Source organism: Thunnus albacares, chromosome 21 (assembly GCF_914725855.1).
Source record: "Thunnus albacares chromosome 21, fThuAlb1.1, whole genome shotgun sequence".
In the NCBI taxonomy this organism is placed as follows: domain Eukaryota; kingdom Metazoa; phylum Chordata; class Actinopteri; order Scombriformes; family Scombridae; genus Thunnus; species Thunnus albacares.
Window position 1 is genome coordinate 20,055,633 of NC_058126.1, and position 1,153,433 is coordinate 21,209,065.

The 1,153,433-nt window shown below is 40.0% G+C and overlaps 29 protein-coding genes, 11 long non-coding RNA genes and 1 other non-coding gene across 91 annotated transcripts; 18 read left to right on the top strand and 23 right to left on the bottom strand.

The window, feature by feature from the left end:
• Positions 1-1,022: 1,022 nt before the first annotated feature.
• LOC122972124 lies at positions 1,023-7,457 on the bottom strand. The gene is made up of 3 exons (XR_006399643.1): positions 5,221-7,457; positions 4,899-4,949; positions 1,023-2,585 (listed from the first exon to the last, which is right to left on the bottom strand). It is a non-coding gene; the product is annotated as an uncharacterized LOC122972124 (long non-coding RNA).
• A 7,154-nt stretch (positions 7,458-14,611) lies between these two features.
• Positions 14,612-20,217, bottom strand: LOC122972063. Of its 6 annotated transcripts, none has more exons than XR_006399629.1 (8): positions 20,135-20,217; positions 19,713-19,775; positions 18,123-18,630; positions 17,834-17,888; positions 16,841-16,937; positions 16,206-16,313; positions 15,964-16,023; positions 14,612-15,721 (listed from the first exon to the last, which is right to left on the bottom strand). It is a non-coding gene; the product is annotated as an uncharacterized LOC122972063 (long non-coding RNA). The 6 variants fall into 6 exon arrangements; XR_006399628.1 differs by having other exon boundaries at positions 18,123-18,848; XR_006399627.1 differs by adding an exon at positions 17,075-17,138 and having other exon boundaries at positions 18,123-19,775.
• Positions 20,218-27,199: 6,982 nt separating this feature from the next.
• On the top strand, positions 27,200-41,457 carry tecrl2a (trans-2,3-enoyl-CoA reductase-like 2a). The gene is made up of 13 exons (XM_044339721.1): positions 27,200-29,955; positions 33,390-33,440; positions 33,582-33,633; positions 34,129-34,173; positions 37,417-37,520; positions 37,890-38,005; positions 38,535-38,640; positions 39,189-39,261; positions 39,353-39,396; positions 39,482-39,539; positions 39,811-39,899; positions 40,000-40,045; positions 40,145-41,457. Exons 1-13 carry the CDS (start codon positions 29,932-29,934, stop codon positions 40,270-40,272), a joined length of 936 nt encoding a protein of 311 aa, XP_044195656.1. The 5' UTR covers positions 27,200-29,931; the 3' UTR covers positions 40,273-41,457.
• Positions 41,115-75,233, bottom strand: abca4a (ATP-binding cassette, sub-family A (ABC1), member 4a). The gene is made up of 51 exons (XM_044339720.1): positions 75,132-75,233; positions 74,575-74,686; positions 73,719-73,812; positions 73,423-73,564; positions 72,993-73,132; positions 71,049-71,176; positions 69,535-69,732; positions 66,862-66,951; positions 65,041-65,275; positions 64,248-64,387; positions 61,509-61,625; positions 60,884-61,081; positions 58,933-59,138; positions 58,675-58,851; positions 58,121-58,343; positions 56,689-56,910; positions 56,250-56,454; positions 55,959-56,036; positions 55,565-55,762; positions 54,674-54,851; positions 54,382-54,513; positions 54,050-54,189; positions 53,824-53,961; positions 52,833-53,008; positions 52,390-52,492; positions 51,702-51,907; positions 51,221-51,269; positions 50,950-51,030; positions 50,270-50,445; positions 49,973-50,097; positions 49,729-49,827; positions 49,445-49,634; positions 49,180-49,274; positions 49,020-49,052; positions 48,713-48,818; positions 48,504-48,578; positions 48,178-48,347; positions 47,673-47,850; positions 47,379-47,494; positions 46,056-46,203; positions 45,846-45,969; positions 45,143-45,272; positions 44,866-44,986; positions 44,506-44,568; positions 44,302-44,408; positions 43,766-43,907; positions 43,357-43,491; positions 43,126-43,229; positions 42,935-43,027; positions 42,525-42,774; positions 41,115-42,255 (listed from the first exon to the last, which is right to left on the bottom strand). The coding sequence occupies exons 2-51, from the start codon at positions 74,638-74,640 to the stop codon at positions 42,136-42,138; spliced, it is 6,960 nt and encodes a 2,319-aa protein (XP_044195655.1). The 5' UTR covers positions 74,641-74,686; positions 75,132-75,233; the 3' UTR covers positions 41,115-42,135.
• Positions 75,234-75,707: 474 nt separating this feature from the next.
• Positions 75,708-111,115, bottom strand: arhgap29a (Rho GTPase activating protein 29a). Of its 3 annotated transcripts, none has more exons than XM_044339604.1 (23): positions 110,960-111,115; positions 109,399-109,813; positions 93,860-94,003; positions 90,799-90,895; positions 90,601-90,673; positions 90,127-90,187; positions 89,495-89,641; positions 88,221-88,285; positions 87,997-88,107; positions 87,788-87,868; positions 87,447-87,629; positions 86,912-87,049; positions 86,440-86,630; positions 84,059-84,228; positions 83,092-83,220; positions 81,398-81,496; positions 81,027-81,190; positions 79,612-79,800; positions 79,165-79,302; positions 78,599-78,834; positions 78,109-78,412; positions 77,823-77,928; positions 75,708-77,645 (listed from the first exon to the last, which is right to left on the bottom strand). In XM_044339604.1, the coding sequence occupies exons 2-23, from the start codon at positions 109,712-109,714 to the stop codon at positions 76,660-76,662; spliced, it is 4,128 nt and encodes a 1,375-aa protein (XP_044195539.1). In that variant the 5' UTR covers positions 109,715-109,813; positions 110,960-111,115; the 3' UTR covers positions 75,708-76,659. The 3 variants fall into 3 exon arrangements, with proteins under 3 accessions (XP_044195539.1, XP_044195538.1, XP_044195540.1); XM_044339603.1 differs by having other exon boundaries at positions 77,823-77,931; positions 110,960-111,114; XM_044339605.1 differs by lacking the exons at positions 93,860-94,003; positions 109,399-109,813; positions 110,960-111,115 and adding an exon at positions 91,798-92,493 and having other exon boundaries at positions 77,823-77,931.
• A 3,002-nt stretch (positions 111,116-114,117) lies between these two features.
• On the bottom strand, positions 114,118-117,151 carry LOC122972727 (homeodomain-interacting protein kinase 2-like). The gene is made up of 8 exons (XM_044340028.1): positions 116,679-117,151; positions 115,916-116,091; positions 115,538-115,729; positions 115,188-115,369; positions 114,930-115,053; positions 114,716-114,826; positions 114,370-114,620; positions 114,118-114,286 (listed from the first exon to the last, which is right to left on the bottom strand). The coding sequence occupies exons 1-8, from the start codon at positions 116,701-116,703 to the stop codon at positions 114,139-114,141; spliced, it is 1,209 nt and encodes a 402-aa protein (XP_044195963.1). The 5' UTR covers positions 116,704-117,151; the 3' UTR covers positions 114,118-114,138.
• Positions 117,152-119,754: 2,603 nt separating this feature from the next.
• Positions 119,755-164,374, top strand: prkdc (protein kinase, DNA-activated, catalytic subunit). Its single transcript, XM_044339362.1, has 86 exons — positions 119,755-120,067; positions 121,596-121,672; positions 121,764-121,868; positions 122,171-122,245; positions 122,494-122,602; positions 122,714-122,826; positions 132,585-132,684; positions 132,818-132,873; positions 133,282-133,312; positions 133,393-133,550; positions 133,771-133,917; positions 134,105-134,269; positions 134,479-134,647; positions 134,896-134,945; positions 135,071-135,190; positions 135,530-135,679; positions 135,982-136,091; positions 136,423-136,582; positions 136,741-136,827; positions 136,953-137,072; positions 137,436-137,595; positions 137,719-137,828; positions 138,360-138,447; positions 138,583-138,746; positions 138,859-139,011; positions 139,322-139,429; positions 139,659-139,885; positions 139,978-140,072; positions 140,204-140,306; positions 140,657-140,790; positions 141,064-141,294; positions 141,444-141,670; positions 141,755-141,963; positions 142,411-142,543; positions 142,840-142,998; positions 143,247-143,450; positions 143,961-144,149; positions 144,373-144,477; positions 144,608-144,775; positions 145,057-145,184; positions 145,797-146,004; positions 146,262-146,440; positions 146,532-146,700; positions 146,847-146,912; positions 146,997-147,060; positions 147,171-147,319; positions 147,517-147,657; positions 147,875-147,994; positions 148,126-148,269; positions 148,621-148,772; positions 148,986-149,117; positions 149,392-149,503; positions 149,698-149,822; positions 149,977-150,126; positions 150,425-150,598; positions 150,936-151,034; positions 151,410-151,620; positions 151,736-151,910; positions 152,073-152,276; positions 152,610-152,725; positions 152,936-153,067; positions 153,191-153,370; positions 153,554-153,762; positions 153,954-154,092; positions 154,304-154,492; positions 154,790-155,014; positions 155,183-155,291; positions 155,660-155,762; positions 155,857-156,019; positions 156,116-156,290; positions 157,127-157,320; positions 157,902-158,085; positions 158,299-158,459; positions 158,839-159,050; positions 159,233-159,320; positions 159,408-159,551; positions 160,080-160,287; positions 160,507-160,574; positions 160,677-160,897; positions 161,015-161,107; positions 161,681-161,761; positions 161,878-161,949; positions 162,034-162,235; positions 162,594-162,782; positions 163,257-163,396; positions 163,779-164,374. The coding sequence occupies exons 1-86, from the start codon at positions 119,917-119,919 to the stop codon at positions 163,981-163,983; spliced, it is 12,324 nt and encodes a 4,107-aa protein (XP_044195297.1). The 5' UTR covers positions 119,755-119,916; the 3' UTR covers positions 163,984-164,374.
• LOC122972348 lies at positions 123,751-125,378 on the bottom strand. Of its 2 annotated transcripts, none has more exons than XR_006399731.1 (2): positions 124,706-125,378; positions 123,751-124,496 (listed from the first exon to the last, which is right to left on the bottom strand). It is a non-coding gene; the product is annotated as an uncharacterized LOC122972348 (long non-coding RNA). The 2 variants fall into 2 exon arrangements; XR_006399732.1 differs by having other exon boundaries at positions 123,751-124,515.
• Positions 164,375-173,567: 9,193 nt separating the features above from the next.
• Positions 173,568-183,959, bottom strand: garem (GRB2 associated, regulator of MAPK1). The gene is made up of 6 exons (XM_044339400.1): positions 182,249-183,959; positions 180,310-180,450; positions 179,746-179,876; positions 178,013-179,215; positions 177,749-177,903; positions 173,568-177,528 (listed from the first exon to the last, which is right to left on the bottom strand). The coding sequence occupies exons 1-6, from the start codon at positions 182,367-182,369 to the stop codon at positions 176,673-176,675; spliced, it is 2,607 nt and encodes an 868-aa protein (XP_044195335.1). The 5' UTR covers positions 182,370-183,959; the 3' UTR covers positions 173,568-176,672.
• ncf2 (neutrophil cytosolic factor 2) lies at positions 182,014-190,577 on the top strand. Its single transcript, XM_044339401.1, has 16 exons — positions 182,014-182,305; positions 183,992-184,185; positions 184,420-184,502; positions 184,687-184,795; positions 185,151-185,285; positions 185,549-185,656; positions 185,862-185,921; positions 186,069-186,115; positions 187,794-187,935; positions 188,108-188,173; positions 188,449-188,503; positions 188,697-188,737; positions 188,839-188,987; positions 189,081-189,192; positions 189,740-189,857; positions 189,974-190,577. The coding sequence occupies exons 2-16, from the start codon at positions 184,012-184,014 to the stop codon at positions 190,063-190,065; spliced, it is 1,491 nt and encodes a 496-aa protein (XP_044195336.1). The 5' UTR covers positions 182,014-182,305; positions 183,992-184,011; the 3' UTR covers positions 190,066-190,577.
• Positions 190,318-194,276, bottom strand: dph2 (diphthamide biosynthesis 2). Its single transcript, XM_044339402.1, has 7 exons — positions 194,171-194,276; positions 193,609-193,785; positions 193,115-193,227; positions 192,706-192,926; positions 191,798-192,487; positions 190,817-190,996; positions 190,318-190,590 (listed from the first exon to the last, which is right to left on the bottom strand). Exons 2-7 carry the CDS (start codon positions 193,756-193,758, stop codon positions 190,460-190,462), a joined length of 1,485 nt encoding a protein of 494 aa, XP_044195337.1. The 5' UTR covers positions 193,759-193,785; positions 194,171-194,276; the 3' UTR covers positions 190,318-190,459.
• Positions 194,277-194,838: 562 nt separating this feature from the next.
• Positions 194,839-200,679, bottom strand: mcur1 (mitochondrial calcium uniporter regulator 1). Its single transcript, XM_044340443.1, has 9 exons — positions 200,342-200,679; positions 199,002-199,118; positions 198,794-198,897; positions 197,924-198,025; positions 197,456-197,497; positions 197,044-197,115; positions 196,549-196,602; positions 196,218-196,332; positions 194,839-195,821 (listed from the first exon to the last, which is right to left on the bottom strand). The coding sequence occupies exons 1-9, from the start codon at positions 200,592-200,594 to the stop codon at positions 195,766-195,768; spliced, it is 915 nt and encodes a 304-aa protein (XP_044196378.1). The 5' UTR covers positions 200,595-200,679; the 3' UTR covers positions 194,839-195,765.
• Positions 200,680-204,186: 3,507 nt separating this feature from the next.
• LOC122972126 (regulator of G protein signaling 9 binding protein) lies at positions 204,187-210,002 on the bottom strand. Its single transcript, XM_044338896.1, has 3 exons — positions 208,983-210,002; positions 206,949-207,255; positions 204,187-205,268 (listed from the first exon to the last, which is right to left on the bottom strand). Exons 1-3 carry the CDS (start codon positions 209,076-209,078, stop codon positions 204,892-204,894), a joined length of 780 nt encoding a protein of 259 aa, XP_044194831.1. The 5' UTR covers positions 209,079-210,002; the 3' UTR covers positions 204,187-204,891.
• Positions 210,003-210,217: 215 nt separating this feature from the next.
• Positions 210,218-216,939, bottom strand: zgc:56231 (uncharacterized protein LOC406257 homolog). Its single transcript, XM_044340144.1, has 18 exons — positions 216,606-216,939; positions 216,308-216,403; positions 216,065-216,184; positions 215,660-215,798; positions 215,375-215,559; positions 215,138-215,231; positions 214,788-214,964; positions 214,578-214,689; positions 214,442-214,504; positions 213,768-213,914; positions 213,344-213,509; positions 213,059-213,238; positions 212,712-212,851; positions 212,352-212,517; positions 211,507-211,627; positions 211,160-211,230; positions 210,939-211,058; positions 210,218-210,661 (listed from the first exon to the last, which is right to left on the bottom strand). Exons 1-18 carry the CDS (start codon positions 216,705-216,707, stop codon positions 210,446-210,448), a joined length of 2,415 nt encoding a protein of 804 aa, XP_044196079.1. The 5' UTR covers positions 216,708-216,939; the 3' UTR covers positions 210,218-210,445.
• A 1,574-nt stretch (positions 216,940-218,513) lies between these two features.
• Positions 218,514-220,592, bottom strand: rps20 (ribosomal protein S20). The gene is made up of 4 exons (XM_044340145.1): positions 220,463-220,592; positions 219,419-219,518; positions 219,162-219,235; positions 218,514-218,735 (listed from the first exon to the last, which is right to left on the bottom strand). Exons 1-4 carry the CDS (start codon positions 220,463-220,465, stop codon positions 218,553-218,555), a joined length of 360 nt encoding a protein of 119 aa, XP_044196080.1. The 5' UTR covers positions 220,466-220,592; the 3' UTR covers positions 218,514-218,552.
• Positions 219,306-219,373, bottom strand: LOC122973042. The gene has a single exon (XR_006399893.1). It is a non-coding gene; the product is annotated as a small nucleolar RNA U54 (small nucleolar RNA).
• Positions 220,593-223,728: 3,136 nt separating the features above from the next.
• On the top strand, positions 223,729-233,179 carry LOC122972696 (ankyrin repeat and SAM domain-containing protein 6-like). The gene is made up of 18 exons (XM_044339953.1): positions 223,729-224,384; positions 225,264-225,482; positions 225,588-225,789; positions 225,987-226,137; positions 227,172-227,216; positions 227,322-227,526; positions 227,686-227,792; positions 228,297-228,448; positions 228,896-229,133; positions 229,274-229,323; positions 229,478-229,672; positions 229,772-229,934; positions 230,026-230,246; positions 230,429-230,621; positions 230,787-230,854; positions 231,011-231,127; positions 231,447-231,543; positions 231,829-233,179. Exons 1-18 carry the CDS (start codon positions 224,053-224,055, stop codon positions 231,876-231,878), a joined length of 2,805 nt encoding a protein of 934 aa, XP_044195888.1. The 5' UTR covers positions 223,729-224,052; the 3' UTR covers positions 231,879-233,179.
• A 7,150-nt stretch (positions 233,180-240,329) lies between these two features.
• LOC122972822 lies at positions 240,330-308,591 on the top strand. 2 transcript variants are annotated; one of them, XM_044340166.1, is made up of 9 exons: positions 240,330-240,672; positions 241,138-241,230; positions 243,445-243,635; positions 292,848-292,969; positions 297,395-297,484; positions 300,742-300,886; positions 301,330-301,463; positions 302,595-302,803; positions 305,231-308,591. In XM_044340166.1, the coding sequence occupies exons 2-9, from the start codon at positions 241,169-241,171 to the stop codon at positions 306,420-306,422; spliced, it is 2,145 nt and encodes a 714-aa protein (XP_044196101.1). In that variant the 5' UTR covers positions 240,330-240,672; positions 241,138-241,168; the 3' UTR covers positions 306,423-308,591. The 2 variants fall into 2 exon arrangements, with proteins under 2 accessions (XP_044196101.1, XP_044196102.1); XM_044340167.1 differs by having other exon boundaries at positions 243,445-243,626.
• A 9,720-nt stretch (positions 308,592-318,311) lies between these two features.
• pigm (phosphatidylinositol glycan anchor biosynthesis, class M) lies at positions 318,312-323,158 on the bottom strand. Its single transcript, XM_044339780.1, has 8 exons — positions 322,760-323,158; positions 321,035-321,208; positions 320,756-320,876; positions 320,432-320,675; positions 319,579-319,682; positions 319,258-319,412; positions 318,968-319,069; positions 318,312-318,632 (listed from the first exon to the last, which is right to left on the bottom strand). Exons 1-8 carry the CDS (start codon positions 322,928-322,930, stop codon positions 318,465-318,467), a joined length of 1,239 nt encoding a protein of 412 aa, XP_044195715.1. The 5' UTR covers positions 322,931-323,158; the 3' UTR covers positions 318,312-318,464.
• A 963-nt stretch (positions 323,159-324,121) lies between these two features.
• LOC122972725 (leukocyte elastase inhibitor-like) lies at positions 324,122-334,103 on the bottom strand. Of its 2 annotated transcripts, XM_044340026.1 has the most exons (10): positions 333,975-334,103; positions 333,102-333,283; positions 329,287-329,388; positions 328,156-328,296; positions 327,755-327,872; positions 327,298-327,440; positions 325,941-326,018; positions 325,537-325,626; positions 325,276-325,450; positions 324,122-325,141 (listed from the first exon to the last, which is right to left on the bottom strand). In XM_044340026.1, exons 2-10 carry the CDS (start codon positions 333,276-333,278, stop codon positions 324,915-324,917), a joined length of 1,251 nt encoding a protein of 416 aa, XP_044195961.1. In that variant the 5' UTR covers positions 333,279-333,283; positions 333,975-334,103; the 3' UTR covers positions 324,122-324,914. The 2 variants fall into 2 exon arrangements, with proteins under 2 accessions (XP_044195961.1, XP_044195962.1); XM_044340027.1 differs by lacking the exon at positions 329,287-329,388 and having other exon boundaries at positions 333,975-334,102.
• A 14,986-nt stretch (positions 334,104-349,089) lies between these two features.
• Positions 349,090-371,274, bottom strand: LOC122972319 (leukocyte elastase inhibitor-like). 9 transcript variants are annotated; one of them, XM_044339302.1, is made up of 13 exons: positions 370,198-371,260; positions 370,037-370,069; positions 368,500-368,566; positions 367,081-367,294; positions 366,235-366,416; positions 364,882-365,124; positions 363,903-364,043; positions 363,025-363,142; positions 361,867-362,003; positions 360,727-360,804; positions 360,376-360,465; positions 360,115-360,295; positions 359,532-359,983 (listed from the first exon to the last, which is right to left on the bottom strand). In XM_044339302.1, the coding sequence occupies exons 5-13, from the start codon at positions 366,409-366,411 to the stop codon at positions 359,757-359,759; spliced, it is 1,392 nt and encodes a 463-aa protein (XP_044195237.1). In that variant the 5' UTR covers positions 366,412-366,416; positions 367,081-367,294; positions 368,500-368,566; positions 370,037-370,069; positions 370,198-371,260; the 3' UTR covers positions 359,532-359,756. The 9 variants fall into 9 exon arrangements, with proteins under 9 accessions (XP_044195233.1, XP_044195237.1, XP_044195232.1 ...); XM_044339298.1 differs by lacking the exons at positions 359,532-359,983; positions 360,115-360,295; positions 360,376-360,465; ... (1 more) ...; positions 361,867-362,003; positions 367,081-367,294 and adding exons at positions 349,090-349,539; positions 349,696-349,876; positions 349,957-350,046; positions 350,313-350,390; positions 351,454-351,590 and having other exon boundaries at positions 370,037-370,085; positions 370,198-371,274; XM_044339297.1 differs by lacking the exon at positions 367,081-367,294 and having other exon boundaries at positions 370,037-370,085; positions 370,198-371,268.
• On the top strand, positions 370,037-384,616 carry snx16 (sorting nexin 16). Of its 2 annotated transcripts, XM_044339307.1 has the most exons (9): positions 370,037-370,198; positions 371,329-371,891; positions 372,631-372,717; positions 375,926-376,074; positions 376,324-376,393; positions 378,272-378,408; positions 378,516-378,638; positions 380,486-380,528; positions 382,131-382,217. In XM_044339307.1, exons 2-8 carry the CDS (start codon positions 371,487-371,489, stop codon positions 380,502-380,504), a joined length of 990 nt encoding a protein of 329 aa, XP_044195242.1. In that variant the 5' UTR covers positions 370,037-370,198; positions 371,329-371,486; the 3' UTR covers positions 380,505-380,528; positions 382,131-382,217. The 2 variants fall into 2 exon arrangements, with proteins under 2 accessions (XP_044195242.1, XP_044195241.1); XM_044339306.1 differs by lacking the exon at positions 380,486-380,528 and having other exon boundaries at positions 382,131-384,616.
• A 4,638-nt stretch (positions 384,617-389,254) lies between these two features.
• On the top strand, positions 389,255-391,067 carry LOC122972615. The gene is made up of 2 exons (XR_006399789.1): positions 389,255-390,085; positions 390,434-391,067. It is a non-coding gene; the product is annotated as an uncharacterized LOC122972615 (long non-coding RNA).
• A 33,890-nt stretch (positions 391,068-424,957) lies between these two features.
• LOC122972167 (NEDD4-like E3 ubiquitin-protein ligase WWP1) lies at positions 424,958-458,182 on the top strand. The gene is made up of 25 exons (XM_044338968.1): positions 424,958-425,193; positions 435,174-435,230; positions 435,706-435,797; positions 436,027-436,165; positions 437,987-438,111; positions 438,354-438,506; positions 438,786-438,858; positions 441,546-441,721; positions 443,104-443,593; positions 443,881-443,976; positions 444,656-444,830; positions 446,159-446,213; positions 446,604-446,688; positions 448,740-448,868; positions 449,331-449,403; positions 449,519-449,590; positions 449,835-449,923; positions 451,070-451,229; positions 451,605-451,738; positions 452,979-453,119; positions 453,215-453,335; positions 453,670-453,774; positions 454,223-454,319; positions 454,465-454,537; positions 454,840-458,182. The coding sequence occupies exons 3-25, from the start codon at positions 435,728-435,730 to the stop codon at positions 454,937-454,939; spliced, it is 2,931 nt and encodes a 976-aa protein (XP_044194903.1). The 5' UTR covers positions 424,958-425,193; positions 435,174-435,230; positions 435,706-435,727; the 3' UTR covers positions 454,940-458,182.
• Positions 458,183-458,746: 564 nt separating this feature from the next.
• Positions 458,747-464,775, bottom strand: rmdn1 (regulator of microtubule dynamics 1). Of its 2 annotated transcripts, none has more exons than XM_044338969.1 (10): positions 464,565-464,775; positions 463,951-464,056; positions 463,692-463,776; positions 462,538-462,697; positions 462,255-462,344; positions 462,113-462,168; positions 459,794-459,881; positions 459,587-459,617; positions 459,284-459,417; positions 458,747-459,162 (listed from the first exon to the last, which is right to left on the bottom strand). In XM_044338969.1, the coding sequence occupies exons 1-10, from the start codon at positions 464,682-464,684 to the stop codon at positions 459,121-459,123; spliced, it is 912 nt and encodes a 303-aa protein (XP_044194904.1). In that variant the 5' UTR covers positions 464,685-464,775; the 3' UTR covers positions 458,747-459,120. The 2 variants fall into 2 exon arrangements, with proteins under 2 accessions (XP_044194904.1, XP_044194905.1); XM_044338970.1 differs by having other exon boundaries at positions 464,571-464,772.
• Positions 464,776-465,348: 573 nt separating this feature from the next.
• Positions 465,349-474,014, top strand: LOC122972779 (copine-3-like). Of its 4 annotated transcripts, none has more exons than XM_044340110.1 (16): positions 465,349-465,703; positions 466,603-466,775; positions 466,912-467,091; positions 467,185-467,259; positions 468,776-468,847; positions 468,955-469,032; positions 469,115-469,204; positions 470,177-470,275; positions 470,371-470,454; positions 470,650-470,709; positions 470,997-471,130; positions 471,375-471,429; positions 471,884-471,935; positions 472,037-472,170; positions 472,454-472,687; positions 473,021-474,014. In XM_044340110.1, the coding sequence occupies exons 2-16, from the start codon at positions 466,617-466,619 to the stop codon at positions 473,165-473,167; spliced, it is 1,653 nt and encodes a 550-aa protein (XP_044196045.1). In that variant the 5' UTR covers positions 465,349-465,703; positions 466,603-466,616; the 3' UTR covers positions 473,168-474,014. The 4 variants fall into 4 exon arrangements, with proteins under 4 accessions (XP_044196045.1, XP_044196044.1, XP_044196046.1 ...); XM_044340109.1 differs by having other exon boundaries at positions 465,349-465,693; XM_044340111.1 differs by lacking the exon at positions 465,349-465,703 and having other exon boundaries at positions 466,677-466,768.
• A 275-nt stretch (positions 474,015-474,289) lies between these two features.
• LOC122972602 (copine-3-like) lies at positions 474,290-486,713 on the top strand. Of its 3 annotated transcripts, XM_044339838.1 has the most exons (17): positions 474,290-474,392; positions 475,860-476,052; positions 476,405-476,584; positions 476,669-476,743; positions 476,850-476,921; positions 477,823-477,903; positions 478,033-478,122; positions 480,358-480,456; positions 480,657-480,743; positions 481,009-481,068; positions 481,234-481,367; positions 482,201-482,255; positions 482,350-482,401; positions 482,849-482,982; positions 483,151-483,387; positions 483,506-483,620; positions 485,093-485,230. In XM_044339838.1, the coding sequence occupies exons 2-16, from the start codon at positions 475,891-475,893 to the stop codon at positions 483,614-483,616; spliced, it is 1,629 nt and encodes a 542-aa protein (XP_044195773.1). In that variant the 5' UTR covers positions 474,290-474,392; positions 475,860-475,890; the 3' UTR covers positions 483,617-483,620; positions 485,093-485,230. The 3 variants fall into 3 exon arrangements, with proteins under 3 accessions (XP_044195773.1, XP_044195771.1, XP_044195772.1); XM_044339836.1 differs by lacking the exon at positions 483,506-483,620 and having other exon boundaries at positions 485,093-486,713; XM_044339837.1 differs by lacking the exons at positions 474,290-474,392; positions 483,506-483,620 and adding an exon at positions 474,428-474,651 and having other exon boundaries at positions 485,093-486,713.
• Positions 486,714-487,784: 1,071 nt separating this feature from the next.
• On the top strand, positions 487,785-499,143 carry LOC122972552 (copine-3-like). Of its 2 annotated transcripts, XM_044339738.1 has the most exons (17): positions 487,785-487,948; positions 488,579-488,727; positions 489,152-489,331; positions 489,791-489,865; positions 489,958-490,029; positions 490,126-490,206; positions 491,644-491,733; positions 492,633-492,731; positions 493,682-493,768; positions 493,876-493,935; positions 494,052-494,185; positions 494,374-494,428; positions 494,549-494,600; positions 494,725-494,858; positions 495,705-495,941; positions 496,592-496,704; positions 497,546-499,143. In XM_044339738.1, exons 2-16 carry the CDS (start codon positions 488,596-488,598, stop codon positions 496,700-496,702), a joined length of 1,599 nt encoding a protein of 532 aa, XP_044195673.1. In that variant the 5' UTR covers positions 487,785-487,948; positions 488,579-488,595; the 3' UTR covers positions 496,703-496,704; positions 497,546-499,143. The 2 variants fall into 2 exon arrangements, with proteins under 2 accessions (XP_044195673.1, XP_044195672.1); XM_044339737.1 differs by lacking the exon at positions 496,592-496,704.
• A 1,819-nt stretch (positions 499,144-500,962) lies between these two features.
• On the bottom strand, positions 500,963-506,879 carry idi1 (isopentenyl-diphosphate delta isomerase 1). The gene is made up of 7 exons (XM_044339331.1): positions 506,767-506,879; positions 504,952-505,106; positions 503,938-504,110; positions 503,730-503,822; positions 503,497-503,627; positions 503,263-503,367; positions 500,963-501,853 (listed from the first exon to the last, which is right to left on the bottom strand). The coding sequence occupies exons 2-7, from the start codon at positions 505,101-505,103 to the stop codon at positions 501,641-501,643; spliced, it is 867 nt and encodes a 288-aa protein (XP_044195266.1). The 5' UTR covers positions 505,104-505,106; positions 506,767-506,879; the 3' UTR covers positions 500,963-501,640.
• LOC122972332 (WD repeat-containing protein 37-like) lies at positions 506,498-532,246 on the top strand. 3 transcript variants are annotated; one of them, XM_044339329.1, is made up of 15 exons: positions 506,498-506,775; positions 508,034-508,310; positions 510,474-510,570; positions 510,757-510,852; positions 511,935-511,999; positions 512,251-512,334; positions 517,323-517,461; positions 518,024-518,095; positions 519,074-519,118; positions 519,276-519,352; positions 519,727-519,961; positions 521,613-521,754; positions 528,156-528,290; positions 529,569-529,683; positions 529,785-532,246. In XM_044339329.1, the coding sequence occupies exons 2-15, from the start codon at positions 508,158-508,160 to the stop codon at positions 529,914-529,916; spliced, it is 1,587 nt and encodes a 528-aa protein (XP_044195264.1). In that variant the 5' UTR covers positions 506,498-506,775; positions 508,034-508,157; the 3' UTR covers positions 529,917-532,246. The 3 variants fall into 3 exon arrangements, with proteins under 3 accessions (XP_044195264.1, XP_044195263.1, XP_044195265.1); XM_044339328.1 differs by lacking the exon at positions 506,498-506,775 and adding an exon at positions 506,987-507,286; XM_044339330.1 differs by lacking the exons at positions 506,498-506,775; positions 512,251-512,334 and adding an exon at positions 506,987-507,286.
• Positions 532,247-534,567: 2,321 nt separating this feature from the next.
• On the bottom strand, positions 534,568-911,672 carry adarb2 (adenosine deaminase RNA specific B2 (inactive)). Of its 13 annotated transcripts, XM_044339070.1 has the most exons (12): positions 911,080-911,672; positions 762,238-762,326; positions 733,498-733,589; positions 599,191-599,277; positions 596,679-597,631; positions 567,653-567,767; positions 556,855-557,023; positions 554,169-554,320; positions 551,935-552,103; positions 546,603-546,784; positions 539,835-540,016; positions 537,355-537,910 (listed from the first exon to the last, which is right to left on the bottom strand). In XM_044339070.1, exons 3-12 carry the CDS (start codon positions 733,502-733,504, stop codon positions 537,734-537,736), a joined length of 2,193 nt encoding a protein of 730 aa, XP_044195005.1. In that variant the 5' UTR covers positions 733,505-733,589; positions 762,238-762,326; positions 911,080-911,672; the 3' UTR covers positions 537,355-537,733. The 13 variants fall into 13 exon arrangements, with proteins under 13 accessions (XP_044195011.1, XP_044195005.1, XP_044195006.1 ...); XM_044339071.1 differs by lacking the exon at positions 762,238-762,326; XM_044339069.1 differs by lacking the exons at positions 762,238-762,326; positions 911,080-911,672 and adding an exon at positions 733,725-734,806.
• LOC122972206 lies at positions 561,738-571,335 on the top strand. The gene is made up of 3 exons (XR_006399685.1): positions 561,738-561,772; positions 565,808-565,810; positions 571,233-571,335. It is a non-coding gene; the product is annotated as an uncharacterized LOC122972206 (long non-coding RNA).
• On the top strand, positions 599,273-620,417 carry LOC122972204. Its single transcript, XR_006399682.1, has 4 exons — positions 599,273-599,401; positions 605,156-607,335; positions 608,764-609,003; positions 617,553-620,417. It is a non-coding gene; the product is annotated as an uncharacterized LOC122972204 (long non-coding RNA).
• Positions 724,051-740,375, top strand: LOC122972203. 2 transcript variants are annotated; one of them, XR_006399681.1, is made up of 3 exons: positions 724,051-724,139; positions 735,320-735,485; positions 737,049-740,375. It is a non-coding gene; the product is annotated as an uncharacterized LOC122972203 (long non-coding RNA). The 2 variants fall into 2 exon arrangements; XR_006399680.1 differs by having other exon boundaries at positions 735,320-735,460.
• Positions 743,089-750,189, top strand: LOC122972205. 2 transcript variants are annotated; one of them, XR_006399684.1, is made up of 4 exons: positions 743,089-743,137; positions 745,428-745,570; positions 748,538-748,633; positions 748,807-750,189. It is a non-coding gene; the product is annotated as an uncharacterized LOC122972205 (long non-coding RNA). The 2 variants fall into 2 exon arrangements; XR_006399683.1 differs by lacking the exon at positions 743,089-743,137 and adding an exon at positions 744,374-744,494.
• pfkpa (phosphofructokinase, platelet a) lies at positions 830,703-852,336 on the top strand. 8 transcript variants are annotated; one of them, XM_044339059.1, is made up of 24 exons: positions 830,713-831,037; positions 833,780-833,853; positions 835,473-835,550; positions 836,342-836,531; positions 836,804-836,969; positions 837,413-837,457; positions 837,583-837,691; positions 838,371-838,466; positions 839,149-839,241; positions 839,764-839,889; positions 840,630-840,694; positions 841,046-841,115; positions 842,142-842,288; positions 843,467-843,537; positions 843,726-843,813; positions 846,004-846,156; positions 847,444-847,608; positions 847,736-847,797; positions 848,164-848,275; positions 848,890-848,989; positions 849,372-849,377; positions 849,913-850,018; positions 850,786-850,974; positions 852,326-852,336. In XM_044339059.1, exons 1-23 carry the CDS (start codon positions 830,944-830,946, stop codon positions 850,940-850,942), a joined length of 2,373 nt encoding a protein of 790 aa, XP_044194994.1. In that variant the 5' UTR covers positions 830,713-830,943; the 3' UTR covers positions 850,943-850,974; positions 852,326-852,336. The 8 variants fall into 8 exon arrangements, with proteins under 8 accessions (XP_044194993.1, XP_044194998.1, XP_044194992.1 ...); XM_044339058.1 differs by lacking the exons at positions 838,371-838,466; positions 846,004-846,156; positions 852,326-852,336 and adding exons at positions 837,948-838,043; positions 844,597-844,749 and having other exon boundaries at positions 830,703-831,037; positions 850,786-851,687; XM_044339057.1 differs by lacking the exons at positions 846,004-846,156; positions 852,326-852,336 and adding an exon at positions 844,597-844,749 and having other exon boundaries at positions 830,705-831,037; positions 850,786-851,687.
• Positions 911,673-913,474: 1,802 nt separating the features above from the next.
• Positions 913,475-950,058, top strand: LOC122972444. Of its 2 annotated transcripts, none has more exons than XR_006399749.1 (4): positions 913,475-913,582; positions 932,199-932,289; positions 935,353-935,398; positions 947,736-950,058. It is a non-coding gene; the product is annotated as an uncharacterized LOC122972444 (long non-coding RNA). The 2 variants fall into 2 exon arrangements; XR_006399750.1 differs by lacking the exon at positions 913,475-913,582 and adding an exon at positions 931,511-931,593.
• On the bottom strand, positions 920,283-926,389 carry klf6a (Kruppel-like factor 6a). The gene is made up of 4 exons (XM_044339555.1): positions 926,023-926,389; positions 923,776-924,358; positions 922,786-922,909; positions 920,283-922,432 (listed from the first exon to the last, which is right to left on the bottom strand). Exons 1-4 carry the CDS (start codon positions 926,122-926,124, stop codon positions 922,381-922,383), a joined length of 861 nt encoding a protein of 286 aa, XP_044195490.1. The 5' UTR covers positions 926,125-926,389; the 3' UTR covers positions 920,283-922,380.
• A 29,925-nt stretch (positions 950,059-979,983) lies between the features above and the next one.
• On the bottom strand, positions 979,984-983,811 carry LOC122972093. The gene is made up of 3 exons (XR_006399633.1): positions 983,380-983,811; positions 980,250-980,310; positions 979,984-980,059 (listed from the first exon to the last, which is right to left on the bottom strand). It is a non-coding gene; the product is annotated as an uncharacterized LOC122972093 (long non-coding RNA).
• A 40,099-nt stretch (positions 983,812-1,023,910) lies between these two features.
• Positions 1,023,911-1,031,007, bottom strand: LOC122972875. The gene is made up of 2 exons (XR_006399865.1): positions 1,030,714-1,031,007; positions 1,023,911-1,024,688 (listed from the first exon to the last, which is right to left on the bottom strand). It is a non-coding gene; the product is annotated as an uncharacterized LOC122972875 (long non-coding RNA).
• Positions 1,031,008-1,080,244: 49,237 nt separating this feature from the next.
• LOC122972683 (protein ANTAGONIST OF LIKE HETEROCHROMATIN PROTEIN 1-like) lies at positions 1,080,245-1,081,219 on the bottom strand. Its single transcript, XM_044339929.1, has 3 exons — positions 1,081,075-1,081,219; positions 1,080,840-1,080,954; positions 1,080,245-1,080,687 (listed from the first exon to the last, which is right to left on the bottom strand). Exons 2-3 carry the CDS (start codon positions 1,080,876-1,080,878, stop codon positions 1,080,268-1,080,270), a joined length of 459 nt encoding a protein of 152 aa, XP_044195864.1. The 5' UTR covers positions 1,080,879-1,080,954; positions 1,081,075-1,081,219; the 3' UTR covers positions 1,080,245-1,080,267.
• Positions 1,081,220-1,153,433: the final 72,214 nt, after the last annotated feature.

A 1,153,433-nucleotide genomic window follows, 5' to 3' on the forward strand; every position in this document is an offset into this window, starting at 1 on the left:
AGTGATTTACTGGTCACTGTGGAGTCACTGTGGAGTCTCTGTCAAGGCGGAATGGTACTCCAAAGCCCTTGATTTCCAAATCGGAATGTGAGTCTTGTTCTTTGAGCCATGTTTCCATTAAAGCAAGAAGACAAGTGCTGTTATACTCCATCAGGAACTTGACATTTGCAACTTTGTCGCAGAGTGACTGAACATTGTGGGAAGGGGTACCCGATGGTGGCCTTGTCTCTTGTAAATAATAACAGTGGTCTTTTACCCTTCTGTCAGTTGGGAGGAGAGAGGTTTAGCCCTGTGTACCTACGACCTTGGGCGCAGATCTCAGGGGACTCAGCATGGACTCTGAGTCCCCTCCAACTTCTGAAAAACATGAAGTTGTCCCCCAAAGTAAATTATTTCTAAATAAATACTGTAACTGAAAATATATATTTGATAGAAGCCAACTCCACTTATGAAATAATTCATACATAAACACAACACTTTTTGAAGGTTTTGTTTATGTTCCCCCTATTTGTCCTGAAATGAAGCTAGTGGTTTACTTCATCCTGATACCTTTACTTGCTATTGGACTACGTTTCCCAGATTCCATCTCTGTAGCTCATGAGTTGCATCTCAAGTGAGTGAGTCTGGTGGCCGGTGACTGCTAGGACCATAGACTAGTCCTGTGACAGATGCCTTGTAAGTAATTTCTTACAAGGCAGATGCCTTGTAAGAAAAAGTCGCACATCAGCAGAATAAAAGGTTTAACAACATAACCAGACTGTGTTCACTGCCTCACGTGAATTAAATTATCCCCAGCCAGATCCATAGAAGTAGCTAGTTACATTGATCATGCCCATAAAACCTGCAATAATAGCCTGGGCATGTATTTGTTTGAACAGCATGGCGCACTTAACCTTTATTAGAGACAGGCCATTATTTGTGACAGGCGTTTATATTTAAGTTATATTAATTTAAAAATTCAAAGACTCTGATGGTGTTTCTGATGGTGAGTGTCTTAAGTGGATGTGGAGGAGCTGCAGACTGGTGACAAATTAGAGGAAAAACCGGTACAGGTCTGAATGTTTGACCCCTACAGTGAGGGGATCTGGTGGCTCTGTTTTGCTGTGGGGGGCATTTTGCTGGCATAGTTGGGGTCCACTTGTCTACTACTGATGATGACAAAAGCTTTTTTTATATATTTTGAAAAGAACTCAAAATACATTGTTGCAAATAATTATGCACCAGTTTGAAAACAAGAGGTCACAACAAATTCAAAACAGAAATCTGTTATATTTGTTGCATGAACAGATCAGTTTTCAAAAAATAAATGCAATTTTAAAAAAAAACATTTACAGATCTAGTTACATATTAATATATGAGCACTTCTTTGAGATCACTTTAACAATTCTCTCATCCATTGAACTCGTAAGTTTATGTATAGTTTCTGCCTGTATTTCATTTGAAGATGCCAGTATTGCCTCTCAGAGCTGCTATTTTGAGGAATACTGCCGCCCTCTCTCATAGATCTTCTTTTTAAGGATGCTCAAAAGGTGCTCAACAGGGTTGAGGTCAGGGGATGATGGTGGCCACAGCATGGTTTTTTCTCCCTTTATGCCCATTGCAACCAAAGACTCAATGGTGATGCATTGTCCTGCATGAAAATAATTTTATTCTGTAAGGCACGATTCTTCCTTTTATACCATGGCAGGAAATGGTCGGTAAGGAATTCCACATATTTTGTGGAGGTCATTTTGACATCCTCTGGGATCCATATTCCAGCCCAAAACATCATTCTGCCACCTCCTTGCTGACCTTGAAGTCTTGTTGGAACAGGGTGGCCATTCACCAACCATCCAAAACTCCATCCACCTGGACCATCCAGTGTAGCACAGCATTCATCAATGCCCTTTTAACACTATTAATTTGCCTGACAGAAATTTTCCTTAATAAGCCTTTATCTGACCAAACTCATCTGTGCTCTGAATCACACACAAAACAGTTCGATGATCTCTCTTCAGTTTTTGCAAAATATCGATTGCTTTGATGCCTTTTGCACTATTTAATGCTGTTTATCTCGTGAAAGATCTTTCTTCCTCCCCATATTGCATGAGAACTGAGATTTGCTTAAGAATTTGGAGCAACCTCTTTGAGTATGTTTCCCTTTAATTAAGATCACCTTGCAAACTAATTAACACACCAGAGATTGATACCAGTTAAGATAAGACAAATAAAACAGGCAAAAACTTTAATTGAAAAACTAAAAACTAAGTGAAATGAAATCCTACTGATACGTCACTTGCATAATGATTTGGAACACAGTGGTAGAATGAAAATAAAGCTGATGTGTTCTCATGTGTGCTGCAGCTGCTGGCGTACCAGTGCTGCTGCTTATTTTGTGCAAACAATTAATATAGGATAAATAATACATTTAAACTCTCATTCAAAACAATAACAAAAGACAGAGTTTGATGACGTGAAATAGCGTGGGATCATGGGTGTTGTTGTCTTCGTCATTGCAGTCAGCTTCTCCTGGTTAGGATTCCTATGCCGTTCATCATTCAGGAGGTTTTCACAGGGAGCCGAATTATCCACAGAAGGCTCCTCCTCTCCAAAAGAAACGGACCCGGTGATTAAAACAGGTAAAAACACTGAATATAGCAGTTTCACGTTAATAATCAGTGTTTCTCTGACACAAATCGGTGGACACAGGACGTCCGGAGGGGCTGCGAGTCAAGCTGCCATTAACATTTGCTGAGCTTGTTTTTCTGATAACTTAAGATTCAGACATCCAATGACTAAAATCCTTCATCTGGTTAAAAGATACAGTTAAAAACGATCTAAAAAGTGTATCTTAAAAATGTGGCTTAAAACCGGATAGATCGCCAATTTATTTTGACTGTTTCTTGCAGACAACCACAACCCCAACACATGTTTCTCTGAGTTTGATAATTGTCGGAAACATTTGGGATAATGTAAATACACAACATAGATCTAGTCGTTTTTAGAAATTTTAATGTGGAAAAGTTACATATTATACCTTTAAATAAACAGATACAAAATTTAGAATGCTGATGTTCTCACGAGTGCTGCAGCTGCTGGCATACCGGTGCTGCCACTTACTTTGTGCAAACAATTAATACAGAATAATTAATACATTTAACCTCTGCAGTTTTACTCCTCCTATCCATCTACCAGAGTTCTCATTTATAATTTTAAGTCAAACAGAGATAAATGAGTCCAATGCAAATGCTAGGCAACCCAATGCACAAGTTCTATTATAGTTTCATTGACAAACATTTACACAATAAATGAATGTGTCCCTGCTGTGCCAGCTGTGCCTAAAGTAGATTTTGGAGAGGTGTGAGTGTGTTCCTCTGTCAGACCTGATCAGGTTAGGTTTTATATTAACGGATCAGATTGGAATTAATTTAGAGATAATTGGCTAACAGATCAGTTTGTGTTGAGCTTTGCATGTGCCGGGCGAGCACAGGTTTGCAAACAGGACCGTGGTAGACTCAATCCGAAGAAAAAAACTACCTCACATGTTTAAACCTGGGTATTTTACACACTGATTATATGGATACACATCCATGCGCAGAACCCACAACTGCAAATATTTTTAGACTTAATTGCTAGTGGAAAAACTTAAAACTCACTGTAATAATACTTGTGACATGACAGAAAAAATGTTATGATTCTCTAAGCTGAGTTTGAACTTTGTTTGATTAAAATGTCCAGACAGATTTGATGGAGCTCAGGATGTATCCTGAGGACAGCTGTGACAGCTCTCTAGACTGATGTTTCTAAAATATGGAACATTAATTACCATTGATCCTGACCAATCCTGTTGTTTATTGTTTGTGTGCTTGTGTCTCTGTCAACTGAAGCCATGAAAATTGCATCTACATTTGCAATAAGAGGCAGTCTGAGCAGGTTTTAACTCAAATGCAATTTGGTGCCTAAATGAGCACCAAAATTGCACCTAATCAGCATAAACACAACCACAGCTGTGCCTTTCCTCCTACCTCAGTGCTAATACGTTCAATTGATAGATTTGTAATTTTCCTAGACTTGCACCCTAGGAAAATTGCATTAAGACTGTGTTCGCCCCAGCGCTGGCTTTGCAACTGCAGGAAAATAGAGCTATGTCCTTAGAATTTGATTTTATAGAGTTTGTATAATTTTGTGTTATTATGCATTTTGCTGTAGTATTTCGACACATATAGCATGACCTTAATGGCTCTTTTAACTGAACATGAGTATTTTGAAGTGATTTTGTACACACACACACACACACACACAGGCATGTTGGGTGTGGCACAGTTGTTGAATGGTTGTACTGTATGGTTGGATGGTTGTGATGGATTACCTTTCCCAGGCTAGTTGATTTTCTTTGGATATTGAAATTAACTGACACTAATGGCTGCCTTGCAGGTAGAGATCAATCTATAAATTTATATATGCTTTGGAAAATGGTTGACAGCAATGTAAAGTATATGCACTTCACAGTTAATGGACCAAAACATGCAAAACTACTGACCCATTATTAGTGGAAACAATACTACCACACTGTCATGGTTTGCTGAGATTTCTATTAAACCTTTGATCCACAGTTTACATTTAGTGCCTCAGGATATGATGCATATTCTGGATGAAAAAAATGAAAATGAAGACACTGACTGGATAGTGTTAAAATGTTTAAAAAATCTATGCAAAAATATTTTTGGTTGTGATTGGCATTGTTACAATGGGATGCTTCTATATGCACCAAGCTATGCCAACTAATTTTTAGGACTGTGGGACCAGAAATAAACCTTAAATTAATAAAATTAGAAATCAGTATTTTTCAGTTAAAACAAAGAAAACATTTAGATGGTCATTTTCTCACTTTATAATAATAATAATATAATATAACTCACCGTGGTGATGTAGTTCTAGGGGCTCTAATTTCCTCCAGCATTAGAAACATCCTTTTGGACAATTTCAAAAGGCACCGGATGAGACTGAGACTGACAAACAGACATTGGATATGCATTCCAGATTTCAACAAAGGGATTACAAAAATAAGCTCCTTCAGGGAGCTTATACAGAGGCAGTATCACTTTACTGCAAAGACTTGCTCGTAAGGAACACAAGAGACTCTAAACACACATAAGCTCACTGTGTGAGCCAGTGGTGTAAAATGCTTTAGAAAAATCAAAGACATGATCAAAAAAGAAATGGGTGACCGTACAATCTGACCTTAGTCCATGCGCTGCCCACATCCCCTTCTTTTCCTTCTGATGTGCTCCAGTGTCCAAGGATAAATCGGCACACAGACTTCTGCATGCTGAAATGAACATGACTTGAAAACACTGTTTTGATGTACACTGCTTACAACTTTACTTTTTAAAACTAGTTTGCCACACATACATACAGAACAGTATGTATCCTTTTTTTTTCTCACTTTTCTCTTTGGACCTGAGATTGTCACATAATGATGGGAAGAACATTTCAGAGAAAAAGAACAACCCTGTTAACTTTGTGAATTTGACTAGCTACATGTGCAAGATGGATGTATTGTGGGCCTGAGCCAAGCATGTCAGGTCCAGTCCTACTGTACGTATGCCTTAAAAGCTAAGTCCTGTCGCTGAGAAGTCAATGACAGAAGAAACAAACTATGTGAATTTGGTAGCTTCATCCATTAAAAGGCTGCTGTTCATCAGCCAACAATAACAACACATGAATGCACCACAGCACAATAACAAAAGTCAGTCATTCACAAAGAAACAGAATATCAATCAGTGTTAAACATTGTTATTAAAGATGCAAGCATATAAGAGGAAAAACTGAATCCACCATTATGTATCCAAGAGCTCCGATGGAGAGCAAGGTGATAAAGGTCCCTAAATTCTGTAAAGTAAGCCGCTTTTTCTCATGCTTTGCAAAAAGAAAATGCAATGTATTTCTTTGTCTGCAGATATTGAATCAGCAGCATCAGTAGTGTTTGCATTTGGATTTGGTTAAGGTCTGGTTAGGTTTAGACACAAAAACCACTTCCATGTATCTATCTATCCACCCAACTTGCCTCCTCCTAATATGGAAATTTGTCACCTTATATTGACGTCACCTGAACTGCATCACTTCCCTGGGTCATATTTACTATGGCCACTAAATGGCGTAAACATAACTATAGGTTGCTTTTGTCTGCTGAGTTTTCAACCTATACTGTCGGGTTTTTATTTTTTGTTGTTTTTTTTGTGAAGACAGGCTGGGATGGATGTCTGTCTTGAGGAAAAGAAAGGACAGTAAAATTGCAAAGACACATGTTTATCGTAGCAGTAGACATTTCACGGCTGAATGCAGACCACCATTGTGAGGTCACAGAGGGAGCCATCTGTTCAGCCGCAACACACACACACGCACACACAGTACAAACTATCACCATGTGGCACTCTTAATGGTATTTTTGTTCACTTTGGAATTACAACACAAAACACACTGGGGTACTTGAATAATGATAATAATAATAAATATCAGTATTATAGTTTTTGATACTGTTTATGTCTTTGACTTTAGAATACAGCTTTTTTTTCCCAACCAATTTATTCTGTGCCTTCTCTGCCGCCGTCTTTCTGCGAGGCTTTGTGTGCACAAAGAAGTCAGACAAAAATAATTATCAGTTAACATCAAGCAACAATACAGAAAGCTTCTGACGTTGAAAAATCTCCAGTGAGAAGTGTTACAGCAACATTTTTGTATTTTCACCAACTTCAACATTTTCTGTTTTTTTTTCCTCCAGTTGTCTCCTGGCTGTTTTTTTACACTCCACTTTAATCTCCTCTGCGCACAATTATCGATTTTTATCTGTAATTTGTCTTTTTTTTCTTCAAATACTTCGTCCTTGTCCTGTCTTTTATCCCTTCAGCGTCATTGTGTTTCTCCTCTAATGGAATTCTGAAGTTATCCATTAAGGTGCTCTTGTTTTCCAGGTTCTTATCTGATGTCTCTGGCTGTCTTTTTCCCTTCACATGTGCTTCACTCTTCCAAATCTACCTCCATGTGTAGCTTGTCGTTTTCTTTCAGCTGTCTGTTACTGTACCTTTCTTTTTGCTTGATGTAGCGCAGGGTTTTTAGTCTCTCTTTTCCATGTGGGTTGGAACATCCTGTGGCAGTGACTTTCACTCTCCCATGTCTGTCTTAGCTGTTCCACTTTCCTGCTCCTCTGATTCTGACCTTTACCACACACTGCTGGATATTACCCAGAAGGTCATCTCTATTTCCTCATTTTAACTGAGGGTCTCTTCTCGCAGTTTAACACCATGATTTTCTCCCAGGTGGCTCTTAGTTAACAAGGCAGTCAGAGGAGTGCAACATCTCATTGCCCGCCAACATGCACAGTAAGCCCTCACAGGTCAAGGTCTTGGATTAGATTTTATCCCAAAGCCCTGCTGAGAATTCTGAAGCATTTGTTGGATACTTATGTTGTTAACAGTGACAGAAATGCTTTTTTCAATTCAAATAAAGAATGTAGAGATTTTTAAAATTTGGTTTCTGCTTTTCATTTGCTTTCTTCTCAGTTGCTTTTCAGATAAAATCAATTGTGTGGTTATTTTCACAACATTTTTTCTGTTATTCAGATGCTTGTTGATATTCTTGGCATCTTATCATTCCTCTAAACAGTAACACATCCCATTGTTATTGCATAGCATGTAGGTGCATGACAATATATTCTGACAATGTTAGTTATTCAGAAAGTGACTTTCATAAATGTGATATTTGTAGAGTAAATCATTGATAATGTAAGCAGATGTGTTGATTCGTTTAAACTCTTAACTCGTCCTATTTAATATGATATAAGGCAGCCATGAATCACTGAATTACTTTACTAATCTCCAAAGGTGATCAAAGAACTGCCACATCTACAAATTACTGGAACAGTAGTTGTCATATAAACTGATTTAAGGTCAGTTTTGAAGACAGTTACACCAGAGATCCATGAAAATGAGCGAAGTGGTAATACCTCATCATAGAATATGATAATATTGCTTAGTCATTTAATTTTTTGGTTTGAATGCTGAGCTCTTTAGTTTTGGTATTGTTTAACAATGCTGAAGCTTCACTTGTAGCAAAGTGTAGCACCATGGTTGAGCAGTTGGAAATGGATTTTAGTTATATAATATGAAAGCAGAGGACAGGTCAGAAAGTGAGTTTTAAAAGTCAGAATTTTCAGTGCTGAGCCAGGTAATCATTGAGTCATTGGTATTGATCGACAACTCTATCAAACCCGCACAGATAGGCCTGTGTTATGGTCATTTTGTACTTTGGTACAGTACAAATCTTATTTACTGCGCCTTTACTGAAATGGGAGTTTGAAGGGATCTTGAAGGGTAAATTTGTGAAGAAGTGCAGATAATGCTGCAGTAGCTACTGTTTGACATGAAATGCCACTTGCATTGATATAGTCCCTGGACTGGCTCTCATACTGGAAAAGAAAACAACCTAGACACATAGTGCTTCAGTCTTGATATTTGTCTTGTTGTCTCTCCCCTTCTGCTCCCCACTGTCTGAAAATGACTAAAGATGATATGGTTGGATTGTATCTTAAGCACAAATTACAAATTGTTTTCCTATTTAAGTATTTAAATGAACTATATGTATCAGTGGAGGCTGGTCCATAGAGGCAGAGGAGATTGCTCTTTCTCTATTTTTTGAGAGGCAAGAGGGAGATCAAAATATAAAAAAGAACATTTGGTTGAAATAAACCATTACTAAATCTCAGTATTATTTATAAAATATTTTTTCTCACGTCTTTGGAAAAAATCCATTATTGAAATTCTGATTAAAATGCTTCAACAGTGACACCTGCAGGGTGGGAGGAAAAAGAGCAGTGTGTGTGAAGTGGTGGTGGTGGGGGGGTAGGGACAGAGGAGGACGGGTTCCTGCTGTCCTCCACAGAGCAGGATCTCCTACATCAATTTAATGTACTTCATTTTTTTCATGCTAATCTATGATTGGCCAAGACACATAAAATGATGTTCCAAGGGAGAACGTCCTCCCTAACCAATCAACAACCAGAATGATTGTGTTGGTCCAATGATAGTTTCTGGATTTCATCTTCAGTTCTCTACCACTGTAACTTACGTGAGTGTGACAAACTATCAAGAGAAGACTAGTAAGATATAGATAAATTATGTTTCACTTCTTTTATTAAGCAGTAGATAGCTGCTTCCGTTAGCCAACATAGACGTTAGCTTGTTGTAGCAGCCCTGAAGGACTGTTAAGGACTGTTATTAAGCTAACGGTGAGAAAGGATCTGGACTGGGGGGTGCAGCAGTGGCAGGCTCAGGAGAGAGAAACAACCAGAGAAACAACTAGGAGAGTGAGCTTGGTTGTCATTGTTGCTAATGAAATCAGACTGGTTAACCCAAGCCTCCAGGAACAGCACCGGGCTGTGAGGCCAATTTGACATAGCGTCTAAACCATGTAATTATAATGTCACGTGATGCTATTGGGCCCAAAAAGACTTTTTTCCATAGACTTACATCCGTCACAATGAGCATCACAATCCCCGTGAAATGACTCATCTCACGATCAGAATTTGATTCATTCGGTCCGATCACATTTCTAAAAGAGCTGCACGATTGAATTGTTTTATCCCCATTCAAGTTAGCCAGAGGGCTAAACCGGATGTAGCTGGCTCAGCCGGTGAAAGCCACTAGTGTGCTTGCTCTATGGGCCCAGTGATCCCGGAAGATTCGGGTAATTTTACACACGGAAGTTGAACTTTTTTGGCTCAATGCGCGACTGATCAACTTTCATAGGAATGAACAGGGCCATGCCTCCGACGCTGTATCCAGTTCTCTTTATACATCCATGAGTTAACCAGCAGCCACAAAGTTCTGTTAACAAACAAACATGAAAGAAAGAAGAAAACATCAGTTAACGTGGGTCAGACACAACTTCTCTCTCTCTGTCTCTTTCATCCATAGATCTCTGATGGTTAAATGTCTTGTGGCTTTTTCGTTAATTTATCTCCTTAACAAGAATGCAGCAGAGATCATATAATGTGCTGTGGGTAGTTTGCTTGTTGAAGTTACAGTGAGCTGTCCAGACTCACTCATTCATTTGGAATTGATCTAGTTTTTAATTGAGTGGTTGTTTAGTCACCTGTTTATGTTGTGTGATTTGTGAATGAGTGTGCAGGAGGTCTGGCTGCTGCTGTATCCATGCTAGCACCATTTTAGCAGAGTCCAAGTTAAGTTCATTAGTCAGTCGAAGGAATAGCTTGACATTTTGGTAAATATGCTTATAGTTGAGAAGATCGATATCACACTCACATTTGTATGCTAAATATGAAGCTATAGCCAGCAGCTGGTTTGCTTAACTTAACTAGCATTAAAGTATTGTTTCAAAATTTGGGAAAATACGTTTATTTGCAGAAAGCGAGTAAACGTATTTTCAGCTGGCTATCTTAGATTAGCACAAACACTGGAAACGGGAAAACAGCCAGCCTGACTCTGTCCAAAGGTAACAAAACCAGTCAAATGAGATATAATGTGTCAATTAGTGTGCTGTATGGGTGCTAGTAGGCTGATTCTTTTTGCCATTGCAGCCAGACTGGCTGTTCTCAGTCTTTGTGCTAAGCTAAGCTAAACAATTGCTGGCGGTAGCTTCATATTTTCTATACAGACATAACCAGGGCTGCCAAGTCTCATTGACCATGAGACTCAAGCAACTGACATATTTCACACGCTCTTACTCCACACGTCCATTTTCTCACACAGTGAAAAACAAATTCATAACTGATAACATCGTGGCCCGAAAAGAGGACACTGACAGCGCGTGGACAGAAAAGACAGAGCAGCACAGCGCGACAGCAACACCACACAGCAGCAAGTTATTCAGATCATCAGGGGGAAAGCAAGAAATATACACACATCTATTATATTGTAATGTATTTGCATGCATGCTGCTCAGAGTAATCTCAGTCAGTCGCTCCTCTGGCAGCAACAGTGTCTCTCCCTCTCCTCTCGTGCTGTGTGCACGCAGGCAGGAGTGAGAGTGAGTTTCTATGGTTACAGGGATGCTGTGTGTCTCTGGCGCTCTGAAATTTTCTCGTGATTCCCAGTAACAGGTTTTTAGGTTCGTTGTGAGGCCATTTCATTCATCCAAATTGTTTGTACTTTGTTGTTTGTTTGACATTGAAGATGGCCTTGTGAGTATGAAGAATAGCAACCCTCAGGTTTAATATTGTGCAACCAGGTTTAATGAATCAAATCATCTTATGATGTGTTTTAAGGCTATTTCATTTATATAAATAGCGTGTCCTTGTTTGACCTTGAAGATCACATAGTAGCCTGCAACCTACTACCATTTTAGGCTACATAATGTTTTTATAAATATAATTTTAAATCTCGCAAATCCCACTCGAAGCTAAAGTTAAAACTTGGCAGCCCTGGACATGACAGTGGTATCGATCTCCTCATCTATCAGCAAGACAGTGAATAAGCCACCATTTATTTAACTATTCCTTTCTAGTCAAGACAAAGTAAGACTCACTAAAGATCTTTCATCACCCACCATATCAACAAACTAATGCATAAATGTGTGAAGCACAGGAGACTGAACCTTTGGTAGATGTCTATTTGCTAAACCACCCGAGGGAAAGAATGTAGGGGAAATAAGCCTAGATTTACAACAGACATTGCTGTTAAAGGGTCTGGTAACTACTTGACCACTGTGTGTTAATATGACTCAAGTAATAATCAAGTTTAATTCATTATAAAAAATACTATAAAGCAATGGTTCTCAACCTGGGGTCCGGGTACCCCCAGGGGTCCTTGAGGGGGTTCCAGGGGGTCCCAAGAAAAATGGCAAATATTTTAATTTCAAGATTATTTAATTGACTAGTAGTTAGTCCAATGAGAGAATGACTATTCTGTTCATAGGTTTCACACTCTTCACTATTAATCTGCCAATCTACAGTATAGACAGTTATGGAATAACTAAATCTAATCAGATGGGGATCCCTGAGACTATATTATATCAAATACAAGTCTGCAGCCTGATGTGTATCAATCTGGAGGTCCTTGACACTAAAAAGGTTAAGAACCACTGCTATAAAAGCAACAATTGGTAGCAAAGACAGATCAAACAGACCATACCAAATGATCTCAAAAAAAGCAGATGCCAAAGAATAACAATGGCCTTTATACAATATATGTAGCTGGATTTGAAGATGGATAATGATGAAGATCAGTGGTGGGGGGGGGGGGGGGGGGGGGTTCAGCTGGTTGGGGAGAGGCTCCTCCACCGTCTAGGGGCTGCAATAAAATCTTTACAATGGCTGCCACCATAACTGACTGTTTTACCATCCGTCTGGACAATGAAGATGACATTACGAGAGTTAAACTAATGAAAACAATGATGTGTGAGGTTGCAGTGACACATCGTAATATGTTGACTGATTACTTGGGATCTCTTCCGCAGCAATGGTAATATCTTTCCCCTGTAGCATTGACAAGACAACAAAAAGCAGCAATGACATCCCTCCTTATGAGAGCCTCATATCTGCAGTTAATGTGGCGAAACATTTACTTCATCTTTGTTGTGATGCAGACTTCAGTGTTGTTAGCAACAGACATTATTGTTGCAGCCTCTATTGTTTACACTCAGCAGACTTATAGATGAGGCCAGTGGATGATTATGTGTATATTAGAGTGTAACTTTTTATTTTGTATGTATGATGGAGCAACTATTAAAATGTAATCATAAAGAATGCATACAAAGTGAATGAGCAAACACTTTTGAATAAGTTCTGCATTAAAAGTTTGTTTATTAAAATCGAGAGTAACACTTGCAGTAGTAATAATTGCAAAAAAAACACATTTTATAAATATTAGCCATTCTTCTCTGTATCTCCACCGAATCCCTTGGTATTGTTATTAGATCATTAGCTAAGATGTTTGTACTCTGTAAGATATAGTGATTATGTTTTTTTTAATCACCTTTTTTGCTAAAATTGAATTGATTTGGTCTGAATCAGATGGTTTGATCAATCATGTTAATTGGCAATATATTTTGCAGCCTGAGCAAAAATCAATCAATCTGACATTGTACTGTGATGAACGTGAACTTACCTGGCAGTCTAGAGTCTTCCTATTTTCCCTGCAAATGGATTTTCATTAAGGTCATTTCACAGAATTCTCATTATTTCTTCTGAACAACCCATTAGTTTTCTCAGGATTAAAACGAAAGGTTGTTTTTGCCTTGAGAGGTATATTAGTGTAACCAGCTCTTTGTAGTATCCTCTCGCTTCATTTGGTACTTCACTGATGAAGCGTGGGAGAAAAATTCTGAACAGCAGCATCACATGCTTTGAAGTGAAAATAAGAAGAGGGACAAAAAAACGAACCAATCAATACTTGTCAGCAGGCTCTCTTTTAAGTATAATGCAGACTCATTCGGTTATATACTGTTTAATAAACCCCTCCCCCAAACAGCAATTATCCAATCATAGCAAAGCAATCGCATCTATGCATGGGAGGCCCACCAAGCTTTGGATTTTTCTGCATGTTGAAGTGGTGTGCATGCAACTAATCAGACAGTTTGGATGATTGTGTATTTTTCTTCATTCTTCAAAAGAGCAAAGGTGTAAGAAATGACTTAAATCAAAGGTGGAGCGGCTATTGGGACTACATGGAAGTTGCCTGGTGGCCTGCTGGTGTATCTCCATGTCGGTTTTACAGAGTCTGAGTCAAATGTCCCGGGACGGGCTTTATTCCTCCTCCTCAGCTGGCTTAAAATCTACCATAAACTGCAAACATTAAAGCCGGACAGACATATAAACTCCCCAGGCTAATTTTAGAACCAGGCCAAATTTTTTGAGACTTCCTGTTGTTTGATTTAACAGTTTGAAGAGGGTCACAATGCCTGATTAATTGCCTGAGCGCCTTGGCTGTCAAGCAATCACATGGATTTCTGGCATGTCAGACATTTTAGTCAGTTGTCTTGCAGTTTGAGCAGTTCCACAGTCCAGATTTCACACATGTCTGTGGTCAAGAGATGTGTTATAAACTGTAGTGAGCTTGTGTTAATATCCTTAGAGCAGTATTTGACATGTTGTGTTGACATGTATCAAAGGTCTCTGGCTGGAATCAAACCAGGGATGTTGCGGTTATGTGGCATGTGCACTAACCATTTGGCTATGGAGGCGCTCTGAGGAATGTGACTGTATTGGAATGTGACTGGACAAAACCGACTGAGGGTTCCATGTTTATGTTTAGTGTGAGCAAGCACATCATGACAGTTTTCATGCCAGGGTACTTACCCTCTGATAGGAAGTGTGCCCCTGGCCGTGGTAGCATGCATGCTGCATTACTACACTTTGGTTCCACCTCAGCAAATGAAAAATAGCAACATGTGGATTGTTTAATTCATCATTTTAGTACTGTAATTTTATCAATGAGGTTTTGCAAAGTAACACATGGCTCATCTATCAAAATAAATGCTTCTATTCATCTGTACGTGTTATCGAACCAAGGCAATCATATCTTTTTGCTCCTATAATCTAACAATGTTATAATGCACCATGTAATCAATTATTTAGTCGTTCTGTACTGTTTAGAGGCTAGATCCAAACATGCTGTGATTCAACCTTTTGTAAGGAATTTGTTCACTCAAATACACATTTGCTACTGTAAAATCAAGATCACTTTAATCATTTCACTCATCATCGATCACTCAGTTACATCTACTTGACTTGAAATGTACATTTAACTGAATGCAGCATTGTAAACAATATTTTGTTCCTGTAATCCACTTTTCCACTGCAAATGATAGCCTTCCTTAGGATACTGTAAACTCCTTAAAGGGAAATAATAATAATCCTAATAATTATCATCATAATAATGTATTGCACTTATATAGCACTTTTCATAACACAGCCATTAAGGTACTTTGCCTAACAGGCTGGACATGCAGTCTACCAAAACATGTAACCCCCTCTGTAATGCACAGTCTCTGCCCTACCATCAAATGTTTTCTTTTGTATATCAGGTCATGCCTAATGCCTTTGGTGAATATGGTGAAGTTTCTTCAGTCCTAGCAAAGGTTATAGGGGGATACACATTCTCTCGCACTGCATTTTTGTTTTTGTAAAGATTTGTTTTATTGAAAGTTGGTGCAATTGCAATATGTAATATGTTACATGATACATAAGCATTTCCATTTGTGCAAATAGATTTAAAAGAAAGGAAAAGGAAAAAAATACACATATGTATACAGATACACGCAAATGTACTAGAAAAAAGGTCAATTGTACATCAACTTAAATATATATACAAGTTGAATAATGATAATGACATGTATATTACTAATAATAAACCTAACCTGCTGTAGTGGTAATGTATAAAAACAGTGACTATTATATAATAATAATATGAGAAAATTAAATAAATAAAAAAATAACATAATAAAAAGTAAAATAAATAATAATAACATTTCAAAAAGGACTCTCTTAAGGCACATGCACATATGCACATAAGAAGCAGATGCACTGGACATAAACAGGTGTGGAAGCAGTAGAAATACAGCATCAAGTTCTCACACTGCATTTTCAAGCTGCCACAAAACGTATCAGTCTATAACGCTCAGATGATGCCTCTACAGTGACACAAGCAGAACAAATGAAAGCCTCTACTGCTGATGGGCCTCGAACGCACATATGGTGGAACCACCACAAACAGATCTGACTCTGACTCTAGAAAACAAAGAGTTTGAGTTTAAGATAAGATGTTTTCAGTAAGAAGCTGCATGTTTTCATTCTTGTGTTATTGATGTTATCTTTTTAATATATGTCACATAGAGATAAAATAATATTAAAATGTTAGTCCTTAGTAAAATAGAAAAATCCATCATAACTCTACAAGAGGAATTCTTAATAACTTTATGACAGAACATATTTCATTTCATATTTATAAGTTGTGTAAGTGATTTAGTTACCCAATTTAAGTTCATCTCATGCTCCTCTTCCTCACAGAAGCGACGTGTCTGTCAGGTCATCTGTTAAAGAAAAAAGAAAAAAGAAACAGAGTATGCCTGCTTATTCTCTTGTCATGTATCCACATTGTCATACTATTTGGGTAACTTTAGAATAACTATGACAACTGCATTGTAGTTTTTACAGCAATTATAAGAACAGTTCTTTAGATTGCCCAAACATCCCCTGATAGCATATTACTTACAGTTCCAGTCTCTAGGAGGAGAGTGATGGCGATTTGCTGCTGTGTTTGGTGATGACTGTGATGAACTTCTGTAGCAGGAAAACCTACTGTCTCCTTTTGTTCTGCAAACTGACAAAGACATTTTAAGATGATTACATTAAAGAGGTTCCAAATCTGTACCTGTAACAAAGAACCTACATATCACCATACAAAGACACAAAACTGCTGTCAGTGAATAACTTCTTTGTTACAGTCATTGGTTGTGTAAAAAACATATTATGGTCTTTGTTTTGGGTAACATTATAAACTGAACAATAGTGGCATAATAGAGTAATGTGAGGGTGAGGACACTGCTCTGAATAGTAAAAGCACTTTCAAGGCAAAGACTCCACATAAGGAGCCATCAAATTGTTTGTGATGTGGGTCTGTGTCACATGTCCACCTTGAGACATTGCATCCCTTGTTTGGCATGAATGCCCTGAAGAAAGACATTATAATAACAATAAAAAATTATGTGTTGCAGGGGTCAATGCCACTGGGACATACAAGTTTTTTATATATAACAAAAACTTCAATGTCAGTTTTCAACTGACAGTGGTCATACTTAATTACACGTTGAAATGTTAATAATGTTTAATTTTAACAGCTATCCTTACCTTGTTGTTTCCAAGCATCTTTTGATGTCTTTCTTAGACTCCCCCAGTGGATTCAGGAATAGGGACTTCTTTTCTTGTGGGTAAATGACCTACATAACTTTTCCATGAAAAAAATTACACGTTATTTTTTTACTCACTCAAGTGTATTAGGAACCATATGCACTGCATGTTTCTACTGTGACATAATACAGTTGCAGATTTATATGATGTTTTATGCGTATAATTTACCACTACCGCTACTCCAGTTATGATGTTCATTTATAATTTCCACAATGATTTTGTACTCCAAGTTTTTAATCTAAAATTGAGCAAAAAAGGTTGTTGGAATGTGACTGTGATGAAATTTTAACCTTTTAACATTCACCGGGTCACCGGCAACCCGCTTAAGCCAGTTGTAAGCGGTGGCATCACACAGTAATGAGTCAAAGCAATTGGCACAATTTGGCCAATTGGAGATGATTGGAGAGGTTCAAGGACAACAGTGACACCACTAACTAAAAACTCCCTCACTCCCATAAGGTTAGACCTAGAGGCCTGGAATTTTATACGGGTTGAAAAGATGTAGAAGGTTTGTGGTGTTCTGCATAGTTCTGGCATAAAGCATGTCCTAATTATTGTTATTCAAATGTGACTCATTATAGACGAGGACCAAAAACACTTTTTGGAGCTTTATTTGAACTGATGTAGTTTTGTTTGTGTTTTAGCCACATGCTAAACAAGCACATTTCCTGAAACTAGAAGATGTCACTTGTCAAATGAAGCCTAATACATGCACCGTGGCCTTACAGTTCTTCTGTTATAAGCTTTTCCATTTGAGTATGCCAAATAGGCGAAAATTCTATAAAAAGGGTGGATGTTAAGGGGTTAAACAACAGATTATGATATTGTTTTCCAGAAAAAATACATTGATAGCTCTATAGCTGATATACAATAGTTAAACCTATACATGTATTCTCCAAAAACGCACATCATGTTTAAATAAGATCATTGTACCTCACTTTCCAACTCCATACTAGGACCTTAGAGAGGAGGACATGGACAACCTTTCCTGCCCAAGCAAAAAATCTAGTAAATTAATGTGGAAAAACTAAGTGGCAATTAAAATGCATCAACAAATCTCCTATCTAATGCCTCACTACATACATTATTGTGACCACATTGTCCACAACATATATACAGTCAAGGTCTCATGTAAATCATTAAGGGTGATAGAGAGATAATTATGAGAACAATGTGCTTGGAAATCGACATCTCTTTGATTAAAATTAAAAAGAAATCGTACATTTCTCTGGAACAGCTTGAGGGTTGGGGCTGGAGAACATGGTGGGGATGATGATGATGGTGGAGCTGCTGGTTGCGATGGGGATGAAGATGGTGGAGCAACCAGTGAAGCTTTCCCTTACTTTTTAACACCTCGGTGTGGCACTCTGGATATGTCCTCTATGATCAACTTAATTGGTTAATTTTGTGGAAGATTTCCCCATTCTCATCCTGGAGATCGGTGCTTTTACCCTGGATTGCCATAACAATATATGGTCTTTAAAATCTGGCTTCCAACACCCCCCCCCCCCCCCACCCCCCCCCCCCCCCCTTCTCTGTTGGCTCCCTATGTTCTGTCTTCAAACTTTGTCCCTGACTTTGAAGTCTGATGTTTTGTCACTTGACTTTATTTTGCCCCTTGTTTTTTCTTGTCCCTTGACAAGATTGGCTTTGACAAGTTCCATTAGCTCCTGTTGTCACTAAATGTCCAAATCTTCCTGTCCTACTATGTCCTCCACGGTGTTGTCAAACTTTGAACAAAAAGACATTATTTGCTGTTAAAATTAAAACCTCACACGAAGGTGAGTTTTGCATGTCTATTATTACTATAGATGGACTGATAGACATAGATAGATAGATAGATAGATAGATAGATAGATAGATAGATAGACCAAGCCATTCTTTGTGGATGGTGGAGCAAGCAGAGGCTTCTTTAGATGTTGAGAATTTCACACATTCTCTTGTTGATCTGCAACCATTAGGGAAAATTGTTTGAAGAAATACACTAATTGCATGTACAACAAGAAGTTATAAAAATATTACAAGAACAAAATAAACAAGATGTCAGAACCAAAATGAGGTGCTATCTGAATTGAAACAGATATTTCTAAAGTAATATTTAATATATCAACAACATGTAGACAATTTCTGTCTGAAGTGCTTATGGCATTGACAAATTCTTTCCCCTGGCCAGTAAGAATCTTTTGGGGGCTTCAAACTTGATGGACAAATTTAATTATGCATTGTGTCACTTCCTTGGCCGCCTTTGACATTAAAGGGTAAGCCTGTGGCCGTTTTGTGAAATAGTCGACCATCACGCTATATGTACTGATGTCCAGACACAATTTCTGCCTAGGACTGAAGTACTTACAGCATTGACAAATTCTTTCTCCTGGTCAGTAAGAATCTCTTGGAGGCTTAAAACTGATGGACAAATTTAATTATGCATTGTGTCACTTCCTTGGCCGCCTTTGACATTAAAGGGTAAGCCTGTGGCCATTTTGTGAAATTCTCGATCATCACGCATATGTATTGATGTCCATTCTTGGTTTCCATTAGTTTCCCAATGAGGTCCATCCCCACCAATTCAAATAGCTGAGAAATCTTATATAGTAAAAGATTTTCACACTAAAATAGTTTTCTTCCAGGCACTGCTTAATTTATACTGTTTCTGAACAATCAAAATATTCTTGATATAGATATTATTGGTATAAAATTCACAGCATCTATTCTACAACTTTTTTTTTCATCAAACACATATTTTCTTTAAGTCATATACCTTTTACACACTTTTTTAAAAAGAAACCTTTTTACTGTGTTTGGATGAACTCACCTTTTATGGGAGTATATTCTGTTTCAATACAGTACTGGCCTGACGTGCTGAGCATTGGGAAACCTGATGACACGTTGTGTAAAGATGGCAATTTATTAATAAACACATGCTAAATATATAGTATGGTAAAGTTTTTAGTTTAAGTTCCAGAGAAATGGTTTTGTCCATGAAATGAGAAATGCTCCAGTAGGGCTGACATGAAAGTCAACAAAAAAAGTACTTGCCTCATCAGCCCTTCTTTTTGTGAAATGCACTAGACATTCACTTTTCAGTTTATACTTAACTATCTGCTCATAATCCCGCAGATCCATTCTCTTACCATGTTTTAGTTAATGGTCAAATCAAATTAGCCGATTCCTCTGAAATGCTGACAATACGTTTATTGACTTGCAACCTCAATTAATCCTAACCCCTGACCTCACCTAATTTGCATTACTGATGACAAAGGAATCACGTATCCTGGAGATGGACGCCTGGACAAAATCTGTGGATTGTTGGAGGGGACTACATATACCGACAGACAATGCTTTGGACTGCAAGAATGTATATCCCCCTATAACTTTTGCTAGGAAAGAGGAAACGTCTCCATATTCACTGAGGTTATTAGGTATAATATGTAGGTATAATCTGTAGGCAAGAATTGAGGCGAGCCATGTGTTAAAATGATTACAGTGATCTTGATTTTACAGTATCAAACATGTATTTGAATGAACAAATTCCTTACAAAAGGCTGAATCACAGCGTGTTTGGATCTAGCTTCCAAACAGTAATATAGAGTGACTAAATAATCGACTACATGGTACATTATAACATTGTCAGATTATAGGAGGAAGAAGATATGATTGCCTTGGTTTTTCAGTAGACATTCACAGTTCAGTGCAATGAATAATATGAAGTTTGATAACACGTACAGAAGAATAAAAGCATTTATATTGAAAGATGAGCCATGTGTTACTTTGCTAAACCTTGTTGATAAAACTACAATACTGAAATGATTGAATAAACAATCCACATGTTGCTATTTTTCATCTGCTTAGGTGAAATCAAAGCGTAGTGATGTAGCATGCACGCTCCCGAGGCCAGGGGCACACTTCCTATCAGAGGGTAAGTACCCTGGCACGACACCCATCCAATGATCCGTACAGTGTGAGCATAAAAGTTTCAGGTTCTGGTTGTGCAGAAAGGCATGATTAAAACGTAGTGAGAGTTAACACAACGTAGGAGATTGTGTTAACAGACAGTGTCTGCCCAGCTTAACATGTCCAGTTAGCCAACAGTATAACAATTAACCCAGCGTTACTTTAAGGCCAAAGAGTGTTTCATACTATATTATTTTGTGAGGTAAAATTGAAATAAGCCCTGCTCATGTCTTGCAAAGCCACTGTGCAGTATTCACAGTCTTGTTTTCACATATAGAGCCCTGCATGGACAAGCACCTGAGTACATCTATGACCTCCTCCATCCCTATATCGCCAGTAGGTCACTTAGGTCTTCTGACCAGGGCTTACTGGTTGCTCCTCACTCTTGACTGAAAACAAAAGGTGATCATGCCTTTGAAGTAGTGGCTCCAACACTGTGGAAGTCTCTTCCTTTAGACATATGGTCTGCGGTCTCTGTAGAAGCCTTTAAAAAGCAACTGAAGACCCATCTTTTCAAATTGGCCTTTGTCTCACCTTAAGATGTCTAATGACTGCTCGTTTGTGTGTTTCTTTTGGGATACCCTGTTTCCTGTGTTTTGTTTATATGTTAACTTTAACTTGTGGCTTATGTTTTTGTTTGTTTGTATGTTTCATGGTCTTATTTTTAACTTCTACTCTTGTGAAGCACTTTGTGAATTTTATTTCTGTAGTTGCTGTACTAAATAAATTTATTATTATTGTTAGTATTATTATTATGTGTGGGAGTTTGTCCTCAGTGCTACTATATCAGGCTATCATTAGCGGCTCTGTCAGATTTGGAGGTCAAACCCAGCCAAAATCATTATTCAATCAGTATAGTGTTACAGTCGATATATAGTGTTACATTCACCAAACACATTGGTTAGTACTCATCCTGAAAGCCTGTCCTCTTGTTACATTTAAGTAAATAGCAGCTTTAGCCTTCTAGTCTTCACTAGCAGGTTTGTAGCCCTCAAATGCATATTTAAGAGCCCTTTATAGAGTTCTCGTCTTAATTCAAAATGAAAGCACTCCTGCACACTGTCTCGTTTACTGTTGGAATATTTATTAGTTAATGACGTTTGGGTTGGTTTCGTAAACTAATAAATATTCCAGCAGTAATGACAGACAGTGTGCAGGAGCTTTTTCAATCAGTTTTTGAAGCTAACGTTTAATTTGCTAGCAAGCTACATCTGATAAAATCTGTTTGTAACATTTAATTTCAGCCGATAAAATCAACAACGCGAACGGCAGTGAACGGAAATGAACGGCCTGCATTTGTCTACCTCTAATCAAAGACCCATTGTTTCAGAAATGACTATGAATAGCAAATCTGCCAACATCCATCATTATAAACTGCATATGTGCAGAACGGAAAGCTTGAAAGCTTGGCATATCAACAAGGGGGGCTCAGCGAGCGGTCAGTTGTTGGTACACATACACATAATGTAACTGATGACTTCAACTTCAACTTAACTTATACAACACAACCTAAATTAAAGTGGATACGTTTTACTTCCTTATTTACATGTACTACTAATTCAGTCAAAACAACATTGTTCCATCCTTAATTGCATACATACAAATAGTTACATATCACTGTCCATGTAAGAAAACCATAAGTATCTCCTCTGGGGGGAAAAATAATCATAAAAGAAGGCACAATGTTGATTATGTATTATTCTCTACTGGTGAACTTTTACCATCCACTGTTTTGATATTATTTACTTGTAATGTGTGTAATGATGTGCATTAATTACTGTGTTGATTCTCCACTAGGAATAATTATTTCATCTTCTAAAGTCTGAGCAAATTCAGATACACCTGCAGCAGAACTATAGACCTCTACAGTTCACTTTCAGTTCAGTTTACTCCATCTTCACATAAAGAAGAACAAGTAGACATAATCATCTCCCTCATGAGCTATATACCTCAACACAAACTAGAATCTGTGATTAAGAATTAAAGAGATCCCTGGTCTATCCTGTAACTGATCCTTCCGGATCCCTGTACCGCGAGTGCCAGGTCACTATCTCCCCCTACTGGAGAAACACCATTTGTACTGCAGAACACAAACAAATAATGTGCAGTAGACCATATTAGAGTAATATATATTTTCTATACTGTAGATTAGTTTATAGATTGCAATTTGCAGCTGGCACTCTGCAGAGTGTGAAGAGGTTGAACAGTGTAATTGCTAGACTATAAAATTAATTAATCAATTACTTTAAGCATGCACCAGATTTAATTCAAAGCATGCTGTGCAAGGTTTATTTGTATTCCAGTCCATACCTTTGTAACCCTTCAAGCACTGGCATAAGACGCTTACATGGGGACCAGCTGGGAGAACTGCTGCAAGGTTCTCCCACAAGCCTCTCTATGTAATAAAATAGGTGGACTGCAATTAAGTTTATTGACTACTGATTTGTGATGATTGAGTCATGATTCCTGGGAGAAAAATTAAAACTTGTAAGGATAATATGCACTATAGTACTAAATGGATGTCTCCATGGGATAAGCAGGTGCAAATTAGATAAGTGCCTTCATGGGCCCTTGAGGAAAAAAAAAAAAAGAAAAAACGCTTGTGTGTTTCCATGCAGTCATGTTGTATATTTATATGTCAATGCTCACACATGTCTCATAGACAGTGTTTTCTTCAGTTTTCTCCACCATCAAAACAGTATATTCATCACTTTAACACCAAACTTCAGAGGTTCACAGCTATGCACTTTATATACACGGGGCCACAGCATCAAATCTCTGCAGGGACCAGCCACCATCACACCCCCTCACCCTGCAGTGTGCCGATTGCATTAACTATAGCCTCCGGCCCCTTTCCATCGAATTTGCACATTTCAACACCAGACTGTGGGCTGCTCATTTATAAGACCAACAACAACCACAAGTTTAAAAAAAGCCCCTGTACGACAATGAGCTGTCATCCTCAGAGGTTAGAGGGTGATGCAGACTGATGGAAAAGTCAATAATGACCCTCCAGACCTGCGGGCGACATGCCCTGGCTCTAATGTAGACTCAAACTTTTGATCATTGAAAGCAACTACCATTACTAAGCTTTAAAGTGCAAAGAAACAAGAAACATCATGACTGAGCTCCATAAACTTTCCCCTAAAACTTCTTCCTCATACTGTATATATATATATATATATATATATATATATATATATATATATATATATATATATATATATATATATATATATGTCCCTTGAAACAAATTCAAAAAATTATTAATTCAGTGACTGAAGCTTGTAGTATAAAGCCTGGGAGAATACAGTAGCAGATAATAGGCAACTCGTAATTGACGTCACCCAGAGGCACTGGCAACACTGACCAGCAGAGGACAGTCTCATCCTGCATGGAGGAGGCCTATGGGGACATTTGAGGGTAGGGGTGTATCCAGTATGTGATGTATAATGGAACACATTCAGCATTTATTAAATAAGTAGTAATTGTAGTTTTGGAAAATGGTTGTTCACGGACGTGGATAGCCTACATTAATAATAAAGAAGCAGGATTTCTCATAATTTATGTTATCAGTCATATGCACTCATATAATTAACTCGAAACTCTAATTAAAACAGTTGCGTATCTTTCTACTATGCATGTTTCAAACCAGTGTATAGTTTCCAGTTATGCAAGGAACACTCAACACTCATGGCAGTCTTCCCATTAGATCTGAATACTTTGATACTTCGCTAATCTGGCCATTCAATTTCGATATGTCATGGATAGATGAGTTGGTCATGGGGGAATTGTTGACCTGAAGTGAGGCAAACGATCAGCTGCAGCTGCAGACCACTGCAAAGATTGAACCATAGCCAGAGTCAGAATCAACACTCCTTTGGCAGTTGCTCGGGTGTGAGTCTCCTGTAAGAGTCAATATACAGTTGCTGATTTCAGGTTAGTTAAAGGAACAGTGTGTAAGATTTAGTGTCATCTAACGGTGAGGTTGGAGATTGCAACCAACTGATAACTCCTCCCCTCCCCCTCCCCTTCCAAGCATGTAGGAGAAAACTTGCCACGAAACTTGTGAAAAACACCCTCTTTAGAGCCAGTATTTGGTTTGTCCATTCTGGGCTACTGTAGAAACGTAGCAGTCCCCCTAAACCTTACACATAGGACGTTTAATAGTACAGTCCCTTTTACACTTGCTTAAAAGCAAAGTCTTCCCCTTTCTTAGATTAATAAAATTTTTCATAATAGACACTATAATTTCAATTAACCATAACAACAAGATTAAAGATGTACATTATGTGCATATATTACTCTAGAATACAGATAGCTATAGTACCTTTGAAATTTCAAAAGCATTTCCCATTTATTAAAGCACCTCAAAGCTACACTTAACTAGTAGAAATATATCTTTTGAACTCCTCTAGGTGTACCATTTACTCAGTGGTGGCTGGTGACTCAAAAAATTAGGGAGGACAGGAGGAAAACCAACCCACAGCGTCATGTTATTTTACACTAGTTGGCTATTTCTCTCTACTTTCTTATGTTCAAGTTATGTTATGTTCTTATGTTCAAATGCAGGGCAGTGCGGAGACCTTTAGAGGGGCGGGTGCCAAAAGTCAAAAAGGGGCACATAGAACAAGATTTTAAAACACCAACCACCCACATAATTCACAGCATAACCTGTCAAATTATAGCAACCCATATTCAAACAGAAGGTAACATGGAATCTACAACAAACTATATCATTATATGCCATTCACATGGCATATAAAACAATTTGCTTTCAAAAACAAAAACTCCTGAGAGGAGAAAAAGCTGCTTCTTTAGACATTTAGCACATATTGTTTCTGAACAAAGAAGTGGTCTTTTTAGCCCTGGAGTGGTTTAAAATGTGTCATTTTACCAACAAAGTTAACTTCAGATTTATGTTCTCATCAAAAAAAACATATCACAGGATTTACAAGTGTTTCCTATGTATTTTCTTAGTATACAGAAATAAAGTACCACAAGGCTCATAATGTGATACAGGTTCAGATCAGTGCTGAATACTAGAAAGACTGAACACTAAAAACATTCACAGATCTAAAAGTGAAGATTCACATCAAAAAGTATCAGTGCATGTATCAAATACATGACTTACACACTCTTATCTATATGCAAGACATACAAAACATATCCTACAAAGCTGACATGTTACCACTGTTACCAGTACTGTGCCAGTTCATATAGCCTACACTTCCAAACTCTGCATAACCAACTGCATTATCACTTGGCAAAACTCAATATGCATGCAGGGACGTAGACAGAGTTGGTGTAGCAGGTACTAAACCCCGCCGATGTGACACGCCATGTGCATGCCTGGTTTATTTCACGGGTTAGTTCCACCATGGGTCCAGCCCAGACAGCTGGAATCTATTCTTGCCGTTAGCTTAACAGTCCTTCAGGGCTGCTACAACAAGCTAACTGTTGTGTTGGCTAATGCAAGTAGCTATCTACTGCTTGATAAAAAAAAAAGGAAACATAAATCTGAAAACAGGAAATTTGGACTCTGTTGAAAAGGCCTAAATAAAATGTAATTTTTTAGTGACATGTTTAAAAGTAGTTCACAATTTGCACATTATAATTCCCTTTCTAATATGCTACTGTATGAATCTACCACTGTAACGCATACAGTGGCAGAGAGTTGAAGATGAAATCTGGAAACTAATTGGACCAACGCAATGTCAATATTGTATTCTGGTTGTTGATTGGTTAGGGAAGACGTCCTCCGCTGGAGCGTCATTTTACATGTTTTAGCCAATAAAATGAACTACATTAAGTTGATTTAAGAGATCCCGCCTTGAGGAGGACACCACCACTGCCCCCCAAGACCACTTCACACAGACTGCCCTTTCCCCAGTGTTTCCCCTATATTCATTCAGCAGCGGTGCACCGCCGCTGCAAAATTATGAGCGCCACTGCTAAAATTTCAGGCGATCATTAATGTCAACGAGCTACTAATGATTTTCTCTCGCACACTGTGGATTTTTTAGTCATCCTCACTCTCTTCGTTCTTCAAAGGACATCTTCGTGTTTTTGCAAGAGTAGCGTTACTCCGTTAAGGAATAAGGCAGTGCGTGTGTGTGTAAATGTGCGTGTGTAGTTGCGCGAGCGCAGAGGGTGAGCAGCAGAAACATGATGTGAACGCAAGCGGCGCAGAGGAAAAGTTTAGCAGTAAGTTGTCAATCTGGCAGTAAATGTACAGTACAGACTACAGTTTGTCAGTTAATAAATGCTGCAGCTCCTCAAGACAAAGAAAATACTCATGTATCGAAGGAGGTTAGCCCCGAAGTTAGCAACAACACGTTAGCTTAACTTGACCAGGCTCACTTAAGGTGGACTGACTTTTAAGGTGGACCAGAAATTCTCATTTTAGTGTCAATGTCAGCCGCTCTTTAACAGAAAACGGAGAAATGTCATGCCCCCACATATGACAACCCCCTGCCGCTTCAAAGCTGTCAACCTAGGGGAAACACGGCTTTCCCCTCTTACCAGCCCTGCAAGTGTCGCTGCTGAAGCATTTTAATCAGAATTTCAATAATGGATTTTTTCCAAATAACTGAGAAAAAATGTTTTATAAATGATACTGAGATTTGGTAATGGTTTATACCTCTTATATATTTTGTTCTCCTATGTCTATTTCAAAGACATTGGTGTCATTTAAAAGGGTATAGTCAGAGTAAGAGTATACAGAGTCCACAGAGAGAAAGTTTCAAATCTCATGTGGATGCTGTCAGTAGGTTAGGTATTTTTAGATGGGGCTGCATAAAGAGAAGATTTTTGCATGTTTTGCATTTGTCTCTCTCACATAAAATATATCACAACCATACCGCTCTGGCATTAGCAGATGAGTCAGTTAACTGCTCATTTCTATATAGTAGACTAGTTAGTAAATAACAGACTGTACAAATACTTCACCAGCATGTACAGTCTGTCTTCTTGCTGTCTGTCACTCTGTCTCATGCTTAACGGAATTCTGTTGGTGTATATTTTCCTGAGGCCTTTAGGGTCTGGTCCAGCTTTGTATGTACGAGCCCCCTTTCACCACAAATTGAATCCCCTCAGGCAGCACAATAGCAGCATGAATACATGCTCAACTTGATTTTCATTGTCTGAATCCACTTTTCAAGGGGACAAGTGGAGAAAAACACCGCTGAGCAAGCACATGTGCGAGACTAGAGGGCAAAGCAGGCTAAAAAGAAAACCTTGCCAGGCAGGCGAAGAAAACACAAAATGCAACTTGGAGAAATTTCTCACCAAGGCTGTGCATGACAGGGGAAATAACATTTTGTCTCCTACACTAAACAGCTTCAGTCATTCATAATTCAGACATGTATTTGTGTTTATCCATATCTTAAGTCTAAATGCATCTAATATAAAACCTAAAATAAAAAAACAGTGTGTGACTCAGTAACACTTGCAGTGTACACATAATATGTTTAGACTCTAAAATGCTGTTTCACTGTAATAATCATCTTGAAATATATGGTTGGTGGCCCTGCAGTAAGTTTCAGATGTGCATAAAGATAATAAATCTGGTACAATTGTACAATACAGTACAACAGGCAATAGCACCACTTCTTTTATTCCGTACAAGTGAAAAACTGAAAAAGCAATTGCTGCCTGATGCAAAAATATTTCATCAAGCAGCAATCTTAATAAGCTGCTCTCTTCATGGATATAAAGCACTTACTGCTACAGCATTCATTATAAAACCAGCTAAAAATACAGACCTACACAATAAATCAGTAAACAAAGTTATTTTTTGAGGAGAAAATAACAACCCTCTATACACGAGCACAGGTATATAACCAACGTAGAGGGATATTGTTGGAAAGAATGTGATGTGGTGCATCCCGAGTTACATAAACACCAGCAGGCTTTCTCCCATTGCTCTCATATTTTACAAAGAGAGTCTATAAGAAACCATAAACGAAAAACTTGAAATATATGGATGTGCTAGAAAGACCTGCTTCATAAAAAGTGGTTCATGAACCACTGAGCACTGTGGCTGAAGAACACTGTTATAGAGTTCATGACACCAACCCCATGACCGCATTATTAAACTCTAATAGTCAGTTCATTAACATGAAATTTAAAGAGCACTTTTGCATGAACACCACTTCCAGTTTAAACAATTTCTTATATTCTTTCATAAACGACATACTGTAACTTAACTTCAAGCGCCCTTAAATGAATTTATATCTTTAACTTTCATATGTGTGGAGTACAGTTTGACCCTAGTAGTTCAACCTCTACATGTGTGGGATATTTTGGTGCTCAGTCCAGCCTTGGTGGGTTCATCTTCTGCTGACACAACTAAGCACTGCAGCTGAAGGCGAAGGTGCTTCATGTCATAACACTTGCTGGCATTTGGTGGAATACATTACTAGAATGGTATTTTCTTATAGGTTTCATGTTTTATGTTTTAGTGTTTTTAGCCTTTTTCACAAGTGGAATTCAGTATATGTTATTGCTTTCTTTGTTGTTCCTGTTATTTGCTCCTGCAATGGCCCTGTTTCTCCAAAGCTTTTTATCATCTTGTTCAGTTTATTATCCTTGATATCCGCCTACATTCTTGTGTTGTTCAGCTGTCTCAATCTCAGGTGGGTATCTGCTTATTCGAGCCAAGCCGGGCTCTGCCAAGTGATTTCTCCAAAGATATTTTGGCAGAAAGGAGATAGAGGGGAAAGCAGGAAAGGAAAGCAGGAGGGAGACCATGTGCAGAGTTTCTGGAGTGCCTCTGGTGATACTGTGTCCCATCTCAGAGAGGAGAGATAGAGCGAGTGAGAGTGTGAATGTGTGTGTGTGTGTGTGTGTGTGTGTGAGAGAGAGAGAGAGAGAGAGAGTGAGAGCGAGAGAGAGAGAGAGAGAAAAGGAGGCTGGGAAAAATAAGGGGTCAGTCCAGGGTTTGTCCTCGAAAGGAGAGGAACTACTTCTGCATGTATGTGAGGAATGAGTGTGTGTGAGTGTGTTTGCTCAAACTGATGTTTAAGGTCATTTTTTCAGCTTGTACACAGAGGACATAATAATAATAGTCCACCACCATGAGCCGGACCACCTTCTTTGAGGTAAGTCGAAATGTACAGCATTAAGGTTAAGTGCCATAAAATGCATTAACTGAGACTTTTAATTTCCACTTTCTGATAAAGAATTGTAAGAAAGTAAACTTTTTTCATAAGGCCTCAGCTGAGCACGAGACTCTTTTTGAGAAATATTTAGAAGAGGTAAAGCACATTAATAATTTCTTCTTCTTCTTCATTGTTTTAATGATTTTGATTCTTCAAAAATATCTCCAGAAACTTTGCAAACACTGTGGCACCTGGTTTGGAGCATCATTTACTGCAAAAAAACAGGATGATGTGTTTGGTTAAGCATGATAAACTATCACTTTAAAGTGTCACTCTGACATTAGAGTAATAATTTTGGTCAGCAGCCTTATGATGAGTTAGAGAGACACAATTATGGTTTTCTGAATTCCAAAAATACAGAAGAAGTTTAAAGTCTCAGGAGAGTTTATGAAGTCAGAGTTTCTGTGTCAGATTTAGAGTAAACAAGTCATGATTTTTCTCTTGGCTTCTAGTCTTGTCTCACAGGGCCTGATGAGCACTATTGAACAGGGTAGTAATTTGCTGTCAGCAGGCCTATGAACTTGTGCTGATTTACAACATGCTCTGGGAAGTGTGCCATGCTCTCAGTAGCTGTTACATAAAAGCTGTGAGCAAATTTAGCAAATATTTAGATGGTTCATGAGAAAGATACAAGTTTTTCAAGCCTGATGTCAAGGGGAATTTGTACTGCAAATTCTGTTACTATTATATTCACAATAAACAAAGTGAATTCTGACAAAAAACCTTAACTAACAACGTTGTACTTTAGCATTAAAGTTCATTATGAGCAAACTTCATCTGCTGATAAAAAGATTTTTTTTTGTCGTTGTTTTTAATGTACAAATGTACTACTTTAAAGGAATCACCATCATATTTGTACGGTAAATAAGCTAACACTAGCACCTGTTTAGCTTAGTTTAGCATAAAGGCTGGAAACAGCTAGCCTGGCTCTGTCGAAAGGTGGCAAAATTCCCCTACCAGCACCTCTGAAGCTCACTTATTAACAAGTTGTATCTTTGTTTACTTTGTACAAAAACTGAAGTGTAAAAACAGCAGTTATTTGCTAGCCTATTTCTTGGTCAGTTGCATTGACTTACTGCTTTACAGGTGCTGCTAGGCAGATTTTGCTACTTTCAGACAGAGCCAGGCTAGCCCCTGTTTTCCCTGTTTTTTCGCTAAGCTAAGCTAACTGGCTGATGGCTATAGCTTCATATTGAACAGACATGAAAGTGGTATTGATCTTCTCATCTAAATCTCTGTGAAAAAGTGTTTTCAGGTTTTTGAGACTTTTGAACAGGCAAAAATATATTGAGGGTTTAGCACCCTTCTTTGCACTTGAAAAAAGGTTTGAACAAAGAGTCAGGGAAAGCTGATTGAGGACTTCCTAAGAGTGTACTGAGACTGATGCTTGTGGAAAATTTAGGGCAGGCTGTCAACTGGCAGCATGCAAAGAGTCAGCTGAGTGCTTCATTGATTAGGCTACTTCCCTTGATTGAAAGAGAAATTCTGTCCAGTTTCAGTGACTGTGAAAGCAAGAGGAATAATGGCAAACGCTGGGCAGCCATATGCAGCTATTATCATGCTCAGCGTTTGAAGTAATGATCCTTCGGTTCAAGATTACCCACTACATTCATCAGCTTTCACATTAAGAGGAGCTATTATGGCTAAGAGACTTCTTCAGTTGTTATCCATTACAGTGCTTGGGTGACTAAAGGGAGATACAGTGAAAATTACAAACCAGATTACCTTTGATGTCAAACTCAAGAGTTTAAAAACACTGTGCATTCAAAGAGTGTTCATTTGAAAAACCACTTGAATTCCCCTCACATAAACCCTCACAAGCACGTACATGGCCTGTATGACCTGTGCTGTCAGCAGTGCCCCGTATCCCCATGAGGGGACAAAGGCGTCTGATAATAAGATTTACAAGGGCACAGCACAAACGAGTGCACACTGTTTCACTTCGCACAGCCCTAATGACACCCTTGATGCTCTTCGTGAACACGCAAATGCATCAGCATGTGCCCCTAGAATGCAGTTGGGAAGGTTAACAGATGGAAAGCAAAACAAACCATCTCCCAGGATGCCTTTTACTGAGCCGTCAGCATGTCCCGTGCTCAGATCCTGTACTGCATGAACACGCACTGAAAAAACACTGACAAGATTAAATAGTAAGATTTTATATCAGGAATTGTAAAGTTTATTTCAGGGTATTTTTAGCTAAAATCTCACTACAATAGCAGATTTTGATGGTTTCAGGAAATTCAGGTAATATTGCCTTCAGGCGAATGTCATTAAGACATTTGTTTGACCAAAAGAAGACAATTAACTCTTTTTTTGTTCAATTACAATCTCTTAACAAAGGTTCCACTGCCAAAGAGAGAAATACTGACTTTAGGAAGATAAGATAATTTGACGTAAATACCATCAGGCTAAAAAGTCTGGAAAAAAGATTAAATGACTTACCAACCTTGTGTTTTTTGCAGTACAAACAGCAGATGGTATATGTGTAGAGTTCTCTCTCTCTCTCTCTCATTCTCATTCTCTCTTTCTCGACTGTGCACTCAGCAAATCTTTAGGTATCCATTAGCAGGTTATTACACTGTCCAGTAAGGGAACCAATTTAGCTGGGACAGCTCTGCTGAGCAGCACAGTTTCAGGGCAAATTGTGGGCCGCCACCCACCATCCTCCTCGCATATGCTGTACATCACTACTGACATGGTCTAATTAAGATGAAAAAGACGTGCGCAAGAGACCAGCAGGACAACACGCTCGCTTTTTTTCTCCCAGCCTCATTATTCAGATTGAGAGTAACTGTACTCGATCAGGAAAACTGGACACACTTGGAGTGTCGGCTGTGTTTTATTTTCATTGGTATATTTCTGGTTGGATCAAAAAAACTAATCGTATTTCTCTGAGGATTATTTTGGCGGACAAGGTTGTCATGCAGGCATCAATTTTCTTTCCAGTTGTCCATATTTTATTCAAAGGGGCTGCGATTCTATTTTATGTCTTTAAAATTGAGACCACATTTCCTATAAGCCTCTTGCTTGCTCTTGCAACAGGGATAAGAACCAGAAAAGAAGTATTTAAACACTATTAGACAGTTTATGCTTTTTCAACTTTACAGCCTTTAACATTCTTCCAGTCACGTGATAATGGATTAGGTCAACCTTTAAAACTTATTCTTAGATTGATGCAAGAGTAGGTCCGGCTTTTACTGCCTGTGGTTTGCACAGTAGTAGCCACCATCAAATTTACCACATCCTGAATTTGCAGTGAATACGAGGCATGAATTAACTGCAGTCTTGGAAAAATGTGTAAAATTCACTAGCTGAGTTTTGTGTATCATTTTTGGCAAACACACATACTGTACATCTTATGTTTTCTGCAGGTGGAGATTCTGGATGCCAAGACAAGGGAGCAGCTTTGTTTTTTAGATAAGGTATATGCCCACATATTGTTAGTGGTTTAAATGAATCCTTTGTGCCAAAAAGAGAGCAATACAAGACTATTTAACACATGAAACACTGTCAACCTGTCAACTGTCACTGATAATACATCAAGGTTTCATATTTCCATTCAGGTGGACCCTTATTCAACTATAGGAGACATCAAGAATCTTTTTCACAAATCATGTGAGTATTATTACAATGTGCAATGGTTTTGTGTTGGCCTTTATTTTTTTATCATGATCTCTGATAGCAAAATAAAAATGTATAACATTCTTGTATAAAACTGCAGGTTCATTGAATTTAGCTGTAATAATATATTTTTGTGCTGTTATTTTTCTTTTATTGCACTTTGACTGTGAAATAAAATTCAAAGTTATATGGTTCTCAGATAGAAATGATGATTAATACACTAATAAGTGAATAATCTCACAGTGCATCATATTGCATCCCTTCCTCAGAGAGATGTGAAATGTTACCAAATGTTTCCCAAGCCTGAGGCTGTCAGCATCTATCAGAGCAGCAGAGCTCAACGTTATTCCATTGTGATCAATTATTATTGGGCCTGAGGCCAAAATCTGTGCAATGCCATCTCTGCCCAACCCTGTGTATGTGTGTGTGTGTGTGTGTGTGTGTGTGTGTGTGTGTGTGTGTGTGTGTGTGTGTGTTTGATCTGCTCAGATCCTCACTGGTATCCAGCAAGGCAGGCACTGAAGCTCGATCCCAGTAAGTAGTCATGTTGTGATTATTAACATTATGAGTATGTGTTAGTGTTTCATAAACAACAGTGAAGCTGTGTTAGGAAATGTGGTTTCTGTGGGTGGTAACTGTTTATTGTTTAAAATGTGGACTTCATTACCCACAAATTACTATGAGGTAATGTCTGTAAACTACAGACTGTGTTCTTATGTTCACCAACTATCCCAGCTGTCTCATCTACTGGAAATGTGATGCTGTTCTGTGCTGCAGTCTCATAATGTGATTTGGCTAAGTAGGGATGCATATTTAGCATCATAATTCCAAGAGCTTGTCTATATTCTATGGTGTTAAAATTCATCTATTGAGAAATATCCATCCAGGCACTTTTGTTTTGTCATCTGGTGCAATTTGTGATGTGACTTTGATGTTGAGACACGTCCAGTTTCCAACTATCAAATTTATGCTGGTGCTGGTGGCCCGGGAACTGCTTGAAGGAGGAGGACTGCACAAAGATCTGCTCATTTCATCAACCTCTTCTTTATTCAAAAAGCATTTTTTTCCACATCTTATACATTTTCAAGTTAAATAATTACAGCTCAACTTAGCTTGTAAGGAAACATCTCAAGTCTAGCTCTCCATTCAGTCCATGTGGCGATAGTGTGTTTAATTTATGTATTCAAGGAGTTTCACAATTTAAAAGCAATAGATCCAGATTGCCACCTCACCTATTGCAATCACTTTTGAAGCGTAGACTAGAAATTGTGTGGCTGTGTTCTAGAAAATGTTTTGCTACAGGAAAATTTAGATCATGTCTTCTAATAGGGCTTTTGTGTACTCAAATCAGAATTTTCAATTGTCTCTTCGTCTTCCCCACACACATCAAGCTACATGGGCATTTCAGCAACAACCCCACTGGTGGCACAAGTAATGCATCCCTTTACATTAAAGGTCTGTCCTGAACGGGGATGCCTGAACTCTTTAGTGCAGGTTGTGTTATTGCAATGAGTGCATGAATAACAAGGAGAATTCAGGTTTTCATGGACTTTGGGATGGCTTCTCAAATCAGAAGGGACTAGAATGTCTTCAAAACTCTTGTCTCTCTTGTATGCAGTCCAGCTTAGTTCACCAGTGCAGCATCTCAAACAGTCCATGTCCATAATGTGAAGTATATCATTTAAAGGTGCAGTGTGTAGGATTTAGTGGCATCTAGTGGTGAGGTTGCAGATTGCAACCAACTGAATACCCCTTCCTCTCCCCTTCCACTTCCAAGCATGTAGGGAACCTACAGTGGGCGCAACACTCAGGAAAAACGCATAAGACCATCTCTAGAGCCAGTATTTGGTTTGTCTGTTCTGGGCTACTGTAGAAACATGGCAGTGCAACATGGTGGACCCACTCCCTATGTAGATATAAAGGGCTCATTCTAAGTTAACAAAAACACAACGATTCTTAGTTTCAGGTGACTATACACTAATTAAAACATACTTATGAATATTATATTTCATTTCTGCTAAGTCTGTTCTGCTAGATGCCACTAAATTCTACACACTGCACCTTTAAAAGATATGCATGTTGAGCAAAGCTACTGAAATAACTGAAAAATGAGGCAGGTGCATTTAGAGTGCAGTTAACTCAGGCTTATTGTTTTCACAGGGCTTATACTGAAACCTATTATGTCTGCTTATACCTGATATATTATATCTGCTAGGCAGTTATACATTACTTCATGCACCTGCAGCCTTGTGGCATTTGTGTCAGGTGGAACATGGAACTGAGTGCTGAGGCACTTAATCTCAAAGGCTTCTCCTTGATCCACTGTAGCTTGGATTGAACCTCTCTGCCAAATGAATAAATGTAAATGAAAATGCATTTTGTAAAACCTAGATGTAATAAATGGGGGAATGAAATGGGGGATTTTGAAATAAAATCACAGCCATTACACAGTGCGATCCAGAATGTTAAATAACATTTGCAATAACCTTCCCTCTGGAGGTGAATGAAAGACATAAAGAGTCTGCCACATCTTTACAAAGCCACCATCACCATGGAAACCCTTTTCTTTTTTTGTCTTTTTGTCTCTTTCTTTCTTTTCACCATAAAAGCTAGATTGTCTAATGTGCACTATTTTTCCATTCATTTTAGCAAAAAAAAACAAACAAACAGCAAAAACAGCAAAGGCAAATACAGCACATACAGTATAAAGTATTATAGTATTATGATGTTGTTGATGAAGCTGTTTTGAATGGACTGCGGACTGTCTGGTTACTAAAAAGCACAAATTAGAGATTTGGTTAAAAGCCATCTGGGCCAGTTCCCCTTGAGGTTATTCTAAAAATGTCATCCAATTAGTACAGCATATTATCTGTGGCTGTGCCCCCATGAGTTTTCAGGTAGGGAGAACGTGTGTGGAAAGACTGATCAGACATGCATCAGAAGTGCCACAAAGCGTCTTTACAATGCTTGCATAGGTTACTCATAATCATATGACTATTATTGCCAACTGACTTCCTCCAACTCAATGAAGAAAAATCAGAAATAATTTTATTCGGGTCATTAGACACATCATATTTCAGTGACATGTCTTAACCTAGCGCTTTCTGTTAAGCCTAATGCTAGAAATTTAGGAGTCATCTTTGATTCCAATTTAACTTTCAATCATCATGTTAATAAGGTAGTTCAGTCCTGTTTTTATCTACTGCGAATGGTTTCAAAAATCAGATCAGTTCTATCATTCTCTGACTTGGAGAAAGTTATTCATACATTACTTTCTCAAGAATTGATTATTGTAATTCACTCTTTACCTGCCTGAACAGTAAAGTGCACTCACGCCTTCAAGTTATACACAATGCTGCAGCCAGATTGTTAACTGGATCAAACAAAAGAGATCACATGACCCCCATTTTAGCCTCTTTGCATTGGCTTTCAGTTAATATCAGGATTGATTTTACAGTTTTACTCATTACTTTTAAAGCACTACATGGTCTAGCTTACATCTGTCAACTTTTGTGCCCTTTCACGCAACCTCAGATCTCACAGCAAAACTTTGCTAACAGTACCCTGACCCAGACTTAAGAATGAAGGGCCCCGAAACCCTGCAGCAGTCTTCCTGTTGAAATTCATCTTGGAACCTCAAAATGTTGTTTCTCAGTTCTAGGAAGCGTGCTTATTCAGTAACATGATGTTTCCAGAGGATAGAAGAATTATTTTACACTACAATTTGAGATTAAGTTAAATTTGCACATATAAAATATTTTTTTCCTTCTTTTTCAGAGGGGAAATCACTCAGAGACAATGAAATCTTACAGAGTCTACCTGTCGGGACCACTGCCACCATGTATTTCAGAGATCTTGGTCCACAGTTAGGTTGGACTATGGTAAGAAGGAGGGCACAATCAGAGATTAGTGATGTGCAAATACTGTCATATATTCAAGGCAGCTGAAAAAAATTGTGTCTGGAACATGAAATTAATGTAAACTGATGTAATTTTAGTACATAATTAGTACTTAATGTTGGGATATCTGGCTGAACCCTTGTTTGGGATGGAAAGCAAAGGATCCAAAATTAGTTTAAAAATATTTCCCTTTTTTGCTTTTTACGTTTACTTATAACTATACTGTATACATTTTTTCCTGTGTAGTTTGCATATCACCTTTTTACATTGTTTTTGTTTTTTTTGTTTTGTTTTTTTAAACAGAGCAATAGATGAGGTGTTACAGGTTGTTTTTTTTTCTTTTGTTTGCAGGTGTTTCTGGCAGAGTACATTGGGCCTCTTCTTACCTACCTCCTGTTTTATTTCCGGGTTCCGTACATTTATTCACACATATATGCCTTTACCTCCAGTCCCCATCCTGTTGTAACGTAAGTGGGAAAAAGAAACCTCAACAACAGCACAGGCTGTGGCTTTAAACCTACATTCAGACTTGTTATAATACATTTACTGCCATGAGTTTGATTAATTTTCTCCAAAAGTAACCAAGTTTAAAGTCTGCCTTTGTGAAGTGTGAAGTTAACATTCAGTGTAAGTCTGAAATCAGTGTTGATCTGGTCATTGGTTATATATTATAGTGTCACACAGGATAGCTGGGCCCAGCAGTAGGTGGACATTAAATGGTCATTCCCCTCCACCAAATAAATTACATAAAGTTAAAATGCTATGTCGTAAAATTAATACATGGAAGGTACCATATTCACAGTAAATTTCACTTTCTTTGCTGCTTTGGCCCACAGGAATCATTAAAGTTTCATCTTTTCTCATCTCAAATTTACAATCTGCTACAAAAATAGTGCAATGAAGTTCATACTGGAACAAGAGCATATTCAACTCAGTCATTTCTTTATATGTATTTGTACTTGTAACCTCATCCCTGCTCTCCTCTCTGTCTCTCAGACTAGCCTGTGCCTGTCACACCTTCCACTACATGAAAAGGTTGATAGAGACTATCTTTGTGCATCGTTTCGCCCACGGGACCATGCCTCTCAGGACAATAGTCAGGGTGAGAATATGACTGCCCTTGAAAAGAAGAGCCTCTGAATATACTCACCTCTTTTAAAATATGTCTTCTTTTCATTGTCCCATGCCAGCTGCTGTGGTTCTGAATTTCACCTAAGAACTGGGAAAAGATTTCTAATACAGACAGTTTCCAGAACAGTGTCTAGATGAGGAGAAGCAGCTATTCTATTGCATGTATTTAAGTAGTTTAATAATATACATTCCATCAGTAAATGTTACAGTAAATGTTAAAAGGACAATCAGACCTTGAACACCTTTCCTTGCATGTTCTGCCTCCCTAATTACAGAGTAATTTAATATCCAGACAAATGTTAGGTTTATTATACCATCAGTGATGAGACAGCTGTCCTATAAGGTACTGATGAACCTCCAGAGTTCACAGTTATGAGCACCACTTTGAAGTAAAAAATCAATTTATTTATTTTTTTATATTTTAATCAACAGGATTATTGTACAAAACGTAATGAACAGTTTTGTTTTGTTTTTATTTTCACATATTCATATATCTTTATTGTTTTTGTCCCCTCTCAGAATTGTGCCTATTATTGGAGTTTCTCAGCTTGGTTGGCCTACTACATCAACCACCCTCTTTATACACCTCCATGTAAGTACACACACCACACACACACATACACACAATCTCATTTCTCTCTATTTCCTGTAGCTTATCAAGGCTAGACTATCTCTCTTCACAGCATATGGAGAACTGCAAGTGAACTATGCATTAGTCTTGTTTGTGGTACGTATACTGATATATACTCAGGTCTGATATTAATTCAGTGTACATACAGTATTGCATATGACAGGGTGTGTATCTGCTCTAGATATGTGAACTGGGCAACTTCTCCATTCACTTGACTCTGAATAATCTCAGAGGAGAAGGTGAGTTGTTGAGCTTTATTATGTTTACTTCCAGAATATAGCACAACATATATTTGTTTAAACATAGAAGAAGCTAAAGGAGGACTACACTAAGTTTTGACTGAGATTGTCCACAGTTCATATGCTCTAAGTCGATCATTTGGTGCTCCATAATACCACTGTGATCCAAATTGAAAGCATGCATGTCATATTTTCATCACCACAAGAAATACTAAATGTTATATCACCTAAATAAACTACTTTTTCTACCGTTCTTACCACTGTTCCTCAGGATCCAGGGGCAGAAAGTTCCCTATGCCAACTAAGAACCCCTTCACATGGCTATTTTTATTTGTATCCTGTCCAAATTACACATATGAGGTAATACAGAATATTTATACTAATTCATCACGGCAATAAATATCGCCCATGCTTGTATGTTTACCTCTTTGTCCTCCTGCATATTTGACACATACTGTAGGTTGGAGCTTGGGTGAGCTTTTCCATCATGACACAGTGTCTGCCAGGTGTGCACATTATCTTTTCTTCACATGAATCCACTTAGTGTATCAGTAATTTTCTACCAAAATCTGTATGGTCCAATGTTTGTACGTTTTGTCTTCCAGTGGCCTTGTACACATTATTGGGGTTCATTCAGATGACCATCTGGGCCAAAGGGAAGCACAGAACCTACAGCAGGGAGTTCAAGGACTATCCCAGCCTCCGGATGGCTATAATACCGTTGATTCTCTGATTGCTGTTGAAACATGGACTATTGCAGCATATACAGGTGTATATTCACCCCAGATGAGTGTTTTTCACAACAAAGAGGTTTTCAGCACTATGCAAGGTTCCTTACTATCGATGAATGGATGGAAAGGGGTGGAAATGGAAGCAATAATTTCATGGCAATATACTGTAGCACTTAAAAAAATGCTGGGAACATTTTAATAGTCTTTTAAGTTTCAACACTGGGTTTAAGTTTCTTCCTTGGAGTTTGATTTGGCTTTTTTATATGAACTTATTAATAATATTATAAATCTTCATTGCTGTCATATTCACATTGGTTATACATAATCATTGGATTTATTGGTATTTGGCTCCTTCAGGATGGCATGTCAGCATTTTAGCAACACTTATTTAAACCAGTGAGAAGTGGTCAATGCAAATTGGCTTATTAGTTGTGTTACTTCCTTTGATGATTAATGCTTCTAGCACTAATTAAGTTTTCAGGTTAAGTGAAAGGAATAAAACATACTCATCATAATTAAGTGCCTGTGGAAGCAAACCAACAAGCTCAAATTTAAAATGTCATGGCATCCATTTAAGAGTGCAACATCACTTTTATGTAAGCTCTCAGGATGAATGCTGATCAAAGCAGACATTTAATTATACTAATACAAAGGTTCTCCACTGTATATCTTAGATTGTTTTCTTCAAAGAAGAGGAAAGAATACTGTAGAAATGTGACTTCTGGCATTAACATGCAGAGGGCTACTGCAGTGGTTCTCTAACCTTTACTGTCTAATCTCAGGTTTTGTTAAAACTGTTTTCTATAAAAGTGAATGTAAGTAATCTCAAGTCAGACAATGTGTCTTAAGGAAAAGTGTAACTTTATTTGACATGATGCTCCTCTCAGAAACATCACTTTTATGACATTTTGTCATCTTCCTCTAATGACACCAGGTGGTGGTGGAATACAGTACAGACAGTTTAACAAAGTCGCACACATGATGAAGCGCAAAGGTCGAACACATTAGTTGCAAAAAAAATTTTTTACATTGTATCGAAATGAATTTCATAGCAGCAAGAGGATTTTGTAACAATTATTAACTGTATTGCACTGGCGGATTTTTTTTTTTTTTTGCAGATTGCCAACATCTTGGTAAAAAATGTGATGCTTCAATTACTGCTGCATCAATAAAGTGCTAAAACTATGCTTGTCAGAGTGCTTATTTCTCATATCTAAAGAAGGCAAAAAAAAAGATAAGCTTACTTGGCATCTGAAGCAAATGCACAGGACCAATGCTTTCTTCATCAAACTCTCATTACAAGCTGATATTGTACTTCTTCAACATTTCATCACCCAAAGTCATGGTCCTTGTCATGAATCTAAAGCTGTTTCATTTAGCTTGCAAGGCCTAGAAGGTGAGCAGAACATGGAGCATATAGCAGGCACATACTGTAAATGCTACACTCTTTCCAAATTCAAAGCCCACTAACCCTGTTTACCAGAAAAGCAATGTTGAACATGTGTAGTACTGCCACATGTCAAATCATCAGTCAAACAGGACATACATAATGTTCCATTTAAGGGGCTGCCTCATTCACAGACTGCATTTCAAGGCCTGATCCAACACAATACATCAAGAAGGGCTGCCCCATTCTAAAGGCTCCTCCACATGTGGATGACAAATGTAGACTTGTATCCCAAAATTGACCATATACCAGTCACTTGTCTCTTGTGATGACACTATAGTGAAACATCTGTAGATTATCACACTTGTAGAGGAGGCTCTGGTTCTGCCTACAAGCATTCAGCCCGAATTCTACAAACATGGCAGCCCCTGAAATGAAAACTGTTGACTGTCTTCCAATTGAGGTTCTTAAGTAAAGTTCACTTCCCCAAACTTTTGATGGATGTGGTATCAATATACCGCTGCGCCCCAGCAGCTTTTGGATGCAACACAATAGTGTCATCTTCTCTTGACTGCTGCTTGGCGAAATTCACAAACACCTAAAAGGACACAGAAACATCAAAATGAACAACATAGGAAGGTTTTTTTTAGAGCATCAGGTGGACATAAGACATATAATGAAGAAAGAATAACAGAATTAAATATTAGTCAAATGGTGAAGCAAAAAGCATTGCTGTAATATATTTTAAAAAATGAATTATTCACATGTAGACTAATTTGACTGAGCCAAGTTAAAATCTGAAAGGAAACGTGCACTCAATATTCCCCACTGTATAATCCATTATGCTGTTTTTCTATGCTCATTTACCTGGTCAAGAGTGGTCTGTGAAACAGAGTAGTCCTCTATGTTGAGCTTGTCTTTGTTAGCTAGGACCATTTGAAAGATCCTAGCCAGGGAGGAGGAGGAGATCTTGTACTGTAAGGTGTTGTAGTGTTTCTCCCTCTGAATGCAGCCAGGGAAGGTGCTCTCCATGAAAGCTTCGGCAAGGTTCAGGTCTGGGGCACAACCAGGCTTAGCTGCCCTGATCTTCATGGTCACCACGTAGCCATCACCAAATCTACATTCACACCAAAGTAAGGTAGATAAAGTAAAATCAAAGATTAGCAAATCCATAGAACGCTAAATGGATTTTTAATTCTTTGTTGCAAGGATTTTTGGTGTAAAAGACAACATTTTGTAATTTGATCAGCAATACTTGATAAAGCAAAATGACCAACTTGTATTTGAGATGCTGAATGGTTCCCAAACACTTGAAGGATCCGTTAACCATAATGGCTAAGCGGGTACACAGAGCCTCACATTCCTCCATACTGTGAAAAGAGACACACAATCGTCTAAATTAAATCCTGTGCTTATAAATATGCATGAATGCACACATAAACACACACACACACACCTGATAGCTTACCTGTGTGAGGTGAGGACAACAGCTCGCTTGTCCTGAATAACACTCATGATGGAGTTCCAGAGGAAGCGTCTGGAGAGAGGGTCCATGCCTGTAGTAGGTTCATCCTGTAGAGTAACAACAAACACAGACACATCTAGCATCTCGTATTTCAACTAACCATGCTTATTCAACTGCGATCCTCATCCTAAACCTCTAATCCAAACCCAGTACTGTTAATAATGTTAGCCTCACCAGCAGCACCAGAGCAGGGCAGCCTATCATGGCGATGGCTGTGGAGAGTTTCCTCTTGTTACCTCCACTGTAGGTCCCAGCACTTTGTCCTGCATACTCTGACAGACCCAGCTTCTGGATGGCCCACTCTGCAACCTGTGCGAGAAGAGGATAAGTGCCGTGTGTTAGAATTCAGTCAAACTTTAGTAAAATGAAGCTGCATACTTGATATAGGAACAAACATTGGCAGATTTGTAGATCATAAAGGTATGTACACTTGTTTAATTCTTTGACCAGAGGCATTAAATAGGTCAAAGTTTATATCTCTCACATGTATCATTTTTATTATTTTACAGTACTGCATGCTATTGCCAGATCCGGTTTTTGATCACTGTATCTGTTTCCTGGCATGGCAAAAGCTCCATCTCACCCTGCTGATCTCAGCCTCTGGGACTCCGCGGAGGCGGGCGTAGAGGTGTAGGTGTTCTCTGCCTGTCAGCAGCTCATCTATGGCGTCAAACTGTGGGCAGTATCCCATGTTCTGGTGGACGTCCAGGATGTTGGTCAAAATGCTGTGAGGAGAACAAAGTTGAAACAAACCGAACCATGAGGAAGAGTTCCTTCTGATATGGTCTCAAATAGTTGATTCTCAGTAAGATAATTATTCAATACAGTTTGTTCATCAAGTATTTATTAAAGAACTAATTCAGATTACTCTCTGTTGGCAAGAAAATGATAACATGGATTGAGAAAGCAATTTCCATTGTGATCCTGTGTCCCATAGAGACTGTTAGTATATCTGTAGTTTAAATCACAGAGATCCTAATACCAGAGATTCTTTTTCACCTATAATAAGATTTAAGGGAAAACACTTGATGCTTCGTGTGTAAATGAAGAATTCAGATTCTTCAGACCTTCAAGTTTCATACTGGTTACTTCCTCTTTGTATGACTTTATATTACAAACCTGTGACCAGTAACTGAGGCTTCTCCTGAGGTGACATCAATGTCCCCAGTCAACATCTTAAATGTGGTGGTTTTCCCTGCTCCATTTACACCCAGGAGACCAAAGCACTGCCGAGGATCAAGAGAAAAATAAGGTACATAAGCTATAAAGTGATCCGCATGTTTCCTTTTGTGGTGTAAATCATATACGTTTAACCATACGAACCTCTCCAGGTGATACTCCAATGCAGATTCGGTTCACAGCAGGGATCATCGTTCCTGTGTACGTCTGGCAAAGAAAAGATGAGAACAAATCAAGTAGAAAGATGGAATACCGGTATAAAGGAAATAATGAGAGAGACAGAGAGAGGTGCAACTATGAAGACATGGAAACAAAGTATCAAATCTGTCAAATACCAATCAGCATTTTAATTATTATTACAAATAAAAGTAAAAGTACATTATGAGCTGCACTATGACAGATGGAGTATGATATTCAGATTTTGAATTTTGTTTTTAAACATTAATTTCAGCATTTTTTCCATTGTCCATACTTGATGATGTTTTGAAAAGATAAACATCTCACCTTGGACAGGTCTCGTATACATAAAATGTCATTTGTTTTTCCACTTTTGCAGATTCGCTCTCTTTCCTCGGCTACATCCATATCCTCGTCTAAAATAGGAGGCTTTGGGCAATCTGATATCCTGCCAATGGAATACCAGGCAATGAGCTAGACAGCAAATCAACTTTGAATCAATCTATGCAAGAGTCAGATCATATTATCAGACACGTCGCCTTTTCTTGAACAAATCCTTACTGGAACAAATCTGGCATTCTAATTCAAGCTCTAGTATGCTTACCAGTGATCCAGGAAGAAGCGATACTGGAGGAGAATGTTAAGGATGAAATAGACAAATCCCTCAACAGCCATGCAGAATAGGTTCTTCCCAATAAAGTTCCAGTGATAGGGGTCTGGGCTGTAGTCCTCACCTGAGGAATAACAATGAGTCAGTGACACTGTTTTATATGCGCCATTAGAAAGTCTTAAAACTGCAAGCAAATAATGATATTTTTTGTTTGTTTGTTTTTTTCTTCGTTTATTCCTTCATTTCTGAGCAGAGTTCCTACAGCCTATTTCATATGGAAGACATAGTATCCTGGTCAGTGAGTTGAGGTAATTTGAAAACACAGAAAAGATAAATAGATGTAAAAAAAAAAAAAAGAAAAGAAAACATGACAAAATAACTCTAGTGATTATAATTAAGTAATATTTCATATTTCTATTTATTATTCTATTTCTACCTCTCTAATAAATTCTTGCACATCACTACTGGAGAATTTGTTGTAGAGCATTTGGTGCACATGTGGTTAGAAGGTTGTGTTACTTCAGGGCAACTTCGGGCCTTAATGGCAAGTGTAAGGTATCACGTTTCTAACGCACGCAATGACCCAACATTCGTTCAGGGTGTTGAGATAGTGGTTGACATTTGGAGAAATTTGTTGCTACAAGTATTTGTTTGCTGGACTGCAAGGTGTATGACTATGCGTGTGTTTTGTGATTACCAAAGCGAGCATAGATATCAGTCACGGCCTGGTTCATGGCCATGTCTATCAGGCCTCGGCCCAGGCAGTAATGGGGGAAGATGAGCAGAACAGTCTTCAACAGCTGGTTAAACCTGTATAGAGCCTAGACAGAAATCAAACAAATGACAGTAGGGTGAGATGGAGGATGCATGGAAGATGCATTTACAGAATCAAGCTAATTGGTCTTACTGTGGTGCCCTCAAAAAGGTCCAGGATGAAGGTGATGGCGCTGCTGTTGATGCCAATGAAGAGGTTGATACATGACAAAGACACGTAGGCTGTGCTGGGGATGCTGAATAAATATGACATGGGGTACATCATGGGGGTAACAGACCAGCTGAGAGAGAAAGAGAGAGAGAGATCAAGAAATGCATCAGTTGAGCACAATGAATGTCAGAATCTAATGCTGGGCACAGACTTTGCAGAGGTGGATGTAATTTAGGATTAGATATGCAGTCCCTGTATTTTGTATGATTGTAGATTACACATTTTAGATTATCAAAGATAATAAATGTCATCATCAATAAGTCATTTCCACCTTAATTTGGACACAAAATACCACAAACAAAAATTATGATTGCCAAGAAGATTGGAAGCACCAACTTGTTTCTACACTGCATTTTACATTTGTGTATTAAACAATTTTCAAGATAGAATTAAATCAATTAAATTGAATTAAATCAATTAAAGATTGAAAAGCATGGACCCCAGCATTATGAGGGGTTATAAATGTATGAGGCAAAAGAGTACATACCATTATGGCAAAAATACAGGGTGCAAATAATGTGATATGCGAACAGAAGTTTGTCAGTTTGAATGTGACCTTTGAAACGAGATATTGTGTAGAATATATTGACATTTCTGATACTCGGGGACTTGGCTGGGTGTGTCATCAGCTAGTGTGAGCTGTGCAGTAAACTTAACCCACAGGACTGTAACAACAATCTGGTGATGACACTAGCTCACATTTAGAGTGAATGATGAAAAATATCTGCTAAGTGAGGCATCTGTACTCATGTGTCCTGTTAGACAGTAGTCGAACTTAGTAGTATTTCAAGACCCATTTATCCAGCAGTGCCCTGTTTTTAAAAATCAGCAAGTTGGTGTGGAATCAATTCCCAAATTAGGCTTTACATTCCCTTTTTGACAGAGCGGTAATGAGGAAGATTTGTTCTTGGTCTTAGTCGATATTTCACAAAAATGCTGACCCAGCAAACTAAATGCTATGAAGTTAATAAGCTTCTAGCAGAGGAAAATGGTGAAGCTTATAGGCTGACATCTAATGAAGGTAAAAAGTTTGCTGGTGGACATAAATGTGAAAATACTGAATAATGGCACAAATTATCTGCTAGTGGCTTCATCATTTCAGAAGTGATAATAACCACTTTACAACAGTCCAGCTGTAGCAGTGCTATGGTGATTCTAAATGTCTTGTTTTCCCCACATTTTGTAATGTTGTTAAAAATGGACCTGACAAAATGCAGTGTAAAACTTTGAAAAACAAAGACCTACCCGTAAAGCATAAGTAGGGCAATAAGTGGTTGGAGGTTGGTCGGTGAGGTGTAGCACTTCTTATCAAAAAAGATGAAAATTCTCACCACCATCGCAGCACTGATGGAGTAATTCACCTGAAGAAAGAACACAGTCACTCCAGATACCAGTGTCTACAAAGCTATTTCATAATCAAAAAGAGAATAAACAATTCACATAGGCTTTCTTTATCCTGGTTGTTCTTATGAACATCATACGAACATTATCATTGACATTTCCCAGGCATTTATACAGTCACAGAGGGGATTACTGTACCATGTCCCAGAGAAAATTGGCCATCCAGTAGACCAGGGGACTGACACCACTGACGAACTGCAGGTGTTTGGCCTGGGTGACCCTCTCCTGGATGAGATAGAGGACAAAGCTGGCTGGGACAAAGGACATGGCGAAGATGACACAGATGGCCACCACTGCATCCACTGAGGTAGTCAGGCTGGGGGGGGAATGAGAGGAAAAACTTCAGATAAAAATCAGGAGTAAATGTTAAGATATCTAAAAATAATATTTTGGTGTTAGTCCTTAATCTTGTACAAACGCATGTGGCATCGCAAATTGATGCTTTCTACCAGTATAGGGGGATCTAAAGGGAGATTTTCTTTCCTTTAAAGTTCAAATCAAACGTAAGTGTAAGAAGCATGACACTCCAGTTCTGCCTCTTATGAACTCCACTTTACTTTTCTACAGAAACACAAGTTAAGTTCCAGACCTTGAAGTATAATTGGAAAAGTAGTATCTGGCTGTCTAGCCATTGTTTACTCACACAGTGATCTCAGATAGCTGCTCTTTGGTAAGGTTCAGAGGGTGGTTGATGGCAGTGATTCCATACTCGTCCAGGTTAGCTCCTTTGGGCAGGTTTGCACGGAGGATGGCATTGTTGGCCACGTTCATGAAAGATACCATGGCATGCCAGCCCTTATTGTTGTACCACACCTGTGCAAAGACAGTGAATGTTATACTTTGACTGCAGCAGATTTATAATGTTAATAGCATAGAAGTGTCTTATATTAACTAAGCATTTACTTAAAAAAATAAACACCTCTTTTTAAAAACAGTTTCATCTGGTTGGTGAGGTTTTCTTGTACTTACCTTGACATTGTTTTGTGTCTCCATGTATCTGAGGAATGTTCCTATGTCCTTCAGTGTTTGTTTGGAGTATTTGCCCTGCAATCAAAAATTCAAAGGGCCTTTACAAAAGAAATCAGCAAAGAGCCATAGACACATACAGTATATACACAAACAGATAACAGTAGACACACACATAAGCAAACACAGCATGTTGAGTTTTAAAGCCATACCCCAGTAACATTGAGCAGTCGTCCCAGCTGAGCTGCTACATCCTGGATGGTCTTTGGCTGCAGCTCTAAAACAGGAAGCTGTCCTCCCACTGATATACCTCCATACCTGGACACCACAGAGAAAACCCTGCTGACATCTGCAAAGCTTTACTATAACTCCTGCTACTGTAGACCAAAAGTACACTACACGATTACAACCACTGGAGGGAGAACTGCAGTAATACACACACATCCATATATGTAATAAGAAATGCATGTAAAACAGTCACATTTTAATCCAAATGTAGTCTGACAAATTTGAAGTTACCTTTGTTCATTTACCCAATATTTGCTCTTCAGGCTGAAAAGAGATCACACAAAGAGCTATTGAATTCTTTCTCATATTAGAATACATTTCAATTTTAATGAGTTTTGTTGTCTTTTCAACATTGTGGTATAGTTTTCAATTAGTACAAAGAATCAAATACCTGGTTCTGATGAGGCTGGGGTAGGTTTTCACCAGGTAGTCAGAGATGTTCCTGCCTGTTAGATCCATGAGGACATCTCCTGTTGACTGGATCCTCTGATGCACAAATAACATACATTTTATTTAAGACACTCAGACACTGAGATGCTGGACATATAAATGTATGCGCTTCTCAGTTCAATAAGTAGAAGTGATTCAGAATCAGTAGTGTACTTGAGAGGGAAGATTATGTATTTCTGTGTGTACATACTGTCCCAACCACCCACCTGTGGAGGTGGCAGGCCTCCGGCTCCCTCGGGGCACACAGGCAGCATGGTGAGCTTCCTGGCTGTGCTGCACTGACAGTCTGGAGACGGTCTTAGGGGGTTCCACTCTGGGCCACCCAGCATATCTATTAGGGCAGGATTAACCAGTGGCATCTCCCACTCTGTTGTGATGTTGTTACACGGGAAATCTCTACCAGTGGGAGAAATTCATCCATGTAGTCAAATGCATCTGTATCAGTTATAAGTCTGTAAAAAAACAGCAGCAAACTGTGAAGGCTACTCACTCCAGTGGTTCATCTACCATGCAGCGAGTCCCAAAGCCAGGCTTGTCGAGCAACACCTCACCGAAGTATCTCATCTGAGCATCCATAGGACGCTCATTACTGCCATGGGCAAAATAATGAAAAATGCAATCACCAACATTAGGAACTTCAGTCCAATTTATACATATTTTATTTGGAGACATTTAGAAATCCAATTTAAAAAGTCTTGTGACTGTTAAATGGAGCTAGGTGATCTTATGCGCACCTGAAGAATGTGTACTGTCTCCCGTACATCCAGGGACTGAGGGTCAGACTTGGATACTCTCCAAAAGGTGGAACAATCAGAGTGAATGTCAGCACCAGGAAAATAAAACTGGCTGGTAACACAATCTAGCAGAGACAGAGACAACTTTGATTTAAAAACCACACAAAATATGCAATACTCCAATGAGGATCATCAGAGTCATCAACTGTAGTTCAGATAGCCAAACTGAATATAACAATATGACTGAGACAACGATTTCCGCCGATTTACTGTAAGTAGCCTAGTTTAAGATCTTACCTGGGCGAAGAAGTCTTTGCAGGAGCGTGTGGCGTGATGCAGCCTCTTGATCAGCAGAGCTAAGAACTGTTTGAGGGTCAGACACAGGCCTCTGACCTGGTAGGATCCTCTGCCTGCACTGCCTTCTGGGCCGTCACAGGGGGCCTGGCCATTGTTTTGCATGTCCCCATCTGTCTCTGGAATACAGAGCTCATGTCAAGTTGCACAGTTTGACTTGCACATGTAATGTCAGTGCTATATGTAAGAGGCCAGCCAGCAAGCAGTGCATGTTTAGTCTCCTGTGGACATTCAGTCACAAAAAAAAAAAAAAAACCCTTGAAAAAAATGTTTATCAGCATTGCTCTACAAGCCTTTAGGCATATGATGCAGCCTTTTTTGCATCTTACTAGTGTGCTGATGATAGCGCCAGATCAAAATATATATTCAAGCTGCTCACTAGTCAAAATGCCCAAGCTGAAGCCCTCTGCATAATGCTGTTGTCAGGAAAAATCACTTTTCAAGACTTTCTCGGTTGACCTTTATGTCTTTTTTAAATAATTAAATAAAGGAAAGTTGAATAGGTTTAGTCTTAAAAAGCTAATGCAACTGTAATTCAACCTTCTTTAATTACAGACATTGATATGTTTTTTCCCCACAACAGCAGCAAATGACCAGAGCTGTAACCTGAAAGCCACTATCACCTTCGGGTGGTTCCACATCAATCGCCACTCTGTTCAATCCACAGAGACTAGCTCGAGAAATCTGCCGCAATGATTTCTTGTCTGAGAGAGGTAGACAATGGGACACAAAGGATACAGCTCACATGATGAGGGGGAGATGGATAGAAGAGGGCTACAAGAGACACAACTACACATTGAGACACATCACAAATCAATAAGAAGAGAAAAAAAACGCTACCAAAACTTTGTGCTGTTCTTCTTTTTCTTTTTCTTTTTCTTTTTTTTTTTTTACCTTGAATACATTTCCTGTTGGTGCCATCAGCGGTGACTTTTAGGAAAATCTGCAAGAAAACACAAGATACTCTTTGTGAACAGAGCAAGGGAACAGCTTTATGAAACGAAACCTAATCACTGTGAAGGTGAAAGTCAGCGAGTGAGTGTATGACAGATTGCCTCAATGAAACTCTGCTGCTTGTTTCTCTTTTTTACTTGCTATCAAGTTACTGCTTTGCAACAAAAATGAAAATATCATTTGCACTTCAATAACTAAGAATCTCCCCTATTCAGAGGGCAGTATATGTCAGTTTGATCTATTGTCTCATTTTGTCAAGATCAGGGGCCACAATGTAAATTTACAAACGTGAATTACTTTTTAGATTTTCCTAATAAATCACAACCATGTGTATTTATTAATTGTATGTTCCTGTTACACCAAAGACAGCAAATACTAGCAGTCCTATGATTACTCCTGTTTAGCTATCACTTCCACCCACCTCTTCCAGCGATGTATCGGACACACCGAAGCTGCTGAGGCCGATGTCTACAAGGGTTTCCTCCAGCTCCCTGAAGAGACTAGCGTAGGCCCTGGGCTGGAAGTTACGATTGGGCAGCAGGTAGGTCAGCTCTTGGCCAATGGCCTCAATCAGACGAGCCTGCGGCACGTGATGATGAACCAGGGCTGCGATTCTTTCTATGTTACCTGGAGATGGAGCAATATAGGCTTATTTTGCCTTATCCAATTTCCATTTAATTTATGTCTTGTCACTGAAAGATACAGCCAAGAAAAAAGAATATCTGACAACTGATAGGTGGCATGTTAAGTAGAAATGTATGAAAATTGCAAAATCACAGGAGGAAATAAGGGAAAACAGAAGAAAAACATTAAATTGCGGCATATTATTGGGTAAAACTCCATGTCCTTTTGACTTTTACAGTGCTACCGAGGGCCTACAGTACAGTATGTCATAGAGTGCGGTAAATACAGGGTGTGTTGATAGCAGCTACAGTAAGTACACTGACTACAATCTCATACAAAGGCACTATTCACCAAAATGACAGATAGATTATGTTCCATTGTATCATTAATTTAGAAGCTGAATAAACTAAAATAGGTTTAAGGAGACTGATAATGTATTTGGGATAACATACTGATCTCTACAATGGAACTAATGGTGACCTTACCATCCATCTGCCTGTCTGGGGCCTGGCTCTCCTCCTGGCTCGCTTTAAACTTTGAGCACTTTGAACATTTACAGGAGCAATCTTCTGTGCAGTCACAGCTGGCCTGCAGCAAAAACGTTACCAGAAACCATAATTTATTTTAACAGTATGACATAATTTATCTCTCCTGTATTCATTTTGGCTCACCCTTAGTCTCACAGGGATTCATTTGCATCCAAGTCACAGGGGGACTCGTGAAGGTGAAACCATCATATAAGTCTGATGTTTAATGTCTTTTATTTAAAAATTGGATGCTGTTGGTGGATTTGAAGGAGTTTACTGTGAAAGACTATGCAGTACAGTACAGTGTTTTTCTACCAAACAGTAATTAGTATATTAAATCAACCTTTAAACAAAATATTAAAAGCTGAATGCACACAAACTCCGGTTTAATAAGTTCCCACCTTAGTGTCATGTTTCATTCGTCGCACAAGAGTGAGGTAGAAACCAGCGCCAAAACAATTCTTAAGGAAGATGGGGGAACCGCAGCAGTAGAGGCGGCCCTGAGAGATGATAGCCACCCGGTCACTCAGCAGGTCGGCCTCGTCCATGTGGTGGGTGGACATAATCACAGTGCGCCCTGCAACAGAGGACAGAGAGAGACAGTGAAGAAGGGATGAAGAGAGAAAGACGGGAAGAAAATTTTAATGAAGGGATAGGATTTTTACATAGATCAGCATCCACTTCAAAATGTTTGATAATTATGACTTAGGATAAACTTTCTCTCTTTGCTCAGTCAAGATCCTAAATACTGCTGTATTATGAAAGAATAGGGCATAAAAAAAACTCTCTCGTTCATGTTTAGCATAGAGAAGCCCAAGAATATTTGACATAATTGTTGTTCTTTAAATTTGAAGAAAACCAGACAGTCTGTTTCTGCATTCACATCAGCTTTGGTGCAGGATGTTCCACAGTTTGCTGAGTATCAGGTTTACTGGAAGAACTACTGTGTCAGGCTTGCTGTCAATAGTGGCAGTAATGATGCAATGTTTTCTGCAGAGCACAAGTTGAATTATTTGTTGCCTGACTTGACAAATCTGTCAGGTCTGTTCATCATCTAACTTCAGCATACAAAATAGACAAACATTACTGCTACTTTATTTATAATGACGTTAATCTAAGATCTCTTCTAATTGTGTGATGGACAAGGCCCAAGTAATATAAAACAATAGTTATCAAGTATCAAAGGATACCTATTAATAAAACTTGGTTGGAGCATTTTGCATTCTTTGCATGATGATTACAATTAGTAGTGTGTATGTTGGCTATGATGCAGAACAATTATGTAGAAATATAAGACTGTAATTTGTCTGATGATATTGGGAAAGAATCTGTGTACATAATGAGCTAATGGGCTTTTTGTACCCTCCTCTAGCCAGCAGAGGTCAGTGTTACCTGCACGGTATTTGAGCAGCAGGTCCCAAATGGAGCGTCTAGAGTAGGGATCCACCCCTGAGGTGGGCTCATCCAGGATCACCACCTTAGCCCCACCAACAAACGCCAATGCAACGGACAACTTCCTCTGCATGCCCCCTGGAGAAGAACACCATAAAGTACTGATGATGCACATATTAGTATGTGTGTGTGTAGGTGTGTAGTTTATATAATAGTGAGCATTAACCTGAGAGGTTCTGGATCAGTTCATCTCTCTTGTGGGGTAGACCCAGATCCTGCAGCATGTTCTCCACCTCCTCCTCGGCCTCTGCTATTGGACGGCCTTTCAGCAGGGAGTAGAAGAGGATATGCTCCGCTACACTCATACTGAGAGAGAACAAGAGAAAGAGAGGAAGGCAGTAACCCAATTAGACCTATGAAAATGGGCGTGCTTTACACTTATAGCATCATGGTGAATACTCAATTGTGGCATAGAGTAAAATCCTGTGTACAGGCTCAAAAAGAACATATTTTTGTTCATAAAACATGTTGTGACAATGTGTGTGGAAAGTTACATACTGCTGAAAAAGGATGTTGTGTTGAGGGCACATTCCCAGAGACAGACGGATGGTGTCCATGTCAGTGCGGATGTCTTTGCCATAAATGGTGGCTGTGCCTGAGGTGGGAGGGAACATGCCAGTCAAGATAGACCTGAGGGAGAGAGACAAAGAAAGAAATAAGAGGAGTCAAACATGTTGTTCCTCTGTGCAATTCAAGTGGAGAGAATTTGACTTTTTTTTTTTTTACATGTTCGGCATCAATCATGTGGGTGTGTGAGTATGCTTGCATGTACAGCATCTGGGTTACATACATGGTGGTGGTCTTCCCAGCGCCATTGTGGCCCAGAAAGGCAGTAATCTGGCTCTCATAGAAGCTGAGGCTGAGGCCATCCACTGCCGGGCTGGAGCTACCTCCAAACACCTTGACCAGGTCCTGGATACAGACACCCTTCACCAGGTCAGCTGGCTCTGCCTCAAAGAATGACTGCCCTGCAAAGTCAAGACAATCACATACAGTATACTATGTTAGTATAATACTGCTTCTGTACTGTTTCTTCTGTACATTCAATAGTACTTCAGATAACATAGAAATATTCTGGTCAATAATGAGTCATCCTTGAAACACAGAAACAATGGTGTAATAAAATCCACCATGGAAAGAATGTCTGGCAAGTAAACAAAGCAACAGAAGGATTATCAAAAAGTTGAACCGAATTTCAATTAAAAAGGTGACTAACATATCAACATCTCATATCACTCTCTCTTTTCAGAAAGCGACAAGTGTGAAAGGTACATAAATGAGATCAGGGGATTGGAATGTAAAGAAAACAGTTTCTATGACTTATTAACTAAGCATGGAAGTGAGGAGGTAAGAGTGTGTGTGTTCACATATGCCAGCAAGTGCAAACATACACAAGGGCATTGAGCTCCCACACAATGAATAGGACTGGGAGAGAGTCAAAATGAGAGTTAAGGGGACGGCAGGAGAGAGAGAGAGTTAGCAACTGTTAGCTTGGAGAAATATTTCTTCAGTACAAGTCCAGTTGTTCTTCAGATATCAGAAGCTGTAACTGTAATGTGTGATGATGTAAGTTACAAAGTAAAAGTGTGCCAGTTGTAAATTGCACTTTTCTGTTCTCCACACAACTTTAAATTCTGATGAAAGACATCAGGATCAAACAATAAAAACCAAACTATTATACCATCTTTCTCCTGGTTTTCCTGCCCCAGCTTCTCACGCTGATCCTGGTGTTCGCATGAGGCCGTCTCCTCCAGAATTTTGGGTTTCTCCTGGTTTTTCTCCTCGTTTTGGTTTTCCTCCTCATCTTTTTTCAGCTGCTCTCCCTGCTCCTTGTTTGCCAGGTTATCAAAGCCTTTTTTATCCAACTCCAGCTTGTTGTCTTTGGAGACAAAAAAGAACCCACTGTATAACAGACCTCAGACTTTTATTGGTGTGTTAAGTCACTGGATAACACACACACTATTGCTATTTTAAAAACAGCAATCACACATATATGTTTTTGTACACAATTTACCCTCTTTTAGGATAAATATCTCCCTATGTTGTTACAGTAATGTAAATGATGATAAGCTTACCTGAAGCTGGAGCCACAGTGTTGAGCCAATAACATGGCAGGAAGGGGAAATAAAATGGTCGGCTAATTCCATACTGTCCTGTAATGGAAAGGAAAGAAAAGCACCTGAGCTGCAGTAAATATGGAAAAAAGTCAAAATGATATTTGTTTTTATGGGAAATAGCCAAGTTGGGATTTTTCATCAATTATCATTCTATATCTAACACACATACATGATCTGTAAAAGTGTAAATGCCAGTATCCACCAGGTCATTCTATATGGCTAAAGTGTGTGTCTCTCTAACACACTGACCAGGGAAGACGTTGTCCAGGTACCAGGCCAGAACAGCATAAAGCACAGTGTCCAGGCCCATCATGCAGATGGAGGTGAGGAAGGAGAACTCATCCCCCTCCAGAGGACTGGTCTGGATGTTGTCCCACTGCAGACCCAGACCCTGCTCTTCATACCGCGACAGGTACTCTGTCCCAAAGCCAAACGCCACTTGGGACAGCAAACTCTGAAGGAGGAGGAGGAGGCATGAGAGGTTTACTAATGGTTCTAACTCTCTTTAAAAATTCAATACATTTGTAATTTTGTTTTTTATTATTAGAACTTTTTATGTGTCTTTGTTGTGTCTAAACTTTTATCCTTAATTTTAGGAATTCTTATCCATAGGGAGATTTAATCCAACATTAGAATTGTCTTTTGTCCCTCTTGTTGGAGGGAGGAGATGCTGAGATGAGACACCCACCGCCAGGATCTTCATGTCTTTAGTGATGCGATCCTGCCAGGCGAAGCAGAAGATGTGCGGGAGGTAAAGGGTGAAGTAAACGATGCCACAGCAGGCTGCAGCCAGGTTGGCCTGGTTGAAGAAGACACTGAGAAGGAAGCACTGCATGATGGTGGCCGTGGTGAAGGTGAGCAGAAAGAGGAAGAGGATGAGGGGGTCGCTGTAGTTTAGTACCCTTCCTCCCTGCAGGCCAGAGATGGAGAGAAACATGCAGGGAGATGTTTACAAGTTCAGTTCAAAAAAACTGATTTGATTGCTTTGGAGCAAGTTGCTATGGATACACTGGTTAATCGCTTAAATGTTGCTTTTCCTTTCAAATTCCAGACTGATGATAAAACAAGACAGTATATCATGTATCTGGATAGCTTATATATATATATAATCCTAAAATTCACAAAATATCCAGTTCCAGGACACCACATTTTTACAATCAAATGGCAACAATCTACAGTAGTACCCGAATTTTCATTATCGATTAATCTATTTTTATAGATTAATCAACTAGTTGATAAATCAACTAGTTGTTTGGTCCACAAAATGTCCAAAAATGGTGAAAGATGTTGAAAGACTGAAGAAACCAGAAAATATTCATATAAGAAGGCTGGAATCAGAATTTTTTTTTTTCTTAAAATGACTCAAAACAAATCCATGATCAAAATGACTATTAATTTAATAGTTCTCAACTAATCGATTAATTGTTGCAGCTCTAATTTACAATGTGTATTTTGCATTTCAATCAGACTTAAAATTCGGTCTATTTGGTGTCTTTGGAAATGTTGTGATCTTAAAGAAAATGTAAAAGTAGTTTTTAGTCAACTTTAAGGGAAATAAGAACTAATAAACACAAAATTAGTGACATGAAATACAGATACACTTTCTCACATTATTTGGATCATCTTGGTATAAAACATTGTTTTACACAAACCTTCCACTAGAGGTCACAACAGCCCACTGTAATATGTCAGCCGAGCTGCTGGCTGACTACATGAAAAGGACCTCTGACTTTTACATGGTACAAGTGTTAATCATTGACAAGCCCATTCCTGCGAAGTTGACATTATTCCCATGATGTCATGACATTCACAGTTATTTCATTAATGATTTGTAAGTATGCAGTCAGTGAGGCCCCTAACACTAATTCATTATTCAAGATACAAGATCTGATAATGCTTCACAGTAAAACTGGTGATATCTTGACATTTATATCCAGAGAAGTTAACATGATCAGAGAAACACTGAATTAATCATTAAGACTCATTAGGCAGATTGTCTCCACAAGTGGAATTGTGGCAAGACAATGAATAGTAAAAAATTCCACCTGCCTAAACATAATATGTATTAGACAAATAAGATGACAAATGAATGAGACGCATTTCAGTAAATTTTTCCACACCATGATGATGGCAGTGAGGAGAGCGGTGCTGGTGCCCATCATGAGGAAGCTGTCAATAAACCAGGTGGACCAGATGACGCCATTAGTGACCCCCATGGCCTTCAGGGTCTCCTTGAGGCGGAGTTCCTTCTCTAGAACAATACTTTTGACAATCATGGACACAGAGTAGACCCAGGCCAGTACCATGAAGATGGGAAAACAGCGGTTCAATGTCAGCATGAAGCTGGTCAGAGAAGAGAGAGGAGAAATAAGATGAGATAAAATAAAAAACTAGAAGTAAGTAAATTAGTGTAGTTGCCATACAGAAAGTGGTGAATGTTTTGGATTCTTTCATCTCTGTAAAATGTGACAGAAATTACTTGAGTATCATTTAAATTTATAAAAACTAATATTATAAAATCCCCAAGAGATTTTATGGGGACTAATTAAAATCCTCCCTGCAATTCTTGTACAGTTAGAATCAAATTTCCAGACACATTCCTGGATCTCATCAATTTATGGTTCCTGATCACTGATCACAACTGTGTCTGTCTGTATGTGTGTGTTTCACTCACAGATCATCCACATAACAAGGGTAGGGCATCTGCTGTAGGTAAACACCCAGTGGCCACTCCTTTCCTGTCTGTGTCTTGATGATTGCATGCTCTATTATGTCCTGGAGGTATGCAAAGCCACCCCAAACATAGCGGAGATCATCCATGGGATCAGCTCTGGGGCCTGGGTCCCAATACCTGAACAAAACATACATACTAAGTCTCTAAGTTTATCATTATTGCACTAAACCCATCATTGCACTCCTCTTTGATCCTAACCTGTCTTTGACCTTATTGGTGCGCTCCACTGTATCAATATCCATACGGATCTTGAACTTTACATGAGGCGGGACATTGTTGGTCCAGGGATACATATTTACGAAGACAAGGCCTGCCCAGAGCTTGCTGTCCTCCAGTAGGTCCAGGGCCCGATGAGTGACGGCGTCCTCGTCAGGCAGAGGTACAAATTTATCCAGGATCACACACTAGGGGAGAGAGGATGAACAATGCAGGGAACAGCCATATAAAAGGCCTGATCTTAGACCAGGGTAACTCCTGGGTGTCAGATGAACATCATCCAAACAGCATTTCACAGGTAGAGTTTAACAGAACTGCATTGGACTGCAACTGCATTTAAAAAATGACTGCATCACTAGAAACACATTTTAGACTTTGGTGATTACTAGTTTCACACAGTGAAGCATAGCATAGCATGGCATAGCATAACCGTTTCCATAGAGGTGAACAATACAGCGATCAAAAGTCCTGCAGTTCTTAAATAGTTTTATATTTCTATCTGCTAATGTATTTTCAATTAATCAGACTTAAAAGAAAAGAAGACCTCAACATGCCTTCTTTTTGAGTCTTTGGTCTTAGAATTTAGCTGAACAAAGGGTCAGTATGTTTTTTTTTAAATGTGAGAAAGGCCAGCGATGCCAGTGTTGGCTTGAGTCAGTATGATCCACATTTCCAGTGACACTTCACCAGTGGCTGTCTATTCCCCGCAAAGCGTGTCTGATATAGCCATTCACTGTAGGCTAATGCAAATAGGGAGGGCCTTGGTCCAAGAGAAAACAGTCCAAAACAACTATTTACCCCTGAGATCCCATGCACACATACCCTCCCAAACCTATATTACACACTGGCGATTTGCTGGCAAACACAGACACGCATTCAAAATACATGCATATATGCATTTCCAGGCGCAAAATACATTAAACATGCACAACAAGTGAGTCAAATTTCAAAGACCATCCCTTAATCTGCCAAAGCATTCACCTGCTAACACTACTGGCCCACTGTGTGGCGTGATACGCATGCATGCCACCAACGTGCAGCCAAGAGGCCTTCAAGCCCACGGTCATTGTTGTTGCTTTATAAAGGATGGTGGACGGAGTGACAGCTGTATCTAATCGGCCTCAGTCGTTCCCACTCTCCCTGTCACACTGAAGTGCTGTAAGCTTCAACTTGGACAAAAACAAAGAGCACCAACCATCCACCCAGCCATGCCCCCAGGTGCCCCCCATGTCACCCCCCAGCGCGATAGGCCTCTCATCCCGATTAGCCTTCGCAGGGAAAGGGGTGATTTGAACTTTGTTTCAAATGCATTGGCCCACTTAAATGTGGCGGGCCCTCACAAGAGAAGGTTCATGATGTTTTGGGGTTGTTTTTTTTTTTACCCTCCACTCCATCAGCAGTAAACAAAAGAGACTCGACAGCTAGTGTGTTGCTCTGGCTCTCGCCCACCTGGGTAGACTTCCATGTCTCTGGACAGGGGACAAATTAAAGAGCCTTAGACAGCTTATCTAAATGCTCACATCACGTCCAGAGTGGTACTGACCAGGACAACCAGGGTATTGAAATCAGCATGTGACAGGACCTGCGCGCAATTGGATTATTTCGTGAATAGGCTTGTCCTAGAACTTGACATTTCAGGTGAAGTGAAATGTAAAGAAACTATCTGCATTCTTAAAGTCAAGGTCCAATAGAACAAAAAGGTTAAAGAAAAAGTTAGCAAAAAAATCCTGACACCTTATTTTCATCTGGAAATGTGGAGCCCCCTTTTGACTAGTCAGTATAATTATATACACATTTCCCAAAATCCAGACAGTGGAATTTGCGAGGCAAATAAATTTCACCTCAACCAAGATGAAGGACATGCTAAAAGGAGATACTGCAATGCTCCTACTCTACAGTATACTGGACAAACAAAACCACGATGCCCACTCACGTCTCCATATTGATTGAGCATCCGAATGACCCGGTCAGTGAGGTTGAAGATGTCCCGCCAGTCAAAATCAGGCAGGTCAGCTGGACGGTCCTCTGGTGGGCCGTTATACAGGAAGTTGAGGATGTGTTTGGAGGAGAATGGCGCCTCCTCTAAACTCCTGTCAATGAAATCCATCACTGATGGATTGCAGATAGTGTCCTAAAACAAAAAAGGAAATAGGGGAATAACCTTAATATAGCCTGTTGTTTTTTTTTCCTATCAAGAGCGAGAGGACATTGCTGAGACACCAGTAGACAATAAACAGTCCACAACAGGTAAACAAAGAAGAAAAAGGAAAGGAAATAATGGAGGATGCAGACAGTGACATATACCGTGTTAAAGAGAGAAGGATGGATGGAAAAGGGAAAGAGATGGCATATTTTGGTGAGATAAGGTTTTATATTCAAGCAGGAAACTTTGTGAACTCCTGAGACCTCAGCGAAAAATACCAGCACGGAAAAGATCAGGATGAAATAACAACAACATCATTAATCACCTCACTCAAAGGAACATATGGCTGGCATTGGATGGCAACAAGAAGGCAGGTAATCATCGTTATACTGATGACACTGTATTGTTGTCCTACCCGGATCATCTTGATCTGGATTCCATCTTGGAAGAAAGCCCAGATCTGTGGAGCCACTTCCTCCCAGGCCCTCCCCATCATCCTCAGCCTCTCCAGCTCCTCAAATGTAGTGTTTGCCTACAGGAGAGATGGAAATGTATGTGTGTGTGTGTGTGTGTGTGTGTGTGTGTGTGTGTGTGTGTGTCAAGATTAGAAGGACAGGAAATTATTCTCCAAAATAAACACGCACAACTATTCTCACCAATTCTCACATCTGCACACACATGCTAATACACTTATTTTGCACATATGTGTAGAAGAAATTAACATGTTGGGGAGAATATGGAGTCAACACGTGCATATGTGTACAAAACACTCAGAAAGTCAAACACACACACTGTCACAGTTCTCCTAATCTCCCGCTACATACCATTCCCACATTAAACTCCCTGCGAAAACAGGCTTTGCAAAGACAACACACACATTCTCACACAAAGAATTCCCGCGGGCCCTGTTCAGATAACCAGCAACTGTGCAACAAATGCACTCGGTGCCAAATCGTCAAATATTTACTGCACGCTTATCGTTAAAACCCTGGATGTGTGTGGGTACAGTGCTTTGTGTGGCGAATACCAAAGGCTGGCTATTTCAGTATTCAGTCATGTGCAGTGGGGGATGAAAGCGCTCAAGAGTACACCCAATTAAACGCCTTCCTCTTGTGTGTGTCTGATTTTGGGTGACAATGGGGACAATGGAGCCGGGGTGACAATGGAGGCCGTTGGTGACAACTGGCCGAATGCATTCAGCCTGCCCAGTGAATCCCAGTCAGGTTCCCACAAGTGAGCGCTTCCTCATTCCCCGAGGCAGTTTAAAACAGCAAGCAAAAGCAGGAGGAGGTTTGGGCGGGGGTCCTTAAGGTAATTTCTTCAGCGAGGGATCCCGTGGCTGTCAATACTGCAGATACGTGATGTTCTGTATGGGGCTGCAACTAACGATTATTTTCATTATCGATGAATCTGCCAATTATTTTCTTGATTAGGCTAGTTATCGTTTAGTCTATGAAATGATCTGAAATGTTAAAAAATATTTTAAAAAATGAGATTCACAATTTCTCAGAGGCCACAGAGATGGCATCAAATTTCTTGCTTGTCTGACTAAATCTAAAATGTTAAGATATTCAATTAACTGTCATATATGAAAAGGAAAAACAGCAGATCTTCACATTTTAGAGGCTTGAAAAATGACTTAATTTTCTGATAATTGATTTATTGGTTAATTGACTCATTGAAGCTCTAGTTCTGCGCATAACTTAGCATATTATGCCTACATATGCAGTAGTAAATCTAATATCGCAACAAAGTGGAAACTTGTATCAAGTTCAGTTCCACAAGTACTAAGTACTAAACTTAATGAAACACTTCAGATGCATGTTTGCTCTTATGTAAGGTGGTGATAAACACATCAAGTAGTCTGCAAATATTTCCGGTGAAACTACCTGCTGAGCTAAACATGAGATACCTGAATAAATACACCCATATCTACAGTATGTTTCATAGCCAAAGATCACTGTTGCAGTCATCAAAATGGTGAACTCCCTGATACTCTGTAAATGAATACAAGACATATGCAGTGTTATAAATATATGATATGTGATTTAGCCTCTTGATTTATGGCAATGACAGGGTCCAACTTCCAGAGTAACATTATGTAAGAGTACCAGCACACATACAGCTACAGTATACTTGTTAAGTTGTTGGATAATAATATGAAAAGGATTTGAAGATGAATCATTTAAATTATCTTTTGTTTTTACAGTGTTGTGTTTCTGCCATTTCTTAGTAGTATTTCACTTTTGAATATATATCAAAGACTTCTGTGTCGCTCCAGTTTCTGTTGAGCCACAACATAAAAGAGCAGTGATAGCAGGATGCAGATAAGACCCACACAGTTCAACGTTACACAAGAGCAGTCACATAAAGCTCCACAACATATATTTAAATGCGTGGTGCTTCATGTGGAGTTTCTTATGAAATAAACATGACAAAGTTGAGAGCATGACAACAAAGAGCCTGTTGAGGCCATGTTGCTGGTCTTGTAAAGTAATGGATTAACCTCTTTGGCCATTACTTTCTTAGTGCAATTAAGATCCCAATCTGTGGGAAGAGGAAAACAAAGAGGGCATTAAAGGTCAGAGAAGAGGAAACACGAGTGTGTGTCTCTCTTTGTGTGTGATCACACGTCTTTAAGGACAGACTCTGGTGCTTACATAACGCTGAAAAGGCCATGGCGCCAGTAGACTGTGTGGTAGTCACCACAGCCGATCGGCTTGTGTTCCTCCATTGCAACCAAGCCATCCATGACTGCTGCCCCCCTGAAGGGCTTTCACCAACACGTATCTACATCTAGATACAAAGGCTTGGACATGACATGAGGAAAGCTGATCCCCTTTTGAGGGAAAACGCATTGTTCCTTGCAGTGTGCTCGCCTACTCCAAAGAAAATCGCAGATATGGATGTCATCGAGTAATGTTAGGTGGTAATCTGTGAAATCTTCTTTATTTGTATTTATTCTTTATTTCTCCTACATATTCGAGGTTCCACTGTTTTCCTGCAATTTACTTATTCCAAATAACCCCTGAAACTGAAATGACTTCCTACCAAACTTGCCTAGCAAAATGATTCATCCAGTGTCCAGTTGAACTATCTTCTTATCTATCTTAAATGTATTAAACTAAACTGCCACCTGCTCAATGATGCTTACGTTTCGTATGATCTGTCTGGCAGCTGGTGAGTCCGGAGCGTAGAGGATCCGTCCCATCAGCATGGGCTTGACAGAGTTCCACACAATCCTGGAGACAGGATTGGACTCCAGTTCTCTCATCAGATCATTGCAGAAAGGAGCTGGAAGGCAAGATTATATGTTATATACTGCATACATTCTATTGCAAAATAAGACAAGTAAGATAAACAAACCAGACTACATTGTCAATTTTCCTGTCAAACATACCACGCATGCTATAATTTTGCAAGCACTTATAGGAGAATAATTGGAGAGTACTGCATATAAAAAAACAACTGTATATATTGTTTTCATGCCCATTGAGCATGTATCAAATCATGTGAAGATTGAATGAAATGTGTAGGAGAAAATGAGAATAAATTGTTCATTTATAAACCAAACAAACTGGAAAAATACAAACAGTGAATCATCCTGAACAAAGGAATTCAGAGAAATGGAAAAAGTTTGCTTCTATTTGTCATGAGCCAGAAAGTAAGATCCAAAAAGATCTTGAGGGATGACCAAATGGTGATGCAGCTGGAAAAGAATGTGCCCTTGAACTTAACTGGTTCTTTTTGGCCTTTCCACCAAATTTTTTGGGATGTTTCATGCTGTCAGTTACTGACTTTCTGAGTAATAATCTTAACTGCTTTACGAAAACATCTCAGAAAATTATTTCAATACATCAGTCAATATTTTCCTATGATTGATACATTTGTTATGCATACCGTCCAAAATAGTTTGTGCCCTGTGTTACCTGATATGTTCTACTCACTGGTGCTGTTGTCGTATGTGTAGCGGTCCTGTGCCCTGCCGCTGCTGATGCCCAGGAAGGCTTTGTAGTTATTATCCTCATACCAGTTAAAGGAGGTGACTCTGGAGAAAGCCCCCTCAGTGTAGCCACATACCAGGCTGGAGGCAGCGGCCATCACCTGCCTGAAGGACAGATTGTCCTGGAAGAGAGGAGTCATGACCTGGAGGAGCTCCTTGGAACTATTCCTCTGGAACAACTGTGGGGCGGATAAGATAACACAAGGAAAACAGGGCTGAAGTGAAAACAGAGATGACGCCAGCTTTTAGATGTAATATAACAGCAATCATTTTGGGTGTCCAGGGTTTCATAAGTAAAAGTCTGTTCATTTTCTCATATACACTGTGACTGGCAGTGGGAACTTTTCCACTTGTATAATCAGTAGGCTACTATATAATAAACAATATGCAACTGCACTGAAAAAATTGATGGATTAAAAAGTCAAAATTTCTAATTTTAGTCAACTGCATCTCCCAAAACAAACAATTTACTGTATAACTGACCATAACAAACCCTGTTACATGTAAATTATCAAGGAGATTACAATTTACAGGATATGTAAAAACCTTCATATTATCTACAAAAGACAAAAGAGGATTTTTTTTTAAATACAGTCAACACATATAATAAAGTCTTTCCCATTCCCGTTGGACCCAACTGTACCTGCAGTCTTTTTTTATATTTTCACAAAAGACAGTCTCTCTACCTGTTGTCACTGTCCAGTGAAAACCATGTGTCTGGGAATTCTGAGATTTTTAATTTTTTGATCAATTTAGGGATTATGTGTTCATTTATGAGTTCAAGAAAATATCCTACTTCTTAAGCTAAATAAACCATGGATCTGAAAAATGCATTGTCATAATGTCAAAAACGGGGCTGTTTTTCTTAGTTTATAAAAAGCTGACATTTTGGGGAGATGTGGTTTTCACAGGACAGCAATGCTATGCTACCTTGAAATATAAATGTGTTCTACTTGCAACGTATTGGATTTTTTTAGGCCTTGTTTTGTTACACATTTTTATTTTACAAATGGAACCTTTGATCTGATACAAAGGTGGGGTATGAGTGAGTTTTCTGTCTCGACTGTCTGTGGTCTTGACAGAGACAAGAGTCTCGCCAACAGGATGTCGGACCGTCAGCTACACTGAGTGTTGCATGGAAACATACATAACAAACATAACAGTATTTTCGCGCACACACGTACACTGAATGTTCAAAATACAGGTACACTACAAATTACATGGCTGCACAAACTAAATCCGACTGTTCATCCTAACTTTAAGTCACACTTGCTACTGAACTGATCCACTGCATATAACTTGTCTACTAATGACTGAGCTAATGTTTACTAAACCAAGCAAGAAGACAGTTCACAGAGGTGAAAATTATAGTTAAACTGATGAAAGTAATCTGAGAAAAACAATAAGAATGAGCATAGACTTTATGTCAGTGAGAGAAAGACACACAAATACTAACAAATCATTTAAACACCACTGATGTTCAACTTTTTCCATTAACTTTCATGTCTGAAGGCTTCACCTGCTCTTTCAGCGTCACTGCTGTTTCCATTGGGATGGTCCCATAATGATGATGTATCTGTTTTTGAGGCAAAAGAAGCCTGTTCTGGATTTAGCCTTCCTCATACGCACTAAATGATATCCCCTTACTGTCTGTGTTTACGTAAAAACTCAGGCAAGAGGAAGCAACTGTTTCCTGACAGCTAAAAATAGCAGGCGGTGAACTTTTGAATGGAGCTGGACTGGGGACGCGTGAGCTATGCCTCACCTCTCGCAGTTTGTCCGAGGAGGCAGAGACGACCCGTACCCAGAAGTGAATGTCAATGCCTTCAGAGTGGTTGTCCAGCACACGAGGAAGCTAGAGAGAAACATAAAGGCGTTGTTTTAATGTGAATACTTAAATATATTTTTCACCCCTACTAAGCAAAAACATAACTGCTGATCAATTGTATTTTGTCTCTCACAATTAACATCATATTTCCCATAAACTGGCACCACTTAGTTTGTTTTGAAGAGCAAGAAGGATAAGAACTGATAATGTCCCTTGGTAACAGCCAATATGCAGTCTGACCAGGCAACATATATGAAGTTAAAAGTATCCAGATTGATATTGATGATAAACAGCTTGTGTTATAAACAGTGGGAAAATTAGGTGATAAAATCTACAGAGAAATATACCTGAAAAGACTACCTTCATCATTCATATATGTGCTTCCCCCACAGCAGGGCCTTATAATTGCTGAGCACTGCTTTCTCTTGAGTATTTGCTGGTTTGCTCAGAGATCTTCCAGCCAGCTCACAACACAATAGGCTAAAGGTTCAGGAAGCAGCACGAGGCCAAGACACAGAACTGCCAGAGGAGACATCCTTCCTCTCTGACATTTCTGTCTATCTCAGTGAGTGTGTGTGTGAGAGTGTGTGATCGGACTAAAATGGATTTCTGAAGTCCAGTAGGGAAACTAAACAGCTCCAAATTATGTGTATAGAAGAACTTTTTGCAGCAGAGACAGACAGACAGACAGACTGACAGGCAAATAGTCCCGTGTGATTGCGCCTGGATGAAGATGAGGCAAAGGGCAGCCATTGTTGCCTTTAGTCTCATTGTGGCCCGTGTTTACTCTCGGTGCCTTGTGATTACTAAAGAGAGGAGTGTCTCTTCACTAAGCTAATTACAGAAAGAGGGCAAGTCTGCCTGCTCAGCTAATGCGTACGGCTGTTTCACAAGTTCTCTGCTCCACTCCTACTCAACCTATTTGAAGCGTGCTGGCAGAGCTGCAGCCCGCTCTTAACGCTCTTCAGTCTTCAGTGCAAAATTCAGCTTTTTGCAGATAAATGCAATAAGGCCCTGCTGAAAGGCCTTCCAATGTCAATTCAGTTTTTGGAGGTCTTTTTTTTGAAGTTTTCAAATTTAGTCTCTAGTTTGTAAGCTGTATTCAGACATTATATTCAGATATTATAATATACACACAATAAATAGCAAATAACTTGAACTTGGCCTGCATTTTCTTCAGTATTTGCATCTTATTGTTATTGTTATCTGTTATTTCTAAGATTAGGAGAATATATTTATTCTAAATTTAATCTAAAGTTGTGAGAAAATAAATGCTGTTTCCTTTCAAACACCAGGAGTTACTGACTGATGTTTTTTCAGCCCTTGTATCTATGTATTGATTGTATTTTTCATTCATAGAAAAGATTATAGATGCTTATTTACAATATATAAAATTAAATTACTCTGCATACAATCCTTTATCTACAACATGTATAGTCATGAGAGTGCAACAGTCACTGCAGGGTAATATAATTATTACCACTGTTCCACCCTTAAAAAAAAAAAAAAAAAAAAAATTGTCAGTTGAAAATCATCTCTAATATAAACAACTGTCTTTTTGCAACATAGTGTTTTTAATGACTGGAGAATTATGCAATGTACGCAAGTTTATCTACACAGACAACAAAGGCAACTTGCATTTCCCTGAGAAGTGTTTCTCCCAACCTATTAGTCAGAGACCTCATAAAAATGCTAACAGTCATTTATCCGTTGTGTCTGTGTCTTGTTCGAGCTTGTTAAGTTTTGATCCACACGTGCGTCGTGAAACTTCTAATGTGAAGAAAGGCATAAGCTGCAACCAGGAGCTAAAAAAACAGAATGCACAGAATAAGAGAGACATCTGTCTGATACTGAGCTGAAGCTATATGATGACTGGAGCCACTACATCACTGCACTGCCTGTGTTTTGCACAGTCAGAGTGTAATAAACAGGGCTGTTAAACTGTAGTCCATGAAAATATATTGTTGTCATTAACCTAAATAAGTTACCCAATATACATGTTGTGATATTTCAATTTATAAGGTTTGCAATGATTTTCATGGATCAGTTACACAATTTGAAAAAAATCTCTTCATTAAAGTAACTTGCCAGCTGCATTAAAGTATGAATTAATGACACGCACGATGTGGCTATAGGTTTCCACTTATATAACATTACTTAATAACTATTTTGCAAGTGTCACATCCTGCCAAACCCTTTATTGCTGTATGCCATCTTAATCTCAGCTCTTCCAGCCTGCAGTTGGCTCAGCTGTGTCTGACTGAGCGCTTCAAGATTGATGCAACTAAATGAATAAACATGGAAACCTCCCAAATGGGACTCATCCAACCACAACTCTATAACTCTTCCAAATGCAAATGTGTGCATGTAAGTAATTTATAATAATGGTTCTATAAGCTTTACACTGTCAGGACTACAATGGATGGATTAAAAGAGTCGTACTGGAACTGTTATGAACAGTGTGTAAATATGGAGAAAGGGCTCCCAGTATGACAGTGGCAGAATAGAGGTATTTTTAATGGTAAACCATTAGATGAGATCAGCAGTTGCAATCCCTTTATAGTAACATCCTTATCAGTCCTCTAAATCCCAGGATAAACCAACACTTACCAGCCGAAAGAGCTTGAAAAAGTCGACATTGGCGTAGAATTTGTCCTCGATGATCTGCAGCCGCTGTGGGGTAAGGATGCACATGGCGTTGCGAACAGCATAGAGTCCTCTGCGGCTGGGGAAAATAAGGAATCGCTCTAGCAGGTTCAGGTTGCAGGCGATGTCCTTTAAATGCAAGTCTGGGACCCCAAAGGCAAACTGGAATAAAATGGACAGGACATGTTCGGGTGACTTCAAAGCAGAACCTCAGGACTTAGATACTGATGTCATTGCACTGCGATGTCTTAAGGTCAGTAGTTTCTCTTCTGTTTCCTGAATCTAAATGGCTTCCAAATCAAAGAGAACACTGAATGACAATTTTCAAAACACTGCAACTCAAGTAAAACACACTTCGACATATAGTTTATATTTTGTGTGTATCATGCATTTGGAATACTCTACCTATGGAAATGATGAAGTGTGCTGCAGACAGCGCTTTTAAAAATCAAAATATGGTTAAAATCTACTCAGATATGTACTCATGAATTACATTTTTTATTGATTAACTCATGTTTTATATCTGTCGCATTGTATTGTTTGTTTCAGATTGTTAGGTCAAAGAGTGAAGAGTGTGAAACTGTTTTCTCAATTTTTTCCTCTTCCTCTTCATTTGATTGAAGTTGAGCTGGAACTATGGGTGCAAATTAGCTGTTGAGCTAACCCTAGCACATTTAAGTTGATGTTATTAAAATGCCTGTGTTGATTAATGTGCACTGTCCCCTACAAATAAATACATACATTTCCTTTACACTTTCATAATGTATATTGTGCCTCTACTCTAACATATGGCTTTTATATTATGAGGTGATGTTAAGTGGAAACTCTAAACAGCTCATAGATGTGTTTGTATTCATCTGTCTATAAGTAGAAGTGTCCGGCTTTAACCTTCTTGTGTAATGCATGCTGGGAAGCGAGTATAGAAAGTTGCATTCATCTTAAAACTTGTAAGTTCAAATGATGACTCCTCACATCATTGTCAGGCAGTGACCAAACTGAAGGACAGCATCCAACAACCTGCCCGCTGTTTAGCCACACAGGTGAAATGATTCAGCGAATGTTTGAAACCTCAGGAGGAAGAGGAGGGTGTCTGTCGATATACCAGCTGGCCACATACAGTATGTCTGAATAAAGTGGCATGCATGCATGTATGCATGTTTTGCTGTATTAAGATTGCCAAAGGGAGATTTCTTCCAGGTGTTTTTCATCCTGAATAACTAATAGCACTGAAACAGATACAGCACCAGGCAAAAGTTTGGACATACCGTCCCATTCACTTGAATAAGAATGTTTGTCCAAACTTTTGACTGGTATTGTTTATTCATCATACTGCATGTCAGCTCCTTAAATGCCAAAATGTCAAAATGAATGTGGTATTTATTTATTCATGTTAAAATGATACACAGTGTACAGACCCTTGGCCGTTCAACCCTATTGTGTTTTTGTGTTTTTATGCATGTGTGTGAGTGTCTGTGTACCTGTTCAGGCCTGATTTGAGCATTGACTAGCTGATACACCACAGACTCTGTCAGAGGAATGTCTCTCAGCAGGAATGATGTCAGAGTTTCATCGTCTTTTAGGATAGTCTCCACCTTTACTCCTCGGCCTGCACAGAGAGAGCGGCAGTTCATGTGAATGAAAAGCCACAGACTGATCCAGTTAGAACAACAGCAGACCACTGCAGTCACCAAAATGACGTTTTACATAACCTCTTGTCTTCTGAGCTCCACAAAGCACACTCTATTGTTCTCAATTTTTTATTATATATTCATGTGCTGTGGAGGTTACTGACTATGCAATGTCTACCAGGATGTGATTTATTAAGCCTCATTTTGAGTCAGGCACTGGATAAACTGGAAAAATACAGATTCCTAGTGCCACATATTTTCGACAAGTTGTGACAAATCTGCCGCATTAAAAGGACAGGATTGTAGAATGAAGACACCCCACCTCTGCACTGTGTCATTATTTCCTGTGGCCTGTCTGTGCTTGAATATTTTGCTTTGATAAGCAACATGTTGGTGTGGCCACAATCCAGGTTCAACCCTAGATTAAGCTGCCTTGGGAAGAAGTTCTCATGGCACCCGCCACAAAGAAAGCAAAAATCAAAAAAAGGAGAGAAGATTGGGAAAATATTGATTTCAGGAGTCCATAGGATATAAGAAATGGGCCTAGAAAAGTCCTGAAAGCATGTTTCTTGCCAAGATGGCAAAACGTGTCTGCTTTAGATTAGAAATCTTTCATTAATGTGTTATATCATTGAGTTTCTAGGAGCAGCTGTCATCAGCAGCAGCATCAAGTGGCTTCTATCTTGAATTTCTTTTTCATGCTAAAAAACATGTTCATTTCAGGATATCCACCACTGGACCATCACTGGCCATCAGACAAAAGGCCTCTCTTTTTGGCTACATTATTATGGGGTACATACACCTGATGGACCTATGGACACACGTGCATGCACACATTAATGGGACATGCACACACACAACTTGCTCATAATCAAGGGTCTCACATATGAAATGAACATCCATTCAAACAATTGCCATTTTCTGTTTCATATGACCAGTCATGAGGAGTATATTTCATCAATTACATAACTTGTTTCTCAACATGATTCAATTTTCCTTCCTGGGGCTCATGGGAACTTGAGCCCTGGTGGAATGTGGATCTGTATCTCTGTTAGCTCTGTTAGTCCATTTCCATATTTCACTATGAGAGCGGCAGCATGAAGAGCAGCCAGACGTAACCATCCACAAGCTGGAATGCACTTAGCTTCATTCCACTCCCATCATAAAGATTTATTTTGCCAGCAGGGTAACATACTGTATATACAACACAGATGTGTATGTATATGTTGATATGAATAGAGAATTGTTAGCATGGTGTCCCTTGAGATGGGACCAGTGGTTTTTGATCTCTCATGGGGCACGTGAATTGCTTTCCCACTAAATAAATAACACACTAGTGGAGACAGAAAGCAGCTTACGTTACGGGCCTTTCTTAAACCCATGTGATGTAATCCTGTTACACTTTACAGATACACAGACAGGCTGATGGGAAAAAGTGTGTTGCAAGAGGTACATTGTGAATTCATAACAAGAAGTAGCCACCTTGTTGGTTGCCTGTTTTGTTCACTTGCTTGTGTTTTCAATTTCTATTAAATCTGCAGTACAAATAAGACTTGTCCATCCCACACGATTAGCTCACCAAAACTGTAAATGTTTCATGATATCTTTGACATCTTTGAGAAAGTACCGGGAAACAAACTCATCTTCTTCAGACACATCATTTAAACATCAGACTGAAAATTGCACTACATTACAGGATTTTAACCATGATTCCCAACTCATCAGACCAACCTGACTGACCATGGTTGACAATGATGTTTTTGCAATATGTTGATGAAAGCTTGTAGCACTGACCTAAGACCTGTTCAGGACGAGTCTGCAGGGTGTCCATGAAGTTGCTCATGGAATTCAGTTCCCTCCAGAGGCGCTCAAGCTGCAGAAATTCTGGGTCACTAAAAAGAAGCTCCTGAGCATCCGAATAGAAGCGAGCCAATCTGAGGAGCAAGTTCAATAACAGGTTACACACATTTAGTCTTGTTTCCCTGTAAATATATTCAGAGAGGAGAAGGCGCAGATTAACAGCATATATTGTATAGTCACATATGAATGCATCCACACAATGAGGCTTGGAAACAGTAAAACATCACCAGTAATCATCAATCAACAAATTCTTTTTGACCTCATTGCATAATTCTGCCCTTTCGTCTTAGATCTAATGTTTCCTAGGAATTCAACACCTCTTGCCTAAAATGATCTCCCACTACCAGCCCAGGGTGGTGCTCACATGGAGTTGTTGTAGTTGGACACCAGGCCAGGGGATTCACCGCGGGTGGGATACTGGAAACAAGGGTTGTTGGCATTACAGAAGATTCCCTGGATCCATGGCAAGACACCCGTGGAGGGCATGGCCTTGTTGGGGAAGTGGCCTGAGGTAAGGAGATGCTGTTGGCTTTCAGTGCTTAAACAAGTCATTAATCAACATTTATGAATAGGACTCCATAGACCACAGAGGATACTGTATTTCTGTCTCTGTGGATTGAAAAGCTAGTGGTATTTTCTAACAAAGAGTTCTTTGCTTACATTCATGTTGACGGTAGAGTGGGTTCACTCTTCTTAGCCACACTAGTCCCATGAACAGAATAACAGGCCACATGATCTCCATGAAGAAACGCACCTAGTTGGAAAGTTTAAATACACAACAGCAACTTTCTAAATGTGCATTTTATTCTAAATGGTGTTTGAAAGCAGTCATTTGTTTACCAGATGTTAACTGAAGTCTTTGGTGTATAAAAGTGTGCAAAAAAAGTAAACTTCCAGACAGTATACAAACTGGTGCAATAGGCCAACAATGCACCAGCACTATGTTCTTACTCAGGCGATAGTGAATGCTACTATACATTACAATCAATTTAATATTATATTAATGATTTCTTAGTATCTGGCCCATCAAATTATCAAAGTCTGCAACCCTGCAAATTTCATATTCAGTTGGATGCTTTAAAGATGATTAGTTACTTTATTTTTTGTTTAGTTACTGTATATATTGTGCAGACAGTAAAACCCTTTAATGCTATTTTTGTATTTTAAATATTTAAATAAAATGACTTGACTTGAATTAACAATATACCTTCAGAAAAAATTAGCTAATAACTCTACCTCAGAAATAAATCAGAAAATCTGATTTAGCTAACATGTTAGATACAAATAATCACATTAAGCTGTCAGGAAATGGCAGCAGTGGAGTAGTTCTTTTGCTGAGATATTTGACAATGTATTGTACAAATATAGATGACAGAAATATGGGTGCTATGACTCAGAATAATACGCCTTTAAAGTTGGTATCATCGGCATAAAATGACACTTAAAGGCATTTTGGCTACCAGCACCCCTCACAGGGATAAATGTAGTGTGTAAATGATAGATGAGAGGATTTTACCCTCTGCCTCCTGCGGATGGTCCAGTTCTTCCACAGCAGGAGTTTGACCTGTGTTCCTGCCCCCATGGCTCCTCCTTTTCACCCCTGCAGGGGCTGGCACCAGCCTACAAGCCTGTATTCAACCAGTCCACAGTACTCTTATCAACTACATAAAGCCACCGCATACTTGACAAAAACATTCATTAACTTTAAAAATAATTTGCATTTAATTTAGCAGATGAACAGCCATGTACATCACAGAGGCGTCCGTCCATTCATCCAGTGAGTGCCCTATGTGAAGGCTAGCAACAGCTCTGTAATGAGGTTAATGAGCTCAAGACACTTCACATGGTCAGCGTAACTATTATAAACCTTTCCACCATCTATAAACATGCTCTCAGTACTATTCATGGTTACTTCCACCAGCAAACAACTCTGAATATGGTCCATACCTGGTGTATGAAACAAAATTACCTTTACAACTACAGAACAATTTTAAGGCTACTATATGACTAATTATATATACTTAAGTCTAAATTTCAAAACATAGCTGTTGTCCAGTGTAACATATCACTTACCTCAGAAGAACACTTGCACTGAAGATTGATATCTAATGAATACAGCATAACACCACATATTCTACCGAGTGCTCCTTGGGGTTGCAAACACAGCTAGTTTCCAGACCTTGTGAATAGTTAAGCAGATTGATTTAATCTCCTTTCTCAGTGCTGGGAGACTGCTAACGCCTCTCATCCATTTGTAGAGGCCTTCATGACCTAACCACCTGGCCTCCGTTGCATATAATCCTACCACTGTTATAATCCTTCCTCTGTTAAGGAATAAATATGTAAATTTTAATTAAAAAGAACTAGAGTTCTCTAAAAATTCACAGGCCATCATACTGCTTAGTAAAAGCCAAAATCAGATTACTGTGTTAAATGGATCAAGCTTTTTGTCATAAACAAGAGATGAACATTGCATAACTTCTAGTAATCATAGGAATAAGTCTTCTTTGTTAAATTAAGTTGTTGCAGGTTTTTAAAAAAAATTGCAGGAAACAAGAAAACAGACCATCATGGTTGGAAGTTGTCAGATATATTTTAATAAGTTACAAAAGGGTGTTTGTTTTCATGTACCTGTTTTTTACATTGAACTCTTCAACATTCTGTCAACCGTGTAGATTACCATGAAAAACAGATACCATTTAAATAAATGATGCGCTTCCTATTACTTACAAAGAACCTGTAAGGTTTAGGTCATTAATAAAACTATTTCAGTTGTAAAAAGAAAAAAAAAACAGCTTTGGCTATCAAGAAATGTAAATGGTATATTAAAGTAAGAAAGATAATGCCATGATTGAATCCAATGGCATTTCTAAAAGCTTTTCAGATCAGTGTAAGTTGACACAATACATGTTCAACAGTATAAAAACAAGTGGATGTATACCCTTTGCAACTGGCGCTTCATAGCATTGCCGAATGCCAATACAGATACCCCGTACAGCATGTGACAAAAGTCATTACATTGCTTTATACACAAGTTATTAGCAAAATGATTAATTATAGCCTATGTGTAACAGTTTAAAACATTCTGACTCACAGTAAGTAGAAACACAACTCAGAAAAGATTTGTGGAAGAGTATTGATGTCAGATAAGTGCACCAAACTTTTTTTTTTTCATTGTTGTGGCTACATGCATTATTGTAACGATTCAAATATAGCTTTTTGGTATATAAACATACATAGATAGTGAGTCTGTAAGAACGTTATACAAAATATTCAAACAAAACGTAATTGCACAGTTTCAAAAAGAATTATAAATATTCCGACCTGGTGTCAGGGTGTACTGAGCAAGTGATTGGTAAATGAAATATTGGTGAATCGTGTTAAAAAATATACAGTATTTCAAGTGCATCCTGTTTGTCTTTTGAGGACCAAAGGTACATTAGTTCTCCACACAGTGCCCATAAATCATAGTACATCTAGTCATTTTCTTTGCAGAGTCAATGCAGATGTTTCTTATTCTTTCTCTAATAGAATATATGGCACATTCAAGCACCGTGTCTTTCATCTGTGATGGCCCAAGATGCTATGGGCATCAAGAGGATCACACAAAATGAGCCTCTCGGTGTTCTACCTCTTGGAGGCGTCTGGGCCTTAGTCTCTGGTACACTGGTTTGGCCTGGTTTGGGCCCAGTTCCTCAGGGCTAGGGCTGGGAGACTGAGACATGGCTGCCTGCTCAGCCTCAATGTCCTCCTCAAGAGGCTCATCTACAGACACCTCTATCTCAATCCCTAATTCCTCATCCTCATCCTCCTCCTCCTCCTCCTCCTCATCCTCCTCCTCCTCTTCTTCTTCCTCATCTTCTTCCTCAGCACTGTTGGCTAACACACAGTCCTGCAGCGCTTTGGTTTTGCTCCCTGATGGGGGCTTGTAGAAAGTTCCAGGGGGAGGCTGGAGAGTCCTGGGAGGCCTGAAAGCTGTTGTGACAGGGTTGTACTTTGTTACATTGTCCTCCCTTCTTAAAGTCCTGCTGGGTCGCACTGCGACAGTGTAAGGTCTGTTGGGGTAGATGGTGCTAATAGAGCTCCCGGAAGTTCCAAGGGAGAAGTTTGATGATACTGGTACAGAAGCTGATAAGTTGCTGGCATCCACTGCTGTGCTTTCTGTGGACGAACTGGATACGATTCTTACTGTTCTGGAAACAACATCATGGTGCTTGTACTGTTTGTCCCAAGTTCTGCGCAACGTCTGGGTGTCAATAAATGTACTCCGGTAATGTGTCCCTGCTCGCAATTTTGTTTTCTCACTTTCATCCACCTCTTCAATGGACTGGTTGCAACTGCCTCCTCTCCTGTCATCTTCGTCAATGCTGTTCCGGCTGTTATTCTCGTCCACTTGGCCTCGGTTGAGGACCCGCTCTGCTGGCATGCTAACCGGCCGCGAGGAGAGTTTGCTGCGAGGATGTCGAAGTTGCACCCTGGTGATGGTGATATGCTGAGAGCGACAGAGCCCTCGCTCACCAGGTTTTGGACCCTCAGGGACACTCGATGACAAAACCCCATTGAAGGCCTCTGAATCCACATCATCAACTTTAAATAAAGAGGGAAACAAGATATTAAACATAAACATATTGACAAGTAAAACAAGTGTGTACTTAAGAAACTGTCTCATATAATACCCAACAAAAAATACTGTATTTCTGGACTATGAATAACAGGGGGATGAATTATATTTCTTTGATTATCTGGCTTTGTAAAAATACTGACCAGGTTCATAGTCACTTCCATCGAGGCTTGGCGTGGTCTCCTGAACCTCCGCCAACAAATGGGAAGATGGAATTATGGAGGAATGCCTCTTATACACCTTAGAGCTCTGCTGTAATGGTAAGATGGAAAAGGACAGAAAACAAAGGATCAATGTACCACTTTATGTTCCATGAGAATTTCACAACTGTACGATATTAACAAAACAATCTATTTTTAGCATGAAAACAAGTAAAAGCACTGTGTTCAAGAGAGAATACGTCATTTTCTGTTATGCCTCTCGCCTTACCTCCTTAATGTCTCCCAGCGACTTAGAGTGCCTGCTCAGCTGCCGCTCCTTCTCCTGTTGGGTGAGGCGGGGGTGGGCATCGACCTCCGTGGGTGAAGTGCCACACAGGGGACTGAGTGGGGTGTCAAAGATCATCTGGTAGTGTCTGATGAGGAGCTCCACAATGAGTGCCTGATAGGGGTAATCCACCAGAGAGGAAAGGGACACTTCCGCATCCGCCTGTCTTGGCTTGATCAGTGTTGGGCCAAAGATGATACCCAGGTTGCTCGCTGTCATCTTATTCTCCTCTGATTGCTCTGTCACCCTAGAGAGGAAGGAAAAGGAGGAAAAGACTAATTAATACTAAAATGATCACTTGTGAACTGTTTAAAGTCATTTTTTCCTGTACTGAATGCTTCACTGCTTCACACAAATAAGATTCACATTCCTACTTGTAAAAAGACAAGCCACACAAATCAATTACACACTGAGCAGTAGCAGTAGTGCCTACCGGTGCAGATGCTCTATGAGGAACTGCAGTGTCTTGTAATGAGCAGGTGGCAGCTGCCTCAGCAGATCCTTGATCTTGAAGAGGACCCGGTTGAGTTCCACACTGACCTGGGCTGGGGTCACTGGAGTGGGACTGAGCCGAAAGGCCTCCAGTTCCTCCAGGATGATGCTCTGGCTTTCCTTGGCCAAGCCGATGAAGTCATTATAGTAGCGGAACAGGATGAGAGGCTCTGGAAGCTGCAAAGGAAAGTGTGGAGGGAAAAAAAGAGTAAGTAAAACAAATGAAACAAAGAAGCTGATAATAAACAGAGAACCAAAATATGTAAGTAAATAGACAAGTGGGACAGAATTAGAAATGAGATAAGCAATTATGGGATAAGAGGTGGGAGATATGTACCAAAAATAAACAAAGACAAACAAATACAACTACTGTGGTTTTGTTCCCGTAAAACACACTTTTAACCATGTCCTGTCCTTGTTTGGGTTTTTGCTGGCTTTGTACAGGTGCCTAAACACTGTAAGTTGTCTTCCTATGTTGTTAAAGATAAACCTTCAACAGCAGCCTACCTGTCTCAGGTAGAGTTTGAGTACGTTGCTGATGTCATGGGGGTAAAGCTCAGAGAGCTCCACCAGGTCCTTGCCATTCTCAAACGCTTGGCACAACTTCTCTACCCGTGACTTGGCACCGTTCACACGGTAGATCCCCTTCACAGCACAAAAACAAAATGCATTCAACACAGGAAAATTAGATGCATTTCCAGGATTACTATGGTGAATGAGGGTAAGCACAGGACAGCTGCAGGATTATTAAAAGGATACACCAAAAAAACATAAAAAAAATAAAAATATTTACAGCAAATGCATGCAAAATTATTTGGTTTTAAAAAAGGAACCTTATTAGCATTTATTTTCTATCAAACATCCATCTGGTAGAAGTAATTAAACTCTAGTGATCTAGCAATAATAATTTTATGGTTAAAATGCTGAACATCTATCATATTTGACTGAAAATACCTTGATGTTGAGCGCTCTGTTCTCTATTTCCGATGTACACTTCCGTATGATGAAGGGGATGCTGTCCTGGCTGTTCTTAGCTGCCTGCGTAAAGTCGATGCCAAAGAGGTGCAGCCTCCCCTGGAGCTTCTTATGGCCACACTGGATGGCCAGGGTTTCCAGACACTTCTTATGGCAGGCTAACGAACACTGCACACAAGTTGACACAACCAGTATCTCAGTTATTAGGTTCAACATTTTTCAACACACAGCTGAAAGACAGGGATTAAATTGAAACTGTGTTTTCCCTGTTGGACATTTTGAGTGTTATGGTAGCAGAAGCAAAAGGATAAATCCAGGATAAACCTTACATACCATAATGTGACACAACCAATCAGAGCAATAGAAAAAAACAACATAAACATAAAGTAACATACAGTTGAGGAATTGCAGCAAAACATGTGATCCTACAAACACACACTTACTTGGACTATGTAAGTAAGTAATACTACTATATAAGAGAGGAAAATATCCCATGACCCCATTCAAATCTCTTGTTAGAGCTGCATGTTTTTAAGAGCCACAGTAACAAATGTAACACACATAAAGTTTTAATAGACTATTTAATACTGAAACTTAATTCATTCAAGGCTTTCAGATTATTAAGGGACCCATGGACACGGCTGTTTCTACATCTCTCCTACTAAACCCATTCAAACCATTAAATCCAGCTGGTTCAAGCTTTTTACAGCTTGGGCACAAAAATATGCACTCACAAAAGAAGCTTTTTTGTTAACTACCCCTTGAATTGACACAAAAAAGCCAACAAATAAAGCTTCACCTCTTGTAACCCCTTGAACCAAATCCAGGGAATGATTCCAACACACTGCGGAGTTGCATTCTTGTGTCAGTTGCTTGTCAATGCATCTACCAGCTTACATAACCAATTTTTAAAAATGTTTCCATGAAACATTTTTTATTGTTTTGTTCTGTGTACAGTATCTAATAAATATGGAAAGAAACTGGATCTAAAATAAACAGCGGGGGGGCACAGGGGTGATGGAAGGGACTCCTCAGAAGTTGAACAAAAGGTCCTCAGTTTCCACTGCCCACTCCCCCGACTGAGACCAGTTGGTGGATTTGGTCTCTGAGGGGAGCTTGTGGCCAGTTTCAACTTTTCCCTTTATTCAAATATTTTGATGAGGGGAGAGGTGGTGTCTCGCTTTTGTTTTTGTTTGATTTCTGCTCACCATGAGTGATAAAGAAGCTGTTGTGAAACTTTGGCAATGTTCATCTTGGAACTTGTAATGCTCTAAATGCTGTGGGCACACTGCTTTCACTAAAGCTCCAAATAGAGGGTTATGGTTGGGTTGCATTTTCATTCTATTAGATCTAAAAAAAAAAAGATGATATAAAAGAAAAGAAACCAAGGTTACCTCCTCGCACTCTGCTCCATGAAACACCACGAGGCCATCGCATTCTCGACACTTTGAGGGCGCTCGAAGTTTCCTCAACTTGTGGGTTTGAGCAGCCTTGGACATCTGTGTGTTTCTAAAGGGACCTGGAGAGCTGGCTGTCTCTATTACCATCTCACTTAAACCTGCAGAATAGAAAAAGAGAAAGAAGTTAAAATTAAGTATGAATAAGAAAGTACTCTAAATGAACTTCCTGGGAGACAAATGCTGGAAAAACTATGCACGGTAAATAAATGGGTACTTCAAGAACTAACAGGTCAGATAATGTACAGTATATACAGAGCATGAGGCACAAATGGTTACAAAAGCGTGGTGTAAAATATGTAACTCACCATTATCAGAGGGCGAGGGAGGCTCTCTCTCATCTAGGTCATCAGCAGACGACATGGTGCCGGTGGAGGGGGTTCTGGGTAATCTCCTCTTGAAGTCTCCTGAACAGTAAGGAAGCACACACCAGTAAGTCCACATCTCCACAATCACACCAAGCCAACTCTTGTCAATTCTCTTTTTTTCAGTCTCCTGTGGTCTACATGGAGTGATGGAATGAGAAGTACTGAGCCCTGGACTCAGAATTTAATGCGCCAAATGAAAAGGTGTGGTCCACTTCATGTTGCTGATAATTCAATTCACAGTAGGGGTTTGTAGGTGATTCACACCTCTATTGAATGATCAATGATTTCCAATAGGCTCCATTTTCATTTTCTGATGAGCCCATTTAAGGAGGCTCATCAGGAAAACACTCTGGACGATGGGTGAAGGGTTGGGTGTGGGGGCTGCTAGTACAACTGGAATTAACATCATCTCTATTTCCACTATTTTGATATATTGCTAATAGTGCACTGACAACCTACAATCTTCCACCAGGCAGAGACAGACACTGTTCACTAAAAAATGTGACACATGGTAGATGATAAATTCTTATACTGAAACTTGTGACAAGTAAATATTCAATAGTATGTGTATTGTACCCCTTTAGGCTGCAACAGATCTGTTGTCATTGTCATATTGTAATCAGTGAAAGGGGACACATGGTGCAGTTTGAAGTGTCATGTTTAAAAGATCACCTGATAACGAGGATGCATTTCAAAAGGTCTTAAGCTACATTTACTGACATGCAGACACAATGAAATTCCCCTCTGTAAACATTCAGAGGAGGCTTCCATACCCTGATTTAGGACTTCTAAGCACATCTATACAGGAACATTACACTGTGACACATATGCTGTAGCACAGCAACAGAGGAAACACTGGAAAAAAAAACCTCCACCGAAGCAAAACACTGTATGTGCTTGTGTACATTGTAGACTAACACAGTTGCATAATGCTCAACAAAGAGTCACCACTGTCAGTGGTTGCTAAGCGCCTTGATTCTCAGATAACATGGCAACAACGTTGGATGAACTTCAGGTTCACTGGAAAAAAAAATTTAAAGGCCCAGGGGGCTCTTAAGACAATCAGCCCTGAGGAATGTGCTTCCTGTCTATCATCTATAACAGATGGTTGTTTTATCAATGACATCAGACTGATACACCTGAAATGCAGAGCTAGGTGTGTAACAAATGGAGGAAACCAGGTGGTTTGGCTTTCTCAGCTAGGCGGCAAACATAAAGTCTTTACAGGAAGTCAACTTTTTTGGTTTTTTCCATGATAGCACACATGTGACAGCTTGCAAAGACTTATGCAGAAGTACAGTTGTTACATAACTATCCTGTTATTTAGCTATTAAGTAATAAACATGAACACCCATTGATTCATGATTTTAACGGAGCCTATGACAACATAGTGAATTAAAAGTTTTATGAATAAAAATAATCTGGACACTTTATGACTTTTTATCAATTAATAAGAAACCTGACCATTTAGACAATATGAAAAACTATTAGCATATTCATTCGAGAGATACTTTACAAACACAGTCTGTGTTTTTTTGTCATGTGTTATTCATTGAAAATCCTTTGTTTTGTTAAGAAAGCTAAATTTGAAAGCTCAACAAACTCTCTCTTAGATAACAAACTCTTGTCCCCACCTGGGCTTGCAGTGGGTGAGTCCATTGACCGAGACTCACTGCTCCCTCCAGCACTTTCAGAGTCACTGCACATCCCTCCACCCTGGCTGGCCGAGGCCCAGGGACGAAACGGGCCCTGAATCCGAAGAGCTGGACAAAAAACAAAAGACAACATCCATATAATATCAATGACACTGAAATCTCTGTTTCCAACGGGAGTTTAATTAAAGTCATAGATTACTAAATGACGCTTGAAATTAATACAGTCATAATTGAACTTGTTTTCAGTGGCTATGAATGTGCATATCTCTGTGTTTAATGATCCTATCATCTGACTACAGGCACTGCAGGGCTATCTAAAGATTTCCTATTTCATCTAAGGGTTGAATCTCTGAAACGACACACACATACACACACACAAAACACACAACCAACCTGCAAGAGTATAATGGCCAATTAACACTCATTAACATTTAGTATTGTTTTCCTATAGAGCTCACTACTGCTATGTAATCACCTGAATGGGACTAGAAGTTGTGAGCCCATTAGCCACTCTTGCACTTATTAGCCCGATGCTGAATGTAAGGATCTGGCTGGATCCAACTTGCATACATAGCTACAGTCTAAAGCTTCTGTTAACTTATCCCACTTTCGCTACATATCTTGCCATTTTCGCTTATATCTGGCTATTCTGAATTTTGATGTACTAAGACTAGTGGCAATGCAGAAGGTCATATCTCTGTTCCACAGTAAAATTTACCCTCCAAGATTGGTAAACAGGGCAGAATGATAGCTCTTCAAAGTAGCCTTTGCTTTTGGATTCAGGATGGCCAGACTGACACCAACACCTGATGTTCACAGCAGATGATTTCAGTAACTTGTCAGAGTCAGTATCATGCTTGACTGTGTTTGGCCATTTCGTTGACTGAGACATTTCAACAGGTCAAAGAATAGCAATAGCTTATGGGCTAAATGAAAACCTTTGTACCTTGGATGTCAATGCTACTGTTGGAGCGCCTTTCTGCAATCTTGGCATGTTGGGCATTGATGGGACTGTCCACGTCATCCGTACCCAGGAGGTCAGAGGTCACGGATGCCTGTGACAGATTACTGTGGGATGAGTGGCTGCCACTTAGTGAGCGCTTGGAGAGAGGCATTCTGGGGAGGGAAATTACAGAAAATATGAAAATAATGACATTTGTTGGTACTGAACTCAAAGTACCATAGAGGCACCTGAGGTTTGAGCAACATCTGTTTTTAAAGGTTAAAACACAGATAGCAAAGCTGTTTTGGACATTTGTTAAATATCTTTAAATCTGTAACATTTCCAAGATGAAAAGCATTTTAAAATTCTCCAGAATTGTACTGTGAGCAGGTTAGTAAGTCCCAATCCAACAGCAATAAATTTCATTTTGGCAGGATGAGGGAGGTTTTCTGCAAGTTTCCAGGGATGACATCATTGATTCTGTTGAATAAAATCATATCCTAAAAATCTAGTGTGATGTCGATACTCAATTTCAGACTTTTAGTAAAAAGATAATAACTGGGCAGTTTGATCAAACCTCAGAAAACTACAGTAGACACCATGAGTGAGTTTTTGTGAAGGAGTATCATAATATAATTCAGTCAAGTTCATTTTGTTACATCTTCTTCTATCCATAGACTCTTGATTCAGATAAGGAAAAACTCCACACTATAAAAAAACTTTAAAAGCACAAATCTTCTATTCAATCTAATTTATACCTGATTTGTGGAATGATAAACTAAATTGAAATTTAACAGTATTCACATTTAAGATGAGCAATAATAGTCAGAATCTTGTCTAACCTTCACACAACTTTAAATTTAGGTGAATATCTGTAATTCCTACAATGCGCTGCAGTATTTGCATTTCAATCAGATCCCTAAATAATCATGAAATCATGAGATCAGCCCCACCTTACTATCAAAGTGAGCACTTAATCTGGGTTTAACGATGATTAACAGATTTAGACAGACTTGCAAGTACGAGCCAATAAAACCAAATCTAACCCGAGTACCCTACTGGATCTCAAAACATACAGTATGTAGGTCAGCCGTCTATATTTAAACATATGTGTGTCTATGTTACATTTCCTCTCTCCCAAGCTGAATTCTTTTGATCAGAGAGATCAGAGTTGGGGGGTGGGGAGTAGAGGGAGAAAACGAAGTGAGAACAAAGCACTCTCTTATTTCCATGTCTGGTGTGTGTGTGTGTGTGTGTGTGTGTGTGTGTGTGTGTGTGTGACCACAAACCTGTGTCAACAAAACTCACTCAAAAGGAAACTAACTTTTTTCAACCAAAGCTTTGGTTGAAAACATTGAAAAAGACATGGATACTAAAAATTGCACAAATCTACAACAGAATGACAGCCATGTTTTTAATCGATAGTTAGAAACAATGTGCGTTTAGTCTAAAAGTTACTGAAAAGGTCACTTTTAAAAAAAGTTTAGTGAAATTGATGATAAGCCCCAGCTCCTCTCTCCTGTGACTGCAGTCTTTTCCGCAGGAAGCTCTGACTAACCCAATTGTTTTGCACTTACCAAAACAAGCTCCCTCACTCACTCGACCACCCCACCTTTCACCAATATAGCACCACAGAGTATTAGACTGTAGTTACTCCATTTCATAGTATTTACAACCACTTGTTTATTCTTATTCAACATTCATATTCCCACAGAATCCTATGATCCAAGCTTTAAGTGTTGATATAGAAATTATGGTATAACTGTCTACATTGTACATGTGGAGAGACTGAAACCTCGCATTAGAATATTAATTTCTTTACATTTAAATTGTGATTGATAATTTCAAATTAATTAAACTATACTGAAACTATAGTAAACAGACTTTGCTTGGCACTGTGAACCCCTCCCAGGGCCCCCTGTGCAGCTGTCTTGGAAAAATAACTCTGTCATTTCCTTGATAAGATCTGAGAATGTAAACATAAACACTGATAATTAAGGAGGTTGACCTAGTTAAATCTGGTTAAATCCCCTTAATGTTAAGCACCAGACTTTGGTGATATTCCAGTAAGGTTCATGAGCTGTGGATTTACAGTAAGAAACCAGCTGTATGATACGGGTTGTGTTTGATTAGCGCATGTTGCCTTACTGGGCACATGCCTTTATTTTTCAGATTTTTCATAAAGATAAGGATGTTCATAAATTCTTTATCAAGTATCAGTTTTCTTTTGAGCCCTACTTGTGACTATTTAAAACATCCATGTTCTCAATTTTTTTTTTTTTTTTTTTGTCAGTAGTGGAAAAACACCATGTTTTAGTTGACTATTGGTCTAATGGGTGTCTTTAGAGATAGCGTCATGTAGTGGCAGTGTGTCAATGTCTCACCCTGTATTTGGTGAAACAGCTGAATCAAACGAGTGGGACTCCAGGCGAGGTCCATCGGTGGGCAAACTCCTGACAAAGTCGATATATCGCTGGCCCGGCTCATAAAGCTTGGCATTTTCACACAGACTCTGGTGGTTGACGGGGAGAGATACAACCTGGGCCTGCTGTAGCTGGAACCAATTGACTGTCACCTGAAACAAGAAAAAACAAAATTATTCTATTGCGCTGTCTCCACACATTTCACTGTAAGATTACAGCGACAGTCTTCAATAGTAGGAAGCAGACCATCTCCACTCCAGCACTAATCAACTAAGTAAGATACTGGAGGCATTAGTTCTACATGAGAAAGGTGAGTCAATAGCCAAGAACTATAAGCTAGTGCCTCCACATCAGTCTGTCCAAGATGTAGAACTTAATTTAATTTGGTCTAAACTTCAAATAAAAATTTACAGCACAAAAAAACTGAACTTACAGCCTTGAGGGTGAGGTCGCACTGGGAGACCATCTCTCGCAGCTGAGTGATGATCTCACTCTTGGTGTTGACCAGATCGACTCTCTTCTCGCTGACATCAATCTGACAAGCTTTGCAGTGCTCCCTGGCCTCCTCAGCCTGCCAACAGAAGAAGATCATTCATTATACTTCTCAATCCTGATTGTTTCGATCACGATGGTTATATGATGGAAGTTTAGTTTCAACTGTTTAAGTTCCAACAATCACCAGTTCAAAGGAATAAAGTGTGAGTGATGGGAGAGGCTAACAGAGTCACAGAAGAACAGGAGGACAACATCAAAACAAAACAAAAAAATACTTTCATTTGTCTTTCCTCAGTTTTCTATGTTGTTTTATTTGTCGTTCAATAAATGTAATGTAAATTAAAAATGACAAAACAACAAATAAGCAGAATAAAAAAATGGGGAAAAGCCTATAAGATGGGTTCATGGCCCATAGGAATCTACATTGTACCACAATAAAAAGAGCCACAGGCCCAACAGAGGAGGTGCTGTACCTTCTGCAGGGCCTCCTCCTCCAGCCTGCGTCTCTTCTCTAGTTGTTTAACCGCCGCTGCTCCCCCTCCTCCTCCAATCTGCTCCTCCTCCAGGCGGCTGGTGGACACCTTGGCCTTTTCATACTCCTCCTGCCGCTGAGCCTGCAGCAGCCGAGCCTTCCTCAGAGCACTGTCCGCCTCATGCTGGAGATAAACGCATATTAGGTTCATATACAGGCAGACAGACATAAACATAATACCACACATACTGTACATATGTGCAAAAACGTAGAAACTGTATAAAAAAATGTCAAAACAACACAGGTGTATGATTTTCTGTATATGAGGTACTTTCAACTCACCATTTTCTTTTGCTCTCTCTGCCACTGTTCCTTGACCTCTTTTCGTAGTTTGTCCAGCTCATTCTTTCTAGCCAGGAGAGGCTGGAAAGAAAAACATAACATACACATACACACACCGACACACACAGTCAGTAAGTCCTGTTGTTATCAATATACTATTATCAACCCAAACAAAATTCAGAAAAGCATCACTTGGTTTGTTGGATTACCTGCGTGAATTTGTTGCTTTGGAGTACTGCTGCAGTGTGAAGTACCAGCTGGCTGTATTCAATGTCATTTTTGAAAGCAGTCATGTAGATCTCTCGGAAAGGCATGAATTCCTTGAAGGAGGAGGAGAAAGTCTTAATGTCAACCTCCAACAGCTAAGATGTGATAGCAAAATTATAATGACAGTGCAAATCAAATTAGTTGCAACTGTCTGCACAAAATCTACCTGTTGACTTGCAAGCGTCTTGGCAGATTCTGCCATTTTGGCGTAACTCTTTGCGCACTCGATATCTGCAAATGGACCACACATACAATTAACAACATATAGAGAGACGTTCATACAGTGCTCTATGGCTTTACAGGCCTGGAAATTTTCAGTATTTTATGTAGAAGTATTTGCATTGTGCTGAAGAACCTTTAATGTTACATTAACGGTTATATCTTTCCTAAATACAAGGCTAACAGATAACCATTTAAGCATTGTCTGATTAAATTATATGCAGTGTTGAGTCATGAGACAAATCTATAAAATTCAATCAGTAAATAAAGCATTACCCACAGTGGATGTGTTAAACAAACAAGATGTCTGTTTACCTGAGAACACATGTACTGTACAACTTGACTGAGTGCTTTGTGTCACTGTGTTGACTGGCTGAGTGACTAAGTATTAGACCGAAACCATTCATTAACCAGTGTGCTGAACAAAAGTTCTCACACTGCATACTCAACCTTGAGCCTGAATAAGACTGTATTGTTTTAAGTCCGGCTCAGGTGACTAAATAAAAGGTCTAAGGAAATTGGCCCAATTATTTCCCACATTTGTGCCCTAGCTAAGACATAATGTGTAGAGTATAGCTATCAAAGACATAAGATTTAAACTAATTCAAGAAATGTTCAGCCACAATGTGCTGCCTTGAGCTATATTTAAGACCAAATGAACCAAAAAAGCTGGAGAAATATTTCCCAATAAACAAAGCTAATGAAAACTGAAACTATGAAGGAAATATGAATATGAACAATACTTCTAGTAGGTTTATCCTACATCAGCTTGAAAGTGGGCCTTTGCGTAGGTATAATGTAATAAAAAGTAAAACTGACAGCTGCCAGTCTGATTTCATGGTGTATTTTTATGTGAAGTCTGCTTATTAGTAGTAAGTAGTATGTAAGTAGTAAGTATCAGTCAATATCATATCACCATCATCAATATCATTATTTTAATTTATCATGACAAAGAAAACCTTGAATTACTTTAAAGTAGTATTTAAGACGTTGCTTTTTAAGACCCACAATTTGCATGTCATGTACATGAAAACATCTTTTAAAGATACCTTGACAGGACTAGCTAGTCTTTAGTATGACTCAAGTAGTTAAGCGCTTAAGTTAAATACAGGGTCCATGATGTTAACATATGACAGCAGTGTGACAGGTGCTACTTAACTGCTGCCTCACAACATGTCAGAAATACTCCACGCCACGGCTCCTAACTCTGCCCTAACTCACCCATATTGAGACGCTTCTCCACCCATGCCAGCAGCTCTTTGGTGTACTTTGACCAGGCCTTGGCATAGAGCAACGCCGACTCCACCCCACTGTCCTGCCGCTGCAGCGTCCTGTCCACCTCTTCAACCCGAACCGGTGGAGACGGCCCTGTGACAATCACAGAAATCCCACAAGGGAGGTTGTAAAAGATGGGTTTAACCATGACCGCCATGACATCCAACACACCTCTCACCACTACTGGACATACTACAAATGTGTAAAGCAACATCTGTGATTGTGAGTCAGCATGAAAAGCCCACATTGACCTTGGGTGAGCTTGATATGGGCTAATACCATTTGAAGGTAAGTAATGCTGACAGGAAACCTACTGCTGCATGGATTAATAAGTGTTCATCAAGATTTGAGAGCTAGCAGTGCTCTTACCCCAAATAACCCCACAAACACTGCTCTGACCCAGCACAAACAAACCTCATAACCCAGACCAATAAAGCAGCAACAATAGCCCAGTTTAAGCTTTATGAATAAGCTTGTTTCCGACAAATTTACCAGGATTAGTTTCTCCCCACACTTTCACAGAGCAGCACCAGAGCACAGTAGCTGTGCTCTGGTGGTGTTATAGAGATCTGTCTTACCTGGCGGATCATCTTTCTCGGGACCGGATCCTCCAGATTCCACTGAGAGGTTCTCAAAAGACTGAAAAACAGACAGATGAAAAAAAAAAAATCAACAATAGGGAGGATGAATTTCCTACTCAAGGCACGGTACGCTCTGCTAACATGCTTCAAACAAGACTTATCAGAACCTCAACTTCCTCTGTAGACCAGTTATAAAACCGGAGGCCATTTCGGGAAAGTGCGTCAAGCTGCAAAGCACTTGCTTAACCCCTCTGAGCTCTGAACTCTGCTGGGTAATTTCTCATATATTTTGCTTGACAATTCAGGGGCAGTAGGCCATATCCTGGTGTTCATGTGACAGTGAATGACCTAACAGTAAAAGGTATGTATAACAACTGCCAATTTGATACCTCACTTGTGCTGAATAAATTAGACCATTCATTCATGGGGGATTGATAGAGCAACAGAATATATATATTGCACTTGTCTTACCCTGCTTCTCTTAGTTAGGGGGAGCCCCAACACTGATCCATTCTCTACATCTCCCATAAGGAAGTCAGACACTCTGAAGTAAAAGAGAAACAAAAAACAACCAACTGGGTTGAGAAAGAGTGAAACTGATCAGAGAAGAGAGAACATGTGCAGAGGTTTATTTAAAACAATTTAGATAACTCAAGTCATCATACTTACACATTGCCAAACGTGAACGCCAATGTGTCAATAGCAGTGTAGATCTCCCCAAAAAGCTTCTGTTTGTTCTCTTCGTTCACCTCCTTAAAGTTCACTCCTGTCAAATGGTTATGAGTCAAGTTGAGTCAAGTTTTGGTAGCAAACCTAAACCCTGCATACTGAAGATATCCTGCACTGGCACCACTGATCCTACTGTGTTAAAGGCAGGAATTCCATTGTATGATTCATCATCCTCTGCATGATGTATGGAGCCACTGAAAATTTCTTTTGAGTCATGCAGTACTCCTCAAATCCCATGAGAGCTTGGGAACAGTTCACTTCATATCCAACAAGATTCAACTAGTTTAAAATGGAAACAGGGTAGTTAAGTCCCTCAGAGGCATCCAAAAACAACTTTGTACCTTAAATCAGAAAAGATAAGCAAGCGGTGTATATATTTGGCTGTAATCTGGAAAGGCAGTAGTTTCCTGCTGTAAGTCTAAACACAGTGATGATTGAGGACAGAATAGGGGAAAAAACACCAGTGTAAATACAGCTGTAATCAGTCTTCACAATAAACTTCCTGTCCTGACTGAGCAGAGAGAAAATAAACTAGGAAAGAGATGCTCAGAAAATAAGACCAAACACCAAGCAATAAATCAGTGATGTCACAGACCATTCTGCTGCCTCCATGATTTCCTCAGTCTTTCCTTTCCACTGGAACAATGGCAATTTCTAGAGTTCAAAGACTCAAGCTAAGAAGACATTTTAAATAGAAAACCTACTGTCTTCACTTGTTTTCTTTTCTTCGAGCTTTATCCAGTGACATTTATGGATGAAAAACAAGTGGGAATGAGCCCCAAAACGTTACAGATTACAGTTGTGGCTTAACCAAAGCCAGGCCCTGGAAAGTTTAAAAGCAACCATCTACCAATGGCTACCAAATACTAAAATGCTTCCTAAGTAGCTACTGAATCCAGGTTTTTTGGAAAGAGTTCTCCATATGGGAAAATTACCCACCTCAAAACAAGCTTTTCTTCAGCATTTCTCCTGTCCAATAGAATGACTTGTAACCACTACTTTGGTGGGGGATTGAGACACGATTTTTCTGTCCAAACACCTTAAACTTGCCACAGGACAAGTTACGTTTCTTTAGGGGGTCCAGTAATATGTTCTTCTATCCAGCAAAAGGAGCAATTGAAAAAGAAATAAATCCATCGCAAAAATTGTCTTCCCCGACTCAGACAGAGGAAATTTTAAGGTTCTGCCAGAATGTTGAAAAAAAAAAAAAAAGGATTTTGACGTGGCCCAATGTCCATGGGGCCCCGGGAGCCTCTGTCAGCCCAGAACAGCTAGCTACTACCATTCAAAGCACGCCACTCTCTTGTGCTGTTACATCTCCTCCTCTTCTGTCCAACCCCTACCCCCAACAGGACATCCTGAGGCTTGCTGGAATACAATGCCAGTGCTCGCTCAGGCCCCAACCAGTGGTCCAAACGTGGAAGTTACATCATCGGGGAAAAATGGTATTGTTTCACTGGAAAAGCACAACACTCTCGAAACCCTCATCAGCTGCAAAGTCCTACGCAGAATTCAGGGATGGGAGGAACTTTTCTTCAAATAAAGACTAATACAAAGGCATAGCAAGGCATGCGAGTGGATATTCAGCATCACATATGGTAGATGGAAGAAGTGACAAAACGCTATGAGCAACTATTTCATTTAAACACTTGTACATGTGTGATGAAGTAAAGATACAATACAAACTCCACTGGAAAATATAAAATTCACTCATCTTTACAGTCATACAGTACAGTTTTAGTCTTTTTTCAAACAGGAAAATTCAGAACAAATCAACCTACTGGTCAAATGACACACCTCCATAAATATTAGCATAAGAGGAATTAACATCTTTATAATGTGTAACCTCAACAGCTTTGTGCTTTGGTCGTGAAAAATATTGGTATAAGTGTACAGCTGTTATCACCTTGTTACTGTGAGGGGGTCAACATGTGAGCAATTCTGGCCACCTAGTGGCAGAAAAGCAGTTATAGCATGCTGCCCTGCACATATTTATGAAAAGACTACAATAAATACTAAACCTCTTACATTGCTATTCATCACAGGCAACACTGGTGTACTTAAATCAGTCACTATTAATAAGAGATTCTAAAGAAGTGTTCCATCCATCAATGCAATTGCATTAATAGCCTGAATTAAAAGGCTTCTATAGAACAACTATTGAGCTGTCAAGGCTTCCTTATTGAAAAACATCCTTCTCTGGCTGTCTCTGTTGTGCATTAACATGTTTGAATACCACACAAATAGTCAAGTAACTGCATGAAAGACAGAACTTGTATGCACCTAATAATTGTTTATGGCACACATGCATGCACACACCCAAGTGTGTGTGGACTCATTCCAAATATTTCAGTGAAGGTAAGCTACATTCATATGTAGAGCAACTTCAGGCTTTGTTCGGTCCACCATGTCACCATTCCTTACTAAGTGAAGGCTTTTCAAAAAGCTATGCCCCCCTTTGCAATGCAAATTGAGACAAGGTATACTCAGGGGATTCTTGTGTGGTGGCCAAGTTAAGAATTGACCTGCATGCCAGATCATAATCTCAGAGAATAGGAGATTGAATAGGATTCCTCAGTCTAGTTCCCTCTGGACTGGCAGACAAAGCACAAAGGATACCCCGCTTCTCCCTGCCTCTTGAATCAGGTATCTGACTCCCAAATATTATTTTCTTACTCTCTGTATGGGGTTTGAAACACACGCTGTTGCATTCTAAGCACATGAATGACTTCTGAAGAGCTGCATTGCTTTGAAGCTATAAGAAAACTCCTCAGAAACATTCCCTGGGAAGTTCTTTCAACTGTTTTTAAGACTTGGAAAGACAGTGTGAGAGAAAGGACATAGTAATAGTGAGCATCCAGGAGAGAAGATTGCCAAGGGAGAAGGGGGGATTAGATAAGCAGAGACAGAAAACAGACCAAAGGAAGAGTGGAGGAGTGGCTGGTGTTTTACAGGAAAGCTGTGAGTTATGTGTGTGTATGTGTTGGTCATCACAACTCACCTTTGACCGTGGCAATGACAGTTCCAGCTGTACTGAGGATGTCCACTGAGTTGAGGCTCTGGTGTTTGTTGATGATGGCCTTCAGGACACGCAGCAGCTCCCCAAGACGCTCGTGGACCGCCTGATGGAGGCAGTCCTGGTGTTCTGCAAAGTTAAAACGACACTTTTATTGTGACAAATACTATAATGTATACTAAACTTCCCTCATGATGCTTTGATTCCTTGATTTTACTTGTCACTTGCTTAGTTTACTGTCAGTATACTAAGCAATACATTGAATCTACTTTGCAATAAGCATGGTGTGCCTAGATTGCATAGTAGGAGTCTCTTGGTTAGGTGTATGAACTACATATATATACTGCAGGTAGCCTCCTTCACAATGTGATATTAGATAGTTTTAGTGGAGCCTCATGGTTTTGAGTTATTAATAATTAGGCCACGTCCCTCAATATCACTAATTATGGATGTGGTTTATGGTTTAGACTTGCAATATGACAAACAACTTTTAGAAAAGGCAATTAAACCATTTTTTAAAATGTATTAATTTACTTAAATCATAATGTTATATTGGGATTTTGGAAAGTTTTTTTTACCATTTCAGTTTTTTTTTTTTACCAGTCAACCATTTAACATTACAGTATTGGTAAAGGCTGTAAAAACATCAAACATCCTGTAAACCAAGTGACTACTGGATAGGAAAATACTGTCTGCAGTATTTTCAACTGTATACTATTAAATACTGTATCTCACCCTTCATTTTCACATCAAGCAGTGAGATCTCATTCACAGCCTTTACATTATGCATTAGCCTTGTTAACCTTTGACCAATAAGATGATAAGAGATCGGTGTCATTCCAGTGTTCCTCTGTCACAATGATGACAAGTCATGGTGCAAACTAGCCATGTTGCTATTAAAAAAAACTATGTAGAGGCTAGAAAATGACAAGTTCGTAATGTGCTACCATGGTGTGAATTGTGTCTGCAGTCTGAAAAAATGCTCTGATTATGGAACTTGCTGCATTTCCAGACTGAGGCTTGTTAACGATTTATCATGTGCTGTAAATCCTGAGCAGATTAGACCTAGAACCCAGCTATTTAAAAATCCCCCTGCTTCAAAATGACTGGCGCAACCTCATTGGTAACAGGATTACTACATGACATTCCAGCTTTGTTGGTCTAAAGGGTGACCATGGCAGTCATGTCAGAGTACTGCCATCGATTCACAGCAGTTCTGGTCAACACTAAAGCAGTCAATGGTCTGTCTAGGCAACTGGACTGTAAAGCAGAGATGACAGAGGGTTTGCACACAACTTAGCAAACCTACATAGGGAACTAAAATGATGCTAACCTGACAGCCAAGTGCATAAATAAACATGACCCACTGCGCCCTTTTTGCAATTAGCTGTTAACTAGTCAGTTAACCAAAGAGAACCTGGTTTCTAAGGTGTTTGGCCCTGTGTACGAGATGTGACTTCACTAAAAGCGAGTCACCACCATTTACAAAGATTAAAAAAAGCACTTTGCTATCAAGTAATCTTAATTATGAGCTCTTGACATGGTTGAGGAATGAGTTCACGAATAAGAAACTGTAAATAAGTACATGAACTCAGGTTAAGGTGTTTTACTACTTATTGGAAATGTACTGAGCACTACAGGATAGAGTGACAGTTTTGACTCAGCTAGAGTGGGTGGCTTTCCCAAAAATGACTGATATAAGGGAGAAACTGGGAGGCAGAGGGAGACATAATTCTGTCCCTTCTCCCCTCTCTCACACAAATACAAAACACACACACACACACACACACACACATAATTGGCATTGTAACCAATATATGCTCCAGTCCTAGGCTGTAATCATACTAAATAACAAAGGAGGCGGTTTGGCAGGTTGATTGCTTGTCATGTTTGCAACCATGTTTGCAACGTGATCATCTCGCTCACGTGTATAAATGACTTAATTTTAATGCTTGTCTCTTCGTCAGATCTCCTTACAACTTCCCAGTAAAATAAAAAAACAAATACACACACACCCAAACACACACAGAATGGATTGGGGCCGTCAAAGCCACATTTTGTGCTGACGATCACCCCTGGATTACCCCTTCATGGAGAGGGGGATCAGAAAGACTTTAGCTGTCTCCCATTTTTTCTTTTATTCGTTAGCCCTCTTTTTTGGAGTGGGACAAATAGTGCCGCCAGCGGGGCTAATAATGCTGGGTCTGTATGGCCGCCATGACAATGCTAGCTGAGGCCTGACCCGGAAATCCAGCCAACTGACTAGTAGGTGACAAGTTCACATGGACTAACAGGTCACAACATCACAACAAAAACCAAACAACCAGTAAGAAGCATTGAAAATAAGACAAAGAAGACAAAACATGCTAGGGAGGAGCACACTTGTGTTCTCTGTATGTTTCTGTATGTCTTTCTTATAGGACTCTGGCAGCTCCTGTTTTAACCCTCAATAAATGAGAAATGACAGTCATAATGTGCCAAAAGGACCATATATAATGTCACTTTACTGACAACTTCAATTCAGCCAATCAGCACAGTCAACAAATGGCCACTTAACATACACCAAAAGACCTGTGGTGATTGGGAAGGACTGGAAAATAACACTGCAAGGAGGTCAAGAGGTGATTTCAAGTGAACAATTACTTCCAAAATATCCAATAGGACATGAGCAAATAAACTCAGCAAACCGATTGTGTAAAAACACAAAGTGAGCTACTTATACTGTTGCCAACATTATTACATAAGACAAGCAGAAATCCAAGACTGTTCCACGACAACATTAACTACTCCATGCCAACATGCCCTGTTGCTTCTAGCTGGCCAAAAGCTTCTCCACAGGACCTGGAGAGTCTTATCCCTCTCCATAGCAACCATTTTCATCCATCTTCATCAGATGTCACGCACAGCTCCTTACTGCACAGAAAACCTGGTGGTTTTTGATGACAACAGCCTCTTCTCCTTTTGTTTTAGCTGCCCAACTCCCCACGAGGCAGGAAAAGGGCCAGTGGTGTGCTTCTGGCACAACTACACATCAAACTGAGACTTAATACTCCCATACAATTAATGCACACCGACGTGCAGTGAAAGTCATTTGCTTTGTTGGGAGCCTGGATTATTTGTCATTTTGAAAAATTACTAAAATGAGTAAAAGAAAGAAATGGTGCTAAGTGATTTTGTGGTGGTATGACATCTTACAGTACTCTTGTATTCAATTCCCTTCACAAACCTTTGAATAGTTTTTCCCCCTTTCTACTGGCTCTATATAAACAAGTAGATTCTTGAATGGAAGTCTGCTTTAAAAAAAAAGATTTTGGAGTTAATGCAAAAAATAAATAAAAAATAAATACATTAAAAAACATTAGAAAAAATCTCTAGTAAAATGTAAAAAACAATTTTCATTCATTTTTGCTTTACAGTTAACAGAACTGTCTTCCCAAAGACCTTATCTCTCACAACCTTACATGGGGACCCCAACCCACAATGATTTGATAAGGGTCACAGTTCACAACAAGCTGCTTCAACCCTTAAGCCCTTAATTGGTCTTGGTCAGTTTAGATCCCATTTATGGACATTATCCTCTGAATGACAAAATACACACAATGGCCTAAATCATCCCCACACAGGCTATACACCCCATTCAATGACCGGGTAACTGAATCCCGAGTCCTAGAGGCATCAAGCTTGGGCAAGCTAGAGGTTTATTATGGACTATCCTAAACCATGAATGCCCATGAGACAGAGGGTCTTCCTTTGCAAAGCTCCATGGGCTTCAATCTTCAATGGCAGTTGTGTGGCCTATTGGACCATCCTAAATGGAGGCTAATTAGCAAGACATTATAGTTGCGTCCACCAGCCCAGCAGGACGCAGGATAATGTACAGAGACTGATTATTTAACCCCACAACTGCCATTCTGGGCGAGACAAGAGAAGAGGACTCGTTCCCACCGGGGAGGGCCTGGTAAAGGAACATCAGACTAGTACATTTTGTTTCAGATTGTCATTTTTAAGACGGGAAGGAAAGTCTGGAGAGGAAAATTCTGTGGAAAAAAAGTTGCAACGACAGAAGAAGAAGATGTTTCAACTTGCAAATATTTGTTCAAGGAAAAAAACAAACAAGCTGCTGGGAAGATCATTCTGTTTTCCCCAGGGAAGACCACAGAATTTTGAGTGAGGACTTGTTTGAGTGCCGATAACTCACTATTGTCCCTGGGGCCGCTAGCAAACAGTGGGACAGGTCGCCTCATGGGCCTGCCACATGAAGCATTTATGGAACAATAAATCACAACGGCAGCTTTTCACTTTTCACAGGAGAGAAGGATTGGAGTATTTGTGTGTGTCTTTGTCCATGTGTGATGGTTAGGGGTGGGAGGATTGTAAGGAGTGATAGGGGAGGAGTTTTGGTGGGTATGGGAGGAAGAAAAAAAGAGGAAGGGGGTTGTGTGTTATTTGGGGTAGTACTCTCCCTTGGGATTTGTCCCAAATTTACCCCTGCACCCCACATCTCTGCTTCAGCGGGGGTTATGAGAGAAGGAGAGAGTGAGAGACATTCCTGGGCATAATAAGCCCTGGTGAATGAAGGCTACAGGGGGATCAGACTCTGATCCTGATGAGAAGGAGGCCGCGGATCAGGAGCTGCTCACAGGCTGCCAGCAACACATTGCCAGGTTTTTACTTCATTAGCGTCATGGAAACCCAACATTCCAGCCTCTTGTTTGGGAGCGGGGACGGGAGTTGCAGGAGCGAGGGGTGGAGGGGGATCCATAATGAAAACATTGTTGGATCATTCACCATCGAGATGACACCTCAATACCAAAACATTCTGCCTCTCATGTCACGTACCTACAAAAACATAAGGCCATGGACTCCCATTTGACAATATTTTGCCCCCAAGGACCTAATATAGAAAGATCATCACTACTGTTGATTTAATATTGAATTGCTTACTCTCCACGCTGTATGTTGGGAGGCAAATCATGGTGGGCATGACACCTGCAGTCATAATATTGTCTTGCTGTTATGAATAAGTATTCCTCAATTTGTGATGTTCTCCTACACCCCTTAGCCCCAGATCACTATTTTGCGTTTAGGAGAAATTATTTCCATGGTACCCCACCCCACCAAGTCCCTACTCAAGTCTAATGTTAACCTGCAGGGTTGATGCCATGGTCAAGTTTGGCTATTAGCGTACCTGTAACCTTCCAGTTACAGGTGTGTTATGGCAGGTTACAGGTCCTGTAACCTGCCATAACACACAGCAAAATAGTGTTGCATTCATTGATGTCATCCAAAACATGTTCGAACAGATTCAGTGAGAGCTTGTTCTATTTCGTCTTGTAATACGTGCAATACCCAAAAGTTGTGCAAGGCAAATGTTATCAGGGACAGACAAGGAATGTTCAGACTCTCCTCCTAACCAAAGAGAATTTATGTTTATCTACATTTAAAACTTGTACGTGCAACTGGGGTTTTTTTGCATTAAGTATAATAGTTTAATAGTTGTTTCAGTTTGGTTGCACTCAAGGTAAGAACAAAATAAAGAAGGGGGTAGGTGTTTGTGGAGAGTCAATATATTTAAGATGCAAAGGTCAATTTATGTGAAAAGGTTTGTGATACTTAACATTTGATTTGATGCTTTTTCTTGACGTGTAGCATAAGGGAACTCTCACTTTTGGGACTTAGCATCAATGGCATGACTTTTTGAAGCACAAAACTTCCACTAGGGCCTGACACAATATGACTTGGCAACATTCCTTTCGCTGTGACCCTAGCTATGCTCAGTCATGCATTGCAAATCATGGGAGCAATGTATTATTTATGCTTCACAACATTTGAGAGAACGGAGGGGTGCTTATTGCCACAAAGCAAGTGTGAAATCACTAAACATGTCACAACTGGGTCTGCAGAGGTCCGATCAAATGGAAGCAGCTCATGGCAAAGGGGGCTAAATAGGATGTTGGACAGGCTAGCCATGACTAATGTCAATCAAAACCTCTCAAAGTGTCCTATTGAGTCAGACCACAGCTGGACATTCCAGCTACTCACCCGCTAAATAACCAACTAGGACTCTGTTGTGGCAGTTGTTTCAATGAAACTGTGCATTCATCAAAAGGCTATGGTATTGCTAGGTTTCAAGGAGATCCTTTGAGACTCACCCCCTTCTCAAAAGATAAAGCAACTAAATGTGGGCCTAATAATCAATCACTGTGTGACTCAATAACCTCTGATTTGTTCAAATGGATTCTTCTTTAATTGGCTGGGGTGAAATGCCACATTCTTTCACAATTCACTCTCACCAGTGTCGTATCTTTAAAGGGGTATTCATGCCAAAAGCTAAAAATGCCCTATCATTTCAATCCAAATTTGAACTATTTGCCCAACTATAAGGGGGTCTTGCAAAATGAGTCCACTTAACCTTTAACACTTGGGCAGGGTCACTGCAATGGGTGGCCCATACATCCCTTGATATCCCCCTCCCTAACATACTTCCTGTGGCCAGTGGCCCTGGTCCACCTCTGTCGACAGACCACCAGCGGCCCACTCTACGGATTAGCAGATTACATGCAGCTGGTAAAAGGCAGGGTAACTTTGCCTTCGTGGACTTCTACGCTTATAGTGAGGCATTCCCTGTTGCTTCACCTTTGAAGCTCTTTTTCTCATGACTGCATGCACAAAGAACTAGCATTTAAAAAAGAGCCCTAGGCTAGACACACAGCACCTTCCACCCAAGTGGGGGGCTTTTATGTTTCCACTCTGCAGGCTACTGCTTTTGTCAAGCTTGTTAGCTGTTAGCTCAGGATACCAAAAGAGAATGAAAAATTATGCTCAATGAAGACTGTAGACAGGAAATGCCTGACATTAGGATAGACTAATAGATCACAAGATATAACCACATATTGCAAACTCCGGTAATAAAAATCCAATGAGATATTGACAATTAAACTATGAACTGGTAAAATGTTCCAAGATCTCGTTCCAGTCAACAGACATGTTTACCCTTGGATATTTCTCTCTTTAGTTCTTAGCATATAAATGAGATGCCCAGTGTGGAGTGAAGAATTTGTTTTTCCCCTTTTTTCATTTCTCTTTGGAGCTGTCTGTCACAGTGAGGAAAGAGGCAACCTTTCTCTCTAAATATCCCCCCACATCACCACCACCACCGCCTACTGTTGATGCAAAGCTCTGAAGGCTGGCATTCCAACTATGCTTTCTTTAAGAGAAACTGCAAATCCCCCCACCGTGCAACCTCTAGCTGGCAGCCAAGCTGGTCAGGCATTATCCTGAAGAGACTACAGTTGCTCCCCAAATTGTGTATTGTTGGCAAAGGAACATCAGCAGGCCAGAGACCTGGGAGATCTGTCCAACAAGTGCGAAGATGGGCCCCTTTAGTACACCTGTCAAGGGGCAGAACTAGGAGGTGAGGGGCTAAGTTTTGGGGGCAAACTCAGCTTTGAGAACAAGAGGACACTGTTTAGCTTTACTTGCATCCTAATCCTGAGAGAATGGGCTTTGTGCAGGAGGCTTGCAGAGACCTTCAAAACACAGTTACTCTCATTACTGTCAAGGCATTTAATTAAGTAAAATGTACTAAATAAAACCTTTTTCTAATTCCAAGTGTCTGTGAACTCTGGGTAACATCAAAGGGTTTAAGGGAAATGCATTCTTTATGTATACAACTGTAATTTTACATATGATTATTACTGATAATAAAAAAGGGAATTGCAGGCAAATATACCTAGTATTTTAAGAATATGTTCAGTTGGGAGGTAAAGAAAAACATCTCAAGCGTTAAAAGAAAAAAAACAAGGGTGCTCTGTGAGCACAAGGCACTGTTTTGTTTCCTACCATGGTTACAATTAACAGCTTGAGCAGACACAGGCTTTGCATGGGGGTGAAGGTATTCAGGGCTGTGGAGGCAATGCTGATCTACACCTGCCAGTCTTGACAAAGGTACTACACACTTTAAAGCCAAGGGGCCTCCTGCATAACTGGGCCCCAAGTCTATTCATTGCTTGTTATGAAATATGCACATTTAGAGACTCCTGAATCCAGTCTCAACAATAGGTGAGATGAAAAGACAGTATTTATTCTCGGAGGGCACTCTCAGTTTGGAGAAGCAGATTCAAGAGAGAGATGCAGGTATTGTTGCTTGTGTGCTGTAAGCTTTGGCGAGTTCAATCACACCTCAATAGCTTTACTTTCTTCTTTTGCCCTTCTACACCCCAATGGGACCTAATTTGAGTCTCACAAGACAGGACAGAACCCAATTGGTCCTGGCTATGCTTCACGCTCAGTCTGTTTACCTACACATCAAACAGGGCCTCTGTTCTTTTCACTGAGCACAGCAACTGAGTTCCTAGACATACTGAATGTTGCACACAAAGACAACGGCTGGTTATCCTTCTCTCTCCCATCAGCTTCATTGGCCTTTAACAAGTTATGAGCTGTACGCAGCATGGGGCTGACCCAGTCACATGCGAGCATGCCCTAAGGTTGGCTATGGCAGAAAAACAAGGCCAATTATGTTGGGTATAGCCCCTGATACACGGTGAATTACAAAAACAAATGATGCAGACAAGAAATTGACAATTACAGAATTAGTGAGGATTTATAACCTATTTGTCAATGTCTCAGTCAAGACTTGTTAATAGAGATGCTGGGATATCTGCACCATACCATGAGTAACTACCATCACAGCCTGTGTTGTGTCCAAGTTGTTTTCAGTATAAGAACAGCATGGTAAAAGCCATTACTTACCTTGATGACATGTTGGAACTGAAATAAGCACCTGTCACCTGCAGCACCTAACCAGTTCACTATGGCTGACTCTTCTTCACAACTTCTTCACAAATCTTCACAAAGTTGACTCATAATACAATAACGAGTTACAGAGAACTTATCATTCATTATATATGCTCTAACTCACTAGATATGCAAAAACACAAAGTTGGGGCAAGAGATCAGTTCAGTCAATGTTATTTTGTTTCCTGTTATATAGGGATTTGCAAAAACAAACAAGAATGGGTTTGGCTTTGTTATAAGAGCTATGCATGTTTATGTCATATTTGATGTTGTCCAGAAAAACCTGTATCTTCCACAAAATCTATATACAAAATATAATAATCTTTTGATTGCCAGCTGTTTATTCACAGCAAGCAGAACAAGAGGAAGAGCAACAATTTTGATCTCCAGCTTTCAAATTTATGATTCATATACTGCACAATACCTAATTAACTTGTGTTGTCATCCATGACAATTTTCCAGTCAAGCTTTCAACCAGAAAAAAAAGGGTTTTATGAGCCCTTGATGACATTATTAATTACAAACATGGTCAAAAAAATCAATTAAGGAAATTGCATAAAAATCTGCAAATCAAGTAACTGCATTTATGGATGAATTGCTTGCATCACACATGTTTAAAAGTGCAGGATGTCAAATGAATGCTGCCTTGCCTAATTCTAGATTACTTTAATCCAATGCAGGGATAGAAGCTACAGATTCAGGGGTTACTTAAGCTTATTCAGAGGATAAACCTGCCTTTATTTCAAAGCTTTAATCCAAGAAGGATGAGGGGAAGTCTTCTGTTCACACAATCAAATTGGTGTTGGTTTAATCTGCCATCTCTATTCTGAGTAATATGGGTAAGATCACAATATGATATTGGTATAAGATCCAGAGTTCCCACTTTCGCAGTTATAAGAGAATAAATGTTTGGACAACACACCACTATCTTCAATATCCCTATTACTTTTTCTGTTGGACAGAGCTTCAACTGTGGATAGCCAATAACAGAGCAAAAAAAGCCATGTTGCTCATATATGGTCTTCTGTTCTGGCAAGCAGAGGCTGTATCAAAGCTCAAGCCACCAGAAAATATATCAACAGCTTGATTAGTACTTCTGTCTGCCATGTCTGAGAACAGACAGGAACAGATATCAACTGTAACTCGATATGTTCTTAAAACACTGGAACCTCAAAATCTGGTAGTTTGCAACTACCAATGTTCTTCTGACATAATTGTATAGCCTTTTTCTTCTGAATATAAACAGAGAAGGCTCCAATACTGAGTTTCTAAAGTACAGCCCTTCAGCAAAGTCCACAGTCCTTAGCGTCTCATGTGTAGTGTGGGAATCCTGGAGGTTTATCGAAGTGTGTGGCAGACACTGACAGCCTCCTGGAACAAAGCTGCCCCAGCAAAAACAGTGCCCATAACCATAAATCTTTCCAGAGGGTAGGAAGGAGAGAGACACACAGAGAGGGAGCTCCCTTGGGTTCCAACTTGAAAACAACTTACAAATCTTCAAGTGCTGTCGGGCTATTAAACTTGATAAGTTAGCATGGCTTTGCCACCTGTATACAGCGTGCCATGGTTGCACGCATTGCACATTGCCAGAAGATAGATTTTCAGCCCATGGTGCTCTGTACATCATTTCATGTTGCGTTTCCTAAGACAGGGGGGGATAAATGGACATGCCATATGTCACAAAACTCTGCACTTTAATCCCAGGGGGTAACAATCCAAAGATCTAACTCTAGCACTGCATGAACTGATGTTAATGCTAAAACAATAGCTGTGCTTTTCAACAAGGATCACCCAAATCAATTAAGGTAATGTAATAAATCCTGCTAGGCAGCTTAAGTAGCAAGATAAGTGTACATTTTGATTAAATCAAGAACTGTGGAAAATTAAATTTAGGGAGTCCCAAAGCATGAATGTAACTTGATCTTCAAGAGAGACAACTTTAACGTAATGAAGGCTGGTTGTCTTATGCTTGGGATAATTTACAGTGGCTTTAAATAAGGAAACAGTGAAAGACCCATAAAAGGACCTTTTTGGAGGCAAGAAGAAGCTTGCAGTGCTTTAAAGCAGATCCCAGACCCAGTGGGATAGACTGTCTAAACAGAGCGCAGTTACAGCCATTAAGAAAGTCTGGAATGGTCAGTGAAAAGCCCAAGTAGGGCTAATTTTAGGCTGGTATTTCACAAGGGGTGATTTAGAATACAAAATCACTAAAATAGCATTTCCCAGCACGACTTTCCCACAAAGATTTAGCATCATGGCAGAACACTTACGAGGCTTCCAAAATAAAAAGAGAAAAAGACATCTTTACAGCATGTTTCAACTAAATGTGCAAAAATTGAGCTAAAAGACTTTAACATGCAATGCAAACATTCTACTAATATAAACTCCAAGAACATTATTGGCTCTCTGCCACAATATTGTTAGTCACCGAGTGGTCAGGTGCAGTATAGTATCTTACTGTACATTACTCAACACCTGCGGAACATTTTTAGGAGGTACCTGTTAATCATTAAAACCCAGAACCACACATTCACAGCGAGAAGAGAGCCTCCAAAACCTATACTGATTAACTGAGGACACTTATGACTCAATGCTTATGACTCAGAGCAAAATATAGGGCTGACATAAGGAGGGAAGTCATACGAGTCATACATCAACACTGGCAAATTAAAACAGTGACTAATGATGATGGAGTGTGACAAAACCTTGCTTTGATGTATTCTAAATACACAGCAATGCCTGCTAGAATGAATGTCTGGGATTGCGCAATATTTGAGAATTGGTGAGGTTTCACTGGCAGGATGGCCTAGAGGCGCTTTGTCAGTGAGCTGTAATGGACCTGAAGTTTGGCATTCATGTGCTGCATTGAAAATTAACATTAAACACACACAAAGGACTTTACTCAAATAACAAATGATCAAATACACAATTTACAACAATTGAATTTCACACTTTGTCAGTGTCTGTTTCATAATTGCTGATTTAGAGAACGTAAAGCAACAAGTGGGTGTTTGTTCTGTAGGAGGGGTGGCAGGGGGCTGAAACCAATGGTGCTATGTATGCAGATTTGTCTTAATTTTAAGATATCAAAAGAAAAGGTGTAATTTATGGTGGCTGCCTTTTTCAGTCAATAATAAAAAAGACTTTAGCAGCTATAATCCGGTGTGCAGACACTCTACTTTTTTCCAGGTAACGTATTAATGCAAAAGCAATTGACACACAAGGGAAAAACAGACTGTCTGGCAGGTGCTAATTAACAAAAGGCTGCCCCATTTGATACATGAACAGGTAAGTTGCTAAAGGTATACTGAAAAGGGAACAAGTTATTAAACAGAAAAACCCAACAACAATCCCTTCCATCTGACCTGTTTCAACTAAAAGACAAATCTTCTTTAATTGCAATAAAGCCTGATCCAGACACTGATCCTGATTTTGATAATTGTTCAGATTACACTGAGGGGAAGTACACTGAGTGAAGTGCTTGCTGGTGCAGTTTTCATTCTTAAGCAGCTGACGTGCAAAATTGGCTATCATTCTGCTTGGCAGAGCCAGAACATGAAAACACTGATGACACACCTGTCCTTGTCAGACAGAAAGCCACAACAACGCACCCTCACTCCTAAAATAGACGATGAGATGCACAACAGTCTTCTCCAGAGCTTTCTGAAAAACTCAGCAGCTGATTCAAAAACAGTGTGGTGTCTGTTGTTTGCTGAATGAAGACACGCCGGGGCCAAATGTTTGTTACGCTAATAGTATGATGGAGAGCTTCAGAGGCCCCATTCACCATCAAACACAAAGGCCACAGAGACCACCTCCACAGCTCATATGGTCTCCAAACGTCCTCTGTGACCCCAGTGAGGACCAACCTCAAAATAATAATCCCCTCCAATTACTGACATGTCCTTCACAAGTGGGCACTGGACAAGGTCGCGACCTTAAAAAAGGAATGTAAATATGTGTCACACTATGGAGCAGACAGGTCCTCAACACTGAACTGACAACAATGGAGGCACATAAACAATTTCTTCTCAGACACTAGTAAAAAACAAAGTTCAGCCATGCGTGCGTCATTGACTGCAACCACAGCTGAACAACAACCACGCAATAATTACCATTTAAGGTTGATGTGCACGCTAAAAAAATGAAAAACATGCTTAATGGAACTGGCTGAAGATACACCCCAGGGACTTATCCCACAGGCCACAGCTATTCTTGACTTGGGAAAGTATCATTTCTGCAAAAGCTTCCAGTTAGCAACAGCGTGCTAGTCTGGAGATACCTCCTGGGACAATGGGTGTCAGACTCACATCGTTGACTGTGAATGCAGGCACTGTTGCAAAGGCTTCAGGGCCCTAAGCTGAATATTGCTCTGCGTGGTTAAAAAAAAAAAAAAAAGAAGGCTTCCCTTTGGTTTCAGTGAGTAGTCAGAGTAATGAGAGGTTTGAACTATTGTGATGCGCTGCAGAGACAATATGGCCATAAATTAGAGAGGGATTTAAATCACATCCAATCACAGCACAAGTCAGTGATTCCCAACAATCTGTTAGCACGCTCTGCTACAGCCCTGGAGTGCTAAACCTCAACCATGACACTTTGAAGATGTTTTTTGATGACGACCACAAACCATCATGATATGACCAACATAATAAAAGATAATGTCCCTGATTCCTCTATCTAAAGCATGACACATGACCAATTTTAATGGCCTTATCTGTCATATATCTATCCATATCATTCTTCTAATGATCAGTGGAATATTAGGTAAGAAGTTCACAGTTTGAAATGACTTTAAGGCACAATGGTCTCTTTGCTACTTTCCTCAACAGTGAACGGGTCTGTTTTCTAATTTGTAATCAACCCAGTTTCCCAAATCTGCCTTTTCCTGTATTTAGCCAAAATAAGCTCTCTAATGGGAATACTCTGCTTGACAATCACATGCTGGCATCTCAGTGACTGCATTTGCATAATTGAGCCTGTGGTTACTGGACCTGTAAATTGTGTGCAGTTACATTAGCGGCACATTTCGGGTTGACAGCCACTGAGTTATGTTCTTTGTGTGTTGTTGTTTTTTTTAAGTACATTTAAGGTTTGAGGTTTTAGAGTTACTTCTACTCACAGTCTGTGCCATTATATTTTATTAGAGGACACAGGTTATAAACCGGTTTCTTAATGACGAGCTGCAAGCGCAAAATGTCTAGTATGACAGCTATGCAACCTTGTTACATAGCAAAAACACGGGTGTTGATCACGTTTAATCTGATATTAAACAGACCAAAACCACATTGCACGTGATGATTTACTGCTTTGATCTGTGGCATGTTGGCAGGTCACCGAAAAGTCTCTCAAGCTTGAAAAGTGCCTGCTGCAAGTCCTGCTCTCTGTCCAGCCGGGTCAAGCACCTTTACTGACCTCTCCAGACAAACAAAAAAAGAAGCCTGGGATTCCTTTTTCCAGAGTTTGGGTGTCATGGCACAGGGCTAATGGGGAGGAAAAAGGGTTCCATCACCACCAGCACATGGCTGCTTCACCTCATTTCGAGGAACCTTCCTTATCAGATCCAGGAATTAACAAATCTGGGTCTGATCCAAAAGCAAACGCTCAACACACCAAGGAAAGAATGTCATAACCAACTGCACAAATATACACATTCACACACATGCAGACAGCAGTACATCTCAGCCCTGTGTCTACACTTCCTTATGGTTTGGAAATAGTTCATTTCATCATTGATGAAGGGAAACCTATTAATTATTGGCTTAGTGAGTGTTTTATTCTGTCTAAAAAGCTTGGGCATCAAAAGATCCCGCTGGAATGCTGCTGTTGTTTAACATGGCCACGGTGTATTTGTAAAGAAAACATGCACCAAAATGTCAAAAAGATGATTATCACAGTATTTTTAGGCAGACCTGAATACTTTAACCATTTACTGCAAAATTCTCACCGCAATAACTTGTTTGACTTGGGAATTTTGTATTTTTTTACTTTACAGAACGAAGCACAGAGGGCAAGAACCAAAAAGACAGATAAGGCCGGTTGACCGACCGCACAGCCAAGGCCAGAGGTGGGACAAAACAGGTAGATAGGCCTGGGACTGTGTACATTGTGGTGAAAGCAACAGTGTGTACACAAGAGTTGACTGGCAGCTACATTCCGTTATAAATCCCTTTGGCTGTGCTTACACTATTCACTTTTTTTCCCCCTCTACACTGCCAGACTTTAAAAGGAAGAGCACATCTTGTTTATGAGCCAAAATATAATAATCACAGTGCAGATGAGGCAGAGTTTAACCACACTGCGGTGTACATGTCATTACAAGAAACAGAAACACGATAACATCTCGTTGCTGTTAGGCGGAAGCATTCATACTTGTGTAACTTATTGAAAAGCCCACATCCACAATGGGTAAATGTTGAGGTAACAAATCATTAACAGGTTACTTCCAAAGACACTTTTGAGAAAAAGCAGCAGATATTGGTCAAGTTAGTAGCATTGTGAATATAATATAATTGATAAGGAATTGTAATAACTTCTATGCTTACATAGGTAGGTTAACAACTGAATTCTCATTATCAGTACCTCAAAAAAGTCTTTAGTTTAGTTAAAAGGGCATGTTACGCCACCCACTTATTGTCCTCGGTTGAAAAAAAAAAACAGCTCAAGCTACAAATAAACAGTGTGAACACTGATGTCCAAACTTTCCTCAGTGTTTCTCTCCAACGTACCTTTGGAGTTGAAAACTTCTTTGAGTTGCAGAAGCACATCAGCAAACTTGCGTACGTCGCTGACCAGCTGCATAATGTAGTTTGGGTCTGAGGCGGGGATATCAGGGCTGTCCGAGCTCACCGAGCCGCTTTTGGAGGCCCTGCCCGACACCCAGGAGCCCACACCAGCAGGGCCTGCTGAACCCAAGCTGGAGCCGGAGAGTCGGGAGATACCTAGAGAGAGTTTGGTTCCACCTCCACTGCTGCTGCTGCCACCGCCACCACCACCACCTCCTGATCCTCCACCAGTACTCTGCCGCAGCATGGCAGCAAGCATGCTTTCTCGGTCCAGTGGCCCTTAGGCCTGGTGCCTGTAGTCCTTTGGTTCAGCTCCGTTCTCAGACCCAACACTGCACCGCAACAGAGATGAAGGATACTGCAGAGAAGAAGAAAGACTCATAACACTGAAGGCAATTACACAACATGCCTGACTGTTTCACAGCTATGACACATCCTAAGGTGGGGTTTAGCAGGACATACACTCTAGCAACAAGTACATGAGATTCTGTATTTCCTTTGAAATTAACATTAAAGCATCTGCAGGGAGTTTGAATGGCTTTATCAGCTGAAAATGTGTGTAGCTGGACAGCTCCTCTATAGCGCTGCTGTTCTGAACAATGTGTGGGGTGATCTCATCAGGCTGTAGTGCTGATTCAGTCTCAGTATCCTCTTGATCTTAATACAGTCATAACAAAAATTACAACCCAAAACATAACGTGAGATGTAACTGTGATATACTAAAGAGTGCTGACCTGAAACAGCTACACCACAGTATGTATGTTCAGCTGTGAATTACATGCAACTCCTGGCATGAAACAAGACATGAAACTTTGTTTATTAGTATTACTGGTTTATTAGTAGCTACACTTGAAGTTTGTGATAACAGATTTCACACTTTAAAAAATAAATGTTCCTTTCTCTATAACTTCTTTGGCCATGTTTGGTGTTACTACTGATGTAAACTTATATTTTCCGCAGTCTCATATTTGAAATTTAATCTCTGTCTATAGGTAATTAAAGAACACGACACTTCCAATCAAAAGCCAATATTAGGACGATTTCTTGCTTATCGCCATACAATATACGACGAGTTCAACCTTTATGAGGACCATGAGACCATTAAGGTTGACTGGTAAATTCGGTATCAATAAAACCTACAAAGTTACACATTTTTATCATAAAACTGACTGACTTTTTGTGACTAGTTGTCACTTCAAGATAGCGGTAACCACTCGGTCCGAAGAAGACGAAGGAAACTTTTTGAACATCAGACCGGCTTCGTGTATTCAATGTATTCAACTGTTGTGTTTAAAAAAAAACTTTCTTTCTAGGCGTCAGTCAGCAAACAGGGAAACGTTTTACACTAAATATGAGCGGAGTTCGTGTGAAATTCATTATAAACAGAGACCGTCTCCAGACACTTCTCTATCACTGTCCTCAACATGCTGGAAAACATGATTTATTCACAGTCATTTGATTGTAGCTACTCAAAGGTTACAAGTTATCAGACAAAAATACACACCTGCCGCGGACTCCTGAAACATTGCAGCCGAAGAAAATCCTGATACGGAAAAACGACCGATGACCAGTCTTAAGAGAGACAAATTAATCCACAAACACTGCAGTGTCCTTATCTCTCTGAATCCCAAAACCCCTCTCTAACTGCGGCGAAGCTCCGCTGTGTTGAACCGCCTCCTCTCTCCATGTGATGTTGGCTGTAACTTGTGATTGGTGTGTGTGTGTGTGTGTGTGTGTGTGTGTGTGTGTGTGTGTGTGTGTGTGTGTGTGTGTGTGTGTGTGTGCGTGCGTGCGTGCGCGTGTTTTTGTTACCTCATTGGGACCTTCTCCTGTATAAATACTGACCTTGTCGGGACCACTCCTCACGGGGACCAAAGACCTGTCCTAATGAGGCAAAACGTCATGTTTGAGGTCCTGGGTAATGTTAGGTTTAGGGTTTGGGTTAGGCTGTTCACAATGAATGGAGGTCAATGCAATGTCCTAACAAGGATAGCTACGCCAACGTCTATGTGTGTGTGTGTGTGTGTGTGTGTGTGTGTGGTGGGGGGTTATGACTTAAGTCACTTTCAGGGACGCACGCAAGACTTAAGACCTGTTGATTGGGGACGGCTTGTGCAATTGGGAACAAAAGCAATGTCTCCGATTGGTAAAAGACTGACTTTTGAGTCAGTGGTTAGGTAAGGTTAGGTTTAGGCAAGTAGTGGCTATGGTTAGGGTAAATCTCCAAGAAAGTCTGTGTAAATACCCCAAAAGTGATTTAAGTAAACCTGTGTGTGTCTGTGTATTGGTGATTTTGTGAGTCCTCCTTTACCAACAAGGTGTCTGAGTTTGAACCTGCAGTAAAGCCTTTCAACATAAATCCCTAGGACAGGAATTGACAATATGTTGTCTGTAACAAATCAAGATTAATTGTAACTTTTAAAGGCTGTTTAACTAAATTCATGCACAAAACATTATAGGAATTTGAATTTGTAAAACAAATAAACAAAAAAGAGAATACAATGCTAATATTCTCATATTGTGTCCTATGTTATTTTATATATCCTAAAATAACATTGTTGACTTAAAAACTATTTGAAACAGGGTTCTCCATGCATCTTCCAGCAAAATGCAGCTGAATCAAGGGCTTCTCAGTTCAAGAACAGCAGACTATGAGATTCTTAAAAAACTTAAATGTGTACATTTGAATCCATAATCCTAGTTTTAAAGTAAAATCTGTCATAAATTACCTGAATAAAAAGCCCAGAAGATTTTCAGTGTATGTTAAAATAAAACTTCTATTCTTAACATAAATCTCTTCACTTCTGATATTATTCTAATGGGCTTGACTTTATTTGATCAGCCTGGAATCTGTGACATATCTTGGATATGTCACATATCTTGGATATGTCACTGTTAAAAGATAACAGATTGATTAAAGTTCAATAACTGGGCATTAAGTAGCCTGATTAGAACCGTACTGTGACCAAAAAGCACATACACACATTGCACTACACTGTTACAGAGGCAGCAGACAGTTTATTGCGTTTGCCTGGGTTGTAAATCCCTGCAGTTTATATAGAGAGGCCTACATGAATAGCAAGTCTGTTTTGTAGCCACATTCAGTTTGCACTGCTCTGCAACCTGCATATCTTTTTCTTGGAGCAGGAAACTTTTGGTCATGGGTACATTCTCCTGAGAAAAACACACCACTCTCGATATTTTGTTTTGTCTATCTGGGAGCTACGTTTGACCAGGCACAGTCACCTACTTATGCTAAATGATTTATGATGTCATCAAGGGAGTCAATATCCACATAATAAGTACGTTTCAAAATGTAACATAGAGAAATAGTGTGAAATTGTTTTATAATAAATTCAAAATGCTCCTTATTTTTCAAAGTAGGCCTAGTTGTTATCTGTTTAGATCTATGAAAGGAAAACGTCTCAGTTCCAACAGGAAAGGAAATGGACTATATGAGGGTACCTTTCACATACATCTGTGTCTTTAATAATTGCTTTGCCCTCATAGGATTTTCCACAGCAACAAGTGATCAGAAGCTATATCCTAATGTAAACAAGGGTAGCTTCACCACAAAAAATCAAAACACCAGACTGGAAGGAATCATTCTCAAATCTCTCAAATTGATTGAGAAGAATTTTAACATATCACGCCTGTTTGTCAAGTATGCCTATATTTTCAATTATGATCTCTTTAAAACACAAAAAAACATTGATCTATAACTACTACTACTACTATTACTACTACTTTTCTGTGTGGATATACTTGAATTTTAACACTGTAAAAAGGTTTTGGGTGTTGAGGCTTTTCAATTAGTTGTACTGAAAATAGATTCAGCACAGGTAACACAGTGCACATGGCTGACATCTGCTGGTGAAATGAATGTTGTGCAGTCTAATGAGGCAGATGCTGCATCTGTGAATCTCAATATCATACAATAAATAAGGCATGTCCATAATGATTTTTGATGAAATGAGGATTTTTAAGAAACATTTTTATCTATGGTATAGAGGTGACAGATGGTTTTTAATTTGGCCATAATGGAGGGTCTAGAGGGAGGATAGAGGATGTTGTGTTGCTGTAGAGATTATAAAGCCCACTGAGGAAAATTTGTGATTTGTGATGTTGGTCTTTACAAATAAAAACTGACTTCACTTGACTTCCTGTGGTCAAAATAAAATCACAATATATAGTCTGCTGAGTTTTGTCAAAAACACATATTTATTGCACCTGTCTCCAGTTTACTCTGCTTGTTGCACTGTTGACTGACCCATGAAATTGCATTTTGTGTCTTTATTGTAAATCACTCAAAAACAATTCTTAGGAAATCATTCCAACACTCTACATTGACAGAATTAAGATGAATAAATACTTTACAAAACATGACATTCATTTTTGCAGGTAATGTGCAAGATGACGTCCAGTAAAATCTGAGCTTAGTGAAGATGAAATACTGCATGGAGGTTTAGATCTCTGCATTACGTGAGAGTTACAGACTGCATAACGTTCAGGATCTTCTCTGACTTTTTGATTTTATGTCAGGATACATTTACTGTAAATTATATATGGTATATATTCAAGTTAGTTACTTAATGGCTGTCTTATGTGAACATATATTTATAAGACTTTGAACTAAAGAAAGACAATAATCGATGCACAAAGTTAAATTGAAATATTTATTAATTAATAATAAGTTGATTGGTTCTTGATGTTGGTTATTAATTCAGATGCAACACGGTCTCCTGCTGCGTCTGGGGAGGAACACTGCAGGCTGATCTGTGGCTCAGCAATCTCTGTGGTCAGGGTCTGCATTAACGAGCAGGAGTCGACACTGGAGGACAGTCAAAGTCAGCAAATCACTGAAGTTCACACACAGTCGCAGCTACGCATGATGCATCTGAATGCACAACTTACTTGCTGTCAGTTAGCTGGTCAGCACAGAAAAAAGAATGCTGCAGCACTTCTGCGGGTTTGATGCGCCTATGAGCATCTAGTTGCAGCATCTTCTTCACCAGCTCAGTCAGGTTTTGCAGCTCATTTTGCTCTTCCATGTCTCTTAACATCAGCCTAGCAGCCATTTGCTCAATGTCATCCAAAGAGCTAAGCGTGAAGAATCTAGTCTCTTCACAGTGGTAGCCAGTCTCAGCAGCAAACTCCTCAGGAGACTACAAAGATACAGTGCTCAAGTTAGCAGAGATTGACAGGTTTATAGACAGACACACATACAGATAGATCGATAGATGTGGTGGAGTGATGGTACCTTAAATCTCCAGGGTTGCTCACTCGTTTTGTGGAAGAAACTTGTGCTTCTTGATCCACAGTTAAGCAGATGTTCTGCTGGTTGACCCTGTGTCTCCACAATGAATTTCATCTGGACACCACACAAACATCAAGATTTGTTTCACTTCAGGGTAGTATCATTCAGGAACAAAACAGGAGAATTTTGAGACTTTGTGCAGGCTGTAAACACTTACCAGGTCATATTCTTGCTCTGCAGGATACAAGGGACAGCCAAGAGCAAGCTCCACAACCACTAGTCCCAGAGACCAGATGTCAATAGCTTCTGAGACAGCCAGGCCCAGAATGACTTCTGGAGCCCTAAGAGGAAAACAACCTTATTAACAATGGCTTTTCCAGTGAAACATCACTGAGAATGCTGGCTTTTTTCCATTCACTCTCTGTTTCACATCCACATACATACAAGTTTTCTCCTCCACAGCTGGTGCACTTACCTGTACCACAGAGTCTGTACACAGGACTCAGGCCCAGCAGCAGACGTGCGGCAGGCAATGCCAAAGTCTATTAGTTTTACACTCAGCGGCTGCTGATGCCGGTTCACTATCATAATGTTTTCTGGCTTTATATCAGCATGTATGACTCCAACTGTTTCCAGATGAGTTAATGCTGTGGTCAACTAGACACACAGAAATACACATTCTTGTTAGGACACAGTCCACTTTGATCATTAAGAATTCATTTCCTGTTAAATTTTTAGTTCAGTAAACATGAAGTAAAAAGTGTATGCGTTGAATACTTCTTCATCAATATGATGGCATGAGAATAACAAAGAGGGAAGTCCAACCTGGTGAACAACTGGCCGTAGCTCCTTTATGGGCAAAGGCTGGTTGCATCTTTGTTCCATGAAGTCAAATAAACTCTGGTCCAGAAGTTCAAATTCTAAACAAATGCGCTCTTCATGGAGGAAAGAGCCGTTCCATCTTATAATATTGCATTTGTCTGGATCTAAAGTCTGCAGGCTCTTCAGGATAGCCAGCTGTGGGAGATATGAAAGGTTTGATTTTTACTGTTCACACTGAAAACAGGTCCAATGTGAGGGATGCAGAGCTGTCAATGAGAAGACACAATGCATGGAAATAATTTCTGAAAGTTTTAGACATGTGAGTGATGTGAATCCAAAGTATTTTTTTTAACAAGAATAATCCAACAAGTGCTGCTTTACCTCTTTCTGGGCCTGATGGAAGACTGTGGGGTGGTTTTTGCTTATTTTAACAGCCACCGATTTCTTGGTTCTGGTGTCCTCGCATTTGGCAACATAGCCAAAGCCACCTTCAGCAAGGAATGTCTGGATCCTGTGGGTGGAGCCCAGCAAGATGTCTGTGAATGTCCAAAAGTCATCTTTGGGAAACACAGAAAGGAGGGTGTGAACCACATAAACTCACAAACCCATTTAATGTGTGGAGTACAAATCCATTTTTCAGGATTTTTTTAATACAAGACAGCATTTTTCTGCTTGCTTCCAGTCATGTTGTGCTCTTGAATGCATCCCAGCACGTATCAAAGGCCTTGAGAATGTACAGTATTTATATTAAAGTATATTAAAAAGTAGAAAAATATATAAGTATATAAATAGTTTGAGATGGTTGTGGAGATTTATGATTTATCTGTTCTATGAACTTTTCAGGCATGTTTCTAATATAATTTCCCACTCATGTAAGTAAATGCTGGTATAAAACAGTTCTACAAAACAACCACTAATGACTATAAAGATTTAAAAATATATACATTAAAATGATCATACAAATGAATCCACAGCTCTCTGACAACAAGCACAGAATACAATAAGCTTCACAAAGACAGATTGCATTAAATTTAGCATCTGTAGCTAACAAAGTAGTAAATCAATTCATAATCAGCTAATTTTATACTCTATACCATTCGATATATACTCACTAATTATAATTCAGCAAAATAATTCAACTTGCCTGATATGTCACTTGCTAGAGACATCCTCTGAGCTAATTGAAAATTGTTGTTGAAATGTTGTACAAAAGATTATGTTGAAAATGTTTCTCTCCTTGATGCTTCACTTTCTGTCAGTTTGGTGAAATGGTTTCCACATTCAAGATTCTCTACATACACAGTTTTCTATAAACTGTGACATCAATGAGTTCTGGTCCAGCCATTCTAATCTAACGCTCCATTCAGTGAACAAAATTATCAACCAAATACAGTGTCAGGGGTATAAAAGTGAATAAAATGATGACAATTACAATCATATGAACACTTCCCTTCATTTAACAGGGGCAGACACATCAGGATATATTTGGAGGATTAAAATAACACAAGTAAAAACATGAGATCAGTGTTTGACTGTTCAAGTCTGATGAATAAATAATAAACAAATCAATATCAAGCTTATGTTGATCTACTCCTTTTTTATGTTGGTGACTGTAAAGACAGTGTGAAAGTGAATATTTGTTTTTATTCACTCATTTGTTTCAAGTAAGTGTTTGCAGTTCACCATGTTTATTGTATTTCTTGGATAGTTGAAAACCTTTTGCTTTTCAGACTGAAGTCTTCTCTTGTTTCATTGCAAAATAATACAAACAGAGTGTATACTATACGTTAGCCCTGTGTTTGACAGGCAACCTGTCCAGGGTGTACCCCACCTCCCGCCCAATGTCAGTTGGGATTGGCTCCAGTTCCAAAATTGGAAATGAATTATTAACACCAGATGAGTGACTTCTGTTGTCTACGAAAATGTAAAGAATTCTAGTATAAATTTTCTTTTTGAGTTTTTAGGTTTCATTTTGAATGTCTCCACTCTCCACTGAAAGTGTTGACGCACCTTCTTTGCAGGGTATATAATAATAATAAATGGTAATGTTTATACCACTCTATGTTGTACTTCTACTACATGCTATTGATACTGTGCATTAATGACATATTAACTCAAAGTATGCTTTCTTATTAAAGTATGACACTAATCCATATTAAATGTGCTATTATTATTAAATCAAATAATCAGATTTTTTTTTTTAAAGCTAACATTAAAACATTCAATTCTACAACTTAATAGACAGATTGTAGTTACACACTGTGAACACCGGATGGCAGTGTATCCTCATGATTAAATGCTCTCATCTCAGAGCAACTCTGACAAGCGTTATGACTATGAATGTATTGTAAGAAGTTTAATTAATTATTGTATTATTATGTTTTATGATGTGACGACGCTGTGGTTAAGGTCAGGTTAGGTTTAGGCACAAAAAACACTTGGTTAGGATTAGGGAAAGATCATGGTTTGGGTTAAAATGATCAATCTCGCAAGAGCTTCACAAATCTAGGGTTACCATCTAGACACGACCCTTCATCATCAGGGCATTTATTTAACACTGAGTCTTCTGGTATGAAAGATAAATGTCTTGCAGGATTGGAGTGGGGAGATGATATTGCATCTCTGAAATACATTTATGCAGCATTAATAAGATCAAGATTAGACTATGGAAGTATCGTATATGGATCAGCAGCAAAATCTGTGCTTGTAGACCTTGATACTATACAAGCTTGGGCTCTAAGATTGTGTTTAGCAGTTAGAACTTCCCCAGTGTGTGCATTCCCAGCTGAAACTGGTGAAATTCCTGGTGGCCAAATACTGGCTCAATCTAAGGGGGCATGGAGATGATGGAGCCATCCATCCAACAAAAAGGTTGCTGCAGACATGCTGGGAGATGGAGAGGACACAAAAAACAAGTTTTGGCTTGACAGGAGATCAAATGGAAAAAGATATGGGAGTCTATGATAAAGAATTTGGCCTGTTAGACCTGTCTGGGAATTGGAAAATCCATATGTAGATCTGGAATTACTTAAGATTAAGAATAGTGAAAAGACTGCTGGTTTAATTAGTGAATATTATGGTTATAAGGACTGAAAGTATAAATATAGTGTTCAGATTTTGACAGATGGATCAAAGGATCCGCAAACAGATGCAACAGGGTGTGCAGCTGCTGTGCCTAGTTGCCAAGTAGAAATTAGCAAGAGAACCTCTGCTTGTCTGAACGTGCATACTGTTGAATTGTTTGCCATCCTGATGGCATTAGAATAGATTGAACAGGTTAGTAGCAGCAAAATATTAATATGTAGTGATTCTGTGTCAGCTCTTGCAAGCATTGAGACAGGTACAACCAGACGTCATCAAGATCTGCTTTATGACATCTTGTTTATCAACTCAAGAATAGTTAGGCAAGGGGAAAATGTCACATTCATGTGTGTCCCAGCACATTCAGGTATCCTGGAAAATGAGAGAGCAGACAAACTGGCAAAAGAAGCAGTCAAAAAAGGAATTATTGGAATCAATATTAAATGATCAAAATCAGACAGAAAGGGCATGGTGTGGAGAAAGGTAAATAAACAGTGGCAACAGCACTGGGATAATGCAGAAAATCCAAAACAGAGTATGTATGTTAAGAAGTAAGGTAACAAAACGGAAAGAGAAAGTATTAATGAGCAGACTGAGAACTGGACACACCAACCTTAACGGTAAACTTTTCATCACAGGAAAACATCCAACAGGTCTTTGCGATCAATGCCATGAGGCTGAGACAGTTGAGCATATCCTTAGAACAGGAAATTTAGAAGAAGAAATGATAACAGAATAATAGGGTGGGTACAGGACAAGATTAAAAGTATACTAGAATGTGGAGACAGTGTTAAAGGGAGGAAATTATTATCTTTTTTTTTTTTTTTAGGACTACTGGACTGGAAAGGCGGCTTAAAAATGAATGAACACTGAGGGAGAATGCAACCTGAGGGTGGCAGTACTGCATCATGGATGCCAGCTGTCGTAAAAACCCACAGAAGAAGAAATATGAGGGGACGCGATATTTTTTTTTCCTAGGATGGCAAAATCATGACCCGCCCTACTATGCCTCTGATTGGCTTACCCTGATGTTTTCACCGTGAACCTAACCAATCCAACCAACGAAGATAACGAGTACTCAGAGGCAAAGTAGGCGGGCCATGACTTTGCTATCCTAGGAAAAATAATTGGCGTGGGGGATGACTTTAGGGGTTTGGTGGATTGTGATTGAATGACTGAGCCCTGCAGGATTTGCAGTCCGTTGATGAATTAGTACAGAGAACAGTTTTTCTCGCTGTGTACTTTTTATAAAGTAATGCTGCTTGTGATGCTAATGCTAGTTTAGGTTGTGAGATGCAGGTATGTCTTCTTCCGGAGGGATTCAGGGACTTCTTCTGAAACTTCACGAATCTCTCACAGATGAAGACACCCGAGCTGCAGCTCTGAAATGTCACGATATAGTCGGTGATTTGGGACAGGAGTGCATACTGGCACCCACTGAGAATGAACTTGGTAAGGCAATACAGACTATATCAAATACTCTCACGGCAGTGCGCTGACTTCGCGCCAAAGTTCATTAACAATCTGGCAATTTAATGTTAATACAGCTGTTGTTGTTGACGAGCGTTAAACACCTTGTAGGATAAGGTGCTTTTTGAATTGTTACAAGTCGCTAATCAGTTCGTCCTGCAGAAATTATACCGATAAAGTCAATAACTTTGTTTAGTTTGCAGGTATCATATCAGCGTCTTCCGCCAAAATTCACCGTGGTGGGCGGTATCAGATAGTGAGACCACAATACAAACAACACCTGGTTCTCTGCAGGAGTTTAATAAACATCATTCAGTAGAAAGTCTGTGCTATTAACCTTAATCCTTCTATCATGCCAATTTTTCATGACGTTATCAATCAGTTTGTTTTTAATGACTTTATATCATTCTTTTCTGTTTTAAGTAGTGCTTTAAAAAAAACAATGTATTGGGGTCCTGGGGGACCTCAGTCAAAAACACCCAGTTCCGCCTGTGCAGTTTTAATCGATGTGACTATTCATTGAGTTCATGTTTGCCATGGGTCCTAATTTAAAGGGTCACACATTGTCGGCGGGTAAGGGGGTTTCAGATTACATTAATCACATAATTAATAATCTTTTGAGAAGAAATAAGTTAACATTTTGCTATGATGGTTGTTTCTTACAGTAGTTTATTCTCGGTTCTTTATTCAGGCGGTAGTCCTTGTATGTTAAATATGTTGGTAGGATGAGGGTTAACAGTCAAAACCAAAGATCAGGTGTTGCAGGATCAAAAACTCTAGGTGACACTAGAGGATTAAAACAAGGGTTTCGTTTTCATTTATTTTATTTTTTAGCAGGAAAAAAGCAGCACAGCAATGTAGAACCTTTACCAGCTGTGGGCCTGACTCAGTTTAGAAACTGTTTTGTCCCACAGTGAGGACAAAAAGCAATAAAATATAAGACAATACAGGCAGATTATAAAGGTCAACAAGTTAGACAAAGATTATTCTTCATATACAGTATATGGGCTTAAACATACCTATTTTTAAGAGTGAGCCCTGAGCTCCAGAGCTCCACCCCATGTCATTCTAACTAAATCAGTATTTAAATTTTGCATGTCCTCAAACAGACACACGCACACACACACACACACAGTATATTTGTGTAGTACGGTGGCACATTTATTGTTATTTGGCTATTGATAAGAAGGATATCCTTTACTTTTATGATATGATAACAGTGTGTTTTAATTACTAATGACTTTCTGGACAATGTACTTCCCTGATCAAGATCATTTTCTGTGAAGTTATAATACATTAGTAACACATGATCGTGTTTTTACTATCATGATATAATGTTCAGTAATGGAGGCTTTGAAAATGTACAGATATAATAGTTCATATCGGAAATTCAGTGGTGTTTTTATTGTGCAGGTTTTATTCTGTAATGTGATGCACGTCCTTTAAGTATTACTCAATAACAAATATTAACATTTCCACTTGATTCCATCTTTGCATCTTCATCTTGAAGCTTTACAGACATCCTTATTGTTCTCAAAAGACTATGGACTGCTCAGCTTCCTTAGAAAGTCCCTCCCATCAGATGAGGTTGGTATTAAACAACATCACGTAAACAATAATGTAGCAAACTGAAAAGATGTTATGTTGACAGAAATATTGTTCTGTTTATGTTTTCCAGCTCCGTGACACTCGAGTTGATATCTTGGGTTTTTTGGAGAAGTTTTTGGACAGAGTTTCTCCAAGAGTCAAAGGTTGGGAGAAGACTTACGCCATTGACATAAGAGTAAGTTCTTCATTTAGAAGTAGATTAAATGTTTGTTTTTTTAATTTCCTGCCAGAGACCTGCCAGACATTGATTGTTTACAAAGACTAATGTCATTCAATGTCTGACTGAACATGAAATAGACACTAAGGAGCCTCTATGTCTAAATAAGTCAGTTTCTATGTCTGCAGGGTAGACTAGAGATCCTCCGTATAACACAAGGCAATGCAATAGCACCACACACTATCAAAACCAACTTTTACATTCATACATGTAATTCCACAAATTCATTATGTTGTTTTTTCTTTCCATTCTCTTTGCAGGACACATGCATGGCTGTGTATACAAAGGACAAAGTAGCAAAATGTAGGACTCCAGTGCTGGAGCTTCTTATTAAGGTTGGTTTCTATGGATATGGTATATTTTCTTAGACATAAGGCCGATGTGCAAGGCGAGCAACATGAACTGCACTCAGACCAACAGAGGAGATCCATTGTAACAGACTTGCCGATTCTTATGATATTGTATTGAGTCTGTTGTATATTTGTGAATATGGATTCTTATGATATATTAGGATTACAAATATTTGATTGACCATTGTTGTATGTGCTGGTTATACCTTATCCATATTAAATTCTCTCATTAGGTTCTCCAAACAACAAAGGCTTCCACTGTGGCCGCAGACTTCAGAATCTGTGACATGTTCAACAGATTTTACAGCGAGCTTTGTCAGAAGAGCAAACTTCCAGATTCGGGTAAGTTTTCTTTTGATGCTGTAAACAAGTGTTTGTAAGGAGAATTACTTTATTCAGCCATTGAAAAACTGCAGAAGAATTTATTCTTTTTTTGTGTTACTTTTGCAACAGTTCTCGGCAAAATCTATGAGTTGCTGGGAGTCCTTGCAGAGGTCCATCCCAGCGAGATGGTCAACAACTCTGACAAACTCTACAAAGCCTTTCTAGGAGAGCTAAAAGAACAGGTATGTTTCACATATGATTTAATGTTAACAGAAAAAACAAAGACAAAATCATGATCCATTGTGTGTGGTGCTAACTGTTTGGGTAAAATGACTATCCTCTTCAGATATTGTTTTTGTTTTCTGATTGCAGCATTTGTTCGCTAGAGGCAGATATTTTTGGTTGAAGAAATCACATTTGCTTTCATTTGCTTTGTTTTCATTGAGTCTTATTGGTTACATGCACAGTTTGACAGTTTGTCAGCAGTGATACATTGTTTGTGTGGAGAGAACATAGCCATGCACACCATCCTCTCAGCTAATGATCACAGCAACACCAACAAAGTTTATTTAATATATAATAACCAATGATACATATTTTCTTTAAAAAAAAAAAAGCCAAAAAATATGATCAAAAAATATTAAAATTATTTTGAATTTGTTGCTAAATAACATTTTGGAAGCATTTTCTGAGGTGTACTTCTCACTAGAAAGTGTTGCGATCAGCTTTTTCTTGCAGCAGAAAAAAACCCACTCATTTTTGGATGTGTAGGGATGTAAAATGTGAATGAAATTTATTTTACATCAATATGCATTGTTGTGGATTTTCGGAGCTGATGCACTGGCAGTTGTTAGTTTGAAGAAGAGAAGACCAAACCAAACTTCGTATGATGATTCTGGGAAAACTTTAATGAACCTTGCAAGGGAGAGCGACTCAAGGGACACCTCCTGTTCGTACGGTGTCCCCTAACTCGTCTGACCCTCACAGTCCAAAACCAGCCTTTAAGCCAATCATAGAAACTAGTTCGTCAGTTCCGAATCATAAACCTATGACCTAAATCTGTATCTTTGGTTTGTCTTGTTGCGTCTGATGATGACCTGCATTCTGGCCTTGGTTCGCCTGTGAGGCTCCTGGTTTATTAAACAACATGTGTTATCTTCTGTTTGAGAGAACAGAAGAGTACAGCTTGACATTCTGTTGTCCTGGTCAGTTATGGAATATCCATAACAATCCCCTCTTATTGATCAAAAGATCAATACAAATTACCAATTTATGACTGGACTGGTGGACTGTAAGGGCACAAACAGAGTAGAAACAACATCCGCACAACAGATAACAATTCTCACACAAAAGTAATACAAGAATCAACAATTGCATTGAACAAAATCAAAAGTAAAATCATCAAAACACATAATCATTTAAACACATAATGCAATAACAATAAAAGCAAACAATCAGTAAATTAGATAAAAAACCCCTCTTATGTACCCCTTTAAAACAACTGTCATGTGACCCATGAGTTCTGTCTTCCAACCACCAGGGGCAGTAGTGAGGCAAATCCTCAAAGAAGATCTCCTAGAACACCAAAGCGTTAAAGGAGGTCATTGACAGAGGTCACCAGTCACATGCGCAAACAACCTAAGACAAGACACTTCCTGCCTCTTACTAGATGAAATCCTAGCAACTTAAAGGGGAGTCATACAAACATTTGATTACATCATAACAATAAAACAAATCAATCACAAAGTGAAGTCTTCAACCCATGCACTTTGCGTACAGTAGAGGGCCATCACCATGGAGAGGTTACTAGCACATACGATGCATGGTGATGTGGAATCCATCCTCCTTCGTCGACGTGGATGAACTCTGCTTCGTCTCAAACAGTGTTTTATCATATGTAGACCACCGCCATCTACCTCGAGAAAAAGTAACTGGATATGCAATATTACAATCATTCATTTTACATCTGTCAATAGGACATTTAAAAACAATAGAATTCACAATTCGTTTAACTCGGGAGAGAGCTGGTAAAATATGTCCATCAGTCTTTTCTGACTCTTTTTCTTCAGACTCTCTCATTGCAGCATTGTCAATGTATCTCACTGTTTTGTCAGGACTTACAGTGTTGTAGAGTCCCAATGGGCTCATTGATTTGTCCGTATGTCCAAGATCTGGCTCTTGGTCTGCATTTTCTGGATCATTCTGCAAAGGGCGCCCCTGTCCATGGGGCACTGGGTTCATGGCACCGACTGTGTCATGAGAAGGAAAGCCTTTCCGCTCTCCTTCGCCTGGAATCAGAGAGACTCCTGTCTCTCTCTCATTTGGACCGACTTGACCTGTCCCCTGCCCGAACCTACTAAACAGGAGAGAAAAAAGGAGTAACCATCCGGTTACCTGCCAGGGCTCTGCTCTCCTCCGCCAGTGGTTGGGGGGGCCAGTCTGCACCTTGTGGCGTGGATCCATTCTGCTCTGCCTTCGACCTTCAGGGCCGTCCTAGTAGTCAGCAGCACCTGGTATGGACCTTTCCACCTAGGAGACAAAGACACTTTTTCCAGAGATTTGATTAATACCAGGTCACCTTCTCGAAAGGAATGAATTGGTTCTTCCGATGGTTTGGGGAGTCTGTCAGCCACCTGTAAATGATACTTTCTCAAAATCTCTGTTAGTCTTTTCACATACTCAGTCATGAACTCATCCGTCCAAAGCAGAGTAGCTTTGTGTGGTGTCAGTGGGGGACTTGTCCCTGTGGACATTGGTCTTCCCATCAGCACCTCGTGAGGACTCAGTCCTGTAGTTGCACCCGGTGCACTCCGAATGGAGCACAGCACAATCGGCAGTGCATCAGCCATTTCAGGCCTGTGGCTAGGACTGTTTTGGTCAATCTGTCTTTGATAGTTGCATTCATTCTCTCAACTTGACCTGAACTCTGTGGATGATAAGGAACATGCAACTGCCACTTAAATCCTAAGATTTCTGACAGTCCCTGAGTGATTTTTGACACAAAAGCTGGACCTCCGTCGCTATCTATTCCCTGCGGCACTCCGTACCTAGGGATTACCTCCTTTAGCAGACACTTTACAACTGTTCTTGCATCTTCTTTTTTCGTTGCAAAAGCTTCTACCCACTTCGAGAACCTGTCGGTTATGACTAGCAAGTATTTGAAGCCTTGTGAGCTTGGCATATGTACAAAATCTATTTGCATATTTACAAAAGGACCTGATGGGGGTTCTAAGTGGTCATGTTTCACTGTGCTATTCTTTTTTCTGGTCTGTTGACATATCATACAACTATCCACAAGTGTTTGTGAAACTTGAGTAATGCCTGGAGCAAACCACTGTGAGCGAATAACATCATTCATCACCCCTCTTCCAACATGCGCTGGACCATGCGTCACACGTGCCAGTACATGAAGGAGAGCTCGAGGGCAAACCGGTCGACCATCAGGGTGGAGCCACAAGCCAGACTCCGCGTCAACTTTACAACCTTTACGCAACCAAAGACTTCGCTCCCTGTCATCAGCGTGATTTTGCATTGTCACGACATCATTAGCGGAAGGAACTGGAATTGGATTGGTAGGTTGTGTGGAGGCACATTGAAGTACCAAAGAGGGAGAGGAAAGTGCCGCTTGTTTGGCTGCAGTGTCAGCCATTGCATTTCCTCGTGAAACAGGATCAGTTCCATTCGTGTGAGCAGCACATTTGATGATTGCAAGCTGAGATGGGCGCAAAATAGCATCTAACAGGTCATTAACCAAAGTGTGATGCTGTAGTGGTTTTCCAGAAGATGACACAAAACCTCTCATCTTCCATAACTGGCCAAAATCATGAGCAGCGCCAAATGCATATCTTGAGTCAGTGTAAATAGTAGCCACCTTACCAGAAGCAAGAATACACGCTCTAGTTAGAGCATACAGTTCTGCTGCTTGAGCAGAGGTACCTGGAGGCAGTGCTTTTGCCTCTACTACCCCCCAATCGTTAACTACTGCATAGCCAGCTAGATGTGTGCTATCAGATGGTCTGCTAGCTGAACCATCAGTGTAAAAATCAAATCAGAATTGGGTATTGGTGTCTGCAACAAGTCTGGCCTTGGGGATGTACACAGGTCAATAGTTGTGATGCAATCATGCTCATCATCTGTGTCAATCAATGGAAGGAGAGTAGCTGGATTCAATGGAGGTGAGCGTTTTAAAGTGATGTGTGGACTATGAAGAATGATTGCTTCATAGCCTGAACGACGTGCAGCTGTCATGTGTTGGGTAGCAGATGTGTTCAAGATGTGAAGTACTGCATGTGGAACGTGCACAACACAGTCATGAGCCAGTACAATTGGAGAAGATTTCTCAATCATGATGGCAACGGCGGCCACCGCTCTTAAGCAACCTGGCATGCCAAGAACCACAGGGGTTAGTCGAGAGGAGTAGTACGCAACTGGACGGTAATGAGACCCATGTTTTTGCACGAGAATGCCTGTAGCAAAGCCATCTCGTTCATGTACATGCAGATGGAACGGCTGATGATAGTCCGGCAGCCCCAATGCCGGAGCCAAGGTGAGAGCATGTTTCAGGTCCTGAAAAGCTTTGTTCATGTCCTCAGTCCACTGCACCTTGGGAGGAGCTGATTGCAGTGTGGCGTTTCGCAAAACAGAGTCCATAGCAGCATACTCAAAGATCCAATGTCTGCAATAATTCGCCATCCCCAAGAACGAGAGCATTTGTTTCTTGGTTGTGGGAGGAGGCATGTTAACCAGCAGTTTCAACCTCTCCGGTGACAACAGGCGCTGTCCATTTTTCAAAACATGACCCAAGTATGTCACCTCAGACCGACAAAATTGCAGTTTGGCAAGTGATGCTCTATGACCACACTCAGCTAGTCTCTGTAGGAGCAAGATGGAGTCCGTTCGACAAGCTTCCTGTGATGGTGAAGCTATCAGGAGGTCATCTGCATACTGTAGGAGAGTGGAGCCCCCTGGAAAGTGGAGGTCATCCAAGTCCCGTTTCACTGCTGCTGCGTAAACTGTAGGACTCTCGACAAAACCCTGAGGCAAACGCTGCCAGGTGTACTGTTTTCCTTTGAATGTGAATGCAAACAGATACTGGCTATCTGGATGCAACGGGATTGAGAAAAAAGCTGAACTCAAATCAATGACTGTGTAGTGTGTTGAGTTGGATGGTAGTGAAGCTAAAATCGAATTTGTGTCTGGCACAATTGGAGCTGTTGGCACTACAATGCTATTAATAGCTTGCAAATCTTGTACAAAACGCCATTCATCTGGGCGGTTTGCTTTTGGAATGGGTAAAATGGGTGTGTTACATGGGCTTGTTGTTTGAACCAACACACCTTGATCCAGTAAAGACTGAATTACACCTTCAATACCAGCAATTAACTTGTGTGGCAAATTGTATTGCCTGACCATTGGTAGTTTAGCACCAGGTTTGAGTGTGACTTCGTGAGGTGGAGCCGAATTCACAAAACCCACATGGTTTTTATGTTTAGCCCATAAAATAGATGGAACCTCTGAAAGCTCTGATGGAGGCCCATACTGTGTGGGGAGGGGTGGTTGTTGCAAAACAAACCTACTCTGAGGTAGCTGGATGTGCTCAGTTGAAGATAACATGTACAGCTCAAGGCCCAAGTGTGTTATTGTTTGAGTTTGAGGAGTCTGCGCAGCTCCTCTCAATGCCTGGCACTGTGCCACCATGCTTTCAAGCTGTTGTGGGTCACAGTCAGGAGAGACAGCTACAGTGATGTATGGAAATGAATCTTTATCATTAACCAATTTGCGCTGTGCGTCAGATAACCGAATTGGAATTGCACATCCCTGTGGACCAACAAACAAACATTGTTCACACTCCAACCCCTCTTGTGTATTCAAAAACACATCAGCTAATTGTTTGTACACCTCTGGGGGGTTAAATGCTGCTGTACAGTGACACTGTAGTACAGGCCTCATGGCAGACATCTGTGTTGCACATGCTGGTGAAATTTGAGCAATTTTTTGAATGCTAGATACTGTGAAACTGGAAGCCATGTTAAAATCAGTCAATGACCAACAATACAAACAATCAGCAATAGTTTTCAAAAACTGAAATGCATGAGCAGCCTTCACATCAGGTAGGCTTAAAAACAATCCATCAGGTGTGCATTGAATGGTGGCATGTAGCTTGCAAAGTAAATCTCGTCCCATGAGATTAATTGGACTTTTCTCAGAAATCAGGAAAGAATGTTGCACATCTGAACCTTCAACAGTTATTTTAGCTCTCTGTGATAGTGGCTCAACAACAGGAACGCCGGAAACACCCACAGTGGTGACAAAATTAGGTGTTGGTGTACATACATGCTCATCAGCTTTAACAGTGGAAATTGTGGCCCCACTATCTACCATAATGTCAACTCTACTACCATTTACTTCAACAGGCATTATTGGATCTTCTGAAGGATCTTTTGAAAGTCGAATTACAGCTGCTTGAATGGGAAATGTTTTTTCTGATCCTGCCCCTCTATGGCCTCCCTATGCTTGATTGTAATATTGTCCATGATTCACATTATCAACATGTGGAGGAGGTGGTAGTGGTTGTTGTTGTTGTTGTGGTAAAGCAAGGGGGGCTGTTTGTTGGAAATTCCTTGTTTGGTGATCCTGGAATGGGTAATTTTGCTTGTTCTGACGACGACCACTTCTACACTCATTAGCCCAATGTCCCGCTTTCCCACATTTGTGACACTTTCCCGGTTTTCGCTTGTTATTGTTTTTGAAATGCTGTTGTCCACCCCCCTGTCGCGCATGCTGTAACATTTGTTTTGGGAAGGAGGCAGATTTGTCTTCAGCAAAAACTTCACACCTATCTAGCGCCATCATTTTGTTTACCGTTGCTTTCCAGTCTTTGGTTTGCCAATCGGTGACAGACAATTTGTATGCAGCTGCAACATTTGGTTTTAGATTTTGCACAAAGGTTGTAACAACAAAATATTCATTTCCTTCTCGTCCTATTCCTGCATTGCTATCCCAAGTACGTGTAAATCTGTTAACAAACTCAGGTACAGTTTCATATGCATCTTGGACACAGTGAATTACTTTATTAAAGTCAGTGCGCTGTCGTGCACATTTTCTTATTGCTGTTTTTGCTTCTTCATTTAACCAGTCAATCATGGTTCTATGAGGAGGCCACTGGCCATCCTCTGCCCGAGCAGGGAAAAGAAATTCACCTTTGCACAAATCCCACTCCGTTCTGTATGAGCCAGCAAGTAATTGTTCAACATCAGGTATCAGACAGTTATACACAGAGCATACATATCTTAACCATCCCCAGTATTCATCTGGGTTTGTGGTCGGATTGGGGGCATTTTGTGTCATTCCAACTATCTCAGCAGGAGTCCATGGTTTGCAGACAGCTGTGTTGCCAACCATGATTTTTGGAGCATTTATTGAGGTGGATGCAATGTTTAGAGGGGGCTCTAAAATGTTAGTTTTCGATCTTGTATGTCTTTCCAGATGTGAATGTGTCATTCTAGTTGTACCTCGTCTCTGTGTCATCTTTGGCCTGACTGCAGGTTCTATGTCGTCACTATGGTCTGTGTCAGACTCCTCCCCCTTACCTCTGGCTCCTTGTAACTCAAGTTCTACCTCACTTTCTCCTGAGCTGTCCTGAGTGTCTATCTCTGTTTCTTCAGCAACGGCAGCTAAATGTCTTTTCTTTTCCTTTCTTTTCTGGCTTTTTTCCTGTTTGAATGACAAATTAGCTTTCTTTTCTTTTTCTTCGTCGGCTCTATCTTTCTTTTCCTGTTTAACTCTTTCCCTTTCTCTAGCAGCCTGACTGTCTCTTTCCCTTTCTACTTCAGTCTGTAGTCTTTGTCCCTCAACAGCTGCGGCTAGTAAGAGAAATTCATCGTCAGTCTTTGCTTGTTGTGAAATGGTTTGATCAGTCATGTTAGCAGCTGAAAAGGGGTTTGAAGGTGAAAGTTGTGGAAAAATTGAAATCATTGTTTTGTTTGTGTGTGACTCTTGCAAAGGCACTCCAGCTTTGGATACAATGGTCAACAAAGTTTGTGGAGAGGGAGCATCAGTTTGCCGTTTTGCCCAACCGTATATGATAGCTTTGGAAATGGCCTTCACATTCTCACCATGCCTCTGTTTAATTTTCATCATTTCTGTAGCTCTGGTTTGCAACTCTGCTTCCAACATAGGCAAGTGACATGCTGTCACACATTTAACACAGTTCTCCACTGCTGCTCTGAACTCATCAGAAAAACGATCAACTCTTTTTTCATCCAGACTCACTCCACACCTCTGACGAGCAACAGTTAACCACACATTTACACAATCTTTCATATACGCACTATCCCAAGATGGATTTCCAAAATCTGGGTTAACATTGTACTCAGCAATCTGAAGCTTATCTCTATCAAACGCTCCTTCGTATGGCCATTCGCCATCTGTCCACTGATTCATAAGGGAAGAAAATGGGAACACAAAAGCCCATCCTTTCAATCTACCAACAACTCCCGCCGGAGATTGTGGAGAAAACATCGCTCTATATTGTGCATCTGTGAGTGTGTGGGGGTTTGCTTCGGGAAGCTTATCAATGGCAGATTGACCTTTTACTTCTGAATTGGTGCGTTTGTTTCCTACTGAAACAGATTTGTTCTTTCTCTTGTGTTTTGGTGAATGAATTAATTTTGTAGTAGATTGTGTTCTACTCACTGCTTTAGACGTGTTGTTGCCCATTTTAACACATTTACATTAAAAACATCACACAAACAAACACATCAAACACAAAACAGACACATCAAAACTTTCCCAGCATCACCGAAGTTCTTTTTTTTTTTACACCTCTCTTCCTGGTGCAATAGCAGTGATCTGAAGCCAAACCGACGAAGCAACTCTTCGTCTTGTGTACACTGTTTATTGTTTGAAAAAATAAGTCGGCGCCCGACTCTAGGACTTAGAATCCCAAGTCTGAAAACATTTCTCACAGGACACAGAGTGGATGATCCCCGGTCTTGGCTTAAACGAAATAGGCCAAATCCTACCCCGAAAACGTCTTTTCTATAGTTTAAACCTCAGGTGGGTCCCCCTGTGCCGGACGTAGCCCGAAGCTAGCCCAGAAATCCCAGCCACTTTTGTGGCACTGCAGGAGTTAAGACTCACTCAACTCTGCCTTTTTTTACCTCTTCACAACCACATGCTTTGCACCTGCTTATCACTGCACAGTTTCAACACATTTTCATGTGTTTAGATTCTTTAACCATCAGCTTTTTGCTTTTTTTTTTTTTTTTTTTTTTGTTCACTTTGTGACCACCTTTAAAGTGAAAGTGATGCACAGTTTCTTTGTGATTTCGTCAAACGCAGACATGGTAAGGCACAATAATAAAATAAAATTATGCACTTACCACGTCTTTGTTGTGTTGAAATCCTGTTCGTGACGCCAAATTGTTGTGGATTTTCGGAGCTGATGCACTGGCAGTTGTTAGTTTGAAGAAGAGAAGACCAAACCAAACTTCGTATGATGATTCTGGGAAAACTTTAATGAACCTTGCAAGGGAGAGCGACTCAAGGGACACCTCCTGTTCGTACGGTGTCCCCTAACTCGTCTGACCCTCACAGTCCAAAACCAGCCTTTAAGCCAATCATAGAAACTAGTTCGTCAGTTCCGAATCATAAACCTATGACCTAAATCTGTATCTTTGGTTTGTCTTGTTGCGTCTGATGATGACCTGCATTCTGGCCTTGGTTCGCCTGTGAGGCTCCTGGTTTATTAAACAACATGTGTTATCTTCTGTTTGAGAGAACAGAAGAGTACAGCTTGACATTCTGTTGTCCTGGTCAGTTATGGAATATCCATAACATGCATCTGTTGGAAAAGTTCACAGGTTTTCTTTCTTTAAAAATTGAACGGCAACTTTTGCTTTCCTGAATCTGATACGGTCATTGATGTTGGGGCTCTGTGTTACTATTATGTTTATTTAAGTTTTTACAGCTGTGTTTTTTTTTTATGTTTTTGTTTTAGATGACCTCTTCGACAAAGGAGCCGAAACTTTTTGTAGTTGCGGGATGTTTGAGAGGAATCACTGCTCTGATGGTCAACTTCACTAAAACCATGGAAGAAGGTGGGAGCTTGTGTGTGTCGTCTGTTCATATTTTTGTAATATCTGTTTATTCCACATTTATACAGCCATTTACAACAAAAAAATCAGTTCTGTTTCTAAGAGTGCGTAACTAGTGTGTGTCTCTGAACTGCAGACCCAGCAACATGCAAGGAAATTTTCCAGTACGCCCTGAAGGCAATCAGTCCCCAGGTAAATGAGAGCTTAAGCAACACAACAGTATGTCAGTGACCCTCTGCTATGTGATGTGTAGTGATGTGTGGGGCTTTGGAACCAACCTCAATACTTTTTTGGTTCTGACTAAAATGTATCAGTAGCACTGAGAATGAAAAACTGTCACTGTAGGTGTTTGCAGTTTATTGTAGATATTATGATGGTTGTTACTGGACATAGATGGCAATCTGAGAAAAAATAGTCTATGGAAACATAATTCAGGCACTGATTAGAAATTACTTCAAGTGGAAAATCCAGGTGGAAATTTATATTAAAAAAACATACTTGAAAGTTCTGAAGTACTCTTGATTTTGTAGACACCAAGCAATAAAGCTTTGCTGTGTAATATATCACCTAAAGTTGCTTGTTTTCCCATTTTTGTTATAGATGGAAATGAGTCGCTATGCTGTCACGTATGGTAAGGCTTCTCTTTTAACAGCAAAATGAATTTGGAACTTCCTGAGAACTAATATCTCTTTGACTCTGTTTCTTGAACAGCTGGGCTTAGATTACTGGCCAGGCATGCTTCCCAGTTCAGCAGCTGCCTCATGGACCACTACAGAGCTTTGTTTGATGTCATGTCTAAGCTCTGTGGACACATCAACGCTGAGATGAAGAAGACAAGTTACTATGCACTTGAAGCCTTCCTCAAACAGGTGAACACATAAAGACTTTTCTGCACAGACACAAACACAGATGTGATCTAGACAACCAGACTAACCGGTTAGCTGTATGAATATAATTAAATTTCCTTTGATACACTCCTCTTTGTTTTTGGCACAGCTCCAGGATGTTTGTCATAATGCCAGCTGAATTCAAGAATCAAAATATTTCTGAAATCCAACGCCACTGATGTATTTTTACAATCATTTTCAGGTTGCAATGCTGGTGGCGGAAAATATTGAGGAGCACAAAAGCAAGTTGAAGTTCTTCATGCAGAAGTTCTGCAACATCATTAAGACCATGGAATCAACACACAAAGAACTATCCATCGCCATACGAGGATACGGATTCTTTGCAGCTGTATGTTTATTGCCATGTTTGCTTTTATTGCAGTTGTAAAAGCCAAAACATACAGTGCTTAAGAAAACATTTAAGCACAAATATAAAGTCATATTTGGTTTATTGTGTAATCCATTGGACAATCTTAAATATAATCTTTCAGTTCCCATTGTTGTTCATGTACAGTATTATTTATTTTCCTCTGTAGCCATGCAAGAAAGTTTGCCCACAAGACGTGGACTTGATGTACACAGAGCTGATCCAGCGGTGTAAACAGATGTACCTGACTGAGTCTGACGAGGAGGACGACAGCTATTACCAGCTGCCCAGCTTCCTGGACTCTATAGCGAGTGTCCTGATTCACTTGGACAAGGTAACAGTTAGTTCTGTTACAGTTTGTCATTCACTTTGACCAACTGTTGAATCACAACAAAACCTTGAATCGACCTGAGAAGCTTGAGACAGATTCCAGATTTCAGATGGAGCACTTCACAGGTTTTCAGCCTTATCTGTATATGTTTTGCCTAGTCTCACCCTCATGACTTCCTAATTGTAACCTCTGCTTTGCATCCATGATTTCAGATTCCAGAGGTGTATACTCCACTACTGGAGCGTCTCCTTGTGGTGCAGATCGACAGTTTCCCTCAGTACAGTGAGAGAGTGCAGACCACTTGTTGCAGGTCCATCCTTAAGGTGCTGGTGGCCATAGCCTCTAAAGGACCTGTACTATGGAGTTTCATTAGCTCTGTGGGTACGTTGGCCATCGGGATGTTTCTATGTTTTCAAATGGTCAAGATATTTTACAACAAAAGCACACCCTTCATCAGATACTGTCTTTAGCAGAAAGATGTGTGATGATTCAAAATGTTTTGCATGCCTTTTTTTCTGTCATCTGAAATGAAATGGCATCTAAGAAAATGGCAAACTTGAATTCAGTGTTGAAGAAGGTGACCTTTCAATACAGGCCTTAACTAAAATCCACTTATGCTTCTTTTTCAGTGCACCAGGGATTGATTCGTGTCTGTTCAAAACCCCTCATACTCCCTGAGGTCAGATAGATGTTTTCATTAATGGAATTCACGCACATGTACAGCCTTGTATTATATTACATTATATTATTATTCTATGCTGATAGAATAAACAGGCTTCACATTTACTTCTGTCCTTTTCTCAGGACAAAGACTCTAGAAATGATCCCGAGGCCTCCCAAGTTCGTGTTGGAAAGTGGAAAGTTCCATCTAGTCAGAACTACCTCGCCCTGTTCAAAAGCCTGCTGGACTGTGATCGGTTGAAGGTACAGTTTTGTTAGTAAAGTTTCATCAACATTTTTGAGAAGCAGAGAATTTATAATGTAGTATTTAACTAATAATAAATTCAGTAATGTAATATTTAAAATACTACCAATATGTGTGAATTTAAATTTTCCTACAATTATAATACAATTGTGCAGGATGTCATATTTGTAATTGTCAATATTTATATAGATTATATCACAAGAGATTGTTTCATTGTTTTTGGTTGAACAAGTAAAAGACAGCATATCTTTGTGGGTAGAAAATCAGACATGTAAAACCTCTAAATTATTACATTTTATTTAGTGCCCTCGTTGTTACATTTGTGTCATCCTCCGCAGGACTCAGGATTTTTGGACGGAGCTTTCGAAAGTCAGAACGCTGCGCTCGTTTCTTTGAGTCGTCTTCTTTATGATGAGCTGGTGAAATCAATTCTCCGTATTGTGGAAAAATTGGACTTGTCTGTGCAGAAAGTCACACCAGGAGAGGAGGTGAGGTGTCACTCTCAGGTCGCATTTTTATGTGTTTCACTCACATTCAGAAAAAGTAGTTGACAGGTGCACAGGACTAGCAAACAAACACAACGTTCTATACACCATCTAATATGCTAGTGTACAAGATACATTGATATTATTTCAGTCATTGTTATCATGTTGTAAAATTTCTACTTTTTTGACTGTGAGTAAGAATATTCTTTTGGATGGCATGAAAATATTAAGGTTTTTGAATACTGCTAATGGCAGCATCAGTCTAAACATACCTAATTCATAGCACCTGCCTTCTTGTCTGTCAGGCTCCAGATGACGTGGCCCATGTCCTGCCCTCCTCTGACCCCACAGTTCATCTTTTACCCAATAAGATCAAAGACTTCACTGCTTTTATCAATCTGGTTGACTTCTGCAGGTAATGGATACTCCCCATAGGTGGCAGAATATGAACAGAGCTGTGTAGGATGGTTCACATACAGTATGTGTCACTGTTTGTCCTTCTAGTGATGAGTTGGCATAGTAAGTCTGATCTAAAGTCTGACAGGTTGACACTTGTTTTCATTTTCACCTTAATTTACTGCCATCAACATCACAACATTATAAGGCTCTTAAAAAGGGTTAAATTCAACTTGCAGACTTCAGAATTATCATATTTTAATTGAACCATACAGTATTTTATCACATTGACAGCTCATTTAAAGCAGTGTCATAGGTGAACACTGTTTCTCTTTTTTCTGCCTCTGCAGTGACTTGTTGCTGAGTAAACATGTGGAGTATTTTCAGTCTTGGATGTACCCCCTAAGCCATGAACTTATCCTCCACTCTATACGAAATCCACTCGTCAGTGGTTTTTACAAACTGCTCTCTGTCACCATGAAAATTGCCAAGAAAATCAAGTACTACCAGGTAATAGTTCCACTAGTACGAAGCATTTTTGTCATTCATTTGTTGTTTTGTGACTGAAATGCAAGATAAAGGATCATTCCAGAGCTGAAAAGTAGTCATGCAGTGCATTCCTCACATTGAATGTATTATAAAAATGATAAAAATCTGCTTTTCAACAGGGAGTTGGCCTGAGAAGCTCTGCTCCCCCTCAGAGTGACATGGTGAAAAGTGCTTGTTTTTCCCTGTTCTCAAAGTTTGGAAAAGAGGTATCTTCTCCTTACAATATTTCCTGGGAATGTCATAAACTTGAATATTTGGGTGATGAACTAAAAACAAAGCATTACTGAGGAACTTGTGAAGGAGATGTGAGTGACGTATGCTTTCCCACTAGGTGTGTGTGAGAATGAAGCAGTACAAAGATGAGCTGCTGGCATCCTGCTTGACATTTGTCCTCTCGCTGCACCACAACATAGTAGCTCTGGACATCAAGGCGTACTGTCCTGCTCTTGAGGTGGGTTTTTTCTATTTGTTTCATTGTGTATTTGTAGGCTAGATGAAAATAGTCTAATGCAACTTAAAAACAAAACGTCATGTGCGGATGTACAGTAGTTGGTTTAGTGCAGTGACTCCCAACAAAGGCTACTTGTACCTCAGGGGGTACTTGTGCAGTTGCCAGGGGTTACGTTGAAGGATTGTGGAGAATCTCAAGTAATTTGATCGAATAGAAATGTATTTTAAAAATGGTCAATGATGAAGGAGTACATGATTAAATCTGACGATGTGGTTGTACATCAGACAAAAATTGGGAATCACTGATTTAGTTTTAATATTTTAAACTGTTTGTATGTGTATGTGTGTAAAATTGGGCGTCTAGGCTGCTCTGAAGTTGGGTCTGAGCCACGTTCCTTTGGCCAACACAGCCCTTGATGCTCTAGAGAACTGGTCCTCCTGCATCCCTCTGGAGACTATGCAGCCCTGCTACAAGACCATCCTTCCTCTTCTGGATGGATACCTGAAAACCACCTCCAACAACGGTAAGCCTCTAACAGTGTCAGTTGATGGACAGTTTTTGTTAAACTGTAATCTGGTTTTGGTTTAGTAAATGGAGATATCAGCCAAATTCACAAAAAGTCTCATTCAGATGTCGTTGACTTTAGACAAAGACGAGAGCAGCTGGGAGGTGATGTCTTCTATGTCTTCAAGAAGTGACAAAGGATACAACCGAGTGATGACGAGGCTCTTGAAGAAATCCAACCAGCTTGTCATGGTAATGAATGGGTAAACTGGGAAAACAACTTTCAGTATTTTGGAAGCAATTTTTCTGTTCAGTTTGCTTCACTTGTTTGTTTTATAGATCAGTCTATGTTTTAGATTAATAATAAGGTTTGTGAGGATTCACAAAACTGAAGCATAGGGCTTTGTAAGTTTATTAATGCTTTAATAATTTAGTACTGACTGTCAGTAATGCATTGTGGCTCTCTTTTGATTATTATTCTTTTCCCTCATGATGCTGGTGCATAACAGGCCTCCTTAAGAGGATTTTGAAGGTTTTGTGACAAAAGGTTTTGTGTTGTTTTCTACTCTGGCCTCACTGGCGCTCAAATCATCTGAAATTAAAGGATGACACTGGGATTATTTTATATTTTTCTTTCGGTCAACAAATCCCAAGAAAAGACCAAAGCCAACAACATGTTAGTCTGTATCTCAACACTTTCTAACTTTCATTGACTGTCTTTGCATTCCATGGAGCGGAGATAGTTTCATTCCTTAGGACACTAAAGTATGTATTTAAATGCAGGAAGATGCTCCTCTTGCTATGGTGAGGCTCAGGGTGGTGAAGTTGCTGGGTCACCTGGGAGGAAAGCTGAACAGAAGCCTTGTAACTGGTAAAGATTCACACAAACAAACCGGCCATCCTGTTCTGTTTTACACATTTTGGCCACGATCCCAACAAGACACATGACTGTTAATAGAAAAGTTAGCTGTTTTTGGTGATCATGACCCTCTGTTTCGTCATTCAGTGGTCTCATCAGAGGATATGATGAAGACCTTTGTCGCTTGGGATTCTGAGAAAAGGCTCAGCTTTGCTGTGCCATTCACCGATATGAAGCCCGTCATCTACCTTGACCCATTTCTGCCTCGCATCAGTGAGCTGGCTCTGTCCACAAGTGACAGACAAACCAAAGTATGTCATCTAACATCAAAGAATTTCCTTCATCAGTTCACAAAATTGATTTGATGCAAAATTCTGTTGGTGATTCATTGAAACAACTGATTATAATAATTCACTGATGCAGATAGCAGCTTGTGAGCTGCTCCACAGCTTAGTGGTCTACATGATTGGGAAGAGTGCTCAGATGGTGGAGGGGGAGAATAGTTTACCACCTATGTACAAGCTGCACAAGAGGCTGTTTCCTGTACTATTGCGTCTGGCCTGTGATGTCGATCAGGTATGTGAACTCCAACAAGATTATCACCCCAGATACCATTAGCACCAAGCATGAAACGTTCTTAAATATTATGGGATTTGGAAGGAAGAAATCAGAGAATATTTGGACATTTTACAGTTATAGTAGTATAGTTTATGGGATGTAGTTTCCTTTCCTGTAGTGTAATTCCTTACTCCTTTACAAAATAACTACCAACAAACTAAGAAGAAAGAATATTTTTTTGCCCATGGTTAATCTTACACAGGTGTTTGGGTGGGACGTGGGTGATGAAGTCTACAGTACTGTTTCTGAATTTGAATTTCTTTGCCAGGTAACCAGACAGCTCTTTGAGCCTCTGGTTATGCAGCTGATTCACTGGTTCACAAACAACAAGAAGTTTGAGAGCCAAGACACAGTAGCTGTTCTAGAGGCCATTCTGGTAAGTGTTCGTATTCTATGGCATGCTTTAACAAACCTCAAACAAGATAACACCAGACAAGCTCAGCCAGACTGTAGGTAACATTGTTTATCAGAAATGGAGGTCATTGACCCATTAGTCAATAAATGTTATTTGAGCATTTGAGTTTTCAGACTTTCTGTGGAAACAGTGGAAATAAGTTTTCTACCTCATTTGGTTGTTTTTTTTGTGTATGTTTTTTCCTGTTCAGGACGGTGTGGTTGATCCCATGGACAGCACTCTCCGAGACTTCTGTGGCCGCTGCATTGAAGAGTTTGTCAAATGGTCAATCAAACAAACGACCCCCAAGCAGCAAGAGAAGAGCCCCACAAACATGAAGTCATTGTTCAAGCGTATCTACAGCTTGGCTCTCCACCCCAATGGGTTCAAAAGACTTGGTGCTGCTTTAGCTTTCAATAGTATCTACAGACTATTCAGGTGTCTTACTTTTTTCCTTCTCTGTCAACCCACAAAAGCTGTATCTTTTGATATGTTTTGGTTTATGACAATTTGTCTACTTGTCTTTTCAGGGAGGAAAATTCCTTGGTGGAGCAGTTTGTCTTTGAAGTGCTTGTCATATTTGTAGAAAGTCTGGCTCTTGCACACTCAGATGAGCGGTCTATGGGTAATTCTTCTTCCGCCTCGACTTTATTGATAGTGTTCTCAGATTTTCATACCATCATTATTGAGTTCTCTTTTCTTAAAATAAGTATGTGTTTAGAATTGGTGTGTAGCTCATTTGATTTACATCCTCAGGTTCATTGCAGCAATGTCGCAGTGCCATTGATCATCTGAAAAGAATCATCCAATACAAGGCCCCCAGTCTCAATCAGCACAATGCTAAGAGACGCATCCCAAGGTTGGTACTCTGTGTACACAGATACCTGTTGGATTTTTGCAAATCTTTTTTTTGTAGTTTTTTTAGTCTAAGTGAATCTTAGTGTGATCATGTATCTTTATCTTTTATCTGCCCAAAATTGCGATATACAGTTGCTTTGAAATTAATTCAGTGGTCAGGTGAATTGTGTATATTATACATTACATTGCATAGATACATATTAGTATTTATGCACTTCCTTTTTTTTTTTTTTTTACAAGAAGCATATTGCTATACTTGCAGTAATGTTTATGCAATGATAAGATATTCTAATTTATATGTATAAATAAGTGTATACATTTCTGTTATAATCTTTTGCTCTCTTCTATCAGGGGCTTTCCACCTGATGTAAAGCTCTGCCTGTCAGATGTTGTTTCATGGCTTTTGGAACAATGCGGCCGACCTCAGACTGAGTGTCGCCACAAATGCATGGAACTCTTCTACGAGTTTATTCCTCTCCTCCCAGGTGAGCACTCATACTAAGTACTTCATCTTTCAAAGTTAGCCTTGATGAGATTATCAAGGAAAAAACAACAGGTTCAGTTTATAAAAATAAAAATAACATTGATGTCATCCTTTTTTAATTGAATTAAAAATATGCATTAATTTTGACAACAATAATGTATACCTCTCTTTTTTTAGAAGAAATAGACATAACCAAAAGCTATTACTTAACTTCTGCTACTGTGACTGAAATGACTTTTGTTATACATGTGAAAATGTGTGTGTCTGAATATAGAAAAGAGGTCTCCACCTCAGTGGTTGGAGGGCGTGCTGAAGAACCATGGCATGGATTACCTGGTCTCACGATTTGAGGGTGGAGGTCTCCTCTCCCAGCCCACTCTCAGGGACCTGATGGGTGCTTTCAGTGTGAGAGCTACCCTACAATGGATGGACCTACTTCTGGCTGCCCTGGACTGTTACAATACCTTCATCAACTTACACATAATCAAGCCTCATCACATGCTCAGTGAGTCCTATTTGTGCAAGCGGTGACAGAGTTTCAGTTTTAAATTAGTATCAATTGGCTCTTTTCTTATGTCTAACATGAAAGCTCCTCTGGCATTGTGTTGGCTCTGCAGTGATCTCAGTAAATATATTTTTTCCTTCATTTCCAAGGCTCCAAAGACAAGTCAAGCTTTCTGAAAGCCGCAAGTTTCTTTTTGACTGAGCTGGCAACTCACGAACTGGCAGCAGCGGAGAGCTGTTTTCCTCTTGGTGAGAAGACCTCTCACTTCAGCCCAAGAGAGGTGGACCAGTACAACTACAACAAGTGCACCATCATAGTTCGCCTGCTGGAGTTTGCCACTATGATTCTTGTCAAAGGAGACCAGGAGTTTTGGAAGGTATCACAGAATTACAGGCAAAGAGCTAGTCATTATTCTCTCTTTGAATGGTTTTTGCTCACTATTTCCTTACTTTATTCACAGCTCCTGGAACAAGATATCTTTGGCTCAGTCTTTTTTGAGCTGACTGCGATGGTAGTGTGTGAGCCATCCTCTGTAGGTTTCAACATGGCAGATGTGGAGGTGATGAAGAATCTACCAGAAGTGTGTGTTCCTTTGCTAAAGGCCCTGCTTGCCTCACCTTACTGCTCTCGTCTCGAAAGCAGCTTGCGAACAAGAATTTCACGTAAAAGGTTAGTTTAGTTATTTAATTTTGGGTTCACTATTGGAGAAAAAGAGAGGCCACACACAATGTCTGTCGTTTAAAAAGGTAAAATTATCTGGTCGAGTCTGTATGATTTAGAATCAGTTAATTGATCCAAGGATTGAAGGCTTACACCCTTAGTGAGACGTCAGCTTCAGATCAGTCCTAACCTCTACAACCAATCATCCACTCCTCCCATCTGCATGTGTCCTGTGCTCAGAAAAAAAGAAAAATAGAAACATGGATTGAGATAACAGACCTGAATAGAAAGCTACCCAAGTGGATAACCATGAATATAGTTATGAAATGTCAAAAAAGCAGTTGTAACAGCTTTACTTCTGATTCCATGAGACCATCATGATTATGTATTTACATTATCTACACCACTTAATCGTTTTATTCATTTATTTCTTTATTTCTTTAATGACCCCTCTAGTGTAGAGGAGCTGTGTGCTGTAGACCTCTACCATTCTAGCACTCTGACCCACCATGACCAGATGGAAATGGTTCTGTCTTCCTGTAAACAGATCCACAAAGCCGGCTTCCTCAGCTCCATTCTGCAGTGCCAGGTATTTGGTCTGGGATAGATTACAATGTGATAGAACATTAACCCAAATAAAACCCTAATATACCGTTTGTGTTTCAGTCGTCAGTGTACCATGCAGTTAATTCACAAAAAAAAAAAATAGACTAAAATATTGAAAAATACATTTCAGTAATGCATTGTGCATTATGGACTGATGGCATTTATTGGTATAAGTGTGTATGTCATATGTGGTGTTTTCCTAAGAGTGCTTAGTAGTATTTATTGCATATCCTCCTGCAGTTGCCACAATTTTTGTTTTTTTGTCTTTCTCATTGCAAGGATGCGGTTTATACCACATCCCTTGGATCCCGGCTTCTGATGACAGTGTATAAAGGCATAGCACCTGGTGAGGACAGGAAGGCACTTCCATCCTTGGACATAAATACCAGGAGGCTAGCAGATGACCTGCTTCAGCTTGCCTTTTCTCTCAGTCAACAGGTCAGTGCTACCTTTCTTTAGATTAAGTTCGATAAAATCAGATGAAATTGAAACTACTTATGGGGAATGTAGCAAGCAGGGGATGTACAGTACTAGACACAACTGTGAGACACACAGTTTCACTCTGTAAAAACATACAATACAGAATGAAATATGAATAGAGAACCAGATGAATATAGTGCAACTTTTTCTTTTCAGAGTGTTTCACCACTTGCTGCCTCCTGTTGTACATTGTTGTTTCTCTACAGAGTGAACAGCTGGTGGACTTGTTGTTGAACACCATCATGCTTTCTGTCCCAATATCTGGAAGTCACAGCCATAAATTCCTGAGCTTCTCGCATGGCGAGTACTTCTACAGCCTCTTCCAGACGACCATCAACACTGAGCTGCTGAGAAGTCTGGACACCACAGTGCCACGCCTCATGAAAGCCTCGTCTCTGAACCCCAGCATGGTAGCTGCTCCTGTCATCTGCTCTCTCTCCTCTTTCTTTCACATTTGTAAATTAGCTTTAGATCATGTTTTTGTACAAAACCTTTCTGCAAAAATTCCCAAAACAAATACATTATAAAGTGAATGATGTTCTCAAGCCTGACAGCTGTGCCAGGGTTGATAGACATGATGAATCACTGAATAATGAGACCCTACACACAGGGTTTTGATGTCTGGAGTAAATTGACCAATGGTACAATCTCACCAAAATGCATTGAATAAAAAGACCACTTTAAAATGATACACTGCAAGTGTTCTGTTAGGGTAAGGATACGTTATAGTTGATGTGAAGTGCTGCAGTGTCAGAGCATGCAGCAGCCGCTAGTATCAGTGACAACACTGATGTAATTTCTTTTACTCTCTCTTGATAGTATACAGTGCATCATGGCTATGCAGCTGTAAGCAGAACAGTTTTTCTGTATGTGAAATGGAGGATTCATTTTTTATTTTTTGCTGTTGAATTTTTCATCAGGTGAGTGTGTTGCTGAATGGCATGATGGACCACAGCTTCAGAGAGCGCTCTGTGAGGAAGACTCAGGGACATCAGCTGGTTAAAGAGGTGCTAAGAAGATGGGATAGTCTGCAGTCATGGTGGGAAAGAGACTCTTCCACTCCAGAGAGCAAAACTGCCACTCTCCTGTTGCTCTCCAAGCTTCTACAGGTATTTGAATTCAAGCAACTGCATGTTCCCAAATGACTCTTACTGCCACGTTGGTGTTGTCTATATGAATGGATTAACACCCATCATTTATGTGATCAGTCCCAAAAAAACAATACAATGCAGTCCAACGCAAGCTCCATGTTATACTGTAGCTTACCTTTCAGTTTTTCTAATATCCAGTAATGTAATTTCTTTTTAATGTGCTTTTTCCCTCTCTTATCAGATCGACTCCTCTGTCTGCTCCAATATCAGCCATGAAGCATTCAGACAGGTGTTTTCCACTTTCACTATGCTGCTGGATGACAAGAATCTGCCACTGAATCTCAAGGTATTGGCACAGTCAGTGTAGCGGATTACTTCACATTACTGCACGAGCTTTACTTTTTCTGTTTGAGCTACTTATTAAAGCGAACGAGGCTGTATGAGTTTCTCTGGCTGGTTTTTCTTCACCTGTGTAGAGTCAGGCTCTGTTGGTGTTGCCCTTTTTCACAACCCTCCCAGAGGAGCCGCTGAAAGAGCTGCAGAAAGCCCTTGACGCCTTGGTAGCCTTCCACTTCCCCATGCAGTCAGATGAGTTTGCTAAGGGCTCCCTTCAACGCAACAACTACATGGACTGTATCCGAAAGGTGAAGTCAGTGTTACAGTTTTGAAATGAGGTTCTACTGCAGTGAGATGAAGTGCAAATTGTGATTAAGGGAGATAACAAAGAGATAAGGGAAAAGTGTATAGATAAACTATTTTGCTTTAATTTTAGTTAAAGTCTATTGTCACCAGTGGGGATAATGTTTCAAGACTCTTGTGTGGCAAGTGGCTGTTCAATCTAACCATCAAAGACAGGTTTTTCTAGCAATAAGTGCTTGAGACATTGTAATTTTGGACAATAGCAACAAATATTTCTGTCTTTTAGTTACTGGATGCCCTGGAGCTTTCTCAAAGCCCACTTCTGCTCAAATTGCTGGCAGGGATTCTGTGTCGAGACAGAAAACACATCATGGAGGAGCAATTCCAAACCTGCTTCCAACGAATTGCCAAGCGGTCAGTAAAGCCCTCACAACCATGTGTGGGAGAAAATACTTCACGTCTGAGGTTTTTTTATTTCTTACTTGAGTTTAGATGTAGCTGTTTAGAACTGTGGGGTTAAACATAAAGTGTTAAAATGGTCTTATCAAGGACAGCTGTAGATACATGTGTAGTTTAGAATATTACCAGAATTTCAGAAAGATCAATAGAAACAAACCTCATCAAAAATGTTCATTACACCCTTACAAGAGCTGACACACATCATGACTCAACAAGAGAACTGTAGTGTCCCAGTGTTTAACCTGTTACTGTTTACTATATATTATAAATAATAAATAGTACAATATAGTGTTTTAATAGGATAATTAGAGCTGCAGCAAAGGAAATAATCAGTTAAACTGTAATTTAACATATGTTGAAATGTAAATACTAATAATCCTGATTCATCTGTTCCTAAATTTACTTCCTATGACTGTTTGTTTGAAAAGCGCCAGTGGATAGAGTTTAAACAAGGTGTAAATTATAAGATGCACACATGTTATATCTGTTGCACAGGAGTTATACTATATTGCATTGCAATATATTGTGCAGGAGTTCCATTGATTGTGTTTGTTGATGTCTGATTAGGTCAAGCAGTGAGCGGCAGCTACAGCTACTGTGTGCAGTATATGGAGTGATCCAGCAGGGTGACGTACCGATGAGCTCCATGCTGCAGGCCATGATGGAGAGGGTTCTGCTGCCTCTGGCCTCTCACTGCGGCACCAAGGCCCTGATTGACTTCTTTGTGGCAAACGTCTCAGACATTATTGCTCTGCTACTCAGTCGCTTCACAAAGGTTTGCGTCTTAAAATTTTAGGGAATTATTTGAAGATGGCTTTATTAACATCTTGTAGTTTTATTTAACTTTTTTTTTAGACATAAATCCATAATTTTTCTACATCAACTATCAATCCTCAATGTTCTCCAAAGATATTTGTCTCATTAGTTTGGCTTTTAATCAAACATTTGGCAGTCACATACCTTTTTTGTCCACCAAAAGCTAGTCTTATTTACATCAGAGAAGATCATTGGAAATGTATTTATCAATTTCAGTCTAGTGAAACAGCCTTTGAGATGCAGCTGCTGAAGAAGAATGGCTGCTACAAGCTGATGGAGCTCCTGTATTCTCGGCTTCCCAAAGAAGAGGTTTATTCCAAGGAATCCCGCATCAACCAGGCCTACTGCGGTTTGGACAAAACAGAGGGGAACGAGATGTCCAAGACAGTGATCAAGTAGGACTCCCCAACACCTTTATTCTCTATTTTCCCATGATTAAATGATAAATATTAACTTTATTCATACTATATTAATTATTTCAATTAGGTCATGTTTTGAAGCATTCACTGAGATTATGGCTGGTGAGACTCAGCTCCTTGAGCTTAGGAGACATTATCACTGTGCTGCGTACAACTGTGCCATCGCTGTCATCAGCTGCAGCTTCAATGAGCCCAAATTCTACTATGGCTTCCTCTTCAGCGAGAAACCAGAGAAGGTACCAGATAGCTTGAATAAATATATCACTCCTGCACTTCACTCATTTTGGTACAATGCAGTACAGATAATGGGTTTCATGCTGTCTAATGCATGCAAAGAGAGGAACGGCCGTATTTTGTACTGATATTTTCTTTCCTTGTCTAGAATCAGTTCATTCTGGAAAATATCATTGATGTCACGAGGACCTACAACTTTCCAATTGAAATTGAGGTATGTCTTTGTTTATTTGTTTATTTACTAGTATACTTTCAGTTTCAATCATGGTTTATTCATTTCTTTTTTTCATCAATGTAGGTCCCACTTGAGAGAAAGAAGAAATACGTCATGATTCGAAAAGAACTGAACGAGGAAAATGGAGGTGTTTACTGCTCACAACGATGTTTCTAAACTTCTGGGATTTGACCCGATTTGTCACAGAAAAGTTGAAACTTTTACTTCCATGACATTTATGTTGTTGTTTTTCCATAGAAGCACCAGTGTATCTGTCCTCCCAGTCATACATGGCCGATAGCAGTCTGAGTGAAGAGATGAGTCAGTTTGATTTCTCCACCGGAGTCCAAAGCTTTTCCTTCAGCTCCCAAAACCCTGAAGGACAAAGACGCACCGTTGCAAAAAGGGTTAGTCGTGTGATCTCTTACTACTGTATAAAGCTGCACCGAGCTTAACATGTTTTAGTGTCCTGCGATGGTTTAAAGTTGTTTCAGAGGCTTATTCACCCTACAAAGGGTAAAATCCTGACAAATGATTTGCATCTTAAAAACAGATACATTCTAATCTTCTTTTAATGATTTTGTTTGTATGTTTGGACGTGTAGGAGACTGAGGAGACAATCCCCTCCCAGGATGCAATGGTGGATCTAGAAATGGATGAGCTAAATCAGCATGAATGCATGACAACCATGACTGCTCTTATTGGACACATGCAAAGGAGCAACATTACCCCCAAAATTGAACAGGTCAGTGAGCAATAAAGCAGTGTTTGACTATTGTTTCTATCTATTTGGCTTTTTTTAAAAATATGTGACACTTCAAAACTAAATACATAAATGCGCAACTTCATATAAAGTATTTTTACATCACATAAATTAAAGTGATTTTCTGAAATGAATACAATCATCAATTCATATTATTTTTAGTATGTCATTTAAAGTGCTCTATTTTTTGATGAAACAGGGAAATGTGCCCAATGAACTTCCTCCATGGATGAAATTTCTACATGGAAAACTGTCGAATCCATCCACACCTCTGAATATTAGACTCTTCATCTCAAAGCTCATCATCAACACAGAGGAGGTAAAAGTCTATCTAATGTAATCAATCACTGCCTTTGAAATTATATGTATGTGACACCTCATACTCCTGTTCATACACCTCATGTTCCCTTTTCGTTGGTGGATTTAATCTTTTTCGTTGCATCTTTCCAGGTTTTTCGGCCTTATGCCAAGCACTGGCTGGGCCCGCTCCTGCAGCTCGTTGTGTCTGGAAACAACGGAGGAGAGGGGATCCATTTCATGGTGGTGGATATTGTGGTCACAGTGCTTTCTTGGACAAGCCTGGCCAGTCCCAAGGTTGCTAATCCTTACGTTTCAAAGACAAATATGCAAATATTAATCATTATTATGTCGCATTTTTCTCCTATATGTGCATACATCAACATTTGTAGTAATTTTATTGTAAAAATTGCAATATATGGCACAAAATCTGCCAATTCAGTGAGTTTTGTATGAGAATTGCAGCCAATTTCAGGTGTGTAAGAATATCATTAATTGGAAAAACAATTTAAAATAGAGTTTAAACTGATGTTAAAACACTGTGGGAGTATCCTCAGGTTCCTTAGTCATTGTTGCATTTATTATTATATAAAATTACTATAGGAAGCACTAGCTGACTATCATTAATAACAATATTTTTTGTCTCAGGGTAACCCCAGAGATGAAGTGCTCGCCAACCGGCTGTTAGAGTTCCTGATGAGGCACAGCTTTAACTCCAAGAGGGCTGTTTTCCGCCACAACCTGGAGATCATTCGCACTCTGGTAGAGTGCTGGAAAGACTGTCTGCATGTGCCGTACAGGTAGCACCTGCACACGGTAGATGTATATTTGCCACCAGCTGTATCTCAGTGGAAATAACCAATTTGTGTTTTCTTGAGGGCTGTTCAGCAGCAGCACAAGTGCAGTTCCTCATAACATGCTGCATGTTCCCTGAAGGTTAAATGCTCTACTAGGAGGGGAATAGTTGTTGTGAATAATTGTTTTTTTTTTCATTTGTTTTTTTGCCCTTGTAGCCTGATATACGAGCGGTTTTGCGGCACCAACCCAAACAGCAAAGACAACTCTGTTGGACTTCAGCTGCTGGGAATTATTCTGGCCAACAACCTCCCTGCTTACGATACCGCATGTGGAATTGAATATGAGAGGTAAAATGTATAGTTTAGCTTAATGGGAACATGCTGTACACTGTGTCACCTGACAGCTTTATTGCTTGAAACCATAATTCAATTTGCTAATATAACTGTTGATGTTATTTTTGAAGTAGGAAGCTTCAAGTTCAGGTGAAATAAATGAACTAGAAAGCAGTGTATTCAGACATTTATGGTTTCTTTTCAAATGTGTGTACATGTGTGTTGTAGCTCACATACTGCCATCTTACCAAGTATCTTCTAATCATTTCTGTGTGATGTGTATTTTCAGGTACATAGAGTCTCTCAGCAACAACATTTCCTTTGTGAGGTATAAAGAAGTCTACTCAGCTGCTGCTGAGATTATCGGCCTCGTCCTGAAGAACATGACTGAAGTGAACAATGTATGAGACTTTTCCCAGTTTGGTGAAATTACGTTTTTCTGTGAAGAGAGCTTAAAGCACCTTCGTAGAAAAGATCGTAAATCGAAAATAATATTAAGTTGATGTTTAGGTAAAGTCAGTTGATATATATCTTCATCTTTATGACAGGAATGTCACCCATAATGTCTTTTTTTCTTTTTTATTTCTTGTCTCAGCGTCATCATGAACTTCTCAGTCTTGCTGCAAGTAAAATAACAAATCTGAAGAAAAAAGACATGGATGACAAGTTCATTATTTGCTTGAACAAAGTATCAAAGCACTTTCCTCCATTTGTTGACCGGTGAGTTTATAGTTGTGCTTCATTTATTTTATATTCCCCCCGTAATAAATTCCTTTAGTCCTGACCTAGGCTTTATAATTAACACATTTTTAAACCTGTCTAAATGGTTGAGTTACGTGCGCAAGTAACTGCAGTTTTACTTTAAATTTTACAGGTTTGTCGTTCACGTGTTCGACCTGCTGCCAAAGTTGCACGGCCTGTTAAAGACTCAGTGTTTGGAGTGTGTGCTGAGCCGAGCGGATGTCATCCCGGAGATCTTTCTGCGGCTTAAGAGTACAGGCTTCATTCAGATGATGAGCCATAGGTAAGTCCTGACCATACTCCTCTCCATCAGTCATTTCCATATTAATTAAGAGACATTAATCTACTTTAATTACCCAAAACAATCTATTACTAAAAGACTGACAACACCCCCCAGCCTATACTTTACATTATACTTTGATTTATCTTCTTTTTTTAAAAAAAAAAAACAAGCAGGGCATTCAGGGCATTCTCCATTTGATAAATAACCATATACCTATTATTTATCAAATGAATAAGATAATTTAATATTTCTTTGTGCTGCAACAACGTTTCTGCTCATTGCTCTTTTTTGCACTCAGGGATGAAGCAAGACAGAGAGTGTGTCTGGATATCATCCACAAGATTATTGTCCTCTTGACTCCAGTTGAGCTTCAGGAGCTCCTGGGAGCTGTGACAGCTTTTGTCTCTCATCCTTCACCAGTTTGCAGAGAGAGGATGTATGACATCCTCATGTGGATCCAGGACAACTACAGGTTTGTCTTTCTGTCTTCTGTTCTCAAGTAGGTTGTCATTTCCCTAAGTTTTCTTGTTATTTGAATGATTTATTCCAGACTAAAATAGTGTTCACTTGACACCATATCATATATCATTACTTCTAATATTCTTTCTGATTTGACCCAAGGGGTGAGGACATAATTTAAGCAACCAACCAATATTGGACAAAATAAATTCCATGTAGCAAGATTAGCAAATGGTGTGAATGGTCTTGAAAATGGATTTTGGCTTTTAAGGGTCACTAGACTGCATTATTCATGTATTATGGCAGGTTCACTGATGTGAATTTATCTGCTATGTTGTTGTTTTCTCCAGTGATGAAGAGAGCAGGACAGACAACACCTCCCTGGAGGTTTTGAATGCAGCTAAAGAAACGCTACTTCAGGGACTGTCTGAAGAGAACCAAGGCCTTCAGTAAGCACCAACTGTTTCTCCCTTCCCCTGTTTTTAAACATTAAACTTCTCTTTGTCATTCATCTATATAAGTTACAACAGCAGGAGTTTGTGGTTCTTGCTCAATTCTAAAATTTAAATTTTGCCTAGAAATGAGAAAAGCATGTTTTTAGTTTATTTAAATGTGAAAAGTGGTCAATAATGTTTTAATATATATTATATGTGTTATATGTTTTATTTTATTTTAGCCTCTTAACATATTTTCCGTATTTCACATCCTGTCTTCCTTTTATATTATGCTTTCTTATGTTGTGCTGTGTGATCCCAACAATTCATGTTCAGTCTGTAAAAAGTCATTTTAACTGACAAAGCTGTCCCTGTCTGTGATGTTTTCAGGCTTTATGTTCGTAACTTCTGGAGTCAGGAGACTCGCCTTCCCACTGCAACCCTAGAGCGAATGTTAACGGTGCTTCGTTCACTGTACTCCTGCCAAATAGAAAGATGTTTCTTAAGCTTGGCTACCAATCTGATGCTGGAAATGACCAGCCAGAGTCCTGACTTCAAACGAAACATGTTTGAGTATCCACTGTCAGAGTGTACCTTCCAGGTCGGTGGAAATTTCTCTCTGAGTCGGTTAAAAAAAAGTTTCAAAGATTTGAAGTTATGCAACAGATTAACCTGTTGTGTTAATTATTATTAATAATTCTTTTTCCACTCTACAGGACTATGTGATCGATTCCAACTGGCGCTTCAGGAGCACAGTGATGACGCCGATGTTTGTTGAAACCCAAAGCTCTCAAAGCCCTGAGAGTGTGGCGGCGTCCCAGTCTGGAGTGATGAAGGGGAAGCTCCGAGCCACTCAGACGACATTACAGTTCACCCAAACCCAAACAGCAGGTACAGCTATAATTCAGTATCCCAGTAGTGCAGTACTAAAGATAGAAGCAACATAATAATCACTTGATACTATATTTTCCTTGTAGTAAATCTACTCTACTTTGCAAGTTTGCAGTTTAAAGTGTATATTTACCATGTTTGTCTTGGTTTCTTTTCACCCAGGTCGCCGCACATCATATAACTGGCTGACTGGCAGCAGTGTGGATACGCTAGCGGAGTACACACCTGGCTCTGAATCTCTGTCTTCATTGATGGTGTTCGATAAGAAAGTGGAGAGACAAGCAACAGCAAGAAGACCAGTAGGAGAAGGTTTTGGCCTGAGGCGCCTTACGTCATCAACAGATGAGGTGGACAGTCGCACTAGAGGTTAGTTTCTGAGAAAAAACAACACACCTACCCCACATAAACAATAGGGTTAATGTTTCAAAACTGATTAATCTGACTTGTTATGTGGCCAGTTTTAATGTAAAAGGGTAATTCTGAACTACAAAAGTAAAGTATGGCAGGTAAGAGCCCTAAGAAGCACGAACATGTGTTTAAATGTTCTTCTAGTAATGATTTTAATGACTTGTGACTTGACTGTGTTGAAGATTGAATGTGCAGAGTGAGTTGTTAGATGTTGTTTCCAATCACATTTTGCTCTATTAAGAAGTTATAAATGTGTTAATGTAAGTATCTATTGTGTCTTTATGTCAACAGCTGAAAACGAGCAACGCAATAACATCCTGAGACTGAGACGCAGATTTCTCAAGGATCAGGAGAAAGTCAGCTTGAGTTTTGCACAAAAAGAGATCCAACAGCAAAGGCAGAAAAAGGTATTAAACATGCAGGGATTCAACCAGCAGTCCATCAAACCAATATGCTGATCCGTATTTATCATTTGTACATTTTTTTATGTTTAAATCCTGGATGGTAGCACAAAAGGTTTTGAGATGGACTCTTGTTCAGTCCAGAGTTTTCTGACACTAACTCCCTCAACCTGCCAGTGTCTCTAATCATCAGCGATTCTGTTTGGTGTTCCACAGGAACAAAAAGCTGATCAAAGGCTGCGAAAGGAGGCTCAGGTGACTCTGTATCGTAACTACAGAGTGGGAGACTTTCCGGACATCCAAATCCCATACAGTAACCTCATCACCCCCCTTCAAGCACTGGCACAGGTAAGACTGCCACTTCATGTTGTAAATATCCTAAACATAAATAAATAAATACATATCAAATAGCCAGAAAACAAAGCTTAGATCACAGTTAATGGAAATTTTTTCTATGCATGTTCCCCCTAGAGAGACCCAATTTTAGCCAAACAGCTGTTCAGCTCCTTGTTTGCTGGTATCCTCCAAGAAATGACAACACACGTACAAAGAGGAGAGAGCGCGAGGGTTAAAGAGGAGCTGCGGTGCAACATGAATACATTCCTGAGCAAGAGTACACTCTGCTTCCCACCATTTATAGCATGTGTGCAGGTATGTAAGTCTTGAATCTGTATAATTACACTGGCATTCATTGATAGTGATAAATGTTTACATGGGTTACTGAACATTAACATTAATATTCCAGTTTGCATCACTATTAAAGACAAACTCATGTAAAAACTGTTTATAAACTATAATGCTGGTGAGTTAATATTGTGCTGTTGCTTTGTTAAGGACATGTGTTACCAGCATAAGGAGCTGCTGCAGATCGATCCAGCAGCCATCAGCTCCTCCTGCCTCATGAGTCTCCAGCAGCCGTTGGGCATCCTGCTGCTGGAAGAGGGCTTGCTGCATACTGGCGGCCAGGATGAACCTCCTGCCAAACGGCCACGAGGACGCAAAGAAATCCCCCCGGACACCAAAAAATGGATCCATCTTGCAAGGTATTACAAGGTTGTTTCCCTTCATACTGGTTTTATCTGTTCTACGTAGCTGAATATAGTAACAAACAACTTCATAGAGTTTTGGTGATCTGTTGATCAGCTTATGTGTTTTATCTTTATTGTATCAAAAGTGGGGAATTTATTTTAATTGCGGTATTGAATGTGATCTTTGTGTTTCCTCTGCTCTTTAGGCTTTACAGATCTTTAGAGGATTATGATGTCGTGCGTGGCATCTTTGGCGGTAAAGTTGGGACCAAGTGGATCACCTGCGCCGCACTTCAAGCTGAAGCCAGCACTGACTTTGCAGAAGCTGTGAAGCTTTACAATGAGGTATGTAAGTTTCTTTTTCCAGTGATAGTAGAAGCTGATGATTGAATCCTATTACACACATCAGTACATTTATTGTACGTGTACAATAAAGTAGTCTAGCAGAACGCTTACGTAGCATGTTAGCAGATGGATTGGTGCAGTTTTACCAGATTACCAGCTGTGTGTGTGGCACTGTAGTGTAAAAAGTGCATACTGTCTTCCACACTGGCAGGCTCTGAACACTGAGGATTGGAGTGATGGCGAGCCCACTGACTCTGAGAAGGATTTCTGGGAAATAGCTGCTATGGAGGCCTACAGTCATCTGACTGAGTGGAAGTCTCTTCAGTACTGTTCCACTGTGAACATCGATGAAAACTCCCCACCCGACCTCGAGAAGATGTGGTCAGAACCTCTCTACCAGGTAATGAATCTGACATTTCACAATCTAGGAGTTCTCAGTCATGTACCAGGCAGAGCTGACATCCTTCCTTCTTCTCTTGTTGAACATAAAGCGATTTCTTGAAATGAAAACCCACAGTACACAATCTAAGTCCTCCATGCCCTGCTGAGACGCTTTAGTAATAAAATGTTATGATTATTTTTAGCTTGAATTTGACAAGAAATTCTGTAGCATATCATAACATGGTAAAAGCACCGAACTGTTCATGCACATAAGTCGTAATGCTCTTCTCACGTGAGTCTTTTGCATTTGCTCCAGGACATGTACCTGCAGCACATGATTCGCAGCATGTTGAAGCAGCTGCAGCTGGGCAAGAGTGACCAAACTCTTCTCAGCTTCATCGACAAAGCCATGAGGGTGGAGGAGCGCAAAAAACTGCTGGAAAGTCACTACAGCCAAGAGCTCAGCTTGCTGTACATCCTTCAGGAGGACTATGACCGCGCCAAATACTACACCAACTACGCCATGCAGCTATTTATGCAGGTCTACTGTCACATATTTTTTAAAAAAACAAACTTGATTATATATGCAATGTATGTTGTACATGTACTGTTTGCAGAATTAGTTAATCTCTCCAAAAGCATATGATAACTTGGCAGGGAACATACTGATTTTTGGAGTGAGTGAACTAAATCTCTTTGCGTAATACAGAATTACTCCAGTGTGGATACGCTGCTGACTCAAAGTCGCCTGACCGTCCTGCAGTCAGTGCAGGCCTTGACTGAAATCCAGGACTTCCTGCTGGACATTAAAGGAGAGGGTGAGTGAAGATATTGTTTTTAAAACTATTTGAAAGGTTAAAGGATGTAAATTATAAGTAATTGGGGGTAGTAATTTAGTAGTAATAGTAATATAAGTCTAAGTGGTAATCTGCAAAATGAGCAAGTGAGTTTTGTAGAACAATGATCCAACTAGTGCAAAAACCGCTGTAAATAATTGTAAGATGCCTGTACACAGTCAGACACACTAAGACAAAAATGATAATCTGTTGCTGGTGACTTGAACTTAATATGCCAGTGTTTTTTTCCTCCCCTCAAGAATTGTTGAATAATTTCCCTGCAATTGCTTTTGATCAATCTTTGTCCCCTTCTCAAAATTCAGTCATTTTCATTGTGTTTTCTTCCTTAGTGTCTATGACGTCCCTCAAGCGGCTCATCAGATTATGGACTGAGCGCTATCCTGATGCTCAAGTGGATCCAGTAAACGTGTGGGATGATATCATTACATCTCGGTAAGGAAAAAAAAAAAAAGATTTTAGCTTCACTCACAAATCTATTAAATGATCAGATAACAAAACAGCTTCAAATTTGATTTATTCGGTTCAGATGTTTCTTCCTGGACAAGATCAGGGAAAAGCTTAGAAGCCAAGCTCCCAGTGACAGTATGGAGGTGGATGGTGCAGAAGACCCAGCAGGTGACATTGACACATTAGTAAATAACTGCAAGTTCAACATGAAGCTACACATGGCTGATAGCGCACGGAAGCAGGTGAAGAAACAACTGTTGAAGTAACTTTTTTTTTTTTTTTTGTGCTATCACATGATAACCACAAAACTAACCTTACACCACCAATGTTGTTTTCAGAACAACTTTTCTGTTGCTACCAAGCTGCTGAAGGAACTTCACAAAGACGCCAAAACAAACAGAGGCTGGTTTCTGCGGTGGGTCCACAGTTTTAGCCACTACAGCCATAAACGCAGCCAAGCTCAGGGTCCTGTGGAGCAAATCACTAACATGCTGAAGACTATCTCACTTCTGGGTAAGAGGGGAGCAGAGGACTCTTGTACATTATCTTGTGTATTATTACACAACTGAGAATGATCGACATCTATAACACCACTACTGTATGTGTTATTAATGATGGAATTTCACATTACACCTGAAAGATTTCATGATAATATGATAAACATTAAGCTTTTTGACTTTTTTTTCCTCTGGAATTTAAAACATTACACTAATTGAAATCAACCTTTCAAACTTTAAAAGGCCATTACTTGGAGGGACAACACAATAACAAGACATCTTTCAAGTTTTTGAATCTTGTTTAAAGGTTGTTAATCAAATTTAAATTAGTTGGGTTAGTTTTGTAGCTACAGTTAGTTTTATATCAAGTTTAAGAAACCACATGTACTTTGAATATTAGGTAATAAATATGGTTTGCCACAGAATTTATGCAGTCCCATCAGCAACTGACATGCAGTTATGAGTGTCAGTGTAATTTAAAACGCTGTATGACATCGATGAGATAATTTCACAAAGTGTTGTTAAAAGAAATCATAAGCAGCATGACTCCACTATACCCAGTGACACTAGAGCAAGTAAACTTGAAGCATTAAGGGCATGCTAACCCAAAATGAGAATCAGCAGTTGTATATTTTTAGGAGTTGGAGTTCTTCAGTTTCATTTGTATCTACACATCCACATTAGGATCCACAGTTTGGAATATTTAAATAAATGAAGAGATAACAAATTAAGAAATGCAGTAGAAGTAATGTTTTAAATAGAAATTTGTGCAAGTTGCAATGATGTGCACACAGGACTAAGTGAGACTTCAGCCTGTTGAGATGTTTCATTTCAGCTCTTTTCACTCTGCAGAGGAGCTTCAGGCTGACTGTCAGAGTGCCACAGCTAAAGTATTCAGATACCAAAAGATACTCCAGGGTACGTCTTTCCACATCCTGGCGTCAGCTGTAAGCAGAAGCCCCTCAGTCCTGGGAGCTATTGGCGCTGAGAAAGCAGAGAGAGTTGTAAAGCTGTCTGGTGGTTCTTGGCCCACTGAAAATCAAAAGGTAACCCATTTACATTATTTTCAAATTCATTGAAATTGCCCTTCTGGCAGTGAGAGTAAAGGGGGGGGCTCGGCTTTGATTGCCTGACACAGGCATGCAGCACACTCTCGTGCACCCCCAATGACAGGCACATAGAGAGGGCCGGTATAAACGGATGTTTTGACGGTTAACCAGCCCAAAAATGGTCTACTGGCCCACCGGGATTTGTCCCAGTACGCCCAATGGCCAGTGCTGGCTGTAACCTGCTGTTGCTGCTGTAAAATGGTGCATAAATTGTTTTGAGCATCACACAACCCCCACAAAATGACTTGTTTCACTATCAGAATTTGATCCATCCTGTCCAATAACATTTGTAAAGTCTAGAAGAGCCACACGATTAACAGCCAAACAGCCAGTGCAGGAATGTCACCACCGACATGACATTTAAAAACTCTGTACTATGAAATAGAGAGAGATTTATCTGGTGTTGATAGGCTTTATCAGCATTGTGTGAACTCATTAGGCAAGGGCTTGAATGTAACAGACATTCATTTATATGTAAAGGTTGAGCACTGCACGTTAAGTAACTGTTTACCTTGCAGGTAGTGGAAGTGGGGCTGCAGTTACAGGCATTGGAGTTGCTGTGTGATGCTACCAGAAAGGCTGATGAGGAGCTTCAGTCTTATACTCAGGAATGTGTGGAAACCAGCAGCATCACAAAGACATACATGACTTTAGCTAACTTCTGCGACAAACAATTACGAGAGGAGGAGCAGAATGATACCAGTGAGTAATAATAGCAGCTAAATTTGTAGCTTTGTTGAACATTTAATTTCAATTTGCTAGTGAACTCATTCAGGTGACTGTTGTTTAACAGACCTCTGCTTGAGTTCAGTGCTACACATCATTTGTTTTCTGGTGTATTCTTCTAAAGGAATTTAAAAATGTATCTTCTCCCTCAGCCAATCATTTCAACTGTGTTTTTTGTTTTTTTTACAGAAAGCCAATTTCCCGACATGTTGACCCTGCCTGTTCATGTCGTGGAGAGCATGTTGAAAGCACTAAAGATGAACTCAGAGGAAGCTCGCCTTAAGTTCCCACGTCTGCTACAAGTCATTGAGTTGTACCCCTCTGAGACACTGGACCTCATGACGAAAGAGGTTGGTGTAAAACTTTGCAGAATATAAGGATCGAAATGTTCAAATAAAGGTGTTTGTATAAAGATTTGTTCATCAAATCTTTACTAAAAATATATATTTCTTTTTTTTTTTTTTTTTCAATTTATAGCAATATTCTGCTACTAATTGTGGGGATTTACCCACCTTTTGTTTTCATGACAGCCAACATGTAATTGCCTGAAGTTAATTATTTGTTATGATATGCTTTATAAGCAGGGTTCTCACTGGTCAAGACATTTCTATAGTATTGTGGATTCTGACAAAGAATCTGATAAACGCTCTGGGAATATCACAGTAACGTATTTATAACTGTTTTTCTGATGGTAAACAATGACACACGACTGTATCTCTCTGTGTATAGATGATGTCAGTTCCCTGCTGGATGCTGATTGGCTGGATCAGTCAAATGGTGGCCCTTTTGGACAAGCCAGAAGCCGTGGCGGTGCAGCACTGCATTCGGCAGATAGCAGAGTGCTACCCTCAAGCTCTGGTTTACGCTCTAATGATCAGCAACGAGAGTTACCAGTTTGAGGACTCGGCTACAGGACACCAGCAGCAGGAATTTGTCAACAGGTAAACTGCTTAAGAGGAAAAACATCTACAACAACCTTGGCTGGATGCCCATTGCTTAAGATCATTTAATTATCAAAATGTAAAAGTTTTAATAATTCAAAATGTGTAACCTTTGTAGAGACATAACTGGAACCTGATAATAATCCTGAAGATGTTTATTAATACTGTTTGTGTGTCAACAGGCTCAGCAGCATGCTGGATAATGGAGGAGCTGTGAAGAAGTTTGTGGATGCACTGCAGCAGCTTACAAATCCTGAGATGATTTTCAGGGTAATGAGAGCAAGTTCAACCATGAAATAAGCAGCCACCTGCTGGTTTTTTGGTCTGTCGTTGATAATTGCTATTTGGTCCACACAGGATTGGTGGGATTCTGTGAAAAATGAATGGGAAAAACCAAGCTTTGACAAGAAGCGGATGGGCCAGTTGTACGATGAGATGCACTCTTCACTCGGGGATCGTAACACAGACGGTCATGGAATGTTTCGCAAGAAATTTATCCAAGTTTGTGCTTTACTTTTCTTCTTTTATCTTGCAAAGATCAGATATTACTGTACAACATTTCCAATTACAAAAATGCACTTTTCATTCTTTTCCTCTATTCCAAATGGTGAATTTGCAGCTTCTGTTTTAAATATTTTTATTGAAGTTTGACTTTCTGTACGTCTACGCTTGTATTTTTTTCCTTTGTCTTACAGTGATTATTTCTGCATATGCTGACTATTTTCATAGTTCATAGTTATATATTTCTTTTTACACTCCATTTAAATTATTTAAATAACAATGTGATTTAGTGATTAATTTAGCTATTTTTGAATTGTCTGATTACCTTTTTTTGGCTCCATGCCACATACAACAACTGAAAAACCTTTAATCGACTAACTTAAAGAACTTTTGTGTTGTAGTAGTAGTAGAAGTGATTAAAAAACTATATTTTTGAAGAGTCACAACAAATACACAGAGACTTACAGAGTACAGGTGTAGCTCCTAATCAACAAAATAACCTGTTATATTATTGTATTAATTTAACAGAAATTTGCTAAAGATGTGGAGAACCTGCTGGGACCTAAAGGCAGCAAGCTGTTTGAGAAGAGAAGAGACAAAACCTATGTGCGTAAGGTGGAAGATCTGGCGGCATCCATGCGTGGATTTCAGAGGGAACCTGGGAACCTGAAGGAATACTCACCCTGGCTGAGTGGATTTAAACCAGATCCATTCAGCAATGAGCTGGAGATCCCAGGTCAGTGTTGAAATCTTGGTAATCTGAACTCTTTGTTAGTATTGACATGTCTTTCATTTCTTTAAGAAAGTAGTTAACACATCTGTTTAATGTAGTTTTTAGTTATTTCTAGTCATTACATTGTATTTAAAGGTATGTCTGATAATAAAAAGATTTATTTTGATTATTTCTGTTGTACTCTGTTCACTGATGAAGCTGTTTTCTTTCCTCTTGTTGTAGGACAATATGACGGCAGATGTAAACCTTTGCCAGAGTATCACGCAAAAATAACTGGCTTTGATGAAAGGGTATGTTTTTTTATATATTTCATAAAATAAGTCAGAAATGTTCTAATAGCACCCTGTCTATGTTGGCTGGCCAGTTAATTGATGTGAATTAATGGGCTTCAGGTAAAGGTGATGTCCTCTATTCGCCGTCCTAAACGTCTGATCATCCGTGGGGACGATGAGCGTGACCACCCCTTCCTGGTGAAGGGTGGGGAGGACCTCCGTCAGGACCAACGCATTGAACAGCTTTTTGCCGTCATGAACATTTTGCTGAGCCATGACACTACCTGCACACACAGAGGCTTGCAGCTCCGCACATATCAAGTCATTCCCATAACGACTAGGTACTGGGCTTTTATCTGTCCTTCCAGTTACACTTAATGCAAATACTGAATTTTTATGTAGGCAAACTGCCAAGAAAATCAACTTGCCAGGGTAATCACATCTCACTGCCTTTTCAGAATTGGTCTGATTGAATGGATGGAGAACACCTGTACTCTGAAAGAGTTCCTGATAAGCACAATGAGTAAGGAGGAGCAGCAGAAGGCAGGGAGGTACTGTACAGTATATATGATTCACTCTAATAACTTGAACGTACTCCTTCTGTTCAGTGATGAAGTTGAAACATCATCCTCAGTGCTATAAGAAAAACTTTCTACATTCCTTGTATTTTTTGTCTTTATCAATTATTATGATTTGCAAATCTTATTTTTTTGTCCAAAATATATAAAGTGAATTGCTTTGAGGTTTAGGTTTTCAACTTTTAAAAAAAATCAAAAATTGTTCTTTTCTAAGTACATGAGGTGCTTCTGTCAGGGACTTTTATCTTTTCTCTAATGTTATTATAATAATTAAATGAAGTCAATGTAACCTACTTAGTGTGATAGATAATATTGACATCAAACCTCAGACATCAAAATTTTTATAGCACATATTTTTATAGTACTTACAATGTACCAGCTGACAATAAGCATTGTGGAGCATAAAGCACTGATATTTTTATTTTATGATGATTTTATGAGTTATTGATAATTAAAGCTTTTTGCAGGTGCAAATGACGTGTTATGCAACAGTGAAAATGCAGTTTTGTTTTTGTTATATAATATTGGTGATTTCTTCTTTTTAAGGTCCACTGAAGTCTACAGTAAATGGCTCTCCAGCTTCAATTCAAAAGTGTCACCTATCGTACAATACGCTTGGGCTTACCAGTAGGTCTCCTGAATGTTCATTTTTGTTCATAAATTGCTTGATCCAGCTAGTATTTATGACTGATTGAGTAATTTACTATTCAGCCATTAGCTACAACATGTTTGTTCCTCACCAGGAAAGCAAAACGCGCCGATACCGTCAGCAACTTCCAGAAGGTGCTGCAGCATGTGCCCAGTGATCTCCTAAAGTAAGTTTAATCTCTGTATTACAAAACTGCTCATGAAGGTTAACATTTGCAGTTTAACATTTTTTCCTCGTTTTCAATTTGTAGGAGAGCTTTTCTGAAGATGTGCAACAGTCCCGAGGCCTTTCTATCCTTGCGCTCTCACTTCATCAGCTCCCATGCTTTACTGTGTGTGAGCCATTGGATTCTAGGTATTGGAGACCGCCATCTCTCCAACTTCATGATCAACATGGAAACAGGAGGCATGATTGGCATTGACTTTGGTCATGCATTTGGTTCAGCCACACAGGTAAATTATGTTTGTATCATTGAGGGGTGGAAGAGAAGGTATTTTAACTAAGAGCAGCTGTTTTAAATCACATTTAAGTTTTACTAGGAATTTAGAGTATTACCCCCCCCCCCCAAAAAAAATCAAATGAATATGATACTATTTGACTCTTAGGAGTGTGAAAGTCTCAAATTAGTTAAAACCAACATTCACATCATATGAGAAAGAGAAACTCTAAGAAGTTCTGTCAACATCATTCAGCACTGCCAAAACACAGCCATGCAGTGTTGATGAAATTGGCTCCGGTGTGAACGTAACGTAAAATCAACCATGCCCCTGTATAATTAATTCCCTCTCCCTGCCATCTTCTTCTTCCTAGTTCCTCGCAGTGCCTGAGCTCATGCCTTTCCGACTGACCCGACAGTTTGTGAATCTAATGCAACCCTTGAAAGAGTCGGGTTTGATCCAGAGTGTCATGGTCCACTCCCTCCGAGCTTACAGGGCTGAGCCGGACCTTTTGCTGAACACTATGGATGTGTTTGTAAAGGAGCCCTCGCTGGACTGGAAGGTAACCATCACACTATTGCGACAAGGTTCCCACTAAATATAGAATATCTGATCTGTTAAGTGAACTATAGATCATTTCTGTTAATTTTGCCAGACAGATTGAATCAATTAAATTGGGAAGAGCAAAATAGGGAAAAATGCTGGCTGCAGTCTCTCAGAGTCAACGATGATGTCTTCGATTACAAATATATTCAGTTTACTGTCTTGTATAACAGAGAAAAGCCGTAGATCCTGCAAATTTTCTGCATTTTTGCAAAAAATAATGAAAAGGATTATTCTATTATCAAAATAGTTTCCTGTTAACATCAACACCTGGACAATATCATGCAATACAAATGAATAATACTGCAATAAATAGTACATTTGTGAAGGATATTATGTTCAGTCTTTGTTGGGATTGCTGTTTTTAACTCTGTGCACTTAAATATATTTTCAAACTGCAGTACAAATGGAGTTTATCATTGCTTTTATACAGAACTTTGAGCTGAAACAATTGAAGAAGGGAGGCACCTGGACTGAGAACGTAAACACCAAAGAAATCAACTGGTATCCCCTACAGAAGGTGAACTTTGCCAGACGAAAACTTGAAGGAGTAAATCCAGCAGCTATAACCAGGTACATCATTACATTGTAAAATGGCTAATGTTTTTTTTTTTAAAGATTAGCTCAGAGCTTATACTGTTGATGTCTGCTGTGGTAAAAAAAAAATGCTTAGATTGTATAATTTACAGTATCATACAATCACACAATGGTACAGTGGTTGTCTGTGGAAAGCCCTAATACTTAACTATAGATGATAACACTTTATATGTATGATGAATGGAAATAATGAAAGTAACATCTGGTTCAAGTAACGCAACCTAATATAACGGCTCTACAGTAAATAGTACCTTTGACACCGTGTTCAGTTTTTGTTGTTTTGTATTTTTCTCATGAAAAAGACATTTGAACCTTGAATCCTGCTTGTGGGTGATTAGATGTTGGTTTATTTTGTCAGTGAGGAGCTGAAGCTGGGCTTTGAGAAGGAAGCTGCCTTCTCAGGGATGCAGTCCGTGGCTTTGGGAACTGAGGAGCACAACGTCCGTGCCAGGCTTCCCCCTGCAGGCTTGTCAGTGGAGAAGCAGGTGGACTGTCTGCTTGACCAGGCCACAGACCCCAACGTGCTTGGCAGAGTTTGGAGTGGCTGGGAACCTTGGTACTGATTCTTTGATTGGTGGAACATTTCTGAACAGTCATTCACAATAATGGGAAAGAAATCTTATCATAGGTCAACAGGCATGATGTCTAGAATCTTCAAATAATTCATTTATTGTGCTCATCATATTATCTCATACTGCAGACCAGAAAACTAAAGTTAAGAAATTTAAGTCTGGAAATGTGAGAATTATAACACTGTAAGTGGAAACAGTGTGAGCACAATCATGATGTGGGCTATTTCTTGCACTTTGACTCTATTTGATGGAAATGTTTACAGCCATTTATTAATGTTTTGTAACTTCAATTTAAAATAAAAGTATGTTAAACGGTTAAGAAGTGCTTGAGAGGCTGATGTATGAAATAAAAAAGTGCAAAGTTTTTTGCAGCTGATCAATACTGCGATCTTACACCAATTATTTCATATATGAACTGAAAGAAAGGAAAAGCAGAGGTACATTGAAAGGTCCATAATCAGATTTCTTTAATGCAGTGTACCAGTGCTGTTTAAAGTCCTATCATCCATCCAGTGTTTTCCCTCCTTTTCTTTCAAAAACCAGTCCAGAGACCCTTCACTGGAACAGAGGCTGTGATCAGCTTGGATTCATGTCCACTGGATTCCAAAGAGGCTGTATTGTATTAATAACTCAAGTATCTTCTCTATTGCAGTGGAAATACTCTGTATCACATTCTGTCACCTGCCCACACAATAAGTAAAATATTTGCACTAGCATTTACAACTTATAAAATGTTCATGTATGTCAATGAGACATATTCAACTCCACTGTTTACTTTCATTGCAGTGAATATTAAACCCTTTATTTTAAAGAAGCAAAAAACAAGTTTATTTGAATTCAGATTTTATTAGCTGCTCAAAGCTCAAAACAGAATGTCAACATTTTTTAAGTCTATACAAGATAATTCTGGACAGACAACAGAAAATGACATCAATGTAGGGTTAAGTACATCATCACATCAATAAAAGCAGTCAATATATTTGTTATATTTTAGAAATGAAAAGTCTAATTGTTTTATGTTACCATTTTCTCTAATCCTTATCCTTAACTTTATTCATGTATTGAGATGGTGAACGTGGTCATCATTTCACCTGACAAACTGTTAATGTGTGCATTGCTGCTGTGCTGATAGCATTTACCAAAACATTATAAAAATTAATCGCCTAAGCGCAGAGAATTGCAAAAACCACCTGCATTTTGCCCTCCTTCAAGTTCCTTCAGCAGGCTTTTCTTGTACTCCTCTAAGCTGTTCTCACACTTCTCACCATAGAACGGGTACTTGCACTTACACATTGCTATGCCTGATACTACAACACATTCGCCAGTGTTCTCACATTTGACTTTAGAGCAAGGATCCACACCCGTTATCTCTTCATCACTTTTAATGAAGACAATATACTTCCCGGCAAGTTTTGCAGGCTTTTTACCACAGTCTCCTGTAAGGACGTTTGGGATTTTAGATGACTCAGTATTGAGGAGGTTGTCAGGGGTTTCTGGGAGGATCTCAGGGTCCTCATCATCTGGTTCTTCCTCCACAGCACTGGTGGTAGTGTGATCCTTCAGTTTAAAGGCATGCACTGCTGTGAATGTCTGAGACAAACTTTTTCCAAAAATTTTATCACATTGGTTTAAATAAGTTGGTATATCTATGCAGATTTTATGCTTGGATAAGCATTTTTTAATAGCTTTTTTAACATCGTCAGCCTTGGTGTAAGTCCCTTTCACCTGCTTGGCTACAGCCACTGTGATTGATCCTTTCTCTACCTCAGTAAACCCTGAATAAACATGTGTCCTTAGCACATTTGGCCTACCCTTTGTGTTTATGGTAGTAAATGCAAAAACCATCCACTGATACTTGTCATATGTTTTTGTCAAAAAATCGCTGACAGTCTTTGCTATTTCTTCTTTTGTTTTGGTGTCATCAATTTGCTCAAAAACATCCCTCTCTATGTAAGTATCACTGTCAGATATGCATCTATGGTGCGATTGGACCAAAGCTGAGGCAGACTGGGACGCCATCTCTTGATCAATTTTAACTCTGGCTTTTGTGTCTGCACCCTTGAATTCATAGTACTTATCATTGAGGATATTACTCTTGCATATGAGTTTATTTAAATACAAAAATTGGGTTGTGATATCTTTTTCATGACATCTTAATTTATCAGCCAGAACGTCTCCAAGGTTTTTTGTGATAGAATCTGGTTTAGCTGTCAACAGTTGGTACAAGAGTGAAGTGCTGTCTGCATACTGGCTGTAAAATGTGAAAAACATGTCCTCGAGTTCCTTCTTTTTTGCGCCAGTTTCTTGAGAACTACACCTTAGCTCATCGTATTTAACCCAGGTTTTCTTTATGTTGATTATTGTCGTTTGGTACGCTCCACCTGCCCCGGCGTTCCACTTCATTTCTGCACCAAAGGTGTCAAGCTTAATATCAAGAGATTTGACTCCACTTTTGATAGCATCTATGTCCTCCTGTCCTTCTGACGGTATCGCCATTATGTAATTGAGTCCTTTTGAAAGGGTGTTCATTTGAAAGTCTTCCAAAACTGAGGCACCAAGCTTTCCCAACATCTTCGGATTTTCCTTCACCCATTTGCCCATGTGCTTCATCATGCTAACAACGGCCTTGAGTTTAGGCACTTTTTCCTCCGATTGCTCTTCCTTAGTATCACTGCTCGTCAGAGAGCCTGTCGGAACGCTCAATACGAGGAGGCAGATGGATCCCAACAGCAGGAGCAGAAGGCCTGGAGACCACATGACTAACAATACAAACACACACAGTTTAGAACAGCTAAGGAAAGGCTCTTAAAGGACAGGTTTTCAAATCCAATATGTCCATATTAACATTAAATTAACACTGCTTACAATGGAAGTGATTGGGGACAAAATCCACAGTCCTTGTTTTGAGCAAAAATGTATTTAGAAGTTTATCTGAAGATAATGTGAGGCTTCAGTCGTCTGAGTTAGTCAAATAAAATGGATATCTTCCACATTTACAGTCTTTGTCGTAAAAAATTCTCTCTTTATGTCTCAACAGACTGTTTTCCTGTTGAGCACTAAAAAGGCCATAACATTGAAAGATATCTACTTGATTTGACTAATTTGGACGCTTCATATTAGCTTCAGATGAACTTTTAAATACATTTTTGCACAGAAGGAGGACTATGGATTTTGTCTCCCATCATTTACATTGTAAGTATATTATGAAGGGATCTTCTAATGGTCAGTATGAACAGGAGGAATGATTATGACAAGAAAAAACACGTCAATTTGGGCACCTGACTATTGTTTCAGGACAGACTTGAAAAATTGTGAACGTGTCCTTTAATCCGCAGTAAATACAGTGAATAATTTCACCATTCTATCTATATTCCTTCTCTATTCAGCTATACTTCTACTCCTAATTGTGATATTGATGAGGCTGATCTTTATTTATGTGGTTGACAATAGTTGTGTGATTATGTGCTGGTGGGATGCTCCAACATCGGTTAACTTGAAAGGTGGCTATCTTAACAGTAATGTACAATGAGGTACATTGTGGGAAAGTAGGGACAAGCAGGAACAGTCATACTGTATATAGGATTATGTGAATTCGGCAGCTTCTTGAACTAAAACCCCTGCTGTTTGACATAATTTTAAATGTTAGAGCTTCCCACCAGCATATTGGAGCACCAATTAGACAAAACATGTAAAAACACTGGTATGGTTATTAAAATCCTGCTGTAAAATCTGCTGCAACAGAGAAAGGAACTTTAACAGAAGCTAACAATAGATGAACTACTCTATTTGTTGCACCAATATCTAAGCTTTGCATTGTGCTTCTCCAACCATGGGAAAATATCTCCATAGTAAAAAAAACAGTATACTCATGGGAGCCTGGTTATGTTTTAAAATGGGGGAGCAACCCTTAGAGTGAACTTGCAGCTCTCATTTACCCTGTATGAGAAAATGAGAGAATAATCATAACAATGAAAGCACAGCGCGGAGCAGCTAGATGAGAGATCAGTACACTGAGTGATGCGTCCTCGTATTTAAAAATAATTCCATCCAAAGTCTGACTAAAACTGAAACTAAAGCAAAGTAGTCCATAGAAGTCTAAATAAGTCACTTTCCCCCACTGAACATTTGGCCGTTTGTTCATTCAGACACTTAAACACTGTGAAGAAAAGCTCCACTCTGTCTGTCTGTGTGTCTCTCACAGCGCTGTCAGTCTGACCCGATCGATCAACGACAGGTTCAACTGAACCAACTCAAAGGGTCCAAAATGTGTTATTTTTTTATTACTTCTTTTTGTCAGTTGCTGAAAATAATTAAATGATCATTGATATAAGATGCTTAAATATAATTACCTGACAGCAGTGACTGTATGATAAGTTTATTTTTAGAAAGACAAAAAGTGGGGTAGCAAAACCATAACTTTGTTCCCCCTAATTGAATAATGGGGATGTATTTGCTCCACATGCTCCATTCTTCAGGCACCTATGAGTATACTATTCTCACATGTAGACACCACTCTAACACTCAACATTTTGACAATATACATTGAATTTGTCAATAATAATCAACCTTATACTGGTGACTCTGAAATTAATACTATAAGTCATCCTTAGCAATCCATGTTATTGGTTAACAGACATAAATTGTGCAGAGACAGCAGACCTGGAAGGAGGAGGCTTGCAGAGATGATCTGCCCGTGGTATGGATGCTTGGTCGCTGCAGAGTTCAGTCCTTGGTATGGTCAGTGAGTAGGGTTTTCATGTCTGGTCAGCTTTATAAAAAGCTTACCAGGCCCGCCCACTCGATAGATAGGCAATTTGTATCCATTTTTGGCTCGATAGCGTTGAAGAGGGGTGGCTTTACCTTGTAGAGTAAAAACAAAAGAACAGTGGTGACCTGACACCATCTAGGTTGCTTAGTTGGAAACAATAAGGTGAAAAAATAACGTTTTCTGTATTAAAAGAACCTATTTCATTATCTACTGTCTGATAGAATTCATGAGAGATGACATTCCTTCACTATGAAAGGAGTGTCACCTGTTGATCGTGTGTAAACGGTGTCTGATGGTTCAGTTTAGCTGCTTAATATTTTGATTACGGTAAACTAGAGTTGAGTTTACAGTGAAACTGTGTGGTATGATATCAGTACAGCACAGCCTATAATGGTCTTCAGTTTATATAGACACTGCCAATTAAAATGTCCAAAAACTAGTTAAAATTGGTGTTTCTAATTTTTGATACAAAAATGATACTAATTATGTTTCTACATATTGTGCCATTAACTTTGTCTGTTGTACCTGATGTAATAGCACTGAACAGCTGAGCATGTGAAGAGGGAAGCTTTCTTGTACTTGTGCAGTAATGCGTACAGTCAGTCATGTAACACTTTGAGTTAGAGCCACCAGATAAAACATGAGAATGTAAATAAATTGAAGGAAAGGACAAATTGATAACATGAAATGGCAAGTTGAAAATAGAAAAGCAAACAAAAAAAGTTTAAATGTAAAAGCTTTTTTAACTCTATACAATTTATTTTCTGTTTACACAGACTGTCCTCACTGCAGACATTTTGACTCTTAATAGCAGAAAAAAACACAGCTTATGATGTTAATAATGGCTGTGTCCCCTTTAGATGTGCCAGTGAGCCATCATGCACAATACCAAGGCCACTAATAGAAATGCCAATTGAAGAATGTAATGGAAAAATACAATATGTATAATTACATATAATATGTTATACTTATTCTGATACTGTTCAACTTAAACTTTGGTGATGTTCTTTGATCTGATGTATGGGTCTAACTACTTTGCAGAGATGACAGGCCAGGAGCATCTGTCTGTTGAAAGGACAATGACGGACTGTGCAGGTGTGTAGACATAGGAAAAGGAGTCCAACTGTACTGTCAGTAGAGAATACAATAGCAAACTGTGTGTGTAGAGATAACTGTGAATATTTTATGACAGAAACTGCCACCACAAGAGTTTATCTTGTCAGATTCAACTGTCTGTACTAAAAGACATATCAGTGTATTTGAGAGTGATAGTTTCCAATGCTGTGTTTTGTATTTTGTGATGGAACAGCACTTTAGGTTACTCTGGATTACAGACTGAGCCTTTGGATTGACAAAAACGTCTTTACTGAACTATAAATAGACAATTAGCAGATAAGATTTAGAATGTATATATTACTAGTAGTAGTTGTAGTTTTTGCATTTTGCCTTTGTTGTGGAAATTTTCTCTCAAGAAAGAGGCACATGGAGACATAAAGAAAGCATTAAACATTGTTACTTGTTGAAGCAGTTGTAAACACTGTACAATCCATCACACCATCAGTAACAATTATACAAATGTCCAAACACAAACAAAAATACAATCATCTTGTATTTTTGGAGAGAAAGCCCTTTCCCTAAAGATTGTGAACTCAAACTTGACAGCTTTATACCTCTCCAGAAGCAAAGCTAAAAACAGTCTGGTCCCTAAATGGACACTTCCACAAACCATTACACCTTCTTACAAACAAGCATGGTCTCTAAAACAGTAGGCTTAAGACAAAGATATCTCTAGCTAACCCCAGAGGTCAGCAAGCAACCCTCAGATAGAAACAGGTTCAAGAGTTCAACTAGCCTAGGAGTAGGATTTCTTCACCAACATGTATCCCCAAAATGACAATGACATTACATCACATTCAGTTGATAACAAACATTGACTCCTTAGTTTGAAAACATTTGTAACATATATACAAAAGATTTATAAAATGATAACCTACTATTCAATTTTCTTTCACATTTTTACTGTTTGCCTCTTTTAAATGTAAACATTTACCTTCAAATAATGTACATTTTCCTACGCCTGCGGTGTCCACACAGAAAGCTACTGCTGCCAGCTCTTTCTTCCTACATGGAGTTTGACTTTGATAATGACCATCAATAATAGAGGTGTTTCATATCATGTCATTATAAATTTCATACCAGGTGGGGTCTGGTTGGTGATACTTCTGTGTCAGCAACATACACACTCCACACAGGACGGTTTGTTTTATGGTTATGTTTATTATTCTGTCAGTTAAACCCCCACTGTCACCGCTTCAAGTGAGAAAATCCCTCCAGATGACACCAAGTTCCCCAAACGAGCCAAACACACCTCCAAACTGACTGTCAGGAGGGAAACTGAAAACAAATAAGGAAAATAACAAGCCTGGTCGCCAAAATAAAACGTTGGCATTGTACGTTTCTGCAAACTACAGAAACGTTGAATATCTACGTTTCAACCCTTGTAATAGTAGCATATCAACATTTCTACATAGTAGCTGACACGTTTGAAGTTTATAATATAGTAAATGGACAGTTCCAGTGTAAATGGTTTCTGATTTATCGGGAAAATTGCAAAACGTGTTACAACTGTCCCTGGTTTCGCCGAGTTAAAAAAGCATCCAAGATCATTGGCAAACCCCTCCCATCAGTTGAATCACTATATATCAAACACACTATGAAAAAAGGCAAATAAAATAATCTCTGACCCCTCTCACCCTGCTTACCACATGTTCCAACTGATGCCCCACAGGAGGCGTTATAGATCTATGTCCACCAAAACATCCCGTTTCAAACACAGCTTCTTCTTCCAAAGAGGCTGCATTGTATTAATAAGTCAAGCATCTTCTCCATTGCAGTGGAAATACTCTGTATCACATTCTGACACCTGTCCACACTCGATAAGTAAAATATTTGAACTAGCATTTACAACTTATAAAATGTTCATGTATGTCAGTGAGACATATTCAATTCCACTGTTTACTTTCATTGCAGTGAATATTAAACCCTTTATTTTAAAGAAGCAAAAAAAAAACAAGTTTATTTGAATTCAGATTTTATTAGCTGCTCAAAGCTCAAAAGCTCAAAGCTGTAAAGAATCTCAACGTTACTGAAGTCTATACAAGATTATTCTGGACAACAGATAAGGACATCAACGTAGGTCACACAGAGGGTTAAGTACATCATCACATCAATAAAAGCAGCCAATATTAATATATTTTAGAATTGAATAGTCTAATTGTTTTGTTACCATTTGCTCTAATACTTTATCTTTATTCATGTACTGAGATGGTGAACATGGTCATCATTTTACCTGACAAACAAACTATTAATGCGTGCATTGCTGCTGTGCTGATAGCATTTACAAAAACATTTAAAAAATGAATCGTCTTCGTCTTTGCACAGAGAACCGCAAAACCCTTTGCAATATACTCTTCAGGTTCCTTCAGCAGGCTTTTCTTGTACTCCTCTAAACTCTTTCCACACTTCTCACCATAGAACGAGTACTGGCACTCACACATTGCTATGCCTGATACTACAACACATTTGCCATTGTGCTGACATTTGACTTTAGAGCAAGGATCCACAAGTGTATGTGTTTTAGTGAAGAAGTCCTTCTGGTATGTGTGAGAGTGAGAGGTGTGTGAATATGTTTGAGTATGGAGGCAAATGAAAGAGGATCAAACATGAGATTGATAAATAAACTGAAAGAAAGGACAAATGGATATCATGAAATGGCAATTTGAAAATAAAAAAGGAAATAAGGGAGGTGTTGTAAGGTGTTGTGCACATATGTAAGAGAAAACTGTGTGTCTCTGTGTGTGCGTGCATGTGTATGTGTTCCCCTTGAGTCTTGAGTCCTGGTGGGTAATATCAATGAATAATATCAATGAATGAATATAACTCATGAACTGCATCAACAACAGAGCCTCACAAGTGTTTTCAACAAATCAAACTTTTAACATTAAAAAGAAAAGTGTTCAAGTTTAAGTTAATACTTAATTTGTGTCCCCATAATGCTCGTAGTACAAACTTAGAGGCTTTTTTCCTTGTTATACTCAAGTCTTCAAATGTAAAGTACTTACACAAAGTTGAGCCAAAAAGCAGAACAGGTGTTACCTTTGAACTGTTAGATGTTGACCTGATTGATGTAAGACAGGAAACAGTGGCTGCAAAAAAAAAGAAAAAAAAAGAAAAAGAAAAGCAGAACTGATGAAGCACTTACTGGTTCCTGGAACCACAGACCAGAGCTGCAATTTGTCCTAAAAATGAGGACTCTCTGCAATTTGTTAACTCATTTTGTAATTTCTTAAGGCCCAACGCAACTGTGTTAACTCAATCAACATATAAAGAGGAAATAAATTACACCATATAACTAATTCTGGTAGTGCAACTGGTGTCCCTGCTAACACTGAGTACCCTCACACTGTCAAACCCAAACCCTGTTTCACTCTGGAAGTCTTTAACATCATTGTTGTGTCTAGAATTTTGTAATTATTTTATGTATAAAATATGTAATATCTGAATGACTTATATAAGTTAAACACTGAAACTGTATAATTAGCTGGTGTGTTGTAATAATTGCTTTTAAATATATTATAAATGTATTATAATAGACATATGGTGTGATGTAGACTTGAACAAGCACCCTTAGCAACAAATCCCTTTTGTCATCCAGCTTTTATGATATTGTCAACAGTGCAATCTTGACCCAATTTAATGTGAACACTTCTGAACTGTTACCTGACTTAAAAAAAAACAGACACACACAAACAGTTAATCCATTTTTAATAGATTATACAATCAAAAATATGGAAACAAGAGTTAAGTTGAAAGGTAACTGAAGATTTCAGTAATGCTTACCAATACTATTCCAAATGCTATCCAACCCTGTGCCGCAGTCATTTCCCTCTTCTTTGCACAAAAAAAAAAAAAAAAGACAATAATTCACATAGGCTTCGGCCCAGAGCTGACAGGCATTATCAACATGGAACACCCTTCAGTATTGACTGCTTGATGGTAGTGTATGTTCATGGGACTGGGTCGGTTGTCGTAGTGTGTTCACAGTTTATGTATCTCGGAATTATTCAAGTAAAATGATCGACTTGGAAGAATTCCTTTGGCATGTACGGTCTTCACGCCCCTGAAATTAACACTGTGGCAATTTCAATACACATAATACTCCATTGCCTCTTATTGTCAATCACTGCTTTGTTGTTCCTTCCCATGGCGTCTTTGGAGTGCCATGGCTATTGCATAGTACACTAACCACCGTATCATCATAGCTTCAAAGGACACATGCCATACCCCATTCAAAAATATGGATACTGTGACAAAGTTACAAAGAAATCTGGAAAATTACCTGGACACATGGCTTATTAACATTATTTTGGTCACTGTCCATGTAGTGTGACTGAGGCTGGCAGGTTTACTTCCTCGTGAGTGTTATTTTAATGCATGGGCTTATAAAAACCCAAGTAGATCCCAAGTTGCGTAGAATAAAAATATAAACAGAAATTACAGGAATTTGAACATAAGCTTTTTCTCAATAAAAATAAATTCAACATTAGTAATCACTTTCTTTTTTTAAAAAAAAATTTCATTAAATTTGCATTTACATAAAATAAAAATGTCAAGTAACATATGTAACACCCCATGGCAACAGGTGTCAGGGGGGAAAAACAACAGTTGTTGGCCAACAGATCAGACCTGGGTTGTATAAAGGCTGTTTTTTGAGGCACCTTCACATATCAGCCAGACAAATGGGCTGATAAGTATTATGCATATTTAGCATTCTGTTAAATGAGTTAAATAACTGCATAAATAAATCAACTCTGAATCAAGGCTATAGGAAAAAAAAGAAAGTTTGGTACCAATATTTCATTTTAGCATATCATTTTCAATTTCAGCTCCAGAGGTGAAAAAATACCAGCAAAAAACACACTTAACATCATTCCCTCAGTTCATGTTGAGATGTTAATGTTAGAACATATTCTCATGACAAGAGACTGGCAAAATGAAAACGTTAAGCCAAAGTGAATTTTTTTTTTTTTTTTTAAGGTCTCTGGGTTAAGGCGCAGGAAAGCTATCTTTGTTTCTTACATTACAGACACTTACAACACATAGAATGACGACAAAGATGAAGTACCATTTTAGTTTTGAAAAAACGTGTAGTGCATTCAATCTCTACATAGACTCTCTTCTTTTATAGGTTTATATTTAATGACTGTAACTGCAATTAATTAGACTGAAATCTACCAAAGTGCATGATGCATAATTTGTATTTTACGTAGAATGTCATGGTTTTTTACCTCTGTTGGTTGTTTCCATATTAGTTTTAGAGAAAGGACATAGTTTGTTAGGCCTCAGGCATTTTCAGTTATAAATGACCTTCAGTTACCTTTAGTGGAGACATTTTAGGTTAAAACAAGTAGTAATATAGTTGAATTCAACTTTAGATTAAAAAGGCCTTGCATGCAGAGACTTGACAAACACAACATCCTGTCAGAGATCATAATTGTTGGCGCATTTGATTTGGCTCATTATTAGTAGTATAGGTCCATAAAGTAGGATATCACACCAACAATGCAATTTATGATGGCGCAGTTGGTTTAAATACATGCGACTGTTTATCTTCTAAAACTATACAGTTAACCAACACCTGATATCAGACTGATGTACAGACAGCTGCTTCTGCATTTAAATTTAAAGCTGACTTTTATTAGTTTGATCCTACGCGCCAGTCTTCAAAAATTACAATATGGGCTAAATTCATTATCCATTTAGATCTTGGAAATTAAATAATATTTAGGTATGTCACAGCTTCCTTCTTTCATTTTTCTCACGTCTATTTTAAGGAGCTGTACATCAGTATGATACCACAGGCTCGAGGGTGAGGTTTACATCATTGCTTATTTTTTGCCATTTGGAAGAGTAGTGAAGAGTGCAGAGCGAACATAAGGCTTAATAAGAGCTCAAAGCGGTACATTTTTAAAAGAACACAAGTATATCTTTATACCTGCTGTCAGCACGCAGGTGGACTCTTCATTTACCAACAGTCATTCGAACCCACTTTGTTCAGAAATGCACTTGCATTGACACTTAATCACATCTCATGAAAAAGGTGCATGACTGAACCCTGTACAGAAAACTAAAAACAGTGCGCATCATAAGACATATTGCTAACCGCATAATTATATGATTGCATATTTGGGATTTAAGCTAGGTGTTGTTACGTTTTTTTTAAGATAAAATGCCATAATCGTTTTGGTTACCACATCCTGATGACTGGATACCAGCCTAGAATCCATCTCTTACCGTCAAGCTGTGATATCCATCCAACAACAGCAACTGTGTATCCGCTTCTAAAACCAAAATAATATTTTTTTCATGTATTAAATAAACAACATATACTATAGTCCATCCTCTGGTTTGTGCTCTTTTAAAAATTACCCTTTAAAAACAGAACCATACAATGTCCTAATCAAGCAGATCTCTTTAAGTAGAATGTTTTCCTGTCCTCCTAATTCATGTGACAGTCACATCAATGTTGATTTCCTTTCAATTTGGTGGCTTAAATTAGGATTTGTGTAGCGACATGAACACTAGTGTGTTGTGGATGGAAAAGTACTAAGTAGTTGACATGAAAATGTCTTCATGAAAGTGCCAAATTATTCAATTCAGTTAGCAAATAGCAGTCACAGACTTTAAGTGGGTTGAGAAGTATTACCCAACTGTCTTCCCCACAATGTAGTAACAAGGAAATAGATTCATATTATACAAAAAGAAACTCTTTGTGGCTTGGTGTGCATAGCATATATACTGAAGGCATGACTTTCCCTGCTTTATAACAGGATTTAGTGTCATATAATGTTAGTTATATCTTAGGTCTCCATCCATTAATGAACTGCATGAGTTTCTTCACTTGTAGTTTGCTTAGCTTGAAGTCCTCGGACAAAATCTCTTCAGTGAGCTGCAGGAGTAAATTCCCATCAATCTTCTCAGAAACAAAAAGAGAAACAATGTCATCTGGCAGGCCGATAAATCTGAGAGATTTGGACACCTCTTCAATAGAGAGACCAGCCAGGCTGGATGGGGGCTGCCATTGCGCAGTGGGAGAAGAGGACGGACAGTTAGGAGTTAATGGGTTAGTGGTGGGATGTATCTCTTTTGTGCCTTCCTCATGTTGAGTAAGTGAGCAATTTGAAGTGTCCTGCGTACTGTCACAGGTTGATCCGGACAGTAAATCTTTGCACTTCTTTACGGCATTTGATTTCGGTGTTCTCGGTGGTAAGATGGGGCAAGAGAGGCTCTGCTTAGTGTTTGATTCTTCTATCGGCTTGTCTCTGTACATTTCCGAATTGTAACTTGAGGATTTGGTGCAGAACTGATTCAGAGAAGCTTTCTGCAATCTGAAGTCTTTACTGCTGTGTGCGTGCTCTCGGCCATCAAAGTCAACAAGGCTGGATGTGCAGGTTTTTGTATTTGGGGATCTCTTTCTGGGGTAACTGTAGTAACTTCGACAGCTGGCTGGTAGAAATTCATCCATACCACGCGACTCTCCTCCACTGAAGTTATTTGGCCAAGACAACCTGGAGGACATCCCGTCTGAGGGCAGGCTACCACTGGGCAAAGTAGCATTTGGCTCACTGGTGGATTTACCCCAGTTACAAGGGTAGCACACTTGGCTTTGCTCTTGTGGGTCAGCCGCCTCTTGCTCGCTTGCTCCAATACTGATGGAAAAATATCAGATTATTTAGTAGTAGAGGAGCAAACCTCATGTGAACCTTATCATAAGATTTGAATATTTAACATTTTAAACACTTGGCATATTTTGCAGCTGTTTGAATGCAGGTTGTGTGATAAAGAGAAACTGCAATATACAGATACTTTGTTATTCTACAGAGGTTTAATTGTTACAAACAGATGCTATGAAATGGTTTCAATTCTTACATGTTGTGGAGCCCAGAAGAATAATAGGAGAGGGTTGGACTTGGAGAGCGCGTCTCCTGCTGCCGTGGTTTGGACAGGATGGGTACCGATGGCATCTGTTTCAAACTTCGTGGAGGAATCGGTGGGGCATTCAAAAGACGGCATTCTTCTTTCACCTAGAAAGGTATGATCTAACTTTGAAACTGACAGTAAAACTAATATTCACTTTTCATTTCTGAAAAACTGGAGGTGTAACACTGCTTAAGTATAATGCATGATACTCACAGCTTCAGACTTGGGTGGGACTGGTGGTGGAGTAAGAGACACATCTGAGCTAGTCACTGCACCAACAGGACAAGTGACTGGGTATGACAGGGCTGCTGTTGTACCACAGCCGTTGTTGATGCCTCGGATTCCCTCAGTTAAAGACGATTTTGGGATCTGGCCTCTCAAGTGATCCAGCCACAGCTCCTCATAGGGAACGTCCGACTTGTTTAGGGATGGCTGCTGGTTTGAGCTATCCAATAGCTCGGGGAAAAAGTGTTCGTTTTCTCCCGAGTCTGAAGGAATGCTGTCGGAAGGCAGAAGAGCCCAATCTCCGCATAGCGTCATACATCCCTGCAAGTTGACCTCACTGTTACCGTGCAGGTTGCTGCCATACACGCACACGGATAGTCGGTGGAAAGACTGGGTGAGTTCATCGCGGGCGTACGTTAAAGAGCTGGGAATCTGCATGTGGTTGGCGCACCCGTTGGAGGTGCTGCTGCCTGCACTGCTTCCGCTGCAACTGCCATTCCCGCTGCTTTTCTTAGGGCTCTTAGCGTCGTCGTTCCAGTCAGTTCGCACATCCCGGACGGCACGAGAATAGTCATCTATGTCAAACTGCTCCTGGCAGAAGGAGAACCAGCGATACACCATAGTGTCTAGCCACAACTCTCCTTGCAGCAGTTCCTCTGGAATAATAAATCGAGGCATGGCCATATGAAAGGGAAAATGGATGGGGATAATTTTGTTGCTTCTCAGAATGCAGCACACTACCACTGTCTTCGTCTGAATGTTGACCAATTTGTAACGATGACCTTCCCGGATGAGATGGAGGTCATGCTGGTTGCGGGGTGGACTGCTGGGTACCGTCACATTGACCGGGAGACGGGTTTTCTCCACAATGTTCCTGATGGTGTGCTCCCCGTCCTGCATCTGAAGCTCCAGAGGACTACAGGTGCTGAACCTGCCTTTGCACTGGAAAGGTAGGCTGATGCTCTCATTGGTGCGATGGTTCATGCAGATCAAGCAAGGCATCTTGCCTCGACCAATCTTACTGATGGAATTCAGCTTCCCGATCTTCTTAAAGATAGTGTTGAATCTTGATTTTTCTTTGGAGGTCTTGGCATACAGGATCTCAGCCTGGCCCATTAATGTCAGTTCATCACCGGTGCTTAGTGTAATATTGTAAACTTCTGTGTCTTCATTGCATTCCCCTGAAGCCATCTGTGAAAAGATGACATATGGTGTAAGCACTAAAGAAATGAATGAGTGCATTTGTACCTCATGATCTTGATTTTTTTTTTTAGTAAAACCCCTAGCAGTGTACTTGAGAACTTTTCTTTCGTAATGCATCGCAGCTTCTGTGTTAGTGTGGTTTCACAGCCCTAAACACCACTTACCAGTGTGGACAGAAGACTATTACACCAGTTAAATGTGAGAGGAAGCTAAAACCAAAAAGCGACAATGACAAAGATACTGTGGAAAGGTAAGCTTTAATGCCGTCGAAGCTACAGCTGTTTTTAAAAACAGGCTTTGTGGAACAGACCTTGCTAAAACTAAATCAAATTAACTTAAAAAGTCCAAGGTATATTTAAATATCAGTATGATTTCTAGTCTTAACAGGAAATCTTACGGACTACTGCTCATATCAGAATCGATAGTCAGAGGTCTAGAGAAGTAAATGATAGAAAAAGATATTTATTTTTAATAACACACAAGTAATCATAATAATTTCTTGAACAGATTAGACATACCTTGACATTGAAAGTGATTTCTTCCATGACGTATACCCTTTCAGGGAATGCTTTGGCCACCTCCTCCACGCTGTTGAAGTATTGCACAGGTTCCTTGACATCTCTGTCCTGTTCCAGCAGCTTAAACTGACCTAAAGTAGGAAAAGACACAACAGTGCGACTAACTCAAGCAAGCATTGAAGCCTCATTAACTGGACCATAGTCCCAAATTTCAGCAACCCATATCATCTTTTGCATTTTCAGGATTTAATAGAGCTGCTCAATATATTTGAAATATTCTTATTTTGGGGTAGTTTAAGGATTTGCTGTGCCATAATCTCTAGAAATTATTCTTTGACAGGAAATAATTAGTTTTAAGAAGCTCCATAAACAGATGCTCTAAAATTTAAAAGACAGGGGCATATGTTCTGTGTCACTGAGTTTTTATCAACTATAAAAACTGTTTCAGAGTTAAAGCTGTCAATTTTCACTGTAGAAGATAATGATCCAATAGACACAAACATACAGTACATCATCAAAATATGATATCAGGCAAATTCAGGGAGTATCTATGCACGTGTATACCTTCATAGTGAACTGGTATCTCTATTTTGGGCCCGATGACATAGTGTCCTTCCTCTAGACTGTGAGCAGTAATAGTCGTCCACTGACGGCAGGAATGAATCAAGAGGTAGTCATTGTCTCTGAGCCCTTCAACCAACTGACCTGCAGGAGTGAAAACAACAAATTCACTTACAAAGCAGAACACGTTATACCTTACAGTCCAGGATATACTGTACAACGGCACAGTGCAATAGTCATGGAAAATATAAATGTACGATAAATTTACCAAACCTTTGGTATAACTTTTTGCTGTACTTTTTAGTCAAAATCTTAACAGTCATGAAACACTGAAGCCTGTCTTGTAGAACATGAAACACCACGTGACAGTCGCAGCATCATGACACTTTCAAAGAGCCAGATTAATAGCTAAAGCCTGACTAGACACACTGGGGTGTCTAGAATGTGAGTCACGACAGCATTGAAATGAATCTATAATGACCACGGACAAGACTAATTCTGAATGACTAGCCCAAACAATTGATCATTATCTGCTGTATAAGGAGTGCCGTGGTTACTGTTTCCCTGTTTCATGTAGCTTGAGAAATTTGCAGGATGCTCTTAACACTCATAGGCATTGGATGACTCAGCAACACATCCTCCATGGACTAATGACCTCTAAAAAAAAAAAAAAAGGAAACGCTTCCATTTAAAAGTAGCTGAGAGTGTCAGAAGATGGCAAGATAAAGATCAAAATAGTAATCACTGCAGATTTCATAACAGCTTCTTTTTTTAAGTACATAATCAGATGCTCGCATGATTCAAAACAGCTGTTGACACTAACCCCTGAGTCATCTGTAATAAGTTTTAGTTTCATCATCATATAACTTTACTGTATCATCTTGTGTTGTTTTGCTTTAGTACATCTTTCATTTTACCTTAAAGTCCCCCTCCACTCAAAAATGTTTTTCTTGTTGTTCCTACAGTTGAATGTTTGAGCTTCACTGTGCAGAATAATGTGTGTGCAAAGTCCGATACTAGAAGGCTGTTTTCACATTGATCTGCTGAAAGTGGAAAGTTTCTCTGTGCTCACTGACAATCTGATTTTAAGGGGGCGGACCTATGAGCATGATTTGCAACTAGTTTGGGGCCAATCCCAGTACAATATTCAACTTGGACAAACGTGATGTGGAAACTTAAATCCTCCAGTGCACAAACACTGAGAATGGACTTTACAAGTGAAGTAGCAGACATCTTGTGTCCAGCAGGAAAACATCTGATATTAAATATGTTTCATATTTATAGATTTAAATTAAATTTTTAATGAAGGAGAAGCAGGAGATGTCATTTTAAGTATTTTAACAAGATAATTGAACTTTTTTGTGGTAAATGGTTTGTGTGTTTTTTTCAATAGAGTATTTTATATATATTTTAAAACATGTCCTTTAAGTTAGGCCTTAAATCAACAAAAATGTTGACTGCAGTAATCTGATTAGGTCTGAAAATCTTCCCACTAGAAATGACACTTGCAGCTCTGTCCTTGTGTTAATATATCTTTTAAAAATGTCATTCTGTTGCACATGTGCCTTTACTTTATGCACACATTTTCAAGCAATCACCTTATTGCGCAGTTTTAACAGTCTTGTTATGATATAGTTTTGCTTTATAATCTCCAGTATGCTGTGTTGGAAATGTATACATCTATAAAATTATACTGACTCAGGAAACGTTATTTAGTGAGATTTGTTCGATAGATGCAAGATATAGACGCACATTGTTTAACTTTAATTAGAAGATGCAATCTTTCATGTACTTCTTGGACAGTTCTGTTGATAAATAATAGGTTATGCAGACAAAATCAGTCGCACAAATGTGTATTACAAACGGCTTGACGTTAGTTTACCTTAGCAGCGAGCAAATGCTAGGTTAGGTTGTAAATTGGCTCGAAAAAAAAGTTACTCACCATTATCCAGCTTGGCGATTTGAGGCAACCTATAAGCACTGACAAGTTGATCTAAGGGTAAAGACGTCGTGCTCCATGTAACATCTTTTAAATTGTTGTACAACATTGTTCCAAGCTCCATTTTGCTATCTTACATTAGCCAACTGGAGGGCTAGCTCTGTGTAAACACGGTCACAAAAGGCTACACTAAGCTAACCAACTGAATAATATACCTGCTCTCCATATACAGCTTTGTATTTGCCACGTTTCTTACTAATTGTTGCATATTTTCCCTTTTCATTTGCCTAAGTTACGTATCATTTAGCTCCGTTGTCTGATAATGTAGCAGAGCCATGTTTGTTTAGCTAGCCGCTAGCTAACAGTTAGCCAGACGACTAACGGAAATACGTAACTTTTTCTTACAAAATAAGAGCGATTGTTTACTTTGGGGTACACAGATATTTTCATCTGTGTGAAATTCTTCAATTTCCCCAGAAGAAGTTATATATGGTGTGCTAGAGTGCATGTCAATGGGAGATCATGTGGCATTCACAGACTATGTATTGTTACAGTATCTACCGGAAGTTGTAATTTAACTGCCGTAGACAAGAAGGCAGAATAAAGATCCTTTTTCAAAATACTCCCCCCCTTCTTTAGTTGGAGGACATCATGGTGAAAACAACATTTCACCAATTTCAACCTTATTTCTTTGTACTATTGACATACTTTTAAAGCCTTATGACACTTTTTAGACCAATGGTTCTCAGGGGTCCTTCAGGGAGCTCTAGGGGGTCCCCAGCAAGAAGGAAAAACTATAATTCCACCCATAAGTAACACAATGACAGAATGTATGACTATTTTGGTCATGGGTTTCAGACGCCTTCTGTAATTAAAGCAAAAAATCTTAAAAGCTTTCAGATAAAATAATGTTTTTAAAAAGAGATTTAACAGATAGTAAAGATGTTGCCTGCCTGATCTTACCAGACGAACTGTTCCACACTCTAACAGCAAAGGCCCGTTCACTTTTGATCACTAGCTGAGACCTGGGAATAACCAGCAGAGCACAAAGACAGGATCATTTCCCTAAAAGTCAAGTCAATTTATTTATAAAGCACATTTAAAAACAACAAAAGTTTACCAAAGTGCTTTACAGAGACTGAGAAATGCAATCAAATGAGAGCATAGAAAAAGTTATAAGGATAAAGGGGGAATTAATAAAAGTGTAGAATAAAATAAATAAAGTGGGAATTAAATCCTAAAAACACAACAGCACTGCACAGGGAGCAAATAATTAATAGAGAGAGAAAATAAAATAAAAACAGAGTGTGACTGTTCATGTCTTCATGATGACTATTAAAAGGCTGAAGAAAAGAGATGAGTCTTAAAACGGGGTTTCACAGTATCGAGGGGGATAACATATTGATAATATTAGATCCTCTACCACTAAGAACATGACTGATGTACAACACCCTTTCTGTAATTCACAACCTGTCATTTAAAAGATGAGAAATTGAAAAAGGGAAATTAGCCAGTATCAAAATGAGATTACTTCTATTTAAACACCAACACACACACATGCAAGCTCAGAATTTCTACATATGCCATCTGTTAGACTCAAATGGGGGGGTGGAAGTTAACAACCATTGGAGCTTAAAAAGTAGTTGCAGTATAGATGTAAATGTACCAACAGTGACTCTGTCATCATACTTCCTGATCTCATTGGTACAAATCACAAGTACTTCCTTAATTTGGTCTGTAGCTCAGTGTGCTCCTAACCGGCAACCATGTCTTATGTGGACACTCTGCGTCAGTGGGACACGGCTGCAACTTTTGTCGACAAAAAAGATTTTTCAGAAGCACTCAAGATCTTTTTGTCTATCCAAGATCCAAACTCCAAAATTCACTTTAACATTGGCTGTCTCCATCTTCTCAACCAAGACCTGGATGCTGCCGAAAAGGTATGTCTGACCTTTGTTGGTAAAATTTCGGCTAAAACATTATGAATATCTGCCACTTATTTTGTAATATTACATATCAAATAGTACTATCTTGTTTAGATGTAGCTGATAAGGTTGAGATGAAATGCTGTTATATTTTACTACCTGAAAGTGCAAGTCACTGAGAAAGAAGAAGTAGTTAACCATTTCTCTTTTCCTCTGAAGGAAGTTACTGTGTTTTATCACTTTTCTTAGGCATTTGATTGCAGCATACGCAAGGATGAGCACCTGGCTGTTGCCTTCTTTCAAAGAGGAATCACTTTTTACAAAAAGACGAGGCAAGACGCCCTAGTCATCTCAATAAAATGGACATATTCATTTTTCATATTTTACATTTTATGAACACAGTATGCTTTTTTTTTATCATACAATCTGATTCCTAATCATTACTCCTATTTTACCCTTTTTATGGTTTTCAGTTTGAAAAACAAAAGTAATTAACTTGATTATTCCTGTTCAAAGGTATGAGGAGTCTTTAGCTGACTTCCAGCAGGCCTTCAAGGCTCTAAGAAGCAACCATCTGATAGATTACAAAGCACTTGGTCTCAGATACATATTATATGCATGTGATGTAAGTATTTAAAAGCTTGATAAGCCTCCTTATTATGCTGTTCACAAATTATTAGACTATTAAAGCCAATTCTTCTCCACTCTATCATTGTCGACAGTTTAAAGTCTTAATCACAGCATTAATCCTAAACACTCTTTTCTAATATATCCTAATGACTGATTTAATGTTAAAACCAATGATTTTTCTCTATTTCCATTTGGCATTGCTGATGTTAGCCATTCCTCAAAACTACAGTTTGACCAATTTCACTCTAGCTAAGGGAAAGAAAACTCTTATTAACATCAGTGATTTAAAAGGCCTAAAGGATTAAAATAGTGACAAAATCCTCACACATTATTGATGTCTCCTGCCACAGGTTCTCCACAATGTGGCCCTGGCTGAGGCTCAGCTGGGTCACTGGGAAAAAGCCCATGAAAACCTTGTGAAGGCTCTCAACTACAAGATAGAGGCCAAACTCAATATGATTGACAAAGCTCTGGACTCCACCCTGGTCAGTTATGATGCTGTCACCATTATCAAGATGCAGTCTTTGGACCCATGGCAAAATCTTGGGATTTAAGCTACCAATAACATATTTTGTACCTTTATTCAATATCTTTTAATGTGACTATACTCATGAAATGGCATGGAAAGTGATTATTTTCATTAGTGTTAAAAGTGACTGCTTAAAAAACACTAGTATTAGCCATTGAATTTGAATGTTCTTCTTGACAAATATATTAAATATCCATTTTAATGATATTTCGCCAACAGAAACAGAAGCTTTTCAAACCAGTTGAGTTCCCAAAAAATGTGCTTTTTAAACCAAATAAGCACTACGTCGCTCAGTTAGAGGAGAAGGACTACCTGGGCAAAGCAAAGGTAATACTATTGTACTACTGTAGTGACTTGGCTTTGCATTAAGAACAAATTCTACATTATTCCCAATGAACTCAATTAAACTGACCCTGAGTGCAGCTTATGCAGTTCAGTAAAATGTCATCAAGCACAAAATCAGTGATTTCATTTTTTGTACAGTTCTTGCAGTACTTGTGACATACATAACCTCAAATTTTATCATCTTCAGGTTGTTGCCTCAGTCATTCCTCAGGATGCCTTCTCTGGATTTGCCCCCTTACAGCCACAGGTGACATATGGCCTCTTCTTTGGCAATTAAAAACAGTACAATCTGATGATAAACCTGCATATGATTATTAATATATCAAAGTATATTATATGGAAAAGATATTTCCAGCTCTACTGATTGCTTTATGTTTTTGTTTACATCTGATAGGTTGACGATGGTCCCACCGATGGTCCAAAAGAACCCGAAGTTCTGAGGTAGAACAGCCTGAATCTTACTGATTGTAATCACTTTAGAGTTATACAAGCTAGATGCTTTCTGAATACGTGTCATGTGTAGTTTGTAGTTATAATGCCGAAAAATATGATTAGTTTACAGTTGCTCTCATTCAGCCTTGTTGCAGGCAAAGTTGATAACAAATTACCTTAAAATTTGTCAAGATTTTCTGATAGATGATGGATTTTTCTCATTTTCTGACATACAAAGAAAAAAAGCCATTGTCCTTCTTTTACCACTATAGGGTGACCAAAATGGCAAACATCAGCTCTTAATGTAGAAAAAACATATACAAGCAGATCTGTAAAATAATATGCTGGGAAACAAATTAACCATTCTGTACATTTAACTAATAAAAAACAGTATAGAAATGTATTATGTATTAAAATGTCTGTACATTTAATGTACTAATAATTAATAGTGTATTAATAAAGACCAAGTTGTCATATCCGAATACAAGTACCTCTGTGTTCTGATTGATTCCAAACTTTCTTTCAAGGCTCAGGTGAAAAAGGTCTGTAACTGAGTCAAATCCAATCTTTCAAACTTCAGGTTCATTCAAGATTACAGGTGAACAGAGGCGGCTAAGATGTACGTGCATTCTATGGTCATTTCCCATATCACTTACTGTTTAACAGCCTGGTCACAGACTAGCACCACTACTCTAAAACCATTACAGTCTTTGTATAAATGAATACTTAAAATCCTTGACAAAAAATGGGTACATTGTCATCATTGCCCAATATGAAAAAAATATAACTTGCTGCGTTGGGAGCACATGGTTAATGTGTAGATGTTTGTCTTACGTACAAGATTGCATACTGTATGGGTTGACTTCTCTGCTCAGACAGTTTCTCGACATAAGAAATGCATATTGGTTCACAAGAGGTGTAGCAAGAGGGGATTGCATGATCTCACTCAGAAAAAGTGCTTTTAGTCGGTCTGCACTCTCTGTTAAAGCTGCACTGGAGTAGAACTCCATCCCAGCAACTATTAGAGAACTGGACACATACGCTTTATTTAGAGCTCATTTAAAGAAATGGTTCATTAGTACTCAGCACTAAAACTCAATTGCACCTTACTGTCCTCACTCTGTCTGTGCTGAACCTCCCCCTTGCTATCTGCAGTCACCTGTTGCTATCTTGCTACCGCCAGTCTGCCCTCATGTACCTGCATGCATGTCTTATTGTGGTCTTGCCTTTATTGCTTTTTTTATGTCTGTGCTTCTGCTTTGCATGTTTCAGTTAGTGTCTCACAACGCAGTACAATGTGATCTTATTTAGTCCATAATTCTATTAACATTAATATCTCTCATCTTATTGTCTTGTATTGTGAGCCCCTGTGTTGCATGTTTTTAATAGTACCTGACAATGTAGTATAAGGGTGTCCTGACATTAACATTCTCTTTTCTTTTTATTATTGTTCTGCATGTTTATAAATGATCTCAATAACTTTTTTCAATCTTATATTCTGTTTTTAGGATGACTCTAACATCTGTCCAAAGACTACAGATGAAAATAGCCTGTTAGCTAACTCTGGCGCATTTACAGCAAAGTTTATTAATGTGCACTGTCCCTGTTAAATAAACCAACAAATAAATAAAACAATAAATAAATACTTAGTATCCCCTCACCATGTGGATGTGTCCTGTCCTCACAGGGCTTTGGAAGGGGAACCCCACACTGTCCTGTTCGAGTTTGTTCCTGAGACCAGTGATGAGTTGGCTGTAGTGCCGGGCAACATTGTGTTTGTACTGCAGAAGGGTGATGACAACTGGGCATATGTGATCTTCAACGAAAGAGTAAGACCCCCACATACAGAATCAGTACATATGCAACCTATCTGCTACTGTGCATCTTATAATCATTTCTCTGAAGACCTCCCATACACTCTTGCATTCTTCTTCTTATGAAATCTGCACCTCTATTTGCATAGTTAACTGAGAGCATTCATTGTTGTCATGTCACTTACAGAGGGGACTTGTTCCTTACAATTACCTGGAACGTTTGGAAATTTCCTTGGCTTCTAAACAGAACGGGGTAAAGAATTTTTTTCTTTAACACATTACCGTGTTGGTGGTATAGTAGATTACTGCGCAGACACTTTAGAAATTATCAGTTGCCATATTTGAATTTTGTAGGTACTCCACAGGCCTCTAAAATGGCACTTGATTAAATGTGGTATCTGTTGTATGTTTTAATCAGGTCATGTCAGAATACAAACAATGTAAACTTCCTGTGTACCCCCACAAACAGCATCTTTATTTACTTTTTCTGTATTTTGGCATTATTTGGATGGGATAAAACGTGGACAGGGAACATCTGGATCTCAAAGTCGAGAACCACCAACCAGACCTGAAAGGATACCAGGTACACTTGTTTATCTGTCACACAAACTAAATTATCTACATACAACATTCTCTGATTGGTGCTAAAGGCCATTGCATCTGACCAACTACACCCCTCTGTCATAACAAATGCTCTAACACAAGAAAAAGTGTTTTCAAATACTATCTGACCCACGCAGTATGTCAACATTTTTTTTCCATTCTCTGTGTTTAAGGTCTTACTCCAAGTGGAAGCAGTGGAGACTTACAACCTATGGTATGTTCATAAATATGAATATTACTCAGAATATAGGGGAGATTGTCCTTTGATTTCTGTGATGATCCAATTCCACTGATATGTCCTTTTATTAATGCCAGGCTGCACAGTCTACTGACAATTCATATATTGTCAAAGTCCGTTACACATTCACCTTTGTAGTCTCTGTAGCACCTGGGTGTTCCTATGAGACACTGATTGAGAAAATCAGTGAGAAACTGAACCTCTCTTCTGCTTCAATCACCTTGAGGTATGGTGCACATTTCAAAAATAAATCTTCCAGTTTAATTGGTATATTGTTTTACTGGCAGAGTACAAAATTCGATCCTTTTCTTCGATCTAGTTTAACCTCTGAGGCAACTGAGGAAAGTATAATCAATGCCAACACAGATATGGAAAGTGTGTGGAGTCGTGCCAGCGGCAGGCACATCACCTTGTGGTGCAGCACCAAGGACGTAAGTATATGACGATCTATTGCTGTTCAGGCTGCCTCATAAAATACATTTACATGTTTCATCCTCTGTCATGGTGCTCCTGTACTACATGGCAGACGGACGTTATCTCACTGACATTAAAACAAATTTGGATGTAACTAGGGCTGCAACTAACATGATCGATTCATCTGCAGATTATTTTCTCGTTTAATTGATGATTTAATTGATTGTTTTTTAAAAACAAAATGTCAGAAAATAGTATAAAATGCCCATTAGAGCTCACATTGACATCTTCAAATGTCTTGTTTTGTCTGATCAACAGTCTGAAATCCAAAGCTATTCAGTTTACTATTATGTATGACACCTGCTCACATCTGACAAGCTTCAACCAGCAAATTATAAAAATATTAATAGTACTGAACTTTCATTTGCTTCATGTTGATCTAAAAAAGGCTGAGTGAATAGAATCATAACATAAAGCCAGTGCAAACCGAGATCACTTGTGTCAGCTTGAGTGATGTTGAAATTGAGTGGAGAATGTTAATTCATGTGTGTTTCGTGGTTTTAGCAAACTGATGGAAAGCCACAGAATGTGATTCACTTGGTGGCACTTCATTCCTACGAGTCATCAAATCCTGAGGATCTCAACTTTCAGCAAGGAGACACAATCACATTCCTCTCCAGAGGTGAGATACCATTCTTTCAGCCATATATTGAAAAATTAATGTCATCTTAAATTTTTACACACACTGCAATTTGTGTAATGATGATTTTGATTCATAAATTCTTTCTTTTTCTTTAGTCAACCAGGACTGGATGGAAGGACAGTGTAATGGGAAAACTGGTATATTTCCTGCACCCTTTGTGGAAGAAGTCCCTGTGAATGGCCAGTGATCGATGTAAATGTGACGCTAAAAGTTACTAAAACCAGTATTAGAGTTTTGTGGCTAATGCTAAAAAAGTTTTATGATGAACCACATTTTGTTAATTGGGACCTACACGTTTCTTTAATTAATATTTATATACTTTTCATTTTTTCATTAAAGTAAACCCTTGGACAAGTTTAACAAGTTATAACTTTTGGACAAAATCATAGGTCACATACTGTGAGTAATGCCATAATAAAAAAAATAGGGATATCTGGTATGGATTTTTTTGAAAACATTTAATAATTTCTTACAGTTTACAGTAATTACAAGCAATATACATTTAATACCTGTTAACTGCAGGCAGCTTTGATTAAATAATCTGTCGGAGACCTTGTGGATTACTGGAGATTACTGGTCAATTATCGTGATGATGTTCCCTCCTCTTCATAGGCAATAGCTATGCCTCTCCTGCCCTCTACTGCCTTCACCACAGGTGTCTCTCCCAACTTCTGCTCTAAGCCTTGCCAGCTACGACCCGCCAGAAAAGATGCTGAAAGACAAAGCAAAAAATATGTAGTGCAATACAAGACATTTTCAAAGTTGTACTTCTGTGTATTTGTGAAAGTTTATCATGTTTTTTTTTGTTGCTTTGAGACACATTCACAAAATGTACAATTACTGTATGTGTACAAAACACAACAATAAACATATCGAATGCTTGGAAAATAAAGCAAACAATGTCTTATATGCTGCAGAAGTGTTTGACTGTCCCATACCGGCTGAGTTGGTGGCTACAGTCAGCGTCTGGTTCCTGAGGACCAGTGAAGAGCTCGATGAGGACTCTGTAGGCTCACTGTTCAACAGATGGTGGCTTCGCAGAGCTCCTGTGATTAAAGACACATCAGTCTCGTCGCATTCCTCCAGCTGATCAGCCAAAGGCACATGACTCTTTCCACCTGGAGAAAGTTTGAGATAAAAAAAATAATTAGATACAGACAAAACTGTATTCATATTAGGGACTGTATGAAAATTATTGAGGGGAAAACAGGGTTGAACCTTACATTTCACTGTTTAAAAAAAGCAAGGCCCTTCCTATTAATATTATTATTAGAACTTGTCTTTGGACCCTCCTCTTGACCTAGAAAAAAGCAACACCTTTCCCCTAATATCTTAAATTATAGTAGTGAGTTGGTGCAACTCATTTCACCGTTATTAATTAAAAGAGGAAAAACAAAGAATTTAAGGTGGTGTAATCTAATTTAAAACATATAACATACATACATAACACATATTAATGGAATAATATTCACATTGGCTACCAATGCAAATATTAGAAGTGGAATTAGAAATTTACCAAATTATGGCAAACATAACAGAATTATTGAATGGATAAAGACTACATAAAAAGTTAAAACTTGAATTTAAATATTGACCTTTATATGACACATAACATTCAGGCTCTATATAAGATTTAAAGATCCACATGTATTTTTCTAAAAACTGACAAATTTGTCTTTTAAGCTAGTTGGCTGTGATGAGAAAAGTAAAGCCCTGAAACAATCCTGCAAGGAACAGTTGCAATATAAATTTGACTTGAGAAAAATGACCCAAAAATGTTACATTTCACCCCCTTCAGAAAAAGTAAAATTTGTGACCTCCCTCTCCTCTCTCCCTAATAATTTACATGCAGTCCCTTAACATAAAAAAAATCAAGAGTTGATTCAGGGATTTCTTATGTAAATAAAACCAAATCAAACCTGGCAGGAGATGTCGAAAGTCTGTGATGTATTCCTCTGACCACTCCCTGTTCTTGTTGCAGGCCACCTCCATCTCAAAAGGTGTCACTATAGGTCTGTAAAACTCACTTGAGTCCAACAGTGAGTTTTCAGGACATGCTATTAACACAAAAATGTCAATTTCAAGAAAGTTTGCAAGTTTGGCCACGTTGAGCTTCCCCATGGCAAACATATAGCTCTTCTTGCCAGCTCTGTGGATGGTCTCCTTCAACTGCTGGATTATGGAGAGGTAGTCCGCCACCCCCAGGGTGCCAACGAGGATGCCGACTACATTGGCATCTTTGGCTCTTTCTATAGCATAATATCGCTTCATCAGTGCACGGTTGACACTTGGTGACTCAGTCCTGCCGGTCATTGTTATGGGGTCAAAGGAACAAAATGAGCAGCGATTCCAAGTCATCATGAAGTTTCTCAAGGTTGCTCCTTCTTGGCCGACATAGAACATACTGTAATCCGTTATGCTCAAACCACTTTTCAGGAAAAACTGTCTTCCAAACAGACAAAGAACCTGGTTGTTGTCTTCCTCTGACAGACCGGCGTCCTTTTGTTTTCTTTTAATCTGGTTGTGACTGAAACACTGCTCCCCTTCCACAACAAGTTCTGAAGAGACAAGGTTTGGATACTCTGGCGACAGGAGTGTCAGAAGATCATCTGAGAAAAAAAAAATGTATTCAGTTACTGACAGGAAGTCTTTATCAAGCCAAGATGTGAAGTAGTTGGATTTCAATACTTTCTGTCTTAACTGAGGATAAAAGATAAGTAATGATTTGAAAGTTGACTGGATAATAATACATGAACATCCATCTAATATAACGACATAATTATATATTTCATACATTAGGTAAAAGAGGGAAGGGGGGATAGCTAACCGATAGCATGAGCATAGTTGACATCATAGAGGATGATGATGTGACTCTGTGTGTCAGGATAGAGTTCTTTGAAGGCGGAGGCGCACTTCTCCAGGTCCACTGGTCTTTTCTCAAAGACGTACATCAATGGCAACCTTTTAGACACGCTGAGGCAAGAAGTGCCATAGTGCACAATGCAGTCAGCTCCAACATGTTCTGCAGCTACTTCATCCACACAGCAACTGCCCAGGAGAAGATAAATGTACACAAATATAACAACACATTCATTAAACAAAGGAGCACCCAAACCACAAAAAGCATTTAACTTACATTCTGTTTTGTAATAGCCTTGAACTGGCCAATGCTTGTGCTACTACTATTAATACAGGTAAATCTTTTCTCAGATAACATTTTTTCTCAGGTGTGTTACCTGCCATAGGATGTATCTCCCAAAATGAACAGCTTGGCATTACTGTTTCTCTCAATTTCGGCTGCTATGGCAATTGAATCCACCAGCAGGTCATCAGGAAACTGCAGAGCAACCTGTGAACATGAACAAGCTCTGTTGAGACTTTCAAATCTAGGCTGAAAACACATATTTTCACTGTATATGGCCACTCCTAATTTCACTGGCTGGGAACTCAAATCACTGACTGTTTTCCTCTTCGATAAGTAGTTACCCCAACTTTATATATATATATGATCTGTATTTTTAAATTCCTAACCTCAACCATGTTGTTCTAATAACATTTTTAACTGTGTATGTCTCTGTGTGGGTGCGTGTGTGTATATTTATACATGTGAAGACCTGTGGGTTTTTTTGTTGTTGTTGTTGCTGTTAATTCACTTATAAAATGTACAGAGACTCGTTGGTGACTGAAATGTGTACATGAGTAAGAAATAAAAATGAAGCCCCTAACTTACCTTTTGGAATTGATGCTGACTGATGAAGTCGCAGGTCTTCTTAATGTGATACAACTCGTCAAGTCTTTCCAGAGGAGCATTTGTCTTCACTGTGACATCTACCACACGCTGAATTACATTCTCCGAGTTGCTACTGAACGCATCAGCCATCACTGCGTAGTGAACATTCAACTGTTCCTACAAAGAATAGAACAAACGACACATAAGCGTGCACAACTGATGACAATATAGCAGATATTCTTAACTTTTATTCTGCCAGCGAATAAACTAAAATCAAGTATATATTTACTCAAACAAGTCGGAGCACTGGCAACATTCTTACATTCAAGATTAGACGAATCAAGTGTAATAATGTCGCCCACCACCTGCCTATATTATCAGTTGGAAATTATATTAACCTATTTTAAAACTGCACACACGATGGAAACTGTTTAATCCGCTAACTTCAAGTTAGCCGCTAACGTTAGCCACTAGCCACTTCCTTTCAACATGTATCATTACACATTATCATTTACAGCTAATGACGTCTTGTACTTGCAATACCACATTTATATAAACTTACAGGTCAGTGTCATGTGAGTCCTTATTGACTGGTAGATATTTCTTTGACAGCTACACACGTGTTGACAGTAGTTACACCACACAGTAGTTAACACTTCCGGTCCAAAGGTTTTCGGAGGAAATGACGTAATTATATCTTATTTGCTGTTTATTTTTACAATTATTCAACTCATTGCTACTCATGTCATGTTTTGTGGTATGTTTTTCATGACTTTGTCAATCAATTTGTTCCTACTGACTTCATATCATTGTTTTCTGTTTTCTGCCTTTTAAAAATACCAATGTGTTGGGGTTCTGTGGGACGTCATTCAAAACACCTAATTCCGCCTGTGCAGTTTTAATAGATGGAACTATTTATTAAGTTCATGTTTGCCATGGGTCCTAATTTAAAGTATCACACACCATCAAGGGGGTAGCATGGATGTACATCTTTATAAATCCATGGGGGGTAGGGGCACACCATCACTCATTTTGAAGGCTTTGTGGAAAGATTGTACTTGGGATAAAAACTGCAATTTGTAATAAAGAAAAGTATATATTTTCGTTTTACACAATATGCAAATTAACTTTAACTTTCCTAACATAATAATAATCTGTTTTTTTCATATGACATTAATTACATAACTAATAATGTTTTGAGAAGAAATGAGTTAACATTTTGCTATGATGGTTGTTTCTTACAGTAGTTTATTTTACTAGGCACCCCATTTTAGTGCACAAACCTGCAAATAATGTACCCAAAATAAGAAGGTTACTTTTCTTCAACCCTTTTGATCACAGTCATAACCCTGGTCTCATTTAAACCGTAAAGCTTTAGGTTAATGTACATTTCATTATAAGATCACAATATACATGCTTTACATTCTGTTATTTTCAACATCTGAACCCAGAAGAGAAACAAGACTCATAATGTAGAGCAGACTAAAAGTATAATAATATGACCATGTTAGTTTCCCACAACAGCACCATTAAAATGCATCCCTCCATATATCCATCCACTGTAACAGATGCTTCAATAGTTACCACAAAATTTATATTTATTCACAATTAACTTTATTCTAATAAGATCAATCCAAGATGTCAGTTATTCAAACATTTCTGAAATCACAAATCAGAGAGATAAAAGTTACATATCTGTGATAATATAGTGAAGTGGTTGAGAGTCACACAAATTCCTCCTGAGTTTCAGTTCCAATCTACAACTTCATATATACATATACAGCATACTGTATTCACATAACATTAAAAATATAATCATTTCAACTTCAAACTGCATTAGATAATAACATAAGTGGTTGGTATTGAACTGTCTGCAAACCATTTCTGGAATAAAGAGTTTCTTCAGGAGACAGTGCATTAAAACTGGACCAAAGCTTTCACTGTAACAGGTACGTTTATCAAACGTGTTCCACTTCTGAGTTTATAATTCATTCGTAAAATTGCACCAGTAAACACAAACTCATACTGATCAATAACATGTAACAAAATGAGGTCAGAGGTGAAAGAGATTTGGCCTCTGAATGTCTTAGGATTCAGAGGATGCATTGAAAGTTCAAAGAGTCACCACAGGTAATATGAAAGTCACAATCCTAGTGTTCACATCCAAATACGATAGAAACCCAACACCACAGTGAGACAGGTGAACACTGAACCTAAAAGAGAAAAAAAAACAGGCAATCATTAATCTACTTACTTCAGTCAGTTGTGTTCATAATAAATAATAAAATTACTGATGGATGGATTCCATTTAGCTGCTTCAGTTTCAGGTTCCTGGTATTATGCATGCTAGCTCACTGTCACACTGTCATAGCTAACTGGGACACTTGCATTGAACAGCCTGTGTTATTTATAACAATATGACAAGTCAAAATGTCTGTGGTTGAAAAAGGCTCATGCTTGCATGTTTTAATATGATGTTAACATGGAGCCATAAAAACGGACTAGACAGGGAATTTTTAACAGTTGTCCTCATGTGAACTTCTATACTAGACTGCTTATTGGTCTGTGATCAAAGGACATAACAACAATGCACTGGTGCCATGTCCTACCTGCAAGATATTTTATAGTGTCCAGTTTATGAGACTCTAACATGGTTTTCAAACCCGCCACTTCAGTGTCTATCTTCATGTTGGTCTGAGTCAAATGGCGATCTTGCTCTGCAGTCTGTAAAAAAGGCAATTAGACACAGACATTAAAGATAATCCACATGTTTTTTGGGGCTTCTGTGTGTGATTTAACAAAGTAATAATGAATGAAAGGAACAGTATACTGCGTAGTATTACTAGTATCACTGTGTGATGTATATTATGTAGATTAGCATGAAATAAAAAATCGATGTGATACAGTGGGATCATGTAGGTGTACTGCACATATACAAACCATTTCCATTATCTCTGTTCGTGCTTCTAGAAGCTTCTTCTCATGCTCTGCACTCTGAAAACATAAATATTTTATTTAGAAGAGGGATACAGGGAGTGGATTTCAGGAAATCACCTGTCAGGTTCACATTTTACTTTTTTCTTGAGTCCCATCTGTCAATTTAACAGTATATTTGAAACACCACTGGTTTGATTTTTGATATTTGAAAGGACGATGGAATTAAGGGATCAAGATTTCATCTTCCCTTTGATTCGGTATGTATGTAATTATCAAGGCAAACTGGATTATAATGGTTTACTAACTGACAGCTGTAATAATTCAGTGGACGACACAGTGCTGGTGTGTCTTAGAGGTAGGCCATGTCATAAATGGTAGAGTTTGAAAACATCACGTGGCAACAACAGTCATCTGTCATTTTAAGCAAACTGAATTCAAGATCAATTGAAAATTAGAAGTGAAGTCAACTCCAAACACTAATTTAATTTGTCCACTTACCAATTCTTTTACACGGCTTTTCTCCAAATTCATGTCCATAATAGTGTCTGCGCGCACTTTACTCAATACATCCTACAAGATGACAATGAAAACACACAAAGGAAAGTCATAACATAAGTACCAGTTGATAATAAAGCAATAACAATAATAATAATAATAACAATAATGAACATCTTGGATGAAAAAAGGTGAAAAACGCTTCTAAAGGAAAACCTCAACCATAAATCAATACATTTTCAGTTAAATTAAGTTCAATAACAATGTCAATGAATGTTTAAATTGCTGTTTATAAAAGGTAGATTAATTATTATTGTTATTATTATAAATAAATAGCTCCATGACTGATTTCTTATGAATATGGCGCGACAACTTGCCAATTAAGTGACAATAATAAATCTCAATAGTCACTTACTGCCAGTTGGACCTTCAGCTGCAATAACTGAATCTTGAGTTTCTGGGAGAAATGTTAACATATTGAAAATGTTAAACGGTGCCATGTGAATGACAGACAAAAGCACTAACACAAACAAAGCAAGAAAATAATATAGATAGTCCACTTCGTCCACTTACCTGGGTTTATCTCACAGCTTGGTACAGTTCTAGCTATCTACTTCCAGGACTGATTTTTATAAATCTAAAATTGTATGAATTGTGCATTTAGGATTTTAATTTAGATTCAAAACTCATATTATATTTAGCCAAAACTTCAATTGAACATTACCTTCAACATATTCTTTGTATGACTTGCAAGTGGATGATGCAAGTGTATGTAGTTTTGTTAAAAGTTTGTGAATTCTGAGACCAATACAGTCATAAGAACAATATAAGAACAATGAGCTCAGATGCAACGATTATCTTTAAGCCTGACAAATACACTTACCTCATTCTCTGCCAGTAAAGTAGAAAACTCACTCTTCTCAAGGATTATCATGTCCTTCTTTACAGCTGCTATTTGAGACATCACACGCTGCAACATAATCTCCTGCCAAAATCACACATCACATATGACATTTAAAAAGACAGAGCAGGTACTATAATGCAAATTATCCACCTGGAATAATAAAAACAGGGAGGAGAGTTCACACAGTCTGAAACCTTTTTGCAATAAAAGTGGGAACTGTAACACTGTTTAAATACTGAGCTACACTCATTTTGCACGATATCTCATTTCTATCAGGTGACTCCACAGAAATGAGAGATCAGTAAAATTATTTTCATACTCCAGATTCCTCAAACATTCCTGCTGTTCCTGTTTTATGTTGCCACATCACTTATCTAATTTTTAATTATTTTATTAATATTAATATTTGGGATTTTGTGCACTGCTATTGACACACCCAGAATAAATTCAATGTTTTCCAGTAAGTTAATAGTGAGTTTTCTGATATAAAAATACAGTAAATAGATAGAAAATAGATTTTTTTTAATAGTATCCAAATTCAAGGTTACCCAGGTGAAACATATTGCTTTTACCTTTTTACATGAATAAAAATATCAGTTGAAGCCATTTATTCACAATTCTAACAACAGCCTTGATGAAGTAAATACTGAGTCACTGCTTAAATCTGAATTCATTTCATGAAAAATGCAGGTGTTTCTACTGATTTGTACTTTGACATAACCAAACACATGTTCAACTACTAAATTGATCGTCATATGATAAATGTGCTGTGGAGGATAAAGACAGTGATACTGCTTCAATGACCTTTATAGTAATAGTACTATGTGTAGTAAATGTACAATGACTCACCTGCTGCACTTTGGTTACCATGTCGCTGTAGATAGCATCCATGTTAGAGTTTGTCATCCTCACCAGTACCTGAACCATCACCTCAGCTTGCTGAGTAGTGAAGCCTGTTCATGGAAAAAATAGTAATTGTTATTATTAATTAGGAAAATCAATTAACAAATCAGAGTAATACAGTGAAAAAATCCTAAATAACAGAAGCAGACCGAACCATTTTCCTCTAGGAGTCGAACCACCGCATGTGTATCAAAAAACAGCTTCCGGCCTTCAGACTGTGGTACATCTGCTTTCAAATCATACTGGAGGGCTCTGATGGAAGTACTCAACTCTGAAATCAATGTGAAGAAGATGGGAGTGATTATACCTTTTGATAAGCTTTTCAGACACCAAGTAATGTAAATAGCAACATGTATGCATATATTAATGGCCCCCAGCAGACATGTTAATGTAAAAATATTTGCAAATAATGTTTGTAACTGCAGATATTTCTGCTTTCTCACAGACTTTTCACACAACAGTACTTGATTATTTCATAATTTATACACTGCATTCATATCTTAATAGATTATATATTTATTCAAAGGGTAGCTGTGTTCCTTTATATTTTGGAGAATCAGATTTACTTAAATAAATAATGTATAGCCCATACCTCATATTTGGTATTTTATATAAGTTGAATGTATTAGTGATACAATGTTTAAGTCATGGAATTAAGGTTCATACTAATTTCTTTAAGCAAAAACTCACTTAATTGACTCACATGTGAAAGAATTGTTGGCTTGTAACTCCACGGCTGTTTTATGTTGCTTCTTTTCTATCTTTTATCTTTTCTTTTAATATACTATTTCCTAAGTGTCTGCTTTTCTTGCTGCAACAAATCAAAATCCCAACACGATTAATTTATTTACTCTGTGTTAATAAAGCTTCTGAGCATTTCAAAAGGAAAAAGAATCCGTCTATTCACCCTAATTTCATAAATCTCATTCATGTAAAAATTTAAAAATAAAAATAAGTTTTATGAGCTGCTCATATTTTAAAACACAACAGCACTCTGTGGTGACACCTGGAAAAATGGGCGGCCCTGTGGCTTATTATGTAAATACTGTGTGTGATCTGGGCAAAGATTTCTACTGAAAACATTGTGGATTTAGCATCAGGGTTATATATAATATCTGACACTGAGTTGGTTATAACCATAAAACCGAGACTGGAGAGTTGTTTCAGCAGTTGAAATGTATGTTACTCCAAATGCTTGAATATAAAGCTTAACCAGAGAAACACAAACGCATCATTGTGAACACAAACATCATTATATTCTCTATATTGAAATGAATAATCAAGATGTAGACTAGATTTACACTGGACTAAAGAATATCACACAATGAAAAAAATACTTTGTATATTAAAAGTTAATTTGTTTCCTCTTTTCATTACACATTCCAATTTAAACATTTAATTTTGCCATTAAAATTTAAGCTTTTCTGCTTTTCAATTTTCATATTTACATCATTAGTCCAGTTAACATGGGTGTAACCAGAAGGACCTTGTTACCTCTGATAGACATGTGTGTCCCAGCAGAAAGATGCATCGTTCTCGGTCCAGGAGCTCGTCTCCATCTCCACGGCAGCTTCTCCAAGTTGCAACAGGGTGCAGTGATGACAAAGGAGCAGACAGCTGTCAAACTGCTCGGCGGCGCTGCCACCAAACTACTAACTCTGTATGGATTGTGAGTAGGGTTATAACACTTTTCTGCGTGGTTAAAGACAACAACTTTGAGTCGCGAATGACATTGTCTCAGCACCATATTGTGCTCCCCTGCTATAAATCTTGCCAAGACTGTACTACTTCCGTCTCCGTATTCTATCCAGGCTACACTGTAACTTTTCACCTAGTCTCTTAAAGGGCCAGTGTACATGACAGCAGGCATACGTCACTTCCCTGACGTCAGAACGATCAAGCCCCCTTTTGGATGAAAACAAGAAGTGCAAATGGGGGGAAAAAAACTATTGCAACGTGCCTAAAAGCTGGTCCCAAAAGAGCAAAGGACAGTAAAAGAAGAGATCTGTGGCTTCAAGCAGAGAAGATGAAAATGGTAAACTGTGGGATACATCTGTGGCAAACACTTCATCACAGGTTAGTTAATGATTGTAAAGTCAACAGTTATAATATTAAAAGTAGTGAATGTTGATGCTACATTGAAAGGGCAGCACATAGAACATACTGAAGGAAATCCCAATTTAATGTTAGCCTGTAACAGCTAGCTCACTGGAACTGGCTGCAGCAAGCTGGCTTTTCCCCTGGTTTGTTGAAACACAGCTACCAAGTAAAATGGCTTCACCTGTCTGTTCCCTGAAGTGATTATATGTCATGATTATCATTATAATACAAATTCAAAGTATGTCTAAATGCTACATTAACCTCTGCCCAGATGACATTGTGACCTGACATGCTGTGGTAAGCATATTGTCTTCTGGTTGCTTGTTGCTTATTGCTGAGAATGTTTATTGAAGTTACTTGATCAAGGAGAACTGTAAACAGCGAACATCCAAGTTGGTGTAACTGGCATGCTGTCCCTTCCCGTTCTGCCCTCTGACAGTCTGAGTGTTAGTATTTAACCCAAGCAGATTGGCCTACGATATGATAAATCAGTCTTATCGGTTCACTAGTTTCTATTTGGCTTCACATTCCACCTATCTTTGTTGCCTAGAAGGGTCCTCTCTGGCCTTGGCCTACCATGGCAGTGCTGATATACTCTTTATCAGAGAGGTTTCTGCTTTCACCAAAACATCACAGACAACTGACGTCTTGAGGAGAGATTAAGAATTACAGCGTGACCTCAAGATGTCATCTTGACCCAATGTCACTCCAACTTGTAACCCCTAAAGATGGAAAATTCCATAACACTCTCAACCCTGTTAATTTTGCTATATTCTTCATTACTGCGGCTCATTATCTGCTGTACATTTAAACATACGCTAGTTCTGCACTCATAGCTCCTTCCTTTTTTAGTGACTTTCTTGCTAATCCCTCAGTTGTTTACATGCTATTCAGATCTTCTACTTACTTAATAACGTCAATCGTTGATCGGCCACGACATAATTGTTTGCCTGATTGGCCATAGGATTTGGGCTCCTAATAGCTAAAAAGCAGTACGGTTTTCTTGTGTTATGCCATTAAATTGGCAAAGAACTCAGAATTTGCATTTAACGTCAGTCAAATTAGAGGGACTGTTTTCACCCAAAAAGGGGCGGGGACATGACAAAAGGGCAAAGTACCCGGATGTGCTGTATCTATTTAATGGCATCTAGCAGTGAGGTTGCAGATTGCAACCAGCTGAATACACCTTTCCTCCCCCTCCCTTTCCAAGCATGTAGGAGAACCTACAATGGCCACAAAACTCCAAAAACGTGAAAGGCCCCCTCATGAACCAGTGTTTGGTTTGCCTGTTCTGGGCTACTGTAGAAAGAGCTCATTTTAAGGTAATGAAAACACAATGATTGTTAGATTCATTTGATTACACACTGATTAAAACACACTTAATATTATATTCCATTTCTGCCAAGTCTGTTGCATTAGATGCCACTAAATTCTACACACTGCGCCTTTAAATCACATCCATGTTTCCCTCCCTTCTTTTCCTTGCATCTTAGTACCTCCCAATGAAGATACAAGGAGAGACGCAAGTAAAACTGGCAAGAAGACAGGAAACAAGGAAATGTTTCCAGAGAAATAAGATGTCCTTTCCTCTGCAGAGTCATGTGTTGCAGTTTCTGACAGCAGCAGTTTCTGGATCAGCTGTGATCAGCTGGATCAGCTGTCAGTCGGCTTGAACAGCTGGAGCAACTTCTGGAGTTTGTATCTGCACATATGTTGACTGTGTTGATAGTTATCACTGCCAGCAGCTGTTTTCTCTCTGCAGCCTGTAACCTGTTTAACAAACACCTGCACATGAATAAAAACCTGCATTCTGTATTTATACTTTGTATTGTGTCCTGCTCAGACACATGAACCATTTCTACTGGCAGAATGCGTTTATATTATTTATTCATTATTTGTGTCTTTTTATTTATTTTAATTTATTGATAGTCTGATTGTGAATTCATTATTTAATAACCGAGAATATGATTACGGTGTCATTTCAACACTGGAAATGACTTATTTGGCTAAATGTTTCAAGGAAAATGGAAATGATGTAACTCATATCAAACCTGATGCTCAGCCTCATATGTGACTGAATGGATATGATGAAAACTGATGTCAAATATAAATGTGTTTAAAATGTGGTTTTTGCTGACAGACAGACTCTCCCTGAATTTTTTAATTTCACTGATAATAAAAGTTAACAAGGGAAATAACAGATCATGAAAAGAAAAATCTTTCTAATAAATGAAGAAAGTTGTTTATGGATCTTTTGTTGATCAGTCCTACAGTTAACACAGATTTTTAACTAGATGATGAATCAGAAAACAAATCAAATATAAAATTTAGGAGTGATACACTCGAGTTCAATCTGTAATCTGTCTTCACTCAGTGGTGTTGAGATGTATCAGATCAGTCTGATCAACTGCGGTGTCCAATCAATAACTGATATCCAATTAGGGGGTGTGTCAGCCAGTAAAAGACTTCAAGAAGGCTGCTCTTGTGTATCCTCGCTCCTCAGAGCAGAAAGAAGAGCTTTGGGACGGCATGCAAGATGGTGGACCAGAATGACTTCCTGTTCAAGTGAGGAATGAGGAAAGATCTTGATCTAGATTTTGTTCTGACCCCGACAGGCGGAGAAAGTCATACCTCTCAAAATATAGCTCAAGTGTTTTTGGCTGAATGAGGGGGAGATATCTAGTTGTTATTATTTGGTTGAACTGACCCTTTTGATGATAGTAATAATAATGATTTAGCATATTCATTTTTAACTTAGTACACCCGTAATGTCTATCTGTTCTGAGTCACCCACCCAGAAAAAGGTGCCATCCAAATAGTCTTACTAAATTAGGGATGAGCAAAAACAACCTGAATTTGCATTTTTATCACAAGTATTAAATCTATTATGCATGGATTATTTGAGGGAGTTTGAATAATCTTATCCACTCTTAATCACAAAATTTTAGGTTGAATTGCATTATGACCACCTGGTAATGTTATATAATGTATATCTTTAACTTTTTAGAGGTTACTTTTAAGGCATGATAAGGTTTGACTCACAGTACAACATCTCACATAACAAGCCTTGCAGACATTCACAGATTTGTTGTATTTGTCCGTTTTGAAAGTCAAATAAAAATGGTAGAATGAGAAGTTTAATGCCATTTGAATTCTTTTACATTTTCTATTGCTTTGGATAAACTGATTTGGTTCATTACCAAGATGCTAATAAATAAAAATGGGAAAACAACACAGTGTCATATCAAAGTTGATACTTTTATAATGCATAACTATACATCGTAAGTTCTCTACAGCAAAGATTATATACACAATAAGTAACACTGAATCAAAAAAAAAAGTTTCAGTCATTGGAAGTGAATATTCTGCTTATTACAGTATATTAGCTACAAAGCATCAGCACCTATATCTTCTCCATGGCAAAAAAGGAATACAAGTGTCTGACAGCTTTTTTTTTTTCTTTTTTCTTTTAAATCAGACATTGTTCCTTTCATGTATCACAAACTATTTAGGAGAATGCACTATACAGGAGCAAGGGGAACATAGAAACTATCTTTTTACAATTGTTGTGTAGGTAAAATCAATCACCTGGCTATATTGTAATGATTGTGTTTTAAATAATCAGTTCTAACTGGCAACTGTGTATTTTTATTGTCACTTTTTTTAAACAAAGGTAGTTTAGAATATATGGCAGCTTTGGATTCACTGCAATAAATGGCAAATTGGCTTGCATCCAGATTTATGTCAGTGTATATTAGACAAAGTATCTTATGCACTAGTAGATAAATTAGCAGCTATTACAACATGTTGCCTGTTTTGAGAGAGAATGTAAAGACAAAGCTATTTGCAAAGCTTGCCGTTTTCTTTACATTTTCTGTTACTGAGCATCTTTGCTGAGGTTTTACTGAAAAAATAATAATAAGTTGAGTGTATTAAGGTTTTGCTCATGAGAAAAAGAAAACACAGACAGATAAAGTGGCTGCCACTAAAACAACAGCACATAGCAATAAGAGCACAAAGATGAGACTGCGCTGGCATAGAGGCTGATGTCCCGGCTGCTCCTCGTCAATAGAGAGCAGAGCCAGAGAGGCGCTGTCGGTGGTGCTGACTGGGTCGGCGTACTGCGGCCCGTGGGGCTCCACCATCCAGCGCAATACGTTGACTTTCTTCTCCATATCTTCGATCATGTGGTCAATTTGGCTGATCTCCTGCTCCATGGTGTTGCGTTCCTGGCTTTCTAGGCCATCAGGGAGGGCTGGAGTCTCAGCCTCGTTCAGGTCTGGCAGACTGAGCGCCCGAGCCGCTACTTCACTGCCTCCTCCTGCATTGCCAAAATTTAAATTAGGCGTTTAAGTCTGAAAAATACTAAACAGTGTCTTAACTGTTTCTAAGGATGCCAAATATAGATTCAGTAATAGCTGCATGGAGTCACATTAATACAGTTACTTCTTTTTATGGGCAAAAACTGAACCCAGAGAGACAACATTTTTAGGGTGTAGCCGAAAAATTGTAACCAAAAACCAAACATTCCTCTGCATTAATAAAGGACATGGCCTGTTAATGCTGCAGTATCTCCTGTGTTTATAGGGAGTGAGTGGATGAGTGGTACGTATTATACAGTATTCAGTATGATTTTGTATTTTAGTGGTGTGTGGAAATTAAAGAAGCATTATTTTTGTTCTGATGGCTGCAGCAGCAGTGGATAACATGACTGAATGTTATGTATCACTTTATCCACCAAGCTAAAGTGTAACTGTTGCAGCAGTTCAGAGACTTTTTAGAAATGAACCACATGCAGCTGCAAGACGAACTGACAAAGAGAGACAAACACTGTTTTCTAGTCACAATTGTAGTAGTTTGAAAAAAATGACAAGGAAACAGAAAATATTGATCTCACAAATAATGTAACCCCTCTTTGTGACATAGTGTATATGTCACCTAACTCTGACAAAATCTGTTAATGTTGCTGGCTGTTTTTCAAAGAAAGTCTGCTCAAAAAGCACCCAAATGACAGTATGATGTCAGGATGTAATTTGCATGTCAGGCGGTTTACACATTCATATGGAATCAAAGAGGTTTATATCAGCTGCTTACAAAAGGTTTTTAAAATGGAGAGGTGGAGTCAATCTGTATTTTAAAAATGTACATGTCATTGACATACAACACATCCTGTTATTGATATACAATCAAATGTTAATCATTGAAGACTGCAAACTTCCAAAATCATCCAATAGGCTGGTAGATTAAATAATTTTGCATTTTGATTTTTTTTTCTTATAAAAAGATAGATGATCACCCAGCAAGTCAATATTGTAACAAATGCACTACATTGACAACACTATACAGACACTGTAAGTGGTGCCACATGAAATGTGTGCAAACAAAGACGTGATGTTGTGCTCCCCCCAGGCTAATCAGTGTGCTATTATTCTTCAAATACTAGAGAACAGAGAGAGTGCAGAAGTGAGGCAGCTTTTCCCACAATGCAAATCTTCATCAGTAGTCTAGATATACCATGTGAAGAAACAAATTAATGGATAGAGACAGATCTGAGGTAACACCAGAAATATTATTAGTGACAATGTGATTTAAAATTGATACATTTCTATAGAATATAATAATAAAATATACTTCAACAAATGTTGACGTGTAATTCAGTTGCATTTGGTCAACAACTTGATAAATCATTGAAGGTTAGTCTCTTTTTTTATGTAACTTAATCTTATGAACTTAATTTAATCATGTTGACAGAAGAACATTTAAATCACAATAAATGTTCCTCCTGATATTATGCATCTCTGTCTATTTACTCTCAAGTTCAATCGTTGTATAACGACATAAACACGTGATCTTTGATTTTAATTCAAACAAGGGAATTTAACAAAAGGCTAAGGTTTCATTTTTGTTTTATGCGACTTAGCAGATGTGATTCCCTTGTCTTGTTAACCTCCTAAAAAACACAACTTTGATATACAATACCATATGTAAGGCCACTGTTTACCTTGTAGGCCATTTTGCACCAAAGAAGCCGTGTCAGCCAAAGAGAAGATGTCAGCCATCTTGAAAACTTTACACATGTCAGCGTGGAGGAGCTCCAGGCTGGAGGAGAAGGCCACCCAGAGGAGCTCCATCTCCTTACGCTGCTCCTCAGGGAGGCTCTTGTCCCGGAGATGTGAGGTCAGATGCTGACAGATGGCCACGGCCAACTTTTGGGCCTTTTCTCGTGTTTGTCGCAACTCATCCCGCAGCTGCAAGGTGTCTGTGCACCCGCCAACGCATGAAGCCAAATGCCGGTAACATGCCACCACCTGTATGAGGGCAAATAAATAAGATTTAAATTTCCTAATTAATATTCAGGGCCGGGATTAGAAAATTATGATAGGAACCTGATATCTGGTAGTTGTTTGGACTGAATATGGCCCTCGAGTGTTAGGGATGTGTAAGAGAAGTGGCTACTGTATTTGTAAAGACTAATAAGGCTGCAGGTAGCTTGGCGCTGCTGTACTTCAACAACTCAGACCTTAATACTATCTGATCCACAGGCTTTGGAGGCAAAAAATCTGTACTTTTCATCTATAACTTAAAAAGGTAGAAACAGGAATGTTTGATTTGCAAATGTAAAAATCACCTGATCAAGTTAAAAGTATATACTAGACCATCCATCACCTGTCAGAAGAGGAATATCCGTACACCTATCAGCCCTCTGAAGAGCTATCTACTAGTGAACACATCAATTCTGTAAGTTATGTAAATGTAAATATGTATTTAAGCCAGTTTTCAATTAATTTGCATGTAATCAGTGCTCTGCAACAGAAATAAATACTATGAATTGTTTTGAGACTGCTAAGAAAAAAATAAGATTCATATCCATGACAATCCCCTAAAGCTGCTTAAAACAATAACTGGGATAAAATAGGACACTTCAGGTTCTATGATCTACAGTAAATTATATGGTGAAGGTATGTTAAAGTGTTTTATTAATAGTAGAGTAAGAGTTTAACCTTGGCGGATTAGTAGGTGTGGTTTCAATGAAAAATATTATAAATAATCAGCTTAACATCTCATTATCTATTTCTAGATAAGCCAAAAGAACCTTGCACACTCAGAGTGCACGCGGCCCATCTCCAAGGCAGAGATAGATGAGAGGAAGAACATAACATAGATACTATATTGTTGATATTATACTGTGTACTGTATGTACTCATTTATATAACTTCATCTCTATATTTGTACATAATTAAAATTTTGGATGTGTCTCCTCTTTTTATACTATTCCCCGTACTTCTACAATATATTTACTCATCTCAATTCCCCACTTTCACGCTATATATACACACACCCATCTCGATCATAACTGCACAATGACATTAATTGTCATATTACACTGCTGCTATGAGGCTCAAATTCTTCTGGAGAATCAATAAAGTTAACATATGAACTGCATATCAGACTATTAAATATGGAGCAAAATGTGATTGTAGGTTACAATTTTTTTCCCCACAGTGCAAAGACTATTCCATCCTATAAATTGCCTACATGCTGACCCATCTGTTTAAAATACGTGGTGTATTTGAGGTAAAACAAGTAAACACATGCCACTAAGGGGGGTAAAAAAAAAAGTGCATGGCTGTGTTATTATCCATCACAGACACTAGAATGGTCACAGAGATGCAGTGGACCAAGAAATTCTTTTCAGTGAGAGTGCTTTTTTAGCCACAGGGAAGAAGATGCTTGGATGTCATGCGTATGTTTAGTCTGTGAAATATTAACACAGGAGTTAAAAAACAACACAGTGAAAATATGATTGCAAGTACAACAAACCTTTTGTTCTACTTTTCTTTACTTCCACTATTTTTTTTGCTTAAATATAGTGAAAGAGTGATGTGTAAAATACTTCTATCAACCTCATTTTTCTGAAATGTATTAGCTGGCAACTCGCAGCTTATTGCAATGTTAACAACTGTGATAATTCTAACAATACAGAAGATGTATACCACTGTATCCAGAGCATAAAACAACTATTGGAACGGCTTACCTTTATCAAGGAATCCACCAGAGCTTTTCCATCAGCCAAAGCCTTGTCTGTGCCGACTGTGCAATCATCGCCCACTTTGTTATTTACAAGTGGCATGAGGATGATTTGTCCAGAGTCTCAGACTCTGCCACAGCAGGCAAGATTTTGGCCCAGCCGCCCTTCACTTCTCCGGCTGCCCCTGCTCCTCTTCTTCCCTTGGCAGATGCTTCATTCAATAGCTGAGGGTCGTCGTAGACTCAGTCCCAAGGCCGCATGATGCATTGCAATATTCCACTTCAATAACTGAGCTGCAATTGCAGATGCTGAACATGTTTTAGAGGCTAAAAAAAACGTCCCACTATGAGCCAGAAGTGGGGAAGTCAAAGTAATGGGGAAAAAGTGTAATAAAGTGATGCAACTCTTAAGCAAGGTGCTAATCCTGTGATTGACCCCTTCGCACTGACGCAGCCTAAGACGAACAGCTAATCTCATTAACTATCACTGAGACCAGAGAGATATAAGAGCAGCTGGCTGTCTCTACCACAATGGTCCTTTCACTATCCGAGAGGAGGCTGCGCTGTTACCTCATGCGCACCACACTGGCCTCACCTCATTCTCTGAACTGTAAAGGTCAACATACTACATAACAAATATTTCCTTAGCATGTTAGCTCATAGTTTACTAGTTAGTTACTTTGGTTAAGAATTAAGTGATTTTACACTTTTTACTGAGTGTAAAGACTAAAGCAAATTAGTGAATAGTGATGCACTTAAAGTTGTTTGTGGCTTCTTTGTCCTATCAGGGCCTTTTGTGGTTCACTTCCCCTCAGGCTCCAGATAATGGATGGCCTCATTTGACCAGGTTGATAAGATTCAGCATGTACCGGGAATGCATTCCCTGGCGTGACGTTTCTATTGTGAATAAAGCTCCCCATGCACACACACACACACAAATAAAATAAAATAAAAAATACAGTGGCTATGAAATGGCATTCAAATGGTGCTTAGAGGTGAAGGTATTCAAAAATTGGAGGAATGTGCAATAAAAATGTCTACATGACTAGAAGTGTGGCTTCAAGTCTGGATATTAACAATGATGATAGATTAAAGCCTACATTCAAACTCATGAATAGGTTTAAAAAGGGAATCAAGTGAAAGAGGGCTTTGCCAAGAGTCAGGGTTGACCTTTAGTCAAAACCAGTGTGTCCAATAACACCCTTTTGTCCAAGTAAATCTTTTACCAATATAAAGCTTCAGTATGTTTCCATAATTGGATTTTATTAAGAAACAAGCCAAAAACATTTTTAAAAAATACCACAAGAAACACTGAAAAATATAAATAAATAAGTCCCTCTTAGAGTTTCTAGGGAATTGTTAGTTTTAAAAATGGTACCTGAAAAAGAAACTCTGTCTTTGGGTAGTTTATAGAGATCAAAAGGATCTCTTATCACTGGAGGAGGTGCAGCTGTTAAGATTCTGGGCGTTTCAGTGGTGTGGAGTCCTGACTGATTTCCTGAGTGTTCGGCCAGTAGCACCCTTCCGTGGAGAAGTGACTGCCTCCCTGATGTTGGCGAGCAGGCCTCGCTTGGTCTTAGGCAGCACAGGGGACTTCTGGGAGAGCTTGAGGACTTCTGCCTTCAGTGAGGCAATCTCCCTGTCCTTATCCATATTCTGTTGTAGAATTTCCTCCATAGATTTTTTCTTGGTGGGAGAAAAAAATGAACATTTAAACCATAGTACAAGGTATACAATTATAAATTCCATCCTGATGAAGGTTTCACATTTGCCTGATGTACCTGCATCCAGTCAAACAGCTCAAATTTTATTATTGTTACAGCTACATAAGTAGGATTTGGTAGGTTCAGCTGAGTCCTTTAGTAACATTTAAGGTTTGCATTATTTGCAAGCCATCCCCAAAACCCTGCTCCTGTATCTTATATATGTATTTAAAATACACTCATACTTTGAATCACCTCACCTGATCATCAGTCTTCCTCTGCAGAGCCTCCACATCGGCAGATTTCTCCAGGAAGCCATCTCTGACCTTCTGAAGTGTTTCACTAAGATCCATCAGCCTTTTCTCTAGGGACAAAATCAACTAAAGACAAAATATTTGATGTAGACCTGAACGGATGATTACATAACCAGACTGAGACAAAGTTTAACTGGGATACATAATTTACATTTTGTCCTTGTTACCTGTTGTTTGTCCTCACACATCCCCTCTATGGCGCATTTTTCTCTGTAGAGACGTTTGAATCGATCATCTCCTGATGGGATAAAAAAGCTCAATATTGAAACAAAACGGACAACATACAATACAGCACACTAATAAAGAGACATATTGAAAATACACAAAATATAAAACATCTAAAATCTAAAGTTTCTAAAATCTAAAAACAGCATGTACTTTAAAAGTCTCATTGAACTTACTTTGAACCACTCAGATTTAAAACTGCATATTATGTAGTATAGACTGAAATGACTGAAGTCATGGAAAAGGAGCCTTAGATCTTCTTTTTCTGTATTTAAGACAGTATGCAAACCTGCTATTTCTGACTCTTTAGATGGTTCAGTCTGGCATGACTGGTCCACTGTTGGAACTGCAGACACTCCTCTGGTATCAGACGAGAACTTCTCCAACTCTGACAGCTTACGTCTGAGGGCCTACAAAGATGGTTACAACAAAATCTGATTATGCATTTATGGCAGGGCCCAACCAATACTGGATTTTGAGGGTTGATGCCGATATCGATATTATGGAGTAAAAAATTTCTGTTATCGATATAATGGCCGATAATCTTATATATACAGAATATAAACATAAATACATTTTTTGCAATGATCCCTCAAATGTGGTTATCAAACACTTGTGACAAAGCTATGTGATGGAGGCATGATATTTTACAGTTTAACAATAAACTTTATTGTGTAAAATAACAGCAGTGCACCGAAACTATAAACTTCACTGGGAAAGTAAATATAAATTTGAAAAATGCGGAGAACAAAAAAAAACATGTAAATATTAAACTTGAATTAAGAAAAAGTATCAAATATGCATAAAATGCTGCCTATGTGAAGAAAAAAAAAATCAGCACATATTGGACAACATATACACCGATACCAATATATCTGTGATAAGCCAATATCTGCCAATATCGGCTAACCAATATATCTGTTGGGCTCTAATTTATGGTAACCCAATGTAAGGATTCTGACTGCTTAGTTTGGTGGCATAACATGGGACATCACCAGATACCTATAAAACCAATTTCACTATTTACAGTTCAATAAAATCAGACATTTACATATTTTCCTATAGTTCAACATATGTACATAATGTAAAAAGATTCTGCTGACCTGCTGTTTCACAGCTAGTGAAACAACGTACCTCTACTTTCTCCTGTTCCGCGACAAACTCATCGAGAGGCACGTAGTCGTCTTCTAGATTGTTCATGGCACACTGGTAGGCGTGCTCTTTGATAGCATCCTTGTACATCTCAAAGGTTTTCTCAAGCTTTTCTTCGTAGCTCTCCTTCAGCTTTTCAATCTCTCGACTTAACATTTAAAGAAAATGAATGTACTCAAGTCTGGTTTACATGGGGAGATTGTTGCTGAAATGAACACTGGTATGAATGCACATATAAAAAAGGTTTATGCAGTCGGTACCAACTTGCCAAACAAAATCACAAGAATTAAAATGCTAGGTGTACAACGTCGTCTTGCAAAAAAATAAATACAAGTAAGATACCTGCGGAGTTCTTCACTCTCCATGAGCTGTTGCAACATGGCATCTCCCATTTCCTTACGAATCTCCATTTCCTGCACAAGGTTTCTTCTTCGCTCAGCCAGTAGTTTTGTTCGAAGGCTTTCAATCATATTCAAGATCTCCTAAGAAAGTAAAACATTTACTGGAGATAACTTCAATCCACACAGCGCATCTTGTAATGGATGAAGGTTAACTGTTCCACAACTACTGTATTGACTAAATAAAAAGGTAAGAGTTGATGACTGTGCTAGTGTCACAGCATGCCAAAGTACATGCTGCATCCCTGATACACATAAAATGTTTAACTGTGACATGTAATGAAGTAGTACACTCTGTGGCATTAAAGACATGTCAGCGTCATCTTCTTCATCAAGCAGCTCCTCTTCAGACTGGTAGCTTTCCAAGACCTCGTTGTCAATCACCCCGTTCCTCACAAGAGGTTTGCCGTCGCGACCAACCAGACAAGGAGACAGAGACTCCAGAGGCTTGTCTGGGATCACCTGCACCACCTACAGACGGCACAGGTGAGATTAATGGAACTGCAGGTTTTTTTTAAATAAAAATCCAGCTCACTATGCCACTTCCCCCTCACACAATTACATCCTCAGACTAACCTGTTTGGCAATAGCGGAGAATTTCATAACATGGAGAGTCTCGTCGTAGGTGGAGGCACACTGGTTAATGTTGACAATCATTGAAGCTTTTCCTTTGCCGCAGAAAACAGCCTGGAAGAGCTTGGTGAGCTTGCTCTCTCTAAAAGGAATGTAGCTGTTCTTCATTCTGGTGACCCGCACGGGAGAAAAAGAGGACTTTAAGAATGCAAAAGCACAAGTTGGAAGGTTTTAGCAATGCAAAAAAAACATCTAAATCCTCAAAGGTTATTGCTTCCAGATCAGACAGTTATTATGAAGTTTGCTAGTACCACAGTCAGCATACAGAACTGCTAAGGTCAAACCATGTCAACGTCAACCAAGTCTTGTGTCAAACCCAGACTTTAAGCAGACGGACACAAACCTCTGATACATCTGTAAACTGTACCTGTCAGTCTGATTGTTTCGAAGGGCACTGATGCACTTCCCCAGAATGAGCAGGGAGTTGTTAATATTTCCTGCTTCTTTTAGTCTCTCTCCGAATGTCTTTGTTTTGTTGCATCTTTCTGAGCCAGCAAGGTCGCACAGAGAAAACCTGAGGATCATAAACAATTTACAAGTTATTCCCTGTACAGTGTGTGTGTGTGTGTATAAAGTGGTTAGATTGCATCCAATGGAGACAGAGACATCATTTCTTAATGCATAATTCCTTGATATTTGAAGTAGAACTTAAATTATCAAGATCATATTTTCACTGTCAAATTGTGTCTTGGAGCTCATTTAGCTGCATATTTTAACTGAAGTGTTGATTCTTCAGTGTTAATACAGTATATTTTAGCACTTGAGTGTTTTTTTATTCTCAGAGTCATCTAGCACTTGTTGGCTCAGTAATAGTTGATATTTACACTTCCCTTCAGATCACAACAGTAAACAGAATATTGATTTGGGCACTGGTTGGATTTCTTTACTCACTTAACATTTAGATACTGGTGCTATGGTGACCTGCAACAATTGTTTCAATAATGACTAAAATGAAAAAAAAAAAATTATGGTTCCATGTGGAAAAACTCTACTAGGTTGGATAAAAACACAACACATTTAAACATAAATGAGGATACTTACTCTGAGATCCTTTTAACTGTGCTGCCATCAATCTTTAGCAGCTTCATGGTAAATATGCTGTGACTGTAAAGAAAGCAAAGAGTTTTGAAAACAGTAAATGACACCAAGTGAAGAAATGATGAAGAGAAACATTTGCCTTCTGCTGGAGGACTGGTTCATCTTAGTGGCTGCAGCACTTCTGTTTTTGTTTCCGAATTGTAGTAACTTGCAGGCTTCGCCCATGTTCTGGATGTTGATCCACCGGAGATCTGAAATGAATCTTTCAGTTTTAAACCTTGAGCAACATAAAAAAGCTATTGCTGCTATGTTTCTAGCATCTTCACACATGATAAAGTCGTTCTCACACCTTTCACATAAGCATTTCCAGCACCGTCATCACATACACGAAGGGAAGCGCGTTTCTTGGACTTGGAGCACAGGGAGGGTCCAAGCAGATCATATACACACTCGTTGTAGATTTCAAAGAATGCCACCCATAAAGCGAACTGGCTGCTGTCTGTGTCTGTTGGGTCGCTTGCCAACACTAAAAGGAAGAAGAGAGGAAAGGACAAACCCTGCAGTGGCACGTTGCACTAATAGATTTTCATTGCGTGCCAGAGAAAGTGCCTTCTGGAACAACTTCAAGTTTCTTTTTTCTGTTTAAAATTGCAAGATATATACGGTATATGTTGAATGTGTTGAATTTCTGAGGGCTACCTGTTTGATCGTAGGATGAAGACGAAGATGGGAGACGACTGGTAGAACAGGACAAGGACTCTGAACCACCAGTAGCTCTGAGAGGATCACACTCCTAGAAAGGGGATAAAGACACACCCATGCTAAGGCATTTAACTGCAGAGACCACCATGGTGTCAATCTTTCAATCATTAAATTATCAGCCATATCTTTTGGCAGATCCTGAGGAAACTCCTGTTGGACATGAAACCATCTCACCTCTTTGAATGAAGCAAAAATGGCAGCCTTAGTGCTTCTCTCCTGCTTGACTTGGTCAGGATCCAGCAACTGCACATCATTCCTGAGGTAGGGTTTCAGGTCCATAACCTCATACAGACGGCCTCCAGTGTACTGAAATGTGGCGTCCAGCACTCGAGGTAGTACCCCCGGCTCTTTTGAAGTTCCTACAACATTTCAAAATATACTTAGCCTGCCAAACAAAACTTCGTAGGACTTCTGACATTGACTAAAGCTCATTAAAACGCTGCTGGGTTCCATCTTTACCTTGGATTGTGAAGGTTTTCCCAGCATTGGTTACACCATAGCTGAATATCAGTGCATTCTTCCCATCCAAGAAATCAGACATTTGGCTTTTGACAGTGACTTCAAATAGCTCAGCCTGTGTCGTCTCTGGTCCAAAAATCTACAAGCCACCAGAGAGATTAAGTTTCCAATGCAGTAACAAAAACACTCAAATAGCTCAGCTTGTAGGCTGTGACTTGATCTTTCTCTCAACAAGCAAAGTACATTTTACACTGCAACCATTCTGGCATCATAACATTGCAACACATTTAGTTGGAAATTCATCTATACCTAACTAAAATGGCATGAAAATGTATCCATAATGTTTTAGGAATTCAGGTGTTCAGCCAACAGGTCAACAGTGCTACTATTTCAGGTGTTGCTGACCTGTGAGAAGGAGAATTTGTGGAGTGACATGCCAATGCCCTTCTCACTGCTCTTCATGGTGGCAGAACCTTTTGGCGCATGCAGTGTCACCATCTGGCTGTTTTCAATCACCACACAATCCTGAGCAAAGAAAGAAGAAGAACACCATGTCACTGTGGGTTGTGAAGCAAGTTGAGTTTAGACTTCAATAGAAAAGTAAAAGAGTAGTTTGGACTAGATGATCATCCAGATGCTACACTCTACCTGATCCTCATTGTCAGACAGTTCCTCTTTAGAGAATGGCCTGACTCTGAGGTAAACTCTCATGGTCTGCTGCTCAGCACCGCCTGGCATTTCACTCTAGAAACAAAGAAAAACTTTCAGAACAGAAAACTAACCCTCTGAGCAGGAGAGCTGAGTTTTAGGGTTTATTTTAGTCCTTTAGATCAGTGGCCAAGAAACCTGGACAGGAAATTGCAAAATCTAGCTGAAACTACAAAATGAAAAAGAATCTGAAATGTATTAGTGTTTGATGAAAACAAAAGGGAGAAAAACACATTACCTTCTTGGGTGAAGTGCTGACAGGACCAATACAAGTCAAGTCCATGTCATCAGGCTGCAACTGGACATTTTCTTCTTTGGTTAAATTAATAACGGTACTCATCTTGAGGCCAGAAAGCTCCAAAATGTCTTAATTCATGCGCCTAATTCACGTCACGCGCTGGGCAACGTTATGATCAATTCTCTGCACAAATGAAGGTTTGTCAGCTCGTGACTTGCTAATTGACCATTCAAGAGAGATGTTGGCTATGAAATGACATATTTTACCTTTACAACAGCTACGTACAACTCTGCTGATTGTCTTCCACTGAAAGTCAAGGGGAAGCTCGTAATCAGTTTTAACTGAAAGCAGGTGTGAAGTCAAGCAAATCCCAAGAAATGACCAACCAGCTTAGAGAGCTCAGAGTATCAAATCACTAGCTAAAAGTCATCTCTAAATACCTCCAAGTGATAAATGATCATATTCTGCTTTATCAACCAAGGATCTGTGTTATATACTACAAAGAACGATGATTTTAAGACAGGGAGGCCATAACATTTTTATAAATGGATACCCAGACAGCACAGAGACCTGTTTGCCATTTGTTACTTAACGCTACTATTGCAAAGATATTTCTTGACTATTGTATTGTTGTATTTGTCATTTTTCATGCAAGTGTCAACCTACAGCTCCAAAGGGTGGTGGTGGGGGAATAATTCATTGAAAAGCTGGTTCCACGTTTTTCGGTGTCTTAAAACAAGTTCAGCTGAAGCTAATAAGATGCTTCAGCTGTCTCTTAGACAAATAAAGAGTGTATCTACCAAAGTTAGTCATTTTTTAACAAGATTCCCTCTTTGCATTATCATCTCTCTGCTGCATCTCAGCAAGGAAACACTGTGAAAAGGGAATTTTCACTAAAAGCTTTATTTTGACTAACTCAGAATGCTAACGCCTTATATTATATGCTTCAGCTTAACTTTGGAACATATTTTTGCATATAATGGGGACTGTGGGTTTTGTCCCCCGTCCCTTGAATTGAAATCACTATAGGAACAGATCTTCATGGCCAACTGGAGATGAGGAACAATGACAGCAACCAATAACTCTTTTTCAATGTTGATATGAGCATCTGATTTTTGTTTGTAGACAGACTCAGAAAAATGTGAACCTCTCATTCAATGTCTGTAGCTCATTATTTTTACCCAAGCATGAAATAAACTACTATCAGTTACCGTCAGAGAAAAATCCTGACTCCCTCTGATACAACAACCTGCTATACCACTGCTTTCACTGGTGTTTTATAAAGGATCTTAAATTTACATCTATTGTCTGGACAATAAATATTTGTCTGCAGGTTTTACCTTTCTAACAGGGTGAACTGGTCGTGTAAAAGGTTGCAAAAATGTGGGTGTTCTTCTAAATGGGGTTCCAAATTTTCTCCACTTTGGACAAATACAGATAAAAAGGCTGTTAAAGCTAAAAATGTTAAATGTGCAATGGGCTTTTCTGTTATATCCTTAAATTGGCAATTTTTTCCTGAGTCTGACCAAATTTATGTAATAGATGTTGTAGTTTATCATAAATAATGGTGATATATCTTATCAGACTGGATTTTCATATTAGGGGTTAACAGGATGAATACATTTCGATCCCACTGCTTGATTATCACCTGTTCTGATTATGGGATAAACCTATTTAAAAAGTACACTATTGCATTAGACTGAAGCCTAAGCTTTAATCAGTAACCCACTGGTGACTGAGAATCTGAGTGAAGTACACATAATGTTCATTCCTTCTGCCTGCAAGTTCAGTTCAATTTCAGGGTGTCAGTTTGTTTATGGTAAATTTCCACATCTGTTCCACACACTCCCTTTAGAGACACTCCTTACACTGTCAGAATATACATCATTCAACACCACCACAACACAGTTTCCTTATTTATTCCTTTATTGTCTCATCTGCATTTGTTTATGCGTCTGCGATGGTAACTTCAACCTCTACACCTGGTTCGATGCTGATAGAGGTGATCTGCTTGACGATTTCAGATGGGCTGTGAAGATCAATCAGACGCTTGTGGATCCTCATCTGGAAGCGATCCCAGGTCTTGGAACCCTCACCACAGGGAGTCTTTCTGGTGGTGATGCGCAGAGTCTGGAGGGAACCAGAGGGAACATATTTTAGCTTGAGCTAATTAAAGTCACGAATCCATAAAACCCCATCTACTTTTCCCCATCTCCACACTGCACTACTATGTTCATATGCACTACTTAACACTTATGGCAGAAACACAGATTAACACAGGTTAATATAAAGTGTATTTGGTGTAAAAAAGCCCATGTGTCTTGGTGTGCATGTGTTAGTTTTATCCAAATGTATTTCACTCTGTGCACCACAAACATTCCATTTCTGCTGGAAAGGAAGAAACTTTACTATAGTTTCAGTATAACGTCCCTTCTCATGACCACTTAAGACACTTTCACTCAAAATCCGTGGTGGATGTCTGTCCATAATCTACCACATCAAACCCATTATGTCTGACATCCACATAAAAATGTAGGTCAAATACAACTCCTGTACCTTGGTAGGCATGCGGACTGGTCCCTTCACCTTCAGGTTCTTCTCCTTAGCCCCACGGATCAAATCTGCGCAGACTGAGAATAATAAAAGACAAAGCTTAGTAAGATATGAGCAATCAGCAATCAATTTGTTGTGCTTTTAAAGCCATGGCTCAGAATAGCGTATAACGTAGTCAGTGTTCATCACTTTGGAATTTTTATCCTCATTGCTCAGGTCTTCATGTCATTTTTAAACATAAATATCTTGAACTTAAGTACCTTTCTCCAGAGATTTGACGTTGCGGCTGGTGAGGGTGATGCGGATGCGGTGAATGGCCACCTCAGTCTCAACGGGTGCCTTGCCAGTGTCCTTTAAAGCCTGCGTTTGTGGGAAATCAGAATCATCTTTATTAGCCACATGTTTACACAGACACACAAATCAAAATAGTGATAGACGTATTACACAAAATTGGCATAACATTCACCTTGTTATTACTCAATAGTGCAAGCTTTAATCACCTTCCTGCATCAATGTATGGTTTACTATGAGATTGACCACTCAAAACAGGTTAAGTAACATAAATGCAGACTAATCTTCATAAGTTGCGTTATTACATTTACATATTCAGGCTACTCATTATCCGTCCAACTGGTTTATCCTGAAAGCCCAGAGGAACCTAAACGCAACACCACGTGGAGCGCTTGATACAGATTTTTATGGAAAATACTTATACTATATACTTATAGCATTAATATACTTAAGTAGAGAATTACATGCGTATAAAACACTAGAATTACTTTACAGCGACTGTTATTACACTTTAATTGTAAGTTAGCTTATTCCCCGCATCAGTTTCGCCACTAAACATTCACAAACAGCCCAAAAAACCACCACATGAGCCGGTTACTTGTCTACGATAACGATATATTAATCTGAACTCGCTGGTTTAGGCCGCCCAACTCTAACTCTTATAATGAACAGAAACACTTGTTTCTACCTAAACACTTAACTAAGTCACTTTAAATGAACACATGATCGTGGGAGCTGCGGTCTAATAGCTTTAAGTTAAGAATGTCTTTAAAAGTCGGAAAGATGTTGTGTCGTGTACTGACAGGTCTGATAACTTGCCAAATAAACACAAAATTATTGGGCAATCAGGTTTGTGGCGGGACGTCCACTTCAAAGCTAACAGCTACATTAGCTGTCCGCGCTAGCTCCCACACTCCGTAACATTTCTGTGTCAAATAAGGCTAAATAGTAATCAAATCATTGGCAGAAAGGTTTCGTTAAGGCAGTCACAGCTTTATTGAAACAGCACATACCATTGTGAATATTCCTGACCGACTTATTCGGGAGAAATTCAAGCGAACAGCGGTGAGTCAGGAACAGCGTGGTTAGCTCTTCACGGAAAGGCCGGATCACGGCCCGCTTCCTGTTAATATACTGCTTCTTCTTCTTTGGTGTTTCAGGCGTAGATATCACCCACAGCGCCATCTAGTGGCCTCGATTCACTATTGTTTAGGATTGAATGTAGTTTTTCACTGGAAACACTAGAGAGGTACTTGGGGTAGTAAGCGCTGTTATTACCACCAGTGTTAAGTTTTTGTTTGTTTGTTTTTTTCTCATCTCTTTATTTATAGCAACCGTCACTTACAGCATATGACACTAAGACAATAACAGCAAACATCATAAGGAAACAAGGATAACATAACAGGCATGGCTTCACTTTCAATTGGTTGATACATTCAATATGGTAACAGGACAAAGGTTTAAAAGTAAGAATAATAAAAATGAATTCAAATAATATATTTTTTAAAAGGTTACAGAAAAGATAGGCAATAAAATCAGATTTCAGTTGGATAGAATCAAAATACTTTCTAAATTCAAACATGAAAAGTTCAAACAATTGGCGAGACCTCGAGAACTTCTATTGAACTTTCTGGTTGTTTCTGATTTGTGTTTTCATATTTCATTACATCCTTGGCTTTCAGCTTGATTGAATGGCTGGTTTGAGTGTCAAAATAATCCTTCTCCAGAATCCTGCATTCATACAATAGATGTTTAGTTGTGTCTTCTTCATTTCCACAAAAATCACATTTGTTATTGATATCCACAAATCAATAAAGTCGAGTCAAACCCACTGACTCAATAACATGACACATACAAATCCGGTGAAAACCTTAACAAATACATTTGAAAAATAATGAGATTATTATCTGTATGTCTCCCCTCTATGACAAGAAGGCAATGAACAATACAATTGTGGGGGTTTTATTGTTGTTGTTGTTGCTTGTTTCATTTTCGTTGCTATTGGTTTATTGTGTCAGTCTTGAGGTCAGAGTAGTTTTCAGAGCACAAACTATTAATACAATTTAACAATACTCAGGAGCAGACTTTACCATCAGGCAAGGTATGCAACTGCCTTGGGCCCCCAACTAAAAGGGCAGATAGATTTATGTTGTTTAGAAATGAAAAGTGTTGAATTATGTTACTATTTTAAGTCATTGTACCTGAAAGAACTTTCAAAAGGCCCCCAAAGCACATAGAAAATATGCACCTGTATATTTCTACATCATTTTTCTCACAAAATATAACAACTAAAATATGATGACTTATTATTCATTAAACTATCCAGCATTATATAAAATAGTTAGAATCAAAAGCTCCTCCTTGAACAGACGTTAAGTAAATTGCAGTACATTCTGCTGATAATACCCCTTAATACCAGAATTGATACATACCAGAAAAGTAATGATAAGCTTTAAGACTCATCTCTTTTCTTGAGCCTTTTAATATTCATCATGAAGACATGAATGGTCACATTCTGTATTTCTTTATTTATTTATGCTCTATCTATATTAATTATTTGTTCTCTGTGCAGTGCTGTTGTGTTTTTTAGGATTTAAATCCCTTTTTTTATTTATTCTATTCTACACTTTTATTACTTTTCTCCTTGAATCTTATAACTTTGTCTGTGTTTTCATTTGATTGTATTTCTCAGTCTCTGTAAAGCACTTTGGTCAACTTTGTTTTTAAATGTGCTCTATAAAAAAAGAATGCACAGCTGTAGTTCGTCTCTATGACCACTAGATGCCAGTGAACACTCATGATACTAAAGTACACTGACTGACGTCAACATCAGCAAAACAATAACATATTTTTAGAACAGGCTTAAAAACCTTTTTATTTAGGGAGGTTTTTTCATCTTAACTTGTATTTTCTTGATGTTATCTATTTATAATGCTGTAGAACTTTGAGATTCACTGCGAATGAAAAGTACAGTACGAATTAAATGCATATTATTATTATTATTATTATTATTATTATTATTATTATTATTATTAGTAGTAGTAGTAGTAGTAGTAGTAGTAGTAGTAGTAGTAGTAGTATTAATGATTACTCTGCAAATATTGAAAACATAAGCATAAATGTTAGTACTTACATGACAGTTAACATCAAAGTAAAGTAAAAATCAATACTTTTATTATTATTATTATTATTATTATTATTATTTTATTTTATTTTTTATTTTTATTATTATTTTTATTCATATTTTATTATCTTTTACTTTTATTCATTTATTATTTATTCATTTATTTTTCATGTAAGTTTGTATGTTGCTTAGGCAGGTGGGGATGGGTGGCGACAAGGGAGGGCGGAGTTCCTGTTTGTTTGATGTTGAAAACTTCAGGTGACATGCATATCGACATACCTGTCGATCAAGATTGAAGAATCATTTATTTGAGGACTGCAATGGAAATAAGTCTTCAGTCTTTATTGTGTTTTCATCCTCTGTGATTTTTAATGTATGTAATGACTGCAGTGCAGTGTTTTTAATCATCTAATAAATTCATTAATTCATTTAAGATTTAAGATGTTTATTGTCACTCCGGTTATACAAGTACAATTGTGCAAAATACTTTGACTGAGTGGCTCCATTAGAGAAAAAACAATAAATAAATATATATAAAAGGACATATACAATATAATAAGGTACGGAAGAGGATTAGGGCCATATGTGAAAAATTTATTTGAGTTCTTCTGACTTTAATCTCAGAATTCAAATACATTTTTTACATGTGGCCCTTATCCTCCTCCGTCATAACCACTGGTCGTAACAAAATATAAAAATCAATATATGTATTTGAAAAAATATATAAAAAGGTGGAATTAAGGCATAATCTCTATCATTGTTTTCTCATGGTTCAATCTACAATCATCAATGAATTGTTAACTAAAAAAACTTTTTAAAAAAAGTAAACTCAATGTCACGTCACTTTCAAGTTATTTGTTTTAACTGAATCATACTGTGAGTTCCACATTTTTGTTATGTTCGGCGCGGTCGTGTCTAGATGATAACCTTAGATTTGCGAAAGATCTCGCGAGAGTGATCATTTGAATTCAAACCATGATCTTTCCCTAACCCTAACCAAGTGTTTTTGTGCCTAAACCTAACCAGACCATAAACACAACATTGGCACACCATAAAACATAATTATGTTGTGCAACACGCACAATGAAGGAGCAACGCGTAGAAATCTCGCGAGAGAAATCTAGGGTTACCTTACGGACACGACGTTAGGTACTTTTATGTTGAAGGATTAAAGCGGAAGTCGTGTGCTGTGTTGTAACTTGTCAGATTCCTAAACAAGTAACGGAACCGGGCACAAAGTTGTTTTCTCTAAACCCAGTAACTTATGGCTGACGCGCTGTGATTGGAAACGATTCGTTGTGTGTTGTGTTTGAGAGGAAGATGAGTTAGTAACTTTACCTGGACGCCAAACTTTATTTCAGTGTGCGTCATGACTTCAAACACAGGCCGACTGACAGAGGGACAGTCCTGGACCGTTACCATCCATGAAACCAACTGAAGATAAATGGAGACGGAATAACACTTCATAACACGGAGGACATGAATTTCGGTGTCCCCGCTAGTTCGCTGCTGCTGCTCCGTGCCTGCGATGAGGGGGATTATGAAACGGCCCGGAGCATCCTGGAGCCCGGAGCCCCGAAGGAGTCCGGGCGGCAGAGCAGGCTGCGGTCAGAAGCGGGGTCGGAGTGCACCTCCGCCGCGGACATGTTGTCTCTGGTGCCGGTGGACTGCACGGACGAGGAGGGCAACACCGCCCTGCAGTTTGCCTCGGCCAGCGGGCATGAAAACCTGGTGCGGTGTTTGCTACGAAAGGGGGCCTCGGTGGACAGCCGCAACAACTACGGCTGGACCCCGCTGATGCAGGCTGCAAGGTGGGGCTGCGGGCTGGAGCTCAATGCACCCGTGTCCGAAAGTCTCACCAAACTTTATTCAAAAATCTGGACATTTCACTTGTAGCTTCATGTAGTAGATGATAAACTCCTCTAAATTACAGTTTAGGAATTTTCAGAAGTCCTTCTTCAGTTCGGCGAATAGAAACACAAGTATCAGTAAAAAAAGAAATAGCTCACTGTAATTCGTTTGTCTGATATTAATACGAACCTTTTCTACCATAAAACTGAATGGCAATGTTATAATTGCAGTGGGGACTGTGGCTTCTTGACTGTCACATCTTTTATTTTTATTATCTGGATTTTATGCAGCCGTATATGTGTGAAAACAAAATAAATAAGTAAATAAATAAATACAACCGTGGCACTATTTTGAAAGTTACTTATTAAATGAAAAAAAAGAAGTTATATTTGGTGGATTATCACAACACAGTCTTGAATGTTAAGTGTACAAAGCAAGGGCCTGATAAATTGACAGATGTTTGCATGGAGTTTGGTGTAGCAACATGTATGTACTAAAATTCTGTTCATATTATAAGCTTTTATAATCTATAGGGGTTTTTCTGACTTTGTGGGAATAATAATAGTTATTTTTAGGCAGGTTAACTAGCTTGCACTTACGGCTTCAAATTTGACAAGCTGGATTTAAAATATTCCATAATTCTCATAAAAACTTGACTTAACATTGATTGAAATGCACACATTTGATGTACTTGCTTCCAGATTTCCCTCCCAACCCTCTGAGAATTGAGTCAGCTTAGAGAAGAGGACCCTGTTGCATTTGTAACAAAAGTGTGATGAACTGGATAGTATAAGTCCTGCTCGCTCTTTAATTTTCTGTGTCTCTAACTCTCCACTTAGGTTCGGTCACCTGACTGTTGCCCACATCCTCCTAGAGAACGGGGCAGAGATTAATGGACGAAACAGGCTGGGTGCAAGTGTCCTGACTATGGCTGCTCGTGGGGGACACACCCATGTAGTGAAGCTACTCCTGGAGAGCGGGGCATACGTAGATGACTACGATCATCTGGCTGTTGCTGCAGAGGCCGTCTCCAATGGCAATAACAACAACAGCTGCAGGTTTGGGCATTAGACTAAAACAAATTAAACTGAAAAAAAAATTAGTAAAATCTTAAAGTCAAGGACTGGCCTTAATATCTTTGGCTCTGTCCCTTCTCTCCACAGCGCGGCTGGTTTTGGAGGTGGTGAAGGTTGTGCAGGAGGAGGTGGCGGCAGAGAATTCATGGACATCACAGCCCTGATGGTGGCGTCTCAGCACGGCCACGAGGCTGCGGTGCGCCTGCTGCTAGAGTGGGGCTCTGATGTCAACTTTTCCCAGAAGACCACTGGCTGGGGACCACTGATGGTGGCCACCCTCAGTGGGAAGGTGAATGATGGATGGATGGTTGGATAGATTGGACCTAAAATACATTTTGGGTATTGTAGGTGTCATGTGGATGTGGCAATGTATAGCATGTACATTTACAAGTTTGTTTAAAACACAGCTGCAGCACAAATGTATGTGTTCTTTTTTGTTGTGAGTTTCTGAAGCAGCTGACAAATTAAATTATGTGTGTTTTGAAGGTGGCTGTGGCTCAGCAGCTGGTGGAGCGGGGAGCTGACCCAGACCGGGTCAATGTACTGTCCAAGACGGCTTTTGAGCTAGCCATGCAGCTAAAACAGAGAGACGTCAAGGCTTATCTTGACTCCATCACTACTGTCCGACCACAGACAGGTTGGTCATCTTTCTCTGTCTTAAATACAGATTTGCTTTATTAGCATGATCATGATACACTGGTCTGCATTCATTAAGTAGGTTGTACAAGGTTTACAATGAAAGCATAATAAACTGAATGTAAGAAAAAAAAGACAACAAATGGTTCAGACATTACTAAACTACAGTGTAAACAATATGCAACTGCTATATACACAAAATACTTGAATGAAAGAAAAACTAATTGTCGCAGAATTGAACATCTACTGTATATGTTTGATATGATGAGATGCAGATTAATAATTGGATGTAATAATAATAATGATTAGAACCTTAGATGAAAGGAGATCAGATAAAGACAGGAAACAGATTTTGAAGGAAGCTCCGCTTACTGGTGTATTTGTGTGTGTGTTGTCACGACTAGAGTCTAGTCTTTCACTGCAATTAACACCAGTGTGAAAGTGAAACCAACAGGGGTGGTCCCGTCTCTAAAGGAAGAGACAGACACACTCAGCTTCTTTGATCTATGATGTGTTTTCTCACCAGGAGTTCAGGATTCACTTCATTTAAAAGCTCTGACTGTGAAATTAACAACACATAAATCTGTAACCAGAGTTCACTTGTGCCTATATTGTGTGACACTTTTGCTATTAATGTTTAAGATGAATCAGACTCTTTTATGGCTGATCAGGCAGTGATTTGTTATCCCATTTTTTGGATACTGGTCTGAAATGTAGGTAAAACAGAATTTTGTGTACAAACAGAAAATCACTTTTTCACACTGTACAGATGTTTCAGCTCCACCAGAATGTTTTTACTTCTCACTTTCTTCTTTCTTTCTCTTTGTTCAAGCTCATTTTTATTTTTGTGAGAGCAAACTCTGCAGTGATTAGTATTTATGTACATAGCCCCCCCCCCCCCCTACACACACACACACACACACACACGCACACACACTGACTGATAGTGCTGAGCTATGTGGATTCTGGCCAAGTAGGACTGTTGTTTCAGAGGATATCAGAACTCTTTCCTCAGCCTGGCTTGTTTCTTCACAGACGACGAGAGAAGAAGACCAGATGTGTTCAGTGCCCTCAAGTTGGGTGAGTTATATTAAATACTTCCAGAAAAAGCAGAAATAAAAGAACATTTTTGTTGTTTTGTGTTAATAAGATTTAATTGTAATGTCTGTGTTTATGGTGATTTAGGGAATTCCCAGCTAGTCAAAGAGATCTTGGAGGAGGATCCCACTCAGGTGAATTCATCCAATCAGGAGGGAGCGTCACCTCTCATGATGGCAGCGGTGAGCGGTCAGTTAGAGGTGGTGCAGCTGATGGTGGAGAAGAACGCTGACATAGACAAACAAGACGGTGTCCACGGTTGGACCGCTTTAATGCAGGCCACCTATCATGGGTGAGTTGATGTTGGTTTCATTGGTTTTCAGTTCAAAACACAAATAAAATGAAAAAAATATGGAATATGAGGAAATTTGCACGTTATGCAGTTATACAGTATTTAGGCAGACATAATCAATCCTTTTCTACTTTTTTTTCTTTCTTTTCCTCCTTATAGTAATAAAGATATTGTCAAGTACCTGTTGAGTCAAGGGGCTGATGTCAACCTTCGAGCTAAGAACGGATACACAGCCTTTGATTTGGTCATGCTGCTAAACGACCCAGGTAACCTCACAATCATCACTCTGTCTTACAGCACTTTGGGCAAATTTGGTCAGACTGAAGAAACAGCTCTTTCCTAGTTAAGTTGCAGGATGTTACAAATGTAGTAAAAATCCACCATTTGAAAATAGTAATAATGCTGCGAGATATTTGTCTTTTATAGAGGAATCATCTTAAGACTTTGACCTAGGATAGTGGAGGTACTAGTGATTTTGAAATATTGACCAATGAAATTTTAGAAGCGTATTTAAAAAACTACAACAACATCTTTCCACATTAGTCATTACATATTGCATTATTATGTACTCTTCTATGTTTGTAATATATTATTAGAGATGTCTGCCAAACTTAAATTTATTCTCCAAATGCATCATATCATTAGCCTTTTATGTCCTAACAACTATCAGACAGTAGCACTTAACAGTCTATGCTATCACGTTTCCACAATGTCCTTTTACTCATTGAATCCTTATTTTTTCCCCTGGTGTCTGCTGTGGATTTGGTCAGACACTGAGTTGGTGCGTCTGTTAGCGTCAGTGTGTATGCAAGTAGATAAGGATAAGTCCAAGCGCCGTGGCAGAACTTCACTGACGCGCTCCAAAAGCCGACACTCCCTCAACAACGTCCCTGTGCCACCTGACGACAAAGGAGGCCTTAAGGTACGATAGAAGTCTCACAGCTGTCTGTTTATCTTTCTAAATGATTACACATTACATCATGTGATTACAGTCAATTTAAAATGCCCTTTTCTCTTGTTTTTATCTTGTATTTTTATATCAAAGTCCAGTTACTTTAATATCCTGAACAATCCCAACTGCCGTCTCTGTCTTTTTAAGAGTAAATTGAATTTATTTAGTACACATACACACAAACACACATTACCTGAAGCTGTAAAATGATTACTGCTCAAGTTCTGCTCTTGTTTAGTGTAGTATTGATCAATTATTTATATGTTTTATATGTTTTTTAATTAAACTGTAATAAAATTTTAACATATTGCTGATTTAATGGTAATGAGTGGATGATATAAACATTTGCAGTAAAGAAATCCTACTATATCATTAAAACTCTTCCCAATGACATGTTTGACTCCGACTCTGCTGCAGTCCTGGTGGAGCAGGATGTCTAATCGATTCCGGCGGCTCAAGTTGACTCACACTCTGAGACACGGCCTTTCCTCCAATCGCCTGGCTCCGTTTCCAGACGATGCTGAACCTTCCTTGGACGCCACAATGAAGGCAAATATGAAGCCCGCTGGAGCGTCTAACGGGGCGCTGGCACCAACCCCTGCCTTGGGAGGGAATGACATCAGCACTGCCTGGGCAGTTAAGAGCAAAGATACTGGTGAGCCAAAGAGTAGCTGAGAGTTTAGCAAAGGCAAAAACTAGAGAATAAAATTTAAACCTAAAAAAAAGGGAGAAACCCACATATATTTTAGCATATATGTGCAGGAAAATGTAAATGATGTTGGTTCCCTTTTCCAGGTCTTTGCAGGACATCTTCAGAAAAGGAGGACTTTCTAATAACCACAATGGTAACCAGCCTTGAGTTTTTATGTTTGTGTAACAACCTTTTATTTTATACATAACATTTATTTATATGTTTCAGACTCTGGTTATTGTACTTTATAACTACCATTAGTAGTAGTAGTTGTGTTGTGATTACACTGTCTTTTCCATCTCCTCCAGCTTAGAAGTGGTGCCCCCCTGACCCGGTTGCCCAATGACAAGCTGAAAGCAGTGATCCCTCCCTTCCTCCCTCCGTCCAACTTTGAACCGTGGAACTCAGACCGTTCGCGCCTCCTCAGGGAGGGAAAGAGTGAAGCGCCCCGCCTCCCTATGCCACCCCAGAGGAAGCTAAACAGCAGTGGAAACTCAGATATTGTGAGTTTTTGTGCATGACAGGGAGGGAATGTTTGTGCTGTCTCTAACAGTTTGTATGTCTTTCATTGTTCATATCTTTCTCTCTCCTTTATTCATCAGACGTCTATCAGTCGTGTGGTTAGCAGGTCCATTAAGTTTCCCAGCATCCCCAAGGGGCCCTCCTCCTCCTCTCCGTCCAACTCTGGTCACTACCACTCCCCGCACTCCTCCGGAGGCTCCAATGGAGTCGCAGGACTCAACCGGGACTCTCACAACCGTTCAGGTTCACACATATACTGACAAACACAAATTACATATTTGTATTATAAAGTACCTGCAACACAATGTGTATTCTTTCCTCTTGCTTCCACCAGGGGGCAGTGCAGACAGTGTTCTCTCCCAGATAGCAGCCCAAAGGAAGAGAGCAGCGGGCCTGATAGACGTGAAGGCTCAAGCTCCAGAGAAACAGCACAGCCAGACACAGAGTCCACCTCCACTTCCAGCCTCAGCACCTGGCCTGCCGCTGCCTGACATCAGCCTCCCTGATATCCACTCCCACCCCAGCCTGGTGGCCTCCGACATCCACTCGAGACGGGTCTGTGTTCTGTTTCCTTTCTGTCATTACTTTGGTAAAATGTGTAAAGTTAAGAAAGTGGCGCCATGTACCATTACTATAGCGAGAACAGTGGGAAGTGGGTGTTTTTTTATAAAAACTTCCAATGAGATGCCTTTTTATGTCAGTGAACAGGTGCTTATGTCCGTCTGCATTTCTTGTAGAAGATAGAGTTGAACAAGAGACCTCAGTCAGGGAATTCCTCCACCTCCAAGAGCACGTCGCCCACTCTAACCCCATCTCCTTCCCCAACGCCTAAGCCTCCTGCTGGGGCAGGAGACTCTCTGTCTTCAGCCTCGTCCCATCCTCGCTCCAAGAGCAGTGGTGGCTCCAGCAGTGGAACCATCACCGATGAAGGTAATACAGCACTGAATCCCGGGGTTAAATGAAAATAATCAACATATGAAATCCACACAAATTAAAATCTATTTGTAAGCACAGTGGCCATGGGTGTCAAGTTTTAGCACTTTCTCTTAAGTCATACTGTATGTTTTTGTCTTTAATTTTTTTTTTTTTTTTTAGATGAGCTGTCAAGTATCTTGAAGAAACTGTCGCTTGAGAAATACCAGCCCATATTTGAAGAACAGGAGGTATTCTTTATTTTGTGCCAATAGTGATTCCAAAGCATTTGACTGCATCACTGACCTGCAGTACCTGAAAGGACTGGACAGTTGCTGTTACAATAAACACATAAAATTGCATATGTTAAAGAGATTTGAATCTGTTTTGCTTTTTACTTCCTCTAGGTGGACATGGAGGCATTCCTCACTCTGACAGATGGAGACCTGAAGGAGCTGGGCATTAAAACAGACGGACCCAGACAACAGATCTTGGCTGCCATATCAGAGCTCAATGCTGGGAAGGTGCATTTGGTTCAACATATATGGTTTTGCATTTCATCTTCTAGTGCTGTGTTTCCAGTGCTCTCTGGCCTTAATTTATAGTCTTTCCGATTCCAGTTTTCCACAGTACAACCCAACACTATATTATAATAAATTTTTAACATTATGAGCCAGCAGAGATAGGCAGAATTACTTTGAACGAGGATGGAAATTGTTAAAGAAGAACAGCTGTACAGTGGATACATATGAGAGGGACACGATATGTTAAAGTATAACAAGAGCATCATCTTTGCCTGAAAATATTGCTGGTGTATAACGAACGCTGTTGGCTTTTCATCAGGGCCGCGAAAGGCAGATCCTTCAAGAGACCATCCATAACTTCCAGTCTTCCTTCGGTAGCAGTGCTAGTAACCCAAGACAACCAGGACAACCACGCTGTAAGTGTCCAATGTTAAAGGAATAGTCCAACATTTTGGGAAATACACTTATTCTTTATTTTTTACCTTTGGACTGAGCCATGCTAGCTGTCTCCCCGTGTTTCCAGTCCTTTTGCTAAGCTAAGCTAACCGACTGATGGCTCATCTAACTCTCAACAATTAAATGTCATTCCCAAATGTTGAAGTATTTTAAAACTGGAACTCTAATGGAGAAACTGAAGAAAGTACATCCAAAGACAACATCATAATCTGTCTCCTACCTCTTTTTTCTCTGCTCTTCATCAGCTCCAACTAGTTGGATGAGACACCAGGTTCGTTCCTCCAACAAGAGGTAACCCAACAGCACTGATGAGCACCACCTTTCCAGGAAGTACACCAAAGGTACTTAAAATAAGAGTAAAATGCCAGTGACCTGTAGCCAAGGCACAAATAAAATGTCTTCTGGACACCAGTGTCCCAGACCACTAGAGGTGTTGGTGCAAGAGGACGCTGCAGCAAAACGACCAACCAGGCCCTGATAAACCGCCTGTATAGGACCCTCCAGGACAACACCGCATAAAAGTGTTCCTCTTATGGATCCTAAAGCAAGGGAGGGTGTGACAGAGCTGGCTGAGTCCAGTCCCCTGCTGCTATTTTACACGTGATGTGCGGCAAACGATGTTTTTTTTGCCATAGTGATGATGCAGTTGCCATATCTACTGCTACAGAGTGGATAAAAGAGCAGGAAGTAGCGAAAGACAATAAGATCAAACACACAGCACAGGGAGAGCGAGTGAGAAAAAAGAGATTTTTTATTTTAACGGAGTGAATGCGAAATAATGTAAATGTGTTGCAAGAGAGAGATTATGAATATAACATGAATAAAGTAGCCAGAGAGACTGTGACTGAGACTTAAAAGCAGTTGTAAGGACTAAAAGGCTGCACTGATGAGGAAAGCAAACAGAGGAAGAGAAAGGAACATTAGCTAAGCAGCATCCAGTCTACTGGACTGCCTTTACTAGTGTGTTTGTCTTGAATTTATGGACCACTATGTAAACAGATGATTTCTAGTCAGGACTGTGCTGACATGAATAAATAAACATGATGATGATGCAATAAGTAAATGTTTTTTTTAACCGTTTAATATCTTACTGGATTTGAGATGAAAAGACGTTGGCAAAAACATTTCAGGAGCATTTTATGAGCAGTATAAATTTTGTTTGAAAGAGGTGCATTGAGCAATAGTTTCCACTGGGCCTGTTCTGTGTTTTCCCATCTGGCTCCACCATTAAATGGCCCGTCTGCATGCAGACAGAGGGAGCGCTACATCATTCCCAAATATCAGTTGCTTGTAATCCATGTCTTAAATTCAGAGCATGAGCAGTGTTCAGGATGTATCAGGATCTGTTAAATATGATATTTGAACTATAAATCATCAACACTGAGATCATGTCCTCTTTTGGCTGTATCTGCATGTTGTGTACTGTGTGTGAGAAAACATGTAAAAAATTAAAATATGTGCCTAGAATTAAATACTGCAGGATGAAGTAAGCTGAATACAAATTGCATTCAGTGGTGCCCACTTTTAATAGTTGGAAAACAAGTTTCAGATCCAGGTTTTTCTGTGTGTATAAACAAATAAACCTTCTGTGCCGTCTATGAGACCGTCTTCCTTCCACAAGATGGCAGTGACCTTCTATTGATGCAATAAATTACCAGAGTGACGCCGACCCGCTGCATTGTTGTACTCCACAGATCCTGGTCTGTGACGTGTTTGTTTGTGTTTATCCTCATGAGCTCTCAGACTGAAGTCTCTCCTGCAGCTGTAGTAGTCACATTAAAACCAACAGGAAATAGTGTAGCTGTCTTAATTATCAGCCAAGGAGGTGTAAAGGCTTTGTCTAGGAGCTCAGAAGAAGCTTTCTACAACTGAAAAAGCCCTCAGATGGTGTTTTAATTCATATAAAATACTGAAAATTTGTTTCTGATATGGTTCTTCCACAAAAAAACGTAAAATCCAGAATTTAGGACGATACAAATATTTCAAATTTCAAAAGCTTAACTGCTCTCTTCTTCACTGAGAAATCTATTCTCAAGTGTATGTGCAACGGAGGCTTCAAGTTTCCACATCACACTTGTGTAAGTTACATTTTGGACCGCTAGTTGTGATGTCACAAAATCATGCTCGTAAGTACACGTCTTAAACTCAGATTTATTGGTCGGCACACAGAAACTTTCCCCCTTTCAGCAGATGAATGCGAAAACAGCCTACTAGTGTCAAACTGCACATACATCATTCTGCACAGTGAAGCTCAAACATCCAGGTGAAGGAATAAGAAGCAAAACATGTTTGAGTGGACTTTAAGGAAAATCAGTGTTTAGTAGATACATCATTGTCCATTTTTGGTTGTGAAACACACACAATCTGACCTGATTGAAATCAAGATTTTTACGGTTTTTCAGTAGCGAACGACCTGTCAAATATTTGTGTTTTGTTTTTTTTAAAGCTTCTGCCACTACGTGAACGCGACCAGCTGATAAATATGTTGGTTTAAAACGACAAACTCTTCAAATCTCTCAACCTAAAGTTCAAAACATCCCCAAACATGACCAAATAGCAACACACTGGCGTTGCTCAAATCATTATTGATGACCTGGATATAGACTGGCCCGACAGGCAGGCGACAGGGATCCTGTACGATTTAATGAAAAGCATCACTCAGCGTAGGAAAGCTCTCCTCTCCGGGGTTGCGGCGGATCGAGCGCTCTGATGTACAGTCATCATGTGTGAGCTGTATGGAGAGAGAGAGAGAGAGAGAGAGAGAGAGAGACAAACTAGAAGGGAGAAAAATACATTTGGAATATATTAACATCGCTGTGGCATGTGGGCAGCAAATGGAGTGACTCATTTAATTTCCTCCCAATTGTTTTCACTCACATAAGGTTTTGATTGGATTGAATAACATTTAATAATATTATTTGTAGCTGTCAATACAGTAGTCCTGCGGTAGTAAGGAACAACGGACGTAGATCACGGTCGCATGCCGTTCACGAAATTAGAAATGTAGATTGTGATGAGAAATCAGACTTTTCTAAGAGAAGATGAAAAATCTAATAACTTTTTATCAAAATAGCAAAATAGAAACCATCTTCTCTTTTCACGAGGCTCTTAAATGTAATTCTTGCTGACTGGATTTTTAAACTACCCTGGTGAGATCCCGGCAGCCTTAGCCAAGATGTCTGCCTCATACTCTGAAAGTGGTCTCCTGTCTGTGGTAAAAGGCTGACTGAAGGAACCTGAGTTAAAGTCTCGGTTAAGATCCCCAGTAGAGATTCATTTTCATTTGCAGTAAGTGCCAGTTTTCCTATCTTAAGTTCCTCTGCTTTGCTTTACAGAAATACATACTGTATTCCTCAACAGAGACACCGAAATGAAATCCAGGTGGTTCATAGAGTGTACACAGAGTCTCAAGAGAAGCAGTTAGTGTCCACGTAATAATAATCACAAGCAAATGTATCAAATTATCCTCCACTGTCAAATGTCATGGAAAACTACAAATATCTTGACAAGTCGGGTGTTGAAGATCAAGGAAAAAAAATCCAAGAAACTTTATGTTTTAAAATGTATCGGAAAGTGTGACAGTATCCCGGTACGAGGTGGAATACAGTAAATTACTCCGCTGCAGTCAGGAAATTGACTCCCGTGATTGATTTTCCTTGGAAACAAACGATTCCCTCAATTTATTTCACGTGTTTAAAGAAAGATTTTACGATTACGAAGTAATAAATTTAATGAATTGTGATGGCGCTGTGCTCCATCAGGTGTGTGTGTGTGTGTGTGGAGAAAGTTTAGGTAGGGGTGACACCAGGTTGCTGCATACAGAGGATTTTCACATCGTTTGGGAGTCTTCTACAAAAGCTTGGGTGCCATTACCATGACATTCACTTTGTGGCCATCGGCCTCCGGGTGAACAAGCCGGTGCGGTTTTCAGACGACACCACCTAGGGCAATGGCTTTACTACAGTGTGTGTGTGTGTGTGTGTGTGTGTGTGATTCATGTTCTCTCAGCCTGATTTAGTGGGGAGCAGGGATTGCAGGATTGAGCCGTCTGGAGCTTTCACTCTGATCATAGTGGTGATTTATTTTATTTTATTATTTCCATGCTGATTTATTCCTCTCTCACTTTATCTCCCGCTTTTCCCTCTTCCATGCTGAAAACCTGTCCGCACTTGTACACATCCATCAATCTTCGCTGGTTTTAAACACTTGTTAATTGCAGCCGCAACACAGCCAATAACCAGAGTGCACAAGTCTTTTTAGCCTCGCATATTGTTTGTACGAACTATGTCCAAACAAACAGTCACCGCCTGATTTCACAGTAACATTCCACTGTCAATATTCATCCTTGCAACAGTGACTCATGTTGCTCTCAGGTTTACCCAGCATCCCGGCTGTTACACAACACTGTGGCCCTTTTTCTATCTCTCTGTCCCCCCTCCCGTCTCTCTTTCTGCATACCCCACACTCACACAAGTTAACCTTTTGAAAAACCCACATCCAAATGTCAACAAAAGATTATCCCCACAGAGTCACTCCAACACACAATTTTTCCCTCTCAGACCGATTGACACTAGATATGAGGACTGACTGAAACGTGACGGAGGAGCACAAGTTTGAAGTGTATGCTGACCATCCACGTGAATGTAAAGATCCACACCTCATACCACATCATACAGAGATCATCTATCGTATAGTGATTCTCACTTTAAAGGTACGAACCTGCACATTTGGTGGTGTAGATGCTGCGGGGAACAAATTAGGTGCATTATTGTTTCTTTTTAAGGTACCTACTGAATCTTTTTTCTTGGTTTTGTCATGGTCATACTTTGTCAAATGATGTTTTTGCATCCCAGGTTATTTCACTCTGTGCCTTTCATGTTTTTTTTTTTTACATTTTGTCCCATTATTTTGGGTTCAAGTGTATATTTTGTTCTGGATTTGGGGTTCATGGTCTAATAAAAACAAAGCAGATCTATCCCTTGTACCCCCAAAAAACCTCACTGTGGAAATATTGTGTTATTCACCTCAGGGTCAGTGTGATTGTTTCAGCATTTGTGCTTGTGTATTAATCTGAGCTATTGCTTTTGTACGAATTATAAGGCATGCTGGAATGTGTGTGTGTGTGTGTCAGTGTGTGTTTATGTGTGCACATGATTTCCTGCAGGTCCTCAGGGGCAGAACTCACGTCCTGTCTGACCTAACAGGACCTCTTGAGCTTGTCTGCTGCATTAACAGCCCTCTGCTGTCATGGATTATACTCTGGCTCCACAAATCCTGACAAACGCCATTCCTGCTTTGCACTTGCCCAACAATATGAACCCTCCTCCCTCCTCTCTGAGCTCAGGGTCATCTGCGAGTGAGCTCGTCACCTCTCTTGACCCCGCCTATTGTTAGCACTGGACAAAATTCAGGCCAAGAATTTAAATTCCACCATGTTTTGTCTAAGACTTGCGTCACAATTTCACAACGTTACTGATGTACATGCACTTATCTGTGTGCAAGGTCAAGACGCTGTATGTATGAATTATGTTTTAAATAGTCTTGTTTTGGCACATAGCTTTGATTCTCACTGAGCAATCACGCACCGATTAATGACAAGAGGGTCTTGCCCTAAATAACAGTGACAGAGATGAAATGCGTGTATGTTTGGCTCTTTCCGATATTGACCATCCCATTAATTAATAATGTCCATTAGTATCAGACTTGTCATGTCACAGCTCTGCATGTCCCCTGAAATCCCGCAGTGATGCAAACACAGACATCTTAATCAATGAAAGCCACACTATTGCACCTGGCAGATGGCTTTCATTATTCTGAAATGTGTATTTAGATACACACACTCACACACTTGCATAGCAGACATGCTCTAACACACACATGCACACACACACACGCACTCACGGTTGCGTGCAAAGGTCTGCCCCAGCAGCATTAGCAGGGCTTTAAGCCCGGGCTAATCTGGAAGGCAGATTGGATAGTGTTGCCAGTGGATTTGCATTGATACCAAGAGCATCCCTGACAGCTTTAATAGTAGCCACTGACAGTGTTAACAAGACCTTAGGACCTCTGCAGATCCCTGCTCCACCTGTCACAACAAATAAAACATCAGCCCTGATGGACACTTTGATACAAGAGCATGATAGACAGCCATCTGCTCTGTCAAAGGTGCAATCTGACCAAAAGCAGACTGTTGTGTACTATGAATAAGATATTTTCACAGGGTCAGGCAAGAAGGAATAAAATAAAGATTGATTGACCAATGTATCAGGTTTCTTTGTCACACAAACCTCAAGCGTGAGATAGTTGTCCTGCTCGTTGTTTCATACGATTAGTGCACTAGTTCTCACATTACTGAGCACCGGTGGCGATTAAACAGTGATTTACTCTGCTCTCACCGTGCTGTCCAAGGGCCCTGAAGGTTTCATTAGCTTGCAGATTAAAATTTTAGCTGCACAAACATTTCTCACAGCTTTTCAGAGATATAAATCCGTGATGATGGAGCCAAAGAACCACAATCTTGGCCATGTGACTCTGAACTGTCTTGCTATCTGTATCTACATTTTCTAAAGGCGAAAATATATGACGATAAGATAAAAGAGTTGTTGAGCAATGAAGAACTTAATCAGTCATATTTCTATAGTTGTTTGTGTTCTCACATCATCACCAGGGGGATTCTGCTTTACGATGTCATCTTTATTTAAAGAAGTTTAGTGTATCCCAGCCATGGGCCTTGCATGATTTATTTCACATAAATATACAATAAGAAACGTGTGCTCAAAAAGGGTCTATTTGACTGTGTGTAGTGCATGAATGTGTACACTAGGGGGCAGTGCAGTAAACTGCCACACAAACAAACCACACACTGTGTATGTGTTCTCAGCTGACTGTTCTTGCTTCAGTGACAGGACAGATTGCAGTGACATGCTTTATTGGGTTAAAGTTTTACAAGCAACCATAAAAACAAAACATTTAAAAGGTCAAAGGATACAATTAATTCCTTTACAAAGCACACAGAAAAACATGTTTTTGGTTATTTTAGTTAGTGTACATCAGATAGGGTTTTTTTTAAAAAATATAAATCAGATTTTAATACTGCTTATTTGACATGCCATACATTATTTAATTGTGCAGCACATCACCGTACATCGTCAGAATAGAGTCATTTGGTGAGAGGATTCTGCACAAACTGTTTCCTGATATCAGAGCAGCAATTAAAAGTCTGTATCCGTCGTTTGATTTCCACTGATTTTTTGCACGCATGTGTAACTGCAGAGGCGATATACAGATATTACTCAACCACTGGGGTTTTTACCATACGTGGTTTTGACTATGACTCTGACACATGGAAACATTCCGCTTCCCCATAATCTGTCTGTCTGAGGAAACGTTTTGTAAACGGCAACATATGATGTTGAAATAAGTAAAGCCTCTAAAGTGAAGACGTCACACTTTAAGGTTCTGTTGCCTTCTGTCCTTCATCATAGCGCTACGAGTCATCCTTGTCTTCAGTGTTTAAATTCATATCATGATGCGGTGATCGCATCAGATCAAACCTAAAGGGCGCTTCGTTTTTCTTATCCTGTAAGCTGGGCCTAATTGTGTCTTATCGCTTAATTAATCAATGAATAATTACATTCAGTGTCAATTTTTTTTAAAGAACTATAATGTCAAGTCTATTAGATCATCAAGCACTTCCGGTGACATATATCAAGAGAAGATAAGACTGCAACTTGTTAAAATATGACACATTAGTCAAGAAGAAAAGAGCAATTTCCAAATTAAGTGAAACTCTGTGCAGCAAAGGGAAGACGAAATGCAACACAGCCTGTAACTGTCTCATTAACATGAAAAAAAAAAAAATTGCACACGACTTTTAAGAAATAACATCACCATGGCTGTGATCAGTCCTTTCATTCCCACAGTGACACATTTGATTCCAGTTTATTTCTGCTGCTAAACCACAGATTCAGAGAGCTGCATCCTCCTAGTCACTTATGTGTTATAAGAAGCCAAGTCCCGTCCGACGAAGAATCCTGTTCAAACACTGCAGGTTTCGTTGTAAAATGTTAGTGTAGTTCTCCTTCATCGGGCTGCTGGAGAAAAATCCTCCGGTCCGCAAGCGCCGCCGACCGCGGACAGGCTCGATGTGAACCCGGAGATCTGCGCGTCTGCTGCCCTTCGCGTGTGATCCCTCCCCTCACCCTGCACACAAAGCGTGTGTGTGTGTGGATGTGTGTGTGTGCGCGCGTGTATGTGTGTGTCTATGTCTGTGTGTGTGTGTGTGTGTGTGTGTGTGTGTGCGGGTTGGGTTGCTGCTACTTTCAGGTACACCTCGTAAAGTATAAAATCTAATCACGTATTTTAAATGATTTGAGTCGTTGAATAAATGTAGTTTAACGCAGATTTCACACTAACACAATATCTAATGTAGAAGTTGTCAGTGGTGCTTCATTTTTTAATTTTTGTGTAAGCCCAACACAAGCTTTAGCGACGTATTTAAGACAATATGCTTGTAGACACGGCAATGCTTCCAAGTGTTTATTAAAGTGTGGAAAAATGAGCGACAGCCTCAGTAAGAAAAGTGTAATAATCTAGTTTTCAATGCTGTGAGACATGAAGGCAAAAACGGCCACGCATTTAAACAAAAAACATATAAAAACGCAAACGTCCCACATGCAGGCAACACCTGAACGCAGCATAAGCCTCGCGTGTGTTTGTGTATGTGTGTGTGGTGTGTGTGTGTGTGTGTGTGTGCGCTTGAGCGCTGTTTGTGAGGCAGAGAGTTGCGTGCGAAGAGCTCGACATGTCATTCAGAGGAATCCGCCACCTGAAACGCGAGGAAGTGAAGGCGACTCAATTGGGTATAAAGCATCAGCCAACATCTGCCCCGAGCAGTGCAAAAGCTGATGAAAACATCAGCTGGGAGCTCTTGTAGGACCTCTCCGGTTTATTTTATTTCCCTTGGATTTATCATTTGGCATTACGGAGTCGGTGCACCCTGGGAGACGCATCTCTTTTCTGCACTTAAAGTGAATGTGACTGTGAGCCAACACAATACTGGAATTAACTGACAGCCACAGAGCGTTTGGGTTAGTTATTTTTGCTTTTATTTATTTTTTCTGAAAGAGCATGAGGTGATTATTTTGTTGTTTATTTTCAAGGATACGTCATGTCTTATACGCTTTTCTATCTATTTATTAGATAAGCTGCTCTGGTGTGTATTTGATTTGTAGCTTTTAGCAATTATTAGTATGTTATTAAGCTTTCACGTGCTGTAAATTGTAATATTTTGATCATTCACACGTGTCATTTTGTTTTAATTCTAATCACAGTCTAATTGGTGTTATTTCACTTTAATTTTAGGGATGCACGGATTTACAGCATATTTCACCCCAAGGAATGACCTTTAATGACATAATGTGTAACAACCAGCCTGAGCATGTTTAAATGCTCTCTCTCTCTCTTTCTCTCTCTCTCTCTGTCTCTTACACATGTGTTTAAGTTGCTCTCTTCAGCCACATGTAAAGTTAACGTCCACTCTTTGTCATCCGCAGCGCACCTGTTACCTCCACGGAGTGCAAGATCATGATCCCTCCGGGAGACTGCATGTATGCGGGCAGAAAGAGGAGGAAGCCCATCCAAAAACAGTTAAGAAGCGCTGTTCAGTATTTCTACATCTGTTAAATGAATGCACATTTTCTTGGGGCTTTTTTTTTTTTTTTTTGGTAGCCTGGTAAAGTTTAGGGTACAATTCAAACTGATTTATTTGGTTCATAAGATATGAATCACAGGAAGTGATTGAGCGGCAGACACATCAGAGTTTGAAAATAACGGTATAAATGCCACACATAAGCCTAATTACCAGTCTAAGGTGGTTATTGCATATTTATTGTTGCAAACATATTAGAGATAGTGGAGTTCTTTGATGAAATAATAAGCTGACAAGGCAAACTCTGCTTACTGTAGCGTAATATTTGGGGAAACTAAGCAGGCTGAATATGTTGACTTGTCTTCCTCTTGATGCCCAATGATTGTCTGAGCAATAACAGGAGTAACAGTATATAAATATATATATATATATGTACATGTGTTTACCCGCAGGCTTGGGAGTCACAGTGTGTATTTGTTTGCTTGTGTTTTAAGTGTCCATACTTTTTGAGGACAACTTTCTTTTTGTACAATCTTGTCTGCTGATGTCATGAATAGTGAATCAGTAAGTTATATAAGATCTCGAAGAGGGAAGTGGTAATTAAACAAGGCCTGTGGCATTCATAAAGTTTTTATGTTTTGCTCTGCCTTTGCTGCGCATCTGAAATGAAATCTTTGCCACATCGAAATCGATTCCGTATGTGCACTGGACAGAAATATAACTTTTTAGGGCTTTATAATTATCGAGCGATCCTTCTATGTTTATTACTGGGATATTGATGTTGTTTTGGCACCTTGAATGCCTCATACATATCGCTTAAGCAAACTTTTATTTTACTTAATAAATCCAGAGCGTTTTACAGTTTATTAAAAGTATATTTCACATCTGACATTCCAATGTCATCATTTGTATATTTTTCGATAGTAACTAGTGGAGCGTATTGATTATTAGTCGGGTCATGGGAATAAAATGTGGTCTGAACATTCATGTAAAAGTATTCGGCCTCTGTGGAGATGTACAGAAACTCTCAGCTGTGGAAATCGGAGCTGACCATTACATATACGGATCATGTTAAGTTCAGCTGGTAAAGCTGCGGTACACCATACAAGAATACACAAATAACTCTGTGCCTAAGGTGCATTTTACATTCTCCGCGGCGCTGAGAAGGAGTGCAGCATGTCCAGTACCTCTAATATCAGGAGTCGCCACAGTGGATTTTAGTAAATACAGATATTTAGCTTTACTGTAAACCTGCAAGATACACGCCAGGAAGAGGAAGATATTTCGTAAGGGCTGAAACTCGATATGACAAAACACTTAAATCATTTGTTTTGTTTCATTACGAAGAAGCAAAGTTGTCATTGGAGGAAACACAGATCACAAAGTGTGGTGTTTGGTGTATTGGGGACGGCTGGGTGAAAAGGGAAAGACAGTTTACAGAAAGAGGGACTTGTGCAGACTGTGGTTTATTTGGTCATGTGTCTCTACTTGGGTTGGCAAAATGCGGTGCATGCCATACTTAAACCAGAGTCAGACAAAGCATGAGCCTGTAGTTTGTTCGTCATGATGAGGAGCGAAACTGACGGGAATCTATTTGGAAGCCATTCTTGAAAAATAAACTCAATACTTTCTTTATAATTCGGCGCTCTATTCTTTCGCGTTGATCAAAAAAAAAAATCAAATAATCACACAATAAACAGAATTGTAAGACAGGTATTGTTCCATTTGTCCCCCTGAGTTGATATGTTTTTGGGGGTTTTAATGCAGGGCGGCCACAGTTTAGAATTCAGAAAATGTATATCATTAATTATGTTCATTGATAACAATCTTAATAATCTTTTAGACCAAGACCGTCAGGGGTCGGCAAGCTGACAGTGTAAGCTTTATGATAAACCTTGTGTCATGTAGTGTGTATCAAATTTAAACTAACTTTACCTTTAACAATAGCATGGCTCCAACAAGTTCAGTTAATGGTTTTCTGTGTGCTGCTGTCACTTACTGCTTGTTGAGGTGATTCTCAGTGCAGTCAAGTATGTGTGCAGTGAGATAAAAAAAAAAAACACGATTAAGTTGGGGGCCATTTAGCTAAAAAGATACTTATTTTACAGCTGAATGCATGACTTCTTATTGTCTATCTACACATACACACACACCCTGACGCCCGCTCTACTCCATATATCTCTCTCTCCCTTTCCGTCCATCTCATCATCAGGAAGCCGTCCTCCTCCAGTGAGAAAACCAACCCGTCCAAGCGGCACAGGGACAGGCTGAATGCTGAGCTGGACCGGCTGGCCAGCCTGCTGCCGTTCCCCCCGGATGTCATCTCCAAGCTGGACAAGCTGTCTGTGCTGCGCCTTGCAGTTTCCTACCTCCGCGTCAAGAGTTTCTTCCAAGGTAATGGAGGTAAAAAAAAAATTATATTGGCAGTGTCTGTGTGTGTGTGTGTGTGTGTGTCTGTGCATGTTGCTGGGTTAAGGCAGGTCAGGGTTTGATAATCCACTGCTGACATATGGGTGTGATACAGCTTACTGGATTACATATTTATTGTAATATTGTAATGTATTGTATTGTGGGTATGGAAGCCTGTTAATATATTAATTGATTCTAAGGAAAAGTTTGATAGGAGGCTACATCTGCATCCAAAAATATGTTATTCATAGAAACCAGTAATTTCAGAAATAGTAGTATTAACTATTTGTAATAGCAGTAGCTCTAGAAGTACTATTATCCAGTTTTTAGCAGTAGAAAAACACTAAATTTTATGATTTTTTGGCATGGATATGTTTACTAAATATATTCAGTATCATTAAAAATGTTGCTTATGAGAAACTTAAAAAGTCTTGTTTACTCCCAAACTGTATAAGTCAAACTCTTGTGCTGAATGATGTGTCCAACATTCAGGCTGGTGTGTGTGATAGTGAAAGACATTCAAATGGCAGATACAGAAAGAGATTATGTGCAGTATATTCATCTGCATTGCTTCTCTCTGAACTCTCTCTATCATTTGTCAGTAGTGCACCTCTGTCTATTTGTCTTAAATATAATAGAAGGGAAAAATAAGGTTTGCTAACACATACCTATTAGGTTACGGTGGTGTGTTTGAGTCTTGATGTCTGTAAAATTGGAACTTTTTTTGTAGGCCTTGTTAGTAAGACTCCATGACATAAAAGTATACTTGCTTATGTTTTTGATAGAAGTTTTATTAAGTTAGTGAAGTGATTTATATGTGAAGCAGGCGTCTGTGATGGACTGGAGACATGACAGCATCCACCCCAAATCCCAAATCATCCCTTTGTGTCTTTCACTCACATGTAATTAAAAGGCTATACTGCAGCCCACACTTGTTTTCCCACCTTCCCACCGTCCACTGAGCGCCTCCCTCCCTCTCCTCGTGTTGCTCCACTATCCGCTTCAAATATTCATGGCCCACTTCAGAACGTATTTTGTTGCCGGTGGCCTCGGCAGCTGCTGTATCAACACGGAGGCTACTGGCGCAGCTGGATGCAACAGCTCTAAAAGACGAGTTGTACTTTTTTTTTTATTTTAAGAAGAAAAAGAATTTCCCTCTGTCCTGCCAGGGAAAATGCATGTGATAAAGTAGGAGGAGGATGAGGGGGAAAGGGAGGGCAGTGGAGAGGAAGCAGTGGAGAGGTCCTGTGAGGCTCACTGGCTTCCTAGTCCTGGGGGCTGAAAGAAAGTCCTCAACGAAAGCTGTTTTCTTGGAGCCTGGCAAGGGATTGTTAATGTTCTGCAGTCACTGCAGTTGAAAAGCAGCTGAATTTAAGGTCAAGCTAACAGTAACCAAGGCTGCAGAGATGTAACAGGTGCATCAAACAGTTTCAAAATAGATTTTTATAAGACTAGCTCAACATGTGTCATAACTAATGTAGAAAAAGACAGTTTGAAATCACACAGGGCCCTTGTGGTTTCAGGCAACATCAGATTTCGCAGCCATCTCTTCTTCCAACACATGTGCTTCTCCTCTGTCACCTTCTTCTTCTCTGATCTTTAATCTCCACCATCCACTGCTTCGGTTTGGCATTGCACCCAACAACTGGCATCCTGTTGGCTGGAACCATGCAACTTTACACACACACACACACACACACACACACTCACACACACGATCACTTGTTTAGCTTAGCCATCACGCAAAGCTGCAGTACAGGTGCTAATCGGACTTATTAAAGTTGCCTCCCCCCCGGATAAGGGATCACGCAGAGGTAAAGAAAAACCGCTGCCCTCGATGAAGAGAGATGCTGAAGGGAAGAGTTGGAAAATGAAGAGGGTTCGGTCATGCGTGCGGAGCTGATAAAAGTGTCGAAAGGTGTGTTGAATCTGTTGAAAGTGAGGCGGTGGTTGTGTATTGTCCGGCAGCGCAAAGAGTTTTCCAGAAACCTTGACTCTCTCTTAGCTCATCTTCCAGAGCTGCACTAAGTTTTGAAGTGTTTTGGTGGCATTTATCTGGAATTATTTTAACACCTTCTCCTCTGAACTCTTTGAACATGCTTTAATATGAAAGCCGCTGTTTGTTTTGGCTCCACCTCTGCTGGATGCCTCGTTATCAGTGGCAGTAGTGACCAGCTTATCTGTCATTTGATGCTAAACTAATGAGATTAATTAGAGTGGAACATGAGGGATTTTGGTTCTGTATACATCTGCAATCTCTGCCCGCTTTCTCTCTGCACATCCCAGTTGTCACTCACAGTTGCAGTTTTTCCACTGATATTTAAACATGTGGCGTGACCAGAGCTCTTCCAGATACAATCAAGATGAGCAACAAATACATGTCCACATCCTTCCTGTGGTTTGGAACAATATTCGTAATCATCTCTTTTTGTTTTCTTTTTCGTACAGTGAGTCATTCACTGAAAACATGAAATGAAACCATGAAACCTGCGACCTTAAGTTTCATTTGCTTTCATAAACCACTTTCATAAAAGAAGAATAAAGATTGTTCCACTTATACTGATGCAGTTGTTCTTTTTGTCCACTAGGGGGACTGTGTGAAGTTATATGAGCAACAATGCTACTGAGTCAAAACAGTTCAGTTAGTTGGGATTGTATGTGGGTGCAGGATTTGGACTCAAGATATTAAAAACTATCAATAAAAAACACGAGCTGTTTGTCTTTTTTAAAGCATGAATTTATTGACTTCATTTACTCTGTTAAAAGAGAGTTGTGGGTGTCTGATGTACAGTTTGTAAGGAGGTTTAGAAAGGGAGGGGAAGAGAAGAAGAAAAATCGTGTAGCAGGTGGTTTTGGAAGCTCCCTGAGATTCTGCTGGTTTTGTCTGTTGCGTGACTGCTCGAGGGTGGAGCACAGTGAACAGTGTGTACCTATGCGCTATATGCAAATGTACCACAAGGCTGTGTGTGTGTGTGTGTGTATGTGTGTGTGCGTGTGTGTGTGTGTGTGTGTATCTGTGTAAATAAAAAGCAACATCAGACAAAGATTCACTTCCCCTAGTTTCCCATAATCATCTTTTTTCATAAACTTCCACTGCGGTGCGTTCACGTGCACAGGGAGATAAACGACCTGAGATGACTCCGTGTGCCATTTTACATTCCTCAAGCAGAAAAGTTAGAAACAGGCGCTCTTGTGCCAGATATTTAGTTTCCCACATTTTTCATGAGGGAGCCTGACATGGACAAATATAATTTATATTTCATTAACCGCAGTCCCTCAGGCTGAGAACTACATTATCTCTCTAAGTGGCTGGATTCAATCTATTATAAAGTTAAACTTACATTTTCTTGGAGTTTAAAGAAAGACACTAATTTTATTTTTAAATAGATGGCCCCAGTCTTTTATTGTAGACTACATTTGTCGTAATTCAAAAAAAAAAAAAAAGTCTTTACTTAAGAATACATCTGCTTAGTTTTCTTTTTATGTTAAAGGTGTATATTGACTTTGCTGCCATAGTCGGTTATCTCCAGTTGAGTGGACGTAGTGGGAATGCATATAATAATGTTTCTGTATGCCGTGGCACAGGTAAAGCATGCCAAGCCAGTGAAAATGGGGCACAAGTCCAGAGGGGCAACACCCCCACAGTCCCTCCAAACGCATCCAATCCCCATTAAAAAATAATAACAAGAAGAAAAAAAAAATCTAAATCATCATTTTGTAGCCTACAGGCTGTTCTTTTTGTCCCATGTTTTTTGTTTAATTTTCATTTTAGGTCAGGGTATCCATATTTTCAGCATTTTTAGGCAGATGCCCAAGTGAGTAGGTCCATGTGCATGTGTGTGTGTGTGTGTGTGTGTGTGTTGACAGTCAGCAGGCTGTAATTCCCTTCTCTTCCATGTTAGGTCTCTGCCCTCACTGTAATTGCTGAGCTTGTTAAATATTTACCCTAAGGATTAGCTATCCCTCCTCCTTTGTCTTTCTGCCCCGATTGCCTTTATTTCTCCTCCAGTGTGTATGTGCTTTTTACAGTCTGTTCTGCGCGATTGTGTTTCACTGCTTTTTATCTCATTATTGGAAACTGGAACTTGCTTTGTTTAAAAAATTTAATCAGGTTACGGCTTTACTTTATGAAGAGATCAGGTAATTAAAGGTGAATCTTTAAGAGAATGATGCATTTTAAATTAATTTGTGTTATTTCGGAGTCATTAAAGCCATTATGATCTCTTGTAAAATAACTATGGAGGAGTCTGCAACCTTTCTTTTCTTTCCTCTTCTTTTCTCTCTATCCTCTGTTGTTGATGCCTGATGAGCTACTATGAATTCAAACTGGCTCTAACAAGACCAGAAGGCAACAGGCCTTGTGATGAGAATCAGATGGGAGATTTAAGGCTGTGGACCTGGAGACCACATAATAAAGGACAGACCCTCTTCCTTAATGCGCAGCCTGCCTTCCTATAAATAAGACTAGTGTGTTGTACTTTTATAGGATTGATATCAGTAGATGTAATGATTCTCTTGCTGGCATGATGTGTATATCTGTAAATCTACAGAAAAATCTGCGTTCTTTTCAAGGGCTTTGTTTGTGTGTGAAGTGGTCCTACATTATGTATATGTGCAGTACTTTGGCTTTGTCTGCATGAGTGTGTGTATAACTGTGGACTTGCCATGCTGGCTATTTTGACCATATGTGCCGTGGTTCTTCGGTGAGGTGCGACGGAGTCTTATTTTGACATCATCTGTCACCATCTTGGGTCTTGACCCTGGCAGCAACTGCGATCTGATTCCCCATCACACCCTTGGAGAAAATAGGCAGCACTGACATTAATCCATATGTATTTCTCATTACCCATATCCATGTCTGTCTGTGCTCATGATCACTCTTGGTATCACATGAAAGGAATGTATCTTTCATCTTTTCCGGTGTGGAAGTTTCTCCACCCTCAGTATTGAGTCACAGGAACTGGTTGAATCGGACCTTCATACCATATTACTCTCTCTCTGCTTTTTGCATGTTTTATATGTATAGTTCATATATTCTATTCATATTTCTTTTAATATTCTTCCACTTTTTTAACTTTTTTAGACACTGCCCCCATTAGCAGATAGAGTAGCTATACCAACTTCAAGTTATTACTTACCTCACAAACCCCACTTTAACATGTGGACTGCCAGTAAATGTGACTTGTGCACTCCTTGTTTGGCTTTTGACAACTGCATTTTCCTCATTTCACAGTGGTTTTTCAACTCAAGTAACAGCTGTATCACCACTGTCAGTTGGGTCGAAGGAGTTTTTGCCTTGCACCATGCAGAATATTGCATGCATGTGTCTATGTATCGAAATATCTAAAAAAAAAACAAATTTTCATATGTATCAGTTGCAAAATAACTTACACTTTGCAACAGCTGCTCATTTATTTAGCTGAGGAACTCACAGTGTGTTTTTATGACTTCTGGTTTCATCAAGTCTGACAGGAAACATTATTTTTAAGTCTTAGCTCATGATCAACTTTTAGAGGGACAACCAACATGATTACCAAGCAGATGATTCTTAGTGTTTAATACACATGTTGTGCAGATTGAGGCTAATTTTTAACAGAATTGATGGAAAGTGGACTCTAACCACTAGCAACAGAAACAGTGAAAACAACACAGAAACTCTCTCTGATAGTCTTTCTTTGAGTCTTTGAAAAACTATACACACCCACATCATTCATCACAATGCATGAAGACCTGCATAGTCCCCTACGTGAGACGTCAACAACCTGAAAACCATCTAGATGAATTCAGTGCTGTGCTCTTTCGCTTTGAGTAAATGATCTGCTCTGAAAATCATCAGTGTCATTGCAATATATCATAACATCCCCTTAACGTTACCACCAAAACAAATCTCATGCACAAATATAGATGCTTGTGGTGTGAATGTATCCACGTCGCAGTCAGGTTTATTTATACATTTGTGTGTGTGTGTATGTGTGTGTGTGTGTATGTGTCTGCAAGCCCTCAATTAAAGCCTCACCTTCCCTCATAGCTGTCAGTCCAGTCAGGGGTGTTGACAGGGTATGAGAACACACACACACACACACATAGACACATACAAATGTGTACCTATCTATTTTTTTTATACGCACAAAATATATACAGCAGCAAACATTGTTTACATCAGCGCTGTGCATCCGCTGCGTTGCTGATCTTCAAATGTGTGCAAGCTAGTTTCAGTATGTGTGCTGTCTGACTCTAAATGCTTTGTGAGCTATAATTAAAGAGGAAGAGAAAGACCACAGATCCCGCAGACTCACGCCAGGCATACGCCACTTGTGACGTCAGCCAGCAGACAGGAGACGGTTTTGTAACTAACCATGCAATAGAGGAAGGAGAGAACAAGACAAAACAATCAGTCTAGATCCTTATTCTCTCATCTATAAATTTAAGAGAATTTCATGGATGTAAGCACCCTCTTCCAAACTATTTGGGTTAATCCTTTTCGTTTCAAATCTGTATCAAATGGAGTCAATTCAAGTGCCAAACCATTCAATTTTCCCAAAGAGGGAAGTGCATGCAGTGCGTGATAGGAGCTTCTAAATTGAGTCTTTGCTCAGGCGTGAACATGTGTATCGGGTCACATTATATATGGACTGTTTACTAAACTCTCAGTGACCCCAGACTTTTTCCTTCCCTATACGCCGCAACCCAAAAGCAGACAAGTTGGCAGGGCAGAGGCCAAGACACATCAGCGAGCCGCATGGACTGTAAATGAACTGGAAAGGTTTAGTAATAGAAAGGTCAAAATGTGGTCGATTCATTTTAGTTTTTTAGTTTTTTTTGAGACAAAATGTCTTTGCTCTTTAAATTTCTGGTGAATCATAGACTTTAACCCACACTTGTTGACACTGAATCATGCGCTGACATAGTATTGGCAGCTTGTTTGCTTTCTCTTAGACCCGTTAACGTCTATTCCAATGCAGATGTAAATTATGCGCGTTACTACTCTAAGCTCAACACTCATCCTTTGTTTGCTGCTTAATTTCTTTACCCGCTGCGCTGCATAGTATATGTATTTAGTGTTGGCTCAGAGCCTACCACATCACGGGCAAACGGAAACATCCTAGACAGGTGCATCACAGCAAACCTCAGATCATCTGTTTAAATATTGATTCACATTACATATTTGGACAGAGGGCAGAGGTAACAACTACTTGAACAGATTTATGACATCCTGCACTTGTTGTCTGTCTTTGTGTTCTTACAATAAAGAAGCATCTGTTGGATTTTTGGGTTCAAAACACAAAGATGTCACAACAAATTAATTTAGTGGAAGTTGATGGAAATCTGCTTTTTACATTTTACATTGTTTTTGACTGGACTGCAACAGTGGCATCAGGTCTATAACCACGATGGTCTGTCACTGAGTCACTCACTGACTGACTGACTGAGTGATGAAGTTACTCCATTTGTCAGCCGAAGGTGGCTGAAGCTAAGTATCCCAGAATGCATTTTGCATCAACTGACAGCAAGCAGCAATGGCAGAGGTTAAACTGTTGTAATTTTCACTGCAGAGCTGTTAATCTGTTAATCTGTCACTTTATTAAGCTAAATTTTTTTCAGGCGAGAATATTGCCACGATTACCTACCGAAGGAGACTGTTGTGTGACATTTACATGAGAAGAGAGCATCTGTGCACTGTCACCAGGGTAACTTACTGTCAGTTTCCACATGTTACATACTGTCTTTTCAAAATAAAGCACTTCCGTGTTCATGGTAAATAAAATAAAAGCAATATAATAAATATATTTATGAATGCAAACTTTACACACGGAGCACACTGTATTGAGGTGATGGAGAAAACTTGTACTTAGTCCGATAACTGTCTAACAACAATTTGATGGTGAATAAAGATGAAGAAACTCCACAGGCTCCAGTTGATTCTTACTTGAATATATGAGGTTTATTACAAACAAATATCTGATATCACAGAAGCCTTTGACACAGTGTATACATGGATCCAGTCACACCAAAAAACTTAAAGCATACAGTAAAACAATGGTTCTTATAGAGTAGCTTAGCTCATGCCACCTGGGAGGGGAGAAAACGTGGGCAACTCCAGGTCAGAGTGAACTCTAATTCAAAATAATGAGGATAGCTTTTGTTACCCATCCAAGGCTACCACCTTATCTCCTATCCTGGCGCCCTGAACATAAAACATCTTGCGTGAGAGACCATGAAAGCCAGAGAGGCCCTGTAGATTAAATCATCATGGCATGGCATTTATTAGAACATTCCTTTATGAACATAAATTCATATATTGAACATCTGGTCTTCCACATGGGGTCATTTACACTCAGCATTAATGATTGACTTGATAGTTGCTGTGTTAAAACTATCTTTCAGGTTGTGGATAAGTGAAATAATACATAAAACATATATAAAAAAATAGCCTAAATCTTAACTCAACCCTTCCTACAACAGCACCATATAGTCTACACCCAAAATCTAGCACAATGTATTTTTTTCTTGGGTTACAACTACTGTATGAAAAGTGCTATACAAATTAATAAACTTAAACTTACATAAAAACAAACATCTTAAAAATGTTGCGATGTTCATGTCTGATGGTAACCAGGTGACGTACAAATTAAAAGCCCTCCAGTGTTTCATACACAGTCCAGCCATATACTAGGTTTTACAGGGCTGCCAAGTTTTATAGTTAATAGTATCAACCTCCAAACATCCATATTGGTCAAACCACAACCATTTCATGAGAATCAGGATAATCTGAGCCATCTCACCCACAACCTGTTCTCGTTGACCTGTGGCACTAGTGTCACTTGCTTCCAGGTTTTGACTATATTTGGCTGCACAGCTCATTAACCCATTTGTTACATCTGTCCATACCTTTTTTGAAGTGAACACTCAAACCTACTGAAGGTCAAACCCTTTGCCCTTTCCATTCGCCCCTGTACTTTGACCCAATCGCAGTTAATAGGAATCACTGGGAATCAGTTAAACTTCTTTGGTAATTAGTATCAACGTGGCGAGCAGTGAAACAGTGCTGATTTTTTGATGCCTTACTTGCACCGGGTGATTGCACATTTGACTCCTACAGCACGCAATGCATCAAAGCCCAAAGGAAGCAAAGACTTCAACCCATCAGCCCATCATATCAGTTAAATGTCATATGTCACAACAAGCCTGGAGACAGATGTAAGCTGAGTGGCCAGCGCTGTTCTGCTGTTGGTGGCACGAAATCTCCAGTTCACCCCGAGCTGTTGCATTATAAGACTTTTTAAGAGTAATAAAAGGTGACGCTCTGAATGACATATTTTTCTGAAAGTGGACAAAAGTGACATTTTAGCTGTCGTGGCACAGAGCAACCAGAGCTTTAGCCAGCGGGTCACATTCTCACATTTTCTTTTGAGAATTCATTCGATCATTTGATGTAACTTCATCCCGATTGACAGACAGAGTTTTGGGGATCAACACACATCACTAAACCCTTATATGTGTATTGATTAAGAGCATCCAGGGAGATAATGGATCGCAAAATCCCAATCTGTTTGTGCGTGTGTGCCGTTGAAGCAGAGCAAATTTGCTCCTATGCATGATTATCATCTTCAAATTGGTGTACCGATTAAACCTGTCACCCCATTTCTTCCTCTCTTTTTTCTTACCTTTGTCTTTTTTTGTCTTTCTTTCTTTCTTTGACCATGACTAACATTTCTCTCTCTTCTTTTTTCACTTTTTCCTCCCTATGGGGTTCTGCCCTTCTGTTTGTTTCACTGACCCCTGTGAAAGAAAATCACCTCTCATCTCCATGTGCTTCATGAAGAGTGCGTGATCAGGCTAAATGCCAGTGCTCAGGCTTTTTCTCCTTCCTCTTTCCTCCACATGCGATGTCTGTAATTCCGTGCTACAAGTTCTATATACAAAGCTAGATGTATGGCCGCTTAATACATTTCCAGTGTAAATGTTAATGTGTTCCTGGTGTTATGACTAACCTAATGCCAGTGCTCAGGATCTTATCATTCCTTTCCTTTATTTTGGCATGCAGAAACCCTGTTCATTTGTTGTGAATGAGCGTAGACAGAAATAGGTTTACATGCTACGCTAATATGTATACTTGAATGAAATGAATGAAACATCTTTAAAGAATAGGTTCACGATTTTTCAAGTATATCTATATCAATAGTCAGAAAGACATTTCGCTTGCTATGATCATTCTTCCTGCTAATACCTCTAATGCCTCATATCAGCTTCAGATAAACGTTTAAATACATTTCTGCACAAAACGAAGGCTGTGGATTTTGTCCCCCATCACTTACATTGAAAGCACATTAGGAAGGGATATGTTAATCACCGGTATGAACAAGAGGAATGCTTACAGCAAGAAAAACCTGTTTTAATGTTCATATGGGCACCTGACTGTTGTTTCAAGACAGACTTGAACAATTGTGAACCTATCCTTTAAATGTATTTAAATATGTATTTCCATACCCATAAATCTTTCCTCAAGAGTTTTTTTTATGTCAGAGTGAAACACTTCATCAAAGCTACACTAATAAAATTGTTAAAGGTTGGATAACAGCTCCTTAAAGTGGGATGACTGATTTATTGCATTATTCCCCCAAGCTGTTGAGAAAAGTCAAACTGGTATTAGTTGCATGCATATTTGCAATTTAAATGTTGGTATATTAACTTTGTTGTGGCTAACATATAGTTATTACCCGCTCAATGATTCCATGCTAAATTGCGCATTAGTTGCATGTCGGCTCATTCTCCCACCCTCTTGCATGTGTGTTTGCCCCCTCTGCAGTAATCAGCCACACAATAGCCGTTAACTAGTGCGACAGGCCAGCCATGCTAATCTCTTGTATGTGTCGAGAACCATGAATGGAGAAGCCGCCGTATGCATTTAGGATCCTCACAGCTAACTCATTAGTTGCTTGAATCAAAGGCATGACACTGGCTTTGTCCCTGCCTGGCCTCTCGTGCCACAGACACTGAACTCGCTTGAGTGGAGTTGGACTCTGCTGGCCTGGGGGGGCCAACAGAGCCCCCTGGGATCACAAAAGGCCATAAGTGAATTACTCAAATCACTGCCGAGGGGGGCCCCGCTAGACGCTAACTGTAACAGCTAGTGGCGGCTGCGCAGCAATGGGAGGTGTGTTTGTGTGCAAGTGTGTATGTGCGAACAGACGGGTAGAGTGTGTGTTTGAGTTTGAGTGAGTGTGAATAGACAGCCAGGACTCATGCAGAGGGAGCAGAAGCCTTTGTTGGCCCAACACTATTGTTGGAAGCTGTCTTGTGTAATTACTGTCACAGCTACCGCCTAGCGCGCCGCTCTGCCTGAGCAGGGCAAGCATGGAGGGACGAGGAGGAAAGCATCAAGCACACCGAAGCGCCTGGAGTTCAGGTTGATAATTGTATTATGGAAGCACTTTAAGCATGCAGTGGTGCTACAAACACGCTGACAAATCCCAGCTGTTGTTTTACAGTTTGTAATATCATCGCGTTCGATTTGAAATACACGTTCCTCTGAAAGATTTTTTTTCTGCTATTGGTTTGCAGTGTAGCTATTTTTATAAGCACGCCACTCTAGCCATGCTTAACCCCAACTACACCCCTTTTGGCTTAGATTAAATAATTTCACATTGCCAATTTATATTCATCCCCCCACACAACAAACAAATAGACTTTGTTGATCTCCATGCAAACATGCAATATGGCTTACAGATTCAGCACTGCCCAAAGCCACATGTTGAAAGCCCATTTGATAACTCATTAAGCCTCGGAACAGTCATTTTTTTATTTGTTGTGGCATGCGGGCATTTCTGCACAGAAACAGCTTCCTGAGTTTAGGAAAAGTTCTGCGGCTGTTTATTGTGGGATCACTGAATTTGAGAAAACTGGATCCATTTGAAACAATGCAGGAATGCATATAACCAAAAGAAAAATATCTCTAGATCGGGTATTGATTGGAGCATTTTAAAACATGCATACAAATGTCTTATGAGACAGTTCTGAAGCAACTTTCTTATTGCCATTCTTGTCTGTGTCCCTGTTTGCACGGATTAGAGACAAGCCACAGGGATCTGATTGACGACATGACATGCAGTAGACTCACTACCCAAACCGAACCTTGGCCGTCATCCTGGCTCAAATGGCCTCCAGTTTCCTCCCAGCGAACACCCAAGGCTTATTAGCCACAGCGCAATCAATTTAACATGGCCACCCGCATAAAAAGCTCACTGGTGTCAGTAATGCGATCTGTTGACGGCTAAACCGAGCGAATGGAGAGGCTATTCACAGCGGCTGATGAATGAACTTGGTGACACTGCAGTTCTGGCACGACACGGAGCAAAGTCTCACCAAGAGAAACCACTAAACGGCGGAATAACGACGCGAAAAGATGCCATCATTAGAAAGTGACGACTCAAACAAAACCGCTGTACCGCTCGCTCGCTCGATGTGCTGTAGCTACAGACACTGTCACCTTTGTCGCTGCACGCTGTTGTCTTCATTTTTGCGTTTAAATACCAACAGTGAGTGATGGAATGAATGGAGTACGGCTTTTACAAACAATGTCACTGAGGATCGAGTTAGTTCAGAGGAAGGCTACTCAAGTGGCACGAGCACCACGTGTACTACATGTCATCAGTTTGTGTCTTCAGGCTTGCTGCTTGGCCGTACTGTACATCAGACCGTTTGTTTTGTCTGTCACCTCCATTTATCTTAATTGAAGCATGCTTCAGTGTGCAGCCCAGTCCCTGCTGTTGTTCCCTAATGTAAATCGATATGTTTCCATGCGGTTGGAAAGATCACTAACCAAAGGTGGCATCTGACCCGATACAGCTCGATAGGCTAACTACCGTCAGCCAGATGAGGTCCCCTTTCATCAGCATTTGATATGGGAAAACTGGAGCACGTAACTCACCCAAGTAAAAATAGTTGGAGAAGGTTTGGGGAGGAGTTACTTTTTTTTCAATCTGAGACAAGGTTAGCCAGTCAAATTTCACTCATACTAACCCCAAAATATCTTGCTGTTAAAGGCATGTACTTCAGTGAGAAAGGGCTAATTAAAGAGGTCCAGAGAATGTGATGCAAGAGGGTGTTTAAAAGGGTTTGTGTGAGTGTGTATGTGTGTGTGGTTTTTTTTTTATTGGCTGGCAGGCCTTCGCTGCACTCTGCGCACCCAGAGCGGTTTGAACTCCTGCTCTCTGCCGAATTATGTTTGAATGAGTGAACCTGACAAAATATTTTTAGGATGGGGAGAGACGCGAGCAGAGGGTAAAGCAAGAGGGAGAGAGGGCATAGACAGTCCTTCCTTATCACACACACTCACACACACACACATACACACTTCTACTTGGGCACTGCGAAGAAAGAGAGTAGCGAAATGTCAGTTAACAGCAGCAAGATCGTCTCTGACTTGACAGCATCCAGGTTCTGCGGAGGTAAAGGTATCCAGGCAGTCAGGATGGAGAGTGTATTGACTAGAAGAGAGAGAGAGAGAGAGAAAGCCAGTGACTTGTGCTTGACTCAGCCCTCCAGCCATGCAGGCATTATTTGTTAGTCAGGAAAAAGGAAGGTATATCTTAAGTGTTCAACAGTAAACAGAGACATGACAGGGTCCTCATGCTCACTGGGGTTTTTTTTTTTGGGATGCGTATGTGCAAAAAAAAGATTTGCAAAACACTATGGGATGTTACATTATATCCCTCACAGATCCACCTCACTTGAAATTTCATTACACTGTTGAAATCATTGAGAAAAAACACCAGCAGGGACCGATGACTTCATACAATGCACACGCTACAAAAAGAAGTTTGGCAAGAACATCTTTAGACTAGTCAGTCATTTTAAAAGTGCTTCCTTTATTTATAAATGTGTTGAAACTAGTAACGGTTCTATCCAGCAATGTTTTCCTGATAAAAAAAAAGCCTTGACTTCCCCGAAGTCTGCTTAGTAAATAGAATTGCCATTTCCTTGCCATTTCTTTGTATTTTTTGGTGTGTGTGTGTGTGTGTGTGTGTGTGCTGGATCACTGGTCACTGGAGGTTTTTACTTTTACCAGCACTAAAGGCCCACTGGGGGAGTTCATGCTAAAAGCTCTCTGAGGCTTTCTGAGTGGCTTAAACTGTAGTTTCATCTGAGAGGGGGGGAAAAAAAGAAAAAGGGGAAAAGAGTAAAAGATGTAGTGAGTGAATAATAGAGGAGAAGAATGCTATTTTTAAAAGCTGTGTTGCACTCCTTTCTTGTGAAGAGTTGTGGTTGTCATGACATTGCCTACATACACCTTGGAAATTTAGACATTTTGATTGTTCCATTATGGTGCATCATGTGAATCTGCTGTCACAGTCCTTTAAGCAAAAACACAGGAGTAACATTTTCAAAACAGGTATGATAAATGCAGTTTAACAGCCTCTTGTAAAGACCGGTTACCAACATTTTAAAGGCGTTTTTTTGTAATTCATTGCTGCTGTGAGGCATTAAACCAAAAGTGAGCTGATTTGACCTAATGAAATAAAAAGTCTCTTGGCTGTTGCAGCACTAATTGAATCTTAAACACACACTTTTAAAGGATGACAAAACACAGCAGCAACATAAATACACTAATGAGGCTTTTAATGTTTTTGCACGAACGTGTTATAAAGTATTATCTTTTTTGCCCAGAACACTCCAAAAATGCACCAAAAACGAGTCGTTCTCTGTCTGCAAGGATCATGACTGAGCTGTTGTCAGTCACGAAGGTTCCTTTGTGTTTGTGACCTTATTAAAAATGGAGCCACAGGCACCCATCCTCTGGACCTTTCAGGGGCGAGCGCAATGCTAATCTAATGACTTATTCATCAGGTACAATGGCACGACCTCTTAAAGATGGTACATGACAGAGAGCAAAAGGATCATCATATCGGATGCAGGAGCTCATCGCAGCTAATGCGACAAGATAAGTGAGCTACGTGTGCGGCACAGGTACGGGCTGGTGTGACAGATAAAGTTGAATTCGCGTTCAAGTCGGCTCAGAAGCAGCATAAAGGATATTTGCGGGGAAAAAATAGGAGAAAGAATAAGACGGAGGGAGAGGAGCAGACTGAGAGAAAACAAGGAAAAACTAGAGAAAGGGAGAAAATGACAGAAAGAGGTGGTGAAGAGAAGTGTCAGACTCTCTTTCTGTCCCCAAGGATCATGTTTAAATTGGCATGTTGCAAAGAGAGCACTGTTAGAATTAGAATTTAAACAGCTGCCGGCTTCACCCACAGCAACACACACACACACAGGCACGCACACGCACACACACAGGCACGCACACGCACACACACACAGGCACGCACATGCACACACACTCGCACACACACACACTCACGCCGTGCCCTCCCCTGGTCTAAGTTTGCGTGCGGAGCAGTGAAATTCTCCATGCTAATGTGCCAGGGTTTGTTTTCATCATCAAATTGCAAATGTTTTAAATATGCATCACACACGCACACATATACCCACATTTATCCAGAACACTGACAGTCTAATCCTTGTTTTCATACAGTGTCATCTGTCAAATATAGAGCTGGAAGTGGCTTCCACTTATGTTTATTTTTCATGCACCACTCCCATAATTTTTCAATCATATTTGATTTCTAATGCAGCATTTTCTTGACCCATAATAGATGTGAATGCTTTCCCTGGCTGTGTCTCCAGATTAACACATGCAAGGGCTTTTCACAGCATGGGATAACAATTAGCTTCAGTACAGAGAGATTAAAGGGGAACAGAGTGGTGTGTCTGCATCTGTATATGTTGACTGGAGTATAAAACTTTCATGATATTCAACTCCGTCAACTTTAAGTTACCTTAAAAAAAAATCTGGAAATAATAGAAAAAAAGATTTTTCTTGCTTTCAGTGCATCTTAGCCATATTGAAAAAGGTGTATACAGTGTAAAAACTATCACTAGAGGCAAGCCAGAGTTGATTCAAAGTTGATCTGGAACAGACAAGTAACATTATCTCCAGCCTGGCACATGTATTTATTTACTTAATGAAAACCAAAACTCACAAGACACAGTAGTGGTACAGAGTTATGCAGTGTGATTTGACAAATTAAATGTGATAAAATCCTCATTCTGAAGTCTAACCCAGTTTCCCCACTGTTAAGAGTTAGCCCGGCCCGGCAAACATTTTGACACAGAAAAGATGTTGATATGACAGTCTTCACTGATGTTGAAAGCCTGTGTAAATATAGCATCGAAATCAAAGCTGAGTCACATCCACTCGTCGTCCATAGCTGCCACCTGCGTCATTTTGTGAAACTGAAACTTCAGTATCTGACTGATATAAGTTCAAAACAGTTTCCAAAGCTGTTTTCACATGTATTTTTACTGTACCATATACCATCACATTGTAAAAACTTTGGCTTTGCTTGTGATGATGTTGAACTTTGCTACCTCGTGCACATTTGCACCTGTCAAATGTTTGCTGGGAGGCCTTATTTGATTTTCTGGGGAAAAAACTGCAAATCTTAGCTTAAAGATATGGATAACCCAGTTTAGGATGAGGGAGTGTGAAATGCTTGCTTGCCTAGGGTTAAGAACCAAGTCATTGTAGGGTTATCACTTGGAAAGTAATTGCTTATTATACCATGAGAGCAGTCTTTTCAGAACTTGTGCGTTTCCAATACATCCAACAAAATTATTCTCTTTCACCTATAAAAACAAGGATAATTTCTCATTTTCCCTCCCCAGAAAAACCAAAAAGTTATCCAATGTTCTTATCACCCTTGCGCTCAATAAAATAAATGTTGTGAAAGCATTGGAAAGCCAAGAGAAAAGAAAGTTCATTTTCGACAGGGGAAATGGAGAAAATCATGGCTTTTGGGTAATTTTAAACTTCATTCCCCTTTAGAGGGGGTGATAACAAAAAACATCTTTTTTTGATTGGTCACTGGGATAATAAAAGTGAAATTGAAGCTGAAGATTCGTCCAAGCCTTACCATGAGTAATATGAGGGTAAACAACAGATCGCTGGAGACTCCTTCCTTGTGACTCATGAGCTACAAGTTCTCAGAAAGGAGAGAGAGAGGGAGACAGGCATGGGGGGAGGAGGGGGGGGGACCATAATAACATCATTGTGGCAGTTTGAAGTCGCATCAGGCCTATTTCCCAGATACAGTAAGTACAGGCTGTCTGCATGTCTACTGGCCTCTCGCCACTCAAAGGCCACATTCATGGAGGCGCTGCCGCCCTCACAGAGGGCAATTGGATCCACCGGATACCCTTCCCTTCTCACGCAATGTTGTGTAAACCCGGGGAAAATGACCTCAATATGTCCTAAACGAGTTAAGGATGAAGATGCCGCACCCGCTCACATGTCTCAGGCATGATAATGTGGTGATAGTTTTATAAATACTCGCTCTCATGCGCACACACGCACACACAGAAGCAGCAAATACTGATTGTCCTGTGTCTGTCAATGTTTCTCGCTTGAGCTGATTTGCTGTTGGATCTCTTTAAAAGCTAAAAGATCATCCTTACCATCTGTTCATATATAAGTCCTTTGTCTTTCATGTTGGCTTAAACAAAAGAGCTTCTTGTGGAAAACAAGTCCGGAGAATTAACTTCAAAGAATCTAAAGTTACAAACTCGATTGGGTAGTCTCCTTTGGTGAGTTTAAACCGATAGTGATGATTCTTGTGGTGAATCAAGGAAGGATAATCAATAGTAGGGTGCATTAATGAGCGGCACTTTTTCTCTCTATAAGTTTTATGTCTGCCACTCCTGTGTTTGTCCCGATGTTGCTTCATTGGACAGATTTCCTTTGAAAAGTGGGAAAAACCCTGTAAAATAAGGCTAAACACATTACATTTCAATTCATGCTATTTAATTTAAGATAACATAAGAACACAAGTCAGCATTTCAGAAGAGGCTGAATAACATGAAAGCAAAATACTTCAGTGTATCTAAAATACTTTCTTTTGGAACTTCCCCAGTTTTTTTTCATTTCCTTTCTATTAGTTGGGTTCTTCTTTTTTCATACACCCATGTTTTTCTTCATCTATCACTTTCTTTGGGATTCTTTGTATCTGGATCTAAAGGCAGCTGTGTATTCTTTTTTTTTCAACCTTGTTTTGCTGTCTCTGAGCTTGTTAATCTCTCATCTAATCATCCCTCTCTAGTGGTGCCACCACTCCTTGGCCTGGAGGCCTGGACAACCTCAACCTGACTGCTGACTGGTGTGGCTTCAGCCTGCCTCTCTCTCTTTCTCTCTCTGTCAGACTCCCTTGCACACTCACTTTTCACTGTTTTTATCTTAGTGACTGAGGCTGCTAATTCTTTATTTTTGCCACTTTACTTCTCTCACCTGTCCACTTCATGACCTTCTCCCCTTCTCACTTTCCATTGACACAAGACTTAGAGATGACCGTTAAAGAGGAGCATTGACATTTCATTAAATGTCTGAAAATGTGCATCAGTGGTGTGTTACACAGGAATGGAAGAGGGGAGCACAAGGCAGAAGGTATTTAAAGAAAGACAGAGAGAGAGACCCTATTGCATAATTCATTGGGCCATCACAATACCAATTCTCCATTCATCCATCCTTGGACCACCATCTTTATTAAAATTTCAGATGGGCTAATTCATGTAGAAAACTCTCAAGGTTTACCTAACTGGCAGAACCATATGATTGCTGATGAGGCTGAAGCTGCTGTGGCAGACAGCTAACTGTGATTCAGATTTTCCAGGAAAATGATACGTCCGGTTGACTCTTATCTAGTCATTTAGTCATGTCAAGTGTTTCTCAGAATTTGCAGAATTTTTAACTCTTTATGGTAACATTACTGCTCTGTATTTATGGCAAAGGTTTTCAGACTGGACTTTGATTTGGTAAATGAGAAATTGCACCAAGATAAGGGATCTGAAATCTTTTTTTATTTAGTGACCTGCCTAGACACAAACCTGGCTTCATTTTTTTTTTGTCCTAAACCAAAGTTTAAAAAAACAGTAAAAGCTGTCATTCTGTAAAAATTAGTAAAACTGTTAGGACAGAAGATTAGAGAGATTACAGCCTGTCTCTGCAGCTAATAGATTCTCTTGTAACGCCTTCCATGTTTTCAGTCAGCAGCTGGATGGATAGCAGAGACAAAACACCTGCCAAAAGCCTTCAGGCCTGAGCCTTTTCTCTTGGCAGGCCTCTCCTCCCTGCTACTTCAAGTCCTTCTCCTTCTCATGCAACCTCCCAAAGCCAAATTCTCAGTCAATTTCCAGGCCATATTGAGGCTGTTTTGTGGCCTCCCTTCCCCTGCTGGTGATGTCATGACATAAAACACAAACTGAGATTTGATGAGCTGGAAAATCTCATTCCAGCTTGTACAGAATTATTGTTCACTCTGTGTAGAGAAAGTGTCAAAATGTCAAGTTTGATTATACAGCTAGAGTGCAGGTAATAATATTTGAAATCTGCAAGGGTTGTGTGTTCATGCATATTCACAGTACATCCATGCATTTACACTGTTTGGGCATATGCTTGTATGCAACAAATGAACACTGAACCTCTCAGACAAAGTAAAGACGATTGACTGTTTGCTAAACCCTTTCCCCGAATAGCCAACCATAGCTTAAGAACCATAGTCACGTAAGAAAGAGCAATACTCTGTATATATAAAGAATTTGGAACCTTTTTATACCTTGTTGAAACAAAAAATATAAGGAAAAAGTGTAAAAAGTGGAACAGTGTCTTTGTCTTCTCTAACGTAAGCTGTTTAGTTTGTGGGGTTATAGCTTCACCTAAAAAAAAAAAACACGCAGTTGACGGCAACACTGTGCAGCATTTCTTCACTGTGTGGGAGTCATTTAGGATGTTACTACATAGTGTGGGCTAACATTAGCTGCTCTTTCCTGTTCTACTGAAACAGAAACATTAAAAAGTTAGCCAGAGATGCCGTTTTCAACCAACCCATGAAGCTAATGTTAGCTTAAAGGACCAGTGTGTAAGATTTTATTTATTTAGCAGTGAGGTTCATTGCAACCAACTGAATATACCTCCCCTCAACCTCCCCTTCCAAGCGTGTAGGAGAACCTACAATGGCTACGAAACTCGTGAAAAAAGCAGAAGTCCCTCTCTAGAGCCTGGGTTTGGTTTGTCCATTCTGGGCTACTGTAGAAACATGGCAGTGCAGCATGGCGGTCTCCACAGAAGAGACCTGCTCCCTACGTAGATACAAAGGGCTCATTTTAAGCTAACAAAAACACAACGATTCTTAGTTCCAGGTGATTATACACTGATGAAAACATACTTGTGAATTTTGTATTCCATTTCCTCCAAGTCTGTTCCGCTAGATGCCACTAAATCTTACACACTGGTCCTATAACTAGCTAGCTAATAACAGCTGATAAAATCTGCTAGGAACAGGTGTCATTGCCGACAGTTGCAGGCTAGAAATGAAAAGCTGCTGTTGTATCCCACAGTTTGAAATCAATCACCCTTTGTTAGGAAAATAACTAAAAAATTTCAAGTAGTAAATCTGCCACCATTATTGTAAACTGCATGACGTGATGTGAATAATTAAGGGGGTTGAGACTTAGCAAACGGTCAGTTAACAGCACAATAGATCAAAAGTCTGACTCTTCCCATTTGTGTCTTGCTAATCGTCTCAACATGTGTCCCAAGGAGGAGTAAGGCTGACTGAAAATGACAACATGGCTTAGGTGATAAAAGATGCTAAAGCTATGTGGGAGTAAAATTAACTTAATTGACATAATTTTTGCAGTTGCAGCAAAATTAGCAATCGAAAATTGCTATCTTAATGAGTACTTGGGAAGACGCCAATTTAGTCAAAACTCAAAGGTGCAAACTGAAACTATGAATGTGTTGTAACAAGTAGGAGAACTGTAGGTACAAAAAAGAATGTAATGTTATCTTCATGCTCATCTTTTCAACATTAATGTCAGTTCACATTGGTATCCAATCTCAGACACATTCTTCAAATATATAAGAGACATCCAACAAATCAGACCTTGGTAGGAATTTGAACACATTTTGGAAGGTCTGCAATGAAGAAGATCTCTTTTTTCTCCGTTTTTCACCTGTGTGGCTCTCTCTAAACCCCCCTTAAATCACTAGCACTCACTTTCTCTGTGTCCACTGACTCTTCCTCTGGCTCCCTGTCATGCTCAGTTACTGTATATCCCTCCTTGGGCTATCCTGGTGGTAGGAAGGTGATGAGAGGATAGAGAGGTGTTGGGAGAGGCAACAAGCCAGAAACAAGAGGACATAGAGAGAGAGGGAGATAGGCCCTGTCAGGACAGGACAATGTGAGGCTCTGTCCTCTGGCCGCCAGAAGAATTCAACTGCGCCACATGGTCTCCACCAAAAAGACCGTCAGAGAAATCACATCATGTTTTCCCTTTCAATAACAATGATGTTTATATGCATTGCTATAGGACGCTCACCTGCAGTAGCAACTGGCCCCATTAATTCACATGCGGTTTATGAGGTAAAGGCAGAGCAATTGCTTCTTAAGTATGCCCTAACCACATAAAGAGAGCTTTCTTATGACTCCCTTGAAGCAGAATGTTACCAGAACAGGCATATCACCACTGTAATTAAATCACTGTTTATGTCTTTTGCACACATGAAAACATGTTATATTTACATCTTCATACTAAAGAAAATGTAAAAAAAAATATCAGCTTCAGCCAGTGTTGCATTTCCACTCTGCAGCCACAGGTTGCATGTGTGCTGCCAGCAGCAGAGGAATGCTTTGAGCACCGAGCCAAAAATAGACACGTTGACCCTTTAAAGCGGAGTCTGTAACATGTTGTGGCTGCTCGGTGAGAGCCGCACACTGTCTCTTTAAGACAGGGTTTTGTGTAGTGTAGTATTGCTGTGGTAGAGTGTGTGTGCGTATATACTGTGTGTGTGTGTAAAGCTGACTGAGCAGGCGAGGGGTTGCGTGACTACTGCAGACGAGGCTGTGACCTCAGAAAAGTGGTTATGAAAACGATCTGTCGAACCGAGCGGAGAGAGAGAGAGAGAGAGAGAGAGAGAGCGAGTGAATGAAAGAGAAATGTACGGAGCGAGAGACATAGAGAAAAAGAAAGAGAGAGAGCTGGACCAGCCCTGCAGAAATGAGTTCATTTGCTTCCTACGCTACACTGTCACTGAACGACACTTGAGAGCTGCCTACACACACATATTCCTAAAGATATTCATTGCATACGCGCATACACCAACTCTCACGCACATGTACACGCCTTCTGGTCTACTCCACACTGTGGAAGCAGCCTCTCTCTTTGTACTGATCAGAGCATTTAAACAGAGCCATGATCACGAGGAAACAACAACACCAAAGGCCAGTTCACAGAGGGGAGCAGATAGCGTGCTTGGACAGAAGCGATACAAAAAGCCAGAGATAAAAAAAAAGGAAGAGGAAGGGAATATTTTTGTCACTGGAGAGAGAAAGTCAGGTATCATATTCCTACTGTGGCAGTGGCATGCTCTGAATATCCAGGAGAAATTCCTGTGGCTCGAGCTGTGATGGAGGCCGACCACATGGAAACAATTGGAGACGGACGGAAGATAGGAAGGACTTAGAGTATACTGTTAATTATATATTGCTGTATATTTGCACAAATGCTTCTTAGCATGTACTGCTTTATGCTGGAATTCGTTTAATTTACACTTAAATGTCATTAGGGATCATCAAAGCATCATCCATTAAGACTTTTACATAGATTAATGCAACTTTTCTCTTATTATTAATTGCTATAACATAATAATGTTTCTACATATATAAAGTTCCTTAAAGGTTCAACTTTTCCCCCCTAAAAATAGAGTGACATACTGTGTTTTATGTTTCCGGTGTGTTTGAAATAATTAGATGAACATTAGGTTTGTTCCCATAATGTGATTGTGGTGAGACTGTTTTTGCTCATTGCTTGGCGAGCAGAACAAGGCCGTAAACCTGTACTGTGTAATCAAAGAAAGATGTAAGCTATTCATTTTCTTTGTTCACAGCAGATACTGCATATTTTGCTAACCAAGCTTTCAAGACAAATGAGTGCAAATGTGGCTGAGAATGTTCGCATCTGTGAATAGAGCTGGCTTCCTTTATCACCACAAAAACATTTTAGTCACTTGAAATAAAAATGAATCAAAGGATGGCTTTAATTTTAGGGGGTGAACTTTCTTTATTGGAGTAAAAATAGGGATTTAGTAGACAACATGTTGTTGTGAAAAGTTTAAATATTACTAAAAGTCTACCAGCTCTGTCTTGAGAAAGAGGTTAAAAAAAAAAAAAAAAAAAGATAGAAAGGAAAAAATGAGAAGGGGGGAAACATATCGGTGTTCGGTGCAGATTGCGTGTGAACAGTAATGCTAGCCTTCAAAGAGCACAGTGGAGCACATTGTATCCATGCATGAGTCGCTCAACAGGGACAGCGGCATGACGGAGGGAGGGAGGGCATACCAGGACAAGGGCTGAGAGAGAGATGGAGGAAGAGCGAGGGAAGAGAGGAGAAGGGTGAACGAGTCTGTGTCATGACAATTGTGATCTTTGTTATGAACAGGACTGCCAACTCTCACGCTTTTGGTGCAAGATACACACTTTTTAAAGCTCTGTAGCGCGCTCTCACGCTCCCCACTCAGGTCCTGCGCCAAATCATACATGGTAAATATAAAACAAAGCTGGACTGTGTAAAAATATGTATTTTATATTGACCTCAGTCAGGGTGAAAGAGAAGCAGCAGCAATATCAGATGTTCTCTGTAAATATCTGTAATTGTAACCTTATGTTACTGGCATGCTATAATATGGAATCATTTCAGTGAAAATTAAAATGATGACAGACAAAACAGACTTGCTATAATGTGGATTTAGAGCTTTTCTTTTTCTATTCTGGATAAAACCACCCAAACTAAATGAATGGCTTAATTAACATTCATTTTCACGTACATAAAAGCACACATACACCCAGAATCTTTCTCCAACCAATGCATGAAAATTGGAAGCCCTGTCCATGAACCCTTTTCAGCAAACACTGTTACTGTTGAAAGTGCTCTGTAATGAGGCGAGAGTAGGTGAAAACTAGCTTGTTAAATCCTGGGCAGCTGTGCGTACCTTGGCAAATAAAAAAGTAATCACCGATAATAGCTCCCTGCTTAAAAATAGTTGTTACAGCTAACATATTAATAATGCAAAAGCAAACTAGACAGTTTGTCAAACACAGCAGCAGTTAAAAACACATTACATAAATGTGTATTAACAGAAATGAACACCTTCCTAAACTAAAAGGAAGGCTGAGATTGATTGAGACTGATTGGAGCCTGTTTAAAGAAATCAAAGTTTGTGGTGCTAGTAGACGTTGTGGAAGTGCATTCCAAAGCTGAGTTAAGCTGAAGGTTCAATCCCCCCATAATATTAGGATTAGCCACGGGGTGTAAAGGGTCAAGAAGTTATCTGATTTGAGGCAGGGCTTTTAGGCGGGCTGCTGCATATCCACAAACAGTGACATTGATGGGTCAGAAGGAGAATTTTAAAGTGTCCTGAAGGAGTCAGGTAGCTAGTGCATTTGTGGTGTTTCTCCACTCTCCTTGGTATATTGGAGCTTCTGGAGATTCCTAGTTGAGTAAATTGCAATTGTGCATAATGCATTTATACAACACTTATTTAAAAGCAGAATTCACTGAATACTTCACTTTTTTTTTAAATTAAAATGTTTGTTATAAAGGTTTTAACAAAGAGGGAAGTTGAACAGCCTAATGTGTCCAAAAGCAATTTAATTTCTATAGTCGCTGTATGTGATGATAGAAAGTGATCTTACAGTGAAACAATGATGAAAACCAAAAGAGGAAGAGTAAGTTACAGGCCTGTTAAGGTTTATACCGCAGACATTCCACACATGGCTATTTAAAAAAGGATCTAATGCAGTCCGTCAGACTCTTCAAGCACATGGAGATTCACAAAAAAAAAAAAAAAAAACAGTGACAATAAAAGCAGTGAAGCTAGGAAAATGAGAAATGTAAAACAAAACAGGAAACTTGAACATAAACCAGCAAAGGGGACGGCAAAGTCCTGATGGTGTGGTTAAATGCTTTGTGCTGTAGCCTTTTAGGAGACTCCCTAATGTCTTAAAAATAATTCTCAGAAAAATCTAACAATCAGTTTTGAAACTAAACAAGCAACCACCGTAATGATTCTAAAACCAGCGTGATGTTTATCTCGGCTCAATAAGATTCATAGCTGCTGCATTTTCCAGCCGGATGAAGAACTTGAACTGTGTGTGTTTATGCATGTGTGTGTGTGTGTGTGTGATATCCTCTCCCTGCTGGTGCAGCATGATTGTTTTGCCCACCTCTCCAGGGTCAATATTTACAGTTCATCCTCTTCTGCAAAATCACTCTGTCACACTGCCTTATTATCTCTCCCTCCCTCCCCTCCCTCTCTCTCTCCCTCTCCCTCTCTCCCTATCTCTCCCCTGCCTGTCACTTTTACTGTATGTCTCAATGGCTGAGCGTGATCAAGGCCAATTATGGCTTGTTTTGAGCGTGCAGGGCATCCTGTGGAAGCAATACATTACTGGCAACTCGTGCCAATCCATCGCTCTCCCTCCATATGTGTATCCTCCCCTCCGTCTTTCCATCCCTCATGCTAGTACTACATGTAGTAATTCATTCTCCACACAGCTGTTGCATCCAGTTGGAATGTGGGTAAATGTGAATTTAATGGTGTGTCATTCGTAATGTATACTGAGGCCTTTCTCTCTAGTCCTGGTGCATATAGAGGATTTTCAATACCCCCACTTATGTTTTTCCAAAGAGGATTCTTGTGTAGCTGTGTCTTGCATGACATTAAGTGGATCTGGTAACCAGACCTGATAAAGTTGCACCTTAAGTAGATTTTGTACTTGGATGTTGCAGAAAAATGCACAACAAAGTCACATGAGACGAGTGTGGTTCGAAATGTAAAATATCCAACATGTAACATTAGGAACACCTGGCTTTTGATCCGCGCTCTGAGTCCAAAGTTGTTGTGAAACTGTTGCAGCCTCAGAGACTGAATGTTATGAAGCCCGCTGATGTAAAATCCAGATAGCGAAACACAACAGTTCACATATAGGCATATCATCGAAACCAGTAGTTTCCAACATTTTTGTCTGATATCCTCCCACACACAGCTCAGTCAGATGACCTAAAGTAGCCCTTCATCGACACCACCCGTCATGTTCCAAATGCTTTCATGTGAATCGATTTTAAACTAACTTTTGGAACTGTTTGGATTGGAGGAAGGAAAGAATCGATGAATCAGATTGCTTTTTGAATCCCCAAGGTAAACAGTGTGTTACATGTATTTTGGTATTATAGAGCATATAGATCTTCAAAAAGTAGAAGTTTTTAAAAAAAATCATTTTCTATTGTTGTACGTCAATCTCAGTAGAGGAGTTGATGAGGCAAGAGGTAGGAAGGAGGTGTCGGCACACACCGGTATGGTTTTGCTCTGTTTCTCCACAGGATGCTGCCTACACACGTGTAATACACACAAACGAACACAGAACAACGTATCCACACATGTTGTTTCCATTTGATTTACTACTGCTGACTCTTCTCTCGTAAAAAAAACATTTAGTGTGTCGATTCAAATCACCTGCAGAATCAGTTCTCAAATTTCCCTTAAAATGCAGCGTCCATCTGCCTCAACAGACAAGACAGGATATTTAAAACAAATGGAGGAATCTTGGATTATTTACAATGTTTTTACACCTTTGTTTACACTTTTATTTTCCTTGTACTTCATATGACCCACATTCAGCAATCAGAGAGGTGGATAAACTATATATTGACCCTTTTTAGGAGTGTTTTCCCTCTACTACACCCCTTACATCTCATTTCTTATTACCATCTTTTGGGGTTGTTTTTTGATATAATCACTCCTGCTTAAATTCAAGATGTAAAACCATGAAATCTGAATTGCATAATAATACTTGGTTCCTGAGATTAGTATAATCAAATCATGAAAACACATTTTCAGTATAAACAGCTCTTTGTGACAGGCTCCCCACACAACACCCTCACACAAACTGAAGTTTTAACAGCGCTTAGTTCCTAAATTGGCAGAATTTTGGCATCTGATTGTTTCATTGGTCAATTATGCCACAATTAACCCATTTTGGGGGCTTGTTTTGACTATGTTCTGACTATATTTTTGCCCAGAGACAAGTTGTCTGTGTATGAAATACCATTGGTTAGTAAGGGTGAGGTATATTAGAGCGGTTATAAAATCTGCAAGACACTGTCTGGCTTCCTGCCACTCCAGTGTGGTAACGATTACACGAAAATTACACAGCATACAGTACCTCAAAGAAGCAGTCACATGTTTCTTATCAACCATTAAGTACATGCTTTAGTTCAGTTCAGTCGCCTCGCGTGGTCTCAGATCATCACCTCATCACCAGGATTGGTGCCATTTAATATTGTTACATACATTGTCATTTTCTGTTCTCTTTTCTCATTCAGTCCGACTTGCAGATTGCTCTTATTTTCATCAATGGCTCTAAAAGTAGAGGACATAGCGTGTCCCTGCCGCAGTGTGAAGTCTATTTAAGGCCTCAACTTATGTCAGGAAAGACTCAGTGGCATGTTGCTGAGCTAATAATGTCTGACCGCTTTCCCCCGTGAGCTGCACAAGTGCTCCTTTGGGAATAAGAAGAGTAGAGAGAGAGAGACGGAGAAAGCAGAGCAGCCAAACTCTCCAGTGTATAAAATGACCTCTCTGCCATTGCGTGCCACGGTTTGTTTTCAATACTGGCCACATGTTTGAACATTACATAACTTCTCAGATGCGGAAGTATTTTGGGGTATAGAGGTGTGTGTGTGTGTGTGTGTGTGTGGGTGTGTTGACAGCCACCTTACCTAACAGCTGTAACTTATTTATCTTTGTGTAAAACTTTCAGTTTATCCTTATATATCCTTTGCATACTACAGCATATTTTACACACACTGTAAATAACAGAATCATCATCTCTTTTTGTACTTTTATTTCCCCAGACAAGATTAACTGAGCATGCACAATCTCTTTTTTTTCTTATAGAAAGACCACTTCTTAATGCATGCAGTTCTCATAAATGCTGATCACACAACTGAAGATGTCTGATTACTGACTGGTTGATGTAGGGAAAAGTAATTTTCCAGCCATTCACACAGTTAATCTCGCTTCTCTTGCTCCTGTTCGTTCCACAGCTGTCTGGTTGTGTCTCACTGTCCTAACTGTGGGAGCTGTGGCCCAATTAAAGGCTAATTAAAGGGCCAGTCCATGAAAACAGGGAAGCCTTTGTAGTGCTGTTTGCACAGGTGGTGTGCATGTTCACATGTTGTAATGGTGTCAAGTTCACACATCAAGGCTGAACACATGGACACGCATCAACGCATATGCGGCGTACACTTGACGCAGGTTGCATACTTTCTAGCATTGTTTCTTTTTCCTAAATCCTGTTAATTTCCATGCGAGGCCCTCAGACACTAACTGTTTAACAAATCAGTCAAACTGATAAACTAAACAGCTCTGAGATTTTCCAGTTTGACTGTGAACTGCAGAGCAAAACACCGTCTGCATGGGGCAGTAAATCTGTCTAGAGATGCCATTCCTGGACCTCTTTATCTCCACTACCTGTTACTGACTACTTTAGCAGATACGGTTCATGTCCACTACCGTGTTTCTCCAGGTTATTGAGTTGTTTGTTGTGATATTATTCAGCGAGAGAGCAGAACATCAGGTTACAACTGTGCAGCTCTCTGGTTTCTAACAAACCTACCCTACAACAGAGGGGCATTTATTCTTGAGAGGGTTTTTTTTTGCACTGACAAGCTGTTCCCATGCGTACATGAACACCTAATGACACATGACGTCAGGACTGAATCAGCTTCCATAAAAATGCCAATTAGCCATTACAGAGCTCATGTTCAGGTGTTGTGGATGTGTTATAAACCACAGTTCAGGCATAATGTTTTTCGGAGGGCTGGCTTCAGTTGGCAAATAAATAAATAAAATGCTTAACCACAGCATTTCAGACATTACAGAGGAAACATAGGGACATTTAAAGACTTCTTTCCAGAACAGCTGCCATGTTTTTCGAGATTTACACCCTGAAGCGAAGGCAAATGATGGCCCAGCGAGTGGTTCTTGTTGATGGGTGAGTGACAGAGAGTACAATGGGCAAAGTGAGTCTTCACTGTCGGACCCAGAAATATGAGAAGTTGCTGATGAGAGTAGTCCTCTCCCTCGGTGAATCTGGCGCTGGTATGGTTTCAGTGTTCTCCCGATGAGAGACGGTTCCTCTAGTACAGCAGGTCACCTCGATGCCAGTGTGGAAATCACTGCCATGACCCTGTGCCATTTAGCAGCATTTCCACCAAGAACTGACTGAACTGGGATTCAAATTTCATCACTCTCCAATTTGAAAATCCAACTCCACCAGTAAATATTTCAACAATCCAGTAAGGAGGAAACAGCCTTTGTTTATCTGCACTTTTACAGTAGAATACGCCGTTCGGAATGAAAAGCTGTCCCACTGGAAATAGCTCTGAGGTGGAGAACCAGCCATTTCTCAGCAATGACATGTTTTGGTATAGTCGGCCATAATAGGCTGCACTCTCACCCTGCGCCCTCCCTCAAACACACGTCTACCACCGTGACACACTCTCGCACACACAGAGACAGCTCAACTGTTTTTTCTTGTCAGTGCTCTGATCCATTGTGGACTGACCACCCACACTGCAGCTGAAACCTCCTCACCATGTGAGACTCATCAGCCAAACCCTGTTCTTTCACTGCAAAACCCCATTTGTCTTGAGGTGTTTCGGTCGTGACAAAATCACAAACATATTTAGAAAGTAAAATAGGGAAGATGAATCCAAAGGTGTTCTTCGCAGAGCCAGGTATAACGGATCATTACTCTCACATTTACATGACATAAGTATCATTCTGCTGCTGCGAGCATACAGGGGATATGCATTTCCTCTGACATACACCGTGGAGAGAAAGCGGGGTTGAGGTTAACCAGACGAGGGCTGTTATAGAGATAAGAGGTCTCATTTGGTCACGGAAGGACCAGCTATGGATTTAATGGGGATGACAGGTGAATAAATGGTTGAAATCCATTAACCCTCCCACGACACCAGGATAAGCCTTGCACCTAACCGTTGTGCTGGCCTCTGTTACAAGTTGTGTACTGTATGTATGGTGAGTATACGTGTATGCGTGCATGTGTGCGTACGGGTGTGGTTTAGCTCGGGAGTCCCACCCTGCTGCACGCAATTCCTGGGAATCCGTGCCGGGTGAAGATTTACTGCACACGCTTTAGGGAATCCCAGATCGCTCACTCCCACATAGGCACACACACAAACACACCGCCAGAATATAGAGCTGACATAGTTAACGCTGATCAGGTAGAATCACTTACGAAAATGGCGCTCGTGCACACAACGCTCGGATACAAAACACGGATGTAGTGCAGCCACACATGTAAAGATTCACTCTCCCAAACACCTTCAGGATGCTGAGCTGTCATAGCTGACACTGATAAGATGAAATCACACACAAAGACACAGTCATCACCATCACACACACACACCATCTGCACATAGAAGAGGCAATCAGAAGCTTTCTCCTCACTTTCCTTTTCAGTTTCTCCATGTCTTTTATTTTGTTCCTCGTGAAAACACTGAAGTAGAAGATGCTGTGTGATTATGTGCCAGATTAAAAATTTACACTCAGCTCAGGTGTGATTTAAGTTTTAAGAAAATACTGTACAAAAGAAGGTAGAAGCATAACAGTGCGGTTGGCAGCATATCAAGCAGCTTGTTTGGTTTGATGTCAAGAAACTGAGATGGAAAATGAGATACAGAAAGGAAACTATAGCATCTTTACTATAGCAGTGTTTCCACCCAACTGTCAAGCTCATATAAGCAAATGTTTGACATATCAGAGAAGAAGAAAGCTAAATATGAATCTGTAAATAAATTAACCAACTTAACAGCAACAAAATTAAGTCTTGATTGGTATTGGGCGAGTTGTTTTTGTTTTTTCATGCCTGGGATTATATTGTAATGAACATTGCTTGTCAGGAATTACATACAAATAACATACAAACTTCACCAGAAAATGTGATTAAAATGTACTTATTTACAAAAAAAAAAAAAAATCAGCATCTCTAATTCAGTATTCACAGAAGAAATACTTTACTCCGCTCCCCCCCCCCTTGTTTTCTTGAACCTCATCCCTGCCTCAGTGATTCACCGCTGGCGATCAGAGGTGGATTTCTTCATTGTGGCATAATGAGACTAAATGTTTAGACAGGGAGAAGCTGTGATCGTCGAGCAAGGGGAAGAGGAGAGAGACAGGAAAGCAGAGGTGATGTCAGCCGCTGACTTTCACATCAGGGAAGTGTTGAAATGAGGGAGGTGTTACAATATCCTCTGCATCTGCTGGAATGGGTTTTTCCTCAAAAACACAGGTACCTAAAAAGCAAATAAATGCATTTAGTCTATAAACAACGATACGGTGTCAAATTAATCTTGTCGAATCACAAGTAAATTAGCGGAGGAGGTGGGTGTAACATTGTCTTTAAGGAGGATAATTTGACAATTAAGGTTAAAACTGTTGCTGTCTATCTCTCATGTGCTAAACATATGGTTCTGCGTGAACACGGGCCAGACTGGATAGGGTTTAATACAAACCGCGGGTCTGCTTCACTAAGACCCTCTAAGTATCACAATGAAATTTGAAGCATGTTTGAGACACATCTGGAGCTCTCTCTGACTTCTCCTTTCCTTCTAACACATACTTTTTCATGTTTTATTGTCCGGTGGGGAAAAGACTTTGAATTCTCTGTTCATTTTATGACAGTTCTCTCTCTGGCTTCTCTTTATCTTTTCCTCTCTGTCCTCCTTTTTCTTTTTCTTTTTTCATCTTTCAAAAGGATTTTCATTCTTTTTTTATTTTTCTTCCCACCTCCTTCTTTGTTAGAGTTTTGGTTGGTAGCATGGGAATTGATGCTTGAATTGCAACACCATACAGAGCCACGCTTAAGTTCAAATTCAAGTGTTCTTCCATAAACAAGTCCATGATTATTAGCCCACACCCAAACAGTTTGTCAAATCATTATTCCAGAGAAATGTTGATTAAAAGCATTTCGTTCTGCTCAGAAAAACACATTAAGCACTTTTACTTTATCATTCTGACATTATTATTTTGTGATTGAATAGATTGTGCTTTTAGGGAACAGTGTGCCATTTAAATGTGCTTCAACACAAGAAGATGTTAATGACTTTTCTACAGTGGGAAAAAGTGAAGTTAAACGCCGGTGATGCACGTAAAAAGCTCTCCTTTTCCACTGATGATAACCCTCCATCGTCACGTGCACAACCCTGAAAGCAGATCTGGGCTCAGATCTTCCAGTCCGCTCTGAACGGTGGATTTTAAACTGCGCAGTGCACTATAAAATTTGGACTGAAACTCGATGTGTCTGTGCTTGAACGGACAGATTATAGTCGGCTATTTAAAGATGAGAGGCCGCAGTGGAAACAAAGCCTGAATGACAAGACCACACACTGTTATGGGAAGAGAATGATGGAGCTCTTTCTGTGTGTGTGTGTGTGTGTGTGTAACATTCCTTATGTACGTCTAGTCATTTGTTTGTGCAAATGCAGGCATGCGTGCGCGTGATTTGTCACTGATAATTCGGTGCAGGATGCATCAAGTTTGCGTAGCTCAGTGAAGCTTTCGTTATCTTGGGCTTCATTCCTCCAGAGACAGTGATATCATCAGCTTTATTTAAACATCCCGGCCATGAGCACATTAGGAAGCCCTCAGTGTAAAGTTGCACACCAGGTGTCCTCTCGGCTCATCCTACCCACTCTGGACTGATACAAAGGTGTTTTGCCAGCCGTAAATGGCTTTGCGGTGCTGGTAATAATCGCTGGTGTCAGTGAAGAAATGGATTGGCTAACCGCAAAGCTTTTGCTGAGCATTTCCTGCTACACTGAAATGTGAAGTGGGAAGGTGGGGGGGGGGGTGACAGAGCTTGGGGGTGTCCCATGACTCTTAGTGTTTACTGCATTTAACATATTCCTACAAAATTTTCCATGAAAGGCCCTTATGCCAGGAACCAGCCCTCTGTTGTGCTGTATTTTATGTATTCATCCTTAGTAATCTCTTTATTAAGACAAGACAAATTGTCTTTCATGCTGTGATGTTTTTGCAAGACTCTGCATTTTTCTGTGATGATGAAGTTTGAGTTTCTGTTGGTGGCGTTCTATATAAACTTCATTTCCCATGTGCAAGAGGATGTTTCTCAGGAAACACCTAACAACAGATGAAAGAACGACAAATTGGCAGTAGCTTCTCTTCTCTTCTCTTCTCTTTTCTTCTCTTCTCTTCTCTTCTCTTCTCTTCTCTTCTCTTCTCTTCTCTTCTCCTCTCCTCTCCTCTCGTCTCGTCTCGTCTCTTCTCTTCTCTTCTCTTCTCTTCTCTTCTCTTCTCCTCTCTTCTCTTCTCTTCTCTTCTCTTTTCTTCTCTTCTCTTTTCTTCTCTTTTCTTCTCTTCTCTTCTCCTCTCTACTACAATGGAAAAACCAGTCACAGTAATTAATAATTATAAGCTGTGGCAGACGATAAAAAGAAGCATCGGAGGGAAAAAAGAAAGGAACAGGTTTCTCTCTTTTCCCTGTGCCGTCCCTTTTGACATGTAAAGCGTGTAAACTTGGCAGGGCCAAATTTGTTGATTGCGGGCTACTGATGTGACCCATCTGGGGTTGAAACATTGCATTAGGTCTTCGCACGCTATTCCACGCCACTCCCTCAGCTGAACAGCTCACCCCCCTTCTGTCACATGAGAAACAGTTGCAGTACTGTTGTTGGGTGAGGAGGATGTGGGTATTCGGTGTGTTTATTTTGTGTGTGTGTGTGTGTGTGTGTGTGTGCAGAGAGTGTGTGTAGCGGGAGACTGGCCCCCAAATGGACGGTTCAAGCCCAGCAGCAGCCATGTCTCCTGTTTAAATATCCTTAAGAGCAAGACACCACATTTCTGTGTGTGTCTCAATGAGTGAAATGTAAAGTGTACAGTAAATGCACCCATGCTTGCATTGTGTTGATGTGTGAGTTTGGCTGTGTGAGTGTGCATTCTTAACTGTAAGAGGATCAGGATCTGAAATGATGTGTGACAATTTCTACAAACTGTGAAACTCTCTCTCTTTCTCTCTCTCTCTCTCTCTCTCTCTCTCTCTCTCTCTCTCTCTCTCTCTCTCTGTCTCTCTTCTGTACACAGTCATTTTTCTCAAGGAAGAGTTTAAGACACAAATTCCATTTTTCCAGAAGCAGTTGTTCAATCTTAGATCCAGTTTTGTCTGATGTACTCCCAAAGCCCTGTTAGATGAACTCCTTCACCTTCCAATATGGTAATATGAATTGATTTTAAACTGGATGTAATTTAACCCTATTAATCATTTTAAAGTGGATTTTTTTATACAGTTAAACTGTTTGGTCAAGTTTGCATTCATACTATTACCACTTGGACTTGGACTTAATGTATCCATTACTTTTAGCAACTTCAAATATTTACTACTTTTTTTTCAGCATTTTTTCATTACTTTTGTCTGCATATTTCAACCATTTATCCATTTCTTTCATCTTTCGAGCCCTTGCCAAACAAGATCACACAATGTTGATATAGCCTATCCCAGCCAGGTAAATCTCTCTGTATTTCGCAATGTTGCCATAGGCACCAGATTTAAAAACTTTGGTGAGTTTTTAAATCTGGTGTCTGGTGCAACTTTCCCACGCTGGCACACCAGTAGTCATGCGTTTTATGTTGGCCAGCAATGATTGGTTTCTGACTGTCAACCAGGGCGGACTGTCTTCAGCACGTCCTAACCGTGTTGCGCTGCCAGTATTTGTGTAATTACTCTTGCTGCCAGAAGGGGGAGATAAAAAAGTCCCATGCTGCAGGTTTAACTATCTACTATGTAGCCATTACTTTTAGCTAACTGTTTTAACTAGCCATTACCTTTAGCTAATTCTTTTAACTATTTAGCCATTACTTTTAGCTAACTATTTTAACAAGCCATTACTTTTAGCTTACTATTTTAAGTAGCCATTACCTTTAGCTAACTCTTTTAACTAGCCATTATTTTTAGCTTACTATTTTAACTAATTAGCCATTACTTTTAGCTAACAGTGTATCCATTACTTTCAGCTAACAATTTTAGCATTATCCATTACGTTTAGCTTTCTATTTCAGCCATTTATCCATTACTTTTAGCTATTACAGTATTTAGCCATTAAGCCATGTGTAGCTAATTATTTCAACCACTTATACATTATTTTTAGGCAATTTCAACTGTTCATCCATTACATTTGCATAACTATTTGAACTGTTGTTGTTGTTCACTACTTTTAGCTATCAATTACAACCATGTAAACATTACTTTTAGCAAACTATTCTGTGTTACAACTGAATTATATTGAAATGATAACATTCTGTTTTGTCAAATTAGTTTAGCCACTCTATGATCGTTCCACGGATACATGTACCCTTGGGATGGGAATCACTGGACTAAATGATAGATGAACAGCAAGGTGATGGGTGACCAAAAAACTGAGGCTGTTAGAATAACCATCCGGATGTAAAACTATTTTTGTTTTGTTTTGTCAAGGTAAAAAAGCATAAGCATTTAGATCACAGGTCACTAAAAGAAAACCATAAAAATGACACTTCATGCCATATTAGAATCCACTCAAATACTTCATACTCAAGTATCAGTAAATCAATATATCAACCCAGTCCTGGTAATTGTCCAGTCTATTCACCTGACAATCGTGGAAAATCACCCTACCAGATTTTATAACAGAGCTGATGAGTAAAACAGAAAACAAGCCATTACGTACAATGTCCTAGACTGGGCGGAAGACATGCATGGCCTCGCGTGAGTTGATCACAGTGACACCACAGTGTTTTAGGCTGCTAATACTTTCCAAAATCAGAGATATTGCTCTTACCCTGGAGACATCCTGAAACTATTGCTTAGGAATTCCTGTGGTCCTGCTCATATTCACGTCAGCTGCAAGCAGAAAATAGGAGAACTCGCTTGCATGGTGACATACAGCACAGCACAGTGCAGCTCCAGATAAACTGCTTTGGAAACACATGTTCTTCACTTCTACCTTGGACATGTTTGGTTTGAGGTGTCTCAGTTGCGGTTTTCCTAGCCTGGAAATCACATGCTGTGTTTATATCGGAAAAAATATATTACTGATCCTCAATTCTTTTTAAAATCCCTTTTTTATTTAAAGATTTATCTCAGCAAGAATGGGGACTTATAATATGTGATTTATGAAGTTTCAAGCTAAGCTAAATATTCATGGTTAAACCAAGCCATAATACCGAAGTTGACTTTGGAGCTCTCAACGGACAAAGCAGCTACTTCAGCTTCTGAGTCTGGGTTTCAAACCACAAGACTTCAGCGTGTTTTAAGAGCATTTTGTCTTGTAAATTCTGCCATCTCACATGTCACCCACCACCACAGTTAGATTTGAGTAGATGAAACTGATGATTTTGGTAGGAAATTGGGCCATTGCAACATCAGAGAATAGATACTGTAGATAAGAGTAAGGCAAATCGAGAAGTAGACGTTTGAAGTAGATACCACAATTAGTGTGCAACTGCAACTTAAGTAAGAATTTGTTATGTTTATGTTTATGTGTATTATGTTTATGGATGACATAGGAACAGAAGGACTGTGATAAACATGTATTTCCAAAGTTGTACCTCATCTGGAGCAAAGATAAACAGCCTTAATTATATTTTCGTGTCACTTTGCTATAAAATGGGTTTTCTAGAGTTTGAAGGGAATTTCTTTGACCCTTACAGCCACAGAGAAGCGTGTTTACAGTAATCCTTAAAATGGAGTGAGTTACAGATAGGCAGATGTGGGCCCTGGTCCAGCGGAGTTGCCCGCAGGTCTCAGCTGTAGGGCTCCACCAAAGAGCTGAAATACAAGTTTATATGCTTCTGAGCCCAAATGGTGGTTTACTGACACAGGGTGTTTTGTGAGATTCATTAGTATGGAGGCGATAATTGCAAGGGTTGTTTGCGAAGTGTGCCGTACATTACGCCCTCTTGTTCACCACTTATTCTTTCCATTTGAAAGACTTTCTGAACCTTGATCTTGAGTATCCCCTTGATAGTTAAACTGAATAGCTTCGAAATACAAAACTTCCAGGAGTCATGTCAGGACTCTGTGCTCTAACCGCTGTTGGTTTTGAAGACTTTGACAGATACACGCATGCATCTCTGTTTGATTACAATTCTATCTCCAGCATGAAAACAAATATCAGATGCACATGATCTCATCTCATCATTTCAGCCAGGGTTTAGATGCCTTTTTAAGTAATATAAATCCCAACAAATCAAATTATATAATGACTGGATGTTACCTACTATTTACATGAATCAAATTAGCCTGCAATATTTCCCCTGAAATGTTTTCCACATTTATGCCTTGCCTTAACATTGCAGTGTTGTTCTTCACCATCTGCAGATTTCTACAAAGTCTCATGCCATCATCCTGCAGCTATCAACCATTTAAAGAAGTTAATATAAACATACTCCGTTTCAATGGAGAGCTTTATTTTCCTATAGTGGTCTAAACGTGGTTTCAGAGGCTTTTCCACCATGACAAAAAATGTTAATTTTCAAATATAATGTATATGTTTGCACAAAATATTGGCAATCATCTTCAAGACCCACTATGGTCAAAATACATTTTAGACTGGACTTAAGTTGAAGGCAGTAAAACAAAGAGTTAAGGTTTTGTGTCTCTCTGTGTGATTCAGGGACACAGAAGCTTTTGGGTCAGTGAATGGAGAGACTTGATTCTGTCTGTTGACCCAGCTGTGCCCTACTGTACCCTGCCTAGCTGTCCAAAACAATCCCTCTTTTTTTCTGGTCCAAATACACTTACAGACAGACAGACACACACACACACACACACACATACACACACACACACCACGTCGTCCAACTTCACTTCCGTGAGAAGCAGAGTCTCATTTTAGGACACAAGGAGATTTAAGCACATGGTGATGAGATCATCACCATGTTGAAACACAGAAATGCACGCAAACAATTTACTGTGTCATACCCACAGTCACACACAAAGAGCAAAAATGAAGGCTGACCAATCCATTAACACAAATACACAGTGCAAATATGGGCACACTTATGCACACACAGAAACATTTTTTTGTAGCTTTGTCAAGATTTCCATTGACTAAAATCCCTCCCTAACTTCTAACCTTAGCCCAACTCCTCTGTATCACATGACTGACCTTACCCCAGTTTTTGCAAAGCTTGCTACAGTAACACCTCCACATGCAGTACATTGTGTTAAGTAATGTAATAAGAAAATTACAACCTATAAAGGCCAGAGAGGTAGCTTGTTGAGGGCATCGCTACAGTAAATAATGGTTATGTGATGACAGAAGGTGTTTGGACCACGGCTTCTTTCATATACACAGGAATTGCATAAAATTGTCCAGAAAGCTAGTGTCAAGTTGAGACTTTTTATGATAATTTACAAATCTACAGTTCTTATAGTGACAAATGATACTACTTTGGATTTGAAGGGATACTCAAGTGATTTAGTGTTCACCAGAGGCCAAGATATGCTAATTTTAAATCCTTAATATGAGTCAGACACTGAATCCTACATTTCCCATAATGCACCTTCTTGTTAGATCCTCCACGTCTAGTAAATACCCACATCTTTCCAAATCCACACCTCCGGGTTGTGACACAAGCTTTCTGGTATAAATTTAGCCTCCAAACCCAAGCTGAGACCCTGATGACATCACTGTGACATCATTAGGGTTATTTTCGTGACAAAGCTCCTTCAGCCACAGAAGACATGATACAACTGTGTTCACTAGACCATCCCAAGTAAACTTACCTTCAAGTGTAAAATGGGTGGAATGCCCCTTTAATATAAAACTTAAATCTTTGGATGTCTATCTGCACCAGAACAGCTGAACTCAAAGTGTCCTCACTTTAAAGGATAGTTCATATTTTCTTTCATTTTCCTTGTATGGCTCACATCCCGCTCGGCATTGGTGAAGCTTCCCTCCATGCAGTGTATTCAATATTCGAGTGAGCTACAGTTGGCAGCTTTACATGTACATATAGTGAGTAAAATAGTCTTCCTATTCAGAGCGCCGGCCTGTTTGGAGAGGGCTGACAAGTCGGTGTTTGTTTACACCCCCTAAAAAAATCTCTTTAGTTGGTTGGGAATTAAACATAACACACACATACATATATAGACACTCATAACATCACGCTAACACCAGATGCCAGGAAGTGGAGTAGTGACTGAGTGGCATCTACAGCAAAGCCTTACCATGCGTGACTCTCCCCTGACTTTGCCTCTTTTAGCAAGCTTGCGTGATCCCACGATCACTTCCCATCAAGCCCTCCACCCCCTATATCCTTCCGTCACACACACACACACATATTGCCTGCTGGGCAATAACACAGGGGGTATATGTCCTCCCTCCCTGTGCCAAATGAAGTGATCGGAGCAAACACTGTTAGTATAAACAGGCTTGGATTAGAGTGTTGTGATGACATGCAAGGGGCACAGATGGGAGAATGTGAAGTGGACAGTCACGATATGTCCAGACCTGACAAAGGACATCTCTGTGCACCTCTAATCACCTCACTTATTTTCACCTGTCCTCTCAAAACTCACACCAACCAGGGTCCGACTATTATGGATTTTGAAGAGCTGTTAGATTTGTTGTTGGACTGAGCTTTGCTGTTCCTGTTGTCTTGTCTTAGTGTTCAATACCTTACAAATTTGACCACTGAGTCATAGTTATCCAAGATGTGTCTTTATTCCAAGTTTTGCTCTTATCAGGGTGGGAAAGCCTCAGAAAGACCAGTTAAACCCTCATGAGACATTAAAACTCTACACTGAAAACTAGATTGTGGTATGGTAACATGGATTTTTATTGCAAGTTTTAACAGTTTCCAACACTAAAGCTGTTGAATCCATTCAAAATATTATAGCCGGATCATATTAAAAGCTGATATAGGATTTTTAAGACAATCTTTTATGAAACAGATGAAAACATATGAAAACACATCCACATAAAAACATTTTGAATCTTACAACATACTGCTACTCACAATAATTCTTTGAAGTAATCTGCCTCATTTTAAAATAGAACAGATATTTTCCTGTTATTTTAGAGATACATAAAATATCAATTTATTTTGCCGTGCATGGTTATAAATCTGTCCTCACTTTTGCAACAATCTGGCCAATGTCTAAACTCTTAAATTGTTTTTTTCACTAACATGGACACTCTGCAGGCAACATCATATTTGAGGTTTGGATGTAAAAGTAGCTGAGATGCCTCTGGGATGTTTCTGCAAGCATCCAGCGTTCCCCTGCTGCCCCGGCCTAATACCCTGCAACACAGGGACGAGGTGTTAGGAGAAAGATAATCAGATTACTGTTGGGTTGGCGTGTCGCTTAATGAATTAGCTCTGTCAGAGGCCAAATTGTTGTGTGATATTGTTGGTGAGAACTGCAGGAGATGAGTCACTCGTGCTAAACTGAAGCTGACAGGTGATGTTAAATAAAATCAAATCAAAGTGAAACTGTTAAGCCTTGAAATACAAACAGGGTTTGTCTTTGACAGTCAGTCAGTCTCAGTGTTTTCCTTGAAACTGTAAAGGAAAGCATGACATTAAATAACTCTATCCAGTGATGCAGTTACTTGTTTGCCAGAATTTTGAAATATGAGATCAGATAGATTACTTTTTCTAACAAAAATGATGTTTTTATTGCTGTATGTTGAGAGAGAAGGGGAGAGAAAGAGACCTTAAATACTGCATCATGCTATTGCTCTCGATTACCTGACTCACAGATTGGTCCCGGATACACACACACAAGTGCAGCGGATACATAACACCTCTGATAGTGTCTACTGACTGACAAGTTAATGGCTTTCATGCATAAAGCATGATCAGCATCACGGCTATCACTTGATCCTCCTCAACCCTGGGCACATTAACCACCTCACACCCATTTAATTACACATTGGTGGGCCTACTCTACATGTGTGTGTGTGTGTGTGTGTGTGTGTATGTGTAGTGTTTTGGTGTGGATTCTGCAAGAGATTGTTTACACATTAACTTTATGTTAATACATTTTTATTTATGCTCTGGTAGACTTTCAGCAAAGTTAGTAAAGTACTTCTATACTGTAGTTTATCCACCCTGCTATCATGGTTAGCATTGCGTGCTCTGGCTTCATTTAACTCAATATAACTTTACTCATTAGCACATTTAATGAGCCACTTTGTACTTTTACTTAATTCAACCCCCCCCCAAAAAAGATGCCTGAAAGTGCAGCAAATCAACACTACTTGTTGAAGTTGTAAAGCAGTGGTTAGCATTTGATTAGCATTGCGTGCTACAGCAGCATTAGTGTAGTTTCCCTCCCATATGGATTCAGCCCGAGGGACCATCTGCCCATTATTATTTGCCTCAATGGGCCGAAACGGCACCATAATCTTTTTAACAGATTACCTTCTCGTTATGGAGCGGCTGTATGGATAGAGAGGGAAAAAAATGCTAAAGGGATCACTGCTGAAATCAGCTTTTCATGAAAGGTGTGGTTCTTTTCCAGAAAACCTGTTGAACGTTCTATTTACAATGACCACAAAACAGGCAACGACTGCTTTTGACAGGGAGGAGAATACCATACGCGAGGGATGATCTAAGGCTTGTTGTGTGTCTCCCTCCCTGTTATTTTGAACAATGTGAGTGACACTAGCTGGCACGCAATACAAGAAACCAGCATTGTGCTAAAGTGGAGGTGCATGAGGCATTGTAACCTTCACTCTCCTCTCTGTCTTTCTTTTGCCCTCCTCCCCTCTCGTGCAGGAATGCAGCGAGACTGAAACACAGGGGTAGAAAACTAATAATTATTCCCTGAGTTGTTTGACTTGTCTCAAGTATTTCCTTTTTCAGTATGAATAAGCAGGAAAGCCAGAAGTGCTGTTGCTTTTTCTAATGAAAAACTCAGCCACAGTAGTAAATAGTGCAGGACGACTGAGAGACATGAACGAGCTACATAATAAACACTTTATGGTTGTTTATTCTATATATATTGTGAGCCAACGGTTCTGTGCTCTGCAGGACATTTGTTCAAGTCTACATTCTGTTTAAGTGAATTTACTGTACTTTATGTGATGTATCTTTGGAATAAGTCCTGGACCTAAATAACTCACCATATACGAGACCAAAAACAACTTTTATCCTCTTCATCCCTCTCTTTTTCCCTGCATTTTCAATCATGTTTAATTAATGGAAAACATTAAATTCACCTCTCATGTCACATCTGTTTCCAAGCTTCTTGTTTGTTTATAAAGCCTGAGACGTTTTCATTTCAAAATGACCTCCTATTAAACTCAAAATCAGTGAGATGGGCTTTACAGCAACTAACAAACATGCACTTTACAGTTTAAGGGGACACACTGTATGTTAAGTTCGAGCCCCGCCACAACAAACAGCTCTTGAATCTCAGACTGCTCGTGAAAACGGAGATTGTGCGAGTACAGAAATAGAAAGCCTGTGCTTTATTGTGGCCAGGTGGGGTTCCTGAATGCAACTCATATTAACCACTGACTCCTTGAGAGAGCAACAACCCGCAGCCATCCTCATCAAAACAGGAATCCAAGGAAAAGCTATTTATAGAGCAACCACGCAAACAGATATAAGCATGCAGGGGCTGATGTCTAATGCAGTGTATCTCAAATGTGCATATTAAAAGCAACTAGTTGGCCTCCGTCTTTAAAATAGATTTTCACCAGCGTTAACCACATATACAATATAAAATCCTCTCCTTTGTAAACCATTGTTTTATACATTTTTTAGCATTATTAATGTATCACTTTTTGCTAATAATTTAAGAAAAAATTGTGCGTTGAGTGGGATAGAAAGTGAGCTCCCTGCAGAGGGGTGAGTCCATTGTTTTCTTTATGAGTCTGGACAATGAGGTGCCCCACAGGGAAAAGTATTATGTCACTATTTGAAGGACCCTATCAGAGGAAGTTTGAGATAAATATAGAGTCAGAGGAGACAAGCTGAAGAGAGTGGGCCTCTGCCTAACAATGGAGTTTCCCCTCGACTTATTCGGAAAGCATTTCCAGCATGTGCGCGTTTTTTGTTTCTGCAACTGCGTATACACATGCTTCAAAGTGTGTACAAGCGTGTTGTCATTTAGCCTCCGGGCGGGATATATCGCTGGGATATGTGTGACTCATGAGGGACTCTGTATCCTGGATTCACCCCCCCCGCTGAGCAGACTGAGGGGGCCAGGGTCGACGTTTGTGCTGGTGGAACATGTCAGATCCCCGGCAACGGCAGGAAAACGAAAGCGTCTTGTTGTCTTCAATTAGGAAAAAAAAACACTGTTGCATTCATTTGGGTACAGTCAAATAAAAAAAAAAAAAAAAAGCTTTTCCTGAATAAGTGGCTCATCTCACGCAACACATGCCTGAATGCAGTCAGTGTGGAGCAAACGGAGAGCACATCATCATCATTCCACGCTCAAGCACATTGTCCTTGGGCCTCCATCCATTTGCATTCTGTTAGCTTTTCTAATTGTCTGTATAAATATTGCACCACGTTGGCCTTATGTTGTGGTTAATTTTCCCAAGGCTTGACAAGCCAAATTTAGGAGTGTTTAGACAGCCCTTCTGCATGTGTGTTACTCTTTCAACGGGTTCATCAGACAACCAATATTCCCAGCAGACCAACATCATGCTCACATAAAACATGTGCGCCACAATAAGTCAAGTTGTCTATTTATAGAGGCAATTAGATGACTTTCATATTATGATTGCTATAATAGTCCTTCAGTGTGTGTGTGTGTGTGTATGTGGAGAACACATGGCGCCAGTTTTATGTGTAGTGAAGCCACATACAGTAGCAGTATACACGCTGTAGATACAAGATACATACAAGTCTGTTTTGCCTAAGGGCTCTTGTGTGGAGACATATTACTCCTGTACAACATGGTGATTGGTATGTCTGCTTTCCAACCAAAACAGAGAAGTGGAAACAATCGACTATACATCTCGACCTCCATTCTGAGTGATCCTATTTGCTTTGTCATAATATAACTTCCTCCTTACTTTGGTATCTAGATGCACGACAAAGACCTTTGTTTAGCTTCTATTCAGGAATCAATTTCAATCTCTCTTCAGTGATAGGCTTCCCCTAGCAGACACACACGCTCCCCGCAAAATCACTCACTCGCATTATAATCTCATCTGAAAGATGAGTATTTGTGATTCCTAACCTGCCTCCAAGAAAAGTACTTTTTTGTGGATGTTGTTTTGTTAACAGACAAAGGGAATTGCTCTTAATCCTGGCAGTCTATTCCTTCTAATGTAATCTTATACCGTATGTCACAGTGGAAACAAAACACTCCCAGCCAAAACAATATCAGAAAGATTATAAACCTCAATCCAGTGTTAATATTGCTGTCCAGGATGATTGAAGGTCGAATCATTATACATATACATATATCTAAGCAGTTCCAAAAACTGGGGCAAAATTAAATGGAAAACTCTGCTCCTGTTTGTCTTCAGAAAATTATGAAAATGCCAAAAACTTTCTTTGAGTGAATCTTTCTTCTTTTTTTTTCTTTGCCTGCCATCCTTCCATTTGAAGCCACATTGCAAAAACAAGAAAAAAGTTGAAATAGTAAGGGTTGGATTTGGACAGGGCGAGATCCGGACATTTGATCTGTGGCAAAATGAAGTATTAGCTTCCATTACAGTGCAGGCTTAACCTTTTTGCGGAGCACCATTGAGCGCTTGCCAGCAGTCATCAATATTTAACAGCTGTTGCTATTATGAAATTCTTTATGGGCTAATGTGGCTCGCCGGCTTGCACGCAAGGCCTTGGCCGGCTGCCAGCACCCTGTCAGCAGGAAGGGGGGGGAGATTGACAGACGGCTCGCTCGCGTGACAACCAGCCCTTGATCAGCCAGCTTCTCTCTTTCTCTCCCTCCCTCTCTCTCTCTCTCTGTTGGTGTTGCTCTCTCCGCTGTGGATTTCCTGTGCCTGCGGAGAGAGAGAGAGACAGAGAGACAGAGAAGAAGAGCGCTGAGGGAAGGGGGCGGGAATAGGCAAAGGAGGTGGCTGTAAGCCAACCCAACCTCAACACACACAGATGCACACACACACACACAGTTTTCTCTACTCACGCAAGCCTTGTGGGAGGGGAGGGACTGCTGCGCTGCACAGCGCTCGCATGTTCAGGTCCAGAGCTCTTCTTTACAAGACAAACACACGGATGAAGATCGGCTGCCAAAAGGTGGCACCCACGCTGCTGAGATCAGAGTGGCGGACGGCATGAACACAAATAGATAACATGGATGTGTTTGAGTGTCATTCCCACATGTTTGTGGAATTTAATGTCACTGTCAGAGAGTTGAGTATTTTCACATGTCTCTATATAATATCTAAGTTTAATTTTGACTTTAAACTGGTGGATGTTTAAGTAATGAAACATTGCAGCAATAACCACCTGTTTGACTTGATTTGGGGCACTGTAGCATGCAGGCTGGAAGGTCCTAGGTTAAAACCGTGCAGCAGCTGGTGTTGTGTCTCTGAGCAGCCATGTATGAACACTTTTCTCCTGCTCACTGCACATTGCTCTGGATAGGAGCATGAGCTAAAGAATGGACCCGGAGTAATATCTACCGTACAGTTCAAAATGCATGCTACTCTCTACTCTACTCATGAATAGAACGCCGGCGCCACAACTTAGAGTCATGTAACACTCTTCAGCACTCCCCAATGTAATGTCATGCCATGCCATTTTCCGAATCTCCTCTAATGTATAGAGTTGTACTCAAATATTCATCCCTGCATTTTTCATTATTTGTGAGACATCTCATTGTGTTTTATCTCCATTATCTCCAGAATAACAGCATGTCAGTGACACTGTGGGCCCACAGAGACATTTCTCCCCCTCTTTCACCCCTCCCTTAAGGACAGTTGCTTCTTTTTCTTGGCTGGTTTCTTGTCATATTTTCTTTTTTTTTTGGCTGTTATTGGGAGTGTGTAGAGGAAGTGGTTTTTGAGGAGTGGGGTGTTGAAAGCAGACACAAACACAGCCAGACTGTGCTGCACACATCCGTATGCTACATGGCTAAACTCATCTCACCCCCTAGAGGCTGCAGAAATTAATACCTGATAACTCTCTCTCTCTCACACTCACACACTCACACACTCCTCTTTTCTTATGTGTTCATGTCTTGGCACTTTACAACCAGCCTCTTGAGATCTTTTCTCACTTCTAATCTCCTTCCATCAAGTTCTCTTTCATAATATCAGATTATCTTTTCATTTCAACAAATCAAACATTTGACATTAGAGGCTCACCCAGGGTGTTCTCTGACTACAGTGGGGCAATCATGCATCTGTTAGGTTTCTGAGTCATCCTAATGAGCTCTCCACTCCTGCGACAATTGTGACTTAAATTGAGCCTAATAATTTGGTGGGTGGTCTTATTACTTTGTGTACTCAGTGGAAGTGGAAAGACAGACCAGGCCGACTGAAGGAGCTAGACTTTCAGCCTCACCCTTTGGCAGCATCTACATCCCGCTACTTGTCACTTTTTACTTAACACGCTGTCCTCACTCAGAGCACATAAACGCCTCACCATTACCTACTCTGTTTTCCTTTTTAGACCAGAGAAGGAGAAAATAGAGGCAAAGAAAAGCAAACCTCAAGACAGGAGCGGTGGCGAATAAAGCCTGTATTGTTGGCAGAGGAAGTGCCGGTGCCGATAATTAATCATCCCGTGTGTTTGTCTTTCCTGACGCCGCATCCTCTCCAAAAGCTGCCGTAAGAGAGAAAACAAAAATACATGAGGCGTTGAAGGAGGAAAATAAAGAAGCTTATTAGATTCATTTCCCCCTGCAATGGTTTCCACTGGTTGGATGATAATGCGGTGATTGAAGAGCATGGTTTTGTGTGTGTGTGTGTGTGTGTGTGTGTTTGTGTGTGTGCGCGGCTGTCTGAGTCTGTTTGTTTGTATGTGTTCGCACCTAGCAGAGGTGGTGACAAAATACTTAACATTATTACAGGCGTATATGAGTTCATGAAGCTGCCGTGCAGTTCGCTCATCAGCGTTTAACCTGTTTTTCAGCGGCTGAGACGCACATTATGGCCTATATTTTCACTGGTAGATTGAATAAGCCCACTGTTGCAACTGGGGGAATAAATGGTTTAAAAAAAAATTAATCCAGACAAAATGTATGGATCAAAAGAAAAAAAAAAACCCATTAGCTTTGCGTGCTTCAGAAAGGAATTAAGAGAAGGGAAACTCTTCCAGCATCACGAAATCAGGTTGTCGATTGCCTGCGATGCTGAGTTGAACAAAGAAAGGGTGGAGAGATGAGGAGGAGGAGGAGGGTAGAGGAAGGGTGGATGAATGGGGGGTGGGGGGGGGGGACGAACAGGAGGACAGGACAAGGAGATGGTAGGAGGTTAAAGGGGGAGGAATAGAAGCTGTAATGGGGTTATCCGTTGGGGGTGGGGTCAATACCAAGCATTGGAAGATACATATACTTAGATAGTTTTTCATAATGAGGCTGTGGTGTGTGTGTTGCGTGACTAATCTGCGCCTGCTACAATGAGTACCGGAGCGAAGGGCTGATCTCTTAGAGTGAGCCACATGCCCCCTGACAGCACACCCATAAGAGAAACACGCAAACATGCCTCCAACACGCAACACACACGTCACCAATGCACATGTGACAGTTATGCACGCCACAGTTGTATAGGCTAATTGCATGTACAAACACTCGTGGTAGTAGGTGGGCCTTTTACTCTATCTACAGGGGAGAGAATGTAGCATATGTGCAGCGGTCAATGGAGTGTGACTTATTTGTGATATTTTTATAGCTTTGAAAGGTATTTCTGCTTTATAAATATCAGATAGAACAGAAGAGCAGGAGAGTGAAGCAGCACAACCTGTGTGTAAAGATGACAGATTCTTTCTTGACATTATTCTTCTCATTTCTGGCTGATTGAAATATAGCAAAATGAAGTATTCTTCAGCTCTTCCTTAAGGAGCCCTCACAGGACCCCACTTTAAGATCAGTAGGGGAGATTTTCTTTTGTGTTGTCGCCCTCCACAAAGAGGTCAGAGGTCAGGCTCAACAAGAGAACAGCAGCACCGGAGCTGGAAAGCCTTCACTGCTTGCTCAAGGACATTTTTCACACAATTTCAACAGATAATCCCCTATTTTGTTTTAAAATGTTGTTTAAATCAATTAAAAACTCTTGAAAATGTTTAAAATTACTTTTTTTTAAATGCAGTTTTACTTGAATGACACTTTATTCAGGGAATCTTTTAAACGTGATGGTTTTCAGTAGAAATATGACAAATTACCTCATTTCATCAGCAGATTGTATGATTTATAGGCTAAACGTTTTGCTAGATTTAATAAAAATGAATAAATATATATTTTTCCCTTCATGCCACTTATCAGATTTCCTAAATGCACTAGACGCTGCCCACTATCTCGCTCTATATCAGTCAGCTTTGCATGTGCATGTGGCTATATCGTGTGAGAGGAATCCTGTAAAGTCATGAAATCCTCCACTGTTTTGTCTTGTTCGACAGGCCCACCGCACACTAATACCTGGCATTAGTGCAGTTAGTGCAGTGCAAAAGGAGACTGTTTGCCTGATATAGTTAATGTGTTCGCCACATGTGTGAGAGCTGGTCCAACTCTCTCACTGCCATATCACAGGGGTTGTCGGAGAACTGCCAAACGTACTTTGGAAAACATGATCATTATTGTTATCATTCTTTACTTTTTCTCTGTGTTGACACAGCTCTCGCTGAGCCTCAGCGCAATATATTTAAGTCAAGAAGTTGACCGATGTGATGTGATTTTACTTTCCAGAACTTGAATATGTTTTCATTTTGATCTGTTCACTGACTGACACCAACAAGGTGTTTTTTACTCATTTGCTTACATCCTCAAACCCGCTGTCTGCTACCAGTATATCGTGTTAACATGAGTTAATCTTCTTGTACCAGCCTGTTTACCTTTTTTCTTTTACTTTGTTTTATTATAGGGAACCAAGACACCAAGATCTCCAGGAAGCACATCATCAGCACCGCATCCTCTAACCCTGAACCCAGGAAAGAGAGCCTTCCACTGGGCACGGGCGTTAATGAAAGCAGCCTCCTCCTGGAGGTAAGAACCCACATAGCTGTTGTCTGTTTGTGATTCTGTGTGTGTGAATCTCCCTGATTAGTGAAATATTTCAACTAGATGTTGATATGATGGTTTACATCAGTTGAAATCAGTATGAAATTGGACACTTGGAGTTCTTAAAATCAGGACTTAAATATATAATTTCAAAAGAGTTCTGTTAAGTCATACGCTTTTCGGTTGTACGTCCCTGCCTCCTGCGCATCACTGTTAATGAAACGCTCGCAAGCTTTCATACGCGCCATTCAGGAGACAATTTGTGTCTGAGTGAGTGTGAATTGGGGAGGGGGATGGGGAGGGAGGCTTTTTTTTGTGTGTGTGTATGCGTGTGTGCCCTTCGCCCTTTGCCCCGACCTCTTTTGCAGAGTTGTGGTGTTGCGTGACATCAGGGTGAGACGGGAGTGTCAGAGCTGATGAAGGAGGTGGGGACTCACACACGCTGGCGGCTTGAGCAGCCGGTGAAGTGTGTGTGTTGTGTGTGTGTGTGTGTCTGTATGAGTGCCTCTCTGTCTGAATACATGTGGTCGTGTGTGAAAGTGAGCAGAAGAGAGTGAGAAGAACACACCAAGACTGTCAACAGTAATCAGGGCAAATAGAAGATCTGTTTTTTGTCAGTTGACCTCAGACCTTTTGAGCGGGCCTTGAATCAAGATTGTAACTACAGATTAATTATAAGTGCATATAATCACTTATCGACTTAGAACAAGTACATGATATCAGGACATCTCGTTGTACTTGGCAGTGACCAATAACACACACACGCACATATTTGCATATTTTGAATAGATTTTACATAAAACCTCGTGAAGCTATGTTTGAATTCCTAAAAAGGCAAATGCTTCCTTTGAAGGCAGAGCAGACAGTTACAGCAGCACGCTACATGGGAATTGCCAGGGCATCAGATCACTGTTACAAACTCAATATCCTAATGGCTATCTGTCAAACAGCAAATTATGACACTGATCACGGGCCAACAACTGCGAGCACACACACACACACATGCACACACACAGAGGCGGGCTGATCCACTGATGCTTCTGTTAACGTGTTAGGTTGTCTCAATGGGATGGTAAATAAAAGGCTAGATTGACCGTAGTGATGTGCTGCCTCCCGTTGCGTGACTCAACTAGCACCGCACTGGGGCCTCACAGCAAACTGTGCATTAGTTGTTATGGTGATGGGATCCCAAGAGAGGGAGGAGATGACTCTGTGTGTGTGTGTGTGTGTGTGTGTGTGTGTGTGTGAAAGAGTGTTTGCGTGTGTGTGTTTGGTGGGATTGCATGTCTTTGTATATGTGATTTATGGTATGTGTGTATGTGATATGTGTGTTTGACAGGTACATTTACACATGCTTGTGCGAGTCTGTGTGTGTGTGTGTGTGTGTATTATCCAGTGTGTTTTTTTATGTGTGACTAATGAAACCAATAATACTGGAAGTTGAACCTCACTGCGGCTGCAACATTCTTCAAAACATCTCCCTATATATATGAGAATTCCTATATTGTTCTAGTATGTGTGTGTGAGGGATGTGGGTGTGTTCCTGGTGGCAGAAGGTCTCCGTGTTTGTCATGACCTCATCATCACTGCTTTCATCTCACTCTGACAGCTAGGCAGCAGGAAAAGCGAAGAAACTCTGTCGAAACAATGAGAAAAGGCTGCCCTACCGCCGCCATCCCACCACCTCCTCTTTTCCCCTCCCTTGCCTCCAAATCCAGTGAAAATATATTTTATTTTGGGCTCTGCGTGCAAAGCGCCTCTAAAGTCAAAGCTTTTATTCTCCCAGGGGCGGTTATGGGAGCCGGGGGCGTTGTAGTTGCAGATATGTGGCGGAGCGGGCCAGCAGCAGGTGCCTGTTTCCATTACCTAAAGGCTTCAGTATGTGAGGAACTGAGGGAAATGTGAATGGAGAAAACATGCAAAAACAGCATGCAGCAGAGTGCAGCAGTATCAATACAGGCTTTCTTTCTTTCTTTCTTTTTTTCTTTCCTTCTTTCTCTCTTTCTTTCTTTCTTGCTTTCTTTCTTTCTTTCTTTCTTTCTCTCTTTCCGTCTTTCTTTCTGTCTCTGATGTAGTTGTATAGGTTGTTTTCCTTTAAATTTCTGTGAAATAAATGTAAATGTCTTATTCCAACATGTTCCCGTAATGAAAATAATATATTTGCCAGACATTCCGTTTTGGAAAGCCAATTACTGTAAAGAAATCAACGCACAAAATATACTGTTTTTGCCTGCACACAACCTTTTGGGTCACAAGTCCGAGGCCTATTTGTTCCAGAAGAATAAAAATGTCAAAAGTGAAGAAAAATGAGTGAAGAAAATGGGTTGCAGAAATTTATTGTGGCATTTCAATGACTTGGAAGAGGAATAGAGGAAGGTGAACTGGCTAAATAAACCTAAATGAACCCAACATGTAAATTTTGGCCTTTTTACAGCCTTATAGGCAACATCCCATTCCAGTATATATATGTCATGTTCATTTTTTGGTCAGGTTCCCTCAAAACTCCCACATCACTGAGTCATTTATAAGAGTTTCAGACGAAGCTTACTATGCTACAAGCTTTCATATGCTTGGTGAAAACATCCCCTATAACTGAACGTACATGTTTAGTAGACTACATGAATGAATTATATACTAAGATGTTTTAATTGGACAAGCTACAACGCCTCAACACCTCACATTCTTTCGATACATATCCCAGATTGTTAAATTCCTGGTCTTAAAACCAGACGTTTTGGACAAACTCCACTGTTTTTATAACTATATTAGATTTGGCTCTAGCATGCTGTTACCAGATGTTTTGCAGCCCCAAGTGACCAATAGAATGCTTTCATCAGCAGTGAATCTATATAGATCACACATCACCTTATCGCAATTACAGAAGCTTCAGAGTGGTCCAGAGTGGTCTAGAAGGTGCTGTTGGTTTCAGTGTGACAGGCTCACTGTCCAGCTCTAGCTTAGTAAGCGCTGAGTCAGGTTCAAAATCAGAAAGTGGCCCTTTGTATTACTTGTCATTTTTTACTTTTGAGTGCTTGCAGGAGAAAGCTGTGTGTGTGTGTGTGTGTGTGTGTGTGTCAGGGGAGGGGGTCATCCTCCCCCTTGATGTCATGAACGTTCGCCAGTTAAACTTGTCAAACAACATCTGCCTCTACACCACCGAGAACCTGCGTCAGCTTCCTATCTCCGCTCCCCCCGCCCCGTCATACTTTCATATGTCTTGCGTATATTGTCTCGATATTTTTCTATCACACTGTGACTCAAAGTGAGTATGTGAATGAGTGCATGAGTGTGAATTTAGAGGCCACAGGGATAAATACCACGTAAAACACACACACACATACACGCACACAAGGGAAGACCTGCGTAGTCTCGCAGTAAAATAAAGGTGACAGACTCTGGCAGCAGCAGTCACGCAAATCAAGTAGCCTTGCAGTTGTCACACTATCACAGCTGTGTGCGAAAACACACACCCACACACACACACTACGAGTCCACATCTACTTCCTGTACTTTCTTCTCCCTCCTCTGCATTTTTCTCTCACACTCTTGCTTCCCTCTCCATCTGTGCGTCCCTCCTCATTTGACTGCTGTATATTTATTTAAAAAATTTTTAAAAATTTTAAAAAAAGCGGTGTTAGCCAAACACATTATTTCCCCTTGTGTGCACGGGCGTGTGTAAAGAGGGAAAGTGGGAACGAGACTGTGTTTGTGTCTGGAGTTTATCTGCTTTTAATCCATGTGTTTGGTATCACAGATCAAAGCATGTTACCAATCAAACAGACTTAGCTATCAGGGTTTCAGATTTATGAAATACATAACTCAGTCATTACATCTCTTTGGGTGTGTACTGTATATCATCTTCAAATTAACTGCTTTAAAAATACAGTTAATCTAAATTCTAGCAGATTTTTAAAAAGTCTTTCAAAAGCAATATTTTGCATTTAGAAATCAGCAAGTTTTATTTGGCCCACTCAGTTCCATAACCATCTGTATTTCATTCCTCCTCCAGTGTTGTATTATTATATCTTTTGTTCCATTTTTACTGTTATTTGCTGTTCTGAGAATTATGGAAAGAATGATATAAATTGAACATTTTGCTATAAAACGTCTGGCTGGCGTCAAATCCTGGCTGCGTTTTGTCTCTGGCTTAAAAAATAATTGTACAATAATGACTGTAACCACAGTTGGGTAGCAAATAAAACCATTTGACTCTGTTGCACTGTGTCACTGCTGGGTGCATGAAAAATATGACTAATGGCTTCTAAATTTAGCTTTGCAAAGATGGCACAGATAAAATGTTTGTTTGCCAATTACGTATTTGTTGCACTTGAGTTTATTTGCTGCATGAGTTCCTCTGAGTCACCACTTATTTCTCTATGTGTCTGTGTGTGTGTGTGTGTGTGTGTGTAGTCTCTGACAGGATTCGCCTTGGTGGTGAGCAGCGATGGGATGGTCTTCTATGCCTCCTCAACCATTGTGGACTATCTTGGATTTCATCAGGTGGGTTGAACCTTTCAGTGATACTTTAGCTGTACAATTACTGTAAGTAACACATAATAAATGTAGCATCAACAGATGTACTGGGAAGGATTTTGTTTTCTACGAGAGCATCAGTGTTTAATGCCTTACAGACTAGTAGGCAGAGGCAGCTTTCAAGCCACATTATGTTTTCTGAAAAAGGAGGTGAAAGAAAAAATGATAATATTCATCAATTTGTGGTTGGGGTCTTGTGTCATTAATATGTTCAAGGTTCTTTCTTACAAAACTTAAGTTTTACAGGAGGGTTATGTGCCATACTATTTCTTGGCTGGGACCATTAACTACCTGGTTTCCAACTATTGGAGACAGAGATATAAAATGTAAATTATTGAGCTTTACAGGTGCTGGTTGGCAGATTTTGTTACCTTTGGACATAGCAAGGCTAGCTCTTTCTCCCTGTTTTCAGTCTTTCTGCTGAGCTAAGCTAAGTTTCCAGCTACTGTACTTATTTAGTGTAAAAACTTTAGAGTGATATCCATATTCTTACCTAACACTCAGCAAGAAAGTAGAAAAATGTATCCCAATATATTGATGGTGAAAGACACTTATGAATATATTTTTATTACATACAAGCTAATAAATAAAGCCTCTCACATAGCCTGTTCAACAAGTGTCAGAGAAGGATCTGATCTCTGCCATTACTCAGCTCGTTCACCATTTTTCATCAGTCAGTCAGTCCTTTACGTTCTCTTCCATCCATTCCTTTCTCTTCATAAAGTCTCTCTGCTGGCAGAGTGAACCAACTAACTCACAGCTAAGAGGCCACAGAAAGGTGAAGACCTCTGTTTCACCCCAAGATACACCCTGCGGGTGTCTGAATGTGTGTGTGGGCAGTGATAAGTCACCAACGGTTTAACTTCCTCCCTCTCCGGCAGCTATATCCAGTCGGTCATTAATTATGGATGATATCAACACGGCCTCGCCTGTCCTGCGATGCTGAAATCATCCTTCTCCTTCAAAAACCATGAATAAAGTGCTTTTCACTGTTAAAATCTCTCCTTTGCCCTCATGTCTGCTTACACACACACACACACCAACACTTTGGGGTAGAAATTCTTCTGCAACAGTGCTCTCACTTGGCTTGCAAGCAGACGGGGGGCAATAACCCAGCGCCATGAAATCGACATGAAAACCAAAGCGGACTGAAAGATCTTGCCACAGTGTGTGTGTGTGTATGTGTGTGTGTGTGTGTGTGTGTGTGTGTGTGTGTTCAAGGTGGCATGGGAGCCAATAGAGACAGACAAAGAAAATTAAAACCGTAAGGTGCATAAAATATGTGTATGCATGTTTGTTTGCAGCTCCATGAACAACTTTAATAACCTTTTAGTTTATAACAACAACAAAATAGACAAATATTGTTGTTTTTATTCAAATTAGAAACAAATGAACTTTTTGAAAGAAAACTGTCAGATTTCATGCTGTCTGGTACAATGTCAGATGTAAACAAAGATAAGGTCTTGATAAAATTCAAATTCATAAACTCAGACCAATTCAACCACAACAGGTGCTTTTTTTTGCATGCCAGCCGATGACGGTATATAAGACATTCCCAAGCCAATTTTGAGATTTTTCTGCAGTGATAACAACCCATTCCTAAGACTAATCAATGCATATCAATAATTTTAAATGACAAATGCAAAAAAAATCTGAAATCTCAATAGAAAGAAATAAGATACTGACAGGCAACAGGCATGTGTGTCAAAACATACCAGTATGCAAAGCAGCCAAAGCATCTCGTGTAATGAAGTGATGGATGATCACCATAGGCAAAAAAATCATTGTTTATCTATACACAAGGCTAACTTGAAAGTTCAACTTATGTAGTTGTCTCTGTACTAGTCAATGCTGTCAGCAGTGAGTGAGAGCTAAGAGCCAAAATATTGTACAGGTGACTTTAAGGACATACTGCTCTTTATGTGCAACCTTAAAATAAATGTGCAGTTGACAGTAAACATTCTTTCTTTGCAAGTACATAAAACAATGAAAACCTTCTAACTACTCACAGATCATCATGTTATATTTCAGAGACTGTCATCGAAACATTCCCTCAGCCTTTCCCACATGTTCAACTCCTGCAAAGGAGCTATTGCTTGTTTTTAAGTCACACAGTTTGCCTTAAAGGCCTTGACAACAAGTCACGTAATTCTGACTCCACAATTGCAGTCAGAGGGACACTTATCCCTAATATACCACAGGGAAGAAAAAAGAAAAGAGAACGCTTTGCTAAGTAGCACCACAAGAAAGCCCTGGAGAAGAGCAGAAAACCTCCACTGGCCTTTGATCCCATTTGTTACTGGGGCAGTTAGCCTTTGAAGGTCAGCGAAAATATCACTTATTCTCCATTTTTTTCCCTCTTCTTTTCCTCTCTCTGTTTTTTACGAGAAACATAAACAATAGTCACTCGATCCGTCTGTCTGCCTGACTGCCGGTAGGGAACCAAACCACAGGACGAAGCGCTCGTCGAAGACGGTGGGAACAGATTGTGTTTTCAGAGGCAGGCGATCAAAAGCCCTCGCGTGCCACCAGTGTGGAAATTATGGAGAGAGTACAGGGAGGAGGGAGAGAGGGAAGAGGAGAAGGTTGAACATTTTAGTGAGGAATCTGTCATGGAATGACAGAAAGCAAAGCTATTGCTGGAAAAGAGAGAGAGGCATGACGAGAGTGGGCTGGAACCCGACTCACTCGCTGTGTGTGTGTATGTGTGTGGATGGATGGGGAGGGTAAGCTGGGCTGGACTGCTGTTCGGGAGCGGTGTCACGCGATGTTTGACAAACACAGCTGCCCTCACTGGCCCTGCAGCTGCCCTTGGACTCTAACTGTAGTGGGTAAATGCTCCTGCATGTGTGTATGAGCAGGCGTAAGTGTGCATGTATGTTTCTGTGACTTCCATTGACTTTGTTAGTACAGTATGGCACTTGTGTGTGTGATGGGGGGGAAGTTAGCACGCTCCCTGTGAATCCTGAGGCAGACTGAGTGTATCTGAGCTGCAATGACAGGAATTCCCCCCCTCTTCAAACAGCAGCTACCAGCTGCACTGATGGCACTGAGCAGCAAAACATACCGGCTCAGAGTCAGTCCAATGATGGTGCTGTGAACACGCAATCCCATGTGTCTTTAAGACTTTCAGGAGATGACGTGATAAAACTAGAAATGTTTTCTTGATTAAATGTATTATTCAGTACATTTACTTAACAAACTGTACTCAATTTTCCCCACAGACTGATGTGATGCACCAGAATGTGTTTGACTACATCCACATAGACGACCGTCAGGAGTTCAGACGCCAGCTCCACTGGGCCATGTGTCCTCCACAGCACCAGGGGACGTCAGCACACCAGGATAACCAGATAGCTGCAGGGGCTGGTGGGTAGTTTGCTGGGAAGGGCGGGAACAATACTCTTGAGGAAACTGTACATATGGTGACCTTCTTTGTCATATTTTCATTGTCTTCTTTAATTTAATTTTGGGGTTGAGCCAAAACTACAGTACAGTATGTCATCAACCTTCAAACAAGACAAATGTTAATTTGAAAATTAAAGGGGTTTCTTTTGTGAGCATTAAAATCAGAATAAACTCTCAGATTGCTTCTTTGAATGTCAGTTCAACCTATGAGTTAGGTTACCTACCAGTATTACAGTATCTTTGAAAACTAACATAATATGTTTCATTTTATTGCCTCAGATCACTTACTTACAAAATAACTGATTGGATCCTTTTTCCTGACTCTGAAGCACTTTATAGGTTTGTCATACAAATTGCTATACAAATTTGAATTATTATTCTTCTCCTCTATGTCTCTTTTTCAGGTGAAGACTTTGTAGTGAGCAGCCTGTTCCATTCACCGGAGGCAGGGGGAATTCCTGCTGACCTCTCCTGCTTTCTCAACAGATGTTTCATAGCCAGAGTCCGATGCCTCTTGGACAGCACCTCTGGATTCTTGGTGAGTGGTGGCTGAACTGAACAGGAACTTCATAAAAGTGCAGAATATGCAATAAAAAATGAGAAAGTGTTGCCCACTCGCAGGCCTATAAAATTAATATGGCCCCTCATGCTGTAGTAAAACTACATTTTTAATCGTAGTGTGTACAGTTATTTATAGTTGTATTGCAAGTTATTATAAGGTAATTGGGTGCCTGGACAGGGCAGCATAATATGAGCCCGGTTCATCCCTCACGGCTGTGACTTGAGTGGTTTGGAGAACAGCAGTGGAAAAGCTAGAGGCCTGATGACAGAGGAACAAGAATAAGGGTTTGGACCGTTTTGTCAGGGTCAGTAGAGTTCACTGTCACCAAGTCCACTCTGGTTGCACTGACGTTGGCCGCACAACAGAAATTCTAGATGGCAATTTCCTGACATGTACTGGTGGAAGCACTTGTAGCCAAGTAGTGAGTGAATGTTGGTAATATGCGTTCCTCATCAGTCAACATAATTGCGGCAAAGACACAAAAATTGTAATATTATGTATGATCCTCTTTCAGACAGCCAGAGGAGCTTCATTCCCTATTAAAAGAATAAGATTAATTGCTTTATTGCATATAACTGCTAGTGCTTTTAGCCACTGTATCCGCTCTTTGGACCACTTTGGTCCAGACTGAAATATCTCACCAACTAATGCCATTCCTGTCAACCTCAGCTGTACTTTGTGCTTAGCGCTAATTGGAAAATGTTAGCATTTAGCCAACATCAGTGCCTGAGTACAGCTTTGGAGAGCTGCTTGCATGGCTATAGACTTTTAGTCTTGTTTAAATACTAATGCGTGCAGTATCTACTGTATACTTATTTTTACTAACATTACATGAAGACACAATGTATCTACAGTACAGTATGTTTCAAGAAGTAAAAGGTTATCGCATTCTAATGTTTCCTGGAATCAAACTGAAAACCAGTTTAAAGATTATCATCGCAAAAAAGAAGAGGTAGATATTAATTTTCAAGGGACATGAAGCCCATATGAGTTTAAAAAAGCATTAATCATACATTTTAATCTAGGAGAGGACACAGGTCAGACTTTTAAAGACCATTGGATACTCTGATGTTCAAATCAGTAAATTCATCTTCTCTTCTGTCCCAGACCATGCAGTTCCAGGGTCGGTTGAAGTTCCTCCACGGGCAGAAAAAGAAGTCAGCCTCCGGGGCTCTACTGCCTCCCCAGCTGGCTCTATTCTGCATAGCTGTACCCCTCCTACTGCCCTCCATTACTGAGATGAAAATGAAGAACATGTTAATGCGGGGAAAGAACAAGACTGGCGGAGGAGGTGTTATCTCTGCACTGGAGCATGGGTAAGAAGGAGTGAAACCTCATACATGAGCAACATCCTTCCAACTTAACTAAAGCTGGAGGGATGATGTACTGTATCTTCACACTGTGTTCATGTGTAAATCCACTGATTGTCTTAATGGGGGTGCTATAATTAAAGGTCATGCCTTTTAACACAAATTTGACGTCTCGGACACCACTGGTCAATTTGACGAAACGTGAGACTTGATGCATTTTGGCACCTTGTTATGGCCTCTGGAAAGCTACACCAATGTGCCTGATGGGGGAGCTAGAAGTAAAGGTCAAAATTTCAAACCTTGAAATGCCACAGCCGCTGCATCATCAGTCCAGATCTGTTGAAGCTTGGAGTTATGATGCACGTTGTCACTGGTCAGCCCTCATAACTCATAAAGGATGACATGTTTACTTTGCTATTGGATATATAGTACGTGTAAAAATACCACGTGATAACTGCCTTGACTAAAATCCATAAGGCAAGAGTACAAGAAACTCATTCAAAACTGTTGGAGTGCTGAAAAGTTACATCAGCATTAGTCCTCATGTGTTTTTTACTGATTTATGAGGTTATTGTAGAGATACCTGCTTATTGCCAAGCAACAGCTTCATGAGCACACAAGCGTTTACCCTGAAACCCAGTTACCAACACAAACATAAGCCCTTTTCTCACCCAGCAGGCTCTGACACCGAACCAACTGAGCGCTGGATGCCTTACCTGTGGCCAATTAGGAGCAAATACATGCCTCAGCTTGGATAAGGCCCTCTGAGCTTCATGCATCATTAACAACTTTGCAAGACTGAGAGGCCAAGAGTTGAGCTTTAGTCAGTGTAAGCAGAGCCCTACCACCCTCTCTGCTATTCATCCTTTTTCAACATCATCCAGGGCAACATGGATGATGTTAGTTTCTTTAACAAAATACCAATTTCTTGTAAGTGCACTCCAGCTAAGCTGGTTAGACTGGGAGCCATGAAGTTTGTTAAGAGTTGAGGTTAAATCTTCATGAGAAAACTGCATTATACAATATACATGGCATCTGATTGGAAGAAAAAGTACCGCAGGTTAGCTATGAGGTCCATCTTTAGGTAAACTGCAATAGGCAATACTTGAAAATGTGTGTATTTAAATATACAGTATGTAATGCTGTTGATAGATACAAAATTACTACCATACATATTACTGTTTAGTTTCTCCACCTGTGCAGCTTTTGCATTATAAAAGGCCTCACCTTGATGCTGATATGGAACAAGGAGTGATTTTACTGAGCACAGATAAAGCTATAAAACATACAGTAGTTTAAATATACTCACTTCCAGAGCTCTGATTCTACTCCATAACCTCAGCTGTTATTATCTTTTCTAATCATTATAGAGTGTAACGATCCAGTCGAGAAAGCAGAGAGAAGCAAAGTGGAGAAAGATGGCTGTTGTTATGGTGAAAAACATGTTTTGAAATCAAACTTGCCACTATAACCAAGTTTAAAATGACTTGCTTAAAATGGCCTTTTTTTTCATAAGGGCATTATGCCATTAGAGTTAAAATGCATTTGTGAATAAATAACAGGCTAAACTAGATTACCTCAGCAAAAGGTTCAGTCATATTGCAGAAAAATATGGTTGTGCAGTTTTCAAAATGTTCTTCAGACAGCAGTTTTTTCTAAAATGCAGATGCCACGGACGGCTTTCTCATTACTAACAAAGTTAATTAAACACTTGGGATATCCCACATTTTTTGGTGTACAGAAGGCCAATTGATTATATTTAACCCAGTTAGTGAAAATTGATTCCTTTTATTGTTCACAATATTTTGTAAGTTTGTAAAGTACAGTCTACATAATCTTCAGCCCTTTCCTTATTAATGGCTTCCACCTTAATCAACATAATTCAATGTGTTAGCACTTTCCATTGATTGGTCACAGTGCAAAATGTTCAATGGTTAATGAATCATCCCAAATGAGGACATCGTGAATTGAAGTGTTAGTCACTAAAAATAACCAAAGGCTGAAATACATTTGCCTTTAGCTACTGTGCTACAGTGTTTTTAGAATAAATGAAGATCTACTGCATTGTACTGCATTAGTCTATAAACTTGGCCGTAATTGATCTTTGCGTTCTGGATGTTGACTCTGTTCTCAATTTTCGAATAAGACAAATCCTGGAAAAGATGAGTCACTTCTGGAATGATTCTCTCATGAACTAAAGTGAACCAAACCTAGATATTTGTGCTTTGAGTCATTCATCAATCAGTAGAAAAAACATTCAGTTTGTGGATATTCCATGGATATCTGGGTGGACCAGTGATATTTTAGGAGACCACCTCTTCTTTCTTTGAGTGTTGTCTTGTTTCGTGACTAATGATCTCATTCTTCTTTTTCTATGATCCCATTCTCCTCCCCACCCCACCCCACTTTTCATGCCCTCCCTCTCTCTCATAGTGAGCGAGGAGAACACCTCCGCAGGCACTCCTTGAGTGGAGGAATGGGTGACGTTGCAGACCCTCTCCTCCTCTCGTGCCCCATCCCTGGCAGTAACCAACGAGGTCACCACACTCCCTGGACCCCACTCTCCAAAGACAACCTCAAGTACCGCCCTGATGGTTACTACAGCCAGGAGGAGCCTCTCAACTACTGCAAGTCCTCCATGGATCCCCATAAAGGTCTCAGCCCAGGCCTGGGAAGTGGCTGGCCTATGCGACCGAGCTCAGGGCCCCTCAGAGGTGGCCAGGGTGTCGGCTACATCCCGTCTAACCGTCTGAACAAGGCCGGGCAATATGGGAAACCATACCGCCTTTCCCCCAGCTGCCACAGCGGCAGAAATGGTGAGGTGTTTGTCTCTAAGCTCTACGGAAGCCTCCAGATTCCCTCGGACCCAGATGCCTACTGTGTGGACCTGGTGAAGAGCGAGAACGGCTACGGCGAGTGCTACGACGGCCACCTGATGCCCGAGATGCCATCCATCAAGGTGGAGCACGACTCGGACTCAGAGAATGGCTGTGATGCCTATGGGCGACCCTGGGGTTGCCGTGACCCAGAGGCCATGGACCGTCGCTATGGTAACGGGGTATATGACCAGAACTCTGGCCTCCAACTCAAATCAGAGCCCGAATATTATGATCCGCAGTACTCGCCCTGTCAGCGGGGGAAAGCAGGCATCAGCCCACCATACAACAACGGCAACTATCAGAACTATGCAGTCAACAGCGGACACAACGGCGGACACAACGGCGGACACAACGGCGGACACAACGGCGGACACAACGGCGGACGTCTGTTAAAGTGTGACAAAGACTTGGGCAGTAACCCCAACAACAGCCAGTTTAGTCCTCAGAGACTCTCTCACTCAGACTCTCTATGCAGCAACCAATCTGTCAACCTCATGGACTCGCACGTCTATCCACAGGAGCCTCACAAGGCCTATATGCACCAGGACTACAACAAGCATGGCACCTATGAGTTCAAAGGTCATGGCCTGATCCATTCGATCAAGCGGGAGCCCATGGACTCCCCACCGTGGTCTGAGAGTGGTCACGACATGAGCCAGTCAATGATGGTTGGTCCAAGGAACGTTATGCCGTGTGTGATGAGCACTGGGCACCACAAATCCAGTCCTTACATTTATATGCCGTAAGAGTGATTGGGGCATTACCTGTGCCGCAGATAAACTACCCCCCCATACACACACACACACACAAACACACAACAATCGGTGTGCATTATAGTGCTTTGTATTATTATCATTTTCATAAACATGCACCAGCATTACAATAGGACAGTCTTCATAACGAGGATTCCCAGGATGTCAACATTTAAAGTACTTCTTCAATTTGACGAAGAGGTCACAAACGAGGCTCAGGTTCTAGTATTAGTGTTGTGACAATCAAAAATAATACTTTGATGATTTTGTTTTTAAGGAATAAATTTTGTAGTTGGTTCCAAGCACTTTTGGATTTAGTGACAATGAGACAAATAATGTCTAGGAACACAGTTTTGTTTTGATGTATGTGTTGTGCACACCTGGCTTTTGTGGGAGGAACAAAGATTTTGCTGTAAAAAAAAAAAAAAAAGAGAGACTTTTTCTTGAACTTTGTCCATAGCAGATGACTTACACCTACCACCTGGGTTCATTCAAGTGAGACGGCTGATTATAAAAACAGAGTCAGTGATAACAATTTAAAGAATAATCTGCATTGAAGATTTAAAGGACCTTACTTGTTTTGCATGTTTTAGCGCTTTTAACTACCTTTTTCATCACCGCCTCCAGCAATGTGTGAATGGAAACTACTGGTTCCATTAATGCATTTTAACATCATGTTAAATCAACTTGCAGAGACTTGAAACTGCTGTAAAAATGTTAATAACTATTGGAAGATAAGTTTACAACCAGGGTCTGATTGGAAAATACTCATTTGTGCATTCAAGGACACTCTGATTTATAACATTGAGCAGCTGCTGAAAAACATTTTTTAATGCATAACACAACCAAATTCAAATGATCATTTTCACAACATCCATGTTTGCTTTGTGTTTATGCTCTGAAATGGATTTTCCAACAGCACAGCTTATCAATGTAATGCTTTTCAGTAGTCAATGTTTGGGTGAAATCATCCTTGAGCACACCACGAAGAACCATTTTGGAAATGATTCCTACCACATAACCCTCTGAAAAACTTAATGTTAGTAATGTTAGTATATGCAATTTGTAGTTAATGGACCAAAACATGTAAAACTATTGGTATAGCCAAAGCTGTTACGTAGTATTTGTTTATTCAAGTGTATGGTCAAGAAACAGCCTAATTAAGCATAAGGATGATAATAGCAATTTAAAAATAAGTCAGAATCAACATTTAACTGCATTAAGTTGACATGAAAAATGTAAACAACTCCAATCAAATCACACTAGAACTGTCCTTTAAATTGCAGGGCCTAGAGAACCGTTCTGCACAGGGTTAAATGAGTAGATGATCAGTTCAAGTTTGTTTGGAAGAGACAGAAGTGTTAGTTTGAATTGAAGGAAAATGCAGCATTGTATTGTTAATGGGGTTCGATTTAGATTTTTCTTTCAATACGCACAATAATTTAATCATCTTAAGTCATGAAACTCCTGTTGAAAGTACAAACAATATTAATTTATATTATCATGTCATTTTATGTCAAAGCTAATGTTGTACAGTTTGTACAGTGTTTATGGCGAGAGCCGCATTTCAACTCCATGCAGCCTATCTCACTGCAGAAATGACACATTTCCTTTGAAATGAATATACACTTTTCATGTTGTCTTTTCAGCCAGAAAACATCGGACATCATCTTCACAATCAGTAATTTTGCACAAATGAATTAAAAGCACCAAATTGATTCAATGTCAGAGTCTCAGTTCTGTGAAGCTACTGTAGTACAGTAGTTTCTAAATTGCACTACTGGGAGTAGTTCAGTTGAAGTTCAGCCTACCCAGACAGGTTATTTGAGTCAACACGCACAACTGTACATGGTGTCACTGTTTTGAATTTTTCTTTTTCTCTTTGTGTGTGTTCATTTCAATAAATGTTTGATAATTCGTATTTATTGTAAGAGGCAAAAGTGTATAATTTAAAAACTACAGTTTTGAAGGCTTTTCTCTTTCACTAAGGTAAATCAATATGGCTTTTTTCCTTGCTATCTTTTTGATAATTGTTAAAAAAGACTGTCATACTTGTCTCATGGAGGAGGTAGCTGCAAGGTAGCAAACACATGTACATATGCGGTGTCTTCCAATGTTTCTACGTGTTTTTTGCAAATGGGACTTAACTATTAAAAGACTTTTCTTTATATGGAAAATCTGGGCGTTGTGTTGTGTCTTTTGCCATTAGACAGATAAGAAACAAGGCAGCAAATTACTGCCAGCTTGGTGAATTAGTAGCATATCAACATCTATCACAAAATGAACCATGCCTGTAGTAGCCAGATTACAGACAGGTGATTAGTTACTTAGAATATGAACATCACACAGCTGCAATTTCTATTAATCATTTAAAATGTGCAATAAATGAGTGAAAGCAACCTGACCAAAGCAGATGTTGTGTTCCTCCAAAATAAGCTTAGTATAATGTTCAAAGGACTTTGTCATAGCATTTAAGTATATTAGATACACCAAGTCACTGAAATAATGTACAATGGTCATTCTACTAACTCAATGGTTTCCAGAATGAAAAGTGGATAAATTCAGTTGTTCATTTACGCTCTTGTCTCTTTAGTAGCTTCTGAATTTTTTACGTATACCAAATGCAGTCTCATCCTTCAGATTTGTGTCTCTATTAATAATAAATACTCAGCAGAACAGGATACAGAGTATCTCTAGCCACATTGCCTGTATGATTAATGTGCTGTAAAGCTGGCATGACAGCTCCTTCACACGATCTATGAAACTTAACACCGTCTCTCACCACTGTCTGGGACAAGAGCTAGAGCCAGGGGAATGTTGGCGTCCGCAGAGAGGTAGAGGGTTGAGAAAAGAGGCAGGGGACAGGAGGAGAAAGAGGTGTAACCTAAAAGTTGTGGTTGAGTCCTGTTCCTCGGGATCCCCTGTAGAGCTGGATTTCTGTCCTGCTTGGTAGTTAATTGTTTTCACTTAGCACATCAGGTTTTTAATAATCCTTGAACATTCACTGGTAATATGATGGGTCTTCTTTATCTAGTGTTCCTCACTCTGCAGTGGGGCAATTTTAAAATGACAGTTTGGATGTACAGTACATAGCATTTTTCAAACCTTATCCAAAAATCTGTTATATAAAAGTTGCATTGTGACAATAAGAATGAGGACCCATTCTGCTAAAAGTACAATTTTGGAGTCAAGCGAGAGATCAAAGTAAAAATCCATCATTTTTACTCCTACTCACAAACTTAAGAATAAAACCTACTTGTCAAACGTCTTTTGACTTAAATTTAAGAGAGCTCCAGAGGGGTCTTTGTTAAGAGCAGATCCTAGATGACAGCTCTGTTTTGTGTCTGATTGTACAAAACATCATTCGTCATGATGAATAATACATAAGCTGAAGCAGTAGCATTAAGAATAGACTAGTTTTAGCTTTATGTATCATTTGCATTTGATTGAGCATTTAATAATCACCCCATCCATACCGTGGATTATAGTGGATCTGAGGCCAAACTTAGGATCTAAAAAGATAATTTTCTACACCATAAAAAGGTCTATGCAGACTCATATATTGCATTAAACCACTGTCACTGTTTTTGGTGTGGGCTGTGCTGTATGCAGATCTTCATTGTGGTTGGGTCAGCTCATACAACTTCAACATGAAATACAAATGTTCTCAATTTTTAAAGTTTAGGTTTCCATCAGCAAGCCATCTAATTCTATTATATGTAAATTAGATCAATAGAAACTTCCATGTCACGAGGTTGCAGATGATAGAGCCCATGATATAGAAATAAGAATAGAACAAATGCAGTTTTTCAAACAGTGGGCAACTAACAGTTACACAGACATGCAAACTATAATTATTTTATTAGAGACATATTTGAATTTACAGCACAGAACAGCTATTTACACAGGTCATATGACACCCTGGGACTGAAGGCAGTTGTGTGGGAAACTGGTAGGTATACGTAGAGCCAGAGAAAGACACTGATATATGCGCATGTTATTGGCGCAATAGGAAGTGATGATGTTATTCATCATTGCAAATGTGCAGTCAAGTTTGTCTCCCTCATCTATTGTTTACAGCCATGTACAGTTGAGCTGGACCTCTGACATCTACCGGGACATCAGAGCTCAGTACCTCTGTAGCCAGTAGTGATTCGAGGTCTTGCTTAAGTACTTCAGCACAACTCGCTTCACCAGTTTTCTGCTGCTAAAATGTTCTTGAGATAAGAAAAACCTTTGGTGACCTAGTAAATGTCAAACATCAAACATATTTTTTATATGAGGATAAGCAGCCTTAAGAATTCAGATTTTCTACAACTGTACTGTGAAAACATCACCTCCTGATCCTAGATGACCATTACCTCTATAGTGGTTGATTTCTCACTTATATTCTCCAGTTTGAAGGAACAAGCCCATCCTACTGATTCCACAGCCATCCTAATGCCTCACGCTCACTTCTCCTTTGCATTGTTCTGACTCATCTAATGATCTAATCCCTCTCTGAACTTTTTTTGAAAGGATTGGTGTGTTTGATTAATTTTATTATTATATTATTTAATATATGAAGCAGCAGAAATACAATGCTTAAAACTTCCAAAAAAATTAAATTATAGACTGAAATTTGAAAAATAACTTCTGTAGCTAAACAGTTTCTAGTAGATGTTAATCCAATGAAGTGTTGTAATTTTACTCTCCAAAAACAGTGTATTTATTAGGTTCACTTACTGTATCCTGCCTTAAGGACCACACTCAATATGTGGAACTATGTATCAATATATCATTGTCAAATTAACTTTGATAAGTCCTGTAAACAAAACTGACGATGGTTAAATGATTGATGTCCTCAAAGCTGGTATTTCTCTATTTGAAACTACACTTCCTATTGACCATGTTTATTCCTTTGGCGAAGAGTATTTAGCTGCTTCTCTGTGTGATAGGTTCAATAGCCATTTGCGTGTCAGGATTGAAGTTTTGTAGACGCATACAGACTTTGACAGTTGTACAGATGGATCTGTCTCTTCCTCTTGGCTTAAAACAAGTACTGTCAAATTGAGATCCTACTTCCTCCTCCAGTTAAAGTCCTGAGAGGAAACACTGCATTCAGTTTTTTGCACCTTAACAAGCAGTTTCCAAGGATTTCCTCTCGTATGCAGAGTTTGCATACAATACTGCAAGGCTGGTTGCGCCATGGTGGGGTTAACTGCCATAAAATTAATGAGGTTCATTACTTGGCAGTTGGTAAGGAGTAGGAAAATACAGTACAGGAGGAACAGTAAAAGCTAGATGATATTCATAACTCATTCTGATTGATAATAATCCATGAAAGCTGACTGTATTACAGTTTCATACTGTAGCTCTGGATGAAAACACTCTTTACAGGAACGTGGGATTTCTGTGAAGGAATCTTTATTTATTTGTAACTTTTTTCACAGAAAGACATACATGAATACTTTTTCTTTTGCTAACTTGACTTAACAACACACACCACTAAGTGTATGAGTCAGAACAATGCAAAGGAGAAGTGAGCGTTTTTTGCGGCACTACAGGGATCAACCTCTATGAATGAATTACATGAATTACATATGCAACCATGTCTCACTTACATACTGTACACACGCACAGTTCTCTTCGTAAGTGAGTAACAACTAACTCACGCGAAACAGTGTGTAGTATCTCTCTCTTCGCCAAAGGACTACTTTGCTTTTGTATCACTGTAGTTTCATGACTGATGATGTGACAACGAGAGGAGGGGGATGGAAGAGGCTGTTTAAATGTTTAATATTCGTCAGCATGCACGCGACCTTCCATCACACCATCTGTATGACACTTGTCCTGTACAGGGAGGGTTAAGGGTGAGAATGGCAAAGACAGAGAGAGGTGGAGTGAGACAAAAACTAGAGGTGAGAAAAGAGAAGTTAGCTCAGGAAAGGGGTGAAAACAATGAAAAGAGCACATCCAATCAAGAGAGAGGGGTGATCGCTTAGGGCAAGTGTAGTGTAAGCAAAGTGTTTGATGCTTGTTGACAGCTGTATCTGTGAGGGCGAGAGTGTGTGTGTGTGTGTGTGTGCAGACCAAGACCTATAATCCTATACCATGCAAGGTTGCGTGACCGTTCATACCCCACTCTTTGCTGCTCCGCACACCATTTGCCCTAATTGGTCACACCCACTCTCTGTGTCTTTCTCACACACACGCTAATACACATGCACATAGGCAGATGCACCAACGCATACATAGACACAACAATGTCCGCATCTCCTTTCCCATATCCCCCAATGACAATGAGGCGAATCCTTGAGGGTATGTCACAGACACGCATGTACATATGCGTGCACATTATCATGCACATAAACACACACCCTACTAAGCATATGGAAGACAGTCACGCAATCAACCGCCCAGCCTTCAACCTTGCCACTTCTTGCTTCCTGACTACAATTAGCTAATGAACACTGAACAGAACTCCTTGCCTTATTGCTCACCTTCGTCAGTTGAGTCAGTGCCTCTAAACCAGTAGTTTCCAACCTTTCTGATCTGATGAACCCCCATAGCTCTGTGAGATGGACTACAGTAACCCTCCAACGGCACCACCTGTCATGTTCCAAATGTGTTAAATTGGCTTGATTTTAAACTGTATATTATTTAATGGTAATTACACTCATCGGCCACTTTATTAGGTACACCTTGCTAGTAGCGGATTGGTCCCCTTTTGCATCAAACTGCCTTAATTCGTCGTGGCATAGATTCAACAAGGTGCTAGAATCATTCCTCAGAGATATTGGTCCATGACATGACATGATGGCATCACACAGTTGCTGCAGATTTGTTGGCTGCACATCTATGATGCGAATCTCTCGTTCTACCACGTCCCAAAGGTGCTCTATTGGTTTGAGATCTGGTTACTGTTGAGGCCATTTGAGTACAGTGAACTCATTGTCATGTTCAAGAAACCAATTTGAGATGATTTGAGCTTTGTGACATGGCATGTTATCCTGCTGGAAGTAGCCATTAGAAGATGGGTACACTGTGGTCATTAAGGGATGGACATGGTCAGCAACAATAGTCAGGTAGGTTGTGGTGTTTAAACGATGCTCAATTGGTCCGAAGTGGCTCAAAGTGTGCCAAGAAAATACCATTACAGAACCACCTCCAGCCTGACCCATTGATATAAGGCAGGATGGATCCATGCTTTCATGTTGTTTACGCCAGATTCTGGCCCTACCATCTGTATGTCACAGCAGAAGTTGAAACTCATCAGACTAGGCAATGTTTTTCCAATCTTCTATTGTCCAATTTTGGTGAGCCCATACAAATTGTAGCCTCAGTTACCTGTTCCTAGCTGACAGAAGTGGCACCCAGTGTGGTCCTCTGCTGCTGTAGCCCATTTGCTTCAAGGTTCAAAGTGTTGTGTGTTCAGAGATGCTTTTCTGCATACCTAAGTTGTAACTAGTGGTTATTTGAGTTACTGTTGCCTTTCTATCAGCTTGAACCAGTCTAGCCATTCTCCTCGGACCTCTGCCATCAAAAAGGCATTTTCGCCCAGAGAACTGCCGCTCACTGGACATTTTCTCTTTTTTGGACCATTCTCTGTGAACCCTGGTGATGGTTGTGCGTAAAAATCCCAGTAGATCAGCAGTTTCTGAACTACTCAAACCAGCCTGTCTGCACAAACAACCATGACATGTTCAAAGTTACTTAAGTCACCTTTCTTCCCATTCTGATGCTTGGTTTGAACTTCAGCAGATCGTCTTGACCATGTCTACATTCCTTAATGCACTGAGTTGCTGCCAGGTGACTGGCTGGTTAGATATTTGCAGCTGAACAGGTGTGCCTAATAAAGTGGCCAGTGAGTGTATATGAAAGTGGATATTGAAACAACAAATGTTTCAAGTGAACTATCAATTTTTCTGTTAGTTTGGTCAAGTTTGCAGTTGCTCTAGCAACTAGGAGTGGTGGAAACTGGACAGCTATCCATTTAGCTATTTGCCACTCATCTTTAGCTTTTTCACCATTTTCTCAAAACTTTTAGCTAGCTGTTTGGACTATTTACCCATTACTTTTTACTATTTCAACCATTCATCCGTTAGTTTTAGCTAATTATTTCAACCATTATTATTAGCTAACAATTTCAACAATTTATGCATTAGTTTTAAACAGTTTGAACCATTTATCTATTTTAGCTAACTAACATTATTCAAACCATTTATTCCTTGCTTTTTCTAACTATTTTAACAATTTATCCGTTAATTTAACTCAACTGTTCATACTTCTCAGCTTGTTAATTACTTTTCACACACTTTCAATCACAACATGATGAAGTGTTCGGGTGTTACAGTTGACTCAATATATACTTTTTTAAATTAAATCATAATTTCTATTTTGTCAAATTAGCCGAACTACTCCACAATCCAATTCCAAGTACCCTTCCCCAAAAACTGCAGAAATAACTCCTGCAGTACATGTATCCCTGGTTGGGAATATGGCTCTAAAAACTCTGATGAAAGGAGAATACATGTATAGCCATTTTTCAGTCCTAAGACATTAAAAATAAACTGCTGAATGTGATGGTATTTGGTCGGATGCAGTGTTGAAATGAAATGGTTTATGTATGTGCCCTGGGGCAACTAGCCAACTGGCCAGTTGAAAGGTTACTGAGTGCAACCTGGTGATTCATAAACTAGATATGCAAGCTGCAGCTGACCGTGACTCATACACACAGGCATACACACTCACACACGTACACAACACACAAGAAGGCAAGCTCTTGTGCTGACACAGATAGTGCAAAAATGTCTTGCCATTACTTTAACCTTAACAACTGTGTATCTCAAATTTTCTTGCACAAGCACAAGCATCCACACTCACATACCTGCAAGTTATTATTATGATGCACTCCCACAATCAATCCCATGGGGCAGGGCCAGCAAACATGCCCAGAACCTACAGGACTAAAGTGAATGCTCTAATAATTTCCATGTGAGATTAGGGGGCAAGTACAGTGAGATTAGGGAGCCATTGCCAGAACTGTTTTTGGTTGTGTTCATGCTCCAGTTGACTGATTAATCTGTGAGGGTTACAAGAGGACAGATGTTAAATCTGCTTCGTCTGCTGGTGAATGCCTCTACCTACTGGTCACAACTGCACACTGCAGCTGAGGAAGAGTCAAGTCTTATATGCATCACATCCCACAGCATGAACATTCAAGCTATAATTTACATAGAAAAATGGAGGTTACTGCTACAGAACTACGGTTTTTAACTCGTCTGCCAGAGGGTTTCTCTTGGGAAAGAAGAAGAGGAAAAACCCTGAGTGTTTCATAAGAACTGGCTACATGTTGAATCACTGTGTGCTTTATGTGCCCACCTGAGCTCAAAGTGTTAAAAAGAGAAATTGAATTATTATTTAATCTGGATGATATATCATGTCCTGGTCTGTAATCACACAGCTGATAACAATCTAGTTTCAGTCAAGATAAGATACTTGATTGTCACTGTACAAGCACAATGAAATGACGTTTGGAGCAAGCCTATAGATGCCTAATTAAGAATAAAAAACTAAAAAATATAGACACTATACAGGATAAGATACAAAAAATATAAAATAGATAAGAACAAAATACTGTATATACACAGAAAAAAGTCAAATATCTGGTACTGGGGACAAGTGGAGCTAGTAGTGCGGCAGTTTGGAGAAATATTACATAGACTAGATTATTGCACTTGAAGACATATTGCACAGAACAGATTATAGTCAAAGAGGGGGGGGGGTGAAATAAATAAAGGACCAGTCACAGGTCAATAAATAATTCCATTATTGCACTTGAGGAGAGGTAAGATGACTAATAAACAGTCACAGTGGTTGAGATATAATACAGACAGTGCCAGTACGAACAGTTGCACATGATCAACATGTGTAAGTGTTTAAATGTGTGTAATGGCGCTGAGGTCCAGTTCAGTTACACTGGGGGGGAGTGGGTGCTGTGTGTTCAGCAGTGTTACAGCACTGGGATAAAAACTGTTCTTGAGCCTGGTTGTGCGAACATACAGGGCTCTGTAGTGCTTGCTAGACAGCAGAAGGGTGAAGATGCTGTGGCTGGGGTGGGTCGGGTCTCTGCAGATGTTCATGGCTTTGCGGCTGCAGCGGGTTCTGTAGATCTCTTCCAGTGTTGGGAGCTGTGAGCTGATAATCCTCTGAGCCATTTTGATGATGCGCTGGAGGGCCTTCCTGTTCTCGGAAGTGCAGCCAGAGTACCATGCTGTAATGTAGTATGTAATGATGGACTCTATGGTGCACCTTTAGAAGTTGACCAGCAGCTGTTGTGGAAGTTGTGCTTTCTTCAGGCACCTCAGGAAGTGAAGCCTGTGAAGACCTTTCTTGGCTGTCACTGTCATGTTGATGGACCATGACAGATCCTGGCTGATGTGGACTCCAAGGTATTTGAAGATCTGAACTACCTCCACCTTCCCACCATTGATGCTGATGGGATTGTGGCTGTTACGTTTCAGTCTCCTGAAGACCAATATCAGTTCTTTTGTTTTCTTTGGGTTGAGAACAAAGTTGTTGTCCCAGCTCCAGCTCTGTTGGTTCTCGACCTCTTCTCTGTAGGCTGACTTGTTGTTGTTGGTGATCCTACCTATCACGATAGTGTTGTCCGCAAATTTGATGATTATGATGATTATGATTATGATGTTGGAATCATAGATGGGTTTGCAGTTGTACGTGATGAGAGAGAATAGGAGGGGGCTCAGCACACAGTGTTTACTAGTGTCACACTGCAACCAAATATGTTATACTTAATAGAGTAGTTTTCCACTTACACAGCGAGGGAATGTTTTTAGTTTTCATTACATTGTGTCGACTAATGGACCAATAACTTCAACCAAACTCAAGCTGTAAAAATGTGTCAGTTAAATATACCCAAAAGCCAGATTGCCCCCTTACTCATCAGAAGTATTTGCGTGCAGAACACAGATGAGACATTTGTTGACACAGACTGTGATGAGCAACAACAGGGGAAAAAAATCCACAAGCTATTAATCTTATTTAAATGTCTCCATGACAGACATTTGACATTACTGTTTTTCTGTTGGATCATACCTCTTAAATAAATGTGTTCAATTAAACCATTCTAAAAACATGCTGAATTTTCTTTCATTTTGAGTTATAAATGCCATATTTTGCTCCAGGGTATCAGTGCCTTGAGTCACATTATAGAGAATCTCTTTGGATCAGCGAGTGTTGAAGTCAACTGGCATTTCTTCACAGTGATTCATCAACACATGCATTTGATCTGCCAGTGCAATGAACACAGCATTTCTTCCCAAACCAAGCTAACTTTCCCTATTCCTTAGATTAATGTGCAGACCAGCCTACATTCATACTGGTCACAAACAATATATGATTTAGTTTAGATGTTTAAATGTTGGATGTGAGCATCAGCATGAAAGTGAGATACCAAACTATAAGCAACCGCCAGGGCAGTAAGAAGGGGAAGAGGGTGTGTGGAGCCAGTAACTCCCAATAGGTACATAAGTGGTCACGATCTGACTGTTTATCCCTCTGGAGTGAAAAAGTTTCCCATCCTGATGAGGTCACAATGCCAACTCAAGACTGTATAAAATATTTTGCCCATAGTTCCTGTGGTTGTTAAAAATGTGGGAGAACTTTGTGTGATCTCTGATCTACAGCAGATATTTTGCCCTTCGCGGCAAATGGGCAAATGGAAAAAATCTGCTTTGGCAAGCATTTAATCAATGGGTTTAATTCAAACTGACTGAAAATACAACAGTGGCTTTGTAAGTCAGAAAATGACTCTGCTTTGTGCTAAAATTATTTAGGTTACATGAGAAAGTAATTACCAGTAAAGCGCCAGGAAGACTGAGATTTAACAAAATACAAACTTTATTTTTCTACAATCATCCAGAGTCCGTCCTTCTCAGTTAAATTAGTGGTTTGAAATATGGAACAACTTTTAAATTTTAATACTGAAACTTTAATCAAAGTGAGAAATTCTTCCACATTCACATCACTGGAGTATCACTCAACCTTCGGCCTCTTTGGAGTGTGTGTTGGTTTGTAATGGGCTATGACCTGAATCAAGATGAAGCAGTTGATGATCAAGAAGAGCAATCCAGCCAACCAGATCAGCAGGAAGGTGTTGTTGCCTTCAAACTCCAGGTAGTAGGCCGGGCCCAACCAAATACCCTGATAGTGGAGATAAAATAGAAATATTTCTGCATAATAAGATCCATTTTAGTTATTTCACTGAAAACAAAAACTTTAGCAAAACAATTTCAGATAATATTTTGTTATATAGTTAGGTATAGTACACAGTTATATGTTGAATATAGGAAACTTTAATTAAAGGACCACTGACAGACACCAAACAACACTCTAAGTGATGGGAATGCATCTACCACTTATGATGCACCATTTTCAAGACAGTATAAATAATGGTATTTTGTTATGAGATTTTGTTAGCAAAATGTATATCTGAAGTCATAATTAATCATAACTCAAGATGTGATAAATTGAGTTACCTGTCCAGCAAACCAAAGGAGCAGCAGTCCCACTCCCTGTTTTAGTGACAGACTCAGGCGAGGGATGACCAGAGGGAGTAAACACAGGTACCACAGGAAGTACTGGAAAAGGATAACAAGCAGTGTGAGCTACGTCTATAATATAATACTGTCACACACTCTGTTTTTACAGCTCATCAGACAGGAGAGTGATAAAGAGTCAGGGGAGAGATTGTCCTGATCTTTTCTTCACATCAGTTTAAACTTCAGATGATAATAGCTGCAAGACAATGCGATGATGGTTTATATACCTGTGAGGTGCAGACTTTGTTGAAAGAAACAAAGATGGCGGTGTGCAGGAAACAGCAGAAGGCCAGGTCACGGTGAAAAGCCCATGATGCCACCAACAGCAGGATGAGCTGCGGCAAGAAGGCTGCCAGGCCAAGCCACTGGCTCCACCTGCTGTCTGTGCAAACAAAAGACAAGATAAAAGAATTAAAACCTTGAAGGCTGCATAGCATAACAAATATACTTCCATCTGCATTAATGATCAAGCTAGCACGTTTTGCTACTCTTTGCTCTGTAGCTGTATATGCAACAAAGGTGGGGAAGCACAGCTGGATGGTGAATACCTGCAGTGAGGTAGAGCATATAGAAGTAAGGAGAGAAGTTGTGTTTGATGTCCCTTCTTGTTAGATGGTACAAGTAGGTCTCGTGAAGGAACTCCCAACCATACCTGATGACACATGAGAGGAGTCACATGATTTGAACATTTCCATTAAAATGTCCAATAAAAGTCAGTGTATTTGTTCAGATAAGGGAGGATGTGGTTACTATGTTCATTCCTAAAGAAATCCCAAATACTTAAATGAGATATTTCAAGAACCTCATTCCATGTTTTTTTGCCATCAGAAGACTTAAAGAGAGCATCATTTTAATACATCTCAAAAATCCATACTAATGAAGTACTTAGTTTCATTATGAGACGATTTAAAAGTTCCCTGAATAACAGCCAATCATCTTCAAAGTAACATTTATTGCATCTGATTTTTAGCAACTCATACTAACTCTAATAAACACTATTTGCAATTCTTAAAGGTCTGTCTTAAAACAATATTTAGGTGTCCAGATTAACATGAAAAACAATTTTTGCTCACTGTAATCATTCCTCCTGTTCATTCCTGTTCAGATAAACTTTTAAATACATTTTTGCACAGTAGGAGGACTGTGGATTTTGTCCTCCATCACTTACATTGTAAGTGCATTATGAAGGGATCTTCTAAAGGGTTGGTTTGAACAGGAGGAATGATTACAGCAAGAAAAACCTGTTTCAATGTTAATATGGGCACCTGACTGTTGTTTTAACACAGACTTGAAAACTTGAGAACCTATCCTTTAATACTTGCAATACAGTATCAACTCTCAATCTCAGACAATGGGAACCAACTACTGTGTGCTTGCATGTCGTTTCCTTGTTCATCTCACATGTAATAGAAGAATGCTGTGAGGACACAGAAAACTCCTCCGGCCACACTTGCAAAGAGGAACAGCTCTCGGTTGAGGAAACTTCCACAAAACCCAATGAACTTCCTCCACTTCTGTTTGTCTTGCCCTGCTCTGGTCTCTGGTGTGCGCAGGGTCAGAACAATGGGCAGGACATATGTAATGGGGTAGATCTTCATATGGACTGACAAGCCATAGAGCATAGCTGCCCACATCAGACGCCGGCCTATAGGGAAAAAGGTATTCAAATATTATGTAGCATATATTCACTAGTTTGTAGACACACACACACACTCACACTCTTACCTTCCATACAGAGTAACGTCCCCAGCACCAGGGCTGCCAGGATGGACTCAGCGTTCCCTCGGCTAGATACTCCCATGGGCAGCGGGTTGAGGAGCCACAGAGAAGAAACCCGACGTGCAGTCTAAACATAAATCCACAAAAAAAAAAACAACACAATTTAATCTGCACTGTGCACTTCCAAAAAGCCTCTAAGCCTCTAAACTCCCCTGACCAACATGTAATGCTGAAAAGTCTGATGTTCATCAAAGATTTCTTGATGAAAAGTGTCTGCATACGAACCTCAGAGCCCAGACCTCGCAGGCAAAGGATTCTGTAGATGAGCAGTCCTGACAGCACATCACATACAACGAAGAGGATCTTGCCAAACACCATGCTGAGATAGATGTTGGGGGTGAGTAGCCAGGCTAGAAGAGGGGTGTAGCGGTAGGTTGATCTGTTGTACGGGGACTCACCCTGTGCAAAGGTTTCCCACATTGAAATGATGAGTGTAATATCAAAATGAAAATGAACTAAATAAGAAATCCAGCAAAAAATTAAGCCATACACTGCAACTCTCATGAGCAACTTTTTAAATTTGGGTTTCTGTCGATCAGGTTTTTGCACGTGGATATTCTGGGATTTATTTCTGATTAATAAAATCATATAGATTTACTTGGTTAAGCTGTTTTTTTTCTATATCCTGTGTTCTACTCTCCTCTAGCAAAAATGCTATACCATACATGTTTTAAAATTTGGCGAAACAAAGTGCATGGTAACTATTACTCTAGTCTGAATTGGTAATATTCTTATCGTATGCTTCCCAAAGACAGTGGAAGAAGAAGAAGAAGAAAAATTACAAGCCAATATGAACTGTAGTAAGATAGACTCAAACATTGCAGCCCCATCCAGATAGGGTTACAGATTTTGACAGCAGAAACGGCCTGTACAATAAACAAATTTTCCAGGAGTGGCAGAAATATTCAGATCATTGTACAAAACCCCCAACAGAAACACAATCAATTACTTAAGTCCTGCATTTAAAACATATTTCTGTAAAAGTACAGAAACATTAGCAACAAAAAAAAGTCCCCCTCCACTCAAAATGTGTTTTGCTTACTATTGCTTCACCTGAATATTTGAGCTTCACTGTGCAGAATGATGTTGGTGCAGAGTTTGATTTCACATTCATCTGCTGAAAGTGGAAAGTTTCTCTGTGCTCACCTTGAATCTGAGTTTAAGACGTGTACATAGGAGGAGGATTTGTGACATCAAAACTACAGTTGCAACTTACACAAATGTGATGTGGAAACTTGAAGCTTCCAGTGCACAAACACTGAGAATGGACTTTACAGTGAGGTCGGAAAAAAATTGGGATTAAACTTTTGAAATGAGCAATATTTGCATATTCATAGATTCTGCATTTTCCAAAAACAAGGGAGGAGGATATGTAGTTTTTAAATAGTAATAATTTAGTTTTAATAATTTTTTTTGTGTGTGTGTGGAAAAACTATATCAGACATAAATTATTATTCAAATCATCTTAAAACATGTCTTGAGGGGGTCTTTAAAGTATCAAAAGTAAAAGTACTCAGATTGGCTCCAGTCATTGCTATATTATTATATTATTGGATTATTATTGATGTTTATTGACATGTAAGCAGTACATTCATGTTGTAGGTGGGCGAAGTGGAGCCATATTTCACTGCTTCATACAATGATGGGTAGTTTAATTTAGAACAGTGAAAAATATTTTATAAAGTATGTTTAGTATGCAAAAATCTTTATATGAAAAATAACCTATAGATGTTAAATGATGTAGGGGAGTAAAAAGTATAAAAATATTTCCCCACTGGAGAAGAAGTATAAAGCAGCAGAAAATGGCAAATGATTATCACTTAAGTGTAGCAAATGTACTTTATTTTCCACCACTGGTAATTTCCATTGTTGACTCACATTGGGAGACATATTCAGGGACCTAAAAGCTTCATCTGGCTGCAGTTACACAAGTTATGAGACTGCTGTTACCTTCGTAATGAATCTTGCAGCATCTGTGAACACATGGTAGTCAATATCAGTGTACTTAACCACCATGGTCCTGTCCTGGTAGTCTCCATAAGCGACCAAAGCCAGCCGGATAGCGAAGGAAGCCGTGAAAAGGACATGTTTCCCTGTGAGTTTGGATATTAGCCTCTCCATCAAACAACCAAGCAGGGAAAACCAGATTATCAGGCAGCACTTAGAGCTAAATCAGCTGATTAGCTGTCTCTGAGCTGGGATATGTTAGCCGAATTGGCAATGTTACTGTCATGTCTTTTTTGAAAACTTGACTAACCAGATTTCAAACATGACAACAAGGAAGCTACCTGGAAGTACATTCATTGGTGTTAGATTGGAGCAGTCGGAGCTACGAAACTCGCGAGATTTTAACCCCAATCTTAAACTAACTCTGACCCATGGATGTAATCACGCGAGAGTACATCCTTCCCAATTCTGAGAAGACCCGCCTTACTCTGCGTCTGATTGGCTAGTATTCGTTGCCTTCGTCGGTTAGATTGGTTAGATTTAGTCATGCGGCGTGAGTATATCAGGGTCAGAGCCAATCAGAGGCATTCCATGCATTCACCTGGAAGTGCATTTCCTTTTTCCTTTTTTCATTGAGAACATGATATAAACAAACAAACAAGGCACATTTTAATGTCTTATACATAAAAAAAAAAATCATTCTTTTTTTTATTTTATTGGCTAAATTTCATATTCATAAAAGCAAATTTACAGGTAAAAAGCCAAACTTCTTCAAAATATTTCAAACAGTACATTGATTGATTTGATTTGATTTTCCTCTAATTCAAAAGCTGTAAAAACTTTTAATACCAGTTTTCTGTTTAAAAATCTTTGTATGAACTTGCCCAGAGTTTGTTTTTTTACTTATCTTCTGCAAACCATGAGATGAATATTTTGTATGTGATCATTTTGTGGAAGGGTATACAAAGCACTCATATATTACACTGCTTTCCTGTTATCTGCTATGTAAAATTCAAACTTCTTCCCCCCTGTTTCTACCTGCAAAATATTTCTACAATATAATTCAACACTGGTCAACATATTACTGAAGTTATTACACCTTCATACTTGGATCAGCCTCAGGTGTTCAACCAGTGTTGGCTTCTGTAATATATTTATTCTTCCTTGAATAAAACTGAGACATTAATCGATAAGCAAAAGTAATATGTGAAAGGCTTCAACCGTGTAGTATTAACACTTCTAACTGTTGTGTATTCATATTATCAGAAGTGGCTGAACCAGATATGATAAAATATCAGATCTGACAAATTATCAATGAAAGGCAAACAATGTAACATGGGAATATAAAAAATGTGACACACGATATTTGTGAACCACACACTTTTATTGCATATGTAAAAGGATTAGGATACATAAAAATAATCTGGATTTAAAGCCAGCTCAAACCTTCATGTACACACTTGTTCTTTATAGTCTATATTCATTATATGAATATGGTACAACTATATATACCTGTACTTCACACAATAATAATTCTCATCAAGAGCATGTCTATGTGACTATGTGATTTTCTCACATTATTCTCTTTGGTTAACTGCATATATAAAATGGTTAAAATATGTTCTCTAGCTAAAGTGCAGAAAATCTTCTGCCACCTGACATTCACATGGTATGAAGGTATAAATAGACATTGTGATGAAGGCAAATTCCTTTAGAGGGTGTAAGGTATAAGATAAACTAGACTTTAATGGTATAGATGGACCACTGTTGGGTAGGGAGTGTGAGTGCAGCAAATAGGGCCATACATGAATTGCAGACATAAAGTAAACCAGATCCTAAAGAAGCAATGAGGTGCAAAGAATACAGTAGAGTGCTGGAAGGCACAGTATTAACACAGAATCACTTGCGTGAGAGGTGATGCACACATGATTAAGCCACGGTTTAGAAAATCCAACACCACTGTTGATACTCAAAGGGTCCCTGGAAACATCCTGGTGTTGAAAATATAGGACGGGGGCGCAGGGCATGATTAGCTAAAGGAGACTCTCAAGTGGTGACACTTCCAGTAAGGCCTAGAAAAATGTGATACTTTTGCAAAAGCAGATTTAGTGTAACACCCCTTCCAGTTTAGAAACACTGCTCTTAAGGATTGTGGTGCTCACTCAGGGGAGCAGTATCGGCCAGCAAAGAGAATGCTCATAGAGGGGTTATGCCGGATGAAGAAGAGGAAGGGGTGGTCTGCGATGAAGGAGGCTGGACGCAAAGCGCAGCGCAGCATCATGACGGCACCGGAGGCAGCAGCAGCCTCTGTTCCCTCCTCATTGACTTCCACAAAAGCCTTGTGGATAACTTTTGACAATACCAGGTTGTTGGCTGGTGACATGCCTGACAGCAAAGGAGAGAAAGAGAAACATTTTAAACAGCTATAATGTAATGCTTTCACCATGATCCTGACACTTCTGAGGTGGGACGTTTCATGATTCTGAATATATCTGATATGTTCCAGGCGCATGTCCTACCAGAGAAGTCACTTATGGTGAAGGCGTCCACCATGCCCATGCTCATCAGGACTTCCTTCATGTCATACTTCTCCTCCATCTTGAATCGTGGCAGGCCCACCTGGACCTCAATTTCGTCCATCATGTCTGGACGAGTCCATTCCACAAAGTTGTCATAGGTCAGCTCCTTCTCCATCTATGGTGGATACAAAATCCATTTTTAGTTTGTTGGTGTCAGTATGTGAGTTTGTTTATGTCTGCAAGTGTGTGTATGTGTCCTACCTTCTCCAGACCAGTTGAACTGTCCTCCATCTCGTTGGGCAGAAAGATGAGCATGCTGAGCTCCTTCCCTTTGTAGGGCATCTCTAGGATCTGTGCAACAAAAGGTTTCAAACATTACAGCAATTATATATACTGGTATTGCAACAGTTTGCTTTTTTTGTGTATGAACAATATAGCTGATGGCACTATATGCAACCAACAAAACTAATGTTTCATAGTTTGTTTCATAGTTATGATTAAAAAAAACAGCTGTGGAAGGTCACATCTCATAAAAAATTATATTTTTAAAGCCCTCCTTAACCTTGTAAGCAAATGATCGATTCAGTTAACAGTGGATTGATGGACTGACTGAAACACTAATTGAAATATCAATTGACTGAATAGCTTATCAATTGCTCGATTACCTGGCAGTTGGCCTCAGGGATGTAGGTCAAAGGGAATTTAGTTTTCTGGTACATCATCTTCACTGGCTTGGACTGATTCTGAAGACGAGAGCAAACAGAGGAAGCATTATTTAATCATTTCTAAAACACATAAGGAGCAACTTAACACTCACTTTAAATCTTGTCTCTGCTGACCTCCAGCAGATTAACCTCTCACCTTGCCGCAGTGATGTAGAAGTGTACTCCAGGGTGTGGTCAGTACACTGTGACATCACTGTTAGGTGTGGTTAGAGTTGCAACACACTTGAAGCTTTCAGCCAGAGAGGGCAGTGAAAACACTGCTTTTCATACTCTTAAACATACTGTACAGCATATTTAAAGTTGCATTAAGCTATGTTTTGGATGTTAAAATTAATTTAAGTAACTTAATTAATAATAAAGGCTTTCTGGTCCCAGAAAGGTATAGGTACAGTTGAGTGGCTTTGGACTTTCATCAGGTGGTGATTAAAAAAAAGTTATTTGATGAAAAAGAACTTGATAAGTATCAATGCTTGCTTGAGTTTCTTTTTTTGCTGTCTTTCTATCACCTGCTGGTTAAAAATCACTTCACGTTTTTGTCGAGCAAAGACAACTAAACTAAGTCACTTTTTATTACTCTGAGGAAAATCCAACATCTGAACTTACAATGGTGAGTCATTTGTCAATGAGCAGTGACAAAGATCAGATGACAAGTGGTTCCACTATTTAGGTGTGTCTACAGACTCAAACTTTGTCCGCACTTGAGCAACATGCATTTTTTTATGCATGTGATATGAAGAAAGGTTCTTCCTCCCTTTACCGAATGGAAGCATCATGAGTTCATTTTTGTCTGCAACCATGATTAACACAGAGTAGATGTATTTACAGTTAGTAGAATCTTGTGACTCAAATGTTTTAAAAAACAATTGTGAAAGGCTTCCCTCTAGTCTTGACAAATACATAACAAATAATATTCACTACTTTTCACAAAGGGTGTAAGTATTGTCCACAGCCTAAAAATATGATTTCTGTCTGGTCAATTTTGATTCCCCAATACAGCCTGATATCCCGCAGACAACTCAAAATGTTCCCTTTTTTCATTTAGGGATGACTTTGACTAAAAAACGATGAATTGTCTTCAATATTCCTGCAGTGTGCGCACTAACACTATCGTATTCACTGACTTACTGAGTTGTGGACTGATCAGAGCACATACACGATGTGCCAACGGCCTGCAAATGCCAGAATCTGTAGTTCATGGTATATACTACCATCCAATACAGTTCCCAAAACCCAGACTAACTGACTTTAGTTTACTGTTACCGATCAGTGTTCATCCATTTACTTTGTGCAGTGTTACCTTGTTGAGATTAAACTTGGCATCACGTGTGGCACTCTCTTGAAACTGCTTGTTCCAGTTGCCTTTGAAGTAGATGGCGTTGACCAGCACGAGCCTTGTCATGCTGTCCACCGCGTCCTGGGTCAGTAAATCCTTAATTTTACCTGAAAATTGGCACATACAGTACGTGAAGCAATGTCACACAACTGAAAACAAATGAAACACACTGTAACAACATTTCTATCCGACAGTCAAGAGAATTTGAAGCACAAGCTTGAAATGTTGGAGAAATGAGAGGCTCAATTGCCCTATTTTGTGTGTAGTTGTCATATTTATTATAACACACACCTGAAAGAGTCTTGCATTTCCGGAGCAACATGCTGCATAATTTATTTTTCAGTTCTTCATTACAATTTCACTGGATAAAGGGGACATGCAACTCTATTAACAAACTTATAAGTGTTTATGTTAGCATCACCTTGTGTGTTCTTCTCCACCCAGTTGTTGATGTTGAGCCTGGCTGCCTCTGATTTGTTTATGAAGTCCACAGATTCCAGCTCTGCACTGTAGTGCTTCCTGGTCAGTGTTAAGAATTCCTGGAACCATAAACAACACATTTATTGATTCTGATCACCCAAACAAAATAATCTCTTTGTTTAACATCGATAGCAGAATTTAAAGTCACTACAGCCAGAATAATATTTTCAGAATCACTGTTTTACTTGCTAGTATGCTGGCCTGCTGTCCACGCCCTCATTCATCAATCTTTCTTACACAGATTCCTATCTGAGCCTCTCATTCAGTTCAGCCCACCCTCATGTAAACAAAACCTAACCTATTCATGAAGGTGCATACACACATGCTGAAAGACACACACACCTCAACAAACTGGTAGGACTGCTCTCCGTACAGCCTGTTGGCAACACTGAGGGCATACGGAGCGTCTGCCTTGTTGAGCTCGCTCAGCAGTTTGGCAAAGCTAGCGTGGATATCATCCTGGATATTGTGGGTTTTTAGGCACTGTGGACAAAGTAGAAAAGACGTGTTAAAGAAAAGTCACTGAGCCAGTGTTAGAACAGTTGAATATGTACTGGCAGGGGTGGTCAGCTTGCCTGCTAAGTGATAAGAATATAGACATTATAAGCAATGTTTTGAGTATGATGAGTACACTGGCTCACCTAAAATAAACGTGATATCAAGAGCTCTAAATCTTTTTCTTGAAAATCAATTACTTGTCATAAATGGCAATGTAAAACCTTGACTGAAAATTACAGTAAAGGCAAAATAAAAAATAAAACAAGAAAACTGACATGGAAAAAAAAGTAGAGAAGAACCTTTAACACCGACTTCAAAGAGACCCATGAAGGTGCCAGCTGAAACACTCACATGAAGACACACACCATCCAACCACCAAGTTGTTATTTACTTCTTTTTGGACAAAAGCAGAAGTTGACTTTTGATAAAATGATCTCTTTGATAAGACATAAGCCGTCATTTTCTGTCAACAGTCAGGATGAAATTTGCTAAATTTGGTGCTAGATAACAAGAGCACTAACAGAGTAATATTGTGGAGTTTCCCAATGTATTTTTAACGCATTGTCATGGTTTGTCAGTAAGGACTATTTCTTAATCCACTGTGGTTTCCAGCAGCTGCTTATAAGAGATAAAAAGCACATCAGAAAGGAACCATAAAAAAAAAAAAAAAGACAGGACTACATTCCAGTGTATTAGGAAGTACTATGGGGTTTGGAGCTGCAGGACAGACACACACTAAACCTTCAGTAAACAGCATGCAGGTAGAGCCGCTCCCTTGCATTGCTGTTTCCTCCAAATTCAAGTCAAGACAGCAGCAGGTTGGAATTTAGCAAACAAAGCAGAAAATAAATGTGAAACTGTAACTGGAACCAATATCTCAGAGTTTCCTAGGATCCCCTCACCACACGACACCGCCCAGACCACCTGTTAGTAAAACACCCCTCGGTTAGTTTGTCATTCATGTACTGTTACCACCTTCCGCAGATGCTGTGGCAGTTTGGACTGGACCTGTTGCTGCATTTGCATCTGCTGCGCTTCTGCCTGCGGTGGCTTCTCTGCCTCAGTGAAGCAGAGGACCTAAGGGTGCAAGTTGTAGTGTTCACTGTTGAGTTAGACGACATGAGTCTGGTTGTGTACAGGAAGCGATAAGCAGTGATGTGTGGATGGAGTCATATTTCTCCGGGCTTGTTTGTTACACTTAGATAGGGAAGATGGATCACAAAATGATGCACTGTCAAACAACTGATCAGAGAGTAGAAAGTACAGCTGAGGCTGATGGGAAAGTCATTAGTTTAGGAATTATTTTGTCATAAACCAAAGTCTTTGACATATTGATAATCAGCACTGATGAATGTCAAAATTTCATGGCGATCTAATCAATAGTTGAGATAATTCAGTCTGACACAAAATTAGCATGGCAATGGCTAAAAATCTATTGTATGGACATTCTATTTATTTGGTATATAATTATTTCACTTGCCTTTTGTCGTTGCAGTTTATGAATAAATTACGTAATTGGTTATTAGCTCACTTCTTATTTAATCATTCAAATATTTTCATGTTTTTATTTGGTGTACAAGTTATAGTAGGTGATATGTAGAAGATCACTGACACAGGAATTGAGCATATTTGCATGAACAGGTGGATACAAATCTCCAAGCTGGACTGAATCATTAGACTGATGGCAGGCAGGAAGACAGGTTCTCACAAAGTCGGGTGATGTCATCGCCGACCAACTCATTTCCCTATCAACAGACTCTGGTATTTGTAGGACAAATGATGGCCAGCTGGCTAATGAACAGGTTATAAAAGACCAGTTTATGCAACTGCACCTTCTGGTAACTGGCTGCTAAAAAATTCTCACAGAAGCCGCGTGATGTTACAGTCACCTCTGCTCTCTTTCATACATACGCAGTCACACATCTACTCTATCTTACTCACCAAGTCATGCATGCACACATAGTTTTACCACTCACCAACCCATGACCTCTGTTTTGTTGCCCCTCATAATTAGAATGACTTACAAGAAAGATAACATGGTAACATAGTGAGTCTATCAGGGACTCCGCTTTAAAACACTCACTGACACTGGTACTGTTCATCTACAATAGTCCAGCCCATCCAAACCCAACCTTTATACTCAAGACACAATTAATTCAAAACAGGCTGAGTTGCAGCTCCTGGGTGAACTCTGCACTAACAGTACTGTATGACGGTGCATTTATAACATGACACCAGCCTGGTGATAGTGCTACTGCTATTGCAATAGATATCAGGCGAACAAAATACAGAAAATACTGCTATTAAATTCCACTACATATTAACATAAAGTCTCACAACCAGTGAATGCTTTGAAAATGTATCACTATTGATAGACACCCTTGTCTTCAAACAATTACTGAATAGAAGTTTATGTACTCTAAATCTGTCTAAATCCATCCATTATCCATTGTTATCCGGAAGATAATCCTTTCAAATGACTCAAGTTATTTTCTAACAACAGAAACACAGTGAATTTACGGTGAGGTGATGCCTCGCCCACATACTCACGCTTTCCCCAGCGCAGAGTTATCTGGGTGTGGCTTTGCTTTAGAAATCATCTATAGAAACATTACTAAATTGTCTTGTGTTACATCTGTCAGCTCACACCTACATTCCAACTACCTCCCAATTGCCTCATCAGGTTGCTTATCAGTAGAGCCCATATGCTCTTTATTCCAGTATACAAACTGCCAAAACTGAAGAGTGATTTCACTGAAGACAGTCTAAACTTAATATCAATGTCTGACCCCAAATATAATTTTCATTTCACAAACCACTGAATAGAGACACAAATTAGGCTTTTACTAATTTCTTCCAAAAAGAACAAATGAATAATTACTACATTATTAATTATTAATACTTTTAGATTACAACTGTTTTAATTACTACTATACTACTTTAATTACTGGTAAGTATTAGTGACCTGACCATGGATGACTAGACGTGCTGACCCTTGGCTAGGTGGAGTGGTTAGCACAATCGTCCGTGGTCATTACTCTCTAGAGGGAGTGGTCCTACACCGTGAAAGCTGTTATAAATGCAGTGGTGGATGAAGTACTCAGATACTTTACTTAAATAAAAGTAGAAATACTGTAGTCTAAAAATACTGAATTACAAGTAAAAGTCCTGAATTGAAAACTTAAGTAAAACTACAGAAGTATTATCAGTAAAATGTACTTAAAGTATCAAAAGTAAAAGTACTAGTTATTTAATAGTTACTAGTTACTAGCAGATTTTGTTATATTATTATAGTATATTATATTTTTTGTTTCTATCACTAACAAAAACATGAGAGAGCATTTTCATGTTGTAGTTTATCAATGTGGATCCAATTTTAGATACTTTGGGTAAATTAATAGTATTTTTTAAAGAAAATAAAAGAGTGACAATTTAAACAACAGTTAGAACATTAAAATACCTTAGTTTATGTAAAATCTTCATCTGAAAAGTAACTAAAGCTGTCAAATAAATTTAGTGGAGTAAAAAGTACATTTCCCTCTGAAATGTAGTGGAGTGGAAGTATCATGTAGCATCGAATGGAAATACTCAAGTAAAGTACAAGTACCTCAAAGTTGTATTTTGGTTGTACACTACTTCAGTTACTTTCCACCGCTGTATACATGATAATAATAATCATTATTATTTATTGTCTAATTGGAAATAATCAGCTCTAAGTTTAATTACAGTGGATTGCAACCATCCAGTGGCTCAACTTTAAAAATAACTCTCAGTCAGACAAATAGACAAAATATTCTCCTACTGTACATAAGGAGGGAACTGATAAGGTGTACAGACTGCTTTGCTTAGATCTTTATTGCCCATACACTTCCATATTATGTATCACGTTCCCATAGTAACACAACACAGACCTGCCCCCCATAAAACCTAGGCAGAGCCAGAACAAACAAATCTTTGCCATTTTGCTGACGCTGGAAGACACAGCTGGTGATTCATACTGAATGAGGGCTTACAGTAGTTTGTCCTTTTTTCCTGTCAAATGTAACCCAATGTTTTTATGTAAATCCAGGAGACACAGGATATTTTATATATTTTATATACAGTATCTGTATATAAAAGTGTGTGGATATATACATTGCCACAGGCTATATACAGGGAACAAAATGACATGAACATTTGAACAGTATAATTAACTGTTGCTTGAGAGACATATTGATTTCACTAGAGCAGCAACTAACAATTATTTTCATTTTTGATTCATCTGCCAAGCATTTTCATGATTAATTGATTAATCAGTTGGCTAACAAAACACCTGAAAACAGTGAAAAATGTCTGTCACAGTTTCTTAAATGCAAAGGCAAGGTCATCAAATTGCCTGTTTTGTTCGATCAGCAGTCTGAAGAATTAAATATCCAAAGATATTTAATTTATTCTCACATAAAACTAAGAAGAGCAGCAAATCCTCACAACCAACTGTCAGGAGCTGGGGAACGTTGGGCGTTTTTGCTTTAAAAATTACTTGAATGATTGATTGCTTATCAAAATAGCTGCCAATTATTTTCAAGTTGATCGATTGCAGCTCTAGATTTAACTTTATGGTACTTTCTGCAGTTTGTGGTGGCGTTGTAATGAGGTGCGTTGTAAAGTCTGAAATCTGCTTCCTTTTGTCCACGAGATGGACAAACCTATAAAACACCTTAAAAATGTAAGATTATAAGCTGAATCAGGTGCACAATGTTAATATGTTACCTCTCATAAAGACAGCTGGTGTGTGTGTGTGTATACTGTACCTCTGACATCTGTGTGGCTGTGTTGCCCCTGGCCCCCAGCAGCACCATAGCCAGGGCTGAAGAGATGCTAAACGGGGAGAAGAAGATATTCGCGGTGTTGTTTTTCTCACTCAGCTTTTTGAGTAAAGCCATGGAGAAGTCAGTGTTGGCCTTGGACAGAGGGGTTATTGATTCCATTGTGTCTGATACAAAGAGAGGGAGGGCAGAACATTTATCAATACATTATAAACTCACATCGCTCTGATCTCTTCATCTGATCTCTCTCATCTCTCTTGTTGGGACAAACTCATTGAAAAAGTTTGTTAATGATTGTATGGGCACATAAATACCTTATAGAGCATAATTTAAGACCATTTCAGCACTGGTGGGACTCACTCTTTAATTCAGCAACCATTAAACACACAAAGCAGGTTTAAATCCATACACAACTGAATCTATTCACATCTACCTTGACTTTTCTCCACCTATATAATCAGTTCTTATCGTGGTTGGTTGTTATTTAGAGAAAATAAAGCAATTAGCTGTGTTCTCGGTGGTGGAGTGTATGCCAATTTAGCAACAGATAATAATAAATTCACAAAACATCACACTTTTACAAGAAATTATTAAACGTCCATATTTTTCAATGGAGTATGGTAGAAAAATAAAAACATCAAAAGGTTCATATTGCCCTTGGATTGACCAAGTATTCATTCTGATATTCAGTATATAGTTATATATTACATTTAACTTTAACTTATATATTACATTTACATGTCTGTCCGGTGAAACTGATTAAAGAATAGCTGTAAAACTTGAATGTTACAACAAATATCTACAAACCAAGAGAACAAATTCTGCCGTCACAGACTGAAGAGACACAGTTCTACTTACAGACGCTTTGTTTGCAGTCCTCAAGAGATTAAGAGCCTTTCCGTAACAGAAAGGGCTCAGTGTGAAGCATCAGTTTTTATTATTTACACGCCGACACGCCCCAAAGCCTCGTCACCTGTACTTCCGCATTCTCATATGTTATATGGAAGCCGAAAAGGGAAAAACAGCGCAGTCCCTTTTTTCTATTGATATCTTCCTAACTTTGTTTGGATAATAATACAGGAATTCCCCAATTATTACTGTAATAATAAATACAAGTTTGGTTTTGTGACTTCCAAAGACAAAGCAGTTATAGTGCTAAATTTACCAATCACTGAATTGATTTGTAAATACATAAATATATTCCTGTTCATTTTCATAGTGGCCTAAGAGCATCTGAAACAGGTTAATCTCATGTTTTCAGCCTGTGTAATATGTCCTCGTGGGTTGATTCCTGCCAAAAAATATAATTAATTTATTGTTATTGTTATTATTGTTATTATTATTATTATTATTATTCTTATTATTATTATCACTATATTTATCTTGGCCAAGGATGTCATACAGTTAAATCACTACAGGATAGAGGAAATTTAATCATTTTGCTGATACATAATAGAATCAGTAATGCAAAGGTTAATTCTTACTTTATCATTTTAAAAATTAACTTATTGTACCTTGATTTACGCAATTGTCATCTGTATATCACAACTGTACAATGTGATATGGCTAATTCGTAAAACTGTAACAGCTTCAGTGACCAAACAATATATATTTATTGGCTTTAAATCAGACTAATATTTTCATGGTCTTATTTTGTGTAGTTGGCGATGTATAGAGGCTCACTGACTTACATCCTCAACTGCAACAGAATATTAGAAACACGCTTGGAAAGTTCTCTTCAAATTAATTTTTTTGTCATGACTGAGTGACAATAAGAAGGGAAGACAATATAACAGCAAATATCAGATTATGTAGATTAAACAGTGTCATTTTTACAGTTGTTTCTTATTTTAAAATTTAAAATTTGTTGTATTGAGGCATTTTGTCTTTATTGACAATGATACAAAAGCCTTTTTCAGTGTCCTCTGTCTTACTGGCACGTCTCTTTAGACTTTTGACTGTCTTGGCATGAGCAATGATAAAGGGAATTTTTTATTTTAGTGGCAACTCTGCAGTGGTTGATGACTTTATTTACTGTAACATAAGTAAATGTTCCAAGAGACCGGTGGTCTTTTGCAGAAAACATGTTTCACAATACAAGTCGATGTGGTGATTGCACTTAATGTTTTGGAATTTGAAAGAGTGTTTAAGAAAATGTGCCTGAGCAAATGAGAGCAATTGCATTGGAGCAAAATGCCAAGCTGTAATCTGACTGTGACCAACTATTCTTTAGCTGAGTCTACATCCACAGTGGGAGTCTGACACAGAGGCAGGAAAACTGTTTATCCCAACTGTTTATCCAGGCAGTTGGGAAAATGTATGTGTGGTGTACTTACCACAAACACACATATTGTATATCCTCATTTGCAGTTGGCAGAGAAGATGATGTTTTACTACACTGTGGCACTTTGACAGATCCACAGGCAGCAGCTTCCTCTACTGGCCTGCTGGCCTTACTGGTTCCCACCTGAGGAAAAGTTGGAAGGCTGCACCATGAAGCCTGAGGGAATTCATTCTTTTATTCCATCTATACAAGCATAAGAATACACACTGCAGCAATAGTCTGGATTCATTGGCTAACAAATCTTCTATCATTATGCTCCATAGCAAAGGGATACACAGTGATTTTCCCACTCAACTACAAGCAAAGGCAATTTCAAAAATACACAAAATCATCGGCAAATTCATTTATAAGAATTTGGGATTCAGCACAAGCACACCTGCAAGCAGCAGACTCTGGGACACTTACAATTTTGTACTAAGGGAATAGTTTTCACTATAAAGACACCCTGCAAAATTGTGGTCTTGAAAATATAGGATGGGAATTTAGGTGTCCCTCAGATGGGAAATATGCTTTATAGCCAGAGCAGGGCAGAGGTGCTGTGTGCACACTCTAAAGCAGTGATTCTCAACATTTTTGTTACTGAAGCCTAAAATCTTTTACTGTAGCTGCGTTAAATGTAACCCTCCACACGTTGAGTGTCACTGCTCTAAAGGACATAGTGCTTACACAGGGGAGCAGTATCGGCCAGCAAAGAGAACACTGCAGGTGTTATGTCGAATGAAGAAGAGGTAGGGGTGGTCTGCCATGAAATAGGCTAGATTGTGACTGTAACACAGACACTCAACATAGAAACTAGTTGTAGCAGCAGCCTCACTTCCCTCCTCATTCACCTTCACAAAAGCTTTGTGGACAACTTTTGACAAAAGCAGGCCTTTGGTCTATTCATCACAACTTCTCAACAAAGTTTGAGGCCCCCGATCTTCAATCACAAGCTTATTACTTTCTTCTTATTATTATTATTACTATTATTATTACAAAATAGTGATTATAGCAGCTTTAAATAATCATTATTGATCCCCTTTTGAACTGGAAAAGTTGAGGTGACCAGTACCGCTATAGTTATTTGGGTGAGCGGCTCTTGAGAAATATATAAAAATACCTCATAAATAATGTTGATTTGCTTCTTCTTCTGCCCGTGGAATCAACGGTGCCACTCTGCCATTGCATTACATTCATAGTGTTTATGACTTGAAAACGTTTAAGAGACTTAAGCTATTGAATTGTGTAATGTTACTGTGAACGAAACTTGGCATGTGTGTGCAAAAATTAGTGCTCGATGTCTCAGGCACGTTCAGAAATATATAAAAAATCCCTCATAAACAACATTGCTTCTGCTTCTTCTGCATGTGGATTCAACAACAGAAAATAGGGACACTCTGCCATTGCAACCCACATTGTGGTCAGAGGAGGGATTACATCTGTAGTGATATGAACTAACATAGAGAATGAATTGAAAAAGTTTAGTTTAGTTTAGTTTAAGAGAGATAAACTCTATTCTCGTTCCTCACACACAGGAACTTTGTATGTATGTTCAAGACATAGTGCAGGATGTCTCAGGCATGTTTTGAACAGGCACTACATTTCATCTGATCCATGTGAGGCGTTAAGGAAACACGGGTGAATTGTAGCATCTGCTGATAGCTTATATTTAAGGCGTTCAGAAAACATGAGGACATGTGCAACAAAGCAGTATGGTTGTTTTCTGAGTCTCAAACACAACAACAGGAGGGTGTAGGTGGTTCAATAGTGGCCTATCAAATTGCAAGTTGTGAAGAGGAAAAAATAGTTCAAAAGTGTCAAACATTTGGCACTTTTTTTACACACAAAACTGTGTAAACTAAATGTAAGAGAAACAAGCTTTTAATTAAGATTGAATGCGAAATCATTCATATTCAGGCTAAATAATGGATTCATATGTCAGAGACAACCTCAGAAATGATTATATTTCTAATTTTGGCCAGAGCTGGTCTTCATTCTCTGCCTCGGTTGTAGAGGCAGGAGGATCAAGGGATTCCGTGGCTGCTTGCGGCTGATTGATGATATTTGCCGGGTCGTCTTCCCTTTCTGAGACTCTTGACTCTGGCTTGTGTTCAGATACAGAACATTCTGGATGCATGATGTTTGCGGGGTCGTCTTCCCTTTCTGGGACTCTTGACTCTGGCTTGTGTTCAGATACAGAACTTACTGGATGCTCCATTGTCTGTAGCTCTTACTGATAATGATTATGGTCTCAGTAGTGGACTCCTGACGGCAAATCTGATTGCCTTTAATACCTCATATGGTGCTGAAACCACAATCACTGTGACGTGACAGACTCACATGTCTGTCACATCACAGTGATTGTGGTTTCAGCAGCAACCTGCAACTAAAGCAGTAGCACCACTAAAATAAACATGCTGGCCAGTGTAACTGTGGCGATAGCAAAGAGTTTCACCACATCACTCCAGGTGTCAGGGGAGGCTGCTTTCTTTGCAAGCCGAGTGGAGTGCTCTCTGATGTTGACCAACAAACACCGGACGATGACCTGGTCCACAGCTTCATCTGGTGTTGCAGACTCCAGCAAGCGTTTACCACCGAACTGCTTCTGCACGTCTTTCACAACAGATTTGCTGAGTTTCTTGGTGCTCTTCACGTCCGGACAGACGCTTCCAGTAATATTGAGTCCCGCCATTGTTTCATTTATCAGACATTTGGTGTGAGCGACGCACTCATCCTGGGTCCGGTTCTTGAGAGCCTGACACTTGTTCAGCTCTCTGACGGTCAGCACTGCCACGACGAGCCGGAGCTGGTCTTCACTCTCTGCCTCGGTTGTAGAGGCAGGAGGATCAGGGGATTCCATGACTGCTTGCGGCTGATTGATGATATTTGCTGGGTTGTCTTCCGTTTCTGGGACTCCTGACTCTGGCTTGTGTTCAGATACAGAACATTCTAGATGCATGATGTTTGCGTGACAAAAAGGGGTGTGACATGATAGACATGCGTGTCTGTCATGTCACACCCTAGGGTGATTTTCTGAGGAAACAACCCACACTGGTGAAACATAAAATACATGTTTATTTCTCCCACATCACTGAATGAGTCACTGTGTGAACAGCATTTGTGTAAAAACAGGTGTGAACTCCCATACTACAAGGACTTAACTTAGAGGTTTGCAAAAGTCCAAGTTGTAGCTTTTAGTTAGCAAAAGCTGAACTAGTACTTCCCGGCCCTTGTTTAGAATTCTCTGACTTTTTTATTTTACTTTTTTTTATTAGTGACTAGTAGCCAAGAGGTGGTCCGGCTGTGTTGGGGGACACCAAACACCAGGAAGTCAAAAATGTGTATAACTATCAAAACATTTTGACACTGGATCCAAATTTGAACTTTAAGAAACATGTTAAAAAAACGGTTAAAACCATAAAGTACAACTTAGCAAATTTTAGACATATTAGAAACTGTCTCTCTTTGGACGCAGCCAAGATATTTATGCTATGATTCTTTCCCATATGTCTTATTGCATCACATGTTGGGGGCAGGCTGGAGAAACAGCCATAAAACCTCGAGTCCTTATACAAACAAACTCTAAAAACTCTGGACAAAAAGCCAATGCATTTCCATCACTGTAGGGTACTGGAAAAATACAATTTACTGAGCTTTGAGAACGTTAGATTATTCTCAAATTTGTGCCTAGTTTATAAAATTTTAAATGGTTTGGCCCCTCCTCCACTATGTGACTTTGTGTACACTCGCTCAGTAAGTTCTATTAGATCCTCCAGAATATCCTCTATACAAGATTGTACCAGACCATTTCATCGCACTGCATTTGGGCGGTCAGCTTTCTCTGTGAAAGCCACAACTCAGTGGAATGCCCTACCTGATGATATGAAGAGCTGCAGTTCAATCAATACATTCAAGGCCAAACTAAACAATTGACTAAAGAACAATCAGCTGTGTGACCACTTGAGTCTAAACTCCATCTATGGTTTTCTCATCAGTCTTTTAATTTGACAGCTTTGTAGCTTTGTATTTTGTCTGTTTGTTTGTTCTGTGTGTTTTTTTTTTTGTTTTGTTTTTTGTTTTTTTGCTTTGTACTGTTTGTTGTTGTGCTGTTGTATCTTTGATTGTGAGGAACTACAGATGGAAATTAGCTTCAAGCTAACTCCGGTGCAGTGCATCTTTAAAATTTAAAAAGTTAGTCCTATGGCTTACCCCAAGGTAGGGGTAAAATGAGCATGGGGATGGGGTAAATAGTGCTACCATTATGTACTGATATAAAAATTACACAAAATCAAACAAATTAATTATAAAATTAAAAATAATTTTGAACTTTATTAATGCCCTCAATTTAACAAAGACAAAAACTTGTACTTTTAAGTAAAATCATATGTTTGTGTCTTGTTGTTCAACATGTTACCGAAACGTTTTCAGTAAAGATTCAACTGTGATCTTTGTGTGTTGACTACAGAAAGAATGTGCTTTTGTGTATACAGACAGGTGACAAATTAAAGAAAAAACCGGTACAGGTCTGAAAGCTTGACCCTTACTGTGAGGGGGTCTGGGGGCTCTGTTATGCTGTGGGGGGCATTTTGCTGGCATGGTTTCAGTCCACTTGTCCCCTTAGAGGGAAGCATCACTGCAAATCAATACAAAGTTGTTGTGAGTGATCACCTTTATCCTATGATGAAACATTTCCATCCTGATGGGAATGGTCTCTTCTAGGATGACAATGTCCCCATCCAGAGGGCACGAGGGGTCACGTAATGGTTTGATGAGTATGAAAATGATGTGAATCATATGCTAAGGCCTTCACAGTCACCAGATCTCAACCAAGTTGAACACCTATGGGAGATTTTGGACTGAGGTGTTAGACAGCGCTCTCCACCACCATCATCAAAACACCAAATGAGGAAATATCTTTTTGAAGAATGGTGTTCATTCCTCCAGAAGAGTTCAGAGACTGTAGAATCAATGACAAAGTGTATTGAAGCTGTTCTGGCAGCATGTGGTGGTCCAACACCTCACTAAGACACTTAATGTCAGCTTTTCCTTTAATTTGTCACCTGTCTATATGTACAGCATGTTTCTTTGTGGCTTAAATTTAACATTAGTCAACAAGTAGGTATTTATTCATCAACATTGTAGCATTTGTAACATGGATCAAACATGAACAGTGTCTCTAGTCTCTAGAGTTTTGGGGGGTAAATTGAGCCATTGACTCAACTTGCCCCAACATCACTGGCACGTTTTACCCCACAACCTCCACTTTGACAAAACTGTTTCACATAGATCCACTCAGATCCACAATTATGCTAAGTTTATGACCTTGTTTTGTAACTTACATTGACTTGAATTAACATGTAATAATGTCCAAAACTTATTTTTTGTAATTAAGATACAAGACTGATAACTTTAGTAACATGATGAATTCACTTGGCATGACAAAAATCTTTTTTTTTTTTTGCTCTGTTTTGCTGACCACTCTTTCATGTGTTTGAGTCCAAGATGGATTGAGTAATGTGAACTATTCTTTCTTAAGTTGTGGTCACATGATTACTTTTGTTTATGGTTACCTAGATAAAGGGGGTGGCTCATTTTACCCACTGGCTCTATTTACCCCGTTCTCCCCTATCTGTTGTATGTCAATTACATTCCTTCCTGTTTTATTTTTATCTTTTACTGACCAATTAATAAAATGTTCGGTTCAGTTTGCTCATCAATTATTTCATTTTAACCTGACTTTGCTGAGCTGTGAGTTGCGGGCAGATCAAACTACAAACATGAAAACGATAAGTATCACTTTCAAACTCCAAGCTCTAAATTTCCATTCTAAATCAGCACAGCTTTGTCATGCTCTACTATCACAGTGCCCTGCATATGCCAGCAGTAGTATTGCAGACAGCCTGTGTACTATCAGGCAACATCATTTCACAAATCAAGCTGCATTGGCTCCTCAGTGTTTCTCCATCAAGCGCTGTCTTTGTGCAGTGTTACCTTATTTATTCTAAACTGAGCATCAACAGTAAGATCCTCCATGAACTGCTTCTTCCAGTTGCCTTTGAAGTAGATGGCATTGACCAGCACCAGCCTGGTCATGTTGTCCACCACGCCCTCGACCAGCAAGTCCTTGATTTTACCTGGTGAACAGTAAAGATGAAGTTATCATCAGCATTCAGACAGACAGAGGCTATGATTCCATCCAAAATTCAGGATTTCTCGTTACACTTCAGCTTAGATGCTCTAGAAATTACACAGCGCTCAAATACAAAATCAAAAAAAAGTTAAAAGGGAAATAAAATTGACTGTGAAAAAACAGGAATAATAATAATGAAAACAAGTATAAATGTCTTTAATTAAATGGGGATTAAGAATTTGATGGTCTAATTTCTTCCAGCAGGGTGCGCCAGAGCCCTAGCTTTTGAGTCTTGACCTGTGAGCCACTGATAGACTTTACCTGTAGATCTCATGCAAACAGGCTCATATGGGGATAGAAGGTCAGCAAATATGTTTAGGAACTAACAGTCAGGCTTTAACAGTGATATTTAAATGTCAAAATCAATTCAAGATCCTGACTACACACAGGTAGCCTGGATGGAAATACCATGCCTACAATACCATGCACTCTCTTATTGGATCTTGCAAGAAGTTCAGATGCTACAGACACTCATGCAGTTTCATTTCTTTCTACTAGATAGTTTTGCTTTGTTTGTTTTTTTGTTTTAAATTAAAAAAAACGACAGTAAACACGAATGCCCATTAAATGTCTAAGACACTTCATTTAAATTAGATGATCAGCACAGAGTGAAATGGACATTTTATAATAAGCTCTACATTTGTAAAGATTAGGTTTTATGGCAGAGCAGGGCAGAGGTGCTGTGTGCACACTCTAAAGCAGTGATTCTCAACATTTTTGCTACTGAAGCCTAAAAACTTTTACTGTAGCTGCGTTAAATGTAACCCTCCACCCGTTGAGTGTCACTGCTCTAAAGGACATAGTGCTTACACAGGGGAGCAGTATCGGCCAGCAAAGAAAACACTGCAGGTGTCGGATGACGAAGAGGTAGGGGTGGTCTGCCATGAAATAGGCTACATTGCGACTGTAACACAGACACTCAACATAGAAACTAGTTGCAGCAGCAGCCTCACTTCCCTCCTCATTCACCTTCACAAAAGCTTTGTGGACGACTTTTGACAAAAGCAGGCCTTTGGTCTTAGACATGCCTGTCACAGAAGAGAAAAAAAAGAATTGTAAAAGCTTCAAGTAATATTCATCACAACTTCTCAACAAAGTTTGAGGCCCCCGATCTTCAATCACAAGCTTATTACTTTCTTCTTCTTCTTCTTCTTCTTCATCTTCTTCTTATTATTATTATGAAATAGTGATTATAGCAGCTTTAAATAATCATTATTGATCCCCTTTTGAACTGGAAAAATTGAGGTGACCAGTACCGCTATAGTTATTTGGGTGAGCAGCTCTTGAGAAATATATAAAAATACCTCATAAATAATGTTGATTTGCTTCTTCTTCTGCCCGTGGAATCAACGGTGCCACTCTGCCATTGCATTACATTCATAGTGTTTATGACTTGAAAACGTTTAAGAGACTTAAGCTATTGAATTGTGTAATGTCACTGTGAACGAAACTTGGCATGTGTGTGCAAAAATTAGTGCTTGATGTCTCAGGCACGTTCAGAAATATATAAAAAATCTCTCATAAACAACATTGCTTCTGCTTCTTCTGCATGTGGATTCATCAACAGAAAATAGGGACACTCTGCCATTGCAACCCACATTGTGGTCAGAGGTGGGATTACATCTGTAGTGATATGAACTAACATAGAGAATGAATTGAAAAAGTTTAGTTTAGTTTAGTTTAGTTTAAGAGAGATAAACTCTATTCTCGTTCCTCACACACAGGAACTTTGTATGTATGTTCACGACATAGTGCAGGATGTCTCAGGCATGTTTTGAACAGGCACTACATTTCATCTGATCCATGTGAGGCTTTTAATTAAGATTGAATGCGAAATCATTCATAATCAGGCTAAATAATGGATTCATATGTCAGAGACAACCTCAGAAATGATTATATTTCTAATTTTGGCTAGAATTTCCACCTTTATTGTGTGCCACACTATTTCTGTCCCTTTTCCATAGGTGATCCACTATCAGCTCTGAAGGAAACACTTATGATTTTCATGTGAGAAGATCTAATCTTCATCTTGTTGATTTCTAAGAAGTGCTTCAGACAAAAATATACAACTAAGTGTTTTTAATATTCAAATTTGGAGTGTGGAGTAAACCCAGGGTCTTTTTATGGACTGTATGAGATTTTGTTGATTGTATCAAGAGTTTTAAGAACACCATCTTTTGCAAACTGGAACACATGTTTTGGTGTTTGTCACCTTTTCTTAAAACTAGACCTTAAAAAGAACACGTTTAGATTCAGAGAGGAACAAATTGGGGGTAAATAATTGAGGAAGAAATGATTCAGAAATCAAAAAGTAAAATTGTCTTTTTTCATTATTATTTCATTTGATTTGATTTGTTTTGATTTTAATTTTGATTTTGAAGTGTGGGACACACGGAGAAACTCCTCACAGCAACAAGAGTGTGTTTCTCTGGATGCTGTGAGGCTACTGTGACGCCCCGACCTGCTCTAAAGCAGTAGCACCGCTAAAATAAACATGCTGGCCAGTGTAACTGTGGCGATAGCAAAGAGCTTCACTACATCACTCCAGGTGTCAGGGGAGGCTGCCTTCTTTGCAAGCCGAGTGGAGTGCTCTCTGAGGTTGACCAGCAAACACTGGACGATGACCTGGTCCACAGCTTCATCTAGTGTCGCAGACTCCAGCAAGCGTTTACCGCCCAACTGCTTCTGCACGTCTTTAACAATAGATTTGCTGAGTTTCTTGGCGGTCTTCAGGTCCGGACAGAAGCCTCCAGTGATATCGAGTCCCGCCATTATTTCGTCTATGAGACGTTCGGTGCGAGCGACACACTCTTCCAGGGTCCGGTTCTCGTAAGCCTGACACTTGTTCAGCACTCTGACGGTCAGCACCTCCACGACCAGCCGGAGCTGGTCTTCACTCTCTGCCTCGGTTGTAGAGGCAGGAGGATCAGGGAATTCCATGGCTGCTTGCGGCTGATTGATGATATTTGCCAGGTCGTCTTCCCTTTCTGGGACTCCTGACTCTGGCTTGTGTTCAGGTACAGAACTTACTGGGAGCTCCGTTGTCTGTGGCTCTTACTGATAATGATTATGGTCTCAGTAGTGAACTCTTATCCTGACGGCAAGTCTGATTGCCTTTAACACGTCATATGGTGCTGAATTCACAATCACTGTGACGTGACAGACATGCGAGTCTGTCACGTGCGCACGTATTTTTTAAAAATATAAAAATGGCGTTCAATAAATCGTTCAAAAAAAGCGTTACGGTGCTTTAGATGAATAACAGTTTCCTTTTCTTACACACATATCAGACAAGTCAGTATATTTAAAAAATGGATTTCCTTGATCTTGTTTGTTAAAGCAGACGAAACATCTGTATTCAGTGGCCGCTGATATACCCTTGATTTCATTTTCAGTGTTTGCATATGATAAAAAATTACAGTACATTTAATTGAACTTTCATGAGTATAATAATTCAGTGTTTAAACATAACATACAGCCTCAGAAGATTATATCACCTGATCCTCTTTGGTTCACTCAGTGCATGAAACAGCTGTTAGAGGAGATCTCAGGGCCATAGATGTATACTCTTGCTGTTAGATAATTAATAGTGCAATTTTTGCCCTACACATGCCAGCAGTAGTATTGCAGACAGCCTGTGTACTATCATGCAACATCATTTCACAAATCAAGCTGCATTGGCTCCTCAGTGTTTCTCCATCAAGTGCTGTCTTTGTGCAGTGTTACCTTATTTATTCTAAACTGAGCATCAACAGTAAGATCCTCCATGAACTGCTTCTTCCAGTTTCCTTTGAAGTAGATGGCATTGACCAGCACCAGCTTGGTCATGTTGTCCACCATGCCCTCGACCAGCAAGTCCTTGATTTTACCTGGTGAACAGTAAAGATGAAGTTATCATCAGCATTCAGACAGACAGAGGCTAGGATTCCATCCAAAATTCAGGATTTCTCATTACACTTCAGCTTAGATGCTCTAGAAATTACACAGCGCTCAAATACAAAATCAAAAAGAGTTAAAAGGGAAATAAAATTGACTGAAAAAACAGGAATAATAATAATAATGAAAACAAGTATAAATGTCTTTAATTAAATTGGGATTAAGAACTTGATGGTCTAATTTCTTCCAGCAGGGTGCGCCAGAGCCCTAGCTTTTGAGTCTTGACCTGTGAGCCACTGATAGACTTTACCTGTATCTCATGCAAACAGGCTCTGATAGAAGGTCAGCAAATATGTTTAGGAACTAACAGTCAGACTTTAACAGTGATATTTAAATGTCAAAATCAATTCAAGATCCTGACTACACACAGGTAGCCTGGATGGAAATACTATGCCAACAATACCATGCACTCTCTTATTGAATGTTGCAAGAAGTTCAGATGCTACAGACACTCATGCAGTTTCATTTCTTTCTACTAGATAGTTTTGTTTTGTTTGTTTGTTTTTTTAAAAAAAAAAAACGACAGTAAACACGAATGCCCACTAAATGTCTAAGACACTTCATTTAAATTAGATGATCAGCACAGAGTGAAATGCACATTTTATAATAGGCTCTACGTTTGTAAAGATTAGGTTTTATTGCAGAGCAGGGCAGAGGTGCTGTGTACACACTCTAAAGCAGTGATTCTCAACATTTTTGCTACTGAAGCCTGAAAACTTTTACTGTAGCTGCGTTAAATGTAACCCTCCACCTGTTGAGTGTCACTGCTCTAAAGGACATAGTGCTTACACAGGGGAGCAGTATCGGCCAGCAAAGAAAACACTGCAGGTGTTATGTTGGATGAAGAAGAGGTAGGGGTGGTCTGCCATGAAATAGGCTAGATTGTGATTGTAACACAGACACTCAACATAGAAACTAGTTGCAGCAGCAGCCTCACTTCCCTCCTCATTCACCTCCACAAAAGCTTTGTGGACGACTTTTGACAAAAGCAGGCCTTTGGTCTTAGACATGCCTGTCACAGAAGAGAAAACAAAGAATTGTAAAAGCTTCAAGTAATATTCATCACAACTTCTCAACAAAGTTTGAGGCCCTCGATCTTCAATCACAAGCTTATTACTTTCTTCTTCTTCTTCTTCATCTTCTTCTTATTATTATTATGAAATAGTGATTATAGCAGCTTTAAATAATCATTATTGATCCCCTTTTGAACTGGAAAAATTGAGGTGACCAGTACCGCTATAGTTATTTGGGTGAGCAGCTCTCGAGAAATATATAAAAATACCTCATAAGTAATGTTGATTTGCTTCTTCTTCTGCCCGTGGAATCAATGGCGCCACTCTGCCATTGCAACCCACATTGAGATTGGAGGTGGGATTGCATTCATAGTGTTCATGACTTGAAAACGTTTAAGAGACTTAAGCTATTGAACTGTGTAATGTTACTGTGAACGAAACTTGGCATGTGTGTGCAAAAATTAGTGCTCGATGTCTCAGGCACAGTCAGAAATATATAAAAAATCCCTCATAAACAACATTGCTTCCGCTTCTATGAACATAGAGAATGAATTGAAAAAGTTTAGTTTAGTTTAGTTTCAGAGAGATAAACTATTCTCGTTCCTCACACACAGGAACTTTGTATGTATGTTCAAGACATAGTGCAGGATGTCTCAGGCATTTTTTAAACAGGCACTACAGTTCATCAGATCCATGTGAGGCATTAAGGTAAGATAAAAAATTACAGTACATTTAATTGAACTTTCATGAGTATAATAATTCAGTGTTTAAACATAACATACAGCCTCAGAAGATTTTATCACCTGATCCTCTTTGGTTCACTCAGTGCATGAAACAGCTGGTAGAGGAGATCTCAGGGCTACAGATGTATACTCATGCTGTTAGATAATAGATAGTGCAATTTTTTTCTATCAAATGGGTGTAACATGTAAGATACATGAACTAGACTCTCTAGGTGTAACCTTCAAGATGAGGCAATAGAGTGGGATGGAACATTCACATCTATAGTACAAATAATCAGTAAGCCAATGGAAGCCGGGTATTTGCAGTACCCCCCTGCACTCTGACATCAGTAACAGGAATCGTCTTAAATGTTAAGCTGAATGTTTAATAGAAATTTGGGATTTAGCACAAACACACCTGCAAATGACAGATTCTGGGAAACTATTGCAACACTTTTGGTTTTGTGACAGATGAGTGAACGACATGATGAATGGAATATGAGGGTGCAGTGTGTAGGACATGGATCACAGATAAGCAGAATCCGGGCAGGGCGCCTAATGCAAAGAAGTGAGAGACAGACAGAAACATTATCCAAATGAGGTCGATGGATTAAAAGCAAGCAGTGTAAGAGTCCAATTTGTATAAACACAGGATCACTTGTGTAAATGCATGCACACAAAAGATTTTAATAAAATGGAAACCTTATGCACTTTTTTTTTTTTAAATCCAATGCCATTGTCTCATTGTCTCCATTCAAGGTTTTCATGCAAAATCCTGGTCTTGAAATTGTAGTGCTCACTCGGGGGAGCAGTATCGGCCGGCAAAGAGAACACTCATGGTGGAGTTATGACGGATGAAGAAGAGGAAGGGATGGTCTGCTATGAAGGTGGTGGGAATCGTGATGGAGCAGTTCGAGGCGATGGCGCCGGTGGCAGCAGCAGCCTCGGTTCTCTCCTCGTTCTGCAAAATAAACTGCTACAGTGAACTTTGATGGTTGTCGGGTTGACCATTCTTGGGCCTGGGAAGAGCAGGGGCTCTAAACATGTTATGGCCAGGTTTCCCCTAGACTAGGGATGTAACAATTTCATTTCATTTAAATAAAATCTGATTTCTGAAAAATGTGCAGTGGCCTCCTATAGTTTCATAGTTATAACTATGGAAATGTTCTTAAAAACCACAAGTCTGATGGTTTCAATCATTGCCAAAATGGAACCAATTGTTCTTTGGATCAGGGCAAATCTATCCACCATATTTCATTGAAATCTGTTCACAAATTGGAAAACAATAAGGCATGGGCACACTGTTGAAAAACATGGACATTACCTGGCAGTTGGCCTCAGGAATGGAGGTGAGAGGAAATTGACTTTGATTTGATTTGATTTGATTTGACTTTGACTCTGGCACATCATCTTCACCAGTTTGGTATCATTCTAAAGACAACAGCAAACACAACAAGCACTTTTCTTGCTGAGTCGGTCATTCTCTTGTTCACCACAAGACATCCCTAAGGTGATTTTCTGAGGAAACAACCCACACTGGTGAATCATTTCTAAGGAAACATATATGTTCATTTCTCCCACACCACTGAATAAATCACTGTGTGAACAGTATTTGTGTAAAAACAGGTTTGCACTCCCACACTACAAGGACTTAACTTAGAGGTTTGCAAAAGTCCTAGTTGTAGCTTTGTAGTTTTTTATTTTACTTTCTTTTATTAGTGACTAGTAGCCAAGAGGTGGTCTGGCTGTGTTGGGGGACACCAAACACCAGGAAGTCAAAAAGAAGAAGAATTGTTAAGCTGAATGTTTAATAGAAATTTGTGATTTAGCACAAACACACCTGCAAATGACAGATTCTGGGAAACTATTGCAACACTTTCGGTTTTGTGACAGATGAGTGAACGACATGATGAATGGAATATGAGGGTGCAGTGTGTAGGACATGGATCACAGATAAGCAGAATCTGGGCAAGGCGCCTAATTGCAAAATCCTGGTCTTGAAATTGTAGTGCTCATTCGGGGGAGCAGTATCGGCCGGCAAAGAGAACACTCCTGGTGGAGTTATGTCGGATGAAGAAGAGGAAGGGGTGGTCTGCTATGAAGGGGGTGGGAATAATGTAGCAGTAGTTCACGGCAATGACGCCGGTGGCAGCAGCAGCCTCAGTTCCCTCCTCGTTGACCTCCACAAAAGCCTTGTGGACGACTTTTGACAAAACCAGGTCATTGGCTGGAGACATGCCTGACAGCAAAGGAGAGAGACAGTTTTAAACAATTAAAATATTTTGCTTGATAATACAGAATGTCTTATTTCTGATGTAATTGTCAATTGCTTTACTTTATACATAAAATCAATAATGCAGGTGAACTTGTGTTTTGCAAAATGTTTTAGACTCACCAGAGAAGTTGCTCATTGTGGCATCAAACGCGTCCACCATGCCCATGCTGGTCAGGACATCTTTCAGGTCATATTTCTCCTCCATCTTGAATTTAGGGAGCTTCACCTCCACTTCAGTTTGACCCATCACATCTGGACGAGTCCACTCCACAAATTTCTCATAGCTCAGCTGCTTCTCCAGCTGTGGTGGATACAGTATCAATTATTAGTTTGTCTGAGCAGTCTGTGCATTTGTTTACTGTATGTGTGTATGTGTTCTACCTTCTCCAAGCCTGTTGTGTCATCCTCTATCTCTTTGGGCAGAAAGATGAGCATGCTGAGCTCCTTCCCTTTGTAAGGCATCTCTAGGACCTGTGCAAAGACATTCTGTTTTTCATTTAATTTCATTTAAATAAAATCTGATTTCTGAAAAATGTGCGCTGGCCTCTTATAGTTTCATAGTTATGTCTATGGAAATGTTCTTAAAAACCACAAGTCTGATGGTTTCAATCATTGCCAAAATGGAACCAATTGTTCTTTGGATCATGGCAAATCTATCCACCATATTTCACTGAAATCTGTTCACAAATCGGCAAACAATAAGGCATGGGCACACTGTTGAAAAACATGGACATTACCTGGCAGTTGGCCTCAGGAATGAAGGTGAGAGGAAATTGACTATTCTGGCACATCATCTTCACCGGTTTGGTATCATTCTAAAGACAACAGCAAACACAACAAGCACTTTTCTTGCTGAGTCAGTCATTCTCTTGTTCATTACAAGACATCCCTGGGGTGATTTTCTGAGGAAACAACCCACACTGGTGAATCATTTCTAAGGAAACATATAATATATGTTTATTTCTCCCACACCACTGAATTAGTCACTGTGTGAACAGTATTCGTGTAAAAACAGGTGTGCACTCCCACACTACAAGGACTTAACTTAGAGGTTTGCAAAAGTCCTAGTTGTAGCCTTTAGTTAGCAAAAGCTGAACTAGTACTTCCCAGCCCTTGTTTAGAATTCTCAGACTTTTTTATTTTACTTTTTTTTATTAGTGGTGAGTAGCCAAGAGGTGGTCCGGCTGTGTTGGGGGACACCAAACACCAGGAAGTCAAAAATGTGTACAAGTACCAAAAATGAGTAAAAGAAGAAGCAATATCACTCAAACAAACTAAATGATGATTTAAATATCCTAATTGTGCAAGAGAGAAAAATAAAAATGTTGGCGGTGTAGATTGCTCAGTTGATGTTTACATGAGGTGTATCTGTTGTGTGTCAATTACATTCCTTCCTGTTTTATTTTTATTTTTTAGTGACCAATTAATAAAATGTTCCTTTATTCAGAATTAATCAAATTCCCTGTCCTCAAGATCTAATTCCAGGATATTCCATAAATTCCATGACTAATGGGGAACATTGGCATTGTCCTCAAGCAAAGTTTCATTCAGGGAAGAATTGGACAAAAATTGGCTTTTCTAATCTCCTTCAGTTTGCTCATCAATTATTTCATTTTAACCTGACTTTGCTGAGCTGTGAGTTGCGGGCAGATCAAACTACAAACATGAAAACAATAAGTATCACTTTCAAACTCCAAGCTCTAAATTTCCATTCTAAATCAGCACAGCTTTGTCATGCTCTACTATCACAGTGCCCTGCACATGCCAGCAGTAGTATTGCAGACAGCCTGTGTACTATCAGGCAACATCATTTCACAAATCAAGCTGCATTGGCTCCTCAGTGTTTCTCCATCAAGTGCTGTCTTTGTGCAATTTTACCTTATTTATTCTAAACTGAGCATCAACAGTATGATTCTTCATGAAGTGCTTATTCCAGTTGCCTTTGAAGTAGATGGCATTGACCAGCACCAGCCTGGTCATGTTGTCCACCGCGCCCAGCAAGTCCTTGATTTTACCTGGTGAACAGTAAAGATGAAGTTATCATCAGCATTCAGACAGACAGAGGCTATGATTCCATCCAAAATTCAGGATTTCTCGTTACACTTCAGCTTAGATGCTCTAGAAATTACACAGCGTTCAAATACAAAATCAAAAAAAAGTTAAAAGGGAAATAAAATTGACTGTGAAAAAACAGGAATAATAATAATGAAAACAAATATAAATGTCTTTAATTAAATGGGGATTAAGAACTTGATGGTCTAATTTCTTCCACCAGGGTGCGCCAGAGCCCTAGCTTTTGAGTCTTGACCTGTGAGCCACTGATAGACTTTACCTGTAGATCTCATGCAAACAGGCTCATATGGGGATAGAAGGTCAGTAAATATGTTTAGGAACTAACAGTCAGGCTTTAACAGTGATATTTAAATGTCAAAATCAATTCAAGATCCTGACTACACACAGGTAGCCTGGATGGAAATACCATGCCTACAATACCATGCACTCTCTTGTTGAATCTTGCAAGAAGTTGAGATGCTACAGACACTCATGCAGTTTCATTTCTTTCTACTAGATAGTTTTGTTTTGTTTGTTTTTTTGTTTTTGTTAAAAAAAAATTTAAAAAACGACAGCAAACACGAATGCCCATTAAATGTCTAAGACACTTCATTTAAATTAGATGATCAGCACAGAGTGAAATGGACATTTTATAATAGGCTCTACGTTTGTAAAGATTAGGTTTTATGGCAGAGCAGGGCAGAGGTGCTGTGTACACACTCTAAAGCAGTGATTCTCAACATTTTTGCTACTGAAGCCTAAAAACTTTTACTGTAGCTGCGTTAAATGTAACCCTCCACCCATTGAGTGTCACTGCTCTAAAGGACATAGTGCTTACACAGGGGAGCAGTATCGGCCAGCAAAGAGAACACTGCAGGTGTCGGATGACGAAGAGGTAGGGGTGGTCTGCCATGAAATAGGCTAGATTGCGACTGTAACACAGACACTCAACATAGAAACTAGTTGCAGCAGCAGCCTCACTTCCCTCCTCATTCACCTTCACAAAAGCTTTGTGGACGACTTTTGACAAAAGCAGGCCTTTGGTCTTAGACATGCCTGTCACAGAAGAGAAAAAAAAGAATTGTAAAAGCTTCAAGTAATATTCATCACAACTTCTCAACAAAGTTTGAGGCCCCCGATCTTCAATCACAAGCTTATTACTTTCTTCTTCTTCTTCTTCTTCATCTTCTTCTTCTTATTATTATGAAATAGTGATTATAGCAGCTTTAAATAATCATTATTGATCCCCTTTTGAACTGGAAAAATTGAGGTGACCAGTACCGCTATAGTTATTTGGGTGAGCGGCTCTTGAGAAATATATAAAAATACCTCATAAGTAATGTTGATTTGCTTCTTCTTCTGCCCGTGGAATCAACGGTGCCACTCTGCCATTGCATTACATTCATAGTGTTTATGACTTGAAAACATTTAAGAGACTTAAGCTATTGAATTGTGTAATGTTACTGTGAACGAAACTTGGCATGTGTGTGCAAAAATTAGTGCTCGATGTCTCAGGCACGTTCAGAAATATATAAAAAATCTCTCATAAACAACATTGCTTCCGCTTCTTCTGCATGTGGATTCAACAACAGAAAATAGGGACACTCTGCCATTGCAACCCACATTGTGGTCAGAGGAGGGATTACATCTGTAGTGATATGAACTAACATAGAGAATGAATTGAAAAAGTTTAGTTTAGTTTAGTTTAAGAGAGATAAACTCTATTCTCGTTCCTCACACACAGGAACTTTGTATGTATGTTCAAGACATAGTGCAGGATGTCTCAGGCATGTTTTGAACAGGCACTACATTTCATCTGATCCATGTGAGGCGTTAAGGGAACACGGGTGAATTGTAGCATCTGCTGATAGCCTGTATTTGAGGTGTTCAGAAAACATGAGGACAGGTACAACAAAGCAGTATGGTTGTTTTCTGAGTCTCAAACACAACAACAGGAAGGTGTAGGTGGTTCAATAGTGGCCTATCAAATTGCAAGTTGTGAAGAGGAAAAAATAGTTCAAAAGTGTCAAACATTTGGCACTTTTTTGACACACAAAACTGTGTAAACTAAATGTAAGAGAAACAAGCTTTTAATTAAGATTGAATGCGAAATCATTCATAATCAGGCTAAATAATGGATTCATATGTCAGAGACAACCTCAGAAATGATTATATTTCTAATTTTGGCTAGAATTTCCACCTTTATTGTGTGCCACACTATTTCTGTCCCTTTTCCAGAGGTGATCCACTATCAGCTCTGAAGGAAACACTTATGATTTTCATGTGAGAAGATCTAATCTTCATCTTGTTGATTTCTAAGAAGTGCTTCAGACAAAAATATACAACTAAGTGTTTTTAATATTCAAATTTGGAGTGTGGAGTAAACCCAGGGTCTTTTTATGGACTGTATGAGATTTTGTTGATTGTATCAAGAGTTTTAAGAACACCATCTTTTGCAAACTGGAACACATGTTTTGGTGTTTGTCACCTTTTCTTAAAACTAGACCTTAAAAAGAACACGTTTAGATTCAGAGAGGAACAAATTGGGGGTAAATAATTGAGGAAGAAATGATTCAGAAATCAAAAAGTAAAATTGTCTTTTTTCATTATTATTTCATTTGATTTGATTTGTTTTGATTTTAATTTTGATTTTGAAGTGTGGGACACAGGGAGAAACTCCTCACAGCAACAAGAGTGTGTTTCTCTGGATGCTGTGAGGCTACTGTGACGCCCCGACCTGCTCTAAAGCAGTAGCACCGCTAAAATAAACATGCTGGCCAGTGTAACTGTGGCGATAGCAAAGAGCTTCACTACATCACTCCAGGTGTCAGGGGAGGCTGCCTTCTTTGCAAGCCGAGTGGAGTGCTCTCTGAGGTTGACCAGCAAACACTGGACGATGACCTGGTCCACAGCTTCATCTTGTGTCGCAGACTCCAGCAGGCGTTTACCGCCCAACTGCTTCTGCACGTCTTTAACAATAGATTTGCTGAGTTTCTTGGCGGTCTTCAGGTCCGGACAGAAGCCTCCAGTAATATCGAGTCCCGCCATTATTTCGTCTATGAGACGTTCGGTGCGAGCGACACACTCTTCCAGGGTCCGGTTCTCGTAAGCCTGACACTTGTTCAGCACTCTGACGGTCAGCACCTCCACGACCAGCCGGAGCTGGTCTTCACTCTCTGCCTCGGTTGTAGAGGCAGGAGGATCAGGGAATTCCATGGCTGCTTGCGGCTGATTGATGATATTTGCCAGGTCGTCTTCCCTTTCTGGGACTCCTGACTCTGGCTTGTGTTCAGGTACAGAACTTACTGGGAGCTCCGTTGTCTGTGGCTCTTACTGATAATGATTATGGTCTCAGTAGTGAACTCTTATCCTGACGGCAAGTCTGATTGCCTTTAACACGTCATATGGTGCTGAATTCACAATCACTGTGACGTGACAGACATGCGAGTCTGTCACGTGCGCACGTATTTTTTAAAAATATAAAAATGGCGTTCAATAAATCGTTCAAAAAAAGCGTTACGGTGCTTTAGATGAATAACAGTTTCCTTTTCTTACACACATATCAGACAAGTCAGTATATTAAAAAATGGATTTCCTTGAACTTCTTTGTTAAAGCAGACGAAACATCTGCATTCAATGGCAGCTGATATACCCTTGATTTCATTTTCAGTGTTTGCATAAGATAAAAAATTACAGTACATTTAATTGAACTTTCATGAGTATAATAATTCAGTGTTTAAACATAACATACAGCCTCAGAAGATTTTATCACCTGATCCTCTTTGGTTCACTCAGTGCATGAAACAGCTGGTAGAGGAGATCTCAGGGCCACAGATGTATACTCATGCTGTTAGATAATAGATAGTGCAATTTTTTTCTATCAAATGGGTGTAACATGTAAGATACATGAACTAGACTCTCTAGGTGTAACCTTCAAGATGAGGCAATAGAGTGGGGTGGAACATTCACATCTATAGTACAAATAATCAGTAAGCCAATGGAAGCCGGGTATTTGCAGTACCCCCCTGCACTCTGACATCAGTAACAGGAATCTTCTGAAATGTTAAGCTGAATGTTTAATAGAAATTTGGGATTTAGCACAAATACACCTGCAAATGACAAATTCTGGGAAACTATTGCAACACTTTTGGTTTTGTGACAGATGAGTGAACGACATGATGAATGGAATATGAGGGAGCAGTGTGTAGGACATGGATCACAGATAAGCAGAATCCGGGCAGGGCGCCTAATGCAAAGCAGTGAGAGACAGACAGAAACATTATCCAAATGAGGTTGATGGATTAAAAGCAAGCAGTGTAAGAGTCCAATTTGTATAAACACAGGATCACTTGTGTAAATGCATGCACACAAAAGATTTTAACAAAATGGAAACCTTATGCACTTTTTTTTTTTAAATCCAGTGCCATTGTCTCATTGTCTCCATTCAAAGTTTTCATGCAAAATCCTGGTCTTGAAATTGTAGTGCTCACTCGGGGGAGCAGTATCGGCCGGCAAAGAGAACACTCATGGTGGAGTTATGACGGATGAAGAAGAGGAAGGGATGGTCTGCTATGAAGGTGGTGGGAATCGTGATGGAGCAGTTCGAGGCGATGGCGCCGGTGGCAGCAGCAGCCTCGGTTCTCTCCTCATTCTGCAAAATAAACTGCTACAGTGAACTTTGATGGTTGTCGGGTTGACCATTCTTGGGCCTGGGAAGAGCAGGGGCTCTAAACATGTTATGGCCAGGTTTCCCCTAGACTAGGGATGTAACAATTTCATTTCATTTAAATAAAATCTGATTTCTGAAAAATGTGCAGTGGCCTCCTATAGTTTCATAGTTATAACTATGGAAATGTTCTTAAAAACCACAAGTCTGATGGTTTCAATCATTGCCAAAATGGAACCAATTGTTCTTTGGATCAGGGCAAATCTATCCACCATATTTCATTGAAATCTGTTCACAAATTGGAAAACAATAAGGCATGGGCACACTGTTGAAAAACATGGACATTACCTGGCAGTTGGCCTCAGGAATGGAGGTGAGAGGAAATTGACTTTGATTTGATTTGATTTGACTTTGACTCTGGCACATCATCTTCACCAGTTTGGTATCATTCTAAAGACAACAGCAAACACAACAAGCACTTTTCTTGCTGAGTCGGTCATTCTCTTGTTCACCACAAGACATCCCTAAGGTGATTTTCTGAGGAAACAACCCACACTGGTGAATCATTTCTAAGGAAACATATATGTTCATTTCTCCCACACCACTGAATAAATCACTGTGTGAACAGTATTTGTGTAAAAACAGGTTTGCACTCCCACACTACAAGGACTTAACTTAGAGGTTTGCAAAAGTCCTAGTTGTAGCTTTGTAGTTTTTTATTTTACTTTCTTTTATTAGTGACTAGTAGCCAAGAGGTGGTCCGGCTGTGTTGGGGGACACCAAACACCAGGAAGTCAAAAAGAAGAAGAATCGTTAAGCTGAATGTTTAATAGAAATTTGGGATTTAGCACAAACAGACATGCAAATGACAGATTCTGGGAAACTATTGCAACACTTTGGGTTTTGTGACAGATGAGTGAACGACATGATGAATGGAATATGAGGGTGCAGTGTGTAGGACATTGATCACAGATAAGCAGAATCTGGGCAAGGCGCCTAATTGCAAAATCCTGGTCTTGAAATTGTAGTGCTCACTCGGGGGAGCAGTATCGGCCGGCAAAGAGAACACTCATGGTGGAGTTATGACGGATGAAGAAGAGGAAGGGATGGTCTGCTATGAAGGTGGTGGGAATCGTGATGGAGCAGTTCGAGGCGATGGCGCCGGTGGCAGCAGCAGCCTCTGTTCTCTCCTCGTTCTGCAAAATAAACTGCTACAGTGAACTTTGATGGTTGTCGGGTTGACCATTCTTGGGCCTGGGAAGAGCAGGGGCTCTAAACATGTTATGGCCAGGTTTCCCCTAGACTAGGGATGTAACAATTTCATTTCATTTAAATAAAATCTGATTTCTGAAAAATGTGCAGTGGCCTCCTATAGTTTCATAGTTATAACTATGGAAATGTTCTTAAAAACCACAAGTCTGATGGTTTCAATCATTGCCAAAATGGAACCAATTGTTCTTTGGATCAGGGCAAATCTATCCACCATATTTCATTGAAATCTGTTCACAAATTGGAAAACAATAAGGCATGGGCACACTGTTGAAAAACATGGACATTACCTGGCAGTTGGCCTCAGGAATGGAGGTGAGAGGAAATTGACTTTGATTTGATTTGATTTGATTTGACTTTGACTCTGGCACATCATCTTCACCAGTTTGGTATCATTCTAAAGACAACAGCAAACACAACAAGCACTTTTCTTGCTGAGTCGGTCATTCTCTTGTTCACCACAAGACATCCCTAAGGTGATTTTCTGAGGAAACAACCCACACTGGTGAATCATTTCTAAGGAAACATATATGTTCATTTCTCCCACACCACTGAATAAATCACTGTGTGAACAGTATTTGTGTAAAAACAGGTTTGCACTCCCACACTACAAGGACTTAACTTAGAGGTTTGCAAAAGTCCTAGTTGTAGCTTTGTAGTTTTTTATTTTACTTTCTTTTATTAGTGACTAGTAGCCAAGAGGTGGTCCGGCTGTGTTGGGGGACACCAAACACCAGGAAGTCAAAAAGAAGAAGAATCGTTAAGCTGAATGTTTAATAGAAATTTGGGATTTAGCACAAACAGACATGCAAATGACAGATTCTGGGAAACTATTGCAACACTTTGGGTTTTGTGACAGATGAGTGAACGACATGATGAATGGAATATGAGGGTGCAGTGTGTAGGACATTGATCACAGATAAGCAGAATCTGGGCAAGGCGCCTAATTGCAAAATCCTGGTCTTGAAATTGTAGTGCTCACTCGGGGGAGCAGTATCGGCCGGCAAAGAGAACACTCATGGTGGAGTTATGACGGATGAAGAAGAGGAAGGGATGGTCTGCTATGAAGGTGGTGGGAATCGTGATGGAGCAGTTCGAGGCGATGGCGCCGGTGGCAGCAGCAGCCTCGGTTCTCTCCTCGTTCTGCAAAATAAACTGCTACAGTGAACTTTGATGGTTGTCGGGTTGACCATTCTTGGGCCTGGGAAGAGCAGGGGCTCTAAACATGTTATGGCCAGGTTTCCCCTAGACTAGGGATGTAACAATTTCATTTCATTTAAATAAAATCTGATTTCTGAAAAATGTGCAGTGGCCTCCTATAGTTTCATAGTTATAACTATGGAAATGTTCTTAAAAACCACAAGTCTGATGGTTTCAATCATTGCCAAAATGGAACCAATTGTTCTTTGGATCAGGGCAAATCTATCCACCATATTTCATTGAAATCTGTTCACAAATTGGAAAACAATAAGGCATGGGCACACTGTTGAAAAACATGGACATTACCTGGCAGTTGGCCTCAGGAATGGAGGTGAGAGGAAATTGACTTTGATTTGATTTGATTTGATTTGACTTTGACTCTGGCACATCATCTTCACCAGTTTGGTATCATTCTAAAGACAACAGCAAACACAACAAGCACTTTTCTTGCTGAGTCGGTCATTCTCTTGTTCACCACAAGACATCCCTAAGGTGATTTTCTGAGGAAACAACCCACACTGGTGAATCATTTCTAAGGAAACATATATGTTCATTTCTCCCACACCACTGAATAAATCACTGTGTGAACAGTATTTGTGTAAAAACAGGTTTGCACTCCCACACTACAAGGACTTAACTTAGAGGTTTGCAAAAGTCCTAGTTGTAGCTTTGTAGTTTTTTATTTTACTTTCTTTTATTAGTGACTAGTAGCCAAGAGGTGGTCCGGCTGTGTTGGGGGACACCAAACACCAGGAAGTCAAAAAGAAGAAGAATTGTTAAGCTGAATGTTTAATAGAAATTTGGGATTTAGCACAAACAGACATGCAAATGACAGATTCTGGGAAACTATTGCAACACTTTGGGTTTTGTGACAGATGAGTGAACGACATGATGAATGGAATATGAGGGTGCAGTGTGTAGGACATGGATCACAGATAAGCAGAATCTGGGCAAGGCGCCTAATTGCAAAATCCTGGTCTTGAAATTGTAGTGCTCATTCGGGGGAGCAGTATCGGCCGGCAAAGAGAACACTCATGGTGGAGTTATGACGGATGAAGAAGAGGAAGGGGTGGTCTGCTATGAAGTCGGTGGGAATTATGTAGCAGAGGGGCACGGCAATGACGCCGGTGGCAGCAGCAGCCTCGGTTCCCACCTCGTTGACCTCCACAAAAGCCTTGTGGACGACTTTTGACAAAACCAGGTCATTGGCTGGAGACATGCCTGACAGCAAAGGAGAGAGACAGTTTTAAACAATTAAAATATTTTGCTTGATAATACAGAATGTCTTATTTCTGATGTACTTGTCAATTGCTTTACTTTTTTTTTTGTTTTGCAAAATGTTTTAGACTCACCAGAGAAGTTGCTCATTGTGGCATCAAACGCGTCCACCATGCCCATGCTGGTCAGGACATCTTTCAGGTCATATTTCTCCTCCATCTTGAATTTAGGGAGCTTCACCTCCACTTCAGTTTGACCCATCACATCTGGACGAGTCCACTCCACAAATTTCTCATAGCTCAGCTGCTTCTCCAGCTGAAGCGGATACAGTATCAATTATTAGTTTGTCTGAGCAGTCTGTGCATTTGTTTACTGTATGTGTGTATGTGTTCTACCTTCTCCAAGCCTGTTGTGTCATCCTCTATCTCTTTGGGCAGAAAGATGAGCATGCTGAGCTCCTTCCCTTTGTAAGGCATCTCTAGGACCTGTGCAAAGACATTCTGTTTTTCATTTCATTTAAATAAAATCTGATTTCTGAAAAATGTGCGCTGGCCTCTTATAGTTTCATAGTTATGTCTATGGAAATGTTCTTAAAAACCACAAGTCTGATGGTTTCAATCATTGCCAAAATGGAACCAATTGTTCTTTGGATCATGGCAAATCTATCCACCATATTTCATTGAAATCTGTTCACAAATCGGCAAACAATAAGGCATGGGCACACTGTTGAAAAACATGGACATTACCTGGCAGTTGGCCTCAGGAATGAAGGTGAGAGGAAATTGACTTTTCTGGCACATCATCTTCACTGGTTTGGTATCATTCTAAAGACAACAGCAAACACAACAAGCACTTTTCTTGCTGAGTCGGTCATTCTCTTGTTCACCACAAGACATCCCTAGGGTGATTTTCTGAGGAAACAACCCACACTGGTGAATCATTTCTAAGGAAACATATAATATATGTTTATTTCTCCCACACCACTGAATTAGTCACTGTGTGAACAGTATTCGTGTAAAAACAGGTGTGCACTCCCACACTACAAGGACTTAACTTAGAGGTTTGCAAAAGTCCTAGTTGTAGCCTTTAGTTAGCAAAAGCTGAACTAGTACTTCCTGGCCCTTGTTTAGAATTCTCAGACTTTTTTATTTTACTTTTTTTATTAGTGGCGAGTAGCCAAGAGGTGGTCCGGCTGTGTTGGGGGACACCAAACACCAAGAAGTCAAAAATGTGTACAACTATCAATAATGAGTAAAAGAAGAAGCAATATCACTCAAACAAACTAAATGATGATTTAAATATCCTAATTGTGCAAGAGAGAAAAATAAAAATGTTGGCAGCGTAGATTGCTCAGCTGATGTTTACACAATGTGTATCTGTTGTGTGTCAATTACATTCCTTCCTGTTTTATTTTTATTTTTTAGTGACCAATTAATAAAATGTTCCTTTATTCAGAATTAATCAAATTCCCTGTCCTCAAGATCTAATTCCAGGATATTCCATAAGTTCCATGACTAATGGGGAACATTGGCATTGTCCTCAAGCAAAGTTTCATTCAGGGAAGAATTGGACAAAAATTGGCTTTTCTAATCTCCTTCAGTTTGCTCATCAATTATTTCATTTTAACCTGACTTTGCTGAGCTGTGAGTTGCGGGCAGATCAAACTACAAACATGAAAACGATAAGTATCACTTTCAAACTCCAAGCTCTAAATTTCCATTCTAAATCAGCACAGCTTTGTCATGCTCTACTATCACAGTGCCCTGCACATGCCAGCAGTAGTATTGCAGACAGCCTGTGTACTATCATGCAACGTCATTTCACAAATCAAGCTGCATTGGCTCCTCAGTGTTTCTCCATCAAGTGCTGTCTTTGTGCAATTTTACCTTATTTATTCTAAACTGAGCATCAACAGTATGATTCTCCATGAAGTGCTTATTCCAGTTGCCTTTGAAGTAGATGGCATTGACCAGCACCAGTTTGGTCATGTTGTCCACCACGCCCAGCAAGTCCTTGATTTTACCTGGTGAACAGTAAAGATGAAGTTATCATCAGCATTCAGACAGACAGAGGCTATGATTCCATCCAAAATTCAGGATTTCTCATTAGCTTAGATGCTCTAGAAATTACACAGCGCTCAAATACAAAATCAAAAAAAGTTAAAAGGGAAATAAAATTGACTGTGAAAAAACAGGAATAATAATAATGAGAACAAATATAAATGTCTTTAATTAAATGGGGATTAAGAACTTGATGGTCTAATTTCTTCCAGCAGGGTGCGCCAGAGCCCTAGCTTTTGAGTCTTGACCTGTGAGCCACTGATAGACTTTACCTGTATCTCATGCAAACAGGCTCTGATAGAAGGTCAGCAAATATGTTTAGGAACTAACAGTCAGGCTTTAACAGTGATATTTAAATGTCAAAATCAATTCAAGATCCTGACTACACACAGGTAGCCTGGATGGAAATACCATGCCTACAATACCATGCACTCTCTTATTGGATCTTGCAAGTTGAGATGCTGCTTTTTTAACAAATTTAAATCTGGACAGGTTTTCAGTTGTAGAGACCAGTCTGGGGTTAAAATAAAAACTTCATAGACATCAGATTTCTCTCCTCACTGAGGCAAATCAGAGGGTTTGCTGGATTTAGAGAGAAATTAAACTGGAAATTGAAACCGGAAAAAATGGAAATAGAAAATAATATAACCCCTGTGGGTTATGCAGCACCATAGTAACATGTAAATAAAACATACAATAACAAAGGACCAAGCACTGATCCCTGAGGATTCACAGAGGTTGAGGAGGATTTACAGACACTCATTGCAATTTAATTTCTTTCTACTAAATAGATTTTTTTTAAAACACAAATGCCCACTAAATGTCTAAGACACTTAATTTAAATTAGATGATCAGCACAGAGAGAAAGGGACATTTTATAGTAGGATATACATTTTCAAAGATTAGGCTTTATGGCAGACTCCATTAATGCAATGCAATGCAATGCATCCAATCACTGTAATGTTGAGACTGATGAAGACCTACCTTGTGTGTTCTTCTCCACCCAGCTGTTGATGTTGACCCTGGCCACCTCTGCATCGGCGATGAAATCCACTGACTCCAGCTCAGCATTGTAGTGCTTTCTGATTTCTGCTAAGAAATCCTGGAACCATAAACATCACATTTAGATACTCATATTTACCAATTCACAGGCAATAGAAACCAACATATTATAGCCACCAAAGTCTTTTGAGGATTCTTTATGCATTTTCCTGCATGCTGACAGTTTTCAGTTCTTTAAACACAGGATGGACTGGTCATGCCTGGATAACAGCACTCTCTTGAAATAAAGATGTGGAGAGTTGAAACCACTCATACTGTATAGATTCAATAACCAGAAATGAAACTGTATGAACGGTCTCCAGTAAACTCATTCAAGTAATGTATCTAAATGTCATAATTAAATGTAATGTTTTCAGGTTCCAAAACATTTTGTTAGAAGTCATCTGTCACTACACCAAACTGGTTCTGTTTTAGCTAAAGTGATTTTATTCAACTGTATTGTTTTTTAGCATGTAGCCCATTAACTATTACCACCACTGTCACTATCATTTATTTTACTTTTTATATTCTGTTGTTCAGATAGCCTCACTCCTCACTTGAAAAATGAACAAAAATGACTATTATTATTATTGGCAACTTAAATTTAAATTTATACCAACAGATCTCAACTAAAATCATGACAACTTTACTTATAAAGAAAGGAATGGACCCAAATAACTAGCAATAACATTTGCACATTTTCAGGTGTAATTTAAGGCCATGTTGCAAAGCATTTATCCAAATTACATTAAATACAGGGCTGTAGTTCACTCCCTCACCCATTCATTCCTTTATGATGAGCACAACAGAGACACACACACCTCAACAAACTGGTAGGACTGCTCCCCGTACAGCCTGTTGGCAAGGCTGAGCGCATACGGAGCGTCTGGCTTTTTGAATTCATTCAGCAGTTGGGCAAAGTTAGCGTGGACATCATCCTCACCATTCTGGGGTTTCAGGCACTGCAAATAGCCAGAAAAGACCTGCGTGTTACAAAAACACACTGAGCCAGTGACAGATAAAAGACAATGTTGTATTATGTTAATATGGATCATTGGCCTTGTGGTTAGCTTAACTGTTAAATGATGAGAACACACACCAAAATAATCAGTGACCCAGGTGCTCCATGCTACACTTTTGCATTCACTGAGTCGAAGCAACCATCATCAAGGGAGGAACACTTCTATCTACATTTCATGAATCCTTCCGAGGCCAAAAATCTAATATCTGTTGCAGTCAGTTTTATTTTTGGATGGCATGTCCAGTGAAGCTGACATTAAATGGATGATTTTGGTTTCAGTGTTTCAGTGTTCTCATCATTTCCTGTAATTAAAATGACTTTTGGCAAAACCTCCCAAAATATTGAAGATTTCAGTAGTTTAATTTCCTCTTTATGAGACCCCCTGCACCTTTTGAAATTGACTGTACGAATATGGAAACGGCAAAAACAGACCAAACAAAAGCATTAACACCATTAACATTAACATAAAGTAACCCATGGAGAAGTCTTTTTTAAAGCATTTACACACACAATTACCCACCACCATGTTGTTTCACACTGTCATCTAAATTGTGGTGTGTCAGGACACACTAAATTTTAAATCTGCTGCATAAATCTGGTTTTTTTTGTTTTGTTTTTTTTTAGCTGTTTTAAACTTCACATTTCCAAAGTCATACAATTTCCAATTGTTTTAAAAGATTCAGCAAGAGATTGAAAATTAGCAGTGGGAAATTAAGTATGAAATACTCCAGATCCAAAACCCAGCTGATCATTAATCATTCCTTTATTGTTGTTACCACCTTCTGCAGATACAGTGGCAGTCTGCTGGACTGCTGTAACTTCGTCCGCATCTGCATCCTCGTCTGCATCTGCGACTTCATCGGCGACTGAACTGCCGACTCAATCGGTGTCTGTTGTGTTTCTGTCTGCTCCGGCTGCTCCGGCTGCTCCGGCTGCTCTGTCTGCTCCGGCTGCTCCGGCTGCTCTGGCTGCTCCGGCTGCTCCGGCTGCTCCGGCTGCTCGGCCTCACTGAAGCTGAGGACCTGAGGGTGCAGTTGGTAATTTCTCTCATCATTAGGGTCACTGTAAAGCTCAACATTTTGTGTGTGTGTGTGTGTGTGTGTGTGTGTGTGTGTGTGTGTGTGTGTGTGGGTTGGGGTGTGGTGGGGTGGGTGTCAAATTAGGATAATAGAAACAAACTTATTGCATCTGCACTCTGGTAATGACTAGTGAAAGGAAATCTCTCTGCAGTCTCATGTTACAATCATCCATACACACCAAGGGATGCATGTACACACACGTTTTCTTCATCTCAGCTGAACTCTCCGACAGCATTACACTCTTTTATCGACCTACACAATCAGAATCACTTAGGAGTCAAATTCCATACGAGATACATCACTGTTATTGTCTACTTTAAAACATTTACTGCCACTCTTGTTGAAGCTGTAAAGCCTCCCCTTGCTTTGCCTCAGCTGGTTTCATCAACCTCTGGGAATAAAACCAGCCTTTATATTAAAACCAGGTTTCAAGGTTTACAATGTATCCAATAAAATAAAATACTATGAAATAAATCAAAAGGTGAAGCGACCTTTTTGCAACTTTTACAGCTCTGATTTTAGCCTCTCTTCACCACACTGCTTTACTATGCTGATCATTTTTTAAGGCTGCATGTGGGCTACTACTTTCAGAGGAAGTGAACTATTCTGAATCATAGACAGTATGAGTAATTAATGCCTGTCCAGGCACTTTCCTCTGCCACACCCGACTCTGCCAGACAGGTTTAAGTTTTTCAGTGGAAATTCTGACCAAATCCCTCTTATCATCTCTAACAGCAATGTTCTTTACCTACTGTCCTCTGTATTTTTGTTATATTAATCAGATCTTGATATTGCTTGAAAGATATCTTTTCTTTCATTAAGAATTTCAATGGACTTTGCTCCCTGGTAAACTGAGCCCGCTGCTTTTTCATTTCCTTTTCATGCTGTAATTTTGTGGCACAATTCCAGAATCATGCTGAACCAGATCCACTGACTGACGTTTGAATGTGTGCTTGTATAAACTCCTTGGCCCAAATGGGTGTATTAACATGAGAACTTTTGAGAGAAAACTGTGTGTGTCTGTGTGTGTGTACTGTAGTGTGTATACTCTACCTGTGACATCTGTGTGGCTGTGTTGCCCCTGGCCCCCAGCATCACCATAGCCAGGGCTGAAGAGATGCTAAAAGGAGAGAAGAAGATATTTGCAGTTTTGTCATCCTCACTCAGCTTTTTGAACAAAGCCAGAGAGAAGGTGGTGTTGGCTTTGGATTGAGGGTTTGATGGTGCCATTGTATCTGAAAAAGAAAGGATGGGAGAGCATTATTCATTGCATTATGAACTGTATTGCAGCATATCCTTTCATCTGATAAGTTGTACTGTCAGACAAAATTGATAAAATTATACTCCCCTGATAAATAGCTTACAAAAAATGCTACATCTGATAGTAGTCAGCCTCTTTTTCAGAATGTAGAGGTTAGAGTGCTTCTTCTTCTGCATTCTTGCACTTTTAATGAGGATGCCAGATGTTTCTTATATATCTATTAAATTAACTACATGTTTGATTTGACAACTGTTAAGTATTTAGAAGATTTTAAACATTTTAAATTTAAGCAGCCTGTGCAAACCTACTCTTCTTCATTGGTGTTTTATTTTACAACTTAGCAGTATTCTCCAAAAATGTTATCACCTCCATATGTAGACAAATAACCACTTTTCTCTATTTTAGTCACCTACAAATCGAAATTGATTTACATGCTTAAACAAAAGTGAAATATTACCAAACTCAATAAAATAATGTGTTGCTCATCGCTACTACCGTTGCCTTTGAAAACTAAGTGAATAGGGCATAAATCAAGCACTGCAAATCGCATACACTCTGGCTAAAACCCTGTCAGTCTTATCTTATCTCTCTTATCATAAAAACCAAGTCACAGTGACTAAGGTGTATCCTGTACTTACTGAGAGACAATCTTCTTCGAGTCAGTGAGTGATCCAGAATGTTTCAGCAAAAGGAGGATCTGTTGTGTTTGAGCTACTCTGTGCTATTGTGACACACCCTAGTTCAAGGAGGTCTGCCTGGAGCCCGAGAGAATGTCTGGAAATCACACCCAGTATTGAAAGACACACCCGCCTGCATTATGGTTTGGACACACGTCTTGTGTCTTGTATCCACCTGGGAGTATAAATAAAACAGTTTGTTTTATTTATGAGAAAAATCTGTGGGTCTTTTTTTTTCAGAATACCGAGTGGATGCGCACACGGACAGCTGCGGACACCACGGACGGGTAGTTAATGTGTTTATATTACCTTCTAGGGTCCTTGTACCACTTGTACCCTTAGAGAGAAGGGTCTGAAGGCACGAGGGGTCACTGAATGGTTTGATGAGTATGAAAATGATGTGAATCATATGCTATGACCTTCACAGTCACCAGATCTCAACCCAATTGAACATGTATGAGTTCAGAGACTTGTAGAATCAATGCCAAGGCACGATGAAGCTGTTCTGGTGGCACATGGTGGTCCAACACCTCACTAAGACACTTTATGTTGGCTTTTCCTTTAATTTGTCACCTGTCTTTATGTACAGCATGTTTGTGTGTGGCTTAAATTTAACATTAGTCAACAATTAGGTATTTATTCATCAACATTGTAGCATTTGTAATATGGATCAAACATGAACAGTGTCTCTGGTCTCTAGAGTTTTGGGGGGTAAATTGAGCCATTGACTCAACTTGCCCCAACATCACTGGCACGTTTTACCCCACAACCTCCACTTTGACAAAACTGTTTCACATAGATCCACTCAGATCCACAATTATGCTAAGTTTATGACCTTGTTTTGTAACTTACATTGACTTGAATTAACATGTAATAATGTCCAAAACTTATTTTTTGTAATTAAGATACAAGACTGATAACTTTAGTAACATGATGAATTCACTTGGCATGACAAAAATCTTTTTTTTTTGCTCTGTTTTGCTGACCACTCTTTCATGTGTTTGAGTCCAAGATGGATTGAGTAATGTGAACTATTCTTTCTTAATTTGTGGTCACATGATTTCTTTTGTTTATGGTTACCTAGATAAAGGGGGTGGCTCATTTTACCCACTGACTCTATTTACCCCATTCTCCCCTATAGCTTTAAGTATTGTAATGTTTATAATGTATATAGACTGAATTCCATTTACTTGACTTTTTATTTTGTTGTGTTTATTACTCCTGGTTCTTATTCGTTTCTTTGTTTCCTGCACTGTTGTAACATGTGAATTTCCCGTCTGGCGATCAGTAAAGTCTTATCTTATGTTTCCAGTGTTGAACTTGTTTTCTGCAGCTCTCAAAACCTGCATCCAAAGAAATGTGTGTGTTTGTATATTGTACCTCTGATATCTGAGTGGCCATGTTGCCCCTGGCCCCCAGCATCACCATAGCCAGGGTTGAAGAGATTCTAAAAGGAAAGAAGACATCTGCGGTATACATATATATTGTATATGCTTTTTACTTCAAATATTTCATGATCTACAAAGCTGAAAAGGTTATTGGTTACATAAAACAAAACCTAGGAATTATCTTGATGAACATTTGGGATCAGAATGGACTTTTGAAAGTTATGATAAATGGACTGCATTGATACTGAGCTTTTCTAATCTACCAGCCACTCAAAGCACTTAACAACACATGTCAACATTCACCCATTCACACACACATTCATACACTGATAGCAGAGGCTGCCATGTAAGGTGCCAACCTGCTAATCAGGAGTGATATAAAGCGCTTTACAGTGTTTCTAATGATCACTCACACAATTTTGGGGTTCAGTATTTTCGACATTTCACTTCGACATGCCGACTGGAGGAGCCGAGGACCACCAACCCTCTGATTAGTGGATAAGTAACTAAGTACCTTAGTACACTAAGTACACAAGTACTGTACTTAAGTACAATTTTGAGGTACTTGTACTTTACTTTAGTTTTTTTAGTTTTGATGCTACTTAATAATTCTACCCCTCTCCATTTCAGAGGGAAATATTAGACTTTCTACTTCACTATAGTACTACACTACACATTTATCTGTAAACTTTAGTTACTGGATAATATAACAAGCTTTTAAAATACAACACATTGTCAGATGAAACCAGTGGTTTCCAACATTTTTGGCTTTTAAAGTCTTACAAAAAGCAATGTGTAGTCGGGTCACATTTCAGATGTCTATTAGTCGTTAACAGCTTCACCAAATAGTGATTTTTCCCCCTAAACTTCTCACATGGTTTCATTTCAATAAATGATCCACTATTTCACCAAAAACCAAATATTAGAGAAAAAGTCCAAAAACTGAAAACAGATTTGCGTATCAGAACTTTGTTTTTTCTTCTTTCCTCTCCCATTAATCATCTCACGACCCCTCAGATTTATCTGGTGACCCTTCAGAGGGGCCCGATCTCTAGGTTGGGAACCACTGAACTAAACTAGCTAACTGTATATGAAGTAGTTGCAACTAGCTCCACCTCCAGCAGCTACAACAGTAACATGCTGCTCTAACACTGATGCTTCAGTATTAATAATCTAATGTCATATATAATAATATATCATTCAGAGGGACCAAACCACTACTTTTACTACAATACTTTATGTATATTTAATACTTTTACTTAAGTAGGATTTTTCATGCAGGACTTTTACTTGTAATAGAGTATTTTTACATTGCTGCATTGGTACTTTTACTTAAAGGATCTGAATACCTCTACCACCACTGCAAATACCTTTATAGTATAAACATTGGTTGGGCATTGTATGAATGCTATACAATGTCCAACCATTGAATTTTTTTTTATCTATCTATCTATCTATCTATCTATCTATCTATCTATCTATCTATCTATCGAAATTGGTAAACATAATGTGTGTTGCAGCGCCCTCACCTGGCTGTTTTGGAGCGCTGCTGCTGTCGTGGTCTGAATTGAAAGTAAGCTAACATGAGCAGATCAGGGGAGGAGATAAACAGCAACAGGACAATCAGGCACCGGACTATATGTGTGAAATAAAATCTTTTATCTGAAGGGGAAAGACATTGTCCTCTTACGGTAAGTGAAAGTCCTTCATCTTCAGCTTTGTCCACAGTGGCTCGTTTGGACTCTGTAAGTTAGCTGTAACGTTAGCTGTCACGCTGATACTAAAATTATGATATTTTAATGAACTGTTTCACCTCATTTGCACTCTCAATGCAGACTTTACTACAGTCGTCACCGTTGTATTACTGTCGTGTAAAGTTTTAGCGAGCCAATAAGCGAGGAAAGGTTACACTTCACTGCAGCTCCTCTCAGCCAGTCATTTAGCCAGCTATCACAGTTAGCTCACCGGCTAACTTAACCTACAAAACGCTGGTGTCATTTGACTTAAAAACACCCAACTTGACTAAAAAGTAAGAGGCAGCCAGCGCTTTGTTGTCATGTGGACGTTCAGTAGCTGCTTGCGTCATGTTTCAGTGCACCAAAAAAAGCTGCAGGAGTCATTCAAGAGTGAGTGAGCCAGTAACAATATTTAGTTTGTCATCTACTTTACATCTGTGTTTTTCATTCGTCCTCTGGCCTCGATATGACACTGGATTAACTGACTTTGTTTTGTTTCTTTTTTCATACACCCCCAATAAAATGTGCATTACCAGCCTGTTAATAGGCTTTTCTCTTTTGCTCATACAAAGGCGCACTGCTGGCTTCTCTAAGCTCCATTGCTGCTTAATTAATTAGTTTGACAGGTAGCTGGCAATCTGCCAGTCTGAACAGTAATCAATTTCAGGCCTATCCCTGCACCCCATGCAGGTTCCTCTTCCTCCCTCTCAAATCAAAGCATTCTGGCTCATTATTAGTGGCAGCGTTCACAGGAAAGGGTTAGACTTTTTATGGATAAAAGTTAATCAATTTACAAGATGAATTGACACACTAATTATCTACAGAGCTTAACAGGCTTTTTCCATCATGAATTTTTCACATAAATGCGCAAATCCATTAATTATGAATGGCGTGGGGCTCGTGTCAATAATTCATCTTGCCCTCAGAGTCTGGTACACTTATTTCAGAATAATGATCACTAACAGATTTTGCTCCGTCGGTGTAAGTTTAACTCTGAAGATCATTACGCAGTTTATATTTAGGAAAGCTTACAGTCAATTCTGATCATGACAAACATATCAAATAATCTTGTTTTATATCTACAGGGTGACCACAGTCTTCGTCAGCCACTCAGGGTGAGCATTACTGCTAGACTCCATCATCACACAGCACCACTGAAGCAAGTAGTCCCAGTCAGTGTGTGTGTGAAGTGCGCTGTTGTTGACTACTGCGGTGGCGGGGCAGGAGCACGCAGCTCAGGAAGATGGCATCACCCTTTGTGCCTGTCCCTGTGCCCTTGGACAGAGTCTTGTCAGGAGGTAGCAACAAGCTGAGGCGGCCTCAGCGAGCTTCATCACTAGGCAGCGTCTCCAGCAGCTCGGAGTCCTCTTCCCCTATCACCAGGTCGGCAGGGGAGGACCGTGGAAGAGGATTAGGTTCACAGCGCCAGTCCCGCGGCATGGACAGAGGCGGACGGAGTCGGACCCCGCCGCCCCCCCAGAGCCCTGTGACACAGGCCAGGTTGAACGGGACTCATGAGCACTCTGTGGAGTACTCCAGCTGCCCTCGCTCAATATCGGATCCTGCTGGGAGCCAGCAAGGCGAGGAGAGGCCTATCACCCCCACTGTGCTGGGTTATGAGGTCATGGAGGAGAGGGCCAAGTTCACGGTACGAAACCAGAAAACGGCTAACATGACATCATGACAACCTTTAGGACCTTGTGTAGTATCTGTGAGCCATTAAGTTTAAACGCTACATCGTTTAGCCTAATGCTCAGATGTTATCAGTCAGTCTAAAACAGTGTGTAAGTTGCAGCGACAGGACAACACCTTTTTTTAGCAGTTGGGGAAGGAATGCTCGCTGACAGGATATAGATATGCTCACTGACGGCAAACACCCAGCATGACTCATGCTGAGAAGAGCTTCATGTTAACATTTACTCAGCATACAGAGCTTTATTATTTGGATACAAATTATCTACAAATACTGTAACAAACACAGAGAGACAAGTTGTTTTGCACTTCCAGTAATTAGAGATGAGTTTTTGGGGGGTGTAATTGGTGGCTGTGTTGAGGAAAGAAGAGGACAGGAAACATTTATGTTGTTATTGTAGTCCAACATGTCAGAGAACAGTTGTTGGAGTCCTTCATATCACGAGAAGGTGGTGTGACTTCATTTCAGCTGTATAGCTCACACTTAGTGTTAATTTTTAAGCAGGTAAAGTCAGTACAGGGCTATTTCTCACAAGTTACCCTGGAAAAAGGGAACAATTCCTTATCTTTGCTGTTGTAAACAAGGTGTTAAGATTGTGTGTGTGTGTGTGTGTGTGTGTGTGTGTGTGTGTGTGTGTGTGTGTGTGTGTGTGTGTGTGTGTGTGCGCATGCGTGATGTCTTATCTCTGCTGCAGGTATACAAGGTCCTGGTCAGGAAGACTCCAGATGAGAGCTGGGTTGTTTTTAGAAGGTACACAGACTTCTCCAGACTCAACGACAAGGTGTGTTTGGGTGTGTTGTCTGTACACATGTTTTTATAAGCCTGTTCGCCAGGAAAGTATTGCTAGTCCTAAATTGCAAGCCTATCTGAAGCTCCATTTTGTGATCATCCGTCCCCGTTTGCAGACACTGTTCTTGACTATCAACCCTCTGCTTTCAGCATGCTTTCTTTTGTTTTTGAGCGCGCTGTGGAAGTGATTAGAGCTGTACAAAGAAGTCCACTGTTCCCAAATAGCCGACAGGCCCGAGCCAACTAGGGGAACAGGTCTCTCGTGATTTCGGGAAAGACAGTTTGGTCAGTGATTACAGAAGGGAAAAGTATTAAGCCATGTGATGACAGGATAAAAAACAACCTACAACAGAAAAGATGGTTGTTATGAAGCTACAACAAACAAGCACATTATCTCTGCAGGCCTGCAAAATATGAATAAAACCTAATAACGCAGTGGACAATTCAAAAGCAGGTGGAACTCGTTCAGACACTGTAACCCTAGAATAGAAACACCCTACATTCAACAAGGAGGGAGTGGACTGAGACGGGGTGTGGACATCCTTTCCCTCCATTCTTGTGGCTTTTTCTCAGAGGCAGCTGAAATGTACAGCACAGGTCGTGCTGAATAGTTTTTTTCTGTGGAATTGTAGAGGCCTCATTGCTCATAACTTTAACTGGTTGGAAATGTTTCAACATCTAGTGCTTTTTTAATTTGGAACAGACATTTAGATTAAAAGTCTATTCCTGGTTATCAAGAAAATGTTACAAGAAGCACTGAAATTACAGTTATTTAAGAGGACTTCCCTGCTGCCCTTGAACCTTGCAGAAAGGCAAGACATGCACATAGAACTGAGACCTGCCTAGCATGGTCAACACATGATCAGGTTTTCAGTATGCGGCACTGCCTTCACACTGTGTGGCTGGTGTCAAACATTGTTTAGCTAGTAGTTTGGACCTCACCCGGCATTCTTATACACATATCTTAGGCTACCAAGTATGAAAACAGTAGGCGTGCGCACATGCGTACACACACCATTCCACCTGCTGCTGAGTAAACCAACATCTCAGACCTGTTATTGACACAGTGTTTCCCAAAGCAGACCACATGCGGTCCAAGGTGCTATGTGTAATGCATACATTTGTCATTTGACATTTTAGTAAATTACCCAGCACTACGATGTCTACATAATATTAATGAGAGTACAGGTAGAGATAGAGGTAGGCATGAACAGCTTAAGAAGAGGCAGTCAGTGCGGGACCATAAATATCGAACTGGAAAAGTGAAACATGAGGCTAATATCAGCTCAGGAATAAAGTTTGACTACCTACAGTAAAAAAATAACTGGACAGTCTTGAATCATCACAGCATTTTTATTACAAAATCAGGGCATATACACTCACCAGCCACTTTATTATGAATACCCGTGTAATCTAATGTAATCCAATACAACAGCTCTGCTATAAATTCTACATCTATGAAGCTCAAACATTTTCAGTTATTATTGACATTGTCAGAAAGGTGATAATTCTACTTTATGTTTATTGTTGGGGTCGTAGTGGCTGGTGGTGGACTGGGGTGAATTATATTGAGAAGTGTTCCTAATATTTTGCCCTCCTCATGTATGTTAATGGACTTGACAAAATATTAGGAGCACCATTATTTATAATGCACTCCAGTACACAACCAACACCTGCTATGACCTCAATATTAAACATAAAGTAGAATTATCACCTTTCTGACAATGTCAACAAAAACTGAAAATGTATAAGCTTCATAAATGTAGAATTTATGGCAGAGCCGTTGTATTGGATTACATTAGATTGCACAGGTGTTCATAATAAAGTGGCCAGTGAGCTTATATGGATCAATGCAGATTTTACAACACACAATTGAGTTTTAGTGTCGAGCATTCTGTCTGCCCACTGAGCAGCTACGGGGAAGACTAGCGTGAAATTTCAGAAGTCGTCTGGTTTAACATGTAAGCGCGGTTCCTCATGTTAGAGTTGTAGCTCAGAATGGGGCTGGGGCTGATAAAGAGGGGTATCAATAGAAGCAATGTTTTTTTTTCCCAGCTCCCATGACTGTGGGAACAGTTTGTGAAGAGAGTGCCATACGCAATTTACATCACGGTTTTTCAGAGCCACTTTTAGCTGTACAGTTATCTTATAATACTGTATTCTTCATTTGTGTTAGACACTGAAAAGCAGCTTTCTGGGCATTTTATTTATGGTGTACTGTCTGCAGGCATGCATTCAAGGGGAAAGAGACAGAAGTGGCAAAGACACAGCAGGTGAATGTTGAACAAATAGAACAGCCTGTGTAGCTGAGGGCAAAAGAATTAAAGAACCAGCAAAATACGGGCAAGCTGCTCACCTGATATTTGCTTATCATATATATATATATATATATATATATATATATATATATATATATATATATATATATATATATATATATAGGTATTGACGTATATGTCTCCCTAGTAACAAGACATTTCAGTACAGAAATGCCAAACATGCTGTATGTTACAGCTAATAGACACAGTGGTGTCATTATATAGTTTGTCCACCAGAGAGCATTGAAGATTACTTTTCCTCTGTAAAATGTGCTTCACAGTATACTGTATGTCATGGTCACAAACAGTATGGGCTGGGCTCCACTTGACAGCTATATGGCATTTACACCGCATGGTTTTTCTTACACAACCAGATGAAAGTACCAGTGCACATATGCAGATTGGGTTAAGAAGTCAGTTAATTTAGTGATAAAAGGAGACATGGGTTGATGTTTCCTGTTAGTATTTAAAGCTCATTTTCACTTTTACTACTATGAAAAACAATGTTGGTTTAGCCAAATGAAGCTTATACGCAATTTATAATTAGAGCTCTGTGTTATGAATATTTTTATGCAGGCAAAAATCAAATGAAATTTTGACTTTAAAATACACAGTAATTATTTAAGAATGTCAGGTTGGAGGTGGAGGACAGCGGCCATATGTTATTATTTACTTGAGCAATTAATTCAGAGGTAGAGTGTTCATGCTTCATGGAGCAGTAAGAGGTACTGATTGTCATGATCTCTGCACTTAATGTCACCTTTCTACCTTTTATTTATCTGCTTTATGTGCATGCTTGTCAGTAACTCTGTATTGTCTTATCTACTGCAGCTGTATGTAGCTACTCATTTCTGGCTGTGTGTGTGTGTGTGTGTGTTGAAGCTAAAAGAGATGTTCCCAGGCTTCCGTCTCGCGCTGCCTCCAAAGCGGTGGTTCAAAGACAACTACGACAGCGACTTCCTGGAAGACAGACAGTTGGGACTACAGGCCTTCTTGCAAAACCTGGTTGCACACAAGGACATCGCCAACTGGTATGTGACACCATTAGTCTCTTATATTAAGATGGAGTTAGCTGTTTAAACTATCTGCCTTCAAAATGTGATCAACAAACAACAGAAATAAGACAACCCAAAGGTTTGTGCGTCATACAGTGAGACAAAAGTTATCATAGTTTACAACTCTCTGATCATGTCATTGCTATTTCATACAAGTGTTCTTTTTTATTGAGTTACTGGTCTGTAAAAACATACGCTCATTACACCATTCTTTCTCCTTGACAGCCTGGCAGTCAGAGAGTTCCTGTGTCTGGATGACCCGCCTGGGCCCTTTGATAGTCTGGAGGAGAGCAGGGTAAGTGTGTTCATTTGTACATGTGCAACAGTAAATATAAGTACGTGCAATAAGTACATGTGCTCGTTTGTGTGTTTTTGCTGGTATCCATGTCTGCGTTTCATCAAGGCCTTTTTAAAGAGGATTGTTCTGGCCCTAAATTATCCTTATGTTCAGCCACTTTTCTACATCACCCCTTTGTGCTTAATATCATCTTGACATTTTACTATTTACAGCTGGGCATTAATAGTTTTGAAAGTCGACCAAGTTGTTTCCAATCGCAGAAAGTATAGAAACATTGTCAAGTATCAAAAGTTCACACACAGTTCACCAGATTTTTAATTTAGCTTGACTATAAATGTTAATGAGCAGTTCATCCGGTCTGCTAAATGTGCCACCAAATATGATGCTGGGCTGTTTTATGTATGTCTGCAAAGCCTGGACAGTAAAAGTCTGGAAAAACACACATTCAAAGCTGCAGCTAGGGGAATAGAAAGGTAAAATGGTGTGGAAAAATAATAAGGCTGTTGCATTGCTGGTCGTCTGTTGTTGAACTGAGAGAGCTCCTTTTAAAGTGTTTGCACTTGTTGAACTGTTAAGATGCACCAAAGTTGTCTTCATTCATCGTCTGTTTCGCCCCCGCCTCCCTCTCTCTCATTCTCACTGTTTGGAGTTCATATCTCTCCTCCTCTGTGTGTCAAATCATTTTTGCACCTGCTTTTCCAAGACATTGAATTTCAGACACACTTTCTTCCCTCCTCCCGTATGTTAAGCCTCAAAATAAATACACAATTTTTTATGGTGCCGCTTGTCTTGAAATTTATCAGGGTAAAACCTACATGTGGTCCTTTCTAGTAAAAGATGCATTGCAGAAAATACCCTCAAAGAATGGCCACAAATCCTAAATATCCCCATTGGATTTGTTGACCTATTCTGAAGTCAAATATATTCTATTTAAGTTTTGTTAATTTTTATGTTATTTTATTGAAGCAGAGTTCTTGTATGGCTTCTAGTGTTAGGACAACATTAAACACAGATGTTCTTAAGAGGTGTGTGTATTCACCAAATAAGAATGTTGTGTAAAGTATAATTTTGGAGTCACTACCAAATCTCGGAATTTAAAAAGGATCCCCAGTTCCACATGTTACAGGAGGTAGCTTGATGGCATTTGGTGATGAGGGCAGGGACTCACTCACTCACTCATTCACTCTTTGTCCTATATACAGTAGCTGACCTCGTTAAACAGCCTACTTGATTTGACTTAGGCATTTTTTCAGTAGGACACGTCAAACCTGTATGCTTAAAACAGTCTGAATAATAGATTAAACAAATGAATTAACAGAAATGTGCCTAAAGAGAAGCTTTAAGATTAACTGAAGAAGGCTCCTGCATCCAGAACGTACATCCACCACTATCATTTATCATTCCTCCTGTCAGATCTAAGTGTCCCCGTGTTGTCCTCCACTAGGGCTGGGCGATATATTGAAATTATATCGATATCGTGATATGAGACTAGATATTCTCTTAGATTTTGGATATTGTAATATCATAACATGGCGTAAGTGTTGTCTTTTCCTGGTTTTAAAGGCTGCATTACAGTAAAGTGATTTTCTGAACTTACCAGACTGTTGTAGCTGTTCTATTATTTGCCTTTACCCACTTAGTCATTGTATCCACATTACTGATGATTATTTACCAAAAATCTCATTGTGTAAATATGTTGTGAAAGCACTAATAGTCATCCCTACAATATTGCCGCAATATCGATATCAATATTTGATCAAAAATATTGTAATGTTTAATTTTGTCCATATCGCTCAGCCCTATCCTCCACCTTTTGTTTGAACTGTTGATAAAATATCCTCCGTTCTTTTTCTCTCTGTTGCTGCCTCCATCCAGGCGTTCTGCGAGACTCTGGAGGAGAGCAACTACCGTCTCCAGAAGGAGCTGCTGGAGAAGCAGAAGGAGATCGTCTCCCTGAAGAGGAGGCTGGAGGAGAGGGAGAAGGCTATTCTGCTACTGGAGAAGCATATCAAGTCAGTAGATAAGCAAAAACACACGCATACTCTGAACATATGGGAATTGGGGGTTACACACATAACTGTACTTAATGTACAAATTGTGTGTGTCTGTTTGTGGTCAGCGGTGAGTGTGTGAGCCCAGAGTCACCATGTGGTCTGTCAGCTCAAGGCAGCGAGAGCAGCGCAGATGCAGATGTGGAGTCATCTGCTGCAGAGGCTGATCAGGACATGCCTGACGACACCGGGTAAAGACCACACACAGAAACACATCTGGTAAAACGAAACAGATGTAGGACTTAACACACCTGCAAACGCACTCACACAGCCACCTGTTTAATTGTAATATTTGTGTATTTAAACCACTAAATGAGTAGTCTCAAGTAAATCTCACTACAACATTCCCACTCTTTCTCTATTTTACACAGAGCAAAAATGACCAAACGCTGAAAAAAAAGCAGAGCAGAAAATTTGGAGGCTTTTTAATAAAACATGATTTAGTGAGCAAATATATAAAACAGTTAGTATTGTTATGACTAAAGACCCAGATCTGTCCTCAGGTTAGGTAAATAAGACCTCTGACTAGTTGACAATCTGGACTTGATTGATATCCCTGAGCAGTGTGGGAGGGTTTCCTGCCTCAGCCTCTACCATCAATCAAATAACAAAGGAGAAAATATTGATCTCACACAGGAACAGGAGGAAAGTATTTAAACCCCTGCTGGAAATACGTTCTGAGCTCTGTTCCTACCTGTGGTGAGAAAAATCCTTCAGTTAAAAGAAAAAAGACTCCACTACAATAAACAACCTGCACCCACTTATTATGATATATAACACAACCTGCTTATTAATATCATAAACATGATCCAGGTTTCTGATGGTCTGTGCAGGAGTGTCACTGACTCCTCAACATCTATTCCTCTATTCTGTGTTCTGTAGGTACTATCAGTATCTGACTTTACCACTGACCACGTTTTATGATCTAATATTCATCTTAATTCAAAAGTTTCCTTTAATATACAACTTGCAGTGCACGTCACATTAAAATTAGTAATAAAATGCTGAAGTTTTCAACCAACGGCAGCACTTTAGAGGTCTGGTTCACCTGCAAAATGTCATTTAAACAGGCGCAGAACCAGGCTCTGCAGGTCACTATCTCACAATGCTGTACCTTCAGTGTTTTTTCAAGGAGCAAACATCTGGATTTATGGTGGATAATGCCTGGATTTTCCTAGCTCGGGGCGTCAATTACTTTACGTTAAATACGCTAATCCCACTGATTTACTTACTACCACATGACATGAGTTGTCTGTGTATGCAGACCTGCACATACATAGACATATACTGCACGTATAGTAGCTTGTTATCCATATCCTGAACCACAGGGTCGCAAAATAAGTGGCAGCCAGCAGGTTAATGATATGATGTAAGGGGCACATTGGAAATGACTTTTAACAGTAGATCAGGCATCTGAAATTAAAATATTTCTTCCTCCTCTCTGGTGCCCCTCCAGCTGGAGACGCCCTAGGCAACTGCCTAGCTCACCTAAAAACAGCCCTGAATCACACACAAGATCTGCACACTGCACTGATAGCTCCCAGCAAATTTAATAGAGCAACAATAGGCATTGTCAAACAGTCAGACATATCACATATTAAAAATAAAACAGCTAAACTAATGTCAACTCCTTTGACTCATCAGCCCTCAACACCTATCATTCTCCTCTCATGCACTGCCTTCATTTAGTAGTCGTCGCCATCTTACCAGCTTCTCCAAAACTACTCCTAATGTATCAGCACTTACTGCAGACAATACAGAGACATTCAAGTAGTTACTATATATTTTCTTTATGTCTTATTTTGTCACCCTTTGACAACATACTCAATGGCAAAGCATCTCATAATCTGCAAAGTGTTCAATTCCAAAGTCCCAATGTTTTCTGAAACCAGATTCAAGCCAAAGGGAGAGCTATAGATAACCCAGACCAGAGAAGAATGATTACCAATATTATTTTCACAGTTTGCTTTCTTAAAGTGTAAATGTTTTCCCTTCCCTTCCTCTGTGTGTTTTTTTTTTTTACCCTCATGTTCCACAGTGGTGCTGCCCCAATCTGAAAACAGAGCCCAATACCATGTGAGGTACTTCATCCACCAGCTGTGCAGGCTAACCCGATGGCATACTGTCTTTTCATATCCTCTTCCCAGTAACATGCATCCCGCTGTTCACTGCTGCTGTACTATAACAGAGGTGTCCTATTTTGTGGTATCAGGGTGTTAAAGGGTAGATTCGGATTTTTTCAACGTCTATCATAATACAGAACTCACATGCCATGAGTTACTGGTCACTGTAATTGTTGGTCCTGTCAATACTGGCTGTAAATATGACATGTGAGTTAAGACAGACTTGAAAAAATGCAAACCTGTCCTGTAAGCGCGTCCAGTCAGGATGTTTATCAAGGTTGGGATCAGTTCATTTTCAGTTCACCTGATTTGCTAAAATTGTTAAGAACTTTTCATACTGTTCATATTCTGACACACAGTATCCCCTCATAATCAGTCTCTATACCACAAATCTATTTTTCATTCATAAATACATCAGCCATCATTAATAAAAGAGTGATTAACCCTCAGTGAAACTTACAGAGAGCATCTTTAGGTTTTCCGCTATTTGTTTATGAAGGAGAAACACCTACCTAAAACAGTCATCATAATTTCAATTATTTTTTTTGAATTTGAATATTTTTGAATGGTGATTTTTGAATACAAGTCAAAATGAACCCAGAACAGCCTCTAGACTGTGTATCAGCTGCACAAAATTTTTTTAAAAAGTTAAAATATGTCCATTTTTTGTTTATTCTGGGTCACTTGGTGATCATTTCAGGCTACAAGAACAGTGTTGAGCGTGTTTTTACTGCTATCAAATGTACAAATGGGTCAAATTTCACCAGAACAGTATGTAACGGTTAAACAGAAGTGGCTCTTGTTATTTATAAGGACAGATTAGCAGGCCACAAATTCAGTTTTGACAGCGCGGTGTAACAACACCAAGTGAAGACTTCCACTTTTTGAATCGGTTGACCTGAAAATGATTTGTCCCCAGCTGTCTTGTGTATTCAATGTACTGCGATGTTCTGTGCTCTGTGAATCTATTGGCTGTGCCACACTGCTCCCCTGCATCACATGTGACTAACACACATGCCCGTTAGTGTCTCTCTTCACATGGTGATGTGTGCTCACTATGTGGGCGTCGTACAGTAGGTTGGTGGATTTCAGGTTTTCCCGTTTTCTCTCCACATCTGTTCTCATGACAAGTCTGAATCCAACTCTGACAACATAATATAATAATAGCACTAAATCTTCAGGTGTTTCATGGAATGAGATTGTTGTTTCTTGTCTTGTAACTTACAGAAACTAACACTTGGATCTCATCTCACAAATTGTGTGATTTTTTGTTTTCTGTCATGCAGTCAGAGGTGGGAGGGAGTCGGAGGGAAAACCTGTCTTCCTGCTGTGTTTTCAGTGGACCTCTACCTGTAACTTGCTGGTGTCTTGGCATTAACATGTCCTATCTGTCTCTTCCCACACGGATGGCTCAAAAATCAGGCTACTCCAGCATCTCTCCTCTATATTTCCTCTTGGATCCTCTCAGTCTGTCTGGCTTTATGTTGCCTGTCTACAGTTCTCCTTTTACTGTGACTTAAATGAGTTCAGATGCTGAACGTATTTCCTCCCTCTCTCCAGTGGCAGGTGCGAGGTCCAGCCGGTGCGATCCTCTGCCTGTTGGTGTGGGCCGTCGCTCAGCGCCTCTCCTCCGGTCATCCAGGTCACTCAGCTGTACCAACAGAAGCTGGAACACTAATAACCAACACTGCTCCTCCTCATCCTCCTCTCCCACACCATGTGTCACTCAATTTATTCTTCTGCTCCCTCAATTTCCTCTTATTTTTTTACTGACCCCACTTTCTTATGTTGGAGTGCTTTTCTTTACCCATCTGTCCTTTTTTTTTCTGCTCTCTCTTTCCCCACGCCCTCCTCCCATCACAACTCCCCTTTCCTCTTCCACCTGCCAGATTGTAACCACTGTTTCACCTTCCAGTCTTGGGAGTTGGATCTGAAGCAGTGTTCGTTCAAGATCTGCGAATAGGGTCAAAAGGGAACAGTTTTATACTGCAATAATCTGATTCACTTATATTTCCCTCTATAAGTTGGGTCATGGGATATCTGTCACCTACAGAAGATACTGAAGACCATATGCAGCTTCCTATAGGAGCAATATCTGGGATTACATGGATAAAACCTCAGACTGAGTTGATACTTCTTTCTAAGTCCTCCTCGTTCACTTTACAACCTCCTACTATGGCCGCCAGATTGGATCAATTTGATCCCGCGGTCACAAAGCCAAAGTTTGGCTTCCTGACCAAAAAAAAAGAAAAAGATAACTTGAAGACTCACACCACTGGGTGGTTAGATGACTTACACAATTGTGACAATCTACAGAAAACCAGAACCATCTCATCAGAGAAACAACTACCCCATGTGGCTATAGAAAAAAGACAAAAGTCTGACTCAGGATAAGCATTGGTCACCAGGTAGGTATTGGTATCTTTCTGTACACAGGTACTTCCATGTCATTGCTTTCTAATGCCATTGACTGCCATTATTAGTATAGCCAGCCGTCGTCACTCGAGAAGCTTCATTGTGTTTTTACTTTAAAAGTCTACATTCCTTCACGTCTTTAGTGCTGCGCGTGATTTGTGGTAAACTAAGTGCTTCAAGAGACAGATCTGTAACATACTGTACTAAGAGAGAGCCATGGAAATGTGGCCTATTGTTGATCTTCAAGGAATGTAACGGCCGATGTGCGCACTAATCATGTCATTTCCCTGTCACATTCCACAGCCTCTTATACATGCACGTGCATTTGTACAATATCCCGATGGTTTGCTTTTATGGGCCTTGATTATTGTGATTAGTTAAGCGCATACATATTTACAACATGAGTCCTTTTCTAGCACCTTGCCTGTTAATAGAGTGTAGACCAGGCCTGGACTTGTATAAAGTCTAATAAGGTAGTGTGATGTAGGTATGATTAAAGGGTCAGTTCACCTAATTTACAGAAAGTATATTTTTCTACTTAGCCCTGCTATTGTCATGCAGCCATGCAGATAGTTTTGGTTTTATGTGCTGGGGTTTTGAGATATCAGTTTCTAAGATTTCTGTGTTCATCTCAATACGAGTGAGGCAAATGGTGTTTTGTTTTAGATGCTAAATGTGTTTAAAAAAAATTATATCAGAAAAACTCAACACAAACTTGCCTTTTCATGAATAATGTCAGTTACTACAGATAATCCACAGACACAATTGTCGGCAGTTTTCACTGGAACTGCCTTCTACTGAGTTAATAGTCCCTGATGATAATGAGGTCTGGTGTTATCCTGAGTAACCATGTGACCTCTGAAAACTAAAGCTATCTGCAAGACTAGATACCCCCCAAGAAGTAATTGAGAAAATATTTTTTTTTGTAATTTGGGTGAACTAGCCCTTCAAGAAACTCAAACCATTGATAATTATTAGTTTATTTCAAGATGAACGTCAGCTTCAGTGAAGGAATCCCCCCCCTTAATTAAATAACAGCGGTGCTTATTTACCTGAAAGAAATCCAGAGGTTATGACCTAAAAGATGAGCGAGCCAAGCAGGGAGAAAATGAGAAGTTTTAGCAGAACCTGTCGCTTCATTTTAACGACAGCCCAGGATCACTGAAATAAGATGCAAAACCACAGTACTGGTATTTTCAGGAAAAACTGTGTGACATAAGCAACTTGTAAACACTTTTCAGCCTTGTTGGTCCCACAACAGGATGACAACTGTTGCCGGGCCACCACATCATCCCCCAAAAGCCATATTTTTAGACCCAAATAATCCGCCAGAGGCAGAGGTTTCACATGTGTGCTGACCAGCTGTTGTTTGTCACTCTTTGATAATGAGCGGATGAAGTATAAAAGTGTGTACCTGCATCTTTTATTGAATCATTTCAAAGCAGGCCTGGAAAAGGTCATGCAAAGCACTTTACGGATGAATGACAACACATAATGTTTGCTTGGATAAGGTTTTATTAGTTCACTTGTTCGAGACAGAGAAATGTGCCTTTACAATCACTGAATCTGTCTTGACTCCCAACTGGAGATGACGTGTTAAAATGTGATTAATATAAATGGTGTTTTGTTTATGTTGTCTTGTCTTTGTTCTGTAATTCTAAGTGCCTTAAACATCCTCCACTTAACTTTTCTTTTCATGTGTTTCAGTGGCTTTATAGGTTTGTGTAGGACATGAAACTGTTACACCATAACGGAAATAATGTTTTAAATGACACTCATACTGTATGTATATGTCGTCGCTTGGAATAGACCGAACCGAAATGTTTTTGTAATAGCTTTGTCTTAGCTCACATTTACACTTATAGTTGCACTATAAAAGATTTATATAAAATGCATTTGGTATCACTATTAATATCCTGGGTTCAAAGGGATAGCTCACTGAACAAATCTGATCTGAGATGAGTACTATAGATACTGTAACACAGGCTGTAGCAGAGATATTTATCAGAAAGAAATATTTAATTCACACACAGTTAAGCGTGGAATAATGCATTGAATACACATGTTTCCTATTAGCGCACATTTAAACTCTCATGGAGTCAGATGGTATCGGTAGTTGTTTGTGCTCGGGGGGAAATAAATGGTCAGGTCTGATAAATCTGCTGGGAAGATGTGGGCTTACAGTTACAGTATGACCCGTTTTAATGTGTGATGCTTTCAAAATGTAATAAATTCTTACCATGGGAAAAAAAAAGTCTTCCTTCTTTTAACCACTTAGAATCTTTTCAGCTGTGACCCCCAAAGATACAGCTTTAGTAGTGCAGCAGTTTCCATAAAGAGGGAGTTATATGCATACATTCAGAGCTGTAAATACCTTATGGCACCATTTTCTTTCCGGCACAGCTTTTACAACATGTTCACAGGTTTTCCATGCAGATGGTTTTCAGTATTTATTGACATTCACCTCAGCAGTATGATGGACCATCAACAAAGCAGGCACAGTCTTTATCTCATTAAAGAACCTGTTTGTTGTTTGCTGGTTTCAATGAAATTTGGTGGAATGTTTGGTCATGAGCCAAGGAACAGTGATGGACTTTTAGTGCAGATTACGTGACACTATACTGTCATTTATATGCCACTTTTGACAAAATTTAACCATGTTAAAGGTGTAGATGAAAAATTCCTATTTTTCTAAACTCCTTGGTTCAAAAGAAGCCAATATTGTAGGCCACACACATTACTCCCTTAAAAGAGTTTGAATTTTTGGCAAAACTGAACAAATTTCATCCATTCTCAACATTCAACATATAGAAAAGAAAACCCCTTTTTTGTTTATATGCTCAAACCCAAAGCTCCCCTCCAGACATGTATTAAGACATAAAAATAATAGTATAGTAGTCCTAGTAGTAATAGTATTATTACAATGTTAAAATCCTTAAAATTACATCTACTCCTTCTCCCTAATTATAAATTCTATAATCTATGAATATGTAAATATATTTCATTTCAAAAGTTAACTGCTGGACACAAGATGTCTCCTACTTCACTGTAAAGTTATTCTCAGTATTTGTGCACTGGAGGCTTCAAGTTTCCACATCACACTTCTTTAAGTTGAATATTGGATCAGAGTTGACTTGACTAGTAAGATGTCATAAATTATGCTCATAGGTCCGCCCGCTTGAAATCAGATTTACAATGAGCACAGAGAAACTTTCCACTTTCAGCAGATGAATGTGAAAACAGTCTTCTAGTGTCAAACTCTGCACATACATTATTCTGCACAGTGAAGCTCAAATATTAAACTGTAGGAACAAGAAGAAAAACATATTTTTGAGTGGAGGGGGACCTTCCAATGAACAGTAGCTCACTGATTCATCATTTACTTTTTAGAGCATGTTATATGTTTATTGGTTGGAAATAGTGGAGAGAGAATTCAAACTGAGGAAGCTGGGGTCAATGGTCGACATCTTGACCCTTATGCTATGTGTTTTTTTCACGCACCATGCTGCTGCCCTATGATCGGTTGGCCTGTTTGAACACTTTGTGCAATAGCAACCAAATTTAGACCACAGTTACAAAAATGTATCCTGCTCTGCTTATATGTGCCACTATAGCATTATGATCAATTTAAATGGCCATAACTCAGTGGGCGTGGGTCTGCCTCACTTGAATTTTGCCATAATTAACTCCTCAATCTTTTCTTCTTGTGTTCTTTAAACATCATGGCCACATCGGCCAAGCAGCGTTAATGTATATCGCTGTGCTAGATTAAAACACTGGGCTTTATGTGCTTTCAAGTCAGTCAAGCTGAGACAGGAATCACTTCCACATGTTTACTATGTGACTGTAAACCTGTTTAATTCTTTGAAGGGAGGTATGTGCATTTCCAGCTCTGATTTACAACTGTTCAAATACATGTGGTCACCTTTGAGAAACTTCACACAGATGGTATCTCCACCATGAAGTTGCGCAACTCAACAATCCAGAGGGCACGTTCACAGTGCTGTATGGACAGTTTACAGGTGCACTGCCAAGGGGGACAGAGATAAAAACCTTTGCATTGTTCATATTATTGTATTAATACTTCTCAATCTTTTAAAGGTTTTTCAATTGGTGCTAATATGCCTTTTATGTGTGGACTGCTTTCTTCTGGGGTGCCTTTGGGACTGTAGTATGTTCTGTACATTATTGTGTTATGACTCCTGTGTCTAGCCCTCACTTTACCTCCAGGGCAGTGTCAACTCTTTGGTCATGTGGATTCTTCATCTCTGTCATTGTGCATTTTTCCCCTGATGAGACATGACAAGTGGAGAGCTGTTTCTCAAGACGTTTTCGCCAGCACATTTGGCACGATCATGCACCAAAAAGCTTGGAGAGTTATGATGGCTCTCATCAGATAGAAGTGATTTAGTTTGCAGTCGTGAATAGGGAGAGCAATAAACAAGATTTATAGATCTGCAGGAAATACTTCCTCACAATTTGTCTTCTTAATTTTGAAAAACTCTTTATAGGCTTTAAAGGTTTGGAGTTTGGCACAGATTTGGGGCAGCATACACCCAAACCCGCAATCAAGGAGACTGCATCCTATCAATCCTTACACCCCTGGGTAGTTTTAGAAATAAACATGTCAGACATTTCATACCGGGTGAATAATTTCATAATTAACTCTCCTGTGGTGGCCAGCTAAGCCCCCTAGGCCAGATAGTCTGTTGTTTTATGTAGTTTGTTATTATCATCCCAGCCCACTGAGCAGCTGCTGGGATAATAATAAAAAGTACTGTGTGTATAAACCAGACAGCTGACTGAGTATTTGTGTGAGAAGCTGAAACTTATCATAGCCAGGCTTCTCGTACTTGACGTCAGTGGATGAACTAAAGCACTGCACTGTAACTTTGTAGATGGACTATACATGGACATAAGGTTGAAAATAAATGAAGTGTTCCATCATCCATTCATTTTATTTTTAAATGATTTTAAAATTTTGATGAAACTATATCTCATATTTTTGTAGATAATGATGTTATTTTCAAAATCTGCTAAAAAATATTTTTTCCCCTCATAAACAAAAAGGAATTTGTTCTTTCCTTTCTTTTTGGTTCAATACTGTAATATCCTTAAAGTGTCACTACAGAGACTGTGTACTTTTTTAAAAACAAGGTAACCTAAGGTAAAGTGTTGCAAGGTAACATTATCTTGCACAGCTCCTACAGAGGCAATTTAAAAATGCTTAACATGGTGAAAGGAAGGATGTGTGATGATATCGTTCAAAGGAAGAGCTGGCGAAGTTCTTGTTTTGTAGACGTTTATTAGACGATGGCCATCGGGTCCATTCCATATACAAAGATGGTCTGGGCAATGTACCACTGTCGATGCACAGCTTATATAGGGTTACACATCTGTATCTTATCATATGAATAACATGTTTTCCAGGGGCACTACTTCAGTTGGGAGCCGTCCATCAAGTGATTGACAGCTATCTCACAACATATTACGTGTCACAACATGCCCACATCTGGAACAGTTCCAAACTTGACCATGGATCCATTGTTTGTATCTAAAAGGCCCCCCAGAAGGGCTATGCCCTATTACCCAAGGTGTCATGCAGACTAGGGAATGTTTCTGTCACACGTCCAACATCCAAAATCAGTAAAATACATAGGGTCATATAAAAATCATACTAACACATGGGCAAAATAATTTTTGAAAAAAATTGATATGACAAGCTTGTCATGATCCTGTGTCTCCTTGACCTGCTGCCACTCTCCGTGGCTGTCTTCCTCTCTCTCCCTGTGTGTGTGTCTGATTGTGTGAGTGATGACAGGTGTGCTGGAGTCAGAGCAGATCTACACCAGCTGCACCTCATCTAAACAATCGACACCTCTACAAATACTCAGCCCTGCCACTTCCACTCTGCCAGATCATAGCCTCTGCACCAGTCAGTCTATGCTTTGAGCCACTTTTCATGCATTACCACTTTTCCAGTTGTTGCCTGTTTTTTCCCTGACCTAACCCTGTCTCCTGTTTCCCCGCAGTACCATCTGCTCTGGTTCCAGCCCCTGTCTCAAGCCCCTTGTCAGCCTTGCTTCCCTGCCCTGGATTCCCACTCTTCCCAGTTTCCAGCCCAAGCCGCAGCCCCCAGGTTTCCAGCTTCCAGCCCAAACTCCAGCTGCCAAGTACCTAGAGGGGTTTCGGTTGACTCGAGACATTGTAATCGATGAAGAGCCAGGACTTTTTTAGGCTCCTCACTGCCATCTGGAAGACGGATCCTTAGTTTGCCCTGCACGTGGCTTCCTCCAGGTGGAAAGTCACTTTTAATCCTGCTCTTCCCAGGCCCACCATTCCAGCCCCCTGTGTTTCTCTGGAGTCTTCCAGCTCCTCCCTGGAACAGCCAAGCAGTCAATAGCTGATCTGCAGCATGCTAGCCACCAGCATGATAGCTCTCAGCCTGCATTCCAGTTGGTTAGGCTAGGATTTGTGAGCCTGCAGTCTGCCTGTCCTGACTTCCCTGCGCCCCAGGAGCCTAATATGGATCAGCTGAGGAACCACTCTGATGTCCAGTGCTCACCCTTTGAAGGGACTCATTTTCACAGGATACCATGTCGTCTCTAAAAACTCCTTATAGGCTTTAAAGGTCACTGTAAAAAAGTTTGGAGTTTGACATTTGAGGCAGCATACACCCAAACTTGCAATCAAGGAGACTGCACCAATCCTGACAACCCTGGATAGTTTTAGAAATAAATACCTCAAACATTTCATACTGGGTGGATAATTTCACAATTATTAAAGGGATAATTTGGATTTTTTGAAGTGGGGTTGTATTAGGTACTTATCTGTAGTCAGTGTATTACCTGCAGCAGATTTGAGTTGGCACGTTCCCAGATTGGAGAAATTTGTCATTAGAAAAAATGGATGGTACTCAAGCATCCAAGATAAATAAAACAGCAGATATCAAGTGGAGAGGTGCAGACACATCTTGGGGAAAAATACATATCATTCCCTGCATAGCTACGGAGGAGAGGATGCCTGGGTCGAGGGCAGGGTGGAATGAAGAAAACTGTAACACTAATTTGAAATAATGTTTTCTCATATTCTGATAGCAGGTGGGTATTATCTAGTCATAATAAAAACTAAAATGTCTTTCATTACTAACCATTCTGATCAGTATCAGAACATCCCTGACTGCTGACAAGTATGCAAAAGACCTTCTGCTGTTATGTGGATTGTAGCTCAAGATGCATTGCAAAATAGTCAGATTTATGCCACCAAAGATAACTTAAGCTGTCCCATTACAAATACATACTATATGCTGTGTTTCTATTTAGTATGTACTGTGTACTAATTGTTTGCTTGTTTGTGTAAAAGATAAAGCAGGATAATGTTTCATTTTAATACCTGCTTGTTCTAATCAACTGCATTCTCTCTCTCCTTCTGCCTCCTGGGTCTGCCAGCGAGCTGGGGAACGCAAACGCTTCTACAAAAAGACTGCCAGTGTTTCATTCGGGAGTTCCAGAGCGACTGAGGCGGAGGCTTTGTGACTTTCTCCCGTGTGGTATTGTAATCCTGGGCAAAATTCTGAATCAAACTTCAGCTGTGGGGCACTACTGTGTGTTTGTGATTCTGTTAATTAGGGGATATTAAATAACAAAGGGAGAATCCTCCTGTAGTTATTCTCTCAGCCTAATCGCTCTGGGATGCTTTCCCATTTAATTGCATGCATGCATTTTATACTTTATTAAGGAACACTTACTAGTTATGCTGCTTTTTAGACCTGTGTGTGATGTGAACTGTTTTGACTGAACTGAATTTATTGAGTTTTATTGCATGTTTTCTTGGTTTATTTTTTATTGTTCAGTTTGTGTTATTTTAAGTAGTGTTCACTGTGTATACAACAGAGCATTTTATTATGGTTCCTTGTTAGAGAATTCTAGAAATTCATTGTTTTAACAGTTTATCCTGGTGTGCTGTCTGCTCTTTCTCTTACTGAGGTTCTCTACCCAAGATGCAAATTGTAGGGGCTTGCCTCTGTTATATTTGATTACTTTTGCATTCCTACATTAAAGTTTATGGGTATATTTTTTCAAAGGTAAAAAGCTCAGGTTTGTGTTTGCCATTTAGAGTTTTTTCTCAGTCTCTGTTAGTGTGCTGTAAAATTTACAATTTCATTCAGCAGACGCTTTTATCCAAAGTGATGCACATCTGTGAGTTGATACAATACAAGCAAGGATCTAGTCAGCAGAGAACAACGCAAGTACGTGCCATTAAGCTAAATTCGAGTCCAACAGGACATAGGTGCCAACAGGCAGTGCACAGATGCAATGCATATAGTGCATAGGATGCATAGAAGCAGATACTTTTCTCTTTATTTTTTTTCCTTTTTCAGTTCATCAAGTGCGGAGATGTTCATAAAAGAGCTGGGTCTTTAGAAGAGAGGAGTCTGGCTAGCGATTTAGGGCCCTGTTGTGGTGGTGGTACAAGGCGCCTTTCATTAGCAGAGTGTAGTGAGTGGGAGGGAGTGTATACCTGAATGAGGGAGTTCCGGTAGGCAAAAGCTGTTTTCGTTGCTGTTCTGTAAGCGAGTGTCAGGGTTTTGAATTTGATGTGGGCAGCAGCTGGGAGCCACTGGATGGATATGAACAGCGGGGTGATGCTGTATACTGTTTTGGGCCGTGCCGCCACGGTCTGGATCATCTGCAGAGGTTTGAACGTACATGCGGGGAAGCCTACCAGTAAGGAGTTGCAGTAGTCAATGTGTGATATTACAAGAGCCTGTACCAGGCATTGTGCTGCATGCTCAGACAGGTAGGGTTTGATCTTCCTGATGATGTACAAGGCAAATTGACACAACTGAGCAATTGAGGCCATGTGAACCTTAAAGGTCAGTTGGTCATCAATCATGACACTCAAGTTTCAGGCAGACTTTGTGGGCATGAGTTGGGTTGATTCGAGCTGGATACTGATCTGTTGTATAGAGGGACTGGCTGGGATGACAAGGAGTGCAATCTTAGAGAGGTCAAGTTGAAGGTGGCGTTTTTTCATCTATGCCAAGATATCAGCAAAGCATGATGAGATCCAAGTCGAGACCGTGTGGTCTTACAGCAGAAATGATAGGAAGAGTTGGGTGTCGTCAATTACATTTTGCGTTCTAAGTCAGGTCTTTTTTTTTTTTTTTTTTTTTTTTTTGTCGTAAACTAGAGTAATAATGTGGTTTCTTGGAGTCAGGACAGCAGGGTGAGAGGCGACGAAGATTTTATGATGTGGACGGTTAGCTGCTGGAAAAATCCCAACCTATTCTGACTAAAACCTTGCACTATTTACCACAGACAGCTTAATCCAGGCTGTTGTTAGATATGGCTGTCTGGCAGGGGTATGCTCATAACAGTTTGTACAACCACATCAGAAGTGTTTATAGCTGTATCAAATGGACACACTTGAGGTCTTGGTGAAAAGCCAGCCATCATAGAGAGGGATGAACCACAATAATTGATTAAATATGGGGAAATATTTGTGTAAAGAATGGGGGGAAAAAAAAAAAATGGAGTGTAGAGAGAAGTTCAAACCCTGACTAGTTTCTGACCTCTACAAATTGTTGGACACAGCCCCTCCTATTCCAGCTTCAGAAAGATGTGAGTCAAGTGGGGTTTCAAATGCTGTTCTGACAAGCACTGCGGCCGGAGCATATTGATGCCTTTACTGTCACTGGATTTTAAGCAAGAGTGAAGAGTGGAAGGGAAAGAGAAACTGCCACAAAGAGATTGTACTGACAAAACAGGTTTCTCTTTTTAGATCTGGATTTCCAAATCCAGATCTATTCATTTTCCTATTTTGGACATTCATTCTTCTGGCATTGTGACTGATGCTCCCATGATGATAGTCACCAGCCAAATCTGAAATTCTATTTTATATTGGCCATTAAGAGATCCTTTCATAATGCACTTTCAGTGTGTTGGGGGACAAAATCTGCAGCCCTCCCTCTGTACAAAAATTTAAAAGTTTATTTGAAGATAATATGTTTTTCAAATTAGTCATGTTAAGCCAATATCTTTCATACTTTTTAGTGCCAACTTCCCCCTTTTTGGTAATATTCTTCCAATGCAGCTGAACAGGACAACAATTTCGGCTGAAGTCTCATAATATCTTCAGATAAACTTTTAAATATATTTTTGCTCAAAACCGACTTACATTATAACCACATTTGAAGGGGATCTTCTAATGGTCAGTATGAACAGGAGGAATGATTACAGCGAGCAAAACCTGTTTCAATGTCCATATGGGCACCTGACTAATGTTTTAAGACAGAGTTGAAAAATTGTGAACCCGTCCTTTTAAGGTACATATTAAAAGCATTCAAACTTTAAAAATCTACTAAAGACCAATCAGCTGTGTGACCGAGTCTAGTTTACATTATTAATTTCTAATTGACATTGTGGTTGTATGTGATGTGCTGTTGTGTGTAGCTTTGTATTTTGTATGGTGCGTTCTGTGTGGGGTTTTTTTGTTTGTTTTGTTTTGGGGTTTTTGTTTTTTTTTTTTTTTTTTTTTGCTTTGTACTGTTTGTTGTTGTGCTGTTGTATGTTTTGATTGTGGGGCACTACGGATGCAAATTAGCTTCGAGCTAACTCTCTTGCAGTGCATCTTTAATGTTTAAAACACACTTTCCCAATCAATAAATCAAATCAAACTTAAAACAAAACAGACTGAGGAGTATAAATGTACTATAGACAGGTGTATGAAACCTCATAAACTATGATGAGATACTTATGTTATGTCAGTCAATAAATATGAATGATTGTGTACAGGATCTCTATTATGTAACGCACAGTAGGAGTGCGTTACGGCCAAGACGATATCTGATTGTCTGCAAGTGCTGTTAGGATGATCCTCATCACTCACGTTATGGGCAAACCAAGGAGTGAGTGTGTGTGTGTGTACTGACGACATAGTAAATGTGTCATTGCTACGGCAAAGTCTTACCATCAGAAGTGATCAGCTGTGTGGATTTTTTCCCACTTCTCTCACATGGGGAGTCTTTATATCTTCTGTAATGCTGTGAAATATTGTACCATGTGGTGGCCAGATGGCTGTTGTTCAACCCTGCAATTACATGCCTGACGCACAACTGGATTCTTCAGTCATATCCTGCCGGTAAGTGGAGAAGATCAGAGTGGTTCAACCTGGTTTATTATCATACTGTGTTTAATGTGCAATACATCATTTAGATACCATAGAATAGGGATCACCGTTTCACAAGTGTGGTGAGACACAGGCCTGTATTTTTCCAGTATTTTGTTTTTTTTATTTCTATTAATTAATTTAAGAATATAATTGATAGATGAAACTGTCTTTTAGGACTGTTTCCAACAGCAAATGTCATTTTTCCTATTAATAAGTGAGGAACAACAGCAACTTATATTAATACAGAAATGAAAATGTTTCCTCTGTGTTGCACTACGAGACTACAGATTTAATAGTAGATTTGCGATCAACTGATAGTCGATTTGTGAAAAATAAAAGTTTTGATGTAAACTATGAAAGCGAAAAGTTCAGTGTATCTGAAATTGAATCTGTAAAGTACTCTACTACTCTATCACTGTCAAGTCAAACTTTATTTGTATGCTTATACATCACTTGATACCAATGAAAGTAAGGGAAACAGCTAGACAATAAGAACAATACAACAATATCAGATCGTCTTTTGAATCTTAGTTCATGTGTTTCTTCTGTGTTGCAGTATGCTGCTTTTAGCCCAGAGGAAGACACTGTTTTGACAGAGTCATGCAACAGAAGCCTGCAGGGTCTACAACCCCAGACTATGATGGATTGAAATACTTCTCTGCTAACTGTTTTTTCCCTATTTCCCCAAGAGGGTCAATGCTCCCTTTTGTTTAGTATTTGCAAACACTAATAAATGAGAGTACTTCAAACATGTTTAACTATATCCACATCTGACTCGTGTAGTAGAGGAAATGAGGGAGAGCAGGTATCTATTCAGGGGAAATTTATACGTTTGAAAAAAAAAAGGGTAAAGATGAATGTGAAAAATAGATGTGAAAGTTAAAGGGGTCAAATTATGGAATAGTTGTAATAATTAACTAAAAGAATGTAGTAATATGTGCAAATTTAAGAAAATGATCAAAAACATGATATGAAAGATATGAAAGATACAAAATATGTGACCAACACTGAGAAATGACTGACAATTATGATCTGTCTTTATTTTGTTTATCTGTCTTTTGTGTTTCTTTATTATATTTTATGTTTTTCTGTTTTGTTTCACCCCTATTTTGGGGAGAGTAAGAGTAATGCTTTGTTAAGTATTAAGGGTAGGAACAATAAGCTCAGGCTTCAGCCTACACCTTTTTTTCAGTCAGAGAATATTATGTTTAATTTTGTTTTATTTTTGATATAATGATTTAGTATTATTTAACCACTTTCATAACTGTGTGGTCAATTTGTTGTTACTGTGTATAATTGACTGGAAAAAATAAATAAAACTGCCTAAAGGATTAGATAAGGCCAGGTGGTGGAACAAAAAAATAGAGATGGATGTGTGTTAACCTTTCCAGTAGATGGATGGCATGTGTTTTGCCGCCAGTGACGGGTCATTAGTGTTGATGATGAGGAATTGCTGTAATTTGTAAGAGAATGCAGTAAATATTTCTCAGTCTTTCTGTATTCAGGAAGGAAATTTCAGTGTCAACATGCACGAACCTGATGAACGAAGTCTCGTCTACATTGTCACTATGATAATTATAACATCCTCAATACTGGATATCACATAAACAAAATTTACTTCATTTTTTTCATTCAAGTTATAATCCTAACTTGAATTTTTAAGTCCTAAAATTGGTTTTCTTGCTCTAAGTTTATGGTGAAGATATGCAGCCAGCGTGTCATGCTAAATATGAATCAATGGAGTTGATCCACTCACAGAGAAGCAACATGAGCTCTCATTGTCCAACCATCTGCATTGTGATTTAAAGCATGCACTGTTTTGTTTTTCTCCTGCCTCTCCCCCTTCACATCCTCCATAAATTGTTTTACAGCATCAATATGCTGTCTGAACATGAAAAGGAGAACTTGTGTTACATGATAGTTGTAATATTTTCCAAGTTTTCACAGCGGTGTCCTCATTAGTGATCCCTGTGCCATCGGTGAGACCGGTGGGAAAAAAACAACTATCAGCAGGGATGTGCTGACATAGTTGTCCTCCGTAGTGCCCCTCTGGGTCGAAATAAAATATACTTACTATTATTATCATTTTATAGCAATTGTTTTTGCAACTACCATCTTCATTCTGATCATTATTATTATTATTATTATCATTATCATTATTATTATCTTAGTGGCAAACTGACTTTTCGAGCTGGGCCTTCAACCCCCCACCCTCCCTCCCACACACACACACACACACACACACACACACACACACACACACACACACACACATACCAAAGAAGCAGCAACAGGGCAAAAGATTTTGCAAGAGATAAGCAACCAAACCATAACACTTTAACTAACCATGACATAAGGTAAACAAGAACAGGCATTTTAGCCTCGGGCGTCTTCTCCATATCTGCTCAATGTAAAGAAGTCACAACACGGAGATCATTTAGGCTACAAAATTAACACCATACAAAGATAACAACTGGAAATATAATAACCTGACCACCCAGAATATATATTATTCTTGTTAAATGATATCAAAATAGCCTTTGTCTGTCTCAGGCCTGGTGCCAGGATGATTCATTGATCCTCCTTGTTTTTATTCTAAATTATTCTCTACTATCGTAGTTTGATTTTGTCAAAATAGACAGTTAACAATGTATTCCAGTGCATGATCATCTCTAGTCAAGATTCTTCAGTTAGACCTGATACAACAGCCTGCATAAAGCAGTTTTTTAATATTAGAGGTATATTTAGATGCACATCAAGGAGCTGCTTGAAAAAATAGCTAATGATATAGCTGGTACAGTCAGTTTAGTTCAATTTAACTTAATTTTCTTTAGATTTTTTAAATTCTTGTGCGTATGTATTTTTGTATGTAATTACGTCATGAGGCCATAGATATACAAATTAGCGTGTAATATCATCTAGCAACATATGTCGACTTTTCCTCATGGATGTATTATAAGATTATTTTCCGGCAGGCTGTAACTACTTCCCACTGAAAATAGTTGGCAAGACTGCAGCTCTCTCTCTCAAACAAACAAACAAAACAGTCAGTCATGTGTGTGCTGTTATTATTTATGTACAAATGAAAGAAAAATACATTTGTCTCCAAACTTATTTGGTCCGCTGCTTAGAGCTTTAATAAATGCACTACTATTTGCAAATAGGTTTCCAGGTGGACTGGCTGACAGGACATTAATTCTCCCTTAGCATGATGCTAACAACATATTAATACAACGCAAAATTCCAGAGAAAAATGGCAAAGCTAGCAGTAGTTAGCATTGCACTATTTAACTTAAAACATTTGCTAGATGTGTAAACAAAACGATGTTTATGAACCCATAATAACTTTAAAGATGTAACAGGAATATTACCAAACAAACTTAAGACATGACAAACATAACTACAGCATGTGCAGTGAGTGAAGCTACAAGCAACATAGCTCTGGCCTTCAGGAAGGCCTATGGGGGGATGATTTTTGGTCCTACCCAATATAAATGAAAATGTGATTTGTTAATTCACCCATCACTTTCTAAACAAACACATGCGGCTATGAGGGCTATGAACTTCTGTCCCGGTTATGAAGTCTTAACCAATGAATGAGCCAGCTGACCCTTTCTCTGCCTTGAGACAACAACAAAAATCTGGGTGGATAACTCTATTTTCATGGTTTAAGGACAGTAACCCTTTCATTTCTGAAGCAAACTTGATGGAAAATGAGGCTAAAATTAGAATTAGAAGAGAATAGTTATTAAGTGAAAGAGATTAAATATGAAATTTAAAATGCTGATATGTGTGGCCTTCCCTGAGGGCCTAGAGGGCCCAAAGGGTTCCCCTCTGTCTTATAGTTATTACAACAAATAAAATGTTGTTGCCAAGACATCAGGTTACTGGGCATCTAAACTGTGAGCGCACTCTGCCGTGTGTGTGCGAGAGTGTGAAAGAAGAGAGAGAGAGTGAATTGTCCTGCTGAAATGCAGTTGCTAAAAGCTTGTGATTATACCTGCCCACTTTTGCATGCTCTCTGGATTTCTACTGCAGTTCACCTGCCTGACGTGTACTGTTTTTCCCACTTTTCTCCCATGATTCCCTGAAACAAAGAGTAACTTAAAAAGTTAACGCAACATGAAGAGAGCAGTTGGTCTCCTTGTGTGTTTGACTGACAGATCAAAGTATCCAGAGTAGATCCATAAAAGTTACTAACATAAGGTGATGTGATGTGATGTGACAGGGCTTTCACCTTCGCTGCCCCCACCTTGTTATTGTCAAAGAAAAGAAAACAGGGCAGAGGGAGAACAAGCTGATGGAGGCAGCAGGGAAAAAGTATTAGTGAAATATCAGATAACATTAATAAAAAGTAAAAAGTCTTTTGTTATGTGTACACTATCTGTAAATCAGCACCTAGGTTTCTGAAGCCATAAGCATAACAGAACCTCCCCTTTCCCAATGGACACAGACTCACCATCAGTCTTGATTAACCAAAATAAGCCTCTTTCAGCTTACCCCAGAATATCTTCCCACGTGTTTAACCTCACTGTTGGTTTTATCTGTGTTGGACGCAACCCCAAGTTGCCCCGGAAAAAAACACCCTTAGTGGCACTCTGGGGGTTATAAAACACACACCACAGTCTTTTTTCTCAAACCCACCAGCCACTGACCTCAGCACCCATGTTCATAATATGAAATATTTATCATAAGTTACATATTATTCAATATAAATATTGTAAATATATGGTGTTTTGTTATCCTCTGCTGACCTGAAAAGCTCTCCTCCTTACCACCACTTTATTTTATGGAAGATTTCAAAATTTATCAGCAGCTTTTAAGTCAGATCAGTGTCTCTCTTTTTTTGGTGTCATATGTCTCTTTTTATTGTGTTGTTTATCATTTTCCCTGAAACATTTCCCACGTGGAGGAGGCAACAGAGGTCAACACTGCAGTTGTCAGTCCCTCTGTGGGAGCTTCCTGAAATGCTCACAACTCTCTCTTAAGGGAGCCATTAAAGCTACAGACTTCACTTAAATTGCCTTAGTAGCCAGTCCTAACCTCAACAAAGCAAGTGAATCATTTGTGTTCCTTATCTGTCCCCCGAAGATGTTAGCTCATTCCATGGGACCATGATTAGTTACATGTGCAGGCCAAATTTGTCTTTGGAACCCTCTGAAATAGTGGAGCAGATAAGCTTGTATATGGAAGGTATTGTGCTGTCAATTTTTTTTTTTTTTCACTTTTTCACAGACCACAGTTGTGCCCAAATGTGCCTGTGCCATCTAAATCTCAAGCTGGCACACCCAGCATAATCATAGCAGCCAGTCACAGGCTGTGATGCTCAAGTGATCACTGTGATGTGACTCAGCCGACGCACATGCAATGTAACGTTAACACTACAACAATGGCTGCACAAAAAAAGTTGAGGAAGAAGAAATTCCTCCAACTCCAACTGAGTCCACCAGGCTCATCAGCCCACAAGCAGGGGTGCTGGGGGTGCTGCAGCCTCCAGGTGGCTGGAAGCCTATAGGCCCATTTGTGTTGTGATAATTTTTTTTTCTGTAGTGTGCGAGCCGGTCCAGCAAATATAGATCCTGCGTGTAAAGATAGTGGAATGGGACATCACATCACATCTACTTCCTTGTGAGAACATGGAGTGAGGTTCGTCACGACAGACTGAGCAGGAGAGCAAAGCAACATCTTTCTGTGAGTTGCGTGGATTGGGACGCAAGCGACTTGCTGGTAGAGGAATCCAAGCAATTCTGTTTGCTTCTCATCAACATGCAGGAAGTCTCTCCAGTGCTTTGGCAGTGAAGTGGTTGGAATCACCGTCTCCTGATTCCCTTCCCTTTCTTCTGTTAGGTGGTGCCTCTCAGACTGTCTGGGATGTGGACATCCCAGATAATATCAAGACTGCTCATTTTCTCAAGCTGGGATTTTGCATACGGCACAAAGACACTGTCTGCATAGTCGTGGAAGGTCTTTGCTGTACCGGGATTCAGTATCTGGACCACAGTTGCGCCATCAAGGAACACAGCCATCAATCACAGAAGCACAGTGTCATCAGTCTGTATGCAGTGCAAGAGGTCTGCTTTTGTACCAAGTCGCATCTTCCCTCCTGAGACAAAGATGGTGGTGCCTCCTGGTTTCTGTGGCTGAAGAATGTTGGCCCCATCAAAGATCATGTTCACCAAGACCAAAAGAGATGATGGTACAGACTCTTTCTGACAACAAGGATGGAATGAGCCTTCAAAGTTGAAGTTGATGTCAAAAATGTCTCTGTGTATCACTTGTACTGCTCTCACCAAATACATGGCATCACTGTCATGGTCACAGGCCTTCTTGAGAGCATCTCAAATATCGTCCTGAAATGTCAGGAGTGTGTCTCTCCCCTGCGAATGTTCCCTTAAGTTGGGAAACACAGAGAGAAGCCTGCTCTTCAGTCTGGTTGTGTGGATCCGATGCCCCACAGTGGCACCTAGCTCTTCAAGTTGTACTTTTTACAGGTCACCCAGGTCTGCCAGTGTGAACACTGGGGCATAATCATCACCTCTTGTTTCCTCCATAAAGGCTACCAACTCTTTGAAAGCAACACCATGCAGCTGAGCCTCTTCCTCGTGCTCATCCTTTGAGCCAGCTTGTTTTGTTTTCTTATAGAGCATTCAGAGTCATTTTCGGTGATATATTGCCTCAAGGGCTATCATGTCCCCAGGTGCAAATTTGGCATGCAACTCAGTGTCTTCTAAACGTAGCACAAAAAGTAAGGAAATTTTGGCAGTTTGAAAGTTGGCATTGGCAGAGAAGATTTGGCAAATTTTTCATGGTCGCAACCCACATACTCAGCTCTGCTGCTCATCCCACAAATGCATGTTCCTACAAATGTGGCACCATTTAAAAGGGAAATATACAGGCTTTCCAATGGTATAAGATTTATTGCCAAGAAGCATTGTTACAACAAAGAAATAATCTACCAAACACAAATTTCCTTACTTTTTGTGCTATGTTCATTTCCAAGGCAGCATTTCTAACATTGAAATTTAACTGTTTTGTTGATGCCTCATGGAGCACTTCAGAGCCAGCTGGCTTGTTGAGGAAGAGGCACACAGGCTCTTTAGTGTTGACATGGCTGTGAACAGACCGTGTGTGAACCTTGGGTGCATTAGACTGCTTCATCTTTTCTGATAACTTCTACCATTGCCGCAGCAGGGTTTGGTTATATTTTAAATGCACAATATGTCATTTCTGCTGCTAGGGGTCTCTCAATCAAAACACCAACAAAAGACTAAGTTTGATGACGTTGTGAATTAGCGTGGAATCAGGGGAGTTGTTGTCTTCATTGTTAAACAACCAGCTTCTCCAGGTTAGGATCACTTACTATACTATAGTGTTTCTCTGATGCTGTTCGGCAGGCTCAGGACGTCCAGGAGGGGCTGTTAGCCGAGCTACTGCTAACGTTTGCTCAGCTTGTTTCCATCATCCAGCCTGCCCAGGTCCAACTCAGCTGGTATTTGTCTAAGTTCCTGAAATTCAAGGAGATTCCTGGCCAATGATGTATAACCGCTAACTACTGGTGACTTGCCTGACCTGGCAGGGCATTGCAAATCTCACATGAAAGTAGGAGTGGTGCTGTTTTTGATTCTCTACCTCTTTAAAATATGATGTAATGGTCGTGTCATGTTTGAAACACAAAATCCTTACCTGCTGTTATCTGTAGGACTAAATCATACTGACTGGCGTCGTTTGTTCAACTCATGAATCATTTTTGACACAGACTGGAAAACTACTTTTGACATAAACCTAACTGCCGGCAAGTGTTTCCCTTTAAGTCCCATTTTCAACTCATTAGCCTGTTGCAAAGCCTTTACAACCTACAGTAGAGGCGATCCACACTGTAAGAGACAGGCTCTTCTTAAGAACCACATTTAAGCCTCCATATATTTGTTCCCAGACAAATTCAGGAGGCATTTTAATACTTCATAAATCATTTTTAAAGCACACTTTGCTAGGAGCAATCCAGTTGCACGACCTTTCTCATCGTGTATAGATCTTTTCCACAGTGCACATTTTGACTTGTTAAACACAAGTGTAATTGACAACTTTACATGTGTATGTATTTGATTCATGTGTTCTTGGATTATAAATACTGACTCACATACAGTACTGGCACTACTAGATTAAACAAAGTTTTTAACCCTCTAGGAGCTTAATTACAGCCTGAGATGCTTTAGTGGTAATCTGCTGGATGTGATGGCAATGATGATTTTTCAGGTGGAGGACCTCAGCTGTGATAACTACCTGGAGATAAGATTTTGCAAAGCCTGTAAGATGTGATTGCTCCCATTTGGAGGGTTTGTCAGGTGAGAAACCCAATGAATCAATATGGAAATTGAATTCTTGGAATGCCGGGTTTCCTGAAATTCCTGAGGTTATCTGCAGTAGGTGATGATAGATATAGAGTGAGACAGCCATTCACAAAACCAACAGTTGATGAATCGAATCAACAAGCATTAACAACATCAACAAGGTTTCGGTGTGGCTGTACGAAACGCATGCCAACCAGATGCCACTCCGACATCTCTTTTTTCATGTCCGAATCAAAAATAATACTCAAATTGTCGTTAAAGTATAAATCAATTAATTCATCTAGTACATTCTCTGTGTCGGCGCTGGGTGGTCAGTTACAACAAGCTTTCTCTCTCTTTGTATCAACAGGGGAAACACAGAGAGTCAGTGAGAAAGAACAGAAGCACAGCCGCACACATGGTTTGATGAATTATTGGCTGTTACATAAGTGTGCAATGTAAAGTTAAGTTAAACTCAAGCTGCTGCTTTGAAATCTGATTTGCTTTATCAACATGGAAAGTAAATATTATTACATGTCCAGTGTAAGTTAAAGCTGCAGTGCTGAACTTTTACATATAAATGAATGTCCGTTACATTCAAGCCCTTGCAAATGTATGGGGAATAAGCCTATCACCACCAGATAAATCTGTCTGTATTTCACAGTATACAGAGTTTTTAAATCTCATGTTGGGCACGACATTCCCGCGCTAGGCATTTGGCCGTTAATCATGCGGCTCTTCTAGACTTTCTAAATGTAATAGGACCAAATGGATCAAATTCTGATAGTGAAACAAGTAATTTCGTGGGTGTTGTGTGACACTCAAAACAAGCTGCAACAGTAGGTTATGGCCCTCTCTCCGTGCCTGTCATTTGGGGTGGATATGCAAGTGTGCCAGAGGGGGGAGACAAAAGTCCCACACTCCAGCTTTTAGTACAAAAGGGATCTACTGCATCCACTCATTACACCAAACATTGTAGGCAACAATGGTGAACATATAGACTGCATGGCAACCTGGATGCAGTTACAAAAACATGATAGAACAATGTTATTGTCATATCATATTGAGGTGTGTATGTGAGTCCAGACTATGAGCAAGAATAGAGAGAACCATGAAATGTGAACCATGAAAGTCTTTCTTTGTGAAAAATCATTATTATATCATTTTTCATAATATTCAAGTTGTTCTCATGGTGACTTTTTGTGACATCACCATGAGTATAATCACATTTTATTCTCTTACATGGAATCACTATAATATTATCACTGGAGACTTTGGTTAGGGCTGCGATATTTAAATTATAATCTATTTTTATAATATCACAAGTGTTTTCCTCTTAAAAGATAAACTCACTCTGTTTACCATATCATGCTGCAAATAGTTTCATGCACTCTATGATTTTTTCATATGATTTTTTCATTTTTTTAAGTTATTGTGTTACTTCTTGGTCACAAGCAACATCTACGACAATCAAGCCTCTTATGATGATTTATAATCGAGCAATTAAAATTCTGGACAGGAAACCAATAAGATCACAGCACTGCCAAGTTCTTAAGAAATTAAATATGTTAAGTTTTGATCATTTTATTAAAATTGATACCCTTAAACTCATCTATAAATGCCTAAGTAACCAGGCTCTTTAGGTGCTCGGTGACCTGGTCCTCCTCTGGGTCTCTGGTTCAGTAACACAAGGTACGTCTACTGGGAATTGTAAGTTGCCCTTTCGTAAATCCTCACTTGGACAGACGGCTTTTTCTGTTAAGGGGATCAACATGTGGAACTCTTTACGCAGAGTTCAAAATGGATCGTGACTGGGAACATTTTAAACTCAAACTGGAAGTTTTTAAAGAGCGATCAGTCATGTAGTCATGAGTGATCTGATACTTGTTGTTTCATGAAACTTTTATGGTATGTTTGTGTTTTGTGCTGCTTTGTATTTTATTGCTGAGTTTTGTGTCGTAATGTGTGCATATATATTGTTGAGTTGTATGTTTTGTGCTTAAATGTGTGTATATGTATTGTTGAGTCTTGTGCACTTTCATGTGTATTTTACTGTTGAGTTCTTTGTATATTAAAGGGACAGGCATTGCAAACTAGTTCTTAGGCTATAAATACTGTGGTATGTGAGATACGATCATGCTACTTGTCCCTATACAAATAAACATTAAATAAAATGATATACTTTCTATAGATTAGTTTAGCATGACCAGGAATCCAGAACACTATAAATACACCTGTAGAAATAAATATACTGTTTAATATCATTATTTATTTTATTTTGTATTATATTTCATTATGGTGTTGTTGCAAAATAAAGCATAACTGTGTATGACAGAGAAATAAAATGAAAAATTTGTTGTCGTTGTCAATGCTATAAGTGTGAAAACTAAAACCATGTAGGTCAGTGGTGTTTATACTGCTGAGAGGCCCGAAGACAAAAGAGGGCGTGTACCGTGCGTGTGTTAGCCTGCCTCTCAAATAAGTTAGAGTCGGAGAGGAGTGAGGAGCAGAGACAGGCAGCGAGACATCAAAATAACAAGTTGGACTTAAAGGCTACTGCTTGTTTTTATTTCTGGGGGTTTTTTTGGGCTCCTTGTGGCATCGGAGGAGAGGTCGCTGGTCACGGTCAGGATGAAGCTGGCAGTCTTGTGTTTGTGCATTCTGCATTTGGCCTTTGTCAGTGCTGGACTCTTCATCTGCAACAATCTGCAAACCGGCTGCAGTAATGTGTCAGTCAGCAGGGCCCAGGCCCCTGAGAGAACAGGTGAGCGGGCTGCTCTGTTCTCTTAATGGACAGGCTTTTCTACAGTGTGGTGTAGCTCATTAATTAACCACTGTTTTTTCTTTAAAATCTAATATTAATAATGAAACTTATAATCTATAATAAATTGCAACAGAGGTGTAATATAGGCCTATATAGCCTATTTCACTCACTATGGAGCAGCTACATACAATATTTATCACATTATTGTGATATAAAATAAGATAATACAGATTCCTAAGGAAAGAAAATATGAATAATATTTCTTACAAAGCAGTAATGATAAAATACTATATGACTTACTTATATATATGTGTGTATAAGGACACATATTTTGATTTGTGACCATGCTAATTGCTATTTAGCATGATTAACACAATAAGGCTATAAGTGAAACCTGTTGTTTATGTGATGCTAAAGTACTTTAAGATATGACAATTATATGGGAAAAATGAGATATGAGATGTATAACAGATAAAATATGTGATTTGACACAATGTGAAATTATGATACAAGATACTGAATTGTCACCCAGTCCTAATGCTGCCTATGTTTGTGCTTGCATGTGTGTTTGCCTCCTACGGCAATTGCATGACACCACTGAAAATGTACAATGTATATGTCTCTGTAGTTTTTTAAAATGTCAATGTAAGGCAGTAGCAAAACATATGTTCACCTTAAATGGCACCTTACAGACAGTACGGCGATCTGTTACAAATCTCTGACAAGTCATAATTCTTAATAAGAGGGGCTTCCATAGGCAACGCGTTGGCTGTCACAGTGGCTCACACCCTGTATACAATTTTTAATGTTGCAGAGGCTGATTGGAAAAAAATAACTTGTGTATACAGAAACTTGAAAAAAATACATTACATACATGACATACTGTATACTGCACTGTGAGTTTGGACAGAAAACTACAGAGGCATATCTGGAATGACATGGACTACTTAGGCTGTAAAATGGAGGTCCCATCAAGTTATCACTGAGTGTCAGGTTTACAAGTGGTTATAATTCAAGTATTTAAGTGATATATCTTTTTAACAACAGTTTTATGGCCATCCAGAGTAATAGCTGCATAATTTTAGCAAAGTTATAACTCTTACCATTTACTGTAGAAGTATGTACTGATAGGATTACAGTCAGAGCAATCAAAGCGGCACCAAAACATTTCCATTTAAAGGGTATTTTAGGGAAGCCCTAAAATGTCAGGAAGCTCCCATGTTTGATGGGCAAAACATGATCTGGAAGCGAGAGGCCCTCTGCTCCACATAACACAGCCCAGCTGGCATCACATAGCACAGCTTATATCTACATGAAAGCACATTTTTCAAACATCCTTGAGCAAAAGTGCTTTATATACAGTACCAGTCAAAGGTTTGGACACACTTTCTCATTCAAGTAAATGGAAAGGTGTGTCCAAACTTTCAACTGCTACTGTATGTATAATAGTACTTAATCCAACCTTTCCTGCTACCTGAATAATTGTGTAATCCAGTTTCAATGTCTTATAAATAAAGGATTTTACTGCAATTTATCAATCAAACATCAACGTGACTAAATTAGGATTTAATGATGAAACCACATAAGAGGCAGCAAGGCCCCCCGGCACCTCTGTCTCCTGTCTAGAATTGGCAACCTATGAGCACATTCATTGTCTTGACAGTCTCGGTGTTTCCTGCCTGAGCAGGCTGTGTGGTTGCTGCGGCTGCTTATCTGCAGAGATTTCAAGTAACCCCTTCAAAAAAAGTTCTGTAGGCTGGTACTGCAGCCGGGTCTAAATAGTGATTTATTTCAACCACAAAATTATGCAGCCAATTATGATTTAGTCTGTGTTTAGTATTCAGTGAAATCACGCACTCTCAGATTTGTATATTATGAATGAAGTTATATTTTGCAGTAAAATATTAAATAAGGGACCAGGTGTTTGGGTATTGTAAATATTTTCAATTCACAACAAGACAGAACATCACCATATGCACTGTATGCTACAACTACTTCTTACTATAAAAATACAACCACATATGTGCAGCACACAATATATATTGCATATAGGCTGCTTTGGAGGTGTCACTGAGGACCTCTACTGGACAGAGATGCAAGTGACAGAAAGCTGGAGAGATTTATAGTGAACTAGAATGTGCATTTCCTGAAGAAAATGCATGCGAGAGCTGGAAGTTGTTAGTTGCTGCTGCACTCATTTGTCATATCATTATTCAGTCTGTCTGTATTTCCATCTCATACATCCACCTTATCAGTCCTTTTCAGTCGCCTGCCCTCCCACCAGCCCCTTTAATTGCTTATTTCTACCTCTCATGGGACAGAGGGTCCTTCTCGAGCCAGTTTAGTGTTATTGCTTTTTTGGCAGCTGCCAACAGGATGTGCAATAAATATACATTATATATAAAAGAGTCTCTAGAGAGCTAGAAACCAAATAAATAATCTAGTAAGTCACTCAAAAATGTATCTAAGACAGGACATGTCCAGCATATATGTGCCATCCTCTCCCTTTTAGGTTGCCTTTTTAACATCTGGCCAAGGACAACAGATGAAAATTTGCTTCTTAGGTCTCCCTTTAGGTTAACTGTGTCTAATTTACAGTTCTTTTTTCTTGCTGATGAATGAGCACTGTCAAGTAAATAAATGAAATTTAATGAAATGGAGACCTCATTAATGTTATTAGCAACACCTGTGCATTCCCTACAATTACAAACCAAAATGTCTGCTGTGAAAAGGGCCAGCTGTGCTTTTCTTTACAATATAATTTAGAATTTACGTACATGGGGCAAAATCTCATATTAAGAGTCGCTGAATCTGGTTTTCTGATTTTTGCAAGTAGCTCTGATATATTGGTACATATAGGATTTTCTTGTTTCTTCATTCTTGATTCTTGTAGTTAGAGAGAAGCATCTGGGTCAAATTTGGCTTGACACTCAGTAAAGTTGCTTTTTTTCAGGTTTCACTGAAAGCCATGATACATCATGCGTAATTGTATTGGTCACATGAAAGTAGGAGTGGTGCTGTTTTTGATTCTGTACCTCTTTAAAATATGATGTAATGGTCGTGTCATGTTTGAAACATAAAATCCTTACCTGCTGTTATCTGGAGGACTAAATTATACTGACTGGCGTCGTTTGTTTGACTCATGAATCATTTTTGTCACAGACTGGAAAACTACTTTTGACATAAACCTAACTGCCAGCAAGTGTTTACCTTTAAATCCCATTTTCAACTCATGATCCTGTTGCAAAGCCTTTACAACCTACAGTAGAGGTGATCCACACTCCTAAGAACCACATTTAAAGCCTCCATATATTTGTTCTCAGATGATGACAGATATGGAGCAAGACAGCCATTCACAAAGCCACCAATTGATGAATCGAATCAACAAGCATTAACAACATCAACAAGGTGTGGCTGTAAGAAATGCATGCCAACCAGATGCCACTCCGACATCTCTTTTTTCATGTCCGAATCAAAAATAAGACTCAAATTGTCGTTAAAGTATAAATCAATTAATTCATCTAGTACATTCTCTGTGTCAGCGCTGGGTGGTCAGTTACAACAAGCTTTCTCTCTCTTTGTATCAACAGGGGAAACACAGAGAGTCAGTGAGAAAGAACAGGAGCACAGCAGCACACATGGTTTGATGAATTATTGGCAGTTACATAAGTGTGCAATGTAAAGCTAAAGTTAAACTCAAGCTGCTGCTTTGAAATCTGATTTGCTTTATTAGCATGGAAAGTAAATGGAAAGTAAATATTATTACATGTCCAGTGTATATCAGACAGAAAATTCGGTGTCACTATGCAAGAGCATCAGTCAGGGTGACACAACTTAAGTTGCAGGCTAGCCCAACCATAACTTTTTACTCTGTACATAATTCCTCTTGGGGATGTCATCAGCCAACATAACATAAACTTCCATAGCTATGCTGATGAAACGCTATCTGGATTTTTGGAGCCAAAAGTGACCATATTTGGAGGGTGGAACTGACCCTAACACTATCTGCTAGCTGCTAGCTGGATTCGCACAGTACATTTACAGCATGGATGTATGAAGAGAGTTCTCTTTATACATCCATGATTTACAGTCTATGGTTAACTGTGATAATGCTAATGTTAATTTTCACTTGCAAAAAACAGGCTTAAAACCATTAAAAACAAAATGTACTTACCAGAAAAAACTGAACATCCGACTCCTTAGAGGGTCTTTTAGTACAACACTGAACAAGACTTTTTTTAGGCAACCAAAATGTTATAGTTAACTTTCATGAACCAGACCTGCCAACACTCCTGTTTTTCCCAGGTTTCTCCAGTATTTTCATCCCCTCTCCTGCCAGGCTGGCAGGCTGGCAGGAGAGGGGCATTGTACATTTCTGCAAACTGCGGATATGTTGAATCTCTACATTTCAGTACATTTAATACGTATCATATCACCATTTCTAAAGTGACGTACTTCAGATGACATCTATATGACTATATGACTTTCCTATTAGGAGGAGGAGGGGTCGGGTGGTTGGCTAGAAAGTTTGATGGAAGAAAGTTGGAGAGAGCAGAGAGCACTTTTTGAGACCACTTTGAAACCACTGCCCACTTCATGTTTCAACCAACAAAACGAGGTGTTTTTAGTGAGACATCAGGATATTTGCAGCCATTTTTATTTTTTTTATTTTTTAATTTGAACCCAAACCATGATCTTTCCCTAACCCTAACCAAGTGATTTTTGTGCCTAAACCTAACCAGACCTTAACCACAGCGTTGTCACATCAAAAACATTATCATTCAACTGATAATGGCCAACATTGAAACTAGAGATTCAACATATGAAACGTAGACTTTCAACGTATCAGTGGTTTGCAGAAACGTACAATGCCAACGTTTTATTCTGGCAATTGGATTGCTCCCGCTGTGCTCCCACTTTGTTGTTCTCCTCAGAAACTCCTGTAATTTGCATGGCCCTCAACCTTTATTGTGAATAATTGTCATACACACAGATCCATAAGTTTTGTGTGTTTGTCTGATGTTTCCCAAGTTGCCAGATCACCTATGAAACACAATCTGCACACACAATCCACACATGACATGCAATTTCAACCCATCTATCACCACAACCTGATTCAGCGGGCATGTGCACAGCTGCAGGCAGTCTTTCCTCCTCGTCCTCTCTCCTCCTCCCTCTGCTACTGATGTGATTTCACTGCCTGCAGGTACCGCTGGTAGAGAGGAGGGGCTGGTTTGTCTCATCCAACAGCTAAGTTTACAAGAAATTACCAAATTTTAAGATACATGGCAAACTCAGATAAACAGGCTACATACAGAGAGCTTTCGTGTTATTAGCTTAACCAGCACACAGTGGTTGTGTAAAACATACCGGCGGTGGATGGGAAGCTGCAGGCGAAGCAGTTGAAAATATCACTTTTCTACATGTTTATACTTGTTGAGCAGGTGGTTTGATAAAGTACTTATTGGCTTTTTACTCATGACGGCTCTTAACCAAAACCAAGAAGAGCAAGCACATTAGACTGATTTGACCTACTCTACACTGGCTCCCGGTAAAATTCTTTTAAGGGTTTACAAAGCACTAAATGGCTTAGGCCCACACTATATTGCAGAGCTACTAAAACCACATATCCCAGCCCGTGCCCGGAGGTCCTCTGATACCCCACTGCAGCTCTCACCGTACCGCACATATAAAAACTTTGGGGACACAGCCTTTTCTACTTGTGCACCCAAAATCTGGAACACTTTACCAACAAAGAGGTGACCTCAGTGACCACCTTTAACAGCCAAGTAAAAACGTAACCATACAAACTAGGCTTCAGGCTAAACTTATTGCTATTAATATTTGCAATTAGTGCACTTTAATATCATATATTTTTAAAATCTTTTTTTAATGTATTTTCATGTTTTACTCTCTTATTTTTAATGTCTCTTAACATTCTCATAATTTTAATGTATTTTAAGGTTTTTGGGTTTTTTTTTCCATTTCTTCCTTATTCTTAATGTTCTTATACAGCACATTGAGTTATAAATACTGTATGAAATGTGCTTCACAAATAAATACACTGAAACATAACTGCAGAGGCATGACTGGAATACGTAGGCTGTGGCATGGGTTTCCTACTTAGTGATTTATCACTGACTGTCAGGTTTACAAGTGGTTGTAATCCAAGTATTGAAGTGATGGTATATCTTTTTAATGAGACAGTTTTATGGCCATCCAGATCAATAGCTGCATAATTAAAAAAAACTCTTACTGTTTGCATGATCTGGAAATGAGAGGTCCTCTGCTCCTCGTAACACAGAAGTGATTTACATACAGAACCAGTCAAAGGTGTGGACACACTTTCTCATTCATCATTCATTTACTTACTTAGTTTTACTTGTGTCATGATCACAGAATAATTATGTAATGATCCTAGCATAATAGGTTTTATTTTATAGTGATAAGGAAATAATTAAAATATCTTTGAATGTGACCATTCTTAATGTACCTCAGCAATAGTATATGGCATGTGGTGCTCTACAGCTGCAGTTTGTGCCTCACATGTATTACTGTTACAGAGCTAAACATCTGTTTTTTTGAAAACTCTTAGAAAAATCCTGAATGTGTTTGACATGTCTTACAGCTTGCTCTGAAGGTATTCCCACAGTCCCCCAAAGACTCCTCTAATCATCTGGATCAAAGAATATTCCCTCCACTGCACCATGAAAGATTTTTAACCCCAAGTTGCCTAATCTAAAAACATGCTCAAAATGTAAACATTTTATCATTTATAATTGCCCATGTTGTTGTCATATTGTATTATTTTATATTTTCATGCAAAAGAATGATTATATTTTTCTTGTCACACAAAACAACAAAGGATATATGTTATTTCTGGCTTCCTGGATAGGAAACAAAAACAGGTTAAAAATCTCCTCTATCATACAGCAAACAGAATATTTTTCATCCAGATGGTTAGACCACTCTGACTATTCTGGGAATACCTACGGAACAGCTGTAAGTGTTGCTAAAGAGTCATTTGGGTTTTTTAAAGATTGCCAGTTATTTATTTTCTGAAATATTCAGATGCTCAACTCTGTGACTCTAATGTATTGGTAATGCATGAGAGGCACAAATTTGGGCTAATGATGATCTTAGGTTAGACACAAAGCAATCTCTGGGAGAGATGTCCTGCAGCATTTTCATCTAAACATAGTTTTGATGTTGTTTCAACAGGGCCTTTGAACCAAGGCAGACACAGGACACTGTTCGCTAGGAGAGGACAATATGAACGGCAGAGGGTTCGTGTGCCGGTAAGCTGGAATTTATTGTTATTATTGTATCATCTAAATTAAGAGTTAATTGAAAAACAGTCAAAAGGTTCAGCTATAGGTTACACAGAGCCACATACTGTATGTTATACATCACAACTTAAGATAAGAGTCTTCATTCTTGGTTTTGGACTTTTGGGACATTGTTGTTCAGTTCCATCCCCTGATATATGTGTTTAAGCTTTCAGAAAGTTTGTAGCTTTCAGTAAAACAAAGCCAAAACAAAAGACACAATATTACTGTAACGCTTTAAAGTTGAGTTTGATGCCTCTTACATAGGCTACACCTGTCTATCTGTTTCTGTTCGCTCCATCTTCCAGAAGCCAAAAGTGGCTCCAGTTCCTCCAAATGCCCCCCCTCCGCCCTCTAAAGTGGCACCAGACCCTGCTATACCCAAGTGTTCTCTGCTTGCACAAAGCTGTTCGCCCCAGTCCGGCTGCTGTGACCCGTGTGCCACATGCCACTGCCGCTTCTTCAATGCGATCTGCTTCTGCCGGAAGACAAACCCGCAATTACAAGAAGAAAACATAAAGAACACCAGCACGCCGAAACTGAGAGACAAAAAAAAACTCAAACGTATACGCTCATGAACAGAGGTAAACAGAGACCCACATTGCCACAGTTGTGTTATAGCAGCTCATTCAACCACCTTAATATACAGATTGATGCATCACACTGTACAGACGGGTCAATAGGCATCATCTCACAAAGTCAACCTCTTCAAACAATAAACGAACACTTGAAGGAGTCTAAATAACCTGTATACCTCTTGTGAAAGGCAGCTGCTTGGACAAACTATCCACTATATGTCAATAACTCTTGAGTGAATTCCATTGATCAATGTTTACAGTAATATAGTATTATCATTCTTGTTGTCATTCTCGATATTGTTGACATTGTTTTTGCATTTCACCTTTTAAACTTTAAGTGTCATCGCATCAGTGTTCTGTGAGTGCGTAGACGTGTTTTGTATTGTTTTATTATACTGATATTAATGTCCATAAATTTGTTCATTATGTACGAGATTTTTTATGTGATTAGAGAAAATCTTTATCCACCAGAATTCTGATGGTAATCAGATATTGGCCTCAGCTGAAGTCTTGAATGTGTTGTGTAAGGCACAAACAGTAGACAATGGTACATGACAGGACCAGATCTTAGCTTCCATTATTGTGAATATATGGCACATTTCTTTTCCAATATCTCAAAGGAAATGCACTGGTCTTTCAGGAAGTACAGTACATGCTTTTTCTGTGAGCTGTCATGATTGTGCGTCATAGGCATTTTTTATTGGTCAGTCACAGCTCAGAGTGTTGTGTAAGATTGAAAGTATCATTAAGAAAATACACTATTATAAAGCAGGGAAAGTCACTAAGGTGGATGTCAGAAGTGAAAGTGGTCATCAGTGGAAGGCAAAAATCCTTGCAGCAACATGCACTTGCTCATCTTTCATGCCGTGCATCCAAAAACAGACTTTGTGACATCAGCTATACAGAATTTGTAACGTTGTTATTTTTTTAGATTTATATTTTTAAAGTCCATAAGCCGTATAAAACATATAAGCTTTTTTTTCTTATACATGAATTCATACGTTCCTTCTGCACATGCTTGCTTGCCCTCTCTGTTCCTCAAATGAGAATGAGAGATTGTTGGTCATCCTTACAGATAAATCAGAAATAATTTCGTCAGGACAATTAGCTTTTAAAATGGCATTTTCTTTGGTCTTACACACACAGAAAGTGTGTCCAAACTTTTGACTGGTACTGTATGTTTGACTTTTCTGTCATGCCAAATACTACAAATACATGAAATTTGCATTTCAGACACATACTGCTGATGTAATGATAAAACAATGCATCTGGACATACATTTCTCTTTAAGTGGTAAACTTTATCCATCCATCAAGTATAGTAGTCAATGTGTGAGTTAGCATGGCAGGATATATTAGACCTCACTGTTTATTTCTTGTGCAGTGTGCAGTCACTGCGGTCTGAGTGTAACACCAATATAGTTTTTTTTTTTCATTATTGTCTTGTACCTATCAGTCTAATGTCAGTTAGTGCCTGAAGTTCAATTCCCATTTCAGAAGATCAGATAAGATCAGAATCTGTTCATTAGCAAAGTATGCAGCATAGAAAGAATGTGGCATTTAGAGCGATTAGATCTCCTGTGCTGCAGAGGTATGTTAAATAATACCCTTAGTTAATAGTTTGTCTTTCAGTTTTATGCTAAAATAATAAATATATGTGAAACACAATAACAATGCTACCTTGGTGTTTGTTTAGGAGTATTTTTTCTGTCATGGTAATGGCTGCCCTGTCCTCCTCTCCTGTAATGAAAACATCAACTGCTTAAAGTATTGCACTGTGCATTATAACATCATAATAAAAACAGCAATTCTATTTAAAACATGTCTCTTTTGCAGGTGGGTAGGTGTTTGTACTGCAATTAATTTTACCATTGTGCCTGCTGGATGTGCTTAGCGCTTAAAGTACAAACTAAAACTGGGAAAGGTCAAACCACAAGAACAGCAGAAAGCTGGAACAAACACAACTCCATCAGCAGGAGGGTTCTGGGCAGATGTGATTGATGTTTCCGTTTATTATTTTGTTATTTGCCTTTCATGTAATGTGGTTGGTGAGGAGGTGGCCTGAAAACCAGCAAAATGAAAATCCAATCCAGAAGATGAATTTGCAACATATAATCATGATGATGCTGGGCAAATCACAATATAATTGCAGCTATACTATAGTATATATCTATACTATAAGCACAAACTAAACTATAAATACAACACTATCTTCCCACATCCTAACAATGCCAGTCCCTCACTGCTAAGAGGACCTAATGATGCAAACCTGCTTCCACTCTCCCTCATTGAACAGCTGATCTACACCCAACAACCCAGACAGAACAACTGAAAACATACAGAGTGGGCTGACCCTTCTAACAGATCATAAATCTGTAAACAAGGATAAATCACATATAACAACCAATGTATTCAATTATTAAAAACCTGATAAATAAATGGAAACATATTACTGAAAATAATGATGATATAACACACAAAACAATGATAATGCTGGGGAGCAGGGCCTAGTGAAAAGGGAGAGGAGCAGCCTTTTTACAGGGCTGCGTTTGGTTCCATATAACATGTTTGCTGCTCGATGTTGTGCCCCTTCAAATCAACTGAGGAAACCCAGATGTTAGCTGAAGGTTGCCTGCCACACAAAGGGAAATTCTGTTCCAACTTAGAAAGCATATCCTCTATCATTCCCTTTCTTTTCCTTCCGTCCAGCAGGGGTATAAAATACGTGCTTCCTGACTTAAGTGCATCCCACAATTCACTGCAACTCCACCTCTCACGAGCAGTAAGTGCACTGTGGCAAACAACAAAACCTCAAATAACAGTAAGTCAAAGTTGTGAATTTTCTGCTGACATTACATTGTGATATAGTGAATTGGCAGCTGTGTATGAATATGTAATTATCATTCAATCCAGCATTTCTTAATTTATAACATAGAAACATGGCAATGATTCATTTTTTATATGTCACAAATTTCATCACTGAAGGGAAGACATCAAACATGTGCAAACACGTAGGGCAAGATGTTTAAATCCTTTGATACAGAGGTCCTTTCTCTGGTTTTAACGCCAAGATGGTCAGGTGGGTTTTGGGCACCACCCATCATGGATGTTTCATTGATTTGAGCCCACTACATCTATATAGTGGCTGCTTCATTCAATATCCTCTCTCAGTTCTTTCAGTGAAAATTGATACATTTAAATTCAAAATTACATTTAAATTTAGGTTTAAAGCTTGCTGTTGCGCCTAGCTTCGGACACCCAACGTTTCCAGCAGCACAAATCCTCTATCCTCAATCCTCAATCCTCAGCCTCCACAGGTAACATCTGCACTTTCCATCCACACTGTTCAGCATGGATCATTATCGGCTCTTCTGCTTATATGCCTTGCAAACCGGATCTTCCCAGAGCACAGCATATCGCATGCTTGACTCTGATCATGTTGCTGTGTGGCCATCCCATTCAAAGAGTTGTGTTTCTCTACAGTGGATGCCAAACATTTCATGATTAGATTGTGCTGATGTGGAACTGATTGCAGCCAGGGATTGTTTTCTATCATACACTCGCTGCAGGTAACTTTCCCTTTAAGGAGTTTTTACATGACTCAGAGCAACTTAATCTGATGGATGAGTTTGGTAATTGGGTGAGATGGCGCATCACTGCCTAGTGATATCAGTTTCAGAGTGGGTGTAATTACACAGAGCCATGCAGAGGATCTTTTGCACCCCATTGTTCATTTCTGTCTCTTCTCCATATTTTCTGTATGTCCTCAGAAGCTCTATAGGCCCTGATTCTAGCTCTTAGTACATCATTTGTTATGGAGCTCTGGAGGACATGTGATGTGTCAAATGTTTCTGACCCCACTAATTTTAGGCTACATAATGGGCAAAAACGTACATAACGTTGTGCAACAGAGAAATTAGATGGGATTCACTGCCAGCTACCATTCATTTTCCTTTCTATCCCATTTCTTTTTGGTGACATTCACTGTCACCACAGATTTCACAGGTTCAACACATGTGATGCTTTCTGACTTGCTAAATGACAAGATAACATGCTCCATCCACATATTCCACAAGTCTCATATTTTGTTATTTGGCCTATTAGGAGTAGGTTAGAAAGAAGAGAAATCCATATCATGCCTGTGTTTCTGAAGACTTGAGGGTAGAATATCATGAATATCTTAAAGTTTAAAGTATAAGGAGTATGCACAACTGGCAAACAGACTCAACATCTGCCATCCATTAAAAAAATACATTGAAAACATTGTTAAAATAGTTAAAAGTCCATGTGTACAGACAGATTCGGTAAGGATTCAGGCATAATGACTGCCAAAGGGAAGAGAAGCACCCTTAACACACATATTAACTGACAAAGCATTTTCCTAAAGGAGAATGAAATTTGATCAGTCCATAAGCCTGTCAGCTGTCAAACAAAAAGTAATTTTGAAAACTAAAATCATGTAGGTCAGTGGTGTTGTACTGCTGAGAGGCCCGAAGACAAAAGAGGGGCATGTACTGTTTGTGTGTTAGCCTGCCTCTCAAATAAGTTAGAGTCAGAGAGGAGTGAGGAGCAGAGACAGGCAGCAAGACATCAAAATAACAAGATGGACTTAAAGCCTTTGCTTGTTTTGGGGTTTTTTACGGGCTCCTTGTTGCATTCTGCATTTGGCCTTTGTCAGTGCTGGACTCTTTATCTGCAACAATTTGCAAACCAGCTGCAGTAATGTGTCAGTCAGCAGGGCCCAGGCCCCTAAAAGACCAGGTGAGCAGCCTGCTCTGTTCTCTTAATGGACAGGCTTTTCCACAGTGTGGTGTAGCTCATTAATTAACCACTGTTTTTTGTCTAATATCAATAATGAAACCTATAACCTACAATAAATTGCAATGGCGCTGTAAGAAAGGCTATCTCACTCACTATGATATATGACTCACTATAAAATAAGACAATAAAGATTCCTGTAGAAAAAGAATATGAATAATATTTCTACACAGTATTAATGATTAAATACTATATGACAATGAAAGTTAATGTGCCTACACGCACGCACACACACACACACACATATATATATATATATATATATATATATATATATATATAACGTGTCAAGTTACATATATTGTACTATGCATCACAAAAACTATTTGGAGCCATATTTCAAGGTCTGACTGTGTGGTAAATCATATGAATCCATGCAAATTCCAATGGCCTTTACTTTTCTACAAAACCCATTTGTTTTCATTTAAGTATGGCATCTCTCTCTCCATTCAATATTGGTGAGGCAAGAGGCAATGCGAAACTAATCTACAAACAGATCAGTTTTGCATTGCATTGTTAAAAGACTAACAGAGAAGGACCACAAGTCAGGAAAGCACATAGAACTGGACCTAGATGGAAATCTGACTCAGAACCCATACAGATTAGCTGAGGTCTTCAACAACTACATTATTGACTCTGTTCCAGCACAGAGCGTCTCCAACAGCCACTTAGCCCCTGTGTCAGTGACTCAGCTAAGCTCTCCAGGTTTAACTTCCCCCCTAATGCACTTAACTTTATAAAATCACACCTAGCAGACAGAACCCAAAGTGTGAGGGTATACCACCAATACTCAGCTTTTATCAAGTCTTCAACCGGTGTCCCGCAATGGTCTATTTTAGGCCCACTCTACATAATGTAGATGATCTGCCATCAGTTAGCTCTGACGTTAATGTCCAGATGTATGCTGATGATACAGTTGTCTATGTGCATGGCAAAAACAAAGATGAAGCTGCATCAAAACTGTCTGCTGTAATGATACAAGTTACTACATGGCTAGTTCAATACTGCAATCAGCTTATTGTTAAAAAAAAAACAGTCAGCATGTTCTTCACAAAAAGAAAGACCTCAACACTGGAACCAGATATCACAGTCTCTGGAAAAAAAAACTACACATCGTGTCTGAGTTTAAATACCTTGCCATCACAGTTGACTCAAATCTGTCTTTCATGTCACATGTAAAAAAAAGTTGAAGGGAATGTTAGATTTAATCTGGCCAATTTCAAATTCACAAGGAATTTCATGACCACTAATGCAGCTAAAATGTTCATGAATACAATGATCCTCCCACACATCAGATACTGTCTGACAAGTTGGGGGCATGTCAATAAAACCATACAGTTTACTTAACTGAGAAAACATGGTTAAATACAGTAGACTGTGTCTTGTTTTCAAGGTATTACACAATATGGCTCCTCAACCACTCCGTACTTCCATCACATTAAAAACAAGCCAAGCTACTAGAGCAACAACTAGAGGAGATTGTCTTACTCCTAGAAGAGAAAGTAGTTTTTGCCAATCTGCTTTTTCTTTCAGAGCCTCTCAGGATTGGAACAACTTACCGCAACATATAAGAAACTGTGCAGACTACCATTCATTCTCCACAACATTAAGAGCTGGGTTCATTAGAAATCAAACTAGAACAGTGTGGTGTTTTAATGTTGTTTGTTGTCCTACTTGTCATTATTATGCTTAGTGTAAGAGCTGCTCCTGCTTATAATTGGCTCTGCACATGATATCCACACATTACCAGGCCTAACATTGTGTTGTCATGCAATTTGTTGATTTGTTGATTGTTGTCATGCTATTGTTGATTGTGTGTGTCTTAAGAGCTATCTTTCTTGTCTCTATGTAGTGCAGGCTCTGTATATATCTGCATATTTTCACTGCTTTTGTTGTTGATTGTATTTTCAATGCTTTTATTCATAACATTTCTGCTTTCAACTATTTGCCTGCCCAGGAGTTACAGATAAAAATTCACATTTCTGGCTAATTCTGTAATGCAATCCAATGCAACAATACAAGATACAGCCTCAAAAACAACCATTAATTCAACAGCACTCTGACAAGTTCAGCATAAACAGAAAATTATACTTTTCACAAAGTATTTATTACATGACTGTTATGTTGGATTGCGTGAGATTGTACCCGTGCTTGTGTCATTATGTCCACCATATGCTGGCTACAGATGATTTTGATGTTCATGTTTGGGATCCAAGGCTTTCAAATCATGTTATCCAAAGGGCATGGCCTGGTAAAACCTCTATAAATGTCTTATTGATTTGTTCTTGCTGATTTTATTCTCACAGGATGTACCTGTGTTTTGCCTTTATACCCCTGTATTTCATTAATGTCTGGCACGATCCTTTATACTAAATGAGTCGAGGTTACGTTTACACATTTATAGGGCTTGCTCATAAATACCCAAGTCATATCTGAAACATACTGGTCATTAACATGAGAGTTTTCGAGAAAAAAAAATTAACAAGGACATGTTGAGCATTCAGAGAATTTTGCAATAGGGATGACGGTAGCTCCTCTAAATGGCAAAGGTAAGAAAAGTTTGGACTGATGGTGGCATGAGGGGAGGGGTCATGGAGTCACCTTTTCTTCCTGTTGGGAGCCTTAATATAGGCAGATTTAGAGTTTAAGTGCTGTGGGGGACACACTCAAAGCTTGGCCGTGTAGTGCCACCAGACGGAAGGTCATCACAGATCAAGTGACTTTTGAGTACATCGTGTGACTGGCCCTTGAGATATGCTGATCGCAGAAGATCAGACAAACAGGCAAACAAACACAGGTAATATCAAAATCATATTTACAATATGGACAAAGTATGAAAAAGTAAATAGCACATGTAAATGCCCTCAATGAATATAAAAGCATTGATAGACCATGACAAATGGGGAATACATGTCTCTTTCAATCTGACATTTTACATATGCTTTATATGGAATATACATGTATGTATAGTATTGAATTATGACGTTGAACTCAGCTCATGGGAGAGAACTAGGGAGTGTCTGGAGAGCATCCAATAATCTCACTTTTCTTCATTTGAAAACTTGGCAAGGTATATTGAGAGGTCCCTTGTCACAGACTGAAATATTGAACAGCTGATTTCAAACAGATGCATGTGCAGACTTTGAGTACCTGAAAGGTATCAAAGTTTATCTATACAGAATCTACGTTAAAGGTAAATAAAGTATTTTTGAGGTAAGCACAGTTTTACTCTCATCCTTGTTGTAAAGAGAAGGTTTCTGGTTCAATGTAAGGATTGCCGAAACCGCAATGGTGAGACCATTTAAACACAGGATCATAAAAGGCAATTTAACAATTTAATGATGTTTGAGTTACACTGTGGCTGTGGATTTATTATTGGTTTAGTTGTGACACAATAGTACATTCATACATCATTACACATTTAATAAAGGGGGACTAAATAATTGAAATTACACCGAGGGCTATAAATTACAGTATTTCAGATGTAGAAATTAAAAGTGTACTATGGCGTCCTCTGCTGGTGTGCACACAAGCACACACACACACACACACACACACACACACACACACACACACACACACACCTCCTGTATTATTACTGACAATGACTGAATTATAGTCACATGAGATATTCATAGCACTATTTGAGAGATTAATGTGTCACAGCTTCAAGTCCAGTGTGGCCTTTTTCACAGCAGACATTTTGTCTGGTCTTGGTGTAAAAAACACAGGTGTAAGTAATAAAGTAATAACATTACTGAGTGCTCCGTTCATTTAGAGTGTTGGAGGATAAGCCATGCAGGTGAGCCAGCATGCACAACACTGCACCAGGGCTCTGAATTGCAGATTTTAATCACCTTGGTTCTGCACTCTCATTGATTACAGTTTTACTGCCCCAAAGCACAAACAATAATGTGTCCACTCACTTTTAATGTCATCACTAATCAATATAATTGGTTTAGAAATTATGGTTCTATGATTTCTGGCTTTTGAAACACATTTTCCAGCCATTTTAATACAAACCCTCTATGACTGATATTGTCCTAAGACATTATGCTTGATAAATAATTTCAAATGGATTTGTGCCACTGTATAAATAAAGTTAAGAGACGTCATGTGAGCGTAGACATAAGTAGTTTAGTTATAAAGATGAATTGAGAGGTGGGGTAGATATGGTGAAAGACCTATCACGTAAACTGCTCTTTGTTGTGTTGAAAGTAAATTACCAGCACATTCTGTTCACCTGAAACCAATAGTACTGTAGCTGTTATTGTATTTGGTTTTCTGTCGCTTAATGCCAAGAACATTTTGATTCGGATTGCTTTATTGTACTTGTGGGGAGACTAGTCCTCTCGGGCTTTTGATCAGCCCTAATTTTAAAAGAGCCAAGTAAATAAATATGCCTGCAGCTGCTAATGCAGGTGTTAGTGAAAAAAAAGAGAAAACAAGAGCAATGTCTACACAGTTTGTGTTTGTGGTTTCCATGAAGTGAATGTCAAACTTTTTGCTGAACTTGAACATTTTGTTATGCATCTTTAGCATGACTTGTATATAAATAAATATAAAATATAAATCTCTGGGTGTATTTACACCCTTAATGGAATGGAATTACAGTCAGGAAAAATGGTAGAGGTAGAGGAAGTCCAACTTCATCAGAGCTGGCACAGTAGATACTGTTATTAAAGACGAGACTTAAAGAAAATAGTGTATATAGTTGGAGCCTCCCTTCCATTTCTCCCAGTCTGGTTTCTCTCCTCAGTCTTTACACTAAGTCTGCTCTCAACCACAATCAAAAATCTACAGTAAGTCAAGACAGATTATTCATTAAAGGAGTTGGAGGGCATTGGGTGAAGGATGTCTGGGTTTCCTTACTCAATCTGATGCCACCACAACCCCGGTCTTGGATAAGCAGCGGAAAATGGATGGATGGATGGATGGATGGATGGATGGATGGATGGATGTATACCAGGCCGCAATAGCAGCCCATAAAGCAGCCAAAAGGAGCAGCTAGTACTTCTGGTTGAAAACAAATCATACCAGCTGGGGTCTGAAGTGTAAAAATATCTCTTGACTCAGATGAGGAGAAGGGACTATGGCAAGAAAAGTGAAAATCATGCACCATCCATTTATAAGCAAAGAATTTGTGTTTGTAATTGTAAAAACTAGTTTTAGCCTGTGCTTTGTGCTATATACATTGTCAGTAAGCTAATTGCAGAGATGAAGATGACAATGGTTATTTTGTTTTTAGAAGATCCATCCATCCATCAATGATATATTCTCGCATTGCAGGGTCGTGGGGCGCTGCAGCCTATCCCTGCTGGCATTGGGCCAGTGTGTAAAATGAATCAAAACAACTGAAATGTCACTTATAAAAAGTTTTTAATGTGTAAAATGTGTTCATGGGAGCTAGTGAAAATGCATAATTAAGTGTACTTTGGAAAATGTTACGGCTCGTCAATGTCCATCAAAGAACTATTTTTTTCTGCAGATTTTCCTGGATGCTGCTCAAGTCATTCTGCTCCTATCTTGTGAAGCCATTATAAGTTTCAACTGTCACACATGCTCTCACAACAACATGCAGTGGAAGGCAGTAGCAGGCTTCTCTAGGCCTGTATTACTAATTTAAAACTTACAATATATTGTTTTTTGTATCATGTCACCCACTACTGACTCTTTTAGTTTTACTTTGAATCTCCATGGTGTGACCTTAAATCATATTTGATAAATGTAAATGTAGAATAGACATTTAAGTAATTCATTCTGCTGTATATACTTGACAAATGCTTGAAGATAAAAGATGAGCAAAGTGGGTGAAACAACAAATAGGGAAACTGCACAAAACAAATAGGGATAGAACAACTTGTGATTTATATACTATAACAGTGGTTCCCAATATTAAAATGAATCAATATCTATCACCTTGATCACCTTAGTGTGGACATGAATTGTGGGCAGTCCAACCAAACTGTGATTTTTTTTTCCTTCTCAGATTGTTTGACTGGTATTATTATTATTTTCATTTCTTGTCATCATCTTTCATTTTTCAATTTCAAAATTGCTGCAGAAGTAGACTAACAACCAAGTGAGAAATTAATATTGGTGCAATATGAGATTTAAATAAATAAATAAGATTTTTTTTTTAACTTTACACAACATACATGAAATGATGTGCTCAGTATGTAAAACTAGATTGTCTTGGTTGTGCACTTAAAAAACTATAGCCTACATAATATAATTATAATATTTTAATGACACTTGTGATATGCACAGGAAAAGTACATCTGCTCTGGTTAAACCATTTCAGTTGCAATGTTGTTAATAACAGCATTATACACAGCCTATAGCCATGGTATTGACTCAGATATTTTCTCCATTGCCTTATTTATAGAAAGTGTCTCTTACAACATGTGTGACAATATTACAATACCAGAAAACAATTAGGCATCATAATGAAATAAAGATAACATAAAGTGCATGACTTCATTTTCAGTTTGTTGATACAGTCAACATGGTAACAGGACAAAGGATGAAAGTAATAATAAAAATAAATAGATATAAAAGGTAGGCAATAAAATCAGACTTTCTTTATTCTTGGAGCACACTAACTGTATGTGCACATTTGTTATTGTTTATAAGTTGGATACACTCAAAATACTTTCTTAATTCAATCATGAAAAGTTGAAACGAGAAGTTGGATTTACTGATGTGAATTTTTACCAGTAAAATTAATAAATTGACAGTCTGTTAAACTATTCTGGTTTTTGTTTTCATAGTATAGTATGACTTTCTTGGTGGTGTGAGTGTCAAAATAATCGTCTTACTTGTTTTTCCCAGAATCCTGATGTATACTAACATTAATAAAAATAGAATTAAATAGATGTTAAAGTTGTGGCTTCTTCTTTGTCGATATAAACAAGTCTTGAGACGAATTTGTTGATTGGGTGTGTATATATGTATAAACAGTGTAATGATTTGAATCTTCAGTGTCCCGTGTTATTACACAGCAGTATTTGGGGTGGCGCGCCTGTCGCTCGTGTGTTTTGCTGGTCGGAGGCTTGTACACTATGTGCACAGAGATGGCAAGAGAGCCGTAGCTGACTGTGGGGCCTGTACGGTGGGCATTTCACCGACAACCGGAGCGGACTGTGTGGCCTGTACGGTGGGCATTTCACCGACAACCGCTGAGACACTGGGAGTAAGAGAGGAGCGAACAACGGACAAGGTAAAACACAGCTGCGCATCTAACTTTAAACCAACACGAACGACTTTCTCGTAACGTCAAAAATGAATTATTGTCTTCCACATTGAACCAAACTGTTTGAGTAGCTCCGTGATGGCGGACGTTACTTAGTTTGTTAGTTAGCAAGCCGGCTAGCTGGCAGCAATTGGATTAAAAGCTAACTTGGCTAAGTTTGTAACGTTAGCTTGCTAAACTAAAACTAGCCGCGTCTGCTCTACTGCAAGTTATCCAGCTGAACATTAAACAAACGCTTTAAAGTGTTTCATCTGTGTGCAAATATTACCATCTGGTTAACCAGTTAGATATTATAACGGTAGTTACAAGGATAGTCAGCTAAGCTAGTTACTTAAACAGATAATGCTAAATTTGGGATTTTTATGTAGCTAGCTGGCTAGCTTATTGATAGCTACTGATAGCTGACTTTAGCTTGCGTTGCAGACTAGTAGCAGTAAACGGCTACATGCTATCTGACACATATTGTACCTATGTGATAGGGCTGGTGCAAATACAAGTTTAACAAACATTGGACCCAGATTTATCAGATTAGTATTTGAAGGCCAGTAACTAACCTAGCTATTAGGTTACAGTCTGTGAGCTAATGTTAGCACGTCAGTAGATTATCCACAGTTAGCCAGTGTTCGTTAACCATATCAGAGTTTGTGTGTTATGATCAGTGTTTGCGTTTGAAATGTCAACAGGGTGTTGTAAGTCTCTGGCCTCACGTTACGAATAGTTTGAAAGTGTGAGAAATCTGCTCGTTTTATTACCAAATAAGATTTGATCTTGTTTATTGAACTTCGTAATCTCAAAAAGAAGGAACTCTTGGTTACCTCTTAACTTTTAAAGGTGTTGCCATTTGGTGTCTGTGTGGTGTTTCTTTGGTCGTGGACAACAGCTGAGGTAAACACTGGCCTTACATGTGGCACACTGCTATTAAGTACAGCACTGCTGCAACATATCAGTAGTGCCCTTCAATAAATACTGTATATAAACAATGTAAAACTTGCACTGTAACAGACCCTGACTGGCAAAGAATATTGAGAACAATGTAACTTGGGCTAACATAGTTAACTTGGGCTTGGCTAATACCTGATAGGAATCCCTATCAGTAATGGTTAGGCCCAGCAGTCTGCTATTTCCCTTTGAGGATAGGCTTGGCCTCAGATTTTAGTTCAGTGGATGATGAAGGCTTTCTAAACAATCTTGGCCATTGTTTTTTATGACCATTATTAAATGCCCTGCTGTCTCTCAGCTATGAACAGACGTTTGTCACATATTAGTGTCACATTGGGAGGGAATTACTTACAGGAAACTGTCACTTGAGCAGCAACTTTTGATGGCTCGTTCTGAAATATACTTGTTTGCTCTCTCTCTCTGTCTCTCACTCACACATGCACACTGACCTTTGAAAAGCAAGGAAGCAGCTGTGGGTAAAGCGGGAGTTGTAGCCTGCCGCCCCTGTGTGAAACTAGTGTGTCATGCCAACATAAAGAAAAGTTGTAAGAGGTGAAAGCACCTCCTGATTGTTGTTAAGTGAGAGATAGGTTGAAGGTTGTTGTTCACTAAACCTTGAAACAGCCTTTACTGTATGCAGGGGAATTGAAAGCACAATCACTGTCATTACAAAGGCTAAACTCTGCAGTTATCACAAATTTGGGGTGTCTGACTGCTGCAGTGCAACTCTAAGGGTTCTGAATGGACTGATTAAAACCTCTGCAAGGTAAATATCAAGCTTCTCCTGCCTCCCGTTGTTATAAAGTTTCAGCCTAAATGTGCTTTATGTCTTAAGGTTGGTATTTATTGCGATCTCAACAGAAACAGAAGAGTAAAGCAGAAAAACAAGACTAGAATGTGTTATGGCCCAGCCTTTTTTCTGTTACTGAGGTTATATCCTGGCTTTTTGTCCAGTTTTGTGTGTGTGCTTGCAGTCTTGTTCAAGTAAGCAAATGCCCCCCACCCCAACATCAGGGTCATCCTAGTTGTATTCTAGTGTACGCGACTCCAGTACTATGTACGTATGTGGGCACAGTTTCTTAAAGTCTGTGAGCAGCCTTCCCCAAAGAAGCTTTGGCATTAAGCACACAACCAAGATGCACATGCACACAAAATATAAAGTGCATTGTCAAGCGATAAGCATGGTGCTAGCTGTTTTGTAAGCAAATCTACCCCTACATCAACTCTGCTGGCTTTCCTTTCCACAGGCTGACCAGCACATTAGACAGGATAAGCTACCTGTTACACACAATGATACAAGGAAAACTGAAACCAACCCAAGATACAAGGTTAAAGCAGTGTCGTTTACATTTTATTGTGCAAATGGCTTTCAAATTCTGAGATGTGCTTTTCTCCCTTGAGCATGTGATGATCCAACATATTTAATGCTTATCTCTTGGACTTGAGGCAATTGAAATTCTCCCTCAAGGGCAAACAGGCATTTAAAAAAATAACTCCATATATACTGATTAAAGAAAGATTGAAAGCCAAGGATCTTTGATTCAGACTAGGTGTGCAACGAATAGTTGTTTTCATTCTAGATTAATCTGATGATTACTTTTTAATTAATTGTTTGAACAACAAAATGTCAGAAAACAGTGAAAACTGTATCACAAATGAAGTTGCTGCTTGCTTACTGTCCAAAACACAAATATATTTAGTTTACTATCATAGAAAAGCAGTGAAATCAGCAAATATTCACATTTTAGAAGGTGAGCCTTTTTTAAGCATCTTTTTGTGCTTAAAATGAAACATTTAATTCACTATTAAAATTGTTGCCAATTAATTTTCTGTGACTAAATATTGCAAATCTAACTCAGACAAGATATTTGTTTTTTCCTTAAAAAAAAAAAACGATTAATCAAGTCAGACAAATTTAATCCACTAAATAGGAAATGGGGAGGCCTGTCCTGTCCAGTAGTCGAACCGCATTCTGCTGTTTCAGACCATATACAGTATGTAATGCAGCTCAGAGCTGGTGAGGAGTCAAAGTATTAATGACAGAACTACTGTAGAATTTCTATAATAAAACTGTTAGTTCTGGTCCTTGATTATGATTGGCTGAGCTGGAGATGTAAAATACTCTATAAACACAAACCTGTGACGGCATTACTGCAGTATTACTGCGCCAATTAGTCACCTATACAAATTGTTTCAAAATGTCAGATTTTGTTGTGAATTTTGATTTAATGGGAGGGCTAAGTGTGGATGAGTGGTGGAAAGTTGGACAGGATGGGGATAGGGCTGCTCGATTTTGGTGTGTTTTCTTGCACTTGAGTAACCAGGTTACAGTCGGATTTCTCCTGAAAGCTGATTTCTTAACTGTCATGATAACGAGAAACCTGCTTTCTGTAAATGGAGTATGGGATTAGAGAAACCTGGTTTTCACAGGTAGATTTTACACCCTAGAGAACACTGACTTCTCTGCCATGTATACGTGTAACCAGGCTGCTAATCAGCTTTTTACAAGTAAGCTTGTGCACAATAACAGACTGCAGACAGAGAAAGCACAGTGCCGAGCGGCTGGATGAAAGGAGAGATCATTTACACGGAGTGAAGCATCCTAGTGTCTAAAATAATAGCATCCAAAGTCTGACTGAACTAAAACAAAGTAGCTTGTAGATGTCATAATAAGTCCTTTTCCACCACTGAACATTTGACTGTTAAATTCAGACACATTCGCACTGTGAGGAAGACTCTGCTCTGCCTGTCTGTCTCTCACTGCACTGTCTGGCTGCTTTGACACAAGATGTGCTGGATTTATAATACAAGACAAAACCAGACCATCATTACAAAACAGAATGAGGCACAATAATCGTTTAATCCCGATTATCTTGTTTTCATAATTGTTGGAAGCCAAAATTTGATTAATTGCCCAGCCCTAATAAAGGAGGAAGATATAAAAGAAAGGAGATGCTGAAATTACTGAGAGAAATTAACTTAGCTGGAAAAGTCAAGAAACAAAGCTGGGACCCCATAAGATTGTGTTGTGAGAGAAATCCGGACCCACCATGTATTGTGTAAAGTGACAAAGATATTGTGAGGTCAAGTCTTTTTTCCCAAAATCACATATACAGTAAACAGTGTAATCTATCTGGCTCTCCCTGCTGGAGATGGATGCTGTTTTCCGGGGGGGCAGTGCGCTGAAGAGTTGGGAGGGAGGACTGACTGGGTTGCGGCGAGGAGTACTAACATAACTGAACACTACTTCAACAATTGCACAATTAATGGCGATATCCAGATAAATGTCAATAATCATCCCAATCTGTAAGGGGGACCTATTGTGCTTTTTCTTATTTTCAGTCATATATATATATATATATATATATATATATATATATGTATATATATATATATATATATATATATATATATATATGTTATAATATCAGATGTTCATGTTAAACGTGGCCAAAGTGTCAAATAATGAGGTGAACGTATGTAGAAGTGATCCCCGTGAGCAAAAAGCACCAGCTTCAGACTGCTCTGACTACTTGGTTTCCAACATTTCTTTCTACTTTTAGCTCGAGCCGACATCAACTCGTGATGGATTTCTTCATATGGTCATCTGCTCCATGACAGCGCGCGAGTCACTGCTCTGTTCCGCTAACATTATGGTGTTTTTCCATTGTTTTGGGGGTAGTCACACCGAGCCATGACTCGAGTTGAGCTGGCATGCTGTGAGTGTTTTTCCATTACACAGTATGGCCATGTAAAATAAGTTCTTTACCTGTTGGAGGTGTGCTGGTCATCTGCAGCTGTTCATCAAACATCACTATCATTGTGGCTGTTTCTGATTGTATATTTCTCCCTGTATTTCTAACTGATCTGCTGAACAAATAGTTCCAAATATCTCCATATATTGTTGTCGACCGGTTTTTAGCACCACTAATGAAGCTCTGCTTATTTGTCCAGGAACAAGTTTCATTTCCCATTATTTAGTCATTTAAAAGTTTTTAGTTTGAAGCAGTAAAGCAGGAAATGTTGGGTTTTCATCAGCAGTAACTTATCGTGACTCTGATATGGCTGCCCCTCAACAGGCTGCCGGAAACCTGGCCAATCAGAACAGAGTGGGCTCATCAGGAGGTGGGCCTTAAAGACATACGAGCTGAGACTGAACTGAGGGGAGTATTTTGGACTGTGGATCATGCAAATCTACTCTAGTGGAGTCCAAAAATAATAATAATATAGAGCTGGAAATGAGCATAATAGGTCCCCTTTACGTATGCTTGCCTAGAATGATTAGCATGCTTTCCACTGTGTCTGTGTGTTGCTTGGCAACCATTCTGCTAAATGTTGCTGAAGAACTGCACTGCATGGCGGAAGAATGATTATTTGTTATCAATAAATTGCATTTTTTGTTGCTGTGTGTTTATTTTATGAAACCTTGCCAGCTATATGTAATAACTGTTTTATAAAAGTAATAAAAAAAACAAGGCTGTAGTTTACAATGATTTTTAGACCAGCTAAGGGGCGTAGCTGTTCTAAAACAACTGTAAACCACAGTATTGTAAGTGTCATGTGTGAGTAATGTGCTGACAGTGGTTAAGTGTCAAGAAGTCTTTCATACATCAGTTTACCACATCCCATCTCTGTGCACTGCCGGTTGTCAACATATTTATTCTCTGATTAATGTGTCTGCTTCTTGCAAATCTGATTTTGTTTTCGGTTTGTTTTCTTGTTTTGATATGTACAGTGTATTTTTAATCAAAAGGCTGTTCATTAAATTAGGCCTCACAGTCTGGTACTTGTCTGGAGTCCAAATCCATACTGAAGGGAACTTAAATGTCTATAATAGGGATTCCCTAAGCTGATATGCAAGATCCATGTTTACAGAATGAATTACATACACAAATCACTGTAAAGGAAAGCTGTGATGCAGTCTGTGTTGTTTGTTTTGTTTTTTACTAACTTTAATGTGCTTTAAATGTTAAGCCTTTTCCACTTTTTCACACACACACACACACACACACACAAACCACAAGGAAAAAAACTTAATTTGGATTTCCCTAGTCTGCAGCACACTTGACTTGTGTGTGGATTGTCAGAATACAAAGGGAGAACCCAGAGGAAATCCAGACAGACGGAGCATAAAAACCTGATATAGAAAGTGCAAGGGCCTGGAATTGATTGGGTCCTTCTTGTTGGGAACAACGCTAACGACTGAGCCACTGTATTTTTCTGTGCTGCTGCATTCTTCATGAGGCATCCCCTGCAAAAGTGAAAGTTTAGCTCAGACTTCCAAGCTTAATAAAACAATGTTAAATTTATAAAGCAAAATTGCTGATCAGGGACTCAGTACGTGGACCTGACACTATGCTCATGTTTTTTGGGATTTGGATATATTCCCATTCACTTGAGATCTGCAGTCAGAGATCTGAACAACATAAGATGTTGAATGTTGAATATGTACCTGACACATTTTAACAAAGTGTGTACTTTGCACGTGTCTACACACTAATATCTTACTTCATTCCATGATCTCGTTCTTGTAACAGAAAATAAAGCGTCATATGCAGTAGTTAAAGTGGAGGTGTACTAACTCAGTAATGTTAGACTCTGATTCTGAATCTGATTTCTTTTATTGATTAACAATATCAGCAAGTTTGAGTTTGTGGAACTCAACTTGAGAGTGAACTTGTTTTATCAACAGGAAGTGTGTCAGTGTATCTGATTTAGATTTACATGTACAATGTGTAGAGAGACATTTATTCATGATGACTATATATGTCCACTACTGGTAATAATGAGACACGGTCATGTCTGACAGTGTTAAATATTATTTTATGTGAGTGATGATGACTGAACTAAACATTGGACAGTTTTACACTAAAACAGTTTAAGTTAACATGACCGACATGATTAGGTGCTTCACAGCTCCTAATCCCGAAGGCCTCAGTGATACTTAAAATTAATACAATGTGTTTAAAGGTACCCTGTGGTGTTTTTGACCACTAGTGGCACAATGTTTGTATCTCCTCTGCTTGCATGCACATGACTATCGCACCTTTTTGGGAAGTCCCCAGGGAGGATGATTTTTTTTCACTGAAATGCTACTGATTGGGTTTTGTTGATCTCAGTGACAGCATTACTGTAAATCCATGTAAATTTGGTCTTTTCAACTATGAAGCACCATTTCGAGATAGAGATTACAGCTGAAACGATTAGTCAATTAATTCATTAGTTAATAGACAGAAATATAACAGTTTTGATAATCAATAAATCAATTCAGTTGTTTAACCAAGAAAAAGAATCAAATATATGCCATATACTGTAGTATATTTCAATGCTATATAAAGAATGCTTTACTCACCTGTTGACCCATGTGTCTATCAGCTCATATCAGTGGCACAAGGAGGATTTTGGTGTCAGTCTATCAATAACTGTTTTCATTATTCAGACCCTTGAGAGTGGCAGCACATAACTGCTGGAACCTGCTCCATCATTCATCCCCCTTTCCTCCAGTTTTAGCTGTCATCCGCCTACTCTATAGGGAAGGCTGCTAAGCAGTGTCAATGTTTTCCTTGTCAGGATCATCTGTTTTACTCAGCAATGCTGTGTGGGTCCCACATTTGGTCTTATTGCTATACATTGAGATTAGACATCAAACTGTTATGGTTACAGCATTTGTTAAATATTAAGCTTTGTGTTTTTGTATTTGTATTGTACTTTTGTGTTTCCTCTGTGCAGCTAGTTTCAAAATGGATAGAAGCATGTTTTTTAATGTTTTGTCTCTTTAAACTATGAATCACCCTTTGTTTACATTAAAAAATGGAAATCAGTGTATATACAGATATCATGTGGCCTTTGTACATATTGTGTTCTCTGATAATTTCAGTATCTAATAGATTTCCTGCTTTTACCCAGCTTATTGTATGTGACAGTTCATTTTTGTTTTCAATAAACTCGATGAAATGTAATTGATACTATCTAAAATATAAGGTAAACTTCAATTTGGGCTTAAAGCTTTTACTTTAAACTAGCAGATCACTAGTGAACTCACCTGGTATGAAAATTTGAGAGTAGCAAGATAGCAGACTTGGCTTTGCCTGGCACTGTTCTGCTGACATGGATCATTTTTTGTCCCCATCTATCAAGTAGCTTGCAAACTGATTGGTTTCTTCTGGCATGGACTATCCCTATCATCTTAATTGGGTTCCTTCTAAGCTGCTTAAAAGCAGCCTGGTCAGACATGGATCAACCAGCGTCTGTGTCAAACTGGTGCTGTGATCATCAAATTGTATCAAAATATGCTTGGTCCTAATTGGAAGCTTTGTACAGGACCAGGAAACAGTGGGTGCATTGACTTATTGGCTTCTGGAGTTCAGACGCTGACAGTTAATGTTGTTTTCACCTCTATGTTGCTGATGAGGTTAATGCCTGAACACTGGGGATTAGAATGATCTTGTCACTGGTGGCAAATGGAGTTTGATAATAGACCTTTTTCACAGCAGACATTTTGATTTGTCATAGCAGTAAAAGCACAGGTGGAACCAAAATTGAACTTGCCTGTTGTCTGGTTAAAAGGCTCTCCGCAGCTAGTGTCTGTACTCGGCTAAATATAATTTTTAAGGGAAGAAATTTGACTTTGTAACACTGATGTACAATTGAAAGTGGATTGTATTTGTTGTTCCACCAACTCCAACAGAGTGATTAGTCTTCTCTTTAGCTGATTGTATCACATCAATTCACATTTACAGTCACATTCTCCCAGTTAAGCTTTCATTCATTTCATGTATCAGTGATTTAAGTTTATGAACTCAGTAGTTCTGAACCAGGACCCTCGGTGTTTGGGTCAAGTAGTATTGTCAAACTAGTATTGACAGATATGTTATTAAAGGAATCTGATCGGTGTCCAAAAAACTTGATTGTGACATTGCTATTATTGATAATAATACAGTATGGTGTAATAATGTGGTCTTATCATAGTCATAGTGTAATTAGTTGGCATGACTGAAAGTAAACATTTAGGGGGACTTTGTTGATGGTCTGATGATTCATGGGATTTTCCATTTTTTCCCTCTTTTGCCCTGCAAGGGAACAAATCCCTTGCAGTGTGAAATAAGAAAGCATATTGATATCGACCCATCTGATGTGAGGTTTTTAGCTGCATGTGATGTGAATTGACAATATCTTTTGCAAGAGATGTTAGTGAAATGATCATTTATGACATTGTAGTCTTAAGACGGCAGAACAAGATGTTCATTCAATATATCTCCCTTGTGTATGCTGTAACCTTTATGTTAATGTGACTGCATTCAATCCAGATTTGATCCACGTAGTTCATGTTATGGAAATTTTAGATTGGCTCTGTGACTTTCACAGAAAAGTGACTGTGGGGCTTATCTAAACATGAATTCAACACATTTACGAATTGAAGTGCATGGTTGAAAGAGGCTAACCATGCCCTTTGCCAGAATTGTGGTATTAATGCTAGAAGACATAAAACACTGACACCAAGGTGGTGAACAGAAATCAGAGCCCACTGTAACATTCTGCTCAGCAGCGGCATTGTATGAAAGTAGGTGAACTGCAAGACATAGCTTTAAAACAGTACATGGCATTGTGCAGGTTGAGTGATCAGACAGGTTTTAAACAGGTTCAAAATTACTCTTAAGTACATAAATCACTAACTGGAAAGCTGACTGTGTTTGAACTGACAGTAGTCATGCAGTTAAATGTAATCACTGCACAAAAATAACTTCACTGAAAGAAGTCATCTTTGAGGAACACAGAGTTTTGAAGTTGACCGCTGATAAAAGAAGAATCAAACACTTGTATGTGTGATCAGTGAGCAGTCGTTGACATATAGCCAGTTGTTCAACTGCAGGCCTTGACAGTAGATCTAATGTTATTCTGTATATGTTATGAGAAAATACAAAGAAAGTAATACATTGTTGTCTTAAGCTCTGCAGTTTGTACCAGCTGTGCTGAGCTTTGTCCTAAAAGTCTTCTCTTTTCTGTTTCAGAGGAACCATGGGACACGGAGTGGGCTGAACCAGAGGGTCAAGCAGCACACACCAATTGTAAGTATAGTTTTGTCTGTGTAGATTCACAATATGCAGAAATTATTTTAATATTACACTTAATAGTGGTAAATATTAGGTGTAATAAGATAAAGAGTTTCATGTTTCAAGTGTAAAAATGTTTGGAACAAAGACTATTGATCAGAGAGGGAATGTTGAGCAGGATCACAAACCTCCTGTATGCCACAGAAACTTGTAAAACTGTCATATTATCATATAAAAGTCCTGATCAGAGTAGTCAGAAGTACAAACAGGAGCCATGAACCAACTGACAATCAGTAGCATGATCAGTTTTTAATTATTTCCTCAGCTGTGGTGTTTGTTGATTGCAGCAACAAAAGGTTCAGAGTATGTACTGGTCCCTACAAGTTCAGTTGTGTTTGTATTGGAACCCTGCCGAGTTCATCAGTTCCTTATCTGTGAATTCACTTGGTATGTGTCTTGTGTGTTTCTGTGTGTGTGTATGGATTTGAAGGTTTCCCACTGTGGTGTATGACATGGCCACGGCCTCATCGAGAGCAGAGTCTAGCCATAACCACAGAGGAACATCACAGCTCCATGCCATTGGTGAGTCCAAACACAGTAGACTATCATGTGAGGGTGTAGTGTCGCTTACTCAGAGAGCTCACATTTAAGCCCTGTGTCAGCAAGATTTCCTATGTGAAGAGGTCCTCCCCTCAAAGATCAATAATGCGTCATATTATTTAGTCTGAATATCTGAGTAAGAGTAAAAGGTAAAATGTTGAAAGTTAAAGTTTTCAGTAGTCTTATCACTTCTTCATTTGCCCTTGGCCAGTTTCCTGTGCCAAAATCAAGAGGAAGAAAAGCCTGTTTGGGACTGCCATTTATGTGGAGGTGACAGCGGAGGGGGAGTCGCGACGCACAGCGAAGTCCTACAGCTCCTCCAGTCCTAAATGGGATGAGAGGCTCACTCTGTAAGAAGCAACATGCTATATTTCTTTATATTTGTGCTATAGCTTCTTGGTTTTCTCTCTCTCTTTTTTTTCCATCTTTTTAAATTGTGTGCATGATAAATGTATGAAGCCAAGTTCTCGATACACAAGTTAATTTTCAAAGTGAGATCCATAAATGAGTGTTGGAGGATAACTAATGGATCTCCAGTCACTTTGTTATTTGGAGAAGATAAAATGTGAGACAGACTGAGGATTTCTGAGTCGAGACTTCTGCAAACATCTGCCTCCTCTCACTCCCCCAAACAGAATGTTCCTTGAGACTGTGTTGATCTCCAAATGACCCATGCTTATATAAAAAGCTGTTGAGAGAGAGAAATGGAGCAACAATTCTCTCCTCCTTCCTAGAAGCTCTTTTAGTAGACAGAGTTTGGTGCAGGAATTTTGGGTGTATGTGTGTCTGACAGTGTATACCTTATGTAACAAACATAAGGTTGTTAAAACATGTTTATAAAAAACGTATTCTGCAGAAAATCTAAATATAATGACAAATAACCCCTCAGGTGGCTCATCTGATAGTGATTCAAAGAAGGGAAAATACTGTACAACAACACGTCCTTTGTATCTTGGAGCCAACAGCCAGAACACGGCAGAGTTTTACAACTCTCTGGCTTCCGAATGGCTCGGCCAAGTGCCAGAGACATGTCATTGCAAATGCTAATTGCTTTGATTGGGTAATTATTGCTGACAAGACAGAGTACTCTTGTGTTTGTGGTCCTGTGTCTGCACCATGGATCTTTTGTAAGCTGTTATGGGTCCTACACAAGGCTATAATACTAAATATTTCTTTTAATGCTGATGTGTTCAACTGTGAATACAGTGACTGTGCTGTGTAGTATTCATGTGGTGTAAAGACAGAAAACACAAGGTTTTAGGATTCTTGTTTTTCCCTGCTGCTCATTTTACGATGAGCAATATTGTCTGAGTTGCATCATTGCAGGTTGTGCAGAAAGTATTATTTTTGATTGTGAATGCTTTAATGGAAAATCAAATTGCCATGGATACCACTTCTCCCCAATTCTGCAGCCAAAGCCACTCTGCTTCAGCAGCAGCAGCAGCAGAGCTTTTCCTTTAAAAAGCCCCCCTCTTGGTAGGGAGTTAAAACTGAGAGGACAGTCTTAAAATGATAGTGTGAGGAGTGCAGCACCGCCATACTGTCTGCCTCTATAAAACCAAACTGTCGCCGGTAAAATTACTGACCTAAAAGTAACTGCCACCAATTTCACATAGTGCCGCTAAACGTTTTGACATCATTCACAAATAACACGCCATTTTGTCCTTGATGTTGTCAAAAGAGTTAGAGAACAGAAAATGTAAACTGACAACTATAAACACAACAGACCTCAGTAATATTTCAATAACTCACAGACAGCAACGTCTATAATTTCAGCCTTGAATCCCTCATCTGTAAATGATCTTGGACCATCAACATTGAGGCATTATACTTGCACTTACACTGAGGAATATACTGCATGGGAAAATGATTCAGGGACTTCAGCTTTGATTTGAAACTGTGCTGAATGCTTTATGATTGTGTGTGGTTAACTTCGTTCATTGTTACGTACTGGTACATACTGTAAATAACATATTTTTGTAACAGACATATTGTTTTGTTTTACTTGGTATATCACTGCAGTAAAAAACAGAACACAGCGAACCCGTCTACACTTAAGCATGGCCAGACTTTGTGTCTGTTGTCCTTCTTCTGATAAACCTTTAAATGTGTATGATTTGTGTTAAAAGTTGCTTTAATATTACTGTGTTTTTGTGTTCTTGACCCATTAGGAATGTAACACCGCACACTCTGGTGGATTTCAAAGTATGGAGTCACCACACCCTGAAAGCAGACGCTCTGCTGGGCAAAGCCATGCTGGACCTAACACAAGCCTTGGAACAGCATGACAGAAAACGTATGATAAAGCTACATCAAGCATACAGATCCATATTATTGTACAAATTATAGTGTGGCATGTGTTTAGCAAATACAGTTATGGCACAGTTACTACATTATCACACAATGGTAGATTCATTAAGGTTTTACTTACATAGACTAGCCGATATCAGTATCATGTTTCTGAGTCTGTTCTATGTTTTTCTTGATGCAACTCTATTGCATTGTCTCCTTTACAACATCCCTGCTTTGGCTCTACAGTGGAGAATGTGAAGGAGGTGCTGAAGTTGAGTGTGGAGCAGAAGGGAGTTGTGGTTCCCTGCGGGGAGCTGACGATCTACCTAGACGGACTGACTGTCACTGACCAGGAGGAACTGGCACCACTCACCAACGGCAATGCAGCAAATGGCACCAGTGAGCCTAACAATTATATGTTTGGAGTTGGGTTGCCAATGTTAATTACCTTTCTACTAGTAAAAAAACATACAACGTGGAAGCACAAGCAGAGAAAAATGTCACAAAAACAGGAAAATACTATTATGCTATATCACCCAACCCTTACACAACCAGGCACTTACCATTTCTACTCATTTGAATTCATTTCCTTAAGTGCACACTGGCACATGGTCACACACTTTAATCTGCAGGACATACACTGTATAGGCTAACATTATTTTCTCCAATCCTCTCCAGAAGTCCAACAGAACGGTGATGCCATCCATGAAAATGGAGACTCGTCTTCCTCTTCCTCAAGGGCTGCCAACAGGTAAACCAAATAAACAAACAAACCATTTTTGGGCATTTTCTTGTTGCTCCACATATCTTGTGAGGGAGAAGATTCTTTCTACTCAAGTTTTCCTAAAATGGTTGTTGGCCTGGTTAGCTGCTTTAAACCAAGCGGCATGCTTTGTCTCAAGTAAAGGAATGCTAACAAACAGCAAAGAGTCGTGTGTTAACAGTTTCTAATATAATGTGTCCTGTAGGAACACATCGAACTCTACTTTACATTACTGTTTAGACTATTTTATTGTTTTGCCCTAGCGCATGCAGTAGAGGCTTTCATCTCACCACACCTACTTTTTTGACAACATAGAGGTAGATTCAGAGGTAGATCCAAGCTCTTATCTCACTTCGTCTTCCTTTTTCTCAAACCTATCTATCTCGCTCCACTGCTTTTAGTTCTAGCTACTACCCCACTGGTGCCAATCTTTATTATTTGTCATACTCTAAAAGTGCCCTTCAGTGAGGCAAACAGGGTTGTTATTGAAAAGCCAGAAAGGGAGCACGTCTGCTCATCGCACCAGACGGGAGGTTGGTGGGGGGTTGAGTCTGGCTCCTCACTGCATTGCAGTTTCTGAGAGGACTGCAAAACACAAACAGAGAGAAATTTAAAACTTGGTAGTGTTCCCCCTTCCTGGGAGTTCCCAAAATGGTCAATTCAGATAGGAAAAGCAGATAGCTGAGGGATATTTGTGAGAGCCAAACAGAATTTCTCTGTGACATTGTTATATAAATAATCAAACTGTAAACATGTGTTTATAAAAGGAAGTTAATTTTTAACAAGTCACATTCAACATGTTTTAATTTTGAAGCTCTCACTGGTCTGCATCTCTTTCTCTATAAAGTAAAATATTCATGACTAAATAAGCAGTAATCAAAGTTTCAGATCAAGATAAATACCATTTTTGGTATTATTTATAAAGAGTTTAATACTAGGAGACTCAGGACTGTGTGGTTGTGGTTTGGTCAATCAACTGTCATCACATTTTGAGTCAAATGTTGCTGAATTGAGATTGGTGTGCAGAATGTGACATCACCTTTTTTCAACTAAGCACCGCCCACTCCAAACCAGTGAGAAGTAAAAAAGAGGCTCACATTATGCTGCGGTACAATGACTTGTATTGAGTACCACATTCTGAAAATGTTGATGGCATTACGACTTAAGTTGTTAAATCCCTCCGTGTGCAAGAGTATAAAACGCAGGGTCATAGCTTCTGATTAGCTGTTAAAATTGTGGATGTATTATTCCCTCCTTCTATTATTGATCTGACCTTGGTCTTAGTGTCCCTGCTTCTTCCCCAAAATGTGACTTCACTTGCATGACATAAAAGCTGCCCTAACAGAGGTGAGCTGTCTGCTGTGTAGCTGGGGACTGGTGCTTGGGGAATCTCTGCCCTACTTCTTCCCATTTGTGTCTCTCTTTGTCTTTTGACTTGTTGTCCTTCATGGTCTGACAGTGCATCACTGTTATGCTTAGGTGTATTTTCTGGCAATCTTCACTCCATATCCTCTCTCCTCTTTTTTTTTTTTTTTTAATTCACCTCTTTTAACCTACCTCCCTTCAATCATTTCCCCCTCATCTCTTTATTTCCTGAGTCTTACTAACCTTGCTTGTGCCTTTTCCTGCATTTTTTGTTTTGTTTTTCTTTTTACTCTGCCTTGATTTGTTGCATTTCTTCCCCTCCATTACAGTTAGCTTGGGGATCTGCTTCTCCTCAAACAGTGAAGTAGGGAGACCCTTCCTGTGGAGCCAGAGGCGCCAGGTCTCACTGCCTGTCAAAACACTTAATGCTGACCTCTGTGCTGGTTACAGCAGTATGATGGTGTATTTTGTTCAAACTGTGTGTGTTCCTATTTATAGAATTTAGATAATTGCCTTTCTGCATCAGACTGCAAAACTAAAACTGCAAGTCCATTTGCATTTGACTAAATATTTCCAGTTACCCAATTAATGAAACATAAATATAATTACAAATATAAGGTATTATAATTAATACAAATGAACTAATAACCATCACTGGACAGATTGCCACTCTCTGCTGGGATCTATGGAAACTTGGGCAGATTTGGTGGGAAATCTGCTGGCATCACTTCATGTGCCATGCATCTGACCTTACATTGGGTAGCATAGTAAGAGCTTTTATGACTTGTGGATATGCTAAGTAGTAAAATCAACATTCATTTTATTGTTGATTGTTTTTTTTAATGTAGTTATGTGTTTGCAAGTTTTATTGGTTACTGGCTTGTTGGTCTGACGTTTTTCTAATTGCTGGCTGGCAGCCCACCTCTTGCCTAGACAAAGCCTGGACTTGAGTCATATGGTAGATTTTGTATTGGTCTTAGTGTGGGCACGTCTACGACAGCGACTGAACACTGCCGGCTTACAAAAGGGCCTCTTCAGCTGTGCCCATTACGTCACAATGCCATCCTATCATGCCCTGTCCTTACCCCTACAGGACAATAGTCTCAGTGTCACAAGCCAGTCTTTTATCTGACACCCACACTCACAGTGGAAGTAGCACACATTTAGCAAAAACAGAACTTGAGTTGAGTAGAATTTACATAATATAGTTTTAGCTCTTAAACACTGTGTGTATTATATTTGTGTAGAATTTGTTAGGATCAATTAATGATTCAGATTTAACAAAATGCTATTGGTGTTTTCTCCTACAGCACAGTGAATGGTACAGACTTGGACCCTAGGTCTAGTTCAGCCTCTAATGGTGTGGACGGTCAGGTGCCTTCCAGTTCCTGTAGCCCTGCTCTCTCTCACATCGTCAATGGAGACGCCACACCCAACTCCACCCCAGTCCACCAACCTTCAGACAGTGACACAGAGAGTAGGACAGGTGAGCTTGATCTTTAGTTTGCATTTTTACATTTGTGAATTACATTAACTTTTAAAGTAGAATCCTTTGGTTCCCAGGCCTTTTCAGTGCTATAAAATCATGCACAACCTCTCAAAATCTGCCTTATTCTGTTGTGTTTTTCTCATTCCTGGCCCTATGAGTAGCTATGTTTTTGCATATGATTCATTTGAGAATTGGATAACTTACTGCATTTACTGAATGTACTGTATATAATAAACTATAAGCTCATGTCAAAGATAGAAAGATCCAGATTATTACCAGAGCACCTCAGTTATACATGTTCATCTTTCCAGTAGGTATTCGTTATATTGCCTGCAGCTAGGCTCAGGCCACTTTAAGTTCAAGTTCTTCACGGTTGACTCAGTCCAGTGGAAGAGTGGAGCAGAACAGTAGATTTATTTTCATTAAGTGGGGCCTGTGATCTCTGCTGTTGTCAGCACCTGCATCAAAATTTCCCTGGAGAGAGAGAAAGAAAAGTGCAGTGTACGGTAGAGGGAATACAGGGAACCAATACCTGTCTACTGCACTGAGCTGCAGTTAACTATAGAATATCAGTTTTTCACTAGTATGCTAGTATCACTAGTGCTGTTACAAAAATATCCAGTTCAAGCAAATGAGAACTAACAACATTGTTTGAATGCATCCCGTAAACCCTAATCCTAAACTACGTTGTTGACGTGGTTCCCTTCATTTGTGTTGCCACTGCCTCACCTGTGACAAGCTAACAGGCGACTTCAGGTTTGTTGTTGTGGTAATGTTACTGTGAGGCTGTTGGATTTTTAAAAGACAGAGAATGAATTTTCTTTTATGCGTGATTTTTCCATGTTGATTCCAAAATGCTTCGCGCGTTACTTCTCAGATGGTTGGGCGTCACGATTTTCTGTTCAGCAAGGCTCGCTAGTTTCTTCCATTTGGGGTTAACAAAGAGAACAATAGTTGCATGGTTTACAGATTAGTCAACAGGGCATGCAATAGATCAGAGTGTCAGTGCATTTTATGAACACACCCCCACTAGAGTACAAGACACGGTTTGTTGCACTTGGAACTTTGAATACGGACAGATCATCACAGATCCAGTATTTGATCCCTCATATAGTGTTATCAGTGACAGAGACAATTAATGATGGGACAGGTGCTTTACTATATATATATTTATATATGTATACTTAACTCTGGGGTAACCTCATAAACTCATTCTAACACTACTAGACTAATACTTTTGTATATTCAATCACTTAAAAGGCCTTTTTTTAAGTTAGTATGAAACCATTATAGTAACAACACAGACTTCACTGATATCGATATCAAGTGGTTGGTCCATGCAGATAACAGCACCGTTGTTTTCTCTGACTTGCCTGCAGTCAACGGGGAGTCCTGTGATGCTGCTCTCGGGCCATCGCCTGCTACAACAGGTGATGTGCTGCCCCCTGCAGATGACCACGAGGACTGCAATCAAGATGCCGCCCCGCCAGACTCTGACACAGCACCAAATAGCACATCTCAACCCCTGCCAACCTCCACACAGGCTCCAGCCTCCTCTACTGCTGCTAAGCCCACTGATGGCGCTCCTGCTCCTGCTGCTGCTGCTGCTGCTCCTGCTGCTGCTCCTGCTGCTGCTGCTGCTGTTGTTGTTGCTGCTGCTCCTTCTTCCGCATCCACCTCCCCAGCCCAAGGGGGCAATACCATCACAAACTCCTCGTCATCGTCCTCCTCCCCCCCAGCACTGGGAGAAACAAATGCCTCAGGAGCAGGCGGGTGTAGCAGTAGTAGCAATACAACTGTAACAACAGATGGGGCCAAGCCCAGACAGCAGGCCCCCAATGCTGGAGCATCAGATCCTCTGCCACCGGGGTAAAGAAACACCACCAGCTGCTTGTTTTATACATTTCATTACTGCTTCCCTGACTGGTATTATTTTTTTAAGACCGTCTCTCAGTAAAACAGAGGGAGCCACCTTAAAGTGATACTCCACCCAACGCACAAACACCTGCCAACCCTCATATTTCACATTAATACAGCAAAATGTGCAGCCTCACCCCTCTTTCACAACCTTATCAAATTGTTTTTTCTTTTTTTGGTGTCTGTGACAGCTTTCACCGCCTACTTATTTTTTCCCCCGAATTGTTGTTGCCTTTTAGGTGGGAGCAAAGGAAAGACCCGCATGGGAGAACGTACTATGTAGACCACAACACCAGAACTACTACCTGGGAAAGACCACAGCCACTACCACCAGGGTGAGTCTGTCCCTGTTACTGGCTTTCTGTCTTCAGCCTCCTCCAAACATCAGGTTTACATGCCTGTTAAAACAATGACTTTTTGGCTGACAATGTCTGCAGCTAAACAAAAGTTGTGTAGTTGAAGATTGATGGTATTTTTAGTTAGTTTTAGGTTTGCATTCCTTGCATTACATGTGATGTGTGTAAATGAAGATCTCTTTAAGCCAGTGATAATACATAACGAGGTGTCCTGATACATGTAAACAAAGAGCCCCATGAAGTGGAGTGATGTTTTCTCCACTGTGTATATTATTTTCTACGGCCATATTCAAATTTTATTTTAGGTCAGTTTTAATTGTGCTGAGGTGAGTTTCAGTGAGAGTTGTTGTCTAGTAACACACCATCATCAAACAGAGTATTGCTTTTGTTATTGGTTGGTTCATTACTTACAGAACTTTAATTAATTGTGTTCCATTGAAAGTAGTTTCCTCAGGCCCTTTAATTTATTTTGAATTTAATTGCCTATAAGTCCGTTTCAGGTAGAAATAACAAAGGAAACTAAATGAGACACTTCTCATTCTGGGAACTTGTGAAGTGTCCTTGTGACTTATCTGGCTGTCTCACTCTTTTGCTTAACAGCCTCCTTTTTTGTGTGTCTCTCTGTTTATTGTACCATCCATCACTTTCACTGTGCCAGATGGGAACGCAGAGTGGATGACCGGGGCAGGATCTATTATGTGGACCACAACACCCGCACCACCACGTGGCAGCGTCCTACTATGGAGTCAGTCCGCAACTTTGAGCAGTGGCAGAGCCAACGCAGCCAGCTGCAGGGAGCTATGCACCAGTTTAACCAGAGATACCTCTACTCTGTAAGACAATCCTTCCCCCCATCCTCTTGTCCCCTCAACCCCCTTTTTCTGCCTAAGAAATGAAAAACCATCTAATACTTCGGTTTGTTAACCTGCTGAATTTATATTTTTATTTTCTTCTTTGGAAATATCAATCGTATGATACTGTACATACATCCCACATACCTACGTATATTCAAGTAATGTAAACATCTCCCATGTAAAAGGGAAAGCACACTGGTGCATGACCAGTGTGTCCTCCTTTTGTACATGAGTGACATTTAGATGATGTAAATATTAGTATGTAGTTTTGTATGCTATTCATGTCTCTGTTCCAATAAGAAGTCAGCTTCCCCTGCACCAAGGAAAATCCACATGGACTGAAACATTTGCACTGTCTTTACTTAAAACTCTGCAATTTTGAATCTTAAAGAGCAAGTGTTATTCTAGATACAACAGTATATTGTTTTTAAAAATCCCAGTAGTTGCTGACCAAATATAAATCCGATAAATCAGAAAACTTTAAACTTTTATCAGCTCGTCACCTTTTGAAATGTTCTTTTAGCTCAAACTATTTGCCAATACTCACCCAGTACTACCAAAACAGAGCAAACATGTTTGGCTCTGACTAAAACCGCTTTTTAAAATCTTTTTGAAGATAATTTAGTCACAAGATCACTTTCTGGTGATCTGTGATGTTTTAGATCACTTTGCATTTTCTTTGCAATCTGTAATAGCAGGTCAGAAATCCAAAACACTACGACATGCTTTGGAATTATGAGTCTTATTGTTAAGTAAAAGAAGTGACTGGCAGGAGATTTTCAATCATATCACTCTGATGAACTTAGAAATCATAGGCTCAGTTTCTGAGGGTAGTTACACATCATGTAAACCTTGCATTTGTTTTGCACTCGCTTAACATACTGTTCGGTATCGAGCTCAACTCATTTAGCCCAAAGGTGAAAACCTTACCTTGCCAGGATTTACAATATGGATGTCCCAGCTTCCTCCCTAATCTGGTTATCTTTGTGAGGGTCCCTCTGCTAAGTCTTTGATCTCAGCAGTGATGTCATCTTCACTGATGATTAGCTTACAACACAAATCAAAAGACAGACGTAGCTTAGAAGTATTGAGCAGTAACAAGTCACAGAGTCAGCAACATATCCAAACTTTTTGTTTTCATTTGGAATATAACCCAATTTCCCTGTTTACTGTCATGGAATATATTTGTGCTTAATTTCTTTTTGAATTCTTTAAAAATATCCTGTGAATTTGGAATATTTTGACCAGACTTCTGTCTTTCTGGTGATTTTTAAATGGATGTCTATGTCTGCATCCCTCGTCTTCAGGCATCCATGATGTCTGCTGAGAATGATCCTCTTGGCCCGCTACCTCCTGGATGGGGTAAGTTCACATTCTTCCTTCTAAGTACTGTACACATTTTCACTTGGTGTCATTATGTACTGTACTGTAAACGGGAAATAGATATTCATTGGCAGTTAAATATACTATATAAATACTTTGTGATGCTGTTTTAGTTATACCAAGGTTATTCTGAATGTGTCCAAATTGTTTTGTTGCCTCCACAATCTTCAACCTCCTCCCTTTTGAATCCTTCCCTCTGTTGTCACTACTCCCTGTTCACAAAGATCACAGATGACAGCTTGTCACATAAGTCTGTGTTTATTGTATGAGTCAGCACTGATGATAATCTGACATGTATTGCCACATAATGAGGCCTGCTGTTCATTCTATTAAGCTTCAGATTCCTCTCTGTGTTTTTATCAACTTCAGAGAGGCGCGTGGACGCCAATGATCGAGTGTACTTTGTCAACCATAACACCAAGACAACGCAGTGGGAAGACCCCCGAACCCAAGGGTGAGCTCAGTGCCAGAAACACCACAATAGAAAAAAAATGGACACACAATTTATCACACATGGTTTCACTGTGATCAAGTTAAAAAAGTATTTGAAATACATGTAAAATTCATAAGATTCCTGCTCACTTAGGGATCTTCAAGTCTTTAAGCAAATAAACCGCAATGTAATTATGTAACTAAATTCGCTCCAAATATTTAATGAGCTGAATAAATATTCAGTGAAGAAACTTCTGAGGCAGCAAGTGTATTTTTCTGATCTGGTTTTAATGAAACCCAGATGAGAACTTACAACTGTCACAGATGGTTTGTAACGCACCATAATGTAAGGTAACATTTAAAGGGATAGTTCGCATTTTTTGAAGTGGGTTTGTATGAGGTACAGTGTATTACCTGCAGTAGATGAGGGTCCGCACCCCTGCAGTTTGGAGAAGCAGACAGGAGTTCCGGCACGAAAGCTAAGCAAAAAAATCAATAATGGTTTAGGAAGGAAAGGGCTGTCTGACAGCGAGGTAAAGCAGTGAAAATATTCTAAATATAGCGCACACTTCAATTGATATTGATTTTTTTAGGTGGCTAAAATGCTTTTCGCTGTTGGCCCGTCCACATTAGTACATTGCTTAGCTTCTGTGCTGGTACTCCTGCCTGCTTCTCCAAACTGAGGGGGTGCGGACCCTCATCTACTGCAGGTAATAAACTGACTATGGATAAGTACCTCATACAAACCCACTTCAAAAAATGCAAACTATCCCTTTAATCTACAAATACAAGATATGTAGATCACTGCAACAGAATAATTCTTTTTGGCTCCAGACTCTCTGGACATTCAGATAAAAAAGAGTTTTCATTCACAGCTCTTTTTTTATTTCCTCAGCTTTCAATCAGCTGTCACAGAACACATTCTACTTGCATCATGTTTTTAGCCTAAAATACTGATGGTTATGAATTAGAAAAACACAACAAGCCATTTTCTTCAAAGCAATTTCAAGTTATTTGCCCTTTGCCAACTAGAAGCAGAAAACCTTTTCCCATAATTTTCAGTCATGTTGACACAAGAAGCCCGTTTTCCTCCACACTACAGTTTGTACAGTGTGATGAGATAAACTTGATAGATTGTAACCCATCTTGCAATTCATACCTCACATGTTGTACAGCCTATAAAACATGGTCCATTGTGAGTATGTATGTTATGCTCATACACTATCTTGAGGGTCAAACTACCATGTAAGACTTCTCACTAATGCTTTATGATGTAGCACAGGCCACAGCTGGATGCTGTTTTATAAGTGTGCCTGGCCTGTAGTTTCACAGCAGCTGTAGTTTGACAAAACAAGTTCACATCCAAGTATGGGAGTAGAGTCTGCTGTAATCTTTCAGATCCATGTGAAGCACAGAGAAGAGATAAGTAAAGCCATAAGGGGCGGTGAATTGCATGTCAGTGATTGGAATAAACTTATTCTCAGCATTGTGATGTTATTACAAGTTGTTGTTCTTGGACATAGAGTCCATTTTCCACATTTGTCATATAATTGGTCCATATTTGTGTTTCCCTTTTTTGTTCTAAAGTAACACTGGGAACAAAACTCATGTGAGCAGAATATAGAAGAGACATTTCCATAACCTGACATTCATTATGTCACAAAGAGACATTTGCAGCTGTGAGAGGACCGAGGCTGTGAGCAATGTCTTTAAAGCATAATACCATGAGACATATCTATGGTTGATTTCAAAGGAATTGACCTCTGGAAGGTTTTTGAGCACGTCAAGGTTGTTACAACAGATCAAATCAAATTATTGACTACAACTCTTATAATGGATTTACTCAAAAGCAAGTCAGGCCTGCTGATCTTAAATCATTATGCGAGGTCTCTCTTTGTTTTTTTGGCACAGGGACAATTGTAGATGCATAATTGCATCAGAGTATCTCTGTATAAAAGTAAACTTTAATTGGAATGTACAAACTTTGAACAGTCCTCCTCTTGTATTTTACAATAAAACAATAAAATTTATTTCCACCCATTTGATTTTTTTTTTGTGTGTGTGTGTTTTCAGGCTACAGAATGAGGACCCACTGCCAGAAGGTTGGGAGATCCGCTACACAAGGGAAGGGGTTCGCTATTTCGTAGATCATAACACCCGAACCACCACTTTCAGCGACCCCCGCACTGGAAAGTCCTCTGTGTAAGAGCACATTATTCTGCATTACATAATTTTTTTTCCCTGAGACAACTACACTACTGTCAGTAGCCTCAAGAGCTGCATCTCAGGGAGCTTCTGCATATTTTAAGAAAACATGTTTACAAGGACCAGATGGGGTCATTCTTTTTGCTTTAATCAAGTCATTGTACATACAGTTCAAGTGAGGTTAAGAAAAATATGTGTTGAGTCAGAAAAATGGTTCCCACTGGTATTGAATTTCAAGGCTGGTATTTCAGGCTGAGACGTTTTTAAGTAGTTTGATTGATTTGAATAGAAAGCCAGAAAAAGTCATGGGAACATACATTCCACATGAGCCACATTTTTTATATTAAATGGTAGAGATGCAAGTATTCACGGCTATAGAAAAAAAAGCTTCTTTTCCATTGCATCTGTCAGCTTATACGTGCTACATTTTGACTTTTTAAATCTTTTTGTTCTTCTCAGCACCAAAGGCCCTCAGATCGCTTATGAGCGCAGCTTCCGATGGAAGCTTGCCCATTTTCGCTACTTGTGCCAGGTAGGTGTTTTCTCTCTTAGTCACTCACTGTCTATCTTGTACTCACTCACTCTTCTTAATCTTATCTCCGCCTCCCCTACACAATGTATTTATGTTTTATTTTGTCTTTCCCCAGTCCAATGCTCTCCCTAGCCATGTGAAGATCACCGTCTCCAGACAGACATTGTTTGAAGACTCTTTCCAGCAGGTAAGAGGATCCTTCTGCCACTGCTCTGGCCCAATGAATTTCAAGTATAGTGATGCATCACAGCATAGAGAGTTTCCTTTGATATACATATATATATATATATATATATATATATATATATATATATATATATATATATATATATATATATATATATATATATATACACACACACACACACACACAACATTCATGTTATGTTTTATCTGCTAACATGTGTTCTTGTGTGTTTTGTGTTTATTAGATAATGGCCCTGAAGCCTTACGACTTGAGGAGGAGACTCTATGTCATCTTCAGAGGGGAGGAGGGTCTAGACTACGGTGGCTTAGCCCGGTAATATAGAAAAAGCCAATCCTACCTTTGGAATATGTCCAATACGCTGTTGCATTATTGATTTTTTTTTTTTCCCCTTTTCGCACAAATTAACAAAGCCATTCAAACCGTTGTGGTAACGCCATAAAAAACAATTATACCTCACATTATAAAATAGTTGGTTTTTAAATACTGTATTGGACCTGATATAAGACAACCCCCCTTTTCCAACACCTGTACATCATAGTATAGTTACATACTCTCGACCAGGCTCTTAGAAGTGGTCAAAAACTATTTTCTCCAGCAGTTATCATTTATTAGAGTGCCTGTTTGTCTTTTTGAGCTCCTTATCATCTGTCACAGTGGTATTTGACAGCTTGACATATTCCGTTTCTGCAGTAGAGATGTCAGAAAAACACGTTGCACAAGCCTTCAGACACTCCTGCAGGTTAAACTGGACTAACTGGAAACTGGAACTGGAAACACTTTTAGTGCTGACTGACTCCAACACACTCACCATAAACAGACTTTAAGACCCTCGCTAGCCTAGCAACATTAATGCTACAAACAAACCACAATGCAACACTCCGTGCAGGAGTTGGTTTTAAACCGGTACTTTATCCATTCAAAAAGAATATCTGATGTTGTGAACACATAACTGTCTAGATGCCAAATATAAGACGACCTCACTTTTTCAGACGTATTTCCAGGAAAAAAATCTGTCTTGTATTTGGACCAAGACAATAAACTTTTTGGATGCATTTATTCCTGTAATAATCTATTCTTAATAGCCTCTATAGTCTAAATGTCTGTCTTTATTATTATATGTTGTCATTAAGAGGCCAACTTTGCAGCAGGAATATTTTTCGGCGTTTGGCAGGCATGTCATTCTTTATGTGAAGCCTGAGAGAATAACTAATGTCCCTTCACTAGAGCGGCTCACTCAGTGGTGATCATCTTGACTCTGCGGTGGGCGTGACGTGATTGCGTAACTGCGGCAGCCGATATGTGTTCAAGAAAGTTTAGAATATGGCAAACATGATGTCTCTACTGCATTAAGAATGAATAAAAATGTGAATTTTATAGTGATTTATAGAAAATCAAAACTTTTGTGACAGCAAAAATTGTAAGCATCTCCATCTTTTTGTCCCACTCCTCACTTTACAGGGAGTGGTTCTTCTTGTTGTCCCACGAGGTGCTGAACCCCATGTACTGCCTGTTTGAGTATGCCGGCAAGAGCAACTACTGTCTGCAGATCAACCCAGCCTCGGCCATCAACCCAGACCACCTCTCCTACTTCTGCTTCATAGGCCGCTTTATTGCAATGGCAAGTTCACATGCAAACCCACACACGCAACAGTCATCTTACACAACGAACCATCCCTTTAAAACACAAACACAAGAACCGAAAGATTAGACATGAAAATAAAATACAGATACATAAATCACCAAACTGTAAGTAGATTTATTTTGCCATTCTTATTATCTTGAAGATACAGTTCATTACAGTTTTATTTTTATTTATAAAATCTTAACTGATATATCTGTTACTGTGCATGTACTATGCTGATATTTAGTTAGCTGTACAGATAAATGTTTTTTATGCATGAATTTTCCATTGCTGTACGCAATCAGCATGTGTTCATAGTCTCGGATTGACCAGCACAGTGAAATAAGATTGTGTATTTTTATTTGGCTACAGGCACTTTTCCATGGCAAGTTCATCGACACAGGCTTCTCCCTGCCTTTCTACAAACGCATGCTGAACAAGAAGCTAATCCTCAAAGATCTGGAGTCCATAGACCCCGAGTTCTACAACTCACTCATATGGATCAGGTAACGTGTCTCTTCAATATTTATATGTGTATTACTATGACTGTAAAGGGCATGGCTGGAAAATGAACATATTTGAAGTCCATATGCATGTTCAGTCAAATTACTGTCAAACATTTAAAGCCAAAAGCCAGTTTTTTTTTTTTATTGTTGATATGACAGTCATAAATATTGTTGCACTTTACAGCAAGTGGAGCCTTTGATTGAAGAGCCACTATGTGCATTCTTGAACTAAATGCTGTTATTGAACTCTGATGCAGGCCAAACAAGTGCACAGAGATCATCTGAAAAGGTCGGGCTTGGTCCACTCCAGTATTGATCTCAACCAGTGATGTTATGACCAACTACAATATTTCTTCCTGAGCTTTTTTTTGAATCACTCAGAAAAGAGAAATAAAGTCACAAGGGGCAGTGAAGTGCAGCATGACAGTCACTGGAATGAACTTTGTGATTTTTTTTTTTTCCCCCTCCTATGGATCCATGCAGCACTGGTGACGCAGAATGACAAGTCCAATCTACCAATGAATGAGTTATCTGTCAGACTATATGACTTTACAGCCCTCTGCTTTCTTTGTAATAAGTCTGTGAGAAGCCGAAACTGACTCAAACCAAAAGGCTACAGAGTATCATGATTTACTTTGGTCTTGAACTCTGGCACCAAACTGCAGGTGTGAAAAGACTTGTAGACAAGATAGTGACTTTCATCTACATCGTCCAAAATCACAAATGTGTCTCGGGGAGCTTTGCAGTCACCCAGTATCTTTTGACCCTTGATTGAGATAAGGGAAAAACAAAAAGAATAGAAAGAAGTGGCAGTAATAGAACTTTAAAAAAGGAGAAACAGAATGATTGGTAAATAAAGTACATAACACGTAATACTTAGTAAATATTAGGTGTAATACGTTTCAGACAAACTATTTGGAGTGAAGACTGTGGATCAGAGAGAAGACTTTGTGACTTCAGCCACAAAAACCTTTTTTCAATAAGACAACACTTACACACAAGAGGCAGTTTAAAGCCGTTCACACAGACAAGATGCTAATAGAGAATGAAGCAGTTCATTGCAGACATCACAAGATGCAAGAACAGTTATGAACACAGATGGAGGAAATGCTGGAGACTCAGCCCGTGTTTGCTTACCTTAATAAGATTTCAAAACCATTTTTGTGTTTTATGTTTGCAGTAATGAGCTGTTTACCCTCCGTCATACTGTGATAATAACAGCAGTCTCATCTCTCCTCAGGGACAACAACATTGAGGAGTGTGGCCTGGAGATGTACTTCTCAGTTGACATGGAGATCTTGGGGAAGATCACCTCCCATGACCTCAAACCTGATGGCGCCAATGTCCTAGTCACTGAGGAGAACAAGGAGGAGTATATCAGGTTCAGTGTACACACTGTTTTATCCTAACGGCAACAATATCTGACCTTTGAACATCACATAGAGTAAATCATTCTCTTTGTCATTGGCTTTACAGTCTAATGGCAGAGTGGAGGTTCTCCCGCGGGGTAGAAGGTCAGACCAAAGCGTTCCTGGATGGCTTCAATGAAGTGGTTCCACTTCAGTGGCTCCAGTATTTTGATGAAAAGGAGCTGGAGGTGAGCAGCATGCCTGTTAATGGTTGTGCAGTGGTAACTTCTGTTATCTTATCTCTATCATGTGTTTATTTTAATCCCAATAAACTACCCCACTCTACCACAGAGCTTTTTCTTCATCGTCATTCATGACATCATTTTAACCATGACTTTATTCTAAATGAATCAATCTGGTTAATTCATCTTTACTTAAAAAGGATGAAATAATGTGGATGTGTTTAGAAAAGCATTATATTCTCTTTTCTCTTATGTGTTTAGACTTCTGCTTCAGTTTCTTTGCTCTGCGTTTTGCGTGTGACTTATGTATTGTGTGTGTGTGTGTGTGTGTTTGTTGCAGGTGATGCTGTGTGGCATGCAGGAGGTAGACCTGCAGGACTGGCAGAGGAACACAGTGTACCGTCACTACACCAGGAACAGCAAACAGATCATCTGGTTCTGGCAGGTATGGTCTCACACACACACACACACACACACACACACGCTACTGCTTTTAATAGAGAGGAGCAGAATATTGCATGTGTTCTAAGTGTTAAGGCCCAAACACATTAAAAGTGATAATTGATGCGTGTCATTTGATGCTCCTATGGCGCACTGCAAGCATGAGATTTAAAATGCCAACACCAAAGAACCAACACAGATTTCTTATTTTGTTCTTTGTATTAACCGTTGCATTAGTTTGATGTAATGAATTTGACTTTATTTGGCTTTATATTTCAAATAAAGTTTGTACTGTATCATAACTTGGATTGTATATATTTGGCGCTGGATTTGCAGAAATGATTGAGCCAACAAGAATAGCATTTTAGTTTGTCTGATATTGTTGTTTATAACATCTACTGATGATGATGGTCACTGATGAATGTGTGTGTGTGTTGTCGCCTCCCCTGCAGCTGGTGAAAGAAGTTGACAACGAAGTGCGTCTGCGGCTCATGCAGTTTGTCACTGGAACCTGCAGGCTTCCTCTGGGCGGCTTCGCTGAGCTCATGGGTCAGCGATGGACAGACACACACAAAGATTTATACATTTACTGCATAATCAGACACTTTGAGACTCCAACAGCTGCAGATACAGACTATACACATGTAGACTTTTTCTTCCGTCCTCTCACCTTTCTTCTTCTTTTGCATTGTAGGAAGTAACGGGCCTCAGAAGTTCTGCATTGAGAAAGTGGGGAAGGATACATGGCTTCCTAGGAGCCACACATGGTGAGGGGACTTCTCTACCAATGATTCATGGGATTCATGTCTCTCTCTGTACAGCAGAGTATGATGTAATTTTGTCAAACACAGTCCATTCACTGCCAGAGGTGCAATGAGGTGTGGGTCTGTTTACTGTCTGATAGTTAGTAGTGCCAATAGTTTCTTTTTTTAGCATGGTAAAGGTTTAGTATCTCTGGGATAATTTGTAATCATTTTATGAGAATACTGCTCATAACCAGTGTTAATGTTTATAAAGCATCTGACCCTTCATATTGGTAATCTTTGGTTCTCCCTCTCTGTCTTCTCAGTTTTAACCGCTTGGACTTGCCCCCTTACAAAAGCTTCGAGCAGTTGAAGGAGAAGCTCCTCTTTGCCATCGAGGAAACAGAAGGATTTGGCCAAGAATAGAGGAAAGGAGTCTTACGTATTTCCCTCCTCTCCCCATCGCTGTTTATTCAGCCAAGTAAAATAAACAAAAAATTGCACAAGATAACCACCAATGTATATAAGCTATTTTATCATTTTAAACCAAATCTTAATTTGCAGCATCATTTTTGCCGCAAACCTGCCCCCCCCCCAGCCCTTATATATGATATGATACCCCATCATGAAATATGCAAGCATTTCAGCATCTTTGCTCTTCTGTTTAAAAACAGAAATCATGGATATTTTTTAAATTTCCTCCCCACTGCTGGCTGGCTTTTTAAAAGAGACTGAAAGTGTTTTTGAGAGGATTTTATAGTTGAAGCGCAATCTTCTTTTAAAGCTCTAGTTCTATAGAGCTTTTAAAAGGCGAGTGTAGTGTCGGGGTCTGGTGCCTGAATTTTTTTTTTTTTTTTTTTTTTCCCTCCCCCCCTCCCCCCCCTGTTGGGCCCATAGTAATTGTTGCAATTGTTTTTGCGTGCTTGCATGGCTGCCTCTGAAGATGAGAAGACTGCTGTGACCTCCCTTCTTCACCACACGCACACACTCTTAATTTACTTTACCATCATCATCAAAAAGGCAGAGTGTTCAGGATGGACTAATCGAAGCAGAGAATAACACTGTCATACAGTTTTCCCTCAATGAGATTCTGGACACCAGGACAGAGAAAGAAGTGTCCTCCTGTTTGGATAAAGTTAAGAAAAACTTGAACAGCCCTCACAGCCTCCCTGTGGTGAAGTTCCTGGAGAAAGGCTACTATATCAAGAGGAATATAAGGACTATGGGGGAAATATTCATAATGGATTTGAAAGACTGAACTGTGTGTGTAAGTGCGGTGGCGGTGGGGCTCGTGGTTCATAGCGCTGAGGTTTATGTTGCAGGCCACCTCGACTGAAGCCCGCTGCCAGACTGAAGCACCGACAGAAGGACTTTAGTTGGTAGACAAAACACACCAGGATGACACACTGAGCTGTTTGGAAAGTTGTCACAAGTCAAAAGACAAAAAACAGATTCTGTGGCTCAACTGTTCGCATGTGCCCGGCTGATTCTCTTTTGCCTTTTTGAGTTTATGATCTTGGTCTATAGAGTATCTCTAGTCCTAAAACCCCACTGTGGTTTAAAGAGCACAAACATGATTCTTCTTATTTGATAACATTTACTTCAACCCTCAGTTATAGGTAACACACTACACAAATACCCCTACAGTGCATCATACATATTGATGATTCATACCAAATGAAAAAGCAGAGTTTAACCATAAATATTATTGTCAGCATATAACAACTGAAAGAATTTCTTGAAAATCACCTACATCTTATGTTGTAATAAGGTCCAATGGACATCTCATTCATTATTCATTTAGTAACCATTAATAAGTCACAACCAAAGCCAGTACTTTATTGCATTATTGCCTTTATCTTGTTGATAAATGTCCTTTTAAATGTCCTTGGATGAGTTTTTTTTATAATTTGGTCAATGATCATGAAATACTTAAGTGCAGCACCTCTAATCTATCAAATTTCATGTCTTGAATGACTTGAAAGCAATATAAAATATACAAATATTGCATGCAGGCAGTATAGAGCGGTGACTGGTCAGACAAAATGAAATAAGCGTTAAACACATTTTTTGGGGGCTTCTGAAAGTATTAACTGGCTACAGATTGTTAGGAAATAACAATTTTGTCATAGACAGTGTGTATCTGCTATTCGGCTGCATAGTTATCAGTGTGAGTGTGAAAAATGACCTCGAAGCCATAGTGCTGAGCCCTGTTCCTCCTCCTTCCCTGAAATCATGATGTTTAATTTATTCAGCCCATGTTCAAGCTCCTTTTAAGGGTTTTGTGCTGAGATGAGATAGCCTTACTTCAATAAATCAGTAAAGTTGAGGCTGTTTGGAGAAAAAAAAGAGCTTGATTCACATACAAGTAATAATTACAAGACTCCATTAATGAGACACTAATATGCCACAGACCAAATAACATGGAAACCTTCCACAGTGACTCCTCAGCTGCCTAAAGCCTGTGTGGAAACGTACACAGCAGCAAGCCTGATGAAGCATCGCTATATGTTGAGTGTTTTTGTTTTTGCACCCCCTCTTTCCCCCCGTGTCCTTTCTTTCCATAAATGCTTCAGGGGACATGCCCTTTGTTTTCAAAATGTCACGTGTAACTCCATTGTTTTCTAAATGACAACTCTGGTGCTTATTCTTTCAGTCGGTGGTCTTAACGCAGGGGGGGAAAGCTATGGCAGTGGCAGGCCATTCTTCTTGTTTTCTCTAGCATTTTGTTTTTCAGACCACTGCAAACAGCAGCAAGCTGCTTTAGACTTTTTTCTAGGAGGAGCTTGTGACTAGTCAAGTTATCAGTCTTGTATATAACATGTATTCAGCTGTCCCAGTGGAAGAGCTGGAAGGAGGGACGACAGTATGAAGAGAAAACATTTACTGTAGCAAAAGGAGCCGACTTTTAAGAGAAGTCCAAACTGCATAACTCTGTGCTTCCTTTTGAACAGACACCTGTAATCAAAGAAAATCAACTGTGTATGTGAATATTCATTGTATAAAGATAATGAAAGTAAATAAAGTACTAAATATTATAATTAATTACACAGAGCCGCCGCTCCATTGATGGAAATCTGTGATGCCTTTGTTCTTATCAGAAATAGGACGTTTCAGATTGCCTTCATCGCGGCCAGTAACTAGATTAAGCAACACCTGGACAGGTGTATTCTCACAAAGCAAAGCTGATTCATGATACTGTATATCAGTTCAGTATCTGATAATGCAGCAGAGAACTTATTACTGTGCTGGCTGCGGTTGAGGCCATCTGAAACGCATCCAAACTGTAACATATCGCGTGTAGATACACACTGTAAACACCAACTACACTGTACAGAATGCCCCTTTACCGGAGACGATGTGTATAGAAGATTCATTTTTAATCTGCTTTCACCCATTTTAAATGAAGAGAGATGGATTTATGAGATACAAATAAATAAGTGAATAAACCCCCCCTCCATGACCGTGCTTTTCTTTTCTTTGTTGTTGTGTGATTATCAGGGGATGAGAGGCCCTCTGCTCAGGATTCACAACTAAACTGTTGGCAATTTTTGTTCTGTTCTTAAAGAAAAATAAAACAATGCTCTTAGTTGATCCTTTTTCTTTTGATTGGATCTTGCCTGTGGAAAGAACCATATTTAATAAAACATCTGTATCTGAACATCTTTACAGCTGCTTTGAGTTTATTTTTGGTACAATCAGGGTAAATTTGACCCTTAAATCAGAGTCCAGTATCCAGTATTTCTTATTGGAAGTATGATATCACCTCCTTGTCAACTAATGATTAGCATCCTTGGGAATGTGTGAAACCATACAAAACAACTTGTTGTGTGGACAGTTGGACAGCGGCGAGAGTAGAGCTGCTCAGTTCCCAAAAAACAGCAACCATTTAGCTGACGATGCATTTGTGTCTATGATTTATCTTTGGTTTAAAGAAATACTTATAACTTTCAGGTAGATCTGATACACCACAGAATAACTTCTTTGCTCAGGAATCTTTTCATTAAACGTCAAAAGACAAGCATATATACCATTATTTTTATCTGGGTAAAAACCCTGCATGTTAATTCAAGAAGGATGAAAACATCAGCGTATGAGTGAAATAACATTCACATTGAAATTAAGAAATGAGCTACAAGTAACTGAACACAGACTTTACTTGGTAATGAAACAGTAAACAGTATTTCATTAAAACAATGTTAAGTTTTAAAAATGTAATTGACAATATGACTCTTTTCCCCTTAAAACAGGAAGCGTGTCACTTTCTTTGCTACCTTTCCAGAAAAAGCAACAATGTCCAGATGTATTTTCCAACATTTAGCCCCGGAAATGCTCTCCACTCAGCCATTTGTCAGAGAGAAGTCAGCTCAAAAGGAATGGAGACATAAGTAGATACATGGAGAATGATTATGTTTACTATTGCATTATTAAAAGTTGCATTTTGTTTTAAATTCAGTAAAAGCTGAATGATTGGACAGTCCTCATTGTCTCTGCCCAAGGCCACTCACAGTATTGCTGCATTAATATTATAAAATCATAAAGAGAAAACATTTTGTTAGCAATTATTAACAGTCCAAAAGTCCTGAAAGGCGTCATACTCCACATGCTCATCTTAGCTTCTTCAAGAGGTCAACAGCTTCTTTATGGACCTGCAGAGGAACCAAAAGAACAAAAAAGCATTGAGTATGTTCACATCAGCACGTACTGCTCATGCAGGTGTTGTAAAGTCTTCCTCATGTAAACAGTAAATCAAAGGCTCAGTGCTTGTACCTCTTTGTCTTCCAGTGTGTGAGCAGGGTAATCTTTTGCTTTGGTCAGCCACAGTAGAGCATTCACATCATCTTTCTTGGCCATGTAGGTCTTCCCCAGCATTAGCAGGTTTTTGCTGTAGAAATTAGGATCAACTTGGAAAAATAAAACAAAAGACAGGAATTTGTATTAGCTGGATGCATTTTGAAGCCTAAAAGAAAACCCTTTATGAAAATTTCTTAAGTGTGTGAGCTGCTGCCGACAGATCTGCAGACTTAGAATTCAAACTGTCCTCTGAGACATTATTAGTATGCTGTGTTTTACCTTCTTCAGCTTTCAGGAAGAATTCCAAAGCCTGAGAAGAGGCAGAAAAACATATGACTTCATCCGAATGTCAAGACGTTAAACTGTCACTCCAAGCCCAAACCAAAAAGTGATGTAATTTCAGCCTGAAGCTGCGTTTTAACAGTCAGCCGTTGCACAGTTATTAACTAATCAAAGAAAGAGTGATATTGACAGGGCAGTCCTCACCTCGTCATATGTGGAATCAGGTGGTTTTGAGAAAATTACAGCTGCAACCTTGCGTTGATACCATGGCAGCTCAGCAAAAGCAAAGCACCTGAGAGAGAGAGAAGATATAGGGATTCCCTTTAATAAATCCTTCAGTGAGTTAAAGGTCGGGTTCACAATTTTTCAAGTCTGTCTTAAAATAACAGCCACATGCCCACATGAACAGTGAGAGAGGTTTTCCTCGCTGGAATCATTCCTCCTGTTCATACTGGCTATTAAAAGATCTCCTTCAAATGTGCTTTCAATATAAGTGATGGAGGCCAAAATCCACAGTGTGTCAGTCATTTTAAGCAATTTCAGTTGATCTGAAGCTCATATAAGCCTTCAGCAGTCTGAGTTAGTCATATCAAGTGGATATCTGCCACATTTACAGTCTTCTTAGCAACAAAGTCCCTCTTTGTGTTTCCTCAAACAATGTTTCCCTGTTGAGCTGCGATGGAAGTACAGTAATAAAAAGAGGGACTCTGGCACTAAAAAGACTGTAACGTTGAAAGATATCTACTTGATTTGACTCATTCGGACGCTGAAGCTTCATATTAGCTTCAGATAAACTTTTAAATACATTTTTGCACAGAAGGACGACTGTGGATTTTGTCCCCCATCACTAACATTTTGAGTGTATTATGAAGGGATCTTCTAATGGTCAGTATGAACATGAGGAATTATCTCAGCAAGAAAAACATGTTTCAGTGTTCATTTGGGACTATTGTTTTAAGACAGACTTGAAAAACTGTGAACCTGTTTATAGTGCCTGATAATATTTTGGCCCTTTAGTGTCATTTTAAACAAAAAGTCCTAATTCACAAATGCAGTCTGTCTGGTGATGGACTTTCTAACCATGTTAGCTCCATGGCTCTGTGGACTGCAGTGTCAGCCAGTCCACCACTTTGGTCCAGACCGAAATACTTGAACAACTTTTTAATAAATTGCCATGAAACTTTGTACAGACACTTATAGTTCCCAGAGGATGAATCCTTCCAACCTTGGTGACCCCCTGACTTCCTCTAGTGCTACTATGAGCTTGACATTTGTGGTTTTGACTGAAATGTCTCCCCAACTGTTGGACATTCATGTCCCCTATAGCATGAACTGTAATAACTCTGGTGATCCCTTAACTTTTCATGCAGCACCATCATCAGGTCAAATATTTAATTTGTCTAATACGTTGGTTAATGACCAAATATTTGCCAAACTAATAATTCACATCAGCTGCCACTGTACCTTGTTGCTAATTAGCAAATATTAGCTTGCTAACATAGTTGGCTAGGATATTGAACATGGTACACATTACCCTCTAAACCATTAACGTTAGCATGTCTTTGTGAGCTTTTGTGTTTAAAAGCTCAGAAAACTGCTAGTTATAATTTCAAACAGCCCAAGGTAACACATTCAAATTGCTTTTTTAATTCAACCAACGGTCTAAAGCAGGATATTCAGCTTTCTATCATATGTGACAAAGAAAAACATAAAACATCATATTTAAGAAGCTAGAACCAGCACAAGTTTTCTCATTTTTTCTTGAAAAATAGCAACAAAATAAGAAAAACAACAATTTCTGTTGCTCGACTAAATGATGAATCGAGCTATATGTTAGCATGATGAAGTTAGCTTTTAGCTCAAAGCACAACTTTATCATCGCAGACCTGCTAACTTGGCTGTAGACTCTTAGTCTTGTTCTGACATTTTTCCCTTTATTCGATAGTCTATAGAGAGAACACAGATGACATACATCAAAAGTTCCCTGGCCGGACTCCAACTGGGGACATTGCAGTTACATGGTCTGCCCCTTCAAACCCAAAGCCACCAGGAGAACTCCTCTGTTGCACTTCTGTTGACATTAAATACTAAACAAGTATGTACTTCAAGATATTTTTGACTTCAAGATATCCATGGAGAGTGGTAACAAAATGTGTTTTTAATAATTTCTATGAAAACGCAACAATATTGACAAGTACAGCTTTTGCTCCATAACAGTATCTGATCTCCTCTTTCATTAGAATCTTTAAGTCTCATGCAATTTATCTATTAAAGTTTCTCCATCCGGTTTATTAGAGTGTCTCCATCATCTCCAAAGCTTCCCCACAGAAACCAACTTATTCTGCTGCCAACTTCACTTCCTCAGCCTGAAACACCCTGAGCTGTCAAGTCTGAAACACAACTGGCTGGTCCTAGTTTGTATCAATGTATGCTGATCTTTCAGATGTTCCAGAAGCAGCTGTACTGAAAAATGTTGCACTTACAGTGTGTTTTGTTACAATAAAAAGAAAGATTCAGACTCACCAGTAACCCAGAATGTGTAAGGAAGTGGCATCTTTGGGGTTGAGCTCGATGGCTCTCTGGGAAAAAAGCAACATGTTTCACTTCAGATTAGAGTTAAATGTGATACAGTGATAATGTTACATTGATCCAAATATCTTCTCACCTCTAGATGTTCCCTGATGATGTATGAATTTCCAATTTTCACCTTGACTCCCTCATAATCTCCAACATCGCTTAGACACACTGCGTACCACTGCAAATGAATTCAAAGTTTAAAGTTAGTTTATTTTTCTGATAAAAGCCCTAAAGAGAAAAAAACCCATCATGACTACATGATTTGTTGTAAGAAAACTAAGGAAAAAAGTTTCCTCTTTTTCTCTGACAACCCAGATGGAGATGATTGGTAAGGATTACGGAGGTGCTTCTCCAAGAAACCATTGTCTCACCTTATGTGCTGCGAAACAGTTGTCATCTTTCTCCAGTGCCTTCTTTGCATATTCAAAGGCCTCAAACATCAGCTGCTTCTTCTGTTCAGCCGTCTTGTCGGGCAGGACGGACAGGTCACGAGAGGCCCGGGCCAGCCTCCACAGGAACTCTGCATTATCACTGGATGCATGACAGTGTGCGTGGAAACAAAACCAGAACTTAAACTCACCATGTGTAGAAAATACTTGACTTTAGTGCCCCTTAGTGGTAATATCACAAAAAGAACCTAAGGCAAGTAAGCACTCATAGATATAACTATATATCTATCTACATACCTACCTACTAGGGACATGTATGGTATTTGTATTAAAGTGTTAAAATAAGTGTTCTTCAATAAACATTATGAGAGGGAGGGTTCAAACGCTGGGTCTCAAACCCCTGTCTCCCAGACTACGGATGACTGCGCTGACTACTCAGCTAAACCTCAGCTTCACCAGACAGTGAGAACTGCAACTATTTCTACACCCATGACACAGAGACAGACAGCGATGTAACCTTGCTACGTTACGAGTCCTGACCTGTGTGCTATTTGTCTATCCTATTTATCTTGAATATTTATGATTTCAGCTATTTGATCTGATGCAGTGGAAGAAGTTTTGAGATCACGATACCACAGCATAAAAATACTCCATTACAGGTACAAGTTGCATTAAAAATATTACTTAAGTAAACATAAAAGTATTAGTTGCAAAATTTACTTAAAGTATTAAAAGTAAAAGTACTCATTTTGCAGTCAGTGTTATATTTATGATATATACTGTATTCAGATATACAGCCTGTAAAAAGTATTCACAGCTCTGGGAATTTGTCATGTTTTGTTGTCTTAAAACATTGAATCAAAGAGGATTTAATGTGGATTTTTTTTTAACATTGATCAACAGAAAAAGACCCTTTAATGTCAAAAATGAAAACAGATCTTTACAAAGTGATCTAAATGATATGACTATGTCATCTGTTTTACATGTAAAATATTGACCTGAAATAAATGCAGTGGAGTAGAAAGTGCAATAACTACAGTACTTGAGTAAATGTACTTACTTACATTCCACCACTGCAGTGATATCTATTTGAGAGAGAGGAGAAATTAGACAACACAAGTGAGAACTTGCCTTACCTGTCCTTGTACTGCAGGAGCAGCTGGTAGAGTTTCTCCGTCTCTGCGCAGCTATACAGGTAGTCAGCCTGCTCCAAAACCTCCTCTACACACACACACAACAACAACATCAATTCAATTTAAAAAAAAAAGTTCACCACATTAAACCTCAACAAACATCCCTCCCTCTCTCTCTCTCTCTCTCTCTCTCTCTCTTCATTTTCATTCACACTGTCCCAAAATGCTTGTGTGCCACAATCTGTAACAGTGTGCCAACTACCTTTTTCTAAAGCATGAACGACGGCTGAACTCTGCACCCTGTGATAAGCTCCGTAAGCCAGACAGGAGAGAGCAGGGAGCCCCAGGAGGAGAGCGGCTCTTCCACCCTATAGCACAAGAAAGGAAGTGACAAAAAAGGTATAAACACACATAAGGAAATGAATGCAAGTGGCTACTGGGCAGGCTTTAAAGAGGTGATTCCTGGGAAATGAATTACAATGATCACCCTCAGTTGACCTGAAGTCACCTGAGACCACTAGAGTAGCAGGATGGAGGCAGCAGGTCATTGAATTGGGCTGTTTAGCTGGGATTCTGCCTGATCTGTATACAAAAATCCAGACTATTCGTACTCATTAACATCATAATGACACAAAGATTGATACACTTCTTTAGACAGCTGTTTCATCTTGATGTAAAGTTGCAGGACATATGGCGCAGCTCCATGATCATAACAAAGCCCTGCTGCCCTTTCACCTAAATAAGCATAAAGCCACTCCTGTTCTTCCAATGCAATGTTTCTTAAACTCGACCATGTCCAGCAGTTGAATGTGAATGCTGTTAACAGTTTAGTGCAGGATAACAAAACAGTCTGAGTGAGAAATAAAAGGCATATAAATTTACTGTCAGAGCAGTAGTCCTTCTTAAAGTTGTCCAGTAGTATCGCTGAGCCCCTCTGACTCTGACGCCTGACAGTAATGTCCTGCTCACACAGCGCGTAAACATTGTGCTAGCCATGGTGCGAAAGCTCCCGACGCTCAATGATCAGGAATTACGAAGCTTTCACAAATTTATGGACCGGTGTTCGCAAATACTAACAGACGGGGAGGTTCAAGATCACAAACACAAAACGTTGCAAAAAAAAAAAAAAAAAAAAAGACTCCTCCCCACTCTATTCACTTCTATTCTTTCCATTTTCCATTTTCTATCCAACATTCAACAGAATGACAGAAAGAAAAAAACAAAACTTTATTCAATTTTCCAATCTTCCATTGTTAATTTTGTAGAAAGGGGGGTAGAAAGAGAACAAAACAAAACAACAACAAAAAAAGATAAATAAGATAATAAAGATGAGGCTTTAAACGTTTTTGTGTTTTTAACTAAATGATAAGGTGGTTTAAAAGGGCATTTTAGGTGTAAAATACGTAAAACAAAACAAAACAAAACAAAAAACAAAACAAAAAAACACACACTTGAGCAAAAGTAGTTTGACAAAAGTTAACACAAGAAGGCTTTTTGTTGGTTAAAAATAAGTTTGAAAACAGAAAGAGAAGCTATGTCAGCTATATAAACATCTTAATGGGATATTCTACCTGTTACATGCTATTTAACTACCGCAGCAGATGAATTTATTAGCGTTTACTTATACTACAAAACATCTCTTTCTTGAATGGACCCCGGTGACGTATCTCCTCTGTGTGCATTCGACAAGAAACAAGCAGAAGTGTTTCGCGTTCCGCACTAATATTAACCTGCCTGTTGTTACGCACAGTGTCAGAAAGTGTTCTTCAGTTAATTTAGGCATAAATGTACCAGACACTCAAACAACAGTGAGCTGACTTGATTGAATATCAGTGTTGAGTGTGTAACGTAGCGTTAAAAAGCGGCCAGAAGAAGTTCACCGTAGTTGGGCCGAGTGTCGGCTCCGCCCCGGGCTCCTCAGCTGCTCTTGTCAAATAACGTTATATGTTAACGCTGCATATACGACCAGAGGCAGACATTGTTTATATTTTGAACAGCTAAACAGGTAAATAACTGTGAGTATTCTTTAAACTACTACAAAAAGATGATGAAATGTGTGCATGGGTAGACTGTATCGGTGCAGACATCACCACACCCACCCATCTCTCACCGCATAAACGTAATTAACCGTAAACTAAAATTGACGTTAGCTAACAAGACGGTAATACATTACATGCTGTGACCCCAACATTTATCTGTGCGTGTTAAACTATGTAACATTGATTCATCAATCATTTTCATTAAATTGTTGTAGCTTTATACCTAAAAAACGTGCTCAATATACTGTTTTTTTCTGTTAATTGTGTATTTTGTACTGTTCTGTAATATAGATTAAGGCAAACTGTAGATTAACGGTAACTAACGGTCACTGTATTCCCAAAAATTCTTGATTGCAACCAACTCCCAGATTTACTGTCAGGGCGGTTTTTTTTTTCAACTAATCTTAGACGGGACTGTACATTAACTATATCTTTAATCTGAGATACTCTAACATTAATATTCAGCGGTGGAAGAAGTATTTAATTACTTTTGTAAAAGGTGCAGTGCCACAATACAAAAATCACATGTCAAGTCCTACATTCAAAATGTTACTTGACTAACATTAAAGGTACAGAAGTAAAAGCAACAAAAGCTACTTAAGGTCAAATTAACCATTTGCTGAGGCCCCTGTCAGTAAAGGACAAAAGAAAATCTCTGACATGTAGTGGGGTAGAAGTATAAAGTAGCAGAAAATGGATATACAGTATTTAAACTGCAAGTACCTTAAAGTTGTACTGAAATAGAGCACTTGAGTAAATGTGTTACCTTGTGCTTTTTAGCATGTTGTTTTTTTATGATCCTTTTAACTTATGTAAAATGTCTCTGAGTACCCTGAAAAGTGCTCTATAAATAAAATGTGTTATTATTATCTTAGCACAACAAGCTACCATGGCCTCATTTGGGGCTTCAGCACCAGCAGCCACCCATATGGCCACCAAGGTGGAGCTGACCATCTCCTGTGACAACCTCCTGGACATGGACGTCTTCTCTAAGTCAGACCCTCTGTGTGCCTTGTACATCAACACTTCAGGCTCCCATTGGTATGAGGTCTGTATTGTACCTGTGTTCACAGAAGCTGAGGATGTTCCCTGTTATATATTTCCACATACTGCATGTGTTAGATTTCTGATTCAGCCTGAGTCATCTGACATTATCTTACATCAGCTCTTTCTTTCTGAACCAGTTTGGGCGCACAGAGATGATCCTGAACAACTTGAATCCAAAGTTCGCCAAGAAGTTTGTCCTCGACTATTATTTCGAGATGGTGCAGAGGCTGAAGTTTTGCGTTTATGACATTGACAACGACACCTATGATCTGGCTGATGACGATTTTCTGGGAGAGCTTCAATGTACTCTGGGTCAGGTGAGCTGCACCTTCTGCAGTTTTAAGGAAAACATTGATAATGTCTCCTAATCTTTTCATTGTTCTGTGACAGTGCCAGTGTTTTGTATCCAGATTGTTTCTAACAGGCAGATGACTCGACCTTTGATGTTGACGAATGGGAGGCCTGCAGGTCGTGGGACCATCACAGTGAGTGGGCAGGAATTTATCTTGAGATGTGATCATAGCAAATTGCAAGGCACTTAATATTTGTTAAAGGACAGCACTCTATTGTATTAGCCAGATAGCCATAAAATACCACCATCTTACTAGAATTAGACGTACTGTATAATAGGGCTGCTCCATTATGGTCAAAATAATAATCATGATTATTTTGGTCAATATTGAGATCACAATTACTTAACACGATTACTTGTTGACTCTCATTTTTGACGATTGCCAATGCCAATTTTCCACCTGGCTATTACATGCAATCATAGATTGTACTAATGATCAAGAAAGACAATATATGAGGGAAGAACTTAGGAAGACTGGAGTTCAGGAGTTCAGCAGTAAAACTTTAATGAACTTGCCAAGTGGGTGGAGCAGTAGTTTTCTTTGAGTTTATTACACAGACAGGAGTAATGTGTAGGATTTAATCTTTGGCCCACAGTCCGAAGCAGAGGGTGGCAGTAATGTACCTAATACGCTAGTTGCCAACCGCTGTTATAAACCACAAAGAAGAAGAAGAAAAAGTTTTTACCAAATAGAGTGGTACATCCTGTCAGCCGAGGTATTTTCTATCTGTGCAGTCAAACACAGCAGCTCCTCCGCAGACATGAATGAAGTACTTCATGATATGAGATGAAACGGTGATACCCAGTACCTGCAGAAAGCTTTTGTTTAAGAAACAGCAAAAAGTCATATTCAACGAAATGCAATGTAAACGACAGCCTGTAATCATACAACAGAATAAGAAGATGTAAAAACACTAGAAATAATTTCCACATATTAAAAGTAGGCTACAGCTGAAAATACATGTAGGAATTATTATATATGACTTATGTACAGAGAGAATCTTTTGCTATTTAGTTGGATGATGAAGAAACCATTCTGAATATGTCACTTAAAAAAAGAAACTTCAACGGGAAAATAAAACCAATGAATCAATATGTACAAACACTGTTAATTTCTTCCCGTGGAGCCAACATGCAAACTATTTTGGTTCAGTAAATTTCAGCTGTCAGTCAGCCTGGTGAAGGTTAGTCTGTGGACAAAGACTCTCAACGCCTGTTGGAGGCGTTTATGGAGGAGCGAAAGCGCACCGCTGTAAAGGAAAGAGCTTTGCTGGATTTATAACACAGGACAAAACAAGAGCATCATTAAGAAATGACAATAATATACAATCATCGTTTTATCTCGATTATCTTGTTTTCACAATCGTTAGAAGCCAAAATCATGATCGAAAATAAAATTCGTTTAATCGCACAGCCCTACTGTCTAACTGCATTTAGTGTTGGCAATAGTGACCTTTGATTGTGTTTGCTTCTGTTTCTTTAATATGTGATTTTAAAGGATCATGGCTGGGTTAGAAATCATGCATTATGCCATTTAGTGATGTTCATTTACAAGATTTCTGTGTTTTAAAAGATAGTGTGCCATATGGTCAAAAGCACAAAATTGCACAAAGCAGCTTTCAAAGTGTTAATTTCATTTTTTTTTATAGATCTCTGCTGAAGAAATAACAGACACCAGAGTGGCAAACTTTGAGGTGTCAGCCCGCAAGCTGGACAAAAAGGTACTGTAGGTCATTTTAAATAGTCAGGACTAGGACACTGAGGTTGTTTATTATTTCTACTGTCTATGATTCAAATATTAAATTCTTAATTGGATATGGTTGTTCAGTATCTGTGGTGGTCCGACCCTTTCCTGGAATTCTACAAGCAGACTGAAACTGGATGGCAGCTTGCTCACAGGACAGAGGTACATATTTACCAACAGCTCCCTCTTCTGCTAGAATAGGATTATTACAGACTTGTGACTCATATTAATCCGTTTTATGTAGGTGATATATAACAACCTAAACCCAACATGGAGACCCTTCCGCATCTCACTGCGAGCTCTCTGTGGAGGAGATGTGGAGAAACCTATAAAGGTAAATTCTTGTTTATTATTTTATACCATTTAAGTTTTTTGATCTCTGTTAATATTCCCTGTAAAATGCAGCCTATTAACACGTTTCTTTAAACCCCACTAAGGTGTGAAAAAAGTAGATTTGTTTGCTCCCTCTTTTTACATTTACTTATGCTTATTATTATCAATATTTACTTATGTTTTAGCTTTTGTTGGCTTGATTGACCACGCTACTCTAACATACTAATGATTCATCTTCTATTTGCATTTTTTTTCCATTGTACAATGCTTCCACACTTAGAGCAGTGAGCTGCTTGTGACCCAGCTGGATAAGCAATATGTGACAGAGTGCATGGCATCCCCACACAAAGGTGTGCATCGTTGTTATCTTCTTTTTATTTACTTTAGTTACTGTTGTTGTATTTACTGTGTTTATAGTTTTTTTCTTATCCTTTATTTACCCAGGTAAAAGTCTGATTGAGATTAAAATCACTTTTTCAAGTGTAACCTGACTAAGAGAGCAGCATAAACATTGATTCCTGAGAGTGTGATTGGTTATTTGTGCATGTGAGGTGTGATTGTTGAGGGTTTGACTGATACTGCACACTTAGGATATGATGAAGTGTCCTCGCTTACCACAAACAGTGAATATGTTTTAATTATGTTTATATCATATCCATTTCATTGTGATATAGTGAGATCTTCTCACAGCAACCAAAAAAGACTAAGACTGCTATGTAAATGTCCTTTCAAAGATTCTTACACCCTGATAAAAACCAAATTCCTAGCACATACTTATTAATACTGTTTTTTAAAATCAAAATAGTAATATATGTAAAGATTAATTCTTGCACACAGGCTTTAAAAAAAAAACTGAATCACATCAACTTTAATTTCTTCATCCTGTCTTGATATTTTGTTGACCATCTCTGAACTTATTGTGAAGTTGCCTTGACTTTGACTGGCTACAAGTATTCTCTCTGTTGGTCATCAGGTTTACTGTTACGACCATCATCACAATGGCTCCCATGACCTTATTGGGAGTTTTGAAACCACACTTGCAGAAATGCAAACAGGGACACACATTTCTCCGGTGAGGCTTTGTGTGTCTTTTATTCCAATTCTCATATTCTGTTACACTGCTTATAATATAACTGGCATACATATGACTCATGTTCTCACTTGCAGGCTGAATTGAAGTGCATTAACCCAAAAAAGTTAAAGAAGAGAGGCTATCAGAACTCTGGGGTCATTCTCTTCAAGCGCTGCCAGGTACTGATTTAGAAATTAGGATGTTGAAGACACTGCCTTGATCTCTTCATCGTTCTGTTTATTTTCTCTCAGTGAATTGTTAGATCTTTTCAGTGATTTTTAGATCCTGCATTTTTAAAAGACAGCAAGGAATAACTTGTTGCTACATATATATTGATGTTACTGCTTATGTTAATGTAGTATTTAACCTTTCAGGTGGAGAAGGAGTTCACCTTCCTGGATTACATTATGGGTGGTTGTCAATTCAACTTCACTGTGAGTCTGGAAATGTCAAACACGACATGTTATTACTTTAATACTTTTATTTATATTCACATTCTCAAATCAACACAGCAAACATACTGACTGTCACAAATACAACACGAAATAAGTCAAATAAACTGTTTTATTTGATTCAGTTTCTTTAATGTACCTGAAATTGCTACTTCCAGATAGCATGCCTCAAAATTCGGTAAATACTGTGTTATGAATCTCGCATTTGCATTCGGTCACTGAGCAGCTCCCTATGTCTTGATCCTTATCCTCTCTCGGACCCGGGCTAGATTGCCATCGACTTCACAGGCTCCAACGGGGATCCTAAAAGCCCCCAGTCCCTCCACTACATCAACCCAGAGGGCTACAATGAATACCTGTCAGCCATCTGGGCAGTGGGTAATGTCATCCAGGACTATGACAGGTAAACTCTGCTCCATCTCACATTATCACACCACTTATGGTGCTTAACCAATCATCTTTTTACTTTTGTTTACTGTATGTGACAACTTTGTATGAAGCCAGTCAGATAAAAGGGCTGTATGAATAAAGTTTGCTTGATTGCAGTGTTGATATTTAAGTGGATGTAATCTACTGACTGATGTGCTTTGGTTAATATGTATTTATACCTACACTGTACATTTATTTTTTTCTGTTTTTCTGTGCAGCAACAAGAAGTTTCCTGTCTTTGGGTTTGGAGCTCAGTGTCCTCCCTCCTGGAATGTATGAAAAAAAAACAAACAAACAAACTTTCACATCCTAAGAATTGTTAAATAGACTTAGCATCAGACATTTCATGGTTTGGTCACGTTGTAGTGATTTGTTCCTGTGAGGATGATCCCTATTGACCTCTGTGATCCTGTGACATTTCAAAAGTTTTCACTTATGAAATATTTCAACATCGACTTCATGGATTTGCTTAAGACATTCAAGGTTCCCAGTACCATGAATGCTAATGACTTTGTTCCTCTTTTGACAACATGAGGTTGATATTTGTGGTTTTAAGTGAAATGTCTCAACAGCTTTTGAACGGATTGTAATTAAATTTGGTACAGAATATAAACTTGACAGTGGTTCTCTGATTTGATGGCTCTCCACTGTGAAATTCAGAAACTGGTGTAAAATTGTTGGACTGAATTCTAAAGCGTTCATCTAATTATTTATTTGATGCTCACAGGTTTCCCATGAGTTTCCGATCAATTTTAATCCATCAAATCCTTTCTGTGACGGTAAGTTAACGCTTGTTATAACATTGTATTCGGGTATAAAAAGATGCATTTGCATTGGTGTTGCTCCTACTTATATATGTGTGTGTGTGTGTGTGTTGCAGGCATAGAGGGGGTGGTGAAGGCCTACCAAGAGTGTCTACCTCAGCTGAAGCTCTGGGGCCCCACCAACTTTTCTCCGATTATCAACCACGTAGCCTGCTTTGCCAGACAAGCTCTCTACCAGAATACGGCCACAGTAAGTAGCCAAAGAGAAAGTGCTTGAACACTCAGTGGTCAGTGTGAAATCTAAGGACACTCCAAAAAAAATGTGATAATGTTTAAGATGTGTCCCAATGGTTCAGTCACTAATGTTGTCTACAAGTCACATGACAAACCAAACAAACTGGAAAATAAAAAGATAGTAGAAGGTAATATTTAAAGAAACTAGGAATAAGAAATTCTAAGATCGTATTGAAACAAACAAGGTGTTTGTACATTTTGTATCTTAACACTGTTTTGTTTTCTTTCTTCATCTGCAGCAATACTACGTGCTGCTCATCATCACAGACGGAGTGATCACAGACATGGACCGGACCCGCACTGCAATCGTAGACGCCTCTCATCTGCCTATGTCTATCATCATAGTGGGTGTGGGCGGGGCAGACTTCAGCGCAATGGAGTTCCTCGACAGCGATGACAAATTGCTGCGTTCGCCCAGCGGTCATGTCGCCTCACGAGACATCGTCCAGTTTGTGCCCTTCAGAAATTTCCAAGTAAGCAGCAGCCCAGAATTGTATACTACAGTAACATGATGTACATGAGGAGATTTTCATATTTCATAATCAGTTATTGTTCCTCAGTGGTTCACTGATTATTTCTGTTTCATGTTTATTTGTGCTTGAACATAGCTGCTCCTCCTTGTTAATTGCTCTTCACATTGATTTAAGCCACAAACACACCACTCTGCCTTTCCTCTAGCCTTCTTTTTATTTAATTGATCAGCCTGAGTTGTCAGTAGCGCAGGCTCGGGTACACTGAAATATTAGTGAGCATGGTCCTAAACATGGCTAAGACTAGCTGTCATTCATGTACATTTCTCATTGCAGGGAAGCAGTATGGCTCTTGCCCAGAGCGTCCTGGCAGAGCTGCCTGATCAAGTGTCCTCCTTCTTCAATTCTTACAAGCTGAAACCCCCGAATCTAGTCAGTGTTTCTGGGCCATCCTGGACAGACCGAAGTGCCTCATATTTATAATCTGCTTCTCTTGCAACCTCTGTCTGTTTTTACTGCTTGGAAAGGTATGAATCATCGTGAAGCAAGGTTTTTACAGCCACTGCTGTTATATGAATGTGGGGTAAATAAAATAAATAAATTAAAGAAATGATGTCTTAAAATTGACTTGATATTGATGATAAGTTGATAAAAGAATGATTTCTGTGACCAAAGAAACATGATAGCATGTTGTGCATGATGATGCCAGGCAATCACCATAAAGTAATCACAGTTTTGTCTATGCACTAGAAATGTGACAGTAGGTATGTTGGTATGGCTTTGTTGTTTCAATGTCATTATGTCTTATATATTTCTTTTCTCTGTTGTACCTTCACACCTTTTTAATGTTGTAATCCATCTTTCTCAGGGAGAATTCTTACAATCTTACTCTGAGACAGCAGCACACATTACATGAGCTGGAGACATGATGTAATAGTGTGATTACAGCAACAATCATGGATGTTGATGTTTTTCTTTCTAAGTCTGTACTACACTGAAATAACAGGTGTTTATACTATTGGATTTCTAACCATCCTTCCACTTTGTACCATCCAACATGCTTATTTTTACACTCTGTTACTCCCAAACTTCAGTACAACTTAACTGAAAAGATGCTTTCTTATCATCAGTGTGTTACCTTTGTTAGCCAATTATAATAATATATTAATATAATAATACTAACAATTATTATTGGTATATATGATTGATATTAATATCAAACATATATGTAGTGTGCTGGTTTTTCACTCACACCAGAATAAGAAATCATTGTTTTAGTCAAGGCTGATCTGTGTGAATGCTTGTGACTAATAAAAATACATTCACATGATGTCGGTGATTCATTTCCGCTCCACTGGACATAAATAAATAACCCTTTGGATTCACTGAATGACTTTCTCAAGTAAACACAAAGTCTATCAACATTGTAATTATTTAGCCAAATGCAATCAAAGATACTGGTTCACATTTCTGTATGTTTTTGACAATCACAAACACAATTTGTGTTTATTTCGTTTTTTATTTTACTACTTTTAGTACAATTTGTGCTTTGATGTCCCACCTCGGTAAACCCATACATACTGTTGGTGCACTACTTGGGCAGGCCGGCGGGTGTCCCTGTACATGGAAACGAGCGCACAGGGCACCGCCCACTACAGTCGTTACCGCTGCAGATCAGCAGACACGCAAACGTCATCTTCTCAATAAGGTAGGGCTTGATAAATGACACCGAGAACATTTTGATACTATGTCGTTTCCGCTACCAAAATTAATATAAAGCTGCAAGCTGGGTCTTACAAGTTATTGGGAATTAACGGGACCAACGTTACAGTTAGCTATCTTTACTCTTTTCTCTCTCGTATTGTATGGCCGAGCTGAACGAAAATAAGCGTTAACTCGATTCAGTTAACGTCAATTAAGTTAACTTTCGCTCCTCTGTGAAATACACACCACGCTATATCTAACAGGTATGTGAAAAGCAAAAGACGTAACTAATGTGTCTTTCTTTTGCGGGACTCCGTTCGTTAGCTTCAGTTACGCCTTGTAATTACCGTTAACGTAACTTGCGTCACGTTAAACTAACGTTCACGCTACTCTGTAAATTTGACAAATCCTAAAAAACAAGGCTGAATGATTCGCCTTAACAGTTGATAGCTACTGTTATATAACAACATTTAATACGTTTCCTAGGTTTTCATGAACTTGTCGGCTGCATTAAACACGGGCGTCAGCTAACATTAAAGCCTCGTTTGAGAATGTTAGTTTGGGGTTGGAGCTGCAAGACGTCCCGTAATCTCTTAGCACTTCAGGGCTCCGCGCTAGCAGCACCCCAACTGAGATATCCTAGGTTTTATTGAAACAAATAGCTGCTAAGTGGCTCAAGTGTTGGTCGAATTTACAAAAAGACCGCAACGAATCATAGCATAATTTTTACGAGTTGTGTTTGACCCGCTTTGCATTTATATCAGTAATCAAATTTTTGAATGCAGATTGGCGTGTTTGCTTGGTCCTCTTCAGAGGATACACGTATCCTGGTGTTACAAAGTATTTCGTGGCCCATCTGATTCTGTGACCTGCAGTGTTGGAAGTGTATCCTGTAGCTACTTAAGTAAAATGATCTCATGCATTAAATAAATTAAACAAAGTACATCACTAATACTGATGAGTCAATGCATAAGCGGCATTTTTAATGTATCAGTCACAGCCCGATTTTCTGTAAAATTAGTACATTTACTTAAGTACTTAGTACTTACTTCAGTAAATTTAGCTGGTAATACCTCTACGTTTTTACTTAAGTGTGATTTTAAATGCAGGATTTTTACATGTAATGAAGTCTTTTTACACTGTTGTATTGATAGGCTGCTTTTACTACAGTAAAGGATCTTAGTACTCCTTCCAACACTGTAGGTCACAGAATCTGATGGGTCACCAAATATGATATAACACCGGCGTGTCAACAAGCAACATGAATTAGTTGTCAGTTAGCTATTGACACATCTTGTGGGAAATTCTGGACTTCAAAATAGTTTAATGATAAACAATTTAAATGGGGATGATGGAGTAAGTGTTAGACAAGGGTGCATATGGCTGAAGCCCTCTGCAAAAGTCACTTACTAGCTCAGTCAGAACTGTTTTTTTTTTTTTAAAGCTGTGTATCTGTGTTTATGTTTGTTAGGTTTTGTGTGTGAGTGTGTGACCTCTGGGCAATGATGGCGGCGAGTGGAGTTCCAGGGTCAAGAGCCGCTGAGTGTGTGACCAAAGTGGCGCTGAGCATTTCCTGTGACAACCTGCTGGACATGGATACTTTCTCAAAGTCTGACCCTCTATGTGTGCTTCACATGCACAGCTCAGGGTCCAGCTGGTGGGAGGTCAGTTAGTCATAAAGTTGCTCTGCTACAAACACTGCAAGCTGTTTAGTGAAACATTTATTTATTATTACTAACTCACTCACTGGAGAAGATATTTTAGTATGTTATAATTTTAGCATATACATAATAAATGATCCGGTGCAGGGAGATTCACTTTTTGTCTACTCACTCTAATATTAGTCAAAACACCAGAGATCACTACTGAGTTCTCATTTGTGTTAGCATTTATGAAGTCAGATAACTCATTTGTGTTTTTTGTCACCTTTGAAATGACCATATCTGCTGTGACTAACAGTGTTTGATCGAGACTATGTACAAAAATCCTCAAGTCTGAAACATGTATCTGTGTTAGGTTGGCCGGACAGAGAAAATCAAGAATTGCCTTAATCCCAGGTTTTCCAAGACTTTTGTCATTGACTACTACTTTGAGATGGTGCAGAAGCTGAAGTTTGAAGTGTATGACATTGACAGTGACAACCACAATCTGGAAGATGCTGACTTCCTGGGAGAACTGGAGTGTACACTGGGACAGGTTAGTCCTCTTTGCATACCACAACAGGTCATGCATCATCACAAATGCTTATGCATAATGCTTCTTTTTTTTTTTTCTGTCCAGATTGTGTCCTCAAGGAAACTAACGAGACCCCTTGTCATGAAGGACAAGAGGCCTGCAGGAAAAGGAACCATTACTGTGAGTTGTTTTCATTTAGATTGATATTTGGAGCATGATTCTGATTGTGTTCCTCTGTGTATTTGCAGATGTTTGAGTTAACACAATGCTGTTTTTTGTTTTGTAGATATGTGCTGAAGAGAGAACAGACAACAGGGTGGTGGAGTTTGAAGTGGCAGGAAGAAAACTGGATAAAAAGGTAGTGAGTACTACATTAACATTCTGTTAAGGTTTTCAGAAATATGTGATGTTAATATTTACCTCTTGAGTTAAACATGCAGAACTTTTAGTGTTCTTCTTTGCCAGTGGAGATTAGTTTTTATAAATAGAAAAAAAAATCTCTAAAACATCAGTTTCACTATAACAACTACTTGTTGGGGTCACAGCGGCTACAACAACACAATAACATGTGGAGACTGCAAGAGCTGTGCTTGGTCAACTTGGCTTCCTTCTCTTGTACAAGTTTGTGATGACGGTGGAGATTGTTGAGATTGAAGACAACAATAATCAAGAGCTAAGAAAGGCTCAGTTATCGTCTCCTTTTTCAGTAACATAAATCTAACAAAGCAGTTTCCACTGCGAACCTTCTCGTTGAATTGAAAGATTGTAAACACAACAATGAAAGTGTGGTAGACTCCTCTTCGGTTGAAATTCAAGTTATCTGGATTTAACTCTAGTTTTATGAGTTAATGAGAGAATGTAAACACAGTTTCAATGGGGAATATCCTGTAAAGCATGACATGGACTGGTCATGCATGACACGTCCATCTAACACTGTGGGTGGTGCTTACAATGGCTGAAATCCAACTCTGAGCTATGAAGCAAAACCTACATCACTGGGAGACCTTGATGCTCCTAAACGATTGTTCTACCTGACATCTCCAGCTCTGGTTTCTCATTTGTGTTAATGATTACTTGGGCCTAGCTGACCAGTATGTCTAAGCAATCAGAGAACAGTTATCCCACTGCAAAAGCTTTCCATGTGGAAGTTGTATTCTAGATTTTAAACTCTGCACATGCCAAGATGTAACCTAATTGGAGGCTAATTTGACAGTAATTTATTTGTTTCAGCTGCATAATATTTTCTTATTAATTTCCAGGACTTTTTTGGCAAGTCTGACCCTTTCTTGGAATTCCACAAGCAGACAGCAACTGGATGGCAGCTGGCTCACAGGACAGAGGTACACATACACACTCTCTGTGCAATGCTTTCTGGTCCAAGTATTCTTGGAAAGTGCACAGGAAAGTAAAGTCATACTTTTACTGCACCTCAGTTCTCAAAGTGGTTGTTAATCTGTGTTGTTGTGCAGGTGGTGAAATACAACCTGAACCCAGTATGGAAACCATTCCGAATCCCACTGCAGGCACTCTGTGGAGGTGACGTGGAGAAATCTATAAAGGTACGTTTTACAGACACACTCACTCTCACAGTCTCTCTCTCTCTTTGTAGGACATTAAAGCTGAGAAACCACTAACCTTTTTGTTTTAAATTAAATGCATCTCAATAGACTCATACAGTACTCACTGCAAATATCATGTGACAATATTGACAGAACAAACCTGTCGTCTACATCTTACAGACTGTATTTCCTCATATGCAGAGTTGCTATTGGTAGGAAAGTTTTGAGTATCATAGAATTCACCAGTCATTAGCCTACTAAAAACGTATAACCTAATAATTACTGTTGTGATGAATCTTTATAAAAAACACTCATTTTAATTGTAATTACTGATTGAATTTGAATTCTTCCAAGTTGTTTTCTCTTCAGTGCGGAACTGAGATTATATGAATAAGCCTGTGAGTTCTGGTAAAACCAGTCATCAGGAAATGCTACAAATGGGATCATTTCAAAGAGTAGTCCAAATGTATTTTAAAGCTTGTTTCATACATTCATTATGTTTGATGTTTGTTTCAGCCTAGCTGTACTGGAAGTCCGTCTGTTCACTTTTTATTGAACATCATCAAACCCAAAAAATGCATTTTTGATAACTGAAGCATTTTTATTTGGTCAAGTAAAATAACAGTTGGGCCGCAAACAGACCAAATCCAGCAATGCATGAAAAACACGTGTTCACACCGCGGGACTGGCGACCGCATAGGGCTCAGCAAAAAAACGCTGCAGTTGTCCGGCAAAAAGTTGAACCGGAATCAACTTTTGTCGGCATACAGCCCAACATCACACTGTGTAGGCCAATCACATGTATGCAACCACACATTCCTGGTGGATTACTTTGCAACGTGAACGCTGTATTTGGCTGTTTACCTCGTGATCATTGTGACAATGATAAAACAGCTGCCGTCGTGATAACTTTCCAGAGTTGTAAAACCGCTGTGCAGTGTTTTGGCCTCTGATTAATCCTAGAATGCATCAATCTGTAGCTCCAACTCAACTTCCTGGATCGTATTTCATTGCCTCACCTGTACTTCAAACGACACGCCCCCTACACCGCAGACCCCTGCACTGCTGGACTGCTGGATTTGGTCTGAACGCGGCCTTAGACTGCATGTGGTTTATTCATTGCCTCTTGTGCGTAAATAAGGGTCCGATAATCTCGGCACAAAATAAGGAAATGTGTGTTAGCATTAGTTTACGTATGTTGTTTTTTTTGTTTCCATCCTCTAACCCTGTTAAAGCACACTTGTCAGGAAGAGATGCTTTCCAGTCAACACTGCAAGTGAGTTTACTGTCCCCACCATGTGTGCTCCTCACCTGAAGGATGCAGTGTCTCTAACAGGACGGGCCAAAGTCCTAGACGCATCTACATCTGTCATTAAAGAATACATCAGATTTGGGCCATTGGTCAACTTGTCTATTTAAATGACGAGAGCGCAATCACAACAGCCATCCTGCGTCCCTGGTAGATTCTTTGGCTTCAGTGCTTCATGTCCGTCGGACGCGAGCATTAATTTAACAAGGACGAAAGGAGAACTTGAAGTATATGTAAATCTAGATGATCAGTGGTGTTAAAGAAAGGCAGATATCTATGTGTCAGTGAATAAATATACACAAAACCTTGTACAATACAACCAAAATGCATTTCAGACAAGCTAGTTTACTGGTTTACAGAGAGCCAACAAACTACCAGGGACTCAGTGATGACTTGAACTTGTATAGTACGTTGTCATAGATGTAGATGTAGACTTTTTCCATTTAGATGGATCACTATCAGTTATCCATTAGCTTTGTTAGCTACTCAGCCTGTAGACTGACTGTAGCATCATACAGTTTGTCTAATCTGTACTGGTTGCTTCATACTGTGTCCCGACCTGTTTGTCTGTCCCTGATTTCAACACTGAAGATACTCAGAATCTGCACACAGGATGTGAAGCTTCAGTGTGCATGTTCTGAGGAGGTACTCTGTGTTTAAGGAAGTAGTGGGACCTTGCCTTCCTTTTTGTCAATTACAAGGCTTGTGTGTGTTTCCTTTTAGATTTTTCAACTTCAGGGTGTTGCCTTACATTCGAAGCTTCAGCCCCATAGCATGCTTTTGTCTCATCTACTTGGATTTTGCACACACAGATGATAATTTGTCTGTTGAATATAACTAGGGTTTTTTTTTATTTATTTTCTTGCTCATTCAATGTCAGAGAGTTGACTGGCATTGTCTTGTTTCCTCTAACTCTGTGTTTCCAGATAGACTGTTACGACTACAACAGCAGTGGATCTCACAACTTTATTGGAAGCTTTCAGACCACACTCTGCCAAATCCAGCAGGCATCACAAACATATGCGGTGAGTTCTCTCTTTGTGTCAGTTTTGTGTAAACATAGAAAAATAGAACAATATAAAATAGAACAATAGAACACAGAACAAATAAAAAGGTTCTCCTCTCAGCTTTTTTTCCTCTTAACAGCCCTTTTATGGACAATGATCTGCATTTTTACTCAAATATTTATTCTTTATATTTTTTGGTTTATTTATCATCCTTTCAGGCTGAGTTTGAATGCATCAACAGTAAGAAGCAACAGAAGAAGAAAGGATACAAAAACTCTGGTGTTATCATAATAAAAAAATGCAAGGTACTGTGGTATTATATTCGTTTTTCTTTCTGAGCTAATGGTGTTTTTAGTGTAGTATATGTGTATCCCTTATGAAGTCAACTAGAAGATGGAGAGCTGTTCAGATGATTTAAATACTACACCTGTGCTTTTTCAAACTACCTGTAGATCTATAAAATATGTTTTGCTGCATGATGTTATGTCTAAGAAAACAAAGGTAAATGGACAAACACTATGTGCAGTATGTGTGTATTTATTTTTTCCTGTCACCAATATTTATCTGCAGACGGTGAAGGAGTATACTTTTCTGGATTACATAATTGGCGGCTGTCAGATTAACTTCACTGTGAGTACAGGGTTTGTGTACCAACACATTTTTTAATTAATCTTTATACGGAATATTTCTGAGATTTCTGGACATTTAATTTAATTTTTAAATTACAGTGTTCAGGTTGTCAAAGCATTATCTGATTATATATTCTCTGTATTTATCTGTCTCCCCTTGGGCCAGATTGCCATTGACTTCACAGGCTCCAACGGGGATCCCAGGTTCCCCCAGTCCCTCCACTACATCAACCCTCATGGCTATAATGAATACCTGTCAGCTATCTGGGCTGTGGGCAGTGTGATCCAGGACTATGACAGGTAAGTAGATTGTTTTCTGTGAAGTGTTATGATGGAAATGTGAGTAGCAGAAACAAAAACAAAGCTGTTCTACTTTTCTTTCTATAACTGATTAGTCATACAGAGCAATTAGAAATATTTCAGGTAAATTGGAGTTTATAGCAAAAATGTTTCAACAACAAAAACAGATTTTTGTGTCTTTGTGGAGACACTGACAGTTCAGCAGTCATACAGGGAGAAATCCATCATACAAAAAGCAGAGAAAGTAATTCCCACAATAGATTATAATGTAATACAATGTTATTTTGAAATAATGAACATGACTAGAATGTAATACAGTGTTAGTGTGAATAATGAACACACAGCTGCCATCTTATAATGTTTTCCCACTGCAGGAACTTTTTCAGGTAACTAAGAACCTTTTGAGGAACTCAGGGACTAAACCTACAGTAAATACAACGAACCACAGGATGACTGTGTCGTCGTTTCCTTGTTTCAAACACTGACATCATTTTATCACCATTTTTTAACAGAGGAACAGTTCCTTTGCTTCCGTAGTTCCTGGAACTTTTTGGTTAAAAAGGTTAATAGAAAGACCTACTCTGCCTTCATTTAAAAAAAAATTGGAAGTCAAACGTTAATTGCATTTTAGAAAAGAACAACCTGTAGAATCAGGAAATCAGGAATACATGGATCAAATATGATGCCCACAACTAAACAATATTGAGGAATTTATTCTCCGATGTGCAATAAGATCAGGACTCAACATTGAAAAGTTGTAACAGCTGTAATCAATTTAACGTCAATTTAACCAACCCAACAACTATGTTTGTTGTTTTTCTTCTTCTGTGTAGTGACAAGATGTTCCCTGTGTTTGGTTTCGGAGCCAAGATTCCTCCCACATGGCAGGTGATTGTTTTTTGTTCATCTGCTCGTTTTAGCTGGTGTTGGGCTGATTTAACTCGTATTCGGGATCCAGATGAATATTTTTTTGTGTTTGCAGGTCAGCCATGAGTTTCCCATCAACTTCAACCCATCAAATCCATTTTGTGAAGGTAACGACAGGCTGAAGCTAACGTGTGTGTTCAGATCAGGGCGCGTGTGTGTACGGTTGAGACTCAACATGCCATTTAAGCCGTATACACTCTCTCTCTTTTATCAGGTGCTGTAGGGCACACATGCCGTCCCTGAGTTTAGATCCAGAAATAGATTTTAATACCTCTGGTCATTAGATTGATAGTCGGAAAAAAAAACAAGTATTGTGAGCATGTAACCTTTGGATCTCGTAGCTCTTTATGAGTCAGACATAATGTTTGTTTCAACATTTCAAGAGCAATCTGAACTTCTTGTCAGTTTGTCTTTCTCCCATAAATTAATCACCATTGGTAGTTTCTCATTGTCGCAGCAAGTTCGCAAAGATACAAACTGTGCTGAATGTATAAAATGATACTCAACATTGATTTTGTTCTGTTGACCTGTTTGTGTATTTGTGGTGTTGTTAGGTATAGAGGGTGTGGTCACCGCCTACCAGCAGTGTCTGCCTCAGGTGAAGCTTTACGGTCCCACAAACTTTTCCCCGATCATCAACCACGTAGCTCACTTTGGCAGGCAAGCCCTACAGCAGCAAACTGCCAACGTGAGTCGCTGGAAGTCTAAAATCAAAACAGCTTCTGTGCCCAAATGTTTGTTAGTGAAGTTCTTGTTTGGCAGGAGCCACATAACGTTACTCTGTTTTAACAGTCAGCGGAGATAAAATAACACTTTACTCTGTTTCTTGTGTTGTTTTGCTGTCAATGTTTCACAGCAATACTTCGTTCTGCTCATCATCACCGACGGAGTGATCACAGACATGGATGAGACACGCAGCGCCATCGTCAATGCCTCTCGTCTGCCCATGTCCATCATCATCGTGGGAGTCGGGGGGGCAGACTTTGATGCCATGGAGTTCCTGGATGGAGACGATGGAAATTTGCGCTCGGCTACAGGCGAGGCCGCCATGCGAGACATCGTGCAGTTTGTGCCATTCAGGCAGTTCCAAAATGTAAGTTGTATTGTAAAGCAAAGTCTCTGTGGCCACAGAATGCTTAAGCTTCTGTGTGATTTTGCTTCTCAGTCCTTTAATAATGCATACATGTGAATGTCTGCACGTCTTATTTCAGGCAAGCACTGCAGCCCTTGCCCAAAGCGTACTGGCAGAGTTGCCTGACCAAGTGGCCTCCTTCTTCAATTTATTTGACCTGAAGCCCCCCAGCGAAGTCAGCCCTTCTTAGAAATGTAGGAGAACCCCCACTGAACCCATCCCCCCCACCTTCCTCCCTGCATATGATGCAAAGTAGGGATGCACTGATCCGACTTTTTCAGTCCCTATACCTGCACTTTGGGTCGATACCGAGTACCGATCCAATGCCAGTGTTTAATTAATAAGCTGTATGCCTCACTGTGTGGAAGATACTAGGATCATTCTTTTATGTGTAAGGCAACATCAGACTCGACTTAAACATTGCTCTCTTAACTTTTTAAAACAAAATGTAACAAATAAATACATAGATATAAATTTACTGAATTGCTATTTATTAAAATAATGGTATCTGATGCCAGATTGGCCCCGTGTCACTGATACCCAACCCAGCTATTTTAGCCGTAGTAGTAATATTACTACTTAGTATTGGACCGATGTCCGATATCAGTATCTGTATCGGTGCATCTCTAATGCAAAGCTGCATGAATTAGTATAGAGGTGTAATTACACCACTGAAGTAGCTTCACTCCTCTGTTTGCTGCCCTATTTTTTCAGGGTTTTTATATCCTACGTCATTGGTTCACAGTATGTTGGACATTATGTCATCATGTATGTGTGTGTGTGTGCGGACGTACTTTACTGAAAACACCACATTGGTACTGTAGAGACTCTGTACCACAGGTTTCCCCTGTAGACTAGATAATCTGAGAAGGTTACAGAGTCCTTGTCTGCAAAGATTTCCATGTTATTGATAAAAGAATTTATTGAAACTACTTTTATGTCCTTAATGCTCAAAGATCAGAATACATATTAGTACCATCCATATGATGTAGTAAAACAAGTCATGTTTTACTACATCTTTGTGATGTAGTACAGTCATTGGCCTCATTACCTCATAGTAGGTTATTGGTTTTACTGTAACATCTTATTGCAACATATTTAGCAGCTAATGTTCTCTTGCTTGTATGTTTGTGTTGCTACAAACACCAACAGCTAATCTCTACTAAACTTATTATTAAAGGAATCAGGGAGCAGGCGACTTTATGCTGTAGTAATCTTTCAGGGTTTATTCTGCTGTACGTTTCTCCACATATTACTGCCAGTGATGTTAATTTAAAGCTGAAGTAATTGTTAAATCTACTGTGATATTTTTATCATTCCTCTAACTGTAGAAGTATCTGTAGTATCCTTAGGCTAATTTTTTAGTAAGCCACATTCTGACCATAGATGTATTAACAGTTCTTGTACACTATATGATGGGACAGTAGGAGTGTTGTCACTGTCAGTGCTAAAAACATCACTCCGCCAGGTTTATCTGTGTGCTCCATGTAATAGTCTTAAACATGTGGCTCATCTGTACAACCCCCTGCTTCTTGTGATAAGCTGCTGCAGCTCCCCTGCTATCTCCCTTTAAATCTTGTTATTTTTGTCATGTATGTCACTCCCACTTTCTCCACCTCTTCTCTCTCTCTCTCTCTCTCTCTCTCTCTCTCTGTCTCTCTCTCAGGGTCCTCAAGAAATGCTTGCTCAGAATGTCTTGGCAGAAGTCCCAGGTCAGGTGACCGGCTTCTTCAATACCATGAAGTTGAGGCCGCCCCAAGCTGACACGCCTCCCCCTGACTTCTCAGCATCAGCACCACCCCTCTGATGTATCCTGTGGACCAGCCTTCCTCCTCCATATGCACGGACACTCATTCTTATCTGGATTATAGGAGGCAATCTCATGTTTTAACTTCGAAATGATTTATTAGGAAAACTCTTCTATGTTCATATGAGCACGTCACGTTCAGTCTGCCAGTCTGGTAATGATTTGTAAATCCTTTGTTACAATTATAGCATAACTCCATAGTGCACAGATATGGTCAAACATCTCTTAACATTTGTTTACATTTGAAATGAACACAGATATTTAATATATTTGCCACTTATGTGACTCAAGTGCCAGAATAGTTTAGAATTTAAGTGATTTCTTATTTTATGAATCTGCGGTATGCATTATATGAGGAATTAACTGATATTAGTGTGACTTCACTCAAGGCCTTTGGTTTTTGTGGAAAAATTTGAGACAGCTAATAACAGCTATCTCATTAGTCTGTCAAATTGTCAATCAAAATGTCTACATGAAAGGGCTTAGTACTTACATGTTTCTACTGTTGTTGATCAGATCTTGTTCCCAGTAGTTTCATGTTTCAACGATCACTTCTCTTGTTTTTCACACATTCATGTTCATCTCTTAGCCTGACTTCAGTCAAAGCTAAGGCTCGACCAAATACAATTCAGGTAAACTTCAGAAATGTTTATGTATGACAAGTTACTGGATTAAGTTCTTTGTTAAAATGAATACTTTTTTGTAGATTGTACACTACAAAAACTACTACATTGCTGCTGTTTTGTACTTCAGTCAGTTTCTTTTTTACAATTCAATTCTTTCATGTTTCATGTGACATACTGCTTGGTGCTTTAATATCCGTGTTAAACAAGGAGAATCCCCAGAAGTGATTATTTATCATCAGTTATTGGCAAAATGCATGTTTACATTGATGTACATTAGAAGTTCACTGCCTCTTATCGTACTGACTGTTAATAATATTGCCTAATACGTTTCACGAAGTGTATATGCCTATATTCATCAGATACAAGTTGTTTGCACTGTCATTGTTTCATTGCCTTATGTAGTATCCTTGTCTCCATTATACAGTTTTAGTTTGTATCAATATTTTATGTAAATATGACACGTAATACTAAAATCAAGTTTAACCTACATAATACAGCTTCTACATCAATACTTTATGTAAAAGTATAAGATAATTAGAAAGGTGTGTCTTAAGTTTGTGGGTTCTGCCTTCATGTTGTGACATTAGTGACCCAATTTTATGCATTGTTGAAATGTTTGTGTGGATCATAATAGTTAAATACAAACATTCAAGGATGTAAATTAAATATTGACTTTTATAGATTTTTTTTCACTTGACAAAATGAATACATTGTTCTTGCACGTTTAATACTCCTAATCTTATTTTATGTTTCCCATGGGAGGAATGAGGTATCTTTTTAAACCAGCCTGAGAGAGCTGTTGTGTCTGTATATTTCAAACACAATAAATACTGATTATTCCTTTCAAAATGAAATGTGTGATCCTCGCCTTGACACATCGTTGCGCTCCTTCAAGAGTTTCCTGTTTGTCTAGATTCTAATTGGAGATGAAAGTTTAATTGAGTATATTTGACATCATGGTTGTTCTGTGAGGAACTGCAACACATTTAATTCATACAATGTGACAAAAACTAACAGATATTATTACGAAATGGTCATATTAATTGTTTTTACATAACTTTAATATACAGGGAAGCAATTACACACCGACCAGGTGGGACCTTGGAAATAAAGGACGCTGAACCCTTATGAGTGTACACATTAAAGGGATAGTTTGCATATTTGAAGTGGGGTTGTATGAGCTACTTATTCATAGCCAGTCAGAGTCATTTTCCAGGCCAAAAGTTGTGGGATTTAATTTTGTTGTCTGTAATTAAATTAATTTAAAGCTTGTGAATGGTCATGGAAATTATATTATGGGTCCTTGAAAAGTCATGGAAAAGTTTCGAAATTTTGTTAGTTTTGAACTTCTGTATTCCTACGCATCCCGCGGACTGCCACAGATCAGCTGTTTGGGTGGGTAATGTTAGGGGGTCTGTTTAATAGACTATGCTATGTAGTTATGCCGTTGTGGGCTTTTTATTACTTATTTCCAAATAATAGTATTACAATAGTAGTAATAAAAATGGTAAAAGTTTAATTTTTTCTTCCCTCATTTGAGACGCTCCTTTGGATGGACGGCGCCACGGGACGGGTCTGTAAGGTCTCCATACAGCCCCACTTCATAAAATCCGAACTACACCTTTAACGCCGCAAGCGTCAAGGCAGACATAATAGTTTAGTAACAGTTCCTGTGAATACATTCAAAATTAAACACTTTCACTGTACGCGGGAGTTGTGGCCAGGCGCCCGATGTCCTGACAGACGTATGATGGGCACCATGGTGGGCACGCAGGGCTGGCCCAAATAGTGGCAGCGGCAGCTAGGAGTGGCACTTCCGGCGGGACTGCCACAAAATGCTGGGCACCCAGCAGATCCAGAAACTGGAGTTGCCACCGGAAGTGCCAGGACTAGCTGCCGCAGTCGCAAAGTGAGCCCGCCCTCTCTGTAACACTAGCAGTTGATGTATAAGGGTTCAAAGAGTATAGCCGCAACACTCCCACATTTCACAGGGCGGTACTGCGCCCTGAAACGTCTTGTTCAGTGTAACATCACCGTTACGTTACGCACCCAGCAGGGTATTGCCTTCCTGAGATACTATAACTTTACGGTAAGTTTAAATTAGCACTTATATAACGCTAACTTACGTGCGGAAGTGTAAACAAGAAGCTGCTTGTCCATCTACTAGCCTTGTTAGCTTGTTAAGCTACAGTTTAGCTTGTAGAAGCGGTCGGACTTTCTCTTTCTGAAACACATTAGCTTCCCCTGGACTTCATTAGTACTTATTGTGTCATATTTTCCATGAGACTCAGTACATGTTTTACAGGCCGCAGTGTGAGACAACTGTAACGTCAGGTAGCTGCAACACAGTCAACGCTAAGCTTATATTTTATGTTTTTGGTGTAAAGAGAAAGAAAACGTTAGCTGCTAGTTGCATGTACGCTAATATCAGTTACGTAACTGTGATGTAACTACTCGTAAAGGTAAAAACCGTTCAAATCAAATCTCTTCCTGCTACTTTTACTATTTACTGGTGACGTTACCATTTTCTAGCACATTTTCACATTAACCGGTCTAACCTCACAGTTACAGTTCACATCCATTTGTATTCGTAGAAATACTGTATGCACCCCGTCAATTCGTTGTAACTCTACCATGTCTGTATGTTAGCAAACCTTAGAAATGTGTTTTGTTTACATAGTGTTTACCCTCTCTGCCTGTCTGTCTGTCTTGTCCTCAGCTTGTGGTTAGTCAGACATGGCTGCCCAGTGTGTAACTAAGGTGGAGCTGACTGTCTCCTGTAACAATCTCCTGGATAAAGACATCGGCTCCAAATCCGACCCTCTGTGTGTCCTGTTAATGAACAGCGCTGAATCGCAGTGGTATGAGGTCGGTAGGATGACATAACCTGGGATTCATTAAACATCAGAGAGAAGATTTAAAGTTTAATATTAGTGAAAAGCTGCCGAGATCAAGGTGATTTGATCTTGTCAGGATACCAGACACACATCAGCTAGTAATGCAATAAACATTCATTTTGGAAGGCATAAATGTCTTCCCCTGCTCTGAGAAACTGAATATTTGTGGGGCACTTAAAGTAACACATTTTCCTAGGTGTGGCAATTACGCCACTGTTTCTCCTGCAACTTACAAATCTCAGCAGTGTTAATCGTTAACCCCCTGATGGAAAAGTCTGAGTTGTGTAAATTTCCTGTTATGTCAGTTTATGTGTGTCACCAAACTGTCCTTTTTTTAATAAATAATTATTTCTCAGACTTGTGCAGTAAAGGAGCAATTCAAACTTTCTCCACAGTTGGGACGCACAGAGAAAGTCCAGAATTGCCTCAACCCAAAGTTTGCCAAAAAGTTTGTCATCGACTACTACTTTGAGATAGTGCAAAAACTGAGGTTTGGGATTTACGACATCGACAACAAGACTATTGACCTGAGTGATGACGACTTCCTGGGCCAGCTGGAGTGTACTTTGGGCCAGGTGAGGTTTTCTTCTCCTCTTCTGAGAGGAAACAATTTAGTGTTCAAAATACATCTTTTATTTTGTTTTAAATTCAGTAGTTTTTATGTCTTGTGTTTCAAGTTTTTAGTTCACAGTCCCCTGGCGTAGCATAGAGACACATAATCATTACGATGTAGTCAGGTCAGTCAGACAGGTGCTGCAGTGCGACACATGCTTCTGATGTAATACAACACCACTTTTTCACCATGTCACAAATCAAGCAAAGCAGTAACATCCTTGATAAGCAGTTGCTGTGTAGACTATTTTAGTGTTATCTGACCCCCCATGCTCATTCTGCCTGTTTGTTTTGGATGTTATTGCCATGTGATGTGGAGGCTGTCATCCACTGTGCAGCAGTTTAGGCTCATTCTTACCTCTGCTTCTGCTGTGGCTGCTGCTTCTCTATTTAACTGCTTCCTTTTTTTAAATTACTCCCAGGTTGTGTCCAGTAAAAAACTGACCCGACCGCTTGTCTTGAAGAACAAATCACCTGCAGGAAAAGGAACCATCACAGTGAGTGACAGAGAAAGCTAGAGAGAAGTGTCGCAATATTTGTGGACTGCAATTATTTTTCCTTTATTGTTTATCTATCCTCTACTCTGTAGATCATTGCTGAAGAAATAAAAGACAACAGGGTGGTGAATTTTGAGGTGGAAGCAAGGAAACTGGATAACAAGGTATGGAGGATTTTGTTTGAAATCTCAAATTCATTCGCAGGTGTTTAGTTTTATAGAACATGATGATAACGTTGCATTTTTTTTCTTCATTTCCAGGATTTCTTTGGGAAGTCCGACCCTTACCTGGAGTTCTACAAGCAGACAGAAACTGGATGGCAGCTGGCTCACCGGACAGAGGTAAACAAACTCATGCAAACGACAGTGAAACAAAGCTACAGTTCTGGTACAAGAATTGAGATATTTTGATGTGTGCAACGCTTTGTTTGCAATTCCAATTTTTAATTTCTACGCTGTGATAGCAAAATGGTCATCTATTTCCAGGAAGGAGGAAGAAAATTATTATTTTTTATCTATTACCTTACACTTCCATTCTAGGCTTTTACCCATAACAGTCTGTGTGAAAAGAGGAACTAATACTGGCCTGTTTTACACCGTAGCCTTTGCCTAATACTGGATGGCATGTTGGGTCAAGCTCACATTTGTCTAATCAGGAAAGTCATAATGTTGACACAAGTGTCTCATTAGACAACAAGAGATTCTGTAACCCTCCTCCTGTGCTCTGAGCAAACAGCTGCACTGATCTGCACTGATGTACCGCTGAGGCCAGTTGAGTTTTTCAAGCGAATGTTAAATCTGATGTTATAACTGTGAATGAGGAAGCAGACAAATCACATTTGTGGGTGTGATTGAATTAGGGACTGTTGCAAGAAATGTGTAAGAAATAATAAATTATTACAAAGTTAAACTTATTTACAGTTAATACATTAATTTGTTACAGAGTGGTTCTATGTTAATGTTGTAATGAGATTGTGAATTCCTCCCCAGAGGATGAAGAAACATTGAATTTGCTCACAACATTCAGCATCTTCATTGCGTATTGTATTTATCCTTTTGTTTTTTTAGTGTATTACAGCACTCAACTTAAGAAGAGTTTAGAGAGAAATAATGGAGCACATCAGAAGCATTTAGAGTTGTTTCTCATCAGAAAGTAAAACAGAACAAAAACAGTGCTTTACCCACCGAAAACTGATGTAGTGACAGGGTTCAAATGTATCACTTCCTCCCAACAACAACAGCTCTCACTGTGATCTTGATTTCTATCAGGGTGAAAAATAAACACCAGCCACCACCCAAATGCTGGTAAAATATGCAAATGACTGGTAGATTTTCTTCACTTACCAGCCAAAAAAACCCCAATGGTAATCTATTCAGTGGCTAGTAAGATCTGAACATTCACTAGTCATTTGGCCAATGGACAAAAAAGTGAATTTTGCACCCTGATTACTACTGTACTATATACACAAACAAAGAATATGACCTGGTCTGAATGAGCCTGCTGCACATTGATGTTGTACAACCGGTAGCAGAGGTGTACTGTATGTATACAGTTTGTCTGTCAACATATGTAAACAGGTTTTTAAAATAGTTACCATTAAATTTTATGTGTTCATGAATTTGCATTGTTGTTGGTTCTTTTAATAAGAAATAAGGAATATTTAAATGTAGATTTATACATGTTTTTAAGTTACTAATCTGTAGAAGTTCTGTATAATTTAGTTCTTGGTTCTTGGAGTATTCTGCACTCAGATAATTGTCATGTTTTTCTGTCCTTAGGTGGTGAAGAATAACTTGAATCCAACATGGAGACCCTTTCGAATCCCCCTGCAGTCTCTCTGTGGAGGAGACATGGACAAACCTATAAAAGTACCCACATTTTTTTAGCTACATACACATCTATGCCATGGACATGAATGTGAATTTATTCAAATTGTCACTCAGACCTACAGTTGCATCGATCTTCTTTGGTTTTATTTCAGCGGCACTTTGTATTTTCGCGGTTATGACATAATACAAACCTTTCTGAGAGTGAAATAGTTTTCAGAGCAAAATTATGTGGGATCTCTCTCAAACATCAACACAGGGCGGGTAATACAGCCGAGTAACACAGTATGAACTGATTATAGTGTCTTTAGTGCTAGCTTGATGATACTTATTTTTTTAACTTTATGAAGCGAACATGTCAGGAAGGAAGCTGTTTCCACCCATACAGGACAAGTGAGTTACCCAATACGTCAGTGTTTGTTTTTGTTCATCTTACCATCACTTAACGGGTGAAGTGTGTGAATGGAGTAGATGGGACTACAAGACACCTCTCAGCAGGTTCTCCTGCCCTCCAAGTTTCCTTCATTCAACTCATAGAACACATTTGTCTGAAACTGAACATACTCTTCTTTAAATAACGTCAGCCTCTGTCTAGTACATTACAAAAAGTCATGGTTTGAACCTCACTTTTGCATGTTGTTTGTATTTCATCTAGTTTTTATATGTCCAGTTTTTTAAGATAAACTTAAAGGATCGTTTCACCCAAATCACAACAACATTTCCTTTGTGTCCCTGAAACTCTGCAGACCTCAGCAGTTTTCACAGGCACTATTTCTTTGGTAGAAAGTATCGTTCCATGAAAACTGTTCGCAGGATTATTTTTTGTATTTTGGGTGAACTGATCCTTTAAGGTGATTTTTTTCTTTTCTGTGTGTGAATGTTTAACAGTTCTCTTGCTCATCAGGTCAACATCATCACCATGTGTGTTTACCTGTTTCCAGGTGGAGTGTTATGACTATGACAGTGATGGCTCACATGATCTTATTGGAATCTTTGAGACCACGATGACGCGCCTCAAAGAAGCATCACGAACTTCTCCGGTACGAGTGTGTGTGTGTTTGAAGGATGTAACGGCCAACATTTCACATATTTTTCACTTAAACCAGCTTGAAGTTGCTTTCTCTACTTTTGTTGTATTATTGAAATTGAACTGGATTTGAAATGTAACTGTGATGGATGAGATTATTTTTAGTTTTCTTTATTTGGAATCAAGTAATATTAAAACACTAGTTTACACAATGGTCATTAGTAAGATCTTAACAGAATGATCCATCTTTTCAGCATTTCCAGTGTAATTGTAGAGCACAAAAAATAGAACATGTGATGTTTTTGTTTTAGAAAAAAAAAAGATCTATATCCATTTTCCACTTCTCCCAAATTTCCTCTAATTTAATTTCCTGAGGCCTCATGGAGAAGGTGATTCTTTCCATTACAAAGATATCATAAATAATATCGTAGACGCCCAAAAAGGAGTTTGTCCCAATTAAAAGTAATTTTTGTCCCAGTATACTCACTAATTCTGTATAAATCTGATGCCAAAAAGTATGTACTTTTGGATATTCCCAAAACAAGTGATAATAATTTGCTTCCTGGGAGCCAAGTTTCCAGTTGTTCTCCAAGACCAATGATGCTTCCCACCAAACACTCTCCAGGATCCTGAGCTTGATATCCTCCATTGAGATTCACAATATTTTGTCCAGGCTTCCTCTGGAATGCAGTTATTAGTTTCCCTTTCCCGTTTTTGTTCTATGTAGGTGGTTTTTGTTATTTTAACCTCCTGGAGTCTCCTATACATTCTTGAAATTATTTTAAGCCCACTGTTTATGTGACGGCGTGGATGAGATCACCAGTAATTCTCTTGTAAAATCCTAGCAACAGACAGTCTGTTTAAGTGCTGTAAATTAGACACTAAACCTAAAACGTACATTTCCAACCCATTGTTTTTTGGTTTTCTGGCATTGACACACGTGCTGTTTTGTTTACTCCTCAGGCAGAGTTTGAGTGCATCAACAGTAAAAAGAAACAGAAGAAGAAAGGTTACAAGAACTCCGGAGTTGTGAGCGTGAAGCACTGCCAGGTGTAGTACTGTGTTTGCCTCATTTTCATATGTTGAAACTGTTTTTTCGTGTGAGAACTGACACGTTCCTCAGCACTGTTGTGTAACACCAGTGTTTAACCTTCTAGGTGGTGAAGGAGTATACGTTCCTGGATTATATCATGGGAGGCTGTCAATTAAACTTCACTGTGAGTTCTGGCTTCTCTGTCGATGCCTGTTTTTAATTGCTAGCACTAATTAATGAGATTAACAATATCTGTTATTTCCATCTGCATATCTGCCGGCTCCCTGAATGTCTGGGCAGGTGGCTGTCGACTTCACAGGCTCCAACGGGGATCCCAAGTCTCCTCAGTCTCTGCATTACATTAGTCCTCAGGGTGTTAACGAGTACCTCTCTGCCATCTGGTCCGTGGGCAACGTCATCCAGGACTATGACAGGTATGTACTGTATGTCACATAAAACACAGTCCAGTACATTTAAAACTTTATATGTTTTATGCTCTTGGTGTGGCAGTTTTCTCAGATTTGGGTGATGAGGCGTCAGTCATCATGTGTTACACAGTTTGCATCTAAATGGCAACATATTCTGTTACTGATGTACTAGTGTTGTTTCTTTTCCTGTGTAGTGACAAGATGTTCCCCGCCTTTGGCTTTGGAGCCCAGATCCCCCCCAATTGGCAGGTAAAGCTTACAAATACATGTAGAGGGTAAGACTGCTGTTTGCATAAAGTTTGAATCAAAGGTCACAGGGTAGCGTGGCACTGAATATAATGTCTGATGGTACCGTGTTTCACCCAACAGGTTTCCCACGAGTTTCCTCTCAATTTCAACCCGTCAAATCCGTTCTGTGCAGGTACGTTTACAAATGATCGCACAGCGGCTAGATTTAGACACATTTTCTGACAGAGTGAAACAAATGATAACAACTACTGTACATATGCAGCTTAATATAGCATTCTGTGTGTTTGGGTGTGTAGGTATTGAAGGGGTCGTGGAGGCCTACAGGGTTTGTCTCCCCCAGGTCAAACTCTATGGTCCCACCAACTTCTCCCCTATCATCAACCACGTGGCCTGCTTCGCTAAGCAAGCCCTCCAGCAGACCACTGCATCAGTGAGTATTTGTGTGTTTCAGCCATCACTTATAATATGTGACTGTCTCATATTTGACAAAGTAGATCTCCAGACATGAATTAATCACAAAGGAAGCCTGAGTTTCACAGGGCTGGAATAGGTCTGCACAAAATCTAATTCAGTATTTTAGTGTTTTCTTGCACATATGTGTGAAATGAAGAACCTGTTAGGCCAAAGTTTTCTTTAAAAAGATCATGTTCTTTTTGTACATTTCTCCAAAAGTCATTATTACCTTTGCACTGCTGCTGCCTGTTGCACAAAGTGTTTACATTTGTTTGCTCCACATTGGGCAGGATGGGAAAGGCATCAGCTTTCCTATAGTTTCCATAGTGGAGCAGGATAATTTGATAATAGCTTCCAGAGCAACAGCAGTGCTAGTATAATAGCACACTAATTGCCTGAAGCTATTTTCAGATGCCAGGCTCAGTAGATAAGATTAAGAGTCATAAGCCCAAGAGAGGCTTTACCTTGAGTAATAGCCTGACAATAGATATATCTGGAACTTGTCTCAAGATGTAATTAACTTCTTAAAGTGGAAAGTGATGCCACTGGTGAATAACTCATCTTTGTCAGAGTAAAATATTCAGACCGCTGGTGTGACTCACCTTCTTGCTTTTCATGAGTCTCAGTGCTGTAAACAGCTGATGACAGCAGCCTGTTTTTAAAAGAAGCTTAATGAAGTGGAGGAGGAGAACTAATACATTGGGATGTGATATGAAATCTCGTACCGTATCTGATATCTCTCAAGTACACCTTGATCAAAGACAGACATTTACAGAATTGTAATTATTGTTCTGCTGCCTGTGTTGTTTCCATCTTCCTGCAGCAATACTTTGTTCTGCTCATCATCACCGACGGAGTGATCACTGACATGGATCAGACACGCAACGCCATCGTCAACGCCTCTCGTCTGCCCATGTCCATCATCATCGTGGGAGTCGGGGGGGCAGACTTCAGTGCCATGGAGTTCCTGGATGGAGACGACGGGCGTCTGCGCTCTCTGGCTGGCGAGGCCGCCATGCGGGACATCGTCCAGTTTGTGCCATTCAGGCAGTTCCAAAATGTAAGTGACAGTGCAAACGTCAGACTCCTTTTTATATAACTCATTGCTTCACATGAAATATGTGAGTGGTGTTTGCTTTGATTTCAGCTGATTTTTCTCAATAAGCCAACTCACTGCTATAAGAATTGCATGCACACTTTTTTTCTAAGCATTTCACTGCGTCATCTTCAGATCAACTGACTTCAAAATTACAAACTAAACATAACAGGGTAGTGTCCACAATTAAAGGATTTGGCTGGCCATTTTCTATATATTTCTTATTGTCAACAAATCTCAAGAAAAAAGCCAAACCAATAATGACCTCATCCTATTTACGAGTATCGTTTGTGTATCCAAAGCCTGATGTATTGTATTCCTCTGTGCCGTATGCCTCCATTGTTGCCCAAAAATGATTAAAAACACGTCAGTGAGCCACACCGCTGCCCTGGATCACATGTTCCTTCGTACCTGGAGACAGTGGCTACAGTCACTTGTTTAGAAACGGCTCCAAAGAATAAAAACATCAATGAGATCATAACCCTCAGCAGTGAGGCAGACGCCACTAAGCTTGCGCGGGAATGCGGTTCTTTACACAGCTTCGCTAACTTGTTGTGCTACATAACACAACCTCTTGACTTTGTACTACATTGTAAATGTATCTTTTTTTGCAGGCGCCCAGCCAGGCTCTTGCCCAAAGCGTATTGGCAGAGTTACCTCAACAAGTGGCCTCCTTCTTCAGTTTATTCAAACTGAAGCCTCCCCAAGATCCCAGTCCTTCATAGGGGTACCCCAAATATTTCAGTTATAAACCCCGTCACCATCATAGCCTTTGCTTGGCCTATATGAATAACTGTCTCCCTAAATCACTGCATGAATCATCACATAAAGTGACTGCTATCTTCATGTTTCTTACCTCGCTGTCTTACTTCAAACTTTCATCATCAGTGCTGGGAGAGAGAGAGAGTTCAAGAAATTCTTTTGGACTTTCTGTCTTAGGCCTTAAATCACTGATGATCTTTCTCGGAGACATATTCTTATTTACATTAAAGGAAAATTCCACTGAAGTGTTGTTAAAACAAAGCAGTCAGTGATTATTGACTAGTTTTAGGTCAATTTCAATATAAATTGTGGAGTCCAAACAATATCAAAATATTGTTTCTATGGCTGGCTATACACAAGCTCAGCAGGCAAACTACTGCAGCTTCATTTACTGCACTGCAGTACACCAGACTTCACAGTTGTTAGCACTGGCTGCATTCTTGGCATATTTCCAAGATGAATCCATTTGTAGCTAGACAAAAGGAGGAAATAAATGCTGTAAATAGGCATTACAAATGCAACAAGTACAAAGCGCAAGTCCTCAGTAACCTGACAGGACATTCCAAAAAAGGCATTGTGACTTAAAAAGTTATGAAATAAACTGAAAAGCAAAGATTGATGAAATATAAAAGGGTGGAACTTTCCTTTAAACTGCATATATGCATAACATCATCTGCATAACTTTCTACTCATCCATGCTCTATTCATCTAATCAATCAGTAGTGATAATGGATTCTTTGAAAAAATGGCTTTTTTTTTCTTTTTTTTTTGGTTTGGTACCTTCTTTAACTCCTTTTGCACTGCAGGCTCCTGTAGAAGCACTGGCAAAGAGTGTGCTGGCAGAAGTCCCAGGTCAGCTGGTGGAGTTTCTCAACGTCATGAAGCTAAGCCCACCTAACCCCAATCCTGCACCAGACCCTGCAGGGAAAATCTAATGGTCCAAAAACCAGAAAAGGAAGAAACAGTCCAGCATCATCTCTTGTACACATCAACCAGATCCCTACTTCATCTCATTAGAAAATTACACATCCTCTCCTTACAGTTGTGTTACTCAACCCTCAACTAAATACCAGCATGCAGTTAGTTCATGACATCCAGACCAATCACACACAATACATGCTATACAAGCACTTCACACTGTTGACCAATCTCTGTCTTTTTTTCATGTATCAGTGTCAAAATAGATCTAAGTGGATACTAACATCCATGCATGCTCATTTTAGCTGCTATTCGGTGCTCGTGTAGCTTAGAAAAAGAAAAAACGATTATGAAATCATTCCATCATTTCTAAAGAATAAGTTGTTGGGAACAGCAGACAAGATAAGCACACAAACTGAATGCTGCAAGCTCTTCATGTTTTTCTTTCAGACTTCCCAGAAACACTGCATTTTTATTTTATTATTGTTATATTATTATTAGATCATTATTATTCACCCTACTGCTGTTTTATAATGCATTACGAGAGTGTAAGCCTGATTCTTGTTAATGTCTGTTTGAAGATCTAGCATCAAGTCAAACTTGTTATGATAAAGGTTTTTACACATGTAGATCACACGTGATCTTCCAACCATGGCGTCAAAAAAGCTGGTGTGACTAAGTACAGCCTACAGGTTTGTGGACGCCCCCTCATGTACGATATGATGTTTACATCCTTACAGGAAATGGCTGCATTACCACCCATAACATAATCATGTGCGTATAGCCACGTAGCTTTGTAGTTGCTGTTGTTTTGGTAAATGGAGTATGTTTTATCATAAATGTGTATTGTTGCCCATACTTTCCTTTGCACTTGCCTATAATAACCTTGTGCTGTATTATACAAATTTTAGCATTTAGTCATTGAAATCAAAGCTATGTGTGTGTGGGTTGAAAACCCCGTAAACGGACACCTGTGTAAACCATTAAGTAGTAATCTGAAATATTCGGGAAAAAAATAGATTTGTTTGTTAATTAACTGTTGTTTTCCATTGTGCCAGTTACATTTAGTTTGCCTTACATGTATCTCCGATTAGTAAAGAGACCATGGTGGAAGTTTCCTGGACATGGATCAACAAGTCCCAGACTAATGAAGTGTTTTCTCAATGATATGACCATCGAGTTGTGATTTAGTCAAAGTTTAATCTTTGTCTGGGAAACTGTCCTTATATGTATGTCAGTATTAAATGTCACTATAGAAAAAGGAAACTATTTTTTTTATCTGTATGTTCACTACAAGTGTGTCTATTTCTGCTGCGCTTCATTGATTATTGTTTTTATATGATCATAACATGAAAAACATATATCTTCTGTATCATATTGTGCACCAACTGCTTACTGCTCTAACAGTAATGGGTGATGTGCCTTAGTGCCAACATACAGAAAGTGCAACAAGCTTGCCAATAAAGTACCTCTTACTCAAAACAAATTAAGTGTACTTCATTTGTCTTAAATAGTGTAAATAACCAAAAGAGGAATTACATCATAGTTTATCCCCTTTCATGATACTATTCAACCATCAGCCAAAAATACTGGAAAACTGGCTTAGATTTGAACAAGATATTTGGCTGCTAGGTCATGGCACTGAAGCAGCAATATATTGTACCTCATCTACTTAAACCAGTCACAGTATGTCCTAGACCACATTACAGTCAAGCATCCATAGAAAAGGCTTTCTAAACCTTTGGTGGGCGGTATTCCCTGAAATTGGCCTAATGGGTATATGTTTGAGTACATTAAAAAATTTGAGATTGCGGAAGTAATTTTTGTGAACAGATATGCAGATGGGTGACAAATTAAAGGAAAAACTGGTACAGGTCTGAATGTTTGAGCCCTACAGTGAGGGGATCTGGTGGCTCTTAAAGAGTACGGTCTTGACCTGCTCTATGTGAAAAGTGCCTTGAGATGACTTCTGTTGTGATATGGCGCTATATAAATAAAAATTGATTGATTGATTGATTGATTATGCTTTGGGGGGCATTTTGCTGGCCTGGTTTGGGTCCATTTGTCCCCTTAGAGGGAAGGGTCACTGCATATCAATGCAAAGTTGTTCTGAGTGATCACCTTTATCCTATGATGAAACATTTCTATCCTGATGGGAGTGGTCTCTTCCAGGATGACAATGTCCCAATTCACAGGGCACGAGGGGTATGATTTGATGTGAATCATATGTTATGGCCTTTTGAAGAATGGTGTTCCTCAGTCTTGGCATTTATTCTACAAGTCTCTGAACTCTACTGGAGGGATGAACACCATTCTTCAAAAAGATATTTCCTCATTTGGTGTTTTGATGATGTTTTGAGTGCTGTCTAACACATCAGTCCTAAATCTCCCATAGGTGTTCAATTGGGTTGAGATCTGGTGACTGTGAAGGCCATAACATATGATTCACATAATTTTTTGTTTAATTTGTCACCCGTCTGTATGTGCAGTCAGTGAGCTTTCAGCAACTGGAGTAATATTACTTTTGTATCACGCTCATTTAAAAGTTGAGATGAAAGCATCTGCTGCCACCTGCTGGAAAATGAAGTCAAAACCATGAAACTAGACATTATCTTGAATATTTATGTTAATATCCACTGATGCAGCTTCAATGTTTATTTCTTTCATAATTTAAAAGGCTGCAAATAATAATAAAATAATAATAAATAAAATAATAAATAATAATGACATTAACTGATATGTTTTTTTTTTTACAATTCACTAGTCTGTCCTGATATTGGCCATTTAATCCTGATCAGTAATCATCTCAACTTCTTTTATATAAAAGGCTTCTAGAGGCACCAGCACTCATCATCAAAATGCTGTCACACTGATATTAAAGCTGCAATGATTAGATGAATAATTGATTAGTTGCCAACTATTAATCGCCAACTATTATAATAATCAATTCATCATTTTGAGTAATTTTTTAAGAAAATGTCCAAAGTCTCTGATTCCAGCTTCTCAATTATGAATATTCTCTGGTTTCTTTAGTCTTTTATGACAGTAAACTGAATATCTTTGAGTTGTGGACTGTTGGTCGGGACAAAACAAGATATTTGAGGACGTTATCTTGGGCTTTGGGAAACAGTTATCGACATTTTTACCATTTTTAGACATTTTCTAGACCAAACAACTAATCGATTAATCAAGAAAACAAATGACAGATTAGTTGATAATGAAAAGAAATGTTAATTGCAGCCCTAATTGATATAAAGAACTGGAATTTGCCAACATGTCTCACAAAGCAAAATGAAGCCGTCTACTGCCAGTGACCACAATCAAATACTTTATTGTGTAAAAGAGTACAAAGATACATCTTACTCACTGATATCATTGTCAACAAAGTGTAGAATGATAGTGATTGTTTGTATCATCACATCAGTACTTGGAGACACTATTCACCTCAACCTAATGACCTGGAATCAGGCACTTCAGTTTTCCAATATAAAAATAGGCTATCCTCTTCATGGTGATATTAATGACACTGCATTTTTCTACCTAATAAAATGCTCATGTTTTCTGTTCAGTCTGTAAATCCAGTGTGTGTACATGTAAATACGTGCATGTATTTGTTTTCTGAACATGACTTAAGACTGATGAGTCGGCCAAACAGCTCTACTGTCATCACCTGTCATCTACTGTGTAGATGGAAGCGTCTCAGTGCTACAAACCTACCATGAACCACATCACCTCTTACTTTTAGCAAGACTAAAACATTCTCTGCTTCTACTTTTAGAGCAGCAATCCTACACTTATTACTAGCTTGACAAAAGCAGCCAGTGAAACCATGAAGAATTCCGTGTGGATGTTTTTGGTGCTAGAGGATCAGAAGGGGTCAGGGGTCTCCAGCGGCTCAGCTGGCTGTGCTTGAATGTCAGGCAAGTACTAGAGCAACCACAGGTTTTGAAATGACTGGAGGTAAAGCCTGATCCTGGTTGTGGTTACATGCGGTGGATGTTGTTGTGATCCATGAACTGTTTGAGGTTCTGCAGGTTGTCCCACCACTTGAAGAGGAAGGTCTCTGCGATGAGGCTGAACCAGGGAGTGATCTCCAGCTCCTTGCGCTTGGCCTTTGCCAGCATCTCCTTCAGCTCCTCTTTGCTCACGTAACAGTGGCTTTTGATCTCATTAGGGTCTGGACTCAACTCCACGTCCTTCATTGAGACATGAAAAAAAAGACGATGTCATTGTCCATAACGTCAGGCTGAGAGACATGATGCATGCATGCAGACAAATACAATCCAAACACAAACACTTCATCAATATATAACTGTATACTGAATTTAAGCTTTTCTTCTATTTAATCACTTTAGACTCTGCATTGTATCAACTAGTTTTGCAAGGATCAATGACATCTGCACTTCTCAAGTTTAAAGTTATATCTTATAGAATAAGCATTTTAATTGGATCGAGTTGTATGCAAGCTTAATCACAGAAAACCTATTTGCATCTCTCGTCTTAGAAAAGTCCTTGAGTTTGTTTATTCAACTTTCTCCCTTTAGCCATGATTTTCATCAAAGTGAGTTTATACTGCTATAGGAAAACAATAGCATATGAACTGACGCTGCATTGGCAATAAATTGATTCATATCAGAACGGAGCGAAGGATCTCTGGAAAAGCTGGTTGTAGCTAAAAAGCTCTTTCTGTTCTGTGTTAATGATGTAGCAGAAGTTTTAAATATCTGGTCAAATGTTGTCAATGTGTCATTAGACACAGGAAGAGAATACTCATCAGCCCCAGTTTGCCTCTCATGTATTACCACTATAGTCAAGTCATTCAACTAACTGTTTTGGTTTTAAGGCCCCAACTTTACTGTTTTGGTTCACTAGAAAGTTTTAAAAACTGACTTTACACTACCTGCCCAACACCAATCATCATTTAGCAGCTAAAGAGCCAAAGATTAAGAGACAGACTTAGTAGTCTGGTGGCCAGAAACATGACACCAAATGAATGTTGCTCATATCTGTTGGATGTGTAAATTAGCAACTGTTTGTTCACCACATTAACTTAACAGGTGACTTTACATCAGTGTTACAGCTTTTACCCACAGCCCCTGAAGGGCTGTGTCCACCAAAGCTTTTCTCCAGTTAAAATCAGTTAATGCAGGTTTAAGCATAATTTTTTCTTAAAATGAAATACGCTTGCATCGTTTAACAACACCTACCACAATTCCCACAGACTCTTTTATCATCTGGATGAGAATATATTCTGTCCATTGAATTAAGAAAAAGATGTTTAGCCTGTTTCCCAAGTTGCAACTCTTCCCTAATCCAAACAAAGATATAATAACAAAAAATGTCTGTGATCACTTTGCACGATCTGAACCAAAATGTAAAAGTTCTAATAATCAGTTTTATTTGTCTATATTGATGTTACTTTATAGTATTTTATATTTTCTGTGATGCAACTTGAGAAACAGGTAAAAAATAACTTTGATATAGTGCAGTGGACAGAATACTTTTTCATCCAGATGGTTAGAAGAGAATTTAAAGATCATGAAAATACAAGAAAAGCACAAACTAGGTTGAGCTTCACTTTACATGACCTAATGTATAACTGTACCTTCTGCATGAAGAGGATGTAATCAATCTCATGTTCTCCCCAAACACCGTCTGACTGGGCCTTGTAGTGGATTCTTGTTAGATATGTCATTTCATCTGGAGTCACCTGTGGAGCAACAGGAAGAAGGAGGAGATCAGACGCTGGAGAAGATCCTCCATAATCTTCTTCCACTTAATGCAGAAGCCAGGAGCACTGTGTAAGTACATACATGTGCACTCAACACACACAGTTTACCTGTTCCATGGGGATACCCAGTTCAGCTTTGAGTCTCCTCTGAGCAGCTCTCCTCACTCCAATCGCATCCTTCTCCTCCAGCTCACTGTCTGTGTGTAAAGGATGACTGCAGCATGTGTTTGTGAAACAGCCTGCGCACACAAACACACTGGTCAAACACGTTGCTACTAATGCTGCTTAGTACCCTTGTTATGCCACATATGACACAATAGTGTGTGTGATTTGCCGCTAACCTGGAAAAGTGATTTTGGCGTCAGACCTCTGTTGTAGGAGCAGCTTCTCTTCGCTGTTGAAGATGAAGACGCTGAAAGCTCGGTGTAACAAACCTGGTAAAACAAACAAATGATTAACCAGAAATGTTTTAGGTACAAATCTGAAACAGGGAGAAAAGATCAGACAAGACAGGTGTTTGCATTTTAATGTAGCCGACAGGTACTGTACCTTTGTCAATGTTGGAGTTGAGGTGGCAGTTTTTCTTGGTGTCTGCTCCAATCTTCTGGTCGTTCTCGTCGATGAGGATGCACATCTCAGCCAGCAGCTGCACCTGCTTCTCGTCCAGGTGATCTGTGGTTATCTCAGGCATTCTGACTGCAGACTGTAGGCGTCTCACCTCACTGCAGTGCACGGGGAGGAGCGAACAGACAGCAGGTGTTGGTTTAGTGTGTTTTCTGGACCTGAACAATAACTGTGCACTTTTAAGATAAAAGATAAGATTTCCCAAACAGCAGGTTGTGCCTCCCCAAACATCCTTCTTACTGTTATTTTGTATGTTATGGCAACAACCAATGAAGCTGTTTTAAATCATTGATTATTCTTAATTGTTTTATTCTTCTAAAGTCCACGAGGATGTCTTCTGATTGTTTGTTTTGTCTGAGCAACAGTTTAAAATCCCAAGATATTCAATGTACATTGAAAGAAAAGGTGCAAATGGTCACTTTAGAGAAGTTGGACTTAGTAAATGTGAGGTAATTTTGCTTTAAACCGACATAAATGATCACTTATCGAAATTATTGTCAACTACTGCTAATCAATTGATTGGCTATAAGTTTCACTTGCTTTGATGCTCTATCCTGCATGCTATGACCTGTCAGTCTCCTGCATGAACACATTGTGCTTCTCTGACACATGGTTTACATTTTTTGTAAACAAAATGTGTAATATTAAAATAAGTGCAGCTTTCTTTATTTCATGTATGCCGAAATAAAGACAACATATATATGTGTTCAGAGAATGCTTTGTTAACATTTTGGAAGTGTTTATTTGAACTAATATGCAAAGACTTATTAAATGCTGTTTTTTTTTAAATACAGTTTGGCCTGACAACAGACAGGCTGCAGCAGAGCTCAGCTATCAATACATACAGTTCTTCTCAGCTTAGAGTCAATAGGCTTAACTCTTCTCAAACACTTCCGCACTAACATAGCTGCTGCAGACGCCTACAGGACTCTCACTTACCTGGATATGGTTCTGTAGCAGGCGGCGGTAGGTGTGCTGAGAGGTCTGGGCCACGATGCTGCGACTCTACCGGTGCCAGGTACGTTTAATTTCAGTACAGCGGCTCCCTCGCAGGTCACCATCCGGAGCACCGCCCACACAGCCCGCACCATCGCCTGACCAAAACAGAAAACCAATCACAAGGATTGAAGGTGCGGGTGTTAGTAAAACCCGGAGAGGATCACACTTAGTCAGGATCATGGTCAGGGTCTGTATATACAATTTTTGGTACTGAGTAGTAAGTGTTATTTCCTGATTACTTACGCCTAAAAAGTATAGAAAATGTCTATTATTCCCTTCAACTATTGTTTTTGTGACCTGGACAATGATATTTAGAAGTTCACCTCCAAAGGAAAAACGGGACAATTAGCACGTTATTCATGTAAAATCAGAAAAACAACATGAATCAATATTAATATGTATTTCAATTCAATTGTATTTATATAGCACCAAATCACAACAAAAGGAACAGAAAACAAGTAAAAATGTGTTACATGGTGTAATACCTGAGGACCGTCTGAGGATCCTGATGATGAAGATGAACTCACCTTTTTCTACTGTTATGTAACCTCATGACAAGACCATCAGAGAGTATGTTACATAAAGTATGAACCTGGATAAGTAGTTTAACTCTGTTCTCTCCATATACTGAATGATTTGAACCCATTAAAGCTCTTACACATGTGCTTAACTGATCAGTTTAGGGACTGCAACTAACTACTAATTATTTCCATCTGCTAATCAATTATCAAAACTGGTGTCAATTAGGTTTGTTGCCAATTAAGTAATTGATTAATCAACTAAAAATTTTAGCACCAGATTAATTTCAAACAAAGAAAACCATCTTGTATGAATTTTACTGCCTTTGATTTCCATCAATTTCTCTATTAAATGTTAATATTCATTGATGGAGGAAACATTTAGATCTTCTATTTAAGTAAAAGTATCAGCGCCACAAAACCCCGTTACAAGTAAAAATCCTGCACTAAAAATGTTTCTTAAGTACAAGTGTTACCAGAAATATTTAAATTAAGTATCAAAAGTACAAGTGCTCAATGCAGTAAACATGGCCCCTGTGAGTATTATCCTGCTGTATATATTATTAGATTATGAGCTGAACTTATGCATTAACATGTAAGCAGCATTTTACTGCGGCTGATGGAGAAGTCACACATTTTAACAACTTTGTATTCCTTATTCTATGACAGTTAATCATATTTTAGGGCTGCAACTAATAATTATTTCCATAATCAATTAACCTTTTGATTATTTTCTCAATTAACCGCTTAGTTGTTTGCTCCATAAAATGTCAGAAAATAGTGAAAAATGTCAATGACTGTTTCCAAAAGCCCAAAGAGACCAAATGTCAAGTTTTATTTACAAAGATACTCAGTTTACTGCCATACAGGACTAAGGAAACCAGAGTAAGAAGTTGTACATTTCTCTAAGCTGTAATGGTGTATAAAGTATAAAAATGGAAATACTCAAGTAAAGTACAAGTACCTGAGTAAATGTACTTAGCTTCCACCACAGGTATACAGGTAATACTACAACTCACTCAACATCAGTGGACACTAGTTAATAAAGATATTCCCTTCCAGCAAACTCCACTTCGTGTTTTACTCTCAACACTTGTCGTCAACACGCCATCAGACCACTTCCCCGCACGGCCCGCACGGCCGCACCACCCAGGCCTCCTATCAACTGGATACAAGCATGCATTGTCTGCCACACACACAGCCTACAGAGAAACCGAAAACACCTCCAGTTACTTACCTGTGTCAGGTAGACAACCCCGCTTCTTTTATCGTATTTTGCGTTTGTTTATGGCGACATTTTAAAGCTTGAACGCTGTGCTCGACCGACCTTAGCCTTCACTCCCTGCTTCTGACGTCACGCATTTTCATTGGATGCCGTATCGACGGCGAGGCAGCCCATTGGCTCACACAAAGTGCAAACACAACCCACGTGACACGGCAGTTGGTGCACCAATAAAAAAAAATACGTGATGTGTCAAAAAAAAAAGGATTAAATTAGTGATACTTGTCAAAGTGTAGCGTGACATTTATCCCCCAATAACTTAACTCACACGTCGCCATGTTGACACTCACTGAAACATAGCCTCACATCATTTCAGTTTGCGTCAGGACGCTGCCGTTGAGCTGCTGTGTGATGTTCTCACGTTTGACGCCGCAGTGAAGGTGAAATGTGGCAGCTGGCGTGCAGATATGGCAGATAATCGTGTTTCTTCACCTCCATACTTGCTAAGTATGAAGTTAAGGGGGCTGTGACAGCGGTGAGTGTCTGTCTTGTTCCGTGTATGCAAGGACAGTTTCGGTTACCAATCATGAAAGAACGTCGAATATTAATTTTTATTGGCTTCATTCTCCATGTTAATGAAGTTAATTTGCCAATTCATGTGTGTTCTGGCTTCATTTAGTCATTCATTCTGCCTGTAACGTTATCTATGGCGTTATATCACAACTGCACGACTCAGCATTGTTGTCAAACATAATTACATCATAGCAGATGACTTAAGGTCTGTCAGACATGCTAATAGTACATTTGGATTACACAATTTACCAACAACAGAATGGCTAATTTCACAGGCGTTTTACCGGCTGTTCCCACAACCGTCTTTCAACCACAAGTAAGGTGAATTAACCCAACAAGAGGTTTTAGTGATCAAGTGCTTACATTGCATTGGGAATTTACGATTTCCCTATTCATCAAGTCAGGTGTTACTAAGTACAGTATAATGTACATTTGATAAGCAAAGCAGCATGAAATTGCAAGATTTTTGAATGGAGTTTGCAGTTATGTTGTTTCATTATAATAGAATAGCAGGTGTCAGGGCAAATCTTGCAATTTGTAGTGTTGTTTTAACTTTAATTATTCCCAGACACTATTGGCAGTCCTAAATACATACTGAAATATCTATTTGTATTAGTTCAGATCTCTGTGGGAAAGGCTACCCTTAACCATGAGTAGTTGCTGCATTGACTGTGAACATGAACTTGACTTTTATTTTTTTTACCTGCAGGCAGGTGGAGTTAACCGACCAACCTAACCCACCCACCCAGCAGCCAGCGAGAGCCCGGCCTTTGTTTACCTGCTTCTCAGGTAGGAGTTGAGCAGGGGGCAGGGCCACCCAGGAGGTAGGAGGGATGCCCGTGGAGGGCGGAAGCAGCAGCGGCTCTGCTTCGGCTGCCCGTCACCCCAAGCAGAAGCGCAAGGCTCACAGTTTGTCTATCAGGCGCACCAACAGCACAGAGGAGAGGCCACCAGGCATCCAGAGAGGAGACATGCTGGAGGGACAGGTAAGGGAGATGCACAGATGCTCTTTCTCTGTCTCATACTCATGCACACACACACACTGACAGCTGCAGACAACATTTGGTAAACATACAGCAGCTCAGAAAACATGTAATATTTACATATATGTTGTAGACATGACCCTCAGAGCTTCCTGTGCATCTGCTGAAAAACATGTACCGGCTTATTCTTTGTTAGCATTTTGATTGTCACTCAGTTACAGTTTGAGGCTGGTTTTTGTCAGTCACAAGATTACAGTACCAGCCGGTTTAGCAACATTGCATTTTGACGATAACTACCTGGTGTTGCAACATTCACAACTTCCATGCTACTTTATGTTTATGAGATTGTGGAATTCCTCCTCTAGAAAAAATGTTGGTGTCTTTTTTTTTAGGCAGCTACAAGATCTAGCTTAGTCAAATTGTTGATATCCTCTATATTCCTGCCTGGTGTGGATGTGCATGTTGGTTACTGATTTCTTCTAATTAAAACAATCTGCTGTGACTTTTTAGCCCCACTGGTGTCATCAAGTTAGTGATTAACCAAGGGATCTATTTCTTCCAGAAATGGAAGAGCCTAAGCTTTTCGGTGAGCAGGCATTTCTTGACGCAGGCCGGTTGTAGCGAACTGTCAAACTTCTTCAGTGCTGAGATAAAAGCTGGTTTCTGTTTGATCAAGAACATCCTGGTGGTTAACATTTGGGAGTTGGCTGTAGAGAGGATTTATTCAGAGTCAGATTAGATGAACAAAGGGTGTTTGAGTGACCGTTTAGTGTTTTAGATTATATCATCATGTATTTTTGTCATGGAAGATATGGACAATACTCATAATTTGTGTTTGTTTTCGGGAGACATTTTGGCCAAGAGCTACTGGTTCTCCAGGATCTGTACAGGTGGGTCCCGTATTTAATGATGTTTGATTTCAAACAAGTGATTCCCAAAAGGCCCGTATGCCTTTTTTTATGATCCAGATCCAGATTTTTGGACTTACATGTAAATATTGTATATTCTAAAAGCAACATGTCCAAATGTTCATCATCAACATCAAAATATTCAGTCCAAAATAATGTGATGGTTGATATTTTCAGTATTTCCCAACCCTTGTTTTGAACTATTGAAGTCCTTTACTTTCTCTGCTTGACAATGTCCTTGACTTATCAGCCACTAAATCTAGAGCTCAGCTTGCATGGGCCTGTTGTCTCATCAAATATTAATATGGGCTGCTTGTCCATGTCTGATTAGTCTTTTCACCAGGCCTTTTTGTGTATTGCCCAGACAAGTTGGCTCTGTTTATGTACCCCCCCCACCCCCACCAAGAGAACTTGTTCCACATACACAGGCACGCTAAACAGCTTTATAACCCATATACAATGCACAGAATGCATTTTAATAATGCTGCCATTATTAGCCAGAGTATGCAGAGTTTTAGGGCCACAACTAAGCAGCTTTGAATGCATAATGGCTGCCTGTTTGTTAATTGACCTTTTTTTTTTTTTTTTGCAAAGTGTGTTGACATGTGGCACTGACAGAATAGTCAGGTGCTTAACGTGCGCTGCTGTGACAAACTGTTGGTCTTGAACGCGCGCCAGAAGAAAGAGTGACAGTCAAGTATTTGGTTTCCTCGTCTTTCACATGGCTAGAGGAATAAGCGGCAGCTCTCAGGGCGAGCTGTCAGATGCAGCTTTCTGAATCCTTTGTTTTCACGGCAGCCTATACTTCTCTGTGCATGCTAGTCTGGCGGTCAGCTGATAACTATGGAGGTAAGTCAGTGGACATGTAGCATATGACTGGTTGGACCCTGGCTGTTTTGTAGGTTGTTCACCGTTTGTAGGTTGTGGGTCTGTAGCCAGAAATGTAGCGATGAGTGTTCCCACAAATGCAGGTGGTGTCTGATTTCAAGAGATTTCTGTGGGTTGCTTTCGATTTGTTTAAGTGGTGTGTGTTTTATGAGTCACTCAAGCCTCCCTTTGAATAGTGATAATATATTAGATGCTTTGAATTCGTCATTGTAAAATTGTATTTGCTCTACAAATATACTACTATGTAATTAAAAGAGAATACCACACTACAGGAGGATGTTAAGCAAATACATTTTTCAGCCTAAATGACAGCTTACTATGAGGTTTATCAAATCTTTATTCTTTTTTTTTTTCTTGTCTGTTTGTCCAGGACTCCAAGCTGCCCATCTCCTTACGGAACAATCTTCTTGACCTTTTTGGCCAGATTGAACGCGAGTTTGAAAATCTCTACATTGAAAACCTTGAATGTGAGTCACTGATATGCAAAGTAGTCAAAATCTTTAGATGAAAAAAAAGAAATGTTGTGGAGTAAATGAGTTCTCGGTCACATACCTTACTTTATTGATCTTCAGGTGTTGATTGACTAAGCAAATGGTTTCAGAGCGCAGGTAATGTTTGTCTACTAAAGCCCTGTCACTGTCCTAACATTACAGTGCGCCGGGAAATTGACTCACTGAATGAGCGTCTGACCGGAGATGGACAGACTATTGAAGGAGGAGACCCCACCAAGGGCGCTCTGAAAACAAAAGGTTCAGTATTTCCTACATGATCTGTTGGAGTTATGTTATTCTTTCAGTTTCCTGTTTTTCTCAACACATTGAACAGATGCTTCTTTTTTTATACACTTATCTGCTTTCTTGCCAAGATTCAGATGAGAAGATTGACACCACTCTCATATCTGTACAATATAATATGAAGCTATAGCCAGAAGCCAGTTAGCTTAGCATAGCATAGCCTAAAGCTAACCTGGCTCTATGCAAAGGTGACGAAATCTACCTACCTGCACTTCTAAAGCTCACAGTATACTTTTGTTTAATACCCATAAAAATTGAAGTTATTAAACAACATGTTGTGGTTGTAAAGGATGTTATGTGCTGGACTATTTTTTGGTCAGGTGCTGTAATATCCTGTCTTATTGTCACCATGAGGTTGCTAAACAACCAGTGGAGACACTTTGCCAAAAACTAGACCAGCACAAAATCCCTGTGAAACCACAATGGTTTGTTTATGGATTGAACAGTTAATTAGTGAGCTTTAGAGCTGCTGATAGGCAGCTTTTGTTACCTTTAGCCAAAGCCAGGCTAGCTGTTTTCAGTCTTTGTGCTAAGCTAAGCTAACCGGCTGCTGGGGGTAGCTTCATATTTACTGTGCAGACATGAGAGTGCTATCAATTGTTTCATCTTTCTATTATTATGTTATGTGATGTTAGTTCACCGTCTTTAATAAGTTCAAACATAATCTCAATTACCTCTCACACCGCAGAGGGTGACAGCGTGAAAGTGATAACAAGGTGCTATAGAAGACTTGTTTATATGCTGTAGGACTGAATCAGAAGTATAAAAGTATCTCAAACCAAAAAGCACCACGACATGAGTTACACAAATCCATCCCTGCTTCCACTTCATATGTGTTGAAACGTCATTAGCAGCCATGCAGACACTACTGACAACTAATTACCAGAAACACACAACACGGCTTTGTATCGTTGAGCTGTGTGCAATTTAAAGTCTTGACTTTTTATTAGGCCTTTACTGCAGCAGTGAAACCAACCAATGAGTTTGTCACTCAATGGTGAATTTCATTCATTGTTCTTTGTCTCTCCATCACACAGCCAGCCACAGCACCAGTCAACTGTCACAGAAGCTCAAGACAACCTACAAAGCCTCTACCAGCAAGGTACGTGGTTCCAGCTATGTTAGGCCGCTCTATAGATCGCAGAAGATGTGTCATCTGTGTAAATATTTGAGCTGTTGAGATTCAGGCCTGGGGTGATGGTAACAGACTATCAAAAGCCTTTTGTTGCTGAGTGAGGGGAAGGAGGCGTGTAACAGTTTGTGAAGTAACGATGCATTCATAGAATTGAACATTTTTTGGACAAAATGACCTCTCCCTTGATTTCTTCCTTTTTTAATCTCTTGCCGTTATAGCGCTTGTACACTTTCCAAGGCAAAATAGGTGGACCTCGCAACTTCAGTGTGGCCACATGGGAGTTGTTGGGAGGAGATTCATGGGTAACTTCCTGAATGCTCTGTTTGTCACTAAGCATCGTGGGGGGCAGCTGCGGGCTGAGTCTCTTTTTTAACGGAAGTCTGACCTTGACTCCTCATCTCTTCTCTGCTCTGCACCCTCTCAGAAGTCATGTGGGTGAACGGCTGCATTTGTCAGATCTAGAAAACAAGTTTTTACACTTTCTTAAAAGGGAACATTTTATTTTTGGAAGTGTCTTGTTGGTTAACTTACTCATCACATTAAAGGGAAACTCCTGGGTTTTTTCTACCGGGACCCTATTTTCCCATCGTTTTGTGTCTAAGTGACTAATGGGGACAATGGTTTTTGAAATTGGTCCAGTCTCACTCAAGGAGAAGTCTCATTCTGAAACGGTGGATATGTGAGTGACAGTTGGAAAGAGGAGTGCCGGGAGGAGTTTGTTGTGTTGGAGTGCAGAAAGCGTAGCTTAGTGTTATCTTAAAGACATGGCTGAATATTTAGCTGATTTCGACAACAACTCAACTCTCGTGGGATTTCAGAACGAAACTTCTCCCTCAGCAAGACTTGGTTAGACACAAAAATTAAACAACAAACAGACCGGATCAAGCGAAAGGTAAAGAAAAATGTTTTATCTCCCCTCATGGTCTTTTCATAATGTTGTCAGACACTTATAACAACAATCTGAGCCTGTCAGTGGCAAAAATAAGCACTTTTAGTGAACTATTGCACCAATCCCCAAGGATTACATTGTAGCCCATTTCGTGGCTGCTGGCTGAAGCACTCTCACTCAATCATGGACCAGTTTCAAAAGTTGTTGTCCCCATTAGTCACTTAGACAGAAAAAGACGGGAAACTAGGGTCCAGGTTGAAAAATCCTGAAGTTTCCCTTTGAATCCTCTACCAGTAGAGAAGAACCATGAGACGACTTTAGTCTCTTTCCATCAGCTGTCTTAAAACAATATAATATGATGAAAATTAATAATTGATGTGGAAAACTGTTTTTATCAAAACGGTCAAGTTTAGTCATCCGGCAACCATTAAAAACCTCTCTTTGAACAGCTCTTAAAGGTATAAATACTAATATTTATAATCAATGAAAATCCTGTGAAATGGCGTTTTATTTCCCGCTCTACCTAAAATGTTTGCTTGACATTGCCTTTCTTAAATCTGACTCCACTGAATGCAGCCAAAGTCTGAGCTAGATGAAGAGTGAGAAACAATCCTCTTCTGACTTGTAAATTAGAAAAGAGGACACAAGGGATCAAGGGACGACTTCTTAGATTAACCTCCGACAGAACTAGCCGCTACATAATATACAGCTAACCTATCAGCTGGCTAAGAAACATGACGAAAAACTCATTTCGTCAAGACTCAAGAGACCGGAAACTAATGCAATGATCTGCACTAACTGTAGCCTCAGTTTCTTACTGCGTTGACCTTGACTGGAATGAGCTATTTTTTTTTCTCTCACTGCTCATAGTCTTCTAATGACAGGAAAGAAATAAGATTGTGTTGTACGTGTAATGTGAGCATAAACACACCTGACAGAATGAGAACATACATTAACACAGTCTGACACGAGTAAACCAGATGCTTTGCTGTTGCATCTAATGACTACCAATGATGAAGCTTATCGCTGTGGTCGGCCGTCTGCTTGCAGCAGCATGTACGTTACAGATTGTGACAAATAGAACAACAATTCACTCTCTAGTTTGTTCATCAGGATGTCTGCAGCGACTAAAGGCCACATGTAACCAGACCACCAGACATGCTTATTTTTAGAGGTGCACCACACGTCTCATATACCTTTTGGCAGAACATCCCCCTGATAGGAAAACACACCTTGTTTACAAGATATACACACACACACTGGCTTTAACAGGCTACTATTCTAGGAGCTTTTATCACAAAGTAAGTTCAGCTGGCTCTCTTTGGGTCACCTGGCTTCACTGAGACTAACATTGGCAATCCTGGATAACTGGTATCATAAAGCTAGTTATCAACCGGCTCAGTCAACTCTGGGTTTTCCTCGATAGCTCGCTTCTAAGCTCCAGCCTGCTCATGTGACAGAAGCAGAGGTCTTCATTACCAGCAAGTGCGTAGGTTTGGTTTCAGCTTTGGTAGGGGCATTTTTTGTCAGACGGCCAAAATAATTGTGTATGTGTACGTGCTCTCTATCACTCTTCTCTCTTTCATAGGCACATGCGTGCACACGCACACACATAAAGAGACCGTCTCTGCAAAATATTTACTGAATATGCATTTGCTGACTTACCTGAAACCGGACTTGTATCATGTTTCTCTGATTTTTTTGTATATGTTATTTTATTGATAGACTACGTAACTATAAATCTGAGACCAAAATAATTATTTAAAAATAACATATTATAGACTGTCACAAGGCTTTCCACAAGGATGTAGAGTAGCCAACCACACAGTCTGTAAGTAGTTATTAATATTTAAAACCATGTCTTATTTATTATTTATTTATTGGCACCTTCACTTTAAGGTTTATCAAGGGAACAACAATAAGAAGGTTATTTTAAAGGGGGACATGTGTATTGGTTTTAAATTAAATGATTTATAAAATAAACCTATGCCAAAAATGAATCATGTGAATCTACTGAATCAACTCAACTTCTAGTCATCTTCGTCTTCATTTTCATCTTCACTATCATCCTGAGTGTGAGGCTGAGGCGTAGCCTACGTTTTCCTCATATGACACAGGCCTGTTACTTTGACAACAGCGCCTGTTTTAGTGTGTTTGTTTTAGATTGCTCTGCTGTAAAATGCACAATGTAAATTAAGATAATTCATTCATTTGTTCATTCATTACTTTCAGTAGACTGTTTCATACTTACTGTGCGATCGTCAAGTTGCTGCCACCAGTGTTTTCAGATGTTTTCCGAAGTAGCTTGTCTAATGAGGATGTCCCCTGTCTGTGCAAGCAATTCAATTCTTAATGTGTTTAGTCATCAATTATCTTGCTAATATTTGTCAAACGCTTAAGACGACTCTCTGCTCTCTACTCGGTAGGACACAACCTCTCAGATGAGCGCACACACACACAGTCATATAGAGCATGTGACTGACGCAGAGAGAGAGGCACGTTTCTCTATCATCGTGCTCACATTGTTTTGAAGTGGATGCTAGTGGTTGTAAATGTACACGCATAGTGAATCACAACTTGTTAAACAAAACTATTTTATTAGAATCAAAATGTAATATAATAAAGTAGCTGGCTGGACTTAAACAAACAGTCGTGTTATGGAAAGCTCTGAAACTTCACCTGAGTTCTGTCCTTCTTTCAGTTTGTGGATTTGGGCGACACAACTCTGCACCTGTCTGCGTGTCTCTGTGACATCAGAGCTCACCTGAGAGGCTGCAGCTCACCTGTCTGTGTGTCTCTGTGACATCAGAGCTCACCTGAGAGGCTGCAGCTCACCTGTCTGCGTGTCTCTGTGCCGCTCAGGCTGCTGCTGCTGACAGGATTTTGATCATAAAATGATTCCTGACAGTCACAAACAGATCAGTTGGACAAGCTGTTGCTAATTTAACTCATAAATAATGTTAATGTCTTAATGACACATATGCAACAATAACTCTGCTCTTGATCCACTCATGGAAAAAGGGAGAGATGGCATTACATAGTAAATATTTCTCCCATTAATTTCAAAGATGAATGTTTGGATTGATTACAGAACATTCTCATTAACTAAGCTCAACTCTTACTGTAAAAAGGACCAGATGTCTTAATTTGCATTGGGGAGGAATATTCACCAGCAGTAATTAAGTTGTTTAATTAAACAGCATGTCTGAGCAACAATCACAAATTAGCTTACAACAGCTAACGCCTGAAATTAAATATAATATCAAATGATCTGAGTTTCGTCCAGTGAAGTCTTTTTCACTTCTGTGACATTTGAAACATTTAAACTATAAATACTAACATCTTCAGATTCTCCACCACTTTTAAACAGAAGGCACAGGCTAGAAATAACTTTTTATACAGACCTTTTGAAATATGATCAGCATGTTCAACATGTTCAGTAGTTTAGAGTGAATATAGACAACAAAAACAACAAAATGTCACTATTGTTTAGTGACATTTTTAAGCATTTTTTATCTAATGATGAACAAACTATTATGAATACGGGATCATTAGTTAAAAGTAAAGAAAGACTGTAGAGATAGTCAGTGCAAAAATAACTGAGGAAAAGAAATGAATGCCTGATAATGACAAAATGTTGCATTTATAATTAACTGAACTAAATAGCAGTGTTCACAGTTAATATGCAGCTATAATTGCCATTCATTAGTCTGTGGTAAACAATCTCTCAGTTTGTTTTAAACCCAGAGTGGATACATAATTGTGCAAAAATGTGTCTTCTATCTCTGACATAATTATCATGGAAAGCACAATGATTATATTGATCTATAAAAATGTCTCCATGTTTTTTTCCCTTTAATCACTTTTCACTTTATTATAAACTTTTGTCCTTCTGCCAGTTTCATGATACCAGAAAACTTGAACTAAACCCAGAGAAAGCTGGCTAAGCTGTTTATCTTGCTTTGTGATACAGGCCCTACATCCAACACACTGTGCTTTATTAGTTAATGTGTTGGTCAGAGACCAACAACAGACTGTGTGACACATGTAAACATTGAAAGGCCAGTCTGTGTTATTGTCATGTAGATTTCAATTTTATTACCGTCATTTATCAAACACAAATAAACCCAATTTATTCACTTCTTGTATCTGTGCCACAGTAGGTCTCATAGTAAACCATTAGTGCTGTAAGTCGTATAAATGCTGCTATTCATATCGGCCCATTTACTTAAAATACTTGGCACTCATATCAGTTCTGAAAACTTTGAATCGGTGCACCTGTTTAATTTTAGTTGGACTCTAAGCATATGTTTAGCTTGGCTTTGGTTCAGCACCAGGAGGAATACTCATCCCTCTTTATCTTCTCTCCATCATGCCCGCCTCTCTTCCCTGCCTGTTCAGATTGTGTCTAGTTTCAAAGCCACCACTGGTTCCCGGGCTTTGTGCCAGCTGCTGAAGGAGTATGTGGGCCACCGGGACGGGATCTGGGACCTCAGTGTTACCCGAACTCAGCCAGTGGTCCTGGGAACCGCATCTGCAGGTACACCAAATCCCTTTACTGTTTAAATCTATCATTCACTGCTCTATACACAGTAGACATGCCACATACTGTAGTGGTAGTAATGGAAAAATTAGAATAATTAGTGTAGAATAATTAAAGACTAAAGGTGCTGCGTTCAATATTTACATCATTACATCACTGTCAAATTAATTGTAATACTTTGGTGCAATTTCCAGAAAAGTACAACATTGTTTTGATGATTGATGGCATTTGTTACGCAACACTATTATTGTCACTGCTCATATTTATTTCTCCAGGCAAGAGTTGCTATAAACTTACAGCGTGTCAGTTGATTCTTTGAGGAGATGATAAACATGTTCAATCTGTTTTTATTTCCATCGTCTGCCATCGCTAGAAACTCTAAAAAAGTTGGGCTCAGTGGAACATTTCTGGATTGTTTTATGGTACGAGGTGAAACAAGAGATCCAACTTGGTAGCACACGATGTAAATACAGTACTTTAGTAAATCATTAGGTGATAAAGAAGTCAGCCTCCAGTTACTTGATGTGATATATTGTCCACCCCTGCTCTCATTTAACAGACCACTCAGCTCTGCTGTGGAGTATAGAGACTGGCAAATGTCTGCTGAGGTATGCCGGACACGTGGGATCAGGTAATAAAAAACTTTTATAATTGTATTTGTGTAGAATAGTGCTGGGCGGTATAAAGATTCATCCAGTGTCCATGTTTAGTGGTTACACAGCTTGGATTAGTCTTGTCCGTGGACACTTGTAGATTTTCCAAGTCTGGCAGCAAAAGGTCCCACTGCAAAAAGTTTCCTCTTCACTCTTCAGGAGAGTGACTGCAGGAACATCAGCAGTTACTATCATTACTGTATGTTGACTTTCCGGACTGTCCTGTTGCCCTTCTGCCTCTGTTCTTTGTTTTTCTTCTTCCAGTTATTTTATCTCCTCTCTGCGTACTCCGGCTCAAATAAATAGGCTCGGCCAGTCAAAGTGAAATGACTCATAATCGTCCTCATAATAGTCCACGGGATAATCCGTCACTGCACTTAGTTTTTTTCCTTACAGTCTAACCATGGTGTCAGCCTGATACATGTAAACAAACCACTGTGAGTGGATGAATATGTGGGTGGTTTGGTTAGTTGGCAAACTGTCCCAGATATAGATCTCTATGCAGTTATACATAATACTGCTACAGGCAGCCAGTTCCTGTGTTTACTGTCATACAGACTCTGAAACAAACTTTTGAAGTGTTTCATGTAAACTCTATGTACTCCTGACAGTAGAATAAGCCTCTATAAATCTATATAAAGGCCCAGTCATGCAAAAAACCAAACAAAAAAAAACATGATGTACCGTGAAGCCGCACAAATCTTAAAAAATACTGTGATACAAATTTTCGGTCACACCGCCCAGCACTAGTGTAGAACCACGTAGACATGTCAAAATGCTATTTACAGCATTAATAATCAGTCACTGTTGGATCAAGGAGTGTCTCTGTCTATATTTGCTCACTTAGTGTGATGATATGAATGTTTGATATATGTCTATATATATATATATATATATATATATATATATATATATGTCTTGTTATCTTATCAGCAAAGTTGTTGTCTCTCCCACAGTCAACTCCATCAAGTTCCACCCCACAGAGCAGATGGCCCTCACAGGTATTTAAACGCACGTGTTTATTTTATTGCATTGGCTACATTTAATATTTCTTTCTCCTTATGATTATTTGACCGTCTTTCCCCTGCCGCCGTTGCCTCCAGTAGTTGATTTTGAGTAGATCTACATGTTTGTTGATGTGTGCTTGTGTTGCCGCAGCCTCCGGGGACCAGACGGCTCACATCTGGCGCTACATGGTGCAGCTTCCTGCCCCACAGCCACCACCAGATGTCAGTGTGAGTAGCTTTGTGCTGTTACTGCTGGAATATGCTGGAATCTCATGGAGTTTTGAGACATGTATTCATAACAGGGAGTTTTCAGAGTCAGTGAATATTAAGAATTAAGTCACTTTACAAGTAATATCACAATTTCTCTACTTGTTTCATGCTGGTTTTCAGGTCTGCTGCCATGAAAATCTCTCATTTATCTCACTTGTTACTCATGCTTTTTCTCACTTTTTGTTAGTTAGACCTCCTTATTGATCTTTGTTACCCAGTTTTTGGTAAATGAATCACCAAGAACAAATCCAAGCTCTCACAGTGGTTTTTTTTTTAATTTTTGTATCACTGCAGCGCACTGACCGACTGAACTATTCTTTGTGCTCTCACAGGCTCCATGTGATGACGACCAGGACTCATCGGACAGAGAAGAAGGCGAGGTGGACGGCGAGGGCCCTTGCGAGGTCCCCACCGTCCGGGTCGCCACCGCAACCCTGAAGAGCCACCAGGGTGTTGTCATCGCAGCGGACTGGTTGGTGGGCGGCCGACAAGTGGTGACAGCTTCCTGGGATCGCGCTGCCAACCTGTACGAGGTGGAGACATCCGAGCTGGTGCACACACTCACTGGTATGCAGACATCATAATGTTTATCTGGTGTAGGGTGACCGGATGAGAATGAGTGAAATTTGGGACAGGGGAGTTGGGGTAGGTGTGGCCTCCTGAAGAAGATCAGTTTGTACAAATGGATCAAATAGAGAGAGATCGATTGGTTGTGAGGATGATATGAATGTTTACATGATGCGTGAAGCGTAATGCACAGGTGACAGATATGTTACAGTCGTTTTAAACACATTTTCAGCTGCTGAGATTGTCATTAAGCTTTAGGAGCTTACAAACACATTAAGATATTTTTATCACAAATCCCTCTCACGGCTGCACTCCCCATCATCTGCTTTAAAACAGGTCGAATGACATCAACAATGTTATTTATGATAGCTTAATCAGTGCAGTAGACAAGTAAAAACACATCAGTTATAATTAATTATTTTACAAAAACGAACTGGATATTTTTAAATAACTAAAATCAGGAGTTATAGCCTACATAAGAGATTTGAACAGAATATTTTCACAGATTCAGAGAGTAAAAAAAAAACTATTGAGCTACTTCATGTAGACTAATTGATAATTTAATGAAAAGCTCCTCTCATTTGAATTTAGAGTCTTCTACATTTTCTCCAGGTGACAGCAGCAGCTTGTTGCGCTTATCTCCGTTATGTTATTAATTATTCATGACAATTTGGCAGCGCTCCAAAAGACACAATACCTTCAGTGCAGCATTTTTCAATATTCCTGTGTCACCAAGTCAGGTCTGAAAGGTCTCCTCAGCATTTTTGCCTTCAAGTCTCAAGTCAAATCGAGTCTCACAGCATACAGACAGCTCTCGTTTTAGCTTCTTCATATTATCTGTTACTATTATCTAAACGGTTCATTTTCGGGACAAACAGGACAGGATTTGGGATTCAGAACTGTCCCAAATTTTTTGGGACGTCTGGTGACCCTAATCTGGTATCTTTATATTTACAATGTGATTTGATTTTTTTGGGGATAATTTGCATGTTTTTTTTATTTGTTCTGCCATAATATTCTTCTGCTGACACAGCAGACGTACATTTTGGAATTTGTGTATTTGTATCAATATGTTCCAGTGCTTGAAACTCACCAGTAATTCTAGTTCACTCCCTAAAAAACGCCCATATTTCCCTAGATACACATAACATTATCCAGAGCAGTTTCTAAAAACCAGAAACTTCCAAGTTTGAGTGAAGAGGTACCTGAACTGAAAACTGTTTATTTTATGGAACAGCTTTAAACAAAATTGGCCGATGTTTTCCCTCAAACTAAACAGGAAGAAATCTATTTCTCTACCTAGTCTAACACTACACAATCAAGTAAATATAGTCTAAGCAGACTGTGCCGCAGGAGTAGGAACAATTTGTCATTTTGTGCCTCTTCTTCTGGTACTTTAAACAATGAGACATCATTATTTTCAACACTTGAGACAAATGTGTGGCAGTTAACCTGCTGTTTGTTTGTGTGTGGAGTTGTCACTGACAAGGAGATGAGCAGACCCACACGGAATCTGCACTCATGACAAAATCAGTTTTTCTTCTTTCACCTCACCTAAGTGCTTTTGCAGTTATCTTCCTGCAGCAGCCGTTTAATGATGTTCATAACTCTAGTGGTGAATACTATCATGTATTTATGTGTCTGTGTGCAGGCCATGACCAGGAGCTGACCCACTGCTGTACCCACCCCACCCAGCGTCTGGTGGTCACCTCGTCCAGGGACACCACCTTCAGACTGTGGGATTTCAGAGACCCGTCCATCCACTCTGTCAACGTCTTCCAGGGACACACTGAGTCAGTCTCTCTCTCTCATACACACACACACACAAATTGATACTTGAATGTTCAACAGTTTGACTGATGGCCACATGTCGCAGTCTTAATTTGGCCCACCGGGTGGAGCTATAGCCTCTCTCTGGTCTGTGAATCCCTCCAGCACTTTCTCCTTTTTTTTTTTTTTTTTTTTTTTTCCTTTTTACAGTGCCACATTGATTTGGCTATTGCTCTAAGCCAAATCCTCCACTTGCCTCTCATTTATTACTGAGCACTTCTCCTCACTTAGACGCTTTGCTCCTCTTTCTCCCCTCTCTTTCTCTTTCTACCGCTCTCTCTCTCCTCCCTCGCTCTCCTGTTCATTTATCTGTCCGTTTCTGCGTTAATCCCCCACTCTGTGTAATTTGGCACTCCGCTCGCTGTTAACACTCAATTGCAGCCGCTCATTTCAAAACGATGACTGTCAGGCTTGTCTGTGGCTTTCAATGGCAGCGCTCTTTAACAGGCGGAAGAAGAGTGTGTGTGTGTGTGTGTGTGTGTGTTTATGTCTACATGTGTGTACTGGCTGGCTGGTACTCACTGGCAGCATTTAATTGCAAGTGGGAGGATTACAGAGAGCTCATTATGTACGACCCCAACATGTATAATTCCTGCAGAACCTACTGTAATTCTCTCCCATAGACAATTGGTGTAATGAGATTAAGCTCCAGCGTTTCACAGTTAACAACAGCCCTCCTCCTTTCCTTTCCTTCTCTCCATCCTTAGTCCCTTCCCAAACGATCGATAGTCGTTGACTTCCTTCCTTGTACTTCCACGGTGCATCCCGAGCAACAAACTTACACAAACTTTAAGGCAAATGTAATGATTCTCCAAACTTCTGCTATCTAGCCTAAAAACCACTTAGAAAAAACTTGAAGATGTTGATTACTGTTTAGCTGCAGTACTTTTGAGAAAGAGTTGTTCTGCTACTTGACACTTGAAGTTTGAGTGAGGAGAAACCAAACTTGAATTTGGCTTATTGTTCATTAGTAGCTTAACATTGTCCCGTCTAAGGCTGCAGCTAACGATCATTTTCGTTATCGATTCAGCTGCAGATTAATCCGTTTGTCTACAAAACACCATAAAACGATGAAAAATGTCCGTCACTATATACTACAGCCCCAGGAGTCATCTTCATGGTGTAGTTTTGTCCAACCAAGTGTCCAAAACCCAAAGATGTTCCATTAATTTGAATGTAAGACAAGGAAAAAGCATCATTCTCACATATGTGGAAGCATCACATTTGGCATTTTTTGCTTAAAAAAGACTTAATCAATAAATAGTTTCAGATTCATTTCCTGTCAGTCTACTCACTGACTGATTCATTGACTAGTTGTTGTAGCTTTAGTTCAGTCATTTATATCCTGTCTAATATCTTACATCAAAACATCTAATATATTGCTCCCTATTAGTTTGCAGTTATGTGGTTTGAATGTGGGGCGTGTATATTGTATGAGTTTGTGGACATGATGATAAAGGTATGTCTTAAAGGGGAAAATGTGGAATATTGTTTTGTGTGTATTTGGGAACTTTTTCCACTTTCTTAAACACTACACTTGAAATGAATATTATACACTCGTAAAGTTAGGGACACTACCTCCATTGATGAATTAATGAATACCTAGTTAATTAATGAATTAGGAGGAAAAATAATTAAATGAAATTAGTCAGTCTTATATCTGAAAGTCATGAACTCTGAATATAGTGAGCTCCATCTTCTGATATAAAGGAATACAAATACTGAACTGCTGAGGAATAGGGAAGCACAGGGAAACACTAAACATATGTTCATATATACTATTAAAATGAATGAATGAATGCATGAATGAATAGGTAAATTAAATGAACAAGTTATGGCCAACAGAATCAATGAATTCATGTATGAATGTTATCAAAAACAAGTCAAAAATGCAACGAGGGGCCAAGACTCTAACTCTAGTCAATGAAAATGTCATTTTTGAACAGCTCTTACTCATAATGTTTTTGAAAGAATCAAACTTTTCTTCTGTTCCTAAGTTCCTTATCCTACACTTGTGAGCATGTTTTTGTTTTGCTTCAACAATATCAAGTTGCCGTCTCTCTGCCGTTTCTCTCGCTAATTTTCCAGAATTTCCAATATTGCATAATGATGTGGCATAATCTCCCCATCCCTCCTGTGGAAACAGCAGAGGTGAGGAGAGAGTGCGAGCGGTTTAATAGGCAGAAGAGGTTGAGAGCTTGAGGGGAGACAGCCTCTCGTTTCCACCGCGTTCACCGGCAATTACAGCTAACGCTCCCTGACAGCGAACCACAGCAGCTAAAAGTGCAGCAGACACCGGCTATCCCACCACCCTGTCGTAATTGCGGAGTAATGACGATTGCACGTGAGTTAACAAAACAGCCGAGGAGCAAACGAGAAGTGACAGCGGACTTGCTCTACAAATGAAATGCCGTGTCACGTTTGTCTCTTCTGACGGCTTTCGGAGACATTAGATTGCTCTTGATAGAAATGCACGTCGATGTCTGGAAGTGTCTGTATGCAGATTTGACGTCCTGTCTCTGGAGGAATACACCTGCACTTACCAAGTTCTCAGTGACTGTCAGCTTTGCAGCAGCACAGCAAAATAATAGAGTGCTTTAAAACCTCTTAGTCGTCTTCACCTGAATTGTTTCATTTACATTTTACCATTTAGGTATCCGGCTTACGCTCTCATCCAGAGTGACTTACAATGAGTGAGATGTTCATAAATTCACACATCCATCATTAGAAGCATCACCAGGAAGGAGGGTACGCATCAGAGCCACGGTGCTAGAACCAATATTTCAGTTTAACTATCAGATTTATCTACAGTATGATAGAAATGTGTTGGTTCATACAGAAATAACAAAACGTAAGGAAATGTGGCATAAAGACATGTCGAATAACTGTCCTACTGTGATGCGTTTTTGCTCACTGCCTGCAAGTGTTTCTTTGAATTTGGATATTTTTCTAAGTCAGTTTTTTGAAATGTTGGCTTAATTTCTCAAGTGATGAAGCACATTTTCTGAAACTTTTATAATTCTAAGAACACAGTGCAATCAGTTGATACTGTGCAGCACAGAAGTTTATTAGTCTAAACATTGAACTGATGTTAAGATAAATAAATTCACTGAGTTCATCACCGCCACCAAAATGACCCTTTATCAGTACTTAAATCAGGACAGTCAAATGTTTAAGGGATTATGTCAGCGTAACGGTCCACTGACATCATGTTTCTGTCATTTATTCTTCAGTAATTCAAACTGAATTTCACAGGTTTTCTCACCATCAGTGTGCACCTGTCCAGTATGAGCCCTGTTCTCAGTAACCTGCTAATAGTTACATTAATGTACAATCCTAAAATAGACAGCAGTCATAGCTTGCTGCAGTAAAGATAAACATATCAATACAGATGATTCATTTAATTAGGAACCATTGTACAATATCTCTGGTCTGGCTCACCTCACATCTGATATTTGCCCTTACAATACACTTCATTTTTTAACAATTAAAATAATCAGTCATCATCAGTGGGTGAACTTAAGTTAATTATATTATGTTTGCGTGTTTTGTGAATAATGTAGATAATGAAGAGTGTAAAAATGAAGAAAAAAGGTGGCAATTTTAAACCATATTTGCACAAAGTCTGTTTAATTATAGCTGCTGCTACAGGTGTGACTTGGGTTGTGATGACGTACTGTAACACTTCTACCCTACATATAACCACATATAACCTCAGAGTGTTAGCTGTGAGCCACCTTTATAGGACTAAGATATATCAGGGCTTTATGGTTAGAGATACATTCAGCTCGCCTTAACTTGTCTGACTGCAGAAAGGACCCGTGATTCCCTCTGTACGTCCGTCTTCCTCACTCTTACTTCCTTCTCCACTCCCTACTCTCCTATCTCCAAGAGTCTCGACCTTGGCTGTCAGAGACACTGCAGTGATGCCATTAAGTAACATTGAACACTCCCCTCCCTCCTCACACCCATTCTGAAAACCCTTTAACCTTAATCAACCTTTTAATCAATTACCTTGTCTGATTACGCCCCACACACACCTCCCACTTAACACACCTCCTACCTTTCTTCCTCTCCGTCTCCGTCTGCACCTCGTGTATTCCCAGGTGGGCTGTACCCTGCAATGTCAGAAGGTGCCTGTTACGATACAGCAGTCTGCACGAGCCTCGGCCTCTCTAATAGGACAAAGTTTAGTCCCCTAATTAGCCCTTAATGCCATGTCAATTTGCATTAAGGGGGAAGCCAGTTTTAGCGAGGAAAAACTGGAAGTGGAACCCCAGACAATGCTCTGTGTGTGTGTGTGTGTGTGTGTGAAAGGACTCTACACAACGCTAATTTTAATCAAGAATCTGAAAATTCCCTCCATGAATGAACAGAAGGGGAAAAAAAGGGAGGGAGGAAGAAAAACCCCTCACAGGAGCGACTGACATACAGTAATAGATTGGAAATATTAAAGGTCTATTAAATGAATGGCTAGGCCTGACCTCAGTGCTATCATGTGGAGCAGTGCATCACGGCTGGCTGGATAAAAGGCGAGGGAGGGGAAGGGATGCTGTATGCATATAAAGAACGTTTCTGCCTCCAATGTAATAGCATGATGTAGCAAAAGATACAGTATATTTGGCAACGTTTATCTTTTTATCCTATCGATTGTATCAAAAGTGACACTTCAGCAACCTTACGTGTAAAATACTGCAAGACAGCAATAAGATAAAAGAAGTTTTTTATAGCTGTTTTTTTCTGTTGCACCTCTGATCATAGCTACCGTTAAAGATGGATGTGATGATATGATGCTCTTTCACATCTGTAACAACACCTGCAGTGATGTCAGAGTGTACTGACCACTGCAAGGGTAAGAACTTGAACTACTGGAGGTCAGCAAAATCAAGATTGGAGCTGTTGCTACTCTTTAAACCTGCAATGACTGATTTTTTTGGTCATGTGGGAGCAGCAAAAACAAGATGTAAATACAACACTTCCAACTTAAAATGTAAAAAGAAATGTCAAACTTGTTAGCAAACTGTTGCCTTTTTACACATCCAGCAGATACAGATCAGCATTAATTGGATGTCATGTTTCTGTCCACTTTCTGAATGTAAATCCAATATTCACTCTCCTTTTAGCTCAGTTTTGGTCTCAACCAAGCCCTGCTAAATGCTAGCAGCTAGTCACCAACTATGTCTGCTGTCTGGTGCTGGGCAGGTAGTGTACAGTGGACTTTTAGAGCTTTTTTGCTGAAAACAACTGCCTGCTGCCACCTAAAAAGATGCTGAAAGCAGTGAGAGTGAACCAAAACTTCAAGTTGTGGGTCTGAAAACCAAAACAATGGGCTGAAAGACACCATGAAACTCTGTGTTTCACACTATAAGCAACACTTCCACATGACAAGTAGTCATTTAATCCGTTATTATCATAACAAATATTGATCATATGTTATATATGTTATGGGAAACACACATGTACGTTTTCCCACAATACTATTGAAAGATGTTATCCAGGTTGTTATAAAATGATATTTAGCATTTACTTCCATCAGAAATACAGTATATAGTTTATTATTTTAAATATTAAGATACCCATTCATGGAAGGGGTTCATTTCAGCTTTCAGTGAAATTTCAGCTTTCTGGGAATTTAGGGTTTAGTGGTGTTTACTGTTAGTTCAGACATGGAGTAGTCGATGGTATAGTTAAAGGTATTTAGGTAACTAGATCAATATATATGGTGATATGGGATTTTAATGTAGAATGTGTTTTAGGAATGTTTAGGATAAAACTATCCTTGCAGTTCCTCTAAACGCATGAGACTTAAATGTAGGCAAAGCAGAAAACGTCTTTCAACATCTCGACAGCTCATAACACGTGATGGTGTGAACATTTTTGAGCTATTATTTAAGCCCTCAAGTCGCTGACAACTACACCCATATGACAGGAACACGGCGTGGGTGTGATGCTACCTCCCTCTCTTCTCTACAGGTTCATTACAAAGTGATACTTTTATTAAAACTGATAATCACATTTTACATCAGGAACGGTACTGTGTCAACATGCTAATGACATACCTGATGAACTCACATTAAAGTTGTGTCAACACTTGTAACTTATCTCGACATTTCACTGTGACGCATGTATTTATCTTTTAGGTGTATGAGTAACAACACCGTCTGTGGTAGACGCTGAATAGACTGACTGTAAATACATGTTCATTCCCAAAACCTTTTACTGAACTGTACAATTAGTACAATATAAATCTCCTTCATTGAATGAATCTCCTTTATTTCCAGTTTGAACACAAAAGAGAGAGTATTACATGTTGCTGCTCTCTTTTCATATCCGTGTGTAACATCCGTGTGTCCTTCTGTTGTAGCACGGTGACGTCTGCAGTGTTCACGGTGGGCGACAATGTGGTTTCAGGGAGTGATGATCGCACCGTCAAGGTGTGGGATTTGAAGAACATGAGGTCGCCTATAGCAACCATCCGCACTGACTCAGCTGTGAACAGGTAGGTGAAAGGAGGATGAGCCAGAGCCCACAGCTGTGTACAGGATGATGAGGTCCATTTGTTATTTAAACTTCAAAAAGTGTAGCGAGTGAGTCTGTAGACAGTAAGTTCATTACAGAAAATACACAAACAATAAAGTTGATTGATATTAAGCAAATTATAATAATATAAAAATAATGTGGTTAGTCATATATGTCAGTTTAGAAGCTGGATATCATGTAGTTTGAATAATTGCATGTTTTGCAGAATTTATCAGCACTTAACATGTTTATAATGGTTTTTACTTTTTCTAATAGTAAAGAAAAAAAATTAGAATTAAAATTTAAAAAAATAGAAATGCTCTCTTAGGTTAAATAAGAGTAATGTATTTTATTACTCTTAAATAAATTATATTCATTTTACACATGAATATAAATGAATTTGTGGGTAGTATAGCTTTGTGCCAAGTTGTCTAAATTCTCTTTTAAACTTAAAGGAATAGTTGGGAAATTTCTGCTTTTGCTTTTTCGACTCCAGGAAGTGACTGCTCCCACCTACTGTAAGAAACAGTCAGCCACATTAATAAAATGTGTTAATTAAAGAGGTTTGGAGGTGTGAATAGAGCCAGGCTAGCTGTTTCCCCCTGTTTCTAGACTTTATGCTAAACTATCAGTTATCAGCTATCAGTCTTGTTGTTGGCAAGAAAGTGAACAAGTGTATTTCCATAAATGTCAAACTGTTCCTTTAAAATTTTCCCCAGTCTGATAAGAATGGAATTTCTTTGAATACTTGTAATTTTTCCAAATGGTTTTAGTCATGAAAGCAGTCGAAGCTAAAGTTAGCAACTATCAGCACAGATTGATATTATTCCAGCATGTCAACACAACACAGCTCATAAATAAACAGGGAAGGTATTAGGGGTGTTGTGGCCAGTCTGCTCTGCCTGCTGTGTTCATGATCAGCCAGTATCAGCTCTCCTGCCGGGGCTTCTGTGTTGCATTTGTTTGTCTGAAAATAACATGCTTCCAACATATGTAGCCAAAAAGAGGGCAAGGATATGTTTTTCTCGCAATTTGCTGTGATGAAAATGTACAATTACAATCGTCAGCAATTATCCTGAATGCCAGCAGGGAATAGAGATTGTGAGGACAGCTGATGTTTGCGTCGGTAATGTTTATGCATATGGAGCTGTGTGCAAACTAGAAAGCAGAACTTGTGCTTGAATTACACGACATGCTGTAACTGCAAATCAGTCTATAAAAAATTCAAAATTCTTGCAAACTCGATTTGATCTTTCAGGATAAGCGTCTCTGCCAACCAGAGGATCATCGCTCTGCCACACGACAATCGACAAGTGCGACTGTTTGACATGAGCGGAGTGAGGCTGGCCAGACTTCCACGCAGCAACAGAATGGTAAGGAAGGGAGTAAAGTGGACAGAAATGTGTGCATTTGATCAGTCAATGAACATCATAAAAATTAAAAAAAATGTATGTGTGTTTGTGTGTGTGTGCAGGGCCACAGGCGCATGGTGTGTTGCACGGCATGGAACGAAGAGAACCAGTCGTGCAACCTGTTCACCTGCGGCTTCGACCGACAGGCCATCGGCTGGAACATCAACATCCCCGCCCTGCTGCAGGAGAAGTGACGCCACTGACGCACGTAAAACGCAGATAACTCACAATAAAGTAGGAGACTGATCAGAATCCCTCCATGTATATACAGTACGATACACAAAGACACTGTAACCTGCGGCCTCGCACATGCTCGTACGTTTGAAGCGTTCACCCCGTTTAATCTATTTCACAGCTTTCAAGCAACTGAGCCGAAAGGTGTCAAAAAAAACATTGTTCATATTACCATTAGTGTTGCTTTTGAGAATGCAGCTATTAACACTGGTTGATGGTATATTCCCCTAGATTAATTTATTCTACACCACATCTCCCTGATGTTTAGAAACTGACAAAAACTCCAAGTGTGTGCGAGGCCACAGAGCTGATCTTCTGTATTTGAACCTTTCACTTATTTAGCATGGATTGTGAATTGTGACACGACTAGGCTGACCCATTCATTCCTAGCCCTCTATGTTAATATCAAAATATACATATATATATATATATTTGACTCCACAGTCATAGGCTGCTGTTGTTTAGTTACTGCTGAATGGTTGGTCTTGCATGTAGATCAACTCTGTGTGCGAATGTTACTTGTAAAGTTGTGAGAGAACAATTATAAAGGCCAGGAACGTCTGTAGAATACGATAGAAGAAGTTGTGTACATATTACATCGTGGCCTGATGATTAAGTGACCTGTGTCGCAGGTCGTTGCTCGTTAACTGACTTCGTGTCTTACGGTTGTCCAGCTTTCGAGGTTGGAGCTCGGTCGGGTGGTTCTGTGAAATGTTTTTATCCTTTTAGTCCAACTTAGAATATTCCTCATCATGGAACAAAACATATCATTTTCAGGCCTGCCAGATCACCCCGCGCAGCACGCAGGCAGCCGGGTTCGTCGTCTCGCAACGACCGTTGAGTTGTCTTAAAATACTTCAAACAGAATATGAGATTTGAGTCTTTGCCTATTACCTTTCGATGCTTTCAACTCACCTCCAGCCTCCATGTTTTGTTGTCAATATTTCAAACTTATGATACTGTAACTCTGCCTTGTTCCATGTTTACAGTAGGTTTCTTTTTTTTTTTTAAGTATTGCTCTATTCTGCCTTTCTGTCAGGATGCAAAGTGTCAAGCGCATAGCAATAACGGGAAAACGACTGCACTTCTGTTGTTCACAAATCCTGTGAATGAGGTCTGTGAATTGGATGTGTTCAACATAATCATGATAATAGTATTCCCTGTCTGTTGCTGGTGTAGGTGTCGCTACTTTTAGCCATAATCTGCCCCCCATGTTTCCTTACTGTCAGTGAACTACACACCCACCCTCCTCCAGCTCGTTGCCAACTCAAAGCCCTGTGTTGCTGTAACGTCGTCATCCTCAAGTGAACTTGTCGGTTACTGGTCATTTCTGTGCTTCGGTAACAGCCTGTCGATATATGAAGTTCTAGTGTTTACACTTTGCTTTCAACCTTTAGCCTTGTACGACCTCTTGCACCTTTTATCCAAATACAGAAGCAATAACATAGCTCCTCCGTGTTTCTGGTGCTCACAGTGAAGCCCATTTCTTTCTTGGAAATCAGTGAATATGACTTGAAGTTTGAGAATTAAAGCTCGTCTAGAACTGGGCTTCACCGAATTCCAAGAAGCATCTTGTTACAGTTGTGCAATATCCCAAACATGAAGTCATGCTGTCGTTTTTTTGGTCCTCAGATGTTAAATGTTTAACTTATTTCAGTGCTGTAAATCCAAAATGATTTTATGTACTCGTGTGACTGGTGTAGATGTAGCTCAGTGTACATAGGTATGCATAACTCACCCGAAAGTTGGCTTCAAACTACACTTTACTGCTGTTTCTAGCAACAATAGAGTCAGGCTGGATTTTGAAGTAGCATGAACCTTAAAATGTAATAAATGTATTGAAATGCCTTACCATTGCATTGAAAAAAAATGGTGCATTAGCCTTATCCATCTGAGCATCAATGCACTATCCCAAATGCTTGTTAAATAACTAATTGTGTTCCCCTGCACAGTGCAGATAGGATTTTTACTCCTGTTTCATTCAGGGAACTCAATCTCACACCTACCGGTATCAATGTCATTTTAATCTGCAGGTAGAAAGGCAAGTCCGATTTGCGCTCCACATATGAATTCTAACTCGGAGGAAATATGATTTTGGATTGATACATTAAATTATTGGGTGCCAGATTGGAGGGCTTTAAAAAAAAAAAAAAAAAAAAGTGGATAGGCTTCGCTTCATTGTGGCGAATCATATTCACCTCCAACTTCATTATGTGATCTACTTTGCATACTTTATTGTAACGGGTACGTGCTCTCTGACACTTTCCAATAAAACGTGTGATTTCCTTTTTCTGGTCTCTCGTGTCTCTTTTTCATCTTATTTAACACAAAGTCCTCACACTGTTTTGTATGTGTGTATTATTTTGAAAATCCCACTTTATTCGTGTGGAGGTAAGTCTGGTTGTTGTGTAGGAGTAATGATGTCTAGTGTTAATGAGTAGCAAACCAAGGTCTGTGAATATTTTTACTGAACAGGAACTTTGTTACTTTACCAACGGCTGTAATGACACTAAATATTTTTAGTCAGTGTGAGGTTTCGTAGCTAAATAGTCCTCTTGGTTAAAGAGGCCATATGGCAGCTGCAGTCTTCCTAACATATAGTGGTTGATTAAATAAAGGAAGGTTTTTATCTTCTATTTCAGTTTATATATAGCGTCTAAACAAATCAGCTTCAGTGCCTTGCTCAAGGGCAGCTCACCTGCAGCAGCCAGCACAGATGTAGTCTTTCCTCCACCCTGCTGTTGGTAGGTTGTAGTTAATCAGTCCTTCCTACTGTACCGCATGTCGTAGAAGTCATTAGTCATAGCAGGAGAAGCGCAGGTGTTACTAATAACATTAACGATGGCTCTCTTCTATTGGCAGCCCTGAAACTAAACCAGCCCATCCTTCATTTTATTATTCACACCTGTGCTTTTCCCATTGTGTTAAGTTAAAAATGTCTGTGAAAAAGATTATAAAATTATAAAATCATATAAATTGACTTTTTTTTTTTGTACGTCAGCAAGAGGAGGAATATTTAATTAAAGACGTGTGCAGAGTAATTTCTAATGTCTGTGAAACTGCCTCTGTATATATAAAGATATTGTAGCTCATGTCTAATTAGCCGCTTAATTACACACACCTGTGCCTGTATACCTGCATAAAATGTAAAAACTACTACTTTAGTAAAAAATAGAAATATAATCAGCAAAGTGTAAAGTGGTTCTGCAGAAAAGTATATTATTATATATGACATTATTAGATTGCAATATTGATGCATTGATTAGGTAGCTTGTTGCAGCTGGTTGAGGCAAAACTAGTATTAAATAGTTCAGTCCAGTGGTTTCAAACCTGGAGGTTGGGCCCCTACAAAGGGTCACAAGTTGAATCTGTGGGGTCGTGAGATCATTTTAATGGGGTAAGAAACAAGAAAAACTTGTGCTTCATTTATTTTCTCTATCTTAGATTGTTTTGTGTAATATTGGATCATTTAGGCCTCGAATAGTTATTTAAATAAAAGAAGTTTAGAGGGGAAACGCCTCGTAACTGCTAACAACTCAGATAACAACTCTAATGTGATGAGGGGCCCCAATAAGACACTGCTTTTGTGTAAGGGGCCACGAGCCAAAACACTTAAGAACACCTGGCTTAATTTTTAACAGTATTATAAAATTATGTTTTATATAACCTTTTGATCTAGTAAGTAATTAGAAACTATAAAAAAATATACAATATCTCCCTCTGAACTGTAGTGAAGGAGTATAACAAAAGATTAAATGGTAATACTAGTAAATCTACTTTGTTACTTTCCACCTCTGCTACAATGTTTGCTGTCATTTGCACCCTCAGACGAACCATTTGCTGCCACAAAAATGTTTATGGGTTTTAATATAATGTCTTATTTATGTGTATTATTTATTATGAATGATGCCCTTCACAGTTAATATGTGAACTAAATTCAATAATATTCATCATATTTGAGATGGACCAAACCAAAAAGCAGAAATGATCCTTATGTAAATGCAGTAGGTTGGTTTTAACCCTACATGTTGAAATAGTGACATTTTTAGTGTGTTACGGCTCTGGGGTTTTATTGAGGAGCAGCGTGACACTGGGAGAGATAATATTCGGTGGCGTTTTACCTCTCTGGCCTCGTCCATTAGATTATGGCTGGCTGGCCGTGACCAGCCACTGGAGCAAATTGTCAATTATGATGTTTATTGTAGAGCGCACAGCCGACTCCGTGGCCTTAGGGGGGGAAGGGTGGATGCTGCTGAGGAGGCACACCTTGAACCCACCCCCCTCCCTCCCTCTTCTCTTCTTCCTCGCTTCATTCTTCCTCCAGGCTAATTTTGTGGCTAGTCTGTATGACACCTGCCACCGAGCCTAACAGAGATAACCATTTCCTCACGGATTTCCCCTGGGAGAGACGGGAGAAGGGAGGCCTCTTTAATATTAGTGTGGATGCTCCTGAGGCCTGGCGCTGGCTATAGACAGCTGATCATGAAGCTGACACAGTGGAAATGGTATATTACTTATGAGTCCAGATACAATACTGTGTTATCTATCACTCTGAAATGACATGTAAATTGACATTAACATATAATTAATCAAAAAACAATCAAGCCAAGATAAAATTACAAGATTTTGTGGTTTTATTCACATATACAGTACAAACATTCACTTTTTATTTGTTACTGAAGTGCAATTTACAGACCTTAGCAGCAATTATTCATATACTTTAATTTACATCATAATTAGACATTTTAGGATCTCTTTCACATCTTTGTCAACATCTTTTATACAGTTTTTTTTTTACATATGTAAACTCATAGATACAATATTGCCATTCAGACATGCCTTATATTTATTATCTCTCAAAATAAATCTGCAAATCTGTTGTCATGGGTGCCGAGGACACAAGGTGTTCTCGTAACCAGGGACGGCTAATACAGCCACTCCCGAGATGTGATGTGAAGCAATGAGAAATGTGTCGATAAACAATGTCAAGTCTGACGTTAGGATGACGCCCAAATGATAAAACTCTGCACCACATATAGATGAAAGACAAACATACACCCTCTGGTTCTGAAACACACACGAGATTTACACAAAATCTGATCTCTGCCACTGTGGGAGAAAAGATTTAGGATTTTCAGATGTAAACAAACTGATGAGTTCCTAAAAAGTTTCAAGATTTTTTTTTATTAAAGCTGCCACTAGCACACAGAACACTGTGTCAATATCTTTGTATTTTGTCATTTTCATGACATAAAAAGTAAATATCTTGCAGAATTTTGCTCTTATTCTAACAAAAAAAGCCTCTGAAATGGCATGTAGGCCATCATGGGACATAAAAACTCAAACAATGAGGGGGTGGGCCAAAACTTAAAATATTGATACCACCAATACCATCTTTTTTTTGAGAATCAATAATAGGATCAATACCAAAAATAAGGAAAAAAAGGATCTGTCTCATGTTAGATCACGTTCTGGGCACATGGACACTCTTTTTAGTTCACTCTCATTATTCTGAGCAAACATTTATTTATAACGTAAATGGTCTTTTGTTCTAACATGCATGTAATTAAGTGATTACCAGAATAGAAAAAAAAGCCTAGTATTTGATACATTTGTACATTAGCCGCTTTTGATAATAAACTGTATCTAGTGCTATTGTTAATGTTAAATCTGGCAGTGGTTTTACTTTGTATCTGATGAATTTTCACTCCTACTCCACTGAAACACAGGATGCTGAAATATTTTTAGTGCTGCATCTTTAAAAAGACGGACTCACCCACTCATATCTTTTTAGTGGACGGCAAACTCTGAGACTTTGAGAGACAAAGAACATCTAATATAGCAAATCTAACTGGCCGATATCCTTTTGTTTTTGGTCAAGAGACATATGCAGATGCAGGTCACACGTGGGTCAAATGATCAGTTCCTGTGTAAATCTGTCTGTGTGTCACATCATCTTTTAACTCACACTGATCTTATTCTACAGTTGGGTTGATATTGTATCCTCACTGGTAATGCTGCCAAGAACGTGGGGGGGGGGGGGGGGGGGGGCTCAGAGGGAGCAGAGGCCACAGAAACAGAAAAACACCACTAGATGTCACTCTCACTACTCAGATTTTACTGCTGACTGAGCCATGCTGGTGGCGGTTTGGTCGCCTCATCTAAATTCCTTAAAGAGAAAGAGAGGGGTGACAGAACAACACGGTCATGATGGTAATGAATATAAACACTGAGCTGAGTAAAAAAAAAATAATAATACACACACATACACATATATGCAAAGACATAAAAAGTGTGTGAGGTACAAATTTACATGGTACTGATCCAGGATGCTGATTAGTCATCTTTGACTTGTACATGACAGTGTGTGTTTATGTGTGTGTTTCAAAATCAAATCGAATCACAGCGGTGACGGGGGAGGGGGGGAGGGGTTACAAAACTTTCCGTCACCCTGGCTATTACCTTTTCAGGGTGGTCATGACCACACAGAGAGAGAGAGAGAGAGAGAGCACAAGTCGATCAGGTCAACAAGTCCTCGCTAATGAGTCACGACCGAAACCTGCTCTTATTGGCGACAATGAGCTTCGATTTAGATATATGGAAACAGGCTGTAACAGGCAGAAAACTGAGGTCATCCAGGTCAAAAGACAAGAAATAAATCTGGTGTGAAAGAAAAGGAAAAACAGGAAACCACTCCCTTACCTCCATCATCACCTCCACTTGTACTTAGGCAAGCTGTAATGGCTGTGTTTATGTACCTTGCCTTCTCCTTCTCTCTACCCAGTGGGGTGAGGATGGGAGGGAGAGAAAAAAAAAAAAAAAGAGGGTGTATTAACCTGTCGCCGTGTCGTGTTAAACTCTGCCGCGCTTGAAAGGCAGACAGGGAGGGGAGAGGAGAGAGTGACAAAGAGGAGGCGAGGGAAATAGGTGGGGGGAAGGAAGGAGAAAAGAAAAAAAGCAAGGATGGAGACAAAAGGAGAAGGAAATCAGGAGTCAAAGGGTGAGTCAGAGAAGGAGGACGAAGATAGAAATGAGAGAGGGAAGGTGAGACGGTGGGCCGGTCTGAATCCTGCCTGTCCTTCGCTTTTTCTCACTCACTCTCTCTTCCCATCGCTTCTCCTTCCTCTTCCTCTATCACCCGTCACCATGACAGGGCCGGTAATTGGACGTGGACCTCTCTCTCTCTCTGCCTTTTTTCTCTTTTTCTCTCTCCCCCGTGGCTCTGCTCCTCAGCGGGAGCCTTGGGGCCCGGAAATAGCTGATGACAAGATAGCGGCTGCCTTTCATTCTGCTCAAGGTTACCCCACCTTTTCCTTGACAGCTGAACCACACCTGAGGAGAAAAGGGGGTGGGGGGGGTGGGGTGGTGGTGGAGGGGTGTGGGGTGGGGGGGGGGGGGGTTTACTCGAGTGTGTGTTTGCGTTTAAAGAAGGGCAAGTCATAGAAAAAGTCCGTCCCTTTTATTTTCCTGTTCCTTTCAGCTCGTCCGGTTGACCTTCCCTCTTGTCGTTTTTGTATGGGGTGGATGGGCGGTGCATCCAGAACAAAACACACACACACACACACACACACACACACACACACACACACACACACACACGTGATGGTGACAGCTGTGAGTTTAGAGGTTGCACAGGGAAACTCTCAGGCATGAAGGTGTGTATCAGCGTGAAACAGGGTGTTGGTGAAGAGCATGGAGTCATCTTACCCTAAAAAAATAAAGATTAAACAAACACACACTCTCTCTATCACACACACACACATACACACACTTCTTCTCAGACCGACAGCAGGAACTGTTCCTGCTCGGGCGGTTTCTTGACCCAAGTGCCGAGGCCCGTTTCCTGCAGAGACCTGAACCACTGCTGCTTCACTGTCTGGTAAGGACGCGCCGCCATCTTGGCCTCGCAGTACATGAGCTGGCGGTCCGCCGAGCCGGACACGTGGATCCCCGACTGAAGAAGAGGGCGAGCGGGCGAAGAGAGAAAGGGGAAAAGACAAACAGAGAAAGTGATTGGGAGTCAGATAAAAGCGTCACAGAGGCAGACATGAAGATAGGGAGGGGAAAACAAAGAGAGGAATAAAACCGGGGCAGAGAGGCTAAAGGTTTTGTGTGCAGGTGGGGGGTGTGGGGAGGGTGGTGGGGGGGGGAGAAGAGCGAGCAAAATAAAACGAATGAGCCGGCACAAATGCATTTGGGTGGGGTTGGGAGGTGGCGGGGTGAGGGGGGGTGAGGGGAGGGGGCTTCAACAGCTGTGTAATCTCCCCATTTAAATTTCACAAGCAATTGAACATTCTCTGTGCTTTTTGTGCATTCCTATTGTCGCGAGGGGAAACAATGAAGATCGGCGGAGAGACAAGTGGAGAGAAAGAGAAAGAGAGAGCAAAAGTTTCTTTTGGAGATTAGTGCGACTGCTCTTGCGTGGCCATTATATACGGCGCGCAGGGAGCACTTAGGGTGGGGGCCTCCTCGAGTACTTCTCCAAATAATTATGGTTTCATAGTCATTATGCTTTAACGGCCGCCATTTGGCGATGCAGGCAGTGTCTGTTACATAAAGTTTCAGGATGGAAATGAAAGTGCAGCGGGTGTGTGTGTGTGTGTGTGTGTGTGCGCTGCTGTTAAAAGATCCGAGCTGCCGGTTTTTGATAAGCCGCATAGACAGCAGATGTTGCGGCGCCGACAGATTTATCTACGGCAGAAAGGAAATTCCACATATCCTCTACAGAGCGTTCACCTGCAGCCAGACCGCTCTGCGACTCTGATTTTTACTACACGTGTTTGTGCTTTTTCACTGAGTGGATGTTGGCATTCATCTCTATAGTTAATGCTTCTGTTTTACTGGGTGTGTGTATTCTTGATGTCATTGGAGCGCATATTGTTTCTGACAATAACTGAGTAATGCTTCTTGCTTTCCAGCAGAGGAACGTTACAAGTAGAGTGAAGTGGCATAACAGACATTTATTCATTTAAAAATGTTGAGTGCTGTTTAGTTTCGTATTAATTAAGTTGTACATCATATTAGCAAACAAAAGATAGTTGAAAGTGAGTTTTTAATTAACATTTAAATTGGTAGGACTTTTTAACAGCAGATATTTTGACATGGCAAACAAGCAAAGTAGGTGTAATTAATAATGTGAACAATAGCCGTACTCCGTAGAGGTGTGCCCTGGTATTATGTGAGCTGGATCACTTGTCTTAAGCTCCTGGGACTCTTAACTGGAACAGAGTTATTATAATGTTATTAGTTGCACCTGCGCTTTCTCTAACAGAAAAAGTTGAAATGTCTGCTATTAGAAAAGCTTGTTTCAATGATCTCAACTCTGTGTCTGATAAATCTCATAAGTTGTGTATGTAGATGGTTCTAAATACTACAATACCCATGAACCTCAGTCACCATTACTATGGAGAAGAAGCCAGTTAGAGGTGTAAAGAGGTGTAGCAAAGTCTTGGGAAGAAAACACTCCATAATAGTTGCTGAATTCATCCAAAATTGAATCTGTTTCTATGAAGCATAATCTTCAGCTTGGTGTTAGTAGCGGACACGACTGGATGACTGGATGTTTCTTACTGAAATACTCCGTGTGACTTGTAGTTGACCTCTCAGGTTTGTACTTTTGAATATTTATCAAAGATCAAGACGTTATGTAATGCAACTGTGCTCATCTTTTGTACTAATAACTCAACTGGAGAGTTTCATCCCCATCAAAGCCCTGGAAGTCATATAACAATCCCCATGCAGAACATAAACAGGACTTATACCGAATATCCAAAGTAACTCCTCCCAAAATCCCTCCCATAGGGTCTTTCTCTTTCCCGGCTGATAAATTGAGCTCGTTCTGCTCCAGCTTTAACTTCCATACAGATTTCTGTCCTCACCTTACGGAAAAGTCTGCTCCAGCGGGTAAACAGGGCGTGCTTGCAGAGACGCGAGGGTGTCCCTGAGTCCCGTCTCCGTCCCGTGGCGGTGTTGACCACCTCCAACTGTGAGTCGCCCAGCGTCCAGTTAACACTCACGCACGAGGCCTTCCCTGACTGCTGATACTCAGCGCAGCTCAACCCTACAGGAAAAACACAACACAGCGGAGAGAATGACGTCAGGTGGGATTAACCTCTGCTACAGTTGAGGTATTCCCCCACAGGGGATGCAAATTGTCTCTGTCGGGGAAAAACAAAACATTTCATACAAGTGTTTCAAAATGTATGAGCATGAGTGGAAATTTGCAGCTATGTGTTTTTTCCTTTTAAACCTCCACTTTGTTGTTTCGTTTAACCTTCTTTCAACCTTCCCTCACTCTCTCCCTGAGGCTAATGGCAGGCATAAAGTTTTGCAGCGCTGCAAAAAGCCAAGTCAACCTGGGCCTGAAACTGCATGGCTGTTTATGTGAAGCTTTGATATACCCTCAGAGAGAGTGAGGTGAGAATGGGAGGGCTATAGAGTACGTTAGCTACCTGTTCTTGCCTTTGTGTGAGTGGGGTGACCCTCTTGTGTTCCTGCAGTTAACATTATTTGAGTGTTGCCAGATATGTATGCAGTAAATGTCATCTCCAGTCACAAAGATGAACCCTCCCCTTCACTGGACTCTGTCTCTCTGTCCCGCCCCCTCTACCTCCCTCTCCGAAATAATTAGCCTCGCTAGCAAAGCCCACAAAGCGATCAGTGGAGGAAAGAGAAAGAGAGACAGAGGTAGAGGGAAAGAAGTGGAGGTGAGTGGCGGTCACACTGGGCTCCATGCAGAGAATTAGTCGTCTGCGTTGAGAACACGGGTGTTGGCAGAGGTGCTGGGCTGGTGGAGGAAACGGAGCTGACAGCAGGGTGAGAGAAGAATGAAGGCTCGGGGCAAAAATGTCCTTGAGAGGCTGCCGTAGGTGTTTCATAGGAGCCTGTAACCAGCTTTCTAGTATATTCTAGGTGAGCAAAATGGAGAAGTTTTAATTCAGTGTTTGTGCTTTTGAAAACACCCACCTACACAGCCTAAAGTCCCGATCAGACAGAGCGCGTTTTACAGGTTGCAAAACACGAAGCGTACCGCACCACCTTTTTTGTTGAAGCCTACAATTTTAAAAAATTGTTGCTAGGCAACCTCAGAATCACCTGTCCCTAGCCTAACCGTTATTTTGCTATGAAGTAAACTCACTCCGGGCCTGCTGTTCTCTGTTCAGATCATGGTAACTATGGTTGGTTAAGTCATATACCTCCAGGTATCCAGCAACAGCCACTACTACTTCATACCAGACTGGTCTGGTTATTCGACTTGTTTTCATGATCACTACAGAAGGCCCGTCTCTCAATCCATCCAAATGGACAAGGGAAAAAAAACACAAACAACATCAGGGCGCTCCTGCAAAAACGCAAGGCGCATAGAGCAGAAAAACCCGAGACACTCAGCAACACAAAAACAGCGAGCAAAAAGCGCCACTCTCATTGAAAACAATTACAAAAAGCTGCCCCAGGCTGTTAAAAAGCGCTCTGTCTGATCGGGGCCTGAAGTAGTAAAAAATGTTGAACCACATAGTGGTTGGGGATGGAGTGAGAAAACAGGCCCGCCAGAAGTTTTAAACAGTGGTAAAGGGACACGTAAAATGTTTTTGTGATTAACTGTGAAACATTTTCACTGCTACAAATGAATGGAGTAGTTTGACATTTTGGAAAATATGTTTGTTCGCTTTCTTGCCAGGAGTCTGATGAGAAAATTCATACCATTCTCATAAACATTGTAAATTCACACAATAAGTATGAAGCTACTGCTGGCAACCAGTTTAGCGTACAGACTGGAAACAGCTTGCCTCAGTCCAAAGGTAACAAAATCCACAAACCAGCACCTTTAAGTCCCCACCCACCGCTGCTGTAGCTTCATATTTCATATTGTTAGGAACAGTTAACCCAGCAAGAAAGGAAATTTCACAAACATTTCCCAAATTGTTAAACTAAAAGTCTTATTCTCGTATGCTAATATCATAGTATAACACTAAAATAAGATGATTTGCAGAAAAGAGCAAATTGTTCATCTGTCCAGCTTCCTCTGAATATTAAATAAATCTGTTTACTATTAATTAAAGCACAATATGCTGCATTGTGTTCTGTCACAGATGTCTTTTTTTACTTACTGCTGAAAATACTACAGCTGATGTCAGGTGCAATATGACACTGCCAGAAGTGTACTTTACATGTAGCATCTGGGCTAACAAAATCTGACAGTTAAGTGCTGCTTGAACATTATATCCACTCTGAATCTGTAAAACTGTCTTCAGAAGTGAGTGTCTTGGATGTCATCTTGACTTCCAACCCAGTTATTTATTATATCATGCAATGTTAAAGGTATACCTTCATAGAAAATCACCAGACAGATTCTCTGTGACAGGTGAACAACAGTTGCCTCTGATCTTACCGTCTGACAGACAGCTTGTTATAGTACAATACCTGATGTACAATACCACAATACATGCCTGCAGATCTCCCCCCTTGCCACACTCATTTTCCCGTCTTCACTCTTCCATTCACCAATCTCAGCTCTTCTTTTCTGTAGCTCCTTGGAGGTGGAATGAATTGCCTGCCACAGTAACAATCCTCCTAGTCTCTTATTACCCATCTCTTCTCTCATGTGCAGACGCACCTCTTTGAACAAAAGGCCCTCCTATCCATCCTGCCTTTTTCCTTTCTCTCGCTCCATTCATGGCTCATTTGATCCCCTCAATGGACTTGACTCCTCTGTTTCTGTAATAGCCAATTTGATTTTTTTCCTCATTGAAGACTTGATCAATTTCTCTTCTGGGAAGTGTTTGGCAGACATGAAAGAAGCAGAATCAGAGCCTTTGGTCATGAGATGCATAGTTGTACAGTACACATACCTGCAGCTGAATATCTAAGGCTGCTATAGAGTCACAATACAGGACAGCCTGTGTGTTTATCTGTACACATTGCATCTTTCCTGCATTACTGTAGTACTACACGTTATATTTTGTTTGTTAAATCTGTACAAAGTGTGTAAAAAGGAAAATTTGGTTTACAGGGGGTTATGTACTGGGCTACTTGTTGGCACTGCCCCCAGCCAAGAAATAGTCCCACACATAACCCCCTGTAAAACCATAATTAGTCATTTTTACACCTTGGTATTTGGTATGGATTAAACTAACAAAATATAATGTGTTAATTAGTGAGTTTTAGAAGAGCTGGTAGGCAGATTTTGTTAGCTTAGGACAAAGCCAGGCTAGCTACTTCCCCCTGCTTCCAGTCTGTATGCTAAGCTAAGCTAACCAGCTGCTCGTCGTAGCTTCATATTTACCGTACAGACATGAGAGTGGTATCAATCTTCTCATCTGACTCTCAGCAAGAAAGCGAATAAGTGTTATTAAGAATAAGACTTGTTCAACATTTCCCCAAATGTTGAACAAGTCCTCTAAGCTCACCAACAGCAGGAGCAGACTATGGGTCAGATGCATGTACATGTACCATGTTAAAATCAAGCTGATCCTGATGTTAGATTCAGCACCAATTTCAGAGTTTCATGCAGACACATACAGTATCAGACCACAGAAGAAATGTCCTATCTCAACTGGGAAAATCTGAACTGTGAATGTGTGAAATTACATCAACCAAACAGAGTGAAGCTGTAAAACAAGCATGTGCATTCAACTGCAGAACAATCCCCTTTTTCTTGAGATCCAACAGTGTTGAGCGACCATTATTAATATTTCCTTTATCTACTGTTGCTCTCATTCTTCTTATCCCGAAAACGATAAAGCCCTGCCACAGTTTCTGTTCACGCTGCGCTGGAATTGAACCGCAGGATGAGAGTGAAGGAAGGAGTCAGTCCATCGATGTGTTTGGCCCTCGGGGTTCAGGTGGAGCTGCTTTGGCTGTGTGCGATAAGAGAGGGCCCTACGATCCCTAGGAATTTCCTCTAGGGGTGTTGCTTTTAAATAACCCTGGAAACACAATAGCCAGGGAGCTCATCAGACCCAATGAAAGGACAGAGGAGGAGATGAGAGGAGGCGAGGGGGGGGATATGTACATCTGAATGCAAGCGGAGCTCTCTTTTCCTTTATTCCCCTCCTGCCTCTCCGTCTCCCTCTCCTTCCCCCGCCTGTCTCTCTCTCTCTCGCTCTCCGTCCTAGCTCCCTTCTGATTGAATGACTGTCCGATAAGGGCTGTGATTACATTGATTTGGAGTAGGGCCATCTCTGCTGTCTGTCCATCTTCCTCCCTTCCCCTCTCCTTCCTTCACCTTCTACCCTTCAATAGACTGCAGCTACTCAAGGTACTGCAGGTGCGAAGATCTGACAGTTTGGGACGTTTGCACACACACAGTGAGAACACAATCATTGTGAAGCGTGTCAGAGGGGAGGGCAGAGCGTTTGCCGCCGCTTCTGTTTTGAGTAAAGAGGATATCTGGGGGTAAAGGGCATGTCTATAACATTTGTCAACATGGATAACCCATAATACTAAGAAATAATGTAAAGAACATTTTGCAGCATCAGTCTTGCGCTAGCAGGTGGGATAAATATGTGCTTTGCAAACCTTTCAAGCCATTAAACAAACGCTGTACTTTCTGTGGGGTTTAATTCCATTAAAGTGAATAACTTAATATCATAAGTAAGTATGAAGGATGAACAGATGAATCATACCTGACTACATGTCTCCAAATATTAAGTGCAGCTTGTAATATCTATTTCATTTGATTCAAAAGAAACCAAAAACTCCATTCCAGACATGTCAAATGACTCCATTCAAAAAGCCACTGAACAAATCATGAGAAATGCTCGCTGAGGCTGTGGTCGGGGGAATTCAATGATAAATTCAGCCCGGTTATCACCACCAGAGGACAATTCAGTACAATTATCAATCTTGATGAGGATAGACCTTGCAAAATATTCATCCTCATGGCACCCAATTACCCGGAGCCTGCAAAGCAAAGAGCTCCTATGCCCTTCAAGAAGTGCACTTGAAACCTGACAAAAGTATGGTAGATATGGAGAATGTATCAGATTTAGATTTATCCAGTGTGTGCATTTGAGATGACATATATATATATTTTTTCTTTCTTTTTGCTTCTTCTTCTTAAGTGGTTCCTTGTATGCGATTGTCACCGTTTGTTTGTTCTTATCAATGATCCCCAGCAACAAACTGTGTCCTACATCGCTGCACGTCTCCATCGCTCAGCCGCTGTGACTGGCCTAGATCTGAAGTGATGGCTGATGTAGTTTCTACAAGTTGGGTGTCATTCAGATCCTCTTCCAGCATTCATCTTCACTACAAACGAAAGCCTCAGGTCTCAGTGGAGCCCTGGAAGCAGACGTGCCAGACAACTTCTTAGTTGTTGCTTGTCTGGCTGGCACAATGTAACTGTAGAGAAGCAGCACGGGTACACGAGTTTGTTAAGCGTGCGTGGGTGTATGTGTGTGTGTGGGTGTGTGGGTGTTACATGTGGGATCTGTTGTGATTCATTCGGTTTGGAGCTGACATATTTCTTAAAAGGAATCACTGGAAATAAATGATGTATACATATGGTCTAGGATCTCTATATGGGATAGCCCCATCTAAAAACACTCAGATGCTTTTATTAAGCGCAGAAACGTATGTCATTGTTTGGAGGCAGGGTGAGAACTGAGAGCACAGTCAATCATTTAGCTGTAGAAAATAAAAATTGGGGCAAAAAAAACAATAAACCCCCAAACTTTTGATCATTTGGAAGCAATAGAGGATCCAACTAGGTCAATCAATCAACCTGTGAGTTTCTGGTTTAGTGAGCTTAAACAGTTTTTACAGGCTATTGCTTTCGTATTTTCACTATGACTTAGAATAATCACATAATAAAAATCCCCATTTTTCTGCAATTTAAGAGATAAGAACATGAAAATGAATGTTTTCCTTGTAGATTATTCACTCTGACGCTCTGTAGTAATAGTATGCAACTAGCTTCATCAAATTAAGAAGACTGACCTTTAAAAAATGTTAGTAATTTTCATCATACTGGATCACAAATTTGAAAAATAAGGGATTAAATCAACTAATTACAGCTAATGTGACAAGGCTGACTTATAAATGATTCAGCTAAGCAATCTCATCTACTATGCAGTTGTTTTTAGCTGTAAGCCATCTTAACCATCTATGAAATGGATGGAAAAAATATAACTCTCTGTGGTTCATATTTTATGCAAAACTGCTCTAACTACAAATACCAAACATCACCTCTGAGATCATGCTAGAGTCCTACAATCACTCAAAGGTGCTGAATTACTATGAATATAGCCATACAGCCGATGGTCTGTTGTACTGTAGCAGGGACATTTGGATAATCTGAGTGTTTATATTATCATCGCTTATCAGGGAAGCCAACGAGAATCCAGTCATTTCAATAGAGTTGCTGGGATCAGTAGATTTGTTCATGGAAGTAGGTAAATTCAACATTGGTGAACTTTCACAAAGTCTTGCTTTTTCACTAATTGTAAACCATCTTGACAATACTGCCTTTGAGGAAACAGGGAGTGCAAAATTGACTATTTCGCAAGGCGTGCCAAATACATTTTTCTCTACCACTTTCTGGTCTAAAGCTCCCAAAAGTGAATGTGCTCCTTCAATATCAGCACTAAATGTAATCCATCTACATCACGCTGAGACATGTCTGACTGTCTGTGTCGTAGTCGTACCGCTGAGCAGGGGCTGGTTGCGTCTGTATGTGGCAGGCAGCGGGCCCAGACGCTCCTGCCGCTGGTTCAGAACTCTGCCCAGATGGCCTGTGTGGCGCAGGCTGCCTACGGTCACGCTCTGCAGGTACACCGGCTCCACAAAGTGGCTCAGCAATGCCCCCTGCAGGCCCAGGATGTTCCATCTGAAGGGAAGGTGGAGATGGGAGAGAGCAGGGGGAAGAAGAGGACGAAGTCCGGGGGGAGAAGAGGAGATGAAGTAGGTAGAGGGAATAGGAGCAAGAAAGAAGGGAAAAAGAAAGATAAAGAAGAGGCAGAATGGGATAAAGAGCGTTCATGAAGATGAGGGTGAAACAGAGAAAGGAGGAGGAGTGGTGTGGAGAGGAAGAAAGAGAGATAAAGACAGAGGGAAGGCAACAGTTGGAGGGAGGGAGGGAGGATACGGGGGAGGAGAGACAGGATGAGGCGAGAAAAAGGAGGCAAAAGGGAAGAGAGAGGCAGAGAGAGACCGATGTGAGAGCGTCAATGACAGGTAGAGACAATTTGATCATTATCTTGATGTGGGACGTGATGAATAACAGCCACTGGACTGACAACACACACACACACACACACAATGTGACAGACACATACTTTCCCTAGTTTATAGGCACAAACCATCACCAGCACCAGCAACAACAACACTGCCAAAGGTCAGTACATCAGCATTCATTACATGGAACAACACATTAGCTTGTGTGCATTCATCAGTGCCATTGAGGTTAATGCACTGCTCGGGGCTGCAGGCAAGCTTCCGTCGACTGCTCAGTGCGAGGGCGATCACCTCGGGCTTTGTGTAGGGAGATCCACGAGTGACACAGAATCACTGTGGGGCTAATCCTGCCAACCCCACTGATGCCTGATACTGTAGCCAGCTGGTCATGTGCCACCTACTGTTGGAATCTCCTCTATTTAACCAGCAGATGTTAATTTATGGATGGAAAATGATAATTACCGTGTTTATTATCATTCCTGCCCTTGATAAAGAGAGAGGAAGCCTGCTGTGTACCTGAGCTGTGCACTCTCCGGCACGTCGGACTAATGAACTTATGCGAGGCACAATCAGAGCCTCGACATTATGCTACTAATTTTTCCATCATTGTTCTTTTTGTTAATCAATGTCTCTTTATCATGGATGCAATTACAGTGGCTGCCTGTTTTTTTTTTTTGTTGTTTTTTTTCCCTCGTAGACTTAATAATCACTCATTATGGCTTCTTTCGCTTCCCCGGCAGTCAATTAACATCAACGGCTTTCAGGGAATCACTAAACGGGCTCACAAAGCAGCGGCCGCCCGCCTACGCTTTACCTGCAATCTGTCAGCAAGATCTGTCCTTCCCTCCCAAACAGAGAGGAGGAGCTTTGTTCAAATGCACACACACACACACACACACACACACACACACACACACACACACACACACACACACACACACACACGTTTGTGCTGCTATCCTTGTTAGGACATTGCATTGATTTCCAGTCAGTGTGTAGAATTTAATGGCATCTAGCGGAACAAACTTGCAGAAATGGAATATAATATTCATAAGTATGATTTAATTAACATAGGGAGCGGGCACCGCCATGTTTCTACAATAGCACAGAACGGACAAACCAAACACTGGCTCTAGAGAGGGCCTTTCATAGTTTTTGCAAGTTTTGGGGGTGCTGTAGGTTCTCCTACATGCTTGAAAGGGAGGGGTGAGGGGAGGTGTATTCAGTTGGTTGCAACCTCACGGCAAGATGCCACTAAATGTTACGCACTGGTCCTTTAACTTAACCTCAATCCACATCTTACCCCTAACCTTAACCAGGACCTCTGAAATTACGCTTTGCCTCATTAGGACCGAGCTTTGGGCCCCATGAAGACTACTGGTCCCAACAAGGTTGGTGTTTATACCGGAAAAGGTCCCAAAGAGGTAACAAAAACACACACACATACACACACACAACCAAAACAGAAATAGTTTAGCCTGAAATATTAATTTACCCCGAAAGCGACACCGTGAATCAGAAACATCTTCTAATCTCATGCAAGAAAAGACAGCCATCTGGCTTGGGTGTGTGAATTTAAAGAGAGGAGCAGAGAGAGACCTCTTCTCTCTCTGACTCTCTCTCTCTGTCTGTCTCTCTTCATCTATCCTTTCTTCCCTCCCCCGGTAAACGCCGACCATTAAAGTAATGTGTTCATCTGCATAAAATGGCGATGGAATGGAGAACATCATCGTTATATGAAAGCCATTTAGGCCCCTCAATTAAATCCAGCTGTCAACTTCCAATCAAATATTAGCACAGGAGCGTCATCCGGGCACCGACTCTGCCTGGCTTAAGAAAACAAAATGAATGATCATCAGGTGAAGCGATGATAGCAGTTATCAAAGATGTAAATGATTAGAGCAAAGATCCTAAAATCCCCTACGGTCAGAGCTGAACTAACCGTAATAAAGTGCAGGGACTGAAGGAAGTGGGGAAATAAAAAAGTAATGGGAGCTTGCAAAATGAGTGTGACAGAGGACAAAAAGAGTATCCAGGGGATCACTTTAAGATTGCAGTAGTGTGTGTATATGTGTGTGTGTGTGTGTGTGTTAAGTCTGCAGTCCTAAGCTCCTCTCAGTTCCACCCTCCACCCTGACCTTGATAAACTGGCCCTTGGTGACCCACTCACTTTAACGACGGCCACCGATCATTTACAGCGATATAAAAAATAAAAAAAAAAACGGAAAGAGGAGGCTGTGGAGCAAAGAGAGCGCGTGTGCCGTCTGGCCTGGTGGGATGGAGGGAGGTGATGGTGGGAGGGAAGAAAAGCAGGTTGTCCCTTCTCTTCCTCCCCCGTCACTCTATTTTTTTGTAAAGTAATTGCTTTCACCCCCGTTGGTGACCTGGGTAGATTTAATCACACCATCTCCAGCCCTGGCCAACTGAATCAAATTGGTCAAATTAACAGCAGCTCCACAGGAGAATGGTTCACCTCTCTCTCTCTCTCTATGAGTGTGTGTGTGTGTGTGTGTGTTTGTGCCAATCCATTCACACACACACACACACACAACAGTGGCTCAGCTGTGGTCCTGTATGGCTCAGTTGGCACAGTGCGGTGCTTACTAAGCTAAATTCATGGGTTCGGTTCCTGGTGAGGCCCAGTCATGGCACAAAAACTCAGACTATATTAGAAATTGATTTCAGAAAATGCAACATCAAGGGTGGAAGTGCTGTAACTAAGTACTTTCTGAGTCTTCTATTTTCAGATTTCTTTTACTTTTGCATTAAAATTATTTACTTCATCATTTAAGCTGAAATACTGTACAAGTACTCAGTGTCAGTATGTTACTTGGCCTAATGTGATGTCATCCTTGTTACGCAAAGCAACACAACTGACTTAAAAAACAGCTCTCATTCATATGAGGTGTACTATGATTGTATTATTCATGTGAGAGCACATGCTGTGTAAGGTGTTATGTTGTTCTGCTCTCCTAAAATTGGCAAAAAAGTAATAAATAATGCACAAGAATTGTGAAACTAATGTATTAAAGGAGTACATTACTACAAAAATACATTTCATCCAACTTGGGCTTGGAAATATTCACAGCATACTGTGTACATATGGTTTGTATTTCTAATTTAAAGATATTGTGGCTCACAATGGGTCAAAGTGCCTGCAGACGCAGATGCAATATGAAGAAGCAGCAAATAGACTATATACTGAAAATAGTCTGTTATTTTATTCAAAGTTACATAATCATCAGGTATCATCTCTAATAGTCTGCCTAACCGTTTCAGATTTAGAACATACAGTTACACAAATGATTCCAGTAAGTGAATATCACTGTGTGTGTGTGTGTGTGTGTGTGTGTATGTCTCCCTCTGCCTGTAAAGATGCTCCAGTGTGTACACACCGATGCTTTTGCTCTTCACGCGTGAAGACGGTGTGAAAACGGAGGCGGAAGAGCAAAGCTGTCCTGATTTAGTGTTGCCATCTGTCCTGAGCTGGCTTGCCAACATGCATTTGATACACTGGCAATTTAAAAATATACACAGGCACCATTGTGTAAACTAGTAGTATTACCAGTAGTTTCCATCCATCTCTAAATATCATACTGTACTAGAAGAGTGGAATTATGTTGCTTGGTCATGCTGTCAAGCCTTCAGCACATTTTGGGGTTAACTAAAAAACTCCAGCATAGAAACCTTGTCCTTACATTTCAGCAGGTACCTGGAATAAATAAATCAAGAGACCACAGTGGGTAAAGTGTTGTACGACTAATATGTTATCTGGTTGAGAGTCAGCCCTACAGATCTGGAGATTAAAACAATGATGTGATTAATACACTAATTCATTAGAACGGCATTAGCTGTTGAAGTCACATATGGGAAATCAATAGTCCCCACCTGTACTATAAAAGATTCCACATACAGCGTGGCTCAAGGTAACACACACACACACACACTCACACTCACACAGATGCACCAGACAAACCTTTATGTGGCTCATAAAGCACATTTTAAAATGCTTTATTTAAACAGAGATCTTTCTCATAAGAAAGCTAATCTCCTAATAAGGTTAATCCTTCCACCAATCCTTTCTTTTCCTACACAGGCCAGAAACCTCCTGGGAGAAGGCATGGATGTGTTCATTACGTGGTTTGTTGGGTGTTTATGTGAGGGTGTCTTGTGTCCACCTTACAACAAAATCCACGCAATAACAAACACAATGCTCAGCGGGGGCAGGATTGAAAAAAAATGAGAAAACTTTATTTACCAGTGTTGGCATCGGTACAGTAGGAACATGATGATGAACTCCTCCGACTGTTGTTTTTAATCTATCTATCTGAGATCAGTGGCTAAAGCCCAACATACACTAGAGTGGACCATAAAACAGTCCAAATGTAGAAATCACTTTTATAAGAGAGACATGGTCAATAAAGCAGCGTTACAAAAGTTTCACACAAACACAATTCTGAGTCCATTGTTTTGTTTTGTTTTTTTTTGCTCCAGACAGCAATAGTCCAATATTAAACCTGCAGGACTACTCAATCTCAACAAAAGCCAGCAAGGACATCACTTTATCTGACAAAAAAAATAAAAACAGATTAGATTATCAGTTTCCACTCACCAAGAGAGACCAGCTCTCTCAGGTATAAATCTGCTTGCTGGATATTCAGTGTGGCATCAGAGCAGAAAGACACTTTTGTCTAATTCAGTTTTGAAGCCAACTGACAGGTAATAAAATCAATAAATGAAATGATGCAGAACAAGAGGCAGTTCTGATTTTGAAGAAAAAAGGGTGCAAAAATAAGCTCTGACCTGGTGATCTTGTCGGTGCAGGACATGGTGATGAGCTGCTCGCCCTGTAAAACACCATCCCAGGTCTGGACGGGCCCCCGAGACCGCACCGGCACCGTCCCCTCGCCTGACTCGATTTTGGTCCGCAGGTGGCTGCGGTGCTTCCTCATGAGGTGTCTGCTGCTGTGTACTGTGAACACAACACATACAACCACAGCCTCAGTTTCATCACTCTACATTATGTCAGTTCTCATTACACAGCTTTACTGGATATCCAGTTTAATCACCCAGTTAAGTCTTTTATTGCTAAATAAACACAAAGCTGTACAAATCTAATCATGTCAATCAGCAGTCAAGAAATCAGATTAATTTAGCAGATTTCTGATCATATTAACTCAGAATACATTACAACAGAAAGACATCAGCTAAACTAGGCTGGAAACAACATTTCCCCATTATTGCCTTTAATATATTAGAAAAATTCTCCATTGTATAGTACACATTAGCCCTTAAGTGTTTCATTCTCTGCATAATTATGGATGTCCTCGGTTTCTATTTATTAGTGTTCATGTATAACTAGCTGCATGTATTTAAAAAAGTTCAAAAGTTTATCCAACATTATGATGAGCAATAAAACATTATTGAGATATATTTGAACAAGGCGACAGGTGCAGTTTACAGTATTTAGACTGAATGCTCCTTCTGTCTGGCTAAATAATAATTCAGCAGGCAGCTGTAAATCCATTAATAATAGATTAATTTCCACTGAAAGACAAATATTACAATTCTTCTCAAAATGAACATTTAAACGAGGCTAATAGCTTCTTTTGATGGATTCAATTTATTATCTTGGAACTGTTAGCTGCCTAATAAAGTCCCCCTCCACTGTTTTCACAGTCGTCCACTGAAGGAAGAAGGTTTCTCTCTGCTCAGTTTAAGGTGTGTACCTAAGAGCATGATTTGTGACATCACAGCTAGTTTGGAGCCGGGGTTTGACTGGATTGAAGCTGGATGTATGAGGTCTGGGGGGGGAGGAGAAGCCATTCCCCTGCTTAGTACTGTTGATGCAGCCTATACATGTAGCATTGTATCACAAACCGACAGTACAACCCTCGTGTTGTTAACCATGATAGCAAGAGCACGGGCCCTGATCAGTTTAGGTCACTCTCATGTGGTTTCGTGTGGGTGTAAATAAAGGACAGCATGACCTCTCAGGGCACTAATATTGTTACTTTAGGTAATGTATTCATAAATAGTCTCATTTGTGGCAGGAAACGAAACAGAATCTCCACACTCCACAGGAAAAAGGAAACATTCAAACACAGGCATGGGATGAATTACAGATTTTGTTTGTCCTGCTTTCTCTAAAATAACAATATGCATATCTCCTTAATATGGTGTCAAAGTGTCGTTAAGAACTGTTTTTGTTTTAAGAAGCTCTGGTTTCTTTAGGCTTAAAACCCTTCTCACTAGTCTCTTCCATTCCCTCTCTTCCTCCATGGCTGTTGCTTCAGCTCATATGACAGCAACTAAAAATTAAGCCCCAACTTCCAGCTCAGAAATGTTTAAGAACAGCCAGGAAAAGGTACTAAGTAATTTTGTAATCTCCGAGAGCGCACTGCAGAACATTTAAAAGGTTTAATGACCAAAAACGTCAAGTTCAAAGGCTTCTCTGATGACAGCTACGTCTTTTCTCTCTCTCTTTTTCCATCCTCCCCATGTGTTGCACTGTAGCATATACTCCGTTTTAGAGGGCCATTTCACTAACTTTGTCAGGCTTATCCATTATTAGGCAGCAGCTTCAGTCTGTAATGAAAGGAGGGGGGAAATATATACATTCTACTGATGGGAAATGCAGTCCAGATTACATTTCTCAACTCGTAGGCCACCAGAAAAAATGCTGGGCAAACCTTCTAAATGAATATACAATTTATTTTCAGTGGGTAAGCAATAAAATGTCATCTAGTCAGCACAGCGTGGTTGAAAGAGGCCAAAGACGGAATGTGACATGAAAAGGATGCCAGCTTTTTGACAGTGTCTGGAAGAAAAAAAAGTAGAGCAAAGGCCTTCAGAATATCTGCCAGAAAAAATGATCACTCTATAAACCTTAGAGAGTGACTGAGAGAAAGTGTGACATAATGAAAATGAGGGTGAGTACATCAAATAGATATGTATTATGTGTGTATAAAAACAGCTTTTTTTATATAAATTTCCTATATAGAAAACAAAGGAAACAGAAAGGCCTGGTGTCTTACGGTCAGTGGTGATTTCGTAGGGCGAGTTGAGTCTCCCGTCCCCACACGGTGAGGTACTGATGTACATGTGGAAATGAATGTTGTCTCTTAACCTGTAGCTGCACTCCTTGTGCCGCACGAATATCGACTCCTCCCAGTCTTCTGGCCTTTTACTTTTGGTAGTGAAAAAGAGAAAAGGCAAAAAAAAACAAAACAAAAAAAAAACAACAAGAACGAAGGAGACTGATGAGAAAGGTAGCGCCATTCATCACAGCATAGGAAATAGATTTCCACTTTTCTTTTGCAATGATGAAGTGAGGCAGAGACAGAGAGAGATGGACACTGGCTCTCTCTCCGACCACAACCCATTCTCCCGCTGTCAGACAGACGCCTGGATATTACTCAGGCTGTCCAAATATCTCAGGGGAAACAGGAGAGAGTGAGTTTAACCTGCTGGGGTACAGATTTAAATCATGTAAGTGCCATCATGAAGGTCAACTGCTGGGTGCAAATAATGGTTAATAAGTTCAGTAAAATGAGAAATTTGTTAAGTGCTGTGAGGTTTGGATAATGGCACTGTAAATAAGTGTTAATAGTTTGATAGCCTTTGTTAAGGTGTGTTCAGACGGGAAACAAGGTAAATTTTAGACGCAGCACAATTGCATAAAAAGTTAATGGAAAAACATGACTGGGTGCAAATAGATGAAAATTTGCTCTCAGTAGAGCATGAAGATGTGAAAATGCATGGGAACAAGTTGAAATTGTTTCACTTTGAGCGAAAAACTTGCGCTTATCCCAGGGATTTATAATAATAATAATAATAATAAAAAACTTTATTTATAGCACTTTACAAGATTTTAAATGCATATAAGAAATGAATCTAACGTTACTCATACAGATACAAGAGTAAAGACTGGAGGAAAATAACAGAAAGAGTCCTGAGGTCAGACAGGCACCCAATGACCACACACACGCTTTTTGTGTGCATTTATTTGCTAGCTGACGTTGTAGCTAACGCCTGTAGCCTACAGTTCATACATTAGCTTTTTGGGTTGAAGGAATTTGCACCGACACACACACACAGTCAAAGTGTACGTTGCTAGCAAGCTAACGTTTTAGCTTACATTGGCTGTTTGGGGTAAATAAACAGACTATACAAACGGTCCAGCAATCAAATTTGGCAAATAACATGAGGCAAAAATTCACTTTAGTTTCTGTCTGAACACAACTTTAATACTGGTGACTGTGTTCTATCCGTGCATTCACTGTAACAAGACAGACTAGAAAAGATGTTGACATTATCTAAATACAAAATCTGACATGGATTAGTGATAAAATATTAGGTTTCAGTCAAATGTATTAAGACAGTTAAATCAGAAGTGCAGAGAAGTTGTTTCCATACATTACTACAATGAGCTAAATTGGGGACCAATAGAGATATGATCTAATTTGAAAATCAATTTACAAAACTGGGTCATTGTTTCACAGGCTGTGAGAAGGAATAAGGCTTTCATCACTCACACACACATTAAGTATGGTATATTTAAACTTGCATCACAATGCAAAGCACGACTGCACTCTTTATATAACCTCTCCTCTGTCTCCGATGTCCTTTCACAGAGTGTAAATATGGCAGTTCTGGCATTTTGTTTGGTCATTTCATTATGAGTTATCTTCCCCATTAGCCATTTTACTCAGCTGCAAAGTCTCCGTACGTGCCATCCAGCATTGTACTAAGACAAAAAGTCAGTACTGTGTATGCAAATATGACATTCAACGATCTAGACTTCTAGCCAGTAATCTGATGAATCAACCTTGCTATCGAGATCCTCGGGGAGCTTGAAAAAAACATAATATATGCTTATGCACTGGAGGCAGTTAGGAGTCAAACTCATCAAGTCTGTCTCTTGATACTGGTAAAAATCTTGTTGAGAGTTTGTGTCTACCAGAGCACATTGCACAGGTTGCAAAGGCACACAAAGCAGATACACTTAAAAAAAGTGCTAAAAACAAATAGGCCTTTGAGACCCTGAGCTGAACCAGTTGAGTGTGTGATAATATGCTTAGTTAGCTGGAGAGAACAGCGCACATATGGCTCGTTGATTATTGAAAAGTCTCTGGTGAACAAAGCTCTGCTGTTTCCAAGGAGTTTATTATAAAGGCAATGCAGCAGGAGGTCACACCAAACAAGACATTTAATACTATTAAATGACCCTAGTATCAGAACCTGTAGCAGCTCTACAACTGTAATACAAACGAATGTCAAGTTTGGATCACTGAAAGGTTTATTCTTTAAATGATGCTAGTCTCCTTTGACCTAAACATTAACATTAACTGGATTTACAGAGATGATTTTAGAGGCCAATCCTCTTGTCTCACTGGGGAATCAATGAGCCAAACTCCCATAAAGTCACTCAGCATAGTCTCTTATTTGGTGAGTTTAAAAAAGATCTCTCATATTGTCTTTTTGGCTGAAAAGAAGAAGTATTTTTCTCTGACGTGCATATGGTCAGCAAAGAAGCATGGGATGAATGTGATTGTTCAGTCTATAATAAGCCAGCCTTCCAGACTGCCAATCAACTAGTCATAGCTAGCACTATCTGGCCATATCAGGGAATTAAGAATGTAAATGTCACAAGGATTTCAATGCTGCAGAAAGTGTATGTACTGTGTGTCTTAAACATACAACAGGAGATAGATCTGTTACCTCAAGAAGAGTTCAAGTTGAGAGTAGAGGAAGCGTAGCAGTGATCTGCGGGCCGTGACTTCAGCGTGACAGTCATTGACGACTTGTCCCTGGTCACTCAGATACTCCCCGTTGATACACTTGGTGCCCGTGGATAACGCCACCACCTGGGCGTGCCTCAGGTCCAGACCTGTTGAACAATTACACACAGACAAATGTTGGCCATATTGTGCTTGTCATACGTTCCATTGAGCACATCGATACCTTAATCCATGAGCTTAATGGTAACCCTCAGCATCTAATACCTAATATGTGTTCTTCTTTACCTTTCTGTCTGTGGGAGGTATTTTGTCATCTTTAAGAAAAAACTCCAAAAACACACACACGCACACATACAGACATTCAAAGATAGAAAACAGACTTGCATTTCTTAGATAGCTAAATTATTTTGGACATAATAGTTGCCCTTATGCTATACTGCTCTGTATAAAACATTTTCATCTCAGGGAAGTTTAGAATGACATGATGTTAGAATGAATAACAGCTATTTGATAAGTTGGCAGTAAAAAAACAACTATTAACAGGAATAGATGGATGGAAAAATGAACTTTAGACTGAAGTTGGTGATGTCTATAACTTTATCGGACAAAGTGGAAGAGTTTCCACTTGTTCACATGGAAAAAAAGACAAACAACCCAGGGCGAACAGGGTAAAAAAGTCATTCTAACAGTTAAGTTTGGTTTATTTCCATAACCACAGTTTTCTGAGTAGCATGAGAGTCTCTTCAGAAATTCATATAAAACTACACCAGCCAGGATTAGCTGGATCCAAGGAGTGAGCGAGTGTACAGACCCACCATCTATACACCGGGCTGACACCTCTTCAACGCAGCGCAAGAGCAAGGAGCATGGTCTTGTGAGATTCTCACTCATGCCTTCATACTCTCCACATTCAGCCACTGGAGTGGGCTGAGTCTAAAACCAGCGAAAGAAGAGGGACGTTTTACATCTTACAAATGCCCGTGGGCTTAAGGACAGACTAAAAAAAAGAATTGTACTCATTGCTTATTCCCTGAGAAGCAAACTGATATTTTCTGTGTGGGTGATATTCTGGGATTCAATATAAGCATACATAATCAATGAGGTGAACCAATCACGAGGGTGTAGAAAACACAGCAGACAGCCAAACTCCCTCTTCACATCCAAGGAAACTATCAGGCCTGCTTCTTCCTTCTCACCAAGTGGATGTGGAGGCAGGTTGGTTACTCCAGGGGCTGTGCTGTGGGAAGGTTTTTTCTTTTTAACGCATGGACTCTTGGGAGTGTACACCCTAAAAGTGGCCTGAGGGACTCTGTGCACTATTAGGCATGCCACAATCTGGGCAAATGTCTGACACCTTTCTGGGGAAACACAACCTCAAGGAGTTGTCGTGCCTCTTCTTCTGCTCTTTTGGATATATGTGACAGGCAAGATATACTGTACATGGATCCAAACCAGAATTTTACCACAGGTTTGTGTCTTTGTTTTCTCCTCTTTTGTAGAAAACTTCATGGAACCCATCATCATATGCTGGAGAAAAGTGTAGCTGGGTAGCTGCTACCTACCTGGAAGTAACAAAAATACGGATCTTCCTAGCTAGTGTGTGTGCTTGACAATAAGTTTTGAGGGACTGGAGAAAATATAGCGACTTCCCACAATCATCAGCCACTAATGACAGACTGGTACAAGTGGTTCTCTAGAAGAACGATGCAGACTGAGGTTTGTGTTGGAGGAGTTAGCTTGGTTCTTGAAGGACAGTTGAGTTTAGAGAATAAGGAAGAAACTTGCTGCAGTGAGAAGAATTGGCAGTGTTGTGGTGTCAGCCAAATTTATGTAAAAGGGTCTCTACCTGACACTCAGGAGCTTGGTTGCAGCCAATTTTGACAGGGATAATATGATAAGAGCTTCTAAAGAGGTCACCCTAGCGGCTTTCTCCAATGCGAGGCATGAAACAAAGGCTACAAGAGAGATCACAGATGACAAAGTCATCCGGCCTCATGTTTGTTTTCCTTTGAGAAAAAAGACACATTTCTCAGTGAGGATTCCTTGGCCAGTGCAGGGCCATGTGAGAGCCTGACTGACTGACAGATAGACAGAGGTGGTGCAGAGAGGGGGGGGGGGAGGCTGGATCAGCACGTTAACAGCATGCCATTCCTTCCTTGGCTGCCACAAATCTCTCCCATCGCCTCTGAAAGTCAGGCTTCGCTGGCTTCTGGCAGACCTGCAGGCACTGCCGGCCCGGCACATGAGCTTTTATCAGCCTCGGCCCAGATGGCACTGCGGCGGTAGAGTCCTGACACCTCCACTGATGAGGAGAGGGAAGGAGGGCAGGGGAGGAAAAAGTTGGGAGGGAGGGAAGAATGTGTGTGTGGTGTGTGTGTGTGGACAGTTGAGGAAAAAAGAGCAAAGAATAGAAGAAAGGAAAGTCTAAGGTAGGGTGGAACAGTTCAACTTCTTTAGAAACTACAGAAGAAAACAGCAAATAACCTTCAATTAAGTTAATTGTCAATTGTGCTATTTGGATCAGGTACAGCATCAGAGTGACCTTTATTGACCGATGAGTGGATTTTCTCTTATCCTTGTTTTTGCCAGTAGACAATTAGATAAAAGGCAAACGATAATTTCACAGTAGTAGACATATCTGCCTTAGTTTTTCTTCACTGACACACAAAATTAATCAAATTTTCTTAACACACTGACAAACTATTTTGTTGGTATTACTTAAACCTTCAATAACTGTTTTTTTTTGCTACTTGGGGATGGCAGAATCAACACAACACTGACATATTATCATAGTTTAAGTTGATATGGAAAGATTGCTAGCAAACTGTTGCTGGTTTACACATCCAGCAGACATTAGCATTTATTTGGAGTCATATTTCTGGTCACCTGGTGTATGTAAGTCCAATATTTTCTGTCCTTTTAGATCTGTTTGTGGTTTCCACTAACTCCTGAGGGAAATATCTGGCTCTTTAACTGCTAAATTCTCAATTATGTTCTCCAGCTAGTCGCTAACTTTATCCGTCTGTTCTGTGGTGCTGGACAGGTAGTGTACAGCGGGTTCATCAGCTGCCTACTGTTGAAAACAATGCCGATTAGAGCAGTGAGAATGAACCAAAACAGTAAAGTTGCAGGCCTGAAAACCAAAACAATGAGCTGAAAGATGCTAAAAAGCATAATTATCTGTGGTTTCATCAGAACAAGCAACATCTTTCATATACATGCATACAAATATTGATTATAGCTGCTTTAAATATATTTTGTTGCTACATAAGACAGACAGACATTTTTACTAGGAGGATCTCTAATACTGTAATTCCAAGTGAAAATTACCAATGAAAGAGTTGCCAGTGTTCTTTAAATTCAGATTAATAATAATGGCTACACTCCTCCTGCCATTATTTCTTTATTTATAGTTTTTAAGACTATTTTCTTGGATCTATCCTTTTTCTAAATCAAGTATTAAACAATGCTCCAAAGCAACAATTGAATTATATAAGGTTTATAAAAAACTGTAATATATAAATGCTTTTAGCACAGGCGCAAGGCAAGATAAAATAATAAAAAATGTATTCCCTGCTCCTGTGGTGCATCTTTATTTATATCTATTCACTTACGTTTTGCCAGCATCACACCTTTGTCAGGATGTAAACAAGTCATTAACAGAAATATGTGTATACTGTGTCAGCAACATCCTCTGCATGCAGCTGTGTGCTGTGATGAATCAAATGACTCAAACTGTCAGTAAATATCTATCAGTGCTTAACATAAGCTTGGATCAAACTATTAAAGCAGTTTTTCTCCATCACCTTTTATTTTGTATTCATCAGCATGACAGTAAATATCTCTGTTGGAGGAATAGCATATGTCTGGGAAAAAGCAGGTTAACCTACTGTACTACTGCGCAGAAAACATACAATATGTATGACTGTACAGCTCTATAAAAATCTCTATATCATGACTTCAACTATTGGCATTCCCTGTAAGCAACGCACCCCAATTCCTTCTCAGTGATAAAGCAAGTTCAAAAAGGTAACAGACTCTCCCAATTTCATTCTCCTGCTTTTCCTTGCCGTTCCACTTTGCGATTGTTTAGATCAATTTTGCAGTGGATAATTTCTGCTGCGCTGCTTGCTACCCTGCCATGAAATTGGCACTGAGGTTGCCTTCAGTTTGCAGGAGAGAGGAGAGGAGGAGGAGAGATGAATGAAAGAGAGAGAGAGAGGTAGGGAGAGAGAGACACAGAGATGGAGAGCCCCACAGGCAGTGTGCTGTTTTTAAACCAGGAATAATCAGCTGCATCACAGAACTACAAAAAGAGAGGGTCAAAAGGAACAAGGTAGAGTAGAGTCAAAGGCCTGAGGCTCTCTTCACACACAAATATATCTGTTGATTACTGGTGATTCAAAGATGTCACACCCCAGGATAACACTACTGTCAAAAAGCATGTACATCACAGACTGAGACCTGGAACTACTCACTATGACAACTGCAATACACTGCTCAGTGCACGATACTGTCAACGGCCTTTAACAGGAAGACAAAGCACACATTGCCTCACTGTGGAAACTCAGGAGGTAAACAAACTATTCCTGAACTTGGCCACACCTAAGCGGAGGAAAAAGTGAGGCAGGGGGTGGTAACGATCAAGCAAAGCCATGCATTTTCTCTGTCGAGAATTAAAGGATTTGAGCGTGTATTGCCCGCCAACCAGGTCAAAAGTTTTTGCATATTGCAGTCGTATTTAAGTGGTTGACCTATGCTACCACAGTGACAGTGTTGGTTAAAGACAAGAGGTTGAAAAGAGTTGTTGAGTGTTTGGTTGTACTAAAAGAGAGAAGGAGTCAGATGTTCAGTTTTTTTTCCCAGTAAGTACGTTTTGTTTTAATGGTTTTAAGCCTGTTTTTTACTAACGAAAATTAGCATTAGCATTATCACAGTTAACCATAGACTGTAAATGCTCCATGCTAACCAAGCTAGCAGCTAGCCGCTAACGTTAGGGTCAGCTCCACCCTCTCGTCCAAATATGGTCACTTCTGGCTCCAAAAATCCAACATGGTGACAGTCAAAATGCAAACTCAAAATGGGAGTCCACAAACTAATGTGTGACATCACGGTGGCTGCGTTTTTGTACAGTCTATGGTCCCAGCACATGGCAAAACAAATTCTGCCATCTGCTGGTTCCCTAGAACATATCAAACCTGTTGCAATACAATCTATTTTTAACTTTTTAAGACACAGAGACCATTTTACATTCCTTCATCTCTGGATTATTGCAACAGCCTTTTTACTTGCTTGAACCAAAAATCTATTAATTGACTCCAGACTGTGCTGCCAGGCTTTTAACCAGAACAAAGAGACGTGATCACATCACTCCTGTTTTACCGTCTTTACACTGGCTCCCAATATGTTTTAGTATTGATTTTAAGATCTTACTGATCTACTTTTATGGCTCTTCATGGCCTCTCTCCCTGCTATATCTCTGACCACTTAGAACCATATGTGCCAGTACGTACTTTGAGATCCTCGGGCAAAGATCATTTGTCTGTTCCAGAGGCCCGGCTGAAAACTAAAGGGGACGGAGCGTTTGCAGTCATGACCCCAAGGCTCTGGAATGATCTGCCTCAGGAAATCAGGTCAGTTGACTCAGTGATCTCTTTTAAGTCCCTTCTTAATACTTTTATCAGAGAGCCTTTCCTGATTTTACTTGAGTTTTAATTTTCTTTGAACTGTCTTTTATCTCCTTTAAAAATGTTTTTTTCCTACACTGAATTGGGTTTTATTCACCAAATTGTTTCTTTAATCTGTTTTCTTTTAAAACCTGATTATTTTTTGACAGTCTGATTAATTTTGCTGCCCTGTGAAGCACTTTGTAATTTGGATTTTGAAAAGTGCTCAATAGATAAAGATTATCATTATCATTATTATTATTGTTGTTGTACAACAAAGCAATATATTATGACCATACGTTGGACAGACAGGAGCTCTTGGGATGCAAGTAAAGACAGAGACAAGTTTTTGGTAAACCAGTTGGTTTCTGTCTTATGTCAGAATGCAAGTCAACATATTAATCAAGCAGCTCCAGCATACTGTATGTATGACCTCTGTGTTTCTGCTTAATGTTGCATTACTTCCACCCCACAACGCTGGTCCCCCACTTGCTCTGTCTGCATGTTGGCAAAACGGTCTCTCGCCACCAGGCTGCATCACACTACACTACACAGCACTGCAGCAGACTGTGAGCCAGTCGTTTGGGACGTTAGATCAGACAGCATCACCTAAATTTATATTGTGACTAAACAGACCAGGCCTCTGATTCAAGTGGCAGGTCCCTTTCTGGGAAAACAAATCAAGCAGTGCAGTGAAGGGATCTTCAGTGATGCCAACCTGGGACACAGAAGGGACTCAGGAAGATAAAAATAAATCTCTTAGCTTATGTGGCATTCTACCAGCATGTTATGTTGATTTATTACATACTGTATTAAATATGTACTGTAAAAGTGCTCCCAGGGTTAGTAAACAATATTACTTTAGAAATGAATGACAAATTATCAGCAATACCTTATACACACTTGTGGAGACCCACAAAAAAATACCCAGGAATCCCAACCTGACAATCTATAAAGCCTTCAATAGTCAAGTTATATATCATCAAGCCTCATGGGAAAATTTGCCTCTTGCATTTGACCCATTCTGACCATTTAGTAACAAAAAGCGATGAGTATCGAGTTTCCATCGACATTCCTAACAGCTCACATGCATGTATGCATTTTGGACTGCGGGAAGAGACTGTAGCACCTGGAGGAAACCTGCGCAAGTATGAACCAGCAAACTTCACACAGACAGGCTGCCGTGGATCCTGGTGGCGTTCGTCAACGCTAAATGCCGCACATTGCTCCAGAAACACACGGTCAACTGAAGCAAATATCTAAAAGATATTAGGGATAAAACCTCAGAGAAAAAAGAAATGATGTATTTCAAGTCAAACATGAGGACTGGTTGATAAGAAGACTTTACTGGCAATCATCAGGAGGAACCACTGAGATTCATTCAGAAAAATCCAGATAAATAACATGAGCATGAACTTTACAATGATCCATTATAACACAAGGCAACCACGATTGACAGACACTGCAAAGCTATTATCTGAATCCCTTAATTCTCTGTGCTTATGAAACAAAAAAAAATATCATAATAAGCCACCCATTATCTCTGAGCACCATAAAGCAGACATTAAAACATTTTCTTCTAAAGCAGAATGAGCTCCCAAGGTCAGCTTTTGGTAAATTCATATAAATTGCACAAATCCTATCTTTCATGTGCTCTTTCAACACAAGATGTTGGAACGATTACACTGAATGTCATCCAACGCGTGTTGTTTGAATCACAGAAAATCTCTGAAAATGCTCAGAGAGAGAGAGAGAGAGAGAGAGAGAGAGAAACGACTTGGCATGGGTAGAGAATGCACCCTGTTGAATCTTTATTAGCTTTAACAGGCAACCGCTCTAAACATATAAGGGTGTCTTTGTGAAATGCTACTGAAGCTCTCAAATCTCTCTCTCTCTCTCTGCTGCAACACACCCTGGGCACATCTCTGCTAATTTTTGCCTCTTAGCAAGCTGTTTTGTTGCCGGATGTGATTATTGAATGTAAAAATTTGTGGCACCCGGAAAACTAGATAAAGAGTAGAGAAAAATCCCTATTTGAAAACGGATATGCAGACTAAGAACCATAGCTTAACCGTCATTTGTAATCAACTTGTTTGAAACCCTTTGCTCTCATCTCTTTCTTTGAGTCCCTGTGGTATTTCTCCCCACACTCAGGCGAGTCTTGCCGTCTCTCTCAATAAAAAAAGCCTCAGAAGAAGCTTTTCTCATCCAATCTAACAAACAAGTAAAAAAAAAAAAAGAGAAAACAAGGAGGGGGGTCTTTTTAGCATTTTTCCATGTGGATGTTCCTGATTTTTCATGTCTCTAAGCACATCTGAACACTGTTTACCATCTTCAGACACCCAATGCTATCTCAGATCGATTCAAATGACATTTTCCACACTATTTGACAACGTGTGTTGGTGGTTTACTTTGGCGGTCGTCTCGCAACCCTCAGCCTGGTGGCGAGGCTAATCTCACTCAGGTTGGGGCTCAACTGTCTCAGTGGGACTCCAGCAAGGGCGGGGTGGGGGGTTCGCTGTCTGTCTACGGTTCAAAGACGGACCCTGATTAATATTCTCGAGGCAAAAGCAGAGGCATGAGACACAGAGAGAGGGAGACAGAGAGAAAAAAGGGGAGAGGGAGACACAGAACAGAACTCCCCAGTGTTCCTGTCAAGTTTGGTGTCTGACTGCACGGACGCTGGCCACCACACCGCCGCCGCCGCCACCTCGCTGCGAATACTTGGCAGCCCTATGTCTGGATCTTTGAAGATAACGTGTGCTATTAATAAACAAACAGAAGCAATTACTGGGAGGCAGAGGAGAGGAGAGGGATTGGATTAGGTCAGGATGAGCGCTGGTCTCACTGAAGTCTAAACTGATGAGCTGCAGCACTCCAAAGACAGCAGAGATACCAATCCCTCCTCACTGACCCCTGCACCCCCACAGCCTGCAGCCGCACAGGAAGATAACACTCGTCTGTGCATGTGTGCATGGCTATGTGTGTGTGTGTCAGCACTCCACATGTGTAGACCTGTGTGTATGGTCATTTTTGTATTATATTCCACAAAAAGTGAAAGCCCTATGTTTTTGAACATTACTACTAATGTTTGGCGTTTTATCTAATATTATAGCTTTGATTCCATTACTTGGGTTTATGTGATTATGTGGATTAGTTGTCAAAACACATGGTGAAATGTGGCAAAAGTTGGGCGAGCATTCCTATGGACGCACAGTATTAATGTTGAAGGATGTTTTGAGTTATCATCAGGTCATTACCCTGCAGTAGGTATCAGGCTGTGCGGGCATAACTCTACTGAGCCCTCTAACAGATGATACCATTCCCTAATCCAGACCTAACATGTCTTTAAAGGATAGCTTCTGTTTTGTTTTTTTTTCAAAACTGTCTGGAACATGCGAGTAAAAAGCTGGTTCAGAAAAACAAATATACACACAACCACTAGAATGTCTCCCTCTGCCGCAGCTTGGCAAGGAACGCTCCGGAGAAGCAAAAAGAGAGAATTTTGTGTTAAACAGACTGTAACTTTGGAAGATACTGACCTTATCTGACTCTTCCAAAGCTGAATTTTGGAGTGTACAGTTGCACAGAATGACGGCTGTGGATTTTGAATGTGTAGTCGCATTCTGGAATTGTTACAGTGACCAATGTTTCCAATGTCCAATATTTCCACATACTGGCATGTCAGTACTGTATTAAGAAAGACCTGAAAAACTCAAAGCTATCCTTTAAGCTGCCTTGTTTCTGCTTAGGCTAACCTACAGTTCATTGGCTGGCCTGACAGGCAGTTTCATCTGAATGCCATGGCTCGCTCAGTGGTCCAGCCACGATCCCTGCTTATCTAACTGCACTAGTCTTATAAATAGCTACTAATTATATCAGAAACTTTCCAAACTTTTCTCTGACCTAATGTACCTTGCAATTATCCTTGAATCCTGCTCTCACTCAAGCAAAGAGCAGATACTCAGCTTCTTAATCCGGCCTTATATCTACATGGTATCTGCTTAGGCAAAGCTACAAAGGCTTGACTAGTGTTACAAACTAATCAGCAACACACTGGGTATGAGAAACTTTTCTGTGCATGAATCATGCAAGGGTCATGATTCATGCATAGAAAAGTTTCTCATACCTGTCTTACTAAAGAAGAAAGAAAATGGTTTCAATATAAAGTTCTGTGGGCACAAACAGCCACTAACATGTTAAGCTAGCTAACATTAACAGCTAACAACAACAAAGACTGGGGTCAGGTTGTGGTTATGACTTAGCTTACCTTGAACTTTGAACATTTTCACTTTATTTTAAGTAAAGTTCAAATGTTCAAGGTTCAAATTTTTTGCCAATTTTTCCTTGAATAAATTTTTAAAAAACATGACAGTTATGGTACAAATTTCATGTGAGATCATTCTGGGCTTTATGTATGCGTCAGCGCACATCATATGTTATGAGAGATGTGAAGCGTGTGCACGTTTGTGGGGGCATGTGAGAGTGTACTTTTGCACGTGGATGTGTCAGGGCTTGAACATATGACTCTGTTTGTGTTTTCGTGGGCACTTGTGTGTATGTGGGAGGCCTTGGTGTAATGTGCAACAAACACCACACATAAAAGATAAATAAAGCATGAAAGATAAATGTGCAGTAACAACTCATTGTTTCATGCTGTAGGAGAACAGCAGTGTGGAGCTTCCTCCTTCTTCCTCCTCGCTGCTCTTTCAGTGTGTCACTCAGTCAGGTTTCAGATTAAGTTTCAAGATGATCTAGTTAAGATTCCCACTGTGGCATCTGGAACTCCTGTCAAAGCTGCCTGAGCACGACAAGTCCAGCATGCAGTGGGGATGACTGACACTCGCTACTATGTCTCATTCTCCTCAGAGACTCTGAATAGTCAATAATTCATCAGGAACGTATACTCTCCTGCACAATTGCAAGGTACAGCATGGAGTGGAAACTCTCTCTCTTCCCTGCCTATCTCCCCCCCTCAGTTTATCATTCCTCTTCCTATTTCTCGTCCTCTCTCTATCTCTTTACCCCCCCCCTCCCCTCCCTCACTCTCTCTATATTGCACCACTTCAATAATTCAAAGTGATATATAAAAGTCAATGAAATTTGCCATACCTCGGGTCATTACGATGCCTGCCAGGGATTTGTGTCGAGCATGCGCAGGACTGCAGCCACCCACCAGCGACCGGTACTTCTCCCTCACCAAGTGGAATATTGAATCGGCAAATTCCTGAAAAACACAATCGCTCCCTTAATTTCTACCAGACACAATCTATGGACAATGACTTCACATGTTTCATTTTGCTGTGTAACATTCCAGTTCTCTAATGTACCTGTTCAGGTAATACAGGGTGTTTTGGGGAGATTGGCCCAAAAGCCAACTTACCTGTTCAGCTCTGAGTTCATACAGAAATCATCAAAACATTTTCGTTACATCATAATAGTGATGTTTCCAAGCATACAGCACGTTGAGTAACAGTAGCATGACTAATAGAAAGACGGTTGTTATAATTATCATATGCTATGTAGATCTACACATTTTTACGATATTATTAAACAAATGACGTTTTTATTTCAGGAACTATTTCAGGTGAGAAACCATGTACTTATCTATTGTGGAGTGATTTCTATTTGCACACAGTCCCCCTTTGTGAAACATTTTTACTAGCATGTATACAGGGAAAGCAGATCCCTGGCATTCAATCAGCATAAAACTGCCAGTATCCTACTATCATTCAACATTGTGTGTTTGCTAAAGGGCCCACAGGGGACACATATAGTAGATTTAGTGTCAACATTCTCATCATTTAAAGGTTACATTGACCAAAAGGGCAAAACCTACACTATCTACATATCTTCTGTTTCTGCATATGTTATATATATCTTTTCTTATTATTATTTGACATTTTTGCCTTCATTGGACAGTTATAAGTGAAGTGGCAGGCAGGAAACAAGGGGAGAGAGATGGGTATGACATGCAACAAAGGTCCCTGGCTGGAATTGCACCACGGTTATGTGGCATGTCCAGTTAGTAGTAGTGTTATGTATATCTTTAAAGATATATGATATTGTAAAGTTAATTATGAATGGCTTGATTTGCAAGTTAGTCCACTGACAGCAAAAGGTTTTAGAAGAGACTGACATTAAAAAGACAAGAAAAAAAAACAACAACAATGACAAAACAAAACAGGAAATCAAATCTCTTGTCATACTGACAACAACATGAGGATGGGATCTTTCATTCTTCACAATAACAATGGCACAACTGTTTTTTTCCAGTATTAATAATTGTACAGAATGCTAAGCTAACATCAGCATGCTAACATGCTCACAAGGACAAACTGAAATTTTGACCAGATGATGGCACTAGATGAAAAGTCAAGAGTTCAGAAAAGTTATTATAATTCATCCTGAGGGGGACATGAATGCCTCAGCCAAATTTCATGGCAATATATTCAGTATTTGTCAAGATATTGCACTCAAAACCACAAATGTCAACTTCATGGTTGTGCTAGAGGGATTCACCAAAGTCTTTGAGAAAAACTGTCTAGGAACCTTAAATGTCTGTATAAAGGTTTGTGCCAATCCATCCAGTAGATATATAACTGAATAAGTTAAAACTCTGACCAACTGGTGGCACTATGTAAAAGGTTATGGTCAGCAAGATTCATCCTCTGGGGATCATGAATGTCTGTAAAAAAAAATTATGCTAATCCATCTATAGTTGTTGAGATATTTCAGTTTGGACCAAAGAGGTGGACTGACTGACCAACATTGTCATCCATACAGCCATGGCACTAGTGTGGCTAAAAACTCCTTCATTTTGCTTCTTCTTAACCTCATCTGCCCCCAGTATCAATTATATTCACCACCCTGACACATAGTATGTGACACAAAGTGTTTAACACAGTCCCTTTTCCTGTATCATCCTTCTTTTCTTTATCATTTCATTTTAACTGTTTACTATATACAGTAACCTTGCACTAATGAAGTTTCCGGTGACATTATCTGACAGTGTAGTGTCAGGGCCACATCAGAAAGTTTCCAAACTTGTGTTGCAAATCTAAAATCTTTTTCATTGTAGGTGAACATAAATACAGCTACAGTCAAATGGCTCATTAGAGTAAAAGATAGGCACATATTTTAATGCCAACAATGTAATCAAAGACATGTTGACACTTGGATAAAGTGTGAGCCAACTATATCCTTCCATTCATCTGTCCCATTTTCTCTATCCATCCCTCCAGCCAAATCAACAGTTCTCACCAGACATCCACACTGTTCAACAGATGTTGCCAAGACATGTGGATCCCATTCACACCCCTCCAAACCTTTAATGCTCTTTACTCTAGTGGTAATTAAGGGCTTAGTTTCCAAGCGGCCCTCACTGGATCACCGGGAGATGGCAACAGAGTGGCAGCAGAGTGGGGCTTTTGGACAGATTGAGCCCCCGGTAGCTAAAAGGACATCAACAGATGCCACAGTGACAGACGCATGGAGTGAGAGAGAAGGAGAGAGATTAAGGGTGAAAAAAGACAGAGAGAGGGAGAGAGCGACTGAATTAGTGAGCATATTGCACATTATAGCCCTCGTCAGGGCTGTGAAATACTCTCACAGTTGGAACTGGCTTTCAAGGTGCTCACAGCTTGCGGTGTAGTGGGTGGTGTGTGTGTCTGTGTGTATGTATGCACGTGCACATATTGTTGTTCTGACACTGGTGTCAGCCTGAAGGAGTTTTGGAGAATAGAACAGAAAGGAAGGCTGAGTTGCAGTGGGAGTCAACACAATGAATAACTTTCCAAGCTATGTAATAGTTATATGACAAGTCACAACTAAAGAGAAAGTAGTTCTCTGTAACAACTGGCAAGAAGGACAAGAGAAAGAGACATGTTGTCCTTTGAACTCTTCATCTCATGCTGTTTACTTAATGGTTGAATAATCCACCCCATCTATGAGCGTGTTTGTCTATGTGGAACAAAATGAACAGACAGGTAGATTCTTAACATTATCGGTTCAGATTCAGTTATGTTACTAAGAGTTTTTCCCTTTGTAAAAAGTGACCCCTGACAAAATGATTGCTTGCATAAAAGGGAAATATTAAAGTTTAAACTCTCTATCACACTTAAGACATAATTGTTTAAACAGCAGAGAAAGTTTTGCTGTTCTACCTACTGTAGGATCCAAGTGGCGACCACCGTGGTCTGAAAAATAAAGCCAACGTAGAAGTGCCAAAAACTGCAGTTCCTCAAATGGCCACTTGAGGCTGGATCCAAAAGCGAGTCAATCCCCATAGACCCCCATGTTAAAACGCCCAACTTTAGAGCAGAAATAAACATGTTTACAGCTTGGTACAAAAAAACAGTTTTGGTCTCTATAGCAAACTTCCCCCTTCATGACAACTGTACGGGGGGTCAATTTTTATATAACGCACCCATTTAAATTTATTAATGCTTAATGTTATGCATAATAAACGGCATGGCTGCTTCACTGGCAAGTTGCTACCACGGCGACAGTGTTAGTTAGGTAACATAACCATGGCGTAACCCTAGATTCACAGAGTATGGGCATACTAAAAAAGTCTTGTTCAGTGTTTAGTTGTACTAACAGACCCTCTAAGGAGTCGGATGTTCGTTTTTTTCTGGTAAGTGCATTTTGTTTCAATCGTTTTAAACTGTTTTTTGCTAGTGAAAATCAGCATTAGCATTAGCATAATCACAGTTAATCATAGACTATAAGTGCACTATGCTAACCAAGCTAGCGGCTAGCGTTAGGGTCAGCTCCACTCTCGTCCAGATATGGTCACTTCTGGCTCCAAAAATCCAAGATGGCAACAGTCAAAATGAGAGCTCAAGGCTTCAAAATGGGAGACCACAAACCAATGGGTGACATAACGGTGGCTATGTCCATTATTGTTCACAGTCCATGGTAGGATGCCTCTTCCTTGGAAACAATTGCTCTTCTGCACATGCAATTATACACTGTATGTTCACTGAAGCAACAACTGCAGAGTGTTGCTATTAATGTGGTATGTTGGGGCAGTTGCTACATTACGTGTACAACACTATTTCCAACATTGTGATCAAAATTGGTGGATTATCTGCCTTTAATAATATTAACTGATGAATTTCGTGCCCATAAAGTAACAAGACTCTATAGCCATGATAGTGGCTCTGTGAGGCTGTAGTTAAAATCAGCAGTGCTTTCAGCTAAATGCATGCTAGCATGCTCACAATGGCAAAGCTAAAATACTGATGGTAAACAGGTATAATGAAAAAAACCCACAGACAACTAGAGCAAAACTCAGGGGATCACCAAAATCACGAGGATACATCCTTTGGGAACCACAAATGTTTGTAGCAAAGTTTGTGTCCATCCATATAGTAAATGTTGAGATATTTTGCTGCAATCTTGACTTACTGATGGCACCAGAGGAAAAGTGATGGTACCACCAAAGCCAATAGGATTCATCCTCTGGAAATCATAAATGTCTGTACAAAATGTCATGGCAATCAATCCTGTAGCTTTAGAGGTATTTCAGGACCGAAGTGTGGATGGACAGACTGACATTGCCATCCCTAGAGCGACATCACTAGTGTGGTTAAAAATCTAATGCAGCACAAGGAAATCTGTATTTTATAACCACTGAAGCAAAAACTGTTGTTTGGAAGGAATTCATCAATGTTAGCAACATTTGAATACAAATAGAATAAATTTAAGAAGCTGCAGTCTAAAATGAGAATGTTGATATATTACATTGAATGTAAAAAAACTGTATGATTAGAAGCCATAACTGCTTAAGACCAAAGCTGTTACTGTATATGTATTTTGTTGTCAAATGGATTTCTATTTTTTGACTGTGAAGGGAAAACCTTGTACCTCCAGAGAGAAGAAAAACAGCCTTGTTTTGAGTTAATCTGATGTATTTCATCAGCTGAAATGTTGCAGAATTTTCTGATTCTGTACAGGAGTACAAGCTACAAAAATGTGGGGAAAAAAACCCTGCCTTGTTCCTTGTACCTGAAAGTGACATCCAATTAATTCTAACAGAATCCTGCTTGGCTTGGCAGCGTCAGCTGGTGTCGGTCACAGTCTGAACCCTGAGTCAAGTCCTCCATCCCTCCTAAAGGCCTTTTCATTGATGGCATTACAGAGGTGAGAGAAGGTGGCAGCTCAGAAAGGCCTGGAGAGCAAAGGTGGAATAGACCCTGGCACACAGCCCAGCTTTTTGTCCCTCCCTCCTGCTTCCTCCTCCTCCTTTCCTTTTGTTCTCTCTCCTCTCTTTCTCTCTCCTCTCTCCCCTTCTTCACCTCTTGTCAATTCATGTTTCCACTCCTTTTTTCCCATCTTTTTTTTAGATAGGTTTTTGGGCATTTTTCCCTTTATTCGACAGTTGACAGTGGAGAAGCAGACAGGAAACAAGGGGGAAAGAGAAGGGCATGACATGCGACAAAGGTCCCCGGGCGGATTTGAACCAGGAACGTTGTGGTTATGTGGTATGCGGCTACCACGGCGTTCCCTCGTCCCATCTTTTTAAGTCTTACTCTCCAGACTGTTCTGGCCTTTCACTCGTACCACTCTTCTCCCTTTAACCACCTCGCCTCCTCATCCTCTTCCTCCTCCGTTGTCAGGTCTTTCTCCCTCTTTCATGCTAGTTGTGATAGAGGGCAGTGATGTGCCAGGACTAAGAAACTAAGTGAGTCAGAGCCTATAATATCCTCATCCTGTCAGCCAGAAAGGGGAAACAACATAATCTACATCACCAGACACAAAAAGAAAATAGTCTGGGATTTATAGCTGTGGTTCTCTTTGTAACAAATAAACCTCCTCTACTTTTCTGCCTCTGTTCATATCAGCTATTATCTATATACAGAACATACATCTGTCTGTATTTCTCCCTTGTTTTCCTCCTAACATGCAACATATACACACACAGTCACACACACTTTCTTTCTTCAGTGGGGGAGTTAAGTACCACCTTCACTGTGGGCCTAATATGGCAGAAAAACGGGGCCAAGGATCTTGCTCCACAGTCAGACAGAACATCACGGCGACCTGCCACACAGTGAGAGGAGGGCTGGCGTGTGGCTGGCTGGCTGGCTTCCTCTTGGATGAGCATCAAGGTTAATGCTGCTCCAGTAGCTACATCTGGGAATTTGGTTTCAAAACCTATTTCAGGTAACTGATGTAAGCTCCACTTGGGTTATATCTCAGGTAGCTCACTCAGACCAGAAAGTGCTGTTATGGTGGTTGTGTTACTCATCCCACCTGGTGTCTTTCCTGCATTAGTTCTGACCAATTTACTGAGCAATTCCTATAGTATGGGTCTCCTCGGGGTGGAGAAAACAAGCAGCAGTAGTTGTTTAGTAACTGCTACAACTGCGCTGGATGAGATTTATTGTAGGAGTACTTCAATAAGCCTGAACCAAGAAGAGGTGATAAAGTACAGAACATTGAATCCAATGCATTAACCTGTATTTGCCAATTCTGTTGTTTGGTGTGAAGAATCTTAAGATTCAGACTAAACGAGAAACTATTTGTCACAACTGTATACAAAGTCAATGACAAGAAACAAGAGGACGAGAACTGATGCTAAGTCATTCTAAGCAGCGCAAGCTAACGAAAACAAACATCCAGGTGAGCTGAAAACGTTTCAACTTAAGCAAAAAATTTTTTGCATTTATGACTCCACTTCATGAACATACAGATACGAGGAGGAAGTGTAGAAGATTTGGAGAGAAAAGAACTGTAATTCCTGTTAAGTTTTGAGATCAAAACAAAGTTCTCCCACACATAGCGTAGCCTTAAACTTGCAATAAGAGCAGCGAAACAAGCTGTAAACGCAACACGGACACCTTCACCTTTTACAATGATTTGGCTAACTTCTGTTTATACATCCAGTAAATACAGAGCAAGAGAGTTTCTGGTCACCTGATGAACGAAAGTCAAAAATTCATTCTCCTTTCAACTATTTCCCTTACTTGTTCAACTAACAAGTAAGGGAAATAGCTACCTGATCACCAGCTAGCTGCTAGCTTTGTCTGTCTTCCCTTAAGTCCCAAACAGGTATCATACAGTATTTTATCAGAGCTTTTTTCACCGAAACAGTTGCCTGCTGTGTTTGGAAATGATGTTATGAGAACGATGAGACCAGAACAGTAAAGTTGCGGGTTGTACGACTAAAACAAGCTAAAAAAAATGCTATAAAGCCCTGTAGAGAAGAGGTGAACTGCAGACTCGGGTGATAATTCTCTGTAGATTTGTGAGCATGACCAACTTCTTTCACACACACAGAGTCATGTGATCTACTGTTAATATAAAAATATTGATTATAGCAGCTTTTCCCTTTCCAACATGAGCAGAGTAAAGAGCTTTGGGTGTGCTGTGAGATTCTGCTGGTGAAAAATGTTTTTGAGAAATCCGGAGTGTAGTGGGGAACAAAGTTAAAAAATGATAAAGATCTTCAATGCAGCGCTGACCTATTTTTCTCATTTTCCCTTCATTTTTTTCTGTCCATCCATCCCTCACTCCCTGCCTTGTCTTTTTCCCCTCTGCCCCTCCCCGACTGTTTGTGCACGTAAACATTTCTGTATCTATCTCCAAGGTAATGTGGAATGTCACCAACAATCCTCCTGCTGCCTTCCCTCTGAAGTCAATATTGTGCCAGAAACACAAAATGTCAACGGGGAAATTTTCTCCGCTGCTGACTGACCTAGAAGTCTGTGCATGCTGGTAGGGGTGACGGTATGAGTGTGTGTTGTGAGAACGAAAGAAAAAAAATATACTCAATTGTATAATTTATTGTTAGCTTCAAGGCCCCAAAGGGAACTAATGACTGAAGACTCCAGATTCATCACTGATCACATTTTAAGGCCTTCCATAACATTCTCCATATGCTTGCACACATTGCAGCTCAGTTAATTTGGTGAAACATTCAGAGAAGCTGATGGAGTGTAATACTGAGGCAACCATGTTGATTGTGTGTGTCCATGTGGGGGGAGGTGAGAGGGTGGGGGAGGATGTGGGCTTGATTTTACCCCACCCTCAGGAAAACACACACACATGCTTCAACCCACCACCTCACCACCTTATCACCCGCCTGCAGAACAGCCCAGGCAGCATAAAAACGGGGCCACCACGTCTTATATTTCTTTATAGAGGTATTTAACAATTCATTCTCCCGAGTTTTAATAGTGTCTGCCCTCTGCCTAGATATCTCCCCTCCCCACCGCCACCAACCCCGCCCTTCCTTCTCCCCGTCCCTCGTCTGCCGCCAAGCATGAGGCTTTTGAAAATGGAGATCTATTCATTTGGTGGAAGCGTTGCCTCTGGGGGCTTTTTAGATTCTCAAAAAGCCAGACTCCTCGCGGCGAGACAGATTTCCCTCTTGTTTGTTCTCCATATGACACATAGCATCACTCTCACTCCTAAATCTTTTTCTCCTTCTCGTTTCTCTTGCTGTCCTCCAGATCTGTATCACAAAAGGAAAAAAAAAACAACAGATATGTCAGTGCTCTTATTCGGATGTTCTTTCAGTGGTTAGTCTGTTGTCTTGTCTTTTATTGACAGTAAAAGATGCCTTCGTGTCATGTGACGACAACAAAGTGCAACCCAGAGAAGCTGAACTGTGTACAAATTTGTAGAGTGTTGTGCAACACTCCAGCACCTCGCCTCTAACTACATCCAACCTTTTCTTGTGCACTGGCCAGATGGCCCTGCAGCCCGTGGAACAGATTTCTCTCAGTGTGTGTGTGCGTGTTTGTGTGTGTATGTGTCAAACTTTTTGCCTGAACAGCGGGGCCTTGTCAGTCAGATCAGGCAGCCGGGCTGCACCATGTGGCCATCGTCATCATAAGAAGAGGTTTTTCCCTTTCAAACCACATGCTTGATGTTAGCAAGTGAGAACAAAGGCAGATGAAGGAGCACAAGAGAGAGAGCGAGTGACAGAGATTGTGCAATTGATCTGTCTTGCCAGAGCTCGCCCCACCTTCTCTCCCCTGTGCGGGTGAGGGGAGGGGGGTGCTGCACCACAGGTTCCCAACAGCAAAGCAGAGCTCAAGCAGACTCCTCATTAGGCTTGAAAAGGTGGAAACCAAGAAGATAAGCCTGTGTATGTGGTAAGGATCAGAGTCAAGGATGAGCTACCACAAGAATGATGGCCTCATCCAAAAACCAAGGACACTACTTCCTAGTGATGATGCTAAACATAGAAGTGGATCATTATTTCTTTCTTATTCTCCACTTGGGGCCTAAATCAATCCCTATGGTCCACTTCTTCTACAAGGATCCATCCAAACTGTGACGCAAAATACATGTCAAAGGCCACAGGAAGTTAGATTTCTAGCCACGCAAGTGGTGTGTCTCTAGGGATGTCAGTCCGTTGGTCAGTTGGTCCACCACCTTAGTCCAGATTAAAAGAACTAAGCAACTATTGGCATGGACAGAAATTAAGTTTTGTACAGACATTCATGCTCCCCAGAGGATATATCCTAATGACTTTGATGACTGACTTTTCCTCCTGCACCATCATGAGGTTGTCATTTTTGTTTTTTAGTGTTTATGTCTCAATAACTATTGGAATGGACTGCCATGACATTTGACACAGACATTGATGGTGCCCTGAGGATATATCCAATGACTTTGGTGATCCTCTGACCTCTAGCACTGACATTAGTGATTTTAAGTGAGATGTCTCACTTGTATAGATTTTGCATGACATTATGTACAGACATCTATATCCCCCTCATGATGATTGGAATAATTTTGATGATCCCTTGACTTTTCGTCAATATTTTGGTTTGTGACCAAATACCCACAAAATTAATGCCATTCCAATCAGCCTTTGTTGTAGTTTATGTTAAGTGCTTATTAGCAAATGTTACGTTAACACACTACTGTACTCTAAAATGGTGAACAAAGTAAACATTATATCAGCTACACATCAGCATGTTAGCATTGTCACTGTGAGCATGATGATGTTAGACTCTCAGTCTTGTTATTTATATTCCAAGAAACTCTACAATCACAGCTATAAGGATAAAATACTATAGTACTGTTAATGCAGTCATAACAGGCAATTTCAAGTGTCAATGTCCAACAATATGAATTTAAATGTCTATACTTTGGACTTATCTCAAATCATGTTGAAATGACACGTACGGTTCTTTGTCAGCTTGTCACTCAGTATCTGGACATTATCTCAGAAAAGAAAAATCGCCACAACGTTGAAGAAAAGGTTATGACAGACACGTTTATTCTCTGTAGAGAATGAGAACATAGCTTCTTTTTCTCCTTTTGCCAACATCCAGTGATTCATGGATAATGTAAAACTAAAGTGAAATTGTGTCACCCAAACTTTGTTCACAGCTAACTTCATATGTCCCCTGATTGGTTACATCTGCTCAAAGCCACTAATGCTCTTAAGCCTAAATCTAAACATTAATTTGGGAAATGAAACCCCAACATTGAAGCCAAAACGAACTAAAGCCACTGAATCATGACCACAAACCACAGCTGTTAAGCGCGACTGACTCTAAAACTCATTATCAATCTAAATTCTCTTCATCTGATCAAACAAGCACAGCCAGTTACGACAACATAGACGCTATCAGCCCCTGGCTCATCTGTGGCACCGTGTTTGGTGTGGTTGTAGCATGGAAACCATGTTTGCCAAATCCCTGAATAACCTTCACCGGCACCCTCCTCTTGATGGTGTTTCTGTGCGGCTCACCTGAGTGCTCTGCCTCAAAAATATGACAGCATATTTGCAGTGTTCATTCCACTGAGCTGTGACTGATTATACTGCAAGTTTTAAAAGCAGTCAATAGCCAGAGGGTCAAATATTAATCTGAAGCATCAGACATGAGACATTAACAAGTAACATCAGGGATGAAATAAAGAGTACTAGTCAAGATGTAGAGAACTACATTTCCATGAGGTATTAATCAGCACTTTGGCTCCTTGGTTAATTAGCTGCCTACAAGTCTTTTTTTAGAGATAATAGTCATGTTTAACTTAATTAGCTAACATACTGTACAGCAAAGCAGTTGAAAATGAAATATTCAGAAAAGATCCTGGGTTTTTTCTTTTGGTAATACATACAGTATGTGTTACTGGAAGATATCTTTTGATATATAGCGATGTTGCAAATAAAAAAACAACGAAATATATACAGTAGGAGCTAAAGCAGCAATCCTGTCTAGTCCTCACAGAGGTTAGAGAGCCCTTTAGTCCTTGGTGACCTTTCCAAACTGTTTCTGCTTGGGCTTTACTGATACTGATCACCTGAGGTGCTGCAAACCAAAAGGGGCAAATATCTAATCTCAAGAGCACCAACAGCACAGCTCATGTAATTTTAACGGTTAACTTAATGATTAGTTTTGGTTTGAATATCAACTAATTCCTATCATAAACTGACTGATGGAAGTGAATTTTTGAAAGACCACTACTTGTGGGTGAAAGTGGAACTTTTAGTTAATTAAAAACTAACACAGATTTTGTATAAACTGAATAAAATAATCTAGAAATAAGACTGTGTACTTTAGTATGAATATTTTTCCTCCTATTTTCTAGAAAACAAGAAGTCTGTTTTGCTCGATGAAAACACTGTCTGATACAATTATATCTGATATTTCACATCACATTTCATACCTGTAATTTTTTAGATTGGATTACATTAAGCACTAATTACTGTTATTAACTTCGCTGAGAAATTAGAAATGCAATTATGTGGCATTTTCCCTCCTGAGGTATGTACATAAAAGCCACTACACACACTAACAGGAGATTTCCAGGATAATAGTCCACAGGGCTGCATCATGATCCCAGACCTCCCTAGCTTTCCTGGAGAACTGCCATTTGAATGATTATTTTATGGCACTTCTTCCAAGACAGTCTGCCCTCCTAGACAGACCACAGACTGGCTAGACTAACATCCTGTTCCTGAATTTGTCTTGCACAGGGCAGAGACTGGGAGATGACAGAGAGCGAGAGGAGGAAAAAAAAACAAAACAAAAAAGGTTCAGGGTGACAACAGCTGGAGCGCGTCTAAGTCGTTTCGGTATAAATCCCCTCTGATTAACCTCCATGGTAGAGATAAAAGCAGCGATATGCCTGAAACGACTTAATAATGTCAGGCACAGTGTAAAACACACACCAGCGGCTTTATACATTATGCACCAAAGGCCAGCAGAGGGACTCCTGCGAAAAGATAACATGACCTACCCCTGAGAAAGATGGAGAGACGATGGGAGGAGAGAGAAAGAAGGAGGAGACGAACTGGCAGGCACTCGGAGAGGTAAAGAGGCTGGAGCGAGACAGAGGAGGAAATGAGAGGGTCAGCGATGAGGATTTAACAAGAGTCTATCATCTACAGTACGTAGCTGACTAAGAGAGGATGGAGGAGGAGGAGGAGGATGAGGAGGAGGAGGAGGAGGAGGCCACTCCAAAGGCCCCAGAGGGCTTTTCACAAAACTCCCATTAATCTGCACATGATTCAGCAGAGAGAGACTAAGAGAGACCAGTCGTTGTGGTCTCTGTGCTGTATCATTAGGAGGGTAATTTTATATAGAGAGATATTACATACTGTGATATGAAGTACCTGCACATCAGGAATAATTTATATATATGTTATTATATTTATAATAATTTAATACAGCTTGCAGTAGTAGTGAACAGCTGTCCAAGAGATTTATTAGCCACTTTGATGGGACAAACTCTCCATTAAGTGCCTATCAACTGCAACTAACTATCACAAAAAGTCAATATTTATGAACATGGTTTCTGTGTTAGTTACTGCCATGATTTGAAATTGTTTCTAAAACCAAACAAATCCATGCAAGAGACGCCTACAGCAACTACAGCTGTCCACTGGCATAATGTGAAGACAAATTACAGATACCGATGCTTTTGGACTGAAACTCATCTGAGAGGGGTATCTATCTTCTCATCTAAATCTCCACAAGAAAGCAAATGTGTATTTCCCAAATGCAGGTTTTTCTAATAGGGTTTATGCTGTAAGTTAATACCATTAGCCTACACCTACAACAACACGCACACCAGAGGGATTATTTGAAGTCAGATATCTGATATAAAATAATAATCATAACAAAATAATATTCACTAGCTATGGACACAGACAGACCTGTATCATAACAGAGGTGTGGGACAGTGAGTTTTTAATAAAAGTCATATATTGGCATGGTGTGTCCACTCACAGATTTATCAGTCTAACTCTATTCTCAATCTCCCAACAGACAATTTCAGTCTGGAATCTGTAATATTTAATGCTGGTCAGACCAGACTCAAATACTTTTGAGATCCAAAGAACTAATAACTGCAACAAAACAGTGTTTGCTGTTTCGTCACATGGAGAGACTTTAAAACATTTGGGAGGACGGCAAGATCTAGCATCTCCTTTCATTTATTGAAAGAGCCAAGCCATTCAAATGGCTCCTCTGAAGCACTGCGATGGCTCCCTCCAAAGGGTGGGCGATTTTGTCGGCCTCCGCCCAGACGCAGTGGCCGCTCCTCCATCTCTGCTGCTCTTGAAGATACCGCTGTGGCTCTTTTGGCGGGCTCGACCCTGGCAATCAGTGAGACTTCAAACCCCGGCGCCACCCTTTGAACGGCACCCGTGAACGTCTGTTGCCAAGCACTGCTTTCCTCTCGGCGCGGAGATTAGAGACGCAGACGAGGGGAAACACTGGTGCTTTCAGATGCTTTTCTGTCTCCCTGTCAAGCAATGCCTGCAACATAATGTACTGTCAAGGGTACAATGTGCTGCTATTACCAATGCGGAAATACAACATGCACAGCTTAAATTATGCCAGCATAATTTTACTGTAGCATAATTATCATTTCTATTAAAACTGCAAAATGGTGTAATGTCAACAAATTCCATTTGTTAATGTGCTTCAAGAAAAATATGTTTTTGTGACTCAGTGCACAACTACTTGACGATCCAGCTGTATTTATTTTCAGTGTGGCAAGTCCATTTATCCAGCGGCCTTCCCTCTGCTGGTGACTAAGTGTGGACCAGCCTTTGTGTCATGTCTGTGGGTGCCGTTGTGGCCAAAGGCCCTACAGCCAGCCATACATCATCAGATATTGATACGGTTCCACCACAGCACCACGGCTGACATTTGATTCATAGCTCTGGGTGCTCTTTTTGAATTCCAGTCAACAAGGGATCATGGGGAAATGTCAATGCTGACATGAGGGAGACTGGTAAAAAATAATGGAGCCAGTTGGGACAGGTGGCTAACTTTGTCTTGAGCTAATGGCACTTTGACTCTGTTTGTAGGGTAGGTAGGGTTGGAAATAATTTAGATTTGATTAATTCAGATTTTTTCTAAACAATTCTGGTTTGACTTACTGTAAATCCTGCAGTCTATGGTTAAATGTGATAATGCTACTGCTAATGCTAATATCCGCTAGCAAAAAACCAAAACCATTAAAACAAAATGTACTCACTAGAAAAACTCAATATCCCACTCCTTAGAGGGTCTTTTAGTACAACCAAATGCTGACCAAGACTTTTTTAGGCGACCAAAATGTTACAATTAACTTTCATGAATTGAAAACACACCTGTACTCTGTGATTCTGGGATTACGCCATGTTTATGTTACCTAACCAACATTGTCACTGTGGTAGTTACTTGTCAATCACAACATAGCCACGCCCTATAGCATACCCTGCTTTATCGTCTTACTACATATGCCCTATATGTTTGTAAAGAGCACACTGCTTCCTGTATTAGCTCTGAACATTGCTATTGGACATACAGTATACCATGAGGTGTGGAATGGTTCAATGTGGATTTAATCCCTAGGGATACTGGGCTGCAGATGTTATGTGATTCTTTCTGGTTAAAACATAAAATAAAGTTGGACATGCTACCATTAGCTGATTCTGGGTCACTATGACTACAAATGAGGACATCAAAACTTTGTACACCATGAAGTACATGCTTGTTATTTTACAAGGACTCCTTTACTTGCACGCACTTTTCACATGCACTTTAGCACCAGCTCCAGTGCCTCACACTGAGCCACTTTATGTGACTCATATATTGAAACAAGTGGGATGTAGACAGAAGCACAACAAGTCCAAACTTCAGTGCAGAATCAAAATTGTGTTTTTTTCTTGAAATTCCTAAAAATTCAGGACATTCAAATCAGATCTAGAAATTGTCTACACTTCTTAATTTACTGTGTAACTGTTTTCTCCTCCTAATACTTATGTATAAGTTTAGCTGCCAACAAAAAATTATATCATGATATTTATACGTATAAAATAATACTTTGACCATGTACCTAAATTAATCAAATAATAAAACAGTATTTGCATTTGAACCCAATCTTCAAAAAAACATTGCATGATTTTTCTTTAAAAAACAGAGGTTGTGGCCATAATAGGAAAAAGCTCATATGAATGTAAAGTTGGTCTGAACAAAAATCCAAAAAGCTCTTTTGGCCATTCTGCATGCACTTTTGAGACGGTCCCAAACTTTAGTTCGTCAGTGTCCGTCAACATCCCGTTTACATCCTGACGCTAGATGCATGACTCAGTATGCTTTGTCCATTAGAGAGGCTGAATGGTCAATATTGGGTGAAACCTCCTAACTCCAAATTTCACTGACAGCCACTGACTGTTTTAGCTGTGACTGAAAGATGACGTGCTTCTCTGTGGGGTGACAAAGTTCACCTGTGAGGGCTTATGACAACCTTTCAGATGCCCCTGTACTGACTGAATGCATGGATGTCAAATTCTGAACAGTGCTGTTGACATTTTGGAGATGTGAGGTTTTCCCCCCAACAACAGTGATATGTTTATCCTGCAGACAGTCGCTATAACTTTTATAACACCTGCCCTTTGGAGAAAATAGTGCTGCTCTTTTCTGCACTGATGAATGTGGCTTCTAAAAAACATCCCATGACAGAAGCGGCTTAAACAGCGCATGATCCCTCTCACCGCCAACTGCTGTGCACACACACACAGCTGTACGACACAATATAATATGCACTTCACAGCCCGCGGATGAAATGAATGCAAATAACCGTGTGAGAAAGCCTTTTGAGCGTGCCAGAGAAATCAGTCTGTGGCCCCTGCTCTTTTAACATTTACTAAAAATCCATCACGTGGCGTTTGCAGAGTAAGCAGAACGCTAGATATACTGTAACAAATGCACATGCTCTCTTTTGTCACCTTTTCTTTCCTTTCCACCAATCCTTTCAAGTGCACACAGACACACACATGCATGTGCACACACACACACACACATATATATACACACACACGCTCTTCATAAGCTCCTGCAGCAGGCCAGCAGAGAGAGCAGGAGAGGCATGACAATAGACTGAAAGGAGAGTCAATATTGAACCAAGAAGAGAAAAAAGCCAAAGAACACTGAAGGTCTATACCTATTGTGTGTGTATGTGTGTGCGTGTTGTACTTTTAAGTCCATGCCTCCTTTTGAAAATTACACACCACTGCTCGGTGGTGTCTGATGTGTCAGACAGTTCCTCTAATGAAAGTGTGTTAAGCTACTAAGTGTTTTACAGGAGATTTAACTATCAGTTTTCTTTATTCCTTTTTCATGTTTTTTGTCCTACCCTGTAGCTCATAAATGCATGCTGTTGCTATGCTGGAGAGACTGAGCTGAGGAGTGATCAGAAAAAGAAACAAAGACAAATGAGTGGTTCACCTTAAGACAGGGTAATCATTGTCTCTCCGCCTCTGCAACTGTGGACGTTTCTTTCTCAACCACCTGTGGGGTTAAGTTTTAATAACAGTACTGAGAGAAAGCACTGAATGTCAGCTATGCTGGAGTGTCTGGCTGTTTGTCTGAAGTAGCTGCCACATCTAAACAAGCCAAAGCTGTAAATGTGTTTCTACAAAGTGGTGCAGAGAGGAAGATGCTTGACATGGGGGTTGTTGTAGAGGAGACAGAAAAAGAAAACAAGTGGGAGAAATTGAAAAGGGAGAAAAGGGTAGTGTGTGAGTTGCACATGCATAGTGTCTACACATGACGACACACTGTGTGTATACTGTATAGGTTAAGTGTGTGTGCACTCATGCATACCTCTATGAGATAAGAAGACTTGGAAATGAGGCAATATAGCATGCAATGTTGTAATGCTCAATGCTGACATTTCAAGCAGCAATTAGAAAAAACAAAACAGCAGATAAAATGATGCAGAGGATTAAGCCTTTACAAATACCTATGCATATATTTAATCATTTACGTGTTGTTGTACAAATAAAGAATTGACTTAATAAGTAATGAGAGCACTGACACCAAAATTATACAAATATCCCTGGTAGAGTAATGGCTCTATAGTTTCTTTATCTTCAAAATGTCAACTTTTCATGAGCTGAGATTTGTCACCTTTGTGACACTACATTTTTCAGATGAGCCAATGTGTTTGCAAATTATTTATTTAGCTTAAAGTTACAATCTTTAAGATTTTCATGAAATCAAATCCTGTTTTTGATTCCATTTATGGTCGGTATTTTTTCAGCAATAGGCATTAAAGGTACATACATCCTGTTATTACCTCTCTCCTGAGAATTTTCATTATTAGTGGCAGGGTTCGCTATTCCCACGCTGGACTCAAATAGTTTTCACAGGAAATGAAGCAGCTCACACTGACATCAGCCTCATTACTGTTCCCTCTCCTAACACTGTAGCAGAGCTGTATTAAGTTACTGCTAATGCAAACTCACACACCACTGGCATGTTTTGAGCTAAGTTGACTTTTGTTTTTGCCTTTAGTCCCCAAAAACTCAACTTGTCAAACTATGTGCGTCTGTCTGCGACTGTGGCGTTCCATTTCTTCATCAGCAGGAACGGTGCTATTTCATCATCCTGCACAGGAGAGTGCAATATAGACCTTGAGATTCAGCCAGGATGTAGAGACAGGAAGCAGGGCAGCGGGAATGGATTAGTTATGTACCTGCTGACGTACAACCAGGTGCTAAAGAAACTGTAGAAATGTATTAAAAGTCTGAGCATGTGCATTCTACACTGGTGGTTAAAGTTATATGCAACTGTGAGGATAACTCCGCCAGCACTATTAGTAATTCATCATCTTTTTACTGAATGTGATGGATAAGTGCAGCGAGCTGGGTCAAACTTTTCTTAGTCTAAAAGCTTAAAAGTCACCAGGAGAGAAAAGTTTTCCTTTCAGGCTCTGACTAAAGCATATGATAACTATTCATGCAGTGAGCTGTGGATTTTTTTTTTTTCCATATAACAGAATCTGTCAAAGCTTTATCACTGCTCTGTGTAGCCAATCGAATGGCTAATCAGCTCATCTACTCAGAAGACTTTGTTCTAAAGTTCACCCTGCCGAGATATCTTGAAGCTGTATGTACAAACCACCTCTGTGATAGTGTGAGTGATTGCTACAAATGTTCTGAGGGCATGATTTGCTCTGGCCTCCAGGATGGCTCTTATTTGATCTGCTAAGTGCTTTGCAGGGAGACGGCGTCAGGCGACGATATTATGACTCATGGCAACCCCACCTGTCATCTGTATGCAGAGTTCAGCACTTCCTGTATTGGAGGGGAAGAACTGCCATCAAAGGTCGCCCCAGAAACATCCCTCTGTGACAATGACAACGGAGACGGTATTAACAGGCAGCTCCGGGTCCGCCTCTCAAATTTAGAGGTGACGCCTGTGACCCGAATGGGCAATTCAGCTGTTCTGGAAGCAATCGTTACCAAAAAAAAAAAAAAAAAAAAAAAAATAGAATGTAAGAATCCAGTCGAGTTCAGTAAGAGTTCAGCTGCATTTATTTTGTGCATTCATACCCCTCCATACCCCTCTGCCATAATTTGGCAGAGCTCAGCTATCATGAGGGGGAACTCGGTCACGGAGAAATGCTGCTATACGGAGTTAATACTATGAAATATTTCACCTTTTTCCCTGCAATCACATTTACAAACTAGGTGAGAGCACTAACATGGGGCGTGAGAACCATCATGTAAACATTGTGCGTTACATATGTGACCTCTGTATTCCTCTTATTGCCCAGTGGGATAACATAAAAATACATGAAGATGGAGAGGGGGCTCCATCCATTACCCAACGGATAGTGGTTCCAGGCGCAGCGCAGACCTTAACTAGCTGGCTGTTGTATACTCATGGGCAGGCAGGCTGAAATATGAGAGCTGAGGACATGAGGTCTTCCCAGAATGCTAAACTCTCTCTCTCCCCCCCCTCTATCTTTCTCTCTCTCTCTCTCCCCCCACTGTGCCCTGCAACCAATCTGACGCCTAATTAATCCTGAAGGTCTTTTGTTCCGCTGAGGTTTTCCTCTCTTTCCCCCTACTGCACTCCATCCATCCTCACCTCCCTCGCTCCCCCCACAGCCTGCCTCTCATCCTTCCGCCTGCCAGCTTGGTTTTTACCCCTCCTCCTCCCCACACCCACCCACACACACACACGTTAATACATGCACCGTATTCCAGCCTCTCCCATTTTGTCTTCCCCAAGGGAGGTGTGGTACAGTCCCAGAGAGCAGGGCAGAGGTAACAGATGTTTTGCTTTTCTTTTTTTTCTCTCCATCTTTGGGGTAATTTAGTCAAGAGAAAGATGTATGACTGTTGTTACATGTATTCCCAGTATTCTACTATATTATGCTCATATGAGAGACTTTTGTGGTTTTCAGCAGGTATCCAGCATTGTGGAGACTGTGATACACAGTGAAACAGACAGTTAGCAGCAGACTAATGCAAAGATATGTATTTTTACAATAGCAATCCCAAAGGGTTCAGTCTTCATGATTTTCAAGGAATTGTTAAACGTTTCTGGGAAATAAGCTTTCTTGCTAAGTGTTAGATGAGAAGATTGATACCACAAGTCTTTCTGAGAGTAGTATCGATCCTCTCATCTAACTCTCAGCAAGAAAGCAAATAAACACATTTCCCAAAATGTTGAGCTATACCTTTAAGATATTATAATATTTTATTTAAAAACACAATTATCAGATTATCACAAAGGCTCTTACGAAAAGATCATTCCTTTTTTAAGCATTCAAACATTTACATACTGTGATTCCTTGCTGTATTGTTACATTTTACTCCAGCTGATGCTCTAATGTAGAGTGTTTGCGTCTTTCAGATGTGGGTAGGCTATGTAAATACTAGTTTGGTTCAATACAGGTATTACAAGATAGATGCAAAGGTGACTATTTTACCATAACAGCCGTGAAAAACAACCCTGCTCATATTCCATTTCATTCCACAGTGAAGCAGAGCATATCAACAGCACAAGACATGTTGCCTCAGCTATGGAAGCGAGCAGGAAAGCCCCTGAGGAAACATCTATAGAGGTTTGGGAGGACCCAGCGGGTCCAAGTGATCAGTCAGGCATGTGAGTGGGTGGAGAGGGACAATCATTGTCAGGGGATGTGTGTCTGTTTCTGTGTGTTGATGTAGCACAGCAGGACTGATATTTTGGACATTTTGTTTTGAGGACATAACGTAGTCTTGTGGCTGATTATTAATTTGTTAAAACCCAAATCAACAATCAGCAACTCAGACGTCCATAATGAATTCAGGACGCTTTGAAAGATTAACACCAACTCTGTGGACTAATTGTGAGAAATAAACTATTTTATAATCAGAAAGCAAGAAATTAAGAAGTATGTGTAACTTCAAATATGATTGAAACTTATGAATGTTTTTGACTGCACATCAGATCTTTGTAAAGAAATTATAGCTACATGCTTTTATCAAATTCTTTCACTTTTGGATATAGTAACATTTTTGTCACAGCAGTTCCTACAGAGCAAAGAGACACTATAGAGCATAGACACTTCAGAAATCACTCTGCTCCCTTTGAAAACCCAAAGGCGCTGTAGATAACACTAATAAGCAACTTATAGGAATAAATAAAACTTAAACAGGAAGGCTCAAAAAAGACAAAAACTGCTCCTCTCAGTGTGACATCAGGTCAAAATTCATCATCTTGCACGTGCTCACTTGAACTATGCTGGTTAACGCTAGGCTGACACCATAGGGATTAAGCCTGATTTCAAACCGGAATTGATCGGCTAATTTGAGAATCGTGAAAAAATTTTACGCAAGATCAGCTGTCGTAACAGTCTCGCTGTTGGACGATCGGATGGGTTTAACGGCGTGCCCGAAGTTTTAGCCTGCTGCCTTGCAGTTTGAGCAGTTCTGCCATCCAATTTCCCACATGGCTGCTGTCTGGAGTTCTATTATAAACTGTGTTGAGCTTGTTTTAATATTACTTGAATATTTTACATGTTGTTGCCAAAAAGTCTTGACTGAGACTGAGATACTGAGACTGTGATAGAAATAAAACAGAGCTTTGCTGCAGAACAGACAGATCATATTGTCCACATCTTCCAAGCCATCTGCGACTCCCTATTCTTCTTTTTATTTTTACTTGACTAAGTTGAATTGCCACCTGTCCCCTTTTCCTCTTTTTTTAAATTTTGTTTTGTGCTTTTGAGAATGCAGCCATCTTGTTTGAATGAAACTCTGCATTGTCAAGGGACAAAAAAAAACGGTCAGGGGTTCTGTGTGGGTTCAGTGTGAGCAACTGCGTCATGACCAATCAATCAGCACAGCCTGACCAAATAAGTCATACCTTCTGGCCGTGCAGACAGGACGATTAAAACGTGTTGTTTGAGTTGATGTAATATACAAGATGAATAAAACAGTACAGTGTCAGACATTCAGTCCTCAAAACCAACCAAACAGGCCAACAAAAATGTGATATCAGCTACTGTCAGTTAATTCTAATTTGATCGCTATCATGCTGTTTGATTGCATATTTACTGTAGTACTGATCAATACCCCTGAATAGAATTCTAATGCAGTATTTGTTATATTTCTGACAAGTACAGAAAATGATGTTTATTCTCATTTGTGTTACATTTTCTTCTTTTTACTGTCTTAAATTTTAGCTTTGTAGTATAAATACTGTTTTGACAGCTTTCTCCTCCTTGATAAGAACAGTGAATATTAAAGATAATACATCTAAAATAGCTGAAGATAAAACTCCAAATCACAGGGTGCTGTGCTGCTTGTTGCACATGTTCTAAAATAATACTACGTTGCCACATCTGTTGATCTGCTCACTGTATGTCACCATGATGCCTTCATGAACAATCTGATTTCCCAGCTGTGATGCGTGCTGATTTGGGGTGTGTGCACATCATCTCTTCAGTGTGTATGACAGAGCGGTCCATCGCTCCAGGCTGGAAGGTCATTTAAAGGCCAGACATCCAGACCTCTCCTCCCTCCTCTTCCCCTTTCTCCTGCCTGAGAGCCAGAGATAAACCTACACATGCCAGCCACACAGGACCAATAGTCGTGATTTATCGGAAGCCATTTGGTACCTGAATGCCTATGAAATTCTAATGAACTTGATTATGCTTTTAATGAAGTGTGGGTGTGTGTGTGTGTGTGGAGGGGGGTCTTCAGAAATGATTATAGCCATGCTCTGGCTCACAGCTAGGGGCCTTGGAGAGGAAAGGATGAGGGAGGAAGGAGGAAAAGGAGGAATGGAGGATTGTCACAAACAATGACGACTTAGTAGAAGTGTCTCAGAGGTGCAGACAGGAGTGCCACGCTTCTTTGGAATAGATAACAAGGGCGTTTTACTGTATATGTGAGGTGACTTGACCCGACCAACCACATTTCAGTTCCTCCCTGCTAAGGGATTTTCCCTCAAAGCTGCGTGCTGACGCGGTACATTAGATTCAACAGCCTGCAGCTTCATAGGTCATATTTTGCATGCATATTAGACAGTTGAGGATGATTCTAACCTTTCCATGTATGGGGCGCTCCCATTCAGACGAGGAAACATTATTGTTCGGTAATTTCACACACAAATCTCCACTCTTCCATGCTGCTTTTTCTTTAACAGCAAATGATGAGCTAAGTGGCTGTTAAAAGGGCAGCCTGACAGTCCAGAGGCCAACAGTGGCTTTTTGCACACATTTATATAAGTGACATATTGTAATGAGATACTTTATGGAGGCACATAAGGAATTCCTTTTTTGCTGTCAATTACACAGGTCAAAGGTCAGAATTAGTTTTGATATATAGCAGGACCTACTAGTGTTCTTTAAGATGTCTGCTTTACTACAACTTAGGTCTCATTTGCCTGGTTTTGACTTTTCCATTGGTTACTATTACTTTATTAATCTATTTTTTAATGATCTATTATTTTTATTATCTAACAATCTTCCAATTATTTTTACTTGGTTGTTCATACAAAAAGTAAGAAAATAGAGAAAAATGGCCATCACAGTTCCTCAAGTCCAATGGGACATCTTCCTGTTTGTTTTTTGCAGATGAACAGCCCAAAACCCAAAGATATTCAATTTACAATGATACAAAACAGAGAAAATAAGCAATACCTTACATTAAAGAAGCTGGAGCTCGAGAATGTTTTGCAATTTTTCTTGAAAAATGACAATTTAAGGATTAATTGGTTATCAGAATATGACTAATCAATTAATCACCTTATTGTTTCACCACTAGACATTGCTACAACAAAGTTCGACAGGACACGAAAAACAGATCGTAAATAGGCCAACAGTTTAACTGGATTATTTCAACCACTTTATTTGGAGCTTAAACTGAAGCCGAGTGCACCGGATAGTTTGATAATAATTCCTCATCATACAGGAACTCTGTATGAGTACAACTATGGTAAATACTGTAGGTCAAAGTTGAACCAAGATGTCACAGATGGATGTTTACAGCTGACAGTTTTGGTAATAATTGTATCATCTGCCATTGTTTGAACTGGTGGGTCTGTCTGATCATCTGACTGTGTTTCATCACAGATCTCAGTGACCAGTGACTAATATGTGAAGTAAATGGTATTATTAGCAATAAAAAAATGGGGCCAAAACAACAAAAATAAAAGTTGTAATAACCTGGAATTATCCTTATACTATCAAAAACATTAATCTGGAAACATTATATTTTTCATACATTAATCAGCTGAATCTGTTTTTCACTGTGAATTTCTCTCCATGTATTCCAATCTGCCTGAAGAAACAACTGCAAGAGACATTTCATGTGACTGAATCTGTAGAAAATGATGAATGCAGATGTTTCATCAGGCTATTTGCACTGCACCACTTATGCTGTTAATCACAGTTGATCCTGTGAGTACAGTCAGCTGCGGTTGCTGACACTTAGTGTGTATCTGTCGCCGTCACTGTCCACATACTGAGGCTGTAACACTATCTGCAAAGTCTCCAAAGCTGTTAATCAACTCCTCTCTAATGTGTTGTTCACACCTTCTCTTTCTCTCTTGGTGGATTTCTATCTTAGACAGGGTGCCTGGCCGGGCGATCGCTGTCGCTAATTTGTTGTGGCAATATTAATTAATGATCAGCCTGTCACAGCTGTTTATATTGAGACAGATTAGAAGTGGGAGAGATTAGACAAAGAAAACAATCTGCGAAAGGCTCAGCCGCTGACAGGGGTCACCTTCACGTGTCTGAAATCATATTCAATTTGCCGTGGTGGAGGCAGAGAAATTACTCCACTTGACCAGTCTGTATCCTTCTCTGTCTGGGATGGTTCACATTTAGAGATAACTAAATCAAATCATTTTGAAGTGCAATAAACTATACAGTCGCATCTGATCTTAGCTGATATGACAAATTAAAATCTTCTAAACCATAAGATACTGTATGTCTGCTTTTTCATCTGCAGCCTTTTCATGCTTTCTCTCCTCAACCTCTCCTCCATCAACCTTCATTTTCATTCAGCTCTGCCACCAAGTACATTTCCCTATTCAAATAAACCTTAATCCAAGGTGGCAGAGTGCAGCATCCTGACCACTGACCTCCATGCTGTCCTTCCACGTGGACCCGCTGACTCTCTGCCTTCCCACTGCTGCACACAAGTCTCAGGCTTCAGTTGACTTGGCAACACCGCAGTGCGTTGTGACGGCGAGGGGAGATTAAGTGGCCAATCAAGGCCTGAACAGGGGGGTAATCATTCCACTTGGTAAAATGGGTGTCAGGATTACTCCGGCACTTTCTCACTTCACTGTGCAGGCGTTAATAGGGCAAATACGTTTTCCGGTAACTGGAGTGCTGTGGGTTGGATTAGAGCAGCTACTGACTGATTAATTATAAAGACTAAAGTTATGTTTAGATTAGGCTTTTTGACCAGAAGGTTGCTTCTCTGAATCCTCTGACCAGCTGAGAATATGTCTCTTTCCAGATCTATGTGCTGTTGAGTAAGGCAGTAATTCCCAGTAGCACTAATAGAGCTGCTTTGTGGCCAAAAAGTAAAAGACTGTGGATGTACTAGCCATCTCTTAGCCATGACTAAGTGGAACAAGTGAATGTAAGGCAAGATATATCTGCATAATGCATTCTCATTTGATTTCCCTGGATAAATAAAGATTAAATAAAGGACTAAAAAAATAAAGTCCTTGCTGGAAGATGAATAGCTCTTTAATGTCAAGCAGACCGCAGCCCAATGCCTCATTTCTGGTTCGATTGTTGAAGTCAATTCCCATATACATGAGCGTAGGAGGGATGGAGGAAAGTACAGGTTATATTACTGTGGGAGAGAGTCTATTGCATGTGTGGATGTGCCCTAGTATGCTTGCCTTGTCAATCCTGCTGTATTATCTTTTAGTATGTATGTGAAGCAGGGAAGGTCTGAAAAGAATACAGCACCATGCAGTCCTGGTGAGTTTAAATTTTTCATTGGGGTGGTTTCTGAAGCTACAAGCCCTCCAGTTCAGCCCAAGTCTGAAGGACTTATACAGTTCCTCATCCTTATGTTCCACTCTGTTGAGTTAATGCAATATCCTGAAAAGGTGACTCATATTTCTGTCCTGTCTTCTTCTACTTACCTTTACTGTCCCCATCATTGCATTCAAGTGTAGAATTCCTTTCTTATTCTCTGTGTCCCTTAATTCGCTTCACAAGAGGGAAGCAGCAGTGTTGTCCTAACCCTGTGCTTTTCCACTGACCCTGTTAGACATTAGCTAGTCTTTATTTAAGCAAACCAATCAATCAAGAGGTTGTGTATGAGGGTTCTCTGTCACTAAACAGTATGGTATGATTAAGATGACCCGTAGCTTCTCCTGCCAGGAGGAATTATACTGTGCAAATAGAAGGTATACACATGGGCCTCATGCTCTTACAGCAGTGAAATTGCCTCAGGACCATTTTCCGGCTTGTATGATGTTTATCTCTGAAAAACCAGTGATGTAAGAGTTAGTGTTCGAGATTAAATACCTACAGGCATGCAGGGTTTTCTCAAATCTTTACTTTTTTCTTGTAAAATCCTTGATAAACTTAATCTGTCATGCCTCAATTATTCAAAGGAAAGAAAATCTGGTTAAATCTGGAAAATTACTCTTTGGTGGATCTTTTCACAACTCAGAGTTATATGCAACCAGTCACAAGCGTATTATTACAACTTGAGTCTTATTTAGCTTCGGTCATCATTCCTATCACCAATAACACTGTACTCATCAAGTTAATTTCTGAAATAGGAAAGGGGTGACATTAATAAAAAAGAATGTCAGGGCAAAAAACCCGAGCAAATGGCAGAATTAGCATGAAATCACTAAATGGTTTAGCAACTAGCTAGCTAAAAAGCTGAATTCATTGCAACAGTTGTTGAAAATGTGGCCTTATTTGCTGTCATTGATTAAATATAGTCACAGTAACTTTGAGTTAAAGTGTACAGTGTATATGTTAGTGTATAATATCCTGAAAATAAGAATTGTTGTGTTTTTGTTACCTTAGAATGAGACCTTTTTATCTACATAGGGAGTGGGTTCTCTTCCATGGTGCACTGACATGTTTCTACAGTAGCCCAGAACGGACAAACCAAACATTGGCGCTAGAAAGCGCCTTTCACGTTTTTTGCAAGTTTCATGGCCACCGTAGGTTCTCCTACTCACTTAGAAGGGGAGAGGTATTCATTTGGTTGCAATCTGCAAACTCACTGCTAGATGCCACTAAATCTTCCACACTGGTCCTTTAATAATTAAATGAATAATACAATTTAATAATGCCAATATTTATTGCTAATGAGCTGTGTAAATACATTTAGCAAACCAGCTTGCTAGCATGGTAGCACACGGTAAAACTTTCATCAAGTTCAAACTTAGTTGGTTAGTTTGTGACAGTCATTCATAAGGTCCCTGACAAAACCACCAATCTTCATATTTTTAAAGCCTTACATTGAACACCATATCATGATCTTTTCAGCCCTGAGGGAACACAGGCAAAAGGCAGAACTTGATATTAGCTACGCAGATAGAGCCTTAGAGAACCAAATTAGAGAATGAAATAGAAATTATAGGGCCTACCAACTAAATATATACAAAATGTTGAAACTTATATATATGAAATTACTTATTTTTGACAAAAATGTCTGATAGAAGTCATCAAAAGGGTTTATGCTGTAATGTATAGGACCACTAACATCTTCTCAGCAAAGCTTTATCCTGCAACAGGTAAAACCACAGAAGTGGCACACATAATTTGGCATACCACGATGTTGCTTCCATTACCCTCAGGCTACAGCTGGCAACAACCCGCACATTACACATCATATCTGCAGTGTACAGTAGTCAACCACTGCCCATGCAATCAGAGCTTGGCATGGACATTGACTTACATGTGAAAATAGAGAGAGTGTATGTGAGCTTGAGGGCTTTGTCTTGACATTACGCAAAAGTTCAGACATGTAACACATCATACACACAAACACACGCCCGGTCACATGTTTATTCGCACATGTATGCATGCATATTGTTGGGCTTTTGTCCTTTACCACTGAAAATAAAATGACTCTTGAGTATGGCAGACAGCACGGCTGACTTTCAAGAAATTCCACAAGCGAGTGCTTTCTGGAACTAAACGGGTGCGGCAAATCCTCTTAAAATCCTTTTAGACACCGTGGCAGCGGGGAGAAAAAGAAAAAGTTTCTCCCAGGCAAACGTGCAGGTTTGTTGGGTTGATGTCATGCTCTGGGGAAGGACACTCGCCAGTTTATTTCTTCAAGGCTGGAAAAGAATGTTAATATGACACGTACCCTACAGGATGCGCAGACGCACAAATATGGTGGCGTGTGTCAACAGAAGACTTCAAGGAAAATACTTTAGGGAAAGGACGCTTTAGATGTGTGCGGCTTAATTTTGGTGCTTTACACATGCTTTTGTGCTGTATTAGAACAGTAGAGTAAAAGTTTTACTTTTAGTTGCCAATATGTCAGTGACCCGGACAGCTTGGATATAAGGTTTTTCTCTATGCAAACAATAGTAAACAACAAAATAAATCAGTGTGACTATCTACTCAGGGCAGTTTTACTTTAGATGAAATTCTGCAGCTGAAATGAATTTTTAAATGGCTGTCAACAAGTGCCAGCCAATCCAGCCACTGTGTCTTTAGGCTCTCCAATTTCCTCAAGTTTCTCAAAAACTAGTTTCCTCACTCTGATTGCTATTTACATATTTGGGTAAATGAGCATGGGATTGGGCTCGGTGGTTTGTTTGTCGATTTGCTCTTTGCTTTTCTATCTCCTTTGGGCAACAGATTGAATTAATGTTTGTAGTCACTGTGATGCCACACATGAGGAAACAAGAGATTTTGCAAAATTACGAAACTCTCCCAATTACAGCTCTACAAACACATAAGACTCTGAAAAAAAAAACACATTTGGGTTGTGATGCAGATTTCTCTTGTGTCAGAGGCACAAGGACAATAATTAGCTTCATTTACATGCTTTTCTATTTAAATAAACCAAAAAACAGATATTGTTTATCCAAGACCCAGACTTTGCAGAACATACACACAAATGCATCCAGAGACACATGTCGACAGATTTGTGATATGCATTTTCACTGCATGCCCTATTTTTTGACACAAGGTAGATGCCAGCTTGCTTACACAATGCTTTATCACTTTTGCCACCATTTCTCCTTCCATCCCCACTCTTTTAACTCCTATCTCCCTTCCCCCTTAATTACTTGTTGGAAAATGTTTGGCTTTTCGCTGCACGCCTGCTGTTTTGGTCATTACAGGCCCCTGTCAGAAATGGAGTGGCTGCCAAAGAAGCTTAGCTGAAGACAGGCGCTGGGGATGTGTCTGTACTCACCTGGGGTAAATGAGGACAACTCTTCCTGCTGGCTTTGAGACCTGTTCTCCCTTCAGGGGCTGTCCTGATGTTGAAGAGGGCCTGAAGAGCACACTGGGCCGCCTGGGTCTTTGCCAGTTTCTTGCTGCGACCACAGCCCTCGAATATCCGCCCGTCCACCCGCACTGCCATCACAAAGCTACGCAGCCGCCGGCCCTCAGCTTGCTCGGAAAGACAGGCATAGCGCAGGCCCGGACGGAGTTCATTGAGCATTGCCACAGGGCTTTTGGGGGCATCGGGCTCTGGAACAATCCCACCCAGCCTTTGCTGAGCCTGTACCATCAGGTCCAAGGTATGGCGAAGCAACCGTCCATGTCTCAGTAGCTCACTCGATAATAGCTCGCTCTCTGCTGCTGAGTTGCAGAGTGAGAGGCCATCAGAACACGGCGAAGACTCAAATTCCTTGAAGAGAGTGTCAGGAAAGTCAGCCTGGTCCGAGGTGAAGTCGGCCGAAGGGTTTGAGATGTTTCCCATGGCTAGGTGGGCCTGAGGAGCGTTGGGGAACTGGATGAAGGACTTGAGGGCCAGTTCTGCTGCCCTCATTTTAGCTTTCTTTTTTGTGGGGCCTGTGCCCTCGAAGGTCAGCCCATTAACCTCCACAGCGATGGAGAAGACAGGAGCGTGGACTGGGCCTGTCTGAGACACCATGCGGTACTGCAGACCTGGCCGGAGCTCATTCAGTTGTACCAAAGCATTCTTTGGTGCCTCAGACCAGGACAGTTTCTTATAGATGAGACGGAGTTGGCACAGGTGCCCGTTATTGTCTTCCTCCAGTGGCCGTTTCCTCTTCAGACCAGAGCTCCCACTTCTTGTAGAGTCGGAGCAGAAAATGGATTGGCACTCTGCAGATCCTATGGAGCGATCCTCTAAGTTACCAATATTACGGTTTTCCTTCACCTCTGCACTGCTGGTACCTGAAAAAAACAGAAACAATGTCATTCAAATTAGTAAAAAATAAAAAAGAGTGGGAAAAAAAGCAGTTATTACTGGGGCTGTAGTCTTCTGGTTGATTGGTCGAAAGTTGAAAGTTTAGCGAGAAGATAGCGCTGTTTTGTTTTTTTGTGGGGGTAGATAACTCTGGTTCACACTCCAACATGGTAGGTGGCTGTAATGCACCTTTAACGCTGGTTACTACCTGCCATAAAATGGAAAAAAGAAGAAGACGATAGTGCGGCTGCACACCCAGCTGCAGGCTGAGGAGACAGCCACCAGGGTGAGTGAGACAGAGGGAGTAACAGGAGAGCTGCCTGGAGGAAGAAGGGCCTTGCCCGGGCTTGTCAGGCTCTGGGAAAACGTTATCTTCTACTTTCTGCTTAGAAGTGGTTAGTTTACAGCTCACATCAACTTAGTCTCTGGCTTTTGTTTGATATCTAGTGTCGGCAACATTTTTTGCCGACACTAGATATCCAACAAAAGCCTAATGACGTAGTGTGCCAACTACGCTACATTGTTAGCATAGTTAGCATGCATTAGCTCAGAGGACTAACTTGGCTTGTTTACTTATATTGCGTGAATGTCCCTTTTTTCCCCATCGACCAATTGATTAGTTGAAGAGTAGGTACGATTTCAGTCAACCAAGATTTTCTTTGGTTGACTACAGCCCTAGTTATTACTCTGTGACACTCACTTTATCCTGGCTGAACAAAATGAATCAAGGAAAATCTTTCCAGGCAGATTGAGCCACTTGATACACAATGAAATGGTAATGAACAAATCTACAATCATCTCCCTGAGCTGAGCCCACTTCATACCACAGGGCTCGTATTTAAGTGTTTTAAAATACAAATACAAATCCCCTAAAAATGGGGACGTTATCTGCCAAATCATTCTGTAATCTGCCTCCAAATTGGTTCCGAATCCGTGTCGTAAGTGGGAAACATTGGTCCCTGTGGCCAATGCAAAGCATCAATCCTATTTGTAATGGGGGTGGGGATTGCACGAGTAGCAGACACTGCAAGAAAGGATGAGAGAAATGGCTGTAGCCCGCTTTATTTCACACTTCTATCCTCCGTGAGAGCTGAGTCTGAACAGCTGTGATACGCTCTTCAAACCTAGTTATGGGGAAGTGGTGGCGTATTGCATTTCTGATGGGAAATGAACAAAAATAGGGTGCTCAGATCCTGCCACAAGAATGTTAATGGTGAGACGGCAGGCTGGGATCAAGTGCTGACATTCACTGTTGGGCTGAAGCAGATTGTAGTCCTAAATGATAGTGTATGCAGGCACACACTCACCTATCTAATGACTTACTTATCATGAACATTCAATTTTAATATTTAATAACTCACTTTTATAAGATAATACAGATTTTTAACGATTATCACACAAGCTGACACCCGTGCGTAATCAAATAGCCCATTTCTCAAATAATTAATTATAAGGGTGACAGAGAGATCATTTCCATATTACGTTGGCCACTGAGGGAGTTAGTGCAGCATGCTGAAAGAGAGAAAGAAAAGAGGCAGCGGCTTACTTAAACTGTCCTCGTCCTCTGTGCTGCTGGTCCCAGGGCTTATGTACTTGAAGGGAGCGATCAATGCTGACAGCATACTGACTTTCTCTGGAGGAGAGACAAGAGACACGCAGAGTCAACAAGAGGGCAGCGGTAGAGATGTTTTGATAGTTTTATCGATTAAAACCCTGGATCAGCATCGGCCCAACACGGGGACAGAGACAAAGCATAAGTGAGTAGGAGTATGCACACAAGGCTGTTTCTCTGTCGCCCATGCATGGACCACAATACATACATGCCCACACCAGGAAGCAAACTTTTACACACACATTCACACACATCTTTGATGATAAACTTTCTCTCTTATCAGAGCTAACTTGCAGACAGTGGCTCTCTCCTGTTTTCTCCCCGGGGCCTGCTGCTGTCCAGGTGTGCGTGTTGTTTACAGTATGAAGCCCTATTAGGGCTATCGCTTGGTCTGGTGCTCCTCATGTAGCGCTGAGCAGAATTGACAGACCAGTCTGGCTCCTTAATTACACCTCCTCTCTGTTCCTAACATCAGCTAATGATTACTAAAAACGAAAGGTAAGGGAGAGGCAACATGAGGGAGGAAATGGAGGTGGACAGACGTAGGGGGGGGGGGGGGGGTTAATAAAGTAGGAAAAAGCAGGAGGAAGAAATTGAGGTAGGGTGACTTCATGTGAGAGGGTTAGAGGGTGAGCCTGAGGTCAAGACATCCTCACAGCTCCCTGCCTCTCTCCGCCAGGGTCCTGGAGCAGCACTCAGGCCTGCAGCAGTGACGATTTCATAGAGCTAAATGCTGCATAAACAGGGTGCCACATTACAGTGCAATAAACATGTTTTGATAAGAGCGCAAGGTTGTGAATGAGCTCAGCCCCCAGTGCTCTCTCTCTCCTCACAGCTGAACAGCACTAGAGGGGCTCAATGAGTCACTCTGACACACATGGATACACTCTAAACACTGAGGCTGGAGCTGTGCTGGTCCTCGTGGGCCAACATCACAATATGAGCATTTGCATTCTGACCTAATTACGGACTGAAGCCCAACACAAGCAGCAATTTGGCCCTAAATGACTCCCTCAGCCAACAGGGTCATTATCCAGACCATTTTCAAATCAGTCTATATTGTTTTTAAGGCCCCTGAAGCCCTATTTACAGTAAAAAAACAAGGCTGTGTGGTGTGTTTACAAAAGTGTCAAAATTAGGGGTGTTTAAGGGTCTGTTGGCTGGTACAGCATATCTTAGCTCATTCTTCCATTTGTACACATAATGTATCCAGATCCTTTGTAGCGTGAAAGACAAATGTTCACATCAAGCATGAAATTAGAGAGCACAGCGAGGCCAGCAATTAACACACAGGAGCCTAAGCTTTCACACTGGGGCCCTGAAAAGCCTGTAATGTATATTTGATAATCCTGTTTTGCCGAGGGGCTACACCACCCACTCAACAGCTTCTGCCAAGTCAAAGGGCCCACTGGGCAATGAGATACCAGGATCAGCGTAAACAGATGCATACAGTGTGTACAATATGTCATGAGCTTTAAAACCTGAAGCTGCTATAGAATAAGCAAATTTATTCTCCTTAGAGAATAGCCTGCTGTTAACACTCATATTTACAGGTTTAGAAGGGAGTAGTTTGATATTAATTGATTTCCTTTAATGTTTTCTCATGTGAATATAGATATGAGGAAACTATAAGAATCCTGCTCATCCAGGTAATCCCTTACAACAAAACAAGGAGTTATGGTTTTTATATCTGGTTGCCAATTATGACCAGAGACGGTTTATCATTTTGACTACAATGTACCCTGCAGTGTTTTGTTAATTTGTTGTAAGTATAGTTGGCCATAATGCTACCATCTGGCCTTTGAACCTACCAGTAAGCTAACGTAACTCCATTTCTAGTCAGTGCTGATGCACAGTAATGTATTCTCTCGAAAGACCACCAGGAGGCAACAAGACAAGTAGCTTGCATCTCTAGTCCGTACGAAGACACAGCTTGGCTTTCAGCTAAAAGCCAATGACACGATATCATGCTAACGGAGTCACAATGACAATGTACAGAGTACAGCTGAGGGTGTGTGTCATTCGTTTTGCAGGTATTTGATCATAAACCAAAGTATTGGACAAATGCTGGTGGTACTAGATCACCAAAGTTATTACAATTCATCTTGTAGGGGGCATGAATGTCTGTATCAAATTCCATGGCAATCCATCCAATAGTTGTTGAACATTTCACTTAAAAAACACAAATGTCAACCTTATGGCGGTGCTAACGGAAAAGTCAGAGGATCATCAAAGTCAGCAAGATTCATCCTCTGGGTGGGAACCATGAATGTTTGAATAAAATTCCATTGGAAGCCATCCATTACTTAGACCTATTGAGATATTTCAGTCTGGACCAAAATGGTGGACGGACAGACGGATGGACAGTCATTACCATCCCTAAAAAGTAAATGATGAACAGGAAACATATTCTATGCACTATCCTCAATGCTTCCTGATGTGTCGCACACAACACCGGGCTGCATAAAAGCCTGAATAGACCCTTTTATTCTGCAGTCAAAGGATTTTTAGTTAGTTCACAGTCAGAATAGAGCTTTTATGTATAGAGCTCTTCAGGTCTGTTTAATTTCAAAGCAACCCTGAAAAACAATTCTTCTCCCTTTCAATGGAACACAGTTCATTTCAAATGTCTCAGGAAGTAGCTTTTGAGCAGAAAATATCATCATATTTTCAGTAACTCTGACGCTGAATCAACTGCGCAGTGGTAAGCAGAGCAGTTTATAGGTCATCCTCGAAATGCCACCTCTGATCGTTTTTTGATAGGTTTATGAAGTGCAGGCCCAAGCACACATTGGTCTGATTTATGAATGAGCTGTGTATTTATGAATGAGCTGTGTATAACATCAGAGGCAGTTTCTGTTAGTGCTTTACAGTATGTGGTGTGATTGATATTCCCTAAGAGGTACAGCATATTTTCAACCTTGTAAATTAATATACACTGCAGAGAGCTCACACATTTGGATGCTGTATACAATACTAGTGGTTTGTTGTATTACAAAAAAAGTCCAAGACAAATTTGCACTTCTGCAGGCCTAAATGACAGCAATAACATTCTGTAATTTTCGGTGTCACACTGTAAATCTCGTACAGCAATGATATGCTGGCCTAGTAGCAAAATGTACTTAAAGTATACAAATAAAAAGTACTCATTATGCTAAAAATTGCCGCTGTGACTTTATTGTTTTAACTACTTTATGTACAGTTAGATAGTTTAGTCTAGTGGTTTCCATCATAGGGACACAAGAGACGATTAACGGGGCAGGAAAGATGAAAAATATCTATTACTATTTACAACTCATCTGAAATGTGACACAGGGACAAGTACACACTGCTACTTTGGAAGGGGTCACAGGGCAAAAAGATTTGGAGCCACTGATTTAATTTTAACACTGTAGTGTATTTTATAAGCGTATCATGTGTTTTTTGGGTAAAATCTTAAACTGAAAAGTAACTAGTAACTGTAGCTGTTAAATAAATGTAGTGGAGTAGAAGCACAAAGTAACGAAAACTAGAAGTTCAACTGCCTCAAAATTGTACTGTACCCCTTTGGTAAATGTACTTAATTTTACTCTTGCTTTTTTAGAAACACAGTAAGCTGTTAACAGAGCAACTGTAATGCTGTTGAGGAAGTCCATATGGCCGCCAGGCTGTTACACCACCTGAAAACTCTTCAACATAGAAAGCATGTGGCGTGTTATCAGTAAATGCACATTTCTCAGAACTAAATATCTCCTTTGTGTGTGTTACAAGTGGTGATGAGGAAGAGGTTAAGCAGTAATATCCTCCCAGTGACCTTACATGACATCAGAATTTAATTCGGGCAAATAAGGTGAATCTACAGTGAGGATGAAACAGTTTTTAAAGCCTCACTTCAAAGCAGAGAGGATAAATCCTGCCTGGTGCAAAGTTCATTTAATGTGCCTTGCTGATGTGGACGTTGTTACCTCACATGCCCTTCACGGTATCTGTCGTCCGTCCCCTCTCATTCACCGGCGGGCCCAATGAATGAGACAATGCATGCCAATATATAGTCTCAGCTCACTACGTCCATCCCCCGATGCACCATGACACAGACAGAGGAGACAACGCTCATTTGTTTCCACCACACAAATGCAGGGAGGCAGACAAGAGCCAGGTTAGATAGGGAGAGCCTTGGCAGATGGCCATATACTCCTGATAGTGACAACACTGGTGATGGTGTCCATTCACAATGAGCTGGAGAGGAGACTCTCTCTCTTTCTCTCCTTGCACTTCCTGTATCAGTTCTGAGGAGAGGGTAATGAGCCCAATCAGATTTCCCCATGGCTCAGCATAACGAATGGGTCAGATGAGCGACAGGAGACACTATTGAAACAGGCGCTGGGGGAAATCATTGACTCTCTCTCTCTCTCTCTGTCTCTCTATTTACCACGCGCCTTTCTCTCTCCCTTCTGTCTCCCTCTTCTTCTCAATGTCTTCCTGCAAGCCTCAGATTGAAAGCCAGTGAGCCACTAAATGAGAGGCTGCATTGTTTCTCCCCAGCACTTAAGACCTGATTTCTATCACATCTCTAATCTGATCTCTGAGTGAAAAGCTACATAAAAAAGACATGGTGTTAAGTGTCTCCTCCACCTTTTGTGTGCATATTTGTCATAAGATAGAAACATAGAAAACCCATGTGTACTGTAACATTGTCTCACCATGATTTATGACTATTTAGGATATAAGCTGAAGTATAAGGTAACAAATATGTCTGTTTTTCTGTTTCTTTGTTTTCCTGTATGGTAAGTTTGAGAACGCTCTGATTTTTTGTTACAAGTGCCATCACAGTGAGAAGTGAAGGTTGGCCTCCGAAGTCTTAAACCTCTACTTGTAGTTGTTTAGTGATCAAACCACTCAATACTTTGAAAGAGCCAGCCAGATGCATTAATCAACAAGACTTTAGTGGGAGGGCGTCAGGCCACTTACTGGTACAGGACTGTAACTGCATCGTAAAGGTAGAAAGACTAAAACTTGATTTATGGTTGTCCAAAAGTCTTCAAAGCCGTGCTGTAGGTTACACTGTAGCTCTTAAATAATGTAACTACACCTCACGGCTACACTGGCAATGGAGATCCCACAGGGAGACCGCAAGAACTGTGATTGGCTGCTTTTGTTTTCTCCTACAAGTTTCCGACGGCAGCGGAGATTGTTGATAGTGAAGACAAAGTCAAGAAAGTTGAAGAAAGGTAGAAAGTAACACACATGTAGCAAAGCCATCTCCAGTGCAAACCTTCCGCTCACTGCTATCATTGCTCTGTATGAATGAATGAACGTATACACCGCAATTGAACAGCAGTTTATGTTTAGCGGGTATAACGTTTACCATGATCACCATGTTACTTTGGTATGTGAACATGCTAACATTTGCAAATTAGCACTTTTAGTTTTAGCTTTTAATTAGCACAATTAGTACAAAGGACAGTTTAGGCTGATGGGAATGTTGCTAGTTTAGCAGGTGTTGGGTTATAAATCAAAGTGAATTCAAATTTTGACCGGATGGTGCTGGATGAAAAGTCAGGGTATCATGCCACTGGCATCGCTAAAAAAGAACTAGCTTTTATATTTCATCTCCTACATCACTGTAAGTTCATGTCCTAGTCCTCAGGCCAAAGTAAGCTCTAACAACAAAACCATACCACAAATAAAACATCCTTTCAACACAATACTAACACTACTATGGGATCCACCTCAGAAGATTTTCTGAATATTTAAACGTGGCTATAATGTGATAAAGTGTGTGCAGAGTTGTCAGCTTCTCTGATGTTGGGCTTGATACATATTGACTGCTCTGTAAAAACAAACTGTCAGCCTGGGATACCTGTTCACATCGACCACACAGTAATAATTACTAACAGGATATGTTTTTTTTTTCTTTCAGGCTCTGGTATTTCCCACCTGTCATCACAAACATGAGTGTTTCTGTGCTGGAAGGATGTGCCTTAATCACTTTTAGTGTCTATTGGAGAGTAGTGTTCTAGACGAACCAAGCTCAAACAAGCTACATAACTCTAAACTTCATAAATGACAACATTTTGTGTGCAAAAAAGATATGAAAAATAAGGCTAGAGGAAAACAAATAAGTAGAATTAGCCTTTAATGAACTTTTACAGTGCTTTGGTTGGACAGAGGGTGTGAAAAAGAGGAAGGGGAATGCACAGACTGATGGATATTTAGCACCTGATTAGCAGTAGTGAGGACAAAGTAGCCAGGCCATCTGCTTTACATTTTCTCCTTTGGCCATGAATGCCAAGGACAGAGAGTCTTCACGGTAGATACCCAGCCTGCCAGTTGTTTATACACAGCAGCAGAACTACCACCAAAATACTATGTGATTATCATCAGCGACTGGAGTCAGTCAGTTTCAGTGTGATTGAAGTAGTGAAAGTCTTCCCAATATTAATTTGGTTGGAAAGCGCTGTGTGGTTTTTGTAATGCCTTTTTGAGCAGATGTTATGTTGTTTACACAGTAGATTTGTTGTGATATACAGTGCACACTATATTATGCACTATATTGGACTGTAAATACACACCATTCCCAACATACAGTATGTATGCTGTGACATGTGGTTTTCATGTTGATTGCCTTTAGCCACATTTTTCACTCTCGGTTTATTTACCGTAATTTCTTGTTCTCATCGAGGGACTGAGACTGGCAGGTATTACTTTTCATTTAATCATGTTAAAAGCTGTATGTGTGACACTCTTTGGGACTGAGAAAGATTAAACTTCAATGATTTTTTTTTCCAATCGCACACTTTTCTGATTTGATTTGTTTAGAAATAATATCTTATTTAACTTTCTAAAGTAATAATTACCACAGACAATAAGATGCAAAAATTATCATGAAGGAAGGAACAAACCTCAAATAAATAAATAAATAAATGAATGGAAAGAAAAAAATACCAGCTAATGCCCCTCTCTTTACACTAAACTCTGACACACAATAATGTATAATATTCACCTGAATTCACCTGAACCTTGGCAACTTTAAAGCAATAGTTCAAAATTTTGGGAAATACATTTATTAACTTTCTTGCTAATAGTTAGATGAGAGGTTAGCTTAGCTTGGCAAAAAGAAAGGTATAACAGCTAGCATGGCTCTGTCCCAAGTTAGCTGTTAAATAAACAAGATATAATGTGTCAATATGTAAGCGTTAGCGCTGCTTGTAGGTGGGTTTTGTTAACTTTGAACTGAGTCAAGTTAACTGTTTTGCCCCCTGTTGACAGTCTTTGTTTTAAGCTAAACTAAAGGGCTGTTGGCTGTAGGCTTATATTTAATGGAGAGAGAGATAAGAGCGATATCCATCTTCTCGTTTTTTAAATACTCTTTATTACAGCAACAGTAGAAACATGCCAGGAAAACAAGGGGAGAGAGAGAAGGAGAATGACATACAACAAAGTTCAGCAATCAAACCACGGACCTTGTGATTAAGTCAAGTGGGAAATGATCAAATCAAGGTGGAAAGAGTGGAGTTTGTATCAAAAAATAACGCTAGCCTACACAAATGGATAAAGGTCCCAAAAAGCGAAAAAGGTGAGAGAGAAAAAGAAAAAACAATCTTGTGGCTGATGCTACGAAATGTTTTAAGTTTAGATTTTACAGATGTTTTTACAGATTTATTCAAAATATACACTGCCACGCAAAATCCTGTTAGCATTAGCATGCATAGCTGCAGTGATAACATTAACAGTCCACCACCAAATGAAGAGGAGGAGGAAAAAGTCTGGACAGATGAGCAGGCTGATTCCAGTGGAGAGCAGGGGCAAGAGGAGGAGACCGCTGCCAAGGACGAGTGAAACTTGTTAGCTAACGTTAGCTCATGTAGTGACAGTGTTCACGACGGAGCTCTGGACCTGACCCTCTGCATTACGCACATGGCATGCAAGCACAACTTCTTTACTTTAAAATTCATCAAGAGTAGATTATGGAGCACTACATGTTGAAGTACATGCTTATGGCTACAGAAAAATACATTCTTATGGCTTTGGACACTGATGGAATAATCAACAGGATGGCATAGAGGAGCGCACTGATGAGATGTCTTCTCACTGCCTAAGGTTAGATGTGATGTTTTATTCGCTGCTTAAGGCCGCTATGCTGTTGTTTTTTTTTAAAATTATGTCAGTTGATTAGTCACTTTGGGTCTGCTCCAATAGGGTGCAGGCATGCTGCTTGTCACAGCCTGACAATAGCAGTGAATGAACATTTAAATGAAATGAAATCCTGTCTGTTAATCCTGATATTTGAATTGTATTAGATCAGCTGCAAACACAATGTTGGATAATTGACTATGAATAGCTCTCACATTTCCAGATCATCATAGGAAAGTTTTTGTCCAGTGTGAAAATAACGTTTTGGCTATTTTGTTTAATGATGACAGCACTGCATTTTGTCATAGACTACATTCATGACATATGATTGTGTCATATTTGTTTTATTTGTGAAGTTATGGATTGTAGGATAAGTGCACCGAGAGCTGGGTTGCCCATATCAATCATCAAATGAATAAAAGTTACTCTTGGGGTGCCGACTTTTCCTCTAGGCTATTTCTTAGCTATTTATTTATGTATTACATTATTTTATGAAACCCTGTAAGTACACTTGTTGTTAGGGTATCAACTTGTTATTTATTGCTTAGCCTATATGTTATAAATAGCCTGATATTACTTTATGCAACTCTTAAGTGCATGTGTTTGGGAAAAATGGGGCCAGTCCAGACGAAAATTGCCAGGGCTGAATTTGGTTCCTGGTTACAGCACCAGCTTTGTGAGGCTTGTGCTTTAGAGAAATAATTACAAAATATAAATAACGTTGGAACCAGGTTTTGGTGCCAGTTAAGCCAAAACATTTTTTTTGTAAATTGGTTAATCTCACACTTGTTGTGTTGCCAAGGAGAGACAAAACTTGGCAAAAGCAGCACTATCTTTAAATGATCTGATAGAATAAAAGTGAAATTCTACCTGAGTGCACTGTACTTCACCATGTATACATGTATATACTGTGTTGAAACACATCAATATTGTACAGTATATGTGCAGTTTCTTGATTGAAAAACTTTAATTCATTTGATTTCTCTGTGTGCTGAACTGTTCTGTTTGCTACAATAGGTTAAATATGTAAATCTTTTTCATCTTTTTGTTTCTACTCACATGTTCTTTCAGTTTGCCATGTATTGCTTGCTGTATTCTATTACTATTTATTGCTACAAATATTACAGCAGTTCCCTGCTGCCCTGCGCTATATAATACAATGAAAGATCAGATTTAGCAGAGCCGTTTTGAATTCATAGGCAGTGCTGGAAGCGGAGGCTACTTTCCTCAGAGTGAAACTGAGGTGGCCACAGAATACAACAACGTATTCCAAGTTGGGATATCAGGAGAAGAACTCCAGTGGACAGTGAATTGCTTAATCATATTGTGGCACAGGGGAAAGTCTGATGCCACTTTCTCTCTCACTTTTTTTTCTTTGCTTTTCCATTTTGACAGATGGACACAGAGTACACTCTTATGCACCTGAGAGGCGACTTGCCACGGTTGAGTGTCATTGAGGAACCTGCTCAGAGTGTGTGACGGCAGTGGATTGTCAGAGACCCACCAGACGGTGCGATGGTACAGCAGGGCTTATGATCACACCAAGGCTCTGACTTGTCGACCATACCGCCGCCTAACACCGTTCACATCTCCTCAAGCACTCACCTCTAAGAGCCGCACTTGCTTTCAATGCAGGTATAAGATTTGAAAAAAACGTCATGATAAAAGCTTTTTAATGTCCTTTCTCATGCCTGTACTGTTCAAAAGTATGATTTTTGAAGTAGCAAAAATGTAATTTTTTCACTGCTTGCTTTATTTTTTTTTGTATCTCCCACCTTAAACAGAAAATATGTTGACTTTGGACAATGTTGTGTCCAACTGCAAAAGCTTTTAGTGCTAAAATAGCACCATCTGAACAATGGTACTTTAGAGTGCTGAAAAAGCCTTTATGAAAAGAGTGAAGGCGAAGAAACACGCAAGCAACATGTCATCCTAAAAATGAACTTAGCCCCAGTTGAAATGTCAGTGTGGCCCGGAGGTAGAATAGGAATAGAAATAAGCAAAATGAATCCCATATGCTGGTGCCAATCTTCCCGGAATACGTTTTGGCAATTAAGAGCAAACAAGCATGACTTTTTTTTTAAAGTTCTACACAGATCACGATCGCTACCTGATAAGTGGCGGATTTAATGCGCACTCGCTTCCCTCCTTAACAGAATATTAATGCAGGCTGTCATCCATGAGAATGACTCATTTACAAGCATGCAGAGGAAGCTGAGGACTCAAACCTGGATGAGGTTTGTCGCCTCGCTCGTTTGATAACAAGCACTCAAGTGTATTTACAAGGCAGAGCAGGCAAGATAAGTCTGCGGCGTAATGACACTAAGCAGGTCAGGAATGTCTGTGCCTCTCAGTGTGTTGTCTCCTACTGTTATCCTGCTTTCTGTCAGCCAACTGTACTTCCTCGTGCAGCCTGACGCCGCACAGCGATGTTGAGTTGCTCATTGCCGATCTTGGCAGTAAGTGCACAACCACGCTGACACGGCAGTCAGATGGTGATGTGACCCTGCATGTGGTCTCCAATTTCAGAGTGTGTGGGAGTCAATATGTAGGTGTGAGGTTAGGTACAAATTGGCCTGTTCCTGTCATAGCCCTACAGTCACCAGCTCAAGCCTGGACGGCGGTTAGCGCTGGAAAGCAACAAGGAGGAGACGTAAGGTGTGAGGGAGAAAAATAGCTGAGAGGAGTGTGACTTAAGAAACACAATTTCTGTGTTTGGAGGACTGCAAGAAATTTGTATTTCCCCATTTTTCAGCGTTTCCACCTCACCTATTCACCTCACATCCTGTTTACCTATCTCTCCCTTTATCCAGTCATTCTTTTACCTACATCCTGTCCTTTTCTGCTAAATGGCCTTCCTCTCCTCTCATCAAATAAACCTGCAAGCTTCTGTGTGATCTTCCCCAGCAGTGTTTTATGCCTCACATTATGACACATATAATCAGGCTGGCTGTTTGCACTACTTTGTTCAGCACAAATTGCTGCACCGATGGTCTTGGCAAAGCACAGATGGGACGTGGACAGTTTTTCATCGGCTGTTCCATACCACAGAGCCCAACACATCTGGTATGCAGCGAGAAGCATCTTTGCACTAATTTGTTTGTCACTATATATTGAAGGGACTATCTGTCATCCTGCCATGCTTTGGTTGCGGCATGATGTTTGAAGAACATGGCTAGTCATAAGTTTCAGGCAGCCCGGCTGGCTGCCGCTTGGGAGTCACTCGTACAAGCCATCTGACTGCTGGAAATAAGGGCAGAAGGGAGGGAAGAAATGGGATGTAAAAGAGGGATGGAAAATACAAAGGAGTGCGGGGGGGACTGTAAATTTCACTTTAAAGCAACTCCTTAACCCTCAATATCCAAGGAGAGGTGAAGAGCTAACCCACTTTCACTTTCGAGTCTCCACACAAGCACACATGAATTAAAAAATAAGAATATTTAAAAGGCTTCATTAGAAGTGTGAAGTGTGTGTATGACCACAGGCAGCCGAACTTGAGTGATAATTTCACAAGCCACAACATTTCACACTCTGACATGGATGATTGTGGGAATATCCGAGTCCCCACTTCAGATTTCTCTGCCTGTTTTTTCCAAGTCTTCCATACAATGAAAGAGTGGGAAAAAAAGAAAGAAAGAAGAACGTGATGAATGCAATCTGACAGCTCATAATATCCCCTTTCCCCCCCTATGCTCTACATTTAGAATGATTCTAAGTCAATTAAAAAACTGTTTGATGTTGATATATCCAGACTTGGAAATTAAGCCTCAGTCTGGTAGTTTGTTAGTTTGCGTCACTGGTCTTCATGTCCATATTTATGCCAGCAGTCTCCTACAAGCTTTATAGCTTTTCTGGGAGTATTTGAAAGGAGAATTGTTAACCGAGCTTTGGATAAACGCACTAAGATGCACACGTTTCGTGATGTATTTTTATCCAAAATACAATAAAAACAGAATGGAAAGGGGGACTGGAAAAGTGGGGCTTTGAGTGAAATGTAAATTCGGTGCTTGCACAGAAATGTATTTTTCAGGGGGGAAAAAAAGACTTATCTGACGACAAGCACTTTCCTTGGCTACTTAAGAATGACATTAATGTTGCAGGGGAAGATGTTTCTGTGGTAATACTGACTGCAAAGGGACTTGGAAAATTCCAGAGCACTCAATAGCTTAGAAATATCAGTTTTACATTTACTTAAATTGAAAAGGTAAAAGCTTCTGCATCTTGCTTGGGGATTGTGTTAGCCCAATCTAGTTCTAAGTAACTTAAAAAATATTTTCAAATTTGCCCAAATTCACGTAGAGAAAGCTGAAAACTACATGAGTAGGTAGAGCAGGGAATGTGATTTCCTGTAATTCAATGGGCTGGTTTTGTGAAGTCTGAAATAGAGGGTTTTTATGAATCAGCACAACCAGGAGAGACAGTATCAATCAATCAGTCGATCAACCAATCACGTTTTTCATATGTAATCATATAAGGTACAATGACAGTGAAATGTAATCACAGACCCTTAAATGTATGCATTAAAAAGAGTTTAATAGAATAGGAATAGTGATAAATATATGTGTATGATTTTGGGGGAAGTGGTGGGCAGTCTTAGGCAGTGACCTCAATGAGGATCCTAGTGGCCTGAGGGTAGAAGCCTCTCAGTGCTGGCCTGGTGTATCCGGTACCGTCTTCCCGACCACAGCAGGGAGAACAGGCCGTTATCTGGGTCGTTGCGATCATTAATGATTCTCCTCGCCTTATTCTTGCAGCGCCTAGTGTAAATATCCTTCAGGCAGGGTAGAGCATCACCTGTTGTATGTTTAGCTGAACGGCTGAGGGAGGTGACAGCTATGGTGTTAAACACTGAGTCAATGAACAGTGATCTCACTTAGTTCCCTTTCTTGTCCAGGTGAGATAGGGTGGTGTGGAGGGTGTGTGCTATGGTGTCTTCTGTTGATCAGTTGGGACGGTAGGCAAACTGTAGTGGGTCCAGTGTGCTGGGTAGTGAGGAGCAGATGTAATCCTTGACCAGCCATTCAAAATACTTCATCACTACAGAGGTGAGTGCCACTGGGCAGCAGTCATTCAGGCAGGCTGGTGTTGTTTTGTTGGGCACAGGAATCATGGTGGACTTGTAATTTGTCGTAGTTCTTAGGTCTTAGGCGTTGCCACATGATTCTGGGGTTGCCTTCCTGGAACTGAAGTTCCACTTTCTTCCTATAGTCCCTTTTTACCTCCTTTACTGCTCTTCTTACATTGTAGGCTGCTGCTTCATAATTCTACATGTTTCCAGACTGCAGCCCTAAGTTGTAGGCTGCAGTGAGTGGCTTTATGGCATCCTGGATGGTTCTGGTAATCCATGGTTTCTGGTTGTGGAATGATTTAACTGTACATTTGGGTATAGTTGCTTCTGTTGTTTCAAAAATTAAATCCACCACAGACTCAGTGAATCCATTGATGTCATCAGTGATGTTGACGGTCGTGTCCTGGAACCTGCTCCACACTACGTCATGCAGTGCACAGTGATGTTGATAGGTACCATTTCCCTATGCTGATGAGTGACTTGTAGTCATATGTATCATTGTCAAATATTATTTACAAAAACTACAACGATTATTGTAAAAAATAAATGTAAAGAGCATGAATTTGCATAAATTCTGCAGAGCTAACAGAGAGGCGACTGGATAGGTCTGCACCCTCTACAATGTAAGTATGTTCTCTGACCAGAGAGGAAACTTACATTCATTCATAGCATTCTAAAATCAAAATTCAAACATTAAGGAAAAAATATGAGTACTAATTCTCTCATGCAGCTGCATAGACCAACACCTTGGTCACTTTTCAGACTCACTGAGCAATTGTTCATTTAGAGGCCCCACAGAGAAACCTGTGTCCTCCTCATACTTACTTGCACCACATGACTTGCGTGTTGCATTCAAGATCACATCACTGTGCAGCTGGTTTAATGCACTGCTGGTTTAAAAAAAAAAATCAGAACCTTTACATGGAACGAATGTACAGTCGAGCAGAAATGAACGAAAGAGAGAGAAAGAGAGGATATATTTAGTTCTCAAACTGTCACCAATTTCTGAGAGGTGTGCTGAATAATGGAGCGGGAGAATGTGGGCATGCAGACACAGTAAAAGGTTTTTGCTGTATTTTTTTGATTTCGTGCCACTGAAATCTAAGTGTATGTTGTGTCATCATGAAACAGTAGCTTCAGTGCTCTCTGTCCCCATGGGCTGAGCCCAGTATCTTCACTATCACCTTGTTTGTAAAGCTTTAATTCTCTCTGACAGATTAGTGATGATATCCCATTAACATGAAAAAAGGTCATTGTTCCACCTCAGTGGAAGGTCTTGGGTTCACTTTCTGTGTGACAAGCTGAGGTACCAAATAAGTATAAGAATTCAAGACACTTGAAAGCTACCTGTTCAGTCACTAAGTTGTGCCAAATAACTGCATCAAATTATATTACAGCAGCTGATATCAGGATCAAAATATCTGTCACGCAGTTAAGTCTAGAGCTCAAGGTGATGTCATCAAATTGCTTGCTTTGTCCAACCAACAGCCAAAACAAAGATATTCAGTTTACTATCATATAAGAACAACGATATAACAAAGAAAAGTAGACATATTTGGCAGGAGCCGGCAAATGATTGGTGTTTTATGCTTGAAAAAATGACTTAAATGGGGATGTACTGGTTGCCAAGGAGTTCAAGACCATTTAACTAAAAACTCCCCGGTTCTCCCCAGTTCTTTTCCCCTTGTTTCCTGTCATCACAACACTGTCTCTATCACATAAATGTCAAAATATCAAATAAAAGCAAAGATTTAAAAAGCAAAGCAAAAAACAGCCACACTAGCGGCTCTAAAAGGGCTATACTGTAGGTACAGCAGTGCCTTTAGCTAATTAGTAATGTCAGAATTCCGACATACTTAAAATTACATTTTGACCAGCAATGCTAAATGTTGCAATTCATCTAGAGGGAACATGAGTGAGTATAGCACTTTTCATCCTCTGGGGAACATAGATGGGTGACCGGTACAGGTCTGAATGTTTGACTCCTACAGTGAGGGGATCTGGTGGCTCTGTTATGCTGTGAGGGGCATCTTGCTGGCCACTTGTCCCCTTAGAGGGAAGGGTCACTGCAAATCAATACAAAGTTATTCTGAGTCATCACCTTAATCCTGTGATTAAACATTTCTATCCTGATGGGAGTGGTCTCTTCCAGGATGAAAATGCCCCAAATCACAGGGCACGAGGGGTATGAATTGATGTGAATCATATGTTATGGCCTTCACAATCAACAGATCTCAACCCAGCTTAACACCTATGGGAGATTTTGGACCAACATGTTAGACAACGCTCTCCGACACCATCATCGAAACACCAAATGAGCAAATATCTTTTGGAAGAAAGGTGTACATCCCTCCAGAGACTTGTAGAATCAATGCCAAGGTGCACTGAAGCATGTGGTAGCCGAACACCTTACTAAGACACTTTATGTTGTTTGTCCTTTAATTTGTCACTCGTCTGTATATGTTTATACAAAATTTTATGGCAATGAATCCAATAGTTGTGGAGGTATGTTAGTGTAGACCAAAGTGTTGGACCAATAGACCGACAAACTGTCTGACAGACCAAATGCCCTTCATAGAGCCATGCTGCTAGCGTGGTTAAAAACCATGTAAATCAGTATCATGAACAGATGGAGTGAAGGGTAAACACAACAAAATTCAGCTGCATAAAGAGTTTATCATCCTTTCAGGCTGACATACAGATTGAGGACTGAAATTCACAGTGTTATAGTAGATAGCATCAAACTGAAGTAAGCTATAGACAGAAGATTCCTCAGCAGCAATCACACCTTTCACACATTTCAACTAAAGATGAAAAAGAGCTAATGAAGCCAAACATAGAGAGGCAAACGTCACATGAAAGTTAAACTGACTATTATTCTGAGGGGGCATCATAGAGGAGGCAAGTCTTATCCAAACTACTCGAAATCGCTTTCATTCACACAAGCCTCCCACCCCCCTAACACCTTCTGTGAGCCTCGAATCCAGAAGCCAGCACTACCTTCCCACCTCAGCAGTGGCTGAATGAATGATGAGTAATCGTGTAGGAGAGTGAGGTCATTATCGAGATGTGGAAGTTTGAATCAGCACACCGGAGGCTTCATTTGTGCCGCATTCACGACTCCTTTTGACTTTGAAGTGCACGGCACACCTGACTCGTAGTGGGGAGACTGGTATTTCTGCTCATTTCCGCTTTGTGTTTTTGAAGCTAAAGCAGGCTGATCTATTTTGAGACGGGCCTCTGCAATACTTCCCAAAATGCTGGATGGAAGCAATGTGGGAAGCTGCAGTATAATGTAATGTTTGTGTGTGTAGAGTTCTCTTTCCTGCAAACTTTCTTATTGCTGGCATGAGAAAGAAAGAGTAAAAAGGGGAGAAATGTGTTTTTTGTGTCTGTATGCACTGAGAGTGTGAGTGTGTGTGTGTGTGTGTGTGTGTGTTAGTGAGATGAAGAGAGTAACTTTCAATATTTCACTAAGCCAAAACAAGATTTTTCAAGATGATATTTTAATCATATGTTTGATGATAACCACTATTACCTTCCTACATTATATGTATGTATGTGTGTATGTATATATATATATATATATATATATATATATGTGTAGATGTAGATATAGATATAGATATAGATATATATATAGGCTTTATACACATACATGCATGCATGCATTCTGCATGGTGGCCATATTGAAGGTCCACAGCATTATGCTGTAATCTAAAAATCTAACCATAGTTGCGGGTCAGTTAATGCTGACAATCACAGCTTCACTAAAAGTTATAGTAGTTCAGCATCTACTAGCATTAACACTCTCTGCTTTCCAATACTAGCCTGCTATATTAAAAATATACTAATTAAAATTTTCATATAAACAATAGATCAAATTACTATGGAAAGGAGTTGCTCCTCTCAGCACTATGGATTGTTTTAGCTTCTTTCAGCTCATTACCAGCAAAGTTAGTCACTAGCAAGATGCTAAAGAGCTAGATATTTCCCTCAGGAGTCAATGGAGACAAAAACAGACCTGAAACAAGTGTTAAATATATTCACCAGGTGGTCAGAAACACGACTCCCATTGAACGTTGCTTTGTGTTTGCTTAATGTGTAAATAATTTTGCAATATAAACTTTGCAAGGTGATAATATGTAAATGTTGTGTTTACAAGTTGTTGTGGGGGGAAAAAAACCCTAGTTTAATAATGACAAATTTAATAGATAATGTCTCCAGTAATGGTGCCTCAACATCCACTCGTTTTGTAGTGCTTGTTAACATTCATTGCTTTTCCAAAGTAGATTGCTATATAATGGAAGCTACAACTGGAGTGTTTTTGAGTATAAACTACACCATGAAGTGTGTTTTTTAATATACTGTAATTAGGGTTATGGATAGGTTAAGTTCAGATGAGTCCGAATTTGGAAACCAGTCAGCCTTTTGACTTTTGCTTCATATGTTCTTCAATTGACCTCCACCCACACTTATATCAGCATCATCTATCAACACCAGGCAAGGTTGCTAGGAGACATGTGATGCAACTCTAAAGCCTCTAAAAATATCACAATATTATTATTTTCACCAGAGGTGTTTTTGTGTGTGAGAAAACGTCAAACTCACTCGGAAGAAGCTGTGTCTTCCCTGATACGTCTAGTCTGAATCATTCTATGGTTTTATTTTCTTTCATCTCAAGTGGATGGCTGCTATTTCTAGGGTGATACCACACACTTAGTCATTTCAAGGTTGTGCTTGTTTGTGAGCTACAAGAAAGGGAGTGTTGTGATAACCCTCCCTTGAGTAACCAGGTTAAAACAGATTTTAAAAAGGTAAAACTTCCCAAAATAAAAATAGAGCAAAATCTCACAGGGAATGTGTAAGTCTATTCCACAGAGTAAATAATGGGATCAGAGATGTTATCCACTGTCTGTGTAGGCAAAGCATTTTGCTTCTGGTGCATGACCCAAAACAGACAAGTCCATGAAATGGAACACCAGCTTAGTATTGCTCTAGTAGACTCTGATGGGTGGAAACAAATGGAGTTTGGCACTGCTACCCAACATAGCTGTGTATGATACAGTGTGTCCTAAATGCTCTCTGACAGTAATACAAGCCTTTGTCTGTTTAGATCCATACGGTGTTTAGGATCGGAGGGAGAAGAGCGCTCCATCATAGCCTGTACTGTAAGTGCTTTGAGGCATTTTGCTTTGTTTAATGCACATGATCCTGCTTTTCAAATTTTATCTTTGGTTCTTAGCATTTGTGTTTTGTTAGCATGTCTGGCTAACTAGATTACAATCTACAGTAATAACTGAGACTTACTTCCAAGGCCTTAAGGGGCACATCATTAACTGACTACATCACTTTGTGGAGTTACGGGTTATGTAAAAAAAAATTGCTGGGAAGATTCAGCATTAGCCATGCCATTTGGCCTTTTAGCACTATACTGTATAATGCACAAGATACTCGTTTTAAAACGAGTCATCTGGAAAAGTCAGCCAGTTACTGCGTTTTCAACCAACTCATGGAGCTAACGTTAGCTTAATTAGCAAGCTACAACTTGCAACCAGCAACAGTCATTTCAACTAGCAAGAAATGCCTGCTAGAAATGTCTACCTCTGTCTAAAACTAAGGACCCAGTGTTTCAGAAATTACTAAGAATTTTGGTGTCATATGCCATATCATTGTGAACTGCATATGAGCCATGCAAGGACAATCAGAAATTTGACAGGCCTTGCAACAGTAACTATGGGTAATGTGGCTTTGTGAACGGTCAATTCCCAGAATTTATTTGACATACACTGTGGCCAGCATTGTAGTCTTTTGACATTTGTTTTTCTGTAGGTTGTGTTCATTTCTGTCCTGTTCAGCCATAATGGCTATCACTGTTCATGCTAGAACCTCAGTTTTGTTTATTTCCCCCCAAAATGCTGTTGAAACTTGTAGAAAAATTTAATTTATCATCTCAGAGAGTGTTTGTACCAGTAAGGACCCATGTAGAAGACACATAGCAGGAGTTTTAATTAGCTCTATGAACCTGCTGTAAAATGAATCACTGTTGTGTTAAATACGTTTTAGAAATGAAGAAGGTTATAGATAAATACAATTTTATTAATGAGAAAAGTCAACATCAACTGACCAGTGTCCATGTGGTCACTGCCTTTGCCCAGTGTTATTGCCTCTTCCTGTCTATCTGTGCCTTTGCCTCCCTCTGTCTGCCTCCACCCCGGGTGCCTGCGTCTGTAAGCCTCTCTACCTGGCTGCCTGTCGCCCTGCCTGTCAGACCGACTATCTACCTATCAATCTGTGAGTATGTCCGCCTGCGTGTGGCGATAAGGAGCCGTGGGTGTCTGTAGCCCTGACACCAGCTGATTTATGCCGGCCTCTTTCCCTTTAGGGGGCCGATTTGTGAGAAAATCCCCAACGACTCATGCTGACTTTGTGTGCGCGAGTGTGTATCTGTTTGTCAGGCTGTTTGCATGTGCGTGTGTGTGCTGTGCCAGGATCGTCTGTCAAAACAAAGATGACAGGGAGCTGTAACTCTTTTATTGCCATATTTCAGCTTCTGTACATCACTCAAACCTGATTTAATATTTGAATTCCCTTTTTTTAAACAACATGAAAAGTATTCATTTACAGAAGCATGTCTGAGTCTCTCCCACAAACCAGATGGGTGAAATCAATATGCAATAAAAGATAAATGAGTAAAACACAACGTATTGCTAACTCAACTTAAAAGTTGATGACTTCCACTACTAAAAGAAGGCTGCTATTTGATTTAAGTTAAAAATGTATGTGTTTTTTTTTGTATTAAATCAATTTAAATGATTCTGGCCAAGCTGTGCTCATTTGCTACAAATCAAGAAAGCTTTCATTGTTAATCCCCAACATTCTACACACAAATAAACCTGAACATACATGTCAACGTTCCCATTTCGCTTGTGAGCTGGAGGTCAAAGCCAAGCTAATGTCATATCCTTAAACAGTAACTCAACACTAAATCCACTTTTTTGAGTTAGTAAAATATGTGTATTGTCACTTTATTACATGGTCAATTGATCCTGGTCCTGGTTAATTTTCTTTTTGTAGAGAAAATCCAGTAATTCTGTCTTCTTGAGCCCCAAGAATCTATGATGTTCCCTGGTTCAATTCACCCTCAAACTACAAAGCAATGTCACACTTACCCATGAGAATAGTAGCTGTAGATATGGTTTGTCTGGGGCATATTTACCGCTTCTCGACCACTCATTCACATCCCCTATTCTGTCAATCTCCGTTGCCTCTGCTGCATCTGCTGATGCCTCACTAAGATAAACTAGCAGTTCAAATGGCTCTGAACCACCACTTTGAAGATTTGGGGAGGTTGAAGTAAAATGCATACAGTTAATAGCCGATGTAGATGTTAAGACATGAGTTACATGTGTAACTGCGGTTCTATGAAATCTGGATGACCACCAGATGTAATCTAGACATTAAAACAGCTGAAGACAGAAAAATAGAGGGATACTGGAGTGTTGGTGTTCAGGGTAACGTTTGTGTTTGACATTACATTTTTTGAATTTCTGAAGGGGGGCGTGTTCAAGCCAAAACAGGGTGTTAAGTTGGTCTTTGAGCAATTTATCTTGTTGTAACCTAGTCAGTTTGCCATTGAATACAAATGTGTTTTAAAGACATCACATCAACCCTCACTCTTACTTAAATACCAGTAAGGAGACCAGTAAGTTCTTGGTATTTCTGTCTTGCTTTTCCACTGTGTTTTACAAACACTACAGTATGTTTCAGTTATAGGTCACTGATAAATGCTTTTGATTCAAGGACAAATTTCATCATTTTTATGTGCTGTTTTGTAGGTGAGCACAGTTCAGTTCAGGTGTGGTACAGACAACAATAAAAGAAGTGGCACTGATGTTGATTTTCTTTCACATTTCATGTGATGACTTTTAACTGTCAGTATCATTAAAATAATGGAAGGGCCCCGCCCTGACCAGCTCTCCAGAGCTCTCCAATTACTGGTGCAGCTCTTTCTCTCTGCTCCATACTGTCTTAAAGCCATCCCGTTGCTTGATCTGCTCCTGTATCCAAAGATGGAGAGGTGACAGTGAGGAATCTGGTGGAGAGCAGATTGTAGGATGCAGCACAACTGCACAGTTTTACTAAGAGAAAGAGAAAATGAAAAATATAGCAATGTAGCGTTCAGTCACGCTGCCTTGCTACTTAGTGGAAAAAACAGCTCACTGCTGGATACATTACATCATTTTGATAATACCTGTGCAACCCAAATGTTACTGGGGAATGTAATTAAACTAATCACATACTCCCCAACACTGTGCAAACAATCTTCAGTTCACACAGACAAATGCACAACAAGGCAGCAAACACGCCAGATATTCTGAGGAAGAATATTGCCTGTATATTGAAACACACTTCCTTGCAGCGCTTATCTAAACATGTCCTGTCTTTTTAATTGTGCAGTTTGCCATGTTGCATATAAACACTCCTGAGCAGTGCCAAAATTTAGCTTCAGGGAATTGGTCCCCAAAGCAGGGGGAGTGCAATGGAAACAAAAGCAGAACCTGTGACAATGGTTACAATGGCTTTTAGTTATGGGTCGTTGGGTTCCTGTAGTGGAAAAGGTCTACCTGACAGGAAAGATGGCAATGATAGTAGTGTGTTTTCTGAACGTGAACTGACTGACCATGTTAGGATTTAAGGGAAGTGTCTTCAAACCAGCTCGGCTGACCTGAGGTGAACTCCGTTCAGTATCCATCTGTCATTTATGGCAGGATGACTGTCGCCTAAGTGGGTCTGCCCCCATTCGCCAAAAGCTACTCTCAGAAATCCCGAGCACCGAGGCTGTAGGATTGACTCGGATCAAGTGTGCTGACAGGGAAATGAAGAGGGGACTCTAGCTAAGCAGTAGATGGACCCACTGGATGGCATTTAGCGTCTACCTTTCTATTGCATTATTCACCACTCCATGATGTTATCCCGACTTCATCTGCTGTTTTCTCTTAAAAGTTCTGTTGTTGCGATCGTGGCAAGTGACTGTCTGGAATGACACAGAAAAGGCAGAAGAGTCAGAATGAAACGACATGGCTCTGTACTGTTTTGGCTTCAGTACAACTCTGTTAAAAGAATGTATATTCAACACACCCAGAGCCTGTTTGCTGAGATAATTAAATTCTCAAAGGATGCGAGGAGACGCAACACGTAAATTAATTTGAGCTGCAGCAACAGACAGGATTTATGCCGCTTTGGCGGGAGCATTCACTTCCAGAACAAATAAATGGGATGTTTTTGAAATTAATTACTGTTCCAGTGCGCCATTAAAGAGTATCAGTTATCAGATGACTTTGAAATACACACTTGGCTCTTTTGATGTGTTAATGATGACAAAGTAAATCATCTTCCCTACCATGGAGGAGTTAGAGAGACAGAAATAGAAAGATGAAAAAGCAAAGAGCATCAATGAGTAAAAAACTAAGGAAATGAAAAGACATGTAGAGGAATAAATGGCAGGAAGTAACAGTCCAAGCTCATAGAATAATGTCTATTTTATATCAAACCCATTAACATGAAGGTTAAGGCCTTCATGGCTCAGACACTAAAACATTTCTGTTCCTGTTTTTATTCCCTATTCACCATCCCTGAGAAGGTTTCAAGTGGAGGTTCAGATTCTGCTTTAGGCTCATTCAGTCTACTCTAAAAAATACAAGCTTCATTCACTTCAAATGAAGCACCATGCCTCTGAATGTAGGCCAGAATTACAGCAGATATGACTGATTGTGTTTCGGTCTCTCCTCTGTGGTAATGTAGGGCTGGATTTAATAGCCTGGCTGTTAATCCATGTCAAGGAAGGCAGAAAAGGCCCATTTGACATGGGCTAACTTCCCTCTGTAATTAGAAAACCTCATTAAGTTCATTAAGTCATTCCTTGTGTTGGGGGATTTGTTTTACATGCGCCGCCAGCAGACTCAGGCCACCACTACCAGAATGTAGGCTAACAAAGGCTGCAATCAATGGATACAGTACTGTGGTGAAAACATTTGGGCTGACAAAAAAGCATAAGGAAAAACCTGTTAGAGACATTTAAATGTTAAGGAACAACTAAAAATCACCTGAAATGTTGGGGAACACTTTAAAAAAAAATAGATTCTGATGGTTGTGGCACACCACTGTGTTACACTTTTGACCAACTTTCTTTACTTATGAGGGTCCTTGGCTCCAGCTATCAGTCTAACAATGCTAGAAAGGGGGGAGTGGAATTATGGTAGCATAATTTTGATGGGGAAGTGTGACACATTTCTGAAAGGCTCTTTGTCTTCTATTTATCGGAGGCCTTGAGCACACAGAGGTGGGGAATACCTTGTGCGGCTTCAGGGAGTGACACAGTAACAGATGACTAGACGCCACCACTAGAGGACTTCTGTTTTTTTGTTGTTTTTTTTCCCAGTTTTGGCTCCCGGACCCAATGATTCCAATTTGGGTGTCAGTGAGAGCAGCGATTCATCATTGGCTGGATTACTTAGTGGGCCGAGAGCAGAGGGCTATTCATCTCTGCAGCTGACACAACCCCGGCCAGAGAGACGCCATGCTGCCAGCACTACCACTGCTGCTGATGTAGCTGCTGCAAAACAAAGTCCTAGAAACACATTCACATGGACGTGAATATACTCCATCACAGATGCAGAATCACCAGAGAGTCATTATTACTGCATGGAAACATTATTTCACCTAAGACTAGTTTTTTAACAGAACTAAGAGTCTACAACCATCCGAGCGGCTCAGTGAGGCTGCACTTAGGCACAATGGCACTTTCACCATTAGCACCACAATGCTAATGCTAGCCATAAACCAAATACCAATGACCTGATGATGGAACTGGAGGAAAAGTCAAAGTCTCACCAAAGGTATTACAGTTTGTTCTGAGGGGGACATGAATGTCTACACCAAACATCATGACAATCCATCCAATAGCTGTCAAGAAGTTTCACAAAAAACCACAACTACCAACCTAATGGTGGTGCTAGAGGAAAGGTGAGGGATTCACCAAAGTCAGTAGGATTCATCTTCTGGCCAGCATGAAAGCCTGTAAAAACTTTCATAGCAATCCACTTAATAGTTGCTGAGATATTTCAGTCTGGACCAAAGTGGTGGACCAACCAACTTTGCCATCCACAAAGCTGCTAGCATGGCTAAAAATGCTATCTTTGATGTCAAAGGTTGTAAAGGAAAAGGAGATGCTGTGTGCACACTGAAATATCCAAGCTCCAAAACCAGGATGTGAGGGCAATACTTCATCTGAGTACAAGATAAGTATACGAGTATATGATAAGATACCTCTGTTGCAATACAATATAAGTTCTGAAAAAACAATTATACAAAGATAACTTTCTTTCTCTGATTAATTATTTCTCTAATGGTCAGACTTGTCCATGGATTTAAAATTACATGGTTACATAAATTTCTCTTTATTTTCCAAACTATACCTTTAATTTTTTACATGATTTCATGCTTTACTCACCTCTTTTATCTGGTCTAATAAAGCACATCGGTTGAGCAGAGCTCTTTTTCAAAATGTAAGAACAGAACAAAGTCTTAAATTTCCAAGTTTAGAACTGCATTATTATGCCTCACAGATGTTTTATATAGATCGTATAGTCAATAACACAGCTGAAGAACCCTGGATAAATATTGAAAGCAAACAATTAAAGGCCAAGAACCTATTTACATCTCTGTTTACAAAACACAATATAAAAGTATCTAACTTTGTTATAAACAGCGCATTAAAATCATGGAACAAAATTGAAAAATATTAGGAGTGCAATTTAGTATCCCTAGGAACACACAGATTTGGAATAATCCATCAATAAAAATCCAAAATGTGGAGCTTAACTGGGGCACTTGGAGTACAAGGGGGATTAAACATTTATCAGATATAATTATGCATAATAGGGTTCAATCATTTACAGAACTGCAGAATAAATTCACATTAACAAATCAAGAATTTTTAGATATTTACAGCTTAAAAACTGGATTATTCAAAATTTCAATTTACACTACGATTTGGTGCCAGGACTCTTTGAGGAAGTTCTGTTTAAAGAAGGAAAAAATTAAATGGCTAAATATACGACATGCTGCTGAAAGAACAATCTTAACATTACTGCAAAAGTTGTCTGATGAATGGAATAAAAGCCTTCATTTTAAAGAAGCCAACACAAAAATGGAAGAAATGCTTCTATCTCACTAACAGCATCACCACTAATGAAAATCTACAGTTAATGCAATACAATTGATAACAAGGATATACTACTAGAGATGAAATTCATAAGTTTTATCTAGATTCCTCTGATAGGTGTGTGAAGTGTTCACGACTCCCTTATACATTCATTCTGGTTTTCTACAAAAGTGAACAAAATGTGAAATCCAATAATGGATGTATATTACTTGTAAAAACAAAACAAGACAAAACAAACAAACAAAAAAAGACATTGAAAAATTCAATTCTCAGCTGTGTATTTTGTCAGAATGCTGAAAAAATAAAGAGATCCTACGGGACGGTAGATTATGTTTTCCTTTCTTGTTTATATGAAGCTCATTTTAAAACAGTGGAAAAAGGGACGCCGCTACTTTACAGATTTGGATAGAATTGATGAGATATTATTTGACCATAGAAAAGACATTGTCTGAAGATAACAATAAAACAAAGCAATTCAGTGAAGTATGGAAGTACATTTATGATGCCCTATAAGACTTAAAAAAGAACTTGTGGCAACAAGGGGCGGAAGGAAGGGGCGACTCTGATGGAGACCACAAGACAGAGAATTAATGTCAGGTGTGTGTGTGTTTATTATGTTTGCAGAGGGTAGGGTGTCGGGATGAGAGGTATATGTGTTATATGTAAGATGAATGAATGAGATAATACCTGGAAATATGAATGTTCATGTGTCTTTTGTCTTATGTCTTATGTGAATGTAGTAATGTTTCATGTCAGCCTGACACCATCCTAGAATAGTATATACTATCTAATACATCAGGGTATTATATATATATGTTGGTTAGTTTTTATTAATGCAACATTTTGACCTGATGTCATTGGTTGCACCACTTAAAATAATCCTAAAACATTTTAATATACAGCCTAAGACAGAAAGAAAAGAAAAAAGATGCCATTACACACATAACAGGTATGTAGTGTATGTAAGGTCAAGCATACGCGCTTGTGTGAAAACACACCTATATACACAAAATACAGCTCTGTACTGGAACTAAACAGTCAACCTTCTCTCCACTCCACACACACAAACACACATACACACACACACATTCCCCCCTGCCAGGCCTAAACACCACCATGTGCTGATAAGACAGTGGAACCACTTGCTTCCCTGCAGGTGAAAAACAAGCTGGACATCCACATACTGCGCCTCACACAGTGGGCTGCATTTATAACACACCTCTGTGGCATCAACATAAATCTACAGTATGTGCTCGTCCAGGATACTCATGATTTAATGCCCTGGAATGAATGTCAAGAGCCTCTATTCATTTTAGGGGTAACAATAGAATGAATCGCATATGCACAGGGACGAATAACAGGGTTAGTTCAAAATGGTAAATGGGGCACCTCGAGGTAAAATAGAACATTTCTCCATCTCATAGCAGCACACTTTTACTTCAGTCAAGAGCCAGATAAAAAAAAGAAGAGAACAAAAGGCAAAGGGCACATATTTTTTGAGCCAAGTTACCAAAGGTATGTGTGTGTGCAGTATGTGCCTGCATACACATAATCTTTTTTTCTTGTCTTTGTCTTGTTTTGTTTCTTTTATTTCACTGTCCACAGAGGCAGCTCTCGTGCAAAAGCACAAAAGTGCTCCTCCGCTTCTAACACTGGTCACCCCCACACATCGGACAACAAAGCTGTCTACACGTCATTTGTCCACTGCGCAGCCTCAGCAAATTCACACACATCCCCACGAGGGCCGGCACTGACAACCGTGCACGCCGTGAGCGAGTATGACGACTCAGGGAAATGGACTTCAGAGTCATGCCCAGCCATCTGAAATGCCACAACTAAATTATCAGCTATCACTGAGGAGGGAGAAACACAGAGAGAGAGAGAGACACACAGATGGAGAAAGGAGAGATTCCATCTAGAGTCCGCTTATTCTTGTGAGTCGCATCAAAAGGAAAAGTAATTAAGTCGTCTGAGGATGTTATTGGAAACGAGAATTCTATCAGTGAGGCTGTGGGCTTGTGATGCCTGCAGCTTATCCAGCCTGTGTGTGTGTGTGTGTATTTCTGTGGCTGACACGCTGCCGTGCAGTGGAAGATGAGACCTCTGTTGTGCGTTTGTAGCAGGCGCAGCCAGCCGCTCCTCATTAACCTTTTGGGAGATAAGCCTGTTTTAAGTCCATGTTTGAACAGCCTGTGTGAAGTATCTCACACTGATATGTGGCTAGCCAACCACCCAAACCGTCCTTCCCTCCCCTTTCACATTCAATATTCCACTTCCCTCACCTCCGCCAGATTACCAGAATTAAATTTCAATTTTAATCACAGGCCTGCAAATCTCCATGAATCTAGCACCTGAGCCACCCTTAATTACGGAACAAGCATTCTGGGGCAGCGCGCTGCCATGGCCCGCTAACAAGGTTAAAAGGTGCAAAGTGTGTGTAATGGAAAGCAGAGGAACTCACTGAGCAATTGTTAACACCATGTTAGCTACTCCACTTCTTTGTCTCTTGCCATGTTCCCTTTCTATTTTCTCAGCTAGTGAATACACAGAGCACCTTGTTAGAGGCGCTAGGCTAGAAGTAATGTAATTTAGCTAAGTGGTGATTGTGGAGGTGCCAGATGCGTGTTTGCAATGGATGGTGTCGGCAGCGGTGATGGAGCAGGCATACAGAAGCAAAGCTGTTACATTATCTGCTGCTCACTGGAGTGCTGTAGACAGGATGTGATAACTGGCAAAGAGGTGGAGTCTGTTTTCTAGAGGGACCGGTTCTTTTATCTCTTTTCAAAACATTCAAAACTGCCTAAACATAACTTGAAAAGTATATTTACAGTGATACATATGGTGTATTAAACACTATATATATATTTTTAAATAACTGACAGTCATCATATACAGTAGCATGCAATCAACTGCAGAGATGCTTTAACTCCAGTATAATTAAAAGTGTCTCTCTGATCTTCCTATAATGATGCCTCACTGTAGGTGCTACTCAGTCCCTAAGAAAATACCACCTTACAGGTATAGTCCTTAAGGTTTTCTTGTACTCAGATTCCATTTTTGATCACATTACTAGTCCAGCATTTTTCTGCAATTGCCATTCAGTGTATTCAGTGTATTTTCTTTCAGTAGTTACCTCTATGTATAGTAGTTTCATTGTTAGTAGCAGAGTCTATCATTCACATGCTGGATTCAATTTGCCTTCACATGCTTTAAGGAAACTAATCATGATCCAACATTACTGGTTTCATTTTATCCAATCAATATCAACCTCATTGTTCAGTGTTCACTTCATTTATGACAACTTCCACACATATATGAAGGGATTTGAGGTTCCACCTGCAAGGACTACAACATTTATCAATTCATCCATATTTATCCATTTACCTGTAAAACACACTTTAATTAGAGTTTCTGTATTTAGCACTGATTGGAAAATGTGCATTAATAGAAATGTACAGTGTGTATTTGTCCCCTTGAATACTCAGAAATGACCTTCACAGTTTAAGTCTGTGTGCTGGTTCCATGACTTTTGATACACGAGGTGATCTGACAGGTTCCAGCCTATCGAGGGAATAATCACTGAGTCTGCGCTGTCACAAAATGAGACAGAGAAACCAGTGAATCCCACATACGCTCAAGTCTTTGTTTTACAATTTGTAAGCCGCGGGCTGTGAATTAAAGCGGGACAATGTAATGCAGTCCATAATACAATTATGCGTGAGAGGACTGCATGTAGGAATTGTGAAAAGGGTTTTGTGACAGGATTTCATGAGTGCGAAAAACGACTTTAATTAAGCAGTGGTGTATAATAGGAGTCTTTGAGCTTTCTACTGTGTGAAATTGTATGCCAATTAGATAATCATCTGTGAAAACGTTGGACATGAAAGATAATTCCATGATAACAGTATGATTATACACAAATGCAGCATCACAGTAATTATGCATGTCATTCATTTTGTGCAAAATCTGTGTGATTATTATATTATCATTGCACAAAAATACTCCCTTCACCCACATATTGTGTCCCAATAAAAACAAAGTATAAAAAAAGGCTATTAAATTTGCTTTGTGATTACTGTATTGTTTATATGTCTCTCCTTTGCCTTATATATAAATAAATAAATTAGAAAGTGACTAATTTACACAAGTTTCATCCTGACAGCTGGCCAACTAATATTGCATAGCCGCCTTGTTTTGTTTACACACTGGCTTGATTTTGATCACTGGTCTGCTCAGCTTTCCAGATGTCTCACCCACATGTGTGTCTGCCATATTTGAATGCTGAGGCCGTGGTCACCAAACAAGCCTCCGCTACACTTCATGTTCCAGATCAATCCAAGTGCCTGACTGTCTGTCTCTCTGGGAAGCTGCAAAGTAGATCTGAACGTGTATTATCTTTCTAGGATATGTTTGATTTTTCTTTCACACGTATGCCCAGAGAATAATCAACAGAGCGTGCACGTGCAGGTGTGTGTATATATTTTGTGTGAATGTGTGTAAGTTGTCAGATAGCATTGGGGGGAGCAGCTGTTCTCCCTCCCCTCCTCTGCCACTGATTTAACATATGGCTAACCTTTTGGAGATAGCGCCGCTGTTTACTTTCCTGCTCTGCACTGATAACATCCCAAATCATTACCCAAAACCTGTGTCAGGCTAAGCTCTTAGAAATGGACCCAGCCACAGTAAATTGGTACTTCACTCATGTCTATGGGAGGAAACAAAAAAATGGAAACAATTTTTTTTTTTTGCATCTGGTTGAGAGGCAGGTTGGTTCTGTTTTGGGCATCAGGCAAACTTAACCCTCTGCATCACCAAGATTAGCCAATTTATACCCCATGTCTTAAAATTTAAAGAAAGCAGACCAACCTAAGGGTTTTGTGACAGTAAATATGTAATTTTAGTATAAATATGGAAGCAAAACTACTATTAAATCCATTTGCTGATTGTAAAATGTCAAGAAAACAATCTGTATATTGATGCAATGTCATCTGGTAACCATGGTAACGTGTATAGGCATCAGTAAAACAGGAGCAAAACTCAGTGAAATGGAAATTAGAGTATCTTTAGCTTCAGTATTGTGACGTATTTCTGCGGTGTTTGTTATTTGAATCAAATCCTACAGATGTGATTCGATCACTTGAAAAATGGGTGTGGTTTAGAAAATATATGTTATGGAGGACTGTTGGCCTCCACTCACAACTTCCACACTCACTTTGTTAGATCAGGAGGAGGTGGATAAATGTAAAATGAATATATTAGACCTCAGCCACACTCTTTGGAAATGTAATTCAGTCAGCTGAAATCCAAACACGCTCCTACTACTAAGATATTACGCTGCTAGTTACTCATGAGCTAACGGGCAAGTGTGGTTTTCCAAGCTAGTTGCCCCGAATCACATTTGATTGAATACATTTATGTCACTAAAAATACTCAAATAATGCATAATTAGCATAAGAGATAAATGAGTCGGTTCATAACTTGGATTAATTACAACCTCACTGTGTCTTTAAAAAGAGTATGTTGAGCTTGTGTTCTGCTCCGTGTATTTAAGCAGTTCCTCATCAAGTAAAATGTAGCGAGTGCACAGTAACAAGCCTTCAAAATATTACGTTACAAGATGCCTCCTTTCATCACTGTTCCTACCTGTTCATCACTACTTATGATAAACTGTCTATACTATTAATGCTCATAATCAGTTATATGACACCACAGAAGATTTATTGACACATTTATTCTGTAAAGTGCTGCATGACCTGCTGTCAGTCACTGGATTTTGATTTCCCCATGTGGGTCCATGTAGCGCTGATGATGTGGGTTGACATCACCAAAACTGTCCAATGAATGAGCTACTTTTCAGTCCATGTGACTTCATGGTTACAGCTCTTTGTTCATTGGAGAAAAGCCAGTGTGAACAGGAACCAGAGCAGAACTAAAAGAAAACAATATATCATTTTTTTCTTGGTCCGGACCAAATGAAAACATACTTCACCCTCTATACTTATAACTGTACGTTTTCTGACATGCTGGGTTTATATAATCAACTCCACTTATTGTCATAGATTTTTCAGCATCAAATCAACTGCATAAAGTATCCTCTGAAGTGTTCTTTAGCATAAACACATAGTTATACAAGTGTTTTCTTTAGTTTTTGACCGTGTCAGAGCAAAGCATGATCTAGTAGTTGTTTGTTGTGGTGAAGCTTCTGGAGTTACACACGTCGCTAATGCCGAGGGACTCTTGCCTCTCTGCTTCCTAACAACATTAAATGAATGGTCCACTTAGAATTAATGACTTCCTCACTCTGGACAAATTTGTTTGTGTTAGGCTAACGACCAATCCTCTCTGAGAACCAGGCCAACATTTAAGTTGAGCTGCGATTGGTTCTGCCGCTGTTTGAGACCTTTATTGATGGTGCACGAACACACGGAGAGACACTCAAAAATAGGTGCACGCACACGTACACACACAAACACACACACACACACACACACACACACACCTTGAAATCAACACCTTCCCTCTGTTTCACAGTCAAGCAGGGGCAGCGAATCGCACGGCTCCCCAGACAATATTATCTCATATGCACAGACAAATTACCTCTTTGTTTTAAGGACATGAGTATTTCTCAAAAAGGAAAGAAAAAAAAACACACTCACACATTATGAAAATCCCCCCATAAATAGGAAAAAGAAAGCACTCAAAGGGAAGCTAAAGTGGCACTTATGGATACTGTTAGCGTTTGCTCGCGCAAAAGAAATTCTCCTATTAAATGGGTCTCTCTCTCTCTCTCTCTGTCTCTTGCCTGGCTCGCTGCAGAACAGATCAAATGAAGGTTACGCTGTCCTCTCTCATGGCCTACATCCTGATGCCAGAGCTAATTGCATAATTTGTTTCAGAATTAACAGCTAATAGCAGTCTCTTCTAGGCTAAAGCCAACCCCCTCCCTCCTTCCACACTCACTAGTTTTTTTTTTTTTCCAACCTCTCATCCCATTATGCCTATATTTGCAGAAGCTTAAGACAATATAGAGAAAAATCATACTGGAGTAAATTACTTGCATACCCAAGAAGACAGTATGGTGATGAATTACAGGCTAATTCCCCAACTTGGCCCTTGCTTATTGAATCTAATGGCATTGTTAAAATCTACAATAGATATTTCTCACTAGATTGACTTAAATAAGACATTTCTAATGACAAACCTGGTCATTTTAAAAGATTCATGAGGTACATTTGAGCTGTCAAAAACATGAAAAACAGTCACTCTTCGTTGCAAGGAGGGTGATATTGTTCTAATTCTGATGAGCTGGTGTGATATGTGCGTAAAACAAGCCCACCTCTATGCATGTGGAGGGAGACCAGCCTGCTAACAGAGGAGGGAGGACGCGAGAAGCAGAGAAAAGACGGATGAGCTCCAAAGGTGGCCACTATAAGTCAGTGCCCCCTCGCACCAGGCAATAACCTTCTCTCCTCTCCATGTAATAACCAGCCTGAATTTCAAAACTAAACCAAACAGGAAGAGGAGCGAGGGAGAAGAGAGAGAGACAGAGACAGAGACACTGCAAAACAAAGAGACTCTGGATTCAATCAATACCGCCATCCAGCTGTCAATCATTGGCTATATTAACCCACGGATGGAGGGTGTGAATGTTTTATCTGTTTATCTGTCCTGGACACATCTGCAACCAGTTCTGTCTTATAGCATAGAAATAAGGCTGTCAGGAAGTGAAGCAAAATGTGTTATTTGGTTGTGGTCAAGTTCTGATCACTGCAAGAACAAATATTTCACCAAGAAGTTGTTCCAATCAATAAATCTGTGAGTGGTGTTGTTTTTCTGTGGTTAGACACCCCCCTCACCCTCCGCTGTCTGTGTGTGCCTGTTGTGCAAAAACAACACGTTCACGTCACAGAAAAGCTACAATGCAACCTCTTCACATTTTTCTAATTAAAGGTCACTTTAACTTAAAACATTAAAACTGGTGATGCCATGGCATGTAGTGAATGAGTTTACTCGCCTCCATATGTCTTTGGGAAAAAAAAAAAAAAACACATTTGATTGCTAAGTCACAAGGGTCGCCATGGTGAAAATGTTAATATTTTCTCCTAATCACATGACTTGACCCGGGTAGCCAATGATCTGTATCTGGCTCTCGCTCATTCTTGATGTACTACAGCTTGCAAACAGAGCCCGAGGCACAAAAATCTTAATTAAGGTCCTTCCCAATGCGCAACCTTCAGACGATGTCGCCGAAACAAAGGGGGAGAAATAATAGAAAAGAAACACTTTTTTTCCCCTCACTCTCCTCTTTTACCATTTAGGAAATAACAGCCACTCATTGAAAACTCTTCAAACCTTTGCCTGCATTTGGAATTTGATTGTAACCTCAGGTTGCCTTTTCTATTATAGTGGGAAATAATGTTACAACACACAGTACCAGTTTTTAAATTGGAATTTGACAGCTCTACCAAGCAGGGATGTGAAAAAAACATGACTCAATATAATGCATATTCACAGAGAGGCTTTCACACTTTTTTGGGGGGTTTCACTCCTTATGTGAAAAGCACTGTTATTGCCTTTTTCCGTCAGTGGAGAGCAGTCTTAAAGGATAGGTTAACAATTTTTCCAAGTCAGTCCTAAAGCAACAGTCAGGTGCACAAATGAACATTGATACATGTTTTTCTTGCCATAATCATTCCTCCTGTTCATATTGGCTATTAAAAAATCTCTTCAAAATGTGCTTTCAATGTAAGCGATGGGGGACAAAATCTATAGTCCCCCCTCTGTTCAAAAATGTATTTAAAAGTTTATTTTAAAATAATGAGGCTTCAGTTGTCCAAATTAGTCAAATCAAGTCAGCTGAACAGGATAACACTGTCTGTCAAAACACAAAGACAGAATTTTCTACTAAAAATACTGTAACTGTGGAAGATATCCACTTTATTTCACTTAGTCAGATGGCTGAAGTATCATATTATCTTAAGATAAACTTACAAATTTCTTTTTTGCTCAAAATGAGGACTGGATTTTGACCCCCATCAAGTGCATTTTAAGCGCATTGGGAGGGGATCTTCTAATGGTCAGTATGAACAGGAGGAATGATTACAGTGTGCAAAACCTGTTTCAGTGTTCATGTGGGCACCTGACTGTTGTTTTCAGACAGACTTGGAAAAACTATGAACCTGTTCTTCAGTCATTTTTTTCTTCACATGAGTCATCTCATGCCATTATCATTAAACCACTGTATGAACAGAGTGTGTATTATGACTTGGCTCTATGTTTCTTTTATAGTTCCGGTATCAGTAAAGAGGCCGTCAAACTTTCACTGTAGTTGCACTGATTTACTGTACAGTATGTTACTGGAATCATCCAATTGTAACCCTTCAATAGTGGGTGTAAAGTGTGCTGGCCAGTGCCTGTTATTGGATGTGTGTGTGTGTGTGTGTGTGTGTGTGTGTGCATGTGTGAACGAGTGGGTGTCATAATTCTTTCACTTTCAGCAGTGCCCCCTGTAAGCCCCCCACAGCCGGAGCAATATCAGCAGCACCAGAGACAGCATGTGACCCAGCTTTACTCATCTCAGCTAAACCCATCTCTGCCACACACGCACACGCAAGCAGGCAAACACACACACGCACGTACACACCAACACAGGCACACATATACTGTTGAAAAGCACACAAGCTGAAAGGAGAGAGCTAATAACAGTCTTACCTGCTTCACAGAGTCAGCAACAGCACCGAGAGCGAGACAGAGGAGAGAAACAAAAGAAGTTGATATGAATGTCAGCAAGGGGAAAAAACAACAACATTGCTTTTATGAGCCCATCACAAGAACAGATAAACATGACTAAGTATAATCATCAGGAAATTACATTCAGTATATACACTACATGTAGGCTTTTTAAACATTGTTATATTCGTGTCTAATTAATCATTGTTCAGTTAACATGATTTAATTAGTGTAAACAAATGAAACCATGGTTGAGATGAATATAGCCTTTATCTTATGCCAGTTGTATTGTTGGAGCTGCTGTGTCCAATTTAAGAGCACAACACATCCTGTTGTAGAAGATCTTTAACTAAGAGTTTTGACTTCAGTGATTTTTTCAATTGAGGTTGACAATAAAAAACACAATGTAAAGGGCAGGACACAGTTTTCAGTTTTACGCGGTTTTGTTTCTTAATTGGCGTTGGATGTCTGTACTCGAAATATGCACCGACAGCCTGCAGCCGGTTAGCTTAGCGTAGCACAAAGACTGGAAACAGGGTGAAACAGTTAGCAGTGACTTCCTGGTTGGCTAGCAAGAAAAACTCTGGCACATAACACCCTTTAAAACCACAACTTATCGATCTTACACTTCAAATTTTGTACATGTTAAACAAATTAGGTAAAATATGTTAATTAGTTAGCTTCAGAGATGCTGGGAGGTGAGTTTTGTTATCTTCAGACAGAGTTTCCCCTTGTTTCTAGCCGTTGTGCTAAGCTAAGCTAACCAGCTCCTGGCTGTAGTTTCATATGTAGCGTACAAACATGAGAGTGGCATCAACAGTCTCATGTAGCTCTTGGTGATAAAGTGAATAAGCATATTTGTCAAATTGTCGAATTATTCATTTAAAAGGTAGGTAAACACAGTCTCAAACTGAATATGTTAATAATAGCTTGAATATCTACTTGCCTCTAATAGCATTTACCCCAGTTTTGTATATAAAGTATGCTATGCCTTGATTATAATAATCTTGCACCTGCAATGTGGTTATAATGATGTTTATGGGCACCTTTTCATAAAGATAAAAGGTATCAATATGGCTTGGTCAGAGGACTTTATCACCTAGACCAAGTGTGTGAGTGTGAGCAGCACAGGACACAACCTCCTCTCCACCCAGTAGCCATTACTGTAAACAACACATAACTGTAAACCTGCTACACACAACAAATATTCACACTCTGGAAAGCAAGCATTAGGAACGAGGGAAAAGGGAGGAAAGACGTTAAGAAAAAGCAGGCATGCTGATTGGCTTTTTAGAGCGAGCAAAACCGGGAGATTTCAATCAAGATTTCTGACAGTCTATTAGGATTGGCATAGGTTATCATTACCTTGTGTGTCGGCATCCTAATGCATGTTTTCCTTATCGACGTTTAGCACATTGATAACGCCAGAGAACAGCAAAATGTCATTCTCTGGCTAAAGGTAGGCCTATATGTCTCTGGCAAACAATGCAGCTGTCTTTGATATAATGGGGTTTATCTTGTGGGGACATATTTAGAGCGTCAACTTGGGTGAAGACTGAGGCAATTTCATCATTTTGCCTCTTTGCAAACATACTGTACCTGTCCAATGTCATAGCTAGAGTTTAGAGTCCACTGTAAGTGCTATTAGATCTGAATGATAACATTACAACAATATTTTGACAGAAACATTCTTGTCAAGCACAATTACATGGGATTAAATTATTCATCTTGTTCTTCCTAAATTGCTCGGCATCCTCAATTGTCATTGGTTGCACCCAATACCATGAATCACTACAATTATCAATTGATGGATCTGTCTGGGCAGAAGCAAAGTCAGTCTCCTGTTAAGACATTTCAAGACTCCAAACTATGCTAGCTCTTTACATTTTGATGTCCTTAAGTGGCAGTAGAGAGATGTATTTGGGGCTGTTTAATTTAGTGGGGATTTAGATTTTAAAAACCTAGAGCCACTTTAATCAGACATTGGTGTCACATATCTACGATTTATCTGCATTCAATTATTAATCTGCACTCCACAATGCTAACCCAACCTGAACTTTTTAATATCTCCAGATGACATCTCCGCCAAGCCTTCCAGCCTCTCGGCAAAGAGAGCTACTTAGCATTCAACCTCTCCAAGTACTGTATTCAAGGAACATGAGCAAACAGACAAATGGATGAAAAGATACCAGACTCGGAAACGATCTAAGGATGTGTACCTACAGATATGCAAATAGAGATGAGAGGGGAAATGGGAGGGAAGAGGGGAGGGACTGACATAGAGACAAAAAGACAGAAAGAGAGAGCGACAAAGCGAGAGTAGGCGAGAACATGCCACAAGACACCGGGAAACTAAGCGGGTTTCTTGGCTGAGGCCACACACTCACTCGCACAGAAACAGTGGTGTGTGTTGTGAAGCTGAGCAGCCGTTTGCTGGCAGGCTCCTCTCTTGTCTGTCACATGGATCATCCAGCTCTGGCCAGATGTAGACTACATCTGTACTAACATAGGGTTGTAAAACGGTACTGTACATGCCAAAAGTTTGATTTCTCACACACTCCAAACCTCACAATACACACACATCTTGTATGTGCACACATTGCAATCACTACAGGGAAACTTAAATTGTTAAAATTGCCTATTTTTTGTGATGCATGTGGTTGAGCCAGGATCTTAAACCTCTGGCATGCAAAGAAATTACCTTATAAATTACCTTTTTTAAAACAGTAATTTTTAATCACTGATTGTTTTTGCCTTTATATGTAGTGGTATTAGTCATACTGGCAACACTGTCCTGGACTTTAAAGTGGAAATTTAGTTTCTCAGGGTCTGAATATAGTTTCAGAAGGTTTTCCATCCCAAAAAAGAACAAAAATCTATGATATACTGAATGTGACTCATGATTTTGGGGGATTTTCAGCAACAAAAATAATAAAATATTCAATCAGCAGAATATCTCATTTTTAGTAGCTTCAATTCACTGAATATATCAGTATTGACTCTCAGTAACCCATTTCTATCTTGCCCTATAATGCACATTGTCAAAAAGAGTAACAGTGTCGCATCATTTCATGCTATTGTCCTCCTTTCGCTCACAGAGTTGCCAGCTTATCTCCGCGGTGAAACTGGAGCTCCTGGAGTCAGTACTGAGAATCTGATACACAGACCATTACTACACAGATGTTGCAGTGCTGTAGTGCATAACTCTCATGATTTGATTGGCTTGCCAAGCCAGACAGCAACATGGTGCTATAATTACTGATGGTGAGGCTGTATGTGCAAAACAAACACGAGTCGACACAGAAATCTACGTCTAGCCGAGCTGCGCCATTCATCTCTACAGAGGAAACATCCTCAGAGTTGTGCTAACATCATTCAATCATGGAGGTAATTGATGTATTTTTTTTTTTGCAGCTACAAGCAAGCTCCAAGGGAAGGGGCTTTTGTCAATGTGCCTTTTTCCCTCCTCACTGTTGCTTTTTCCCTCTCACCACCTGCCACATGTTGCTCCGGCAGACAATCGGCTGCACAGACGAGGGGAAGAAAGCAACGAGAGGAAAGTAAGAGAAACGGAGAGATGCGATGAGAGAGGCAAGGCACTGGGAGAAACTCAGGAAAAACAAACGGAGAGAGAAGGAGAGACAGCGAGATGATTGAAGGCAGAGAAACTGGAGTTAAAGTGGAGGAGGAGGAGGAGGAGTGAAGGAATAAGTAATATACAACCGAACAGAGCAAAACACATGCGGCTGAATGTGTGACAGAGTCGTGCTGGCAGCCATCCATCCACCACAGTGAGGCTGACACTAACACGCGTGTCAAGCAATTAAGACCCAGCCGCGGTGGAGACACCATAAATCATCAGCGGACGCATGAAACACTCCTCTACTTCATTATGTACTTGTAAATATTGATGTGGATTTACAATGCAGTCCATGGAAAGGTCAAGGGTGGAGAAATATGACATCAACACGCCATACAGACCTAAGAAAAACACCTGCATGAAGTATATAATAAGTCACATTAAGCAACTTCCTGTTCCTTCCAATTAATCTACAGGAATAACCTTACTCTATGATAAAGATCACTTTTATGCTGTGTCTGCTCCATTGTGGCAGTCTTTTTTTAATCAGCAGTTTCAAAATTTAGCGTAATTTTATTCAATTTTCCTTCACTAGAGGAGCTCATAATGAACAGCTGAACTGATGTTTTAGACAATATTTTGAGCATTGGGCTTCTGCAAAATGCAAAGTTTTGGCTGTTTTATTGAACAAACTAGCCAGAATATATCTGTGGGTCTGCTGATTAATACCAATGACACAACATCAGACATTATGATCAGACACAATGAATTCAACCTCACAAGCAGGAATAGTTTAACATTTTGCTGAGAGTTGGATGAAAAGATTAAGTATTTAGCTATAGGTAGGAGACCATTACCGTAGCTTAGCATGAATCTAGCCAGTTAGCCTGGCTCTGTCCAAAGTTTAAAAATACACCTACCAGCACATCTAAAGCTCACTAATTAACATATTGTATGTCCTTCGCCAGGCTAGCTATTTCCCTTTGGATGTAAAGCTAGGAGGCAATTAGCTTAGTCTATCATAAAGACTGGAAGCAGGGTGAAATAGCTAGCCTGGCAAATAAGATACAGTGTGTTAACTACTGAGCTGTAGATGTGCTGGTGTAGAGTTTGTATTAACTGTGGGCTGGGCCAGGCTAGCGATTTCTCCCTGCTTCAAGTTGTCATGCTAAGCTAAGCTAATTGCCTCTTAGCTCTAGCTTTATACTTAACAAACAGACATTAGTATATTAGTACATTAGAGTGGTCTCAAGCTTCTCATCTAACACCGGCCTTACATCAAACGACTTTTTAAGCGATTTCACTGTTTCAGACAAATTTCCAACGACGGAATAAAATCATGAGAGTTTTGCTAGAGTTGTGGCGCACTCCCATCATCTTGATTGTTTGGTGTAAGGTATTCATAAAACTCACTCCGAGCTGTTTGATTTTATCAGAATGATAAAATGTGTTTGATTTTATTGTCATTGTTATGTTTGCTTTTATCGTTCCAAACAAATACCTGTTTAATATCATCTAACATTTTTAGTCTTGGCTTATGCAAGTAGTGAAGTTCAATGATGTGAACATTGTCAACAACCAATAGGTGTGCTCTCTCCAGCACCAAACAGGAAGGAGAAAACTGGGTAGATAGTAAACATGGTGGGGACTCTGTGGAGGTGCAAGAACATGAACAAGTCTCGGTCTTGCTCGCTCTCTTGTACTGTGGAAAAGGAGGAGAACCAGGAAGTCAACAAGAGTGCCTCTTTGACGTGTCCTCTCATTTGTACCACAATAGAGTGGAAAAGTGTCCACATTCTGCGGTGTCTCTCTTTCTTTCTTTTTGGCTGTTCTTTCAGAACAAAATACTGGGCATCTGTGGCCAAAAGCGGCTTCTGTTTCTACTCTATTGTTCAACAGTTTTTCTTCTTGTAAATTTCCACCAGGACCAGGATGGGAAATAATCTCAAAAGGAATCTAGTTGTAGTCTTGCAAATAGTGACCCTGCAAGATCCCCAGTCTTTGCATCTGTGACTAAAAACTCAGTGACTTATGACACATTGTCTTTAGATATGAGAGGGTGTCAGACCCTAGTCTTTTCAAAGTCGTCTAGTGTATGGTAGGCATAACTCTCAGCAAAATGTCAAACTATTCCTTAAAGGGGGACTTGTAGGTTCTAAGAAATGTTCCAAAATGTAGAATTATTCCTTTAATAAAGCCTTGATTAATCTCACTAGCTTCACTGGCTCAGTGCATATTGCAGTTACTGTGATGCTGTGATTTTACTCTGTCTTCTCTTTTGAGCAGTTGTGGGTTGTTCATTGGTCATGTTTGGTTATGACGCTCCCATTGATACAGTAAGTAGACTGGACACCAGCTGCCACTGTTTTTCCCGTATTTCCAGTATTTATCAACCAAGTCATCTGATCTGATCAGATCTGAGGGAAATGTCTGAAGAGACCAAATTTCCCTTGTTGCACGACCTCACTAGACCAAAGACCTGGCTTCATGATATTATGTGACCAGTGATGAGAGTTGACCCATTTGTATGTTGCTGAGTGTGCCACACCAGGAGGAAGGGCCATTCTTCTGCCATCTGCTCCACACAGAGCCACAGTTGCCTGCTGCCCCCATTGATTTCAACTGGCTGGAGGTGCAACTGCTGAGCCAGTCAAGACACAAGGAGGAGCATTCAGGTCCTGCCAGCTCCGACTCTCAGCTCGGTTACACAAGCTCACTTGTACAAATTAGAGAGCCAAAAACTAGATAGATGACGGTGAAAACAAATGGAGGAATAATGAGCTGTTCAGAATGCATGATAATTGGCAATACATCTGTTTGTCATTTTGCTGAACTGTCTGCCATCATAAAAAAAAACAAAACAAAACAAAACCCAACTGACTAATTAGAAATAGGTTAGACGGTTAAATGTAAATGTGTCATTATTTTGTGAAGCCAGTGCATTCGCTAGCAAGGGCAAGCGTTTCAGTGGTGGGGCCTAATTAAATCTGGGTTTGTCTGCACACAGCCAATGAACCTTGATGTGCGATGCCATCTCATTAAATAACAGTGATGAATAGATGGATGGATGGAAGGACTGATGGATGGATGGATGGATGGAGACAAAGAGTTTGAAGACACGCAAGCGCTCAATGTCGCTGTCAAATCAACCCTGAGACAAACACAAATGGAAATGCACGCACACACACACACACACACACACACACACACACACACACACACACAGACACGTAGACACACTCAGTGTAGCAAACAGCTGGCTACTGACAGGAGTGTCAACCTGCCCAGCTCCGCATCTCTTTATTGGATACTTCATGCGTGACCGTCGTGATGCTGCTAAGTTTGGAGCGCCCACAGACAAACAAGGGAAAGAAAGTTGCTTCTGTCAGTGAGTCAGAGGCTGACAGAACGAGACGGGGCAGCGACGGCCACTGCTGTACCTGACAAAGAATTGGTTGCCAGTTTGAGTGGGTGGGTTCGGGTGTGTTCCCTAACCAGTCATTAGTGTGACATAGGTGTCACAACTTAGCTGAATGCTAATAGTTGTGCGGCAAATGCACTCTTAATTCAGCGCATTGCTGAAATAGTAACAAAACATTTTTACCAATTTACAAAACCAACTTAAGGCACACTGTTAAGCTTATTTTCAATTTATTTAAGAGTATGACAGCATAAAGTGTCGCTGCCAGTGCCTGCCAGCTCTCACACAATGTTGGCACAGGTAAGTTTTCACAGAGTATTCTAGACTTTTTTTTTTTTTTTTTTTTGCACATGATCTGTCTTTAGGGCTAAATATGCAACTAAGAGTAGGTGCATGGCAGTTATTCAGATGTGACTCAAGAAGTAACAACTAATTGGCCGACCATGACTAAAAACAATTTTTAATATCGCTTCTTGGAACGATACCTCGTTTTAAATCTGCAGAGTTGAGTCTCGCCCAAAGATAAGCTGGGCATCCCACAGTTCTCTCTTCCCCCCATTGTTAGCTTTCTTCCTGGCAGGATTCTTCCTTTCTAATATGTTTTTATAGCCTCTTGCCTGAAGCTACAACATATACTATATGTGTGTCCATATATATACAACATGTCCAGCAGTCCACATACAGTGGCTGTTCATCAGCATGTATATATGCGCATTAACCTGTCAAATATACTTTCATTGCTGCTCTTCCTGCTGTGTATATGTGTGTGTGTGTGTGTATGTATGCATGTGAAAAATAGTGTGTGTTAGTGCTTGCCTAATATGCTTTTATTGGCTCTCCCAGGTAATCCTGCTGCTGAGACGTGGGCAAAGCAGTGCTAAAGCTGCAGAGGGATACTCACCATCAGTGCCACCGATATGCGACCAGTAATACACAGCAGAGTGTTGTTTAATGCCTTCTCTACCGTTAACTAACTCTCAGGGTATGTGCTTGTGTGTGAAAGCATGCATACGTGTGTGTGTGTGTGTGATCCTGTGTGTGTGTGTATGTGTGTGTGTGTGAAAGAGAGAAGCATTTCCTCTGGGGGCCCTCTGGAAGACAACAAACACTTCAAAGGATCCCTCCGCGATACTGAGCATGATATCTGCCTGAAGACACGAGGTTTAAGCGCTGATCCGCCACTGTTTTCTTTACGATTAGCCAGGCGGCAGAGCAAAATGTCATTTAGTCTAACACTGTTCTGGTGGATTTGCAGCGCTGTTTGTCTTCTTAAATCTACAACAGAGGACTTGGCAAATGAACCCTGAGCCCTATGAATAAAACAACAGGGGAGGAGAGAGGTGGCAGGAGAAAAGCCTCGCTCGGTTTGAGCGTTTGAGGAACAGCATGGTACAGAAGGCAATGTGATTGGAGCCGACAGAGGCAGCCGGCAGTCACCTGCACAGGAGAAAAAATCCCGTCTGGCTCTGCTCGGAGGGGCTTTTAGCGCTCCATCAGCGAGGGAGTGTTTTGTCAGGTGTATTAACACGTAAGGCCTGTGTGGCTTTTACTTCGCTGCAGTGGTGTTGGCAAGGACAAGTTGTTGCCATGTTGCATTCTGTTCTACCATGACCGCTTTTAACTGCTGTGACCCAGGACACACACTTGATCATTAGAGTTATTCATCACGGCTCCTGACACTTCATAACCTGGACTATTTGCAAAAGCTGTTTCCATGGCTCCTGGATAACAGCCTAAGACAGCAGTTCTCCAGTTCTGACTTCATATATTCACACTTCAAAAGAAAGATGCAATTTCAGATCAAACCTTTTAATTCATATTGCTATTAATGTTTTCCATAAGCTGCCACTTTTATACTGTTGAAAATCAAACAGTTGCATTCTGGGAACATAAGTTATGCTGCATATGGTTGTTATTAACTGTAAATACCAGCTGAAAGCTGGGAAAACATTTAGTTAAACCTCCATGTGGTAATTACAAGTGAGACGTGGATATCTTTTGTGTACAATATCTCCCACTTGGAATAAACTGTCTCAAAGGTGTCAAATCCTCCACTGTTATTTAGAGCTGCAGAGAAAAGCAGCAAATCCTCATTCTTAAAGCTGGAATAAGTTTTAGCTAGTAGTGTGGCTCTAAGGATGTTGGACTGTTGGTCGACCGCTTTAGTCCAAACCGAAATATTTGAAAAACTATTGGATGGACTGCCATGAATTTTTGAACAACATTCATGGTCCCCAAAGGATGAATCCTACTGACTTTAGTAATCCAGTGACTTCTCCTCTATTGCCAACATGTGGTTGAAGCTTTTTGTTTTCAGTGAAATGTCTGGACAACTATTGGACAGATTGCCATGAATTTGGTTGGATATCCCAGAGGATGAATGTTAATAAATTATTTTTCCCTTTGCACCACTAGCAGGTCAAACCTTTAATGTGTCCAATACTTTGGTTTATGGCCAAATACCTGAAACACTAATGACATTCCCACCAGCCTCAGCTTTACCTTTGTGTTTATTGCTGACTAGCTAACGTTAACATGCTAAATTGCCAAACTCCTAAGTTCTAAACACCTACACCTTTGCTCTGTCACTGTAAGCCTATTAGCGTACTGGCATTAACGTTTAGCTGAAAGCACAGCTGTTCCTAAGTACAGTCTAGCATGGCTGTCAACTCATGTTGTTTAATAAATGACTTAAACAATTCATTCATGATCAAAAGGGTCTTTTCTGTCAATCCACTACTTGATTAATCAAACTTATTTCAACATCTATTACAGTGGAATATGAATGATACACTCTCATTAATACAATTGATCATAATGTCTGATGCAATTCTTTTATAGTCAATATTTTAAGTTGTTGCTGGTTGGCACCTCATACTGACTGGTCAGGAAAAGCCAATATATGCAGAATATTGCAGCGCCATCAAACGGAGATATGGAGGTCATTAGTCCATGGAGACGGTTTGGCCCAGTGACATTTCAACCAGCCCAGTCAGTCATTCCTCACTAATGAATATGTTAGTGTCTGGCCAGGGAGAGCTAGTGTAATTTTTCCCTCCTTTTATCACAAGGATGCAGGCCGACACAGCCGTGGCATACGTTCAACACTCTGCGGGGACAGACAAACAGGCTCTGCCAACAAGATGGAGTGTTTATGTATTTCCCACCTCTCTGTTAATATTCAAATACCTCTGCCCACTGGCACTGTGTGTGTGTGTGTGTGTGTGTGTGTGTGTGCCGATGGTACACGAAGCACTGCTTTAGCATGATATCCCATCTTGTGGGTATTGATGACAATTCAATGGGCCCTCCTGACCCACTAGTTCTAATCACCATCATAATCCACCCACTCACTATCGCTCGCCTCCTCCATAACAGACCGCTGGTAGCTGCGTCACCAATGGGTTCATTAAATCGTTGTGTCAAGGGAAGCCTATTTTATGGTGGAGGTAGGTTGGTGGACATTAATTAGTCCAACACTTGTCCATATGCATTATTCAATTGTGTGGGAGGTATTTTGGCCAAGGAAAGCCAGAAAGAAAAATGTGATTGCTTCACTCATCGCCTCCATATGAATTTGCAGCTAATCATAGGATTTACATATTCACATCTGAAAGCTCCTTTCTTTTGTGCACCAAGTTCGTGACTGCAGTTACTCTATTAACAACAGTTTGGGGTCTTTTTATAGTGGGATCAGTCAGGTAAATTAAACTTGTTTTACCAGTGAGTCAGACCGTGATCAACACTAAAATAAAGGCGAGAGCTGGTTAAGAAACGCATCCAAGCTTTAATGGATCATTAGAGGCAACTTTTGGCTGATGAAAATGTCTTGGATGACATCTCGATGTAATAAACTGCCCCAGCGAGGTTTTAGATGAAGCACTGAAGCCGACTGCCAGCAGTGATCGGATGCTGGCACATGAAGGCTAAACAAGAATATTTAAAAGGCCAGTTTAAAATACATGAATAGGCATGTGGCAGTGATTCAAATATAAACTCACAAGTCAGCAAGTGAGGTCAGAGTACTGATAGACCAAGTAAATGTTAGGGGCCACTGTCAGCTGCTATTCAAGAATGCTTTCAAGTCAGAGTCTCTTGTCTACTTCAAAGTTTGCTGTTGATGAATCAAATCCAGAATCCACAATATATGGCCTAAAGGTTAAACTGAAATATGAATTTTTAATCACTTGTAGTGTACGAAATATAAACCATAATGATACTGCAGCTTTTGTGTGTAAATTTTCAAGAAAGGATAAAATCATTTATTGTGTTAGTGAAAATTAAGTTCCAGTCCTCTGGGTGCCTGGTTCCCATGGCAGTGATCGCCTGATATTTTAGGGCCAGCATTGCTAGGAGACGCATTGTCACCTTCTATAGTGCACTACTGACTGGAGCACATAGTAGCCTATGAACGTTGCATTTGTTCCAATAAATGTCACATTCATGTTATTTCAACATCTGCTGAATCATTCGTTCACTCAGTACCGTATTTATTTGCCATTTTTGAAGGGACTGGTCTAGCCAGCATTAGCTGTCTCTCTTTCATGGGTCCAGTTGTGGTGACGGCTAACGACTAGACTCAAAACTCAGAGCAACAGGTCATCCTGTAACCTCAGCACATGTGTTACCGCATGATTTGAATCACAACTGAATACTGTTCAAAGTCACAGAGAAACATATAGGGATTGATCTGGTGAACTGCCAAATGAGTATACAAGTTAAAACAAACATCAGGGGGATATAAATATAGATATATAGACTGATAGATAGATATAGATATATAGATATACCAAAAAGGAAATGTAATTTCAATTCAACTTTAACATTTAAGTCCAATTTGATGGTGAGCCAAAATCCCTACATTAGTCCTGCGACAACCATCTGCCAAACCAGAGATGAGGGGGAAGTGGAAGGCAATCATCGCTACATTTTATTAACAACTCCATTTAAATGGCTTAGTGGCAGCAGCAATCTGCAGAGGGCACCTTCAGCAATCAACAGCGTTTGAGCACAGCTGCCATGTGAGGTGCACTATGGGTAGTGGGGAGCGCTGAACAATGCGATTAATCCCACAGGATAAGAGAAAAAGAAGAAATTCCACAGACAATCACAGTGCCACGACCTATTTGCTATGCACAGGTCCGTTTGAATAAGTGCTTCATTTAATAATAATTGATTGAGGAGAATTCTGAACAGTGGACGTGAGGTAGTGCACTGGTGACACACTCCCTCTCTTTCTTTTTCTCTCCCTCTCTCTTCTGCCCGCTTTTCCTCCTCTCTCCAGAATTGTATTTTGTGCTTGAGTGAATTAGGTGATCATTTTTTATCTTACATGCCGCGCTGGCTTCTGGAGTTTCTAGCTCCAAGGAAATTGGAGGGGAAGAAGAAGTCGAACATTTATCGCATGCCGAGGTTAATCTCCTGAAATGGTGGGATTTGGTCAGAGAGGAAGTAGAAAATCCACGCTTGCACTCGCGAGCTGCATTACAGTCACATTTCCCGTGTTATTTTTTTTTTCCTCCCTCCCTCGCTCCCTCACTTTCTCCATCCTGCATTCCTCATGGAGGAAGTAAAATCCTTCTAGCTGAACAGCGGTGACAAGACAAAGTAGCAATGCATAAATTAAGGCAGTGACTGTACTCATCACTCACCGTCTGATACGCTAATAATACTCTATGCTGTGTGGTCATATCTCATCGCTGTTGTTAATGCCTCGAACGTGAGAAAACCCGCACTGTTGTGTTTTGTCTGGGAGGAGTGCATGTGAAATGTTTACTTCAACATGACCACTGAGACAGCGAACAATTTCAAAAGAAATTATGCTAATTGCTTAACTGCAGGTGAGATGTTCACAGAAAAAAAGAAAAAAAAAACATGTTGACAAACAGAAACTGAAGGCAGGTGTTGTTCTCAGTTTGAGCTGATGCATAAACAGTAGAAAATCAAAAAGCACTTCAGTTTAGAGAATTTTCTGTGATGATTTCTCTAGCTATTTTAAGGATATGTTCAAACTATCGAGACTGTTGTGGGGCAGGTCTCAAGTTATTTGGGACAAGTGGGGGTCACAAGTCTTGATAAGTAAAGTGCAAATTAAGATCAAGACAGTCTTTTAGGTCTGAATGCTAGCAATTAAATGATGTGGCATTTGAACAATTTCTTTCAAATCTGTGTTAATTGTAAACAACGTGTCACCTCCAGGTCCATTGAGCAGCTGTTCCGGGGATTTTGATTATGTCACATAATCTTCATCAGCGGACTGAGTTTTCTCAGTACTGTGGAATTGTAGATGTTGAAACTTCCATTATTTTCTGAGCACTTTATGGCTGCCAATTTTCTACGTTTTTTTATTTTCAAAAACTCTCATGTGCAGAGCAACAATGAATTGATCCTACTTAGAAGTATTGTGTGTGTATCCAAAGCCAGATATATCTTATTCCTCTGTGCCGTAGACCTCCATTGTTGTCCAAAAACTATTAAAAACACATCAGTGAGCCACACTGCTGCCCTGGGTGACATGTTCCTTTATAACTAATAGTTTGGGCATGTTAGTTTGTTTAGAAACAGCTAATACAAACAGCGATCTCGTTTTCAGTCTCCAGAGAGTAGTTTTGTGTAGAGGCCAATGCAGCTCTGTTTACAGCTTTGCTAGCTTGTTGTGCTACATATCACAACCTCATGACTTTTTACTACACTGTAAATTTCTCAGAGCTTCAGTACAAAGTCAAGAGGTTGTGATATGTACCACATCAAGCAAGCGAAGTTCTGTAAATAGAACCACATCCTGCGCATGCACAGTGGCCTTTGCTTTACACGGAACTACTCTCTGGTGACTGAAAACAGGATTGCTTTAAACACAATAGTACTACACAAGTAGTAGTTCTTTCCATAACTTTTTCTGAATAGTGGCTGAAATCAGTGAGTATTTGGGATTTAGAAATTTGCCACTTGTACTAATGGCAACCAAACAGTCAATAAAAACATGTTGAAGGTTTCTTTCTTTGGACTTAAAGTGTTAGCCAGTTTACTGTTTTTGTCTGTCAAAATCATCTTGCTGCCTCAAAAACTTTCTACCTGCTCCTGACATCAACAGAAAGCATCACTCACCACTGTGTACCAGCTTGCTATACTTTTTTAAAGAGAAGTGGAGAGGCCTTTCACTGTAAACACATGCTTGACTAGACGGCTGCTGCTGAAGAGCCCAGAACCCTCAGATTAAGTGCGTCTGGGTAGGAGATTTATACCTGCACTTTATGGCATTTGCAAATGACTCCGTAGTGGCAGAGTAATTCCATCCTGTCATATTTGTCTTTAGAAATGGTAACAAATTATAGTGAGTTTGCGGCGGAATAAACTCTTCTTTACCATTTCGTGCTTCCTTCTCTTCTTTTTGCTCTACCTTTTTTCCACTTTCGGGCTGCAGAGATAAGTCGCTGATGGCAAGATTGCAGGGCCATCCATTTACAGTGTGTGGCAGGTGACAGGAAGACATGTTTCATTCTTCTTCTTGCAGCATGATGTGGTTCCCCCTTTCCCCTCTGTCTATTCTCCCTCCTGTGTTCTGTTCCCCTCTCTGAACTCCCCCAGCTTTCACCCTTCCATCACTTTTCTCCTTCTCCTCTCCTTCCTTCCTTCCCTCCCTTTCTTTTGACTTTCACCATCCCTCCACACAGACACACACACACACACACACACACACACACACACAAACACACACACACACACACACACACTTTCTAGTGGGGTGCCTGTCAGCATAACTCAACCCGTCAGCTCAAGGGACAGGATAGGGGTAATTGGGGTAGAAGTGTGTGAGTGTGTGAGTGTGTGTGTTTGTGTGTTTGTGTGTGTGTGTATGTGTGTGTTTGTGTGAGACAGCGCATTCATGGCAGACATAACTGCCATTCTCTTTTCCACTACCTACTAATGAGGTGTGACTTGTGTCTTGTAGAGAGTTGGACAGACAATCATACCCTCACCTCCCCCCACACACACCTCCCTGTGACCCTCTCTTTTCTCTTCTCTCCTCTTCTGTGCAGTCAATAGATGCCGGAGATCTATCAGTCACCCAGACAACAAGTGAGGCCTGACCAGAGCTCAGCGAGCAGGGTGTCAACACATTGCACATGGCTGCATCAACTACACCAAACACCCTCTGCTGACAGTTTGTGAAATAGTCATGAAATTTAAACTATAGATTTGTGTACATGGACATGAATTTTCCATTTTTTTCATGACACTCAGCACAACTTTCAAAGAGCCTGTAAAGTGGCGTAGTTCAGATGACGTCGATATACGGTGACATTTCCATACATTTCCATATTCAGAGGTGGTGAGTTGGGTGGATGGATAGATCCTAACTTACAAAAAGTGCACTTAGAGGACTTTGCTGCAGGAGGTCACTGTTCACTTCCCGCTTGCTTACTAGCTAGCAAACAACATGAGCTAATGTTCTTTGACAGTATTCACACCATGAAACTATAACCAGAGACTTTCTAAGTCTTAAATCAACTTTGCTATAACTATGACCCACACAAACGATTAACTTTAACAGTACCCACACAAATGACATTCACACACTACCATGTTTAAAATCTGAAATTAGCAAATTTACACACAAGCTAGCTGAGAGATGATCTAACGTTAGCCATTAGCTAGCTAGCTAGCTTGTGTGCTCGCTATTACAGTCAACGTCTGAAGCTAACAGCAGTAAACATTATGGCTTGTTCTGAAATGGCAGTGTCTGATCATTTCTTCACCTCTAACCCTTACATTAAATATTTATGTTGATACATCGCCAAATACATCGAATCAACTGCACAGTAATAACAACCAATCTGACCCAACATTCTCTGTCTGAACATTCAGCAATTTTATTTGCTAACGTTTCAACTTGTGCATCATGCACCATGAAATCCTAAATTCACTACCTAGCTACATCTCACACTCAGTTTGAGACAGGGGTTGGGTAGGAAGTGTAGAATGGCGCTGATTTTCAACAAGCATTTAAGCCCTCAGACTCGCAGAAGCTCGCAAAATCTAACATTAGAGGGCTAAACCTGATTTCAGAAAATATATATATATATATTTTTTAGGGGTGCTGACATGAAATTCAGGTGTGCTTGAGCATCCCTAAAAAGAGTCTAAAATTGCCAATGGTCATTGCTCATTTAGACTAAAAAGACTGTTCTGCTTCATGATGTATACAAAGCTAGATGCTTGTCATACATTCAAGCCTTTTGTCTAATTTAGATAAGTCATCCATGCAAAAGTTGGTGATATATTACGGACTATCCCAAGCAATTATTCACAAACATAATACATGACATTTATTATCACATGTGAGTACTATAGTACTTAAAGACAGCAGTTATAATGACTTGTAAATTGTTACTTAGAAACTGTTACTTACATAACTGTTAATTTACAAGTCAATTTGTTAATGCTTCTCTAGGCTGACAGACGGGCTTACTAATTTTAAGCCCTGCATTTTCTATGTTTTCTTGATGTATGTCAATCAGACGTTAAGAAAAGTCTGACCTGCACTCACCCTGACACCTTGGTCACAGCAATGAGCGTTTCGCCAGTGCACTGCCTGTTGCTCAACCTGTCAGCCACTTTAACAAACCACTTGCACGCTGTGGTGTCTTGTACCTAAGCAGCACGGCCGGCGCTCTCATCGCTCAACTACAAAAGTGCCTGTGTACAATATCTCCTCTCATTAAGTCAGCCATAATGTGTCCCCCAGGCAGGAGTCACACGTAATGTGAAGCCGTCTAATTAACGCTGTCACGTCACTTTCATTTAGGAGCTATCCGACAGCATTACGCGCCTCTTTAAGCGCTGAGGCCCTCCCAGCCTAGTTCACCATGTCCAATGACTTATTCCTGCTTAGCGCTTCACATTTCCTTAACTTTCACTCATTACGGGTGTATTATAAAAACATATTCCCTGCAGAGTTCTGCCAATTTAATCTTTTGTTAAACGTGTGAGGTAGAGTTGTAATCTAATAAACCCCATTAGTAGGAAATAAGGCTTGATGAAGACGAGGGGATTTACGAGAGGTCCGCTAACCGCCCTGCTTTGGCCCTGAAAGAAATTACTAATCAACGACCAGCCCACAACTAATTGCTAAAATAGCTTGGACAGACATTCCCAGGAAAGATTACGGGAATATTGCTGTCACTTTGTTCCTTTCAGTTTTAAACTAAGGGTAAATTACCCATGTTATGGACTGCAAATGCGTCACTGTGAGGTCTGACTTTACATGGATGAATTATTTTCAGCTCTGCAATTCTTTTAAGTGTTCATGTTCTATTCTTGTCAAATGTTGTCAAATAATGTGGTTGTTGTTAATTCATTTACAGTTTCAGTCTTTGCTAAAGAGGTTTACAGTAATTGGATACAACAGTAGTTTAGGCAAATTAGTTTCAATTGCCTTTAGAAACTGTAAAATGAATTAAAACAATATTACTATTGAGTTAAAGTGATTAGAAGAGGAATATTGCAGCCTCATAAGCCAAAACAACCCCCAGGCATGAATGGTAATATGAGCATATACTGCAGTGCGTTTGGCTCTATTCATTTGGACGTTTAGCTGCTCATTCAGACAGTTGCTAGTTTCTTTACATACTTCAAATACAACGCCTTAAAAAACAACTTCAAGGAAATCGGCTGTTTTTCAGGCATTTTGTCAGAGTGAGAGGCAGGAGCAGGAGAGAGAAACCAGATGAGAGGTAAAAGTGTCCCTGAGCAGCAGGTTGGAAGCGTTCATCCAAATCAAAGAGGAAATTTGAGATGAGAACAGTCACCCGGGTGGCGACAGTGGGTTGGTTATTGATTTGTCCTCACGGGTGTCCGTCATTGAGACAAACTAAGGGGAAATCCCTGGAGGTGATCATTACCACTGAACGCATGTCAGCAAGCCCATTAGGTAGCATGGCTGCCTCTGAACTAAAGGCAAGCAGAGGAGTAAAATGCTGTTCTTGCCGATCCTCAAGGGGCAACAATGCAGCGCAGTAGACATCCACTAATAAATCACCAGCCATTCACATCAGCCACGCAACTGTAGATGAGATACAGTTGAGTCCACTGAAGGACTACAGGAAAAAAATCTTTGATTGAGGACTATATTTTTTCCATCACATTCTGCTAGCTAATAGGTCAAATATGTCAGTTATGAAAAACATAGAATACACATGGATCTTTATGATATTAGCGATTAAATGTTATTCCTACAGTTCCTTCCTTCATTCAATTCCCCCTCTACTCAAAAATGCATTTTGCTTATTGTTGCTTCGGTTGGATGTTTGAGCTTCACTGTATGTTTGACACTAGAAGGCTATTTTCACATTAATCTGCTGAAAGTGGACAGTTAAATCTGAGTTTAAGGCGTGTACCTAGAGCATGATTTGTGACATCACAACTAGTTTGGAAGCCAATTGTGATCCACTATACAACGAGTGTGATTTGAAAACTTGAAGCCTCCAGAGCACACTGAGAATGGACTTTTCAGTGAAGTAGGAGACATCTTGTGTCCAGCAGTTAAACTTCTGAAATGAAAAATATTTGCATATTCATAGATTTTTGAATTTTTCAATGAGGGAGAAGTAGTAGATGTCATTTTAAGAATTTCTAACAAGGACATTTTTAAATGGAAACACCATATCAGACTATCTGACAGTATTTTTATATACGCATCTTAAACATGTCTGGAGGGGATCTTTAAGAAGTTAAATGGGAGGGTGTTGCCTTCTTTAAAAAGTGAATTATAATTTATAACCTCTCTCACCACCCTGGTAATTTTCTTATATTCCCTAATTTTATCCAGAAGCATGAAGTAGTAATAGTTTAATGTTGTGTTTGCATGCATACGTGTCTGAAGTGATCATCTTTCTTCCAAAATACAAACACCACGGGACCATTTGTAATATTTGGGGTACAAGTGGAGAGTTAGTGCCGAGAAGTCTCTTGGGCTCTTTCCAAACACATTATGTGCAGCTCACTTAACACCATTGTTGATTGACAACAAGCAAGGCAAACATTCATAGGAAACAGCAGGCTGTGTATGATACTGCTGACTACACAAACCTGCCGTTTAAGTCCCGCTCTCACTCGCCAGGCCGGCCACTTTTTCAGCTACTTTTGTCCTTTCAGCTCTCCTTCTTCCCCCCTTCTTCTCCCTCAATCCCTGTCGTCCTACCTCATTTGATCCCTTTTTCCCCTCTTTTTCTCTTTACCCCTCCTCTCTCTGGCCAAAACTGAGACAAATTAAACAAGTCCCCCTGTAATGGTGGAACCATAAGCCTCTGGCAGTGCTCTATTAGCCAGGCTGCTTATTTGTTAACAGACAGGATTAATGTGCTGTACTTGGTATGGGAGGCCACCTGCTCAGGCAGTGAAGGGTATTCACAGGCTCACCAGTCCGCTCACTAATCTGCCTCCAAGGATGATTGCAGGGTTCTGTGGCATGATAAGGCAGCTAACCCCGTTTCCTCCCTCTCTCTCTCTCCCCCTCTCCAGGAACATCAGTGAATGGTTAATTTCATCACTTGAGGGACTCTTGACCCCCGAGGTGCCTTGACTCCTCTTGGCTAGCAGGCCGACCAGCATGCTAATGGAACAGATGTGTCAGCAGAGACTCCTCTGTCCTCGTGTTGCACCCACAACATTATACTACCTCACATTAAACATCTAACATCCAAAAGGGGACGTGGATTCATACGGTGGGATGATCACTTTGGTATACAACCAACTCAGGACTTGAGTCAAAATTATAAACATGGACCAAATTATAGACCTGAATGAGAGTCTAATCAGGCCAGGTTGGGCCCCGCTGTATTTCTGCAGGTCTTAGCTCTGTTTCAAATCCTGCAATAGATCTGAGCAGAGTCTCAGCTCTGATCACTTTCTTGTGCACTGAAATGTGGGTTTTGATGCAAGACAAACATTTCAGAAAATAATAAAAAAAAATGTATTGTGTTGTGTTGCTCTTTGTTGTTTCACAGATTGATTTTTCAAAATTCACTTAGGTTTCATTAGGTTCTGGTAACTGTGGGTTTTCCACATGTAATTTTGGCTCAGGTCCAACATTTTGAACACATTAGGGAATCTAGGCCTACTTTTAAAAATAGGAACAATTTCATATAGGCCAATCTCAAACTTCAATTATATTAATATTGTAACTTAAACTCCCAACAAAAGATTAAGGTGTATTACGGACTTAAAAAAGTTTAGGAATTACGGGACGCTTTCTTGTCGAGAGTTAGATGAGAAGATAGATACCACTCGCACTAGCAGCCAGTTAGCTTAGCTTAGCACAAAAACTGGAAACTACTACCTTTAAACTCACAAATTAACACATTGTAACTCATTTGTTTAATCTGTAACAAAATGTGTTTTTGTATAGATTAAACAAAGGAGATAAGGTGTCAGTTACTCAGCCTTAGAGGTGCAGGTAGATGGATTTTGTTAGCACAGAGCTAGGCTAGAATATTTCTCAAGATGTGAAACTATCTGTGTTACAGACTAAACAGAAGCAAATATTCCTCTTGCTTTATTTGAGCTAATTTGACTGCTTGTGAAAATACAATCTTTTTGCCAAAATTATGAGCCAAAAGATGTGACAGTGCAATCATTAGCTTAGCTAGTTGACGACAGGGGCTAACTTGTTGTATGTGGGTTGCTCCTGTTAACAGATATTTTCATATAAAAATGGGTCAAATGTCTATATGACATGTGAGTTACTTGTTTGCACTGCCTCAAGTGAATCCATGCATATTCAGGTTGACATACTTGTCAAAGTGACGTTTTATTCCTTAATGAGCTTTTGGGTTTCCATTCTTGGCACTCTGTTTTTAAGCAGGTCTTTTTCAATTTCAAGAAACTGAAAATGTCAAATAATCATTTCATGTGCATCTGATGAGATTTTTCTTTTTTTACACCAACAAGACAGAGGCTGTTTTTGAACACCAAATATTAAAGCTTTCATGCATTTGGTATAAGGAATCACTGTTGTTTTCTATCAGTCAGCCATAGAGACAAGCAAAGCAGCTATTTATTGCAGATTAGGTTTGACTTAAAACTCACTCAAAGCACATAATAGGACAACAATGCATGACTGACACTTTGACTATTTTGAAAAATGAGTTTTTCAGCAGGCAGCAGCAACAATGAACTGACTAGAACTACAGAGAACATAAAAATAGATTTCCAGCGATTTGTCAATAGATTGATTACAGTGTTCTGTGAGTGAGTTGACTTTCACTGTGATGCATTAGCTGTGTGTTTCAAAGAACTCACACCTCTCCAGAACTATAAAACACTTTAATTGTCTAACTGAACAGAAAAAAGAATCAATGTTGTGTTACATTGGCTTACAATCTACACAGCTGCAGGGTAATAAGATAAAATACTGTCCTACGGCAGAGTTTATAGTGCTGATACATTCAATGGTGTCCACAATTACCTTGTGAAAATGTAGTTTATCTACAGTATCATACAGCATGTTAACAAAGAGAGGCAGCTAACATGAATGGCAAGGGGTCCTGAGGGTTTGCAATCTGCAGGAGGTGCTGATGGGTTGAGGTTCGGGGCCTCTTCGCAACACACACATACACACACACACGCAGAGGCGATGTCACGCGCTGTCAGGCACCCCAGGGCAGTGCTGCATGTACCATGTCAGGGAAGAGAAATGATCTGTGAATCCTGGGGGAGCAGTCAACTAATGTGCACTGAGCTCTGTGTCCCTGTACAACCTGGATAAGTGACATAAAAGGTTCCTTCCTCCATTCATGTATCTCTTTTTCTTTCTAGACAGTCTCATTCTTTATCAAAGTCAGAGATGTCAGGTTTTCTTTCCTTAAAAATGTTGTGAATGTTCAATTTTAAATGTTTACATGCTGCATTTATCCTAGTGGAGGTTTAAATCCTCACTATGTCTAAAAGTCATTTTGGTAATTGACAACTTCCCCAAACAGTAATTGTCCAATCACAGCTTAGCAACCGTAACTAGGCACAGCAAGCCTATCAAGCATTTCTCTGCATGTCGTAGTGATATGGACGGGGGGGTGGGGGGAGGTGGGGGTGGGGGTGTATTGGTGGGGGTTTTATCACTCACTCTTAACAAAAATTTGAGGAATGGATTAAATGGTCTGCTCCAATGTAAGCTGCACTAATGTTGCATTACCTCCAAAGAAACAGCATATTATTTGCCAACTACATTATTTTGTGGGGGTTATCATTTGGGGAAAAAGAAAAAAAAATCTGGAGTGAGACATTCAATGCGTAGTATTCAACCACTGCAGGGAACCAGTCCTGGATGCTTCAGTTCATTGCAACGTTAAACCTGATTGGGGGAAAGTTCCCAGCTTAATCAGTACCTGAGATAGTGCTATGTTTGCCCAAAATAGGTTAATACTGATCATCAAACCCTTCTTTGAATCTTGTAATGTTGAAACATAATTTTGAAAATAGGCATAAAGCATAAGTCCTATAACTACTGTACTGTATGTAATATTAGGGCTAACTAGTTCTACCCTCCAGTACAAAGTGCTGCTCCTTTATTCTCATGTCTTCTACATTTATCATCAGCTGGTGAGGATGCTGACTTTTTGCCTGGGACCTATTAGCTTTAGCCTCAGTGTTTAAGCATGATATCATGTATGTAACCATCAAGTGCATATTTAAGGCTCTTTTACAGGGTTCTTGTTTTAAAACAAGTCAGCCGAACATGAAGTTTTCAATCAATTCTTTGAGCTAACAATAATAAGCTAGCTAGCTACAGTATAATATGCTAGTGAGTTTCTCATTTCAGCCAACAAAATTGTCAGAATTGACAGAATTGAGATGTCTACTTTTGTTGAATCTCTGTGTGAAATCAAGGACCCATTATTAAGAAAATTACTAAGAAGTGTGAGTGGTAAAATTGCCACCATTATCACTGTAAACTGCACATGTGCTGTGCGAAAAACAACCTGACAGGCATAGCAACATTTTCTAGTGGGACAGAGCTTAAGGGTTAGTTACTGCACAAACAGAATTCTGTAGAGACATGGCTTCCCTCAATACAAGCCAAACATCTTTAACATTTAACATCGACCAAACAAGCATTTGTTCCCTCTAAATATGAAATGAAGCCTTTTTCATACCTCAATTAATTTGTGACCAAAGAGAAACAGAGAGGTTGAAAGCAGGAGGAGGTTCAGAGGAAAAGAAAGCATCACAGAGGAACGAGTAAAAGAGAGATGCATATGATGAGAGAGAGCGAGGGAGACAGGCGCCACCACTCTCTGTGTAGTCGGGTGACAAAGCGCCCCGCCAGAGGCTACAGCCGTCATAAAAGCAGTAATAGAGTGAACACACATTTTCATTAGCTATTGATTCATTTCCAATTCTCCATTAATTTCGGGGGGCCATCACCGCACAGTGGCCTTTCTCCTCCCCAGGCTACGTTTCTCAGCTCCGCCTGACATAACCGTGGTAATTACTGCGCTCCCGCCCCGCAAGCTGTTCACAGTCTCATACCGCAGTAAAAATTGAATGAGTATTCTAGAGGAAAAAGCAGACGAAGGGAAGAGAGGGAAGAAAAAAACAGACTGAAAGGGAGAAATCAAAGACAGCAAGGCTATCACCTTCAGGCATGCGGTTTGACAAAACAGAATTACAATGGGCATGAACAATTGCCATTGTGCTATTTCAGCCTTAATTGTCAAAGTGCTCGATCGGTTCAAAGCTCCGGGAGAGCACTGCAGCTGTGGCTGCTACAGTAGACACAAACTTTTCCTCAGAAAGAGAGAGAGAGAGAGAGAGAGAGGAGGCGTGTAATAACAAGCACCAGTGACTGAGCGGATGATTCAACGTCAAGTGAGACCAACCTTGAGGATAATGCTCGAGTCAGAAAGCACAAGCTAAGTGCACATTATACACTTCTTGCAGCCGGTCATACATCCACTATACACTGTACACTTTATGGGTATATGATTCTCAGTAGATGACAAACACATCAGGATGTATATGATGTATGACAACATGCGGCTGACCTGCGGTTCAGGCTGCAGCGGAGGTTTATATCAGGAAGATTGTGCACACAGGTCTCTTTGCCTGTTACTGAGAGGTCAGTGACAGCCTGAAGTGTCAGACAGGATGAAACACATGTAATGAAATGTGTACAGTACACACACACACACACACACACACAAACACGAACAAGTACACTTGTGGGAAAGAGAGTTCTTACCTGATCGAGACAACATCGAGAGAGGCATAAGGCAAAGGAAAGAAAAAAGGTTATTCATATTTTTAGTTCAATATTTAAGTGTTTCCCCAATAAATACAAAATATAATAACATACTTTGCAGTTCAGAGGTAATTAATCACAAAAGAGCATTTAAAGCAGTTTAAAGGTCACCTTCCTGCCAAGAAAAAAACCTTTTTATTTCTCCTATTCACACTGTCTTCCTCCATCTTTAGAAAAACATCAAAACAACTGTATTGTGCAGTATGAAATCAACATACATGTTTAATAAGTGGGAAACATTACTATCCTGAATATGAAAAAAGGTGACGCCTGCACACTTACTCAAAGCCATAAAAGTTCTACTTGGATCTTCGTCAGATCAGAATGTTTAAAAAATGGAAACAACATCCATATTTAAACATTGTGCACACCAATAGGCTGACAAGCTCTATGATGGCAGGTGTTGTTAACCATCCAAACCGCCCAGCACAATAAATATCCAAAAACAATGAATAAGTCAATAAAATACATAGAAAAAAAGTACATAGAAAAGCAGTAATAGAAAAGACATACTTCCTCATACCCCCCAATTTCTGAACAAGAATTTAAAGTTTCTTCTCTCTTCATTCTAACTTAATACAATATATTTTTGTGAATGATGGTGATGCAGATTTTGATATATGGGATGATGAATCTGATATACTCTTTATACACAAGATGCATGTTGGATATATTGAAGTATGGTTTTTGTATTACTGCTTTTTTATATGTACTTTATTGAATTGTTAATTGTTTTTGGATGTTTCAGCCTATTAGTGTGCATGATGTATAGATATGAGTGTGGTTTCCATTTTTTAAACATCCTGACCTGACGAAGATCCAAGTAGGATCAAAAGGATTGTCATTATGAAACTTATGTGGCTTGGAGTAAGTGTGCAGGTGTTACCTTTTTTCATCGATGCTGTTTTCTGATAGTCTTGCACCTACGTGATGTGCGTATAATTACTCTCCTTCAACTTGTGAACATTACTATTCTGCCATAACTCGCATAGGAAAGCGCCACTGTTCATTGCACTGGAGGCTACCCAGTGGTGTGGAGGGAAAAGAATGAACTCCACCAGGTTCATCTATCACACTAGCTGCCTCCTATGCTCCACAAAAGATGAAAAAAGGGGGAAACAAATGGCAAAGCAAATCAATTACATGAAAAAGAATCATGTCACCTGTCAAATATACACTCTGCTCCGTGTCGCTCTGTTTTTTTTCTTCCAACGGCGCACATTTTCGAGATTGAATTTTGAAAACCTTATACATTATTAACACCCTTCATGCTTCATCAATTTACCGGGGTAGATTCTTTTTTTTTTTCCCCTCGCTCTCTTTCTCTTCTGTTTCCATGAGACAAAATCTAATAAACACAGTGTTTGTTCTTAGCATCTATGCTCTTTTTAATCCAACATATTAAGAGTGCACAGTGCCACATATGGAATTCAACAGGGAGCCTCTTCAAACTCTGTTTCACAACGGGTGAGGGAGAGAATCAGAACGAGAGAAAAAAAAAAAAAAGAGAGGGAGAGGACAATCAAGCGTCAACTATTTAAGTCATTCAGAAAAGAACCCCATGATGTGGGCTTAAGAGGCTGGACAGACAGCGCTAGTGTGGCTAACTGAGGGAAAAAAAATACACATGAAGAGTTTTCATATCCGCTCAGATTAAGGGTACTTGGAAGAAGGGTGAAATAACGACGGCGTTGTCAAGGAAACAAGTGCCACGGCGACACCTTAATCTGGAGAAATATAATTGGAAAAGGAGAGATAAACATCTTCCTATCTGAGTGTGTGATGTACTGAACGGTATTCGAAAGGAAGTCGCCTGAGCACTCATTACTGGAGTTATTGTAAGAATAACACTAATGAATACATATGGAGAGACGTCCTCAGGGGCTAAAAGAAGGAACTCTGATGTCGAAACAGCCTTCTAGGGCTTTCTTACAGGATAAAGTAATGCTTAAAAAGGCTTGTTGCACATTCACAAGCCGCTTATGAATGTGATGAGCTGCGGTGTAAATAGCACTTGTGTACGGAAAATGACTCTGGATTTCTCCACAAAACAAATATTGGATCTTGCGAGTGTACAGGTGCACGCCACACATGCTGCTTCACTTCTCCCTTCGGGTGCATGCTCTCTGTTTGAATCAAAAACACAAGCAAGTTACACCGTAGGACACAGTATCATTAGCGACTCAACCTTCACCGATGAAAAAAGAAGTCATAAAGAACTTTGTGCAAAATGACATGCAAATAAGGAAGAACTCGAGAAATCTTTGCCATCTCTCACCAATTATCTTGTTAATTACAAGCCATTGTGAAGGGCTCCCACTGTCGACGGGCTCTCTGATTATACAGTGCATTTGTCCCCACTTTCCACAGCCTAATCAGTAATTACTACCTGCAGCTGCAGCTCAGTACAGAACAGTCTCGGCCATCTTGGGACAACAGGGAACACTGGGCAATTCGAGAGATTCTGGGCCTGTCATTGTGTTCATATTTAGTTCACTCAGTAGGAGTGTGTTGCTGGAGAAGTCAGGTCTTCAGGAAGTTCACTGTGCTGTCCATGAATCACACAACACAACACACAGTCTACAATTCTCACTTTCACACCCCTCAGCTTCCTTTAGAGGTGCTATGTGCGGCATTTTAATCATTGCTGTTTTTACAGTTGAAGTTAAGTTGACTACTGTACAAATTAACTGAGGACTGCAAACGTGTTTCTGCACTGCATTTTACACTGTGTGCATTAGGATAGGCCTGGAGTTATAAGGTTCTGTCTGACATCTTTGTAAAATATGTGTTATTTGCATGAAACTATTGTTTGCCCAGTTATTCCCATTTTGTGTAAGTAGATTATGCATTAATGGTCATGTAATTTAAATAAAAAAGGTTCTACTGCACCTACAATATTATTGTAGGTTTTGTAAAGTTCCACCTGTTAAGCCAATATCAAATTCCATATTTTGACCATGTTGCCTCAGTGCTCTGTAACTAGTGTTAAAGGAGCTGAAAAGATCATGATTTGCTGTGCAAACTGAGTAAAAACCTTAAAAATTACTTTTAAATCTTGTGAATGATACTGTTAAAAATGCAAACCAATTTGAGTCATTTTTACTTTGTTTGAACTTGATGAAAAGCTTTTTACCATTAGCTTCCATGCTGGACAGCTAGCTTGCTAATTTTATTTGCACACCGTGTTTATGTTTGTTAGCAAAAATTATTATTATTAGTAACTCAAATTTACTGCGACTGCTTTAGAGATGATAGTAATTAACTAGCTAGGTGCTAAACATTTTAGTGGTCTGAGACTAACTGATGCTAAATGCTCATTACTGCTCGTGTTTCTTGCCTGTCTTTGTCCTTTGTAGCAAAGTTATCACATTCCTCAGTGACTACATTCAGAGATGATATACTAAAAGTGATGACTCAAGATTATCCAGTAAAGATTGGGAGCAGAAAAGCAACCAGAGGAGCAGAGAAATGAACAAAAGAGACTGTAGCAAACATATGTTTTTTTTGTAAGATGTATGAATTGTCAGTTCAGATCTGTCAGTTATTTGACCAAATGTATTTGTGTCTCAATTAAAAACATGATGCTGAATTTTTGTCTGTACCCAAATATCTGATGTTCATGGCTTTCAGTAACTAAGACATTGATTTATGTGTATTAAAGCAAAGTAAGACTGCACAGGTTTAAATAGTATAATGGTTAATCAATTTAATACCATGTGCTTGAGAACTCTGGACCAAATAGCCCCTATGAAAGCGAGGTCATGTTCTCAAGGCTCTGGATCAATGAAAATATTAGAAAACTAAAGAGAGAATGTAGCTGAATGTAAATGGAAAAGTCTAAACTTCAAGTTCATTGACTCCGTATGAGGGAGTTATTATCTTCATTTAATTCACTGGTAAGTAGTGAGAGACTCTTACTCTCCCAATCTAATTGCCTCTAAAAAGCACAACTCAAGATTTCTCTTCAGTACCATCAACAGTCTAGTAAACCCTGCCTCAGCTACTGTTTGTGCCACCTCTGTAGAGGACTGTGAGAAGTTCTTAAAGTATTTTGCTGAAAAGATAGAAAACATCAAAGCATCAATTACTCCTGCTGGCTCACTTCTACCTTCGCCCTCACCCCCTCCACCATGCTGTTAGATGAGTTTACCCCCACATTACCCTTAGGGATTTGGTCGACATTGTGTCCAATACTAATCTCACTACATTTAAATTTGATATTCTTCCTTCCAGAGGTTTTTGGAGTCATCGCCCCTTGGCTTCTTAGCATTGTGAATGAGTTTCTTCTATCTGGCCTGGTCCTGGACTATTTTAAACAGGCCTGCATCCAGCCTCTCCTTAAGAAACCTGGTTTAGATCCAACACGCCCCCACAACTACCGTCCTATATCCAAATTACCTTTGGTTTCAGAAATTGTTGAAAAGGTGGTTGCTAAGCAACTTTTAGAAATAATGGAAGGAAGCAATATCTGACAAATTCCAATCTGGCTTTAGAAAGAACCGCAATGCGGAAACAGCTCTACTCAGAGCAACAAATGACATCCTAAAAAGTGCGGACTCTGGTAATCTCACTGTTCTAATTTTGCTTGACTTGAGTGCTGCCTTCAATACAGTTGATCATACAATTCTAATCAACAGACTCAGGAACTGGGTTGGCCTAGGTGGCCAGTATCAGATCAGCTGTCTCAGTGCCTCAGTTTAAAAAGCTTTTAAAAACCCATCTGCCTCCACAGACTGGCATCTTTATCATATTTTTATAATGTCTATTCAAAAGTTTTAATGTTATTCTTTTATATTGTGTTTTATCTCTATGTTTGACCACTTCTTGAAATCCCTGTTTTTATTGCATTTTCTGTTCACTGATGTTCACTCTATGTTATATGTTCGCTATCTTTGCACCTATACTGTATGGTACTGTATTTTGTGAAGCACCTTGCAACTGTGGTTTTGAAAGGCGCTATAGAAATAAAGGTTATCACTATTATTATTATTATTATTATTATTATTATTATTATTATTGTTATTATTGTTATTATTATTATTATAAACTATCAACTTTTTTAAAGACAAACTTTGCTTTTTAAGCCTTAGCAGAAAGAATCTTGTAATTCCTTTAAGATGCATGTCATTTTTTTGCAAATACTAGATGACTTTGCTGCATGTCAGTTTTTCTAGATAAAATATGAAAACTTTGAAGCTCTATATATCTGACAACTTCCCAGATTGTAGACAGAACCTTATAATTCCAAAGTCACAAGCTGGATTGATTTACAGCACAAACAAAGATGATGGTAAGACTAACTTTTCACAATAAACATGTTTGGCAATTCTATATGCAACTTTAAGAGATTAGGTATCCAATATATCACACTTCTCTAATAAATATATTAACAACACCACACCACCACAACCTAAATAATGATGTGAAGCAGTGGTAAAACACATGTCATGCTCTCACTCTACTTATTTCAGCATTTCTGCCCTTCGCCACTGCTGCACAAAAGTGAGCAAGTATGATGTACCACTATGCGATCCCTCCAGGCAGCTGTATTTAGCTGCCATCTTTGTGCTCATATTCCTTGGGGCATACTACAATCTGCTTCTGATTGCTTACTGGTTAACACACTACTGCCTTCCTCACACCTACAGGGTTAAGTGCCATTTCGGAAGTCTCTCTGAATAGATTTTTAAATTACACTTTAACACCTTGAAACTTTTTACCAGTTTTGATGAAAGATAATTTCACTTTAATGATAATTCAAGACATTTGGAGAAACCAGAAAATACTGGAGTTGACTAAAGCAAAGAAGAATGATCAGAGCATCCAGTTTATGTAGTAAAACACACATATCTGAGGGAAAAACTATAAGCTGCTTTCCCATTCTTTCTTGGCTTTGGGGGTCATGACCTGTACCACTCCACCCACCAGCACCCATAGAGGAAGATTTGCTCTCTGGTGAAAAGCAATGCATATCAATAGGGCAGCTCTATTAAGGAGGTGGTAAGGGAGAGGATCACCTTTGATATGAAAGGTGGGTGGGGGGCAGGATGGGTTCTATTTGACTGCAGCCAAGGTCAGCGAAGGTTGAGGAGGGCATTAAGTATGATGACTCAGACCAGATGCCTCCATTGGTATGACTTATGGGGAAAAAAAAGAGTCTGGCCTTCGTTTTTCTCTTTCTCATCTTAACAGAAGAGGACGCGGAGAAGCACTAATTAACAGCTGTCTGTGGAATATAGTACAAGCCTCGGTTTCAAGTACAACACAAGGGTTATTTATGATCTTGACACGGTCACATGCCATTTGGCAGGGGTAGTATTATGATGACAAGACATGCTAATGAAAGCCAAGGTGTCTTATCACACCAGTAAACCTGAGATTCACAGATATTCAAAGCTTTTCAGTGGCCAGTAAATACAAAGGACACTGTCCTGGTGGAGTCGGTATAGAGGCAGTGGTGCATTAGACTGCCTGCTGTGTGTGCGCTCTTGTACAGTATATAGTTATGAGTAAGTGTGTGTGTGCACTCATGTGGCAAGTCAAACAGGAAACAACCTGGCGACCTTCAGAGGCCAGGGCTCCGCCGTCAGCCTATTAATCACAGCCGTGTCTCCCTCCTCTGCTGCCATGAAGACAGACTGAGTGAGGCTACTGTGTTTAGCGCCGATGTGTGTGTGTCAGGTTAGACATCCAGCACTCAGGCTCACTGCCCACATGTCCGCTTCATCAAAGAACAAATCCCCCAACAGGTAATCAAATGAACCATCAGCTGCTGAGTAGCCTATTATTAGCCTCAAATTCTGGCTAATCAGTGGCCACACTTAAAATTGTTTCATTTGTTTTCATCGTTGGTTAAGCTATATTAGTCTCCCTCCCCATTTACAAATAACCAATTTATGCATCTTTAGTTATCCTATATCAAAATGGAAAGAAATAGATCACAATCTGATTGTTTAAACCACCACAGGAGTTCAAATGAGATGCATTTTGTTAAGATGTTGAAGATGTGTAAACGGATCCATCCCTCCAAGACACATACATAATCTTTACGCCTCCGTAGTGTAACTGCATCTTGTTCTCCCTGTCACATAAAAGAAAGAAATGTGGCTTCAGACTTCTTTTTTTTCTCTCATAGTTGATCCATTCGAGTCATCCATGTGTTTGTTGATAGATAGTTTCGTTTGCTAGCTAGCTAAAATGTCCGAACACTTTCAGGTGCATAACCACCACCCTCTGGACTGGAGTGTAAGTTGGGGTATGCTTGAAACAAACTGGTTTGTACAATGTATTGTCCAACCATGTTTGAAGGCAAGAAAAACAGAACAGAAATTACATCTACTCCTTTATCCATAAAATCAATGAATATGCAAATATTTATAGCATCAAAAGTTTCAAGTCTCCAACAACAATTAAAAGGTCCATTCTCATACTGGACCACAGTTGGGTCCCTAATAGTCATGACTACACAAATCCCTAGATACCCTAGATACATGCCCTACACTCAGATTTTCAGAGAAACTTTCCACCTTGAGCAGATGAATGTGAAAACAAACTCTGCACATGCATCATTCTGCACAGTGGAACTCAAACATCACAGTCATGTGACAAAAAGAAAAACTATTTTTTGAGTGACAGGGGACTTTAACTAAAATCACATGTAGATTTTGTCTGGACACTAGAACTGACAAATGTAAATGGGGCCTTATTTGTGGATAGTTTACTATGGCTGCCCCAGGTGTTTTGTGATCAATCTGTGGTCACCAATCACAGGCTGAAGTCGGGCAAACGACCCGCTTCTCTGCCAAAAATGGTACATCATGCATTAGGGCACTGCAAGCATTTACAGTAACTTTTCATTATACCACTGTTTACCAAATTTCTCCTATAACCTGAAGACATTTCTGGCCTAATCATGTGTAAATAAATCATAAGCTCTTTTAAGAGTTATTACATGTGAGTATGTGCATGATGACTAAGGTGCTTACTCACCTCCTGCTGCCAGCAGGGCATGAAAAAGGTTATTACTGAGGCAGAATGAAACATACTCTGTTCTTTTATAAGAAGCTGTGTTTTATGCTTTGTTGTCCTTAATATCAGACCATACATCTAGCAGAATTTGGTAGCAAGGGGCTGAAAAAATGCTAAACATTTATTGGCCAATTATGATAAGCTGGATTTATAATATAATGTTGTTTCAGGAGAACAAAAGTGTGGAGCAAATGGAAGCAAAACATTCTTCTAAACCTGGTATTAACTCAGCAAACTGCAAAGATTCCTTAACAAATTATAGATTTTGTAAATGGGAATAGGCTCTATAGTATGTCTTAGAAGTGAAGAGATGCTTCCTTGGAAGGTGGAAAGCTGAGCAGAGGGAGAGATGAAGTAATGGGGGATGGATGGGTAAATGAAGGGGAATGATGACGGGGGGAAAGAGATCACTTCTGGAGCCCTGATGGGTGAACAGGTATAGGAAATGGAGGTGGGGGAGCAGGAGAGTAAGCAGTCGAAGGAGCGTGCCAGGAGGAGGAAGGCTGGATGGTGAGATGGAGGGATGGAGGGATGGATAGATGGATGGCAGTGGAGAGGAGAGGAGAGAGAATGCTTCAGTGGCTCCACTTGACAGCTGAGTGAGAGGGGAAGCGGAGTGGCTACTCTATGTAATTTGTTAGCGGGTCCATGATGCATGCAGGCATCATACCACACCAAGACCGGCGAACACAGCACAGACTAGAGAGAGAGAGAGACAGACAGACAGAAGAGAGAGAGGAGGGAGGAGAGACAGGGGAGTGTTTTGACAGATCAGGCTACATCAAGAGAAAGATCAGGTGTGCGGGAAAAAAAGAGGGGATAAATATGGAGACACCACATTCGGCATTTCAGCTTCTGTCGGCCAGGTGAGGCCGACCGGCGTCCCTAACCCTCTGTATTGTACACAACACAGAGGATGTTTTGCACAACAGTGTCGGCATCCCGCACACTTTCGCGGCGAGCATTGACACTATTGTCTCCCCACTATCTCGACAGCTCTTCCCGCTTTGCTGTGTGGCAGGTGCATCTCATCTTCGTACAAGCCACTCTGGATGCGTCGCAGACACAATTTGCCCGGGCTTATCTGAGACGCTGAATAAAATGACACAAATCTGGGCATCAGCCCGCTAATAATGATGCCATGTTGATGTGGGACCTATTCTGTGTGTGTGTGTGCGCGTGAAAGTGTGTGTTTGCAGCTTGTTGACGTGGGACTGATCCAGGATGCCATGGCAGCTGTCTGCTATAATTACCTGGGAGCCCGATCACACAAACAAACGCACCCATACGCACACCCCTACACACACACACACACACATCTCTCCTGATTACCTCATAAGGCGAGGTTTGTCTGATTAGCTTCCATATTTACACCAAAGACTTGTTATTAATGAACATGTGTTCGACGTTTCGCTCCACTATACTTTGTAACTCTCTGAACGTTTGGAAGGCAATTTTTGACAATGTTTGAGGAGCATCACTGATTAGATGCCACATTCAAAATAGCAAGGCCTGTTTTGATTGGAAAAACAGTTTGCTGCATGTGTATAATTTCCAATTTGAGAATGAGACTTTATGACTGTTTGTTGTGGAGCAAATGGAAAGTGAAAAAGAGGGAGGAGATAGGGCACCCAGCGTCTCTCCGTAGACACCTTGGAAGAGCGCAGACATTACCAGACGGTATTTCTAGGGGGCATGTCTACGAGACTGAATGGCTCCATCAACCAAACACAGTCTGTTGTCTGACACACATTCAAACACACACACACACACACACACACACACACACACACACACACACACACACACACACACACACACACACACACACACACACACACACACACCCCTGCTCACAACACAAGGCACAATCCCACTCACGGCTCTCAGCCCACACCTTTTTCTGCCAAATATTAGCATAATGAAATGCACTGTTATTTATGGGCCATCAGACTCTGCAGGACCTGAAAATGAAGTGCTCGTTAGCTGTATGGATCTCTAAATAGATCATCAGGTGCCCAATATAGGGACAGACACACAACAATGACTCCCCATCTCAGCTGCACTCCAGCCTTTTTTCTCACTTCACTTAAATGCCACAGATTTGCTAAAAAAAAAAAAAAAGCATGTGTGCATGCATGGGATAATTTGCATTTCCTAATATTAGGGACAGAGCAGTTGCAGGGCATGTTAAAGAAAACCCATCAAACTGACAGGAATGAAAACGTGACAGGGAAAGGAGAGGTGGGAGGTGGACGAATGGGGGGCAGCAAAGGAGGTGAGAAAGAGCAAAAGTGCAACATGGCAGAGCAGCAGTAAAGGGTTGGCTGGAGAGAGACGAAGGAGGGATTGTGGGTAGAGGAGGTGGCGGGCTGCTCTGTTTTCTCCAGTCATGCCTGTCCGTGTTCTCTGGAAAGCCTGGTTTCCCATTTGTCAGGGGGTCAGGTGTGGAATGCAAATGGTGGCTGCCTGCACGCACACTAAATGGGTAAGAGACCTCGAGGGCCACCACTTAATGAGCTCACTTTAAAGCGTAATTGTGACAGTGAAAGATGCCGGTCGTGTGATCAGCCACGACCTCGATATGTGGTGGTTGGCAAGTAGGAGGACAGGCAGAATTTACTGGGTGCACAGCAAATAAACTGTTAATGATTTATTACCAAACTGACAATTTAATTCATAAAAAAAAAGAGTAAATGGAGTTTGTTTGTAAGAGAAAAATCTACATGGGCAAGAAATTTTATCTGTTGTGAGTCTATGTTTTATTTTTCCAAGAAGAAACGTAAAAGTTCTGAGTATCAAAACAGGTTCACCCCGTGAAGAATGAGTCGCTCACCTCCTACTCCCATTGCGCTCAGCTGATGTCACAGTGGACAGTGGAGAACTACAGGTGTAAACACTGGGCTTTGTCTCTGTGGGCACGCCTACACAAGGAGAGGAGGATTTCTTTCCCTCTAATCCTCCCGTTTACAAGAGCAGCCACTTTCCAGGGCCATTGTGGACGGTCGTCTCCCTCCATTTACTCCCTGCATGGCACTCATTTCAGCTAGTTTAACGCTGCCTGGGTTCCAGGGGGAAGGATTAGGACGTGACGCGCGCCGGCTAGTGTGGAAACAACATTGACTACGGAGCCCTCTGTCACTCCTCTCTCCTCCCTGAAGGGCACACTTGTGGACTTTGTGAAATTCTCCACATGGATTTACGCTGATTATCGGTGCAAGCGTGCATTCTTAAACCAATCAGGAGGGTTTGAGCTGCAGCAAGAGAGGAGTAGCAGTGCTACATTCAGAGGACTCGTTTTAGTCTATTCACTCCTATTAGCTGGGCTTTTTTTAAAAACGTCTTGAGACTTGAATGCAGATTTGGGGAATTAATCTTGCCTTGCTTGTCTGGAAACACCCAGACTCTTCAAAAAGGGAAATGAAGAAATGCAAATTGAAATTATAGTTAGTCGCTTTTATTGGCACAATGAAATGCCAATACGCCTTACTGAAAATACTATACAGACATTTTGGGAGTTCAGTCATTTTATTCAATATATGATGAGATGACTGGAACCAAAATCATCTGTGTATCTATGGTGCACATGTTAACACTTTAGCTTTAGAAGTTGAGACAAGTCATTAAAATCAACAACTCTTCAGGCTTACACTTCCTTCAAGGTCTGATTTCTAGCTACATTTATGATACTCCCTAAACAATTACTTAGGATAGGTCGACCTTAAAGCTGTTCCAATTAATATTTTTATATTACCAATGGCTCACATGACTACTTGTGTGTGAAAGGGGTCACTTGTACTACTAAACACAGAATTATTACCTGACTCTGCAGTTCCCCTAATCTCTACAGAGCTTTAGTGCCTTTCAGCGCATTATTTTGGTTTTCTGGCCTATAATAGTGTTTTAGTTGTCACCTCACTGCTCTCATCAGCATCATTTCTAGCTGCAGCCATACATATATGATTTTGATGCCAATCCTTTAAAAATGACAAACTGACCAGAACTTCCTTAACATAGCGTCCTTTAAATTGTGGATCCCTTTATTTTTACCTTGTGTGAACACGACTTCAACTGCTTTCTGCAATCTTAACAAAAAAAACAAAAAACCAACTGAACACCCTTTGTTTCTGTCCATCACTAATTGGTTAACAACAATATAAAATGAGTTAACATTAACACTTCAGCGCATTTGTACCAAAGTGTACCTAATGATAAAAGGCAATATAATGGACTGACTCTATGTCCATAGATGAACTTGGTCCTCCCCAAATTCTCAGAGCTCTTTAGCCATATGGTGGCAAAGTGTCATGTTGAGACAATGGTGATGAAATGTGAGTTTAAAGGGGAAATCTCCACCCCCAGTGCTCACTGCTGGGCAGCAATGTGAGTCAGTGGATTACCCGATTTCACAGAGCTCACAGTGGAGGGCAAGGCTAATGGCACGTCACTTATTGAAATGGAGCAGCATAGGTTTGACCCCACATGTGGGCCGACATCTTTTCATTTGGTTTGCACGGCTAACCAAAAAGGCGATTACCACAGGGAGCAAAGCCATTAAAATGCTGACCTTTTCCCTTTGTGAGGATAGTTGTGCATGTGCGTGTGTGTATTTGCAAAGTGCCATAATAACTTGCATTAACTTGGTTAGCATGATCGAGTATTTGCAGTGCGGCGAGGTAAAGGGCAATATGTCATGTGAGCGAATGAGTACAAGTGTGTTCAAACATGCACACACCTACACTATCTAAATCCTTTTACAGTGTTTATTATATGAACCTTTTAGAGGAAAAGCACGTCTGTAATCTCAGCAACTCATTCTTTGTCCCTGTTGCCGTTTCATTTATAGTTGTTCCACAAACCTCAGACTTCATTAGAGTGATCAAAGCATATTGGAAAACCAATAAGGCGTAAACCAACAGGTTGCAGTTCATCTAAAGCCTGAATTCATTTTGATAAATCATTGCCCAGCAGCTTGATTGCTTATTTTTCCCGACATGCCATTTGCAATCTCTGGAAGGCATTGTCCTCTTCCATTCAAAATGAATTGGTCAGAGGTACAGGCAGTGTCCTTTTGTGAATAAATCACTCAGAAATGTCCTAATTAAGTCTGCCCATTGGTGAGTGAGAGAAGTCAGCCTGTCGACACGAGGAGAAAAACCACAGGAAAAAAAAAAAAAATCCAATTCCTTCTCTAAAAAGCGGAACAATGGCAGCGATGGCCGGGCCCTGACTGACAAAAGGCGAATTCACAACAGCTGAGGCGCGAAGGCATTCTTTTTGACTTCCTATTATGTTTGTATCTTGGAGATGTTAGGATCTGATTTTCCAGCACACTGTTCTGTCCCAATCTCCCTCCATTCACCCGCACATCACTCCATTATCATTAAATACGTGTTTGATTTCCTCACAATACACTCACTCCTCACAATGAACAGAGACGTGGAGAGTGAGAGGAGAGGGAGAGAAAACACATTAAATAAATGGCCTATGAGTGAATGACAACAATAAACATATTTGCGCTTGGAGCAATGAGCAATGTTTATAGTGATAAATGATGTGTAGAGGTGGATCGGCCTAGATGCACTGCAGGAATCCCCGACCGCAGGAGAGAAAGATGGAGAGGTACAAGTAGGGTGACAATAATTTCAACCCCCCCAAACCGGGACCCTTATGTGTAAGTTCATGCACGTGCACATTTATGCACTTATGCACGCACCATAGAGGTTTTCATCAAGAAGGGGGAACAATTATTTCAGTGCTTAGCACACCTACCAGGAGTATTCAGAGTGCATTCAGTCTGAAGTAGGTCGCGAAGGTGTAGCCACCACTTATGTTTGGCAGTCTTAATATGATCTTTTATATCAGCATTTCCACTGTGAGTGACCAAAAATGTGGTCTTGCAATATGTTCAGAATACAGCATTTTCATTGCTGGGTGCTTTGCAAAGGAAGGAGTAAGCCTCTTGGAGCTCTTTAGAAAAGACAAACTCTCTCTTCAGCATGACAGCTAACCGTTAGCATAATGATAGGTTCTGTCAGAAAGAGCCACAAGCGTCATAGGCTAGCAGCAGCCTTGACAACGACACATTGACTGATTGACACACATACAGACAAATCAGTGTTGAATTCACTCAAATTTCACTCAAAAGCAGAAGTTTCAACTGCATAGTGGCACTAAAGTAATAGTCAGAGGACCGAATGTACCAAATTTCATGGCAATCAATGCAATAGTTCTTGAGATATTTGGGTCTAGACAAAGTGGAGGAATAACAGACTAACACTCAGAGTCACACTGATTGCCTGACTACAAATTCCTGTCCATCTGCCTTTATCACATCATCTCTTTTTTTAACATACCAACTTTTCAACCTCAACCAAGAGTTATAACTTTTTTGTCTATATCTCAACTTCAGCTTTTTTCCTTGAATTTTATACAATCATGCTCATGCTCATATTGAAAATGTATAATACAGGTGCACAGAAATGTATGTAGTATTTGGGACATTTAACATTACATCCAAAACAACAAGGCACCATAATCGCAATCAAATGCCAAAACATTTAGTTTTCTATCACTTTCCTCTGCAATTACAGAGCAGACTGATGCTCTGTGGACTGGGAGAGCAGGGAGGGTCGTCAGTAATATGTAGAGTCTGACATCTTTTAACCTGTTTATCCAGCCGAGCTGTTAAGTGCCTTGGCTAAAGACCTTCATTCAACAGAAGCAGTTTTCCTTGTTTCGTGCATGTTGTGAATGTTTGGTCAAACACAGAGAACATGACATCTTGTTGAACTACTTCTAACAGAGCACAATGTTTTAGTGATCATTAAACATCATGAAGTGAATGCCAAGTTTTGCTGTCAGTCACTTGAAATAAAAAAACAAGGCCCTCTTTCTACTCTCTACTGTTTAGCACAGACAAACAACGACACTGGGAGAAATCTATTATAGAAGAGGATGTCAGAATTTCCAGTGACAGTGGCCTCGATAGACCAGAATTCAGTGCAGCTAGAAGACAGGTTGTGCTTTGAGAAAGAAAGTTGACAAGGGCTTCTTCTTGAAAAAGAAAAACTCTTGACATCTTAGTACACTTTTACTCTTATTGGCTGACAGCTGAATGGAATGGAACATGTCCAGATGAGTCTTTTGAGGTTGCTGAATTGCACTCTGGGAAATGTAGGAAAACACTAAATGAAGTAGAAGTAAACAAGGCATGTTGAGGGAAGATAGAAAATTAAATATACTGGATAAAAGCTAAAATATCATATAAAAAGAATAAAGATTCGACAAGAAAAGACCACACACACATATATATACACACACACACGGTGCTGACATGGCTCTGGATCAAGAGGGGAGGCTCATCATCAACCCGCACCGTGAGATAACTGTGAAGAAAAGCCAGGGCACTATGGGTAATGCTGCTGATTAATAGCATTCAGCAGACATTAAGGCGCTATGATTATCTCTCCCGCACTGCGTCTCTCTCTCCCGCTATGCTAATTATTGTGGTGTCGCTCTGAGGGGATTTTTCTTTTTCTTTTTTCCCCTAACATCTTTCTTTGACACGCGTTTCTCTCTGCCTACATCTGATATCATTTGTTATCAAATCATCAAAACTCGCTTTTATCAGGTAAATCACTGATGATTAAGTGAAGCAATGGCTGATGACTGACAAGATACTACTAGACTAAGATATTATTAGGCAGAATCATAAATCTTTGTTCAGATATTTCCTGCAAATAGATCTCTTTTAGTTTTGCTTGATCTTTCCATTAGAATGATGAAATTAAGGATTAATTGGACTTGTTTTAGACTTGCATGTGTTGAATGGCCAACTGAGAGCTAATCAAACAGGCGTCAGATCTGCTGGGAAGTACAGAACAGTAGCACCAGAAAGTCTTTAATATACATCTTGCCTTGTAGAACACTGAACATATATACAAAGCTGTGATTCCACAGGTGACTTTAGAGTCTTTAAAGAACAGCTAGTAGGCAAGTAGTTATTATTCTGTTACAGCTAATATTGGGAATGAAAGTCACCATAATAGCAATAAAACTATGACAGGTCCAATATACCTGCAGATATTTTAGACACAAACATTGCTACATCAGTATTTATGCACAACATATACATTTCCATCACCTCAAGCAAAACTAAAATGTATTTGTAATATTGAGGGATTGATTTGAAATGTTTCCTTTTAGCCTATTGTAATACTAAAATAATAAGTCCATTATGTTTAACTTACTTAATGGAAACCCATGTAGAGGGATAGTATCATAAGTGGAACTGACTGTTATTAGAACTAGTACTTACTGTTGCTACAAGCTTTACATTCTCGCATGGCACACACACAGTTTATGGCAGCAGATTTACAATCAAAATTCTTGGGGGTTTTTTTTATAACAGGTTCTCGATTTCAGACAAGGGTAGACAAAAGCAAGTTTCTCATTTCAAATGTCAATTTTGCCAGCTGAAATGAAAAAAAAGTTGGTAGCAGATTTTATCAACTGTAGCTAGGTAGCTAATGTAAGCTAATGTTAGCTTCATGAGTAGCTAAAAAATGGGTCTTACATACACACTTGGCTGGATATATGATATAATGCTAACAGAGCTGGTTAGTGTTATTATAAGTACAAGAAGGAAAAATGTAAGATCAGACTCTTATTAGATTCTCACATGACCGAATTTGAATGTATAGCTTATAATACTTGGAAAGGCTTTACACTTTATTGTGCTTATTTTCCAACAGTAACTCCAGTTTTAACGTTACAAGAAAAATGGAAAAATAAAGCTATAACCTACAGCTCCATGCACACTGTTTGGTGCAGACAAATCCAAAGCACTCGGTGAATTGGTATGAGTGTTTGGTATTATATATTTTAAACATAAAAGACTTTATATAAATATGATTGATTCATTTGTATGTAAGCATGTAGTATGAAAAGATACCATCATTGAATCATTAGATCAGATCATAAAAAGCTACTGTATGATAACTCAAAGTTTTTCCATTGAGCATCAACAACGAGGAGTAATGTCAATCATACAAAAGTTATGGATCAGTGCTCAGATAAACAGACATACTAGAAAAGTTACTGAATTGGAAAACGGCATAGAGAAACCTGTGTGTGTGTGTGTCTGTGTGTGTTTGTGTGTGTTTGTGTGTTAGGTATATGCGTGTGGAAATTGGATGCCAGGCTTTGTAGATCCCCAGATTGTGATAACACACACACTCCATCCATACGTCACAAATAAATGCTCACATTGTGACAGTTCAAAATGAAAAAAAAAAAAAAGACACTGAACATTAACTTAGACCAAAACAAGCCCACATAAAAAAAAGGAAAATGATTTTGATTTTAAGCTGCAAAAACTAAAATCTGATGACTGGCAGGACCAGTGAAACACTCGGCAGCGTCATTGACTTCTCCTGAGTCTGCATGTGACAACGCTGCTGTCAGTGTGACACAAGGCAACATTTTATATTCCACCACAGGCGAGCTTGATCTGTGCTGCTAACGCTGGATGCCAAACGTCTTGAAATGAGCTCAGGCGACAAGCGAGCACACCCCCTGGTTGTTTCAATCACCGTTCCAGGCACAGTCTCTTCTCTCCCAGGGTCTCTTCTTCCTTGGTGTTTGAAAAATAAAGACGATTTACGTGAAGGCTACTGGCGCTGCTTTCTGAGTGCGCTCTGGTGGTGCTGGGAGCGCTGGCAGAGGTTCTCACTGGCCCGGTACGGCGGTCCTGATCCAGCCCTGAGGGAGTAGCAGCTTAAGGCGGGATGGCATGGGAGAGCTGACACTTAACATGGACAGGGGCAGGATGGGGCAGACAGGAAAGGTCACAAGGTCCCAGTGGAAGAGTATGTGTATGTGTGTACGCTACTGTTGAGTGAAGCAAAGCTAGAAAGAGATGTTGCCACTGGCATATAGCCAGAGTAAAGAGTCCGAGATTTCTCTGTGTGTTTGTGTGCATGTGTGAGGAATATACTGTATGTGCATGGTCTGGAGAGAGGACACAGTGTGTGTGAGTGTTTGTGCGTGTGTGTGAAGAAGTAATAGAAGCTGACAATAGCGAGGTGCGTCCCCTTACTCTGACTGGACTGACAAGGACATGTGACAGCATCCAGGCCAGCTCAACTGTCAGCGCCACTCACTGAAGAGCCACACTGATGACAGCAGACAGTGGCCAAACACCACCTCTCATGGAAGCACTAAACACACACGCACACTCTTTGTTTTCATATTTACAGACTCCCTTCAGAGCACTTAAAATTATAATCTGCTATTTATGAAGACAAAACATCCCTTTTGCTACTACTTCTAACTCGACAGTGCTTCAAACATAGCCGCTTTAAAACCTTTCCAATATGCTGTTGCTCAGGTAGCGCCGTCCCGAGAAGCATCCTATGACACCCAGGAAGTGATGCATTTAACAGTCCCCGCAGCAGTAAGGTGCTTTTTTTCCCAATAAACCAAAGGATGACAGGGCAAATAGCATTAGCAAGTGATAGCTGCTGTGGCTGAGTATACAGAGAAAACAACAGAAACTTCAGCTGAAAATGCAACTGAAACACACAGCAACAACTGAAGATGACACTATGGGAAATCATGATGTCTTTTTTTTCTTTTACTATTTTCTGACATTTTATAGACCTATTGATCAATTTATCCAACAATAATTGACAATAAATAAGTAGATGCAGCCCTAAAATAATTAAATTGTAAAAAAAAAAAAAAAAAGAAATAAAATAAAAAATAGCTTTATTACTAGCTACTGAAGGAGGGTGGGTTTTATTTCTTATGAATTAAACTTTTTACTAGCAAAAGAAGAAATGTGTTGTTTCTACTTTCAAAAGTTACAGTCCCCCTTTAAAAAATGAAAAAAACAAAACAAAACCTCTTCAATGAATCACAAGTAACGGAGCTGAAAATCAGCATTAAGAAGCCACTTGGTTAAGAAGCCCCACAGAGCTGCACTCACCTTGGAGGACAAACAATAAAACCAGTCATCTCTCTGACAGAAGCTATTTTATATGAGCCTTTCTCTTTGCATTGTACCTTTGCTGCTGTCGGCATTTTCCCTCCCTCTCTCCCTCACTGGAAGCGGGAGAGCCATGGGTGTCAGCCTCCCTCATGCAGTACTCTGTGTGTGTGTGTGTGTGTGTGTGTGTGTGTGTGTGTGTGTGGTGTATGGGGGCCAGCCGCTGGCTCTAGCTCTGTAGTGCGAGGTCAATACACATCGTGACAGTCAGTAATTGTACCAGAGGGAGGTGTGGGAGGGCGCCATAATGCAGGGTGACATCTTGCAAGACTTTTGGGCAGCCAAATGCTGGGAGGGAGGAGAGGGAGAGAACAGAAAGCGGCCCTTCAAAACATCATTGACAGATGTGAAAACCTATGACTCGAGAGCTGACCCTTATGTTTTGACCTCAGTCATCAGTTTAAGGATGGATCTCTGAGATACTGTAGCAAACTGTACGCATTACATCCAAGAAGCCTCTGTTCCCCTGGCACAGAATTTGAAATTATAATGTAGCGAGTATTTAACAGTCTCATGTGTCTGCATGCACCAGAAATCTGTTTATTTCATATCCACTTTTCACCCAGTCACACCCCTCCTCCCTCTCAAGAGAAAAAAAAAAAAATACAATTTAGCTGCCACTTTGTTATGATTGCATTTTCCAATCTGATGGGATTCTTAACGAAAGGAAAGCCAGTTGGGGTTTTTTCCCGATGTTTTCAGGCGCTCAGCAGGGGATCTCCAGCTGAGAGATGGTATCTGATGGCACAACACACACACACAGATGCACACATGCACAGACACGCACACGTTCGAACACACACGCACGCAGAAATGCACCAACGTCCACACGGTAACGGCAATAAGAGTGGTAATCAAGGCTGGAATAACAAGAGCGTTTTCTGGGGTCTTTTCGTAGATGCAGGGTTAATTTTGCCACCGCCACTTGAAAGTCAGCAGGTTGCTGTGCTAATTAATGGAGCATGACCGCTGTCCTGAGGCAAATACTCACACGCATATTCACACCCACAAATGCACACATGCTTTACATGCACACACACACACAAATAGGGAAAAAACACAGGCAAACAAAATCAGACAGAAAAACAGGCACAGACAAATATGATAACTTTTAGGAATGTGTGTGTATGTATGTGGAAGGGGTGGGGTGGGGGAGTAATCAAGTGACATGCAGCTGCACACTCAATCACACCAAATTGGAGATTGGAACCCACACACCCACACACCCACACACACACACACACACACATGCAGCCACACCCCAACAAGCACACATACACAACAACTCCTATTAGCTCAGTGCACATGCAGCAATGGCTGTAGGACGTCCTGTGCATCATGCTGCATATTCAAATGAGTCTAGACTCTGTGGTAACAGACCTAAGGTGATGAAATGATTTGGGGGCTGCAGACTATGTGAATGTGCAGCAAACATGATAAATAAGCTCATATAATGCTTCTGTAAGGCAGCACCAGCATTCACCATCCTTGAACCAAGTCAACTTTGTTCACCTGAGACATATTTGTATTAATAAGGCCACTGCTTTAATTCCAACACTCAGGTCCATTAAAGAATACACATGTTTGTACATACATAATATAATAATCCTGGGCAGGAAGTGTATATATGTTTATGTCTTTGTGTGTATGTGTGTGTGTTGAGAAGGAAGGAGGGGTGCGAGGGTCAATGTCAGAGGCTGGTATCCTTGTGCAGTGATGAGCGGGCGGGCTGCTGACACAACCATGATTATACAGGACCAGCCTGACCTGGAACAACACCACTAACAATCACGTACAAACACACACAGACACAGTCACACACAAGCACACACACACGCACGGCTGTTTCACTGCAAGAGGTATAAAACGGGACAAATAGCAGGTTGGGAAATATACCAAGGCCAGATGGGACAAGGCAGCACATACACCTGTTCAAAATCACACAGCCTGTCAGCAGACAAAAGCCTGCGGTGCCTGACATGAATCTCACACTTGTTTTCCATCATGAGGACCTCACACACTGTCATTATGAATCACTGGAAATGAGCATTAAACTAGGATGTCGTTGTGATGCCTGTTAGCACATTAGATGTTTTGTCCGTGCTGATTGTGCTTCATCTGTGCAAGGAAATGAGGATAAGTAGTTCCCTGCCCGATATCACTTTTTACATCTGGTTTTGGGGGAAGACTGCAACATGTACAGAAGTCTGTGCGCAATCAGGCCCACTTCATGCTGCGCCTGCCGAAATGAAGATGAATTTGTCTTTTAAAACAGTGGTTTCTGCCTTTCAAGAATCCTCACGGGTGGGGGTAGGGAGGGGGCTTTCCCTCCAGCGAAGTGACTCTCTGACGCCAACCCAGTTTCCAAATGACTATAATTTTGCTTTTATGCTGAATCCTGACCCAGAATCATAATTCATTATCAGCGACGGTGAGAGAGAATGAATCGGGGACTCCGAAAAATTACTTATAAAAGCCATCAGTGGTCTGACAAGGGTAGTAAATCTTGGCTTGCACTCAGGTGTGACTGCATTGTGCGAATCAGGTGTTAAATTTGGAATTAGCGGCTTGCTGGCTAACAACACATACATCACACTAATGCAGTTCTGTCATTGCTGCGCTTGCCCTTAATCAGGGCGCATCTGTGTTCTGATGAGGCGCCTCGGCTCACTATGATGATCATGTGCATGCACACAAACACACATTATATATAAATATATATATATATATATACACACATTGCACACACAGTGGAAGTCCCCCGAAAAATAATGTTTGCTTTGGACCCCGCTGTATCATTGTGTTTTAAGCTTGTCAGGTAGCAGATCAGAGGGAACGACAGATTTAGTTGTTGTCATGCAGGTTTTTGATGTTCTGTGTTCTCTAATGAGGAATCCCGGTTGGACCTGTGTGTGTCAGTGTGATCACATGAGTTTAGGTAGCATTCCCTGTCATTCTTCCCACAGTGCTTACTGTCAATGTTGACGGGGAAGAGATAGTTTAATATTCAGGATGCACAAGTGTTACAGTAAATCCTGTATAGGGGCTACAGCAGCTGGTGCAGAGCAAAGAATGAACAACAGAAGCAAAAGTTCATCTTGTGTCTTAACACTCTTTCATTCTTGCAGTAATAATTGGTATGTGAAAAAGTTGCTGTTATGGTAGTTAAAGTGGTAACCACGACTATATTGTAGGTCAGAATTAATACACTTAAAGTGTAACTTAATACCAGACTGAAAAGGTGTGTCACTGCCCTCTCTGATTGAAAGTGTCAAGTGTGTGTTATTGACCCAAGTGAACAGTCATATTTTTAATTTGGTATATTCTCATGGTATACGTTTATAATATATTTAATCTAAGAAGAAAATAAATTCACAGATGAATTATTAAAGGTGCATGCCAGTAATTTAGTATTGCACTTCCAAAACTTTTGGGGGCTTGTGAGAGACAGTTAAAAAAAGAATGGTCAAACTTGGTGCAGAAGAGGCTGAGATATCTTGAATTTTAAGGCTTTGGCCCATAAACTCTGAATATTGCACTTCCCATGATGCAACTTGATGGTGTCTCTCATTAGATCTTCCCTACCTGGTAAACACGCATCTTTCAAACTTCCCAATTTCCAAGTTTATAACACAGAAAGCTTGTGTTTATCTAAAATGGACTATTATGAATTCAAGGTGGTGTGTATGGGGGTTATGGGTATCTGAGTTATTTACATACACATCATTTGTACACATTAGCCTGTCAATAAATACAATGCGCAGAAATGCCAATTCGATACAGCTTAACTAATGATAGATGACTGTGACAAGGAGCTTTGTTAGTTCAAGAAAAGGGGAGAACAGCAGGGATTGATAGTGATGGAAAAAATGTGTTTAAGTCTAAGCTGGTAATAGAAGAGTTGTTTTTAAATGAAGATAGTTGTAGAACATACAACTGTAAATGCTAACAGGCAGAACTTGAACATGAGCCCTAGCATACTACCTTTGTTTTCTAAAACTCAACAATCAAAGTCCTACAACCAGAAAAATAGCACTTCCAGTATTCATATGAAGAGTCCAGCCTTCATTACCTCCATAAATCACCTCATAGTTCGGCACCCATAAAGACAAGTCTTTTACACTTCATCGGGGTACAACTGTTTGAAGTTGTGCTGAAACGATTTTTTATCACAAGTACCACTCCCAAACGACATTCTCTATTGATCCTTCGTACTTCACTTTTCTGAGAAGTACAGATTTGTGATTCATGTCTGACAAAAAAAAGAGAAAACATCAATGAATACATTTTGTTGCTGCAGGGGGTGTGACACTGAATTTATTCTGACTAAAGCTTGTTGCTTCTTTCACACACAAATCATCGGGTTTGTAGACCCTGATTTATCAGAGGTGTAACTGGTGCAACAATGCTGGGACCCATGTTCAGTTAAAGATAATAGAAAGTTCAAAAATAATCTGTTTTCTGCTAATGGAAACAAGGAGTCTTGTTTTAGTTCATCCAAAAGTATGTCCTGCCCATGAATATAAACATGCCTCAACAAGGCCAGCAAGTCAGTTTCTGATGCAGCCTCTTCCCCTGCGTTTCCTGGGTGGCAGACTGTCAGCTATTAACTGGATATCCTTCATTTTCATTGACAGAGGGTGGTAATATAGTGCAATGACAATGACGGCTACAGAAGCAGGAAAAACTGGGGTCAAAGTTGAACTAAATTTTACCGTCCTCTACACTTCTCAAAACATTTATTCAGTTTTAACATTCTGTTGTGACCTGGACACGAAAAGAGAACCTCTCATGATGACCAGATATTCGTTTTATGGAAATTATCTTACAACCTCTGAATTGTTTTAAGCCTGGAAAATGGCCTAACTTGTGGCCCAAAGAATTGAGGCATATGATGAAAATGAGGACAAGGCCTGTTGTTGAGTTATTATTTTCAATGCCACAGTATTCTACAATAAACTAACTTCAGAGTTCTGATAACTTAAAACAAGACTAAGAGTCTGCAGTCAGTTGTTGAGATATTTCACTAAACCAAAAACATCAACCTTGCCCTACAGGAAAGTCAAAGTTTCAAGCAAAGTCATTAAGATTCATTCTTCTTGGACAATATTCTGGGGAATATCAATGCCTGTGCCAAAGTTCATGGCAGTTTATTAAATGGTTGTTAGGATATTTCAGTCTGGACCAAAGTGGTGGGCCGACTGACTGGACAACCAGCACTGACAACCTGCTCAAGGGTACTTCAGCTGGGTGTAAGTTGGCTCACACACTGGTCCCGACCACGTGCTCTAAAGTGGGTGGACTTCCCACTCATTATTCCTTTCAACAACCATATCTCTTTAACTTTGCCCCACAAAATCTTTCCTCCCCAACTTCAGCGTTCACCGCATTTCCATGCTGTGCATCCCTATGTTGCACTGCACTTGGCATCACACCTGACCACAGGATGGCTCCATCTGTGACCGGTTTGTCCCGGTTCATCCTGGGGATTATCAGCTATCAGCCGCTGACTTTTCCGCCGGGGCCGGCTCTCAGCTCATCTGCTCCTGAGCAGCGCTCCACTGCCCGTCATAATTGAGGCCGATACCGTTCCCCTATGGCTGCCATCTTACAGTGCTTCTCCCCCTTTCCCTCCTCCCATCCCTCTGTCTTCCTCTGTATGCCTTATCGCTGCACAAAAAAAATTCTCCCTGGGCCAGGCTAAGAGAAACCACCACACCTGACAAGAGTCTCTTTTTCTGACTTACAACTTGACCTCAGATTTAACAAATGCTTAAGGTTTTTGAAGGTAAATACTAATGTATTGTTTTATTTATATCATTGATAGCTTATATATTGGCTTTGAGACAATATTTAGACCATCACAGGATACTAAAACTCTCCACTGAAACAACTGAGTGACAGAAATCTTTAAAAAGGTTTTGCAGCTGGCCAACATGACTGTTCAACCGCAGGTAAACTCTGGTCCTTTGATAGATAATGAGTCTAGATGAAATTTATGATTTACAGAAACAAACATTTTTAATAACTAAAATTATGTGTAAATGTGTGAAGGATCTTTCATTTTAAGCTGTGAATTTTCATGTGCTTTAACCAGGGATGACCCATTGATCTAATTCTTTTACACACCCACTCAGTGTGTTTGTCAATGCTATTAAATTACTGAGACTTTTTTGTCCAGACTGAGAAAAAATGTTTGCCCCCCTTTAACAGAAATCAAAGTCATCTTCCTTTGTCAGAAAGTGGATGGAAGTGAGTTGAACTTTCAAAGGCTCAGGCTGCAGGTTGACAGTGCTTTGTCTCCTTTGATCGGCGGCGGTGTCAGACAGAAGACTTGGTCTTTGAGGTGCCAGTAAAGGCGAGAACAGCTGACGTGCTGAAACAACATCCTTTGCTGCTGCCTATTAGCAAAAACCTATCTGCTAATGATAAATCCTCCACATTTATGCACACAGGCGAGACGAGGTGGAAACAGCTTTGCCACATGCTACCTCTGTGGAGTCAACAAATGGAAAAACTGAGGTACAATAGCTTTTCACAGAGAGCAACAGATAAGGACAGTAAAGTAAAAGCGTTCACTTTCCGACCATTCAAAGGGGCTGATAAAACACGAGCCCATAACAATAGCATTTTACTTTTATGCCCTAACAGCATATTATGTCCATGCGTCATTGCGACCTTCAGATTCAAAACTGTGTGCTCTCAGGAGTAAAAAGGTAACTGGGTCATCTGTGCAGAACAGACCTCTATTCAAATGTTAAATCACCTTGCAAAAGGAATGAGCCATTTCTGCATGAATTGCTGAAATGATGGCGGCAAAAATACCTTGCAGGTAAAATGAACCACCTGAACAAGACACTCTGACCCAAAATCTAAAGCCAAGATGAGACATCAAAAAATCTGACATAGAAAGACAAAACCAGAACCATCACAGCGTTGCATAATAGCAACAGTCACTTTATACCTTTATAGCATATCTGCATGCAAAGACCTACACAATGTGATGTAAATTTAATAAGTTGAACCCAGACACATCCAGACAGAGTGTCTCACAACACACACACACACAAGCACACTGTTGCTGCTGACGCTCATTATTGACCCAATTCCTCAACGAGTAATTCAATGTCATCTTCCTGGCAGGGGAATACAGCTTAGTCTGCTTGTAACAATACCCAGACTAAGTAATGATGTTCGCCCCGCAAACTAACAAAGCCATTCAGCTCGACAAACTTCTTAGACGAGACAACATCATTATGTACAAATCAGCCATGAAATGTGATCTAAAAGCACTTGATCCACACGGCTACATGACAGAGACATGAGGGAAATGAGTTCAGGGTCAGCGGTTAAGTTCTCAGTGAGAAGAGGAAGGGATAGTGAGGGAAGATGTTAGTGTTTTCACAGCATTTTAAAGGGGTAACCTGTGCTTTAACCTGCTGTGATCTTTCACAGTACTGCAATTCCCACAGGTGACCTGTCAAAATCACTTATTAAAAGGTGTTGTTCCTTACATTTTCTGCTGATAAAAGGATGACTTTCAGTGCTGCATATGTAGGTGTTGGTCTTCTTCTATTGAATCACAGTCATAGTTGTAGTTGAGGATAAATGTACATAAATGCTGTTTTACTCATCTCTAAATTGATAAAATAGGAATTACACAGGCCCACATATGTTTACTTTGTGGATGTCAGCATGCTAACATGCTCACTGGGCATAATGTTTAGCTTAGCAGCATGCTAACATTTACTAAATTGCATGTAACACACAGTAAAGCTGAGTCTGATGAGAATGTCATTTATTTGGTCATAAACTGGACAAACTTACTGTATATATTGTATATTACACGTTATTGTGCTCAAACTGAACTTCCTTTTCTGCAAATCAGAACATTGTATCCTGTGACCATCAACCAAGCCCCCAGGAACGGCAGCAGGCTTTGAAGCCGTTTTGACATAGTGGCAAACCGTTTTTTAATTACAACTTCAGGGTCTGTCACGTGATGCACACTGGCCCAAAAAGCCTTTTTTTCCTTACTGTAAAATGGTGGATACATTTTTTTGCGTGTTACAACCCCTGTGAAATGACTCATTTCACTATCAGAAATGGATCCATTTGGTCCAATAACCTTTGGAAAATCTAGAAGAGCTGCACGACTGAATTATTTTATCCCCATTTAAGTTAGCAGAGGACTAAACTGGAAGTTAGCTGGCTCAGCTAACCGTCATCTACAGAAATCTCCAAATGTCAATTGTTTTCAATACTAAATCACAGCATGAATTGTTCTATGGTGTTCCTCAAGGTCTTGGTGTCTTAATGTGGTATTTTGAAGGGATGTTTGACCATTTTTAACAATTCTAAAGTGGTAAAAAAAATATGTTAAATTTTGCACCAAATCTGTGTAACAAATGGTATCAACCATAAATCAGTAGGTGGTTAACAGTGGATCTTAGGTTTCAAATTGTCTCACTTACATGATTATTATGACTTTTATAGACAAATATGGTATGTTCATCAAAGTTTAGAACTTATTTTTTAAGGGTCATAATCATGTAAGAAAAAAAATGCACAACCAATACACATTTTACAGCATATATCATTTATAAAGATCTTTTTCATGTGGGTGTTGATGGTGGTTAGCTGTTTCCCCCAGCATCTTTATGCTAAGCTAACCGGCTGCTGGATGTTGCTTCAGACAGATACAACAATGGTATCAATCCTCTCATCTAACTCTCGGTAAAGAAGCAAATAACCCTTCCCAACATGCCAAAACACTCCTTCAAACAAATTAATTCCACATCACAGTTTTATTTTTCTGTCACATTCCAAATATTGATCCATAAAAGAAGACCACAGATATTGTGTTTGATTTGTGATAGGTTTTTGAGACTGATGGGTTCTATCCATCCATCCCTTGGGGGCCACTGATAGAGTAACTGAGATAACTTAGGTTTACCTGCCTTTTAACTACTTCCTCCCTGTTCATTACCAACCACTGTACTACTGGAAATTTGTTTTTTTGGAAGTCCCATCTGATATTGTGTGTTAATATTTGAACTGCAATAAGTTGGATGACTGTTGTACATTGAGGTACATTCATTATTATGGGAATGTTTGGAATTATGACTTTATTTTACAGGAAATAACAGCAATAATCAGTCTTTTGTAGGATCTACATGTCTAAGTCACAGAGGATTTCATCTCCTCTCTCAGTGAGCAAGTAAGAGATTCTCGAAGTGCTAAGTTGCTTTTAGGAAACCCAGCTGGGCTTCGATAAGGTCAGGGATCACACAGCATAACAGCTTCTAGCATCTCACTGTGCGCCACAGAGGTGGAAGAAGTATTAGAGAGAGGAAGGGTGGGCGTTTTGGGTGGGAGGCAGGAGGCTGATCCACCACCATAATGCTTCACCGCATCTCCGCACCATCAGCGCGCCAGTCAGTGGGCGCGGGGGAAGACAAATTACCAGAGGAATGACTGGAGAGTAAGGCGAGCTCCCCTTCCCAGCCTCCTCCAGATGGACATAATTAAACCATTAGCCGGCAAGTGGGGGCTGATGACTCCATCAGGACCCATTTTGGGCTTAAATAAACGGTGGAAAATAAAGCTGCGTTCAAAATTGCAGCCCGCTTGTTCACGCGCTGTTTACCAGCAGTGTGCTGGAAACCACAGAAAAAAAAAGAAGTTGTGGGTTGTTTTTCCATATTCATCTGTTGTTGTTTTGTCTTTTCTGCCTACTTTTCTTTTTTTAATTCAATGACAGAAGGACTTTTTATCTTTGAGAAACTTAAGCAGCACTTCCTAGCTCAGCTGTAAAAGCAGCTTGCTGGCAGTCCCAGTTTAGGGTCCTAATCGAGGGTGATGATTTAAGATGAAACATACAGGGATGAGATTTGAAGAGGCTCTTTTCCTCCCTCTTGGGTCTAGTTTATCTGTCCTTACCTCAGCTGTCCCATATATTCCAGCACAGAGTGACTTGCGGTGTGAATCAGGCCTGCCATCATTCACTCTGTCCGACTCTCCTAGAGCCTCTGCGAGTACCCAGAAGTGCTGCGGCAAGCAATCACGGCCACAATGGCACCGCATTTACTCTCTCTATCTGCTGCTTTTAGCGGCCATTTGAGTGATAAGACGTTGATCTGTGGCGGATGTTTTCTTTCCAACTGAAGAACATGATTTGACAAAAGGCAGCAAAGGTGAGATTTGCAATGGCTGCAAGGAGAGTCAGCTGTGTTGAAGCACTGACCTGAGTTGTTGCACCATCCCTTGCTATCCTTACCATCTGACTTCAGGGGCATTACTCAGACACTTCACCTTGACAGATAACTCTGGGCAAAATAAACATGAAATAGCGAACATGAAAAGAACCTGACCCCACAGTGATTTCAGCCAAAGGGATTTATCACCCTGTAAGGATGAAATAATGGCGGGTCATAAATTCTTATGCATCACAGAGGATGTTCTATAACTCAAAAGGGCCATTTATTGTGAGATGGCAAGCAAAACTGTCAAGCTGATCTTAAAGATGTCAGCACTGCCTTATACACAGTAGCAGCTGAGTCATGGGAAACGTTGTCCTCTTCTCTCCTGGTTTAAATGACAGGCTTCAGTCGCCAGGTCACCCTGTAATTCAACCAATCATCCGCTGTTTACCTGCCCCTGATTACCAACACAAGGTCCTTTTTTTCTCCCCTCTCGTCTACACCAACAGGTAACATAAGAGCAGCTGCTCCAGGGTCTGTCTCTCTTATACTATTATACTTTTCTTTTTTTTTTTGCCTCATCCCGAACCTTCTCCTTTCTCTCTGTACATCACAATGTCTCTAGTGTTTCTCTCCCTTTCTTCTCCCTGACAATGAAATACAGTGACACCAATCTTGGGGGTCCCTCGACACCAAAACACAGCTGTGTGGCTGTCCCACTTTTCTGCCATCGAATACCCTGCCTGCCAACACTTCCTCCACTTAGTTCTCCCAACAGCACCGCTTTCCCTTTTCCTCCTCGTCGTTTCCTTTCACTCATCTCCTCCTCGCTATCTCTTTATTCTTTCTCTCCCGTCACTCACTTTACCGGAGGATGGCAGCGTCAAAGATAAGGGCCAAACAAAAAGTCAACATTCCTGCGAACATCTGCTCCGTATCGCCGCTCACTCGCTCTGGTGCTCCATTTTTACGTTTGATTTCTTCTGTCAGCGTCGGGGGAATGCCACTCCGAGCTGCTAGCGTATGACATGCTACAAGGCTTCCAAAACGCCCTTGTTGAATTAAAAATACAGCATATGGTGCAGACAGCGCTTTGTGATGTTATAAAGAGCAGACATACCCTCTCTTTAGGAAGTGGAGCACACACCTGACATGAACAGCAAGGTGTTTACTGATATAACAGCTTACTTAGATAGCTGGAGAAGGGCAAGGTAGTGTCAGGTTTGTACACGGGGGGCATGGATGTATTCTGCTTTAAATTATAATGAAGACAGTGATTCCTTATTGATGCCTGAGGGGAAATTACATCAGGGAGGTTAGAGACTGACATCAACCACAGCACAGCATCCTTGGAGTAGGGATTAAGAATATTTTACATGATGCCAGGATCAGACTACACAATATCAGTCCAATAATCATCTGAACCAACAGACGTAAGGTGTTAAAGGGGTCTGACTGACTTTCTAACTGACTTTCTTTCTACTACTGTATATGTGAAAAAAGTTGTATAAAGCCTTTTGTGGCTCTAGAGGGAGCTCCAAGTGATGTCACTTGAGTCAGTGCAAGTATGGCATGCAGATGATGAGGCCTGAGGCTAGTGGTTCAAGGCTACATTAGCCGCTACTAGCATAACACGCCCGGTATCTACAGTCAAGTGAATTGAGTTGAGTTGCATTTTGGGTAATGTGGGTGCCAGGTTTTGACAAGGAAGAAAAAAGACAATATCTCTGGTTCTGCTGCATTGATTTTGATGTTTTTTTGAATTCCGTTTGAGTTTAAATATACCAAAATCAACTTAAGTAGTTGAGTTTTGTTTTTTCAATCTTTTAGGCATAATTTTGCACCAAATTTATAGGCTGCAGTTCAGGATGAAAGTTCTGTCACTTGGACAGCTGCCTGAGGGTCTTTATGCAGGTCACTGTCCAGAGAAACATCCTCCATTGCACCCGACAGTGTGACATCACCTACTGTATTCTCTCATCAGTCTCCATGAGTGTCTCGTCTCGTTGACTACCTCCTGTCTAAGTCATGGACTACCACTGATAAATGTCTTATAGTCTGATCCAAGTATAACAATATTTAAGCAGGACAGCACTTGACACTGGAGGGCTAACTGACAATTTGTTCCCTTTTTAAACGTTGAACTCACACACTTTTGACACCCCAACAAGCTGTATCAGCCAGAAACACAATAAATAACACAGACAAGACAGCAGCAAAATGCGCTGAGTTCATTGTTTTGTGTTTCCAACAAGTTCAGCAATTACAGTTTTGGTCAGGTGTTAATTTTGAGGCACTGTCACAACAGCAGCAGTAGCAGACTCTCACAAGGGGACCACAGGCATAGACCCAGAACACCCACTCTGAAGCCTAGCCACCAGCCAGGAGGAGCGCGTGTGGGGGAGATTGAGTCTGTCATGTTCAAGCTGAGACCCAGCAAGGAGACGCTTTAGTCTTCTCCCTTCGTCACCCTCCCAACCCTCTAATAATCACTGACACTCACATCTCTCTGCTATCCCCTCCTCCTCTCTCATCTGACGCTCCGCGAAACCGGCAATTGGCCTCAAATCAGCCAAACATAATCCCGCCATCCTCCTCGTTTTCCTGGCCGCGGCGTCGACTTGTGCGAGAGACAACAGGGGGGAGAACAAAGGAGCTGGTAGGGGCTTTGCATCTCGATCCGGCTCAGCCACTCTGCCTCCTCTCGTGTCAGAAAGAAGCAATGTTTAGCACAGTCAGCTTGCGCCATGCTGTCTCTATTGTTCTGTGTAATTGCACTCAATGGACCTTAAGAAGTACACGGACTGCGGCCCGTCTTCCTCTCTCTCTCTCTCTCTCTCTCTTTCTCTCATGACTGTTGCCTTCATGGACACTGAGAGGGCAAGTGTCACGTCGAAAGCAAGCCACAACCGAGCCGACTTGAAAAACAACTTTCCAGACTCCTGTGCGCTCAATTAATGCTATGTTGCTCCATCCTTTCAGTTCCTCTCCTACGGCCCTCGTCTTCATCCATCAAACTGTCACTCTTTAAACTGGGGGAGAGCTCATCACCCAGGTGCTTAACCCCGCTTCTCTCCCTCGCTCAATCATCCACCCTCTTTCACCCTCTCTCCATCCTCTAAATGTTTCTTCCCCTCACACCTGCCCTGGGTCGTTTGCTTGCGTTTATCCTCAGGTCGCTCAGGTGTGATACCTGCCGCTGATCTCTGAATTGGGGACATTCGGCCTTGGCAGCTGTCCCAACTGTCAGACACTTGTAGACACACACCCCCCGTCACTGTCTTCTACACATGAACACAGGCACACACAGTTCCTTGGGAATCACCCTCATTTTCCATCTATCATCCGGTCCCACTCCCCCACCATGCCATCACCGTGTGCGACCCAACACTGCTCCACTTTCCTCCTGCTTCCCCGTAGACCCTCTCTGGACTCTTTTTTTGTGCTTCTTTGCAGGAGCCTTCGACACTGACGCAACGCACCCAGGCACCAGCGACACGGCAGCGCCGGTGTGGGGAACATGCACACAGACATGGATGGGTAACCGCTTGAAAAGCAGGTGGGATTCTCAACACAATGGCTTGGCTTTATGGGATATTTGTGGGCTTTCTGGCTGGTCTGGTAGAGAGTAGAGGAATACAAGCCCTCCTGTGTTGGCAGGTGTCCTTGAGCAGGACACTGAGCTGCTACCAGGTCTGGAGCTGGTGTTCTGTAGCTGGCACTGACCTCTAACCTCCCTCTGCAGAGTTACCTTATGGGAATGCTGCGTTATTATAACTGAAAGCAGGATGCATGTGTTGTCCAGCAGGTACAGCTTTGACAAGACATTTACCCCTTACTGTTGCAGTCTGGTGTGTGTTCTCCCTACATGGAGCCTGCTTGAAGGTGCAACAGTATATTGATTATCATAAAAAACCATATTACAATGATAATGACACATTATAATAACTACTCCTTAGCAAGAAGACTGATGGCCTCTACCGGACTCTGTAGACAGTTTTATACTGTCAGATAGTGTTTGGCAGGTAAAATGTTATCTGACATATCCAGGTATAGGTATAAGAAAGGAAATATCATGTCAAAAATTACAATGTTAATTAGAGACACACCAATCTGACCTTTTTCTCCTACAATACTGATCTCCATACCAAACCTAAGGGTATCTACTGTATCTTTGTTTCATGTAGTTGTAGTTAATGTAGATACATCTGGCCAAAACACAATCCAAACAAAGTTCATTAGCGTTGAAGATATCGATCCAGGAGTCCCTGCTAATACTTAAAATATCCGTGGTTATCTATATCAGATCAGGTATCAGAAATCAATTGAGAATGATAATATGAATATGCAAAGAAAACAGTTGACATAAAAACTACCCTAAAACTAAAAATCTTATGCTTTGTTTCCCGTGCATTTAATTTGACAGGGGCGTTTTGTAACCTCCATTCTGATTATTTTGACTTTGCTGTCCAAAAAACCCCCAGCAACACAGCAAGAGACTCCATACCTTTAAATGCCTTGAATCAATTAATCAGCTCCTCGCTATGAACAGTGAGGCCTTACATGAACTCACAAACGTCAAACAGTTTTGGTTATTGCACATAAGAGATTTCTGTTTTATGCTTGTATGTTTTTTTTTCTGAATTTGGAATCAAAATTTGATTCAGTTGTGTGACTTTTTTGTTTATGTTGCCATGACACCGACTATCACATGTGACACAGTTCCAGTGGAGAAGGTCAGTTGAGGTTTTGAGTGTTAAAAAATATTTTCTAATAATTTTGTCAAACTTTAACTTTGTGTGTTGCTTATTTATTAATTAATATTTACTGTTGTAGAGAAATACTGAAGATTTGAAGCTTTGTTTTGACAGTTGCTAACATCCAAACTGTGCTCCTTGTTAACCCTTTATGTGCATCAAATAATACACTGATGTTTTTTTCCCCAACAAGCCTGAACAGGGAACTGGGGGCAATAATATCAGATCATCACTATGTGAAAACTATCATGATCACTGAGATGATGGTAATAAAGATGGCATATTAGTGCATAACGACCTGCGGGGAGAGGGTGTGCGTGTGGTGGGGGAGGAAGGGGGGGTTGGGCTTAAAGCTAATCAACGCTGACTCCCATTTTCTCAAGTTCAATTAAATGGCTTGTGACAGCGCGCATGTGAGGGCATATCTGCCGCGCGCCACTTGACTCCCGTCATTAGGGTGTGATGGTGCCAGGCTACACCAGTCTTATAAGTGTATTTTTAGCAATAATAACCAGCTGGTGAACATGGATGGCGGTGAAAAACGCTGGGGGGCCTCGAGATCGCGTCAAGTTGAGTCTGAGGCTTCAGGGGATGACGACTGACAATGAAGCCTTTGCTGTGCTGTTGTTGGTGTGATTAAGGCATACGGTGAAAGAAGAGAAGAGAGTGTCCTTAATTCAGATATTATTGAACTGATAATAAAGCGATGGAATATTAATTACAGGCGTGTGCATAAGTGTGATTATGACACAGGCCTTTGTAGCTCTGCCTTCTATCTCACCGCAACACCTTCTCTTTCACAAAGCAATCTGTTGATTAGCTTAACAAAGAGGTAAGAAAAGTAAAACATGTCAAAGTATCTGCCTACTAAGTCAACTGCCAGTTGTCAGTCTAATTAAAAAAAATCGCTAATTATACCGCGTGCTTGTCTCATAGAACCACTCAGGTATAACGCCCTGGCTGTCAGGTGTAAACAAGGCTCACAGTTGCACAGGAAGGAAAATCAATCGACATCTGTTAATTTATTTCAGGCAGGAGACCAAATTGAAAAATGGATTGCTTGACGTGTGCTCGGCGCAAAATCTGCATTGTGATCAAGGAGCGATACGTCTCAGCACCTGCTTAGTAGACGATAATGGGCATCGCTGCAGTTTAGCCAAGTGCGCAACCAATAAGGATCAGATTACTATCTTGGCAAGAGAGCTGGTCGACAAGCAGGTGTGTGGAGGACTTCAGGCTGGAAGCTGGAGCTATTTTGATGAGGAGCGGAGAGAAAACGTTGTAACAGAAAAGTCTGATTGTTTATTTCCTTGGACCACTTTCATCCACATTAACTTCAAAACCTGCTACAGTGATTTGCTATTTGTTACATGTATCCTAACAAACAAATGACACCATATGTGCTCCAAACTCCATGTGGTTTATCATGTACTCTCTGTGTTTCATGGGGTGTTCTGGGAATAAAATCCAGAGACAGACAGGGCCGGTAAAAACAGATTTTTTTTATGGTCCACCGGCCCACCGATGCGGCGGCCCACCGGGATTTGTCCTGGTATGCCCGATGGCCAGAACACCACTGCTGTGCTGTAACAACTGTGTTGCTTAATGTTGTGTTTCTGAATCCTTTTTAGAAATGAGAACTTTTGGTAACATTTTTAACCCCCCAACTTTAGCATTTATAAGCAGGATATAAACTATTAATAAATGCTTTATAATACACTATAGTTTTAATTGCATTTAATGCAATAACACAAAATTATAACTCTTTGGCATAATTGTAGTTGCATATATATGTCATTTGTCCTCATACATCATATAAAACCATTCAGTAGCTTTAAATATGTCATTGCTGTACATGTTTTTGTACACATACATGTTACATTATACACATAATAAAAGCGTAGTAAGCTATCATAGGGATATCTTGAATTTAAATATTCATCTATATGAACAATTTAAAGATTAATCAAGCATGTTGCATGAGCATTCATCCTTCCTTAGTTAGAAAATGAAAAGTACTTCACTGATGTGTCCACCTCCTGTAACTATTAATTATTGTACAGGAGTGTCATGTTGGAGTGTGTATTATTTTGTACCAGGGTCTGTTCCCAGAAGCAGTTATCTGGATAACTTTGTAGAAAACTTTATAGATTAAAACCTGGAACTTCTACAAGACTAGAGCCTGTTGTCCAGATAACTCAGTGAACCTGATTTATGCACTAATGTATACACAGTAATGTTGTAAAGTAGTTGTGAGCCATCTATTGCCCTGAAAAGTGGACATAGAGTAAAAGGTGCACCATTTATGCTCCATTAACACTGAGAAATGCTTATAAAACCTGAACTACAGACTTCTTGTCAGGAGTGTGTTATTAGACATAGTTTCTACAATATATTATGTTTTTGGATCTTATACAAAACTATATGCATTATGATGGAGACATTTCCTGATTCATCATATCAGTACATTCACCAACTAATACTACATACTCTATAAACATGTATTAACCTGGCAAAAGAGAATGAAGTGTTACCCATCTATGGTGTTACTTTTTTATACAATAACATTTAGTTCATATTTTTCTCTAAATTTTCACACGATACACAAAATATTTTTCATTTTTCTAGTGTTGTAAGGTTTCTGGCTGTTGTTCACAATGCAATAATTAAGTGTTTGTAATTGTATTCATACATGCCTATTTAACATGTTTAATGTTGAGATTGCTGGTCTGGGATCATTTAATACTCCCCAGTTTGCTATAATCCTTTTTTTTCAAAGTATCCATTATTACTGTCTACAGCTGCAACACTCCAATTTCCCCACAGAGATCATTAAAGTTTCATGTTATTTTATCTTATCTGAACAGGTGATGTTAGTGACTGAGTAAAGTGTCTCTTGTAAAAAAAGGTAAATTTGTGCTAGAAACAAACCAGTCTTCATTATAGGAGTCTAATGAGTGTGAATGAAAGACAATGAATCTATTCAGTATTCAGGGCTGGCTGGCTCTTTACTGTAGCCAGACTAATGATAATGCATTCTCTAGTTTGAACAAAGAGCTGATCCATATGCCCTCAGACTCATTACATAACACCCCTCTAACTCACATCCACGAGGTCTGGAGATGACGGTGAAAATTCATCACTTTATGTGTTGATGTTTTGATCATTTTTTCACTAGTGCCTTCAGTGTATTATTATGAAACACTTTGTAACTGTGCTTATTTTTTTGTTATAATTACACATTAAAAGCTTTGCACTCTGATGTTTTCAAAGTGAAATACAATTAAATTTGCTGTTGATAGTGTGGAAAAGAGCGGTGCAGAAATCACAATTATCATAGCCAATGATGCTCTCCGTGAATGACTGGGTTATGACAGTGTGGCGATATTTAAAGTAAGCTGTCAACAGGCTTCACACAACCTAAATAAACACAAATAAATACAGGCTGAGATCCAGAGAATGGAAACTGCAAGCAGGAATTCATTTGAAGGAAATCTGTAGTGAATTTGTTAATATTTGTTTATCTCTTTGCTGATCTGCCAGTTTCTGTCACCACTCTTCTCCTCTTCCTCCTCTCACTAATGTCGGGGTGCCATGTTGCCCTGACAACAATGGCCCTGTTTACACCTGGCATTAACAGGCATCTTGGGTGATTCGATCACAAGTGGACAGCTCTAAGTACATCTGTTCACACCTGGTATTAACATGTCTGCACATGCGTCTTGAGTGACCACTTGTGATTAGATCTCACTTCCCTGTTATATATGTGAATAAACATGTACATCATTTCTGCTTGCAAAAAACAAATTCGTTAGTGTTTTTAACCAGCAGGAGGACTGGGGGTCTGTGAACCCTCCATGTATCCAAGTTTTCAACTTGTCTGATAACAGTATAAACAAATATACAAGGCATTGTGCCCCCTCACGAAAACTAAAAGCCCGTCCTATTGATTTGCTCTAGTATCGAGTCTAAACAAATATGTAGACTATAACATATATAAAGTTATATGCAGCAATCTCTCTGCAGCTGCGTCTCCCCATTGAGAGACGCTGTGTGCATTTACGCACAAGGTACAGCAGCGCAACTTCACTGATTATTGAATGTCCAGACACTCCAACAGGATCAGTCTGGATATATATTAATGTATGTATGTATTAATTCATGTTCTGTGTTCTTCAACACATACAATAGGTCAACTGTTACACACACAGTCCAAGTTGATATTGTTTGGAGTAAAGCAGCCGTCCTCCTTATAAATCCTAGGCTCATTATGTCGAGCAGTGCAGCAAAACTAAAAACTATAGTTATCAACTCGACAGGACAAAGGAAACTATCCACACGAAACAGAATATTTTTTTGGACAGACAAGCGAAAAACAAGTTATTTTCTGGTTTTGGTTTCATTTATATTCCAATTGCCAATTTGAAGACGAAAATGGGTTAGGGGAACGGGAAAAACAGGAAAAAATGGGAAGTGGGTTTCATTTTTTTGAATTCACACAAAAACGGACAAACAAAATAATGCATTTGTATATCCTGTTATCAGACAGTCTGAACACAGCTTTGGACAGAGGGTACATGGATCGAGAGGCAGCAATGCACATCCCCTACCTTGTCTGCTGGAAAATAGAGGACCCCAGTTGAGTAGGTGGTCCTTCAATGTGGCTCAGGACGCATTGTGTTCATACTGCTAAATGAATGTGGCCCCATGTGGCCCAGACCACCTCCAAATGTGGTCTGAGCGATCGGATCTCAATGCATCCTCAATGCATCCTGGGTGTGTTCACACCTGTACTTACAGGTGATTGGATCACTCAAGAAGCATGTTAATGCCAGGTGTAAACAGGGCTGATGATTCACAACAGAGCTGTCGCAGTGACGACTGAACAGCACGTTCATAGGGAAAGAAGCAGGCTGCTGAACTTTTCACCAACATTATAGTAAAATCACATTGTTGAAATGACGCTATTTTCTTTGTTGATACAGGATTGTTAATATGATGACACAGTGAGATCATCTGCTTAAACTATTGATAATAATAAGAAATAAGTAAGCTTATTAGAGCCATTATTGCATTTGCAGCTAGTTTATTTATAGTCTGACATGTTGGAAAATACGCTCATTTGCTTATTTGCTGAGATAGATGAGAAGATTCATACCACTCTTGTGTTTTTATTGTGAATATGGAGCTACAGCCAGGAGACAATTAGCTTAGCTTAGCTTAGCTTGGCATAAAGCCTGGAAAGAGGGGGAAAAAGCTAGCCTGGCCCTGTCCAAAAGTTTAAAAATCTGCCTTCCAGCACTTCTAAATTTGACTAAAATATAGTCTTTTTATAAATTAAAATAATAAATGTATGCAGGAATTGGACTCCACAGGTAAGATTGTGGCTATGAATGAGTGTGTGTGTGTGTGTGTGTGTGTGTGTGTGTGTGTGTGCAGCAGAGGGCCTAAATAGAAAGGCCTACTTGCCTGAAGACAAATAGTCCTTTGACCTTTATATGAACCACCAGCTCCTGGTGGGTGATAACTCATGACCTGGTGGACTGGTAAGGCATCCATCTCTCACCCTGGTGAGGATGAATGTGATGATGAACGCGCCCGTTTGCTGCTATTTAGATAGCCCTGAAGACATAGCTATGACAAACTACCCACACAGTGAGCCAGGGCTGAGCCTTGCTTATACTGTCTGCCCATTCAGCACAAGGCTAGGACTGTATAAACTCTAACTGTGCCACAAGGAACTAGAACAAACTCAGGGTCAACTCAGGAATCTTCCTCAGTGAGGCTGCTAACTTGTATAGTTTTACAGTTCATACTAATGCATACAGTATATATAGTTATTTCAATATTCATATAGTAGCTGTGTACATTTATGTAGAATAACACATTTATACAATCTTATTAACAACACAGACAGAAACAAACTGATTACTACCATACTAAATTTCACATTCACTAAAATTCAATAGGTTTTAACTGATAAATGGTTCTAAAGGCTGTTATGTTGTACAGATATTTGGACTGGTATTCATTGATTCATTGTTTTCCTCATAAACTGTATTGCAGTCAGTGTGAAAAAGCCTCTGAAGCAGCATTAACGCCCTCACTAACACTACAACTAACACAATCGCCCACTTTTTAATGGAATGACATAATATGTTTAAAAATATACTATCACACCTTGCCCTTCCTAAAGACCGCACATCAGATATGTTGTTATTTCACACACACATGAAAATATTAATACTATGGCAGATTACAGAAAACACATTTAATACAAGTTTGAGTCACTTTAAACTTGCAGAATGTAGCAGCGTCATAAATAGGGCTGATGTATAGTCAAAAGTCACATTATTAAAGGAAAAATTCGCAAATTGACTTTATTCCAGCTAAAAGCTGAGCATAAAACCTGTAAACAGCTAGCCTGGCTCTCTCCAAAGGTAACATAACCGACCTATCAGCACCTTTAAAGCTCACTTATTAATATGTTATATCTTGATTGTTTATTCTGTACAAAAGCAAAAGTAAAAAATAATGACAACTTTGGTTTTATGAGGGGTTATGTGTCGGACTATTTCTTGGCCAGGCACAGTAACTTCTTGGAGTCTTGTCGTCACCGTGAGGCTGCCTAGCAACCAGCACATACTCCAGTAAATAGCCTAGTCAAAAAATACTCTGACACATAATCCCTCATAAAATCACAAATTTGCCTTTTTCACCTCAGTTTTTGTACAGATTAAACAAACGGGATATCACGTGTGAATGGGTGAGTTCTAGACGCGCTAGTCAAACTATTACTTTAACTAACTAACTATTACTTTAAAATCATCTAGAATTTTTTTCTGGAAATGATCTGGTGAGTATATTACTATTGCTAGCTCCAGAATAGGTTAGGTCTCCTTCTCTCCTTTACTCCTTGAAATCTTTGGAACGCCAGGTTGAGAACCAGTGGCCTGAGCAAAAGTCGGGAGACTCAGCCACACATTTCTCCCTTCTCTATTTCTCTGTTTAGTGTCGTCAGGTTAGGCTAACCCATTGTTGCTAACTTTGGAGCTAACCCCCTTCACTTGTCCAGCATTTGGGGAAACAACAGACGTGACTTTTCTTGGTCTTGACAAGCTGTAACATTTATTAACTGACACACTGTAGTCTGTACTGTACATTTACTGCCAGACTGATAACTTCCTGCTAACCTTTTCCTCTGCTCCGCTCGCATCCACTGTCACTTTTCTGCCGCTCAACCTCTCAACCACTCACTCACCCACATCACACACATATTACACACTGCTCTATTCCTTAAAAGGAGCTATGCTACTAAGAATTTCCCAGGCAATGACAGAGAGATTAACTTATGTTTCAGAACAGCGCTGCACAGATGCTCCCAAATGCTATTGATTTCCAAATGAATGGATATTTGGTGTTATTTTTTGCATTAAAAAATATTTTTTTGGCCTGGCAGGGGTTCTCATTGGCCTAGTGGCCCGCCAGGCCTGTACAATTGTAGGGGAAACACTGAACTGAATGGCAGCACATTGGTCTCAATCATTTGGCACACTAACTGGGTGATGGCCTAATAATAAAGTAACATCTACGTTGTTATTAGATAGACCGTAGGATTAGCATGCTACACTAACAGTCCATCAGCTATCCCACAAGGTACCGAAATTTGGCACCGATTGAACTAACGTGAATAAGGTGAAAAGGCCAACATGTGTAACCGGTTAAAAATATTCTCAGCGGTTAACCAATTAACAGTTAAAGATTGACATCCCTAATACAAACCCACATATCAATTTATAAATCTATCCAAAAGGGTTAATTGTTCAGTGCTCAGTAAATTTACTGTTTAACTCCTTATCCTATCTCAACCCTCTTCTTGAAAAAAATGGCACCTGAAGAGCAACAAGGCTCCCTGTCCCCATGCCTCGACGTGTGATTTGAAGTCTTCTTTGTCTGCCATCTTGGCGTTTTTAAGCCTCAGATGTGGCTGACAGTTGGGAGAAACTCTCCTGGAACAGGTGCCAAGAAGATAATAGCACCTGCAGCCCGGAGAGGTCGCTGAATTGACCTGCGGCCACTTCTCCATTGTTGTGTCTTTGTTTGAGAGCACAGACGGTGTGTGTGCGTATGTATACGTGTTCCCCGCATCCTTTTATGTGCACATATTTCTCTCCATGCTCGATTTCTCTTCCACACAAGTCTGCACACGTACACGAGCAAGCGGGCGAGCAAGCACTTCTCTCCTTATCCAACTGATGGTCCATTCAAATTAAAATGAACCTCCATCACGCTAATAGGAGGAGCAGAGAACAAAGCGCAGGCTCTCTGCAGTCAGCAGGAATAGCAGGAGGATTATCATTACTATCGTCAGGGCTATTATCATTAAACCCAGTTGCCACTCTCTCCTTCCGCTGCAAACGAACGGGACACACTGAGTTTATTGCAGCACAAGTTTGAATTCTGCTCAGAGCCAGGCTGTTGTTTTAGAAGCAGAGCCCCGGTGTGCTATAAAAGTACTACAGATGATTAGTTTGATTTAATTTATTGTTTCTGGGCATTTAAGAAATTATGCATGTTTTGGAAAGCACTCACCCTAATTTGAGCATCATAACACTCACTATAATACTATAATACTCACTGTTGCAGACATACATATGTTGTGCATCAGTTCAAAAACAAGTCATTGAGCTTCCTCGGTTGACTCACTGTTTACCAATTATCCTCTTTTGCAGATATGGAAAGGTAGTCCAACTTAAATCTTGCGGTGCATTTCACCATAAACTGTATATTTTTATGTTTGATGTTTGTAAGCATGACATGATCAGTGCAAGAGTCAGGGTTAGCTTGTTTCTCTTTAGAGATTTCATGACTGAAATGTATGCACTCACAGTGCTGTCAGCCACTGCGAATAAAATGGTCCAACAAAGTGTGCTATGCAGTAGATGTATGACATTTGAAGTTGTTTGTGTTTTCCATCATTATTTAGAGAAATGGAGGACATACACAAGCTGCATTGTTCATGTGATCAGGCTGCCTCTCTTTAAATGTACAGCAGGGTTTTTTCCTCACCAAACACTGAATTCAGGATGTTTTTACTGCATGTACCTCTTACGGGGACTTACATGATATACCTTGTGTCTAAATTTGGAATGGTGGGTCTGTAGGTTCATCTGTGCCAGCATTTCTGGGACTCTTTCAACCCAGGGACATCCTTTTTCTTTGTCCTTTACGCAAGGCAACATTCATAGCCTCGGGTCCTACACACCCTTCACCCTTCACCGACAGCTCGAGCCCCAAAGCACCACTGTGGGATTGTCAGGGAGGTAGAGGAGGGGGGGAGGGATGAGGGGTGAGTGGGGAGGGGGAAGGAGGGTTGGGGTTGAAATTCTCCATCATGCCAAAGCCCATCCAAGCAGACCCATGCCAAAGCACCATGTGTGTACAAACAATCCAACTGAATCCGACTCGATGTATACTCAGGCCTTATCTGGGCAAAACCAAATACACTCTGAGCTATCAAAGGCAATGGATGAGTGATTGGAACTCTCAGTTTTTCGGCAAATGCAAACACATCTATTACGCTCCATCACTTCAAGCTGTACAAATCAAAATCAGGGCGGCAAGGAGGAAAAATAAACACCACGCTGTGTGACTGTTAAGAAACTTGGAAAACAGGACTGCACATATCGCATGGATCGGCCTAGAGGTGTATAAAACTCCAGCGCGGCCATCAGCGGCCGACTCAGTGGTGATATGCTGAACATCAGACAGAGTTAATGCAGGCAAAGATTTAAAAAAAAAACCTTTTAAAGGATTTGCAAGATAAGCCTGTCGGTCTCTCCTAGAAGGAACCCCTAAAGGATGCTAGAATCGATGGATGAGAGAGGATTTACTGTAGGGCGAAGAGGGGGAAAAACTGTTATTTAATGCTCGCATGTGAGCAGAATAATGAAGCAGCGAGGAAAACTCACATACGCGCGCTCATCACTATCAATGGACTAATCTGCCATTAAGCAATTCCATCAGCCACATGGATCTAATATGCACTAGGCAAAATGTGTATTTACCATTAACCATGACTCAACCGTCAGATATATTTACATACTGAAGAAGAAGAGGAAGATTGCTCTTGACCCGTCACAGTAAGTGATGTGAAAATATCACAGTGCTAGAAAGCATTCAGTATACCAACATAGTAATTGAGCTCATGACACAGACGTCTTTACTGCTCAGAGATAATGTATTGCTCCCCATTATGCTCTCCCCCTATCACATAATGCTGTAATCATTTGTGGGTATTTTGCGTCATCACAGGGTTATAACCACATAGATAGAAGGCACAAATGACCGTTCGCTTAGCCCCGCCCCTGCAGTGTTGCTACTTATCAAACTTCCTGTGCAGTTTACACTTATAAGGCAATGACATGGCAGATTTACCACTTTAAATTCTTAGTACTTTTTGAAACAATAGGTCAGTTTCACACAGATGGTTTCATCAGCTGTGGCTAGCTAGCATAAGATAAAGCTAACAGTAAAAATCAACGAGTTGGTTGAAAACTTCATCTGACTTTACTGACTTTAACTTGTGATTTTCTGTTATTTATATACTGTTATGATGTCAGACAGCTATGTTACACATGGTCAAAGGTAAAAAAAAAAAAAACTTGAGGTTAAAATATGTAGAAATGCTCCCTGCAAGTCAAAAGCCACGGCTTAAACCTGCTCAGAAAGCTGTTTTTGCAACTTTTTTTTCTACCTTGCTGACAAGCTCAGGTTGGCTTGTCACACATGACCATAAACTGCCATCCATTCTGTAGCCTTGGTTGGTAAGATTGCTGCTAATGTTTTTCCATGTGTTGTTTGCATTGTCCACTCATATTTCAGGCTCAATTCCAACTCAAACATGTACGGATGTATTTGAGAAGTTGACCTTTTGAGTAAAGAACAAGAAAAAGAAGTGAAATCCTACTACTATAGTTTGTTGCATGGTTCGAGCCAGTGGAAGTCTCCTGTGACACAGCTTCCGGAAGCTAACCAATCAGAACAGAGTGGGCTCATCAGGAGAGGGGCCTTAAAGAGACAGGAGTAAAACGGCCTGTTTCAGACAGGCTCAACTGAGGGGCTGTATAAAAGGTCAGTATGAGTTAAATGAGGAGTTTTTAGAACTCTAAATCATGTAAAGATATTTAAGTAGAGCCCTAGTTTAAAAATATAGACCTGGAAATGTGCATAATATGTCCCCTTTAACAGACTTTTACAGGAGAACACTATAAAAAGGTCTTAAATATGCACTTGTTGGCTGCATAGATAACATCATGCTAAAAAATCAAAGGCTAAAGCTACATGTACAGAAGTCAGCATCTTCACCAGCTGATGATCCATGAAGTAGCTAAAGTATTGCAGGGTGGAGCTAGTTAGCCCTAGTATAATGCCGTTCTATTAACCGTTCTAACATCCCAGACATCGTTAGGCTCACTGTAGAAAAACATACTTTGAAGTAATACAGTATAGTTAAAATGTATGCTTAAATGTTGATATTTTCAAACAGAATGCTTCAAAATTGAAAAAGAATTGGAAATGAGAAATAACCGATGAGTTTGGCAAAGGTAACACTATCTAATGCAAGTTTGGCTGAAGCTGCTTGAGTGTAAACATCCCTAAACTACATAAAAAGCAGAGGAGCTGCTAATATTAGCCTAAACACTAATATACTTTTGTACATAATTTATAACCTTGCATAACACAGCTAATAAAATGCCCCTTGCCCATGGAAGTAATGCTAGGTTACTATTGTAGGTGGTAAGCTAGTTAAGACATGCATGCTAATGTTTCAGCTTACATTACAGCAGACAAACACCCAGTTTCATCCATTTCTTTTCACTTTTGCTTTCATGTTTTTGGAAAGTTGATAAAAAAGACACCACCCTCCAAACTCTTTAAAATACAGTGTTGCTCTTATTAAAGCCTAATGCACACCGTTTTTGGCTGTTAGGGGACAGGATTTAGTGAACAGTCAACTGGACTGAAGAACTTGAAGATAACTAATATACCATTTCCTCCAGAGAAAAAAAAAACATACCACAGTGCTGACAGAGCAAAGGTACCAGCGTCTGAAGCTGCTCTCGCTCAGATTCATTAATGACCTAAAAAAGATCTATCAGGGATGGACAGCAGTGATTATGGTGATTGAGTGTCCACCTCAGCCTAAGTTGTGTGGAGCCACGTCAAGGTTAAGACAAGTTTCTTTGAGAAAAGACACACCACAGTACGTCTCCACGTGCCCACTTGGTAAAATGAACTCGTTTGGAGGTTGTTAAGGTGTAGGATTCTCTCCGACCTCCGGAGAGAGCCCTCAGGAGAGGCCCTCTTGTGAAACGTTCCATCTTATTAATGGAAATAAATGCTGTTAGCGCCCCACCCCTCCTCGTCCCCCCCCAGTAATAAGACGTGTCTATTCTTGGCTAAAGTCCCCTTCATTAACGTTATCTCAAATAGGCACCCAGTCTGATGGCGAGAGAAGGAATGGCACGCGGTTAAGCTGCTTCATCCAATTTCATTATTCCATATGAGGCGGAGTATCAGTGGTAACTTTGCTATGTCAGCACAGCAGACAAGGTAGTTGTGCTGTCATGTGGCTGAAGCATGACATCAGTGCAGAGGTTTAAGTCACCAAGAGTCAACAGTGCACTCTCTGCCAGCTGATCAGATGCTGTCAAAGGGCATTCATGTGATGGTGATTTTTAATTTTCAAATGCACTGCACTTAAATGGCAGCAGATCACATTTCATGGCTGACTTGCTGGATTCTGGACTGAGTTTGTGAAACAACATAAATCTTTTTTTGGTGCACAAACTCTTACACCTTCCTTAGCTATTTTCTGCTTATGAAATATGTCCCTTTTCAAAGTAGCAGCTACCGTGCTGTGAATACTTGCGAGCATGCCGGAGGACAACAATAACAGAGCATGTGTGTGTGTGTGCCGAAATGAGACACAGGAAGAGAGCAAGACAGACATGGAGAGAGACCACATGAGAGAGAGAAAAAAAGAGAGGAAAGGGATAAAGTGTGAAACTGTGGACCGTCAAATGACCTGGCCTCTCTCCAGGCATGATGACTCAGGGATGATGGCACAGTTAGAGCTAATTAGGATCATAAACTGGAGAAATGTTTTGCCACCATGATGTGTGGGGCGCTTCCATGCTACTGGCAGGACCTCAGATTAGATGTGAGAGCTTGTCTTGATAGCATGTTAAAATAGTAAAAAAAAATAATTATGGCAATAAATGTACAGTACAGGCTACAGTGTGTCAATTAAGAAAAACTCTCGTCTGTTGTTTCCCCAACTGTTGGAAAAGTGAAGGTGATTAGCCTTGAAGTTAGCGACAATGGGTTAGCCTAACCTGACTGGGCTTACTTGAGGTGGACCAGCTATTCTCACTTTAGTGTCAATCTCAGCCGCTGTTAAACAGAGAAATGTCTGGCTGCTGAGTCTCTTAGCGCATATATATATATATACACACACACACTGACCATATTAACAACTTACTGCCAACCTTTTCCTCTGTTTTGCTTGCATTCACCGTCACTTCTCTGCCACTCACTCAACCACACACTCGCTATGCACACACATTTCACACTTCCCTATTCCTTAACGGAGCTACGCTACTCTTATAACAGTACCTTTCACGTAGATGTCCTTTGAAGAATGAAGAGAGGGAGGATGACTCAAAACAATTCCACGGTAATGTAAGGTGTTATCGTGCTCGCACAGTGTGCAAGTGATAATCATTAGTAGCCCATTGATATTAATGATCATGTGAAATTTTAGCAGTGGTGCTCATAATTCTGCAGTGGCGGTGCACTACTGCAAAATGAATATAGGAATAAAAATATAATACAATTTTAAAGCAAACTGTAATATGACTGAATGTCTTCCAGCATGGAGTTAACACATTCACAGAACAGTATTTCTCTTTGAAGCTTGTCATCCTGTTGCAAGACCAAGCATAAAAATGACATTTTATTTGACATTTGGATTAAATCAAATGGTCCCTTTCACTATTAAAAATACTGTTTTTGTAAAGTAAAGTTTCAGTTTGAATTTCTTACTAAAATCTCTCTGAATGGTGTCCTTTTCCAGCTGCCAAAGTCCAAATGCACTAAGAGCAATGAGCATTACAAGCAGCAGTGAGTGCTTTGCCAAATATTCCGCCCCAAGTTTCGACTCTCAGGCTACATACAGGTGTCCTTCCTTCTTAGTGGAGGCTGTTGATATCCTGAGAGGAAGACTGCAGATACCACTCAGTACACATCCCCTGCATGATTTTTGAATTCACAAAATAATTAAATTAACAGCTATTCTCCTAAAAAAGATGCTAGTATTAAACATCAAAGGTAAGACAGTAGCAAAGATATCAAGGAAACTGAACATAATTCTGTGTAGTAGTGGATTAATAATTTAATGTATTTTTGATGAAGAGCCCTGAACTCCCTCAGAAGTGCCTCACACTTTTGAAACCAACTTTCCCCCCTTAGAGTAAACTATAAAACAGTTTTTCCCAACCTGTGGGACAAGACCCTCACAAGGGGTCACTTTATCAATCAAGGTGGCCACAAGATGATTTTCCAGGGTGGTAAATCAGAAAAAACAAAACTCCACTACACTAAATTATCCTCATTTTTCAGAATTCATTCAAATGTTTGCTTATTTCTTGTTAAATACTGTATCATTTTACCTCTCTGGGCACCTAAAATTATTCAAAAGAAACGCTCTAATAAGGGAAAATCACCCTTTGAATAAACTGCTCACAACTGAGACATGCACTTTGTACCGCAGGATCACAAGTTGATGTTGCCTCAAACTAAGGGATCACAAGCAAAAAAGAACGCTGTAAAGACAACAAAGGAGGTACAGCTGGATAAAGAAATCATGTACCTGTCAAACTTAAAGCTCCAAAAAAAAAAAAAAAAAAAGACATTTTCATGTTAAAAATGTTATGATGCGTTCACTGAACATCTGACACGCGGATTACAAAGCAACATATCAGTGGAGCTGTGATTCAAACGGCATGAAACAGCTGCATTTTGAGGTTTGTTGTCCAACGCTACCTCAAAATCTCTTGTCAGTCTGTAAGAGGCAGCTTCAGTCTCTTTTACACCATCAACTCTCCCATGTTGCTTTGTCTAGTGGACTGCACTGCAGACGCACAAACACTGACAGGAAGCGATAATGCTGCTGACTTGCTGTGCTACATCTCTGTTTATGAGGACTGACAGCTCGCTGCGATCGGCGGCGCACCAGCATGTACTGTACACCTCCCCCCCACCACCACCACCACACACACACACACACACACACACCTATGCAAACAAATTAACACACAGACGCTTCATCTGATACACTCAGGAGTACTATTTCAATCCCAGCAACATATACATTAGTGCTGTTAAACAGTATTGCAGTATTACAATTCTCAAATGTCCCCACTAAAGTAGTTACTGTTTTGAAAGCTGTTGTGGACAGATTGATGGAGCGTAACACATGACTAACTCAATTTAATTTCTGTGTTTTGTCGTCATAGCAACAAGTTATTTGTGATGTGAGTAATACCCTTATCTCTCCAACTCTGGGAGTCATCAAACAACAAACTAATTAACTTAAGTGTCACCTTCTGAATTTTTTAAATCGGCATCTGTGCTTTTGATACTCGTGATTCATTTTTCTCCACAACCTGACTGCGGCGGCGCTCACCAGCTCATGTGTGTGTGTGTGTATGTTACTGAGACATTTTGGCTTGAAATTTGTTTTCTGTGCCTGAACTTTAAGTAGAATTTCTGACTGCCGAGCTGCAAAAAAAGCCAAGAGGGACTATTACGAGATAATTACTAATTATGCTAATGTGCTAAAGTTGTGCTACTCCTTTTCCTTGGTCATTTTATCAGCTGTCCTCAAGAGACCACAGCCAGTAGTAATAACCTTTTTTCCCCCTCAGCTAAATGCTCAGTTTAGTTAGAGGACGCCGTGTCCTAAACCGACGACTTCTGCCGCCACTACCCTTAATCAGGAAGTGCCTGTAAATTCAGAAAGCCATGCATGCGCACACAGAGGAGCGCCGCACCGTTTCCATCGGCACTGACCTTCATTAACCTCATAAATGCCAGCGGTGTTTTTGTGGCAGCTCTTAATGCGTTTATCAGCACAAACACAAACAAATGTGACAGAAGTGTTTCAGGGCTAAAACTAGAGCTTTACATCTGTGAAATACAATCGCCTTTTTCCCCTCCCACAACACACAGACTGTGTGACATTGGGCTGTCCCGACATCCGTGTTCCCCAACCAGAAACACCCCCGCCCTGCTGTGAATACACCTACATAAGGAAATTGGTGGCAGGGACAAATTTGAAAGAGCTGAGATGGGCGTTGACTGCCTGTCTGTGTCTTGCTGCACCAGGATTTTATTTAGTAATGGATTCTGAATGTAAATGTAGGCCATTACAGGAAATATACTGTACCGTTACAATGCATACATACAGGTTTACAGGTACACTGGTTATGGGAGACTGATGTAACTGAACAAGTTACATTGAAAATGATTTTGAGAATGATCATTTTACAAAAGCAACAAACAGGCAGACACACAGAACAGCGTCTTCCCTCTCACAGCTCTCACTGTCATCTGAACTGCACAACACTCCAGTGCACCACAATGAACCACAGCGCCTCACTACAACACATTTGAACTGTTTATACTATTGTGACATGAATGTTTTTTCAATGACATCCAGCTTTTTATTGATGCATCCATTCAGACAGCATGTGCATATTGTACTGTACATAAAAGGAGACCTATTTTCTAAAATTTTTTTCTTTGCAGTTTTGTTGCCGCTAAAAAAAAAAAATCCTTGTAACGGCAATTTTTCTTTAACTGAAGAGTTTCAGTGCATCGACAGATTGATGTAAACATGTCATTCAAACAAAGCAAATAAGGATGAATGCCAACTAGCAGCATTTGAAAGCTATAAGAGGTTTTCAATCAAAACAAATAAGCAAAGAAAGCAGCAAAAACAAGAATTTGAAGGGGCTTCCTTGTAGTCCAGTGGTGTATTATATATACCATTAACTGCAACATCCTCAGTTTCATTCTGGCTTTCTCCTCCTATCATCTGAAAATGCAAAATGGCTAAAAAGTATATATCTTTTTTTTTAATCTGGCAAATTTTCCAATGTTTTGGAAAACAAGACATTTGCAGATCACAGACTTCACTGACAAGCTGAAACTAACTAAAATAGCTCTGACAGATCATTTGTAAACCGTATATATGTCAAATACTGCCAACCCTGCTATCTCAACTGTCATTTAGTCACTTTACATTTCATTTTCTACTATAGGCTGAAAAAAACACTCTCACGTCATCAAACTAACTAACTAAACAAACACAGCAATACATGACATTTTGGAGATACAAGGCATTGTATCTTGAGTTTTGTGTTAAGAGCAGAAATCCTGTAATTAAAAAAACAATTCTTGTGCACAAACATACCTGTCTGGTTAAATCAATGTAGATTTTGGATTCTTAAAACGTTAGAAGTCTAAAGGGAGTTCTGTCTTTCCACGCAGGCTGGTCCAGCCTCCACCGTGACCTCTGCCTTCACCTCCCCTACAGCCTGCACCACCTTCATCATCAGCACTGACACGACACAGTTTCCTCTCACTGTTACCAGCCCTGTTGGTCAGACAGTCACAGCAGCCCCTCAGAGAGTATCCCGGTTGCTCTACGATGACCGACTTGTCCGCCCCCCCCTAATGGCTCCGGTCGCCACACATGCGAGAGAGAGCGATGACCCTCACGCCCTGCCCCGCACGCCCCCCCCCTCTCTCTCTCTCTCCTGCCACCGCCTCAACTTCCACCATCACCCCCGGCTGCCCACACTCGACCCCTACCGCAACCCCTCGCGAGGAACAAGAGCGTAAACATTAATTGCTACATAAATTATGTTACACTCTTGTGTTTTTCACATTTCCCCCCTGGGCACTCTTGATGATACGCTGATATACTGTACTGTGCGCTGAAGAGCACAGGGTGATAAGTGCGGCCGTAAAAAATAATGTTGGTCTATAAATCTCTGCAGTGCTTATTTTTGTTCATAAAAAAACACATTGTGGATAAAGGACAAGGAATATGTGCTACATATGGCACAGATAAAGGAAGAAGGAAGGAAAACGGGTTATGTCATAGTGATGGAAATGGATTGACAGATGTGAATTTGCAGACAGTAACCCTGGGTTGTGCTATAATAGGCGAGTGCAGCACTTTTCACCCAGATGTTGCTATACTGTACATCACCGGACTGTCACACGTATCCAACAGGAATTTTATATTTGTGGCAGGAATAAAGCAGCAACATCCCCCCGTGAGGCATAACCGTAAATCACAAGGCTGTGATTAATTAAGAGGCAGATACACAGCATGTCCATGAATCCTTCTAAGAGTGATGACAGACAGAGGTCGCTGGTCAAACACTGTGCTTAAGGGACAGCAAACAAATGCAGAGCGAGGAATACATCCCCACAATGCCGAGCTGACAGGAGAATTGTAACCTGGACAATACGGGGAGGCAGCTTGTTGGCAAACTGCGGCTTGCAGAGAGTGTGTGATTTCCAGGAATTCTGTGCGGAGGAAAGGCGCGGACAACAAGAAATGTAAACAAATAAATCTCTACTTTGATGACCGCTGCCCCAAATCCTCATTCTGGATTTGTTCTGAACTCTTCCAAAAAAACGAACAATGCCAAAGAAGAAAAAAAAAAGAAATTAATAGAAGTGGTAGCGTTGGGGAGGGGAGGGAGAAATCTGGTTACAACCTTTTGAATACACCCATAGGTTTTCAGTGAGTCCATCTACAAATAATCTGCAGCCTTTCAAAGGGATTAAACCCCAAATGCCACGCAATAATCCCCTATGACTTCATGCCTTAAGGTCTGCAAAAATAATTGTGTGAAATCTCAAGATGATGATCAGCTGGCATTTTCGGGCGTTTACAGTATGTTATAAAAGATGAAGGATCACAATGATTGCATGACAAAAAAAAAAGGCTCTGTGCAGGCGGCTTTGTGTAATTTGTGGTCAAGTTTGAAGCAGGAATTAAAAAAAAAAAATCCTTCAATCGTAAATCGGGCTTTCATTTTGACAGCTTAAGAAACATTTCCTGTTCAAAGTGTATTTTCTTTCTCCCCCCTCCAAAAAAAAAAAAACTGCGCAGGAAAACCACCTCCTGCAGCTTTGGAGGAGTCAGCGGCTATCAGCACTTCCCAAAGACACAGTTCAATAACAATCGGTCCCTGAACTGGCCCCTAATGTCCCGTGTTATCAGAATGAATCAGCAGTGCTGATAAATTAGCCGTTGGGAAACACGCTGCGATGGCCTGTCAGCTAATGTGCGCGCGTCGTGTGATACTCATATGCAATGCTTAATGTTGTGGAACCAATTCTGTCGTTTCCATTATGTAAATACATTTGCCTCAGCACTATATTTTATGTATTGTCTCCGTTGTCTCAATTACTTGGGCTATTAAAAATCAAGAGGTTATGGAAATGAGGTGCGGTTGTCTGTTTGTAGTTTGATGACAAGTGCAAAGTGTTTATGAAAGCTCTTTATGCATTCAGTTGCAGCCGGATACGTCAACACGCTCGGAGCGTTCACCCATATTCCACAATGCAACGGGGTGGCACGTCAGTATCTTCAAGCATAAACAGCACAAATAGTTGTGTTTTCATCTGTTAAAAATATAAATAAAGAAAAATTAATGTGTCATTGCCATTTCATTTAGATCTTTCCTCCTTTTTTATGGAGGTGGCAGAAAGTGGTTTTTTTTTTTTTGGTTTTAAAAAAGGGTCCACACATATTTCTGTGTGTTTGTGGTCTGTGCCAAAGCAAGTGTGTGATGCTTCAATTTGAGTAACTTACTGTTAATTAGCCACAATGCCAACTTTAAATACTTGAGGAATTAATCAAGGAAACTAAATCAGGGAGAATCTTTTTTTTTAAAAGGAAAATAAGCTTTCAAAGCTTCACTGACATTCTAAATTATGTTTTTCTCTCTCTTCTAAAATGTCACTTTCTCCCATTCCTTGCTGTGAGGTACAACATGAAATAAGTTGGTGTAAAATTACTTGCAGATTAATTTTAACACTGAACAACACTGTGCAGCAAAATTGTGACCATTTGAAAAAAAAAATTTAAAACTAGAGAAAAAAGGTGGTGAGGTGGAAACGTGCGATCAGCGGAAGTGCTGTGAATTAATTTTTTTCAGTAAACGCATTAAATAAATGGCATGTCTGTCTGTCATTGGGCAGAGATACTGTACTGTATGTCTGCCTGCAGGTTGCAAGGGCATAAAACCACACACAGGGGGGATATTTGTTTACCATGAACCTCGGTCAACATCTATTACAGTCCAGCTAAAGAGAGATGCTAAATGTTAAGAAAAATGTCATTCTAATTATGTTTCAGTCACTGAAAACCAGCACGCCTTTCCATTCTGATACAAATATAATTGACTTTTCTACAGTATATCTTAGTTTGTTAGAGCCAGCTCTTAATAAACTGACTTCATCATCAGCAACACTTGTACTTTAGGGCAGTCTGAGAGATTAGAATTAAAAAATATATACAAATAACATAGTAACAAAATGAGATATTATTCTAAAGTGTCAAACAACTGATGGCATTTTCTTCTCCTTTTTCTCTCCCTCTTGCAGGCCTTTAAGTGTTTCTCAAACTTGAGACTTTTTAGTGTTCAGTATAGTTGAATAAAGCGCTGCAGAGCAGTGAAGTTCAAGCTTCTAATGAGGTAAAATATTTTATATGAGGCAACAGGAAAGGAAAGAAGCTCTCAGTAATTATAAGGCATATCTGGACTGAATAACAGGATGTTAGAGGCATCACTGATTTGACATTTAAATGTAGAGGTGTAAATTCTTATTACAGTGCACGTGAGGCTTTGCTTTTACCTCAACCTGTAATTTGAATTTATCTTAAGTCACTAATTGAAACTGATTTATTAATGTGACTACAATTATGGAAGAAAACGGAGTTTGTTTTCAACGAGGAGCTGAAGTTAAACGAGATTCAGTGACAACGTCGTTTTCTATTCGGATGCTTCTTAAAAAAAAATCTGCTGTTAATAGCAAAGACAGACGCTTTGCTAGATAAGGCTACTTTTATATGTGTAATAAAGCGAATTAGTGTTTTAATGTGGTCGTTGTCCTCGCCGATGTTGCTGAAGGCTTTTTTTTAAGCACAACGAAGGCAGCAGCAACTTCAACTTTACAGAGAAAAGACAGGGCGTCATCTGAAGCCGACGGTTCGGTTTACTTCTGTCCGTCTAAACAGGAAGCATTTCTTCATGTTCGCTGATTTTAGCAGTTTTATTTGCACGGACTAAACCCGCCGCGGAGCCTGCTCTACACACGCAGAAGCAGCGCAGGGTCGCCCGGCTGCCGTGCGCTCCGATGCCCCGCCAAGGTGCGCACGACCTCTGCCTTCCACTGGAGGAAAAAAAAAAAGGGGGGGGCACAAAAGGGAAGAAGTGGTTTAAAGTTTTACCTTTTCTCTTCGATCGCCTCCTCCTTCTCCTTTTCAGCTTGCATTTGACCTGGCCGCTCTGAGCCCCCGACGCGCGGCTGTTGTTTCCAAGTACGGATGCCATCAGCGCAGCCTTTGGAGCGAAGCGCAGGAATAACTTGGACTCGGCGGCTCGACTCTCCTTTGTACTTGTCTCGCTTCAGCCTCCGTTGCTCTCTGATAACGCAGCGTCCTCGGGTTTGACGTAGACTCTGACTATATTTTCTGCTCTCCCTCTCTTTTTTTATCCCTCCTAACCAGGGGGGGAGCGCGTCTTGCTGTTCCTATCACCTCTGAAACTCCAGCTCGCCTCCAGCTCACGGAGAGACTGTTTGCAGCGCAGCGTGGCAGCTCTCAGCAGCACTGATACCGGCGCCCCGTCTCCTCCGCTCCTCTCCTCCAGTTTTCCGCGCCTCTGCAGAAATTTTGGCGTCAGCCACTTTGAGTTCAATCATGCAGGACGCCTATCTATTTGCTGCCGAGCTTTCTAATTAGGGTCCAATCCTGGCTGTCTGGGAGGTGTGACATCACCAGCGACACCCACCAACTCACACCCCTTATTCACCCGCTGCTTTTTTAAAATGTTTGTTGCATTTTTACTTAATCCTCACACTCTTTTACACGCTGCAGGGGGAGCCTGTTCTCTTCCGCCCTCCACTGGTGGGGTCAGAGGTCAGTCTGGTAGGGATACTTGCTCAAGGGCACTTCAGCAGGTCGTGTGTTTACCAGCATGAGGCGCATAAATATGAGTTTCTGCTGCTGTCTCCAGACTGCTGTAAACTCATCACCAAGTTGAGGCTTAAGGAAGAGGATGATGTGGTGAAGACAAATTCTCCACAGAGAATCCTCTGTTACATAAATCCTTCTCCTTCCTCTCCTTCTACAGAAGTGTTTGTCTTCTCAGATTTATGGATTATGGATATGAAATAATTCCCCCTCATTCCTGCTCTCTGTTCTAAATAGTCGCTGACAAGTCCGTAAAGGAAGATTACTGAGCTAAGATGCATTATGTTCAATTAACTGACTAACTCAGTCACATCAAATACTCTGATATACAGTTTGAATCAAATACTGTGCAATTTATCAGCCTATTAAATACTGGACTAAATATGTCCTGCAAAACATCTTTTCCTTTGAAAATGCAGTTTGGAGGTTGCAGGTGACCTTCAGTGTGGAAGGCAAAACTCTGCTGACAGTGTGTTGTGGCCACAAAGTTTGAAGATTGTGACATTTTGGCATTCTTGTGTGAAAGCAGAGTGTCGGAGCTTTCAGAAAGCATTTGCAGCTTTCCTAGCTGGAGGTTATTGTTTTATTCCCTCTACAGTGGAAGGTCAGGTGTGTGTTGGGAGGAGGTGCGATGGTGCTGCCAGACACATTGAATACACACAGATTTGTTAAGGCCTCATCAAGAACACAACAGTCGGTTTGTGTAGCTGCTTTTCACATTTGCAGTTACTGAATAAAGAAAAGCATGATATATAAAAGAAAACTATAAAAAAAAAGTGGTCTTTTATTCCTTTAAATGCTGTCATTTTCTTTAAATCATCTCTTTTACCTCCACCAGCTCCCACCTATTTTAGATTTGACGGTAAAAAAAAAAAAAAAAAAGCATTTGCAGAAATAACAGTGTGACACATTTGCTGATGTCAGACTGAAAAGTCACTTTGAGGCTCTGTTGTTGGGTGGAAACATTTCCTCCTGGCCCTGCGGGCAGGAGAGAGAGGAGAGAGAGGAGAGCGAGGGGGCCGGGGCCGGGGCCGTCCGCCAGGCTGCAGCCTGCCCTCAGGACGCCCACAAATATCCATGTAAATTGCAGTTTAAGAGAAATCAATACAAGTGACAAGTTGCCAATGCCACTATCTGGGGCAGTAATGAAGGTGTGCTGGCGGGGGGGCTGAAGCGTACATAGATAACAGCAAAGAGGCCGGGTGGGGTGGAGGTACAGGTTAGAGACACGTGTTTGTGCGCGCACACACATGGCAAGGTCAGTCATTGTTAGATAGGTGCAAAGTGCCACTAAAAGCTTGGAAATAACCTGAATTATTGCCACTATTAGCACTAACATGTGACATTGTGTGTCAATGTCATTGTTCCTCAAACTATCAGGCATCTGTAGACAACACCATAACATTTGTCTTCACACTGTTCACTGCCTCTGGCCTTGTCTTCTAACAGCTCATTTAATTGTATATGCAGATATCACACACTGTGTTTAACTTGCTACAGACACTGACGATGGGAAATATCACCCTAAATTGATTTTTTATATTTAAAAACATTCATCAAGAATAGGTTCACATTTTCAACTTTGACTTAAAACAATACTCACATGCCCATATGTACACTGAAAGAGTTTTTGGTTGCTGTAAACATCCCTCCTGTCCATACTGGTTGTGAAGAGATACCCTCCTATTGCAAATCTAATGTAAGAAATGTTCTTTCTGAAATATATATTCCATATTTCAACTGAAACTAAATGTATATCCTCTATAGTTACTGTCTTTTGAGTGCAACATATGTGTTTCTCTCAACTGTGTTTCCTTGCTCAGCTGTGGTGGAGGGACAACAACATGGGGAGGGAATTTGCACGAAAACAACCGGAACTTTGGAAAATACTGAACTTTAGAAATACTTACAGACCTTTCATAATAGACCAATAACTCTTTCAATGTACATATGGGCATGTGAGTATTATTTTAAGACAGAGTTGATCCTATCCTATAATAAATGAGTCTTATAGCATGATCATGGAAATAACAATACAGTGTGCATTCATTTTCAGGTTAACCTAAGACTGAATTTGTTTTTGACAGTTTTATTTATTCATTTTCTTTACTGTGTAGAGCCCTGTGTACAGACCTAATCTATATTACATTTATGTGTGGTTATCATAATCTGCTCATTTCAATTTCAAAGAAGAGATGTCCAAATAGTGTGTACTTCATGTTTGACAGGAAATAATACATTAGTTTGTCCTCACGTTTAAGATAACACATTAATTAAACCATAGGATTAACCCAAGCACTGTTACATTTTGAGAATGTATTACAGTCTAAGAACATTTAACTAATCTCAATAAGTTTTTTTTTTTTAAATAGCAAAGGCTACTGTTAAGGAATAAATTGAATATTTACAGAGTGTGCCACATTTTCTCCTTTATTGTATTGAATTTTCCCATATCTAGGCAACAAGCGTCACTTTACTCTTACTTTATTTCTATTTATTTTCTATTTTATGTCCATATACCTCCTGGAGAAATCACTAAGGAGTAAAGGAAAGGTCTAACTAAGCATGCAAACTCTTTTCCTATATAGAATCATAAACAGCGACAAAAATGCTGTTTCACTTTCCTTGCTTTCTCTTCGAGAGATCCAAAAAGTGACACTCATGTTGAATGTGAAAACCCTAAAGAAAAAGAAAAAAAAGTCAGTAATGCCTTTGAATATACGTCTTATCTCAGAAACTGCTCATGAATAAATACCGCCTGTGTGTTGGAGAACGTTAACGTAATGACATAGTATAATATGAGCTTTAGAAATATCTGTATATGACAATACCTATGACATAAAAGCTCTGCAAAGTGACAGAATGTTTCTCTGTTTACTTGCTGGAATTATTTAACCAAACACTTGGCATTAGTTTGATATCTGTGGATTAAAGGGTTAGATTTCAATTGAGATAACAGCAAACACGTGGCAACAACTCTTCCTTTTTTCCATCATCAAATCAGACACCTGCAATCTAAGATAAGGATGCCAATCAGTACGCTGCTCAGACACGTTCATTTTCTGCACTTTTGATTTTGATTTTTTTTTTTTTTTTCATATATTTGATGGAAGATGACTGTCTAGAAATTAAGAAATTGTTGGACTACATGCTTGTCGGAGTGCCTTTCATTTGCCAGCTTTGATCTTTTTTTTTGCTGTTTTCATTATTAGAATAATTAATATAACTCTCAGGGGCAAATTCATAAAAAGGATTGTGCTGCGTTTGCGGCCGCTAAACCTGTGCAAATGAGACAAAAAGAAACCGTGTAATTCACAAAGCATCCGCAAAGGGTGAAATGTACCAAGTAGCAGCAAATAGAGTCTCGGTGCTCCTTTGTATGTAAATGAGATAAAATGCACACATTTGGCGCAAAATTGGCCCCTTTCTATGCAAATGAGCCTCCAAATCACAAAGACCAGCGCTAATAGTTAGAGTGAAATTATTCGCGTCTTCAGAGAGTTGGTGGTAACTGACGCGCACTGAGATATATCTCTCTCTGTCTCTCTCTCTCTCTCTTTATCTCTCTCTCTCCTCAAATCTTCAAGCTTTTGAGGCATTGGCTTGATATTGAATGATATCAAGGGGCGAAATCTTCAGTCAGTCTTCAGTCCTGACAGCTCTGATGGAGCTCAGGATTCATCCATAAGGGCTGCTTTATTACAAACAATTCCACCATAAAAATCTGGCGTCTGTGTAGATGTGTAGCAGAACACAGAATATTCATTACCGTCTGATCCTGATCAGTCCGGTGTTATTGAAGTTACTGCTGCTGTGTCGTGTGCGTAAATGCGCACAGCCTCTTTCTCAGTTTGGAGACGCACTTATCATTTCAGCTGCTGTGTGATGCTGCGACAAACAGAACATCAATACTGATGTTTCTGCGAAATCCTGGATACATTCAGTGACACCTGAACATTACTGTAAGATTAAGACATTAATCTAACATGTTTCAGACCCACCTGAGTCACATTAAAAGCTGTATTTTGACATTTAAGTAGATCATGTTATAGGTGTGAAATACTAGAGAAGTAAAAGAAGCAAAACACATGAAAGTTGGTTCATGATTGTGGAGAGTTCTGTGTGTGCACCTCTGCTAATTAAAAACACACAATTTGAGGCTTTTGTGCTCTCTGCAGTTTTCATTATGGATCAATCTGAAATACGGAGAAAAGCCTGAAACACTGGAAACTCCGCTCACTCAGTCAGACACAAAACAAGGGCAAATTGCACTCAGCTGCAAAACTTTATGGGCGTGCTCTTACATGAATTGGACCTTGAGACGGGACAGATAGCGACTTCAAATAATGTGCAATTCATGATGCCATCAGTGACCATAATCCATTCTTTGTGAATTCACCACTCAGTGTTAAGGTAGGACGGTAATACATGGTAATACATCTGTTGCACTGATCAAAATACTGTAATTAACGCCTCTTTGCCGTTATTTTTCTGAACTCACAGTTGAGAGAGAGCAGGTGTCAACATTCAGCAGAGCCTTAGCCTTGAGACATTTTTTTGAGGAGAAGAGAAAGCTGTTCTGCCTTTTGACAAGTGTGCAGCTCTGCTACAATAACACGGTGTGAGTTTAAGGCTATATTAGACACATATTAATAGTTTACCAGTGAAACCTATTATATTTCATTACCTCTGTTTAAACCATTGCTTGGTGCTTTGCAGTGTTTTTGCCTACAAGATGTCATATTTTGCTTCCAAAACTGTCATCCTCTTACAGCTTTGATAAGAAAAAGAACACAAAAATCTCCAAATGACCAATTACTCATACATTCTGCTTTTAAATCTGACAAATCCAACAATATAAAGACCTTTTCTACTTGATAGAAATAATGGGAATTTGGTGACAGCAAGCTAGCCTGCTTATCAACCTTCCCAGGCAGGTTAACGATGTAGAGATGGGAGCCTTGGAGGCCTCCTCATCAGTCTCTGGGTGAGTATTGACTTTAAGCTTTTCTTTTTTTCCCTCAAGAGTGGTGAAGGTGGGGGGGATTAGGTGGCTGTGGCCTTATCAGGTGTTCGGGCTCCTCACAAGGCGGCGACTGGGAGACTCACATGTACCTTCATCTCCACTCCACAGCCGGTTTGCTCCTCAGACTCTAATCCACATGGGTGGCACTTTGCCGCTACAACTCTGAGTGCACTCGCATGTTGTGTGTCGCATGCACACTGTGCAGGTAACAAGCGTATAAGTGGATGCAAATAAGCTGTAATGTCGGAATATGTTACATGTGCAGAACATATGGATTCACCCCTCGTGTTAAAGGACAGGTTCACAATTTTTCAAGTCTGTCTTAAAACAACAGTCAGGTGTCCATATGAACAGTGAAAGAGGTTTTCCTCACTGTTATCATTCCTCCTGTTCATACTGGCTATTAAAAGATCTCCTTCAAATATGCTTTCACTGTAAGTGATGGGGGCCAAAATTCACAGTGTGTCCACACAGTCACTTTGAGCAAAAATGCATTGAAATTTTTATATGAAGCTTATATGAGGCTTCAGCAGACTGAAGCCAAAATTATACTTTAGTGTCTGCAAGTATGCAGGGGTCCGTGAGGGTCCACATGGGTCAGCGTGACGTAAATTTCATCATTAAGGGTGTACGCTTAGGCTATATGTGGACATCCGCATACCTCCAAGATGCAATCATCAAACAGTAAGACTGGCCATGGTAGCCGCTGTGTGAGGCTCTACTTAGACAGAGCAGTGCTTTGAACTAAATGCTAATGTCAGCATGCTAACATGCTCACAATGATGATGTTAACATGCTGATGATGAGCAGGTATAATGTTAACCATGTTCACCAAGGGATCATCAAAGTTATTCATCGTCAGAGGGGCATGAATGTGTGTAGCAAATTTCATGGTAGTCCATCCAATAGTTGTTTGTACATTTAACTAAAAACAGAAACATCAACCTCACAGTGGCCCTAAATGTTAGGGGACCATCAAAGTCAGTAGGATTCATCGACTGAGAACCATGAATGTCTATACAAAATCTTGTGCCAATCGAAGCCAGTCGATGATGAGATATTTCACTGGCTAACTCAAAGATGACTTGACTTGCTGGTAATGCTCCAGGATCACCAAAGTCATTAGGATTTATCCTCCGAGGATCATGAATTTCTGTACAAAAGTTCATGGAAATCCCAAAATAGTTGTTGAGTCAATTCAATCTGCACCAAAGTGGTGGACTGACAGACCGACAGCGCTATCTCTACAGCCACACCACTAGCATGGATAAGAAGCAAGCCATCCGAAGTTTGATGACACGTAGTATTTGAACATCTTTATCTGCACAATCCACACATAATTATACACACTTATACACATATAAGATCTACATACAGTGAACAAAAATAAGAACCAAGAAACAGATGCATCAAACAGGTGGCAGGTATTTTAAACATACTTAAATAGAGGGATTGCCAGGATATTACTGGAATGAGAAAATCTAAACTAGCTGTAGGTGGTGTCAATACAAGGAGAGGTTTTTTTGTAAATTAAAAAACTGGGTCCAGCTGTGACTGTAATCTGACTACATCTAGAAACAATATGTACAAATGTTAACAGCAGGTTACAAATGTTAACAGCAGCAAGCTTTTGACTGTCTTCCTCCTTGTATGTACTGTATTTACTGGCAACTGGAATGCAAAGATTGCCAGCTGAATGAAAGAAGAAGACAAGCAAGGACAACTGTGACAGGAAACTGACTCAACAGCCTTTTAAAAATACTAACATGGCCCTTCCACCAGAAGCAAAGACACCAGCAAATCGAGGCAACATTGCAAAGTTGGAATTACACCAGAGAATGATTTTTTGTGTACAATGTCAGGAATTTCAGCAAACTATGCCCTAATGTACCTCGCAAACATTACCGAGCTCAAACACAAAGCGCGCTAATTGCTAGTTGCAAACTTTTAGCCCACACCTCATTTCAAGGTTGCATTCCCGGTCTGTATTTTAAACTTTGAAAGTGACTTTGAACATTTCATTTTGCAGCACGTAGCTACAGCCAGGGGGCTAAATTCTTGCTGCTGCTGATGAAGTGCCGCCAATGTACCTTTTCTTCAGCAACAATCTCCTTTGGATGACTTTTTTTTTTCTTTTTCAACCTCACCCCACCTCTCTTAACTGACACCCATTAATCACATTAGGTCTTTGGGAGAATTTGTCTGCTCCGCGTCAGTCTTGGCTGACCCCAACATTTGGAGAGTGAAGATAAAGACGTTGCACTGACAGCTCTTGAAATAGCCCTTTTTTCATGGGTCAGCGTTCAGGGGAATATGAATATTATTATACATAAAAAGAGGGGAAAAACAATTGAGTTCTTACTTCAGAGGAGTTGAATGACATTGGGAATTCTCAGTGTTTCTGCTGCTTTAGATAGATTGCCTGGGCAGGTTTCAAATTAGCGTATTGGCAGCAAAAGGCTCTATGTATTGATTCAACGTGTGCTACTGCAATTGTATGAGTGTATAAGATCATCTTTAAAGTCTATCTACCTAATATTGCTATATTAGTTAGCTTTCACTTTTGCCTATCTGGAAACCAACAATCTTCTGACATACAGGCTAATAAAATACTTGGAGGATTGTGCAGATCAACAGTGATAGTGTTTAATATTGGATTCCTTAATTTCTGAAACCATTGAATATTATGGTGCTCTTTGTGAGTCTACATTCCAATCAAAATGTCTCTGTGAATAGGAACTAACATCATTGCCCTTAATGTCACGTAACATTATCAGCTCTGTGGTTTAGTACAATGGAGCCATTGTGTTCTATGGTGAGGGGGGCTTATCAGCGAAAGACAGGAAAGGAGAAAGGAAAGGAGAAAATGAATAGAATAAAAGTAAATTCGATCTCTGTTTTGTAAAGGAGAGATTTCTCAAAATAATGATTCTTCACAACGCTGGATTCAAGATGAACTAAAGTTGAATTAAAATTAATTTCTGCTAAGATATCAGTACGTATCCATAGTGTTTGTTTAGACTTGAATGCATATTTGGCGGACATTATTCCACCACATGTTAGTACAATTACAGTCGGTGCATTGGAAACACATGACATCTGATTTCCAGGAGTGGTGAGAATGGGAGACAGTCTCCAGGTCATAGCATCATAAGCAGGAAGTCAAGGGTCAGAGCTAGATGATCACAGATAATAGATTACATAAAAAAAGGCCTCCTGGTCTAATTAAATTAGTACATTATGTTCGAGTCGGTCTGGGCTGAGTATTAGAGCTGAGTTATGATTGAAAACTAGTTTATATGATGTGTCATCCAAAAGTGAAAGCCAAAAGTGTTTATAGCTGTTCGGAACTGTTACACTGGAAGTTGAGTGAAAAACTGGCCATCACAGAGAGGGGGAATCTTTTTTTTTGAGCCGTTTAAATACTTCTTGTAATTCACTACAGAAATGAAACAATAAAGGTGTGATTTTTCATTTAGAATGAACAGACTGAAATAAAACCTTTGACAGCAGGCTCTGCAGTCTTTCCCCTAATGTTGCCTGATGAAACAAGCCTTTCTTCTTGGTCTTCTTCTCCAGCTATTCCTGCCCTCTAGTTCTTCCAGCTTTGACCCCATGCTGGTCTCCCTCTCAGACCACTCCTCCTCCCTCTTCCACAGTGTTTTCTGGAGCTCTTCAGGGGTTTTCACGAACAAGGCCTTTTCATCTCACTGATGTTCCTCCAGCGGCTCCTCTGCCTCTCTCAGAAGAATCACCATCTCCTTTTTCTCCAGCTGAAGCAGCACTGTAGGAGATTTGCAGGTTTTCTCAAGATCCTCCTGAACCTTCTTCCAACTGATGTGCCTTAATTTGAGCTTCTGTCTTGTTAAAATCCTCCTCATGAAGCTCAAACTCCAGGTTTAGGGCTTTTGTCTTACCTTTGATTTTAAGAGCTTCCTCAGCAAGGAGATTTGTTTTAAGCTGCTGCATTTCACGTACAAGAGCTCCTTTTTCCTAACCGTTCTTGGCAGCCTGCTCCTGCTTTGAGAGAGGTGAGTCAATGAAAAAAAGGTATGTATGTATGACTCTGTGTGTGTGTGTGTGTGTGTGTGTGTGTGTGTGTAGTCTATACCCACTGTACTGTATTTTGAAAATGGATGACATTGTAGAAGAATCTGAACAAGTAACAGGTCTCAGGACGTTTGGAGTTGTATGTCATTTAATCTGAGACATATTGTATTTGAAATATCACACAGCTGTAAATGTGTACTCACTTGTCAAGATACATAAAGGTGGCTGTCAGTTGATTTTTCATATTGACCTTTTAAGGCTTTTAACTCCATGTAACATTGTATTGTTGTTGTAAACACAGGTTGAAAAGAGAACTAAAATATTTAACTAAAGTTAAAGTTAAAGTACTCCTACAATTGAAAAATAAACCTAATTTAATTATTAAGGAGCTTATTTAAATGTACTCAGAGCACTGTAGACGTTTTGATTTAAAACAGTAGGAGCACAAAGACTACGTTTACTGCGTTGGTTTACCCAAATGACACACACAGAAGAAATCAGAGTTAACGTTAGCTAGCTAGGCTAACTACCTTCTGATTTCCGAGTCGAAGCTACTTCTTGCTAGCTTCCCCTTTCCAAATGAAATACAAACTTAACAGCACAATGGGTTTTCATAAATGGTAAATTGTTTTAAAGAGAATCTTAAATTGCTAACGGTACATCATAATATGTGCGCTTGTTAAAGAAGGGGCAATAAGTCTTGTGTCAGTGTTCGTAGGCTAAATCTGGCCATGAAGAGCTCCAGGCAGTAGCTCATAAAAGTTGACAGCATGTCTCCTAGCAACGCCTTACATTTCCTCACACAAAAAGTGAAGAGAATTCAAATTTCAGTTCAACTTTAAGTGAAATTTGGGAAATATGTGTATATCAAATAATGTGTTTCTTGGTTCATTATTGTATCCTTAATAATACAAGAGACCAGCAAGCTCAACCTGAGCTCATGTTTGTACCTCTTGTAGTTTGTGTTTTCGGGCGGGTGGAGAGTTATATCTGCACAGACAGATGGAGAAAACCGTTGTGGAGGTCCCTGAAGGTAAAGAAGCTTGTTGCCAGGTCTGATCAGGCTGAATTCTGCAGCTTGGGGGTGGGGGGGCATGATGTACAGCTACATTTGGGTTTTGTTTTGCTCATTGGTATCAGGCAGGTACAGTGCTGGAAACTCCCCTGACCCTCCCTGATGACAGATTTCAAATACAAACCACAATCTTTGAAATTTAAAAATAGCTCTCTAAACCTCTACTGTGGACATACTACATCTTTCCTGTTTGTTGTACACCTCATGCAGACATTATGAGCTGCTCTGGTTTTGACCTGACAACAGAGAGGGGGGACAAGGACATGAGTAAAAAAAAAAAAAAAAAAATCAAATGTCAGCAGAGCTTAGTTCTGATCAAACATCCTGTTCAAACTGATAGCACCCTGGACGCTCCAGCCGCTCGGGAACTGACTATAATTGAAAATGGGCAAAACAAAATCAAACAAACACTGGTGCTCTCATGCATGTCTGATTTTAAAAAAAACCTTGAATGGGTTTCATCACTAAACCTGCTTTTAACCAACCCATAATTGCACACTCACACGTGAATGTTTGGATATCTGCCACATATTCACACACACACACAGACAACATGCCACCGTCAATACTGCCACATGGGAAAATTAGTAAACAGAGGCTTATCATTTTCCAAAAGATCCTAAAGGCCTTGAAGCTCAGCTGTATCCCATTTTGAAGACAGAGATTAATTGCCTCTTTTCCGCCCCGACAGTAATCCTTGAAACTGCCTCCGCTTGGTGCAACAGCATCTCAGCCAGCCTCCACTCCTCTCACACACACCAAGGATACCACCACATAAAGTGAAACAGGCCCTCCCCCTACCACCACACACACACACACACACACACACACACACACACACACACACACACACACGCTTTACTACATCACTAATATCCAGCCCATTAGCACTTTAAAGCCAGCGTCCAGAATTACTTTAAGTCTCGCAGGCGTTTGAAGTATTACAGAGTCACAGTCGTGTGAGTGGCAGGAAGCACGGAAAGCAACAATGATGCTTTGCTCATGTTGCTTCACATTCCGCTTCTCGGCAAGGAGTCGAGTTTGTTAATCTCACAATGCGGGGTGAATTGGTAGCTTGGGTATGGCGAGTCTTAGCACTGGTGAAATTGCTGCTCCAGAACCATCGCCAGCTCTTAATACCTCGCAGAATAAAACAGAGATCAGAAAGGGTACTGTTGTTGTTTCCCTGTGATATTTGCAGGCCGCGGGTTTTAATTAATTTCTCTGCCTTTGTTCACAAGATCACGCTCGTGCAGAATGGCAGCATATGGTGTGCTCCGTTTTTGCAAATCCTCAAGAATCCAGACTGGCGTGGGATTTATGAATGCAACAGATGAGGTTTTGATGATTATGAGGTTGCTGATGGTCACCGGCACTGGAAAGGTTGTGCCTTCGACTCGGTAGAGCAGCATATGCTGCCCGTGGATAGCGAGAGGTCATCCAGATCTTCTGCCAGCGCCAGCCATTTCATTAAACCAACAGATGGCTGCAGGGATTTTATCATTAAAATATCCTTCTGCTAAATCTTTTTCATATCAGAAAAGGTATCAAATTGACACAGTTTTGTCATGGGCGACATTAACCTCGTTGTCATTTTTGATTTTCTGGTTTCATGGAAATAAGACTAAGTAGTCAAATGATACTATTGAGTTGTTGACCAAATGAGCATCAAAAGCTTGTGGTTTGCACATAAAACATAATGCATTTCAAGATTAATGAGGATTAGGGTTACAGGATATTTTCACTGCATTTGCCGGAGATGAATCAAAGGCTGACTGGAAATCACTCAAAGCTTTTACAGACTGAATCCTCGCTTGGCAATTAACTTTGTATGCGCTGAGGACATGGCAGATTTTGATTTGGACTGAAATTACGACACTCTGTGCATGTCTGCGCTGAAATCAGACGAGTGATTTTCCTACCACTATGGCGTATGTCACCGCTGCACTGGCACTGATTACAAGGCCCCATTGACCGGCAGTGCATGCGTTTCTGTCCTCCAATGATGGCGCCACATGAATAGGGTGTAATCAATCTTTGATCCAATCAGAGGTCGGTGTCCGGGTGACTGACAGAGAGGTCTCTGTTGGGCTCTGATGAGGCTGGAGTTAAGGGGCTCCCAGGGGACCGGGGGTCATGACAAAGAGATGCTCTGAACAGCAATGACTCACTGACATGAAGTTAGTGAGTATATATCTCCTCTTCATGTCCACCACTGCTTAAGGTCAATAAGGCCAATTCATGAACCCTGCAGAGGTTTGTTTTTACAAGATGATATAAGATGTTAAATTTGAATCTTAATATGCAGGAATTTTTTGTGCAACCAAGCAGGTTTCTAAATTTAACAAATGGTGACACAATGAAAAATACAGCAAAGAGACCTACGAGTATACAAAAATCATGACATCTGGAAAAAAAAAGTTCTTATGTGTCTACATTCACTCAAAGATACAAAAGTATTTGTTTGCAAAGGCTGAAGCACAGCTGTAAAGGTCTAAATGTTTACTCGGATAACACCGTGTTCAAATGATGGAGACCTTTGAATGAATATTACTGGAAACCTTGAGCATTCACTCTTCACAGATAGCTCAGTAACTGGTACTGCTGACATACAACACAAAGCCAGGGATTCTTTGTAAAGAATAATACTGTAACTTCTGTCCTTTGGATGAAAAGGATTAAACACCTTCTCCTGATTCTATCTTAATGGTGTAAACACCAAATTGGAGACAATGTGTATCCTTGGAGGCAATATGTCTCTTTAAGTGCTTCAGACAATGTCAGTGTTTAGTGAATTATTTTCCCTCAACTGTGCAGTTTGAACTAAATTATTTCAGACCTGGAGATTATGATTATGTCCCATCATTTAGTTCAAATCATTCTTATGTTCTGACAGAGCCATATGAATAAACTGCCGTCTGGTTTGAAAAGCCAACTCCTCCAAGTGAACAGTAGATGGTGGTAGTAAACATTTTACATGGAGCTGGGACAAGGACAGCACACTGTCAGACAGCGCACCTCAAACTATCATGTACATTTTATTTTCAAAGGCATAATTTAGGAATGTAATGAGGAATTAATTTTCCATGAAGCATATTCGATAGTTTGAAAACATACACACACATTTTGTTTCACCCTCTGCCTACAAGGATACCTTTATTCACCCTTGTGTTAACATTTTCCATGGATCAAAGACAAGTGTCATTACTTTCCTGTTACTAAGAAGAACAATCGAGACACGTTGGCTACACAGTGTTTGACAAAACGCAGGAAGAGAGAGACAGAGCTGCTAAATCCCCCAAGTTAAGCTCATCACCTCCTCTTCTCTGAAGCTCTAGTCTTTCATCAGGCAGAGCTGATGCTGTTGCGGCTGCGTTTGAAGTTTCAAGCTTTTCCCCCTCACTAAACCGCACATCGAGGTGAGCAGCCGGGACCAGATCCCCGTCAAAAATGGACGAACACGCTCAGGAGAGCAGGAGGAAGGAAGGTGAGAATTCAGCATGGCTGTCATTAGACATGCCAGCCACGCGTGAACATGGGTGGAGTTTGTTTTTCTGACAGGAAAAAAAAAGAAAAAAAAAGTGGCTGACAAAATGCATGGGCGTGCAGCGATGGAGAGGGTGTATGTATTTTCTCAAGTGCAGGGGATAAAAGCACTGTCGATGGAAATTAAAGCTGGCAGATCAATAACTGTGGGAACCAAAGCCCTGTCAGAGACAATACAGTACAAATACCAGACTCACTATGTAATCTAGACTGAAAATGGAGCATGTAAAATTTATATTTAGGAGGGAGATGTATTCACAGACATTGTGCTTAGAGATAGTGAGCTGTTTCAACAAAAGCAACCCTGTCTCATATGTTCATATGCATCTAGGGTTCACATCATGTCTCTCACTAAAAATAGAGGTTGACTTGTGCAGTATTCAGCCAAAAAAAAAACAAAAAACAGTCTCTGCCTACCCTGAGTCAAATGCTTTTGTTGCCTAAATTGAACCATAAATTCATAGAAGCAAGATCCAGAACGCTGCATTTTTAAACAATACTTCAAATATGTCCAAAAATCAAGAAAACCAATTTAAATAATTTCACAGTCAGATTTTTGAGACCTTCATGGATACAAAAAAAAGTCATAAATCACTGATAAAACATGTACTGTATAATACTGCAGAAATCTGAATAAATGCTAATTTAATAGTCCATCTTGCCTTCTCTTACACGCTTTTGAGATAAAGTTAGAAAATTTAACACATTAAAAATAAACCATTCCAGTTTTTAATCATCTGAACATAGGCATATTTCTGGGTTTTTGCCATTTCATGAAAAATTGTATGTACATTACAAAAGATTGTGTGACCTGTGTGTCCCAAATCACACAGCTCAGCTCGACTGTGCAACTCTGGCCTCTAGATAAGCAAGACGATGTAGCATACAGTGTGATACAGGGCCAAACTTGTGTTTAATATGCACGTACTGTTCTACTAATTTTGGCTTAGATAAGATATTTTTATAGCCGTTTTTCTGAAATTGAATAAAAACAACATATCAGCCTTGTGAAAGACTGAGTGAAGCTCTTTTGTCTGTGGAGAACTGTGCAGGTTACTCCACATGAACATCTTATTTATTCTATACTCTGCCATTTTAACAGGGATTAAAGCAAAAAAAAAAAAAGTCTTTTGACCCAAGCCAAGTCATATTCCCTATCTGCAATTTGTAAAACATGTTACAGGTTACATTACTTGATGTCTGCTAAACAAGTAACAACATGTAAAATCATGAGATTTCAGCACCACTCCACATATAACCATTGCTGCTGTTCTCTAACTCTATCAAGTTTTTATACTCTCAACCAATAATGTTTTAAGGGAAGAAGATGCTTTTAAACAACTTTTCTATTGCCAGTTTTTTTTTGTCATTTTACTGCCATTTTCAATCTATGAAATGAAAATGATACTTTTTTTTTGTCAAGCTTGATCTGGTTCTCCTGTATTTCTAGCCTACATTACATCAAAATTGTAAAAATAGAGAGAAGGCTAATTTTCAAGATATGAAGCAATGATACATTTCTGTTGGCCCTACTAAACTTTGCATTTTGGGATGAAAAGCCAAAGCATGGCTACACAAGAAGTAGGGCTATTATAATCAGAGGATGGGCTGTTACATGTAGCCTATAAAATTATCTGCACAGCTGTTTCAATCACTGCAATGACAGGTGGGCTAAATGTCAACTTAGCATAGGCTACATAGTTTGCTGGCTAGGTTACAACATTCAATGACACATTGCTTTTAGTAGCCTACACACCACTTCTATTAACGAGGGTGCGTGTCAAAGTAAAGCCAATTTGATACAATGACTCGATTGTTTAACAAAAAAATGCATAACTAATTAGTTAGCAAGCCAAGTTGCTAAGTTGCCAAGCGCAAGGCTAATGTTAGCTGGCCAGCTACCGCCTGTAAAAAACTGTTATCTATCTGTCCATCGTTTGTTAACTTGTTTTCACTGATTGAACATTTAACAACAAAAATATGAATCCTAACGTTGTTATTCTGTCATGTGGAATTCTGATGTTTCATCTGTTGCTGGGAACTACTCACTAAAGTTGAGCGATGCTCTTTGTTTAGATATAGCGCCCCGGTCTGTGTCACACACACACACACTATACACAATCCCATTGGCTAGTGAGTGTGACAAATTGCAAAGAACATCTGGTTGGATGCAGCTCTCACTGTTTTTTGCTTTGTTTTGTTTTGTTTTTTTACACCATTGAAGTCCACAAATGAGAGAGAATAAATGGGAAGTTACCTCTATCTCTCTCTCTCGCTCTGTCGCTCAACCCCCCCCCCCCCCTTCTTTTTTTCTCCTCAGATCTATACTGATCTCATAAATGGCCTCCGTGGACTCCAAATGACAGGAATCTGTTGTAGCGACAGGGAACTTTAATCCCTGTTTTAATCAGGTGATTCCAGTCAGATCATTTCACATAACTTACTGACCCTGGTACTCATACATGTCTCTGTGAAATGCCATTAAATCAACAAACCACAATCATTTTAGATTGAATATGAACATTCTGCAAATTCATGTGTTTGTGGTGGATATTTGCATGCACATTCAAGATGAATGAATGTTTAGTTGATATTTTGAAAATCTGAGCTGCATTAGATTTCCTCTAATATGTATTTTACTGATGGAAAATAGATGCATATGAACATATTTTTTCAAAGAACAGGTTGCAAAGGAAGAGCAATGTCTCGATCATAATCAGATTAATTCCTGTATGAAATGTAAGGCTTTCATTTCAACCCTCATGAGAGACGATATCAAAATAGTCTCTGCAGACACTGCGAAGACTGTTTCATAAATGTAACGCTGTAATGTATGTATACAAAAGAGAGGCCCAAAAGCATCATGTCTTTGAATTGACAGTGCTGAGGGATGGTAAACCGACGAGGGAATTCTCTCTTTTGCCTCTTTAGTTGGAATTGATTTCTTCAAAGGCGACTGTTGTTTTTTAATTAAAACACTGAACTGGCTAATTGTGAAATTGATTCAGGTTGTGTTTTTCACTGTGTAAAGCAATATACTGTTGCCCATAGTGCTATCTATATTTATCAGGGAAAGTAAATCAGCTTGCACTCTCTGCCTGTCTTGCTGTTTTCCAATTCCTGCATCTCACACACATCCAGGAAACATGCACAAACACACAGACAGTTTAGACCGTTTAATGCTGTAATCCTGCAACTCCTCAAAATGTTTTGGAAGTTTCTCAGTAAGCTATACGTACAAGTGACAGCATGAGAGTCTTTAACTCACAGCAAACCCTGTAAGCTTATCCTCAAAGTAGCTTGAAAGTCTGTATCAACAACAGGATTATACACTGGACCAATCCCAACTTCAGGAAGTGATATGCACTTAGTTTACATGTTGCTTCTTGGGAGCATGGACAATTGTGCTATAATTGTGTGATGTAGACATTTCATGATGAACTTATTGTACTTTTCGCCTGCCAGTAAGATTTATGACATGCCCCAGATGAAATTTACCTTAGAAAATCGTATGACAAACCTCCACATCCGTCTTTCTTGAGAGCTAAAGTTACCTTCAGAGACGCTATATTTCAGCAAGGCATTTTGCCACTGGATTAATCATTGGGCTTTAAATTATTCATCCCTTATCCAATCTTGAAGAACTGTCCTCAGCTCAGTGTAATTCCATAATTTTGCTAAGAAAAATGGCCCTATATGACACTGCCTAGGATATCCTGGCAAAGGTCCACTTCACCTCGTCTCTGTGCAGCAGCTCCTCTCAGCCATTTAGCAGGATTACTTTATTAACCAAAATATACAAGGTTATACAAAGTTCACACGTGCATGCCTCAATGTAAGTACTTACTTTATGCATACACACAAATATTTACCGAGGTTGCAGAATGCAATTTTATATTTCCTTTGAGCTGCTCCTAAAGCAGAAATAATCTCATTGGGTGAATTAAAACTGAAAGGCATGATTTAAACAGCAGGCTAAAGGATGGTTCAAATAGCTTCAGAAACCTCCTCCCACCATACTTCTCCGTTGTTGGATTGAGGAGGTTGTGTGCGACCATTTCTGTGAGTTTCTGAAACATCTGACAACCCCACATTCACACCCACTTCACACTGTGATTGACCAGCTGTGTGGAGGTGAGAAACGAGTCAGGGTTTCAACTTCTCTGTCAAAATCTCTTTTTTTTATTCTTGTCACAACTTTTCACTCTGACTTCAAGAGTAACTTTTCCGAACACTTATAAACACGCAGTTGTCCAACCATACTTTTGAGATGTAATCTGCTCCGGCAAAACACGTTGTACCAAGTAGTTTTAATCAACCATAAAGCGACTTTTACACTGAACCCCTGTGGATAATATTTTAAAAGCCAAGTTCTTTTGCCACAAACTGAAAAAGCAATCTAACCATGCTAAGGTGTCTAGCTTAGGTAAGCTAATTAGGCTAACAAGCTACGTTAGCCAACAATTAACTTGGTAAACTAGTCAATAGAGGATGGAAGGTCGACAGTCCAAGATCAACAATGCCACTGTTACGGATGAATGAAATTTATCTGTACTCATTTGTACTTATATTTTCAGTTCAGTCATTGCCATACAAGTTTTCTTACACAACTGTGGTACTTCACTCATTGACATTTAAAACTGCCATTTTGTCTCTAGAGCAACTCCGTGTCTATGAACTAAAACTTTGTAATGTGAATACATGATGTGATACATTACCCCTCATGCAGCTCCATCACGTCACGTGTTGTGGTTCAGATGTCCACTGGAGTTTCAGGAACAATGTTGAACATCTATTTTATCTTCTCTCACTGTGCAGAAGCAACATAAACAAGAAAATCTAATAAGTAAGGTAAATCTTGGTAAGTAAAGACAGCCAACAACAAATTAAATGCATCTTTAGAGATTAATTTCATATAATTTGTCAATAAATACCATACCAATACCGTAAGGGATTAAATTTAGCTAGTTAAATTTCAGAATGAAAGTCCCACTCTTCCCGTCTGATGTTTCCACTGGTGCAGATCTCTCATCATTGACCCGTTCCTTTGAGCAGGCACAGTGAGACACCGCAGGGTTTAGGTCTGGGGGACAGACATGACAGCGCCATGTAACCGCTCATGCTGTTAAATCTGTTGGGAAATGAATCCCTCGTTTGTTAGCTGCACACATTCCAATTAATCACGGCCCTCTCAGCACACACAGCTAAATGGTCGGAGTTTAGTATAATGTCAAGGAGTCAAGCTTATTTATTCCCGCCAAACATTTTAAGACTTCAATCAAGTGTCCCCTCAGCTGCTCTCCCATGGAGACACACACACACACACACACACACACACACACACACACAAACAGTGACAATTTAGTCCTCCCAATGAGGCATCATAAATCACGCGTCTGAGCCAATAAACGGCTCTGCTTGGCCATATCTGAACCTTCCAAAGGCACTGTTAGTCCTCCTGTCATGTTAGCGCTACGGAGTAATTAACAAGATGTTTCTGCAGGGAGAGAGAAATAGAGCCACTGATACACATTTCAGTGGTGATCAGTGTTAGTGTATTGCCATGGTGACACTCATATCTGGAGAAAGAGTCAACAAGGGTTACGCACCGCCTGAAAAAACAACACGATGCAGGTTTCATTTGATTTATTTATTTATTTTTAAGACAACTGTATCATGCTGTGTAGAATCTGACGTTAGCTCCGTATTTAACTTTGGGTGATTGGGCAGATTTTAAGGCACTTTGATATACCCAAAATGCCAGCTGCATAGCATGTGAGGAATGATCGAATAAACACTGAGATGTCATCCCAAACAAAGAGTGAGCAAGCCACAAATCTCACTGCTGAGAGGAAATCATTCTCACCTAAATCCCACCGAGACTAAAAAGGATTCAGGGATTACAGCAAGCGCTCACTTAGCTTTAATCAAAGTGCAAAGCTGTGCAGGCTAGTGTTGTCCTTGTTAGACATTTAAGCAAGGAAGGAGTTGGGTTTGAAGCAGTGCTGTAACAGTTAGTTAATCACACTGGTGAGTAATTACTTGCATACTTTTACTCTGGGCAAAAAACATCTCCCTCCGATATATATTTCCAGTTTGTCCCACTTGCTGTTTTTTTTTTTTTTTTTTTTTTTGCTCCTTTCTCAAATTGTTCACTTTCTCTATTTGTTTCCCTCGTGCATCTTTTGTATTTGAAACGAGAGCAGGTAAGAATACCCTCATCTGATCATTTCCACCCTCAATTTTCTAAGCTCATGTTTTGTGTGGATTGCTGTTGGTTGTTTAAAGTGTTTTTGACATTGCCTTGTTATCCTGGAGCACTGCATACGTGTGTGATCTCCATATAGAAGGCTGTGCGTGTAGGCTTGTTCTCTATGAAATGATGAAACGCAGCGTATTTATGCATATGTCTGTTCTCGCTACAGCAGAACGCGCATGTGTTTTCACTTCGTATCATACTTCACTCCTCCTTACCCCCACATCATTACACTGTGCTTTAATCCCTCCCCACCTCTCTGGTTTCCCTCTTTTTACCCACAGTTTCCTCTGGGGATGTGACTTATGCTACACCGCCTCTTTGCACATACAGGCACAGGTAACACTGAGGATAGGAAGCTGTGTCTGTCTTGGTTCTTCAGGGAGAAGGGAAAGACAAAGACAGGCCCTGAAGCTGTCTCACAGGTACAAAAAACCAGCAGAGAAAAAGGTAAATATGGATTATTGCACGGCATGAGAACCTGTAGGCAGCAGGCACAGGAATAACACTCAGAAAACCTGACATAAAGATTAATGTGTGTGGAAAGGTTCAGTTACAAATCTATTTTTGGATTTGTTTCTACTTAAACCTGGAATATAGGTATTTGGTATCAGGTTGTAACTGATATTCAGGTCCAAGGTTATAGACTTGTGTAGTGGGAGGAGCTACTTCAGGTGCCCGTAGTTCCGGAAGTAAAAATCCTATTTTTAAGATAATGTTATGTGACTCACAGTTGGCGCAGTTCTAAAGCTTGAATCAGCATGAAACTCTCCCGAGTAAATCATCAAGATGAACAACTGCGTTAGAAAATATCTGGTTCTTTGATAAAAAAGTAGAAGCTATAAGTCTGTGTGAAGTTAACTACAACTCCCAAGGTGCATTGAATTTGAATTCTCCTAAAAGACTTACTGATCCCTCTGACTGACTTCTCCAAAGCAATGACGGACCATGCTGGCTGGTATTTTTAGCCGTTCGCCACGCCAAAATGATGGACAAAACGTGATTTCTCAGAAACAAAGTTTAAATCATTGAATTTGGTGGTCACAATATAAACCTTTAGGACTGTTACATTATAAAGGAGAGTCCTTTGTTTACATGTTAAAAAATATTGAGGCTATCATTTGAAGAAAATTCTGACATGGGAATACAGAATGGGGAAAAACCTTCTTGATACATTCATGGGAAAAACACCTCCAGAACCAGCTAATTGTTTTGCAACTAGGTCTTGCTATTTTTGCACCTTCAACCTCTGTTGTAGAGATTCCGGAAACATGGAATCAGACAAAAAAAAATTATTGGAACAGTGCTAGCCTCCTAAAGCTTTTCAAATAAACTTAAAATTCGCTAACCGCATAGACATCTTCTTCCAGGGTAAATGTATATCACTGTTTAATATACGTTTTTTCCACATTACTGGACTCTCTATGTGGGTATACCTTCTCTGAGACTTGCACATTGCCTTTTCAAGTTGGAAATCAGTCAGCTCATAGATATACTGTCCATCGCGTCTTTATCTGTTAGTGTTATCAGTCAGAAGCAGGCTTTGTTGTTAACTAGTGTACCTAAATGAGTTGCAGCCTGGTTTTGGTGTAACTGTTTATCATCGGTTAAAGCACCACACTGCACACTCACCATTAACTAATTCTTGGTGGCTTAGTTGAAAAGATAAACGGAAATGAAGGCCAGATTAACAAACTAAAGGAGAGACCACTTTCTCACGTGCATTATCGAATCCAAACCAAGAGTTATTAAACGTCACTCACTAATTCAACTCATAGTGTTGCTTTTACCCTTTAAGCAGCTCTTGTATTTCCCATCTCAGCAGTGTGAACTTCCTCCCAGCCCCTCACTCATTAGCAGTGTAACCCAGGTTGACCATGACAATGTAACAGGTTTGAGATTAGGCCCACCTCTTCAAAGGGAACAAAGGGGATAGCAGGGCTGAAAGTGATCAGGCTGCACTGGACAAGAAGATCACTTTTAATGAGTCTCCTCTCTGTTCCCACTAACCAGGCATCTCTGCCTGAATACAGCCTCCCCGTCCACTGAGATAAAGACTAATGTTTGGCCTGGTGGGAGGAAGAGGAGCAGCTGAGGTTCACTCCAACTACGGCATCTTTCTCCCAGAACTGGGTGCAGCAGCAGCTCTCAGTGGATCACTGAATATTGTACAATATGCACTCACAGCCTCACTGTGGTACACCTGCACATGGCCTACAGCACTAACTCTCTCATTGGTCATTCTCTGGTGTAATTGTAATTATAGACTGATCATGGAACAGGTGCTTAAGGAATAAAATACACAGTAATGTATATGTTGTTTTTATCCTCTTGCACCACTAAAATGCACCAGTATAAAAGAAGAGGAACATGACAGTTTAAATTGGTCATTGAATTGGCCTTATGAATCAAGGACTTGTTATAGATTGAATTATTTAATTGTAAATGAAAAAAATAAGGCATTAACAGACATTAATTAAAAATACTAAACAAAACTTTCCAGGAAGTATTTGCAAAAGTATGAACACAGTTTATTTTTAGTCAAGACACTGTTTCATAAATGCCTTTGCTATTGTGAGGTTTGAGTGACTGCAGGTTTGGCTATTTAATAAAGCAGAATATAATGATTCCCACAGTGGCTATATGTATCATGGTTTTGCATATACAAACACAATTATTATTTTCTATTATTAGGGTGAGAGATAATATTTTTAAAAAGTTAATAAAATATTAACTGAATTATGGTCAACAAACCAGCTAAATAGAGAACATGACAATTATTATCTTTGAAGGAGAGCAGACTAGCTAATATTGTAGCATATATACTAGGGCTATCACTTTTCTAAAAAAAATAAAGAAAAAACTTTTTTTTTTTGAATGAAACTAACACAAAATCTGTTTAAATTAATTCAAACACAACCCAAAATTAACATGCTGTTGATTTGTGTTTACTTCAGTGCCAAGGTAACGTTACTTTGAGGGAGTTTCGAATCACTGTGTCAGCAAACAGCCCTTCCTTTATCCTTGACCTTTACATCTACTGTGTCAAATCCAAAATGCCTCCTCACAATACCTCTCAGATGGTTTGGTATCATTATTATCCGTTCAGCACTAGTTTTCTCCATTTTACGTTAGCAACGAAAACTGTAATTTACTGCTAGGCTAACTAGCTTCCTTATTCTTCGGCTTTTTACTGAGCTTCAACTGCATGTTGTCACTGGGTTGATGATTCTAGGAGCCTACAGCTAAGGACTCACAAAAACCTAATATGATGAACTAATTACGGGGACGCAGCTATATTTTCCAGGGGACTCAAAACTCCTGGCTATGCCCCTGCTTTGACAGAAGAACACTGGTTATCTGCTTGTTTGAGGTTTACACAATCAGATCATTTCTGCCTCTGAAAAATGTTTTTAAAACACATTTCCTCAATAGACACACCACAATATTTGGCTGTTAAGTGGAAACTATTGTTGGCGGCTCACTTCAGTGCCCTTGTTTGATATGAACCTCCATAGACTTCAGTGTGACCTCTAAGGGATCCTTCAGCCTTTGCTTTTTCCCATATATGTGTTACTCAACAATTCCTCGTAGTAAATGGTTTGTGTTGTCAATTTAAGGAGATAAATCTGCTCCGCCAACGACAGTGTCCTGGTTTATTCCCATTTCCGGTCTCCCACTAAGAATCTTACTGACAGAATATATGGCGTCAGCATGCTCCAAATCTTTGAGCCTTTTAGCCTCTTCTGTAATGCTTACACAGGGAAATTGAACAAGTGGACAGACTGTTCCACTCCTCAATATGATACACTATAGAGCAGAAATTTCATTCTCTTAAGCTTTAAACTTATACCATCCACAGGGTGCTTGTTGTTGAAAGAAGTAGAAAGCAGTTTATGTCCTTTGGCAAACACTAAATATATTATAGCATTTGTGGTTAATAAAAAAGTAACACTATGCAGAAAAGGTGATATTGTGAAAATTACACCATTGTGAAAATCATTACTATTTAACCAAAGATTAGCGGTAATGTTTTCATAATTATGCCTCTTGCAAATTATGGCTGTTCTACTCACTAATTGCTCTTTCCTTTCATTTTATTCATCTAGAATTAAATTAAGTAAACATGGCCCAGAGAGGATAATAGTGACCCAAATTCTACCGTGCCAACTTCAAATACATAACCTATACCTATACATATGACTGACTTTAAATAGTGTTTCTGCTATAGTTAGAATTCCTTTCAAAGTCACTTAGCTCAGGATGTGCGCTCCTCACAGCATGCCAGTGCAAAAAGGAAATTAAAGTAACAGACAAAAAGTTGTTTGAGTGTATTATATAAGTTTGGGGTGACTCTGTAATGAGTTTTTAGGGGCAGCAAAACAGTGTCATCATTCACATAATATCATAATTAGCCCATTCTGAATCCAGGGGGCTCTTGGTCAGATGATGATGGTGATGTTGGATCTTCCCCCTTGTTTCATGTTGGCTAATATCCAGCAATTTGCCACCTCACTCCTCTCTGTCTCCTTTTTCTGTCTTTCTGGGGAGTCTTTGATGCTGTGTCAAATGTCTCCCTCTTCAAAGTCTTCAAGGATATGGACCACAGTACCAAATTGGTCGCATACAGACACTGCTGGCCTTGTTATGAACCTGCCAAATACGGAGGACGTTGATGGAGGAGTATGCTGATGCAAGGTTGTGTGTTTTATCAGCTCTCAAAACAACCTGCCCGTGGCTCGATCTTCAATCTGACGGGATGCAGGAAGAAAGAAAAGTTTTGCCTGACTGCACTTTGTGAATGCACATTCAAACAGCATCTCTCAAAGTTCAAAAACAGAGTCAGATGAGGTAGACTTTATCATACTGTGTGAGACATTTAATCTTTTCACAGGGCTAGCGCCTCTCTTTCCTTCCATTGATTTTGACCATCATAAGCTATAGTGTAGATAATGATCAGAGTCTAATCAGCTGCATTATCAGTATGCCCTTCCCTATCGGTGCTGCCAACACCTAAGGCTGTCCAGTCAAATGTTGCTCTGGTACAATGAATGGAAGACAAACAACCTTGCTATGATGTGCCAGACACTTGTGAATAAATGTCCTTTCCTGTCTAGTTTGGGTGTATCTTAGCATTTTTTTTCTTCATTCCTTTTTGTACAAATTTAAATAGATGGACATTATAATAAAAGATCAGCTGTAGTCATTAACCTTTAAATGTAACTCAATACAATTCTGACTTTTTTAGCCATGCTTGCAGCATGTCTCTAGGGAGGGCCATGTCTGTCAAAGGGTCCATCATAGACTGAAATATCTCAACAACTGTTGAATGGATTTCCATTAAATTTTATAAACACATTCATATTCCCTGGAGGATCATGCCCATTGACTTTGTTCATCCCCTGACTTTCATGTAACGCCACCAGAAGGTCAAAGATCTATTTTTTATTTTATTTTATACAGTAAAATATTGCAGTCTACTAGCTGGATTGCCTTAAAATTTTGTAAAGAACAACTAACAACTTTGGCTGTCCTCCAGTTTTTACTCTAGTGCCACAATGAGGTTGACATTTTTAGGTTTACTGGAATATTGCAACAACTACTAGATGTATTGCCCAGGAATTTGGTACAGAAATTCTTGTTATGAATGGTAATAATCTTAAACCCCAATCAAATGGGATTATTACAGGGGGAGGTAGGGAACAATTATTCACTGTGCTCCTTGGTAAACGTTCCGGACGGCATTTTACCCATTGCAAAATTACAGAATGTGGTCTGAAGTAGACATGTACATTCAGCAGGACAGCCAAAGAGAAAACTGATATCTATGTCTATGGCATTACAACAGCATATTTTATGAACTTACAGGGTCTTGCTCTCCTAATGGCTTTAGTTGTTTTTTCTGTTGTATTGGTTCTCAGAAAGGCCTAAATGTTAGTGTTAATGTTTCTGTACATAAAATTAGAAAAAGATTTTTGAACAAAAGACAAATTTCACACAGAAGTGATAAAAAGCAGCAGAAGAAAAAGTAGCTCTTCCCACTGGAAAAACCCCTCAAGAGATCCTCTTTGAAAGACAAGGATTGTGGTCCAGACTGGATTTAAATTACAGAAGGACCATCAAGTTCAATAAAAAGCACTATAGCTAATTGCAGTTGTAATCATTAGTGGAGTGTGAGTAAAAAAATTATATACATACACACTCCAGTTTGGATTACAATCACTGACCAGCACAGGTGATATTAAAATCACCCTTCCTCCCCTAGAAACACATATCCAGTCCAAATGGGCTTTAGTCTTGTTTCCCCACATACAGCATTGATTGATTCACAGCAGACCCGCCACTGTTTCAGGAAGGATTCCTAATGTGTGTCCTCGATCAGCAATAACTCTTCATCCATGTCACTCTGCAGTATGCATTATTTCTGCGACTATTACTAAGAATTCATTATTTAAGTGAGTAGCTATCAGCAAAGGGGCAAGCAATTTACTTGTCAAAATACATTACCATGTGTGGTTTGAAATATGACTATGGGGGAGCTCCGGCCTGGTGCGAGCAGAGAACGGGCAGCAGCCGTCTGCTAAATTATGGATGGTAGGCTATACTAAATTGGGACAGTGAAAATAGTACGTCTCCCATCCTGTCTTTTAAGGTGAGTGTGAACTCTTTCAAATAGATCCTTCATTGCCCGGCTTGCTTTTCAGAAAGGTAAATGAAATAACTGCTCTTTTCGTTCAATGCTTACTTTGATGGGTACTTACACAGGTATAGCTGCCATTAGCAGCAATCCAAGAAGCGCTGTGATTCACGGTGAAGATTACTGCTGAAGCCCTGGCAACTTTTTTTTTTTCTTTTTTGCATCTGTCAAGTCTTTAATGCTAATCTACCTCTTCTTGTTACATCAGCTTTTCCCTCCTCAAGACTTCTCTTATTTTCGCTGAAGCGGCTTTGATCCCCCACAGACCCAGGTGATCTCCACCGCACCTCTTTGGTTAAGTGCTTAGGCTGGATTAGGAGGGATGGATGAGGAAGGAAGGAAGCAGTCCTATCTACACTCTCTTTACCCATAACCTCATAGGGAAAAGGCAACATCCAGCTGTGCAGATTGACAGCTTGCAGGACAGCACCCCAGCTCTGCAGACTTATCTTTTCTTCTACCTGGTTTAGTGTGAGGCTTTTTTTCCCTCCCCATCTGTTTTCATCTACTTCTAGTTTGTGCTTCCTCGTCTGCAACCTCACCCTCCCGAGACCCTCACTTTAGAGGATTAAAGGCGCTCTAATATGATTCATGAGATACATCTAACTCATTCTCTGCTGGTTAGAGAACAACATTACACTCCCAAGAGGGTAAAAGAGGGAGACATGGAAAAAAAAGATTATCTAATGGAGTTTTTGTTTCTGTGTTGTTAAATGGCTGCCCTGCCTGGCGCTGTCTAAATGAGGACTGTCGTTTAGTCCCTGGTGGGGTTATCTTTTTCCTCTCTACCCACGCGCATCGCCCAGGCTCTGTTGGCTGCTACCCACTTGGGAGAACAGGCTAGATGATCTGCTGCTGCGTAGCTCCCAGCAAATCTAACACAAACCAAAGAACCTTTCAAAGTTAAACAAATCACCCTTGGGCGTTGTGTCCTTCCACATTTGGCTCCAACTCTCAAAGCACAGTAATGTTTGTAGACTGCATAAACAGCTGGGCGGCACTGACAGTGAGAAACAATATTGGACAATAAGCTGGTCTTATTCATCTGCAGCAAAATCTGAAGAGGGGGCGAGAGAGTGTTGAAGTTATTTCTCAATGCTGAAATGTCTTCTCTCTTCTTATTCATGGATGCTGTCCCAAAGACTGACATTAAAAGGTTTTTATATATCATTTTCACATTACAAAGTCCTTACAATATTATAAATTTTGTTCTTCTTCGTCCAAACAGGGACATGTGGGTAGAGGGTGTCACATTCTGTGCAGATTGTAAAGCAGTTTGTTATTGTGATTTGGGGCTATATAAATAAAACTGACTTGAATGATCGTCCAAAAGCTTCTGTTTCTTGGCCAATAGGACTTTGATGCAGCAATGTCTCCATGTTCCCAGATCTCTGAAATGACTTTGGTGAGTATAATGTAGTCATAACTGATAGAAATGATGGTGTAAGATATGAAAATAAGACCCAAATTGCAATCATTTGGCTTTAAATGCGGGACTGTCTATACTTGGAGTGAGACAAGCAGGGCAGCGACAGGCTTTATGGGCAGTGCTACAGATACAGGCTACAAATTATCTTGACTATTGTTTATGGAATAAACAAGGACATATAGAGGTACCTATATACACATACAAGTCATCAAGGGCACGGATAAAAAATTAACAATAGCGTATATGTCCCAAAAGCTGAAAAAGCTGTTGGGGAACATCACAGCTTTAAAATCCAGAAAGTCTTCCTCAGAAAAGATTCCATTAGCTTGTGAGAAAGGCTGCAGATGAAATATCATACAAACATCCTGGTCATCAGCAGAGGCCATCTGCCTCTTCATTGTGTATCTCCAAATGTGTCACTGGTGGGCTTTCATTGTTTGCCAGCATTAGGTAGGTGGAACTGAGTCAACTGCACCAAGCTAACAAAGTGCGTTGGCAACAAATAACAAAGCACTCCCTGGACTTTTAACATTCAAGGAGCAGAAATGCTTGCTAATAATATTTTATACTTACAAAGAATAATTAAAACTTAACTGAGTGGCTACAACTCAAAGTATTACTGAATATTGCTTCCACACATTGTAGAAAAAATGAAATAATGAAATAATACAATGTTCTGTCAATAGACTTTTACTTTCCCCCTGCAAACCAGAGCCATAATTATAGTTAAATAGAAAACAGGGCCATTTAGTATATCCACTGTCCAGAAATTACAAGATCAATAATGCCTTCACTTTAGACTTGAGTAACTGCAACAAAGCTTAGATTTTATGTGGCATTACATCATATGTCATAGTGAATCAGTGAAATTGCTAGGTCCATGCACTGTATAGATTAAATGGTCATTATGTTGTATGAGGATACTTATGTCTCCATAGCACTATAGTTAGCTCTCAGATCACAGTGATTTCAGACAGAAATTGCTCATGATTTAACTACTGGTCAGGCTCTTAAACGCTATTATCTGACAGCTACTTTCAGCCTGGAAAACAGTACAGCTTATGACAGGTGAGAAGAGGGGGGATATGCTATCTTTATCATATTCTGACATGTTTCACTGGGAAAAACACTACATGAGGCTAATGCTTGTCATATAAAGAGACTTGATAGGTCAGTTCATGAATTGTTTGTCCACACTGCATAAAGAGCGTCTCATGCTGAAGAGGAACAGCACACATATGAATAAGGAAGACTGTAAATCTGTCAAAACCCTTCACACAGTCAACACCTGGGCTGAAAATCAATTAGATTGCACAGATTGCTGGAAATAATGGTGAGTAAAGTAAAAAGCGCTGTCCAGAGTGCTGGCCATGGAGTGCCATATGTGCTTTTGGGTTGGAATCCTGCTGCTGTACAGACTAATGGCCAATTCATTTGTCATTTGTTACACATTTACCTCCGTCTATAAACTGTACTGAGCATGTTCTGGATCCTGCTTGCTGGTGTAACCATCAGCTCTATCAGTCCTGCTTCTCCTGTTATCTAAATTTGAGCTAATAAATAATTTTGCGATATTAATTCTTGCAACAATTCTGCTGTGTTTGCATTAGTGGGGTGATCCACAGTAACAATAAAAATGCTTGCAATGTATCCTTAAGTTAACAAAACACAGTGGCTGAAACCCAGCGATGGTGAAGAAGAACAAATGTCAAAGATCTGACAAAAATGCAATGCTTGCACTGTAAAAAGTTGTGCAGTCTGCTGTATGGAACCAGATTCAAAGACGATGATGACTATCACAAGCACCTAAAACTGCAAATTAGTAGAACCACCTGAAACAAACAAAAAGGTCAGGAAATCTTCAGCAGAAGATCCCTGTTGCTTACCTCTCAAATGTCCACAACTGGAGCCTTAAAAAGATTATGGAGGATATAACTTGTAACCTACAGTAAGTTAATTTATTAGCTGAAGATATGGCTCTGGTCACTACAGCAAATGGTTTAATGCTTTGCTGGACAAATGCTACTCGATCCCTTCCTGCAACTGTTCATGTTGTGTTAATGTTATGTGCTCTAACGTTACATGTGAAAAATGCATCATTTTGAGGCCACAGCAGATTTATGGTAAAGCTGAACTATGGAATCATACATGAGCCCGACAGTCTGTTTTTATCAGTAATGATGTTTAAGCTCTTACAGTGTTTAGGTAGGAAAAAGAGACCAAACTCTCCTCTCTCTTTTTCTCTCCCTCCCTCTCTTTCTCTCAGTGTAAGAATGATTGATCTCTCCATCGGTGATAAGAAGCTCTTCTCCATCATGCGCCTGCTGCCACCTCCGTCCCACTTTCCCTGAGCTATCATAGCAGGCCTGTCTGAGAGGCCCGTGATAACGACAGGCCTGGGACACAAAGGTAAATCAATCTCAGCAAGGGAAGTGAGGGGAGGGCTACGGGTGTGTGTGTGTGTGTGTGTGTGTGTGTGTGTGTGGACATCTGTGTATTTATTTTTTTCAACAGCTGTCAGGGAAATGTTTCCAATAACACATGTCTGCACAAACATTTACATGTGATATCAGATATTATTCCTACAGTAGATACTAAGCCCAAATGTCTTTATGCTTAATTGAATGTAAAATACTATACTATAAATATTCTTCAGCATTAAATGGGTGATGAGTACTACTGTAGTAGAAGCTGCATCAACATTAGTTGCTAATCATTCACACACATTCACACACTGATGGCACAGCCATCGAACCACTGATCTTCTGATTAGTGGATGACTCGCTCTACCCCCTGAGCCACAGCTGCACCTATTTCTCTTTTTTACTTCTCAAATTATAGACATCTGTTTATTAACTGAAAATTTGGTGCAGGTTGTTGAAAATGTGGTGATTAGAAGTGCAAAAGGAAAAAAGAGCAGTCCAATATTTAAACACTGTATCCAACAATTCCTTCTTTGCCAGTGCACTAGCCAATGAAGAACCACATCAGCACTTCACTGGTAACAAGTCCATTTATTAAGGCGTCCTTTACCGTGGTTTGTCTCACTCATTGAGTTATGAGTTAGTTGGCCATCTGCAGGTGACTTTTTAATGTTTCAAGCTGACTCAAGAACCTTGAGTCAATTAAAAAGGAGAACCTTGTAAAGAGGTCCTTAATATTCTTACAACCCTATAACTGCTTACTTGGACAAGCAAAATAGAGGTTAGATTTATGATCTGTAACTTCAAACAGTATGTTTCACTTATGTTGCATTACAAAAAAAAAGGCTTTTAGGATACTAACCAATATGTTTGGCAACCATAACACTATCTTGAATAACACATTTAAACTGGGGTTGCTGGACTGTAAACTTCCCAAATCCAATAAAGAGTAGGGTAAAGCTGCTAACGTTAGCCTACACTTTGATAGCATCCAGGAGCAGCTCTCATACAGTTGGGAAATACTACATAGTGGATGCACTAGTTGTGAATGGGGCTTTTTTTAACAAAACCTGTAACCCCACAAAATAATGTAGTTTGAAATGCTCCTTGGCCTTGGGAGTGACTCTGGGTTAGATTACTATGGAGACAATAAACTAGTTAGCTGAACATTTTAATCTTTATAGCTTATGTTAGAGCAACATGCTGTTTAATCCATCCCTACTTGTGCTTTTGGTTTTGGAAAGTTAATGAAAAAGACGTGACCCTACAGACCCTACAGAAGTTTAAAATGTGCACTAACTTTAAACATGCATAGAAATCCAAAGTTTGACAGGCTTGCTGTGCCTCATTATAGTTGCAAAGCTACAACTGAACCATCACTTGTCAGGGGAGGGTTTTAGCGAGCAGTCAATTCACCATATACAATTCAGAAACTGCAACATTTTGTCGAGTTATTATTTTTTAATAGGCTTTTACATGTGGCCAGCTCTTTAATGGACCTCTGATATGACGCCAAGACTTGAGTAGTGAAACAGCTGCAAAGCTTTTATTTTTGGCTAAATACTAGTGTGTTTATTGCACCTTTGTGTTTTGCTAATGTTCGGTGAGGTCAGAGGACAGCCATCAACTGCACAATTTAAAACATAATGACTTAAAGTCATTCCTAATTATGTGAAGATCAAAATTAACCACGCACACTGTAATGACTTTACTGTGACTTTATTAGGAGCGAACAACACGTTTCGCTTGTAGCTTCTTCAGGTTCACTCAGCAAAATTACATGAGTACTCACAGGTGTGAAATACAACTTGGTTTCACAACTAATTATCACAGTGTTCATTTTTTCAAAGTGTTTCAAAGATGAGCATTGATGCAACAAAGCATGGTTAATGCTATACAGAGTTACAAGAATTACACCATTTTACATGATTTTAACATAATTAAAAAAAAAAAAAAAAAAACTCCCGTGAACAACTTATTGAATAGGATGAGTTAAATTTCCTTAAAAGAATAGACTATCAGTCCTACAGCTGTCCCTCCACACCACTAAATGGGAAGGGTGAGTGTCAAGGGACCTAGTGGCTCATCTCTCCCTAAGGGTCCAAATTACCTGTAGAGAGAGATATAACTTAATATTTTCATGTCACAGAAAAGAATTCAAATCCTGTGTTTCATTAAGTCCATAAGACTACAATTGAACCTTATGGACTTAATGAAACACAGGATTTGAGTTCTTTTCTTTTCTGTGTGCAGTGGTTAATTTTGATCTTCACCTGAAGATGTTCCTGCGACCGACCAGCACCTGATTGAAAATACTGGCTGTGCATGAGGAGTTCTGTTCACTCCTGATTATGTTTTCGTCAGAGAACAGGAAAAAGAGACGCTAATAGCAACAATCAACAATCTGACACTAATGCAAAGCCTGGGTTCGTGTTTGATGGATAAAAAGTAAAGCTGTTCCTGAGGCAAAATGGTTCAACACTGCTGGTTTTATTTTATTTCTAACTGACCATAAATCCAGGAAAAGGGGGACTATATCTGTTATAACTTCCCAATGATTGTATACCACTGACTGTGACTTTGCTTACATGTGCGTAGCCATATGTGTAAGGATGTTTGAGAATAAAGGTGACTGTCAGTTCACTATTTGTTTTAGATTTAATAAACACACTTGTTTATCTGAGCCACATGAGAAAAATCTATGCAGCAAATGTCTCTACCCGCTGATTATTCTGCAGTCAAATAAGGATTCTTGGAAAAGGTTGTTTCGCTAAGTGGATCTATTCAAGCTTCCACATTGCAGCTATTTTGGAGTGACATTTCCACTCTTTTCTAATCTCTGTGGTTTATCATCATTTGCTTAGAAATGCCTTAAAGAGACATTTCAGTCAGATAAATTTGGAACATAAATGTCTCAAAAATGACATCTGGGCATGTGGTTGAATTTTTATAGTGCTCCATTACCACCACCATACTGAATGGCGTCATCTGCTGTTGCAATATGTTTTGAAAGAATAAGAAGCCTACGAACACAAACATCACCAATGTTGTAAGTTAAACGCTGGATAGATGTATCCTTAATTGTTATCTAACAAGTTTACATTGTCTAAATGCACAATACTATCTCATATATCTATTAATATGCAACTAATTTGCCGATATGTTTTGGAGAAAACGTTATGGCTGCCTGAATCCCACAATGTTTTTTTTTTTCCAATCCAGAAGGTGCAACATCCTTAAATGGCTCATTCAGAGGAGATCAGTATTCAAAGCTCAGAACTTTGACACTGGAGACCAGAGTTCATGTATCCTTCATATTGTGTTTTGCACCAAAACACGTGGGTAAGGTTCCAGGAAGAGGATGTGTTTAGTTAAACATCGAAAAAGTCAATGAGTCCTGTTTCGTTTCGTTTTCAAAGCTTCAGAGGATGTTTAAATCACATGCTTTATGTACATCATGACTTATGTGCTATTTCTGTTTTCATTGCATTTTGTTGCAATTTGCTTTTGTCCATACAGCAACACTTCAGCCAAGGGTCAAAACTTTTTTTTCCAAAAATTTTCCACTCATGTTTTTTTATGTAAAAGAAAAGAAAAGAGGTGGATGGAATCACACCTATTGACAGTGAACATTCTGCAGATACGGTCAGGATGAACATTTTATGCTGTCAGTGTAAATTCCTCCATATCATGTTCAAAAATGTAGTCTTTATATTTCCCACAAATCCTTTTCTTTAATGCATATGCATGTATATTAGCTTAATTTTAGAAGAAAGGATCAGAATACAAAAACAGTGTTAAATTAGCTCAGGTCTCAATGCACATCAGATGTTTAGATGTTGTCAGTGTACCTACATGCATAACTTTAACTTTCTATACTTTGTAAATAAACATTGATGTTTAGAGATCTAGTGGGGTAAGAGGTGAACTTCTTTATTGCACAGAAGCGAACCTGCTGAGATGGTCAAGTTGTACATTTCATGACACTCTCAGTCCTTTACAGCTATCATTTCCCAGATGATGAGGACCTCTAATATGGCTGCTGGATGTCCTGCAACAACTATTTTATCCTTAAAATTATCCTCCTTTTACATCATTTGCATCAGATTGATACTTGCAACAATGCATAGACTAAATTCAATATGTGGGGAAAAAATAGACTAAACTTAGATTCACGCTCCACTACATCCCCAGTGCAGCCTACTCTATTTCTGCATATACAATACATGGAACTTAAGAGTGTTATTGTATGTGTATTTGTCAGTTGTGTGTGTGTGTGTGTGTGTGTGTGTGTAACCCAGGTGCTGTCAGAGTGAGTCTTGCCCCTGACAGAGACGGGTCACCATGAAGCCTGTAATTCATGTGCAGTGATGTGATCTCTGAGAGACAGGGGGGAGATGAGTAATTAGACCCTGTCCTCATGCTTGATTACAGTCTTGTTTCGACATAAACCATATCTACCCAGGGAGGCTACATTACCATTTCCCTAGCGCCGCCTGGTTATGTTAGCAAAGCACTCGAAGCTGCAGTTCTTTTTTTTCCCCTCCCTGCACTCTTTTGACAGCTAAAATACTCTAAAGATATTTCATGTGTGCACCTATTCACTCTTCACATGTTCCTTCTCATCATCTACTTATAAACACAGTGCTCATCTGATTACAGTAGGGGCTGATCGCTGTTTGCAAAGATCCGACAGGGCAGCCTCTGTACTTGTCCGTGGTGGGATGTAGACTGCTGTGATAATGACTGCTATATATTCCATTGGTAGAAAGTGCAGTCTGCATTTGATTGACAATAACTCCAGATCAGGTGAGCAGAAATGTGATAACATTTTAATATTCCCACTGTCACACCAATCCTTATTCACTATAAAGCACATGCCTTCTCCATTTGTCTTGCAAGAGTCCTCTGTTCTGTCAGATCAGTATACAGAAAAAGAGTCCCCTGGTTGAATGGTGCTGTCTGGTATTCCAGGATTTAACCAAGTTTCGGTGAAACAAAGGACATTACAGTTCCTGATATCTCGTTAGAAACTGATGCGGGCACAGAGGACGTCCAGTTTATTATTCAATGCCTGCACATTGGCTAGCAAGATGCTTGACAATGAAAAGATACTGTGCGTACACCATTTTCCCCAATGAAGAACCAGTTGGATTTGAAGGTTTTACTGTGATTTTAAAATCGCTACATCCAGGGAGTAAATCATGCTTTTCCTGAGATTCCAGGGATTTATTACCATAAAAGAATTATGAAAGAAGTAAAATTAATCATTAATTTACATTTATTGTAAATTTCTGATGGTATTCTTTCATATTTGTTTGAATATATATATTTTTTTAGATGGACAACAATTCTTACATCTTAAATACACTATCTTTGAGGGGGAAACTAAATCCCAACCAAGCAGAATTGTTAAATTCTGTTCTTTTCAGCATATCCTCTAAACACTTTTACATTGAAGGGGTTATACAGGAACGTCTGACCATCTTTACAGGGTTGATCTGAAATTATAACTGCTTGAAGTGATAAAGATGGAAAAACCACTGCATGTAGCCATTCTGGAGTGTTGTTCCAGAGATTTGAGGAATGGGATCATTGTTTTTGGACACAGGACAATCCTCTACACTTGAGGCTCCACCTGTTGAATCACGCTGTACAACTGACACTAAAGCTCTGATTTGGGAATGAGGGTCTGCATATGAGATTAAGCCACTTACATTTGTGGATCTTGGTACTCTGCTTTGTTTACGGAATAAAAAATATTATAAATGATTATATCAAAGTAGGTGGACCATTTCATGGAAGCGTCAATGAGGTTTGGAGAAGTCTCTTTCAGAAAGAAGTGTTCTTTCAGTACATATGATAGTCTCCAGTATACTAAATACACAAATGCACACAGACACACAGTCAGACGGGATTTTTTTTCAGGGAAACAGGACCAGATTTTGTTTAGAATTCCACAATGTAAATATTGACTCCTAGTACCAGTCAGAAGTCAGCTAGCTGCCATGGCTGACGTTGAATTGCATGAAAGCCGACACCAACAACGACCAGCTACAATTCAGAGCCTTTCTAATGTTGTACTGGAGGGTTAGATGAAGTGTGACACAGACAGAAGTCTACCTGTTCTGTAAAACTTTCTTTGTGGAAAAGGTCACTTTTATTTACAACATATTTGTATGAAATAACACTTGAGGTGGTGAGAAAGTCAGTTTAGTTTGTTGAGAATGAGAAAGAATGAAGAGGAAGGGATGGATGGATGCAGGTAATAATTAAAGATGGCTGTTAGGTGGGAGTGGGAGTGCCTTTCTGGATGAATAGTGAATAAACTAATCCAGAGACGGTTTCATTGATCCAGCATCACATGTCCCTTGTTTATGTGCCAAAATACCAAATCAATCATTTTTCATGATGACCAGCAGAGCCACATGAGACATACAATAATTGTGACATGTATCTTAGTGATCAGGGTAGATCAAATAAGCTGTACAAAATCATATATATTTATTTATATCTCTCACAAGACCTTTGACATGCATTTGGCTGCCTGCTGGGCAATAGAGTTTAAATTTGTGGACTATGAGTATATGATTAGTATTCATTATTATCAATCAAATCAAATACGTTCATTTATTCTAGTATTTCCCACTAAACTCAGCTCTAACTGCCTCCCGGTCTTGGATAAATGAGTCTTTGCTGTCCTGCAAAGTCAATTTGATGTCAAACACTTGAAAACAAGATAGAAAAAAAATCAATATTTGATTATAAAATGTATATTTCTTATCTATGTTGTGACTATCAGAACGGAATCTTGTTATCTTCAAAAGCTCGACCTTGACAAGGTTATATAGGATTTACTGATGGTCGCTGCAAGCTGTACTGTTTGAGAGGTACCATTTTGATGCGGGGAATATATGAGAGGACGAAACTGAAAGCAAACTCTTCTTCAAACTTCTTTAACAACTGAAGAGCCCTACAGAACAGTTTGTTACACAACAGCTACTCAGCAGCCAGGCAGAGAGGGTCTGAGAAAACTCTTTGCATATTCAGTAGAGTACAAAAAGAAACATGAGTAGATATATGGTTGTTTTCAGATGCAGTCAAGGAAGAAAGAAATCTGTTGACAAGTCACTGGACTCTTCAGTGTTGACATTTAAACAGTCTCTCAAGAGAGCCAACTGAGATCTATGAAGAGAAATACTGTATGTAAAGCCGGGATCAGACTACAGGAGTTTTAACATCCTAACCAATTTTGAAATCAGGTTGCACATGAGAAACTTCACAGATGTTCTTCTCTCTAATTTCAAACATGCACACACTACAAGATTTGAAAATAATGACGCATCACACACTACAGGATATTATTAAGATTATCATGCCAGAGGAAGCAATGCACCATCTCACATGATCGCTCGTGATCTCATGGGGAAGCAGATGTAAACAAAATGGAGACTGACATGGTGCAACTACTTGCTTTAGTAATGCTTTGCTGTGAGAAAAAACAAAAGCAGAAGACTAAACAAGTCTGGATTTGGGGAGATGCCGTCAACACGGGATGTCTGTTCTTCAATGAGAACTGCAGATGAGTTAGTTTTAATAGACCTATCTGTCATTAGTAGTATGCTAGCTAACCTTAGCCTCAAGGGCTAGAATGTTTACTTTGCTTGGCAACACCGTCTCCTCCTAACACTTCCATCTCCTCGTAGATTTGTCTCTCTCATTGGCTATTGTCGTCCTGCTAGGAAAGTAGTCACGTAATCATCCAGATTTTAACTCATAAATATCAATCATGTTTGAAATTATCGGTATGGCCCCCGTTGAGTATGCAAGCAGTTCTGGAGGTTTAAGATTGGATCTGTAAACCCCTCACATTACCAGATGATCTGGGCCGAACATTGGTACCAACCAAGATCCCAGACCAGATGGTATTTGGTCATAAACAAAATTATTAAAAGAATGGCAACTTTCAGCTTTTTTTTTTCCACAAAAGAGCCTAGCGACAAATCTAGCTACTTTTTGGACAGACGTTAAAGATGAATTCGGTTGATTTCAACCTGGTGTATTTCCCATTAAATATATGGCCATTGTGGTTCAATGGGTCATGCTAACTTTGCACTAGCCAGCTTCATTATAGAAATTCAGGTAAACAAGGACTTGCGCAAAACAACATATCGGGGCAAACTGCGCGAGCCTCCTACAGTTCTCCACACAAAAAGTGATTTTTACATGAAACATTTCAAATTCTTGTCTCTGAATCAGACTAAAAATAAGTGGAGAAATTAGCCACCTGGAACAAACACTGTGGCTACACAAGGATCAGTGAAAGTCAGTTATCCTTTAATTCCTCTACCTTGTGCTCTCGAGTGGCAGTGGCTCTTTCCAATACTTTGATATATGACCTGCAAAACTAATGACAATCCCACCAGCCTACTTTGCTTTTCGTGCTAATTAGCAAATGTTAGCATGCTATCATGTCAAACTGGTGAACATTATACGTACTTATTAGCATTATTAGCATACTGATGCTAATATTTAGCTCAAAGCAACACTGTACCTCACACAATACAGCCTCACAGAGCTGCTAGCACGGTGTAGACCCTTAGTCTTGTTTGTTTCTGTCATGACTGTTGCTTCAACTGAGTCTCGGGGAAATACAAATAGGAATGTTAAGAACAGGAATAGGAAGTTGAAAATGGAGGAATGTTTACGACCTTTCATAACAGCACCTGTTTGGGTAACGTCTACTGGAGGACATATCTTGCAGAGACACTCTTGAAAGAGAAAAATTTACAGGGAAACTGACAGATTTTCGGGTTCATACTCAGAGTAACAAACTCGACGTGGATGCAGAATTCAATCAGTCTGGTTTCCACAAAGTCAACCTTCAGGCCACACTTTTGCCTCTTCATGACAAATGATTAAGTTGTATGTGCAGACTCTGGTGTAGGGTAGATTTTTACTGGACTGACTCTCATTGTTTTTCAGTAGAAGCCCTCCCATCCCTCCTCCCACCACAACAATGTAACTCCTGTGATATCAGGTCTGAGCTGTCGTATCAGTATTCCTCACCTCCAAAAATTAAGAATGCAATTACAGTGGCACAAAAGAGGAGGCGATGGCTCGTTCTCCTCTGCGCAGCTTTATGATAATTAAGTGACAGGAGGTCAAAGGCAGTATGTGTAAAAGTAATCATTGAGTCACACTTTATGAATTTTAAATGACCAGATAAAAGGTGAGGTTTGGGGAGTGTTAATGCTGAGGGGAGAAGAAAAAAAATCCTCCTCCTCTCATATGGCATAGAGGAAATCTAGCAGAGGGATTTCAAACATTTTGCCATTTTCAGGGGGACGTCTGTTTGCCAAAGATACCGAGAAGTTCACGACCAGGTCGGAGCATCGGTATGAGGCTGGTATTCATGTTGAAAGAGCCTTGTGATGCCATTTCCATCCATGACGAGTACTGGCGGGGAAAAAAAAAAAAAAAAAAGCGATGAGCCACCTGCTTTCCTGATTTGCAACACAAGCCAACTCAGTCTGCCCACAATTTAGACTGCTGTCTTTGTTCGTAAATTATGTCTCAAATTGGTACCCGAGAAAAAAATAGTTGCAATTGCTGTTGGTGTAATATGTCTGGATTGATTAAGTCGAATCAAATTATTTGCTTAAACCCAAAATGGTAAAATAATGTGAAAATATTTGAGCCTGTAATGCAGTTCATTAGTTATTAATTTCATCTCACTTAATCACAGTGTATTACACTGTCCTGGAGGGAACACGTCTACGGTGGAGAGGTATCATTATGTTAGGAAAGTAATTGAGCCTTAAATATACATATTTAGATATATTTGTACTTTATGTATTTTGAAATATATGGATATACATATAGGAATACAAAATTTGAATGTATTTAATAATGTTGAGCCACATTCAGCACTTAATGCAGATAAAAAAGCTCAAATTTGCCTTTTATCTGGCCTACCCAGTACACTCTTTTGTGCAACTGTTTTTCAGAAGTGGCATGAAAATCCATTCAATTCCATGACAGCTAAAACTGCAGGTTTGGAGACTTCAAAGAGGTATCAAAAATCACTGTCAGGCATATGCAAAACAATAATTTCAGTGCTGTATGAACACATGTATTACTTGACCACAAACATATACACAAAAAAAAACTGTCCAACATGTTACGTGTTCAGGCTTCCCTGAAAGCCAGGATGGATGTTGGCCTGTTGTTTTGAGTCAGCTGTATGAAAACCCTGCAGGGACTGAAGATCCTGTTTGTTTCACTGCAGTACATAGTAATTTCCTAAAAAAGGTGGGCAAGGTAGTTTTTTAACAATCTTTACTCAAACAGAAGGAAATAGTGTATTTGGTGAAAACTATTTTCAGTCACACATTTGCTGCTCTAGTGAGTATTTATGACAGCAGGATGGTGTTTGTGGGATTGAGTCAGCGTCCATGTAATCATAATGAAGGAACGGTGATGTGTTTTAATAGTTTTTAGATGACACTGGAGCTCTATAGCACAGAGGAATAACATATACGACGCTTTAGGTGTAGAAAAATACATTATCACAAAATATACTATGACAAAACTTATCGCTTAACCTTAGTTTATTTGCCACAATAACAATCTTCCCTAACATTAATCATAGTTTGTAGAAAGAAATCATTTTGAAACTGTTGGCATTAAACATTAAAGATTTTCTCATTTAATGTAATCAACATGTCAACACTCAGTGTGGCGACAGGCTTATGTGTTTGCATATTGACTGTGGAAACAAGAAATCCAATCTCATCTGCTCATTGGAGACTGATACTAACATCTGGTTACACAGAGCAAGGCCCAAACAACATCACAGTACATTGTATGTTCTTATATATTCTTATATAATTTATACATTCATATTCTTGTTTATATATTCTTGTTATATAATGTCTGACAATTATGATATCTCTGGAATTGTTTTTCTATTCCCTCATACTGCACATACACACAATTATATAATAACATTGTTGGAGTTGGTGAACACAAACAAGCTTTTTCATAATTAAAACATAATTAGATGAGAAAATAAAGATATTGTTAAAACTGGAGTAAAACAATTCCTGTAAAGCACCGTTTTCTTAAAAAATGCATCGCTGGCAACAACTTCTGGCTATCTGCCTACAACTACTTATAACCTTTGCATGTTTAATGTCTACCTTGGGTTGCTTTGCATTGCCACCAGCAATTTTAGTATGCAAGCAGGAAAAAAGAGAGAAGTCCGACTAATTTGTTACTCTGCTTAGATTTACATTCCCCAGCCCTGGGAACAGTCGCTCGCCTGCTCCGGCCCATTTGTTCAGCACTTAATAAATTGCATAGCAGGTTCAGAGAGGTGATATGATTGATCACTAGATATGGTGCTCCCTAGCAGCAATATTTGTCTGAGGACGCAGGGAGAATTAGCAATAACTATGTATTTGGGAATTTGACTTTCACAGATGGCATAACTAGGGCGATGAAAGTGTTTTTATTAAATGCAATGAGGCTGTGTTTGTTGTGTTTTAGTGAAATAGTTTTAGACCAAGGAGAAGCAGAGCACAGAGGAAGTAACGCTCACTCATCAAATACACTCAACTGAATGAGCTTTGTTGTCAATAACATTATCATACTCATATTGTCCTGTGTTTCTTTATGAAATAGATTCCAATTTAGGCCTTGCTCACTGACTGTTTAATGTCCAGCTCAGTTTAGTAGTAATTCCATAATAAATGAATTTCACCTTAGTCATTCAAATGAAGGGCTCAGTAATCAGGGTAATTGCAGATAATAACCCCGGCCTACACTGTAGGGCCTCCGGTTTTCAGCCAGCCTCTCCCTACATACCCTGTTCCCACTGCTGCTGCCATTAACAGCGACAGGCTCTGAGGCATATCCCACTGTTCAGCATGATTAAGACAACCTCTGACTCTTAACACGGCTCCCTGTTGTCTGTGCCAGGAATTTTAACAGCAGCAGTTTACAAGTTACTGAGTAATGTTTTTGTTGTTTTTTTCCCCCCCAAAAGTAGTAATAGATATTTTAAATATCATAAAGTGTTTGTCAATATTTCATCATGTCTTTTAGTAAGACTTTTTTAAAAAATTATATTTCTATCAAGTGATCTGTTACAGAGATATAAACGTTTTTTTTTTTTTTACATTTTTAACTTCTGAACACAGATTAACCACAATCAAAAGTAAATACATTTGAAATAATAATAAATAAATGAAATGAAATAAAATAAAATAGAAATTTACCATAAATAAGAAAAATGTGCTTATATTGAGAGTGGGCTGTAACACTAATTGTGCATGATGGGCGTGATACAAAAGAAACTGAGAGTCATTACCTATTCCTAATGTGGTCCCTTTTAGTGAGACATTTGAATTGATAATCCAAATAGTCACGTCAGAGGTTGTCGTTTGTCATTTTGATTGGCTGCCGAGCTTCAAGAAGGCTGGTCTTATCTAAAGTGATCTAAAGTGAGTGAGGTCAGGGCTTTCCTGCAAAAGAGAGGCTGCCTCTCAGTTAAACTTCCCTGATTAAATAAAGGTTAAAAATCAACAACAACAAACAAACCAATAACCCCTGATCGATTAATCAATTAGTCAATTAATAATAAATTAATCATAGAAAATTTTTGTGATAATCAAGTAACTGTTCTAGTCATTTTTCAAGCAAAAGTGCCAAAAAATGTTTAGTTCCAGCTGATCATATGTGACAATTATCAGGTTTTCTTTGTCTTATATGACAATGAATTAATATCTTCAGGTTTTGGACTGTTAGTCAGACAAAACAAGAAGAATTGAAGATATTCTAGATTAATCAATGAATTGATTAATCGATTAAAATAATTGACAGATTAATCAATAACAAAAATAACAGTTAGTTGCAGCCCTAGTCTTATCTAATACGAGTGTGTCAGAAGCCATATGCCAGGTGCAGGAGTAGAGGAAGAGAGTGCTGCTGAGACTGCGATAGACAACAGATGATAACCCCATCATCCCTGAAGTATTTGGGTTTCGCTTTTATTAACCTAAACGACCTCAAACTAACGTTGAGCTCACTGCACAGTTGGCAACACAAGATGATCGCCAACCCAGAAAAAATGTCCAACTATTTCTTTAAGCACCTGTGTTAGAACCTGCCAGCGCTGGCACACAGCCCTCTCTCGGTTTTCACACCGGTTGAGAATATCGTCTCCACAATCAGCTGTCTGCTCTCGCCATTTAAGACATCAACCCAGCGGATGATATTTGTCCTGCGTCTTAATGTTCAGATCCCTGCCTCTTAATTGATGTTATTCTGCAGACAGGAATATTGATGGCACAGCTCAGCCAGATTGGCAGCTGCATGAATCGTTATTAGCCAGGCGGTTGGACACCCCAGTGGGCCGGGAGAATGTTCAATAGGCTGCCTCTGATACAGCGTTATGCTGCTGAGCCCCGGGGGAGGTGATCACGCCTCAGACAAGAGATAATTAACCATCTGAGGCTGGCAGCCCACAGGCCAGCAGCCAGGTGAAGAGGTGAGAGGGATAAAACCACAGGACAACACAGAGAGGAAAGCAACCCTCTGGTGTACTAATACCATACGAGGCAGTTGGTGGACGTCAGACCAGAAGAGAGACCCTCTGTATGGGCATCAGACAGGATAATATGGGATGAAACTTTAATGAGGCCTGGGGGAAACTGGGGCATTGCAACAGCAAGTAGTGATAGTAGACTAAACGTATACGGTCACGATTTCAACAGAAAATTGTAAAAACATACAGCAAAGGAAAGTAGGATTTATTAAATCACAGTTATATACTGTAACTATCATGAAACAGCTCAATGAATGAAGGTTATGATGTTAAAAGTGTGAGAAAAACAGGTACATGATACATCTGGAACAATATAGCTGCAATACAAGAGATACAGCTAAATTAGTGAGTTTATTGATGGACAGAAAATTCAAATTTAATAAGCGATGAATAATTTGATGTTATTTATCGTTTAAAGATGCACAGCTTCTTCTCCATCTCATATTATTATCAGCTATTTTTAATCAGCTCAATTTCATCAGTTTTGTAAAATGTTAATTAAAGTATGCAACTGGAAAACAACAGCTTGGGCTCTGAAAATCTGCCATGAGCATTTGTTCTTATTTTTATACTAAACAATTATGGATTAATCAAAGTAAAATATCTAGACAATAATCAAAATAGAAAATGATAATCAAGTGAAACTCTAATAAGAGGAATTGATCTAATAATCAGTGATGGATACATTTACTCAAGTACTGTGCTTAAGTACAAATTTAAGGTACATGTACCTACATGAGTATTTCCATTTTATGCTACTTCAGGCTACTACTTCAAAGGGACATTTTTCACTGCACTACATGTATATTACAGCAATGGTTACTAGTTACTTTACAGATTAAAACATATGGTGAATTTATCAAATATGATGCATTGTTTTAGATTACACCACCAACAGTAAAATGCTTTTTACACATGAATCTACCAGTTATAATCCAATATATAATAGTATAATAACATTTAGCAATTTTACATTACAAGTAACATTTTCAATGCAGGCCCTTTACTTGTAATGGAGTATTGTCAGTTTGTTATCGCTACGTTTACTCAAGTAAAGAATCTGAATACTTCTTCCACCACTGCAAATATTATAGATGAAAATGAGACATGAAGAAAAATGATGTGTACTCAAAGCAGATATGTATGTTAAAAAATATGCACATATTGATAGTCACAGATCTATCATACAGAAATTCAGGAAGTCTCTAGGTCTGTTGATTATAAAAATCCTAATCTGGCTAATTGATGCTTGTGTAACACTAGGGTACACAAAAATTATTTCATTTTAATTTGTATATTTGATGTGGAACAGTGAGAAACTGAAAAAAAGAAAAATGCAAAACAAAAGCTTGCAAAACCTCCTCATACCACAGAGTGAACTGCCTCAAACTGTTTATTCTTTAAATTAATGTGTGCAACATAACTCATATAACAGCACTCTTTTTCCAATATTCCATCTACTAGCACAAAGTAAAGGCTAACAACTTCCCAGGATCCAGATGACAGGTAATTATTAACCTGCTGTACTCTGTGCTGATGAACCAGAAATGAAAAATCTAATCTTTTCCTCATCTGTACCTGTTCACTTTCAACATTCTGGTCAAGTAGCTGACTGCAGCATCTGCGTAAAGATGAAAGACCTAAAAGCACATTGCTTAGCTCAGGTCACATACTGTACTGCCGTCGATTAACATAAACACTCGGTGTGTATAGCTCGAGGACTCAATTTGTCCCATTTTTACCGGAGATTGTCAAAACCTTGCTAATCCCGACTTTACATAACGGCTCCTTTTAATCGCATTTGTCAGGGGAGAGAGACGATGATCATCAGACCAACTCCCCACAAGAGCTGTCACATTTTTTCACAACTTCTGCCAATTTCAGCCCTTTCAAAACAAGTCTAGGAACAGCTTTTGCGGAGTGTAATCCATATAGCTGCTGATCACATGTGCTCACACACACACACACACACAGCTGAGGGTAATAAACCCCACACACCTTCTCCCTCTGCCTCCAGGCTGGCAGTGGAAGGTAAATTGAACAGCGGCTCGGCTGAAGCAGCGTGATGGAGCGGACTGTTGTTGTGGACATAGGATTAAACACCATGTTCATTTTGTGCTCAACACAGATATTGACTTTCTGTTGTCCTACAGTCAGTTCATCCCCTCTCACACTGCTGACATGGCGTCTCACAGCTTTAAGCATCACAGTGACACTAATGTGGCTGCAAGGCACCGCAGCTTCTCTGCAACCTTTCAAAGTGCGTCCAGTCTAATTACTTAATTCACCAGTCGCTCCCATTCATATTCATTAGACACTTTATTGTGGTTAAAAGGCTCCTTGATGACAACAAGAATGCCATCTTCCTCTGCTTTGTGTCTTCTATTGCCGACATTTAATCAGTAAATGGAAATGTCTTTCATTCTAATACTCGTCCATCTTAGGTGAAAAAACATGAGCTTGTAGGGCAATGGGTCCTAGAGGGCAATACATGTTTCTATTTTTGAGGGATGATAATGGTTTATAATATGTGTCTGATATATACAACTGTAGTGCTAAAAGAGTAAATTAATGGACTACACTTTCAATAATCATTTCTTTGTAATTTCTCAGGCAAAAATGTCAAATCCTCGCTGGTTCCAGCTTCTCCAATGTGAGGATTTCCTGATTTCTCTATTTTATATAATTGTAAATTGAATATCTTTGGGTTTTGAACTGTTTTTCTAACAAAACAAGCAATTTAAAGATGTCAATCAAAGCTCTGGCAACTTGTGAATGAGCATTTCTAACCGTTTTTAAAAATATTTTACAGACAAATTAATTAATTACATTAATCCAAAGCATTTTCAACAGATTCAATAACAAGATTAGAGCTGAAACAGTAATTCACTTATTTAATAAGTTAATGGACAGAAATTTAATCAGGAACTACTTTGATAAACTAAGACCCCTTACATCATACTCTATAGCCAGAACCAGGAACACAATTTCAGGCCAACCTGACTGCTTTTGAGTGACACATCACTATCACATCATCTCACCTGTCATCATTCAGCTACCTGCTGGTCGCTGCAGTTAGCAAGGTTGCTGTCGCATGAAGGAGTTCCAGTTGATACGAAGCAGAAAAAACCTAGCAGTTACAAAAACAAAATAGTTGACAGTTAAAATGTGTTTAAGCATGAGTGTACTGAAGAATATGTGTTCATTTGTTCAATTTTGCACAAAGCTATTCCCAGAAAACAAAGAACCACAAAACTGAACCAGTTGAAGTCATCATATCAAGGCTCCAGCAGAATAATTATAAAATCAATTACATTTTCAACAATGAATACAGTGAAGAACTCATTAATGAACATTTACACTCGTGTCTCCACCTGGACATCACACCTTTTTATGCCCAAGTTGAAGGACTTGGTTACACAACAAAGATGTCTCACAATAATAGAAATGCTGTTCATGTACAGAGTTCTGGAGTTTTTGTACTTAAATATCATCATGTAATGCAGCCTTACTGGACCTTTGATGAGGTGGAAATTTGGTAAGCGGACCTTTCAACTTGTATTTGAGTACCCCTGCCTTACATTTATCTTGTAACCACTTGGGGGGTCCTGACCCTGAGGCTGCAAACCACTGCTTTAGACCATGCAGGATTCTGTGGGGCCAGCATAGTGTGACAAACAGAGGTGGAAATAAAAGGGCTATAAAATAAAGCATGTTTGATAATGATCATTGAGATATGTAAAAATTTTAAGCTTAAGAGTTTATACATTAGGCCAGTGGTTTGATACTATTTCTCTGCTTTGTCTTTGCTCAAACCTTTAGAAGCCTGAGCGTCATGTTTGCATGTCCTCACTGCAGAGAGCAGCAGCGTTTCAGGCCGGAGCGAGCAACACCTGCTACTTGGCCCTTTCCAGCTCTGGCCACTGAGGGACTTGATTAATCATACCATGACAGCCCCTCCACCAAGATACCAAATTTAATTATGAAAGCGATAAATAACCTTTTCTAGGACTGTATAGATCATCTGCTGCTCAGGATCCACAACTGGTAAATTATCTTCCCGCGGGGAGCATCCCATCTTTGGGAGTGGGGTGATAGATTACCGACACAAGGCTTCTAAGCCTGAAATATTTATTTACACCCATAGTAAAATGATCTCATTATTAATGCTCTGCATCTTCACACGGAATTATGATCATTGCGACTTTACTAATTTAAAAAGAAAGGTATAAACAAGAAACTGAGTACTTGATGGTGTTTTGCTAAACTTTTGAAAAGCAGTAAACATATTTGTTTATATGTAATAAGATTATGTCGCTCTGAGAAGATGCATTTACTTGCTGTTGTAGCTATAAACAAACTGTCATCTGATTTATATGAACAATTTCATATTCAGTTTACCATCTGTGGTTTCAGAAATGATGATGCAGTGCACTGCTTGTGTTTTATCACCCACACACACACGCCAGCTACTCTATTACTATTACATACATTCAAATCATTGATGGGACTTAGTAATTTACTTAACTTTTCTTAACAGATTGTTTGTTTTAAAAGCCTTTTCATTGTTTTTCTACACTTCAGGCCTCTTTTTCTTTTACCCCTTTTCTGCCTCTTTCTGTGTTCTCAAGTTATTCAAGGATGACAGTGGCTGTTTGTGGTGTGCATATACAGATCGTTGCTGGCAGCCTGAAGGTTATAAACAGCAATAGAAGCAGAGTGAATTTACTCTGGATACTTCAGAGTGTCAAGATATATCAGCGAGGATCACAAGTGAAGGGAGGGCAGGGAGGGGAAGGAGGAAGAAAAAAATCAAATAAATTCAGAGGCAGGCTGGCAGACATTATGTCCATTTGTCACCTGGCGCAGCGCGGAGAATAAAAGGCCTGTACGAATGGAGTCTATTATGGGAAGAGAGAGTCGCTAAGCTGCTTGCCACTGTTGATTTCTTGCAGCAGTCGATAAATTGAGCAAGGCCTAAGCAGGCCGTGTATGTTCCGTTAAACAGTGAGCACCGCTTGGCGCGCCGCACTTTTCACCAACGCTCCAGCGGTTTCTCATGATTGCTGTTCTCCGTATTGATTTGCTGTATTCATGTGCTCACCATGCAGAAAATGCAAAGGAGACAAATGCTGTCTTTTTGGGAGACATAAGGATCCTAATAATACCTCTGGTGCCACAGTCCTGCACATTAAACCAACATTAGCACTGAGGGCTGTAGTGGACATCGGAGTCTTGTTCCACAGACATTTATAGATCTACACGGAGCTATGGAGGCCTGATATTGACATAGTATTATACTTATCTGCTTAATTTCAATGCTTGATCTTAAGACCGTCAACTCATTTCACATTATGTAAATGCAGCTTGATTACACAATCATTGCACTTGGATTAAGTGCTAAAACACAATCTAAAGATATAATGACAGATTCATGAGTAAGTAGTTGTATGTCAATGTTAGAACAAACTTCATGATCTGACTTCTGAGCAGAGCATTTGCTGTGAACAAGTGACACAAATCTGTATCCTCCAAAGCTGCTTTGTTACCATTTAACAAGACTAAGGGGGATATTTATTATGCCTGTTGCAATTAACATCAGGGATGCAAACTTTTGCATCACTGCAATTTTTAGAGGGGTTTTTACTAATAGTATTAATGTACAGTAAATGAGTGCAGACACAGTTCATTTGATTTGCATAAAGAACCACACAGTGAGTACTGATGCTGGGCTGTTTTTATGCGAATGTCTGGAAGGGAATGAAGCACAAACAAAAGTGTTTTCTGCTGCTGAACTTGGAAAACTGGTTGAAGAGAAGAAGACACTTTTGGAGCTGCTGCCTTAATTATATCACACTGGACTGGAGCTGCTGTGAAACATTAAAAGTCAGGTAAAATAGGCTTGAGAGAAGAAGGAAACAGAAAGGTAAATCCATGTGAAAAATAAGACTGTTGCATTCCTGCTCTTTTGTCTTGTGTTTTTGTGTCGCTGAGCAGAAAGCTCTGCTTTGTGATGCGTCTTTTAAACTGAGCCTCTCTCTTTTTCTCACTCCTGTAGTCTTTCTCTCCCTCTGTGAGTCTGTGTGTGTGTGTGTGTGTGCTCTAAAACAGTGCCGCAGATTTTACAACTGCTTTTCCCTGATGGCAAATTGTAGATCCAGTGTTCTCTGTCGCAGTGGTCAGCCAATTGTGATAAATCAGGTGCAGTAATTTGTATGAATTTTCATTTCCTCCTCCCATAATAAAGCACCACTAAACAGGAATGCCTAAAAATACATATTACATGAGACTAAACATGCCATGTTCAGTGGTGTCATTTTTCTTTCATTTTACCGGTGCAAAAACATATCGCCTAAAAAAGGGCCACAAATCCTTAGTAAATATCCCTGTAAGTGTCTACAGTCATGGTATAGTGACTCTGTGAGGGTGTACTTGAGCTAAATGCTCATGTTTGCCTGCTAACATGCTCACAATCATAATGCTAGTATGCTGATGTTTAGCAGGTATAATACATTTGCTATTTAGCACTAGACACAAAGTAGGCTGATGGGATTGTCATTAGTTTTGCAGATATTTGGTCATAAACCAAACTAAATGAAATTTTGATCATGATGGTACTACATGAAAAGACAGAATATCAGTTTATCCTCTGGTGACTATGAATGTGTGAACCAAATTTCAGAGCTGGTCATCCAATAGCTGAACTGGGTTGAACAGTCGAGATTTCAGTGAAGCACTAAAAAGTCAACCTATTAGTGGCGCTAGAGGAAAAGTCAGAGGATCACCAAAGTCATTAGAATGTATCCTCTAGGGATCTTGAATATCTGTTATAAAATTTCATGGCAATCCATTGAATAGTTATTGAGATAATTCACTCTACACCACAAATGTCAGCCTCATGTTGGCGCTAGAGGAAAAGTCGAGGGGATCACCAAAGTCAGTAGGATTCATCATCTGGAAACCATGCACGTCTGAACAAAGTTGCATAGCAATCCTTCCAATGTTGTCAAGATATTTCAGTCTGGACCAAAGTGGTGGACAGATGGACATAGTCATCCCTATAGAGCCACGCAGCTAGAACGGCTAAATGCTGAGTTTCCGCATGAAAAGATCATTGTTGACATTTGAAATTGTAGTATGACCACAAAAAAACAATCTTAACTCTCCGCCACATTTTAACTTGACAAGTTATCCACAATAGTCCTTTAAACAACCTCCTGACCTGTTACACTGCTCCAGTATCAACTCCAAGAAACCTCTAATCTGAATTATTATTCATTTGATCTTAGTATTTCCATGTGTTGAATGACTTCACAGTGCTTTAGCAAAGACTTTTTATATGTTCTGTAGAAAAGAACTTGAAAATTGCATCTTTTTGTTTCTGCGGTCAGACTTTTTTTTCCTAACAGCGACCACATACTGTATGCAGCTCTGTGGAGAATTTCTATAAAAGAGGTTTGTCAATGACTGAAACCTCCTATTGCTGATTGAATTCCTAACACATTTAATTACAACCAGACTCTTTTACCTCCAAATGTAAAGATTTCTTACATTATTTAATTTGACAACAAGGGTTATTCATTATTACCTTGTGAATGATTTATATGACCTATAACGTTGAGTTTTCGGCATTATTTACAGTAGTAGCTTTTTTGTAGTCTCACTAACATCCATGTAATGCTGGCCTTTACAGCACTGTTCCTTTGTTTAAATGCTAAAAAAGGAGCCCTACTTAGCATGCAATACAATTGATATGAGGAACTGAAGCAACAACATCCCTTCATCAAAAGCCTTCCCGTAAAGGACAAAATGCTAATGAGCTGACTGATTAATTGATTAGTCAATTGACAGAAAATTAATCTGCAGTTAAAACGCTGACTTTGTTTGCCTCTGTCTCGTGATATAAAATGAATATCTTTGTATTTTGGACTATAGCTCAATTTGATGGCACTTTAAACTCGGCAAAATTATAATGGGTATTTTTCAATTTTTCACATTTCATAGACAAATGTTTGATCAATGAATCAAAAAACATACACACTGAAACACCTATAATATACAGTCATGATGTGAGGAAGATATGGGCAAGTAGTCTGCTTTGTGGACATTTCTAAGTGTTCTTCATTACTATGTTCATCAATCTTCTTTTTATTTTAAAATGGGGCAGTTTTCATTTTTTATTTAAAGTGGATTGAAAATGATGAGACACGGATGAAAATAGGCTGATTGGACAAAGCACTGGCTGATCATCATCCAGTCCTACTGTCATTCTCCATCAAATTTAAACGAGAGGATTTGAAGGATCCAAAGTTCTCATTACATTATTGTAAAATTAGCTTTCTTTGTCAGATTTCTACTGGATGACGTTTGACTTTTAGTCAGATGCCTACTTTAACTTAAAACTTAATGTAAATACCCTACGACTGATGTGTGGCTTGTGTATCTATTTCTGTGTGTTAAATAAATCTACTCTGGCCTGGTTTAGTCACACAAAGGTAGTTTATTAAGAGTAGAGCATTACTTTTCCAGGTGTGAAAACTGAATTTGCCTGTGGAGCGCGCAGCATACTTCCTCTCATTACTGCTGCAGCCTTACATCACAGCGATAGAACTGTGCCATAAGTGGCACAACAACATTTTTCCTGCACAGGTTCCATCAAGTGTCCTGTCCCCTAATTACCAAACTGTGATCTTCCCTCCATCTTCCTCCCTCCCACTAGACTGCGTGTCTCTCCCTCATTATTCACCCTCAATTATGCGAAGAGTTTGTCCTGCACTGCTTAATTACTTCATCCAGGAAGATGATAAGTTAATTTTGTGATTAACCCTCTGACACATGGGCAGACATGAATATCACGAGGCGATTATCATTTTAGTTTGTGTCCCTGCAGACTTGCTCTTTGACATCAGGACAGTTATTTGGAACGGGTGAATGAATGTCAAAGATTACACGCTGCCAAATATAAACCTGGCAATTTTAAAAAGCAAAAGCATGTTGTGATGTTTATTCATAAGTCATTTAAGCCAGATAAGTAGTTGGACTCAACAATAAACAGCAATCCATTAAAATCTGAATTCCTTTCTGTGGAAGAGAAATAAATTCTCCTCAGGGCCTTGGTGCCATTGTCATGTAAAGAAGATGGCAGGAAACAAGTTGCAGGTACGGTTTAATTAGTGCTCTGGCTCGCTGTTGGCTTCCCATCATTTCTCTCTCCCTCTCTCTCCACTGTACCATCTCCTCTGATTACTGGCATTACAGCAAATTTGCAGTTGATAATCAGCCTCAGATTCCTGCTAAATTTCTCATTACGCTGCTGGAGATGTCACTTGGGCTTTGAGTTTGCATTAATAGGGTTTAATCTGCAAGTGTTTGTGTGTGTGTGTGTAATGTGTGTGTGTGTGTGCGCGTGTCTGGGTGCGCATCCATGCTAACACGATGCCTCGTACACATCACACTTGTCAGGTACAATCTTGTACGGATTCCCAGGAGGCCACTTGTTTAACAATTACCCTTCATACTTCATTATTTCATATTGGTGCAGAATGATTACATTCAACCATTAGAGCAGGGAGTCTGACAGTCTGAGCAATAAGAAAAGTGTTCATTAAAGACACCAACCAAACTCTGTAAAATAACCCCACTGCCACACAGCGTTGCCTGTATTCTGACACTAAACTATGGAAGCAAATAATAGCCATAAAAATTTGAATCTCATTAGTAACTGAATATGTAATTATGAAATGTGTTCATCACTGAATACTTAATGTTGAAATTTAAATACCACTGCAGTTATAGCACATGAAATATTTCACTTTGAGAACTCTCTGTCTGACTTTAAGTGCTCTCAATTCCCCTCTTCAAACAATTCAAAAGTCCATTTTAAGTTGTGCAATTTCAAAAACTATTTCTAATATATTTTTAGGGTTTACAAAATGAGATGGACAATTCAAGTGTCCAATATTCAAACTACTTAAATTCAAGCACTAAAATTGAAGATATTTCACTTGAACATCTGGGATACCAAGTATTAACAATCAAGGCTGGGGGCACCTGGCATACTTAAATTGAGAACTCCATTAAATCTATTTAACTCTATTAACTCAATTTAAACCAGATTGTAAAATCTGTACTTTCTCGAGTGTTGGTTTCTCTTCTGATCTGATTTTTAATCACTTTTATGATCACTTATGTATTTTATTGTAATGTGTTTTTTATGTGTCACAATCTGTTTATTTGTAATGTGTACTACCCTCTTGTGAAGTGAACTAAATAGAGACTCCTTTGATTTTACACTTTAAATAAACTTACTTACTCTTAAAGGGGTCTTTAAGAGTGCATACATGATATGCTAAAAGCTATAAAAAGTCAGCATTTTCACCAGTTGATGGTCCTTAGGAGACATAAGAACAGCTTGTTCTAGTATTGCAGGGTGGCTACAGAACAGATTGATAGGGAAAAATATAAGGACAAAACTATATTATAGCACAGTATTATAGGTCAAATGAAACATGTTAACGCTATTTCAATCTAGCATAAACATGTTCAGATACTATAGAAAAACATACTTGGACAAGTAACACAGACATCTATGCTCTATTGTTTGTATTTCCCAACAGTATTTATACAGTGTGTCACTATTAAAAGAGAAAAGGCTTTGAGGATGTGGACTGACTGATGAGTTTGACAAATGTAGCACTATCTCAGATAACAAGTTTGGCTGGAGCAGGAATGAGCCGCTAACGTTAGCATAAACTCTGGTACAGTAACATCCATTTTTTTAACGTCACTAATGAAAATAAAGAGGTTAGCTTATGATGTTCTTCTTGGTCTTGGAGGTAATGCCAGTTAGCCAGGTATGCTAATGATTTCAGCTTACTCTTGTGTTTTAGTTTCCTTTTAAAAAAAAGATTTTAAAAAGGCACCACCCATCTCTTTTACTAGATGTGCAGGTCTGACTTTCATGTATTTGATTGTCATGTCTGAATTTGACCAAGCCCATTTTGAGCAATCACATTTTTGATTTGAATTTTAAGATCCTAATTGATCTTATTGAATTTTAGTAATTTGAAAATGTTTTTGAAATGTTGAATTCTCTATCTGAATTCTAAAGGTACACACACTGGATATAATGTTCTTTAAATTGCACAACTGACTATTGAAAATTTCAAAGAGTGTAATTCAAATCACATGAATTCAGATGGATGGTTTTCAAAGTAAGATGTCTGTGAAGATTCTCAGTCATCCAGGTCTCAGTTATCCAAGGAGGGTTGAATCAAGGGCAACTGGACTTGGTTGTAGATACTTGAAGATGTTTAGCCTCTAATCCAAGGGTCCTCTTCAGTTCTAACTGACTGGTGGGGAGTCCCAAGTATTTAACCTCTGCTGGGTCGTTATCAAGGTCATTGATACCACTTGGTTCATTAGTGCTCCTAGCTGTTGTAACAACAGTCGTTAGGGTCATTTGAGTCACTTGAGGCCAAGTGTAAATGACGTAAATGATGTCATTGGAGTTGTCACATGACGCCAAATGTGAATGGTTGTTAAGTCTCCTGGAAAGGGATAAAAGGACAGCATTCAACTTTGATGCAGATAGTCTACTTCTACTTCTTCCATGTAGAGGTTGGCCACGATGGGAGATACTGGTGAGCCCATGGCACAGCCATGCTTTTGTCTGTAAAACCCCCATTGCACTAGGAAAAGGTGGTGTTCAGACAGAGGTCTAGCAGCTCACAAATCCAGTCTGGGCTGAGGTTTGTTCTGTTGTTAAGGGTGTTGTCACGTAGTGGTTGCTTCCACCGCCTCCATAGTTGGGATGCATGTAAGCAATAAGAACGTGCTGAGCCACTGGTTTAGATATGTGGACGACACGCAGGTCAAAATTAAAACCCTGGAAGTGCAAGCCTTCACAGAACACATTAACTCAGTGGACAGTAACATCAAGTTCACACCAGAGTATGTCAGGAATAACAGCTTGGCCTTTTTGGACTGTGCTATACATGTAGAAGGAAAGGAGTCGCCACACTGGAGTATACAGGAAACCCACACATACAAACCAATACTTACTCTTTGACTCTCACCATCCACTGGAGCATAAGCTAGGAGTTATCAGAACCCTGCATCACCGAGCTGATAATGTACCAACAAGTGCCCAGGCACAAGAAAAGGAGCACAAACACCTGAAGGATGCATTTAAAGCTTGCAGATACCCCAACTGGACCTTTGTGAAAACAACCACAAGATTCAGGAAGAACAACAACACTGTGGGTGGTGAAGAAAAGAAGAATAAAAGCAGCAACATTGTCATTCCATACATGTCTGGAGTATCTGAGAAACTCAGGAGGATTTTCAACAAACACCATATCCTTGTGTTTTTCAAACCCAGCAACACACAAAGACAGAAACTGGTCCACCTGAAAGACCACACACACAAAACACAAGAAAAGCAATCTAGTGTATGCAGTCCAATGCAGTGAGGAATGCACATACTTGTACAGTATATTGGGGAAACTAAACAACCATTAAACAAACCCATGGTTCAATAGAGAAGGGTCAACTCAGCAGTTTACCTACACCTTAAAGATAAGGGACAATCTTTCGAAGACAACAATGTACATAATTTGGATAGGGAGGACAGATGGTTTGAAAGAGGAATGAAGGAGGCTTTTTATGTCAACGTAGAGAAACCATCCTTCAACAGAGGAGGAGGTCTACAACAGTTGGGCGATAGTATTTATTGCCCAACTACAACACTCTCCTGTCATCCCTTCCCAGGAGATTTAACAACCATTCACATTTGGCCTCATGTGACAACTCCAACGACTGTAACGAATATTGTTTCAACAGCCAGAAGCACTAACAAACCAAGTGGTATCAATGACCTTGATAACGACCCAACAGAGATTAAATACCTGGGACTCCCGACCAGTTTGTTAGAACTGTAGAAGCCACTTGGATGAGAGGTGAAACATCTTCAAGTATCTACAACCAAGTCCAGTTGCCCTTGATTCAACCCTTCTTGGATATGGTTTTCAAAGTAAATTATTTCAGTGCTAAACTGAGTAGTATTTAAATTTTAACATTAAGTATTCAGTAGTGATTCAATTTCACCATTAAGTATTCAGTTTCTTCTAAGATGCAAATCTTTTTGGCCATTATTTGCTTTCATACTAGACTGAAATGCAAAGAAGATCCATGGTAAGATATTCTGCCAGACAAGTCAATGACAAACAGTAACCTAGATATTAACGCATAAACAAATGTGAGACTGCACCCATTAACTTTTTGTTCTTGATTAAACTGTGAAGCATCACGCTGTGCTCTGCAGAAGTGAGTTGTAATCAACTTCCAATCATTAATGGCCCTGTTATCTGCACCTGGCTCCTGAATAAACAAAAATCTCATTGCCCCCCTCAATCACTTGAAAGTTATCCCACTGAGTGGCACTTCCAACATCAGCAATACAACCGGCTGATTCTGGGAGCCGAGAGGCAGAAAACTCCCTCAGAAGAAAGCTTGATCAGTGTCCTTTAGGCAAAACATTGCTATTCTTTGAATCATGCTGTTCAGTGAATCATAATCACAGCTCAGCTCAATTGGACTCATTGTTGCCAGGCCTGCAAGCCTGTTTTGTCTGCTGATTGATTCATGTCATGTGAGAGCAAGATACTCAAAAAGACCTATCATCATTCATTTGTGTTGGTTTCTGTTTATGGGCCGTTCTCTATTGATGATTACTATATCAGAAGATCTTTAATTAGTGGCTTTTGTGTGGAAGACAAATGAAAAACAAAAGGCAAGCACAGTGCGGTGAGATCAAAATGAGAAAACGCTTGATGAGTAAACATTTTAATTATGGTGTTAAATATAAATTGAAAGGTAACATTTGCTAGCAAATTAGTCTAAAGGTCACTTTTGTTTGAAAGTGTTCAGCTGGTGATTTTGTTTTCCTGTCCTGTCTGCTAGAGTCCATCATGTTGTCTGGAACGATACAGGACTTTTAGCTGTCAACATAAACAACATACATTACTCCTTTATTTTCTTTATAAAGTACATACAATATGATTGTGCATACTCATTAAATATATTCATTTTGTAGCTGTGGCATTTTAACAGTCAAAGCCCTGTAGTGGAAGTGCAGTCAGCAGTGTATCACCACTATTCAATAGTTGCTATTGAAAACACGAGCCGCCTACATGTAGCCTGGCAGCACACCAACTCTGTGGGCTCAATTTCTATTGTTGTTCTTGCATCTAAACTACACTGAGAGCCTGTGAAAAGCATCTGTAGACTCTTTACTCTTGTACTGTTATATTGTCTGCTTCATCTATATACCTGTTTTTCCATTACATGACATGAAGAAGATATGATTTTAAAGAAAGTAGTGTTAATTACAACCAGCCAACTGACACACAGCAGAACACATTATAATGAAACTTATGACCTGATGATACTGAACCTTTGATGCCAATGCAGATATTGTTATTAAAGCTTAAGAGATCCAATAACAATATACAGGATTTTTTATTTTTTATATAAACACATTAATACAAAAACATTTTCTTTGTTAAAGATCCCTTTTGACATTCTTTTTTTGAAGAAGAATTGTGGCCATGTATGTACTAAGTGAACAAACTATGTAATGGTGGCACATTTTTTAAATAACCTCAAACATATCTTTGATATTTTGTACTGATGTGTCTAGTTATTTACTGGTCAACATATAGTATACACAGATACCAATATACCTGCAAAATATGCTAATATTGCTCAATATCTAGGCTGATTTCTGACTCTTTTTTTTTTTTACTGAAAACAGCCGCTTATAAGAACAGTGAAACTAAACTAAAACAGTAGAGTTGTGGGACTCAATGGCGACATCTTATGCACATTTCCAGGTCTATATTTTAAATCTAGCACTCTATTGGAATATTTTTGTATGATTTACAGTAAAAAAAAAACCACTCCTTATTTAACTCATACTGACCATTTATGCAGCACCTCATTTCAGCCTTTGTCTGACACAGGCCTTTTTAGCTCCTGTTTCTGTAATACCCTCCTCCTGATGAGCCCACTCTGTTCTGATTGGTTAGCTTCCAAAAGCTGCATCTTGGCCGACTTCTGACAGCTATGTAAACATGCAGTAGTAGTAGGATTTCACTTCTCTTACTCGTTCTGTACTTGAAATGTCAGCTTCTCAAGTATATCAGTACATGTTTGAGCTGAAATAATCAGAGTGAACAACACAAACAACACATGGAAAAACCTTAGAAACAAAGACTATGTAAAAAATATTGATTAGAGCAGCTTTAACCTGAATTCAACCTGAGCCCTACTAACTATTGACCCCTAACCTCAGCCTACCGCCGAGTGGAGCACAACAGAAATTCCAAATCAAGTTGCAGAATTTTTTTCTTACCAGAGCTTATCAATTAACCATACTGTAGGCTTATTTCTCCTCTTTTCACCCCTTAGTCACATTGACTGATTTTGTTTGAGCCCGAAAATAACAGAGACAGACGGTCAAATTACTAGTCTGCACCAAATCAAAGAGGATGAGCAGCTGGACTGCCCTGCCTCTACATTCCTATGGTGGCTCATTCACTGACACAGGTGAGCACTTTCACAAAAATCTCAGGTGGACTATTTTCCACAGGGGCAGTATGAAGGGAGGAGGGGAAGTGACCTGAAATGCCACAAAACAGCAAACTGAAAATTGTTGAACACAGAATTTATAATTGCGGGACCTCCAATATCATTAAAATCATAAAAAAATTTCAACCTTATCTGAATTTAAATGATCACTTATAGTTAAAGCTCAGCCCTGGTTTCCACACTCATCTATGATAAAAATCTTAAACTCTTTAATCCACAAAATCTATTTTTCCAATAATACACTGTATAGCAGTGTTTCAAGCCAGAAAGGTTGGAAACTTCTGCCGCAAAAGCACCATATGAATGAGGGTGTACTCAATTATTTTCATTTATTTTTTGCTGTAGGCAACAATTTACATTAACTGCATGTCACATAGCGTAATATAGACACTTGCTCACATCTTGTGAGTCACTGGTGAGGCAGGAAACAGCACAGTGTGATCCTGGAACACTGAAAACAATAATAGCAAGAATAGCTCATCTATTTACTGTATGTAGCATTTTACTTTTTGTGTTTTTGTGATTTTCATTGTACACTGATATTCATGTAAACCAACAAACTGATTGTGACCACTTTATTTGTGCTGTCTGAGATGACATTCGGGCACCCATCACACACTAACATGACCGTGAAAACATCACACATCTATAGTCCCCATTGTGTCCGAGTGTGCAGACTGCATCTGACTGCGTTGGCTGTTTTTCATCCTGTCCGTTATATAAACTGATTTGGCCGGAGACCTTCGCCTTGCTGGGAGCCAAACGTGATGTGATGCCGGTTGACACATCATGACGTCCCTCCCCTTGATGACTCGAGGCGCTCTGGTGGAGTCTGGTGCTCTACCTCACTGCCTGCAGTTACCCAAATATCACCTCAGCGTTTTGACAGAGGGAAGAACAGCATGAGACGTGAAACACAGAACACAATCGTCTGCAGGCCTCGGATTGAAACAAATCCACCTCTGCGTGTAACTGAAGGTAAAGCCATTGTGGAAAGTGTGAGGATAGTGGTGATAAAATATTACATGCTGTCATACATGTGCTCAAAGAAAATAGTGTTAGCTCTCAAAGGGAAAAAAGAGATTTGTGTCAATTGCATCAGAAATGACTAACAGCATTAAAGATGTGAGTGAGGCACAGTTTCAACATTTCAACTCTAGGTGAACTGTTCAAAACATCTTTGCTCTGAGAAAAAAGTAGGATATCAAAAAACATGGAACTCCTGCAGAGCTGAGTGAGATTCAAATGTAGCAGAAATCAGAAGGAATATGATATTTTCCGTTCACTTAGAGACAGCAAAACCATTAATAATATAGAATTTTAGATACGTACTGTAAGTTTGTCTTTTTTTTTTGGCTTTTGGACAATTAATATGGATGTAGATGTGTCAAATATAAACATGCCTGTCTCTAAGCATATGCAAACACAGTAAACTCTTCAGCAGTTGCGTTTTCAACTTATCAAAATCACCTTGCCTGACATCAAACAGGGTTCTTTACAGATAAGCGACACCACAGAGGCATAAGCAGTGTGAAATAACGTAACGTTTCTGCCTTCTCGTCTCACACTGTGCTGTATCCCGGCAGTATGGCGGCCTTCACCAAAGGCAGACACGTATATAAATAAATAAGTTGGTGGGAGATGTGCTCTTGAAGCTGTATTACTGGGCTGACGGCTTAAGCTTAGGGAGAGGGAATGAGGGACAAATTTAGCAGCAGATCTTAGAATAACTAGGTGGGGATAAAGCTTATAAAAAGTGCAAATGGCTGCACTTCTGGACGGTGTGCTTAAGGCCCCGAGATGAAGTGCTGACTGTAATGTTTGCAGTTTTGTTAAAAAAAAAAAAAAAAGTTTTAATGAACTAATTTATGCATTTAAAACCTTTAAAAAGTTGAAGAGGGATTAGAAGAATCTTCAAAACCTTTTTGACAGAGCAACACTGAGGATGTGAAGTTTGTAGACAACAGAGTACAAATGAATTTTTTTTTTTCAATGAGCAGATAAACTGGATCATTGGCAATATCCAACTTTATTGGGGCTTTCGTTATTTCAATATATTCAGTTCTGCTTTTTGATAAAATATAACCAAAAGGGGAAAGGGGTTCCCTCTGAGGGCAAAGTGGCAACAAATGTTAAAGGAAAAGTTTGATGTTTTTGGGAAAAAACGCTTTCTTGCCAAGAGTTAGATGAGGAGATTGATTCCACTCTCATGTCTGATCAGTAAATATGAAGCGACAGCAAGGAGACAGCTACTTTAGATTAGCTTAAAGACTGGAAACGAGAGGAAACAGCTAGCCCGGCTCTGTCAAAAGATGACAAAATTTGTCAATAAGGTACTTCTAAAGCTCACTAATTAACACTTTATATCATGTTTGTTTAATCTCTACAAAAAAGTGTAAGAAAGGAATTAAAAATGACATCTGGGGTTATGTGCGAGTGCAGTGATGCAGTTAGTTGGCCTCAGTGCTTGTCCAAATGAACTACAGAGCAGTGAATGGGGAATGAGAAAACAATCAAATAAACCAAAATGCTATTAGGATTAAAATGTTTTAACATAAAATTTACTGCCAGAACTTCAGTACAAAAACAGTAAATTAAGCAGAGGCTGGTAATGAGGAGGCAGAATGTGCTGACATGTGTTTAGAGTGCTGCCGTCATTGACTCACCTCCCCTGTATTTTTCAGCAACATAAAAAACACACAAAAAACTGGTGTACCCCTACAGTGTCTCAGTGCTCTTTAAGCACAGCATGTAGTGAAGGAACTTCATCGATGGAAAAAAGCCACAAACGGCCGCTACTGTACTGTAGCAGTGCAAATAAACAGAAAAGCGGTGAGACACAAACTACACAGGTTAACACAATAACAATGTAACAATAGACGATTATCTGTTGGTTCAATAGGCAGCAAAACAACTAATGGTTGCTGCATTGGAAAAAAGCAAAATAGTGAAAAAAAAGCAGCAAACTAAGGACACCAGAACAAAAACTGAAGGCAAAAACTAAACTGCAGCGAAACACTGGAAGGAAATCAGCAACATATGGAGAACCACAAGAAAATAAACATCTATTAAGATGGTTTCCCACAAACACTGCAGAAAAAGTCATTGTGTCCGGCACATTACTTACTCCTCGCTATGGGAAAGCTGAACAAAGAACAGGTCAACCCACTCACAGGAAGGACTGGCAGGAGAGCCACGCTTAATGCTTGCCTTCAAGGCAGCTAATGGAGTGGCCCCCTCCTAGACTGAGTCACTCATCAGGCTGTATGTCTCCTCACGTCTGCTCCTTTCTGAAAATGTGCTATATCTGGTAATACCATCACTGCCTGGTATGAAATCACTATCCAGACTCTTCTCATTTGTGGTTCCGCGATGGTGGAATGAACTACCGAGCTCCACATGGTCTGCTGCCTTCCTTGGTGCATTCAAGAAATGCCTGAAAACTCAGCTCTTCTGTGAACGCTGCAACACTTGAGCCCCTTAACCTTGTTAGCACTTAGTTGATTGTTGCACTTCTTTCTTGTTGCTTATGGTATTTCTTATGCACTTACTTGATATATCAAAAAAACAACAACAAACAAACAAACTTGATTGTCTTGACTTGCTTATAAGTCGCTTTGGATAAAAGCATTTGCCAAATGACTGAAAGGAAATGTAAATGAATAGTATGCTTGTATAGTTAATACCTCACACACTCGTCATATGATTACAACACTTTGTACTGTATGTCGAAAGCTTGAATGAAAGGCACCCAAAGGGAAAAATCTAATCTTGAATCTATGAATATGCAAAAGGTGCTGGACACAAGATGTCTCCTACTTCACTTCATTACCATTCACAGTGTGTGTGGACTGGAGGCTTCAAGTTTCCACAACACTTGTGTAAGTTGCATAATTGAGAGTAGTTGTGATCGTGAACTTTCCCTCTTCGGCAGATGGATGTGAAGACAGGCTTCTAGTGTCTAACTATACACCATTCTGCACAGTGAAGCTCAAACATCCAAATAAAGTAACAATAAGCAAAACACCTTTTTGACAGGCAGGGGACTGTGAGATGGACACAAGCCAAATAAATGTACTGTAAAGTAATGCAATACAAATACCACTACTCATTTACTCAAGGCAGTAAATGAGTAGTGTTAGATTGGCACTAAATTTGCCATGTACCTTCATGCTCCCTAGGGGTAGAAATGGATACATTCTTGTGACCCTATGACTTTTACCCCAGAGTTACCATCAAGCCGAACCAGCCACACTACTCTGTCTTCCTCTCTGTTAATCAGACATTATAGGTTTTAGTGCTGTTTTCTAGCTATGCTCATACATTAATCCTAATAATGCCTAATAATCCAATACTTAAGAATCTTCCACATTATTACACAATTAAACACAACCTGTCACTACCACTAACTGTGCAGAGTGCGCACTGTTGTTGTACTTGTAACAGAACAGTGTGAACTCTACTAATACACCAGAGTAAAATTTCCACCCACCAAGCCCCCCCAAAAAAGAAAAATGGTAGATGTGATTGCACCCTCATCCTCTGTGACTGAGACATCTGTTCCATGGCAGATACTCCTCCCTGTAGACCTGCACTCTTCCAGAGCTGGGCGTCACCCTCTTTCAAGCCGCACACAGACATGATGCTCCTCTCCCTCCTCCGTCTCCCCGACCGGAGTCAATACACTGCTGCTCCTGGAGCTATTACCGATATGCTCCGGCCAAGTGTAAAACCTCTATCTGCCACTTATCAGCACACCAACTCTCGTCTATGAAAACTTCCCATTATGCCACACCACTTCTCCTCCACTCCCTGCACAGATGATACCACAGCTATTTTGGGCCATTTGAGGCCTTCTGAGAAGAAGTTGGATCAGTTAGGAGTGAGCGTCGCCACCGTGTTGAAGATTCTACTTTTCTAGACCAGAAAAAAAAAACACCCCTCCAGCATATCTTTAATTACTTTTATAAATTATTCGTCTACTAAACAATACAGTTCCTTTATAATGAGCATGTTGGAAGATGTAAGATAAATCATATTTAGTTAATTACACAGAATGAACATTTTCACGTGAATAAAACATCAGACTCAATTGGAACAGGTTTTCTTTGAAACAGCAGTTATGAAGATTCATGAGCTTTTTAAGAAAGCAGAATTTCATTACCTTACATCTCTATTAGGATCTTTACAAGCATACATAATATAAGGGCCTATTAAATATTTAATAAATGAACTTCTGGGTAAAGTCAAATGGATTTGGCAAAGGCTGTAGGGAAGAATTTCCCTCTCTCTCTCTCTCTCACACACTCACTCACACACACACACACACACACTCACACACACACATACGGTAGAAGAATAAGCAGAGTCGACAGAAATGGATTAGCCTTGTAAAACAAATTTCAGTTTTTAAAGAGTGGAGCCATATTGTACTCTGGGTGGATTTGTAAAACAAATCACAAAAGGCTTCAGTGAAAACAACCTGTGTGATGCAATATGTAAAGTCAGTTTGTGCTGAAATATTTCTGATCATGTTTCTGTCTTTTACAAGGAGTCAATAAGTTTGGATCATAACCTTTAACATGAACATTTTGGTTGATTTACTGCATGTAGGATTCATTACAGTTACATTAAAGTATCTTACATTAAAATAAAGACATTGTGTATTTTATCCATTTTAAAATAATACATAAATTTAGGGAAAAAATACACCTAAACTCATTTAAAATCATGTAACTTAAAGCTTAAAGAAGTTTTCAAAAGATTTAAAAGCAGACGCAGAACTAGCTAACTGGAGATTTGCTTGTGAAGTAACTGTGACTGTAAATGCTGATTAAATGTGTATCTGACACATTGAAATAACGCAGCTGTAGCCTGCTAAATTTGGCAGCACACCATATTTTACACAAACTACATGATAAGCTTCAATCATTGTTATGATATGAATGTCTGTTTAAGTCCTGAAAATTAACATGACATGATCAGCTAGAGGGAAGATGTATGGATGTCTGTTGGAGTGTGGAAACTATAAAAACACTTGTTATCTCAAAGAAAAAGAACAAACTTTATGAGACAACAGAAAAGGATAAGGCTTTAAGATGCCAACCCATCTCTCCAGGTGAATAAAGAGAACAACGTGACAACAGTTTTATTTAAGGGGTATTCTTTGATCCCTGGATCCTTGTCCTCATCTCCACCAGAACAAAATGGGATTTGGATTGTATGGTTTACCTTTCAAACAACTGGCATGTTCAAAACATCTGCAAAAAAACATCTGCAAGCTGTCCTTTAAAAGACTAAGAATGCGTAACTGAACTCCTTTGGTTATTCCATAAACACATGTTAGCCCCTGGGGTGGCTAATTTTGAATGTAATAATCTATTTAATCACAACTTAACATTATTGATCCCCATGTTAAAAGCTATTTATGTGAGGGCCTGTGGGCTGGCAGAGTGATGGGCTCACTCCCCTCTGTGTCATTTATTTCTCATTCCGCTATGCTAGCCAGAGGCTCGGAGCGTGCTGGGGAGATAAATTAAATGTGCGAGAAGCATCATGTATGCCGGGGCTTGAGAGGACAGAGTAAGTCCTCATATAGACTGCTGGAAAAACAGACAGTACCCTATGTACTATACTGTATCAACATCATATATTGTGTATATAATATATGGTGTGATATTTATATCCTGTGAGTTTTTAGCCATGAACACCAAGTTCAGTTACTACAAAGAGGTCAGATAAGGCCATTATACTATTACCAAAATTATACAGGCTGAATTTGTCTATTTGGTACTTTTAACATCATATAAAAGGACTGTCAATGCCTAGATCTGTCTTAGTGTCTAAGTTTTATTTCTGTTTGTTTTTTTGACACAAGACGATGGTTAGAACAGCTACAGTGTTCACAGCTGCTCCAGGATCAGCACCTTGGACAGTGGTCATGATAGTTTGCAAGCTGAAATCTGGGTCCCAGTATAGGGGCTGTGTAAAAATGTTCTAAAATAGAAAAATAGATAGAAAAATGTCTATCTCAGTGTCTCCCTTTTACATTGTAAAACTGCAAAAGTGCAGAAATTTCAAAATTTTAATAACATTTTAAGTTATGCAATTTAACTTTTTTTCAAAAGTTTTTCCTTGGAGTGTGTTCAAGAGTCTCAGATTTAACTCTCTAGTATGTCAAGCTCTAAAAATGCTGGATCCTACATTTCCCATAAGGCAACTGCATCTGCATCTTTCATCAGAACTCTCCCTGCCTCCTAAATGCCACATCTACAATTTGTAACTCAGGCACTCTGTTAAAAAATGATATATGCCCAAGACAAGACACTTTTTCAAGCTCGCTCCAACTGTTTTCACAGGCTCAGTAGACCTCCTTATGATGAAAAAACTGAACTAACTGTGTAAAATTCCTACACAGTTAGTTTATATTATTGTATGATTATGACACTATATTTAGCTATGTTAATTTACTCAAAGTGAATTTTACCCTACTGGAATTTCCTTTTTTCTCAGTGGGCTTAATTGCTAATTGTGTTTATTTTGGCACTAATAGTAACAGGGTCAAGTCTGACTTAATTAAAAAAAAAAAAAAGACAAACTAAAAAGACACATAAGTGTCCATCATGTAACATTATTTAAATTAGAAAAACAAAGGCTTTTGGGATAATTTTAACCCAAATGCAATGCATGCTGAGAGGTATGCTAATATGCTGACAAAATATATAAACAACTTAATTTAGTCAACTCATCATTTCAAATCTGCCTGTGATAGCTATCATTTCAGTTGACTGGACTGAAGTGACAAACATATTCAATCACATTGAGGTAATAATGAAAGAAGAGTTAATTTAATAAATCTAATTTTACAGTGTAGAGAAATCTGCTAGATAGTAAACATGGAGTGGAAAAATTGGTTCCCTTGCATTCCACAATGAAAGGAACAAGTTAACAGAAAACTTCATTTTGTATCAGGAGTCATTCACTTTCATTGAAGAAGTCCTCCCCACATGATTGACAATTTACATCACACGCCTCCCCACGCTCTTCTTCTTTCTCTTCTCTGTCCATTAAAAACAGCTATGCACCCCCCTCTGCTGTCACTAACCCCCCCTTGTGGAACGATCACAGTGCTGCTATTCCTGTCCATATTACAGACTGTCGAACCTTAATTTTCATTTGCCTCCTGCCCAGCCTGGTAACACGGTCCCTAGAAAATCTACTTAGCATGAAGTAAATGCTAATAATTTAATAAATGTTGAATACTCCTTGATGAATAAGTTCATCATGGCACACTTGACACCCACCCACATTAAAACTGCTCTGTTAATGTAAGGTCCCTCAATAACAAGTCATTCATTTGCAGTGACTTTATTCTCTCAAATAATATTGACATCCTCCTGCTCACTGAAACTTGGTTGAAATGTGATGATTTTACGCCATTAAATGAGGCTTCCCCTCCCAATTTCTCTTACTTACACACCCTTTGGCTCTCTGGCTGCAGTGGTGGGGTAGTTGTAATTTATAGGGATAACTTTACTTGCAGCTCTGTACCTTGTGGTGAATTCTCCTTCTTTGAATACCTTGCCTTTCATTGTGGTAAGTCTCAACCCACTTTGTTTATTTGAGTTTACCGTCTTCAGCTCCTTTAGTACTGAACTCTCAGTCCTGTTGTCACTGACCATGTTAAAATATGACCGTATTATCATTCTTGGTGATTTTAACATTCATGTATGTTGCTCAACCAATGTTTTAGCTGGGAAGTTTTTAAATCTTTTACAATATTTAACTTTGTGCTTTGTGACACTGGGTTCCAGGGTCACAAATTCAACCTAGTGTTGACCTTTGGTGTAAATATTGTTGATCTAGAAACTATTGACATGTATTTCTGACCATTTTAGCATTCTTTTTAATCTACTTTCTGCCCCTCCTTCTAGCAAACTGCCTGCCCCCACCCATCCACCCACTTACGCATCTTTAACCCCTCAACTGCCATGACATTCAGAGAGGCTTTTCACTCCTCTGCCAATGCTCCAGCTACTGATCTACCCACTGCTGATCAGCTAAATCATTTCAATTGGGCTCAAGTGGCCTTAACTAAACTACACACCTACCACCCATCTAATAAAAGCTCTCCGTGGCTGAACGAACATACTCATAAGCTTAGAAGAGAACTCTAAGTGTAAGTTGAAATCCACTAAATTACAGGTGTTCCACTAAATTCTTAAAGGTTGCATGAGGGATTATAATGTTGCAGTTCAACATGCAAAAGCAAAACATTTCTTCACTCTCCTAGGACTATTAACCCATTTTAAAGACAAAATCAATTCCATTAGATCAATAGTCAACAGCAGTCAACCTCTTGTGGGGGCTTCTAAGTTTAGGAGTTTAGTAGAACCTACCCCTAGCCCATCTATCGGCTACCTTTCCTCCTTCAACCAAACTTCCCTTGAAACTCTGCTGAAAATAATGAATAACATGAAGTCCTCTACCTGCTCCTTGAACATTTTACCAACTTCATTTTTGAAGGAGGTTCTCTCCACTACTGTCCCGCACATTTTTCTATTGTTAACAGCTACCCCAAGTCTGGGTATCTTCCCACCTATTTTGAAACTGCTTTGGTCTCTCCCCTCCTTAAAAAAAACAAACCTAGACCCCGGAGCTCATAACAACTACAGACCCATCTCCAAACTCCCATTTCTTTCCAAAGTTGTTGAAAAAGTTGTATTCCAACAGCTGATCACTCATAACAGTAGTAACAATCTCTTTGAAAAATTTAAATCAGGTTTATGTCCCCTTCACAGCACAGAAACTGTCCTCCTGATGATGAGCAATGACCTCCTGTTGGCTGCTGATTCAGGTAACTGCTCAATCCTGGTCCTCCTGGACTTGAGCTCTGCCTTCAATACCATTGATAATACTGTCCTCTTAAACTGTCTAGAGGACTACGTAGGCATCTCCGGTGTTGCCCTGAAGTGGTTCATCTCATATTTAACTGGTAGACATGATTCTGTGTCATCCTCAGATCCTACCCACTATGGTGTCTCTCAGGGCTCAATTTTAGGTCCCATCCTTTACTCCCTTTACATGCTCCCTCTGGGTGACATCATGCACAACATTCAGTTCTATTTCTACGCTGATGATACACAACTTTACCTGACAATCAAACCTAATGACAAAACTAGTCTACAAAGCCTTCATAACTGCTTAGCAGACATTAAAAGTTGGATGCCCCCCCCCCAACCATGTTAGGGCTCAGTTTGATAACGACTTCCTTGGTCCACTGGTTTCCAATTTAAAGCCCTCTGTCAGAAATCTTGGTGTAATATTTGACTCTGACCTTAAACTAGAACACCACATAAAAAAGGGTGTCCAATCCTGTTTTTATCAATTACAGTATATCACCAAAATCAAATTGTTTGTGTTTTTCACCGATCTGGAGGAGGTTGTTCTCGTTTATCTCAACACGTCTCGACTATTGCAATTTCCTGTACATGTCTCTCCCAAAAAGTCTCTCCATTGCCTCCAACTCATACAAAATGCTGCAGCTTGCGCTCTTAACTGGTTCTAAAAAAGGTGACCATATTACACCTATTTTAGCCTCTTTACATTGGCTACCCATGTCTTTTAAAATCAATTTTACAGTGCTTTTAATCACTTTTAAGGCCCTGTCTAGTTTGGCACCTCCTCATATATTCAAGCTGCTCTCCCCTTATGACCAAATGCGCTGCCTGAGATCCTCAGGCAAAACTCTGTTATCCATTCCAAAGTCATGGCTAAAAACTAAAGGTGACTGTGCATTTGCTGTTAGAGCTCCCAGACTTTGGAACGCCATGCCTGAGGAGATCAGGCTGAATTGGTGCCACATTTTAAAATCACTCCTCAAAACACACATTTATAAAGCTGCTTTTAAGTCTTGATTCTCATGTTTTTATTTCTGTTTTTATTTTTTTTAATTATTTATTTACTTTTTGTCTGTTTGTTTTATTCATCTGTTTTTGTTTTTACATTCATATTTGAAATTGCCCCTGTGACACTTGCTTTGTTGACTGACACTTTGTCTTTTTTCCCCATGACTTTCATTACTTTACTCTATTTTACGTATGTATAGCACTAACTCTGTTAGTAACTCTGTTTTTGAAAAGTGCTATATAAATAAAGTTATTATCATCATCATCATCATCATCATCATCATCATCATTATTATTATAAACACATGCACAATGCCTATTATTTCTGATCCAATGTAATTTTTGAAAAATGAATGTTGGTCTACCTACCAATTCTGGCAAATGTACAGAAGAACTCTGCTGATGCAATGTGTTGAGTGTTTGTAGATGTGTGGCAGGTGCAACTGAACAGTGCATGTTCAGAACATATTGTAGTGTGAACCCAGCTGTTTTAACTGTCTGCACTGACTGTAACAATGATAGACTCTTTGGCAAAAATCTGCCTAAACCTGTTGTTGTTAATTGTTAATATATGAATGATATATGAGCCTACTGTAGAGCATTTACCATGTGCTCAGCTGCTCTCTTATTACTGTCAGACTTACAGGGACAGTTTGTTGTGTGTAAGGTGCTTTATAGGAAACAAATTTTGTCCTACATTACCGCTCATACACTTGTGACTTTTGTTTGCTAGCACCAACTTAACTGCCAGTAATATTGAAAAAATATAAAAATGTTAAAATGTGTCCCCTCATTCAGACTGAAGTAATCAATCACATTCATAACTACCTTGCAGACACACACATCCTTGCATATGCGCCCGCCCACACACACACACACACACACACACACACACACACACATTTATACATGCATTCGAGTCAGCTGCATGTGCCAAGTAATTAAAGCCCAAATCATGATATGTCAGAGCCCTTCCTCATGCCCTGCAGCTCCTGGAAGGTGTCCTGGCTTATCAGAGCCATATTGATCTGAGCCGGAGGAGAAGCTGGTCTGAGGGAATTTGTGTTCATTTTGGATGAGGACACAGCTGTCAGCGGGCCAAAGATTAGTCCGTCTAAAGAGCTTTTCTGACAGCAACGCTAAATAGTGTCTGGCTGGATGCAGACGGGGAGAATCAAACCTCAGTCTCCTGTGTGTGAGATAAATCATGTATGTATCATTTGTCCGAGAGAAGAGTGGTGTAGGATAGAGGTTTACTTACACTAGAGATGCTCATCAGTCCCTCGTTAGGAATCTACGCTGAAAACCTGCATAACCAGTGTAGCAGTAGTACTGTGATCAGCTCTGTTTTAGGAATGAACTGTGGCCTTTTTTCCTTGCGACAGTAGAAGCTTGCTACTGTAAGCAAGTTATACTGTAGGGTTTTGAATCAACCAAGTTGACAAGCAGTCTGATATTTATTAGACACGCTGGCAGCGAGTTAAAACATTAGTGATCCTCCTGACTTTTTATCTAGCTCTAATTTTGTTTATGACCAAATACCAATTTTTGTCAGTCAGGGCCTCCTTTTTGAGGAAGAATTGAGGGTCTAAAGATAAAGGGTGTTGTATACTGTACAGATTGTAAAGCCCTTTGAGGCAAATTTGATTTGATATTTTAGGAGATATAAATAAAAATTGGTGAACATAGTTCACAGAGCATGTTAGCAATGTCAATGTGAGCATATTATTATGCTTGTGTTAGCATTTAGCTCAGCTGTGACAAAGTACAGTCTCATAGAGCCACTAGCAAGGCTGTAGACTCTTTGGACGTTTTCAGACCTGCACTGTTTAGTCCGGTTTAATTGGAGTCTGTTTGTTTTTCCGCCTTGGTCTGATTTGTTTGGGCAGATCTGAACAAAGCAATCGTACTTTTGTGTGGACCAAAACAACCGTACAGAGACCCTTTGAGGATATGGTCTCAGCCCTGTCCAAGATGAACTCTAGAGCGGTTCATTTGCAGTGGGAACATGACCCAACTCCGAGATGTACTCTACAAGTTTGAGCTAAATGGCTCCTGTAGCCAGGTTTACTTTGCATACAGGGATGCAGATGAGTGAAAGAGAAGAGTGAATCGAGGTCCGATGTGGACTGGCAACAAAGTATGTTGCATTTAGCCAGAGAACTAGGACTATTTTATCTGAGTAAACATTTTTCCTCCTGTCTCAGACCAATCATCTGACTAATCATCTACATCTGACCAATGAGTGAATTTGGCCATGTGGCTTGTAGTGATTTATCTACTTATCCACTGATTCAGACCAGAGCAACCAAACTATAGCTTTGAAAACACCCTTAGTTTTATTTTCACACAGCCACCTCTCTTGTGGACCTCCACACTGTACTGAACTGTAGAGCATCTGTGAGTCAGTGCCGCATACTGAACACCTGCAAGATTTATATTATACTTTTACATTTTACTGTACACTGTACAACACATTTAATGCACAAAACACATAAAGAATGAAAAGAGAGCTTCTCTTGAATGATTTATGGGTTGAGTGGGTGTCCATTCTCAATGCTGCATCAATATTGCAATGCTGGTAAGGTTTTTTTTTTTTTTTTTAATGAAATCTTTTGTGCTTTTATGTTTTGCATGGGGAAGGAAGTGTGTACTTCTGCTACTAATGTGTGCAGCAAGCTCAGAGTCACACACACTATTTCTTCCCAGTTCCTAAACCTCCCACCAGTCCAAACCCTATCCTCTCTGATGGATCCCCTTGTGTTCATTTATTGAACCCAGGTAGGTGTATCCAATTAGTGTTTCTGTGTCTTCTATGTCAGGCTATGCTAAATCTGCCTCCAAAAAGCCGGGGATCCTATTAGCTGAGAGTAACGCCTCTGTATTTTATACTACGGCTTTTATGGGCTCTCCAATGTCACTGCATCAAAGGAGCCTTGTCTGTACATGAATCTCACCATGCCAGGATCCTTCAACCCCATTATCTGGGTGAAGTGCCATTCCTCGGCTATTTGTATCCTCCCGCGCCTTGCACCATTACCTTCCACTGGGTAATAGCTCTTTAGGCTTCTTGTCTTTCTGTCCTGCTTTTGTTACATGAAAAAAAGCCCACTAAACTTGTTTTGTTTCTTTTTCTGAAATGTGAGAACTCCTTTATACTGCTTTAATATAAGGTATAATTACTATATTGTAAAGCCTCTTAGACTGAGTATTGATGCTAGTGATAAAGGACTCATCTCCATCATGATCGTCTAGAACATGGATTCTCTTGCAGCACTCATAAAGTGATAAGACCTGGGTAAATACCATAACACCAGCTCAGTGAAACATCTGAAAATGACATTATATTATATGCTGTAATCTTACCTTGAGAAAAACTGAAGACACCACTTCCATCTTTCTACTGCTTTCCCCATTAAACTCAAATTAGATGATTATTTACCCTGCATGGCTCTGTATCTGCTCAGTCATGCATAGCCGATCTCTCAAGTCCCCTCCGCAGCGCCCGGATGGATATGAGAAACCTCAAGGATAATGGAAAATTGATTTTTATCTCCCCATATCTGTTTAAATATGATTAACAGTGAGCTTGACACAGCACGTCAAATTAATAATGACGTGCGGTGGGAAAAGGCAATCAATAATTGGCAAGATAAATATAGATAACGCAGGTCACACCGATAACAAATGAAGCGTTAGCATGTGAATGATAATCAGGAGTCATTAGGCAGGTGTGAATGACAATACAATAGCACGGTGGCAACCACAGTTTGACATCACCTCTAGCGCTCTAAGGGCAGCCGGGGAAATTAACTGAGCCCCGTATCTCTCTGTTAATCTGTTCTGCAGCCTGATAGGAACCTAGAGGTCATTTGGCAGAGCACCATGTTACTCCTCCACGTTGACTCCCCCCCCCCTACGCAGCTCCTCTGTTTCCCCTGAATCAAAAGTGAAGTGGTGGCTAATGAAAACGAATAGCGCATTTGTATGTCGTTAGCGCTGAGAGGGGGGTGGGGGTGGGGGCTACAGGGAGGAAGGGGGGGGAGGGGGGTGTTGGGCGTGTGAGCATAGTTCAACAGTGATTACGCGGAGGTTAACGGCCAGCCTGACATAAGTGTTAGACTCCTTGTATTATGTCGATTCACTGAGCTGTTGAACCATTACCACTCTCTCCCCCTCACACTCAGATAAAGGTATTTGCCCACGGCTAGACAGCTGTACTTTGCATTTATGAAAGCATACATTATGTTTGACTTCAAACATTTGCTTAACGCAGCCTCGGAATCTCATTTCATTTTAGTCAGGTCGCAATTTCATCAGAGTTTTGATCAGATACTTGATACATTTCCTGTACGATACATACGCTTAAAAAATACATCTGGGAGTGCAGAAGTGTAAGCAGCAGAGATCTGTGCAAAGTCCTGCCCTTAACTTATCATCTGCCTGCTCAAAACTATAGGTTTTAGATGACAGGGCTCGTAAATGGGTTATCTAAAATCCAATATATATTGGAAGAGAGATCGCAGGGGGAAAGGCGCGCTTGACTGTATCATCCTGATCCATAACTTTCCCTCCAACCAGGGGCCCATTTATTGTCGATTCCATCCGAAAGATGGGTCTGTCAGTGGGGTGGGAGTCTCGCTGCTGTTTATTTTCAAATCAATACTCAATTACTATAAGGAAGATCCACTCCCTTGCCCATTTTCAAGATGAAATTATGGACTGCAGCAATAACACTTAGTCAAGGCGAAGCTGGTGTCATTAACTCACAACTGAGCAGGGTAAGTACACTAGGATTTTATAACAACTGGATTTCAACCTCCACCCCTCCCTCCTTCCTCCTTTACCCTTTTAGTTTCTAATTAATCACTATGAAAAAGACCCTTCACGACATGACGGATGACCAGAGAAAACAATTTTCACCCTAAGAGCCTTTTAATTTTAAACTCTGAGAGCTCATTGACTGCAACTCCCAACAACCCATCAATGCTAGTTTTTAATGCACTTCCTCTTTTGTTATTGAGAAGAATGGAGAGGCAGCAAAGCCCCGGCTCCTCTTAATAACTCATGTCATCGATTTGCTAAATGCCAGACATTTGCCATAGGAGAGAGTGCTGTCAATGGCTTTAGCAGGGTGTGTGTAAATTACTCCATTAGGGAGCATTTTTGGTTATTTATAGTTGAGAGAAACAGAGGTTAGACTGCATAAATGAGCATAGATTGGGCACTGCAAGTCAGATACACCCCTTGTTTGGTCCTGTCACACAAAGAAGTCCTTTAAGTTGGATAAAAGAAAAAAGCTTCTCCAATATTGCAGCTTTTTTTCTGGCCATAAAAAAAAAAAAGAAAAAGAAAAAGATAAGGCATCATTCATTCTAACACATTATGACAGACGGGCTTTGCTCTTGTGAAAGTAGGCTAGACGGGTCCGAGGGCAAAATCCAGCCCCGGCGGAAACTGTGACAAGCGGTTCTGTTGTGGTTATTGTTAGCATCCACACCAGTTGGACGGGTCAGTCAAAACAGTCCTGTGACATTGCAGCATTTTGGAAAAGATGCTGTCTTTAGAATTCGAGCACAAAAAGCTCAGACAGAAACAGGTCAGAGCTGTTTGCAGTTAGCACTTTTACTGTTGAGTTCACCAACATAACTACATCAAATCCTCTGCTGATCATCATCTATTAAATGATATCATGATAGAAGTACAGAAAGCAAACTACTAGCAGATGATTCATCCACTTTAAAGGGTCAAATGTATTTACCATATTAAATTAAAGTCCCCATCTGTACAATTTTTTATGTGATCTATCAAATCATTCTGATGACATAAGCTTTATATTTTTCTTCCTTTATTTGAAGAAAAATGAGAGCATTTTAGTGAAAGTTGGTTAGGTGTGTGTGTTTTTGTGTACCTGCACACCAGGACATTTTCTGATCTGATGATTACTACAAACAATCAAAAATAAAAGCATTTTTTGATCATAACCATTATGTTTAAAGACGCACTCCACATCAGTTCACTTGCCACAAAGAGTACTTCTCAGCCTGTTGTATACAGTCTTCTGTGCGTCTGGAGGATCTCTCAACAGAAAGTTGTGTGTTACAAACTGAAAATAGGCAATTAACTGGCAGGGTATAATGAAAAAAGCCATTATGTTGCATTATGGGAAGTGTAGGATTCAGTCTTTTTGGAGCTTGACTCATAGTAGAGACTAAAAGACAGGATATCTTGGACTCTGCTGCATTAATTTTGACCTTTTTTAATGCGTCTCTTGTGGATTCTCAAATTTATATTTTATTATATTAAGTGCAACACTAAACGTTTAGAGTACCTCTTTAAAGTCCCCATCCATTCAATAACTGCTTTTTGTTCCTCCACCTGAATGTTTGAGCGTCACTGTGCAGAATGATGTATGTGCAGAGTTTGACACTAGAAAGCTGTTTTCACATTTATCTACTGGAAGGTGGAAAGTTTCTCTGTGCTCACTGAAAATCTGAGTTTAAAGTGTGTACCTACGAGCATGATTTGTGACATCAAAACTAGTTTGGAGCCAATCGTGGTCCAGAATGCGACACAAGTGTGATGAGGAAACTTGAAGCCTCCAGTGCACATACAATGAGAAGGGACTCTGCAGAGAGATCTTGTTTGTATTCTTGCTGAAAATATTTGCATATCTATAGATTCTGGATTTATTTTAATGAGGAAGATTTTGTGACTTATATGTTTGTTTTTTTTGTTGAAAAACCATACCAGTTACTATTCCAAGCAGAGCATTTATTTATATCTTAAAACATATCTGGAGGGGCCTTTAAGATCTGGTTATGATTAGGCACAAAACTGCTTCGTTACAGTTAAGCAAAGGTCTTGTTTAGGTTAAAAAACTACTTGTAAACGTTAGGGAAACATTGCTGTTTCTGTTAAAATAACTACTTCTTTAAGGTTAGAGAACCTTTAATGACATGATTAGATAATCATTATTTATAATTCCTATCTGCTACAGGGTCTTTTTTGAATCCCCCACAAGAGGGAGCTAAAAACGGGAATTTTCAAATACATCACATAGTGGCTTTAATAATCATGTAATCTGCTGTAATACATGTGATTCTGTTATTCAGGCTCAGACATAAAGCATACTGACACTCAGACTGTGGTATAATTAGTATCTTGGTTTGAGTAACTGACATAAAATGACTCTGAGCAAGGTGTGAACTACTCACACTTTAAATAGTCAGAGTGCTGAGCTGTGCACCAGTCAAAAAGACAGACAGATGTATGTACATGTATTCTGTGTATGAGCAGATGTACGGAGCCTACATACATCCATTCCAACTGCTGTCTGTGTCAAAAAAAAATCTGTGCAAAGACTATTAGGCAAAATACAATATATGTGACCTGTATTGGGTCGCAACTGAATGATAACTCCAAGATACATACATGTGCAAGATAAAATTATGGGGTGAGTGATTGTGCATTCTTGCTCTGCACAGTTCAAAGTTATTATCAATCATGGCAAAGAACTATACATAAAAAAAACAGAAATCCTGTAGCAGTGCATGGAATAATAAAGAAGAAATATTATAATACATGGCATTACAGGATTCTTGTTCATACCCTATTGAGAGAGGAGCTCTGGCCACAATCAGCACGTTATTGTCTGAGCTTACCTCTCTAATCAGGACATTGTAGGTTGTAGGTCTTTTTCGCATCTAGAAAAATATTTCAGCATCATGGCTGCATGTTTCTGGTCGAAAAAAGTATTTGAAGTGATTGCTGATGAGGCAGCATTCGAGTTGATTCGGAGCAGTTTGCTGCACCAGAGTCAAGACCTGCTAGTCTTTAAGCTGAAACACTATGACCCTGCTGCTGCCAGGGGTAGATTCCTATACACCTCACTATTTGTTCATCTCTGCTGTTTGTTTCAATCACAGACAAATTACATGGTACACGATAAACCAATAACAAGCTCCACAGGAAGCACAGGGCTTCAATATTGCATCCTCAGGAGACATTATAGATGATTCTGTGTATTTTCATTTTTTTCAAACTTGACTTTTTTGAATGATCGCAACTGTTTTAATTAAGTGAGATTAATTAAATCATGCAGGGTTTCAATTTTAAATGTGTCCCATGGATTCAGTTTAAAGTATTTGATGTTGAAGTGTGATCCTTTTTAACCATCGCTGTGTTTTTTGCCGTGTTGTCTTTCCATTTATATGCAGCAAGTCTTGTTTTTGTGCCACCATGTGTGTTGCCCATGGAAAAGTAATATTCACACACACCACGCAAACTCTTTCACTTCATTCAGTGTGTGGAAATGGTGCCAGTGCAATGGGACTGCATTTAACCGAATAAAAGCTCAATGGAGAGTGACAAAGTGCCCTTGAGGGGTGGTGATATTTTTTGCCTTGACTATTCTATGACACCTTGATAAGGCAATTACAGAGTAATTACCTTAACAAGTGGCATTACAGAAGATTATCTTAATTTTTCTGCTAAAATAACACCAAATCAGCAGTGAGTGAATTTCAGAATCTCTAATCAGCATCTCATTAAATGCAGCAACTGCTTGATTTAGGCAGCCTTCAATGACAAATGCAATTAGTACTCCAAAACAAGGAAAATGTGACAACATTGTGCCAAACAAGGCAGATAAATCTGTCACGTCCTTCAGAGATTTCACGTTTATTCAATACATAATGGCTAATCGTATTTGGGGGGTCTTTGTGCACGATTCGAGCAGCCCCCGAGATGCTATCCATGGTCTGAGTAAAACAAAAGGTTGACAGTCGATGGGAGCCACGCTGGGAGCGAGTGTTGAAGAATCTCTCCTCTTTCAGCAAATGGAACAGATAAGCGGAAACGTTTTCTTCCTCTCTTCTCCCGAGTTAGCTGGTGCAGCAAGGTCAGGTGAATGTGATCAGCCACTGTGTCTAAGCGTATTATCAGGTGAAATCTGTGGAATGACGTGAGCGAACCGGGCCAGTCAGCTGTCTGGAAAAATCATTACACAGAGCCGGACGTTTTGGAGAACTTTGGAGGCAATCGGCCGCTTGGGATGCGGCATGGATAGCTCCGTGACCATAACGCCCTTGAATGAAACAACTCCTCATCACCCCGACCAGGAGCCTAATCGAGAGTTGACTATTCTTCGGAGAACAGTCAAAGATGGACGTATGACTTTCAGTAAAACACACTGTACTGTATATCAGATGCTTTAAAGCTGCATCACCTACTCTACAGTGGTATTATTATTGTCTTCACTGCGCGTTACAGCAGCGTTTGTTCACTGTTCATGCTGTTTTAAAGTCCCTATGTGTAGAAATGTATTGTTATTATAACATCTTCCAAATTATTGTAATGGTTTGTTTTTGTTTGTTTTTAAAAATTGATGCAAATTGATCTCGGTGTCTGTGTGTTACATCCATGGGGAAGGGTGTTTTTGCTTGTGGCCACAGTGTAATTTTTTCATACTACCACTAGGAGTCACCAAAATCAGAAATATTCAAATCCTACACATAGCGGCTTTAAAGGGCCACTTCACCAATTGTACACATGAAGTTTAGTTTACTCGCCACAAGGAACCCTACACAACTGTTGTATAATGTCTTCTGTGGTTTTGGAAGGAGTTTTACAATGTTTGAAAACCAAGAAAATGGAGGGTTCAATGAAAGATGCCACTGAGTTGAATTATGGAAACTGTAGGATCAAGAGAGGATATCTCAGGCCCTGTTTACACTGGTCAATTCAAGCATCTCATATCCAGATGCAATTTATCGCACTTTCATTTACACTTGTCACATATATGCTGTTGGCCATATCACATGTCTGATCCATCTTGTTTTTTTTCTGAGCTACATGAAATTCAGGGTCAACCCTACTTCAGTCCAGAAGTAGAAGTGGTGGTAATGCACCTGAAGTGGTTTGGTAACTGCTAAAAATGCCAGAAGATGAATAGTTTGTGCACTTTAGCAGTTTAGCTACAACATTACCAGTTAATAATAACAGCTATCCAGCAAACTACCAGCGCAAACACTTGCTTGGACTTTTGTTGTATTCACAGGCTCTCGTTCAGACAGGTCCTTTCAGATTTCAATCCATCACGAATGCTTGTCGGGATCATTTATCTAAGTATTTAGTGTTTAGAAAACTAAACTCATTTTTATTATTTTAGTTTAACATTTTATGGAGAGTTTTCAATATACTTTTTCTCCGTACCCCACATTTATGCTCAGGTCAAGTAACAACTTTTTGTTCTGTTCATTATATATTTTTTGTGTTTATTCCAGGTAGTTTTTAATATGAATCACAGCAAGAGTACTAGTTGTTGCCAAGGTAACAAGGTAACTTCTGGGAATCCAAATAAACAGGAATATAAAGCAAGTATATTTCATCAGATTGAGTCACGATTGTGTTACATCTCTCAGCAACAGACAGAAATCAGATGCATGTCGTTATTTTTAAAGTCACAAAAGTCAGCTCCTTTAATTTATTTTCTTCATGTTTTAACATCTTGCAAACTTCAACTTGGAATTCATAATTAGTCTCATAATCACAGCTCATGAATTACAGCCTATAATTAGTCAAAGTTCACCCTAATGATAAGACACAATTATGTCTCCAGATGCATTGTTTTTAATCAAGACCTAATATTCAAACACAGCCCAGTGAGTGTCAGATGTAAACTGTCTGTCACGGTGAAGCAACTTCCTGTTTTTGTGACCTCACTTTAAATACATTCACCCTGTCTGCTTGTGTGCATGACGCGTGTCTGTCTCTCAGTGCGGGGGTGTGTGTTAAGCGTGATGAGGTATAGTTATTACCATACATAAACTGGACGTTTGAAGTAAAATAGCATTTAATGACTTATTTGAAGTATTTGAATTGCAAAGGGAATGAAACATGTCTTTGAAGGAGGAAATGCCATATTCCAATCAAACATTTCACTGTTGCGAAGGTTAATGAATGCCATTAGCCCGGCGCCAATAAATTCAGACTTGTACGTTCAGGAGATGCATAAATTAGATAAAGACTCAGAATCCAAAGCTTCATACAGGGGAGAGGGAACGTATGACAGCAACACAATTACATGCCTGTGGAAGAAATGGCTGCTAAATGGAGGCAATTTGACAAGCTTGAACAACTGGGAGTCTGTATTTCCATAAACTTTTTCTTGTTTTGTCAGGCACACTTCCTTGTACAGAAGCCGCTACATAAATAAACTGTTTTTCATTGTGTGATAAAATATTTAGCTGTTTAAAAATGTGTTTCATTAACATATATTTACAAAATTCCTCCTAATTGTAGCTCATCTACATGCATATTAGTGAGATTCATTAACCAACTGATTAATGCCACACCAAAATGTTTGAGATCCCTCCGTTTGGTTTGTTGCACGACTGAATGGGTGGTAATATTTATTCTCGCAGATATTACAATAATTATTAGCCAATTTGCTCTTTAAGTTTCCTTTGAGATGCTAATTAGTTGTTCATCTAGTTGTATCCCTTTGGCTAATGGCTCATCACTTCTGAAAGTGTCCTGCTTGGCACTAATACGGTCTGACGTAGGCATTTTATATACTTCATTACTCCTTTCAAATGATCATTGGCCTCCCTAATTGCATGATAGTTGAATTATAGCCCCACTGTAGACTGCGACCTTGAAAAGAAGTTGAGATCTGACAAATGATACCCCAGGCACGAAAGCTAATGGCTGAGACAGAGTGACACTTTGTTTTTTTGTAGGTGTTACTGCTCGTTGGTCACTTTGTGGTGAGTAAATGAAACTTCCTCAAAGTCAGATTTTAGCTGCATATAAAAACCTGCTTCTAATGTGCGTCTCTAAATGTCAGCAACAGGAGTAACAAGATCGATTCTTCTTGCAGTTTACTTCAAGTCATAAAAGTAAAGCGAGGAAGATGAAGGAGGGGACCGGGTTAATGTTGTCTTCATGCACAGTGGGGTGGGATATTGGAAATCTCTGCTCACAGTTTTGCAGCCTCTCCAGGTTGAACAGTATTATTGAGAAATCACTTCCAATGATACAAAATTGATGAATTAAATGATAAAACCTGAATTATTGCCACAACACTTTAAAAAATGCCAACTACAGTTGCCAGAGACTACTTTAACAAAGTATTGCCATGCAAAACTGAAAAATCTTAGTAAAAATGCATCCACATAAACACATCACGCCTACACTGATTAGAAACAGCGGCTTTCACATCGAGAACTATTTTCTTCTTGAGAAACCTTTGCAGACAACTTTCTGATAGTTTGTTTTTTTACACTACAGAACCTCAGCTCATAACCATGTTGCAAAAAAAGTTTAGAAGAGCACACACACAAAAGTCAAAGCGGAGAGGAGCAGCTATGTCTGACTAGAGTGGTTTGGAAGGTGATGGGGACTCAGACTTTATTCACAGTAATATTCCCCTAAAACAATGCTAGAATTGAATATCAATCAAAAAGCAAAGTACTCTTTATAGGAAAGATGTAAATTTAAAAAAAAAAATGCTTATCTTAAAATATCAGATGACAATTATGCTAAACATGATTATCCTCAGTAGGGTAAATGAATTAATAGCAATTTACAGAGTGTCCTTGTTACATTACAATCATTATGAGAAGTACGGCACCCAATGTCATATAGATATAAATGTGTCGCAACACAGAAAGCATTCAACCTCTGACCTTATTTGACATTTTCTGAAGACCTGCAGACACGCTGGCAAGCTGTCTGGCATGTTTCCTTTTTCCATGTAGCCTGTAGCCCAAAGCATGCTGGGATGGGTCTCAGCCACCCAATGACCCAGAATAGAAGTATTTATTGAGAATGGATGGATGAACATCAGTGAAGGTAACAGTCGCCAGTGGTGCCTAACAACATCCTTTTATGTTTTTTTGGGTTTTTTTGTACTGGTTTGGTCTCTTTTAAACAAAGCACAAATCAGCAGGCAGCATTTAGGAAACCAGATATTCAAGTAGGAACCTGGTCTTTAGGAGAGTTTGGTGTTTCTAGTTAACCAGACTTGCTGCAGCTCCTGCCCCATCACTCTTGATGTAAACCACCACATCACTCCAGTAAGCAAAATCCCCTGAGATGGGTCTTTTTTCAGTGCTAACATGTGAAATATTGCTTTGCTGGGTGTTCACTCAGGCGAGCAAAAATCATTGCCTCTCTCTAGGTAAGGTTGACAGATGGCCATCCACACTGCGAGAAAAACAAAGGCTTGGATGGCAGAGTGAACAACCAGGTCGGCCCATGTTTTATCCCCCTTCACTTTGTAAAACGGCCTCCAAGTTTAACCCTTGCTGGCTTTCTTTAGTTTTATTTAAGAGGAAAAGTACAGAAAAGGCAGTTTTGGATGGACTTTACTTTTAGCCTCCTCCAGAATATTTAAAGTTTTCATTCCTGTGGATACAAATATGATCTTGAACTTTCCTTCCATGCTTTGATTTGAAATCCACATGAATACCTGGCAGGATATCTCTGACATATTCTTACACTTAATCAACACGCTTAGAAATTAACAACTTCAAACTGAAATGCAATTTGCATGTGTTTGCTTGTGCAGAATAATCAAATCATGCGGTATTAGGCCGCGCATCAAGCACAGGAGACAGTGGTTTTGTTCAGCCGGAGGTAATTGAGACCCTCTGCCATCTTTTTTAGAACAGTGCCCGACGTAACCACTGGTTGTCTGCAATCTGACGAGTATCAGATGAATAATTTTAATGTTAATTACATGGTAGCAGAAATACATTAGAAAATCCTTTCATGATGGGCAATGAAGGAAGTTAAAGATGTTGTTGAATGCCGTACCCTAGGATGTTTTTAAAAAAAAGAGGACACGGAAGAGCATATGGCCGTGTTATATTTATAAGTATTGCAGACAAGTTAACTAAATGAGAGGAAAGTTTAGTTTAAGTTTGGAGTTTGGTTAATTTCCAGTTTAACCCTGAGAGCCCAGAGATTTGCAGCTGCTACTTGACAGCAATGATAAAATATATTTACACTGAACAAGAACAAGTAAAATTAGAAGTAAGTCATATCATTTATACATGAGAGGTTGTCAGTTACTTGTCATTGTTTCCACATGCGTAGACATTAAATCTTCTCTAATGGCAGAAAATGATGCTTAGACTCTGATATTGTTTTTCATGGATATGTTCTGTGAATGAAGGGTAGATCATAAGTTATTGATTTGTTAATATACCTGCTGTGATCTCTCCAGAACGACTGTATAACTGCCGGCGATCTAATATTCAAAGACTGTGACGTGCTAAATTCTCCAAATGAAATGAAAGATTGATTTAGAGGATGTGATGAAAATCTGCACATTTTTGATCTGCCACACCAAACCAAAGGCTTTGCTGCCTCTTTCATATTCCAGGAACACAGTGACATCAGTAATGTGATAGTCTATATAATATTGTACAATGTTGAATTTCTGTTGGATTTGATATTCTAAAATGAGCCTGGTTTATAATACAATAGCATCAGCAGTACATCACAAAATGCTAGCCCTCTTACTAACACACAAGTCTGAGCTGTGCTTTTTTTAGACATGAAGGTACAATCCTGCACAGATTTGACTTTTTTGAATAGAACAAATCACAATTTAATACCTTAAGCCCCAATTTGTGATTGGAGCAGATTTGGACTTCACAAAACCAAATGAGTCATGTGTCATTTGATTACTCCTGATTTTGTAATCACAAAGAAAACTGGACTTGTATTTGCTGAACAAACCTCCATGTATCCTGATAGCTAACCAGCTATCGGTGTTTGCCCAGTATCTTAAGTGGGTAAAAGTTAACATAAAAGTGAACAGCCAACAACAGTTACCAGTTACACATAAAATGCATGTATTATACTGCATGTGCATGACTTGACACTGTGTGACTGATAAAGATTTTGCATGCATTTAAACCTGTATCAACTGATCTTTTGGCCACTTTGGGGCAGTGCAAACAAGCTGCAAACATGACACTGACATATTATCACCTTACACATTTATGTATTTACACACCCAGTAGGTACGCAGCATCATTAGCATTCATTTGGAGATGTGTTTCTAGTCACTAGTCACTCTCTTTTTGGCTGTTTTTGGTTTCTACCAACTCCTGAGAGAAATATCTGGCTCTTTAGCCGCTACATGCTCCAATATGCTCACCAGCTAGTCGCTACAGTGGGTTTTTTTCTGTTTTTTCACTGAAAACAGCTGCTTGTGGCGTCTGGAAACAACACTGATGAGAGTGAATCAAAACAGTGAAGTTGCATGCTGGAAAAACAAAACAGTGAGCTGAAAGACACTAAAATGCTACTGTACATGGAGTTGAGTGGAAGCCCAGAAAGGATCACATGATGATTTTCTTTATGTTTCCTATTGCATGCATTCATGTGATCAATTTGATCAATTCAAAATTCTGATTATAGCAGCTTTAAAGTAGTATGTTTTTTTTTTTTAAATAGAACATAAAATGACCAAGGAATCTGTCATGAGACAACATGTTTTGCATGTGCAAAGATTAAAATTAGTGTTTTATCTTAAAGTAAAAGACTTTTCTTCTGCTTAGTCCAGCAGCATCAGCCATCTATCAGTGAAATATGGATGCTGAAGTCCGGTGAGTAACATAAAGATGACCAACTCTTGGCTTGGCAGTGATGGAGACGCTCCGTTGCTTTGATGTGTCGGCTTGCAATATAGTGTCAGCAAAATGGACTGGATGGCTGTAAATGGTGGTGTCGAGCTGTAAGTCTGCATATAGACAGGGTCACTTCACCTGGTTACTGAGGGCGAGAAGCTGTGCAGTCAACCCTGAAAGCATGTGTGGAGGACAATTTGATCTGCTGAGGCTGCATAGAGGGGAAAACCCATCACATGTAGGAAGAATTCACTCGAGAGGCAGGATAGTTGAAACTTGAAGATGGAGGTACTTGAAACTCATTCAGGATTAAAAATAACATTGCGAGCAGCTGCAGCACAGAGGTATCATGTCATGCTGGGCATTCACATTCACTGTTAACCTCCTATGTATCTTTTATTCTCACTGCTGTGCTTCACTGTCCATCACTCTCAACAGTTCTTCTGGGTGGTCATAACTCATGCAGAGTTTTGTTGAAGAAGAAGCCTCCTGTCCTCGGGGATCAACTCCACGTTATTCCCCTCAGCATTGATTAGCACTGTGTTACACTGACATGCACAGAGACAGATAGAGTCTCCTGGATATGTCCGCCTGATAATACCCACTGCCAAAAGAGGGGAGGATGTTAAACCAAACAGGCACAATGTGTTCCGACATCTCTGCGGCTAATGTCAGGAGAAAGCGTTTCGACAATGAGGAAATGAGGAGGTGACCCGGCGAGGCCACGATGCATATTGCTTTGACCCTCCCACTTGGCCCCGCCATTGTTTTTCAATTAATCGCAGCCACTTTGTGGCGAACGACACTGACAGATGGCAAGGTCTTTGTCGTGGTTCATGGGGGTGTGAGGCAGATAGTGCTTACTGGTGGAGAAAAGTGAATTTTGGGGCCAAATGATACACACCCCCGAGCAGAGCCGCCGAGGCAGATTTCGAAGTGCTGATCTATTCAAAGTGCAAGGAACCAGGAAATAAGGTAGAGGTGTCTCCACAGGTCTAGAGGATATTATACCACTATGTCAAGGGAGAGTTTGCATGATGAAGAGATGTAATTTAAGTATCATCACAGTTAGTCAATTAGTGTTTGAAACTTTTATTGCAGCACATAGTCTTTGGTTGGTGCTTAAGAATGTCAAAATCTGTACACATTTCTTGATTTATGGTGCATATGTTTCTCTTGACATTAAAAAAATATTTTGACATTGTTATAACTACCCTAAACAAAAAAGATCAGTGCTTAAGATGAGTTTCTGCTTATATTAGCCATCTGTTCTGCATGCAATGCTACAACAAACGCTTTTTGGGCTACCTACAATCCCTCATCACAGGTCACATGAGTCTACGAGCTGTGACCAGTTCAACCAGAGAGTGATGTTCTCTTGTAAGGTTATTTTATTTTAATAGTCTGAAAAGGTAAAATATATATCACAGGAGTAAAAAGAGAAGTCAGAAGAAAGTAAAGAAAGCAGAAATGTGTTTTTTCTTTTGCTTTTTGAAAGTGTTGACTGCATCTTGCAGTTTGAAATCAAGACCAGTCCGTAGGTCCTGACCTTAGACTGGTAGCTACTTACAGCACAAAGAAAAATGCTTTACGGCACAAAACTGGAACTAACCAGTGTCTATAACCAATATTTTCATATTAACAATGAATCACATGACTATTTGTATGTGAAAGGATAGTTCATAGTGATCCAATAGAGAATTAATACCATACTCTGGAACGCTGGAAGGCGTCTTTGAGCTTATTGTTTGGTTTTACAGCTGCACAAATGTAATCTTTTGGTTGGCTCTCACTGCTCTCATTAGCATAATTTTTAACTGCAGCTGGCAGCTTTTTTTCCCACCAGAAAAAAAAAAATTAAAAACCCACTATCTGCTTTGCACCAAACTAAAGACAGACAAAGTTAGCAACTAGCTGGTTATCAACGTGAAGCATTTAGCAGCTAAAGAGCCAGATATTTTATCAGGAGTTAGTGAAGACCACAAACAGAGTGGAAAGTGAATATAAGACTAAGGCTACATTCCTTAGGTGGCCAGAAAAACAATGAAAAAAAAGGTTTAAGATTCTCACTAATGACTAAACCATTTAGAAAAGGGGAAATTGGGGAATTACTTTTAAGTAACTGGTCATGAGGATACAACAATCAGCCACTTATGCTAGCAACTAGACAGGAACGCTACTCCAAATGAATGTTAATATTACTCTGTGTCTTCTGGATGTGTAAATAGGCAAGAGTTTGCTAACAAGTTCACTGTATCAACCTAAAAGGTGATAATATGTCATTCTTGTGTTTACTGCCCCCAAGTGGCCAAAACATTATTTGGTTTAAGCACCATTACAGTAGTTATACAGGGAAAACAGACATGAATGTGCAGGTGACCCTCCACTGTGTCTTAACATCAGACTCCAGCGCCGTTGAGGACGAGTCCACGCCGATCCCTCTCCTTTATGGCCCACTAAAGCACTGGCAGATGTGCTGTTAAGTAGCTCTCAATGATTGTTAGTCGAGCCCTAACTTCTCCCTGGTGCTGAGCTATTGATTTTACATTAGATAAACATGAATCTTGTAAATAAGAGGTGAGCGTGGATCCATTGATCCTCTCCATTTTGCTGTGTGTGAGAGGGAGAGAACGAGCTTTAAACATTAGCTGACACAATGAACAGAGCTTCATTTGAAGCGTAATTATCTTTCCCAGTGAAGTGCAGTGAGGGGACAAATGGGAGCACCAGAGGTGACATAGATTCTCTACTGGTGGGCTACAAAAGGTCAAACCTCTGAGCCAAAAGACCAGCGAGGGGAAAAGTAGAGAGTTATGATGACTAACAAATACAATTTAGGTTCAAATCAAAGTTGCCTGCGAGATGGAAATATTGATGAATGCTTTTGGCTTAGAAAAAAGATTGGGGTCACAGTACTTTGGAGCTTTTTATCTATCTGAGTGGCCTTTACAGCTCAAGTGACAGGAATTAGCATTGCATATGAAGATTTTCAATGCATGACAGAACAGCTGTGTTTACTGTTTGCCATTCTCTATAAGTAGAAAATAGAGGATAGAGAATAGGCCTTCTGGGCTTTGTTGTATAAATTATAAATCAATGTCTTTCAGGGATGAGAGTCTCACCAGAATGTCAATATGCGCTGGTGGAAAAAGTTATGGTCCTACAGCTGATCTAATCTAATCATTTAAATCTACTGTACAGTATGTTATATGGACATATAACAACGGCTTGGTGCTTTGACTCTTGGCTTACTACCACAGATTTTCATCAGGGCTTTAATGATAGCAATAATGTTCTGAACACTGCCAGGACAGAAATTCATTTCAGAGAAGAGAAAAAAAACAGCTCTGTTGGTGTTTCATCCATCTGTTAGAGTGGCTTTTTTCTGTAGTGAGGAATTTATGAAAAAGTCTCTAACAAGTCTGATTTATGTTTATAGGCTTCTAAACAGACAGGTAGTCAGTGGAGCTCGGGGAGCGCTAAACAGAAGTACATAAAAACAATGGAGAAGGGATTGGATCAGCTCAGCTGAAACACATTTGTCCTGGGGGGAAAAAGCCTCTTCGGCAGCAAAAAGAGCAACGCCAGGCAGAGACAGTATATCTGGGAAATGGAATCCCTTGACCGTTTATTAATCAATAAACACATCGGGTTGCATCAAAGCGTGACGCATTTTGGTCTGTTTTTTAATGTCACTGATTAATTTTACCAGGGTCCTTCAGTGCTGCAGAGGGCTGACAGCTAACAAATCGTGTGCAAGCCTGTGTGTGGTTGAATCTGATGTAGTAAATACTAAACTGCTGTAAAGAACACGCATCAGGACGGGCATCATATTATCAGCTTTTATCACTTTTCTCATTACAGCACATAGTTATAATTTAAATCCAGATAATGTGGACCAGAGGACAGCCCATGAGACAAACATACACACAGTGTGTTGCGAGCTCTGTGTTTTTTGTTTTTTTTACTGATACACAGCACAGAATAAATGCCCATATATATGTTGTCTCTGCGTGTTGACATCCAAAGCCCCTCTATCTCCTGAATCTTTCGGTGGAGGCATGTAAGTTGCAGGCTGGATGAGATTGAAAGTGAAAGCCTTCCAGTTTTATTTAACCCTGTCCCTCTGATTCAATATGAAGCCTGCCTGTGTGCAGATGATAACTGAGAGCAAAAGGTTGACATCAATAGGACTGACTGACTGTCTCTGCCTGTGCCTGTATGCGTGTACCAGTCTGTCTACATGCATGTTTGGTGGGTGGGGGTGGGGTGTATGACTGTGACATGAGCGTCCGCATGTGCAACTGCATGGCCTTGTGCATATGTGTGTGTGTGTGTGTGTGTGTGAGAGAGAGAGACAGTAACCCCCCTGACAGACGAGACTACTGGCAGAGAGCCTGTCTGTCAGTGAGTGATTAGTGAAACCTGCTACACTAATAATCCTCCTGTAATAGTTTTCTCAGAAGATGGCCTATTTGATTATTGGAATTCATTGGAGCCTTTAATTACATGCGCCAGGCATTTCCAGGCTAATTTGTACCTCCGTCCCTTTTAGCATTTCAAAGTGGAAAATCGTTCTAGGTACCTTATTAGACATCTCCGATTCCTGACGTAAAATTCTCTGTAGCCTCAGCCACATCAATAAAGAAGTATTTTAGAGAAAGTTGAAATTCAATAACTGATTTGTTGCACGTGGACATCAAGGTAACATTCAGCAAACATGAGTCTGTCTCTTATTAAAATTAATCCTCAATAAAAGGTACTGATTGAAAAGTTGGATCCAGTTTTAAGCCATGCTAGCTGAGTGGCTCTATGGATGGTAATGTCTGTCCACCACTCCAGTCCAGACTGAAATATCTCAACAACTATTAGATGGATTTCTATATAATTTAGTACACAAATTCATGTTCCTCTCAGGATATATCCTAATGAGCTTGGTGAACCTCTGACGAGGCTGACACTTTTGGTTTTGAGTGAATTATCTTGATAAATTGCACTGAAATGTATTCACAGTCCCTGGAGGATGAGTTCAAATCACTTTGGTGATCCCTGACCTTTCCTCTATTACTATGTATGAGTCCCATAAACTCAAAAATGTATTTTTCTTCTCGTTCCTTCAAATGGATGTTTGAGCTTTACTGTGCAGAATGATGCATGTGCAGAGTTTGTTTTCACATTCATCTGCTGAAGGGAGAAAGTTTCTCTGTGCTCACTGAAAATCTGATTTTAAGGGGGCGGACCTATGAGCAGGATTTGTGACATCAAAATTAGTTTGAAAGCCAATCTTGGTCCAATATTCAACTTACTCAAGTGTGACGTGGAAACTTGAAGCCTACAGTGCACAAACACTGAGAATGGACTTTATAGTGAAGTAGGAGACATCTTGTGTCCAACTACAGTTTACTTCTGAAATGAAATTTGTTTGCATATTTATAGATTCTGGAAGTTTTAATGAAGGAGAAGGAGTAGATTTTTTATATTTTATTTAACCTTTATTTTACCAGGCAAGACATAAAGAACAGTTTCTTATTTACAACAGTGGCCTGGCAAGTGAGGGTAGGGGACAACAACAACTGTATGTATATATACTTACTATGTTCAAGTAGATGCCATGTTAAGAATTTTAAAGTGTTCATTTTCCTTTTAACTGGCATGTTTTGCCACAACAACATCTGCTAGCACACAGTGTCTGCACACTACTCTACATATTCAGTGCCACAACCAGCAGAGTACGAGTCCTGTAAAGCCAACAGCTTTACTATTTCACCAGTGTTTTGGGCTCTGTGGAATCCTGATTTCTAAAATAGCATACAACACCTTCATTTAGAAATAATGGCAGACCTTTTCACTGATCACATATTTATTATAACTTAATTTGTCCTCAGTTAGCAGGCACTTGAGAGTAAGAACACTATTGTCCAGCCAATGTCATAGAGGTTCAGGTTTATGCTAATTGATGTGATATTCATGCAAACACTAAACAGTCTTTTTCAGCTGTACTGCTTTTGTTGTCAGATGAAAGTACACTTCCACTCTTATGAAAATCTAATAACATTCATCTCAAAGGGAGTTATTGAATTTTGATGTTCTCCCTATGAGCGCCATTTATATAACTTAGCAGGAAATCAAAAATCCAAGGAATCAAACAGTGCTACACGAGCTTATCGTCCTCATCTGCTCTTGAAATTTTATAAAAGTCTGGTTGTTTCTTCATTTCCTCTTCCCTCCTTTTTTCCCCAATCACAAAAGCCTCCAAGGCGTACTTTTGTTTTTTTTTTCCAGTTTCTCTGACTTTTTCTCTAATTGTTGAACCACTGCTATTACAGCCATGAATTCCTCCTTTTTCTCCCTTCTGGCCGTAGATGCTTGAAATGATTCCTCTGCCTGCCTACACTGATAAGGTGTGGGAGCCTATCTGATGTTGCTTGCTGAGGAAGCATGATTAGATCTAAGCTATAAAGTCACTTTAGTCTTTTCTAAAATAGCCACGAGGCAAAAAGTTTTCACTGTAGAAAAATGTAATCTACAGGACAAAACGGTCAAACAACCGTCTACACATTGCTGAGTCTACCGTGATCACTGAAACACAGTGATATTTATCAAACAATATAGTGTTATAGAAATCTTGAGCTTGCTAATTCAGAAACAGCAGGAGATTTTGATGTCTTGAAGCAAAAAGATTTATAGGCAACTTGTTCGACCAAGGAGACATTAGGATACAGTGTTAAATGCACAGAGTGAACACTGGGGTGAATGCTACCCCAAAGTCTGGAGGAGAGCCCTGAGTGAAGCTTGGTTAAAACTTCCAATAAGGATTTGTTTACCAGACAGCATAACTAAACATAACTACATATAAGATATATATCAATTAGTTCCCTCATATCTTTGAGATGCTCACCTCCTTAGAATTCAGTCACTCTCCTTGTTTTGATTTTTGATTTAAAAAATGAGCATGATGGCCTTGCTATTATTAAGATGAGCACATCTCTGAGACTAGATTTGTTGCAGACACCGATACCTAATTCTGATCTGATTCTCTACACTGACGGTTCAGCATGCAGACCATCTGATAAACACCTTGCTGGCTATGCTGTAGCGAATGACTGGGTAGTGATAGAAGCTCGAGCGTTACCTAATGGTTCTTCGGCACAAGCAGCTCAACTGTATGCACTTATAAGAGCGTGTATTTCAGCCAAAGATAAAGTGGCAATCCTGTGATACTTAGAAATGTGTTGGCTGATTCTGCAGCCAAACAAACTGCCATCTCCTCTTCCTCCATGGTACGTCAGTGAACCTTGGTTGCACGTCTTTCCTCGATCTATCCTATCACATGTGCTGGTACATGTCACTCATGGGCCCACACATGTAGATAAAAGGGGGATAAAGCAATGGTTTGGATACAAAATAACAATAAAAGTTGCTTGAAAGAAATATAGGTAAATGAATAACTCTATAATAAGTCTCCATATATTGTAGCGGATAGTCCATTAAAGGAATAAACCTTTTACTTCTTCCATAGATGAGTGAAGCATGACTGTTGGGAGGGAATAAACTTCTCAGGGAATAAACAGTGACAGCCTTTGTAGTAAAGATAACTCAGACGCTTAACAGCACTAGGACTTCAGTGTACTATAAAAGAGAGACTGCCCAAAACAATAATGACAACAGGTCTAAAATGGAAATTTTAAACTGATGCAATTGAGCCCATGATACTCTGAAAGTAAAGTTTGACAATATTGTAAAGAGATGTTTGTCTTGTTCCTCTGTCGGAGTGGTATTGAAAAATTGCCACGACAATCTGGGTTTGTTTCTGGGATCCTGACTCATACTGTCCTCCATCCACCCTCTATACAAGTTGATGTATGTTTTATTAAGGAAGGTGTATGTTACTCCGACTCTAAAGGATACTATGATGCTGCATTCATTCAATGTGGAATGTGTTACATATTTGGAACAGTCCATTAACAAGTGTAACCAGATACAAATAAACTGTGTAGCTGATTTTTAAATGTGCTGCATTGATTGGATTAGTGTTAATTTGGGATTTTATTTAGATGTGGTGATAGCTGCATTGCACTGTTTGGTTGACACTGTAGTTCTTTTTACAAAGTGGGAGATAATGTCACCATCAGAAATCCTCTATATCTCTGAATTACAACTTAAATGCTGAAGTGAATGTCCCAACTTGGTTGCTTGTAATTACAGACTTAACTATGTGATGTGAATGTGGCATCAGACATTTGACTTGTCACAGTAGAAAAGGAACAGGTGTTACTCATAACATTAAGGATGGCACCTTTCTATTCAAGTGTCCCAGTAAGCCATGACAGTGTGACAGTGAGCAATTGGATGCTCAGTACCAAGACCCTGAGACTGAAACAGCTAGATGGAAATCAGCCATCATTGTGCTTTTCCTACTGTGACATGTCGAAACAAAAATCTAATCAGATGAACTCTATATGGAAAAATGACACCATTTTATAATAGAATTTTTTTGTTACATGCTCTTGAATGTATTTTATATTTGAAGGTCAGCAGTCTAGCTAGTTTAGCTTGATATCTATAAGCTAGTGTGGCTAGTATTGAAATGATAAGATCATCTACCACCAGTGCACATTTTATTTTTTTGTATGCATCAAAGGCATGGGGCTACATAATAATGTATTAGCCACCTCCTTCCTCCTGTTTTACCTTTATATGACTAGAAGTTTCTTAAAATCTCCCAAGTGTTTCTTCTACTTTATTCCCATATGCTTGCTCTTTTTTTATTTAAAGCGCCAGAGGCATCTTGTGGACTAATTAATTAAATGGCTATTTCTTGCTGCCACCTGTGTGGTCTTCTGTCTGACATTAAACATATTGAAAAGAGGTTTGTAAGAGGGGTTGCTTGTAGTGACTCGCCCACTGAGAATTGTCACCCAACTCTTTAAGTTCCCCTACAGAGCTTTATAGCCTGCTTTAGCTCAGTGTTTTGTTTTTCCAGGCCTCAAATTTCTAGCAGTAGCAGATGTTTTCGGTAAAAATTCAGTAAGAAAAATGCCACTGTATGCAACCAAAAGGCATTTTTTTTCCTCAGGAATTGGTTGAGACTAACAGAGTACTAAGAAGGGAAGTGAAACCTACATTGCTTAGGTGGCCAGAAAAACAACTCCTCAATGCAATGCAATTGTTATCTAATGTTATCCATGTCCGCTTTTTCGCTCATATTGAGTCAAATGTGTTTGATTGCTTTGTTTAGGGTTTTGCCCCCAAGTGGCCAAAAAAAGAAAAGATTAATGCATCTTTGAGAAAACTTGTAATCTCTGACCAATGGATATACTATTTAGTAAAAGGAAGTCTCAGAGATGATATAGCCAGCAGCCACTTATGCTAGCAACTAGCGTGCGATTTTCCAGTGACAGGATTCAAAACAAAAAGTCTCAATTCTGTGTTACCAGCACAAGGCTTTACATTAACTTTGGCTAAGTTCCAGCTTGTATTTCTGTGAGTGGACATGATGGTGGTCTATCTTGTGGCCATGGGGGTAGAGCAGCCAGACTTTGACTTCTGGTTCAAGGTTAATGCCTGTTGGCTCACCTCTGGACACACACGGCTGTGATTGATGCATGCTCAGTCGCTATGGCCGAGGGATTAACACTACCCGAATAACAGCAGCGTTTACATTCAGTGACCTCCTGCATCACCTTCCCACTCCGGTATGGATTACTGTCACAAATGTCGCCATTTGTGTTCCTTGTCTACCTTTGTTTTCCAAGCAGAATACAAATTTTTTTAAGAAGATGAGGGAGATTTATCAGGGCTTTGTCTGTGAATAAAATAAACCACAGACTGTTTAAAGACAAGAACCTGCAGAGGGGCCTCCTCGCTTTGCAACTATTTTGTATTCAGAATTCACAATTGGTGTGAAATCTTGGTTAAGCTAAGTACAAATTTTGACAGCCTGTGTGCACACTAACCAACATCGACTGATCTGTTAAAAAAAATACTTCGTTCCAGGAAGAGTCATTCATGTGATGCTGCATTTCTTTCACCTTATAATATATGTGAAAAGTAAACTGGGCCCTTGGGCGATGGACACGCTGCATGTGTATTGCACCACATGAGAGTCGATCACAGGCCATCTGGTCAGGCCCAGCAACAGCTCAGCCTGAGGCAAACTGTACAAGCAAGTCATTTATAAGTGTTGCAGGTGGTCCCCGGCGTCCTCAAACACTGTAATGAGTAATGAGGGCTAGTCCATCGAGGATCTGTCTTCCAGCAGGGGCTGCAAATGCAAGGACACCAAATTCACCAGCAGGTAGCAGTTTGATAATACGATATGTGAATATGACCAGCAGGCCATGCATTAATGGACACAGTGACCTTCATTTATATGATGTATGATGTATGTGCCTACAGTCGTTTTTTTTATGTTATTGATGATGAAAATCTAATATGAAAGTAATCATCTGCAGCATTTTCGTATAAATCAATGTTTGTCTTGCCAACTTAGCAAATTTGTTGTTGTGTAATGGCCATTCACATGACCCAGGAGTCTTCTGAAAAGCAACTTGTGACTAATGTGTCAACGTTTGATCTACGCATTTGGATTTTGTATATTGTCTGTTTTGTCTTAAGGTAAAAGGTAAGGGGTGGACCGGAAAAATGGAACAAAATGGAAAAATGTTAGTTAATAATGACATGTTGACAGAACAAAAAAGGTATTTATTCAATCAAGAACTGGATTTGAATCAAATTGTATGAATCCCAAAGATTCCCACCCCTAGTTAAGGTGTCATTATGCTTCAACTGAAGAGCTTGTCTAATACTGAAATTGGGGCGGCTGCATCCAACGATTTTTTCTTTCCGTAACGGACAATCTGACATTCACATCGTGCAGTGATTGGCCCAGTGTGTGGATGTGAAAAAGTAAGCAAGGTTTGAACTTCCATCTCTAGCCCCCCCCTCTACCCACCCCTTTCTTCACATTAACTATTTCTTTCACTTATGAATGCCTCAGAAGGGATAATGTCAGAAAGTGTGAACAAAGACAAGCTTTCGAGTGTGGCCGTTTGGAAGAACCATTTGCCTTCTTGCCTTCAGATGTGGTTGGATGGCACGAGCATTCCCCAGCCTTTCGGAACCACCAAAAAACCCACAGAGACAAGGGGAAAAAAAAGGGCACATTTCCAAGGAACACAAGCAACAGTGCCATCCACACTGTTGGACTGATCTTTGGCAAGTCAGAGCAGAAACAAAAGATGGAGCCAACCTTGTGGATTATGAGTAATTTGCTCTATAATCCATTGATAAAAGTAAACCCTCAGAACCAACGCTGCCACTCAGTGCAGAAAGTTGTGCTAGCACAGCACAGAGTAGAGTATAAACAGGATCATGGTGTCCTTCCCTCCTCTGCCACAGTCTCCCACTCTTCTGTATCTGAAGACCTAAAGACTGCTGTCCCTGGCTAATAATTGCTGACACACCAAAGCCAACATAGCCCAGCGAGCCTTTAATAGTTTTCATTTTTCTTCCTTACAGGATGGCCTCTAAGGTGCCATCATGAATGATCAGCACACACCCGCCATGGCAGCTCCCTGTGCAGGCTGCAGCGCACACACACATACACACACACTCTGATCCTATAGCCATCCCAGACATCTCTCGGCTCTCTGGCCATTACTTCCTCTGTGTCTTCCTCACCTTTCATCTCCACCCCATACAGACAATTTATATAAAAGATTTTCCTGCCCACACCTTTCATCACAGGTCCTATTTTCATCACAGGGCCTATTTCAAAACATTAATACTCTCTCTCTCTCTTACCAAAACCATCAAAACACTAATTCATAAACTATTTCTGGGGTACGATTTATCAGGTCCTGACAGAGGATTTTGCACAAACATAAAGACAGGATGGTGGCTGGTAATATTATTCTGACCTAAGCTATGTGAGCTCCTAAGCACTGGTTACTAACTGACCATTATTTAGTTCAAAACTCTTAAATTGTGACGAGCAATGAATAGAATGAATCACTGGAAAACTAAGAGCCCACAAGGCTGAAGTAATCCACGTGAGAGGAAATGTCTGTGAGGAATTGCACTCTCTTATGTTCGGCCTTGCAAGTCATTAGCACAGCAGAATGCATGGGTGGTGGTGAAGAAGCAGAGCATGGAGTCTCAGCAGAGGCAGATATTTCCCAAATCACTACTTGGTGCCCAGTGTGGAGGCGAACTGCAAGGCTTCCCAAAAACCCTACCATCTGATGTTAGTCCTATTATTACTCTAACTCTAAACCCTTTTATTATAGTAAGTTACTAGTATCATCTATTCATATGGAGAGATGAATGCTGTACAAATAGGACATTAAAGCACAGCCAGTGTTATTTTTTTAGCCATGTGAGTAGGTTTCCATGAAATTACTGATACTGACTTTTTTTTTTTTTTTTTGCTTTTTAGTGAAATGCTATGACAACTATTGGATGGACTGTCACTGAATTTTGTTGATTAAACATCTTATAGACTAAACATCGAGAAATAATCTGCACATTTTATCAATAATGAAAATAATTGTTAGTTGCAACATGACTAATAACTTGTTAGCAGGCTAACATGCAAAAATTAGATGGTGAATATGGTAAACATACCTGCTAAAGATCAGGATATTAGCATCGTGATTGTAGCATGCTGACTTTAACATTTAGCTAAAAGCACCACTTTGCTGAAGTTCAGCTTTTACAGAGCTGCTATCATGACTGTAGACTCTCTTACTCTGCAAAATGTCTTGTTTTGGCCGACCAAAACCCAAAACCCCAAAATAACTAGTTTATTATCAGAGGAGTATGAAAACTAGAAAATATTCATGTTTGGGAAACTGGAACCAGTGAATTTTTACAATTTTTTTCCTGAAAAACAAAACAAAAAAACTTAAGCAATTGTTTGATTATCAAATACATTGCAGTTTAATTTTCTGTATCAAAACAAATGCAACAGCAGCAGCAACATGTTAGGGCCTTTCTGACAAATGAAGCACCAGTATGACTGAACAGTTGTTGTTTAATATCTTTAATTCATTGAACTTGTTTTCTCACTTGGTTTAACATAATAACTCAAGAGCCAAATTTGAACTAATAATTCAATTTCAGTTACATTTTAAGTAAACAGTTTAAATTCTTGTTTTACAGGGCAGTCACTTTTTTATAAACTCAATAGTTTATTAAGAATAGTTTATTCTAATATGTTTGTATGTTGGTTTTGAAAGTTATTCAGTTAAGAGGATATTAGGACTTAAAAGAGGTACATCTTGGAGCATGTTTGTCTAACTGGCTGATTGACAGCTGTTTCAGCCTATCAGACTGAGCAAATAGCTCAATAATCTCCTTTCCCTTCTGAAGATGATGCATGACGCAACAGACACTACATGTGTGTTTTGACAGTCTATGATCTCACCCTCTTTTCCTTCATTTGCTTAAATTCCTGCTCCAACACTTGTCACTCACTCTGGTGAGCTTGAAATAGCCTCAAGTTAACCAGCACTGGTAAAGCCAGCAGAAAAAGTTAATTTGAACACACTTTATTAATGTTTTAACAAAAAAATTTAAAAAGTAATGCTTGTATCCATAAAGGGTCTTTTTCTACCTTGTGTTCAGCTTCATTGCACCTCGTTTATTTGCTTCTCTCCTCTGTCACGTCTTACGATGTGTGCCAGTCAAAAAAGTTTCACGGTGCAGCTTTAAACTCAAACAATTCTACTCCAATACTTCTGTCTTACTATCACTATCAATCAAACATCTCCAACTGTCAGCTGTGAGAAACGTTTACGATGACAATTTGCATCTTGTTTGTCATGATTGATTACCATCAATATTCTGCCCTCCAACCCTCCCGGAGCACCGTCGCTGACACATTTCCCATCCGCCCCAGTTTTGCTTCTCCTTTCGGGGCTTCCTGATCTTGTACTGCCGTCGCTCCTGGCTCTGTGTGCTCATGTTCCGGGGCTCTGGCTGTCAGCCAAGGGGAGTCTGGGAGACAAACGCCAATCTTTTTTAACATTAGATGTTTGCTTGTTTGGCTTTGTGTCGCCGGTAGGCTTCATGTCTGTCTGGACACACAACAGGATGTGGTGTAAATAAGAGTCAACACAAATGTTGCTTTTGTGAAGGATATCACTGAGATTAGTTTGGTTGTATAACATATTGTGTTTGTATCCAGACCAACTTGAACCTGCTGGTGTCACTGCTTAAAAATAATCACAATGGCGACTTGTGTGAGCTTCTATTTTATCCGTCTGTGAATGAAAATTGTGACAAAGTCGGGGACCGTGCTCCGTCAGGCGTGGCTGAACTAATGGGACAGGCAGTGATGCACCTACGATAATTGCTCAGATGAAGTTTTACGTCACTCTACATTCTCACAAACCCATCTCTGAGAATACTGGGGCGTTTCATGCAGGAGCACGTACTCCTCTATGATTGATCACTCTGCTTATAATTTCCTAATTTCCAATCCACTGGGGGACTTAACTGGAAGTAGCCATTTTTCCTGAGCACCGACCAGGTTCCTTTTATTTCCGCACAGAGCTAAATGGGAAGAATCTTCCAGCCCATTAAGCAGACTTTCTGTGTCATAAAAGTTTGGTGGCAGAGTCTCCCTGTCTCCCTCTCCCTCTCTCTCTCTCTCTCTCGGCAGCAGAATGGAACGGTCTGATCTGCAGGCTGCAGGTTAATAGAAATCAGCCTGCTCATCAGCAATAGTGGATTGAACTTAACCACCCACCTCCGCCCTGTCAATTCAGATTTGGAAAAAACCCACTAACACTGGCCGTGGTCTCATTTCCCTCTGTCAGGTAATCAGTATTTCACTATAATCCTTTTCAGGAGTAAAATTACAATGACCTACCCCTGATTCCAGAGCCAGAACGGAGAGTTGGATTTTGGGAAAGGCAGCCAAGCAGTGCAAACTCTAAGAACCCAGAAAAAAAAGTGCTAAAATGCTACAGATATTAGCCACACACAATAACTCTCACTGTAAAAAAACACAATATGGTGTCTCCTTAAACACAGCTGTTTCTAGAGATTTAAAGAAATAGTTCAACGCTCCGGAAAATAAACTAATTTTGCTTTCTTCAAGAATTAGATGAAAAGATAGATACCGCTCTCTGGGAGTGGTATTGATTTTCTCATCTACCTCTCAGCAAAAAAGCAAATAAGTGTATTTCCCAAAATGTCAAAGTATTCCTTTAAGCTGTATTTGATGGGATGTAAACAAAGCTGTTTTCACACTGCACACAGCCCTTCATGCTCAATTCTGAATTCCTTCTTGTTCCTGTTTTTGTTGGTTGACTGCTCATATCTATTATGAGATACAACACATACTCTGTTACAAATATGAACAAACACTGACGCCAAAATGTGCACAGACAGCGTTGGTTTTTTGTACCTACGCCTCTCCTGCTTGTTTGAAGCCTTTTCAATGACGCTTTTGCGCTCTCAACTTTTGACTGATTTTAGGTGCCTTTCCAAGTACCAAACAAGTCTTCTGTTTGGCTTTCTTTTTTTTTGGGATTAAACAGGAATCTGATGTAGCACATCTGCATGTCCCAGAATCATGATTTTGTTCCACCTACCCATGTGGTTCAGGATCTGAAAATGCCTCACTCCGGCGCGGCTTTTTGTTGTTGGCAGCGATAAGGAAACTTTAGATCTGTGTCAGAGGTGAGGGGGAAAAAATTGGAACACAGTCTTGGCTGTAGTGTCAGTTTATCTGAAGTCTTGAGATCTGAGCTGCCTGCTTGCTCCATAACTGGCCAATCAATCACTGAGAAAACATGAAGCCCGAGATTATGAGTCTCTAACTTCCTTTAATGTGTCAGTTGATGGAGTGATGAAGCGATGCTGGGTTGGTTTATGTTGTAGACAAAAAGAGTGAGTCTAAGCTAAGTGTGGATATGATAGGCAGCACGTTTACTGACCTTAAAACCATTAACAGATTAATTGAAATAAATGGGGAGGTGATATTAAGATGGGGGAAGGGACCACTGTATGTTTGGCGTGTCATAATCAGGTGTTGATTACAGACTTAGCTGCTGATTGAGAGACTTCAATCAGCCAACTAAATACATCTCCATAAGCAGTCAGGTGAGGGAACTTTCAATCATCATTTAATCATTAATTAATAGTGATGAGGAAGAGATGTGACTCCACAGTATCCCACTTTAGTTAGGAGACAGTCTGCAAAGCACCGTGCATTGTGAAGAGGTTAAAATTATCTCTAGAGTTTGAAATGTGTTATTCAGAGAAGTTGAGGCAAAAAAAAGTTGAGCGGAAGAATATGAACTTTTTCCTCTGTGCTTCCCTTTTCCTGTTTAAAAAAGGTGTGTGGATTCCAGTACGTCTCTGAGGTGCTGAATCAAACTTGGCCGAAATGGCAACGGAGGAGGGGAACATGTTTGCTTAACTGTGTAAATTCACTTTGAAGGGAGGTGGGAGCCTGAAGCAGCCCTGCACAGAATGGATTGCTAGTGTGGGAATCTGAGTACCGGTACATCTCCTTGCCTCTTACCTCGGATCTTTTCTTTTCTTATTTATCATCTCTTATCAATGTTTTAATCCAGCTCTGGAAATTTTGAAGGGAAAGGATAGTTTTGTGGAAGTGAGGTAACCCATTGTAATCGTCTTCCTGTACAATAACAATGAATAATTGAAAAAAAAAAAAAAGAGAGAAAAATCTAAATGTTTAATTCTAGCCAGATATCTCACTCACCGCTGTTCTGATGTTGATGACACTTATGAAGATGCCTTTTCTGAACCATGTTCTCTCACTGACAGATCTGATGAAGGTGCTTTTACTTCATATATTTGAGTTTTTGCAATAGACCCATAAAACAGACATCTATGACAGCATATTTTGACCCATCATAGCAGGAAATGCACAGGGGTCACTAATAAAGATGGCTGCATTCCATGTAGCTTACTTTACTTGTGTTTTTCATAGTGTTATGTTGCTTTATATCTCTAATCCAATACAACAACAGCTATAGTCACTGGTGTCTATATAGGATATGGTTTAAAAATACAAAAACCAGTGGCCCCTAACCTTTTGTCTTGTTTTCTGTCTAGTCACTGATGTTTATGAGTTGTTAGCAGTTCCACCAAAGTGATTTCCCCTCTAGACTTTTCAGGTGGTTTCATTTAAATCAAAAGGTACAATTTTCCAACACACAGTTAGATTTGGCGTTCGAGGCTTTGCTCTACGAGGGAATCTGAGCAGCAATGAGGATTCAGCTCAGAGAGTTAATCCCCCTAATAAACATACATGGTCATAAATCATATCTAAAATCAACAATATGATGAAGTACCATATTAGGAGAAGGTTGGGGTGGTGGTGGAGAGAGCTGCGTCAGCCAACAGTGTTGGCATGTGAGAGCTCAGACTGTACTACTCAGATGAACATTTAGCGAGATACGAATAATGTGCTCAAGGGAAATATTCTAAATGAAATGTACATAATCAGAAGCAGCAGAATGTGGCAATGTCTCTTGAATACTAGCAAAGCCCTTCAGATTTAAGATGTAACTCAATAATATGGATTACTCTCAGATGAATATGTGGTAAGATATTAATAGTATCTTCTTGACTAAAACGTTCCTAAACTATGTAAAGACACATGTTGCTCTTATGTAAGCCATACCCAAATTAGTAATGAGCAGAAGTTCAGCTATAAATTCCATTATGATATGAACAACCAATTAGCAAAGCTGAGTATAGTATTATGCGAATAGCATAAATAAGCTAATAGAAACCCCCCTAACAACTCCAAATGCTAGAGGAAAATGTGCCCAAACCAATACAGCCCATAGAGGAGACTTCATATCACCTGGTCATTAACAACAAGGCAAACACATGCCAGAAAACACAAGAAATTAGCACAACACCAATGCACATGAATACACAGGGATTGCAAAGTAATGCAGATACCGAGCAGTATAATAGCAAACTAAGCAGCCAGCAGCACAGCATCAACAAGACGACATAATGCAGCCTCACAGCTTACCGGCAATAACATAGAATGTGAGCCAAAACATGCAACGCCACTAGCAATGAATGAGAGCACAAGCAGCACAGCAGATACTTATCTCAGACCTTGCAAAAGACAAGTTGAAATCGGGCGAACGGGCCTCAGGGTGTGACAGCAAACACAGGAAAACTCTGCTTCTGTCCTGACATCTGAACCTGCTGTTTGAAAAGCAGCTGACCGCTGAGTTATCTACTGCCTAATAGAGTGGTCCAAACTAAACACAGGTAATGTGTCACAGAGCTGTACACCTGAATGAATATGATTGGATATTACTGGCCACATGGATGCGAATGAGCCAATGGTTGTGAAGCATATCAGAAACAGGTGTTACCAATCAACCAATACAAGCCTGACCTATCAGCTGCATATAACAGAATAAGTACTTTTACTGTTGATACTTACAGTACATTTTGCTTCTCCATAATATTTCTGTACTTTTAATTAAGTAGTATTTTGAATGCATTTGAATGCACCTTTCCTGTACTTGTAACTGTAAAGTGAGTATTTCTACTTTGTTGTATGGGTACTTTTACTTTGGTGAAGGATCCGTGAACTTCCTCCATCTCTTTTATTATACTATAAGTACTGACATCAACCTCTGCTGCTTACTATACATCAAAACCTTTACACACAGGTGCTGAGTGAATGTATGATATCAGTATAACATTATCAGAAGATTTAGTTTTCTTTGATATTTTAAGAATTTAACCACGTAAAGAAATAAAAAAAAGTAAAACACTCTGAAGCATTTTCTGCAGTATTTGTCCTGTGCAAGATTTTTTCCCTCATTCTTATATCCTCATGTGGTGTCAGCAGAAAGTCCATGTAAGCAGAAGTAAAATAAGCTTAGTTTTTATATATATACATTCTACACAATCAACCACACAAAAGGCTCACTGCAGTATTGATAAATGTTCTCTCCGTTTTCTGGGTCAGTGTGCAACACCAAAGCAGATGGCTGTATTTGCTGTTTTCCATATTGTTTGAGAGTTGGATTGCATTTTAGGAATGAAATCAACCCACTATTCTGCTGAGAATCAAAAGCCCTGAAACATGAAACCAGTTTTAGATAATGTCTGTAACCAGCTGTGAAAAACTGTTTCACTAAAGCCCATGCTGCAACAGTGATAGAATTTTACACTTAGGAAACATGGAGTAGATTTTGGAAACTGAATAAGCAAATTAGGTTTTTCTCTATTGACTGTCATGTGCACATATCCATAACAAGAACAAAGTGAGCGCTGCTATAACAAGATATTTGGTGAGTCAGATGTGCATATATATGTAGATGCACATTTTATAAGAATACATAACTAGAGTAGGATATGCTTACGAGCCAGATTTATGTGTGTAGACATCTATGAATGTGTGTGTGTGTGTGTGTGTTGTAGGGAAGCAGACAGGAACACAAGGTGCTGACAACCAGGGAACTGTGATTGTTCCAGAAGCTCCTCCAACAACAAGAAGTCAGGGCAGATGCTGGAGATGACAGAGCGGTCCGGGAGCGCAGTGACAGACTTCAGCGCACGTCAAGACCCAGCTGCAGCACACTGCACCCGACATGATGTCTGCAAGCTGTGCTGTTCTGCTCCGTGCGAGCACAAATCTGTACTGATCGCAAAGCGCGGAGTCCCCGGAGAGAGATTTCTAATACATCACACATAAAAAGAATGTTTACATTTTGTTGCAAATAGTCAAAAAACATACAGTAAAACCTCATCTGTGTTGTCATCTTATTCATTCAGAATCTGATTGCATTTTTCTAAATTATGCAGAGACAGAATGAATGAAGTAGACAAAATAAACAGATAAAACATGGAAAGCCATCACACTTGTCAAAAACAAACTTTTCCATCTTTTTAAGAGCAAAAAAACACTTCTGGGATTAGGAGGAATCAGTGTCATCTGTTACCCACCACCTTCCAGTGAGGTTATACTACTCTCTAGTGGTCTTTTGAAACTGCTGCAGGAATACAGAAGTGAAGGTACAAACTGAACTTTTTCAGTGCAGATCTCCTTACATGTCTCAAATGTCAACGTTTTACTCCCAAAACTGACATTTTTCAATCGTTCTTGTGCTTTTTAGACACTCTGACTGCCATAAAAATGTATTTTCTTTGGCAGTGGAATGAAAATAACTTGATTTTGCTGAAATATTCTGCAATTCTTCGGTGAACTCTCTGCATATCTACTGTAGAATGTAACGGCGTTTCCCTTCCCCTCGTCTCCTGGAGTTGTGAGAACCTCGAAGTGAGCGAGGCTGCATTCAACATCAGGCGGCTTTGCCCATTATCATGTCCTAATAGCTTGTTCAATGGTGCAGTGTGTTATGTGGGTTCACTGGTCAACCAAGACACACGCCATTAGCCCGAGCAAACGTTGCTTTGCAATGCTACACAAAGCATACCTTATTTGTATCACATTAGCTCTTTGATGTGGCATAGCATATTATATCAACAGCAGCAATTTATCAAACAATTTTGGCATTGATTTGCTTCACTAGCAGCACCACAGCGGCAGCACCACCATCACCCATCTTCACTTCTTTTCTCTGCTCCTCTATGAGAAGCTGCAGCGGCAAATAAATTAAACATGTGTCATTGAGCATGCTAAATGGCTTGCAACACATAATCATCTGAATAATTATGAGGCTGCCATTAAAGTGAGCTAGATGGATGACACGAGGCGTTATGGAAAAACGGGAGGTAATGGTGCAAGATTTGATATGGGAGAAAGGGGAGACGGTGGAGAGAAGGGGAAAAGGAAATGTAGTTCTCTGTGCGATTGCCTTCCGTCAGTGCTTTTCTTCTTGCTGTTAAAATCCCAGACTCAAAGTGCTGAGGGACAATGGGGTGATTAGCTCAATCAGAAAAAAAGCAGTGAGGGATTGTGGGTAGGCTGTGCCACCGCTCACAGTCGTCTTTTTGTCCTCCCACATTTCATTAATCAGCAACCTGAGGCCCACCGAAATCAGTTCAGCAGATTGGCAGCTTGCTCATTTGTTCCCATGTGGCAATCAGAGAGGAAAAAAAAAAAATCAGTTCACAACCTTTATTCTATTACCTGACATTATAAACCGTCTCTTTGTATTCTTTTTGTTACTTTTCTCATCGCTTTTTTCTCTTGGCTGTGAGTTGGTGCTGAAAGTATATGTTCCTGAGTCTAAATGCGACCTCTATTAACCCCCAGACGAGGCCATTTTTGTGCCTGGTCGTAACAACACTCTCAATTTAATCTGCCTGTTAAGAAAAAGAAATAAAAAAAATCAGTAATGCTTATTTTTAATAATCAGCATGGTTAAATACACATGTTCCCTGCGTTTAAAATCCGCCGTAAAATATCAGCCATCGAGCATACTAAAAATATTTTAATGAGCCTCGTGTATCAGCCTAAATGATGCATCACGTCAGCAGACACGCATGACAAACACAATCATATCCCGCTCGTGGAGAATATTGTCCACGGCTCTCCACTTTTTACACACCATTACCTCACAATGTCTGCGCGGTGTGTACTTGACATGATCCCACTTTATTGTGGAACATAGAAATAAACTTTAAATAATCTAAACTGCGCTCTTTAAATGAAGAAGATAAGAAACACAAACATTTTGTTTCTGTCTGTACACGTACACACTGGATCACTTCATCTTTACACGTCATTAAGACTTAAGATTTGTATTTTATCAGCAGTATAATTGTTTTAGGTAACGCTTTAGATTACAGCTCACAAATGACACTTTAATTATTTAGTACATACTGTATGGAGTATCAATGTAATAATTACTAAGTCCATATACCAGACAAGTAATGCGGAGGAAGATGAGAGGTTAGAGAACAAAGCAGTAACAACTTTATGTTAAAGAGGGACTTAGATAACAAGACTTTGAAATAATAAAAAAGTATAAATAAGTTATGCTGTATGTAGTTTTAAATTACTAAGTACCTACTTAATAGGATACAGTAATATAATAATATACAGTGGATAACAGGACAGGAAACATTATAATATGGGATATCAGTGCCAATAATTAAACTATTTATGGCATCACTACTAAAAAAAACAATAAACTTAAGGAAATTACAAGTTTTTTCATGTGGAATAATTAATATAGTGTACATTATTGTTGCTGGCTGAGCTGTGTATAGATGAAAAAGTATGTGTTTGAATGATGATACAATACTGGGAAACAGTAATGTTGTTTTGGGATCTAATGTAGGATCCATCAAAACTGATATAAGGAAGAACCTGGACCAGCTTCTGTGTCCTTTCACATCATGATGGGTATAGAGCTAAATACATCGAATTTCACATCTTTATTGGACAACAAACAGTATAAAGAATAGTGTGTCAAGATATTCCCCCTTTCAGATGTGAGCACAATAAGTCATATATATATATATATATATATATATATATATATATATATATATATATATATATATATATATATATATATATGAGAAAGTAAAAGTGCCATATGTATGACTTTCATACCTATTGTAAAAGGTCCCCTCTGAATGCAAATGTATTTACACCCTTATTCCCTGTACATCCTCGCTTACCTGCTGGTGTTTACCCACTCAGTATTCACTGGCACTTGTATGTACACAATATTTACATTGCAATATGTAGGCTGTAATCTAAACCTTGTTATATTTTAATTGTATTTCGTCACTGTGGTTGTTGTACCTGTTTATTAAGCACCTTGTAGCTTATAATTTAATTAATCATTTAATCATTTCTACCATGAATTTGTTTACATTTTTTACGTTGTATTGATAAGTAGTTGCACTTTTAAAAAAAGTTTTGAGCTTGGTGTTGACTTGTTCCATGGAGCACAGCTGTAAGGCAGCTGTTATTCCACTGGGATGGGTAAAGATTGAACTCTTTCCCTTTGGGTCACAATATCTGCTAAAACCTTATCCCGACAAACCGAGCAATCTGAATGACAACCTCCAGCCAATAAACAAACAATCAATGTGAGTCTATTGCACAAACCTGCTCAAATTGGGACATGATTTCCCCTGGGATACAAGTAGCAACTGAGCAATGCAATAAGAGACGAGATTCGTGGTGCAAAATTACAAGCAGGAAATGTAATTTGACAAAGATTGAGGTTCTCCTTAAGGGACAGATGGCCGCTGGGATATGAAATGGTGTCATGAGTGACCTCAGCTGGGAGGGAGCAGTCACAATCAGCCTCAACATTTTCACTAATACCTGATAATTTATTAGATGGTATATTGGTATTTCAGTAAGAATATAGGGGCCTTTATTAAAATGTGTCACGTATCAGCTGATTAACATAGCTTTGACGCAGTAGGCTATAATGGAAGGCCTTCTCTGCTCTGATACAGGAAAAACAAACTGTATAATACTGCAGTTTTTACATATGCTAGCAGCGTAGCTCTATGGATGGCAATTTAAGTCGGTCGGTTCACCACTTTGGTCCAGACTGAAATATCTCATCAACTATGGGTGAATTGCCATGAAATTTGGTACAGACCTTCAACTTATCCCTGAGGGTAAGTTGTCATTTATGACCAAATACCTGTAAAACTAATGACATTCCTATTAGCCAAAGTAAGATACACAGTAAACATTATATTTGCTAAATATCAATGTTAGCTTTGTCATTGTGAGCATGTTAGCATGCTGACGTTAGCATTTAGCTCAAAGCACTGCTGTGTTGAAAAACAACACCACAGAGCTGCTAGCATGACTGTAGACTTTTACTCTTTTTATTTGATTGACTTATTACTTTGAACATTTAATTCATTCACTGCTACCAGTCCTTACAACACAATGATGAATATTGGCAGAAAACATATTAGCAATCAGTGTAAAAGTGTTATTTAGAATCTCATTTTAGTTGAGGCCTATAAAGCTAAAACTCATTATTAGCTGTCGCATGCCTGACAACACACATTTGTGTAAATACTTTTATTTAAATGATTTTCACCAAAATATGTCTGGTTTAGTTTTCTGTGGAACAGCTGCCTTCACAAATGATACTTATGTTCAATGTGCTGTATCACTAGCTGATACTGCAACATTACAATTTAATCTTGCAGTTAATGAAAACTTTTTTTTTTGCTGCTATAAATATCAGGAGTCTGGTATAATAGGTAAGACAATATAAATATAATGTAAGAATTGCTGCATTTTAAAAGTTCTGCATGTAAAAATACAGAAGAAAAACTATGTAGTTAGGAGAATTGGTGGCCACTACAGCTTCACAGAAAAGCAAAGAATAACACACACTTAACTCAAATTTCATCTACAGATACCGAAGAAAAAACACTTTTGGAAGTGCAGAGCAAAATGACCACAAGAGTGGGTGCTTAGCAACAATGATGGAGACAAAAATAGGCTACCACTAGAAGCAGCTACATATAGATGGAATAGTTTAAAATAATAACTTGACTCCAAAGTCAGCGTTTGATTTAATTTTCTGTCTGAAACATCTATGAAAGCGTACAGAAGTCAGACCTTTTTATAAAGGTCTGACTTTTTAAAAGCAACCTTTCATTGAACGTCATGCCCGGGGAGCTTTACTGTACCTGCAGGCTACCACACCATTTTAACTCCGATGTCACATTTCCACCCTTGCTCCTGATAGTCTCTCAACACACCATTAAATCTTATCAACACCAAAGCCAGACATGAGGGCATTCATTTCCCTTCAATGCAGTTTATTCAGCCATTCTCTTCACATTCAGAGTCATTTCCATTACAGACATCTAGGATGAAGCTAACAGAGTGTAACAGGCAGAGACAGAGGCTCAGTTTCCCCGTGTGAGCCAGCTCTTTAAATACACAGGTCTATTTACTGTACAGGTACTGTGTGAAAACAACGCTGATGGCAACCCGCCAGCCAGTAGATCCTTCTCTGAGCTGTTTACATCCCTATACAAGAGCGATAATACTGCTGTTTCTCACGCTTTTCTGAGAATCTGTGGTTAGTTTAATTGGAAGCTTAGTGCTATAACGCATGCTTAGTCTATAATCAAGTAATATTACGTAAAATGAGCTGCTGGTGCATAAATAAAACTCCCACAAATCCATTTAAACTAAAAAGCAAAGATAAAAACATTGTACAGATGCTGTATATTTAAGTCACATGGATTAAAATGTCTTTGTCATCTGTACACGGCTTAGTTTGAAACTGTGCCCAGATAACCTACTGTGCTGTATGTAGCAGATGATATAATTTGACAGATACAGAGCTTTTATGTTATGTGAGTTAAAAAAAAAAAAGAAGCTGAAGGCAAAATTTGATGAATGCAGATAAAATACAGATGAAAAGGTTCTACTTGAGATTCCAGCTGGCAGCGTCATCTCTGCAATTTCCAGCAAAGCCATCTTCTCAGCTACCCCGTGGAGTGAAACCATATGATTGCTGTAAACACCTGAGGGGTAAGGAGGATTGCTAATGTAAAGGAAGAAGTGGGAGATAAAAAAAGAAGTGACTTGGCACAAGTTAGATGGAAGTACTATTTGAGAGTAATGGATCATTTACAAGAAACAGTATATGTTTGTTTAGCCTGGTTTTACTCATTTCTGATGTGGACATCTTTACCAATTCTTTATCTTCAGATTTTACTAGAACATTGCAAGGCAAGTTTATTTGTATAGTGCCTTTCAACAACGACTCAATTTAAAATGTTTCACGTAAGATATTTGGACAAGAGATAAAAGAAATACAATGTACTATCAAAGGACAGGTAGGATATAAAAAGAGTAAAATAAAATAGAGGATCAAAATTAACTGAAATTGAAATAATACATAGGAAAGTTAAAATTATAGTGCATTTACAATTTAAGATATGAATTAACAGTCCCAGATTGGGTGTAGTAAAAGACAATGGCCTTGCTAAGCCTTTGAAATCAGTTCTCTGACACATAGTAAGTCAGTGATGTGATCCATCTGGCAGCAGAGTTCTGAATCAGCTGTCGCTGGACTTTTTAGAGAAGTCTGTGAAGACATCATTACAGATGAAGAGCCTGGACGTTTTTCTGGAAGAATCTTCTGATCTCTGCAGTGATCTCACCACATGACGTCTCAGATGGACACAGGCATTTTCAAAAAAGCCTTGAGTTTATTAATGTGAAATACTGTAGCTTGATTAGAGACATCCATGATGCAACAGTCTGTCTTTACAAGTTAGACCCTGATGTGCCTTTATGACTGATTTTCAGGCAGATATACAGAATTTATGGTACCATGTAATGAAATGACATTTAAGTCTGTGCAATAGGTTCGGGTATCCCAGACATGCCATCAGTACAGTAGCATATGACCAGAACACTCCATTCTAAGACTTTTGCATCTGAGATAGAGCACAGCCTTTTAGCACAATTAAGTTCACTATTTTCTGTACGTGATTTTATGAATGTCATTTTCAGACAATGGTGCGCGCCATGATTGTAATCCCTTATTTACATAACTCACACTTGCCTGTGCATCAATGTATGAATGAATAACTTATTCTGTATCTCCAAATGAGTGATAATGCCAAATATATTTCACTGTGGCTGGTTCTTTGTTTCATTAAGACTTTCCTCTGGATGACATCCTGGGGAAAAAAAGTTTCTCGTGACTGCTACCAGCTAATCTGACAAGAAAAAACAGGTAAAAAAAAATAGGATGATTGAATAAAAAGCACATTCAAAGCATTCAAATTAGAGGTTTCAGTCTGAAGAAAACCCTCTGAGATATTTCAATTGATGATTTTAACTTTTTCATTAATGTGTCCATGTAGTCATGAATTTCAAAGGTTATTGAAACCTCTTTGGATGAGTGCAGGAACTGTGTATAAGATGGAGAAGCTGATCACGTCTCGTCTACGTGAGTATTACTTATGCAGTAAGGACATCTATACATAGACCCCCATATTTTTCCCCCACATAAAGTGTTGATGAAATACTGTTTAGAGTACACAGTAAAGGAGATCTGTCCAAGGGGAGCAGGAATGATGACGACTCAGCATTTGATTAAAACGTAATGGTATATATCCATAGACTGTAAAGAATATGGATGTAGTCAACGTGACGTCACCCACTGGTTTGCGAACTGCCGTTTTGAAGTTGAAGCCTCGAGTGTAGCGATTTGACCATCACCATCTTGGATTTGGCCGTTGCCATGTTTGATTTTTGGAGCCAGAAGTGACCATATTTGACGAGGCTGAAGTTGACATAGAGTTAAGCTGACCATCGCGCTAGCTGCTAGCTTGGTTAGCACGACGCATTTACAGTCTATGGTTAACAGTGATCATGCTAATGCTAATGCTAATTTTCGTTAGCAGAAAACAGGCCTAAAACCGTTAAAACAAAATGTACTCACCGGAAAAACTGATCATCCGACTCATTGATGGGTCTTTTATTAAAACCAAACGCCGAACAAGACTTTTTTTTAGGCGATCACAATGTTCAATTAACTTAAGTGAACTGAAAACACACTGTGGAGTAGCAGCGGCTACGCTTATATGCAATGGTTACGTTACGTAAGCGACGTCGTCGCCGTGGTAGCGCCTTGTCAATCGCAACATAGCCACGCCCTAAATACTTTATCGTCTATTTTACTCTAAATGGGAACATGATTTACGAAATGAATATCATGCTGTCATAAACTCATTAAGACACAGTTTACTGAGGTGATAAATCAAATGAGAAGTAGAGTCATTTTCTCACAGACTTCCATATAATCGGACTTATTGATGCAGCCAGTGGAGTCGCCCCCTGATGGCCATTAGAAAGAATGCAGGTTTTGGCGCTTCCGCATTGGCTTCATTTGTCAGCCCCGGAGGTTGCCGCTTGTATATATCACGTAGCCTATTGCACTCTTATTATGTTTGAGTGAAGATATCTTTGGTAATTCAAATTTAGCAGACCCTATTGCATTATAATAACATGTTGTATGTGGTAGATGTGGATAAAATAACTAATCATTGTAGATGATTAGTTATAATTGGGCAGCACAGTGGCTCAAGTGGTAAGCAAAGGTCCTGGGTTTGGACCCCAGCCACCCCAGAGCCTTTTTGTGTGGAGTTTGCAAGTTCTGTGTGGGTTTCCTCCCACCATCAAAGACATGTATGTTAGAGTTAATACTCATGTCATGTCCCTGACCAAGGTACTGGCAAAAAAGAACTGGAGTCAGTCCCTGGACACTGCACTACGGCTGCCCACTGCTCCTAGTGTGTGTGCATGGGATGGGTCAAAAGCAGAGGATCAATTTTATTTCAATGTATGTGAGTACTGAGAAATGAAATCTTAATCTTAATTACTTGTAATTTGATCTTGATACCACAGGATGGAGACAGAGAGTCAGAATCTACTTGGAAAAACTCTTGTTTCATGTTTGTCAGGAGGAATTTTGAGCAAATTTAATAGAATCTGACCTGCAGTAAGGTGAAACCTTAGAGCACAGCTGGTCATGACATCTTGTCATATACAACCAAAGCTCTAAATAGCTTTTATGAAATTAGATGTCACACCCTGGATGCAGTCAAAGGGCTGCAACTTGGAGGACTTGTTGAAGAGGTTACTGTTTTTTTCCAGCAGGGAAGCATATTTTGATTTGACATCAACTCTGTGGTGCCGACCTGGATAATGTGGGCATAAGTGAAGAGAATATTGTGTGCTCACGAGAAAACTTATTGTATGAGAAATTAACAGAAAACAGAGTTGAGTATGGATGGTCTCTGCACTTGGGTATTTATATAAGTATTTCAATACTACCACTACTACTACTAGTACTACTACCAATAACAACAACAATGATGACAATACAAACGATAATGATAATAATAATAATAATAATAATAATAATAATAATAATAATAATAATAATAATAATCTAAAATAACAATTTATATATGTAAAACGCTAAAAGTGCTATACAACAGAACAGACATGATATGACAGAAGAGTCAGAGACTGATTATGAATCTACTCAGGGGAAATTAGGGCTTTAATTGGTTACATTATAACACTGCAGCATTTTGTCGTTTTTGCCGATTGGCTAAGTGCTCCACTTAAATTGTTGCAGTATGATGTGGCTTGTTTATAGTAGCCATGTGTCAGGTGCTAAGTGACAATAGCTAAAAGATAAAAACTTGAATGTTTGTGTTTTCACTCCTCAACAACATCCCTCTGAACCAGGATTTTCGTAGTGGCATTCTCAAACCGATCACAACGGTCCCGCCCAGATCATCGTCAAAAATGAACTCCTATTGGTTTAAACAAAAGAGAGCTGCATGTACCGAGACCTGATTGGTCCACAGCAATGCCAATCACTCTCCCTCGAGTCAGTCTATGCAAATCGTCGGATAGATGCGGAACAGAGGAGAGCACAGCGGGCATAGAGGAGGCTGACGACAGTTGCCCTTCATCACTTTTAGCACAATTTTATACAGTCGCGGGCCTGCCGTCCTATTTTATCGAAGTGGACTGGGATATATATACTGAAACGCTGTGAAAATGGCGCAGCCAGACAGCAAGAAGATTTTCTTTGAGAACCTGTCGGGAGCGGGGAAAGCCATCGCAGTGCTGACGAGTGGAGGGGATGCTCAAGGTAAAGAGTGGAGGGACAGTTTGTCAGATATCTGTCAGTGTATCAGTGTGGACAGGCCCGCAGAGGGCGAAAATGATGCTGTACTCTTACTGAAGTGATTAGGCTTTCATCTGTGTAGACACGAAGCATTGCGCAGCGGCTAAATACACAACAGTACAGCAATGAAGTTTCTTTCAATTGATTCAGGAAGCCAGTTAGCCTGCTAACATGACATACGTATATCCTGCTAACCCGCTAACAGCAGCATCCTCCGTCGCTGATTTGGTGGCTTTGTTGTCGCTGTGCAGATGACAGCAGGGCTGCCAAGGTCGAGACATCCCGCGTGTTGCTACTCACGAGACAGAAATTATTAGTGCATCATGACTGACTAGTTTGTGTCAGCACTAAATTAACTATCTCTATGACTCACTTACAGGCCACTGCAATGCGGGTTGTTCTGGTCTACGTGTAACATTAGATAAGCCCAGCGACAAAAAGGCGTCGACAAGGAAGATAGAAGCTGTAAAATAGCATTCGTGACATTAGCATTTTCACTGAGAGGATTTTGAGATCCCGTTAGCAGCCATAGCGTGGGTAGTGTGGTGGTATGTCTGTATCCTGTGTACGTGATGAACTGCATACATCCACTGCGTCACAGGGGAAACCCTGATCATGTGCTCAGTTTGACTCAAACATGTCTTTTTACACACCTGCTGCGATGTAAAGCGCTATACATGTTAAGAGCTTATAAGTACTAATAGTTTAGCAAAGAGAATATCAATATGGCTTTTCAAACCCAGCCCTGATCATATCTAAGGCAGTTATTAAATGAGGAATTTTGAGATGTTTTCATGATAATACGATTTCACTAGACCAACTGACTATTAAGCAAATCACACAAGGGTTTTATATTATTGTTACATATTGAAACATTGAAGAGTTAATACTTAATTTGTTTTTGAATGGTGGTTTCTGGTTCTGATTAACCATACAATCATTATGTAATCACATAAGCTTCATTAATTCCATCATGACTGGTTACATTTTAGTAAAAAAGCCATGATGTGTTGTATATCAGCCTTTGTGGCACCAGTTATGATACTGGTAAACCTTTTTATTTATAACCTTTAACAATGGCATTTCTGTTTAAACATGGGAGACCCTGTTTCACTTCCCAGGTCGAGTACGTTGGGCTCCTCTTTCATCTACTGTGGCTTGGATTGTGCTTCTTTTGCATGTTGCTTTGGGCACAAGCGTCTGCCAAATGAATACATGTAAATACAAGAAATATCATATAGTCTAATTGGGCTGTGTTAGTGCAGAGAATGGTGTAGTTCATGTACCAGTCACATCACAAGTCAACCTGTAAATGTTTAGCTTACATTCTTTACTTCCTGCTCTTCTCTGTCAACAAGAAGCAGCACTACAGTTTCTGCATGTTGATCGCTGGCCAAGTTACCCATAATTCTCCTCTGCTCAGGAGAAATTAATCAATCTTTGGTTTTAGAGAGAGAATTCACCGCTAGAGCCCCAACACACACACACACACACACACACACACACACACACACACACACAATAAAAGCATTTAGTTGGCCCCTGAGCAAACTTCAGCCATTGAGGCTGTGGCATGCATGACAGGAGCTGAACATCGATGTCAGAGGGCATTGTGTAGCCTTGGCTTAGTCCTTTCACTCACTCTGCAGAACAAAGTGTCAGGCATGCAGAACGAGAAGGTCAAAATTAATGATAGGCGACTTTGATAAAGACATCTAAACCTCTACAAGAAAAATGAAGGATACATGTCCTTGATTATTTTTTAATTCAGTCTCGGATTCCTCTGTTATCCCTGAATGTGATTAAACCAGGCTGTTCTTTTGAACATAGTTACATAACCAGACAGTGGGCTGTTACATGTATGTAATGTATGGTGAACATTTGATCTCTTTCTGGTGGTTATTGGTGCTTTCAAGTCACACTGGAAACAGACTTATATCTGAAGGCGTTTTACCTCTCAGTGTAGTTTACCTTTGAAGTTTTCACTGTCCTCGGATTTCTCTCTTCCTTTCATTACCATCTTCTCTGCTGCCCCAGTGGCCTAAACCTTTGTGTTGCTTAGTAACGGCAATGCTTGGCTGCCATTAGACTTGTAGTGTTTGCCAGTTTGTGCAGAGAAAGGAAATTCAGTCCTTTCTTCTATTGTTTATATCTTCCCCCACTCAGCCAAGTTCCTATCAGCCTGTTGTGGGTAAAGCACTGTCTGTTATCATCGCTGTCAGTGTGTAAGCTAGCCTGCTATTGACATTCAAGTCACAGAGAAATGTCTTTTTGGATAGTGAGTTCTCTTAGACTAACCACAGAGTAAGTGAGAGGCTGTAGGAGGAGCAGAGAAACCTTTTGACCAAAAATGGCAGTGTGCTGTGGTGAGAAAAAAAAAACGTGGCCCCAGATGAAGATAGACACCATAAACGCAGATAGCTTGCGCTGAATCACACTCACATATACATGTTGTGCCACATAAATATTAAAGTTTTATAGCTAAAGTTCTTATGAAATAGATATCCATGCCTGAACTTTGGAATAGCCGTGCAAATCAAGATTTTACAATGATTTCCTGCAGTGGAAATTCCTTGTGTTCTTCCTCTCTACAGCTGATTTATTAACCCTGCTCATCACAGCACGCTTTATTGAAATTATGCAGAATTTTACAGTCTTTTCTCAAGTTTTTTACTCTAGCTAAATCTTTTGTGTTTTTTTTTCCAGGGATGAATGCTGCAGTACGTGCTGTGGTTCGAATGGGGTTGTATGTGGGAGCAAAAGTTTATTTCATTCATGAGGTGAGTCTTACCACCAGCCTTTCAATGTGGCCTGAAGTATTTGGCTGGCGATTTTTGACGGTATGTTTTTCTTATTGTCAACAAAGCTCATGTGCAGAACCAAACAAATAATGAATTGAGCCTACTAACTATTGTGTGTGTATCCAAAGCCTGATATATATTTTATTCCTCTGTGCCTCCACTGTTGTCCAGAAACTTAAAAACACGTTAGTGAGTCACACTTTTGCACTCAGCAACATGTTCCTTCCCTCTGGACACTGCGGTTATAGTAGTTTGTTTAGAAATGGCTCCAATGACTAATAAGAGTGATTGCAGCCTCAGGAGAGAAGTTCCTTGTGTGGTAGACGCCACTGCGCATGCTCAGGTGTGTGGTTGTATTTACAGAGTTTACAGAGAAGAGATTCCTTGTACTACATTGTACTTCTCTCAAAGAACTTCAGCACAAAGTCTGCACATGGGATTTGTTGACAATAAGAACAATCTAGAAAATCGGCAGCCTTATCCTTTAATGTAGGATTAAAATGTACTCCTCCCTGCTGTAGTTTGCAGTTTTTTTACTTACTATAGTGGGCCTGAAGTCAGAAAACACTCCTTTTAGCCAAATCATCTCTACAATAATCACCCATAGTGATGCATCGATACAAGATGCTGGGTCAAATACTGACCTTATTAAGTGGATTGGGTGTTGGCTATGAAGTGATGGATCCTCAGTAAATGCACTTTGTCAATGTTTTTGTAAAAATTCTGTGGTTCAGTTACAGTTACTTAGTTATGATGGGCTGCAGACTTTTTAGTGCCACAACAATCTCTGCCTGCATTTAACTTATATAAAGATGATTTCAATGAATCCCAGTTAGGTATACAGATGATGATACATTTAGGAAAAAGAGAGCACTAGAATCGGATTAGTTCTTGGCGCTGGCAGATCATAAGTTAGGGTGCTGGAATCAGGATGGAAAAGTGGGATCGGTGCTTCCATAATAACTCAAACATGTGCTTTATCCAGCATGTTTCATACCTTTCATGCACAACATGTTCAAAGTAAAACATAGAATTGCTTAAATCTTATTTATCTGTGAGCACAGCATAGATATAAGAAGCGTTGGCATCAGTGACAAATGTGCAAAATTAATGTTAGTACTTCAATAAGGGCTGTCTGCACACTTGGCTGTATGTTCTCATGTAGCAGATGTTATGGGAGCTTTGGCAGAGGCCGTGCTCTGCTTGCTCATCCTGCGCTGATCCCAGCACATCTGTGTGTGCGGTGGTCCTACTCGCTCAGTGTTGTTGTTACATAACTGACTTGAGGCTTTAGCAGATGTCCTGTATGAAACTCTCCTCCCACTCAGGTACCACAGTGTTCTGAGTGTGTATGCTCAAACACACTGTATGCAGGACACTATATGAGAATGGATGTATTTAGCACCAATCATATCACAGTCACGTTTGTAATGTACTGTGTTGTTGATTAGCTTAATATATTTATTTCAGCGATGATGACCTGCTGATGCAGTTGAACATCACTGTTAGCTGAATGTTATTTGAAGTGTTTGATGTTTGGAAAGTTCTGGTGTTGTTTTACTAAAAAGCTTATTCTTGTTGTTTTATTTGTTTATCAGGGATATCAGGGTATGGTGGACGGTGGAGAGAACATAAGAGAAGCCTCATGGGAAAGTGTCTCCAGCATGCTACAAGTGGTGAGTAATTACCACTGGCAGAATACATTTAATGCATTTACTACTGGGTGCTAGAAATGGTTGCTCTCTCATCTGTTGATTTCTGTTTGACTGTTAAACTGTATTGAATAAAGATACAATTATTATCATAGTTTACAAACGGAAACAGCAGACATCAAGAAGGTTAGTATTGGTTAACAGAGAGCTGGCCATAAAAGAAAGAACATGCAAGTCATGTAGTAAAAGATAAGGCTGTTCTTGTGGTTAGACAGGTCATCGTCTAATCATCATCATCCCAGCAGCAGCAGCAGCAGCAGCAGCAGCAGCAGCAGCAGCAGCTGTGTGTATTGTATGCAAGATGCTGAACCTCATACTGCACCAAGAACACATAACTGAGTTAGAACTTAACTTGAGATCAGAACAGAATCTGTTTTATTGCCAAGTATGCAGCATACAAAGAATGTGTCTTGGCATTTCCTCGCACAAACACAACACAGAAGAGTAAAAATAGAACAAAAGTAAGGTAATATATATAATGAAATAAACAAAGTAAATTAATTAAAAATGTAAAATCTATTTACAGAATGGAATAGTAATAGTTTTGAAATGGAATGATATGAAATATTGACTGCACAAAAGGAAATATGGACTGTGCTGTGGACAAAGAAATGAAGTGTATGAAATATATGAAGGTAACGAGCAAAAATGAAATGTGACGTGCAATAAACAATTCAATTATGTAGTCAAAAGAAAAAGAGTCTGACTTAAGCTGTAGAAATTTTCACACTGTAAATTTGCCCTGTCCTCATTAGGGTGGTACTGTTATTGGCAGCGCCCGCTGCAAAGAGTTTCGCACTCATGAGGGACGCCTGAAGGCCGCTCACAACCTGGTGCAGCATGGCATCACAAACTTGTGTGTGATTGGTGGAGATGGCAGCCTGACAGGAGCCAACCTCTTCAGGGAGGAATGGAGCGGGCTGTTGGGGGAGCTGGTGGAACAAGGTAGTTGGTGTGCTCTTATACGAGTGGAAATAAACCCAGATGCTCTGCCTTTTCCATACTTGAAGTGGAGTTGCTAAACAGCATTTTACCATCTGTCTCTTACAGTGAAGAACTGTTAAGGATTTTCCCTTAGCTCAGCAGTTTCCATGACTCATAGAAGTGCTGCTTGTCCTGCTCTATTACAACATCAAGCTGCAGGCGTAGCCTGCCTGAATTATTGTAGAAATACCCTGGAAAATACAGAAGATGCACTGACAATCTGATCCTTTCAGGTCTGATTGAAGCCGATGCTGTTCAGAAGTACTCGGCCCTTCACATCGTCGGGATGGTTGGCTCCATCGATAACGACTTCTGCGGAACTGACATGACAATCGGTACTGACTCTGCTTTGCACAGAATCATCGAGGTGGTGGACGCAATTATGACAACCGCACAGAGGTGAGGAGATGCCGGAAGTCCATCCTGAAGTGCCAAATAAAGGATGAATGATGCAAGTCTTAAACTAATACTTTGTAGTTACTATGACAGAGCATCCCATTGTTTTTGCATGAAAATAGCAGAATAAACATGCTTATCTGTGAAAAATGTATGTTTATTTAAAGTCATACAACACTGAAAATGTCAGTTTATTTGAGAAATATAAACATATTAATGTCTGACTGCAGCATTGAGCTCAAATGAGCAAATGGAAATGTTGATTATGTAACACAGTAATGATATTGCAGAGGAATACGCTGGCTTCATATTGCAAACCAACCGCATCGCCATGTTTTCAGCTCCTTTCAGCATCATCTTTCAAATGTCTGCTCTGGCCTACATCAGTTGAGTGCTGTATTACTAAAATGCACTGCCATGTCACATTTTCTCCTCTTATCTTTCAGCCACCAGAGGACATTTGTGTTGGAGGTCATGGGCAGACACTGCGGGTAAGATTTGATAATGCGTTTGATAAACTTAATAGTGGATCCACAAACAATTCAGACAGCAGACGCAGGAACTGTTATCACCTCTGTTTATATACACAGTGTTCTGTCTGTGTGTATTATCCTAGCTACCTGGCCTTGGTTAGCGCCCTGGCTTGCGGGGCAGACTGGGTTTTGATCCCCGAGATGCCCCCAGAGGACGGCTGGGAGGATAAGATGTGTCAAAAACTGTCTGCGGTAACACAATCTTATTTGTTCCCCACAGTAAACCCAGTGAACCATATTGAACCAGCCTCTATGCTGTATAATGTTTCCCAGTCATATCGTGTTCTGCACAACTTTTCTGTGTTTCTATACGGAGAGAATCTTGACTTTTTTTTTTTATCAGAGAGGATTAATGTGAAGAAGATGTTTTTTTTTTTCAACTGTCAGTCATCTGATGTTTTACTGTGTTTTATCTGCTTTGGAAACGTGCTATTGTTCTATGATTCAGACCCGTTCCAGGGGCACAAGGCTGAACATAATCATAGTTGCAGAGGGAGCCATTGACAGGCATGGGAAGCCTATAACCTCTAGTATTGTCAAGGATGTGAGTACCTGAGTGCAAAGAAAGGGGAAGCCAGAAGCATGGAGGCCTGACTGGTGGAAGTCAGTCTTCTGAGCCAAAGTTTTTTTTTTAAGCATATTTGCCATGACAACTGGCATCATAATACAGTGATGAAAAGCCACAAAGTAGGCAGGATATTGCTGATTTCAAAACTGTAATGACACTTCCGCTTCCTTAATGAAAGACTCTTAAAGTTCTAGGCTCCCGAGCTGTCCTCACCGTCCGGCCCCCGTGCTTCTGAAAGCCCACGTCACAGCCACAGTCTCAGTTTTTCTGTCATGCTTTTTCTCCCACCACCCCTCCTTGTAGAACCGAGCAGGGATGAAAAGGCTGAATATCATAATTGTAGCCGAAGGGGCGATTGATCGTAACAACAAACCCATTACCACTGACTTTATTAAGAATGTGAGTAAAGTGTGGCAAGTTCAACTGTTTGAGCTCCAGCTTCGACTTTATGACCTCTACTACTGTACTGCTGCCCTGGTGTGGCTTTGACTCTGTTGCTGTATTTCTGGAATGCTCTATCAGACACACTCTATAGATTGGTAAGGCCGCTTTCACCACCAAAACTACTACTACTACTACTACTGCTTTAAGACCAGATACCCCCCCCACTAAACCATCAAATCCCATTTATACACAACTACCTTATCTATATTTCTATGGAATATATTTTATGTTTCACTTTCTCACAGCAAATTTGCTCATGGAGTTAATCAGAGTATGTCATGACCCTGCACTTACTGTTCTTGATTGAAAAGCAAATGTGAAGCTTTTTGTTTTTTCTTGTACAGTACCTGAGTATCTGTTTAATTCAGCACCTCCTGCTTGGGATCTTCTGTGATGTTCAGTATAAGCTAAGAGCTCCCCGCTTAACATGACATGAAAAATTAGAATGGCTTGCTTGTGCTTTGCTGTTTCCCCTTCTCTTCAGCTTTTCTATTGTGTTCTGTACATGTGGTCATGTATGTTTGCATCAGTCATTTTACAGTTAGATGTATGATTTTTTTTTCTTACTGTTTTATATTGGAGAATACAGTAGTTACAGTGTCATGTCTGCTAAGACTTGTACATTTCATCCTTTCAGCTTGTTGTTAAATGCTTGGGTTTCGACACACGGGTGACAATCCTGGGTCACGTGCAGAGAGGAGGGACCCCGTCTGCTTTTGACCGCATCCTGGTATGTCCTACACTTCAGTTAAATGCAACAATACAGTTGAACTGGATGTACACTGATTTCAGAAGTCGGAACATTGTCAGATGAGACTTATCTGTCCTTACAATTTACACGCTCAACCTTTTATTCATTGTAGCATTTATAATATACATGTTCACACATTTAACCTAATGTTAACATTTGTGTTGAACTCTATTTATGGTAGGCGTTGTCCAGTTGTCTAGAGCATTTCCTGTGTAATCCCGTGTGTGTCTGAGGAGAAGTGGCTCCAGTTTTACGTTAAGCCAATTAACAGATTTACAGTTCAGCACATGAAGCGCTGCATCAAAAACAGTGAGAAAGAATCTCAACAAACCAAACAAACCTGAAGCAGAGGAGAGTTAAGTCTATTGAAAAAGCCAAATCTTGGCTCTAGTGTGAAAATGTGTTGGTAAATAGATAAGGAGTATACAGGAGAAACAAATGAGGTTGTGATAGCGATGATGACTCAGTGTTATCTATGTGTGTGTACGTGTGTTTATACAGGCCAGTCGTATGGGTGTGGAGGCCGTCTTGGCACTGCTGGAGACCACAGCCAACACCCCAGCTTGTGTGGTCTCTCTGTGCGGAAACCAATCGGTGCGCCTGCCTCTGATGGAGTGTGTACAGATGGTAGGTACTGGACTGGGCTGGAAACAGGCCAAGACTGCCACATAGTCACACAGATAACACACACATGCAAACACACACACACACACACACACACACACACACGCAGATATTTACAAATGTATAGAGGCTGAGGAGAGAGAAACTGCAATGAGTATGCCAACACAAACGCTCAGAAATGACACAGAGTCAATGTGAACGTGTCGGAGGAGCTTAAGTGGTGATGACAAACAGTGCAGCCCATTGGGCCTGGAGTGGCACTAATGTTCACATGAGAGTCGTATTGTTTGAGAGGCAGTTGTGTCTGGTTAATGATTATCTGAAGCATTTGGCAGCAGGGTTGGCGATGACTGCCTGCAGGATGGTGATGTAATAGCCATTCATTTCCATGGAAACGCACAAAGCAGCTTTGTTGTTGCACTCTCTGTATGCTGGTTGGAGTTTGATAGTTTTCTGATATTTTCAGTATTTGTAAAGTGGTTCAAAGAGGACAGGTGACTTTAATTACAGGTCAAAACTAATTACTTATCAGTTATTTTTTTGGCCTGATCCAGATGTTGCCATGTTTACTATTGTATTGTTCTCTGTGATATTTAGACTTTGAACATAATAGACACGTCAAAGATGAACACCTGCAGATCTTACCTGATATAAATTAAACAACTCGCAGCTGCTTTTCCACAAAGAGGAAATAACAGTGAATGAAATGATATTGAATTCAAACACGCCACTCTTTTCCTCAGACTCAAGAGGTCCAGAAGGCCATGGACGAGAAAAGGTTTGAGGAGGCAGTTAAGCTCCGGGGCAGGTATGACTGACGGCCCGCTGGGACCAAATCCAATATACCAAAGACATGGCAGAAGTTTGACGTTGCTTCCTGTAGACAGGTGTAGTAGGGAAAGTGGATCACAGTGCTAGTTTAGAACACCACCAGGTTTGTTTATACTCAGGCTACAGTCAACAATAATTCTGAATGAATAAAAGTGAGACAGAATTATTATTTTGTATATAATTAATAAATTGTGGAGCTTTTAAAAAATTTTTTAACATGCAACCCCTTAATTTTTGACTTCATGTGGTGTGTTTTCATGTACCATATAAAACATATGTGCCATATATTTGTTTGAATGTACTGACTGTCCTCAATGTTTCATCACAGGAGTTTTGAAAACAACCTGAAGACGTACAAACTGTTGGCTCATCGTAAACCAGAGTCCGAACTGCCAACCGTAAGTCACCTCACAGCATGTTGACATTCCTCTCCAACTTTGACAGTGAAGGCAGCTTTGTCAACTAAAACACACCCAAAACATACAAACATACACACACACACACCACAGACCCAAAGCAGAGATGTTTGTTTTTTTTACACATACAGTAGCGATTTCCAACAAATCTGGAATGCAGGACAGTTTTAGAGAGGACTTGAATTAGCCTCCCAAAGCCACTGAGATGTTTAATATTTTATTGCTCTGTCCTAAGTATCTGCCTACAGACACTGACTCAGCTACCGCAGTCATGTGCTGCTGCTATTTTCAGAGGTATCTTTGGCAAAACAAGGCTCACTCACAGAGTAAATTGTTCCGTACAAGAGTGATTGGGCCAAACTGCCAAACCGATTATTATTGTTGTTATTGTGGGAATCAGGTACATTATAGCACATTGACTTCTGGTCATGCTGGTCAGATTTGGTATAAGTTGTTTCCTGCTGGTAAGTGGGAAAAATAGGGTGACTTGTAATTATGGGAAGCAGTTAATAATAAACAATTTTACCTGCTTGCTGTGTTACTTATATTTGCTGTGAGGCCTATCATTACAGACACCGATAGGCTTCGTATGAGGCCCAGGTGGCTCGGTGTTGGTCTGTTGTGCAGCGATATTAAATGACACCTGGTTCCCTACTGAGGGATGACTTGTTCAACCCTGCCAGGAGCTGCTGCAGCTCCAAACGAGGCAGCTCAGACCGAAGATCAGTGAAGTGTAGCAGCAGCATGACAGACTCCATGCTGTGGTGCTCGCCTCAGGGTTTGGCTCTCCCTGCATTTGTGGTAATGACCACTGTAGGCCCAGCGTGTAGCTGAGGGCAGACCAGAAACCATTTATTGATTGATTCTGCAGAGCTTTATCAGCTGTCCTCCAACAACTACAACATACTGTTTGTATTTGGTGTGATGATGAAGCAGTTCCAGTCATATTTCATGTCAGATTTGCTTGTGATGTTATTTAATTTGTTGCTATGTATTTTATGCCCTCAGAGCAACTTCAACGTGGCGGTGTTGAATGTGGGTGCCCCTGCAGCAGGCATGAATGCTGCTGTCCGTTCAGCCGTCAGGGTGGGCATTTCAGAGGGACACAAGATGTTTGCTGTCAGTGACGGGTTTGAGGGATTCTACAAAGGACAGGTGGGTACTATAGCACTGATATACTGGTACTGTACTACTGCATGGCATTTATGATATCACAATCTTCCAGGGAGGTCACCACAGTGAAGAGATTCCATGTTATAATTGAAAACTATTCATCTAATAATTATCCCTAATAGCTTAAAATGCAGTGGAAATATTGCTATCATGTTTTAATCGATAATTCAAATAGAATTGGCTTAGCTTGATGAGAGTCAGACAGTACACAATGACTGTTAGCTCCCTGACTGAAGAATAATCATGCAAACCCGGGGGATAATCTGTCCAGATTAATGTAAACCAATTTCCCACCCTGACTCTCCCTCCTCTGCCCTCCTCAGCCAAAACTTATGCAGTGCCATAACAAACCAATAGAGGGCAGCAGACTGTAGTATACAGACGGTAAAACACAGTCGTGCAATGATGAATTAGTCAATAGGATGATTCTCATCTAATCTAACTCTGGAGGGAGTCTTGAGTTTTGGCTGAAGGGTAAAAGCAGACAAGAGTCTGATGGAGTCTGTTAGTGAAGTGAAACCCTGCACGCTGTTTGACTGCAGTGTAATCTGAGAAATGTGTGTTTTTCTGTTCCATGACTGGTAAAACGGGTTTCACACTCCTCTCTCATATCCTCGACTGACCTTTTTTCCCCCATGTGAAACCTTAATTCCCCTCAGTCCATTCAAAGAACAGCACAATGAACAACCCGGCCATTTATCTTCATCGAAATGTCTGCACTATCACTGGTTAGTTAAACATCCTGTGTGTGTGCCCTGGCCAACTGAAATCAGGCTGCGCTAACTGACCCTAAGAAGATTAGACCAGCGGGAGTAATAGATTTCTGTACTTCAGTGCTGTGGGACTTTCTGCTACACACTTCTGTGTTTTCACTGGTCCACTTCCTCCCCCTTATGTCCAGAGAGTGTGTCCAGAAAATTAACTCTTGTCTTAACAGTCTCTGCACTGAGCCCTCAGGGAGACGTGTCAGATAATACAGAGCTGCGCTAATACACATACAGGCTAGAAGCTTGTCATTTAGTTTGATTCAGACTGCAACAACCAGACATTGATACTGGAAGAAAAAGTCACAGAAACAGTATTTCACTGTTATTTTGCAAAATGTGACAGGGTGCTTCAATAAAACATGATTGCATGTGTTGCTGATGTCTTTCCCTCAGATTAAGGAGATTAAATGGGCTGATGTTGGAGGATGGACGGGACAGGGTGGATCTCTGCTGGGAACTAAAAGGTAAAATCATGATTGGTTGTGTTTGATGGATACGTTTCTTTAACATTAAAGCTTGTATCTGCAAAGTTTTACAAATTTGGATTGTGCAGTATTGGTGTAGCAACACAGATATCATTACTGCTGTAGGCTTTTCTCCACTCTGTTTTTTTTTTTTTAAACAAATAATGATTTTGTCATCTCTTCCTCAGAACACTTCCTGCCAAGCATGTTGACAAAATTGCTGAGCAGATGCGAAAGCACAACATAAATGCTCTGCTAGTTATTGGTGGATTTGAGGTATGTTTCAAACTCTTTTGTCTCTGTAAGCTAAATCTAATTTTGCTAATGAAGCTACATTCTCATCTTTGATTTTGTCCATAAGCTTATTAGCTCTTGGGTTTTGAAAGTTCATGGCAGTGGTGCTAATGTTATATTTCATATTTATAATATTATGAGAATAATGACATGATATATTTTTGCTCATGTAAATATGACAAAGTATATGTTTAAGTATAATTATAATGTCAGTGAAGTGTAATGTTGATCATTTCCATCAGCCCATTTCCCATGGTTCCTTACATAGTCATGAACATAATCATGCTTCATTTCTCTGCCAAAAACAGCATGAATTGTAGCATAAAGTTGGTTTATTGTTGATTTTTCAGTGCTTTAAATATGTTATAAGATAGAAAGTAAAATTCTTGATTTTAAGCAATTAAATTATTAAACCAACACTGATAATATATAAAAAATATCACTGAATTTGTTTTGATTGGAAACAGAGTACCTGCTTTTCTCCAACCATTTCACGCTATCCCATTTAGATGCTCACCAGCTTTAATTTTCCTGTGATGTATGCAAGTAAATGAGTGTCATGTGTATGTACGGATGTAATGTGAAGTGTATGTGGAGTTGTACCTGTCTGTTTCGCTGCTGTCCGTTGTGATAGACCTGGCTCCTCCCCTTGGCACCCTCCACTTTTGTCTTTCCCTCCCTTGTGGCAAGTAGCACCACTCAACCAAACCCACCTACCAAAGCTCCTACCGTACAGACACTAAAGCCCTTGGCTCTGCCCTGCAGGCCTTGCTGTCACTGCTGGAATTGTTAACGGCGCGCGGGAAATATGACGAGTTCTGTGTGCCCATGGTCATGGTCCCAGCCACTGTCTCCAACAATGTGCCGGGCTCAGACCTCAGCATTGGCGCTGACACGGCTCTGAACGCCATCACTACTGTAAGTGATGGGACTGGCAAGCAGAAATAGTTGATACCAGCAGCACACAGACAAAATATAAAACACACACACACACGTACGCAATCAAACACACACTCCAGACATTGTTTGAAGAAGGGAGAAATCGCTCACTCGGTCATTTTACCAGTCACTCAGTGGATGATTTGGAATATATTCCTGAGAACACGGCATCTGTCAGCCACATCTGGACGAAAAGCTTCACTAAAACATTAGAAATTCAACCAGACAGACAAATAAATCATGTCTGTACTACAAGGCATGACTGGGTAATGTAAAGCAAAGTCACAGAGTAGCGTCCCTCCCTTCCCTGTCAGGTAAGTAAGAGAGCAACAACATGGAGGCATGCTGTGAGGTGCACAAGTGTCGTGTCTGCCTGCCTGCCTTTCTTTCTGACTATGTGCGTGTTTGTGTGTCCTCCTACATGGCTAACATCAAGATGAGTGGTTAACAGCATGCAGGTTTGACATTGTTGTGTAGTTAGCTCGCACATAGCGCTACAGAACACAAACTAGCAGCCGACATACATTCATGTAGAGTGTGTATCTGCATGAAATGATCAAAAAGCTTAAATACTAACTTTTTATAACATCACACACATTTGACAGTGTACAAAAACATAATACAGCATGTTCTTTATGGCTAAAGCTTGATTATAATATGAAAAGAATAGAAAAGCATCTGAGCCTGAATCTTGGCTTGGCCACCATCTTCATTTCCTCCTCCCCTTCCTGACTGTGCAGACTCAATCGGTGCTTGTCCTGCCTGCATATGATTCCCACAGCAGATATGGCCGTCATATAGTTTCTGATGGCTCCTCACGTTTTGGTCCAATGCAGTGTCAGTGCATTGAGCTGCTGGCGCTCGCAAACACACAGAGCTGTGTGTGCCATCTCTTCCTTTCTGTTTTCACCTTTCCTACCTACCTCCATCTATGTCTGTTCTTGTCTGTCTTTCTTCCAGTCTGTTCTTTCTGTACCATCACTTTCCTTTCACCTTGTCGTTCCTTTACTGGTCTACCACTCTTTCAGCGTCCTCTCCTCCTTCCATTCTCTTCATTTTCTTCTCCACGTCTTTCACACTTCTTTCCTCCTGTCCTGTCTGCCAAAGGGAAGCCATAGCTGCTATCACACGGAAAGAGCCGGAATGGCAGGATGCACTCTAGCAAACTGAGAGAGATTTGTGTCTCTCTCAACGGCTGGCCTAATGCGTTTTCCCCCAATACTGCCGCTTCAGGCGTATGAGTGTCTGCTGCAGCTGTTTGAGGCTCGCGCTACCTATGAGGAGTTTTGCATCCCGATGTGTATGCTGCCTGCCACCATAAGTAACAATGTACCGGGCACTGATCTAAGTATCGGGGCAGACACGGCCCTCAATGCCATCGTGGAGGTAAGGCAGTCGAACCGCCGCCGGCACAGCTTTGACCGCTTTTTTTGCAAACAGGATGAAAATGACATGATGGTTCAGTGCTAATACTCAACAAACCGTCAGGCTTTAAAAGCAGATGTTAAGTAAAGAGTCACATGAGAATTAGCTGCAACTCTGTAGATTTTGGTAGCCATTACCCTGACCTTAACCTAACTTTAACTTAAAGCTTACCATGACTGTGTTTCTAACATTAACTTTTAGGCCTAAGATTAACTTTAACTAACACTGGATATCTGTAAAATTTTAAGTGGCACTCCAGCAAGTTTACATACAAACTATCTGTTAAAAAACTTTGTCCAAAGCTTGAAACAATAACCCTGATGATGTCATTATCTAGGGTTATCTTGGCTTGGACTTGCAACTTAAAACCTCTTTACATTTTAAAAAGAAAGTCTGCACTACAAACTGAAGCTGTGGGGTTTGACAGAAGTAGGCATTCACAGGGTAGGAAGGGTCTAACAAAATATGCTATCAAAGTTGCATTATGGGAAATGTAGAATTCAGCATTTTTTGGAACTATTATATATATATATATACACACATACATATATATATATATACATACATATATATATGGTAGTGATTAAAAGTTGGCATATCTCGACCTCTGCTTCAGTTTTGATCACTCTTTCTTTAACCTGTCTCTTGGGAGCCATCCGACTTTATGAAAGTGCAATACCAAATTGCTGGAATGCCCCTTTAATACTGTTGCAGCATCTGAAACTCTGTACACTCTTTACTGACATCAAAGTCACCTGATAGGTCACTGATTATCAGCATTGGACTTTCAAAATACAGTTTTACCTCCAGCTCAAGCAGAAAAGATAGATTTGTTCATTGAATAGAACTGTAAGCATGTGTATTACATTTAAACTGTAAATGATACTGTATGTCAAGTTTACCATTTGATGTGCTCTCTCATCCTTATACAGGACTCCAGTCTAACTGGTGAAAGCAGCATTTTAGCCTGAATCTGCCTGAGTTGTTTAAAGTTGACTGTTGTGCAGTTTGAGAAATAATAAGCATGCTGGCCTTGTTGTTGTATTACTATTTGGAATGTATTACTTTAACAGTATGACCTCTAATCATCACACTTCTAATCTTGCGTGATTTCTTGACACTTTGATGTGTTTAACATGATAGACATTTAACTGGAGACAGCTGAAACACACACACAGACTTTAATAATACTTCTCTTGTACTAGTGACTTAACATATACTGACATAGTGAGTTTATGCATGTGTCAGACTTGCGACCGCATCAAGCAGTCGGCCAGTGGGACAAAGAGACGCGTGTTCATCATCGAGACCATGGGGGGCTACTGTGGCTACCTGGCCAGTGTAGGAGGTCTGGCTGCTGGAGCCGACGCCGCCTACATCTATGAGGAGCCATTTGACATCAGAGACCTGCAGGTGACACAGCATCTCTTTATAACATCCACTTCATCCACTAGAGGGTGTTCAGGCATGATTGTGAGACAGCCTCGACACCGCCATCTACTGGCCAGCATTACTCACTTTCACTATTTGGTCCCCACAGGCCAATGTTGAACATTTGACGGAGAAAATGAAGACGAGCATTCAAAGAGGACTGGTGCTCAGGTAACCAAACGACTGCTTATTAAATCACCCCTAGTCCCAACAGTCACAGTGCATTTAAAGGCCACATTCCTTGATAGAAAGCCAACAGCTCAGCCAAAAACAACTGAGTCAGAACAGACCAGACACACAGCTGATAAACTGCTGCTGCTGATATCTGAAGGAGCATTTATGATCCAGTATCTCCAGCTGACAGTATTTAATTTTAATCAGCTTGTATAGTAAACAGATCCACATGTCTTCAGTTCAACAGCTGATATTTCGCAGCGCTGCTCTCGTTTTGATGTCACCAAAACACGAACCCAGTGAGAAAAGAGGCTGATAATACAGTAGCGAAACTAACTGTTCTGTTTCATCGCACGTGAAAAGGAACGAGAACTGTAATGAAAACTACACCACAGACTTCATCTACCAGCTGTACACTGAAGAAGGAAAGGGGGTGTTTGACTGCAGGAAGAATGTGCTGGGACACATGCAGCAGGTAGGCACGGCCACACTGGATACCAGACTAAACACATACGAGTATACTTTTCTGTGGAAGCGTCAGTGGTAACAATCCTCCAAAAGAAGGCTTTAATAAACTATTGTCTATATTTGTATATTTGGAAACTGCACTTTTGTAATTACTTAGCTCTATTCTACACGGAGGGCTTTGTTGTGTTTTGTCTTTGTGTCTCTTGAGATTAGTACAGATAAAACTGGATCAAACAAAAACACTGATGATCCCCAAGGGGAAATTGGTTTGTGTCTGCAGCATGTAATGTGATACAGAAAATACAATAAAAAGAATGCAGATTTTGAAGATATTGAGTTCAACAACTGCAACAAATAAATATATTTAAATATGGAAAATAGAAAAAAAAAAAAAAGAAGTTTGGTGGGTGTCTTAGACTTTTGATGCATATTTACTTTTATCATTGTTTCCCGTTTCTCTACTGTGATCAAACAATGGAAGTCACATCTTTAAAATGTGAAAAAGACGTGAAAAAAAAAAACATGAAATCAAAGAATATGATGCTAATGAAGGAAAACACACCAAAAAAAAAATTAAGTAAGTATCATCCTCCTGTTTTATTGTTCTAATTCCTTTGAAAGGGAGGTGCACCGTCTCCGTTTGACCGTAACTTCGGGACCAAAATCTCCGCCAAGGCCATGCAGTGGATTTCTAAAAAGCTGGTGGAGACGTTCAGACAAGGTAGGGTTAAATTTCTCCTTCTGTGCCAGTGAAATGACCCGTGGTAGTCGACCCTCCCTCCCCACAGAGACGCAGCCGTTGTGAAGCAGACCTTTACCCAGACCTGTCATGGAGTCACTCTGTTTGACATTTTGATGTATTTTTTATCCTCTCAAAAGGAAATTATTTATCAATCATTTACATCCATCAGTGTACCAATTTAACGAGCAGTTTCCTTGAATGTACTTTACAGATTACACTAGCAAGCTGTGAGTGGTGTGTGATACTTTTTTTTGAACAACAGTGGTCTTAAAACCACACTGCATGTATAAAGGCTACATTTAAAGTTAAAACTCCTCTTTGTTTTTTTATGTCTATTTCACATATACACGGATGACATAAGATGAAGGTAAATCTTATTTTTTTTTCATGCTGGCTCCATGACCATCTTTATATTTAGCTCCATATTTAGCTCCTGCCTGTCATTTCCACTGTTTTGCCATGTCTCCTAGAAGCACACAGCCTGTCCAGGCACTCGTGGCTTATACCTTTTTAGTCTGACAATTTATCAGTAGGCACCATGCTGCACTACTTCCAGTTCACAAGTCAACTGAAATTGTTGGATTGGAAATGTTAGAGCATGGTCTTAGTGAATAAATCGCACATTGCTTTTTTCCCTGCTTTGCCCCAACACTCCCTTGTGTGTTCATGTCGCTTGAGTTGCTTTTTAGTAGTGACGGTTTCCTCCATCGTAGTCTTCCTGTAGAACCATATAAGACACTGTTACACACAATCATCAAGAAGACAAAGTCATCATCACGCTATCACACAACAACCTGCCCAACCCCACTGCCAGATGTCTGTTCTATGCTCCTGTACGTTTGCAAGCAGAAGCGAGTCCAGCTCTTGTTTCCAGCTCTGATTGCTACGCTGTTTTCCTGCAGGCCGAGTGTTCGCTAACACCGAGGATAGCTGTTGTTTGCTGGGGATGCGCCGCAGGGCTCTGGTCTTCCAGCCAGTTGTACAACTTAAGGAGGACACAGACTTTGTGTACGTATCGCATGTTATTTCAATTTTTAAATAAGATTGCTCATAAAACACTGTATGTAATTCACATTCATTCGGTGCACATTATGATCGTTATGAATGATCTCTGTGTGTGGGTCACAGCAGCAGATCATAATGATGATATCATTAAGAATAAGCCAGGCAGTGAATCTTAAGATAATTAAATAAATAATAAACAAATAAATAATCCTACTGGCAATTTAACATTCTTTTTTTTTCTAACTGCTCTCCATGTTAATGCTGGCTCACAGCCTGCTGTGCTGCAAAAAACAAGACGACTGAGTGAAAATATGATGCAAATTGTTCTTATATTTATGTTAGAGCTGAAACAATTAATTGATCAACATAAAGAAAAAGCTCATTTTTCTGCAATAATAGCAAACATTCCCTAAATCCAGCTGCTCACTTGTGAGAATTTGCTGTTATTCTTTGTCTTATATGATAGTAAATTAAGGTTGTTGATTGAGTTAAACAAGACATTTAAAGACATCAGCTTGGGCTTCAGGAAATTATAACAGATGTTTTTCAGTTTACTGATTTTTAATTGCTTAAATGAAAAAATAGTTTTATTTTAGCATTCAATCATTTCTGTCTTGTGATCCAGTGTTGTATCCAGATAGGAACTGAGCTTTTCACTGTTCCCCAGTTATTAAAAAACATTTGTGCCACATGTGAGAATGAAACATTTTAGTTGTGACTGTGTGATAACCATAAAACCATAATTCTACGGTTTTCCCGTCTGTCTGCAGTCACAGGATCCCCAAGGAGCAGTGGTGGTTGAAGCTGCGTCCTCTGATGAAGATCCTCGCCAAGTACAAGACCAGCTACGACGTCTCTGACTCCGGTCAGCTGGAGCACGTCGTACGCATCCGGCCCAAAGAGTCGGACGCCTCAGTAGCCATGTGAAGGCCCCCCCCCCCCCGCAAAGTCCAGTCTGTGTGTAAGACTGAAGGTCTGTCTGTGAGGCATCGCTCCATGTGTTGTAAAAGATCTCCAATAACAACATGAACAGCCGTCTCTGTTTGGCCACATAAAGTGTTCAATTCTGTCTTTGTCACCACCTTTACTGCCACTCCTCTCTGTTTCGTCTTGACAAACTTATGAACTGTAACCTAGCCTCTGCAGTGCTCCTAATATCCAACACACACATACTGTACTCTCTCACACACACACATATACAAACACACACACACACACACACAGCTGTCCTGCCATGCATCTGTGTGTCTTCGTTGCCCTGGATGTTTAGTGTCATAGTTGTTTTTAAATTGCACTGTCTCTGTCTCCAGTTGCTTAGGCAGGCTCTGAGTGCAGAGCCGCGCGCGTGGACAGAATAGACACTGTATCTGCTGTAAAAACCAGTGTGTGTATCTGCCTAGAACCAGTGGGAGGTTCAGCATATTTATGTGAGACTGATGCAATACAGTTCTACTGCTGCGAGCCGAGAGAACTGCGTGCCGTGCTTTACACTGAAACTAATATTTATCTTTTTAACATTGTTTATTATTTTTGCTTGTAAACACGGATATATTATTAACTGTAGGCACTGCTGCACTTAGTGGCTCTCTGTCATATTGCACCAACATGTTAGACATGTAAGAGACTAATGTTTCCATCAGAATAAAAATCAAGACTTGAGAAGTGTACCCTATTGACTAGTGTCGCTGGATTTTATTTATTTATTTACTGATTTCACCCCATGACATCCACTTTTCCATTTTTACTTCCCTTGAAGTAGCTTTAAAGCTGTAAGAATCACCTTATTCCATGTTTTTATGGCTTCATCATTATATCTTATGGGAATATTCTATGTCATGTGCATCATTTGTGGCATTGAGTAGAGAAACACATACTGTAAAGGCACCAAATATTAACTTCCATACTGTAAATCTGTATAGTTTTAATCAATTTAAAGCTAAAGAAGAAAACAGGATCCTGTTCTTCCAGTATATCAGCTTCTGACCATCTCAGATTGTGAAAAATCATTTTTAATATGTTGTAACTTTTCACTAAATCTTAAAAATGGACAGAATATACTGCAACATCCTCTTAGTTGAGAGAAAACCTAACAGCACCTCTGCTAGTCCACCACTTATTTCAAACAAGATCCAACGAAAAGCCTCTCTGATGCTTCTGCACTGACGCTGCTGGTGATTTCATGTTTTGCCTAACAGCCAGCAGGTGGCGGCAGAGCACTGCCTCATCCTCCTGTGTCCGGGTTCATCGGGTCCACTATGACACGGATTCCCTCCATCAGTCGCTGTCCAGTTCTGCTCTTGACAATTTCAGTGAACGGTGGCTTATTACTAAAGCAGATTAGCTGTGTGAGGCCTTATGTGTGCTGCCACAATTAGGAATTAATCTTATCGTTTGAAAGAAAATTTCAATTTCCCATGGGTGTATTAATTGTGTATACATGTAATTGGGCTGCTTTTTCCTTCCTAAATGGACCTTTTTTCCCTTCTTAACTGCCAGTAATTACATGCATATACGGCCCGGCTGAGGCCATTGCTTAGCGACAGTGCAGTGACGTGAAATGTAATTTGAAGAAAAAGCTACCTGAATCACCTTTACTCCCCACAGACCCTCCTAGAATAATTATCATCCTTAACTTAAACCAGTGTGGTTAATTCACACCCACGCCTCTGCACTACACAAAAAGATGCCTCGTCTCCCATCGCTATAATTTCCTCGGACCCCGATGGACACATGGTTCACTGTGGAGGCATTTTCATGTTGCTGGCTACTTCTCTCTGAGCATGAAATTAGTAAATCCAATAATTTAGGTTGATTTAAGAATGCAAGGGGAGACTGTGGGGTCATATGCACATAGGTAATCAATACTAATTACCATTTCATCCCCCCCCACCCCCCACAACCCTACCTCTCTCTCTCACACACACACACTTTCTTTTCTTCTGGAATCTGATCTCATCGGACTGATTAAAGGTTGCAAATGAAGGGTCCTCACTCTCTGATTCTCATCAAAGGCCCACCACACGCTCAGTAACTTTGTCTTCATTTAATTCTACATTGTCTTCAGACAAGGCCCCAATTATAAGCTCGCAGTGAATCTCCAAAATAGCCCGCGCACATTGACCTTTTTAGATTAAAAGCACATTCTCTGTCTGCCATACAGTCCAATTTTACTACTATTGAACCGCAGTGGTTGGAATTTCTAGTGGTGCAATGCTAAAATAAATCACTATAAAGGTATTGTGATAACAATAGCAATGAGATCTAATAAATCCTAGCTGGCTCAGATTGAAAAAGCTTCTTTTTTTTTTCCTCCAGATGAATCACATACATGACATTTAGAATGAATATTTATGAATAAATAAATTCATGCAAAAAAAAAAAAAAAACACTAATTGAGTACATGATACATTCCTGGAGAGACCGCAGAATGAAAAAAGCACAGCAGAACAGCAGTAGTTATAGATTTTAGATATACTGCAGTCCCTATTGGCTGCATTGAAAGCGTTGCTGCTGCTGGCTGCCAAATAAAGGAGTGAATCACAGGACCTGTTTCCAGACATTGGATAAGGGATTTGATCCACCTCGCGCACATGAGAGAAGCTCTGGCTTAAAACAAGTCCAGTGAGTCGCTCTCCAATTTAGGCTTCCCACAATCCAGCAGGCGAGTGCCGAAATACTCATCTGAGAATCTCCTTTTGACAATTAAGACACCCATGGAGGCATGGAAAGCTCTCAATTCCATTAGCCTCTGTGCTGTTTCACTCTATCTGTCCACTGAGCCTTAACTTACTTATTAGTACAAGTCTGCCGTATTTTGTTAGGGAAGCGATTAGTGAAATCTACATGAAAAGGCAATTTCCCCTCTTCTTTCCCTTCACTCTTGCACACTTCATTGAGATCAGACAGATCTAAAGAATGGCATCTGCGCGCTAATGAAATTGGCTCCGCATCATTTCGGATGTTAATCTTTGGATGAAAGTGACTTGTGTCTTTATTTACTCGTTTCCATGTGACAAATGGTCAGAGTTGGCTAAAATTACATCGGTGCTGGTGCGCTTCCCTATTTAACCAAAGTCTGGGAGCATCGGCTGGCAGTCAGCTCAGAGACTGCAGCTCCACTTTGATGTATTGGAGTTAATATCTTCCTGACATTTCTCAGGACAGATTTTCATCACTGGATTCATCTGTACTTTTGGAGCTATGTGATAAATGAGTCAGGACATCCATTTTCCTCTGCTTGTGTCTCGCCTCTATGTGCGTGTGTGCGTGCGTGTGAATGCATGTGTAAATATGTATCTACTGTTAAGACGTAGGGGTGTGAATCTTTGCATGAGGTGCATGTGTGTGTGTGTGTGTTTGCATATATTGCTGTCTGCCAGTGCGCGCCCGAGCCCCGGTGCCTGAGCGAGCGGGAGTCTGGCGTGAGCATACTTGTGACAAGAAATAGACGGCGGCATTAATGGAACTGACATTAATTTGACAGAGCGCTCACTAACATGCGAAGTCACTCGCAGTTCATAAGAATAATATTAACTCGGCATTAACATGCAAGGCTGTCTGTTGCACCAGATGCCAGGCGTTTTGCAGAGCGGGTGCTGCAGCCTGTCTTTCTGGGCCATGCGTGGATCGTGGAGAGAGTACATGCACGACAAGAAAAGCCTCATTCTTACTGTCTGAGGCTGTATATCATGGATGCTTAAAAAACTCCCTTCTGCTGTGGCTGCAGGGAGACACTTTGCAGCACAGACATTATCCGGCAGCATTCTCGAAATAGCTGAAAGCAACCAGACGGTGTTAAGGTTATAGTTTAGGGAGCAGGTTTAGACATAAAACCTGTTCATCACTGCGAAGCGGATATAGCTTTTTCAACTTGATGAATTGCTAGCATGCCCTTGAGCAGAGCAGCACACAAACACACACACACACACACACACACACACATACACTTTTAACAGGTGTAGCCAGTGGAAAAGCTGAAAGCTATTTAGTCCCAGCCATTAACACTAATCAAAAACCACTTTACCTGATAAGGACTGCAGGGGTTGTCTACCAACTACCAGCACCCACATCCCTCTTTGCTAATATTGACCCGGCTTAAACAAGGTGCCACTAGTAGGAACCATGAATGTGATGAAGAGATACGGGTGAGAGCGCTAATTTGAAGTAAAGCGAAAGAGGTGCTCCACAGGCAAGACCTGGACGATTAGTCTGTGACAGATGGCAAAGATTATGTCCCAAACAGGCAAGAACACAATCACAACACGCTTATATAGAACATGTCCTCACACGGATATAGAAAAACATGAATTCAGGATACAGTGAGGGAAAATATATAGCGCCAGAACAGAAAATAACACACAGGGTTACACACACACACACACAGAGGCCTATACAGTATGGATTGGGCATTGACCATACCTCATGAAAGATGCAGTTATGCAGATTGGCTCAGGGTGAGTGGATGCAGGCCATGAGGCCAGAGCCAACGATCAGCTCTTCCAGGCGACACAAACCTTCTGGTGTCACAGTGAATCACTATAAATACAATAGTGCACAGTGTTAATTTTGTTAATTGTGATGAAATACTGTATGTTCCTCAATGATATTCATTTCTATTACGAAGACGAGATGTTGACGAGATGAAACAATAACTGTGATTAAATCTCCACATGATATTGCTGATGGAAGAAAAAAAAAACAAAAAAAAACAGAGACTGAAATGGAATTTGAAACGAAAAAGATCTTTAGTGATGAACCCAAGTTCCCCTCTGCCCCAGTGAAGTTTTACAATGATTTTTAGCTTATTGTTTCATTTTTATGGCTTGCAACTCTACTGCTTTGGTTCACTCACTTGCTCTCATAGTGTTGTTTAAAGCCGCAGCAAGAAACTGCTTTTAACAACAAAAAAAGGCTCTAAAAACTGACTGAACACTACACTACCCAGCACCAGACAGCAGACAAAAGTTAGCAACTAGCTAGTGAATATAGTGGAGCATTTAGCAGCTAAAGAGCCAGATAATAATGAATGCTAATATCGCTCCGTGTCTGCCGGATGTGGAAGTTCGCCACATTAGCTTAAAAAGGTGATAATAACGTCAGTGTTGTGTTCACAGCTTTGCTACAACTGCCCACAAGTGGCAACATTTTCTTTGAAGAAAGAAGAGGAGACAAAATTACATTTCTTAATTAATTTCTTGGCCACTTACTAGGTAACAGACTCCAGGAAGCAATCGGTCCTAGCCAGGAAATAGTCTGGCACATAACATCCCATAATATGGCAAATTGTTTTTGCACTTCGGTTTTTGTCCAGATTAAACAAATGAAATATGATGTGTTAATTAGTGAGCTTTAGAGCTTCTAGTAGGTGGAATTTGTTACCTCTAGACATAACCAGGCTAGCTGCTTCCCCCTGTTTACACTCTGTATGCTAAGCTAAGCTAAGCGGCTGCTGGCTCTAGCTACATATTTAATGTACCGTCATAGGAGTGGTATCAATCTTCTCATCTAACTCCTGGCAAGAAAGCTAATAAACGTATTTCCCTAAATATTTAACTATTCATTTAACATCATAGCAGACACCCTCTCTGCAAATCATTTTTTAGTACTTGTTCCTTTAAAATCAAGTGGATGAATTCTAACCTGGAAGCAGTTTGCTGAAGTTTAACTACAATGCTCACTCTAAAAGTCTAATATTTTCTTTAACACAAGACTAAAATATCCAGAGTTTTAGATGACTAAAAATTGACTAAAGATAAGAAGGATGAAGTTAACTACATAGGACTAAAACTCATATAGATTTCTGATCTCAGACTTCATCTAAAAACAGATGAGAAAATGAACACTAATAGATAATATACAGGATACAAGATGCAGGCAGTACAGCTGTAACTCAACAACATCTTCGAAAGGAAAAACAGAAAACATCTTTTCACTGCTGAGCACGATTGCTTAGAGCGGTTCTTGTTTTATCCTTCAACTTGTGTCGGCTCCATCTCCTACACAACCTGCTCAACCAGGCTGTTTGAGTCTGCAATGCTTTTGATGTCTTCGCTTTTCTACTCACTCTTTTACCGAGGAGTACTGTAATTTGCTCGGCACAATGGACAGCAGTGTATCAGCACCCACGTACACGCTCTTGTCTGGAGTCTGGAGGTCACCGGGGCATGTATCATGAGCAGAAACCAGGGATGAGTTGCTTAGAAGATCATGCTGCAGAAAAAGACAGAAGAAAAACTGCAGTGTCCTACTGCAGATTTCCATCGCTTCATACATGCATAATTCAATTTAATATTTTTCCATTTTATGGCCCTAAATATTCATGAATGATAAGAGCTCAAGGCAAACTTGTTCAAAACTTGGCGAATCCGTGAAAACTTGCTCCCTGCTACGTTGTGTTTTGTGGCCGGAGTTGTTTTTTCGTCGCCCCTTGCTTTAACAAGATCAATATCGCAACATTGCTGTACCCCCGCATATTGTGTTATGTTACACCATCACCGGCAAATGAAATAATGAATTCACGGCTTGACACAAAGGCAGATGAAGGCATATTTGAACATTCAAAGAGAGAGCGAGGGGAAAAAGAGGGAGAGAGAGAGGGAGAGAACATTCCCAAAATTAATTTTCATCTCCAGGGTTCATGCATATTTAATAGAGAGCGCTTGAATATCATAGGGTAATACTAGCCCGGCGTGCATACAGAGGCCGGGCTGCAGAGAGAAAATAAACGACCGTGATCGTTGTCATGAGCAATAACTCTCTGTAGAGCTGGGAAACAAAATAGCCAGAAATGCTTTGATGAAGGAGAGGAGGAGGAGGGGGGGTGTTAGAGAGAGAGAGAGAGAGCGAGAGAGAGAGACATAGCACAGCAAAGGAAAGTGAGGGAGACAGAAAGAAGCTGTAGCAGAGGTTAAATACTGGTGGAGTGATGGTCCCTTTGGATGCAGCTGCTGCAGCTGCCGCTGTCTTTGTTTTGCAGGTGGGGACCGGAGCAGGGGAGTATGGGATATGGGGATGGTGAGGGGGGGGAGGCTGATGATGACTGAGTGACAGTAGTTGACAAGCCCTGTGGACGATATCCCAGGAGGCTCTCTGTTGCCCCCCCCCCCCCCCCCCCACCCCTTCCCTCAACCTCCAACCACCCTTTCAATGAGTAAACACATCACAGAATCAGCACATGCAAGCATGCATTGCAAGACTGTACACTTGTCTCACACATGCAGAGATGCATGTAGTCCCGCACACACACACACACACACACACAACTATAAGTACAAGTGAGGGACAGACTGAATAAAAAGCTTTTTTAAGCGCACATTAAACATTAAAGCCTCTGCCATTACCGAACATAACATATGCGCGGGTGTTGCTGATAAGCTTGCAGGGTTTGTGTCTGTTTTCCACCTGTGCGCTCGAGGTAGCACGGTGTGCACTTTAAGTACATACCAGCAGTGTCTATTTACCTATTAAAGTCTCCTCGCTTATCCCATATTCATCCCACGTGTGGAAAAAAAAATGAGGCATGAAACAGCGTTGTCATGCTGAACAGAATTTTAATTACCGACCCTCTCCTCCCTTCCCGGCATGTGCGCTCCCAATTGGTCTGAAATAACAGCGAGAGAGAGAGAGAGAGAGAGAGAGAGAGAGAAAAAAAGAGAGAGTGGAGAATGAAAGAAGAGGAGGCCTTTCTGAGGGGTAGACAGTGCCATTAACACACGGCACTATCAGAGCATGCTGGAAAAAGCCAATATCAGAGCGCAATATGAACAGCATGTGGAGCGTACCAATTCAGCCACCTGAATGCAATGAGAACGAGAAAAAAAAAAAAAATACGTCAATCATTTTTCTTAAAGGAGGCCTGTCTTATTCTACTGGAAAATTTAAAGCACGCAGAGATTTCCACTATGTTAAATTTACACGCATAACTCAAGTTAAATAACCCGGAAGGCGAAGTGAGGCCTCTGTTTAGAGACGAGTCCCTGGTTTCCTCGGTTAACCGCTCAGTCTTACTGTTGCTGAGATGTGAAAGCGCAGCTAAAGACTGACGTTGATCTGAATAAACTTGCTTGATTAGGGCGGCTCTACCCCCTCATCCCTCCTTTTTCCTCCCTCTCTGATCCCCAACCCCCATGCCGCCACGGCGAGCTCTCTGACAGCTCAGGGAGCCCCACTAACTCATCTCAGCCCCCGGAGCTTCGACACCCTGCTTGTTTTATTTCCCACCCGCTAAATTGAGTCGTAAAGACTTGTAAAAATAACGACTGGAGCGGATGGGCCGCGTTCCGTTTTTTTTTTTTTTTTTTTTTTTTGTATTCCCCCTCCCACCTTTCTCTTTCCCCATGAGTCCCAGGTGGGCTGTTTGTCGAGCCGTTTAAAAGCCATGACATGTTAACAAGAGTGAGGATATTTACGGAAAACGCTGACCTCCGGCGCGGCTGAATTCGGTGGTTTGATGCATCATGCAGGTGTGTGCTAAACCTTAAAATTTATTCCACCCAATCAGTCACAGGGTAGAGGTGGAGGCAGATCTGAGGCATGCAGACAGATGTGAGGGATCTGTTTATACGCCACCCTCCTGGGCCACAGATTGAACATATGGATACGGTAACACGAACCTAGACCTCCACAAACACAGTAGTACAGAGCACGGGGGTTTATCTTTGGGCGCAGCGTGAGAACGCACACGATAAATCCCACTTAGAGCACGAGCGAATCAATCTCTCATATTCTCTATCTCACACCGTTTACTCATTAACCATTTCAGCATTGATTGGTATTCCTGTGGCAGTTAACCCATGTTAAACAAAGGCAGTAAAATGAAGGGGGGGGGGGGTGTTAAATTCAGTCGGTAGCAATACAATTCATTAGGTGTAATTCGGTGAGTGTGTAGCTCATAAATCACAGTCTGTTGGGTGGTAGCTCTGCACCACTGTACAGTATGGGGTGGCATCGGCAGAATAATGTAACCCAATCTGCGAAATCCTCGCTCCCTGAAGTGTGTTATTGCTCTCAGGGTACAATCGAGCCACAAGGAAGGAGGACAGAAGTTATACAACCCTGTTAACATGCATAAAAAATGTATGAATTAAAAAATGTATAAGTCCTGCAGCATTTAATCGCACCATTATTGAAGATCTTTCACACAGCTATGATTTCTTCTCTTGGAGGGGATACTATCCGAGGAGAAAAAAAATTGAACGTCCATTAAACTTATTGTTGAGGGAAGAGAAATTTCACCAGAGCGGTCTGACAAGTTTGACGGAGAGCAAGGTAGACTGCTTCTACTCAAATGGTCCCCTTGTGGACTGATGGAGCGTGCTTCCGTTGTAAAGACTGATGTCAGACTCCAACTTCCCTCCTGGGATTAAGCCACCACTTTCTCTATGGTGTATGTGTGTGTGTGTGTGTGTGTGTGTGTGTGTGAGAGAGCATGCACACGTGTGTCCTTGTACATGCGTACATGCCTGCCCCCAGTCAGGTAACTGGCACTTTCATCTCCTTCAGGACTCGGTCATGTGTGAAGGAGGGACACACTCGTCTGCACCGGGCGAAATGGACAACTGACAGTCGTTTCCATGGAGAGGTTCGAGGTGACGTGCTGTAGCACTCTCTTGCGGTCGTATTGGAGGTCAGCTCATGGTCGTAACGGCTAAATGTGCGTACGGCTTTGCTGTTTACAACATGGAGAAAACAAATAACTTCACTGCTGTTTGTGGCTGTTAAAGTCCGACTAAAATTATTATTAAAATGTTATTAAATGTTATTATTAAAATCTGTACATTATATATCCTTAGTGTTTGTTTTGCCTTGTGTTCTTATTTGGTACGAATTGTAATTACTAAAAATGTACAGCACCCTCTACATCTCCAGATGGCATGAATTTTTGGTAGCACTTTGGTGTTGGTACTGCTGGTAATTCAAATGATCAAATATCTGTGTGGGCACTAAAAATAGCTTGTGATATCACCTCAGACGTCTAGTTAACCATTTGGGGGGAGAACATTGTTAGCAGTCGCTTAGTTCAATCTGTTTCAACACCTCGTTTTAACATGCGTTTTTGTGACTTCATACATTATTCAGTGTGATTATTCTAATCAAGGAGGAACCTACAGTGTGCTGAGGTTACAGGACTACCAGTGGTGGAAAGTTTTTAACATTTACTCAAGTACTGTACAGCTTTGAGGTATTTGTACTTTACTTGTGTATTTCCATTTTATGGTACCTCAGAGTTCCACTCCACTACATTTCAGATGTCTATTAGTTGTTAACAGCTCCTCCAAATAGTGATTTTTCCCTCTAAACTTCTCACATGGTTTCATTTCAATAAATGATCCACTATTTCACCAAAAACCAAATATTGGAGAAAAAGTCCAAAAACTGAAAACAGATTTGTGTATCAGAACTCCTCCTCATCTATTTATTTATTTCTGCTGACCCTTTGGAGGGGCCCAACCCCTAGGTTGGGAACCACAGGACTAAACTAGCTAACTGTATATGAAGTAGTTGAAATTAGCTCCACCTCCAGCAGCTACAACAGTAACATGCTGCTCTAACACTGATGCTTCAGTATTAATGATCTAATGATGTCATATATAATAATATATCAATCAGAGGGATGAAATGCTGCTAACACTTGTATGTACTTTTACTTAAGTAGAATTTTCGTGCAGGACTTGTATTCAAGTACTTTTACTTTGCTTTGAGTTTTGGCAGTCTGGTCATTATACTGTATCTAGAAGTGTGAGACAGAGACAGCTAACACTAGCTAGCTTCTTTGTATGATGTGGGACAAACACAGCTGTGCAGGAGCTGCCAACAACTCAGAAGGTGTTGAAACAACATGATGTTAAAGTATTGTCTGGTGGGAATTAGTGCTGACGTTAGCGTGGCAGGTTAACTAGCTCACACTTTCAAAGTGGAATAAAAACTTAACCTTGTAGAACACAGACGGTCTTTGCTGAACTCACTATGTGCTTGTTGAAAAAAGGGAAAATAACATCTTGTATCAAACTAGGCTACTTGTGCTGCAGTCAGTAGTAATGTTACACCACAGAAGCTGATGTCTCTCAGCAGATGTCAGTCAACTGCTGCCAAAACCCAGCAAAAGTCTATCTCGGATGCTGTTTCCAAAAACAGTTTTATCCTCTTGTTATGGAACCATTTGCTCAATAGCGACAGTATTATTATATGGTGTAAATATCCTTACATAAATAGTGATGGGAATTCTAATTTCACCTTTAAACAACATTATGCAAGTGTAGTATTATGTAACTGTCGCTGTCTGACACATTTATTTGCACGCTTGCAATCATCTCAGACACTGGTGTTGGCGGAAAGTAGCAAGTTAAGTCATTTGCTTTTCTCATTTGCCTGCTGGCTAGTAAGCTGGGCACCAAAGCAAGAAGCCACTGTTTGTTTAAGCTAACTGAGCTGACGCTTGGAGCTACACATTGTAGTGCAGTGACGTGGTAATCAGGATCAAAGAGAGCTGCTAAAGACAACACAGTTTACTGCCTCACTGTAGTAACCTTTGTTTGGGAGACAAAGCTATCTTATCAGATTATTCGCTGCATTATCCTACATCACATCGATGTTGTTTTTTAAAGATATTGTTCTTTTTCTAGCCGTGGATATTAAATTATGCACCGAAATTCTTCCCCCGTACTGGACCTCCACGATGAAGCCTTCTGCAGCTGACAGATTGGTTAAGCAGATTTGTGGGACACCAACAAAGCCTTGAAATACAGAGAAAGAAGAAAAAAAGACAGGAAGAAAAGAAAAACTGTCAACTCACGAGGCATTCATTGGTCCCATAGAGACAGACAGGTCTTATTGTTTGCGTCAGTGAGTGAATAGCTGTGCTGCTGCCTTTTTTCTTACAGTGAAGAAAGGGGCACACATGCCGTATCTGGAAGGAGAAAATAGAGTATCATCCTGAACTCAAGGAACACGATTCAAAAGAGCTTGTAATATTTTCGGCACTTCAAAATCTTTGATTTAATCTAGGAGTAACTCTTTTTATCCTGTGTTTCCATGGAAACAAGTGAAGTTGGGGCAGGGGAGAATAGGCAGGGGGCCTGATAAGGGGAGGAAGAGAGAGGAGTGATGAGGGAGGGGTACTTTCATTTAGGAATTGAGGAGAGGGATGAAGGGATGAGGATTAGCTGTCACAATGAAGAAAAGGTGTCTGTCCTGTAGCTTTCTCTCCGTCTCTCTCTCCACTCCCTCGCTCTCATTCTGCCGACTCCCTCCCATCACCTCCGTGTCCTTGACAAGCCGGCTCACAAAGGTATTTATCGGCCTCCATTCCATTAATTACCATCCAATTAGCTACTCCCACAGTGGAACTGCTGCAATACTGCACAGTGTCAAGTCAGTTCACTTAGCCGGTCTTGACACCTTGGTGTTTGCAGCTTCCCTCGAACTCTCGCAGCGATAGAGCGAAGAAAGTTTTCACAAAGCATCCCTTAGCGTGCTAATGCGTCCATTAAAACTGTATTCATGTCTTCACTTGTACATTTGACGTGGTTTCATTCGCGGGTTAGAAGATTTGTCACTAAATAGCTATTTTAGCTAATTGGCAAGGCAGCTTAGCCTTGTGTATTTGATGTTTCATGCTAGACGTCTTTCATGTCAATGATACAGGCTTATTAATGCGCGGCCCCTTTACACTCCTCACGGACCTCCTTCATTCAAAAGCCTCCAAGAGAAGGGAAGAGAGAGGAGAAAAAAAAAAAAGTTTAGAGGGAGTTTTCGGGGGGAGGGGTGGTGGAGGAGGAGGGGGGGGGGGGCGAGGTTGACAGACCCAGAGTGAGCCTGGCTAATTGGTTTGCTTTGAGACTGGCCCACTGGGCTGTGGGCAAGGACAAGCATGTGGCATCGTTGACTCGTTAGCATGGAATTAGCCTCGGAGAGTGTATTAGACCTACTGCCTCCAGCCACTAGCCATCACACAAGTGTATTACACTTCCAGAGAGCTCTCCTCTTTGACAAGTGCAAAACAAACACACATGCACTTGCACAAATGCTGACACACACACACGCATGCATCACACACATTAACGCGGCGCATCAGGCATGCACACGCACACACACACACACATACGAACTCATTAAGCCTATAGCCAGAGACTAAATACCCCAAGAGCTTTTTAGCTGTGTGCTTTGCATTCATAACAAATCAAATTCTAGTTTCTCATAACAAGCTCCCGCACTCTTGAATCTTAACCCCCGTTAGAAAATACCCGTCCTCGTGGGTAACAAGCATATTTGCTGGATGAATGCAGACAGTAAGCATGTTAATGTGTGTACAGCCGGGTCCATGATGATGTGTGTATGTGTTGTTGGTGGGGGTGGTGGTGTTAGGAGTCGGGGATGGGGGAAGGGAGGGGGGGGGGGGGGGGGGTGGGGGGGGGGGGGGGGGGGGGGTTCTGGGCTGAGAGGCTGAGTCTGCAGCACATCATCCCACACACCAAGCACAGTGCCTGGGGTTGTTGATGAGTTCTTTAGCCATGCTGTGTGGACCCCCTCCCTCGGACTGGGAGTGTGCTGACAGAGCAGCTGCTGAGATGGACTCGCACACACACACACACACACACACACACTTCCGCGCACACACTGATGTCTGCTGTTTTCCTCTTTGATCAGGCAGGCGTACAGTATGTGAGTTCAGGAAAGATAAGATGTTGATGTTTAAGGTGATTACTGTGTGTGTGTGTGTGCATGTGTGTGTGTGTGTGTTCATGTGGGTGCGTTAGAGGGTGCAGTCTGTCAGCTTTCATTCAGATATAGGTCACTGTCGGTGAGTATGTCAGTTGTATTACACTTCAAATAAGTGTATTAGGCTGATTAACTTATAACACAATAAAAAAAAAAAACTTTACCCGAGGTTTTACCTTTCAAAGCTGATGAGTGAAAGAGTCCTGCAGTCAAATGCATGGTATTAATAGCTAATAAGAAGATTATTACAGTATATGCTGAAGCTTGTGGGAGCAGGCTTATAACCTTAAGTTAAGGTTATGCTGTTGTTAAGGTCATTAACAACAGCTGGAGTGCCTTTGAGTAAGACATGGGAGCTGTCCCCTAACAAGACTAAGGCTGCTTTCATACCTAACCTGTTTGGTTCTGTAAAAACAAACTGTGGTGCCGTTCTTTTGGTCAGTTGAACCATCTCTACCTGTCAGTATTCAGAACATGCGGTCGATTTGCAGTCCAACAATACTCACAACAGCTCTTTTTAACACCAGAGAACGTAAATGAACACTTAAGAAATAATAAGCTTCTGCATGAGCCGCTGTCATCAGAATTTGGTTTCTCTATGTGGGTCCCTGTGGTGCTGATGATGCAGGACAACAGTGGCCAAAACTGTCCAGTCAGTGAGTTGTATAACTTCATGTTTACTCCTCTTGGTTCATTTGTAAAAAGTCAGTGTGAACTGGACCACAAGAAAAAGGCAAAAATCTAGAGAGCGCTTTCAGAAGATTTTTTTACATCCTTCACTTGTGCATCTGATGAAACAGATACACTTCCATTTTATCAGATGTATCAGTCCACACAGACTCTGAGACACGCGCGTCACCTCGGGACCCCCCACGTTTTTTTTTTTTTTTTACGCTCCGAGTCTATTTCTTTCTTCTCCTGGGCATTTAGTGAAGTGTAATCTCCACAGACAGCTGTTTAAATCACACAAATCTCCTGCTGTTCATATGTTCTCAACTTATTAACAGTATCTATATTGATTGATCAAGGCCAGTGTGGTTGTGAACTTGCCTGTTTCACCGTAGGCAGAGTCTGCAGCCACGCCAGCAGCTCTGTGAGGCCGTACTTTGGCAAGGCAAGGTGTTACCTTGTTAAGTCAAGTCAAGTCCAGTTTATTTATATAGCACATTTGTTGACCAAAGTGCTGTGCAAATTATAGTGAGAGGCACAACAGTAGCGAGTAAAATGACATCAGTGGTAAAAAGGCACCAATAACAACACTGACTGGTGATGATAAAATACAAGGCAATATCAGAATATGTGCACAACTGTAAAACAGAAAACAGAATAAAACTTGTAAGATCAATTTATAAGAAAAATCAATACTAAAACCACTAAAAGCAACCAAAGGCCATTGAAAACATTTACATCTTGAGTTTAGTCTTAAAGGTGTCAGTGGATATTTCTATTTTGTTTTATGTTCACCATCTTAACATCTGGTGGCACTAGAGGAGAAGTCAGAGGGGATCAGTAAAGTCAGGAGGACACAACGTCTAGACACCATGAACGTCTGTACTAGATTTTGTCCCAATTTATTTATTAGATGTTGAGATATTTCAACTTTGAACTGCTGGTGGCACTAACAGGATGTCAGTCAGGGGATCACCAAAGCTATTAGAATTCATCCTCTGGGCACTGTGGATATCTGTATCAAATTTCAATCCATCCAATAGTTGTTGAGATATTTCAAACTGGACCAAAGCGGTGGACTGACTGACCACAACTTTGCCATCCACAGAAGGCAATTAATGCTACAATAAAATCACATTTCTTTAAAAACTATAGTGTATAAAAAAAAAAACAGCTCACAACGAGGTGAAGACACTGAACCTCTTAGTAAACACCTGCATGACTGAGGACTGCATGGTCTCAGATCTACTAAAACGTGTCTGGGGCAGGCAACATCATTGGAATAGTTGTGCAAGCTGCACTGCAGCATGTAACTTTGAATGTGAGGTGTGTGACCAGGATCGGGTTACTAATAGTTAAAAAGAAATCCAACCACACCTGAGTACTGCAAACATCTTTAGATAGCAGTGTGGGTGTTTCAGTTAGTTTAAAGCGTTGTGCGATTCAGCAGATACAGAACACAAGATAAAACGGCCATCACTGAGCACATTAGCATGTACACCTAAATTGACTGCAGCCCAGAGTGCTGACATGAGCTTGAATATTGCACGTCATTTGCAGCAGGCTTGAGTCAGTCCGCGCTATTTGTAAGATTGAGGAGCGTAAATGTAATCAGGGAACACGGTTCTGATAAAATGTCATCTGAGATGTGTTGTGAATGAAGCCTTGCCAATCTGCATTCCCTCTGATTCTCAATAAACTACACATCGCTGGAAGGCCTCGCTAGTGGCGCCGAACACATTTGTTGCTGTGGATACTGCGTTAGTTCAAAAGTGCAGGAGCCCGAGTCGCCCTAATGGGAAAGCCAGGTCATCAGCCATCCTTAAACGTAAAGCCAGACACATGGAGAGGTGCAAAGAAAGAAAAAAAAAAAGAGGAAAAAAACATGTTGTCAAAGGACTGATTACAGCCGTGACCTTTTATCTGATGGCTCACTAATTGAATCATGTAGTAAATAGATGATGATGGTGGTGGTTGGCGATGACGATGATAATGAAGAAAATGGCTTTCTTTTTTTACCGGAGGAGCGTGGAAGAGGTAATAGTAGTAATTGCGGTTTAAATGGAGGGTGCTGTAGGAAAAGTCAAAGACACGAGGATGACATGAATAATACAAGAAGTAGCAAGATAAAACCAGAAGCCCTGAGCTTGCACTAAAATAGAACTAACCTTGCAATTATTACTGACACAGAGCGAAAATGATCATTATGGGGACCATATACAGGCCGTTAGTAATTTAGAATGAGCTACGGAGCTCAAAGGTAATAGTGCTAGAGGCGAGCAGAACATGAATTTTTAAAAAGTTTTTCTACTGTAAAAAAAAAAAAAAAAAAAAAAAAAAAAAAGAATATACCTCAAAAAGCCATCAGACACATGAGGAGCAATAAAAAAAAGCAAGAGGCTCCAGCTACTGTTATTTGATGCCACATGGAGCAGACAGTGAAATGATTGACATAATCAGAATCATAATAATTGCCACGGAAATAACACTGCCAATCAGGCAATCGTGTTGGTGTGCAGGCTATGGTAATTGGAAAACATGGTGACTGACAGTATCAGTGTGAGCCGTCCCCACCAACACCTGCTAAATTGCAACCGGCACAACACAGACATAGTATGAGTTGAGTCACGCAAGACAGACAGACCGGCCTTCTCATAATCACACTGAAGGAAAGTATTGCTTGTTTGGTTGAGAGCAGAATGTCATGAGTCAGTGCAGATATGTGCTGATGTTTCTTTCTAAATGAACCTCTTCTCTTGTCTTACCACGCTGGCTGTAATCACTCCCTCATTTACGCCTTCATTATATAATAGACACAATAGTTTACTCTGTAGTGAGCAGTCAGTTGAGAATTTGGATGCTTATTAATTATCATGATTATAGTTTTCACATCTATGAAATACAATGCATTACTATGGACATACATGTTTGCAGAATTAGAAATGCTACTATGCTACTCTTCTCAAAAACTATTCTCAAAACCTTGCAAGCATTACTTGAACTTTTTAAGTCAATTCAAAGACACAAACAGACAAAAAATTGAGGTGAAGATCAAAAAGGTAGCAAAATATTCAAGGTTGTCCTGAGGTTGTATGACTCCACTTCATAAACATACAGACACCAGAGGATAAAAGAGGAGACATTGGAGAAAAAAATAAAAGGAAAAGCTGGAGTACCTGGTGATTTTTTTTTTTTTTTTTTTAGAAAGGTCAGAGTCTGCAATTTGGGAGGTAAAAAGAGTTTTGGGTGACTTGTGTGATAATTTGGTCTACTTTTTGGACCACCCAGCAAAAAGTTAGGTTGTATTCAAATGAATCTGCCAATCCTCTTCTCCAATTAGTGTGATAGATATTGACAGGGCGCTGACTTCGATAGGCTCAACACACAGTGATTGATATGACAGACAAATGACATTTAAGTTTGTTACAACTACACTGAAACTTCCTCCCGTTCTTTTAAATTATTATTCAGTCAGCTTGGATGGATGAAACCCCCCCCCCCATCCTCATCTGAAATCAAAAATTAGACAGCACACATGGTTGATGTGTAGGTTGTATGTTGCTAGGTAGCTACAACTAATAGTTGTTAGGGTCACATTCACATGAATAACGCACAAGGTATACATTTGCTTTACCTTCAAATGAAATAAAAAAAAAAAAAAAACAACAACCTTTAGACACCTGAGTTATTGACCTTTGTCTTATAAAAACTGACATTAACAACAAAATGTGTCCAGTGTTTGCACTTTTTGGTTGTATTCTTATAGTGAATGTTTTGTATGACACTTTTTCAAGGAAATAAGGTGGAAATACTTTTTTGTGCTGTTCTCTGTGGTCAGTTATATGATTTTTTCTAACACGTTCTCATAATTAAATAACAGTATACGTCCAAAATTCAGCTGAAGAAAAAACTACCTATAGTTATACACCATCTAGCAGTTGTAGTAAGATCGACCAGATGACCTCCAGAGCGACGCACAGGACCGTAATGTGCTGCTTTCCGAAGCCGTTATAAATCACTATTAAAAATAATAATGTTTTATGGTGTGACAACGCTGTGGTAAAAACACCCTTGGTAAAAACACTTGGTAAGGGTTAGGGAAAGATCATGGTCTGGGTTAAAATGATCACTTGAAAAGTGGTTTATACTTCCTTAAAGGTATGCAACCTTCATCGTCATGGCAACAGTAAACACCACAGCATTACAATAAAAAAAAAGGAAGTGAACAGCTGTCTCCTGCAGCAAAGTCCACTTTCAGCCATCTCACTATCTAATCATCCACCCAACCCGCTTCCTTCTAATAAGACAAAGTCATCTTATCAAGTTACCGTACACTGACATCACGTCAACTGCGTCACTTCCCCGGGTTACAATCACTACAGTCGCTAGATGGTGTAAACATAACAATAGGTGGTTTTTGCCAGCCTGAATTTTAGACTTATGTTTTTCTTTCTTGTGTGAGGACGGGCTGGGTTTTTTATTAATATATTTCTGCATTTTCTGAATTAAATCACATAAACTGTTCCGCCTTTCTACCATAACTCCCCCCCCCCCCCCACCTTTTTGTCCCTTAGCCTCCACACTAAAAGCCAAGCTGGAAATCGTCTTTCCACAACAGCCCATTGTGGCCTCAGGTTGACTCAACCTTAAGTTCACCCCTCTTACACACCCCGATTTCCTCGCCACGCTAATCTCCCGGGTGCATTTTACTGCACACGGCTCGCTGTTTGTCTCAGGCTTCGACTTCCAACCCCGGGGCAGGTAGCAGTAATGGGCTATACAGGAAACAACATTGAAGCAGGGCGCTGTAGTGTAGATCCTAATGAGAACAGGAACCAACAGACACACGGTCTCACACACACACACACAAGCACACACACACACACACAAGCACACATTTTTCTTAGTAAAGCCACAGGGGAATTTGATTATTAAAAATGGTTCTTGTGCAGCAACATGCCAGTCACTGGATTCTCAGGGCTTTTATGTAAAGTGGTACTCTCAGCCCACCCATCACAGTGGAACATTCAGTTGACAGCCCAAGGTGTCTAAATATAAATACACGACTGTGCTTTCTTTTTTTTTTTTGTCTAAATTAAAATAATCGCAACAAAAGGTGCTGATGAATATGCTTTAATAGATGAGAGTAACCTAATAGTTAGTGACTATACAAAAACACATTTTCATAGTTTTGTTCAGGCTACTTAAAGCTTTTAAATCCATGTATAAAGCAAGACTTCATTTTTAATTATTTTTATAATAACTGTAATATAATCCAAGAACACACATCACCGATTCACAGATTTCCAACAGTTCTTCTATTCCAGGCAGGTACTTGTAGCAAAATTTAAGTGGCTCCATCTGCTGTGACAGCTTTCAGTGAGTGTGCATTTGTGAATGTGTCCCACTGTGTGTGTGTGTTTATGTGTGTGTGTCTGTGTGTGTGTGTGTGGGCATGTGTGCCCACATTCACCAGACTCTTTCATCACATGCTTTCATGGCTTTGTGAGCTCTTGAAGAAACCCACATTTTTCCAGTCAGCAGTTTCAAGCACACACTCACACACACACACGTGTACACATGCACGCACACACCCACATACAAACACACACGCACACACGCTCACACACTTTGTTTCGGTTTTGTCTCTTGCACCGGTGGCTGGCAGGCTGTTCCACTACCTCACCAAGTCCACAAAAAGATCTGGAACATTTTTTTTTTTTTTTTCTCAAACATGTTGCCTTTTTCTTTTTCTTTTCCCATGTTGCCATGACAATCTGACACACTGCATGAAAATGCCCCTTCTCCTGTTTTCCAATGAGCAGAAACAACTTGAAAGAGATGTGTAGGTCTCTGTATCTGCGGTAAAAGCAGTCATTTTTCTACATATCTTTGTTCCTGTTGTTACTGGCACCATCTTCACCATCAATATAGTCATGTAATACATTAGGTCTGTGTGTTAATACCATTTATGCTACTTACGCCCTCATTTTTTACACTGCATGAGAATTAATAATAGTAAAAATAACATTTAGTATTTAAGCTGTTAAGTCCTAACAGCATTGTGCTCACACTTCTTCATAATTGCCCGAGCTCCAGCTTTTCCACAGCAATGTGATGACACTGGAACATAATAATGTATTACACTGTCAACAGACGTGAAAAAACTTTGAGAAGAGTTTTCTTCAGCAGACGGGAATTGTGGGAATAGAATATTAATGCTAACTTTGTTTGGGGGATGTTTTTCTAAACGGGACAGTCGATTTAGAGGCATGAAAAATACACCACAGACATTTCCTTGTGTTCTTTTTCTTCAGTGATCAGTGGCCTAAATGTAATTTATGTGAATAATTACAGATAATCATTTTCAATTATGCACTTAATGCTAATATGACTAATAATATGATTTAATGAAGACAGCCTTGGCAATTTATAATTTACCAAAGTAGACTGAATAGCTTGGCTTTGTAATTGAAAATCTGCTTTTGTTGTAATCTGTGAAAAACTGTTGGTTTAATCTTTCATGCCCAAACTATATCACTCTAGTTGTGACAGCACACTAAAAATGCAGGTGGTCTGTTTCCGATGAGGAGGGTAATAACACACTTAGATGTTATTATCATAAATATTGATGTTGTAATATAACCTAGACCTAGCACACGCACATTTCAGGGTCTGTAAAGGTCATGTCATGCCGGGCAATCTAATTCACCATGAAACTGATTATCACCATCACCTCATCACACATGGAGCACATTATTATTTGTGGAATGGCCCCAAATACTACATACTGTATTTTGATCTTTGGTGAGGTTGGTTTCATTCGGTCACCGGTGGGCAGACAGTTAATGCAATGAGCAGTGACTGGTTGAAATGTAGAGTGTGACCTTTGCTAAGGAGTGCCAGCACCATTAGCTAAAGGTCAAACCAGACGACACATTCAACATTAGCTACAGCTCCACCCGCACTGACATGTAACCACACAGGACCACAAACCCACCGCTGGTCATGGTTCAAATGGATTGATCTGCTTGTGACCACATGCGCTACTGCGGTTCACTTCAATAAGGGACTCTGACAATGATAGACTGCTTCCTCTACGCTTGTATTACATGAGAGGCATATACAGAACTATATGAATAAGAATCTGTTACAAAAGACTGTTACGGATATTGAACAAGTGGCTGTACACGTCACGTTGTTCAGACTGCACCAGCAACCGAGTGGGAAACATATTAGCATCAGCCTCCTATTTGTAATTCCAAGTAGTTGATACTGGAAATTTCGGAAATTTCTATTAACACTTATTCAGTCTATCCAGCTAATTTAAGATATCTGGTCTCAGGTTATGAAATGTCACAATAAAGTAGCTAATTTAGGCTCCTTAAATGGTGCGACTACATAACTAACATAACTAATAACTGGGGGTTTTCTAGTTCTTCCTGTTCTGCTAGCATTGCGTGAATGCAGCAATATGCCACGAGCGAAGGGAAATTCCAGCCAGTGAAAACAGCTAACGTATTACTTGCCACCCTCTAAACGTCAGAATATGTGCACACATTTTCTTCATGGCTTCAGCGTTAGAAACTAATGGATGTCAAGAATCCAGAGAGATGAAGGTTTACATTTGAGGGTAATTCTTGTGCTACATGCTAGGTAGGTAACAATCTAGCTGACTGGTCTATGTTAGCTATGATTGCTAGCTAATCCCATAATTGTTCTTTCTAAAGCTGCGAAAGGTAGGCATATATATATATATATATATATATATATTTTTTTTTTTTTTAAATATTTATATCTGTCTAGACTTCCCCAGACAATGAAATGCTAATTTTCACCCCTTAGAATACACCACTACCCCATTTTCAAATATTACACTTTCACAGGCCTCATTAATTAAACACAAACAGTCTGATTTCTTACCATTTCTGATTGTAAGAAGACTCTGACGTGTCGTCTGCAGTGTGTATAGTGTTCATCTGTGTCTGGGTGGTTTTTGACCCGAAGGCCCTGTTAACACTCATGACATTGCCATGCTCAGACTGGTGTAGATAATGGAGCGAAAGGACGGCCTTTACAATGAATTAATAATTGATGGAGTAATTGGGTTGGCCTCTTACTGGGTCGAGGGAGCCCAAGGTTTTGCCTCGCGCTGCTCAAAGAGAGCCATTATTCTGCACTGTGTGGCTGGCAAAGGGCAAACAGCAGATCAAATATTCACCATGGAGAACACACACACAATTATCCCTGACTTAATGGGGCTGACTTCACAAAAAGTCTTTGCTCAATGCAGCAGACTGGAGCTGACCACAGTTATTGGCGGTCACCTTGGAGGAATTGGTCAACATCGCTGCTAATATGGCCGCTAAAAAACGACAGCAGTGGAAATGATGTTCATCTGGCTTTGTCAACAGAGTAGCAGGGATATGATTAAATATAAAAGGGTTGGTGGGGATATTTTCACTGCAATTAGACTGGATAGCACTTGCCTCAGAATGGCTTGATGGGAGATGATCTTACAGTGGGTGGTGCCAGCCATCCACATCCCAGCATGTCACTCCTCCATCTGTTCCCTCTCTTTCAGTATCTCTTTGGCATCGAGATAAATGTTCTCTACCATCTCCCCTTAAACGCTGCCGAGGCCTGCATATCAATTTTTGACAGTGTGGCTTCGCCGTCCATTAAGGCGTAATTATGTTAAAGATCTTCTATCTATTATTTGGTGCTTAGCTGTGCACGCGAATCGCAGTGAGGTCAAGCTCTAATCGAAGTCTGCCGTTTAGTCACTCTGAGTGCCTTGTAGGTTTTTGTAATTGGCCTTTTGAACGCTAATGGTATGTCATGACTGATGAGCTCTTCAGTTTGAGGCCCAATGTATGCTTTTTGCCTATCAAGGCAGACATTAAAGAAAGCAGACAGAGAAAGCGGTGTGCTGGCTGTTTTACTGGGCTGAAATTTATTATGTCCCTGGCCATTACTGACTAGTATATATGCTGATGATGAAATATTTTTTATTTATTTACTACGAAGGAATGTGGGCGGTTTTGAAGAAATATAGAAAGTGAAAGCTAAAGAGAAAGGTGGGTTCAGAGGGTTCTCTCTAGCACCAGGGGTGAGGTGCCCTGCCTGACTTGTAGAAAACACTGCATATTAACCAGCTTCATCTCGCTCACACACTCAGTGAATAGTGCATGTATAATGAATAATTCCTATATGTTTTGGCTGCCGTGTGCTCACTCTCCACTGGCCCCTCATACATTATTTGTTGTGGTATTGTTTTCCAGCTGTGAGAGTACTCAACATTTTGCCTCCAAACACATGAGGACAGAGAGGAGGTTCGGCTGTTTGCAGCTTGGCAAGAGGCGACTTAACTCACTGTTTTTGTTGTATTTATTTATATATTTCCATCATGGTAAAACAACCCCCCTTCCTACCTGTTTTTGCATTAACAAAAAAACCTGGAATAATAGCTAAAAATGGATTGCTTTTAACAAAAGTGTAACCAAAGAGCCTCGCAGCTGAGACATGTCCTTTGAAGTGTTCTTCCTCCAGCTCAAAGCTGTGTAGGCGTTCAGTCGATCACCTCACGAATATTCTTTCAACAACATGACAACTGGTGTAAACAGATGAGCGCAGACGAGTCCAACGATCACAAAAAAAAACAAAAAAAAAAAAAACATTCACTTGTCCCAATCCAGCCCCCCCCCCCCCCTCCTCCCTGAATGGGACTGGAGTTGAAAAGCATGCGGTGTGATGTGCACAGCAGGCGCCTGCAAACTCCAGTGAAAGTCTGTTAAACAAACCTAAACTGTTCCTCTTCCTCTCTCTCTCGCCTCTGTCTGTGGTGACGAGGGATCAAAAGCGAGAATGCTGACACATAAAAAAAAAACAGCGAGGCTTGATGATGAGATCAAGTGGAATTTTTACTGTATTGGTTTGGCGTGAGTGTCCCATGCTGGATGTGCAGAAGCAGCTCTGCCTAATTAGCTATTCCAGACCATCGCTGAGACAGCGCTCGGGGCAGGTGGGCTGTAAGGAGCCGTCTGGATCCCTGCTGTGATGAAAGGCGTCTGGTTGTCACACAAATTTGATTGGATGGTGTTTAATTGCTGCACCCTGGTTGGATGGAGCATTGGTTAATTGTAACCAAAGCTGGTCTACGAGCTTGGTTTATGTGCATATATCAGAGTAAAAGCATATGGACATGTAACATATGGCATGGGAGCAATAAACGAGATTTGTGTAGGGCGCTGTGTGCAGGACCGGTAGTTTGCAGCATCAGAATGAGCAACCTCCGTTTACCCGGGTTTGACAAGCCAGAACTGCAGCAACCATGAGGCAAATTCCTCAGAGCACCATTTCATAGCTTGGTTTTTATTATTTTTTAAGCCAATATTATGTTTCAGTAGTAGAAGAGGATGCAATTCAGCTTCAAATTGAGCTGAAGAGCAGAGAGGCGTGAGCCATCAGAAAAAAGAATCATAAAAAGGGGGCCCAGAGACAATTGACTAATCCAGTGCAAACCCAGGATCTGGGTCTTATTGACTTACTGTCAGTGTAATCCATATCATAACCATCTGCTTCACTGCTGTGAAACACCAAGGGCATATTAGCTGTGTGTCTCCTGTGAGGGTTTCAGCTGACAGTAGCCTGAAGGGCTCCGTGGAGTCATTTGGAGGAGTACCTGTAAAGCCACGCTACATGAATCCTAATTCTACTATTGTATCTTTTCTGCTGGAAGCTCAATACTTGTCTTCCCTGGGTTAATACAGGAACGCTCCACTCCAGTTAGCGCTGCAGGAGCGTGCTGCCTGCAGATTGACACAGAGTAAAGTCTTTGGAGATAGATCTTTTGTAAGAGAATGATTTGTGATGGAATTATTACGGCGTTGAATTATGTACTAAAACGTGTTATTTAAAGATCACCATCCAGGAGCAAAACATTCACGTTAAAGTCCAGTGACAGTCACCCGAGCGTTATTTTGACTGGCAGTCGTCTGTTGGTTTTCTGAGCCTCTGGATGGGTCTGTTTACATCAGCTCAGTTCATAATAAACGGATAGACCGAGCTGCAGTCCAGGTTGTCCCTTTGTGAGCCCTCGGTGCAACAACATATTATAACCTCTGTGGGCCAAAACACACAGAGGTCATTTTCTGTCAACCACCTCCAATAACCCTCTATTCAGTGCTTCCCAGAATCCACAGACAAACCAGTCGACTGAACAACTGCACAGCCAACCATCCGACTCTGGGGTTTTAATGAAACCTGCTGAGTTCCCCCATTCCACTGTGACATGAGCTGGAATAATGACCAATGTAACCAGTCTGTCTGTCTGCAAGCCCAGTATATACACCAATCCCCTGCTCTTCCTCTGGCATTGACTTTGAACCCGGCTCGACTTTGAGACCTCGCGCGGTGCAAATTTCACCTGATGTGTCTCACTTTCATCAGCTCGTAGGGAAAGCATTTCTGTTTGGCTTGCTTGTGCGTGGCAGGGCGAGAGGAAGAGAGGGGAGGGCAGTAGCCATAGGTAGGCAGCCCAGATCTAGTCTTTGTCACTAAATATCAAGTAGACTGCTGGGATAACAGAGTGTGACAATGCAGGATAAAGCGCTCCGGTGGGGTGTTCATTCCACGTCTACTCCTGTTTCCCTGTCTTACTCTCTCTCTCTCTCTCTCTCTCTCTTTCTCTCGCTCGCTCCCCCTGTTCTTGTTACATTGTGTTATCCGAGGTCTGATCCCTGTTCTTACTTTTAATATCTTTCTCTCGACCAGGTGAATCTCTGAAAATGAAACATCGTGAGCGGACCGAGGACTCTGGGTGTTTGTGTATGTCTGAACTGCCCGACTGATGAGTCAATACGTACAGCACAATCCGTAGCTTTTAGCAGAAAACCAATATGCTGCCTTATCGACTTGTCTAAAGATAAAACAACGCTATATTTTGGTGGCTTAAGCATCTGAAGAGCTGTAAATAGTGTCAAGAGCGGGACGGAGGGAGAGAATTAGGGTGTAAAGAGAGAAGGGCTGGTTAGAGGGATGTTACAGTTCTTCTGCTGGCACATTTAGGCCAAGGTTTCCTGATGATTTATAGACTCGCACGAGGCCTGCTTTTATTCAGTGCTACGGCAACATAGGGATGTCGTGGACGCTGCCCTTATAATTGGGCTCATCCTATTTGTTTGTTTACTGCAGCAGGTAGCTGACAGCTAATCCTATGCAAAGCCAGATAATAGAGGGCTTTCTGGGCAAAAGAGCTGTCGACTATCCCCGAATCAAAAGCAAATACGTTACCTCACCTTTAAGTCGACGGGGAACACACACACACACACACACACGCACACACACACACGCACATGCACAGACAGGCTCATATCGGTTGGTTCAGGGCTTACGCCTCAGAGGGGAATTCATTTGTTTCTTTTAAGGAGCCGAGAGAAAAAGAGGAGCCCGTGGAGTTAAAGAGAGATGATCATCGAGCTGTCCAAAAACATATGGAGACGGACCCTGAGAGACACCCAGAATGAAGATAAAGCTGTTTTCCAGCCGCCACGAGCACTAACGTTATCGGGTTAGCTAGACAGATGAACAACACCTCTGACGAGTGTCGAGCTGGGCTCCCCTTATAAATAAAAGTTAAGAGGGATCCTTGTTGTGAGTCATTATAAATTGGCTCCCTAAACAGTCAAAACTGGCTCCAAAAAACCACCCCCCCCCCCCCCCCCCACCTCCCCCATTATCAATCTCCCCACCTCTCCATAAATGCCAGGAGCCGATAATTAATGATAGATTGGTGGTTAATGAAAGATTTATGCGGCATAAAGGATGCTTGGCAATCAGGTGGCGTGTTGGAGGCTTTTGAGCTTTGACAGCCAGCGGCACATCAATTGCGCCCTGGAGACAAGTGCGTGTAATGGCCCGACAGTCAAAGCAATGACAGCTGTAGGTGAGGTTAAAGGGAAAAAAAAAAAAAAAAAGAAAAAAAAGAAAAAAAAAAAAGAAAAAGCAGCCAGGCGTCTCTCGGTCACCAGTTGTGACACACAGCAGAAGGTGGCCCGGTCGGCTGAGAGCATCCTCGTGACAATGCAGACAGCCGTTTAACCTCCAGCCCCCTTCAGGCACGGCGGAGGGGTGTGGGCGGTGAGGGTGGAGGAGCTGAGTGGGGGGGGGGGGGGGGGCAGCGCAGAGCCACACACTGCTGACAAAATATTTAATTCCGACTTAAAAGGTTACTTCACAATAACACACGGTCCCCCTTGCCTCTTTTCTCCCTCTGTCTTCTTCCCCTCCACAGCATTCAATTTATTTCCTTCAGATGCACGGTTCACTGGGTACTGTAGTTGACTCCCTCTCTCACTACAACTGCTGGCTTATTAAGTTTCCATGGCAACTTGCCGCATCCACTTGTGTTTTATTCCAGCCTGTTGGGACCCCACAGGGTAAAGCTTTAAGCTGGAACACCAGGAAGCGATGGGTTTAGAGGGGGAAGAACAACCTGCGGCAGCACTGAGGAGAGGGATTGTTGGAGAATTGCTCATTGCCCTCCGCTCCATTTAACCCGCTATGAGGCAGTGGAGCTGAAGCACCGCTTTTTTATGTCATTGTCTCTTAGCATCAGGCCAAATATTAAAATATATCGACAAACCACTACAGCTGAAACTACCTGCTGGGAGCAAAACATCTTTGTTTTACAATAAAATAAATGCTAATAAATAATTTCTGCATTTAAAATCTTCCATTTTTTGATGCCTCTGTGCCTTGTTGTATTAAGTCAAATAGTTATTAACCTGTCAGTTGTTCCATCACTTTGGTCCAGACTGAAATATCTCAAATACCATTGGATGGATTGTTATGACGATTTGTACAGACATTCATGTTCCCCAGAGGATAAATCATAATAAATTTGGTGAGTCAAAGATGTCACTTATCCAATGAAATATCTAGCAGATGGATTGGCACAAGGCTTTATGCAGACATTCATGGTTCCCTGAGGATGAATTTTACTGACTGTGGTGATCCTATAAATTTTCATGTGGCTCCACCATCAGGTCATATTATTCAATACTTCAGTATTATAGGTATTTGGTGATAAACCAATCAAATGTTATTTATACAGCACCTTTCATCAAGGGGGATGCAATTCAAAGTACTTTACAAGTGACACCAAAATGCAAGTAAAATATCAAAATTAAAGCAAGATGACTTGTAAAATGTAAATGAAATAAATAAATAAAAACAGATAATGTAGATAATAAGAAAGAAAAATATTTAATAAAATCTTTAAATGAATGAATAGAATAAGACAATAAAAGAAAATATGAACAATAAAAGACATAAGTCAAAAATAAAATTGTAAAACATTACACAAAACAAGTAGATTACAGTAAAACATTCAAATGTTAATAGAAAAGACATTCCTATCAGCCGCTAATGTTAGCCTGCTAACACGCTAACCTAAGACGGTGAGAACATTACACCTGGTAAACATCAGCATGTTAGCATTGTCATTGTTAGCGTGTTAGCATACCGGTGTTAGCTTTCAGCTGTGTGACTACTGAGTACAGCCTCACAGCAGTCTTGTGTCAGATCTATTGACAAGCACTATAATGAAAACGGATCATCAAAAGTAGCTGTGAGGTTCAAACCAGCTTTGTCTGAGCTGCTTTCAGCTCATTACAATAGAGCTCCATGCTAATAAATCGCCATTGTAACTCAATTCTTCCAGGCTTCTGTCATTTCCAGTGGTTGGAGCCCCCCCCCCCCCCATCATTGCTGTCTGTAACCTTAGAATGACTACTGCTGAGCTAATATGGACTGCCATTGATTAGATCATACATTCTCATTTCATTACTTAATTATCAATTCAACTCAGTGGGACCTTTTTAAAAAGAAAAGATGTAATCTAACACAGTATAAGTTAATAATGCTAATTTGATTTTACAATTTGAAAATTTTATATGCATACTAAGTAGCCTTGTTAAGATATTTCTTCCAAAGAGATAATTAATTATTTCATATGCCAAATGAGAAATTGTCTTATCTTTAAATTACTCTTCAAGGTATTACACCAGATTTAAAATTTCAGCTCTAATTTGATGCAGTTCTTTCAAGACGTCCGCGCCCACAGTTTATAGTCTTCATTAACTGACAATTCTATGAGAGACCACAGATTTCATTAACATAGGCTTCACACAATCAAGGCTCCTTTTGAAAATTATTCCTCTTGTAATGTATGCTCAGGGCAGAGAGGGGATCTTTACAAAAACTGCACACGTTTTAAGTCATTTCATTGACAAATTACCGTTAAATGTACTTTGACCACACTGAACCACAATCAAGGCCCCGTCAATGGATCCGGTGTAAGGTCAAGTTCACTGGAAAGTGGCTGTAAAAGGCGATTAGATGAGGCACTAACTGCCCTGGTTAAATAAAGTTGATGGATCCCACTCGCACTGCGATGTGAGTTAATAACAAGGGATTTTGTTTAAGAACGAGGACAGATGCAGATGGCTGTATACGGAGAGGATTTGTCTCGTTAGGAGCCAAACTTATGAAAACATTTAATCTGCGCTTAGAAAGGATAATTAGAGACAATGAATATGTCTCCTCCTAATTGTTTATCCCTCAGCCAGCATAGAACCATTAACAAACACAACTCAGAGCCATCAATTTCTCTTCTTTATGACAGGGATATTAAATACGACCTTGCCACTTTGAGAAAGTTGTTGGGTAGAAATGAAAAGACTGTAATGAGTGGGAGGGAAAAGATGACAGAATACATCAAACACTATTTGAATTATAATTTGTTATTATTTTTTTTCGGAGGGCTTCGGATTTGGGTGCAAATAGAAAACACTGCAGGAATTGGAGCTTTGCAAGCTGGCTCTGATTTAAGAGTGAAGGCCATTGGGGGCCAGATAGTAGATCATGAATGGTTCCACTGTGTCTCAACCTAGAGCTGTAGAGCTGAACTCCAAACCACGCACACACACTGGCACCCACTGCACACTCCACTGGTCCAATCTTTTCATTGCCTTGGTGTCACTATGGAAACCCCCCACACCACCGGCACCATCACTCCCACAACTGTCCTCTCTCCTCAGTAATCCTCGGGGCTGTAAGGAAACGAGACTGAAAGCATGACTGAAAGGAATGGATTGTCGGGGTGGCTGGTGGAAAACCTTTAAAAAGGACCCGGACAAGTGTGTCATGCCTCCGGTTATCCTTCCACACCTGGCTAAAGGTGTGTGTGTGTGTGTGGTGGAGCTTGATTCAGATGCAGGATCAATACAGAGCAGTGGGAGCAGAAATACAGCCCGAAAAGCACGTCGGTGCCCGATTGGCTGCATGCACCTTTAAGAAAATCACCCGTGATTAGCCGCAGTTTATCAGCAGCCACGGTGTAAATACCACATGTAATGCATTCAGTGCCTACCATAGGGCTCAGGCACAAAGGGATCATTCTGTCAGCGCAGTGATCTCATCGCTAAGCTATCTCTCTCTCTCTCTCTCTCTCTCTCTCTGTTAGTGCCATGGCCTTGGCTGGATATTGGCCGTCAGGCGCCTCCATAAACAAAAGATTGTCCACTCCTGTTTTTTTTTTTTTTTTACCTCCACTGCTCTTCTTTTTTTTTTTTTTAACAACTACTGAATATACTTCTGGGTTTCTTTTGTTCATCCTACCTGCGTGATCCTAAAATCTTTAATTTGCCATGTTTAACACTGTACATATAATTTCTTGATTCTCTCCATCCTGAGCCTTATATGGAGTCTCTGCTGCTCTTTTTTTTTTTTGCCATACAGAAGGGAGGCGCAGAGACTAAAGATATGATATGGGACAGAGGGTGGGCTGAGGGGGAACAGGGAGTAACAAAACTCTGAGAGCACAAGGGGAGTAAAGGAAGTAAAGGATGAGACGATAGGGAGTGGAAGATAAAGAAGAGGGAGGGAAGGACGGAGAGGGACAGAGGATGACAGGGGGTGAAAGACAGAGAAGGGAGGTAATAAGTCCCTCTTCCAATCTGGTGTTGTTGAGCAGGGGTAGTAGCAGAGCACACATTCCATTAGGCAGTAAATATTGACTCAGCAGCGAACAACTGGTTTCTATTGCATAGCAAACAAAGCTATTGTGTGCCTGGCAGCCCTGAAAGGCCTCTGTTTGCACATCACGCTCACAGCTGATAAGTAGGCAGTCTCATTCACTGCGGGGGTCTTATATGTCTTTCTTTTCTTATGTCTGTGTTTTTTTTTTCTCCCCCCCCCCCTCCCTCCCTCTTCGCCCTTTTCTCTGCATTTCTCGTTCTGCCTTTTAGCCCCGTCTGCCTCCCACTCTTGGCCTTCAGCCACAAGGCCAACAACCTTGACTGTAATCCTCCACATGGTGTGTGACTGAATTAATCATGGGTGTTTCCACCGCAAACAATTGGCCCAGACATGTTATGCAGCAATAACTGCTGGTGTAAAAACTCATCGACTGGCAGGTCATCATCAGCATTATGAAATGTATATTCAAACAACGCCGGCCATCAGGTGCTCGGCGAGACAAATGAGCGCAGCACTATTTACCTTGGTGACTGTACAGAGGGCCGGGCTGTTTGCTTGTAGATTACATCGTGTATTTACATGTTGACCTCTGAACCCATGCGGCTGTCTGAGGTATTTGTGGCCAAGGAGGAGACTCAGACTTATCATCTACCTGGAACTGTAAATGTGGTACACACCCTCTTCCTGTCTTGGTGAAGTGATGCATGAAATACTGTCCACTATTGCACCACATAGGCTGACTCAGGCTACTAGAGTACTGGGTTGTGTAACATTAGCCAACCAGCGATTGTGTTTTGTCCCAGGTTTACGTAGCATGGACGTGTAAAGGTGAAACAGAACAGTACATCACATACCATATACCTGCGTAGTTTCATCATTGTGACAGACGGGAAGGTGTGAAGTTTCCATGAAATTGATTATTGACTCATATGGGATTGTTAAACAGGAAGAGGTGCGGGGTGTTTTTATGATTTTTTTTTAATGAGTTTATTTCCTCCTGAAATTCCCTTTCACAGGATTTGCTCATTGATGTGTTGGCAAGAAATGTGTTATGTTAATGAAGTATGATTTAAAGTGGATGAGGCAACTTTGCACAATGGCAGCTCCAAATGACAGGGTCAAGTAAACAGTAAAACTGTTTTTTTTTTGTTTTAAACCAAGAAATCTTATGAGGTGTCATTTCCCGAATTGCACACAGCACACTCATGTTTAACAGCCTGGCATACACAGTCTGCACCACAACAAAGACATCACTCATAAAAACCAGTCACGTTTTCTTTTGTTTGTTTTATTCTAACCAAACATGGCTGAATGATGGAATTAGAACAGTTGCCTACTTAATAAGATACGAATGCACATCTACTATCTCATTAAGATTTTTCTATTAAATTGTTAAATTACGAAAGTTAAAAATTAAGAAAAAATCAAAAGTATTGTTTATCCATCATCAAAGTATTTAGGTCGCTGTATTTAAAATAAGGTCTTATTATGAAGAACTTGTCCTGTGACACATGTACTTGCAAGATTCAAAATTACAGATTCAAGACTACACATGTGAAACCACATCCTACTTTCTCTTTCAGTGTGACTGCTTTGGAGAACTTTTTGACATGTACGGTTGTTACTGTTACATAATCAAACCTTTTCCATGTTGTTTTATTCTGATTAAAAAATATTAAAAAGAAAATGTTTTTTGTTATTATTTTTTTGTAATTTTACTCAGGAAATGTCATCTTCATAAATAAAAACAGTCAAACTCCAAGCCAAATGTCTTTGTTTTTATAGTGACTTTAAATGTTACAGCACTACTGTATGTAAAATGAAGCAATCAGAGGATATGATATTTTAGTTGACTATATGATTGTTAGTGTTAGACCCTTGGCAATGCCAATAGTTAGCTATGTTGTACTTTTAACACCATGGCTGGTCTTTGAGCATTTTTTTCAAAAGAAATGTGAGAGGTAACAGATCCAGTGTTATATTTAAATCTGGTGTCTCGCTCACTAACTGGATGTCATAGAGACACCAGAACTTAATGTCTAGTCTGCAAAGTTCCACCTAAGGAGGGTTGGTATGCACTTCTCTGATACAGTCCCACACTTTGTGATTTAGGCTGATCACACGGGTGAATTTACATAAAGATTTTACCCAGTTGAAGTTTTAATTTAGGTCCGATATGAAAGTTATCAGTTGCAATTTCCAGCTAACCTGACCCGTCAGATGGTTTGTTACACAGAGCCATCTGAGAAGTCGTCCTTGGAAACTGTTTGGAAGCCGCTTTCAAAAAACACCCCGCAGGTGATTGGATGAACCATCTGTCTATCACCGTCTTACCTTGCGAGGCAGCTGGATTCGCGAGATCACACAATCACGTGAGAATCCTCATAGGACACCGATTGGTCCGAACCACCGGTGGTTCAGACACAAGCACATAACTTGGTGCCTGACAAGATGGATTCTCATGTGATCTCATGATGTCATGATCTCGCAAATCCAGCTGCCTCACAAGGTAAATTTCCAGCAATTTCCTGCCTGGTAAAATATGTGATTATACTTTGTATTACTGCATAGAGGGATAATGAAAGCCAGAAACAGACATTATTACTGCACTATTGGTGAATGTAGAATGTGATGGTTATCATGCATGTGTTATAAAAACCTCACGAGGCAAAATGACACTTTCATAAAGTTTCCCACCTGAGATGATTGTATGGTATGCAAAGCGACACGGAGCACACAGGTGTGAACATTCATGATTCAGCCCACTTGAATGTAGAGGTGCCGTAATTCTATGGTGCAACATGTAAAACCTGAACTACACTCACTTGTGATTTTGCAAGCAGCTAAAAAACACAGACACACTGCTATGTGCATCCACCCACACACACACACACACACACACACACACACACACTCTCCCTGCCTGCCCGACTGTTCGTCTGCCAAAGTGACACCTACTTTAAAGAACCCCACGAGGTCCTGTGTGGTATGTAGGTTTAGGTGGTACAGTATAATTACATTGCTTTTGTCACTGTGTGATGTTCCAACAGATGTTCAGAGAGGAAGTGCCCAGGAAGGCGCGGTGCTGTTTATCACAATCTGCCGTGAGTCCTGTAATATCAGCTAAAGATTGAAGACTTTAATACTGCTTCTCCACAGCAAAGAAAAACGGCAGTAAAAATGAAAGCCAACCCATCAAAGCACAATATGTCCAGGCGACAGCTTTGCAGGATGCTCCCCCTCTCATCCGCCTCCCATCCCCCCATGCCTTACTCTCGCTTCTCTCATCTCCCCATCCATTTTTTCCCCCCCTTCATCCCATCTCCTGTCTCCCCTCTTCTTCTTTTTCTCTCCCATAGTACCACCACCACCAGCAGCGCCGGGGCCCAGCGGGCTGCAAGTGGACGGGCGGCACAGTTGCACCGATAAGCCGGATTCACTGTGACCTTTCTATTGTTCGGATGGCAGTTGGCAATAGCGAGGACGGGAGTCCTTCCAAATCAAATATTTGATTCATAAACATCGGGGCCCCTGAGTCGAGGAGGGCCGAGGTGCATGTAATTCTGCCAGAGGACTTAGGGACCTTCGATGCTAAAGAGCCCAAGACGAGGACGGTGGAAAATCCCTGTGAATTGTCTCAGCTCTCGCTCTCTCGCTGCGACTAAATGTCAGGTTTTAGTGTGCAGCTGGGGGGGGACAACAAAAGCAAAAAAAAAGAAAGCAGAGGAGCATCATTTGAATAATGTTTCTGTCAGCTACCCCCCAATCCTACTTCACTCTCCCCTTGGTTCATCCTCACGTCCCCCTGGGAGGAATCTGCTACGATTTACTGCAACACACAGCATGCTCTACATACACATTGCACACACACACACGTGTACACACACACTTGCCAGATCACCATCATGCCTGGTGAATTGAGGCAAAGTAGAAATTTTACTGGGTTGGATTTCAAAGTGAACATCGATTGAATTCCCTACTGTTTCCCTCTGTGATATAGTGTGTCCTGATAGTGCATTTGGAATGAAAAGGGATGGTCTTGCATGGGAAACATTATTTCAAAGGCCACTGCTGCTATTTTGGCTGAATATCAATGTTACTCTCCCATTTTGATCCCATACAGCACTATTGTATGGGGTTTGATATCAGAGAACAAAGGTTATAGCCCAAGGCGAGGCTTGATACTAGCCTGTATTCCCCAATGCAGGCGAGGGGACATCCAGAAGATGTGTCAGCGCTGCTATATGCTCTCTGCAGAGCTGAAAGTTCTTCCTTTTCATTCAATTTTTTTGGTCTTTATAGAAAAATACCTTCCTGCATATCAACCAGAATGGCTTGTGTTGATTTGGTGCTTTTATTTCTCTGAAACTAGAAGTCCTATTTAAGATGATTGAACTGAACTCATATGTTTCACTACAGCTGCTTGGAGAAGATGTTATAAGCAATTACATAAACAATCACATGAGATCAAAAATGGGAATTGATGGGAAACTTAAGTCTTCATTTTATATACTTTTATGCTCCCTTGTTATCTTAAAAGACATTTTAAAAGGGTGAGAAAGAATAGATACTTGAGTATTAAGATCAACAAAATCCTGCTGGAGAAACTAATAAGATATATAGAAGTCATATAAAGTGGTATAAAATTAAACAAGCAAGCATTTATAGAAACTTTTATAAACCTTTAAAAGTAGCATTAACAAATGCTGTTAAATGAACACCAGCATTGTAACGAGGTCAATAAATATCTTTTATTGTTCAATCACAGCGACTCAGTATGTACTTACTGAAACACACAAGAGGCAGAAAGTTACTGTTGCACATCAGGACAGTTAAATGACACTTTAAAGACAGTTTCTGGGGGGAACTTAAAGGAACACACCTGATTTTAGAGAATGACGTGTTGATCATTGTTTGTCTTTTTCTCTGTTATTGTCACAGCTCTAGAGACTTGCATGATCATTTTTTTGTTTTTGTGTTTGTCAGCTTACTTGTTAACCAATAAGAATGTTGTAAACTAAACTCCAACTCCACTTTAGCATATGCTGCTCAGTGTTTGTAGGCAACTAGCATGATACCAACAACAAGTGGCAGCTCCTAAGCTGAACAGTCATCAATTTTAAAAAGTGTATTAAATTTAGCAGCTTTATATTGGAATTTAAATTTAAGAATTTCTTATAAACACAGTACAAAAGCAAATAAAACATACTGCAGTGAAGCCTGGTCACACCAGCATGTAAAACCACAAAATTCTGCGCGAATCTTTGGCATCAGGTTCAGCTTTGGTGAACTTTGACATACGAGTTCACAACTGACCAAACAATCTTCACAATACTGACCTTTGAGAGATCATAGAGCCAACCAGAGGAACGGAGAAGCTATCAGCACAGACACATTTTGCTGTGTCACTTTCTGGTTTGACCACAGGTTTTTAAAACTACTAGAAATTCTATGTCCGTAGAAGGTGTATGCATCGATATGACTGTTTTATTAAAAGAGCATCTGGAGAAATGACCAAAACCTTGGTTTTTGACTGCTGACAGGATTCTATATTAAATATTTTTGTGTATACTGAGATAAAACAACCATACATGTTTAATGTCACTCACCATTCAAGTCATTCCAGTCAAAGTCAAAGGGCCATTTGTCACGTCGACACCTTCCACTTTATCTAATCAGCCTTTTACTCCCTCTTTTCCAGTCTTCATTCAACCAGAGGACAAACTTTTACTCCTTATATGCCTGAGATTTTCATTTTAGGAAATAAATGCCTAGATTATTTAATATGATTTGTATTCATACATACTACAGTCTTTAGCTCTCTATGAAATTATCAAACTAAACTGGGGGGGGGGGTAGATGTTATAAAGTTTTATTCTTCCTTCTTTTCAACCTGTGTGAAAGGTAAAACACCTTATATAACAAATCAGGTGAAATAAAAGGGACAGGGTGAGTTTATGTTGCTGCTAGAAAACTAAAGACAGAGACCATTATCTGGATATTGCCTGGTTAGAAGGAAAGGTCATAAAAGTTGCCAGGTGTGGAATCGAATCATCTGAGGAGGCGTGAGAAGATTTAAGTGTCTGTTGAAGGAAAATACCAGGACTGGCTGCTTCTTGCCTCATTCACTTCATCACATTTCTTGATTTTTTTTTTTTTTTTTTATTATTATCTGTTTCTCATCGCATGGATGAATGGTAGAATTTGGAGCACGGTCTTCTATCTCAAATAATTTAAACAATTATTTCCAAACTCTAACTTTGCCTCTTCCTGCCTGACACTAAAACATACGTGTGATTTGATTGGATGTTACGTTACTGTACCTGAACATTAAAAAGGATGAGTCATTCTGTACTGTACCGCTGAAGATAATCAAAGAGCCAGGTAAGACCACCAAGGATCAAAGCCTCAGGAAAAACCTTTACTGTACATGACACGCTCACTATACTTGTAAGCAGCAACATATGTAAAACCCTCAGCAGCTGATACCGAACCATACGCTGTCTGCTATAAGTGATACAAGATGTAAGTGCAGTACATGCTACCCTTCATGTCCGTTATGTAATTTGCAGACAGAGAGAAGCGGGTCTCTTTAAATAGCTGCTGTAGAGCTGCACTTCTGCGTAGGACGGATATAGACACTGGGCTGACTTGTATCATCATTTAAGATGCTAAAGAATCTCTACCCCGCAGACCGCTGGCAGACGAACACATGCAGCTGTGACATTTACAGTAGTGTGCTATGCTGTCCGGAGGTAAAACGAGGAGCAAGTAAGGCTGACGGTTTTACAGATTTCCCAACAGTTTAAACAGACTGTATGTTTAGATCGCTGTTGAGTTCATTATCCTCGGGTGCCCCGGTCATGTACGTTTTCTTCCTGTCATGAGGAAATATGTTGCTGCTTTCCAGAAACACTGAATGCTTTCATTGTAAGAATGGGCCTTTCTTCCTGTTTTGTTTGGCGATATACTACGTGACTTGTTGAAATATAGGAAATGAGAGTTCCAGTGGTACTTGGTTAACAAGTTGAACATAAAAATTCCATAGTGAAACCCATGAGAATCACAATAAACGTTAATATTTGTGAAGTTTGGCCGAGTGATGGGGGGGGGGGAGGATAAACTATTCATTCAAACAGTGCATGCTTTAGTTGTAGCTTTCAAACAGTATGTGGTTTATTTGTAGTTTTCACCGTGTAAAAGGGTGGTTGTGAAAAAAAACTATACTCAAAAATGGAAAACTAAAATGAAAAATAAACTCAGAAAAACCAAAAAGACCATACGGACAAGCACATGCTGCCTCAGGAAAAACTACATGTGAACTGAACCACCTCTCAACAAGGAGCTGAACCTGTGAGCTTATAAACAGGAAACTCCTCCTACATAACAAACCAAAGTTGGTCATCAATGAATCAATTAATCTCCCCACTGTAAAGTCTATTGGAATCTTCCACTTCCTGTTTGACAGTCCAGACCCCTGTTAGATTACTGTATATAATCAACAATTAATATTTTTAGCAAGATGCAAACAGCTAAAACACTTTAATGTTCCAGGTGTTCAATCTGTTCAATCAGCTGCTTCTTTGGCAAAGGCATAATGAGTGGAAGTGGATGTGTGTGTTAAACCCGGTGCTGAGCCATTCATTTTAAATTGTATTCAAGTGCTGTATGTAAATACTGTATGCTTCTAGAGTTCCTCTCATTGTAACATGACAGCTGTGGTCAATGGTTCATGCACTGCAAAGAGGTAAAATCAACTCTTTGTGTTAAACAGTGCAGTGCAGGAGGAGAAAAGAACGATTACTATTCAAAGCCTTTAAATGAATTTAAAAACAGTTACTTTGGTGCATTTGCAATTCAATCACTGTGTCTCGGATTAATGCAGAAAATGCCATTTGCATTCCTACTTCGAGTTGAGCGCTGTGCACTGATCCACAGGAGGATCACAATAACAGCTAATTCATATGATATTCTGCTACATTATTATCATTCATGATCACCTGTACACCTCATTAATGCCTGGGATCTTTGAGACATACACCTGCAGTGTAACATATGTGCATGTAGAGTCTATTGCGCAAAAAAAATCAGCGTGCACACTGTACAGAACAGTAGGACGCATGGACTGATGCTGCTCAGATCCCCCCTACTGTTCAACACTTCCCTCTGAGGCTTTAGTGTGTTTTCATGATGCAACATGCTTGGCAGCTGGCAGAGTTGCAGAGCCTTGTCTGCTCCAAGTAAAAGACACGGCATAAGCCCTAATGTTTTGTGACTAGAATTTTGATCATTTAAAATCTTTTTTTTTTTTTTTTCACGCTTGTTTTCTCTCTCCTCTCCCTCCCTTTTTCTCTCCACTTCTCTCTGCTTCAGCCTCTCTGCTTGTGTAAGTCACAGAATCACAGAATAATGAGTTCCTCATCCTCCTGCGGTGAGCCGCATTCACTGTTGCAACCCAGGGCTTCTTTGATATGGATTCTGTTTAAATCAACCATCCCACTTTCCTTGAAAGGTCATTCTCTCATTAAAACCAATCAACGCTAGAAGTTTTAAGATCACTTTTGCCCTTTTGTAAAAGGAAGCTGAGAGTCGATTTCTGCCCGTGGAACAGATTATCCTTTTCAAATAAAAATCTGACCATAAAAATGTGAGATTCTACAAGATCAAAGACATTCAGGTGGACGATCCCTATCTCACACTAATTCTTTTCCTGAAATTAAATTAGGGGTCCCCACTGTCACACATGAATTGTGATGATACTAAATAAAATGGATTTCATTAAATGGAAAACAAGAAAATCTAGCACAATACGTGATATTTGGGCCCGCAGCCATATCATACAAATGACCGTGTGTGTTCTGTCTGCATGTTGAACCTCCATAGTAACAGAGATTAAATTAGCTCTGCAGTGAAACCAAGGTATGATGTGTGGTATGCAGGCTACAATACCCTGTTTACCCACAGCTACCAGCACTGACTTCACATGTATCCACAGAGCACAGAAACCTCTCTGTGGCTGGAATATGGGAGTCTATTTGCAACTGACACTTGGCACGCCACGCCTGTTGGATTTCTCCATATGTTGAAATTTGTGGAATTTGGTATCTTAAGAGTTTGCAGGGTGGAGTCTTCTTTGGTGCCTAAAAAAACAACAGCAAATCCTCAGTGAGTCAGTCGCCATTCTTAAAGCCCCTTCTCTTATATAATATATTGATTGAATACATAGATGATAAAGCTTAAAAACCAGGTTCATAATTTTTCGAGTCTTAAAACAACAGTGAGGAGTCAAAATGAACACTGAAACAGGTTTTTCTTGCTGTAATCATTCCTCCTGTTCATACTGACCATTAGAAGATCCCTTCATAATGCATTTTAAATGTAAAACAAAATCCACAGTCCTCCTTCTGTGCAAAAATGTATTTAAAAGTTTATGTGAAGCTAATATGAAGCTTCCAAAGTAGTCAAATAAAGTAGATATTTTTAAACATTACAACCTTTTTAGTGCCCTCTTTTTATTACTATACTTCCATCACAACTCAACAGGAAAACACTGTCCGAGGAAACACGAAGAGGGAATCTGCTGCTAAGAAGACTGTAAATGTGGCAGATATCCACTTTATATGACTAACTCAAGCTGCTGAAGGCTCATATAAGCCTCAGATCACCTTTTAAATACATTTTTGCTCAAAATGACTGACACACTGTGGATTTTGGCCTCCATCACTTACACTGAAAGTGCATTTAAGGGGATTTTTTATTAGCCAGTATAAACAGGAGGAATGATTACAGCGAGGAAAACCTCTTTAAACTGTTCATATGGCCACCTGACTGTTATTTTAAAGACACACTTGAAAAACTGTGGACCCATCCTTTAAGGCTAATCTCTGTGTTGCTTGTCCAAGAATGTTTGTCCATTATAAGAATCTTAACAGTGTTATTTTAATTAAATTTCTATTTACAATACTATAGGACTAACTTGCTCTGTACTGCAATAACCATGCAGCTTCTTTATTTCCTTGTCTTCTATGTGAGTGCTGGGCAATAATGTGATAACTTTTTTCAGTAACCAGCAGTGTAAGGGGCAACAACTTGAAATTCAGTAATTACATTATAGTTACTAATCCCAGTAACGCTCTGTTACTTCAATGGTGTGGTGGTCTACTTGTTTGCCGTCTTACCAGTAGTTTGATGGAGAGTTGATATGCAGTTAGCCGCCACCAACAGAAGAGAAATGTGAAGACAGGTGACTCTAAACTGTTGTTATCTGTATGTTGTGTCTTCTTAGCTGACTTGCTAACGTTAACATCACTGGTAAGGCTTCATTCAGGAATCACCTGGTTTAACCTAGTTCAGAGTTGAAGGGTGTTGCCTCGGGGCTACTGTTAAGCTAGCTGTTGGTGGTCAGTATATACAGCATCTACAAACTTTCCCACCTCTTATCAGGAACTGCTGAGAATGGTGACTTTTTGTCTGGGACATAACGTTAGCCATCAAGATTTGAAACTGGTTAGCCGGAGTTTTGAGCCAAGTCACTGAGTTAACCTTATGAGCCAGCTAGGTACAGCTGATAAAATCAGCCCAAAAACAAAAGGGTCAGAAATGAGAAACCTTTGTTCCAGTCAAAGATCTAATTTTTTCCAAAATTAACAAATAATTTAATGAGGTAAATCCACTGTTATCATTGTAAACTACCTTATGTGCAGTGTTAGATTGCAAACACAGGCATAGCAACAGCAACAGAGGAGAGCGGGCCTTAGCTCAGTTATGTGCTATCTAATCAGAAAAGTCATAAAATTTCGAATGTGTCAGAATGGTGGTGAGTTGCCAGATGGTTGTGCTAAAAGTGATAGCTGTGTGACTTTTGCATGGGTGTGTGGAGAGACAAATACTCCCACACACCGCTCCGCTGTATCTCCGGGTTTATCTTGAGATGGCCAGACAGTTAGTGACTCATCAGTGATGTCATAAATCAGTAACAAAAACTCAGGTGAGTAACATTAGATTGCATGATGACAGTGCTTGATGAAGCATGAGTGTTCAGGGTGGACAGGAAGGCAGGTAAAGACTGAGAATAAGACAAACTAATTGTGAAATCAAGATGTATCTCTCTGCCCACGAAAGTACAAATACAGGAGGAAGCCAAGAGCTGAGTACGGAGAGATTTGATTAAAAAATGGAGGGTTGGGTAACAGACAGCAGTGTTTACAGTCTGCTTGAACTCACTGAACTTATTGCAGATTCTACAGAGGATAAACATAATCCCACAGCTGAACTTAAAGTGACTCCAAAAATAAATAGCCATTATTTTCATGATGACTGTCATCATCACAAACTACCCACAACAACTGTAATAGCTTTTGGTTGAATTATTTATGTGTGATATATTCAGGTGGCACTGGCTCTCCTACTTAAAAAGAACAAGAAAATATTTGCACCACTTCCAGCAGTGATGAATGAGGCTGTTCCGTAGAGTTTCCAAAATAAAGGAGTGAAATAACATGGGCGTGTGAGGAACTCCATGTGAATGAATTGTTTTGGCGGTGATCCAGAGAGTTCCTCCGGCAGAGCCAGTTAAAACACAGATAGCGGTGCAGCTCATTGTTATGTTGGGATCCGCCCCAGAGCTGGTATTTGTGCGTAGAGTACAAAAGCAGGGAAATGAAATAGTAACACAAACTGGATTGGGAGGGAGTATTCTGCTCTGCGGGGATGGGGTGATGTGACAGCGGGGTAATACGGGGTTGAGGAGATGTCCTTGGGGAGAGGAGGTGAAACTTAACAAAAGGCCTTCACAAGCTCAGACAAGTACAGTGAGCTCTGCTGAACATTTTGTGGAAAAACACAAGTGCAACCCACCACCCTATATGTTATGAAAAATACTCCGTTTACTACTGTGGCTTCACTGAAGAATGTGCAAGATGCACGCAGCAAATTGTTACTGAAAACAACAACTATTTAGGTGGGGTTTTTTTAACTTAAGAAGAAATAGAAAGAAATACATTTTGAGAAAATACACTTACACACTTATTAATTCTTTCTTGTCAAGAGTTAGATGAGAAAATCAAGACCACTCTCATGTCTTTACAGTAAATATTATGCTAGAGGCAGGTGGTGGTTAGCTTAGCTTAGCATGAAGACAAGAAGCAGGACATAATAAAATAGAATAGTAATAAAACAACTTGTTTTTTTACACTTGTGTTTTTGTACAGTTTATCAAATAAGATATAACATGTTAATCGGTGAGTTTTGGAGGGGCTGGTGGATTTTTTTTGAAAATTTGTTTTACCTTTGAACAGAACCAAGCTAGCCTCTGTTTTCAGTCTTTATGCTTAACCAGCAGCTGGCACCAGCTTCATCTTAAATGGACAGCTATAAGAGTGGTGGTATCAGTCTTCTGGTGTAACTTGACGACAAGAAAGCGAATAAACGTACCTCACAAAATGTCCAACTATTGGTTTTTATATTATTCTGCTCTATACATAGAAAAAATTCTCTGACCTCTTGGGAACCTGAAACCTTTCATTGGATATCGCCTGACGCTCACTGTAGACATTTTGTAGATATAAGATTTGCATCCAACGGCCACAGAATGTTATGCCTCATTTCAATTCCTCCGAAACTCGCACATCAGCTAGATGATACCAGTGTTGCAAAAATACATATGCCTGTATTCAAAATGCTAATGCATTTTGCATGCCAACATTGTAGGGTTTTTATCGCTTTGCAACATCGAGGTGTAAATGCATCGTAGAACACACGCAGTTTCCATAAAAGATCTATTCAGCGGTGGAACACCCCCCAACCCCCCCTTCCTCCTTGTCTTCCCAGTAGCTGTTTCACAGCGAGCCCTCCAGAGATAAGCCTGTCCTTCATGTGCTATGTCTAAGCACAGAGCCCAGATTACATGGACATGGAGGATTCCCCACTGGCTGCTGCTCTTCTACCACATCTCCTGGACATAAACAAGACGGATGCTGCAGAGGGTGAACAGGCTTCCACTGTGCTCTGCGTCTTTGTAATCTTGTTCGGGCTGTGTATCTTTGTAATCCCATACGCCACGACTGCAGTTAGAATAGCCTCAGCGCTGAGATGGATCCATGAATACAGAGTCTGTGGACTGTGTAGTCTAATCACTACAGCACCTTATGAAGAGCTTACGGCTCCGAGATACTTTTGCCTCTCTGGTATCAGTTTATGGAACTGCCAGCAGAGCAAAAGCTACACTGTTATCTCTTATCAGTAGGATGGAAGTAAGAAAGCAAATTCAAAAGACAGTTTATTCTTTTCAAGGTATATGATTTTCAATTTGGTTTGTATAATGTGGCATATGTCTGCTTATTATTATTTTATTTGGGTGATAATTACAATGGCACTATTAGCACAATTTTGTAGGTCAGAGTCTTCTTAAAATTGGGCTTTGGGCTCCCATATTGGGTCAACTGATATGTAGACAGGGTGCATCCCAGTTTATTACAATGCAAAACTTCAAGGCACACAAATGTATTCAGATGTCAATGATAAAGAGGCAAACAGACAGAGATTAGTTCTTGGTGGGAAGAACCGAAGCAACGGTTTGTCTGCATGAATTTAAGAAGTTTCAACTTGAGCAAGAAATTCCTACTACACAGTAGAAGGAAAGTCAATACAGGCATCAGTAAATGTACAGAATGCCAGTAGTGATGGTGATGAGAACGTTCAAATGCTACTGTGGTGTATATTGTAAAACCTGACTGTCCTCACTAGAAAAAAAAACACAGCATTGGCAGAAGTATCATTGCACATCTTTGCATCCCTTCTCCTACCAAAAGTCAACTTTTTTTTAACCATCACCACTACTGAGCTCAGTATGTGCATAAGTCCAATACCAACATCCACTGCTCTTCATGTAGTGAGGTGAAAAGAAAGGATCTAGAAGTGATGTGGTGAACGGGTGTTTTCATGCTGGAGACCACATCCGATCACAGGTCTGTATTAACATTCACATTTTTATTAACCACAGTTACATTAGCCATACTGTAGGTTTAGTTTCGTTTAAGTAGATATTGTAGAAAGTGAGAATTTTTAAACCAACATTAAAAATAAAGGTGATCGAACGTGAACTGGGGTTTTGCAGAATTTTAAAATAATGAGGCTCCTGTTGGGCTGACAGCTACAGCTTAACTAAGGTGACAGATCAGAAAACACTTTAATAACATGTTTGTGGATTAGGTATGAGGACTCTTCTTTCCAGTCAAGAGAATGTGTCCATTGGATGTTTATGGCCAATAAACACTGACTGCAAAAACGCCACAGAGGTGAAATTTCTGCAAATTAAATGAATTAAATTAAGAGAATAAACGGTTTGTTTTGTATATGGATACACCTTAACACTGATACAGTGACATTTGTTTCATATATCTTTATAAAAATGTAATTTATACTTCATTGGCTATTAATAATAAATTCCATTCTATATGATTCATTTCCCCTTATGTTCTTGTGAATATAGTGGATCATAGTTCAGTCAATTTCACATGACAGATGACAGATTGTTTGTATTCTGAGAACTTTGGATTCTAAAAGCAGGATAACAAGCCAGTAAAGTTTGTGAAACCACACCCTTGGTGACACATGTATGCATGAATATTTTTTGTTATGTGTTTATCTGTTAAACAAATCAATTTCACAATGAGCACATAAGCACCGCTTTAAATTATCCACACTCTCCTTAGAGCTGGCAATTTGCATATTATGGTGCGCACGTTTCAACATGCACTGATTTTGTCTTTGCATGTTGCAGCAGCATGCTGGCAATACTCTGGTGGAAAACCCTCCTCCTCCTCCTCCTCCTCCTCCTCCTCCTCCTCCTCCTCCCCCTCCTTGTTCTGCTCGTCCTCAGATAACTGCCTCCAGCAGAAGATGTCCTGTCGGCACCTGGCACCCAGGGGAAGGAAGGCCTGCTATTCCCTGTCTAACACACACACACACACACACACACACACACATATACATATACGCCCTCCTCGTCTGTGGGCGTCTGTGTGCGAGAGGAGAATATGTAGCTGTATGTGCGTGCATGCTCTTGCACAACTACTCTGCATGTCTTTGTGTGTGTGTGTGTGTGTGTGTGTGTATATCTATGTGCTGCACAGTGCTCCATTATTATTGTGTGCCTGTGAGCTGGTGTTGTCTGTCAATCTCCCCCTGGTCCCAGCCTGCTCTGGCTGGTTTTATTGAAGCAACAGACAGCGTGGGCACACACACACAAGCTCGGAGCAGCCCTGATCCCAGGCTGATAGAGACAGACAGAGACTTGGTGAAGTTGAGAGAACAGCCTGGGGTTGTCTGCAGACCACGGGGAATACGCCCCCGAGTCACAAAAAAAAAACAAAACTGTGGAGTAGAAGCCAAAAACTCTACTAAACCCCCCCCACCACCACCACCCCCCCTCTGCTAACGCTGCCATTCAGCTCTCCGTCTGTCTGTCTGTCTACCTGCCTGTCTGACTCCTGTCTGTCACTCAGTCCATCACCTGCTTAACCATTCAATCTTTTGCATCTACTCACCCACCTCCATCCTCACATTTGTTTCTTTTAGCATTTTTTTTTTTTCCCCTCCACGGGCTTAGTTGGTTGTTCCCTTTTGTTCATCAGTGCCATCAATCTTGCATGGAGAAAACCAATGCATCAGCAGTGTAATTTTGTAATCAGCACGGCAAGGAATACAAATCAGATCGGCAGCAGGGCCGTAATGCATGTAATCCATCAGAATGAAAGTGTTACAGACAACTGATAAACATGCATTTTTTGAGGTGATTAATTGACTGAATAATAGATTGATCTGAGTGTATTCTCACAGACATAGAGTTTACTTCTCTCTTTTATTCTGAAGCTTGTTGATGGACCGGACCAGCGCACAGACTTTAAAATCATGTTTTCCATCTATTGTGCGGAAATCAATTTAAATATACAGACAGTTGGTGAATAAGCATTGCGGGACGGATGCTTTTTGTTTTCAGTATAGTGCTGCAGGCGTTAGAATACGCTTCAGATTGGGTCATTTTATTTTATTTGTGCCATTTATTTATTTTATTGCGCTCTCTGGGTGGCTATTAGGAATTTTAACAACATCACAGGACTTATCTTGTCATACACAACTTCCTCCGCACTCACACAGCAGCAACACCTCCGCTCATTGTGAGCTACGGTGGCCTGCGCTTGACAGAAACAATGACTCTGTGTCTTCACAGCAGAGACGAGTAAGCTAGCTAATGAGAGAAACACCCGGTAAATAGGTAATACATCACAGTGCTAAATACTGCAATAATAAAAAAAAAACAGCTTTGGCATTTGCTTTCATTTGCTTAGGTTGGCTTGAAAATGAAGCTTATTAGTCTTCATAGATGAAATGTCTCGAAATGCCGGTTTCTCCCTTCTAGGTTCCCCGCTGTTGCGCGGTTCAAAATGCCAGCGGGTGGGGTGAGCGGTAGCGGGGGGAGGGGTTCGGGGTAGTGTCAAAACTGCAGTGGTTGGAAAAGGTTTGAAAAGCACCTGGCGAAGTAATCATTGATTCATTGGTATTGATCAGCAATCCTCTCAACTCCTGCAGATATATGACGGTCATTTTGTGCAACGAGGCAGAAAGAATAATCTTACTGATTTGCTCTTTCATTCGGAGGAGCTTTTGTTCTTAGTTCTAGCATATCTAGAAGCAACAGCGGCACAAAAATACAGCGATTGACACTGTTTCCAAAGCAGTCAAAATATTGGACCTGCGCTGCCTGGGCCCGTCTGTGGCTATCTCAATGAAAGATTGATGAGGCTCTTCAGGTAGATACAAAGCTAAGTGTCTTGTTTATTAATGTGCTGTGATTGGATCCATTAGCTGCCTTGTGTAAACTAATCGCCGTATAATGTGTTGTCATTTCAGCCTAACTGCTGATAATGTATTCCTCCCCCGTCTTTGCAAATGCTGTTATTTTCTAATAGACTCATAGAAATAATGTTGTGTCAGGAGTAGGGATTTTTTTTTTCCCCCCCCCTCCCATCCGGTCCACTGAACAGTAAGCATGTTTCACATTCACATTGATTGCTGAATTTGCTGTATGCTCCGGCTTGCTGTACTCTGATATGCGCAGTTATATAGAGAGTCAGCGCAGAGAGCAGCAGATTTGGGCAAATCAAGTTGTGATAAAGCCTACCTTTACTATCTAATTCTACCTATTGGAGTGCAGATTTACTGCCAATACAGGAAGGAGCATTTGTAAATGAAAGCAAATTGGGTCAAATCTCAGCTGCATCCCCGGAATATTACTGCAGACAACCTTTCCCTTCCGTGTGACAAGACATCCGAAAACACATCAGCACAGTGGCAACACCGGGGGACGAAGATTATTGACTCGTAATAGCAGATCTAATAGCGTTGCTTTCACAAAAGGATAAAAAACAGCCTCGCAGAACCATAACAGTATCATAACCACACTGGCTGACATCCAGCTTGCCATCTTCAGGGATCAATTTCTTCAAAGCATAATGTATCTCTTTTATTCTCCATCTGAGATGCAGAGTTGGTGATCTCAAGGTGCGCAGTGAGACTTTGAAGTGCAAAGGAGTCGGAGTCAGAGATGGAAGATTCACAGCCCAGGTTTCTCCCCGCTGAGAGACTCTGACCTCAAGTGAACAGAGTGAAACTGAGCAAATTGAAAATAAGTTTAGTAGGGCACGCCACATTTCAATGTACATATTGGAAAATAAACCTTGTGAAAGTACCTGTCAGAATCAATTTGCGATGCCAATGAATTTCAAAGAGTTATCCGAGGCTTTTAAAACGTCTTCCCAAACCCAAACTCTGTGTCAAGTATATTTACTAGAGATATGTCCCATTTTTTATTACAGAATAACTAATTTACATGATAATGTGCACTTTGAAAGCGAGCGCAGCGCCGCGTAAGGGTAAAGGAGAAGTAGGATTCACAAAAAATTACAACGGTACAAAGTTGTTTTTCTGTTTACACGCTCCTGCATTCATCACCTTATCATGTACGAAGTGGCAGGTGTGCTTTGCATCTCTGCAACATACAGTATTCACCAGTTTATTATGCAGACAGTCATAGCGGGCCTCATCTATAAATAAAACTGTGGCCTATTCTTTCTGCGGCAGGTTCACGCCAAGACGGCTGCCAGTCGCATGGGAACTCCACTTCACAAGGAACAAGCAGCACAACAAATATGCACATGGAGAGAATGAGGGAACAAAAGACAGAAACTGTGTGTCACTCTGCTTTTTTTTTTTTTTTTTAGCAGTACACATGCCGCAGAGTGTGTACCACATGCTGTGGCGCTACAATAGCTGTTTGGGAGTTGTAGCTAATGGACAGGTCTGAACATTGGATAAGGCCTTTGAGATTATGGAAGTTTCAGGGGGAGAGATGGGGAAACGCTAGGGTTACAAATGTAAACAACCTGCTTGGGGGCCGCAGTCACACAAAAGGTTTAATAGTCCGTTAATGAGGCCGAACACATGTGACCTCTCGCCTTTGATTTAGTTCGAACAGTCAGTCGCGTTGGTTGTTTTCATTCATTACTCGGTTAAAAAACGCTTCCCTGAACATGAGTGATGATAGAAGGTATGTTTAGCTGATAGAAATGATTGCAGCGCTGGAAAAACACGTGCAAATAATCACAGCAAACACCTCTCCATCTGCACCACACGCACGACAGAGAACATTTACACAGCTCCTTTGCTTATTCTATTGTCCTAATTATGAACGCACCTGCAATGCCTTCCTTCCTGCACCAAGTTTCCCACAAAACCAATCGGACGAGCTGAAAGGGAGAGTCACAATGATGTAATTATTTCTCCAGGTTCCCAGGATACACTGAAAAGAAAACAGAAGGGGGGGGGGATGCAGGACCGTGGCTAACCAGCAAAGCCAGTTTCAGTGCTCTTTAAAGCCGACTTGGGTGTAAAGCGATTCCGGATTACCCTGATACATGATTTAATGGTGCATTCTCCATTGGTTCAGCCCACCAGAGCACTCTGCACGCAGTGATGGGAGGGTTGTCTGGTCTGGGAAACAACTCTAGTGGTCGTTGTTTGGCGAATCAGAGCAGGAGAGTTTCTTGAATTCAGGGCAGAAAAAATCTGATTGGAAGGATTAAAAGTCAGTGGGTGGAGCCGAAGAACAACAGTTTTTGTGGATAAGTAGGTCTAATGTGAGAGTGTAAAGTGGTGAATATGACAAACACCAAGAAAATAGGTAGTTGGTCTTGTCTAAATCAATAGACAAGCACATTTTCACTATTAAGAACCAGAGATTTCAGCAACTTGCTGAAATCTGATAAAAGTTACTGTTCAGAGATAAACCACATTTCCAAATCTCTACCCCACGCCACATTTTGATAGACACCTGTCGGCTCTGAGTGGCAAACATAACACATAAAAGAGCAGCTAGCAATGACAACGCTAACCAAGGCTACGTGAAGTTAGCTCTTGCAGGTGTTGAGGAAAGACCTTTCTTATATCCCATAACATCAACAGGCAGCACAGAAGACCACCTGACACAGTAACGTTAGCATTAAAAAGTAACGTTAGCAAACAGTATATGAAATTCCTGCTAATGGCAAAACAAGTTAAGGACACGGGACACTTCTTTTCTTATTACATTTGTAATGTCAGCATGTTGTTAACTATCCACCTCATTAAGATCCAGGCCTCTGACCAGATTGCCAGATGCTAAGCTAATTCTGTACTCTGAACTCTTCTTCTTGGGATATTAAACAGTTTTCCACCCATTATTTATGCAATTCTTGCAGTTTATGGCACAACTCAACTCATTCTGGGGTTTTTGTACTCCCATGCATCAATGACATTGCTTGGAAATTTGTCTTTAGGTCTTCATATTTTCACACTGGGACCCCTAAAATTAGCTAGTTTTCGGCTCCATCCATCATATTTACCTCTGCTTCTGAATTTTATTTTCCAGAGCTTCTCTCCATCTGAGAAATGCCTGTGTAACTAAGTTTATTTAAATTATCGATGTTTGTAGTTGTCCTTGTGGCCACTACGGCACTTGAGAAAGAAAAGCTCTCTTGAGTGGATGCAGATGAGGGAAAAACTCTTTGAACTTGGGAGTGGTATTCAGCGCTTTTCAGAAATGACCTTCAGCGACTTTGTTTTCAACCAAACTGAAGTGTTTTGGGATTTGATTGCAAACAAAATAACATGACTTTATGTAACGCGGTCAACAACATAGTAAATATGAAAAATAAAGAAACGGGAGACAGATTAGACAGAGAAACAGAACATGGTGAAGGTTGGAGATATTTTCTGATATCGAGTACTTCTGTTTACATTCATGAGGCTTAGCCTGGTGTGCTACCTGCTAAGATGGCTTGACTGAAAGGGATTTGGAGAGCACTTGTAAAGTCGAGAGAGAGACAACGTGTGAAAAAGGCAGCTATTTGGGATGCAAGGTTCCCCCGCACGAGCGTTTTAACCAGATTTAAACAAATGAACTTGACTGAAATTAACACTTTTGTAACCGCTGAAAGCACCCATGATTCATTTATCAAAGACCCTTGCACACATACGCACAGAACAACCATCAGATGTAACACTTATTTTCTCACTTATCCCCCACACCCCCATTCCTTCTGCATCAATACAAGTCATTCTCACATTAGTGTAGACGCTGGGGTGCACAGCCTGCTTGGCTCCTAAGCCTTATTTTTTGGTTGTTAGGGTGGGGGGGCGGGCGGTGATGGGGAGTGGGGGTTGCCTCCTTTTTGAAAGTGTGGGTTTTTGATTCGGTGCCATATTCTCTGAAGCTGAAAAACAGCCCCATCAGTAACTCATTTCATATGGATGTGCTCTGATGTGGCAACTGCTTTAGTCTCTACTCAGTATGGTGCTTTGCTATAGGCACTTTGTATTCATGTTCTGTGTTATTCTTTTCTTCTTGATTATACAATGGCAGTGGAAGCTATTTAGTGAGAGGAAGGAAGCCGACACTCTAATTTGAATTGTTAACTTATTGGTATTGCTTGCAATAAGCACTCGGATTGCTGCTTTTAAAAATGTCAAAACACAAGACTTTGTCAAAAAAAAAAAAAGGGGGCCGCTTGACATTTTGACCTGTGCTCTGTGGATGGAAGTGGCTGTCAAAGCAGAGCTGTCAAGTCCCAATGTAGGTGCTGTTCTCTTATTGACCACGTTCTAGCGAGCAGACAGTTGTCTCTGGGGGGATTCCTCCAGGCATAATCAAATCAAAAACCCGGAAAATTAACAGAAACAGGAAATAGGAAACAGTATGGGCAATTAGGTGGGCATTTCCCCTCAAAGTCATACAAAAAAAAAGAGCCCAAAATAATTTCAATGTAAGCGAAGTGAGTGCCTCCCCTTCTTTTTTCTTTTCTTTTTTTTTTTTTTTTTTAATTTGAGCGTTCTTTTTTGTGTGGTTGCCTATTAGCGCTTAATTGAGAGAGTCCTGGGATAAGCTGTGGAAGAATGCGAGTACTGTCCAAGCCGTGGCACGGTCCCAACAGACGGGGGGTGGGGGGGAAAGGAGGGGCACAGGAGGGTACGCGCTCACCCCTGCCCCCACCTCTCTCCTCTCTCTCTCTCTCATTTTTTTTTTCTCCTCCTATACGAGAGAAATACAGTAAAGTCCACCAAACCGAATACTTAATTTATTTGACGAGCCAAGGAAAATTGTTTGCTGTTCGGTTTTTTCTCTCCCCCCCTTGTGAATCTTCCTCTCTCTCCTCCCAGCACTGCTACATCTTTGTTCCATTCCCTCGACGGCTTGTTCACTTACTTTCCGTTTGACGTTCATTTGTAACAACTTCAAAACACGCTGGCACAGAATACACAGACAGATGTTAGCGATGAAATATTTATCCCATAAATTGTAACCTGGATTCCTCACTTGCCTTGTGAGCTTAGCCAACACGTCTATTATTAATGATGAATGGGCTTCTTTTTTTTTTTTGTCAGCTCTATGTTGATTTGTAAAATAGCTGTATGAGTGCTTTTCAGATTTTTTTTCTCTGTTTGTTTTTTTATTTATTTCGGTGTAAGCATGTAGCAGATGATGCATGATGAATGATGCGGGCTGAAAACAGCAAGCTCAGGTCTGTTTTCACCCAATGAATCTTCATCTGAAATCCATCTTTATCTGCTCTCCGATGGTGATGACTGGCCATTTAAAGATACTCAGGCTGTCTGTTGAGACGGAGCCAGGAGCGTTTGAGCCTGAGCTGGGATCCAGGTTCCTCCCACTGCTTTGACACATAAATAAAAGAGAATAATAATGTTCAGCGGCTGCCTGAGCAGCATGCTAATATGGCTGAAAGTGCCCTTTAACCAATGCACCATATCAAAAGGTGGAAAATATGATCCTGAGAGGCATCTAACAGTCCGTGGAAAGCTGTAATCCCGCACAACTGGGACTCCTACAGTACTGCCTTATTTTATCTCCAGCTAAATAAAACCATTAGACTATAATGTCCATATCTGAAGCAAGCATGCAAAGTGAATCAATCTGTGTGAAACTATAAAAATCTCCAGGCACAAAAATGAGGATAAAAGTCCGTGTAGTGCACATAAATCCAACATGCATTGTTGTGATGACGATTTGTTTTAAGCCAACCCCTCAGACTTTTTTTCCATTAAGTGGTGAATAAAACAGGGACGGTGGGAAATTCAGAGGGTGAGATTAATTGGCATGCAAGCAGAGTAACTGTCCACAGTCTGCCGATCACAGGGCTAGCCAAGCATGACAAGCATAGCCTATCTTCTACTTTTCATTAGGCCACGGACGGGGCCAGCCACAAGCTTTATGCTAAACAGGGTTGATACGGCTGTCTCAGTCTCCCAAATACCTTTACCCCCTCAAAACAAAACAACAGGATACGTACCGACAAAACCAAACAATGTCAGGAAAAAAAAAAAAAAAGAGAGAAAGAAAAAGAGACGGTTCTTGCATGAAGTCTGTCATGCAAATAAAAGGAATGAATAGCTGGAGGGGAAATAAGGAGGAAGTGTGGTATCAGAAGTCGACTTGATGCGGGGAATCAATGAATAACTGTCTGTGTATGATTAACTAGGCCTTTATTCTGGAAGCGTGCCTGCTCAATTTTCAAAATGTACATTTCATTTATTGGGATCCATTGCGGGGTGTTGGCAGAATTATGATTTGTATACGCAACAGTGGTAAACTAATTAAAATATAAACTAGGCTGAGTTGTTTTTGTTGTATGTTCCAACCATGACTTGAAAACAAACAGCAAATAAATAGGTTCAGTGTACCTTGGAGTATTGATAGTCCGTCTTTGTGTCTGCCTATGTGTGTGTGTGTGTGCGTGTGTGTGAGTGTGCACATCCCCGTTCTGTTGGTGTAAACTCCAAAAGCCTCTTCTCCTCCCTGTTTAAAATTCATATCAAAAGTGTATCTCAGCAGATTGGTGCTTTAGTTCTACTGGATTCTGTCTCCTAATGTCAGAGCACTTTGGAGGCAAAAAAAACAACATTTCGAACACTTAAATTTCAACAAGCGGAACACATGTAAGGTCAAAAGTGGTTCGCATGAAAAATGAACTTGAAATTGGAAGGAAAACAAGCAAAGTTCCCATAATGTTTGGACATATTTTTAGATGCGTTTTTAAAGAGATGAGGACCTTGGCTACAGCTGCCATCTATCTGCGATAGTGATGCCAGAGTAAGGAAAAACTCTTGAGTCATCGTGCTGTTTTGGTTTATCACTGTGTGTGTTTTCTATTCGTCCTTGGGTAGGATGAAATTAGGGAATTTAAAGTGTAAAAACCTAAAAGCGATGACTCAAGCAAGTCACTGTGCCTGGTCAAGATACAGTTTGACACATAATCCCCTGCAAAATGGTGAAACATGGTTTTTGTACAGATATAAGATTGTACTTAGTGAGCTTTAGAGGTGCTGGTAGGCAGATTTTATGGCCTTCATACAGAGCAGGACTATAGCTGTTTCCCCCAGTTTCCAGTCTCTATGCTAGGCTAAGCTAGCCGACTGCTGCCTCTAGCTTCATATTTAGCGTACAAACATGAGAGTGACATTGATTTTCTCATCTAACTGTCAAGAAAGCGATAAAGATTATTTCCCAAATAATATTGTTTTATGTAAAAGGCCTGAATACTTTCTTCACTGCTGTAGTTACAATAGCAACAGACAAAGTGGTACTATTAGCATTTAGCTGTATTTTAGCATTAGTTTTATTAGCGTTTCCTGTTTCTAGGCCTAATGCTAAGTAAGCTAACTGACTGCAGCCTTACTGACATAAGAGAGATAACCATGGCTTAATATTTCTAGACATTTATGGTATGTTTTAAAAGTCAATTTTAGACTGATATATTGATGTCCATATGCTACAAATATGATTAATTTGTGAGAAACTAAAGAAAACAATTCAGGATATATTAAATCACTACTGACTGTGATTTCTTGTTCAGATGTCATTTGGAACTGACCGCAGAAACAAGGGAACAAGTCTTCGTAATTTTAACTTCCCCCTCTCTTATCTTTTGCTTCCACGTTTGCAGAACCGAAAGTCCTCTTTACTCATGTAAAGGAGGTGACCGGAGCTCGGCACAGGGACAAAACAATAGTATGCCCTCATGGTGAAGTGGATATGAGTGATTACAGTCCTAACCATCACCACAGTGACCTGGTTTATGGAAATCACCTCTCCGCTGAGCAGACGCCTCCAGCTCATCATAGGGGAATTTTTCAGAGGCACTCAAAGGCCAAGAGTAATATCAGCAGAGGAGCGGGAGGGGAGGGATGTCATCACCTCCTCTGTTTGTCTGGTCTGGTGTCTGTTCAAAGGTACTACAGGATGCTTATGGTTTGGACTGAGAGTGGATCTGGAGAGCTATATTGAAAAACACCATTAAAACCATGATGACGGTGGATTATTGTCATTGAAAAGGCTGCTGGTCTAAAATTACATGAATGGGCTCTAAGCCCAAGAGTGGGGCAGCCCTGAGGCTACGACAGGTTGTTGCTCTTTTTGTTTTGCTCAGTGTTGACATCAGTTGGACATGGGTGGGCAAGCATTTCCTAGAGGGCGGGTGGGAACACATTATTTTGATAGTGACCCCTCCCTTCGCTCAAGTGACAAAACGTCCAATTTCTGCCCGAGTGTATTCTTCAGCCAAGCATGGGAGGCTGCATTCACAGCCACGGAGTGTTCATAATGTGCCAAACAATTATGTCACAGTCTTTGGCCTCCCATGTGAGAAAGTTAGCCCTCCCTCCTCTGCTGTGTTACAGTATGCAAATGGGAAAAAGGCTAAAGTCTGAGAACTAGATCTTATGGAGCAGGGCCAGGCTACTGTTCTGAGGCAAAGTGAATGGCATCTGTAAGCGTTTATGGGAGGGGGTGAACGTGGATGTGAATTAGAGCAGTATTCCATGGGAAATAAATTGGGGATAAAAGGGGCAGCCTTTTTGTTGAGGGAGGGACGGTGGATGCTGGCATGTTGACACCCATAAAGAACTGATGTTTTAAAATTTCTCAAGCTACAGAAGGTAATCTACGCCAGCTATTTTTCGCCTCATGCATTCGTGAGTGCCGGCCCTCAAAATAGCATAGTGGGAATAAAAGATGAGAATGCGGAACCACAGTGAAATCTGTTGGGTGACAAAAGCTGGAAGATCTAAAGGGCTGAAACTTGCAACCACAGGTTTGTGGTGGGAAATGTACTTTTTAGATGTTTCCTGTTTCTTTTGGCGAGAACACTTGCTAAAAAAAAAAAAAAGACAGAGAATGTGTGATGAAGAGAAAAAAAAAGTATGATTTTGAAGAAACAGAGCGTTAATTAAATTGCCTAATCATGTATCATTGATTTTTTTTTTTTCCTTCTTTCCCACCAACAACCTTCATCCTTCTGCCATAAATTACTGGCATTATTTATGTTGCATCAACAAAGGCTTGTGGGAGATTGTAAAAACTGCGATGGGGTCAAAGCGTCCTCCGTGCTCTATAAATTATGCGTCCGGTGCATGTTTAATCACATGAAGCACAATGCTGGCGCACAAACCCTGGCCTGACCTTCTCATAATTAAAATGCAAAGTAACCTGTTGCCTGTCTGCTACAGTGATTGGACGTGACGCGCTGCAGTCAGTCAGCCTCTCTGCCTCTTGGTTACGTACCTCTCCCAAACCTCACACCATCCAGACGACGCACAGAGCTGGTATGTTAGTTTGGTTGCATCCTACCTTCCTTGATCATTTCAGTTTTTTAGATTTTAAGATCACGGACAGTTTCAGAAGAGTCAATCTGAGATAATTATGGAAAGACAATTAATTTCTGTTATCACATGCAGTAGTCAACTTCTGTTGGGAAGAAAAACAAATTCCATCTATAAAAATAGAGGAATGTTACAGTTTGAAAGCTTTTTATCATCTAAATGTCAACTTGTCGAGAAGTAAAGTTAAACAGCTTGGTTTTAGCTTGATGATAAACCCTGGAAGCATGAAAATCACCAAAATTGGACATTTTAGGTTCCCACATAACTGCTGCATCATGTGTGCTCTCTGTGTCAGCTATTTTCCAAGCTGACTGTAGTACCAAAAGGCTACTTGCTTCCCAGAGAGTAGCTACTATTATCCTCAATGTCGATCCAGGGTTATGAAACCTTTTAGCATTCCTAAGTCTCGTCTCAGAAGTGTTATGCATCAGCAGCCAGAGGACCCCCTTGACCCACAGAATAAGCTAGCAAAACAAAACAATTGCTTTAATAATTGGAGGACAGATGTCTTTTTTCCACAGGGAGCGGCAATTAATCTTTGAAATATGCAAGATAACATGTCAGCTGAAAATAGAAAGCTCATGCCCTTTCTATCTTTTATTTTTTCCCAATGTGGCTGTGAAGATCATTTGCATATGTGTAACCTACAATAGAGAGCAGTGAACTGCTGAAAATGTAGCGCTAATACAGAATTTATGCTACAGTGTAATATGAGGAATTTAAAAATGCAATTAACACACAGGAACATTTTCACAAACTACATCAAAAGTTCATAAGTTTAGGTTTTGAAAATGGGATCATTTCACTACATTCACTTTACACACTGTTTAGCATGTACATCAACCCGCCGCCTTCTATACAAGCGGCAACTTCTTTTTTTTTTATCTCCCCTCTTCCTCGTCACATGCTACAGCATTTCCTATATGCTCCTCACTTTTTTCAGTTGATAATTAATTAGTGTGACCAAAAATTAATTAGGGTCTAGTCCAAAGAATGCTGGTGCGCGTTGCAGAATTAATTCCTGAGATGGAGGTAGAGAGGCAGATTAATATTCTGCTTGAGCGTTACTGTTCGCTTGTGCCCTCAGGTTTTAATGAGAGATGATTAAGTGAAATGTAAATATCAAACATATAAAACCTGGTGACTGACTTAACATGACCACATTTACATACATGGTGAGAAGAAAGCACACAGTCATTTAACAAAGTTAATTCTTCTACAGGCAAATGATTTCAAGACTTGTTATCAGCGATACTCTGTATCAGCGGTAACACGATAACTAGTGGTTACAGTTTGTGTAGTTATAATTAATGTTTGGGATTATTTGGAAATTCACTCGTACTGGTAGCTTGATGGAGGGTTGATAGCAGTTTCTTGTCTGTGTGTTCGGAGGTTAGACTGCTGCCAGATGTGGTAGCTTGGTGCTGGGGTGGGAGATGTGTGGAAGCAGTTAGCTTCTACCAAAAGTGAAGAAATGTGTCCCCTGATCACTCAGAAGTTGTCTTGTTTACATTTACTTTGTCTTCTTTGCTGCCAGCTGGCCACTGCTAGTTTTGCCTTAATTCAGTTGGTAAGCTTTCAGTTGAGGACAGGACTACTCTAAAGAGCTGCATGTGTTCAGTCATTGTTACAAAGAGCCTGTGGCTGGGGTGTGACTTCGTTTTTATTTTTTGTTTTTTTTTATCTTACCCCTCCCCTGAGCTACAAATATTTCCCTTGAGCCTCCCTGAGTGACTGGGGGGACATGCATGACCCTCCCTCCACCATAAATAACCATATTTTATTATAGTCACACCAAAGGTAGGTAATATCAGAAAAAATAAAAAGCAAAGGCTGAACTTTTCCAATCATTACGTTTAACAGAACCGTGACTCTTAAACCTCGTCGGGAAAAAAGCAAACTAGCAGGCCAACTTACTGTGTCCTCTCCTATAATAGTGCAAAAGTTACATATAACAATTCCAGCTCTGAAACAAAAATAAGACGCTAACTTAGTCCAACCAATGTCACGAGAAAACAGCAAGGAGGGAGTGACAGTTATCACCAAAACAAATAACGTCTTAAGCAAAATAATCACATCATCACACAAGCTGTGTGCACTTCATCAGAATATGGGTGCATGACAGCAACCCTCCTACCACACAAAACCAACATCTGATAAGCCTCTCTCTCTCTCTCTCTCTCTCTCTCTCTCTCTCTCTCTCTCTCTCTCTCTCTCTCACACACACACACACACACACACACACACACACATTAGCAACATGTGCATATTAATGACTGTTTTCCCAAATATACTATAACATACAACAGTGGCGCAGCGGCCAGAATAATATCAGCTGGCTCGGCGGCCATTATTAGATTTTAAAAACTTACCCTTTGATGATCACATTAGCGAAAGTTGCTTGTAAAGGAAATCCTTGGTTTTCTGCACCAAATTAGCTCTGGAGTAGGTCTTCCTTTGCCGATTAACTCCAACTTTTCATGAAAAGTTAATCCTGAATAAGGCATGGATAATCCTCACTAGCCATGGTGACTCCTGGTTTGTTTCGTTTTTTCCCGCTAGTTTGTGATTGGGTCCGCTCCATTTCAGTCCGTCGGCGCACCGCTTCATCTGACGGCGAAGGGCGGGAAAACTGTTTAAACGGAGAGTGACGTGTCAACCAGCGGCAGCAACCATGTAATTGTCAGCTGACAAAACAACCATGTCGGTCTACAGGGCAAAAGCTATGGTGGTTTTCCTAGCTGACAAATAATTGCCAGCATGGACAGTAATGTTCACAACATGTTTTTATGTGAGCCTGAATGTTATTCATCGGTTCTCTGTCTTATCAATCTTCTTTGACTTGTTTGTGTTAGTATGGGCCATGTAGTCGTTGTGACGTAAACGCCGCTCTCGACGCTGAAATTTGGCGGCGGATCCGGACTACGACTGTTCAACGGTGTGCGGATTCTGCCTATTCGGCGTAGCACAGGTGTTAATAGTGCAGACCCTTTCACAGCTCACAGCAGCCTAAACTTGTCGTTAAGTAGCGACAACAAAGCCCGCCCATTTAGAGGGAGAGTAAGGCTATGATTGGTCAATTTTACTGTCATTTGAATTACTCGGCCCTCTGAAAATTACAGCTGGACCACCAATCACAGAGCTGAAAGAAGCATGTTGTTCCCAACAACGGTGGAGGCGCGAAATTCTGATTTCTCATTTAACCCTTCATATTCCAAGACAAAATAAATAGGCAGGTTTGAATGGTTTATTTCCTAAGAAACGTTTACTGAGTCCCGTCACCAAACAATGACAAAACACGTATTTTGAAAAGATTATTTAAAAAAATTTGATGGGCCTCCCCCGTTTAGCACCAACCCCTCCCTCTCATAAAAATGAACAGTCCCTAAGCTAACGTTAGCTGCTTGTTGAACCAAAATGTCTTGTTTTCAGTTAAATTGAATCAAAATGAAAACAGAATATGTGACATGTGGGTTAAGTTGAGTAATTACTGTAGTAAATTGGTAACTTTCTAAATGAGTAATGTGTACGGAGTGATACCGGGGAACATTGTAGTACTATATCAGCTTACAGATGTTATTTTGCCAAAAAAACATGCAGATTAGGTGAATTTGAAACTCTTAACTCTGTGTGATTTTGGGCTGTCCCAGACGAAAGATGACCAATGTGAAAAAAACATGATAAGATCTTTGGTTGTGACTCCAAAAGGTGGTCCTACGTCACACTGTGAGAGATGTTCAAAGATGGCCGTTGTGTCGGTCTTGCGACCAAAGATATCCTGGCACAAAATTCTGACAGCGTCAGAAACTTAGGATAACCATCTCACAATGTTACTGCTGCTACGACGTACGGCTTCTAACCAACCAATAGCAATGCAGCATGAAATAACACGCTGATGGAAAGTAAAACAAGCAAAACGAAATGTTTGGGATTCCAACAAAGAAGAAAATCTTGTTGAGTTGTGGCAGCAGGAGCCTTGTTTGTATGATGTGTCCTCCAGCTGTTATCATGACTGCGCCAAGAAAGGCGTAGCATGGAAAGCTCAATTCTTGCTTAGCTTCATTGTTCCTATAGTGGCTCAGATGGTTCAGTAGGTGCGATCATCATACAGTCTACATACATCAAAGTTGATGTTCTATCCAAGTTTATTAGATCCATGTCGCACAGTGTGTCTTGCAATAAACTTATAAATTGCTGAAATGTTAGTCTGTAGGTGCCATTAATTGCATGTACATGTGAATTTGTCTGTAAATACATATTATGCAGCTAGTCACTAAACTAACATTAGCTATTAATGGTAGCTAGAGTGTATCCTGTGTGTTTAATGTTTTTTTAAGCCTGTCTTATTTATTTTATCATGTAATTTGTAAAGCATCTTGTCCAGCTGTCCATGAAGTGTGCTATATAGATAAATTGCCTTCCCTTGTCAATCTTACTTTTCACCTGAAACCTGACAGGCTCCACACCTCCGCAACCCTGGACATGATAATCATACAGATGGATGTAAAAACTGCACTACTACTTGATTTTCTAGATTTCTAAGACACAGATGAAGTGGATAGATCTGGTCTTAGAAGCTAAAAGTAATACAGCTTGCGTGCTACGGCCTCATCTTTTCATACAATAATCGTGATTTGAGCAAAGCGGAATGCATAACAGTTTGAAGTGAAAATATTCACAAAGTGTGAAATTAAAATACATCTTGTCAGGAGGCTATCGCCATCTCTCATGCTGCTTGCTTTCTTTCTTCTTCTCTCTGCCAGGCATAACACACAGTCAGGAGGCAGTTGTCATGGTGATTAATGCAAATGCACACTGTTAACCTGTAGAGGAGAGAAGGGGACTTTAAAGCATCTCAGACCTTGACTTCAACTAGTAAGTGTCTCTGCTCACTACCTATATAATAGCAGTAGAAATTGAAAATCATAGCAGCTTTTATAAAGCCTGACATCTCGCTTAGATGTTGTAAATGAAATCCCTGCCCTTCAGATTATGGATTGGCTGCGTGGATTTGTCGGAAACACTGTAAGCTTTGTGAAAACTGTGGGATGAAAACAGAGCCTTTCAGACGTAAGAAGGGACAATGCAGTTATTTTGGTCCACGTGCTGACACTGATATGAAGCAACATAGCAACAAGTGCCTTAGAATGACAGCCAATGCCATGACAGTACCATAACAACTGGGATCATTAGTGTACATAAACTGCCGAAGCATTGCATCTATAGTTCTGAAAGCAATGTGACCTACCAAGAATGCCTTAATGAGAGTGGGAAAGGGCAGTGACAAAAACATCATTACACCAGGGACCATTATATGGGAATGTGCACACTCGCCTGTCCTCACCTCTTCTTGACCGTTCGACCCCTGGATCCAGAGGCTAACTGTGTATTTTGGTCCATCCTCCTGAGTGCACCGCTGCTGTCTGCCGGAGTGACACAAGCCAGAGACTCGGAGAGTGAATCTAATTACAGAGACAATTATGACTGTGACCCAGTTCGACCCGGATTTGTATTCAAATGGACTCATTTACCTTGAGCTTTGCAGATGCATCTTCTGAGGACCGAGTGTGAACCCAGAGACTCCTCTGTCACTCTGTCTCTTTGTCTCTATTACAGTACACACACAAGTGCTCGCAACTGCACGCACGCACACACATACACACACATACAGTACGTTATTATCATTGAAGTATATGATTATTTGTCAGCTGAATGCGTTATGGTTTTCGTTTTTTCATTAATTGATTTAAAATGATCCATATAATCTAACCAGAAGGTCTCCATTAGAGCTGGGTGATAATTCAATGTTATAGTTCATCGACTGTCAGCAGAATCATATTGGGGTGATATGACCTTATTACACATTTCTGTTCAAATCAATGATTCATAACAAGTTGTAACTCAAGAACAGACAAAATTACATATTGTAATCTTTTTTTTAAGCAGGCATTCATACTAAAAACGATCATTTTCAGTATGTGCTGCATCGAAAGGGCATGTGTTATTTCACACTGCACTGCTTGTTTATATGATACAGGATGATACAGGATTTTGCAGCTGTGCAAAGTTATCTCAGCAACAATCATCTGCAACTGTATCCTCCATTTCAGTGGAATACACCATTTCTGTTGTGTGTGAATGTGTGGTTGTCCAGCTCTTTGCCGGATTATGTTGCAGGAAAAGCTGAGTCAGGTTCAACTTTTTTGCCAGACAATCGTACGTTTCTTTAATTATGCGGTGCCACTCCCAATGTGTGGGCCCACTGAAAAGAATGAGGTGCCTGTGTCTTTGTTCATTGTTTGTTCATTGCATACATTTGCCATATTGATGAGGATTTCAACTATATCACCCAGCCCTACTCCATTCACATTGTCAATGATATGGTAACATGCTAAAATATTAATAAATAATCTTTTAGAAAATATGCTACATTGTGTATAGACAGATTAGTTTCTTTGTACAGATCTCATTAGTGGAATTAAATCGCACTGGGCGGACCCAAACAGCTACATTAGGCTGAATTACCAAACGATCAAAGTGGGCACTGCTGCCCCACACCCTCAGGGCCCCCAAAGACTCCATATTCAAAGTTTGTGGTCATCTGAACTGCTGTTCATATAGCTTTTCAAAAGCCCCAGCATCCACTTGAGTCTACGTTCTCCTAAAGGGTAAGTTAGTGTCATCAGTCCTCACTCCCTCCTGCTGTGCTGAGCGTCATTGTTGGGAGTGATGCAATTACCACAAACAGGTGGTCAATAGTGATCATTTTCACCCTGGAGCCCTCTAGTACATTAATCTGGCCATGCAACCACAGCTAACTGACAGTGTAGTAGTTCTGCTCAATTTATATATAGTATATATTTGTAAGTAGCATGAAATGATGATTTTCTCTCATTCATGATGTGCTGACATGAGTACAGCCACAGATATCTGCAGGCTACTACGGCCGGTTTGTGTTTGAGTGTCCAGAGAAGTTGTGTTTTTATTCGTCACACTGTAATCCTTGCACTGAAAGCTTGCACTTATGAAGTCACCTTTGCTACTTTGCATAGGACTTAGACGTGTTCACTAGTTCACCATGCGTTCTGTAACAAGGTCATGCTTGACGACATCAACTAGCAGAGGTTTTCTGGTAAACCCCCCGCTGGCTGCTACATTGTGTCATCCACAAATCTCTCACAGAGCTGTTGCTTCTTTTTGGGGAGAGTTGGAGTCTTTCTAAGGATTGCATCTCAATTTTCAAAAGAACTGATGCTCTTACAGTAAAGCATCAGTCATGACTGAAATTAATCTGAGTTGAAAGGCAAAAAGAACTGCAGCTCTTAGTATTTATGGGGATTAAGTACAAAACAGAACAGACAAAAAAAAAACAAAAAAACATCTAATCTGGCACACTTTGTTGTGGGCAATGTTCTTAGATCCTGTCTCATTTCTTCTGCTAATTGCAACATGGTAATTAGGTGTCGAATCTAATTTACTATGGGGGTTCGTTTAAGGAAATATGCATTATTTAAGGAGGGATTCAACAAGGGGGAGTGATATTAGGATAGAGGGATAACAATAGTGCTGATGATACTTGAGTTTTTGATGATAAAAGTGTGGATTGAAATGGGAATGACAATGTAGAGAAGACTGATAGCGACGATGATGATGATGATGATGGGGATGGTGATGATGGTGATTATGGCACGGTGGTGGCGTCTGCGGTTGTGGTGCTTGCAAGCCAGGAACATAAAGGAGGGTCAGTGACCTCTGATTTCAGTCCTATTTCCCCTACGAGCCAAAGTCCTAATAGACTCCATTAACAGAAAGGGAGGGAGAGAGAGAGAGAGAGAAAGCCCTGACGCTGGTGCTTTCAGAGTAAAGTCTGCATATGTGATGACTTGCAGTCTGGCTGGCTGAATGAACCAGGCTCAGAGCCTGATAACCTCCTCTTTCCTTATTATTTCCCCTCATTTAACTCACTGTGTGCCTCCATCACAGTCCATTTTCTCGCGCGCGTGTGTGTGTGTATGTATGTGTGTGTGTGTGTGTGTGTGACTCAGGCGAGGCAATCTCTCATTCCTGCTGCTCTGTTATTTCACAGCAATTTTGGATAATGATTTATTTTACTATCCACATTTGGAAGGCCTTTCGCTTGAAAGGAAATGATAAAATAGTAATCCCTTTGCAATTATGTAGTGAGAGATAGTCACATTCATTGAGATTCACTGATACAACTGACGTGGTCGTACGACAGCTTTGAAATGATTGTGAGTAACATGCTCATTCTTCTTCAGTGTTACCGGCTCAGTATATCACATGAAAACAAACATGCTTTTAAAATACGCTGTAAATACAAGAGTTATTTCACGACTGATGTAAAGAATAATGGTGATGCTGGTGCTGAGATATGTTATCCTACAAATAAGTATAAATTCAGTTGATATTACTGACATTAAATGGTTCATATTCCTGGCAAATTGGCATTTAATCAAATTACCACAAGCCCTACATTCAACATTTTACTTGAGTATAAGTGCAGATGTATTAGCAGTAAAATATACTTAAAGAATCAAAAGTATGCAGAAAGGTCCTTTTCAGATCTTCATATTATACAGTAGATTATTACTACCGCATTAACATATAAGCACTTAATATAGTGTTGTGTATTGATATTTTCATCTCTAACAATGCATCATATTTGTAAGATGATGATATGTTTTGTACTAAAATTTGATCAGTGAAGTAACTATAGCTTTCAAATAAATGTATTGGAGTAAAAAGTACAGTATCTCACTCATACAAATTTAGTAGGTTAGAAGTATCAAATAGTATAAAATGAAAATATAGTAAGGTACCTCAAAATTCTGCAATAATGATTTTCATACAGTCCCTTGAAGTATAAAGTACTGAAGAAAAATGTCCCCTGTGACTGATGTTATTTTATATTATACTATTAGATTGTTAATACTGATGCATCAAGTGAAGCTTGATTTAACTACTTTATATATAGTTTGGTTTAATCCAGTGGTTCCCAATCTATGTTAGCTTTGTTAGCTCCAAAGGGTCACAAGATAAATCTGGATACTTTTTTTACTTTTCTCAATTTTTTGCTTTTTTTGTTTAAGGTGAGGTAAATCACATTACGCCAATTTTAACCAAATCATCTGAGACATTTAAAGGAGAAATCACTCTTTGGTACAATGCATTGTCTTTTATAAACTCATCATATGTTCTTTTTTCTTTAATATAAAATCTTAATCTGTTAAATAACTAGTAACTGTAGCTGTTCAGTAAATGTGGTGGAGTCAAAAGTACAAAATTTGCTCTGAGGTTGTGTCTAAGTATAAAATAGCAGAAAATTTACCTTAAAACTGTACTTTGGCACAGTAGTTGAATAAAAGTACTTCGTTACCTTAGCAATTAGCAATTACATGCTGTCTTGACAAAAGCATGTTTGCACACCATAACTTGGTCATGAGACTTTAAGATCAGATCTTATCCATTCCCCTGAGACAATCAGAGAAGACGTGTGACGTCTTAAAGTGAGTAATTGTTTCCCATAATCCTTTGGGCTTTAGATTCAGTTACAATATCAATGTGGGAAAGCATGTGCAGGATGTGGACTCTGGACACTTCAAAGGAATTATACGATATCAGTGCCACATTTACGAGAAACATTATCCATGACGGTCCACTTCAGAAGAGGATGTTCCACTTCTCTCGCTAAAATGGGAGTCAGCTGCATGGGAATCAGACGCAACATGTGGCCAACCGTAGAGGTTAAAAACAAGAATACGGCCTTGTGAAGAGCAATATGAGCCTACGGGGGTTTTGTCTATGTGTAGGTCAAGTGAGTGATTTGGACACTCATAGCACTTGTCTGCTGGTTGCTCTTTAGCCATGCATTATGCATCACAGGTACATGTGAAGTTGACAAATCAAGTGGGGCAGCAGTTTTGAGAGATCAAGGAGCTGCAGCATTTGAGGCAAAAACAACGTTCTTCGCTTCACTCCAAAGCTGGGAGGGTCTCTAAAGCGAGCTTAATTATCAACTGCAGGCAAAGCTTCATTTATAAACCAAAGGGGCTTTTACTGGAAATCACAGGAGCTAATAAGTTGCCTGCCCATTCTAGGTCATCACCATAAGCAGGGGAACAGAGAAGAAATGTCTTATTTTAATCTTATTTTCTTATTAGTTTGTAACTTAAATTCAGCTCTTTGGTTTATCCACTGCTGTTTTGTATCATTATCTGTGTCAAGTAGAGTAATTATCTAACAAATGTATAAAAGCGGCTCTCTAATTAAATGCCATGGGCTGTAAGAGATGGCGATAAATTATTTATACTGCTTTGATGAGAGCTAGCTAGCTGTAAGGAGTGAGCAGTCAGTCGCTCTTGGAAATAAAACACTGCAGCAGGATTTTACAGAAACTTTTCTAGGGGGTGTTTGGAAGGAGGGAAAAAAAAAAAAAGCTAAATCTGAGTGTTGGTTACAGAGAGCGAGGTGCGTCAGGTTTCTGTGTTTAGCAACCAGTTATTTTCATGCTGGTATTTACAAGTCAGGGAGAGGTGAGGCCATTTAGAGCTTTCAGCAGCAGCAGCATTAGCAGCAGCAGGTACAACTGTTCCATGTCCCCCTTGCACAATTTCCTACATCAAAGAATTTATACTGAATGAAGTGTTTGGTAAACATCCGTGTTTCTAATTCATTATTTAAGTGACAAATTCGAAATGTCAGATCTGTACCCTTGGTGCTCACACCCTGGCCCTAATCTAATTTTGTCCATATTACTGGAGGGCAGTGTGCAGTTGAAATGTAGCCATTCATCCTCTACAAGCTGCAAGCCTCCCACAGGCAAAAAGCTTTCACAATAATGAAGCATAACTGAGGAGAATCAACAAATGAGACAAAGGAAGCAAGCCAAAGTCAGATAAGAATTTCTTATTATTCCAATAAAAAATACATTCATACAGAAATATAACAATTTTGCAAAACAATTTCAAATAAAAATTTCATAAAGCATAAACATAACAATTTTACAAAAGTTGTTTTTTTTTCTTTTTATACAAAGATTCAGTTGAGAACAAAGAGCTGTGTGTGTGTGTGTGTGTGTGTGAGAGAGAGAGAGAGAGAGAGAGAGAGACAGAATAGTTGGGATAGTGGGATGAAAGAGATGATGGAAAGTGTAAAAGATGCGAGCAAACATGGGGCTAAATCAAGGCTCAATTACCACTTGAACAGTATCGGCTGCCGCTTTCACAGAATGGATGTTCCTTGCCTTTGCCCACAAAAGGCACTGCCAGCACTCCCAAATCTATTGCAGCAAGCAGTTTCAAGTTTGTACTCATCCTGCCTCTTTCACCCGCCGATCTGAAATCCATATGTCGTAGCATGCCGCGGTGCAACTTGCTGCAACATCGAATTCCTACAGCAAGGTCGCTGATCTGGAGTGGGTGGCACAGATCACTTTATCCTGAAGCAGTAATAGGCTTAATCCCTATAATTATTTTGGTCTCCACCTTTTGTTAAGTATCCATCCCCCTTTGCCTCCACCTGCCCCCCTGAAAAATCTAACAAATTCAGATTCACCTTTAGGGGAGGTATTGTTTTTTTTTTTTTTTTTTTTTTGGCCAAATTTCCAAAGCGCACCGTCAATGGTTGATCTTTATCTCCTCCCGAGAGCCCCCGCCCCCTCACTCGCTCCTGTGGTTTTCATAATACTGTTGCAGCTTGGCTAAAACAACGCTCCCCAGACAGGTCAATAACCAACCTACACAGTCAGCAGTCTGTGACAGATTCCATGCCAACAAAGCCTTTAGCAATTCATTACTGAGAGGCAGTACAAGGCGAGGCCTGTCCAACTGCAGCCTGTTAATTACAATAAATCTTTAGCTTTTTCTTCAGTCCCACTTGCAGGGAGGCAGCGACAAGCAGCGAGGGTGGGGGGGGGGGGGGGGGTGGGGGGAGGATGGTGTTGGGGTTTGGTGGTGGTGGTGGCGGCGGTGGGGAGGGATACAAGGAAAAAGGAGCAGCACTGCACCTAAAAAAAACCCCATTTTTGTCTACCTAGTCTGGTTATTTTGTACCTTAGAGCTGTGTGTAATGGACTTCAGTACATACTACACAGTAGTTAATGTCTTTAATAAATGAATTTAAGTGCTCTAAACATACAGCATTTGTCTTATTTACATGATCTGACTTAATTGAATGTGACAAATCAACTTGCTCAAAAATGAAAAAAAAGTCTGAGGAAAGGTATGTTTTCTGAACATTTGCATTTTAACATGATTATTCAGATGTGGATGTAGACAACTGTCTTTTAAGAGGCGCGAGAGCAAATATGTAATTGAGCCTTGATCAAGCTTGTCAAATCACCCATACAACAAATGTGACTTCCCGAGGGAGCGAACCACGACTACCACGAGGCTGAGTCACTTGCATAAGGCACCATTAAGGTCAACAGTGCATTATTAGATAGAAAGAAAGTACAAAAATCAAAAATTAGTCCTCAAGGCATAGGATGAATGAGAAAAAAAAAAGATTTGCAAGCAGTGGTGAAATCTCCAGCCAGATGAAAAACAGGAATGAGGGAAATGGATGAAATTGTGAAACTAAAAGAGGGAATCATCAAGGCTTTATGTACAATATTGTAACACTTAACCGTTCGCATTTTAGCTGCACTTTTATTGAAACTATTTGCAGTCCTGATTACAGTGGAAACAGGAAATGAACAAACCCTAGAACCATGCAACACCTGTCTATGATACTGAAGTTATAGTATAGTTGTGTTATACCTCTAAGCACACAGCTTATACAATTGGACTACAAATGAGCTTTGTAGCTTGTAAAAAAATAATAAACCAGGCTACATAACACATTGCACATTTAGTAGCTGCACCAAAAACACCAAAAAAAGCTCCTGTCATACGGTGACCGGGGGGAGTCTTGGTCCCTGGGTCACAGATCAGAAGGGTGATACGTCAAACCCTCTCTTTCTGGTCAAACCCAAGGCCTCAACAGCTTCAGAGAACCCCCAGTCTGGGTGCCAGACAGACAGGCAGGTAATCCTCACACTGCCACTGGGGAAACACTAATGGAATGTTTCCCCCAGAAACCCATTCAGTCCACAGCAACACTGGTACCAGCCCCAGACCATCCATCAATCCACCCATCCTCTCTTCTTCTCTCTTTCCAGGGGGGCCAGTCAGCCAGTCTCAGACATTCACAGTGCACACATGCTTACCTCAGACAGTTTTTCTTTTTGTAAAGTACCAGTGTATCTGCTGTCCGGGAGATGTCCCCAAAACATCATGCACCATACATACAAAATCATTCATTCTTTTCGTGTGTTTTTTTTTTTTTTTTGTCTTTTTTTTTGTGTGTGTTGTAAGTCCTTCTCAATCAAAAAAAAAAAAAAAAAAAAAAAAATCTCTTCCCCCATCCATGATTTTGTCCTCTTGTTGCAACAGACAACCTTCAGAGCGCCTTTCTCCAAAGAGAGGTTCCGGAGGCACTGGGTTTCAGTATGGTGCAAAACGGCATGCTTTGGCTGGAACACACTCCCGCCACTCTGCTCTGGGACAGTTCAACCAAGAGACTGGTCGGGAGACGGCGTTTGTTTGTTTTTTTTTTTTCTTCTTTTAAAACTTTCCCCTCCGCTGCGTTGCTTGGTTGGTGCTCGCCCTGCTTTAGATGTGCCTCTTCATGTGAAGAGCCAGATGGTCAGACCTGGAGAAACATCTGGGGACAGAGAGGGAGAAAAGAGTCAACAAAAAAAATGCAAAAAGGAAACTGCTGACAGAGACACGTTTTAGAGAGGAAGTTTTTGTGGGAAGCTGTGTGATTTTAATCGACTTTTACAGTGATAACTGAACTAACAACTTCCTACTGAGCTGAGTCCAAATGAGCCTCCTGATTCATTTCAAACTAACCTAACTAAAGTGCATCATCAGTGTTTTCAGTCTTTTAACACATGCATCACTATCTGGATGATGCAAGAAAAGCAGATCACATCAACAAAGTCATGAAAGCATGCTCTATCAGCATGTCTTATCAAAAAGACTGCTGACATTCCTCACAGTAACCGAGCTTACCTGTCACAGTGACTGCATTTAAATGGCTTTGCCCCAGTGTGCTTCCTGAAGTGTCTGGTCAACTCGTCGCTCCGTGCAAAACGCCACTCGCAGCCCTCCCATGAACACCTGTACGGTTTCTCACCTGCCAAACAAAAAACAAGGAGACATTTGGTTGAGTTCACATTTGGACACGAGCACAAAAGGAACTGTCTGCTCAGGCGACGACTGGCGGGTCATTCTTTGCTCTCAGCGCTGTTGTTATTTAAATACATTCAAATCAATCAGCCCCGGGGCCCAGGCCAGATGACATAGGTGGTGACAAGTCACTCGAGACCCAGATTCCACTGAACCTGTTGGATCACTGGCCCCCGCTTGTTTATGCAACCTGAAACATGCTGAGAATGCTCCCAGCGATGCGGCGCAGCTGAAAGTGTGCGATATAGAAAATGGGAGAGACACACGTGCAATTTCATGCCGCTAATCAAAAATAAGAAACGCTCAAATGACCATTCAAAGCCTTCCAACTCTGTGCCCCCTGGCTCCCCGCCCATTCACCCTTTCCCATGGTGAAACTCAATCTGTTTTGAAGTCCTTTTATCTCCCATGTGCAACCCCTCCCCCCTGCTCTCCCTCTCTCCCTCCCTCTCTCTCTCTCTCTCTCTCGCTCGCTCACTCACTGGCTCAGTCAGTCACATTCCAGATAGATTAGGTCACAGTTTAGGTATCCAGCCATGCAGAGCTAATACTCACATCGCTCCAGCTGAGGACATCATGCAATGTGGACCTTTAATTACATTACACAATGGATGGACAATGACGTTAAGGTGGAAGACTGAATTAATGGCACTTCCACTCCTGTCCCTCACTCAATAAAAACTGATTTTTAAACTCTACACGTGAATTGATTCAGCTTTAGAAGCAGCAGAGCCCTTGTCACTTCTCTTCAGTTTTATGTCAACACAGACCACATGTGGCCACATTTTAGCTGGTAAGACGTGTGAAACTCACCTGTATGAGTGCGCTGGTGTGCTTTTAGGTGGGAGCTCTTTGTGTAAACCTTGCGACACCCGTTGAAGTGACACCTGTGTACTCGCCTCCTGCCGTCTGGTGACGCTTCCCCGCAGATGAGTCCTGTCTTTTCCGAACTCTTAGCGATCCCGCCGCTCCTGATTTTGACCGGCAAGTGCAACTCTGCGTGTGTGCCGACCCAGCCGTTCGTGACGCCGCCGGGCTCGGAGTTGGCCTCCGGCGAGGACGGTGGAGTGCTAATGACGGAGGGGCTAAAAGGTCCAGAGCCAACCAAGACAGAGCCCAGAGGGTTGGAGGTAAAGCTGTGTGTTGGCGAGAGCTCCTCAGAACTGTCTGAAGCTTCGCTGCTGGCGTCAGAATTCACACTGTTGGTGTCCAAGATTTGGCTATCCTGATTGTCCTCCTCGTGGGCCGGCGCCATCTTTGGGTCGGACTCGGCCTTGGCCTTATCCCCGCAGGCCAAGATCAACTTGCTCCAGAGGTCCTCCTGGCCGTCAAACTTGAGGTCAGATGTGGAGACGTAAGGCTCGCTCTGTAGATAGCGCTCCAACTCCAAGCATGTCTGGATGAATGCAAACAGAAGAGAGAATACAGTAAGAATGAATGCATTACAACAAAACCACTGGAGAGAGGAGGCTCCTTCACACCAGCAAGATGCTTCTGTGTGGGAAATCCCTTTAAATGATGCATGTGCACATGCCCCAAAATGCCTCGTGCGGTGTAATATTTGTTAAACGCTAACAGCAGAAGAGTTAACCAGGAAATCTCAGCAATTCCGGCTGAAACCCTGCAGATTATCTTGATCGCAAGTAGCACATGATGAAGTTTAGACATATTTACAAAAGACAAGCTGTGTTGTGTGTATCATGATGCAATATGACCCTATGACTTGGCTGAACTCAACCTCTGAGTGGCACAGGAAGAAAATATTCACCTCAATCAAGCCTCATCTCAAACCTCACAACATGTACAGATCACCACAGCTTCACGTGATTCATTCACCAACTCTCCTGCACCTGAGCGTGGCCGAACAGCAAAAAAACGTGCATTGTCATTTCAGCAGCTGAATGACTCACTCAACAAATTTAGAGTCCTTTTAAGGAAGCCACTCAACTTCCCCCTCCAACATGAGCTATTCAGCTGCTTTTCCTCATGCGTACCTCTGACATGCAATCACATCCTTCCTCAGTTTCAGCCACTCATGCCCCGCTGCGAAAAAGATACACTGGCTCCAATTTATTTCGGAGCCATTAAAGTTGAAAAGCAGGGCCTTTCATTAGAAGGTGCTCAGAGACAGCAGCTTTGACAGGGCTCGTGCAGAATAAATATTTCCTCTAGGCACACTCTTCTGCAGCCTTACACAATATTTTCCAGCTGTGCAGCTGTCTACTCATGCGAGGAGGAATTGGCCATGGTTGACATTTGATATAGTCTCATGTTGTGGTGCCCATTCAAATACAAGGAGGATGTAAATGGATGCTTATAAATGACATAAATATGAGGGAGCAGAAAGAGGTGAGAATATCATTAAAATCTTTAAAAGGTTAGAAAAATGAAGCTGAAACATTGTATCATCTTTTAAGTTGAAGAAGATTTTGAAAGTGCCAAAACAGTCTTGTAAAGGAGGAAAAACAACACCACATAATATCATTTCCTGATCCTGAGCCAACACACTACATCTGATGCTGAATCAACTGCAGCCTGAATTCAAATCCCACTTCCTCATGTATTTCACCGGCACCATCACTCCTGTTGGGAGCTAAACCAGCGCTCAATGCCCCGAAACCATCCGGTAAAAGAAGAAGTCATGCTCAAAATATAGCAGCCCAGCACCAGCACGCTGCTCTCTGCTGCTTGAGTTACACTCTCTCTCTCTCTCTCTCTCTCTCCATTCATCTTGGCGCAGCGGAGCCTCGACTCCAGCTGTCAGACTGACACACTGATCCACTTCAGCCTGCCAAAACTTCATAACGAAACTGATAATGAAATAGCGCGTCAAGAGGATGGATGGGGCTCCGTCTAAGCACCTTGCACCTGTGTTTACAACCTGTCATTACGGGAGGATTATTTTAACTTCTCCGGCGCTCTAAAAACACCGCGGTGTGTGAGCTGTTTAAAGGCAAAGAAAAAGCGTGAAACCTGCTCAGTTCCGCTTTGCCACACAAGCTCACATACTGACTTTAAAAAAAAAAAAAAAAAAAGATAGCTGATAGATGATATATTCACCTGCTGCCAGTACTCCTCCAGTGACGGTAAGGCTGAGAAATAGCCCGTGTCGTGAACTATTTGAAGTTCTTGAAAGATGCTGCACATGGGTAGAACATCCATTTTTTCCCGAGTTTGAAAAAAAATATATAGAAGAAGCCTATTTAGCTGCACTTAGATGTTTTTTTTTCAGGTATAAAAACACCCAGTGGAGAGGAATAAGAGCGAAGAGTATCCCCTGCTGTAAGTCGCATGCGATGCAAACGAAGCGGCGCTTGTTTTCAGCAGCAGAAGAGCGTCCGTCCGTCCCCCCCTTCTCTCGCTTGTGTTCAAGGTATTTGCAAACACCGCACCGGACTGGATGGGGAACAACTGCGCTCTGCAAACTTCCCTATTCAAACCTCGACGCCCGCCCCCCCTTCCTCACGGCAGGATTACGCCTGCAGGATGTAAGCCAATCAGCGGCGAGCAGCGTCCCGGCCTGCAAATGATATCACAGCCGACCAATCGCGGCGGCCCTCTGACTTAATTTGGTTCAGTCTCTTCTGTAATTGGTGCGTTTAACTCCCAGTGCCTCCCAGCACCTCATCGCTGATTGGTTGGTTATTTATAGGCATGTATATAAGCGGGTGATGTACTCGCTTTCTCTGTAGTTCTTTCTGTCTGCTACATGTTTCACCACAGACAGCGCATGTGAGCCGAAACAGTTTTACTCCTCTTCTTTGGAAAACATTTCAGTCTCTCTCTCTCTCACTCACTCAGTGTGTGTGTGTGTGTGTGTGTGTGTGTCTGTGAAACTTAGTCACAAGTAAGACTTGCAACACTGCTGTTTAACGGTGTGAGTTCACCAGTGCTGTAACTGTGGTGGAGTGCATGTGTTGACATCTGCCTCTAAATAGCTTCCACTGAACCTGAGGTTGCCACACACGATGACTAATTGGTAGCCGGAAATTATTATCAGCAGACATGAGTTTAAAGGGAACACTTCTGCTCTCTGAGTGAATTAATAGAGACTTCTGCTTTATCTTGACTCTGAAAAAAATGAAAGTCCATCCTAAGCAAAAGTTTGACAAGTACAGTCTGTCAGTATTTCTTAAAATATGAATGTCTTTTTCCAACATATTTGCATTAAAAAAGAGTACATAGTGAAATTAATATTCTCAAGTGGTTCCTGTCAGTTAAAGATTTTTTTTATACCCCAGTTTAGTTATTATGGTACATTAGAAATTCTACATTAAAGGAGCACTCCACTGATTTTCTCTTTTACTCCATCCCAAGAATATTTTGGACCAGAAGTAGCATATACCAATCCATATAAATGTGCCTTCAGCAGGAAGTTCTCCTAATGCGTTACGACAGTGGTTCCCAACCTTTTTCGCTCGTGTCCCCTTAAAATGAAGCAATATCTACTTCTGACACAACATCGCAGGTTGTGACTGTACAGTGTGAGTTGTTCGCACTTTAACCGTCAGATTGCACCATTAGAGGCATTTTTAGAGGCCTGAATGGGTGAAAGTATTCAAGATTTCAAAAGAAAAAAACACAGAGAAAATAGAGAAAAGTTAAAAAAAAAAAACAAAAAAAACAGAAAACACAATTTGGTGTGACAGACCATTTTCTTTCTTAGTTATGCCTTTAATTACCCAATGACTCCTCAGACTGGGAACCACTGCATCAGGAAATTAAAACTGTGATTTCATACATAATGTTTGTGCATTTTTAAGTTTAGAATTTGAATTTGAACTTAATCTCAGAAGGCAAAATGCAAGTTAAAACTTAAGTTTTGATTCTTAGCGTCTTTGCATGGCATTTATCAAAATAGAAACAGAAAGATTTATGCCATAGCTAAATTATAAGGTTTATAAATCCACTATTGTCTGGTGACACTCAGCTTTATTCCCTCATGAATGAGTCTTCATTCCAGTAACATTCCATCGCATATTTGGCAATGGCACTACGTCATCCCCACTTATTCTTATCATTTCCTCTTTGGAGAAGTACTCGCGTGCCACAGAGGCATCTCTTCCTGCAGCTATTGCATAAGTTCAGAGCATTAAGTTGGACCACAACCTGGCACGCCATCGCCTGATGAGATAAACAACATTTCTGCACAGGAGCCACATTGTCTTCTGAGTGGCAGTATTTTCTGCTGCTGGCCCGAGTAGACAACTGAGCGTCCTTTGTGTCGCTCTCAGCTGTGATAGGCCATATTTGTCACCCATAGCATCTGATTTAGTCATATGGCGATGCGATGTCTTGTGAAGCCTGGAGCTGGCCTCTGTAGCCCTGCAAAGGAATTCCACTTTGCTTTTATGTTACTAATGGGGCTATTCATTATGTCCCTCTAGGACTCAGTGTTTGCTTTGAAGAGTGAAAACTCACTGAGTCCATGTCCATTTAGAGGAGCTGCTAAAATTTCTTTTGTCACCACATGAAATGTAACAGAATGCATGGCTTATCATTGCACAATAATATGCCCACTCATTATTCATGCATTTCCGAAGTTGCCAAGGCTTACACTGTATGTGTTTGATGAATAACAGAGTGCACGGTCGGGTCCCGGTGGAGCATTAGTGGGCAGCTCTACAGTAATCACTTCCTTCAGAAGGCCTCTTAGATGAGGCATTTAGAGAATGCACGGGGTCCTGCATGGCAGCTTTTATCTTGGAAGGCCAGGTCCGCAGCTTTATCATCGTTATGTAATTCCAGCCCAGCAAGTAGCCACAGGAAAGAGCAATTACAGGATGACCCATTTTAATGCATCACTGTCAACCCAATCAGTGAGTTGTTCTAAGGGGTTTTTCTGAGTAACCTGGGTGCACTGGAGACCCACTCTTGTGTGGTTTTCCATAACGTGCATAGGCAAACAGATTATGGCGGTTCCCTGATGTTATGTTCATCATCCAAGTTGTGCAGGAACAGTCAAGGTCTACAGTTCCTCATTTTTGAGAATATTCATCATGTAGTTAAAGTTGAACTGAAATTAGAATCATTTTCGCTAGAAATTTGTAAATATATATACTTTTGACTTGTGTATATTGGGTTAAACTTGGAATGCCAAGAAGAACTTTTTTTTTTCTGCTGTGATAGTGCCCCAACATTATTGTTCTCTGGGGTCCGTGAATTTTTAGTTACAACTGCCACTGTTGGTAAGGGTATTTTTATTGGTGCAGTATCTGTGTGATTGGCCAAAAATTGTTTGTGACATGATTTCAAACTCAACAAACAGGCAGTTAGCTTGGGGCCGATGTTGTTAGCTGTTACTTATAGTCCCAACTGTAATTTAAGTGCTACACTTTTGCAAGCAGAATGTGCAGGTGCCGCTGATAGCTCGGTAGGTATTGAAAAAACAACAAAGAGTAACATCTAGTGGGGATTGACGCAAATGTTATTGAGGTTAACGAACTAGCTTTGACTTTTTGAGTGGACAGACATCTTAAGTCACTTGAAGATGGGGGGAAAAACATCTTGGTATCAATGTTTGTATGTTAGACAGGACTATGACGTTCTTCAGTCAGTAGCACATGTACAATCAAACGCCCACCCAGGGCTTGAAGCTTCGTCACCAATGTCCAAAAAAGGGTTTATCCACTTTTGAAAAATGGACAAATATGCACAACAGTATCATTAGAGTTTATATTTCCTTATACAAAAACTGAGGAGAATTCAAATGTTAGTTCAAGTTTACTTTAAAGGAATCTTCTTGACTGCATTTGAAAACTGAAGTCCTCACAGGACCATGATTGGCTGACAGAGAGATAATCCTGGCTGACTGGAGAGATGTTAGCAGATGTTAGTGTATAGTGAATAGAGCCAATTAGAAACTAAAGTTCAGCTAAAGTGTGAAACTGCCCATTAAAAAGGGAAAATTTGTGAAAGAACAACTTTTAATTCCACTCTAATAAATGCACATGTCAGCAAGATCACATAAACAGAAAGTAAACAAAATAAGACAAAGTAAGAGGAGGATTTAGTTTAAAATGAGATAACATGTTCATTTACCTTATTTGTTTGTCAGTGACATGTAAATGATGCAGAGACAAATTTATGGGCCAACAATGTTTGAGCAGATGTGACGGATTCAGAAATGAACGCTCCCTCATTATTTCCCTGCTTGCTATCAGAAGGCCAGTTAGTAATGAGGTACAGCGCTATTGATAGAGATGCATTGCTCTCTGCGGGGGCCACTGAAAATTTGTCCAAGCTTAAATAAAATGAGAATAAAAATAATTGATTGGAAATCAATGCACATACATCATTCACTCTTTTGTTAAAAGGAGAAATGGAAGGGAAGAGAGAGGGGGAAAAAAAAGCTCCTGGAAAATCAATATTCATTCGAATCATAAATCAGAATTGAGTCAGCGCTTGCGGGGAGGGGAGATAATCATTGGCCTGGTTTTGGATTACATACTCCACAGGGCTGATGCTTGTCCAGCCTGCAAATGTGTTTAGTTTTGTTACAATCCCCCACTTGCTACATTTCTTGCCACACACACACACACACACAAACATGAACGATGAGATCCTCTCATTGAAATGCATTGATGGTTTAGTGCAACGTTGGCCTTATGTGCCGCTGTCAGGCCACGTCTGGGGACAGATCAACATATGTGTACAATGGGTCGCGTGGTGTCAGCTCCATCAGGCCGTCAATGAGGAGCCTCAGCCTTCCAGCAGCTCTTGACCTTGAGGATGAAGAGTGTGCCCCGAGAGTGTGTGTATGTGTGTGTGTGTTTTTAGCTGCGTGGCTGAGTGGACATGCATCGGACACAGCAATCAGTCAGGGTGCTCTTGTGATGTTTGGTGATGGAGGTTTGCGGTTTGTGCGCTCGCATTCAGAACACACCAATATATCAGTTTGCTGATATATTGGGGTGGAAATCAATATTGTCCACCTACGATATGATAGAGGGTCCTCCGTGATCACAGCTGCGCCCAAACGCAGTGCGAAACCTGCAATAAAATGTGTTTGTCTTTGTTTTAGGTGTTCATGTCTAATGGGTCACTCTGAACAACTAACGCTTACAGTGCTTCTTTATTAGTTAATATTTTCTATAGGGGACAGTGCACATAAATCCCATATTAATCAACACTGACCTTTTGAATACACCAATCCAACAGTTAATTTGCCATTTATCACAATATAATTAAAGTCAGATAATCGCACCTCATTACAATACATTCTTCTGAAGGTCTTAAAGCTTAAGGCTACAGACCCAAATTTTTTATGAATAGCTCCAGATCCCCGCATTATTTTTTACAAAAATAAGAATAATATGAAAAATATCAGAAATAATCTGATAGTGTTGATCAAAAACATAAGTTTGTTTTGGGTCCTTTGTGTGTCATTCAAGCAGCAGATCTACTTCACACTACTTGTTACATGCACGTTTTGTGTGACAGGGCTTGTCATGTTGGCATCCGGCAGTAGCTAGCTAGCTAATTCCCTAAGGAAAGACTTGAAGTCTGTGGATATAAGAAGCTTTTTAAAAAAGAAAAAGGATGAAGGTCTGAGGCTAGAGGACTCATCTGTTGCTGTATCAGCAGATGAGTCAGGACGTGAGAGTGCCGCTGCCTCATCTACAAGCTCGGGTTGGTGAAGAAGAGGGCTCTTTAGCTAGCTAGCTAGTCTAGCTCAGTGGTTGTCAAACGTTTTTGTCACAAGGCACACCATTTATGACAACAAGTATTTTCAAGGCAGACTTTTCCACATGATCATAGCTGTGTAAATCATCATAAATAAGACTAATTCTAAGGCACACCATTTATGAAAAGAACAACAAAGGAAGGGATGAAATGTGTAGATAGATGTTATCAGATGGAGAGAGCACAGAATACACTGATTACACTGCAGGAAGTAATAAATATCAATAGCACACTGACCGATGTACATCTGTTGCTGCATTGAATATTGGTCTGTAGCTGGAATCCAATAGTGTCGCTGTGCTGTGTGACTGTCAGCCCATATGTAATAATGAGCATTGATGACTATTTAGCCCCTGTGGGATGGAATAGTGCATTAACGGTTTGCTTTTGTATAATCTAATTTTGGTTGGTGTGTTCAAATTATTGGTTAAGTCTATGTACAAAATAGATAAATAAATAATGTGTTTATGATCTAATCATCACATCAAAAAAGTTAGAGATTTGGTTAAATTTTGGTTGGCATTTGCTGACTGCATCCTTTTTATGAGCAGGACAAGAGAGAGGAAAAGAGAACAGGAGGAGAGAGCAGAGGAGATGAGGAGTGCGACAGACAGATGACACACCAAAAGAGCTGCTGGAGAGGTGAAGAAGATGAGAGTATCAGATAAGACAGATAAGACACAGAGTTAACACAGTTTGTCACAGTTCAAATATGTCACAGTTCAAAAGGAGCCTTTGTTACACAATAGCAGCAGAAGCTATGAGAACAAGGTTGGTCAGTTTTCAAAACTGAACAAAGCACTGGCAACATACAATCTAGTATATAACTGCTTCATCATCGGCTCTTATTTTTTCTTAAGGTTTTACTCCTGTCGCTAAAAATAAAAATAATACGGAAGTTGAATGAGAACTCACATGACTCATTATGTTTATTTTGATTTCATGTTGTGAAAGCCAGCCTATGCTCCTGACCAGAACCTTTTAGTAGGACAATGTCTCACATCTTATATTCATTTTACTCTAAAATTACTTGAAATTAGTTTTCGGGTGAAAATCTAAAGATTTCTGAGCTGGGCTGAGTCCCCAATGTTTCAAGATCCCAACAACGCTTCTGATTGTCATCCCTAGAGCCACACCGCTAGTAAATCTAGAAATACAATAACAATAGCAGAGACAACCAAAATGGAGTGGAGAGGGGATTAAATAAGGGCGCAGTAGAGTCCTGACATTAGGTCAGGTTCCCAGTGCCTCCAGTCCAAGCACCATCCCAGACATAGAGCATGCAGAGTAGTACCAACAGGCTCATAGACTAGGAAGCCAGTAAATCATCATAATACATGGGATAGCAAGTAAAACATACCTACAAATCTAAATTTCATATTATAGAAAACCTCCTTGTTCTTACATGAAAACAGTAAAACATTAAAACAAAAAATGGACACTGGCATTGTCAGTCTAACAGCAGCAGCCGAAATGAACTGTAAAGTACTGTCAGTGTATGTAAGCATGTAAGCTTGTGTATAGTGGTGGTGTTTTGACAACAGCAAATTACCAGTGACTATGCAGGCTGCGTCATGTAGCCTTGAGGTTATGACTCAAGTGAATACAGAGTCAGAGTCTTATCTTTCATTGCCTTCAGGAGTTTCTCTGTTCAAATGAAACGAATAGTCTCCAGCAACATTTCTGGAAAAACAAAGATTGAAGGGACCACATATACACCCTCCAAACTGAGCTCCATTCACTTTTACCAACCATAGATTCACAAAAAAACAAAACAAAAAAAACCCGGAAACACATTGTGCACCCAAAAGATTTCAGGCAAGGCTTTGTTTGAACATTGCAGTCATGCAGGGAGAGATTTCAGTGGTAGATCTTAAAAGTAGTAGAAAACCTGCAGGAAAGTTCAATGGTCATTGTTTCACACAGGGTGTGAAACAGGGCCTGAAAGTTGTTTTTCCCTCCAGTGATGCCAGCTCTGCACTAAAGGCTACTACCATTATACAGGGTGGAGGAATGTTAAGTATTTTATTATTTTCTGCCAACCTCTGTGGGAACCAGCGCTCTCTGGCTGTTTCGGGGGCGGTATTTATCGAGGCCACGGTATAAACAGTGACCCAACCCACTGATTAGCGAACTGGGACGTATTCATTGTACACTTTAGGGTGTGGGAGAGAAAGAGGAGGGAGGAGGAGGAGGAGGTTATGATCAGGTTACCATGACCATGAACACGTTGAACTGAATGTGGCATTCTCAGACTCAGATACAGGATCACGTATCACTCAGTTCATGAGAGCACACAGACAAATTCCTTGAGAATGAATTACAGAAGCACTGACTCATAGTTTCATAGCCAGTGTTCCAGAAAACATATCAGCTGTAATCAGTTTGTCATTCATGTCACAAGGAGGTAATGTTGGCTCACCTGGCATGAAGCCAATTTGATATTTGAGAACTTCTATTGTCAAAATCTGTTCAAACATCATTCTGCACAGAGGGGTTAAAACATCCGACTGGAGAAAAGCACATTTTTTGGTGGATATTGATTTTTAGCTATTATTTTTATTAGTTATTAGATTTAGCTGGCAGTGTGGCTCCAGTGTTGGCAATGTAAGTCCGTTGGTCCATCACTTTGGTCCAAACTGAAACATCTCAAATACTATGGGATGGATTACTGTGAAATTTTGTATAATCATTCAGGGTCCCCAGATGATAAAGCTTACTGACTTTATTGATCCCCTGACTTGTCATATAGCACCACCTTTAGGGTGATTTTTTTGTTTTTTAGTAACATGTCTCAACAAATATTGTATAGTCTGCCATCAAATTTAGTACTAATACTCATGGTCCCCAGAGGATGACTCCTAATGACTTGACACCTGCAGGTGAAACATTTCTTTTAATCTGTGAAATACTTCAACAAATACTAAATATTAATGCAGATATTCATCATTCCCAGAAGATGAATCCTAATGACTGTAGTGATTCCTTGACCTTTCATCTAGCGCCACCAGTAGGTTGACATTTGTGGTGTCCAATCAAATGTCTCAACAACCACTAGATGGATTGCCTTGAAATTTGGTAGAGACATACATATTTCCTTCAGGATGAACTGCAATAACTTTGGTGGGTCCTTAATATTTTTCCTTAAGTGCCATCATCAGGTCAAAATCTTAATTTGTCCAATATATTCATGACCAAATACCCACAAAATTAATGACATTCCCATCAGCCCTAGCTGTACTTTGGGTTTAGTGCTAATTAGAGAATGTTAGTGTTTTAACATACTAAACTAAGACGGTTAACATGGTAAACATTATACCTGCTAAACATCAGCATGTTAACATTGTAAGCATCACTAGCATTAGCATTTAGCTCAAAACACTGCTGATCTGATTGTATCAAGTTCTGTAATATCTTATAGTTTTGTCAAATTGAAAAATAAATGTTCAAAAACTGTTCACACTGTTCATTGATTTAGATATAAAGTTGCTATTTGTTCCTCATTCAAGGACACACACAGACACATGATTTTATTACTATGCTTGTGAGAGCCCTTCTGAGTATATAGTTATTCATTAACCCTTACCACTCCGTGCAGCAAAACCTTTATCCTATCTTAAAACTTAAACTTAAAACTTCCTTATTTTCTCTCCTTGTGAGGAAGTTTGACACAGACATGTAAAAAACAAACTACATTTCTTTCAGGTTGATGGATGGATGAAAATCGATCTGCTGGCTAAAAACAGTGCTGGTAAGAATAAAAAGCTTGTTTTGTGTTACAATCTGATACCAAATCTCTGTTTTCCAATGTAATGTCACCTCCCTCTCTGTGCTATCTGAGTTCATGTCTCTATCTGAGCCAGTGACCTGGGAGGCAGGCCTCTGCCCGGGGGGTCTTTGTCCTCACACAACTGTGAACAATGTGACTCCACTGCTTGCTTATCATGCATCATCCAAACTCAGATCTATCGTTTATTGCCACAGATCTGGGTCACAGATCAGTTTCAAATGAAGTTATCCGACTCTTCTGACATGCTGATGGCAGGATTGAAAGGAAATACAAAGAAAGAAAGGAGAAATGCTTTTGTTTCCATAGAGTCCACACTCAGTCACACAAAGTGGGGCTTTTTCCCACACGGTTAAGTTTGTAATGAATGCCTGTTTGAGCCATTTAAATTCAGACGTTGAACAGCAGTACTATGAGTAAGTCTTTGGTCATCACATTAAGATTCCGCTTCCTTGTGTGGATCCACATGAAGGATAAGAGTCATCAAAGGAAAGTTTATGGCACAGTAAAGAATGAACTTTGGAAAATCTTAATTGTGAGGCGCTAGTTTATCATAATTGTGTTTTTGTCAGGAAAGCTGATCAACATTGCGGCTAATGCAGAGTCTGAACTTTAGGTAGTTGTGCTGTATAGGAAACACATCAGCTCTACTGCACCTTTTGCTAAGGTCGTGACTTTTAAAGGTTGACTCCAAACACCGGCTTTGTTGACTCAGCGCCTGTCTGTACATTAGGACACAGATAGTGGGCAGGCTAACGGCCTGCTGTTGCCAAAGTAGCAAATCCTACCCACTATGACCTCACTTGCCGCTGAACGCTGTTGAACTTTGAACAGTTATGTCATTTATTTGATCTGTGTGTCATCGGCATTTCCTTTCACAAGTTCCTCCCCTCTGTCGCCCTCCCTCTGTCCCTAAACTTTACGTGTTTTCTTTCCCTATCAAAAGGAAATCCTATCCCGAAACCCCTTGTTTCCCCTCATAACCTATTATGCCATTGCCTTTGTTATGTTCCATTGTGAGTTTTCTTTAGCATAATCGTTACCATGTAAGCCCCTTTTCATCTAAACCTTGTAAGTCCATTTTCCCAAGCTTACATAATGGATATTCTTTGAGAGTGAACACTTGAGTGAACACTTTGATCTTAAGTGACCCATACAGTGTAGGTTTCATCTCCAATTTAAACTATCAATACGACAGCTAATTGCTCTGAATGTTAACAATAGCAATGATGCAATACTCTCTCCATGTGCTAGGCTTGGTAGATCTATGGCAAATTAAATAAATAATCATTAAGGTCGCCATAAAACAACATGTGTTCCTGTTTGTACATCATCATCTGGTTGCTGCAGCAATCAGATGATAATCATCACTGTTAGAAATTCTCTCTCTCACCCCCCCCCTCCCTTCAGCGGATACCTTTGCCCAGCTGAGAGTGACTCATTCATATCTCATGACTGCTTTCCAATGAAACTTGTTGTTCCAAGCAGCAGTTTCCCGGAAACTGGCTGAGTGGTGAATTATACCATCACACCACCACAGGCTACAGGGAATAAGACTGACATAAACAAATATACTAAGTACAAAGTGTACATACTAATGACCTTAATAACTGGCCAAAGAGACTTTGATGCAGCGTGATGCCTGACTGGTTTCTCACTGAACCTGCATGCAGGTAATGAGCTGTTTGCAATACTAACTACTAATGCTGAAGATACTCATACTTTTCCTGTTGCCACTGCTACTACTGACAGTAGCAGAGGAAGTATTCAGATCCTGTACTTAAAGCAATAGAATAGAATAGAATAGAATACAACTTTATTGTCCATTAGAGATGACAATAAACATTTGGGGAAATACACATATCTGCTGTCTTTCCTGAGTGTAAGATGAAAAAATTGAGACCACGCTCATGTTTAAGAGTGATATCGATCTTCTCATCTAAATGTCAGTAAGAGAGTGAATAAGCGTACTTTCCAAAATGTCAAACTGTTTCTTTAAGTAAAAGTAGCAATATTAGAATTTGAAAATACTCTGTTAGGTAAAACTGCATTTAAAATTGAATCACGTACTTAAGTATTATTAGCAAAATGTACTTAAAAGTATAAGGACTATAAGCAGCATTTTAATTACTGTTACTGTTACTATTATTTACTGTATAATATATTCATCTGCAAAATAACTAGTAATTGTTGCTGTCAAATAAATGTGGTGGAGTAGAAGAAGAAGCATATACCTCAGAATGGTACTTCAGTACAGTACTTGAGTAAATGTACTTGGTTACTTTCCACCACTGTCTACTAATGATGATAACAGTCAAACAAACAAAAGCAAGAAGCCTCCGGTGGAACACAACATTCAGTTCCCTGAAACTAAATTAAGCCTATTTTAATAGGCACCACCATGGCACCTTCGCTGCTGCCCTAACAAGCACTGAGTAAGACTCAACTGTTCCCGGCACAACATGTTGACGCTAATAATGAAGAGTGTGTGAACTTGTCTCTGCCATGAGCCCCAAACCGGTGTCATTTTGAGGCCCTGCAACAGGACAGACACCATGAGGTCCACCACACTGCAGCAGCAAGGTGACACAAAAAGACGGACAGACAAGCTGGCAGACTAAAGCAGACAGGTAAACAGACAGACAAACAGGGCTGAGGCAATGCCCCAGAGAGCAATGACACGAGCCAGTGCCTCCGTACACATCCAGACTGAGCATGCAGGCAGGGAGGCAGGCGGCTTTCGAATGACTGAAGAGCCGAGTGTAGACACACAGCACCCCGCTCACCTCAAACACACAGCCTGTAATGACTGGAGACACGGCTGCCTTCCCTTGGGAAAAAAACACGAGGGTGGGGGGTAGTACAGCACAGACGCAGAAGCAGAACACCACCTCTTCTCCAACAAACCCTAATGGCTGGGGCTCAATAAACAACGGCAGTGGCAACAACAACCCAAATAAGCCATGACAGCGCGTGGGGTACCTGAGCGAGTTCTTAATTGATCATTCTCGGCTGGAGACTTCCCACTCCTCGCCTCCATTGTAAGACATGCACGCCTCTCATACGTGCCACAGTTACAGTTTTGCATCGTGCCTATTCTTAGCGCAGGTGTGCTATATTGCTGGAATTCTTATTTTAAACCCTGCTGCTTTAGCTGTAAACATATTCCAGAAACATTTATTCATACAGAGTGTGCTCAGTATCTAGTTTGATATCATGAAGTTGTCACACAAGAGTTGGTTTATTATTTTTTTTTTATTTCTGGAGCACAGCACTAAACTCTAAGCTGATGCAGACACGCGGTGAAAGCATGTCTGACATAAGCCCACAGCTGGCTGACCTATTGTGAGAATTAATTAACAGCCATGGCAGATTTTAGCACAGTTATTTGGGACTTTCTGTACGTAGGTGTGATATGTGGGTCAGTGTGGAGCGCACAGTGGAGTGTGCGAGCGACACGACTGGGCGTCATGTCATCTCACGCTATCAGCCGGTGACAGCCGCTCAGAACAGCTTCAATAAGCACGCTGATCCCGGCCGAGCCTGCTGACCAGCACAGTTAACACTCCCTCCCTTTACAGTGGCCTAATCCGGGAATTTAACAATGCGCCTGGCCTTCCAAACCAGGGATCAAATTCCCCCCGGTTGACTCTGTATTAGTCCAGCCAGCACATGCAGCCCCGGCCCTGTGCCCACCCACAAAGCCGACAAGCAGAAATTCACACACTCACGCTCTGGGTTCATTCTGCAGCCCCAGCCACACGCAACACTGAGTAACAGAGGGATGTTAATAAGCACTGTGAATTTCCTCTGTGTTTCTCACTTTTTTCCCTCTTAACCCTTCTTGTGTGTTTCCATGTCCTGACGTAGCTAACCTTCAACATACATTTAAACCAATTAAGACGGCTTGTGGTTGTCTTTAACTTGCATTTCGCTTCATGACATTGACAAAAAGGTGAGGGGAGTGGGCTGTGTTTGCACAGAGGCAATGGGATCAAATCCAGGGAGAAATCTATTTCCTTGAGAAGCCATGCCAGTAAACTGGACACATCCTGACATGCAATTAGGGTACAGTGCACTTTGGGAGCATTGCAATTAGTGAGTGTCATTTTCAAGTTATTTTTTTCTTTTCTTTCTGTAGCCGCCCTTCCCGTATGAGCTTCTAGTGTTTCAGTTCAGGCTATCACAAGGTCAGATAGAAGAGATACCCTACGCCGGTGTCGGAACCTCTCAGCTGTATGCGGTAATTACTGGTGTCCTTGATATTTGATGTGAAATGGGGACGGTAACCTTTAGTGTTTGCCTGTTAGCCCACCCCTCCTTTCACCGCTCCTGCCCTCAATTCCCCGCCACCTCCCTCCCCTCCGCTCCCGGGAGTACGGACGGAAAACAGGAGGCTCACTTTGGAGGGAAATGTGAAGTGTGTTTGAGTGCCAGCTGGTGTCCTGGGACATGGTTAAACATCTACTGGCCAAATGGTGCCTTGTCATTGCTGTGAAGCGGCACAACGCGGTTGATGAGGACTACTGTCCGGGAAGGACGGGTGAAAGGGGCGAAGGGCACGAGGATGCACGTTTTCGTCCTATTTATACTTTGTACTTTAGCTGAGATGATTGCTGGAGTTGTGAGTTTGTGCATAGGCACAATCAAACATTAACAGTATTCAAAGAATGATCAAGTTTAAGACATCAGATCAGGGATAGGATTAGGATTTACAGATTTAAGACAAGACAATACTCTGCTTGAATAATAATTTTTCTGATACAGTTTTTCAACAAAAAAAGTTCCAGAAACTTCTTACTTATTCTTGGAAGCACATCTTCTCCCTCGCTTAAAATCCTGAATCTATGAATATACAAATGTTACCCCTTTTTGACCAAAAAGTTCAAGGAACTAAACTAAGAATTTAAAGTCCCTTTGTGTTTCTACTGCATCTGAACAACCATGAAAATTAGGCAAATCAGACCTGACTGGTTAAAAAATGACAGTCAGAGTTATCTTGCAACTTTCACTCAGATACCTCCTGAACCATTGTAAATAACTACCCCCACAGCAGCGACTTCTTGTGCCTGGAACTATCTACAGGAAATAAATTTAATCCCCCTTTCTACATAAAATGCAGGTTGAATTCCTCAAAAGGTTCTTGTTCCCCCGGGAAACTTTCTGCAGTGGAAACATCCCATATGTTTAACTTCAAAAGTTTGACTCACAGACAGAAGGAGTCTCCTGCTTCACTGAAATGTCCATTATAAGTGTCCCAGAAGTTTCAAACCGCTGCCTGACACCTAAATAGCATAATTGACCATGACTGGCTTCCATACTTTGTGATGTCACAACATCATGCTTGTATGTGTGTGCCTTAAAGTCCCCCTCCACTCAAAAATGTGTTTTCTGTATTGTTACTTCAGTTGGATGTTTGACTGTGCAGAATGATGTATGTGCTGTTTGTTTTCACATTCATCTGCTGAAGATGGAAAGTTTCATTTGTGACATCACAACTAGTTTGAAAGCTGTATGTGGGCCAGTGTGCAACTTACACAAGTGTGATGTGAAAACATGAAACCCATCAAACTTGAAAATCCAGTGGACACACACTAAGAATGGACTTTTCAGTTAAGTAGTTAAGTTCTTGTGTTTCCAGCAGTTTTTTAACTTTTAAAATGAAATATATTTGCATATAGGTTCTGTATTTTTTAATGAGAGAGAGAGAAGGAGAAGATGCAAATGTTAAGAATTTCTAAAAACCATATCAGACACAAATTATTATTCAAAACAGAGGATTTTTTTTAAATATCTTGAGGGGGTATTTATAGTCAGATTTAAGGTGGGCAGAGCAACTTTTCGCTTTCAGCAGATAAATGTGAAAAGAAAAGAAAGAGCAAAAATGGCAATAAATATTCTGTAAACAGGCTGCAAGTGCTGTTTGTTAGGTAATGAAACATTCTTGAGAGGATTTGCAGACGCAGATTGGACTTGTGATTACTTGCTCATATGAAAGCTTATGCCATAGCCAGAGTACTGAGACTCAAACATGGCCTGCGGCTACTAATTCGACTAACAACAGCTCCACCATCAGTCTCTGATGAGCTGCTTTAATTGGCAGAGCAACAATTGAAAAAAAAGCCTTGTGGCCATTACTGTGAGCTACACCTGTGATAGAGAAACTCCTCAGTCTGCTGCCTTCATAAAAACATAAGTAAAATCACACATGGCTGCACTGATGGCTCTATGTTGTAAACTGGCTGTAAGACTATAATGGAAGAGCTCCAGTTCCTCTCAGTGTTTTGTCAGTACTCCGTGCAACCGCAGCTGCACACATCTGTCATTGCTACTCCTGCTATCAAGTCAGCATGTTGTGCAACATATATGAAATAGTACGCTATAGAAAACCCATGCAAAAACACATTCAAGTGCAAATGCGGCGTGCTGCAACATGCCAGGTGTTTTGACAGCGGGCCGGCCGGTGTTATACATCTCTCTCAAGCACCTACATCAAGTGTGTTGTGCCAACTTCCAAACACTCCCCCCCCAGCTGAATAGCACTGGCTTATATAACAGCCTCACACTCATCAGTCTGTACACCCTGTGTTTACGTTTGGCCCTAGCTGTTTTTCTTGGAGTTCCCATTCCAAGGGAAGCAGCAATGGAAAGGGTGAGGCGCTCGTGCGAAAACATGTGCGAACACCTGCATGTCTGAGATGCCTGGCAGGGATTATCATCATTGTTCACTGTACACACACACACACACACACACACACACACATATAGCGGCTGATCTTTGTGTACATGCTTAACAGAAGTTGAGGAACTCCTGCCTTATCGTTTGCAAACAAAATGTGTCAGCCAGGAAATGGTATGCGGATTGAATGGGATTGACTTGTCACTGGAAGAGCGAGGTCAAAAACAAAAAAAACCCACACAAAACGAGAGAAAAAAAGACCTTCCTTTCACGCAGGTTTGTGTTGAAACATGTTTTTAAAAGAGTTTCCCACCTTTACAAACAGGGAGAATGAGGAATATCTCGCTGTTTGTTCATGTTTGTCTCATTTCACTGATAGGAAATACACTGTAGATGCTGCATCAATAAAAATATCACAACTGTACTGCAATAGGCTATAATATTGAAATTACAATTGGTTAGGGAATTCAGCAGTAAAATGATAATGGCTTTCCATTACAGGCATGGCAATAAAAACATTTGCAGTCACATTATCTACACCTATTGATATTTTTTGTCATTACTTTTCCAGCTAATTTCAAGTCAGCCGTTCTGTACAGCTCCTATTGATTTGGTGTGAAAACACTGAGAAGAGGTGCAGAGATATGAAGGTGAAAGGAGGAACGAACGTCGTGGAGTGACTGGGGTCAGCGCCATTGTCCGGTTGTGATCTCCCATCTTCATCCATTGTCCATCTGTGGGTGCCGGGCTGAATGGTGCTTTTCTTTTTCTTCGATAAACTTTTGACCTCAACATATCTGCTCCTTGTGCAAACATGTTGACCTTGGTTCGCCATTCAGTGATATGGTGAGCCCGTGAAAAGAGGGTGATGGGGATAACGTATTCAGATGAGCAGATACCGGGATCCCCGTTTATTTGTGATTAAGTCGCAAAGAGGGAAAAGTTTGATAAATAGTTACTCGAACTGGGGTTTTGGTGAATTCTGTGCTTGTGCCATTGGATAAAGTTGTATTTAATGGCTCTATTTTGAGAAATCAGGTCAATGCATCTTGTGCTGCGAGAACATCCTTTACTCTCAACCCCAAATACAGCCTGTGTTGCTCTCCAGGTGAGCGTCGTTACCCAAAACTAAGCTGTGTCGGGGCATGCTGCTGAGCATGTGTCAAAAACTGCTCAGCAGTGGCTGGTTATTATTTATGGTGTCTTCTTATAGAGCCTCATTGTTGATGCTCGCTCCGGGCATCTGCATGCATTTTCATCACACACGCTCATCTCTCGCCCTTTCATCAGACGTCGTTAGCATCAGGTTGTGACCGATGTTCCTGAAATCTCGCTGCACTCACCGAGATCCTCTTGGAGGTGTTTTTTTTTTATACTTCAATAAAATAAGAGCCAGGAGGGTGAGATGAGGGAGTTGAGAGGGGGGAGGGAGAGGCGCCGCGAGGTGGTGATTGCCACCTGCCACTTCATTCAACTGCATTTTAATCTGGGGTGTCTGGAGGAATCTCGTTTCGCAAATGACTTCACCGGAGGAGTGGCGGCGCTGGATGAAGGGAGAAGAGATTTGAGCTGCTGATACCTCGTAACAAATCACCTGGATATGAACTATTCGCTTTCTAATGGGAATCCATATTCATCTTCTTCTCCAAAAGCTCTCCTGTGGGGATGCAGATGTGTGGCTGCTTTTATATCTTCCCCTTATCCACTTCCCCATCCGTGTACCCTAATCAAAACCCCCACATATTTTAGGGCCCTACACCATCCGCTTACTCATATTGAATTTCCATTGCTACACCATTGGGTTTATGGACCATCTTTCGGATTATTAATGACACGGCACAGAGTTCTACATATGAATATGGAGATCAGCCACATTGTGCATACGCTTTCCTATATAACAGGATTGATCTAAATCTCTAATGTCTTCTTTGACTGATGGCGCCACCCTTCTGCTCCACGCACTTTTCTTAATAATGTGCCTTCCTCACTCCCATTATCTGTATATTTAAAACCCAAGACCCCCTAAAAAGCAGCCGTGAATGATAACTGTCCTCCACACAAACTCCTCCAGCTACTTCAATCTGTGGCAAAGATAAAGGGGTCAACTTCATGCTACAAGGGATCAAATTGAAATTATAACAGGTTTAGTTCTGGTGGTCCTTTTTCAATGTACAGAATTTGTTTTATTCAGGCATCTCGAAGGGCACCTTCATGCACGTTGCTGTTTCAGGAGCGAGCTGCTATACGCATGCAATGCCCAGACAAGATATGTAGGATGAATTATTACAGTAAAAGGATTTTATTTATTAACTCGCTTGTGGAAGTTGGGAGCGTGCCAACTGTTGCTGCTCCATTCAGGGGCCTATCATCTGTACTGTCGAAGGGCAAATAAATACTAGATGTCTGTATTCATGGTTACGGATAATATAAAGCCACACAGTCTGAATCTACATAAGCAGAGAATTAGTCTGAAGTCTGTTGGTGAACAGCCAACATGACAAAGACACTGTTCCGGTAAATGCTGAGAGCTCAGTTTCATATCAGTCCGTGAAAATGATGATCATTTGTCAGTGAAGGATAGTTCCACTCATTTTACACATGAAGATCGGTTTACAGAGAACTGTGAACAATTGTATATAATGTCTTCTGCGGCTCTGCAGGGGCTTTGTCTTGTTTTTTTTTCAAACTTTATTTAGAAAATATTCAAATATACAGACAGTGCAGACATGTGCTCAACATAATGGTATGCAAAGAAACAAGAATATGAATTTAAATAAATAAAAAAGAAGCAGAGTTGGGATAAATAAAATTCATTAATATAAAATTATGATAAAAAACGTTATTCTTCTTTAAAGAGTTCACAGTACAGTTTAACAGTTAATAATATTAATTTCTTTTAGTGTTTATAAGTTTGAGAGCCTTAATATATTCTTTAAATTGACATAAAAATCCAGAGAAACTGGGGGGAAAAATATATGTAATGACATTTTTACACTCAATTTTAATTTAATGATGAGTTTTATACAATATATAATCTTTCATTTGAGTCCAAAAAGTAACTGAGTGTATACAAAGGTAAAATAAATGTGTTATAGATTCTGGTTCATCATTGAAAAAATTACATTTTCAATATCTAAAAATTTAGAGAAATATAGATTTGTGGGATATATATTGTGTACAAATTTGATGGCCCAAAAAGTTTTTCCTTGAAGAGTAATTTTCCTTCTTTCATAGAATGTGTTACGTATATGTTTCTTGTTGCCTTTAGTTTTCATAATGTCAATACCATTTATCATCAAAAGGGTTCTATCCTGCTTCTTGAAACTAAAGATGACTTTTCATTAGATGTAATAGACCTTTAGGAATAGCTTTCATTACATAATTAAATTCTCTGCTTGTTACAGGAAAGGATTTAGCTAGAAGGAATCGTTCATAACTAATCAGGGGCTTTGTCAAGTCCGAGAAAATAACCCTGTTGATGTCACAGTTATGTCATCAGGGTTATCTCAGCTTGTGCTTGGAGATCATCATCATCATCATCATCATACAACAATCACATCTAACACCCTGAGACCCTGAGAGACATGAAAAGATAAACAGCGTTTTCCAGGAAGAGGGAGTCTAACAAAAAGAGAAAACCCTTGTCTGCGAGAAATGATGTGTTTATACTCCTTTTTCGTTTAGCTGATTACATTTAGGGGGAAACATAATGTCTGCCAGTATTACAGTACCATTCACAAGTTTGGACACACTTTCCATTCTCCTTAATGAGAATGTGTGAGAGAGTGTGTCCAGACTTTGGACTGGTACTGTTTGTTCAGTGGGAATGTTTTCCTGGGAAAAAAGCACTACAGTCTTGTACTGCATGTAATAGCATGACTTTGACACCGGAGACTGGATTTGCCTTAGTAATTATGAACGGATATTGTAGGAAAATGAAAAAAATATCAGTGACAGTATCACTGACAGTATCACTGACAGTATCAGTAATATCAGCCAAAATGGCAGCACTCCATATTCAAAAATCAGCAAAAAGAATCACCTAATTTATTGATCTTTTAGATTAACTTATTTCCAGTCGATAGGCTGATAATAAGCATCTGTGACTGTCACCATTTTGCTGTTCAGAATCAACATTTTGGGACACGCCACATATGTTGCTTAACATCTCATTAATTAACTGATTATGTTGATTTAAAAAAAAAAGTGTAATTAGAGCAGCATTACATTTATTTCAAAAAATGATTTGCTGTTGCAAATGAATAGAGACAGGAGCAAATATTATAAAGCAGGTTTAAAACTTGCAGTCTAGCCACGCTCAGTTCAGATTAGTCTGATGGCCTCACTGACCTTCCAAGTCCAGACTTATAGTTATTTATGCAAGCTTAATGCTGTTGCACTCCTTCAGCAGAACACCAGATTACTTCCCTCTGATTTTTAATTGGATTTTCTGTTGATTTTCAAGTTTGAGCACATGGCGGGGCAGTATAGGACCATGTGTGTCTACTTTATAGTATACAAGCAACACCATAGCAACTGCTGTAAACATCACAGACCTTGGTATTATGTCATCTTTCAATGCAGCATTACATAACAGCAGTGACACAGCAGGGAATATAATAATGACAGGTATTAACAACTGAAGAATGCGACAGGAAATTAACAGTGAGTAATACTGTTGTTCTGTATCTTTAGTTTAGTGCACATTGTGATGCCACTTACTTTTCCATTCCCTCTTGTTGCACTGTGTTTATCATCATTTGTTTTTGTTTGTTTGTGCTATGTCTCCTTCTCAACTTTCTCTGGGGGGCAAATTGTCATTTCAATCAAGCATAACGAAGCCAGAGAGGTGTTGTTGTATAACTTCTGCCTCCGTATATTCCTGACCTGCGCTGGTAATGAGTGTCATCTGCACATGCTTATGGAGACCTCCGCAATATCAGCTGATAGTCATGTTTGTTCAGGGTTGTTATCCCGGGTTGAGAAACAGCTCGGGGTAAACAAGAGGAAACAGAGCGCCTACACATGAGGCCGGCCTCTCAGCAAATGACATCAAATTGCTCTCTTTATTTTCTCTCTCCCCCTCTCTCTCTCTCTCTCTCTATTGGTTTTACAGTAAAGTGATGCTGCATCATCTTACCAACAATTTCCGAGGAAATGCTCGACTGCAGCAGAAACACCAGCTCGGAGTTTTATTTTTGAGATAAATGTGTGCTATTCAGCATACGAGCAAAGCCTTTCACTCAGGGGCCCTGCCATGTTTTTATTTGCGAGCAGCGATTTCATCTCACAGTCTTCACACCAGTCTCAGAAATCCAATAAAGATGACTGACTACATTTTATCACTGCAGGATTTATCTTTCAGAAAGATTTACAAGTCCACCCTGATAATGTGGAAAAAGGCAGAAATATGAAGAACTATAAACCCGGTATGATATGTGTTTTACTCAAACTTAGATACTGTGTGGAGCTACTGAGGCCTGTATTCACCAGTGCTGTTACTGCTGAATAACAGAATTAGACAGCTGATTTGTATTTCAGCTGATACTGCTTCATATAATTTGCCAGCTTGTCACGTAGCACGCATAAGAGGGTTGTTGTTGTTGTTTTATATAATTTCAGTTCTTCCAGCTCGAGATGCTGTTATCTGATCCAAACCAACAGGATGACAGTGGTTCCTTGGCCCTGTGACTCAGGAAAAGCCTGTTTCACCCTTGACCTTTGTCATTATCCACCAACAACATCGCAGGGCAGACAATCAAGGGATCAAGGCCAGCCAGGAGAAATCCTGTCCCCAGACATAAAAAAGGATGCGCGCCGTGATCTCTCCCCCTCTCATTGCCAGGAATTCAATTTCACTCAGCTAACATCTGCCAGAGATAAGTGAAACATAAACAATGTCACTCACACACACACACACACACACACACACACAGAAAGAGAGAGAGCTCAGGGCTTTTTCCTGGAGAGACACAGCGGTACTGACACATCCCTTAATTACAACCATGACATGTGTGCCCAGCGTTCTTCCTTTCTGCTTTTTTTATGATTTTGAAAGAAAACTAAACCAACAGGGAGGAATCTTTGGATAAAATGAGGAAAGAATTTGCCAGGCTAAGGGGTCACTTCCAGTAGTTATGAGGAACAAAAAATCTATTCAAATTTTACCGTGTGACAGACCATCGTGTGCAAGGACTGAGTCTGAAAAAGATGGTTAAAAAAAAAAAAAAGAAAAAAAAAAAATCAATCTCTCCAAACAAAGACATCCAATTTCCCATTGAAAACCCTGTGTCAAGGCCAAAGAAGGCCACGTTTCGATTCTGATTCAGGCCTTCAAACCCCCACCGTCACCTGACACAAAGACCTGCACCCTTGGGTCAATGTCGGTGTAGTGTTTTCTTCTATCTCACTGTAGCTTAAGTTGAAAGCTCCATTATGGTTGAGATGACGCAGACATCCAGAGTCCTGGCGTAACCCCTCGGGACCTGACTCACTGTGTCTAGTAAACATGTTATTGGGAAACCATGTTGTTTACATTGTGCGAGTGAGAGATAGTGGTGCTAACCTGCGCCAGCATACAGTAGACTGTATATCCATGCTGCTATAAACACATCTTAAAATTCTGAGGGGGGTCTGTATGTGTCTCTGATCCCGAGCACGCAGACGCGGCACTGAAAGCATCGTTCAGAAATCACTGAAATGATCTGATGTGAGTTTTCTGACTGAGGGAAATCACAGCAGCTTTTCCTATTATGTGCCGTCTTATAATTTGCTCATTTTTTCCTTGCTGTTTAAGCCGTAGTGGCACACGTTAGTCGTCGAAAGCAAAAAATCCGATCAAAATACCCTAATTAAGGCCATTTAAAAGGAGATAAATCTTTCACAGTTCTTTCTTGACTTTGCTGCTCATCTGCTCTCTAACAACAAGACGTGACTGTCGGACTGCTTCACAACTGTCATCCATAAAGTGGAGATGTGCCTCTACCTTTGTGCAGCTTTACTGGTGGCCTGCCTTAAGATTTATTGCTTATTGAACTACGTAAGGAACACATAATGCAATAACCTTATGCTGATGGAATAATATCATTTTCTCTTCACTGCCTCAAAGGAAAATGTAGCCTACTATTATCACTAAGTATTCTCTCGAGAAAAAAAAAAAGAAAAAAAAAAAAGAAACCCTAAAGGCAGTATTTGTGTTCTTTGTGTGGCAGTTGCATTTGGAAACACGGCACAGAATCAGTATTCAGACTTTGGTTATTTGGTGTGCAGACCTCATTATATTAGCATACCAGGAGGTAAATGACAAATAAATGCAGCACTCATCACCGTCTCTATTTCTACTTGACAATGCATGTTCTGCGTGAATGAATATTGATGCACAGCTTTCCCTTGACGGTTCATTTTCGAGTTAACATTTCCCCCCTTTTTTGGGGAGAGGGATGAGGTTAAAAAAAAGCAGCAGCAGTAGCAGCAAGGAGACTTGTAAGTAGCGCACATTGTTAGCATTGAAAGCATTTCCTGCTGGTAGTCAATAAACAGGATGCTTGCTGTGTCATCCCAGACGTTTGAAGACAGCTGCCGTATGGCAAAGAGAAACAGCTTGGTGTCTGCCACTTTGAGCCTAAATCTATTTCTGGGATTTATCCTCAGGTTTTCTTTTTTTTTTTTTTTTGGGTGAAATGGATGTGAAAAGCGAAACCCCCCTCCCCACGTTGCCACCACCCCCTTCTCTCTTCTCAGCTCCTTCCCCTTGCAGCTAGCTTCACACACCTGCTTTTTGTTCAACACAAAGCTGATTGCACTTTTCAGCACAGCTATTCCCCAAAAAAAAGAGGAAAGAGGAAAAAGAGAGTCTTGGATAGTCTCACTATCAGGTAATTATGCAAATTCCTGTGAAAGCAGCGCTCGTATTTTAAAGGAGTAGTTCAATGCACTTTTACTTGTAACAGTGTTTTTAAAATTGTGTTAATGCTACTTTTATTTAAAGGAATAGTTTGACATTTTGGGAAATACGCACAGTGGCTTTCTTGCCATGAGTTAAATGAGAAGATTGATACCACTCTCAATATGGTAAATATGAAGCTGATACCAGCAGCTAGTTGGCTTAGTTTAGCAGAAAGCCTGGAAACAGGGGGGAACAGCTAGCCTGACTCTGTCCAAATGTAACAAAATCTGTCTACTTACACTTCTAAAGCTCACTAATTGACAAGATATATGGTTTGTTTGGTCTGCAAAAAAATGATGCTGGCTCCAGCTACATATTTATCTAACTCTCAGCAAGAAAGCGAATAAGTTTATTTCCCAAAATGTTGAACTATTCCTTTTGAGTAGAGAAAAATACCAGCACATATTCTTGGATATGACATGAACCCATTCCACTGAACTCTTATCTCTCCATCTTACTTGACTTTTCACTCTCTTGCAGTTGCAGAGACTCCCTCTGACTCTCTCTGACCCTCCCTGCTCAGCTCATATGGTTCCAGGCTGCACTGAGCACGCCCAGCCCAGCCGGTGGATAACCCCACTACCTCATCCTCCCCACGGGACCAACTTACATCCTTCCTCCTCTGTCCGTGCTCTTTACCATTCTCCTCGTATCTTCGCTCAGCTCCACTTCCCTTCACAGTGAGAGAATCACCATCTGCTTGCCCAAATCCCCAGCCGCCCCCTGCCCCCACCTCCCCCCCATTTAAATCTCCCAGCCTCCTTCCTTCTCCATGCTTGTATCTCAGCAGCAGGAAGCAACACCTGCCGCTTTACATCACTTCCTGTTGCAAGAATCGCCTCTTTTTTTTCCTTCTGCACCCGATTCTTATGCCTGTGTTTTTGCGTAGGGATTCGATGCCCTTATGTGTGCATCATTGGAAAATCACACCGTGGTGGACTTGCCTTTCACTTTCTGGCTTTGTTCCCGGCTCCCACAGTTGAGGCTGTATTTTCAGTGACAGGTTGTGTCTGGACACTTAATCTGCTCTCACAGACAACCTTGGCTACCGTTTTCTCCCTGACCCAGGCCACCCCGTGAGCAAGTTCCTGGCATAAATCAACCCCCCCGTTGGAATCTTATCAATTCATCCATAATGTCCTTTGGGGGCTGTCATCTTTACAGCAGCATAAACAAGACAGTGTGTCAGCTTGACCTCTTATTTAGGACCAAACTTATGGATGTTGTACAAGCATAAAAGATGTTAGGCTACATTAACTTCAATTGCCAAATTCTTCTGTCACAACCCATTTCCCTGTGATTCTTGCCATTACACAGCTTAGGAAATATTCTTATTGTTTATTGCAGCAGCGACTCTATTGAGTTAGGTAACTCAAAACAGGATGTTTCGCTGTGCAATTACCGCTCACAAGGAATGATGGAGGAACAAACAGAGGCTGAAGTCACAAGGAGCTGTCACTTCTGTTTTTCACTAGGTGGATGTCCATTGTTTTAGATTCTCTAGTTATTCTTTGTTCAACCTGCTTCCTGTACTATCATTAGGCCCATACAGTCAGCTGGCCCATGTGTCAGGTCATTCTCCATCTTGTGTGGCCTATTTTCTGTTCACAATAGTCTCCTCACACTGAGGTTACAATTGTGCATTGTAGATCTCCTCTTCCAAACCCATCTCAGAGAAATTACATTTATCTACTACTAAAGTGATATTCCACTTCAATTCAGATTTATTTGTATAGCACCATCTCATACAAAAGCAGCTCAAAGTGCTTTACGTAAAAACAACAACAAAAAAGCAGAAATGTACAGATAAACAGAAACATCCATGCATACATACCCATAAAAACACATATACATACACACATACAAACAAACATACTGTACAAATACGGTGTGGTCATTTAAGAAAATGCTTTAGTGCAGAGGAAGGTCTTCAGCTTGGTTTTGAAAGATCAGTGTTGGAGCAGGTCTAAGTTCAGCAGGCAAACTGTTTCATTCTTTAGGTGCATAAATACTGAATGCCATCTCACCAGACTTTGAAAGTGTTCTAGGCACATGGAGGAGATTTCCACCTTGTCACTGAAGAGATCTGCTTGGGTTATAAACTGACTGAATGTCTGAGCCAGACCAGCAGTCTGGTATGGATATCGCCCCCACAATTAAAGTTTTTTTTTACATTCCCTCTCAATGTATTTCATTTGTTTCCCCTACAGCAACTAAAGCATGTTTAATTTGTCTTATGGATATGTTTATACACTCAAAGCACTTGATTAAGGTTAAGACTGTGGTCTTGGTTAAATACTGAAAACATTAACTTGAAGCACATGTTGTCACTAGTCTAACCCTAAGCAAGGAGTTTTTGTTGTCTTTCCCTAATCTAACCTTAACCCAGGTGTTTTTTTAGCCTAAAACAAACTACAAGCAGGACTCAACGTGAACAATGGACTCCAGTGTCAATGTTCAGTACTTTGAAAGCCCACCAATCATCCAGCCATCTCCCTGTGACTTCTGTGTAGTACAAGAAGTAAGATTTTCTTTACTGGAAAAATTGTTACCTGAACATAATCCAGGCAGTGATTATGTTTCCTACAGAACATATTTTGCAAAAACAAATCAGAAGTATATAAATGTAGCTGAAGTGAAACTGCAAAGTGAGGTGGTAATTCTCTGTGGGTTCATCAGTACGTGCAGCCACTTTCACATCCACTTAGTCATTTCATGTCATTTCATCAACTGTTATTATAAAAATATTGATTATAGCAGCTTTTAAATGGGACATGAAACATGCATGGTTTGCACTACCAGTATATGTTTTGGCACTCGTAGTGCCCAAATGCATTAGAAAAACACCCTGCCTAAATCAGATTTTAAAAAGTTGTTAAAACCACAGATACAACAAATTTATTTTGGTAATTTCTAACCTAGCTAGTGAGCTAGGTTTCCAGCAGTTTCCTGGATGGACGGTCAGATGATGATAACATTTTGAGGATGAAAAAGTAAGATAATGTTCCAAAAGTATATTATTGTGCCTTATATTTGTTTGTGAGGGCTATGATATTTTTTTTAATTTGCTGCTAGACATGTTTGAGGCCTTTTCAGCGGTTGAGTCATGTGAAGGAAAACCTAGCTTTCCCAGATGCTAAAAACTGTGAAGAAACAAGATGTTGGTGAGGAAGATAATGCAACTGGGGATAACATCTGGGGATTATCTAACATTTGGAGTCTAAAGTCTGGAGCGTCTGAAGCATGAGCCTGACTATTGAAAACATGGAGTCACGGTATAAAATATTTCTTTGGAGGTTAGCATCAGTTGTGATGACCTTCTCTGGCTCACTCAAATAATCAAATAATTTAATTATTTCAGCGTTTCAGTGGAAAGATTTATTGCTGAATGATAGTCTAAATGATTTTTGCTGTGAAAATAATATACATTTGAAGTAAATTATGGTTGCTTTTAGTTTTTTGGCATTGAAATTGACATCATTTTTAGTTTTTAAAAGATTTTCATCGTCATAAAAGCCAAATCAGCCAAATGTTTCCACCCTACTTCACCTAAATGGATGCAAATTGACCTTTTGTAGTCCCCTCATTAATTTTTTTTTTTTTATCACCTCCATTTTTCTTTATTTTATTTATATGTGTATATTTGCTATTTCTGGTGACATTTTCTGGCAACAAAAGACCCAGTGAATAGACTGTTGCTGTGTTATTCATACTTATATTCCAGTCATAAAAACCAACCATCATCGATACACTAGATGACTCTGAATCAATCTCCGTCCACTGATTTAAATGGCTGTGTGAAACTGTTAATAGAACATCTCAGAGCTTGAGGCTGAACATATTGATCCTATACAGTGTTTTCACTGGGTCTAGATAGAGAATATTGATATACTGAGTATAGATTCTCTACATCAGACTTTACATGGATGTGGAGATTCTTGTCATTGAACATTGATTAGATCATGGACGGCATGTGCATGAGTTATTAAATTGCTTTCAATGGCTTTTTCAACACTGTGAGGTTTAGGTGAAGATGCTGCACAAGCTTGTTGATGCAAATATGATCATGACAAAACCATCCAATGTTAAATATCCGTGATTAATGAGCTTCAAAGCTGATTGATTTGTCTGAGACTTCCATGACAGACAAAATGTTTCATTATGTCAATCAATAAGAGCGTCTGGCTCGACAGCACAGTTTCATTATGAGTAAGGAGTTAATCTTACATCTCATCTACAGTATGTGATGAGGGTTATTAGGAAACAAGGTTCAAGGATCAAAGCAGCTTGCAGAAGTTGTTCTCCCCGATGTCGTTGTTGCGTTGCCAGGAAACCAAACAGTGAAGCGATAACAGGAAATGATTTCATCGCCTCTTTCCTCTTCAGTGTGCAACAGGAGGTGACGTGCAGCAGTGCATGCGTTCACGAGTAGCGAGACACAAATTTGGTGAGGAGATCTGAGGAGAGAAATGCTACAATTTCAAATGATTGATCTCACATGATTAGAATAAAGCATACACAATATAGCAAAAAACTAGACCCACAATCGGGTATAGCAGGGTCTCAGCAGCCCCCAACTTCACTCACAGGATAACAGAACAGAATACAGAATATATGGAAAAATACTAGATCATTCATGCTAAAAGACAGTTAAATTGTATTTGGTTTAATGGGCATACACTTGAGTGATTGCTTCCTGTTGCCACATAGAAAGCTCCCTAATGTGTGGTGGCAGCGTGTGAGTGTTTCTACGTCTGGTCTGCACTTCTTTCATTAGAGGCTGTGTGCTCAGTGTTGGAGCTGGCTGATGGTTGCCAGGTCAGAGCCAGAAGGGTTCATCTGTGCAGATAAGAATGAACCATACCAGAGCAGCCTCAGGCAGCCTTTCTGACATCTTCTCATGCCTGCTTGATAGAGCTGGGAGGAATGTAGTATCTCATACATGTCCTCTCTCCTGAGCCCCCCCCCCCCCCCCCCCTTAAATTTTTCACCCTCTTGAAAAAAAAAAAAAAAGAGAAAAAAAGAAGCATTTGGACTTGGATATCCCAAACGTATCACACAGAGGGACGCTGGTGTCAGAATCACCTCTATTTCTCATTTCAGAGGAGTTTTGATCCAAAGTGATAGTGTCTCTTAATGAATATTCAACAGTGCATGATGTCAACACATGGCTGATGTAATACAGCCTATTCATCCTGAAGATATACACCTCTGAAACCTTCACAATCCCCATTGTGTCACACAGCTCTGTCTCTTCCATTAACATCTTGACAATACCTGTCAGGGGTTAAAAGAAAGACTTCAGTGTCTGCTCCCTCAATAATTTGTAGCATTTTGGCCCTGGTAGGGGGTGGCACGGGCCTTCTCAGGGGAGGCTCTCTAAAGCAGAGCACTATGTTCCCAGAAAACATGGCTGGAATTTGGCTCCGGGGCAGATGGGTATACTTTCGACAAGAGAAGGGTGGAATGTGGTCTATGTGGGAGGGAGTGTTGAAGGGAGGAAGGGGCACATCTGAGCCGGTGCCACACTATCCCCAACTCTCAGTGGCTGAGAGATGTATATGTGATGTAAACATGTGGGGAGCTGATGAAAACATGCATCTCAAACAGAGATAGTAAATCTGAGCTGTGCTGCTCTGGAGCCGGAGGGTGGTGGTGGTGCTGCTGTGGGTGGGGAGTGTATTAGAGCCACCGCTTGCATCTGTTCAATCTTTGATATTGCACTGTATTGCAAGTTTTTTTTTTTCTGCAGGTTTTTAAAATTACATAACTGTGTCTAATAAAAGACTGTTCATCTAATTTAATTTGAAATTTGAAGATATTTCTGAATATTTCAAAACAATGCTACAGAGTGCCATGCTCTATAAAAAAGATAATCAATTAAAAAGCCAATTTAATCTTAAAAATCTGAGAAAAAATAGCAAACAGTAAGAAGAAGGAGTAATAAATTATGAAGATATTTTAAAGGAGGCCCTAGTTTTTGTAGCCTAATTTTTGAACTCATGTGTTTCATAATCCATCATAGACCCAACCTGCTTTGGTCTTTGCTTCATTTTTCAAAAACTGCCAAGAAGGCTGCGCACAAGGAATCAAGACCTACAACCTGCTTTATTAACTTTATGACAAAACTTTACATCAGCAAAGGATTAAACATTTCTTTTTATTACCACGTCAAAAACATAAGAATAAAAAACTTCTCTGAACTCATCCCTACTTGTTAATATGAGCTCAGATCTTATTTCAAATAACTGACTGATTAATGAACCTTCTCACCACTTTAACCATTTCCATTTAGACACATTTGATCAATTATTTCCCATTACTGCAAGTATACAGTGTCCTGATACCACCCTCCAAATTGTTCTTTTTGATGTAATTGAGTCCACTGGTATGTGTTTGCATATTGCATTTTTCTGTTACAATATTTCTGTCTATTGGATACATCCATGAACAATTTAAAATGTAGTATTTGACATTTTTAAAGAAACCAGGGCTCTCTTAACCAGAAATAGTCATATTTACAAGTAGTCACGAATCTCCATTTCAACCACAGTGGAAAATGTTGTTGCTATTCTGGATCATATTAAATTACATACAGCATCTTCCATGCAAGATGCAAATGCAAAATCCTGAGACGACAGTCCTCAAGATGACAAATGGCTTGCTGATGAATGCATGTTCTCTGTTTTAGTACTACTTGACCCGATTGCAGCTTTTGACACAAATTACTATTGTATACTGATGAACAGACTGAAGCTCTCAGTCACAAAATGGGGAACTGTCCTAAATTAGTTTTTCTCTTTTCAAGCAGAATAAATACTTCTGTGTCTCCACCAACAATAATGTCTCTTCACTGTTAGTAACTACAAACGGAGTACCACAAGGCTCGGTTCTTGGTCCAATTGTATTCTCCCACCATACAGACTCTTGTTGATATATACATCCTTGTGGTATCTGTTTTCATTTTAATGTGCATGCATCCAGATGTACCTCCCAACTTGAGAACGCTGGAACAACACAGGACTGCTTAGTGGACATAGAAATACTGAAACTGGATGAGAAGATTCAAACTCCTCTGATACAGAAATTAGAGTTATTTGTACTCTACAAATAACAAGTGTTGTTATGTTCTTTTCTGTTGGTGTCCTGCCTTGACACCTTCTCCTGATATTATTGCTATTATTATTATTATTATTAATAGTCATATCTATATTATTATTGTTATTATTGTTGTTATTATGCTTCTCTGTGTCTCTCTCCCCCCTCCACCTCCCTCCTTCTTTCTGTCTCAACCCAATTAATCAAGGCAGATGGCCGCCCACCCAGAGCTCGGTTCTGTTTGAGGTTTCTTCTTTAAAGGGGAGTTTTGCTGTTGTCACCAAGTGCTTGCTCATGGGGGAATTGTTGGGTCTCTGTAAATTAAAGAGCACGGTCTTGACCTGCTTTATGTAAACAATACCCTGAGATAACTTTTGTTATGATTTGGCGCTATATAAATAAAATTGAATTGAAAAAATTGTTTTCTTTTATTTGACCTGATCAACTGGCTCCAGACTGTCCAGAGCTTGGCTGCCAGTCTTGGACAGACTCACTTTACCCCTTTATTTGAGCCTCCCCACACAGGCTGCCTTCCTGCCAGAATTGATTTTAAAATTCTACTAATAACTTTTAGAGCACTTCATGGCTTGGCGCCCAGCTACATGCATTTCATGTTTCTATCACCACCAACAGCAGTTTGCTTAGAATAAACAGAAGAAGAGCTTGGCAGTGAGCATGGACAGTGATAAACAATATGGTTGAGAGAAAAAGCACTTGGAGAAATCTAAACTTTCGCAACAGAAACTGACACAGCTGTTTGACTGATAAAGGTGATCTTTGGGATCATTTAGCAGTTATCAACAAATTTGAAAGAAATACACACAGTGAAACTCTTTAACTTAAATCAAATCCAATTCTTAATCCTGTCAGTTTTGTAAACTGTGAGTATTTAGCTTCACCTCTCACATTAAGGGAAGCTGGAGCATTTACTGGACTTTGCTGTGCTTCTTTTACATCCCCCAGGGACAACAGTCTCTTCCCATTAACTCACCCAAGGTTGGCCGGGATTTTCATCTCCGAAGATATGCATTTCTAAACATTGTATAAGCATTGTGCATTATTCATTGGGCTTATTAGAGGAGGTGGACTTTGGGTTATTGCAAATCAGAGGAACAAATATTAACCCATAACATTAGCATATGAATGAGTAAGCTTCTCACTGAATGACTTACAAGGATTGGTTTCATAGAACATGCCCCAAAGGTAAGTACTGCTTCATACCTAATACTAACAATATAGGGTGGAATTAAAATTGTATGAAACCCCCTCCTGTACGTCCAAGTTTGTTTGTACTTAGACAGTATCCTGTGTTCTGTAGTTATCCATGGAACTCCGTTATAATAAATGTCACTGGTGTTTTCTGTATCTACCATGAAAAATAATATAATTAACCTTGCTAATATGGGTCACCATATACTGTATTGCTGCTGTGCAAGAAAAGAACATCGACAAAAATTGTTATGGCTGGATTGCTTGTGTCATGTGGACTGAGTGCAGCCTTGACTCGGTGGGGGCAGAGTGAAAGCCCTGGTGTGCTCAACTCCACGTAAACTGGAGCTCTGGTCTGTAGCCCACAAGGGTAAACATGTTGCAAAGTGCCTGTCTGCCCCTCCTCCACCTCTGGACCTTTCACTGGCCAACAAGTTTAACATCTTGAATCTACAGGAGTTTCCTCCACTGGAGGGATTCTCCGACCTTCCAGAGACCCCTTTGCCTCCAACTGATCTTGGATCTCAGTGGACCAAGTGCCAGGATCCCCAGCCTGGTCCCTCTCAATCCCCTGTGCTTCCAGGAGCAGCCGATACCCAGTGATGGGTGTCTCGGCATTGGGCTCCATCTCACCACCACCGTGCCCCCAGATGGTCAGGTGTGCACACCCAGGCACAGTGCCCACCCTTAGTGCCTGTTGTTGGCACCTCTATGGTCTGGCATGTGGCGGTGCGCAGTGGCCGAACTTTCTCCTATCCAGGTGCCTGTGGAAAGGACATTACACCAACCATCATACAGCTTATCGAACAACATAACTCTGCCCCTGCAGTCGTTGTTCACGTTGGCGTCAGCGACATCAAAAATCAACAGTCGGAGCTTCTAAAAGAGGAGTTCAAGTGCCTCCCCCCACCCCACCCTCCGTGCGTTTTGGTGATGTGAAATTCAGTCACCTATGCCAACTCCACATCTGGCTAAAGTGTTGCTGGATGAACAGAGATATCTCCTATTGATAACTTTGCTGCCTTTTTAAATAGGCCTCAGCTTTTTAAACCAGACAGCTTCCATAATTCCCAGGAAGGCTCACACCTTTTATCAACCAATATTAAACTTTAATGCAACATTAATACAACTTTATACTCCTGTTAGGCTTTTACCTCCTTACTGGCAGTGCGTCCATCTGACCATACCTTCCTGGGCTCATACTGTCCATATCCTAAGCATGTAAATCCCACAAATGCATACACTATTCCAGTAATAATCAACAATAGACATAACCCACCTGCATTTTTCCTCTACAAGTTATTATAACCCCGAAAATTTAATAATCATAAAACCCAAACCCCAAACAAGCTCCTGGTTGCCATCTTCGTGTAAGCCCTCTTGTGACTCTAGGCAAGTCTTATTTAATCAACATGCTTTTAAATTCAGAAAATGGCCTGGGGTTGATGCATTTAAACATCAGAAGTCTATGCAAACAATTTAAATTAGATCACCTGAGAACTCTTGTATCACAGACTGACCCTGATATCCTGGTTCTGACAGAAACTTGGCTTACAGCGTATACATAATTCTGAGGTTTCCCTAAATAACTATAACTTGTACAAAATAGAAAGGAATAAGGGGTGGTGTAGCTATTTATGTGAAATCATGTTTATCTGTTAGTGTTTAAATGCTGTCACTGTACTTCATTCTTTTGATTTTATTCCTCTAAAAGTTAACTTTTCTATCAATAATTCAATTAAAGTGGTGGGTGTTTACAGCCCACCTTAAGCTGTCTTTAGTGCAATCAACAAATTAGCAGACTTACTTGCTCAGTACAATAACTCAGAGATGCTAGTTATAGGTGACTTTAACCTAAACTGGTTGACAAATGATTCAAATATTTTAAAAGAGATGTATGAAAACCTCAATCTGTTGCAGCTGATGATGAGCCGACCAGACCAAATTTGAAGGACCAAAATCTACATTGATAGATTTGATTCTGTCCAATAGGAAGGCCAATATTACTGCCTCTGGAATTTTTGCACTTGGCATTAGTGACCACTGTCCTCTAGCCTGCGTAAAAAGTGCAAGCCTGGAAAGATCAAGCTCTAGGATTGTCATCAAAAGAAATTAAAAAACCTTTCAATGAACAGGCTTTCCTCAGTGACCTTGCTGACAGTACTATACATCACACATCTGAAATACCAGCGGTAGAACTGGCATTGGAATATTTTACAAATTCATTACTTACTATCATTGATAAACATGCAGTTTTTAAAAACCTTTCTCTACAGAATTATCAATGATGTTTATGGCAAGGGACAAAGCCTGGGCTCTAGTGTGGCGTACTGGTGAAGCAACCCATTGGCTGATTTTTAGACACCTCAGAAATAAATGCACATCTTCTCTGCGAAAAGCAAAAGTCAATTATTACATAGAATTAATCTTTAGCACTCCTACAAATCCATCAAAATTCTTGAAAGCAGTAAACATAAATAAAAACAAATACTCCACATCTATTCTTTTTCATATTACCTTTAATGACTGCTCAACAAATAAGACATCAGAGATTTGCCATGCTTTAAATACACATTCTGCTACTGCCAAAAATCTGTTATATCTGACTACACCATATCTGTGATATGGTGTACTCAAGATCAGCTCTAAATAATAAGCCTTTGGCTCATGTGCCCTCCTTAAACCGTACCTCTCAGCTCACCCTACAGGCCTTCACTCCCTCTGCTGTTGAGGAGGCACTTCAAGCCATCGATTGCAGGAAAGCAACTGGAGAGGATAAACTATACCCTGATTTTTTAAAGCTCTGTGCCCCATTTATTGCTGGACAAAAAATTGGAATTGTCTCTCAGGTCTGGAAATCTGCAAATGTAGTCCCACCGCATAAGGGTGGTGATAAAAATAATGTTAATAACTATTGGCCTATTTCCACACTGTCCTGTCTTGCTAAGGTCCTGGTCTCATTAGTTGATCATCAGCTCAAATAATGCCTCTCAAAAAAATTCAGTGTTAAGTCCACACCAGTCTGATTTCAGAACTAGGCAGAGTACTGTCACTGCTACTACCCTGGTCATAAATGATATTGTATGTGCTGTTGACAAAGGGAAATATTGTGCTGCTCTCTTTGTCAATCTAAGAGCACTTGACACTGTTCGTCATGCTACACTCCTAGAGAAGCTATGTGATACTGGTTTTGATTACAAGTCCTGTAAATGGTTTCAGGACTACCTCCCTCATAGACAGCAATGTGTGATCTTGGGAAATGATAGTTCTGTATTTTTTACCACTGTCAAAGGGAGTCCCACAAGGTTCAATATTGGGTCCTATCTTGTTCACAATTTATATTAGCAGTATTACATCCTTTACTGTATAACAAATTGTAATGCCCATTTTTATGCGGATGATACAGTTCTGTATTGTTTTGCTGACACTGCACACTCAGCCACTGAAATCATACAACAAGCCTTTGACAAATTGCAAGATGCGCTTTTTAATTTGAAACTAGTTCTGAATTCAAAGAAGATGAAATATGTACTATTCTGTAGAGACCTGAATGGACACAATATTAAGAGAATATAAATATCTTGGTATCTGGCTGGATCAAAAAGTTGACATCGACACAGGTGTCAGCAAGCTGCTTGGTAAAAAATGATAAATATCAAAAAATTGATATTTATACAGAAACAAAGCTAATTTTCCTATGTTCAGTAGGAAGCATTTGAGGCTGTCTTCTTGTCTGTTTTGGATTATGGTAATGTTATCTATAGGCACGCCTCTGCCTCAACTCTTAAACCCCTAGATTCAGTTAATCACTCCACCCTAAGATTTATTACTGGTGAGTTATTCCACACATCATTGCCTCTTGTATGAAAAGATTGTGTGGGAATCTCTAACAGTAAGACGTGACAGGCACTGGTTCCTATTTATTTATAAGCCCTTAATGGCAACTTGTCATCATATATCTCTTCCTTATTGAACTGGTCCTATAGTCAATATTCAACTTGTTCAAGTGCTAATGCTTGAGGTCCTGTGTGCCAACACTGAATTTGAGAAAACTGCTTTTAATTTCTGTGCTGCACACACCTGGAACACTTTGCAACATACATTGAAACTTGACACAATTGTACCTATATGTCAATTTAAAACCATGATTACAAACCACTCCACTCTTGAATGTTACTGTTTTTAACCTGTGTTTGGCTGTGTTTGTTTGCTTTCTCTGTTATTTTTTGTGTGTACTTATTCTGTTTTGTACACTTGACATCATTGTAAATGAGGGCATGCCCTCAATAATCCTTGAGTTTAAATAAAGATTAAATGAATGAATGAATGACTCAATGCACACGCCTGCACATATGTTTCCCTGCGTATGACTTCTTAGTGCAACAATTCATTTTGGATGAGAATCAGTGATCCTCCAGGACCAAATGATCTCGCTATGGTCTGAGATTTTATTCTTTTGAGATTGCAGCCTAATGAGGCACAGTAATACCCCTCCAAACACATGCAGAGTTCAATCCCATTCTGCACCCCCACCCAACCGGATGGTCTTACACTCCATACGCCCTGATGCAGATGTCTTGAACGCTGGATACTCATTAGCCATAGGGTGCTATCCCAGCCCTGTCTCACTTTTTCATTCATTATGAAATAGAAGTATGGGAATTATTCAAAACCAGTGAGAAAACTGGCACTATGAGATGCAAACTGATAAAGCAGACTGAAACTGAAACACTACCACTGCAACATTTCCAAGTGGGAGCACAAGCCTCACTGCTGCTGTTTAAACAGCCAAGTAAACATTTGAATAGATCTCACTTCAATGGCCTGCATCAATGTCAAGTTGTGGTCAAGTATTCAAGGCTTAAATATCTTTCTTATGTCAGTTTACAACAGTTTTCAAAGGTAAATTGAGTTCATTTTCACACTAAAATAACATGCTGTGTAGATTTTCTGCTCATTTGTGTCAATCATGTTCAACTTGGCAACATCTTTGCTCGTCTGTGTCCATCAGATGCTTGATGGGAAACATCAGACTTCAGTCACCAGGCTCAGCATGTACCAACTTGTCATCTTAATGACGCACGCAGCTCAACTTTACTTGACCCGGTTACATCACTTCACTGCCTCTCATCTTACCGCATTGGTCATAATTATATTATCGGAGGAGGGTGAGCATGTGAATGTGTGAGTGTAGGTGTGTGTGAAACAAAGTTGAAGAATCTTCTAATTACCACCTGGCACAAGTTCAGTCTTACTGGAGCTGCTGGTTGAACATCCTCAAGCACAGTCAAGTTTGAAGATGAACACTGGGAACGCTTATTCAAAAACCAATGCATTTTCTGAAAATATGTTAACAAGCAACTCAATGTGCCTCAGTTTCATAATCCAAACAGGCAAAATGGCCATTCGTTAAGACGTGCCCCCCTGAGTTACAATTGGGCCTTTTGAGATTTCTGTTGTCCCACATATGCTGTTTACAACGACAACAATGGCAGAGTTACAACTCAATGTAAAACGAACCCTCCCCCCAAAAAACAATAGCTGACAATTGACAGGTTTGTCAGCTGAAACGGTAACTGTTGACAGCAGATTTTTATCAGCTAAAGCTAGCTAATTAAGCTAACGTTTGAAATCCCTGTCTCTGACTTTTTAATGTTTCAAGCTGACTCATTTAAAAACAACCTTGTAAAAAGGTCTTAAAGGGGACCTATTGTGCTTTTCCTTATTTTTAGTCATATATATAATGTTACAATGTCGGATGTTCATATTAAACGTGGCCAAAGTTTCAAATAATGAGGTAAACATATGTAGAAGTAATCCTTGTGAGAAAACAAGACCGGCTGCAGACTGCTCTGAATGCTCAATTTCCAACTTTTTTTCTATTTTCAGCCGACATCAACTTGTGACAGATTTCTTTATATGGTCATCTGCTACACACACAGTGCACCTTTTTACTGGTCTGCTCTGCTAACATTAGGGCATTTTCAACTGCACACCTCCAACAGGTAAACAACTTATTTTACTTTGCCTGCTGTTTAATGGAAAAACACCCAAAACTATGGAAAAACGTCATAATGTTAACAGAGCAGAGCAGTGAACTTGTACGCTGTGCATGGAGCAAAATCAATCACGAGTTGAGGACAGTTAGGGCTGAAAGTAGAAAAAACCATTAGAAGCCGAGCGTTCAGAGCAGTCTGAAGCTGGTGCTTTTTTCTCACAGGGATTACTTCTACATACGTTTACCTCATTATTTCACTCTTTGGCCATGTTTAATATGAACATCCGACATTGTAACATTGTATATATGACTGAAAATAAGGAAAAGCATAATAGGTCCCTTTTAAGTTTTTCCCTGGCTCATGGTGCTTGACTCTCTTGGCCCTCTCTTAGCCAGACAGGCCAGTAATGAGAAAAACTTGTTTTACACTAAAAACATGACTTAGTATGGCTGGCTGGAAACACTTTTGTTTGGCTCTTATGACCATATCCTAAGTGGGTCAGCCATAGTAATGGACCGCTCCATCGTTCTTCGTCTGGTAATTCGGAGCATTGATTGAACTCAGTCTCAACTTTCCGTTAACCTGTGCAGAGAGGCAGAAGACACGGTATCACTCAGGAGGAAAGACGGATAAAAACAGGAGGGGTGATCGAAGGGAAAGATGACGTTCTCATATGCCTGACTTGGTCCCTGAAAGGAACATGTATTTCCAAATATAGCAGTGTGACCTGAGGACATGGTATTTAGTTCTCTGTAAAGGAAATTCCCTTGAATGAAAGTTAGCTGAAAAGCAATTAACCATTGAATATCCACATGATTTATTCTCTTTGTTTATAGATGGAAATGTAAGCAACTGCCAAAATGAATTTTCATGTTTACACTGTCAGCCAAAAGTGCTGCCAAACTCTGTGGTCTTCATAAATGTAACCAGCATTCACTCCATTGTTTCAACACACAAACCGTATACGAACTGTGAAGTTGAGTTGTGCAATGCTCAGAAATGGTACAATTCCAGTTTTCTTCCACAGTCACAGAATAGCTTGTGTATTTAGATGTGATATAGTGTACATTGCTGTTCCAATACCGATAATCTTATTTTTATAATCAATGACTCCCAGGGGACATGTGATGGATCGCAATGCTGCATAAACATAGCCCGACATTAATGATTCAAAATTTCAATACCAGCCAACGCTGTATTGTTTGTCCTTGCCACATTTCAGCACATCTATTTCGTATCGAATGCCATTCATCATTCCTCAGTCAAACATGTTTCATGTGAGTACACATAATGTGGTCGTAAAAAGAAGGATGCTGCGCCGCATAAGAAACAGTAGATAATGGCCCTTTTTGGACTTGAGGGTATTTGTCACTTTTGTTTGTACACCAAATAGCAAAGTACATCAGCAAGGACAACTGTGGTTTACACGAACGATTGGCAGGCAGCCAAGCAAAGAGTAATAACAGAGACGGGAAGAAAAAGCAGCTACCTTACATCATCTATTGCGTTGAAGACCGACAGGAGAGTGATGTACTGTATATGTGTCACATAGGAGTTTTTAAAGGGCTTGAATTGCAGCAGAGACTATTTCAATGGCTGCTTCAAGAGCATCTTTTTCCACCTTATTCAGCTATCTGTACAATTATTTTATGTAAAAAGAAAAAGTAAGCCTATTGAATCATATCTCAAGCAATAGGCTATATTCTGACCCTGCAATTCATTTTCAAAGCACCAAGCATATTTTCCTGGATATTGTTCACACTTCCAAGAGGTGACAGATTTTGAAGCATTCTAATTTGTCTGTAGTCCATTTTCAGCCCTCAGAGGTCAATAGATAGATGCTGCACCTACACACTCATATTATTTTTCCCCTGTGGCCACCCCCTCCCCTCTCTTCTCTTTCTGACAGAGCTTTTGCTGCCTAAGCCAGATGGCATTTCTCAACACAAATGAACCCCGGCGACGAACGCACGCCAGTAACACGACAGAGAGAAAATAGTGACGGTCCGAGTGCGGTATCTCTGAATAAATCATGGGCTGGAGAACAAAGGCTTCCAGCAGTTTGATCAACGAAGCTCATTTAAATCTCTTTTTAATATGCTAAGACCTGCAAAATGTATCAACCTTGCTGCATTAAACTCAACTTAACATTTACAACAACGGGGAACCTTGTCTGAAGGAGCTGTTAATTCCTCATTTATTTTGTGGAAAAGGACACTCTCCGAGCTGCACTGAGTTAATCTCTATTAGTTGATGACAGAGTGGGTTTTCGCTTTCATTAATCGGCCAGCTATGTTGATTACAGACTAGAGATGCAGCTAGTAAGAGCAGTGCTTTTATAAATGGTGTAACATGCCATTAAATACAGAAAAATGCATAGGAAGACCATAAGAGATCATGCTGGATCATGAGACCCAAATGTGAAAAATAGCAGTCAGTAAAGCTGTTTAATAAAGTCAAACCTCTGAATTGGACCCTTTGTTTATGCTTGTGGCAAGGCTTTAGGGATGACAATGTCAGTCAATCCATCACTTTGGTGTAGACTGTAAGAAAATGTCATGGCAGTTCAGTGTTTAGATAAGTTCAGATCAGTTGTTTAAACATATTAGACATTCAGGGTACCCAGAGGATGAATCGTACTGACTTTGGTGATCCCTTGACTCTTCATTTAGCACCAGCTGCAGGTCAAAGTTGTCACTTGTAATATCTCTACATCTAGGAGATGGATTGGCACAAAATTTGTACAGACATTCATGGTTCCCAGACAATGTATGTGTAATGATTTTGGTGATCCCCTGACTTTTCTTTTTGCACCATTAGCAGGTTAACATTTGCAGTTTTACATGAAGTAACTTGACAATTACTGGACAGATTGCAACGACGTTTGGAACAGATATGCATGGTGCCCAGAGGATGAATTCAAATCACTTTGGTAATCCCCTGACTTTTCATCTAGTGCTATCATCTGGTCAAAAATGTATGTTGTCCAACACTTTGGTTAATGACCAACTACCTGCAAAACTACATCCCAATCAGCCACAGCTATAGTTTGTGTTTAGTGGTAATAAGCAAGTGTTAGCATGCTAACATGCTAAACTAAGATTGGGAACATGGTAAACATTATACTTGCTAAATATCAGTACATTAGCATTTAGATCAAACGTCCATTGTGCCTAAATACAGCCTCACAAAGTTGTTAGCATGGCTATAGTGGGTCAGTCCTTATTTATTTACTTTGTATTAAATACTTCCTTAGTATTTACTTTGATTGCCATGAGGTCATGCATTTTGTTGCTGTGTCATATTAGATTTGATTGATCTGACCCGAAATATGGGGCTTTCCATTCAGCTGGCAGCATCAGATATGCAGGGAAAAGTTTTTCAGATTTATGGAGTCGGCCTTCATCATTTGAAAACTGCATTGTCTGCCTATCGCATCGACTACAACTTCTGTTTAATCAGCTCTTTTCTGACAAAGGTCATCAGGAAACATCCAGACCTGGCCCATAGATATTAGCCCAATTGTGATCAGAAGGGCCTCATCCTAAACATTTTTGCCTTGGATTTTTGCAAGCATAGCCATTAACCTTTTCAAAAATCAAATTTGGATATGACAAACTGGGGCCTGGCATAATGTGCTTCATCCCTCAGCGTGGATTAAGAAAACCAGAGCCCTTTATCAAGCAGGATGAAAATCAGAGATAGCATAGTGAGACAGTTTGAGGTAAAGTGTATCTGGGTCAGGTCCAGACTGCCAGACTGTTAGTGCTTGTTATTGAACACTGCCATCCTCTTTCTCTTTCTCTCTCTCTCTCGCCTCTAGAGTTCATCCAGCAGATCCTCTCACATATTGACCGCATGCATTACAGGGCTTGGGGAACATGGCTACAAAAGTCCCTCATTAGAAGTTTGGGTTTCTCTGAACATTATGGGAGGAGGTGGAATATTGATCGCTGCAAGATAGCTAACTGGAAAACACTTCCCATCGGAGCCGACTGAAGCTCATTTGGGAGGGATGTTGCTGGCAAGCTGGAGACTATTCCACATCTGGTTATTGGACCCGGGGCGGTAGTGAGTACAGTATGTTTCTCCTGCAATCAGGAAACACTGGGAAATCTATATGTGGTAATTACAAATTCATGCCACCACTGTGAAATTGAACACTTGGTGTCATTATAAAGTAATGGGCGCATTAGAGGGAAGTTTGCAGTGATGATTTCCCTCTCTGCTCTTTGTATGAATATCATCAGCAGTGATCCACACGAATGCAACATTATACCGTCAAATTGCACAAAGGATGATATTATATGAGAATGCACCACTGGAGTGTACTTCCTTTTTACAGAAACGAAGTGGAGTTTAGACTTGAGGCTCAAAAACTGAAATGCAGTACCATAGATGGTTCACTTGGTTCAAAGTAAATCCTTCACTTTGCTTACCAAGCTCATTTGGAAGCCATTAATTCGAGGAGGTTTTTTATATCTCTAGTACAATAGCCAATTTGTACATGAGAATGTAAAATATGCTATGACTCACATCCATTCTCTCCATCTGTAATGTAATTACCTCACATGCTGTAACTCCCACTATGATTCCATAAATATTCATGCAAATCCAACAATTCATAGGAGGCTCATATTCACTATCAAGTCTGAAGTGGCATGTGTGCTTTATGGCAAAAAATATCCCTGACTGTATTTGATATGGGACATGAATGGCTGCACTATTCCCACTGCTGACAGGGTAAGACAATGGATATAGGTCATGAAGAATGAGGTCCACTTAAAAAGTGCTCATCATATGGGAAGGCACAGTCATTATTTTTCACAGAAACTCAGTAATGGGCCCACGCAGATGCCAAGATGAAAGGCCAATGTCTGCTTTCATGGTCATCTCTCAAAGACCATTTTTACAAATGTTATCCAGCGTATTTCACCATCATCGACAGCCTTTAATCAATGCTTAAAGATTGTCCGGCTCCATCATATCTGCCCTATGGAGAGCTTGGTTGAAAGAAAACACTGTTTTCATTCAACATTAAAGATATTGATGTAGACTCTGTGTTCCAAACATCAAAGTATCTCTGATTCTTCTTTTGCTGCTCAGATATAAATGCAGATGCTCTCAGATAAACATGCCTTGTACAAAGTGTGGAACTGATGACTGTTGCCGCACTTCACTGCAGTTAAGATGTCACAACTCAATTATGAGTCCAGCTTAACATCAGGAAGCTGTGATTTTTCTCTGCACTGTGTAGTTAACAGGCTCCTTGTAATTCACCTCGTATATCAAGGCGTTTAGCATGAAATGGTGTGTACAAAGCCAACTGAACTTGAGTCAGTCCCTTCATAATTACAGCTCTTCCCATCCCTTACTTTAGCTATTGGTCCTTGGTGTCCTCTGCAGCACTGAATAAGAATTTGGGCCCAGTCATCTGGAAATGAGGAAGGAGGGAGGTGACTGGATGGTGTTTGTTCTGGCCATGCTCGATGAAGCTGCTAATTGTCCTTGGCCATGTAAAGCAAACCTACATGTCCTATCCCTTTTTCATTACCACGGCTGTGCTGTCTCTTTATTCTCCCAGACCTCCACCACTGTGTGAGACCACTGCTGAAAAGGGGTAAAGGGCAGTAGCATGTACACCAGGTGACCAGTAGACAGTTAATCTTGCTTTTGTACTATTTGTCCTGGAACCAGCTTGTTCATACTGAATATTCTCTCATTTGTTGGTTTCAAAAAGATACCTGGGCCTGCATTTATTAGGCGTCAAAGAGTAGGTCATCAGTCCTAACTGTGTGACACAGTGACACATCACTACTCTATATCTCAGCCGATATTTAGAAGAGCTTGGTTTGTTCGTTCTGGGCTGCTGTAGAAACATGGCAATGCAACATGGCGGACTTCATGGAAGAGGACCCATTCCCTGTGTCGATGTGAAGGGTTCACTCTAAGGTAATGAACACACAACAGTTCTTATTTTCAGGTAATTATACACTAATTAAAACATACTTATGAATATTATATTCCATTTCTGCCAAGTCCATACCGTTAGATGCCACTAAATTCTACACACTGCCTCTTTAATTTCAACAATTAAAATCTAATAATAGTTTCTTATATTTTATTTATTTCAAGTTATAGCAGAGTTGTAATAGCTTAGAGATATTTTAATTGTGATGGTGTATTTCCCAAGAAACGGTGACATCACAGAAAGTCACATCAGTTAACTGAGGGTGTAGCAGTTGAAAGGGGATTTGGACAGTGGATGAGCAGATTCCATGATACACAGATGGTTTGCAACATAATTTCTGGATGGGTGTGTGCAAGATGTGTTGCTACTATTGTATTACAAAACAATGTGATTAGTTGGGCTGACATGCAGAATATTATGCAGCTGACTCATTACCTACAAATTAATATTTGTAGGTAATGAGTCATATATATATATATATATATATATATATAATTTCCGGGAGTCAGATTTCTCCTTTTTCTGTAGAAGCTAGGTGACTCCCCTACCTCCAGTCCCTGCACCGAGCTAGCACATAGCAGAGCATAGATATCAAACTGATATGAATCGCTCATAAAACGCCTGGTAAGACAGCAGACAAGCAAAAATTGTCAAATAAACAGAGAGTTACAGGGATTACTTACTGTAATGTAATTACAGTTCTGAATTACAAATTCTAATCCTTTCACTACTCTTTACTGACAAAAGTTATCACATTTCTGTAATATGTTACTAAGTAATGCTTCACCGCTGACACTGGTCATAAAACAGCAATGTCACACTCTCCAATGAGTATTCCTTCTCCCTGCTGAAAATAAGTGTAGGAAACTTCATAAATAACTCAAGTCCTTCTCGGAGATAGAAATATTCCTCAAAGTGATTCTGCGATGCTTGATAAATACCGGCCTAGATCATTCTAAAATTTCTGCAGAATATTTTGGCCTGGGACAAATTGCACAGCAGACGATTAATGCTCATATATGGATTGCCACTTTACCATGACACACACTAATGCATAGCATAGAGAAAATGTATAAATCTTAACGAAATCACTGGCGCCCTTCATTTTTCAATCTAATGGCTGTAGCATTAACAGCTGCTAGTCGTTGTCTTATAGTCATTTATTACCACCCATGTTATCCTAGTCTGCCATTTTACTGCCATAGCACTATAAATCAGGGGGCAAGAAGGGGGCCAGCACCCCCATTCATGCCTGCTTCAGGATAGAAATATGGAGCAGTGTGAAGACTCCGCACCACAAGCCAAGGTGGATATCATGTCTGAAACGTTGCATTTAAAAGTCAGCCATAACTTTCCTTTTTGCCTTCAGGTTGAATACTTTGCATTACACTATGGTCATTGAATTACACCACTATAATGCTTACATCATGTCTGTATTAATACATGATCAGTCATGTTGAATAGACTCAGTTAGCTGTTGATAGCTTTAATATCTGAGCTGCTTACCTGACTGTGAGCGATGGTAGAATAAAAGGGGGGAAAAAATGACATTTTTGCCTTCTTGTAGCTTTTCTGAGAGGTTGCGGTACCTGGAAACATTGGGGGGTATATAAATGTTTTGGCCACAACAGCGAGAGCCAATATATCCCTGCTTGGCCCATTCGCTCCTGTGTGGCATGGCAGCACACTGCATTTAATTTACTATCAGCTCGACTAAATGTACCGGGGGAGGCGCTCCATAATTCATGAGGGAAGAGAAAGGGAGAAAAAAACATGATGAATCTACGGTCGCTATTCATGTACCCCCCCCCCACCCCTGTGCACTTTCAAATGAATGTTAATGGGCAGAGACAAAAGACCAAAAAGAGATGTACAGTGAAAGCAGAGATAGAGATCTGAGGTTAAAATAACAAGTGAAAATGTGTGGATGTGTTGGTGTGTGTTTATGTAAACAGGCCATGAATTCCAATGTGAGAGAGAAGAAAAAAAGTCTTCTCAGACTTTGCATTAATCATTGCCAATTCTGTTCCTGACTATTTTCTTATCTCCATAATTAAGTAATTAACAGTTCTTGGTGCCAGTTAGCCCTGCACTCGGACAGGACACTGCAGGAAAATAATAACACCAAATCACTCAACCATTGGAGGATTTTGCAAAACTGCCGCGTGGTAATCAAAGATTAAAGGTAACGAGTGCAGAAATAGATAGTGACTCCAGCATGCTGTAACAAACACATACTGTACACACATACACACACAAACTAATCTAAGAGATGAAAAATGACCACAGGCATTTTCACACACTTAACATGCCGGCACATGCGCTCATGCACAAATTCACCTGCAGATGCATAGACCTGACCTGTAAATCAACACTTGACAGGATGGAATTCATCACACATCTTTGCACTTTTCTGTTCCACATGGCAATGCACACAAATACCATTGTGCAATAGTGATATATAGCAGGGATTTTACCTCATGATCATGACAAAGATAGAATTTACTCCTGGAGATGGTGAAAAATGGCAGTCAATTAGTGGCTTGGCATCACTGGTTGTCACAAAGTGAAGAGATTTTGAACATCTGCATCTTCATGTTTGCATTTCAGCTCAGATTCGTGCATTCTTTCACTTTGTTTCAATGCTGTAGCATATGCTGTATGTTTTATTACCCACTGCATCGCAGTCACATGACAGGCTCGACCTTCACTCTCCCAGCTTCCATAAACGCCGACTTCTCAGAAAAAAACAAATGGATGCCATCTCACCATGTAAAGCTGTGTGCACCTGATACAAACTTGGTTTGTTGTAATTTATTTGACGCGATCTTACACACACCTATAAAAGTTAACAGGCTGACTCTTAAACCCGGGTTTGTACATTTATATGGTTGTGGGAGGTGTCATGTTGCATTGCTGCGAGAGGCAGAGAGAGCACAGAGAGGACAGCTGTTGAAAGGGCCGCTGATCTATTGGTCATCCTTTGGTTCCTTGGACTTCAATGAATACATCTTTTCTTTGATCTGCTAAAGTTGTTTATAATGATTCTCTATTAGTAGCACAGTCATTACCCTTTCCCGTGGGAGTGATGCACCCCCACCTTTTAACACACACACACACACACACGGACACACCAGAGCACACATAGCGACTATTCATTCCCATCACCAGCAGAATGTCTGGCAGATTAAAAAGAGAAAGTGCACATATCTCAAGGCGCCCATACATCAAGCAGTCTTTGCTGCTGGTTGCTCTTCCTCTGTGGTGCCATTGTAAGAGCTGCAGGTAGTGTTGGGGGGTGTCTACGTGCTGGTCTGTGTTGGACTTTGTCATATTGCTCTTCAGAGCTGCAACTCTTTTTTTTTTTTTTTTTTTTTAAAGGAAAAGATAGGTAGGTCTTTTATTGTGGCTGCTGTCTGGGATAGTTAATCCCGGGCTATAACAGGCTCACTTTGACTCAACAATGTATCCGAGCATGTCCCTCGGATTTGGAGGCCTTGTTCCAATCTGGCTCCAATCAGCGCGTTAAGTTTCTGGGGGCACTGCTGATTTTCTCGCCTCAGATGAGTGATCGCTGGGAGACAGCCGGACATGCGCTGCCAAGCTTGGATCACATGTGCTGAAAAATCACACAATCTCATACTGAAATGACCAACTGTATGTGAGTATGTGTGTGTGTGTGTGTCCATGTGTGTATCCTGCCAAGGCGCTATGGTAAACCAAAATGTACTGGCTGGCCTCCAGTTTGAATGTTCTTTAATCCTCCATCTGCAGGATGAGTGCAGGTTGCATAGCACACCTCAACACAGATACCTTCACACACACATACGCACGCACACGCACACACACACAGTAATGTTATGCTGTTTGTGTTTGATGTGGGCGACGAAAGAATCATCTCATAACCTGGTATAAAGCAGCCACAGTGGGAAGAACAACCTGCTGTTTCGATTGAAGTGCACTTGTCTATGGCAACCTGCCGGATCAAAACAACCACGACACAACCCATGTGGCTTGAACACCTTTGTTGTTTCCTTTAGAGGACACAGTGTTAGACATTCAAAAGGGACGTGGGAGAGGTTATTACTTTGTCAGAGAATATTTCCGACTGACAAAAGATGAAAAATATTCTTCCTCTCTTGGTAACAGTAGGTGAAAGTGTGAGAGGGAGAGAGGGTAACCTTGGTGGTTTGCGATGCACTGACCCAGGTCACTTTGTCTGATGTATGATGCAGCATCACAGAGCACACAGCACATTTATTAGATGGTGTAATGATAAAAAGATAGTGGAGGAAATGGATGATGGTTGAATTGGAGCCCACACATGGAGACGAGGCCCCTACTTGCAGTCTCCTGGCGGTAATATCATAAAGCAGGCGAGAGAAGATGCTCCTCAGGAATACAAATGTTGCCTTTAAGTTGGAGACGTGTGACCTGAGATGTGCCACCATATTGAAAGGGGGGAAGATTTAGCTCTTTAGCCAATTAATCTCTGTCATCATCTTGGCATTGTGGAGAAGCAATTTAGATGGTAAAGTTTGTGTTCCATATATCATCTGGCTGGTGTTGTGGCATGCAGGAGTTTGGCTGAACATTTAGGGGCTATAAGCAAGATTTATGCTAAATAAATGTTCTTATGTGTCACTGAGGATTTTTATTTTTTATCACGACACCAACAAGGAGATTTAATAGGGCATATCTGAATTTCATCACCTGTGGAAGAATTATATTATTATATTATAACTGTAGACATTTACCAGGAAAAAAACAACAATAAAATGATAAATTATAGAAAGAAAATAAATACGAGAGTTGCTCTGTGGGGACAAACTAAAATAAAATTGTTCTGGTGTTTAGACAGACAATAGCAATGCCCCCAAGAACACAGGGGGCTACGTTGTGTCAGAGTATCGTTACAGGTACTGGTGAGGTGATGAAATACGATTCAGGAAGTCCAGTTTGACTAAAACATGACTTTGATGGCACAATGGTGTGTAATACAAGATTTTACAACTCTATAAATGTATCGTAGTGATTTTGTCTCAAAAATTGCAAAGTAAACAGTAGACATACTGAATTCACATTACAAAGTAATCTACCAAGAATGTGTGCTTGCACAAATTTGATTAGTGTTGGATGATGTCACATTGCATTGAGGCAAAAGTTAAGCCAAGTTAATCTATCCAGAGGGCTGAGTCAAGAGCAACTAGACTTGTTTTACGTTCTTGAAGACACCTCTCATCCAAAAGGCTTCTTCAGTTCTGATTGATTGGTGGGCAGACCCAGGCATTTAACCCCTGTAGGGTCGTCTACTCCTTCAGTTGCAATTGACTTGACCTGGAAGACTGAGAATCTTCACAGACACAGAGCCAGGTTAAACGTTTTTGCCAAACCACCCTGCATTTTTTTGGTTTTAATAAAATTTGTTGCCGTCAAGGAGGCTATTGTAGTGTAGTGCTATGCCAATGCAGTGGTCTCATTGACACAATGCTAATGTTGGTCCAAATAAGGCAACGACGCTAAGAGTCTACAGTTATGCTAGCAGCTCTGTCAGAAACAGATGAACTAAATACTAACATAAGCATGCTAACATACTCACAATGACAATGCTAACATTCTGTTGTTTAGTGGGTATAATGTTTACCATGTTCACCATTTTAGTTCAGCATGTTAACATGCTAACCCTTGCTAATTATAAACACTAAGGAATGTCATTAGTTTTGCAGGCATTTGCTCATAAACCAAAGTATTGGATAAATTGAAAAATGTCAACTTGATGATAGAGATAAATGACATATCATGGCAATTCATCCAGTAGTTGTTAGGATATTTCAGTCCGACCAACCATGCAATAGACTAACTTTGTCTGCTGCTAGTGATAAAAACAGTTGCACTGGCTGATCTGACCCATGTCCCATGCTCACAGCTGATAATCTATTACTAACTACAGTACCTCCCAGCTGCTCAAGTTAATAAATAGCATGGTCCTAAGTGAATAAAAAACATAATGTCACTTTAATTTATATATCTTTATTTAGAATTCAGATAACTTTAGCTTCCCAAGTTAACTACTCACTAAGGTAGTTACCAAGTTTACCAATAATATTACTTCTTTCCTCTAGAGCAGCTCTGCCTGTAACAGATGTCTATATAACTAAACTCCATCTGCCCTCTGTGAGTGCATGATGCCTATTAGACTTTCAACACATCTTATGTCATAACCACTTTCACAGAATGAAATCGGGAGGGTTTTTTTTTCAGAGCTGGTATGTCCCGTCTGGCTTTCCTCACATCTGACTTTTAATGTGCAAAATATTTCTGGAGTGCGGCCAAAACTGTTGCAACACAGAAGACCTATAGAATGAGATTGTTTATCCAGAAGCTACCAAACACTGTGGGAAAGAACGAAGTGTGTATGGAAATTACTAAGCAGCCCCACCACTCCCCTGAATGCAATGTATGAGATCTACTGCCTTAATATGTCTGTTTGAAACCGTAAAGTCTGCCTCTTTACAAGTCCCGGGAAAACTCTGGCATGCCAGCTACACTCCACTGGCCCAGTGACAGAAGTGGCTTGATACTGAGCACATGTTTCATATTCAGTAGTCAATGGGGTGAGTAGTGAATTATGCTACAGTCTGCCAGCAAAGCATACAGATTGTCCCCTCTGTGTGCATAACAAATGCAAAACAATTTTACATATGGTATTCATATGACACCTGGAGCTAATGGAAAAGATATAAAACATAGCTTCACACTGAGTGATGGAATTTTAAATTGTATTCTACACATGAATGCCTCCCGGGGTGACCGTCGGCCCTAAGACGCTGCTTTATGGTAAACAATGAAAATGGAAGATTTTTGCAGCAACTTGATCAGAGAAAATAGAAGATGCAGAAATCAGTTCTCTCTTTGTCTCTCTTTCCCTCTCAATCCATGTCTACCACAGACTCCCAGGGAGGGTGATGTCATCCTCAGACGTTACACACATTGACCTTACATCCCTGTAGTCGAATGAAACCCATGTGCGCCGACTGGAGGGAACACAGCCGTGGATAATTGACAGTGGAGCGGCTTTGAAATGCTGATTAAGCACAACCTGCCCCATAGTCCCCCAGACTGTTGGCTCTGCATGTGGAGGAGGAGGATTTGACACAGGGAGGAATCCTTAAAAGGGAGCTCTCAGTGATGCGGGTACAGTATCATCATGCATCAGGATTCAAGGCCACTTCTCCAGAGATGCTCATGTAAAAAGGGGGGGGGGGGTAGAGATGTGAACAGCATTCATTAGGCGTCAGCGCTTCATTAAAAACCTCCTTTCTGATGAATATTTCCTGGGTAGCAGCGAGTGGATTTGTCACATGAATTCTGTCACATCGCCTCTGCTTCTTCACCACTGCATGAGTGCTATCTGTGGCTCGTTCACGCCATGTTACATTCTGAGATAGCGCTTCATGGCGAGATTAGGATCGCATTTGGAATTAAAATTTAAAGGCTCATTAATTTTTAAATCACCCTTTACGTGCCAGCTTATGTTAACACGGTTTGCATCATTTACAAATTTTGTAAATTTTCTAAGTGCTTGCTGCATCATTTCAATCATTACACATAGACATAAAATTTTAGGGATGCTTCTAGGAATGTAGTAATGATCTAATTAAGTGGCAGCAACGGTGATATATTTAATAGCTGAATGTGAAACGCTGGGCAGAAATTGAACTTCAGGGACTTTAGATTCTGCCATTGTCTCCTCTTGCCAATAACTGCGACAAGGTCAATACTCTGGAGGTCATTTGTCTCCCCCCACCTGATGAGAAATATTGACCAAGAAGCTGTGAAGAACCAGGAAAGTGCCATAGCGCAACTTTTTCACTTTGACATATAAGTGAGGCAGTACAGTGAGTGTGGATTAAAAGACTTGATGCGGCGGAGAGAGCTATCACTCAGGATGAAGGATTGAGAACAGCCAAGGGTTACGCCGGGGCCATTTGCGCTGAACCTTTTTCCCGGGTATATGGTCAATAGCAACAGACTGGAAACCCATAGGTCGGGGCTGGCGGACAAAAGCGATTGGCTTACCCTCGTCTCGTCTCACCCGGGGACCGGTCAAATTTGTCCCCTGGGAGTGGAGAGACCTTCTAACATAACTCAGCCCTTTGACCTTTCAACCTCAACGAGGCCTTTTCCCGCTGTGATGGATGGCTTTTTGTGCATGGTTCAAGTCTCATGATTTATAGAGAGCTGCAAATATTTACTTTTCACTACCACACTTCCCCACCTTCATCCATTTCATTTCCCGGCTCTCCCCACTCACATGTCCATCTTTTCTTATCAATTAGCATCTTGCCAAAAAAGTGGATTCATCCTGCGGTATGAGGCAGCCTGATGCTGAGTTACAGATGGATATAATAATCATGACAGAGGCTTCTCCCTCCTTCTGACGTGGCTTTGCTAGGGTAATTTTTCACTTTTTTAATATCCATGTGCCAGAATGTGTGTTTAATGGCTTCCTGGGGGCTATAGGCTTAAATGTATTTTGTGTCTAAGTGCTGTATTGTAAGTGTTATGGGGAACTCCCATGGTGAGGTAATCTTTCCATTAAAGATATGAAAGACTTTCTATCAGTTATAGTTATTGACAGGGAGAGCTTCTTTCAAGTTTTTCACCCAAATCCTAAATTCTGACCTGATCATGCTGACTGATTCTAATTAAAAACTCTAATAATTAGCCAGTGAGCAACTTCTAGTTACCAGTGTGTGAACCACATTGGGGCACTGGACAAAATTTTAAGAACCACACACTCATCATGAATGCTTATGTGAAATTTCATGGAAATCCATCTAATATTTCAACAGTTCAATCTGGACCAAAGTGGTGGATTGACCGACATTAGCTATACCTGCTATCATGGCTCATACAACATATTTTGCTTCATAAACAGCAGATTTGGGCTGAGGTAATCAGTGTACATGCATTTTTACACCATAAACAGGAACTACTCAATAGCTCAGGTGTAGCAACCAACCCACTGACTTCCTGGCAACATTGCACTTCCTGTTGATTGTTGATGGTTTGATGATAATTGTTTCATGATAATGCTGTTCAAGAACTGTCTTTACTGTTATATCATACTGTATCTGTAATGTAACATTAACAAAAATGAATGCAGCTTGATGTTTACTGTGATGGATTACACAGCTTAACCAAGTTTCAAAAGTCTGCTAATTGAATGAATTTGAGAAAAGATGGTCTGATCTGAAAATCTGATCTGATTTTAAATTCCTATAACACAACAGCTTGCATCTGAAATGGCTTAGCTGTGATGTAAACTGCTTGTGATTTGCACTAAATCATGCAAAACCACTGGCACACTCCTTTAACCCTCAAAGCGCGCAGATGATCTACAGTGAGGCCTGTTGGTAAGAAGATGAAAAGTATCCTCCGTCATGCTTCGCTGGAACACTTTTCGGCTTTTGCTTCAGCTCTTCTTTGTGTCCTCCTTGTCAACCAGCTGCCCGTCTACATAAGCTGCTCTATAAAGAAGTGCAAGAAAAATACAGTGAAAGCTGCCAGGCCATGGATGAACTGAAAATGGAATATATACAGGCTGAAAATGGACAGAGTTAGGCTTTAACACCATTAGCTTGCCTTTTCTTCATGCGGTTTCTTCTGCATCCAAGCGCTTGAACTGAAAAATTCCTGCTTCAAATCCTGTCAGTTTCACCTACATTCATAGGTAACCCATGGAATACATAGGCCGAGTGGAAAATTACAGACAGTGAGAGCATATAGTGTAAAGTAGGCCAATGTGTTACATAATAAGCTGACAGGTTAGAACAGTGCATGGTGCTCCCTGCAGATAAGTGACCCAGAAATATCAGCTGCAGGTTTATGGCACATACTATATTACATACAGTTCTCTCTTTCAGACTGTTTGGCTGGCTCCCCACGCTCTTCACTGCGTATACAGTGATCCTGCCAGGAATGAGAAACATCTTAATGTCAGTAAAGGCACCGAGAAACACATTTGTACACCATTTTTTCCAGCTTGTACATCACATTCTGGTCTTTCTGCAGAAAGGTCAATGAGATAAATGCACCAACTGTTACAATGTTTACAATGTTTTATCAGGATTTGCATGAAGACAATGTTTCAAAGTACCTAAGGACTTAAAGAAATCAATGTGTAAAGTGGAACAGTAAGCTTTAAAGAGACAAATATCAACATTTTAAATTTAAAGGTTTCCCTGAGCCATAATTGTGCTCTGTTCCCATTTCTGTGAAAACAGTCATTAAGTATGGCCAGTTGTTAGGACAGCAGCTGCTCCACGTGTGGGTCAAACCACTATCTAAACCAGATTTAGGAGGATTCACTTTCCCCCGTCTCCGACAAATTTACAGTGACACCCATAAACCCCCCATAGAGCTCCAATCGGCCACAGGCATGAGAACTGAAAAGAAGGATAAGTGTATTTTTATAGGGGAAGAAATAATACAAAATAGCTGTGGGCCTACTGGAATTAATTTAAATCTTGCACAAAACAACAGTGAATCATATCCGAAATTCTCCCTCCCAGCCAGCTGTGATGTTTACAACTTTGACTTGTTTTAGATTACACGGCGGCACACACAAAAGGTTTTACCATTTGCTACCAATGGCAGAAAGTAAGCGACGGAAGAAAGAGGAAAAAAAAGGGGGGGAATAATTAGACAGATCAGAGGAAGAGATCCTTCGCTAGAGGTCATGCGGCTGATAAATGATAGGCTTGCCTGCAATGCATGTTAAGTGAGTATCGGTGTAATTATCCAGGCTGCGGTGCCGTATGAATGTGTGTAATGTCACGGCCTTTCTTCCCTCACCCCCCTCAGGCGCTTTCCTTCCTTGTCAGACGCTCCACAGACAGGGAGTGAAGGTCACTTGACCAGAAGAAAAAAGGTCAAGGGAGGGACCAGGCACATGACAGACTGATCAGCCCACCGCCAGTGGATTGCGAATTTAATTAAGATTGAGAGTGACATTTTCTTTTCCTATCTCCTTTTTCCTAGCTTCCAGTCCGCAAGGTTCTGATTATCAGTTTTTCTGAAAGAATAGGCACTTCAATCAAATGAGGATAGAGCTCCCTGAGGGGATTGATGAAGGTTTAGTAGGCTTATTTTCACTTTCCAGCCTCTTTTTTGCTGAAACTTTTTGGAAAATCACTTGAAAAAAATTCTCTTTTTACCTTTTTAGGATGACAAGTTCATGTGTAACAAGACTCTTTTAGATATGCGCAAGATATCTTCATTAAAACATCAAAAAACTTCTCCACGATCCAGGCGGCAGCTCATCCAAGGCAGACCTCCTTCCTCTAAATTGAGAGGAGCTCGTGCCATGACAATCTGTGCTTGCTTTGCAGATTCTTTGGAGCCGATGGGGGACCCAGCGCAATAAAAGGAGCCCTTCCTGAAGGTTTGGCGGTATGTTTCTGTGGGCGACACTGAGGAGATCAAGGGAGTGAGAGAACTGACTGGGCAGGCCTGGAGCCGCCTCTCTCTCCAGGGACTCCTTGCTTTAATCACAGTGCAGCCAAGCAAAGTGATCGTGAACTCTACATGCCTTTGGTCTCCCTCGTTTCTCTCTCTCTCCGTCTTCATCTCTGTCTCTCTCATTCTTCTTCTACTTCTCTCTGTTTTCTCTCCTCTTTCCTCTCTGTCCTCACCTACTGCTGCTCATATTTTGCTCCTCACAGATTTTGCTGTAAATTTCAAACTGCAGCCCACATTATTATTATTTTTAAAATATTGCAGCACAATGTAAATACATACGGTACCAGCAAGGTGTTAATCATGTAAAAGAGGCTAAGCAAGGATGGCTCTTTCCTGCAGCTCTAATTGAGGCCTGGACATGTCCCTGATCACTGAGCCTCCAGAGGCTGGCTGCCATAAAAGCAGTGCTAGGAGCAGTCATTACTGCACAGGGAAACATATGGTGTCAGGTATCTTTAGACTTAACTGTCCAGTGGCACATTGACGAAATGAAGGCGAGGGACATGGGGAGCTGACCATTATGAGAAATCCTGAAGGTGTTGCACAGTAGAGGGCCTCAGACAAGCATGTCATTTAAAGCTGCCTGTTGTCTCCAGTATGTTTTATTGAAAGACCAGAAATGTGCTGCAAGCTGAGGGCCTGAGATGTGTGATTGCATGTCGTTGCTTTCTCTTTAAAAATAGGCAATAGCATACTCTGGCTTTCCTGCTTGTAGCTTTTTATGCAGCATGCTAAGGCCATATTCAATTGCTATGTGGATCTTAAAAATCATGTTTTGATGTCTTTAAAGCTACATTAATTGATTTTTTGGCCACTTGGGGGCATGGGAACAAGCTGAAAACACAAAATATGACCTATGAAGTTTATAAGGCTGACTTGCTAACAAACACTTGCCTATTTACACATCAAGTGGACATGGAGCAAAATTAGCATTCATTTGGCATTATTTCTGACCACCTGATGAATGTTAGTCCCCTTTTATCTCTGTTTTGATATCCAACAACTCCTGTGGAAAATAGATTTCCTTGCCAGGTGTTTCTTCACTAGCTAGTCCCTGTCTTTGTCTGTTGTTTGGTGCTAGATGGCTAGCACACAGTGGGTTTTAATCAGAGCTTTGTTTGTTTTGCTGAAAACGGCTGCCTGTTGGAAACGGGGTTGATGACCGAGTTTGCTGGCTCGATAATAGGCTAAAAATACACTGAAATAAGCTAAACTATGCCAAAGGTCTCTGTAAAGTTTAGGGGGACTGCAGAGTTGGTGATAATTTTCTGTATGTTTGTCACTATAGACAACACCTTTCACATAACATATATGTATCCTTTTTAGCTACAGCTTTGTTGTTAGGTAGAGTTTTTGCACTTTGTATTTCTAGCCATTCTCTTTCTTTTTGTGTACAAGATGATTTTCTATAGGTTTGCCCAGTAATCCATGTTAAGAAATGCTAAAGCTTTCATGAATTTTCAACTGGTTGAATCACTACTATTTTAGTACTTTATTGATATAACATCAAATTATTACTTTAAAGCCCAGAATTTGAACACTGAAATCTGCAGGCCCTATCACAGGTGTGGGTATGATGTAGCAAACAGGAGAAGGAACCAAATGCAGACCCCAAATCAGAACAGATTGAGGAAAAGGGGCTCAAGTATACAACAAAGCTACATTGACAAACAGGGCAGGGAATGAATGATAGAGGACTGGTATATAAGCAACTGGGGCTGAAGAGATAATTAACAGCAGGTGAAGATAATTGGGGAGTGCCAACAGGTGAGCAGGTGGGTAAGGGAAGCAGGCAAGAAAGTCTGGGGGCATCTGGTGGACAGGTGTAGAATGGCAAAACCAAGGGGAAGAGAGAGAATAAACAGAACTGAGGCAGGAATTGTGACAGATCCGCAGACTCCTCAGCAAGAGTCTCATATAGCAAGTCTTCATGTTGAAGCCACATTCCTGTCAGATTTGGCCCTCCGGCTTCTGACAGCATCACCACATTCCCAGGATGCTTCTTTAGGCAAACCTGCACAGAAAGAGCAAGTGGCATGTACATTCCACTACAACGACACAGAATTGGGTTAGCGCTTGCATAAAGATTTTTTCATAATGTTCTTTTATTGCTTGCAGCAAGGAGCTGTGAACCATTAGCATTTTAGCTGTGCCGAGCTTTCTTGCGCTGTAATATGATGCACAGTAGTAAAACTGTCAATAAGTCCTTATCAAGTCAATGATGTCTCTGTTGCTTGGCAGGCGTCAAAAACAAATGACGGTTGAAGCGCCATCTCCGTTTTGAAACTCATTTCCTCCCGTGTGTGTGCACGAGGGGGGAGGAAGGGGAAGAGAAATGTTATTGAAGTTACTATGGTGATTCAATTTAAGCAACCCCCCCCCACTTCCCTCCGCCTCTCTCACCCTCATTTCCTCACTAGAACAAAAAAGCAAATATTTCTGAGAGGAATTCCCTCAGTTGTGGGAGCTGCGCCGTGTTTCACCAACTGATCTGAGAGAGGTTTGGGTGAATGTGTTTCCCACTGGGGATCCCTACTCAGATATGCATCCTCCCGGATCTGCTGAGCAGAGAAGTTACACAAAACAATGTTAATTTCTGGAATTTTAAGTATTTTGTGAAATTTTTCAGGCTGGAAGTCGTTAGAATGGTAATTTCCATTCAACAGTAGACTTTTTAGGGCACATCAGCAACATCAGGTTTGGAGTGTAAATGTCAAATCCTGTGCGCTTTTTGTACACCCGTCAAAGGCAACTGCTTAGCATAAAATTTATAGCCCTGCCAAGTCAAAATGTCACTTTGGTAGAACCGCATCTATCCAGCCCATTAGGAAGCTTTGGGTGACATCTTGTGCTGTGTTTATTTGAAGTTCAAACAGGAAGGCTATTTATGCCTCTATCTCCACCCCCATCCGGGTCCACTGGGGTTTTATTTTCCTCCCAAAAATAGAAATGCTTGTAACAGAGGGAGTATGTTTCTAATTCCCAAAACAAATGATGGGCAATGGGGCAGCTCAGTTTTGACATCTTACAATGTGATAACAGAAATCTGTTTCTCCCTCATCACTCTAAAATGCCTTGGGTGAATCAGTAGAGGCAAGACAAGTGGTGAGAGCTTGTTAGAAGGCTGTTTTTATTTCATCTCTATACTTTTCTATCGATAAAATGCTGTGTTGGACTGTGATCCAAGCAGAGCTGTTGTTACACACACACACACACACACACACACACACACACACACACACACACAAACACACACACACACAAACACACACACACACACACACACACACACACACACACACACACACACACACATCCTGGCTTCCTCCTCAGGTTAAGCTCAGCTCTTCCTCTCTACTGACTGTCTCACAGTCACCATCTGCCATGTTGGAAACCTGCCCTCAGTCTGAGAGCTGGAGGCTGACTGGGGAGCTGTATATATAGCTCTCCATATTTCACCTCTTTAGAAGGGGGATTTGTAATCTTGCTCGCCTGTAAATCAGAAATCATTAATAATTGAGTGCATTTTTCAAGGGTGAACTCGGAGCAGTCGCACAGCGCGGCACATCGGCCTGGTAGCGCCGTAAAAGCACACAGCCATATAACCCCATTTTGTGGTTTTCCTGAGCTGAGGCCTGTGTTGCGCGGTAATTAGAGCCGCCACATGTTCCGGGGGTTTTACCGCCGACCAGTTGGCGCAATTGAGCAAGAAGGGGAAAGCCCATGGCCGTGCCAGGGAAAGGTTGATGGGAATACACGTGACACTGTGGCCGTCACTGGGCTGAAAGGGAATCCCTTCCTGTTTCCCCTGTTTTGTCAGCCACTCAGGCTACTGCCATGGTAACGTGGTGTTTACTGTACTGACGGTTGGCAGCCACACAGCAACAGTCAGATGATGCGCTCATATGGAGGTAATGCCTATTTATAAGCTTCCACAGTAACTGTGTGTGAATGCAGCCTCAGTGGAAAGCGTGGCCTTACCAGAGGGCCCTGATTACATGAGCAACCGGACAGTTACTGAATAACAAAGCAAGAAGGAAAGAAATGCTTAACTAATGTGGAAACTAAATCTCCATGGCAACTGTATCATAACATAGATGACTGTTGAGCGTGGGCGGATCTTTTTCTTCTCAGATCTTTTCATTTTTACTGTCTTCTTATGTTACATTGTTACATTATGAGTTGATTTAAACATTATATATCTTTTCCTTCACTTCTTCCTCCTATTCTGAAACATTATGATTTGTGAAAGTCAGGCAGGATCCTTTTTTTGGAAACATAAATTAATCTTTCTCCTAAAAAAGAAGATATTATGCATGCTTTTTTTTTTTTTTTGAACAAAATCTGAAATAATGAGAGAGATTCCTGGCACCAGTGAAAAGGACCACCAGATAGTAAAGCTCTGTAGAGCTCAATTAGGAGTCATCTCTATCATTAACTCAACCTATAAACTATTAATGGTCTCCAGCCATTTTTCATGATAAGGCTCCCCACATTTGAAAAATTCTCATTAGGACCTAAATTAGGGAGCTCTCGTAGATCAAAATTGGTCTTATCTAGTTTTTTAAAATTCCAAAATAAAGATTTAATGAAATATGTCTCCTTCTCTCTCTTTTGCAAGTCCATCCATCTCTCTCATTCAGCGAACACACTCTTTGTATGCACATATGTCGCAGTGTGCAGTATATTTATGCATATAAGCATGTTTTCTGTGTTTGGATGTTGTATGCAAATACCTAGAAAGGTGTGTTTTGATGCATGCATGAAGGAGTGTCATCCCAAGGTAGACGCCTGTGTGTTTGTGCATCCTGAAGATAGCTGCCTAGTGTGATACACACACACTTTTCCTGCCTCTCCCTCTGTGTTTTCAGATCCACTCCTACATGGTGTCCATTGTCACATCATTTACCACGGAATACACAATGACTTCACGCTCAACAAACACCCAACACTTCTGATTTTCCTCCAGAAAGCGAGCGGGGACGTGACTTTGACTCGGCATGTATAGAATAATGTGCCGGTCCTCCTGCATGAAAAATCCCTGAATTTTAAACAGCTCCATAGGAATGAAAATGAAAGCCATGTAAAAATTAATATTACATTTCCGTGACTTCCTATGCTGTTTAAAAAGTAATGAGACTGAATAAAAAAGCACTCAAGTTAATAGCCTTGAAATATTGTGCCCCTGACATTTCGTCTGCACTTCCAGGAAGCAGACAGTGTTCAAATTGTTGGCAATATAACCCGCCTTTTACATAATGGTTGTGTCCATTTGATAACTTAATTGTTCCCTGCATTAGTAGGAAGCTTTTAAATGTATTCAGGGAAACAGCTCAAGGATGACAGGGAATGTCTGAAAGTTGACAAGTTTGAACCAAACCAAGCTGAACTTGGGGAAAAAAAACTGGAAGAATCCATGGAGCAGATACATGGAGACAGTCACATATGCCTGGGTGTGTACTCTCTCACACACATGCATACCACTCCTCCATTCGTTCTGGGTGTGATCCTGTGTAGGAGTATGAGCAGGGATATCCCCCTATGGTTTTCAGAGTTCTGACTCATTGCTAAGCGCTTTCCTTTTTTTTTTTTTTTTTCCAAAGAGAACGCTCCGTCCTGTTTGCAGCGCCAGAGGAAGCTCCTGTTCTCTGGGAAGGACGTCCTCCCTGAGTTCAACTGCACAGATTTACTATGAACCTTCCTCTGTTACTTAAGGTCACCATAACCTATCAGAGAGCAATGTTTTAGCAAAAGGAATGATTTAAAGTCAAAATGAAGATAACGTTTGCTAGAAGAAGCAGAATTTATATCCTCAGTGTTTGTTTTGACGTGTGTACTTATCTAGTAGAAATTATAATTACCAAGATGAAGAATTCTTAATTTTCTGCAGTGACAGAAGGGGCGTGAATTTTGGTTCCAACTGACAATAGAGAGCCAAAGTCATTACATGTCCAGGCTAGAGTCTGTTCTGCTTGTTTCTGTAACTCAATGCATTCTCTCATCCAGCATTTCTTTCATCAGTCTTTCTGAATAAATGAAGTGTGTCGGAGTTTACTTTCACATATTCTTAGACAACTCTACAAACAACTACAGCTCCAAAATTTACCTTGCGTCATCATAACTTGGTTTTGTTCATATCCATAAAATTTCACACTATATTCTGATGTCATTTTTCAACTTTTCAGCTGCAATCTCTGCTGTCCTAAAACTTCTAAACCATTTGGTCCTCTCTGTCCTGCTATTAGTTTAGACATTTCAGTCATGTCTAAACTAAGCACGACCTCTCGACTCGCCCATGGTCTCATCACGTCTGTTGGGCTTTGACGTTTAATCCGCAATGTCCTAGGGCTTATGGGAAATGCTGTTTGAGTCCACAAAAAAAGACCCTGAAGCCTGAAGCTTAAACAGCGTTTCCACAAATATGTCCAAAAACATTTTATCCTCTTTTGAAAAATGTGAAATTATTCATAATAGCTTTCCTTACACTGAAAAACTGAGGATAATTCAAATTTCACTGATTTAAAGTGTTGATACCATTAGGCATGGCGTGTTTTCCGTATTTTAAATAACCTCCAAATCCTGCAGTTACTCAGGAAGCATGTAAAGCATTTGGTGAAAAGTTCGTTTGAGGACGCTGGAAGATATTGCGTCCACCTCTGAGGTCCCTCGACTGTTTACAAATACACAAAGCTAAAATGCTCAGCTTCAATAGGAAAGATTATTTACAGGTTTTTATGAATAACAGAGAATGGCCTCCAGCAAAGGAAAGTGTTTTAAGAGTGCAGCCTGAGCTGCTGAGGCTATCAGGTTATTCTCTTTGAAAGCAAGGAAGCCAAACACACATTGCAATTCTGTTGTGTGTTCAAAGTCAACTAATTGCATGCAGTCAAATTCCAAAGAATGAATCAAAACAACCTGTGTCCTTTTCAACACATGCTTGCAATGCTTTTGAATGTGCACACAGCTAAAATGAATGAGTTAGTATAATAAGCTCTGGTAAATATAGAGCAGGGCCTCTGCAGAAACTATAAATTGCTATTATCCCACAGTATATTACTGATAGACACTTACTGCAGCATATGAATTACATTATTTCTATCCAATTTATGTTTACTGCCTGCAAACAGTCATCAGTTTGTGTGTGCTTTTGGACTTGGAGGATTACAACATTACTGCAGGAACACAAACAAACCAAAGGCTGGGGCTGGGTAATTGGGAACATCTGGATGTCATTTTGGTCATTTCAGTCCCGCAATCATGAATGTATAACATCTTGTTTGGCCATTCGCTACAGTGCGGACTGGCTTGACAAAACAAATTCCAGAAGTAAACATCCTCTTCTCATAGTTGAAGAAAATGACATGCTTAACTGATGCAGGGAAAAACAAACATATCAAACAACACGCTTTCCGTGTCTCGTTGTCACCCACAAATGATGCTATCGCTTTCTGGGTTATTCAGGAGCAATGCTGTTAGGTTACCTTAATTGACCGAACATGTCCATACACATCAGTGAGACACAGCACATTTTGTCAGTTTCATTGGTGTTTGGAATGCTCACTGCAACAGATGAATGAGCAAAAATTGAGATCAATACAAAGACAAAACAATGAGAGAAGGGAAAGTTGGGGTAAGGAGAAAAAAAAATAAATAAAAAAAGCATGCATCACCTGCAGGTCTTGAACCACGGCCACCTTCTTAAGGATTAAATTGCATCTGACAGGTGAATAGCCCCAGAAAAGCAATACAGCGGGGATTAGAAAATGAAAATAAATGAGCTTTTAAAGCCTAATGAAGGATTTAACCTAAATGAAGCACAGGTGGCCGGTAATAGGTGCTGCTTCCATGTCCACAGCGGGCAAGTTTGAAAGATTTCGGGGCATTTCACCACCTCCTCCCTCCCAGCCCCGTGGCCTTGCCTTTGGTATTTACTCACGCTTTCCCTGGGGTCCCTGTGTCTCCAGGCTTAGCTGATGGGAACGTGCCGTTTTCCAGTGTTTTCATTGGCTGAGGCAAACATGGGAAAAGAAGCCGGGCATCCTCTGTGGTCCCACCCCGAGCAGAGGACCAGCCCCCCCTCCACCTCTCAGCCTTCCGAAACCAGCTTTACCACATGTAACCCCTTGTGCTCCGGACATGTGAGGAAATAATGATGTCAGAAAGATGGGGCTCGACCTTTGCAGCCTTGTTTCATGGGAAGAACTTTAAACCGAAGTGACAAAGTATCCTCTTGGGTAAAAGCATGCAGAGGGTTTCTGGCAACTGATATCCATTACACTTTGAGTTCATGAACTGTTATTTTATCAGGCAAACATTACTTTAAATACAAGTAATGCCAATGAATATATCAGTGTTTATGTGGCTACAGTGCTGAACAATAGCTTCAAATCCTCTTTTGATAGATTAAGTAAAGCACCAAAGGCCGTGTAAGAAAACGAGGGCTTATTTTATGATTAAACAGCTACATGATCAAAATTATCGAGATCAAAGAACCTCCCCGAGTTAAAACTGAATAAAAAATTACTCAGTGGAATTAATTTATTTTCTATTTTCTCTGTTAACATGTATTACTTTGCATTTGGCATTAGGCGGCTACATATTCCACAAATTGGCTTTCCCCTCCTATTTTTCTCCCACTTATTTTATACATTTGTAATCAGATATTACCAGCTGATGTTTCAGATATTACTCAAGCTGTGCAGAAAGATCCCAGGTTAATTTAAAGCCTATGTGTTGACTGTCACGTCCCATATATGGAAGTTAATCATTTCCAGGGTGAGCGGCTGTCAGCAGAGGAAAAACACTCCAAGCCTGTTATGTTATGTAACCATCGTTACTGTTCATACGGAGGAAGTTTGTCCATTTACTGAACTTGTTGTTGTGTAAGGGGCTTCTATGTTTATCCACAATCAGCTTATTTAACTGTTAGTTGCTTTAGAAACATTATGCTGTAGTGTTATAAATTACAGAAACAATAATTACTGTATGCTGCATACTTATCTTACAAAATAATTGGTACTAATTTATCACTGAAAAACCTATATCTCCAGTCTTCCCCACAATGTTATCTACTGGAGAGGAAATAATCCACCCAATGAATTATTTAAAACCATCCTCATAATGAGGCAAAGAAAATAAACTGGCCAACATATTACACTAAGAGAGCTTTTAGAATCAAAACCGTATGAGCAAATAAAAGATTTGATCTTACACAGTTCTCTGTCAGGTTATGTGTGCTTTTACACATCTTCATTGTCATAAATCAATCAACATCAGTGATGTAAAGCTATTTTTAACCTTTAATAGTCTTTACAGTCTGGTAAAACACATATTAAGTTATGATATTGTTTTTCATTGAAAAATTAGTTGTACTAAACCTGAATGAGTGAGCCATCTCTAGCAATCAGGTGAAGTGAGTTAGGACTAGAAAAACTCCCAGGGGGCATTGCAGTTTTCAGAACCATGACCATGTCATGTGATGGTGTTTTCGAAGCTAATCACATTTTTTCAAATTATGTTAGTTTTAGAGGGCTGAACTGAGCAGAATCATGTAAATGAATACCACAAGAAGGTCTAACAGCTTTGAAATATATAAAAACATGCTCTACCAATCAATAGAGATATCCATTAATGGAAAAGGCTAACTTAATTTTTTACTAAAGCTGAATATTTCTTATTATGTATAGTTGTAGACAATTGAAAAAGTGCTTTTACTGCACTTTTTTTGGTAGAGACAAAATAAAAAAAAAATAAAAAACTTAGGTCCCAAAAGATCTACTGTAAGAAATTGGTTGATATCGTAATGTTTTATAATAATTTATAAATTTATTACATTAATTCACAATGATCTTTTTCAATAAAAGAGAAAGAAGGAAAACATTCTGGAAAGCTCTTCTGGAGAATATCTCAACTCTGTATTGCCAAATATCTGCAGTGTTCATTTATTCATTTTCAGCTCTTATTTCACTGTTCTAATGTAAAACATAAGGTGGATCTTGGAAATTACAGTTTCTGCTCTCTGGCATGTCTGTGCTTTGTTTTCCACTCAGAGTGAAAGTGGTGGATGAAAAATTAGTTCAGAGCAAACATTTCAAACCATAACAAACCACACCACAAGCGCTGCACAGCCCTCCTCTTCCTCCCCTATAGAGTTTATCGTGGGTGTGGTGCCGCAAAAGTCCAGCTGCTGCATACTGAGCGAGTGAATAATCAAATAAATTGTGTTTGAGGAGGCTTACATTAAAGATTAGTCATTCATGAATCATGAATAGGAAGGGAAAGACCTCCTCTTTGCTCAGAGTTTCATCTCTGCCCTTTTATGGCTTACCACCAGCACTTTTAACCAAACCCAGGCCTAGACCAGGTCTGGATCCACTCTGACTCACAGCATGTCTTATTCACTGCTCACAGGAGGCAGGGAGAGAGCAGGCTGGACGGCTGGTGAGTTGCTTTGGGCGAGTTGCACCCAGCAGGTGGTTAGAGCTCTCAGCATGCAATCTGGTCATCTAAAACATTAAAGCTTGGCCAGACAGGGACATTAACAGAGATGCACAGGATGCACATTGTAATAAGTCATTTGGGTTCTTATTTACTCATAAAAGATTTTTAATATAATGTGAAACATCTTGCAAAGAGGACAGAACATCTTGTATATTGTAGCGCAATAATTGAATTCACACAAACTCAAAACATGCCATTCAAACTGCATTTGTGCCTTACAGACTAATATGCACATGTGTCTGCAGGTATAGCTTAATAATTTATTCCATTTTTTTTTTTTTTTGCCATGTGCACATATGTTAACGAAAGCCGAGCTGAAACAAACTGCAGTACAACCTCTAACTGGAGCCAGACATTAATACATAAGATTATTATTACCTATCCTTTTGAAATATTTTTGTCACGCAAAATTAAAAAAAATGTACATGGCTTTAAAAATGCACTTTTGGCCCTAGAAAAGTGCATAAATCAGTACACCAGATCACACTTTAGAGGGTTAGTCTGTTATTGAAAAATTGACTAGTTTTGAGATCGGATGCTTCTATCAACATGAACACAAGGCAGCACTGCAGCAGTTGATGTCATTAACAATGCTCTGTTAATACAATTCTCGGAAATAGTGATTTCCACTGGAAAATGTCAGCAACAAGACAAATTACCTTCAATAAGACAGATTACCTTCAGACTCAGAGATATAATGACTTATTGAAATGCATATTTTTTGTATTGCACTCAAATTCAATTTGAGGGCAGGTGAAGGAGGAATGAGCAACAATACTGGGTTACAAGGATGTCACAATAAAATACAGAGTGAGACAAGTGATAAGTTACTGTTAGGTTGAGAAAGGTCAGTTAACATGCACTTTTTAAAGGTTAAACTGATTCTATCATGCTACTGTATAGTTTCTGTAGAGACAGAGGATAGACAGGGTTATGGATAGGTCTGGTGATATTATATATGTTTCTTATTGTCAACAAATCCCTTAAAAAGACAAAACCAACAATTAATTAATCCTTCTAACAAACATTGTGTGTATCCAAAGCATGATATGTCTTATAGAGCTCAACTGCTGTCCGAAAACTATTAAAAACACATCAATGAGCCACACCGTTGCACAGGATGAGATGTCCCTTCATTATGATGAACATGGGCACTGTAGATTATTTTTAGTCTATCCCACATAGACCATCCTGCTGTCGTAAATACTAACTGGAGCACCAAATCTGAAAATAGTTCTCAACAAATGCACTATTTCCTTTTGTTTGAGTAAAGATTGCTAAAAACTACAGCGCCCAGCTGTTTTAGGAAAGTATTTTTGCCTTTTATAAAAATGAAACCATATATTTGTGAGCTATTTTTAAAGATTTATGACTTCAGTTGGAACACATGGGCTTGGGACTGAGAGCCACAGACAGGGCAGGGAAGTCAGAAAGTAATGAGACAATCTTGTAGTTTTTGGTGTTTTCATGTGATTTGTTGATAATAACAAAAATATAGACTTCTGCCAGCCTTATCATTTAAGTCACCTGAGTCAGATGTCAATCACAACATGCCTTGTGGTTGGTTGTTATTCTGGCTGAAATATCATAAAGCAATGGCTGGAGTAAGGACAGAATACATTTATGGCCCAGAGTTGCAAGAAAATATATCTCAATATATTGCCCTGACAGTTATTTGTCCCCTATTGTAGTGAATATCCAAGCAACCACCAAGTATGTCTTTATGGGCCTACCTCATACACATGCGCACACTCATATATGCACTCACTCACAACCCATTTCTTCATCCTTTCCCAATCTGTGTCCTTCCTCAGCTGTGGTTATTGAGTGACATTTGAGAGTGAAATCACTTTAGGTGGGAGACAAAAGAATAAACCTGTTTAGTTTAGTCTGCCCCCTCCCCACCGACTGGGTTCCTCATTCCCCCAGCCTCAGTCCCAACCCTGTGCCCTGTGGGTAGGAAGTGGGGAGACTTTCACCTTATCCCCTATTGATCTCCTCTCCTGAGCTGTGTCATTTATTTGCAGGGTGATATAAGTGGGACTGATTAGAACAAGGGGCCTGATTGATTTGCGCACACATGCCACGGGACAACCAGGAGAAAATCAGACCTGGCGGGGTGGGAGAACATTCATCTGAGGTTTGTCCAGCTCTCTCATGCCAGAAAAAATTATCCTCTATGTGTGTGTGTTTGTGTGCGTGTGGGCATGTATACGTGTGTGTATGTGAGTGATTGCAGGATAAGCAAGTGCTTTAAATCAGCCTGAAAAGCTTTGAGGGGAAAAGCAAACAAATGCAATTTGCATTCCAATTTGTTTACAAAGCAACCTTACACACCATCAAATGATAAGATAAATGATGGTGTTTTTTTTGTAAAGCACTCCCGTGATTCAAACTCCTCTGATTGATTTGAGGCGGACACTGACCCTCACACTGAAGCACAATTATAAACATCTCCAATGTCCTTGTTTGTGCATTATGTCTAGCTGAGTAACTCTAATAAGCATCTCTCACTTGCTGTGTTAGTTGGACAAACATAGTGAGGTGTGCCCTCCAATCTCTAAATTGATTAAGGGAACGGGCCTCAATTAAAGGCTCTCTCATTCTATGTGTCAGCCATGTTTCTTCATCTGTCACCCCAGAGAGTACTTAATGCTTCCGATGTGGAGAAAAAACACTGAATCCAACACTAAGTCTGCCTGTCTTCAGAGGTCTCCTGTCCAAGAGGATCTGCTCCTTTTGAACCTCAAGACAAATCCAATTTCTGATGATTCACTCCTTTACCTACCGACACAGTTTGACTCAGCAGAAATTCATTAGACTTCCAGTTTTCTGAAAAGTTCTTAGTTGGGTTCTGTTTAATTAACTAGAGTTCAACTAAGAGTCAAAACCCACTTGTACTAATGATCTGGTCATACAACTGAAAATCGTCGAGACATATGCCCCCAATTTCCTTAAAAGCTAGGCATGTTCTGGTAAACAACTCCTCCAGCTGAACATGACAAGTCTCCCCTCTTCGTTCAAAGGGCATCCTCTTTGCATTACGGCCTCAGAAACATCAGGGAAGATTTCACAAGAAGTTTCCCTCTAATGTCTGCGGAAGCCAGGGGCTCTCAAAAATTCTCCTAAAAGTCTCGCCGCCTGTCTGCACGATTGCTCCCACAATGAGTTAGTTAACTACACCTTCCATCACCCCGCAGGCAAACCTTCCCTGTAAATGCCACAGTGATATTTTCACATTGCAAATCCCCCCTTATGCTATCTGCAATGGAGCTATGGTTTGACCCTGTCTATTGATGAGCAGAGACTGGGCCTGGCCCTGCAGGGGACCGGCTCGTCTTCCAAGCAGCAGATGCCATCATCACTAAATATCTGCTAACAAGCATGAGCACTTAAGCCATAGCCAGTTTGCATTCCAGCGGTGTGGCTGGATAAGTGAAACAGCTGAAAATTATGTAGATATCCTTTACTATTTTCCTGACAGACCTGATTTCCTTTACATGTTTGTATTTTCATCACAAGCCAATTTAAAAGCAGCCACTCATATGGCATGCAAACAGTTCTTGCTACCAAAAATACCAAAGACACTAACAAGAGGAAAAAGAGCTACTATCAAAGAGTCCAGCTGTCTCTGGACAGAGCCCTGTCTTAATGGTATTTTAAGGATTATATTAAGTTTAGATTCATTACTTCCTTTGCAAAGGGAAGATTCCCAACAGTGGCCTTGCCAGCACCGGAACATACTGTAATTTGGGTAAATTGGACAAGTCTAAAGGGTATCAATTAGTGGAGAACTGGACAGACTTTACGGTTGCAGTCCTACTTTGTGATTTAAATCTGGTTGGATGGATGTAAAATATTTTTACTCAGAAATGTTGCTTAATGCTGTTTTTAATTTATCACATCACTAGTATATGTCTGGGGGAATCAATTAGAACACTGTGGGCATCAATCAGAATTATTTTAATTGCAACATAATGTAATTGCAATGTCTTTATAACATAAGTTAACACATACTAACAGCACTGACTCTTCAGTTTCAACAAACATTTTTGACACCATAAGTATAATATTCTAAGGGTGTATTGAGATCAGTATGTATGAAATATAGTATATAGTATACAGTTGTTGCTGGCACACAATGTTAGTCAAATTGAGTCTGGTTTATTTAAATAAGACCTTCATCACAAGTCTGTCTCTAAGCACTTTGTAGAGAATGCAGCTAACTAATCAACAGTCCATCACAGAACTAAATGGTGCATTGAAATATGTAACAAAACAAAACAAAACACAAGATGCAAAATATCACTTTGGAATAAAGACGACTATCTATCCCAGTGGCTCCACTGACGTCAGAGGTAATGGATAACCTAAAATAAAGACCTTATAGATCTAGAAAAAAAACGACAATGAAGGCATCAATATATTTCAAACAAAGTGCTTGTTGGATCGTCAAGCAGCTGCCTCCAACAATTCTTTTAGAAACTGACAGTCCAACAACTTTTTGCTCATGCTCTCTTTTATCATTCTACACACAACTACTTCCATCATTTTGTGTGTATTCAACCAAATGCAGCACCAAAATGCCTGTAAATGAGGTAATAGTGTGCAAATGTTTGCAATGTTATCCCCATTTGTACGATTAATTGCATTTTGCCCCAGAGCAAGGTTTTCGCCCTGTGTTCCTGTGTGACCATCCAACAGATAACAAATATAAATACTTTTGACTTTAGACCTATCCGGACGACATTTGGTGTTTGAGCACACTCCGACCTTAATAAGCAGAAGGAATGGATGAATCAGGGCAGAATGATGTCAATTTTATTCTGTACACCAACTAGTGGCAAAGCGTCATTCTTCCACAGGAAGAACACATGACTACTAGCAGGGCTAGTTGGTAAACTATCGAGCTGTCAAGATGCTTTATTTAGGTCAACAATGCAAATTACGTGTCTAAGTTCACTGAAGTTGAACTCAATTCAAAAAATGTGCACACATTTTCTTTCTTTCAAGTGAATGCTCACGTGATGATTCCATTCGAATTGATTGATTTAGCCGCAAATTATCGCCTTTTCAAGTGTGACCAGACCTTAAATCCGGTTGATAGACAGGTAGATAGAGATACAATCATTACTGTACAAGAATCTGGAGTTTGCAGCAGAAAGGTTGGTAAAGATGACTCAGTCAGAGGAGTTTAGGGAATCTGAGATCAAATTTAATCCCATCCAGAATGAATGTCTGCCCAAAAAGCTCTTCAGCTACAGGCCAGTGCCACTGTTTTGGGACAGGTATTCTGCAATCTTTCTGAAATTAGAAACAAAACAAAGAAAACTCGGTCCTCAGCAGCAGTGTCAGTAAAACTGCTGTGTTTCTACCAAATTCAAGGTCTGGGTATATAGGAACAATCAGTCCTAATTCTGCCTCTCTCACCGTAACAAAAGCACTTAGCCTGCATCTTCTCTCAGCAATTGATCTTGAATGTCCTTCTCTCTATGGAGACTTTAGTTTGTCCCTGGTCCTTAATGCTCATCTCTCTGCCTCTCTTTCTTCCTCTGTCTATCTCTGCCTATCTCACTCTCCCTCACTTGTTCTCTCTCCATGCATGCATATTAACGAAATGTGCCTCGTTTCTCCCTGCCTGAAAGTCGTTTATCCTAATGTGGGAGGAAGTTGCGGCTTTACCGGCCTCCTCATGACTTATTCAGGATAATGTGCGACACTGATGCTCTAATGGCATCCTGTTGTGGAGCTGCTAACAAATGGCAGGCCTGTAGTGTCCACCCAGAGTCTGATTAATAAGCGGTGGCAATCGATGGAGGTGGCCCGACCCCTGGGGTGATCTGCGGGGAGGAAACCAGACGGGACAACAGTATGGACAGAGTGTACATAATGGACCATATGCTTGACCAGCTGATTATATGTGTGTGTCTGTATGTGTGTGTTTTAAGTATCGAGAGCAACTCGTGATGAATGAGTAGGCAGGAGTTAAATGTCTTGCTCAAGGACAATATGGCAGGTCATGTGACCGTCAATGGACATTATAGGTTTTTTAGGGCTTCCAGTGATGGACTGTTTCTGCGTTTCTGTATTCATTCATTCATGAGGGCATCCAATGTGAAAAGTTGTTAAAAGATGTTCAAACTGGACTCATGATGACCCTCCTTTTTTTTTGCGAGTCCTTGGTCTGAGCTGCTTTTCTTGTTGTTTCCTTGGCAAACTGTTTCCTCTTAACCGTATTGACCCTGTGAAAAGCAAAACACACACAAGTCCAGCAATTTGGTGGTCAGCCAAGACACGGAAAACCCATCAATAAAACTACAGAGGCAATACACAGAGGGGACATGGCACATCCCTGGAGCGTTCCTTTTTTAAACGGCCCCTGTTCCTTTCCCAGTAAACTCCCAAACGATGACAAGCCAATTAACCTGCATCATTAGTTTGAGAGGAAGCTCTTTTAAATGAAACCACAAGGCAGAACTTTAAGGAGGTTTTGCATTATTGATCTAATGTCAGGGCCGGAAGCAGTGGTTGTCATTGGGGAGTTGACGCAGGCTGGAGCGAATTACTGTAATGGCTATCTGTGCCATCTGAAAATCAGCTATCATTGTTAACCACTAATGGGCTGTAACATACTGTTAGTGTGCTTGCTAATGCATTACAGATTAGCTGGATTTGGTTTCCTCCTCTTCATCTGTTTTGGAGAGACCAGATCTGAAGGGCATTGTTTCTATGTGGACTAGGCATTGAAAGAGATTTTCATTCTGACTACTCCTAAAACAAGTGGTTGTGTGTATTTAAGCTTTTTAGGTTCTGTATCATGTAACAGCCCTAATGAGTGAAATGTAGAGCCATTTGGGTTCTTGATGGTTCTTTGTAATGAACATTGGGGTGGTTTAAAATGTTCTTTTAGACAACAGACAATGTTTCCATTTGATTAAAACATAATAATAATTATTATAATAATAGCAATCATGATAAAAAATATAATTTGTTCTATTTTATTTTTTTTTTACCATGTAATCCAAGTCACATTAACAGAGTGTTGGTAGAGGACAGCAGTGACACACACTCAGAATTTTTTATAACCAGTTCATTGATTAAATAATTTTTCAGCTTCTCCAATGTGAAGATTTGCTGCTTTTTTCACAGCTTTATTCGTTGACTGACTTGATGTGAAAAATGATTGTCAGTGTAGTGTTGATGGGCTCCTATAGGCAGCAGTAAAAGACACAGTATGTTTATAATTTTATTGTTTTACTGTGGAATGTGAAATGGAAAAAAATGAAATAGCCTAACATAGCCTACTTCATTTATACAGTACAGAAACATCATCCTCTCTCGCAACAAGAGTACTACAGTAGTAGTAAAAGGGCAGTGTTCCTCTGGTGGTGGTTAGGGGCGGAAAGAGGAGGGGGGGACTGGTCATTTCTCCTCCACCACTCCACCACACGCAGCACTGCCGGATGAAGTCCCGGACCACCCAGGTGATGCTGGTGAAATCTGCCCGGATCCAGACCATGGCCCCACTGGCGCATCTCCTGATCCTACTCCCTGTCCAGGGTTGTCTGCTCCTGATAGAGCTTGTGGTGGTAGTGCGAGAACCTCAGTCAAAGCTGTGCCACACATCTCCTCTGCTACCACTGTCCCTGCAGTGATAAGCACTCAGCCACGCTCTCCAGATCTTGGCCTTCAGTATCCACTTTCAGGCAGGGCTGGAGGGTCCTCCTGTTGTGGTTCTTGCACTGACCCCTCCTCTCAGTCACTTCGGCGGGGCAGCGGGCCAGTTCTGCCACGGACAAGTTGGCTCCCTCTACATCCCCTCGTCACCAACAGCCAGGCAATCTGCACTCTTCTCTGCCTCCAAACAGCCAGGTAAGCCCTGCAACATCACATCCACAGTCGATCCACAAATCCCTGTTATTGGCGACTCCATTGTCAGACACGTCAGTTCCAGGTTGGTTAAAATGTACTATTATCCAGGTGCCAGAGTTCTAGATATAGCACAAAAGGTGCCATCTATCCTTAAAAAGCACCCTACTGTGAAGCTACTCATCATTCATGCTAGAATGAATGATATCTCATGTCAGCAATCTGAGCTGCTGGACTTTGAAATCTTTTTAATGTTATTTGTACATCCCACACTGGTCAGGTCTTCATTCCAGTCCCATTCCTTGGTCTCACCATGGCATTGAACACTTCAATTGGCTGCTGAGTATTCACACTTTGTTGTCCTCAATCTGTGCCAAGGACGACATGGGCTATATTGACAACTTTAATCTCTTCTGGAATCATGACAAACTTTTTGCAAGACAGATCTGCACCTCAGTGCATGAGGGACATGTGTGCTGACAAACAACATCTTGTATGGTCTTCATCACATGTGTGTCCCCTCGTACAACAGCAAATGATATCATCAGACAACAAACTAGAGATGGGCAGTTTTGCCTGTACGCATGATCCTACTCACTGTAACAGCCAAGATCACCCTGGTTTCAAAAAACTTCCCTGTAGGTCTGTATCTGTGCTCCCGCCTGCTATTCCAGTTATTATTTCCGATAAGTCAGTCAGCAAAAACAGAGGTAGCTCTAAAGTTAATTTTGATAACCTCATCCCTATCATTCTCAATCATATTACCTCATACCCCAGGCCTACCTCACATGTTCTTAATTTTGCTCTATTAAATGTCTGTTCACAGACCAGTAAGTCATTTATGGTCAGCAAACCTGTTGACGACAATGACCTTGATGCTCTTTTTTTCATTGAAAGATACAAGATATTCTAGATACAAGTAATTTTTTTCGCTCTGAATGAGGCATCACCCCCCAATTATAACTGTCTGAACACTGCAAAGCAGGGTTAACAAGGCAGGGGAGTAGCAGCCATTGTCTTTGATTCTTTAAACTGTCTTCAGGTCTCACTTGGAGAGTACCAGAGCTTTGAATATCTTGCTGTCAATCTACAGTGTGACATTTCAGTCCTGCTCCTGATAATGTACTGACCACCTAAATACAACTCTGAATTCATGAGTAATTTTTCAGATCTGCTATCAAATATCTGTATTGACTACACAAGTAATTATTTCTGGTGATTTCAGCATTCACATTGATAATTCCACAGCATCCACCACAATCTGTTTTAATGAGTTATTGCAGTCATTTGACTTGACCCAATATATTAAGGAGCCAACTCATCAGCATGGACACATACTTGACCTTGTCATTTCCATGGGTACTGATATCAGAGTAAGTGCTGTCAATGATGTTGCACTGTTGGATCATTACTGTGTTTTCTTCAGTGTACTCTTAGTTACTTATTGTGCTATCACCAGTAGACATGTCAAGAAATGGTACTTCTGCAAAACATCACTGCAGTCTTTTCAAACTTACTTAGTGCAAAGTCCTTCTTGTTGTCTTTATTTGAGAGCAGCAGTTGTTATGGCCTGGCCAGTTGCTTTAATTCTCTTCTGTTAGACAGTATCAATAATGCTGCACCACTAAGATCTAAAAAAATCTGTAGAGAAATGCTGAGACCATAAAGCAGCTTAAAAGAGATTGCCGAAAAGCTGAGAAGAGGTGGAGAAAATCAAAACTGCATGTTGTCTGAGACATTTTCAAAAACACTCTCAGGAACTACAACAGAAGCATGAGACAGGCCAGAAAATAATTATTCTCAACTCTTATAGACACCCACATAAACAATCCAAAACACCTTTTCTCAACCACTGATAAATTCATTAGCTCCTCCCCTGCTGTTCCTGCTGATACTTTCTCAACCGCCAAATGCAATGAATTTGCATATTTTTTTAATGACAAAATTCTTAACATCAAGCGCAATATCCCAATTACTAACTTCACTGCTTTCTATGACATACCTCCACCACTGCGCACTAATGGTTTCAAGCATTTCTCCACTGTAGACTCCAGAGATCTCACGGATGCTATAAATCGTCCTTTACCAGTCCCCTTGATCCACTTCCAGCATCCTTTTTTAAATCTGTTTTTAATTTTTTAACAGATGACATCTTGTCAACAGTAAACTGTTCTCTCCAGACTGGTATCTTTCCCCATTGAATGAAAACTACTGCTATTAGACCACTTCTAAAAAAGAATAACCTGGACCCAAATGCACTTAGCAACTATAGGCCAATCTCCAACCTCACCTTGCTAGAGTAAAATCAATGAGAAGGTTGTATATCAGCAACTAAAGTGCCATCTTGATAAATTCATGATAAATTCTAGTCTGGCTTCCACACATCCCATAGCACAGAAACTGCTCCTCTAAAAGTTATTAATGACATGAGGATCAACAGTGACAATAAAAAAACTCAGTCCTAATACTCCTAGACCTAAGCTCTGCATTTGACACAGTGGATCATGGGATTCTTCTGGAAAAGTTGAGAAATTGGGTGGGGTTGTCTGGCAAGGTTCTCCAGTGGTTTCGATCTTACTCGTATAATTGAGATTTCATTGTCAAATTTGGGAACTTCCACTCCAACACACCCAAATTAGTGTGCGGCGTCCCACAGGACTCCATGCTGGGATTTCCTCTATTCAACCTAAATATGATTCCTTTCGGTTACATTATCAGCAAACATTACATCAGCTACCATAATTATGCTGATGACACACAGCTTCTAATCTCACTATCGACCGATGACTTCCAACCAATAAACTCCCTAGTCAGCTGCTTGGATGAAATCAACCACTGGGTGGCAGCAAAATTCCTTCAGCTGAACAGGGAAAAAAACTGAGATTTTGGTTGTAGACGCTAATGCCCAGGGACAACTTGTCTGCGAGTTCCTGGAGTCCAGATCACTAAAAACAAGTGACCAGATTAAAAACCTAGGAATAACCATGGATGGTGAACTCAGCTTTAAGGATCATATTGACAGCATTACCAAGGTTTCCTTTTTCCAACTCAGAATCAGAGGCTTTCTTTCTCAATCTGACTCAGAGAAACTCATGCTCATGACAAATGCATTGTATGAGCAAGCTGGATTGTTGCAACTCTCTGTTTATGGGTCTTCCAAAAAACAATCCATAGATTAAAAATTATTCAGAACTTAATCACACAAGTTCTAACAAGGACACAGTACATCTCAGACATGCTGTCAGTTTATAACCCCAGCAGATCGCTCTGATCACTAGGTGGAAATCTCCTCCATGTGCCTAGAGCACTTTCAAAGTCTGGTGAGATGGCATTCAGTATATATATGCACCTAAACTAAGGAGCAATTTGCCTGCTTAACTTAGACTTACTCTAACACTGTGTCTTTCAAAACTAATTAAAGACCTTCCTTTTCACTCAAGCATTTTCTTAAAAGAACACAGTTTTACTGTTTCCTTTTTTCTTTTAGTTTTTTAGTTTCTATGTAAAGCAATTTGAACTGTTTTTCTATGAGATGGTGCTATACAAATAAATTGGAATTGGAATTTAAATAAAGCAGCTTTGCTCGCTTACTGGTATAGATAATGTTAGCTAACATCTACAATAGTCAAGCTACCAACAGAGAAGCATGGTTGTAAAAAGAGAACTGGCTACATCGGAGATGGGGCCCTGTTTATTCCTATGAAAGCTGCTCAGTGGCGCATGAAGCCAAAAAAGCCAATTCCTGCTGTAAAGAAAGTACCCGGATGAATATCTACTGCACAGGAGCATGCACACCAGAGACTTCCACTGGCCAAGCAGGCTAACTTCCAGTTTAGCCCTCCGCTAACTTGAAAGGGATAAAATAATTCAATTGTGCAGCTGTTCTAGACTTTCCAAATGTTATTGGACCGAATGGATCAAAGTCTGATAGTGAAATGAATCATTTTGCAGGGGTTGTGACGCTCAAAAAAATGGATCCACCGTCTTACAGCAGCTCCTTTACCCATGATTGTGTGTGGGAAAAATGCTTTTTGGGCCCAAGGCGGACCCGGAAGTTGTAATTCCATGGTTTGGAGACTTGTGGAACCATTTATACATTACTTACCACATGCTGCTAAGTGAATCCTCTAGCTTATTTACATTAATGTTACAGGGAGCTTAAAAATTTTCAGTTGAAGATTAACATTAGTAAGAGGGTAACTAACTGGCTAGTGACAGTTAGCCTCAAATTAAATTTAATTGACATCTAACATGATAAAGCATAATTTCATGAACATATGTTGAAATGCACAATGTTAAATGTTAAAGAATAGGAGAGTTTAAGCGCAAGAGAAATGTCTAAATAAAAAGTGCCCCCAAACTGGGTTGGGTGAAACTGATTTACCACACCACACCACAGTGCTGTAGCTCCCTTCAGCATAGCTCGTCAAAAGTACAACATAAAAAGGTTCTAATTTCTGTACAAATCTAATATTGCACCTTTTTGTGGGAAGAGGTTCTTTGATTTGGAGAATAGAACATCATGGTTCCTCGTTAAACCTTTTATGAGTTTCATTTTTTGAAACATTACTATGGTGCAATTTCATTCTTCATTTTCATGATTTACTGTTTTGCTCCGAGTCAACTCTGACAGTAATTTACACTGAACAGTCCTATCCATTTACATTCAATAAATAAATGATTGCTGATGTCTGAAAACTCTTTTTTTCTGGCTCCTCACATAAATTGTTCATGATCCCTACATATCTTTTAGCACCAAAACCTGGCTAATAACCCCTGCATTTTCACATTCTTCTTCATCACATTTTGAAGGGTTTTTGGGATACAATAAAAATATTATTTTCCTCCTTACCTCACATGTATTATTAACTAGTAGAGAGAAGATTCTCTCATATCTCATTACCCATAAAAATGGACAGTATAACAGTGAGTTTAATATAACACCCTTGCTCAGTGTAGTGAATAGAGTCTTGTACTTTTAATAGAGCTAAGAGTGATATTACATTTTGTTCTGGTAGAAAGAGCTGAATTTCCTTCAGTTGGGATGTTGTTATTACCATCACGTAAAATTTGATATCACTGTCGTTCTGTTGATGATGAGGACCACAGGCACAAAGTTTCTTCTATTTCCTCCACCTTTTCTCCTAGATTCTTTTCTTTAACAGACATGTATGCCCTTAGAGGGGGTAGGGCGTGATCCTGCACTTCATTAGAAATGTACTACACGTGCCTTACTAAAGTGATATGTAAGCAAAAAAGAAACCCAATTGAGAACATGCTGCTTTGCCATGGCAGTACTCCCTGCTTCTGTGTGCCACAAGCATGCCTCATTACCTTCAAAGAGCATTTTCAAACAACCTTTTTGGGAGGGTTGCCAACAGTATTTTTTTCCTCGAGAAATTTTCAAAACAATTTGGTTTTGCCATCTTTATTTTTGTGATTTGAGTACTGAATAATTAATGTTCTCTGTGCTTTGCCTCATCAAGCACTACACACAATTTTGCACACATCCCTCCTCCCCTTTGTTTACTGTCAACGATGAAGAGAAGAAAATAAATATAAAGATATCATTCTACATAGGTGTAATGTTCAAGATAAGGACCACAGGCAATTACCAATAAAGGGAAGTCATTATCCCCAAGTGGTCACAAGTACAAGAAACAACATATTGAGTGTCATTGACCCGATTAATCAATTTTACAGCTTCTTGCTTGCTTTTTATTTGGTTTTGCAGGTAGGACATTTTGGCATCCCTGAGCTGCAAGAAGCATTCAGCACATTCTTTCAACACATAGAGCTCCGGGGGTTGTGCCTCTCAAAGGAGTTTAAAATGAACAGTGAGCACAGTGCTTCAGAAGACAGAGCTGGATTTAAAGACAAACGTGCTCAACCAGACGTAACTCAATTTGCTTAAATATCCTCTGACTTCGCAGCAATATCAGCTAGCTCAGGCCTCAAGTTATTTTCCCTGCTCTCAAGTAGAGATGCAATTATAGATGCTCTGTTATATGTAGAGGATGTATTTGTGTTTCCACGCATGCATGCACACTCGCAACGGTAGACAGCCTGGATTTATGTGCATGGTGGATTGAGCACACCGAGCTGTGGTGCTCATCCCTCTGCCCAATGACTGATAGCTGCCCTGCAGGCAAGGTTCACCTGGCCACCCCTGTGACCCTTGACCTTTCTCACCTCACCATAAAATCCAGGCTCTGTGTTGCATTTTATTCTGAGAGTGGACTTCAAAAGAAGACAGCAATGTCAAATTTTGAGCTATGTTAACTCATTAGAATCAGAGGGAACAGTCATGATCCAAATGCGAGGGGAAACATTTTATTCTTTGTAGTTCCACATTCAGTGTGTTTCCAACAGATTTCTATCCAGAATAATGAACAGGGTTCATCTTCCCTGACTGCCAAGGTAGACAATGTGCTTGCCAGGCAGACATGACATGAACCACAATAACATTCGAGCAGGGAAAGCTTTTGTTCCATAACCTTACTCTGCACGTCTCTTGGGGAGTCTCTCCTCACGGAAGAGACTTTTCCAATCATGAAACATATTTTCCTTGTTGTGGTGTTGAGTGTATCTGAAGGTCTGAGCCATAAAATTCAATGAGGTGTAGATGACCGGCCCTGAATGACACTATGAACTATGAATTTGGCCAGTCTTTATGAGTTTGAAAACAGGAGTTATTATGATGATGATCCAGCTTACAAAGAGATTTGCAGGAAACCATACCGCTGGTTTAGCCAGCACTTGAGCTAATAGGGAAACATGTATTTTCTCTGTGCTTTTGGACAAAGACAGAGATTTACCACCCGCTCTGCGGTCATCATTAGACACTGTGGCTTTCACAGATGCACTTATCTGTTTTTTCCTGCATTCCAAGTAAAAGTGTTTGAGGTCAAACATGGTGACCTAGCCTGCAGTTGAGTGGCCACCACTGATGGACCAATATCTGATAGAAATGGTGCTATCTCTCTTTCTCTTGCTCTCTGTCTCTCTTTGCTTCTCCCTCTCCAGCTGAGATGAAGAGAGCTGTCTTGGATCTCCAGGGGCCTAAATCAAAGTACACCCCTCTGCGGTCAGGCTCGAAGGGGGCTAGGGGGGACACAAAGGGGGGCCTCGAGCAGCTTTCAGGTTCAAAGGCCTTTATCATCTCCAGAAGCTGACCACTGTCAACTCCAGTAGAGCCAACTGCCTTTGATTGTCTCCTTGTCCTCTTGTATCTACCAGGGGTTATCCGCCTGGACTGACACATGCTAAAGGCTGTTAGCTTTGATAATCAAGCTGGGTGAAGCAGAGCTGCTGAGCCCATGTTCAATAGAACGTGTGTGTACTGTACCGTCAGTGTTTATCTGTCTGTGTAGACATATGGGGTACTCAATGAGATGCACCCTTTCTTTGATTAATAGTGTCCTTCAGTAAGAGTCGGGCTATCAACGCCCATCTTCTTCATGTGTCTTTGCGTGGTTTAACAAATTCTGATGAAACTTGCCGATGCAACCACTTTTTTTGTCAGAGTTTGACTGAGAACCCAGAGTAAATCAAGTTAATGGCAGCAGACCGCAATGGCATCCGATTTTCTCTGACAGCGTATCACATTGCGGAGAGGCACATGGAATGTATTCTGAGGATGGAGGAGGGCAACGCGCCTCATTGGCTTTCCTGTGATGTCCTCGACCGCTTTGAAGATGTCCTCCAGCTCCATTCACCTTTGAATTCTTATCACGGCCCAATAGATCAGTAGTGAAATATACCCTCAAAAGTTATGAATTCATGAATTTTACACAGGAATATCTTTCACCAAGTCCATATCATCAAGGGGAAAGTTTCCTTGCTCAGAGGGAAAGTTGCAGCTCATAAAAAAAAAAAAAAGAATAAGATAGTAGCATTGATATTCCATGCTAACACCCGTGTCATGTTGCCTGGAATTAACTTCATGTAAGGGAGGGTCCGTGCTTATTTCATAGAAAGGTCACCTTTTTATAAGCCTGATAAAGGTTGAGATCATGTATCCAGTGTGGAATAAAAATGATGTACTGCACTTCATGCACACTGTGTCTAAGGAATGTAATTTGTGTGTGTTGAAAAAAACGATACACCCGCCACATGTGATCCTCATGGGAGTCATTAAGCTCTTCTACAATAAATGAGACTTTGTTATTACTAAATGCCATGGTGTGTCTACAGTATGTCTTAATATGAGTGTTCAGACATGTGCAGGTGTGGGTGTGGACCCACGTGTGCTGTACAGTACTGTCTGTTTACTGTTCTGTTTCTTATAATAGTTTCAGCAATGTGTAATAACACAGTGGTGACTCATAGCCTCTCAAGTCTGCACTTGCAAACAATCATAGGCGAGTACAAGTGTGTGTGCTGGTACACACACACACACACACACACACACACACACACACACACACACACACACACACAGAGAGAGAGACACAAAGGCATATCTCTTTCCAACAACCCAAACAAACAGTGTCTGAGAGATGCAGATAAACAGCTGTGATTTACTTCACTTTTCCATTTCTTCTCACACCAGAGTGCCAGATTGCAGCAGCCTCTCTCACATCCCTCCTGTTCACACTCCATACTTCAGAGGCTGTTGGAGGGCGCCTTGCTTGGTACTGAACGGCACAGTTCAGGTTAACAGCGAGCAAGGCTCCTGGTAGATTGCCTGAGATGATGGAATAAACAACTGTGATTTACCTCTCTATTATTCTGCCGTGAAGAGGGCAGAGATGTTGGTCACAGTGGCCTCTGGTCTCCCTGAGAGCGGCTGGCTGCTCATGTTGCCCTGAGCCAATTGTCCCAGAGGTCGAATGGAACAGGGAAGCAGCTGGAAGTGTGAGAACACACATCGTATTTACAATAGGAAAGCGCACAGTTACACAAAACCTGCACGCACAATATGACATCCTCTTCTCTTATCAGGCCGCATCTGTTTCCTGGAGCTCACGGCGGCTGACCAACTCCATTGAGCCGCACGGGAGAAACATGGCTTGTGCTATTCAGCTGAGCTGCTATTCATAAACTCTCATCTTCCTCGAGTGAGTCACAGAGAAACCCAGGTCCACTCATTTATCTCTCCTCACTCCAACAACTATAAACACTTAAAGGATGTTCCTTGTGTCCTCGATAGCCTGCACGGCCTACAATAATAATAGTGTGGCCATTGTTGACATTTTAACATGGACATAGTGCGGATGTTAGATATTGGCACTATGATTTAACCAGTTTTGTGGCTACTACATGTGCTGTTTGTATTTCCCTGGAATTTAACCATCGTGGCATGACATGCTTTTTCCAAGAAAGGCTTTAATATGTGCAGGACTCTTTTTTTTTTTTTCATTTTTCAAGCTCAAACACTCTGTCTGGAGAATCTTTTATACAGTGTGTTTCTGTGTCTCTTTCTGTTCTATACTTTTGCACAGTACAGAAATGGCTCTAGTTAGAAATACCAGTGACATCTTGTTGCAGCCTGATCATTTTGAAAGCTGCATGTTAGTTCTCCCGAATTTAAGTGCTGCTTTTGATACAGTTTGTATGAGGAGATGGGTTGGTATATTTTGAATAGCTCTTGAATGAGTTTCTTCTTTGTATCCACTGCTGAGAAAGTTGTACGTATGGTATTTTTGAAACCCTGGGTAACTGTCAAAATTGTCCATTTTACATAATTACCAAAATCAGACCAACAGCATCAAGACTTCCAGAAAGCTAGGGGGAAGTTTTGATTTCCAGGTGAGCTTTGACAAACAACTTAAGTCAGTTATTAGGTCCTGCTATTTTCAACATCAACAAAACATTGTCAAACAACGCCCCTTCTTATCGTTCCGAGGGCTGGAACAATCATCCATTGTTCTGTCTCCCATTGTCTTCACTATTGTAACACAGAGTATTCTTGTTTAAGCCGTGAAGCTTTAGCACTTCTACCATTAGTCCAAAATTCTGCTGCACAGTTTCTAAGACTCCAGAACAGTCTCCCTCTGGGGGTCAGTACCACAAACTCTGTTGAGTGTTTTTTGAAGACTTTTTATTTATTCTCAAAGTTATTTTATTGATGCATTCTTTCCCCAATTAGGGCTTGTCTTTGATTTAAATATTCATCCAAATGCTGTTTATCGTATTTTTTTGAAGCACTTTGTAACCCTGCTTTTGAAAAAGTTTACTTGTGTTATTCTAATTGATCAAATGTTTCTGCTGTTTTCTATCATGCAGCAGTTTTGATAGTTTTGTGTTTTTTAATGTTTATGACCACCAGAATGTAGGCAATCTAATATGTATACATCTTAAACTATTTTTTTGTGACATGATTAAACACAAAAACAAAGAGAAGGAGGAAGAGAGTGAAGAAGGGAGAGGCAGAGAGTAACAGAGGGCAATAATTTGTTACATTGTGCTCTGAGCATTTTAAACACCATAGCAGGGAGAGGGTGTGATGAAGCATCCAGCATGGATGCGCCACGGGATGTAAATGAGACCTTGATTGCATTAGTAACCATTTTCTCCTCACGCACACAGCATATACAGATGTTATGGATCTGTAAACCATACACTCCCCTTGAACCGGCCTGCTGGGGTTAAGTATAGTGAAACGGAGCAGCTGTAAGAGATTTACCTCTCCACCCACCTCCCTCTGTCCCTGCCTTGCTTCATCTTTCCATCCCACACAATAGCATCGTCTACCTCCAGCTGACCCAGCCCACTCAGGTCCGACACAAAGGCCAATGCCACTTCTGTTTCCATAACCCAGCTGGACTTGTTTGTCTGCATGTGTATGTGTGTGTGTGTGTGTGTGTGTGTGCATGCATGTGTTATTGGTATGTGCGTAAATGTCGCTCACTCACTGTGCACACACATTTAGTTACTCTTAAAAGCTAGTTACGGCCCAAAAAAAAAACATGATTTTGTTGATGGTTACATTTTTTTAGTGATAATTTGGGAAAACTGAGCTTCCCCTTAGCCTCTTAATAGCACCGCCTATGCACACACACACACACACACACACACACACACACACACACACACATACACGTACCACCTCTATCACCAGATACATGTACGCACACACAGACACACAAATCCCCGCCATAACCCCTACTGAAAGAGACGGGAGAGTGGTTATGAATGAAAAGGGGGGAGGAGCGGTGGGGGATAAACGGGCCATGCACAATGACACTTAACAAAATGTCTGAGTCAATTCAAACACATCTAAATCCTTCCTCCTGGGCTCCCCACTGACGCTCCATTATCCCTGCTCCACAGAAAATCCCTCTAAATGGAGAACCTCCGAATGGCATTGGGGACATGAAACAAAACTGTCTATTCATCTGCAGATCTGACTGGAGCCCCATTAAAACCACTCAGGGAAATTATTTGCATGATGTGTTAAATCTGTCATGGTAAACAAAATACTCTTTGGTTTTATAGCTCACCCAATTTTTTCACTGAGGGCCTCTGTTCTCTCCCCTCTCCCTGACCTCCTTGTAAAAAAGCTTGTTTTGGCCTTCTTCCCTCTCATCAGTCAGTTTTCTCAGTCACACAAGTGATGCTAACCGCCCCGATGAGCCGTTCCTCGAGCAATCTAAGCAAAACTGGGCTCGTCTCTGAAGTACCATCAAGAGGCCACTGAGCATATGCATTTCTGAGCATGCTCCAATGAAGGGCTGTTCGCATTCCCTCCCATCTGTCTGCAGAGGCATCACAGCGTGGTGAAGGCAAGAAAGATCAATGACCTGCTTCTGCCAGTTCAAGCGAAGGGATAGAGCTCTTAACAGCAACCTGTAGTAGATTTACAGTGTGATGTACAGCACAAACAGGTTCTCCGCAGGTCTGTAAACATGTGTTTCGCTTTATTTGTTTGGATTCTCTGCCGCTAGCCGCTGCTTTTGGCAGTTACTGTCTCCCACAGAAGAGCAAATGATTCATTCCTGTGGCTTTAATGTTATACTCCATAAAGTAGCACGACTGCAGGATGTCACTAAAGATGTTTGGCCCTTGAGCTATAGACCATTCACAGGAGAAATATTCTTTTCTTTCATGGGGGTGTATACGGTTATATTAGAAGACTGACAAATTGAACATTAGATGGCAGGTCAGCTGTCACACATCACTGTAGGAACAAGAGCTAACAATTTGATCAATTCTGCTATGTACTTAAGGCCTGCCAGCAGCCACTGCAGACCAGGAACTTGATTCCAATACTCGATCTGACCAAGCAATGGGGTCTAATATGACAATTACACACTTGGAGTGGCCTGCTTGCCAAAAGCCCTCACAGTTAATGACAGGAGATGGTGGTTAATCACATCCTTATGCAGGGATCAGGGTGTGGCTCAGGGGAGCTAAAGCCTCATCACAACCTGCCAGCGCAATTACCTTTTAGCAATTACAGCGAGCGTTGTTCAGGACACTTCAGCAAAAAGCTTACAACAAAGAGACGTCTGCCAGACGGTGCGGCACGACCGACTGCCATTAAAACTACAGTACAGGGGTTTGTAGGTCAAATGCAGGACAGTGAATTTGCTTAAACTTTCTCCTTCTCATGTTACACCCACTCAGAATCAATTTATCACAAGCTCAACACTCACAGTAAACAAAGGTATCCAGGCAATGAAATAGGAGAGGCTGAGAGGACATGTTTCGTTCCAGATGCTAAATTTGTTGCATTTATCCGCTCAGAATTAGCTTCATTATCCATTTCACTATCCTTAAATGGCTTAAAATGTTTTCATCGGTCAGGGTGATGAAGCTGTATGTGCTACATGTGTTTTATCCATATGGAAGCCAGAGAAACACATGTTTGTGAGTGCAGTCAGTTCACAGGATCAGCTGTCCTTCGTGACCAACATCTGTTAGCCTGTGATGCCCCAGGCTTAAAGTGTGTGTGGGACTGATTTAGTGTGCAGATACACACATGCCCAGCACATACAGTATAAAAACATCTAATGGCCATATGTCCATTGAATCTAAACCATTTTCATATACAGATGCTTTTTTATAATTGTGTATAAAAGTAAAGTGGCAGGAAAAAGGTGCTCTCAAGCCTAGATTGTCTTGAACTCAAAAAACCCTTGATGTCTCACTTAATTCCATTGTGCCGCCATAACAGCTTTTACCCCAGTTAATTATTTCCAAATCTTAAACAAATACATAAGATACAACCTTCAATTGGATTTCAATGTGCAAGTCAGGCCTCTCGCGGCTGAAACCGCTGCTGTTCTGTATCCATTTTTACTCAGGGTAATCAAATGACTGATAATGCTGGCTGTGTGTTCTCAGAGAAGAGGGGAAATGCAGCATCTTACAAAGATAAGAAATCAGTTCCTGCTTTTTTGATTGGATTACATCTGGGGAGGGTAATCCTTCATGGTGCTCACTCTGGAAGTCCATGTAGACTAGAAAGTAAATGTGGAAGAAGGAGAAAAAAAAAACAGCAAGAGTGGGAGAGGATTTGGAAATTTGAATCCTAAAACAAGCTGAGAAAATCTATGTGCGAGGAGTGAATTAGTATCCCCATCCTATATCCCCTGGTAATGGCTGATGAGGTGCTCTTGAGCAAGGCACTTCCAATGGAGGCTGTGCCAGGTACTGCTAGGATGTGTATTTATTTCCCTTTAAAATAAATTAGTACATCAACTTCATTTTGTCTGCTATTTTGAGCCATGCTGGCGGCTCTAGGGATGGCTGGTCCACCACTTTGGCCCAGACTGAAATATCTTAACAACTATTGGATGGGTTGCCATGACATTTTGACATTCAATGTCCCCAGAGGATGAATTCTACTGAATCTAGCACCACCACAAGGATGACATTTGTGGCTTTACGTGAAATGTCTCAACAATTATTTGATGGACTGACATGAAATTTGGTACAGACATTCATGGTCCTCCTCAGGAGAAATTGCAATAACTTTGATGATCCCTTCACTTTTCAACTAGTGCAATCATCAGGTCCCAGGTACATTCCCATCAGCCTCAGTTGTTCTTTGTGTTTGGTACTAGATGCAAATTCAGCATGCTCACATGCTAAACTAAGATGGTGAACATGCTTAAATTATACCTGTTAAACATCAGCACGCTAATATTGTCATTGCGAGCATGTTAGCATATTGATGTTGGCATTTAGCTCTTAGTAGAGCTGCTAGCTTAATGAAGAAAAAGCATCAGAACATATCTCAAGAAAAAAGAAAAAAAGAAAATGAAGGTGATTGATATTTGACCAAATAGCACCAACCTTGATCAATATGTGTCATTAATATAAGCTTTGATTTATTTTGTATTGATGAAATCTCAGTAGTGGTAAAGACAATCTTATATCACCTTTTAGAATCTACTCAGCCTGTTTCTAAAACAGCTAAATCAGTGTAATCAGTTAAGTGATTTGGCTGGCTTGTAGACACGGCAGTCTTTTGGCCTGAGGCCTGGAGCAGCTGTCTGGGTGACTGATTAACCTCTCGGGACATGGGTTTGACTACAACCACTGGACACCAGGAGAATGACAGACATTAGATGGTGCTGACAGATAGTCACCTTTCTCGTCTCCTGTGAACAAGACAACGATCACTTTCTCTTTATGCCTGAAAGGTAGGATTGCGAGCTGGGAAAATGTTGAGAAAGTATCGTTTTCTACATTTTTACATTGTCTGGCTTTTCAATGTCAGGCAGAGGCGGCAAACAAGTCAAACTAAACCAAAATGGAAATATAATTTTAAAGTTATTCCAAGGTTGAAAATAATAATAATAAAAAAAACATTTCCCCACATGTTTCTTAATCTGACATCAAATCAGAATTTTCCTCCTCCACAAACTGTTTCTGCTTTGTACTCTATTCTGTCAAGAAACAAACACTTGTCAACAAGGCAAATCTTTTCTGAAGCGGTCCTTAGATAATAGACCAGATTTGCAAAGACTGAAAACTTGTTTACATTCTTTGAGCCCTTGTCAGAAAGTGCATAGCTGCCTGAGGTGAAATAAGTGACTCCTACCAGGTCACGTTAGGTATGTCTGTGTTTAGAGCACCTTGGTATGCAACCTGCACTAACCTGCCCCTGTCCTCTCTGAGCACAGACATTAAATTAATAGAAGCTCATATTTTTGAACACATCATCATTACTTTGCAAGACAAACATTTAATCCCAGAGCAATACCGAACTGAGTAAATTATCTCGGGTCTCATTTTATCAGCCGCTAAATGAGATGATATTGAATTAGATTATACTAGAAAATGAGGTGTTCATGCCAATTGAAAGTAATCAAGGTGGTTGAATCGAGGGATAATGAAAGCCTCTAGAGCTAATCCAGGCCTGCAGAGGGCTTTTTGACTAATAACGGCTGCTTGTCAAATGAATAATGATGAAACCTATGGACAATAAAGAAGAGTGCAGGTAAGCTGCAAGGTACTGTAAAGAGGTTAATGGCTCAATAACATTGGAAGTGGAAAGGTCTATTGACCAAATGTTTACATACTGTATGTCACGGACTGGAGAGTGCTAAGACTGTGGGAACCAATGACTGCAACTAATCCAATTTTGTGTATGGATTTCTGCCAGATGACAAGGGTGCAATATTGCAGGTTAGCCTGGGTAATCAAAAATCAGAGCAGCAGGTAAGCAAGTAAATCATTAGTGTCAAATATCTCATTGGCTGCAGTGTAAACCTCATTCTATATTGTGTGAAACAAGGCTCAGCAGTAATCACTAGCTCAGTGTTTTCTGTACTTAAAGGGACAGTTCAACCAAATAAACAGACTTTTCCTCTTACCTAGAGCTCTATCATCAGTCTACGCAGACTTAGTGTGCAGCTCACTGAGCTGTAGCTGAACCCAGTGCAGATTTAGTTAGTTTAGTCATTTGATTAATCTAGTTTTAATCTAGTTTAAATAAACAAAAAAGACATTTTAGTCTAGTTTTTATCTGTGAAATTGCAGTCTTCTGTCTTCTGTGCATTCTAAAATATTGGTCACTGTCTGTGTTTAGCTTGAAACAAGCAGCTAAAATGTCAGATAATATTAATGAAGTGATATTCCTGAAGCAGATATGAAGATTTAAATGGTTCAGCCTACTTTAGTCTTGCACTCATTCCCAAAAATTATAAATATGAAAAATAACAAATTGAAAGTACTGTTACATCCACATCCCTTGACAATGTTTTGTCAATGTTTTTATAAATGTTGGATGCTGAATTGCATGTTTTTGTGCTTTGTCCAAGTTTTCTTCTCGCTTCTTGTTTAATTGTGGTTGCAAGTAATTCATAAATATGTTGCTTTTGCCTTGAAAACATATTTTTTTGTTTAACTGAAACTCAAGATGCTTCTTACAACAGGTCAAGCAGCTAAATCAACCTCTGAAGAAGAAATGTTTTTGGGTGGCAGAGGTACTGTTTTATCCGTAGCATGGAAGTATGATGCAACAAATGCATGCTTGTCATTGAATTAGTCTGCTTTGAAAAAATAATCAATTAATATGTCCATTTGTCACATGGTGCACCACAATAATCACAGGAGAATAATGTGTTTTTAGCTCCTGAGAGTGTGAAATGTGAAGTGCAGAAAAAATGATGTGCATCGCTGCTCTTTTCAGCTGAAGCTCCTTGTTAATTGGTGGAGCATAATGCTGCTGTCTGTGTCTATCTGGGTCTGTTTGGGTTGACCACATTTTAGGTCAGATATATTGAGTCTATTTATGAGGAGACTGTCCTCACGTCCCCTTGTTTTTTGATTTATGTTTTAAATTATTTGATGCATGTTTGGCTCCAGTTGCTTCTCTATAGGTCTGTCTGGACCTAAAGGATCATTAGATAATACATAGATAAATAAATGATCAAGTAAATACATATATTACATTTGGCACTGTTACATTGACTACCAACAGTCAATACAGATAAACAGTTTATAACCAGGTAAGGGTTTTTTGTGTTTTGAGCATTTTAACTGCTTAAGCTGCTCTATACCGTAGGCAACAACAGCCAGTATCTCAGCAACAAATCTATGTGGATGGACAGCTAGCGCTCATTGTAAGAGGCAAAGTCATTTTCTCTAGTGTATGAGGTGAATTGTGTCTCTAACCCAAGAAAGACCACTGGATGGATGCAAGCGGTTCATACAGAAAATGGGTTTAGGAAACATGGACGGACAAAAATTGATAAATTTGAGTTTCAAATCTTTAAAAGTGCTATGTTAAATGAAATGTCCACTCTAGCAAAGCACAGTCAATGCTTAAGAAAACATGCTCCAAGGCCGCACACTGTGTAATCAAATTTACCTTTCACTTGGATTCCCCTACGAGCCCGTAAATCAACACACAGATGGAATTCAGCAGTTCAATACTGTTACGTAAGACTAACTCCCTCTGAAGATAAATGCACAATAAACGTTGCTTGCTCAGAGTGGAGAAAAAGTTTGGCGGCGTGACTAAAGTATGGCCCATTGACCGATAGCATCTCTTTCTAAGGGCTGCTCAAAGAGGCAGCTGCTTTATGTCTGCCTCGCCGTCAAATAGGGCACTCTGTCCTGCACGGGAAGAGTATAAATCAAGCCCCCTAGACCACTGTTCTAACTCATTCGGCCTCACTGAAGAGAGGCATTCCTGCAAAACCACAGAGTAGAAAAAACACTCTTCCATACAGCCGATGTTTACCGCCTTCAACTTCAACATCTTATTTGGTTTTCTCCAATTTTGGCCTTTCTGTGAAAAATCCGCCACAACCATCTCAGCCATCTCAGGAATTTACTCCAAATGATTGTTTTGCTTCTCCTCCTCTCTCGTGTGTGTTACAGCATACATGTGTGGGTGTGTGTGTGTGGGTGTGTGTGTGTGGGTGTAAGTGTGTGTGTATGCATGGCTGCAGGCTAAGGAGTAGTGAGGGAGTTCCCCCACATCTGTTCACCATAAGAGCTTGTTGACAGCAGCACTCCTCTCTCTCTCTTCCAGCTCCCAGTTCATCCCCTCTTTGGATTCTGTTGCTGCTGCTCCTCATCCAAGATTAAGTAGAACGCAGTGTCGGCCTGGTGTTTAGGGGCCTGCTTGGCCGCCTATCTGGAAAGAGAGGTAGGGTTTGTAGCCTCCGATAAGCACTGGACCCTGGGAAAATGGGAAATGGGAAAATGGCGTGTTTTGTAACCATGTGCAGCATTCTCCAATTCAATATTTTTCATCTCACCATGAATTATTCTCTATTAAAAGGAGAATGCATGCGGCAGACTAATCCTCATTTTGATCCGATTACTGATATAACAACAACAAAGTTATATTGGCTCAAAGCGAGATTCTTAATGGAATAGACTGAAAATGTATGATTAATTTCACCGGCAGCACAAGCGTGTGTGCTTGTGTGTTTAGGTATCAGACAAGGAAGGATCACAGGCCACTAAGTAGTTATCTGAAGTTAAGGCCAGAGTGTTTCTGCAGGAGGATTGAAAGCCACCCAAGCCTGTAATTGGGAAAAGGGCCATTTGGACCATCAGAGTTGTCCATTTGTTTTTAAAAGGGAAAAGCGATTGATGGTCAGCATTAAGCAGATCTGTGAGAGATCTAAATACTTTCCATGGGCTGCAATCTTTACTTCCTGTTCCAAAGATACAGGCCTTTAATGATTGGATGAGAAACCAAGATAGAAACAAAGCTGTAAGCCAATCAGATGGAACCGATACCATACGACTTCTACCTATTGACCCTTGTGATCCTTCCTTCCTTTAGAGATTCTTCGAGTTAAGATCAGTCTCTGTCACATACAGCGACTTGAGACAAATCAGCAATAAACAGGGACCTGAATAACACTATTGCTTGTTTCAGCTTCGATTGTGTTAATTAGCTTTTGTGTAATGACTTTTGGTGGAAATGTAGTTCTTGTAATTGAAGTGTTTGGGTTCCACTTTCTCTTTTATTTCCACTGAACAGGATTTCACCTGCATCACAACCCTCATGTTAGACTGGATACCTTCACATCCCTGTTCTCACCACCTCACTAACATACTCAAGGCGCTGTCAGTGCCTGAAAGTGTATTGATCTACTCTCTACATGCACAGTATTGACAGGTTGTGCACCAGCATGCTGTGTAGACCTGTGGGTGGGAACTTTTCAACAGGAAAATGAAATATCAGCATCATGGAGCCATGAAATGTTAACTCATCTGTGCTTTTTTTATATAATTATTATTCTTTCCTGTAGTGTTCTTCTGGAAGTTGAATTAAGGTGAAATTCACAAAGGATGCACACTTGCTACTACACCAGAAATGGCAGCTTAAACTGCTGGAGCTGTACAAATGGGTCCTCAGAGGACCTCTCCATTTCTTTCTTCTCCTTCAGAGTGTAAAGTTTTCCAACAGCTGGTAGACGATAAAAAGTGAGTGCGCTGGGGCTCTGATTGCAAAGCTTTCCAGAGGTTTTATGGCGGGGGGGAAATAACTGTTCAGTTATGGCTGCAGCTGAGCTGACTGTAAGTAACCTAATTCACTTTTATCATTCACTGTATCATTTCCATTATGTCCAATCAATCATCATGATTATCACATTAATAATATAATCCTTAAAGTGGAAACAGACAACTTTTCAACTTTCCTCCCCTAGCGTTTCCAAATGGTATTATTGTTCTCGCCACTGTAGCAAAGACAACTGGATCACTCTCTATTTTCCTCAGTGCCTAGCTCCATGAAGAAATGATCAACACCACTTTGGAAATAAGAGAGAAGAAAGAAGCATGTTCACTGAAGAGGTAGATTGAAATTGTCACTTTTGTCAATTTTATATTGAATTTGGGAACAGGCAAATGCTATTGGAATGACGTGCATTGCATAGTAATAACATATTTTTTTTGAATGTTATTGCTTTGCACAAACAAGTAACTACAGCAGGGGTTGGTGTTGCGGTGGAGGGGGGATTAACATTAGAAGAAAACATTTGGTGAAAAAGCCTGAGTTTGTTCATTCATTTAGTCTATAATGGAGACATGAAAGCAGATAGAAATTCTTTAGTATGTGTTGAGAAAAGTGAATTGGTAGCATGTTTATGTTTTTACAAAATGAAAGGAAAGGAAACAAGGCTTGTATGTAATCCAGTGTTAGTGTTTGTAATTTGATCTCAGTTGCCAGATTATGGTTGCTTATTGCATGATGGAAAAAGATAATTATTGACTGACTTTTTTATTAAAACAACATGAATTTGTTTGGCTGCGGAAATAAATACCAGGTAACCGGGCAACACACCAGTTGCTCCTCTGTTGTATTTCTTACAAAGCAGCTGCTTGTCGAGTGCTTGTTGCCCCCAGAATTCTGGGATATGTAGTATTAAACTGCATTTGCTATTATCCAGTGATTACGGGTGTTGCCATATCAACATGGCCTTTAACTGACCTGATAACATGTTTTTTCAGTACTATTTGGACTGGCTTAATTCCCAGATTGAACAAGAACAGTAGGAGTGCACATCCAACATGTTTTGAGTTGTAGTAGAGAGTTGAAGCAAAATGGTAAAAATCCACTTGAACCCAAGGTCTTTGTCAAACAAATTATCCTCATACGGTCAACATCATACTGAATTTGTGTTACATTCAGTTTGAATTCACCAAAATCTGCATGGGGCAGATGGAACCTTTTTTACTATTCATGCCCTTTTGGTATTCAGCCTCTCGGCCATCCCTTGTCTCAAGACGAGTCCTGCTCTCCTCTATCCAAGTCTCTTTGTTCTTTCTAAAAGTGCTCGTCTTCCACTGAAGCCGCCACTGTTGCTGTGTCTTTGATGTGAGTCGGGGAGACGGCAGTGAGTTCTCACCTGTCAGCTTTCATGGCTCCCTGAAGGTTGACTTTGAGCCGGTGTCTGTTAAATTGGGATTGATCGCAACAACAGGAGCCACACATTCCACACACTCGAGGGGAAAAATGGTGCATTTCCTGACAGTCGCGCAGAGGTTGCTGCTGTATGCTGAAGAGTGCGGTTTTTCGAGGCAGTTTGATGTGACCACGGAAGCCATTTGTTTGGGGTTTCATTTTTTTCTGTGGAGTGGTGGGATGTCAAGGGAGGTAGCGAGATATGTATGGAATGCCTAATGCCCATATCAGACTTATTGGATAGAGGTCCTTCCTGGAGCATGTCTGAATCACAAACTGAAGAGTTACAGTTAGAGAATGATAAATACCCCATTTCATCTGAAGCCTTCGACCACAGCATCCCTCCTGAATCTGAAGCCAGGTCTGCCTCTCTCTACCTGCCTCTGTCTCAACAACATGAAGACTGCATGCCAATTGTCAAACTTAATGCTTGAGCTGTCAAGCCCCACATGCAGGGTGAAATTTTAAAGCCCCCCCTCCCATTCATTTTGCATCGTAAGGTTAACTTCCACTGTGTCTGTTGTGGGAATGTCTTGATTCTCGATGCAGTTTGGTTTACTGATGCTTTAGCAGAAAACAATGAGCAAAGGTGAAAGAGGTGAGCTGATTGGCCTGCGGGTAACAGCAACATAAACATTGAAGGGAAAGTTTGTAAGCCCCCCCCCTACTGCCGTATGAGCAGAGAGCCAAGAAACGCCTGATCCCCAGGCCGCTTCTAAAGCCATCATTGATCAGGAGAGAAATTTCTTTGGCTATGCAATCTCAAATAAAGTCTCCTTATCTGCAGTGATAAATGTGTGAGAGGGAGAGAGAGGGGGAGAATAGAGAGATGGGATAGAGAGAGAGACCATTAAAGGAGGAGAAAAAGGAGAGGAGAGCCCCCCACGGATGCTACTGTCAGCTGTGGGAACCCAGATGAAAGTGGTGCAGCCAGATACCAGCGCTCTTTGATCGTGCCTTTGTGTGATAAACATCGCGCTATGCCAGCCATGCTCAATGCATCGTGCCAGCCCGGCTGTGAAGGTGAAGGGCTTTGAGCAGGCTTCCAGCTCAGCTCTGCTCAGGACCAGCAGGCGTTTGCCATGCCAGAGAGCTGTCTGCAGCACAGAGCCCCTCTGAAGAGCACACACACACACTCTAACACGCACACACACACACCAACACATTCTCAAGCAGATTGCTCTCACTTTCCCTTTCACTGTCTCTCTCTTTTTCTTTTTTTTCTCTTTCATTCTGCCCCCCCACCCTTGAGATTTTTTTTTTTTTTTTCCCCGAGTAGAAGTTGAGATACTCGTTAAAGATGCAGCCTCGATTCCAGAGGCAGCCGCTCCTGCTGTGGAGCTGGAGTCCTATTTGAACCAATAATCATCAAGTTTTCAAAATTAAAAGTGTGCAGGGAGAGCATGCACGGTTTCTCTCTGTATGTTGTAATAGTAATACGGCTGTTGAATATTTCATATCCACCACTGCTTTGAAACGGTGCAGGTTTCGCGATGTTAGGTGTAACAAGGGAGGTATGAGGGAATTCTGCCAATGCTGCCTGCATATATCCTTACCCCTTCGTTTTTATTCTTTTCTTTCTTTTTTTTTATACACAAACCTGTGCGAGCTACACTTTTTTATTCTCAGCACCAGCTTGTGCGTACTGTAACAAAGCCACATGGTGATTTTGATTCATTGAAAAGAGAACAGGATTACTCTTGCTTCACAGACAGCCGGAGCGATGTAGAGAGCATAGTGTGTACGTTTGAGAAGGGAAAAGAGTGAGACAGAGAGAAGGGAGGAATGAATGCCATGCATGTGTGGGAAGTGGTTTTGGCAGGGTTTGAAATTAATGATCTCAACATGTGCTGTAGTTAAGAATCATCAGAAAGAAAAGTGCAGACAAAAGCACTTGCAGCATAGCCATGCAGGGGCCACAGATGGAGAAACCACAAGGACTGCGAAACAGAAGCTATGGAGAAAACTTTTGTTAAAAAGAGAAAAAAAAACATGTTCTTTTAATAAAAAATGTCAACTTTAATGCTGGAAAAGTCTTGAGCGCTGCTTCTGCTTGAGATCTAAAAGATCCCAGCTGCCACTCGAGGACATGCCGGCTCTGAGCCTACGACACAGTCCACTTATTTAACAGAAAGAAAAAAATTCAGTTTACTGGCTCTTTGGAGCTGAGAGACGTGCCAATCAGACCATCTCCATAGCAGCATGTTACATGTAAGTGGGAGGGCTTGACACATGTGAATGACACCTTGCGGCCGCTGCGCATAGCCCGATGCAACATCTCTTAAGTAATGCATATTTCACGCAGATGGCCAGTTTATGAATATGTGACCCTGGGTTCATGATGCGTGGTGAAGCTGCTATAAATGAGTCTCAGAGCTGTTCCCTGCAGGATAAATACACACTTTTATTGGTCTGGCAGGAAGTGGAAATGGTGGGGGCTCATTGGGACGTCCCGTCAAATCGGATATCAAATATTCACCAGACTATGAAAAGATGAAGGTCATCTCAGGGTAACTGGCTAAAATGCAACAAATGTGACTGTGGTGTGTAGTGCATGTATATATATACATACATATATATATATATATATATATATATATATATATATATATATATATATATATATATGTATATGTGTGTGTACATATGAGAAGGAATTTTAAAGGAGATATTGGAAATTCACTGGAAAGTATTCAGGGCAAGTTCACCTATTTTTTCTGTTGTCATCTAATTGTGTCTTTTGATGTTTTAAAATTCTTGTTACTACAATTTTTGTGATTTTCATGTTTCAGCCTCAGCTGAAAGATTGCGTTGTCCTTTATGAAAGAAAAAGAATTGCGCAACACCTTCAGGATCCAAACCTTTTTAATTGGAAGAGCCAGACTTACATATGCAATGACTTTTATTTGACATCTTGTTAATTCTCTGTTAAACTGAAATTACAACGGAATAAAATTTAAAGAAAATAGTTTCATTTCTACACAATATACAGGTGGTCTCTAAAATGCCACAGATGTCAGTGGTAGAAAAAAATCCTATAAAATATATGCAGATCTGGGGAATATATTGCAGTTCTGAATGCTTTGAACTCCAAAATGAAGAAACTGCACACATGAGTTGCAATGCTACACACAGAACACAATTTGGTTTAATTGGACAAACTAAAAAAAAAAATGTGTTAAGCTAAAAGTAAAGCAGATATTTTCACATTCTTCAAAACCAACCAACCCAGCTGAGGAGAAATGTAAGGAATCTACATGCAGCCAATATTTAACACACATCTGAATCCTATCTGCAACTGTCTTACAATCGATACCTTTTTAAGACAATAGCAAACATTGAGTGAGATATCACCAAGTGTGTCAAAGTGTGAAGGGGGTTGTCAGAGCCCACGAAGCGTATCCAACATTGTCATTGCCGCTTGCCTGTCTGCCTGCGGAGAACATCCGCCGTTGACAAGAGGTGAGCTCCAGCTCCTCTCTGCATCAGTTTTGGATCACTACTCTCAATCAAAGCCAGGAGAGGAGGGCCTGCATAATGTGACAGAGCCTGTCTCTCTCTTTGCCTTTTGATGCCTGAGGAAGGCTCAACCAGAGCAACCCCTGTCAGAAATCTGCCCAAAGGCCTAGACACAAAGAGATCCAGAAATATAAGGAGGCAGATAAACAGACAGACAGACAGAAAGTTGCAGACAAACAAAAGAGCAACAAAGAGGCTAAAAAAGTGAGGATGCGATGAACAGACAGGTAGTGATAAAGAAGGATGCATCAAAGCTGTAAAAAATCTAGCTTATACAAATACTATCAGCACGTGATAAGACTACACTTTTCATTAAACAGCCCTTGTGGACCGGCTAAATGTATTTGCAAATAATGGCAGTCAGATTTAATGACATTATGAGCCATTAAAAAAAAAAAAAAAAAAGAAAAAAAAAAAGTGACTGATCTTATAATCTCCTTGTTTCACATTGATTGCCATATCTGATATCTTGTTTCATATCTTCCCTCATCTAATGCAGTAACAGCTGTGGAAATCGGAGCTGATGTGCATTGTTAACTGTGTTTATTGTGGTTGTGTAATTACAAACTGTATAATGCGCAATCTAATTTATTAGATTAGTAAAAGGATTGTAAATCAGTAATTGTGAGACGGTGTTTGCTCGCTGCTCGGCTCAGATGGTGCTGTTGTAAACAGTGCCATCTAGTGCACTCTAGCTGGGTTGGACAGAGGCTTTGAAGCTGTGAGAGGAGCTCAAGAGGCAAGGAGGAGAAGCTGTACAGCTGGCAGCGGTGCATGGAAGACATGAACGTCTGCCTGTTGAAATGAAGTAAGAAGATGTTGCGTGTTACTTCTCCCACAGCAGCACTCAGTCAGGGAAGCAGACAGGCTGTTTGTAACCATTTAATGCAAGATAGTCGTCCGTCTTCTGAAGTGAGACGGCCCGAACCTAAAGTATGTCAACCGTCTGGATTTATTAATCTACATATTTAACATTTCAAATAATCTTTTGCCCTAAAGAGAGCACTCTACTCTTAGAAAGAAGTTGGGATTAATATAAAAAAGTTGCCCCTAGGTGAAAATATGTCTTCACTTTAACTGCATCTTTAATGAAACCTACAGGCAAGGAAGGTCATCTGAGGATACGCTCATGCAGGAAGACGTAGAGGAGTTGGAAACTACCGCTCATGTCACCGCAGCGCATTCCTCAGCTTTTACACCACGGAAAAGAAAGCATTATACCAAATTTACCACCCAATCATACCAAGATTGGTCCTGGGACATACACGCAGTCAGACTCTCAAAATAACCCTCGACCAGACCCAGACTGGACCTCTTTGAGCTATTTCTTATTCTGCCGTGGCAAAATATCAAGGAAAATATTAGTCAAAACTTGCCACTTGTGTGTAAATGAGATCAAGATGGATTAGGAGCTCTGGATTCTATTTGAGGCCTTATGAACCACAAGATTTCCATCCGCAGCTGAAAGCCAGTGGAGACCCAGATGTGCGGTGCAGAGACGGGGCAACTTTGAATGTGATTTCCTCTCTTAAGCCTTTAGTGTAGGTAAAGGCATTATAGCCGATCAAACCTTTTAGCCCTCCTACTTGTGGGATTTGATGTGCATTACTGACAGTGAGAAATGGCCTGCCTGAAACACAATATCTCACTTCAGTGAAAGATGGAGAGGAGAGAGGGGGAGTGGAGAAGCAGCATGGAGAGGGGTATTGGCTGACAATAAGAAATACAGAAACACATATACTACAACACTGATTCCCAACATGGGGGATGTGCTTCTATAGTTGCCATTGGGTACTTGGAAAAACTAATTTGGAAATATAAAAAATATGATTTTTTAAAATTAACAAACTGTATCCACATATATTTATTCATCCATAAATATTATAAATTGGTGTGATGCTGATATCATGGATAAATGGTTTAAATAGTTACATAAAAGTAATTCATAACAGTTTAAATAGCTAAAAATAAGCAGTTGAAATAATTAACTAAAAGTATGGATACGCAATAAAAATAATTAGCCAAAATGAATGGATAAACCCAACAGTCAGCTAAAAGCAGTGGATAAAAAGTTGAAATTATTGTTAGTTAAATTGTTTAAATAGTTAAATAAAAGTAATTTCAAAATAGCCAAAAATAAACAGTTGGAATAAATGAGTAAAAGTAATGGATACACAGTTATGCATGTAAATGGTTGAAAGGTTCAGCTTCTGCCACTTCAAGTAGTGATACAAATGCAAACCTGACCAAACCAACCTAAACATTGACAGTTCAATGGTATGAAAAAAAAAAAATATTGCAAAATATCCACCTGTATGTAGTGTTATTCAACATCCACTTTGACATCACTTGAAATGAAAGCATTCGGAACATGATGGATGGGGTGGATGAACGGGTACTCAAGCTCATCTGACAAGGATGTAGGGGTACATCAGACATAAAAAGCTGGGAACCGCTGTACCACAGCGCAGAGCAGGGTTTGCATTCATATACTTAAACATGAACTGAATCATTTAAAGCAGACAATTTCTAAGATATAAAATTTAAAGACATTTTTACAAAGGACTCACATCCTTGACAGCTGAGTCATCACTTGCCAATTTCTATTTGGAAAAAAATGTTAATTATTTTGGTTTGAGCTGAGCGAAAGTCACAATGTCTATTGATATATTTCTAAAGAGCCTTAAATAAAAAGTGAATGAAAAAATGATGTAACGCTCTTGCCCGACATGCTCTGAGGCAGAAAGGGAGAAAGGTGAAATAAAAACTATATTGAGGTGGCTCTTCCATAATAGACTTTTTCACCTCGCTGTATTCAGTCTTACCTTGGCTTATCAGTGCCCTTGCCCATGATATAATTGAGCTTTTCAAAGTGGCGACATATTAAAAGCCCCACGTATGGATTTGCATTTGAAAATGACTACAATTTAAGACTTTTATTAACAAAGTGGCTTGCTGTAATTTTTATAACCTGGGCAAAGTTAGTGGAGCTGAAAGAAACCAGATGTTTCCCTTGACCGGCTTTCACCCTGTAAAGGACATGTGCTGCTTCTGATATGGATACAGGGCAAAAAAAAAGGACTCTACTCTACTGTGTTGTGGTTTCAAAGTCAGCTGGACCCATGGTGTTATATCCACACCTCCTCTGCACATGTTCATGCACACACACACACTTCCTTCCTCTAAGCAAACCTTCCTATAGGGACTTCCTGCTCTAAGTGTTGTTTGCTTAGTGCCCACTCATCTCCCACCTCCTTGGCAGCCACTTCCTCTTCCTCCTGCTGTGTTCCTGTGTATGTGTGTTTGAGTGTTAGTGAGTATGCATGTGTGTGTCTTAGGTTCATCCACATGCTGTTTGCATGTTAGCACAATGTGCAGTTGTACATGTAACTTCACAGGTGCATGTGCTTCTTCCATATGTGTATGTGCGTGTTCATATGAGCTTTGTAAACCACACTGGACAGATGTTCATCCGGCCAGCTGACCCTATAAGATGTTCGCCTAATGTGCAGTGGGTGACCCCCCCCACCCCCGATCCTCTCTGACCACTGAGCTTGTATCCCTCCATGGGAAATGTCCCGAGAGAGTGGATATACTGGAGGACCGATACACTCAGTGGGACTGTGGGGGTGGAAACCTACCAGCTGAAATTTCTCTGCATAGTGCCAAAACCCCCTAGAATAGTCCTGAAGGTTGATTTATGTGTAAGTGCACTGTCTGCTGTCGATATAGTTCCCAGTCGGCATGTCAAAACCTGTCATATTCATCTGACAGTGCACATCCATAGAGCCGCATGCGCACAAACACAGTGCAAAGCTCATTATCTTTTGGTTACAGTTCAAAATTTTCTAAAAATATTGGAAACTACACTATTACACCCATGCATATAAATGTTGCAGGTTCACACAGAGATGTTTTTATCTACCAAGCACGTCAGAACTCTGTCAAGCTGTCTTGCGTGACACAAACACACCATGCCATCGGCTCCATCTAAGACCCTCTGGCAGTTTTTAAAGCCATCTGGGAGAAGGGCAAGATAGCCTACAGCAATGTAGTAGTTGATCCCTTTCCCCTATGTATGAATTTTATTGCAAAAGCTTGAACTCTTTTCACTCTGATAATGTATTTTTAATTATTAGAAATGTATTTTGCTCATGTATTCATGTTTTTTATTCACATTTAAGGTTCAAAATTATTGTCTGTCTGCGAAAGCCATTCTACCCTGTGTGACTGCAATCAAAAGATTTACTGTCCAAAAAAACACAACTATCAGTGTAGTCGTTATGTATTAATGCAATAAAAAGGCTTATTTTATCATTTCCACGCAAGCCTATTTTTCTGGGGCACCTGCATGCATGTCTAATAGTAAATATGTAATGAGTAAGTGGAAGAGTGACGTGATCTTTGCCTTTCAGAGCCACTTTTCCCCCCGACCCCGGAGTCCAGAGGTTAATGACATCATTAGCATTCTGTTGGGGCTTGCCTGGCCTCTCTTTCCCAGCAGGGCTTGGGCTCTGCTCAGAGGCTGACTAAGCCAGGGACTTAACACTGGGCAAGTCTGTGAGGAGAGATTGTGTGTGTGTGTGAGAGAGAGAGAGAGAAAGAGAAAGAAAGAGAGAGAGGGAGGTTGTGGTGGTGGTTGTGTGATCATCCTGAAAGTGTCACAGGATACTGGCACTGTGAGTCAGAGGCTGAGGATGAAGGGGAGGAGGATGAGAGGGGGGTTGGAGGGTGAGTGCGTGGATGGTGGGTGGGTGAGGGGGGACAGGACGTGCTAAAGAGTGACTAGACCTGTGAATCAGAGGGACTGTCCATTAGCCAAGGGCACACACACACACATGCACGCACACACGCACGCACACATACACATGCTTTATTAGATGATGTGTATTCCATAATTTTACACCTAACATTTATCCCTTCAACGCTGATGTGCCCAATATTGCACTTTCCACCTAAAGACTCCTGGTTAGATACTCACACTAAAAACAAACATGAAGTTGCCTGAAACTGAAATAAAACATTTTTTCCATAGTGTTCAACATTACGCACCTCATATATTCTGTCTGGGATTGTTTAGTGCTAGTGTAAAATATTGTATTCAAATCCAAGGAACCATTTTTTTAATGTCTGGGCCATTACACAAAGTGGAAAATTCAAATTATTATTGTGTATCATTTAAACAGGCATTTCTCCTAAATTCAGCATGAGATATCTTTGGAAACCTTTAAACTGAAGTTCTGTGTTTAACAGTGTTTGTCTTCACACATGAGTTTGTTTGATGATCCCACAGAATTGTCCAAGGGGTTAAACAGGTTCAACCTAATCCAAATATTATAACCCTAAACCCCAAGACTCCACTCTAATAACCGCTCTGCAAAAGTGAGTATGCAGTAAGCGAATGGCAGAATCTCAATTTTCTTACTCTGTACTTATAAGTATGCATGTAGTGTACAAGAACACACAAAGAAAATAGACACGCTTTCCAGTGTGGTTTTAGGCCCATCATGGCCTAAATAAATGGTTAGTAGCAGCCTAACCGCCCTCTGAGGGACACTCCACTGACTCAGTGTTATTCTGGTGCCGTAGTTCCAGTTGAAGAGAAGCTAGCTCTGGTGGAAACACCAGACCCAAGACTCATACTCCCTGTTATTTCCTCAGTCCTAATTGCTTTTGGTCTGTGTTTGTGTGTGTGAATGTGTATGTGTGTTTTCATTTCTTTGCCAAGGGAGCAGAGGGAAAACAGTTATGTAACTAAGGCCGATGCCTTGTGGTTCGCCGTCCTCGGGGAAGCGCCAGCGCTTACCTCCCTCACTTTAATTTCATTTTCACTTTTTCCATGTGATTCATTTCCATTTTCAATTAGATCCCCACATAATACTTCATATCAGGCATAAGGAGAAATACAACACTGACTGCCAACGCCTTTAGATTTATGTCACTGTGTACCATGTCATTAGAGTTAGCTGGGCTAGAGGCAGAATTCAGCACATTCATAAATAAACCTTGCACACATGATTAAGGAAACGTAGCATTTAGAGAATGACCACTTTGATGATCATACCCTTCTGATGGAATTTACCTTCCAGCATGTTAGACAGACTGAGCTAGAAATGGGGAAAATGCCAAACCTTGACGTCTTGGCCTGTTGTCATACTTCTGGAAGAAGAACTGGAGCAATGACTCAGGAGATTCTGTTTTTCCCCTCAGGTGACTCTGAGGGCCATGTCAACACATTAACCGAGGAGGAGAAAGAGAGGGGAGAGGCAGTGGGGGTTATAGAGGAAGTGATTTTCCATACGGGTGAGTCGTACTTCAGACTTGGACTGAAAGTCTTGGTAGCAGAAAGCAAGCTGAGGTGCTCACAGCAGTGTGCCAGTTCTGGCACAATGTGGGTATGTCACACCTCAGTGCCAGAGCACTGAACTGACCCAAATATAACCTGGACACTATGACGTTGCTGGGTTCTCCACTTCTCATGTCAAAACCATTTCAGCTGAGTGTCAGCACGGAAATAGTTTTAGACTGGATGTAATTTACAGGAATAAAACAACCAAAAAATAAATAAAAAATCAGAACACCAAACAAGAAAACAACAAAAATTAGGATAGTAGTGCAATGTCCTAATTATTTCAGTCTTTTGGATGCTTTTCTTTCTGATTTTTAATTTTCAAATCTCTTTAGTATTTATTTATTTTTGATAAAACTAGCTAAATGCTAACATCAGCATGCTAACATGCTCACAATGATAATGCTAGCATACCGATGTTTAGCCGGTATACTTTTTACCTATGTCTTAGTTTAGCATGTTAGCATGCAAATAGGGAAGTTCAGCAGATGGTGGCGCTACAGGACAAGGAGATCATCAAAGTTGTTACAACTCATCTTTGATAAAGACAATTTGTCCTTGCCAAATTTCATGCCAATTCATCCGATAGTTGTTAAGACATTTCACTACAAAACAAAAAATCAGTCTGCTGGTGGCACAATAGAAAAAGTCAGAGGATTACTAAAGTCCATATTAATCATCCTGTGGGGCCCATGATTGTCTGTACAAAATTTCATGGTAATTCATCCAAAATGGTGGACTGACTGGCTGACAGACATTACCATCTTTAGAGCCATGCTTCTAGTATGGCTAAAAATAAACAGACAGTTAGGGTAAAGGCAAACTATGTAACGTTTGAAAGAAGAAATACATTTTTTCTTGTTGAAAATGAAAAGCCCAATTTATAAGCAATAAAACTCAGTTGCTGCTACGTTTCAGTCTTACTTAGTCTGGTATGACCAGTAGCTTATGGTAATTAGCTAATGTTAACAAACTTTAGCTAGATATGAAAGAGCAACTGACATCAGCCTAAATGAATCAGTTTTCTGACTTTATAGCTCTTCTCTACCTGTGATACTGTTACATTATGTTTTGGCACTCACCATTATCCCATAATTGTCACTTGTGACCACATAGGCCGCTGTTCAGCAAAAGTCTTGCTTTAAGTGACAAGCTACATATTTGCAGTATGTGTCAAACCAATTTCAAGTCAATTATTGACCTATTGTTTTTTATACTGTTAATGTTTTCCTGCTTAAAAGACTATTTCCTAGTATTTCAAGGTTCCACTAAACAAAGTATAAGAGAGAGAATTGGTTATCTATTTTATCTTTCCCATCAAATCTGCAACATAGCACAGATACAGATTTGTCATTGTAAGGTTGCTGGTTTGATTACAAGGACCAGCTGGTTGATTCATGGAAATGGGAGGTAATAACTCACTCACCTCCCTCAATAATTCCACTTAAATTTCCCCTCAGCAAAGCAATCAAACCCCGTGATGCTCCAGAGAAGCAGAGAGATGGAGCAATAATTAGTTACACTGCGCTCTGAGAATTTTCTGCACCGTAGAGAGAAGCTGTGAACAGCCCAAAGATGGTGTATTCATTAAGATACTCGCTTCTGTAATCACATGTAACCCTGGTGGCCGGGGATCAAATCCCTCCACCATCCGCTCTCTGGTGTCTCTCCATGTGCTCTCAAGCGCTGACTGGCTAAATAAAGATAAAACTGCTCTTTAAACAACAGAGTGAAGTTGTGATGAGAGATGCAACATGTCCCTCTGTATAAATGCCCATAAGTGTGTCCATGCGTGTGAGCATTCTAATACAACAACAACAAATTCAGTAGCCAAAAACGACCTACAGTTAAGTTTGGGTGACAGACGTTACAAATTATGACCTGCAAAAGTGACGCAGTTCAGATGATGTCTAAGTGACAAATTTCCATATCTGGAGTTGGCAGGTTGGGTAGATGGCTACTGCGAGTCGGCACAGTTTTTTAAAAACCATAACTATGATTGTCATCGTTTTTACTGTTGCCATGAGGAAGGTTGCCAAACTTTGAGGAAGTAGTAACTTTAATCCACACCACTTTTCACGTGATAATTTAAAACCAAACCGTGATCTTTCCCTAACCCTAACCAAGCGGTTTTTGTGCTGAAACTAGACCTTAACCACAGCATTGTCAAACCATAATACATCATTATTTTTTAACAGTGATTTGTAACGGTTTTGTAAAGCTGTCGATAGAGGCAGTATGTTAGAAAACACTCCAATGGGTCATTTTGGAGCGCATGATGGCATATTAGAAAACACTTCTATGGGTTGTCCTGGAGTGTATGGTACAACCAACCTATTTAATTATGAAGATGTGTTGGATAAGACACTTGATGTCACTTTGGACACAGTGCTCAATTTAAATGCCTCAGAGAGCTAACCTTATCACTCAGCATTGGCTTTTCTGCCATTCCAACACTGGCCCCCTGAAGAGGAAATCAACCTGTTGTTGAAAGGAAATTGTATTTTTACAGATGCGGTGGCCTGCATACTAAACTATCCACCATACCATACCTGTAAATAACAGCCATTAAACAGCCTGCCTGTCAACTCCTTTATGTTACACGACTGAAAAGTGATCCAGAATTAAACACTTCCTAGTTATCTTAAAACAAGAGGAAGGACGACATACCGCAGCTGAAACACTCTTGTACTAATTGATTCAAGCCATGCAGTCACAGAGAACAAGAGACATGTTTGGGCAAACAATTGCCTAAAAGACAGCAGCATATGTGGTCTTTAGATTTATGTGCAGCTAAAAAAAAAAAAAAAATTGGCGCTCTGCCTTTTGCCTGTCAGGCAATTGCTTATGGCTAATGATATCACGTAAAAAAAGATGCTGGGGGAAGTGCTGCTGTGTGTGTTTATGTGTGTATATGTATGAGGTGGGGAGTGTTTCAAAAGAGAGTGGTGCAATTTGCATGGGATTGATGCACAGCACACCGCAGCGCCAGCAGGAGCAGCACAATATGGTTGTTAAAGCCATGTCTCAGCCCTTTGTACATGTGCTACAATGGCAGACTACTTCTTCTAAGCATGTGCAGCAGATCACTCAGCTTCATGGGTATGCAGGGTTGTGTGACTGTTGAATATTGGATTCACGAGATATGCTGCATTCTAAGCAAAATAAAGTCTGTATTCATGTTACAGTATATGTGACCAGTATTTTTTAATTTAAATCACACCATCACTCCTCTATACTGTCTGTGCTGGATACCTTTCCCCCATGACCAGCAGAAGGGCATCCTGTCCGTTATATTTACTTTGTTTCCTCGACTTTGGCCGACCCTGCAGCATCCTGGCTGCCCAGGAAGCAGGGAGCCTTGTAAATTAGATTAAGATACTGTGTGAATCATTCCATAATGCAGTATCGACATTGGCAGCTGCCAATACAATTCATGACGTCTACATCATCACCCCGAGTGGAATGAACAGCCCTGTCAACTCGCACAGTGGGGTGGAGGGAGCTGAAGGCTGGAGGAAGAAAAAAGTCTGAAGTCATGGATACAGGCAAAGTCATGTGTACATACAGCACACAAATACATATTTAATGCACATATAGCCCACATAGTTCATATTCAGTCAGGTGTCAGAGCACATAATTAATGCACCTCACATTGGTCTTGGATTGAGCTGCAGCCTAACCTCCACATGGGTAAAGAAAAGGGCAATAGTGATACATATTCTGAGCTAATGCCATTTGCAGACTTGTGTCACCCTGAGAGAGGAGGCGAGTTCATGCCTGACCCTTCTCCTTTCACCCCAGGCCCTGGATCTGTGGAATAGTTTTACATATCTAGCCGCCCTGTCCATCTGACATGACCTCAGGGCACATAGGGAGACACGGGCAGGCTTAACCAAATCTCACACAGCCTGGCTGAAAAATGACTCTCCAGGTAATGTGGGCTGGAATCCCCCCACCCCACCCCCACATCCACCTTCCAGTCCCAGGTGAATTCCATGGATTTTAAAAGGACACTTTGAATTCAGCGGAGGCTCTGCTGAGAACAATCAAGGAACATGGCTGGTTGATTATGTACGGTCGGTGTGGGGAACATTCTCATTCATGTATGCATCTCAGCATGTGCAGTTCTTTATATTCATCTTATGAATCTGCAGCTCCCGTCCAGACAGACTTCTGAGGAAAGTCACAGAGGTACAGAACACCAATACATATCCATAACCATAACATATTGCTTCGTGTGTGTTGCTGCACTGTATGCTATTTAATTTTCTTTCTCATGTGTTCCAGACATGTATGCATAATTGTGGAGTTGCATGTGCTACATGTAACATCTGTAAACATCAATAAATCAATACAATCTTTGTAAACAAAATGAAACAGTGGTCAAAATGGTTGGTAACCTTTATTTTATTCCTGTGTTTGTTTGTGTGTTGTTTGTTTCAAAATATGGGATATAATAATAATAATAATACACTTTTTTGCACAAGATTGTATGGTAATACCTACTCAATTGAAGCTGGAAAAACAGCATCCTCTTCTTGTTTTGTGCCATAAATCAATACCCCTTTGTGTCACAAAGCATCCAGGGACATTTTTCTCCAAATCCAACCAATAGGCTGGAATATACATTGTAGACATTGGTAGAGATACACATGTTTTTGTATTTAGTCATACAGTAATATTTTCATCCTAATATTAAATTGTAAATGCTAATCTATCAATGTAAAAAAAATCTATATTGTAGTTCCTTGAATATCATTATGTAATATGTATACTGAAAGATTAGAATCTTGTGTTTTCAATCACTGTGGTCATTTTTAAAAATAACACCTCAAATATGGTGGGTCCCTGTCTTCAAAGCAGTGTGGCAGCCCAACAATGTAACAAATCCTTGAAATTGTACATCCAAATTCATTACAAGGGTTGAATAATCAGGTCTTCTTCTTATTTTAAAGGATAACTGCATTAAAAGCCCAAAATCAACAATGAATCAGCTCTACTAACAAGTGTTGCCTGTGTATCCTATGTGCCATAGAGCCAAAACTATAACAAACACATTATTGAGCCACAATGGTGTTCCCTCATACCATGTACACGGCCACTGTAGTTTATTTTGAGTCAGTACTAGAAATCTTCATGGCTCCACTCGGTTCTGAGGAATCAAGACCCAACCCATCTAAATTATGCTTGTTGAGGACTTGTTCTACTGCCATAGGTTTTGAGTCTGTATGTCTATCCAATTTGAATGATCCGAGCATGTTCAGAATCAGCTCTGATCACATGATACATCATTAATTAGCATTGGAGAAAATATTTTAGGAAATCAGTGACCTATGTAAAAGAAAATGTATGCTATTAATGGCACTTACTTTTGGGAATTTGATTTACATACTGTATTAAATTAGTTAGAAAATGATTTTGTTCTGTCTATCTATAGTATGTTTTCGTGTTGGTGCAGGAGGTTAAAACAAGTCTTTTAATTATCTCTATAAATCAATCAGCCTTTGAAGCATATAAATTATTTTTGGAATTAGTTTCTATGATTTTACATCTGTTCTCAGGACATTATTTGTTATATTAGTGGTCTTTTTGATCACAGCTGCTTGTTAATTGAGTTGGTGCTCTTTCTCTGTCAGACCAAAATGCGGTCAACCCGAACAGACTCTAATTATCCTTGAGTCTATTCGGATCAGATCTGGCTGCACTCAGGCCCACACTTTTTTTGAAAATTAATTCATGCACATTGGGTTTGGGTATGTCTTAGATGTAGTCCAACATTTTGGACCACATACATCATCCTGCTGCCATAAATACTCACTGGTGCACCTATTCCACAACTGAAAATAGTCCCAAGTAAACTCCTTTTTGAGTAATATTTGCTAAAAAAAAACAGTATATTCACTTTTAAAGATTTTCAGTAGGAACCAATGGGATTGAGGCTGAGACACAGGCTGGGGAAATCAGAAATTATTGAGAGACAGACTAACACCTTGTTGGGTTTGGTCTTCTTTTGGGATTTATTAACATTAACAAAAACATAGAATATCACGACCCCTATCTTTTATTTTAGGTAGCCCCCCCACACATGAAAATGGGACGAGTACACACATATTTAAATATTACAAACAACAATAATGTATAGAATATTCCACCACACAAACCATAAGAGGAAGTTGTACTGAAGTCCAGGAGTAACCTCCCTCTGGCTGCACTGATGCAATACAGTCTGTACTTGGGAGGTCAGAAGTTAATGAAATTCCTGTGTTCAGTTAAATAGTCATTTAGGTAATATACTGTGCTCCATACAAACCAGCCATAAATCATCCTAATTTAATAAACGTAGGAATAATGATGAGACGTCCGGCGAAGACATTTACTCACAGACCTCATCCCACTTTAATAGTCGTGGTGTAAAACAGAAAGACGTCAGATAGCATTTAAATGGAGATGCATCACAGACAATTGGGTCAAATCCTACCTGAGGATTGTGCTCCAGATCACATCTCCTTCCTCTCGTTAGAGGCATTTTCCTTTTTTTCTGTGGAGCAACCTGATTATTCAAATAACTGCTTTCCAGGCAACAGAATAACTTCCAGTCAGGGCTGTAGGGTGTTTCTTTTTTTTTTTTCTCTCTTCAGAAAATTCAGCTCGTTTTCCTTAAAATCTTAAAACCTGCCCAAATCTGCCAAGTATCAATTTGGACAAATTATAGCAAAGCATGCATTAGCCAAGATATATATTTTATAAGCAACACTGTGATTTCAGTAGGAGGCATAATGAAGTGTGAAGGAGAAAATCTGGTGTTTTACGAATCCCTGGTGAATATCATTTTGTTTCATACAGGGGGTTGAATGGACGTTGTTGTTGGGGAAAATTTATAGCCTTTTCAAATATCACTACAGCTAAACAGCAGGGGTCCTTTTTTATTTCAGGTGTATATTTCTACTGAGAGTGGTGCCAAATATAAAACGTTTCTGAATAACAGACTCCAGCTGATTGAGTTCAAAGGAGGAATAAAATGAAGGTCAGCACTGAAGCACGAGAAATATTTTCTTTGATATTTAGTTTCTGCATCTTTGCCACATTTCTTTTTTTTTTCTCATGTCATAACCACAAGGTGCATACTTCAATCATGCACGCATCAACTGGCATCTCTTGTTTTTGTCTGCCTCTACCTTGGGCTCCAGTGTTTCATTATAATCTAGTGCCCCCTAATGGATCTAAAGCTTTGGTGCTTCTGAGACCACTGATGAGATGCTGTGAATTTTATCATTAGAAAGAACCATAGTCAAAACCATTCAGCTCATTAGCTGTTTGGAGATGCTCGGTGATACTTGCGCAGGCTTGACTGGCAGGGCTCCCCTCAAAATGAAAGCAGCCCCCATTTGAGGTCTTCTGAAGCAGACAGCCTTCCCCCCCTCTGCCGTCACAAAAAGCCCATTTGGCAGAAGCAACAATGAGAGTCACTATTGCAAGTGGAGCAGCCAGAGAACATCCAGCATGAAGACAAATCAATGAAATCCATTTGACTTTCAAGCCTCAAAATGCCAGGGAGTACAAAAAAGCAACATTTCTCAGTGCCCTATCAGAACCAGCTAATTCTTTTTGACATTTCCCGGCAATTTCCTTCACTATGTAAATGTCTTCCAGCAATCTGATTGAAACAAATGTCATTCATGAGTTAAACAACAACTGGACAGACATTTTTTTTTTGTTTTCTACTTTTATCTTGTCTTCCTGAAAGCAATCTTTAATGGCTAAATGAAGCCTGAGGACAGGTGTCTGGGCGGATTTTTTTTTTTTTTTTTTTTTTTTTTTTTACAGAATGAGCAGTGTTTTGTCAGCGTCTGCTACATAACCCCTTGCACATTACGATCAGAGCTGGAAGTTCACGCTGTTCATGTTAGATATTACACCCAGTCCACATAGTATTACATTCTCCCTGCGTGTTGTTGCACCAAACTCTAATAAAAATCCTGCCCAGTGTAAACCTCACTTTTGTAACAAGGTTCTTTCCTCTCCAGAGGAGCTACTGTAAAAGTTCAAAGCTGATGCTCCCAGCAGCATGTGGCCTACTCTGCTCCAGAACAACCTGTCTGCTTGTATGGCTGCTGGGGCACATCAATTTAGCTGGGCTGAGATCTGAGGCCGGGAAGGAAAAGTGTCCAGGAGGGCCAGAATGCAAGGGGTTAGAGTGAGAACAGACAAAAGATCTGGCCTGTTTCTGCAGAGGAACGTGGTAGTTATTGTCCAGCTATGCACAAAATTCTGATGGTGATGCAGTGTGTGCAGGCACATGTTCTGTCTCTCTCTGTCTGTTGAATGGTGGCCAGACCTCTAAGCTTCAGTGAACGTCAAATAGCCAAATCCACACGGAACCTTCTGGAGCTCGTCTGCGCAACTGTGAATGGCACTGCACTGGCACTGAAATGGCCCTTGAGGGCTAATTAATTTTCCAAGCTGACAAACTGACTGTGCACCACTAACCTTTCCAAATTATGAAATGAAAGGGACTACAACAGTCAGGATCCTTTGCTGCATCACATATCAACAGGGACATGATCAGTCTCAGAGCTCAGCTGACATGTTTGAGGACATATTGTGGAAAAGTGTGACAGTGGTGCAATGACCCTTCAATGTGCTCTACAGCAGTTCTCTTTGGTGTTGAGCTTTATTTGACAGACAGTGCCACCCAGTGGGGAAAGATAAAAAGTGTCACAATATCACAAAATAGTTATATTGACTTATGTATAGATCTATAATTGCATTTAAAAGGACAATAAATATTAAGGCCATAACAAGGTTTTTAGTAATACTTTGATCATATGTTATAATTCCAACAGTAGAAGTTGGAGGGGACCAAATTCCTTTCATTTTTTACTGTCTTTAGTTTTGCCTAAAAATCAAAGTCATATTCAGTCTTAAGAAATATCAGAATCAGTCTTAATGTTCCGTTTGGGCTCCAGGAAACCCCAGGCTGTCTTTAACAGCTCGTAGACATTCTTTTTTGTTTTGTCAGCTTAATACATTTCTAAGTTTGTCAGAATTGCATATAAACATGATTTTGAACTGAGGACATGTTATAGAAGTCTACTACAGAAAATGATGCATTAGGTCTATTTGGGATCTCAGAGACTCCAGTTGTTTACAGTACTTATTAGGCAGCACAGTTTCTCCCAAATCCTAAATAAATCCATAAGAATATTTTGATTTCTGTTATTGGAGTTTTTTTTAACAGTTTGTTGATAAGTAGTCTAACAAGGCAGTTGACACAAAACATTAGTAACATCACTATAACACATAACACACTGTACATTTCTTAGTCTGTGAATTACTTTTTGGCAAACAAAAATAATATATATCTATTCATCCATAGGCCATATAATATGCAAAACTAGTAATAATTTGGAATAACAACAATGCTTTATGGTCATGGAATTTTGTTACCTTCAGCAAATGTGTAAATCCAGTTTATGACAGTGGGAAAGCAAACCAGTCAATATTTTTCTACATATAGGGTGTTAATACAGTCAGAAAAAAAAGCTTTTAACTGAATCAAATTGGTTGCTTCTGTAATTATTAACAATTTTTACGCAGTCTGTGGGGAAATGATCAAGTAAAGCCAATTTTAAGAAAACACAAGGGTTGAAACTCCTCCTTAGTCATTATAAACCCCTGAAATTTCCAGGAATATTACAGAAAATCTCCAGTTCTTCTTCAAATCTTCAATTACAGAGAATTTTCACAGACATTACAGAAGACAGACCTTCACTGTCCTCAATGGTAGCTACAACAACTAAAGATAATACAGGAAAATTTTAGTGATACTAATGACTTTAAAACCTAACATAACATAATATTAAAATGTATGACATCACATGCCCTTTAATGTTGAAGCAACTTCCATATGCTGAGACGCCGACCTTAAATGTAAAGTTGATGAGTCATGATTCATAAACACAGGAAACGATGTTTATCCTCGGAGCTCAGCTTGATGTGTGGGCGGCCAGGAATTGATAAAGTCATGCATGTGTGAAAAAGCAATTGCATAAGCAGTGATGTGTAATGTCATAATCAGGGACGTAAATCTTCTTTTAATATTCTACAAGCTCAGGAGACTGTTACCTAATATTTTAGGTTTCATGTTGGGCAGCGTTCAAAGAGGCATAACCTTCTCATTTCTGAGCCTGATGAATGATCTAATATTACACTCATAAAATCTGAGAAACCCTTAAAGCCTTTGCCGGTCCATATGCCATGATTTGTTGGGCTCAGTCACTCATCAAGTCATGATGTTGTATGAAGATTTATAATGGCATGCTGCATGAGAGCCATTTACATGATTCTCTTCCTTCCAAGTGCTTTCTATCACAGCCTCTTATTAGCCCGCTATAACAGGCACTGATAATGTTTATGGAAGTTTCATTGCTTTTGTTGGACAGTAAAACTGGTCTTTTGTGGTTTATGAGGTCATGCTGTTTAAAAGAGTCTGGATGTGAGCTGACTGGGTTTCATGGAGTGCAGAGTGTGCCTTGATCCACATGCTTAAACCTGTTTATTAATGATACAAACACAAGTATGCTCACTTTAAATCTTTATCTGTCTCTTGATAAGTCCACTGATCTTTTGCTAATTAATTTTTATTCACATCCTCAAATGACTTAATTTTTGCTTTTATGGACCCAACATTTATGATGTCAGACAGATGCGGCATTATCTTTAATTAGCAGAGATTACAGTGTAAACATCATGCCCACAATGGTGGGATTAGTTAGAAGAAATGTATCACTTTTTTTCTCATCTAACATTAGCTTATTCCAATTCCATATGTCTTGCTGAATATACATATATTATTGGCTCTAATGATCTAGAGTTGGCGGAGACTCAGATACATGAACCAGTGTCCTTCTCAATTGTTGGAACATGGATTAGCCATCACAAATTAAATAATATTTTAGGAGGAAAATCTTTTAGTAGAGTGCTCTAGAATGAACAGAATTAATGAAATATATAAGTAACACTCAAATCCAGATACCAAATACCTCTGGAAATATTTAATATACATTTTCAATTTTTGTGTAAATTTATACAATATTTTTTTCCGATTTCTGGAGGCTGCTACAGCTATGTAACAAGCCCAGCTAACAATATCTGCAACAGTAGTAAAGTAGTAAAATAGTAAAGAACAATAAAAATACATTACTTTGCTATACTACATATCAGTCCACGTGAATATCAGCTACATTTTGACAGACTTCACTTAACTTGTGAATGAAACACAGCTAAGTGGACTTCAGGGGGATGAAGGGTCAATTTCACATTAGTTGATTTCTCAGCCTATAAGAGCTTGAGAGCTACATGAGTACAAAGTTCCAAGTTCCAAGTTCCAAAACTTGAAGTTAAGTCAAAAGTCAGGGCTTCAACCTGTTCTGAACGTTTCATTTGTGGTGTTTTTTTCTACCTTGCTGATGTAAATGCCTGTAAATGGCTGTCAATTCCGTAGCCTTGGCTGTTAAGGTTGTTGCTAAGGTTTTTCTATGTTTTGTTTGCATTGTTCACTCGCATATTTTGGATCAGATTCCAAGTGTATTTAAGAAGTCGACATTTCAAGTAAAGAACGAGAAAAGGAAGTGAAATCCACCACCATCTACCACCATAGTTTGTTTCATGGTTTGTTTATGTTGTCAATTTGGGCTGTGACGCAGCTTCCAGAAGCTAACCAATCAGAACAGAGTGTGCTCATCAGGAGGGGAGCCTTAAAAAGATAGGAGCTAAAATGGCTTGTTTCAGAAGCTAAATTGAGGGGAGTTTTTTTCAAATTGTGAATCATGTAAAGCTACTCTAATGGAGTCCCAGAATAAAAATATAGAGCTGGAAATGATCATAATAGATCCCCTTTAAGTAATCCACTGACTTGTTTAGCGCTATCATGGGGTTGACATTTGTAATTTTGGGATGTCTTGACATCCCATAGTGTACTGGATGGAAGTGTACTGGATGGATTATCATTAAATTTGGTACAGCCGTTTTTTGTTGGACTTTTCATCTACTGACATCATCAGGTCAAATTTTAATTTGTCCAAGGCTTTGGTTTATATGGTTTATATATAGACCAACTAACTTGACTTTGTGTTTGCTAATTACCAACTGTAAGAATGCTAACACGCTAAATGAAGATGGTGAACACAGTTAACATTATACCTGCTAAACATGTCAGCATTGTTGCTTTGAGTATGCTAACTAGCCTTACAGAGTTGCTAGCATAGTTGTAGACTCTTGTTAAAATACAAATTTTCAATGCTTTGAGTAACACAATTTCCATTGCCCCCCTCCCACTATATCTGGATGGTGGCAGACCTAAGTGGAGGATGTCATAATTGACCCCAACCCTTATCCCACTTTCTGTCAAAATATATTACCACGAATATAACTGTATTATTACTCTTACACTGTGATCCAGATTCTCTTCAAGATGAGCTACCAGGTTTCAGCTTCTTCAAAGTCATATTCACAGCAGTTTCACATTGAGCTTCTAATTATTTAATGTAAAGGAGTGTAGAAGCCCATTCAAGCAATCCTGCAATTAAAGGTAGAATCCAGCAACATGTGAGTTGTGCTCCATTTCCTGTGGCTAGATGGGCAGGCAGATGCAAGATATGGTCAGACAGTTGTCAGGGGCCAAGTAATAGGGAGAACATGATGAGATGGGGGAAAGGGGACAAACTGATAGAACAAAACTGGAGGCAGGGGAGCAATGGGAGAGGTGAGGAGGCAGAGAGAGGGAGGCGAGGAGGCTTGTTCAGACGGCTATGTCAGGGGGCTAACACTAATGATCTCTCAGTATCTCTGTCAGCGGGGCCTGTCTCAGCAGGTAGAGGGAAACATGTCAGCAAGTGAGGCAACAATCAGGGAGTACCCAGCAGCTTCACACTGCTGTCTGGCACTCATTTCATCTCTCATACACAGACACACATGTGCCCATGTAACACACATAAGATACCTCTTTATCAAATGATCACAAATCACCCTGTTATATGTTCCGTATTTATTCATGTAATTAACCCAAACTTTGCTGACTCCCAGACCTGGAGAGCTTCCCCTGCTTCTCAGGTTGCAGCTTTCTGACTTTCCATTAGACCCTTCAGCATCTCCAGGCTCCACTGACAGCCACTAAGAACCTCATTAGTGGCAGAGAAAGAGAGAGAGAGCAAGTGGGGAGAGAGACAGAGACGAAGAGAAGCAGACAGCAGCACAGCAGCAAATTGCCAGGGAGCTCATTTAGATGCATGTGTGGTGTGGTGGTGGGGGTAAGGGGGTATAGGTTAGCAGTTGTGGAGGGGTGGTTGCAGTAGGGGAGTGAGGTTGCAGGTCGGAGGCCAGGACTCCCACCACTATCTGCCATCACGACCACTCTGTGTGTGTGCATATTTGTGCATTATATGTGTGACAGGCTGTCAGAGCCACCAGTCAGGCAAACAGGGCCTGCCTCAGCATGTCACTAAACACAACACTGTCTCACTGCTGAGGGGTAATTAGTGGGATGTGGAGTAGGATGGAGGCAGGGAAGAAGAGGGAAAGAGATGGACATAGAGAGTGCAAGATGTGGAAGGTGCTTCATGTTACATTTTGCAAACAAAACCTATCTTATGCAAGATTTTTCTGCAAATGTGTAGTAGCAAAGATGTCAAACAATTTGCACAAACTAAACTGTGGTATTTGGTTGAATAAAGTTATTTTCTACAAGTCAAGTTACAATTCCCTTTTGTACCTTGCAAGATTTGACTGGATTTTACACAAAGTACAGTGCAGAGATCAGCAGACACTGCCTGCGTCCTTGGTTATGATCTTGTTTGTTTATGGCAGTATACTAATGTCTCAAAATTAATGTGTTCATGATTTACTAATTTTAAAGCCTCCTTGTGTAGAATTTGAAAAAATGAGTCTTTGGTGCCCCACAGTGGTAGTCTCATCTGACTCATCACATGCCATACATAAATGTAGATTTTACTGTAGATGAGCAGAGTCCACAACTATACTAGTAACTCTGTGAGGCCGAACATATGCACAGCAGTACTTTGAGGTAAATGCACATTTCAGCATGCTAACAGGCTAACAATGACAAAAACGTATAAAGTTCACCATATTCACCATCTCAGATTAGCGTGTTGGCACACTAACATTTGCTAGCACAAAACACACAATACAGCTGAAGCTGATAAAGATGTTATTCATTTTGCAGGTTCTTGCTCAGAACAGCATCAACACAACCAACCAATACTAAAGAGTTCAGGCAACCCATTCAGGACAGACCTTTAATGTAAAGGGATGCATTACTTGTGCCATTAGTGGCATTGTTTACATGGTGAAATGCCCATGTGACTTGATGAATGTGGGGAAGACAAAGTGACAGTTGAAAATTCAAATTTCAGAACACAAAAGCGTTATTAAGAGACAAGATCTAACTTCTCCTGTAGCAAAACATTTTCTGGAACACAACCACACAACTTTTAGTCTATGCTTTCAAGGCTGAGAAAGTTAATTGCAATAATAAGTGAGATCTGGATCTATTGCTTTTGAAATGTGAAGCATTTTGGATACATAAATTAAACACACTATCGCCACATGGACTGAATGAAGAGCTAGACTTGAGGTGTTTCCTTACAAGGTAAATTTAACTGTTTTTATTTAGCATTGGAAATTATACTGGATGTCTAAAGCAAAGATAGGTAACAATACAGGTGACACAGATGATGCCTTGATTACTGAATGCTTTAATTATCCCTGTGTTATGTTTGATGAGGAAGGCATGAGCTGAAACGTTGGGCTTTGATTCAACATAATGCTGTTTGAATAAAGAAGAAGGTGATGAAACGAGCAAGTCTGTGTGTGGGCCTCGTCCTTCAAGCAGTTAAGAGTTCCAAGTCCACCAGCACCAGCATGAATTTGATTGGGTTAAGGTGCTCCTTCCTTTGATGGTTTCTATGTGTTTACTCTGGTTTTAATCATATAAAAATGTACATGTAGTTGCTTTAAATGCTACAAATAGAACCTTGAAGTAATTCAGTTACATGTGTCCAATGAACATTACAGTATGTGGTGAAAATAACTACAGTAGAGGACCAGCACATGGTGTATAGCAGGCTGCATAGACCCCTAATCTGCTCTGAGTGACACATACTTCATGAGCCAGATGTAATTGGATTGAATACAAGTAATCATGCTGATGTGGCTGATAATAGGATTATGCTGTTTACGACAGCTTTGTCACTTGCCCGTAGTGACATGTCCTCATGTTAAAACTATTAGTTCACATTACATAAGACTCCAAGAATTACAACATGCCAAAATGTCATTACTGTGGACAGAGATAGATGTGAAAGGCTTAAAAAAGCAAAACAGCCTGACCATAACTAAACACTGTCAGGGTTTTGGTTTACATACAACATACAAGTTCAGCATAGAAAAGATGTAAGATGAAGTCTTCACTATGAACAGAACAATTTATCTTCCTCCAATCATAACATGTTGGTTAATTAAGGAACAGATTTATTTTGGACTACTACACGCAATATAAAACATTTACTGTTTAATACATTTATAACTGTGTTAGCAGTGTGACACTATGGATAGCAATGTTGGACAGCTTGGGCCAGATTGAAATATCTCAACTATTAGATAGATTGTAAAGAGTTTTTCCACATTGACATTCACGGTCCCTGGTGGGAGCCTTCTGGCTTTTCCACTAGCGCCACCATGAGGTTGACATTTTTGGTTCAGAGTCAAATGTCTTTACAACTACTGGAGCGACCTCTGGTTTATCTGTTAGTTACACTTCATAATCATTGTCATGGTATAATCTCCAGATCAGCCAGACAGCACTCAGGCATGGATACAGCTTCATCATGATGGTGACTCTCCCTGAGGGACAGCACTTAGGGCTACACAGAACAAGAGGTCTGGCCTTGCTAACAACAGGCTTCTGGCAACAAGTTGTGATGGATGAGCCATGTAAAATGGCAAATTCACAATCGGCCTCTAGAGGGGTGTAAATTCAAAAATCAGCTGGCACAGTTGCAACAGTGTGTATCTCTGTGTGTGCTTGAAACAAATCAAACTGCAACACTCGTATTGAGGGACATTTTTATATGTTAACACTAAATTTTTCAGCAAAATGTATATCTGTGTAATATATTTTTAATATCTCCATGGAAATACACCTGCAAAAGAATGAACTTTCCAAGTGAAGTTGTCTCATGATGTCAATCTTACAGTCTTAAAGGACAATGCCAGAGGTTTTGCTCATTTCGAACATTCTCTTCAATATGTAATTTCTGTGCAGATGGTTGTTCATATCACGGTGTAAACATTATGATTTAATTTTATTAAATAAAAAAGTACTTATATTAATTGTGGAATAAAATCAAGTTTTAGATTAAAAGTGCTGGATTGCCTTTACTACCTGAATGAGAACTCTATGGAGTAATTTTCTGCTTGATATAATCAAGTATAATAACAGTGACTGAGCCTGAGCCTGAACGGTACATCATTTGAAAATATCTTTAATTTTGGCGAATACATGTCAATAATCATGAAGGACATGAAAAACATATGGTTTGAGAATAACCTCAAATCATACTACAACATTTTTCAACATCAGTAAAAAGAAAACTCAACCCAGAGGCCCCCCACTGCCTCCAGTACAACCCCACTCTGTTCTCAGCATGCTTCAGAACATCTACATATGACTGACACACATCATAATCAGTGGACAGCCAGGAAAAGTGTGCGCTTACATTTGTGTGTGTCTGTTTCTTTGTGTATCAGTGCACACACACACACACACACACACACACACACACACACAAATCCATCTCACCCCCTTACTGCTGAGTGTTCAGACAGAGCCAGACAGTCTGCTATCTCTATTAAGCTGGTATCCCTGAAGAGCCTTTTCCTGCTGCCAGACCTGGAGCACAGCTGATCCCTGAAGACCATCAATCTGAGCAGAGCTGCTGCTGAAGCTTAGGCTGGAGTGCAACAAGTCTTCTCATATTCCCCCACCTTCTCTGCAGACATGTAGGCCAATAAAAAGGAGAAGGAGCGGTGTTAACATGCTGCGTGTACATGTACACGTCGACCCACATTCTATGCATCGACTCACACGCAAAAATTTTAAAATTAAAACAGGTGTGAACACACAGCAGTGAAATGTATATAATGTTAGCTGCCTATGTCAATAATTAATTAGCAATGCCAAATATGCATTTGTTAGAAAGCTGTTTACAAGATGTAACTGTAGAGATTCAGTATTCAGAGCCAAACATGTAATTCATCTATTGCATGAGTTGCATATTTAGGGCAGTACATTACCCTTAGAGTCAGTAAACATTTGTTCCTAAGAATACAGTGAAACAAGTGAAATAGGGCCATTTTTACTTTTAAATATTGTGATTCAGGCAAGAACTATGTCCCTTTATGGCCACTAGGTGATAGCAAAGTCTTGCATTATTATCTAACAGCTACTGTAGGGTTCAGCTTTACCACCAGTAAAAACAAAAATCACTTATATCTTTAGAATAAAATCTACTCTTAAAATACCATATTCCTATCTCACTAACGTCAGTTATTATGGTACTTACTATGAGTTATTTAAAACAACTGGAAAAAGTGGGTAGACCACAAAGAAAATGTAGGTAAACTGAGTGTAGCTTTCCTACATCCCTCACTAAGAGAAGGTAATGAGGACAAAAATACCATCGGTCATAGCTATTGGGGGAAATTACCCTTCTTCATTTCCTCAAAATGTGAATCACTGCCTGTCATGCCAAAAACTACACATCTCCTCAGCCTGAGCGCTTGTTTTCTCTCCACTCCTTTCAAACCATCTGTGGAAAATTGAGTTACTTGCCATTTGGAGGAGTGATATGTGAGGCCAGTGTATCACATGTTGCAGGCACACATGCACATCGCCTTTAACTGACAGATGAGAACAGAGATGGAGGACACCAGGGCTCCTGTCAGTGGTGTGATTGAACATATTATGGTCTGGACTGATCCTAGATAAGCACTGGGTGTGCACCATTTGGTGCTGAGCCACACTGTACATGTTAACTTCTGTCTCTACACTGGGAAATAGGTTATATCTGGTATTGACTGTCGAGCTATTTCTAATACAAAAACAGAGCTGAACCATTTTTGGAGGATGTTAAATCAAATGCATAAAAAATAACAACAGCTGGGAAAAAAGTATTTAAATCCATGATCCACGCATTAATCTGTCATGATATACAAACACAAATACAGGATTTATTGTGGAACTCAACTTCAATGTATTTTTTGCAGCTCTGCTTCTGCAACCATGTGAAAGTACTTATCTACTGTACATGACAGTGACTTATGGGAGAAAATATCAGACTGAACATTCTCTCTCTGCAAAAATATGGACTTGGAATGACTTCACACATAAGAGGGAAAATGTGTTACAGTGAAATAAGAAATAGCAGCAGAATTTTCTAGTGAATATATTTTCATTATAGTCTTGCTACTGCTATCATGCTGATATGTCATGTAATCCAGATGTATTCTTTTATCTCCAGTAGGCATTTTATTCAACATTACTACAGCCAGTGTAGCATGTAGAACAACTTCATATACATTTTATGGCCAAAAGTATGTAACATCTTAATATTACATCCAAATGTGATCGCTGAACATGTCATTCCCAAAACTGAGAGTATTATTATGCAGGTATATGCAGGTTTCAATTCTCCTGGGGAGGTTTTCAAACCTGGCTGCAGGGATTTGCTCCTGTATGTATCTGTGTCCTTCGCATATCTTGAGAACCGTTCATCCGATCCACTTCACACTTGGCGGGTGTATTGCTGGGGACCCAAGGACATGCAGTTTCGAATTTGGTGCAATTTGGACACATGACGCGTTTGATATTAATAAACTTTGAATAAACAAGAGCCACTCAGCTCCGTGTCTGAGTGTAGCGGGGGCTGTTTGATATAAACACCGTCACATCACAGTGGGTTGGGGCTTCTGGGTTCTGACTTGCTGAGCGGGACAAAGGCATGTGCCCCACTCAGTTAAACTGCCTGCGAGAGAAGAACGAGCGCACAGGAGAAAAAAACAGAGGCAGAGGCAGTAAAACTAGCCAATAGGAGCACAAATACATTTATTGGCAGGAGAATCAACCAATGGAAGGCCATAAACTGCTTCTACAGTTTAACCTCTGTTTAATCTCACTGGTGAAGCTTCTGTCTGGATTTAAACCATTTAATTCATTAATTCCTTATTGTTTTAATTATTGTCAATTGATACATACATATATAAATATATATATATATATGCAGTTTTTGAGAAATAATAAGCAATTGGCCCGTTCTGAGCAGGCACGTTTTGAACGACATTGCACTAGTTGGAACTAATGGGCCTAAACCTTGAAAAACTTAATCTATTAGACCATAATTTTTGCACATTTTATGCACTACAAATCAGACTCCCGCAGACAGGTGATTTGACCACTCCCAAAAACTAATCATATTTTCTCTCTGGCTGAGCACCGATGTCAAACAAAGGGGAGTTACGATGTTGCAGTGAGTTTCATGTGTGTGATAACTGGAGTCTTGAAACAATCTTTATGGTTTTGCTTTATAAACATTGAAAAAGTGGTTGTGCTTCTTTGTTGTATATTATAATGATAGGGTTAGGGTTAGACGAGAGTCTTTGGACTTTTTTGAGCAGGTGGAAATATAGCTGGATGAAGCATACAGCCAGGTAAACACACCTGTTCAGTATTATGAACCTCATATGCAATGCATACTGGTGACTACATGTAATGTAAGCACATGTAATGTAAGGAGATTCTGAGGAGTAGGATGCTGATTTCAAAATGTGAGACCACCAGCACAGACTGGACGTCCACATAAATTACTGCTGAAATGTTCCTTTAACAGCAGCAGATCCTCGCCAGTGTCACTTAGATTTTGTTATGTGACAAACACGTCGCAGTGCTAATATAAAAGGTCAGCAATATGATCACATAAACAGGCTGGTAAACTACACGCTGTCATCCATCACTTTCCACTTTGAGTCAGCGTGCAATCAATCACAACCAAGCCACAGCACCATAATGGGGCAGCAGCTCTGGATGGAAGAGGATGCTATCCATCAGTTTGAAGGTAATGTGACACCCACAACCTTTGCAGACAGGGTGAAGGATTGAGTCAAATGAAGTGCTCTGTCCTTTGAAGTAACACCTTTAACGGACTAATGATGATGAAGATGATGCTTTATTAAATCTTCCTGGGCAATGACCTAAACTTTAAACAAGATTAGTCTTTGCCTTGTATTCAATCTTGCAAAGGGAATGAGGTTATTTTACTTGGATGCGATGCAGATCACTTTGTTTTAACTATTTTCTTGAATCATTGTCTTTTTTGATACTTTTGGTCCCCCTTCTTTTTGGGTTTTTTTGAGAACAGTTCTGCGACAGTTAGTTGTTTTAGAGACAAGAGGACTTCACTTGCAGAACGTTTTCTTTAAAAAAGTAGGATTTAAGAGATTAAAGAACAATAACCTTAGTTCAACTCCTTTGCAAAACCCTATAGCCTAATGTGTGCTCCATGTCATCAGAGCACACAGAGTTAAATGCTCCTTATAGTTTCCCGTAAGGCCAGAGAGAAGGGCTGGGTGGTGGCCTGCATGGCCTGCCCTTTTTAAACCCAAGGCTACTTTCCCTCGATCCACAGAACACTCTTGACAGGCCTAGGTGGTATTTTATTATTTCAGTTCATTCTGTCTATTCGAACTCTATAATTACTCCCTACATGTCATTTAACTCTGCCTTTTTTTCAAATTACATGTCTGACCCTCTCTCGGGGATAGGATTTCCCTGCCATGTATTTTAACTTACTCTATTTTAAACTCTCTCTCTGTTATTATTTTTCATTTTGGGTTTTTCCTTTAATCATTGTGCTATGATCTTGCTTTTGGTGTTTTGTCTGGAACTGAGAACTAAAATGTTGAAAATATGAAGCAAAGTTGGTGCAAGAACGTCCAACTGGGTCATCGCAAACCTGCTCACAACACTGACAGGATTTGCAGGAGGGAACAATATTTGGGTTTTTTGCGTCTGAATTCAGATCGATTCAGATTTATGCCATCCCAAAAACGACATAATCACGATGTGGAAGGTGACAGTTTTCTCAGCTGCATCAAATATACTCATATACTGCATGTATGCAGTCTGAAGCAATTACTGCACTGTGAATCATCTGGATCATAGAAATGGCTTTAAAACCTAACCAGTACAAACTAAAAACCAACTCCCTGTGTTGTGACCATAAACAATCAAACTGTGGGACAAGCAGAGATGTCATTTCCAAGCTAGTTCCTCCTCTAATTTTAAACCAAAACATCACATTATTGGACTGATGCCTGTCTAAAAAAGAGGGAGAGAAAGAGGGACGACAGGCCTTCCAGGGCCTTTGTTTACGTGAGCGTTACAGGCATGACTCCCACAAATGTGGATGGGAGCCCTTTGTAAACAGGGCTTGAGTGAAGCTGCTGTTTGTCTGCCAATCTAAATACAACAAGGGCCCATGGTAGGCTTCACCGCCATCTCTAATTCTGGCTTTGGCTTTCGTGGGGAGCTGGACCACGAGTCGAGGCCACACTGCCGCATGCAGCCAGTGAGGGAGGAACGCCGCAGCCTGAAAGATATGAACCACACGTGTGGGTACACACTTTACACCACACACATCGGCACTCATATAATGAAATGATGCAATGATGACTTTTAATGAGGAGAAATAATCAAAAACAGGCTGCAAACGATGGATATTTTTTTATGAGGATTTTGGATCATTTTGAGGACCATTATACAGCTGTAATCGTGTCAAGTGTTGTTATCTGACAGTATACAGAGACCCACACATGTTAAAAATAGCCTCAAGATTTGTGACAATTAAGTCTAAGACAACAGAAAAGTGGTCTGGAGACTTATCAGGTCCATGTTTGTCCCAGTTACCCTAAACAACTTTCTATACAGTCTCAGCATGCCAGTAAGAAAATGGGTTACACATGAGATCAGACTCTGGGCTGCAGCTGATGTAATTATCTGCACAGTAGTTAGTGGCTGTGCTCTGTCATCAATTCAGCTATCTGACGAGTGTATTTTTCAATAAGAAAGCTGCCAATAATTAATGGCAAATGTGTCACCCAAAGGTGATGTGATATGGAAGTTGTCATAAACAACACTAGGGGGAGCCAAGCCATAACAGGAAATCACACCAAATCCTCTTTTAAAAATCTCTAAATAAAAGTTTTACTTCCAAGTGAACTTAACCTGCTCATAAAAGGACAGATCTTGTCGTTCTCTCTCTTGTTAGGGCCGCCATTGATGTGTGACTTGTCCTTGTCTATCAGTACGTGCTCTTAACACAGCCTTGTTGTTAAAGTTGGAGGTAAACTTGGGTAATGGAGGCCCTGTTCATTAAGCCTGTGGACTGAACTGGGGACAGGCTAATGAGAAAGGCGCCTTTGACAGACCAAGGCTGGCTGTGTAATAATTGGCCAAAGCTAAAAAAGGGTCACCGAAGAACAAGGAGTTAAAATGGACAGAAGCCCTGAGCCTTCCAGCTTTCCCACTTAGCCGTATTTCGCTGTGTTTTCCACAGATTTTTTGGTTGAGTGGCCACACATAAATTGATACAAATCCATAATCCAGATTCAAGCTTAAATTCGTCTCTCCCTCCTGCTTTTCCTCACAGGAGTGTGTTGAGTATTGATCCGAGCCTGAATAATTGAGAAGCTTAAGCTAAGCAAGCATGTGAGGGAAATGGTACTGAATAGTACATCCCAAAATTGGGCATCAAATTTGAAGTGCACAGAGCTGCAGTGTAAGTCAACAGTAAATTGGGCCTTTTGGTATTGTGAATGCACAACAATTTTGTTCACAGAAAGTTTAGTTTTTATAATTTAGACTCAAGTATTTTGCCAAAACTGGGGTCTTTTAGATTACATGCAGTGTCACATGATATGATCACATTGACAGAGAGCTGACATACTGTACCTGACATTAACAATACAAGGACATTTATCAGTTTTCAGCTCAGCATGTTTGTCATTATGAAAGATTTAAAAAGGAACCTAATGTAATGCACAGGACACCTCACTCAGTCCACTTTCCCAGGCTCCCGCCCTCTACCGCTCCTGAAGGGACTTATTAAAATCCATATTTTTACACCAGACCATGTAAAAGATTTAAGAAACAGGTTGCACCTGGTGCTGTTGTTGCTGGGGATGGTTGTCATGGGTTGTATTTGGCTAACTGCTAAAAAAAAACCCCTCACATTGTGACTCAATCTGCTCTAAAGCACTAAAACTACATGTGTATGTACATGTGACTGTCATGACTTTTTCCATTTAGGTTTTAGGTTGACACGAATCACAGCTGCCAACTGCTACCAAAACCTCCCATGGACCCCTAATATGAGAAACATCTGCCAACACAGAAATGTGATACTGTATGTAGCAGTTGGTGCATACTAATGTTAGAAAGATTTTCTGTAAATGTGATCCAGGCATTTACTCTGGATTAGTTTTACAAAATGGCCAAACTGACTTTCCAAACCCCCTGAATAAAGATTCATTTAAAGACTAGAAATATTACAGTAAGCGAAGTCCCAGTTATTAAATTAGATTACTGGGGTTACATTTCTTACTTTTGGTCAGATTATTTCTTTATAAATGTCATGAGTCAAATGATCAAAAATTAAAGCTGCTCTCCATGTGAGCACATGGTTTGTTATGTTGCTACAACCACACTTGCAGCTCTGTGAGGCTGTACCTGAGCATAAGTATGCTAACTATATAGTCCGCTATATTTACCCTCCACCATTTTATCTGAGTGTCTGAATTCTGAGAATGTAATTTATCCACTATATAGTGTGCTTAAAATATTCACAATGGGACAAAAAAGCAGTGTCCATGGCATATAAACTACTGTTTGCTAACAACCTCACAGTCTAATGCCCCACATTTTATAATGGAAAAACTACCATTGCGCACCTCCACAGTTGTCAGTGAAGACATAAAATGATGATGATTAGTGAGTTACAGTAACTATTGAGTGTTTAAAATACAGGGAGTTGGTCACCATCTTAGTTTAGCATGCTAACATTTGCTAATTAGCACTAGGCACAATATACAGGAATGGCCACTGGGAATGTTATTAGTTTTACAAGTCAGTCAGGTGTCACAATTGTTGAGCTATTTTAGTCTGGACCAAAGCTGTGGACTGGCTAACTGATCAACAGATTGAGTCAATCAATTAATATCTGTGGAAGACACCTGAGCTGAGTGTAAGGTGTAAGGGAGCTTCTGCTGTCCTGGTCTTCCCTTCTACTGTAGAGGCTTCACCAGCGTTGCTGTTAAAATGATCATATTTGAGACAAACAATTTTTTGACACCGTCTACAAATCTAGCCACATTAGTTAAAAAAAAATAATTAAAAATTGCTGACATAGTTATATGATGCATGGAAGGGTGTAGTCTGATTGGCTGGAGAGACATCATGTGAGAAAAGATGTGTAAACACAGACATAGGATCCATGTTTTACTATCCTGATCGTGTCGGGAAATTAATTAAAATGAGATGGCCCAGACTGATAACAACTACTAAGACTAAGTGTTACATTATGATCAAAATATCATACGTTATTGGACTTTTGGCATTATTGATTGTACACTGTACAGAGGGCAAAATTATTGTACAAATACAATAATTATCACGCATCTGGCAACACTGTGCTTCACCCTCCTCTCATTTAGGGTGACGTGAGTGTTCATGACTTGACATTTTCTAACTGCAATCATACTCCGTGAGAGTAAAATAAGTGCAATGTTTTCTTTCTCAGCAGAAGCTCACACAACTTCTGTCACGCATACAGTACAGTCTTTCCACCCATCTACAGTATGACTCCTGCTTCTCCAATATCTCTCACTCTCTTCCTTACTCTCTTTTCACATGTCACCAAGACTCAGTGGGGAGGACGGGCGTGGAACCGACCAGCAGCTGATGATGAAATATGACCCGGTGATTTGTGGATCGTCTGCTGCTGAAGATGTTAGAGAGAGAGAGAGAGAGAGAGTCCTCAGACTTGGAGTGGGAAGCTGCAACAGATGGGAGAGGAATCTTTTTTCTTCTTCTTTGTTTCCACATTGCATAACTTCCCCTGATACACAGAGGCTTAGGTTCCTGTGCAGGGGAGGCAGACATGTTAAAGGGCATTGCAGAAATGTATAGAAATGAATGTATAGAAAGACACATTCAGTTAATTTACAACATGGTAGAAACTTTTAAATTCTTTCATGTACTGGTCAGTATTGAAAGTAAGGCAAGTATTTTTAGTAGTAAAGTGGTGTTAACCTGTCATTTGTTGATACTAATATATTTTACATTTGTCATTCTAAACAACTAATATAGGTAAAATCTTGTGCAGCAGCATTCATTTAGCAATAACAATAGTTATAAGCTGAAGAACAGCTGGGTAGTTAGCTGTTGTGATGGCTGAACAGTACATTTTATTATTTTTATTGTCTAAATGTAATTTAAAGCTGCTTTAAATCGATATTTTTATATTTATGGATCAAATTATTATGTGCAATGTTAAAGGGGTCACTAGTGAACTCACAGAGAACAGTCACTGTATTCTGCAGTTACCCTCAGCTCTAAGGAGGTTTTAAGTGTCTTTCAGCTTCATTGTTTTGGTTTTACAGCCTCCAAATGTACTGTTTTGGTTCAGTCTTGGCGCTCTCAACCATGTTTCCAGCAGCAGCAGCAGCAGGCCTCTGTTTTCTGCCAAAAAGCTCTGTATGCTACCTGCCCAGTACCAAACAGTAGACAGACAAAGTCAGCAGCTAGCTGAAGAAGAAAAGGAGATATTTAGTGGCTAAGGAGACAAGATATTTTTGTCAGGAGTTGGTAAGGACAAAAACAGAGCAAAAGGGAGTTTCACTATTGGACTTTTATTCATCAGGTGACCAGAAACACAACTCCAAATGAACACTAATGTTGCTCTGTTTATTTTGGATATGTAAATAGGGAACTGTTAACAAGTTTGCAATAACTTTATATGGTGATAATGTCAGTGTTTACAGCCTGTTCTGCTGTTTAAAGTAAAGGTGAAGATGTTGTAGAACTGTAAATCAGCACTTTGATTGGCAAGAATTGTCTGGAAAGCACAGAGCAATAATTGATTATCACCAAAATCACAAGACCTGTATCCTTTGAATGCAACTTTAACCTTTAAGGAAAAGCCCCATTTTCAATGATAAACCTGAAATTTTTGAACTAAAAGCACAAAGTGACCCTAAACCGTGACTCCAGTTGACAGGTGAGCATTGTTTGCCAAATCGCTGCCTTCCAGCGGTCCTCAGCAGCCAGAAGCTTTAATATTCATGCACACTATACTGTACATTCATTATGACTGAAATTAAGAGATCAAGGTTTATGGAAAATCATAAAACAGAAAGCAATTCTTTAGAAAGTCAACAGTGACCAGTACTGATGCCAAAGTGCCTGAATTCCTCTCTTCTGAGGTTGTGTTTTAATTTGTGTGGAGATGGAAATAATGTCCGTTATCCACGTAGACTTGTGTAAGAACCTTCATGGTCATTTGTTATTCATTCATTTAGTGCTGACATTGAAGTCAGTGAGTTGGAGAGAGTGAAACAAGGAAAGGCTTGTGTGTGTGTCAGAGAATTGGCGATGAATTTCTCTGCTACACTCCATTTACTCCATGTTGCTCTGTTCTCTGACTCTGCATCATTCCAGGTGATGTAAACTGGCATGTTTCCCCCAGTTGACAAAAACTGGGCATGCAGATGGATAAAAGAGGATGGGGACTCTATGCTTTTCAGGGGAAATGTCATGATTTCACTCTCTTTAGGACTGTAGAATTAAAGGCATTAAAATAACTTGACTTATTTAGGAATTAGGTGAATCAGCTGGTATGGTTCATGTATGTATGTTTCATAATACCACACTGAGTTAAGTTAGTGAAATTTTCAGAATGGACTGCAGTTGCACAGTTAAACATCCAAGCTATTTACTTGTTTACTTGCCTTCTAGCTGCCATCCGCAGCAAATATTTTGATCTTGGACACCCTTGCAATCAACTAATGTTTAATATAGTCTAGAAGGTTTTGTTATACTCAGAATATTTGGCTGGACTTCTTGCATCTGGCTGATGGTTTAGCCAGTTGGTGTAGGTGTGAAGAACAGTAAGTTCACCCTCCAGACATAACAAACCTCTAAGCTGCATTACACATCTTTCAAGGCAGCCTGTCTCCTATGGACTATGATAATATACAATATGTATTAACAATGTACAGTATAAAGCAATGTGATAGTCTTGTACAGTGGTTCGCCACCTTATCCCTTTATCAGATGAGCTCACATATACCTTTATCAACACCACCCATCATGTTCCAAATGTGAACATTAAATCTAAACTGGATGTCATTTTAACATCATTTATTATATAAAATAGGATACATTAGCTTGTTACAATAACATTTAGCCATGCTAGCATCATGACTCTAGGGATGGTGATATCAGTCTGTTGGTCAGTCCACCACTTTGGTCCAAACTGAAACATCTCAATAACTATTGGATGGATTGAAGTTTGGTACAGATGGCCATGTTGCCCAGAGGATGAATTTTAATGACTTTGGTGATCTCTTGGCTTTTTGTCTTACACCACCAGCAGGTTGAGTGAAATAACAACAAGTATTTGATGGATTTCCATGAAATTTGATACAGATCCCTCAGGATTAATTGTAATAACTTTGATGATCCCTTCACTTTTGGCGACATCATCGGGTCCAATATTTAACTTGTCCAATGCTTTGGTTTATCACTAAATACCTGCAAAAGTAATGGCATTCCCAACAGACTCAGCTTTGTGTTTGCTAATTAGCAAATGAAAGAATGCTAACACTAAACTAAGATGAAAATATAAATATGGTAAACATACCTGTTAAACATCAGCATGTTAATATTGTCATTGTGAGTATGTTAGCATGATGACTTAACCATTTAGCTTAAAGCACCACTGTGCAGTCCCTCCAGGAAATTGCGATTTTGCTATCACAATAATTAACGCAAATTCAAGAAATCTCCACAATATTTGTGATATTTTGCTAAATTACAACAACTTTTCCACATGAAGTGGCCAAATCAACGGAACACTTGTGATTTAGACCAATGGTCGCATTTCGCGTCATGGTAACTTACGTCATTGCAGCGCAAATTCAGCAAAGATTCAGACATGCATTCTGGTGGAGGATGGACAAATCTTACCTGCCAACAAAAATTACTGCCATAGACCAAGCAAAACATTTCCAGATGTTTTGCTCAACAGTTGAGGGAAACTTATGTACTCCTTGTAACATTGTGGTAGACCATGTGTTGTGCATGTTGAGGTGAGAGTCTATTTAATAAAGGTTTATAAACTGAACTCAAGTACAGTATTTTCTTTTTTATATAACTCTGAGGCCATGGTTCTCATGTTCAGAAAATAAAAAAAATTAGCACTGAAATGTAGTTTCTATGATATGCAGTATACTTTTTTATCAAGTGATTGTATATGACCCTTCATTGGTGAAAAAAAAAAAAAAATCACATTATTTTCCTTTGCTTGCTACTGGTCTTGTTTTCAAAGTGACCCTGGAATTGTTTCCTATGGTTTATTCTTTTCTTTTTTCAGTAAAGTTTTCATTTTGCACTCCTGCCAACTGGAGTGGAAGAAGCTGGACGTTACAACCATTTTCCATTGCATTGTGTTGCAGCACATGGTTGGTGGGAGGTATATGTCCTATGCAGTCGGCATATCGTAGCCTTTTTATAACAATCAGCTTCACACCAATTTGTTATTCTATTTGTGATTTGATTTTCCTCTTAAACACAATTATGTGGATATACATGTATACAAATGATTTTTTTTTGTTCCGAATATCAGTTTTTTTAAAATATCTGAGTTACTCCAGAATCTGTCCAAGTACCCCCTGGCAAATGTAGAACTGCCCCCTGGGTTACACATACCCCTCACTAGTTAAATAGTGCTTTTGACACTGCAGCCTTATTTCGCAGCTGGTGTCATTGTTAAACATGACCACCATCTCTCCTTAACCAAATGGTTTTAATTGCCTGTAACCTTAACTTGACTCACGGGTGTTGTGTTTTCGAATTACATATTTTGTTAAAGCTACATAGTTGCATACTAATGTAATTAATATTTGATAAAGTCTGTTGAGGACACAACACAGAAATCTCTTCCTCTTCTTTGATAGGTTCAGAAATGTAACACTTGTGTGTTTCTGCACAGTGGTGACTCTGATTACAAGATGCTGTTTTATGGTTAAAAATGTAAAAATGTCTCTCACTGTGTCTTTGTTGGACCTGCTATCCTCATACACCAGGTTCTCAGAGTGGATTTTTCCTTTAAGATATCAAGTTGCATCCTCTGTTCCCCTCAATCCATGCTACCAGCTGTCTGTCTGACAAACATCTTTAATTGTCTTCTCCTTCTCGTATACAGTGTTGTCTAGACTGCAGTTTAGTTATGGATAATGACAGGGTCTCACCTGGAACTTCTGGCATCTGCACACTGGCACCCTGTTAGTCTTAAGAATACCTTCTTTACTCAAGTTGCAATAAATTAACCTAACTCTACTTGAAGTGGAGAGGCTGACGCAGGATCATACTGAGGCATTTACTTGATTTCAAATGGTTGGTCTAAATATAAGCTTTATAACTGTATTGTTCTGTTAATAGATTTAGTAGTTATACACAGTAATGATGGTGTCTGTTTTCTTGCTAAAGAAAGAATTAATTGAATTCTTCCTCATGCACAAGGAAGCCTCTTGTGAAGTAATGTAATGAAGCAACTACCATTTGCTTGCACCAATAATGCCAACATTCCAACTAGTATGTGTGCTTTTTCTTTCAGCACACAGCATGGCTCTGAGACCAGCACTGGTTTGTACGTTGCCTGTATAAAAAGGAACCCCAGGTTATGTTTTCTTTACTGATTGCAATAGTTAAAGCAGGGAACACTGATTTAAATCCCCACACTGAGCAGGACATATGGTGAGTGTCAGGTCTCAGTCTGGAGTCTTTAACTAGTGGAAATACTGAACACAGAAGTTTCTCACAAGTTATTGCTCAATAGATAATTGCATCTGTATTTCCTATTCAATTACCAGTTTGCAAAATGTGTCACAGCAGACGAAATCGTCTCCAGTCAACAATATGGAAATTGTGCGATTACGGAACCCTTAATCATACAAACAGTGTCTGCAATTATTCTTGAGGAAAATATCCAGGAAATGGACCATGGCCTCCTGCTGCTCCCGCACAACCAAGACACCAGCTCCGCTGGAGGAAACTGGGACTTTAATTGCAGGCAGGTCTGTGTTTACTTAGCAGTGACACCGGCAGCCACTGAACCTGTGTTTATTTTCGGCTTCAGGTGACTTTAAAGGAGAATAAATCATCCTTGTGCCGCCGCATCATAAAAACCACTCAAAAGAGATGTCAAGTTGAAAGGGACCTGCATCCTGCAGAAAAGTAAACCTTTTTTTGCACCTTTTTTTGCGGCATGCGTCTTTGAAGAGCGAGGCATTAGGCCTTTTTGCTAATGCATTAGCACAAAATTGTTTTATTCACTTTTTCAAAATGTAAAATATCCACACTCCTGCATTAATTGTGGACATTCAGGAATCCAAAAATGATAATGCACGCCGCCATGCTATTTTCCACTTAGTGCCTCATTATACACTGGAACTCTATGATGGCCCATTATGGAGAGTCACAGAGTGAGCTAGGCAGAGAAAAATTTCTGTTACTATGAGGACGGCTGTATTGCAGGCCCTGTGTGTCCTACAGAGGGGGGACTCCCGGGACTCGCTCACAGTGTGAAGTGCTCCCAGGGGTATGTGGAATAGCCTAGAGGGGAAATGTAATAACTCAATGACGAGGAGAGGCTGCCAATTACAGTCAGCTCAGGATAGAGGAGCAGGATCAGACACATTGAAAACGGCTGCATTTCTAGACTCCCCAGGGAAGGCCCTCCATCAGTGAGCTGCCAGTCCTCTGGAAATATGAGCAACAATGTGGGAATCCAAACAATATCGTAATTGTCAGTGATAAGAGCGAGCTAAAGAATATATCTAAACACAACTATCAATGGTGATGTTGTTTTAAGATTAAAATGTACACTCATGCCTGAGATCTCCTCTTTCTCTTGGCACTTTGGTTGCACTTATACAATGTTTTGATTGTCCCGTGGAGTATTTCTTCTAATAACATAAATGGAATGACCCATAGGCTCGACATTCCTCACACTGCAGATAAACAGCTTAACATGAGACAAGCTAAACAAACTTACCAGAGGTTGTAAATAACTATGCATTTCCTAATTTTGACTGTTTATTGCCTGCATTATACCTTTTCTCAGATTGTTATGTTGTTATGTTGTTTTTGAGTAGGATATCAGAGCTATAGCTTCCAGCTCTAGTAAGTACAGTGAATAACATTGCTGTATATGTAATGCAGCACATTTTACTCAAGTCAGTCAAAGGTTATTTAAAGTTGAAAATTAAGACAATCTATTGCCTGAAGGGAACAGCAAACTATTACAATGAACAATAGAAACATTGTAGAGCGTGAAATGATAGATTGCATCACATATTTGTTTTACTAGTTGAATGACAAGCTCTGAGCATTTGAAAATAATGTGATTTGAATGGCTTAGCTCAAACAATATACAGTGCAGTTTTTTTTAAACTGGAGAATAAAGAAGGCTCTATATTGATAAGCATTATCATGACATGTAATGAAAGGGTGAAATGCTGTCAGGATCTTTCTAAATGGTTTTCATAGAACTTGAATTATAAGACACTGCTCTTTTTGTTTGATGTGCATCATTGTCATTAGCATCAATTTTAAGTTACGTTGTTTAGTTCCAGATTACACAAATGTATACACACATCTTATGCAACAGAATTAGTTTCAGTTTTTATTTTTGGACCAACTATACCTTTTTAAAGTAAATTTGCTGGTATTTTAGATGATAGCTTGCCCTTCCAACCATGATTCAGTCATATGTGGTGTTCTTCATTGTGCCAAAGTTCCACACATGCATAAATCAAGCAGCGAAAATAAAAATAAATCAATGTCGAAAGTCACTCTTAACTGTGGTAGTATTAAAAGGACATAAAACACTGACATCTGGAGCTGAATATCTTTGTCATATATAAAATAGCTAAAAGGAATAGACATTTAGGGAAATGCAGAGAGTTAGATGAGCCATTTTATAATTGGGGCTGCATTTCACATAAACAAACAAAGACAAAAGTAATGTGCTTTCTCAATAAAACAATCAGTGGTTTGAGTTAAAATATTCCTCCAGCGTAATATATCTACTAGTTGAAAAACTTAAGCATTAACACCTTTTTTGATATTTTAAGAGAAAAGATATTTTTGCTTAGTTTGTCAATTGTTATGGACAAACTGTATGCCATTACAGACTTTGACCATAATGCTTTACTTTAGGTAACATACAGTTTTAGGAGTTCTTGTGTGTGTCTATTCTACCATACATGTATGTACAATGATTTTTACATTTTTTTAAAGAATTTAATATTTTGCAGATATAAATGTAATATGCTCAGCATTTGTTAAGTTGTGTTTGAGTTGTTTTTTTTTTTTTTTTTATCATAAATCTGCCTTACATGTCATTTTGATAGTTTTAAGAGATGTTATGTGTGTGGATGTACAATATACCTTGAAGGATATCAGAAGCAGTATTTGCAATGATTTAAATGTTAAAAAAAAAAAAATTAGGTGCAACATAGTTGACAGTGAAAGTCACATAGTTGACACAAGTATCATAGCTGGCTGGACATAACTATTAACCATCAGTACAGTGTTTATTTCAAGGCAGAAGTGCCATTCAATTGAAACTTTCAATTCATAGATACAGAATTCAGTGATAATTAATTAAAGGAATACAGAACACAATACTTTTTACATTTACAAACACATAGAGGAAGAACAAACTTGCGTACAGCATGAATAAAACATTCCTATTGACCAGTAACTGGTGAAGGGTTCAAACAAATTTCAGTTCATACAACATTTATATATAAAATTCATACAAAACATTCAATATTCAAATAACTGTGGCAGTATAGGGGTTCAAGTGAAGCCTAACCTAAAAAAAAGTACAGTAAAATCAGTATTTAACAGAACAGTATTCATTGCAACATTCAGTTGGACCTTTTAGAAACTAGACCAGATATCTTTATTGACTTCAACGTGATGCACATCATCTCTTAGTGGCCAGGAGAAATGGTTGGCTCCTATATGGTACATTCACTGTACCTGTATGCATCTCAGTGACTTCTTGAATGACTCCTGGGTAAATTTTACCATCATATTCCAAAGCACACCTCTGGTCAATCAAATGAGGACTCCACTGGATTTCGTCATCCTTTCTTGTGTGTGCTTGAGGCAGCACACGGTTTTTTGCTGAACTCCAAAACTAAAGTTATTAGTGTTGTCACTAACACTCAAAACTTTGTTTGGTGGTGCAAAGGCAGCTTAGATCTCAGTATGTGAATCCTCATGGTGCCACTGTGACTACCTGGTGGATTCACATAGGTGAGGGCATAACTGGCAGACTACTTGGCACATTTTTTGTAGCTTCTTCCATAAGATCCTCCTGGATGTAAAACACACTCACAGTTCCGTTGTTGGCCAAATTGCTGTAGAGGTGTTTTGCTGAAGGCTAACGAGCATGTCAGCCTATGTATCAGGAAGCCTCCCACTCCATCTGGAGCCCCCTTTCCATGGCATGCTTCAAAAAAGTTCCATGTCCCCCTTTTGAAGCCATGGTTCATCAGCTCCATACTGAAGAGGAGGAAGTTCCCCTTCTGTCTGTACTGTGTTCATGGTCCATCACTGAAGAAATGCACCATCTCAGCAGAAGGATAGGAGGCCTTTACTTCATCCAGGATAGGGGACAGGTGTGCCCAGATGGTAGGTGGGTCTTTCTCCTTTGATGCAGAAATTGTGCCAAAGCACATGTGCTTTGCTGTCCCACCAACATGGAGAATTCCCATGTTGCTTGCTTCTGGTTTGATGCTAAGTGCATTGCCTGGATCTATGCTGCAAGCTTGCATGAATAGTTCTCCGAAAAGTCCACATGAATCAAGCATTCTTGATTGGTCGTACTTCTTTTTAATTCAGGGTAGTGGGTAAACTGGCTTTGATGTTGAATATGTGCCATCTGAAATGCTTCAGATGGTGTTGAAACATCTCTTAAAGATCTGCCAACACTGTGTCCTTTTTCTTCTTAACAGTGATTTTCACAGGGACCTTTTCCTTGTTGTCGTATTTCTTTTTCTTTGATTCAGTTGACCACTGAGTGATTTGGACATTTGCCTGCAGGTTACCCTCTGTTGCTATGGCAAACTCCTGCTCTGTCAGTTGGGACATACATTGTACATGCAGTTCTTTGAGGATGGATTACAGCTTGTTGATGCAGCCATGTCCTCCAAGTCCACGCTCCTAATTAACATTAAGAATGGGGACTCTTGTCATTACGAATGGGACTCCAGTGTCTAGACAGAAAGCGTAGCATTGGCAGCACATTTAGCAGATCATCATCATCAGCAAGTGACTACACAGGAGGAGTTCAGATACATTGTTGAGCATATGTCTGGTTGCTATGTGGTGGTTTGGAAGTGCTCAGAGCTACACAATGACTGTAGTTACAAGCCTAAAACAGAGCAAATATTTCCACGGACAGTTCAAAACCAGTTTGTCTCATATGCTCCAAGACCATGGCAATTATGAAGCGCCACCACAGACAAAGCACAAATCTTTGGAGCAAACATACTACTCAAATCCGAACTGAAGACACAGAAAATAGAAACGATCTTATGATCAATACACTTTAATTTTAGGCTACTTGAAATAAGAAAAGAACATTTATTTACTGTTAGAATACTTATTATTTATAACATCTGTGTATAATTGAATGTTGCTTCCTTTCATGTTGTTGGTGTATGTACTCATTCACACCTCATATCAACTGTATTAACTTTCCTATGTGTTGAAGTAGCGGAGGGAGGCCAAGCAGTCGGCCTGTTCCAAGCAGGCATGTTTTGAACAGGCACTGCACTAGTTGAATTGAAATCAAGAAACAACTGTAAACCATAACAATGGGCCCAACATAGTTTTTGGTCAATTAATATACTCCTTGACAATGTGCTATTACAGATAAAATATTTTTTAAAAATGAGGACACTCACCAGAATGTATTTGAAATGGCCACCACAGAGAGAAATGACATCCTGTGATGCTGGTCACATGGTCACTTTTTAGCTCTTGGTCATTTTTAACTATATTTTTTAACCAGTTGAAGGATTTTAGTTATCGGACATCTGAATCTTAAGGTATCAGAGATACCAGCTGAGCAAACGTTAGTGGCAGCTCAGTTTGCAGCCCCTCTGGACATCCTGCATCCGTTGAACAGCATGAAAGAAACACTGATTTTTAATGTGAAATTGCTTTATTCAGTGTTTTTATCGGTTTTAATCACCAGGTTAATTTGTTTATAAGAGGAGGAGACCTTTGCGGATAATTTGGCTCACAGTAAAAACCTCCTAAATGATGAACACTGAAGGAATCCTAACCTAAAAAACAAGCTGAGCACCTAGTAACAAATTGAGCAAACATCAGCAGCAGCTCGCAGCCCCTCTGGACATCCTGTGTCCGGTGAACAGCATGAAAGAAACACTGATTTCTAACATGGAATTTTATTTTTGTGTTTTTACTGGTTTTAATCACCGAGTCCATATATTTTGGAGACAGGGAGACCTCTGTGGATGTTTAACAATGAAGACAACAATTTCCATGATCCCATGCTACTTCACAACATCAAACTCCATCTTTTGTTATTGTTTTGATTGTGACCACCCTAACAGCAGAAAATTATATATATTGTGTGTTTAAATGTGAAACTCAATTTAATTTTTTTTTTTTTCTAAAGTATTTAGAATTTTTAAATAAATAATGCTAACTTTAATGGTTTTTAATAATTATTTTAAGGCCAAGACCGACTCAGTTGAAAAATGGACATTGCAAAAACTGTCAATTTAGGAACATCATGACAGTTTCAAGCTAAATGAAACATAGTGTGCACAAAATGTTTGTCTGATTTTATAAAATCCTTTCCTTGATTGCTAAAATATAATATTTTTTAAGAAAATATCATTATCTTCAATGGACATGAAATGCACCTCCAATCATAGAATGACTCAGATAAGAAGATCAACATGATTCTCATATCTGTCCTTTGTATGACATTACAGCCACATTTAACTTAGCTGAGCAAAAGACTGTAAACAGAAAGAAACAGCTTGCGTGTCGGTCCAAAACAAGATATAAATGTGTTAATTAGTGAGTTTTAGAAGTGCTGGTAAGCAGACTTTTAACTTTTGAATAAAGTCAGGCTAACTGTTTCCCCCTGTTTCTAGTCTTTATGCTAAAGCTATGCATCTCCTAGCTGTGGCCTCTCGTTTAATGCAAAAAAGAAAATGTATTTCTAAAAATATTTAAATAAATCTTTCCCATGCTTTATCTTCATCAACCCAAACTTTTATGTTTCGTGTTGATGTGTGACTGTCGGTATGTGTCTGAGCTTGTCTGGTAGTGTTCGCCAACGCAGCCTGAAGTGCCTCTTTGTGGTGACAAGCATATTTTTGTCTTATGGCGACAGGCTTGCTGACAAAGTGAGTCAGTACCAGGATATCCTGATGACCTACTGTGGTAGCAGATTCTTTGGGAGGCCCATTCTGAGGATTAGGAGGCACTAGGCTCTGAACCCATGACCTCTGCTGTTTGTTTACCTTTTCCTGGTTTAGGTCACTGTGACTTACCACTGTATTGTTGTGTCAACATCCCATGTTACATTTGGATCTGTTCATGGAAGTGTGTCATGTGTGCACAAAACAGGGTTTTTCTGCATATGTAAATCAAAATGTTAGTCATGTACATTTTTATGTTTTGGTGTAAAATGGCTGAACTCAAAATGAGAAAATATTATTACTTATGAAAGTGGCAATACACGACATTCAGCCACTAGATGTTGCACTATAGCACCAACATCTCAGACTTAGATGTTGATCAGATCTGGATGTTGACATCCAGTGAGGCTCAATGTCATTTATTGTACCTTTAAATAGAATTTTTAGCCAGGAAAGACAATGATGTGGTTGCAAAATGATTTTGTGGCACCTAGTTTGAATTTCACTTTTGTCCGTTAATTATTAAAGTTGGTGTGCGGGACTTTTGCCTCCCCCTTCTGGAAGTGAGAGTAATTACAAAAACACTGTCAACACATGTTTACGTCACAGGCTCCACCGTAGCCTACTCCATTGCTACTGTTGCAGCTGTAAAATGGTGAATAAATTGTTTTGAGCATCATTCAGTCCATTCAGTCCATGATCCATTCCGTCCGATAACATTTGGAAAGCCTAGAAGAGCGTTACAATTAAATTATTTTATCCCCATTCATGTTAGCAGAGAGCTAACCGGAAGTTAGCCACTTGGCCAGCGGAAGTCTCTAGTTCGCACGCTCTGCCCATAGGGTATGCACAGTATGTATTCATCCAGCCAGCGCAGGAATCTCAAACCCAACACCAGATTAAAAACTCTTGTATACTGTGAAAAACAGAGCGATTTAACTGGTGGTTTTAGGTTTAATCAGCATTGTGTGAACTCGTTTGGCAAGGGCTTAAATGTAACAGACGTTCATTTATATGTAAAAGTTCCACACCGCAGGTTTAATATTATTTTACATGTGCTTCCATATCTAAGTGCAGCTGTACAAAAAACATCCAGAAACTAAATTGTTGGCTGTTCATTACAGCCACACTACTGTGGACAAAGCAGTGCCTGTTATATCCAGCTCTAACTGTAGTTCAGATATGCTTGCTCATTCACATCTAATTAACTCCTCCAGCAGAACGGTTCTAACTGTCTCAGTCTGGAGTAAACAAGACCCCGGCGGGAAAAGGGTCTTGTCTTGGCTGGCTGGCTGGCCCATTTTAATAAATCGATGAGCTAATCATCGGACGTGCACCGAGTGCCCTGGCCGCGCTTCCAGTCCCTCTCCCTTTGAGTTTAATTTAATTAGGTTCCAATGCTGAAAAGCCCCTGACATGCACACAGAAGCACAAGGTGTAATTGATTTTTTTTCCTCTCCCTGATATTCTCTGCTTTTAGGTGGAAACGATGTACAGGGTGAAGGGAATTTAATGACAAAAACAGTCAACAAAAGGCCCCATTTCTGTGGCTTAGGGGAAGTTTAGCTTATGATACAGCCGAGGTCTAATGAAGGGAGATTAATCCTTTACAAATAGGTTGAGAATATTTACAAGGCACTCCTTTTGTATAGATTTTTTAAAAAAAAATCTCCCCAATTTGGCACTTCATTGTTAAAAAGTAAAAAAAAAACAAAACACACAAAAACTCTTCCTGTTTTTAACAATATAAATCCATACAGTGCTTTCAATTTCAGACAACTGTGACATTTTGTCCTTGTCATGGCAAATTAATTAAAACTAAAATTTAACCGAGCATGTGCAGCTGTATAACTAAAATACAGTATTATTACTATAGATATTTTGGTATTTCAAATGCCAGAACATATCAGGTTTTCTCAGCCCTGGTTGCTGCTGTTCATTATTATCTGCTGAGCAACTATCTTGCTGGGAAATCTTTGAGTAACAGTCATACTGCCACAGGTAAGTAACTTATACCAATTTGTCAAAAACAAAACAAAACAAAACAAAACAAAAAAACCTACATATTTCTTTAAGGTTTGCTCTGTCCCAACTGCACACTCCTGCTTCAAGCCACTGAATTAGGACTTGGCCTTGCCACAATTAAGAAACACTGCTGCTTTAAGCCCTTCAAAATCCTTATTTTGATGTTTTAACGTCATGAATTTCTTATTCATTATGTTGATTGCTTTTATTTTGATGAAGCTGAGTGGCTAAGACTTCCTCACTCTGTAGTAGCTCATACTTTAGGGCTAACAAGCTTCCAAGCTAACAAGTTTACAGCCATGCTAGCGGCCCTGTGAGGATGCACTTGCAGGCACATGTGCTAAATGCTAACATGCATGCCCACAATGGCAATGTTGTTTTAGCAGGTATAATGTTTAATATGTTCAGCATGCTAACATTTGCTAATTAGCACTAACAAGACACAATACACAAAATACAGCTGATTAGCTTATGACCAAATTTCTGCAAAACTGATGACATTCCAAAGTGTTGGACAAATTGAAATTTTAACCACATGACGGTGCAACATGAAAAGTTAGTAGGCTTCATCTTCAGAGGACCATGAATGTCTGAATCTAATTTCTTTGCAATCTGTTGAGATATTTCAGTCTGGAACAAAGTGGCAGACTGACTGACAGAAAGGCCAACATTGCTATACCTGTAGCCATGCATATTCATGTGTTTGGAGATCTGCCCACCAGAGCAAAATCAGACAGTAAGCCAGTATCGTTCTCTACAGATGCTTTTGTGGCAACCAAAAAGGTGCTGCAACCTCAGCCTCCACCAGTGTGTTTAGAGACCTTTTGATAACTACTGGAAACAATCCTCAAAACCCCATTTCTTTGGCTTTCCCAAATCACTGACTGTACAGCCCTCAACATTTTGTTCTGAACTGGAAAAAGTACTGAGTTTACAGTCCCTCTGGGGCATGTCCGCCTGCATGCACACACTTGCACACTCACACACAGGCAAACTGGGATCTGGAAGGCTCCAGCAGATCCTCAGGCCTGTTCAGCTCTCATCTGGACAAATCCCTGGAAGCCATGGCCTGGGCTCAGTGAGGGCCTGCACTGTGCCAACTCCTGCATTCATGCTGCATTCTCTCATTCCACCATCAGCGCTCTATTCAAGGGACCAGGAAATCCATCAGCTCGCAATACAGTAAAAATTATATGTATTTCACTTGCCATCCGGTATCCGCATGCCAATGATTGCTGCATGCTTTTTTTTTCCTCCCCTAAAGACACACAGCAGGATGGAATGTGGAGCGTCTCTCTTCCCTTCTGTGCCAAGCACACTGTTTGTCCTCTAAAATAACTCTCCCTCTTCTCCACGCTTGGATTGTGAAGTTCGCGGAGCAGCCGCAGCACTGAGGGAACGAGCATCCAGTCTGTCAGCGTAAACGAGCTTTCAGATTCACAGGCAGCAGCGTGCACCGCAACCTTTCCCTTTCCTCCAGGAAAACAGCGAGAGAAGGAATGAGAGTGAAGACGGCAGGAAGGGGGTTCTGGCTCGTTATCAGTTTGTCTCCCACTTTAAGCCAGTATGACTGACTCTGGCCCAGACATTGCCAGCTGTACGTACAGTATAATGTGCATATCCCACAGTGTTTTTGACTGCGAAAGGGCACAAGTTGTACATAAATGCACAATTTTGTGTTGGGGGGAGTTTTCTCCACTGATGCTGTTAAGGTTGTGTTGAAATCCTTGGGTCAGGGTTGCACTCATTGTACATTGGTTATTTCATGTCAGAGAGCCTCTCCAAACCTTTAAACTCATCATTTATTTAAGAGATTCCTGTTTGCCTTGTCAAGCTGCGGCCTTGCTTCTGGTGCCAGCATGTGCCCCCGTCTACATTTTTGCATCTCACAAGGCTAACCTGTATTAATATTTCAAATCAGGAAAGCAAACAGGCCCCAGTCCATCCTTTGATTGGCAGTTGAGGTGATGCAGCATTGAGAGATTATTGATGCATTGTTATGGGGTTAGGTGTGGGCTGCTGCAAAATAACAAATGAAATGAAAACAGCAAACATTTGTCCATCAATTTTGCAGAGTTTAATTGAATAATTTTCATTCGGCTTCTGAAGCTTCAGGCTGATTCCAAGTGGCACAGATGTCCCATGAATAAAACATCAACTCTGTGTGCAAATATTAGCACTTGCAGTTATGATTATTTTCTTGTTAGTGTTTGGCAATGTCAAACATGGTGTTGCTGCGCGATTGTGATTATAATTGGTCACGTTGAGAACACACAAGCTGTGACACATGACTTAAACGGGGAGATAGAAGCAATCCATTAAGATTTCCATGTTATTTTTGAAAAGATTATCTTCATTTATTCCTCGTCTGGATCAAATTCACAGTCTGTGTTATTTTGTAATCACATCCAAATCAGTCCGTACTAATTCCAGCCACTCGTACTGCATCTGTGCAGGCAGGAATTAGATGCCAAATGTCAGAATGTGTATGCGTGAGCACAACGCCATGTAAGTCTGTAAGCATTTGAGTTTTCTGAGAGGTTGCCACAACTTTAGGGCCATTTTCTTTATCCTACCTACCAACTGCAGTCTATACTTTGTCAGGTTAAGTAATTCACAGATCAAGTTGAGCTGACAGAGGTATGGCTATGCATCCTAACAACACAGTCTAAACTTCACAATCCTGTCACAGCTTGCAGGGGAGATAAAATACACTGAAAGCAAACGTTATCAGAGTTTACTGTCATAACAATGTTCAAAGAAGGGGGGAGTTGTTGCAGGATGCCTGTCTACCATGTCTGCCTACCTAACCTTTACCGTTTCTGATGATGATGATGATGATGATGATGATATTACAAAATTATTCGACTTTAAGTTTTTCCATTTTTGTCCTCAACAAATAAATAACTTAATATCAGGCTGAAATTACAAATATTATTAATTGAATATTACTGTGTAATATGCCATAAAAGCTAATAATGGCCTTACAATACTTTGTGACACTTAACCAACTGCCAGTTAGCTTAGCCTAGCACAAAGACTAGAAACAGCTGGCCTGGCTCAGCCCCCACAGAAACCACGACATGCCTAAATATTATTTAGGCATGTTGTGAGCATGGGAGCATGTTGTGTCTTTATGATATAGAATAGCTTACCATTTTAGCAACTGCTGAGAGCTACACAAGAAGATCGATACCATGCTCACATGAATGTGGTATCAATCTTCTCATCTGACTCTTGGCAAGAAATCGAACATGTATTTCCCAAAACTATTGCTTTCATAATGTTTAATTTCTAATATTACAAACATCTATTTTGCAGTCCAATACAAAACCATGAGGATAGGATTTATTGCAAGGTTGCTCTATTGGATTGTGTTTTAAAGATAGGGTTCCGGATGTTCCTAATAAATTGGTAACTCAGAAGAGATTGTATGGTGTGCTTGTAAGTAACTTGGCTAATTCTAATAATTTCTGACAACAAGCTCTCATAAACTTAAAAGAAATAATGAAATCTTTTTTAGTGATGTCTGACAAGCTGTTTACTTTGAGTGTAAACATAAGCCAAGCAGAAAAATCTTGCAGAAAAGGGGATCTTGATGTACTAAAAAATATTGGATGAAAACTGTTCTTTGTTGTTTTTTTCTGTCTAGATACGATGTAAAATTCAAGACACACTTAAGACAAAAACTACCGTACATGTGCAAGCCTGCCTGTTTCTTATCCTAAGTATACACTAGTCCAGTTGTCTGCTGCGTCTACAGCAACCCTTATCATGTTGTAGATGTTTATTTTGCATAAGCTTTTTCTCTGAATGGAGCACTTTGTGACTGCTGTCTCCCTCTCTCACTAGGTGGTCCTGCCTTATAACAAAGTTTGTATATTGTGTTTTCCAAGAGGCCATGAGAAATGGCATCCCTGTGGATGCCCCTCGGAGTGCATGTCTGGCCTGTGATGAGTGACTCTGTTAATATGTCGGGTGAAGAAACAAAAAAAAATATTTTCCTTCAAATTAATTGCACCACATTACATTCTTTCCATCTGTCCTTGTGCCATAGATGCTTTCTTTTGCTTACAGTTTTGATTATGCATTGCATGTCTTTTTTTTGTCATTTTACACAATAATGTACAAATACCATGTACACAAATTAAGGAACAAAAAGTAAATTCAAATGTCAGCTGTATTAAGTATCACATTTCTGATCAACTCCCTGCTTTGTCCCTGGCTTTTAAAAGCTGAATGGAAGATATTTTATTGTTAGTTATGTTCAGACTTTTAAGAGTGAATTTTGAGCTCATGCAAGTTGTCATAGTTATAACAGCACCAGTGTCTCACTTCAGTCACTAAAGTGGGCTGAACTGGATTGAATACACAGCCATTACAAAATGATTTTTGTAATTTCACCCACTTATCACAATATATCAGTATGTGGTGGAAATGCACTTTTTATCCAAATAAAGTCAACTACTATATTTTCTTAAATGCAGTTACAATATCTTTCTTATACTATTCATCTTATTTCAGATCTTTTTCAAAATAAAATGTGATAAAATGCTTTGTTATTATTTTCCTCTTTTAAAGAGATTTTTATGCACTACTACATACTGTTTTCTTAATATAATTTTGTACTTTTTTAATATTTGATCATTTCTATGGGTTTGATATTTTGAAAATTATATAATTATTATTGTTTGGTATCTTGATAGTTTCCTGGCTTCAAATTGTTATGGTAAGCTATTTAATTGACATTTCTCGAAACAATTGTTTACACTATTTTTTCATTTGTTCTTATTATTGCATTAAAATATTCATGATATGTTGTAACATTCTAATATTTAACTGAATTTTTTGAAGTGAAACATTGACTTGATATTGTATAATATTAAACTATCAGTAATCACATTATTTCTCTTAAAATCAAATGGTTCTATTGTCCTTTCTTCATTAATAGATGTATTATTTGTTTGTGAGGACAAGTATGATACTTATCATACTTAACTACTTTATTATCTCAACAGCGTCTGCTACCATGTTTTGAATTTGTTTTGTTGATAAAAATGCACATTTAATATTTTACAGAACAAAAAACTATTTTTATAGCTTGTTTTATTTTTAATTGTTTTTTTAACATTGATCATCTCATTTTAAGAATGATTTTTATTAATTATTGATGTAGCAATTGTGTCAAATGTTTGAGAATAGGTTCCCGTTTTGGATTTGCTGTTGCAGTCTGTGGTTTTAATATAAATGTGGTTTACGATTATGAATTTGATGTTGATGAAAGACCATGACTGAAACATTGTGTCTCTAATAGTCTCAGAGCCTACAGTGTGCAGGAAATCTACTTTTTCACTCTCATGACATAGTGGTTTCTCAAAGAAAATTGCACCAGTGTTGGATGCGTTGACTGCTTGTCAGATGGAGCTCGGCTGCTGTCAGAGATGGATAGGGTTGAGGTGGCCTTAGGTTAACTGACTGCCTCGTGCACAGATGCTGTGTGTGGGCCTGACTAATGAGGGTCAACAGAGGTCACACATCAGTGGGTGGAGTCTTTCTGTCTGTTATACAGGCTGATGTCACACTCTTATGAAATTATATCACCCGTGGTGCATTCAGGAAATAAACACAACAAAGAGAGGTGCCATAGCCTCCTGATACTTCTACAAAGAAATGGGAAAGCCTGATTAAACAACAGGAAATAAACAAATAAGTCAGAAAATGAATTTATTAATGAGAAACAAAATTCACCATGTAATATTTATATGTGGAAGCAGAGAGCTAATTGAAGGCATCTTTATCTTTCTCCCTCAAGTAACTGTGTTTTTGAACCAAGACAAATTCAATCAGCTCCCCACTGACTCAGACAACCCAAAACACTCATCTCCTAATCAGGAGAAGGGAGGGAAAAAAAAATCTAAAAGTTTCATCACTTTTTTCATTAAGTGGATTGCACCCCAAGGTGTCCTTCACCTTCCTTGCAGTGAAAATGTCCTCCTTCATGTTCTCAACAGGAGGTCCTCCTTCCCTTCCCCTCCCTCTCTGTTGCGTCTCTTTGACACAACTCATCCTGAGCTTGTTTTTACGTCTCCTATGATGAGGATGATAAGACCATTGTGGCAGACGAGAGGCGTTTGAAAAATGGATTAAATTACCCTCTCTGTAGAGAGCGTGTTTCCTCATGCTGTGTTGTCTTTATCACAGTGATGTTTACATTCATTATCACTTGTCTGAAATGTGTGAATCACAATCTCTTTCCCCTCGCTCACACACGCCAAGCACTTTTTCCCTTTTCACACATGCACTGCAACCCTGAACTTATCTGGACATTACCCCAAGGAGCTGTATGTGAGAATGCAAATGTCCAAATCAGTTGGAACACACATTAAATGGACTTTACAATGCCAGCTCCCTAGTACAAAGTCCATGTAATGTCCGATTGAGCTCATGTGTGAATACAGCAAGTTATTGTCTGCATAATTCACAGCAATGCCTACATCTACCAGGATGCATTGCCTACAAGCTTTGGATGCCCGACCCCCAAATCCTTCCTAAACCCGCCCAGCTTGTGGAGGTGGGCATTTCAAATGTGGCTATGTGTACAAAAAGTTGGAAAGGCATCACAAATACTCTTCAATTAGAAAACTGGAAAAAAAAAAAAAAAAAAAAAACACCAACATAAATTGAATTGGACTAGCTTTATCGACAAACATGCCTTCTTGTTGTATGGTGCTTGGATGCAACAACTACAAATAGAATAGATTACCAACAGATGTTGAACAGTGCAAAGACTGGCTCCAAGCGACAAAAAACCCAAAGTATGATGAGAACGCACCAACATCAGTACTGGGAAGTATCTTTGGGTATGCTCTTTTTGCAGCAGATGACTACAACAGGGACATGCAGTCAGAGATGATGAGAGGCACCACCAAGAAATTGCTGAAGACATCTGCTGTGCCCACTCTCTTTGGAAGCGATATTGGCCATGGTGAGAGAGAGCCCCAGGAGAGGCAAGGCTGAATAGAGATAAGCTGTTTTTAGCTAACGTTAGTTACATTGAAAATATAGCTAAAATTCCATATTGTGTCTGCTCTATTTAGTAGCGAGATGGTTTACAAGTACAACTGCTAATCATTGTTATTTTTACTCTGCTGTCATATACTGAATAACAAACTGCCTGTACTTTTACTGCCACTGTCAGTGTGCCCACCTGTGGGACTGAAACACAACCTGTTGTTGCCTCAGCCCACAGTCAAGGCAGGCTTGTTCCAGAGGTAAGAGGTAAGACTACTTTTGTGTGTGTGGCCACCAACATGATCAACATTTCAATGTAAATATATATATATTCTCCTTGAAAAATATTTATCAGTACTATAGAAGTGCACAGAATTCAAACTACATTAAGAAGCCAGGAACACAGGCGGCTGTAAACATACATGCAGCTGCATGTTCCTGGCGTCTTAGTGCCGTTTGAATACACCGGCTAAACAAACAGAACAGGGTGCTCCACAGAGACTCAGAAGACGTTAACTGTAAGTAAAGCAATGTGGACTAGCATCCAGTCGCTGAATGTATCTTTTTCAAGCTGATCTGAAATTTTATCTCTGACTAGATTACACAGTTTGTTATATAAAAACATGTCTTGCATCAATCACTTTATTGTAGGTGGGCTCTGGAACAGCAAAACAACTACTATCAGTTGTCTTAGACACCGGTTTCAGCAGCATTGAATGCTTGGATCCTCATGATGAGACCTTCCGTCCAGAATTAGACTACCACGTCATCTTCTGATGATGAGGCTGTGAAGACAGGCTGGCAAGAATCAAAGGTGATTGTGTACCAGGTCTGTGTGTTGGAACTCTTCAAGATGTGCCAGAAATGTGGATCGTCTATGAACACCACCAACATTTCATTTTTTGGCACACAGATGAAGGTCGCATGGGACTGTCTCAAAGAACATTCTGGCACTTGGAAATCATCCCCCGATGTTCGAGGAATGTCAGAAGTTGACCTGCTTGCTGCTTCCTCTGTTCTATTTACAGGGAGCATGATCACAGAGTTGGATGAGTTTTCAAAGGTCATGAACCTGAAAATGATCAGTCCAACAACTTTCTATGACATACAGAAGACATACCTCTATCCTGCCATAGAGGACATCGAGGACAGAGATATAAGATACTAGTGAAAGTCTCTCTTGAACAAAATCCAGAAACAACTAAAAACAAGAAAGAGGAACCAGTAGCCCCAAAGTTGGCTCATCTGTTTGGAGATTGGCAGTATGTACGAGGGCTTTATGCCAAAATTGACTGAAAATGATTGGTTGTGCCTCAAATTTCAACTGTTGTTTCTATCAATATAATCATAATTATTTTTTGCTCTCATCCCAAAGAAATGACACACCTAGATATTCTTTGAAGTATTGTCACTACACGACAAACTTGGTGCAGGTAAATTCTACTGAGTGGCAATAACATAATAGTACAAGTGCAGCTTGCAAATTTCATATCTTTAACCCTCATCTTTCTTTTGGTTTCTTATAGGTCACTGAAATCTCCAGCTCTGTGGCCATGGAAACTTTAAAACTGTAGTCTGGGTGAATACTCTTTTCTGATTGGCCAGCAGGTGTGCATTAAAACTGTATTGCACACATAGTTCAGCTCAAGTTTAATCACCATTCTAAATTCATCCGCTACCCAACCTGTAACCATAGCAACATTAAAGAGCACAGCTGTCAAAGCTTACTCGTCATAAAGTTTTGAAGAATGGGACACAGCAGAGGAAAAAGAAATGAAGAAAAGAAAGAAACCAAGTGAAAAACAGCACAAGGAACTGACACCTAGGAAGCTTAAAATGATAGAAGAAAAGGATGAGATTGATACAAAAAAGGCAACAAAATGGGAAGTTAATGTACTGAGAGACTTTCTCTACCAAAAACAAAAGAGCACTGATTTGGAGACATACTCTGCAGTTATGACACCTTATGTGAATTTTATGCCTTGGTTCAGGTTAGCGGTGAGTAAAGTGTGGCAAGTTGTCTTTATTACATAACCTTTCAATTTTGAGTGAAAAACTTTCACCAAAAAATTATGAACACTTTTATTTTATATTGTTAGCAAATGACCATGGTATATGCAGGATAGTCAGCTTGTAAGTGTGTGTTAAATGGTTTAAAGGCACGACGTGGAGGCAAAGAACCATCTAATGTGAAGCGGAGGGTGGTTTCTTCCGGAGAATAGCCACTCTCAGCAGTCATATATATATATATAGGCAAAATGCAAAACTGTACTCATTCAGTAATGTGTTGAAAGTGATTGTCTGAGCTCTGTCTTTTGTTTCTTCTATCTTTTACATTAATTTGATAAAACACTGGGAGTTGTTGTTTCTTTTTACTTATATTCAGTAGCTGTTTTTATATTGTTTATTTTGGTAAAACTGTTTGGTTCCTGTTCAGGATGAAATTCTTTGGCCCTGAAAGTTATAAAAGTAGTGTTAAAAAAATAAGTATACCAACTTAAGAGTATCTGCTTGAGCATTCATTCTGAAAAAAATATAAGCAATTGCCTACATTACCACAACCATACTTATTATTTATAATCCTCCCAGTTCAATGTGAAGCCTGACAATAAATATTGTTGAAATATTATTGAATTCTGCTTTCTTTGATTTGACAGTCTGTTGTTGACTACATACAGATGTTGATACATTAGACATTATGATGTTCTGGACCTTTGCTTGAGGAAATTTTCTCTAACTGAACCTCTTTGAATTTTAATTTTATACCCCTAGTGTAGAGGATTAATTGAAAAGATATGAACTAAACTGAAAAAACCTAGCAAGAGAAAAACTTTGTCTATTTAAATATTTAACAACAACAGTAAATAATACAAGAAAGAGAGGTTTGTATCCTCATAAGTGAGTGTGAACTGTGTGTAGATGCAGCAGTGAGGTCTGTGAGCGACCTGGCCATGTTCTTGTAGCTGCAGCAGGTGGGCGGCCAGGAGTGAGGGGAGGTGGGGGGGCATTTATCAGCCCTCTGTGGCTGTAGTGGCTGTAAGTAAAGCAATGCTCACTGGGAGTCGAGCTGGCAGCAGTTTTCTTTGGATCGATCTGCAGTGCTGCTCCAGTTTATGACAAAATAGTTCACAACATGGAATGCCACCTGCCAAAGTGGCTAGTAAGAGTGACTGTGTTAGACACCACTGCTGAATTCTACCCACATTTGCTACCCGCAGGTGCTAATGTCAAGCCCTGTTGGTGTGTATTCTGGCCCTGCATGTTTTATGTTTCCCTGTTCTAACACACCTGATTCAAATGAACATGCAGGGCAGGGGACTGGATTGAGAGACCCCAAGGTATGACACCATTCAATAGAAAAGGGTCAACAACAACAACTTTATTTAAAAATCAGAAGGAGCTTTATTTAAAGAATGCTCATCATTACCTCTTGTATCCGTGGAGTGCTACCTGTCTGGGGTGCATGAACGACCTCTGTTTCAAGCTGTTGTGGGAGGTCAGTACCAGCATCAATGTTCCACTCAGCCAAAAAGTTCTCTTTGTTTATCTCGCAAACATTGTGCAGTATGCAGCAAGCAGCAACAATGTCAGGCACTGTAGAAATATCCACATCTTTGCGCTTGGCAAGGCACCAATGGCCCTTCAAACGTCCAAATGCATTTTTGACCACCATTCGAGAAGAGTTTAAATGGTAGTTGAAGTTGTTCTGTTCAGGAGTCAGGCAATGGTGATGGGTGAACCCTTTCATTAGCCACTTCTTCACAGGGTAAGCTGCATCTCCAGTGCGATGGATGGGTACCTCCGCATCGTCTACAGTCATGGATTTCTGTGCAGAAAAATAAAATACACATAGATTTGTTCTAGGTTAGATTGTTACTTACTATATTGAGGTGCTGGTGGAAACACTGTCACACACATACATACACACTCGCAAAAAGCCTAGCTGGGAAATGGAGCACTGTCATTGTTGATACGTACCTCACAGGCAAACAAGTGACCATCTTGTTCTTCAGCCATCTGGAAGGAAGGAGAGTTGCCAAGCACTCTTGCGTCAGGTGTTTGACCGGGCCACCCCGTGTATATATCGATGTAGCTGAACAAAAGAAACCACCATGAGCAAAATATACCACATTTCAGCAGTTAATATTTACCTACAATGATAACAGAGCTGATATTTAATATGTATTATATAAATAATGTAAGTAGTAATTACCAGAAATTGTGGTCTACAACCCCTTGCAGTACAAAGGAATACCATCTTTTCCGAAAGTAATAAGAAGCTGGATCATCCCTCGGAGCGATAATGGGAATGTGACCTCCTTCGATGTCTCCTGCACCAGGGCTCCAGACTAACTTTTTTCACCATCGTCCCGAAAAACAATTTTAATCATCCCGAAGTGAATGTAAACCATCCCAAAATCAAAATGTTGTTTCTTTACTTTGTTATAATCATCTGCAATTGTTAGTTGTTCGTGGAGTTGCTGCTTTCAGTAATTGTAAATGTTTTATGTATTTATATTTATGTAGCCTACTATGTATTCTGCCTGCTGTGGTCCTGTTTCTGCTCCTGATAACCCATGCGATCTGGAAAGATTGTGAGTGCAAATTTCTCTGGCAATCTCTATTATATAATTGTAGAAAAAATTGTTATTAGTGACTGACTCTTAGTATTCCCTGTTAGTTTGCTAAGCTGTGAGTTAGTAAATCATGCCTGATGAAAAATGAAGATGTGGAGTAGCAGTGGACCGCAGCTCTGCAGCTCTGCACTGTTCACATTTTGGAGAATGTAATTAATATTTTCCTTATTGATGACATATTTATCTCACCACCCGCAACCCATCCACTATTAATCAGAACATTATGACCTGACCCGCTCAATCCATGGATTAACCATAGAGCCCCCAGATATAACTGTAATCCACACATCACTACCATCCACGTACAAGTTATGTTTAATTAGTGTTTAAGCTTAGATTATAATACAATAGACCACGATAATAATATATTGAAATGGTCTAAATGTATGGTTTAGCTAATATACTCACACACAGCCAGGATGGTGCCTGGCTAAAGTTTGCTAGCTAGTAGCAAGCAGCTGGCTAGACTATTTCAATCCGATGACTAATAAAAAAAATACATCCATCACTGGTTACTTACTTACTTACTTGGTTTCGATGAAGGCGGTGCAGTGCTCTCTTGGTGGTAGATCTTTGTTTTGTTTAACCAGCACAATATATTTGCGAGGTCATGCCAGCAGGGGAGCAGCATGAGAACACGCGATCTGTTGTAGTCAGTGCTTGGTTCAGTTTTTCATTTGCTAAGCAATAGTTTTAAATAAATAAATAAATAATTATATATAAAATCCCTGTCATCCCAGAGACATCCTGGGGAAATCTCTGTTCGTCCCAAACACATTTTCTGTCATCTCCAGGACGATGGGATGCTGTTGACTTCGAGCCCTGACCTGCACTCACAGGGTATCCTCGTACTTCATGCACCAGGCCACATACAGTGGACAGTCCTTCACCAAAGAGATAGCTTATTGTTCTATACTCGCTCGTTGTGGCATACCACCAAAGAACAACGGCCAGTCTCCGACACAGTTCAAGTGGGTTCCACCATTGTTTAATCTTTCATGTTAGTGCAGGTTTCACCAGATGTAACACATCAACATACACTGGGACATGCGAAAATGACGTTTCCACTGCACATCATCAAAATTCTGCAAAACATCTTGCTCAGAGTATTTTTCCCTACTCGGTCTTTTGTGCTTCCATATGGTCTTCTCATGCTGCAGCTTTCTTTCTCTAGCGGGATCATTGTGCATGGAGTGAAGCTGTTTCGTACTCTTTCCTGCTTGCTTAAAATATGCTTTTCACTCTCATTGATATTGAGCATATGTCCAAATACATGTAGTATTGATAAACGCAATCATCCATCATTAAGGATGGGTTAGTAGGGTCGTCCGCCAGTTTCGATGTCTTGTAAACAAAACACTGCGTTTTCCGCAGCATCCTTTTTGCATCATATCCTGCCTCCTGCTCACTCTACCCAGGCGCCACCTCTCGCCTAAACCAAATGGAGTATTTCCAATAGGTGAGAACACGTCTGACATGGACAGTCTCCTGCCGTGTGCTACATGTGTGAAAAGGCAACTCTAGACAACGTCCAGACCTGATTCTTCAGACATTGTCTGGAGTTCATATGAGAACACGGCTTCTGACGCATCCTGCAAGCAGATGCTATCAAGCAAAAAAAAAAAGGCTTGTCTGCCTTCCATTAGCAAATCCGTGGGCTTGGTCAAGATTTTACTTGTCAAGAGTGCAGAGGAGGTATTGTTGCTTCAAGAGGGCCAACTACTGGCATGTGCATTAGTCTCTCTTGCCTTAATGGGTCAGTTCACCCAAATTACAAGTGACATTGTTCTATTTATTTCTGGTGGTATCACTTGTAATGCAATACAATTGAGGTGAATTAACCTATATTTGTGGTATTTAAATGTAGGTTATGAGACTGAGATTTCTACATTGGAGGTGAATGGAACTCTGAGTAATCCACAGACTTTGCTGCCAATAGTTTTCACTGGAACTACTTTTAAACTGAAGTCCGTTTGTAATCTGTATCTGTATCTGTAATGCTTTGAGCACCACACAAACATCAGCACATAAAACTGAAACAATCCGCATGGCTTGATATCACTTGTTATATAAAAAGATACCACTTTTTTTTATTTGAGTGAACTGACTCATTAAGAGTGCTCTTATGAATTGGGTGCAGTCACTTAAGAAAAAGCTACATTTCCTTGAGGACTGAGTGAAACTTATAGTGAGAATTCCATACTTGTGTATGGAGTGGTTTAAAAAATGAATAGACTTTTTTTTTTTTTTTTTTTTTTTTTTTTATTCTTGTTTTCTTTCTTGATGAGAGATCTGCAATTTTATCACTCTAACTTATTTGTTGTGTATGTCTATGTATGGATTAATTGCTAACTGCTTACATTGTTTCTTTGGAGAGAAAAAAAAAGCACACCCTCTTTGCCCACAGACACACACTCCATTTCCCTCTGCCAAAGCCCAGTCTCATTCCAAGCATACCACTGCCGTCCCCTGTATTTGATCGGATAGATTGAGTCATTAAGCCCATCTGACACGAGCAATGGCCTTCCATGATAAGAGTCAAAGTTTGCTCCAATGTGGAAAGATGTTTGGGCCTCCTTGATGAAGGGGCCGCCTGATGGCTCAAGCAGGGTGGTGGAGGCAGGGGGTTGTGAGGGGGAGGTGGCGTTGGAGGCTGTCAGCAGGCATGGACTGGGGTCACTCCACGCCAGGCCTTATTAGGTCCCCATCAGCAAAATGCGGGCTGTCAGGCCACGCATTGAAATAGAGGAGGGCTCCTGGTGCGCCTTCTGCCGCTCAGCACCAACTTTCTGGCTCGATGGTCATGATCAAACCCGTCTGGCCCAGCCCTCAGCGATGCCTTGTGTCACTCCATTAAACAGAATGTATTACGGGTTTCACGCCACGTTAAGAAGGTGACAGGGAAAGTCAACTTGACCTTGAATGCTCCAGTGACTGTAATTCCTTCTCAGATGTGTTAATCAACAAACTCATCAGATATCTCAACAGTCTGCTTTTTAGAGAAATAAAATGACACAAAGTTAATGAGGGAGTGCCAAACAAGTTAAGAGTCAGTTTTAATGACGGTGAACACTGTTTGTGGGTAATGCTACATATTGATCTAACTTTCAGTGTATTCTAGCTTGAGCCCTTCCCAAACACAACTCATGTCAGAATAAATGCGGAGACTTAATTGTATGCAATTATATCCAAGTTCACATCTAACAGACCTGCTTCTAGCTGCTGCGCCCAATGAAAACTTTCCCATCTGCATGTTTCACTGTCAGTATTTTGGTTCGTGTAGCCAAATAAAAGAGGACAGAGTCTTCTAAATATTCATCAGTGCAAAAAAAGTGGAATCTTGGTCAAAATAAACTGAAGACAGCAGACAAATGCCACATTTACTCTGTCCAATAACAGTACCTGTTGACCAAGTTGGAGGACTTGACAGGCACTAGTTGCACTACTGGAGCTGCACAACATCACACAGTGATTTTGCCCAAGCACTTCTCAGAAATTGTGAATCCAGTAATTGAAAATATTGATTTAGTATTTGCTTTCAAGAAAAATAAGAACAATCTACAACTGTTACAAATTACACAACACAAAATATGTGCAACAAACTTTTAAAAAAGACTGCAGATGTGTTAAGGGTCTTTTCTGCTGTAATCACAAAAATACCTCTTCACATTTGACTTATTTTGTGACCCTCAGTGACATTCATACACTGGAGGGGGGAGCAAAAATGTGGGACCGAGTGGACAGACTCCATAAAAATAATGAAACTTCATTTGAAAGGAAAATAATCAAGTGCCTGGTGGATCTCAAAGAGCAATATTTGGTTTGGACCTTGTGTATTTGAACTGCAAAGCTGAGTATCAGCTGCAGCACAGCGTACGTGCCGTAGACAGAGCTCTCACTGCCCTTTTACTCCCCCTGAAAAGCACTGCTCTCATAATACTTACAACAATCATATGTTAAAATGCTGGTTTCACATGACATGCAGGTAACATAAATAGAAACCCATTAATGTATATTAGGCAAAGGCATATTGCAGGTTATCATATTACACTAAGTTCTCCACATTTATAGTGAAGTCTTTTTTTTTTTTTTGGTAGTTTCCATAAACCTACACAGTCCAAAACACAGGATCTTTGGCAGCATGAAGCAGGGCTGCCATTTTGTATTTGAGCAGTTCTTTAGCCTGAAGTTTTATAGCCTGAACTCAACAGCTACAATATTGTGACCTGATAAGTTGATTCAGTCTTTTTAACCATGATAGCACTGTGGCTCTTGGGATTGCATGTCCAGACTGAAATATCTGAACAGCCATTAGATGGATTGCAAAGAAATTTGTAATAAGTGTTAAAAGGTGGTGTTTATTCACAAAAAATATTATTAAACTAGAAATAATAAAAAAAACAAAAAAAAAACAAAGACATGGGAAATTCAACAAAATAACTTTGTTATCTTAAGAAAAGAGGGCAAACAAAAAGCTACAACTCGCAGCCTCACAGCAAGCTGCCACCTACTCTCCTACTACTATCACTGTAGACCAGTGACTGGTGTTTTACCTTCTCAGCAGCCTCACCTAAGTGGAACCTACCATCTGCTCAGGTAACCATAGGGTGAGCTAGACTGATACAAAGCTTTTAAAGCATGCAGGACAACAAACAAACATTAACATAGAATTTCTCCATCACTGCTGACAATCACAATTTCCATGGAAACATACACACAGCCATGAAAGCACCAAGTTCAATAGAATGTCTTTTACTACAGAGCTGTTTTACCCTCAATTTGACAGAGCAGAGTCAAGCACTGCTTAGAGGACCTAATGATGCACACCTGTTTTCACTATCACTGATTAAGCAGGTGATCCGAAAGAACTTCAACAAAACCTAACCTTGTGTAACAAAAACTACTCAGCTGAAACTTGTATCCTGTTAGTTGTGTAACATGACTGACAAATTAATAGATTTACTGAAACAATAGACTGAAATTAATGATTTAACACACACACAAAAAAACATTACTAATGCTGGGAACCAGGGCTTAGTAAAAGACGAGAAACCTTTTCACAATGACTCTTTGGCAATCCCATGACTTCTCAGCTGAACCATGAGTTTGACGTGTGGTCGAGTGAAATGTCTTGACAAATACTGGATGAATTGCCATAAAATTTGGTACTGATATTCATAGCCCCCTCAGGATGAACTGCAATAACATTCATCATCCGGTTAAATTTTGAATTTGTCCATTACTTTGATTTATGACCAAACACCTGCAAAACTAATGATATTCCCACCAGCCTCAGCTGTACTTTGTGTTTAGCAAATGTTAGCATGCTAACAAGCTAACCTAAGCTGGTGAACTTTATATCTGCTACACATGAGCATGTTTGCATGGTGACATTAGAATGTAGCCCCATGGGGTAACACAGGTGTTACTAATAACATTAATGATGGCTCTTTTCTACTCAAGTGTCCCAGTAAGCTACAACAGTGTGACAATGAGCCAATATACAATTTAATACAATACAATTTAAAATGTATTTATTCACAGCTGTGCTTTTTCTTCTGTCTTATGTCAAAATGTATTCTCTGAAAAAGACTTTTTCTCAAAGTTGCATAACCTGAACAGAACAGCTGAAATACTAACTTGTATGACTTTGTTTCAAACTGGTTCTATTCGTCTTCAGGATTAAGGATGCCTAATGTTTGTTACCATATGTGTTCATGATATTTCTACCTCATTCCTCTGCATAATAATGACTAAATACTAAGAAAAATACAAAGCTGTCCCTTTCGTCAAGGTCTGTCCTCCAAACAATTAGAGCCTTTTTTTCATTCAAAATGTCCAATATCTACAGTATCTACACACAATTTGAACTTTGCATAGCATCATACACATAGGGAATAAAGCTTTTTGGAAAGCAAAAATTGGAATGGTTCATTATAGAACCACTGAGTTTCCTGATCCATAGTAATGTGTCCCCAGTGGTAGCACAATAGAAGCCAAGATGCCAAGATACAGTAGAAGATACAGTAATACTCAGTGGTTGGTAGGCAGTTGGATCATGGTCATATTAGAGAGCCAGTAAACCACAAGTCTAGAAAGACAACCTGACTGCTTTTCCATCCACACCCAGGATCCAATAACAAACTCACTCTGCAAATTCCCCCGATGACAGCCGGCTCCCGATAAGTTGATGGCCGCACTGCCTCTGTATGTGGGCCAAGGCAACGAAACCAGAGAATGCTCAATCTCTGCTACCAGTGCCAGCTCAGGCCACGGCCCTCTTACCAACTCTCTGCTTCCAACCTACGTACCATACAAGAATGGTTATCTGGCATGCAGAATCCTTTCAAACTATGTCTTCAGGAGAGTGTTAGTCACCGAGTAATAATGAATGACTCATAGTCATGTTTGATTTGATTGTCATTGACAATATATCTGTGGGTAGTCACAAGAAAACGTGTACCAGTTGTGAGCTTTAAGCAGCATGATATAGAATACTATAGGGTCCCTTAAAGGATAAATTGCATGTTTCTTCCTGCTGGTGTCTTGTGTTGCACATACAGCACATGACACTAGTATCAGTTGAAACATACTTGCAGTGCTTGACATGTTTGCACTACTCTGAGCTAATCAGGCTGATTAAAACTGAATATGATGGATTGATTTTCCTGGTAGATTTCATCCTTAAATCTTAACATATTCTTGATATTACTCATATTTTCTGTCCCTATCTCACAATAATAAGAATGAGTTAGAATTCTGTTTATATTGACCTCAAAAACCAGGTCAAACAACAAACTACTTTCACAAGAGGAATTTAGCGCACATGATTATCTGCAACATAGTTACTGGGAATGACTTGATAAAATGCTATTTCTGACTTCTGCAACCTGGCTCTAAATGTGCATACAAAAAACTGAGTTGACAAACAAAATTGCAGCCTGCAAAGCTGTGTACACTGTAAAACCACAAAGCGCTGAACACAGAAAATCTCTTTTTTTAGTGCCACGATGAAAGATGTGATTAATACGATCTGCGGCTGACTTGGATGGGTTCCTGTAACCGTACCTTGAACACATGTTTTTGCTGAGGAGTTGAAAGATGGCACTCTCAGGGCCAAAATTGACTGCCTCCAACCTTGAGGAGACATTACTCTGATTTACTTCCCCTCTCAATTCTGCCGCAACTGTTTTATGCATAAAGACTCCAGCGGAGAGGGTTAAAACGGAGAGTTAAGAGGGGAAACACAGGGAGACACAGAGAGCAGCCACAAGCATTGTTTATTTTCACAGGAACATTCCAGGAGTTGACAGCTATTCCCTTGTCTGGAGAGCTGAATCGCAGTGCAATTTTCCAGACTCCAGACACAGTGTGTGAACTCCCACTAAGACTGGTCTGGGACAATGAAGAATGAGTCTCTTATTCACACTTCCACTGTGATGATAGTCACAGTAGGAAGGGTTACAAAGCTTGTTAACTCATTCATGGAAACACACCAATGTGGAAAAAGGTGAAGTGCATGGACAAAAAAGGGGATCATTTCAAAATTCAGCCATTCCTTTCAGTGTGTTTTACTATAGCTCACTGCTGAGTTTTTTTTTTAAAGCGGAAAGACAAGCTAAGGCTTTTCTTTGACTGCCAGAGAGACAGAGAGAGAGAGAGAGAGTTGACTCGCTCACTTGAGATCTATATTTGAATTCTAGGGTAGCATTCCAGTGTCCGCTCTCCACGTGGCTGCTGCACCGGGCTCTCTAGAAATGTCAGGGTAACCAGATCGTTACACGCTTGAGTCCAGTTACACCACCATTAACGACCGTGAAAAAGATCCACACGCTGACCCCAGAAAAAGAGCCCCAAATTAGCATACATATTTAAAGTGCCTGGTCTTTGGTTGCAGGAAGGTGTTTCATAAGATTCACACCCAAGCTCTCACTGCACGTTTACTCATGAGGTTCGGATTAAAGCAAGAAAAGATACGTGATGTCAGTGTTCATCTAAAATGGGGAACATTAAAGCAGTAATTTAACATTTTGGTAAATGCCTTCATTCACTTTCTTGCCAAGAGTTAGATGAGAAGATTGACATCGCTCTCAAGTCTGTCCAGGAAATACTGGTATCTTCTCATCTAACTCTGGGTAAGAAAGCAAATAAGCATATTTACCAAAATGTTGCTTTAAATAACCAGTTGTGCTGTACACTTGATTAGCGCTTAGCATAAAAGTAATTACATTTTTAGACTGCTTTATCCTGACGTTAAATAGAATCCGGGCTAACTATTCCTCATCTTTATAAAATTTTTTAGTAGCGCATTCTTACAACAGAATTGTAGTAATGCATATAACCCTGCTGCATGATGACTCTCAGCACATCCCCGAGCAGGAATGAAAAAAATGTTATTTTCTGAAAATTTAAATATATCTTCCAATTTAAAGTTACTTTTCAGGCACTTTAAGGTGAGTAGGGATGTGCAGTTGCTGGCTAAGTAATGATGCAAGCATGATGCAACAGAGAAAATAGTACAGGCTCACACACAAGTAAAGTTACTGGTATGTTCAGTCACCGGGGTTGAACGGGTCAAACAGTTAATCCACATATTCCTATGGGCTCTCAGTGTTTTTACAAGATGGAGCTGCACCCCTGTGTATCATCGAAACGTTCCCCATTGTCTTGAACTGCAATGACTTATAATCATGAGGGACATAAAAATTATGACCTCTGCTCTCTCATGTCTGCTGGTCAATCACAGTATGTCTAAATATATGTTTCAGCCTATATCCATTATGGCTACCATCTGGAAACTCAAGTAGCATATTTGTGATTTATGTTTCCTATCAACAAACTCCACCCGTCTTAAGCTCTAGCAGCTAAGCCTCACACAGGAACGGTTGAAGAGTCAGCAACGGAAAGGGAACATTATCAGCAGACTATTAAACAGTGTCCTGCCAACAGGAGGTGGTGAGAAAAAAACAAAAGCTTGTCTTAAGGCAAGCTGGTAGGAAATGTTTTCTTTTTCAAAGTGTGTTATACCCCCTGGTGATAAAAAAAGGGACCAGAAAGAAAGAGGGCGAGTTGTTGAAAAGCATGAAAAAAGTTTACTCAGCCCCAGGTGCAGGGTGTCCCCTGCTGATGTCTTTTCACAAACACTTTGTTCATTTGTCTGGTTGATGGGGTGGCTGGACAGCTTACTGGACTGCTGCCTGGTCACTGGGCCAGTTCCTGAGTGGAACATCAAGCTCAGCTAACATGTACAACAATCCCATCCGTTTTCTTTGTCTCTCTATTGCCCACATGTAGTGTGGCACAGCAGACTGAGATTTAGAAGTTTCATGAAGCTAACTTCATGCTCAGAGTGTCCAGTAAGTTCAGTCCGTTTGTCTCCCTTATCTGTCATTTCTCTAGTAGGTGCTACTTCTTTGCCTCAGTAAAAATAGGTATGCCTACCTCCGCTGTGCTTCCCAAATGTCTGCTAACCAGTAAATGGACGCCACCTCTGGGCACTCCGTTTGTCTGGCCAAAGCCCCCAGGGCTCAGTGGGCACTGCGTCTCACTGCTGGCACAGACACGCCATTCTCTGTTTGATTCCTCAGTTTCAAAGAGCTTTGCTGGGTTTAAGCCGTCTCCTCTCATTGTTTGGTGATCTTGCGGCCAGGCAGGGGGTTTAGAAAAGTGTGTTACCAGCCCGTCCCCATCATCCCACAACAGCTCCAGCAGAGGGGCTGCTGCCATCTTCATTTACAGTGCTTTCGTGCATGTCAATGTTGCATAGTTAACGGCCCTCTATTGACGGTTCTGTTCAGCGCAGATCAGCAGGGGTCAATTAATGAGCAGCCCCTGACCATCAGATCCCAATTATGGCTTTCAGAGCACTCCACCATGTGCCCCTCAAATACCCAGCTCCATTTGCCTGATAATTGTGTAATTAGAGTTTGTATCAATAATTGAAGCACCAACAGGGACATGTATTATTCTCCTTTTTGCCTCATTTGCTAAATTGCAGGAACATTTTTGCTAAGGATGGACTGAGAAGTGGACCAATCTGCATTATTTATTAGAATTATGAAAGCCTCTGAGATCACTAACACTACTGTTTACTACCCATTAGAGATATGTCATTTGACATCAAAACTGGCCAGACTAATCCTAGTTAAAATATGTCCCTCTTTTCCCCAAGGGAGTTTAAAACATTTCCAAGTTGTAAAAGAAGTATTTTGATTATTTTTCTAAGTAGTAGTATAAATACCACACTAAATATACACCATTACAAGAGAAGGCCCTGCAGTCAGGTTTTACTTGAATTAAAGTACAGAAGTATTGCCAGCAAAATGAACTTCAAGCATCACAGGTAAAAGTACTCATTATGCAGAATGGCCCCTGTCAGTGTTACTGTAGTGCTGCCACTTCATATACAATAAAGGGTAGAAGATGTTGCTTGGCACTGTAGAACTTTAAAGGTGAGGTTGAAGAAGTAGCTTGATAGGCAGGAGTTAGTGCAAAAAAGGTTTATTAACAACAAATTTAACAGAACAAAGGTAAAAATGAACAAGCTGCCACCTTCTCTCCTACAACTATCATGATACCGTAGACCAGTGATGTCACATTAGGGCTGCAACTAATGATTATTTTCATTATCAATTAATCTGTCGATTATTTTCTCAAATTATTTTGAAAATTGTGAAAAATGTTGATCACAGTTTCCCATAGCCCAAGGTGACATCCTCAGATGTCTAGTTTTGTCCACAACCCAAAGATACTCAGTTTACTGTCATAGAGGATTAAAGAAAGCAGAAAATATTCACATTTGAGAAGCTGAAATCAGAGAAATTGGAAAATTTCTTCTTAAAAAATGAATCAAAACAATTCATCATTTGTCAAAATAGTTATCAATTAATTTAATGGCTGGCAACTAATCAATTAATCAACTAATTGTTGCAGCTCTAGTCATAATAATTTTATATTGTTAAAATTATAAATGCTTTAATGTGTGTAAACATAGACCGTACACTTGTATCAATAATGCTCCAGTATTTGAACATTGGCTGCAAGCATTTTGCATGACAAGGTGTCTTATTTTTTTGTTCTTTTCAAATAATAGAAATCTGGTATTTGAGTGAAACTCTTGTATTGCAGTTTCCTGGTAATAGATACTGGTTATAGCTTTCACACACACTCAGAATCCATACACAAAACACCATGAAACACAGCCTGTTGCTCTTTTGAAAAGACCTTGGGGCAATTCAGTGATAAGCACTTCCTCCAAACACAATGCCTGATTTTTCTTTGGTACTCTTCCTAACCCGTATCCTGTGACAGCTTTCCCCAATCATGATGTCAATAAACGTACGTCTGCCCTTGTTTTCTTTCTGCCCCATAAATGTTTGACAAGACAGCCTTATTACGGGAGAGGAATGTTATTTTTCACTTTTCTGACTTCCTCAGCTACATTGTCTGTCACTGTCCCTTCAGTAGGTTGTACCACCATTTCCCATACAGTGCAGCCTCATGACATAAAAATGAATACAACTTTGACTTGACATGTGGTAATGAGACATTTGACAGCTATGACAGTCATATAGCTGACAGTGCTGCAGTCTGCCTACAGTTTGGAACAGTATGCTATGCAATCAATATCTTGAATAGAAATGGCAGGAGAGTGAATCCCTCAAATTAGCATGAGAACTTTAACCAAAATTGTCCATAAAATAAACTTGCATATGGCTAAGCTCATCTTAAGCATACATGGAAATCAAACCACAGCCTGGAGAGAGAGAAAGAGAGTAATTAATTCTAATTGGGATATTTCTGCAGGACCGGGGAACGACTGAGTAAATGTTACTCTGGAGCAATGTTTTTGATGGAGCCAGAGCCCCATATGCTGTACTCAGGAGCACATCTGTGCCCAGTGCCCATGGAGAAATCCCCTAGCAGAAAACACTTCAATACTGCAAGGAGGGGAGGGAGAGAAAGTAAGACACCGCAAGCATTATTATGCCAGCCGGCAACAAATATCCATCCTAATTGCTCCACAATTGTATTAAACTAGCTATTATGTAGCAATTAAATTTGTTTAAGCCCCAGCTCCAGTTACAGGTTTCAGCGTGACTAATTAAAAACAAGGGAGCAGGAAAACCCCAGGCAGAAGCTTTCCCTAAGCTGGAGCTCCAGCTCCCCCGTCATGACTGTATTTAGAGTGTCAATCAAGGCAGAGTCAGAGGCAAGTCATTCAGGCAGCCTTTTTGATTCAACCTATTCACTCCTATAAGCCCTTTATCTAGACTGTCTCTGTATAGTCCCAATTATCCCAAAGTGCCATGCATTTGCGTTGAACAGAAAGTGAAGAGGCCAGTCTTTCCAATGTACTGCCCTTACCCTGTGCTGTAGATTGCCCAAGTTACAGGATATGAATAATGGTTTATATACATATTCATACACATGTTTATAATCCATTTACCCTGGTCAAAAAGTGCCAACTGCAAAAACATCAAATATCTAGCAGTGCATGGTATGTTTTCCATTGCACCATCTGCAGAAATGGTAATGCTGTTCTGTATTCAAGGTCCATTTAGTGTGCTTTGGCCAAAGTCCAGCAACGCTGAGGCTGTTTCTGCCTTCCCGTTCAGGTCATTAGAGGTGAGATGCAAACTGATGAACACACAGAGTACAATAATGAGCCATGAAATGAAAGTGAAATTAATTGGACCCCAATAACGAAAAGATTAACAGAGATTGATTATCCAGTCTCTTTGGCTGTTTTTAGCAGATTTAAAATTGTTTTTGCACTCAAATTAGCATAATTTGTCACAACAGCTGCTAAGATTGGAAGCAAAACATACATAGAGCTTGACGTACTCTCAACAGTAACTTTGGACAATACTTATGTTTTCTTAGTGCTTTAGTTTGCTCTCCAGTGTTGGACAAGTTATATGACATTATTAGAGATTTAGTTTGCATTACTTTACTAATTACTCAACAGCAAAAGTAATTTGTTACACTACCAAGGACATTATATTCACAGCACACTTCAGCCCTAAAACAACATCAGAGCGTCCATTGCCACATCACATTTTCTGTACATAAGTAGACACAGAAAATGAGGCATTGTGGTTTAACCATAGACTGTATATAAAGATGAACGTAGCGACATGTGATGTGAGGTGCACACTTGGGCTAACGTTAGCACAATTTAGCTAAAGTAGCTAACAGGGCAGGCATCGTAATCAAGTGACATTAAACTTACTGAAATATTGCAACAATAGTCCGACTCAGTGTGGGTCCCAGGGCCGGGAGGAGCAGCAGGTGAGCCAACTGTCAATCACAGCTGTCAATCAATGCCCACAGGGAAGATATCAAAGATACTATAAGTCTACAGATCTTATTAATGGAGCAATCATTTCCAAAACAACCACCAACACATTTAATAGAGGGCCAAAATTTTGCAATTGAGACCATAATGACTCTGAAAAAATGACTGACTTATTATTTCTAGAGATAAGTTTATACTTTTTGAATGGGAGTCAGTTGGAGCCAGCATCTAGTGGCTGTCGGTGGCATTGCACTTTAAGGTACTTCCGCATTGGCTTCAACCTCATCCCGCAATAGTTGCTGATTGGGTTTAACAAGCAGCCAACCTAAGTATTTTAAGGTATTTAGCATCTATCAACAGCTAACGTTAGCTGCGGTGACTGCATGCAACACTACAGAAGTCCTCTCTGCACAGTGAAGCTGTGAGTTTTACTCACCCTCCAACATGGAACAAAACATATGCAAACCAGCTATGCACACAATGTGTAAATAAGACAACTTTGGAGTTTTACCTTTCTCCCCTTTTGTAGACGCTAACTGCTTCCCCATGCCTCCAGCTCTCGCATCAAGTGAATACTCCCCTGAATGCAGATATGCAACAGAGTAACAGATTTACTGGGATTAGTAATGTAATTGCTGAATTTCAAATTGTTTTCACTTAAAAAACCTGTAACTGAAAAAAGTAATTACTGCTGTAATACTGTATTACTAAGTACTGCTTTACTATCCAACACTGTATCTCTCACATTTATCATGAATGGGACTGTAGCGCAACATAATACACTTCTCTGTTGAACCATACTGTACTGTAACTCAGTACTGTGTGAGTTAATGTGGCCAAGTGTAGACACAAGAGGCAGCAAATCCCAGCCCAGCTGCAGGCTGTCAGGGCTCATCTCACATTGACACACTCCTGGCCTTTGGTGTGTTCCTGCCTGGACTTTGAGGCTCTCAGTAAACAAGTTCAGGGGATCTCAGACTGGCCACGACACTGGCAGAGAGGAACTCCACAGTTTCACTTCACATGTCAAGTGTGGGTCATGTTTCAGGGGAGTTGTTATGAAGGGAGTTGCTGTCAGCTCATCTCTCTTTACAGCAAATGTATTTCTGCATGAAAATCTTGCATAGTGCAGTTTCAATAACAGGAAAGAAACTGCAATCTATTAAACTTCACTCTTAAGCTGAATCATATAAAACAAAAGACATCGGTGAACTTCTTGGGCCTTCAAAAACAGTTCACCAGTGGAATAATTTCAAGTAATTAAAGACTGGAAGTATTTAATGACCATTCATGAAAATATCTCAAATCCACCTTAGACAGCAGTTCCAGCTATCACACAATCAGCACAGTTTGCCTTTTGCATAGAAGCAATAATGAGTTCAAATTTGTCTCATAAAACCTTCATTGTTTCAAGAGGCTTGGATTGCTCCATGTGGGGTTAAGGACTATGTGCAGTGAGTTTCATACTCTATGTGGACTGCAGCCTGTCTGCCAGAAGTAATAACACGAGTGATTATGTCTCATTACGCCAACTGTAGATGCTTGTGTACTTTCTTCCCATTGTCCTTGAGTGGTTTGGCTCCCAATTACTAAGTTTGTTTTTGGGGGATATGTGAGAAATGTCCCTTAATCTTTAGAAAACCACGGTTCCTCTGTAGCCTCGAGCGAGAGTGACAGTGAGGAAGTGCCAGAAAGGAAAGGAATTTGTTAGGGAGAATGCGACGTCAATCACAAATGCCAAGTTAAACACAACAACCTCATGCTGCATGGAAAAATACATTTCAAATGGATTTTGTAATATGCTCTATTTGCAGGCTATTTTTGAACAACATCATGTTTTAAACATAATTTTAATCACTAAGATGGTAATTAAGCTGCATAATCTTTGTTTTAACATTTTATTTAACTCAATGCAGTGAAGACGTACAACACATGGATAGTTTGCACTAAAACTAAAACTATTTATTATCATATAATATAAAGTTGATGCCTACAGTAATCAGATGTGAAACAGTCGTGGCAGGATGCTCATGTATCATGTTAACACCTAAAAATCGACGTCACTCTGCATGGACTTAACTCCTGAAGGGGATTATTGTGCTTTGCAGAAGTTGCATGTCAAGACGGGAAATTCACACCAGGATTAGAAGTTAATACTTATGACTGCTGCTGATGGACATAGCTGGGAAATTTAGATTGGCTTTCTCTTTCTCCTCCTCCTCTCTCTCTCTGTCTCTCTCTCTGCGGCTATTTCTCTTCCTCCCATGTCGTTACTGTTTTTGGTATTGATTGCCTGCTGCCTCTTAAATTATGCATTCTGCAGCTCGGTTCGGAGGGCTCCCAGGTGGGTTTGTCAAAGGGAGAAAACACATGTAGTCGGGCAGTGTGGCTGGGAGCGTCAGAAATCCATACAGGTCACAATCATGTCACCCCATCAGTTTTAATCAGCCGAAGCTGAATACAAGCTGGTGACAGGGCTTAGAGGTATAGGGTATGTGCCTCTGCCTCGGCTTTTCCCCCGACACACAGGATCTGGTTCAATACTGCTGGATGCCACTGACAGAGACTCATTATCATCAATGTGCGGTTTGTGGCTGGGCTGGATGATGAGACATATACTGGTCTGGGCCTGTTCGACAGTGTGCTCCCATGCCACAGTGCAATTTGGGTTTGATAGGTTTATCGGAGTCTTCATCACTCTCTGCGGGTTTCACACTGGGTGTAATGATGTATTGTGTTACTGTCCTGTGGCTGTCTCGCTTGAGCAAGACTGTTTAAAAGTAGACACCAATTTCCTAAACTGGGTTTGGATAGATTTTTGACAACACAACTATCTGGACAAGTCATAAACTGCACCCTCCAAGACGTGGAGCAATCTACTGAAATTGTTCAAATATTTTTCTAACATATTGCGGCTGTATATGGGCATGGTGTTACTTGCAAATGTCAGCATGCTGATGTGTTCACTATGACAATGCCAACATGCTGCTGTTTAGTAGCTATAATGTTTACCACTTTCACCATGTTAGTTTAGCCTGTCAGCATGCCAACATTTACTAATTAAGACTAAACACAAAGAACAGCTGAGGCTGGGATTGTCATTAGTCTGACAAATTTGAATTTGGACTCCATGATGGTGCCAGATGAAAGGTTAAGGGATCACCCAATTTATTACAGTTCATCTTGAGGGGAACATGAATATGTGTACTAAATTTTATAGCAATCCATCAACTAGTTGTTGAAACGTTCCAGTCAAAGCCACAAATGTCAACCTTAGGGAATCACCAAAGTCAGTAGAACTTCTCTGGAATATGAATGTCTTTACAAAATTTTGTGCCAACCCCTCACAAAGAGATTGAGATATTTCACTGGATAAGAGAAAACTTTGACCTGCTGGTGGCACTAAATAAAAAATAAGGTGATCACAGAAGCTATTAGAATTTATTCTCTGGGGACCATAAATGTCTACAAAATTTCAAGGCAATCCATCCAATAGTTGTTGAGACATTTAACAAAAAAACTAAAAAGGTCAATCTCATGGCAGCACTAGAGAAAAAGTCAGGGAATGACCAAATTCATCAGGATTCATCCTCTGCAGATGGTGGACTGACCAACAAACGCATCACTAGAGACATCCTGCTAACGTAACTAATAGAAAACACTTCATCCAACTTTATTTTCAAAGAGTTCTATATAAATACTTTGTGCTAATACTTCTTAAGACAAAAAATTTAAGAACTAAAATAATAATAGTATAATTTTTTGGGTTATTTTCCCCTGTCATGTTTATTGCACCATCAAGACAAATACAATCCCTACATGATCTTTGTGTACAAATGGTGGGTCATGACATTGTACCAATGGATGCGGAGTGGATCATGTTGCGGCTATGTCTCGCTGTGAATCTTCCCACGGAGGGGCGAGTCTCCAATGGAGGCCAGTGTTCCTTTGAGGAAAACAGTCACAGAGCTTGAAGTGTTGCAAACTTAAAGGAGTGAAAACACAACAGGGTCAAAAGAGCAAATCCGGCCTTCTGTTCTCGCTGCCTTTATTGTGAGGTTTGCACAAGGCACGGTGTGATTTTCTTAACACTGCCAATGAAAAGAGGCTTGATTTTCACAGGCCAGCTGACCTGCTAAGAGCAGGTGTGTCTCAGATACAGTTTCAGACCTTTTTTTTCTCTTTCCAGTACACTTCCCAGCTGACGATACTGCTGCTTGATCCAAGTGCTTATCAGCGTTTAAATAAAAGCAAATCAAGAGTTCAGCTGAGTTCCTTCTCTTTTCATTCTGATTCCTATTTTTATCTTTTTCTTATCTTTTTACCGTCTTTTTAAGTACTGTGGCTACTGTGACTGAAATAGTATTGGGCACATCACATGGAAACTAACATCAATCACTGAGGTAGATCAGCTTTGCTTTTTTACTCTCACTTAACTGTTTCCGTTGAAGGTAACAATATACGAACAGAACGATCACCAAAGCTTTCTCATATTTCCACCTTGGGCTTTGGAAGGGAAATACCCGGTCTCTTCCTGTAACGGTATATCAGGTGAGGAAATAACCATTTCAGGTCTTTTGTAAAGCAAAATGAGAGTCTGTTTTCAGGCCCAAAGGAGTATTGTATGTATAGAATAGGTCTCTAATCATGCTTGACAAAATGGAGGCAATTTGAATATATTTTGTCATACTTCATGTAACTTAAAACAGATAACACTACTCGTTGTGTTTACAGAGATTCAAAGACTGATTCCAGCTTTGAGAGATGGTTAAACTGAATGTGCGTGCATTTAACCGAATCGGCTTTCCTAACGCAAAACACCAGATCAGACGCTGGTAGACAATGAGTTCTCCTGTTGTAAAGTTAGTGTGTTGCAGTTTTAGTGGGTTTGCTGGTTACATCCCATCACTTTGTCATCATATCCTGCCTGTTGTGACACTTTATGTAAGCAGAAACAAGCCTGGGAGGGAGCCAGAGACACAACATCCTCTGCCTTCGGGTGACTGTTTCTGACCCTACAGTTCATACGAATGTCTCAAAATAAACCTGCACAAGCAAAGAAAAGCTGAAATGTTTGTTCAAACTCTTATCTCAAGCTGTACATTTCCTTTGGGGTTGTGCAACGTGAGCTGGATGGTTTAAGTTTGGGCCTGTAGGATGCATTATGGAGCTGTCAGGACGATGTGCACAGCTCACTTCCCTCCGCAGACTCCCAAGACGAGTCTACCAGTACAGTATAACCAGACTGTTACTTTAACCTGATATATAGTTTGCAAAATAGGGGCTCAGGAACTCATTTTTTGTAGCATGAAAAGCTACACCACAATATCTCATCTTGACAAGTCATTTAGTTCAGAGTCACTAATCCTTCTTTTAATAAAAAACTGAAAACAATGACCACTCTTTTGATTTATTTCCCATGAAAATGAACCTATTTCAATGATTCTAGCAAGTTATGTCTTTTTCCAGAGAGTGTCTTATTCCACATGGGTTTAAGTTTGTTTTATTTCATCTGTCTGAAATCTGTAAAACCGACAATGGTGTGGAAAATTCATTATGATGCATCAATATGAGAACTGTTCTACTGGACACTGCAGAATAAAATAGGTTTATCAAAAGGACGATGCCAAATGATACAGCAGTCTATAGTTTATACTGAATATACATTTTATTGCTTTTGCTTTTTATACAAAATTTCTTGCTTTTAACGTGTCTAACATGCACTTGTTGCTGACATGGACTGTGTGTACATGTGTATTTTTGTATTGTGTTCTGTCCTGTTTGTTTAATACTGTTGTGTCACTATGTATGTTTTAATTGACCTGCCCAGAGCAAGTGAAAATTAGCTAGCTAACTATCTAATTCAAATACATACAAATTAATGTTTGTTTAATATTGTACGTGATCCCTTACAAATAAAATAGATAAAATACTGTATATGTTATACTTGCATGCATACTTAACATTACTACCAACTAGTTTTCCAAGCAAATTTGTTTAGATTTTTCAATGGATTTTTTGTATCTTCCACATAGTCATCCTTAAAATTAGCTGAGATACTGTAGGTAATCATTCAAAAGTTACTTTATTTACCAAATGGAGAAATTTACTTACTGTAATGGAAATTTAATGAGATACTGAACACTGTTAACTGGGAGACTTTGTATCTGTTGTGGTTCAGGGTCATTAGAGTTGCATCTGCTAGACTCCAACACTCCAGCCATAAAGATAAGATGCGTCCTTGCAGAGGATCCTCTTTATTAATGTATACGGTCAGACTGTCTCCGAGGTGGGAGATTATTGTCTGGTTATATGATGGGTTGGTTGTTTTGTGTCTGTATAAAGTGTGAAGGAACTCTAAGCATTCTGTATGTTCTATTCAAGTGTACACTTTGCTTCCTGGATCCAGAATAAATGCATTCTCCTAAGACACCAGAGACTTGACCAGAGTGTCATTTCTTCTGCATCAAATGGTGTCACGAACAGGATTTCAATACAGCTAGAGGCACAACACTGGGTGAGTAGAAAGGAATAATGTTTTCATTACCTTTTAATTCACCCTGTGCTCCATCTGATGAAATCGAGCAAGAAAATAATTTGATTGATCGTCAGTGATAGCGTGAATTGATGAGCGGTAAAATAGATTGTTTTGACACTGTTCTTAATGAGTTCCAGACAAACCCTGATTCAGGGAGACAGAGTTGAGTCCAAACCATAAAGGGACAAAAAATAAGGGGGTAAAAGTATTGCAGTGAAGGTTGCTCTCCACTTGCATTGAATGCATTTTATATGTTTGTGTGATGCTGTGTAATTGATGCTGCTTTAATCCATTACTTCCATAGGACTCAAGGACACCAACATTTGATCTGTTGCACCTGTTACATGTTCGTTTTTGACTACCTACAACAACCTACGCTGCTGATCTGTAAGTAAAAAACAGTCCGATGGGGTCCGACAACTCTAAAGCTCTAAGGCAGGAGGACAGTAAAGGTCAGGAGATTAAAAGTCTAGAAACACTAAAAAATCTACAGCCAAGGGTTAAGGAGTTAAGTAAAAGCTACCAGAAATTTATGACAAATGGTCTGCTTATTCTACCCGACAGCTCTGCGGAATTGATGTTAAAACAGTTTGAGGAGATAGACAGAGGGTGACTGATTAAAGGCTCATTTGCCCCAAATATAATCAACCAACTTAACCAAACTGAGATTTGAGTATATAACTGTAATTTTGACTTGTGAATCTTTCTGTCATTAATTTCCTTAATGTCTGTAGCAGACATGCCACCATGTGTGCACATGCATATCCGCAAAGACAAGCAGCCATGGGACAATAGCCCATGGAGCTGCTCTGTGTCTCTATTCCCACCTACTCCTGTCTCACATGACTGCTATGACCTCATTCCACCTGAGCCGAGCTCCCAGCTGCCTCCCAGAAAGCCTCCAGGCCAGAGACGAGTGGTGCCAACCATAATCTTCCACGTCTTCAACCCCGTCTCCTGAGCTCATTGTCATCACGTCACCTCCTTCACCACCAAATACGCTAAGCAAAGAGTTGGTACATTAAAAACCATTTTAGTGTTTTGTAAAGCCTATGAGAAAGTGGATTTACTCAGGTGCAGTCCCACAGCATCAATTCACTGTTATTAATATATGTAGAAACAGAAAAGGGTTTGTATTAAATCAAAATCCATTCCAGAGCTGATTGCACCTGCTGTTTTTAAGTTCTAACCTAATTATAACCTAAGTGTTTACTAAATGTATTTACGCATCACTAAATTAAAACACCTTGCACCACACAATCTTAAGTAAAGATTAGTTGTTATTTAATATTTACACCCAATAACTGCCATTTGTAACTGCTGTATAGCTAACTGAGCTAACTGACAAAACTAACATTGGCTTCCTCATATGACCCGTTCAGATTGATGAGTGAAAAAGTACTATGAAATATGGTCAACTTATGTGACCTAACATAGTATACAAATTACAAAATGTTATGCTATTGATGTCGGACTAAATAGCAACAGTGAGGTTGAGTAATCATTTCCCACTCATTCTAAACTGCATGAATACTTTTAACTCTAAAACACATATGTCAGAATTTAGGAATAGCTGGTACAGTCCAGTAATGTTATATACAATCATTCCATGAAGCAAATTTAGTTCCTCAGATATCCAAATGTATTTTCATAACCATATTAGCAAAATCCAGGAATTACATCACTCTCCCAACTGAATCTTGGAAGGCTGTTGAATCTTGAAGTCATCACTAATGACGGGGACTGTTGACTTTGGCAGGTTGGTAAAATACACAGAAAGGTGTTTTCTGTATTACTCATGTCACTTTGACAGGTAAACAACACCAGCTTTGCCTCACCCCAATTACTCTTTATTGAACAGTAAAACGTTTAACGGTTGTAAAGGACAAGAACGCTTTGTTACATTCACTTGAGCGTTCCCAGTTAATGTTTTCAAACGTAAACATTTCCAGTTCATGACAGCAGTAACGTCATTGTTAGCTTTGAGCAGAAATCAACCGTGAATTACACAAAGAATTGTCAAATTAGAGGATTCATAAACATTTACAGCCAGGGCAAAAAAAAAACATGGTTGGAAAGATGTGGAACACAGCCACACTCCTGTCCACATCATGTTTCAGGTAATGAGTAATCTTCTTGTCTCACCACTTCTTGGTCTGGTGTTACCGCTTCAGTGAAATCACCCTTTCTTGGCAAGTCTACCTGCTGTAGAACAAGCCTCTCTCCTGTTACAAAAGGCTGGGCTTAATAAGCGTCCAGGCTATATCAGTGCTGTATTCAATTTCCTCAGATCTTGAAAACACCACCGTAAAAGTAGCTGAAATTTACTGCTTTGCCCCCTCAGGTTTTCTTAAAGGGAGATTCCCTTGTGTTTGTTCTTTTACTCCTGCCAAAAATATTGCTTTGCACTCTTCATTGGGCCTGTGGGAGGAATATGGAAATTTTACAGTCAGAAGTTTAGAAGCAGTGTAATTGGAGTTGGGCCAGGGTGAGACGCCCCCACCTCCCGCGTGTCCTGCAGCATTAGAGGCCCCCAAGCCACAATCGAATCTGCATGCCTCACATACAGACTTTCTTAATTGGACCAGGCTTTAGTTGAAAAGTCAAAAAACTCAAGCTGCACATGTGAGTGAATATGTATAATTGTATATTTTTGTGCAACTCCAAATGTATGTCATTGCATCTACTGTATTTGTTAACATTTTCAGTGGTTGCAAAGCCTTGCAAAAAATTAGTAAGCTGTAACTGTAGTGGCATTCTACAGGATGTTATTTTACTAAAACATACATACTACTAATTCAGCAATTTATGTCACTTTAGTTAAACAATGAAGTTGCATTTTTTTTTACATTTTATATTTCCTCCCTACAATATTTAAAACTGGTCCACTGACCAAAATAGCACCAAATATGTCCATATTTTGCTATGTAGACCAATTTTCTTTCAACACTAGCACTGATAACCAGGTAATTTGGTGACGTTTCCTATAGCTGCTTCACAATAAAAGCTTCCTACTGTTTTGCCAGTGGAATTTTTTTTTTGGGGGGGGGGGGGGGGGTAGTAACTCAATCAGTAGCAACTCCCATATGGCTCAGTAAACAGTAAATTAAGGCTGACTTCTGGAAGGATGAACAGGAAAGTAGTTGCAAAACTAAACTCCAAACCACAGAGATTCACTTAGACACTGCAAAATTTCTGAGAGCTAAACACAGACAGACTAAAATCAATGCTTTCTCTCTAAGCATGTGCGTGGCCCAGCACGACTCAACATGGAAACCTGACGTGTGGAAAAACAGCATAAGACTACCAAACGAAACAGCACAGAAACTTCCTATATTTAGGAGGTATACTAAAATTGAAGAAAAAAATTTGTTTCACTGATGGTGATGTGACAAAAGTAGACATTTGTTTTTAAGGTCATGGCAGCCACTATCCATCCATCTGGGCTTGAGCCTTATCGCGATAAAGAAAAAAAATGACTTGACGCTGAGAATTCAGGAGCTAAGTGCCCCTCTGGCTGCCTGTCATGATTCGTGCTATCACTGATCATGATGCAATACCCTGCAAAATGAAGCTAGCTCTGATAGCTCATGGCCTGCAGGTTTCTGTCCATGTGAGTTAAGATCTACAGATCATGATGCTATGACATCCACTGACTAGTTTTCCAGTTTGGCGGTGAAAGCACTGAGCACTACAGGTACACTCTGCAGCTTTCAGCCAGAGACAACTAAATGGCAGAATAAGCTTGCCAAACCAATTAGCCAGAGTAAAAGTGGGATGAATGTTGATGGTTGTCAAAGGGTTGAGTCATGCACGTTAAGATAACATTAAGAACGACTCTCCAGTATGCTGACTGACAGTGGTGCTGAAAGAGATTTTGGCCAAGGAAGTGAGAACACTAGATGAGAGTGATCAGAGCATGTCAGTCAGTTTTAGGCAGAGCTGAACAAGGTGAAAAGGGAAATATTTTGCAGGTAAGTGTTAGAACAGAAGTCAAGTTGTGAAGGTATCTCTGGGTATTGCTATGTTAGAGGACAGAGTTATCACTTGTTTCTCATCAGATAGGAGGAGACACATATCAACACTGAAGACTGGAAGCCTAAGGGTGGTCACACTGTGGTTTTCAGTAGCTTTTAATATACTTGCAGAGAGCCAAGAATAAATGTACAGGAACATACTAACAGACATACACTACAACAAAGACAAAAGACTGAACAAGGATAAGCAGACATAAACATATAGCTGCTATGTACTGACAAGTGGGTATGAAAAATACAGTATCTATTTACAGCTCATATATTTACTTTGAACTGTATATACATGGTTGTGGTCTGGTTGGCATTGTGTTGTAAGCAATGCAAGACTGTGTAAAGAACACTGGAATAAATATTGTATGGGTTATCTAATCTAAAGTTAGCTCATATTTAGTTTATGTGTGTCTACATGTGAATATGTACAATATACAAACTCCACTTAGACTTACGCTTGACATTATAAATATAGGGATATAGGGAATATGGGGAAGACATAGAAACAAATTATGTTGAAGGTGTGAAGACATACAAGACAAGAACTCTAGATAACTAGATGACTGCTATGCAAAATTGGATCAACAGTCTGCTCACCTCAGCATGGGTTAGAAATAATCTGTTACATGTACCACTCACACTTTATAGGTAGCACTTATCCAATGAGATTGTCTCTGCCTTCGGAGCAGCTTTGTGTCCAGTTTGTGTAACTGCACCTACAACCGAACTTTGGCAGAAACAATTATTAAACCTGTATAAATTCCTTTTTTGGCCACTCAAGGGCAGAGCAACTAGTTGCAAACATAACATTGACATGTTACCACTTTCTTTTGATATGGTGAGTGTGTTAGCAAATGACCTATTTGCACATCCAGCAGACATAAAGCAATACAATACAATATTCACTCTTTTGGCTCTGTTTTGGATTCCACTAACTAAGAAAAATATCAGATTCTTTAGCTAAATACTCTACTCTGTCAATCAGCTAGTCACTAGCTTATTCTGCTGTTTGGTCCTGGGCAAGAAGCATACAGTTGGTTTATCAGAGCTTATCCAGCCTTCTGTGGCTTGAAGCAATGCCAATGAAAGCAGTGATACACAACCAAAACAGTTAAGTTGGGGCCCCGTTAAACCAAAAAAAAACTTTAAACATAGTCATGTTACCCATTGTTGATGTAAAAATACTCCAACTGAAATTAAATTCACTTTTTCGTCTACTACAGCATATTTACAGAAACTAAAAGGGAGAAATTTCAATTTTAAAGCCTTTGGTTTCATTTGTAAAATTTTTTATTGAAATACCATTCCATCTTACGTAGCTGAGGTCCATATTTCAATATAGCAAATCAAATCTTGCATAAAGCAATAACGTGGTAACGATCATAGGAAGAGCAGGTGGTCACACTGAGCCTGATAGCATCCTGCTACACAACACAAGAGCCACATACTCTAAACAACAGCCCACATTAAATTTCCTGCTAAAGTCTCCTTAGTCTTCTTATCTGAATTACAAACATTAACACAGGTCCTGTCCTGTACCTGAGCTTGTTGAACGAGCCAACAAACAAACATTCACCTGGGAAAAGTGCATCGCTAATGACAATAGCAGCTTAGATAGCTGCTCAGCTGCATCATATTAAACAGCATGCAGACAAACCTGCAAATGTCACTTTGGTCACGTTAGATGCTGGTTTGGTCATTGCTCTTCAATATCCCTGTTATATATGTTTGTGAATTTTATGCCTTTATTTTGATAGCGATTGTTTTGGAGATGACAGGAAGCAAGAGGAGAGAGAGACAGGAAATGACATGCAACAAGGGTCGACAGCTGAAATTGAACCATGGACATTGTGGTTACGTGGCATGCGTCTTAACCAGTAGTCTATCAGGACACGCCAAAAAATTTCAAAAGCCCTGTTCACAACACACTGTCTGTTCATGAGTTGTAGCTTCAGCAGTTTGTTTACTTTGTGTTCATTCCGTACAGTACACAAAACACCGGCAGCCTGTCAGCCAGTGTCAATCAAACAATACTCCCCCCAGCCGGCTTAGACAAAAAGGAGTATGTCTGATATTTCCCCAAAGACCTTTTTCTTCATTCTACTAATACCCAACTATTAACAATACATTTAAAAAAACAGGTCGACATTGTTTTCGACTGCACAGAGGGATGGGATTTTAGTTGTACTTTAAGTAAATATGGTGGATGTAACGGAGAAAATAACATTCACAGCTGAGGTTTGAGGATATGAGTCAGGTAGTGAGGTCACTTATTCTGTCTGTTACTTTAAGCCCTCAAATAAGTGAAAATAATACAAACTGAAGTCACATCTGTAACTGTGCACACATTTCAGTTTGCCAGCTCATTCTCACTGGAAGATAATAAAACAGGAATAATTCTGAATTTCTACCAAGGGGACTAAAGGCAAAAAGCACCATTAGTCTTGTTAACTGCCTCTGTATAGCATGCAAACCACAGGATTGACTCTGAATAGATGTGAAAAGATTTTTGAGCTTCTTTTTTAACCTGCTGAACTTTTGCTGAATGCTGGCTGAACGTTTGGGCCAGCTTCCATCACTAATCCATCGTTAAAGAAACCCCTCGCTACCAATCACATACAAACACATGCATACGGCGAGCACTCAAGCAGAATATTGCTGCTCTTTCTTCCTCACAGCATGGGCAAACAACTAACCTGTGTCTTTTTCACAGTCTGCACGACAGCCTCCTGTCCAGGGAGCTGTTACTCCAGCAAGTGACTTTTCTTTCCGGACGTTTGTGGGGATAATGGCACACAGAGGCCAATACTCCACAGTGACCAGGGACTGTTATTCCTAGCAACCGCCTGAGCTGCTCAGGACATTAGTCAGAGTTTTGGATTCTTGTGAAGCGTTGAGCCCCGAGTTCATCTGGGGGGGATTTTTTCAGTCTTTGCTTTTTGGAATTAGATGCATGTTAAAGTGATTTATTTGCTCGATACCACTTGATTTGTAATGAGCAACGTCTCAAGGCCATGATTAAAACAAACTTTGTCCTATTGATTAGCTGTTGAAATGTCTGTTCTACACTATTGTGAACGATGCTCGCTGTCAATAAGTCCTTATGTATAATGTAGACACAGAGTAATCAAGTTTTATCAGACCTAGCAATTTATTACACCTAAAAACATATTTCTTTCAGCACACCTTCTATTTTGGCTTAGTATTGACTTTGCAGAAATACAGTAATTTGAGGGCTGCTAATAAAACATGTAGAACCACCATTAGCCTTTCAACAGCACTTCAAGTCAGCCGACAAGCAGCATGCCAAGCGTGTCATTATCATTTATTAACACATGTTGTCTCAGAGAGCCAAGTGTTACTGACAATAAGAATAAGCCTTTTTAAATGTTTAAAAATACTGTCTCTTGTGTGGCCTTGTATGGTTGTTGAAGGTATTTTAGGAAACATGCGTCTAAGGTATTTACTGCATCAGAATCTATACATCTCTTGATATCCACCATCTTTTTGAGACTATTGGGGCAAAACTGAGATTCGACCTGTCAGTTACTGGTTTTTGTGCTTGTAAAATATTAAGCACAAAGAGAAACTAACATGATTTTCAAAGATTATGATTTATGCTGTAGGTGTGTGTGAGGTGTCTGCTCGAAGGTGTGTACAATACTGTATACTTGTGCATGCATGCGAGTGCTGGGGTTAAATTTGAGGTTTTGAGGAGGAGGAGGAGGATTTGATTTCTCGTACAACTACACTTATGTCAATATACACACCAACACATTCATACATGTATATTAAATAAGACTGTAGACAGACTTTGAGAAACTAGAAGGTAAAAACCATTGCTTAGTAAATAAATGATATACATAGACAAAGACAATTCTTTAAATTACCTACTGAGGAAAGACCTTTTTCATATTTTTAATACTTATACAAAGTAATATTGGCCAGATTAACCCAGCAAAAGACATTTTTGTGTTGGCTGTGCAACATTTTCCTGAACTACACAGATACAGGCTGTTGTGAAGCACTTGCTGAGTGTGTGTGTGTGTGTATGTTTCTTTGAATGTGTATTGTGCAACAAGTCCTCCAAACTAAAAGACCCACTTGAGTGTTTTCTGACCTGACAACCTATTGACAGGGTCACATCTGTGAGTGCCCTCCAAAACTGTAGACTATGATCATTACATGTTTTCTGATATAAATTTTCCTATACAGTTTTTTTTATATAGTTTTCCCTATATAGTTTTCTGATTTTTCTGATACATTTATTTTTTGCCTAATTCTGAAGAGGCAAAAAACTGCTCAAGTTTAGAAAAAGATCTTGGTCATGGTTATTGGAGTAGTTTGACATTTTGTCTGGAGTGTCTGTTGGTTGCCTGGAAACCTAATGGCGACAACAAGACTCCAGGAAGTCACTGCATTTGGCCAAAGAAAATAGTCTAGCATGTAACTCCCTGTGAAACCGCAGTGTGTCATTTTTATATTTCTGTTTATGAAAGGAATATACTAACAAGATATAAGGTGTTAACTAGTGAGCTTTATAGGTGCTGGTAGGTACATTTCTTTATAGCTTAGGCTGTTCCCCCATGGTTACAGTCTTTGTGCTAAGCTAACCTAAGCTAATCACCTGGTATCAGTCTTCCCATCTAGCTCTCATCAACAAAGCAAATAAGTGTATTTTCCATAATGTCAAACTATTCATTTAAAAGAAACCAATGTTGATTTTTAGTAGGAAGCAGTGGATTCCAGTAAACTAAATACTTGACCCATCCATCCATCATGACCTCCCTCTTAAGTGGTTGGCTTCCTTCTGTCTCACAAGACAATGTGAGTATGCGCCAAGGATTAGTCTGTGGTTAAGTTGCAGTGCCTGCTGTGGCTGAACAGCCCAGTTCTTGAGTGGCAGTCTCTTTTGCAGTTTCTGCAGGTGTAGTCCGCACCTGACTCTGTGGAGCTAGTATAATAGCTCATGAATATTTCATTTTCTGATTCATCATTGAAAAAATGATAAATACTTTGTATGTTTTAGTGAATATCACTTATATGAATTCCTGTCTCATAATAGAGAAATAACTTGCTAACATGTCAGCAACTCAGCTTCAGCATGATGCAGTTTGTACCTAAAGAGGAGGAGCTGAGCATGTGTGCATGTCGGAAGAGTTCAAGAAAAGTACAGTGAGTTTACAAAGTGTTCCAAGCCATGAACTCAATCCATCATACTTGTCGTCAGTGCTGATAAGCAGTCTAGAGCACCCTTTGTGAAATTTATCATCATTGTGTTTGTAACATTTGTGCTTTAAAATTCTTTCACTGTGATTTTAGTCGCAGTGTAACTTGATACATGTGTTATAATGTAGTTGCTTGTGTGGAGCAGAGTGAAGGACTTCAGTGGCAGAGTCTGTCCTCTGGAGTAAGCTCTGGAGAGAAGGGTTTACAATTGATTTACAGTCTGTTTGACCCCATTAGGTCCATGAGCATCTTTGTATCCACAGCTCTGGGGAATGTGTGTGTGTGTGTGTTTATGTATTGCAGAGAGACAGAAAGAATGAAAGAAAGAGAGAAAGGGGGAGGTGGGGGATGATACAGGAGGCTTCCAAGGCCACTGCAGAGCAGGATTCTGAGCATTGCATCAGGCCCATGTTTATTTCATAAACACTCTCCCCAGCTGTCAGTCTGGAAGAGATAGTATGCGCTCTCCATCTCCCCCCTCAGCTACCCACCAGGGTAAATAAGCAGCAACACACCTGCAAAACTGGTGTCCTTGCATGAGATGGGGAAATTCTGCCTAATAATAAACAGTTACTTCAAATTGGAGCTGCAGTTAGAAATTGGTATCAAATACAGATACTACATTTACTCTCACATTTAAAGCTAGAGCTATTTTGTAGCTTTTAAATCATAATTGTCTGTATTTGAAAGCAGAAAAAGATGTATTATTTGAGCCGGAGAGGTCAGCACTCATGTCCACATGAAAGGTCAGGGAGGCACATTAGCCCTAATATAACAGCTAAACATCAATCAACAGTGCCATACTTCACTCTGCTCTGCCTGGTATCTGGTGATGAGAGATGTATGACTGGAGCGGATATAGAGGTCTAAAGGCCCCCTGTCCCCTGGGTCCCACCACCTACTGCACTCATGTGGAAAAACTCCAAAAAGAAAATGCATGGATCTTCGCGCCAAGACGGTAAAACCTATTGACTGTGTATCTCACTTATTTATTTGGAGCATTCATTCATGCCCCCACCAAGTGTTATTATGACATATCTGCCTTTTGCACTGTGGACGTGTGTGTGTGTAACTTAGACCGGACTGGTTCTCCGCGCTGCCTGCTGCATATGTAAATAGAGCTGTCAGCCACTTGTTATTGCCGGGCTGGGAGTCATCAGGAGGCCCTGGCAGCCTCTGGGTCCCTGGCCTCCATGTGATTCATAGCTGGCTGGGGGACAGAGGGGGAAGTTCAAGTCTGCCCAAATCCAAACAGTGAAGGCAGGAGGGGGGAAATGGAACAGAGGAAGGCGGGAAGAAAGGAAAATATGGTGGTGGTGAGCGTGTGAGGGAGGGTAGGATAGAGTGGTGAAGGATGATGGAGCGAGGAGACACTTGGGTGGATTGGCAGTTTGTAAGGAGACAAGTACTGCAGAGGAGTTTGGGTATGTCGGGCGTAAGATGAACTCAATGAGTTTGGGTTTCCTTCTCCTTTTCCCCCCTCCTCTTCCTCTCAGTCACTGTCACTCCAATCATCATGGCAGTTTATCCTTCCTGCACTCTTGGCCTCATTATTTTCTCTTCCTGCATCTCTCCCTTATTTTGCCTCCCTTCCTTTCCTCCCTCCCCTTACTCACCACATTGATTGGCATGAACCAATTTCTAAAACTTTAATTTCCACTAAACCCCAAGGAACACATTGCCTCGAACTATTCTCATGTTTGACTCAAAGTTGCCGTGCAGTGAGGACTCATAATGATACCGACGAATGGAATCCATGGCGGTATTTGAATATTATAAACATTAGCTGGAGGTGAATTTGGGCTCCGTTGCTGAACATCCCCTTAATTGCTACATAGCTGAATTTTTACTTTCTGGGACCTAAATTATGAACTACCAGACCCAGCAAATTAATAAATAATGAACCTCTGGATTACAATAATTGAGTATCAAGAATTCTATACAGGCAGTCTCCCCAGGCAGCCGTGGTATTGTTGTTAACTTCCATCACTTTGCTGATTAAATCACGGATCTCACTGAGTGTAATCGTGTGTGAGCAGACATGATTTTCACTGGAACTGTGACGAGTTGTTCATTGTCACTCATGCATTGGGATGGATATATTATTTTTCCGAGTACTGAGTCTGCTGAATAATGTACTACCAACCCTGTCTTCTAAAAATACCTTTATATACACTATTAATTTGTTTGCCAAATATATTTTGGAGGAAACATAACTGTTGCCTGGATTACATTCTCTGAAAACCTTTTTTTCCATTCACGGATATGAGCCATCCATATACAGAACTCATAGAAAAGTGGTTGGGGTGAATAGGTCGGTGTAGAAATACCAGACTTTGCCACAAGATCAGGGTTTGAATCCTGTGTCCAACATGTTGCCAGGTTTAGGGTACTAAAAAACATAACCATAGAAATGCTAATCATTTCTTAGTTACCAAGAGCGGATATTGTAGAGAAAAATGAATAAAACACGTTGACTGTGAATGTTCGCTATAAATGTTTCTTCATTATTTTGATAGAAAACATAATTTGCATGGTATCATGCTTCTTAAATGTAATTCTTTTTCATTCAATTAAACATTTTTACTTTAAATAAGAATATAAATGCAAAAAATGATCAATAACCTAATTAAAAGAAAAGATTTGGTCATTTTAAAGCTGCACCAATCAATATTTTCATATAAACTATGAATCAAATTACCACATGTAATGTGAAGGGATCATTCATAGTGACAAAGTCACAGAGAATTATCACTCAACTCTGCACTCTCCCTCAGCTGTAAGGAATGTTTTTGTGTCTTTCAGCTTTTGGCCTGCTATTTTACTGTTTTGGTTCAGTCTCACAGCTCTCATCAAACTCATTTCCAGCCACAACAGACCCACTGTACGCTACACCTGTCCAGCATCAAACAGCAGACAAAGTTAGCAACTAGCTGGTTGAACATTTAGCAGCTAAAGAGCCAGATATTTTCCTGAAGAGTTGCTGGAGAAAAAAAATGACATAAAGAAGGGTGAATATTGGACTTACATTCGCCAAGTGGCAAAATTCATAACTCCATACAAATGCTAATGTTGGTCCATGTCTGCTACAGTAGATATGTAAATAGGCAACTGCTAATCAGGATATGCATCATTACAGTGAGATTGTTTTGCATTTTAAATATGTCCTTCGTTACCGGTGCTTCACGAAAGGGAAAATGTATGTTTCTGCCTTGACCTGGACTCATTATCATTTTCATACAACAGCTCTGATGACTATCAGCATTTCAATTATATCTTTGTGAATATTCAATTTGGCATGATGGTCAAAACAACCCTCTTTATCTCCCTTCAGATAGAATTAAGTCTCCAAACCAGCTCTCAGAAACTCCACTGTTTCTCATTATTCCCCATGATGATAAAATAAAACTCCGTACCACAGTGTGTGTGTGTGTGTGTGTGTGTGTGTGTGTGTGTGAGAGAGAGAGAGAGAGTGTGTGTGTGTGTGTGGGTGGGTGGGTGGAGATACCAGATACCGCTTAAATTGATTCTACTGCCAATTGATTCATCTCATGCTGAAATGAAGACGGTGATAATCTCTCAGTCTCACCAATTGAGCTTTTTTGATGGTGTGCGACTGAGCGCAGAAATACAAGACTGCCGCTCATTGATTGGAATACAGAGAGCACATTAAGTCTGAACTGATGCTACATATGAGTTCAAAGAGTGATGAATTTGCAGAAGAAGGGGTTTATCTGGTGAGAGTTGAAGTGTTGTTGGGCTGATAACTGCATCAGATACCCTGTTGTCATCCCACCTCTGTAGAAGCTTGAATACAGCAGCTCAAAAAAATAAGCATGAAGATGTCAGATGTGGCCTTGAAGAAGTTTGCTGATGCGATAAAAACAAGGCCTTGGGGGGAAATTCGCAACATTAATAATCACATTAAAATATGAGTGGTACATGTCAGCGAAGTATCTGGAGACTGCAGCTGTTTTTTAAAGTGTATTTATTTGTTTTCCTCTTTCTCTTTTGGAGGCTCACCACCTTGACTATTTTCACTGTCTCCTTCAGATCAGCCTTATATAGTAGTGGAATAAATTTGGATTAATTGCAGCCCCAGTGCCAGCTAGCTCCGCTCGGCTCAGCGACTGCTGGGAAGCGAGCAGAGAAGTCATCTGCCACCTCTTCCCTGCACTGTATATCCCTTGTCATTGCACCGCAGAAGTCTTGCCCGCTAAAACAGAGGTAATTAAATCTCCCCGCTCTCATTAAAAATACAGCTGTCTACCACCGAGCACCACGGCTCCACTAAGCGAATGTAAATTTTCATTTCATGGTGCTGAGAGAGAGGGAGGCAGTTCTCCGGCAGCCACCGTGCCCCTGCCAGCACTGTGCAGAATAACTGCTCCCCTGAAATAACTGTCCTTTTGTTTCCTGCAGAATTACATAGGGAAATGGCCCGTGTGTTATATAATTTGCGGATTAGGTGCAGTCATGGGTCTCTGCTGGGAACACTGCGGGTATTCAGGTGTCTTTTTTTTTTTTTTTCAAAAAGGGAAAAGGTGTATAGTAGGATTCAGAGATGTTAACTGGTTTTTAATTGGCTTTTCCTATTTAAAAGCTCAGATGCTCCTCCAAGATTAACACTGGGAAACTTCTGCAAGGTTAACCACTAGTTGACATGCCATGCACATTTCCTCTCCATTAAGAAGAAGAATGGTTTTGCTGATTTATAAAGATTGGACTAAATTAAATACTGTACGCCCTGTGGAAGTGTGATGCGCTGAGTGAGGGAGGAAGTCAGGCACTTGGATTGACTGAACTCTAATGATGAATACTTTTTACAAGGTTCCACACAGCTGTTGTAGTCAGAATACTAAGTATAAGAAAGTTAGAGCATGAAGCCAAGACACAGAGATTAATCCTACAAACAAGAATTTATCTATTTAAGAAGGAAATTCAAAATGTTACATATTCTTTCTGTGTTAGATGACAGCATCATTTACCAAACAATAGATATGTTTTCCTTACAAAGATCTCAAATGGCTGTGAGAATAATAACTGTTGTCTCAGATGCAAAGTATGAAGTAGTGTGATGCTGTTATAGTGGCATAAAACCTGGATGAGGAGGTTGGCTGGATACTTGAGTATAAAACATGACTGACTTTGACAACCAAGACTGCTGTTCACATTCTGTTCTCCTACCAACTGTCAACTTTTGTTTCTTTTAACCATGACCACAGTCTTTCCGTAACTTCAACCAAGTGGTTTTAGTTGCCTAAACCAAACCAAACCCTAAGCAGAGGTGGCAGATCAGAAACTGAGATGAAATCCTTTTCGTAATACTCATACGCATTTTAGAAGGCTCTGACAAATTAAGTTAATATCTCTCGGAAATTTTATTCATATTGATCAATTCCGTGCCTCCCCAATTACATCCAACGCCAGCGTTCAGTGCCAATGCAGGAAGTTGTGTGTCATAGGAAGGTGGAAATGAAGGGTGTGGAGTTAGGGATGGTGGATGTAGCGCTTTAGGCTTTCATGCAGAAGACTGGAGCTTCATGTCACAAACCTGCAAAGAATGTTTGTTTTTATATAGTTTTGAGGTGGGAGGAGCTATTTCAGGTACCCCCAGTAACGGAAGCAAAAATCCTATTTATTATTCCTAGAGACAATATTACAATACTCTCAAATGGGCCATTGGTACAAATTGAATCAATATGAAATTATTCCAGCTTAATCATCAGTACAAATGATGAACAAATGTGCTAAGAAAATATTTAGTTCTTTGATAAAAAGTAGATGGCACAGGTCTGTGTACATAAAAATTTCGAGGTAGAGGTTAACTATGACTCCCATGGTGCGTTTCAGCAAGAAACATCCAGCTTAGAATTTGGTACAGTCAACGCTAACAGCTGATGGAAGCTAAATATCACGGTGTTGAGAAAACTGACAATAAAATCTGCATCTTAAACTAATTTACTTTCAGATTCTGGGTCAGTTCTGGGTCGGTTCTGGATAAATTTGGCAACTCTGGCGCAGTTGGTTCACAAATTCAATGATGAGGTCCTGAGGATCGTGGTTATTGTAGTATTTAGATCAATCTGCTATGCCAGCATTATTTCGCTGCATCCTGACAAGGTCCTGGCGTCATTCAGAAACTGCCATTTTAGATTTTGTCATTTAGGCTTGAAAACCAAACCCATAATCTTTGCAAAAGAAAGTGTTTTGAAATCACAGTTTAATTCAGATCCTTGCCTTTTTTCCACTGTGTTTGAAAAGAGACACAAGAAATTTGACAGTCTTCATGATGCATTCCATACTTGAGGTGATTTTTACAGTGAAGTGCCTGTGAATGTATTTACTTGGCCCCAGGAAGATTTAAGTACAGCACAGGAAAACATGCAAAAATGTGGTGAATGACAGTTATGCATAGGCAAGGAGTACTGTCAGGACCATTTCCCACGAGTGCTATGGTTCATAAGGGAATAAAATTATTACTGCATGAAGCCACTATGGTCAAATAAGGAGATTTCATTGCGTATCGCTGGCATTGAGTCAGAAACAGAGATGCTGAGAGTTGCAGAGCTCTTGCGGTACATGGTGAGATTTCATTTCACTTTCATGGCAGGGGCATGGGGTCTGAAGATGTGCCTACCCCTTCTGTCAATCATCCAGGCAAACACACCGAAGCAGATCTATAATTCAACTACAGGGGAGCTCATACAATTCATAGGGGCCAGTGTTTTCTTTTTTCCCTTTTTTTTATTTTTTTGGCTTCTTTCCTCCTCAGTGTTGCATTTACTCTTTAATTTCACAGCCAAGGCTTGCACCTGACATTTTGACCACCCAACTCTAGCCTTTCTTAGATAGCAGAGCAGCACATGTTGAAGCACCCACACGCCACAATTCAATTATCTATTATATATCTATTAAAAAAGTGAAGGACAGATGGAAAACTATGTTCATTCAGCTGTCCTCAATTTGTCCAGTCCTCCCTCTGTTTCAACTAATTTCTAAAAGATGAGAAGGCGTTCCAGAAACAGCATGTCCTTCATCAGATTTCCCAATTTAAACCTGTCAGCGGACCCCATGATAAATCATCAAGTGTTGATGGGGGTGCCCTGGTGTTGAACGTGCCAAAAGACGTTTCAACTAAAACGAGCCATGCTCACTTTGTAAGCTACAGCGATTCAAATTCAAATCCAAAGTCTGTGAGGATCAGCACAAGACAATGTTTAGATTTTCACAAGTGCAAAAGCAAACGCTTTCTCAGGTGATTCATACTGTAGAGCGTCAGCAGTTTTAAGATGCAGTGCAAAACAGGAAATGAAGCGGAACATTATGTCAGCGGTTTATAGGTGTCAGCATTTGGATAAATATCAACTGAAATTGGGGAGTTTTAACTGGAGGCCAATTTTTTTCTCATTTCTTTTTCCAAAAACAGTTTGTTTTTTTTGTCTCAGAGTAGAGAGTATGAAGAGTTTTTTCCTGCTCTATGTTGGTCTTACTGCTTGGTTTTCATCAGGGTACTGCTGGTTAGGTGAGACACAACAGCACGGCCACACACTTCGCTTTCTAAACAGCGGCTATCTTTCCTTCTCTCCATGCACTGCAGAGCATATTACATGGAGAGCTCCCAGCTAAATTACAGGAGAATGCCTCCAAGTACCTACCACAGACAAGTTATTTTTAAGGCCCAAAACCAATGTTCTAATGTCATTGTACTCAACCATAACACCAAACAGCCACCAGCGAGGGCTCTGGAACAAGCTAGAAATCTCTGCCTTCGGGGAGCTGTCTGTTAAAATAAGATGACTTAGACTGAACAGACATTCATGCTGCAGGCGTCAGAGCTCAGTACCTACTTTCTGTTAAAGCCGGTGTGTTTGTGTCTCTTTTAACACTGCCAATATCAGTTGGTAGTTTAGTTATTGTATACAGGACCAGTGTTATGCATCTGTATATGACTACTTTGTGGACTCAGTTTGGACACTGATCAACATGTACAAAAAGGTTGCTTTCAGTCAAAACGTAACATAGATGATGTCTGGCTACATTAGCTATCTTGACTCACATTCTAGTTTACTTAGGTTCCTGACTCCAGGTGTCTATAGATCACTCTGGTTTGCAGGTCACATCTACGACAGGGATAGACTGAAAAAATAGCTAATGCTAGCTAGCCAGCAGTCTGCAGATATCAGGCTGATTTCAAGAAACATTCACACCAGTTAATGCCAGCATGTGAATCTTTATTGCAGGTCATTTCCCATCTTTCTCTCAGCTTGTTTCCTGTCATATCTCAACTGACGCAATCTACTAAAGACATAAAAAATAAAAAAAACAAAACTAAACAATGGATGTTCATGCTTTATTTAGTTGAGGCAACTGGTACTGGTAGGCCATAACTATATGGGATTATATTTTTAAAAAATGCTTAAGATAATGATGTTTCAATCATGTTTTTTTTTCTTTTCATTTCATCGAAACATTTGATCTTTTGGCCATATCACTCAGCTTTACCGCTAGTTAAATTTGAATACAGATGGTTCCCCAAACTACTCCTGAAAAATACCACCTTGCTGTTATGATGATATTTTACTCAGTTGAGAGTGACATTGTAACAATGTGAATTTTAAATTTAAACATTTCAGACTGCTGTCAGACAGATTTTATCACATTCATGCCTGCACAGGTATAAAGAACATTAAAATATCAAACATGGTGCTGTCCTGCTTCTCTTATCTAATAATCCATCCATCCATCCATTATCTACACCCACTTATCCTGTGCAAGATCATGGGGACCTGGGGTCTGTCCCAGCTCCCATTCTGCACAGGTTGCACGTCTATCACAGGGCATATACTGGATACAAAAATACAACATTTGAACGACCTTAGCAAGGCCCCAGGTGGTGGGTGGATTCAAACCTGGGCTTGAGGCAACAGTGCTAATCACTGCACCACTGTGCTGCATTCACCATACGGTGTGGGAAGGGGAGTATCTGAACTGAGGCACTTGCAGCTTCATGTGTTGTTGAGGTGCTCCAGCAACTTCTTTATCCAGTATTCTTACTAATCAAAGTCCTGTACTGAACAAGCAGGAGCGTCCCATGCAGGTACATACAAGCTTATTCATTATGCATTTCATCACATCTAAGCGGAGCTTTGTCAGATGTGGGTCTAGAAGGCTTTGAACTCTTTCTTTTCTGTGGATGTGTGGCTGGCTGCCGTACATTAAGATCCAGAGCATAGGCAGCAAGTTGCTTTACGACGCATATTGGTTGCGGTAGATCCCGTATCTTTACATGGCATGCGCAATTGCCCTTCAATTACCATTGTGAGGGCATGATGATATCTAGACATTACACGCTCCGCTGAGGCGCCGGCGAATCGTGTGAGCATCAATGTTTGATGATGGAGCACTTTGATTAATCAGCAGAGACTAGTGAGGAGACTCAGAGGCAGTAAAGAGTAACCAGGGAGGCATCTTGAAAGGCAAGTGGTTTCACTTCAATGCCTCTGACTTCCGTCTGAAAAGAAGGCAGGAAAAGGACAATCAGCACTTTATCTCCTTTTCAGACCTGGCTTCCGCTCGGAGAGGGAAAAGCAGGTGCCAGGTGTTCAGAAAGCCAGAGCGATATGGACGTGACGCTCTGGAGTTGACCCCACTGAACTCTGTCTTTATGAAAAGCCCCAGAAAGTCTCTCTTTATGATCACCGCGCTCAGAGAGAGGCGATGGGGGTGAGTTCTTTGAAGGCCCTGTCAGTCTGTTGCTGTCGGAAGCTTGCAGGTACATTTTAATAATAATTTCCTAATTCAAAAAGCGGGCCATATTGAGAGGTTGTCACCACAAATTGTTTAGCTGAGGTATGCACTAAACTTGTGTCAACTTTTACTTGTCTGTTTTTTTTTTGTTTTTTTTTGCACATGCTCAATAAATCTGTCACAAGCTACAGCATCAAAAAGTGTCATGTAACTTCTGGTTGCCATTAGTTTTGAGCGAGTTTATTGTTTTATTCCTCTGTTGGTTATTTCTTTAAATTCTTTATGCTTTTCTCACACATGCAAAATGCCACGACTCAAAGCAATATATCACTCATCAAGGTGGACGTTTTCAACATGTGGAAACCGAGTTTGGTTTTCTCTCTTTTTTTCATTCCTGTACAGTTTCAAAGAAAAACAGCCCCAGTGTTTGAACAAGCGAAAACAAGTGGCTGTACTTTGGCAAACCACGTAATCTCGGAACGTATTTATCCAAACAAAGCCTGGTCCAATACCATCCCACTGTGGCTTCCCAATGGTTTCTGCATCATCCACCTCGATCCCTACAATAACACTGGGAGCCTAGGGGCTATTTTCAGATTTCCCAGATTTCCTTGCAGGAATACAACACTTAGTGGTTGAGAACAGTCTTTCTCACTCAGCTGTGTTTGTTTGTGCAGGTAACATCTGCACCGATTTTCGTGTCTGATAGCTAAGATTAGATATGGAACATTCGCTAAATTTGTAGTTTTTACCCACTGAAGACTTCTGTTTATGCACAAAAGAAACAAACTATAACGTATTGTGTGAGAAGCAGCCAATGAGTGACTACTGACATGAGAGCAGGAGACATCTGACATCCACTACTGTAGATTTGCATTATATTTGTACATAAAAATGTAATATCTTTGATAAATGCGGCAACCTTGGTGTATTTTCAGACTTATTAGTTGGGGCAATATTGGACATTACTTGAACTTCCAGTAATTTACAGTAATTGCTGTGATTTTACAGATGTTACTGTTAATATAATCCACAGCAATGCCATGTAACAATCTGACAGTTAATAACAATTATAACACAGTAGTTATTAAAGGGGCCCTCCACTGATTTTACATGTCACAGTCACAGACAGTAAGACTCCCTGTGAAAACAGTCATATAATGTATTCTGTGGCTCTGAAGGAGTATTAAACATTAAAAATTGTCACTGGAGTGTTTTTGTTTGTTTTGAATTCCTTTTTTTTTTCTTTTTCTGTTATGGCCAGCAGTTTTAATTATTTCAACTTCGTTTCTGAGAAATGATGTTTTGTCAGTTAGGCATGGCAGACAGTCTAAATACTACAATACCCATAAGCCTTGGCAGGAGTTGTTGTGGAAAAGCAAGTCAGAGGCATGACTCAGAGCAGTAGTGAATTCAAAAAGCTTCATTGTTGAATTTACGAGCAAAACACAGAGACACTGTTGCTAAATGGTTTTTTTTATTTGTTTTTTTTACCTTTGGACAGAGCCAGGCTAGCTGTTTCCAGTCTTTTTGTTACTTTTCCTCTTCATAATATTTGTTTTCCTCATGAATTGAGTATCCACGCTGAAATTTCCACTAAATTAATACATAACATATTTTGGAACATGACCTTAAGTGAGTCAGGGGAGCCATTTCATTAAAGAATTCAAAACTGAAATTCAAAAGTAGTCCACTGTGAGTCCAGTGCAAAAGCAGTAGTGTGTGTTGCGCTGCTATTTGTGCATCAGGGTGTCATGAATGAATAAAAAAGTTTCAAGAATTCAACATGCTTTTAGCCAGCTCCACTATTAAAAACAAGCTTATGATCATAAGCTGATCATTGTGTGCAACTATGATCAAATCTCCATTTAAGTACTGACAAAGATTGTCGGCACTTGCTGCGATTCAGCTGTCACTCTGTGCTTTTTTGTCATGTTGGCAGCAATTTCAGCCAAAGCCGAAACCGCAGTGTTGTGGCCTCATATTGTGTTGCTACAGAAGGACAAAGTCAGAAATGAAAAAAGAAAACTTTGTCAGCAAGTGGTTATTAAGTTGTGAATATGTAATCCTGTATACTGTATATCATTGATTGCTGTAAAAGTGCAAACAGTTCCCTAATAGACAAGAACAGATGATATGAGCAATAGCTGACCTCACACATTCATGTACTTACGCTAATCAAAAATTATTTATTATTCTTTAATTAAGTCTGATTTTGTAGATGAGTTATGAGTCTTTTATATCAGCTGTACATTTTTTCTTAAAAAACTGCATATGTCTGATACAATCACCTACTAAAGCTAAGACACTGCCTTGTATTGGGGGGGAGGGACATCTAACTTCCGTCACAGCCCAGGACAAAACCTGAAACAGGAGCTTGTAGCTCTGTCAAGTCCTCATCACCCAGGTGTGCCAACAAAAGCTCCAACAGATCCAACCAGTGACCCCTGGGAAAGGTCATGTAAGACTCCAATCTAAATTCCTGTCTGACAAAACCCATAAAAAGCTGTCTGAATAGGCTGTCCATCCACAATGCAGCACCTCGAAAAGACTATTCATCGAGCGAGGCCTCAATTGAGACATTTGGAATGTGTCGTTCCGTCGGAGAAAGGTGGAGCTCTAGGTTAAAGTTTTAAATTTAACTGCGCTCTATAACTACTGTAGATAGCTAACTGGCTTTGCTAACTGGCTTTGCATGGCACTGCCGTCAAGGCCCCAGCGCAGGGCTGCCAGAGAAAGCCCCGAGGAGGGGTATTATTCTGGCCTACATTCTGGCTCAGAGGTGCCCACAGCCTGTCCCTCACAATTATTCAAAGTGTGACGGTGTGGTAGGGTTTGGTATCAGTGAAATGCAGACTCCCTTCTCATTGCCCTTGTCCCTCTCACATCCTTACACCCTCTTTCTCTCTCTCTCTCCCCCTCTGTCTCTCTTTTGCCTTCAGCACTTTCACCACATGCAGAATGGAGGAGCTAGCCAGAAGGTGTTTCAAGGGCTTGAGCCCTTTCAGCCTTTGACAACCATGGCTGTGCAAATGCAGAGCTGTGACCTTGGCAACAGCTTCTATCCCGCTCCGTTTCCAACCACAGGAGGAGGGGATGTTGTTCCTGATCTACGCTCTCGCTAACTGCGTGTGCGCCTCACTTGCACTTTAATATCTCAAATGAAAGCTTAAAATGTTTCACAAATTCTACGAGGTATACAGATAACAACGTCCCATAAGACATCATTGTTCTTTGAGTGAAATAAAAGAAAATGAGGGATGAGAATGATCGTGAGCTGAACAGTGAGTTTTGACAGTGTTCATACCTAAAACGTGAAGTGTGTCATATATTTCTGTGGATCAGGACTGTTAAATCCCCTGCAGAGATTTATCAAGGTGTGCTGGATTTAAAATACACTTGTATAACACATTGGAAGCCTGTGTGAAACACTATGCTCACAGATATTTGCCACGAATGGTTGTGTGCATGTTGAGTAACATGGAGCCGCTTTCTTACCAGCAAGTTCTGAAAAAAAAAGAGGAAAAAAAAAACAGAGCTGACAGTGTCTCTCTGTTACCCCAGCAGAATTGAGTTGCACTGGCATAAGCAGACAAGACTCTCCTTCTCTCCCTCCCTCACTCTATTGACTCTGTGGATAATCTTGACTCCCCAGAAAAATCCTTAAGCAGCTGGCCACAAACCTTGTGCTTGAGTGCACATGCATACAATATCTCACTCCAGCCCTGGGGCTGTTTTTCCCCCCTCTCTCTCTTTTTTTTTCTCCCTTCCTCTTCTTTTTCTTCTTCTTCCCCAGTTCTCCAGTGAGTTTCTGAGCCAACATGTCTGGAAAAAAAGGCAGGATTTGTTGGTAGGGACTGGAAGCGAGTGCCAAAATCAACATCGCTCTTCTCCTCAGGGAGACCTGCAGCAAATTGGACTCAAGCTTGGTTTCTGTTTCTCGGACCTGCGTGAGGCAGCCGGCTTCCACCACTGAGCCCTGCAGTGAAATCAGAGACGCTTGTGTCCATTTTTGTTTTAAAAAAAATAACAGCAACCCACAAGTAAGTGGTGTAGCAAATTGTACATAGTTCAAATGGATTGATTTCCTGTGTAAACAGGTAGGCCTTTAGAGAGTTGGTTTTGATTTGTGACCATGCTAGAGCTGTATTAGTGGTTTCCTTCACTCTGACCCACAAGGTATGGCCGCCAAATAGCAAGTGTGTCTACATCTGTGAATACTAAAATAACAATCTAAAGTCCTAACTATACCGCTGGCAGGGAATGAGTGAAGTTTTTGTAGCAGATACATATTAATTAGTCATGAATGAAAAGACAGATCAGGGCAGTGTACACTGTCAGTTTTCATTTGGTTTGCTTCTAAATATTGTACTGAGATATCAGAGAAGGTGGCGGGCAAGCGGCTTCAATCTTGTTTAGCTTCAACACATCCTTTGTATCATTACACCTCCTCACATCAAACCTGACTGGACAGCTGCAGATGACACCTTGTTTGAAGAGTTTGACGTTTGATCGAGGATGTGTTTGATGCAGGAGGAATAAAAAGTAACACCTTAGCTTTTCAAACTGGGGTGCTGCTGTTTGAAGTATGAGGGCAGCTCAGGGAAGCCCAGGTATGTTCTGATCAATTGCTATTGACTTTTCAGGGGAAGAAAACGTGTGATTCCAAAGCATCATGATAACAAACTCATAACAATTTAAAACTTTAACTGGAAATGAAGAATGGGATAAAAATGTGACTTGCAAAATATTTTCTGGCATGAAAGTAACACTAAAGATGGCCTGTGCTAACATTAAACTGTCAATGAAATATTTTATTTATAGTCAACAATGTGGTTAACCGCATTTTATCATGAAATCAGGACCTAAACATCTGTATAATATAATTTCAGAACTGTTTCCAAAGCTGTTCTAATATGAATTTCTGATGTGCTTTAACATCTTCAAACTTCTACAGTGATTTGGATTGACATATAATGTCTCCTTTAATGCAGAGTATTTTTTGACATTTTAATTAACAGTACTTTTCAAATAGTGAGCGATGAATGAACTTGTAACATTAGTACGGAAGAGGATAAGGGACATATATATATATATAAAAATTGAGTTCTGAGTTTAAAGTTAGAATTCTGATTTTAAACTAAGAACTCAAATAATTGTTTTAGATGTGGCCTTAATCCTCTTCCATATATTAGTAACATGCAAAATAGAAAAGCTTCTGATTCAGATGGGATCAACATTGTAAATACAGAAATAATGTGAATGCTTGTTAGTTGTCAGTGCTCATAAGCTTTGATTGAACACTTTTAAGCAAAGTAAATGGATGAAATGCAGATAAAAGTGACTTTCTATGTGTGTGAAACTCATGAACACCTAAACTTTTGCTTTCTTTTGCCATGGCACGCTAGAGCAAAAGGAAGGAGATAAAATCAACTTCAGACTCTGTCTTAAAGTAAACAGTAAGCAAGCACAGAGACATGTGTTCATACCTAAAGTGCAAAGTCTCGAGTGGATTTAAACATCTTTCTTTATCCACTGCATCGAGCGTGTGAGATCAACAGATGTCATGAATTAAGTAAGGTACAGATAAAGTCACCTCAAGATTACATACAGGCTTTGTCTCAGCATGTTGAGCAAGTTATGTTACTCTGCTCAGCTTCCCACAGGATGTGCTGGCTTTCTGTGGTCCACTAAAGGGGAGCAGGGAACAGACCGGGAGGAAGTAGAGAATATATCGAGTAACTTCCATGTGCCACCAAAAACAGATAAGACCTGAGCAACCCGACATCCATCACCATGGAGACCTGGAAAGAGGACAGACTACACATACACACAGGGGAAAATATGTTTGAACAGAGATGTAATTAGAAGAATTTAGCTTGGTTCATTTATTGTGAGTGCAGAAGCTTCTTTCTCCTTTTTGCTGGTTGCTGTTTACTTTGTAACATTCCTCTACTTCAAACGCTGTACATGTGTAAGTACTGTAACAGATACAGGGGCGACACTCTTCCTCAAGGGGGGCATGCAAAGACTAACATCTGAGCATATGTGTGCGTCATGGATGTACCATATATATGTGTGAAGGTGCATGTGCAGTCTGCTTGTATCATTTACACCAAAAAGCAGAGCAATAGCTACTGATATTAGGCTTTAAAATCTCTGTAAATGTATTGTTGCATTATTAAATAAGTGTCATTACTACATCAGTAAAAAACAGAGTTGTGTGTCTCTTTCTGAGGTCTTACCAGTAGCTAGGTGGCACCTACCTAGCAAGCTACTAGTTTGTTAATTCAGAAACACTAAAGTTGCTAACAGGAGCTAACTGACTAAATTTGGTAGCAGTGGTTGATCTCAAGAAAACCGGAGACCACGTTCCAAGATAGCACCTCATTCATTCCTATGAAACTTGAAGCTCATGAAGCCTTTGAAGCTCACTGGTTACGTCAAAAAAGTCTCACTGTGTTTTACAATGGCTTCCGCATGTCTGGGTCCATGGAGCATGCACATTAAAGTCCTTCCCCGGCCGAGCCATTCGAGAGCATGCACATGAGAGACTTCTTTTGGCCTGTTTGGCTGCCTTCCTGTTGGCTCCAAACACATATAATTTGGCATAACATAATTTAATGTTACAGCTCCTCCAGACTTAATACATTTTATTGTCCCAAAGAGAAAATTCTGATTGTGCATAGAGTCATTTCGGGGTATCTGTGATCCTCAGAAAAATGTAGTCATTGTTTCACAGCCGTTCTTTTTGTAATGACTGTGTATGGAATTTCGTCTCTTTAGTGTGTGTCACGTGATAGTACTTCTACTAATACTGTGTGGCCATGTATTATACAAACTGGACACTGGACAAAAGTTTTACTAACCTCTCTTTTATGATGGTGGTCCTAGGAGGAAAATGGTTTTTGGGATGCAGAGGAGTACCGTGACTGGCCATTGGAGCAAACTGGAAGTAAGGATGAGTGATGGCACTGTATGCAGCTCTCTAAATACATCCATGTTCACATCCCAGCCCTGTTCCAGACTTAAGCTTGCTTGTTTAAAAGGGGGGGGGCATGTGATTGGTTATAAGGTGAGGCAGCAGGGACTGATGACAACTACACTGTCATTAAAAGTGGAGTTAGACATTAGGACAGTGACATAAAATAAAATATGACATGAAATAAACTCCATTAAAACTGTTATTATGAAGATATGAATGATGACATTTTAGATAGTTAGATATATTTTACACAATTTATCCATCTGCTTATTTTTTAATCATTCATTTATTTAATACTGAGCACTTTGGAGCTTCATACATTATTAGCTGCTGTAGGAATATGCTAGTTTTCCCAGTGGTGAAATGTGATCTGGATGGAGGGAGACTGCCAGCCCTGTCAGACTGGGGCGGCTGCTTATCTCCTGTCCTGAGGCTTCCTGATCCCACCGAGAGGAAGGCTGGCTCCAGAACTCAGGAATATCACCTCTGAGCACATTCCTCCTCCTTATGTAAGACATTCCATTGTTTCCTTCTGAGAAATCTTGTTCAATTGTGGGATTACCTGCTAAATATGTGCTAGTGTAACTAATGCCTTTCCAGACATGTTATATATGCTGCTTTTCTCTGTTTGCCTACAGTGTCATAAGTAGGACATTTACTATTTTGCGTAACACACCAGAACAAATACCTTCTTCAAATTATGGTCACCTATTTTCTGTGGTACACATTGTATTTGGAGGCAGATTTTTCCCACATCCTGACTCTCCTTTGCTCTTCCCCCTCATATTTCTGAGTGCTTCAAAGAGCAGGTATCCACAACCCCCCGGGGCCCAGTGATTGAAAGCTCAGAAGGAAGGACTGAGTGCCAAAGTCTTATAAAGAATGCAACAGAGAATACATAAATAATAATAATAATAATAATAATAATACATTTCATTTGTACCACACTTTTCATTCATACTAAGTACCACAATATTAATAACATAGAACACACAACATAATGAAAATAGTAATAAGAGTTAAGATGAAAAAGCCTTCCTGAATAGAAAGGTTTTTAGGCCTTTTGAAAAGAGTCTAGGGTCTGTGCTGCCCTCAGATGGTCCACAAGCCTGGTGCAGCAGAGCAGAAGGTTTGATCCCCCATAGTGCAGAGCTTGGTACTGGGGGCCCGCAGGAGCAAGCTGCTGGCAGATCTGAGGGTGCAGGTGAAGGTTTGTGGTATGATCAGTTCCTGCAGGTAGGGAGGAACATGTCCGTCGAAGGGTTTGTATGTGAGTAGCAGGACTTTGTAGTCAATCCTGAAGGAGACAGGGAGCCAGTGCAATGAAAACAGAATTGGTGTTATATGTTTGTGTTTTCGCACTCTCATCAGGATCCTGGCAGTGCTGTTCTGAATGAGCTTCTGGATGCTCCTGCCAGGGATCCCTGTGAAAAGCACATTGCAGTAGTCCAGTCTTGGGGAGATTAAGGCAAGGACAAGTTTCTCTATGTCTGACAGGGTTAGAGAGGGGCGCGGTTCAAAGATCTTTTTGAGATGGTAGAAAGAAGTTTTGCATAGATGTCTTATATGGTCACCAAAAGTCAGCTTAAGGTCAAACTTAACACCCAGATTAGTGACTGAGGAGGAAAGGGGGATGTCCTTGTCGTTAAAGGTGAGATGAGGTATTGGGGATGACTGAATGTGGTGTGGAGAGCCAATAAGGAGAGCTTCAGTTTTACTGCTGTTTAACTGGAGGAAATTTGTGTTCATCCAGGCCTTTATCTCCTTAAGACAGGTGCTGAGGCGTGACATGGCTGCATATATTATTCAGATTACATTCTAATACCGCTGGTCTGTCAACGCAAATATGATCCAGAAATAAGTTGTTATTTGAGGATTTCACAGGTAATGTTGAGGAAGTCAGGAGAAAAAAGAGTCCTGTATTAAATCATGTGTTAAATTCATTAACTTCAGGGGAGATGTAAATCAGAGGGACTGATCTGGCAAAGGCCCAGCTTCTCTCTCTTTGACCAAAGATGGCATGACATACTTCTGACAAGCTCACCATGTTACGGCAGGAGAGACGGAGAGAGAGAAAAATCTGCCCTCCTCCGTTTTAATGGTTTTCATCTCTATAGATTAGGTGTGACCACTTCAAATATTCTGGAAATCTTGGCGTAGAAAACTTGTGCGATTTGCCCTCCACTGGGAGGCTTCCAGATGTCAGAGCACCAAGCGATTAGCATGGCCCCAACATTAAGAGGAGGGGAAAACTCGGATACAAACATATTCATAAACCGCTCTCCCTGCAGGCCTCCGGCCACCCTGCTGCTGCTGTTGCAATCCGCTCTTCGCATGGCTGTAAAAATTGGTTTCCTCTGCCTCTGTGCCATCTCAGCAACTGTCTCTCCACATAATCAACTCATATCAAAATGCCTCTCCAGCTAGACGGACTCTCACAGCGCCACAGGCCACACACTCAAGCGACAGTTTGGTGACATGGCACCAAGAAGAAAAAAAAACACCCCTTCTGGCAAAATTGTAGAAGTCAGAAAAATAGAAGAATATATTTACAGTTTATCTAATGAGGGAGAAAAAGGGCAAAGCACTCAGATGTTTTTTTCCAGGTCTTTCTCAAGTGCTGAAGTTTAAGTAAATAACATACCTCTGCAGATACTCCCCGACTTGAAATGTCTGCATAATTATTTCTAAAATTTGTTTGCAGAGGTATCATTTACCCCCATTTCCGTAGTGGACTGGGGGTGCAGCTGCGCGAAATGAATTTGTCATCAGGTTTAAAGCTTTTTTGGCAGGCTATCCCGGAGCCAGCCAAGGTCCTTGAAGTAGGAAAGGCTTTCCCGCTGCTCGGCTCTTCTGCATCCCAGCAGGTCCAAGGATTAAATTTACGGCTGCCGTCAAAGCCTCTGACAGGCCTTAAAGGGAGCGCGGTGCTTCTCCAACTCCCCCCGATATAGAGGACTGGGAGATGAGACCTCTTTACTGGCAGCTGTGGAGCTAGAGGTGCCCCAGTGAGCTGGCATAATGTGACTCACGGCTTAGACGCCACGCATGCCACTACTCACTATGTCTCTCTCCTTCTCGCCTTTTCTTTCTCCCCTAGCCGTGTCATTCATGCATGCCGCCACCGTCTTGTTTACTTGGCTTGATTTGTCCATTCCCATCGGTCACTGTCTCCCTATATCTGTATCTCATTCCAACTCCCCCTGTCTTGTGTTTTCCTTCCACCTCACACTTTAGTTTCAAAAATCATTGACATCCCAAGGTCATCCCAAGCCATAAGTTCCCCCACTTATAAATTCAGGATTCACCTCAGATATGCAGTTTTAATCTCGGTTTTCTTATGCATGGCACAATGTTTTGACTCAGCACATTATACAACTGCTTCATAAGGAGAAAATGTATAAGTCATGTGATTTGCATAGTCAACTTGGACAAAAAATATTGGCCTTGGCATTTTTGGCCCAGCCCAGCCCTCCACAATTGGTCGAACACCACCCACCAGTACACCATCCTTGTGGTCCCCTTAAAGATGTGCACTGTACTATTCCCCCAAACCATTACAAAGCTGAGTAGTAAGTGCTGTGGGCAAGTCGACCAGTGTAAGTGGACTAGTGTAGTCACTTGCTCTTGACTGACTGATTAAAAAACACCTGTATCATAGCAGGCTCTGGATGGGCAGTCTACAGCTCCTTGTTCCTCCCTGTCTCTCTCCTCCACTGCTACCTCAACAACCTGGCTTGACTAGACAATGACATAGAGAGGAAGTGATGATTACAATTAATTGGGTGGGGTATTAACATGATTTTAACATGATTATATTCAGATCCAGAATTGTTGGAATTCCCTGACAAAGATGTGCTGTACAAATTGAACAAAACAATTTGGTCATTACCAGTATGGTAGTTTGTACAATTAATGCATGGAGCTGTTGTTCACAGGCCTACCACATGAACATGCATGCTTAGTGGACAGCAGCACCAAACAGTTTGAACATACATCTGGAGTAGGCTACATGTAAAATTAAATTACCCTATAGATAGTAATAACAGTAATCCATACCATATATATCATAATAGTTACTACATACCTGAAAATAAACTAACCCTAATCCTGTTGTTGGAAATGAAAACTATTTTGTCTCTGTACTATAAGCAGGCATACATTTTAGCACAGTAGAGCTACAGATGTAACTTATTATACAACCTTATCACACATCTTTATCAAAGGAACGCTTAGCCTAATAATTTTAATAATATTATGATACATTATGGACCCTATGTCACTCACTGCTTAGCCAATGTTAACATTAGCTAGTTAATGTTGGAATGGCCAGCTGAAGTTGCAACAGCATAGGGAACTATACTAAACTACAAAAACAATGCCAAATAGCTTATGCTACGCTATTTGGCATCGACTGACTGAGTGAGCACCAGCAGTAGCTGACAGTCTCACTTTATGACAGCATTACAATTATATTATCTTATCTCATTATCATTGTGATTAATTGAATTAATCATCATTCATCATCGTCATCATGGCATGGCACACACACTACCTCCATGTGCCCTTCTTGAGAGTCCCTGTTTCCCTACATACTACTCCCTGCTTACCACTTCAACTACACTCTCCTCCTGCTCACTCTGTTCCTCTGCTTCCCTGTCACATGCCTGCTCCTCTGCAGGGCAGTGACCATGGCCAGCCACCTCTCCTCCTTCCACCTGTTGCTGCATAATGGTGGGTACTGCTGTCACTGTAAATGTTGAAGCTACTGCTGCAGCCCCTGCAGCAAACATTTCTGCGATTTTTGCACATTTGGCAGCATCCGCATCTAGATTCTTCATTTTTTTTGGACCGCAACTTCTCTGCACCCCCCTTCTTTCGTTTTTGCTTATCCATCTTGACAACTGACAAAGACACCCTCCTTCATCCACAGATGTTTGGCTCTGAGCCATGGCATCTGACAGGAGAAACAGAGAGGACATAGGGGGAGGGGTGAGGCCAGCCCACTAAGAGATGTGACTGGGCCCCCCAAGTGTCATTATAGAAAATGAACCAATGGGCCAATGCCCCTGCTTTATGGACTGGTCATTAGCAATAATTTTTTAAAATTTATTTCTTAACATTTAAAATGAAAAATTAAAATCATATTGGCCGAAAGGTGTGTCGTCCCACCAGGAAAATGCTTGGTATGCCACATTACCGGTCCAGCCCTGGACATACAGGAGAATCAAAGTTTACAACACCAGAAGCTTTTTTAATCTCTCTTTTTGTTTTTCAACTGGGAAAACCTTTGATACAACAGTTACTGTGCATATTTTTTTTCCATTTTTCAAGAGGTAACCATTTCCATCCTACAAACTTTGATACAAGATGATTTTTCTTAACACGCAATATAGCTCAAATCGCTAACAGCACATAAACACATTGCGTTGGCTGTGTACTGTTAGCGATTTAAATCATTTGTACCGTTATAACATTCAACATCTGGGAGGACCCATTGTGCTGTTGCATGCTGAGTGCTGTTCCACTCAGAAAGTGGAAGCTAGTTAGCCTTGCTAATGTTAGCACTGATTCCACCACTTGCAGAGTCATCAGCAGCTCCCACACATTCAGTGCTGTGTTCATCCAACATTATAGAAAGAAAGAAGTCTAACTGTCTCTCTTTAATGAGTCCAGTTGAGATGATGGCAAATATCATAATGTTAAAACTCACAGCAATGTAACACCTCAGAGTACTCAAATCATAGATTGGACTAAGCCATGGCTAATGATGTTGGCCCCAGGCCAGTTAACTGCTTGTATGGCTGCCGGAATTGAAGTGATATTACAAACCATTTCATGCCCCAAGAACACTAAAGTAGTGGGCACCATCACAATAGAAAAATGTATAAATCTTTATTTTTTGTTTTTGGTAGTTAGAATATTATCCAAATAAGAATACAAGTCACCAAGGACATATATATATATATATATATATATATATATATATACTCTTGAAGAACTAATTAATAAATACTTAATTTTACTGTACATTATCTAGGGCACCTAATGCTAAGCTGCTGGAACCAAACGGGAACAGTAATAGCAACAAATGAAAGGTCAACCTCTCACCTTGGGGTAATGATGGTTTTTCTAGCACTTACTTACTCAAGGTGAGCCAACAAACACCTTTCAGCTGTAATTGTTAGAGCTATTAATTTTTATGTTCTCCTTCTCCGGCAGTCGTCCAATTACATACAACCACAAGGATTTCCATGAACTGTTATGAGACCACTTGTCTAGCACTGCTTCAGATGCTGCGCCTGGCCCTGGAAACAAACCTTGGGAAAGTGTTTGTGGGAGGGTTAATGAATTTAGATCAGTGTTTGCCGCAAACACAGTCTTGCCATCCACTGCAGTGGCCTTGAAGTCGGCGGGCCCAAGGTTAGAGTTGGGTCGTCTCTGAGACAATGCAGCTGATTAGGATGGTAAACACTAGAGACTGTGGAACAGTGTCTTGCAGCCAGAGACTGGCCAAATGCTAAGCCATGGTCCACAATAACAAAGCCATGAGGTACTGGTAAAACAGAGAAACACACATAAAGACTTGAAGGCACATTGAATCCCATATGGTTTACTTTGCAATTGAATTAGCAGATTCAATGTTAGTACTGTACTAAAAGTTTTATGTGAAGAAAATCAATGAGCCATATCAAAACTACAAGGTCATTTTCATTGGAATGTAATAGAAGTAAGAAAAATATTTTTAAGTTGAAAAAGTTTTGGCAATTCTTTTTTGTTGGTGGGCCAGATTTCACTGGCAAGCCTTAAGAATGGATAAATCTAAATATGCACCAGGAGACACATATTTACTAAGATCTACTTGGTATTTTCATGATGAACTGAACATGGAAAAACTACTTTAAAAGTCAATTTACTTCGTAGAACTGCACAGTTAATGTGGAGATTATCCCTTAATGAAAGATTAAAATAAATTTGAAAAGGTTTCTCCCAGGGCTATGGCAATTGGACAAAATTTGAGTTCACTTTCTCACACACTCATAGGCGTACTAGGGTATTGATGCAAGATATGAGCAAGATAATGAGTGACGTCTGGATAACGTGAACTCAGCCACTTATTTGAAACACATTGCAGTGTGCAAGTCATCTGAGGGGTAAAACCCATCGCTGACAGCTCACATTTCACAGCTGGGAGCACAGTCGGAGATATTAGACAGTGTCCTGGCTAAGAGAAAGGCTTTTAAAATGTATCAGTTTATAAAGACAACCAATGGTGATGAATCATAACTGCATACATGTCTCTTTTGGGGACAACTGACCTTTTCTTCCACTCTCAGATTCCTCTCTGTAACTCTAGGAGACTTACTTGTCATGCACAGGTCTGTCCCTGTTGAGAGTAGATTCAGTACACATTTACACTGGGATGAATAGCATTTCCTGGGGAATAAGCTTCTTATTGGAGATGCAAGTTTGAGCAGGGATGGCAATTTGTGCCCATCATGCAACACTAATTTATAATGACACCCCTGGAAACGCTGCTTCTCGTTTCATTTGCAATGCTAACTTGCCTCCAGACCACACTAACATGGCTCAACAGTCGGATATGGAGGGGGCTAATTGCGCAGAGGTGGCCAGTAGCAACATGAGAGCCTATAATTGGAGGACACGCTCAGTGTGTGTGAAGAACCATTTGCATATCACTTCCACTGTCTCTGTGAGGTGATGGAACATTATTAGCTGGAACACTCTCAGTGTCCACGCTCGGCACTTCCTGCATTTATTTATTTTTTGCCATACATTTTCTGTGTCTGTCTGCCCATCCAGATCACTCTGTCAAACAACTCTTTGTATCTCTTTCTCTCTAAACTTGCATTGATCAAGGAAATACACACAACTGCCACTTATTTATGTCCTTCCACAAGCAGTGCAGGAAAATAAACACGTAAAGCGAAATGATTATCATAATGAGGCGGGGATGCTTTGCCTCAAACTTTTTGCTATAACCTCTGTTGATCTGATCCAAATCCTAACTAGTTTTGCGGTTCCCAACAAGTTACAAAGAAAGCAAGAATCTTGTGGATTATCACTTAAACAGCAATAACATGTCATGCTACGGAGGCCAAAAGGAGCAGCCTCATTACTTGGGTTGTAAAAAGCAGAGGACTGACTTTCTCCACTCTCTTTGAGCAGTCGCCTTTCAGACCTTATGGGGCTTGTTAGGGGAGACAATACACCTAGGACCAGCGGAGTTGTCCAACCTCCTCCCCATAGAACAATGAGCCTGTTGTGCTTTCTTGACTAGTGAGGAGAAGTCCTGGGAGACTGCAGAGGCAGCTGTGGTGGGATCCTGGGACAAGGGCTAGGACTCGGGAAGGAGGAGTGCAGCAGAGGGGTTTTTTGGGGAGGGGTGTGAGGTTATGGAGTCTAGAGGGCCTGTGTGTTGTGGGAACCCCGATCTCCCCGCTCAACCCTGCCCCCCTCCACCCCCCTGTCTTTTCTGACTCCAGAAAAGGCCAATGCGACAGAACTGCCATTTGCAATGCAGATCATGTCCAGGAGGAAGGAAAAAAGAAGCCGGGAATCAATGGTCCTGTATCAATCTGCTGACTGCTAATGTCCTCCACATTCTGATTCTTGACCCCTTCCCTGCCGTCCCCTAGACAAACCACCATTGTCCCCCAGGGCCCCACCTTTCTTTCTTCACTCTATTGCGCCGCCAAAGATGCCACATTAGGCGAGGAAAATCCACAACTCAAGGTTTCTTTGAAGAGAGACGCAGTAACTGTCATTTAGAAATGTGTTTAGCAGGTTTGGGGCCACGACATAATGGGCTGAAAAGAGAAAAGAGTGAGAAGGGGGAGGGTGGAAAAGTAGGGAAACCAGTCAGTGTTTGGCGAGCACAACATTTAACCCTTGTGGTCATTGTCATAATATCCCAATTTGTGTCACAAATCTGGTTAGAGTGATACGGTAAATCAGAGAAAGAAAGGGAGAGTGTCAGGTGACACTGCTCAGTGACAAAGAAGAGAAGAGGCTATTTTAAATCTCAGCCTCAACATTCATCATACCTGAGCAATGTCGAACAAAAAAAACACCTCATTAATTTTGCATGAAACTTGTAATGAACTAACAGCTTCATCAACCTGTTAAATAAGCACACCAATTAGCAAATCAGAGCATCCCCCCTCTCTTTCATCTCAAACTAGCGATAACATCACAAAGATGTTTTACTTTTGATGGAACACCTCAGAAATATTCATTTGAGTGTGGCACTCATTAATCCCATGGTATGATACATTTCAATTTGCAGAGTTGATTTTGGTCATTCAAGCATGATAAGCAGGGATAGAGTGTCTTTTTTGAAATTTCATTTTATTTAGTAGATGTAATGCTTTATTGCTTTGACTCCCCCAAAAAAACTTAGAGAGATAATCAGCCCTGCGTATTCCCTAATGCATCCAGGTGCTTAGGAGCCTACATGAAATGCAGCGCACTGTGTCAGTGCCGACACACTCTCAGTTGTTCTGGCCAAACAGACGGAAATGCATACAATTAGCAAACCTGCAACTCTTAATGGAAAGCGTCCCAGCTATTTCTAGCCATTAGTGATTTGGTTTGAATCAGCAAAGCGCTTCCAAGCCCTTGACCTCAGGGGGGTGGGGGTGGGGGTGGGGGGGAACAGAACACCAGCGGGGGAGTAAATTGGCCAAGATGTGATTCCGAAGCCAAAAGTTCAGCATGTGCAGGGTGGTTGGCCTGAGACTATTCAATTATGCTGCAAGACTGAGATGGAGGGTCGTCCTGTGGCACCTTGGCTCTCATTTGGAGGAGAACAGCTGAAAGGACCACATATGGATGCACTGACCCCTCAACCCGCTCAGGGACTGACTGAAGTCTTAAAATCATAATATCGCCCCAAGGTAATGAGAGAACTGGGAGCGTTTTGTTGTTGTGTTTCTGGTGTTCTGTCAAGTGCACATGTGGATGACATTTTATTTACTGGAAAAGGTTGCATGGCACTGTTTTAAGCGCACAGGCTCATTTGTATTCCCTCCATGTTCACAATTTGGAAAAAAATAAGAGAGCAGAAAGTTGGTTGTGTGTATTATAAGGGCATGCTCCACTCATCACAAGTGCTTTTTCATCTGCTTTTACACATCCTCTCCACCCCATAGTGCATATGCATGATTTTTGACCAGGCTGCTCCTGCATAAAAATGCTATACAGTGGATTAGCTACCACTGAATGGTATGATTTGGAAGCCAATCTGTCAGTTCTCCCTGTCCATCAGAAGCCTGTTCAGTCCTGTTGCCTGCTGTTTATTTATGAGCAGGTCTAGGCCCAGCGTTTTTAATCATTCATGAAACTTCGACGGGCTGCAAAAAAGTCAACACCATGCTGGATCCTTATTCCAGCCAATGGTGGGGATACAAAAAAATAACCAATTTTCTCTGAGATTATAAAATAAAAATAGATGGGAGGACTAGGAAGAAAATCTATAAGCGACACCCGAGGATTCATACTGAGCTGTGTCATTGTTTGTGTCTTGTTTTGTTCGGATTTATTACTGAACTCATAAAAACAAATGAGGATTGCTAATGATTGGCGTGCCCATATAATCTTCTAGGTCTGATAATTGAACCACCAGTTATTAATGTATTCAGTGTATAACAGCTTGACCTGAATAACGGTGTTATTTCCCCTTTGAGATAACCCATCAAATAACACAACCCGTTATTTACAGAGCTGGGATTCTGCAATTGCCTGCCACCCGGTCCCATAACAATACAGTTCCCAAACTCCATTCTCATTAAGAACTGAAAATAAATTAGGGGAGAGGGGGGGTTAAATAAATTGAAATGTTCCTTAGAGGTCAGCGCCAGTACTCAGACTGGCAAAATCACCGTTGTAAATCAGGGAGTTGAAAAGTTCAAATTAAAATTGTTGACATATTTACCACTGGGCCCAAAGCAGTCAGATATTAAAAGTGGAAGAGGGAGAAAATAATAACTTGGTTAACAGGAAATAATGTGGTCTTTTTATAAACTAATGTGCTTGACCTCAGTGCGAGCGTCTGGAACCACGTTTGGAAATTTCCTTGCGAAAGAAGGGAAGACAGAACAGGTCACTTGTGGAAACCTTTTTTGGCAAATGGAGGTTTGAGGTAGGGGGAGGTGGGGGGTTTAAGGACTGTGTGTATTTGTGAGTGAGAGAGTGTGTATGTCTGTATATATGGCGGGGTCAGCTAAGCTCTTCAGGGTCAGTTTGAACAGTGTGAGGATCATAAACCCATAAACCCACACAATTAGCCTCTATTAAGACACTAGCAAACACTGTATAAATCAGCTCCTTTACTGACAGCTCATGTCAGGGTTCTGAGATCGAGGATGGAATCATACCTACATATTTCCATAGTCTGAATCGTCACTGGGAAGCTTACTTTGTTGTTTTATTATATTTGGTTCATTTAGGTTCTCAGTGCCTAAATATATAAATATAAGTGAATAAAAGTAACATGACTCATAAGTAGCATGTTTATTAGATAGAAATTTGCAATGTGTCATCCTGTAGGTTCAAGTTTTTGGTGGTGAGCAGATTCTGGACAAAACTTCTGGTCTTTGTAACTTTTTTATGCAAGCATGAAAAATATGTAAGCATTCTCTGCAATAATTCATCATCTTCAAAGCTGACATCCACAAAAAAAAACAAATGTTCACAGCAATCCATTCAGAGGTTGTTGAGATATTTCAATCCTGGCCGTAGCGGTGGATGGACCCACCAACCAATGCTGTCATCCCTAGAGCCATGTGGCTAGTTAGCATGGCTAAAAAATATTGAATATGAATTTTTACACAAGTGTGAACTTGCATTTTAGGGTTGTTTCCTGTAGTTGGTTGTAAGTAAAACTGTACCCTACATCCCTCAAATGAAGATTAATTTCTGAGTCATTTGTTTGATTTATTTAATCTGAGATTAATGAGAAAATCATTAAAAACCACTCAGCAACAACCAGGCGTTCAGTGAGCCACGTCAGTGTGTTTCTTCTTTTACTTGGCAGTGCTGGAATAAAAATAGCAACTTTACTTACCTGACCAAACAAATCCAATTGACGTAAAGTGATTAATAAGCTAAAGAATTTCTCTTAACATGCTTGGCATAAAAGCGTTATAAAATTGGTTGAATCAGTTTGAGTTCTCATTACAATAATGCATTACAGCATGTGTGCGTGTATATCTGCTGGTGTGCATGTGTGTGGATGTGCACAAGAATGCGCGGATGTGTATATATGTGAGTCCTACTTGTGCGCGATGTAATCATGAGCAAATTCTTCAGCCTTGTTTCCGCCACTTGATGACAAGATTTGACAAATGTTGAGGCACAGCTGCACACAGAAGTGCTGCAGCTCTGTTTGGAAATATTTCTGCCGTGGCCGTGCCAGCATCCAGGGATTAGGCCTAAGGAAGGGTGCATTACTCAGGAGATGGAACATCTGTGTTTCTGAAGGGCAGTCCACGAGATACCCACCGGTCTTGGAGGAGACATGATGTCCAACACTAGCCATTTCAAAAGGTTAGCCAATTTGCCTTTAACCAAATGGAGCTGACAGCCTCATGCCGCACTGTGTATTCAACAAACACTGTGGTGATTGGTTGTGCAAACAAATTCCACTGACTGATATAGAATAGAGTAGAATAGGTACAAGGAGGACAAAAAAATGCATGTAAATTAGCCTGAAACTCCCCTAATGAAGCACAGACAAAGATTGATGAGCAGCAATAAATGACTGTACATTAAAGCTTTGGGACCCCGATGCTAGAAATCCCAAAAATCTGCACAAGTATGAAGTCAAAACAAAAGCCGGATGAAATATAACATTTTGAAAAGTTTCCATTTACATTTCAAGAGTTGCCTGAAATGAGCGTGCATAACAGCATGAAAACATCAGTTCAGTGAAAACGCCTTGATCTTACTGGGACAACAAGCGCTCAACAGGAGAAAAGATGGATTGGGGACTCGGAGGGTCACCACTGTTTGTGTGTTTGCTTTTGGTGTTTGCAGAGAAGGCCTCTTTTTTTACGATGCCATCTGCGCCACAGCAAGAAAGGCCTGCATTGTCTGTACGTGCAAGCCCCTTGTGAATGATCACTGTGTTGAGGCGTTAATGACAATACCATTTGAACTTCCCACACTGCTTTTCTTTCATGGTTTTAAGTTCTACTCCGTGCGCCAAGGAAAACAAGAGCGTAATGGACATTTTCTGGCTGAGCAATTATGTGAAACGAGACTGCCCTCGTGTTTTGTTTGTGATGGTTTGTGGTGAAGCAAAATGCTGGCCGGCCTGAGCAAAGTGCAAAAGTTCAGTCCATTGGACGGTGGATTGACCTGGACCTCATGACATAGACATTCTCAAACACTATATGTAAAAATCTATCTTGGCAGTGACAGTGCTCATGTTACACAACAGGGACCAATCTTACTATTTTATCCTGTCTTGTCATTCTGTCAATGACCTTCTTGTCCATTTGACATTAACACTTCACTGTAAGTCCTCCTATTTAGCATTTATAAGCACTTCATAGAAGTTAGAATTTCTGATAAATACTGTGCATTAACACTTAAAAATGTCCTTATATCTGCTTATAACTAATATAACTAATAATAGTGTATTGACTGTTTATATACTGCTTATGGATGCTAAATAGAGGGACTTACAGTGTTACCAGCTTGGCTGTTATAACCAGTTACATACAGGGATCACAGGGGAGACATTAAAAGTAAGTGCAGAGATTCTTCTCCTGGATGAAATAAATGGAGTTTACCGTAGTCGGCTTTCACTTCTGTAATTGCAACACAGAAAGAACATTTACTTTTTATGATGACAGTAGGAAGCCATTTCCCATCTTACAATGTCTTTAGGACACTGTACTGTATAATCTATATAGCGTTTTCTGGCAAATGAACAGTCAACCGAGGCTGTATTGGATCATTATTCTCACAGAGATTGATTTACATTTAGGATGCAAGCCAATCTCCTGGGTACAAGAGCCAACCAGACCTAATGTCATTTATTCTAAAGCTTTATGAAACACAGCACTGCAAAAATTAGACACTAACAAGGAGAGGAAGAAGAAACTTTATGCCATTCAGAGGTCAAGCACATCTCATCAACAGCTGACATCTAACCAAGTAAACTTTTTCCACATTACAAGTCATCTGCAGCTGCACATCCTCCGCCTGTGTGCAAACTCAAGCACTCCAAATCTGCTTGCTCTGCATCCAGCCCTCACACAATAACTGTCATTCCCGCTGGTTAATCACATCAATTTGTGTTGCCGTGGCTGTATAGTAGTTGTTGTTGTTGTTTTGCTGTTTCTGAGCATGCCCAGAGGAGGTGTTCTCTTGAGCATCTATGAAGAGGGGTCCTTCTCTTTCTGCGGGGTTGATGCAGGCAGCTCATTAGCCGCCTCTCTCCTCATCCCTAAACAGCTTGGTTTGCATATTGAAGCAAATGGAAAGTGAAGGTGTTCTAGGCAGGGAAGGGATGATGGGATTCCGACTTACCTCCTGATTGGCATTTTTCTGCCAGGGCCTCCTCGTTGTAGATGAGGAGAATAACAAGTCTTTCCCCCCAAAAATACATTTCTGTCTACAATGCTTAGTCCCGGGATTCAACTAAAACACACTTGCCACACTCTCTGCTGCTGTTCCTGCTGTGGTTGCAATTGCTGTATGAATCTTTTGGATGCATTTATATACAACTTTTACTTTTTCTGGGCAAAATCATTAAGCAAGCAGTGTTCTGGCATCATTTACCAAAATATTATAGAACTGTGGTTATTAAAGTGTGGAGTGCTGCAACTCCAGCAATGCTAATGAGAAAGTGATGTAAGTTTGAGTCCTCGGTACAGAAAATATAAAAGGTGGGTAAGTTCTATGAAAAATAACCACTCCAGCTGATGCTGCTTGGTATATGGTATATTATGAATTAAGATGTATGTTATGCACTTCTGGTGGAGAAATACTAAATCCTGTACAGTATGAACTTATTTTTGGTCCAAAGGACATCAAATTGAAATATAATATAATGGAATCAACCTACAAAGTACTTAATATGTTTATAAATGTAGAATGTAGTCCTCACTTTGCTGAAACACTCAAATTCTAAAAAAAACAAAAAAACCAAAAACAAAACATGACCTCAGTATCCTCAGGGGTAGCTCCAGCCGTTCTGCTGAAGTGTCTTGAGTAAGACACAAAATCCTGTCAGCAGTTTACCATGATATTTGACCTTTCTGTGGAGGGAGTTTATGCAAACGAAAAGAAAACTCTACATGGATCAGTAAAGTATGACACCATCATCATTTATGTTCATACAAAAAAAATCTTTTATTTTTTTGCATTTATTCCATTGTAGAAAGTAAAAAGCAAAGAGACAGGAAAGGGAGAAGGGTTCGACATTCAACAAAGGTCCACAGCCTCAGCCAAACCACAAATGTTGCAATCATGTGGCAAGTGTCCCAACCAGTAGGCTACCAGGACACCCACAATATTTCAGTTTTAATCCTCACTTTTTCATTGTATGAGTAATACAATAAAATATACTGTATATTTTAACTACAAATCCAGTTATCATATGATATCATATTGTTTTGCAAGGAAAGAACTGGACAGCTTCATTCATTCTTTCATCAACTGGCTTGCTTTGTCTTGTCTTTGGGACTTTGATGCTCAGTAAACTCTGACAACAAAATGTGTTTAGTAAATAACACTAATATAATAAGTACATCATCATATTTCAAAATTGCAAAAAACATCATATTTCAAAATTTCAACAGTCTGTGCACAAAAGCCCAATGTAAAGTTGCACTTCATCTTCAGCCACTTTACTTTTAGATTTTCCTCTGAAAATGACACATTTGACCTCCAAAAACATGTACTTTTTGCTCATTTCCAGGACTTTGGAGCAGCTCATTGACAATTTCATGAAGTGTCGTGGGGGGGCAGATGCTGAGTAGCAGTAAATTAACATGAGGCTCCATCAGAGGCAGAGAGAGAGAGCATGGTATGGCTTTCTGACAGAGAGGAAATGAGCTAGGAAGATCTCCTGGGCCACAGCCGGCCTTTGGTTGGCAAACGTAAAGGAGATGAAATTCCAGGCCTGGAAAAAGTCATAACTCCATAACGACTGTGAATGTATGGATCCTTCAGAGCCCGGCAGACCCTTCCAAAGTAAACAAGGTCACTGTGGCTGCTTTGTCCAATTTTCCGGGGGCTTTCAAAGACCAACGTCCTGTGTAAATTACACTTCATGTTAAAAGGGCTTTTTTCTACCCACAGTTAACATGAGACATGTTGATTTTACATGAAACTTCTCTCTACCTGTGTGAGCATTAGTCCATTTCACTGAGTTTTGATTTAAGAAAATATTTGGATTGAAAAGAGGCTTTTGAGATTACTCGCTGACCATTTTGTTACCAACTCCCCTCCCCAAACCAAGTAAATCACCAGCATTTCATTGTATGGATGCAGCCAATACTAGATTCAATCCCGTAACACACACACTTTTCTTTCCGTACCCCATTTTAGCATTAATTTGAGGTGCTGTGAGACATAAAGGAATCAGAAACTAAGAATGTGAAGAAAATAAAAACACTTTTGAAGTTAATCATGCAAGAGGGTTGTCAAAGATGTGTTGCAGCAAGACCCCAGGCGACACCAGAAACATCTTTTAATCTGCACAGGGGACATGTAAACAGTCATTAAGACGGTGGGAACGCTATTCATGCTTTTCAGCTGCCTAGTAGATGCGGGACGCCTTGCCAATGTCTACACAAGCAGCGCACCAATGCAAAGCCGTCAACACTTTCAAGAAAAAAAAAAAAATTGGGAGCTCGTGTGAAGAACTTTACACGCACCTTCACGATTGACATGCATACACACAACACAACACACACATCTATTCAGGCTGTGTGCAAAGTGAAGGGATCCACTCAGGCTGACGATAATGTAGTTTTTCTTCTCCGGAGTTTCTATGGCAGATGTGCTAGCGCTGTAAAAGCGGAAGGGATGCATTGGGGGCTTGTTAATTAGCAGAGTGTTTTGAAAGGCCTCGCGTCCCGTCTTGGCTGGCAGGTTGGCAGCACCTGATTAGTAGGGAATAGCGAAGCGCTGAGACGACGCTCTAGTTCCCTAAAATAAAGAGAGGAAAAATTCTCTCTCTCTCTCATATACAGTACCCACACACACACGTATACACACACACTCACTCAGGGGGCCCATATGCTGGCCTCATTTTTTCCTCGTCTTCACCTGACAAATTGCATTCACGCTGCAAAAAGCGCAGACACTGAAGAGGGAATACATGTGTCTAAAGCATCTCTTTGAACTGGAAATGCTAAGGAGATCATTACAACATTGTTTCCTGACGCAAAACATGTTCCATGAAAAAGGCTGCAAATAACCTCATATGATGATGATGATGATGATGATGATGATGATGAGGATGATGATGATGATGATGATAAAAGCAGGTGTAAAGTTTTCAAAGTTTCAGAACTTGCCAGTCTGGACTGGTTGAATTAAAATGTGGCTTGATGTTTTGGTTGTTATTTTGCGACCTTTATTCACACACTTTTTTTTCCACATATATGCCTGCGCAATAGACATATGCATATCAGTAGACAGCCAAAGTGGTGGCTGGTTGTGTTCACAGAAGTGGGTAAACCCTACAATCTCTGCATTTTGAATGACAGCATTTCATCTAAGGCTGAAATTACTATTCTGCAAACATACACATTAACGTCTCTGTGGATCCACACAGAGAAGGATGTTTGGGTAACTGTAGGTCACAGAGGCGTGCAGGGGAGTCCATCTGCACACCTGCCAGATCTCAGTAATGCATCATGCAACCCTGCATGTCAAACAGGCTGATTGGTTGATCCAACTTCCTGTCGTGAAGCAGATTCCAAATAGAAAAGAAACTGAATAAGGATCTAAGAAGTCAGACAGACTGTACTGTCCTTCTGTACTGTAACTGAGACAGAACTGAGGACAGGAAGGAAGAGAAATTTTAAATGTGCATATGTGACAGTTCCTGCGTTTGGCAGATGGTAAATACGATGTGGTAGATTAGTAGCGGGGTCCTCATGTAGGCATTATGAGGTCCCTCAGGGGTCTATGATTTCAGGATATTTGTGTTTGCAGGCCATGTTGTTATCCCGGTGTTGCCCTCAGTGTCAGGACCACCATGGAAAGTCCTTCCCCATGGGGAATACCATAACGAGGGCCTCCACTGTTAAGTTAATTTCATGATTCCATCTCTTCAGGTCAAAGAAGACAGATGCAGATATTTTGCTTTTTCCTTAATATAATGATAGGTCTGTGTCTTTTTTGGGTTGATATGCTAGATTCTACAACACCAAATTTTTTCATCCCAAGAGTCTTTGAAAAAAGAGTCAGGAATAAGACACTGAAATCCTGACAACTTCTGCAATAGTGTGTTGCAGCTGACACTGACCTCTGACCTGTCTATTCAGGGGGCACAAGAAAAGAAGGATGGGTAAAACACAGAGCGTAAGTACGTAGAGACATATTGGGACTATGCAACTAGCAGTGTCAAAAAGAGTCAGTCAGGCCTGACATCCAGAACAGGAAGTGTAATGTAGAAGAGTGGTGACAGCCACATATACTGGGCCACCCGGTCAACCATGCAGCCAGCCAGATGGGGACACCAGATCTGGGGTGGTACAGGTTACCAGGACCTCCCTTCCACTGGTCCCAGGTCCAACTAATGGACATCTGTCACAGTCCCATGACAGCAGACCCAGCCACTGTCAGAGCCGTAATGAAATATGTATGAAACAAGGATGTTTAGCACTGGGCCCGGCGCTGCTAATCAATGATTCGATCCACTGGCGCCCAACGCGGAATACATTTATTATACATTATCTTTTCATGCAGTCAATTTTATGCATTCTGATTCCACCTCCAGCCGTACTGCATTGAAATGAGGCAAAGCTGAAATTGTGTTTAAAATTTAAAGTGGTCCCATTGCCCCGAGCTACATGCCCTCTCACTGTCATGCACACAAGATTGTTGGAAAGTGATACGTTTTCTTCTCTCCCTCTAAGCATCTGCTGTAACAATTGCACAGCCATTCCTTCCTTACAGTTCAACACCCCCACAAACAACAGCAAGCATATTTGTGGCGCAAAGTAATGTCAATTAAGCCCTTCTTTCTAATTATGCTAGGAAAACAAATGTCCTGCGTGGTGAGCCAGAGCTAAGTGACCTGAACAGGAGTTAGCAGTGGCAGCCAAGGGCAAAGCTGGCTAATGTAAACCAAATCCTGTACCTGGGGAGCACAGCCTATTCAGGCTAATCCGCTAGCCTGGAGGCTGCTGCTTTAATAGGGGCACTGTGGACCTAGTCATTGTCCTCTCTACTCAAGGAGCCCAATGCAACATGTTAGCCCCAGCGAGCTGCAAAAGCCCCTCCACCCACTCCTGCCTGAATATTTATCTGAAGCATACGAGGGGAAGAAGGGAAGTGAGGTTTGTATCAGTGTGTTTTATTTGAACGTGCCAAAAGTTGATGATATGCTATTTTTATGACAACATCGCATAGCCCACAAAAAGAAACAGTGCATTTCACATGTGTTCTTGTAAAACAGTACAAGAAGCTTTGACTTGAGGTTAGCGCTGACAACAATGCAAAAAAGGGGATATAAATAGACTGAAGGGAACGAGGATCTGGTGGATTGTAGTGGTTGTATTATCAAACACACCTTTCTCCGCAGGCCTGTCATTTGGCACCAGCCACCGAGGGAGCAATAGCAGCTGTCAGCAGCAGTCCTTTACATATCTATCTCCCCAATACATCTCATAGGATTCAATTCATTTTACCCGAGGCATTTTTGTCAGTCCCCCTCTCAGATTCTACCATTATGGGTGTGTGTTCTGGTGTGTGTGTGTGTATGTGAGCTGCGTGCACATACCTACAGTATGTCTGTAAGTTTTCTTTTGTCCTTAGTGTGTTTGTGCGTGGGTGCGTTCATGCGTGTGTGTGTGTGAGTGCAAAGCAAAGAGTATTTACACTCATGTTTACCCCTGCTGCCATGGGAGCCTGGAGTACGCCAGGGGCTGCTGGGGTTACACAGCAGGGGAGGAAGCCTGTGAAGGGCTGCCTCTGTAAACCCACTGATTATCTGTACCATTAATTCACACCTCCTTGACCTTGCTGCTCAATCCATACTCCAGCGCTAGTCTCAAGTGGCACAGTAGAGGAGTGCCGGCTCATGCATCCTAATCCAGGGTTGACACAGGCAGGCCACAGAACCAATGCCAATGCGACAGATTTTTTTTTTTTTAATCCTACTCATATTTTATGCTGTTGGACTTGTTGACTCAGGCACCAGAATCTTTTCAATATTTATCATTTACATCCAGAGACACAGATGTGTGCAATGTACTAAAAAGCGGCAGTTTTCCCCCTGTGATTTTCATTTTGTGCCGTTTTAATTTGGAAGTAGCATTTCCTGCAGAGGCGAGTGAAGGAGACTTTTTCAAAATGCTACGAGGAGGGAAAGTAATCACTCTAAATGTAAATTAAGATTTGCTAAATGTAAGCGATGCTCAGCTCTGTGTCCTTTGTGAGGTAAAACCTCCCCAGGATCTGTGCATCCATCCACAGCCATGGCTAGATGAAGAGGTCAGTTTCATAATTAACCCCTTACACTTTTTTAAAGGAAAGTGACGGGCAGAGAGGGGACGTACAACTACTAATATACTTTACTGCAGGCAGGCTATTTTTCTTATTACCTTATTTCTTATTACTTAACTTTCAGGAAATATGATTGGAACTGCATCCAAAGTCCACATCCTCACAAACTGCGATCTATCTTTTTCATCATAATCCAATTTATTTTCTTTCGTTATGATAAAGAAACAATGTATTTTAAGTTGGCTATTCATTCAAAGTTTGTATCCAGTAACTATTAGTGAGTACAGAGATGACCCAACGTTTTGCTTCTGTTGTTAGCGCTCATCAGCATCAGAGCCATGACACCCTTTGATGGCTTGATTTTTGGGGGAGAGGGGGGAGCGTATGAGGGAGTCGGATACAGGCAGCGTCAAGCTGGGTTCAGAGGTTAATTGTCAGTATTTTGGTTTGTTACTCCACGTGTAGCTTCCATCCACTTTGATTCCCCTCGTTCACCTTTTGACTGGCGCGGAAGGCTTTGCGCCGATCACATTTGGTGCTCATTAATAGTCATAATGTGAGGGAGCCTGAGTTAAAGCTGTATCGACAACGGTGTGTGTGTGTGTGTGTGTGTGGATCACCGCTGCCCCCTCACTCCCCCCCATCCTGCAGCTCCGTGCCCCGCCGTGGTGGACTGCGGGCAGGCAGGCTGGCTGGCTGGCAGGCTGGTGGGCGGGCGAGGCCGGGAGCTCTCGGCGGGTGATGAAAATGCATTCTCCGGGCTTAATTGAAGGTAGAGCTGTCATGTTCCACGCAGACAGCCACATGTAATTATTCCAGTCTGCCAGGCTTCAGTTTGCCTGTCAGCTACCTGCCTGGGCTGCCTGCTGCTGCTGCTAGAGGGTGTATAGAGACAGAAAGCAAGGGAGGGGTAGACAGGGGGGTGGATAGGAGGAGGAGAGGAAAGAAAAAGTGTGTCTGTGTGTGTGTGCGCTCAGCCTGGCTGGGGAGTTTCACTGGAGGGGTGCATAAAAAGCAGTGATCTTCCAATTTGTCTCTGCTGCTCGTCCTTTCTCTCTCCCTCTATCTTTAACTCTCTTTCTACCTACTTTTCTCTTGTGCTGGCACCCTCCAGTCAATCTTCTCTCTCTGTTTCTGTATCCATATTTTCTCCTTCAGGAAGAGACAGAGAGAGAGAGAAAGAGAGAGGGGAAAAAAATACAGAAACAGAGGCAGAAAGGAAGAAGAGTGAGCGGCAGTAAATGTAGGTCCTCCACAGATAGCCCAGGCCGCTAAACATAGCCTGCTTGGTTCAACATCGACTTCAATTTGGGGAACCTCAGAGTATTTTGTTCCTCCATGTGGCAATTAGGATGTCAAATCAAACTTGGGAATGCAAACAGCAGAGCAAGCCTCCTCGCTGCTATTTCCAGACACCACGTCTCTGTCTCAAGCACACACACTCACACACACCAGCCTCTTTCTCTCTCTCTCACACACGCACACACACACAACCATCCAGATCTCCTAAGGATTACACAAACTCCAGAGTTGTTCAGAGAGAGCTTCTTCCTCCTTAACATGGACACAGAAGCACACACACACACACACACACACAGACAGTGTTATGGAAATGATCACATCCCTAAACAATGTAGAGTTCCTGACCCAGCAGTCCGAGGAGCCATAAATCGGGGTGTTTCAGCGGAGGCCTGACCCTTGACCCTTCCAACACCAGGCCCGTCCTTACTGTCAGTCAGGCCTTTATCTCCCACTGACCTCTAAACATTACCCAGACAACAACAGGGCAAAGCCAGAGCCCTCATCCCCAATCACACGCCTTTTTTTCCTTCTTTCCAAAGTTTCACACCATGACATCAGTGTGTGCTCTCTACTCCAGGATAAAGCGCTTCCACTCAGCTTTAGTATCACTTGTGGTGTTGTCAACAGTGGGGTGAACAAGTTTGATTTTGTCAAAAATACTCAGTATTAAAGATAGTTCGAACTGTAGATCAGAATTTATGATGTAATTCTATTACTTTTACATCACTAAATTTTTGTTATCTCTTGATACAGTTAAAAAGAGAATCCTCACTGACAGGCTAAGACTTGACAGGTTTTGAGTTATGGAGTGCCTCAAGGATCTGTTCTTGGCCCCATTTTATTTCCATTTATATGCTACTGTTGGGCCTTCAAATTTGTCCTTTGAATATATCTTTTCATTTTAGTTCATCTCATAGATCAGATGAACTAACAATTCCTCTAAATTAAAACAAAATACGTATCAGTCCGTGTGCTCGAGAATGACACATAGAAGTGTTTTCTGCTCTGACTCCTCTATCAGCAGGATGACATGTGCCTGTGCCTCCCAAAGCTGTTGTAAAACACTGTTGAAAAATAAATATGTTTTATGATGTGTAAATGCTGCGCTTAAAGTCCCCCTCCACTCAAAAATGTGTTTGCTTATTTTCATCTCTTCAGTTGGATGTTTGAGCTTCACTGTGCAGAATGATGCATGTGCTGAGTTCGACACTAGAAGGCTATTTTCACATGAATCTGCTGATGGGGCAAAATTCTCTGTGCTAACTGAAAATCTGAGTTTAAGGGCCTATGAGCAGGATTTATGGCATCACAACTAATTTGGAAGCTAATGTAGTCCAGTATGCAACTTACACAAGTGTGGTGTGGAAATTTGAAACATCCAGTGCAATACACTGACATTTTTTAGTAAATTAGGAGACATCTTATATCCAGTCGTTAAACTTTTGAAATGAACAATATTTGTATATTCGTTTATTCTGTATTTTTCAACGAGGGAGAAGACAGAGATGTAATTTTAAGGATTTTAATGAGGTAATTGTAAAAACCATATTGACACATATTATTTTTCCAAGCAGATTTTTTAAAATATATCTTACAACATGCCTGGAAGGGATCTTTAAACTTTGGTTAGTTTTAGGCACAAACATGACTTGGTTAGGTTCAGGAAAAGATCATGGTTTGGGTTGAAATGAGTACTTAAAGGTTAGAAAAACATTGTGTTTTGTGTTACAATTACTACTTTCATCATCATGGTGACAACAACCATGTGGTTAAAGGGCGATTGTGGTCATGCTTTAAAAACAAAAAAACAACAACAAGAAAACAAAAACAATGTTGATTTCCATGGGTAACGAGCAGCAATGTCTTGTCTTAAAGTCTGATGTTTTGTTTGTTGTTCTATAATAATGTCCCTGATTTCCTTCTTTGCTCCCGTCACAATTAGTAAGGCCTCTAGAGGGCTTCTTTCACTTCTACGTAAATGTACAGTATGTCATTTTAGGACACTTGCTGAAACAACATTTTTTCTTGGGGAGGATAGTCTCCCTAACAGACTACCTGAAATATGAGAAGCTAGGTGTCCCAGAAGTGGAGTTTAGAATTCAACATAAAAAATGTATTAATTACCTATCAGGCTCTACATAGTGAAGCCCCTGAGTGCATTTCTGAATTGTTGTGTCCATATAGTAACTTAAAGTCTCTTGAGTCAGATGACTAGTGTCACCAGTTTGACTTAAAATGAAGGGAGACATTTGCTATCTTTGCCCCTAAACTTTGGAGTAGCTTGCCTCTTACTATAAGATTATCCAAATCAACTGGGGGAAAAAAACAATGTTTTGCTTGTTACTCTCATGCCCCTTTGATATTTCATGTTTTTATGGTGAATGACTTCGCAACTTTTGTTTTAAAAAGTGACATATAAATAAATCTTTACAGATATGATTTTTCCCACCTAAGTTGCAGCACTTCCATGTCCAAAAACATATTCCTTCCTGGTTTGTCAGTGTTCTCTTTGTTAAAGGCTGAACAGTCCCACTGGGCTGAAAACCATCTAATATGTAGTGAACATGTAAGATTCCCTGACTCACCCACACAATTTATCAAATTAAATCAAATTCTCTAATACCTCCTGTCTGGGATACACCTCCCTAAATTCCATAATATTCCAGAAATTCCGTGACCAGTGGGAAAACTGCACAAAAAGATAACTGCTCAAGCCCTGGAGGTATTGTCGATTCAACAAGACACACAGCCCTCTGGTTCACAGGGGTTTTTTAAAGCGCAACCACATGAAGGCACTGTCTGCTGTATTCTCCCGACTGCTTTCTTTACTCTTCTTTTCCCCTCTTACCATCAAGCACTATAAATTATAATTGCTCTGATCTCATTCAAATACATTTAATGACAGACCAATAGGATAAATGACAGCTTTTGAAAACACTTTGTGAATCAGTAACCGAAACCACAATCTGTGTGTTTGCATTCGTGCACGTTTTCCTGTGCGCGTGCATGAGATTGCATGAAATGTGTTGGTGCTGTGCCAACATGGGGCAGCGTGTGCTAAACAAGATAAAAGAGTTTTCTAAGAAGCTCACTAAGTGGAACCTGGACCCCGCTGTTTGTCTGCAGAGGAGGCTGTCCGAAGGCTGGAGACGCTCAGGAATTTGGGGCTGAGCAGGCCAGGGCCACCGAGGGACATGGGACTCACTCTGGGTCACTGCTTCTGAGGTCACCCCCCTCCTCCCCTTTGTGTCCCCATTCAACCTACAATATGCCATGAGTAACAATATTTCCCAACACCGTAAATGAAGCCACCCATCCAGCTTAACAAGTCATTTAATCTGGTCCTGATCAGTGTAATCTTATTTTTTCTGAAAAGAAGTAAACAAAAATCTGACCAAAGGAGCGAGATAATTTCATATTTATTGATTGATTGATTGCATGTATTTTTCAGTGTTAAAGTCACCATACATGGACAGTTTTCTCAGCAACCTCTCTCAGATGTTGTGGTCTCTCACTGATTCACAGAATTCATGGAATGTTCTAATATGTTTCAGGCCACCTGGAGTTAATGACCAGATGACTTCTAATGCAAAATGTCTATTAAATTTTGGTTTGGTTGGCAGCTGATCACTTAGTAATTAGAGCAAAAATGAGTTGTAATGTTTTGTTTTGTTTTGTTTTTTATTCTGGTGCCTCATGTTGACTCTTGCACACTGTGTTAAGTGATAAAATCATCTGATCTTTTCACAGATTGAAAAAGTAATAATTAGGAAGTGGCAAACACGCTATGAAAAGGGCAGCAGATGTTTCGGTATCAACACAAGGTTTTTGATGGGACAGGAGCAAAAAAAAAAGAATCACTCAATCTCAACCTTATATAAACTGGAATGTACCATCTGCTCAGGTAAGCATGGGGGTGAATTAAAAATGGCAATCATTCAAAGACTACATAGTAACAAACAAAATAGACACTTCACTTCTTGGCATTGTTGCTATCTGAAGTTAGGCATGTGAACACAAGCTCACACTTTAATGCAACTGCATCTACTGTAGAACATTTGTACCTTTCCTTGACCTCTCAC

Coding starts and splice junctions, on each gene's coding strand:
- tecrl2a (XM_044339721.1), top strand. CDS start 29,932: ATGAGCCGGACCACCTTCTTTGAG. Junction 34,174..37,416: donor GGCACTGAAGCTCGATCCCA/GTAAGTAGTCAT, acceptor CTTCTTTTTCAG/AGGGGAAATCACTCAGAGAC. Junction 39,900..39,999: donor GTCCAAATTACACATATGAG/GTAATACAGAAT, acceptor CACATACTGTAG/GTTGGAGCTTGGGTGAGCTT.
- abca4a (XM_044339720.1), bottom strand. CDS start 74,640: ATGGGGGCAGGAACACAGGTCAAACTCCTGCTGTGGAAGAACTGGACC. Junction 55,763..55,958: donor CACTGTGGCTCCAGCTTCAG/GTAAGCTTATCA, acceptor TTGTCTCCAAAG/ACAACAAGCTGGAGTTGGAT. Junction 45,970..46,055: donor ACCTTTTTGAGGGCACCACA/GTAAGACCAATT, acceptor ATTTCTGTCTAG/GCTCTATACAGGTTTAACCA.
- arhgap29a (XM_044339603.1), bottom strand. CDS start 109,714: ATGCTTGCTGCCATGCTGCGGCAGAGTACTGGTGGAGGATCAGGAGGT. Junction 94,004..109,398: donor AGAAGTTTTCAACTCCAAAG/GTACGTTGGAGA, acceptor TTAACTTTGCAG/AACACCAGGACTGCCTCCAT. Junction 87,869..87,996: donor AAAGCAACAAATTCACGCAG/GTAATCCAACAA, acceptor TTTTCTTTCCAG/CCTCTCCTGGCTAGAAAGAA.
- LOC122972727 (XM_044340028.1), bottom strand. CDS start 116,703: ATGTCTCTAGCAAGTGACATATCAG. Junction 115,370..115,537: donor TACGGCCAGTTGTTCACCAG/GTTGGACTTCCC, acceptor CTGTGTGTCTAG/TTGACCACAGCATTAACTCA. Junction 114,287..114,369: donor GACCAGCTAACTGACAGCAA/GTAAGTTGTGCA, acceptor ACTGTCCTCCAG/TGTCGACTCCTGCTCGTTAA.
- prkdc (XM_044339362.1), top strand. CDS start 119,917: ATGTCTTCTTCCGGAGGGATTCAGGGACTTCTTCTGAAACTTCACGAA. Junction 136,828..136,952: donor TCTCAAAGTTTGGAAAAGAG/GTATCTTCTCCT, acceptor CTTTCCCACTAG/GTGTGTGTGAGAATGAAGCA. Junction 151,911..152,072: donor CACCCAAACCCAAACAGCAG/GTACAGCTATAA, acceptor CTTTTCACCCAG/GTCGCCGCACATCATATAAC.
- garem (XM_044339400.1), bottom strand. CDS start 182,369: ATGGAGCTTGGAACAATGTTGTACAACAATTTAAAAGATGTTACATGG. Junction 179,877..180,309: donor GATACCAGTTCACTATGAAG/GTATACACGTGC, acceptor TTCCTACTTTAG/GTCAGTTTAAGCTGCTGGAA. Junction 177,529..177,748: donor TCTTCTGGGCTCCACAACAT/GTAAGAATTGAA, acceptor TTTTTCCATCAG/TATTGGAGCAAGCGAGCAAG.
- ncf2 (XM_044339401.1), top strand. CDS start 184,012: ATGTCTTATGTGGACACTCTGCGTCAGTGGGACACGGCTGCAACTTTT. Junction 187,936..188,107: donor ATGTGATCTTCAACGAAAGA/GTAAGACCCCCA, acceptor TGTCACTTACAG/AGGGGACTTGTTCCTTACAA. Junction 188,504..188,696: donor CAGACCTGAAAGGATACCAG/GTACACTTGTTT, acceptor TCTGTGTTTAAG/GTCTTACTCCAAGTGGAAGC.
- dph2 (XM_044339402.1), bottom strand. CDS start 193,758: ATGGCTGATGCGTTCAGTAGCAACTCGGAGAATGTAATTCAGCGTGTG. Junction 193,228..193,608: donor GTCAGCATCAATTCCAAAAG/GTAAGTTAGGGG, acceptor TCATGTTCACAG/GTTGCTCTGCAGTTTCCTGA. Junction 190,591..190,816: donor TGTAGCCACCAACTCAGCCG/GTATGGGACAGT, acceptor TTTGTCTTTCAG/CATCTTTTCTGGCGGGTCGT.
- mcur1 (XM_044340443.1), bottom strand. CDS start 200,594: ATGGTGCTGAGACAATGTCATTCGCGACTCAAAGTTGTTGTCTTTAAC. Junction 196,603..197,043: donor AAAGCCGTGTAAAAGAATTG/GTAAGTGGACAA, acceptor TTATGTTTTCAG/AGTGCAGAGCATGAGAAGAA. Junction 195,822..196,217: donor CACTATAAAATATCTTGCAG/GTAGGACATGGC, acceptor TTTCTCTTTTAG/GTTCAGTGTTCACCTGTCTC.
- LOC122972126 (XM_044338896.1), bottom strand. CDS start 209,078: ATGCCACTTGTAAATAACAAAGTGGGCGATGATTGCACAGTCGGCACA. Junction 207,256..208,982: donor TGGTGGATTCCTTGATAAAG/GTAAGCCGTTCC, acceptor GCCCTCATACAG/GTGGTGGCATGTTACCGGCA. Junction 205,269..206,948: donor GGTGCAAAATGGCCTACAAG/GTAAACAGTGGC, acceptor TTGGCAATGCAG/GAGGAGGCAGTGAAGTAGCG.
- zgc:56231 (XM_044340144.1), bottom strand. CDS start 216,707: ATGAGTACCGTTATTAATTTAACCAAAGAAGAAAATGTCCAGTTGCAG. Junction 216,185..216,307: donor TGTCTGACAATGAGGATCAG/GTAGAGTGTAGC, acceptor TTCTTTGCTCAG/GATTGTGTGGTGATTGAAAA. Junction 213,510..213,767: donor CGAAACAATCAGACTGACAG/GTACAGTTTACA, acceptor GCGGGTCACCAG/AATGAAGAACAGCTACATTC.
- rps20 (XM_044340145.1), bottom strand. Junction 219,236..219,418: donor CGTCAAATCTCTGGAGAAAG/GTACTTAAGTTC, acceptor TATTATTCTCAG/TCTGCGCAGATTTGATCCGT. Junction 218,736..219,161: donor CAGTCCGCATGCCTACCAAG/GTACAGGAGTTG, acceptor GGTTCCCTCCAG/ACTCTGCGCATCACCACCAG.
- LOC122972696 (XM_044339953.1), top strand. CDS start 224,053: ATGAATTTCGGTGTCCCCGCTAGTTCGCTGCTGCTGCTCCGTGCCTGC. Junction 226,138..227,171: donor TACTGTCCGACCACAGACAG/GTTGGTCATCTT, acceptor GTTTCTTCACAG/ACGACGAGAGAAGAAGACCA. Junction 227,793..228,296: donor CATGCTGCTAAACGACCCAG/GTAACCTCACAA, acceptor GGATTTGGTCAG/ACACTGAGTTGGTGCGTCTG.
- LOC122972822 (XM_044340166.1), top strand. CDS start 241,169: ATGATCCCTCCGGGAGACTGCATGTATGCGGGCAGAAAGAGGAGGAAG. Junction 292,970..297,394: donor AAAGCAGCCTCCTCCTGGAG/GTAAGAACCCAC, acceptor GTGTGTGTGTAG/TCTCTGACAGGATTCGCCTT. Junction 302,804..305,230: donor ATCTCTGCACTGGAGCATGG/GTAAGAAGGAGT, acceptor TCTCTCTCATAG/TGAGCGAGGAGAACACCTCC.
- pigm (XM_044339780.1), bottom strand. CDS start 322,930: ATGGAGAGGCTAATATCCAAACTCACAGGGAAACATGTCCTTTTCACG. Junction 321,209..322,759: donor CTGCAAGATTCATTACGAAG/GTAACAGCAGTC, acceptor ACCTTTGCACAG/GGTGAGTCCCCGTACAACAG. Junction 319,413..319,578: donor TATGCTCTACCTCACTGCAG/GTATTCACCATC, acceptor TTGTTTGCACAG/ACAGCAGGTGGAGCCAGTGG.
- LOC122972725 (XM_044340026.1), bottom strand. CDS start 333,278: ATGGAATCAATAACCCCTCTGTCCAAGGCCAACACTGACTTCTCCATG. Junction 325,627..325,940: donor TCCCTGAGGCCAACTGCCAG/GTAATCGAGCAA, acceptor TTTGTTGCACAG/ATCCTAGAGATGCCCTACAA. Junction 325,451..325,536: donor GTTCAACTGGTCTGGAGAAG/GTAGGACACATA, acceptor TATCCACCATAG/ATGGAGAAGGAGCTGACCTA.
- LOC122972319 (XM_044339298.1), bottom strand. CDS start 370,217: ATGAAGGACTTTCACTTACC. Junction 366,417..368,499: donor TGGCCACTCAGATATCAGAG/GTACAATATACA, acceptor TTTCTTTTTCAG/ATACAATGGCACCATCAAAC. Junction 351,591..363,024: donor GGTGGAGAAGAACACACAAG/GTAGGTCTTCAT, acceptor ACTGTTCACCAG/GTAAAATCAAGGACTTGCTG.
- snx16 (XM_044339306.1), top strand. CDS start 371,487: ATGGCATCACCCTTTGTGCCTGTCCCTGTGCCCTTGGACAGAGTCTTG. Junction 371,892..372,630: donor AGGAGAGGGCCAAGTTCACG/GTACGAAACCAG, acceptor TCTCTGCTGCAG/GTATACAAGGTCCTGGTCAG. Junction 372,718..375,925: donor TCTCCAGACTCAACGACAAG/GTGTGTTTGGGT, acceptor TGTGTGTTGAAG/CTAAAAGAGATGTTCCCAGG.
- LOC122972167 (XM_044338968.1), top strand. CDS start 435,728: ATGGCCACGGCCTCATCGAGAGCAGAGTCTAGCCATAACCACAGAGGA. Junction 438,112..438,353: donor GGAACAGCATGACAGAAAAC/GTATGATAAAGC, acceptor TTGGCTCTACAG/TGGAGAATGTGAAGGAGGTG. Junction 443,977..444,655: donor CCACAGCCACTACCACCAGG/GTGAGTCTGTCC, acceptor TCACTGTGCCAG/ATGGGAACGCAGAGTGGATG.
- rmdn1 (XM_044338969.1), bottom strand. CDS start 464,684: ATGGCTAGCACAATGTTTACGCGCTGTGTGAGCAGGACATTACTGTCA. Junction 462,345..462,537: donor ACTGTTTCGCAGCACATAAG/GTGAGACAATGG, acceptor ATTCATTTGCAG/TGGTACGCAGTGTGTCTAAG. Junction 462,169..462,254: donor TCATCAGGGAACATCTAGAG/GTGAGAAGATAT, acceptor CTTTTTTCCCAG/AGAGCCATCGAGCTCAACCC.
- LOC122972779 (XM_044340110.1), top strand. CDS start 466,617: ATGGCCTCATTTGGGGCTTCAGCACCAGCAGCCACCCATATGGCCACC. Junction 469,205..470,176: donor ATGTGGAGAAACCTATAAAG/GTAAATTCTTGT, acceptor GTTGGTCATCAG/GTTTACTGTTACGACCATCA. Junction 472,688..473,020: donor TGCCCTTCAGAAATTTCCAA/GTAAGCAGCAGC, acceptor TTCTCATTGCAG/GGAAGCAGTATGGCTCTTGC.
- LOC122972602 (XM_044339836.1), top strand. CDS start 475,891: ATGATGGCGGCGAGTGGAGTTCCAGGGTCAAGAGCCGCTGAGTGTGTG. Junction 476,585..476,668: donor TGGAGTGTACACTGGGACAG/GTTAGTCCTCTT, acceptor TTTTCTGTCCAG/ATTGTGTCCTCAAGGAAACT. Junction 476,744..476,849: donor CAGGAAAAGGAACCATTACT/GTGAGTTGTTTT, acceptor TTTGTTTTGTAG/ATATGTGCTGAAGAGAGAAC.
- LOC122972552 (XM_044339737.1), top strand. CDS start 488,596: ATGGCTGCCCAGTGTGTAACTAAGGTGGAGCTGACTGTCTCCTGTAAC. Junction 488,728..489,151: donor CTGAATCGCAGTGGTATGAG/GTCGGTAGGATG, acceptor CTTTCTCCACAG/TTGGGACGCACAGAGAAAGT. Junction 494,859..495,704: donor TCCAGCAGACCACTGCATCA/GTGAGTATTTGT, acceptor ATCTTCCTGCAG/CAATACTTTGTTCTGCTCAT.
- idi1 (XM_044339331.1), bottom strand. CDS start 505,103: ATGGTGCGGGCTGTGTGGGCGGTGCTCCGGATGGTGACCTGCGAGGGA. Junction 503,823..503,937: donor CAACTCCAACATTGACAAAG/GTACAGTACCTG, acceptor TTGTTTTACCAG/GTTTGTTACACCGAGCTTTC. Junction 501,854..503,262: donor ACATCCTCTTCATGCAGAAG/GTACAGTTATAC, acceptor GTCTCAATGAAG/GACGTGGAGTTGAGTCCAGA.
- LOC122972332 (XM_044339329.1), top strand. CDS start 508,158: ATGCCCGTGGAGGGCGGAAGCAGCAGCGGCTCTGCTTCGGCTGCCCGT. Junction 512,000..512,250: donor ACAAAGCCTCTACCAGCAAG/GTACGTGGTTCC, acceptor TTGCCGTTATAG/CGCTTGTACACTTTCCAAGG. Junction 528,291..529,568: donor ACTGACTCAGCTGTGAACAG/GTAGGTGAAAGG, acceptor TTGATCTTTCAG/GATAAGCGTCTCTGCCAACC.
- adarb2 (XM_044339065.1), bottom strand. CDS start 599,661: ATGAGGAGCACCAGACCAAGCGATAGCCCTAATAGGGCTTCATACTGT. Junction 597,632..599,190: donor AGAGGACGAGGACAGTTTAA/GTAAGCCGCTGC, acceptor TGTTTTTTTCAG/GTACCAGCAGTGCAGAGGTG. Junction 554,321..556,854: donor CAACTTGAACTCTTCTTGAG/GTAACAGATCTA, acceptor CACTACCAAAAG/TAAAAGGCCAGAAGACTGGG.
- pfkpa (XM_044339058.1), top strand. CDS start 830,944: ATGGCGCAGCCAGACAGCAAGAAGATTTTCTTTGAGAACCTGTCGGGA. Junction 836,970..837,412: donor ATTATGACAACCGCACAGAG/GTGAGGAGATGC, acceptor CTTATCTTTCAG/CCACCAGAGGACATTTGTGT. Junction 843,538..843,725: donor TCTCTGCTGGGAACTAAAAG/GTAAAATCATGA, acceptor TCTCTTCCTCAG/AACACTTCCTGCCAAGCATG.
- klf6a (XM_044339555.1), bottom strand. CDS start 926,124: ATGGATGTTCTACCCATGTGCAGCATCTTTCAAGAACTTCAAATAGTT. Junction 922,910..923,775: donor ACACCAGCGCACTCATACAG/GTGAGTTTCACA, acceptor TTTGTTTGGCAG/GTGAGAAACCGTACAGGTGT. Junction 922,433..922,785: donor AAATGCAGTCACTGTGACAG/GTAAGCTCGGTT, acceptor CTCTGTCCCCAG/ATGTTTCTCCAGGTCTGACC.
- LOC122972683 (XM_044339929.1), bottom strand. CDS start 1,080,878: ATGGCTGAAGAACAAGATGGTCACTTGTTTGCCTGTGAG. Junction 1,080,688..1,080,839: donor GTCACTTGTTTGCCTGTGAG/GTACGTATCAAC, acceptor TTTTCTGCACAG/AAATCCATGACTGTAGACGA.